This window comes from Equus caballus, chromosome 21, assembly GCF_041296265.1.
Source record: "Equus caballus isolate H_3958 breed thoroughbred chromosome 21, TB-T2T, whole genome shotgun sequence".
NCBI classification, from domain to species: Eukaryota; Metazoa; Chordata; class Mammalia; order Perissodactyla; family Equidae; genus Equus; species Equus caballus.
Window position 1 is genome coordinate 26,509,365 of NC_091704.1, and position 834,302 is coordinate 27,343,666.

General features: G+C 39.4%; 7 protein-coding genes, 4 long non-coding RNA genes, 1 other non-coding gene and 1 pseudogene across 25 annotated transcripts; 8 read left to right on the plus strand and 5 right to left on the minus strand.

Moving 5' to 3' along the window:
* Positions 1-7,429: 7,429 nt before the first annotated feature.
* Positions 7,430-192,591, minus strand: ZSWIM6 (zinc finger SWIM-type containing 6). Its single transcript, XM_023625632.2, has 14 exons — positions 191,900-192,591; positions 77,909-78,265; positions 62,959-63,107; positions 59,846-59,996; positions 32,685-32,864; positions 27,614-27,790; positions 27,193-27,339; positions 23,483-23,629; positions 21,914-22,174; positions 18,010-18,145; positions 14,938-15,095; positions 14,125-14,288; positions 11,756-11,837; positions 7,430-10,162 (listed from the first exon to the last, which is right to left on the minus strand). Exons 1-14 carry the CDS (start codon positions 192,555-192,557, stop codon positions 9,300-9,302), a joined length of 3,630 nt encoding a protein of 1,209 aa, XP_023481400.1. The 5' UTR covers positions 192,558-192,591; the 3' UTR covers positions 7,430-9,299.
* MIR8958 (microRNA mir-8958) lies at positions 23,049-23,187 on the minus strand. The gene has a single exon (NR_127961.1). It is a non-coding gene; the product is annotated as a microRNA mir-8958 (primary transcript).
* Positions 52,015-58,197, plus strand: LOC138919788 (uncharacterized). Of its 2 annotated transcripts, XR_011430348.1 has the most exons (5): positions 52,015-52,195; positions 52,889-52,970; positions 53,645-53,691; positions 55,491-55,678; positions 57,859-58,197. It is a non-coding gene; the product is annotated as an uncharacterized lncRNA (long non-coding RNA). The 2 variants fall into 2 exon arrangements; XR_011430349.1 differs by lacking the exons at positions 52,015-52,195; positions 52,889-52,970 and adding an exon at positions 53,279-53,405.
* A 19,790-nt stretch (positions 192,592-212,381) lies between the features above and the next one.
* Positions 212,382-215,968, plus strand: LOC138919789 (uncharacterized). Its single transcript, XR_011430350.1, has 2 exons — positions 212,382-212,668; positions 213,425-215,968. It is a non-coding gene; the product is annotated as an uncharacterized lncRNA (long non-coding RNA).
* Positions 215,969-249,551: 33,583 nt separating this feature from the next.
* Positions 249,552-259,315, plus strand: LOC111769630 (uncharacterized). The gene is made up of 3 exons (XR_011430351.1): positions 249,552-254,719; positions 254,959-257,448; positions 259,125-259,315. It is a non-coding gene; the product is annotated as an uncharacterized lncRNA (long non-coding RNA).
* A 48,666-nt stretch (positions 259,316-307,981) lies between these two features.
* LOC102150802 (translation initiation factor IF-2) lies at positions 307,982-338,329 on the minus strand. Its single transcript, XR_011430127.1, has 4 exons — positions 338,300-338,329; positions 338,003-338,135; positions 336,377-336,825; positions 307,982-310,462 (listed from the first exon to the last, which is right to left on the minus strand). It is a non-coding gene; the product is annotated as a translation initiation factor IF-2 (long non-coding RNA).
* SMIM15 (small integral membrane protein 15) lies at positions 336,393-340,575 on the plus strand. 2 transcript variants are annotated; one of them, XM_070246245.1, is made up of 4 exons: positions 336,393-336,586; positions 337,330-337,388; positions 337,801-337,941; positions 339,034-340,575. In XM_070246245.1, exon 4 carries the CDS (start codon positions 339,046-339,048, stop codon positions 339,268-339,270), a length of 225 nt encoding a protein of 74 aa, XP_070102346.1. In that variant the 5' UTR covers positions 336,393-336,586; positions 337,330-337,388; positions 337,801-337,941; positions 339,034-339,045; the 3' UTR covers positions 339,271-340,575. The 2 variants fall into 2 exon arrangements, with proteins under 2 accessions (XP_070102346.1, XP_014590344.2); XM_014734858.3 differs by lacking the exon at positions 337,330-337,388 and having other exon boundaries at positions 336,451-336,586.
* A 4,125-nt stretch (positions 340,576-344,700) lies between these two features.
* On the minus strand, positions 344,701-490,463 carry NDUFAF2 (NADH:ubiquinone oxidoreductase complex assembly factor 2). Of its 4 annotated transcripts, none has more exons than XM_023625640.2 (7): positions 490,218-490,428; positions 401,222-401,311; positions 388,550-388,590; positions 374,869-374,964; positions 373,796-373,917; positions 371,691-371,764; positions 344,701-345,023 (listed from the first exon to the last, which is right to left on the minus strand). In XM_023625640.2, the coding sequence occupies exons 1-6, from the start codon at positions 490,426-490,428 to the stop codon at positions 371,737-371,739; spliced, it is 588 nt and encodes a 195-aa protein (XP_023481408.2). In that variant the 3' UTR covers positions 344,701-345,023; positions 371,691-371,736. The 4 variants fall into 4 exon arrangements, with proteins under 4 accessions (XP_023481408.2, XP_023481407.2, XP_005604294.4 ...); XM_023625639.2 differs by having other exon boundaries at positions 373,786-373,917; XM_005604237.4 differs by lacking the exon at positions 374,869-374,964 and having other exon boundaries at positions 373,786-373,917.
* On the plus strand, positions 490,443-555,410 carry ERCC8 (ERCC excision repair 8, CSA ubiquitin ligase complex subunit). Of its 5 annotated transcripts, XM_070246240.1 has the most exons (13): positions 490,533-490,673; positions 499,215-499,310; positions 511,114-511,215; positions 515,520-515,643; positions 524,453-524,889; positions 525,154-525,235; positions 526,579-526,647; positions 527,808-527,874; positions 531,144-531,244; positions 532,258-532,382; positions 538,027-538,224; positions 549,470-549,550; positions 554,614-555,410. In XM_070246240.1, the coding sequence occupies exons 5-13, from the start codon at positions 524,887-524,889 to the stop codon at positions 554,680-554,682; spliced, it is 795 nt and encodes a 264-aa protein (XP_070102341.1). In that variant the 5' UTR covers positions 490,533-490,673; positions 499,215-499,310; positions 511,114-511,215; positions 515,520-515,643; positions 524,453-524,886; the 3' UTR covers positions 554,683-555,410. The 5 variants fall into 5 exon arrangements, with proteins under 5 accessions (XP_023481402.1, XP_023481404.1, XP_070102342.1 ...); XM_023625634.2 differs by lacking the exon at positions 524,453-524,889 and having other exon boundaries at positions 490,443-490,673; XM_023625636.2 differs by lacking the exons at positions 524,453-524,889; positions 538,027-538,224 and having other exon boundaries at positions 490,443-490,673.
* A 7,924-nt stretch (positions 555,411-563,334) lies between these two features.
* Positions 563,335-586,520, minus strand: LOC102150981 (collagen alpha-1(I) chain-like). The gene is made up of 5 exons (XM_070245876.1): positions 585,547-586,520; positions 576,137-576,233; positions 575,525-575,593; positions 570,213-570,403; positions 563,335-568,307 (listed from the first exon to the last, which is right to left on the minus strand). The coding sequence occupies exons 1-2, from the start codon at positions 586,518-586,520 to the stop codon at positions 576,218-576,220; spliced, it is 990 nt and encodes a 329-aa protein (XP_070101977.1). The 3' UTR covers positions 563,335-568,307; positions 570,213-570,403; positions 575,525-575,593; positions 576,137-576,217.
* LOC111769877 (U6 spliceosomal RNA) lies at positions 569,113-569,186 on the plus strand (annotated as a pseudogene).
* ELOVL7 (ELOVL fatty acid elongase 7) lies at positions 585,552-664,971 on the plus strand. Of its 5 annotated transcripts, none has more exons than XM_023625641.2 (8): positions 585,552-585,778; positions 633,215-633,312; positions 641,850-642,040; positions 645,445-645,525; positions 646,734-646,790; positions 656,010-656,115; positions 659,574-659,710; positions 662,169-664,971. In XM_023625641.2, exons 2-8 carry the CDS (start codon positions 633,249-633,251, stop codon positions 662,376-662,378), a joined length of 846 nt encoding a protein of 281 aa, XP_023481409.1. In that variant the 5' UTR covers positions 585,552-585,778; positions 633,215-633,248; the 3' UTR covers positions 662,379-664,971. The 5 variants fall into 5 exon arrangements, with proteins under 5 accessions (XP_023481409.1, XP_023481411.1, XP_070102343.1 ...); XM_070246242.1 differs by lacking the exon at positions 585,552-585,778 and adding an exon at positions 586,154-586,513; XM_070246243.1 differs by lacking the exon at positions 585,552-585,778 and adding an exon at positions 624,105-624,223.
* Positions 664,972-696,355: 31,384 nt separating this feature from the next.
* Positions 696,356-786,155, plus strand: DEPDC1B (DEP domain containing 1B). Its single transcript, XM_001492737.6, has 11 exons — positions 696,356-696,826; positions 706,097-706,362; positions 735,174-735,309; positions 740,530-740,657; positions 741,312-741,442; positions 743,300-743,347; positions 750,560-750,700; positions 771,457-771,623; positions 773,380-773,556; positions 783,446-783,631; positions 785,149-786,155. The coding sequence occupies exons 1-11, from the start codon at positions 696,779-696,781 to the stop codon at positions 785,308-785,310; spliced, it is 1,590 nt and encodes a 529-aa protein (XP_001492787.2). The 5' UTR covers positions 696,356-696,778; the 3' UTR covers positions 785,311-786,155.
* The last annotated feature ends 48,147 nt before the right edge of the window (positions 786,156-834,302 follow it).

Here is an 834,302-nt window from a genome sequence, read left to right on the forward strand (position 1 = left end):
AGTGAGGGAGGGAGGCCTCCGAGGACCTCATGGGCATTGAAAGGCCTTAGGCCATGGGTAAATTCGCCTTCCCTGTGCAGCAAAGCCCACCTCACCACAGCTTTACATGAGCTCTCAGAGATCCGGATCCTGCTCTAGGTGAAATAAGGCATTTTTACCACCTCATACAATCTCCTTATGCTTACGTGCTCCACACCATAACAAGTGCTGTTACAGCTTTAATCGGAAAAGCAAGAGGAGCCAGGCACCACTCTCCTCTGGTGATTTGTTGTTAAAAAGTTATATTCCCTCACTGACTACCAGGCAGTGAGCCTGTGTCCCCTTGGAGTTACCAGAACCAGAACCACCAACTGGTGGATAACAGAAAAGAATATTTTTAAATGTCTCCTTAATTAAAAAAAAAAAAAAAAAAAAAGCATGAGCGAGCTTGTCTGGTTTCCTCTTTACTGCACTTGAGGAGGGTCCCACGGGGACTCCTGAGTCACCATGTCAGCAAGGCAGAAAGTCATTTGCTACCTGGCGTGAGATCATGGCTGGTTGGAAATGCCTCACAAACACGGGAAGCCACTTGCTCTGCGGAGGTTCCTGCGCTCGGCGAGACCAAGTCCCACAGAGAAGCCTCGGAGGGCGCAGACGGCCTCCTCAAAGACACTGCTTTTGTAAAGCACGTGGTGGAACTTCAGGCTGTCAGACAATTGCTCAGAGAAAGAGGCACCTGCGAAGGTCATGGGGAGAGAGACGCGCACCGCTCCCTCTTCAATTTCACCTGAACCGCTGGCAGGATATTCGTGAAAACCCAGTGGGACCTGAAGGGCGAGGAGACCTTGAGTGTGAAGTCTCTGCCTCGCAGTTTAGAGAGATGTTTTTCACACATCATCATCAGTTCTGAGTCCCCCAAATCTGCTAGAGTGACAGCAATCAAAATTGATTTCAGGAATTTCATCCACAAATTAAATTTACTGGTTCCCAATATGGAAGCTCAGTGGTTTTGTCTTGCTGCCCGTGAGGGGACCGAAGGTTTTCAGGTATGACATGTAAAAGACAAAAAGCATTTGATCATCTGGCACAATTGAATGGTTTACGAGTGGACACAGGGGGCCGTTTCAGCTCTGAGGGCCAGACTCGGCAGGGTCCTCTGAAACTGCTGGGGCCACTTACTCAGTGTGCTTTTAGGAAGGTTCACGTCCTCCACTGTCTGATTTTCTCCAGGCTCATTGGGGTTTCTTAGGTGCTGTGTACACGGGCTGAGGTATTGATTGCCATAGGAAGCCATCCCTGTCTAAAATTTTGTTCCAAGAGAGCTCTTTTGCTGATTGTTTTCTGGTCTCTACTCATGGTTTTCACCTAGAGAGAGTTCACCCAGCGTCTAGCCCATAGGTCTTATCTGTGGGTGGTGGCACTCCCTGAGCATGATAACAAACACTCTCTCTCTGGGTGACACGTAGGCATCCCAAAGAGAGCAATGCTTGTGTGAAGGGCTGTTGGCTGAGAAGGCAGTGTTCTGATGGCCAGGGGGCGACCTGGCTTGGCCAGCAGCCCACCCCCAGCCTCCTCTTTCTGGTCCATCTTGTTTCCTAATCGACCTTTTATGTAGACCTGGGAATGTTGGATGTGAAGGCAAAATAAAAATGATCTTTAAAACTGAGCTTCCTTATACAGATTCCTATGTCCCCAACTAAGAGGGTCAGAATCACTGGGTCTGGGTTGGGGTCTAGGCGTGAGCGTGTCTGCAGCCACTCAGGTGGTTCTAATGTAGGTGGTCCAGGACCATGCTCTGATAATCACTGCAATACAAGCTGATTCATAGATTAAGGAGAATATAATGTATTTCGCTAACATAAAAAAAAACATTAATGGGCTCATACTTGCCTTCCACTGTCTGCTCCTAACCACTGAGAGGTGATATGCTAGCAGGATCGGGACCAGTCCACCGGACCCAGAGATGGAAAATGAGGATGTGCTCTGGACCGCCTACCTTGTTTTCAAACACACACACACACATAAAGTGACACCTACACACATAAAATTGTGTTTCCTTGGCTCAAATGAAGATAAAATTGATCATGTCACGTTGCTCTATTGAGTGAAAATTTGAAACAGTTGTTGAAGAATTCCACCCACCTTGCTTGATCCATTTTAAAACCCATTGTGGCATCTTTTCTTGAGGGTCGGAACATGTCTTACATTTCTCTGGGTCCTCTGCAGTGCTAGGAACGTGCTTGGTACACACAAGAATTAATCCCATGAGAGCAATAGAGCACAGTTGCTTATGAGTGTGGCTTGGGAGTCAGTTGCCTGGCTTTGAATCTGCCACTTTACTGGCTGGGTAGCTTTGGACAACCTTTCTGTGACTCAGTTTCTTCATCAGTAAAATAGGAAAGATAGCAATAATACATGCCTCATAGGATTGTTGCGAGTGATAAATTAGTTAATATAAAGTACATAGATCAGTGCCTGACACAGAGTAAGGGCTAAATGTGCTTGCTATCATTACTGTTATGATCGTTGTGATGGTGGTCATGACCAAAACCAGATGGTGGGACCAAAGTGTGCTCGCACTGGTCCCTAACATCCTTTCAGTAGCTGTGGATGTGCACATCGCACTATTCTGGAATGGAAGCAATGCTCAAACTGTTCTGAAGTACATTTCATCTTTTCTACATTTTGTATTACTTAAAGGAACATATTTACAAGGCAGCAGCCCATTTAGAAACCATCCACGGAGGAAAAGCAAAATTCCTTTGAACATGCACATCCTTCAAGTTAGTTTATCGGTAGAATTGAAAGGTTTTTCCTGGTTGTTACCATACACGGCGAAATAAGGCATTTTCTTTCGAAAAGCAGATTTTTTTCTTCTTCTTCATACTTCTCCCCACCTGGAGAAAGAAGACGTCTCTAGTTTGGCTTTGATGCAAAGAGAAGAGGGAAGAAGCTGTTTTTTTCCTTTCCTATTTTAGAACTCCATTCCCTGTGCAGGAGCGATTCACATCGCATCACACTGAGGCGCAAGACCTGGGCACACCAATCGCCAAAACACACTTCAAGTTTTACAGCTTATGTGGACATTTAGGAAGTAACATTTTTCACTACTGTTTCAACTTTGCTGAATAAAAAGGAAAAGAAAACAAACAAGAAAAACAAAAATAAAAGTAGGGAGGAAGAGCGACCATTATTCCCCTATCTGACTTTTAAGCAACCCAACATTCTCCAAAATGCGGTTATTATGAAATCCTTGCCAAAAAACAGCACAGGGTAGGAGAAAGCCAAAATATTCATAAGGCAGTTATATTTGTAAGGCTGTATATTTATAAGGCTGCCCGTCAGTAGGCTATTATTGGTCCTGGCATAGAAGACACCAAAAATGTCACCAGTTGAAAATAAATCTCTCTTCTCTGGAATCTCACCCCCTAATAAATAGGACCCCCTGCTTGGCCATGGCTGTGCTCCCTGACCCTCCCCCTTATGTCAGGGGCCAAGTCATGCTGGGGTCATCCTTGAGGTCTTCCAAACTGGAGCTGGAAGAAACCCCTTCCCTGGTGGAGAACTGTGAGCTGAGAGGATCAGAAGTCTGTTTCCTATCTGGAGAGACTATTTTAAAAGAATAAAGTCAATATGTAGAGAACACAGATAATGAACGCTGAGGATGGGTGTCGGAAGAAGCCACCACGCAGAGGTCAGCAACACGAAGGACGGGCAAAGGGCAATGTCACAGCAACAGTTCAGTCCGGGAAATGAACATTTTCAGGACTCTCTATTTTGGATCAAATTATCTTCATTTACTCGTTTCATGGTTATTTATAACATTTTAAAACTAAAGACTCCTGAATTGTTACGTCAAGCCCTGTTCTTTCTCCTGAACTAACTCCTCCTTGAAAGCCCCACTTGGGTTTCTCAGTGGCATCTCAAAGTTAATGTGTCCAAAACTGAATTCTTAATCTTCTCTGAAAAACTTGCTCCCTGGCATCTTCTCATTTCGGTTACTGGCAACGTCCTCCTTTAGTTACTCAAGTTAAAAAATCTGGAGCCGTTTTTGATGCTCTCTCTCTCACACGCCACATCGAATATCAGGAAACGGCTCCACCTTGTCAGATAAAGACTCTAACCACTTGTCACCATCTCCACTGACACCGCCACCCCCCAGGGCCCAAGCGCCATCGTTTCTTGCCTGGATTATTCTAATATCCCCTACATTTGTCTCCCTCCTAACCACGGCTTCTCATCTCACTTGTAAGTCAGATCATGACTCCTCTCTCTACTTTGGGTCTTTCAGAGTAAAAGTCTTTACCATGAATTATAAGCCCCTCTAGGAATAAAAATAGAAATAGAATGTGAAATAATTTTTATTCTCCCTAACTCCCCTACTCTCTAGCCATACCTCCTCCCGCTCTCTGCCCGCCTCACCGTCCCCTTACCCAGATCTGTCCTAGCCACAGCCCCGTCTGTCCCTGTGCTGATCTCAGACAAGGCAAGCACACTCCCATTGCTACCTCGGGGTCTTTGCTCTTGCTGTTCCTTCTGCCTCAAACACGCATCTGCCAGAGAGAAGCATGGCCAGCTCCCTCCCTCACTTCCTTCAGGCATCAAATCAGAGGATTCTTCCCTGACCACTCTACCTAAAACAGCACGCCTTCCCCTGCTCTTCCTGGGGACACACATCACCAGCTAATACCTTATTTGTTTATCTCTTCCTCCCACCAGAGCATGTGCTCCGTGAGAACAGGCATTTTTTTGTTCATTACTTGTCTTCCTAGTGCCTAGAACCCTGCCTATCATGGCAGGCACACAAAAGATGGTTGCTGAACGAACCACTCAGAAGCCTTCCAATATATCTCACGTTTAAATCCCTTTTACCCAAGCTAGCTTGAACTGGTCCAACACCGATGTAAAACAGTTTATTGTAAACTTCACCTCAGTCACATTTCTTTCACTAAAATGTATCAGATTAATTAATGTTTACTTTCTACATCTTCCTGTCTTCTCACGGACCACTTAGTAATTCCTGAAACAGCTGCCATTTAACAATTTTTTCAGCAATTTAGAAAAAGCTCAGCTCTCCTTTGCTACTATATTGTATTATTATAATATTGTGACTACAGTGACTTAATAACTTTTATTCAACTGACAATATTTGAAAGTCATGAAACACTCATTTCCTGAAACCACAGCTTCTATTCGCAAATGAAATCACAAATCAAGAGCAGCGAAGTGCTGAATTCTACGGTCCAGGCTACATTTAGAAGAAATTCTCTTGCCTTTGAATAATCTAAGCTTGCCACTTCTTCCATTTCTCCTGTTATTCAATTTTAACAATCTGAGGACTTTTTCTAGCACTGGCCCACTGAAAGCTAAGAAAACATGTCCATATCAACTCAGTTTATTTGTTTACGTGACCGGTTATAAACAAGGAGTTGATGTCATGGTGGTTCAAGAATGTTGGCTAACAGATGGGCACAAGGCAACTTTTTGGGGTGATGAATATGTTCATTATTTTGATTGTGGTAATGGTTTCATGGGTGTATACATAGGTCAAAACATCAAATTGGGCACTTTAAAAATATGTCATTTATTGTATGTCAATTATGGCTCAATAAAACTGTTTAAAAGAAAAAAAAGAATGTTGGCTAAAATAGGGATGGGAAGGTAACGTGGGTTCATTTGTCATCCCTGGTCTCCATCTCTACTCTAAATGGCCACAATGACTGTAAGATGTCTCTGCAAAGACGGTCCAGGAACACAGAAGGATGTTCTGTCAGGGAAGATCTCAAACTCTTGGTTCCTCCAAGTGGCCTTTCCTCTTCCTTTGCTGACCCTCCTCCTGAATCTGCCTCATTACAAAATGTCCTCGTGTTTTAATGGACCCACATGAATTTAGATTTACCCTTAAGCAGCATCAGCTTTCAAAAAACTAAGAATAAACCTCCAAAACAGAACCAATTTTCCTATCATTTTATAGTTTTGATTTTTATTTCTACTTGGCATTAATGAGATTTTAAAATGTTACCATGGACTCACTTATTTCAACTTCCACCTATTGACAACCTCTTGACATTTAGATTCTACTGTTAAGACTGGATGTCAAAGAGAAACTTTAAAAATATTTCAATGAGGGGTTGGTCCAGGGGCGTAGTGGTTGAGTTCGTGTGCTCTGCTTTGGCAGCCCCGGTTTCACAGGTTTGGATCCTGGGCGCTGACCTACACAGAACTCATCAAGCCATGCTATCTTTGGTGGCATCCCACATACAAAACAGATGAAGATCGGCACAGATGTTAGCTCAGGGGCAATCTTCCCTAAGCAAAAAGAGGAAGATTGGCAACAGATGTTAGCTCAGGGCCAGTCTTCCTCACCAAAAAAAGTAATAATAATTTCAAGGGATTAAATATTCTGAAAATTGTAGCTTAAAAAAACCTATTTGCCAATATCACTTCCAGATATATATCTACAAGAACTGCACGCAGGAAGTATCAAAGAGATACTTGCACATCCAAGTTCACAGCAGCACTATTTACAATAGCCAAGAGATAGAAGCAACCCAAATATCTGATGGATAAATAAACAAAATGTGGTATATACATACAACGGAATACCATGCAGCTTTTAAAAGGAAGGAAACCCTCTCACATGCTAGACATGGGTGAACATGGAGGACACTCTGCTAAGTGAACTAAGTTAGTCACAAAACGACAAATACTGTATAATCCCACTTACGTGAGGTCTCTAGAGTAATCAACTTCACAGAGAGAGAAAGGAGAATGGTGGTTACCAGGGTCTAGTGGAAGGGAGAAAAAGGGGAGTTGTTTAACAGGCATAGAGTTTAGTTCTGCAAGATGAGGAAGTTCTGGGGGTCTGTTTCACATCAACGCAAATATACTGAACACTGCTGAGCTGTACACTTAAAAAATGGCTACGATTGCAAATTTCATGATGTGTCTTCCTACCACACACAAAAAACCAAAGTACATTTGCATCATTTTACATACAGATCTTTGATGGAGGTGGGTTGTACGGATCCTTACAATGCATATATCGCATTTACCCCTTACAATACAATTTCTTTTTAAACCACAAACACACACAAAAACCTCTCATAAACTTAGCATTTATTAAATATATTAAGTACTGGGCATCCTAATTATAGCTTATTAATTAGGGACGAATGACCAAGTGTACAGACTGAAGAAAAACTGGCTGTTCTGTCTCATATTTTATCTTTGTGATTATCTGATTTATGCCTGTCTCCTCCACTAAGCAGAGAGTTAAGCTTCCGTGTCTGGTTTTGTTCACCATTATATCTCCAGGGCTTAGAAAACAGTACATACATATTTATCAGCTGAATTAATATAGAATTAAACACTTGGAGATGTCGTAACACCCAGGTCTATAATCACCAAATTCAAGTGTAATAAGAGATATACCATAAAGGAGGCAGAATCAACTTTCAAAAAACTAATTTTAATCAAAACAAAAATTGTTGATCATTAACAAGTTTATAAAACAGTGATTTAGTTACATAAATAAATTGATATCAGTGTATCAAATCTTAATTACTTTCAACTTCATGAGCATGTTTACATGGGTGATGAAGTACAACCTTTTTTTTTTCTTTTTACCTATTATAATAAATAAAATGGAGCGCATGAAATAGTTCTTCTAAACAAAAATACCTACAAACATACCTCTAGCATGTTCTCTAATGAAGGGAACAAGAGACACTGGACAACTTTTGCACCAAAACATAAAAATTGCTTTAAAAAGCACAAGATTACAGAACCATCAGCTAAAGTAAAGACACTATACTGTAACCAAAGTTGGTATTTAATAATATAATGAACAGTTTGGTAGTTAGATCTCCAGTTTGGTTATTTTAAAGCATTAAGACAAGGCAAGATAGAAGGCTGCTTTCGTTTTGAGTAATTCTAGAGAAAATAAAACATATTTAAAAAAAAAGAAAGAAAACTGAAAAGTAGAACAGTCATACCTACACAACTTTCTGTCCTGCACAAAGTCAAAATACCTATGCAGAATAGATCTATAATATATATAATGTTACTTGTGCACAAAGGTTAGCTTATTATTAGCTCACTGCAAAGGCGTAATGTATCATATGTCAATTGTCTTGGAAAACATTTTGCGTTTTGTGTCAAAAGGATATTTCTTTTAAGTTTCCTAGGCTAGGAGGCACGAACCCCAGTTCCGGCATACTGTATATTCTTAATGCTAAGGCTTGCTGCTCTGGCTGTGGATTTTGTTGTCCCTCTTTATTCTAGTGCCTGTTACAAGCATGTGTGGTGTAGTGGTTGTTGTCGGTGGTGGTGGTGGTGTGTCTTGTGTCTATGTGTATACATATATATATGTATACAGAAGTTGTATAAATATATATACATATAGAATTTCTCCCAATAGATCTCAGTCCAACCATGCAATCCAGAAGGTGGCTCTGCATAGACGCCCAGCATGAAGTTCACCGCCTGAGCCAACCCTGAAGCAAGGCGCACTTTTAGTCCTTCTGATAGGTTTTCTCTCAGTTTTTTTTGTTTTTGTTTAAAACCAAGCTACTGCAGCTTCAAGTATTTTGCGTTACATAGAATATTTTTTATAAATTAGTTAATGTTATATTTTCAATATTCAGACATATACTATAATATATATACAGTACAATAAATGCTCTCATTCTTTTTTTAATTTTTTTTGATAAATCCCTGAGAATGTATGTTGACAGTCGCGAAGTTTCCACATGCACAAGCATCGTGTGCCATGCTTCTGGACGAACAGCACTGCAAAGCCACGTGGGTCAGCCTTTTAACTATTAGTATTTCATTTTGTTGGTTTGTTTAAATATGCTGAAAATGTAAAGATGAGTTACAAAGGAGTAAAGCTGAATCCATTCGAGGTACTTATCACAGGATGGAGGTGTTCTGTTTGGTTTTAAAGCCATTTCGATTACTTTTTTGAGGCTGTGAACGTAGACAGAAAACAGGAGAGCTGTGTGGACTTTTGCCACTCGACAACATATACTCAGTGTAAACCAAACCTTTTTAACCTCTCTCTCATACAAAACCAAAAAAAGAATTAAAAAAATATAACAAAAGGAAAGAAAAACAAAAAGAAAGAAAAAGGGAAAAAATTAAAAACACACAAACTTTCACAACATGACAATTTAGTCAGCAAACGCAATAGAACTATACACATATAATACCGGTGTGGCTCTGTTCTTTAAGTTAAAAAGGGTACAAAGGCAGGCTCAAGTAAAAACAAACCGCCCCTCCCCGCCCACCCCCCGCCCCCACTCATCCGAGTTCCATCAACCGAACCTCTCCCGAACCAGCATCATCAGTTTCTTTTTGCCTTTGTAGATTTGTTTCAGGTTGTCAATAAACTGTGTAAACTGAATGTGTCCATCATGCGCCATTAGGAAGGTCTCTCGGGCCTTGCTGAGGAACTCGATAAACTCACTATAGTGCCGAGGACTGATGTGCGTGAGTCGTGAGTGCGTTGTGTTGATATAGGCCCCGATCGTGGCATCCAGGAGTTGCCTCAAGGGGGCTTTGTCCAGTGACATGAGCTTACCAGAGTTCCTCCTTCCGTGAAGTCCCACCATGCCAGGAGTGGTCAGGGTGCATCTGCGCAAAATGTCTGACAGTACCGTTGCACACTTGACACTCTTGACCACCAGAGGTATTATAGCTGCAAGCTCATTTTTACCAAGGGAGTGGCTGAGCGCACAGGCCCACAAAACGTCATTAATGGCAGGGTGCGTGTCCTGATTGTAGCTCAGGTTGAGATGGGTCATGGCCAGGGTGGCCAGCTTGTAGGCCCTCATGGGGTACCCACGGTGCTCCATGTACCGTGCTATCGTAAAGAGCTGGGTGTAGCTCATGCCGGTTGTAGCAGCGTCGAGAACAATTTGGTACGCCGTCTCAAAAGCTATGTGATCCTTTTCGCACAGGGTCAGCGCAGAGAGGGCACAGTTCTGAGGGTCCTTCATGGCGCACTGCAGTGCGAGTGTCCGGGCACTGCTGGCCAGCTTTTCCTGCTGGTGGCAGTCCAGGTGGAGACGGACGATGGTGCTGTTGGACATCACGGTGGTCGCAACTATACTTGTGGCCTCAGTGGGAGTAAAGAGCGTAAACCAGCTCTGCATGATGCTATCCAGGGCATAAACACCTGCAAGGAACACAGAGAAGGCCTGTTACTGACGAGGAGGCTGCCTATTTCCACTTTATAATCAATGCTTACATTGTTAACCATCACAGGACACGAGCTGGGCCAGAAAACCCTGTAAGGTAATGTGCCTGGGAGCAAGCTTTTAGAATAAGGTTATCATAGATTGTTATTCAGTGAAATGCCTGAAAGGAACATGAACTTGCTGTAATAAAGAACTAATCCTCTCGGTAGCTGGTATTTGCACTGTGCTGCTTGCCATTTCAGACAATGGCTTTTTGCTAATGAGTTCTAGTTCACTGGGGCCTCCTGTCAGTTACCAACTACAGAATTTGTGTCTGAAAAACTACAACTCTTACCAAAATAGAGAACCTTTATATGGTGTGATTGTGTGTAAGTTTAAAGTATGCACAATACAAAATGATTAAGACACACAAAGAAGCAGGAAACTGTAACCCATAATCAAGAGAAAAAAGCCAAGAGAAGCAGACCTACAGATGACTCAGATGTTAGAAACAGCTGACAGGTCTTTAACCATTTTAAGCACAGAGACCCAATATGCCTCAACTGTAGGAAAATCCTAAACGTGAGTGATGTAAAGAAAAGGTGCTAAATTGCAGAGAGAAATTAGCTGTACATGTTGGTGCAGGGGTAGAGAAGTTGAGTGGCACTTCTGGAACTGCCATTATCTCTGTATTGCTTCACTAAAACATCACTTCAATAATCTAAACCTAATTTTTAAACTGAGATCAATTTTCCTTTTTCCAAAATAACAAACCATTATTGAGTAATAAAAGAAAAAAAAAAGAATTTTACAGTGTCTACTGTGTATCTAAACACTGAGGTGACAGTGACTTCTCAGCAAGAGCTGTGTGTACTTTTCTGACGCAAACAGGAAGAGAGTTTAACCAACATCTATTTTAAACAGCCCCCATTTTGTTTGTGTTTGTTTGTTTGTGTTTGTCCTTAGTACTGACGTCCTGCTGCAGGGGGAGAAATCTGGCTGGCGGGTCTCACACACTGCAGCTCACAGGCAGCCACGGAATCCTCTTACAGCTGGCTCCACATTCTCACACATCTGAGAGCTCACCTAAACCACACCCAGTGGTCATGTCTTGGCTGGATACCACGACATTCGCCCTCAGAGGAAGAAGAAAAAACGCAGTGCAACTAGATAACTTCACATTATTTTCATTAAAATGGACTGAGCCACTAACCTACAGTCTCAAGTTAGTTTCAAAGGTGGTTTCCAATCTACCCAAGATTCACTCCGGAACCCTTTAATATAAAACTGTAAACTTGATTACCACACAAGGTTACGAAAGGCCCTGAAGAGTGACAGAACTGAAGAAAAAAATGTTTACTCTCTGACTTGCTCCATTTTAAACAAGAGGTTAGAGCCCCACAAACGTGACAGTTTGGAAGAGGACCAACGCAAGTGTGGATAACTGAAGGGTGGAGCTGGGGGTTGGGGGAAGGGGCAGGAGCCTTGGAGCAGTCAACGTAAAAGAGTAACGACGCTCTTCCATCTGGAAATGATGAGTTAAATCCAACCATGAGGCACCTGGGAAAGCTCCTCCTCCCAAGCTGACCTACCCACTTCAGTAGCACAGGTTACCAGCCACCTGACCATCTCCCGCCGTCGCCAATTTAAGGTAGACAGTGTCATTCGCATAACCTATAAAGACAGGATAACAAAACGTTTTGGAAGATTATCCTAAGTCAATGGAAAAAGAAAACAATTCATTACAAGGTATAAATTACTAGGCACACTCCCTACTACGGGGTGGAAGGAAAGCCTTCTTTAGAACAAAGCTCTGCCCATGAATTTAGAGTTGTCCATGGCTTCCCTAGCTGGCCTTGCCCCATAACCTAAGAGGCAGGAGGTCCACATTCTATTCCTAGCGGGCCAGCGGACCAGATGTGGCATCCTGGGCAAGTCACTCAATCAATCACTCTTTTCATCTGCAAAATCAGAGGCTGGACTGGAGCATTAAACACAGTCCATGCCGCCTTCTCCTCCCCAGCTTTAACATTCCCTGGTTCTAGATTTCTGAGGCTCTTCATGAATTAATTCTGACTAGGAACCCTCAATTGGCAAAGGGGTATTTTATAATAATCATTATAGTTATTCCTTCAATCTCTGATTGCTCTTTTCTGGTGATTATGAAGATAACCCCAGGTCTATGGAAAGATATCATCGTTGGCATCATTAGTGATTTGATTTTGTTTTTCACTTTCTAATAAGAGATCCTAACATAAAATTATCCATCTCGGGGCCAGCCAGGTGGTGTGGTGGTTAAGCTCTTGTTCTCCGCTTTGGCAGCCCAGGGTGTGTGGGTTCAGATCCCAGGCTCGGACCTACACACCACTCATCAAGCCACACTGTGGCGGCATCCCGCATAAAACAGAGGAAGACTGGCACAGATGTTAGTTCAGGGCCAATCTTCCTAAAGCAAAAAGAGGAAGATTGGCAACAGATGTTAGCTCAGGGCCAACCTTCCTCACACACACACAAATTATCCATCTCTTCCTGCTTGCTTTCCCTGTTCTTTAAGATTCAGAACATCCAGGGACATAACACTCCTAAAGCTTTGGAAAGGCCTTGTGGGATTCCTTTCTGGGGCCTAGAAAGAATGAGGCAGGGTATGAGCTCTCAGCAGTTTGCCATTTATCCAAAAAATCTGCCAGACTTCCAAATAACGAGAAAGCTTGTGTTAATGGTTCTTTCCTTTTTTTTTTTTTTTTTGTTTGTTTGTTTGTTTGTTTTTTTGGAGGAAGATTAGCCCTCAGCTAACTACTGCCAGTCCTCCTCTTTTTGCTGAGGAAGCCTGGCTCTGAGCTAACATCCGTGCCCATCTTCCTCTAGTTTATACGTGGGACGCCTACCACAGCATGGCTGCCAAGCAGTGCCATGTCCGCACCCGGGATCCGAACCAGCGAACCCTGGGCCGCCGAGAAGTGGAACGTGAGAACTTAACTGCTGCGCCACTGGGGCGGCCCCGTGTTAATGGTTCTTTCTGCATCATACCTTTAAGAGGCAAATGATGATAAAATATGACAAATAACAAAAATTTATTTTTAAAAAGAAACTTCTAAAATGCATTGTATAGCTTAAATGCAATCTCCTAGACCGTCTGCTTGTACAGTACTATATATGGGAAGTACATTTTCCTGTAATTCCTTTCTTTAAACTTTATTATTAATCACTGGAAGAATTCATAACTAGAAAACCAGATTAATCATCTAATCAGGGCATTGTATTCCCCATACTTTAGGTAACTGAAGGATAACAATTTCTTTCATTGCTTTTTATTAGGGGGTAAGGAACAAACGTTAACAGAGATTCCCTGAGAAGAGAAGAAATACAAACTTTTCAGTTCCTGGTTTACACAGTAATCTTTTCAGAAACTATAAGGAAGCAAACACCTATCTGCATGACTAACTCAAAATGTCCTTGGTCATGTGTCTAAGCAGGCCTGCTGGAAGCTGAAACTGGACCCTGGCCCAGTCGTTCCTCCTGTACCTCATTTTCTCAGGGTTATAAAAAGGAGCCAGAACTGCCCACCTTTATGAAAATGCAAACATCAATAAAAATGCACACTTCCTCTAAAAATTTAACCCTAACAGCTGAATCTTTATTATACATGATGGCTTTATTTAAGCCTCTTATTAGAAATAATTCTCCATGCAGTGACGTTAAGGCTGTAAATCAGAAAATTTTTTTTTTTATTGAAAGATACTAATAGGGCTTCCAAATGTAAGCCCCTGCCTCTCAGGCAGCAGTCCCGTGGAGCAGGGAATGACCACCACTCTGAGTACAGTGCTCTCCGGAAGCCTAACAGATTTGTGCACCAAAGAGTCATTTACCAGCACTAACGAACCCAAACAAAGAGAAACCTCAGTAAGATGGTGCCTGGAGGTAGCAGTCCTCCGTGCCCCAGGGAAGCCCACCAGTCACGAACCTGCAGACCCAGCTCCAGAGACACTTTCAAAAGAGTGATGTCTGGCAAACTGTCCATGAGAGTTGCTATTTTAAATGCATCTTGGGCAAGCTTGAAGATGTGGGATGAGGAGTGAATGTTTTTCTGGATGGATTCTAACACTGTTTCCAGCCTCCGAACATCGCCTGCAATGAACAAGGGAAAACCAAACCAAATCAAAGTAAAGCAAACAAACAAACAATTAATCATATAACAACATGCACATACAGATGCACATGCACACACAAAGGGAGGGAAAAAAGGAAACAAAACAAAACAATAAAGCACAAGTTAATTTACCTGAAATGTTCACAGATGGCACAGATGTTACAACTAAGTGTCCCAAGGTTACTGCAATGCCTAAGAATCTGGGCTTTAAAACAAGATACCCCGGGACACACCCTCAATGACTAAAAGCACATGTGACCCAGAAGCAACATGAGATAGTAAATAGTTCTCCTACTTCCTACTTATGTATCTTTGGTGAATATTTCAGGGAGAAAAAACACGTAACCTAGCTTTTTAATCCACTCCTGATCCTCAACTACCGTTTACATGGCACGCTAACTAAACCTGAACTCTGCTAGCAACAGGTTTAATGACGCAGTTGCTCAAAGAAAATGCCAAGTTCAAATGAATAGCACCTATTTTGTCTCATAAGTTAATATCTAAAGAAAAGGATCCTTTACAATCTAACGTTAGCATCACTATTGAGAATTTGATAGAAAATATGATCCTTAAAAAAAAAAAGGCAAACTAACAAAATAATCACAAGGCCTCAGGACAGCTCAGTACCTTTGGCAGCAGTCAGCATGGTGGATGCCAGCTCACACTGCTGGGATTCTATGTGGCTTAGAGTGAACCAACGAGGGTATCGGTTGGGAACAACTGATGCAATGTGGTGTGGGCGGGTGAGGTCTCCCGTTGGAGCAGTAGATTCCAATACTAGTAACCTGTAATGAGAAGACAAGACAGGTGGCTCCCAGTTATTACTTGTTTATCACTTTGGCCACAGGGACTGGCCGGAAGCCAGAGGAGTGGGTAGATGCGGGGAGAAGCTGCTCAGGTCCTTGATGCAGGAGGAGCTGGGACAGCTATACTCTACTGTCTGGCTGCCACAGTCACTTTGTTAATTGCTTGTTACCCAAACCTAAGAGATTTCCTTTCTTTAGTATCACTCAGAAAATTGCAATATTCAAGGAAATTAAGATGTAAAAATTAAAGGTCTGAAACACAAGTCTTGATGTTTACCTACATTAATATTTTTTAATCTTCTCACTCACTAAAAAACAAAAATCAGGAGAAACCGAGTGTCAAGGGAATATTTAAGGCTGGGATGACAACAGGCAGGTATCAGTGCATAGCTGAGACAAATAAGCTAAACTTACGAAAACAGAGAGGGGAAGTAAAAACAAAAATGACTTCCTTTCCACATATTCACACTTTCTACAGAATTAGTTCCTTATTACTTCAGGAATTTGTAGTTAGAACATGTTCTATCCATGACATAGGCGATGAGGAATGCAAATGATCCAAGTATTTGTCCCCTGACAGTCTTGCATAAATTCACTGTGTTTTCTGATTTCACTCAATCTTTGATTAAGAACATGTTGACAAATAAAGGACAATTATTGAAAATGAAATACAAGCTTAGTGATCTCTTTCAAATGCAAGTACCAAAGAGACCAGCAGAGTAGCTACAACTGTATTAATTCCTTCCCAGTCATCAAAACACTGACCTGCACACTCAGAACACCAGTGTTAGGGACTATGGAATAAGAGCTGGGGACAAAAAGGAGTTAGCAGCTCGGGCTGTGATGCTGGCCTTGGGGCCCCACCCAAGAGCAGTGACTGCTCTGGTAAGACAAATGCCTCCCCACCTTTTGCTTTTATCTAGGGACAAAGAGATGGTGGCATTAGAGGGTGACATGGTAGGAAATTAAGTAATAAGAATTTTGGTGGGGTTGCTATTTAGCTTTTTAAGACACCCAGAATGTCCCTGTATTCACGGGCAGACCTTTTCAGAGTTGCTGTAGAGGAAACTAGTCAACATTCCCGGAAAGAGGAGAAATGAGTGCTGGAGAAGTCCTTGCTCAGCTCCCGCCTGCCCCTACTTCCAGAAGGACCAAGAAGCAAATAAGCTACAAGTCTCTTTCCTTCCTGTTCCCCTGGAGGCCTTGAGATGCTGGAGGAGGTCACACTGCCTCCCTTCCATGGCAGTTCTGTGGCCGGCAGAGTAGTGGCAGGAAGAAGAAGAGTAGAGGTGGAAGACAATGTCCCTGGTGTTTGCTGGGATCCCCCTGAACAAACTGCCGGGGCAGCAACCAAGGGTGAACATCAATGAGTTTGCAAGTGTTATAAAAGCAAGCCTTTCCGCCTGGCAGACACCTTCACACAAGCCAGAATCACAGAAAAAGCTTATGCTATTTTACTCTTAAACTTAACAGTGGCCGTGGCAATAGCATCTGGTGGCATCACAACATCATCATCCTTCCCGTTACAACAGGAGCAGAATTCTAAGGATTTGAATAAGTATAGAGCTGAGCATCTGTCTTCATCTGACAACTTCCATTTCAGCTTCCAAAATTGGGAATAGGAACTCATAAACTGTGCTCTAAAATACATACCAAGTGGTATAAAGTAATTTGGTGGGGAACTTTTGTTTGTATTAGCTATTTACTTTTTGGTATTTTAAAAATAGACAAGAGAACTTACAAGGTTTCTCTGATAGGTTAATGAGATTTCTTGTTGCCAAGGAAAGTATGTCAAATTAAAGGATGTCAGCCTCAACACACACTGACACACAGGTACACACTCACACACACACGCTCTATGCATAAAAATGCGGCCTCCTGAGAGACATAAGCGACAGTCACAAAGGCAAGGATTTGTTTTTGAGTCTACTACACTGGTTGCAGACATAGACTCTGAGGAAAAGCTTCTATGGAATCAAACTATTCTCCAGCACCCCAAGCTTGCAGGTGGGGACATGGCTTGTCTTTAGGTGACTATAACAGGCTCTAATCTGTATTTTAACATAGGAGTGTTTTAATTTAGAAAAAAAGGAAAAGCTCATGTGTTAAGAAAGGTGGATATTCCTTTCAGCTTCTTAAAGTTTAATAGGCTACATATAAGATTGAAAAACATAATCTTGAATTCATCAAAAAATATTTACCTAGAACAAGTTCATGATAAAAAATAATTTGGCGAATTGACTTTAAAAAGGAAAGTGAAAACAGAAAGGTGAGTGGCAGAGAACAACGTATTCTAACGTTATTACTGAAAAGGAGGGGCTGCGGAGGGGCTGGAAGCAGTCAGAGCTGAGGTGGGCAGATCCTAGGAGACCCGTAAGCGCGATGCCTCCAACACCCGATATAGGTGCCGGCTTCTCTCTCCCTCCAGTGAGATGATGGCCTTCCTGTACTATTGATGGAACGGGGAAGGACAGCAGCTGCGAAGGGACCCCTCAATTATTACAGTCAGTCAGGTATACTTATTAATTACCACTTGTTGCAAAAATCTAATTTTTCAAAACAATTAATTATTTAGGAAGGTTCCAACTTTGCTGCCTGTGGTTAAACTTGGCCTGAAATTATTTTCTATTCCCAAATTCTAGCTTCAAAAAAAAGTAGGAAAAAGCCACCATGAGCATGAGTATGACAGCAGTAAATGATACAATTCTTCCCTTACTTTAAAACAAGCCAACAAACAAACCACAACCACAACAATCCAAGAAGCATAAAGAAATAGTCTCTTCAGCTTTTCTGCTGCCTACAAGAAACATGAATGAATGACAAGTCAGTTAACGGCCATTTTTCCCAGCAGGGAACTTGGATCACCGTGGCCCGCTGGGCTGTGGATACGTACCGCATTGCTCTCAGTGCGATTTTGTATGCCAATTCAGCATCATGAGGTAGGAGAGAGGTGAAGAGATACTTGGCAAATGTGTGCATTGGAACGCTCTCCCGATGGATTATTTCGCCTAAACCACTATACGGTCCGGCTGTGGGAAGAGAGCATACACATTTTACATTCCTAAAAAAGGAACTGAAACTTCTTGTAAAGTATATTTTAAAATTTTTATGCAAAGTTATAACATATACAAGCTAATCTAGTTAAGAATGTAATCTAAGTGACACAGTAGAAAGGAATACAATTCTTAGTCAAAAATGATTCTACAGGGTATGGTATCTAGTATCAACTTCAGTTCAGGAACAACCCCCCAACGGTACACAGCTAAAACGAGAATCACAGAAGCAAGGGCAGAGCTCTCTCACATTGTAACTGCTTCAGAGAAAGAAACCCGATGAAGCATAAAACCTCACCGAATTCAAGAAAACATCCTCTCTCAACATGTGATATGTGAGCATCCAGATTTTCAAATGCACAGATGACTCTGCAGCTTAACTGTGGAAACCGCCCCTAGACCCGATCAGTCTGAGGGGCCCAGACAAGCCAGGTTTCCAGAAAAGAGTGCCCTGCTTCAGTGGGGAGGGGTGGGGATTCTGAACCACAAATTCCAATGCAAAGACTTTAAACATTGTCGTTACTAATAAGCAGAAATGGATGATAATTCACAGAAAGGATTAATGAAAGAAAAGTTGGTTAACCATCTGATACTCACCGTAGGCAAACGAAAAAAAAATTAAAGGAAGTGAAAATCTACCACTTTTTGGGCTCCAAAAAGACCAATTTTAAAAGCAAAATTCTATTTCAGCTGTCAAAACTCATTTAAGTTATGACAGGCCTGGTGGCAGGCCTGACTTCCCCTCCTCTGTGTGCTCTCTGAATGCTGCCCTAAGAAGAGCGTACAGACTTTAAAATAAATTGTGAAAGGAAACCACAGTGGTTAGTTCAACTACTTTCCACTTAGGTACTTTGAGGTTTAGTTACTGTAAAATGTTTAATATATTAGTTTCCATGTCACCTTTAGGTAACATCTGTTTCATGATTTCTACAATTATGAACCAGGACACTATTGCTCAAAGTACCTAATACGTTTGTTTTCCACAAGAAAAATCAGCCTGGCAAAGAGTTTAGAATGCAAGAAGTACAGTTCAGAAGAAACAGTGAGAGAAGTTACTGAACTGGGCAGTGGGTAGGAACATGACACATTCTAGATCATTTTAATAGAGGTTATTTTTAAATTTTATTCTTTTATTTTTTGGTTAGTATTTTTTAATTGTTCACTTCTTAAGGACTTTGAAAATCAAATAAACAACTTATTTTTTTACCCAGGCAAACTAAAATCCATCCTAGATTTCTAATTTTACCAAATCTATTGATCTTTTTCCTGTCTTTAGACATTTAAAAACGTTTTAGTGATTGATGTCCTACAAAAGTTGATATAGCATTAGAGAGTTCCAGCTTTAGTTCAGATAATGAGGCCATATTATTTATTATTATGGACTGAGTGTTTGTATCACCACTCCAATTCTTATGTTGAAGCCCCAACTCCCAATGTGAGTGTATGTGGAGACACGGCCTTTGTGGAGGTAAGGAAGGTTAAATGAGGTCACACGGTGGGGCCCTGATCCAGTAAGATTAACGTCCTTCTATGAAAGGACATCTGAGAGCCCTGAGTGCTCACTGGCTCTTGCTGTCTCTCTCTCTGCCTCCTGAGAGTAGGGGAGAAGAGAGCCATCCACAAGCCAGGAAGAGGGCCCTCACCAGAAATCAAACTGGCCAGCACCTTGATCTTGGAGTCCCAGCCTCCAGAACTGTGAGAAGTAAGTATCTGTTGTTTGAGCTGCCCAGTCTGTGGTATTCTGTCATGGCAGCCTGAGCAGACTAAGACACTAACTCTATTTTACTTAAGAACTAATTCTAGCAAACTTGTAGGTTATCCATGTTATTCATTTCTCCTCTATTTCCTTCCAATGTTTCCCTTAAACCATCAAATTACCTTTCTCTACTATGCAGGGAAAGCCAGGATGCATAATCAACACTTTGTTACGATACCTCCCAACAAGTAAAACATTCAGTCAGGTATCACAGAATTATCTGTGGATTAGTAATCAGTGTAATCCCTGAACTCCAGGATACTGAATAATGAAAAACTGAGATTTGGTACTAGGTTGCCCAAAAGTGCTTTTCCAATCTGCCAATTGACCCAACAGCCCAATATTGTGTCCAGAAGTGATTAACATAAGGCAGCAGTGCAGGGTTACTGCTTCCTCTTTTTCAGACACAGGAATCTGCTAACCAGTTTGCCCCTCAAATTCACAGAGTGAAAATGCACGAAGAACTTAGTGCCCCAGTGCAGTCAACTGAGTCATGGGGTGCTTATCTCCTGGAGCACACCGAAACGGGTCCTGGCTCCCCTCAGACCGCTTCCTGTCCTGCATCACCCACTCACTCTCCGCGGGCCCTTGTGGGGTCGCGAAAGGAGAGGAGGCTGGGATGAGTCAGCAACGCTCCTTATCAGGCACGGTTCTCACAGAAACGTCTCATGGGGAGGAACTAACCACAGACTCAGACAAAGTTAAAAAATATTTGTGAGTAATGAACATGGAGACAGTTAAAAAAACAAATGATAAACAGAACAGGCACTATTGACTTTGAAAAGCACACACCCTCTTCCTATCCATCAGTTAAGTGAAATCACATCAGGTACTAAGAGCCAGCATAAAAGTTTGTGGCTAACAAAACTGCTTATATCAAAGAAAACAGGAATGAAAGAATCAAGATCACCTGAAATTTGCCAAGACAGGCTTCTAGCTTTAGAAGGAAAAAAAACTTCAGGAGAGTGCTTCAAAAAATTATTAGGAATTTTTACCAAAATTAAGCACGTCATTAAGAAGAACATTTTCCCTTTAAAATGCATTTCTAAAACATACAAATGTATAATATATTTGATGTAAATATGTTCCTTCAAATAGATCTTTAGCTTTGGACAAATAAGAGATTTTGAAATGCTGTCTTCTCTGCATCCTTTCCCCATCGGTAACAGTTCTGAACATAAGATGAAGATGCCACACTTTGGGAGCCTCTCAGTCACAGAGAGGCCCACAGTAATAACACGCACGTACTTGAGAGAAGCAATTTTACCCTTCAGACATCACCTACATTTGTGCAAAAGATTAGGTTACCATACCAATTACACTTACTCTTTTCAAGAAAAAAAAATTTTTTTAAATAATGCCAATTAAAATTTTTAGGTCTTTTAGCTCTTGACCTTATAAAAAGAAGAAAATTAGACTTTGCCTTAGAGATTCTATGAAACTTTTAACTGGGGGGATCTAGACCTAATGAATTCTCTGAAGTAATCAGTCAGTGCAATGGAAATTCACTCCCGCAGCCTTCAGACCATTGTTTGTGTGTGCAAAGGACATACTCAAAACCCAGATGTCACGTAACAGCCAATATTTCAGAGGAATGCCAACCAATTTCCATTTTATTATTTAATTGATTAAGCAAAGAGGGACATGGCTATCAACAATAATTCACTAAATAGTAAACTCGCAATTTATCTCAGGAACAACATAGCATGAATAAAAAGTTCTTTTCAAAGCTTGTGGCGTTAAATGTGACATTTCTAACAGGCTATCCTACATGACTACCTAAATCAAATGGTACAGATCTAAACTTTTGTACTTTTTTATTAAGTAATACTATTTTTTGGATGGTGAACACGCCTATGACACTCAATGACTATACCAATCAGGATAATTACCATATTAAATACATTCATACAGTACTCTCAACGTAAGAAAGCTTAGTGCCTAAATAAAATAGGCTAAACAAGTCGAAAACTTCTTTATCAAATTACCTTCTAATAGGAAGACTGCTTGCTTGCGAAAAATTTTCACCAGTGTGTCATCCAGTTCAATTTCCTGAAGCTTGGCAATGAGCTGCTCCTCATTCCGGCAAACCTTCTCTTGTGTGTACAGCCCATCAGGCATGACGCGCTGCTGTCCCAGCCCTATCAGGGCCACCTCCACAGCTAGCGTTAAATAGGATTCCCCTTCTTCCAAGAACTTGTGTGCAGGGAGATGCTGGTATTCCAGAGACTTGCACTGTCCCATATTCTCTATAAAATGTGACAAAAGAATTCAGAGTTCAGAAACTACTTTTGCAGGTACTCTGATAGGTACAAATATTTATTTTACCCAGTACTATTAAAGGAGTTATTGACTTAATTCCAAGAAGGCCAGAAAACATGTGTTTTAGGTTAAAGTGCATAGCTTTCCAATCTCTTTTTAAAAATGATCATGAATGGCTAAATGTGTATGTTTTAAGAAATAGAGTATTACAAATATTTTGCTCCCATTGAAAATGAATCACCAAAGAAAACCATAAATCTAAGACTGTTCTACTAAAAATACTTGAGTGAAAAAATTTAATTAAACAAGAGTAAAATTACACTGTAATAGTTACCAACTTTTTAAAGCCTGGCATTAAAAAAAAAAGTTTCCAGGGGCTGGCCCCATGGCCGAGTGGTTAAGTTCACGTGCTCCGCTGCAGGCGGCCCAGTGTTTCGTTGGTTCCAATCCTGGGGGCAGACATGGCACTGCTCATCAGACCACGCTGAGGCAGCGTCCCACATGCCACAACTAGAAGGACCCACAACGAAGAATATACAACTATGTACTGGGGGGCTTTGGGGAAAAAAATTAAAAAAATAAAATCTTAAAAAAAACAAAAGTTTCCATACTTTTATCACAATGTTAAAATTTATAATGAAAAGAGTAGCAAACACAACATACGCAACCCAATTTCAAGGTCCTTTTTGCTATCAAAGAGTCATCAGTTATCACAAGAGGAATGATTCTTTGAGCATTCTCTTCTTTCTGTTAAGGTGTCTCTATTAGAAATTTTAACAAACTTCAACCAGCAAACTCCCAAGGAAAGCAAATTCAGAGTCATCCCTTTCACCCTTCCTGATAGAGTCTGGGTTACTCATAATCCATGAAGGCAACAACCGCAGGAGAAACTGTGGAGAGGTAAGATAATTAACCCTCTGAGCTCACCCAGCCATGGAAGCAGCAAAGGGACAATCATCCTTCCTCCCTCCCACATGATGCACATCCTTATTTTATGCCTTTATGCTGGAAAATAGTCATAAATGCAGATAAATTCTTAGATGCAGAATCACTGACTAGAAGGGAATAAATATTTTTCAAGTCTTGACACAGGCTGCCAACTATCGACTCTAAGACTCTCCCTGTGTGTAGAAGCTGGTCTGAAAATGCGGGCGTGCCCACTTCCCTGCTCTCTTGCTAAGTGTAGGTACCGTTAACCATAGGGATTCATAAAACAAACTGCAAAGAAAAACAATGACTAGTACCATTCAGGGTTTAGGAAAATAAGCACATGAGACAAAAGTCAACGGTTTTACCTGTAAAATCTGAGAACCCAGGGAAGCTTTCGTCATCAATGCGGCAGGCTTCCATAAGGCTGCTGAAAAGAGTGCCCACAGGGTCCAGGGGGTGTCCAACCCAGCCCTCCAGATTCGTTATCGAGGTTATGCTTTTATGCGGGAGCTCTGTGTAAGAAAAGGGAATTGACAGATGGAGAGAAGTAGAGGCAAGAAAGGCTTTACCACTTAATAGCAGCATCCTGACTAACACTGAATTCAGTTGGAAATTTCTCTTTAATTAAAAAACAAAGGCACATATAATCCCCAACTTGTGAACTCTTTGGAGTTCTAAAGGTTCATCTATAAATCAGTATAAAAGGTACTAACTTCCCAGGACAGCTCCCAAACATCTGTTTTAATTCATGTGTCCAGGATACTGGGTTAACATCACTACTTACACTATTAAATTATGTTGTCTGAGGAAAAACGGATTCTACATTTTCACCTGAGAAGCTAGGGGTAACCCCCCTCACTTCCCAGCAGATGCCTTAGAGAGGACGTCTAACGGAATCCCCCTGGTGTTACCAGTGGATAACTCTACGACTGTGTTAAGAAGATGCTCTCAGTCAGTCTAAGTTGGAGACTAGAGGGCAGCTGTAGCCTGAGCCAGACTGGACCCCCTAGGAGTATCATTAAGTTACTCCCCTCTCACCTTATGAAAGTCCTCCTTACCATGGATCTGTAAGCCATTTAAGAGGGGACCTTTGCCACAAAGGGGAACTACAGCAGAAGGTAACATGTAATTTGGATGAAACATAGCCTTTTCATTTTCTTCACAGAACGTTAGCACTTTCAAGTTCTTAAGTTAAATTACAGAGTGCTGAGAAAAAAGCTGCAAATATTTTAAGATATATTCCATTGTAAATAATGCAATATTTGACATCTGTTTAGTAAGGTAATAAATAATAGTAGTTCCTTCATAAAGGAAAATATAATAAACTCTATATAATATAAAATACACAAGAAAAAATTTGGCTTGGAAATAGCTAAAGAGTTATTCCATGAATCCAATATTCCTTTAGAAGTCTTCCCGTTTTGGACTATCAACTATCAGTACATAAAAATAAAGCACGGCCTGGCACAATCTATTAAAATTTATACAAGTTGGGTCCTAGATTCCTTGGAAAGGTCTTTCCCTTTGGTTTCTGTCACCAGCTTTCATGTAACTGGTATGAAAAAAGAACACGAGCATTACCTTTGGGAACAACTAAATATAAATGTTTGATGGGGGAAAATAGATACATATACATATCATTTCGAAATATATATTTGGTGAAGGGAAGTGTGCTTACACAAATAAAACACTATATTGTCAAGTAATGGAAAATAAGGATAAAATTTCATGAGGTATTTCCTCTTTCTTTTTACACAAAAATTGATGAAAAAACAGAAATGGAAGAAAAATATCCAAAAAGGAGTACGCTTTTTTTCACAATCAACAAACTAAGCTAAGTGAAATAAGACAGAGAAAGACAAATACCATATGATCTCACTTACATGTGAAATCTAAAAAAGCCAACAAAACCCAAGCTCCTAGAGAGAGAACAGACTGGTGGTTGCCTGAGGCAGGGCATGGGCAAAATGGGTGAAGAGGATCAAAAGGCACAAGCTTCCTGTTATAAAACAAATAAGTCCTGGGGATGTAATGCATAGCACAGTGACTGTACTTAATAATATTGTAGAGGACATTTGAAAGTTGCTAAGAAAGGAGATCTTAAAAGCTCTCATCACAAGAAAAGAAAATGTAACTATGTGTGGTGACAGATATTAACTAGAGTTATTGTGGTGATCATCACTTTGAAATATATAAATATCAAACCATTACGTTATACACTGAAAGTAACAATGTTATATGTCACTTATATCTCAAGTTAAAAAAAAACCTGACATATCACGCCAAATAGTACTGAAAATGTACAAGATATTTCATTTACCAATCTTGGCCACATAACAACTGTTACGGCAATTTAGAATTGTAACAGCTACGAAAAACCTGTTCTTAAACACGGACAAATCAAAAAAAGTAGGGAAAGATATAGGTATTGATGTGTAATCCTAGTAATAGTTAAGAATAATCTGAAATAAAAGTAAATAATATTTAATTTTATCCTGCTTGCAGGATAAAAGAGAAATGGGTCTAAGAGTGGCCTCAAAGACAATCAAAGGAGTCTAACAACATGCCTTCTAACTTACCTACATGAACTTTTTACACTCTGCATTTCTTAGATATTGCAACATTTCTATCAAACTCATTTAAGAAAAAACACTTCTTAGTAAATTTTATGATACGATTTTTAAAAATGAGATAATCATTGTGAGCTAGCTCTCTTTTTGCAGTATAAAAAGTGCTTCACTTCTCTGTTTGCCTCAATATTTTTCAAAAGTAAATCCCTTTTGGTCATAGATCTGTATGTTTAGGGGAAGGGAGATTTCAGAAAAATTTTCCAAAGGGCCAAGTAAACATATTTTGTAAACACATCTGGTAACCAGCGATGATATGCAGAACATGAAGAAGTGGACAAAGTAATGATTATCGGGGATATTATGTTCCAATCCCAGCCGAGCTCCCCCTTTCTTTGGTTCAAATTCTACCTTTGGAATTTTCTTTCATCATATAAATGATAATGTAAGTTAACATTTATTAGACTTCCAATATAGAAGGTATTAAATGTTACAACACTCACCCCAACCTCCAGCCTATTTTAACAACTTTGGATCATTTTTAGCTGTACCCTAGATATGTGTATAATCACCAAGATTAAAAACAAAAACATAACCCAAAAAATCCACAGCAACTAAAACTATCTCTCTGAATGAGAAATAAAATTCCACAGTGAAAACAAAACAAACTTAACAAGAAGTGTATGGATTAATCAGAAAAGGCATATATATTTCTTTTTTTGATCAGGGCCTTACGCATCTAATATAACCCCTTTGCAATTACTGTTACTCAGTAATGCTTATTTAAAATCTAAAAGATTAATAAACTGAGATAAAGAGAAGTTAAATGTGTTCTGTCAGTTGACGGCTCATCAAATGTCATTTACAGAATTTGAAAAATCTAGGAGTTCTGTTCTGATCACTTTAAATAAATATCCTGTCCTGATGTACAAATCATTACAACTAGAAAGTGTTAAAGTGCTCACACACTCTGCCAGGCCCTGCTTTAAGTGCTTTACAGCAACTAACTAGTTCAATGTTCTCAACAACTCTGAGAGAGGTCCTCAACTGAGCCCCTCCACAGATGAGGAATCTCAATCATGGAGAGGGCAGGTCACTGCCCAAGGCCTCCAGCTCGGACCTACTGCTGGGAGTCAAACATAGGCAGTCTATTCCTTACTGTTAGAATTAAAATGCATTTTCACAAAATAAGATATTTGGTTAAGTTGCATTTCGATAATTCAGACATACTAAATAGTTACTCAAACAAAAAAATTCTCCCCCTTAAAAAAGTAACCTAAACTAAGGAACTTTTTTAAAAAGTCTTATTTCTTACAACATTCAACCAAGGAAAAAAAATGCCTAAAATTTCTTACAAATCAGCTATTAAATATTTCAAATGAGCGGTGAGTAAAGCCATCTCTGTCGCTCCACTGTTAAAAGCCATCTCTCTCCAAAGAGCACAAAAACCCTAGTGACGTCATCACCAAGAATCCCATTCTAACGGAAACAAACTCCTTCACATTCACCTTTTTTTTGAGTTCGGAACATTTCCAACTGTTTCTGTTGCTGCCGTCTTAATGTGTTAACAATAGCTATTGCTAGTCTCAGTGCTTCTCTGGGGTACCCATGAGAACGTAACGCGTCCACTCTTGCACAGGCTGTAGGAACATGTTCTAAAACAGAAAATTAACGGGGGAAAGTTGCCATTGTTAGATGTATCTATAAAAACAGTATTTAATAGTAAGATGTTTTCCCCCAAAATATTATTAAAAAGACCCAAGAAACCATTTCTGAACTTGGATTTGAATGAAAAACTCAGCTCCTATTGCCAAGCATTCATTCATCTCCCATTGAATACCTCAACTCTCTACCTCCCACTCCAGTAATGCTATAGAAACTAAACAAAGAAGTAAGTCATGGAAATGTCTTTCCGGTTTGGCCACTTACCATGCCAGAGGGGCCACCCGCGGGAGTCAAAGAGGGAGTTTTCAGTGTCGTCATGGTAACAGTAGTTGGTGTATAGGTCACTGCTGATAATGTGCTGCAAGTGGCTATCCTGCCAGTGGAGATCGCATGCCTCAATGGCTCGGGTGAACACTGTCCGATGTGGCCTGTTCGATGAATCTGTTTTTTCCACAATTCAGAAAGCCGTGTCAGCTATTATTCACATGTGAATAACTCAGTCATACCATTCTGTGGCCAGATGTTCATGAACACATCCACACACATTGTCCTGCACCCCCTAAGCAGAAGGATGAAGGGTGAATACTCTCATGTCCTAAGGACTAGGAGGTAAGTCAGCCCAAAGAGCCACCATTCGCTCACTTGTTTTATCAAACACAAACACTCTGCAGCCATCAAAGCTAAGGTTAAAGGCATCCTGAAAAAGAATTGTCAAGTCTAGTTTCCATGCCAAATACACTCAAAGGAGGCACTCGGCACAAAAGTCACAAGAAAACTCACTGCTCCCCACTTCTGAGGTGCCGTGGTGGGCTGCCCTGATGGGATCGACAGCTCTCACAAACACTATGCAAGAGATGCAACACCAGCCATGGAACCTTTCAGGAAGACGCAATCAGCCTTTAAAGATATGCAAGAGGGTTGTGCTTTTGGTTGTATTTTTTAACTATATTGTGCGGTTTTGCACAATTAAAACTATTATGCTTCTTGGGATATAATGATTAAATGCCACTTTATATCCCAAAGGGCATAAATGCATATATTTAACATTTCACAAAGCCACACAACATAGCTACAAAACAAACCAGCGCACTTACCTTGCCCCTACAGGCTGCCTCCTGACTCCTGGGCAGGTTCCATGACTGGTGTGATGTCCCCAGCATAGTGTATGCTGGGGCATCACAAAAGAGCAGAAGCACACACTCCGAAGAGGTTCAAGTTTCAGGACCTGACGAAGAAAAGAAATGTTTGGGGAATAAAGGATATTCTCACTCCAACGCCTGGCCTTATGCAGTTCCTCTGGATAACATGGTGCAAATTCTACCTGCACTCCCACCCTTCGGGTCCCCACTCCAGACTTACCTTCAACTGTGGCACAACCCTGAGCGAGCCTCAGCTGAAAATCAGGGTCACAAACTACTCTTACCTACGTGTACTTTAACTTAGCTCAAGTATCACCACTCACTGTTCCGACACTTAACTAAATGGGAAGGAAAACCTAGAGCTTCCTTAGTTGATAAAGTTTCATCTTCCTGTCACTGGAGCTTTGACTAAGCACAAACACAAAGGAAATCATTAAAACAAAAAAACCCTGAATGGAGAAGAAGAGCTCTGACAACTCATCCAGTCCAACTCCTCTAACTGCTGGTGGAACTGAAAATCCAGAGAAACAAAGTGACTTGCCAAGGTCACACAGCCAGGCAACAGCAGTCAGGATCAAAATACAGATAACTTCACTCCAAAGTCAGCTATTTCAGCTGTTCGAAAGGCTTTCGACAGGTCTTTCCCAGAAACAGACACTCCTTCAGCTTGGTCTCAGGTCAACTTAGATACGTGTATTTGAATGGCACACGTATCCAAATGCATGGATGACAGATCATTTGAGAGACATAAAAACTGACGCTATAGTCCTGCCCAGGTTCCTTGCTAGCAGCAGAGAGATGTACACCTAGCAAATGGGAAGAGTGAGCCCTACATTTAAGGGAATTCTGAACCTATCAGGGCTTTCTGCTGAGCAGAATACATATACCCCTACCCAACGAGAAACTGGCTCTATGACCTCTTGTAGTCAAGCGATCAAATACTCCAAACTCCAAATCTCACACAAGTATCAGTAAGTGGCTTTGTCGTTTCATTTACTTTGTTTAGCTCAAATCATAGAAACAAAATTTTTAAAACTGAAAGGAGACTTTAAAAGAGCACCTTAGTACTATGCATGTATTAAAAGAAAGAGTTAGAGCTCTACCTGTCAATGTGGCTCACCCTGGTATCAATAATAAAAGCAAGCTATAGAGTATGATTCCATGTAAAAAAGAAAAACCTTAACTTCCCCATGTTCGTATGTGCTTGTACGAACACAGAGAAAGGTGCAGGACACACATCAGGCTTTCAACAGCAGTGAGCTCTAAGAGACCAATAAAACCAATTGTAACAAAAAGACTAAACACCAATGAAATTAAGCTTTAAATGAAAATGTAAGATATAAAGGTCTATAATAAGATAAGAGACATAAGAAAAAGATTATGTACATAGACAATGACTAAAAAGATAGACAAATAAAAAACTGGTTTGATTAGGTGTCAAAATTATGATCCATTTTTATCTTAGATGTCTGTGGTTTTTGATTTTTGCAGTAAGATGGAAAAAAGAGAAACAGACTATCTTAACCAAATATTTTTAAATGATATAAAAATTTGCAAAAAATTTTTAATAAAGTATATATAATATTAATACATGCTGATTAAAGAAAATTTGGGAAATTCAGAAAAGTAAAAAGGGGGAATTATTAGTTCTTTTACCTAAAAATTTGGTCATCATTCTGGTATATTAAAAAAAAAAACTACTACTCTTTCTAAGGGTGTAGATTCTAAAGTTGTCGTTAATTGATTCTAACAAATAATCTCAGCAAAGACAGGGCCCGATTTGCCCTTCACATTCACTCCAATGTGCAAACACATGCAGTTCCGCCCATGGCCTGTACCCTGTGCACACTCCGCTCAGCGGCAGTGGCATGGCCACGGGCTCTGCTGGCTACCACAGGCTCTCCCCTAGCAAGCCTGCTCAGCAGCCCAGCAGAAGCACTGTGGGCTCAGCACCAGAGCCCCTCTGAAGACATGTCCCTTTGGACAGCTCTTCTGGAGGATGTGAGTGTTCTGCTAAAGAGCAGGAGCCCTGGTGCCTTTAGGCGTAACGACGATAAACACTGCCCTCAGAAACTAGGTCCTGACTTCACACCTCTGTGTCAAACCACAAATGAAATGAACTGTTTCATCTGGAGGCTGGATCACTTCTTAAAGGCTTTCTAAAGCCTACGGAATATTCGTGTTTAACCAAGGAGAAAGAACTAAACAGAAAGTAAAGTGTAAAATGTTAGGATAGCATTCCCAAAAAGCAGGTGGGGAGTGAAATGCAGAGAAACCTCCAAATATAACTAAGTAGAAGGAGATTAAAGATATTGCCTATGAAGATGGAGGCATACCTTTTCCCAGCAATGGAAGAGAATAAACATTGAATTGTTAAACGTGAAAATTTTGAGCTTCTGGAAAAATTACGGGGTACAAGGGGTACATTTATTTTCTTTGAAGTTATTAAATAAAACCATCAAGTGCAATAAAGATGTGACAGATTTCAAATACTGAATTCCCAAGGCAAATATCTCTAGACAAAGCAGAGCCAGACAATCATCTTTCCCAAGACCTAAAACTCCTTTTTGATTGGACAAATCCCTCTGGAGTAATACATATCATTTTATTCCTTCATAGAGACTGAAAACACTACGCAAACATGACAATCACAGACGGCACACTGTCCAGTTCTTTCTAGGAGTACCAGCTCCAAATGGAGCCAGCACGTACAGAATTAGTGTCTTGATTTTGGATCCTTCTGGAGTCACTTAACTCCCATCTTGCACCCAAATAACTTTAAAGTCTTTCAAGTCGTCTCAAAAAAAAAGAAAGAAAGAAAGGAGGCAGTAGCAGCACAAAAGTCACACAAACATAGTGACATGAATTAATGAATGAAAAAAAATTATTTATTTATTTATTTTGGTGAGGAAGATTGGCCCTGAGCTAATATCTGTTGCCAATCTTCCTCTTTTTGCTTGAGAAAGATTATCACTGAACTAACATCTGTGCCAATCTTCCTCTATTTTATGTGGGATGCCACCACAGTGTGCCTTGATGAGAGGCGCTAGGTCTGTGTCCGGAATCCAAACCTGCAAAACCTGGACAACTGAAGCAGAGCTTAACACAAACTTAACCACTACGCCATCAGGCCAGCCCCATGAAATAAATTTCTATTCGCAAGAATTAACTACGTTAAAGATTTGGTTCTGAAAGAGAGGAGAAAATTCTTCAGTAGCTTGAGGGGAAAATGAGGCCACGGAAACAAGATTTTTTTAAAGATGAGAGGGATTTGAGCTAAATGGGCAGATCCAATGAGAGAGAAGCTGAAAATAAGAGGATAGAAATGAGAGAGAGAGGTTCTTAAGAGGACATTTGGAAATGTCTGGGACCATTTCTTAGTTGTCCCAAAGGCTGGAGGGCAATAATAGCGTATAGTAGGTGGGAATAAATATGCTAGACAATCCTGCACCATGAAGAATTTTCCTGGTCCAAATCAATAGCATCCCATGCTCCTACAGCCCAGCCGTAAACTGTCTACTTGCTACATTCTACAACTAAGGATTTTCAACTGATTAAATTACAACGGTAGCCCAAATATGAACTGACAAACAGAGATAAAAACACACAGCTACTCACACCTTTCAATATTTTGTTCTACAAAGTAATATATTACCACTTCAGTCCATGATTTTTAAATTAAAAAAATACTCAAACTAAATAATTGGCCATACTAACACATACTAATACAAATAAGTATTATATCCATCTGTATTCTGAGAATATGAAAAGAAGCATACAAAGGGCTCAGGTAGAAATTAAAACACACACACACATTCACAGTCAAAACTTATTAAGTCCTGGGGCTGGCCCCGTGGCCGAGTGGTTAAGTTCGCGCGCTCCGCTGCAGGCAGCCCAGTGTTTCATTGGTTCCAATCCTGGGCGCGGACATGGCACTGCTCATCAAACCACGCTGAGGCAGCGTCCCACATGCCACAACTAGAAGGACCCACAACAAAGAACATACAACTATGTACTGGGGGGCTTTGGGGAGAAAAAGGAAAAAAATAAAATCTTTAAAAAAAAAAAAAAAACTTATTAAGTCCTGAGTTACAGTAAGTTCTTAAGTGGGTAAAATAATTTTCCTACATATATTGTAAGTTACTCTTATAAAGATACATGAGCATAAAGTGAGCAGCATGTGACTGTGGACTCACCTTGGTTGGCATTTGCACCCTGAGGCAGAGCGTTGGTTAAGTTGGGTAATTCACTGCCGTGATTTCCATCTTCCCATGGACAGACGTCAACACTGTTCCACTTTTTCAGCTGTTTTAGCCAACTGGCCTTCTGCTCCAACTTGCAGTGGGGATTTAAAACTATACACATCCACAGAGCACCTAATTTAAAGGGAGAAAAGTAAACTTATAAAAATTACTAAAATGTCCAATTCTAACAGCTAATGATAAATTTTAAACCATCTCAAAATGGACCCAAGTCTGCCATTTTTAAAACTCAATTTTCTCCTTAATCCAAGCCACAAAACTCACACAAAGTTTAATGGAGGGAGGACAACACAGCCCAAATGTGAAGCAAAGATCCAAACGCCATTACATAGAAAGACGAAAGACACTTCAAATGCTAACTGTAATCACCTTCCTACTTCTGTGACATTTTGGACAAAAAAGTCAATAAAGAATACAACCCCAAGGTCCAATTTGCCACTTTAATTTACAAACAGATTTTATACACGGATGCTGCAACAAACCATTCTAAATGGTTCTTCTGCACAAAAATTAAATGTACTTCTAAGATTACCTTTTTATAATAAAATCATAAAGGCATACAATGGACACAATTTCCTAGTCTCTTTATAAGCATTTCAAAATTTATTATGTTTATTAATTAATATGTGTAACTATAAATCAACAGATCTTATAAAAGTAAAATTCACTTCAACATACTTATATCTGCCTAAGTGATTTAACCAGGAATTAATCTTTATGTAAATAAAATCACTAAATTTACTTCTTTATGTGAATGAATCACTAAACATTAATCAAAATTTCACGTTTTTCAAAGTAAAAGCCATAATAAATTCAGAAAGCATAACTCATAATTTAAATAAAGGTACTGATAGAATTTATTATTCCTTTCTACATTCTTCATTCAAAGAGGCAGCTATTGAAGCAAATATTTCACAAGTTTTAAAAGATCAAGTTTTATTTTACCAATTTCAGAACAAGACAGATATCAGTTACTTCAAAGCTTATTCACAGCACTTTTTCTTTGAAAAGGTACGTGTTTGTCTGTGTGTATTTTAATCAGCTGTGTCAGCCAAGTGAATAATAAAGGTAGAATGATCATTGTTAATGTTTTGTTTGTCCAAAAGAGATGCTTTATATTCCTCCACATTTAAAATTAGCAAGGTTCTTGAATCTGGTATTTTAAATAACAAATAACTTTTTCCAACAGAAAATAAAGGGCCATAACCTATTTAAGCCACAAATATTCACTATTTATCTATACTTTTAAGTGCCAATTAAAAACAAAATGTGATCAGTCAATATGGTGTAAGTCCACTATAACTTCTCTCTCCCCGTGATTACAACTAAAAACTTTGGACAAAATACAAAAAACAGCAACCGGAGGACTCTGAAAAGTAAACAACAGCAAGCAGACTGGGGAAATAAAACTTGAAGAAGCAAGCCACATAGTGGTGATTTCCTGTTACTTTTTCTCCCCTCTTTTCTCTCCTGGTTTGGACATAAGATGAGTCCCGTTTGGGGAACTTTGTAGAGGGCACATAAGCAAAAACCTGACAGAAACCTCATTTAGCTGGTCAAAGAACTGGGAAAAGGGACCCTCCTCACTGCAGCTCAGGAGCTGGAGAGGGGATCCCCGGACACTGTGCACAAACAGGCACAGTCTTAGCCGCACCTCACCTGCACAAGACAGACTCCAGGCGGCACAGCCACGGCTTTGAAAACTTTACTGACATTGTCACTCAAAGGAGGTCAAACAGATCTATGGTCTGAATCTATCCTGGCTGATTACATGCTTTAAAAAAACAAAAAAATTCTCCAGAGGATTTTAATAGGACCCAGACTCTCAGAACACAGTAGTCAAAATGTCCAGGATCCAAAATTAGTTGGCTTACAATGGAACAGGAAAATGTGATCAATTGTCAAGGGAAAAAACAACCAACAGATGCCAATCAAGATGAACCAGATATTAGAATTATCAGTCAGAGAGTTTATAGCAACTGTTATAACTATGCTCCACGAGACGAAGGTAAACACTATTGAAAGAATTGAAATACAAACTAAAAAAAGAACTAAATAGAAATTTTAGAATTGCAAATAAAGTATCTGAAATTAAAAATTCACTGGATGGGATCAATATCAAAATGGATATGACAGAGGGAAAAGTCAGTGAACTTGAAGATGGAAATGACCTCATCTGAAGCACAAAGAGAATCAATCAAACAAAATGAACAGAGCCTTAAAGCCAGGTGAGAAAAATATCAAAAGGTCTAAGTGTGTGTCACTGGAGTCCCAGAAGAAGATGAGACATAAATACAGAAAAATATGCAAGAAATAATGACTAAAAACTCCAAATTTGGAGAAAGATAAGAATTTACAGATCCAAGAAGCTCAGCTAACCACAAAAAGGGTAAACTCAAAGAAAGCCATGCCATTATTCAATCACTGAAAACCAAAGATAAAAGAAAATCTTGAAAGCAGTCAGACAAAAATGAAATACCATATATAGAATGACACAAATAATTAGAGATATCTCATCAGAAATCAGAGGCCAGAAGACAGTGGAACAGTATCTTTAAAGTGTTAAAAGGAACTGAAGTTCCAACCTAGAATTCTATATCCAGCAAAAATATTGTTGAGGAATGATAGTGAAATAAAGGCATTCTCACATCAGGGAAAACTAACAGCATTTGTTGCCAAAAGACTGGCTCTAAAAGAAATGCTAAAGAAAGTTCTTCAGGCTGAAGAAAAATAATACCAGAGGGAAACCTGGAACTTTAGGAACAAAGGAAAAGCAAAAGAAATGATAAACACCTGAGTAAATATTATAGACGATTTTTGTCTTTTTAAGTTCTTTAAAATAAGTATGATTATTGAAAGCAAAAATCTGAACATTGCCTTGTAGGGTGTTAAATGTAATACACATGAAAACTACAACATAAAGGAGGGAGAGTAAAGTTACCTATATGGTTGTCAGACTCCACATTCTACTTAAAGTGGCAAAATATTACCTCAAAGTAGACTGCTTCAGGTTAGGTATGTTTATTGTAATAGTGAAACCATTAAAAAAAATACAAAGAGATACACACAAAAAGGACAATAGAGGGGCTGGCCCAGTGGCACAGCGGTTAAGTTTGCATGTTCCGCTTCTCAGAGGCCCAGGGTTTGCTGGTTCGGATGCCGGGTGTGGACATGGCACCACTTGGCAAAAGCCACGCTGTGGTAGGCATCCCACGTATAAAGCAGAAGAAGATGGGCATGGATGTTAGCTCAGGGCCAGTCTTCCTCAGCAAAAAGAGGAGGATTGGCAGTAGTTAGCTCAGGGCTAATCTTCCTCAAAAAAAAGGACAATAAATGAATTAAAATGAAATACTAAAAAAATTTAAAATGATCCAAAGAAGGAGAGGAGAAGGCAGGAGAGAGGAAATAGAGGAATAAAAACAGAGAGGATAAATAGAAAACAAATGATTAAATGGTAGACCTAAATTCAACTACATCAATAATTATATTAAAGGAAAATGGTCTAAATACAGTCATGCACTACATAACGATGTTTTGGTCAACAACAGACCACGTATATGACTGCGGTCCCAGAAGATTAGTACCATATAGCCTAGGTGTGTAGTAGGCTATACTGTCTAGGTTTGTCAAAGAGCACTCTATGATGTTTGCACAATGATGAAAACACCTAACAACGCATTTCTCAGAACGTATCCCCATTGCTAAGCGATACATGACTGTATACCGATTAAAAGAGATGGTAAAATCAGAATGAAAAACAAGACCCAACGCTATGCTGTGTACAAGAAACCCACTCTAAATATAATGACATAGAGTAAATGGAAAAAGTATACCATGCAAGCACTTTCAAAATAAAGCCAGGGTGACCAAATTAATATATCAGACAAAGTAGGTTTCAGAACAAGGAATACTACACTAGGGATAAAGTGCAACATAACATGATAAAAGGGACATCTCCCCCAAAAGATAAAACAATTCTAAATGAGTATGCCACATCTAACATTAAGACTTCCAAATATATGAAGCAAAAACCAAGAATGCTGGAAGGAGAAATAGACAAACCCACAATTACATTTGGAGACTTCAACATTCCCCTCTCAATAACTGATAGAACGAACAGATAATGAGCAAGGATGAAGAATACCTAAACAATACTGCAATCAACTTAACCTAACCCACATTTACAGAACACTCTACCTAACATTAACAGAAAAAAACAAAACTAATCTAAATCCTACTCTTTTTAACACACACAAAGAACATTCGTCAAGATAGTGCATATTCTGACCTATCTCTGACAAATTTAGAAGTGAAATCATACAAAGTATATTCTCCAATATAATAGAATTAAACTAGAAATCAATTATAGGAAGATATTTGGAAAATTCCCACATATTTGGGAATTAAACAATATACTTCTAAATAACATGAATAAAAGAGGAAGTCACATTGCAAAGAATATAAAAATACACAAAATCAGAAAATATTTTGTACTGAACAAAAATGCAAATAAAATATATCAAAATTTGTGCTCTACAGCTAAAAAGAGTTGAGACGTAAATTTATACTATTAAATGCTTATATTGGAAAAGAAGAAAAGATTCAAATCAATAATCTAAGTATTCACCTTAAGAAACTAGAAGAAGAATGAGAAATCAGAGCCAAAGGAAGCAGAAGGAAAAAAATAACAGATCACAAATCAATTAAATGGAAAACTGACAAAATTTTTTTAAAAAGTCAATGAAACCAAAGCTGGTTCTTTAAAAGATTAATAAAATCAATAAAGCTATAATCAGACTGACTGAAAAAAAGAAAAGACAAACTATCAGAATCAGGAATAAAAGAGGGCACATCATTACAGATCCTTGAGGCAGTGGAAGACTCAGAGGGAGTGAGGAGCAACTGTATGCCCATAAATTCTACAACTTAGATGAATGGACAAATTCCTTGAAAATCACAAACTAACAAAGTTCACTCAAGAAGAAATAACCTGAATAGTCGTAAATTTATTAAAGAAATTAAATCTGTAGTTAAAAATCTCTAACAAAGCAGATCCAGAATTTTCCTTGGAAAATTCTAACGAACATTTAAGAAAGAAAGAATACCAATTTTATATAATTATTTTCCAGAAAACAAAAGAGAAGGAAACAGTTTCCAACTTATTTTATGAGGTCACCATTCCCCTGATATCAAAACCATTACAAGTAAATATAATTACAGATAATATCCCTCATGAACACAGAAGTAAAACACCTCAACAAAATATTACCAAATCTAATCTAAAATATACAAAAAGGAAAATACACCACAACCAAATACAGTTTGTCCCAGGAATGCAAGGCTGGTTCAACACTAAAAATCAATCAGTGTGCTCATCATGACTGATCATCAGGGAAATGCAAATCAAAACTACACTAAGATATCACCTTACATCCGTTAGAATAGCTATAATAACCAAGACAAAAAATAACAAATGTTGGAGAGGTTATGGAAAAAAAGGAACCCTCATACACTGCTGGTGGGAATGCAAACTGGTGCAGCCATTATGGAAAACAGTATGGAGATTTCTCAAAAAAATTAAACATAGAAATACCATATGACCCAGCCATCCCACTACTGGGTATCCATCCAAAGAACGTGAAATGAGCAATTCAGAGACTTAGGCACCCCTATGTTCATTGCAGCATTATTCACAATAGCCAAGATGTGGAAGCAACCTAAGCACCCAGTGACTGGATAAAGAAGATATGGTATATGTATACAATGGAATACTACTCGGCCATAAAAAATGACAAAAATCTTCTCATTCACAACAACATGGATGGACCTTGAGGGTATTATGTTAAGCAAAATAAGCCAGACAGAGAAAGACAAACTATATATGATTGCACTCACATGTGGAAGATAAACAAACACATGGACAAAGAGGGCAGATTAACGGTTACCAGGAGGAAGGAGGGTGGGGGGTGGGCACAAAGGGTGAAGGGGTGCACCTATAAGATGACAGACAAATAATAATGTACACCTGAAATTTCACAAGGTTATAAACTATCACAACCTCAATTAAAAAAACAGCAATCAGTGTAACCCACTATATTAAGAGACTAAGAAAGAAAAACCATATGACCATCTCAACAGATGCAGAAAAAGCAACTGACAAAATTCAACATCTCTTCATAATAAAACTCTCAACAAACTAGAAACAGAAGATAACTTAACTACCTAAAAGGCATATGCAAAAAAACTCTACAGTTATCATCATAATGGCAAAAGACTGAATGCTTTCCCCTTAAGATGGAAACAAGGCAAAGACGTCTGCTCCCATCACTCCTATTCAACATCACACTGAAAGTCCTCACAAGGCCAAAGCAATAAAAGGAGGTTAATAGCATAGTTTGGAAAGGAAAAGCTAATAGACTCTACTTGTGGACAACTAACCTAAAAAAAAGCTCCTAGAACTAATAAGTTTTAGCAAGGTCAGCAAGGTCATGTGACGTAAATTCAAAGCAAAAAACCAACTGTACATCTATATGCTAAAACTGAACAATTAGAGATCAAAATTTACCAAAATACAGCACCATTTATACAGTCACGAGTCACTTAAAAACAGGGATAGATTCTGATAAGTGTGTTGTTAGGCAATTTCATTGTTGTACAAACATCATAGAGTGTACTTACGTGAACCTAGATGGTATAGCCTACTACACACCTAGATTATATGGTACTAATCTTATAGGACCACCATTCTATATAGAGTCTATTGTTGACTGAAACATCATTATATAGCACACGACTGTATTAGTACCAAAAAAACCTATGAAATAGTTGGAAATCTAACAAAATGTGCAGTCTCTATGCTAAAAAACACAACACTGAAAAAAGAAATCAAAGACAATCTTAAAAAGCAGAGAGTTACTATGTTCATAGTATGTTCACTGAGGAAACCTCAATGTTGTGAAGATGTCAATTCTCCCCAAATCGATCTATACAGTCAACACACCACCACTCAAAACCTAGCAGGTATTAGTGTATATACTGACAAGAATAGATACAGAATAGCCAAAATAATTTTAAAGATGGACAAAGTTGAAAGATTCACAGTACGTGAGTTTGAGATTTCCTATAAAGTTACAGTAATCAAGAGAGTGCACAATTGGTGAAAGACTAGCCACACAGATTAGTGGTATAGATTAGGGAGCTCAGAAACAGTTCCACACAATTATGGCCAATTCAAGGCTCAAAATCAATTCAATGGAGGAAAAACAAATCTTTTCAACAACTGGTACTGGAATAATTAGATATTTATGTGGAAAAAAAAAAAGAACTTAAATCCATACCACACACTTTATTAAAAAACGAACTTAATTAACATTAAAAATTAACTCAAAATGGATCACAGACCTAAATATAAAACCTAAAACCATCAAACTACTAGAAAAAAATCTTTATGACCTTGGGTTAGGCAAAGATAATGTTAGATACAATATCAAAAGCATGATCCACAAAAGATAAAATTGATAAAGTGGACTTCATCAAAATTAAAAACTTTCACTCTACAAAAGACACTGTTAAGAGAATGAAAAGACAAGCCACAGACTGGGAGAAAATATGTGCAAATCATACGTCTTACAAAGGCCTTGTACCCAGAATATGTAAAGCCCTCTAAAAACTCATCAAGAAAATGAATATCCCTATAAAAAATGGGCAAAAAATTTGGAACAACACTCCACCAAAGAAGATACACAGACGTCAAATTGAGGATGAAAAGACACTCAACATCATTAGTGATTAGGAAAATGCAAATTAAAACCACTCAAGATATCATTATACACCTATTATAATGGTTAAAATTAGAAAAAGAAATTTAAAACCTGACAATACCAACTGCTGGCAAGGATGTGGAGCAACTAGAATGCTCATAATTGCTGCTGGGAGTGAAAAACATACAGCCACTCTGAAAAACAGTGCAGTTTTTCATGAAGTGAAACATATATTTCCCATATGATCCAGCAGTCCCACTTCTAGGGATATGCCCAAGAGAAATGAAAACATAACAACTCGTACAAGAATGTTTACAGCAGCTTTATTCATAAATGCAAAAGACTGGAAACAACCTGAGTGTCCTTCAACTGGTGAGTGGACAAACTGGTGCATTCACACGATAGGATACTCAGCAATAAGAAACAAATCACTGACATACATGTAACATCTCAAAGGTGCGCTATGTGAAGTGAAGGAAGTCACAAGCAAAAGCGAATGTATGTATGAATACACTCACATGCACACTCTCTCTCTTTATTGTTCAATTTATATGACATTTGGAAAAGGTAAACGAAAGGGACTGAGCATGGATTTACCAATGCTAGGGGCTGGGAGTAGGAAGTGGAACTGACTACAAAGGGACAGTGTGTGGGAATTTCGGGAGCTGATGTAACCATTCCATATCTTGATCGTGGTGGTGGTTACATGACTCTACGCATTTGTCCAAACTCAAAACTGTACACTAAAAAATTTAGGTCTATGTATTTTTACAGCATTTACAGCATGTATTTTACAGTACAGTTAAGAATTTTATTGTATATAAATTACAAAGTAAATTTTTAAAACCTCCTGCTACTTGATGCATGTATCAAACAATACTGTCTATTGGTATTCCAAAGACCTTCGTGTAAGAGCTCTCTTTGCAGGATTCCTCTAAAAGCCAATGGCCGTTGCAGGAATCACTCTTACTAGTCCTATGCGTTTCCCGTGCAGAGAAGCAGGAAAATCAGCTTCAAATGAAACATGACCACACACTGTCACAAAGCAAGGGCCAAATCAAAAAGATGTTTAAAGAACCCATAAGTGACAGCCTTTCCTACTGAACCATGTTGGAAAATGAGACAACTGTACCAGGTTTTAAGTTTTGGACTGACAGACAACAGAACAACACGAAAAATGCTCATGTAAACAATTAAATGAATTGCAATAAATGCTACAGACTGGATCTGGCTTTAATATTTATAAGGCTAGACTGAACTCAAATATGTTCCCAATCATCAAATTATCTTTTTAAAAAGTAAAATTATAATTCAACAGATAATGCTTAAGAATTAAGAACCTTTTATATTTTCCTTCCAAGATGTTTTTATCTTATAATTTTACTAATCTTGAATAAATACTTTACCAGACAAAACTAAAATCAAGAAGTTTCCCTGAAAGATGTGCTGTGACTAGTAATTTCATTATCAGGTTGTTAGGGTATTAACAAGGTTCTGTGCACAAGGACAACCAAGTAAATTAATATTGACAAGTAACGTGATGTAAATGCCTTTCCAAAATGAGTGATTTACCTTCAATGTGCCCATTTTATAATTCAGAATTCTGTATTTCAGTCCATACCTGCATGAACTATAATTTATTTTTGAAAATCAGCTTGAAAGCACCACCATGCCAACTAAAAGCTAAGTTATAGCTAACTTTCAATGCAGGAATTTCATATCCTAAGATATATATGTACAGTAATGCATCGCTTAACGACAGGAATACATTCTGAAAAATGTGTCCTTAGGTGATTTTGCCGTTGTGCAAACATCATAGGGTGTACTTACACAAACCTAGATGGTGTAGCCTACTACACATCTAGGCTCTATGGCACTAATCTTCTGGGCCACAGTCATATATGCCGTCTGTCATTGACTAAAACATCCTTATGTGGCACATGACTGTATCTCCAATCCATTGTTTTCATAGTCAATCTCTTCTTTTGAAGATGTAAGCACAATACAAGGCTTTGAAAATACAATTAATAACCAAATTTATACTGAGCCCTAGTTCTTTTGAAGTAACTCAAAGATAAAATTAGGAAAATATTAACCAAGGTATACAGTGCTGAAGGACTGATTGATTTGCATATGAAGGACTTGATAATGTGATAATGAACCAATGAGTTTTACCCTCACCTGGCAAAAACTCAGTTATAAGCAGCTAACACAATTTTGACAAGAGTATATAATTCTACTTTGTAAAAAAGTTCTTGCGGGCCGGCCCAGTGATGTAGCGGTTAAGTTCTTGTGCTCCACCTCGGCAGTCCAGGGTTTCCTGGTTTGGATCCCAGGCACAGACCTACGCACCGCTTATCAAGCCATGCTGTGGCAGGTGTCCCACATATAAAACGGAGGAAGATGGGCACAGATGTTAGGTCACGGCCAATCTTCCTCAAAAAAAAAAGTTCTTATGAGGAAATAAATGGAGGAATACCAAGATAATCTTAATTAAATAATCATTAGTATCATTATAGTCACCATTGCTTGGGTGCCTACTATGTTATAGGCACTATATTCACAGCTTTATAAACATTTTCTCATTAACTCATTACAATAAGCGTCTGTGGTCAGAATTAATATTTCCACTCTAAAAATGAGAAAACTCAAACTCAGAGATTACGGTTCTTAAAAGCAAGATCCTAAATATTCTTGGAAACTTTAAACAATGATTTCTATGACTTGAGGAAAAAAGAAATCCAGAAAACTCATCTTAGATGTTCATGCTTACATTTCTCTAATTAGAGAATTTCTATTTTGCAAAATGAGAAAACTTTCTGAAAGCCAAGCCTTTATTAATATGCCTGTAACATTCTTTTACTGTTCACCTTCCAAAAGAGAGGTTCCATCCTGAAAGGAGGTTCTTAATGTTAGATTCAAGTTCAGAGCTATAAAAGATATCGTCTTTTATCTTAACAGTCACCACTACAAAAGCTGTAATTAGCCTTAATAACCAAGTTAACCAAACTGAGTAAAACATTCTCCAAATTTTATTAATTCAGAGTCCCACTTTGGGCATTTATGTCCTTCCCCTCCAACACACACCTGAAACATTTGTAGCTTTAAAAATAAAGCTCTTTGATGATTAATGCCTCACTCTGCTGTCCCCGAGAAATATTAACCCTTTTAAGGACTCAACCTAAAATAGCACAGAGAACTCAACACTTCTAGCAACTAGCAGAGGTCCTGACATCTAGAAAGGTATTGCTGGTTCTTTCACAAAGGATGCTTAATTATTTGCTATGAATTACAATGAAAACAAATTCAATACTTTCAAATTGCTTTCCTAGCTTCAATGCCTCAAAGTACACAAAAGCAATTATGGAATCAGTGGGGTGTGCATCATTTGGCTTCTGAATTACCCATGAAGCACAGCAGCTCTAGTCTAGCTTTTCTCCACTACCCAGCATGTTCTTACTTTCCTTTCCTTTCCACTACTCTACCTAATCTGCACTCACTGATTTCAGCAAAAAGATGCACAGTAACATACAAGCCAAAGGTAAACCAAAACTAGGAAGGCGACTCCACTTGGAAAAAGAAACACAAAAAGCATTCTTGGCACAAGGTAAATGATTCCAATCCATTCAGTGGTCTTAAACCTGTTCACATCCCATACTTGACCAAACAGTCAGAGAACGTGGGCAGAATCACAGTGAGGTAAAAGCACATCATCACAAAGGTCTCTCTGGTTGCTTCTCCATTCCACCAACAACAGTGCCGGTGGACAAGTACCCACAGTCCCAGCAAATGTGGGAAATGAGTACGAATGAATTCTACGTGCTCTGAGGGCCAGTCATTTCACCAAACATTTAAATGTATAAATCACCATTTTGCACCCCCTCACATACCCACTGTTTTATATTTCCAACTAGAAGAAACGTTTGATCAATAAGCTCTGATCTGGAAAGGGGAAGATAAGGATTACCAGCCAGAAGACCGTAGGCAAGCCCACTCATTCTTTCTGTGGCAGCAGTTCCCTGTTCAAACAAGAGGGGTATTAACCTACGTCACCGGGCTGTTTAGATTTAAGTAAGATAACATATGCAGAAGCATTTTGAACACTGTAGAGTTCACCCAGCTCCAAAAAGTACACTCCTGCAAACCCCTGTGCAGAAGACTTCAAGGTTGAAGCAAGTGAGACCCAACGGTTAAAGCAGGATTGGAGGGTTCAGACTGTGACTGGTTCTCTGAATGCCCTTATAAATATCTTCACATTTAATAAGACAACTAAGAAAGCATGTTAAATAACAAAATATCAGTGACACTGAACACTGAAGCTAGTAATAATGGGTGCTTGCACAATTAATTTCCATTTGCCATAGTTTCTAGCTACAAACATCTTTGGGTCTCTCCTTTTCCCTCAGTTTCAATGACAGGCTTTAAAAAGTGTTTTGTTTTCCAGCAGGCACTGTTCTCTCTAGCCTCCCAGGTCCCACTCCGGGCCCATAGAATCACTTAAAAGTCTGAGATGCTTTGGGTAATTTTATCCTTACCTACGCAAGTGGAAGAGGCATTTCTCGAACTCATCTGCAACCTTATGAGATTATATAACATTTTCTCTGTCCATGGTAACTTCATGCCAAAGGACCGACAAAGAGTGCAACCCTGAGCCTGCGCAGCCTCCCTCCCCCAACCCCTGAGCATCTCTGCCCAAACTTCTAGTCTACCACCCTCTGCCTCCCTTTGCAGTTTCAGGGCTCGGAGTTCCAGTCGTCTACAGGAACTCACAATTACAAGCTAACAGAACCCAGATTCTTACTACTGGAGATAAAAAACCCAAAAGTCAAACAAGGTGAGATGTGATAAAAGAAGAATATGAAGGTCAGGAAGAATTACTGTAAAAAAATTATTAAAAATGGAGATGGAGAATACTCTAGAATCATGTTACCTATTTCCTAATAATACAGACTCAGTTTTGACAAACATCTGACTTAGTCAAACATAAGTTAACTGAAATAACAAAACTTCATTTTTGCACATTAGTATATTCCACACCAGAGACATTTGGCATTTGGAAAATAATCATTACAAGAAGCATGAAGTATTGTCAGATTCATAACTCCTGTTCTGGTTATCTATTACTCTGTAAAAAACTACCCTAAACTATGGGCTTAAGACAACAATGTATCATAGTATCTCATGATTCTGTAGGTCAGAAATTCTCTCTCTCCTCCTAACTTTGCCCCTGCCCCAACACAGCCTCTGCACGTGGCCAGCACAGGCTTTCTCATGGCACAGCAGACTCTGGATAGCAAGACTTTTTTTTTTTTTTAAAAGATTTTATTTTTTTCCTTTTTCTCCCCAAAGCCCCCCGGTACATAGTTGTATATTCTTCGTTGTGGGTCCTTCTAGTTGTGGCATGTGGGACGCTGCCTCAGCGTGGTTTGATGAGCAGTGCCATGTCAGTGCCCAGGATTGGAACCAACGAAACACTGGGCCACCTGCAGCGGAGCGCGTGAACTTAACCACTTGGCCACGGGGCCAGCCCCTGGATAGCAAGACTTCTTACACGGAAACTTAGGGCCCCAGGACGGAACCTTCTAAGAGACAGGAAGTGGATGCTGCCGGTCACTTAAGACTTGGGCCCAGAAACGAGCCCAACATCTAATCTGCCATACTCTGTTGGTCAAACATTTATAAAAATTGCCCAGATACAAGAGGAGAGAACACATATTCCACGTCTCAATGAGAGAGTAGCAAAGAATCTGTGGCCATCTTGAATCCATCACAATTACCAGGAAAAATTATAAATCTGCTAGATGACGAAATGGAAGACTAGGGTATTTACCAGTGAGTATGAGAATCTTGTTAGTTAAAATGATCAAATCCAAATAAACTACCCAACATAACAGAAGAGCTGCAAGTCAAGCAAAAAACCAAAAAAGTGTTTATGAAAACTTTTAACAGAATAAAACGTATCCCAACACACACGGCAATATTAAGTGCTGGTTTGTGTGCTAATTTTTTATCCCTTCAATGAGAACGCTAACGATATCAGGTTACATTATGTTAGGTTTCTAATTAGCATCTACATTTAAAGTTTTAAAATGTCTGTGTTTAGGGTACACAGATCCCTGCGTCCAGTTCAGTGAACACATTTCTAAGAGTGAATGGCATCGTTACGTACCGCCCCCACCGACAATAACTGCTCTCATTCACTGAACACCTCACACTGCCCTTGTGGGAAGTATTTTACACACATCACCACATTTCACCCTCACAAAAAGACTCACTTTACAGATGAGGAAACGGGTTCAGAGCGGAAAAGTGGTGCTGCTATTAGAGATGGGAGCTGGGATTTGTTATTAGGCCCATGTTCCCCCAAAATCAGTATTCTTAAAGACTGCGGCATTTACTGTTCTGCCTTGCTATGTGGTCAGAAAACACTTCTGTAAGTTAGGATTTGTATGTGCAGCTGTGCATACATAAATTCCAAGATTAATGATTTTAGTCTTTCGACAGAATCACTGTTCCATTCCTTGTATTGTAGCAGTGTAATACAAATGGTATATTACTGTCTAAAATCATGAAGTAGCCTTAAATGTACAGCTAATAAACCCTGTACTTTATTTAACCATGCATTTCTTAGAATATGTCTCTCCTTCACTCATATGTGGAAGACGAACACACACACACACAGATAAGGAGAACAGACTGGTGGTTACCACTGAAGAAGGGAGTAGGGGGAGAGCAAAAGGGGTAAACGGGCACATGTGTACGGTGACAGACGGCAACCAGACTTTTGGTGGTGAACACAATGCAGTCTACGCAGAAGTCAAAATATAATAATGTACATCTGAAATTTATATAAACAATGTGACTTCAATAAAATAAATTTTAAAAAACTAGAACGTCTCTCACATGAATAGAAAGCATATCCAAACAAAAACCTACACGGGTCCATTTAAAAAGTGCCTAATTAAACAAAAGAAAACTGCATTTTTCAGTACTGACAGGCATAGTAGTAAGTAATTTCACTGTGGATTAAAACAGCAGATAAACAATCAAAGTTCAACTTACAATTCAAGATTGATTATTCAAGTCAGAAGAAATCTGTTTTCTCTGAAAATATGATGATGTCCTCTGAGGTCTGTCAGAGTGGAGTCGCGTCAGCATTTCCGGGATAATGCACTTGTGTGTGACTGAGTGTGCTCTTTGCCTGCTGGGTGTACTGCTGCTGGGTGGAGCATTATGATTTGTAACTGAACCAATCAGCTGGCCATTCTCTATCTATTGCTATCCACTCCCCAGCCAGTCAATAAAACTTGTTTTTAAAGTTCCTTTATTTCACGGGTTTTTGTTAATATGCAAATCAGTTCAATAATTTTCTATGAAAGACATTTTGGAATTTTTGATAAATGTTGCTCTGCTCCTTATTTTCCAGAAGGTATTATGCATACAATGCTACTGGAGAGAGCACAGGAGTAGTGGCAATGGAGAGTGGGGGGCAGAGCAGCAGGGCAACCAACCCCCCCTTCTCTACAGGTGAGCATAAGAAAAGTCAGCTATCTCCTCTATCTCCAAGGTGGAGAATGAAGACTGCTTTATGGAAAGTGTAATTTCTACTTTTTAATACCATGTTTATTCTTATGAAATAGTAGCAGGCAAAGTAAAACAATCACTTCTGGTGTTTCCTAGGGTTCCACAGTTATAAAACAATTCATAATATTTATCATATTTATTTTTGTTCTCAGAGGCTATTATAAGAGGCTAGAATTTCATGCATGATCCAATTAACTAATTACACTTATTTTAGAGGGCATGAAATGCCTAATTGCAGTCACAAATAGGAGATCACTGGCATAATTAGCTGTGCTAGCAAAACTGCAGTCACAAAATTTCTTGGGTCAGACCACACAAAAACTGTTGACGCTAATTATAGTATTGTTCTCAGTACAATTCAGTTTTAACATGTTAGTCATTCACGTCTGGAAAATAAGTTTAACTGGTAAAAACATTCTCCTTACTTTAAATTTTATATGCTAGTTTCTAAGTCACTAAAACATTTCTGGGAAAATTTTAAAATAAAATCTTAGGGACACTGTAAAGAGAGAGTTTCTGAGATTACTTAGGTCAAGCATGGCTGAACCCTCAGCAGAAGGGCATATGAAGTCGGTTATCTTTAACCAGGCTCGGAGAAAAGACTGAAGAAAAAGAACTACCTTTTTGCTGTCAAAAAAGAAAACAGACCATGGATATTCCAAAACAGTTAACTGGTATCCTGGATAACATTCCTTTCTGGCAAACCTGTGGTCCTTATCTAACACGCAGTCTTCCATCCTGTTTGGATTTGTCAGTGCTGTCAGGTCAACATGCAAGATTCATCAAAACAGCCTGACCTCATTAGGAACCTGGTTCTGTGGGAAATAACCAGAGCTAGCTCCTCCACCACTCACCACCCTTCTCCTTGTAGAGGGAGGGAGGAAAGGAAAGACAGAAAAAATCAGAAAGAAGAAGAGAAAAAGGCACAATGACAGACGCTGCCTTATTCTGAGATACAAAAAGGGCAGTCAATAGTGAAGAGAAGGAACGTGAAACACGGTAACCGGCAAGAACATTTTCCACGTGCTCTGCACTGGCTGCTTAACTAAGCTGTCCTCATAAACAGTTTCAGCATTCAGCCAACAGTCCTGACTCCAGTCTGTATAAATCTATTTCTGAAAATGCTCTTTAGGTCTTCAGGACATCTCTCTCCTACAAGAGACGCAAGGGCCCACTTTCCCCACGGAGACAAAAGACCCTTGGAATGAGAAATAAAGTGGTGTACACTACCTCAATTATCTTATTTAAGCCTCAAGGATCTTATTATGTTCATTTTACAGATAAGAAAACTGAGGTTCTAGACAAACGCTACATAGTTAGTTCATATGAGGATCGGAATCCATACTTAAAGAGTGTCTGTCTCCAAAACTCTGTTCTTTATATTCCAGTTGAAGGCTTTGAAAACTGAAACAGTCCTGGTAAGCTTATATCCTTCTGCTCCTTGGAAAAAACATGTTCGGAGAAGTGGAGTAAAGGAATTATTTTTGAGTACACATTACAAATTGATACAGGATAATGACTTACAGTATGAAATGTATTAGATCTATCTTCAAGATTTTCTTAAACATGTCCTTTATTATATGACCTCATTTTTCCATTTGGCCTAGGCTGTCCCAGGCTGCTTTTTATTTTTCACTTCTTCATTCTATTTCCTAACTAAGCTATAGGTGTCCCAAAGGCAGTGCCTATCATGGGGCACTGTAAACAGTAGGTTCTGGTTAATTTACCTGGTGTTCTGGTAAGGCACTCGACTGTCCACCAACCAAACTGCCGGGTAAGCACTTCCCTGAGCCAGTGGTACAACCACCTTCCTTTCACTTACCATGGAGAACCAATTTAGGACAAAAATACTACCAAAAAATACTCACATCTATCAATGGCTACGATTACAGAATACTGATAACCAGGTAAACACTTCAGCATTAGAGTTGTAAAAGAATCCCAAGGAAAGGGCTTGCAGTGTTCTGTCATATTGGAACTGCAATTTTATTCATAAAAATGAGTTCTCAATGCACTGACTTTCCTATGGAGTTTAGAAAGAACCTGTGATGGGTGCTGAGTTTCTTGGAGAACAGAATGTTTCATTTTGCTCTAATTCATTCTATTACTGAATTATACTTTGATGTATTGGTCTTGACAAGTGCTTCATGCTGATTGTATTGTGTATGATAGTATAATCACTCTCCATGCATTTCCCACTGGCTGGCTGATTAATGCAACAGATTACCTGCAGCACTGATGGCAAGGGGGAATCGTTGCCCTCTGTACTCTAAACTGTTTGTATCTCAGTGTGCGTGTGTGTGTTCATGCATACACAGGCACCCATGAAGATCCACCTGCACATGGGCAGAGAAGGTGGGATAAACCAGGAGAAGGGTAGGAAAAGAAGGCTGAGGACATGGTGAGGATTAATGCCTTTCAAAAAATCACTGTTTTCAGTACACCAAAAACACTCACTTCTTAAGGCTCCTAAATAGGTGTCTAGTATTACACTTCAATTACTCATTCAGTTTTTTATTCACAAATATTTACTGAGCACCAACTATATGCCAGGAACATTTTTTTCACCTTTACAGGAAAACTAAGTTAAAAAAAAAGTGTCACTTTCAGTGTTCTAATTAGTGGGCAAGAAGGGAAAAACGAGGTGAGAATATCACACGGACACTAATACAGGGATGAAAAAGGATGGCTATGTTTAGTTTAAATGCCCAATAAAGACAGCAACTGACAACATGATTATTAACTACTGTGAGTGGTTTAATGGTTTCAAAACAAACAAACAAAAATCTCTCAGATTACTTGTGCTACATAGGACCCTAATGTTTAGCAAAGAGCATCTTCTGTGTATGATCAATATCTGAGAAGAGGTTCTGGATATATTAATCTCATCTTTAAATGTGTGAGTGTGTGTGTGTGTGGATCAGACTTCTGTGCTCTCAGCAGCACTATGAAAACATTCCTCCTAACAGGATATTCTCCCAGTTCCAAGCTTCTATCTCACCCAAGTGCCCCGCTTAGGCTCCTCTCATCCAACCCCCAGCTCTGCTTATCCACAAAGGCAGACTGTGGCTTCCGACCGAAGCCATTTCAAGGCTTAAGTCTATCTGATTCCCAATTATAAATGATTCTCACTCTCTCCTCCAGACGTGCTAAAGTGAAATTTTGAAATTTACTATAATACCCCAAAATGAAAGGGGCTGGGAAGTACAACACAGGGCCAGAGGGGTCCAGCTGGTCGAAACTGAGAATCACAGAGATTTGGATCTCTACTTCAAAGGCTGCTTCTGCAAGAGAAAGCACAGAATTGGGTGAGTTAGCTACATTTTGGACAACCACTATCACTACTCATGGTTACTGGTCTCCAGATCAGAGCCTGAGAAAACAGCCCCACAAACAGTTACTAACTCACCCAGGCAATTTAATGTCAGGAGATACCCATATTTTATTGTAGTTTTCTTATTTCAATTTGGAATTTTTAAATAAAACAATGTTACGCAATTATCAGACAAACTTACAGCAGCCTCACAAAAATCCGCCTGCTGCAAATCATTTACCAGCCTGCCTTCCCCCTAAAATACGTAAGAGAAAGTTATTTATATAAGTAAAAAAGTCATTCTTTGGTACACCTCTAAGAAGAGTGGCTATTTAAAAGCCTACTGAAGACAGTAACTATCAAACATGCATTTTAATCTCAGAATCCTATGTTCTAGAGAAATCTTAATGGAAAGCCTAGTGTGGAAAGTGGTGAAAGCACCTCTGCTGGGATTGGGAAGGACCTGCCTCTTGCCATCGGCTCTCTCCTCCTCCCCTCCCACTCCGGGGCTCTGGGAGGCACGTCTGAACACCTCCTGTACAAGGGACAACCATTAATCATTCCCTTGCTTCTCCTCCCCCTCATTAACCTATCTCAGCTTAAATTAACCTTGCTGGTGCCGCACAGACACAGAACAGCCCAAGTGGCCGCGCCATCCTCCCTTGGCTTCCACTTCTTCCGTTCCAGCTCCTGGCATCCCTGATTCCTCCTGAAGCCCCTGGGAATCTCAGATGGCTTACAGTGAGGCTTCTCAGACCTCGATAATTTTCCTATGCTGCCACTTCAAGGTAAGAAATGGTGAAAGGAAATTACCCTCCACCTGTCTTTCTTCATTTTCTCTCACTCCCCCTACACTCGACCGTGATGGTACTCTAGAGACCCGCAATCTAGCAAGGAGAGTGCCCCAGCAAAACTTCCCTTTGGTGGCAGTTTCTTGAGGGCAAGTGCGATACTGACTCTTGAGAAGTGGGAAAAGTAAGGAGAGAACTTTTCGAAAATTGTTGTGAGGAAGAAAAGGACACATTATACCAATGCTCTGACATTCCCATTAGACACTAATGTGAGAAAAGTATCTACTACCAACGTGTTCCTGTTATAAACCAGAAGACAGCATAAAAGAAAATAACTGGAACCCATTCTTGGCACAAATAATGCGTCCTGCAGACTCGATCCGTAATGTAGAACACTGAACTGTACCACAATGAATCATAAGGCATCTTAACTCCTAGTCAAAGCCCCATGGTCTATATTTAGAATACAGTTTTAGAAAAATACACAAAGGGTGATCCCCAAGTGTTGTTACAAATTATCCAACTGTGCACCTAAATAACTCAGACAATGAATATCATTCAAAACTTCCAATTGGTTAGATAATAGGAGCAAATGATCTGTAAAGATCTCTTTTAATCCTGAGAATCTGCTATTTTCTATTAATATGTATTTAACAATCTTTCCCTTTATTTCCACTCTCTCCCATACAGGGCACTGAATGGGTAACTGAACCCCAGCAGCCGCAGTCAAGAGAAGGACGGTTGACAGTACTACACAGGAAGTATTTCTCAGGTTCGCTCCCTATACAGAAATAGCATTCTCTCTTTTGGTTAACTTCTGACCCAAACTAGAAATTACTCTGCCTACCTAAAGAAGCAAAGAATAAACCCCTCTTCCCATCGCCACAGCAGAGCAGGGCCCAGAGGCCTCAGACCCAAGAACACAGAGGTCTCAGTTTTAAGAGACAGAAAGCAGTAGGACCACACAACAGAAAGAAACCAGGCCCCGGGTAATGAGGACCCAGCAGCAGACAGGCATTCTGCGAACAGCACTGGAGGGAAGCACAGCCTCCTGAGCAAAACAATTGACAAAGCCTCCGCATTGAGAGGGAGCTCTGAATTATGAGGGGAAAAGCAGAGACTGAGACAGGAGCGCACAACCCCATTTTGAGCAGGACGACCCAGCCTGTGTGCGGCAGGGGTCTGAAGAGCCTACAGACCACACGAGGTAAACAAGTGTTAACACCATGTTATCATTAGGGCCTGGTATAGGCCACAACAAAGACAGTGACCTAAGGGTCTTCACCAGCTCCTCAGCAAAGGGGACTGGAAAAGGAGATCAAAATGTCACTGGATGCCCTCTGCAGTATGTACTATCTGTATCTTACGATAAGTAAAGTGTATTATATAATACAGTTCTCAACAGCATGTATTCAGCTACTCCACATTGCTGTGTTTGTTTTTCAGAGTCTGAAGTTAGAGTCCCTGTAAACACAGATGGGCAACTAGACCAGGTAAGCCCTGCCGACTGCTGCAATCAAGACTGTGGGACACGGGTGGGCAGACCAGGCCAGGCAGCTTTTACAGAGTTTATTGCCATCTAGGTGAGGTTCACTTTGCCCCTGCTCTGCTCTAAGTGCGGGGACGGACTGACAGAGAGGCGTAGTACAGTCCTTGAAAATAAGCTGAGGGTGGCATCTAGTTTGGGGGTTAAGTCTCTGAAATCACTGACACCGGGGATCAAATTCTTGCTCTGCTGCTGTGACCTCAGGCCACCTAGCCTCTGTAAGCCTCAGTTTGCTCAGCTGCAAAATTAGGGCTAATAACTGTACCTATCTCACTGGGTTAAGAATTAAATACAATAACGCATGCATTAAGTGCTGAGCAGAGTGCCTGATAAGCGTTGGCATCTGTGTTATCTTTAGTAGGGAAGAAAACAAAGCAAAAGTCTAGATCCTATGATGTCTACCTTCTCTCCCTCTCCTCCCTTTAAAGTCAAGTAACAATGAGAAGCAACAAGGTTGGATTGAAAATCTTGAAGACAACTTTTTTGATAATGAATTTGATGTCTTTATATACTTCCCCACTGAGCTCGTCCCTGTCTTTGGGCATGTTATTCCTTCTTTCTGAAGTATTCTCACTACTTCTTCCCTACAACTCACCTCCATGAATGTCTTGTAAAACCATGTTAAATTCAGTCTGCACAAATATTTGTACTAATATGTGAATAAATTACCCTATCAAAGTGGTCCTCAGTTCATTCATGCCTGTTCTAATTTCTCACGTCTGCCGATGGCTACATCTCTCTACTCCCTTTGTACCATCATCAAGAGCAAAATCAAACATTTAATACATCTATTCCTCTGGATATAGCAAGCGCTTAATACATACTGGTAGAGAAACCACACCAAGACTTCTGGAATCAAGGGTTAACAAGAAGGCACTGAAGCAGTGTAAGTGGTAAAGCTGTAGTCTCCTTGTGCCCACAGAAGACACATTAGTAGGTGATAAGCATTCTCTGATATGTAGTTCATTAGGCTTACATTCTACACTTACAGCTCCATGGAAGATTCCTGGTTCATAGTGACATCTTTTTGCTGCAAGGGGGCTCTGGGAATTGCTGTTTTCTCCACAGCAGTAGCAAAGGGGTACCTACTTATATGGCAACCCACATTGGAATGCTTTCTGGTTCTCAATGAGAAGCAGTTATTCTTTAGCCATTCACTAACCACCAACTTCAACACGTGGAAAGCTTGAGTCTAAATTTACCAAAAAATACTAAGTAAGGGGCTCAAAACAGTGGAAGGAATTACTAAGCTTATTGCTTTCTGAGATGTAAGAAGGCATTTCCCAGAAATTTCTTCACAACTACCTCCAAAGCAGAGCCTTTAGAATCTTATTTCTGGCTGTGCACAAAGGCCCTGTAAATTACCTAGAATATCATTTTGAATATGTGACTTAAGCATATATTTTCTTCCTTATTCAAGAACAATGTGGGTGGGTGCAGAAGAGGCCCACCGAGATAACTGCTTGTATTTGAGATGGTAGATGGGATAGCATTCTGGGTCCATAGAGCAGGTAATTTTTAGTATTTTGCAATAAATGTGATCCCAATGGGTGGGCTAAGTTCTCTACTGCTGAACACAGATTCATCCTGATTCCACATGCCCTGAATCTGTATATCCACTCAATCTATCTAGCATACTACCAAGGAATATTATAGCTGTTGCTTAATAACAGTTTTCAAACCAACCTTACAATGAAATTCAAACTGGAAAGAAATATCTAACTAAGGCTATTTCTGCTTACACAGAGTTAGGTACCCAGATCAGAAGCTTTGAGAAGAACTCTTGAGAGATACCATCTCGTTCCTGTGAAGTGAGCAAGCACAGCTCAGAGCAGCAAGGTTCTTGCAACAGCAGCCCATCCTCCCATCCTCCCCCTACGAAACAGGGTTTACACGCTAGGAAGCAAAATACATGACTCAGCTCAGAGAGAAAGGTAAGTGTTTAAAATCGGGGGTGGAGGGGGAACGACACATATTATGTAATGCTTGAAAATGAAAATTTAAGATTTTTTTTTCCCTGTGACAAACTGTAATTAAATCTTATTTAACTGTTTCCTCTAATGACATCCATTTTAATTAGGTTTTAATAGACTGGCAGCCACAACCTATAGTTTTATGAAGCAAAGTAAAATTACAGTCTAGGAAGACATTTAAGGAAAGAGACCCATCAACATAGATGAGAGGTGACAATATATCCCTCATCCCTAAAGACCCTCACAGTAATTAAGTGTGCTGAGCAGACAGCCATTAGGGCTAACAGTAGGTGTGCTCGCCACCAATCTGCGCTGGGTTTTTCTTTGAAATCTAAGGGTTATTTCTGTGATCTGCTTTCCAGAAAATTTGCATGTCACGGAGTAAAGAACACAATTGAAGAGGTTTGCGTTCTACAGCTCTACTGAAGGGGCAGCCTCTACCACTGCAATGGGCTTTCTGTCTTAAGATTTTAACATATACATTTTCTTATAGCAAATCATGATACAACACTCATCTTGAGGAGACTACCATATGTTTGACAAAATGAACATCACGTAGATGCAAAATTAATATCTGAAAAACTCACAAGATACAGGATAAATGTATCTGCAAAAGAGATGCACTAAACAGGATCTTAGTAACATGCATCTGTACCTACTTCATATTACATGATGAAAATCAGGGAGTAAATATCACAGAAATTATCTCAGACCAAATGAATATCACAGGCACTTAGTTTAGAAAAGAAGAACTAAGCATTATCATCTCTTTGTCAGCCAGAGGATGCAGGAAAGAAACTGGGCCTGTGGCTACCTCAAATAAGTTTGCACATATTTATTTCAAAGAGACAAAGTTAAATTAATATTTGATATTTTTAATACTAATTTTGAAACATCAACCCTTAAATTTTAATAAATCCTACATATTCAGAAAACCTTGGGGAGGGGGATATCTGATCCTACCCAAAAAATAAAATTTTGTCATCTGGCTGACAATCTGATGCCTCCAAATCCCTCTGCCAAGAAGCAGTTACTAGGCTGAGAGACGCTTACTCGTACGCTTCCATCAGATTAAGGCTTTCCTGCCAGGAATCTTTTTTTTTCCTGGTGTATTGGCCATCGCCAGAAATGGACCCATTGAATCCACCGGTGCTAAGGAGTTAAGCGACTGAGATTTAATTTAACAGTTTCAGCTTTATTAAGCTGTCACAGAGCAGCCCCACTTTGATAACAGTAGCTGCTCCAATTATGGCTTGGTTTAGGGTTGACAAGTATAATGATTCATTCGTGGCACATGAGAAGCAATAAAAGGTTGTTTTGCATTACAGCTTTAAAAATGTGGGCACTTTTTTCATTTAATTTGTCACTTAGCTTTTGCTAAGAGGACATTTAAATTGCAGTAAAAGGCAAATGGGGCTTTTAGTTTAAATGTAATCCCCATATTTAAATGATCTGTAATGGCGCAGTGTTGGAGTGGGAACACTATTGTCTCACAGTGGGTCCTGATGGTGACATGTGACATTTGTATTCAGGTCCTGTATTATCCATGTGGCTAAAGGGCTTCCAATTTCATTTCACAGCCAGAAGCCTGCAGAAAACACCAATTAACTTGCAGATCCCATTTGCCGACAAAACTCAGCCTCTTCTCAATGTCTGGCATCTGGCAGTGCTCAGCATTTAATTCCAAAGCAGAGCCTTGAAGCAATGTGAGCCCTGTGCAGGGGCACAAAGTCAAATTCCCCTATTTTATTAAGAAGCAAAATCCTTTCCTTTTGTAGTCCAGAAGCAACTTTTAGTTAATTTTTGGGTGAATGAATATTAAGATGTAATAGCTATTGTTACTTCTGCATGGGATTCTTCACAGAACTTAGACCCCATTAAATGGAAAGTGACCTCTGCTTGACATCAGAGTACATAGGAGAATTTACAGCAGTCTAGTAATAATTGGGTCGGGGAGATTTGTGGGGGGAAAAAAACAAAAAGCAGAACCATGAGACAAGAAGATGTATTATTCCTCCTGGACTGAAACCAAAGAACTTGTATAAAGCCTGGTCCATAATTAGAAAGTAGTCCATCAGAGGGTATAACTGGAATCAGCTGGTGGAAACTTCCACCTAATGAGAATTTATACTTTTTTTTAGGATGATTAGCCCTAAGCTAACTGCTGCCAACCCTCCTCTTTTTGCTGAGGAAGACTGGCCCTGAGCTAACATCATGCCCATGTTCCTGTACTTTACATGTGGGATGCCTGATACAATATGGCTTGCCAAGAGATGCCATTTCCACACCCGGAATCCGAACCAGCAAATCCCGGGCTGCCGAAGCAGAACGTGCGTACTTCACCACTGCGCCACCAGGCTGGCCCCAGAATTTATACTTTCAATTAAGGGTCGTGGTTACATAACTTCCAAAACTAACCTGGAAAAGTGAGATGTGACTAATGAATTAAATGTGAACACCGCAAATTTTGTTTGACTGTATCACTTGTACTTTTTTATGGTAACCAAAAAATTTTCTTCCTAATTAGTTATTTGTAATTCTAAGTTTCTCTAAAACACCAAAGCTCTTTAAATTTTATTTACTTAATGTTAATCCAATAATTTTTCCTTAAATGATTTCCTTCATTATGGTTTTTTCAGTGCTAGTCCTTCTTACTATCATAAACCAACTAGTCAATTTAACATTTACTGGACAGTTACAAAAGTGAGGAAGGCTTACTTGGAAAAGTAAACCACTCATTGTTCTAGAAAAATATTTGTTTAAACCATGCATTACCCTTGTGTTCTCCAACCACCGTTTCGTGCCCCCAAACATCCTTTCAATACATGGAAACTACCTACTATAGTTACAGATTGGTTTAAATTTTGATTGGGGAAAAGACCACCAACCATTATTTCAGGTGACCCAAGGAAAGTATCAAGATTAAGTTGTTACAAGATAATTAATAAAAATACCAGGGGAAAAGGTCAACAAATATTTAACAGTTAGCAAGTAGCAGACATACATGTTAAAAAAACAAACAAAACAAGAATTGCCATCCACAGCCTAGCTCCTCAACACACATCCTGTTAATGGGAAAAATGGACCTCTGATGTCCAGTTCTTTACCAACTTGCCGCATAACCTTAGGTCACATAATGTCATCTTGTGGAAGTCTCCTAACCTCCCCAGACTTCAGTTTCTTTATCTGTAAAACAGTTCATCTCAAAGGTCCCTTCCAATTATTAGGACCATGTAGTATCTCCAAGGACAACAGTTTCTCTTGGTCTAGACTTGACATGGGATCAATCAGAAGGATGTGGTCCATCATTAGCCAAGAAGAAGAGAGAAAGTGAAGGTATGAAGAATTCTACTATTCAATGTCACTGAAACTAGGATCTTCTCGTGAATACATCCAGAACATAAAATTAATACAGGCACTAACATGATATTTGTCAAAAATTCCCTTTGTCACATACAGATTTCTTAATAGAAAGACAAGATAGCAAATACACTATTCATTAATTCCCTAGCAATGAGCACTGGGTAACAAGAGTCATCCCCCAAAATTTCCCGGTGAACATGACTAGTGAATTTCTCATTTTTTAAACCACCTGCTACATTTCTATCTTTACTACCAGGGATTTGGAAGCAATAACAATTAGAGTTTGCCGTATCTTTTCCATTCTGACGATCAACTGTTCATCTAAGTTCTAAGTTTGTAACGGTCAAAAATAAAATGAACGTTCAAGCTACTTTTGATACTTTTAATGTAGGCGAAAGCAGAAAACTGTTAAATTTTAGCTTAATTGGTTACAGCATTATTCTAGAGATATGTAATCAGCTCGATCATACAAAATACCTATTTTAAAATAATATAGAGCCTTTTTTCCCCCAAAATTTAAAGCCAGATCCCTGTGCTGGCTTTCCTCAAGATCAGACAATTTCCCTCAAACCCTGCCAAGATCGTTTCGTGCAAATGCCAGCCCACGTCCTCATTCTCCCTGTTCTTCTAACTAGTATAGACTGGCACAAGTGTATATATGAGCAGCCATCTCTCCAGCAATACTTTGACGTGCTTTTTAAACATTCAATCATGGTCTTTATCCATACACAACTCAATAGCAGTCGTCAGGAAATGGATATTTACCCAGCTCATCCCAGAGCTGCCGATATTTGTCAGTCATCGCAGTGCCTTGTTGCCTCCAAAGGGACAGACGAGGGTCAGCCATGAATTGCTCTGTTATCAACGTCAACATGCGGGCCCCATTAGAGTCCCTCATCTTCAACATCTCCCGCACCTAGTGGGGAAAAACAGACCTTGAGAAAAAACGTTCAGCAACAAACAGCAATACAAGGGACAGATCACTTTTCTTTATTTGGAGGGGCAGTTAAGTCTTGTACCAGCCCTCTTAACCAAACGAAAGTTGATAAAAACTGGTCACTATGCTAAATGGCAATTTAATCAGAAAATTGATTGTTAATTTTTTTAAATTATGTTTTAGAATCCACACAAGGAAAAGAAATTTAGCTGACTTCTCAATTCTGAAAAAAATCTTTTTGCCAGCATACAGAAGAACAATACCAAAATAAACAGGACAAATCATCTGGCACCTTCCTGACTCTCCAACTGATGGACCTTACCACCAGAGTGGCAGAGCCTCAAGGAGTCTACTGAGAACTCTTTTAGAGATCTAAACTGATCTGATAACGTTGACAATAACAGAATCTGTCCTTCAGTTTTTTAAAAACAACTTTATTGAGACATAATTCACATACCATACAATTCACCAATTTAAACTATACAATTCAATGGTTTTTAGTATATTCACAGAGTTGTGCAAGTCCTTCAGTTAAAAGTAAATTAGTAATATCATAAGTTCTCTCTCACCAAAGTTTTCTTAATATAAAGAGCAGCAGCACGCTTCTATTCAGTAGGGTGGGACTGTTTTTGCCCTGGTAAGAGGAAACGGACAGGGCTGGTGTAGGTTCAAAAACTCTCTTGCACTAAATGAGCAATCCATGAAGCAGAATCATAACCACTGACCTAAGAAATTAACTCAGCCTCTCAAGCTGGAACCTCAAGCTCTGTCCATTACTCTCGCGCTACACTTCCCAAATAAAAGAAATGAAGAAAAGAAACCAAGGGTAAGTCTCTCTACAGGAAACCCTAAATGAATGCATCTATTCCAAAACTGTGTATGGCTCTGTGTTCAACAAATAAGAACCCCAGCTGAACACGGGCTCTCCCTGAAGGGAATTACTGGAGCACGGTCATACAGGAGAAAACGAGGAGGTGGGGGTGCTTTCAGTGAAGATTCTCTCCATGTGAAAGGTAAATGAAGGAGGAAATGACCAGCCCAAACCTTGAGATTAAGAGATCCTGCCTCAGGCCTGTACCCTAACAAGCAATGGAATCTCCTCACAGGTTGCAGACTTTGAGCCTTGTACAAAACTCAAAAGCACTTCTACACTAGTTGTACTTTCAGTAGGATTTATTTTAGTCATCTTAAAAAGGAGTTTATTCCCAATATGGAAGCACTAAAAAGTCATAAACAGATGAAGACTGGGAGAAAGAAAAGGAGTTGCTATTTATTGGACATTGTGCTACAAGAGTTTTACATTTATACTTACCATTGAATCTTCACAACAACCATATCAAGTAAACCAGATTATAATCCCCATCTTATGAATTATAAAATCATGCCTGAGAGAAGTGAAGCAACTTGCTCAAAGGACAAGAGGAATAGCTGGGAGCAGAACCCAGATCTGTCTTAACTCTAAAAGGTACATCATTTCCAAAATTAGATGTTGCTATTACTTCATACGGCATATACAATGTGTGTATCATGTATAGGGATAAAAATAGCAACTGCAGGCCAGCCTAACAGCTCTTTCCCATTGCTTCCATTAGGCCACAGTATACTCTTTGCTGACATTAGAATCTAGAACATACTTCCTACGTGTCTAAATATCCCAAATCTTTGAGATTACCACTATATCATGGATTTGATTTAATGTTTATTTTCCTGGCAAATTTCTATCCTATTCTCAGTTAGCAACAGCAATGAAAATAAACCCTTTATTCTTAAGCATATAAACCAGAACTATTTACCAACACTCAAGTACATGTACACCCTAATGGTAATTAATTTTCAGACTGGTTACTCTGAGGCATTACAAGAGTGTGAAGTGCCTGTGAATTGCCGAAGAGTGATTAAATCATGTGTGAAGTAGTTTTAGAGTTAAATGTATTTTATTGTAATCTAATGCTTGGAAAATTGGCAATCTATGGATGGTATATGGGATAAATCTCTATTAAGAGGGTATTTATTAATCAGAACACACTATTTTCTGGCTATAACCGGGAACAGAGTTTACTCTAATTCTTCTAGGAACAGTTGTCTGGTTCCTTAAAATGAATTTGAATAAATTACCCATAATGATGCTGTACTCCCAATGAGAAGGCATTGATTTAATATTATTAAAAAAGCATTTTATCCAGTATTTAGAATTGCGTTTATGGTACTAAAAGTTCTGTATAAAGCAAGAGACACAGCTTCTGCTCACACAGAACTTATAACAATAATTTGTTTCTAAGGCCATCAAAGTTGGTGATAAAAATGAACATTTACCAAGGCCCAACTACATGTTAGACATCATTACTATTTAACACCATGATCACAACAACTTGGGGAGATGGGCTATTGTTAGGTAACTTTATGGATGAAGAAACTGACAAATAACTGGCCAATGTTCACACACTTAACAACATTTAGAACTTAGATTAAACCCAGGTCTGTATAACTCTAAATTCTATGCTTTTGCAACCAATTTAAAGATACTGACATTATTAAACTAAACATATAAAGCACATTTTAAGGTCTGTATTCAAAGTTATGCTCTACTTTGGAAAATTAACTAGAAAAAGAAAAAACTTGAAAAGATGGCATTTTAAATAACATTAAGATATTTATTTTGTTTGCAGTATTGAAAGGTTTTTCAAAATTGTACAAATTGTCACCATTTTATTAATAGGAACTGAGAGACAAAGATGTTCCATATCTTGTCAAAGGACGTCTAAGCAAATTAATGCTTACATTACAACACAGAAGTTTCTAATTGGTTGATTAACTTAGACTCTATTCTTTAAAAAAAATTAAATTAAAAAAAGCCTTTATCCTATTGTAAACATGATCATATATAGATACTTCCTATATATGTATATATTTAGAATATTTCTTTAAAAATAAACAATCATACCTTTGCAAAGAGCAAATTAAGCTGCTTCCCTGATCCGTGGTACCCGCCCTGGGAAAGGAACAGTTTAACCTGTTCTTGAACCTGCTCTTCATCTAAGTGCCAGCAGTTTTCATCATCTATACTAGCACCTGCTGTTGGATCAGGAGCACCTAGAAATAGAAAGAAAAAATAACACATATGCTAGATAAAAAGTCTGTGCTAAAAGGGCTCTGATAATAAACCTGAAAAGTGTTAAGATTCTGTACTTTTTCCTAAACACTTTTGAATCCAATCTCAATTATATATACAAATTTATAACTGAAAATAAATACAAGAATCCTTCTTTTATTTCCAGGAATTTCCTGATTAGCGCTAAGCCAAAATGCAGATTACTTCAGAACTGAGATATTTCCATTTTTTAAGATCAGTGACTATCCCTCTGGAGATGAGTTTACAGGTTCTCTAAAGAATTTAAAAAAAAAAAAATCACAAAAATGTCTCGTAAATACGTGATGTTTATAAAGCTCTACTGTGTAGGCCATGTTAGGAAAATGCTTTTCAAAGACATTAGAAAAATATGAAACCAAATAAACTCAACAGAGTATTTCTCTCTTATTAGGTTAATATAAGAAACTTTTCACCATTACCTGCTGCTATATAAACTACATGCTGACATAAGTCTTTAGTTGCAGAAAACCAAAGATTAAAAAGGGAAATCAAGCCACATGGGAACAGGCAGTGCAGCTGTTGTACTAAACCAGGTTGTAGTATCACCTTGCCAAACTGCATAAATATTTTATTGCTGAAGTACACACAAAAGGTAACGGCTATGTAATAAGCCCTGTGTGGAGACTACCTTAGAAATTAAAAAGTTATCCAGATATTTAGGCAGGTAAAAATTGCCTCATTTTTAATTAAGAAAAGAAAACAAAATGGTATTTAAGGCCTAAGATTCATGAGTAACTCAGAAAAATTTAAATCTAAAAACCTTTCATCAATCTCCTTATCAACACTTAAAAAAAAATACATCTGTAGGTGTGGTTTTACATTACCTTTCTTATAATGATCTAACACAGACTCAATTGGCCAAGAGAATGATCAATGACATCTGCTTAGAACCAGGGTCCACTAGTCCCTAAGAGGAAGGCAGTGGGTCTGTGAACCTCCCTGAGAAGGGAAACATTCATTCATTCATCATTCAGCCAGCATATTTACTGAGTGCCTGACTCAGGGCCAGCCCCTACGCTAGACTTGGGGATGTGACAGCATACAAAATCGACAGGAATCCTGTCTTCAAAGAACCTACCATCTAGTTCAATGGCTTTCAAATTTTTTTGATCAAGACCCACAATAAGAAACACAATTTACACCACACCCAATACACCTGTGTATCTGTGTATCTGGGTGCTTATGTGATCACATCTACCTATTTAGTAATCTGAAGCAAAAGTATGATGACAAAACAGCCTTACTCTAAGTGAAGAAGTCTGATATTTTCTATTCTATTTCATTTCCTAAAAGGGGCTTATCAATTTTTTAACTGATTTCATAACCCATAATGGGCTGCAACCCACTATTTGAGAAACACTGTTTTAAGTATATAAGATAAAGATCAATCTAATAATCAAACACATAAAAATACAGCAATAAATGGTAATAACTGCTCAAAGAAGAGGACAAGGTGCCAGGAGAGACTGTATCAAAGAACTCTGACTTGGCCTTGGATTGCCAGGGTAAGCATACCTCAAGGACACGGAATTTGAGCTGAGATCTGCCTTAAGTGGATGAGAAATTAACTAAAGGCAGGAAAAGGAACGAACGCGTCTGCATGTGAGACAGAGCTTATGCAGAGGTCTCAGGCAGGAAGGAACATGGTGCATGGAGGAAATAAAAGATAGTTCCACGCCCACACAGCTCAAAAGTAGAGAATGAGAAGAGCAATACAAGACAACTCTGGAGAACAGAAGAAGCACCAAACCCTGAGAGCCCTGGCAAGTGAGGAGCTTAATTTTTTTCCCTAAGAGTAATGACTGGGAATTCATGACAAGGTTAACCAAAGTAGAAGAATGGAAAACTCTAGACAGTCAAAGATGTTTTGTCCTGAAGTGCATCCATTTCAACGTTCCTACCATGGAATACTATGCAGCCATAAAAATACATGTGGAGAGCCTCCATGTACTATAATGGAGAAGATATCCAAGATACACTGCTGACTGAAAAAAATCAAGGTGAAGAAAAGTACATATAGTGTACCACTTCTTACGTAAGTAACGAAGTTTAAAAAAGAGCTTATGTCTTAGTATTTCTTTATATATGCATACAATATCTTGGAAGGATGTTCAGAATGAGTAACCTAGTTACATAAGGGAAGGAGGCTCTTCACTGAATACCTTTTCATACTGTTACAATTTTGGAACCACATGAAAGTATTTATGTATCTAAAAAAAATCTCTAAAGTGTGGAGGATGGACTGGGAAGCAAAAATATGTAAGAGGAGAACAGTGAGGATGATTTTTGATGATGTGTACAAAGGATAATGATGGTAGTTTCAAAAACAGCCATGAGAACAGAAATGGAGAATCTGACAGTAATTTAGGAAATAAAAGCAACAGGACCTGGTAAAGAAGTGGATATGTGAGGTATGGGAGATCAAGAGGTCGAGAGAGGGGCCAGCCCCGTGGCCGAGTGGTTAAGTTCACATGCTCCGCTACAGCAGCCCAGGGTTTCTCTGTTTCAGATCCTGGGCGCGGACGTGGCACCTCTCATCAGGCGACGCTGAGGCGGCATCCCACGTACTACAACTAGAAGGACACCTCCCACCACAACAAAAATATATAACTATATACTGCGGGGATTTGGGGAGAAAAATCAGAAAGAAAAAAAAAGAAGATTGGCAACAGTTGTTAACTCAGGTGCCAATCGTTGGAAAAAAAAAAAAAAAAAGGTTGAGAGAGAGATGGGTTCCTGAAAACAACTAGATGAGATACTGGACAAATGACTGACACACAGACCATCACAGCCAGGACCAGGTTTGGGGGTGGGAGAGGCAGCTCTTAGGTCACAAGTTCAGTTTCAGATGTGGTGAATTTGAAGGACCTTTGACACAGCCAAGAAGAGGGGCGAGGGTTTCAAGTAGGGAGCTAGATAAACTATGGGAGGCACTATGGGGTAAGAAGAGCACCTAAGACAGAGCCCTAAGGAAGGCCAACATTTAAAGGCTGGAAAAGATAACGAGCAAGGATGGCAACGGGAACGAGCGGCCTGCTGGGAAGAGCTGGAGAGATTGACTCTCTTCCAGCAGTAAAGGGGAGAAAGCTGTTCCAAGCAGGGACTAGGCAACAACGTAGATGTTTAAGCTCCCTGAGAGCAAGGATTATATCTGCCCTGCTCACCACTGCTTCCTAACACCTAGCCAGTGTTTGCCACTATCAGGCAATCAAGTATTAGGAGGAAGGGGGGAAAAGAGGAAGAGAGAAAGGTATGGATACATCCTCCCCTCCCCTGAGAAAAGGGTTCCTATCAAAAAGGAACCACCGTTAAAGCATCCTCTCCTACGTTATCTCATTATCTCCCCACAATGTCCCCTGGAGGTGAGTAGACGTCATGATGCCCCTATACAGAAGGAGAAAGAGGTTCAGAGTGGTTATGACTTGTCCACAGCCGGACTGCCAAATCCAGTCTCCTGGTTCTCTCCCCTGCTGAAGAATAGATCCTAGAACTGAAGTTGCACCCTAGACGCGTTAAGGCAGGGGCTGTCAACCCTAAATCAAAGATAAATTTAAGGAAGGATACTAGGCTGTTTGCAGGCATGTCAGCACGCTTCTCTCGTATGGGAAGGTTTAAGGACACAGAATGTCGTGAAGAGTTAACTACAGGGGCTATATCTGTATTCTACAGGGATTCAGAGCCCCAAATTCAGCCAATTACCTCCATTCTAGCAAAGATACACACACAGACAGACAGACAGAGACACACACACACACAAAAGCACAAAGACAGCTATAGATTCTTTACCTAAATGCATCAGAAGAGACTTTCCAAACAACCAAACGATAGGATCTCAACATTATATTTAAGTTCTTCCCAATATCTTGCCAAAATCCTCCTGGGAAATCTGACAGGTCCCTCCTCTTTATCCTTTTCTTAAGGAAAACTCTGACAAGCTACTGATTATCCACTCCCACTGTTCCTTCTGATGAAGTGAGCTAAATAAATCTGGTTTCTATCCTCACAATAGTTCCTTCTCCCAACTTTTGTGATTTTAGTTGTTCTCTGCTGTTGGGCAGGACGTGCGTGGGCACTGACTGTCCATAGTGTGGTGGAGGCATGCTACCCTTGGCTGCTCAGGTCAGAGTCCTGTGAGACTTGGAGTTTCCATTTGCCACAGAAATATCTAAATATTTTAAGTAGATCTGAATTTGGTTTGGGAAAAATTTCAGTCTTCTCTTTGCCTTAAAGTGGCAAAGGGGTTGACATTCAGATACTCTCCCCAAACTTCAGGATACACTCAACTCTTATTTTTTCATATTAAGAGAGATAAGTGCTAGAAAGAATATTCCAGGAATCACTTCCGTTTGACTTGAATTACACAATGCATTTTTCCTTAAAATCTAATTGATTTAAAAACACTATCATACATTTTTTAAATATGATAGATTTTTAAATTTATTTAATGGATCATTTAATTTACATATGTAGAGATTTTTGTTCTTGTCCAGCTGGGGAGATATCCAATAGCAAATGTATAAATACACGTTTCTCAAATTTTTAAGAAAATCAAGTTGCACTTGTTTTTGGTTGTGTTTTTTGTTTGTTTTTGGTAAGCTAGTGTAAGAACTGATTGAGGGTATGGGGGAGGAAGGAGGCACTGTGGAGAGAATATGGCCCACAGATAAAATCTGCCTGCAAATCATGGAATAAAGACTACACGAGTTGAGAGGATGTGTGGGGTTCCTAATTCTGGATTCGAATTCGGGAGACTGAAGTTCTTGGCACAGTTTGGAAAAACCGTGTGTCCTCCAGCAAATCACTAAAGCTCCTCAGGCCTCCATTTCCTCAACCCTAAAATTCTATAACATAGGAATAAAAAGTTAGGTAACAAAAATTAGTAATTGTCTCATGTAGCTACGCAGAAAACAGCCTTACTTAGTTATAAGAATGCAAAGATAACTAGTTGATAAATAAAACATAAATTTGCTCTAAACATAACTTAATATTTGAGGAATAACACACATATATATTATACATTACAAACCAGGAAATGAAACATGTACAACAATAACAATCCCCCTAAAAGAGTAAATCCAATTATTAAACTTTAAAGCGGAAGTTCAACTATTTCAATCCTAATATGTCTTAGTTACATGTACAAAGTATTGACTAAGCCTTGTATAAAATAAAGATGTGCAAAATTTGCTTCTACTTGTTAATGGCTGCCTATAATCAAAGACAAACCCCTCAGCATTTAGCTTTGAGAAAGGTGTGCAAGGACAAACATAATTCACCTATTTATAGGTTTGCTATTAGATGTTCCCCAAGTTGGGCAGGAATCAGAATCTGTGTATGTAAATTAAATGGTCCATTAAAGTGTTTTAAAACCTATCAAATTTTTTATCCTTATTTATATTTATAATTACAAATGCTATAACTTTTACAACTGTATAATTAATCTTTGCGAGCATTTTACTACCAAAGCTTAATTCTTCAAAGTTTCAAGCCTTCAGGGAAAGTGAAATTATCTGCTGAAGAGAGTGAAAGTTTAACTGCCTCCCATTCCAGCTAGAGATGTGTGAATGCAAGTTCCCCTCCTATTTGGTTATGTAACACCACAGGAAGAGAGCAACGGGAAACTAACGGACATGAAGAACCACTGTCCATATCTCCCTTCCCATCTGCTACTTGATTTGGTTCTGATTTAATTTTGATCTATCCCAATATCAATACTCTCCCTTACCCCAGCAGTTCTCAAAATTAAGAGTATATCAAAATTTCTGAGGCACGTTGTGAAAAATAGATGCTTAGCCACCACTGCAGACCTACTGAATCAGAATCTTTGCCAGGGATAAAAATGGGGCGGGGGTGAGAGACACAATTCTATACTTGGAGATAAAGTTAAACATGGTGGCACATTCTGGATCTTCATACTGACAAGCATTCAGGGTCCTGCAGCAGCAAGCAGATGCTTCCCAGTGTACTGAAGGAAGCACATTTAAGACACACTGAATGAGCTATCTGTCTCATGTCACGGAAACAGTCGCTGTAAGCATTAGGCAACACCAAATAATTCTGCAAATTTTAAACTGAGCTATTCAGACACATTCACAACTGGCTTATGCTATGTTTGGTATGTGGAATTATCCACAGCTTTGTGTTCTAATGGGGAACTTAATGCTTTCTCTTCTCCTCTTAATGTGCTGGAAAACAAATTCAAACCAGCAAGAAGTGAAAGGCTTCTGAACTGTGACCCAACTGCTTTAGTAACACTGTTGTCAAACAATGCTTTAACCATTTATATTTATGTACTGGTGTTCTTTTTTGTTAAAATTAAATTGTCAAATTCAGTCTATGTGGGCAGAATGCAGGCAGCAGATGCCTACGTTGAAGAGGTGATTACTTCAGCTTCTTTGAGGGACCTATAGAAGAATGCCATCTCCTCCAGTTTTAGTGCCTGCTGAGAGCTAGGAAACACTGAGTCTGTGGCTTACGGGGCACTGCTACATTTGTCTTAGAAGCTGAAGGCAAAATCTGACATCAACCATTGACACCGAGAGGGAAGAGGCAAGGCGGTAAATTTTGGGGATTCAGATTCAACAAAACTCTTTCTTTAGACAGGACAAGAACTACAAGACCGCTGAAAAATAATGTGCACTGAGGGGCCAGCCCCACGGCCGAGTGGTTAAGTTCATGCACTCCGCTTTGGCAGCCCAGGGTTTTGCCAGTTTAGATCCTGGGTGCGGACATGGCACTGCTCACCAAGCCATGCTGAGGCGGCGTCCCACACAGCACAACCAGAAGGACCTACAACCAGAATATACAACTATGTACTGGGGGGATTTGGGGAGAAGAAGGAGGAAAAAAAAAGAGAGAAGATTGGCAACAGATGTTAGCTGAGGTGCCTATCTCTAAAAAATGAATAAATAAATAATGTGCATTGAATAAATATACATGAGAAAGCTGTAAGTTTTATTCTTAATAAAATTTTCATTTCAAGGTAGTGACTAATGCCTTCAGTTCAGTTTAGAATTTTGTGGTAGGTGAAACAGACAGATCCTCCATCACCTTCTCTTCTCAGTGGTCAATCCACGTAATTCTACTGCCCTGATTCAGCGTGGTGACCCTTCCAGGAGCTTTGAGAGGACAACCCATTTTCTTGATCATGGGGGCCAATGACAGAGGGAGCCCTGGCATGCAGCAGGCTCTGCTCCCTCAACAAGCCACCCTCCCTTCAGCTGGATGCCAAGGCAGTAAGAAGCACCGTCACCAGCACATACCTCAGAGAACTTGAATCGGCCCGCCAGGGTTTACGGCCCTCCACTATGATTTTCCTCTCATCTCACTTTATTACTCCTCTCTTATTATCATTTAATTTACTTCATAAGTTCAATAATATACTTATTCATGTACAGAAATAATCGCGTATTTTATACGAATAAAAAGCAATTAAGTATTTGTACATTCTCCAATGCTCATTAAAAAACGCCGAATATAAACACAGAGTGCATAACAGTAAGTCTTTTTCCATTACATCGCTAATAAATGTATTAACAACTACTTGGTACACAAATATAAATATTTAAATGCAAAGTTCTCATAAAGTCTCATTTTTACATAATCCAACTCTTCAGATTTATTAAAAGAGATCTATAATGTCGACAAGCTTCAAGAATGCTTTGCTCAAGCTATTTTAAAAGCTGTTTTTAAAAACCCGGTTCACAAATATTTTCCTCAACTATCTCCCACTGCCTGTAGAGACTCATGTCAATGGCTCCATCACAATGATGGTGGTAACAGCAACTCATATTTCCTCCTTTAACCCTCCCGACCTTATGAAATTGGCACTATTTATTGTCCACATTTTACAAAGAAGAAAACTGAGGCCTGAAGAGATTCAGTGACTTGTCCCCAGTAACAGCTGGAAAGCAATGGGACCAGTATTCTAACTGAGGCTGTCGAACCTCTAAGCTCTTAGATGCTCTGAATAGTCTTACAGTGGAAGGATGAGAAGCCCATGTGTGGGGAGATGGGAATAAGCTCATCTGGCCCACATGGAGAGACTTAGGGTCAGTTAAAGGAGAGGGCTGGCGAGGAAACTGATTGTAGCTGGCAACAATCTTTTAAAAATTAGGTGAGTTGGGGTAGTATCAGAGATAACTATAGGGAGTGAGGGAAGGCAAGATTTGGAGGTCAAAAGACAAAGGATGATGCGTACTGGACTAAAAGTAACTTGGCTGTCTCCGTGTTACCCTAGCAAATTCCTCATGGGGTAGAGATGTGATTCCCCCAAACTAAGAGACATAAGTTCCAAGATTACTTCTCTTTTGCTAAAGTGAAATGTTTCTTGATGAGAAGGAAAAAATAGTATCACCTGTACATGATAGTAATTTAAAAAAAAAAACATTTAAATCATATTACAGAAGCATCAAGTTTTAGTTAAAACTTAAAGGTGAAACTGGTAATTTTGGGAAGGAAATTTGGCAATAATTATAAAACTCAAAATGTATATACCACTTGTTCTGACATGTCTACTACTAAGAATCTACTATTCAAAAATACACGTACAAATTCATACACACACACACACACACACACAGGATGGTCACAGCAACACTGCATACAGTACGAAAAGAATGGAAACAACTTCAAAATCATTCAGTAGGTTGATGGTTAAATATATCCATACTATGGAATACTATACAACATTTAAAACAGTAATAGGCCTATTGGCACTAACATAAAAAGATACTTATGATGTATTAAGGGAAAAAAAACTGCAGAAAAATGTTTTCTAAATTGTTTTTTAAAAAATTAAAAAAGTATGCATGAAGAAAACTGTCTCAAAGCATATAAAGCACACCAGCAGCAGTGAATGCCTTGGGGGAATAAGGGAGCTGCTGGGAGTGCGGAACCAATGAGGACTTTTCTTATCTTCATAGACTTCTATATTAGAAATTTTCCAACATGAAGTCCTATTTTTTTCTAAGTTTCACAGGACTGCACTTTGGGATAAAATAGTTCAAGCAACTTTAATTCTCTCCTATAGAATATATTTGCTAATTATATTGACCATCAGGAGATCATACCTTTGTTTCACCAACTGTCAACACCAGAATGTTCTACAACAGAAAAGATATGCTTGCAATAATCAAATTATCTCCCTAAGATACTTACAAAAACCGGTTGCTAATGCAAGCCCAATTACAATGAACATGACCAGCCACAGGGAAACAAAAGGAAGAGATGGAATGGAACTACCAAAGAATGAAAAATGACAGCATTGACTCACTCTTTAACAAACTGTGAGTGCCTATCACGTCTTAAGTGTTATTCTTAGGAGGCTACAAAGACACACAGGTCATAGTCCGGTCCTGATGGAACTTACAATCAGGCAAAAATAAGCTATACAATGAACTGGGACTGCTGAGTAGGTCTGCTTGTTTGTTTGGTAATATCTGGGAGAGCCTGAATGGACTGATATATAAGGGCTGGGACACAGAGACTTTCAGAGGCTAAATTAAGCAGGACAAGCAGGAATGAACGGAATTTATGGTGTTGGTTTTATAAGAACCATGCTCAAACCAACTGACACGTCTGATGGGAGAAGGAGACACAAATGCAGACCTAGACAGAACTCCAGGAAGTACACCTTTGCAGTACGGATCCTAGGCGCCTCCTGTGCCTCTGCAGGAGTACCACCAAAGAGGCACAGGACCAGAGGTGGAAAAGATCGTAGATATCATGTGTCAGTGCTCATCTGACATGTGAATACAGTTATGCATTGCTTAACGACAGAATATGTTCTGAGCAACGTGTCATCAGACAGTTCCATCGTTGTGCGAACATCATAGGGTGTACTTACACAAACCTAGATGGTGTAGCCTACTACACACGTAGGCTACATGGTACTAATCTTATGGGACCACTGTCACATACGTGGTCCATTGTTGATCAAAATATCATTATGTGGTGCATAACTGTATATCCCTTCTACATCTGGCTGACTGAGATGGCATCTCCGGGTACACGGCAGTGAAGTGAGAGATGAGTCCAGCCTACTCCTGGGAGTGAAAGCGCCACTGAAATAACTCCCCTTTCCCTCTGTTCCAAGTCAGGACCAATGTCACAGCTTCCTCTCAGTCTGTCCCTCTTTGTTGTAGTCTTCCCAGCACAAGCTAGCACATAGGGAGCTCAGAGGAAGAGCGAGCACAAGAGAGGAAGCAGAAGAGGAAATACGTACCAGAAAGTCAGGGGAAGACAAACTGACCTCCAAATATCATCCACCCCCCAATTAGTTTCTTCTCTCTTCTTTTTAACTATGAGTACTAACGGACGCCCAACATGAGGTAAACTTGGTTACCTTTTCATTAGTATTACCATACATGTATATATTATATCATTAAAATTCTTTCAACACTGTTAGAGAAGATTATGAGCATTTTAAATATGAGGAAAAATGAATCTCATCCCAGGTCACACAGCAGAGACATACTGGACTCTAGGCCTCCAGATTTCAAGCTCAGTGTGCTGTCCCTGTGCTACAGTGTACCGATCTATAATACAGCTCCTTTAATCGGAAGCATAAAGGACCAGTGAAGGCCGAGGTAAATTAACTAAGAGATGAGTTAGCACTTAGAAATCAGTAAATTTCCAGACAAGTACTTAGCAAAGACATCAGCCTCTTTTTTCAGAATATGGAAGCTGGAAAGTTTTATTCGAATATAAAACCAAGAGCAAACAATTTTGCTTAAAAAAACGCAGAACTACAACTGGCAATCTCCTTAGAGGGCCATTAACATTAACTATCGTACAGCCACTATTCAGCATACAGTGGCTAATTTTATAATCTAATCAAAATTCTGTGGGAAATTTTAGGAAAATACGATGGAATGTAAAAAAGGCTACTGCGAAGGACTGAACTATTATGATGACTAAGTCTATATTCCAACTACCTTCACTGAATCTGTGACCTTGGCTAAGTCACTAACCCATTCTCCTCGGTTTCTTCATGTAGAAACTATTACAATTATAAACATGCAATACCTAGTTTACAAGGAAATTGTGAGGAACAATGTGACTTGAAAAAGCTTTTAATTCCTCAGGATAAAATTCTTTTAAAAATAAAATATTTCAAAATAATAAGGAAAAGCAACCAATAGAATTTTAAGAAGCATTAGGATCACTCACAAGGAAAAGGAAAAACCTATTGTTATCAACATAGTTTGTATTTACTTATAAATTATATTACGACTTTCTTATAAAAAGGATTTGGATAAGCCAAACCTCATTTTGTTTAGGATACCTACTAAGATAATCAAATCTAAATCCCATTCTAACCCTATTTATCTAGGAAAGTAAAAGTGATGCTTTTCCTTAGAGAAAAATTTCACTGTTCCCAATATTCATGTTCAAGACATTTTTCTCAAAGAAAAAATATACCCAAAAAACTACAGAACAAAGCACTGCTTTAAAAACAGATTAGGGAATGCTTTATGTACAGATGTTTGGAGGCAGGTGGGACCACGTAGTCAAATAACTGCAAAACATTTTTAATCCCACCCCCTACGCCAAGCCATCAATCTAACAGTTAAAATAAGCCCCAGGCAGCAGATTTCCCATCTCATCACTTAAGGTCAGGGCCTGCTTCCTACCTCTTTTTTTTTTTTTTTTAACCACTTGTCACAGTAGAACGGAAGGCAGGAAGGCAGCTCATGTAATTGGCCCATTTCCAGGCTGATAAGTTAAATGGAGAGAAAGCTGGCGGAATAGACTGCTCCCGCTCATGGCTCTCGTGAAGCTGCTCTCATATAAAAGCTATTTGAAAATCACATAGTCTAAAGCCAACCTGCATTCTGCCCTTGATATTTCCTTAGATATCTTTTTCTTCTAATTTTAGATACTCTGAAAGAAAGAAAACGTCACGTGAATACATTCTCACATCCAACTTTAGTTTACAGTGTTTCATTAGTCCCACTATTCGCACAGGGAGATGGATTTTAAAAGCTTTTAGATAAACTTTGGGGGCTGCTATCCTTCAAAACAAGGAAGACAAATGCAGAACAAACATCTGATTGTTGATGTGGACCTCTGGTTACGCTAAAACTCAGAGAACAAAGTGACCCTAACGGATTAAACTGAATTAAGAAAAAAGAAGGAAAAAAAGAGAATGCATAAAAGTTTGAAAAAATAGTATATCCTAGTCTTCTGCCTCCACTAAACAATTTAATAAAAAGCCACAAATAGGCTCCTGAGAAATCTCTGAGATGATCATTAGCTGCGCTGATTTTTCACAAGGCAATGAGATGGAGACAGATGGCAGAGCCTGAGCCTACTCGAAAACGTCCTTGGGTGCATGTGCCTCTGGTGGGTCCCAGATACTTCTGGGGCACAGCTGTTTACAGTCCTCTTATTTAACACTGGCAGACTCTATCAAGTAGAATGCTTTACACACCTTATGACAGCTACTGTAATAAAGTTGAGCCTGGTATGGGGAACACCAGAGAAAACATGGCTCTGTGGATTTTCCTCTGACATAAAAAGCACGTTAAAAGTATCTTACAGAACAAGGAGACTTGTGAAAGAATGTTCACAGCAGCTCTATTCAAAACAAGTGGCATGGACATCAACAGTGGAATGGACAAATACTGGTGTTCTCATACCTAGACTACTCCAGAGTTGTGCCGTCCAATATGGTCTCGACTAGCCACATGTGGCTACTGAGCACTCACCATGTGGCTATAGTGTGATTTGAGATGTGCTCTAAGTGTAAAATAGGTGCCAGATTTCAAAGACTTAATACAAGGGAAAAAAGTATAACATATCAATATTTTTGTTGAATTGATAGGTATGAATAGTGTGGTACTTATTAAGTGAACTGACATTTTGGATATATTGAGATAAATAAAACATTACTAAAACTAATTTTACTTGTCTTTGGGGGTTTTTTTTCTTTGCTTGAGGAAGATCAGCCCTGAACTAACATCTGTGCCACTCTTCCTCTACTTTGTACGTGGGTCGCCGCCACAGCATGGCTGACGAGCAGTGTAGGTCTGCACCTGGGATGCAAACCTGTAAACCCAGGCTGCCGAAGCGGAGCATGGCAAACTTAACCACTAGGCCATGGAGCTGGCTCCACTTGTTTCTTTTTAAATGACACTACTAGAATATTTTAAATTACATGTGTGGCTCACATTATATTTCTATTGCATAGTGCTACTCTAAGGCAATGAAACTGGTACATGAGACAGTATGGGTAAATCTTATAAACGTAATTTTGAGTGAAAGAAGTCAAATATATAAAGTTTAAAATCAGATAAAACTAAGCCAGCGTTTAACGATGTCAATAACAAAACACAAACCATCAAAGAAGTGATTACCATAAAAATCAGGCAGTGGTTACCATGGGGAAGAGAAAGGAGCCTGTGACTAGCAGGAGGCACATGGAACCGTCTCAAGTGCTGAGGGTGGTCTATTTCTTGGGCAGGATGTTGGTTCCCTTTGTTAACCTGCACATTCACATTCTTTTCTGCAGGTTCTCTCTCACAATTTTGAAAGTTTCTAAGAAATGATCTCAAACTGCTTTCCTTAAATGTTCGTATCTGCTATATCAATAATGACTTTGAGGAAAACCTAACAGAATAGGGCTGAGTGACTGACAGGTCCTGTATCTCAAATCAGTATAACTAAAGAAAGCAAAAAGGTCAGGTCCCTGAACTGCTTAGTCAAGACTGTTACATTCTTCAACATGCTTTTTTTTTTTTTGAGGAAGATTAGCCCTGAGCTAACATCTGCTGCCAATCCTCCTCTTTTTGCTGAGGAAGCCTGGCCCTGAGCTAACATTGTGCCCATCTTCCTCTACTTTATATGTGGGATGCCTACCACAGCATGGCGTGCCAAGCAGTGCCATGTTTGTACCTGGGATCCGAACCGGCGAACCCCAGGCCCTGGAGAAGTGGAACGTGCACACTTAACTGCTGCACCACCAGGCTGGCCCCTCAACATGTTTTTAAATATTTTAAAAATTATGTCTAACTGTTTTAAAAGTACATCAACCTATATTTAGCAATATTATTTATCTTATATTAATGTACTATATGAAATAGGTTGTGGGTGTTATTTCTGAAAAGTCGCCCATATATTCTTGTGAGTCAACATATTTGAATGCACAAAATAAAAAGTTGATAAATGTGTTTACAAATAAATGAGATAAGATCTTCAACGTATAAAAGACTTAAAAGAAACTCTTTTGGAGATTTCTTATACTCAATGACACTCATATCCTAAACTCTCTCTAAACAAGCTGTAATATTTTTCTAATAATTTATTTTCTTAATATGAGGCATCCTGTCAGAAACTTCCTGCCTTGGGAAAAAAAAATTTAAAAGAAAATGAACAAAAGTTCTGAGTATGCATTAAGTCAGTTTACTGATAACAGCTGACAAGGCTGAATTAAATGACTAAGTGTTCCATAACTACTATCTGGCATTTGATGAAATTTTACCAAATGTCAAAGTATAAGAGCCAAGCTATAACAAATGAGAGATTTTTCTGAGCATGAAAGGCTTGGTATCTAGTGGGATGCACAAATTACTTCAAAATGGATGTTTCAGGATGCAAACTAAACTTAAAAGTCTCTCTCAACTGCCTGAGAGCAATGCTGACGACCTAATTCACATTTAATTCACTTTTATGCAGCAGAATTGAATCTATAAACAAAAAAGAACCCAGAGAAGAAATCTACAGAATGAATTCTACTCACCATGAACTTGGTTGATTTCTGAATTCTGGGAAAGAATTTCATCTGCTAATTTTTGAGCAGTTGGCAAAACTTCTGTGTGGTGCACTGTGATCAAATACTGTACAAACTTTTGTAGTTGGTCTCTATTCATTTGAAAGAGAGTCTCGGAAATGGGAAGATGCAGTTTGACCTGATCTGGCTTGCGGATGCGGTATAAAGACAGTGCCACAACATGGGCACAATAAAATATGTCCTTGTTTCCACAGCTGCAGGTCACTGAGGTAATCTTGCAACGATCAAAGCTGATGGCCACGTTGCAAACAGTTTCTGGCTCCGATTGTATTGCAGGTTCTGTCACTGTGCCGCTCAAGTGGAAACCTACATGAAAGAGAGGGAGGAGAGAGTTGAGCTTCTGCATTCAGAAGCTATGAAGTATTCTCATTCTGTGAAATGTGGAATACTTGACAGCAGCAAGAAAAAGATATGACAGCTTTTACTTTCAAGTAAAAACATTCAGGCCACTCAAACCTCCCTCCCCCTCACACCTTAGAGGTACAAAATAAATGGTATTCAACAGACATGCTCAAGTATTTTACACAGCCGTATGAAAACACTTATTGCAGTATTTACCACCATCATACCTATAGGAAGTTGTCAGATCACAGCACTAATAAACCATCAATATTCTGAAACTGTGGTATACCTGACAAAAATCCCCTAGATCAGTGGTTTTCTTCTTCTTCTTTTTTAACTTTTTTAAGTAGAATAGGCCAGCTCAGCTTTCTTCTCAACAAACTCCCCCCTTCCTCCCACCTTTATTCCAGGCAGCCTCTAGCCTCCTCCAACCAACACTGCGACTCTGAGGGGAGCTCCTTTCACAAGCATTGATCAGAGAAATCTTTTTATTTAATAATCGTTTCTGTAGCATGCATAACATATGCCCCAGTGTAACAACGTCTCTGAGCAGTATCTGCTGGTAGAACGGCAAAGCCCACCAAATCTCATACACACCACAGTCAAGTAGCTCACATGGCTAGTTTCTTACCTATCATACAGAGCAAGGCTGTACAGAGGTAAGGTTTTAAACACGCTCACACACACGGGTGCACAAAATCACCAAGTGGCAAGGGGCCTTAGAGGCCTTGTAGCTTAAACCTAGAACCACACAGGGATCCTCCAAAACCTCCCTGAATAATGGCCATTTGGCTGCTACTTATAACGGTCCAGAGATGAGACACAAACCCCCACAGGCGACAATTCCTCCTTGGATAGCTCTAACTACAGTTTACAGCCAACCGAAAACTGCTTCCCACCGCCACCAGTCAGTCCTGGCCTGTTTGATCAGAGGTCAAATCCTAAACATGTGGGAAGGTTATCCTAAATATTTTTTGGCATACCCATTCAGTTCCACCTTCCCTCTCTGAAAGCCACATACAGAGACCAGAGATAAACTTTAAACCCTTTGGGAATCTCTAGGACATGGATTTACCTCAGGATTTTGAGTGTCTGACAGAAATTTGAATGCTACAAAATGAAGACTTGGGCTCTCTCTCAGCCTTCCACTATCTGTGCTACTTGAGTAAAATTCATCAAGCAGGCCACTATATCTTCGAGTCCCCCTTCATTCACAAAGAGAAGGATCTTTACCACATGGGAATTCTGGGAGGGGCTACACATGGAGCTACAGAGATGTGACATGAGAATGACAGCCAGATGATGCCTGGAGTTCACATGTGGGGCATCTGAACTCCATTTATTGTCTCCTTCAAGGGAGGAAAATCACGTCAGAGAGTTGGAAGACACACTATTCAACTTACAAGAAATCTTTCAGAGTAATATAATTTCATCTTATAATTCACATTCAGCAAGAATTTGTGGGAAGAGAAAAGTGTTGTAATAATTTTTACCAAATTAATCAATTTAAAAAGAGCATCCCCCAAAAACAAGTACTATTATTGTTTCACAGTGTGAGAATTGTAATACGATAACCCTTACATTTCTCCTACAGAGAGTACTGTTTCAGAATGCATAGTCCGGTCTCCTTTAGCTCTTTTGGTCAAGAAGTTTTTTGGAAAACCACAATTAAAGAAAATATTCATAGTAAATGTAATCATATTTAAAAAAATTGTTTATGTATTTTCCCATGAGGAAAAAGTCACATAAAAAGTAAACATCCAAAAAAATTTCAAAAATGAAGACTAATAAGGGCAGTCTTGCTTTATAATATAACCAGGATGCATTATAAACCCACAAAAATTAAAAATCTATGGGACAGGCACAGATTAAGACCAAAAAACCACAATGGATCATAAAAAAGAGTCCAGAAAGTTCTCAAATATATTCTGTACATTTAGCACAAGGGATCTTGGTTTTCCACTTGTCACATATATATGTGTACAAAGAAACCAGTTATCCCTATAGCAAAATAGTTATCACTAACTGACCATTTATAAAATCAATCTATCCCAGCTTAACACTATCACATCTCTCCTTGCCTGCCAAGTCAACGTCTTTGTCTCTCCACAAAAGGGATATCGGAGAGCTTCTCCAATCACAGGCAAAGCCAAGACAACTGAGGATCCAAAAACTAGAGGCTGCCCCATGGCCGAGTGGTGAAGTTTGCGCACTCCACTTCAGCGGCCCAGGGTTGGCCGGTTCAGATCCTGAGCGTGGACATACACACAGCTCATCTGGTCATCATGCTGCGGCAGCATCCCACATAGAAGAACGAGAATGACTTACAACTAGGATATACAACTATGTACTGGGGCTTTGGGGAGGGAAAAAAAAAAAAGAGGAAGATTGGCAACAGATGTTAGCTCAGGGTCAATCTTCCTCACCAAAAAAGCACACCTTAAAAAAACAAAAAAAGAGAGAAGGGGGGCTGGTCTGGTGGCGCAGCGGTTAAGTTTGCACATTCCACTTCGGGCCTGGGGTTCGCCAGTTTGGATCCCAGGTGCGGACATGGCACCGCTTGGTAAGCCGTGCTGTGGTAGGTGTCCCACATATAAAGTAGAGGAAGATGGGCATGGATGTTAGCACAGTGCCAGTCTTCCTCAGCAAAAAAAGAGGAGGAGTGGCAGTAGTTATTAGCTCAGGGCTAATCTTCCTCAAAAAAAAAAAGAGAGAGAGAGAGAAGGAAAGATCCAGGACTCATTGGGCTGGACCACTTATAAAAAAAGAGTTACACTAGTTAGTATTTAAGTAGTCTGTAAGGCGGTAACGTAACAGTTGCTTCAAAAGAGACTGACAACTATCAAAGAAGAAGGCCTTAGGAAAACTGCTGAAGCCCTCAAACACGTCTACAAAAATGACTTTCTTCATTCATATGAGCAGGACAAGTCAGAAGGAATTAAGTATACTGAATCCTGAGAGCACACAATTATGCTGGGGGAAAATCCACATATTATCCAACTTCATTACATTGAACATTTACTATTCTCATAAAGTTTTTTAAAAAGCTAACTATATTGTGACCTTCAAAACAAGTTAATTCAAGAGATAGGTGAGGGCACAAATAAAGTATATATGTGTCATAAAGGAACACTTCATTAATATGCTACCATCAAAGATTAAGGCATTTCATGAATGTTCATTTTCCAAGTAATTCTGGATTATCTTTCAAGCACCCAAAATCCTTTAAAAGTTCCAACCATTTTTGTTGGAAATATTTCTAAGCCATGCTAATCAGCTCACCATTTAGGGTGCTCCCAAGTGAGCGGGGCAGCCCTCCCCATAACAGAGGACTGCAGCGGCTGTATTCTTGCCGTGGGCTCTGCTCCACTATCAGCTAGCACCATTACTCCGCTCCTAGACCGCTAGCCTTTCTCATAGAAAATTCTGTGCCCTTGGGTCAGCTGCACCTCCAATCTGACTAACCTTGTGGCAGCTATTTAATACTCGGAAACCTGTTTGGTTTCTCCCCCTTACTTTTAGGTTGAGATGGTCGGTGTCACTAGAGGTGAGAGGCTTTCCTTTAAACACAGGAGAATTACACACACACATGTGAGGGACGGCTGGCATATTAATTTTTGAGTCTATGAGATGCTGAGTCAGTATGGAGGAACTCCATCAAGCCTTACTTTAGCACTGTGTAGTCATCTATTTTGGCCTCTCCAATTTGAGAAACGTTTTTTGAAACTGCACCAACTCACTCTCTGTGGGTCCTAAAACATACCAGAGCACCCAGAGGAGAAGCGGGAAGAATATTCCTCCCTCAAAAATCCCTAGACGGCTCTAAAACATCTCTCCTCCACCCTCTCCTCCCCATCCCCAGCTGGTGTTCTCTCTTAGGTACCAGATGACTTGAAACGAAATAATGTTCCTGAAATGGATTTTGCCTTTTAAAGTTCTGACAAACCCTGATGACCAGCTGCTGTTTTAGGATTGCAAATGCAAAATTTCCTTCTAGGACAGTTAGCTGTTCTATATGACAGAACTAAGGACACAAAAAGAGGTAATCCTGCACTCTGTGGTACAACATGGGTAATTAACTGTTTTATTTTCACAGAACTAAAACTGAAGAAACTACATAAACCTTTCTTATAAATGTATTTGACTTCACAAAACAATCTGTCACAGATAAATTAATCCTGGCAGAGCAAACCCCACAGGGCAGTCAGATTGTGTTACCACGTCACCAAAGAGCCCAAGAAAACGTTAGTATCACATTCTCAATCTGCAGAAACTCAAGAAAGGCCGAAACCAAGGCACAGCGCAGTGCAGGCCTTGGACACAGAGACTTGGATTCGGATCAGGTCTGTCACTTAAATGCTGTGTGCTCTGGATGTGTTATGGAGCCTCTCTGAGTCTTGCTCCATTCGTGTGTAAAATGTGGCTGGAAATACCTCCTAGGACTGTTTTGGGGATTAGAATGAAATAACATATGTAAAGCACCTGGCACATAGTAAAAGTGCTCATTAAATTTTATTTCCCTTTCCTTCCCTTCCCAGCTGGAGAAACAAGGGAGGGGGACATTCCCTCACCCACAGCACTTCCTTTTCCTATGCTACTGAGCTCCTGGGGGGAGGGGACTCACTCGGGAGGGAGCTTGGAAACTCCGCGTGGCCACTGAGAGCGTCTGAGCTGAGGAGAGCACACTAGGAGGGTCAATGCTGTTTGACGACAAAACCAAAAAACTTCAGTCACTTACGCCTCTGGCTCAACCCAGCTCTCTCCCCATTTTCCTATTAAGTTCTGCCAACACACAAACAGCGAATATAGTGAAAGCGTGTTACTTTCAAACACAGAAAAACTAGAAAATATTAGAGGAGAGATTTTTTTGAGTAACTATATATCTTTCTAAAGTTTATAATGGGGTGATTCTCAAAGTCTGGTCCAGGGACATCCACAGAGATTTCCAAAAATGTAAAACAAGGCCACCCTTGTCGCTAAAATATTTTTTGTTTTGGGAACTACAATTATTTTTTTTATAAAGGTATGTTATTTATGTTAATAAATTTATTACTGTTATTTAATAAATATATTTTAATTCTTCCTCAGCTTTCATTTCAAAAACAATAAATACGGGGGCTGGCCCCGTGGCCGAGTGGTTAAGTTCGCGCGCTCCGCTGCGGGCGGCCCAGTGTTTCGTTGGTTCCAATCCTGGGCGCGGACATGGCACTGCTCATCAGACCACGCTGAGGCAGCGTCCCACATGCCACAACTAGAAGGACCCACAACGAAGAATACACAACTATGTACTGGGAGGCTTTGGGGAGAAAAAGGAAAAAAATTAAAAATCTTTAAAAAAAAACAATAAATATGAATAGGTATAATCCTCATATACAAAAGGGCTGTGGGGTCCTCAAGAATTAAGAGAACAGAAAGATGAAGAACCACTATTATAATGTGCTGCTAAGAAATGGAAGAAATAATTCCTCTTCTCCAAATCCTCTTTGAAATGCCGTTATCTGCACTTGGATCTTACAGGAGGTCAGCAGTTCATAAGAATCAGCAGAGAAACACTGAAGGGGTGAATTTCTCACACATGAACACATATTCAAATTAATTAAGGTTTCTAGAAAGTTAATATTTAGTTCTTCACTGATATTCTAAAATAAGCTTTCCTTGAAAGCTGATTTTCCATATCTAAGGTTAGATTTTAATTGCATTTTAAAAGAGACAAGGAGACTCAGAATATCAGACTGGAAAGACAACTGTTTTAAAAAGAATTTCTAAAGGTTGGCCATTTTGTGCATATATGTGTATGTGCTCAATTAACTGAAAAATGGTTACAACTCAAAGCATTAAAAAATTTCTAAGCTAAAATAAACTGGTAGACATGAAATTAATACACACTAAAAACTACTGCTTTCAGGGCACATTCTTTTCAGAAAAATATGCACCCTGTGCATGAGACGCTCAAGTAACATATTCTTTGTTGAAAAAGAACTTAACAGAAGCACTGGTGTAGTACTCACACAAATACATCTTTCACCCTTTTCCTAAATAAAAAGAACCCCCAGGGAAATTAAAGGCAGAAACCAAGGTAATGTAATGTTATGGCTGAAAGGGCGGCAAGGGTTCTGAGAGGTTTTTTGTATTTTTTTAAAGCCGAGGCTAAAAATGCAAAAGTGTTAACATTTAACACTCTCATGACAAAGTATTCATTGCTTAACTAAACCCACTGCATTGGCTAAATCTGTAGTAACTAATACCTGATTATGTGTCCCTGGTAAAAGAGATGGGTTAATCATTGCCTCCAAAAACCTAACTTTACCTTTCCTAGCTCTGAGAACTACTGCACACCGTCCAACTCGCCATGTTGCAATCTAACAAAAAGTTTTAATTCAAATCAAGCACAATTTCCAGATCAGCAGTACAGACACACTAAGGGCCCAAGATGGAGGCAATAAACTCAACTCCAAAACCAGCTTGTCTAAAATATGATATTCCTTCTTCAACTACATAATTTTCTCAAAGGGAAATCCTAAATTAAAAGAGACTGCATCCTGTGAGCTAGCTAATTAAATCCTCCAGCCCTAATTTCTAATACTCAGTTTAAACAGCTTATAGAAAGACATTAGGAGATTTTGCCAGCAATCACTAATGAAGCAGTCTCCGTCTCTGAGAAAAATTATTTTTTAAAGGAAAAGCTTTATTTTCAAGTCCACCTTAAAAACGCCTATTTGGAATAGAATCACTCCTACACTTCATTAATATTTGAGAGAAAGACAATGGCAAATTAATGCAAAGACCAGACTGTAAACCACAGCAGACCATATAAACAACATAAAAATTTACGGAGCATGCACTGGATGGGCCCAACCAAGAGTTCCCAGCGGCATTCTGTTCAGTATCGGTGTTGATTTCTCGTTAATGTAGATTCTTACTCCATTTCATACAAGGATCCCTATGATCAGAATAACTGTGTTGTATACCCATGGCATTAGATAGTTATTTAAAAGTATTTCTGAAAAAAAAGACACCCACTAATTCAGCTACCTGCAGTGGGCACCTAGCATTTCTGGAGCATTAGTTTGAGGGGAGTCCGGGTTGCATTTTTTTACAAAATCACATCACTCCATGTCATCCCAAATTCTGAATTACAGGGTTCCCCCTACCACCACGATTACCATCAAGTAATTTTCCAGAATGTATTTCTGTACTGTAACATGTGTATCTGAGGGGAATAACTACTGCCCAGCCTCATATTCTGGGTGGGCAGCCAGAGGGGTGATAAACAAATTAGGCAGAATTTGAGTTCCTTGCACAGCTGTACAGACACAAAGTGCTTAGGAACTTAAATTATTTGCCGCATCTTTTAAATTCCACTTTTCTGATGCCAACCTTTTCGAATAAAGCGAAGCAGCTCCAGCCTTCTGCCCTTCTTAACGGCCAGACGAGCCGGGCTCCCAGGTTCTGCCTACAGAGCCCCCAGTGCTGCCCCTACAGTTCAGTGCTCCCTCCTCTTCCCCTCCCTCACTTGGCCTCTCACCTGGGTCCTCAACTTCTGAAGAGCAGATTAAGTTTATTAGAGCCCTTTGGTGCCCAAACACCAACTCTTAGCCCCTCTACACACCTTTGGCTTACCTCCCAGGGCCCAGTCTAAATGGCATAAGGGAGAGAAGATCCTTTTATACCTGTTTACTTCTTGTTGTTGCTTACAGCAAAACAGCCTTCAAAAATGCTTGTCTGCTGGGGCTGGCCCCGTGGCCGAGTGGTTAAGTTCGCGCGCTCCGCTGCAGGCGGCCCAGTGTTTCGTTGGTTCCAATCCTGGGCGCGGACATGGCACTGCTCATCAGACCACGCTGAGGCAGCGTCCCATGCCACAACTAGAAGGACCCACAACGAAGAATACACAACTATGTACCGGGGGGCTTTGGGGAGAAAAAGGAAAAAAATAAAATCTTTAAAAAAAAAAAAATGCTTGTCTGCTTTAGGAAGGAAGGTGAAGGAGAAACTCTGGAGAATAATTCTGTCTACCAAGGCCAAGAGGTAAGGAGAAAAGTGTGCTCAGACCCGGGAGGGGAGAATGCAGGCCTCAGTAGTCAAATTCCTCCACCAACACCCTGGAGCTCTGGCCCGACCCCTCAACCCTAACAGGAGCCCCACATTTTGGCTCTAAGGGATTCCTAATGCCTTACCCATGCCCAGGCTCTCACACACTCACTTCTCACAACCATCCTGCAAAGTAGGCATCATAGTCCCCTTTTTCCAGGTGAAGATGCTGAGGTTCTCAGAGAAGGAGTGATAGGACACACTCAGTATGAAGTCAGCCTTTGAAGGACTGGTAGGAACATGGGTTTTCTAAAATCCAAATGATAAACTTGTACAAATAAAATCTTTCCACATCAACGCATAAATGATTAAAAGGATGAGGCAAATTACCAGATCCAGACACTTGAGTAAACACTGCTAAGTTCCAGGACCCCTGGAGGCAGGGCACAGTCTTTTATCTCATCACAGCTCTTGGGACGGGCCAGGTCCATGTAACTATGTCAAATGAAGGAACTCATGGGGCTGTTCCAAGCAAAGCCCACCCTGCGCTGTAGAAGTCACAAACAACTAAACGCTTTGGCCCCAAGCCCAGGATACTTTAAACTTAACTAAAGACTATTTCTAAGAGTGCACTCCTCTCTTATACTGTGAGTTAAGCTGGAAGCAGAGGTCTGTGCCATCCCCATCCCAGAGGACTGTCCTGGAGGAAACAGTCAAGAAGCATTTGTTAGATTAAAGAACGCACAAACCTCTTACACTCTTGGTATGTGGACTATATAGATCGGTGCTTCTCAAGCTGGAATGTACATGAGAATCACCCGGAGGACGTACTCCTAACACAGACTGCTGGCCCCACCCCACTGTCCCAGATGCTGCTGCCGCTGCTGCTGCTGGTCGAGGGACCACTGACCTAGAGGATTAGAATGACAGTCTAAACAAGGATTTCTAGTCAAAATATATTTAAGTAAACATAGTAAACAGAACAGTAAAGAATATATAACTTGTGATATAAAGAATGTATACAATTTCTAGCGTTTATGTAACCTAAATACTCCCTATTCCAGAAAGTCAGACATGATATATTAAACTGGTCTGAGCATTGAGAAAGAAAAATAAATGAAAAAAAATTAGAATAGCAAAAACGTATAACTATCCCAATCGTTAATACTTATAGCTATATCCTCCTATTTTAAGTAAAATGTTCATTAAAAATCTAAATTAAAATACAGAAATTTAAAAAATGATTAATCAGAGAGTACTTTTACAAAGAGACTGTTTTACAATGTCCCATGGGATTCCTCATAATTGAGGGTTCTTTGTGTATTCAAAACAATCCAATTAATGAAAAAAGATACTGGCAACTATTTCAGCAACACATCTTTTGCCTGAGGCAAAGTGTACTCTGTATACGACAAGATCAGTTTTCCTTCTAACTTCAACACATCTCAGTTATAGGACCTTAGACAAGTAGCTTAGCCTCAATTTTCTCATCTATAGAAAGGGATTATTAATAATACCTATCTTGTAGGACTGCTGTAAGGATTACAACTGACAATGTATGCAAACCCCCACAAGCATTCCTTTTATGGAATGCCTGCCATCATCACTACTGTAAGAGAAATGTCACATGCTCTTGGAAGCTTGGCATTTCCAACATGTGCACTAAAACCCTAGCCCATCAGCGTGAGTGCGCACGCTGTTGGAAATGCCAAGCTCCCAAAAGCAGGCTAGCATTCCTATTACAATAATGGACAAGGGTCCATTTGTTGTTGTTGCAGTAATCCTAATATAGTCATACCTCCAAATTAATGCAACTACCAGTTTTTTTAATTTGTTGCCATTTTATGTAGTACATTCTTAAAAAGTGATTTGATTCCAAACAGAAGAGAAAAGAATGGGACTTAAAAGACTTAATTTTGTCTCAAAATAACTTCTAGCCACGGTGACGGTAATTTTTCACTCTTACCTTTGAAGATCTCTTTACTAAAGGTAAAACACATTTTTTATCCTTAATGTTTGCCTTCCATGTCAAGGTATGTAAATTATTTTTACAGCTCAAGTCTGCTGGTCACTGAGCTGGAGACTAATTGGAAGTAGGATGCAACAGTAAGGAAACTCGCAGTTCTTGTTATGGAAGAAAAAGTGACCACAACTTTTCCTTTTCAGTAATTCATGGCCCGACAGGCAGAGTGAAGGCAGAGCTCCGGCCCTCTTCGCAGAATCCCAAAGCACACTAGCCCTGCCGGGGCTGTGAGGAGCGCTACCTCCCTGTCTGTGAGACCCAGCTGAGACAATCCGCTCTGCTCAGTGGACGTCTTCAAGAACAGTGAGTGAATGTATTTATACCTTGGCTAAGTGGTTCATTTTTTCCTTAAGTACGCAGGGATAAAAAAGAAACAAAGAGACAGTTCATCTGCTCAAATGGGTATGAAACTTACTAAGACATTCCCACCACATCCTGGAGCAGTGTGATTACAGATGATTTTTTATTTTCCTTGTTTTGGTTGGTTTGGGAGAAATGTTTTTTTCTAAAATTTCTACAATGAACATAAATTACTTATAAGAAAAAAAAGTGCTTTCACTAAAATTGAAAAAGTGCTCAAAGTCTTCCTGAGCAAAGAATGTACCACATAAATGGTGTCCAGTGCATGTTCTGGGAGCCTGGTAATAACCACACACCAAGTGCAAACACTGACAGCCAGCAATGTGGCTTTGCCCTACTGATTGGCCCAGCCTACTATGGCAACAGGACACTCCCAGGCTCTCCTTAACCCATGGATGTTCAGCCGTCCTTACGGCTCAGCCGCATTCCAGAGGAGAAGATGGGTTACAGCACAAGGTAAGACAGACAGAGTGAGACTGGGCTCCTGCTTCTAATTTCAGCCATTATCTAAATGTTAGCTCCATGGGCAAGTTGCTTAATATTTTCTTGTTCTCTCTTCCTTTCTCATGTATTAAATAAGGGAAATAGACTATATTACATGATTTCTAAAAAATTATGGAGGTAGGCAGCAGTAACGGAGAGCTACCCACGACAAGATGAAAGATGGTGATTGCCACACTCACTCACACAAGATCTCTGACCTGCCGTGGCTGCTACAGAGGTGAAGCAATGGTCATCTCAAATGACTTGGAAGCTATGACTCAGGGAAGAGGAGAGAGAAAGGATAAATGCTGCTACAGCTCAGTCACATCTATGTCACAGGCACGTGGGGAAAATTTTTTAAAGATTTGAAGTTCAACATAAAAGCAAGTAAACATTTAATTTTTACCTAATTGTTAACCACCTGCCTATAACTGAGATCTTAAGGCATATCTTTTTTGTGTGTTCTATATCTAAAATATACACCTAATCTAAACAAAATCTCAGATTGAATAAATATAGATGAAGTTTATCTATGCAAACTTTGTAAAATAAAGAATAATATAGAAACAGAAAAGAAAGCCCACTGAAAATGAAATGAAACAAATGGATCACCTCATCTGCCTTCACTTATCTTCTTTCCCTTACTACCCATTAAATACTATGAACATGAGTGGCTACACCACTCAGCAACCACTTCCCTAATCCCCTAACATGGTAGTAGGCAATGTACAAGTCTCCAGGGAAGCTTCCAAGAATATTACAAGGGTTCCAGTTCTGAGAAGTCACTGGATTATAGGGCAGTTGATAGCTAAGAAGTCAGATCAGAGTTGGATTCAGAAATAATTAAGATGAGAAACAGTACAGACTCCCATTTCCCAAACTGTGTTCTATGTATGTTAACAGGTATTCATCAAAGGGGGGAGAGGTGTCTAAAGTCATATAAGTTTGGATTAAGTTACATAAAGCAGTACCCTTTTGGAGATTCAGAAAACACAGCAGAATGGTAACAGCTCTAAGAACTCATAGAATAAAGGGACTCCTGTTGAACTCAATTTGCTAGAAGTTGGAAGAAGAATGGTAGTAAAAGATCTAGAACAGCTATAGGAAATGAAAAAGCAAACAGTTCAAGATGAGTAGTAGGGCTGCTAAACAGAACTAAAGGCTCCACTGAGAGCTCAGAAATCACAGATCAGCATGAGCCAACTGACAGGCTTTTGCGACTTTTCTCCAGGAACTTAAGGCCACGTGGCCATGTGTGGCTTAAAGGCTGGGGAGCCTCATCATTAATATCCCCTTGCTACTCTTACAGAATAAGTTATTTACCGGGAAAAGAAAGCCTGTTGTTGAAAGTCAACCTTCTTATAATGCAATACAACGGAAAACACGCCAACGTTGTTATTTGCACAATTATTGTTAAAAGTTCATCTGGAGTTCCTTCAACTAGAAATACCTATTAGTATTTGATTAACCAAAATACCACAGACTCTTTACTCATAATGGTCAAGAAAAGTGTTTACAATATTGTACCCCCAAATCCTCAAAACATGAGTGGCAAAGCTCAAATATCTCTTTAAGAGAGGACCCGAGACAGTCTAACATGCAGATACTGCGTTAGAGTTTATTCCATCATACAAAGAAACAGTAACGTGGTTGTCCCTTGAAGGAAGGACTGTTAAGATCCTGGTGGTACTTAGAAGTACCTAAAACAGTGCCTGGCGTATGACACTTGCTCAAATTTGTTGAGTGAGCAAGTAAATGAAAGAATGAAAAAGTAAAATCTTTATCTAGTAGAGAGGTTAAACAAAATCTGAACACTCTACCAAAGCGCTCTAGTGTGAGAAGCTGCGAGATAACAAAGTCTGAGAACAAACGATCCATGTGCCTCACCCAGGAAGCACACACGAAGGAACAGTCAGTGAGAACTAAACTCAATGTAGCTAGGAACCCTGTTTAAGCGCGACACTTCCGAATCTCACATTAGTAACACTAATAATAAATATACTCTATTTTAAATAACAATTGGATTTTATTTATTTATTCTGAAAGCATAGTGTTTACAATGTAAATGAACAGATATATTCATCCCATTTTAGCCTAGGAGAACATTTCTGTTGAATGTGGTGATGGTAACATTATAGAAAGAATTAGAAAACACAGGTATTGGCCCAGGTTCTAACCACAGTTTTTCTTGCAATATCAAATAAGTGTTAAATAAAGCTGTTTATGAATAGTGATGATCTGATGTTACCAAACTTTAGGATTTAAAAAAAATCTTTTAAGAACTTAAAACACATGAGAACTCCTGTGCCAAATTTTTGACTACTGTTCATTTTTTTTTTTTCAAGATTGGTACCTGAGCTAACATCTGTTGCCAATCTTCTTTTTTTCTTCTTCTTCTTCTCCTCCCCAAAGCCCCCCAGTACATAGTAGTATATTCTAGTTGTGCCTGCCTCTGGTTGTGCTATGTGGGACGCCACCTCAGCATATCTTGACCAGCGGTGCCTTGTCTGCGCCCAGGATCCGAACCAGCGAAACCCTGGGCTGCTGAAGCAGAGCGTGCGAACTTAACCACTTGGTCATGGGGCTGGCCCCACTACTGTTCATTTTAAACACGAAATGTAAACCCAAATGGCTTCAAATCTGAAAGAGGGCTAACTAAGGAGCCATTATGTACATAGTCGCTTAAAGTGTGTTTCTGAATCAAAAATAACGTGTCTGAGGATTGTCGATATAACGGAATGAGAACTGACCTGGGAAGGAGACTTGAGTTTTAGGCCCAGCTCTGCTATTAGTTAGCTGTGTGACCTTGAGTCCTTGGCCTCATTTTCATGTCTGCAAAGGAGGTTAAAGGACTAGATCAGTGGTCCCTTACCTTCCCTTTTTTTTTTGGAAGGGGAGTGTCACGATCCCTTGAGAACCTGAAAAAGGGCAATAGACGCTGCCCCCAAATATGCACAAAATTATGCAGGGTACTTCAGAGTTCGGGATCTGTAATCTGTAACCCATTCATTTATTAGGTTAAGGGCATCCGTGTAGATGTCCCTACACACCCTCCAACTCTAAACTTTTTAGATTCCAAACAAATCAAAAGCAACCAAAATATATATACTCACATCCAAAATACAGGATGAAAAACTAGACTTTTGCCTCAAATAATTGTTTTCTTTGGTTTATAATGGACTTTCAAGGATTTTTTAGAACAATTTAATTATATTTAAAATGTATATTCAGTTTATTTCTAAGACGTTTAGAGGCAACTGCAATACCTATCCAAAGATCCACATGTTTGGAGGCCACCATACTTATCTAAGCTCGAGACTATATTATCCATGCTTGGGGACCTATTTAAATAGAGCCCACATAATACTGGGTGTCAAATGATGAAACAAGAATAATCCAAGAAGAGGTTTTCAATGGGAATTAAAGGGGAAAAATGATGATAAATAACTGTGCCATGTATATGATCTAATGACTGATTACTATTCTATTTCATCATAAAACTAAAATAATATACATATTAAATGCAGATAAAAACACAGAACTTCAACAACATGAGGGACCAGTCAAAATATATGTGGTCTACTTCTTTAATCAATCAGAATTGTTATGTTTATAAAAGCTACTTTAATTGCTGAAAATATAAATATATTATATATACGGTCAAGGAAAAGCCCAAGTTTAAAACAAAAAGACCTGAGAAATGAACTATGCGACTGGTTTTCAGGATCTGGAACTTTGAGGAAAAGGCAAGTGGCCATACATTAATAAATCAAGCACATTAACTTAGCAAATGTTTCATCATAGTTCAAACTAATTTCTCTGGCAGAGTACAAACCCTGCTGCTGGAAGTTGAAATGAATTTGCCTCTTCTTGCTTACTTAGAAAGCTAGTCAGAAATTGGAAAAGATTTCAGCCCCAACAGAAATTTATTTCCCTGCTTTAGAAAATGCATAAATGTTAGGATTGTAAAGGAGGGGAGAGAGAAGAGAAGCAAACACATGATAAATGACAGCTACAGCAGTATCTTTTACTGGTCTAACTGGTCCTTCTCTTTCATTTCTCTCCCTCTCCTAACATTTGTTCCTTCACATTCTTCCCACACTTTCAACCTTTGCGAAACACATTTGTACCTTGCCTCATTCCTTATCCTTCACCCCACTCTCAAAGTTACCTTTAGATACATGTGCACAACAGGAGGAAATTCATTTGAAAAGGCTAAGAGCATCTTTTCTGTGGCAGCTATATTTCCCAGCAACTCCAAACTCCACCTGGACCATTTAGAAACTAACTGGGGACCATCTGCAGTTACTCTGAGCCAAGAATAAAGCTTTTTTCTTTAGGGGCAGCTCTATAGATCTACTAGGAGCACCAGTCTAAGTTTACAAATTCTTTTTTTTAAATATCAAAATTCAGAATTTTGTTAAACAAGAAGTGAAAAATTTAGGAAGGCCACAAAATTATTAGCCTTAAAATATTTTCTAAAAAACTAAGGACTCTCACTTTACTCATTCTCTTCAATGATTAGTCCTCAAATTTTTTTCCTAAATAAATATATGAAAATTATATTTATATATTCTTTTTGAGAAGGCCTCTAATACAGTAAATCTTTCTGTGAAACTGAATTCTCATCTAACAGTCATACTGATGATATAATTTTTAAGAAAGAAAATCAGGAATGAAAGGTTGATACCTTAAGGGAAGAATAAGGTAGCATCATCAGATCAAATGAGGAGCTGATTGTCATGATCATGACCTTACTAAAGGAGTAGTACTGTAGGCTCAAAAACTTTGACTCAGTAATTCTTAAGAACGAAAGGTTCAGCCTGAAAAACTGAGGGAAGGTTTATTCCCGAAACCAGCATGTTCATTTTACCAGGTTAATGAAAATCTTTCAAAAGCATAGCAAATGCTTCCCTAACTTCCTAAACAGTATCAAAAAATCTAATTTCATACTTGCTCGATGACTCAAGGTTATCATTATGAACAACATTACTGTGCTATGTCCTCCCAATGATGCGCTCACAGCCTCATTCAGCCGGGGTTTGGCCCTTCAGCTAAAGAGCTCCGCGCTGCCCCTGGTCTCCTCTCTCCCTCCTTGCAGAAGTCAGGTGCCCCTTCTCATGCTGACATTTTGCTTAATAGTTGCATCCTCTCTCGTTCTTCTAAAATGCTGGTTTACATCTTCTAGGCGTTTGGAAACTAGATAACCACCACTGTCAGAGTTGTGTATAAACAGAGTAAATGAGGGCTGCGTCCAGCCCTGAGGTTTTCTTCTGCAAGCGAGGTGCTTAAGCTGCAGTCTGAGGATACTGGTGGATTCAGCTTGGCAGCTTTAGGGGCCCTTCTTTGGTCCTTGCTTCATTGTTCTCAATTATACAGAAAACAACAGAGAAAACGAATAAATTACTTTTTCAAGCTTTCTACCAAAAAAAGCACCATGAACTCGAAAAGGTAAATTCTAAAATTATTTCTCATTACTAGAAATAAGTGACATGCCTGATTCCTTTAATCCCTGGTGCCCATATAAAGGAGAAAGAGTTAACTTTTTACCTGTCACCATATGAATCTCACTTTTCTTTCAGACAGAAAAAAAAAGTGACTTTTAAGATAAACATATGAGTCTAACATAAGAAGTCTCTAGGGGCCGGCCCCGTGGCCCAGTGGTTGGGTTCGCATGCTCCGCTTCGGTGGCCCAGGGTTTTGCCGTTTCGAATCCTGGGTGTGGACATGGCACCACTTGTCAGGCCATGCTGAGGCAGCATCCCACATGCCACAACTGGAGGGACCCACAACTAAAAATACACAGCTATGTACCAGGGGGCTTTGGGGAGAAAAGGAAAAATAAAATCTTTAAAAAAAAAAACCATAAGAAGTCTCTAAATTTTTTTCAAGACAAACAGCTATTTAACAAAACAAGGCATGCCCAGATCTTGGTTTCTAAACACCATTCTCCAAAAAAGGGAACCAAGGCTTCTTGGAAAAATGGCTGTTTCTAGGGCTGGGACAAATAAAATACTGGTAGTGCCAGACAGGAAATGCTTTAAAAAAAAAAAATTGAGGGAACTGTCCCTTTCTGAAAGAGTCTCATTGGCCTAGCAGCAACTATTTGAACAACAAAACAAACAACACTAGTATTGGATTATAACTCAAAGAATAAAATAAATATGAGTCCATATGGATATAAATTACTGAATAAATCAACAGGGAGAAGGGGCACATCTTCCTTACAGAAGAATTCCAATTAATAAATGTAGAAGCAATGAGGGAAATAAAAATCATTCTTAGAACACCACAGTAATATTTGCTACAGGCAAGATATACTGAAAAGTGATAAAATCAGTGGGTGAAGCTTTAAAGAGAAACAGAGTATCTGCATAGCCTGGAAGCATCTCCTCTCCAGATGCATAACTATGGAGGTTTTAGCATATATCCAGGAGTCCTTTGAAACTCCTCCCTCTAGTAGGTGGAGCTTAATTCTTCTCCTTGGGTGTGGGCTGGACTTTAGTGACTCTCTTCTTGTAAAGCAAAAAAGCTTTATAGTGGAGAAATCTGTCAGATGCCACCTTAAGCAAGGGATAAAGGTTAGCCTAACCAATAAGAAGTCATGTTGATTATCGTGTACCATCCCCGAAATGATGCAATGAGAAGTGCACAACATTATTACTTCTGTGGTCTTCTTGCAAAAAATGTACAACCTCAATCTAATCATGGGATAAGCATCAGACAACTCAAATTGAGGGACATTCTAGAAATATACCTGACCCATCTAAAGTGTCAAGGTCATGAAAGACAAGGAAAGACCAATAAACTGTCACAGATGAGGGGAGACTAAGGAAACATGATGACTAAACGCAATATGACATCCTGGACTGAATCCTCAGAGAGGAAAAGGACATTAGTTGAAACACAGGGGAATCTGAATAAAGCCTATAGTTTATAGTTGTACCAATATTAACTTCTTAGTTTAGATAAAAGTACCATGGTTATGAACGATTTTAACAGTAGGGGAGGCTGGGTAAAGGACATATGGGAACTCTGTACTATCTTTGCAACTTTTCTGTAAATCTGAAATTATTTCAAAATAAAAAGTTTAAAAAAAACAAACCTGATATAGTTACTTAGATACTTACCATGGTTACTTAGACCATAGCAAAGAGGGCACAAACATCTAAGCCACAAAGATGCTTTGGGCCACTCTAAAGTAGATTTCCAATGTTTCCATTTAAAGATTAAGGGTACTTTTCATGCCAAGAGAACAGCCAGGAGGACCCTAGAGAAATACGTGCACATATGCACCAGGAGATACATGAAAAAATGTTTAAAGCAGCTTTGTAACAGACAACTGGCAACTCAAACACCCATCAGCAGCACTGAATACACTGTGACATACTCATATGGTAGAATACCATATAGCTGTGAAAATGAATGAATTACAATCACACGTAGGGTTTTTCCCTGTTTTTAAATTGAGGTATAATTGACACATAACATTATATTAGTTTCATGGGTACAAAATGATGATTTGATCTTTGTATACATTGCAAAATGGTCACCACAATAAGTCTAGTGAACATCAATACATAGTTACAAAAGATTTTTTTCTTGTGTTGAGAACTCTTAAGATTCACTCTTCTAGCAACTCTCAAATATGCAATACAGTATTATTAACCACACTCACCATGCTGTACAGCTCCATGACTCACTCATTTTATAACTGTAAGTTTGTACCTCTTGACGCGTTTCACCTATTTCACCCATTTCCCACCCCTCACCTCTGGCACCACCAATCTGTTCTATTTGTGAGCTTGATTTTTTTGTTTTTGCTTTAAATTCCATATATAACTGAGATCATATGGTATTTGTCTTTCTCTAACTTATTTCACTTAGCATAATGCTCTCAAGTTCAAACCATGTGTCACAAATGGCCAGGCTTCCTTCTTTCTTATGGCTGAATAATATCCCATTGTATAAATATACCGCATCTTCTTTATCCATTCATCCATCCCATCGATGGACATTTAGATTGTTTCTTATCTTGAGCATTGTAAATAATGCTGTAATGAACATGGGGGTGCATATATCTTTTCAAGTTAAGTTTTTTTGTTTTCTTTGGCTATATATCCAGAAGTGAAATTGCTGGGTCATAGGGTAGTTCTATTTTTAATTTTTTGAGGAACCTCCATACAGTTTTCCATAGTGGCTGCACCAATTTACAATTCCACCAACAGTGCACAGGGTTCCCTTCTCTCCGCATCTTTGCAAACATTTGTTGTTTCCTGTTTTCTTGATAACAGCCATTCTAACAGATGTGAGGTGCTATCTCACTGTGGTTTTGATTTGCATCTCCCTGATGATTAGTGATATTGATCATCTTTTCGTGTTGGTCATCTGTATGTCTTCTTTGGAAAAATGTCTATTCGGATCCTCTGCCCATTTTTAGTCAGATTGGGGTTTTTTTTGTTTTGTTTTGTTTTGTTTGCTATTGAGTTGTATAAGTTCTTTATATCTTTTGGAGATTAACCCCTTATCAGATATATGATTTGCAAATATTTTCTCTCATTCAGTAAGCTGTCTTTTCATTTTGTTGATGGTTTCCTTTGCCATGCAGAAGCTTCTTAGTTTGATGTAGTCTCACTTGTTTATTTTTTTGCCTTTGCTGTCTTTGCTTTTGGAGTCAGATCCAAAACATCATCACCAAGACTAACGTCAAGGAGGCTACGTTTGCTTCTAGGCGTTTTCATGCTTTGAGGTCTTACACTGGAGTCTTCAATTGATTTTAAGTTAATTTTTGTATATGATGTAAGACAGGGGTCGAGTTTCATTCTTTTGCAAGTGGCTGTCCAGTTTTCCCAACACCATTTATTGAAGAGACTGTCCTTTCCTCGTTGTACATTCTTGGCTCCTCTGTTGTAAATTAATTGACCATACGTGCATGGGTTTATTTCTGGGATCTCTAGTCTTTTCCATTTATCTGTGTGTCTGTTTTTATGCCAATGCCATACTGTTTTGATTACTATAGCTTTGTAATATAGTTTGAAATCAGAAAGCATGATACCTCCAGCTTTGTTCTTCTTTCACAAGATTGCTTTGGCTATTTGGGGTATTTTGTGGTTCCATATAAATATTAGAATTGTTCTATTTCTGTGAAAAATGAAATCACATCTGTTTTTATGAAAAATATAATACTTTAAAGGGGAAAAACTGAAAAAAAGCAAGTTATAGTATACAAAGGAGTAGGCAGAATGCTGAATAAAAAATGGCAAGGAAATTAATGCAAAAGCCATGGTGCTGGTAACTTGTGCAGGGAGTGCGAAGTAGGATGTGAAGGAAAGGTATGGGTACATAAAGGGCTCCAAAGCTACCAGTAATGTTACATGTTAGGGTGAAGAGTGCGCATGCCAGTGCTCCTTGTCTTGTTTCGCTTTATAACTCACACGCATATTATACATGTTTTTAATATCTGGTATATATTTATTTTTAATTATGAAAGGAATGAGGAGAAAGTTCACCTTTTAACAGATACCACATCCTGCCAACTAAACATAGTTCATTAGGTGCTTCCACTTTTTCATATCTATAAAATCCCAAACTTGGCAAGTTACATTTATCTTTTTTGACTCTAGAAAACACCCATTTCTAAAAACGATTGCAGAAAATACGTCACCCATTCAGGCCCTACAACATAAAGCAAGTTCAGTTAATGGAGTCCGATGTTACACTGGGAGATCTACCTTCTTCCATTTCAAAGGAAAGAACTTTGCCCATAACTCCATTGCCATCCTGGGATAAAGTATTGTTCCTCGACAAAAAAACAAGCTTGTGTATGCTTAGAAACATAACAAAGAGAAACCCACTTGTGCCGTCATCACACAATTCTGAATACTACTCTTGTTATCCTTATGCCCAGACCAAAGTTAACTCCGTACTCTGATCAAAATTCTTCATATTTTGAAGTATTCTATGCATCTCATTTCTCAAAAGCTACAGGTTATTCATAAAACACCCTCAAAATAAATTTAGGATTAAATATTAGGATTGTTTTTTAAAAAGATTTTCAGAATAACTGTAACATGTTAGTTATCACACTTGGGTATAAAATACAGTTTAAAAAAGTCAAGGTAAAGGTATTTGCTGTACCTTTTTAATTATCTCTATGATTGATAAATAATAAAAAGAGTACATTTGTTCTAAATATGAAACACTAAGTGGCCCTAGGCTCAATACTCACACCTAAATATAGTATTCCCAAGAGAGAGGATTGACCAAAATCCATCATTAAGACAAGACTGAGCTACAAGATATCAAAAGTATGCTTATAAAGTGCTAACTTCGGTCAGCATTAAACTTTTTTTATTTTTGAGGAAGATTAGCCCTGAGCTAACTGCTGCCAATCCTCCTCCTCTTTTTTCCTGAGGAAGACTAGCCCTGAGCGAACATCTGTGCCCATCTTCCTCTACTTTATATGCGGGACGCCTACCACAGCATGGCGTGCCAAGCGGTGCCATGTCCACACCTGAGATCCAAACCAGCGAACCCCAGGGCCGCAAAAGCAGAATATGTGCACTTAACCACTGCACCACCGGACCGGCCCCAAACTTTTTTTTTTAACGTAACAACACTAACAACTGAATACTATATCCTTACTCAGTGAGAAATACTTGATTCCACATGAAAATAATAATTTACTTAATGGTACTTTCCAGTCAAGTTCTGATTTCAAAGGAAAATAAATCCCCAAACACCCACAGGGTACAAAAGTAACCAAGGTAAAGCTTAAAAACCACGCTGCTTTTTATGGGGATGTTTATAGCATTGTGAAATTTTTAATTCAAAAAACTATAAAATTGAAAAATTAAAGTAATTGGAGAAATCAAAAGGAAATAACTTACAGAAGATTTTATTAATTCCTGTATGTCTCTTGAAATATAAGTAACAAACTTTAAATAATGTATTTAATAGGGTTATAATTTAAAGCACAATTTGGATTTTTAAAAAGTAACAAATAATCTAGTTAGTCTGCCAATCTAAATTACTCTGACATTTGCACCCTGACTTCCTGAATCCAACTAAAACATTCCTGCCATGATGCCAGCTCCCGAGTCAGGCATTCTGCAAGGACTAAGGAAGCTCAAGTTCCTCCAGCTGAACAGGAGCCAGGATGCGAACCACTGCTTCTTCTGTGCAGTTGGAAGCAGTGAACACTCAGGAGAAATCACTCCTAAATCAAAGCAGTCTCTATTGATCACAATGACAACAACCACACTAGCCAGACGGCCAGTCTTCACGAGTCAGGACATACTTTTAAGGTAACAGGAGCTTCAAACTATAGTCCCTGGAAACAGACTTCTTGGAACCACATTATCCTTAAATAAATAAACCTCAATTGAATGAAGTAAAATTACAGATAGCCCTAAGAAATACACTTGACTACTTAGGTATTCCCAAAATGACCAAGGGCAAGTGTTCCTGGGGTTCCTCCTCCCTGCCAGCATTTATTTCTCCCTGGAAGGCAGGCTTGTCCCTGCCCTGAGCTTCACCTTCATGAATCATTTGGCTTAGCTCATAGAGGAAGGGGAGTATTTGCTTTGTATACTATGTACTACTTTGGAGTCCCATAAATATTTAGTAACAACAATAATAACCAACTGATTATGCAGGTCAAGCATTCATAGTTCAGAGAAGTGTAACCATTAGAGAACCAGGAAGTGATAAAAATCTCCAACAGTGGCCTGTAACTGTCAGAGAGCTTTATTAACCCACTTCAGGGAAAACGTGTTAAGGTGGAAATTCAGTAGACTGCACGCTTTTTAGCAGCCCTTATTTGGTATATCAATTATTTATTTTTTTAATAAATCATACAATGAGAAATCATTTAAAGCCAGAGTACATGATGCATTCCATTTTGGTCCCCATCCCCTTTCCCCTTCCCAACAGAAGGCAAGGCTGATGGGTCAAAATCAAACCACGTACAGCCATCCATTTTCGCTGCCTTCAGTGACACCCATTTCATATGTGCAGCAGAGAAGAATTTGAACAAACTGCCATTCCTCCTCCCACCTTTTCCTCCTACATCAGATTGTTGGAGGGAAAAGTGAGTGGAAAAATAATCCAAGATAAGGGGCAGAAAGATAGGAGGGAGAGAAAGGAGGGGCTGAGGATGTCAGAAGACAGGAGGCTTCTGGGTTGCTACTAGGTTCAGAGTTTCTAAGAAGCAATAAGGGTGCATCAATTTGGAACACAACGTTTCTAAAAGGAAGTTGTTCTTTCATCCCATTGAAGTATTTAGCAGAATCAGTTCAACTGTTGAGCATCTCAGCCCATCTCTGTGTGCCTTTCTGGTTAAGCTGTCAGTGAGGTGACTGACTATTCATACTTCCAGTCAATGTTCCTTCTTAGTTACCGCCTGAAACACACCTGGAGACCAATCAGGGGACAGGTGTTTCACTCAGACTGCCCTCCCATCTGCTTCCCACCTGTTCCTGTCCTAAAATATCCACTCTTAGAAGCAGAGAAAGAGAATGAAAGGAAGGGAGTGGGTCCCCCACAAAGCCTTATACAGTCAAGCATCCCCGTGCATCCCAGCGATGCTGAGAACGTGACTCCTGGAACTACGACAAAATCCCAGCACAAAGGACTACTACAAATCAAACTACTAAACACCTTCTGACGCACAGACTGGCGTAATGTAACGAGAGGAGAGTTGTGAGATAGTATATATGGCCTTATTCAAATCTGAGATACTAAAAACAATCAAATACAAAAGAACTATAATTGGAAATTCAAGAAAGTAAATTTAAAAATAATTACTTAAAAAGTTGAATAATCCTAATAATGTTTTATTACACACCTTTCAGTACTATTAAACATTGAAGAAAAGTCAGTGTGTGACCTGTTTAAGCTAAACGTTGTCAAATAAATACAGTTTTCTCCTATAAAATTCAGCTTAGGTGAGCCAGAATGAGAAACCAATGTGACTGAAAACAAATAGTGGGCATATCCTACAAGTGTAAGTGCTATTAGCTAAATTACTGCTCTACTGTAGTATTATGATGAACCTAGGACTATACAAAATGCTTACCAGGAATCAACATTCTTAGATGTAAATGCCAAAAAGAAATCTTACAGGATGACCATAAGGATTCAAAGGGGGAAAGAAGATGCAAAAGTTATAAGGACTGCCAGGGTGACACTGCTATCATTTTATGAAGTTTCCCAGCATATTCCTTTTATAGGTGGCATTTCAAGTGGATGTCAAAATATCCTATATACGTCTATTACTCTCTATTCCTATTGGCACTGTGATTTTCTCAGACACGTCTAATCTCTAGTCAAGGCCAGTCTCACTCAACTTCCACTCCCATCTGTGGCCTTATCCTTTCTCTTCACTCCTAAAATATGCTTACTTTTGACTTCCACATGACAAATAAATCTTCTCACCATACCCTCATACACTTTTTGGTTCAATGTTTTTGTTTTACTGTCTCTGAGAACACCAGATCAGGGCGAGCATGTCTCTCTAAGGTTGCAAATTCCTTGAACAATTTCTTTCAGAAGGCCTGCCAACACCTCTATCATCTCTCCTCCCCCAAATCGAACATGTTTATGTTCACATACACAGTATCTCATTTACTAAAGAATCATGGATTTAGTAAAATAAACATTAAGTTCTCTAACCACTTTAATAAAGTAATACTGCCATTCAACCAACTAGCTATGGAGGAGAGAATGAAATAGTGAATGAGAAGGAAACTCCTTTAACAGGCCTATGTTCATTTGTATAGAACGCTGATACTTTCCAAAGTGATTTCTATGATGTCATTCGATCCACATATCCACATATATAAAGAAGCAAAGACACTGGCAACAATTAAGAGGCAAACACTGTTAGGAGCTTTTAAAGTTTTACAACTCAACAAAATACATCTTATTCTCCAGATAGGGAAAAGGAAACGTGGAGCGCTACGATGTTAACGCGCTAAGTGGCAGTTCATCTGACTCTACTATACCGCGTTGCCTCCAATTGAACTTAATCAGATACATTTTCTAAATCACAAGTGCAGTAAATATGAGAAGACTGATCTGTGACACACTCAAACCCTGGTCATACAGAAACCATGAACATTAACCACATGAAAAGCCCAGGCCTGGGCAGTCAGAGACCCTGCTCCTTACACATCCCCATCTCCTCATCCAGCCCCAGACGACAGATGGGCTATGTGGCCTTGGACAAGTCATTTAACCAATTAGGCCTTAGTTTCCTACATATAAAAAGTGGGAGGTAGACTAGATAATTTTTAAGGTTACGTCCACCACTATTTTATTTCTCTCTGATAGTAACATTCAACTGTATAATTTTTCTTTTTTTTTTTTTTTAACAAATGTGTGAAACATGTCGGGGGAGGGATGAAAATCACTACCCTCTGGAGCAGGAACTAAGTTTATGAAGTTTTCCTTCTACGCTCCTGAACACAGGTGATTTACATTTAAGCATTTAATAAGTATCTCTGAACAAGGAGAGGTGAAGTGACTGGAGTCCACCCACCAAGTTCTCTTTACATCTAGTAGGGGTCCAAGGTGAGTCTGCCTAATTACCAAACTCTGGCTCACAGAAAAAAGGTTATGAGAATGTGTACTTTAGAGATAAACAAAACAGGAAAGGCTAACAATTTCAAACTTGGAATCACTTCCTAAACTGCCATGAAATTTTCACTTTTACACATAATCTCATGTAGAATATCCATAATCTAGATTAACAAGATAAACCCACTAGCTCATGCAATTTCACTTGCTAAACACCTGGATGACCTATTTCAAATCCATTCATCTCCACAGGGAAAGACTTCTACTACCTAGAACCTCACTCCCCACCACACACACAAAAGCATTTGTTCTCTCTTTTGTGCACCAAAGTACTTCTGCAGATTGTCATGACAGCCCCTTATCACACAACACTATGGGGAATTGTTCATATGCCTGTCCGTCCCAATGGACTGCAAGCTGTTTTATTCATCTTTGTGTCCTCAGTACCTACCAGGACCAGGCACATCGCTGGCATGCATCAAATGTTCACTGAATTGAACTGAACAGAACAGAAAATCTCCCATTCACTCAACCAACGTAGCTTGGGGCCTGACCATCCCGAACATTCACGCGCAGACATGTTTTGTTGCACTGGATAGCGAAAGCAAACCCCAAGGACCCTGTGGATTCAGTTCTCAGAGAGACCTGCAGGGAAAGGGCATTTCAAAAAGCAGATTTTAAAAAGCCTTCATATTTCTTATGGATTTGGAGACCAAGAAAAAGTAAGGTGAATGTCCCCAGCATCTCTAAAGTAATGCTCTGCTAATTGTTCTAATATTCATGACATTCCTTCTCCATCTGGGCAGGTGACAGGGGTTGATGATGCGAAACATGCCCTACCTCCTCTTCTCTACTCCCCCACGTGAGGAGTTAGTACTTACCCCTCCACACGATGAATAGCACCTAAGAGACTGCCGTTTTTCTATTTCACACAAAATCTGAAGAGAGATCTGGGCCTCATGCCAAAGAATTGTCAATTTTTCAAACAAGATTACCCTACCAAATCAGTCATCTTTCTTCTTCCATTAGGAAAGAGATTAAAATAGAATTACACTTCAAAATCTGAGCTCAACATTTTAAAACCACTAAACTTTTTGTATCCTCAATATACTCTAGCTTTTTTCTCCCAGCTTTTCTTCATCGTATTAAAAAAAACTGTGGCATGCTTTCCAGTCTCAAACATCTTTCCCATATTTTCCCCAATTCATGAAAGACTATTCCAATTACCGGAATGAAATATTAAGTCATGATTTGACATTTCAAGCATATTCCTACAATCCAGGTTAGGTAGAAAGGGCATTTGAACTATATATTAACTACATATAACTATCCCCACCACATTCTTATGAGAAAACCAAATTCTATGAGAAAATATCTGACTTTTAAAAAACCATCAATGTCAAAAATCCTTCAGAAGTATTTTTATATTAGAACAAATCACTTAGAAATAACAGCTTGGTGGGCCGGCCCCATGGCTGAGTAATTAAGTTTATGCATTCTGCTTCGGTGGCCTGGGGTTCACCAGTTCGGGTCCTGGGCATGCACCTACACACCACTCCTGAAGCCATGCTGCGGTGGCGTCCCACATAGAGGAGCTAGAATGACCTACAACTAGGATATACAAATATGTACTGGGGCTTTGGGGAGAAAAAGAAGAAAAGAAAAAGAGGAAGATTGACCACAGACGTTAGCTCAGGGCCACTCTTCCTGAAAAAAAAAAAAAGTAAAGAAAAAGAAATAATAGTTTGTCTTTATCTAATAAAGTTGAAGCTACATAGACTCTATAACCCAACAATTCCATTACTAGGTGTATATTTACTAAAGAACTGTGTGTACATATATACCAAGATACATAATCAAGAAGACTCTAAGAGTCATTGTTAATGATACCCTAAAACTAGAAGCAAACCAGATGTCCATCGATAGCAGAATGGATAAACAAAGGATGGTAGAGATATACAACAGATTACAGCAGTGAGAATGCTATAAGCAACCACACAGACAAATCACATTAATGTTAAACAAAAGCAAGCACAAAGAATACATAAATTATAATTCCATAACTACCTGTTCAACTGTAGGCATGTTTTATGTACTGTTCAATATGTATTTCATACTTCACAATAAAAAAGCAGTCAGTTCAAAAATTCTAGTCTCCACACATAAAATCTTTATTTTCATTTCAGATACAGCATTTATACATCTGTCTTTCCACCAGACTATAAACTGCTTGAGGGTGAAGATTGATTTTATTCATTTCTGGGCTCCTGGAACATCATGGTACATGGCAGATGCTCAACAAACATTGACTGGATAGCTGGAAGAATGAATTATGGACATACGGAAATCTCAAATGGCAAAGACATCTCCATGAGGCAGAAGAATAAAAGTCACTTCCCTTTTTCTGAATACAGGCAAAGACTAGTTTTAAAAAATCAGCTCCAAATTTCAACTAAATACATCCGCCTATTTCTAATAAATGGCTCTGTTGGACACAGGATAGTTTTAGTATGTATTTTATCAAAAGTGCAAGCTATTTCTGAGCTTAGTTCAATAGCCGAATTCTGAGTTTTCCCTTTTGCAATACAGCTGCCAGACTCCTGGTTGTCTAACCGTATTAATAATTCCTTAATTTAAATACAAAAACACATGCACAACCCTCTTTATGAATTTACCCCCAAGAGTTCTAAAATGTTTCTCCATTAAAAAGCACATCTCAGCACATCCTGCTGTTCTTAGAGCTGGAATGCTTTCCTCCTCCCAATTCCCCATCAGTCTCCTATGGACCATAGGACTGAAATTAGCTATTCATTACATGTGAAGGAGCACTGGCTAGAGCGGAGCCATGCAGAGAAAGACTGCTATTTTACATGTCAATTTCAGAACCAAAGCATCTGCTACCTTACTAATATGTATATTTAATGTCTCTGCATAATGTGCAGAATTATATGCTGTTCATTGCCTGTTTGTTCTGATATTAGGTACTCTTAAGTAGCATTATTCTAAATTATTCTTTTTGAAAAACGTGGGACTTTTTATTAGCTTTCTTCCCTGGTGTTGTCTGTAACACACGGCTCAAATGAACAGCATACAGAATATTGAAGACCAAAAAATCATGACTCAGGGTAAGGTAACCAAATATGACAAGTTTGTGGCCTACAGTTACTAATAATTTACTTTGTATCCTAGGCTTCTCACTTCTGGATGTAGTTTTACATTAGGCTGCTTGGGGAGGAGGGGGGCAGGCAAAAGAGGTGTAAATTTTTAACAGCTATTGGTAAACTCAGACTATTAGAATTGTTCTTCTGGAAAATCTGTACACTTACATTAAGGCATTTTTCTAGCATGTCTCTCTCTTATCAGCAATTCATTCCATATTAAAGATACAATTTTTTCTGTAAATTGTGGTGATACATGTCACTGAGTAAGCCTCTGAACGGGGTAGGGAGCAGGGAGTAGCTTTAAACTATATAGTCCTCACGCTACAAATTATAATAGCTTTTGTTCATTAACCTTCATCCTCAGCAGGAAGCTGAGAATGTTCAATATTTAAGAACCACCCTGAATGGCAGTATTATACTAGTCAAACCTAAATGATACTAGGCATACAATACAGAACTAACGCATGTGTTAACAGAATTAAAAGTGCCACACTAGCACAATAATCTGGATTGCTTTACCACAGGCAGTACTGCTGTGATTAACGACTTGCTCAGATTAATAAATAAGGCGATTCTAGCTTTATAAATCATCCATATTTGTAAGTGAATACTCCTTCCCTTTGGTTACAGAAGGCAACTAGTGGATTTTGGTTGTGTATGTAGTTGGACACTAGATATAGGCTGACTGGTGTGATGTACATACAGTGGCCATGTGAGGTGCCCACAGTAAATGACTGGCATGGTACCATCTGGCTTTAACTAACAAGTCCAAAACATGAGGCCTAGTAATAAACTGTTACTAGTAATAAAAGATTAATCTATTTTTCTCTCAGATGCAGAAGTTTAAGATTCCAGTACCCCAAGAAAATAAATCGATGCGTGCATGTCCATCCCACCCACCCCACACTATCTTTTACAAGCTCACAAGGTGGCCGCTGAAGCAACCTTAGTGCCTCCACTTCCCTCCCTTATGTTGTAGTGACTTTTCCGCTTGATTCTAGTGGGACTTGACACCAACTAATGTAACTGGGAGTGTGTGAATCTTGAAGCAGATGCTCATACGCAACAGCCTTCACCTCCTCTCAGCTGGAGAAGGTAGGCAGGCATGATCCAAGAGTGGTTGTTGGTCATCTGGCAAAACACATATTAGATATGCACAGTAGAAGTAAGTGCAGGCTGATATAATTAAAGCCATCAAGAATATTTCAGGCTGGAAATCATTATAACCTGGAAAAACACACCAGTTACACTGTTTGTATATTGATGAACAGAACTAGTTCTATTTCTTAGGAATAAGAACCATTAAGTAAGACACCTCTACTTTCTGGCACTTTATCACAACTACTATTTTACATTTGTTATATATAGAGTATTTAACATTTATCTTCCCACTAGGAGGCATGTTTCAAAGAACTAGGGTCATCTATTTGTTCGAGCACAATGCCTAATACTTCGTAATGATGACTCAATAAATATTTGTTGTGAATGTATGGGAGCATGAATGCCAGAAATAAGCAATCTGAGATTTAGTAGGAACTATCACACAAACCCACTGAAGTAGAGAGAACCTATCATCAAACCAGAAAAGAGTCAGTAGTGCCAGGGCTTCCATGTATATGCCAGGTCACAGGCCAACTAACGCCAGCATGTGAGGCCACAGCAGCTTTATATATTTAATGAATGGTATGGCACCAACCTAGCAAAGATTTTAATAAATAAACCATAACAACAACATACGTGTAGGAGGAAAAACCAAAATTGGAGGAAATATCCTCCAACACTCTCAACTTGTAAAACAGATTAAGATTACTAATACCGTGTAGTTTAGTTAAAACAGAGGTCAGCTGATGTCCAAATTGCTACCAACAACTCATGTGGTGATAAACGAACGGTGACTAAAGTTTTTTCAATATAATAATTAATTGCTCATCTTTACATTCTGAACTACAACCTAGAAAATAATTTTTAACAGACTACATCCCATCTTTAATCAGCATTTCAAAAAACAAAAGTTCTTTGTCATCTAACACAACCACCAGAAACCAACAACCTTAGAAAATATAATAAATCAGCTTCTTATTTAATCAACAATGATTTAAAAATGTAATCCTTAACAGTTGTTTAAAATATGCATAACTAGGATTGCAATAGTTATCCTGATTTAAAGCAAAAGCACATCTGTTTATGAGTAAGTAAATATAGTCTGACAGCAATTTGGAACATCTATCAGAAGGAATCAATGCAAGTTTAATAAGCATTATTTGTATTCCACATAATACTCTAGTTGTTCTTTCTAGCCACTGCAGTAATAAAACACACTCAAACTCATTTAGTGTGTACTAAATCCAATGTACCTAGGCAAAACACTGAAAATTCCATTTGGATGGTTCCCAGCCCATATAGCCCAACTTTTTAAAGTATTACTACCATCTGGTTACTAGTCTGTGTTTACTAAAACAGTAGCTGTGCACACATTTCTGTAGCAGCTGTGGTCAAAACTTTAAATCAATCCATTTGGCTAAATAAAAACTCTTCAGGGGAAAAACAAATATAGTATTTTGAATATATACTTAAAATAAGTTCCACTACTGGTTTTAATAATATTCCCCAAGGATAAAAATAGCAAAATTTTAAGCAGTATTTGAGACATCTTAATTATTTATATTTTCAATCATTTATCAAATGACAGAAGGTCCACAGAAGTCAAATGAATTGCCCAAAGTCAAACAACTAGTTAGTGGCTGGACTCTGTCCAGAACACAGGTATCTCTCAGTTTCCAGCACAAGAGTCTTTTCACAAAATTGTTCCAACTGAACCCTGGGGTCCTAGAAATAGAAAAGTGTCAAGGAAATATACCACTTAATAAATGCAAGTTAGAATTATTTTAAGAACATGGCATTTTCATAAAACGGCTCATCATAAATTATAAAACTTGACTTGTATTTGTTTCATAACTGTGGTAAGAGCTTAAAGTATCCTGTGAAATTTACAAGAATTTTAACTTCACTGACTTCTTTTTCACAACCTCCTCCCAACCCCTCCCATAAAAACTACGTCTACAAACCAATTCTGGTCTGAGCCTGGTCAAGAGGCTATTACTTTAGATCCAAAGGTAATTTCTTCCTACACACATCTTAATTTTCCCCTTTCTACTATAACTATATGTCACATTGCATCCTTTCTTGTAAATGCAAAGTCTTTTCCTAATTAGTACTATCAAATTTCCAAATGATTCCTTTCCCCCTAAGAAACAAACCTAATCCCCAAATATAAATTAATATAGAAATTTTCTATGCCTTGCTCAGAGGGGGAATGAAAGGCAGTAAGCCAAATGCAGTCTATATAAATCTTTTGTTGTTAGAATACTAGCAATTTCTCTGGCAAAACTTAAAAAAAAATTCAGGACATAACGGGGACTATTTTAAGTCTATTTGGGTTAATGAGCCACTATCCTTGCTTTGCCAAAAATAAATTGTGTCTTTTCTTCCTTTCCATGATACCTAAGAAGAAAAAATAACAATCTACCAAAACAAAGCCTATACTCCACGCTTCTATGTGAGTATTAAACTCCCAAAGGAAATAACTAGATACTAAATTATTTGAGGGTAAGGGTACAGAAGGGGTGGTTTATATTTACAGGTGGACTGCTTTTTGTTTTGTTGGCTTCCTGATTCCTGGTCATTTATTTTAGAACATGAGAACCCAATGGAAACCCAAACTCAAAACTTTTATCTACTTTCCTACACCACATTCAAGGAAAGAAGAGTTGGTATCAGTGGACAACATCTAGAAAAAACTGGGTACAAGTTAACATCATAATTATTGAGACAAATACACAACGGGGTTTACACTTTTACATCCATCATATCATAGGTAGGTGCCTCTCAACAAACATCCTTGTACAAAGTTGTTAATGGAACAGAACAAGCAGCATTATTGCCATCTGACAGATAAAGAAACTCACAGAGGTTAGATAATGCATCAGGGCCAAAGGCTAGCAAGCCAGACTCGAAGCTGTGATGAAAACCCAAGTCCTTTGGCGCCAAGACCAGCAGTCATTCCACAACATGCCTTAGTTCATTTCACTAGTTTCAATTAATTTGCAGCAAGAATGATACAAAGCTATGTACAATGCCTCACTCTGCACACCTGTTTTTAGTCTTCCTTTCTCTCTGCCAACACTCTATGAACTCGGTGGCTCAGCTTTGCTTGAGCCCAATATCAGGCTGAGACACCAGGCGTGTACTTCCTACACACATTTGTAGATTCCACATGCTGAAGCCTAGGATTCATTTTGCACAGGTGGCCAGGATCCCATTTAACCACTTGTGTGTACACAATTCTTTCTAAATTCAAACCTAGCACCGGCCGAAGTTTAGTTTAATGTTTTGGAGGAGAGGGAAGTAAAATTGTTTTGAAATTCTCTATGAAAAACAGCCTGTTGTATTAGAACAAACAGCAGCTTGTTCCCATCATGCCTTTGTTTGACAAGTCTGGGCTGGCTAGAAAGGTCATTTATGCCTCAAAGCATCAAATTAACATTTGAAGACATGAATTTTAAAAATGGCTATTTGCTCCTGTTCTGTGAATGGCTAATGTAGTTTAGAAAATCAGAAAAAAGAAAAACCCACTACAGTCTTAACCGAGTCCCAAAAAAGACTAAAAAACAATAATAAAAACAGAAAAAGGAAACCCAAAACTTTCCTTAGGCAAACTAAGCATTGATTTTCTGTCCATGTCAACACATGCTGACTACGTCTTAATTAAGCCGCATTCTTTAACAGAAGAATTAAGAATGTAGTTCAAATGGTCAAACTTTAAAGCAATACAGGAAAAATAATCACTATTTAATTATCACAAGACGACTTTTTGGCAAAACATAAGGTCCTTCCCTCTCATCCATAACCCTTCTGCCCCAACACTGTACAGGATAAACTCCTAATTTATTTAATACTGTCTTGGTTCAAACACAACATCTTTTTCCTTAAGTTCTATATTATTTTCCCAGCACAAGTCTATGCTCCTACATGTTTGAAATATAAGCCATCATTACTAACTACAACCTTCAATATATAAATATTCATTCAAGATCAGAAAACACTTTGGTTTCGTTGGAAAGATGAAGGGCTGTGAAGTGTAAGTTTCACTGTACAGTAGCGAGCAGCCACATGGACTGTGCCTGTCACACACAAATGGGGTCTTTAACTGAGGTTTCCCTGCCATCTCAAAACATGAAATGATACAGACGTAACAAACTCAAGAAATAAAGTAACTTTTTCTCTAAATGACTGAGAATTGGTTTTATAATGGGAGCAATGGAACTACAGTAAATCATTCGGTGTTTCCTCTTCCCTCCTCACGACCAAGACTAACAGTCAAAGTGAGAGGCACAGACCACACTCAAGAAAAAGCACAAAGCCACCCAGAAAGCAAACATGTGAAGACCAGCACTGGGAGTAGATCAGAAAGAAAAGTTTTGTAAAAAGCAGAAAACCTAAAAGCTGGAGCAAGAGAGGTTACAACAATATGAAGATATCTAATGAAATATGACCATGTTTTCCATCTCTTCAAATATTTCTGGCATCCTTGTAATTTTGAAAACTAAAAGAGCCGACGAGAACCACCAAAACGGCTTTTAAAACTCAGGAAAATTACTAGAGCACTCATTTCAGTTAGGAGAATGACACCAGGCCAAGTGCTTTAGTTCACAGAAGGATTCATGCCTGTGTCTTATTCCTTTTCGCAAAAAAGACGTGACATTTTTTATTACTTGAGTCAAAACAAATGTCTTAAAAGTTTCTTGCCAAAGAATAAAAGATTTTCAGAAAGTTCCACATAAATTAGAGGTCCCTTTGCTACTGCCCCTTATCTAAGGGATTAAAGTCTCCTGTGGGCCCCCTCCACTGATACTGTTACAATCTAGCAGGCTCATACCTAACCTGTCCAGGAGCCACTGTCAAGGTATACAGGAACTGAGGAAGGTATCTTCAGTAGCTGGAACAGGAATTCTCAACAATGGCAGAGGTGGAAGGGACAATAAAAATCCCACTCTTATGAAGTGAGCCAGAAAAAAATCATTGCAAATATAAGAAGTTTGACAATTTAAGATAAGAATTTTATTCCAAATAATTGTTTGATTACAGTTAGAAACATCAGTGGAGGGGGGACCACAGGTGTGATTTTTTTGGTGTTTATATATATTCCAAACTTAAAAAAATATTGATGGTTTAGGCATTTTGCAACCACTGTAGGAAAGATTAGTTTAAGCATGAATCATCAAAAGATGCCAACCAAGTCTAGGGGAAATTTTGATGAGGAGCAGGATATTTTCATGGTCTTAAAGTGTATCCCCACAGATTGCTTATTAGTTTCAAGGGAAAAAATAGTAACTATAAAGAAACTGGAAAACACTGATGGAGTGATGATCACAATTAACACTACAATGAGGGGCAAATGGATCTAATGTACCCCCAGATATGATACCCTGAGAAGGGCACATTATCAAGCAGCATCCTGGCAGGGAATACACAACCTGAATCTAATCATGAGAAAATATCAGAAAAACCCCCAAACATGGAATGTTCATTAGAAAAAGGGGGAGACTATTCTTCAAAAATGCCAGTTGTCATAAAAGATAAAGAAAGTCTTTGGAAATATTCCAGATTAAAGGAGGCTAAAGTAAAGAGATGTGAGAACTAAATGCAATACCTGACCTAAACTGGATCCTGTTACTGAAGGAGGAAAAGATCCTAGAAAGAACATTATTGTATCAAATGATAAAACTGGAATATGTACAATAAATTAGTTAAAAGTTTTTATCAATGTTAAATTTACGGAAGATGACAGCTGTACTGTCTCTGTCGTGGTTCTGTAAGAGAATACCCCCACGGAACTCACTCTTAAATGGTTGAGAAAAAAATACTCTTTGTGTGTGTGTGTGTGTGTGTGTGTGTGTGTGTGTGTGGAGACAAAAGAGCTCAAATGATAAAGAAAATGTGCTAAAACGTCAACAATAGGGGCAAAAAGTTTACAGATATTCTTTGATTATTATTTGCACAATTTTTCTGTAAGTTTGAAATTATCATCAAATAAAAAAGGTTTAAATATAAGAAGTTACTCCAGTATTCTGCCACTTAATTTGGTAAATATAGTGTATGCATTTAAACAGTATTGTGAAAACAGGACTTCATCATAGAATCATCTCACAGCCTTAGGCCTAAAAAGACTCACTGTGTCAAAGAAGGGATACCTGTGTCAAAGGTTTTAAATGCAGCCTCCACACTTCCATAGCTGAGTATAAAAGAGTAGATCCCTTTACAGGAAGTAGAAGGAAAGAAAAGCTTTTCTGCTCACATCCCTCTACTGTTTAAAACCTCCAGTTAACTGCCCACTCTTTATTGGACAAAATGTAAAGTTCAGACTCCCTAGCTCAGCACACAAGAACTGCACAACCTAGGGAAGCTTCTCTCTTCAGATTTATCTGCTGCCTCCCCCCACCCCCCAACACCCTACATCCTCAACATTCCAGCCATACTGACTGTAAGCCCTGTGCCTTTGCACATGCTGTTCCCTCTGCCTGGGAGGTCTTTCTCTGATGCCCTTCTCTTTCTGAGCAGCCCTGTCTTGTGCTTCCTGATTAAGCTTAAACACCACTGCCTCTGTGAAGCCTTTCCTGTCTCTCAACAAAAGTTAGTCTTTCTCTTTATACTCTGCTCCCAAAGAATTCTGTCTCTATTTCTGGGATGTATGAGGATTTCTCTTTCCATGAGTTCTCCATAACTAGAACATGAGGTCTCTCAGAGCAGGGATCGTGGTCTTCCAAGCACATGCTTCACAAATGCTGACTACAGGACTAAACGAACTTCTCTAACAGGGACAGGGTCAACAGGGAACAGCAGCTAACCCCTGGAACGCTTATTGTGTATCAGATACCACCGCAGGCGCTTTGCAAATACCAACTTACTCCTCACAACAATCCTAAGACATAGGTTTTTCTCTATTTTAACCTCTCTGAAATTGGGATACACCAATGATCAATGAATCATAATTACATGGCTGGTATATCTTTCTTTCTTAGTGGTAAGGCAATGGTGCATCTTACAATCAATAGTATTAGTTTTGATAAAATACAGTGTTATTGCCAGGTAGTCCCTCATATTTACAGATGAGGAAACTGAGGCACATTAATTAATTGAGGGAAATTAACTGAGGGAATTAACTGAGGGAAATCAATTAACTTGCCGAAAAGTGGCACAGAAGAGTCAGGATTCAGTCCCCGGCAGACTGACTCCAGAATCCACACTCTTAAAGCACGTTGCTATACCATCTCCCCAACCAGAGGGATCCCATAGCATGGATGGGCCATTGGCACCAGAGCTGGGACAAATCCAAAAGTAGGGCTTGCTCTGTGAGGGTGCCAGGATCCTAGGAAATGGCCAGCATGCAGCTCAAGATTGGAGGCAGTGAACTAAAATGGACCTTTAAGTGTCTGAGGAGAAAGCCAAGAGCCTCTGTCCACATCTGCTCTCTCCGGGAGAGGCCCGGGTCTGAGTCCTGGCTCCTTCTCTATCCCCCACCCAGGAGACATTCTCCACATCTGTATTTTCTGCCTTAGGTTTGCCCTCAAGTTCCCAATAAATATAATTATAATTCTCTCAGGGCTAGCAATTACCAAAAATGACCTAATCAAGCTTTCTACCTTACATCTTAATCCTTGTAACATCATCTCTGCTAAGTAGTTATCTAGTCTCAGCTCAAACACTTAAGCATTTCCTTTTATTTTTACAAAGATGGAAAGTCTCCTTACATTAAAGTTCCTCTCCTCCTAATTTCCACCCCTAGTCCTACGTTTGCCCTCAGAATCTGCACAGCAAAGATCTTCTTCATGCCAGTCCTTATCCTTCTTCGAAAACTGTAGTCTTGAGATAGCAACTCATAGGCACCCTGCCTACTTCAAAAGCTTGCCATCGCCGGAAGTAATGGAGGCAGAAAGAGCTGGCAGTAACGAAGCATAAGCTGAGCACTAAGGAAACACAGAGAACGGGCAGCTAGTCTGTGGGGGACAGAGAGTGGGGGTGGGGAGGGAGTGAAGGTTCACACAGGGTGGCTTTTGAGGGGTAAAATGTTGTCAGCCAGTGTCAAAATTCAGTATTACACCAGGAGAAAAATTTTATAAAAACAAAAAGCTGAAATTTTAAACATATGAAATGTTTTTGGTTTCTAACATTCTTGCTTTCATTTTATGATTCTGGGCAGCAGGCTCATTGGCTCATACAATTTGTGCAATGCTGAATGCATAGATAACCACCCTACTGACAGCGGAATGCAGGGCTGGAATAAACAAAATGAAACTTACCATCTGGGTGGTGTCATCAGATTTGTAGCAATATCATTTGCTGAAGATTTTACTTGTATTCTTCACTAACAAAAGGTTTGCTCAGGTACTTCGTTTCTATTCATCGATATAGTAAGAAACTAGCATAAATGCAATCTCTGTAACTGCATCTTAATAATCAGTGACCAAGTCATTCTGGTCCAATGCACACCTCGCCTCACCCTACCCACCCCACACCCCAGCAGCCTCTGCTCCAAAGCAACTTATCTGACTCACTATACAACGTGGAGAGTGCCTAATGCCAAGCCCCAACTCTCAGTAGGACCAGAAAAAAATATTTATTTTGGTAAAAATACTAGAAGCTTCTGTATAGAGAATATTTAAAAACCTTATTATAAGTATTCCTTCCATCTGATGTTAAAATGAGTTACTTACTGGTCCGGGAGCAAGCGAAATGACTATGATATTGTTAGAACTTTTAGATATACTCTAAGAAGCTGGGGCACAAGTATCATTTTGTAGGTCTTCAACATAGTCCATAACTTATTCATATATTGTCATCAGACAATTGGCTGATCTATAAAGCACACGTTGGCTTCTTTGTATGGTCATTTTCTAGCTCTTTATAATCAGTTCCTATGATCCCTTTCAAGCAAAGCTGACAGAATTTAACGATTACTACTGCAAATCAACACTGTTGGTACATGTAGTTCCTATCTACCATAAAAATATTTGTATAGTCTTTACAGTTTACACAGTACTTTCCAATCCATTTGACACTCACAACAATCTTGTGAGATACAATCCTCGTTTTACAAGTGAAGAAACTGAAGTTCAAAGACATGAAATGATTAGTTCAAGTCCCTAGAGGTAGTAAGGAGCACGGCTGGATCTCGACCCGGATCTTCTGATTGAGATTTCCGGGATCTTTCTATTAACAAAACCATAGCTACTTCTAACCCAGCTGCACACCTAACTCTGGCCCAGATCAACCCATTATCTGTCCCATACCCTGTTCTGTAATGAACACAACCACCACTGTCCTGAGGGGCTTTCAGAGACGCTTGCATTGTGTGGACGCAGAAGGATATTCTAGACTAGCACTAATAACAGCTTTCTACAACGACGGAAATGTTCTACACCTGAGCTGGTCAATACGCTAGCCAGTAGCCACATGTGGTTACTGCGCACTTGAAATGCGTAACTGAGGAACTGACCTTCTAATGTTATTTAATTTTAATTAATTTAAATTTAAATAGCCACATTTGGCTAGTGGCTTCCTTACTGGGCAGGTTGGTTCTAGACCTTGATGACTGGAAGCAGAGCTTAATGTTGACATCTTAATATTGTAGCCTTAAGCATAAAGGAAAATCAACTAAACAGTGAGCCCAGAGCACAGCACTGGTTCATGGGAACCAAAACAGATGTGATATCATCAAAAGTAATACAACCAAAAGATAATCATAGAATAATCTTTCAATCTTTGTAAACTCTCTGGTCAGCTAAATCTCATGAGCGACTGCAGAAGTCCAGGTCTGCTGACAGTATCAACTATGAAAGGCAAGGAACTCTATTCTATAGGCCACAATGGCTTTCCTGGGAAAAAAGAGCTCATTACTCTGCATGGAAATTAACCTAACTAAATTAGAAACAGGAGCTGATGGATGTGAAAAGCAAAGTGTCTTAGTAAATCAGGCATTATTCTCTAATAACCACACTACATCCATGCACTGAAGAATGTAAAAGGGCATCTTCAAGGCCATCCCCTTGTCTCTGTCCTTAAGTATCACATCCACACCTCCATCACCATCCATACTACTTCCCTCTGAAACGTTTGTTTCTGTGGTTCCCCCGTCGTTCACCTAGCTAGGCACTAGGAAGTTTCATTTAAGTAAAAGTGATAAACTCGTTTGGCATCAAATCCTTCTTTGAGTGAAAACTGAGACTTTCAAAACCCCTAGGTAGGTTTTATGATTCCCATGAACAAAAGCAGTTGTCATTTCTTATTCTTTTAGCTTTATCCCACATTCAAAGCACCTGACTGGTGCTGATAACAGATCTGAACCGCAAGTCAAGAACCTATGGTCTTAGTTCTGGTTCTTGGACTACTAGATATTTAGCCCTCTGCAAAGCACTCAATTTCTCATTTGTAAATTGATGGGATGATCTGATCACCTCTACAGTATCTTCCAGTTCTAAATCTGTACTATTTTGTAATATCCTCAATGGTTTCCAGTCGGGTTCAAGGTCTTTCGTAGAGTCTCCTATTAAGAAAAAGCATTTATTTTGCTTATGTACAAAAACTGTGATATGTATAACCTGCTTCAAAAATTCACAGATCAATAATCCACTCATTCTCCAAAATCTTGAGTATACCAGTTCTTTAAGTATAGAAAAAGACATTTATCTCCAGTGTTTTAAAACACAAATCCTTCCTAACTGTGCAAATTAAAAAGTACCCTCTTGAGAGGTAAGGATGTCATTACTTACACTGTTAAGAACCTGGAGAACAAGGAAAAGCCCAAGCTAACATGGACCTTCTTTGGTTAGTTTTTGCTTTTCCTTTATTTGCAAACTCTACTCACACACTGCACAGTCACAGCCTCTTGGACAGCCTTCCCACTCCTGTGTTGTACAATTCTGAACCTGTGTCCTCTAACTATATCTGAAAAATATAAAAGAACAAACAGCTTTTCCACCTATGTGAATGCTTCTTTGGGAACTTGGATCTATATATACTCAAACAATCCACTTTTGAAACTGAACTTGAGTAACTGTAGTTGGCATTTAGAGAAGCAGGACCCTCTAGCAGAGACAGGCAGTGAGCTCCTTGTGAACGGAGTCTTTTTCATTTCTACAGTTGCAGTTCTGACCTAATTTCACTTAATCCACAGGCAGATGCTAACAAAGTATGCACTCTCTATTTGACTCTTTCTGTCCATCTTTCTCATTCATTCCCTTCACATCTGTTCACTTCCCTCAACTTCGGTTCTTTCATATGGGCTTTGTGTTTTTCTAGTCTTAGTAACTTATTTCTGTCAATCCACCTTTTCAATTAATTCTGGTTTGCAGTCCAACAGTGATAGCTGGCAAGGCAGCAGACTAGGGCTAGAGGGCTCCATCAGGCCAAAGGAGGTGACACAGCTAAACTTAATTACTCCCATAGGGACAGACCCACAGGGATCAGGCCCTTGATTAATCTCATTGCCATGAGGTCCTAATCACCTGACTAAAAGGCCTACCTGCTGGTCACTCATCATTTCTGAGAGAATTTAGAAACAGGATGCTATCCCACTCCCAGAAGGAAAGCAGAGGTGTATAAGCTCTGACAGGTATATAATCAGCTAGGAGGAAGATCAAAGGCAGCATGATATCAGAGGCTGTGGCTCCTGGAAATTACTGCTAGAGTATCTAAAATTCTTCTTAAAATTTTCAATAGTTTCAGAGTTTCTTGGGGGGAAAGATGAAGCTATATGAAGAGAAGTTTTACTAGAAGGGAAATCCCAAGGGTCACCAGAATTGACTCATCTTAAGAAGGCGTGCATGAGGTTATCAGCAGGTAGAGCAGCACTGTGAGAACCAAGCCCATCTGCTTCCTCTCTTCCCTCCCAGCACGTGGACTCACTGAGCGACAAAGGAATGCCTTTTGCTCTGCAAGCTCATAGAGGGCCTACTTCCACCTGCCCTTTCCGGCCCCAGTGATTCCTAGGATCTGCATACTTCTCCACCAGACCCACATGTAAGAAGGCTAGACTTAGATTAGGATCTGTGCTTTGAGTTTTACAGTAAAATCAGACTGCTAGTATTCCAAGCCCTGATAAGCTTATCTTGAATAACTTAAGCTCCCATTACCTTTCACTGGTAAATTTTTTATGAAGTCTTTTGCCCTTAAAGTTCTCAGTTATTTAAAACAAACCAAAAAAGAAAAGAAAAGAGACAAAGGTCTAAAGGCCTAACTATTCCTTCTGAGGAAGAACGCGGCATAGGCATTAACTCATCCAGCAACACATACTGAGCCATGGCTTTAGGTGACCAGTAATGCTATCTTCTGTGACCTTTGAGAGTTGTTGAGAAATAGAGCCCAGAACATTTATGTGGCCAATCCAAGTTCTCATCTCATATCCATCTCAACAGACAAACATATTCTTATATAGAAATCAGTATTTCTATCCTAAATATTCCTGTACCACACAGTGAAGTAACACTCCATTCATAACACTCAAAGTACCCCTAAATTAACTTAAGTCCATTTCACACATTTCAGCTTCTAAGCTAACAAGCAAAAGCCTATTTGAGCTCCACCACATTCACTTCTCTGTGTGCCACATTACTCCAGAAAAGCCTGCAGAAACACAGCTGGTTCTGTGCTCCCGCTGTAGAGGACAGTGACTGAGAGCACAGACTCTGCCGCCAGTCAAACCTGGGTTCGAGTCCCAACTGTGGCATTCGTTAGTTCTGTATGCCTGAGCAAGTAATAACCTCCCCACAACCCAGTTTCCTCACCTATCAAGTGAGGATTCAAACACCATTTATTTCACAGCCTTCTTGTCAGGATTAGGTTTGAATAAAATAATGCAGAGAAAGCGATTAGCATAGCGCAAGGCACAGTGTTCGGCTTTTGTTGTACTACTGTTTGGGTCACTTCTGCCTCATTACTAGAGGTCTTTGGTTCTACACTCCTATGACCCTATTTGCCATATCCCCAGCTTCAACAAAGTCTTATCTTGGACTAAACCCAGCGTTTGCAATCCAATCTAGTCTATATAATCAGGTATCTCAGCTCCTTAGAAAAAAGTGCCAAAGGAAGCACTATTTGTTCCATTCCACAGCTGCAAATTTATCAAGTGCCTCTATCATAAACATGTAACTAGTTTTAAGGAGAATCACATGAGAATGTCTGGACACATCAATACCGGAAAAACAAGTCAAAGGTAGGTCCTACTATGACTAGGTCAATGGCATCATCTATAGAAATGAAAAATAACATCATAAAACACCAACTTTCAAAGCTTCTATCCAATACAGAAATGTACCGAGGTTGGAACAATGTCCTAATTTTAACACCATTCCCAAAACACAGCTTTATACTATTTCTAATTTTCATAAACTAATCATCTGGCAAATATCTATACTCTTCACTTTCTATTTTATTATTTTATTGTATTATGTCTTTTTCTTTAAGACACCTAAAATCCCTTAGGGAAAAAGAATTCAAAGAATAAGCAAAGAAATACTTAAAAATCAATTAATCAAAAGAGGTATTGGGTGCTCACTCCTCTGAAACATACATAATCTTATTTGATATCCCTCCTAATCATATTTCATGAGCACAGCAGAGTTCTCTCACGCTGCGTTCCTCAGGTTGGGGGCTGTCTGTTGCATTTGTAACTACTACAGGATATTTCCCCTCCACAGAGGAGACGGAAGTCTCCTACTATAAAGTGGGAGTTATTAAGAACCCAAAAAGTAGGAGTTAAGATCCTATATCTTCAAATTTTTAAAAGCATAATTCTATAGACGAAAAGAAAAAAAGATTTCAGCCACTCTACCTACCTGACTTCTCTGCTGAACAGCTCAAACTTGTGTCCAAAACCAAACTCTTCATTTGTCACACTCCAAAACCCCTGCAGTAGCTGTTCAAAGCAGAAACCTGGGATCACTTCTGATTCCTTCCTCTTCTCCACCCAGCCCATCCAATCCCATCACTACACCCTGCTGGTCTGTCCACTTCCCTCCATCTCCACTGTCCCACACTAGTCCCAGCCCATACTCCTGAACCACTGCGACCACCTTCTCTACTGGACGCCTGGGTTCCACTTGTCCTCACCAACCTATTCTCCACAGAGCGGCTGGAGAGTGGCTTATCACTACACTCAGAATAAAAGCCAATTCCTTACAATGCCCTAGAAACAACTCATAGGATCTTGCCAGCCCCACCCCACTTCTCCTAACCCGTCTGGCATCTCTCTCCCTCATCTTCCTCTACTTCACTACCCACTCTGGGCTCCTTTCAGTTCCTTGTATACATCAGGTCATTCCCCCCTCAGGAACTTCCTTCACACATACTTTATATCTTTAATTTCTATTAGGCTGCAAGCTCCATAAGGCAAGAGAACTGTTTTTATTCAGCAATACGTACCCAGCACCTGACATAAAGTTTGGCACATAGTACAGGTGTTCAAAAAATATCTGAGAAAAGAATGAATGGATGGGAACAAAAAATAAATTTTAATGACAAACACCATCAACAATAAAATGGAAAGCAATTTAAGAAAGCCATACAAAAGACCAGCCTCAGTGAGAGGAAATTCACAATAAACCTTTTTAAATTTAATATTCAAGATGGACACTCCTAAGAAAACAGATTCTTTCAGCAATGTTCTTGGGAACCAAAACAGAGATTAACAGAAGAGTTTTGGAAACCGAGTACAATGTGCCTCTTTTCAGATTTTGACAATCTGTTTTCACTGTTGAACTTGCTCTTCAATCTCATCTCAATAGAAGCCAAGAAGTAGCCCATAAAAGGAATATGCAAATAGTTAAAAACACTAACCAGAACTAAGACACAAACGTGCTGCCAGCTGTTCCAAATAATACAAACAATAAATGCCTTCACATCACTAATTTCTGAAACGCAAGGAAACGGGAGGGGAGGGTTGTAAATTCAAGCCCTGAAACAGTGAAACCACAGCACTATGCCTGAGCCATCAGCCTTCACAGGATCAAACCAAGTGCTGCTTTTCGGCCCACTCCCTTCCAATTAAACAAGACGCCAGATCTAAAGCACAATAGTTGCAATTCTGACCTACCCAAGAGTTCTATCCCTGCATGAAAACAGCTCAACCTTCTCCTGTGAGATTTTTCTCTTTTAATCATGAGGTCTCAGAATAAGGGCCCCAGTCTCCACCCTCTGTGGTTTGCTGGAAACAGTAATAAAGTACCTACATGCTTTGCCCCAATTTTCAAACCATCTAATAGAAATTAAAGATTTACTAGGAATAAGCTACAAGGTATCTTTTCTTTTCTGGTGAGCTGGAATTAAATCAACTTAATGTGGTTGTATTGGTTATCTGAGGTGGTTTGGTATTGCCTGCCATGTCTTTGGTTATTTTTTTGAACTGAATATGTAATAATTATAAATGCAAGTACATCTGTAAATAGTCTCTTTTAAAACATGGGTTAACTAGACAAAAGTAATTTAAAAGGGTTCTTATTAAAGACAAGGCTGAAGCTCCCTGAAATTTATCAGTATTTGGACAGCAAAAGCATACTGTTTCAGGCAAAAGATCCGGGTTAAGGGGTTCCTTCTTCACTAACATTAAGACTGCTCTGGGCAGCAATTTTTGCCATGTTCCCATCCTTTATGACCCAAAATGTGCTTACCTTACTTGGTATCAGATAGAGCTTAAAAAGCAGTTGATTAAGTCACTTTTCCTCTACAAAGTCCAAATATAGACTCATCCAACAAGATGTGAAGATTTACTCTATATTTTGAAGGGGTTTTACCTTAGAAGAATTAATAAGTATTTTACAAAAACAAATAAGGAAGGAAACTCTAATTCTAAAGCCACACTCAAAGCCCTCACGGCTCCGCTCGCAAGCACAGGGCGGAGCGCAGTGAGGACGTCACCACAAGCGCACTGGGCCGCTTCAGACGAGCGGGAGATGGAGCACCACTGAGCATGCACATCAGGTCTTCATTCGTGTGGCCTTATTCCCGGGGAGCCCAGCCACACTGGATCATTGCTCAGAATATTTTTATGTTTGATAATAATTGCCTTTTTGCCTTGAGTCTTACCATGGGGGAACTAAGAAAAAGCATTTTCCCCTGGAAAAACCAAGACACACAGTAAGATTAAAAGTGAGTGGACAAAGTCATATAACTGGTGACCACGCAAGAATTCATAACCTCTTTCCTAGCTCAGTGTTCAACATATCACATATTCCTGTTGGATATTCCACGTGCTAAATAAAATAACCTTAATATCTGGATCCAATGTAACAGAATAGTTTATAATTCTTGATACATTTAATATTATTCTGCATGAAGCATATTATCGCCAAAGGTATCTAAGTAAAACACACAAGTCCTTAAAGTCTAGCCTGATGCTTTAAAAAGAAAATAAATCAATTATTATGATACTATTCACAAACTCAGGACAATTATAAATTCTGTGCAATTGTGAACTTAGGGCTGAGCACTTGAGCATGTGAGTAATTTAGGGTCCAGCATGTTGTCTTTTGCTGATGAAGGTCCTGATGTTTTGCTCTGTTGTTTCTTCCTGGTCAGTAGGCTGACCTCCCCTTAGCTGGGCTGCTACACATAGGGGAAATTACAGTTACTGACTTCAGAAGGTGAACGCCATCAATGCCTCAGGAAATGATCAAAATCACGCAGAAGCAGCTTGTTAACAAGGACAAATAAGCACAAGCCGTCCTTTCATGAAAGGCTAAAACGTCCTCTATCAAAAGTCATAATAACACACTTTTATAAATTTGGAGTCCCTGAAACAGTTACTCAAAGCAGTCAATTCAATTCACTACACCAGATAACTTCAGTAGCCACTTGAAATAGTATTCCTTTATTGGCCTGGTCAAGTCACAAAGTTTACCACCAAGCTAAAGGGCTCCTTCCAGATCCTCGTTTATAAACCTGTACTGCATCACCAGCCACACCTCTCATGGCCCCACATATCCCCTCCACAAAAAGCTAATAAACTTGATTCCTGACTATGACTCCCATTAACTAAGAACCAAAAGATTAACAAAACTCTTAAATATGACTCAGCAAAATGATCTAATTAACAAATAGTTGAGAAAAACATGTTTTTGAAAGTAAAATTAACCACATGAAAACAAGAGATAAGGGGGAAGATGTGGCTGTAAACATGATGTTTGTAAGACGGCCAGGAAAGAGCCCACATTTTTCTTCAAAGGCTTAAGAATCAGCAGCAATAACCCAAACCTATCATGGCCAAAGGTGTTTTTAATGGAGTTGTATTCAATTTTGGCAGTTTTCCACATAATGTTTCTTCTTTTTGATCTTTTGTTTTATAGAATTGCATTTGAGAGCTTTTACAATTTCTTTTCGGTACCAATTCTGAAATGAAACGGACTTCGGGTAAGAAAAATGAAGAATCTCATTACCCAGCAAAGTCATCTCTCTAGCCCCTCCACCGTCATAAGTCACCATAGTTTTTACTGTTTCTCTCTCCCTCTCAGAAATAAAAACAAATAAAACGGCCCATGAATTTTGACAATTTGGTATGTAAGTTATATTTAATTTTATGTTTATGCTTATGCTAACTGCTTAACCTGAAGCAATACAGAGCCCTGACTTTCGAAAACGAAAAAAAAGGTCTTTCATCCTCCTACAAGGAAAATCTACCATCAGAATTTAGTATTCGTTAAGGAACTGTAAACCCGCGCGCCGCCCGCCTCCGCTCTGTCAGTCACACACACACGTGGCCCCGCCCCCGCCCTGTCAGTCACCCGCAGGCCCCGCCCCGCTGTCAGTCCGCGGCTCTGGCCGGCGGCTGAACCGGCGGCGCTGACGTCAGCTGGCGACCGCGGCCGCATTCCTAAACAGTTCAGACAAACCCACTGGTGGGAAGCTTCGAAAGCCCTCAGCTGTAGTGCAGAAAGCAAAGGCTTGGCGAGCAGCCAGACTCCTGAGCTCAGCATTTTGTAATGCACTTCCTTTTTACTTAACAGCTTGCATAATGCTCTTAACCCTTCCTTCACCTGCACCACGCCTTTAACCCCTTCTTTTCCTGGTCGAACTTCAAAGCAAACTTCGGAACTCGGTCTCCCATAGGGTTTTAATATATTCTGCACCAAATCACAACTGACTGATTTTTAATATCGCTGAAGAGGCAATTTAATTAAATACACATGCTTCCCCTAAACAGCCCACTTTTTTTTCCCTTAAAGCAACGTTACTTTTCAAGCAAGGAAACTAAAACATTTTATTAAAACAATATATTTTAATGTTCAATTTTTTCCCTTCCTTCCTAATCTCTCTCTTAGAAGTTATTTTTTCAAGAGATAATACCTTCAAATGGTCCAAACACAGAAAGAACAAGAGAGTATTATGCAGTGACAAAAATCTCCCTCCAACCCTGTGCCCCAATCATCCGGTTCTCACTCCACAAAAACTTACGTGATTTATTTCCCTTGTATTCACCCAGAAGTAGTTTAGTTACACATAAGGAAACACAAATATATTCTATTTTCGCCCTTTTTCACACAAATGATAGACATCACACGTGCTGTTCTCTTTTGCTGCTGCTGCTTTAGAACTGCATAGAATTTCATCACGATTTATCCACTGGTCCCCTGTATATGAGCATTTAGGTAATTTTCAATCTTTTTGCTATTACAAATAATGCTGCAGTGAAAATCTTGTATAAATATATCTCTAAGATAAATTCCAAGATGGAGAATTGCTGAGTCAGAGCAAATATGCATTTGTAATTTTGAGGTGCCTACAAAACTGCCCTCCATTGAGGTTGTTCCTCTTACCCTCCCACCAGCAGTGCCTAAGGATTCTATTTCCCTCCTGCAGCTCAGACTGTCTCCTGAATTAAGAGGCTCTCCTTTATTTCATAAGGATCCCAGATACTTTGGTAGGCCATTGTTACAGGCCATTGTTACCAAGCTTCCTTATTTTTGTAAAACAGATCTGTGAAAAAAATGGTATCTCAATATAGTTTTAATTTATATTCCTTATATAAATGAAGTTGACCATCTTTTTATAAATTTAAGAGCCATATGTATTTCCCTGTGAACTGTTAAATCATCACTTTTGCTCATTTTCTATTGTATTGTTCATCATTTTCTTAGAGCTCTATATTTTTAGGAAAGTAGCCTTTTGTCTGTGATGAGAGTTTGAACGAGCTTTTTATATATTAAGGAAATTAGTCCTTTGTTGTGATAGGAGTAGCAAAAAATGTTTTCCCAGTTTGGTGATTTATTTTGGTGGTTTCTGCCATACAGAAATTTGGGGCTTTTATATAGCAATCTATTCTTTTATGGCTTCTGGTTATTCTATCAGACATAGAGTGTCATTCCTCATGCAGTTTAAAAAAGAATTAGCCTGTGGTTTCTTCTAATACTTATAAGGTTTTCAAGTTTCACATTTCAATATTTGGAGTTTTAACTTTGGTGTTTTCCTAGATGGATATCCACTAGTCCCAACATTATCTACTAAATAATCTATCTTTCCTCACTGATCTGAAATGCTACCTTTATTATATTTACTAAGTTATTTTATGTCAGTGGGGTTCATAGGATTTTTATGCTGCATTTATCATCAGTGATCACTTTAAAATCTAGCAGAAAGTAAGATATGTTTTCCATAGACAACATGATCCAGTTTCAATAAATACATTTCAGATTTGGGGAGTCTTGTTTATTTTTAAACCAAACTAAATCCTTTTCAGGAATTCTGGGATAAATTAAAGCACAGTATCACTGGGTTACATTTAAAGGCTTATACTGAAATCGTATCTAATGTCATTTCAAAGTAACTAGCCTTTTGAAAATAAATATCCATTCAGAAACATTACTCCTGACCAATTATGGCAAGTACTTTTAGTTTTCATAAAGACTTCAGATAATTAGCAGAAAGATGTAAAATGTTGAAAGCATTGTTAAAGCAACATGTTGATACCAATTGCATAAATCTTTGCCTTTTAATATCTCCTTTAAAGAAAAACGAGGGACAAATGAGGATGAAATAGTCTTTCAACTAGTTTTTGCCCTTCTTTCCCTATCTGTTAGAGATTATTACATCTGGTCTCTATGAAATTCCTAGGTTTACATTTATGTAAACCATCATACTGATAACAATTACTTATTCTATTGAGTACACAAATGATTAAGCATACAAATGGTTTCAAGTTTTAGGAGATGTTAAAAGATAGCAATATGCAACATTCATCAGTTGTTGAAGACACAGCAGAACCCACTGTTTTGAACAGGACCTCATAAAGTTTGGCAGATGGTTCCCTAAAGGGGTAGCAAGACGACAGAGACCTTCAGACATAAGGTTCAAAGTACCTGTATGTTAAGGAGGAGGGGAGGGCAGGAGGCAGGAGGCAGGCGACAGGCAGAAGGAGAGCACAGAACTGCCAGAGGAAGAAGTCCCAAACTGGGAGAGGCAGAAGATCTTAACGTAGCTCAGGCTGTCCTCTATATGGTGAGACTATCATTTACCCCACAGGAGGCCCAAGTCTCAGCCCTCTCAGTACAGGCCTGCCACAGAGCTACAGGACCACAAACAGTGTCAAGAGAAAGCCTTTAAAGGTATTTTCCTGTGTGATAGACACCTGCATATATGCAGTTTTTAAAGTTCTCAAATGTAACTCAAACAAGACTTTATCCTTCTAAGATATGGTGCTACAATTACATTTATGAAGTTACTAATTTAAACTCTGAGTCCATTTCCCTATAAAAACTATGACACAGAGAATAAAATCCCAACAGAAATTACTTTAAAGCTCCTGACACCCTTCCCCTAACCTACCCTTCTACTCTTTTCTTTCAAGGAGCCCACACTCTGGCCTGTTTCGGAGCAGGGCCTGCTGTTTCTCAAACGTGCCTGCTGACTTTGCTCACATTTTCCTATACCTGGAATATCCTCCCCAAAACAGTGAATACCAGTCTCTAAACTCACATCTTCTCCCATCTTCTGGAGGATCAAACGCCACCTTCTCTGTAATTTCTTCCCCTCCTGAGGAGTCAGCCCTCAGAAACTCCACTGGCATCTCCAATGATGATGAAGAATGTTAAAGAGAAATGTCCTCAAAGTACATGTTTAAAATTCTCATATTAATATGAATATGAAAAAAACTAAGGAAAAACTATACTCCAATAATGGAAAAAGATGGACCATTATCAAGAAAAAAAATGTAGGTCCTCTTTATTAAAAATCTACTTGGGTAGGGGCTGGCCCCGTGGCCGAGTGGTTAAGTTCGCGCGCTCCGCTGCAGGCGGCCCAGTGTTTCGTTAGTTCGAATCCTGGGCGCGGGCATGGCACTGCTCATCAGACCACGCTGAGGCAGCGTCCCACATGCCACAACTAGAAGAACCCACAACGAAGAATACACAACTATGTACTGGGGGGCTTTGGGGAGAAAAAGGAAAAAATAAAATCTTTAAAAAAAAAAATCTACTTGGGTATTGCATTTATGTAAACAAAGTATACACTTCTTTTTCTTTTCTTTCTTTTTCTTTCTTTTTTTTTTTTTGGTGTGGAAGATTGTCCCTCAGCTAACATCTGTGCCAATCTTCCTCGATTTTTCGTACTTGGGACACCGCCACAGAATGGATTAATGAGTAGTGTGTAGGCCTGTGCCCAGGATCCAAACCCACAAATCCTAGGCCACTGAAGCAGAGCATGCAAACTTAACCACTACACCACCTGGCCAGTCCCAAGAAAGTAGATATTTCTTACTAGTCTCTTCTTTTAGGGGGGCAGAGTGAGGCTGTCAGCTTACCCACTGCACCTTCAAATGCAGCTTTCCATCAACTTACAAATTAAAAGGAATATAAAAGAGGATAAAGCTTTAAAGCATACTTTAAATATGGTACTATTAAAAACCAACCCCCAGCAACAGGATGATTACAGATAAGTTCTACTGCTCTCCCATTCCTTGAAGCTCTGGCTATCATCTCATGGACCCCTAGGACCTGTGGCCCTATCTGTCATGCTGTAAGTCCCACCAGTATTGATTCATATGCCTAAGGACTCAGAACTCCTAAGGTTAGGATGAGAGGCATCCACCAGTTCTCAAATCGAATGAGGCATCAACAGCACCTGCGTAACTCAAGAAATATACAGCGTCTCAGGACTCAAGCCCCAGACTTCCTGAAGTATAACAGCAGATGACAGGGCCCAGGAATCTATTTTGTAAAACAAACTCCCCAGGTGATCATCTGATTTGCAAACAAGCAGTTTGGAAGATGAGAAGATGGGGCAGGGCCATGAAGGGTGGTGAGAATCCCTCTCCTCTCTTGGATCGACCTTCTCTCTCCCATGTCTCAACCCCAACAAAGAGGAGGCAGCTACTGCGAGAAAAGAACAGCACAGCAAGACTTACAGGAATCTAATGGCCACAGGAGCTTCCTCTCGAAAGCCCATCTGCCCTTGTCTACCTTAAGGTCTGCTACCCAACAACACATCTGAACCAGAGAAGGCAAAACAGGGATGGCAGTTCCCCTTGCCGGGTGGTAGCCATGAGCTTCAGGAGGGTGCTGGAAGCCCTTTGAGGTTTTCCATATGTCTCAATTTACGCCATTCTTTGCCTAAAGACTGGAAAGTAACTAAAATTTAGTCACAGGGAACAAGAAAAAAAATGCAATCATTTTAAGAATTCAACTGATAAATGAGAAGTGGGTAGGGGGGGTTGCTGTGGTATAAAAAATACTTTTTTAAACCTCCCAGGATGGTTATTAAAGAGACATTATGAGGTCACCTAATTCATCTCTTACCAGGCAAGACTACAGCTAATACTATCCAGGGAAATATACGGGAAAATATACTTCAGGGGCTGAATTTCCACCTAATTTAATTGCTCTCACTGTCAAAAAATATTACTTAAATACCAAGAAGTTCATAAGACTGGAAACTAAGAACTGAGCATTAAAAACTGCTTACTTTTTGGGCCAGCCCCCATGGCCTAGTAGTTAAGTTCAGCGTGCTCCGCTTCGGCAGCCTAGGTTCGATTCCCAGATGCCGACCTACACCACTCTTTTAGCAGCCAAGCTGTGCTGGCAGCCCACATACTAAAAAATAGAGGAAGACTGGCATGGATGTTAGCTCAGGGCAAATCTTCCATAGCCAAAAAAAAAAAAAAAAAAAACCTGCTTCCTTTTATGGCAAAAATCTATACTGGTCAAAAAAGTTTTCAACTCCCACACAGTGCCCAAGTATGCATTATTCTGTACAATTCCAGAATCTTGTTTGCATGTTAGTTTTCTCTTCTGACTTTATTCAAAAGGTTCTCTTTTCTTTCCCAAGTGCACTCTCTAAGTCTGGAGACAAAGTTGCTCCTTGTCCTTGGCTCCTCTGTGTGTTGAAGTACCCATGTGAGAACTAAAGGAGCTAAGGGCTCATAGTGGGCTCACTTGTTAGTCTGTCAAAGACTGAGGCTGCCAGCTGCATATGGATTAGAATGGTCCTGTTTACAATGGCTCCCTGCTCTATAGCAAGAGGAATGGGACCGACCACATGCCACATGGTTTAGAAACCCCAGGCCATGTTTTACATTTTAGTTTAATTTTTCTAAAGCTAATAACATAGCTTTCACAGCCCAAAAAGAGTTCTGAACCGTAAAAACTCTAGATTTTTGGTAACATATAAACTGTGCCCCAGTGAAAAACCAATCTTAAATTACTGCCTCAGGTGGGGGTTTTCTAATAAGTGCTGCTGATGGTTTCAAGGTAGTCTTCAAGGACCAGAAAGAGTTACCTCAAGAAAGATATCAAAGACATGTGTCCTCAATGAAGTCTGAAATCTTTGGCTTCTAAATTAGATGTGTCAATTTGGCAAGTGACATCACTTGTAAACAGCACATTATTACCAACGCAATGCACAATTGCTCCCTTGTTTTATTACAGGATCCCAGACTTAGATACGTACATTTCCCCCCTGTTCCCTAAGTGGACAACATTAGAGCAGGGATATTTGTTTGATTTATTAATTTCTACATTCCCAGGTCCCATCACATTGTTCAAATCATTATTGATGAATGAATCTTGCCCAATTAAAGTATATACAAAAATGAAGTTAATTTCTCTCATTCATTTAGATATAAGACTCAACTATATACATATTCAAGTATAAATTAGGCATTATGCCCAACAATGCAAATTCTAAATCTGCCCATGGGGACCAAAACAACAGTTATTGTGAGAATAATAACTTTGAATTTCCTGAGTTGGGGGCATTGGACACTTAACCTTTAAGGTGCAAAACTGTATGTATTTAATAAAATTGAATCCCATGAGAATTCTAATTTCCACATGCACCCCTACAGCACTGTAATCTAAAAGCCACACAGTTTCTTGTTCTCTGCAGAAACTTAATCATTAAAAACACCTTCATTTGGAGAGCTTCTGGGTATAGTATTTCCTACATTAAAAAAGAGAATCACTGGAGATTCATCTATATATTGCTCCCAGAACCAATGCTGCAAAAGTTTAACTTAAATTTACACTTCAAGTGATAAAGGCTTTATATGGATTGGGAGCCAAATCTAACTAAAGCAAAATTCCAATGATAATGAGTGATATCCTGGCAAAACTCCATTGTCATTTTAAAAGTTCTATTGTGACTAATGATTAAAATTTCAAGCATTTATAGGTGCATCTTCAAAACCACTCTCACCAGTGACTCCTCCATTCCCCTAAATGTACTTACAATTGTTATAAGTAATCTTTTCTAATCCTCACAAATAAGGTCCTGTAATTCTACAGAGTGTGGGCTTAATTACTGCTTAACACTAAACACTAAAGAGCATCTCACACACAGAAATAGCTACTAACTGCTACCACAACTTGAGATGTACATGTTCCATAAAAGATATTTTAAGTCACAAAGAGTTAGTCCTTGAATTTTGTCCCATCTTTAAAGGAATTCTGGAATGTTTTTTCCTGTCTCTCCTTTTACCCCTGGAGCTGGGGTGAGAAAAACGAGAATGGTTATCAGTATGGGTAGAGACTCAAGCACACAGATAGGGGAGTACTTGGGGGAGGGGGAGCGAGAAGAACAAAAGAAGTGGCAGCAGGGAGAGAGGGGACTGGTCTCGCCTGTTCGTAAAATGATTAGCTTAATGGGACATTTGAACAGTGATATTATTCTGGAAACATTTATGCTCAAGCTTCTCTTATAATACATCAAACTAAGAAGAGGCCACATTAAGTTGATGCCGCTAAGGAAATTCTATTACAAAGTACAAGTCATGAAATACAAAACATGCAGGGATAGCCTACCCCATACAACCATCTCCATGTCAAACTCTGACACTTCTCTTTAGACAGATGAACAGAGAAGACTTAAGTAGCATTTTTGATATACCAATATCCCATGACATACTCATACTGGTTTTACCAGCTATTTACCAGATAAATTTCCTTCATATTTTTAACCTATCTCATCATTATCTATACATTCGCTATTTTTTAAAAAGTACTTTTTCAATATACAACATTACTCAGAATATCTGGAATTAGATTTCAGTTTATTCTCCTTGTGAACTGCGTTTTAAACTTTATCTCCCCATAGATCATACTTAAACTGGCTAAAGCTACCATCTTTGGAAAAACCTTGGTGTGTCCTTGTAGTGGTACCTCTGAAAAGAGAGTGGAAACCTTCTTAACATAAGAGATTTCCTCCTTCTTTTGGTTCACCAGCCCCCCCTTGTTTAGCACTCAGTATTGGGCACTCCAGGTCAGGAAACCACGGGAAGACTGTGAATGCAAAGAAAAGAAAAGCTAAGGGCAATGTTATTGGAGATCACCAAAGCAAAACCCAGAACACAAGAACTGTGAAAAAAGCTAGCACTGGTAGTCCAAATGTATAGAAAAATAAAAACAAATACAGAATTTTGAGATAAAAGATAAGTTAATGAGAAACCTGTTTGAAGTCAAGGTTTCAAACCAAGACAAATTACATCCAACTCTGATTAAAAATATATTGTCAAAAGGGAGCCAGGAACCACCATCAGGGTTCCCCGCAAGTCAAATGTAAGGAGCAGAAAGGCTCTTGCAGTCAGAAGAGCCTCCACTTGGCTTTGCCCTGGTCACCATTTTCATCAACCACTTGGGATGGACTCAGGAGCAGGCACAGCAAGAATGAGGAGACAACAATCTGTGGGGCTCCCTTATACCCAGAAAGACAGAAGGTTCAGAAGGATTCGGCGGTCCAGAACAAGAAATAGATATAAAATAACAAAAAAAGAAAAATAAATATAAAGTACTACCCTGGAGCTAACAAGTAAGCTGCTCATCCATAACATAAGGCCTTACCTATGAGCAATTCATGTGAAAGACAACACCAAGGATAATATTTACATGCTCAACACAGCACATGGCTGTCTGTAAAGAAATCCAACAAAAACATCAACTTGTGCTATAATACTGAAATTACAGTTTTTAAACCTTCTTAGCATGTCCTGTGCTGGTTGCGTCCTATCTAAAGCACTGTATGCTTTTCCAAGGACCACATTTAAAAGGGGCGATGAGAAACAAACACTTGAGGGAAACCAGCAATGATTATGGAAGCTCTGAAGCTACATCAAAGAGGGATGGGAGACAGAGCTTTCGCAGAATAACGTAGAAAAGAATCGACATAACTCTTGTTCAATATGTGAAGATGTGCCCTGTGAAAGATGGGAAAGGCAGAATTAGGACTACATTGGAGGGCTAGGAATCCACACAACAGGACAAGCTACCTAATATTAAAGCTGCTCGAAACTGCCTTGGAAACCAAGAGTTCCTCATCTCTAAAAGGGAAGCCAGGGGCCGGCCTGGTGGCGCAGCAGTTAAGTTCGCATGTTCCACTTTGGTGGCCTGGGGTTCGCCGGTTTGGATCCCAAGTACGGACATGGCACCACTTAGCAAGCCATGCTGTGGCAGGCGTCCCACATATAAAGTGGAGGAAGATGGGCATGGATGTTAGATCAGGGCCAGTCTTCCTCAGCAAAAAGAGGAGGATTGGCAGCAGATGTTAGCTCAGGGCTAACCTTCCTCAAAAAAAAGGGAAGCCAAGCCAAGGCAGAATGAAACAGTCAAATAGAGACAGAATAACGACCTGCCGAGGATGCTCTATCCTCTTAAACAAAGTTCCCCAAAGCTACTTCCAACCCGTGACCCTGGAGATCACGTACAGCTCCTGACTCTCCAGGTGAAAAAGAAACTGAGGCCAGACCAGGGAACCGCCTTGTTCAGGTATCACAATCATAAAATAGCAAAGTCAGAACCTGAGGCCAGCCTTCCAAACTCCCAATCCACGCTCTTCATTCTGTTCCATCTTCTCACTCCAAGTATGAGGCCACTTTGACCCTCGCCCACGGAGAAGCATTCTCTTCATAAGAGTTCATTCACACTTGGGAAGTAGGGGTTGGAAGAACAAATCACCTTGTTTGGGACAAGCGATTTTGTTTTTCACTTCTTTCCGTAATCTTCAAAGGTACTCAAACAGTCCAAGAAATACCAATCTTTAATGTACACAGATACCATACATGTTTTCCCACTAACAATTCAGCTCTCAGGGCTTTACAACCAGAGGATTCAGGTCCTTCCGGCTCACAAAGAGGAATGCCTCATTGTTCAAGCCTTTCACCTAATTCAGTGAGGGTTGACAGACCCTAGAAAAGGGAAAAGAGGATCTTATTTTTTCCCCTCAGTCAAAAAGACACAGACGGAATCTCCACTGGCCAAAGACAGAGTAGTTTCAGTGTGTAAGACAAACTGGAATGCCAGTATCAGTAATTTCCTCACTCCAGTCACATATGAGGATTTAATCCACAATCAGACAAACTCAATGTTTTCAATCAAAATACATTTTCAAATAATAGACGCTGATTGTCTTTTTACAAAGCCACACAACTAGCTCTCCTTTGGCCTCCTGAACTGCCATTCAGCCATATAACCCAAGGTCACCCTTCCTTTCCTCACTAACAAGCACCCTAATAACACTAGTCTACAAATCCCATTTGCGCCCTAACTCAGAGAAAATTATCCTCAGAATTGATATCACACAATGCCTGGTTTAATCATAAAAATCACAATCTTAACAAACCTCTGCTGGAGCTGAGCAGGTGCCAGATGCTGTGCTAAGTACTTTACAGGATGTTGATAAGGTAAATATTATTATCCCCATATTATACATGGAGAAAACAAGCCTCCAAGAGATTAAGTCACTTGCCCAAGGTCAAGAGCTACTAAGGGTTACGATCAGACTTCAAACTCAGAACTCCACGTTCCCACGATCTGAACCCCAAATAATGCTGCCTGCCTACTCTGCTCAAGAGGAGCGCTGCTGGGGGCTCCAAGCATCCACTGGAACCACGGCAAGGGAGGGGGTCCCAAGTTCACGCGAGTTTCACAGGGACGGGATGGCACAAAGTACCATTCTTTGAAATACTGCTGAGATACTGTTTTGTAACCAGAGGCTTAAACGGCAGCAGGAGGGATTAAGTTTAGACATGAAAACGATCTTCCTTTGCTTTGAAGGTAACTGGAAAGACTCTAATAGTTATATTAACAACGGTTAAATTTTAATTGCTTTCTGTGTTAGGCACTGGAAGCTAACTCCTCTTTTCCCTCTCAATGTGGATTGAATGGATTTGGACCACAGACCCCATTCTCTCTACGTGGAGTTAGTGAGCTAAACAGGCAGCAAAGATTCCGTCCCCTTCAGAAGTCACCCCTCACAACAGCCTGGTTGTCACTGATGGGCTGCACGTGCCATAGTCCCTGGAGGGCCCCCGCGGCAGAGCTGAGATTCACTGCACGTGCAGACCAACAAAACAAACTGCCATTTTTCTGCTGAAATGTGGATTTAGTCACAACTGCCACCCTCAGAGCATTTCACTGATTCCCTAATGTAACACTCAAGGTGAATCCGATTAAGATCAAATTTATTACAGGTAAATCCAATGCATTTAAATTATTTTAGGTTAAGAAACTGATTTTGATTATTGCTCCACATAAACACATTTTTGTAAGATATTTTAAAATATATAGCATTACACACAATTGAGATAATGTTTTGTTTTTGGAGGGGGAAGAATACATTCTGAACTAATTTAATGATTTAATGTTTTTTAGATTAAGTCTAAATCAATGTTCAAAACTGAATAACTTACTCATTTTGTACCACAAACAAACTCAGCTAGATATTAACAATAAGGCAACAAGTCATAAGACCTGTTTTAATTCCAGGTCTCTCTTACTACTTACTACTGGGACAATCATGAGTAAGTCATCAACCTCTCTGAAAAGCAGTTCCCTAACCTGTAAACAATAATTTTTTAAATTCTGAAAGACAAACTTATGGGTATATTTTTTATTAAGATTATGATAGTTTACAACCTTGTGAAATTTCAGTTGTACATTATTGTTAGTCATGTTGTAGGTACACCCCTTCACCCTTTGTCCCCTTCCCTCAATCCCCCTTTCCCCTAGTAACCACCGATCAGTTCTCTTTGTCTATGTGTTATCTTCCACCTATGAGTGGAGTCATACAGAGTTCGTCTTTCTCTATCTGGCTTATTACACTTAACATAATACCCTCAAGGTCCATCCACGTTGTTGTCAATGGGACGGTTTTGTCCTTTTTTATGGCTGAGTAGTATTCCATTGTGTATATATACCATATCTTATTTATCCAATCATCAGTTCCTGGGCACTTACGTTGATTCCACGTCTTGGCTATTGTGAATAATGCTGCGATGAACATAGGGGTGCATGGGACTTTTGGAATTGCTGATTTCAGGTTCTTAGGATAGATACCCAGTAGTGGGATGGCTGGGTCATAAGGTATTTCTATTTTTAACTTTTTGAGAAATCTCCATACTGTTTTCCATAGTGGATGCACCAGTTTGCATTCCCACCAACAGTGTATGAGGGTTCCTTTTTCTCCACAACCTCTCCAACATTTGTCACTCTTGGTTTTGGATATTTTTGTCATTCTAACAGGTGTAAGGTGATATCTTAGTGTAGTTTTGGGTATTATATTTTTTAATTTATTTTTATTGAGATAAATTAACATAACACTATATTAGTTTCAGGTGTACAACGTAATGATTCAATATTTGTCTGTATTGCAAAATGATCGCCACACTAAGTCCAGTTAACGTCTATCACCATACATAGTTAGAAAATTTTCTTGTGATGAGACATTCAAGACCCACTCTCCTAGCTACTTTCAAATATGCAATACAGTATTATTAACTAAAGTTGCCATGCTGTACATTACATGCCCATGACTTACTCATTTTATAACTGGAAATTTGTACCTTTTGACCCCCCTTCACCCATTCCCCACCCCCAGGCAACCACCAATCTATTCTCTATATCCATGAGCTCAGTTTTCGGTTTGGGTTTGGGTTTTTTTTTTTTTTACATTCCACATATACGTGTGAGATCATACTGTATTTATCTTTTTCTATCTGACTTATTTAACTTAGCATAATGCCCTCAAGATCCATCAGCTGTAGCAAATGGCAAGATTTCACTCTTTTTTATGGCTGAATAATATTCCACTGTGTATATACTGCATTTTCTTTAGCCATTCTTCCACTGATGGATATTTAGGTTGTTTCTGTATCTTGGCTATTGTAAATAATGCTGCAATGAACATGGGGGTACATATATCTTTTTGAATTATTGTTTTATTTTTCTTTGGATAAATAGCCAGAAGTGGGATTGCTGGACCATAGGGTACTTCTATTTATAATTTTTTGAGGAAGCTCCATACTGTTTTCCATAATGGCTACACCAATTTACATTCCCACCAACAGTGCACAGGGTTCCCCTTTCTCCACATCTTTGCAAACATTTGCTATTTCTTGTCTTCTTGATAATAGCCATTCTAACAGATGTGAGGTGCTATCTCACTGTGGTTTTGATTTGCATTTCCCTGATGATTAGCGATGTTGAGCACCTTTTCATGTACCTGTTGGCCATTTGTATGCCTTCTTCGGAAAAATGTCTGTTCAGATCCTCTGCCCATTTTAATAGGATTTTTTTTTTTTGCTGAGTTGTATCTATTTATTGATAAATATATTGTTGTATAAATACATACATATATTTATATATTTTGGCGATTAACCCATTATCAGATATATGATTTGCAAATATTTTCTCCCATTCAGTAGCTTGCCTTTTCATTTTGTTGATGGTTCCTTTGCTGTGTAGAAGTATTTAGTTTGACATAGTCCCATTTGTTTATTTTTGCCTTTGCTCTCTTTGCTTTTGCAGTCAGATCCAAAAAATCATAGCCAAGACTAATGTCAAGGAGGCTATGTTTTCTTCGAGGCATTTTATGGTTTCAGGTCTTACACTGCAGTCTTCATACACAAAAATTAACTCAAAATGAACTGATGTAAGATAGCGGTCAAGTTTCATTCTTTTGCATGTAGCCATCCAGTTTTCCCAACACCATTTATTGAAGAGACTGTCCTTTCCCCATTGTACATTCGTAGCTCCTTTGTTGTAAATTAATTGAACATATGTGCATAGGTTTACTTCTGGCTCTCTATTCTGTTCCACTGATCTGTGTGTCTGTTTTTATCCCAATACCATACTATTTTGATTACTATAGCTTTGTAATAGAGTTTAAAATCAGGGAGCATGATGCCTCCAGCTTTGTTGTTCTTTCTCAAGATCGTTTTAGCTAGTCGGGGTCTTTTCTGGTTCCATACAAATTTTAGGATTGTTTGTTCTCTTCCTGTGAAAAATGCCATTGGAATTTTGATAGGGATTGCACTGAATGTGTGAATTGCTTTGGGCAGTATGAACATTTTAACAATACTAATTCTTCCAATCCATGAGCATGAATAATATCTTTGCATTTATTTGTGCATTCTTCAATTTCTTTCATTAACGTCTTAATAGTTTTCAGTGTACAGATCTTTCCCCTCCCTGGTTAAATTTGTTTCTAGATATTTTATTGTTTTTGATGCAATTGTAATTGGAAATGTTTTCTTAATTTTTCTTTCAGATAGTTCATTATTAGTGTAGAGAAATGCAACAAGTTTTTGTATATCGATTTTCTATCCTGCAATTTTACTGAATTATTATATTTATAACACTTAGAGATTATCTCCAGTTCAAAAATTTAATAAGGAATATCTGGAAGACATTAGAAGGATCACTCATTTAAACACTCCCCCCTGCAAAAACAAAAAAATCCTGTGTTTTCTGAATATTTTTATGCAACAGCAAGTAAATATTTTAACCAAAAACTTAAATTTAAAAATGTGTAATTAGTTTATTTGTGAATGTAGAGTTTTTTCCTTTTCTTTAAACTATTTAAGCCAAGGTAATGTAAGTTAAATATGCTATGCCACTAAAAAAATAAATAAAAGATCTGACACTCAACACTGCCATCTTACATTTGTACAGCATTTTGTGAGCTAAATAAAATGTTTCATTCACATATGAACAGAAACATTCAATTCTCACAATAAACCTGTAAGGTGAGGAGGGTGAAGTGTTATAAGGGTAATTTTGCAAGAGATAAGTAAGACATCTAGCGCACACTGCTCGAAGTAGTGTAGGTGCTTCTGGAAGCCTGGCCCTCTGGGTGCGCCCGCCCAAGCTCACGCGTGCCTCCAAACACCAACTGTGTCTTCTGATCGCAGTGTATTCGGCAGACTTTTAAAGAAACACCAACTTCCAGGATTTTTTTGTTTCCAAGCAACACACTGACTGAGAATGCCTTAAAGCAACACCTACTCCTCAAAAAATCATATGTAAAGGTTACTAAGATATTCAAGTTGACAGCCCACTGACCCCCACTGAGTAAAGCCATTTTCTTTACTCTATCTGCATAATTTAGAAAACAGTAAATTCTCCGAGAACACTTTTATATCTGATTACTAATATTGTCCATGGTGTATTGTGTCTTACTGAGAAAACTTTGCATAAAAGGTCAAGTGACTAAAACATCTTAATTTATAAATTAGAAATTCTAAATCTTAACCTCTCCAGATACAAAAAAAAATAGAATTTTTTCACCAAGTGTTTTTCAATGTTTGAAATCCATTGTTTTAAAGACAGGTTTTTAAAAAATCAATTAAGTATTTACTGAGTTATCACCATGTGTCTAGCCCTATGCTCGTTTAATCAATTAAACCATTGATTTTTATCTTAACTCTGACATTGCTTAACTCAGTATTCAAAGATGACACCCTGACAGATCCATATCTGTGTGCAGGTATGAATAGGGGGAAAAAAAAATCAATGCACAGCACACAGTCTTTTTTGTACAGCGCAAAGACTGCTGTTACTCTTTGCACAGCCTGCCGTCTGTCCTGTGTCGGGCTGTCAGGCAAGGCTATGCAAGAACACACCCTGTGCCACCCCATACACCTGTGTCCCTTCACCAGGTTGGACTGCCTGCACAGAAGTTTTCTCAGCACCGAGCAGCCATACCATCTGTCTGAAATGGTGTCCCCTTTATTAAAGGAGCCTTTCTGCTCACCTTCCAGGCCACGGTAGCCTTGCTGACGGGCTGAGACACTATAAATGTACTCCCTCCGGTACTAATGTTTAGCACATCCCCTAACTTATAAATGGGATTTTATCACTCCATGAAACGAGCACAATAGGCTTTCATTTTGCTCCTCATGACTGGGCACAAGGCTAATTAGAGCCTCATGACGACAAGTCTAACTCCTCAACACGGCACACAAGGTTCCACTACGGTCTGGCCTGTCTCTACTAGGTCCTCTCCTACCACCAAACTCGGCGCCAACTATGGAAGCCGTGCAGAATCTGAATCACAAAAGGGAGGTAATTGTTTCCTACCTCCACACCTCTGAAAAAGCTTTACCTGCTGCTTAGAATGTATTTCCATAACTCCTCTTCTGACCAAACACCTCTTCCTCTCCCAAGAGCATTTGCCTGGCCAACTCCTCTGATTTCTCATCGCTGGTTCCAAGCTTCCCCTTCTCTTCTGGAAGCCTTCACAGATCCCCAAGAAGAACTGGTAACCCGCCTCACACACATCAGTCAGAGGGTACTTAGTGCACTGTCAATCAAGTTACACGCCTTGAGACCATCTTACTTTCCACCCGGTGAGCTCCAAGAAGATGGGGAAGGGGTCCAATTCAGCTTGGCATTCCCAGTACTCAGCCAGTGCCATGGCAAATCAAATAGTCAAAACTGGAGGGAGAACCATTACTGCTCAGCAGCCCAGGGAACTCTTTCCATGCAGGGGCTGCCAGGGCTCAAGCAGTCAGGTCCCGCTAACTCCCTCACAAGCAGCCCTGGAGAAGACACTAAGTGGGTTGGCAGCCCAGGGAGTATGCCCAGAGACAAGGATACGCTTCCCCAAGCAAGAGCAGCACAAGTGGGCTTCCTCTCGTACCGGGCAGAGAGGAAGCGACGAGGCAGACACTCCAATGGCACTTCCACCAACCTGAAGGAAGGGAATTTCCTAATCATAAAAGCTTGCCTTTTATCTCAATGTATATAGCCTTGTCTTCTACATTAAGCAGTAAACTGCTGTTTTGTAGTAGAAATAATTCAATCCAGCAGAGCACGGACATAAAATAACAGCCTCCAAACTAAAAGAAGTCCTTACCTACCATAAATTCAACTTCAACAACTTCTGTATCCTACCCCTAGAACTGGAACACTCCACAGATTCTGACTCACGGACTGCTTGCTTTTATTTTATACATCAGATGATAAGATTGGTTATCTCATTTCCAAGCTCCCTACAGATTAAAAGCAGCATGTTTGAGAAAAGAGTTTTATAAGAAAGATGACAAAAAAGCTATAAAAAAACAGACCCAAGAACCCCAAAGTCCAGCAATCTGGACCATTTTGGCCCTAGAGATCTGAATGCTCAGTACATTCCATCTAAAAGGGCACAGTTCAGATTCTTAAAGGGGCAAATCATCACCTTTCTGGGAATGCTGACTATACACAATTATACGTTTCCTAATACACTGCCATAGCCAAAGTATAATTATATTTAAAACAAAATTATATTAGCAATTCCACGTACAGAAATTTGCCCCCAAAATATAAGTAGGCAAGATGAATGTGCCAATATGCTTAATGTAGCATTGTTCACAACAGTGAAAAACTGAAAACCAAAAACAGTTCTGAAAGCTAGGATATTTATATGCAAGGATATTTTACATACAGCTCTAATCACCCTGTCCATTTCAAATAGTTTCTTAGTCCTATCTGGAAGAAGTACTTCATCAAATTTTTAATGTTAAAATACAGTGGCATGTCAATCAATGAGGGAAATACACTCTTGAAGAAAATGTATACAAAATGGAGGTGGCCACATAGAGGCCCACTAGACAGGAAAAGAGGCCTTGGCCCAAGAAGTTTTGAAAACACTATTTTTGAGATTGCTACCCAACTGACAATGGGGATTCACAAAGATTTTATCATGTATGGGCTCTCCAAAGCAAAGGGCAAAGCAGCGGGTGGCCACAAGGAAAACATGAATTTACATTTTCACAGAGAAAACTTTGAAAAACACAAAAGATATTACTTTGTCATAAGCCCAGTTTTCATAACGGGGGGAAGAAAAAGGTATCTGAAGCTAATTGAGCTAAAAAAACAAAAATTGTGATTTGGGCATAATAGTAGTCACATTAATACTGAATTCTAATTATTTTCTTCCTTATAAAAGGCTTAAGAGGACAAAGAAATTTATGCTAATTATAGTAACCTTCTTAGTCAAAATGAATAGCCCTACAGAGAAAATGAAGAACTTTTAAAAATAAATATGGTAAAGAATTCTGAAATGTCATAGTCTCTTCAATATGCAGACTAGCTGCCCTTGAATTATTTTGGGAAGGTGAGACATACCATAGGTAGACAGGCAGACTGGCAGGCAGGCCAAAAGAGTTAAGGAAAGGAGAGAGGAAATGAAGAAGAAACGGAGCTCTGTAGCAAATAAGATGGAAGAAAGAAAGGAAAAGAATTCATTTCTGCCTCATGCTGCAGACACTCTCAGGAAATGTCATTAATGGCATGTTCTAATTACAGAAATCCCCAAACTGGCCAAAGGACTTATTTTTTGGTTTCCAGATCAAAAACTACACACACCTTCTGTATATCAAGGCTACTGCACATATGGCACATGGCTAAGAAATAATTCTCAGCCGAGCATGTGCTCATCAAGATACATCTGTGGCCTACTATAAACTCTAATAACAACACAGACAGTTGCATGGAGGACCAACACGGCCACAGAGCAGACAGACACAAAATGGATTTAAATCTGTCAAAACCGTATTCTGAGACTCTTAAACTGGATTTTTCTCGTCCACAAGATAGTTTCCAAATGCATTTGTCTTTGAATCACTGCAGACTTTTCATTTCCCTAACTTCTCCAGGAAGTTGCACATTTCTTAAGCTGTAAGAAAAGTATACTATGTCCATTTCAGTAAATATGTGTGGCAGCACAAGTCTCGGTGAGGAGGGCCTTCCTAAAGTGATAAGCCAGACTAGGCGGGAGGAGCTCTCTGGAGCAGGAGGCACAAAGAGGGTTTCAAGGGTGGGAGAACAGACCAAGGGTTCACTGACAGATACTGACTTTCATCGTTGTCTCTTCTTTCATTTCTGCTCCCCAAATGAGTTTGGGGACTAGTGTCCTAGTTTGCCAGAATGCATTTACGGATCTTTAAGTGATAAAGAATAAAGAAACACTGATCTAGAATCATTCAAAAGACAGGTTAAAGGCAGTCTTTTTGCTGGACTGCAAAATCAAATTCAGAATTTCCCAAATTCACTTGTGAAATTGTCAATTTCACAATTATTCCTACTTCTATGTAAACAGTATAGATTTCCATGTTAAGGTTTCCCAATAGCAAAATACCCAAAGTCAGAATTCTAACCCAAGAAAACTTAAAGCCTCTCAGTTACTACACAGTGAATTGGTTAAGAGCATAGATTTTCCATCTTTCAAGAGGAAAAGGAAAAGGAAAAGGAAAAGATGTTTTGGGAGGTGTTTTTGTTTTTCAAAGGGTAGCTTTGAGACAGGCCATTAATTCAAACTAATCATAAATACACGTGTAGAGTATTCAGCATGTGAAGTGCTTTTGCCTTACAGCTCTGGAGTATGGCCTGTTACAAGCACCCAATTAATTAAAAAAGCATTTTCCTACTATATAACTTTCACATTTGAATCACACAAGTGTTGTTTTACCCTTCTTCTCCATTTCCTACATTTAAAATATTCTATTATTTTTAATTATATTTAAAATAATATTTTAATAATTTTTAAATTAATTTTTAATGATTGTTATGAAATATAAAAATACTCTTCTATTTTTAATGATTAAAATAATGTAAGTTTCTCCAGCATGAGGCACGGAAAAGAACATGAAATGGACACAATCCCGGTTTTAGGCAATGTACATAAAAATGCTGTTTTAGGGGGTAGCAGATTTGCTCTCTCTTATTACTGAGATGACCCATTTGTTGATTCGGGGAACATGTAGATTTCTCCCCAAAGCAGATGGTCAATCTACTATAGAGAGTTGTTTCAAACACAAGCAACCACCAACAGAGAAGTAAATTCTCTATAATCAGAACAAGCCCCTTTGAACTCTACGTAGTGCTCATTATCGATATCATAAATAAAACAATAAAAGCAAATGTTCCCTTGAAAAGAGTCTTAGCAACTGAAGATAAAGGGATCTGCCATACTTGAGTTGGATAGAGGGCACTGGCAAGGGCAAATGAGTAAAGAGCCTTAAAGGTAAATCATAATTTTGTTGGGATACAAAAATAAAAGAAAATTAGAGCTAGTAACATTCTTTAAGAAAGTAAGATATTCAAAGGTATGAAAAACTTTTTTGAAATGCATACAAGGGATTTTAAAACAGGAAAATCTATTCACTCACAAATTGTTGGATTATTTTTCTTAAGTACACACGTTTTAGAAACTTCAGAATCACGGAATATATTCCTGATTAGCAACACTCATGTTTCCAGCTGCCTTTACATTTGTTCACTTTGTCAAGGCCCTATTTCTACACCAAAGCTCTTTGTCCTCCTCAAACGTCAGCTCAGCTCACCTTACTGGAAAGGCTCTTCTGGTTTTGTCAGCTGTGCCCATGATAAGCAGCTGGGAAGTATGGAAAAACCATTAACTATTGACTGAAAAAGAGTGTGGACATGGAGTTTCACCATTTGTTGCAGAAGAGGTTATAAAAAAATGTAAATCAAAAAAAATGAAATTAAAAAGACTATTCATTGCTCCACACCTGCTCAGAAAAAGCTTTACAATCACCAATGCATGTAAAATAACCACAGCTCAACTAAAGGAAGTATTAACCCTTGTTTAAACAGAGAAGAAAACACTGCAAAGGCAAAAGCACTCCGAAGCAGGAAGAGAGACGTCCACTGACACACAGGGGATAAACTGGAGCGCTCTCGGGTCGGTGTTGCCCTGATGGAGCACTTGAAACCAACAGCGAACTCAGGGCAGATAGACATCAATCTGGAATGTAGGCAGAAGAGCTGTTCACAACTTCAAAGCATAAAAATGTGTTCTCAATTAGTATGTAATTATAAAAGCCAAATGCCAAGTAGGCCTCAAATATTTCCCTGCCTTAGCTTGAGATTTTCCCATCTTTAGCAACGTTCAATTGCTGGGCAACAGTGCCACTGTTCCCATTATCTCTTATGCCTACCCATGCCCACCACTCCAAGTGGTGTGGCTATCAGGAGGGCACTCACCTGAGTGTGAGTGCAAACCCCCATATCTGGAGCTGGCAATAAATTATATCCAACCAGACATCAACAGTCTGGGGTATTTGCTGCTATTCAAAAGACAGAGAGCCAGGTTAGCTACTCCACAAAACCCCCGGCACGTGCTTATGATCACCATGGCTAGCAAGGTTATGCACACCCTTCTGCCTCTGGGGCATAGGGACTGAGAGCAGGCTCTCAAAAGAACCAAGATCCAGGTAGACAGTCAACGACAGGGCCAAGTAAACTGCTCTGCCTTGTTATGTGAGACAACATGTGCCATAGAGAATATGTGCATCCATCAGAAAACAATGGAGGAAAAGAGCATTAACACTGATAAAGGGCCTATATACACTGGCCTAGACACTAGACATACATCATCTCAACTAACACAACTGAGGCCCAGAGAAGTTAAATAACGGGTGCACAGATCACAAAGATAGTAAGGGCTAGAACCAGAATCCAAACTCAGGTCTAACTACAAAGCAAGTGCTCTTTCTATCAAATCATGATAGCTTTTATTATTTTTCCCATCATCATGCTTCCCTGAATAGTTAAACTTCTACTGTGGGCATTTACAAAGGTGGTTCAAAACTCAAAAGGGAACTGAGCATTTCCCTGACAACCCAGCAGTACACACTGGCTTGGGAGAACTCTTTTAAACACTAAAATCTTTCTACTTTTACCACTTTTGATGAAAATCTTTCTCAAAATACATAACTGCCTTCTTAAACAGAACATACCAAACACCACTAGCCAGTAAATGTGTTGCACCATGTTCATGGTGTTCTACCATTTGGGATAAGAGACTGCACTCATCTTAAAGATGGAGGGGCTGCACAGACCACCCAGTCAAACCCCATGACTGCAGGATCTTCCACAAAAGATCTGTCCAAGGTGTAGGGCTAAAGTGTTAAAAATATGAAAAGAAAGCTATTTACACATGGCTCAATGGAGCTAAAATTTATTTAAGCAGCTTTTAGGACACAAAGGTTCCAACATCCATCTAAACTCAAAGCCATTCCACCAACACTTGAGTTTCATCCCAGCAAACAGAAATAATGCTCACAATAGCCAAACTGGTCACCTGTCAATCTTAACATTTTCTAAATCCTGTACTCTCATCAATTCAGATCCAACTGTACAATATTAAAGCAAATGCTCATAGGTTTTGTGAGGGTGGTAGTATTCTCTTACCCTCCGTCAATCTTCTTTCTTCCATGCCCAGACTCATGGAGCTACGTACACTTTTCACTACTATACATGATCTAAAAGGTTTTCATCAGTTTGGAAGACTTCTTATCAATACGGATCAAAGATTTTGTTTTAGCAAGGAGAGAAACATTTTAACACTGTAAACCTGACCCTTACCTGACAAATTTTTTTGTGTCATTAAACTAGTAGTTTTTCCAGTATGGTGATTTCTCAAAAAATTAAAAATAGAAATACCATATGACCCAGCCATCCCACTACTGGGTATCTATCCAAAGAACCTGAAATCAGCAATTCCAAAAGTCCCATGCACCCCTATATTCATTGCAGCATTATTTACAATAGCCAAGATGTGGAAGCAACCTAACTATCCATCAACTGATGATTGGATAAAGAAGATATGGTATATATATATATATATACATATATATATATATACACACAATGGAATACTACTCAGCCATAAAAAAAGAATAAAATCGTCCCATTCACAACAACACGAATGGACCTTGAGGGAATTATGTCAAGTGAAATAAGCCAGACAGAGAAAGACAATCTCTGTACGACTCCACTCACGTGTGGAATTTAAATATGTAGACAAAGACAACAGATTAGTGGCTACCAGGGGACAGGGGGGTTGGGGGATGGGCACAAAGGGTGAAGTGGTGCACCTACAACGTGACTGATAAACAATAATGTACAACTGAAATTTCACAAGGTTATAAACTATCATAAACTCAATAAAAATTTTTTAAATAGTAGTAGTTTTTCTCAGAAATATTACTCACTTTAGTTATCACTTTTTTGTTTTTTCTAAATAAGATTATGTATCACTTAAACCAATCCCAAAAAGTATTCGCATGTATAAGAAAAAGTTCTTATACATCACTAGGTACCAGATTAAACTAAGAAATGTCAAAATAATACTGTTATGCTAGAGTCATCAAGCTTTCCAGGCCTTCATTTACTCAAAACAAGATCAAGACTTCAATTATGATTACAGCCAGCTGCTTGAGTGAAAAGCAAGCCAGCCAGCCACACAGTCCTCCACTCCCATCATCTGCCTTTCATTATTCTCCCACCTCCCTAAATTTAAGGTGCAGCTCCAAGCTGCCCAGAAGACCTTTAATCTAATGGAGAGGAGACTGCTTGTCAGCTGCCTAGTCTTTTTGCTGACTGTACAGTTGTTTCGGCACTCCCCATGAAACTTGAAAGGAAAAGACATCCTAAATAGAAACAAAATACAGGGTTGTGAAACAAACAGAAAAAACAGGATAAACTTACTTTTAAACAGTATGTAAGTTACACTTTCAAAAATATGCTCAATCAACAAGCACACTATTTCCTTGCATGTACAGACGTTTTGGACACACTATACTTACTGTACTTCTTTCAGATTAAAAACTAGATCCATTACTTTGAATTTAGAGGAACTTCACCTGGAAAGGTGTCTGGGGGTTAAAGAAAATCATACTGAGCATGTTATTTGAAAGTAAAACTAACATGCTGTTTAAAAATAAGTCTATTTTATGTTTCCTGACTTTTTGGATACTCTGGATTTCAATTCATTGCAAATTAGCTCCCTTAATTTCTCACCTACTTCCCCACCCACCTCAAACACCAAATTTCTTTCTACACAGAAGCCATCATGACTTTATTGCTTATGGTGTAGCACTGCTGGGAAACTGAAGAAACTATGAAAGAGAGAACTGTTGGCTCCATTCGAGTCCAGTTAGTTTTATCACTGACTGCTGTGTAACCATCGGTAAGTACCTAACCATAAATAAAAAGGCATCTCTGGAGATTATAAACGTTGATGCGAGTACCAAAGGCAAGGGCAGTAGGGCAGTTACACAATTACTTCGCAGAAACATCAGAGACAAGTTGAGGTGGAAAGGATTACCTCTTGCTGCTCCAAAATATAAAAGACGAGTATTCTGGCTATTTTATCACCAAATGACTGACAGCTACGTGTAGAAAGAGGGGGAATGCACTTGACAGAGCACGCAGGACCAAGTGCCACCAGCCACACTTGTCTATCAGATGAACACGAAGCTACTTAGTCTTGGTTGCATTCATCGGGAACAGACCAGCTCTTGGCCTGCATTCCAGTTCTCATTTTCCTAGCATATCTGTATCACCCCACTTTCTATCGCTCAACAAAGAACAAAAAGTTTACCAGGTGGACCTTTACTAGTATAACACAAGTTAGCTACAACCAACTTCATCTGTTCTATCAAGAAAGATATCTATATTCCACTCTTATGTGAAAGTTCCTAGTAAATTTTATGTTTGTTTTGAATGGATTGTGTTACATTTATCCGCACAGTAAACCACATGATGCAACTGTGATGGAAGGATCTATTCATTCCACACTGCAGGAATGCCTCAATTACTAAAGAGGAAAAAAAGCCCTTCTCCTGGCATTCAAAAAGTTGGCTATATGGAGTTTCAGCTGAACAACAGCAAACAATATATCACTCCAATGATCAAAGAGGTAATATACTGTATGTTAGTTTCCTACAGTCAAGAGGCCACATGTCATAGACTAGAAAAAAATAAACTACAGACAACTGCTCACCACTGAAGCATATGTGCACCTTCCTTCACACTTTAAGATGAAGCTGTGACATGCACATCACGACATTAGTTACTTTGAGCTCTCTGTCCAGAAGAGATGTACCTAACTAACTTTAAGTAAACCCAGTATCATCATACGCAAAAGAAAAATTTGGAGATGATTTTCACTTTGAAAACAATCTGCAATGGTATTCTTTAAAAACAAGTCCTAGAATGACTCATTCTACAAATATATCTATGACATACTATAAGGCACAATAACTGTTTATGAACAAATGAAGGAGTTTATGCTTGTGATAACAATTCTAAACTAGGGGTTGGTAATTGCTGACACAAAAGTGAAAGAGAGCAAAAGTCATCACTGAGTAAGACTTAATGGTCCGTGCACAGGGGTATCTCCTCCCTGGGCTCCAGTCAACCTTTCCCCATAAACAAATATTTCTTGAATACCTACTATGTGCCACACAACCCTACCTGGCTCAGCATTTCCTGCATTTTTACCTCCTGACCTGACACCCACAAAGGACTCTTGAACTATATGGAGAATGCTGACTCTGGTGCAATACTCCTAATACCCTCAGTTTTGTCAAGATTTGACATCCTACAAACTGTGAACGGATATTTACAGTACTCTAGTGTTTTCAAAAACTAGATTTAAATATGGTGAGAAAACCATTCTACAGATGCTAATTGTCAGGAACACTTTCCGGAGCTCTACTACTACAAGAGAGTAGTTAACTAATGCTGACTGTCCAAAGCCTGAGAAAACTTTAAAGCTTTACAAAATCTAGTGTGAGGATGGTGATCAACAGAACCAAACAGTTCCAAGGCTATTCAAAGTCATAAAGAACAGGCAAAGCCATTTTCTCATCTTAAATCTCAAACAAGCTTAACATTTTGTTTACTGTCCATCAGATGTAGCTTGGCATTTGCATTGCTAACAGTCCTTTTTCAAAGTGTGCTCTTTGATAGCAACAACTGGATCTCCTGCCTACCCGAGGAGTTGGACTAGCTAACAATGTCACACTGCAGAAAAGCATACTGTCACATTCAATATATCACCAGAGTAGAAATTTTTTTGAAGGGCTGTGTTTATTTTCTTGGGAAGCCTCTGTATATAGGAAGGTTCATCCTGCTTTGTTCTCGTTTTCACTTGATATTCTACAAAGGGTGGATCCAAATAGAATTTATCCCTCATGAAAGACATCCCTCACAAGGCAAAAAGCAGTGGAAATGAAAAATACCCTAAAAGAGCTGCTTTTCCAATAGACGCTAGAAAAAAAGGACTTCAGTGTTTTGTGGTATCAAATTCTTTGTCTTCACACAGTTATCAACTCAAAGCTAGTCGAAGGACCCTCTAGAAAGATGAAACTGTAAAAGGCAATGGATTACCCAACCACAAGTAAATTCCTACAACTTTAAGATGCCAGTATACTTCTCTACAGTTGTTCAGACAATAAAGATTTAAAAGAAAAGAGAAGCAATAAAACACACTTTACAAATCCAAATGATCATTCCCAGGATTGAAAAAGAATTCCCTTCCCAGGGTCTAGCCCAAGGAACTGCAGTAAGAAGTAGAAACCTTTCCAAATTAATAAACTGAAGATACAGACCTAATGTTAACTTCTGAACACTTCTTTATTTACCTTCCTAATTTTTATTTAATTTTTACTATGGCTTAAAATAGGAAAGATTTGAAAGAGTATGCTTGCCCCCAGCCTCTCTCAAGGCACCTTTAAGGTTATCATTTTCTTGTGCATCCTTCCAAAGATGTTATATGCAAATACAAGCAACATATAAATGCTTGTATATTTATTCTCTTCTTCTCAAATGGCAGCATGACACACACTATTCTACATAGGTTTTTAACAAATATCTACATCATTCCATATCAGTACAGTTTCCTCATTCCTGTTTACAACTGCATAGTAATCCATTATGCAGATGGACCATAACTTATTTAACCAGGCTTCTATAATGAACATCCAGGTTGGTCCCAGTGTTTTGCTACTATGAACAATGTTTTAATAAACTACTTCATTTCAATTTAGCCTAAGATAAATTCCCGGATGTGCACCTGTTGGGTCAAAGAGGTCTGTGCATTTATAATTGTAATGGATGCTGTCAAATTATCCTCCATAAAGACTGTCCAATTTATATTCCCACTAGCAATGAATGAGTGCCTATCCCCATACCAAAGCTAACAATATGCTAAATTTTTATTTTCTTTTTATCAATGTGATAGGTTTCTTTTTTAAATGGCATCTGGTGCAGTTTTAATTTGCATTTCTGTTATAAAGTAAGTAGCTTTAGATTTAGATTTCAAGCCATTTGTATCTCATTTCTGTGAAATCTCCATACATATCCTTTGCCCATTTTTCTACTGAACTGTGGGTCTTTTGCTTATTGATTTGTAAAAATTTTGTATACATTAAGGAAATTTGCCCATTATCTTTGATGAGCTGTAAATGTTTGTTCAACTTGTCTTTGACTTTGCTTGTGTTAGTTTTGCATATGCAGAAACTTTTTTTATAAAGTCTAGTTTATGAATCTTTTCCTTTTATTGCTTCAGAGTTCCATGTCAAAGTTAGAAAAACCTTCTCCATTCTAAATTATTAAAAACTTCTCCCCTATTTAGTTGTATTTCTTTTGTGACTTTGCTTTTTAAATTTAAAATTCAGTCCACTTAAGATTATTTTGGTGGAAGTATGAATTATAGATCCAACTTCACTTTTTTCCAAATGGCTCCCCAGTTATCCCAACACTATTTACTGAATAAACTTCATCACTGACTTGAGATGCCAATTTCATCATGCCCTGTGTGTTTTGGGGTCTCTTTCCAGTCTTCCTATTTTATTTTGTTGATCTGTAGATCTATACACATGCCTTCATCACAGTTTTAATTAACGTAGCTTAATAGTATCTTTTAATATTCTGTAGCACTGGTCCCACCTCTCATTACTTGTCTTTTTCAGGATGTTTATAAGTATTATTGTATGCACATTTCTCTATTAATTTTAGCATTAGTTTGTCAAGCCAAAAAGAGATCCCATTAGCACTTTTAGTGGGGTCACTTCTAATTTACATAAAAACTGAGGGAGTTTATTTACCTTTAAGGAACAACCCTAACAGCTGGCAGTTTTGTTCCACTCAGTACGAATTCATGACTTAGCTAGAGCACTCATTTTTCATATTAGTATGCCTCCAATCACAAGATGATGGTCTTCCTCACAGGTAATAGTGGTGTTTGACAGTAACCTTCCTCCTACAGACAAAAGGATTGTATGAAAAAAGTATGAATGCCAGAAGTACTGTTAAAATAGCATATTCACTGAGTTTATCCATAAATTAAATATAAATAAGAAATAGTTCCATGGTCACGTTTTCTTAAAACGGAAGCTAAAAACACAGAAGTGAAGAATTGAAAAAGACCTCTACAGATGATTCAGACAGGTTCTAAGCAACCTTTTCTTCTGAATATATCACTACTATCATAACGGTTTATTTTATGTACTGTTTCCTAATTTCCCATTCAAAGGACACTCCAAATTGGAAAATCATGTCCATTCTACCCCAACATTCCTATACAATTGTTACCACATGTACAGTATCTCTCATTATCATGTAGATGGAAACAAAAGTAATGATAGATGGGAGGAAAAAGTAGAGGGAAATAATATTTTACAATATTTACAATTTACAAACATTTTAACATACACTACTTCATTTGATATATATGCACAAACTGGACTGCTGACATATGAATAAAGAATACATAAAAATGAAGAATAATTTTTATAAGTAATATTTTAAAACCAAAACATTCATTTCTACCATATACTATAATTTTAATACTACAAACCTTAGATATCAAAACAGAAACATGTTCTCTCTGTTGAAGGGTGGGAGGAGCAAGATATGAGATTAAAGGTGTAGGCATGGCCAGATCATAAAGGGTCTTGTGCCCAACGGTAAGAATTTTAGACTTTAGCCTTAAAGGGATTTTAAATAGGGAAAAGAACAAGATAGTAAGTGCTTTTTAAAAATCACTTATATACAGTATGGAGGATGGGTTAGTTGTAGTGTGGCAAGGGCAGACAGAGAAAAAGTTATTGCAATGAACCAGACCAATGATGGTTGGACTTAGCAACCATCACTGCTAAGTAGCAGTAGTGATGAAGAAAAGATGCGCTAAAGAGACATTAAAGAGGTAGAAATTATAAGACACTGATGATATTCTGGCTTAAATAACTCAGGGGATGGTGGTACCATTTACAGAACTAGGAAACATATTGGGAAAAGCAGGTTTGGAAGGAAAATAGTAAGTTTGAGGCACAACTGTGACAAGCAAGTAAAAACAGCCAGTGAACACTTAGACTACAGGAGTCTGGAGCTCAGAAAAAGTAAAGGTTTGAAGCTGGTATGTGGAGTTCTGAGAGTAGGTAAGAGTAGGAAAAGGGCTCAGAAAAGTGGGCAGAAGACCCCACAAAGGAGACTGGAGTTACCAGAGAGGTAAGAGAAAAAGCCAGGGAAGCTTGGATTTATGAAAGTCAATAAAGACTGTTACAAGAAAGAGTGGTCAGCTTTGTTGAGTGTTGTTGAGCTGTCAAATAAGATGAGGAAGGAGAAGAGCCCACTGCATTTAGAAACACTGGGATCCTCAACAAGCACAGCTGCAGGGCAGGGATGGAGCAGAGGGCTGAAGAGTGAAGAGGGAAGGGAGGAAATAGAGTATAATCGCTCTTTCAAGAAATCTGGATATGAAAAAGAAGAAAAACCGGTCTGTGAGGGAAGGAATGGAGTGAGAAGGCTTGGTGTCAGAGGAGGATTTTTTTTAAGGTGGAAAAAATTTCCCCATGTTTAAATGGTAGTTATGCACAATAGTAGTATAGAAAAAGAACAATTCCTTCCTTTCAATAATGTCCCCAATTTTTTCCAGTTTTATGGAAAAATAATTGACATACATCACTGTACAGGTTTAAGGCATACGGCATGATGGTTTGATTTACATGTACTGTGAAATGATTACAATAGGTTTGGTTAACATCCATCATCTCATATAGATACAAGAAAAAAAATTTCTCCTTGTGCTCAGAACCCTTAGGATTTACTCTCTTAATAACTTTCCTACATATAATACAGTAGTATTAACCATAATCATTATGTTGTGCGTTACATTCCTACTACTTATTTATCTCCTAACTGAAAGTTTGTACCTTTTGACCTTCCTTCAATTCCCCCTCCTCCCACACTCTGCCTCTGGTAACCAAAAGTCTGATCTCTTTTTTCTGAGTCTGCTTGTTTTTCAGTTTTTTTTTTTTTCAAATTCCTCATAACAGTGAGATCACACAGTACTTGTCCTTCTCTAACTTATTTCACTTCACATAATGCCTTCAATCAAGGTCTATCCATGTTGTCACAAATGGCAGGATTTCCTCATTTTTTACGGCTGAATAATATTCCTGTGGGTGTGTATAACACAATATCTTCATCCCTTCATCCACCAATGGACACTCAGGTTGCTTCCATTATATCAGGTCTTGGCCATTATAAATAACGCTGCTATGAACATGGGGTGCAGATATCTTTTCAAGTTAGCATTTTCACTTCCCTTGGATACATTCCCAGAAGTGGAATTGCTGGATCATACAGTAGTTCTATTTTTAATCTTCTGAGGATCCTTCATACTGTTTTCCATAACATATGTACCAACTTACAATCTCACCAACAGTGCACAAGGGTTCCCTTTTCTCCACATCCAAGCCAGCATTTGTTAGCTGTCTTTTTGATGATGGCCATTCTAACAGGTATGAGGTGCTATCTCATTGTGGTATTAATTTGCATTTCCCTAATAACTACTGATGTTGAATTAATGCCCCAAAATTAATATAGGAAATAAACTGCAATGCTGCTCATTTCTGAGGATGGTCTTATGGTTGTGAGAAATCTCAGTCATCCATAAACGGAATTTGTTTGCTCCTAAAGATAATCTCTAATAAATTAAAAAAAAAAAATCTCTAAAAAAAAATCAAAAAAATATTTTATGCAAACATAAAAGTTTATAGGAGAAATAACTTTAGGATGCTCACATAATAATGGAATCGGAATTCAAAGTTCATACGCCAACCAGTTATTTGTAAATTCTGAAATAGACTTTCCCAAAACAGTCAGGTGAAGGAGAATAATCTGTGGATCTAACAGGTCAGCTTCCTCTGATTCTTCCACAGATTAAAGGTTTTACAGATGCCTTGAAATGAAAGGAAACTGATGGTTACATGATGGTTTGCTTATTTACACCCCTTGAGGCCCATACGAGGCACACCTAATGGTTCTGCCTTGAGGCAAAAGATTTAACAGATTGCCCTCCTAATTGCTCCCTGGACACTCTGAACACAAGGCCACATGATTCTGAGGTACAGATTCCTATATAAAACTCACCTTTAGGGAAAAAAAAATCAAAGATAAATATCTCACCAACTACTTCTGAACAAATAAAACTCTTTACAATATCCAAAACCTAACAAATCACCACATGAGCTAATATACCTAATAAATTCTGACCTGGTTCTCCCTAAAATAAAAGCAATTTAGGTAAAGACATTAACAAATTATTTAAACAATATCATCATGCCAATAAACTTCTGAACATTTAGCTGTACTAAAAATACAGTTTTAAAACCTCAAACATGAGAAATTTCATTCCTGAGGAGTGTCTGTTATGTCTTCACAATAAGCACAGACACTTAGAAAAGCCATCAATTTTAAAAGAGCTTAAAATATAAAATAAAACCGAGCTTGAGTAAGGAGATAAAAGGATTTTTTAAACTAGAAGAAAAATAGATCTGAATATTAAACTTCTGGAAAGGTGAGGAAAGTCCTCTAAATTTAGAAAAGAAATTACAATGAAAAAAACTTCTGAATTCCTAAAAATAAAAAAATCTTCAAAATGTTCCAAAATGGCAACTAAACTCTGGGTGAAATGACAGCACTGCCCACATCCCTCACTCCTAGGGGCCAATGCGTGGCGTGGACTGGGCCGCGTGTCTCCAGAACTCATGTTCTCCACCTTTGGGCCCCTTTAGCCGACTTTTACCAACAGGTGAAGAGGAGGATAAGAAAAAATCCAGGAAGTAGGAAATGTGATAAACATGCAAACATACAGGAAAATATTTAACTTCCTGAGTAACTCAAAATTTTCACATTAAACAACAGGTACCTTGTTTTCGGCAAACTTTTGGTAACTTGTTAAACTGGCAAAAATATAAAGCCATGGTAATATCCAGTGCTGGTAATTGGTGTGTGAAACCGGTAGGCAATTTGGCAATAAGTACAAAGAGCCATAAAAACATCCACATGCCCTTTGGCCCAGTTTCTTCTTCTAGAAGTCTACACTAAGGGGAAAAAATTAAAATACGGGCAGAGTAGGGGTGTGCTTACCGCGCATGTGCAGAGAGGCTCACTGACTCATAAAATATAGCACAGAAACGTCTACGTCCAAAATAAGAGAACAGGCATGTAAAACAGAATAAATTCACTGGTTTATTATACATGGTCATTAAAAATAATTACAAAATGTATATAACATGAAACTGTTTTTCATACAATGTCAAACCAAAAAGAGCTGGACATAAAAATGTGCAGATGGAAACCCTTTTTTAATGCATAAGAAAATACAAGAAAGGAAAAACACTAAAACTGCAACTATGGTTGGTTAACACAATGGTATAGAATGACTTTTTCCCCACTATCTTGAAAATGTTTCATTGCAACTGTTTGAAAGGGTATCATATTAAAATATTATTTGATAAGGAAAATGTATCTAGGCCTGTCTTAATAGCTCTCAAGGTGTTCCTGCACACATTATATGCCACCTCACATTCAAACCAGCCTTCTGAGTTAAGCAAGGTAGGTATTAGTACGCCATCAGAGATGATGAAACTGAGCCTCAGAAAGCTTAAGTGATTTGCCAAAGTTCACAGAGCTGTTAAATGGCAAAGCAGAAACTACACTTTGGGGTGAAGGACACTCTTACCTGCCTCTCTGGCCCATGCCAGATCTCCACCAGAGAGCCGAGTGACTTGCATCTTATACAGGCAAAGTGAGCAAAGGGAAAATATACGATGACATCCCAGACGCACGGCCTTTCCTGGTAGCCAGCCAGCAATAAGATTCGTTTCATCTACTGACACACACAACAGAAAACCCACAGTTCTTGACCCAAAAGGCAAACTGATCATTAAAAAGGTAAGCCTCCAACTGAGCCAAAGCCCAGACTTTTTTTTTAAGAATTTATTTAAAAGTTGAAGGGTGAACAGCATACAGGAAAATCACAGGCAGACCTCTCAAGGGTTTTGTTTCCCTTCTTTTCTATTGTTTACACGAAGCAAGACACCATCTCAATATCAGAAATGATGGTGCCAGTTATCCTAACATTTCAATAAATGATGACCCCTTTTAAGCATTAATACTTTTTAAATACTTCAACTGAGTAAAATGTTTCTACAACTTATTAAACATCTTCTTTACCTTCTTAAATATACAAAATTACTGGTGTGTCTACTATGAATCATGGATAATTGTATTTTATATAAAATACAGCAGCTAACATGTTTTGAGCTCTTAACCACGTGCTGTGCACTGGGCTATCACTGAATTCTCACAACCACCCCATGACACAGCTACAACTTCTATAAATGTGGAAATGGGAGCACTGAACATTAGTGAACAAATCAGAAAGTAAGAAAACCGGGATCTGAAGCTAGAAGTCTAACCACTACATCACACTGCCTTCCTGTGCTCTCTCTGCCAGTTCCCTTGTGGGGGTTGGAGATAACAGGAAGACACGGACTGCGGAATCTGACTACCTGGGTTCAAATCCTAGCTCCCGCGCTTACCGATGACTCTCAGAAAAGCTAGAGAAAATCTGTCCCTCACTTTTCTCAACTACAAAATAAATGTAAGAGTTGACATAACAGTTCTCGCATCACAGAACTATTATGAAGAGAAAATCTAACGCTTAGTAAACAGGAACTGGCCCACGCTGAGGCCTCAAAACTGTCAGCAAGCAGTAACACGGAGATCCTTCAAGGGAGAGGGAGTCGTCTGGGGCTTTGGTCCACACCAAATGGCCTCAAACTACTCTTGGTGGCTTCTTGGCTCTTTCTCTTCTTTTTCAAGGTTTTGCTTTCCCCAGTTATCACTTTCTCGGGCTGGCACTTGCGGCGGCTGATGTGCCCATATGGGGCATGCCCTTCTCCTTCCCCCGCCACTTCGCCTCTTTCAAAGACGCTGTCAACTGGAGAGCCAGACTTTCTAAAATGATTTCTAAGGAAGAATAGCCAGGTTCTGAAGGAGGATTCAGGGTCTCCCTAACTAATTAAGAGAAAAACGTGAGTGTATGGACTTGGTACCGTCCAGTTTTGGCTTTTCAGAGTTCTTTTTTTCTTATTGAGCTTCTTTGCGGGTTTTCAAGAGTGCTGAGGATACCATACGTTTAGAGCTGTAGATAAATGTGGTTGCTGGAGCACTCTAGAATGTGGCACTGCTACTACTCTGTCAACCAGATATTCAAAGACAAAGTGAGGGACAGCGGCTTCAGCCTGGTCCACCGGATTGCTCAAAAGGTCCAAAAGAGCACAAACACCCCTTTTCCTCTGGCTCACTAATTAAGGCCTAGTGGAGGTTAGAAGTAACAGCTAATGCAACATAGGGATTGGGGTTTGAGGCCCTGTATGGAAGAGGAACTAAGGTATCGCACAGACGTCCTCATTTTAGACACATTTGCCCAACTTACTGCCAAATACAGCCGTGTGACAGAACAACTGTTCTCCACACTATGCCACCCCAATGCTCTCTGCACACACTCTCATGCTCTCCAGCAAGGCAGCAAGAGAACTGACTCCAGCTTTCAGTGATGAGCCCATTAGACAAAGTTAAGCACCGAAAACCACTAAACGTTAGAAGAGAACATCATCACACTGTTTACTGTGAGACAAAGTCTTCACCGGATCAAATAAAAGCACACAAGGGATGATGAAATGGAGGGGATCATACAAAATGTATCTGAGATACCTCAAAAGGAGAAGACAAGGGCCGGCCTGGTGGCACCGCTGTTAAGTCTGCACCCCTGGGTCACCAGTTCAGGTCCCGGGCACAGACCTACACACCACTTGTCAAGCCATGCTCTAGCAGGCATCCCACATATAAAGCAGAGGAAGATGGGCACAGATGTTAGCTCAGGGCCAATCTTCCTCAGTAAAAAGAGGAGGATTGGCGGTGGATGTTAGCTCAGGGCTAATCTTTCTGGGGAAAAAAATAATAATAATAAATAAATAAAAATTAAAAAAGAGAAGACAAGTTGTCAAATCCAAAAGCAAGTTTAGAATGTTCCACTCTTACTACAGCAACTATATTAAGAGCTGCCCTATCTCTGTATCACACCACTGGTAACTAGCATTTTCAAATAATTTTCAAAATTCAACAAGTCACTGATTCCCTATCTAAGAAGCTGGTCTACGAACTATATATACAGGAACAAATTCACACTTTTAACCCCCAAGCCCCTCTTATTACCTATGTTTGAGACCATGAAATTCCACGTTGGAACTTTTAAAATAATCAAGTTCCCTGATGCAATCGATGAAATATGTTACATTCCAAAAGGCTATGAAACATACAAGCCAGGGGTGAGCAAACTGTTTCTGCAAAGGGCTTTTTCTATTTTAGGCTTTGCAGGCTGTAAGGTCTCTCTCCCAGCTACTCATCTCTGCCGCCGTACCATGAAAGCAGCCACAGACAATATGGAAACTAATGAGCATGGATTTGTTCCAATAAAATTTTACTTACGGACTCTGAAATTTGAATTTCATCTAATTTTCATGTCACAAAACATCACCATTCTTTTGATCTTTTTTCCAACTATTAAAATAACATAAAAACCATTGTTAGTTCACAGGCTATACAAAAACTGGTAGCAGGCCAGATTTGGCCAATGGACCATAATTTTCCAATCCCTGATATAGCTTACCCTAATATTCAAAAACGGAAATGCAAAAAACCTCCCTTCGCATCTGGAGGGCGTTGTGGGATAGTCCACAGGTTACACAGTGTGCTGTTGTGCTTTTGCAGTAGAAAATATGCCATACAGACTATTTAAAAATCCTGGCTTCTGAAGTTAATACCAAAATGTTAACCAAGAGAGTATGTCTTTTTAATAACTTTCAAACATATTTTAGCTTCCCTCAAGAATGACTGAAACCTCTGCAGTGTGCATATTATTAGCACAGTATTTTTAAATCCATTCTAGCGTAGCCAGGGTCCTCCTCAAGCCCCACAAGTCAACTAACCATTAAGTCACTGTGCCACATGTAAATTTCTACAGCATGATAAAAGCGATTTTCTGAAGCTTCATTAGAACAAATGTTGTGTTGGGTCTAAAGTATGATAACTCTCTGGGATCACAGAGGAGGCTCTTAACACTGGATTAGTCAACCTTCTGTGAGCTTAGCAGAAGTGTGCAAGGTAAGTACCTGTAAAATCTTATTATAGGGAGGTTCTGTTATAGATATATTTAAACCTGGTACTATACAATCTGACAATTTCCATGTGTCAGTGGATGACTGAGAGTATCCTTACCAATTCTAAATAATAAAACAATTCTTAATAACCAAAAGCTGGCTCTGATTCCATAGTGACTCTCTCGAGGATCTGACGTGCTCACTCCTACATGGGAAAGCCTTTTCAATCGGTGTTGTTGCCTGCAACGAACCTTTTCCATTTGGTCGGGCTCAGCGGACTCCAATCAACCACCTTCCCTGCGTGGAGAGCCCCCGTGGGGTGGGAAGAGGAGAGGAGGGTGCAGTAGAAATAAGAGGAAATAAGTTTCCTCATTTTAGCAACTTCGCTCAAGTAGGTGTCAGAGATCTGCTAACTGGACAGGTGGTAAAGAAAACAGCTCTTCATCTTGAACCTCAGGGGAAAAAGAGATGAACTGAAACCAGACTGACTTACTTCAGGTATTTGAAAATTAGTGATTCACTAGGAACATATATAATTTGTTTTGGGGTACCAAAATCTCAACTCAGCATTTGGAGGGAAAAAAACACATGGGCCAGACAATTTTGGGTCTGGCAGTTATGACTGGTTTCATTTCATAACTTTTTAAAATTAATAATTTCATTTATCCAGACCTTGTTCAGACAGGGAAAGGGCAAAAACGCAATTTCTTAGGACTGTCATCCAGCTAGTGGTTGGATTGTCAGTGACCTAGATAAGAGCAGGCACAGTCCAAGAAATGTCAGCTTCCCGATATAGGGAAAAGCAAGGAATCTACTCATGCCTTCTTTCATTTTATAATTATTCATTGCACTCTAAATATTTCTGGTCTCCAAATATGTGGGCAGGCTCCCCACAACCTGAAACATCTCTATAACATCTACAGCGGCTCAAGAAGTGTTTTTCAAAACAGTGGGTCGCGATTCACTAATAGGGCAGAGACCAGTGTTGTGGGTCACAGAGAACATTTTTGAATGAAATGAAACAGAATACTTTTGAAAACGTCAGCAAGGATGGCGTGTCTTATAGGTAATTACTGTCTTTGGAACATGTTTCTGTTATGTATTGTAATGCATGTGTGTACTGGGTTGTGATGTAAAGTTTCTTACTTTGGGGGGGTGCAGTCTAAAAATAGCTTAAAATACCTGCTAGACTTAAGCAGACAGAAGAGATAAGTAAGCAATCAGGACAGTAGCCAGACCTGGAAACAAAAATTGGGGAGCCATCATCACTTGGTGGCACAGAAAGCTTTGGTGTGGTTGGCATCATCTAGGAAAAGGGCATGAGGTAGTACAAAAGAGCCCAGCCTCAAACCCTGGGGACACCAACATTTAGAGGCTGGATACAGCAAGACCCACCAAAACCAAGTGAAGGTGTGGTGAGAGAGGTAGCAGGAAGACCAGAGGACCCAGGCTCCCCCGCAGGCTTCCTCTAACGCAGGGAAAGCCAGTAAAAGCTAACATTTAAAAAAGAGGCACAGCCCTTTCAATTCTCCATTTTTAAAAAATAAGGTGTGACTGAGGAAGGGTTGGAAGATATTTACGAGTAAAGAAGGTAAAATAGATGCTACACAGCCTAGAAATGGCCTTACTCTGTTGATATATACACATCTCGGAATACTCACTTGCTATTTTATGGTGGGCACTGTATACCAAGAGAGGATGTTGGTATCCAATTAAACCACCTATTTGCAGGTTTGAAGACAACACATGGGTGAATCACATGACAGTTAACCATTTTAGGGTTATCTATTGGCTTTCTAAAGATGTCAAACCACATTACAGTGAACCTTGCCCTTAAAATACATATTTCACTATCTTCTTGCAAATCTCACACTAAATTCCCTGCAAGGAAAGTAAAGACTCTTAATGATCTGGAAGCAAATGCTCTCAACAGAAAGTATAATGGAATAACAGGGTTGCCCTTTGTTTAGACTCGAGTTGTTCCAAAGCTATTATCCTGAGCCCTGTCAATAAAAGCCACAGCCTCTAATGTTCTGGGCAGCAGCCTCATTTGGAGGTAATGGGGCTCTCTTGAAACTTACATGAAGATCTATCATTGTGAACACTTTAAATGCCTTTGCTCTACTTCATAACTTCTACAAATAACATATTAGTACTGTAGGTCTTAATAAAACGGGACGTTTCCTAGAGTAGGGTGGCAACTTCCTTTTTCAATATTAGAAGCAACTACTGCTCAGGACAACCAGTATGCGCTAAAATCAGAACGATGGTACTGAAATGGTGGAATTCCAGATAACTGGGTATCAGTATCAAAAGCCAGAAATAGATCAAGGATGAGCAGAAACTGAAACAATCCATTATTTTGGCTATAAAATCAGAGGTGATCTTGAAGAGAGAGGTTCCAGAGGTAGAGGAGAAAAACTGAAGCCAGTTAAGAGATATGAGAAAAAAAAAAAACTGCAAAATCAATGGAAACAGCTGCTCATTTGAAGTGCTCAGCAATAAGGAGAAGCATTAAACAAGAAACGTATGGAGGAAAGATCAAAAGCTAAGAACACAGACTCTGAAACCGGACTACCTAAATTCACATCCCAACTCTGCCAACTTGTCGCTGTGTGACCTTAGGAGAATTAGTTACCCTCTCTGAGCCTCGGTTTCCACACCTGTAAAGTAAGAATAAAAACAGTACCCACTGTGCCAGTTATTTTTCTGTTGGTTCTGATCTCTTCTCTGTATTACAAGGGGCTGGAAGTCTATAAACTACATTTTCCAAACTCTCTTGCCAACTAGCTTTCAGGTAGGTACTGCCCATGGGAAACAATGGCAAGAGAATGCAAGGTGAGAGAAAAGAAAAACGTCTTTTTGTTTCCTGTTTCTGATGGTACCTCCAAAAGCAGCAGCAGCAGCAGACCACCACAGGCTCCAGCAACATCTGTGGTGCTTCCAAAGCAGGAGAACCAGTGAAGGTCTCCAGCAGATCTGTAAAGCATGCGGTTTACGCAGCAGCCGTCTGATATCTGAGTAACATCCCCTTCTCCTTTTTGCTCCATCAACATCACCTACACACACGCGCACACATTCTCCGTTTTGCTCAAACATCCACCCCCCCAACACACACCTTCTTCTTTTTGTTCCTGAAACCCCTCTAAAACCACTGTAACCAATTCCCTACATTTAACCCTTCTGTGCTTAAAACATCTAGCGCTTTTTATTTTCCTGACTGGGCACTAGTCAGTAACACCTACTTCTTACGGTTGCTATGAGAATAAAATGAGTTTAAAGAAGTAAAGTGCTTAAATCAGTACCTGGCCCCTGGAAGGCACTTCATAAATGTTAACAATTGTTGCTACACAAGCATCTTAAAAATCCACGTGTCTAAAATCAAGCTGCTTGTCCCCCATACAGACTCTAATTCTGAAAACGGCCCCATCACCCTTTCCTTTACCCAGCTTCCAAATTGGAGTCGCTTTCTTCACATCAATAAGCGAAATCTGTGGGTTTCCACTTCAGGGTGCCCTCCACATCTCCACATACTAAGGGCAAGCCTTTAGTATTCTTTATCTAGCCTGGATCAATGCCTTCCCGTGCCCAGGGACTGATCTGCTCGCAAGGTTCCAGTTCATTCTACGCTGCCCCAGGAGGATTTTTCTAAAAGGAGGAGGGGAGATGTCTGATCATGTCACTACCAGTGGTGCCCAAGGTCACAAGCCCATTCAACTACATAAAGGCCTCCTGAAGTCAACTCCTGCCTACTTTCTTAACAGAAGCTCCCACTTTACTGCTTTCTATTTGCATCCTCAAATCTTACACCCAACCACATCAGAAATCTTCGGCAGTCACCTAACTCTCTGCCCTTTGGCGCCTCTGTGGCTTTGCACGCGACAATCCCACTGGACAGAATGCCTTCTGTGCCCCACACCTCTACAGAGCCTTTGCTAGAGCCCTTCCACCTCAAACAGAACTAACCTCTCCTATTCTTCCCTAGCATTTCAGCAAACCAACACTATTATAATAACTTAGCACTACACGCTTGTGTTCTAAGTTCCGGATATTGAGCTCCTCAAGAGACTAGGACTCATCACCCCTTGAACGCCCTCTATACAGCACACCTTCCCAGCACGAGAGCCGGATGTTGAAAGCGATTAACACCTCAGCTTTTGGAGGTCTGATCCTTCCCTATCTTTGCGTATGTAGAAGGTATGCAGCTCTTCTACAGTTAGAAATCTCCTACCCCAGTGTACTGTACAAAATATTATCTTCTGTGTGTCATCAAGTAAAAGACATCAGAAGCACTGCTCTATAGCTTAGCACCTTGCACATAAAATAACAGCTGGGGCTTCCACCAGACCTCACGAACTAGAAGTCCTCCATTTCCAAATTTTTACTGGCAGCATTCCCTATTATAAAAACCTACAAGCAAAATGAAAACCATACCAGTTCCTCACATATCTACCTTTTTCTCAATTTTTGGAATGTGAATGTAAAAAAGTTAGTGAATGAAAGCACAGATCTTTCAAATATAAGAATATATATTCCAGACTTACTTGCATTCATAAATACTGGATTTTTACTTTGGGTCATTAAACACATAATTGTATTCTAAAACAGTCAGTCAATTGGAATTCAGAACACAGTCTCCTCAAGGGGTAAAACTGTGGTTAACTTCTTAGCTTCCATCTGTTATAAATAGTATAAAACAATACTGCTTCAAGTAACAGTAGTTAAATACTGGTGTCTGGGAAAAAACAACATTAATTTAAAGGATGAGGAAACGCATGACTTTTTTTTTTTTTTAAAGATTTTATTTTTTCCTTTTTCTCCCCAAAGCCCCCCGGTACATAGTTGTATATTCTTCGTTGTGGGTCCTTCTAGTTGTGGCATGTGGGACGCTGCCTCAGCGTGGTTTGATGAGCAGTGCCATGTCCGCGCCCAGGATTCGAACCAACGAAACACTGGGCCGCCTGCAGCGGAGGGCGCAAACCTCACAACTTGGCCACAGGGCCAGCCCCGGAAATGCATGACTTTTTGCAGAGATTCTCAGGAGATCTTTCAAGGGCTTAAACGGTTCAAGACACTATTTCTAACTTTATTTTGCAAATCTACAACTTGCATTTTCCTTGTTACAGGCCTAGCATTTTAATTACCCTTCTTCTATCAGCCACAGTTTAATCATAACTGAAAAAACTAAGGAGAAAGGGAAAAGAGAGAATATTGGAAAAGTAAGGGGGACAAAATGTAAATAGTAGAGGCAAAGAGGACATACAAAAAAGTAGAACTAAGCTTTAAGCAACAAACAAAAGGGGAAATATGAAAAAGAAAAACATCCGGGAAGTTTCAAGTAAGTGGTCAGAGAAATTAAGGAAACAGATTTCCCATATCTGCCACAAGGTGGTGCTAACAACCAAGGACAGCTTGGTAACGCCTTGACTAGGAAAGCAGGGTTAAAACAGGTCCTGGAGTAAACAGGAAATAAAAAGTCTTTCAAATACATAAGGAAATGTTTCCAAAACTCACAGATGCTGGTCCCTGAAAAGATTTCCTTGGCCAACAGTGAAAGTATAAAAAGACAGTTTAGTTTTTATAAAGCTCACGTTATTCCATGAAGAAAAATGTCCTCTATTCTGAGATTAATTTTTGGTATTAAAAATGCCTTTATGTGTGGTGATAGGTGGTGATTAGACTTTGGGTGGTGAACATGGTGTAGTCCACACAGAAATTGAAACATATAACGGTGTACACCTGAAACAAAGAGTTACAAACCAATGTTTACCTCAAAAAAAAAATAAGTAAAAAAATGCCTTAAAAATTGTTTAATTATATCAAAATATAGTTTTGTTTTAAGGTGTAAATACTCGCTGTGCCTGTCCTGGGCCTATTCATAGCACAGATCTACCCTCTAAGAGCTCTTCACCTCAGGAGCGCTGGTCACTGCAGACACCACCTCTCAGGCTCCTAGAGCGCTGGCTTTTCTCTGGGTTCAGTCTATGGGAAGCACTGGTGGAGAACCGGCAGGTGGGGGGAAGGGAGGAGCCAGAACACGTCTCTCTCTCCTCTACTTCAAGCGGTCTTCCCAGCAATGGCTGCATTTCTCCCCCGGTTCCAGCTCCTACCAGGAGATTCCAATCACCTCAGGGTAACCCTTCCACTTACTATTCTCTTCCTGCTGCTGTTAATCTCGAGGCTGCCTCACCATCCTATCACCATCCTATCTTGCTGCCTCAGCTCCTCCATCACCTGCAACCCCCTGCACTGAATCCCTATGTTAAAAACTTAGAGGGATTTCCCTTTTCCTGGGTGGACCCTAATTAGTACATTAAGCCAGTGGCTCTGCATATATCAGAATCACCTGGGGGTTTATTAAAATCCAGACTCTGGGCCCCAGGGGTTCCCAGTCAGTATATCTGGAACCCAAGAACGTGTACTTCTAAGAAATCCCAGGTGATACTGACACTACTGAACCAGGGACCACATTTTGAAAATTACTACAATAGACAAAACAAAGAACTGGCCGTGTTATGTTGGTCTGTCCCGCCTCCTTTTTTTCATTGGACAATAAAATCCAAAAACACTTTGAAACTCAAGGAAACCCCACCCTTCTGTCTTCATATGAAAAATCAAACCTTTAAGACAGTTTCCTCACATTGTTAGAGGCCCATGGGTTTCTAAGGAACAATTTTTAAAAGTAAATATAATTTCAGCTCTCACTGTATACCTTACCCAGAAACAGAATCCCAACTTTAAATATTATAACCAACCCACTGAACTTTTCTATAAAGATAAAATGGATTTAGATTCTTAGATTATTGGAAATAACTTCGCCAATGAAGTCTCAAACGTAGAGAATAATCAGTTGGCAAACGGCTCTTCCACCTTAGAAATTTTAGACTGAAAAACAGTCCTAAATAATTTGAAGGGCGACTAAAAAAAAGTGGTCTTGGAACCTAGGTTTAAGAACCAATATAGGGTGTTTAGATTTATGTCGACCAAAAGTTAAAATCGAGTATGTAACCAAATCATAACTGAACTGTGTACATAAACAAAAAGAACTTATTATGAGACCAAATGGTACAGACCAGCAAACAGAAAAATGTGGGGCCAGCCCCAGGGGCCTAGTGGTTAAATTCAGCATGCTCCACTTGGGCAGCCTGGCCCAGTTCCCAAACTCGGACCTACATCACTCATCTCAGTATCCATGCTGTGGCAGCATCTCACGTACAAAAAGAGGAAGACTGGCAACAGATGTTAGCTCGGGGCAAATCTTCCTCAGCAAGAAAAAAAAGAAGAAAGAAAAATGTAAGCCACCTATGTAATTTTAAAGTTTCTAGTAGCCACATTAAAAAAGGTAAAAAGAAACAGGTGAAATTAACTTTAATACATTTCATTTAACCCAAAATGCCCAAAAAATTATCCTTTCAACAAATTATTCATGATGTTATTTTACATTCTGTTTATTGTTCTAAATCTTCAAAATATGATGCATGTGTTACACATCCAGCATATCTCAGTTCAGGCTAGCCACATTTCAAATGCTCACTAGTCACATGCAGCTGGTGGCTACCACATCAGACAGCACAAATACAGATGGACATTTACCAGTCTCCTTACTGAACATATGGATACTTGGAATACTGGTAGTGTCCTGCCATACTGATACTTAGCATAGTGGTGGTGTCCCACTGTGCTTATGAATTATATTTTTAAGAATTTAAAGCTTTAAATGTTTGTACTGTTCTCAGACACTTAGTTACAAGAGTAAGTTAACATTTGGCTTCTACCACCTAATACTGTATGAAAAAAAAATCCTCTCAGGAGAAGCACCTTTTAAACAGGTAAGCTACTATCACTGCTATTTTGAGTCCCAAAGCCGGCAGAATCTCAACTCGTCTACCTCTAGCCCAAGGGGAGACCTAGCAGCCACCATGGGCCTCCAATGGTCCCCAGTCTAAGGAATTCTCATCTCCTGGGCTTGTGAACAGGGAGCTGAGTCATAACGACCAACCAAATCCCCAAAATGAAGGTCCTCTGACGGGGAAACTGACGTAACATGATCACTTTACACTAGTCAATAGCAGCACAGTTAACTCACCGAATGGGGCTAGTAGAATTGTGATAAAGAAAAACTATCAGTTACATTTTTAATGTGATTAAAATATTATTTTAATAGTGAAGTAAAAGTAGGAAGGACAAATCAGCTTGAGGTACTACACCTTTAATTCTTCACGAACTGTAGAATGAGACCAGACAAATAACCTGTAAAGAAAATTTAAATAGTCTAAAAGAGTTTTTATTTTCAGTAGGAAGCCAGAGTATAACATTTATCGCCTTTAATTAATACAACTGATGATCAAAATAGAGCCCAAGAATGGAGTGTATAACAAGCCACTGGGTACGGCGGCAGCAGACTATAAACCATAAACACAGTCCTTTGACAAACTCCCTAGATTGCCCTTAACATTTGAAATCCATAGTTGATACTGGTTTACTCTGCAATCCGTGATGTACGTTTAAATTCTACCCTAATAAAATGCAAGGGAGTCCCTCTATCACAAAACAACCTCTGAGCCCTCGAAAATAAGACTGTTCCTTCACTCATCAAAAAGTGAGTTTTCTCTTACACATGAAACTCTTGCCGTAAGCATAAAAGTACTTGTGTGTATGTGCAAGAGTAGTGAGATAATTACACGCCTTTGGGGCTGAAACGCATCTGATGTCACATCACACCTTAGGCATATAGTTATTTCACTTTGAACCACTCACTCCAGAGAGTAATTACTCATCCCATAACTTGGTCATGAAAAGCAGAGCTTACTCAGTACTTCAGCAATTACACAGCATAGGTGGATTTTTATATGGTACTTTTGTAAATCGGATAATCAAAATATACACCTTAATAAGTTAAAGTGCTAAAATTACGACAAGTTATATAGACTTTCTAAACTTTTAACTTGTGACAAGTCTACACAGTAGGCGGAAATTCCTGCAGACAGACCCGGCTATAGAAAAAAAGTTGAAACCACAGGCAGTTCTCTAATTCAAGAGGAGGGGTATGGTGGCAGCAAGAATGAGGCCACAAGAAGGCAAAATTTACTAATCCAGGTCTTATAAAGGACAGTGTCCTGACTTTATTCACTATCGTATATTAGCCAGTCAGGCTGCACACCCTTACACTCCCAACTGAAAAAATAAAGGGCTTGGCATCTCAGCCCAGCAGATTAAAGAGCCTCCAGAAACGCTCCTCTGATATGGTCTCATGGTTACACACAGGAGGGAGCAGGAGAAGGGGAAGACCCTGGATGTTGCCTGGAAAGACACATCTAATCTTTCTTTGCCTGTAAACAGGAATTTCCTAGAAACAAAAAGAGGGAAAGGAAATTTTAAGGCTTGCTCTAAGAGTTAGACAGGTCTTTAGGCTATAATACAGTAGTAAGAAAATGTCCACAGGACTTCAGCAGACTGCTCCATCTCTCCATCAACAAGGCGGCTAATACAACCCAGCAGCACCCAGAGCTGCCTTCCAGTAACAGCGCTGTGTGCACCTCGGCTGCCTCACACAGCTTCTCTCATACCAACCTTCTCTGTGAGGTATCTCCTACACTGCCCCCAAGTCTCCCACTAGAATCAAGGAACTAATGAAAGAGAAAACGGTAATTATTTCAAGCCACACTATTAATGTCATCAAATGCTGTGACAAACTCTATTTTAAAAACCTCAGCAAAGAAAAAAGTGATATTCAACTGCATATAGTACCAGCTCCGAGAAGCAAGAAGGTACTACTGGTCAAACATCCATCACTACCTATCAAGGAGAAAAAAATACAACATAGCACATTCCAGAAATCCTGGAATACAGTTAAAAGATCAGGGAGCTAATTTTGAAAGGTGTCACACACCACGGAGGTCTCGCTATGGTTTTCTTCGTGCACGTGCAAGAAGACAAGCTGCCCCTAGCAACACTTAGAAAAGAAGGCGGCACAGTGAAAGGATACCACTGGAGAGCTAGGAGGCATAAGTGTCCAGGTCTACACGGACTGGCTGGGTGCTCCCAGACAAGTGACTTAGCATCTCATGTCTCAGCTTCCTCAGACAGAGAATGAAGAGAAGACCTTCTTCCCAAAGTTGTTATGAGGGCTGGAGATCACGCTTGTAAAGTACAGACTGGTATTCAAAAAGTAGTAGATGTTATGAGCTACAACTATATAAAATAGTAAATAAACACAAGTTTCAAATTAGAGTTGACCTTCACCCACACCCCAAACAAACTACTGAAAAAAGTTCAAGTTTGTCCAAGATCTCTTTAATGGGATAAAAATAACTTTACATGGCAGACACATGATGGGTATTTCCTACATGCATCATTCTAGCCTGCTACTACATGAGGAATCAAAGATGAACATGACCAAAAAAAACACTGAAAAAGAAAAGCTCAAGCACAGGCACGAATGCACAGAGTAAAAGGAATAGAAAAAAAACGCAGCATGCACACCTGGCGCAGACCCGCCGCGTGGCCCGAGCGCCCCTGCACACGGGCTCCGCCCAAGGCCAGCGCCCTGCCCACTGTGACAGAGCACAGCTGCTCATCCAAGAGCAGCAGAAGAGGAGGAAAGAAGAGTACCGGCCTACACGTGTGGGCAAAAGTCTCCTGCTCTAACAACACGACCTGCCACCCTCTCAAAAGCTCTGGCTGCCTGGCTTTTCCCAGGTAATGCACAACCAACTGAACCTCAGCCCATGTCATATAAACCCACGTACCAATACAACTGACCTTGATAAAGGAGCTTCTCAAATTCTTCTGAGAAAGTCTAACAGCAGAGATGCATGACAATGTACCTTTGGGGAATCTGGCCGTGGCCAGAAGCAGCCACAAACACAAAACTGGGCTACTTTTCAACTGACACATTCTTTGTGGGAGAGGGGTTAGATGGAAGCACTGAGTAAAAGCAGTGCTTCTTCCTGGAGAGTTAGGAAAATATTTCCAAAGTAAAACACCACTTCCTTCATCCAGCTATTCAACAAACGTTTTTTCAGAGTCAGCTCTATGCAGGTTGTACTGGGAGCTGTGGCTATAAAAATATGTACACAAACATAAAGACACACACACACACACACAATCTAATTGGGAAACAATCCAAAAAATCACACAGGCACTATGATTAGGGTTACAAAGGAGAGGACTCTGCCAGGAGATTTTTCTGAGCCAAGCTGACAATTAAGGCATGAGCCAGGCAAAGAAGAGCATGCCAAGCAGAAATAACATGGGCAAAGGCAGCTGAAGGGCAAGGAGAACAATGTGCAAAAAGCAGATGAGGGTCCAGGCTGGACCAGGCTAGGCCTTGCACACCGACACGACTTCAGTCCTCTGAGCAAAGGGCAAGTACTGAAGGTTCTGCACAGGGAGAGCACAGGCAGTATCATCCTGGTGCGATACAGACGGTAAGAGCTGATCTCTGCCCGTTCAAAGTGTAAGCGCTGATTACAACACTCTTACAAATACGGGAGGTCGACTCCTACTCACACTTGTGTGTACACAAAGAGAAAGAGAGCCTGTTTTGTAAAATAAAAAGAAAACCTCTCGGTACATATGAGAAATGCAGAAGGGCCATTAACAGGTCTCTCACCGGACAGCTAGAAGAGTGTGGGGTAGGTAGTCAGGTCACAGCAGCACAGCTTTCAAGGGCAAGGACTTATGAGATCACCCAAAAACAGAACTGAAAAAAATACACGACCAAGACTTCAGTTCATAGTAAGCTCTTAAAACTTCACTTGAAACTATTTTTCTAAATACTTTCCTTGTAAATCTTTAAATAAGGAGAGAAGGGTTAATCAACTCTTTTTATTGATTCAAAGTCCCCCAAAAGAAGGGAATGTAGATCTTAGTATACAGTCACACAACTTAAGTTCAGAAATGTATTTGAAACTGAGTATTTTTTATCTTCTTCCATCCTCTGCTTGATTCAGGAAAGCCTGGAAACTAAACCCCAAGTGACTAGGTTAATCCATTAACTGTCCATTCTATTCATGAATATCCTTGACTTGATCTTAGCCATGCCCCTTTCCACTTTCAGGAGAATAACTCTAATGTTGCAAGTGAGGACGAAATTCATCAATCATTAGAATCAAAAACAAGGGATGCATTAAGGCCATGGCATACTTTGTTGAATAATACATATTCTGTTTAGTGGCACTAGATCAGGCAACAATTATAATCATAATAAAATACTAACAGAGATTAATCTGTAGATAGTGAAATCTAGTGATTTAATGGTAATGAGAGAGTAAAAGTGTTTCCCTTCTCTGATTACAAAATCAACATGACTGCACAGGATTTTTGGAAAACATAGAAAACTAGAAGAAAGTAATAAATGGAGAAATTAGTTAAAACTGGCATTCCGCAGAACAATAATCTATTTCCCTTTTGTGTAACTATTTAGAATTCAAGTACTTTCATGTATTCCCATGTGGGTCTCTTAACAGCCTCATGATAGCGGTGACAGAGGTATAATTATTCCCATTTTATAAGGCCTCAAGGAAACCGTGAGCCAGTAAGCAATCTGCCTAAGGGTACACAGGTAGTTAAGACAAGACTCAGGGAAGACGATGCTAGTCTTCTCCAAGCTCATGGCCATGTGATTAGCAAATGATACACCCACAGAAGAGGCTATCTGCAAGTACCTAAAATGAGCAGTACCTGTGAGCATCAATCTAAGGTAAGAAAATGTACAAACGGAAGTGTATCATTAATACAAACATATGCTACAACACTGTAACATCAAGTAAGGAGAGGAATTTACATATCTTTAAACTGCAAAAAAAAAAAAAAGACAAAGCACGTGGGGGAAACAGCAAACCCACAAGATTGACAATCTCTTGATTAACCGCTTCCTTTTGGTGTGAATGAGAACCCAGAGAGAAATCATCTATCTCTTATCTAAAGAGATTAGTGGAGCCCGCTGATGAAGACCAGGGATAAGCCAAAGGTCTCCTTTCAATCCAAACAACTCCTCCCTCCCTCCTTCTCTCCCTCCTTCTCTCCCTCCTTCTCTCCCTCTCTCTAGCCCCCCACCCCGACACACACACATGCAGGTACGCATGCAAACACACAGAGAGTATAATTTTAAACTGATTTATTAATTGCCCCCTTTTTTCTGAAAAAAAAGATCTATGGCTGGGGTAACCATATGTTTATCGTCTGAACTGGAACACCTATAAGAGTAAAAGAGGTGACCGTCCATCCTTATGCCAGGAAAAGAGGCCAAGACTGGGCAAACAGGAACACGTGGACACCCAAGATCTGGATAACCCATGCCCCTCAAGAGCCAAGCACTGGGGGTATACCCTACTGTTAAATTACTGTTCAAAAAGCTGCTTGATATATCCCATTCTATGCAAAATTGAGTCTTAAGCAAATTCTACCTCAAGGGAAAGTCATCAGCACTTTGCAGACCAGTTTAATAAATCATTCCTATTAAGTAGCCAGTGTCTTTTCACAAGGTGTATGACCTTATGGGATATTGTAAAGTTACATGTGCTTTGCAAGTCATCTGGGGAAAAAAAGTTTAAGAAAACTAATTAAATATATTTTTGCCAATTTCTTTAAAAAGTGAAATATCAAATAAAATCTCTTAATCACTCAAATTCGAAGTTATTTTCTTGGGTAACCCAAAAAGTACTGTTCTTCATGGGAATGCCCCAATTATTTTCTGTTTAGCAGTTGGCGTCATCTAATAAATAAAGTGCTATTAGAACAGCTTTTTGGCTGATGCTATTGATAAGTTAAAAAGCTTGAAAAAGTCCCCTCAAATAAGGAAAGGAAGAAAGAAACCTTACACAGTATCTGTAGAAAAGTATTGATGAAAATAAACCAAGTCCTAAAACCCAACCTAGCTATCTTGTGGTCATATTCCACATTCCTATTCAAAATACATCTTAAGAGACTAAATTTCTGCAACTTAGATTCAGAAAATCAAACAGAAATTAGAACTTGGAGCTAATTTTTTCAACTAAGAGAACTGCATACAGGCACCAACAAAGACTGGCATATAACCTAAGCCTATCATTCATTCAAGTGACATTTCAATGTCTACTATGTACACACTGCGCTGGCACTATTAATAGTTGGCTCTCCTGGATTTAAAATTTGCCAGTATTTTTTTTCAATCTAGCAAATTCATCTTTCACTTCAAAAAGGGGCTTTGTATTTAAATACTCTGTGATTCTCCAGGATCCACCGAAGAGTACTTAGAAAACAGGAATAAGTGTGTATTCCAGGGGTTTCATCTACCAGACAGAAGAGACAAAAAAAGATCAGTGGCACAAAACCAAGACACTGTCAGCTTCTGTGCAGAGCCCAGATCCACTAGAAAACAGAGCTGCCTCTGTGGGCAAAGGGGATATTGAAACACAGAAGACCAAGCCAGTCATTGGCCAGATCCTAAAAAAAATAAGGTGGTATGTACAGAATTAATGCAAGGAAAGGAAGTCCACCTAAGGAGGAACTCAAGGCCCAGGCTGAGTTCAAACATGTTTTGCTGTGATTACAAGGCTCCCTGCATTCCTGAGGAAACGAAAGGGCTGAGGACCACATCTCGAGGTCTTCAGATAGACTCTAGTTGCTGACTGCTCCAAACAACAATAAGCAGGTCACAGTTAGAATCATAAAACTCATGACAAATGTGAGGTTCTAGAATGAGCCACTGTGTTTGATGCTCCTGAGGGAGCCTGGACCAAGGACGCTAGGCCCAGCAGGCCACCCTGACACCTGTCTCTGGGGGCGGTGTGTTTCTTCTGATCAATCATATGGTCCTCCTGCATCCCAGCTGCCAGCAAAATTTCTCTCAAAGAAATGTTTCCATACAATTAGACAAGATGAATTCGGTCTCTCCTTACTACATCCTCTGAAGAGAATAGGCTGTTTTTCATAATCAGAAGTATTCTCAAATATATTTGTTTCTTCTAAAAGAAAAAAATAAAAAATAAATAAATAAATAAATAAATACTCTGTGATTCTCATTCCAAAACACAAGACCAGAAATATCCACTAAACACTGGGAAATTCAAAATGACCCTAACAGTGTAGGGCAGAAGATTTTTATACATTTATCTGCTAGCACTTAGAGTCTTCCGATAGCCGACTGTTGCTCCCTCTATCAAAGATGCTTAGAAATCTGCAATCCTACAAAGGATTTGATTTTCTGATTTCTCCTAAGAAAGCATCCCTCATTTCCTCCAATTTTTACTTTAAAGATGAGTTCCACAGTTCTGTTCTCAAGTTTAGAAAAGGCCACAGATCAGACAGGCCAGTGTCAGTCTCTAGAAACAACCCCTTGCAGAGTATTTCGGAAGGTCCACCTCCTTTCACTGGAAGAAAATCAAATTACCTGAATGTACCTGATTTACCATTATTATCTTTTTAAAAAACAGTATGACAATTCTAGATTTCTTAAGTAAGGCTCCTTGAAAGAGTCAAGATATAAAATTTTCTAGATTTATTAATAAGGCTTCTTGAAAGAGTCAGGTTCAAAGCTCAATTCTAAATGATTAAAAAGGCAAACCAAAAAGACCAAAAAACTAGTTGCTCCACAATTGTAAAGGATCACAGAAACAGCAACCCAAAGAGACAATTTTTAAAACTAGTCATTTAGAGATGCACTATCCAATACATCCCCAAAACCACCATAAGATAGATTGTCATTATACACTGAACTTTCACAGATTCCACCCTGAATTGTTACTATCTTTAACAGGAAAAATGAGGGGGGAAAAGCATAAGTAAAAAATAAGTTTTTATATAACAACATTAAATAAGCAGGCCAATGAAATATAAATTCTTCAAAAAGGGAGAGGAAAGTGGGGCTGGCCCCGTGGCCGAGTGGTTAAGTTCTCGCGCTCCGCTGCAGGCGGCCCAGTGTTTCGTTAGTTCAAATCCTGGGCGCGGACATGGCACTGCTCATCAGACCACGCTGAGGCAGCGTCCCACATGCCACAACTAGAAGAACCCACAACGAAGAATACACAACTATGTACCAGGGGGCTTTGGGGAGAAAAAGGAAAAACTAAAATCTTTAAAAAAAAAAAAAAAGGGGGAGAGGAAAAGAAACCCTCTATATTTGCACATGGCTACTTGAATTGTCTGGTGCTTTTCTAGTTTAACCCACCACCACTTAGCCCACCACTGCCACCATCCTTTCCAAAGACCTCAACACACACACACACACACAGTTTAAAAAATACAAACCACATGCTTATGCATCAAAAAATAAACTTCATAGAAGGGCACAAAAACTCAAAAAGCTCATGATTCATCAAAGTCAAAGGACAAGCCACGGCTAAACTATGAGCTACTAATACATACTCTGAATTTTAAATAAGCTCCTAGTCACTGGCTCTTATATCACCAATTCTTGTCTAACACATCTAAAATTATAAACTCTGAAAACAGATTATGAAAAGTAAATGAGCATGAAAAATCATGGATGGGGGCTGGCCCCGTGGCACAGTGGTTCAGTTCAGTGCACTTCACTTTGGCAGCCTGGGTTTGCAGGTTCAGATCCTGGGAGTGGACCTACACCACTCATCAGCCATGCTTTGGCAGCAACCCACGTAAAAAGTGAAGGAAGACTGGCACACATGTTAGCTCAGGGCTAATCTTCCTCAAGCAAAACAAAGAGGAGGACTGGCAATGGATGTTAGCTCAGGGCTAATCTTCCTCGGGGGGGGTAAAAATCACAGATGAAACCTAAATTACTGTTAAAGTAAGAATTTTTTTAAAAAATCTGCCCATTTTAAAATAAAAGTATTTTGCTATAAATTATTAAAATGAATAAGGAGGTTTTTTTAACCTTTTTTTTCCCCACTGCAATAGTCCCTATTGAAAGCAAAAATGCAATACTATCCAGTACTTTGGAATTTCCTGCTATTTATGAAACAGCTTAGACAAAATGCCTTTTTAATGAGTTGCTAAGAGAGATCCATGAAAACTCCAAAGAAACTGCTCTGACAAGTTCCAATAAGGAACGTTATTCAAGCACTTTGCTTACAAGGACTCTAAACAGCACCAGTCAAACTACCTTCTGGGCTTTGGTTTTAATCAAGCTTGTTAGTTAAACCGGAGCTGACATCATTTACATGACTCACCTAAATAAAATTTAAATTATTTTAAGGATCCATAAGACAGTCACCTACTTCCATCCAGTAGATTAGAATGTTCTATGCATCACATCGAATTATAAATATACACCTCATCTACAGAAACATACATACATAGATCAATGGATCTATCCCCAAGCCACTTTTGGAATACCTAACATACCTCTAACTGCAGAAAGACACCATGTAATATAATTACTACACTGTGATATAGTTCAGTGTACTTGATACTCTATCCCCAAGACATTTTAAATATATTTCCTAATGAAATATTTGTTTTCACCCTAAGTAAAGAAATAAAGTATTAGTGGATCAGCAACAGCAAGCTGCCCAACTTGATCTTATCCACAATGTAAGCATCTCATTTAAAGACGTAAAAATTCAAATAAACTAAAACATGTGCCTTTTCTAAGCTATTAGACTACCAATTCACCTTTCACTAAATCCTTAAAGCTTTCGTATTTCGTAAAAGTGAATTCATCAGAATTCACTTAGTAACTACCTTAAAGACAAAGTGAAGACAAAAAATCAATTTGATTCTATTCCTAGTTATTTTGGCCACTTATTTTGTGCTACCTTAAGAAGGGCATCAGATCAGTGCACTAACTAAATGTTATCCTGCCATTCAACAGATCTACGCACATTACACCACTACTCACTGAGTGAGCGAATACTCACCATCCCATTCCAGTCACAGTCAGTGTAGTCCATGGTGTACCAAAAACCATCCCTAACATACTCTTGACTTTCCTATGTACCCACTATGGAAAGAATACACATACTGTTCTTCTTACCCAAGTCCCTTCCAAAGATACATATTCACACTGTGACATTTTCTTTTTACTTCTTTCCAAAATTATTCAAGAACAAATACAGCATATTTTTCAGGGAGCATGACTTATAATCAAGTAAGTTCTTAAATTTCCATGTGCATCCAAAAGTTTAAAACTCAGTTTACAAACACAATCCACACAATCCTGGCTTTAGGGCACACAGAACCTAGACCGAGACACTGACAATTCAACCAAAACCTAGCTGCTCCCTGCAAGAATAAATAGTAAGCTTTTTTATTTGTTAAACATATTCCTACAGCATTATCCAAACCTAAACACACACAACTGTGTTAGCAAAGAGAACACTGACAACGGTAGAAAAAACAGCACGTGTTTTTTAAAAATGTCTGATGATACCTATAATTATATAAACCAATTCAGACTCCACAACTTCAACAGCAATGGCAATTTTAAAGATGCCCAAAGCATATTAAATAAATCAAGCAAATTTCACACCTCTTGGTGCCACCACAAAACCAAAATTATGGAGCTGGATGTAAGTCTGACCTGATAAGGCAATTCTTAAATCTTTCTCCTATCTAAAAGTTATAGTAGCCTGACTACTATCAAAAATCAATCCTTTCTAAAAAAACATGCACATCCCATTTCAAAAAAGTAGAGGTAAGGAGTATATCACTGCACAGACTACGTCTGAAAATGAGTTCAGTTTGATAACTGAAAAGTTAGGTTTTCGACATTTGCCAGCAGTCCCACAACTCGCTGGCCCTGTGCCATCGTGGCCTGGTGCCAGCCTGATGTAGGGCCAGGCTAAAAATAGCAGCCAAGCAGCAGCTGGAACACATAGGTCCTTATGACCTCAGCTTTATTTCCCTAAATGAAGGGAGGTTGGAGGGGAGGGGACAACCGCAGGGAAGGAAGGGAATGGAATACTGTCCTACTTGGTGTATTTCCTACCTCTTCCATTGCTTGCCTTTTTTCCTACCACTCCCTCCTACTCTTCACTCCTCGCACTCCATCCCTCCCCATCCACTCCCCCCACCCCCTGCCCAAGAAAGGAAGGGCAATGCCCCAAGAAAGGAAGGGCAGTGCGGGAAGGAGGGAAGGAAAGGAAGGAAGGAAGAAACTGGAGCTCTGAGGCAAGCTGGGTTCAGAGGCTCCCCCATCTCCTGCTCTCAAGTCCCGTTTGATTCCTCTAGCAGCCATTAGTCATCTCAGGCCTCAGCTTTACCACAGTCTAGAGAAAGGATAAGACAAAAATTACACAGGTGATAACTAGGGGAAGGAGGGATGGGAGAATCAGAAGATGGCATCAAGAGTGCAAAATCCTAAGTGCTAAGGAAACCTGAAGAATGCTAAGAGGGGCCGGCCCCATGGCCGAGTGGTTAAGTTTGCGAGATCCGCTTCGGTGGCCCAGGGTTTCCTGGTTCGGATCCTGGGCGCAGACATGGCACCGCTCATCAGGCCATGCTGAGGCGGCGTCCCACACAGCACAACCAGGGGGACCTACAACTAGAATATACAACCATGTACTGGGGGGCTTTGGGGAGAAGAAGAAGAAAAGAAAAAAAAAAAAGCAGCTTGGCAACAGATGTTAGCTCAGGTGCCAATCTTAAGGAAAAAAAGAGGGCCAGCCAGGTGGTGCAGGGGTTAAGTTCGCACATTCCGCTTCTCGGCGCCCGGGGTTCGCTGGTTCAGATCCCAGGTGCGGACATGGCACCGCTTGGCAAGCCATGCTGTAGTAGGCGTCCCACGTATAAAGCAGAGGAAGATGAGCACGGATGTCAGCTCAGGGCCAGTCTTCCTCAGCAAAAAGAGGAGGATTGGCAGTAGTGAGCTCAGGGCTGATCTTCCTCAAAAAGGAAAAGAATGCTAAAGAAGCAAAGTCCTAAAGAAATAGGGAAAACATACGAAAAAAAGTCCTCACTCACATACAACAATCAGATTACAAATTTCTGGTATTTAAGTTTCAGGAGCTTATTTTATGACAAATATTTATAAAAACTATAACCATCATCTTTGCAGAAATGAGTTAACCTAAAGTGGGAGCAGGAGCAAAGGTTCAGCATAACCAAACACAGCACTGCCTCCAACCTGCATGGGTCTTTACCAAGGAGGACCAAGAGCAGCACTGCCAGTGGCTCCGGGCCCTGCCCTCCATGCGGAAACTCCAAAACATCATACTGCACTTATAAAGCTGCTGGTCACTGTCGGCAAATATTTAATAGGGACAACATGGCACATACAGCATCCTAAATTATACTTATGTAATGATGTAAGAGAATTTAAATCTTGCTTCTGTGGATTCATTCCACACGCCATCTTCTTATGCATATTTTTTGTGCAATACTGTCCAACATTAGAGATCTGACAACATTAGAGATCTAACCGTGAAAAATGCTTTAAGTAAACAGACAGACTGTTAAATAAGGCAAGATCAGGCAGTGAGTCGCCTGAATTTTAAGTACATTAATTCATTAAATGAGCTTCCAATTTACCCGATCAGCTTATTCACTTAGTAAGAATTTAAATGTACTGACAGGTTCTACTGTATCCTTCCAATTAACATCCTTCCAACAAACCATCTCCTTCAAAGAATATTAAATCTTTTTACCAACAACAGGAGATAGCATAATTTTTAATCATAACATTTAAAAAGGGCCTTAAAATGAGATAAATATATAATTTCTTAAATATACTTGGAGAGGTTATCTTTACTGCATACATACCAAAATTAGATCTAACCTACAAGTTATTCTTCTTTCAAAAGTTGAAAACATCGGATGGAAGAGCCAGCCCTGATGGCCTAAGTGGTTAAAGTTCAGCACGCTCCACTTCAGCAGCCCAGCTTCGGTGTCCGGGCACAGAACCACACCACTTGTCTGTCAGTAGCCATGCTGTGGCGGCGGGTCACACAGAAGAACCAGAACTTACAACCACACACAACTACATACTGGGGATTGCGGGGGGAGGCGGGAGGGGGAAGTCTGGCAACAGATGTTAGCTTAGGGTGAACCTTCCCCTGCAAAAAGAAACAAAACAAAACAGAAACAGAAGACATTTGATTGAAGATGATCAAAATCACCCACATAACCATCCTCCAAAGCTAAAATTCATTCATAAAATGCGTTTTTAAAACGTATTTTTTCAAGTCAAATTTTAAAAATACACATTAAAAATCAGAGCTATGATCAGAATTTAAAATTCTGGCCACTGTGAAAGTCACTCTAGAAAGTAGCAATAGACTATAAACCTAAAGATGAACCTTCTAGAACAGTTAATGATGATGCATCACAGGCAGTATTACTCAGAGGGTAAGACTCCCAGCCAGAGAGGCTGTGTCTAGCTCCATCATTTACCAGCCTGTGTGACCTTGGGAGAAAGTTCCTTGCCCTCTTTTCCCATGCTCCAGTTTTCTTATCTGTAAAATGAGAATAATAAGAATACCTACCTCACAGGGCTGTTAAAAAATACGAAGTGCCTTGAACAGTATCTGGAACATGGGCAAGTGCTAAAAGCATTAACTGCTGTTATTACTATTACTATGAGTAAATGTTGTTGCGACAGTAGTAAGAGGCTCCCCGTAAATCACCTTCAGCTCAGTGAAGAAACACCCCAAACCATACAAAAGGTCTTTAAAAAGTCAGTTAGGTCACTAAAGTTCTGAGGCCACATCAATTACGTGAAAGAAGTGTATCTCGGGGTTATGTACATATTCTTTTCTGGCGATGAGGATGGGGGACAATGAAAAACGTACAAAAACAGGTCAAATACACTACTGGCTAAGTTTTCATAAATAAGCTAAATTCAGAACAGTCAAATTTCTTACTGGGTATTAACTTTTGTTGTTCTGCATAAGCACTCTAAACTTCCAGTAAATTCTTTATTACATGTGTGTAATATAATTCCCTACAGTTAGCAATCATAACTAACTTTTCCTGAACTTTAATCTCATCTTAGAACATCTGTACAATTTCCAAATGTCCACAAATGTTTTATGTATTTAGCATGCTAGAATCATTGCTCAACTGAAGCCATTAGAATCTGGCCTGAAACAAAAATGCTATCTAGAAATACTTTTATAATATTCACTAAAATGTTAGTCAACAGTCCAGTCAATTTCCATTCAAGAATATTCTTATTCTGATTTCTGATATTTTTCTGAGACTTATCAAACATTTCCAGCAAATTAAGAGGCAGCCCGAGCAGTGGAAAAACAGAGACTCAATGTTTAACTTTGCAATTTACTACGCTTCTCTGGACAAATTACTCAACATGTCTGGGCCTCAGCTGTCTCATCAGCAAAATGGGGGAAGCTGGAAATGATATGTTATCTTTTCATCCCTAAACTCTCCATAGCTCTACAAGTAGATAATAGCTATCATGCAAGAGTATGTTATAAAAACAGCTTCTCATTCGTTAGCGTTTTTTGTTTCTGTTTTTTGGTGAGGAAGACTGGCCCTCAGCTAACATCTATGCCAATCTTCCTCTATTTTGCATATGGGAAGCCACCAACAGCATATCTTGATGAGTGGTATGGAGGTCCACGCCAGGGATCTGAACCCACAAACCCCAGGCCGCCGAATTGGAGCATGTGAACTTAACCACTATGCCACCAGGCTGGCCCATGTTATCATATTTTAAGAAGAAATGGAGGGGCCGGCCCCGTGACCGAGTGGTTGGGTTTGCACACTCCGCTTTGGCGGCCCAAGGTTTCGCCGGTTCAAATCCTGGGCGAGGACATGGCACCACTCATCGGGCCATGCTGGGGTGGCGTCCCACGTGCCACAGCTGGAAGGACCCACAACTAAAAATACACAACTATGTACCGGGGGGGCTTCGGGAGAAAAAGGAAAAATAAAATCTTAAAAAAAAAAAAAGAAGAAGAAATGGAGAGGGCCAGCCCCATGGCCGAGTGGTTGGCTTCGCACACTCCACTTCGGCGCCCAGGGTTTTGCCAGTTCGGATCCTGGGCGTGGACACGGCACCACTCATCAGGCCACACTGAGGCAGCGTCCCACATAGCACAACCAGAGGCACTCACAACTAGAATATACAACTACGTACCTCTTTGGAGAGAAGAAGAAGAAGAAAAAAGAAGATTGGCAACAGATGTTAGCTCAGGTACAAATATTTTTTAAAAAAAAGAAGAAATGGAACAGAGCTTATCTGTACACAGAGGTCACTGGAATATGCTTGGGGTAATAATACTCAAATGACACCTGGGTTCACTTGTCTACTTTTGTGGCTCACTTGTGAACATAAGGTAGTTACAAATACATAAATATATGTAAATATATGTACAGATTAGCTTACACAAAACTAGTTATCTAAGAATTCCACAAATATAAAACACTTAGCATACTTCAGCAACACAGTCCACTTAGTATCAGCTGAAAGTCAATCTTTAAGTTCAAAACGAAAAGCAAATTTTACACTGCATCCTCTCCAAAGCTTGCTTTAGCTACATTTTCTAGATGAAAAAAATAAAGGAAGCATCCCAGTTTTAAAGAACTGAAAACCATGTACAAAGCATATTCTTAGCAGAACACAGGGCACTAAAAGCAAAAACTGGAAAGGTATTCAGGTTTTCTAAACAAATCTAACTAAACACACTTTACTTTTGAGACTCTGGCTAGGACTGAGAAACAAGAGGCTCTTTTCATAGGACAAGACTATGCAACATTTTTCTCCAAATTATCATTTGATACTGATTTCTCAGAAGATGGAGAGTCTTCCCATTCATTTAAAGGAGGAAATGGCTACGGTTTTCTAATTTACAGTAATCCCCAAACATTTACATATGTCAAAAATTAATAAACCAAGAAAATTAAATTAAGGTTTTTTGGTGGTGAGAAAGCACAGTTCTTGAAATTTTATCATAGTAATTTGAAAGGTAACTAAAAATGGTGTGCGGGTTCTCTGTAGTTCATTTCCATTTAAAAAGGCTGCCTATAATCTGCTTTGATTCTAAGATGTTTATACTTACCTATAATCTGCTTTCTTTTCTGGGATATTTGTCCTCTTAAATATAACAGTTGAAGGTCAATAGAAGTTCAAGTCGAATGACTGCCCCTATAAAACTTTCTAACACGACATGAGTTTGTTTTATCACATGTAAATGTAAGCGAGCTTCCAAACATAAAATATCACATTCATTTTGTATCACTTAAGAAAACTGATTTTCTAACACAAAAATATAAAGCATGTAAGTATGCGGAATTAGTACAGATCCAATTGTGTAATTTCTAAAAGGGACAACTTTCTTAAAAGAAAACATCAGCCATTCCTCCACTGCCATCCTGTTCACTGAACATAGTACTAGCTGAAATCACACATTCTTAACTAAACTCTTAATGTAAGTGTGAGCAGAAAAGATATGCTCGCCTGCATCTTTCCAGATGAAGCATTTAGAGTCAGAATTGATAGCAACTGATTACCCATTGTGAAACGAAAAGAGGCCCAGGATAAACATCTTAAAAATCAGCCAGGACACACTTAAGACAATAACGGCTTGAATTGCTCAATTAATTACAATAATTCTTCTATTAAAGGACATGTTCCACAGGCATCCTGATGTTTTCAAAAGAAAAGGCATCAAAGTCTCGCATCTGCAAAAAGGGCGAAATTCAACGCACAGTTGAAATAAAATATGAGGATGGCCTTTTCCTCTTCACGCCGAGGACGTACTCAGAATACAACTGTGTGGCAAGAAATTAAAGACTGAACCAACAGTAGAAATGTTTGTTTCACCCCAGTCTGCAATTCTACCTTCCAGTACTGTTGAAATCTTTTGGCTACAAAAAGTATTCTGTCTCCTGAACACTTCAGATTTCCTCACTGGACCAATACTAACCATCAGAGAACGAAGTAACGTAGCAAATTCCAAGCTTCCTCACCTAAAATTGAAAACTTCCCTCAGATCAATGCTGAGCACATCCGAGGTACGCAGATACTTTCAAAATTCAGTTGTAAGCAAATCAAAAATCTCAGCTCAGAAAGAACAAGAAGAATAAAAAATACATAAACTAGTTTTAAAATTTCTTCTTTTGTGTACTTTCCCTTTAATCAAAAGACAGAAAAAGTGTAGGATCTGAATCAAAATTGTTCTGTATTATTACTTTCATCTTGAAAATGCATTCAATGAAACGCACTATTATCAGTAAACAAAACACCCAATTCTGAAAGTACATTTAGAATCACATCTGTATATATACATATGTAGATAATAATCCCTGGTCTTTGAAGAAAACCAAAATATTCAAAGAAAGGCCAACAAATTAGCCTTCAACAAGTTAGTTTATTAAAACTTTTATCCATTTTAATTCTAATAACGAACCCCTTTCACTGCCTTGCCATCCCCTAAAAAAAAAAAAAAAGCAACTCCTTTTAAAACTCTCCTTCCTTCTCATGCAAAAGACAAAACCCCAGTATTTGTTTAAACATTTCTAGCTTTCAAAATGATTTAGTCACAAATAAGGAAACTGCGTGTTTCAAAACAAAAAAAAATTTCAACGTACACCAGGTCTTCAGAAAGGGGAGACACACACACACACACACAAATACATATACATAAGTTAAAATCAGAAAGATAATTTGTCTAAGATTTTTTATTACAAAAATATATGCTTCTAGTTTTAAGAAATATCCAATCATAAAATAAGCATAAAATGAAAAAGTAAAATTCCCCCTAAAACCCTGCCCATTCGAATACTTGACTGCCCTTCTCCAAAGATACCCACTATTCAATGGGTGTTTGTGTAGCCTTCTAGACATTTTTATGCATCTATATACAAGTCTCTTTTTTGTTTCAAACAGAAATTGCAGCACACTATATGAACAATTTACTTGTTTTTAAATGAAATATTCTGGTCACTTTTTCTTGTCGGTAGACATAAATCTACTTCACTTTTTTATGGTTGCATAATATTCCATCGAGTACTTCTTAACCAGTTCCCTTCTGACAGAAATTTAGGTTGATTCCTGCTTTGCAGTATTGCAAACCACAGTGCAAAGGCATCACTCACTGTAAAGAACACCTCTGGGCACTAACATCAATCTATCTACAGGATAGTGCCTGGAAATGACACAAAAAGATCGTGCCAGTAGCAAGAGAGGCAGCATCCTCTTCTCCCGCCTCCCCAACTCTGGCTACTGTCTACCCATCTTTTTAGCATTCACCAATGTGGTAGATGAAAATGGCATGTCATTTTTACTTGTGCCTCTTTATGTAAGAGTGAAGATGAGTAAGTTTATAATCATTTGCATTTCTTTGTGAAATATGTTGCCTATTTTTTTACTGGGTTATTAATCTCTTTTTTTGTTGTTCTTTTAACAATTTTCAAGAGTTCTCTGTCAGCCTCTGGTGAAACATGCTGCAAATATTTGCCCCAGTTAGCTGTTCAACTCAGTTTATAATGTTTTCAGTTCTATAGAGATCTTTAGATTTTTTTTTTTAACTTATGTCTTCTCTTTTATAATTAGAGTTACAAGTCATATTAAGGAAGCTCTTTCCTAGGCAAAATTTTGGGGAAATTTTTTTATGTGACTTCTAAATCATTACTTAAATGATAGTCAATATTATTTACATACAAATACCTTCAGCCATAGCTCCCTTCCACTATATCACTATTTAACAAAATTAAGCCAACTATGCTTTCTCTAAAACTTCCTATAATCAACTGATGGACAGTTCTGCACCAATTAATATTGCTTACAACTACTACACCAAAAATTTCATTTTTTTCCCCTTTAAATTTCTTTTTTTTTTTAAGATTGGCACCTGAGCTAACATCTGTTGCCAATCTTTTTTTCTTCTTTTCCTTCTTCTTCTCCCCAAAACTCCCCATTCATAATTGCATATTCTAGCTGTAGGTCCTTCTGGTTGTGCTATGTGGGATGGCGCCTAAGCGTGGCCTGATGAGCGGTGCTAGGTCTGTGCCCAGGATCCGAACCTGCGAAACCCTGGGCCACCAAAGCAGAGCGTGTGAACTCAACCACTCGACCACGGGGCGGCCCCAAATTTCTTCTTAAAATCTAACAGTTGAAAAATAATAACTAGCAAGTATGTTTAATTTCTGATTAGTCCCAACTGTCTACCACTCAATCCTTAACCTTCAACAGGGTAAATACAAAGTCCAACAACTCGATTTTCCCTATTGTAGCTATAATTTAGTCATCTCTACAAAAGTCAATGAATACTTCCTGTACAAACAAACTCATAATTTTGCAATACCAGAAAATTTCTTATGATGCTATCAACATAGTATTCTGTTCTTTTCCATTTCAGATCCTGAAGCAAAACAGAGTTCTACCTCAAATCACAAAATTGTAAAATAAGCCTCCTGAGCTAGTATACCAATTCGAACCACCACTTAGTGCTAAATTAGACGGTTAATCTAGCCACTCTCTCCATTCTCCATCAAGGAAAAAAAATCCTGGTCAAAAGTGTCTATCTCCCAGTGCCAGCTGCCAAGCATTTAACAACCTTCCATCTCCAAGCTGACTGGCACAACAAGTAATGCAACTTGGAAGTTAAGGAAATTGGCAGTACTCAAGAGAGGAAAAAAGAATATTTTCCACAATTTGCACAGCACTTGTTTAGCACGTACGTAAGTGTTTCCGAAGGGGTGGTCAACTCTTCAAACTATACGAGAGGCATCACACTACTTCACATCAACCACTGCCAACTCCACTCAGCGGGCTCCTTCCCCTTTGGGGATTATTCAAAAAGTTACTATTTTCTTTTACAACTCACCCAGGACTCTTCACTGATGAAAGCAGGCAAAGCCCACGCTGTGTGTCTGTCTCCTAGAGAAGATTGCATCTTTTATTTATCGCCCCTTGGCTTTATTTTCACAGTGAATTCCTGGCTTAAATGCAATCAGCCAAGAAACCCTCCCTATGTGCTCTCCTGTCATTCCTCATTGCTTACAAGCAGAGTCAAGCACAGAAGGAAAGAAAAAAATTTCAACATTGCCAGCCAAGCCATAAAAATTCACAAACTCTAGTTTGTTATACTGAGAAACCATAGATGTGCTTCAGTCCGTCTCAACCCAGCAGGAAACAAGAAAAAAAAAAGGTATAACTTTAAAGAACGTTAATGTGATTTTTTTTTAAAAAAGGACTGATGGAGAGCCTCAAAAGTGAACGCCCCTCTAGACATATGGAAAGGGTACCGAACCTAGCAAAGGCAACACTGGGGGCTGCCTTTGGAAACAAATGACCAGGCAGAAAATCACGTTTGCAGGCTGCATGAGAATTCAAATTAACCAGATAGGATTTAAACAAGTCTTAATTCTCTTTTGGGGCCCCTCTCCAGACCCCCTCCCGACTCCCAAAGAGAAGGATAAAAGGAACTGACTACAGAAAGAAAAGATTAAATTAAAAATCAGAGACAGTGATGCTTCCAAACGTCTCCCCATTCATTAGGTCCGTGTTCACCACGACAATTTGAAGTAGACAGCAACATGGGGCGGGGGGAGGATATGCAATGGGCAATCAGGAGAAAAATATGGGGAGAGGGGAGTTTCACTATAGCATTGTTCCTTTCAGTCCAGCTCAAACATCCCCGTCGCTACGCTGAAAAAGATATCTAGCCGGAAAAAAACCACTGGGGGGTGGGGGGAGGCCAGGCAAAGCTTTTAAACTCCGTATTTGAGAAAACTCTCATGGTCTGTCAGAGAAAGGAGGGCTGTGCGACTTTAAGTCACAAGTCCTTCTCTCGCCTTTGTCAAATATCTTTTACTTTACAAGCCCTGAAAAGAAATAAAGAGACTCTTTTGTTTGCTTTCCCCTTTTCGGGGGGTGACAGAAAACTGAAAGGGGCACAAATAAACCTGAAAACGAGAACAAAGTGCGGGGTCGTGCCCGGCTGCCGGCGGCCGCCCCGGAGGGACGCGGGAGCGGCCGGGAGCCCCTCCGCCCCGAGCGCCCGCGGCCGCCGGCCGGGAGCGCAGAGCCCGCAACAGCCCCCGCGCCGCGCCCTGGCACGACCACCGGCCGCCCGACGCACCAAACTCCGGCGGCGGCAGCCCCCGGGCCCGCCGCGCCCCGCAGCAAGGGGAAGCGCCCGCCGCTCCTTCCCGGGCTCGCGCCCTCTAATTCGAGGGCGTCCTCCGGGGAGCGGTCCCTCCGGAGAGGGGACCAGCCCGCACCTCCCTCCTGCGCTGCTCCGAGCCCGGGGAGGCGCGCAGGATAAAAGACACTGAATTCCCGGGGTGGCCGGCGGAGCTCGCCTGGGCCAGACCAGACGCCGCAGCGACCCCGGCGCGCCGCGGCGGAAGCCCGTCGAAGCCCGAGAGGAGCGGCCGCCGAGCGGCATCAGAATGTATTCCCCTCCCCTCAAATCGAGGGGGTGGGGGGAGGAGAAAGAAAGAAGACGAGCGACAGACAAGGGGCTAGAGGAGGAAGAGCGCAGAGCGCGGCCCGGCCGCCGGCTCGGCCCCGGCCGGCATTGTCTGTGCGCCCGCGCCCCCTCCCCCGCCCCGCACGGCCCCGCCACACACACCCTCCGCCGGAGCCGGCCGGCCGCCCGCGCCTTTGTCCACAGCCACCCCCCAAACAGGCGAACAGCCCTCCAGGACGTGCTTCCCGGGAGGAGGGCGGGGATCGCAGCGGGCCGGGGGCACCGACACCCACCCCGCCGACCCCGCGGTGGGGCGCGTCCTGCTGATTCATTTCCCACTCGCGCTGGCCCGTCCGGGGAGACAGGGAGCGGGGAGGGGCGGGGAGGAAACGGGCGCTCCGCTCGGGAGGACCGTCCGGGCCGCTGAGGGCACCGAGCCGGGGTGCGGACGCTCGCCGGGCAAAGGGGCTGCCGGCGGGAAGGGAAGAGGAGGGGGCGGCCCCCCCCCCAGGGACGGACTGACCGACGGACGGACGGACGGACAGACGACCCCACGGCTGCCCCGTGACTCACCGACTTGCAAGACGTTGTCGACGCAGCCGCTCTCCAGCAGCGCGATGCCCCGGCGGAAGGGCAGCCGTGTCTCGTCGCCGCCGTCCGCCGACCCGGCGGCCCCCACCGACGGGGCCCCGGCCCCAGCGGCGGCGGCGGCGGCGGCGGCGGCGGCGGCGGCGGCCGAGGTGGCGGCCGGCGAGGACGAGGAGCCGCCGCCGCCCGCGCCGCCCGCGCCGCCGCCCGCGCCGCCGGGGCCGCCGCTGTCGTCGCCGGGGCCGCCCGCGGCGCCGCCGCCGGTGTTGAAGGACGAATACATGCAGATCTCCCGCTCGCTGCGGGGGAAGGACCAGTAGACGATGCGGCGCTGCACCGGCTCCGGGATGCGCTCGAAGCGCTCCTCCACGCGCTGGAACGGCCACTTCTCCGCCACCTTGCGCGCCGCGATGTCCAGCAGCGACTCGGGGCTCTGGGTCTTGCCCGGCGGCAGCAGCCCCAGCGCCGCGCCGCCCCCGCACGCCGCCGCCGCCGCACCGCCCGCCCGCGGGCCCGGCCGACAGGCAGAGCTATAGCCGCCACCCGGTCCTCCACCGCCGCTGCTGCCCCCGCCGCCGCCGCCGCCGCCCGGCCGGCAGCAGAGCCGTTTCGCGGGAGGAGGCTGCTGTCCGCGCTCCGCCATGACCGCGCCGCTTCTAACCCGACAGCGGAAGTGCCGGGACCCTATAAACGGCACAAGGAAGCGCGACACGCACACGCCGCCGCGACGCCACGCTGCCATCTAGGGTCCGCCGCTCCTTCTATGGGCACAAGAGGTGGGGCCTCAGTCGTGACGTCGAGGCCGAGGCGGGGCACCGATAGGGGGACCTGGGGCCAGGGGCGGGGCCTATGCAAATCACTGGGCTGAAACATAAATAGAGCACTCGGTGGACACGGGGGTAGCGGGGGCGGCGGGGTTGGCTGCCCGATGGGTTGTGAGAATGTCAGGCTGCTGTGACGCCGGGGGCGGGGCTCAGGCGGGGTTCCCGCGGGAGGGGGCGGGCCGCTGGGCCTGGCCTAAGGTGGGTGGGTCTCTGCGCCCCCTGCCTCCTCACTTCCCCCTCCAATTCCCTGCCTCTCTTTGAAGTCCGGCAAGTGTGGACGCGCCTCGTGGGTCGCAGCGGGGAGGGCAGAGGAGCTGGGAGGTGAGCAAGGGGGAGGGGTCCGGGCTAAATGGGGGGCGGGGCCCGCGGGCCGATGCCCCACCCCCCATCAGAGTCTGCCCGCCGGGGGAAAAGCCTCTGGGCGGAGGAGGCGCTTTCAAAACAAAGAAATGCGGAGTGGAGCCCGGGGGACCGGGGTGGAGAGGAAGGCGGAGGAGGTGCGGCCGAGGCCGCCTGGCTGCCGGCTTCCCCTCCACCAGCCCGGGGGAGCTCCCCCCACCGCCAGCCGGTGCTGCGGCGCCGGGGACCACAGAGGAGGCTGCGCTCGGCGGCTGTTTTCCAGTTCACTTTTGCAGACCCGGGTGGGGAAGAAGAGCGCCAGCTCCGCTGCAGCTCACCCAGCCCGAGCCCTGCGACTCCTCCGTCCCGGCCAGCGTCCGAAAACGCGCAGAGCGCTCGGAACCTGCCCCGCAGCTGTGCTACGCGCGTCCCGAGCCGGCGCGGCAGCCCCGCCCTCGCGCCCCCGCAGCCCCGCGGGCGAGGAAGCCGGCTCGGCTGCCGGCGCGGAGCTGGGGAACTTGAACCGGCCCTGGTCGCCCCCGCGGCCGCGCCGCCGAGACCCTGCTCCAGGCCCGGGGCGCTGCCGCTCGGGGTGCTCCCGCTTGGGGCGGAGGGTACACCCGGGCAGTGGATTTAGCAAACACACCTTTGTGAGTACACACGCCGCGGGAGCGTGCGCACACACCCCACGGCGCGCTTGCTCTCTCAGCCGGCTGCAGACGGCGCGCCGGGCCGCTCGGCGGCTGCGAGCGCGCTCCGTGCGCACTTAGGTCTGCGGCCCGGCTCGGCCCCGGGCGCCGGGGAGCAGGGAGCCCGGGCACTCGGGACGCGCGCGGCGCTGTCCGCCGTCCTAGCGGCGCCCCGTCGCCCTTCCTCCTGGGGAAAGGCAGCGTCGGGGGCGGCGGGCGAGAGCGAGCGAAGAGCGCAGCTCGCTGGTGCGAGGGCGCCGGCGAAGGCGAGGAAGCAAGTCCTGGGCTGAACCGGGAACCCTGCGGACATTGTTCTTCGCACTTCACAGAGCTAGGGCAAATCTAGGTCCTAGCCACAGACTTAATTACCTCGTTAGGGACATCCTTACTCTTTGCCTCACCTTCTGTGTTTACTGTAAATCGTGTTACTGATACTGGCGCTATTGTGGAAGGTAAACCATATCTCCTTTGACACTTTCGCATCTTTTAAGGTTATTGGCTGATACCCACCTGCCCTGCGTCTTTGCCTGGATTTAAAGGGATAGAGCGCTTCCGAGTTTTAAAGAAAATCGCCCACTCAGGGCCGAGGCCCAGGAGACCTCGAGCTCCACGTCTTGGCTCTTCCCCTCCTCAGGCTTTACCAAGCCCCGGGCTGCAGGTCCCCGGGAGACGGGACGCTGGCAGACTTTCCATAGCTTCCTTAGTTGTTAGGAAAATTTTGATGACATTATGTTTTTGTATATCCGCTTTGTATTTTTCTGGGCACCTCCTCAGTGCTTAGGAAAAGGCCTGGGCAGAACACTGGAAGAATATCTTTACGGGCAAATGGCACAGGGAAGGCTCTTTCCTCTAGTTGTTCCATTTTTGGATCTCTTAAAAAATAAAAATTTTTAATTTTTTAAAAAACATAGGTGATAGAAGAAAGTCAGTCAAAAAGGAAAATATAATTTGGGCTCTATTTTAGCCTCAAATACAGTCATGATAGGACTTAGATTGTATATTATTGTGTAGATTACCAAACATTTTCATACACATATGCACACAGAATCGCTGAACTGGAAAGTTAAAGATGACAAAACTGGTGCCCCCAGACAGGGTAAGTGACTCATTCAGGGTCATATGAAATGTTAGTGGAAGAAATTAATTCATATGGAACAGGAAAATAGACAGCTTTGGAGGTGCCTAAGGTTTAGAGACCTCCATTTTGTAATGAACCAAAGAGACCAGATTTAAGACATCATCCTACATTGGAAGGATTTAGTTTAGCTTTCTAATTCAAAGACAAATTCAGAGCCACTAGCTCAGCCTGACGCAGCGTTCCCTCTCTGCAGTATCTTACACTGAGACCACTCTCTGCCTCTTGAACTGTCCTCCTCCCTCTGGTGTCCCTGACGCTCTCTTGTCCCTTCTACATTTCCAGCTCAGCAACTCCCATATAGGTTTACCAGCTGTGTTGTCTATCCCAGCCCGTCTGGCTTCTCAGTCAATTAGCCCTCCTCTGCACTCTGCAGAGCCTCCTTGCTGGCGTGTCTGCATAACCTTTCCTCCTCCACCCAGCTGCTGTGCCTCCTGCAAGACAATTCTGATGGTGTCAATCTCCTGCTCAAGTCCCTTTAAATGGCTACCTGCTGCCTACTGGAAAAAGTCCATACTCAGATATGATCTTGACCAAACCCAACTTTCCAGCCTCATCTCCCGCTAAAACTCGGCAGAACTTCCAGTTCCCCAGCAGGAATTTTTGGTTGTGTCCCAACCAGGACTTCTCCCAGTTCCGCAGGAGTCATCCCCACTTGCCCACTCCACACGTTTGCTCAAGATGTTCCTGCTGCCCGTAATGTCTCTCTTCCCTTGCTACTTGTCAAATTCCTACCCTTCTTTCAAGGACTTGCTCAAATGCCACTTCCTCTGGGAAAACCCTCCTGGGTGTGTGATCTCTCTCTCCTCAAGCCCTTCTAACACTTTGGATCTTTCTTGTGACATTCATAGCATTCTGCCTAGCATCACAGTTATGTTACACTTGCCTGAGCATTCGTCTTTTCTCTCTCCCCTGGTTAGAAATTCTCTGAGGGTTGGGATTATGCCTCAGCCGTTTCTGTAGTCCCAAGTGCCCAGCACTGGGCTGCAAGGCTTCTGCCTCCCCAGAGGTTAGCTACACCCATAAGCCGAGGGAGAAGTAAGTGACAGTATGTCATCATTGGCTGGTACTTGTGCCACCTCTCATTTTGGGGGCCTTTACAGTGTTTTTGCTGGTGTTCATGGAAATCATTGCTAAATTACTTATAATTGGCCTTTTCAAATAGGCTCCTATCCCAGGGACCCAATCAGGTCTGGAGGTCTCTGGTTATGCTCCAGTGTTTACCATTAGGCAATGGTAGGAAATCAAAGTACAGCAAGTCTACAGCTTCCCAATTGCAGTGACTCATCATATCACATCACACCACACCACCCTGGCCAGTGTGGTCAGGAGCTAGGCTCTCAGGCAGACTTCATAAACAGGACTCCCAGTAGCTCAACTGATGGCCTCAAGGAAGAAAAACACCACCTCCCCCAGCACCGTACCCAGCCCCTGGCCCGTTGCAGGGATAGCTGGATGCAGAGATAGATGCATGGATGATGGATGGCAAAGGAGTTTATTTGAAAGGAGCAGTGGAGTCCTATCCAGAGATCTGTCGTGACTCCTCTACTCACCTTCAATTTAAAAATGAGAAATTTGAATTAAATTCAATAGAGACTTATCAAGTTCCTGGAGCACTGGTTTTCAAAGGACCCTTAGAGTGCCCCAGAATATGTTGCACAGGATTTGGGAGCTGGGGACCAGAAATTGACACAGACACACTCCCTGTGTGAGTCTTCTTTACACTCAAATTTGAAAACTACCCTTTGGTGGGAAGAACATCACACAGCTCCAGCTCTTAGGAGGAGGCCTGCGGAAAGGAAAAAGGACATTGCCTCATCATTATTGCCAGTCATCTCAGTTAATTAAGAGAATAATTTGCCATTAGTAGGAAGATTCCTAGACATGAAAATTGGATTAGATCTAAGGAACTTCAAGTCATTTGAAGATGGACAAAGTTATGCCCATTTCCCTGCTCTTCCTTATACTGGGATATACTTTTTATATTATAATCAAGGATATTATAACCAAAGCTCTAGTTGTGTTCCCTGGAATATAATTAAATTGTTTAGAGAGGAAGAAAAGCCTAAAACAGCATAGTTAGCCTGTGAACCAGACATTTTATTCTCCCCTCCAGTGGAATGACAGAGAATTCTATGTCTAAAAAAGAGTGAAGATTGAGATATGAGAGATGACACTTTATCAGGGCAAAATCTCCAATAACAGGGATAAGTGCCAGAAGAATCTTCCTGGTCAATCATTTCCACCAAATAGATTCTCAGGCGAAATAAGAGGTGGGCAGGGAATGATCAACTCAGAATTGATCGATTTAAAACAAGTGCTCCATTTTTGAAGAGGGGAAAAATTTGATCCATTTCAACTTCATTAATTCCAGAGAATCAAACCACTAAAATTTTTCTATTAATATTTTTTTAGAGAGTGGGTGCAGATACAGTGCTAGGGCCTTTACAAACAGTAACTAGTGTGGTCCCCCAGGACCCCCACACAAGAAACAAATGAAGAAACTGAGGCTCAGAGAAATTGGCCAAAGGTTATTCGGCTCTAATCTGGCCGAGGAGCAATTCAAGTTCAGTCCGTCTGCTGATAAAGCCAGAACTTTTTCCATTATCCCATTTCCAAATTTGCCAGATCATAAGAGTCGCCCCCGGTACTTGTTAAAAATATCCATCTCCTTTACTTCTCCTTTGGAAGGGCCTGGGGTGTGGCTTAGAATCTGTCTTTTTAACCAATGCCCTGGATAATTGTTCAGAATAGGCAAAATTGGGAAACACCATAATTCCACACCACATTATCGCTTACTAACCCTCAGTTTCATTCCTTAAGATGTACTCTTCTAAATTTGGTATAATTATAAGAAAGTGTATTCAATCACTGATCAACCAACCAGTTTTTTCCATCCTACTTCTAAGAACGCAAAGCCTTTAAAGTTACAATCTGAAATTTTGAAAAACAAATCATTACATCTCTACATATGCCAAAAAATCAGGTTGGCAATTTGCTTACAAATAAATTTGCTTCAAATTTAGTAATTGGGACAATAATTCCTCCCTCAAGAGGTAAAAGGTGTTTGCTGTTGTTAAATATTAAATAATCTACTTGTTGATTTTTAGCAAAAATATTTTAGTGTGAAGCTAGCCTGTGTACAATTTCAGTATTGTGAAAACTGACCAGCGTATTATCATTTTGCTGTTCATTCCAATCCAAAGTGCAATGGTGAAGTTCTCATCAAAGGCAGCCATCTCAGAACCGGATGTTTAACAGGCTTCCAACCAGGCTTAGAACCCAGAGACAGCGAAAAGAAATAGAAAATGCCACAATTATAGCTTTTAGTCTTTCCCCTTTTTAATAACTGTAACTTTCTACTAAGTATTTTGTTAAGCTTGTCACAAGATAGACATAAGAATACTATTTAATTGGATAAGGTGAAAATATTTACTTCCATATTTATCTACATATGTCAACTGGAAAAAAAAACCTCCCACTTTTAAACATTGAAAAAGTAGCACTATAGAAGAATAATAATTTAGAAAATTAATTATTTCGTCAAAACTGCATGTAGAAAAACACATTTAAGACATTAAATAATAAAGTATGAAAATATTCTCTAGGGAGACAAAAGATGCTCTGACATGTATGAAGGATGTATTTGCAGAAAATAATGTCATCCCAAAAATCATTTCATAAGCGTATAGCATGAGCATTTTCCAAGGTGATCCAACAATATGTAGTTTCATTCTCATTCCCACCTGGAGGACGTATAGACGTAAAATTCAGACAACCACGTAACTTTAGGGGGCACCTTATGCCTGGATAAAGATTATTTGCATTTAAGAGACAAGCATGAAAATTAAAGTTGAAAATGTGAAAGCCAAACTTTAAAGCATATTTATTAAGGGCCTTTTATCACCTACAATATTTTTAAATATTCAAGAACTCTTTCCTTGTCAAGAATAGCATCATGACAATTCAGATGTGAAAAATGTCACTTCCAATGACTTCATTCAAACCCAGAATTAGGTAACTTGTGAAAATGAAGCAGTCTCAGCAAAAGTTGGTGTGTCAGATCTTTTTTCCACCTGAAATCTGTCTTAACTAACACCTCCAAGGAACCATAGTATAGTAAAACCAGGGTTGTGCACAACTTTTGTCTGAACCATCCTGAATAGACAATTTTCCCAAATAACTGAAGATTTACTTTTTAAGTACCAAAACCCTCTCAAAAAGCTTAACCCTGTAGGCTAGAAATCTTTCTAAAACATGACCCACTTCCTTGACTTCTTAAGCATAAGGTCTCATAAATACAACGATGCCCTCAAGATCCACTAAGGCATGCAAGATGATTTGTCCATAGTTAAAAGCCCCCGAGTGTTTTCATTTTTTTCTTTCTCCTCTTTCTTCCCTCCTTTATATTTTATTTAATTTTCAGTTTTTATGTCTTTTTTTCCCTGTTTTTTTGGTCTCCTCCTCTACAGTTGTGCTGTGCTCTATTTTACTTATTGTCATATAACCACTCTATCCCTTCTCCCTTTCTGAATTATTGCTCCCCATCTGCTGTGGCATTGGAACCCAGAAAACCCACCTGTTAGAATTACGTATAGAATAAAAATCAACTAAGTTCTCAGTGAGGACCTCCCCTCTTGTTAAAATATGCATGGTCATTGTCACATTTATTTTTGTTTCTTGCAGGCTTCCTGGACCCCAGCTAGGTCACGGATAAAGGGGAGGTTATTAGATGGTCAAACTCTGGCTTCTGAGGGGTTAATATATGATGTTAATTGAAATTCATGATGATGACTCTGAGGTACCCACTGAATCATCATACATAAAATAATATACTTGAAAATGATTTGGGTTTAAAGTATTTCATAAAATTATAATCCTTTGAAACTTGGTGGTTCACATCTGGAATTTATGGCAATATTCTGATGCATTTCAGATGAACCAGAAGCAGCCATTCCCAGATCACACGCAGGAAGGGCCCCATCATGCATTCCTATTACAGCTTGAGTTCACCCTGGAGGGAGGAGGGATAGAGACCAAAGTCCTTAATAAGCCCACTCTGCAATCCCTTGCAAGACTCCAGGCTTGGCTTTGGGAATGACCTAGCTCCTGCTCACCTCTCCAATGGGCCCCAACTTCATTCCCCTCCCTCTCTGGGATTCTGCCAACACAGGCTGCTCAGGCCTGCTTTCGGTTCCCTGAACACTTGAGGCTCAGTTCCTCTAGAGGGCCTTTGCCCAAGACTTCCCACTGCCTGGAATGCTCTCCCTCCCCCGGCTAGGCAAGCACTGCCTAGATTCCTCCCACTCAGCTTAATCCTACTTCCGTAGGACGGCCTGGCTGCTCAGACAGGTCAGCTTTGCCTGTTACACACTCCAGTAGTTACATGTACTTCTCTGAGAAGCCCTGATCAGAGTCCTAATTTTTCATTTAGTTGTGTGTAGGACAGATTACCTAGAAAATAGTAGGAGCTCAATAAATATTTGTTCACTCCACGGAAGGGAGGGAGCAAGAGCACTTCAGCCAGACTGGCCTCCTCATTGTGGTTAACATCAAAGCTTGCCAGGAGAGCAATTTCCACCAGCTTACCTTCACTTGATTGCTACCAAGGCCCATGGATCTCTCCTTTCCTTTCAAGAAAAAAATAAAATCTACCCAATGAACATTCAGCAGCATGGTGTGAAGCTGTTACTGCTACATTCTGGAAACCATTGTATTATTCCAAGCAAAGAAATAAGAAGAGAATTTTCCCAAACAAATTTCAAACTCTTTGCCACACTGTCATACATGCCGCCTGTAACATTTGTCTTTTGTTAATTTTTTTCCTGGCTTTCATCTCAAGTGTCTTTCACATTTTGGCAATTTTGAGTCTTCTAGTTACCATGGAAATAGGAAACAGTGATCTCTTAGTGATTAAGAGGGGGAAAATATCCACTCTATTGGGGTTGTAGAGTATTTCCTCAAAATAGCAGTTGTGAATTGAGAGAATGTTGATTTTGAGGCAATGCTTGTATGCCATCAGTAAATATTTATTTTTGTGCCTATAATGTGCCAGGCATCATTCTCTGCCAGGAGTGCCTCCAACCACAGGGTGCTCCATTAGAGATAAAAAGGCCTTCTCCCAGATGCTGGCTCCGGGTTTCCTGAAGTCAAGTTCGAATTGTTGAGCATGAACTATTCACTCTAAGTGAGAACCTTTACCTCCTCCCTCTAGGCACGTTCCTAACACTTCACATACTTCCTACAGCGATTCCCGATGCTGGAGACTTGGGTTACAAAGAACCATGCTAGGTACACTGTCAATTTTATTTTGTCTTTCTCTCTTTCACAGGTAGATAAAAATATCTTAACTTCTAGAGCAAGAAATAAACATTTGATGTTCCTTCTTTCTTTTTTGTTCCATAGTCTTAATAGTTGATAGTTGCCCGTATCCACAGAAAACTTGACCAGTAGTGACTGAAAGATTGGAAAAACCTGGAAAAGAAAGAAAATAGTTTACTTGCCTCCTTAAAAGGCAAATGTCCACAAGTTTACGTCCTGTCACAATGGCCTAATTCCCTTCAGACTTTGAACTTAGGGCCTATGTGCATGTACATGGCTATATAAGATTTGGTTTTTGACACATCGTATCATACACTGTACTGCGATTTTCCATATCTCGTGTCAACAGAAAGTTTCCAGTTTCCCTGAAGGACAGATATGGAAGATTCTAACACCAACTCTTGGTTTGTTTTTGCTTGGAAATTCAGCGTGCTGCCTCTCCCTCTCCATCTAAGGCATCATTCTCCTGTAGAGCGTCCATCTGGTACACCCCACTGCTGTTCCCCACCCCACCTCGACTGTTTTTTCTTGCCTATAATTCTGGCTTTAGGAATATCCAGACGAGGCTTCTACCTTAAAAGCATGATTGAGCAAGTCCAAGTGACCCCTCAATTTGCAATTCAACCATCAGAGATTTAGTTCTTTTGGACTTTCATGAGCCCACTTTGGGGAAGGGAGCTCCCTTGAAAGGCTAAAACTTGGAGTCATTATCAATTTATAATCCCAAGGGATTAAACTGACTCAGTGCCAACCCCTCCCCCACCCCTCAACCCCTGTGGAAAATTAAATTCAGGGCAGGCCCTGGAGGGTGGTGCTAACAGTGAGAGGGAGATGGGTGTGGGTGCAGGCACTGAACGAATGTCACTAATTTCAGTGTTATCTTGGGCTTCACGCTCTGCAATTCACACAACTCTCCTTGAAGTTTCCTTTTGTTTTCCACCTTGTTCCACCTTTGCTGCCCTTGCCTAGGTTTATCTGTTTGTGTGACTGTGTGTGTGCATTATGTCTATGTGTGCAAACATCTGTCTATATCCCCAGGTCTGTCTTTGTTGTGACACTGATTTGTCTAGCAGTGTAACCATAAAAAATTAATTCAGACTAGTTGTTGGATGATTTAGGTATTTTCAGCTTCATTACCAGCTAATCACCACACAATGGATTACTCAAGCAGGGTTTGAAATATGCCTTCAAGGTGGCTAGACTGACTGGAACGATCATGTAAGGGGACTTCGGGAGGGTATCTTATACACACAGCTATTATGTCTTTGTGGGAACATGCGTTTGCTTATGAATTGTCTGTGCATGTTTTTGGCAGGTCCCCTTGCTCATTCTCCACTCCCAGTCCCCACCCCCACCCCAGCCTCTGCCAAGTCTGCCTACAGATCCCTCAGTCATGAAGCCTCCCAGAGAGGTGAGAGCTCATTTAGGCCTAGCAGTGTCCCAGTGTGCCCGCAGGTGAGGTAGACAAGCCAACTGCACCCCAAGAGAGTTCAGAGCCAGGCTAGGAGGTGAAAGATGTGTGGCCGGAAGGCTTGGAAAGGTGCCACTGGGGAGAGCCAGGTATCTTGCCGCCCTCAGAAAATGCTCCTCTTGCCCTGCCCTAAGGAACAAATTAGCATCAGACACAGAAATGTGATGACCCTGGAACCAAAGTTTTTGTGAAGTCTTTCTCTAACCACCGAAAATATTCTGGTGAGTATGGAGGTTTGGTTGGTGTGGGGATTTGGTTAATGTGGGAGAGGCCCCCCCCCCGCCCCCAAGATCCCCAGCTCCAACGCTGGCTTTGACCATCAAAAGTCAGCTTAGCTGAAGTAGCGTGCTGGGCACAAGTCTCAGCATCCACAGGCAGGGTCTGTGTTTGCAGGCCTGGCACAAACCACTAACTCCTCTGGCCACACAAAGTGCTCTGTGGGCGGGACTAGCCCTGTTTGCCCTCAATAGGGACCCTTCTCATGGATGGTTGGATTTGTCAGGGGTTTTCTCATATTTGTCAATGACCATTGTCAGGTGTTGCTAGGGTTGCAGGAGAAAGGTTTCACTTGATTGGCTGAGCAGTGGTATTCTGTAACCAATCCAAATGCTGTGCCTGGGGGAGGGGGCCTTAACATGATAGAGCAATATCAAGCACAGGCAGACATATTCTGGGTGCTAATAAGGTGTCTGGAAAAATGGAATTCTAGTGTGCAGGAACCCGAAGCCCCCCACAGCTCCAGCCATGGTGTAGTTAGTGTTCAAAACGTTACAGCCTAGGTTAAAGTCATTCCCACTGATTGGAGGATATCAAGATTTCAAAACAGGGGAGTAGCGATTGTAAGGAGGAAGTAAAACTCCTTGCTCATTGTGTTTTACAGCCTTCCTTAGTAAAACTGCTGAATTGTAATTTAAAATATTCCACCCTTTCAAATAAATTAAATGCAGCCCTTAAAAACAGGAAATGAGAAAGGCGCGCATGTATTCTCAACTAAACATTCACAGACCTTGGACCACAAAGTGGAGTTGAAAATCGCACAACAGTACTATGAATTCAGTTTAGACAGATGACAACAGAGGTCACCACCCAGGGAGACATTATGCCTCTGGCAATGCACTCTTGGGCTGAAACCTGAATGCTAATTAGGAAACAAATGAAAGACAAACATCAGCTTGAAGGGGAATTTGAATCTTGCAGGATCATAGATATTCTGAGATTCAGGTAAGCCTTATGGTACTAAGGAAAGTTAGGGCGCACTTGATGGCTACAATGGCTGAACCTTCCCTTCAGAAAACAGAACTGCCAGTCAGCCAGATGTTCCTACAGAACTCTGGTAATAGATCAGAAGCAAACAGAATTATCTTACCTAAAAAATAAGTCAGCCTTCTGTACAGTATTGATTTCCCATTCAGTTATCAATATAATCGCCAAACTTTAGCATTTTTATTGTCAGTTTTTATGCAGTCAGAAGAAAAGTGTCTTTAGTCTTTTTCCTTTCCATGCCTCTCCCTTTGCTTTCAGACCTGTTCCTTAGAAAGATGGAGCTGCCACTCAAGAATACTAGTGCAAGAAAGGAAGAGAGGAAGGGAGGAAGGAAGGAAAAGGAGAGAGAGGGAAGAAGGGAGGGAGGGAAGAAGGACGGAAGAAGCAAGAGGAGGAGGAAAGAAGCTGCATCAATGCGTGTCTCCCGTGGGCGGCATCTTCTATTGCCCATTTCCCCTATCCAACTCAGATTCTTCTACTCACGAAGAACCCCGCATTCAAGCCAAGGAGCTTGAGCTTGGTTTCAGGCTGAAACGGTATTTCTGGGTTCTGCATTTTACTTTGTATACATTTTGAAATAGCTCAAAATGAGAAAAAAGAATAAAAGATTCCAAGACTGAGTTTTGGACAGTTTCACCGCCCACTTCCATTGGTATAAAGAAGATGCTCCAGCAGGAAGTGATCTTGAGGAGGGCTGGCAACACTACTGCCTTAAGAGTTGCGCTGAGAATATAGCTTCACAGCCTCCCCACCAAACTCCCCACTTAACTCTACTACACTGCAGGCCAGTGACCCACCTAGCTCAGACTTTGCCCAAGATCTTCCTGCGTCTTAATGGAGATTCTAGAATAGCAGGAATCACTATTCCAAAGGGGAAAAAACTTGGAGAGTATTTTTGGTTGCACGTGATGCTAAATGCAGACATTTGTGCTGTTGGCAACATCTTAGGAAGTTACGTTAACATCTTAACCCACTTGCATAGGCAGGCATAATTTATCATGTGGTCCTGTGACTTTAACCCCATTCATTTCTCCCTCTGATTACTTCAGTCATGTTTGTGTGTTAATTACTTAGGGCATATCATCATTTCAGAGGATCTGAAATCCTACTTGATTTTTCTAACTCGGAACCTAGCTATCTCTCATTCTGACCTTAATCTACTCTCTTCAGGAACAGATCCAGGAGGCCAGAAAAGCTTACCACCCACATCTAATCTTCATACTCAAGCAATTGGCTGAAGACTAGTGGGTTAGGAAACTCAGTGTTATCCTAGATGCTCTCCTGGCCTGGCAGGCACACCCACATAGTTATCCATGAATCGTCTCCAGGGTTAGAACTGCCCAGCGTTTTGCAAATTGGTGCTCTCTCTCCATAGTTCCTATTTCAAGATAACTTCTGATGAGAATCATATAGTCAGTAACCAAATAGGTTATAAAAACCTATTGGAGCAATGAAAAACAAAAATTTGACTGCTAATTTCAACCTACAATCAAACAGTCAAGGTCATTCATTTAAATTTCACCCCTTTCCTTTCCTGAGTCACAGTCCCTAATGGGGGGGGGGGTGGATTTTTAATGATAAAAAGTAGAAGCAAAAGGTCTAGGAAAACCCACAACTAAATAAGCAATGGAAGAACGTTAGTGATCGCTGGCGGAAGATGGAATCAGAGAGGGAGAGCCACTCACGGGACTTTGCATGAAGTCTGAAAGACCACATTCAGCCTGCACCCTCAAGAAAGCGTCTAAGAGAAAGTAGGCCAGAACAACAATGAGGTTAGGGTGAAAAGATGCAAGTGTAGTTTTCAAAATGTCATGTCCGTATTGAGTGTCCCTTTGGTCCAAACAGGAAACAAAAGGAAAAATCAAACAGTTTCACTGAAAGTTGGCAAAGAGTCTTGGGTAAAATCTTGGGAAAAGTTTCAACGTGTGACCCAAGAACAGGTTGGAAGCATCACTGCGCCCTTCAGCTGGTCTCTGTTCCTCCAAGTCCTGCTTTTCTCATTGCCAACTTTTTCCCTTTTCAATCTGCTCTTAACTTTGCCCCATGCCATCACTGACATCTGGATCTCTCTGTGCATTTCTTTCTTTTAGTTTAATTTTTAAAGCCTTTCTGGGGAAGACTTTTCATTCATTCATGCCACACATTCAACCATTTAAAATGTGATTTCTCAATGACATATGATTAATTTATAAAAAACCATTTATGATGCTCATAAGCAGAAGGGCTGACTTGATTCCATAACAAGGTCATGACCAGGTGGTATTATTGGTGGTGACTCTTACCAGCCATCCAAACAGAAGCCTTGTTCTTATACAGCAGAGTGCAGAGGGAGGGCTGGAATTTGCTTCATTCTCTGGGACGCCCTCGAGAGTGCATGTTTACAGAGCACCAGATTTTCTTCAGTTGTCCCCAGAATGCACAGAAATGAATGTATCTTTAGGCAAACACATCAATTACAATGAACCCAGGGAAGATTTGAATTTTCTTGAGCCCACAATAGATTTGGGGAACACCATTTATTTAGATCAATGTGCTTTGTTTGCATCACTGAAAGCCATAACCATAAAAGGAAAAATTGATAAATCAGATTTTGTCAAAATAAAAACTTCTCATCCAAAGAGACCATAGAGAAAATGAATAGGAAGCCATGGACTGGAAGAAAATATTTGTGAAATGTAAACTTGACAGAGGACTGATATCCAGGATGTATAAAGAGTTCCTACTCAATAATATAGATAAAAAAATTCTTTGATTGGACAGAGGATTTGAACAGACACGTCACAAAAGAAGATATATGAATGGCAAATAAGCACATGATAACGTGTTCAATGTCCATAGTCATTGAGAAAATGCAAATTAAAATCACAATGAGATATCACTATTCACTCAGCAGAATGACTTAAAATAAAAAGACTGACAACACTAAATGTCAGCAAGGATATGGAGCAACCAGAACTCCCATGCATTGTTGGTGAGAATATAAAATGGTACATCCACTTTAGGAAAAGCAGTAACAGTTTCTTTAAAAACTAAACATACATACACCTATCCTGTGATTTAGCAATTACACAACTAGGTCTTTTCCCAAAGGAAATTAAAACATATGTATATAAAAAGACTTGTATAAGAATGTTCCCAATAGCTTTATTCACAATAGCCAAAAACTGGACACAGCTAAGGTGTCCACAAACAGGAGAATGGTATAGTCATACAATGGAATATTACTCAGCAGTATGAAGGCATGAACTACTGTCACACACAATAATGCCACTGAATCGCAGAAACAGTATGCTGAGTGAAAGAAGTCTTACACAAAAGAGTTCATACTATTTGATTCCTTTTATGTGAAATTCTAGAGTAGGCAAAACTAATCTGTAGTGAAAAAAAAAAAACAGCGATTGCCTCTGGGCAGCAAGGAAGGGGTCAGGATTGACAGGAACATAGCATGAGGGAACTTTCTGGGGTGATGGTCATGTTCTGGACCTGGATAGGGGTTTGGGTGCACAGGCATACGTTTGTCAAAACTCAAAAAATGTACTCTTAAGATTTTACATTCCTTGTATGTAAATTTTACATTAAAAGAAAAAAGTAAATATTGAACTGAAGTTGTTAGGTGGAAATTGGTTGATGCCCATAATTTACTTTTAAAGGCATGAAAAAGATAAGGTGGATCGATGGAGGACAGATGTATGGCTATGGGATAAAGCAAGAAGAGTAAAACGTTAATGGTCGAATCTACAACTAGATGGTCGGTGTGTGGGTGTTCACTGTGAAATTCTTTCAACTTTGTGTTTATTTGGAAACTCTCCTAATAAAACGCCGGGGAAGAAATCAATCAAAGTGGGCCCTCTTCAGTTGTTTGTTAGATCTGAATGCTCTCTTTGAATATTCATATTAGCAGATTATAAGAAGGGAAGATGAAGGCTTGGGTTTGGAAAAATCTTATATCTGACTTCTTTCAGTTTTCAAATCTAGTCTTTCATACCTTTTGATTTTAGCGGACAAAAGAAGCCAGGAAATAGTTATTAGGAGAGGAAGGGAGGAGGAGAGACCTGTGACCCTAAAAAAAAAAACCTCAAAAAAGCTCCTACTGCAAAATACTGAATATCAAGAGGAGGCACACACTTCAGACTTGTAGAATCAAGAAATTAATGAAAACACCAAAACTGCATCCTCAGAACCACTCAGGAATGATAATTACAGACAGTATTTCTGGAGCAGACACATAACCTGATTCCCAGGACACCCCCTAAAGCACTCTAATAGTATGCTATTTGTGGAAGGTTTTTCCACCTTTAATAACAGAGAAATAATGTTAGAAGGAAAGAAATCCCTTATATAGCCACTGGGGTGTCATTATTGAGCCCCAGCTGAAGGCCCCTTTAAAAGCATCCATATGGTAAAAGAACATGTTTCCTCACGAAATCAAAACTGAGTACATCTGAGACTTCTGAACATCTTTTTTCTTGGATCTTAAAATGGATTTGTGCATATTTGTGAAAAAAAAATTTATGATGTGCTATCTTCCAAAGTGAATGGTTATTTATAATTCATGAAAGACCTGAGCACAGGAAAATTCTTCCCTTTTATTAGCCCTGTAAAGTTAGACCAGCTGATCTTTTAGTACATATTACAGACTTCAAATTCTCCGTGTGGTTGAAGTCTCTCTCCTCGAACTAAATGCACAGAGGCAGTCTACTGAAGCTGTTGTTCAAAAGCTGGTGGGGTCCAAATCTCTTTTGATTCAGAGTTAAATAAACAAAAAAAAAATCACTCTCAGAGCCAGTCTCTAAAGACACAGAAGGGAAAATCCTCGGAATGCTAAACATGCTTTTGAAATCTTGCACAGTCTTTGAAAAATACAGCGGCCTATCTTTTAAAGGGTTTTCTTTTCTGTTTCCAACATTCAACCATCGTCTTTGGACACAGTTGCCACATCATTTCCTTTCAGCCGCTGCTGGCTGCTTGTGAATCACAGCACAGGTTCATGAGCAGAAGTGACTTGGGTCGAGGAGTATGGGCACCAGGGATTTGGACCCGTTACAAGGAGCCCTGCTGCCAACGGCCCCCACCCAGCTGCACCTGCACGTCCCCCTCATGATATCACAGAAAGTTATTTCCTTAAAAGAAGCCAGCTTTCTTAGCTCACCCTGCCAAGGTCACGTCCACCTCGATCACTGGCGTGCCACGGACCCACATTAGAGAGTTCCACAGACCTTTTAGAGATCTAAGTTCACTGGGAAAATAACACATGGTTATGCTTTCTTTGAAGTTCCCTGCCCTCTAATATTCCAGACGAGCCTTTTGAGCTCTCTTATAGGGCTATGTGGACATAGAAACTCTGTCTCCTGAGTTTTAAGTACCTTGACTTAAAATGTAGATTGCTAACTGCCAAATACAAAAGGCAACTCCCTTATAGAACAGGATCCTTGGTCAGAAAGGATTGCCTCACCGTGCAGGGACAAGGGGTGAACCTTTCAAATGCTTTTTGAGCAAGTTTTTCACCATCCTGTGCTGCCTGACCCAGAAGATAAGAACGAGGAGATCTCAGCCTCTTGATGACCTGCCAGCTGCGCTGTGTAGAACCAGCAGTGGGAATGGAAAAGGCAATATTTATTCTGAGGGCCCTGACAACATCCTCGTTAAGTCATTCGTCCACTCCTAAGTGGTTTGCATTTTACAAGATCCAGAGAGAGAGAGGCCCATGAGCTGTAATCCTAAGCATTTTTTTTCCCTTTCCACCCTCCCTCTTGTTCAACATATCTAAGCACTGTTTGGAAAAAGCTAGCTAGATGACAAAACCAAATATGCAGTATGCTATCATATTAGTTTAACGCTTTCAGAATTTATTTCCCTATCGTGCAAATGAAATCTTTCAAGTCCTTCCTCTTCGTCATCCACCACCCAAAACATTACATCATTACATAACACAAATGTTAATCAATTATCTACTGTGTGTCATATCCCTCCCTCCCACCGTCTCTCCCTCCCTTCTTCCATCCACCCATCTATCCATGCTACAGATATTCCCTGACTATTTACCATGTGCAGGCCCTATGGTGGAGATACAGACATGAATCATTCATAATCCTTGCCCTTCAGGAGCTTACAGTCATACGGAAGATGCTCTTGTCTGTGTCTTCTAGGCCGTCCTTGAACACAGTTAACTCTCTGCTGTTACTTCATCAGGGCAAGAAAGCAGACCTTGCTTCACTCAGGCAGTGCCCCTAGGTTCGTGAACTTGGCCTTCCCCATTTTCTTTGCTTGCCACCCACCCCGTCCGCTGAAACCTGATACACAGTCAGTCATGAGAAAAACTAATGTTTACTGCAGTGGGAGCAAATTTCAGGACATAGCTCTGATAAGACACAGAATAGTGTCAAATACTCACTTTGCAATTTTAAAATTTAGACAGCCACTGCCAAGTACAGTGTGTTTGATTGTGTCTCCCCTTTCTAGACTACTGACCTCTCCTCCAGAACTAGGCCTTTGGGGTTACAGTTCATCTGGCTAATTCACCCTGAGCTACCCTTCAGTCCAACCGTCTTTCTAGTCTCCAGAGATGAGCAATGGAATCCTTTCTTTTGAGAGCCCTAAGTGTAGCTTCCTCAGCCAACATCCACTGAGCTGTGGCCTTTGAAATACTGTTGTGCTTTTTTGAGGGTGGGAGGGGAACTGAACTGGAGAGAACCCTGGGTGGGAAGAAGACGCCAAGAAGGCACCCAAGGCTGCCCTTTATGCTGCGTCCAGCCAAGCCTCTGACCAACACTACGGTTTGTTTATGGCATTCCATAAACAGAACAAACAAGCTCCCTTGGCCAATATTCCTTGAAGAAATTTCCATCCCCCAGGACAAGGCCCGAGCTTCCTGGTGTGCCTGCTGCAGCTCGCCACAGCTAGGTTCCAGGTATGCAAACAAGCTACACGTGGGTCAAGATGTAGCTCCTCTCGCCCCAGAGGCTGCCGGCCGGGGGCCAGAGGCAGCTGGGGCATCCACTTGTGAAAAGCAGGACTGGACTGGTAACAGTTCCTCTGGAGAGGTGAGGGAAGATAGTGCCCCCTGTTTGCCTTGGGGCCAGAAATTCCAGTTCACCGTCAGCCCAAGTTCTGGCACATGGTACAGAGGCCTGCCCTGGTCCTGGAGTTTTTACCCTTATCCTTAAAATCCCCCAACTTTCCTGGTCATAATCTCCCTCACCCCTCATTCCTTCCTGCCCTGCACCAAAGGTGAGCATTTCTGGCTGTTCTTCTGCTCTGTGTTTATGACCTTCACTTTGGGGACCACTAGCCCTGGATTTCCTCAGTTTCTTCACCCTTAGTCCCCTTAGCCCAGGAGGTTCGACAGAATATAATGCCAGCTACTTATGTAATTTGAAATTTCCTAGTAGCCACATTGTAAAAAGTTTAAAATAAACAGGTAAAATTAGTTTTTTTGCATCCAAATCATTTAAACAGCTTTATTGAGATATAATTCACATACCATACAATCACCCATTGAAAGCGTACAGTTGTGTATACTCACAGAGCTGTGCAACCAGTGCCCCAATCAATTTTAGAACCCCATAAAGAAATCCCATACCCACTAGCAGCCACTTCCCATTTCCCTCCAAAACCCCCCAGCCCTAAGCAACCACTCAGCTACCTTCTGTCTCTAGGGATTTGCCTCTTGACCATTTCCTGTAAGTGGAATCATACAATGGGTGGCCTTTTATGTCTAGCTTCTGTCACTAAGGACAATGTTTTCAAGCTTCATCCATGTTGTAGCATTCATTTTAACAATATATTTTATTTAGTCCAATCTAACCAAAATATTGTCATTTCAATATGTAGTCGATCTTGAAAATGACTACTGATGTATCTTGCGTTCTTTTTTTCAGGCTAATTCTTTGAACTTTGGCGTGTATTTTACACTTACAGCACATCTCAATCAGACCAGCCACATTGCAAGTGCTCCATAGGCACATGTGGCAGGTGGCCACCGAGGTGGACAGCACAGCCCGAACAGAGTCCTTTCTGTTACTCTTCAGAAACAATAGCTTTCTCCATTCAGGACCACACTCCTGCATGCCCTCTCCACCGCATCAGCACCTGCGCCATGGTTCACAGGTGGCCTTGGGATTGTAAGGCAAGCGCTGTGCTTCTGTTCGCTTGCAGAGAGCCCTGAACTCATGCTTCTGTCTGGGCAGCGGCCCTTGACAGCTGGGGCTCGCTCTTTCCTTCCCAGGGCGCCATGGTTGGATGCTGTATCTTGCTAAAGTCAAACTTTCTACTTCGAAAAACTTTACAAAACTTCACAAAGGCAGATTTTCTCTTACTTTTTAAAAACAGGTCTGTCATTTCTTAATTTTCTCTCTGGTACATTTTCCAGCCATTGTTTTGCTAATAATAGCTCTAAGCATGCAAATAAAGCTCAGTGGTAGTGGTAGATTTGGGAAATTGCTGCTAGCTTCCTCACAGCCTTATCCTGCTCCTGTCAGCCATTTCCCCAAGAAAATGGACGTTTCATCAGCACCAGGCTGCATCTTATTTGTGTAGCTTATCAGCTACCGCCTCCTTCCAGGCCCAGAGAGAAGACAGAAACCTACAGGCTGCCCGCAATGGCCCAGGAGGCGGGGTTTCCACCAGGAAGCAGCGCCTTTATGAATTAAGCACGTGACGCATCTCAGCGTGGCCACGTCTGTAAGGTGATATGGAAGTTGTTTCTAAATATTGGTGAGTCTTAAGATGGGCACATGGATATGTTTGTGAAATTACCATTTTGAAGGAAAAGCTTACAAAATGGGGGTTATTTAGTCCACAAAATGGAAGATGGAGGGCGAGTTTAATATGTACAAATTTAATAGAGACCTAAGAACAGCGATATCCGCATCTTTCCTGTTTCTCCTGAGAGCGGGAGGCTAGAGCCAGAGCTAAGGTGGCTGGGAGGGGATGCGGCCTTGACTTCAGGAAGAACTTCCTGTTGGTAACATCAAAGCACTGAAGAATCTCCCAGAAGGAGCTCCAGGGTTCCCGTCAACGTTCGTTCCACTAACATTTACTGAGCACCTTCTGGAGATTTCCTGGTTGTGTATGATTCTGTCCCAGAGCTAAATCGGAAAGATTTCACCCAAATGCTTTTCTGGACCCTGACGTTCCTAACTTAAAGTATTGCTGTTTATTATTTTTTCTGATTTTCATCTATTTCTCAGCCACCTATGAAGGTTCTCAGATCCCACAGTCCTGGAGCCTGCCCCCCCACCGGCCCCTAGAAAAAAAAGCTTTAAAAATTAAGAATTATTCTAAAAGTAGAAAATCTGACCCACTGCACTCGTCAAGAATTGGGCCTCTTGATCCACTAGCTCCTCATCAGGCAATGGCATTCTGAGAAAATCAGGCAGCAATGGCAGTCCGCTCAGAGGTTTGGGGACTCGCTGTGAATTTGTTGATATTATCTACCTCCTTTGACGCAACGAAACTTTCCTTCTCCAGAAAACGGCAGCGCCATTACCATTCTGGGATTCCCTGTGTTAGGCCTCACCCACCGACTGCTTGGCTGTCTATCCAGAGGAATTAAAACACCCAGCGCCCCAGGGAATGTCATAAAATTTCACCATATTCAGTGACACCCTCTTCAACGAATTGCAGAGAACCAAGTCTTGTGTGCACCTGGCTGTGAATCACCGACTGGGTGACCTCCATTTGGAAGCTGCTCTCCTGTTGGGATGAATTTATCCTTCATGAGATGGAAGTACCTCCCTTTTCCTAGGGCTGCACGCCTAATTCCACATCACTCTGACATTACTTCAGTTGTTTACACGGCAATCTTGTGTGATCCAAGCCGCTCTACTACTGCTGTCATTTTAAGACCGTTTGAAACATCTTAATAGTCCCATTTTTTTTCCTTTTCCTCTTGCCCATTTCCAAATGGAAGGAATTCTTATGAGGTAATAGGGTGGGGGGGAGACAGAGAGTTTTCTTTAGTTCCTGCTGGTTATTCTGTGTTATGCTGCAGTGGGTTATTTGCATCTGGTCTCTATTTGTTAACATCAATGGGCTATGTTTGCATAACTAGATTGAATTATAAAAGGGCTTCCACTTTGAATGGTTAACTCTCACCAAAACAAAAACAAAAACAAAAACAAAAAAAACCCAAAAAACAAGCTCTAAGCTAGAGATACCAGCTTTGGGAAACCTGTGTTGGAGAAAACAAGATTGTCTTCAAGTTCATCACACAGCCTTTCTGGTTTCAATTTCCCCTCTCCTTTTGAAATAAGATCCAGTACCCCCAGCCCTCCACCTAGAGCAAAGTAGCTGGGACTTGGCAGGAAGTGGCTTGGCAGACCACCCAAGAATTAGGGGTGTCTGACATGGAAGGGAAAAGTTAAATGAAAATCTGAAGATGATCTCAAGTAGCTGAGAATGAGTCATCGATACCCAGCCTCCCGTTTCTCTCCAGCGAAGATCCCTGTGCGGGAGCGCTTATCCAGCTAGAAAGGGCCCGGCTAAATCACTTTCCAGCTCATCCCTCGCCCTCCAGGCAGTGTACAGCCAACCCTTTCGAAAGACCTCCAATCTTTCAAGTTCTTGAGAAACGTTCCTGTTCTCCAAACTCCTCAGGCTGTCTTCTGTTAACACACCTCTCTTTTCCTTTCACTCATCCACGTTTCCTTATCACCATCTGATGTGTTTTGTCGCTTCCAATAATCTGTGAAGTTTGTGAAGCCAGACGACAGGTCCTGTTCCACCCGAGTGTGCCCTGCACCTCCATGCCAATACCTGGGACAGGGGTTACGCAGTCCACGGCACCAGGCTTTAACTACGGACTTGTCCTGTTATCACTCTGGATCGAAGTTCTCTCTTTTAGATTGCAAGATTCTCGAGGGCAGGACCTCAATTAGTGAAAAGTGCAAGTGACTTCCTGCCAGAGTTACCTCACTGATAGATGGATGAAGCAATCTCATCCGGGCTGTGATTCCAGGGCTCTTACAAACGTCCTTCCACCCTCACCTTCTGAGATTCCACCAAATGACACTTCTCACTGAAGGTTTTATCATTGTTAAAATACAAATTCCCCTGGGAGCAGTAATTTGATAAGTTATCTGTGGTTTAGACTAGATAAAGACACTGAGTCTGGGCGAAGGAGAGGAGATAGTGCTGCATGAAGGGTGGGAGGAGAAGTTGGGGTGTCAATTGGCCCCATTCACACTAAAATCTCTTCCATAATGTGGATGGTGGTGTTGAGATGAAGAATTATTCTGCTTCCAGAGGCCCAGCCCTGACTCCTTTTGTGTTGACTAGAACGTAAATAAGATGGTTGACATTTAGAGAGCACTGGCTAGGTGGCAGACAGTACTCTGAATACTTAACATATAGTAACCCATTCTACCCCACATCTCCCCGAGCTTGGCCCTATTATTATCCACTTTTACAAATAAAGAAACTGAGGCACAGAGGGTCCCATGTCACAGACAGAAAGTGGCACTGACACTTTTACATAATTGAGCTTGCCTTTTTCATCCCTTTCCCACGTTCACTCCATGATTTTCACCCTCCTCCCACCCTTGTCACAAGACTTGCCTTAGACAGTCCTAATGAATCCTAAATGTGGGAAACAGACAGACATCTAAGAAAGCAGAAAGAGTGTTGCAGGCGTGCATGAGTCCCTCTACAAAGAGGTGTTTTCAGGAAATGGCAACCGATATGTTCATGGACAACACTTAAAAAAAATGTACATTGTGATTCAATGCTTTAAAAGCACCTAGGGATTCCTCTAAATGGCAATTTGCCCATTTGGGGAGCTTTTTTTCCCTCACAGAGGTGACAACCACGACAACCTTTACATCACTTGAGGATGCTGCCTGTGTGTGTAGGTGCCGGATATAAGACGTGTATGGATTAAACGCACACGGACTCATCCAACAACTTTACCTTGAGGAAGATGAGTTGAGAAAGTTCGCCTTGTGCATTGAACTAGAAAGATAGACTCATTAATCTTTACATTGGAAAAATAAAATAAGGATTGGCTCCCTGGAATTGGAAGTGATTGCCCAATAATTAGAAGGAGGCCAAGCAAAAGAAGAAAGCAGACAAATAGCAAAATGAGAGGTGGGATGGCACCATGCTTTGTTCCCAATAGGCACTCATATTTCCAGGGTTTCATTAAATGGAAAGGTTTGGGACTAGACAATGGATTACTTTGGGGACCCCCTCACAGCACTGCTCGTGGGGCAACATGACCAGGAGGTGACCTGGAATACCCACGCCCCTCCCAACCTCAGACAAGGAACTCCAGGAACAAGCCTGCCTGAGAGGGAAGCCAGTGCTTCCTCCAGGTGCAGGAAACTGAGCGGCCCTGTCCTTAGGGGCAGAGGCCACTGTGATTTGCCTATGGGGACAGCACTGCTCCGAGGTTCTGCTGGGTCCTTCCTGGGAATGGCTCCTTCCCCACAAGCCTCAGAAATCTGTAGGAGAGGCCAAACTATGCAAACTTCCCTGTGACCCTGAGGGGTTCTTACAAGTTGTGTGACTTTGAAACTTGTTAATGATCTTCACATAGTCCATATAAAAGAAGGAACTCTTTGAAGCACACCTCTTAAACTTTCAATAATTGTCTTTTTTTTTTTTAAGATTTTGTTTTTCCTTTTTCTCCCCAAAGCCCCCCAGTACATAGTTGTATATATTTTAGTTGTGGGTCCTTCTACTTGTGGTATGTGGGATGCAGCCTCAGTGTGGCCTGATGAGCGGCGCCATGTCCACGCCCAGATTCAAACTGGTGAAACCCTGGGCCGCCGAAGCAGAGCGCAGACTTAACCACTCAGCCACAGGGCCAGCCTCATATAATTGTCTTTTGAATCTGGGAGCTTTGGGTTGATTAATTTCTATGACGAACTATGCAGAGGATTTCCTAAGTTTATTCTTTCCTTTCATTGTTATCACTGGAGGCCACAGTTTATGCTCTTGTACATATGTAGTGTATGTTCAACTTATTGAGATTTTTGGAGGCTCGTAACTACCAATAAAGCATTGATAATTACTGTACTTTCCTCTTCTACTTGTAAAAGACAAGTAGTATATTTTTTACTTTGAAAAAAATTTCCAATTTCATAATGACCTTGCCTCTCAGGTACATCCAGAGCTACAAAAAGTATCGATAGGTGCTTAGGTTGGGCATCCTCTGCTTTCTGTCATCTATGGTTAAAATTAAAGACACAGTAACTGTAAATATATCTACAGTTAACAAAAATTAGAGGGATTCTCTTGCATTCTGGAAGGAAAAGGGATTTTTTTTTTTTGAGAACAACTGAACCCACACTTAGTAAAAGTCCTTTATATAACAGGTTCAGATATCAACCGTCAATTTCTCCTTATTAAAGATGGTTGTAACCCTTAACTGACAGGGCAAGGGAAGTCTACTTGTTCACACCTAGTCCGGAGAACTTTTGAGTATCCATGAGGTCTTATTATTAGGTCTGTGATGGAATGTGAGCTTCTTTCTTCTGATCTTTAGTTACTGTGTTTAGGTACTGAGTCCTTATCAGCTTATTCCTGGGGAAGGCTCTATGTCTCTAATCCAGCCTTCGCTGAGTGATGCTGCAGCTCTTGGTATCTCTAACCTGGGGGCTTTGTTCGTGAGCATGTTCTCCTGATAAGCTTGGATCCTCTCTCAGAGCACTGTGGCAAGGGCAGGGGCATTTTAAGATTTTTTCTTTTTCCCTTTTTTCTCCCCAAAGCCCCCCGATACATAGTGGTGTATTTTTTTTTTTCAGTTGTGGGTCCTTCTAGTTGTGGCATGTGGGATGCTCCCTCAGCATGGCTTGATGAGTAGTGCCACGTCCGTGCCCAAGATCCGAACCAGGGAAACCCTGGGTCAGCGAAGCTGAGCTCGCAAACTTAACCACTTGGCCACGGGGCCAGCCCAAAGGGTAGGGGCATTTTAAAAGCCCTATCTCATGGGAACAATTTCTTCTCACTTGGAGTTCAAACATGAATGGTTCCTTCATTGGAAGGATTATGAATCAGATCATTGACTAACCTTTGTCTCTCACCCGAGGTATAGCTTTCTGAACACTTTATGTTCCATGTCACCTAGAGTAAACAAACACCCAAGGCCTTGAGGAAACTCTGACATACATCAAAGCAGTACTGAAGAGGCGAGTGGGCCAGTCAGGTCATTTGGCCCTGGCCTCCAGCTCAGGGGGACCCCAGATTGTAGCTGCTATTCTGTAGCAAATTTGCGTAGGAAAACAGAGAGAGTATCACCATCATGTGGACCCTGAATTCAAACCATCAAACTCTTGGCTCTCACGAAATCTGCAGGAGAGGGGCCAGATCCAGGAGCAAGGGACCTTAAAGTTTGTAAGCTTCTTTGTCCTTCCTGAGGCTCTTGGATAGCCCAGATACCTGTTGATGCAGTCATACTTTGCCAATTCCTACAGCTGGGACTGGATAGAATTTTGTTATATCAGCAGTTGTTAGTCAACAACCCTCTCTCTTGTAGTCGCTGAGGTGCATCAAAGGCCATGACAATATCAGGATTGACTATTAAGTGTCCCAACAGCAAAATGAGGCATCCATCACCCACATTGCTGGCCTACTGGTAAGAAACAGGGCGTATGGAGAAGTGGTGCTGGCCAGAACGAGGCGTGCAGACGAATAAGAGACAGCTGATGTCTGGCAGCGTTCTGCGTTACCTCGAGGAGCAAGCCAAGTCCTGGCTCTTGGAAGAACTGCTCTCTCCACTTGCAAGCAGAGGCAGGGCACACAGGAGGGGCCCTGGGAGGCTGGGAGTATGCTCAGGCGAACGTGAAACTCAAGCTCTGAAAGCTAAGCCCCAAATCCAAATATGCTGTTACGCAAAGTGTTCGCAGATTGGCTCACGTTTGATTATCGTATGAGGTTACTTGTTGGCATGTGCTTAGTAATTCCCTGGCATGCCTGTGGCTCGACAGTGGCATTCCTTCCTGGGTCACCACTGGACCAACAGCCTGGCTCAGGGAGCGGGGTCCAGGGCTGTCCAAGAGGGTATCGTTTCAATGAAACCTAAAGCCCACAGTCCTGATTTGCTGATGTCAGCATGCCTGCTTTTCCATCTTCAAAATGAGCCTGTAGGCATTTCCAATGAGGGTTTGACAACCTGGAGGAAGCATCTTGGGGGCTGCACATAACTATGGAAGTGAGGAATATTTGTCTATCATCAGCTGGATGAGAAAAGTTAAAATCGCTGCCAGAACTTTGGAGGCCTAAGGAGATGGCATTTCTCACGGGAGAAACATTAGGCCAATTACAATGCTCAGCATTTTCCCCACACTCTGGGTTCAGAGCTCTTTGCGATCAGTTTGTTTCTTTAGCTGAATTTCTTAAACACACACCACCCCTTGTGGAGCCCTCTGGGCCTCCACCCAAAAGCTAAACGATACAAAGAGGAGGAAGAAAAGACAGAGCGGCCAGCTCTGCCCAAAGAGAGAAAGCAAGCCAAACATTTCAGTGTTTCATTATTTTCCAAAAGCCTGTCAATACTTACAATGGGGGAAAACTAAGAATGGCCAAAATGTGCAGCAATAGAAGGTTAGCCACGTACAGCATGGAAAAACAAGAAGTCATTAATGTGGTGCTGTAGATGGTAGGTGAAACTTTAGTGACCTAGAAACATACAGATACTATATTGATAAGTGAAGCTAATTATAAGATAGCATGCACAATCTGATTGCATTTTGTAAATACATATGTATATTTCTAAGTGGTACACATATAGAAAAAGACTGAAAGGATATAAATTAAAATGTCAATTGCAGAATTTCTAAGTTGGGGTGGATTATAAGTGATTTTTCTTTTCTTTTCCCACAAATGAGCGTTTTAATTTTGTTTATATCTTTTTTATTATTATTTAAATTATCAAATAGAACACACTCACAGTATAAGGTTCAAACAATACAGAAATGTGTTAAGTCTAAAGTAAAATTTCTCTTAATCCTGCCCAAGAGGTAATCCCTGCATTTACAAATCTGTGTTTTTAAAATTATTCTAGAATGTTATGCAGTTGAATTACATATAGCTTTTTAATTTACCTTTTCTCACTTAAAGTACCTGGGACATCTCCGTGGGTATGTGTAAGTGCTTTTTTTCTCTTCTTTTCTAAGTCGATCCACTGGGCCCTGGCAGGCCAGCAGGGAACCAGAGTCACAGTCACAAGCCCACCAGAGCGAGGGTCTCCACCCTCCTGCTGCAGACAGGCAGGGGAATGAATGGGCGCCGGAGTCCCAGAATATCAGAGCTGAAAGTGATGTCTAATGGCACTTAATTTAAGCCTCCCCTTAAGTGATGAAGAGATGAGGGTCCAGAGACCAGAATCCAGGTCGTCTAACTTGTCCAGTATTGTTTGTACTATACCACACTGCTTAGTCTAAAATAGATATTAAAAAGTACTTTTCAAAGAGTTCTCATCTGCTAACCTTTTGTTTTAGCCTTAGTGTCCCTTGAGGGAACTGGGAGGTTATCTCCCCATTTTACAGATAATAATACTAGCTAACACTTGCTAGGCACTCAGGGCCAGTTTAGGCTGGGCTGTTTGCCTGCATTATCTCATACAGTGCTCACACGAACATTCTGAGGTTGGTCCTGTTGTTATGCTCATTGTACAGATAAATAAAATAAGGCTCCGATAGATTAACTTGTCAAAGGCCCCACAGCTAAGACACGATGAACCCAAGGCTTGAACCTGTGTCTAGCCAGAGTCCCTCCTTTTAAACATTACACTCTATTTCTTGCAGGCTGAGTCCATAAAGTTTCCACATAAAACAAATTTTAATTACTCTGTTGCTTTCCCCTTTGTTGTTACGCAGTCCTCCTCGAACAAAGTAACACAAGAATGGCATTAGAGAATGCAATTTCGTGTCAGGCAGGGTTCAGGGGCCCCACTCGGCGTTCAGGACAACGTGCCAAACACTGGGGCAAAAACAAAACACAACAGACACCCAGTCCAACCACAGCTATTCTCACAGCTGGCCAAGGAGCCGCCTGGCGCTGTTCCTCTCGGGATTTTGCATGTCCCACAAAGGTGGTAAACTGCTTGCTCCCCAGGTATTTTTATTTCTTATGTAATTGTGCACTCGTTTCAACTTGGCCAACACGTTAGCACTTGTAGGTAAAGCTGATCTTTTCTTCAATCAGACACACAATACACACTGAGTCATGTGTGGAAGGCCCGTACAATGTTTTTATTGTGAACGGAGCCCCGAGGGCCTCGTCTTACAGTTCTCATGTGTGTGTCACCCTCATGGAGATGTGGTGGCATGTGGCCATCTGCCCGGAGCAGCAGGAGGCCTTGGGGGTGTGGGGAGCCGTCACTTCACCCACCCCACGCTGGCCCACCCTAAGCTGGTTGTTCAGGACTTTCCTGGACGTTTGCACTGCAGCCTCCTTTATCATTTATTCACTCTCTTCTCTTTCTTCCCACTTTTAGTGCCCACCTTTCTCTGCCCCCCATGCTTCTGCTAAATCTCTCTGCCTTCACCTTTTTCTGATTTGTCTCCTCTTCTCGTGTCCTGGAAAGCTGCACTAGCTCAGAGCCTATCCCTCTCTTTTTCTTCCATATTCCCCGGAGCCTTTTCTCTGCTGTGGCACCTCCCCCGCCCGGCCCCCCCCCCCCCCCCCACCGTGTCATTTCACCTCCTTTCTCTGCTCACCAGCCTCTTTTGGTCACTCTTATATCCATTCTCCACAAAGAGACTGGAGGCGCTGGCCTGAATGTAGAGACTCCGTGAGCTGCAATGGTGCAGCGTGTGGGCTCAGGGGCCTGGCCGCTTGGGTAAACTCCACGCTGCTGTTTACTAACAAAGGAAGCTGGAGGAAGTCACCGAGCCTCTCTAAATCTCATGTTCTCTGCAAGTCAAATGGGGATAATGAAAGTCTCTGCTTCTCAGAATTGTTTTGAGCCCTCCGTTAGGCTGCGTAGCTCCAGGGTTTGGGTTCCAGGTCCATAGGCCTTACTAGAGGGGTGATCTTGGCCAAGATCCTGAGCTTCCCTCTGCCTCAGTGTCCTTGCTTATAACGCGAGAGTGATTATAATAGAACTTACCCTATTGGTGTGTTGGGAAGATTAGCCAATGAACATAAAAACACCTGAGATAGTGCCTGGCACACGGGAGGCTTCCCCTGAAGTTGTCTATCATGACATTTGTTCATGGATGTCAGATGCCTAGAATGGCTGCCTGCAATGGCTGGAGATACTCAAGAGGTGATAGTTACCCATTTGCTAGAAATCTTTGTTCCTCTTGCTCTCCACTCTTTGGCTACCTCTCTCCTGGGACGCCTGATCATGACCATTCTACCCTGAGTATGTTTCCATAAGAACTCTTCTCTGCCCTCTGCACCAAATGAAAACCAAGCCATGGAGAAGCCGGGCCTATGAACATACAGCTAAAGAACTGAACCAGGAGGGGAATAATGTGGCAGGTTTTCTATTTTAGTTCACTCTGCTTTTGTGCTGAGTTTATTGGTGAAAAAATGACGCCTTCCTCAACAGTTCTGCACGAGGACTTTTGCAAATTACATCATATTTAATTTCTCCCCTTAAATAAGAAAATGTATATAAAGAGCTTAGAGCAGGGCTTGGGCTCCATACATTGTAACTCTAGTTTGTTTTATTCTGGTAAGACTAATTTAGCCATGTTACAGAAAACTTAGAAGAGAAAGAAAAGGGGGAAAAAACCACAACTTTTCCTTATGTTCACCACCTATGGTCATTTTCTACTCTCATATTTTAATTCACTATGAGAACTCACATTTGAAAGGAATTCTACTGAGAATAATCTCAGAAAGTGAAGATTCTTTCTTATATTGGTTGGGCTCTTCAAGATGGCAAGAAAAGGGTGTGCCTGGATTCTCTTTGGTAGTAGAAGGACGCCCAGAGGATCACCTCCTCAAGTGATCTCAGTTCAGAACACTCTCAACATCCCTCGGAAGGTATTCTGGGCGTTGGTCTCCGCTGCTTTTATATTTTCCAAGCTGATAGGAGTCATCCGTCATCCACCAACTCAAGGATAGAAGATACTCCCAGATCACCCCAGAAATATTTGAGTTCCCTTATCTCAGAGGTGAGCCATGGTTGTGGGGTGTTGATAATACATATAAAAAGGCTCAGGGATCCATTTTTTGTGAAAATAACAGTCACTTTGGTTTACCTTCTGTGGGAACTCGGCTTTTCATTCAGTGGGCTCACTCTAAGTGTGGGAGACCGGGAGAACGCTCCTAACGCACGGAGCCCTTAGATTCTGGGCCTTCCCGTCCCCTCCCCAATCACACTAAAATTTCTCATTTAAAGTCGCTTAAAGCTTTTATTTCATAGGAAGAAAGAATATGAACATGACTAAGAAAAGCTTTCAATTTGGAAAAATAATTTAAACTCCTTAGGGGATAATGTCCTAAAGGTCAAGAGAACTCTACAACAGCCATAAAATTGTCAGCTTTTAATAACAAGCTACATTTTCACTGCTCTTTGTCATTTGCAAAGCATTTTTTAACAGTCATTACATATTTACTCATTTGTTTACTTATTCTTTCACAACCAGAACCACATTATGACTTTTATGGGCCCTGGGCACTTTGGCCTTCTTGGGTCCCTTCCCCCATAAAAACAGAACAAAATACATTAAAATAGTTTAATAGATTTTTGTGGCCCTTAAGATTTCATTTTTTCCTGATGTAAGGAAAAATTAAAACATTTTCTTCAATTCTAACAGTTCTTTTTCTTTCTTCTGATTTTAAGAGAAATTACACATTTTCATGGGCCCCTAGAAAGTACTGTGGACCCTGGGCACAGTGCCTACTGTGCCTACCAGATGAATTCACCCTGCTCCCCAGCCTGTGCCAGACATGGGCTGGGTAAGGTAGGGATACAAAGATGAATATACGTGGCTCCCGACCGAAAGAGCTCAACAGTTTCTGGGAAACAGATCTGCAAAGGAGTCATCAAATGCCCAGCAGTCAGGGCTGCGACTGAGGGCTGTCAGCAGGTCCAACAAGAGCAGGGAGGGGCAGCTCCTACCTCTAAGGAGAGCAGAGCATCTCCCTCCCTCTGTGCGAGGGAGCGTCGCTTGAATGACTCTTTAAGCCAGCAATTTCAGCAATTTTGTGTTTGAAGCCCAATTACAAATTTTAGAATTTCTGGCAGGCCACCTGAGGAATTGAGAAGTGAACATTGGGCCAAAGAAGCAAATTTCAGAGAATTGAAGAAACTTGCTATGAATCTCAGGATGTGGAGATACAGCACAATTTTATATTCTGTTCAATACTCCAGATTTATTTTTGCTACAACTGCAGGTATGCATCATTACCTTAAAGTCAGCGACGGTGTCAAGCTGAGCAGGTCATGGGGTGCTGGATGGAGAGCATAAGGGGTGGAAGCTCAGGGCATCTGGCCAGTCTCAAAGGAAGACCACGTGTTCAATGGGCAGTGAAGACCTCTCCCTCCTGATTATTTAAAAAACGATAGTCAGGGGGCGGGCCCTGTGGCCAAGTGGTTAAGTTCTCGCACTCTGCTTCAGCAGCTCAGGGTTCGCTGGTTCAGATCCTGGGCGCGGACATGGCACAGCTCATCAAGCTGTGCTGAGGCGGCGTCCCACACAGCATGACTAGAAGGACCCACAACTAAAAATACACAACTATGTACTGAGGGGCTTTGGGAGAAAAAGCAAAAATTTTTTAAAAATCTTAAAAAAAAATGCCATAGTCACGGCAGAAAGTAATTCTTCTCACTGCTGAAGAACGATCAAATGAATAAGGCGATGACAACATTTAGGCTCATTTATGGAAAAAAATATCGTATGTTTTAGACATTGATCAAAATTTGGTAACACAGTCAGTTGCAAGGTGTTCAGGATACACCAACTGCCTAACTACAGCAGTTGAAATCCCAGGATAATAATAGCAAACACTTAGGAGGGCCCAAAGACCATTCTGAGAGCTTTATGTTTGTTTTTAATCTTCATGACAATCCTATTATGTATTATTATTATCCCCAAGTTGAAAATAAGGAAACTGAGACCCAGAGACTTTCGATAACCTGTCTTAGTAATTTAATTGGTGGAGCTGAGATTCAGATGCAGGCGTCCTGGTCCAAGACCTGTGCTGTCAATCACTACACTTCACCATCTATGTGGACACCCTTGCACACACTCTGCTGTCTCACACCCGGCCACTGCTACCAGATCAGCCTCACACAGGAGCAGCTTGACAGCACCTTGCCACAGGCATCTTACCTGGCACAGCAGAGAGGAATGGCAGCCCACTCAGCTCCACAGGTGCAACACAGGAGGGCTTCAAGAAGTTACGACTCATGGGAAACATTAACTTTGACCCGTGGGAGAATGGGCACGAATGGCTCAATCCCAAGACAGATTTCATGCAACTTCTCAGACAAGTCCCACGGGAAGAAGCAACCCATCACTAGTAGGAGTGGCAGTGTTACCAGATAAAATACAGGATGCCCAGTTAATTTGAATTTCAGAGAAACAACAAATAATTTTGTACTATAAGCATGTCTCGAATATCGCATGGTACATACTTACAGCCAAAAATTCTTTGTCGTTTCTCTGGAATTCAAAGTTAACTGGGTGTTTTGTATTTTATATGACAACTCTAAGCAGTGGCCAACTTGAGAATGCATGCTCATTCAGACCCTGCTTCGTTCCCTGTGTGGCTTCCCCTCTCTCATCCATCTCCCTGGGATCACAGGCACAATAAAGAACTCACATATAAGCCTTTGTCTCAGCCCCACCTCTCTAGAACCCAGTCTACAACCCAACTCAGCAAGGATTTTGCCAGGCAGAAGTAGCCATAGCACTCACAGCCTCCTGTGAGACAGGCATTGTCCTCATCATCATGGCACCCAAATTACAAAGAAGGAAACCGAGGCTCGGAAAAGTCTATCCACCTGCTGGGACTGACACTCAGCTGCTCTGGCTCCACCAGTCTCTTACTAGAGAAGACCTCTCCAGCCTGTTCTTGAGAGACACTGAAGCATTATCGGAATAAGCATTAATTGGTTTAGATGATCATGGACTCATTTAATAATTACCTCCATTTGTTGAAAGAAACTCTCTGCGCCCTGTTCTCGGTGAACATATGCACTGAGAGAATCAGTCTCAAAGCAGCCATAACATCAAGATGCCCAATTTCTCCTGTTTTATGCTAGTTGGAATGATCCAAGTTAAAACACGAGGCTTTCAACCTCAGCTCTTCACGATAAAACCACTAGCACATTATTATTTCTATATATAGCTAAATATAATGTGTTCATTCTAAAATGATGACTGATTGCAAAGAGATAAATTCAGAAAGTCTTGAAATTATACTTGCCTTTGACCCATATCAGAAACTTGGTTTCCTTTTCCAGTAGCATTTCACTGTAGGTTAACCTCCTAAAAAGCTAAAAATATATACAAATTATCAGTTGGGACAATTAGAGAAAAATAGCAAAGATTAGAGAAAACCTGTGCCAAAGCACTTGTATCGGTAGGTTTACACCGGAATGAAACCTTGCAAACTTTCAAAAACAAAGCCAAACCTTGGCAGCAAATAAGCCTAAAATGAGAAAGAAGGTGTCCTATTCTACGCAAACTGTATGAAATGGAACCTCTCTTTTGTTCCTCTTTGTCTGCTAGAACCTTCACGACGAAGGAAGAAAGCTACAAGGAATGAACCCTCTTGTGGAGGCGAGAAAACCTTTCTCTGCGGTGTTGCTGGATTTGCTCCTGGAATCAGCGGCCTCTGTAGCTTTCTGCAGTGAGTGAGGATTTTTCTTACAACAGCCCAGGGAAGCAGATGGCTTGGATGGCTGGTTCTGGTTACCTATGGCTGCCTGCCCAGTCCCCTGGGCATTCCAAGGCCCCACCTTCCACCTGGCCCGTGACCTCTGACCCTGGCCCTGTGGCCAACATGGGAGTGGGGGAGGTGGAGGGGTGTAGGTATCAGGCTGCCTGGGCCAAGGCCACAAATGAAAGAGTCAGTTGTTTCCATTCCTCCTGCTCACTTGTGAGGTCCTGGGAGCTGCAGAACTGGTATTTCTCCAAATCCTGGCTGCTCGTGCGGCTGTGTAGACAAGCTGTACTTACAGTTGTACAAGTGTATGTGTGTTGCGTGGAAGGTGGCATTCTGGCTTCCAGTCCCAGCTCTGCCACCAACTCTCTCTGTGACTTCAATGAGCCCCTTTGCTTCCTTGGAGCCTCGGTTTTCCCATCTGTGAAACGGGACTGTTGGATCCCAGCAGGCGCTGGGGCAGGGTGAGGCCTCGGGTGCAGGGCAGGCCTGCTAAGTAGGCAGATCCCCGCCATCTTCTGTCATCCTCCTCACCCCACCCCCCGGAGTCAACCAAAATAGTTCTACTGTTATCTGTCCTATATTGGGTACTTTCACCTAAAATTTTCTTTGAAAGTTTCTGTTGCTCTAAAAACCAAAGGAGTGGGCTATCTCTCAGTGATCCTCCAAATTTATTATACCATGAGTCCAAACCAAAAGTTCAGACTTAGCCTCTTTAAAGGCTTGTGTGCTGCTTGGGAGGGTGAGAAAATTATGAGATATGCGAAGACATGGTTCAATTCTCTTATGCAACCCCCTCTAGGGGACATATAAAGTTCCCAGAGCCCAAGCCTGCTCCTTTGTCACACCTGATAAAGGCTCACATGTTAATTACTTAGCCACTGGTGCTCACTGGAACACAGTCATAGAATGAAACTGCTTTGAAAACATTTCCGCACGTAACGTAAGGCTCTTGCAATTCAAACGTATATTTTCTTCTTTCATATCAGGGGTTATTTTATGGACTGGCTTAGACAGCTTAGCAACAAAGGGCACTGGATTGGTGAATTATTCATGTAATCTACATTTCCTGGCTGCTGTGGATAATTGACAGGTGTCATGTCACCTTCTACAAACGTCCCACAATTTTTTGGGACTATATATCAGTGTTTGACTTCAATGTAATGCTCCCTTTCTAAGCCAGTTTCATATTTTATTTACAGCTTGGTGGCATTTTTGACTTGGCTGCCTATTTCTCTCACTTTTGATTCCAAGCCTTTTACTCCACTTAATATAACCAAGAACATTTAAATAATAAGACTGCCTCTCATTTTGCTGAAGGCAGTCACTCATTGCTGCCGTGTTTTATTCATTCAGCCATTATGTTAGTCGATTTCTTGATTTAAGAAACCTACGTTGAAATGCAGCTGTAAGGAAACCATGATATAAATCTGTTTTTATGACTTGTTTGGTTCACAGGGAAAAAAACTAAAAGCAAATCTTCCTGGGGTCTGACACAAGTTGTAAACTGTGGGGAAAGTTAGCTAGTTAAAGAATACGACTTACTTAATAGGAGTAATGGAACATTTCAGATCTCCACCAGAGTGGGAAGGTTTTTAGCATTAAGACTAAAGTCAAGATGACCTCTATGTAGACCCAATGAGAAAAATCAGGAAAGAAACTAAACCTGGAATAGATAACCCTGAAGACTAATAAGAGAACTGGTAGCCACAGATTAAACATGTTGAGCAAAATGGAACCTCTGAAATCCTCTAGACCTACCTTTGCACTTTAAGGGGAAACTGAGGCCACAGGCATGCAAGGGCTTTCCCATCATGCCAACACTAGTTAGTGGAAAATCTAAAAGCTGGGTCAGCTGACCCCTCCTCCAGCACTTTCACTGCTCTGCAACGCCACCCGTCATTCTTGTTACCTCTCCAGTCGCCGCTCACCTCCTGCTGCCAATAGTTACTTGCTGTTCCTTGAGAGGATTCACCCTTCCTCACTGTCGGTGTGTGATTTGTGTGGAATTATCTCATGCCTGCTCTAGGCGTGAGCATGATTGACTAAGTCCATCAGCGAATCCGTTTTCCCAAATGGAAGCTTCAGGAATGGCCATGTGACCTCAACCAGACTAGTGAGAGACAGTGAAGCCCAGCACTTGTGTGGGTGCTGTTGGAGGAGGTTTTCTGTCCCACTAGATTGGGTGGTGTGAGGTGTGAGGTCTGCAGTGGTTGCAGGTATTCTGCTCCTCACACGAAAGAGGCTGGAGCTCCAGGGAGAGGGTGGGAGAAAAGGCATCCTGTGATTCTCAGGGGTGAGTCCTGCAACACAAGAAAACTGAGCGGAGAGCAAACTTTGGTGAAGTGAACATACCACTTATCTTCTGCCTCAGGACACCTTTGAGCAGGGCAAGACAGATGCCAAACCAGACAGGATGCATAACAGGACTAGCTGGGCAAACAGGCAGATGGTCATCCTGCGCTATGATGGCATCATCTGAGCTGCTGGATTCAGCCTTGCCTCTGGATTAAGATGCTAAATTAGAGACCGGCCCCGTGGCCAAGTGGTTAAGTTTGCCTGCTCCGCTATAGCAGCCCAGGGTTTTGCTGGTTCGGATCCTGGGCGCAGACATGGCACGGCTCATCAGGCCACGTTGAGGCGGCATCCCACGTACCACAACTAGAAGGACACACAACTAAAATATACAACTCTATACTGGGGGGATCTGGGGAGAAAAAGCAGAAAAAAAAGAAAAGATTGGCAACAGTTGTTAGCTCAGGTGCCAGTCTTTAAAAAAAAAAAAATATGCTGAATTAAGCTGACATTCTCTTTGGCCTTTTTTCAGTCTAGGTGACAGTGAACTCACTTCATTGTTGAAGCCAATTTGAGTTAGGAGTTTTGTAACTTGCACGTAATAATTTTAACTGACACACATACTCTGCTTCCTAAATGTTACGCCTTCTGAAATCTTGTCCTATATCATATCCTAAGCTTGCAATTAAAAGTGATCATTATAGGGGTTGGCCCCATGGTTGAGTGGTTAAGTTCGCGTGCTCCGCTGCAGGCGGCCCAGTGTTTCGTTGGTTCCAATCCTGGGCGTGGACTTGGCACTGCTCATCAAGCCACGCTGAGGCAGTGTCCCACATGCCACAACTAGAAGGACCCACAACAGAGAATATACAACTATGTACCGGGGGTCTTTGGGGAGAAAAAGGAAAAAAATAAAACCTTCAAAAGAAAAAAAAAAGTGATCATTATATGCTTTAATTTTAATAAATCTTAGAACTTTATATTTAACATTTTACTTCAAATAATAAAAACTAGCACTTGTAGAACGTTTACAATTTACAGAGGACTTCCAAGTTAATTGTCTTACTTACACCTATTGGTTACCCTGTGAAATGGTGTCACCCAAGGTTTGGAGAAGGTAAAAAAATTTACCCAAATTCCCACAGCTGGCGTGGTAGATACGCAGTGGCAACTTTCTGCAGGGAACCCACACGACTGAGTTTTGTTGTTTGCCAATTTCTGTGGCATAAATATTCCAATGATGACCAATTTCAAGGCATCAATCTGACATCACTGACTGTGGCGTTGGAAAGAGATGAGCCAGCTCCAGCACCCCTCTGAATGGAATGTGGATCTAAGACTTCTGACTCCCTTTCTTAAGTTCATCCTCTTTTTCTGTTCCAGGTGTTTGGTGTGAAGCAGGCAGTTTTGAACTGTGCCCTCTTAACAACGGCAGATGTGCCCCAGGGCCAGCGATGCTACAGCCTTCAAAAGAGATTTCCCCAGAGCAGAACTGCAGTGACCAACCCAGGGCAGACCCTGTGTTTGGAGCCTGTCTCCACCGCTGCCCGCCCCCAGCAGCAGCCATCTCGGGGTCTGCAGCATTCGCTCTGCAACCACCTTGGATGTGGCCACTTCTCTGCCCCTCCCTTCGCCCACTCTGCTTCTGACCATCCTGCAGCTGATTTAGGTGACTTGTCCAGATCCTCTGCTCTGCCCCCAGGGCCACTATGTGGAATAGGGGCAGTCGTAGAGAAAAGGACTGTCTCCCTTTACCCCAGAGTGAGAAGCCAACACCTTGGTGTGTCCTCTGCCCTCAGGTTCTATGGGCTGGCTCAGTGACGGCAACTGTCTATGCTATTCTCTGGTCACTGCTGTCAGACCTAAGTCCCCACGGTGAAGGGGACATTTACAGGGCCTGCTCACATTCATGATCTCTTTTGAAGGTACTGACTGTTTTGTGTGCCAAATGCTTTGTCTCAGCAGAGAGAGCTTGGAGAAGAGTTGAGTCATGTGAAAACTGTGGTGGCAGCAACCTAATTTCCAGTCCTGGGGCTCAGGGGAAACTAGCCAGGCTTTATAGGGCTTGCCTTACAAGCTCAAACCTACTGGTTGTGAACAAATGCCACAGTAAACTTAACTGCCGAAAATCACGGAGCCATTGAATGGCACGGTAAAGGTAATTTTGCGTCTTTGACATCCACAATGTGTAAAAACTGAGAAGAAGAAGGTCTTCCAGTAACATTTCAACTCAAATATTTGCACACCACTTTTTAATTGTGCCTGCTATTGCCTCCTGTGAGCTGGGGAGGAGAGGAGTGATGACAACATGGCAGTATTGGCAATGGCTAATTTCATTATGGTCAGTGCTCCACTGTCCACTCTCAGAGGGATACTTTTCAAGCTCCTTTAGGTTTCATTTTGGAAGGGGTTTTCATACTTGTGCTTTAATATGGGCATGTCAGAGCATCTGGGCATTTCCTTAGAACAACTTAATGAAGCAAGTTTATGAAGAATGGGGAAGCTGCCCTCTCTCTCCAGGCTGCCCTCCTGCAATGGCAGTTCCTGGGGGAGTAAAGATCCTTTTCCAGAATGATTGAAAGCTGGAAGGGGGTTTGTGCCCCCTCTAGCTCTTCCTACAGAAGGGGTGACGATGCCTGTGCTTCATACTGCTTTTCCACATGCAAAGAAAATAGGGTTGAAGGGAATCAACCAAAACATATTTTTTTGTATCAGGACAAATGCACTCATGCAAGATGTGTAGAGCATAACGTCATAGTAAAGGCCATGGTCCCAGTTTCCTTTCAGATCTTGTGATTTGGTTGAGGGGCTGACCTGCTAAGCAGCAGGAAGTAATCCACTGCGGTTTATAATAAAGAGGTCAGCTGGCATGGATGGCTAAGGCTGTAAAAGTTCAGAAGAACTGGAGATCAAGGAGAACTGGAAAAGTCGGAGAAGAATTCAGAAAGGAGAGGGTACTTAAGCTGGGCCTTGAGAGCTGGACAGAAAAAGGAGGACAGTCCATGTAAGTAGAATGAGAGCATTATGGGACACACAGAGGGATAAGCATCCGGGGGTGGCTTTCTATGCATGAGTACCGTGAAGCAGCTAGGGCCCTCCCAGGGACAGTGAGTGAGATGTTTACAAACAAGATTCTCAATAGAGGACGTCTTAACAGTTCAAGAAGTTAAGAACACGCGGACCCTGCCGTGAATGATAATGCGGCAACTCCAGCTACCATCAACTGGGAGACAACCACAGTCAACATATGTCAGACTGTGACCCAGAGTTATATTTCTGGGACCATCCAGCATCCACACATTTTCAGATTGAAAAGTCCTTCTGATATTTTCAGCTGATAACCAAATTGGATTATGCACAACTGACTTGATTTGCTGTGTAGTCGATGTTGTCATTAAGATGACCCTCAAAGAAACCAGACATGGATAAATTCATGAATTATTTAAAGTTATGGACTCTATGTGGCAGATATTCTAGGCCCAAAAAGGACACCAAAGTAATGAAAATGAGGAGCATTACGTATTGCTGGGGGCTTGAACGTCTACATATTTCTAAAAGCTTGAGGTGGCTCTGATAAGTGAAGGACTATAGCTAACATGGTGACCTAAGACACCACCCACGTGGCAGAACCCCCAAGGGGATCTACATTTCCATCAAGCTAATCACCAGTCTTCCTCTGTAGGAGGGGAAACGACGAAAACTTCTGGATCTCTCTTTGGTACGGTGTGTCAGTTTGACCATGTTTAGAGTTTAGCAAGGTTTGGCTTCCTCACATATAAATACAGGCTGATTTGTCCCTCGCGTTCCCCCCAGATATGGAGGCCTCTAGTCTGGGGAACTGAGTCCTAGAGAAGGAAGCACTTCACCCAAGAATTGCATTGAGTGGAGCGAGGGGGCACATCTCGGGGAGAAGTCAAGTCAAAACGCCAGATATTCTACCCAAAGTAACTAATACAAGAGGGGAAAACCCCGGTATGAGCAAATGTCAGACAGTGAGGCCCCATGGCAGATGAGCTCTCCTGTTTGTGAGAAAATTAAGCAAGCCATCGGAGGAAATTAGGGATCTCCTTCTGTAAATATTTAGGAATTTTTAATACAATATTTATTTGGAGGCAAGTAAATGGGAATAATTAGCTATTTCTGTTTGGTTTCTGTTAAACTTCTGCTCCCAAGTATCTTTCTACAAGACGATAATTTTTTAATCTTACCAGAAGAATGGAAAAGCCTAAAGTGATCAAGTAATAACTTTATAATTGAGTGAAAACACGAAGAAAAGAAAATGCTTTGACACCTGTTGAGACTTGGCTGTAAACAACAATGGCTCCGTCAGGTTTCCTTGGAAAGCTAGGAAGTTTCCCAGGAGGATGCTGTGGACTGGAAGCAGGCGCAGAAGCCTCCAGGAAGCGCGGCAGCTCTGGGTCCAGCTGTCCTCCCAGCTCTGTCTGGTGGGCCACCCTGGCTTGGCCTCTCCTTTCTCCTGACCAGGTTCTTGGCTTCATTGCAGTTTCTACTCCCTCATAACCAGCTTGCTCATGGCATTAGGACCTCTCAGGCCCCTCTCTCTTGCCAAGACCCTTCAGCGTCAGCTCCCTGCTCCTAACTAGCACCTTCTTGCTGTACTTTACATTCTCAGGAGACCAAACCTGATTGGCCAGTTCACCTGTTGGTACCAGGAGACCTCACAGGCCATTGTCTGGCCAATGCAATGGTTGCTCTCAGGTCCAGCGTCCACCACCAGCCCAATTCCCACAGAACATGAGGGGTGGGAGGCAAAGGAGTCTAGTGAGGGCGTTCCTCACCAGGCAGGGCTGGCGCCGGGGCAGGCTCCGAGTGCTGTCTCTATGAAAGAGTCGCGACTACCAGCTCGTCTTCAGAACTAACAAACGTGCTCTTGAGCTTGAGCACATGTTTTATTATTTTATTCATTCAGCCATTCATTCATTCTGTCCTATCTCCTGCCAAAAAAGATTTGAGGTGACTTACAAATCTATATACACTATACAAGGGTCAAATAGTTGAGAAATGTAGGAATGCAAGAATAGGAAAAGCAAAAGCCGGGGGTGAAATTGTCACCACATAGGACATAACACTCAGCATTGGAAAATTGCCGAAGGTCGGCCTTGAATTTGTCTCTAAACCTGAGAACTGCCAAACTTAATAGCAAGTGGCTAGATGCAGGAGGAAAGTCCTGGCAGAAAATGTCATTTATGTTCGAAGAGGTTACTAGGCAAGCCTGTGGAAGCCTGTCCCTACAAAGGGACAAAATCTCTCCTTTGTTGGATAACATATAGGCCACCTTGACGAGGAAGGAGACTCTAGATTATGTCTCAAGGCTTCTCCTGGTTCTGATTTCATAACAACGATTGAGATTTCGTTGACCAAGTAAGAAAACAAATCGTTAAGAAGACAAGATTTTACGTAGCTAAAACCAATCTCCAACACAACTTCACGCCGTTAAAGCCTTAGCCCCCAGCCCCTCCAAAACTGGAGACATAGTTTGGAAGCTGAAAAGGTAGATTATGGATTTCTCGTTTCTTCCTTCCTTCCTTTCTTCCTTTCTTCCCTTCTTTCTTTCTTTCCTTGAGGAAGACTGGCCCTGAGCTAACATCTGTTGCCAATCTTCCTCTTTTTTGCTTAAGGACGATTGCTGCTGAGCTGACATCTATGCCAATCTTCCTCTATTTTATGTGGGATGCCACCACAGCGTGGCTTGATGAGCAGTGTGTAGGTCTACACCCAGGATCTGAACCCGCAAAGCCTGGGTCGCTGAAGCTGGGAGCTCGCAAACTTAACCACTCCTCCACCAGGCACCAGGCTGTCCCTGCTCATTTCTTTTTCAGTGTGGTTTGAAGGCAAGAAGTACATAGGAAGGCTGGCACAGGGATTTTTCCACTCTCCAGTTTTTCTGCCTGTAGCATTTCTGACATTCTCAGATCTTCTGAGGCTCTTTATTTACTATTTTTTTTATTCTTTTGATTGTAGAATAGCAAAGAGTCCTAGAAAGCTTGGTCCTGGGGCGTGTCAATGGAAGAGCTCTACCCTAGAGTACCAGGCTGCCGTGCCAGACGAGCTGCACTGTGGGAGCTCTGCAAAGCGAAACAGGATGTTCCCTCTCAGACTGGAACCAGGAATCATTGTATTTAAAAGCACAGCTGCCGTTTAATATTCTTTGAACAAGCCGCCATGTTCTTAGTGTGATATGAAGCATCTACGTGTGGTGGCATTTGAAAAGATATTCGTTTTTATAGGAACCAGTTACTGCTGATCCTTGAGTTGAGGACTGTACGGAAAAGGGTAGAGGGATTCTTGGTGTTTTAACTTTTGCTGAGAAAAATGCTGCGTGGATTGCCAAGATGGTGATCCTGAAAAACCATTTACAATATTCAATTAACAATAATTAAGGCACTCAGTGGGAAGTTCCTCGCCGACTTGCTAAATAGCGAAAATCGGTACTTGGTGTTCCCAGTGGGTAAGAGAAAAGATAATAAGTACCCCAAATGTAAAGACAATTGAAACGAAACCAATTATGATCAAATTATATTCCACAAATAGACACACACGTTGAATCAGGAATATTTAAGTTTTTGACAAAGAATATTAAGAAGAGATATAATAACATTTTAGCCATTAATTGATCATCTAATCAAGCTCAGTTCTGGGAAGGGAGCTAGTTTATAAACCTTCAGGCTTTACAGATGTTGATAAGGGACCACTGTCTATTATAACAACCTCACCTGTTTAGGAGCTAGGAAAGGCTACTTTTCTGTTAATACAGTTAATAATGAATCATAACTGATTCTATTACCAATAGTCTTAAAAAGACAGCTAATCTTTTAGTCCATTTTCACAATTACATAGTTACAAAATATTAATGCCAATTTGATTTACTACATTCAATTTTAGTAATTTTAAACTATTCTTCATCAACTAATATTCTTTTTTTCTTTTCTTTTTTTTTTTTAGTGAGGAAGATGTTGGCCCTGAGCTAACATCTGTTGCCAATCTTCTTCCTTTTTTTTTTCTCCCCAAAGCCCCAGTACATAGTTGTATATCCTAGTTGTAAATCCTTCTAGTTCTTCTATGTGGGATGGCGCCACAGCATGGCTTGATGAGCGGTGTGTGGGTCCTCACCCAGGATGCGAACCTGCGAACTCCAGGCCGCTGAAGCTGAGTGCGCAAACTTAACCACTACATCAGCAGGCTGGCCCCCCAAATAATTTTCTATGGCATTAAAACAAAAGACCTTTTTTTAATTCTTTATAGTTTTTTTCACCTACTTTCTTACTATCCTTCCCCTCCCCAACAATTCCTTTCCTTCATATATTTGAAATTTTACAGCCAACTCCAGACTTAGAATAATCCTCCAATATCCAATTATGGTGTAAGTCAAGGGTTGCCTATATATGCTTGTGATGCAGTAAATCTAGCACGGAAGACTTGCCGGATTTCATCTAATCCAACCTCCCCATTCGCAGATGAATTTGTGTGTAGCCATATTTCAAATGCACTAATATTTAAGTTTAAAAACCTAAACCGGTCTGGTCTCTGACAAAGAAAGAACAATTAGTACATTCACCATTATTCATGCAAGCATCAGTTAAAGTTTCTTTCACACCCTCTTCTTTATGTCCAGACTCTGTCAGCTCAATTAAATCTTTGCTTTTTAAAACTTTATATGTTTGAACGAAACCTTCATATTTATTATCAGAGAGCTAAGCTCAATCAGTCCTTTCATATGAAAACAACTCTGAAGAAGGTATAAATCATGGCTGTCATGCAGATGTAAACATATATGTTATATATATATAAAAATATGTGTATGTATATAATATGTTTTTCAAAAATTTGACCATACTTCTCTGTGACCAGCTTTTCCCCTTAAAATGTAGTAACTGTCTTTCTGTTCCAATTAATAGGTATCCGTCTTATCAATTTATTGGCTCCATGACAGTATGGATGTAGTTTATCTCATTTGATTAATCCTCTGTTGTTCAATATTTAGGCTCTTCCAGTTTGCTTGTGCGTACATCTTTACACACTTATCTGGTTGTTTCCTTGGGATGAATTTCTGCAGGTCATATGTTTAAACCTTTAGATATATATTGACAATTTGCCCTCCAGAAAGGTGGCCTCATTTTGCATCGCCATGGGCCGTGTATGGAAGTGTCAAATAACCCACATCTAGGACAACTCGGCTTTTTCTCATCTGATAGAGAAAAAGAGGGGTCTGGCTGCCATTTGTATTCTTTGGTTACTAGTAAGGCTGAAAATGCTTTCATATGGCAAATAGTCATTTCCTCTTTTGTGAATTCCCAGATCACGTTCTTTGCCCACTTTTATACAGTAAGGGTGTAGACTCTTCGTTTGTTACATCCACAGTCCTGCAAATGTTTTTTCCCGGTCTGGATTTGTCTTTTAAATTTTTTCACAACATTTTTCTGGCTATTTTTGCATGATTGTTTTTAAAAAATAACTATTAGAATCAGTTTTTAACACATTTCAAAAAATAAATCCATTTGGGAGACTGATAGGGATTTTGTCAATTTTTTAAAACAGTTTTTAAATGGCTCTAATTTTCAGTCTGGACTTGAACATAGAAGCTCTCTCGGAGCTTCCTTCATTCATTGAGATCCCCTCTCTGAAAAGCACTAAGTGAGCCATTGTGGGGCTGCAAGCCTGTTTACACCTGATCCCTGTCCTCGGATCTATGTGAAACAAAGAGAACAACTGCATGTAATTGAATGTGAGCGAACATAAAAGCACAGGAGAGCAGTAGCTTTGGAGTTCAGAGTTTGAAAAAAACGAGTTGTTGACTGGAACTTGTCAACAACTGGAAGATGTGTGGTTGCTGGTGAACCAGTTGGTTGGCTTCAGTGGCCTGACTAGTTTAACTTGGGGACTAGGTGAATGTGCCACCCTCAATTACATCCTATGTCTCCTTTAGGGTATATATCTCTTCTGATCCAGTAATGAACTCTTGTTAGGAGCAGAGTATGGATTTGGTCCTATTAATCCTGGCCATCAAGATATTTTCTTTACTCAAATAAAAGCAATGACCTGATCTAACATCCTTTACTAGGGAGAACGTCTGCCGACCTCTAAGATGTCCATCAAAATCGTAATTTGCCAAGGTATAAGCTGACCGCATCCTTTATAGGCATGTGGACCAGCCAGCTGGCAAGCCCCGGCCGCCACTCTCCCCAGGCCATCAGCCAACAACCCAACACGCGAGCAAGATTCATTCCCACTGCAACATTCATTTTACTTTATTTTTCGAGATGTTAGCCACATTCTGTTAATTGGGACCTTTTGCAAATTCTTTCAGACACTTTGAAGTGCCTGTTCTCCCATCAATTCCTGGTGAAAATTTATAGTCCTGTCACATGTGTCTTCAGCAAGAAATCTGTACAAAGACTGAAGTTGATTTTTTTTCCTTCGCCTAACTTACATTGAGTTATGAGATGCAGAAATGAGGCAGGCGAACTGTCAGTCATTTCTAAGGATGACAATTTTCCCTGCTTGACAATCTTAAATATAAAAGTCCAGCTATTTGATGACATGCCTGTGTACGGCCCATCCCCCAGATGCGATGATAAGTGTTGAACAGCAGGTTTAGGGCCTTGTGCTTAGGCATGATAATTTAGGGAAATAGTTAGCTCATCAGAATTGGCTGGGTGCCCCGTTTTCATATTATCCAGACAGAAGTCACTGAACCACAACTTTGCTGCTTAGAAACAGGCTGTAAAAGGGAGGGAGCGGGGGAGCATGAATAGTTAGCCAGTCACCGCATTCAATCATGAAGTGTACTTTACACTCAAGGATAAACTGATACATGTTAACTATGCCTGAAGAAGGGTCTGGAAGAGCACTCAGGAGACCTCTGGCTGAACCCTGGTCCTCCCAGCCAGGTGACTTAAGCAAGACCCAGGACTCTGAACCAGAGCTTCTTCACACGTGAAGGAGCAAGTCTGAATAGATGACTTCTAAGTTCTGCAGCTCCATGCTTTGAGGACCGGACTAAGGAGCCACATGAATCATCTCTATATTCAGGTACACCTTACTTTTAAAAAGTCATTTTTCAAAACTATAAACTTACAGCTCAGTAAGCAATCACTATCTTGCAATCTATATACATGGTTTGGCAGAAGATATACCTTCTGTCTCATCTCCGGAAGTTCCCGTGCTCAAAAGTGAATAAAGTCAAGGCACAAATACCCATGGGATAAGCTAACAGAGGCCCAGCATACTGTGGGGTTTGGCAAACCAGCTATGACCCTTTCCAGCTCCTTTGTTCTGAGACTCTGACTCCGTGATATCAGGTTGGAGACTGCAAGCTGGGTTTCACAGAGCGATTGGCATGTGATGAGAACCTTGAATAAACGGTGAGATTTCCAAAGTGAGAGACGAAATGGAGGAAATTCTAGGCAGAGAGAACAGAATAAACACAGATGCAGACACAAGAAATTTCAGACAATATTTAAAGAATTCCTGAACCCAAACACCTAGAGACAACAAATCCAATTTGTTTGCAATCTAGATTAAGGTATTAATTTGTCTCTTCCACAAATATTGACTGAACACCCACTCTGTAGGACACACTATGCTTGGTGCTATAAGACATCCAAAGATGACTCTGGAAGTTCAAAAACAGGTTTAAAGTATGCTTTTAAATAATAAAAGAAATATATGCATATTTTGCATAAAATATGGAAGACAGAAGAGGACAACGAGCTAAATTAAAAATCACCTACCTTATTGAAGTTCATAGACTTTCAAGGTAATGCCTCATCTAGCACACAGAATCACAGATATAAATTTGGATGAATACAGAAGCAATCACTGATTAGCTCAAAGCAACACTTAAATTGATCTTTTCAGTGCAAAGGCATTAGAAAAAGCAATCTAAAGAACACCTGTTTAGATGCACTAGACTCAGCAATTAGGTTCTTCAGGGAATGAAGAGTTTTTAGCCGCCTTTGCTCCAACGAGAGGTAATAGAGCTTAGCATTTTTATTACTGTAATCAAGAACATTTAAGGGGGCCAGAGGAAAGTATTCACACCCACCTCTTAATCTTGAAGAGGAGGCAAGTCCCTAAAGCCACTCACTTAATTAGCAATTAGCACGGGCTGGGGCTGGAGGAGGCGATACTCTCTGGGATCCTCTGCTTGACACTTTAAGAAATCTAGACTCTAGACTTTAGAGTAAAAAAAAAAAAAATACAAAAAAATTTGGTTTCAACCACGTCACCCAAGAAGGCCCAGGCAGTGAATCTGATTGGTGCAGAGATAGAAGAGGCAAGTTTGGTGTCTCCATGTGGCCGCTGGTCTAGAGAGGCTGGCGCTACCCCGAGGGGTCAGTTAGAAGCGACTAAAGCTGGTGCTGCACAATTCCGGGGAGCAGCCTTCAGAGATTGGGATAGGAATGTCAAGTGGGAAAGCTTGGCTTCACTGCTTGCTGCCCCCTCATCAGACGCCTTCCTAATAATAATAATAACAATAATAATAACAGCTAACATCTATTGAGTGCTTACTATGTGCCAGATGCCACGCATTTTATGTGCAAAATCCCATTGATTCCTTACAACCACTCAGTGAGCAGGGAATATTAGTATTTCCTTTTTGCAGATAGTAGAGTGATCATACAATAAATTCATTATCCCCCTGGGGCACATTGAGAGAGAAAGGAGGTGCTATTACCATCGACACTGGGACAACAGGCATAAACCAGGACTGACACAAGTGAACCTGAGCATGTGGTCACCCTGCAGATAAGGTGCAGAGTCAAGATCAAGGATACTTTGCAGTGTCAGCCTCAGAAAGTTTCCGCTGAGCAGCTTTTGTCTTTGCACCAGGCCTTCCTGAGCTTCAGCGGTTTTATCTGTAAAGTGGGAGTAAGGAAACAACTTCATACAGTAATGTAAGGATCTAATTAGGGGAAAGTCCCTAAACTATGGGTAGGAGCTCAAAAGTGCTAGTCCCTCCATCCCCCTCAGCTCCCTTCTCCAGCCTCTCTAGAACCCAGGGGTCCCTGTGGCCTCAGGCAGGCCCCTTCACTTCTCTGGCCCTCAGCTGCCTCATTCATATGAGAATGGGGTTGGATTAAGGGCAAAACATCCCTTTCAACCTTGGCATGCTTTCTTCTCTGGTTCCTGTTCATCTTTTTTTCACCCACAGGCAGCATGAGGAATTCCCCTTTCCTCTGCTTTTACTTCAGAGAAACGGCTCCTTTTGGCTTCTGCTTTCTTCATTTTCTAGCGCGTTCTCAAGGAGGTTGAAAATGGAGGGTGTGGGAAGACTTCTCTCTCCCATTCCCTTCTTTCCACTGCCTTTTGCTTGTGCTGGAGTCCTTCTGTGGATCGCTCCTCACCTTGGGGCAGAAATACCGGGGGCAAGCTGACATGCTGGGCAAGGAATCCTGTTTGGATCTGGCTCAGTGGATTTTTTCCCCTACAACTTCACGTCTATTGCCTTGTCCTTTCTTGGGACCACAAATTGTCCATACAAGGAAAAATACGCCACAAGCTGCATTCAGAGGTCATGCTATAAAGCCAATATAAGGACCATGTTTCCTAAGAATAAACACTGGAACTGAATTGGGAATTAAATGCTTAATGAATCAAAGGCAGCAGGAGGTGGGAAAGGCACACAAGGCTTGCGGTGTGAGATGCTTCCTTGCGATTTCGACAAATCCTCACAGCAATGCGGCCCCCAGCACAGGCCAAGGCTCTCCGGCATGACTTTTCCTTCCCTCCTGCCCTCCCTCCCCTTCTTATTTCAATGATATTAATTGAGCACCTATCGTGTTATATTCAGGAACTATGCTAGCCTCTGAGGGTTGGAATAAATGAAAAGTAGACATGGTCTCTGCCTCACAGGACTTCCACTGTAGCAGTGAGAGAGATGTTAATCTAAGAACCACAAGAAAACGTGTCAGATTAGGACTCCGAGGAGCGCCGTGGACAACTACATGGTGCCATAGAGGTCTGACCTAGTTAGGGAGGCCGGGCAAGGTCTCCCTGAGGAAGTGATGAGGCTCCGGCCTAGACGGGAAGGATGAGTCGGCGTTCCGGGCAGAGGAAGCAGCTTGTGAAAAGCCCTGAGGTGAGAGGCAGCTGGGCAGGTTTGAAGAACTGAAAGAAGGGCAGAGCGTCTGGAGCCCTGAGAACAAGGGGAGAGGGTGCGCGATGCGGCTGGAGACGGAGAGAGGACCCAGCCCAGCCCAGCCCTGCAGGCCTCTTTAAGCTTTCAGGCTTTTAGGAAAAGCCTCGGGGGAACTTCTGCCAGTGTTTTCAGCAGGAAGGTGAAGGATCAGAGTTTATTCAAGAATGATCCCTCCAGGAAAATGGATTCAAACGAGGCAAGAAAGGAAGCAAGGAAATAATAAGGAATCATGGCAGCTAATGTTTATGGAACGTGTTCCTGTGGCTCAAGCATTGTTCCATGAACTGTATACACATCATTTCATTTAATCCTCACACAGCCCTATGGGCAAGATGCTCTTATCTCCCTCTTTTTCAGAAGAGATTCAGACACAGAATAACTGGGCTGACAGTAGTTGGCTCAAACTGGAACGAGGCTGTGACCCATCATCCTTGGAGCCCACTGCTTAGCCACCATGGCACAGAGCCTCCTTCCTGCCGTAGGCCACGCAGGAGACCCGGTGCGGGGTCTGCACCAGGCCAGTGACCATGGACAGACCCTGGATCTACTGAGTGGTAAGAAGTGACAAGACTCAGCCCAGCGCTTGGGGTGAGGGAGAGTCCCAGGCTTCCGTGTGGGTGAGCAGGTGGGAGGGGATGCAGCTCAGGGTGCTGGCAAGCTGGGAGGGCCAGGTTTGAGCTGGAGAGCACGGTTTGGCTGTGGGTACTTCCTTCCAGCTCTGAATCTAAGGAAAAGAAAACAGTTTTGAGAAGCCAGTGAGAGCATGCATGTTCTCCTGCTTTCTTTTCCTTCTACTGAGAATTCCATGAGACCTGCTGAGAACTAGCAGCTTCAGTTCTCCTTTTAAAAAAAAAAAAGCTAGACCTATGCCATTTCTTTTCCTGCTTTATTTATTTACTCAACTTGATGTTTACCTCTTTTAGTTTCTAAAAGTTTTACTTTCACTCTGACTGCATTCCTAGAAATTCTGTCTGAAGACTGCTTTGAGTCTCATGCTCATTGATTTTACCCAACTCCCACCCCCAGAATTACTCTGACCAAACAGCCATGTTTTCTAGCTTCTAAAGACTTCATCTTCTGCCGGTAACTGACGTTCTTAATTCTGACTTTGGTCAGCCTTGAGCCTTGGAATGTGTATACCGTTTTATTTCAACAATGCACTTTAGGTACCTAAACGTTAAAATTTCTTCAGAAATACAAACTGTACTTGTCTATCGCTGCCACTAAAATACATTTTTAAATTCACAGTTACTACATTCTTGCCTCAAGATAATTTCTGGAAAAGTTGCTAAAGAACAATTTTCTCACAGATTTCTGGTTCCAACTACCGGACTACAAAGACCCATTTGGCTGAGCTGTTCTCTTACACACACGCACACACACACAGAGTTTTAAAAAGGAAGATGAAGTCATGTACTGTTGCAAAATTTCTTTGAATTCTAAAATGTATCACCAGAGGGACAGCTCTCCCAAATTAGTCAGAATTATAATTCTAACTCTGTAGGGTACCTCTAGCTAAGCTATTTCCCCCTAATGATTCCGCAAAAGCAGCAAGACTCCATTTATGCTTCTTTGTTAAAATGCATCGTGAAGTGGGGGCTGGCCGTGCATTCGGCAGTTTGCGCAGTGATTCTTTGGCACTGACTCTGTGCCAGAGACTGTGGCAGGGGCACAGCCATGTTCTAGGACGGCATAGGTTCCCTCTTAAATTTCAATCTTGTCGAGGAATCAGAACTAAAGAAGCAATTACGTTACAGGGTTTCTGAAGGAAGAGAGCCTTAAGCCGAGACCTGAAGGAAGAGGAGAAGTTATCCAGGAGAAGAGAAGAAGAAAAGAGACTTTCAGGCAGAGGGAGCGGCGATATCAAAGGCTCACGTGAGCAAGAACACAGGGCTTTAAAAAAACTACATGGAATCCAGTAAGGCTGGATCTTAGAACGTAAGGGGCTGGTTGGTGAATGAGACCAGGCTATGAAGGGTCTTGTAACCATGTTAAGAAATTTGGAATTTATCGCAAGAGTAGGGGGAAGCCATTGAAAGGATTATAGCAGGGAGTGTGGAGAACCCATTGAGGAGAAGCTGTTGCAGTGACACAGAGAAAATGATGGCCTGGACTAAGATAGCAGCTGAGGGGGCAAATTCAAAGAGTAAGTAGAAGGTTGGCTATAGGAGCGCAGGAGAGGGGGGAGGTGACAGTGCTCCCACGTCTCTGGTTTGGCCAACTAGATGGCTGACAGAGCCATCCACACAGAGAGAGAACGCTGGAGGGGAGATGGGTTTCGGCATGTTGAGTTGAGGTGCCTGTGGGACACCCAAAGTAGATGACCAGTAGAGTTAGTATTACTTAGTTAGTTAGTTGAGGGATCTGGACTAAAGATATAGACATGGTAACTGAAGCTAGCTGAAGGAGCAGGTGAGAGTGCTCAAGAACAGGTGTAGGTACCCAAGAAGAGGCATCCAGTGATTTTAGCAACATGGCAGTCACTTGTGATTTTGCAGGGGCAAGTTTGGCAGGGCAGGGGTGGGGGAGAGGGTGGGGTGTGGAGGCAGAAGCCAGGTTGCAGAGTGAGCAGGGGGAGGAGCAGGTAATAGGCAGAGTAGACAACTCTTTCAAGAAGTTTAATCTTAAAAGGAAAGGGGGAGGGGGGCTGCTGGTATTTAAATATCAATGATAAAAACCCAGGAGGGAGGGAGGGGCTGAGGGTTCAGCAGAGAGGGGCAAGGTCCCCCAGGAGGCTGGGAATGGCATTCAGGGACTGAGGGAGGAAAAGAAAGCGAAAAGGATGGGAAAGAGCGGGAAAGGGCAGGGAAGGGTATAGGCTTAGCTGCGGAGATGAGGTGAAGATGGTCCCACTGAGGTTTGTATTTCTCTGTCAGTGGGAGGCAAGATAATCCATTAAGAATGAGGGAGAAGTTTGCAGGATGGGAGGGTGGAAGAGAATGAGGTTTTCTTTTAACAAAAATTAAAACTAGTATGTTTTTTAATTTAAAAAGAAATACACGCCATGTTTTTTAAAAACCCAGAAGAGTATTCAGTGAAATGTGAGTCCGCGCTCCACCCCAGCAGCCCAGCCTCCAGCCCTTCTCTCTGGAGGCAACGACGGTGGCCTGCCTCTTGGATCTTTTTTCTGAGATATTCCATGCCCTACTCTGAACCACACTTTTTCACTTAACATTGTGTCTTGAAGATGGTTCCACATCAGCACAAATAAAGCCACCTGGTTATCAAGCACGCTTTCTTTAACTGGTTCTCATATGAACTTCTTGGCTCACGTGTGAGCGTCTCTATGTAGGAAAAATGTGCAGCCGCGGACTTGCCTTCTAAAGAGATGGTACCCATTTACACTGTGTTATCCCCCCCATCACTAACAATGTAATTATTAGTGAATATTTTTATTTTAGCCAAACTGATAGGTGAAAAACATAATCTTGTTTTATCTTGGGTCTTTTAAATTGTGAGGAAGAGAATTATTTTATATATTTAAAGCCAATTTAGTCCCTTTTCTGTGAAACTGCCTGTTTGTGTCCATGACGGTTCTTTTTATGAGTCACCCTGACTGGCCGGGGGGCCCAGATTCAACGTTATTTCTGAGTGTGTCTGTGAGGGTGTTTCCAGGTGAGATTAGCATTTGCAGCCCTGGACTCAGTAAATCTCCGTCCCTAGTGTGGGTGGGCGTCACCTAACCCATGGAGGGCCTGAATGGAACAAAGGCAGAGAAAGGAGGAATTCCACCCTTCTTCTTGCCTCGCTGCTTGACCTGAGACATCTCAGCTCATCCCCTGCTCAGGGACTGAGAAGTGCACCTTCGGCTCCCCCAGTTCGTAGGCCTTCAGATTCGGACTGCCTTACACCACCGGCATCCCTGGGTCTCCATCTCGCAGACCACATATGGTGGGACTTCTCAGTCTCCATAGTCACTCGAGCCAATTCCTCGTGATAAAGCTCTTTCTGTAGATCTCTATGTCCTATTGGTTCTGCTTCTCTGAAGAACCCTAATACATTATTGTTGTCCATTTTTCTATCGGGTTGTTGGTCCTTTTCCTACTGATGTTTTAAGAATGGAGAAGGTTCGAAGCAGGCTCCATGAAAGAAAGGAAAGGTCTGCAGAGGGCTGGGGTCAGGGCAGCCGCCAGACTCCTCCCTCCCTGCCACAGAGACTAAGTACAGAGCTCTGCAGGTGCTCCTTGAGGTGAATAGGTTTTCAGTGAATTGTGTTTGCAGCCCAGGTCTGTGATTTCTTTCTCCAAAAGGTTTGCAATTCCCTGAGGCCATTGCTGACCAACAGGCCCGCAGTCAGAGTAGGGAGGAAGGAAGGCCCCATTCTTTGAGTTCCCATTGTCGGCCTGTGAGTGGGTGGGTGGAGGAAAAGCTGCCGGAATCTCTGAGTCGGCCCTGGGGAAGGGGCTTGGGGCCTCCTTGCTGGGTCTAGGTGTTTACTCTGGCCCCAGTTTCCCATACTTGATCTGAGGATGTGGCTTTCCAGACCTGGAGTGAACCAACCTATGTCGGCTCTGCTGGACACTGTCCTTATGGAGGCAGCTCTTGCTGCTGCCTACCCCCAGCTAGTGCCTTCGCACAGACTGTCACTATGGCTGCCACCACTCTCCTGGTCCACACACAGTCCCAGACCCCCAAAGGGCAGGGGGCTCAGGAGGCTGAGGACGCAGGGTGGGGCAGGGGCTTCCTTGTCCTCAGCAGGTGATTGGCTCCCTCCTGCCCTTTTGCATTTCCCAGAGTCCCACAGATGAGGTTCGGAGCCTGGAGGGTATGAGAGGCCAAGTGGTCCCCTAAACTCCTCAATGGGAAGCCAAGAAAGTACCTTGTCCCAGGGCAGAACTTGGAGCTTCCTGCTCCCCATGAAACCTCAAAGTGGCGTGAATTGTTGTGTAAACTGTCTTATCACAGCATAGAAATCATACAGTTAAAAAGGACCTAAGTAACAAAAGGACAGAAACACATTCCAATCATTTATTCGCACATGTGATGTTCCAGGTGCTACATCGACCCTGTAAGGTAGTGACCTCTATTATCCCCACTTTACAGAAGACAAAAGTGAGGCTTAGGGCTGTTTAGTAACTTTCCCTAAATCATGGGGCAGTAAGCGGCCAGGCAGGCATTTGAACTTGGCGCTAACGCAGAAATTGGTAAACGCAGCATTATACTGTCGCTCTGGGCGCCCCCTGTTGATCCCCCATCATGTAGCTGTGGCCGGGGAGGCCCTTACTGACCAGCCAGTACTCCAGGTTTCTCCATGCTCTGCAGATCCCTCTTTTCCTAAAAAAGAGGCCTGCCTACGAGTTCTGTCCCAGGATACTCACACCCATCACAGGGTCATTAAACCGACACTTTCCCTGAGTCCAGCTGAGCTTCTTTGTTCAGTGACCAGATGGAGGACTTGTGGTGGGTGGACGAGTGCTTAAATGACTGAAATAATTATGAAAAGGGGCAGTCACATTACAACTCCTAATATTCAAATGCGTGGGTGGCCACCATTTTTCAGCTAAACTTTCATCACCGTTGCTTCTAGATTCCACTTCTTTAATTAAAAATAATTTCTTGTCTGGGGCTGGCCCCGTGGCCGAGTGGTTAAGTTCGCGCGCTCCGCTGCAGGCGGCCCAGTGTTTCGTTGGTTCCAATCTTGGGCGTGGACATGGCACTGCTCATCAAACCACGCTGAGGCAGCGTCCCACAGGCCACAACTAGAAGGACCCATAACGAAGAATATACAACTATGTACTGGGGGGCTTTGGGGAGAAAAAGGAAAAAAATAAAATCTTTAAAAAATAATAATAATAACAATAATTTCTTGTCCCCACCTCCTATCCAACCCCTTTGCTTGTACGTGGAGGTTCAAGCTTGGAATGCTGGCATCTGTGGAGCTGTGACTGAGTTAACAGGTGCTGGGGTACCAACGCAGAACTAGAATCCCAGGGGCCAGATTATTTTCTTTGCCAACCCTCTTGATGGCTGAAGGTGCTAAACATGTCACTGCGTAACAGCTGAAAAGGAAATTGAACACAAAGAAAAAATGACACACCCCTTAACTCACTATTTAAAAGGAAAACATTCAAAACACATGGACTGTGGAAGTCATTTAAAAAAAAAAACAACAAAAAAAAAACCCTTTTACTTCATCAGGGTTATTAATGAGAGGTCTCACTGAAATCTTTTTTAAAAAGTTTTAACTCCTATTGTTTAGGTCAATCCTGACCCGGAAGTACTACCTCTCTTTCTAACACAGCCCATTACCAGGGGCATTTACAGAGAGTGAGCCACATGGAAATGAGAACATGCTCCTACTCGTAGAAGTCACTGGAGTTGGTTAACTCCTCCAGAAGTTTGGCAATTTTGTAAAATTTTTCCAATATCTATTTCCCCTTTGCCTCCAGAACCGAACACTTAGAGAGTTCTTTCAAAATTCCTCAAGCTACAAGTAGTACACGGCTTCTCAAATGCTGAAAATGCCCAAATGGTGCTTTGATCTTCAGTGCTGTCTCTCCAGTGTCAGTTCCCAAGTCATTGTTGTGAAGGTCTCCGAGGTGGGGAGGAATGAAGCTTTTTTTCCACAGGCAGTGGAGGTGACCCAAATCACAATTTTTAGTTCCTAATAAAAAAAAAAAATGCAGCCAATTGAAACGGCCCAAAATAAATCATTGTTGAAACTAGCACTTTTTAGATTGGTATAGTTGGAATCTAAAAGGATTAGTACTAACTTACAAATGGTGGGTCACAGAGGAGACTAAAATAGCCAGCCTGACCTTGCAGGTTGGCACCAAGGAGCACAGCTTGGCCCCCAGGCTGGTCCATCTTTGAGCAAGACAACAGTGACTGCTCGTGTGGGCTTCCTATGTTTGAGAAAAGCACTTCTTAAAGTCCTCTACTGGTTTTGGTTTTTGTTTTTTCTCTTAAGTGGTGTAGGCATATAGGGGCAAACTAGGAAGCGGATGAGGAGAAAGGAAAATACATTTCCAAGTTAGAGAAGCTTTGGGGCATGATATCCCAATGGGTGTGAACTAAATTTCGTTGGCGGTGGGACCCACAGTCAAAGCAACTAAAGAAGCTCACTTCAAGAGGAAAATTCCAGTTTCTGGAGTGCCAGGATTAAAGAGAGCAGCGGCAACTCCCTCAGAGTTCTAAGAGCTGCTTCTTCCTTCTCTTCCTCCCCAACTTCCCACCCTTATTCTCACTGTCAGGCTGTATCATAATGTGATATCAAGAAAACCATGTCTAACACCATATGATTTCATTCATATGTGAAAGATAAACAAAGACACAGATAAGGAGAACAGATTAGTGGTTACCAGAGGGGAAGGGGGTGAGGGCAGGGTGAAAGGGGTAAAGGGGCACATATGTATGGTGATGGATAAAAATTAGACAATTGGTAGTGAACACGATGCAGTCTATTCAGAAACTGATGTATAATAATCAACACCTGAAATTTACGCAATGTTATAAGCCAATACAACCTCAATAAAATAATCTTTAAAAAAAATAGAAAGAAAAAAGAAAGGCCAGCCTGGTGGCCTAGTGGTTAAGTTCACGCGCTCTGCTTCAGCAGCCCAGACTTTGCAGGTTTTGATCCCAGGCATGGACCTACCACTGCTCGTCAAGCCATGCTGTGGTGGCATCCCACATAAAATAGAGGAAGATGGGCACAGATGTTAGCTCAGTGACAGTCTTCCTCAAGCAAAAATAGGAAGATTGGCAACAGATGTTAGCTCAGGGCCAATCTTCCTCACAAAAAAAAGAAAGAAAGAAAAAAAACCACGTCTGAAGAACATATCCTCCCCAAGAAAGGCATTACATTGTCTTACAAGCCAACAGGGTCTTTGGAGAGGCCCAGGCGTGCATCCTGGCTCTTCCACTTATAAGCTGTGGGATACAGTCGAGTTACTTAACCTCTCTGAGTTTTAAGGGCTCACCTGTGAAACAAGAACAACAGAACCCACTCTGTATATTTTTGAGAGGGACTGTGAAGAAGTACATAAATATGAGCCTTTCGAGTCAATGCCGAGATTCTCATTTTTCCCTGACCACTTTCCAGTTGGGGGACCTCATGTAGGTAACTAACTTATATGCGCCTTATATATGAGCGTTCTCATTTGTAAAGATAACAATACCCACCTCAGATGGTCAGGGATAATAACACCCACCTTGTAAGGACTTTTAGATCAAAAGGTCAAAAGCTGTAACTGGTTATATTTTGATAAATCTTCAATTATTCAAGCTAAATACATGTGCACATCTATCTGTAATTTTTGTTTTATTGACGTATAACAGATACAGTAAACTGCAGACATCATAAGTGTAAATTTAATTATATTTAACCCTGTTTTTAGATGATTTTAAAAACTAGAAGCTTTCTCTGCTGTCTGCCAATTAGAAGAAAAGAGATTAATTTATCTAATTAAAAGATAGTTTTATTTGGAGACAGAAAAAAAGAAACGCAACCTTGAATATACACAATTTTTTACCAACAAACAGGGTACAGTTCATTCACACACTTACCCACCATCTTCACTCACATTCTAGAGATTTCTTGGATTCACCGGAACGGTGGCCGTTGCTAAGCAGAAGTGACGCTTTCATAAAAGTGCCTGTGAGTTTGACCTCTGTAGCACCCCTGACATAGATTCTTAAATTTTTTTTCTTTAATTGATTACATCTTGTAGGACGTTCAACAGCTTCTCTTGAAAGAGCATGACAGACAGATGTTTTGTGTCTGAGTGCAGCATAAACATCAACATTTCCTGGCTTTGAAAATTCTTTATTCCAAAAGATTTGGCCGAATTCAGCCGTTATAAGCAAAAGACAACTCCTCTTAGCAATGTCTCTACCTAGCAGTTGATGTGTTTATTTTGACAATGATTGTGCAGCTCATTCAGATTTCCGAAACATTCAAATGTGAAAAAGCTGGTATCTTAGAATTGAGGAAACATGATTTTAATACTTTGCAACATACGTTTCACCAAAAGCAATGTAAGTTGTCTATGTGTAAAAAACCGTACAGGACACTGTGATGGCAGCTCTATTTGGCTTCACCATTGGGAGCTAAGTTGTGATAGGAGCCAGAGATTCCAAAGTGAGGAATCTTGAGTGTTTTCTCCAAGGCAAATAGCACTGCAAGACAACTTCTCTGTCATATTAACCATCATCATCACTTTGAAGTGCCTACTCTGTGCCGTGTGCTTGTCTCTCCCGGTCTTTATAAAAAGTCCCATACAATTGGTATTATTAGCCATTTTTACAGACAAAGAAACTGGGACTCGGAGGGATCACTGTGGAGGCTAACTCATCTATGTGGAAGATCCTGAATTTGAACCCAAGCCTGTCAGACTCCAACACCTGGAATCTTTCAAGTGCACACAACAGCTTTCTTCAGTTGTGCCATGTTAAGTAGACTTAGTGTACTCAGAATACCAAGAATGACTCCAAAGATCTGTTAGAGGTGGGGGTGGTGGAAAGAGAGAGAAATGTTTATATCCATATGTGTGTGTGTTTATGTATATGTGTGTGTGTCACTTACACACACACACACACACACACTAATTCATTAGGGAATTTCTTTTCACTGAAGCTGTATAAAGAAAAAACCTCACTGGTGTAAACTATTGGAAAGATGGTCAGATTGAATCAGTGAAAAGTATGAATTTTAAATTCATTTTAAATAAAAGAGATTTTCCTAGTACCTTATGGATTTCAAAATGAATTCCCACCCATCCTCTCATTTCATGCTCATAACAACCCCCTCGAACTAGGCAGAGTTGATATTATCGGCCTAAATTTACAGGTCAGAAAAAAAAAAGGCTGAAAAAGTTAAGTGCCTTGCCTGTGGTCACAGGGCTGTTTAGTGATAAACCCACATCTCCCTACTCTGCAGGGTGACCTAACAAATTCCTTCTGAATTACCAGAGCATTATTGGATAAGAATGATATGTATTCTTATATTAATTATTCATATATAAGAGATCGCCTGAAGTGCTCAAAGATGTATTTCAAACATTCCCCTTGTAATCTCATTTATATCATTCTTCTGCACCACTTAGCGAGACAGGTTTGCTAAATGAAGGAAAATTTCTGCCCAGATCCCAATCAAGTTATTATAAATTCCAGATTAATAGGGCCTAAATAAATAAGAGCTTATTAGGGGGCTAAACGCTGATAATGTTATTTGTTTCTGATATCTTTTTTCATTTGCTTCAGCTCCAATTTGAGCGTTTTATCTACTCCATTTTTTTTTCTTCTGTTTCCTCATTAGAGAAACAGAGCAAGAGAGGCATACACGGAAAACATTGCTTGCATGTGAATAAAATTAATAACCTGAAATTATAGAAGGGGGCGGAGAGGCCTCTTTTTGGTAATTTGTCATAATGTTTAGTAACAGCAATTTGCAGTAATGAAATAACCAATCTTTACTTCGGGGTATGTGTTGTGTTTATTAGTTTATGCTTTACTTACATTTTTTTATTACTCCATTTGTTAAATTATTTAAACTTACAAGGCAACCTCTAACTTAGTAGTTGTAAGGCAGCCTTCTGAAATGGGAGTCATGGAAATAATTATTTCATTTTTTATCCCTATTTTTTAAGGGACCAAGATATTTTTGTCATTTATCCTGGGATTTATAGGGTCTAAAAAGCTCAGGATCATTCACCACCAGGGGCAGGTAACCCAGATTGAACTTTAAGGACTGCAAGAAGTTATCTTTCTAAAATAAACTCTATATGGGCCAGACCCATGGCCTAGTGGTTAAGTTCGTGCACTCCGCTTCTGCAGCCTAGGGTTTCGCAGGTTCGAGTCCTGGGCACAGACCTGGCACCGCTCATCAGGCCATGCTGAGGCGGCGTCCCACATGCCACAAGTAGAAGGACCCATGACTAAAACTATGCTACTGTGTACTGGGGGACCTTCGGGAGAAAAAGGAAAGATAAAGTCTTAAAAAAAGATCTTTAAAATAAACTTTATATAAAAGTCATCTGGGTGGAAACGTGCTTTTCCTCGTGCTGGGTTTTTTCACACTTTTAAAAGAGTCCTGAGAGACTCGGATGAATGAGAGACAGGTCCATAGCATGAAAGGCCCGCTGCTCTTAGAGATATTTCTTCCATGATTAAAAAATAGTGAATTTTCGTTTGCCAGGTGCAAGGAATAAACGCTCCTGGGTTCCCTCTGTTCTGTCGTCTTCCCTCTAATCTGCAGAAACACCACAAAGGCTGTTCTGTTCCTTCCCGCCATCGCATTTCTCACTCAGACACCCTTCCTGTTTGGGATTCTATTTCTTACTTCCATTTGGTTCTTTCCTTTCCTGGACGGGCTTCTAAGTTTGTTTGTGTTCAGGTTTCCCACATTTTCCTATTTTTGAATTGTTTCTTTCTGCAGGACAATCTCCGTGTCTCACTCCTTTTTCATTTTGCTCCCTGTCTGTTCTGTACCTGGTATTATTCATCATCTTTGTTTCTATTTATTTCTCTTCTCCTAGCTCTTATTTCTTTATCTCTGGCCCCTTATTTCCTCTCCTTGATTCTCCTGTTCCCATCTCAATGCCCTTTGACCGACCAGACATCCTCTCCCTACCCACTTAGAGCAATTGAAGAAACACTCCCGACAGAATGGAATAGAAAAGACAGAACAGAAAGAGAGAATGGAAAGGTGGTGAGTGAACCTGGGAAGGGCATGTTGGGTCTTGTTCGTGACTTCCCCATCCCGTCTGTCTGTCGGACAGTCTCCGCCTGTCTGCCTGTGTCCCAGTGAGGGAACGAGGCCACACAAAGGGGAGGAAGCAGGAGGAGATAAAGGTGAGGGCTTGGGCCTGGCCAGCTGTTCTTTAAATACCACCCGTCAGCATTCCTCTCAGAAACCCTACAAAACAGGATTGTACTTAAAGCATGGAGCAGCTCCGCTCAGCTCCCCAGCAAGCTAGAGTCCACCCTCTCTGGAATCTAACACTGAAGGTAAGTGTAATCATCAGAATGTTTCTGCTTGACCCTAAATTACTTTAAAACTACCAGTGGGAGGGTGCTGATGCCAACCTCCAGAATAAACATCTTACTTCTCATGACTTGGCCATGACCCAGCCCCACCCTTAGCATTTTTGTTTTTAAAATATTTCCAGATATGTTTATAAATAAATCACGCCTTTTGGAACTGCCTTGCCGCCACTCAGTCGTACAGCGGAGGAAAAATCCGTGACAGCTAACACGGTGGAAAGTTTGCTTCTCTCTTACCCTTCAGAGAAAAAAAAAAAGCAGCATAATAAGTATTTAAAAACCAGATGAACAAGAAGCTCTCAGAAAAACAATTTTACCAGCTCAGTAGTAGTAAGACAACCAAATGTACAAACCCCGTGACCTTTCTTCCGTCCCTTCCCAACCCCGGGCGGACGCTGCTGGTTGGGACCTGAAGTACTGTGCAGGGGCCAGTGTGGGGGCAGCGGGGACCAAGGAGCCACTGTCTTCCTCACTTTGGAGCCTGCTGAGGAAGAATGATGACAGAGCTGACTCCATTTTTCCTTTTCAGGCAGGTGTCATTTTTGTTGATTTTGAAAGTGAGTCCCAGGGAAAACCCTCAGTGTTCAAATTCTTCAAAACAACAATAAACCTGCACTTTGCGCATGTTTTTTTCTTTTGACAAAAGAAGTCTCTTTTTGGGGGAGGGTGAGGTAAATAGAGGAAATTACCCTAAATTTGTAACATTGTTGACTAGGATCCTCTCTGATGTCAGCCCGTCGTCCCCTCCCATTCTGGCCCACTCTTTAGACAGAGGCAGAAGAGCTGGGTCTAAGGATCGATGAAGACACAAAGGCTCAGGATGGAGGCCTCGGTCCAACCCCGCACAGACTGCGGCTGGGTCTGAGCGGCCCCAGGCAGCCAGGAGTCCTTCCTGGTAAGGCGGCTTCAGGCCCAGGGGTCTGCCCACAGTAGGGGTACCGCCGTGTGGGGACCTCTTGGTCCAAGGCCCTCTTTTTATTAACATCCGAGGATTTTTGCTTTGATTTCCTGGCTTCAAAAAGATAACAAAAGGAGGAGCTGAGAACTGAATCCATACGATAGAATAACACACCCAGTGATAAATTATATTGTCACAAATATTCATTCAAAAATCATTCACTGGGGTTCCAATTTTAGTGCTAATTTTTCCCCTCTAAGGAAGTTTTAAAATAAAATAAAAAGAAACAAGAAGCAAAAATAAAATAAGAACAGAAAAATCCTTGGCCAGATAGGGCCCAGTTCCTGGTATTCTTGAGATTTTCAGGTTCTGTCTTGTTTGCAAAGCCTCGTGGCCCCGATTTCGGTCCATGATGGGTGTTAGAGGGGCCACTGCCTGGTCTCAGGGCTTTCATCGCCTTTGGGAGCCCTGTCGTGGTCTTTGTCTCCATTCGGTAAAAGGTTGGGCTTCAAGCAGCTGCGGGCGTAGTGTCAGCGGCTCCACAGAGCCGAGCAGTGGTCCACGTTAGGCGGCAGGCTCCCTGCCAGCCTGGCCTGGGCTCTGCACTCTGCTCTCTGCCCCGCCGCAGAGGGAGGGGTTCCTGGCTCTCTACATTCTGCAGGAAGAGAACTATCTCAAGGCTGAGTTCCTGGAAAAACCCACCACCACAATCGAAAAGCCATGAACTCCTATGACTCATTTTGTCACACAAACATCCCATTCTGGAATAGCCAGAGGTTTCGCTCTTACTCCCCTTTCTGACCATTGTCAAGGACATGTGACTTGAGTAGACGTGTTGGTTTCCTGGGCTGCCATCACAAAGCCTCACAAACTGAGTGGATGCCTACTGAATAAATGGAAACCTATTGTCTCAGTTCTCAGGGCCAGAAGTCCAAAATGAAGGTGTTGGCAGGCCGTCTCCCTGGGACGGTGCTGGGGAAGGATCTGTTCCTCGTCTCTGTCCCGCTTCCGGTAGCCTCAGGCGCTCCTTGTCTTGTAGACACCTCGCTCCAATCCACTGTCCTTTCACAGTGTTCTCCCTGTGTCTTCACATCTTCTTCCCTCTGTGTGTGTCTCCGTATTTAAATTTTCCCATTTTATAAGAACACTAGCCATGTTGGATTAGGACCCACCCAAATGGCCTCATTTTAACTTGATGAAATCTGCAAAGACCTTATTTGCAAATAAAGTCCCGTTCTAAGGTTTGGAGGTTAGGACTTCAATATATCTATTTTGGAGGACACAATTCAGCCAAAAACCATAGCCTACCTTGATGTTTAAATATTTTCTCAACTTACAACAAAGACTACTCTCTCTTGTTCTGTGGGTCGGCATGTGGAAGTTCTGTAACTAGAGCAATAACAAGATTCAAACAAATGGCAAAGCAAAGCGGCTGGATAGGTTAAACAGTGGTGGGGCTTTAGAAACTTCTGCTTGGCCACTTCCCCTTGCGCAGGCCTGCTCAACCTCCTCTTCCGGTTTCCCTGAAAGAAGTGGGAATCTGATTTGGACTTTGAGCCGAGGTTTCTCTTTTCTAAGCTCTCCTCCAGCACAGGGACTCATCTGAGCTGCCCTCCCTTTCTGTAATAGTGGCTCTCACCCGGGATAAAAACTTACCCTCACCACTGACGGAGGGGGAAGTGCTGGAAAATGTGTCAACACAGGTACTGTTGGTTGCCCAATAGCAATTCACACTCATTATTGTACAGTCATGATATAAGACTGAAAGTGACATTTAAGTGTTTTGAGATCCTAAGATGAAAAGTAATTGAAAAGAGTAGTTGTTGGGATTGGATTGTCATAGCATTTTCTTTATTCAATCAGAGCATATTTGGGTTAATGAACATCTTAGTTTCTCCTAATTTTCTGGATAATAGTCATAACAAACCCAATACAGTTCTCGTCCTCCAGGGCTTACACATTGACGCGATTAATCACCTTTCATTTCCATAGCTCTTCTCCTGCCCCAGCCAATTCTCATGTCAGCCTCCTAAGTCAGCGCAACACGTATGAAGAGCACGTGAGAAAAATGACGAGGTTCAAAGAGTGGGGGGCCCCCCAGGTGGTCTCTGGGGGCACCAGGGCCGGGGGCTCCAGCCCGTGGCTCCCCTCCCTTCAGTTGCGGCCAGCTCCTTGCACAAACTGGTGGTACACTACATGTGGATTTCATTTACGGGTTGGACTAGTTTCCAGCGTCTTGTTTGAATGTTCTGTTTCTTATTTTTATTTTCCAGTTTTTCTAGTTGGGTAAGGCTGGGTAGATCAGATGGATCAGAGGAGCTATCTCTCACCTGTCCCACTCTGACTACAAATCTTCCCTCGCAGGTAGGATTTAAAAGGGAGATGGCTGGGGGGCCGGCCCCGTGGCCGAGTGGTTAAGTTTGCGCGCTCTGCTTCAGCAGCCCAGGGTTTCACTGGTTTGGACCCCGGGCTCGGCCATGGCATTGCTCATCAGGCCATGCTGAGGCGGCGTCCCACATGGCACAACCGGAGGGACCTACGACTAAAATATACAACTATGTATTGAGGGGCTTTTGGGGAGAAGAAGAAGAGGAAGAAAAAAAAAAAGAAGATTAGGGGCCAGCCCCGTGACGCAGTGGTTAAGTGCGCACATTCCACTTCTTGGAGGCCTGGGGTTCACCAGTTAGGATCCCGGGCACAGACATGGCACCACTTGGCAAAAGCCATGCTGTGGTCGGCGTCCCACATAGAAAGTAGAGGAAGATGAGCACAGATGTTAGCTCAGGGCCAGTCTTCCTCAGCAAAAAAAAGAGGAGGATTGGCAGCAGTTAGCTCAGGGCTAATCTTCCTCAAGAAAAAAAAATTAAAAAAAAGAAGATCAGCAACAGATGTTAGCTCAGGTGCCAATCTTTAGGGAAAATAAATAAATAAAAAATAAACAAACAAAAGGCACATAGTGGAGGGTAAGCTTAGAAGAGCGAGGGGAGAGACTGTGCCAAAGCCTTGTCTTTGCAATCGAGCAGGCAGAGCGCTTCATGCAGAACGGACGGGGAGGACGGGATAGGAAAAATTTATGTTTTTCTTTCTGATAATTCACTAGCACTGTACAAAATTAAACAGTACAGAGAAAGAGAAGGTTTCTGCCATCTCAACACTTCTGTACTCTCTCTAGGGGGCAGCCACACTGATGGCAGGGCACTTCCTTCTAGGCTTTTCAAAACTATAGGTCCACATCCACATCTCTATAGAAGCAGAATCATTAACAGGGTCATAATATTCTGATTATTCTGTACCTGCTCTTTATCTTCTTATATTGCAGATATTTTCCCATGTCAAACCATGAAGATGTAACCTATTCTTTTTTTAAAAAAACACATTTCATGTTTTAAAATAAAGCAATTCTTGCACAGATTCAAACCACACAGAAAGATATAAAGTGAGAAGTGCAATTCTTCCTCCTTTGCCGCTAGTCCTTTTCCCCGAAGGTAATCACAGTCACCATGTAACAGCGTCCCCCACACCCCTCCAGAAAGTGTGATCACTAATATTTCCAGATAAGTGCAAATAGATAACTTTTACTTTGTTCTATACCTTATTTTGTTTACATAACACATCTTCAACTTTTAAAGAACCAGTATACACAGATATTTCTCATTCTTTTTAACAGATGTGTGGTAATCCATTGCATGAATATACCATTATTTAATTAATCAGTTCTCTGTTAATGGACATTTAAGCTGTTTAAAAATTCTGTACTAAACAAACAGCACTAGAATAAACATTCTTATACATACATCTCTGTACGGAAAGAACATTAATGCTCACTTTTCCACACTCTCATCAGCCCTGGTCATTAAGCCTTTATTTATTGATTTATCTTTTTCCAAAACTTCTGCTGATTTGATTAGTGACATCTTGCTTTAACTTCCATTTCTTTGATTATTAAGGAATCTAACTTATTTTATATGATTTGCTGCTCTGTATTGCCTGCTCATGACTTTTGCCTGACTGTCTACTGGAATATTCTCTTTTTCTTATAGATTTAGAAGAGGAGAATGGCGTTCTCACACAATACAGAACTCCAGTGATGGGTCTGAGAAGGTCTTAAAAAGCAATTATTCTCTACGTGGTCATTATTCTCTAACAACTCAACAGAGACCAAGCTAAAGTTTACGTCTGTTAAAACAATTTTTTTCTAATAAAGTATAAATCGTGTAAAAAAAAATACAAGAGGAAAGAACAGCTTGTTTTCCAGTCTCTTGTCATCTGAGGGGCACTTTGGGGAGACAGTGAAGATGCCAAGGAAATCATTCTTATCTGTTTAACACACACTTCTCATAAGGAACTCTTGGCTATTCTAGCTTAAGACACACACAAGTGAAAGTAACAAGACCATTCTAAGTGATGGACTGCCACTCTTTCTGACTGGTTCCCCCTCAGTCCAAATTACTGAAATTTTCTCCTAATGTCTAAAAACAAGCCCATTTACAGAGCCAGTGACATCATCACTGTCAGAACTGCATTCATTTTCACTCCCTCACACAGTTTCCTACTGGATGAGTGGCTTCCTTGTTTAAATATGGAATTCACAGATCATAAAATGGATTTCATCCAGACACAAAATATGAAGAAATGAACTCATGGGAAATGACCCTTGAAATGCACACCACCCTCCAGGCTTGAAAGGATTTTCTGTTTCATCAACTTTAGATGAGCCATAATAATAAAACATAAAATACTATGCAGAGACTAGAAAATCAACAGTCGCATACCTTGCACTTCCTCCCATCTCGCTTTCCTAGCCTGACTCATTCTCCGCATTTACAGCTAGTCCACTTGGCCTCCCCTCAGGAATCACACCCCGTGGTCGCGCTATGGGTTCCTTCTCTGTGCCTCCAGAACACTCTGCGTGCCTCTCTCTCATTCCTTACTGTACGATTTTGAAATGATATGGGATGTGTCTTCTCCCCTCTTTGATTGCTGGCTCTGCCGGCCAAGGTCCACGTGGTGTTGATCCTTGTGCGCCTGCCAGCTCTCACCGTACCTGGCACTTAGCGGGTTCTCAGTAATTACTTGTTTCGTTGTGTTATTGTTAATATTTTGAACCGTGTGAAGAATTTTTTGCTCATCTGTGGCAGACACAGCTGGTTGCCCTCCCAACAGCCATCACAGCCCCTGCCCCCTTAATCGTTGCCGGGAGAGCCCTGATTTTGTTTGAAGGTTCACTCTCCACCAAGCTATGTGCTCAGGAAATGACTCCTCTTGTTGGGCTGGGGTTGGGAGCACCCACGGTGACTGGCATTCCCATCCCCTGGCCTGTGGCCCAACCCTAGCCAATGAGGTCTGAGAGTTAAGTCAGCCGGGGAGCTTCTGGCCACACATGGAGGGCCATCGCCAACCTGCTGAAGACTGCGGGGACCTCCTCCGTGGTGTGCTCCGTGGGGGGCCGGAGCTGCGCTGCCTGCAGACTTCACTGAGAGATAGTTAACCCCTGAGTGCATCCTCACAGTACACCGCCACGCTTCATAAAAATGGGGAGAAACCAGACGGGATTTAGGAGTCCTCTATTGGGGGAAATAGAGTCAAAATGGAAAGTCAAAAGGAATCCGGTTTTACCTCATGGTAGAGAAGCCTATGGGTAAACTTGGTTGCTGTTTTCAAGTTCATGGAGGGCTTTATGGAAGGGATATCAAACAATTATTCCCCATGACTTCTGAAGACCTAACTGAAAGAGGAAATTGAATTAAAGCAGGAGAGACTGTGGCCGGATTTAAGGGAAAATTTGCCTGCAGGAATGATAAAACCCTGGCGTGGGCCACCGAGGGTGAGAATCCATCCCTTCGGAAAAAGACGAGAATGGAAACCATGGGTCTTTGAGCAATTTATTATTCACCTACTTAAGACACTGGGAATAACCAAATGACTGCTTGAAGTTTGAAATTCTATGCTAATTTAGAGAAGAGAAGCTACTCAAGTTTAAGTAGACGAGGAATCAGCCCCAGACCTCCAAAAGTATTCATTAGGTTGAGTTTGATCTGACAAAGCCGGAAATACCTGTTTCAGCCCTATCAGGCCTGACACCCAGTTGATAATTGACGTTGAACACACACTGCTTATCAGAGCTTTGGGATTAGTCACATGCCGGGAACCAGGACACTGCATGAGAAATATAGCCTCTGGGAAGGTGGCTGATTATTTCCAGAGTGTTTATTAGTAAGGCTGATCCTAATCTGAATCCACTTTTCCATGGAAGGATGTAAAAAGGAGTATTGGATTTGGTCAGATTATCTGACCAAATCTGAGTCAACATCCTAAAGTACACACGGTGTTCAAGCCACCAGGCAGCAGGGGTGGGGCGGCTCCGCTTAGGTTAGGGCCACCTGCTCCTGCGTCCGAGGCCTGGGTTCAAGGAACTACTCACACAAATGATATTGTGAGTTGACTTACTAGCTGTGAAATTACGGCATGGATCATAATTAACCTGGGACCATAGCTACCTCTCCCCTTACAACCAATTTTCTATGAAAGCTCTTATTAGCAAGACTCTCACACTAACCCCAGAAGCTAATGTAAATACAGTAAAGGCATATTAGAATCGGTTTTTGAAGGCGTGTTCTTGTTGATTTGATTCTGTGCACGTCGCCACCTCGTTTCACTGAGACGGCTGCTGGGGCATTTCTTTTCCTTCTGAACTTGGCAGGGCAAATCTTAAAATGCAGATTCTATGTCTTGAAACTCACTCTTTCACAAATCAACAAGGACTCTTTGGGTCACACCAGGCCTTCTTCTCCCGGGGCTGGTCCTGAACGAGCAGGAGCTGACACAGACACCAGCAGCCGATGCGGGTCCCCTCCCAGCCCCCCTTCTCCTCTTCCTTTGCACGGATTCTCCAATGCCTCACCTCTCTTGTCCTTTAGCCTTGTTTTTGAGAATCCTTTAATGCCTTGCCTAATTCGCTGCACCAGGGCACACACTCCCAAGCGGCCCGGGGAGCCCTGGAACAGCCTGTGGGTCTTCAGACCTTCCTGACTTCAGATGAGAGGCCCACCCACGAGCTGCGTGGAGCTGTGTGGGACGCTGCTGTCCTCTCCCTCTCACTTGGCACCTTCCCTCTGCTAGACCTTGGTGCTTGCAGTGATGGAGGCAAGCCTGTAGAGTTAGTTGGTGCCAACAAGACTGTGTCATCTGGGTCCTCATTCTTTCCTTTTATCTTGTGAGGTCAAAGTATGGAACCACCCTTAGACAGGATGCTGGCCTCTTACATCTTGACTTTGAAGTCACTCAGACCCGGGTACAAACCCTCCTCTGCCACCTAATGCCAGTGTGTCTGTGGACAAGGTATTCATCTTGAAGAGCCTCAGCTTCCTATAAAAAGAGGATAGTAATACCTACTTCCAACGTTGTAAGGATTAAGCGACAGACATTTAAAAAGCACTTATTATTCAGTGTCATAGAAGAGCAAACACCCCTTTTGATAGCAATAAGAGACTTCTAAATACCTGTGCTCAGAGTATAGCAATAGAGAGTATTTGCTGCGTGCACTCCAGTTATTTCCTTTGAAAAGAAACCCCAGGTTTGGGCCTATGACCCCAGCAAAATAGCTGCAGAGCTGAAGGACCTCATCCCAGGGGCGGGGCGGGGTGGGCGGGGACACACGGGACACACACCACTGACCGAGGAGTACTGTTTTCCTAGAGAACGGAGGCTACAGCAACATTGCCTGCAGCCCGTGCCTCGTGCCTCGCTGGGACACGGGGAAGGTTAATGAGATAACATCTAGGTGGAAAGTGCTGAGTGTGCTCAACATTACCATGTTGCAATTACCCGATCCTGGAGCAAGCTCTCCTTTGTCCAGATTATTCAAGAGCAAGCGGCTCTGGTGAGAAATTGCAGCAGGTAAGACGTAACTTAGGCAAGTCAAACACGCCCCATCCCAGGCGCGCTTTTCAGCTTCGTTGGGAGGCGCAAACAGGGCAAGGGTTTCGGCCGCTGCAGTGCTGCAGTTCAAGTGTTCAACTTTCTGGGTTTAGAATCACTTCCTGCCATGTTTCCACAGACCTACCTAGAGGCCACTGACCGCACAGTGTGGTGGATGCGCTCATCAGCCCTGTGAGCTGCGGCAAGCCACGCCCCCTCCCCGAGCCTCAGTTTCCTTGCCTGGAAAATAGATATAATAATCCCCACCTATTTCATGCCGTTCTGAGGCTACAAAGTGCTTTGAAAATTATAAAGTAATGCCTATTAATGTGAACTAATTAATGTAAAGATGCCACTTTCTATTCTCTCATTTCTTATCTGACCACAACCAAGGTTAAGAAGTGAAGGTCTCGGGGCTGCCCGTGGCTGAATGGTTAGGTTTGTGTGCTCTGCTTGGGCTGCCCGGATTTCAATGGTTCGGATCCTGGGCACGGACATGGCACTGCTCATCAGGCCATGCTGAGGCCGCGTCCCACATAGCACAACCAGAAGGACCTACAACCAGAATATACAACTATGTACTGGGGGGCTTTGGGGGAGAAGAAGAAGAAAAAGATTGGCAAGAGATGTTAGCTCAGGTGCTGATCTTTAAAAAACAAAAAAAAGTCAAGGTCTCTGACTGTACTTGCATGTTACCAACCGTCACACATCACAAAGTCCAGCTGAATTTCCACAAGGCTGAATTATGGATTAGGAGCACTGAGAAAAGATAGTACTTTTGGTTCTATTTTTAAGGACCAGCTTATCCACGGTTCAGTGCTCATACTGTGGATCCGCTAAGCCTTGCTATTATATACAAATAGTATTAGCTTTTATTTTTGTAGCACTCGGAATTTTTCAAACCACTTTCACATGTATTATCTCATGGTGCTGTTTAGGGCATCTGCCCGTAGGTCTCTGTCGCTCCCAGCTAATCTTTTGGGGTATCTGCTTTTCTGTTCCCTGTTTTCCAGCACTTCACCCCTGGAAGAGGCAGAAGCCTGGGGCTTTGAGGAGGAGCCAGGCCGTGACCCCGGGAGTCTGACTGGATCGGCCTCGGTGGCAGCAGTCACTAGGAAATGAAGACGTTTCTGAGCTGCCCAGCCTGTCTCAGGAACCGGACACAGGCAGCCCTGTTCACGGGGAGACAAGCATCCCTCCGCGACCCTTGGTCACCATGGCGGTGTCAGGAAAGGCTCCCACGTTCCCAGAGCCTGGGCTGCTGCTTCCTGACAAACCAGCCCCTCAATAATCTTATTGTATGTTTTCAAAATAATTCTCTGTAATGCCCCAAGAATGTCTGAACTTCTGTGTGAACTCGCTAGTTTGCATGTTTTTCAGCTTATTAGTGGGAACTCCGATAGACGAGGCCCATGACCTTGCCTTTCCACGGCTCTCTCGGGCGGGGTGCAGGCACAGTCGTTCCTGCTGGTGAACCCGCAGTGCCCTCTCCGCTCCTTCTGATTCTCCCTCGGACCACTCGAGCCTCTTTCTTCCCCAGCCCTCTTCAAAACCAACGCTAAGAAAGAAATAGCTTTGCTTCGATTACTGGTTACTCATTAGAGAATGTCACAAGATTCTGGTTCTGGATTTTCATGAAGGAAGATTCTAGAAAAAGACAGAGAGAGTGGAGATGGTGTTGCCTTTGAGGACCTGATTACCCTGACCCACGCCGCTGAGAAGGGAGCATTCGGCTGCTTATTTCAGGATGACTGCACATGACCCCAGTTCTAATACAGCTTGTCACTCATAAATCCCCGAGACATCACAGGCCCAGCCAGATGTGATGAGCCTGGCCTAATCCTTCTATGGAGATGCAAGGGAGAGTGGAAGTTAAGCCTTAATTAAAAACGAGATCTGATAGTGGAAAATTAAGGTTTTGAAAATGCTTTGAATGGGCCTATTTGAGAGTATATTTAAGTGTATGGCTACGTGGATTCAGGAGAGACTATCTTATTTTGCTAGATGCAGCTATTTATATAGAATCATAAGAAGATAAATACCAAATTTCGTAGCTATGGGATGAAGCACGTCTCCATACCTCCACCTAGACTGCGGCTACATGGAGCATGATATATTTTGATGCACATGTACGGCTCCTCTCTGCAGATTTGCATTTAGAGGTATCTGTCACGTATGAAATGACCGCAGAATAAGGGACCACACTGGTAAATAAAATTTAAAAGTAATTCCCAAACTTTGATCGTCATCCATTCACTTATATAGTTACTCATTTTTTTAAAGAAACCTTTACTCCTAACTAACTTTGCGTACATTTTACATATGCCATTACAATGAGAAGAGCTAGAGAGTCAATCTGGCCATCAAATGGCTAAAAATCATGGTCGAGCAGTGAGAAATTTACCTCTCAGTTTAAACACGTTGCAAGAAATGTCATTGCAAGTATATTATTAATAACCAAGTGACTATTCTGGAAAATGAGGCCTGGGAACTGAGAAAGAGACTAGCTGGAGTCATCAGGCAAAGATCAGGGCTGAGCAGAGCCTTCAAGGATGGAGAGGGAAGAATTTCAACCATGTTCCCACCTTTCCTTCCCCACAAAAGGCAGAAGGAACTGTGCTTTCTTTCATTACTCCTGACGATGCCCTAGTGGGAAGTCTAATGTGCAGTAAAACAGCCGGAAAACTGAGGTCAGAGGGAGAAATAGCAGATTCCAGGATGCACAGATTGAGTATCATCGCATCCCAAAAGTTAGAACCGACTCTAGTGTGGACAGATGAGCCGTTTAAACTATTAGCACCTGCTGCAGAGAAGGCCTTCAGTAATTATTAGTTGAATGAATGAATGACCAACAGGATCCCTAGAAGAGCTTCCCCGGTCCCAACTTTCACTCTCTCTTCCCAGGTGCCCTGGTGGCCTCCTGAAGCCAGAACGGCAGCCCTTGTCCCCAGGCTTTGTCAATGACTGGATTCTTGTTATGCGCTCCTTTCCTGCAGAAAGGGTTTATGCAGTGATTTGCAAAAAAAAAAAGAAAAGTGTAATGTTTTCACTCCTTTGCTAGTACAAGCAGTGTGAAGATGAACATCCTTGTACGTCTTATTCCTGGCCCGTGAAGGAGGCTGTTTCTATGGTGGCCACACAGATACATCCTCAGTTTTTCTAGATATTGCCAAATTGCTTTCCAAAGTGGTTGTAGCCATTTCCATCCCACTAGCAATGTATAATAAATTTATACATTTATGTTTGGTTTACATCCTTGCCAGAACTTGGTGTCATGAATTTTACCAAGATGAGAGGGGAAAGTGACATCTCATGGTTTCACTTTGCATTTCCCTGATAACTATTGAAGTCGAGTCTTTTTTCTGAAACTCCTGTTAGATATATGTCAGAGCTTATCTGTTCTCTGTCTCTTGGCTCCCTTTTCATCTCTTTGTCTTTCTGTTCTACCTTATGAATAATTTCTTCCTGTTCACCTATTTTTTCTTTTACTGTGCCTAATCTTCTGTTTAATCAATCCACCAGAGTTTTAAGTTCACTTCTAGTATTTTTTTATTTTTAGAGATTCTATTGGTTTTGCAAATTTTATTAGTGTCTTTTTCCTTATATATTTTTAATCCTTTCTATTATTACTTTTTGTCAATTAAACATACACTCATCTTATGTATGACTGATAATTGTAATATCCAATGCCATTTGGGGTCTGATTCTTCTATTTTGTTTCTTGGATAATCCCCATCGTGTCTTGATGGCTTGTGTGTTTTGCCAGTTTTGACAATCAGGCCATATTCTCTGGTGTTTATTCATGGGTATGTTTTGAGACCTGATTTGAAGATGGGTTCCTCCAGAGAATATTGTTTTTATTTCTGCCATGTGCCCAGAAGCAACTAAAACCTGAAACCATTTTAAAATAAATTGTTCAGCTTGAGGTTTTTTTGATCCTCACAGATAGCATAAATTTTGGACCACAAACCCTGTGCGGGTTTGCTTGTGGTTATAAATTTTCAGGGGAGATTTTTCCCCCTCCACCCAGCGTGATAGTCAAGATAAGCAACTTGCTTTGCTGTCTCCATCTGGGGGGTGGTTATACCTAGTTGACCTGAATGTGGAAGCTGTTGCCCACTGGGGTCCTAGCTTTCCATGAGGGTTTCCTATTAGGCTTCGCCGTGGTTGGGCCCTGGCTTGGTCCCCTGTCCGCTTTACCCCCTGCCACTGTCAAGACCTAAGGTTAAAGCCAGCAGGGTCTCCAGATGCTCCACAGAGAAGGCTAAACTCAGAGGAGCCTTCCCTTTCAGGATTCCCACTTCCACTCTATTCGCCTCGGAATATTCATTACTCTCCTACCAGCTCAGTGATGCACTTAAAGATAATTTTTAATCTTGATATTTTATGTAGTAGTTTTAGTTGTTTTCAGTGGAGGGATGTTCAGAGTATCTAATTCGCCATGCTGAAACAAACATGAGTCCTATTATATTGTTTATTGAATTTTTCTCTGTGTGTAAAGTATCATGTATTTAAAAGAATAAGAATTCTAAGAAAACCTCCTGGAAGAAAATAGACCAAAAAAAGTGTCAAGTCAGGATGGTGAGATTATTGGTAAGTATTCCCTATCCCCATTTTTCTGTACTATGCCCACACGGAAAACTAAAGTTGGTAACCAAGTGACAGTTTTTAGAATCGCATCTTAAATAATAGTAATAATTAAATAATTTAAATACTTAAGTAATTATTAAAAGAATTTAAATTAATAATTTCCATAACCTGAATTGCCAAGTAATTCTTGACTTACTTTAATCAAGTAAATTTAGAAAGCAAGTATACCCTCCCCCTGAAAAAGACCCAGGATGTGGGTAATGCTGAGCATTGCTAACTGAAGCAAAACCACTACCCAACTTTAAAATACAGAAAATGGTCTTCTCTAGAACTTGTTCTGAAAGAGTTGGATACATATTTTCCCCTTAAAAATACGAGTGTGGGCCAGCCCCGGTGGCCTAGTGCTTAAGTTTGGCAAGCTGTCCTTCGGCAGCCTGGGTTTGGTTCCCAGGCACAGACCTACACCATTCCTCTATCACATACAAAATAGAGGAAGATTGGCAACAGATGTTAGCTCAGGGTGAATCTTCCTCAGCAAAAACAAAAAACAAAAAAAACAGTAGTTGATGTTTCTAATAAAAATATCTTAGGAAAATTAAACTTTAATACTTGCTCATTAAATGATATAATTCTGTTAAATCTCTTTTTGAATCTCTTAAATATATAATGGTTTTACGGGTTTTTTTTAAGTAAATAATATAAGTTCATGACACATTGGTTATAGCATCTCAGTACCCTGAATATTTGTGGACCGGCAAACTTGATGGCACCCAAATCTATTGACACTCCCAGAGAAAACCACGCAGTGAGGAAGTGTTGTAGGTACTTGTGCAACCACTTCTTTTTTTTTTTTTTTTTTTGAGGAAGATTAGCCCTGAGCTAACATCTGCTGCCAATCCTCCTCTTTTTGCTAAGGAAGACTGGCCCTGAGCTAACATCTGTGCCCATCTTCCTCTACTTTATACATGGGACGCCTGCCACAGCATGGTGTGCCAAGCGGTGCCATGTCCACACCCGGGATCTGAACCGGCGAATCCCGGGCTGTTGAAGCGGAACATGCGCACTTAACAGCTGCGCCACAGGGCTGGCCCCTGTCCAGCCACTTCTGATCTCCTCATTACCGCACACTCACCAACAGGAGGTTATCAAACTCTCAAACTGCTGCCTACATGGTAGATGGAAATGGGTCTTACTTTACTCTTTTAGACAGCAGCACACTACATCATCGTATGAAAGTAAAATAATCTGCTTTTATTTAAACAACTTCTCTATTGATGGTGTTTAGGTTCCTTCCAATTTCTTGTTATTATAAACAGTGCAGCAATCAACTCTTTTGGTACATACATCTTTACACAATTGTTCTCTTACGTCCTTAGGATAAATTCAACATTTTGCTTCATTGCCAGACTGCCTTACTTTGAGATAGGCATAAGTTCTTACTTTAGAAAAAAAGTTCTTTTAAAAAAGCTAAATTCCGGGGCTGGCCCAGTGGCATAGTGGTTAAGTTCTTGTGCTCTGCTTCGGCCAACCAGGGTTCACAGGTTCAGATCCTGGGTGTGGACCTACACACTCTCATCAAGCCACACTGTGGCAGCATCCCACACAAAATAGAGGAATATTGACACAGATGTTAACTCAGCACCAACCTTCCTCAAGCAAAAAGAGGAAGATTGGCAACAGATGTTAGCTCAGGGTCAATTTTTCTCACACACAAAAAAAATCACACACACGAAATCTAAATTCCTAGATTAAATTTCTAAAACTAAATATATTTTCATTTACATTTTAAAAATTGACACTTTATTACTTATAAATTAAAGTCTTATTGCCTGCCATTAGCTATAGATGTATTTTGCTTCTAGAAAAAAATGTAAATACGATTGTCCAAACTTACAAAACAAATAAGTTAGGGAGTGACTATTTGCATTACAAAATAATTATTTGCTTTACAAAATGGTACCAATTTAAATCAAAAGGACCTTGAGAATGTTTGAAATACGGCCAAATTTACAAAAATTCAGGCCAGCCCTGTGGCCTAGTAGTTAAGTTCGGTGCACTCTGCTTTGGCGGCCCAGATTTGGTTCCCTGGTGTGGACCTAAACCACTCATTGGCAGCCATGTTGTGGCACCAATCCACATGCAAAATAGAGGAAGGTTGGCATAGATGTTAGCTCAGGGTAAATCTTCCTCAGCCAAAAATATATATATATATATATATACACACACACATATATATAAAAATTCAGCTTACACATAACTTTTTCAGAATATATCAAGCACGCAAAATGAGGTATCTTTATTTGAAGATAACTTTATGAATCCGAGGAGGTTGATTGAATCTGCTGCTGGTTTTTTGAGAGGCAAACTGTGTACAGTGTAAGGAATCCATGAAGGATTTATAAAACTGTAATTATGTGATATTTTTTCTCTAAAACTCTTGGAATTTTTTTTATTAAAGCCTGTGCTTCAAAAGCAGAAAGAATATCCATTTCCTCTCCTTTGCTCTTCAGACTTCCCACTGCATACCAGCCAACAGAGTGGCATATGGCACATGACACGCATAGTCAACCTCCCACCAGCATATTTGCAGAGCCAACAGTACATATTGAAGTGAACCACACCTCATGTAAAAGACTTTGACTCATCCTTCTCTCTTTGGTGTAGGAGAATGGTGGTAGAGGGGTGGAGGAGGGAGCGCTGGCCCTTGGCGAGATAGCTGAAGGGAATGGAAATGTATCATGACCGAGGGGGTGGTGGCCTTCTGATTCATTGGCTCTCATTCCCTCGCCAGACAAATGAAATGACAATGCTGTAGGCCTTAGAAAAATTGGGGTAACTCTAGGGCAGTCGGCGGACGAGCAGTATTAATGACAGCCTGCCCGGGCCTTTGAGTGGCAGATAAAACACACAGATACACTCCCTGCGTTGAACCAGCCCCAGTCCTGTCTAACAGAGTTTCCTAGTCCTGTGTCCTGATCACTCATCTTTTTTAACCTGATTCAGAAATATGCAATACACTGTTTAAAGCACTTTTGTTTTTGTAAGAAGTGTCCACCGTAGGAGCTTGTGGGGGAGTCTGGCGCTTTCCCAGCACCTCGGGAGGCCCTGCCTGCACTCTGACCATAATTAGCGTGTGGCTTCAGAATGTAGGCCTGGGAGGAAGGCAGTGGGTGGCGGCCAGGCACTCCTAGCTCTTCCCTGGTTCCCTTCCTCCCTCTCACCCCTCTCCTCCCATGAGGCGGTCCTGCTGTGGGGGGCGCTGACCAGGTGCCCACTGGTCACCCTGAACGGCCAGATGAAGCTCTGTGCCCGGGGGCTGGTTTGACGCTTCCAGAGTTTATTGTCTGAACTAGAAAAGGAGTGACCCATTTATTTTATGAGGTCAGTGAGAAATTAAAGTAATTAGTGGGAAAAGGACGAGACTGGGTGTCAGAAGGCCTGAGTCGACTTCCAGCTGGGCTACTACTTAGCCATGTGACCTTGGGCAAGAAACTGAATCTCTCCAGATCCAAGTTTTCTCAGCTGAAAAATAAAGGTTGGACTAAGGGATCTAGGGAGTCAAACGGAGCCAAGTGATTGAGTTTGTGTGTAAGCGGTGGCTGTGCGTGTGCAGCTGTGTGCGTGTGCACATGCAGAGGATGAACAGATAAACACAGGGAGAAACGGACTAAACAACCACAGTGTAAATACTCAGAAGTGAAGGCAGGCAGATGGGATGCCAAGGAGGTGTGTCAAAGAGAAAGTTCCTTTCCATTGGCACTGTATAACAAATTGCCCTAAAACTTACGGTGTAAACCGAAAACCAATTTGTTCAGAAAAATTTTTTAAAATAATTTTGTGGGTTATGAATTCAGGAAGGGCTTGGCTGCTTTGCTGTCATATGGGGTTCCTCATGAGGATGCTGTCAGATAACAGTGAGGACTGGAATCTTCTGAAGGCTCAGCTGGGCTGCAGAGCCAAGATGGCCTGGCCACGTGGCTGGCAGCGGCTGCTGGCTGTGGCTGGAAGCTCACATGGGCTGTGAGCAGAAGGCCTTTCCAGCGTGACTTTCTGGGGGTGGGCAGACCTCTTCTCTGGTGGCCGGCCTCTCCCAGAGCAAGCATCCGGAGAGAAAAAAGCGGAAGTGACACGGCCTTTTCAGATCTAGCCTGAGAAGTCACCCAGCGACAATTCTACGATATTTTATTGGTCAAAGCCATCACCTGCCTGTCCTGACCCAGAAGAGGGGATGGGGACTCCTGCTCTTGAGGGGAGGATGTTAAAGAACGTTGAGGTCAAGTTTTAAAAGTGTCACAGTCACCAGAGAAGACCACACTGATTTTTCTCAGTATCTTTGAAATAAATGTCTTGATAATCTATATGGTTTAGTCAGCTTTCTGCCATAAGAGATTTCCTGAATAATCTGGTTTGCTGAGTGGCCTCGGAAGTGAATGTATTTAAAGACTCACTGTACTTTTCAGGTAAATTATCTAACTCCAAATCTGAGAGAACCTTAACCTCCACAGCTGTTTGATGTGAATAAAGTTAGCGACATAACTTCTCAGCGCAGGGAAAGGCAAAGAGCTGTGAGAAATCAAATAACCAGACTATTATTTCCAGATTGATTTGGATCCTTCAAAAATAGGCCTCTGCTCCTGGGATCTGACAGCTCACTGTGAACATGGGACAATAACACCACACAACACACGGGAGAGAGACATCGGCGCACCAGGAGTGCCTCGGAGCGAGCCCTGACAGGGAAAACACTCCAGAATTCACCGCAGGTAAAATGGCGCGCTCCCGGGCCTGCGCTGTGCCACACTGGTGGCTGAGAGCCAGCACACCTCCTGGCCCTTCCTTGGCTCCAATTTCAATGCTGATTCCTTCCCATCTTGTGCAGCCGCCATCAGACTGACTTTAGTTCCAGGGGATTCGACAGTTTCTGCAGGTTGTTCTCACTCCCCTTCAGTGGAGCGTATCTTCAAACACCTTCCTGGATAATTACCATGGCCCAGTGATTGGCAATCACCACAGAATGATTTTAAAGACACACACACACACACACACACTTCTCCAGTGTGTCCCTTTGTTTGTTTTGTTTTGTTTCTGCATTTTCAAAGCCCAGCGGTTTGTGAGAGATAGTAGAAGGACAAAATAAGAAGACATATGGTAGTGCTTAAATTATTCCCCAAAAGGGAAAGTGTCCAATATGAAATTATTCAGTCTTTCTACTATTCTGGGGTGGGGAGGGAGGCATCTGAACCAAGAAAATCACAGTGTACCCACAATACCCAGAGGAGAGCTGAATTATATTATCAACTTCCAAATACAGTCAGCAATATTTCACCAGAAAAGCTGCTTTGCAAAAATTAAACCTCTAATGTTTACACTGGGAAATACCTCCCGTCCTTCTCCGCCACCTCCCCAAGGCCCCTGCACACATGCGTGGACACACACACACACAATTGCCTTTTCTTCCCAGCATCCTCTTTGTTTTGTTCACCCCTGTCATCCTGACATGTACACAGGTGATTCTGCAGTGAGCTGCCCAAAATGTCTCCAAAAGGAAAGATTCACAAAGCAGAATTTTGTCTCTTGTTTTTCAAAATGTTCTAAGGACACTTCGACTCCTCTGAGATAAGCCATGGAAAACGGCAGCCAGAGGAAATCAATGAGACAGTTTCTGGAGATCTTTTCTCATCCAAATAGATAAGCAGAAGAGGGAGGTGTGGGTTGGATTTCAGCTTGTTTTTACTCAGTTTATGCAACTTCAATGCATTCAATCCAGGCTTAGGCATGTTACATAATTTTATGAAAAGAGATACACTTTGAGAAATATTTTTTCATTTTAAAAATAAGTGATTCGTTCACATGGTCCAATATGAAAACAGTCTAAAAATGTATATGTTGAGAGGTCTGTCCCCATCTACCCCAGTTTTTCCCCACCTCCCACCCCTTCCCTTACAGGTAAACACATTGTTGGTTTCTTCTGCATCTTCCCAGTGTTTACACTGATACAAGCAAACGCAAACGTATCCATTTATTCCTCCCTTGCCCATTGTCTTTGAGAAGGAAAGGGCCTTGTTTGTCCTACTGCTGGGTGTACACGAGTAGAGACAGCATAAGGGGATATCAGAAATTTGTAAGAATGGGGATGCTTTTTCAGTTTTTTTTTAAAAGATTGACACCTGAGCTAACAACTTGCCAATCTTTTTTTTTTTTTTTTTTTTTTTGCTTTTTCTCTCCAAATTCCCCCAGTAGATAGTTGTGTATTTTTAGTTGTGGGTCCTTCTAGTTGTGGCATGTGGGATGCTGCCTCAACATGGCCTGATGAGCAGTGCCATGTCTGCTCCCAGGTTTCCCAACCGGCGAAACCCTGGGCCACCGAAACAGAGCATGCGAACTTAACCACTCGGCCACGGGACCGGCCCCACTTTTTCAGTTTTTCAGATTGCCAGAATCACTTTCTTTGACCTTGGTTCTCTGGTTAAATCTATTCTTTGGGCCTCTTAATTCTTTAAACTTCCAAAGTCCTTATTGTCTGCACAAGCAGAGTCTTACATAATTCATATAGCTCATCTCCTCTGCCTAACAACATGAACACACCACATCCTCAAGAAAAGAACAAAAAGTACGACAGCCAGTGCAGAGCAGGGTCTCCCTGAGAGGAGCTGCCCTCGTCCAGAGGTCTGAACACCGACATCCAGTGGGGATGCTGGCCACGGCCTGCGGGAAGAACACTGACTCTGACCCGGAAGCTCTTCCTTATCTTACACGTACCTATGCATAGAGAAACGAGAACCTTAGACACATCTTACTCTTCTGAGTCTTGGAAGTCTAAAATAGAAGAACTTTTTAGATTTTAGAACAACCTCAGAAATGTGCATGTAACCAGATAATTGATGCTGAGCACTGTGTGGGACTATGCCAGACCCCAAAAACAATTAAATAATTTTAAACTCATATTTTGGAAATGAACAGACAACAATGACAACAACCTGTCTTTCAAACAAGTTGAAACACGATCATGATGTAATTTGTTGTCATTTTTTGGTGTGTAGTATTATATTATACGCTAGATGAATGAAAGACAAACTAAATTGTGAATGACATGTAGAATAAATCATTACAAAAGTGCATATTATAACAATTGCTTTACATGGCCAACGTTTTCCTAAAGAGTTATATGATAGGTAAGTTTGTGAAAATCAAATAAAATTTGATTAAATATTTAAAGAAATCCTTAAGATGACTCATTTATTTTGACTTTTCATTTAAAATGAAATACATGAACATTTCAAGATATTTTAACAGTATGACAGTATACAATAAAACTAATCTCCCCCACCCCATCCCAGTTTGCCAGGCCTGATCCTTAGACACAACCAACAAACCACTTTCTTATGTTTCCTACAGAAATATTCTGCATATTGTAATATGTACATATCTCGATTTTTGTTTTTCCTGAGGAAGATTCACCCTGAGCTAACATCTGCTGTCAATCTTCTTCTATTTTGTATGTGAGCTGTTGCCACAGCATGGCCACTGACAGACGAGCAACGTAGGTCCACACCCAGGAACCCAACCTGGGCTGCTGAAGTAGAGTGCGCCTACTTAAACCACTAGGCCACTGGAAGTGGCCCTACATATCTCTATTTTTAAAGCACAAACAAGAGCATGTTGTAAACCTGTTCTTGATGTGGCCTTCATCTGTATCAGCATGTGTACACCTATGCTGCCAAAAATCCCATTGGAAGGCAAAACCTCAGGCTGTTCAGCCAGGTCCACACTGTGTGATGACTCATCTATGGAGTGAATGAGGATCCCTTGTAGAGTAAAATAAAATCACCTCCTAATCATCTCTTATTGTAAACATATTCGTCATACACAGAGTGGGTCCCACTCTCCCCTTCTGGTGTGTGGAAACTCATTTGTTCCCCTCTCAGCGATCACCATCCTGGGCTGCCTGATGTCCCCGGGGTCTGAAAACCATTCTTTCATACATTTTGTTTTAGTTTTTTAGTTCTTTCAGGCAGGAGGATAAATCCAATCCCTGTTACTCCATCTTGGCCAGAAGCAGAAGTGTCATATTTTAAACCCTGAAGTGTTTCCTAAACTTGGACGTACGTACACAATCATCTGAACAACTCATGAACGTAAAGATTCCCCAGGCTCCCGCCCAGAAACACCAATTCGGAGGGCTGCCTGGGGATCTGTGTCTCTAACCAGCACCTCGAGCAGTGTGGATGCAGCCTGCCATGGACCAGACTGGTTGTTTGGGAACCACTGGCTCTAAGGATGATTATATTTATTTGTCAGCCAACCTCAAGTGATACCACCATATGGATACTTTGTATTTTGGATGAATAAAATAAAAATAAATGGTGGCATCCATTTCTTGCCAGACTTTGAATTGTTGAGTTTTTGGAAACACATTGCCCCTCTGAAGAGTCTGCAGTGTCTAAGGAGGCCAGGGCTCTGTTCTAAAGGGCCAGCTCTGCTCAGCATGTGACACAGCGGACCCAGCGAGCTTGCAGGCAGGTTGGGAATCGAGTTGGAAGGGGCACATTTGCTTGTCTGCACAGAGAGGGCACACATCCCAGCAGCTTCAGCTTAGTCAAACTCATTTTGGAAAATATTTTTGGCTTGTGTGGTTTTATGCTTTTAGAGTTCCATTTTTAAGCGCTGGGCCTGTCCAAGCCCACTGCAGCTGAGCTGAAGCACCCAAGGAAGATGCTGAGTTTCACACCGGTCTCTGCTGAGTCTGTAAAAATTTCTCAGATTTGTCCAAACTGCTTTGTTGAGAAACCAAAACAAAAATCACTAATCCCAGTGGGGTTTGTAGGGTCCTGAGGTTTTACATCCAAAGCCATGGCAAAAGCAGGGGATGGTCACGTGACTTACAAGCCCAAAGGTTTCATTATGAAACCTGAAAGAAACCCACAAGCTTCAGTCTTAAAATACACTCCCAAGAGACAAGCCACCCCCCCACCGCCCCAAAAAAAGAGAGAAAGAAAATCTTCTTAGTTTTGGCCTGGAAACATAGACTAAGGAAACACGTCCAAACCAAATGTTGTCAGGACTCGCTACATTTGAAATCCAAAGCTGAATTTTATTCCGTTGGGGTGACATTGTTTATTAACACTGTCTGTGGCAATTGGATTGTCTAGAGAAGTTGAGGAGAGCTGGAAGCCCTCGCTAGTTTGCGCTATGAACAGAACTGGCCTGCAGTCCAATAAACAATGTGAGTTCAACGTCATAAATTATGAGGCTTTATTTTACCCTATCTTCCTTCCCCTAGGATATGTAGATGACAAATTATGAAATGAATTATATTTTCATTCTATTCTATTCTTTTATATAAAATTTTACTCATTAAATGTCAGATCTCTTTACAACAAGGATTCAAATTCTAGGATACACAAGAATAACCTGGAGAATTTGCTACATCTGCAAATTCTTGTTATCTATCATGACGTAAGAAACTATCCCAAAACTTAGAAACTTAAAGCAACAGTCATTTTCTTTCATTTTATGATTTTATGGGTCAGGGATTCTGGGAGGGCTCAGCTTGCGACTCTTCTGCTCCATGGGAGGGACTGGGGTCGCCAATTGGTTTTCAGCTGATAGCTGGTCTCACCTGGAGGGTCCGAGACATGTCTGGAAAATTGGAGGGGATGACCGTAAAGCTGGTTCTGCTGGGCGCCTCTCCCTCTCCATGCAGTCTTATCGTCTCTCCACGTGGTCCAGGGTTCCCAGAGACCAAGGCCAGGCCTGTAACTGGCATAGTATCACTTCATCATTCAAAGAAGCCATGGGCCAACGCCGCGAAGAGGAGAAGCAGACTCCTCCTCTTGATGGGACAAATGCCAAAGAATGTGTGGCCATCTTTCATCCACTACAACACAGAGTTCTACTCCCAGAAATTCTGATGCAGTAGGTGTGTGGTGGAGTCTAAGAACACGTATTCTAGAAAATACCCAGTGAGATTCTGGTGCAAAGGATCTTCACAGCACACTTTGAAAAACCCCACTTTTTAAGATGTGATGCAAAGTATGTTTGTTATCAATCTATCCATCACTCAATTAACAAACATTGACTAAGTGTGTGATGTGTGCCCAGAATCACATTAGGTGCTGTGGAGAGCAGAAAAGTAATGTAAAGAAAGGATCTCAGCCCTGCAGGGGCTCACACTTCACTGAAGCCAGGGTGCAGGGGAGTGGAGCCTAAAGGCTGGGATCCCCCAGAGGGAGAGGGCCAGGTGGGGGGAAGGGCAGTACAAAGTGGGCTCGCGTAGCCAAGGTGACTGAGGCAAGCACCCAGAGCTGAGCTACAGGACTCTGACCAAAATGTGTGTTGAAATGAATAGGTAGCCAGAATGAATTGTGGAGGGAAAGGGAAATGGACTCTGCAAAGTTTCCAGCTAAAAGTAGGGCTGGGGGCAGAGCAAGGGAGTAGGAGGCCTGATGGTTTGCAAGCACACTTTTCAAAGTGTGAACTTTTCTCCTAGGCTTTTGACAGGATCATTTCCCCTCATCTTTTATTCCTCTCCAATCCTGGCTTTCTTTCTGGTCCTATTTGCCTGTGTTGCTCCTATCCCGGCAGGCCATGCAGCTCAGTTCCAGGATGGGACAGCCAGTTCTTCCAGTAACAATGTGGACTTTCAGGGCAGGCTTCTGACTCACCCTGCATATGGCTTCAGCGACCAACTAGTCTCTGGCCCCATCCCCAAAGCAGGCTCTGTGCGTGTATGTGTGTGTGTATGGGGGTGACTCCTGGAGGAGACGTAAGCTTGGGAGGATCTGGGGAGCTGGGTCAAGTTGTGAAGGACGTTATTGAGAGTCTGAGCACATTGCTGAAAACAATGCCAAGAAAGATCATCTGTAATCTAGGGAGATGCATGGGATGAGAGGCAACAGTGGAATGAACTTTGTGGTCACAGACCAGAAGAACGGGGTGGGAGGGGTGCTAGAAGAGAAGGGTCCAAGAGGCCATCTGTAAACAGGAATACGTCCAGGACACCCCAGTAGGTCAAGTCTGGCTGCTCAAATATGTCTTATTGGGCTGCACAGAAGCACTCCACCCTGTGGAAAACAATCCCCTCTTGTCCAGATTGGAGGCTGCCGTCAGGGCTAAGCCTTTATGTTTTGAAGCCCAGAGTCAGGGCTGAAGCCCAGGACCAGCAGCATCCAGGGACAGCGTCAGCAACCAGGCGGGAGCCTGGGGACAAATGGAAGTTCAGAGCTAAGCCATGAGCCAGGAATCAGCCAGGTGAGAAGCCCGAGGACAGGCAGAGAGCAGGCTGGGCAAGAGCTGGGCCAGGAAGTAATCACAAATCAGCCCCAGGCTTCTGGGTCCGTCCTTGGGATAGGATGGGGAGGGAACGCCGGGCCTCTGTGCCAATTAGACAAAGGTGCCGCTCTGGGCAGATGCAGCCCCTGGCTTGGCAAGCAGTGGATGCCTCTATGAGAAGAAAGAGGCCCCTCCTCCAGGCAGACGCAGGCTACAACCCTCATCTCAGAGTGAGTGGGCAGCGTGCAGTCTGCGTTCAGCCCCCTGGCCCCTCGGCAGGGCCTCTGCGCAGAGCACAAAGTGCATAACCGCAGGAGGCGACCTTGGTGTGGAGGCAAGAACCAGGGCCAGTTTTTGTCCTGAATGCTTGAATACACTGCCCAGATCTTGGCGTTTTTGACCATAAGTCAGGAAAATCTTGGGTTTCTCTGTCCCTCCTCAGACACAAGGGTGGTAAATGAATCACCAGGGGGATATGAAACATTAATATTGGGTTAGTGGGGAAAACAAGGGGCAAGTGGGTGGGCGCAGGGGCCTGGTGCCCAAGCACGGTGGTGCTAGCCTGGCTCGTCCAGTAAGTGACTGGCTTGTGCAGGGGACGAGCTGAGAAAAGCTACTGAAAGGCACTGCTGCCAAAAATATTGTTCCAGTTGGATAGTAAGCCACGTTCCACACCCGGCAACTGGGGGACGAAAGCTTCTGCCGTGCTCCTTTTAAGATCAGGATGACACCTCCTCACTGCGGGGTTACTGCAGAAGATTTCCGGACACTTGATCAAAAAGCCACAGCGTCCTCGAAGCCTTGCTGTCCCAGGGGAGGCCGGTGCCCCTGACCAGTAAGCTTCTGTTTTGCAAGTCAAAAAGAGTCCTTCAAATGCCTCTACTTCCTAATTTGTCATCTACCCGTTTCCTCATCTGTAGATACCGGCTTTCCCAGTAAGTGCGTCAATTCTGGCCAGAGGCTCTTGACCCGATTTCTGTTTCAGTTAGGTCTGACCAGTTAGGTCTTCCTTAGGCTAATCTTTCGTTCAATATTTCTCGAATGCTTGAGATGTGCCAGACACCATGCTGGGCGAGTGCAGACATGATGACGAGTGGTCTGGCCCCTCAAGGAGTCTGCAGCTTGGTAGGAAGAGGTGTCAACCAGCACTAGCGGGCCGTGGCTGCCTGCCCAGTGCCCGTTCCCTCCTTCCTCTTCCTATCAGAATCCTAATGCTGTTCCTGAATCTTCCCTTTGCCTTTCCTACATGCTCACACACACACAGACACATACACACACAGCCTGCTTGGGGGTGGGGTCCAGGGATTGTGAACCCAGGAGCAGAATGAGTCAGAAGCCAAGATTAAGGGGAAGGGAGAGGGGCCTGTACAGAAAGTCCACGTTGTTTCTGGAAGGACTGGCTGGCCCGTCCTGGAGCCGAGCTGCATGGCCTACCAGGAAAGGATCAACACAGGCCAGTAAGATTGTTGTGGTTCATTCACTTTATTCTAAAACATTATATCGTATGAATACACTACAATTTATTTATTCATACAGTCAATCGACATGTGAGCTTTTTCTAGCCTCTTAAAATTGTGTTTCTTTGAGGGGAGTTGTTTGATTTTTGTTATCATAAACAATGTTGTTATAAACATTCTGATCCAGGCCTCCTGGTACCCATGTGAATGCTCACATTTAGAAGCTAATACAGATTGTTTTCCTGTGATGGTACCAGCGAACCTTTCCACCAGCAGCGTGTAAGGGTTGGATTTGCTCCATATCCTCACTCACATTTTGTTTTATGACACTTTTTTTTTTTTTTTTTTTTTTTTTTTTTTAGATTTTATTTTTTCCTTTTTCTCCCCAAAGCCCCCCAGTACATAGTTGTATATTCTTCGTTGTGGGTCCTTCTAGTTGCGGCATATGGGACGCTGCCTCAGCGTGGTCTGATGAGCAGTGCCATGTCCACGCCCAGGATTCGAACCAACGAAACACTGGGCCGCCTGCAGCGGAGCGCGCGAACTTAACCACTCGGCCACGGGGCCAGCCCCTATGACACTTTTTAATTAAAAAAAAAATCCAATGATTTTTAATGCAAATTTGAACTTGAAATTTTCTGATTACTAATTAGATTAAGCATATTGTCCTGAATATTGGTCATTTGTGTTTCTGCTGTGAAAGCTTGTTCAAGCCTTTTGCCCATTTTCATTTTGGGATGTCTGTATTTTTTAAATTGATTTTTAGGGATTCTTTATATATTCTGACTAATAACCATTTGTCAGTTATATTTATTTCAAATATCTTCTTCCAGTTTGTAATGCATATTTTCAGTTTCTTTATAGTGTCTCAATAAACAAATGTTCTTTATTTTTATGTAGACAGATTTATCAATATTTTCTTCATGGTTTATACTTTCTTGGTCTTTTTTATTAAAAAAAGTGATAAAGATATGATCTTCTATTTTCTGCTAAAAATGTTTACTTAAAGTTTGCCATACCAATTTAAGTGTAGTTCACCTGTATGGTATGAGACAGGGACCCAATTTCAGTTTTTTCTCGTATGGATGCCAATTGTCCCAGGACAATTTATTGAATTGTCCTTCCTTTCTCCAACAATTGTAGTGCTACCTCTGTCATATATTACGTTTCCATATGCATAAGTCTGCTTCTGGCTTTTCTATTTTGGTCTATTGCCATTTGTTTGGTCCTGAACCAATACCACCTTACCTGAATTACCATAACTTTATGAAAAAGTGTTGATACCTGGAAGGGCAAATTCCCCACTCGTCTTCAAGAGTGTTTAGCTATTCTTAGGTTGTGCTTATCAATATACATTTAGAATCGATTTGTCAAGTTCTTCGAAAAACTCTGTTGGCATTTTTATTGGAATTACACTGAATTTATAGATCAATTTGAGGAGAATTGACATCTTCATAATATTGAGTTTTCCTATCCATTAAAACAGTGTATCTCCATTTATTTGGGTCTTTTTTTTATGCTTTCATTAGCTCAAAATTCACTGCTCTGTGCCAGACACTACTCCAAGAGCAAAAATCTCCACCCTTGTGGAACATACATTCTGGTAGGGAGAAGACAACAAGCAAAAGAAATAAGTGAAATAATAAATAAGTAAAATAAACAAATAAGTAATAAGTAAGCGAAAGGTCAGAAGGAAGTGAGGAACCCAGCCACATGCTGTCCAGCGGAAGAGCATCTCAGGCAGAGGGACGGTGGGTTTAGGCAGTTTTATCTGGCCTGTTCCAAGCACGCCGAGGAGTCCAGGATGGCTGGAGTGGAGGCAACAGAGGCAGGAGTTGTAGGACACGAGGTCAGAAAGGTGACAGGGACCCATTCACGTAGGTCAGAGTGAGGCTGGGCTGATGAGCAGAGAAGGGACGTGATCTGACTGCGTGTAATAGGATGGCCCTGGCTGCTGGGTTGAGAACTAGAAGCAGGAAGGAAGGCAGCAGGGAGACCATCCATGAGGCTCCTGCAAGAATCCAGATAAGATGTGATGGTGGCACAGACCAGAGTAGTGGCAATGGGTGCTGAGAAGTGGCTAGTGGAAAGTAGCACCAAGAGGATCTGCTGATGGACCAGATGTGGGTTAGGAGAGGTTGCAAGGACCCATTAGACCGAGAGATATTCCTGAGCAACAGGAAGGATGTCGCTGCCATTTACCAAGACGGGGCAGGATGGGGGAAGAGTAGGTTGGAGGGAGAATGTCAGGAGCTCCACACTGGACATGGTAAGTCTGAGATTCCTGTCAGACAGCCCAGAGGAGGTGCTCTGCGGCCTGCTAGATGTAGAAGACGAGTTCAGGAGGGAGAGTCCGAATGAAGTCATAAATCTGGAAGTCATCTGCACCGTATCAGTCAGGCCTCCAACAGAAAATAATGACATACTCAAATTAGGAATATTTAAGGAGGGTTTATTTACAAAGGGACTATTTTTAGAGGTGGGCATGTAGGGAAGCTTAAGGAATAGCTGAGCGCCCTGAGTGTTCCAAATACCAAGAGAGCAGGAGAGGTCAGAGTTCTGGGAGCTTGGAAGCAGGGAGCTGAGTGGAGAAGGGGTCCCTGAGAGGAGTCACCTTTGGTTAAGAGTCTTTACACAGGATCTGACAGAATAAATACCCCAAAGTCACCCTTCTCCCTCCCCTTGACATCCTGCCACATCTCACTATTGGACACAACTAACCCGAAGCCGGAAGGCATAGAGGCCTGTTGATGAAGTACATAGAAGCCAAGCTCCTGAGGCAGAGACCAGGATGGAGAAAGATGGAGAAAACATCTGGATGGAAAGGAAAGACACTGCAGCAAGCAGGTAAGATGGTATTTAAAGCTATGAGATTGAATGAGACAACTAGGGAATGCTGTAGACAGAAAAGAGAAGAGGCCCAAGGACTGAGCTCTGGAACATTCTAATTCTCAGAAGCTAGACAGATTAGGAGGAATTAGCAAAGGGGACTGTGAAGGGTGCCAGAAAAGCACCTCAGGAGAGTATGGGGTCTTAGAAGTCAAGTAAAGGAGGTTCCTCAAGGGAAGAGTGTCACAGGCTGCTGCTGGTCCAGTAAGATAAGGCCTGAGAACTGCCCACTGGACATGGCAAAGCAGAGGCCACTGGTGGCTTTGACAAGAGCAATGGGAATGGCAGGGGGACCTCACTGAAGTGAGTCTAAGAGAGAATGGCAAGAGAGAAGTCAAAGAGTTCAGAACAGATAACTCTTTGAAAGAATTTTGCTATGAATTATAAAATTGTATATAAAGGGGGTTGAGGGGAATTAGTGGTTGCTGGAAGGGAAAGTGGATCAAGATAGGTTTTTAAGATAAGAGGAAATAATAGCATGTCTGTATATTAGCAGGAATGATCCAGTACAAAGGGGAAACAATGGATGATGCAGGAGAGAGGTGACTTGTTGGAGCAACGCCCTGAACAGACAAGAAAGGATGGGCCCTGGTGCATAAAGAGAGGCTTGGGTTTAATTAAAACCTTGGGCAGCTCCTCCTTAGGAAGAGGAGGGATGGTGCTGTGTGTGGGTGCAGATGCCAGGGGGGTGAGGAGGCGGTGGATGGTCCCAGAGGCCCTCTTTTGATTGCTTCGGTTTTCTCAGTGCAGTAGAAAGCAGGGTCATATCAGCTGATAGAATCTGGGGGAAGCTGGTACTTTGCAGAGAGGAAAAAATATCAAGTAGTCAACTAACTTCGTAATGATCAAATATTTTGCTTGCATACCTCCTAAAATAATTTCGAAAAATGATATCTCCTCATACATTTTAAAGTGACATCTAAAATTTCTCATCATAAATTTAAATCCTTGCAAAGGATATACATTCACTTATGTAACTAGTTGGGAAGAGGAGTTTTGTTAAAGCGAAGTTGCGGAATTTTTGAAACTTCTGTTATCAAAATCACAAAGATTATGATTGAAATTATTTTTATAAATATTTTATATTATCAAAAATTATTTTTAATGACCTATCAACTGACAACTCAATTAGTCCTTGTTCAGTTTAATTAAAAGTGAAGAACCGGAAAATAATTCAGCTGTAATGATATATATTACCCAATAACGAGTCATTCATTTTCTCAACATATATAACATTTCAAATTATTTCTTTATCTGGTTTCTTTTGCATTGGGGCCATGCACCAACATAAGATTCATAATAGATGAGGTGCATGATTAAAAAAAAGGTTTTTTTCATGAAGAAGAGAAGGGTAAATGTGAAAGGAGGCCCCTGAATCCCAGACATTCTCAGGAAAATTAATTTTGGGAAACAGCATATCTGCAAAGTGACTCCCTTGATCATGTGTCTCTTAAGATGTCTTCATGTGCCCATTTTTTAAAGTTGTGGTCAAATATACATAACATAAAATTTTATCTTTACAGGGCTGGCCCTGTGGCCTGCTGGTTGAGTTCGGTACACTCTGCTTCAGGGGCCAGGATTCATTTCCTGGACACAGACCTTACTGGTGGCTATGCTGTGGTGGCTACCCACACACAAAACAGAGGAAGACTGGCACAGATGTTAGCTCAGGGCGAATCTTCCTCAGCAAAAAAAAAAAAAAAAAAAAAAGTCATTATAACCATTTTTAAGTGTACAATCAGTGAAATTGAGCATATTTACATTGTTGTGCAACCATCTCCACTATCCATTTCCAGAACTTTTTCATTGTCCCAAACTGAAACTCTGTGCCTATCAAACAGCAACTTCCCATTCTCCCTCCCCTCAGCTCCTGGCAACCACGATTTTACTTTCTGTCTATGAATGTCACTACTCTAGGTACCTCATTTAAGTGGAATTATACAATATTTGTCCTTTTGTGACTGGCTTATTTCACTTGGCATAATGTCTTCAAGGTTCATGTATGTTGTAGAACGTGTCAGAATTTCACTCCTTTCGAAAACAAAATAACATTCCTTTGTGCATACATACCGCATTCTGTTCATCCATTCATCCGTCAATGGACGCTTAGGTTGTTTCTACTTTCTGGCAATTGTGAATAATGCTGCTCCAAACATTGGTGTACAAATAACTGTTCAGTCTCTGCTTTTACTTCTTTTGAGTTTATATCCAGGAGTGGGGTTCCTGGATTATATGGGAATTCCATGCTCATAGATCCATTTGGGGAACATTAGTCTAGAAGAAGGGGAGCAAGAACGGACCAAAGAAATTTAGCAGAATTTCAAGACAGCAGTGAGGCCCAGCTGAAATTAGCAATCCTGAATTTAAAGGGAAACCAGGCAGCACGATTTCGTTATTCTATTCCAGCCACATTCAGTTGTGCAGATGTGAGTACAGGGTAGAGGGAGCATTGGGTGTAACTGTGATGGTTTGGTTAGGCAAACCAGCATGTCAAAGCAATGAAAATGCAATGGAGTTGAGGACATGCACGTAATTCTTAGTGATTATAGCTACTGACCACAGAATTTTAACTGGGTTAGGACCTCAAACAAGTTTCACAGTGTTTTCCATACCAGCCTGGGAAGTCCTCTGTTAATTTCTAAAGACTTTATAAAGAAAATCTTTTAAAATACATTGTCCAACTGTTTGTTGTTAGGGTATACAAATAAAATTGGTTTTAATATATTGAGCATATTATCAAGCCAGCCTGAAAAAGTCTCTTATTAACCCCAATATCTTGTACATGGGTTGCTTTGGATTCTCTTGAAGGTGGCCATATTCCCCACAAACATTATCAGTCATATTTCCTGGTTTTCAATCCTTATGCTTTTCTTTCTTTTTCACGTCTTGCTGCGTTGGTTAGTAACTCCAGTATAATGTGTTGACTATAGAAGTGGTGATAGATGACTACTATTCTCTTATGACTGATTTTAAGTGGAATGCTTTTAACCTTTTATTATTATTAAAGATATTTACTCCAGGTTTTTGGTATGTACTCTTTATTAAGTAAAGGAAGTTCCTAAAAGTTGGCTAAGAGTTTTTATCATGATTAGATACTGAAGTTTTTCAAATACCTTTTCTGTATCTGCTGAGATGATTACATGGTTTTTCTCTAATAATCAGTTAATGGGTGGGTTATATTTATGTATTTTTTATATTTAATGACTCATCCAGTCCTTGGATAATGCCAACTTGGTCACAATGTAATTTTTTTATGTGACTATTGTCTTTGAATATTCACCATCTAAGGAGATAGAGTTCATTACACCCATTCTACAGACAAGAAATGGAGATTTAGAGAAATATATAATATGCATAAGGTTTATACCCAGCAAGTAGCAGAACAAGGATTCAAACTCAGGTTTGTCTGATTCTAAACTGCTGCTCTTTCCCCCAGCCATTCTCCTTGCGGGCAGCCCAGGTCTTCCTTCTATGTCTCAAATGCCCAGGCCAGTGCTATGTTCATAGTACCCCCTCAAGAATTTATTGAATGAATGTTGAAAGGATGCATCAGGACCCTATAGATTCTTTAAAGTTTCCTTAGCTGGAAAAAATAACACCTTCCCCATCAAATAGTTCATCTTACGTACTGATCCACAAAATGATGTTAAAGGAAAACAGAAGGAAAGAACTATAAAAGTGGACCCAATAGATAATCTTAGTAGTTCTTTATTATTAAAATTATTTAAATTCTTCAACACATTGGAATGGATTTTAAAAGGCCAACAGGAGACGAAATAATAAAAGCAAAAGAAAGTCTCTTAAAATGTACAGTCTCCCTTGGTCAATGATTTTACTAGTGAGTTCATAAGACCAAAGAGAATCAAAACCATCAATGCACAAGTCTTTGTTAGAGCTTCTTCATTTCTTCAGTACAGAAAAGTGGTACTCCCTGAGCAGAAATCTTACAGAGAGATTGGGACTAAGCCTCAGCAATCAGAAACAGAAAGGTATGCAAGGGCGTATCTGCTCATGATGGCCAGAGAAAAACCAGGTCACAGACAGACGCTCTGGGAGGGGAATCTCCCTCCATTCTGTGAGACCTGGGGATGGGCGTCTGGGGCCTAAACAAGAGCAGGGGGCTCTCTACATAAAACTTTTGCCAAAATAGGATGAAGGAAGGAGTCAACCATTGTAGCCAAAATAATATTTCACTGCTTGTCAAAAGACAGGCAGGAGAAACTACACTGTCACCTCTTCTGGGAAAAGCAAAAATAAAGTTGTATTTCAACCTTAATTTTCCACTCTGTAGGCAAAAATAAAAGGGAAATAACTTCTGGGCAATACTGCTCATGTTACAGAATAACGGGCCGTCTTAGGCAGCTGAGCAAGAAGCAGAGCAACCAGAGTTCCTCCCTCTAGAAAAGAATCATGCATCAAGTTTCTGTAAAGTAAGCCTTAAAAAGAGATGCTACATCAAAAAGGAGATGCAGTGAGACACACCATCAAGGGGCACCTAAGGATGCCACTCTGTCTGCACTGAAGAGACAGTGTGACACCTGGGGATAAACTGGACATGTAGCATTTGGGCGGCTGATCTGATTCACACGTGGCTCCCTCACTGCCTTTGGCCCTCTCTGCTTGAATTCATTTCACGTCAGTTTTCTTCCATCCCTTCTTCCTTCTCTCTTCCCTCCCTCCCTCTCTCCTTTTTATATTTTAGATGTTGATTCATTGAACAATCCAACAAACTTCTCTGTGAAGCTATTTACATGGTCCCAAACACTATCAGCTTTCAAGACTGGCTTCCAATTGCACAGATGTGGCCCCTCTGTGTCTCTGTGTTGGCAGAATTCTAAGATGGCTCCCAAGATTCTTGCTCCCTGTGTCCACACGCTGTGCAATCCCCTCCCCTTGAGTGTGAGAGCAACCTGTGAATATAATGGTATATCACTCCTGTGATTGTGTTGTTATATGGCAAAGGGATTTACCGATGTAATTAAGATCCCTAATTAGTTGACTTTGAGTTAATCAAAAGAGAGATTATCCTGGGTGGGCCTGACCTAATCAGAGGAGCTCTTACAAGAGATCAGAGAGATTCGAAGTGAGAGATTTCTCCTGCTGACCTTGAAGAAGCAAACAACCACATTGTGAACTGCTTGGAGAGGTCTCTACGGCAAGGACCTGATGGCGACCTCTAGGAACTGAGAGTGGTCCCTGACCAACAGCCAGCAAGAAGTTGGGGACTTCACTCCAACAACCGCACGGAACTGAATTATGCCAACAACCAGTGAGGTTGGAAGAGGAAGCTAAGCCTCAGATGGAACTGAGCCCTTGCTAACACGTTGATTTCAGCCTGACGAGACCCTGAGCAGAACACCCAGCTAACCCATACCCAGACTTCTGATCCATGGAAACTACGGGATAAAAAATATATGTTGTTTTAAGCCACTAAGTCTGTGGTAATTTTTTATACAGCGATAGGAAACTAATAAATATACCCTTGAGGCTTAAAATTTTATGACAATATGCGCAATCTGCGGTTTTGAGGTGTGGTGACGATTTATTAAGTAACATGGGAGAAGAAGCGAAGGAGCTCCTTCATGAACAGGAAAAGGTGGTTCTAGTGTTTTGAGTGAGGGCACGTGACAGTCATTCCTGCCCTTCACCCAGGGGTTCCACTCTCCCTCACTCCAGACCCGGCAGCTCCGTACTGTCTGTTCTCCCTGGTGCAGTCCTTGTTGGATGGACCACGAGCATCTCCTTGGTCAGTGCGCATCCCTTCTGGGATGGGGCACTTGACTGATGCAGGACTCGCGAGAGCACTGTTCCCTCTGCTCTAATGCACAGCAGTGCTCCTGACAGCCTGGGTCTCAGAGTGAGGTTACACTGGGCAGAGCATATCTTGCTGACCCATGATTTCCCTCGTAGAGTGAAAGATAAACCTTTGTCATTTTAAGACACTACAGCTTTACAGGTGTTTGTCACTACAGCCTAACTTAGCCATGCTGACTTAATGGGAATTACTGAACTACACAGCCAAAAGGAAGAGCCAGAGCCACAGACAGGAGAGGATAAGAAGACAGGAGGATACAGCCTCTTACATGTTTTCATATTCTAAATTATTTCCACTCCTTATTGTAAAACAGCACAAAACAAAATGCCTTGAGTAAGTGCAAGCAGGAGAGTAAAACATGAGGACGTCAACCATCCCCCATCCATGTTGAGCGGCGCGACCATCACGGGATCCACTCATGTCTGAGAAGATCGGAACCAACGGAGTGGCCGGCTCTCCACCCTCCAGGGGCCAAAGTGGGGGTGCTCTTCTTGGACAACTCTTCTTAGGACAAATGCCAGCATGGAACATAGGGGTTCCATGTTCCCCTAATTTTGAGAACCTGGAGGGCAGAGTCTTCATATCCTGCTGAGCAAGATTGTTGAAGATAATTTAGAAGGAGTGTGTCTACCCAGCAGAAACAAACAAAAGGTTTGATGAAAAAAAAGTTCTGGGGCCAGTCCGGTGGCATAGTGGATAAAGTTCAGCACACTCCCCTTCAGCAGCCTGGGTTCATGAGTTCAAAACCCCAGACGCAGACCTACACCACTCATTAAGCCGTGCTGTGGAGGCAACACACATATAAAATAGAGGAGAGATTGGCACAGATGTCAGCTCAGGGCCAATCTTCCTCAGCAAAAAAAAAGAAGAAGAAGAAGAAGAAGAAGAAGAAGAAGAAGAAGAAGAAAAGAAAGAAAAAAAGTGCTATCACAGGAGAAAAAAGAGATGAGCAGTAAAACCCTGTTTTTAAAGGGGAGGGAAACAGCATGAGGCTAATGGGAAGATGTGCGTTAAATGATCAGTTTGATCAGCGTTAAGGTCCTTTTGAAAACAGTTCAGATGGGTTCTGTGGCAAATACTAAACTTAGATCTTAAAGATAGAGGTTCTGATGAAATGTTCTTTGGGGAATTAACAGAAATTCCATTCTAACAGATTTGGATTTTGAAGATAAAAATACCACTGGCTCTGTGAATAGCGGGATACTTAAAGCAGACATGTATAAATTAAGCTAACCCTATGTATATCTTTTCAAAGCGTTATTCTGTTCAGACTACATCAATAATGTATAGCCAAGGAGATGGACTGAGGAGTGAGAGAGATCTCCCGACTCCAGCACCCAGTGACTCTTGACCAATGATTACAGAAGTGACTAGATTATACTTCTCAGAGAGTTAAATTTGATTAAAAAGATACATCACGAAGAACTAGAAGTGGACACTATTACTTGTGGAACATTTTTCAATTTGAATATATTAGCTGTGTCTACATAGTAAGAGGAAATGGAATACTGAGGCAATGATTTGGTAATTTAGGCCATAAACTTATATTTACTATGAAAACATAAAGGAATTACGAGAAAATAGGTTGTTAAATTGAATCACCTAACGTAATTTCTTCTATTCCCTCGTCCCACCTTTTTTATAGATGTGTAGTCATAGCCTTTGGGAGAGATAAGGCTGGTGTGGGTGCATGAATGTTGGACTAGACTATGTGCCAAGAGGACACATTTCTAGTGATAGTCCAAGAGCTATTCTAGGTGCAAAATACTCGCCTGCTAGTCATATGCTCTTCTCACTCCAATGCTAGGTGATATTACCAGCATATGGCTTCCATAGGCAAGCTGGTTGCTGTATTTTTCAGGTTCTATCTATATTTTTTCCCTCGACCTGTGCAGTGAGATACAGCATTCTCCAAAGGATTGTCATTCTTCTCTCACATTTGGCTCTCACAACAGAGAGAGGTAACAATTTAGGGTACATTTAAATGTAAATAAATGCATCAGATTTAACAAACAAATGCTCTTATCACCAAAGAGATAATAAAATAGGTCCCTGACGACCTTCCCCACTCCACCTGAAATTGTTAAAAGTTGGCACAAAAGAGGTAGTTTGCGCCTTTTGAAAGAATCACTTCCTTTCGAGAACCAGAATCCCGCCTGGTTTCTCAGCTTTTCTTCTAAACAGCAATGCTGACACTTTATTAGTTAATCAATAAGACATGATACAGAGTATGGTTATCATAAAATAATCATACCCTGGAGCATTCGGAGGCAGGAGCCACTTGCCTCTAATCAGATTGGGCTGAGATTACCTTTGGATAACCACACTCCCGGGAACTGTCTCATTTCTATTATGAGTACATTTTATAATAGGGAAAAATGCACATTTCTGGGGGGGGGGGGGGAGGAAATGAAGCTGGCAGCTTATACCTAGCAATCATTTCAGTGGAGCCGAGAAACATTCCTCTTTTTGAACAAAGTCAAACTATGCTTCGTCTATTCAAGCAATGTCAGAGAAAAAAGGCAGCTCACATGCCATGGGGGGATGGCAGGACAATGGAAACCGTATTTTACTTTGGCATCACAAGATTTAAATCATATACAAACATTCAGAAAGGGCATTTGAAACTTGGCATGTCTGTTTATAAATGGCACATTCGGAACCTGGTGTGGGCTTAGGTGCCTAGGTTACAGTAACAGCCGATCTCCAATGTGCAGATGGAACAAAGCCTTTCTTCCACTTCTTACAGAGAAAGATGTTCATTTCTGCTTCAATTATAACCCCAGGCTCACTGGAGATTCCGTTAAGAGCAATTTCCCTGTATTTCTCCTTATCCTGACCAGCCAAAAATTTTAATCAAATTACATATATTGGAAAGTTAAAGACAGAAAAGCCCAGTGAGCCATGAAATACACTTGACAGCCATGTGCATAGCACTCACCCTATTGGTTTAGAATGATGGAAAAATCCATTTAAAATGTTAGATGAACACACTGCGGGCTGCAGAGATGATTATAAACTCTGAGAGCTGCGGGTTTTAATCCTATTTTTCTATGCATAGTATTTATATCCAGGAATTTTTAACATGGGATAAGTGATAAAGCAAAAAGGAAAAAAAAAAAGATGGTGAAAATATTTATGCAAATTGTTCTGTAATGGAAGTAAATATTTGTAACTAATAATGAAATTGAGATACAAGAAAGTCAGACAACATTATTGCCATATTGATAGAATCAGATGATACTCTTTCTGTTAGCCATTGTTAGCTATGTAGGTCTCATAATAAAAACAAAATTATTTCCGGTTCACCTTTTGAATGAAAGAAGAGAAGGTGGGACACAATCCTAGAACACCATAAAGAGAAATGCTCTCATTATGGCTTTGTTACATTGGAATTAAATTCAGCTTTTATATGGCAACACTGTATTTGATTAATGATACTTCTTTTCAATGCTGGTTATTTCAAGAGTCTCAGAATATCTGTCATGGCTCCAAAAATTGCTTAATCCTTCCTACTGTTTCATTTCCTCAGAATTCTACTTGATTTCTGCAAAACAGCTAGGGCAGCTGGGCTCCAGGCTTGAAAGAAATGAGGCCTGGCCAAAAAGAAACCAAGCAAGGATTTTTACCCATCATTAAAAATTCAACTCACAGAACTAGATGGAAGAGTCCATTTTTAATTATTCAGAGAGCAGAAAGTCTCGCTACCTCAGATTTCCCCAACTGGGTAGATTACTCATGTTTTCTCCTGAAAGTCTCATTTTGTCTTGCCAAGAAGAACCCCAAAACAGCCTAAATGGAAACTGTGGTGGTATCTCACATATCCCGGAATGAAAGTCAATTGAGGGCCATGTAGGCAGAGCTAGATGGAAAAAGGCCTGGGAAAGCTCATTCTCTTCTACAAGCAGAGGCTCCTGGCCCAGCCTTGCCCTTGACTGATGTGGGAGCTCTCAGAGGCCTGGACTGAACACTCCTCTTCTGTTACGGTAACATCCCCGGCCCCGTTAATTCCCTACAACCTCGACTCTGACGTTACCACTCCACCACAGCAGTTTTCTCTAAGGTCACCTCTGCGTCATCAGATGAATGGCTTTAGCAACATTCTCTTTACGTGCTGTTCCTTCAACTCTGTGAATCACCTTGCTCTTGAAATTCCTTCCTGCTTTTGTGACAGTTCACTACGAGTTCCTCTCCTACATTCCGCCAACCTTTCTCTACTTGGCTAGATCTTTTTCCTTCCCTAAATAGTAGACATCTTCCAAAAACCAAGAGTGTCTTTGTCCCTTCGCTTTCCTCTCTGGGTAATAAACCCTCTCTCATAGTATCAACTGTGCCAAAACCACTTTGACTTTTCACCCATCACTAGCTTCTTGTCTCCCATTAACACTCAAAGTGGACAAGGATTGAGCTGACTTACTGTGGTCTGCAGAATTCTAAGCTGGCTCCCTGTGATTCCTGACCCCTGGTATCCATGCCTTTGTGTCATCCCCTCCCCTTCCACACAGGTAGAGCCTGTAACTTGTTTCTGGCCAACAGAAGATGGCAAAGGCGAAGAGATTGAGCAGAGGTAAAGTTTCTAGTCAGTTGACTTTGAGTTAATCAAAAGGGAAATCATCCCAGGTGGGCCTGACCTAATCAAGTGAGACCTTTAGAAGAGGGTACAGGCCTTCCCTGAAAAAGAGACTCAAAGCAAGAAAGACACTCTCCTGTTGACCTTGAAGAAGCAAGTGACCTTGTTGTGAACTGCTTAGGGAGAGGACAGCCTCTAAAAGCTGAGGGCCTCAAGTCTTATAGTCCCAAGAAGCTGAATTCTGCCAACAATCTGAATGAGCTTGGAAGGGGACCCAAGCTCCAGATGAGAACATATCCCTCGCTGACGCCTCGACTGTAGCCTGTGTGACCCTGAGCAGAGGACCCAATTAAGTGGTGCCCACTCCAGACGCACACAAATTGTGTACTGCTTTAATCCAATAGGTTGTGGTAACTTGTTTTACAGCAATAGAAAATTAATATACTCACCCTTCCAACTTCTTTGTTATTATTTTCCTTTCAAGCTCAAGGCTTTAAAGTTATCTGTATCTCTTTCCCATCGTCAAATACCAAGACTCGTCATTTATTCTCTACTAATATCTACTGAATTCAACTACATTCTTCTATTTTATTGAAATCCCTCATTTATTCAGTAAATATTTACTGGAAATTGTGTCCAGCTCTGGGTGTACAGTGATGAATGAGATAGGTATGGTTCTTGCCCTTATGCCAAGTAAAGTTTAGTGGATAAAATGAACACTGAACACGTAGTTGCAAGGGGCTTTGAGAGACTGCAGGGGACCTTAACCTAGCCTGGCTGGGCGAGGAGGCAGGGAAGGGCTTACTCCCTCCAGCCTGAATCATCGGCCCACCCTCTAGTGGGTCTCGCTGCTTCTCATTCCTCCAGGCAGTACACGCAGTTACCAGGTTCAGCTTTCTCAAAGATGCTTTAAACCTATTGGCCTCTGTTTGAGGACTTTCAATGGCTCCCTATTACCTCATAGATACAATAAGCAAAATAGTAATAAGGTTGTAGCAAATGTCAGTTGTGCCACATCTAACAAAGGCCCAGAGAAGCTGAAAGAATTGGCTGAAGCCACAGAAGTGATAGAACCAGGATTAAATTCCCTGTGAGCTAACTGTGAATTGAATTCTCTTTTTACATTATTGCTACTTTGATACTGTAAAAAAAAAAATTCTAATCATGAGTATGGAGCTTACATATGTTATAGATAAATTATGCGTAGCCCCCAGAGGAAAAGCACTCAACCCATTTTTGGCCCTTATCTCAGGAACATTTTGATTGGTCTACAGGCTTAAAGCTGATCAAAGATGGATATTTGGTTAATACAGCTGGCCTCACAAGCCTGTGACTATAAAATGAGGGTCACATCTACATTTATGTCTAGATTACAACAACTTCGAGATCCCCACTTGCCAAAGAGGAATACAGCAGCACGTTGATGCTCCTGGTGCTTCCCCCAGCTCCCTTTTATGGGCCCTGCACTCAGCATTATGGTTTGGATTTTGACAAGGCATAGCTTCTCTTTTCTCCAAAGAATTGCCCCCAGGAGCCTCTTCATTAGGAAGGCTGTTCCAACCCTCCAGGCGTGAGGCAAACTTCAGCCAATGACTGGCTGACACACAGAGTACAAAAGACCGGCCCCTTTGCCTCAAGGTGAGACCAGTCCTGAGATGCAATCCACCCTCCAGAGCTTTTGTGTGAGGTCTGATTGAAGCTAACCTCCAGCTGAGACCTCATTCTTGGGTAGCTCTCTTCCCCTGCCCTACGGGGCTTCCCTCATGCCCTTCTCCTGAGAACAGTCCTCAATCAATCACTTGACTAAGAATTCCCACCTCAGGTTCTGCTTTTAGGGAACTTAGTCTTACTCAAAGTACTTGTTTCTGTGAACCAGCAAAGGGAGCCTCATCTGTGTCTGCTAGCCAATCTGTCATGGCAGTCTCATGTGGTGTCCACCACCTTTGCCTCTCCCATGCCAACGTCCTCACCACCACCCGTGAATCTGGTTGAATGAAGCCCACTGTGGTCTCTGCTGAAGGCTGTTACTCTGAGAACAACAATGTCCATGCCAAGCTTGCCGCTTTTTGGATGTTCCTCAAACTGCCGGTCCTCAAGATGCCACAGCTGACCTGACTTCCATGCACATTGGCAGAATGACCTCCACCTCCACTTTCTGGACACTGGGACACGTAGGCCCCACAGCAGCTCTGCTAGTGCCTAAGGTTTCAGGAGGTCTGGTTTCCGGCCTTTATTTCTCTAACTGAGGGATCAAACCCACTTCTAGGGGCAGGTGGCAAAGCTGACATCATTCCTTTAAAATCTTATTGCAGCCTATGCCCCCAACCAAACACATCCCTCCTGCTTCAGCTAGAAAACAAAGCCCTGTGATGTGCATGAGTGTGTGGGGAGGGAGTGTGTCTGCATCAGCATCTTCTGGCACCCAGTTCAAAAATTCTTTTAAATTCAGTTTTTATTTTAAGCCTATATCAAGGAAACCTTCCTGAAACTATTTTGGATAGAGAACTTTCATAAAGAAGAACAGATACAACCTGTTTTAAAGAAATTCTTCTTTCATAGAAGTTACTAAAATGTGCTTAAATACCTATAGAAGAAACTTTCAAATTATAATTATTCTAGCTCTCACAAATTTTGTTTGGTTTTAAATAGGACATTCTAGAATGAAATCCAAGGTGTTTTCTATTCCTCTTTCACAGATTTAATGTTTATGATGATATTTTCTCTAATATTTTATTATAAACATTGACAAACATACAGCAAAGTTGAAAGAATTTTATAGTAAACATCTCTATAACCATCATCTAGACTCCACCATTAACATTTTTCTATGCTTGCTTTATCATATATCTATACATCTATCCATTCCTTTATCCATCCATCAATCTATGATGGCCTTTTAATTATTTTTAAGGGCATTTTATACTGATTTATAAAGAAAATACCACATATTTGGAAGTCTAAGTGAAAATAAATTCTACTGATTATTACCTCTTCAACAATAAAAAGAGTGGAAGCATAATCTGTTATGGTCTTAAGAAGATGTACTTGACAAGATGGCTTGACAAAGAAATCTTAAATTATCTTAGAAAACATTAGTCCCAGGTAAATACTGTTTTAAAGCCATGGGTAAATCAGTCATAAATTCAATTGCATGAAAAGTTGAGCAGAATACCAGGTAAAGGTTTAAGTAATAATTCTCTAAAGCCCAAGTCTGTTCAATCATCAGTGTGGGAAGCTATTTTTATTTAATCAGCAGGTAGATGTCTATTTATTAATACTTGTGTACAAAGTCAGACATGGAACTTCACCTACAATGTTAATGCACTAAATGGGATCATACATTTTAACACAATGATTTACAAAGATCTCAATCACTTTTCTAACACTTACGTTACATGATCTAATCACCCAAAAAGTGTTGTTAGGAGCAATATACTCCATTCTGTGAAGTCATTTTGATAGGGCTCCAAGAAAAGAGGTACAAAAGTTTAATTCAGCAGAAAGCAGAGATGCATTTTGTTTCACTCTTGTAAAAATAAAATTTGATCATGTTACTATACCCAAAGCAGTTTCATCATTTCAAATAGAATAACCAGACAGTTGACTTGAAGAGAGACATGGATGATTTATTTACAGCCTAAAATTACTAGTTCCTTGAGAATGCTACAGGAGGACAAAGTGGTGGTAAAAATCAGATGCCTACATAAAAACAGAGCAAATAGACAGCAAAACTCAAAATCCATGGACTACATTTACAACTAAACTTGGTGAAAAGGTGTCTCTATGAACCCCAAAATACAAGTGGGTGGGGCCAAACCACCAATAACCACAAGGCCTGTCTAGTAACAAGCATCTGTACAAGGGGAAGCACAGAGAATCTACAGGTTATCTACCAGATCTGAGAACAAGAGATCTCAAAATTGCCTACAGGAATTCAGTGAAAGCACAGCAGGCCAATCAGAAGACAGCAGCTGAAACTGGCAGGATTTTACCCATCCCACAGTGGGTGAATGCAAGGCACACAACAGCATTGGAAGAGGTTAGAGGCCATGAACTTTTGGAAACTCCAGCCAGGGCTCCCCTTCAGGCCAGGGCCCCATACTACAGCAAAATGGCTGAGAGTGGAATCAAACTTGAGAAGGATGTGGACAGTAGAGACCACGGACAGAGACGGTCCAGATAAAAGCGGGAGAGCGAAACAAAACCAGGAAATTTAAGAACACAAGCCGTCATATTTTGTTAACACTGGATGAAAACAAGAGGGAGCTCTGTGAAGTTAGAAAAGCTACACAAACCAACTTCTTACTGCGAGTTAAAGAAAACTAATCTCACATAAAAATATAAAAGTCCTGAAGTCAAATCCCATACTAAGTTATTGTTTTCAAAGACAGAATAAAGCACAGAACAACATCCCTATAGTCCAGGAGAGCATGCCAGAAGGACATGAGCAGAAAACAGATGAATCTTAACCTACTCTTTCGAAATGATCTACTACAAAGCATTAAGAAAATAAGATAAATGGGGCTGGCTCCGTGGCCAAGTGGTTAAGTTCGTGCGCTCTGCTGCAGCAGCCCAGGGTTCAGATCCTGGGCGCGGACATGGCACTGCTTGTCAGGCCACGTTGAGGCAGTGTCCCATATCCCACAACTGGAAGGACATGCAACTAGGATATACAACTGTGTACAGGGGGGGTTTGGGGAGATAAAGCAGAAAAAAAAAAAAAAAAGATTGGCAACAGTTGTTAGCCCAGGTGTCAATCCTTAAAAAAAAAGGAAGGTTGGCAACAGTTGTTAGCCCAGGTGCCAATCCTTAAAAAAGAAAGAAAGAAAATAAGATATAAAAGAATAATATAAATCAAAGTTAAAAAACCGAGGGGGCCGGCTCCATGGCCGAGTAGTTAAGTTCACATGCTCCGCTTCAGCGGCCCAGGGTCTCGCCAGTTTGGATCCTGGGCATGGACATGGCACTGCTCATCAAGCCATGCTGAGGCGGCATCCCACATGCCACAACTAGAAGGACCCACAAGTAAACATACACAACTATGTACTGGGGGGCTTTGGGGAGAAAAAGGAAAAATAAAACCTTTAAAAAAAATAATTAGAAAAACGAGGTGACAGAACTCAAGAAAGAATTAGAAATAAAAGGAAAACATTATTTTAGACTTGAAGACTAAACTACAAGGAGCATGAGAATGAATAAGAAGGAAATAAAATGCCTTAAGAGAAACACAAGTGGAAGGGGATTATTTTTTAAGTAAAAAGAAGAAAGAAAAAGTATTTGAGAAAAACTTACAAATATTGGAAACAGAGAAAGAAGATCCAATATACGGATAGTAGAAGTTCTTGAAGAAGAAAAAGCAGAACAAAACAACAGAACAAATACTAAAAACTATAACTTAAGAAAAAATTTCCTAAAATAAAGAAATATTTGAAGCTACATTTTTTTTAGGGGGACAGGGTGAGGAAAGATTGTCACTGAGCTAACATCTGTGCCAATCTTCCTCTATTTTTTAAATGTAGGATGCTGCCACAGCATGGCTTGACGACTGGTGTGTAGGTCTATGCCTGGCACCCAAACCCATAAACCCTGGGCCACCAAAGCTGAGTGCGTGAACTTAACCACTACACCACTACCACTGGGCCGGCCCCTTCAAGCCACATTTTAAACTCAATGGACTTTAAACAAAAAGAAAAAATTCTTTGATCATCTAGTCCAAAAGGAAAAGAGAATTACATGACAATCAGACATTTTGACAGCAATGCTTTGTGGCAGGAGAAAATGGAGCAACATATTTAAGACACTCAAGAAAAGAAAATATAAGCCAAAGACATACATTGAGTGAAACATATTTCAGGTACAAAGGGCACAAACCATTATCTATATGCGAGAATTCAAGGAAGGTTGTTCCTGTGGTTGCTTCTTCAAGTATCTACTACAGAATAAGCTTCAGACAAGAAAATGACTCAGGGATATCTACATAAAGACTGATGGTGAGCATTCAATATACAATTACTTGTAGCACTAAATAAAGGTTAAAAAGTATGTAATAGTTATATGCTCTGACAACAGAGATATAGTATAAGCATAAAAAATGGAGGGGGGATGTGAAAATGGGAATACTATATGCCAAAAAAGAATTTCAACTGCTTTCATTTATTGTAACTGTTGGTGGTATTATTAGTAAATTAGTATTATTGGTATTAATGTTAATAATGAGTATTACTCAGAGTATCAATTATTTAAATATTAATAAATTAATGTTAGTAATATCAGCAATTCATATTACTAGTATTGCTATTTTGAGACTGTTGTGTGTGTACTTGGGATAAAACAAATGACTTATTACGGGATATTCTAATTCTATCATCCCTTGTGTCCTTGAGAATCAAGATTATGCTGTGGGAGAAAGGAGATACAGATATAATATAGAATAAGTTGAGTAAAACCCCTATCATCATGAATTTGAATTAAACATAGCAGTCTGAACTCAAGAGATATTTTATCATTAAATGAATATATATTTTTCTAGCTCCCCTGAAAAGCCTGGAGACAACGACCAAGCCCCTAGATTCTGGTCTCAATATGTCATTCCCCACTGAAGGAAACCAGAGCTTCTTCGAAAAATGGTGATGCCAAATATGATATTGTGATTTATAATAAGAAATATATATATTTGGTCTTCATCTTTGTTTCTAGCGCAGAGCTTCCAAAACCCTTGGAACTTCCTAAGTGGCAAGACAGATAAAGGTGTCCTTTGTCATGTTAATGAGGAAACTTTTAGAACACCCCTGTGTCACCAAGGATGGGGGCTGGTTGCAAGGGAACTCTGTGATTGGAGCGTTGGAATTTTCAATCCCCCTCCTCAACCCCCAGGGGGAAGAGGGTGTTGAAGGTTGAAAGATCACTAATGGCCAATAATTTAATCAATTATGCCTACATAATGAAGCCTCCATAAAAACCCCAAAGGACAGGGTTTGGAGAGCTTCCTGGGTTGGTGAACACATGGAGATTCGGCAAGAGTGGTGCGTTCACAGAGGCCATGGAAGTTCTGCACCCTTTCTCCATATCTTGTCCAATGTAACTCTTCATCTGGCTGTTGATTCATATCCTTTAATATCTTTTGTAATAAATCGGTAATCTAGAGAGTAAACAGGTTTCCTGAGTTCTGCGAGCTGCTCTAACAAATTAAATGAACCCAAGGTGGTAGTCATGGGAACCTCTGATCTATAGCCAGTTGGTCAGAAGCACACAGGTAACAACCTAGGCTTGCGATTGGCATAAGAATGGGGGGCAGTCTTGTGGGACTGAGCCCTTAACCTGTGGGATCTGACACTATTTCTGGGTAGACAGTGTCAGAATTGAGTTGAATTGTAGGACACCCAGCTGGTGTCCAGAGACTGGCTTGTTGGTGTGGGGAACAACCACTCACTCCCACCACCCCCCGGCCCACAGACCTGCCACCAGTGAATTGGGTGATCAGAACCCTTTACCATATCTGGGGCAAGAAATGTTTAGGATGAACCTGGAACATCTTGTCATACCAGAGAGTGAGGAAGCTAACAAAGATCACTACGATCATGTCTAAAGGACTCAGGAGGCAACTGAGGCTTCTATTGCCCAAAATGGGACATTTTGAGCTTCAACAAGGATAAAGATTGCAGTGGATTTAAACTTACCAAATGTATATAAATTCATTTGCTTATAATGATATTTTTAAAAATTATCTCCTCCAGCAGATGACAGAGAACCAATTCATTATCTTGAAAACTGATAAATTAAGGAAAATCAAGTATTTACCTTGCCTTTCCTATATAAACCGTACTACTGAGTAGTTACCAAACAGTAGATGAAAAGCAGCCTCTCTTTTTAAAATCATTCCAGCTAGTAAATGAAAATGAAATGACTGAAGCAGAATATCACCAATTTGCAGCCCCATGAATTAATACATCTAGACAGTGATGACATTCAAAAGAGAGACAAGACAACCACCTGCAAACTTATTAAGGGGATCTAGCCTGAGTTTGATTAAGTGTCTGGACGCAATCTGCAGGAAATACAGAAAAAAGAGAAACATGATCAACAGTGCCATGAACAAAATCTAGACTGTTGGAAACACTACAGGCCAAAATTGCCCAGGTCCTTCAACAGATAAAATTGTGAGGAAATAAACATATCAAAAATTAGGCAAGACTAAACCGTAGAGTCTAGGGTTGTACACGTGGGTGATAACATCATAAAGAAACATAAGGAAGAGGTTACTATAAAGTCAGGAGAGTGGTTACTTTTGGAGGGAGGCATAGGGGCATGAGAGGGTTGCAGAAGCACAGGGTAGGGGTCCATTTCTTGACCTGAGTAATGATTACAAGGGTATTAACGTTAAAATAACTCCCTAAATGATGAGGTGAGATGAGACAAGCAGACAATTGGATACACAAGTGTATCTAGAGAGAGGTCAGGGATAGATTTGGGAGTCAAATAGATGCTATTTACATTTATGGTGCTGAACCACCTATGAAAGTGGTTCAATTTTTAAAAGACCAGCAGCTCCAGGACAGAGCCATGGGGAATGTCAATATGTGGATGTGAAGCAGAGAAATCAGAAAAAAAAGATGGCTAGGTACTTGATAAGTGTGGTATCAGGAAGCTTGTGACTCCTTTAAATCTTCTCAGCTCCAATGTCTACTCCAGTCATGGCTGCAATGACAAGTCCCATGAAGCCTTCTACCGCTTCAGGCAGGTGCAACCAGACAGCGCCTGCCTCAGGTAGAAACCAGGTACCTCCCCATTCCTGCCCTGGAGCTTCTCTGACCCATGGAGTGGGATGCTCAGGAACCTACTTGGCACTTCTGCATGAGCTGGGACTAGGAAGACAACACTTGGGGGGCCCTATCCTTGAGCTGTGGGAGATGAGATCTGATGGATACATGCTACCCCCCAGGCTGATGGCTCTGAGGTACATTTTATAAGGCTCTTTAGGGTCTTATAAATCAGTGTCTTCTGAAGGAACTACTGTTGTACCATTTGCCTATAGCCATGGCCAACTCCATAACACAATCTTGTGTTGGCTTTCTCTCCTCTGTGATCTCTCACTTTATCTCCATGGAATCTTTCCCCAAATAAACCATCTGTGCACAAGTCTTTGTCTCAGGCTCTGCCTTTGGGAGAGCCAGTATTTCAAGAAGGAGAGAGGACTCAGTTGTGTTGAATGCTGCCAAGAGGTTAAGAGTACACGGGATGTGGCAGACGGGATTCCTGAGGACCCTGACGAGCAGTTTCAGTGGAATGATGGGGCAGAATCTGGATCTGCAGAGGCTGGAGAGAATAGGAGATGTGGAAATGGAGACAGTGAACTGTAGATGCTCCTTGAAGGGTCCAAATCCTGTGGGCCCTTGACCTCTCAGCAGCATTCAACACAATTGACTACTCTCTCCTTTTTGAAATATATCACATTTGCCAGTGACCAGACAGAAGAGAAATGCACTAGAGTAACTAGAGTGATGTGTAGGGTCAAGGAAAGATTTTTAAAGTCAGGAGACAGTAGACCATGGGGATGATGAGAACGTCCAGCAGAGAGGGAAAGACAGAGGGGAAAAGTGAGAATGAGAAACGGTAGGATCTTGAGCCCAAGTGTCGGGGTTTGCCTTTGGCCAGAACAGGGACCCTTCATCTCTGGAAGCGGAGGGAAGGCAGAGTCCAGACAGGTGTGGAGTTTGGGTAGGTTTGACAGTTTAGATGATAGGCAAAGAATGGAATTCATGTCTGGTCGTTTCTCTTTTATCAGTAAATTGTATTGTCAGATCCAAAGCTGAAGGAGAGCAGTCGGGGGTGTAGCCAGTTTGAGAAAAGAAGAGGAGAGAAATAATTTTGAAGACTAAGAACACAAACACATTAGGCAAGTGATTGCTGAGATGTACTGAGTGTCCATTTATGTATTTCACTGGAAAGACTGCTAACTCATTTCTATCCCATTTTGGGAGCAGTTGGCTTTTTAAGGCCCAGGGTTACACCCAGGGACTGTTTATTTCTAAAACCTCATTGTTACCAACATGATAAAGTTGGAAAGAAGATTACAAGGAAGAAGAGGAAGATAGAGATCTAGCCTCTCAAATCAAAAGCAAGTGGTAGTGAAGACCAGACGAGGGGTGACTGCTCAAAGGAGCATGGTCCAAGAGGGAGCGTTTAATTCGGATCACACCATTGGCTCAGTGTTGTCAATGTCCATCAAAAAACTCCTGCTGCAAACGCACAGATGATTTTTCAGGAACAGCACACTTCAGAATATATATTTTCCTCCAAATAATACATTAAACAGAATGATACTGTAACGCTATTTTCCCCTTAGAAAAATAAAAGTTGTGTGAATTAGTTATAGATGTGGAGGTGACACTTATTAAATAACTGTAGGCTTCGCAAACCATGAGCCTAAATAGGGAAGTTAATAAGTACCACGCAAAGCAGTGACATCATTGTTTCCCTAGTTACTCAGTGTGGAGGCAGAAATGAACAAGCTGGATATAAATGCAATATCTAATAGGGTGGGAGTGTTGTAACTTTTTATGGCCATGAGATCGGTAAGCCTTCTAACTCAAAATGTAGTCACTGAAAACATGTACCCAAAAAATGTCCTGGGGCTTGTCAACTCACTGCTTATGGCATTGGCAAAATATGTTCTATATTCATTTACTTCGGTGGAAGCTAAACGTAGCTGGTTCATTGGCTATACCTAAAATCCTCAATTAGGGCTTTGTGGATATGTCAACACAAAAACATACACATATTTTGTGTTTTACACAGAGCCAGTAGATAACAAGTATCTAGTAAATATCACAAGATTTAAAAATATGTATGTGCTTATTTATATAATACACATGGTTCATTCCTTTTAGTTAAATGACACCTACTCATGTAGACTCTGAAAATCCTGTTTCTACTTTGACATGAAACTTAATTTCACTTTTCCTTTGTGCTTATTGTACTATGTAACAATCAAATAGTCCTTTTTTTTTTTTTTTTGTCTTTCTCTCTGACAATCACCTTAAACACTTTTTGGAGCAACTCTAACAAGGAAACTAGAATGATTATTCCCATTTTAGAGCTGGCAAAACTTAAGTAGAAAAGGGTTAAAGTTCCGTGCAACCTCAGCTTTTACTGTTGCTATAAATACTTTTGTTTCAGATTGGAGGTAAGATCAGAGGTCAAAGAAGATGGCTTCTGATGGGTGCCTTGTCCTCATGTCTAGGACCTGGAGAGTTGTATCTGAGTACCAGGCCTGATACAGAGTAAGTAGAAGACAAAACACACTGTCTATGGTTAGCAGACCCAGTACCAAAAATTCAGCCTAGGTAAATACTAAGCATGACCGAACAAAAGTATATCTTCCATCAGAAGTGTAAAACAGAATTTTTTGCAGTTTCACAGGAATCCTCGTTTTTCACTGTATTTAACAATGTCGCATCATTTGGACAATGATTTTTATAGTCTTCAGTTTATCAAATAACGTTTTCAATTATTTTTATGGAGCTTTCCCTTTCAATCAGAACAATATCTTAGCTGTCTTTTCAGCTCATGATCGCCAAATAGTTAAATCTCTTTTCAGAATTTTAGGGCTGTGCTTTATAGTAATCAATCTAATGAAAATCCTTGCAGATGAACAGCAAATACTTTTTAGAGCTTTTTCTTTTTTCCTTTTTTAAATTAAAAGCAGGCATAGCACGCCTTTGCCACGTGGAAAATGGCAAAGGAATTGGCTGAAAAATAATTGGTTGAAATAACAGGTCCACCGATAGGATAAGGTTTAGGCAAAATATCTTCACACACAAGTTTCCATTATTTTGCACTATGTGTGTCTTTTCTTTTTAGTTAGTTCTGATAATCCCTTTCTATTATTTTTAATTTTTACTTTTTACCAAAGTTAAAGATTTTATAAACAGTTTAAAGAGTCAAACAGCTCTAAAAACCTTGCTATAAATATCAGTTTCATCTCTCACTCCCAATCCCACCACCATACCTCCAGGCAACCATTTTGAACTCTTGCAGCAGCTTCTCCGGTTTACTTTCTTAGTTCTAAATAATATAATTATTTTGTGACTTTTCCATTTTAGGCATTATCTATTGACTTCCCAATATAGACGATGAGGATTTAGTTATCTTTTACTTCCTGCTCTTCCACACAAATACACACTTTTAATCTCCAAATTTGGCCCTATCACAATTTCAGTTAGATCACTATTCAGTACTCATACTACTTAAATCCTATCCCCATCTGTGCCACATCATATACTATGATTATATTTCCTTTCCTCCATAATATTATTCTTTTCTTATTGAACCTGAGGTACACAGATTTGGATTGTAATTTACAACATAATTCACAATTGTAACTCACAACACATACTTATCATTGGTCTGTGAGTGGCCCTTTTTTACTTAGTTGTTTAATTAGCTGTTTTTAATATCGTAATTAGATTTCTTGAACCAACACCTAAAATGAAAGCTAGAGCCTTGAAAATAACCTACATCTAACCATCTTCTCCTTACCCACAACCAATCTATCTTTGTGCCTCCCTTTACCTGAATTAACCATAGTCCTGAATCTTGTGTTTGTCATTTCGTTACTATCAGTTTTATGTAACTTTATTGCATTTATATGTATTCCCATATATAGGGATACACAGAGCTAGCAGATAAAATGTATCTTTCAAGGTATCACTTTAATGACAAACTTTGTAATTAGGACCAACCCTTTTACTAAGAACAAGTTGGAATGCCAGAGAAAATATTTTCAAAAATCTGCTTGAAATTATCAGAGAGATAACAAAACAGTAAAGAATTGTGAGATTATGATTAGGGGAAAGAAACCCAGAGAAGTGAGCAGGAATTTGAGGCTGTATTCCCCTTAGTCACCTGCTGATTTTGGAAAAGGTGACTGAATAGCTGAGCAAGGCTTCTGACTGACATATAAGGCCAACAAGACAAAACTGGAGTTTGGTGCTCACAAAGGAGGAGAATATCTTGGATACTCCCCAGCTTTTAGACAGAGATGATTAAAAGCTAAATCCTGGGAGTAGAGTGAACTGAAAATAGACTAGCCCTCACAGACATTGAAGCTGAGCTAGAATTCTCTCGGTCCAATCCAATATTGCCAAGGCCCTCAGCAGTCTTCTGGAAACAAACTGAAATCTTAGCTGGAGTAAGAAGACCTCATCTTAGACCTCAAAGTATCTGCATAAGCATTCATTTAAATGCCTGGCATTTAGTCAGAGATAACAAAGCACATGTCAACATGATAAAAAGCCAAGAGAAACAATGGACAACAGAGGCTCAAGAAAATGGAGTTATCAAACATAAGACTTGAAAATAATTATGCTTAATATGTTCAAAGAAATAAAAGACAAGATGGAGAATCCTGGTAAAGAACTGGAAGCTAAAAGAAAGAAGAGAAAAAAATTCTAAAATCTAAAAAGAATAACTTTTACTCAGACCCCCCAATGAATAGATCTAACAACAGATTAAATACAAATGAACAGATAATTAGTTAATTGGAAGACAGATCAGATAAAAACATCCTAAATGAGGCAAGGAAGAGAAAAGAATAAAAAAGAATACTTTTCTTGGTTCTTTCTTGTAGCTTTTTTTCTGTAAGAAATATATAGGACACAGAAGAGGAGAAGGAAAATTGGACAGAAGTAATATTTGAAGAGATAATGATTTATATTTTCTAAAAATGATGAAATTTGCCAAGCCACAGATTGAAGTCATATTATAAATCACAAGCAGGATAAATACATACACACATACCCCTACATACATCACAGTATAACTACTAAACACCACGGACTAAGAGAAAGAGAAAAACGACAGATTGTCTTCAAAGAAACATTCAGTCAAGCAAGAGCAATGGAAGCTGGAAGACAATGAAACGATATCTTTAAAATGCAAAAAGAAAATAAATCCCAACCTAGAATTCTATTCCCAGAAAAAGCAATGCTTAAAAAAGGAAGTAAAATAATTATGTTTCCAGTGCAAAACTGAGAGAATTAAAGGATGTTCATCAAATGGAAGGGAAATTATTTCAGGGGAAATTCAGAAATGTAGAGAGGAATGAAGAGTAAAAATCACATAAATATGTGGGTAAACTAGGTCAATACTGATTGCAGAAAACAACAGTAATAACATTTTGTGGGGATAAAAACATTGAGAGGATTAAAATATATGACAACAATGGTAAATAAGTAGGAGAGTGATAATGGGATTTAAGTGTTCTAAAGTCTTTGAATTGCCTGGGAAGAAAGAAAAGTACCAACATATTAAACTTTAAACATCAAAGATACAACATATAATCTCTAGGATAACCACAACAAGAAAAGCAAAAGAATATATGACTAATAATTGAATAGAAAGCAGGAGGATTTTTTAATTTAAATTTTATATAAAGTACATCAGGCTGTATACAATATTGAGATTTACTTTTTACTCTTATTACAAAATCACTCTGATTCATCAATACATTTATTTGTTTTGACTGTTGTAAATTACCACAGTTTATTCATCTACGCCTCCACTGATGGGCAGCTGTTGGGTTGTTTCCAGGTTTTTGCTGAACATTGCTGTAATGAATCTTCTCACACATTTCTCTTATATATATTTAAAACTTTCTCTTTCTCTCTAAAAGAGGATTGCTGGGTCATAGAATGTTTTTCTTCAACTTTGGAAGGTAATGACAAATTTTTTTTTCTTCTTTTTTTGGTGAGGAAGATTTGTCCCAAGCTAACATCTGTGCCAATCTTCCTCTATTTTGTATGTGGGATGCTGCCACAGAATGGATTGATGAGCACTGTGTAGGTCCATGCCTGGGATCCAAACCTGTGAGCCTCAGGCCACTGAAGTAGAGCTCATGGACTTAAACACTATGCCACTGGGCCGGCCCAGAACATTTTTATTTTTTAATCACACCAGCAACATGTAAAAGATTGCATGAATCTACATCTTATCCAACATTTGGTATTATCAGTTTTTTAAGTTTCCAACAATGAAATGCCATATTATCAAGGCCTTGATTTGTATTATCCTGATCACTGATAATTGAGCATCTCTTTGTATTTGTATGGCCATACGTAATTCCTCTTCTGTGAAATACTTCTTCGTATCTCCCCCCTATTTTTTATGGGAGTGTTTGTGGTCTTCTTATTGATTTTTAGAAGTTCATTTTATATTCTTGATATTATTTTTCATTTATGTGTATTGTGAATATCTCAAGATTATAATTTGTCTTTAAACTTGCTTTTGATGAGTATAAGTCCTTAATTTTTTTTTTTTTTGTCTTTGCTGAGGAAGATCTGCCCTGAGTTAATATCCACTGCCAATCTTCCTCTTTTTGTATGTGAGCTGCCACCACAGTATGGTCACTGACAAACAAGTGGTGTAGGTCCACGCCCAGGAATTGAACCCAGGCCGCTGAAGCACAGTGCATCGAACTTAACCACTGGGTCACTGGGGCTGGCCCAGCAAGTTCTTAATTTTAATAAGCCTTGCTTATTAGTTTTCTCTGAAATTAACAATGGTCTTTTTATGGATTGTCTTATCTTTTTATGGACTTATTGCTAATTTAACCCAAATCCTTCCTGAAGTGTGCATGCAAGTTTCCTCCTGAGACGTTCAAATTAGGTATTCAATCAATTTCCTCTTCCTGAAGAAATCCTTCCTGGAACCTTGTAACCTGTTCCATCCTAGACATGTTGCTTTCTAGGCACTGCTGTCACCTTGAGGTCCCCATTCAACCCATCCTGGAGACTCTCCTTGTCTCTGTTTCTTGGACCCTAGGTCTAACTCTTTCTTACTTTACTTCCTTGTTTTCTTGGAGCACATCCCCCTGTAGATTCCAGAGAAAGGGCGCAAAGGAGGTAAGTTTTTTGAGATCTTCATTCTGCCCTCACACTTTTGAGTGGGAATAGAATTGAAATTGGAAATCATTTTTCTTCAGAAGTTTGAAGACATTGTTTTATTGTCTTATAGCTTCCACTGTTATATTTTGAGGAGTTTAGTGCCATTCTGATTCTTGACTCTCGTATGAAATGCCTCTTTCCCACTGTTCTGGAGATTGTAGGACTTTCTGATTTTTCCTAGTGATTTGAAATGCCATAATGTGATATGCTGTGGGTCTACTTTAGGACATTCCGCTGGGCAAGTATGCCTCTCAGTTCTGAGAAACTTTCTTGAATTACTTTTTATAACTTCCTCCCCTCCATTTTCTCTGCTTCCAATTTCTGGAACTCCTATTATTTAGGTGTTGAATTGTCTGGCTTGGTCTTCTAATTTTCTTCTCTTTTCTCTTTTATTCTCTATATCTTCGTCTTTTTGTTTTACTTTCTGGGATATTTCCTATATTCTATCTTCTGTATTTATCTTCTACTTATATACACCCCCTTCATATCAGTTATCATAATTTTAATTTCCAAAAGCTTGCTTCTTGGTTCTCTGAATTTTTTTTTTTAACATAGTACCCTGTTCTTCTTTTATAAATCCAACAACTTCTCTTATTTTCTGAATATCTTGGTCATAGCAGAGGCTTTCCTTGTCCTGGTATTCTCTGGCTGTTTGCTCAAACCAAAAGTTGTCCGCCAGAAAGCTGATTAGAAACTCCATGTGTGTCCATGTAGCTGGTTGACTGTAGTCTTCATTGTAGGGCCATCTAGCTGGGCCAATTCCTTGGGAGACTCTCAGTGTCAAGATCTTCGTTCTATTCCTTGGGGGCTTCCTGATATCAGAATCTTAGATCTTTTCTCTCCCCCAAGAGAAGGTTTCTATTTTTCTGCCAGTTGCATGTTGGTTGACAGCCAGCAGTCTGGGAGCTGAAAAGGTCAGGGGCAGTTGCTGTGCAAAGTGGGAAAGGAATAAAAGAATAATTGCTTCATTAACACCCTGTCAGTGAAGCCTTAACCCCATCTTCACCCTCGCCTTCCAGAGATACCTGGGTCTTGGGGGATTTTGCAATGTAAATTGAGTTTCTGCTCAGCTCCCCTCACTGCCAGTTTAGGATTGCTTTCTCTAGCCTGCTAAGTCATACCTATATGCTTTCCAGCCTCCAAAAGTTTGAGGCTGTTGTCTTCTTTCCTGTTCTCCCTTTTATTTTAGGCTGTGTCTTTAACTGGCAATTCAACTTAAGCTTTTTAAAGGATTGTCAGATCAATTCAACAAACATATATTGAGCACCTATCATGTGCAAGGGTCACGGATCCATCATGACATTAATGGATCTGTGGGCTTTGGGCTCTTATTAAACGCTGAAATGAAAAGATGGATGCTTCTCAGGTCTTTACTGTTCTCCTCACAACCACTGGGCTACTTTCTCCAGCTCTGATGTCCTTTGTTTATTCCTTTATCTCTAGGGTACCATTAATCCTTTTCCTTATCTTCTATCGACTGGAAACATCTTTTCTCATCTTAAATTTCCTTTTAGATTTAAGCACATAACCTATTTCTGAGTCTGTGTCTTCTTCCCACATAAAAATGTCTCCTTTACCAAACTGGAACAAATAGAGAGGATTTTAAACTCTATCTATAAGAAAAATTACTTCCAATTTGTATTCAAGCTAAAAATGGATCATATTCTCCACTCCTAATGGGCAGTGCCGTGACGGTTCCTGGGTCACAGACCTGGCAATAGTGATTCAGAGCTACTACAATTAATCACGTTATATATTAAAATGGTTATTATTTACTACAGCCCACTACCTGCTAGGAATTTTCATACGTGTTGGGCAGTATTGCTTTCCGGAGGCACAGAGTCTGAATTCCAACTCCACCAGTTATGATGTTGGATGAATTCCTTTTTGGTGCTTCATTTCCTCGCCTGTAAAATAAGGAAGATAATGGTGCCTCCCTCAACTGACAGTTTTTTCTTCTGTAAAATGAATATGATAATAGTGTCTTCTCCAGAATACTGTTTTGAAGATTAGATAGATGACTTAACATATGTCAAGTCCTTAGCATAGCACCTACCTGGTGCATAGTGGCCATAATGTGCTATCTATTGACATCATTGCTGTATTATAATTATTTCTATCTTCATCCCACTTAACAGATTAGGAAATAGAAGTTCAAAGAAGTTCATTTAATTTGTCCATGGCAGCAGAATTAGTCAACAGCAGAGCTGGAATGCAAAGTCTGCCAATTCTGATGATATTAACACCTTTTTTAGAGTGTATATAGCATGTGACCACTTAGAACTATAGTTCTTTTAAGTCTTATTAAGTATTTATTAATCACCAATTAGGTACTAGACATCATGGAGTTTAAATGGAATAAAATGGACTCACTTGGCAGGAACAATTTTACAAATGGATAAGAAGAGAAAGTGGGGAGGTGTCCACGCAATGGGGCAGTCTGGCCCAGGGTGTCAAAGCCTGGGCGGGGAGAGGAGGGTTTCTGTGCAGCAGGATGGCCCAGCGTGAGGTAAGGTGGGCATCCCTGTGGGGTAGGGGCGAGGGCTGGGGAAGGAGGCAGCAGCTGCAGCCCTGGGCAGGGCATCAGAGTCCAAGCCCGATGAAGAGGGCATTTGTACAGGGAAGGGGCAGCACTCGCAAAGGGATATCAGTTATGACACACAGGGGAGTTAATCACCTAAGTAAACGTATTGAAGATAATGGGCGACAGACTTGTTGTCAGAGAAGGGAGTTACAAACATGGAAAAGATGAAAACTAAAATCCACTTTGTGGGGTTGGACTGGAATTGAGGGTATTGGTATGAACTGTATATCTAAACAAGAAGTAGTAGTCTATAACCTCCCCACAAAGAAAATCCCAAGCCCTGATGGCTTCACGGCACATTTTTCAAAACATTTACTGAGGAAATAATAATTCTATTCAAACTTTTCCCAAAAATAGAGAAAGAGGAAGTACTTCCCAACTCATTCAATGAGGCCAGCATTACGATGATACCAAAAATCAAAGATATTATAAGAGAAAATTACAAACCCATATCCCTCAAGAATATAGATGCAAAAATTCTAAATAAAAATTTAGCAAATCAAATCTTACAATATATTAAAAGGATTATCCATTATAAACAAGTGGGATTTATCTCAGAAATGCAGGGTTGGATTAACACTAGAAAATCGATTAATGGAAGTCATCATATTAACAAACTAAAAAAGAAAAACATATGATCATCTCAATAGATGCATAAAAGACATTTGACAAAATCCAACTGAGATTCCGCTACCACCCCGTTGAGGGAGCCTCTGTTGAGAATCACGGTTTCGGAGTAACATATAGACAACTGTCCACTCCGTTCTTGAGGACATGCAAAAGCAGGACTCCATAGCCCTTCTCGTCACGAGCTGCTAGCGTATATTCTAACTTTCAATGACCTCTCACCTAATACACTATGCTATAGTTTAACTCAGTATTTCCCAAACTCTCTTCCTTAAAACACTAGCATCCTTTGAAATATAGGGCTCTTCTTGTACCCTCGAGATGCACATAAACACATTAAAAGTTCCAACTCCAGGGAAGAAACCATATCCAAGATTTTTTTCTTTCACATGAATTTCAATCACTGCTGTCTTCTCAGGGTTAATTATTCTATACTTGCTGCTAAAAGCATTTTATTTTGGCCCACCTATCTATTCTTGCTTATACAGTGCATAAGCTTATAATAATATATAGGGCTCAGAAAATAGCATGGTTAGAACAGTCTGGAACAACTTCATGGAAGGGTAGATTTTCTTGCCTCTGGCCTGCTGCCGGGGCGGGGGGGGGGGGGGGGGGGGTCTTCCTTAACCCACTTCTACCCTGGCGCTCCTCTGCCCACATACCTTCCTATACTGCCAAATCCATGCTACCAACGGGGAAATTGGCAACTTTTCTTAACTACTTTTCTAATTCTTTGATTTTAACATCTTTTAACTTCATATAAGAATCTAAAATGTTTAACCCAGATTAATAAAAACAAAAAGTTATCAAGTAAATTTTTTTTCTTTTGAGGAAGACTAGCCCTGAGCTAACATCTGCCAATCCTCCTCTTTTTGCTGAGGAAGCCTGGCCCTGAGCTAACATCCGTGCCCATCTTCCTCTACTTTATACATGGGATGCCTACCATAGCATGACTTGCCAAGCTGTGCCATGTCCGCACCTGGGATCCGAACCTGCAAACCCTGGGGCCGCCAAAGCAGAATGTGCGCACTTAACTGCTGCACCACCGGGCAGCCCCAAGTAAATATTTTAAAATCACAAAGATATCAGTCAAAAAGACACTTTCACTTGACTTGCAGAAACACCTTAAGGGGAGCTTCCCTCCATATACCAAGAGAAAGACACATGGTAAAAATAAAATTTCCACTAGTGTTTAACTGCTATGGTCTGAATGTTTGTGTTCCCCCTGAGTTTATATTTTGAAATCCGAACTCTTAAGGTGATGGCATTGGGAGGTGAGAACTTTGGGAGGTGATTAGGTCATGAGGGTGGAGCCTCATGAATGAGATTAGTGTCCTTATAAAAGAGATCCACCTTCTCGCCATGTGAGGTTATGGCAAAAAGAAAGCTGTCTATGAACCAGGAAGCAGACCCTCACCACTGAATCTGCCATAGCCTTGGACTTCTTGGCCCCCAGAACGGTGAGAAATAACTTTCTGTTGTTTATAAGCCACCCATGTTACAATATTTTGTTATAGTAGCACAAACAGACTAAGACACTAACACAGTGTTTCTTTCTATAAGCATGAAAAACACATTAAAGGGAATTGTGTCCAGTGAGAGGTGAATCTACGAAGAAGCTGGGCATCAAGTCGTAAACCTACCATAGAAAAACAAAACACAACGCCAAACCCAGCAGAGCACTTTCCTTTTGTATATCCAGGGGATTAGTGACTTATTCTTTGTGCAAAGTACTGTACATCTTGGAAGCAAATAGTTTAAACAGGTAGTAATATATTTAAGAGTGCCTTTTGGAAGTTACAATCCCCAAGGAAGACAAACTATAAGAATCGTTTCATTGCAAAAAGAATTCAAACACATTTGTTATAGGAAAGGAGCAAAATGAATCATGGTGTGGGTACCATGCTGAATTCATAAAAAGCAGTGTTTTCTCCTGGCCTGATCCTGGATAAGTAACTTTTCAATAAAGTGCCTTTTCCTCAACACTTGAAATAGTTCTTGGATGAGTCGTAAAGTGTTCGTGTTAACTGTATTAGGCCAACGGTCATAGTGTGTAAACAGGAACAAGATTTCAGCTAACCCAGAATAGTGTGACAAATATTATTTTGATTCGTCTGCTGAAGCTGTAGAATGAAGCCCATGAAAACAAGAAGATACTGAAATTAATATACCGTGATCTGGTCTTACCTAGCACAATCAGGCCAAGCCCTAAAACACATAGGCTTTCAAGCACAGGACTATCAAAAGGGATAAACTTGCATCTTAGTGTATTATCTATTTTGCCTTCCATTTCAAAAGGCAAACAAAAGGCCAAAATTATAATTTTAAAAGACCTCAGAAATACACTAACATACTTAGGACATGTAAGAATGCAGTAAGAAAAATTATGGAGAAAACAGATAACTACATTGACCTATCCAAATGATTATTTCCTCTGTTTCAGGAAAGAAGCTTTCAAACAGAAAAGGTTTTAAGCTAAACTAATCCATTCCTGCCCCATTTTTAGGGACCTGCCACTTGGAAATTATACCCATTTTTACAAATAATTTTACTCCAAAGTCTGCTTATTGAGGGAATGCATATTTCATGGGGACTAAATATCTTTCTAGCATTGCCACGGTCTCCGTGAAGAACATAAAAGAAATTTAAGATACACTCTCTGCCCTCTAAGGTCATTTTGTCTTGTTAATTTTAGAATTCTAGAAATAATACCAGATGTAGTTTAAAAACTAAAATATTTTATTTTCTTGATGAAACAGATTTTAGACATGAATCATAAGCAAAGGTGTAACCCTCTATTTCTTATTTACCTGGATGGAAATGGCCATCTCCATATCTAGACAGCACCTACCACCTAAGAATAACCAAAAGAATGGTTGTTTTCCTTCATTAGATTACTGGCTCACTAAATTTGCATTTAGAAAAGGATAGTTTCATTGCCCACTGTCACATCATTAATACGTATTAACTAGGACTATGTCCAACAGAAATGCATGCCCATGTGCACCAAGCAGATAGCAACATCATCGGTAGTAGACGCAATGTAAACAACTCAGATGTCCAACACAGCAGAATGGAGAAATAAACTGTGGTACATTTATACAACAGAGCACTACAAAGCAATGAAAATGAGCAAACTGCAGCTACATTTAGCAACATGGATAACAAACAAAAGAAGCAAGACTAAAGAATACATCAAATATGATTCCATTTAGATAAAGTTGGTGAACAGAGCACTAAATGATATGGGTGCATCTGGTGCATATGGGTACACACTCAAGTGGTAGGACTATAAAGAAAGCAAGGAAATGATTATCTAAAACATAAGGCTGGAGTGTACTCAGGGAAGAGGGGACAGGCGTGGGAGACAGCTGTGATTGGGAAGAGATCCAAGGGGCTTCTGACATGCCAGTCAAATTCTTTTTTTTTTTTTTTTTACCACGGGTGACAGTTGCAAGCAGTGTTCACTCTTACCACCATTTGTAAACTGTACATGTCACGTCATCGCTTTTTTATAAGTACATTATATTTCACAGTAAAACACATCTAAAAATCCCATGGGTCACTATCCTAAATATTAAATATACATACACACGTGTGTACAATACACATATGAAAGAAGAGTGATTCTACATTAGACTTCTCTTGTTCCCCTATTCTTCTGCTGAGCACATATTAAGAACTCAAAAAAAAAAAAAAAACTCAAATGTACTTAAAAAATGAAAGAGATAAAGGTTTAAAAGTACACCAAAATGTACCATAGTTTGTCATGAATGTTATTTGAGAGTTTGAAAGACTTACGTGGCTTTCGGCTGATGGTAGAATTGCATGAATATATTCTTAGCCTCGTCTTTGTCTACTTATATAACTTGCTGATATAACTTTGCAGAAGCAGTCCTTAAGAAAAATGGGCACTTTCCTGTCTTTACAGCTGTGACACAGAAGTAGCTGTACTTTGATCTTACACCTAACGGCTTGCTCCTAAGTTTCCTGCTTCCACCAGTAATGCTGATTCTAATCTTAGAAAAAGTCTGCTGCTTTGAAAAAAACCAACCCTGAGCTAACCCAGCCGTGTCTGCCTATATTATGTTATCTGACTGGAGTTAAGCCTTCATCAACCTATTTTTCTCCAAGCTCCTGAAGTAGTTGGGTACTAGGTCACTGTGTTACGCTTTCACCTGCCCTGGATGAAACCTAAAACAACATCTAAATACTGGTGTTATGAAATCCTCAAAGCCTTTTTCAGTAATGATCCCAACACAAATCTTGGTAACAGACTGACAATATCAAACTCTGACATATCACTCAAGAAAGGAACTGGGTTGACCAACTGCTCACCCTTATGCTCCAGAATGGATTTCCTAAAAGGAGCACAGAAAAATCAGTACTCTGTGATCATTATTATTCTATAGCTCTTGCGTAGGTCAAAATCAATTTTACAGTTAGGAATACCTGAATCTGATCTGTGCTCTTAGAAGTTAAATTTCATTTTTCAGAATCAATACCACCAAGCAATGTTCTGGTGGAAACATTGTAGAGGGCAATACAGTTCACTCTTGATCTCCCAAGGTTTATCCACAGCATAGCTTTCTTCAAGCAAATCTTGATCTAAAGCTTGGTAAAATAGCCAACAATACTGCTCAAATCACATGTGGTCAACATCCTGTCTATTTAATCTAACACCTAGAATCAAGGCCTTAAAGGTAAAATAACTATTTGCCTTTCTTTATCCTGGCAAAGATAAAACTGAATGAAAATGTGTATCTCTTTTTAGGCTGGTGCTTTATTTCACCCTGAGTTAAGACTTCCTCTCGTTGTTTTTTAATAAGGTGACTAGGGATGAATTCTGCAAGGAGGAAAGAAAAAAGAGATATAGAACAATCTTATAACGAAGCTACATTATTCTACCTTAGTATCTACCCTATAGCTCATTACTCGGCTCAAAAATACTACGAGTTAAAGGATATTTCCCCCAATATAACTACATACTGTAAGAACATGATATAACAGAGTTATGGACCATAACTGGTAACGCTGTTCCCCAACATTGCTGTTATAAATGAGGTGACATTGAATTAGAGTTTCCCAAAAATATCACTCACATTCAAATACAAATTCTAAGGCATTTCAAAATCAGATCTCATCGTGTTGGGATTAGTTACCTTTTGGCTTAAATATACCACGGTTGCCCTCACTTCTAATGAAGTACAAAACTGGTATACTGTATATAACATTTTTTATGGAGCAGAAACAAATGCGTTCTAGGACAAACCATAAACTTCAGATATTAAGAAAGCATTTTAACAGAGGAGGGATAAAAATAATACCAACTTACAATTTGTGAGTAACTGGAATTCAAACCCAGGCTTTCTGCCTCCATGGCTGGCATGCTTGCAACACACCACAGCTGTCTGTAGTTACCTTGACAATGACTTATCCAAAATCTTCATATGAAAAACAGTGATTTTAGTAAGCAAATGAAACGTCTCAGTCTTTTGTTTTTAATAAGACAAACGTGTTCTCATTTGTTTCTACTTCCCCTCCCAAATGATTACTTACAGAATAAAATCTGAATTAAAAAAACATGCATTTTCTAAGCAAACATTTTCCCTGAAGGTCTTCCCCTGACAAACATGAGGAATTAGATCATAGCCATAGGCCTTCTTTCTCCACTCCTCAGTGGTAGTCAGTGATCAAACTGAAATAACCAAAGCAAAAACAGAACCTAGAGCCTGCACATAATAGTACAGATGATTTTAATTGAACATTAGACCAGAAATTAAGTATAAATGGTTTCTAAATCAAATATGGTTTAAAATTAATTAAACACTTATAGCAAGAAGCTTGTTAATTCATTAAAGTCAAGATTGCACTTATTCAGATAATTTCAACCGTCGAGCAGCTTCAATTGCAATTTTATGTCCTTTAATTAATCTCTTTCAAGATACATATAGCATATGTATCTATAAATACATAGGCGTATAGCAAAATAATTATTTTATAGGGTTACACTACTAGCTTTAAAATTTTATAGGCCAGCATGATGGTTATTTGTATAAATGCTAGAGTTCTGAGCTCTAATAAAGGTGTCAACCATGTAAATTTCACCACCTGTGAGTAAACAGTTGTTGTTATTCTCAAAATCAACTTTCTCTCATTTATTGGACAGCCAGTCATTGCTTAAATAATTAATGTGCTGTGTATTCACAGAAAATAAAATTTTAAATACTTATCTTTGTGTCAAACTGTGTTTCTTTAAACAAGGCAAATGGGCAACTCTCACTCAACGCATACCCCCTGAGTTAGATATTTTAAAGTCGACTAACTCAAAGAAGGAATTCTAAAACAATCACTGAAAGCATGAAAAAAATGTCACCCCTGTGGACCAGAGTTTCCTAAAACTAACTGCATAAGAAGCTCTCAGTGTCTGAAAAATGGAATAGAAAAATCTGAGACACAAAACTTTGGCTATCAGGAAAAATTACAACAAATAATAACTTTAAAAAAATTTGCAATCAACTATCTATATCTGTTGGTGGTCTCTGACTAGTTATTGTTGTCCTTCAGTGATTGCATTACCTCTCATTCAGTGGCCCTGCTTAGGCTCAAAGTTGACAAAGTTGATGGAGAAGCCGGATGGCAGAGACGCTCCCACCAAGCCAGAGTGGGTAGTCAAGGAGAAGCAGCCATAGCTGTGCTCTCTGGCAAGCAAGAAGTAACAGAGTTGTCTAGATCAGTGCTTCCCAAGTTTGTCTGCATTTTGGAATCACCTGAGGAGTCAAAACACTCCGGATGCCTGTGTCCCACCCCCGTGATTGCTGTGATTTAATTGGGCTAGGGTGTGGCTGGAAATTTGGAATTTTAAAGAGATCTCCATGTGATTCTAATATGCAGACAAATTAGGGAACAACTGGTTTATACTCTTTTATATTTTTATCTTAAAATTTTTTGACAAATTAGGTTCATGTCCATTTTATCATACTTCCTATATCAGGCTCATGCCATTTTGGGAAATCTACGCAAGAATGACTTGTTCTGGAATATTCCCACAACTGTAAATCCATGGAGGTAAACCAAAACCCAAAAGCAAAAAGTACAACATAATTGAATTATTTATCACTGTCAAAAGGAGAATAAAAGTAAGAAGAATAAAGGCATGAACAAGCCGAATTTCATAAAATGTTTCTTCATGACAAAAATTACTAGTATATGGATTCTTTTTTCAAATCCAAGCTTTAGAAACTTTATTGTTTGCCACCCTAAGAGCAGACAGAAGAATCAGAGAACACTGCCGACAATAATCTGGGTTTAGGTAATGATCTGGATTTGTATGACCTCTTCCAGCGTTCTGCTTTATCAGATGGAGCAGGGGCAGCTGCTGGAAGGAGGAATGAGGAACTGGGTCGTACGCATGAATAAACCTGTAGAGATACTAAGTTCATTAATGTTCTTGTTGGCAGGAATCAAAATGACTTGGAGGCAGCCAAGCTGAATTACAGGTTTGATTTACCTAAGAGATACATGTTACACAGACATCAGCATTTTTTCACACCAGCCTCAAGGCAGGCCTGGTGACGAGACAGTGTGCAACCCTTCCCTTCGCAGTACGATTCAGTTGTATTTCCCTGTGGCTTCTCCCCCTCCTGTGGGGGCATATGAACTATCCAGATGAAGGAAGGAATAATTTCAAAAGTTCAAAATTGTCAATTGATAGTGAATAACGGGAATACCAGATATCCTTGCTCCTTAAAAAAAAAAACGCAAAGTGGCCACAACAGGTGAGTAGATTGAAACTGGAAAGCACATATTACAGTGTCAGGGACTTACAATAAGAATGTGTAATGTTACTCTGCGCCCGGGGTTAACATGCTTTAAATAGACTGAAGTACTGAGCTGAATGTATTGCTCCTTTGAAATTAAAACAATGACCAGATCATAATGAGGACATGTAGATGTCACCATCCGAACCCTTCCCACCTCATAACACAATGTAATCTCATGTCAGTTTAAGATGCTACTAATAGTTGGGTAAACCACGGTGTCACTCACCTAAGTGGGCAGTGGGGCAAAGGCATCTAAGGAGAGCATGTGGTGTGAGTGAACTGGAGCCAGTGGACAACAATAAATAGTGAAAAACAGCTTACATAGTTCAGTTTTAAAGGTTTCTTTGGTTTAGTGAAATAGAATGCTTTCTAAAAGCCAAAATAGCTAATTCTCAAGATCTTCCTGGTTTTATTGGAAGCTGATTACAAATCACCAAAACATGTGAAGACAAAACAGAAGCTATGTTCTCGATTACTTCCAAATACACAAAATTATCCACAAAGATGTGCTTTTTTGGCAAGTGACGTGCCAACTGGTTTTCATTTCCAGCGCCAACTGCAACCAGTTGTTTCTTCCGAGGCTTTAAACTTAGGTCTGAAACTGAACAGTTGATTTCCCTCTGTCTGCTGCTGTTGCCTCCCCCATATTTGCTGCCAAAGTCGCAGTCTACCACCCACACAACCGTCAAGCCAGAGCCTGGGAGTCGTCATGGGCTCCTCCCTTTGCATTTCAGTGCCTACTTGCAAGTCCTGCCCATTACATGCCCTGAACAGGAAATCACTCCTCCCCTCTCTTCTTCATTCCTTCCACCACCACCATAGGCCATGTCCTCATCCTGACTGGTCCCTGTACTCCTAATTTTGTGGTCTGTTAAAACTCTCTCTGCCTTTCTGGAGTTTTTCCCTGACCCATGACTCGAATATGAACATCCCCTCTCCCTGCTCATACTCTAACAACTTTGTGCCCTTACTCTTATTATTTCTTTGCCTGCAATATGTTATCCCCCATGTTCTAGCTGACTAGCTTTTATATTTAGCTGAAGACTTACTTGGCCTAACATTTTCTCTGTCAAACTTTTTCTGACTTTATCAGGCTGCGTTAGGAGTTTCCTCTTCTGTGCTTATGTCACCTTGTACATAACTCTACCAGAGCATTTGTCACACTGTTGTCATTGTTGGTTTACCTGTCTGTCTTCTGTTCTGACCTATGAATGAAGGGCGAGCTCCACATCCCATTCAATGTTATATTCCTAAACCCGGTATTCAGAAGGAGCTTAATAAATAGATTTCTACTAAATCAGTGATTCTTCATCTACCCACCGGAATTACTTAGGAAACTTTTAAAAACACGGAGGCCTGCACCCCACCACAGACCAATTCAAATAGAATTTCTGAGTATGAAGCCCGGGCACCTGTATTTTAAAAAAATTTCCCAGATGATTCTAATGTTGTTAGTGGTTGAAAACCAGGGTGCTAAATCATTTATCTGGAAATGCTAGTAAAGATGTACCGAGAAAATACAGAGTTTGAGGGTCTTTTGTGATTTTTTATTTTTCAAAAGGACACTGTATTAGTTTATCCATGGTTGAGTAACAAATTACCCCCAAATTTAGTAGCTTAAAACAACCAACACTTAATATCTCACAGTTTCTCCTGGTCAGCACTTAATATCTCCGTTTCTCCTGGTCAGAAATCTGGGTACAGTGGACCTCAGGATGTCTCACAAGACTGCTTTCATGGCATTAGCCAGGGCTGCTGTCGTCTCAAGCCTCGACAGGGCAGAAGAGCTTGCAGCCAAGCCCACTTCTATGGTTATGGCAAGATCCAGCTCCTCACCGACTGTTGGCCAGAATCCCTCCTTGGTTCCCCTGCCTCTCCATCGGGCAGCTCACGCCATGGCAACTGCCTACCATTAAAGTGGGCAAGTGAGAGAGCAAGAGAGGGTGAGCAAGATAGAAGCCAGAATCTTCGTGTAACTGAATCTTGGAAGTGACATCCCATCACTTTTGCCATATTCTATTCATCGAAAGCATGTTATTAGGTCTAGGCCAAACTCAACGGGAGGGAATAATACAAGGGTATGGTTACCAGGAAATGAGCATCACTGGGAGCCATCGTAGAAGCTGCACAGACCTTTAATGACACTTGGCCTAAAAATTAACTTACCTTAAAGGAGTCCCAACCAGACTATCTTAACATTAGGAGCATGTACATCATTGGTTTCCTTATAAAACGGATCTAACCTGCTTTGGCAGAGATGAAGTAAAAGTAGAGTGACAGGTGTACTTTTTAATAATAATTTCTATTTTCTATTTCATTATCTAAGTATAGATGCATTCATTGAAGGACATGTAGACAGGATAACATCAAGGCAGGTCGGCTTGCATAGCTCCAACCTTCACATGGTCTTATGAATTAGGTCAATGAGCTTTTCAAAGATTAAAAGTGCTCTTCTTTCTTTTCCCGAACATATTCCTAGTTATATGAGTTAACAGAAAACAGGCAACTTTAAGAATTCAATATAAAATTTGTTTTTAGTGAAGGGCAAGTAACAGTAAATCTAAAGGTAAAATGCCAAGCAAAATAGGCAAGTTAATGCACTGACTTTATGCAGATGAGAGTTATCAGTTTTAAGCTTACCCCTCATTTTAGAGGAAAGAGCCAATGTATTGGACAACATTGAATGCTGACCTCAATAATGAAAATTTAAGCCTTCATCAAAGATCTTATCAATATAAAAGGATTCATTCGTCTTTGGACTACTTACCATTTAATGCTAAGATGGCAAGTTGAAATTGTTTAAAAGCATTTAACAAAATTACACAAAGTACTAAAAGACAAAAGAAACACTTACCAAGGCACAAATGACTTGTACTCTTGGACATGATGGTGATAGCACATTTACACAAAACCTTAAACTTTAAATCTATATTCCAACTATGATACGCCATCTCCCAAAAATCAATTAGTTTTTGGTGCTGAGAGAAAGAGCTAGCTTTCCAGATTAAGAGTACTGCCTTTGATAGCACTTTTTTCCCTGAATCATTTCCTAAATATTTGTTAAAAAATATTAGTAGCTCATAAAACCTGACATGATTTTCAAAAGGATATGGTCATAAAGCAAGATTTTTTTAAAGATGTAACAGAAATTGTGTTTTAAGTACTTCATGCATGGACAGAAATGACTTATGGACCATCTATTGTAGTTTGCTTTTAAGATGATTAAACAGCACTGTTGGGGGGGAATCTGCCCTTTCCTTCAGCTGAGATGGCAATTCTTAGTGACGTGATTATACTCACTAAGACCTAGAAGATAAAGCCACGATCATCTACTATCATCCAACATAAACAATTCTGTGTCAACCACTGTGAGTTACAGCACACACGAGGATTGAAACTAGTGACCTGGACTGTTGAAGCTCTATAGCCCTTTAACCATGCATCCCCTGAGCCATCCAGTTTTCATGGCCTACACACGCTTATTTGGGGCTTATGTTTGAATTTATTAACCTTCCTTAAAAGATGGCTCAGATGGCTGCCAAACTGAGAAACAGGTTGAAAACAGACAGGTTACCTAAAAATCCAGTAAGTTTTCTCTTCATAGTAGTATGAGCTAGCAATTCTAAAACCACCTTCCATGTATTCTAGCCTTGAGCAAATGAGTAAATATACTGAGGATAATGGCAGTCAGGTTTCTGTCTGTTGGCGGAGTTACAAATATGGAAAAGGGGAAGACTAGAAAGTAGTGACAGACTGGAATTGAGGGTATCAGTATAAACTTGCCATTTTTAACAGACACAGAGATAAATATAGATTTTTGTATATGTATCTGTCTGCTGAGAGGGACTACAAGCAGTGACACAGAAGTAGCAATGAACGAACCAAGCACTTGTTTCCTGAACACCATTCTCCATGAACAGAAAGCAGGGCTCCCTGAAGAAACAGCTGATTCCAGGGCTGGGGAGGGGAAAGAACAAGATGAGCCTGGAACATCTGATTGTACCAAAAAGTAAGAAAGGGCTCAGAGAATGATGAAGATGTGACACATCTCGGGCTCCTGTCATACGCAGAACCCATTGTGGAGCTCCCACTGGTCAAATATGGGACAATGAGAACATCCAAATAAATAATGACAGTAATGGATTTTAATTTGTTGACTAAGAATCCACGAGTCCATTTGCTACAAATAAATGAGTGGGGAAGAAGGAAAAACACTTCCTTTTATTAGAATGTCAACTAATAAATATAGATGGAATGATGGAGTTAGAAACTCAGTCCCTCGCTTGGATAGGGACTGTGAGGAGGGGCAGGATGAAGTGTCCCATGGTCAAGTGCTCAGTCTCCACATGGCCCAGTGACATGCCAAGAGCTGCTTCTCAATGGACAGACAATTTTCTGCTGCAGATGGCATGACTCTGCTCCAGAATCCCAGGGGGCCTGTGTTGTGATTCTCCCATTGGACTTGCAATAACTTCCACACTGCATCTTTTCCCACCACTACCACTAGGGTCTGCTGGATCATATGGTCCAAATGTCAGTCAGGGCTGCTTGCACTGAAGCCTGGAACTGTTGCAGAGCCCTTTCCTGCTCTGGGCCCCATTCAAAGCTGGCAGCCTTCTAGGTCACTTCGTATGTGAGCAACAGCATTATTCCTAGTTATAGAATGTGTTGCCTCCAAAAGAAAGAGAGGTCTACAATGTGCTCTACTTCCTTTTTTGTGATAAAGGTTTCAAAAGGCAGCAATTTGTCCTTCACTTTGGAGGGCTATCCTGGCACTCCCTTGACCACTGGACCTCTAAAAACCTTACTGAAGGGCTAGCCCAGTGGTGCAGTGGTTAAGCGCACACGTTCCCCTTTGGCGGCCTGGGGTTCACCAGTTTGGATCCCGGATGTGGACATGGCACCGCTTGGCAAGCCATGCTGTGGTAGGCATCCCACATAGAAAGCAGAGGAAGATGGGCACGGATGTTAGCTCAGGGCCAGTCTTCCTCAGCAAAAAGAGGAAGATTGGCAGCAGATGTTAGCTCAGGGCTAATCCTCCTCAAAAAAGAGTTAAAAAAAAAAAAATAAAAACCTTACTGAAGTGGCTGGTCCCTAACTCTGCATAGTATTTACCTCCCATCCTCTGGGGTGCACGTACTGTACCAAAGCCTTTAGCATATTAGCCACCTCTTGCTTGTCTGTCCAATCCACATGATGTTGTCGATAAAATGGACGAGTGTTGTGTTCTGAGGGATATTTAGGTGGCTCATATTTCTTCATGTTCTATTATGACCAAGCATGGAAGACTTAACATAGCCCTGAGACAAAACTCATTCTAAACGAATATTGCTGACTGTTCATTGTGAATGTGAACTGTTTCTGATCCTCTTTTCCAACTGGAATGGAAAAAATGCAATGCCAGATCAATGACATACCATGTGTTTGAGGCCTTATTAATCTGTTCTAGCAACGAGTCCAGCAGAGCAGCTGTGATGACGGTTCTTACTTGGTTAAGTCAGCAGTAGTTTAAAGTCATTCTCCAGGATCCATCCAGTTTCTTTAGGGGCTGGACTGGTAAACTAAAGAAACAGACTTGGCACCTGCACCCCCATATCCTTTATGCCTTAAATGGTGGCACTAATCTCCCTCATTCCCCCAGGATACAATATTGTGCCTGATTTACTATCTTGGCAGGAGTGGGAGGCAGCTTCAGAGGGTTCCATTTGGCAATCTGCACTACGATAACTCTTACTCCACAGACCCGGGACCCAACGTGGCAGTTACTCCAATCGCTGCATATATAGATTCCAGTTATGCACTTGGAGACTAGGAAATTACCACTGGGTGGCTCCATGGACCCAGTAGGCTCACTCTGAGAGTAACTTTAGCCAGAACACCTGGTCTGATAGGCTCTCATTCTAACAGGAAGGCCGTGATGGTGCTTTAGATCTCCAGATCAATATCAACTCAGATCCTGTGACCAATAGTGTCAACAATACCTGATTATTCCCCTTTTCCCAGTGTACAGTCACTCAAATAGATGCCAATAGAGCCCTTTGGGGGCAAGTGTCATGTGTTTATGTACTTGCCATAGTGTGGTAAGGGTTCTTCCTCCTAGGAACCTATCCATAGTCGGAAACCAGTTCTGAATCTGAAAATTGTCTTAGGTCTGTGAATTAAGCAAGGGATCAAGATTTTCATTGCAGTGACAGCCCTCAGCCTCCTTTTTATGGTATTCTTGCTTTTTATGGTAATAGATGTTAATCAGTACCCTGTGGACTCCCTATCTATTTTGTCCTAAGGAGACTATGCTCTATTAACTGTCTCTCTTACTGAGCAAGGGCTCACTGCCTGACACTCATAGAAGCCAATACTATGGCACCAGCTTTTGAAAAAAGAGCGAGCTTTATTGTGAAGTCAACCAGCAAGGAGACAGAAGGCAGGGCTCCAATCTCCCCAATCCAAGGTCTGGGGCAAAATTTAAGGGGTTCGGGGGAACAGGCTGGCATGCCGAAGCACTGGTAGGGCAGGTTTCCACTGGAGGGCGTTAGACTTGGCCATCCAAGGTAAGGTATGGAAAGGCAGAGTTCAGCACAGGATCTTCCTGGACAACGGACTCCTCACTTTCGAAAAGGCTCCAGCATTCAGGTTTTGCTCATCCTCCAGGTTCCGCAGGTAAGAAACATTGGTTCCCAAGTGTTATTTGAAGTTAAGATTTTCCTCCTCTGTGCATACCCAGGTTACACGATTTACAACTTTGGCTCTGTTGTACCTGCAAAACTAGATATCCTGTTATGCTCGAGGACTGGTTTGAGCTGGTCCTGCGGTTACAACTCCATAACTCTTCGTGGGTCAAGCTCCTTTGGTTGCCAGAATGACCTTGCTAGTCATTATGGTAATTGTGGCCTTCTAGCTTCTGGCAGGTAAGCAACACCACCCAGCCTCTATTATTCCCATGGATGTTAACAAGCCATCTCTGTGGCTGCTTCTCCCACCTCCACCTCTGGCCTGCAGAGAGAACTACCACCAAACTTCTCAGTTATGCTAATGCCTTTCTCATCAGTGCTTTCCTGAAGACCTTGGGTGAATGGTGTGTTCTCTGGGCCCTCTCTTGGAGCATAATGCTGATGGGTCTTCTGGCCTTATCTAATATATCCATTCCAGCTTGCCCACTTTGCTTAGCCTCTTTATTCATTCCTCTACAGTCTGCCAGTGCAACTCAGACATTTCTCACTTTACTGAGAATTGCCTATTTTTCCCCTTAGTTTCTAAGAGCCATCTATTAGCAAGTTTCCCCTTACCATTGGAGTCTATCTTCTCAGTCTTGGGCTGCTATAACAAAATACCATAGACTGAGTGACTTTAATAGCAAACACGTATTTCCCACAGTTCTGGAGGCTGGGAAGTCCAAAATCAAGGTGCTGGCAGATTTGGTGTTTGCTGAGAGTCTACTTCCTGGTTCACAGATGGTGGCCTTTTTGCTATGTCTTCACGTGGTGGAAGGGACAAGGGAGCTCTCTAGGGCCTCTTTTATAAAGCCACTTATCCCATTCATGAGGGCTCCAATCTCAGGACCTAATCGCTTCCCAAAGGCTTCACCTGCAAATACCATCACCCAGGCATTAGGTTTCAACATAGGAATTTTGGGGAGACACATTCAGTATATATCAGGATTCTTGCTGGGGTGCTAAATTCCCCACACCTGATAAAGTGCCCCCAAGTGAATGAATTCTTGTTTATCCAATGTCACATTCATGCTCCCTTGAACAAACACCTTTAGAATCCAATCCCAGGAGTCCACCCCTGGTTCCTGCCAGCATGTGCCAGTTAAACCTTGCAATTTTCTAGGGAAATAGTCTCTTTCCTTCCTTAACAGACCCAGTATGTCCTAGCTGGGTTATGATGGGATTTAACCCAGTTATTGGCTTGGTTATTGGCTAGTTATTGGCTTGGCAGCCAGGAAAGGAAGAGGGAGGGCAGTGTAGGAGAGGAGGGCTATTTTTTTGGTGGGGGGAGGGGACGGGGCGGGGGGGGGGTGGGGGGTGGGGAAGAGGCTTCTGTAGCATCTTCCAGCACAGCAAATATGCTGGTTCTCACTGGAGAAGGGCCAGAGGAAGTCGCAGGGGCACCCACCCAGATGATCCCATCCCATGTTTAAGATCCCAGGTTTCCCCACCTTCACATTAACAGACCTGCTCTGTTATTCAATACTCATTCAATGCTCAAGTGTCTTTGGAGCTCTGTGACTCCAGTAATTAGCTAGCCCTTCAGCCTGTGGTTCAACTGAGTCTGTCCTTCCACTACAGGTGATAAAGGAAGCTGCCTCAAAAGCCCTCCAGCTCTCACACTTAGCTATTAACTGTTTGTTAATAGCTCTGTTCCTCATTTCCTTCTGCAGTGCTTCAATACAACTTAGCAGTAATCAGCCAACTCAGTTGTCTTTGTAGGTATTTATTCCTCCCATATTTTTCAAATATGTGTATAATCACACCTACCACAGTTCCCCTCCACTGGGACATTGTTCCAGGTCAACTGGTGAAATCTTTAGGAATTAATCTGCAACCTTACGCCAGGGGTGATGAATGCCCCACCTACTAACCAGGGTGGCATCTTCAGGCTGAGTAAAGGATGAGCTTGTCCCAAATCCCATTTTAGAGGCCAAGATGGGATTAAATGTATAAAGTTTTTATTAGGGGGACTATCTGTGAGAGAACATGGAGAGGCAGCTGGGCAAGTCTGGGTGGACTGTCAGACCATGATGCAAGTCTAACCCCAAGTGAAAGGGAGAGGGAAAGAAGGTTGGGTAGAAGTGTCCTAAACCGCCATGTAGCCTAAGCAAGGCTTGGCAAGGTAATGGAGGAGTCCTTGAGCCCCAGCCAGCCATCAGAGGAGCCTTGTGTCTCCCCCAAACAGGCCTTCCTTAGTAACTCTGCCACGTTCAGCCACTGAGCTGCTTAAGAACTGAAGTCTTGGCACATAGTGATGAATTTCAGAGCACAGCAGAGGCCCTTGGTCAACTGAGCTCCTTGTCTTGGGGGTCTGTGAGGTACATTCTCATAGCTGCCTCATCATCCTAGCAAGAGGCAGAGCTGGGATTCAAACCAGATAGTTTGGTCTCAGAGTCTATATATCAATCACTGCACTAAGAAAGCATCTCTTAGAGCTGCAGGGGTCTGAAATAAATGGTCCTCTCTCGTGTGGAAGATTTATACAGCAGGTCGGGCCAGACTGGTAAGAATTATTAGGCTCCTCTAAGGAGTTTGTACTTCATTCTACAGACAATAAAGTGGGGAGAGGGGCACATCACAGATTAATGTATATGAATATATTCCATATGCATTGTATATACACATGAATAACTTATAGACCCATGTGTACCTTTAGTTTCCTGTGATATAAAAGGCTTTAGCAGACTTGAAAAGCTGCAACAGTGATTCCTGGACTGCGTATATGGTAAGACGGTCAAAAAGTGCTGGCAAAGCACTCATACTCTCTAGGACAGAAAAATTTGAAAAAAAAAGGACTCAGACAAATCCATATTCTATTACTTGTTATAAAATCTTACTGTGGTACAAGGCAATCAAAAATTCATTTAATTTTTACTAGTTTATTACTAGTATTGAAACCACTTACGCTGTGTGTCAAACAGGCATTTACAGGCTAAATGAAGAACTTAACCACTATAACGTAATTCCCAGGGAACCTGTGTAAACTCCCAACAATGAACTTACAAACAAATTCTATAGAAGACAACCTGTTATAAAAAGGAAGCTACAAATTTATTCATGAACTAGTCAGTGTTGCAAAAAACAGGTGTTATTAATTCTATTTTATGGACATGGAAACCCAGGCACGGAAACATTAAATGATTTCTTTGGTCCATATAACGAGATCAAATATGAACTAGAACTAGAGAGTAAACCAGATTCTTATACACCTATATGTATTAATAATACAAGTCTACAATTGCAGTATAGTCCTACAATCGAATATTAAAACCTACAGATGAAAAGAATCTCAAGAGAACGTTGGTCTCACTTTCTGTATGAAAGCAGGTATTATTATTGAGAGTGCGAAATTAGTTGATCAAGGTCAAATCTAAAAGTTAAGGAAAACTCCAAATTCAAAGCTTTTATAAAGCCATCATACGCACCACTATTATTTATTATACTTCAAGAGGACGTATGTGAATCAGAAGGGAGTTTTTGGATTTCAGACTGTTTCACTTCCTGACTTAAAGCCTAAGAACATAAACTGTGAACTCAGCAAAAGCAATTTGGGACGAGGATATGTCTCTAAGTGACGATTTAAGGAACTATATTTATAGCCTGGCACCAGGAAATTTTTGTTCACTTTTTAAACTAGATTCCAAATATACGCATTATACCCCAATGGCTATTTAAGGCCAAAACTGGCTTTCAGAAGTACACTTTAGGATGCAAATACGAACAATGATTTCCTACGTTCTCAAGTTCTGAATGATACGGTTATAATACAGAATTTTAAAATAAACATAAAGATTAAACATTGGAAGGATTTTACTAGCAAATAACTATCTGTTACATATCAAAAGTCTGTAAAGGCCTGAGTTTCAAACACTTGATCTCCAGGCAAACTATACGATGCCTTATTTCACCAAGGATTTGAGGTGACTTACTACATGCACATACACAATAATAATAGATATAGAACACCTGTCCTGGAAGAATATATTTAGAAAGAAATGCAAGTATGCAGGTCAGGAGAGATGTTAACACGGATTTCAATTTGGTTCTTGAGCTTCCTGATAGCCAAATCAAAGAGGCGCGAAATTCTTACTATCAAAAAGTGGTTTCCGAAATTTTTTTTAGAGTCACATTCCAAAATATCTTACATGGGACTTGTTATAAAGGGTATGACACAAAGGACAATGTCCCTGACAATATCATATAGCAAATGTGGTTAAAATGTGGTTAATATTGTTACTTCGGATAGCTTGCTGAGGCGAAGGTGGGAGGTATCAAATTAAAACGCTACTTAGTGCAGGTGACGCTGCCTGCAATACACACTGTTCTTGCACTGAAGGATTCTCATACATGGATTAGTTTTCCCAACTAGCAGCAATTCTTATTTAATGGCTAGGAGACCTCAGCACAGGAATAAAAGATTTGACATGGCTGACATAATTACATCATTTAGGGAGAGGCCGAATATTTGAACCTCTAGATCCAGCAGGAAAGCTTAGTGTCTCTCATCACCTTAACAGGACTGCAAACCAAGGCTTCAGAAGGATTTACCGGAAATTTTAACCCTCCAAAAGGGTGCCCTCTAACTACAAGGAGTAAGTTTGCTCCATGTGCATGTATAGTACATTCTGGAGATATAGAATTGTAAACAGTTCTCGTGTTAAAAAAGCAGAAACACACAAGTTCCAGTATGTGAAAAAAATTCTATAAACTACCCAAAGAAGTGATATGTAACTGCCTGTACTAACTGTTCTCAAACACACGGAAATGCTTCTAAAATGTATGGAAAGGCCAGGGGCAGCAAGGTATAGTCAATGAGAGAAGCAGCTGCTATCTAATCTAAGTCTCTCCCCTGCAGTCTGCAGTGGGAATCATAAAGCTGGAAAATAGCTAGAGAGGGCATCTTGTGTGGACATACACTCTCGCCCCATTTTCAAAGATCTCTATTTAGATCTCTAGTCTAGCTTGTTCTTATCTCAAATCTTAGCACCTACAGTCTAGGACTAATTCCTTTTATCTTATCACTGAAGATAATGAATCACTTCGTTCCTTACACATACATGGAAATCATTAAGCAACTACTCTTCTTTCATTAACAAGATAACCACAATTATTTTTACCTTTCCCCAAACATCTTTATTTACTAATCTTTAGACCTCTTATGGGGACATCCCTTATTACTTTGAAAACATACTACAACAGTTTGGTACTTCAGTACAAGCTTCACAAATTCCCAGGACTTAGATTACTGCATGATTCATTCAAACACTAACAGTTTTATGTGTAAGTAGCAATGATCTATCTCAGAATCAATTATTCAAAACAATATTCTAAGTACTGGAGTAACTGATCTCATACAGCTTACAATCTACAGGGAAAAACAGACAATAAGCCAGGGAACATGTAAGATGTCAGATTAAAGTGCTGTGAAAAGAAAAAGTGACGGCGTACAGAGGGCTTTTGTGAGGAGGGGGCACCTGATCTGAAACCTCTGGGAAGGCAGTAGCCCTGGAAAGATATGAGACCAATGTTACAAGCATTTTTTTGCTAAAGTAGGTTTAACTATTCTGTTATATATTTATATGCATTCCTTCTGAATTATATAACCCTTCAATTCTCCCCACCGAATAAGAACCCTTGTTCTTATTTTGAAGACTAACTCTATCTTTTAAAAGCTTTTCATTATCTCCTTAATTGGTGTATTGCATAAGTTTAAGAAGCATGCCTTCTAATTTAAACAAGTATTCCACAATAATATCAGCTAGGTAACTAGTTTAGAATGTATTCCTGCCAAATTACATTTAACAGTGGGTGAAAAGTAACAATATTTGAAAAAACATTCTTCATGTTACTGATAGGCCTGAATGAATTTTCTAGAAAATAATAATTTGGTGATGCTTTGTAGGTAAAACAGGATGAAAGCAAATTGGCAGAGTCTGACCCATTCAGAAGACGAGGCTGAAGGGAGGATGGAAGATGCAGTGAATCACTGATGGGCTGGTCTAAGCAGTGAAAGGGCCCAACACAGAAGTCAGAGGTTGACAGACAGGTCACATATGTGGGATGAGGCAGCAAATCAGCTGGCAGGGTTGGAGAAACCCTCCACATCACACCAGCTCTTTGAGACATGCTGCCACCACGTGGGCGATAGACAATTTTGAAGTATGAGAAGATTTTAGTTGTGATTATCAGTTAATTAACAATTATACAATCAAAAAACATACTTTCATCTTATGAAATCTGCATTTTTTGCCAAGTCCTTGGACATTAAAAAAGAGCATGGATTTTGGCCAGATGTGTTTAGAATTCTGCTCTACTTTTTAAGTCTTTGGTTCCTTATCTGTAAAATGGGCATAAGAATACGATCCTGTGGAGCTGTGCAGTCTCAGGATTAAGTGATAATAGATGCGAGGCATCTAGCCCAGTACCTGGTACACAGTAACTACTCAATAACTTTAAAAAACTATTCTTCAGGGGGCCGGCCCTGTGGCCGAGTGGTTAAGTTCTTGCACTCCACTTTGGCGGCCCAGGGTTTCGCCGGTTCGCCTGGGCGTGGACATGGCAGCGCTCATCAAGCCATACTGAGGCGGCATCCCACATGCCACAACTAGAAGGACCCACAACCAAAATGTACAACTATGTACTGGGGGGCTTTGGGGAGAAAAAGGAAAAATAAAGAAAGTCTTTAAAAAAAAATTATTCTTCTTCAGTATGATCTTCCAAATATCACTGAAACCTGATTATTGTTTTTTTAATCACATAAATGTGCCTATCAAGAAATGTATTTGCATTGTGTTTCAAGGGAAGGAAAAAACTCAAAATAAAACTTAGGGAAGAAATCAATTCCAACAAAATAAGTCAAATATGTGAAGTGTTAGTGCAGAGAAATAAGCACAAAATGTTGAGCAGGTAAGAAAGCTCTCAAAATCTTTAGTCAAGTCTGGATTATTATAACAGAATCTTATTCAGGTTTCACTCATTCACAACTGTAACAAGAGTCAGGATAAAACGTAACTTTGCATCAACCAAGGGAAAAAGATTTTTAAGCAAACAAATGACAACGATTAGGATTTACCTTCTTAAGAGAAAAAACTTAGAATTTTTAGGGCTCCATCGTAATAAGAGTAACTAGTGTGGATGGGGATGGTCGTTGTGATATGCTACACAGGAATTATTCTTACACAAACAAAAGCCCTCCTTAATTAACAGTGTAAGGTTTAATAATTAATTTGGTTAAAGTTACATGAATGATAAGATTTTATCTTAAAAATAAATAGGAGCAGACCTTATTTCCTTGTTATTCTAAGTGGGTGTTCTGAAAGACATTTGAGAGAATAAAAACCCAGTTAAGAATCTTTTCAAATAAAGAATAAGACCTTAAGAAAACTAGCTATGAGGTTTCCACTAAATTCCTTATTCTGCTGCTGCTTACGAAGCATAAGCCAGAAAAATGGCCAAATCCAGTCCTACTGACAGAATTTTAAAGCTGAAAGAACACCAGCGATAACCTAGTACACCTTCCACATACAGAAGAGGAAACAGGCTCAGAGTGACTTAGAGGACGCCGATCAGCAGAGAGAGCCTGTGAAGCTCAAGGCACAGCTAAGGCTCTTTACTATAGAAAGTAGTCCACAGTATCCGAACCAATCCTCACGACGCCTTTTATTAAGGCAACGCAGGCTGCGGGAAGGAGCTCAGCTGTAGCCAAGTCCCTATGCTATTGCCGGGTTTGCAGTCTGCCCTGGACCTGGAGGCCAGATCAGTAATATTAGACCGTAAGGGTACGGTCTACACTAGCGCTAAAGAGCTACAAACGCTTCCTCCTTAAGCGCCTTTTCTTCCGGCCCAAGACTCCTATGCTTTTAACAAGGGGTCCTACAGCCGAGCAAACGACGGGGCAGGCAGTAAGTGGGAAAACTGTCCGTCCACGATCAAAATGAAGCACACACACACTGACCTCTGGAGTGGATGTGGCAAAATAAATTCTGACCCCCTCCTGGAACGACTATTTGGGCAAGTTTCTAAAAAGGACATCAAGTTACCTCCAGCAGGTAGTTTTCAGTACACATAATCCAGTGCCTGAGTCTGCTTTCTCTGGCCACTACAGGTACAGGCTGGGTCCCAGCAGCACAAGCTCGGAAACCATCATCCAAGTTTTCAAACAAGAACGCGTAAGCAAACAACTGCTGCTAATACAACATACAAACATTAACATATGCCCCACGAACAGTTTTCTGGATCATCAGATTATTTGCCAAAAGCCGGCTCCGCGGTAAATAATAGTTACTGTTGTTATACCCAAACGAGTTATACATGACACAGCTTGCTCCTCAGAGAGAACATTCTACAGTCTTTCAAGAATGAAAACCTGCTTTATTTGGCACACAACAGTGAAGAGGTCTTGCAACATGTGCAGAGGTAGTCAAACAGCAGTTCAGTGCGAGCCATCACAAAATTTGGTCACCGACCAAGCCAGAGCGAATCTCCCAGCTCCTGTAGGTTAGCAGACAATATTAACTCACTTTCCGCTTGTTGACTTTTGCGTCCCTTTTATTTGTGTACTGAAAGAACAGGTACCTCTGTGGGGACTCTACGCCCAGTTTAATTATTTATTAAGTTTATTTTGGGCAGGTATCGATCACCCCTTTCTTAAGTGAGTTAGATTCTAAAATTAAAAACAAACAGAAAACAACAAAACTCCCTCTCCGGCCAGATGGATGCATTCTCCCTCAGCGGAGGCGCCACGGCCCAGCCGCCGCTCCGTTTCCTCCACGACGCTCGAACTCTGTCCCACCAGATTCCGAGAGCGGCAGGGGTGGGCTGTAACCAGAAGGCACTCGCCACAACCTTCAGGAGTCGGGGCGTGACCCTCACCTTGACTCTGGGCGGTTTGTGGGGACCAACTCCTTCCTTGCTGCCGCTCTTTGCTCTGAGTTTCCAGGGGCCCCAGACCCGCTGCGGGACCCTCCACCCCCACCCCCGGGCCTCACTCCAGCGGCGGGGGACTGTTTCCCCGCTGACCTCGGGGGCAGAGGTCGAAGGCCCGCTCCCGGACGCCGGAGGCCGGCCCCGGCGCCGCCGCCGAGCCCGCGCGGCCTCACCTGCCTCTCCCCGGAAGCCCCAGCGCGGTCCCATCCCGCCCCGCCTCCCCGCCCCACGACCTCGGAGTCGCGGTGCCGGGACCCACACGGCAATGGCGCGGCCGGAAACTGGCCCCGCGACTTCCTCGGGCCGGATCCGGGCTGCGCCGGGCCTGTGGGCGGGGCGGGGGGCTGCGGCTTCCTCCTTCCTGCTTCCGGCTCGGCGGTGAGGTAGGAGTCGGGGTCCGAGGCCAGGGTCCCGGGCGTCATGCGTGCGAGGCCGGAGGCGGCGCTGCCGCTGGTTCTGCCGCTGTCGGGCGGAGACGGCGGCGCGGGCTCCGTGAGCCGCGCCAGGCCGCGCTCGTCAGGGCTGCTGACCGGCAGCGGGGCCCCGAGGGCCGGGCGGCTGGGGGGTGGGGCAGGCGGACGGAGGCGGGAGGCCAGTGCGGAGGGCGCTGAGACGCCGCGAGCTGCAGCTCCGGGCGCGGCGCGGGTGTGGGCCGGAGATCACCCCAGTCGTCCCATTTCAGAAGGAAGAAGAGTAATATTTACCCTGAAAGTGTGGGAGCCGCGGGCGCTTGTGTCCGAAGTTGGGGCGCACGGGACGTGTGTGGCCTGTGGACAGTAACTCCTTTCTTAGTGTTAATGGCTGAAACTTTGCCATAAACCAGGTTATTCACTCCCGCTCGACTTCAAGTGCGTTCCTGATCTCTGAATCTTGCGTGAGTTAGTTCATTACTGGGCTGGAGAAGCTGAAGAAACACGGATCTCAGTGGAGCCCAGACTCGACTGTGTGCGTGGGGGCGTACGAATTCTGGGGGGCTAGGAGATTTAACAGTGTGTCAGCCACTTTAATGTATTTTCAGTTGAAAATATGAAGAAACCGTGGAAGGATATAATTAAAACCAGCGACATTAGTTTTCTTGAAGTGATGAGATCGTGGGTGATTTTTATTTTGTTTTGATTATCTCCAGATTTTTCTATAAAGAGCACGGATTGTACAATAGGGAGCAAAAAAACCCTTTAGAGTAAGGTGAGATGTTTGATTTTGTAATTATGTATCTAATTCTATAAATGAGAACATTTTTAGTATAAAAAGTTGAAGATCTGGGAATGGATATGCTGTAACATTATGAGTGAGCCGACTTGTCTTTTAATATGTCATTGAGCTTCATAAATAATTTTATTGTTGAAATAGGTAGCTTTGTGAAAAACTTGATTCTCCAGTAATTAGGATTTTCTTACAGGGCATTTGCAGTTGTAGTAATTATTTTTCTTTAAGTTAGGAAGAAAGAAAGAGATAGGAAATGTCTATAATGTGCTAGGTAATTCTACATTTTATTTATAGGTTGCATATATAGAATTGGGAAATTTTCCATTTAAAATTGTATTGTAATTATCCTGAAAGTTGCAACTTAAACTTTCTTTTATCTATTCTTTTCAAGCCACTCAACATAGAGAATTTAAATCTTCTCTCAGAATTGTATGGTAGAGCTCTAGAAGACAACCAGCCAAGGGTCATCTGAAGTTCTGATTGGCTCTCTGATAACCCAGGACAAAGTTAGAGAGAACTGCTCCAGCATAAGGTAGATGCTTTTTAAAATCCCAACTGAAATTGTAAGTGACCGTATATACACCCCTTCCTACCCGGGTATTCTAATTCTCCACTTTGAACAGGGGCTGACACAAACACGAAAGGTTGAAAAACCTCTGGGGCAAAATAGAAAATCTCATTCAAATCCGTACCATCCTCATTTGCCAGATGGCCCTCCCTTACCACCTTGAAATGGAACAAAATACATGTCACCTGTTAGGGTTAATTTTCTCATTTATTAAATTTATTAAATTATGTCCTCAGAGCTGAAATGAGGACATGAAGTAGCATGTCACATTTTGCATTTATCTCTTAGCATATGAATGCAGATATTATCATGGCTCCCTTACCTTTTCCTTTTCATTTTTGGAAACAGCCATCCATTACCTCCCTTCCTCCAAGCATTTAATATACTCTGAGGCTTGTCCTTTTCAAACACCAAATTTGACAATTCATACTTTTGTTAATTAGTACTTCATGGTATTAAGGCTGTGTCAAAAAATGATAAACAGGATTCAGCTGTCTCCTGGAATGAGTGCATAAAACTCAACATCCTTATAAAAGTCTGCTGCTAAATAAAGTGTGTCTTGAATATAGGAGGTATGTGAGAATGCACAGTCCTTATGACAGATGCCACATGGACTCTTTTAAGTGTCACTCTTCTGGTGTCCTAGTTGAATTCTTTTTCCTTAATTAGTACTTTGTGTGTGTGAGGAAGAGTGGCCCTGAGCTAACATCTGTTGCCAATCTTCCTATTTTTGCCTGAGGAAGATTTTTGCTGAGCTAGCATCTGTGCCAATCTTCCTCTGTTTTTTTGTATGTGGGACACTGCCACAGTGTGGCTTCATGAACGGTGTGTAGGTCTGCACCTGGGATCCAAACCTGCGAACCCCAGGCTGCTGAAGCAGAGTGTGCGAACTTAACCACTATACCACCAGGCTGGCCCCTAATCAGTACTTTTTAAAAACAAAAAACTAATGAGTGCTAATGGAATTCTAAGTTAATTGATTGTATGATGTAACTTTTTCAAAATTTGATTAACCACATAGTCTTTTTCTCTTGTCCCCCCACCTCTTTTCCTAAGACCACTACAAAGATGTTTGATATAAAGGCTTGGGCTGAGTATGTTGTGGAATGGGCTGCACAGGACCCATATGGCTTCCTTACAACAGTTATTTTGGCCCTTACTCCATTGTTTCTAGCAAGTGCTGTACTGTCCTGGAAATTAGCCAAGATGATTGAGGCCAGGGAAAAGGAACAAAAGAAGAAACAAAAACGTCAAGAAAATATTGCAAAAGCTAAACGACTAAAAAAGGATTGAAGGAATGAACAGCCGGCGCAAACCAGAAGAAAATCATTTGGAAAATTATGAATTTGGAAGGGCCCCACTAGGGTTTCTTCTCTGGATTTTATGACGGTATTATTTAGTAAAGGAAGTCTGAGCTTATGGAAGAATCACGTTCTGACCTCTTAATGTACTGTGTAGCAACTGTTAGGCTTTGGTGTAAAAGTCTGTGGACAGTTCTTGTAAATTGGCATTTATTATGCTACAAATTCTTTATAGGTGACCTAGTCATTTGCCATTTTGCAACTTATATACTGAAATGAAAACATCCTGTGGAGAAAAATGACTTTTCATTATGAACTCCATTCAAATATGGCTTAAAATAGGGTCCTGGTCTAGATAAAGGAAATTAAGAATGTAAAAATCAGCATTGTCCTCTCTGAGTGAAAAGTATGCTTTGGTTTAAAAGAGATACAGTAAATTAATTACATCTTTTATCATTGCTTATTTCTTGGAATAGAATCATTTCTGGCTTTCTCAAAGCAAAATAATGAGTACTTCTATTTTCTGCATTTTTCTGATGTTAGCCTTTGAGATACTGGTAATTATTGGTCATTTTGCATTTTTTAAAATCTAATTTTATAAAGAATTCTCTTATTATCTTGACTATGTAGAATACCACCTACTGGATGTAACAATTTTTGTGCTTATGGACACTGCCATTTTCTTAGATGACTCGTTGAGTAACACTATGATTTAAAGCTTGCAGTAAAAACCCCAAACCTTGTAGTACCTTGGAAGCAGTTTATTTGTACTTGTGCTAAGTGGAAATGTGAAGTAGTTAAAATGTCTTATCAGATAATTTGCTGATTATATAGATACCACTTTTGTTTTCTATTCCAGTCATTGTTTTAACTCATGGTGGTAATGTCCTATACTGTTTGATCAAACAGGTTCATGGTGAAAATTAAAATTTTGATTTCTTTTGAGGAACTTTAAGTCAGATTTCACAAGTGGTAAACAAAAGCTTAAAATTTGGAAAAATTTTGTTGGGCATACTAGTAATTGGGTGAAAAGGTAAATTATGTCAAAATGAGAATGTGTTAAAATTCAAAATAAAGAGCCAAAGGATATTTCCTTCAGTTAAGTAGTAAAACTGGAATTTTTTACTATTAAATATGGCTTTTATAAATGATTGGTCCAATCATTTTATTCATTGTATTTAATATCTTATTAACGTTTTCCTCATCTCTGATAATTTTAAATTACAAAAACTTATCCAATAGCTTTCATTGAAAAATGAAACTAGATATTGAAATAAATTTGATACTTTTTTATAAAGAAGTCCTGGGTTTTTGTTTTTTGGGGGGAGGTAATAATTCAGTAATTCATGGAAGTTAGACTTTTTAGAGGGTTAAAAATTTCATTTATAACTAAACATACTTGTAAAAGTTGAGGGCAGTGTTTCTCAAATATGAGAACCTAAGGACCCCTGAGAATGTTTATGGACTGGTTTGAACAACACTTATTACAGTAGCCCCCCACCCCCATCCGCAGTTTCAGTTACCAGTGGTCAACTGGGGTCCGAAAATAATGTTGCATCACAGTGCTTATCATTCACTTCACTTCATCTCATCACCTAGACATTGCATCACTCACAAAGAAGGGTGAGTACAGACAATAAGATATTTTGAGAGAGAGAGAGACCACATTCACTTAACTTTTATTACAGTATATTGTTATAATTGTTTATTTTATTGTTGGTAAGTTCTTACTGTGCCTAATTTATAAATTAAACTTTATCATAGGTATGTATGTATAGGAAACAACATACTATATATGGGATTTGTTACTATCCAAGGTTTCAGGCATCCACTGGGGGTCCTGGAACCTATGCCCCACAGATCAGGGAGAACGACTATACTATTATTTTAGGTTTTTAGGTCGTCAGTTCCTGCTTGGCACCAGTGTAATCAACATTACATCTCCAGGCACTGAAATAACTCATTGTTATCAGTTATTCAGGTGATGGAAGATATATTTTTTATATTATCATTGAAATTAAATCTTTAAAAAAAACCCTTGTAGACAACTATTGGCCCTCGTGGGTCTGCAGAGCCCACTTTAAGAAAAACTCGGTTAAGATATATTCAAAATGTGTTTTGAGTTTCTGCAATCAAGCTGTTTATGGAAGGAATTTATATACGTATGTCTTGCTTATGGCCACATTTTAGAGTAAAAGTACTGAAGCAAAAGATATTCAACATAATTCTCAGTTATCTACTAAGGCTGTGGTTCATTGATTCTATTGTGACAATTTAACGGTATTTAAAAGTCTATTTTTCTATAATTTCTGTTAAAGTCTTAACACATGCCAATTTTGTATTTGTTTGACATAGGCCATATTATTTCTTCAGTTTTTCCCAACATTTATGGGGCCTTTTTATACATGTGAGATCAACAAAGTTTTATCATATTTGTATCTGTATGTTTGCGTGTGTATGAGGGAGGAGGGATGTAAAATAGAGGCTATTGTGAGGTTTGGGATTCTTCAAAAAGATCAATCTTCTTTTATTGTAACATAGGACTATTGTTGAAATAATCCCATACACTATTATCCAGAATACTAATTTAAAAAATTGCCTACCTATTTATGTTGTTTTTGAAGTTCTGAGAACTAATAACAGTCAATATCCTTTTTATGGCTAGTTTTGGGGAAAAAACAAACAGGCTGCCTGTAACAAACATTTTACAAAAAAAAAAGTAAGTTTGTGTGTCAGAATTTGACCATAGTGTCCATGTGATAAAGTTCAGCATGGTATTACTGTATCATATGTGCAAGGACATTTTTTATCTCTTGAAATTACAGTAAGCAAACTGGAAATAAGCTTGGGAAGCTGTGAGCTGGAAACCCAGTGTTGAGATAAATTGTAATTGACAGCTCCTCAGCCATTCCTTCTTTGCTTACTCATGAAGTAAAGGAAAGTGGCCAAGGGCATGTTAGACTTCATCTAGTTTTAAGTTACAAGAAGTTTGGTTCCTATTTGGAAGTGATTGTTTTTATGTTCGCAATTGGTTATAAATTACTGATTTCCTTCATATCTGGAATAAAGATACAAGGACAAATTCTGTATTTCTCAAACATTCAAAGGGATTCCATGTTCAAATACCAAAAGTTTGGGAAACACACGGTAAAACTTAGGATTCATTCCTGCGTGATTTCTTGGAGTCTTAATATGACTACCATAGACTCCCCTCACCCTGTTTTTCCCTAAAGAGCACAAATGCAGTCTGAGAAAGCCTGGTCTAAATAAACTCAGGTTAAGGTTTAAATAGTATGGCTAACGAGACAGCATTAAAAGCAATGGTATTGGTTTAAGGCTGAGTAAATTAAGAAATAAATGACAGCCAGAAATCTGTTAGAAGTAGAAATGGAAAAGGATAACAGATAATGGGGAAAAAAATTATTTCCTCCATTTTTGTTGATTTTTAACTTCAAATATCCAAGGCATAGCCAATAGGTTAGACTTACATGATTAAGTTCGACAGCCAACACATTTTCTATACTTAAGCAGTTCATATAATGCAATAAGCCCATTACTGAAAAAAAATGCTATATGCATGTATAGCGAGGCATAGGAAGTCAGGATTTACCTCTGAGGAAGTACTTAAGGTACTTAAGGTATATATGACACTCTTTATTTCAAAATGAACATTTTTACTTTTGAAATTAAAAATTTGCATAGATTTGAAGTCTGTCTTGAAGAGATGAAGAAAGACATTTTCATTAAAACAACTTGTAAATGCCCCAAATATAACTATTTAAAATGTGAAATACAGTGGACAAGCTAATATTTTATTTAATGCTTTAATTCTACTTTCCATGTTGTCTGGCCTAAAAGCCAAGTATAAAAAAAATTGTTTAGAAAGGCAGTCTTAATTAGGCCAAGATTAAGGGCCAATTTTTATGTAGGACATTTAACTCTGTTCATATACCACCTAACACTCAACCAGTCACACCTAAAAAAACGTTAAAAAAACCCTAAAAAACTTGGAGAAAGGAATGTGGATGGGTTACTACAAAGTTCATTCCCACTTCTCAAAATCCCTTTGAAAGTGCATGCTCTACTAATAATGGTGGGCCAGGGTCATCATCTTACCGTACCAGAAGGTATTTTCCCACAAGGACTCTTGGCTAAGATTTTCTTTTGCTGCTTATGTAAAAGAGATATTTTTAAATGAAAACCATGAAAATTAAAATTAATGTATATTCTGTCATATGTTAAGATATTTATAAACAGACTGGCATTTGTTTACAAAAGATGTATATGGAAGATAACTAATAAGCTAATAGGAATTTGGCAGAAATATTCTAGCATGTTACAACATTTTTCCTGTAACACACGATTTAAGAACATCTTAATTTACAATCAATTATACTACAAACATTACCTCTTTTTATACTGTGTAGTGGCTAGTTCCTTTTTTGCCTGTATGGTAAATGTAATATTACTTTGTGATGATGTAAAGAGACAGAATGGCTAACCTGATATTAACGGGGCTGCTGGAATGTTAGTATTATCACCTAGGAGCTTTTTTGTCATTCAATAAGTATGTTATGGTGATTATATTTGATTACTTGTTTTAGTGTAAAGTTTTATAAAGTTGTATTTTTCTGTAGTTTATTTCTCAAGCAATTACAATTTTTACCCTCTATTAAGTAAAAATCTTAACCTCTGTGTTTTTAGGAATTCATTGTTAACATTTAACCAAGGATTTCCTTGTATTATTCAAAGCATTAAAATTTGGGTCACTTATTCAGTACATATTTATTGAGCACCTATTATAATGCCAAACACTGTGAGAACTCTATATTAGAATTAGAACTCTTTATTAGCAACAAAAACTTGGCTGTGTACTTCAGAAAATGTATGGCCCTCCCTTCAAAAATACTTTTGTATAAAATCAGTGTTTTCACATTATCTTCTACACTGTTCTTCAATATACAAGCCACTGGAATCCTCACTATCAGTGCAACTGCCTTCTGAGAACCCTCCCCCGTTTTCTCAAACTAATTTTTAATGTCATGGAACTCCAGCTATTATACCATTTCTCTGTTCACTTTCCTTTCAGACTTTGGTGATGGACTGCCGACTTCTATTGGTCCTAATTCCTGTCTTCAAACTCTAACCTCAATCCCATCATAAGCTAGCTTCTGTCCCATCTACTCATCAAGGTCTTTATGGTGTCTTTTTCATTTATCAACCAAATTTTCTTGGAGCAATGCAAGGAGGGAAAAACTAGGCAAATTCATAAACAGAATGATGACTAAATCAAGTGAAGGATTTTAAGTCTAAAAGAAGTTAGGTTTCTATAGTTCATCACCTCACATTTCTTACACATACTAAAAATGAATTCTTAAGTGCAATGGAATAGAGAACTACCGTACAGTCAGAAAATACAAAGTCACTTTTTACCTCTTTTATTCATTAAAGTAGTCACATACATATAAATGAAATGATTTTACCACACTGCATTCATTGATTGTGGCTCTTGCCATCTTGTGGCATCCAGGATCCTGGTTGAAAGGTTTTGCCAGTGCTGGTGGGAGCTGCTGAGGGTTCTTCCTTTCCAAAGTACGGAGCAGAGGCATGCCCTTTAATCTGAGTTTGCACTGGTGGAGCCAAGAGTTCCTCGTTGTTCTCTTTACTAAGGAGTTTTCCTTTTTCATAAAAATCTTTGCTTTTTATTTTTATTTCTTCTCTATATTTTTCATTCTTTAGTATTTCCTGCATGTATATAAATGGAAGAAATTATTAAATTTCTAGTTAGAAGTAAACCCAAACCATGGGTTTTATGAAAATAAAATGGCTAATAAAAAATAAAGTACATATATACATGATACTTGCTTTGCATTTAAATAATATACAGGTATGTACAGGATAAGTTTGAAAAAGCTATCTGATTATACACCAGTGTTATTTGAATTAAACAGCTCTGTCCTCATATACTGTAATACAAAGACATGAAGGACCATGAAATAGAAATATTTACTATCTAATAAGTGAAACAAACTATTTAACATGAAATATTACACAAGACCATAATAGTCACTATCAAAAATATTCTAAGCTTAACAGCTATTTTCTGCCTCAAGACTAATCACCAGTGATTGTACTTTCTACTGAAGTTGAAGTGAAGGTGAGATGGCCTCAGAAAGATGCTCCTACCAGTCTGACATTCTCTGTGAGAATTAAAACATGGATGCTAAGGCCACTTATTCTATAGTGCCAGAACCAATCCCTAACTATTTCTCTTTCTCCACTGGAGTGGTATGGCAGTGAAGAGGAGGATAGGAATGGAATCAGAGTTCAGCACGCCCTAGAGACCAGTTCCAGAGAGGCACTCTGCTATTGGAAATGCTTCCTCAGTCAGTGCAAGCACTCTGTGCAATGCAGTGCTGTCCCTCAGATTTGCTATTCTATCTGTAAGAATCTATACCCCAAATTACAAAGACTCTATTGCTATATTTCATTGAATACAAGACCATCAAATTTAAGAAGCATCGTTGTACATGTACCACTAAAAAAGGCAATTAAACTCCTTCACATATCCTGATTTCAGACATGTTAAAATTTGAAAAGATGTGCATCTTAAAAACAGATGAAATATAGTAATTACATCTTTTATCTTTATTGATTCTCTCTTCCTCTTTTCTTCAATCTTAATGATTATTTCTAAATGGGTGAAATTTTCTAATGTTCTTTTTGCTTATCTGTATTTTCTGATTTTTTTAAGAACATGTCATATATAATATGAAAAAAGTGTGAAAATTAATGTAACTGACTATCATCTGACAACACTGACAAAAACAAGTTCTCCCAAGTTCTTTTTTAATTTAAACACTTTTAAAAATGACACTTAAAGCAACATCTGGGTTTCGAAATTTTTTTTTTAAAGATTGGCACCTGAGCTAACAACTGTTGCCAATCTTCTTTTTTCTTTTTTATTCTTCTCCCCTAAGCCCCCCAGTACATAGTTGTATGTTCTAGTTGTGAGTGCCCCTGGTTGTGCTATGTGGGACGCCACCTCAGCATAGCCCAATGAGCGGTGCCATGTCTGCGCCCAGGATCCGAACCAGCGAAACCCTGGGCTGCTGAAGCAGAGCGCACGAACTTAACCAGTCTGCCACGGGGCTGGCCCCTGGGTATCTAAATTTATGATGCAACCTGTCTGTTTCTACAGTGAATTTCAAGTAATAATAGTTCTTTAAAGAGGTAAGCACTGATATTTAAAATAATGGTTTATACCTAAAGGAAAGAAAAGAGTTTTGGGGGTTATAGTGTTATAGACTTTTAGTTTTAGACACAAAGTAGGGCCCATCTAATGAAACTTCCCCCTCAAAGCAAACATGTGAGGGAAAGAATACTTATAAATATTCTTGTAATTTCCTCAACATAGACCAATTCCCCATGAGTAGTTTATGTTAATAACCACAGTAACTATGAGTCTAGGAGCAGTTGCTATGAGTGAGGGTGAGAATAGCCTGGCTTTGCCTTTCATACCCCCTGTAGAATTCTCAGGCGAGGTGACCATACATCACAAAGGAAATCCATCAATATGATCCTGGAAATAATGGAAGTAGATGAAAATCTTTTCCTTATCTCCACATTCTTCAAGACCTTCTATGAACTGCTATGTCTTCGTGGAAGCTCTTTCTCTTGAGCAGAATGAAAGGTTCAGGACTGTTGAAGCGGCACTAGGAACCCACCACACGTGACAAGAGGCTACTGAGAAGCGGGACTGCAGCTTGCTTTGTTGTGGTATAAGGAGACCAGTCGCATGGCCTGAAGCTGCCCATGCCTACTTTCTTTACTCGGCCTCTTGTGCTGCAGTTTGACAGCTCGTGCAAGCCTATGCCTTTTGCATAAATGGAGATGGAGGGCAGAGAGCTGTTCTTTCTTTTTTTCCTGCCTTCACATAATTTTTCTTTACTCACCATTATTCTGCCAAGTCAGTTTCTTTCTTATACCAGCTATTTAGGCAATGAAAAGCCAATCTAAGTAAGTTACTTATTTTAACACATGAAGATGGATTAAAGATTTCAGAGTTGAAAAACATGGAGACTATAATTTTTCCTAGAAAAGAATTTCCTTTTTGTCTTTTTTTTAAAAACTAATTGTTACCAGACTCCTGCTAACAGCTTCCAGAAAAATTAAACAGAACATAAATCACTTATGAAAGGAAATCTAGTTTTGTAAATATTTGGAATAGACAAAATGAAAGTAGTTAGGTAGAAAAAACAGGAATTTGTAGACTTAAACAGAAATTATTTCATAAGAAAGCCTGTTTTACAGTAGAAACTACCACAAAGCTAGGATTTTCCCTTAATGTCCTTGGAACAATATCACCTTAAGTCTCAATATGTTTATCAATAAAAGCAGTATGTTTGGTAGCAAGTAGGTCTTCCTTCACATAAATGTTTATAAACAAATATTTATCCTTCTACATACTGCTTTTCTCCCTGTCAAAAAATATTCTTCAACATTTAAAAGAAAGAGAGTTGTACGGTATTTTATCACTTGCATTGTTCCATGATTTACTTAATGACTACCCCTATTGTTTCCAATATTTCACTTTTTCATTTTAAAAAATAGAAGGGATGACCATCCACATAGATAGTTCTTTGAGCCAAACAGACATAGTTTCAATCCCAAATCTACCTCTTACTGGCTGTGACACCAAGAAAGTCACTTAACTTCTTTCAGTCTGTTTCTTTATCTGAAAATGGGAATAAAGTGACTGTGTACGCATGTATAATTATTTACACCTCAAATACTCATCTGTGTACTGTTCACATTGTTAGGTCTTCTGAAAGTTTCTTAATAGTGCTTAAGAACATGGACTCTGAAGCAAGACTACCTGCATACATTTGATTGCATACAAATCCCAGTTTTGCCATTTACTAGCGGAGTGACCCTGTCAATGTTGCTTAACCTCTCTGTGTCTCAGTTTCCTTATGCGTAAAATGGAGATAACAATACTGTCTTCTTCAATGGGCTGTTGTAAGGACTGAGAAAGAAGTGGCTGCTGGGCAGTGACAGTACAACAGAAAACGTACAGGTGGATTTTTAAGTAATGACTGTTTATTGCATTCCATTAAAAAATAAACATAACAAACTTATATCCATCCCTCTTTCTCTTCTCAGGGTAGGAATATAGTCTCAATATTTATACTTTTGTTTAAGTACTTAAAATTTTAACCCACTAGTTTGTGATATACATTGAATAACTATTTGTTGTGAAAATTTTGTACATAGGAGAATCCCCCATAAATTGCTACAGTCATTAAGAATAAACAGACAAAATTCATAATTTTTCAGGGATGAAAAATCTCCAATGTTTTAACGTGCTACAAGCCTCCAACAAAGGCAGCAACCATTGCTACTGGATTGAGAAGAGAGGTGTTGGAATAAGACATAATCTACTGGCTTGAGAACAAGATGGAGTAACTGGTGCCAGATTAGCCCTCCTGCCATAAACAACTAAAAAACTGGACAAAAAATTTTAACCTTTTCCGATACTAAACAATAGGCAGTGTAGTACTGTGATCCCTAGAAGAGGGGAAACAAATGAGATGAGCCCTGCATCACCTCAGTTTTTTCTGCCTAGAGGTATATTATGGGCTGCTACACAGAGTCGGGGAACCCAAGCAGAGGTTGGCAGTCTCAATGAGCTAAAGAGATAGAGATGGTTGGTTAGGGAGGCTGAGGAAGCTGGAACTTATGGAGCAGAGTATTAAAACATATAGAGAAAAATTCTAGAAATCTACATAGGGGTCCACTTGAGTGTTCAGCTGAGAAAAATTCTAGAAATCTACATAGGGGTCCACTTGAGTGTTCAGCTGAATATTAAGCTATATGTAGGTAGAGAGAGACTCTGCAGAACCAGGAAGGTCAATTTCTGGCTAAAGAATAACTACAAGCCTCCCTTGGACATACTGCAGTTCCAGACCACTGCAATAATATGAGTATTGCAGTAAAGTGAGTCACATGAATATTTTGGTTTCTCAGTACATATAAAAGTTATGTTTACACTATACTATAGTCTATTAAGTGTGCAATAGCATTATGTCTAAAAAAAAGTACATACCTTAATTAAAAAATACTTTATTGCTAAAAAATGCTAACCATAATCTGAGCTTTCAGAGAGCTGTAATTTTTTGCTGGTGCAGGGTCTCATAAAAACCACAGTATCTGTGAAGCGCAATAAAGTGAGGCGCAATAAAGTGATGTATGCCTGTAGTAGGGAGCTGTAAAGTGAACAACTGCTAGAGCTTGCATGAGACTAGGAGACATTCAAGTTCTCCTCAGCCAGAGATGCTTCACTGAATACACAGGGCATTCAGTATATAGACTTCAGAAAGATCACTCTTTAGGAGTAAGGATAAACTGGCATGAGAGTAGAGGTAACCTAGACCTGCCCTGTCAAATATGTAGCCACTAGCCACATGTTATTTAAATTAATTAAAATAAAACAAAAAATTCAGTTTGTCAGTTGCACTAGACACATTTCAAGTGTTTAGTAGCTAAATGTGACTAATGCTACCATATTGGAAAGTGCAGATATAAAACATTTCCATCATTGCAGAAACTTCTATTAGACATCACTGCTTTAGATCCACCTGAACAAAACTTAAAAATAAGCCTCCAAAAGTTCAGGCTGGTTCACATATAAATTAATGTACTCCAAAACAAAACTCAACATTTTTTCAAGGAAGACAAAACCCAGACAGTAAACAATATACTATTTCAATGTTCATCATCTAGTCAAGAAGTGAAGAAGGAAAGTGTGATACAAAACCAGTCAATAGAAATAGACCCAAACTTGATAGAAATGATGAAACTAACAGACAAGGACTTTGTCACAGCTACAATAAATATGTTCCAAGACTTAAAAGAAAAATGAACATAAAGAGAAGATAAATAGAAACTACTGAAAAGAACCATAATGGAACTTCTAGAGGTGAAAAATATAATTTACGAAATGAAAAATGTAATGGATATGCTTAACATCAGATTTGACCCTGCAGAAGAAAAAACAATGAATCTGAAAACAAGTAAATAGAAACTATCCAAACTGAAGCAAGAGAGAGAATGCTTCAAAACTGAGCCAGAGCCTCAGTGAGCTGTGGGACAACATCAAGCAATCTAATATACATGTAATTGGAGTCATAGAAAGAGAAGAGAGAGGGAGGAGAGAAAATAATGACTAAAATATTCCAAATAGATAAACATATAAATCTACATAACCAAGAAACTAAAATAAATGCAAAATCAAAGCACATCAAAGTCAAACTGCTAAAAACCAATGATAAAGAGAAAATCTTAAAATCAGCTACAGAAAAAAAGACATTTATACTAGCGACAAAGATAAGACGTACTACTGAGTTCTCATCAGAAACAATGCAAGGTATAAAACAATGGAATGACTTTAACGTACTAAAAGAGAACAAAAACTGCCAACTTAGAATCCTATATCCAGTGAAAATATCTTTCAAAAATGAAGGCATAAAAACATTTTCAGACAAACAAAGGCTGAATTTGCCACAAGCAAATTTCTACTACAAGAAACATTAAAGGAAGTACTTCAGGGTGAAGGAAAGCAAACAAGATGGAAACTTGAATCTATACAAAGGAGTGAATAGTGCCAGAAATAATCAGAATGAAGAACTTCATTGCAGGGAAAAATGCTAGATTTCTGGACTCTCTACTAGGTGCTCAACGCCCTGGAACTTTATGTCCATCCCCTCCAAGCTCCTTGAGCACATGAGAAGCAGCATTACACTGTCCCCTGAAACTACTGCTACAGATTTTGAGGCTTATCATGATTGCACCCCACCAAGAGGATTTCTCAAGCTTTGCAAAGATATCAGTTACCACTAAGTTGAGGAGAAATGCAGCCTGAAAAGCAAGCGGACTGTTCTGACCACATGCAGCCCTCAAATTAATGGCACTATCTGGGAGGCAGACGATGCCTCATTCTCTCTCTACTCCCATCCAACAAAGAGCCTCTGCTCACCAAGCCTTCCATGTCTTACACCATCGTCCTCACTTCCCTGGCCTGGGATTTGAAGCAGTATGTCAACAATGGCCCTGCTCCGTCTGAAGCTGAGCCCAGTGGAGTTGACAATCAGAAAATCATGCATACAAGGTCAACCCCATTCTGAAAAGGTCATAGCAAAGAGTTCCTTGGAGGGAAGTATTGAAGGATTTCATTCTCAACCAATCTCAGGGAAGAAGAGAAAGAAACCATACTGACAATAGAGAAAGCATGAGCTATATCAAAATATCTTATTTCAGAATTTTCCCTAAATATATTGTTTATGAATGACTACTGTTCTGTGACAATCTCTCTCATTTTAACAGGCAGCAGGGGTGTTCAGCTGGAGCAGATTAGCTTAGGCTTGAGTTGTTTACGGAACCTTGATATTGGGAAAACAAACGAAGTTGTGAAAAGTATGTACTAAATGTTTGAATTTATATATTTTTCTATGTCAAATTATAAATTACCATTGTTTGTGAAGGATTACATGAAAAGGAGATTAAAAAAAAAAAGGAAAAGCTCTGTATGCCTTTAACAAGTTCACCCTTGCTTTTGTAGCAGAGAAGTTAATGGTTATTTATTGTGTACTCTTCATTAATACAGTGAAGAGAACTCAAGCCCCCAAAAGGTTGTAGCTCAAGTCTGTTCCAATACCACTTCTTTGCTAAAAGCTCTACTTAAGAGCCCTTTAGGTATCTGTACCGTTGTTGTATTCAATGTTGTAAATTGCTGATGTGGTTAATGGCAAAAGTCTATTACAGTTTTTTTTAAAATAATAAAATACAGACAAAAACAAAGCTTGAAAATGCAGTCTACTAATATGTTGACTTATAGCTCACTCAGAGCCCTTAGGCATGATATAATCCCACTCCAACCACACAGTCTCTTATGCAAAATTCTAGTATGTAAGAATTTTCCAAGATGGTAAAGAAATCACCTCTAACATACAGTCATGTGTTCCTTAATGACGAGGATATTTGCTGAGAAATGCATTGTTAGGTGATTTAGTCATGCAAACATCTTAAGAGTGCACTGAAGGGGAACAAAATTTGCTACCCTAAAATGTGTCTCTAACATGAGGATTATTTTTAAGAAACAAAAGACTCAGAAAGTTTTTCTTGTTACTTCCCCCTTAATTGCCTAAAAGAATTAAGATTTAAAAAAACCTGTCTCAGGAAGGGAGCTATTACCTTAGCATAACATAAACTAGGTGGTAGACAGGGAGGAACCTAGAAAAGCCTGTTTGTTGGGCTCCCCTCTCGTGTTCATCTGTTTCTGTGGGCCCAAACACTTGTGTTCCAAATGTTTGCTCCTTTTCACCTACCTGTGAATTGCTTTCCATCTCTTTGAAGTCCCTGACTTTCCCCACCCCCAATATCTTCTTTCGTCTTTAGCTGAGGATTGTAATTCAAGGTGAAGGCTTCAGCCATTTTGGTGAGTTACTCAGTTTTCCTGGGTTTCTCCCATGTATATATGTTATTAAACATTTGTTTGGGGGCTGGCCCCGTGGCCGAGTGGTTAAGTGCACGCGCTCCGCTGCAGGCGGCCCAGTGTTTCATTGGTTCGAATCCTGGGCGTGGACATGGCACTGCTCATCAAACCACGTTGAGGCAGCGTCCCACATGTCACAACTAGAAGGACCCACAACGAAGAATATACAACTATGTACCGGGGAGCTTTGGGGAGAAAAAGGAAAAAATAAAATCTTTAAAAGAAAAACCCAAAAACCAAAAAACCAAAAAAAACATTTGTTTGTTTTTCTCCTGTTAATCTGTCTCATGTCGATTTACTTCTTAGACTAGCCAGAAGAACCTAAAGGAGTAGAGGAAAATTTCTTCCTCCCCTATAGCACTTACACAAACCTAGATGGTATAGCCTACTACACATTCTGGCTACATGGTACTAACCTTACAGGACCACCACCATATATGCGGTCAATAGTTGACCAAAATGTCATTTTGCAGTGTATAACTGTACAGTTAGAGCTTTGAGAGGTATTAGATAACAGAGTTGGATATTGGGATATAAAAAAGAGGTAAAATAAATGGCAGAGTAGGACTAGAGGTCTCTGTGATGATGCCTTAGGAGGAGATAAAGGAAACCGAGAAATGTAAACCTGAACCTTGGAACTGTACTCTAGTATCTGAGAAAAGGGAGAGAGCTGACCACAAGTGCTCTCTGATGAAGTTATCCTGACTGGAAGAAAGTTTAGATTACTCTATGAGTACTGGGGAAAGAGAAGGACTCAGAAATATCTGAGTGACTTGAAAAGGTTACCCAAAGACTTTTCTGTCTCAGTTATCCAAGTCATTCTGCTTCTCTGGGGACACACTCGGACCAGAGGTGTGGGAGTCAACAATTAAACGGAATTGAATATTTGGATGCAGATCTAAGCACACATAGAAAAACATTTTAGGAATATTATCTGTTATTACACACATACCTAGTGAATAAGGGAAGATAAATACAAATTATAAATTACCCATTATTACTAATTTATGTAAAATGTCAGCAGTATTTTTTTACCTAGTGTGCTTATTTGTATGTGCCATATGTGTGTATAAATAAAAATAAATAATGGTTTTATGATATAATTCAACATCTCAATCCCCTAACCCTATTTCTCTTTAGCGTCTCAGCCTAGTCTGCTGAAAATTCTTCTCTCAAGGAGTGTTTCAGTAATACTCTCTATATACATACATACGACGCTGATGGTGTGATATTCATGTTAAATAGCTGATGGTGTGATATTCATGTTAAATATAAAATTACATAATAATAGCCTTTAAAATTATTAGATAATTTTTATATAGATAGACCTGGAAATGGAATAGAGCTAATAACCAGTCCTTTATTAGGGAATTATAAAGTTTGTTTTAAAAGTGCCATGAACTAGCTAGGAAAAAAGTCAGGCAGAATACATATATATATCACAACCCATTTCTTCTTTGATGTTCTGGCTCCATGCTCCCCTGGAGTTTAGTATTTATAAATGGTCTCCATTTGGTTTCAAGTGCTTGTGAATTCCAAATATACCATATATAACTATGTTCAAACTTAAGTATAAAGCACATCCCAAGATAAAATCTAAATACAGTTTAAAGTAAATTCAACAGTGCTTCATTGTTAGAAAGTTTTCTATATTTAAGAGCAAGCAAAGACTTAGGAGTCAGTCTTATGGATAATAATAAAATTGCCCATGTCACTGGATTTTTTTAGTCTTCTGTGGGAACAAAACCATGGCCATTTCACAATGATCGTTATAGTACATATAAAAACCAAGAACCTAAATTTTTTAAAAAGTTTTAACTTAATATTATAAATTAGCAATATATTTGTGGCAAAAGCTTAATGTAAACATATCTTTAATAACTACTGGATCTAGATATATACTTTTCAAAGTGCACATAAGATGAAGATATGATGAAAGCTTTGATCTTAGATCAACTTTCTAAAATAATTAAATTACTAAATATATTCTCTTTACTCCATACATTTTTCAGCTTTTGCCAGATGTGTGCTATATATGTAATATAAATACATTTAACAGCTCCATTAATTTCTTTCCATCATTTAAACTATACATACGATCGAATAATTTTTATTTTAATGAATATTAAAAATTTTAACGTATGAGTACATTGCCTTTGAGTCAATTTAAGAAAAAAACATTTTGAATAATACAAAAAACATTTAGTAAATAGATTATAAGTGAACATTTTGCATCAAGTATGTTCCAGGTCCCCAAACCATAGACATTTGGTTAATGTAAGATGGTCTCATCCAGAAAGCAGCTTCCCAAAATATGCTGCCCCCCACCCCACAATCAACATAATTATAATGGGAATTTGGTGTGCAACTGTTTCAAAATGTTCTAAGCTGAATATTCTTTTTACAGTATTAATTTTGTAACATACCAAGAAACAATTCAGGCCTAGCAAATGTAATAGCAATGCCTAAGCTTGAAAATATTGCCAAATTGTTTAATTAAACTACATTTTCCAGTTCTACAAGTTGAACTGCCTGGATGAAATAAGTTATTAGATCACCTTTTTTCAATATATGAAAGAGAGAAGAGAAGAAAAGAGGGGAGGTGCATAGGTCACCAAAAAGTACTCTGTGTTCAGATATGAGGGAACGCCTGCTAGATTAGTAATCAGAGATGAATTTAATCTTGCCTGGATGGGAGTAGAAACCAAAAGGGTAAATAAATGACAGAGCTTGGGTTAGTAAGATAGCACTGGGTTGCTAAGAAATCTATTAGAATGAAACAACAACCAGGCAAGTTCTGCTTTAGCAGAAGCTGTTCCTGCTATGTATTCTTGCCAATCACTAGTGCCTCTGCCAAATCAATGTCACATTTAATCTATTCACATTGAAATCTATTATAAACAGACTTTGATCAATTACAATAATGAAAATGTAGACTGAGTTTTGTTGTTTTGACATGCTTCTTGAACTTTTCTCTTGCATTTTTTCAAAACATTTCTAATTACAAGAAGTTGATCTCAATGGTTCTTGTTATTTGACGGGACAATTGTAAGGTCTGTTTATATCCCTTGCTGGCTAGGAATTTCTGGCATTGAGTTTTCTCTCTTTGAACTTGAGCCAGATTAATTATTAAATCTCAAAATGTCACTAAAATGAACTAATCGCAGAGCTCAAGTCCTTAACAGTTTTGCAGGTGGTATTTCCTTTAATAAAATAAATGAACTTCCATACATATGAAAAAAGACCTTTGAGCATAAAGACACAATTATTTAACTGAAAAAGAAATTTAGCAGTTAAACATTAATAAAAAAAATTATAGTTACTTAACTTTAGTCCTATTAATTGAATTACCCTGGTGGGAGACAAAGAAAATCTTGCTCCCTTGTGTGAGAAGGGGAAAGACCACAATCCCTGGGAGAGAAGGTAGTGTCAGGTCCCCATGGCTTTCCAGGGTTGGGCTCCAAGAGTGGGAAAGAAATGGCAGAGAGACTGGGGCCCTGGAGGAAAGAGGGGGCCCCATCTGTGAATGACTGCTAGCATTTATTGAGCTGTCATGTGCCAGACACTTTAGGGAGAAAAGATTTTTCTTCTAGGTTGAGGAAGGGAAGAAGAGGAGTTGGGCAAGAAGAGGTGAGACACAGTTAGAGAAGCTGCAGCTCCAGCTTTACGGAGTCTGCCCAACGGAATAAAAAATGTAGTGGCTGCAGGTTGCCCTCCCTAGGACCTGATGCAGGGATACTGTCCCCTGATGCAAGGGACAACAGGACCTGTGGCCCTGCAAGATCATACTCATTCATTCATGCATTTTTCTTTCTTTCATTCAATAATATATACTGAGCACCTACAATTCAAGGCCCTGGGGATACAGAGAACAAAACCTGGCTCCTATACTTCTGGAGCATTCTTGGGGATAGAGAGGAGCAAGGCAAGGGAGGTGGCTTCCTGCAACACAGACTTATCTAGGAGTCAAGGTAGGGAAGAGGTGGGTAAGCACCAATGGCCAATGATGTGGCTAATGCTTACGGGTTTTCTCACTTACCCATTCACTGGTTTATTCATATATTGAGAGCCCACAATATGCCAAGGATAGAGTTAAAAACACAATTTTTACCCTGTCTTCAAGGAAGTCACAGTCTTGGGAGGAGAGACAGGTAAAAAAAATTAATTAAATTACAATGTGATAAGTTCTGTGATAATATTAAGCAAAGAATGTTAGGCGACTGCAGAAGAAAAGCTGGTGTTCCTATTATTATCTATAGGGTGGGAAGCGGGGGTTTAGAAATGACTTTCTAGAAAAGGTGATGCCTAAGTCTTAACAACAGGAATTAACCAGTGGACTGAGAAGAGAGGGGCATTCTACGAAGAGCTAAGAACACACTCACAGGTATGGAGGAATAAAGCAGCACGGCAAATTCAGGATACTTAAGCACACAGGGGTCAGAACATGCCGAATCTTATAATGCATCAGATTTATCCTGAAAGCCATGGCAAAATATTTTGACTTTGAAGCAAGAGTAGGATTTCCAGATAAAAGAGTAGAATGCTCAGTTAATTTGAATTTCAGATAAACGACAAATACTTTTTTAGTATAAGTATGTCCTAAATATTGCATGAGACACACCTGAATGTAAAAACAATGTAATTATTCATTGTTTGTTTGAAACTTAAATTTAACTAGATGCCTTGTAGTTTTATTTGCAAAATCTGACAACCATAGCAGAAGACTTACATGTTTATACAACATTAAAAAAAAAAAGACTCTGGCAACTGTAGAAATTGGATTGGAGGGAGGCAAGACTGGAATAGAGAAATCAGTTAGGATGCTACTACAGAAATGTAAGCGAGAAATCATTAGAACGTGAACCAAGACAACGGTAGTGAGATGGAGAGGAAAAGACAAATTGTAAAGATATTCAAAAGGAGAAAGGTCTTGGCCAGCAAGTATGTGAAGATAAAGGAGACCACGACAATCCCCAAGTGTCTGATGAGCAATGATGGATAATGCCATTAACCATGGTAGGAAACAGAGAAAAAGACAAGTTCTGTTTTAGACACACCAAATTGAGATGTATCTAGTAATGAACTATTAGCTCCTCCTCCTCAGCTAAACCTCAGAATACTGAAGTGCTTCAATATTATGACTCAATACTAGGCCTCTTTTTCAACATTTTCTGCCTAAGTAATCATCTCCAATCATAATGAGTTTAAATACCAGTCAGTATTTAAATAATAAAGAATCTCAAATTTATACTTTCAGCCCTGACTGCTCTCCAAGTTCCAGAATCATGTATCCAACTGTCTAATTGATGCCTCCACTTGGATCGCTAATGGACATTTAAAATTAAATATATCCAAGATCAATGAGACTCAGAGGACTAGCGCAGGGTCACACAATTAGCCTAGACTTGAAATGGAAGCTCTGCCTCCACTCTCTTCTTTCCACTGCCTTGCACAGTTCTCAGCATACTGGGCTCAGTATAGTGCTGCCTGACTACACTGTTCCCCCGGACCCCTGGCAGCTGTGCCTTGTTTCAACCGGGCCTCACCCCATTCCCTTTCTTCACATGCTAAGATACAGACAAGCTCCAAGGCAATACCCCAAGGCACGTGCATAGAGAGGGGCCATCCAGCTAACTGGCAGCCCTGAAACTTAACTACCATACTCTCACAGCAGCCTCTCTCACATATTATATGCACACCGGTGTGCAGGATCTGGGGAGGAGGAAGAGGCTACTGGGATGTCCTCACAGTGGGAAGCAGCACTTCAGCCAGTCGCAGCTAAATCAGTGTCCCTTATACAACTGTGTACATTTGCTGAAACTATTTTACCCACATGTCCTACATGCATCTAGCATTAAATCTTACCAATTCTTCCTCCAAAATGTACCTTGAATTGTGCAGTTCTCTTCATCTCCAGTGCCAACAGATTTCTTGCCTAAACTACAATTGCCTCCTACTAGGTCTCCTTGGTCCTCTATGAGCTAAGGTCCACACAGCAACCACCGACTTTTCATGCTACTTCCCACTAACAATCCTTTAAAGAGTCCTTAGAACAAAACCCAAACTTGCCTATGGCAGACAAGTCCTTCAAGAAAGGACTTGCTTCCCAGCTGCAGAGCGTGCTGAGTAGGCAGCCTCCATCGTGAGGCCATACCATGGCTTACTAACAGACGTTTGGGTTGTTTCTAGTTTTTCACTAAGTGTAGATTTTACTATTTCTATTATTTGTTTCTATTACAAGTAGCCCTGTGGATATGCCCAATTGTGTATTTTCACCCGATAATTTTAAGTGATTTTCAGAAGCTGGATTGCTAAGGCAGAGGGTAAATGCATATATATTTTGCTGTGTATAAGGGAATGGGTTTCTGACTGCTTTTTCTACCTTACTTATCCTTCCTCCCCGCCAACTCAGTGCCTAGAACAATGCCTACCACATAGCAAGTGCTCAACACATATTTGTTGAATGAATGGATTTGGCTCTATACATGCACTTTACTCACTACTGAATGAGCAGATCAACTTTGTATTTTGCAATTGTGCTTTAAATCCAAATCTAAATGTAAATAGCTAGTAATCAAGGATAAATCATATTCTATTATTCATAATACAAATTCTGATTCTAAATGATTTAAAGCCCTTCTCCTCATAATCTTGAAAAAGCCTTAATAACCTGAAAAGTAAGAAAAGATAGGTACAAATTTATTTACACTCTTGGGAGCTTATACCAGTTTTTTAAAATCAATGTGGTAAAGATGACTCAGCATGCTCCTTTGAAAATTAAGAAAAAATTATTTCTCTTTTTCTTTGTATACCTTTCATCTCTCAACCAGTAAGTATTTGACTTAAAATATATCACCACCTAAATGCAAAGTTCCGAATTTAGGAAAGTGTCAAGGTAAGAAAGTTTAATAATAAATCAATTATTTTGGACCCAAAACACTTTTTTCAGAGAAACAGTGTTATAATGATGGTTATATTCCCTGCTTAGTATACATTAAGCAATTTTTTTTTTTGGAAGATTAGCCCTGAGCTAACTGCTGCCAATCCTTCTCTTTTTGCTGAGGAAGACTGGCTCTGAGCTAACATTCGTGCCCATCTTCCTCTACTTTCTATGTGGGATGCCTACCACAGCATGGTGTGCCAAGTGGTGCCATGTCCGCACTCGGGATCCAACCTGGTGAACCCTGGGCCGCCGAGAAGCAGAATGTGTGCACTTAACTGCTGCGCCACCGGGCAGGCCCTACATTAAGCAATTTAGCCACAGTGTAGCACATTTGCAATAAAAAATACAATGTGATAGAATCACAATACATCATCCATAGCGTCTACGACTGACTGAAACTTGAAAACACGATGCTGGCACCTCAGAGTGACTGCTGGTGCTGTTTCCCAAAAGACGCAAAAGTTCTGTGAGAAGGCAGATGGGTAAGTGAGCCTCAGTTACTTCAAATGAACTCAGGACTCCACTACCCCTACTCCCAAGACAGTCCGAGCATTTCCCTTCCTATTACGGGGCTGGAGAAGGCAGGAATAAGAGGATAGGCTTGGGAAAGGATGGGGAGTGGTAGGGGGCAGAAGGCGGCCCTGTGGACAAGCAGCAGTGCAGCAGTCAGAGAAACAGTCACGACCCCACCAGCAATAACTATAACACCCATTTCAGGCAGTGTGAGTGGCAGCAAGGAGGTCAGGACTGCCTGTGGCGATTATACTGGGAGGGGTCACAATTCCCAGAAGAGCAGCAGCTGATGAAACCAAGCGAAATGACGTGTGGGAAGGAAGGATGATAAAAGAGAGGAACCACAGTAACATTTTTTCTCCTAAAAGAAAATGAAAAGGCTAGAATATTAATTAGGGTTGTACGGTGAGTTCTAAAGGTCAAGCAATCAGGTGACCAAGCAGGCATAAGCTTAAGTGGGCATCAGTGGTAGCCCAGGAATCAGGCTTCCTTTAGGTTTGGTGCCAGGAGAAAAGGAGAGGCTCAGGGATGTCCCAGCAGCAATGGAGACGGGGAGATGAAGAAATGATGTAGGGTGAATTCTCATGGGAATTGGGAGGAGGGCAGCAAAATGGTCTCTAAGAAGGAAGAACAAAAGCAAAAGGAAAACAAGGGCGGAGAAGAAACAGGGGCTTCCTAAGGCACTCACCAAGAGACCCAGGCTGGAGCCACTTTCTTGCACTTTCATTTACACACTCATTCATTATTATCGAGCATCTACTTTGAGCCAGGCACTGTTCTAGATCCTAGAGATATTACAGGGAAACAAACGCAGTTCCTGCTCTCATGAGGCTTAAATTCTAGTAGGAAGAGACAAATGATAAACCACCAGATAACACAGCTAGGGAATGTAAGTAGGATGACTGCCTGCCATTGCCATATCCTTGTCGTCTAATCAGCCTGCCCTTTTGGGTTTGCTAAGATACAGGAAACTTGAAACAGGGTTGGAGCATTTGCAAAGGAGCAAACAGAACTTTTTTAGCTCCTTTCAAATGTCCTTTTTTTCTCCCTCAAAGGGAAAATCACTTTCCTTTTTTCTTCAAAAGTAATACATCTTGAAACAAATACTGAATCTACAAAGGCAAAAATGTAAATCTCTTATAATTTCATATCCAGTTAAAAAGTCTAGAGTATATCATTATAGACCTTCCCCATAATACATATATATTTACAAGATGAATATAATCTAATTTACAAATGTATAGTCATAAGATATGTACTATGCATACTGTACCATAAATTGCTTTCACTTAATATTTTCCAGACATATTTCTGTACCAATATATCGATGCACAATATCCTTCTTAATGGCTGCATAGTAGCTACTATTACATTGTACAGAGGTAACAATTTATTCATTCAATCCCCTGTAGACGGATGTTTAGGATGCTTCACATTTTACAACAATATAAACAACATCATTGTATAAGATTTCTACACATCTGCCCATCATTTCTTAAGGTATCTTTTCAGAACTGGAATTACTACATCAAAAACTTCCCATATACTTGGAAAACTGCTCTCTAAAGAGTAGACATCAACTTATACCTGCACCTACAGTGAATGAGAATATCTGTTTCCCCACAACTTTGTCAGTAGAAAAAAAAGTCTTTATATGTCCTAAATTTTAAAACTTTTTCCTCTAGTCTTTGGTTTGTCTTTTAACTTTATCTAGAATTTTGTTTTTATAAAAAAGTAGAAATTTCTTATGCTGTCAAATTTGTCAGTCTTTTCATTATGGTATCTGCTTAGGTTTCACGTTACTCACTCTTCGTCTTGTTTCTTTTTATCCTTCAGGTCTCAGCCTAAATATCACCTCCACAGAGCAGCTTCCCTAATGTCCCATCTAAAGAAAGCTACCCCTGTTATTCTTTCTCCCTTCAGAGCTCTTTTCCCAGTCTGTGATGATACACTTTTGGTCTTCGTTGCATGTTTGTCTGTCCCACTAGAGGACAAGCTCCACGAGATCTACAGTGTTCCCCCTGTCGTCTGCATATCTTCCACCACACCTCCAACATCTAGCATAGAATACGCACTCCAAAATATCTGGTGAACAAATGTTAGTTTCTTCCTTCCTGGGGCCTATTGCTAGTTTTCCCCTCTATGACAGCAATTAATCACCTATTTAAAGGAAAGCGATATTTGTTTCAGGTATTTAGGCACAAGCTTCCAAAACAGTGATAGTCGATTCCCTGAACAGTTTCAGTTAACAAGCATACAAACTGAAGGTTAGGATAGCATGTTTTGCCACTTGCTAGATAAAAGAGTACACTTCAAAGACAACAGGGTTTGTTCCTTTCCATTCTGGCAATAAAAAGCTCTGTGATACTCAGGTTATACGGATCTTTTTTTTAGAGTAATTCTTAGAAATGTCTCTTTTCTTTTACACTAAGAAATCTTTTAACTGTAGCAGGAATTAGGAAACTTCCTATCTGGGAATTTTTCTCAAGAAGATCTGTAACATTAGGATTCGGAAGTTTAATTTACAAATTTAAGTTGAACAAAAGCCAAGTTCTATTTTCATAGTGTGGGCTAATCGTGTTTACATTCTACTATTATCATTTACTCATAAATACTTTTGCTTCTTAAATTGAGAGGCAACTGTGACGTTTTCTTAGGTGAATCCATGAATTGTATTAACCTTCACTGAATATATCATTGGACTTATTACATGCAAATATTTTTCCAATACACAAATGAATTTTGTTAACAAGTATTACTCTAGTATGATAATATCCTATAGCTTTTATAATTATTGCATTTAAATTACTATGCAATGTAGATTTCTTGGCAAAAAATATCCATCTGGTGTTGAAAATTTGGAAATCATTCAAGAGAAAATCATATTAGTGAGGTTATTTTCAACAAACACACATGAAATGAAATGTTTTTATGATAAACTGTTGTGTAACTTGGTGACCACAGATAATGCAATTAGACTAACTTTGTGAGGGAGACAATTACTGAACCCTTATGCTTATTAGTCCTCACTAAAATATACCTTTTCCCTATCTTAAGAAGAGAGGCTGTCAAAATAGATAATTATAGAAAAGCTAGAAATAGTTTGAAAGAAGACAGGACCTGTCACAAAAACTTTATTTTCCTCTTTAACATTTCACTTTATATCCATTGTGCAATTCAGAAAACATTTATCAATGCATATCAAGAACACCATGGACTAGAGATGAAAAGCAATCAATTTTTTTTTTTTTTTAAAGATTTTATTTTTTTTTCCTATTTCTCCCCAAAGCCCCCCGGTACATAGTTGTATATTCTTCGTTGTGGGTCCTTCCAGTTGTGGCATGTGGGACGCTGCCTCAGCGTGGTCTGATGAGCAGTGCCATGTCTGCGCCCAGGATTCGAACCAACGAAACACTGGGCCGCCTGCAGCGGAGCGGGCGAACTTAACCACTCGGCCACGGGGCCAGCCCCAAAAAGCAATCAATTTTTAACCCAACATTTCTCATACTTTAAGTACAAATAAAAGAAAAACACATGCTAAAAGAAATTAAATTAAGCAAATACCTAGATTTGTGGCATTTATTTATGTAAAAAGCACTTCTATACCTTCCCTCAGAAACGGATCTTTCCTTTAGGACTGGTGTATTACGGTTCTTTTAGTAAATCAAATTTCTAAGCTAATGATATGACTGGATGCACAGGACTTGGGGCACCCTCAGTGAGAATGCATCGATCTGTAATACTATATTATAACGTGTATAGGTTATTTATTATCATTGTAGCCAGGTTTTAAAGTTATCTAAGATTACCTAGGTAACCAAAAGCAGAAGAATTGGCCCATAACAAATCAAACTAGTCATTTCTAAATTTTAAATATGTCTCTCATAGTTAATATACAACTAGCAACAAACTATTTTTAAATATTTAATTGTTTTTTTATTGTTAGATTCTTTGCATTTGTTAAATTTTTTAAAAAAAATTTCATCATTGGGGCTGGCCCCGTGGCCGAGTGGTTAAGTTCGCGCACTCTGCTGCAGGCGGCCCAGTGTTTCGTTGGTTCAAATCCTGGGCGCGGACATGGCACTGCTTGTCAAACCACGCTGAGGCAGCGTCCCACATGCCACAACTAGAAGGACCCACAACGAAGAATATACAACTATGTACCGGGGGGCTCTGGGGAGAAAAAGGAAAAAAATAAAATAAAATCTTTAAAAAAAAAAAAAGTAAAAAATTTCCATTTAAAAAAAAAATTTCATCATTATCGAGGTCTTATTGATAAATAAAACTGTAGGATATTTAAAGTGTACAACATGATGATTTGATATGCATATACATTGTGAAGGGTCTCCCCCCATCAATTAATTAACACGTTCATCACCACAAATATTTAACTTTCTTTTTTTGAGAACATTTAAATTCTACTCTCTTAGCACATTTCAATCATGGAATACAGTGTTATCACTATAGTCACCAAGTTATACATTAGATCCGCAGACCCTTTTCATCTTATAACTAAGTTTGTACCCTTTTACCGGTGTCTCCCTATTTCCAACACCAGCCAGCCCCTGGCAACCACCATTCTACTCTGTTTCTATGAGTTTGAATTCTTTTTTTTTTTTTTTAAAGATTCCACATATAAGTGGTACCACACATTATTTCTCTTTCTCTGTCTGACTTCTTTTACTTAGCATACTGCCCTCCAGGTTCATCCCTGTTGTCGCAAATGGCAGGATTTCCTTCCTTTTTAAGGCTGAATAATGTTCCATCGTGTGTGTGTGTATATATCCACTCATCCAATGGTTTCATTTCCTTTGGATATATACCCAGAAGTGGGATTGCTGGGTAATAAGGAGGTTCATATCACATGGCTGCCACTCTATGTCTTATGATTGGAGAATTTAATCCATTTACATTTAAGCAATTATTGATAGTTATGGACTTACTACTGCCATTTTGTTCATTGTTTTCAGGTTGTCTTATAATTCTTTTGTTCTTCTTTTGCTCTCTTTCCTGGTGATTTGATGATTTTCTGTAGTGGTATGCTTTGATTCCTTTCTCTTTCTCTTTTGTATATCTACCATAGGTTTTTGCTTTGTGGTTACCATAAAGTATCTTATATTTGATGCTTACATATTTATAACAGTCTGTTTTAAGCTGACAAGTTAATTTCACATGCATACAAAAGCTGTACATTTTTATACATCCCCCCAACATTTTGTTTTTGATATCGCAATTTACATTTTTTACATGGTGTATCCATTAATAAATTATTGTAGTTATAGTTATTTTTAATACTTTTGTCTTTTAATCTTCACACTAGAGCTATAAGTGATTTACCCACCACTATTACAACATTAAAGTATTCTGAATTTAACTATATATTTACTTTTACCAGTGAGTTTTATACTTTATGTTTTCTTATTACTAATTAACATCCTTTCATTCCAGCTTGAAGAACTCCCTTTAATATTTCTTGTAAGGTCAGTCTAGAGGTGATGAAATTCTTCAGCTTCTGTTTGGAAAACTCTCTCTCCTTCAATTCTGAAGGAGAACTTTGCTGAGTAGAAAATTCCTGGTTGGCAGTTTTTTTTTTCTTTCAGTACTCTGAATATATCATGCCACTCCCTTCTGGCCTGCAAAGTTTCTGCTGAAAAATCTGCTCATAGTCCTATGGGGGTTCCCTTATATATAACAAGTTGCTTTTCCCTTGTTGCCTTTAAGATTCTCCCCTTGTTTTTACTTTTGACAATTTAATCATAATGTGTCTTGGTGTGGATCCCTACGGATTCCTCTTATTTGGAACTCTCTGGGCTTCCTAGATCTAGATCTGTTTCTTTCCCAAAGTTGGGGAAGTTTTCAACCATTATTTCTTTGAACAAGCCTTCTGTCCCTTTCTCTCTTCTCCTTATGGGATCCCTGTATTGCGTACAATCATCTTCTTGATGGTGTCCCATAAATCTCTCAAACTCTCTTCACTTTTTTTCATTCTTTTTTTTTTTGCTCCTCTGACTGGATGAATTCCACTGCCCTATCTTTGAGTTCACTGATCCTTTCTTCCACTTGATCTAGTTTGTTGTTGAACCCCTCTATTGAGTTTTTCAGTTCAATTACTGTACTCTTCAGCTCTATGATTTCTATTTGTTACTTTTTTATGTTGTCTATATAAACAGAAATTTTATAGTCTTTGTTGAAATTCTCATTTTGTTCATACATCGCTCTTAACCTCAGTGAGCATTTTTTTTAGGGTTGAAAGGAATTAAAGTTTATTTTTATAAAAAAGCTCCAATAGGGAATCCTTATGACTATTATTTTCAACTACCAGGTAAATCACTTATCTCCATTCATTAAGATCTGTTTCTGGTCATTTACCTTGTTCTTTTGTTTGGAACATATTCCTCTGTTTCTTCATTTACCTTGACTCTCTATGTGAGTTTCTGCCTATTAGATAAAACAGTCCTCTCCCAGTCTTGACACAGTGATCTTGTGTGGGAGATGAACCTCATTAATCAACCCAGGCTGAGCTCCTGCTTGTCTCTCAAACCTTTGTGATTGTCCAAGCCACTTTCTTTGTTCTTAGTGGCTCCCAATAGTTAAGGATGTGTCAAGATCCTTCAGGTCACAAAGGGGAGTGCTGCATTCAGCACCTAGATACAAGCCGATTGGAAGTCAGACCCTCAGGCAGTAGCTTGGAACGTTTGCAGTTAAGCCCCTTCCAGGGAGAAATTGGGAGATAGGTGATTTTGCCTGTTTCCCCTGTGCTGGGCCTGAGTATACATCCATGGGGGTGGGGGGTGCGGGAGGGTACTCCTGTGCCCATTAAGAACTTCTTTGTTTTCTACAGTCTGTGGACTCATGAATGCAAGCCCTATTGGCTATGAGAGCCAAGTGATCCAGGGACCTTTCCCTGAGGCAGCAACTGCAAGGTGGGGTGCCAGACATGTACAAGCTCCTTGCAGGGAGAAACTGGTGACGTGGAGTGGGCTAAAGGAAGAATGTAGGGAAGCGTCTGCTGGTTTCCCTGGTCTTCAGGGTAGATCCCAGCCAGGCCCTACATGTGAGCTAAATTAGAAGCCTCACCCTTAGGCAACAGCTTTCAATGTATGCAGAATGTCCCCTTTCAGAGAAGACTGAGAAACAGCTGTTTCTGCCTTCTGTCTCTGTACTGAGCCCCAGAGGCATAGCTTTGGCGAGCCCTAATGCCTGTTAACAGCTGCTTATTTATTTGCTACAGTCTTGTGGGTCTCTTGGATGCGAGCCCCATTAGCTTTTGGACCTATGTGTTTTGGGGTCCATCCCTTGGGTGGGAGTCTTAAAAGTTGGGGTGCTAAATGTGGGGTCCAAATCCTTCGCTCTTCAGGGAGAAGCTGGGAATTGATAGTTCCCTCCCCATTGTACGGCACTGTGATGGTGGTGGGGTTTATGGTGAGAGTGTGTCTCAGCCTTTCCAACCTGTTTGGATGTGGGTATTTTTTTCACTCACCCTACGTGTAGGAGTCACTCATCTATTTTCTGGACTTCTTGCAGAGACATTGGTCTGAGTGTAACTGTATATTTGGTGTGTCCATGGGAGAAGGGCTGTTCAGAAGCCTCCTACGTCACCATCTTGGCCAACCCTCTGCAACAAGCATATTTTTCATTTCGGGGGATAGGTCTAATTACTTTAATCTGAAGGTCTGGGAATCTCCAATTCTTAAAGTAAACCTTTGCTTTGTCATTATAGTTTAAAATGTAGATTTCATTCTATTTTTTTGAAAAAAAATTTTTTTTTGAGGAAGATTAGCCCTGAGCTAACATCTGCTGCCAATCCTCCTCTTTTTGCTGAGGAAGACTGGCACTGAGCTAACATCCATGCCCATCTTCCTCTACTTTACGTGTGGGATGCCTACCACAGCACGGCTTGCCAAGTGGTGCCATGTCTGCACCTGGGATCTGAACCGGCAAACCCTCGGCCGCTGAAGCAGAATGTGCACACTTAACTGCTGCGCTACCGGGCTGGCCCCATAAATGTATTTTTTAATTGAGGTATAATTGACACATAACATCATATTAGTTTCAGGTGTACAACATAACGATTTGATATTTGTATCCACTGTGAAATGATCACCACAATAAGTCTAGTTAACATCCATCACCATACATAGTTACAAAAATTTTTTTCTTGTTTTCCTTGTGATAAGGACTTTTAAGATCTACTTTCTTAGTGACTTTCAAATATACAATACAGAATTATTAACTATAGTCACCTTGCTGTACATTACATCCCCAGGACTTATTTATTTTATAGCTGGAAATTTGCACCTTTTGACCCCAGTCACCCATTTCACCCACACTTATTCTATTTTTACACTCTTGGTAGGACTATCTATTAGACAGAAAGGCACTAGTCTTTTAGTTAAATACTAAGGCAAAATTATTGTTGTCATCCTGAATTTAATGGGCTAGAAAAAATTAGTTTTTTAAAGTAAGAAATATAGGCAAATGGCATCAAATCTGAATGATTCAAAAAGATTTAGAGTTAAAAAGTGTTATTCCCCCTCTCACATGCCCAGCTATCTAGTTCTCCTAGAAGCAACCCCTGTATTCTTCTAGAGATGCTAATGGAAGCACAATTTTAAGTTTTCTTTGCCTGGATAAAAAATGATGAAGAGTAACCAGATTTTAACATGTGAGACTCTTAGATACTGAGAGATTAGTCTACTTTCTGAATACATATGTTGTATTGGTCAAATATAAGGCATAAGAAGAGACCTGACAATATTCAGTGATGAAAATGACGAAGCATCAGAAAATTTAGGAGTGGAAATGGCAACAATTATAGTTCAAAATATGTGTCAGCAAAACTCTGCCTATAACTTTCTGTACTGTGGCTAGGTATTGAAGATCTTATCTCACTTACCAAAAATGGTAGACTCAAAAATTTTAGTAGAGTATGAAAAGGAAAGTAGAAAAAAGAAATAAGAAACAAGATTAACAAAGTTTGGAGTAAAGACATCATGAGGCTAAAGCAGCACTATCCAACAGAACACTCTATGATGCAAATGTTCTAATCTGTGCTATGCAATATGGTAGCCACTAGCCATATATGGCTACTGAACATTTCAAATGTGGTAGTGCGGCTGAGGAACTAAATCTTAAATTTCATTTAATTTTAATTAACTCAAATTGTAATAGCCACATGTGGCTTCTAGCCACTGTCTTAGACTAGACAGTCTACACTAGATGGTCTAAATCAAAGATGGGGAATATTAGTAATTATTAAGAGAAATTTTAAGATGAAAGATTTTAAAGTTATAACAATAAAAATAAAATTTGAGAACCATCATGAGAGCAATATGTCCAAAATAGAAATTCTTCCACAACTTGACATTTGGATAAAAATCTTTAGAAACTGGAAACAATATCCATTCAAAAGTCTAGGTACAGAAAAATAAGTACATAAAAGGTTAAAGCAAGAAAGAGTAAAAGTTAATTTATATAAACAGTCTTGTTAGAGTGAGACAGGAAAGTGTTAATGATCTGATAAATAACACGGCAGCACTTTATAAATATTCGTTGGACTGAAATGACTTTTGTGATGGTAACAAAGAGCACTTGTTTCCCTAAGGGTACAAATAAAACAGCCTCAGTATGAGAGACTAGTATTACTTTTTTTTTTTCTTTTTGAGGAAGATTAGCTAACATCTGCTGCCAATCCTCCTCTTTTGCTGAGGAAGACTGGCCCTGAGCCAACATCTGTGCCCATCCTCCTCTACTTTATATGTGGGACGCCTACCAGAGTATGACTTGCCAAGTGGTGCCATGTCCGCACCCAGGATCCGAACCAGCGAACCCTGTGCTGCCGAAGCAGAACGTGTACACTTAACTGCTGCGCCGCTGGGCCAGCCCCTAGACTGGTATTAAATTAAGGAAGTCAAGGCACAGTCCCAATGCTCAGAGATGGGTATTATGGTGGGCTCTTCCTCTCTATGTCCTTTGGCACCACCTGTTAGATCACTTACTGGGAAGAAACCGTTAAGCTGGCATTCTTAATTTCCTTTTTAAAGTTGAATATTTTTATGATTATAGGGAAGTGTTTCCTTTATGTAGCAAATTCATAAAATACATAAAAGCATAAAGAAGAAAATAAAATCAACTGACCACCCAAATAACCATCATAATTTTGTATGTTTCCTTCCAGTCTTTTTTTCTACACACACAGACTTGACTTTAAAAAATAACAGAGTCAAGATCATATGGTATATTTTATAATTTTCTTTTCTTTTAAAATTCATTCTCATACGATGTGTTTATAAAGGCAAAGCATATGAACAGGACATTAACTTGGAAAGAGGCTAAGCCAACTAATTAATTAGATTCACATTTACACCTTCATTGCTAATTGGGATAACTTTTTGAACTAAGGTCTCCACAGGTTAATTTATTCATAGCATTTACCAGTAAAAGATAACGTACTTAAATTTTATAAGTATGTGCATATTCACAAGTCTTTTATTTCCCAATAAGAATCTGAACTTCAGCAAGTTTTTCTCATATTGATAGCTGTATTAAAGACAGAATGTTGCCTAAATTAAGAAATAATTGTCTTGGAAAATAAAGGTACAAATAAAACACCAGTTTATGTGCTAATTGTTGTTTCCTTTAAGGAAATTCCAAATTGTAAAATATGCTAATAACTAGAAGAAAACAGAATAAAAACATGATTCAAATTATAATGGCCCAGGGGGCCAGCCCCGTGGCCGATGGTTAAGTTTGAGTGCTCCGCTTTGGCGGTCCAGGGTTTTGCCAGTTCAGATCCTGGGAGCAGACATGGCACTGCCCGTGCGGACATGGCACCACTCGTCAGGCCACGCTGAGGCGGCATCCCACATGCCACAACTAGAAGGACCCACAACTATAATACACAACTATGTACTGGGAGGGCTTTGGGGAGAAGAAGGAAAAATAAAATCTTAAAAAAAAATTATAATGGCCCAAATACTAGTACCTAAAAGATTAATCATATTCTTGTGAGTAGATTTTTTTCACTGGGTTACACACATACCTTCCTGTCCAGGAATTTGAAGATCAAAATTTCTGAGCATTCAAAACTCACTGGATTTTAAAGCAAGAAATGTAATTTAAACTAATTATCAAAATATAAAAACTACCATCTGTGATGATCAGTTGTCTGTGTCAACTTGGCTAGGCCATAGTACACAGTTATTCAGTTAAACACTAACGCAGATGTTACTGTGAAAGTATTGTGTAGATGAGTCAACATCTATGATGATCGATTGACTCTATGTAAAGGAGATATCCTTCATAATTTGGGTGGACCTCAACCATTCCACTGAAAGGCCTTAAGAGCAAAACAGAGCTCCTTGAGGAGGAAATTCTCTTTCAACACCACAATATTAGCTCTTACCTGAGAATTTTCAGGATGCCAGCCTGTCATATAAATTTCTGACTTGTCAGCTCCCACGATCGTGTAGGCCAATTCTGTGAAATAAATAAATCTCTTAATTATATCTACATCTATCCTCCTTCTCTCCTACCGAACACAGAAATGCCTCATGCCTTTCTTTGAGTAATCTATATGCTCTGTAGCTCCCTACTATCATTGGTATGTCAAGTCCACTGCATTTATGCCACTCGAGTACTAAAATTTGCACATCTGACCATCTGACAAAAACCACATAGTAGTACATTTAACACAATGAGCTCAAACATCTCTCTCTCTCTATCCGGAGTGTATTTATCTCGTCAATCAATCTAGGGATTCTGTTTTTTTAAGGATTTGAGGTGGCTTACACACATATTCACAGGCATGCACACACATGGGTGTGCGCATGTAAAATCTGTTAAAAGAGTCAGACCATGAGGAAGGGAGGAAAGATATCTGATAATTATCAAGTGTTAATGTAGTTACTGTGATTTAACATTATATTTTACTCTGAACTTCCTAATAGCTAGGGCAAAAAGTAAAAACAAAATAAGTTATATAGTTCTTTTTACTTAATAAAAAGAAACATTTATTCTTTGAGATAGAAAAAAAATTTTTCTGGTAGAGTCTTCTATGAGAAATACATTTTCAAGAATGCTTAACTAAGAGATAAAGAGCAAAATAACTGATATCTTAAGTAGAAGCTTTCAAACAGATGCAGAAATGATCATCTTCTAGTCTTTTCACTTATTAATCAAAGGCCTAAAACATAAAAACTAGAACTTGATGGAGGAGCTAAATTTCTGATGATCTCTCTTGATACAAGTAGGTATACAGCATATCCCTTAGATCTGCATTGTTCAGTGGTGGCCAGTGGCCACAGGTGGCCAATGACACCTTGAAGTGTGGCTAATCTGAATTAAGATATGCTTTAAGTATAAAATAAACACTGGATTTCAAAGATTAGTATTAAAAATATAAAACATCTCATTAATAATTTTCTGTACTATTACATGTTGAAATGATAATATTTTTATATATAGAGTGTCAAATAAAATATATTATTAAAATTAATTTTACCCATTTCTTTTTATTTTTTCTAATTTGGCTCCCAGAAAATTTTAAATTGTATTGTGGTTAGGATTATATTTCTAGTAGACAGAACTGCCTTAGATAGTTCTTCCCAACTTTTTCAACAACAGGAAGCAACTGGTCATTGGAGGACTAACAGCACCAAGTTCATGGGCACATCTCTAATACAGCTCTGGCTCACCAGTTGGGAAGTTCTATCCTAGATCTTCTTTAGACATGGTTTCCCCCAGCCAAGCTTTTGAAACGATCAAGACTTTAGATAACCTAAGACATCCTTCTGCAGAGGGTCAGTGTTCCAGATGGAAAGGAGATACTTGCTTCTAATCCCGAATGGACAGTAGTAAGGAGGCCACTCTATTATCAAACTTGAAAAGTACAATCAGGATTCTTACTGGGAAAGAAAAGTCACTGGACTCCTGCATGAGTTAAGCTTCAGATATACTTGTAGGCCAAGACAGAGACCCTGAAAAATTAATCTCAGTACCTGGGCAAGTATTGAATGATAACCCAGAATTTCATTTTACTGAGACTATTTTGGTCACAAAATTTTCAAGTACATCTGATATACTCTCAGTAATATTTCTAAGGAGCATATCATTTTGTGCCAGAGGACCAATGTGCACTCAGGTTACAAAATGAGTTGGCCTGCTGAATTTAATTACTTGATGCTGAGCATTTAAATTTTGGGCTCAGTTTTGTCTGCTAAAGACAACAATTTTGGTTTTGATGAAACTTCTGTTGAACAAGTGATCCCAGGGAAGAGGAACAAGATACTGGAGAGAGTAAAACAGAGAAGGAAAGTCAAAACAAAGCTGTGATCTGCCGCTGGTCAATGCTCTGGTTACCAGGACCCAATCCCTGCTGGAACTTTCTGAGGAGTCATGTTGAATGTGTCTGAACTGCTTGAATGAGCTTGAACTGTTTGCCAAGGGACAGAAAGAGAGCATTATCCATTAGCTCCTATCCCCCATGGGTCAATGGTTACCTGGGCTAACCTTCTCAATATTTCCAGGTTGGTTCCCCACAGACAGCCCATGCCACAGCGTCCAAGCAGAAAGCTAAAGCTACTCAGTAGAGCTGTAGTGAGGCTCCACTTATGATGGTAGCTGCAGCTAGGCTGGAGAAAAAGGAAGGACAAGAGGATGTGAGGTAGAGCACAAGAGGCGTCCAATACAGGGTTCTTACATGCCTGTCCGTTTTTCCATTCGGATTGAGAATCTAAAGTCATTTCGAACTACAGAAAAAGATTATTTTTTCAAAAGTCCAAATATATTGAATTTTTCTAAATATTATGGCAGAAAAAACAGAGACAGCTCTTAGACCACATAAATGGAGAGACAAAAACTTAGTGGAAAATTTCCTAAGAATTTTTGCAAAGCAAACATTCAAAACACCACAGTATTATTATCAAATGTAGATTAATCTTTTAAAAAAGATAGTTTGGGGGTGGCCCAGTGGTGTAGCTGTTAAGTTCACGCCTTCTGCTTCAGTGGCCTGAAGTTTACTGGTTCGGATCCCAGGCACGGACCTATGCACTGCTTATTAAGCCATGCTGTGGCAGGTGTCCCGTATATGAAGTAGAGGAAGATGGGTATAGATACTAGCTCAGGCCAACCTTCCTCAGCAAAAAGAGGAGGAATGGTGGTGGACGTTAGCTCAGGGCTAATCTTTCTCAAAAAAATAAAATAAAATATAGTTTAAATGAGTGTAGAGCTTGAATTATTTCTGTACAACTTCACAACAAATTAGGATTTTTATGGAGTTTTAAATAATAACAATTAGAAATAATAAAATAGCAGCCATCACTTATTTAACGCTTACTTTGAGCTAGGCATTGGCTAAGTATTTTATATATATAACAAGGTTAAAAAACTACTCTCAACATTAATAATTTTCAACCATTTGGACTATGACTTTTAGAGAGTGTTATTAGGGCTTGCCAAAGAAACAGAACCAGTAAGATTTGTAAGATTTGTATATATGTGTGTATGTATGTAGATATACACATACGTATGTGTATGTATATATGGGGGGGATTGCTAGATTGGTTTTAAGTTAATTGGCTCACATATTGTGGAGGCTGGCAGGTCCAAATCTTCATGGTAGGCTGGCAGGCTGGAGACCCATGGAAAAGTTGATGTTGCAGCTTGAGTCCAAAAGCAGTCTGCAAGCAGAATCCCCTCTTCCTCAGAGGATGTCAGTCTTTTTTTCTTAAAGTCTTCAACTGATTGGAGGAGGCCCACCCACATTATGGAGGGTAATCTGCTTTACCCAAAGACTATGATTTAAAGGTTAATCTCATCTAAAAAAATACTTTCACAGCAAAATCTAGACTAGTGTTTGACCAAATATCTAGGTACTATGGCCTAGTCAAGTTGACACATAAAAATTAACCATCACAGTAAGAAATACATTTCCACCACAACTTGCTACATAAACATATGTGCATGTGTGTATGTGACCTAGTCAAGTTGACACATAAAAATTAACCATCACAGTAAGAAATACATTTCCACCACAACTTGCTACATAAACATATGTGCATGTGTGTATGTGAAACAAGAATTTCAGAAAACAATACTCACTCTTAGTAAGGTTTTGTATGCTGTTATTTTCTATTTCATATTTTTTTCTACTTCATTAAAAAGAAAAATTACTTATAAACCACTAAATTGATTTCACAATCCACTAAGGTAACATATAAATTGAAAAACTCTGCTATAGATGACACATCCATTTACTCATGTTTTAGAATACTAGTAAAGAAATGCATCACAGTGACACCAGAATGTGATATTTGAGAAGGAAATTAAGTATATTTGAACATATGAAACACCATGAACATATGTATATCAGAAAAAATACATAAAATCTCTAATTCTTTATTACCATAGCAACAACATACACTTAGCAAATGAGTATAGTATTTTATCACTGTCATAATAAATATTTGAGAATAAAATCTGGCATGCCTAAAGACATAATAAAATCAGAGGCAATCAACTATGGTTTGGTATCCTAGAGGGTACATCACCAACACAATCAACACAATTTTCTTGAAGACCATTATTCCCTCCATTTAAAGAAATCAAATTACATCTAAGAAAAGTGATCAACAGTAATTTATTTTTTTAAAATTCAGATTGTGAAGAAAATCATTACTTCTCCAGGATGAAAAGAAAAAGAAGAAAATCAAAAGAAAATGTTTTGGTGAGTTAACTGAGAAAAAGTGTGGAGTAAAAAAACCCCTAACATCATTTTAACTCCCCTAACCTTTTTCACTCTGGATGTGAGCCCAGTTTTAAAATCCAAATGGGATTTGTCTTCGTGACTGATGATATGACTCAGAAGGCTAACTATTCAGAACTAATTCTGTACACTTTTTAATATACACCTAGTGAATTATGATGAATCTCAGAAGAACCTGAGCACGTGTATCTAAAAATAATGAATAATAGCAATTTATATACAACTTAAAAAAAACCTTTTATAGTCTCCTTAAAAGTCAGATAAAGGTCAAGACAGCAGAAAAAACGTGCTAAGAATAAGAACATGCTTGAACTTAAAACTAAGTTTTGTACAGAAGTATATAAGAAGAATCCTTTTAGACTGAGAGAGGTGGGATGCTTGAAATTTGAGATGTTACTTTTTTTTTTTGGCTGAAGAATATTCATTCTGAGCTAACACTTGTGCCAATCTTCCTCTATGTTGCATGTGGGTCGCCGCCACAGCATGACTGACAAGTAGTCTAGGTCTGCACCTGGGATCTGAAACCATGAAGCCAGGCTGCCGAACTAGACAGGGAACCTAGCCACTAGGCCACATGGCCAGCCACAAGAGACACTTTTTAGTACGACTCACCTAAAATTAATGTTTTGAAAACCAAAAAGATTTACAGCACAAAGTAGCATAAAAATTTATTGCACAATAAATACCTACAATTTGACGGGTATAATAGCTTACTGGCTAAGAGTACAGACTGCGAGGAGCTCAAAACACTCTAATAACCACTTTGATTTCTTACCATATTTTTCTAGAGAAGCAGGACAAATTTTATATTTCTTAGTTTTTACAAAGCTAGAGGTCAATACCAAAGAAAGGACATAGAAAAGGCATCTCTAAGTGTTATGCTATTGTGTTTCAAGTGCTTGTTTTTATTCATTTATTACAATAAGTGAAGTGAAAACATCAGAATACACTATAATAAGTGTACCAAAATTACAATGATGTACCAATGTATGCATGGGTAAATTAACTTGTTCAAGTTAAGAGTTGTGCAACCAGACATAGGATTTGGGGTATTTTATTATTTCTATTAAAAAAATTATTGTTATATTAATTTTTTAATAAAACAAAGGGAAAAAATCAAGTCAAGTCACAGTATAGACCAAGCCAGAGAGCTACAAAAGTGCCTAACAATTACACTGGCAGGCATAAACTTCAGAGCTTCAGGGACTCCTGAATGGGGACAAGCCTGCTTCTTTCCCTGGTCAAAGGCAGGCACAAATGGATTAGGCATGACAGAGGTCAAATGACTAGTATCCCAACAGGGACCTTTCATTGTGAATGGTGATAAACCCATTCACCCGTATCTTTTCCTTTGGGGAGGAAGAAATACTAGTAGGTACATAAAGAATGCGACATTGATCAAGCTCAGGAAATATTCTTTCCAGTCCTGAATACCAAAGATCCCAGAATGATTCTACCACTGAAGACATAATGCTCCTGTGTAAATTTGCAATAAGATCCAATTTCTGAAGGCAATATGTGAATGTTTCTTCCCTGCAACCTTAAAGAATCAGACTAATTCAGTTCCACAGAGGAAAGAAAAAATGACACTAAAAACAGAATCTAAACATAATTTAACAGAGTTATGGTATCTAGCACAGGTTGGTATGTACTCAAGTAGTCTACAAAGAAATTATGTTAGCTATTAAACACATACCAGGTGCTTGGTAAGTAACTAAATGAATAAAAAAAACTATATAAGCACTCAGGGTTTAAAAAGAAATTCCAAAAACTAAGCCACATTGACTGTTTCTTATGCATACTGGTATGATAATTCCTTAAGTGCCTTTGGTATTTTAGAATTTCAAGTATTTCATTTTTCAGTTTATTCTCAATATCTTATTTTTCTATCAGGGACCCAACATGTTCTCTTAAAACATATGATTACAAGGGTTTTTGTATGTTTTAATAAAATATTTCATGTGTATAAATAAATATAGCTAATAATATAATACACACCTTTGTGCCTACCATCCAACTTAAGAAATAAAACACTAAAGATATGACAAAAGCCCTCTATGACACCCCCACATTCTCCTTCCCCAAAGGGAATGATTACTCTAAATTTCTTGTCTATCATTTCTTGTCTATCTAAATGTCTTGTCATTAGGAAGAGCAGTTTCATTAGAATATTGGAATTAAAACAGGTTTAAGTGTAAACAAGTTGTGGACTACGGTTGGATACCTAGAATCCCGAATAAATTAACAAAACGGAAAATGATGAAAACAGATAACTCTTGTTTATTTAATAAAATGGTCACAGAGTAAACCAACATATAAAGATAGACTTATACTCAATTTTATACATCCATAAACGACAGTAGCAGTGGTTTTCTAAATTTTTTGCAAGCTTATTTCCTAAGACTTTTGAAAACTATGTACCACTTGTACATTTAAGCTGACAAATAATGGTAAGGGATGTATTTTCCAGTTTATTGCGTATTGAATGCACGCTTTAAACATGTTTCTGTCAAAGCCTTGGAGCTGCAGTTTAGCTTATTCAATTTATGAAAAATATAACCACATAATTTAATTGGCAACGCCAGTCCTCATTGTCAAACCTAATCAGCCAAATCTGACTTACTCTCTGTCAGAAAAAGTCTGACAATTTTTAACTCAAATAAATGTGTTATCACGCATCCCTATGACAACGTTCTCACTTGTGAATCTTAATTTTAAGATGGATACATGGATACCTAGCTAGCTCGCTTGACAGAGAAACTATACGGCATGGAGCCTTGCCATGAGTTTGTCGCTTGGATGAAATAATCTGTTGCCCCCTTCAATAACTTTTATTGAAGCTTTCTCTGCTTTGCCCTCAAGGGACTCTCCCTCAGGAGAGACTGACTCTCCAACAGTCTCTTTATTTGGTGCCCTGGAGGTTTTTTAAAGCCCAAGGCAACGCACCATAGTAAGATTTAGTATGGACAAGGGATAAGCTTTTCTTTTGAAAAGTGGGAGACAGATGACTACGAAAGAAGTCAGGAAGGAGAACTGGCAGACTAGAAGGAGTTCTGAGGTAGATCATTTGTAGGAAGGACTACATATGGAAAGAGAGAATATGGAAATTAATTTCTTGAAAGCTATCCATACTTGTATGTCCCAGAAGAAGTCTTTATGTACCCAGGGGCAAAAGTATCCCAGTTTGAAAATCACTGATCAACAGCACGGGTTGGCAAACTAGGAGTCACCTGCCACCTGTTTTGTAAATAATGTTTTATTGGACACAGCCATACTCACTAGTATACATATTGTCTATAACTGCTTTCACACTACAACGGCAGGGTTAAATAGTTGCGACAGAGACTATTTGTCTCACAACGCCTAAAATATTTACTATCTGGTGCTCTGAAGAAAAACTTTGCAGGGCCAGGCCAGGTGGAGTAGTGGTTATGTTTGCACACTCTGCCTTGGCAGCCTGGGGTTTGCGGGTTTGGATCCTGGGAGTGGACTCACACACAACTCATCAGGCCATGCTGTGGTGGCATCCCACATACAAAAAATAGAGGAAGATTGGTACAGATGGTTCCTCAAGCAAAAAGAGGAAGATTGGCAACAGATGTTAGCTCAGGGCCAATCTTCCTCACCAAAAAAACAAAAACAAAAACAACTTTGCTAGCCCTCATCTATAGCATTGTATTTATTTTTAAAATTCTTTGCTTTAAATCAAAGTTATATATTCACATAGTTTGTAGAACCACATTGTTCTAAAAGGCTTATTATGAAATATATTTCCTTCTTGTCGGAAGCAACTACTTTCTATTTTTTTTTTTGAGGAAGATTAGCCCTGAGCTAACTACTCCCAGTCCTCCTCTTTTTGCTGAGGAAGCCTGGACCTGAGCTCACATTCGTGCCCATCTTCCTCTACGTTATATGTGGGATGCCTACCACAGCACGGCGTGCCAAATGATGCCATGTCCACACCCAGGATCCGAACCGGCGAACTCTGGGCTGCCAAAAGGCGGAATGTGTGAACTTAACCCTTGTGCCACAGGGCCGGCCCCTACTTTATATTTTCCTCTGGAGTTTACCGCTATAGTATAGGCCAAACCAGGGAGCCATAAAAGTGTTTGATAGCTATACAGCAGACTTTGCCCCTAACCCCTCCATTGTATCTAGATAACATTCTTATATTATTACTTCTTTATTTTTCAGTTTTAAGCACTGTATATTATCTTCTCATTTTTGAAAATGAGGATTTACCCCATCCTTCTTGTGACCGAATATTCTCAATATAGTTGTAGATCAATAGTCAATATTTATATTATTTTGAGTAAACACTATCAACAAGTGAGCCATCTAGTATACTAGGATTATTTTCCCCTCTTCCTACCCAAGTTTTATTTTTCTTGGGGAAAATAAGTGAAATTTGTTCATTTTACATGTACTTACCTATAATTCAATCTCATTTGATGTGTTCAATATGTATGTCTTCATTTAATCCCTCTTTTCTCAGAATGGTACCTCTTCTCTCAAATTTGTCTGGAAAACTGTCCTTTCTTATGAATAAACTTCCAGTTTTCAACTGAGTAGAGAAGCTGCCTGGTTTCATGCTATCACAAAGGAAAATTTAATGGCATTCTTTCCTTTTTCTCCAGGAGATTTAACATTGATACAATGCTATTATTTAATATATGGCTTATGTTCAAATTTCACCAACTATCCCAACATTGTCCTTTATAGCTAAGTTTTTCACCCAATCTAGGATCATGTGTTACATTTACTTGTCATGTTGATCAGTTTTTCTTTGTTGTTCACGACACTGACATGACTGGTCTGGTGTTTCATGAAATGTGTCCCAGTGTAGGTTTTCTCATGATTAGATTAAGGCTATTAAGAATACTACATGAATGATGTCTTACTCTCAGTGCATCATACGAGGGGGTATACATGATGTCAAGTCTGTTCTACTTGGTACAATTTCTGACAACCTGCTTAAGGTGGTATCCACCAGGTTTGTCCAGTGTAAAGGTACCTTTTTTCCCGTTGTAATTAATTACTAATCTGTAGGGAGATGCCCTGAGACTATGTAAATATCTATGTTCCCCAACAAAATTTGGCGCTTTGGTTTTAGAATCCACTAGTGATTTTTCCTGAAACAATTATTACAATGATAGTTGAAAAATGGTGATTTTCCAATTCTTATTTCTTCTACACTTACTGGTGAGCATCTAACTGCTTCTTAAACAGATTTTCAACCAGGTTATTGTTTTTAGCACCAACCTCAACTCCACTCTCAGAGTTTCCTGGCATTGTCAAGCACCAAGCATTCTGGGGTTCTGTGGTTTAAATCAGGTTGCTTCTGGGCTTTCTCCTCTGCCAGATTTAGGAGTCATTCTCAGTTTTGCTAAATCTGCTACCACTTGTTCATCTGCTTTCCAGCTTCCAAAACATTATTGCTGTTTTTGCCTCTTCAATTTTCTCTGACCTTGTAAGTTTATGCTTTTTAAAATAAATCCCTTTACTGTCACTTTCATTAGGCTTGAAAAGAGAAAGTAAACTAATGTGTTTAACTATCTTTAGTTGAAAGTCCATTATTTTCCTGCTTTCAAATTTTATATAAGTGGTATCGCATTGTATGAAATCTTCTGCAACTTGCTCTTTCTGCTCAATATCCTGTTTCTGAAATTTATCCATGTTGATACATGCAACTCTAGTTCATTCCTCTTTAATGAATGATATTATAACCCACTGTATGAACATGCTTCAATTTTCTTATCCATTTCCACTATATTCTCAAAAGGGATGTTGTGAGGTTTGGGGTGGGGGTCTATTTTTTCATACAAACATACACTCCATCTTTGTAATTTAAGTCAACGGGAAAGGAGGATTATATATGCAAAATGTCAATTTTAAGACATTAAATTCTGTAACTGATAAAATGAACCTAATAATAGCACAGAGAACTCACTCAATAAACGTCAATTACTTGGAGACAACAGTAAAATGGGCCTCAAGAATTTAGAAATAAGATTCCTCTTTGAAAGCTAAACTGCAAGATCAACACATTACAGGCCAAAGCAGGGGTGAAAAGAGTAAAACAAAAGAATCACTACAGGGCCAGCAACAATTGACTATAACATAACTATTAAAGAAATAATAGGCCAATCAGAATGAGGAAGCAAAGAAAAAAGGAGAATCACAGAGACAATTTCTGTCAATTCGTAAAAACACTGTCCATTGGAGCAAAAGCCTTAACCAGCAAGTGGCAATTTTTTCTATTCCAAATCATAAGGCTATTCGTAGGATAGAGATAGATATTGGGAATTGCGGCCAATTCTTTTTAAATATTTCCATTCCTATGAATCAGACAATCCCTATTGTGAGATGGACACAGTAGGCAATTTTAGGCCTGATGCAATAAACATTTATTTTACTTAACTCCCCTTATCCTAATGCCATACTCACCAGGTAACCTGTTTTTCCCTTGCCAATTTAATTTCTTACTGTAAATTAATATACTGGAATTCTGGCAATGATTTTAAACTCACATGTATTTTAGTTACTGTGATATCTTTTAGAGTCAAATCACCTTGGACATGGACAAACTTGAGTCTTCAGAGCCTCCATCCCAGATCTGAGAACATGGTGAAGTAAACAAGGTCCTATGAAGTGTGGTCCTACCTAGCTGCCCCAGCCTTTCTTTAGACTACAGCATCACCATCTCCAACTCCATTCTCTACTGGTTTCTACAATTTCCTCTTCCTTTTCCATGGAGTGTATGTATTAACAGTGAAGCAAGTGAGCTCTAAGTGAGTTTTCTTCTACTGTCTGTAAATCTTTTGCTGAATCATATATTTTGTCAATACTTGGCAATATATTTATTCACTTTTTCAAATAGAAAACTTTATTCTGTTTCCTACTGTTTTGTCAGTATGAAAGGAGAAGCAATATTTTAAAATATTTGCTTTCGTGGCTTCTAATGGAATGGAGTCAATAGTGGGAGAAGTCTACCTCATTAATTTTGTGAAATGTTAATTCAACTTGGACTGCTCTAATGAATAAGTGCTGAACTATCTTGGCAACCTGCAGTAAAATGTGAATTTCTATGAAAAAAGTACGGGCGATGCTCAACTTGGAAATATGTTAGTTTTACAGGGTTATTTTATAGTTGGTTGTTGGAAATTCAAACTCATGTCACAGAAACCATGTAATATACTTATGTAACACTGAGATTTTTTTTCAAGTCCGTCAATAAAAGCCTGTCTAACTAATAATGAATCAGGCTCTGTGTTAGGTGGTTATGACATACAAATGAATAAGACATAATCCCTGTGCCATATAGCTTAAAATATACTCAGAAAGATGGACAAATAAAACAAATAATTATAATACTGAACTCAAAGGGTTATACAGGTGTACAACGCAGTGTATTTACACAAGAAGTGAGTGATTAACTCTACGAATTAAGAAGTTGAGAAAAACGTTGAGGAAAGCATCAAAAGATTTTAAAGGGCCTTTCAAGTGGAATTAAGCATGAGCAGAAGTGTGCCAGCTGATGGGAGAAGGAGAACACATGAAACTTGAGAAACAGTAAGGAGTTCCTTGAAGAGTAGGGTGGGTACAACAAACATAAGTAGGAAAGCTAGAAAATTGGGGTGAGCACAAATCAGGCAGCCTTGAGTGCTACACCAAAGAATCAGACCTTCTTTGGGCCAGAGCTTCCCAAGAAGTGTGCCTGAAAATCAATTCCTTCAGGCTTGAAGGTGGCCAGGAGAGATACTGTCGGGTCTTAGGGTAGGTGTGAGTTTGATTTGGATAACAAACTGCTAGTTTTCGAATATGGTTGTATCCTTTGCACACCAACTAGCACTGTATGAAAGTTGTGGTTGCTCTAGTTATTGCTACTGTCACTCTTTTAAATGTTAGCCATTTTTGTGAGTGTGTAGTGGTATCTCATTGTGGTTTCCCTGATGACTGGTGATGGCGAGTACCTTTTCTTATGGTTAGTGGCCATAATGGTATCTTAGGAAGTGCCTGTTGAAGGTTTTTACCCAATTTTTATTAGCTTTGTGTCTTTTTAAAATCATTGAGTTGAGGTGTTCTTTATGTAGTCTGGATACAAGTCCTTTGTCAGATACATGTACTGTGATTATTTTCTCTTAGTCTGTTGCTTTCCCAGTGTTCTCTTTTGATGAACATTAGTTTTTAATTTCGATTAAGTTCAATTTATCAATGTTCCTCCTTTAGGAATAGTGCTTTCTGTCTCCTGTCTACCCCAAAGTTGTGAAGATATTCCACTATGTTTTCTTCTGGAAGCACTATAGCTTTAGCTTTTATGTTCAGTTTATTATCTATCGTGAATTAATATTTGTGTATGATGTGAGGTAGGGATGAAGGTTCATGTTTTTTCCTCATGGATCTTAAGCTATTCTAGCACTATTTGCTGAAAAGACTTTCCATTCCTAATTGTGTTCCTTTGGTGCTATAGTCAAAAACCAACTGTCTGTATAGTGTCTATTTCTGGATTTTCTATTTTTTCCATTGATTTATTTATATATCCTTATGTGAGTACCATACTGTCTTGATTACTATAGTTTTAGAATAAGTCTTAAAGCCAGGCAGTGTACGTCCTATACTTATCATCTCCTTTTTCATGACTGCTTTCAGCCATTCTAGGTCCTTTGCATTTCCATTCACATTCTAGAATCAACATGTTGATTTCTACCAAAACAAGTCTGATGGAGTTTTTTTTTTTAGCTTTTTAAGATTTTATTTTTCCTTTTCCTCCCAAAGTCCTCCGGTACATAGTTGTCTATTTTTAGTTGTGGGTCCTTCTAGTTGTGGCACGTGGGATGCTGCCTCAGCATGGCTTGACAAGCAGTGCCATGTCCGCGCCCAGGACTCGAACCAGCCAAACCCTGGGCCACCGAAGCAGAGCGCGCAAACTTAACCACTCGGCCACAGGGCTGGCCCCTGATGGAATTTTAATTGGATTTTCATTTGATTGACTCAATAGATCAGTGGTTCACAAAGTGTGGCTCTGGACCAGCACCATCAGCAACACCAGGGAACTTGTTTTAAATGCAAATAATCAGGCCTTACTGCAGACCTAGTGCATCAAAAACTCTGAGAATGGGGCACTGCAATCTGCGTTTTAACGAGCCTTCCCGGTGACTCTGATGCACGGTAAAATATAAGAATTACTGCTGTGGATCAATTTGGGAGAACTAACATCTTAGCAATTCTGAATATTCCAATCCATTAACAGACATTTCTGTTAATTTAGGTCTTCTTTAATTTCTCTCACCAACATTGTGTAATTTTAACTCTACACGTCTTATATATATTTTGATTAATTTATATCAGGTATTATATGTTTTTCTGATGCTATTGTAAATGGCATCATAATTGCTACAGGCTAACCTTTAGTCATAGTGTACAGGTCATATGGATGGAAGACTATCTGGAGGTGGGAGTTCACTTAGAGATTTAACAAAAAGTAGAGAGCTCAAATGATTGGTAGCATCTTGAAAACTAACTAGTTTTAACAGGCATGGAAGAATATGAAGTTGTGTCCAATGAATTGATAAAGGCATTAAGCGTAAGCACCTGCAAAGATCACAAAAAGAGGGACAACCAGCCATTGTGATCTTCTATAGTCTTGCCCAACATTTTCTACATTCTTGACAACAAGATCAAACATGAGTATCTAGCTTCTGGATCCAGCTGCCAATTTGGAAGAAAGACAAAGGACAAAGGAACATGCTGAAGTACATGAAGAGCCTAAGATCAGCAAAATCTAGATTATGGCAAACTCTACAGGTCAAATGGGCTGAGTTTTTCTTTTCTTTTTTTTTTTTTAAAGATTGGCACCTGAGATAACAACTGTTGCCAATCTTCTTTGTTTTTTTTTCTGCCTTTTCTCCCCAAATCCCCCCAGTACATAGTTGTATATTCTAGTTTTGGGTGGTTCTAGTTGTGGTATGTGGGGCGCTGCCTCAACGTGGCCTAATAAGAGGTGCCATGTCTGTGCCCAGAATCCCAACTAGCAAAACCCTGGGCCTCCAAAGCTGAGCAAACGAACTTAACCACTTAGCCAAAGGGCCAGCCCCAGGCTGAGTTTTTCAAGAGATAAATTTGTAAGGAAATAAAAGGGATGGAGGAGGAACATATAGATTGAAAGAGATTTAAAACAAATACGAAGTTTTTACAAATTGGTCAAGTCTAAACCATAATGTACATTTGGATGATAAATTACTTAAAAATCTAAGGGAATGATTACTGTAAAAGTCATATTCAGGGTTGCTTTTGTGGGGAGAGAGGAGGTTGTATTGGGATGAGGCACATGATTCTGGAGTAGCTGGCAAGGTTCTACTTCTTGCCCTGGGTGGAATTCACCTTATAATAACCCATTAAGCTATATATTTAATTCTTGTGGTTTCTGTATACATGTGTTACTTTACATTCAATAGGCTTTTTTTTTCACCCTTAATATGACATATCTAGAATTCGAGATTGAAGAGTTTACAAGTTTTAGGTGGTAGTGGCATTTGCTGATGATAAGAACTAAGGTGCGGTTATGGAAATGGTGGTTCACTTGAAGCAGGGACACTAGTGTGAATGAACAGCTAAGACTTGAGAAGACGTTGAAGGGAGAAGACTGTAAGTCTGGTCCTAACCTTTGCATCAGTGTGGGAGAGTAGCCTGGAGGTTGGCAAAGATAAAAGTGCCGAACAGGTAGAGAGAAATATACTTGAATTGCCAAAGGTATCACACCCCCTGGGCCCACAAAAGGGAAGAATATTTTGGAAGTGACTGTGGGAACATAGGAGCAGTTGAACCCACTTTCTTTCTGTGGGTTGTGGGAAAATGATCAAAATTCACTTCAAGGAAAGAAGAGACTCACTACCTTTCAGTTACAAGCAGATTTCAGTTGAAATCTGTGGTAGACAAAGTTCCTAGGAAAATACTAAAGGTGAAGGGTAATTAGCTAACAAAGAAACAGAAATTCCTGAAACACAATGGAAAGAATCAGGAGGGAGGGAAACGGGTGTGTGTGTGTGTGTTGGGAAGGGTACAGAAGAGCATAAAGAACGATAAGATTGATGGTACATTAGAAAAGAGGCAAGAGAGGGCTCCTTTTTAGATACTCAAGAATGTGAGCACCATGGACAGAATGACTTGTCTCAGTGTTCTGACTGAAGCTTGCTTGAAATGCTAGGATTACCTAAAATTTACAGGAGTGGTGCCGTAGGCCTGATAATTGCAGTTGCCTCCATCTAATCACTTTGCATATTAATGTTTCCACGGAAGAAGGCTTTCAAAGTTCTGGGGAGAGAAAAAACACCTTTTGCTTTGAGAATAGTAGCTCTTGCTATGGCCAAGAGAAGGGGAATCAGAAGGGCTCCTCTATCATCCATCCTATACCACATTGACTTTTTTTCCCTTTTATTCCACAGTTCACTGATATTAGAAAGAAGAGTCTGAGAAGAGTAACATAGGGCCAAGCAGGAAGCAACATACAAAGCTAGAAATGGGCTTACATATGGTCACCCAGACCCTGGCCAGACCAACATTGATGGGTCTGTATAGGAGGAATGGAGCAAGTAAAGATACATATGCCAATTTATCAGTCATCATGAGTTCTGCCCTGGAGCACCCCACCTCTCTACAAGCAGGACTGAGTGTTGGAGCCCGCATACGTTGTCATCAGGGTTTGTAGTGGTAAGGGACTAGGGGAGAGAAAAGAGGAGGGAAGTCCTAAATAGTAGAAGAAAAGGAATAGGCAGTATACAAATGAATTTAGAAACTTTCCTTTTATGAAATGCATTTATTTCTTACAAAACAATTTTAGAACACCTTATGCTTTTATTTTAAAACAAAAATTATGAAATAGCCATGTTTTTAAAACACATATATCACAGCATTGCTATGCTTTCTATTCTGCATGCCGCCAAAACTATGTTTTAAAGTTTTAAATAAAAATTCAACTAGTAATTGATGAGTGTTATGTGGCACATACTAATTGTATATTTTAAAGTTTCTTCTGATACTTGACAGAGTTAAATTTATATGAAATTATAAGATTTTAATTTTTATACAAAATTAGGGGCAAAATAAGCACAGCATGATTTGAATAGAGCCAAGAGATTCAGAGTTTCTCAAACTTTTCCACCAAAGAATCCATATCAGAACAGAGAACTCCTAGGGGCCAGGGAAACATCCTGATGCAAGCTGCTGTAAGTCTAAACTTTCTAAAAAGTGTTTTTATTTTGTTTTAAATTTTTATTATTTCATTTTACAATCTATATGAATTTTATGTTATATTCCATAATTCTGGAATTTATTTTATTATAAAAATGTTTTAAATTGTTTTCTATGGAGTAAAATTAACACTTTGGGAAGATGTATCATATTTATTCTGAGGCTTCGTGTATCCCTGGCAGTATAAACATCCACCTGAGAAACACAGCATTATAAACACATGCTATTTGAATATTTTCCTTGTGTATTCTTACCTCCATAGAAGGTGGAGTCTTTCTTGTTCTTCTAATCCAAGCTAGAAAGAAAAAATATTTAAATGTAAGTTTTCTATAATTTGCACAAACATTTTATTCATTCATGCATACAACAAATATTTATTGAGCACCTGTTATATATTGCTTTAAGCACTGGAGATATAAAGGGAACCTAACATGAATTCCCTCCTCTCCTGTAGCATATATTCTAGTGAAGGGGGCACGGAAAATAAACACACAAGTAGAATGTTAGGTGGCGGTTTGCGTCATAAAAAAAATACAACAGTGTAGGGAGGATAAAGAGGGGACAGTTTCATATCTAAAAGCATAGCTCATAATTGTCTGAATTCGATTTAGTGTATTTATGACACAGGCCAAATCACAATACAGTACACTTCAAGGCAATATCAAAATTACATTATCCTGGAAATTTGGATTAGTTATTGCTCAGTTTGTGAAGAAAGGAATGTAAAAAGTTTTCATTTACAGAGATTTCCCTTCTGATCTCCTCTAGCAAGCAGCCTATCTCCTATGGTTAGCTCCAACACTGGGATGATGAGCTGCAGAGTAGAGAGAGCCCACATTTATGTGCCTATTGGGCACTGGGCACTGTGCTAGATGCTTTCTAGCAATAGGAAGGGAGTGGGGCAGCTGCCTCTAGGGAAGTGTATCAGAATCATATGGAAGCTACATAGCATAGTGCTTGGAGAGTAGAGCCAAATTTTCTGGGTTCAAATCCCAACTTCATCACCTACTAGCTGTGTCACTTGGGGCAACTTATTTAATTTTCTAAGCGTCAGATTTCCCATCTGTAAAAGAGAAATTATAAGTGTCTACATTTTAAGGTTATCGTAAAAGTTATATGAAATAATATATATAAATTCTTAGCTCAGAGTCCAGCATCCAGTAAGCATGCAAGTCTAAGTTATTACTATTATTATTATTTAATAAACCCGTATTTTTTATAACAGACAAAACAGCAAAGATCAATAATATCTGCTTGGCCTATGAGGGCATACATAAGAGACTGAGAAAATACATTGTAGGGAATATGGTCTTTAAAAAGCAGAAACCACTGTTTATCACTTTAGTTAATTCAATTTCTTTACAAAATTGTGAGGTGTCCTTATTTTATAAAGAAATTAAATAACTTTCCCAAATTTACACGTTAAAAAGTAATGGCAGGATTTGAATCCAGATCTGACCCTGTCTCTGGCTCCAAAAACCATCCATGCTCTACTAAGCAGTCTCTCAAACTTTAGTAAGCAACAAGCAAAGAACAGTAAACTAGGAAGAAGAACATTAGAACCTTAACTACATGTCAGAAAACAAGAATTATTGACCCCATTTTACAGATTGGGAAACTAAAGTTCAGAAAGATTAACCAAGTTGCCTAAACTCATGTAATCAATTAGTGAGTAACAGACCAGGAATCAAACCCTGGTTGAACTGGCTTTAAAATCTGGGCTTTGTTGGTTCACCAGCCCACCTCCATCAGCTTGCCTTTTGTCATCTAACTAATAGTACGAGGACCTGTCCTCATGAGAAGCCCAGTACTGAATGGTTATGGAGATAAAAATAGCAACAATCAACTGTGGGCCTGGGATTAGTTATTTTTCCCTGCTCTGTTCTCTCCTGCACTTATCCCATATATGTATTTTTAATATAGTCCCAGCATTTTGCCTTTTCTATTCCTGTTTCTGAACTTACCCCTGCTATTCCTTTCTGCATTCTCTTTCTTATTAGCTTCCACTTCCACTCCACCACTATTTGATCCATTTCTAGCCACACTTTGCACAGGTTTCATATTCCTTGTTAGGCTGTAGGGTTGTCAAGGGCAGGATGCATCCATGGGAGATTTATTTTTCTACCACCTAAATGCCTTGAAAGATTAGGTACTTTATACAGCTGTTGAATGAATATTTCCACTATAAAATAATCATACTATAAAAAAATTTGTTGTAATGGGATTTTGACCTGTATTAGAAAAGCTTCACAATGCAAGATTCCTCTGTTAATCAAGGAAATAAGGGTTTACAGAATTTTTCAACTTCCTCTTTATGGTCAAAATAAAAGTTACTTATCTATATTTATGGGATTTTTTTCCTAGGAAAAAGGCTTCTTTTAAAATAATTCAATATGGGCCATATACCTCTAAAAGGTTTTAAGTAGTAAATCTTCAGTTTTAATTCAGATTAGAAAGTTAATTAAGAAAAATGAACTGCTAGGCCAGGAGTCGGCAACCTATAGCCTGAAAGCCGAATTCAGCCCATGGCTTGTTTTCACATTTTTAAATAGTTGGGGAAAAAAATCAAATGAAGAACAGTATTTCATGACACACGAAAATTATATAGAATTCAGCTTTCAGTGTCCATAAATAAGGTTTTATTGGAACACAGCCACAGTTACTCATTTACATATTATCTACGGCTGCTTTTGTGCTACAGTAGCAGAGTTGAGCAGTTGTAACAAAGACTGTATGGCCCACAGAGCCTAAAATATTTAGCACTGGCCCTTTAAAGAAAAAGTTTGCCAACCCCTGTGCCAGGGCTACCATTAAGTATAATCCTTTTAGCAATAACTACATATCTTGATTCAAAAACACCTTCATATTATCTAAATTAAAAATCATTATTAACTATTACATTTTTTACCAATGATTACATGTATTCTAGAGTCTATGAGCACATACTGTGGGCATTAGATCATGCTGAAAAAGCATAATGGCACAATGCACACTTACCATCACCATGAGAAAAACAACTTAAAACAACAATTTGTCTTATTGATGAGTCTATGAAAGAGCATTTTCAGTTCTTTTGTAAGGTTGGAAAAAGAAAAATACTTAATAGGATACAAGTAATTTTTTAAATCCCAAGGTAGATTAATAAGTTGAGGAAACTCTGATATGTGTTTTCTAAAGCTTACTGGTTTTATATAAATTTAAAATTCACTCACAGACGTAAGAATGTAATAAACTCAGATAATGTATTAAGTATCACCTAGACTATTCACTGTTATGGGACACTATTCTCTAAGGAAAAATATGAGGGCTTCCTTTAGCTTTGTTTTAAATGGCTCAAGGAGAAAGATGTTTATCTAGATAGATAAATGCAATTGCTGAAGTAAATTTGTATATTTGTAATTCTACAATAACCAGATACTTGAAATGTCTTCTGGACATGACGGTTGATGGCCATTCACTGTTATATATCCAATAAAGGTTACAGCTGGAAATTCTCAATGGGATCACTCATTTATATAATCACCCCTAGTTTCCCAATCACTACATACCACAAAGGAAATGTCCTGCCAAAGGTTGGCAAAGGTTAGGAGGAGGAAGGAATAGAAATAAGCATTAATATCAAATCATTACATTTCTTTTTTTTTAACCTCAGAACAATCTAGAACTGAACCTCTATCAATTATAAATCATATAATGATTTGGCCATTGCTAATTATATCTGTATGGTGGATTCTGTATCAGTCTTCATTATAATGTAACCATTGTTTGAATAGAATTTAGCAAGATAACTGGACAGTTTATGCCTTAGGATCCTAGCATTCTTTCATCAATGTTCATTTGCATTCTCATCTGTATGCATGAGATTTTCATTGAACTTTAATACTCTTATTGGAACATAACACACTATAATGAGTGTAAAAGTGAGCATGCAAATTAAACTCCCATTAATCACTAAAAGAGACTAAAAGAAGCAGGCAGGAAAAATACTTCATGAAGCATACACTCTTCAAATCTCCACAGGCACTGTAAGTGACTAACACGTTTTTAGAAGCATTGCCAACAGGGGTTAAGGTAAAGGAAACATTTATCACCAGATTCAGAACTAAAATTATGGAAAGGTTATCAACAATCTGCATCCAAAAGATATTATATTAAAAATATATTGTTTATTTAAGGAAAAGACACTGTAATAAAGCTTCATCTTTTAAAAAATGATCTTTGGTAATTCTGAGTGTTGACATATCATAAAGAACTATAAAAATAAGAAATCCACATTTTTTACTGTAAAAATTCTTCATATTACGAAATGAATCATTTTCTGGTTACTGATCCTTAAGTGTATCTTAAGGATATTGTTAGATTTAACTGGCACATTTAAGTTACAAATTTTGTGATGTTATTACTGTTGTTTTTTCTTCATCAGTTTTACAGAGATACAATTTACATACAGTACGGTGAAACCATTGTAAATGTACAATTCCATGAGTTCTGACAAATGTATCCAACCTTGTGACTGGCATCACGATTAGTATATAGAACATTCCCATCACCCCTAAAACTTCCCAAACACCCAACCTAACCCATCCACAGCCCCCACTGAGTAACATACTTTCTGTCACTGTAGATTAGTTTTGCCTTACCTACAATTTCATATAAATGGAATCTTACAGTAAGTACTCTTTTGCATTTAGCTTATTTTACTCAACATAATGTTCTTAAGGGTCATCCATGTTACTCTGTGTAGAGAACAGATTCTTAAGGTAGCCTCCACAACCCTGCCCCTTGGTGTTCACGTCTTTGTATGATCTCTTCCTCCTGAGTGAGGGCAATACCTGTGACTTACTTCTATCTATGAAAATATGGCAAAGGTAATGGGATGTTTGTGACTACACGATTACATAAGATGACAGCATCCATCTTGCTGGAGTCTCTCTCTCCCTTGCTGGCTGTGAGGAAAAAAGTGGCCATGTTGGGGAATCCCATGTGGCAAGACACTGCCAGCGACTTCTAGTAGCTTAGGGTGATCTCAAGCCAACATCAAACAAAATCCTGAAGCTCACAGTCCTACAACTGTAAGGAACCATATGCTGCCAACAACCACACATGTGGGAAGTGGATCCTTCCACATTCGAGCCTCCAGAGGAGAATGCAGCCCTGGCTAATACTTCAATTGCAGCCTTGTGAGACCCTAAGTAGAGAATCCAGCTGGCCTATACTCAGATTCCTGTCCAAAGAAACTGGGAGATGATACATGCGTGTTGTTTTATTTTTATTTTTTTTCTGGGGAAGATTTGCTCTGAGCTAACATTTGGTGCCAATCTTCCTCTTTTTGTATGTGAGCCGCTGCCACAGCATGGCCACTGACAACTAGTGGTGTAGGTCCACACCTGGGAACTGAACCTGGACCGCCAAAGCAGAACATGCTGAACTTAACCACTAGGCCACCAGGGCTGGCCCAAATGTATGTTGTTTTAAGCTGCTAAGTCTGTGGTAATATTGATACGGAGCAACAAAAACAAACACAATGAGCATAGAAAGCAGTTCATTCTTTTTATTGCTGTGTAGCATTCCACTATATGGAAAAATGAAAATGTGTTTAATCCACTCACTTTTTGTTAGATATTTGGGGGGTTTTCAGTTTTTGGCTGTTACGAATAAAGCTGCTATAAGAAATTTAAGTATGAGTACTGGGGTAGACTTATGTCTTCATGTCTCTGGGTAAATACCTAGCAGAATTTCCAGGTTGTAATGGTAAGAATACGTTTAAATTTAGGGCTGCCTCCGTGGCCGAGTGGTTAAGTTTGCGCGCTCCACTTCGGTGGCCCAGGGTTCGCATCCTGGGTGGAGACATGGCACCACTCATTAGGCCATGTTGAGGCGGCATCCCACATGCCACAACTAGAAGGACCCACAATTAAAATATACAACTATGTCTTGAGGGTATTTGGAGAGAAAGAAAAAAAGCAGGGAAAAAAAAATAAATAAATAAAAACCAGAAGATTGGCAACAGTTGTTAGCTCAGGTGCCAATCTTTAAAAAAAAAAAAAGAAGTTGTCTTCTATTGAAAAAAAAAAAAAAGAATATGTTTAAATTTATAAAGAACTGGTAAACTGTTTTCCAAAGTAGTCGTACCACTTTATACTCCAGCCAGAAATTTATGAAAGTTTCAGGTGCTTTACATTCTCATTAACAATTTGCAAGGCCAATCTTTTGAATTCTAACCAGTCTAGTGGTATGCAGTGGTATTTCACTGTGGTTTTAATTAGCATTCCTTGATGACTACTGATGTTACATATCTTCTTTGGTGAAGTGTCTGTTCAAATCTTTTGCCCACTTTTTAAATTCTGATATGTCCTCCTATTATTGCATTGTGAGAGGCTCTTCATATTCTCTGGATAGAAGTTCTATGTCAGTTATGTACTGCAAATTTTCTCCCCAGCTCTCTTGTCATTTGCTCAAAGCTATCTGCTAAGAATAGAATTTTAAAAATTTTGGAGAAGTCCAATTTATCATTGTTTTCTTTTATGTTTGTTGGGGTTTTTCCTGTGCCTTATCTAATTCTTTGACTATCCCATGATTGAAATATTTTGTCCAATGTTGTATTCTAAAAGTTTTAACTTTTACATTTAGATCTATGATCAATTTCCACCTAAGTGTGTAGTGATGATGTGAGGTAAAGAGCAAAGCGTTTTTTTCCATATCAATATCTAGTTATTCAACACTACCTGCTGAAAAGAATTTCCTTTTCCTATTGAAAAATCAATTGACCATATAAGTGTACGAATACCTCTGGACTCTCGGTTTGCTTCCATTAATTTTACATCTATCCTTATAGCAAGATTAAACTGTCCCAATAAATGCAGGTTTTTTTTAAGTTAATTCCTCCAATCATGTTCTTCTTTTTGAAAACTGTTTTAGGTATTCTAGGTTCTTTGCATTTTAATACAAAATTTAGAATCAGTGTATTCATTTCTAAAAAAAAAAAAAGCCTGCTTGTATTTTGATTAGAAATGTATTAGATCTACATATCAATTTGAGGTGAAATAACATCTTTTAAATATTGACTCCTCTAATCTATGATCCATATATTTCTCCAGTTACTTAGGTCTTCTTTAATTTCTCTTAGCAATGCTTTGTATTTTTCAATGTACAAGTCTTAGAGAGAGATATATCTATATATATATATTCTTTTTTTTTTTGAGGAAGATTAGCCCCAAGCTAACATCTGCCACCAATCCTTCTCTTCTTTTGCTAAGGAAGACTGGCCCTGAGCTAACATTCATGCCCATCTTCCTCTACTTTTCATATGTGGGATGCCTGTCACAGCATGGCTTGACAAGCGGTGTGTAGGTCCACACCTGGGATCCAAACCGGCAAACCCTGGGCTGCTAAAGTGGAACATGAGAACTTAACCGCTGAGCCACTGGGCCTGCCCCTTAGAGACATAATTTTATAAATTTATCTCTAAACACTTCATGTTTTTAACGGTATTTTTAATGATATAATTGAAAATGTTCATTAGTAATTAACTGGGTTAATGACAGACAGGATGGTCTAATCTATCTAGAAAGTAATTTTTACCTGACTTTACTCTAAAGTTTTATTCTTACATATTAACGAGTACATGTGATAAGTGAAGCTTAACCTTCCATTAAAAAGAAACACTGGAACAGGGCCTTTCTGTCTCTTCTTATTATATTCTACTTTGCATGCATTTTAGGGTTTTCATCAATAATGTTTTTACTGTTAACACTAAACAAGCTTAAACTTACCAAAAACAACAAAAAAGGAACAAAAATGGAAGATAAGATGTCACCTGAATTATAGAGATATACTTTTTGGGAGGCTCTATATATAAAGAACTACAGATCATGCCATGGGTTAAACTTAAAAGGTTCACTGAAACTTGATAAGACTGTTCAGTAGCTAGTACTATCCCATCTTCCACAGCTCAACCTTTATCTGAGTGTTCTATACATTTGGGAGCAAATGCTCTGATGTGCTGTTCCGTGTCTTTCTTTTAAAATGGGCTATTTTCAGCAAATCAGCAAATACCCAAAATGTCTCTTCCTTATGTACTTTCAATTTAAAATACATTCACTCAACAAATATTGATTGAACTTGCACTTATTTTAAATGTTGAGCTAGGCCCTGAGAATACAATGACGAACAAGGTAAAGACTCTACCCTAAAGAATCTTCAGGTCTAGGGAGAGGAGGTAGATAAGTAGAAAGGGAATATCCCACAGTGTGTTAAGTGTTCTGTTTGAGGGAGGTGCAAAGTGAGATGAAAAACAAAAAAAAAAGGGTGAACATCTGGGGGCGGCCCCACGGTGTAGTGGTTATGTTCTCTGAGTTCCGCTTGGGTGATCCAGGTTCGTGGGTTTGGATTCCTGGTATAAACATGCACCACTTGTCAGCCATGCTGTGGTGGCAATCTACACATAAAATAGAGGAAGACTGGCACAGTTGTTAGTTCAGAGCTAATCTGACAGCGGGGGTGGGGGTGGGCTCAGGGGAGAGACATCCTATTTAGCACTAGGGGGTGAAGGGTGGGGTCAGAAAAGACTTCCAAAGGAATCAATGTTTACGCTAAAACTTGAAGGATAAGTAGGAGTTAGCCAGGTTATTTATGAGGTAGCCAACATAATATTAAGAGTAAAGACTTTGGAGACAGACAATTTGGGTTCAAATCTTGGCTGCAGCTGCTGTTTGTACTTAGGAAGTTATTTAACCTCTTAGTGCTTCATTTGGAGAAATCAAAAGGGAATTTACACAAGTTCTCACCACCACATCCACTTATCTACCTACATCTATGTCCATACACTCTACTTTTCTGCTTTTGCTACTGATGAACTTTCCATGCTCTTGTCAAAAGTCAGCTCTTCCACAAGTGTACCAGATCATGTTCCACCTTGCCTTCTCAAGGACTTTCCCTCTCCTGCATCATTAATGCTTCCTTTTTGACTGGATCTTTCCCATCACTATTACAAAATTCAGCTACTTCTCCTGTCTTTAAAATAAAACACAACAACAAAATTCCTCTCTTGACTTCACTTTCCTCTCCAGGTACTGCCTAAATACCCTCCTTTCTTTTTTCTTTTCTTTTTTTTAAAGATTTTATTTTTTTTTCCTTTTTCTCCCCAAAGCCCCCCAGTACATAGTTGTATATTCTTCGTTGTGGGTCCTTCTAGTTGTGGCATATGGGACGCTGCCTCAGCGTGGTTTGATGAGCAGTGCCATGTCCGCACCGAGGATTCGAACCAATGAAACACTGGGCCGCCTGCAGCGGAGCGTGCGAACTTAACCACTCGGCCACGGGGCCAGCCCCTCTTTTCTTTTTTTTTGAGGAAGATTAGCCCTGCGCTAACATCTGCTACCAATCCTCCTCTTTTTGCTGAGGAAGAGTGGCCCTGAGCTAACATCCACGCCCATCTTCCTCTACTTTCTACGTGGGACACCTACCACAGCATGGCTTGGCAAGCGGTGCCACGTCTGCGCCCAGGATTCGAACAGGTGAACCCCAGGCTGCCGGCTGCCAAAGTGGGAACTGCGCACTTAATCACTGCACCACCGGGCTGGCACCCCGCCTCCTTTCTTTTACAGATAAACTCCTCATAGGCATTGTCTATACTCATTCTCTCTTGCCATTCTTTTTTCTATCAGGCTTTTGTTCCTAACACTCTACATAACTATTTCTGTCAGGATCGCTAACTTCCTGTTCTTAAAGCAAGGAGTTAATTCTCAGTCCTCATTTGACATGGTTGATCACTTTTTCTTCCTTGACATTTGGCTTCCAGTACATGACATTTTTCTTTTTCTCTCCTACTTTGCTGGCTGCTCCTTTTTTGTCTTCATTGTCTCTAAACCTTGGAGTAGCCTAGGGGTCAGTCCTAGAACTCACTTTCTATTTACACTCACTCCCCTTTGTGATCTCATCTAGTTCCCTGGCTTTAAATACCATTTATTTGCTGGTAACTCCTAAATTTTATCTCCAGCCCAAACTTTTCCACTAAATTCCTGGCTTATATACAATTTAATCTCTCTACTTGGATGTCTAATAGACATTTCAAACTTAACATTTCCAAAATTGATCTCATTTCCCCCCTAGATTTGCTCCTCCCACAGCCTTGTCCCTCTCAGTCAACAGCAACTCCATCTTTCCAGGTGAGGCCAAAAAGCTTAAAAGTCGTCACTGACCGCTCTCTCTCTCACATCCCACATTCAATCTGTCAGCAATCCTATTGACTCTACTTTTACAACAGATCCAGAATGCAAGTAGTTCTCTCCACGTCCACTGTTACTCTGGTCCAAGTCACAATTATCCCTGGCTTGAATTATTACAAGAGCCTTCTGTCTCCATGTTTTGCCTATGCCCCCCTCAGTCTCTTTGCAATGCAGCAGCCAGAGTGATCCTGTTAAATATAACTCAAGGCATATGACTACTTTTTTCAAAACGTTCCAGTGGTTTCCAATCTCACCCAGAGTAAAAGCTAGAGTCCTTACAATGCCCTACAAGGGCCTATAAGATTGGGCCCTTTCCTAACCTCATCTGTTACCTTTCCTAACCTTATCTCCTGTTACCTTCCCTCTGGCTCCATTCCAGTCACAATAGCTTCCTTGCTATTCCTTAAAGCCTGAGCATGCTGCCCCCTCAGGGCTTTTGCACTTGCTAGCCAGGAACACTCCTCTGGTAGTATCTGCATGGCCAGCTCCTTCTTCTGCTTTTATTCAAAAGTCATCTTCCAGCAAGGCCTTTTCTGAACACTATTTAAAACTGCAAAACCCTCCCCACCACTCCCTATTCCTTTTCCCTGCTTTATTTTCTGTGGCCATTAACATACCATATAGTTTAATTATCTATCTGGTTTATTGTCTTTCTCCCACCCACTCTCTCACTCCAGAACGTGAGCTCCATGAATGCAGAGGTCTTCAATAGATGCTTAATAAATAAATGAATGAAAAGGGCACAGTGTCTAATAAATACTGTGGGGGGATATGCAGCTTGTGGGTACCAGCTACTAATAAATAACAAATACAATATTCATCTGGACCTGAAAATACTTTAGATTCATTTGGTGTTGACACTATTTGCTTCAAAAGCTGTTTTCTCTTTCCTTTCCTGTACATAGTGCTTTACGTATTTATTTGTATTTTAATTTACTTTTTCATGGTATGGAGTTATTTTTTACATTTAATTGATGTGTAACACTACAAAAATAATTTTGGTTTCAGTGTTTGGTTGATACATTTGTTTTAAGGGTATGCCCCACGGGATAGTTATGCTGAATTACTAGATCAGGACGGAGCCATAAAAAGCATTAGAACTTCATTCTAATTCTCTGAAAGTCTCAAAGGCTGAAAAATGAGGCGCTACCTATTTGTTTATTTATAACTTAATTTATTTCTATAAACATTTTAATTCTATACTATTATTGGAAAAAAATGATAAAGTAGGCTCATTACAAGAAGGCACAAGCATTATTTGAGAACTTCAAATATAGCTTACAACATTGGAAAGTCTGTTAAAATAAGAAAGCTCAATTTCTCCTCCTAGAATTTGCCAGTTTATATTCTGTATTTCTTCAAAAAGTCTCTGGTATCCATCCATTTTTATGTTTTTTGCTCATAGTTCTAGTATTTTCATAGCTAATAGGAGAAATGAAAAGGACATTTCCAGGGAAATATTTACACTCACATGCTGGCATAAAGATAAGTTAAGGTATCATGCTACAGCCACCAGGAAGCAATGGGTCTACTGCTTACAGTGTGTAGCTGTATAACCCAGGCAATTTATCTAACCTTTCTAGACCCTAGATTCCCCATCTATTAAATGAGTATAATTACAGTGTCTACTTCACAGGATTGTTGTAATGATTAAATAATAGAATGATTGTAAAGCAATGGCATAATAGCAGCCATACAGGAAAACACCTGATAAGTGTTAAGTGATATATAAGATAGGCATTGGTATTTTACTTAAGGTTCTTTCAGTTGCAAATAACAAAAGCTAACTCAAGCTAGGTTTCATGTATTCAATATATATTTATTGAGCACTTACTATGCACCTTCCTATGTGCCAGGCACTAGGCTAAGAACTGGGAAGGAAAAAGGAGAACTTTATAACAAGGATATGGGGTGTCACTTAGAACTCAAAGGCAAACTTACAGTTGAACTTCATTCAGAAAGAAATGGAACTGGGAACTGGAAAGCTAGAAACCTATGAAATATTCTCTGTCTCACTATCTACTTCTCTTTATAGATTTGTTTCCATTTTCTTCTTAGTTGATGAGTTTTTTCGGCAACAAAGCTTAGATAATGGATAGCAGATAACCACCCACAAGCTACCAAGTTCATGTATTCTGAGAGACTGATGGCTACTGTTTTCTCTTTGATCTTTTGCCTTAATTCCAAAGTCCTGATAGGATCAAGTGTCCATTCTTATCTAAACAAGGGGTCAGCTAAGAAGGTCAGTGTAAGTTGAACAAACATTCCAAATAGTATCTACAGCAAGTATTACCCATAATTTATAAAAGAAGAAACTAAGACTTAGAAGTATGAGCTACTTTCCCAAGTTCATGTGGGTAGTGAGTGCCAGAAACAAGATTCAAATCATGTTTGTGCAAGTGTAGGATCAACAAACGAGAGTGAGAGCCTCCTTCAATTTTGCATCTTAGAAGCTTTGCTCACCTCACCCTAGTCCCAGTTCTGCTAATACTTAATAGTTCTTTTCACTATCCATGTGTTCCCTTACTAAAATGTGACAGCTTCACAACTTTCAAAGAAACGCAATGTTTAAAAAATTTTCACAGATTCAGTTTGTAAAGTTTTTGCAAAGAGAATAAAAATGTAATTATATATGCTCTCATTGATTTTGTAGTTAAACAATTTGCCTTCCAGAAGATACTACTAAAAGCAAAAACTTACCTTCCCATTCTGTTGGGATATCCCCTACTTCATAGTCTACTTCTCTTTTGTTTGCTGCCTCTACAATTCTTCTCTCTCTAACAGTGTGTCCTATAAGACAAAAGTGATTATTACATTTTTAATACATGATACAGTAGTTACTAGAAGTAATATTTTCTCTTTTGATATTGCACACCTCCTCATATGGTAGAAACATTAACAGGAAAAAGAAGAGACTTCATTTAGAATTAGGTATGTTAGAAAAAGCAATTTCTGAACTACTGCAAAAGTTTTACATTTCCTACCATAGTATGCAAAATTAATTTTGGTAGAGTAAATCTAGATTCTGTGTACAGAAAAAGAACAACTAATTACTCTGTAGGGCAATAATGGCTAAAAAAACATAAAAACATTTTAATAATCAACAGACTGTTCAACTCTTTCAAACTCTCTAAGTATATATATTAGAGGGGTCAATGGCTGCTGCTACTGCGACATTCATGGCCCCTACTAAGTACAAGTGTGTAATGGACCATAAGACCCTGCTGTCACCCTTTCCCCACAGTACACTGGCAAGGGAACCAAGTCATAGGTTGGATTCTGTGGCCCATCTGAGCGACTACCTGTCAAGGGAATCTAAATGAAAAGGGACAGAAACTGGCGAGTTTTGGGTATGGTGCTTCATGTGTGAGATCAACATCTGGAGCAGGATGGTAGCAATGTAGAAAACAAGAAAGCAGGGAGAGTAGTAAAGAAAAATGTGAAGAATGGTCAGAGATGGAATGAGAATGACTGCTGCTTATACTTCTCAGTAATAAAAAGTTGATTAGTGTGTTTTTTTTAAGTTCATAAAGAAGGGCTAAAGCTATTTGGTATTTTCTGCTTTTTTCAGAAAGTCTTGATCATATCCTTCAAAGCAGCTTTGTCAAAATGGTGGTTTCAAAACATGTTCCTTTGACATTGAACCTTTAGCCTAGGAAAACCAGGTAAGCTTTTCTACTTCCCCATAGTTAACGTGTGCCTGCCTACTCCAGGGAATCTTAGCTGAAACAGAGAAGACATTGGTCAGTAATGAGGGAGGGAGCATGGCTTAACAATGATCAGACCAGTAAGGGAGAGAAATCTGGGCCTCATAAAATGCTACTTTCTCTTCACACTTTTAGGCCAACCTTACACTATGCTAAACAGACTGAGTACAAAAAGGAACTGATCTTATTGCCTGAAAATCTCTTTCCTACACTACCTGAAATTCTACTAACTAAAAATTCCTTCAATTGCAGACAAGGAAATTCCTGAGAGTTACTGTGCAGTAGAAAAGAATCCACAAAAGTGTAGCCTCAGAAGAGTGAGTGGCTAGTTTTACTTCCTCTGCCTTAGTAAGCGAAAGGCTGGGGTTTCATAGACAAGCCATTAATGGTTAATAACTCTGCAGTATGAAGTCAGGGAATCTCTGCATTTCATTACGGACTCATTTAATCAGGTTGATTTAATCCTAACAGAGGTTTCCCAAGTGTTATAAGGAGGAGTTCCCTTTTGCTTATCTTATCCAATAAAGATACAGTAGGGCAAGGGATAAGTAGAATTTTTGGGTTGTAGGGCCAAGGGTCAGGGCAACAGGAGCCTATAACAATGACAGCTACATTACTCTCATGGTAGAGGCTCAATATATGTAGCTATATTTTCACTAAAATGCTATTTATATCCACATATGTAAACACATCATAATAATGAGTTACCATAAATTTAGCATGTCCTGAAGTATGTTTCTATGACAATTTTCAAAATGTTTGAAAGAGTCAAAATACCTGTGTCTTGATATAGTCCTTATCTAAACACCAACATGAGGGCCGGCCCCCTGGCTGAATGGTTAAGTTCATGCGCTCTGCTTCAAACCAGGGTTTCACTGGTTTGGATCCTGGGCGCGGACATGGCGCCGCTCATCAAGCCATGTTGAGGTGGTGTCCCACGTGCCACAACTAGAAGGACCTACAACTAGAATATACAACTATGTACTGGGGGCTTTGGGGAGAAGAAGAAGAAGGAGGAAAAATAAAAAAATAAAAATAAAAAAATACCAAGATATATGTCCTTTCAGCAATAACTAGCACTGAAAGGACAACTATCACCTAAAATACAAAATGCTAACAAATGGGCTTCTGAAAGTCTGTGTGGGTTCTACAAACTTTTAAATGTACATCAACAAAATTTAGCATATGGAGAGAGGATAGAGAGGTCTAACATTCCCAGTAGCACTACTAAATGCATATACATTACAGGTATATCTATATGTCTGTGACACAAAACTTAACTTTTTATTCCTATCCTCAGGTCTAAAAATTTCAGTTAAGATCTCCTAAAATTTTTAAAAATGAAAAGTCATACTTATTTGTGTGTATATGGAAAGACAGGAAGAGTAATTTCATGAGTTAGGAGGCATACCTCGTGTTACTGTGCTTTGTTTTATTGCATTTCACAAAAACTGCATTTTTTACAAGAACCTCCACCAGCAAAAAGATTATGGTTCGCTGAAGGCTCAGATAGTGGTTAGCATTATTCAGCAAAAGAGTATTTTTTAATTAAGGTATGTACATTGGTTTTTTTAAAGATATAATGCTATTGCACATTTAGTAGACTACAGTATGGCATAAATATAACTTCTACATGCACTGGGAAACCAAAAAATTTGTGACTCACAAATTTGCGGTGGTCTGGAACTGAACACACAATATCTCCAAGTTATGCCTTTAAGTGATTCCTTGATAATTGAAAAAAACCTTTGTTTACAAATAGATCGTACACATCTTTAGAAATATAAAATAAGGTCATTAGTTTATTGAATAAATTCTTTGCAATCAGATATGTTTCTTTTCCCCATATAGTTTTAAAACTACTCCATTCTTTGGAATAAATCCTACTTGTACAATTTTTACGAATTAGGAATAAAATTCATGCCTCCCACTGAATAAGAAATTATGCACAAACTGTACACTTACTCATACTAATATGCTTTGATACAACAGTTGTAAAGACAATCCTACTTATCATAGCAAAAAAATATTCCATCCCAGTAAACACAGCAAATTTAAGTACCTGCTCAAGTGTCAAAATTTTATGGTCTAATTTACATTTAAAAATTAACTTAATAACAAAGACATTTAATGTACGTGTAGGTTTAATACGTCCTAACATAACAATAAACAATTGAAGGTTGTGTACTCAATGAGCATTATCAAATAAAACAATGCATAGTTGTTTTACTTAATATTAAACATTAGATTTAATTAAAACACTCAAAATAAAAGTTTGAGTTCAGGTAGATTGTAATTGTCAATGGTGTATGGATTTAAAGACTGTAGAAGTAACATATTATTTCCCAAACTTATAAATTTTAAAGCTAGCTGCCATTAAGCTAATTGCCCTGGGAGGGCAGGATTTCCTATTCCTTGTTTAGAGAACTATGGAATCCATTTAGTTAAAAAAAGGAAAAAAAGACAAGATCTCCAGGTATTGGGTAGATGACAGATTTACGTAAAAGATAGATTTCACCTGTTCCACTGAGCTTCTGGGATAGAGTATGGGAATCCTGGACACAGATATGGGAAGAAGGATCTAGAGCAGAGAGTCCTAAACTTCAGTCACTCAAGTACCAGCTTTGCAATTTTTGTCAGACCTTATGGTATTATATCCTTAATATTCTTCCTTAATTTGACTTGCTTCTTTCTTCAATATTCACTTTCACCTTGCCCTAAAAAACACCCATGAGTGGCCGGCCCAGTGGCGTAGTCGTTAAGTTTGCGTGTTCTGCTTTGGTGGCCCAGGGTTCATGGGCTTGTATCCCGAGTATGGACATACACACTGCTCATTAAGCCATGCTGTGGTGGCATCCCACAAATAAAATAGAGGAAGATTGGCACAGATGTTAGCACAGGGCCAATCTTCCTCACCAAAAAACCCCCAAAACAACACCCATGAAATCACTGACTTATTATACTATTAATATTTAATAGTATTAATATACTTAATATACTATTAGTATTTTTTGTTCAAACATACATAAAATAGATATATATCTTAAAAATTTAAGAGATTGTCTTTGTACCACATGACGTCATCTTGCAGACTCTGCTTAGGAAACCACACTGGTCTTAGCAAACGGCCCAGCAACACATATGGTGATACATGGCATAGGAATAAACATAACCAGTAAGAAATTCCCATAGATGGGAAATGGCTGATGAATATCAAAGTCTTGCATGTATTGTGTTTACCCTCATTTCATAAACTCTTATGTTATGTACAACAATCTTATGTTAGGTTTGAAAGAAGAGAGCAGAGGTCCTAGAATTCCAGGGGTGACTACAAGAAAAATAAATAGCTAAAATTTATGGCAAGTTTACCATGTGCCACACATTGAAAAAAGTTGTAACTTTGTATGGGTAATTTAACTTAAATTTGACAATTCTGTGAGGTAGTATTATTCCTTCATTTTATAAATAAAGAGACAGGCCTAAGAGTACTTAAGAAATTTACTTCAGGTCACACGCTAGCCAACAGCAGTCAGGACTTGAACACAGGTCTTCTAACACAGATCCTAGACACTTACTCACTAAGCTAAGTTGCCAGACTTTAAGACATCTACAAATGTTACATCTGTAAATATACTACATTTCAGTTAGTAAAGTACAAGGGCTTAGCTAAAAGCAAAAGTAACTGCCATTTCCCAGAATATTAAAAATCAACTCCTTCTCTCCAAGAAAGAAGAAAGAAAAACCACTGCCTTTCATTAGAAAACCACTGTTTTCTCCAATGTAGAAAACATCATAAATCATTTAATATGACAATTCTAACAATCACTTAACTTTCAATAAACATTCACTGAAGAAAATCTGGAAAATACAGAAAAATAAAAGAAGAAATAAAAATCATCCATAACCTCACTACCCAGAAAATCATTATTAACACTTTATTAAATCTCCTTTCAGACTTTTATCAATAGATTATAAATGTGCAAACACTTACATATACACATATTTATAAGATTAACACATTTGACCCTTTTCCCACTACTCAGAAAATATGAAGTTTCTCATGTTGTTATTCCATAACTTAAAAAGATTAATATTCAGTTTCCAAACATGTTCTGACATTCTGAGGAAGGAAACTCTGTAAGTGGGTATAATAACATTTCTTTTGTTCAATTGTGTTTTAAATGTAAAGAGAAAAATAAAAGAGCTTGTCTTTAAAAATATGCAATAAAGCAAGTTAAGAAAATACTAAAGGAAAATTTACGCCAATTAAGTATCAGGTATGCCATGGAAAGTAAGTTTACAAATGAAGGCACAACTACAAATCAGGAGAGCAAGAGGTAAAGTGCAGCGATCCATTTCATATCCTGGGCATCAGAGGAGTTCTCTCTGCTGAGAGACAAAAATCCATCGTGGGAAAAGTCTTCCGGCCTTTCCCTCCACCCCCATCTTTGCTATTTCTGACCTAGAAGAAAGATGAAGCAATACTGGGGAGAGGAAAAATGCTTTGAGGAATTCTCTGAAGTTAATGATTACCTTCCAGAGAAAAGGGGTTCATTAAAGACACCAAGCACCACTGGTGGAAGGAGAAAGCTGAGATATTCTCTACTCTCAGATGAAGTTTCTGCAAGAGAATAATCAGAGTAAATCTTGTTGAGAGGCAAAGAACTGATTAAACACCTGGGACTTTTTGATATTTTAAGCACAATTTTCAGGATGTAGATTTTATGGTCAGTCCTGTGATATTTTCCCTAAGAATTTAAAATTCATTTACTTTTTGAATCGGCTTTATAAGCCCAAGTGTGAAAATCGCCCTCCCATTTCAGTATCTTGGCCATTCAGTTATCCCCCCGGTGGCAAACATGATGATCAATTTCTGAAGTAATCTCCTAGGGATAGGTTATAGATATACAAGCAAATCTATTTGTAGGAAAATTTTTCTTTTTAGGACACAAACAGTAGCATACCGATTGTTATGGACTAAATGTTGTGTACCTCCAACAGGCATATGTTGAAATCTTAAGCGACAGTGTGATGCTATTAGGAGGTGGGGACTTTTGGCAAGTGTTTAGGTCATAAGGGTGGAGCCCTCATGAATGAGATTAGTGCCCTTAGAAAACAGATACCAGACAGCTCTCTGCGCTCCACCATGTGGGAATACAACAAGAAGACAGCAACCTACAAGCCAGGAAGAAGGTCCTCACTAGACATCAGATCTGCTAGAACTTTGATCTTGGACTTCCCAGCCTCTGCAACTGTGAGAAATAAATGTTTGTTGTCTAAGTCACCCACGCTATAGTAATTTGTTATAGCAGCCCGAGCAGACTAAGATACCAATTGTACTGTTTTGTACTTTGTTTTTTTATGCCTTAATAACTTACCTTGGAAATTTTTACAAGAGTATAAAAAGATCTCTGTCATAATTTTCAGTAAACATGAATAGTACACAGAATGGGTATATCATAATTTTTTAAACCAGTTCTTTATCAGTAGAAGAAAGGAAATAATAAAAATCAGAGCAGAAATAAATGAAACAGAGACTAAAAAAACAATAGAAAAAAAAACCCAATGAAACTAAGAGCTGGTTATTTGAAAAGATAAACAAAATTGACAAACCTTTACCTAGACTCACCAAGAAAAAAAGAAAGAAGGCTCAAATAAATAAAATCAGAAATGAAAGAGGAGAAATTACAACAGACACTTCAGAAATACAAAAGATTATAAGAGAATACTAAGAAAAGCTATATGCCAACAAATTGGATAATGCAGAGGAAATGGATAAATTCTTAGAATCATACAACCATCCAAAAGTGAATCAATAGGAAATGGAGAATTTGAATAGACCAATTGCCAGTAAGGAGATCGAAACAGTAATCAAAAACCTCCCATAAAATAAAAGTCTAGGACCAGACAGCTTCCCTGGTGGATTCCAGCAAACTTTCAAAGAAAACAGTATCTATCCTTCTCAAACTCTTCCCAAAAACTGAAGAGGAGGGGAAGCTTCCTAACTCATTTTACAAGGCCAAGATTACCCTAATACCAAAAGACAAGTACAACACAAAAAAAGAAAATTACAGGCCAATATTACTAATGGACATCGATGCAAAAATCCTCAACAAAATATTAGCAAATCGAATACAATCCATTAAAAAGATCATACACATTCAAAGAAGATTTAATACCCATCCTTCTCAAACTATCCCAAAAAGTTGAAGAAGATGGAACACTTCCTAACACATTTTATGAGGTCAACATCACTCTGATTCCAAAGCCAAACAAGGACAACACAAAGAAGGAAAACTAGAGGCCAACATTGCAGGTGAACAAAGGTGCAAAAATCCTCAGTAAAATATTGGCAAACCAAATACAGCAATACATTAAAAGGATCAAAGACCGTGATGAAGTGAGATTTATAGCAGGGACACAGGGAAGGTTCAACATCCACAAATCAACGTGATACACCACATTAACGAAATGAGGAATAAAAACCACATGATCATCTCAATAGATGCAAAGAAAGCATTTGATAAGATACAGCATCCATTTATGATAAAAACTCTAAATAAAATGAGTACAGAAGGAAAGTACCTCAACATAATAAAGGCCATATATGACAAACCCACAGCAAATATCATTCTCAATGGAGAAAAACTGAAAGTTATCCCTCTAAGAACAGGAACCAGACAAGGATGCCCACTTTCGCCACTCCTACTTAACATAGTATGGGAAGTCCTAGCCAGAACAATCAATCAAGAGAAAGAAATAAAAGTGTTTCAAATTGGAAAGGAAGACGTGAAACTGTCAATATTTACAGATGACATCATTTTATATACAGAAAACTCTAAAGAATTCATCAAAAAAATTTTAGAAATAATAAATGAATATGGCAAAGTTGTAGGATACAAAATCAACATACAAGTGTTTCTATATACTAACAACAAAGCAGCAGAAAGAGAAAGTAAGAATATAATCCTGGGGCCGGCCCAGTGGCGTAGTGGTTAAATTCACGTACTCCGCTTCAGCGGCCTGGGGTTTGCAGGTGTGGATCCCAGGCGGGGACTTGCACACTGCTTATCCAGCCATGATGTTGCAGTGTGCCGCATACAAAAAACAGAGGAAGATGGCACAGATGTTAGCTCAGTGACAATCTTCCTCAAGCAAAAAGAGGTGGATTGGCAACAGATGTTAGCTCAGGGCCAAACTTCCTCACCCGCCTTCCCCCCAAAAGAATACAATCCCATTTACCATTGCAACAAAAAAAATTTAAAATACCTAGGAATAAATTTAACCAAAGAGGTGAAAGACCTGTACACTGAAAACTGTAAACATTGTTGCAAGAAACTGAAGACACAAAGAAATGGAAAGATATCCCACACTCTTAGATGGGAAGAACTAACACAGTTAAAATGTCCATACTTCCTAAAGCAATCTATAGAGTTGATGCACTCTCTATCAAAGTTGTAATGACATTTTTCACAGAAATAAAACAAAGAATCCTAAAATTTATATGGAACAACAAAAGACCCCAAAGAGCCAGAGGAATTTTGAGAGAAAATAACAAATGTGGAGGTATCACATTCCTTGATTTCAAAATATACCACAAAACTATAGTAATCAAAACAGCATGGTACTGGCACAAAAACAGACACACAGATCAATGGAACAGAATGGAGAGCCCAGAAATAAACCCACACCTCTATGGACAGCTAATTTTCGGCAAGGGAGCCAAGAACATACAATGGAGAAAGGAAAGTCTCTTCAACAAATGGTGATGGGAAAAGTGGACAGCCACATGCAAAAGAATGAAAGTAGACCATCACCTTACACCATACACAAAAATCAACTCAAAATGGATTAAAGACTTGAATGTAAGACCTGAAACTATAAAACTTCTAGAAGAAAACACAGGCAGTACCCTCTTCAACATTGGTCTTAGCAGTATCTTTTTGAATACTATGTCTCTCCAGGCAAGAAAAAATAAACAAATGGACTACATCAAACTAAAAAGCTTCTGCAAAGCAAAGGAAACCAATAAGATGAAAAGATAACCTAACAACTGGGAGAAGATATCTGCAAATCATATATCTGATAAGGGGTTAATATCCAAAATATATAAAGAACTTGCACATCTCAACAAGAAAAAAACTAACAACCCAGTTAAAAAACGGGCAAAAAATCTGAACAGACATTTCTCCAAAGAAGATATACATGGCCAATAGGCATGAGAAAAGATGTCCAACATCATTACTTATTAGGGAAATGCAAATCAAAACTACAATGAAATAGCACCTCACACCCAACAGAATGGCTATAATTAATAAGAAATAACAACTGTTGGAGAGGATGTGGAGACAAGGGAACTCTTATACCCTGCTGGTCAGAGTGCAAACTGGGGTAATCACTATGGAAGACAGTAGGTAGATGCCTCAAAAAATTAAGAATAGAACTACCACACAATCCAGCTATTCCACTGCTGGATATTTATCCAAAGAACACGAAAACATGAATGCATAGAGATAGATGCACTGTTATGTTCACTGTGGCATTATTCACAGCAGCCAAGACTTGGAAGCAATCTAGATGCCCATCAAGGGACAAATGAATAAAGATGGTGTGGTATATATACACAATGGAATACTATTCAGCCATAAAAAGATGAATTTTTGCCATTTTCAACAACATGGATGGACCTTGAAGGTATTATGCTAAGCAAAATAAGTCAGAGGCAAAGAGTCAAATACATATGATCTCACTCATAAATAGAAGATAACAACAACAACAAACGAACACACAGAGACAGAGAATGGATTGGTGATTACCAGAGGGGAAGGGGGGAGGAGAGAGGGTTAGAGGGGTGATTAGGCACATATGTGTGGTGATAGACGGTAATTAGTCTCTGGGTGATGAACATGATATAATCTACACAGAAATTGAAATATAATGATGTACATCTAAAATTTATATGTTATAAATCAATGTTACCTCAATTAAAAAAAGCTCTATTTCATACTGTTCACAATTTTGTTTAGAGTAATATGATCATTGTAGAAGCCAAATGATAACTTATTCAATAAAACCATCATGTATTATAAAAAAAATAAAACAATGAAGATGGTTATCTAAAAGGGGGAAGGGTAATTAGTTAATTAGGTGGAAATGATATGGAATTGAGTGGCACCTATCTGAGTATACATTTTTGAATAAGTCTGAAAGCATGTTAATGTTCTATATATTCAAAAAATAAATCAACATGGATGTGAAAGGAAAAACAGAAAACGAAAGCAAACTGAAACAAACCCAACTTTATTTCAAAGTAATATAACCACGCTGAAGGGGAAAAGAAAAGAAAGAACTACACCAGGTAACTTATGAGCACAGTATTTGACTTATATCTTCAGTCTTGGGCAGGAAGAGAACAGCCAACACATCCTGAACTGCTTGTAGTATGTTGGTTTTCCACAGTGGTGTGGGTGAGGCAATTCTAAAACTATTTTAGATGTTTTATAGGATTTACCAAACGAGTAAATGTGCTAATGTTATTGAAAGCCAGGGTTCTCATTTTGGAAGAACATACAAACATGAAATGGGAAAGGCAAAAAGAATAATGTGGGACAGATTGAAATTGGAGACATCAGTTACTCATGATAATTAAGATAAATATATATTTGTATATGTATTTATGCATTTTCATGTATACAGGTATATGTACGTATATGAACACATATACAGGGGTATATTTTCCTAGTTCTATTTGCAGAAAGAGCCTGGAAGCAAAGACCCTAAGAGCAGTAAGAACTCCAAGAGCCCAAATCCTCGTCTCTATGCCATTAAGCACCAAAGAAACCAGCATTCCTCAGAGAAATAGATGATTCCAGGAGTAGAGCAGGGTGAGTTCAAGATGAGCCTGGGGCATCTTGCTGTGCCAGAAAGTGAGAGTTCTTAAAATAGTAACAATAATAATAATAATAATAATAATAATAATAATAGGGGCCCGTCACAAGGACCTAAAACCAGCTTACAGGGGCTGACACTGGCCAAACGTGGATACTCTGAGCACCAAAATAACTAAGCAAGTACAGACCAGCAAGTGTTAAAGTGTGGTGGGGAGCTCTACGGGGTGCCTATGACCCTTGTAAGGGTTCTGTGAGGCCAAAACTATTTTGATGATAATACTAAGATGTTATTTGGCTTTTTCATTTTCATTCTTTCATGAATGTACGTGAAGTTTTCCAGAGGCTAAATGATATGTGATAAAGCAACATACTGAATGAGGAAGCAGATATGAAAAATCCAGCTGTCTTTTATTAAGCCAGACATTAGGGAGATTTGCAAAACATAAAGCAATGCTACTCTTTTCTCTAAATGTTTCTCATTGGGAAAGTACAGTTACTTCTGAGCAAGACTATATTATGTGAACATATAATAGATTTATTAGCATTACTTTTAAATAAATTAATACTTTAAAAACTGTTTTAGTTTCAATATGATAAATACTAATACATATCTCATAAGCGAAGATCTTTCAGTAATTGTGATGAGTTTTAAAGGGATCCTGAGACCAAAAAGCTTGTACTATATACACCACTGGAAAAAAATAGAAACCCATAAAGGCAAACCACTAAAAGATATAAATAGATGGACAAATAAATAAAATGGAGAGATAAAAAGGGCTCTTGCCTATCATGGAGCTGAATAGTAAATGTGGAGAAAGTGTCAGAGCTGGAATATCATTTTGGAACCATCATGATGAAGATTGGTTCTGGTAAGAATCATTAATGGAAGGGAATTTCGTCTTTTGTTTATATTTGGAAATAATTGCTCTTTCCTCTGCACACAGGGTGTTCTTACACATTTGAAACTTTGACAAGACTGACATATTAAAAGGACGGCTGGGTTAGAAATTATAAAATTTCTAACTTGGTACCTATAAATACTGCCTTCGTAGGGTCTTAGCGACCCTGTAGGTGGCTAAGACCCTTGATAGGTGCCAGTCTGAGGCAGGTGACACCAATGGTCCTGAAGAATGAGATAGCAGACTTAGGCATCTCTCCTTCCCAGGGTCACTACTCCTTCCCTAATTCATCTACACACGATTAAAGTCTTTCATCTTTAAATTCTGGAGCTTCAGAATTCACAAGATATTTATCACAATGGTGGAGGAATTTTCTTCCACAAGTACCAAATCAAAGCTGGAGGCCTATATTGGCTACGACCCACGAGCATATGTGATCCTTGATGAGGGTTTTCAACCAGGTGTCTACTTCCAGCCCAACACTTCCCACGCGTGGGGTGTCACGAGGAAGGATGAATGGAATGTGGAGGCGACTTTGGGGTGAACAGACAGGCTGGACTAAGTGAGGTGACAAATCTCTGAGACAACTATCCCCTTGTAAATAAGCAAGATTCAGGTCTTTGATGCCTGACAGAAGCCCCTGGCTTGGAGGAATGGTGGTGAAGTAGGTAGGATGGCCAAGCTAAAACCTCTTGTGTCTGACTAATATCTGGCTCTTTACCCTAGCGGCAATGATCAGTGCAACCCAGTGATAATTTGAAATCAGTTCATCTGGTGATGTATAAAAGACTGATCTTTGCAAACAAAAGAAGGCTTGGAAGTATCAATGCATAATACAGGAAAGTGAAGGCTACTGAAAGCCAAGAACCATACTACATATATTAGATTTGGGGACTTTAAACTTTGTTATTCTGAAGCATTGTAAATTTTAAAAAACATCAACTAGTACTAAAATAAGGATCCTTACACTGAAAATCATTTTCACATATGACTTAAAGCATAATTTGACTGAAGTTACTCAGATGTAGCACCTAGGTATTAAGAGCCTGCTTACGTACCAAGCAACGTTTAGGTGTCTTCCACATATTACCTATCTTTAAAACAATCTTTTACAGATTAGGAAAAAGAGGCATAGGGTGATGAGCTTATCCAAATGTATATAGCTAATTAAAGTAGTATAGCCAGCATTTGAACCTAAGTGTCTTTCTGACTCCCAATGGTATTTTCCATTTAAGATTTTAAAATTAGCACTTACAAAGTTTGCATACTGTACCATGACAGATATCCACTTAAAAACCAACATTTTATTCATAACTATAGTAAGCTATTATTTTCCCATAGTGATCAAATGAGGCTTCCTGCTTGATAAAATGTGATGATTCTATAATTTGACATATTCTACATATATTTATGTGAGCATGGAAGACTGTCTCAGCAGGTCTCAGCAGGTAATACTTTCTTAAAGCAATTAAAGAGGCCTTCCAGAGAAGCTTTCAGAATTTTTTAGACTGCCACACAGTTCAATGGATTACCTCAAATCTTATTACGGGAAACCTTACAGGTTTCCCGTAAAGAATCTCAGCTGCTTCTATCTTCGAAAATCTGAAATTATATCAAATGTTTCATTATTCTGAAATGCCCGATATATTATAGCTTAGTCTTTCAGGACCAAAAAGCTGAAAGGTTTTAAACTATACTCAGAAAGACAGCAAAAAAATTCTAAGAGACCTATTTCCTGTATTAGTGTAAACATTTTGTGGCAAGTTTATAGCACATCAATAATCTTTTGTTTAAACCTGACTTCCTTAATTTTTTAAAAGCCATAAATAAAATTTGTAAGATTTAACTTTGAAGTACATATGAAGACTATCACAATTTAAGGAAAAAACATGAACCTATTGCACATTTGTGTCTGTGCTTTCCACGTGGACAATAAACTCTTATTTACTGTTTTTTTTTAAGTTCCATAGTAACATTATATGCAAACAAAAATTTAAAGTTTTAAAAATATGTTATTCTACCAACAAATAGATATTGAATAGTCTATTGCATTAATCTAGGAAGATTTATAGCCAAAAGTTAAATAGGTTTTCTGATTGTATTCCCAAATCAAGCACATACGTCTTAGAAATGTCTAGCATTTTACTTCATTTACTTCCTTTCCATTACAGTGGAAATCAAACATTGAAAATAGTTATGTTTTAGAAATAAAGAAAAAACACTTGAATGTTCTATAAAAAATCATTTATTTTCCAAACTGCAAAAAATTTTCAATCCTCGGAAAAAGCATGGCTGTAATTACAGTTGCCTCTCCACCCCCAAAAGGAGATAACTATTAAAAAGAAAAATTCAAATGATGGACTCGTGACAATTTAGTCCATATAATAATGTGTTCACTCCAAAGAACTGAAAGAGAAGCAGCCGTTTCAGGTTTTGATTGATGTGAAGGAAATCAGTATTTGAAAGTACTTTATTCACCTAATACCTTCTACATTCTATGTAGAGCTAAATTATCTCCAATGTATAAAGTATATTTATAATTGGGAGTTTGAGCATTTAATAAAATAACATAAGAAAGCAACATTAGGTGATTATGCTATGACTACATCTGAATCATAACAGATGAGTTAAAATGTCTTAAATATGCATAAGAAGGGAAGGAAAAAAGGAGGAGACAAAAAATTTTTTCAGGCTTTAAGACACATCAGATGGAAATTACAGGTTTTAAAAAGACTTTTACAATAAGGAAATTTATGACTGATTGGAAAAAAATCTTCATTTTATAGTAACAGTCACTAACTAAAGCAAGCAAATTTCAATCTGGTACATCCTTAATATAAAAAGGAATAATATTTTCTCTTCTCAAAATTAGCACACACTCATGGTGTGCTATAAACCAGTATAATCAAGTATTCGATTTTCACTTTGAGAGTCTAACTTGAACACTTGGGGCTGTCAATAGAGAGGTAAAGAGAGACTTAAGGAGTTAATAAAAAATGGCGATAAATATTACTAGAATTTAGACAATTATAAAATTACGCCATTTGTAAAGCTTAGGCCGAGCCCAAGCTTTATTTTCAAATTTGAAATGTAGAAGATATGGCTGATTACTTGATTGATTTCTAGATCCAAATAATTTCATAGAAATCAAGTATTACTTGGCCATTTATCAAAGATCATAAAAGAGTCCAGGACTCTGCTGTTAGCTACTGTTACTAATTCAGAGAATATATGATACTTTTAAATATGAATAATTTAGTGAAAAGAGTACATTTTGTGCTGCATTAGTCTTAATTTTAAAAATATATATTTATTAATCTATGAAATTACTAATACCCTTCATTAATCTATTTAATATATTTAACCATCAGACACTACTTATCATAAATGAATATAAATCTATTTTGATATAGAAAGAGACCAAATAATCACCTAATAAAATGTGATATTCATCAGCTTCAAAGGAACTATACTAGTATTTGTGAACTAGATCCCCGAGTATAAAAATTGGGCTCAACTGGTAAGAGGTTGAGGTATTAATAATTTTCAAACTCTTTTCTTTAAAAATATCTTCAATAGAGGTTGAGTTTATGAAACTGTCCAAAGCGGAGCTTCTTTCTCTGGTTGAAGAGGAGTCCAGAGTACCATTTACCTTTTCTCTGTCTCCTCCCCACCATGGAGGCAAATTCCTCACACTTCTAAGGGCTCTAAGGAGCCCTGTGAAAAATCACTGATTCAGACCAAGTATTGCACTTTTGAGATTGCAAAATCCATCCATGAATGTACACTGGTTCCCTAAACAAAATGAAGATCTTGTGAATGGCAGAAAGATCATCATATATTTGCTTTCTTCCCTATCCTATCTACACAGTCACAACCTCCTGGGTAATCAGGTATGGCAATGTAGGACTTTTCTTGCAGTTCCACACCCCAAGGAGATATAAGGCCTACTTCAGTTGTGGATCTATGATTTCAGGCTAGAACCTGACTTAAGGCTTGCTTCCACTGTTTAGATCGGATAAATTCAGTGAGAAATCATTCTCTCACTTTGGAGCAAGACGTCCTTAGGAAAAGGAAAGAAGTCTGAATAGCAAAGAGGAAAAAACACCTCTTCAATTCATGGGCTCTCAAGGAAGCAGGCCTTCACCAGAGAGGCATTCTCAATATTTCCTTCAGTCCCTCAGACCTGGAGGCTCCTGTGAAGGGGAAGAGATTGAGGTGGTCTGAGGCCAAGCACAAGCAGTGAAGGAAAGACAGAAACGAAAATTCCAGCAAGAGCAATTTATTTATAGCATCCCATTATTTTAGTCATGAGTTTAAACTTTCTCTATGACAAAACTTTACCTTGGCTAATAACTAATATAATTGGATGACATAAATTTAACCTTCATTCTCTACCCCAGCTCACATGCTAATAAACTGACTTCGCCAAGAGGAAGGCTGTAGTAGCATGAAAGGGGAAGATTGGTCCTTGTGAAAGTTGCAATAAAGACCATTCATCCTGCTATTTTTATCTACTTACTCCTTATTTTCCATTGATGTTTGAAAAGACAAAGACTACAGTCACAAATAGTGAAGATCTGCAAAATGGTAGTACTGCTTTAAGATGGGTGTCTCCAAGAATATCATGCACATAAAAGTAGAGACTGCCTCTGCTCAAGGGTGTACTGGTAATGCATATTAGGATATTTACCTACAGAAGAATCAAATAATCGCACTTAAAAATTCTTTATTCTTAGTAATAAAAAACCTTAACACTTTTTCCTACTTCTTTATAAGCTTCCAAGGTCCAGAGATCATAGAGTTTAGTCTAATTTGGCAATATAATAACATTATGTTAATAAAGTTTATTAATCTATGTTATCTGACTCATTTAGGAGATGAGCAGAATCATATTTATGGAGCAACAATTATGTGTATGATACTTATTAGACACTTTTATTTTTATTTTCTTGTTTAATTCTCACAATAATCTTCATTTTTATAACTGAGTAAACTACAGCTCAAAGAAAATGTTATAGATGAGGAAAGGTGTGTTTTGAATTATATCTAATTTTCACACAGAAATTTAAGAAAATGTACTAGTACAGTCGCTTCCAATGCTACAAAAAACTAATGTGTCAACCTTATGCACATATAATCAGGTTCACACTGGTTCCCTTTTTTTTCTGCCTTCCTTTAACAACTCAGTTTAAAACCACTTTGTATATACTTCCTACATCCTCCCTTTGCTTTGAGCCATAGAGCAACCTAACTATTGTGTGACAATAGCACCACCTATTGGCTGGCAAACGGATTGGAATAATCCAAAATAGCATCTGCATCCTTGCCCTTCCAGAAAGACCTACACACAATTTTTGGGGGCTCTCCTTTTTTTCTGCCTTTTATTATTAAACCCACCTGAAAAAAAATTCAGCTGAGTTAAAACCACTTGAAAAAATTTTTTTCTCATATATCATATATATATCTTATATATCAATTTTTTTCTTCATCTCTCCTTTTACAAACCTTTAGTTATTATATCTCTGATTCAACTGCTAATCAATATGTGTTTTTGCTAATGTGCAGCAATGCAGATGAAATTTGATTAAAAGGTATTTGTGAATTATTCTGAAAACTGAACTACCATTTATAATACAATTTCTATGAAAAAAACATGTTGAATTTAAACAAGCTGCTTACAGGTAACTTCTGGAATTCAAGTAATTTGTAGGTTAGGTACTTCCTCTATTACTAAAACATGTAAAGCATTATGTCTTTCACTCTGGTTTCTAAGGCAAAGGAATAGAACACTGATACAAAGCAATATCGCATACATTTTCCCCCTCTTCAGAGGTGATGAACATCTGCCTTGTCCTGTGGAATGTGAATCTTGCACTACACATGGTAGAACACTCAAAAATATTTGTTGATAATAATGATGAGGTCCATTGCTATTTTGCAGTGGCTCATTAAAGTTACACCAATGACATAGGAGAGAACAGCTCTCATTATTTTGACTTTTATTTCTATGCTGAAAACTACCAGGATTATAGCTATAACTCTAACTATTTAATGAGCTCCAATCATGAACTCCTGTTTAAAGCCATGCTCTACTTGGATGTCCTTACACTTCTGTTACACAGAGTTCTGTGTCTTCCTGTAATATGTCCTTAGCATATAGTTACTGAAGTTGTCCTATCTTTATGGTAAGTCCTATAAGTTCCCACCTGTGGGAATACTGTTTTGGAGCAGGGGAAACATGTAAGACACTCCATGCCAATTGGTCAATATGAAGTCATTTTTGTTGCTGGTATCAATCAATCAAGTAGCAATGGGTTTTTGTCCTTTGGCCTTTGCCCTGTATCTCAGTTCTAGAAACTGCTCCTGAAATCCTGATTTGAGTCCAATTTCTTATGGGCAGGGAAGACGGCCACTGCCCCATATATATCATAACCATAACTGCTCTCACCTGCTTAGACAGAGTCTGCTCTCAGTGGAAAGACAGACCCTACTCCCTTACACTTATTCTATGGTCTACTGAGATCTGTGTGTGGCCTAATGCTGATGTCAACTGCTCAGGACCTTCTCCTCACTGTTAGCTATATTCCTGCCTTGGAAATCACCTGCCTAGGACTATTTTAATGGCTTCCTCACGACTTGGAAACCTATGGTGTGGCTTGTTTAATCAGTAATTATGACATCCACCTCTCCTGAGCCCCAAATGCTTTTCTTTCCAAATGTCTCAAATCTTTTGATAGTACTATTATTTCCTAATTCAAAAATTTCAGTTGTTTTTACAATATGAATATATTTAACACTACATCTTTATGGTTAAGTTGCTAAGTATTGTTTTTTAATAATTAAAAATTTTTAATTATTAAAAAATAAAAACACTTCAATTGATTTTACCACTACTCCTCTCCCCAACAATGTGAACTTCCAACAAAGAAAATAACGTTCCTCTAATTTGTTCCTTTTATTTTATATTTACGTCACCACCCTCATCCAGGCCTCTCTTGTGTCATGCCTATATTAATAGAAAAACCTAACCATATCGTATTCTGATGTCTATTCTTTATGTTCAGAAATCCTTTCTTTAGGGAACCATTCACTATTCCATTCCACATGATCCTGCTCTGCCCACTGGGTTTGGGCAGGGCTATCACTCCTGTACCTAGAGGTAGGCATGTAAACTAAGTTTGGCCATAGTATTCCCTTTAGCCACAAAACTATTTCACGGATGGGCACATGACTCCAGATGGGCCAATCAGTGTTTTCTGAGGACTTTTGCTGGAGCTTCCAGGAAAGACTTTTAACCTCTCTGGATCACGAGCTATAAAGACCATACAGACCTGGAACTGCTAGGGCCATCTATCCCACAATGTGGAGAAAACTGATCTACAAATGAAACCAATTCAGAGGAAGGTAGAGTCATGTGACAAAACATTTTCTGATGACACTGATCATCTGAATCTAGCTCAATTTCTGTTGAGCTATATTTTCTAAAATACTATATTAGTTAGGGTAGGCTAAGCTGTACTAACAAATAGATTCTAAAAATGAGGTAGCTTAAACAATAAGAAGTGTATTTCTTTCTTATGTAATAGTCCTGGGTGGATGTTCATGTAGGCCAGTTCTTTCCACATAGTCATTTAAAGATCCAGGCTGAGGGCTATCCAGCCATTTTCAACACACGACTTTCAAGGTGTCCCTGTGCACTGCCATTTCATTCAGCAAGAAAGAAGAGCAAGCACTGAGAAACACATATGGAGATTTTTATTGGCCAGGTCAGGAAGTGACTCACATCACTTCTACTTACAATGCACTAGAGAAAACTTAGTCATACAGCCACACCTAATTTTAAAGGAAGCTAGTAAATATATTCTAGCTGTGTCCAGCAAGAAGGAGAAAGTAAATTTTGGTAGAAAGCAAGTGGTCTCTACAAATATACTCCTGGATAAAGCCAAATCAACAAAGAAACTGAATATCAGACCATATCATATTGGCTCCCAGAAAAACTGTGTTTATTGAATTAAAAATCTGGTGAAATACCAGTACCCTATGTCAATGCTATTATAAGAAAAATACTCCAGATGTATCAAGTCTATCAAAAATGTTCTCAAGGATACTTAGTAATTACATTGCATAAAGTCTAGTTACAGAAATTGTGGAGAAAGTCACATCAGATATCATTACTAAGGATAAGAGAAAGATAACAAATATCATTTTTCTCTTATTAGACTAGGAAAGATTAATAACACTGACCCAGTGTTATTCAGGGTACAGGAAAATTAACAAGTTCTTGTACTGTTGGGAATGTAAATTAGCCAGTGTGAATTGTGTGACCAACTGTTTCCTTTTCTGGACTAAGTACCAAGAAGCTGAGGAGTGTGGCCACAAGTTATCCCTAGTGGGGTAATTACATGAAATTTTGTAGTTTATTAGTTGATTATCTTTTAACGAGAAACATATTTCTTTTTAGAATAAAAACAAAATGAGGCTATTTTTATTTTTGGAAAACAAAAAACTGTCATATGCCTCCAAAACAGTTGGTTAGATTATTGATCTCATAGCCATTGTGAAGCTCTGACCAGAAGGTGGTCCCTTTTTGAGTGGCTGCTACAAACCTTAGCAGGTAACCAGTTCATATCAGAGCCGCACATCTGGCGCCATGTTTCCCTCACCCTGATTTACTCTCTCCTTTCACTGCAATTTTATGCCTCTATCTTTGAGTCTTCAATCTCATGTCTCTTTTGGAAGAAGGAAGACAATGACCTTATAACACAGTTTTACTGTATCACAACTCTATCACCCTTCCTATACAGAACAAAATTGTACAATGCATATATTTTTATTAAAAAGCAAAAACCTGAGGCCAGCCCGGTGGTGTAGTGGTTAAGTTCAAACACTCTGCTTTGGGAGCATGTGGTTCACGGGTTTGGATCTCAGGTGCAGACCTACACATTGCTTATCAAGCCATGCTGTGGGGGAGTCTCCATACAAAATAGAGGAAGATGGTCACAGATGTTAGCTCAGCAACAATCCTCCTCAAGCAAAAAGAGGAAGACTGGCAACAGATGTTAGCTCAGGGCCAATCTTCCTTACCAAAAAAAAAAAAGAGCAAAAATCCAATTCTTCACCTTATTATTTACACATTAAAAATATATAAACATATATTAAATATAAAAATATATTTATAAACAATAAATATTTATTTATATAAATACATGTACACATACACACATTCTGAGTGCCTAGGTCAAACACTGTACATGCTACATATGGGAGAAAGAGAAAAAAGGCTCAAGTTGCTCATAGTCTGTTCAATGGTCTCAATATTTTTTTTCACTGTGACTCACATCAGGACAACCTAATGGCCTCACATTCCCAGAGGCATACCAAGACGTATGCTATGTATAATTATCAGCATGATGGTAACAACTTTGTCTGGCTATTACTGATCAGAGACATATTGCATAGTGGTAGTCTCAGGGGTCAGATGGTTAAGAAGACAGACTGACGACAATATACAGAGATAAGTATTAGAGAAAATGCGATATGCTGATACCAAACAGGAAAAGATAAGAGATCCAGTACTGTGGAGTAAAGACAGTGGGAACTTTCTGTAAGAGATACCTATTAAACAGGAGTTAAGCAGGCAAAGGAAGAGGAAAACAGAGTTTACAAGGATCATTCCATAAAACAGAAAATTAAAAGGACAATCGGATTTTACACAGGAAAGATGGTGAAAATATTTTTGGACACATGTATACTTAGTACCATATGTCATCTTTTCTGTATCACTGAAAAGTTAGCTAATCCATACGATAACATTTTTAGATAAATGATTCCAACTTCTTTGAAAAGCAAAATATTTCCAGCCTGACCATTTTAATGAAAATAACTTTTAAAATACTTTAGGGTATATTTTTTTCTGCCTTAGTAAATTAAATACCCTTCATGTACTCACTTTCACTTTGGACCTCACGCTAATTATAAATTAAACATAGCATACTGTAACATAAGCAGGTCTACTGAGATTGGCTTTTTGACTTTTAAGTGATCCCACCACATTACAATAACTCAGTTATTTCTTATTGCCAGTCAGTTACTGCTTCTAACTCCCGTGTATCAGCTTTTTTCTAATCTTTTATATATAGAAAATTAAGGGAAAAATTGGCACAGAAAAGATTATTACTGAGCTTGCTAAATCCCTAACCTATTTTTGCACACTACACCAAATCACTAGCTCTGGTTTGAGGACAGCTGTATTCTGTACAATGTTCAAAGTACACAAATTTTGTGATTTATTTTTTTCACACTAACTCAAAGAGATTTTGTTGAGGTTTGGTTTGGTCAATTCCCAGGCAAGTTTTCCTGACTTTTGAGCAGTCATAAGCCTTACTCAAGGACTATCATTTGGGGTATAGTGGAGTAGAAAAGGATTAATTGACACAGTATTCAAATTTAGACTTTTGCCATAATCTCTAAATGAGAGTATACATTCCAATTTTCTGTGTTAAAGTTTGATTTAAAATATACTACTACACCTCAGATGCACTGGGATAGCTACTATCAAAAAAAAAAAAAAAACCACACCACCAAAAAACAGAAAGTAAATGTTGGCAAGGATGTGGACAAATTGGAACCCTTGTGCACTGTTCATGGGAATGTAAAACGGTGCAGCTGCTATGGAAAATAGTACGCTGGTCCTCAAAAAAAATTAAATACAGAATTATCATATGATCGAGTAATTCTACTTCTAGGCATATAACCAAAAGAATTCAAAGCAGGATCTCAAAGAGACCTGTACACCCATGTTCACAGCAACACTACTCACAACAGCCAAAAGGCAGGAACAATCCAAGTGTTCACTGATAGATGAATGGATAAACAAAATGTGGTCTATAGCTACAATGGAATATTATTCAGCCTTAAAAAGGAAGGAAATTCTGACACATGCTACAACATGGAAGAAACTTGATGACATTATGCTAAGTGAAATAAGCCAGTCACAAAAAGAGAAATATTGTATGATTCCACTTACGTGAGGTACCTAGAGAAGTCAAATTCATAGAAATAGAAAATTGAATGGTGGTTGCCAGGGGCTGAAGGGAGTTGAGGGGAATGGAATGTTGTTTAATGGGTATAGAGTTTCAGTTTTCTAAGATGAAAAGTTCTGCAGATGGGCTGCACAATAACTTACATAGTGTACTTAATACTATTAAGCATATACTTAAAAAAATTAAGATGATAAATTTTATGTCATGTATCTTGCCACAATTATATATATATAATATATAATTATATATTTCCACGATTATATATATATTGACAATTCTTCAACTTCTGTTAATTAGGGAGCAGTCTCCTCAAGCGAATTGACTGGACATTTAGAAGATTCTAGGCTTATCTCAGAAAGTGAGAAGTATGTTTTTCTATATACTTCACCATATCTTGTTCTCCAAGTGAATTACAAACTCCTTATAAATAAACACAGTGTCTTCTGCTTAGTTTACATAGCCAATATTCTCTACTAGACAAAAAGAAAGCAATTCATGCTTGCTGACATGAGAATGTTTAGGTAGCAAGCTACTCTTATTTCCAAATTGCCACCATATAATTTTAAAATAACAAAATTAGAACTGAAAGGAAACTTGGAGATCCTACTAGAATAGTTGGTCATCAAGCTTTTTCTTAAAGCTCTTAAAAACCAAGGGATGGAAACATATTCCCTCATTATTCATTCAATGACATTACCCATTAGGGTGAAAAAAAGTCCTCATAAAATGCCGTGGAACTAGACAGAGATCATGATTGCACAACAGTACAAAGTATTAAACGCCACTATATTGTACATTTTTAAGAGGTTAATTTTATGCTACACAAATTTTATGTCAATTTTTTAAAAATCTTGATATAAATTTGACATTTAAAGATTCCCAAGGATAGAGGCTACAGCATGTAGAGTTGTGGTTGGTCATGGCCATGGACACTGCACTGAAACCTCATGTAAACCTGACAACATAGGAAGAAATAAAATACTTAAGCAACTAGTTCTTTAAATACAGTGCTGCAGGAAAAGTATTTATGGAAACAGGGTGACATGAGATTATGTGAGCTGATATACCTTACCGCCACCACTACCACAGGCTGAAATTATGTATCAAAGGCAATAAGCCTGTGAATTGGAGCTCCTCTCACTTGACAACCTCCTCGCTTATCAGGCCTGCAGGATCAAACATGTCAAAGAGATCATGCAATCAGATCATGAAAAGCCCAAGTATGCCAAGACAAGGAGTTTGGACATTTTCCTTGAGACAATAGGGAGTCAGCAGCAATAAAGCAGGAGAATAACAGGTTCAAAGATGTGTTTTAAAGAATCACTTGGGTGGTAACAAGGAGGATGAATTAGAAGAGACAGGATTGGAACACTAGGCTACCACAATATTCCAGAGAGAGGTTGATAAGGTAGAATGGGTTAAACTTAAGGATCAATTGGATATAGGGTTTAAGGCATGGTACTAGATGCTTTTCTTAAGTTGTCCCTTTTAATCTTCACTTTGAAGCTTAATATTATTATCCCCATTTTACAGATAAAGAAACAGAGGCTTGACCCAAGATAAACTTGGATCAAGGTCACACAATTAGTTGGTAGAGAAATTGGAAATTTTAATTCTGGTCTCTATGATTTCAAAGCCTGAGCATGTCCATTTTCTACTATTCTGGTGTCAACCAAAATAGTTAAACTGCTTTATATAAGAAAAACGAAAGGTTGGGTATACTAAATACTTCTTGTCAACAGCACAGTTAGCCTTGATGAAGGATAAAAATCCATGTCTTACTCCTTAAATAACTTTTTAGTACTTGATGAGATCTTAAATTACATGGACTAAAACCAACTTTTACCTGAAAATAATTTTAAAAATCCTTTTCTTAATAATGGAAACTTTGTATCAAGTAAGACTTGGCTTATAAAAAATTACCATGTCCCCTTGTGACCTATTTATACCATTTTTAATAAAGGGTTACATGAATATATTGACTCAAATAGTACATAATTAGAGGTTGTAATCCACAGGGATACATTTGATCTTTAAAACTGCCAAATTAAAATCCTTTCTATAAATATTATAAAGAATACAAAACTCTGATATAAATCTAAAACACTTAATTTTGTAGCTTAACATATATTGCTTTTTTAATATAAACTCCCACAGAGAGATGATAGGGACGAATAGTTTTATGTATGTATGTTGTGTCAAAAGCAATTTGAGACACAACCACAAAGCCTGAAAAAGTGGACCCAGTAGTGAATGCTCTTCTGCCACCACTCCCCTCTCAAATCAGCCACCTTAATCCACTAGGGTAAGAACTTTGGTGTTCGTACAGTCTCAAAGCGGATATTTTGCACTGCTTGACTGCTTCTAGCAGAAGGATGAGTAATGTTTAAGTCACAAAGAAGAATGAAGACTGACAGCTCTCCACTACCATGTCTTCAAAAAAAACCACAAAAGTTACAGGAAGAATTCTTATTTGGGTGTCAGTATTAAGATCGACTTTGCTGAGATTGGGAAACAAGGTGATGAGCCCAGGTATAATGGCTTAAAGAGAGGTGCCTGGAGATAGCTTTGACAACACTAACCTCTCAGTGCAATTATTAAACATTTCCATTACCCCTATCCCCAGGCAAATTCGCTTATCCAACAAGGATCTTAATTTTATAACTCTTATGCCTCATTCTTCACTTCATATAAAAACAAAAACTGTCCATGCATTTGAAATAGTTCAAGGTATCCTGATTAAAGAGCATCCATATTTTTAAACTCAATCTCCTTCTCAAAAAGTTTAATCTGAGTAAGCACTAACACCAGGATACAAAAATAATTTGACAACTGGTTTATTTGGCAAGAAATTATATGAATATTTATCTGTTTTTTCTTGATCTAAAATGGATAAACAAGTAAACATGTCTCCTCAGTGAAAGCCATTCAAACTTAATTTCAAAATTCTCCAAATTGTAAAGTACAGGAAGAAACAGTCAAGGCAATGAATTTTTAAACTTAGTTCCAGTACATATTAGAACTTAAAAAAAATATGAGACACTGGGTCTTAGTCAGAGACACACAAATTTGCCATATGAAAGAGAAATGAATTCATTCATCAATAATAAGGCAATTTTGAAGGGGAAAATATGAAAAGAAACAAGTCTATCTTTATTTCTTTCACTTTCTGTTTAATAAATTGCTTTAGAAGTAAACTTTGTTTTTTTATTCCATCTGCTATGAAATAAGGACTATAAAATCATTACAAATGGCTAGAAAGGCTTTCCTTTCACCCTAGTGACAGCATACATCTTTACATAAATGCCACTTAAGCTAACCCTAGGCATACATAGCATCACGAAAACACTCCATTTTACTCCTTTTACTTTTCCTCCCCTTAATATCTCAGTAGGAAATCCCACTGAGATGAGATATTATTCTGAGAATAGTTGGGTTGATTCTTTTTTAGGTTGTGGCCTCTGTGGAGGTTATAATCCAACCTGACAAAGATAAGATTCTCAGTATAGTTTAAACAACACGAAACATCGGTAGAAGAGAGGAAAACGGTTGTCACAAGACTGAGGTCCACAGACAGTGTGCACCTAGTGCAAACCACAAGTTGGTTCAGTTATTGCTGAGGTCAACCCTCACTTCAAACTTCAAACAGTTATGGCAGTGTCTTACTTCACAGGTCTCTACAAATAGCTAAGATTACCTTGGAATGCCTTGACACCAGCTAAGCTGAAAAACAAATGCTGAATAAATTTGGATTTCTTTTACTGCATAGGCAACGGGTTAACAGCACAGACTCAGAAGCCAAACCACTTGGCTCTGAAATTTACCAGCTTATATTCTTTAGTATTACTTAACTTCCCTGTGCCCCAGTTTCCCTAACAACAACACAGGGATAATAAGATAAAATATAATCATAGGATAAAGTTAGTTACTATATGTAAAGTACTAAGAATAGTGCCTGGTACTCAGTAAGTATTACACATATTAGCTATTTCTATTATTATATTCTTTTGGTTGATTACAGTTTAACTGAAGTCATACTCAAACCAAATAAAGAGTTCTTAATATTGAACTTGAGATAATATTCAGATATTCCATGAGGCATAAAAACAAAATTAACACAGAAGGTTGTGTTAGTGCTCTCCTAAGAGTGCTGTGAGGCTACTGGGAGTAGAAGAGCCAAGAGAAGTCAGGTTTTGACCAAAGAGTAAGATTACGTTTAAGAACTAGCAGTTCTGCTGCTGTATGGGAGAGGTAGGCAAAGAGAAGTCCTGATACTCTTCAAGTACAAATTAGCCTGGCACCTTGTAGGGCAGCCATACTTCTGCCTGGAAAGCTCTAGTGACTTCAGGATCAAGGAAGCATCTCAGAAAAGTAGGTAGAAAAGTCAAAGGGGAAAAGATTGTGGGGGCCGGGAGGAAGGAAACAAATGAAGTTTAGGGCTAAGTATCTTTGGCAGCACTATTATCTTCCCAAGCATGGGGAGTCCCTCCCTTATTCGAGGGGCAATTAAAGTGCAAAAGAGGGTAGAGAAGCCCATCATGTTGCCCATCCTCGATCCTCAAAGCCTGAGATGAGTACAGTGGTTAATTCTGCCAGGCATGCTGGAGGGATGCTCACTTCACTTTGGTGTTATAAATTGCTTAGGCACAAGGTGATCTTGAATTGTGGTAAATCCTGGTTCCTTCACAAAACACACATCCAAATTGTTAAATTTTCACTTCCCCAGACGTGCTGTCACTATCCAAGCCTCTCAGAAGAGATGTTTTGATAGAAAATATAGGTGCCAGCCCAGTGACATGGTGGTTAAGTTTGCATGCTTCACTTCAGCAGCCTGGGGTTCACAGGTTTGGGTCCCGGGTGCAGATCTATGCACTGCTCATCAAGCCATGCTATGGCAGCATCCCACACCCAAAATAGAGGAAGACGGGTACAGATGTTAGCTCAGGGAGAATCTTCCTCAGCAAAAAGAGGAACATTGGCAACAGATGTTAGCGCAGGGCCAATCTTCCTCATCAAAAAAAAAAAGAAAAGAAAGAAAGAAAAAAGAAAAGAAAATATATAGCAAAATGGATATCAGAGACTATGGTTAAATAGTAACTGTAAGAAGTCAAAATGTGCAGAGGAACCCATAAAATAGACTCTGATGCCTAGGGAAAGCAAGCCCTTATATTCTTGAGATGTCTTACTTGAAGTTTAATATTTCAGACATAACGTGACGTGAGTGGATGTAAAAATAAATAATCTTGGATGGGGAAAGGGCTTTCTATATATGACAGGAAGCCCATAAACTTTAAAGAAAAGGGTTGTATAATTTTCTTTATAAAAATAAACTCATGGGAAACAAGAAAAATACCATTAAACAAAGTGAAAAGACAAAGCAAAAAACTGGAAAAAACATGATGTTTAAGTGAATGAAAGCAAAAAGGCGAAATTTTCCTAATATACAAATAGGTTGAACAAAAAAGGAGAACAAACTAATAAAGCTATGGAAAAAGGACATCAATAGTTTTTGTACAGGAGAGAAATATATAAATACATATAAATAAGGAAATAAAGATGCACAATCTCACTAATAAATTAAACAAATACTGATTAAAAATATATTCTCATCTGTTAGACAAAAAATATAGGTAGTAGCATAAACACAGAAAAATAGGCAATAATGCCGTGGTAGAGATTCCTTTTGCTCATCCATATCAAGTGCTCCTTTCTACTTCCTTGTGCCCTTGAAGATGGGCCTCTGGCAATGGGTTGTGAGCTGAAGTAACACGTCCCACTGCTAGTCTAAAATATTTAATTGTTGGTAAAAAGAAGCTCCAGAGCTCCCTTCCCTTACCAAAGTATCTGAAGAGGCCATAGGTTCTAGATGTTGCAGCTACAACATAGTGGAATCTCTGCATCAGCCTGCTTCTCTGCATGGAACTGACAACACTCCCACCCTATCCTGGAGTAGGCAAGTGAGAAAGAAGTCTCTTGTCACATTAATCTACTAGAATTTCATGGTTGTTCTATTATCACAACACAACTACCTCCCTGACTAATATAAATATACCGCAAATTGCAAGGTGGTTATTTCAAGGGATTAAGAATTATGGTGGACTTTTGCTGTCTATGTTAAATATTTCTATATTTTTTGTATTACTTTTGTAACTAGGAAAAAAATAAAAAGGCAAAAATACAAGAATAAACTGCTGACATCCAAAGTACGGACACTGGGAACAATTCCCCCAGATTTGCACTGTTAGATTTGGAGAAATACTTCTTATTCAAGTTAATACATCTGTCTCTAAATGATTGCCTACAGGGAAGACATCCTCCTATTCATAAATGGCTTTTGGTAGGGCCATATTGTATTTATTACCAACATTCAGGCCCCAGAGATAATTATTTCCACAGAAGGCACAGAATTGGGATGTGATACACAGAATAATGTAAAAGATCAAAAAGAAAGGCCATACGTTTCACTAGACAAGAAGGTACCTTGACAAGGAAAATGAGTTCACATAAAAAAGTATAGAAATTCTTGGTAATCAAAATCACTATGTTATGAAGTGGAAAGCTCTACAATGATTCTAAGGTTATCAAAGAAAAGGCCAATCTAACATTACTTCTAGCAATTGATTTTTCTGGACACAACAATGGAAGTCAAATTAAACCTAAAGGAGTCCATGAAAATATTTCAAGGGCTGCCTTGGGAGGGACAAGGTTCTAGAGAAACCCCTTCCTTCTTCCATCAAACCCTCCAATTCAACCAAAAGAGCTCCATTTTTAGCTTTTTCCACTGGTATGCCACCTGAGATTTTATCTGAAGAAATGATCTGGAGCTAAAAGATAGAAAATCCTTCACCTAAAATTGTAGGCAGATACAGAAATAAAATATTAAACCCCATAAAAGAAGGTATCACATCAGGGTGCTTGCATTCTGAATACCAAGTAGTTAAAATCTAGGAAAGGACTCTAATCACTGCTAACCATACATCATTGCAAAAGGTCAAACAAATATATGAGCATACTATATGAGATATAATTATGTCCAAGCTCATGTTTTCAATGGAATGGCACAGCTGATGAGCGAAGCTCATCTAATCTAAGAGCCAATCCAACCTGATCTTCATAATGGGGAAATCTGTAAGTTTTACGGCTCAGTTCACCTGCACTGGGGACAGAGAGGCAGCTTTACTGGTGAAGTCAGCCAGAGTTGAACTAAAGGACAGACAAAGGGAAGACAGAGTTGGATAACTGGTCAGATTGCTGAAGGTCTTGTGTTTCACACAGAAAAGGATTTATATAGGAGGTGTATTTCATCAAGTCTCAAAATAGTAGGCAGGTCCCTTTGTGGGAAGATAGCTTCATGGAATGGATGAGAAAACCTTGTGGAATAAAACTACAAGCTTTTATGCTGCCCTGTAGGGCAGGGACCTACTTAGAACATATCCTGACCAATGGCAGAGCAGCAGGTTCAGTGGTTGACAGCTGTCTATAGTTTGACAAAGTTATTCCAAAAGCTAATAAGATTGCAAAATAGTAACCAGAGCTAGTCACATCAATCTAGAGCACTCCTTTTCATATTTGACCCTGGGTTATTACAAAGCACACTGATACAGGAGATACAACTGGAAAGCAGTAACCAGGACATGCAATTTAGAAACTATATCAGAAAAGTTAGAAGAACCACAAAGTTAATTTACTGATTGGAAGACTCTGGAGAGAGATTATTGTCACACCATGATCAAAGAAACAGTACTTGGAATCCTTTTGTAAAATGAAGAATATTTTTGTAATGTCACCACTGTGCACTTTTAAAGGCTGTCACCTCGTCCTTATACTTTTTGGTGGCCTCAGCAATGCCTAGCCTGGCAGCTTATACATAACATTTGCTCTACATACTCTTTTGATTAACTCATATCAATCCCCAAATGTAACTGTTTTTAAAGTTGGTTTCTTCTTATCGGGTTTTTCTTGAAGCAAAATTCAACAGCATACTTTTAAAAACAGAATATTCTATCTACCTACCTACCTACCTACCTATGTAATACGTTCACATGGTTCAAACATAAGGCATAAAACGGTACACAGTGAAAAAACTTCCTCCCATGCCTACATCCTATCTGCTGAGTTCCCATCCCTGCACACACACATAATTGGAAACCCTCTATTAATTTGTTTATCCTTCCAGAATTTATTTTTATGCACAAAGAAGTCAATATAAATGTATGTGTTTATATATATTTACATATACACACGTATAATTCCTTCCATTTTGTTTTTCCATAAATGGCTTAGTCTACAAATTGTTATGCGCTTTCCTTTTTACTTAGTAATATACCAGAGATATTTTTCATATTAATACATAAAGTATAGCCTCATTATTTTTTACAGCTGCATCCATTGTGTATATGTACCATAATTTATGCAACTGGTCCTCTAATAATGAGGACTTGGGTTTAAGAGAAATTTAAACAGTCATGGAGTTATCTGTTTATAAAGAACCAACAAATTTCAAACAAAAGGTAAATAATCTCCTATGGCTAAAACAGCACTCTCAAGGTTACCGGGCTCATTTAGGTATTTAGAACAACAGTTCTAAGTCCAAAAGCTCAAATATACTTCTAAAAAAGACTCCAGCATATTAGTGACAAATCTACTTGCTCATATCTGGGTTTTTAATTCGAGTTTTTTATGGATAATTGTACCATTTTACAATTTCATATTATATGTCAAGGAAATTGTCAGGCTTCAGGAGGTATACCTGGTTTGCCCATGGTTGTCACAGGGATTTTTATTTTGATTCATGGCATGTGAAAGCATCGTTGGGAAGCAGAAAGAAAATAATTACCAAGTGACTCTTAAAATCTTCTTTCCTTTAGGAAACATGGTGAACAAATGTCTGGAAAGAACGTCCTCTAATAACTAAAAACAATGATTCTTTTCTCCTTATTAGTATAAGATAATTTGAGTGTCCATGGACACGTGAAAATTTAACCACTACAAGTGATGCTTATTCACCTGGTTGGATAAACTACATTCTGCTTATAATTCATAATTCATGAGTTTAGGTAACTACAAAAGTCATAGATTTAAGTCTTTGCCAAGTTTTAAATTTAGCATTCTCTTATTCCAGTACTAGTCCATTTCCTGTAACGAGCTAAACAATATTTCTTACCTACAGCCTCTCTAAGAAGGGTGAGAATTTAATATCCAAAGACTGAGAATCTTTGTATATTAAAATTAATGAAAAAAAATTGAGACAAGTGAAAACAATCTACAACCACCTCAAATAGTTATTAGTGCTTCTATTGGCAATATTTCAATTCTTGGGTAAGAAATATTCAAAGGGACAATTTAAAATTATTTCTAATTAAACACAGATAAGAATATCAGTAAATGGAGAATATGTTGAAACTGAAACATAAGAATATTATTTAATGATCATTTTTCATATCTTAGAAAGTTAGGCTATAAGCCAATCCTTTAATGATTAAAAAACTTTACTTTTTATATATCCATTTAGATGTTATTTTAAAATATCAGTTCTTTGTAAAATACCATGTTACTTTAAATTACTTTTTTTAGTCTTTTTACTAGAAATGTTAATCTTTATAAACGATCTGTTTTCTTGATAGAATTTTGATAGTTAAGCAATCATTTATTTTCAGCTGTGCTCCATAATGTTAGAGTAAAATTGTGACAAACTGAATATTCTCTGAAGAATTCAGACTGAAAATCCTTTAGAAATTTCATTTACTTTAAAACTCACTTCAGGTTTTATCTTTCATATGAATGGGATATAAAGGTGGTAGTAATAGTTAGCATACCTTTGCTAACTACGGAAACCTAAGTCTGATAATTATCTACAACCCTTTCCACGCAGAATATTCTTATGGTTATTTATACTCTAGTCCTCCTCAAATATGTGAATTTAATAAAAACTACCATGTTTATTCATGAAGAATACATTTGGGAACCTTAAAAAATAAGTGTCCACACAGTTAAATGATGACAAATATTTGGGAGGCACTGAATTATGTGCCTACTATGGATCACAGTGACATGGTTCTGCCCCTGAGGACTCACAGTTTAGTGGATAAGACAGACATGTAAAAATAAGCAGTAAAATGTAAGTTCATGGGAGAATGTTTATGAATACTACTGACTGTCTTGGTTTCCTAGGGTTGCCATAACAAAGTACTACAGTGGCCCTCTGTATCTGGGGGTTCTGCATCGCCAGATGCGGAGGACCATCTAAGCGATTTGAGCATCCATGGATTTTGGTACTGGGCGGGAGGACAGGGGGAGGTGGAGGAGGAATGTCCTGGAACGAATACCCCACAGATACCCAGGGAAAACTATACCACAAATTGGGTAGCTTAAAACAACAGAAATTTATTCTCTCACAGTTCTTGATGCTAGAAGTCCAAAATCAAGGTGTAGGCAAGGCTATGCTCCCCCTGAAGACTCTAGGGAAGACCCCGTCCTTTGTCTCTTCTAGTGGTATTGGCATTCCTTGGCATTCCTTCGCTTGAAGTTGCATCACCCCAATCCCTGCCTCCATCTTCAAATAGCCTTCTTTCCTCTGTGTGTCTGTGTGTCCTCTCTTCTTCTTATAATAACACTAGTCATTGAATTTAGAGTCCATGCTAAGCCAGTAGGACCCCATCTTAACTAATTACATATGCAAAGACCCTATTTCCAAAACATCACATTCTGAGGCTTCAAGCAGACATGAAATTTTAGGAGACACTATTCAATCCACTACACTGACTACCTAAGATGAAAATGACAGACAAAAATACTTAGAGTGTGAAAACTTCAGGTTAATTTGTGTTTCATGGGTAAAGCCAGAGAAAGAGAGGACAACTTAGCAACTTCTTAGAAATTCTTACTGTATTCAGCCAGGGATTGTACAAATCTTCATTTCAACAATGGATCTGAGATAATTTAATAGAATATCCTCAAAGTCTGAAAGAGTGATTATGTCTTGATCTATACCAAGGGCTCTTCAAAATTTCACCCATGTGCTATTAAAAATAAAATACAGTAAACTAGGGATAACTGTTCTACTTGTTCCTGTTTACAGTAGCATATCTCATCAGAATTAAGGGCAAGGTTGGTTTTCTCTTTGATGAGACATCAATGGGATGCTGTTTGATTTTTATTAAATTTAATTACTCACACTTGCTAGGAAGAACAGAATTACAGCCATAATCATTAAAACAAAATACCAGCTAGGTATCCCACCACCTGAGGGATTCTTAAAGACAGCAGAGGTCCCCCAAATCACAGTCTGACAATTAATGATCTAAGTTAATTGGCAAAACAGAAGCAAAATATACTTTATATCTTTACCTATACTGTTTGCCAAATAGTTTTTCTACAGTAGAAAATGATAAAATTATTCACTAACGTTCAGCTTGAAATTTGGGCTTAATTACTATTTTCTAGAAGGTAGATATATTTGTTTGAGTTTTGAGATTTAAAAAAAAAGTCATAGCATTCATGGTTTCCAGTTCTTTTGAGAACTATTATCTATTTATTTTGTGTGCTTTATCAAATGTCTGATAGATCTTACACTTTCTTCAAAAATTTGATTCTTTAGAAAATGAATTCTATAATATGCTCACTACAAACATAGTCTCTTCCTATCTTTTTTTTTCAACAGTAGCTTAAATAATGCAAGTACAAATGCCACTTCTTTAAATATCTGATGGGTCCTCAGCACTCTGGCATGTGGTAGCTTTGTCCCCAAGCCTTTTTTTTTTGGCCTGTCAGCTGTGAGAAACAGTTTTCTACCAATTACTGTCACAATATGAATAAATTCAAAACTGAAAATATAAGCACTGTATATTTTCAGTAAATTTATCCCAAAACTATATTAAAATAGAGATTTAGCATGTAAACAAGGAATTTAGCAAGTAATAAGGAAAAAGCATCACATTGTACTTTGTCTTCTATAAATAAAAACACAATATAAGAAGATAAAAAAGCAGTCATGCACAGAAGAGAAATGGGCAAATGACAGAAGTGTATGAAAAGAAAAAAAAAGCTACAGCTGCAAAGAGAGCATCAATTAAGAAATATGATTCTCAAAATCAATACAAGAGTTGTTGCTGGGTTCCTCCTTTTTGAAGGATTAATTATCACTCAATAACAAATAATTTTAAAAAGATTTATATAGTATTTCTCTTTTTGTCCAACAGGAGTTTCTTTTAGTATGTGGCTCTAAACAAACACATTAGGCCAGCAGCTGGTCGCTAACATGATTTTGCTTTGAAAGGTATTAAGAACAGGCTATAAAAATTAGCATATTCTTAGGTTATTACTGTTAATAAAACCTTAAATAAACAAGGTAGGGTTAGCTCTTACTCTAAACTGGTTCTGTGCCAAAATTCTTTTCTTGGGGAGGGGATAATAAAAATTCTAGTTTACAGGTAAGACCAATAAATACACTCAAGTTTCAGTCGGCTATGTACATATAATCCCAATGGTCTGGTCCATCAACCTAGTTTGGTCAGTACACTGCTCTTCTAGTCTCTGAATCACAATCAGTTTTGACACCATGGTGATGATGTACAATTATTTCCAGGATACATTCTTTTAAACTCATTTTCAGAATAGGCATTATGTACCTTTTGTGTACTGTCACTCAATCTTCTCAAATACCTTTTTTTTCTTTTAAAGATTTTATTTTTTCCTTTTTCTCCCCAAAAGCCCCCCAGTGCATAGTTGTATATTCTTCGTTGTGGGTCCTTCTAGTTGTGGCATGTGGGACGCTGCCTCAGCGTGGTTTGATGAGCAGTGCCATGTCCGCGCCCAGGATTCGAACCAACGAAACACTGGGACGCCTGCAGCCGGAGCGCGCAAACTTAACCACTCAGCCACGGGGCCAGCCCCATCAAATGCCTTTTTTACACTTTATTTTTGATGGTCTGTGTACATTACAGATTACATTTAACAAACACAGAGAACTGGAAGATTTGGGTCTGAAAGTCGTAATTTGTGTCATTACTGATCTCTATCTCTCTTTCTCTCCCTCCCGTTGACTTTCCCTCCCCTCCCTCTTATCACCCATATTAATTCAATTACCAAGTCATGTTATCATTTCTTTCCTAATGCCCCTCACAAGAGTGCAATTTTTACAGCCCACTACCGCCCTTTTCTTCAGACTCGCACTATGTGCATGTATTACTGCAGTAGCAATAGCTTCCTAATGGTCATCTGCACTCCAATCCATCTTGGACAACACTGCCAGAATAATCTCCCTAAAACACACTTTTAATTATGTCATACCTCTTCCAGAGCTATTCAAAGGCTTCTCATTACCTATAGAAACATTTTCTAAAACATCTTTTATAGAATACAAGAGTTTCACAAGATTTTAACGTTTTAGTTTAAAAAAAAAGGAAGAGGGTGAATTCTCTTGCCAAGCGTAGCTTAACAGAAAAAGTGGTTTCTGTACAGCAAGGTTTTCAGAGCTTTTAATAGGCTAAACACATATTACATATATCCAAGAGTGGGAAAGTACACATTTCCCAAACTTATTTCATTGCATAAACCTTTTACACCTTGTAACCTCACCCAGAACACTATGACAGTTTTAAAAAGCACAAACTCCTTAGTTTGCACTTTGACTCTCTAAAGTCTGGCCTTAATCTATTTCTAAACTATAGAACTTTTTTGTAACTTTTGTATGAATTTCCACCTTTGACTAGACTCTACATTCACTGTACTCTGAGCAAGCTATGTGTACATATGACTCTGTTCTTCTTGCCTATAAAAATTCTGTCAACCCTTCATAGCCAGGTTCAAGTTTTGGTTCCTTCCCAAAGCCTCCCCTAACAATTCAAGAGTGCAATAATATATTCATCTTCTGAACTATACCACTTACACTTCATCCATTGCTCCATGAAGCACTCAATCCCTGCTTGAACACAATCTTCTAGAAACTTGCCTTTGAATTTAGTTTCTGTTTGTGGTTCTACTCCCTTAGCACAGAGCAAGGTCCTTAAAGGAAAAGGCATGCTTTTTGCACATGCCCCATAGTACGTACAGCTTTGCAATCAACAGGGCCTCAAAAACATTTGCCAAACAGATGAAAAAAATTTTAGGGTAGTATACTATTTGCCACTCCAGATCCAGTCTCCACCTTTCTGCCCTCTACTCCAGAAAGCCAACCTATATGGAGTACATCAACAGATTCCCTTGCCCTCCGGCTTCCACTGGGATTCAGATAATAGGGAATACCAATGGGAAACTAGAGAGGAGGAGAATGAAGTCAGAGAATTTATTTTGCTGGCTCACTCCCTGCAAGGTCAAATGGGCTGGCTGTTTCCATTAGGCCAAGGTCACAACTCCAGATCCCAGGAACCACTTCTTCTCCTCAGGCTTTCAGGCTTGAAAATGGTCAAGACACCCTGCCATTAGCCCTCCAGTATTGCACTTGTGGGTTCCTACACCCTGTGATTTCCCTCATAGACCCTGTCCACACCTTCACATAGTCCCTTTATTACCTAATTTGAATGTGCCATCTGTTTCTTGCCTGAATCCTAACTGATACAGATGGTAGATACAAATAGTTTGGCCATTTTAAAAAATACTTATTAGTCTCATAATACTAAGATTAGGCAATGGATTGGTTCTGAAAATCTAAAACTAAATACAAGCTATAGTCTACAATGAGTTTTGGATATGATTCACTTGAGGGAAGAAATCATGACTTATTCATCTTTGTATCCACCCTGTGTCTAGAAAAGTCTCATGCACACGGTTTGCAATAAACATTCATCTAACTGAATTTAATCATCTGTGGCAGAGATTGTTAGTACTCACCAAATATACATGAGCTCCTCTACATTTTCCAGCCTCCCCTGCAGTTAGGTGGGGGTCGGGCCCACCAGAATATACAAGAAATGTCCCAAGTATTTCTAGGTTTACTAACTACAGGTCCCATTAAATGAAAATCTAAACAATTCGATAATAAAAATTAGATCTATACCACAAAATGGGTATCATATTGAATAATATAAAATAGATTTATAAGATGAGGGAAAATATATAACAAAGCCCCTACTTGAAATGATGCCTTTAATATTTTCCATATTACCATAATAATTATCTATTGGAATAGACAGGTGACACTAAAAAATCTATATCACTGTCTTCCTATAATGTAATAATTAAGGTTCAAAAAACCCCTATATATATATATATAATCCAATTTCTTAGAAGTTATCTACGTGAAAACACAATGGTTATTTGATGGTTGCTGAGAGGTGAAGAACTTGCCACCCAAATCCCTGACTCTCACATGAGTTGAAGTGATTGATGAGTATGATGGACACTGTAAAGGGTCTATACAAAGCTAAGTTTAAAAGAGCAGCCAAAGGAAAGAACCAGAAGAGATGATGGGATGGTAGGGCAGTCAGGGAAAGATGCTAAAGAGATGGAGAAATGGTATACCTATGGCAAAGGATAATGGTAACTAAAGAAAAAATGGATGTTTGGTAGAAGTAAGTTCAGGGAAAATCTTAATGTTCTAGTTTAAAATAAAACGTTTATATTACGTAAACTGTTTGGCCTTCTGCTACAAGAGACCTCATCAGTTATCTGGAAAATTAGAAGTAATCTTCAAATATACTTGCATGTATTGAAGAAAAAAGGAAAAGAGGAAGGAAGGAAGGAAGAAGAAAACAGAAAAAAGTAACTGTTAAACTAGTTATCACATAACATCTCTTGTGAATTTAGATTTATTTGACTTTTAATAAAATAGCTTGAAAACATTTCACATTTTAAAAATGCTAAGAAAGAAAACAGCTAAGGCAAAAAACCAATTGGAAAACATAATCAAAGATTTTACACATTAAAAAATCTAAATTAAGAAGTTGGTACCTCAAAAAGAAAAGGGGTCCAAACTAAACAGTACAATTCAATAAAGCATCTAAGATTTGAGGCCTGTTGTTGACAGCAGAGCTTGGAAGAATTTATTCCAAGTCTCAGTTTCTGAATCGCATCCTGAATCTCCAACAAAGAGTAGAAGAGCAGTATATACTCTGATCACATTAAAACAGTAAGAATGAGTAAGATAGGGAATGGGAAAACAGGGAATAGGAAGGTAAAGTAGAATTGGCTATGCTGTATAATGCATCTCCAGACTTAGTTTGAAAAGCTGAAAAAGTTTCCTACTTGTCATGCCCATTCTGCCTATATTCTCAAAACTATATTTGTCAGAAGTCTCTCAGATTAACCAAAATGCTCTCCCTAACTATCTATCAAAGACAGCATGGTACATCTCCTAAGATTCCTGTATTTGCCACATTACTAAAACCAACTCCAAAGACCCTCACACTTGTCCTACAGTAAAAACTTGAAATACCATCTGGCTCTTTACACTTGGGAAGACTGAATAATCTTTGAGACCCACCATTTAAAGGCATGATCTCTGTCAACTAGGGCTTAATCATGATCACATTTTCCCTTTTCTCTAGAGCCTAGTTGCCAATGCAGACTACTCCTACAGTCACTCAAGCTCTTGCTGGGTGGCCATAGCTCCCAATTCTCATCCAGAACAAACAAAGGCAGAAACCAAAATACACTATAAACATAACCCGGAATGGGTGGCTGTGAAAAGAAGATTGGGCTAGCTGATAGCAAACGGGCATTTCAACATTAAGATTCGAAAATGAAGAGACTGGTTGAGACCAGGGATATATTTTGTTCACACTTTAAATCTGAAAATGGGAATACACTTTCATCTGGTTGTAATAAATAGGTTGGCAAATGACAGACTGCTTTTTGCCTTGCCTCACCTTTGTTTACTGGTGCACATCACACACTGGGATGAAGACACTTGCCCAGTATAGTGTCAACAATACTACTTCAAAAAATTTCAGAGAACAGCCCTAGAATATGTATGTGATTTCAAAGCCAGAAAAAAATGCATAGTAGCTGGCAACAATCTGACAAATAAGTGTGTCCTGATCATAATAATATGCAATGTAAGAAAAATGCTTGCTTAAACCCCAAAGAGAAGATAGTGTCAAAAAAAGAGTTTGTTTGATCTTTCCGGTAACAACTTTTAAATGTAGTGAACTCTTAGCTACACTGACAAAGAGGAATCAATGGCATAGATAATCCAATATGCCTGGTGATCAAAAAATCTTGTACATTTGGAGTTGTTTTTTGGAGGAAGATTAGCCTTGAGCTAACATCTGCCAATCCTCTTTTTGCTGAGGAAAATTGACCCTGAGCTAACATCCGTGCCCATATTCCTCTACATTATCTATGGGACGCCTACCACAGCATGGCTTGATAAGCAGTGCTTAGATCCGCGCCTGGGATCCAAATCGGTGAACCCTGGGCCACCAAAGTGGAGTGCGCAAACTTTAACCACTATACCACTGGGCCAGCCCCTGGTACATTTGGTTTTGAAAGCAAGTATTTACCCAGACCTACAGTATGACAGGCCTTGCGTTCCCGAAGTGCTGGAGGTCAGAGTGGGTGAAGACAAATATGTAAATATGTATTAAAGAACAACATGGTATGATTGCTAAAAAGTGGTCTGTACAGTTTTATAAGGGCACATTGTTCCATTGTTCCAAAGTGCATGCCTAGAGCATACACAAACAGTATTGGGGAGATAGATGACAGATAGGTTAAAAACAGTCAGAGGTAATACACAAAACATAATACAAAGTCACCTAGTGCTAGTAAGGCTGTGGAGAAAAGGACACTCACCTAGATTCCTGACGACAATTTGAATAGCTGAGGCCTTTTTTGGAAAGTACTCTGGTAGTATTTATTAATAAAAAAATTCACATTTCCCTTGCTACAGCAATAACATTTCTGGGAATTTATCTTACAGATGTAAAAGCATGAGTAGGAAAGGATATTTTTACAGGATATTTACTGGAGCATTTTTAGTAGTAGTAAAAAAATTACAAGCAACTCAAATGTCCATCAATGTACTAATCGAAGGTTAAATAAACTGTGGTATATTCATATTATGAAAATATATGCAGCTATTAAAAGAACTGCTTTAGTCTATATCTTCTGATCTAACTGATGGTCATGATTTACTGTTGAGTAAGAAACACAAGTGCCAGGGGAAGGTAAATATGATTCCATTTTCGTAAAAAAAAAAAACAATACTCCCTCCCAAAAAAATCTTATTTGTGTGTACTTGTATATAGATATACAAAGTGTATGAGCATTGAAGAGCTATGGGAGCTGTGGAAGCATAATTCTAGACAACTAATACTGAGTGTGACTAGAGAATGGGGATAAATAGAAAACAAACACCCACACAGCAAAATGAGGGGGGAAAATGTTCAGGCTAAGGGCTGGCCCTGTGGCCAAGTGGTTAAGTCTGCTTGCTCCGCTGCGGCAGCCCAGGGTTTCGCTGGTTAGGATCCTGGGCGTGGACATGGCACTGCTCGTCAGGCCACATTGAGGCAGTGTCCCACATGCCACAACTAGAAGGACCTGCAAGTAAGATATACAACTATGTACGGGGGGGGGGGGGGGGGGGGGGGGGGGTTGGGGAGATAAAGCACGAAAAAAAAAAAAAAGGAAGATTGGCAACAGTTGTTAGCTCAGGTGCCAATCTTTGAGGAAAAAAAAAAGGTCAGGCTACATAAAGGAAAGGGGAAATATGCAGAACTCTACAATACTGCACACTCCCTCACTTCACTCAGGTTTCTTTTCAAATGGCACGTCCTCAGAGAGATCCTTTTGGAACTTCCTATCTAAATAGTCACCACATCCCCATTCCGTCACATTCTAGCCTCTTACCTTGCTTTATAGTTTTTTATATTTCTGCACATTATAGTACATATTCATTTATTTATTGTCTCTCTCACCCACTAAAATACAGACTTCATAAAGGTGATGGGGGCTTTGTGTTGTTTACTGTTGTGTCCCCAGCATCTGAAATAGTCTCCAATACATAGATATCAGTCAACAAATATTTGTTGAATAAAGAAAGCAAGAAAGAATGAATGAATTATATCTCATGTAGAAAAACTAAAAATAAACATGGGCAGGGACAAGAATTCAAAATAGCGAATAAAGACATTGATTTGACTGGGTAATAGAATTGATAGCAACTTAAAGAAAAAGATGACTTTTAACAAGCAGTAACTAAATTAGTTACACTCATATATTTTGGAACATTAAAAACAGCAAATCCTCAAATGGGGTAGGCAAGGAGGGAAAGGAAGAAAGAAAGTGAGGAAAGTCTACATTGAATGAACAACCCAAACTGTATGCCTGAGTAGCGCTATGAAGAAAAGGCACAAATAAGAAAATAGTTTTTCCAAATATCTGTAAACTTTATATGCTAGACACAACGATACTTCTCTCATAAATCAGTTTTGCTTTGGTTTATAAGCTAATGCACAAGTAAAAATATATCTAAATGTCAGATTCTGGTACTAACATACAGAGAGTAAAACCATTGCAAGTGACGCTGAAAAAAACAAGCATTCATAGACTCCTCACAGAATAAGCACACTCACCTAACCTGAAGATGTTTATTTAACACCTAAAGCTGTTAAATTCTGAAACTCTGAAAAACACCTACATGTATATTTTAAGAACAAATGCTAGAAATACATAGTGTTTTTCTCAAATTAGAATCATTTACAATACAGATATATATTAGATGTTTTCAAACATAATTACAAAATTAATGGAATCAGTTTCTACGTTCTTATACTCAAATTATCTAGCATGTTGAAAAATAAAGACTAACAATTATACATACTTTTTCTGGGTAATATTCCCATTTTTCATATTTTGACTAATTTTAAATTAGTGCATTTAAAAAAATGCAATCTTTTCCTCAGTAAGGATATTATTTTTACACATAGTTGTACAAATACTAATTTTCAAATAAAGTCATCGGAGGGCATCCTGTTATGGTTAAAGCACACATTGTCCACAGAGACAAAGAACTCTTCAGGAACAATGAACATATTCTTGAGTCCTTTAGTTCACCTACAATCCATGAATATTTTAAAATCATGTACAATAAAAAATCTCTACAAGACATGCATTAAACAAAAGAAATAACTTTTTGTCAATTCTGCTCAAAAAAGAAAACTTCACAATGAGGATAAAATACTTTCCTTGAAAAGGCAACTTACTATCTGTGATTGTTACTTGCCTATCCATTCAAAAAAAATTTTTTTTAATTTAAAATAATGAGCTGGTATTCTTAAAAAGGCAATTGTAGGTTACTTGCAAGAACATGAAATGATTTTCCAATCCCATAAAAAACAAGTTTGTATTGTGTTTCTATAATACTCATCTTCTATCTTGAGAGGCTCTTATGAAAACAACCTACACAATAAAACCCTCTATAACTTTAAGAACTACCTTATTTTTCCTGATTAAATAGTAAAGATTGAGTTTTAGGTACATATTACATTTTCTACATATGACTAACACATATTTAGATATCAAACGTAGACATATTTAGTTAAAATCAATTAAACTGAGTAGTCCTTCCCTTCTGGCTGTCTATATTTTTCTTTAATCCTGGTCAGTGTAAACCCTTATTACCAGTAATTTGCCACTATAACACCGAGGAAAAATGCTAGCCTCACGATTTTTGTCATTTCTCCCCCCTCTTCCCCTGCAGGCTGCTACTGTTGATGGCCTTTATGGAAATATAAATTCAATCAGCAGCTGCAAATTTCATGAGACGTCCATCTTCATGCTGAATTTCTAACTGAGTGTCAAAACAATCTGTGGATTTCTCCCTGATGAAACACACATTGAATTGTAAATTTCTGCAATTTCCTCATGTTTGAATTTCAGCTGCAACAAAACAGTGCTAGCCCAGATACACTGCCGATCAGTCTGAAACAAGTAATTTTCTCTTCTTATCCCTTCATGCCATTTAAAGAGTTAAATTTTTTTTTAAAGCCACGAAACCAAATATTTCTCCTCAAATTAAACAATTAAATTTTTCATGCAATTGTAAGAAAATGAGGATATTTAATATTTTTTAAAGAGATTTTTTTCCTAAGAGACTAACTTGTTCTATAATGGTTGTCTTTATTTATTTATTTATACTGTATTTGGTGGTGAATATTGCTATGAGCTTTGATAAAATATTTTTATAGATCATGTCAAGATACTACATAAATGAAACGCAGTCACAAAACAATTATTAGTAAAGTTTAATGAGATACATTTTCATTAACTATTGCCAAGAGTAAAAATATTAAAACAAAGGATTATAACATCTAGACTAGGCATTCTTCTTAATGCATACTTATTACTGAGCTAATTTTTTTACCAAAGAATCATCTTCAGCTAAATAGCTAAACAGAATTGCCTTCAAATAAGGCACTATGATGAAGCCTATATTATTTTACAACTAAATGAGCAAAAATATTGTGTTTAAAAAAGATATCTTTTGTTTGTTTTTGCTTCTTCTTCTCCCCAAAGCCCCCCAGAACATAGTTGTATATTCTAGCTGTAGGTCCTTCTAGTTGTGCTATATGGGACACTGCCTCAGCATGGATTGATGAGCAGCGCCATGTCCACGTCCAGGATCTGAACTGGTGAAACCGTGGGCTGCCAAAGTGGAGCAGGCAAACTTAACCACTTGGCCATGGGGCCGGCACCTAAAAAAGATCTTAAGAAACTCATTGAGTCACTTGCATTCCAAGACAGCAAATCCTTGTTGTTACAAACATCTTTTCATTAATGTTACTAATAAAACAGTTCATAACCCTATCTAAAAATTCAATAAGACACTGCAGCAAGCAAACCTTATAGATGGTCTGTAAAACAAATACTGAAAGGACAATCAGTCATTCATTCAACAAACATTTATTGACCACCTCCTATGTGCCAGGTAATTTTTACCAGGCCATGGGGGTACAGAGATGTGCAGAATATAGTCCTTTACCTCTAGAAAGTAGTCTAGTTGAGAGATAAGAAAGTCATTTATTAAAACATGGTGAAATATGTAGTATAAATTAGTACATGAAGGGAGAACAAATTTAGAAAAGCACTGAGGAGAGAGACAACTATCTTATGAGCAGTTATGGAAGCTTTCAGAAAGAGTCATAGCACCCAAGACATAAGGAGAAGGAAGGCAAATTCCAGCCAGAGGGTAGAATATAATAAAAAACATGAAAGCATGAAATAGCATAATGCCTTTGGAAAATTGTTAGTAATTAAAGATAGAGAACAGGGCTGATATGTGATTTGATAGTTTAGGTAGGCTGGAACAGGGCCAGCAAGAGCTATGAATGCCATGTTAAAATATTTATTTAAACGTTTGCCATGCAGAAGGCAAGGGGGAGTCCTCTGAAGGATTTTAAGCAAGGGGTGTAACAATAATGAATGATATCTCTCAACAGGGTATAAAAGTTAAAGTATAATGATTAAGAATACAAGACTCCAGGAGACAGGCTCAGTTCAAATCCAGCTCTGCCACTTGCTAGCCAAGTGATTTTGGGGAAGTTACTTTCTCTATGTCTCAATTACCTCATCAGTAAAACAGTGATAATAATACTACACACTGCAGGATTAGTATGAGAATCAAGTGTCTTCTACATATTTGAAGCTATTATTATTATCATCATCATTTTATAATCTGGTAGGGTCTTTAGGTCTAACTCTAATATACACGAGTCCTAAAGCAAATAATCTAATTAAAATCACCTAGAACACTGTTTGGCACAAACTATATATTCAACTTATTTTCACTTAGAAAACATGAGCTGAATATTTATTATGTACAGACACATGCAAAAAAAATGTTTAAAAAAAAACCCAGTTGGGGCCAGCCGAGTGGTGCAGTGGTTAAGTTTGTGTACTCTCCTTCAGCAGCCTGGGGTTCATGGGTTTGGATCCGGGGTGCAGACCTACACACACTGCTCATCAAGCCACGCTGTGGCAGCATCCCACATACAAAAAATAGAGGAAGACTGTCACAGATGTTAGCTCAGGGACAATCTTCCTCAAGTAAAAAGAGTAAGATTGGCAACAGATGTTAGCTCAGGGCCAATCTTCTTCACCAAAAAAGAAAACAACAAAAACAAAAAACAACCCAGTGGAGGAACAGGAAAAATTAAAATAATCTCAAAATAAACTTTTAAAAATTAGAGAATCAATCAACATTCTTAAAATATAAAGACATTAAGATTCAATCAAACTTCATCAATATTAAAAAAATACAGACAATTCTTATAACATGGTAGCCCAAGCTGATGTGTAGGGGCTTCCTTCCTGCTACAAACATATAGAAATGATGGATAAAATATTTTAAAAATAAGACACTGCTAAAGTTTTTTTTAAAAAACTGAAATTCTTCAAGTTCTGAAAACAGACATCAAAGCCAGAGCCATAAGCCTGAGTGGAGACAGTGGAAATCCACAGCGTTTCAGACCTAACTCTAGGCCCTAAGGGCCAAGGGCTTGGAAGTACAGTCATGCATCACTTAACAACAGAGATTCATTCTGAGAAACGTGTCATTAGGCAATTTCGTTGTTGCGCAAACATCATAGAGGAAATCGACACAAACCTAGATGGTATAGCTCACTACACACCTAGGCTATGTGGTACCAATCTTATGGGGCCACCAAAGTATAATGTGGTCCACTGTTGACCAAACGTTGTTATGTGATGCATGACTAGTTTTAAAATCTCTTGTCCAGGAGAAAACATACCTTTAGTTGGTGAGCATCTGCATAAAACTCACAGCATGAAAGAGCTGTGTTACACATGAAAAAGTAACTAGAAAAAGTCTGCCTCATGCACTCAGAGAAGGAACAAAGAGGCCAGTCATTAGTATGAGGCCTTGAATGAGAGGGGAAAAAAATCACCAGTAAAAAAATAAAAAACTATAGAGGAGTATCACATGTATGTGAGGGTTTCAAATTTATACAATTGCATGGTGTGAACATCACAAATTAAAAAATAACATAAAATCTGGCTGGCCCTTTGAAATCTTTAAGGATCCAGAAGACGTAAATGTAAACAGCCCTGTAGGGATATTCACACATTACACTGGACTTCCATCGAAGAAATAATCCCTACTAAAGATGAACTCATAATAAAAAATTACAACTTAATTTTATAGGGGAGAGTTTTAGGTTATGCAATAAAAAGACAAATTAGGTTTCAAAAGCTACCAATAGGATAATCTGAAAATGACTAAAACAGCAAGAATGTTTAGAATGATTAGATTTAAAAAAGGAGAGAGAGAGAAGGGGGCCACAATGAAAAAATTGGTCATATGAAAAAAGAACTAAAATATTTTTAAAAGGACTAAAGATAAACTCAATAATAAATAAATAACCATTGAAGAAAAAAAGAAAAAACTCAAGGCATATGGAGAACAGAAAATAACCTATATCTGTAACAGATATTCCAGAAAGAAATGACAAAAGAAGAGAGTATTTGAAAAGATACTGAGCGATAGTTTTTCAAAATTGATGAGCCACATGAACCCCTTCCCAGGTCCAGGAAGGACAAAAATCAGAAAAAATATAAAGAAATCCATACCTAAATAAACTATAATGAAAATGCAGAACATCAAAGATTGAAGGCAGATTTCTCATAAGCAACAACAAACACTAGAAAACAACATAATAATACCTTAAAAGAGCTAAGGAAATAGACATGTTAACCAAGTATTCCATACCGAGCTAAACTATCATTCAAGTTTGAGGGCAAAATAAAGACATTTTCAGACAAACGAAAACTGAGAATTTATTTCCCATCAACTCTCAGGAAAGATCTGTTAAAGAAAGAAAATTGAACATAGAGAGGAGAGTGAAATGCATGAATAAATTACAGTGACGTGTCGCTTAACAATGGGGATACAGGGGCTGGTCCCGTGGCTGAGTGGTTAAGTTCGCACGCTCCGCTGTAGGCGGCCCAGTGTTTCATCAGTTCGAATCATGGGTGCGAACATGGCACTGTTCATCGAACCACACTGAGGCAGCGTCCCACATGCCACAACTAGAAGGACCCACAACTAAGAATATACAACTATGTACTGGGGGGCTTTGGGGAGAAAAAGGAAAAAAAAATTAAAATCTTTAAAAAAAAAACAAAACAAGGGGATATATTCTGAGAAATGCATCGTTAGGTGATTCTGTCATTGTGCAAACATCATAGAGTACATTTATACAAACCTAGACGGTGTAGCCTACTACACACCTAGGTTATACGGTACTAATCTTATGGGACCATGTCATATATGTGGTCCGTCATTGACTGAAATGTCATTATGCTGCACATGAGTGTATGTGAAAAGATATTGGTAAACACGTTGGTAAAACTAAATAAGACAGAATCTTAATAACAGTAATAGTAAAACTGAGTAATTTGGAGGGTGTGATGGTTAATTTTACACATCAACTTAGCTAGGCCATAGTGCCCAAATAGTTTGGTCAAACATTATTCTGGACGTTTCTGTGAAGGTTTTTTTTTTTTTTTTTGATGAGATTAACATTTAAATCAGTGGACTTTGAGCAAAGCAGATTACCTTCCATAACGTGGGTGAGCCTTATAGAATCAATTGAAGGCCATAATAGAATATAGACTGACATCACCCAAGCAAGAAGGAATTCTGCCAGCAGACTGCCTTTGGGCTCCAAGTGCAGCTCTTCCCTGGGTCTCTAGCCTGCTGGCCTACTCTATAGGTTTTGGATTTACTAAGCTTCCACAATTGTATGAACCAATTCCTTAAAATAAATCTCTCTCCCTTATTGGTTCTGTTTCTCTGGAGAACCCTGACTAATACAGAGAACACTTAAAAACAAAGGGAAACTAAAATGCCAAAGAATACAAGAAAGGAGCAAAAAAGGATGATATTCAAAGGTGAAATTTTAAGGTCTTTATTTTGTTTTTGAAGAAGCTCAATAGAGATATTAATTTCAGACTTTGTTAAATCAAACATGCATGTTAAACACCTAATAGTATCACTGAGGAAGAGAAACAAAATGGATAACATTTGAAACAGTAAAGGGAGAAAGGGTGGAGAGGAGGAATAATACAGAAGAGTTTATCAATCAGAAAGAGCTGGTAAAGACAGAAGAAAGTCAACGAATGGGTAAGAGAGAACATAAAGAGACAAAAAAATAAGTCCAAATACATCATTAAATAGAAAATTTATATCATTAAATAGAAAATAATAAATAATAAAAAGATTACACTCATCTATTAAAAGACTGAAAAAATCTCAGAATGTTTAATCCACTTACATGCTGTATTTGTAAGAGATTTACGTAAAACATTATAACAAAGAAAGTAAATAAAGGGATAAAGAAAAGATATACCAGACAAATATTAACCAAAATAAAGCTGGCATAGCAGTATTAATATAGACAAAAGTATTAATAGATTTTGAAGGTCCATTGCTTAATGATAAAACGGAAAATTTACGGCAATGTAAAACAATTCTGAAGCTAAACACATCTAACAACATAGCCCCAATATACATAAAGCAAAAACTGATAGAACTACAAATAGAAATGTACTAATATTCAATAAAATTGGGATATCTTAATATACCTCTCTCTTAATCTACTAAAGAAAGAGAAATCAGTAAAGATTTGGAAGATTTGGACAATATATTTAACAAGTTTGATCTTGTAAATATAATCTTGCAGAGAACTACATATCCGCAACTAGATTGTTTTCAAGCACATACGGAATCTTAATAAAAATTAACCACACACTAGGCTACAAACACAGTCTTGACAAATACTAAGAGTATACACCACATGAACATACTGTAACCATTGTGCCTGTGACAAGGAGAATAATGGTCCCCCAAAGATGTTCATGTACTAGTCTCTGGAACTTGTGTTACTGTACATGGCAAAAAGGACCTTGTAGATGTGACTAAGGGCCTTGAGATGGAAAGATTATCCTGAATTACCTGATAGACCCAACGTAATCAGAAAAGTGATAAGAGGGAGGCAGGAGGGTCAGAGTAAGAAAAGAAGATATGCTGACAGAAGCAGAGGTTTGAAGGTGGAAGCCGGAAAAAGCAAGAAAACAGATTCTCCCCTGGAGCCTCCAGAAGGCACACAGCCCTGCTGACGCCTTTATTTTAGCCCAAAGAGACTGATTTTGGACTTCTGACCTCCAGAATTACAAGAATAAATTTGAGTTGTGTTGAGCCACTAAATTTGTGGTAATTTGTTCAGCAGCAATAGGACACTAATACTATGCCATTAGGTTAGAAATGAGAAATCAGTAATAAAAGGAGCACCAAACCAAGTTTTTAAATACATTTAGGAATTAAAAAAACAAATCAAAATAATTTATGGGTCAAAAAGGAATTCATGATGGAAATTATAAGATAGTTAAAATTTTATCAGACAAGCACAGTATAACATACCAAGTATTAAGGGATGTATTCAAATTACTATTTATAGGAAAACATATAGCCCTAAAGGTTTACAACAGAAAACAAAAAGACTAAAAACCATCTCAAATTTAATTCAAGAAATTATAAAAATAATTTATACCAGGGGTGGGGGCAGGACAAATAAAGGAGAATATATGAAACAAGAGGAGAATTATTGTTTAATGAAACAGAAAATAAACAACAAGAAGAAATTACAAAATTAAAAGCTGGGTCTTTGAAAAGAATTATAGAGAATTATACACGTAGGGTAATAGAATCCCAAAATGACACAGTTAGGACAAGAAAACAAATCTTCAGATTCTTTGTGTGTACTGATACTTTATTTGGATAAAACTTAGTGATGAACTATAAAGATCTTTACATTGTATTGTTCATGGTATTCAAACAGCACCAACATAAGATATGCAATACTCTCATTAAACTCAATACATGAACAGCACAGAGTTTGCTAAAGTTCCTTCTATCTTTTTATTTTACTTGTTTCAAATAGTATTCAAAAAGGCATTGGAAATTATGTCATAGGTGATTCCTAAGCCTGGCTGATGATTGGTACTACCGTCACTTTAAGTGCAGACAATATGGTAGAAATACTACATAATGGTGGGCTACTGTGCATCTCCTCCTAACTCCATGTTCAGTGACATCATGTTAGTAGCTTGAACTTGGCCATGGTGGAGAATTTACACCACAGAAATGCTACAAATCAGGGTTTGATATATTGTTTTGTTGATTACCTACACTTAAAGTCATGAGAAAACGTTAATAACGCATATTTTGTCTACAGTCACTATATTCTGATTAACACAAAAACTGAGGAAATATTCTTCCAATATTCAGTCAATCCAGTCAACACTCATGTTGGAATTAAACTCACAGAGACAGTTATTAAACATTTATCAGCATACAATGGTTTAAATTCATCGAACTTTGTTAATTTTTATTAATAAGTTAGATAAAATAGGCATAAATAACCTAGATAACAGTAAAGTGCAGCCAATTAACTAGAAAGCAATGAATTTTGAGTACTTATCTTTGTTTTTAATATAACATTTAATTATAACTTTGTATGATTTAATTTTTAACGTCTGTGTTGAACAACCAGCACACAAAATTCCTGAAAAGTTATCAGCTCTCATGAACCCATGCAAGCTGCCTGCAGTAAACCTCTGAAAAACCTGTAAATACTATTGCTGTTTCTGAAATTTCACATAAAGTCACACATCTATTTCAGTCTAAAAAATTCTACAGCTATCTGATTTAGCAAAAGTCAATTCATAATAAGTTACCAGTATGCCCAAAGAAAATCCAAATCAATAACCTATTTTGATTATATTTTAGTTCAAAGTTTCTTTAAAGATTTTTAATTTAGATTATAAGCTTATACAGAAAGGATTCCCTTACTTAACTCTCTGGGTATGAGGTTTTTATTTTGCCCCAATAAACACTGTCAATATAACATTAATATGAATTTGTGCTATTCCAAAATAATTTTACTAGGACATAATCAATTCTTATAGAACCTACTATTTATTACAGGCTGTCTCATGCCTAATCCTACTTTATTAGAGTAGGAGTGAAAAACGGAAGGGATAAAAGTAGAGCAAAGATACAATCTGCAGCAAACACTGAGTCCCTAAACTAAAAAAGACGGATAGAGAGGAGAAAGTACATACTTTCTTTGGGATAGTCCTCACTCTTGTACCAAGAGTGGCCAGGCACTCAGGGGCTAGACATCCCAGATACACCAGAGGTGTAGTGAGAGGTATAAGCTCTCCAGGCACAAGCAACCTACCAATCCTTTTAAAAACATACAGCTAAAAGCCAATGTCACTCTTTACTTTTCCAATGTAGGATTGGCCCCTAAACTCGAACTCCCTTATTATAACCTAGACTCATAAATCAGGTCATATCTAAAACTGCAAGCTTCAGTTACTTTAGGTGACATTAAAAAACAAAGCAGCATTTGATCTGGGATCCTCCAGCTTTGGAGAAAGAACTGTCCCAGAGACTCCTACCATGATAGCAAGGGAAACCATAATAACTGCTCAAGCATTTATCTCCACCTTAAGAAATACACCACTTCAAGGGGCCGGCCTAGTGGCTGGCGTAGTAGTAAAGTTCCTACGCTCTGCTTCAGAGGCCTGGGGTTTGCAGGTTAGGATCCTGTGTGGGACCAGCGTCCCACATACGAAATAGAGGAGGATTGGCACAGATGTTAGCTCAGCAACAATATTCCTCAAGAAAAAAAAGAGGAAGATTGGCAACAGACGTTAGCTCAGGGCAAATATTTCTCACCAAAAAAAAAAGGAAAGAAATATACCACTTCAAGACAGAATCTATTAGTGTGGTAGGATACAAAATGAGTCCAAAAAGAAAAAAGCTTTAAATTCCCTCTTGGGGCTGGCCCCGTGGTCGAGCGGTTAAGTTCGAGTGGTTAAGGTTGCACGTTCTGCTTTAGCAACTCAGGGTTCGCTGGTTCGGATCCTGGGCACGGACATGGCACTGCTCATCAAGCCACACTGAGGTGGCATCCCATATAGCACAACCAGAAGGACCTACAACTAGAATATGCAACTACGTCCTGGGGGGCTTTGGGGAGAAGAAGAAGAAAAAAACTGGCAATAGATGTTAATTCAGGTGCCAATCTTTTACATAAATAAATAAATAATAAATTCCCTCCTGACAGTTAATCCATAGCTTTCCCACCACATAGTTATTTGCTACCAGCTTTCATGCTACTTGGTTACCACCTACCAGAAATGTCATTATTACAATTTCAATATGCATGCAACCACAGCAATCATCCAACAGGATTTCGTTGAAATTAGTCCTATTTCCCCTAATATATAGTTATGTAATTTCAGCCTTTTGCTTCTCCTACTTACATAGCATTTCACTCCCTACTTCTACTGCCTTTTGTCTCTTCCTACTTGTATGTAAAAAGGGATCCTTACTGAATCCCAAAGGTGAATCATTTTTACCTCTGTATGAATTATTTTAAAAAGTATACTGTTATCAATGTATTTAATTATCAAAATATAAACCATAATTATTGATGTTTAACCTCTTCTCTTCAGATTTTAAATCATCCCTTAAACAGAAGCTTAGAAATTTACAGTACTGATTGCTATTCTGACATGTAGAATTTTCTGGAAAGTACTGCAGAAAGATTTTTGAGTACTGGAGAAGGCCAAGAAATATTTAAACAATCATCTTGTTTCCATGACTCTCCTATTAAATATAGAAATACTACAAGAAATTGGGTGTTATATTTAGTAACATTGTTAAGTAATTAAAAATAGTATATGAGATAAGCATATATTGGTTTAGTCACTCAAACTTTTAAAAAATTCTATCATTAGTAACTATATACTTTCAGAGTTAATAGGAGTTCATACCTAAGCATGTCTATTTCATAACAAAGTCAGAAAATGTCCCAAAAGTCAACCTTGCTTGTGATAGTTCTTTTATTCAATTTGATAATGAACAAGAAACTTGGGGAGAAACAAAGAATGTGCATTCTTATTTAATGCCTATAGCATCAGTGTTCACTAAATATTAAACATATGCCAAAAAAGTTCTTTCTGTAGAGGTTAGAGTTTGACATTATCCTAAAAACTTATAAAACCCAAGGTCTGTTGTATGAGTAATTAACAATAGGAAGTTTATCAGCTTTGGCATTTCAAAACAGCCTCAAATAAGAAAAACAATTATGCCAAAATAAAAATTGGAAAACAGCCTACAATCCAATTCAACAATCCCCAACAGGAAATAACCTAAGGTTGGTTGTATAAAACAGTTAGAATACCTTTAAAGATGCTTTGTACATGACGTATACATAAATGATATAAATGTCACAGAAAATTCTCAGTATGTTTTCAAATTTCTAGCTTTGTTTTCTCTAAACTACTCCTTCGAATGTTGATTTTACTCTCATGAATTCCTAACTCTACAAAAGGAAGAGATAAACTTGGGAAGAATCAGGACCAAAAGATATCTTGGCTGGGCGCAGTAATGCACAGTGATAGTCCATAGAATACATGACCATACAAGCATATTCAATGTCATATGATTCACAGCAATGAATTTAAAAACTGGCTTTCTTCAGAATCTTCAAACATTCAAGCAGATGTCTAACAGAAAAGAATAACTGGTAAGAAATAAATCCATTAGCTTTAATATAATCCAAGCATAGAAGGCATGGAGCATTATAGCAATATATCCACAAATGGAACTCCTAAAATACCTTATTTTAAGAGAGTTGAAAGAAATTATCATAAAGGGAAAAATTTCTCTTTATGTATCTTTGAACAAAAGACATTAAACAAAATTAAAATCCAAAAGGAACTACTGTTCTTCCATGAATTAAGTGTTTGGAAAAAATCTAATTAAGCTTAAGGGTTTCAAATGAACAAAATTACACTAACATATTTTTATGCATCAGCTGTTTCCTGGGGGTGATTAAATATAAAAAGCTACCCTGCAAATTTCAATAATTTTCTCAACTTCTCTGTTCAAATGTTTGCAACATTAGCAACCAATTTTTATTTGTCTATGTGGCTTAATAATTCCCCAATATGAAGATGATATTTTTCTTACAAGGTAACCAAACTGTTGAAGAGGTTTCTAAGTGAAATTGGCCTGTCATGCTATTTACAGGATTGCTACTGAGAGAGTTCAGGCAAGATACAAATTTGGTTAAAGTAAATTATTGTTATAATTTTCAAAACACTTAATTGAAAATGTCAAAGTGAATAAGCGATATTATAGGTGAAATTTTTATGTAAGAAAAAAACGTGATTTAGTTTGACTATTTTTTCAATTACTATGTCCCACTTCTTTGCATGTTTTATATTACATTTTTCTGAAAGCCAAGACACTCATTCTACTTGGAAAACATTAAAAATTCTATTAAGGGGCTGGCCCCATGGCCTAGTGGTTAAGTTTGGCACACTCCACTCTGGCAGCCCAGGTTCAGTTCCTGGGTATGGACCTACACCACTCATTGGCGGCCATACAAAATAGAGGAAGACTGACACAGATGTTAGCTCAGGGTGAATCTTCTTCAGCAAACAAAACAAAACAAAACAAAATTCTATTAAATAAAAAAATCCTATTAAATAAAAAAAAGTAAATTAAAATGTAATTTAAATGATTTCTCAAAACAGAGCAAAATAGATGCAAATGTATTTTGCAATTTAGGCCTATTCAACATGCAGAAGTAACATATGTTATATATAACATATTATATTATAATAATATAATACACACTATATAATAACGTGATGTAAAATATACTATTCACATCTACATTCAATAGTAAAGTCATGATACTAAACAGAATTTTGGAAATTTTAAACAGTCTTAATTGTACACTAATAAAAAAATAGAAAGTACTTTAGACATGTAAGACATGTTGAGTTGGAGAGGTTTGTGGGATATCCAGATGGAGATACCGAGCAGACAGTTGGATACTGTGGTTTGAAGCTCAAGAGAGAGGTATGGGTGGAAGACAAGGGTTTGGAAGTCATCGTCATCTATAATAACTGATGCCATAGGAGTAGGCGACCTGAAGAAAGAATTTTGGGTGAACAGTAAGGTATAAGAACTGTCAGATAACAAGGAATAGCTTTAGAAACCTGAAAGAAAATAGTCATAATGGTAAAATGAGAACCAGGAAGAAACAGTGTGATCAAAGCTTTAAAGAAATAAATCAAGTTAGAGTGAAAAGTATCCACTGGATTTGGAAAGTAGAATACCAGTAGTGATCTTACCAAGAGCAATTTCAGTAGATTAAAGGAGCTAAAGTGAAATTATGGGAGTAGGTAAGAAAGTTGAGATCAAAGGTATGGATTCCTCATTTATTTAAAAAAAAAATACTGAGCACCTATTTAATGTGCCAGGCATTGAGCTAGGATATACTGAGATGCTAGGCACTGTGGGGATATACAGATGAGAAGACAGCCCTCATAGCATTTACAACCTGCTAGGAAAGACCAATCATGATTATATCAGAAAACAATTGTAGCTGCATGCAGTAGAAATCTTTGCTTAGTTTAAATGGAAAAGAAAATGTTAGATAGTTCACAGAATTGTTGGGAGGCTGAAGAAACAGTCTCAGAAACTATGTAATGAAGGAGGAAACCATGGAAAATGATGCCACAGAACTTAGTCCAGTGAAGACCTCACTGATGTCACCACCAAGCATTAGCTGCTACAATTGGCACCCCCCATCTCACTGACACCAAATAACGGATGGTGCCTCCAGAATGCTCTACTGCTGCCCATCCCCCAAAATCCTGTCCAACTATAACCACTGACAGGAAGAATTCACTGCTGCCTCCATTTATTTTATCACTAACTCAGCAATTCAAAAGTGGGGCAGATAATTTTGCAGTGGTTGAGTCTAGATCATCTATCTATATCCCAGCTACGAGGGAAGCTGGGCGGGCAGGGGGCAGGGGTGAGTATACAGCTCTTCTACTGTGGGAGGAGGGCTCTGCCTCCTAGTAAGGCTCATAAGGTAAAGAATTACCCAAACACAAGAGGCTCAGATGAAGAGCAGCTGTATCAGAGAGCAAAAATACATACTGAAGTAAGCAAATAACACTAGTTTAAACAAGATGGAAGCTTATTTTTCTCTCACATAAAGGAAATACGGAGGCCAAGAGTCCAGGGCTGATATGGTAGTAAAATAAAGTCATAAGGAATCCAGGCCCTTTCTATCTGGCCACTCTGTTGTCCTCAGCGTCATCTCATGACTAGCACGGCTACACAAGGGCCAGTCAGCACATTCAAATTCTAGCCAGCAGAAGGAGAAAGGGGAAGGGGCAAAGAAAAGCATGCATCTTCCCTTTAATGATACTGATAAATAAAAGAAAAGCAGTAAGATATATTGGAGTATATGAGGAAGCCGTTTGGTTTGAAACTAATTTGGCCTGACCTTGTTTTTCCAAAAGGGCCTGACGTGGCATGTTGAGCATGCATTGTACATCTGCTCTAAACATTTACAATGTCCCAAAGACAAGAATGATGCCCTTAAAATGGGGATGTATCTTCCCCCCATATCGACATTTCCTTAAGGATAAGCATCTCTTCCTGGGAACTAAGGATTAATTACCAACCTGCTGTGTTCATCTTATAACCACTTACCTGCTGTGCCAGCAAAGCAATCTCATGGCTATTGTAAAAAGGACATTCCTATCACATGCAATGTATGCTCTTTGTTCCAAGACAGTATATAACCACCCTGTATATCCCACTTCTTTGGTGCCCTTCCTTCCTTGGGGAAGGAAGGCCCCAGGCTACAGTCCTCAGACCTGGTTCATAGTAATCTCACCCTAATTGTGGTTTATAGATTGATTATGGATTATGTGCATTGACAATATTTTACAGAAGTCATACTCAACTTATATATCATTTCCCAAGACTTAATCATAAGGCCAAATCTAGCATAAAGGAAAAAAGAGAATGTAGTGATTTGCTATATGGAAATGTGCCCAACTAAAAATAAGAAACCTTATGGCTAAGAAAGAAAGGATGAATGTATAATGGGAGGTAAACAGCAGCATCAGCCACAGTAGTGTAATACTGCAATACTGTAATATTGTAATAACACTATTATTATATATATTATATATATATAATTATTACATATATATTATTATATACATTAATATATTATATATATAACATTGCAACACTGTAACAACAGTGACGAGTGCTGAGGGAAGTACAAAAAAGATACAGCATAGGATTCTAACCTGGTCTTCAAAGTAAGGAAGATGTCCTTAGGGAAGATGTATTCAAATGAAAAGTAAAGAATGAATAGTTAGCTCGATGGAAAGGTTAGAGGTAGAAAGGAGAGAAGGGAAAGGCAGTTAAAGGCAAGGGAAAGGTGTAAATGCCTGGCATGATATACAGACAAGGAACTGAAGAATCTCGAGTGGGCTGAAGGCTAGAGAGCACGGGGAAGAGTAGAGTGAGATAATGCTCATCAGGGAGGCAGGGCCCCAATCCTGTGAAATGCCTCAAGTTCAGCAGCTTGGACTTAATCATAAGGGTGCTATGAAGTCATTGACTAAAGCAAAACAGTGATATAACCAGATTTGAAACTTAAAAATATCAGTAAGACTGTAGTGTGGAGCCTGGATTACAGGAGATCAAGGTTGGAGGTAGAAAATCAAGAGGTAGTTGGAGTTCAGAAGACAAGTGACAGAGGGCTAGACTAGGGTAGAGCTAGTGAGGATAGAGAGAAGTGGAATGATTCAAGAGCAATTTAGAAAGTATAATTGACAGGCCTGGTAATTGAAGGGATGCTGGGAGTAAGGGAGAAAGGAGTCAGGTCTGACTCTCAGGTTTCTGACTTGGACATCTAGATGACAGGGTGGGCATCATTTACCAAGATAGGCACTACTGTAAGAGAAGTAAAGTTTTTTTTTAAGGGAATAATTATTTCAGTTTTAAACATGCTGAATCTGAAGTCCCATCAAATATCTGATTTGAGTGGTTCAGTAAGCTGTTGTCTCTAAGTGCCTAGAATCAGAAAATAGGAAGAACGGATGTAATTTTTAGAGCAATGAGCATTGAAGCCATGGGAGTGAATTCCATGGCTTGAAGAGGATGTACAGTAAGACTAGTAAGACTAGATAGCTGAGAATAGAGCTCAAATTAGCCCAATCATTTAAGAGATGGGATAAGAAAAACTAAGAGACATTTTATCTCACTACCCTGAGATTCTTTTTTATTGAAGTAGGGTGAGGCCTACAAATCTTGGAACTTAAAGCACCCTAACCAATTCTGATATAAAGGGTCTAGAGTTTCCTGGTAATCATTGTTGTAGATCTGTGTGTTCCAATGAAATTAATCTCTAGAGATGCTCTATGGGGGGGAAAAAGGATTCTTTGGTTAAATTAGTTTAGGGGAAGTTACATACTATATTCTGCCCACTGTACACCTACCTTCCCTCTTTTTTTTCTTTTTTTGAGGAAGATAGCCCAGAGCTAACATCTGCTGCCAATCCTCCTCTTTTTGCTGAGGAAGACCGGCCCTGAGCTAACATCCGTGTCCATCGTCCTCTACTTTATATGTGGGATGCCTACCACAGCATGGCTTGCCAAGCGGTGGCATGTCCACACCCGGGATCCAAACCAGCAAACCCCAGGCCACCGAAGCAGAACGTGCACACTTAACTGCTGCACCACTGGGCCGGCCCCACCTACCTTCCTTCTTGAAGATTCCCAGTGAACAACAGAAAATAAAAAGTTCTGCATTTTGTTACATAATCCATGTAACTCAGCTGAGCACATTGTTTCCCAAATTTATTGGCTTCAGAATATTTCTATCTTGTAACACCTAAAAATACTCCATAATCTGAAAACATTGCTAGAGACTTTTAACAAAATGTAGTGGGAATCACTATAAACCATGATGATAACAATAACAGGCATGGATTAGTAATAAAGTCACAGTAAAAGATGTACATGACACCTAGAAATGATAATGTACAAAGACATAAGGAGCAGGAGTGAAGAAGCTCCAATAGAAGACACACACAGGCAAATAAATAATAAAATTGGAAAAACCGGTGAAAGAAACAAGGAAGGCAGTTCTTTAAAACTCTTGGAAGCTACAAATGCAGCTCATCCTTCAAGGCCCTGTCCAATGCTATTTTCTCTGCAGAGTTTAACATGACCTGACTCTATGGAAGAGAGAACAGTAGAAAGAGACAAACATGAGCTTTGGAATGAGAAGGACCTCTGTTTGTATTCTGATTCTGTCACTTACTAGCTAAATCAACTAGCCATTATGTACCTCCAATGTTAGATGAATAAAAAGATGAAGGTGATGATAATAATAATACTACCATTTACTGATCACCTATTACATACCAAGTCCTTTACATACTCACTACTCACAATGCTTCAAGACAGGTGGAATCATCCTCATTTTATAGGTAATGAAACTGAGGCTCAGTGAATTTAAGCAATTTTTGTAAGATTTTCAGAGGTCATTTTGAACAAGAGGAATAAGGTATAAATGAAATATTTTGAAGCCTATAAAGTGTCATACAAATTTTAGGTATTGTTAAATAAAAACGTATATAAATACCTTTGCTACCTGTATACACGTGCTTGTTAATCTTTCTTACAAAGACTGCTCTTAGTAACATCAGTTATCAAAGTCTGAGAAATGTGAACATCAGTTCCTTAGGAACTAAGCACTGATTGATAGCTTCTTTCTACTGTGTTATTTCAGAACCAGAGATGTAGTATTATTAGTATTTTTGGAAGCTGTGATGAATCAAATACTTTGACCAAAATGATCACTGAATTTAAGTAAATAGAAGGTCATGTTTCTATTACAATATTAGCTAAGTAGAAGATAATACCCATGCTCCAGTACATTCTCTACATACATCCCCAGGAATGATCAATTATGTGTTCAATACAATTTTCTAATTAAAAGAATAAATGTACAAGTCCTACTGAAGTGAAAGACATTTTATAGCTATATAGGATTAGTATTCCAGTGTCTGGAATGAGGCTGACCTAGGGGCTGGACTGGACTATTTTCGGTTCAGTGCTATAGGCAATCCAGCTTATCTCAGAAAAGCTTTAACTTATGTATGCGTCTTTGGTCTGAAACAGCTCTTTGCATGTCTTTCTCCATGAGTGGTTGTAGTTGATCACTCAGACCCTATGTGTTCCTTCATAGGCACAATATCATTCACCTGTAAAAGTGCCAGTTACCACGCTAAGGTTGTGCGGATACAAAAATGAATAAGATATAACATCTATCTTCAAGGATCAGTTAGTCTTAGTAGGGAAGACACTATCAGCATTGAGATTACTAGCCAATGTCAATTTTATTTTGTATTCTTAGTTTTCTGGATTAAATTAAAAAGTTAAACGGTATAACTCAGTCTCTACTTCCATTTTGGACACCAAATTTTACAAAACAAACAAAACAAAAAGGCTATTTTTTAAAAAATTGAAAGACTAAAAAGCAAATCATGTCATGTCATTATATTTTAAAGAGGGAGACCTGCTTAAAATGTTTCTGTAGCTTCCAAATACATTTAGAATAAAAACCAAACGCATTACCATAATCAATGTATCCTACTTGATCTGGCCTCAGGCTACTTCTGATCTCATTTCATATTACTCTCCCCTTTGCTTCCTAGACTCCAGCTGTAAGCCTTCTTTCTGTTCTAGGAACAGAAAAGCATTCCTTCCTTAGGGCCTTTTCTAATCATTCAATAAAAAGCAAAATCCACGTCCCTGTCTCTAACTTGTTTTTCATATATCCCAGTTTATTTCTTCATAGCACTTTTTATTATCTGACAGAATATTGCTTATATATTTGTTTGTTTATTGTCTGTCTCACTCTTCTAATATTAGAATGCCATGATACCTCACATCTGTTAGAATGGCTATTATCAAAAAGACAAGAGATAACAAGGGTGGTGAGGGTACGGAGAACAGGGAACCTTTGTGCATTGCTGGTAGGAATGTAAACTGGTACAGCCACTATGAAAAACAGCATGGTGGTTCCTCAAGAAATTAAAAATAAAACTACTGTATGATCCAACAATCCCACTTCTGGGTATAAATTCAAAGGAAATGAAATCAGTATCTCAAAGAGCTATCTGTATTCCCAAATTCATCACAGCATTACTCATAATAGCCAAGATATGGAAACAACCTAAGTGTCTGTTGATGGATGAATGGATAAAGAAGATGTGGTAAACACATTCAATGGAATATTATTCAGCCATGAGAAAGAAGGAAATCTTGCCATTTGTGACAACATGGATGGACCTTAGGGCATGCTAAGTGAAATAAGTCAGACAGAGAAAGACAAATACCCTATGATCTGACTTATACGTGGAATCCAAAAAAAGCCAAACTCATAGAAATAGGGTAGAATGGTGGTTGCCAGGGAGTGGGGGATGGAGGAAATGGGGGAGATGTTGGTCAAAGGGTACAAATTTCCAGTTATAAGATGAATAAGTTCCGGGAATCTAATGTATTGCATAGTGAGTATAGTTAACAATACTGTATTATATATTTGAAAATTGCTAAGATAGTAGATCCTAAATGTTTTCACCACATAAAGAAAATACAGATAATTATATGAGGTGACGAACATGTTAACTAACTCTATTGTGGCAAGCATTTCCCAGTATAAACGTGTAACAAACCATCATGTTATACACATTAAACTTACACAATATTCTATGTCAGTTGTATCTCAATAAAGCTGGGGGGAAAATTAGAATGCCATGAGAGACTATGTACCTTTTATGTCTTGTTTACCACAGTATCCCAGGACTTAGAATAATATCTTGTACACAGTAGATGCTCAATAAATTTTTGTGAATGAATCAAAGAATCACTGAGCAGTTGAGCTAGGATTCAAATCCAGGTCTGACTGGCTGCCCATCTTCAGAGTTTGTTAACTATGTGATACAACTTGTGCGGATAGGGTTGGATCTGACTTATTTTTGTATTCTCCATATCCCCTGTACCTTGCTGTGTGTAAAATATGCTTTCAATACATACTTACTGAATAAAATAATGTTTTAGATTTCATAATATAAGTTCTTAGGTACTGGAATAACAAATAAAAACAGTATGCGAATATCTGTAGGTACAGAACCAATTCACACCATTCTTTCTTCCTGGAATACTTCCCCAGTCCTACTCCCTTCCTTTTTCCATCGAAAAAATTCTTACACTGGGGCCGGCCCCATGGCCGAGTGATTAACCTCATGCACTCCACTTTGGCGACACAGGGTTCTCGGGTTCAGATCCTGGGCGTGGACTTACACCACCACTCATCACGCCATGCTGTGGCGGCATCCCACATACAAGAGCTGGAATGTCTTACAACTAGGATATACAACTACGTACTGGGGCTTTAGGGAGGGAAAAAAAGAGGAAGATTGGCAATTATGTTAGCTCAGGCTCAATCTTCCTCAAAAAAAAAAGAAAAAGAAAAAATTCTTACGTTGCTTTCAAGAACCACAGCTTGTTTTTGTTTTTCAGTCTTCCCCAACACTGAAAAAACATAGACATACAACTTCTGAACTCTTACAGCAATTTTTTCTTACCCTAATATATGACTGACTTTTTCCCATAAAACTGTGAGCTAAGGCAGAGACATGACTCCAACTCTTTTTTTCTTTCTTTTTTTCCTTCCTTCCTTCTTTCCTTCCTTCCTTTTCTTTTCCTTCCTTTCTCTCTCTCTATTCCTCTCTCTCTCTCCCTTCCTCTCTACTTCTTCTCTCCCTTCCTTTCTTTTCTTTTTTAGTTGATGAAGGCGAAAGGTTTAAAATGCTGTCAAAACATAAATATCCATAATCCTGGGACCACAATAAATTATAACCCTTTAAATGATGTGACTATGTCTTAAATACTATCTAATTACATTTCCCAAAGATACTGTCCATAAGGGTAGACTATGACAATAAAAGCCTTCCAAATAAAGCTGAGACACCAACAACAGTTTAACAGGAGAATTTCTAGGATCATGAGATCCCAAAGACCCCAAATACTAGATTCAAATTTACTCAGCCTCCCATAAAGTATACAAAAGTATGTATTTTCAGATTATTACAGCTAAAAAAAAGAAAATCTAAGATCTGAAATCTTTTAGTTCTGATGTTGAACACTCTCAAATGTTCTTTTACTCCCTTATACAATATTCCAATGGATTTCACAATCACTGCTTCTGAAATACTCCACAAACTGAGTAGTCTATAGTTGGTTATCCATTATGTCAAAGACTCTGTACCATAGGAAAATATCAATTTAAAGTATTATTCTTTACATTGGATAATATATCATCAGAATATAGCATTCTAACTTACTCATTGATGTGATACACAGGAAATCATGTTTGCTATAGGAAGGTCATGAGACATAGGAATGTAAAAGGGATATCTGTAAGCCAAGAGCATGGGAAAAGAGAAAAAAAATAAAAACAATAAGGACACAAAAACTTAGTGAACACAGCCACATAAGATAAATAATATAGATGCAAACAGCCCAATATACATCAAAGGGGCTATGAAGGCACAAATATTTTACAGGATAGAAAAGTAAATGATGGTCATTATTATAATGTAAACCATCACATAATCTCTTCAGGAAGACAGGAAAGGGTATAGGATGTCAGAGATGTTTATTAAAAGTGAAGACATTTCAAAGAAACCCATCCATCTAGAATTAACATTTTTCTGGGGTTCAGCATAGATAAAGTTTTAGTGTAGTGCTATGTCTATTTTACATTGTCATGAAAATTAGTTATTTTAACCTGATCATGCTGCTCCAAGGATATAACCCTTAATTTGAGGGACAGGATCTTAGTTAATTCACTGCACCAAAAAATTTTACCAGGTCCATAAACAGAAAGGACTTGTTTTTAGTTAATTTAAATTGGAATATTAATAATAGAAAGAAGTCTTTCTGCTATTTCAGCAACAAAACATATTTGAGGCAATATTCTTAGTTATTTAAGTAAAGCGTTAAAAACCTTAGAGACAGTATATTCCAAAGGCCTCCTTAGCCAGTTTTCTAAAGTACAGAATGATCAATAAAAATCATCCTGTAACTGTACCTTCCAAACATCAACTGGAAAGAGTCTGCATTCAATGGAATGCCAAATAGGACTGGCAGACAACTACTCTTATAGAAAGAGAATGCTATGTTTGCATTGTTCTGTTAATAGCATGCTAACAAGTATGTTTCCTGTAGGGTCACTAATGGACAGAAAAAAAATACATAATAAAGCACTGAACAGTGGATAGCCATTCATGCTCTATTGGTCTGTAGTTACTAGAGAGACGAAAGAGTAAGTCCTATAATCTTAGGCAGCTATAAAAAAGAATACTCTCTTGTTAAAGCTCAAGAGAATCTGAAGAGGGAATAAAAGAGAAAAAAGTCAGACAGATTATGCTGTCAATTTTAGTTGTCATAATGTGCTTCAGAGATAAAACATTCCTCTGAATGGCAATTGAACAGATGGAAATTTTCATTTTTGGTTAACTGGATGGAAGAATTGGACCAGTACCTAAAATGACACTGAAATGAAGCTCAAACCCCCTCCCACAAGAAGGAAACAGATGCATCACTCCAGATACAAAATAAATTATTGAACAGTGCATATATTATATTGGCATCATTGTATCCAACTGTACATCTGCACAATGTTTTAGTCTCCTGGTGAGAGAACAGACATTTCTGAAAGGGAAAATAGGCAACTATTGAAGTGAATCAGATAAGTATACCATTTGGGTAAGAAAAGCCAAACAACACTTCACTGAATTTGAAGTTATTCATGCTGAGATGAAAAAAGAACCATAAATTATACTGATTCCAATGCCCTTGAACTTACACATCGATTTAAATGTGCTAGATTTTGAAATATAAAACCACATTTTCAACATTTTTATAATCTTAAATCAGAATGAATAAAAAAATACGACTACTTAAGACTCTAAAGGAGTTAGAGTTGAACATCCTCCTTGCATGAGATGACGGAGAAGTGATATATTAAACTAAAACTACATTTCTTATCTTAAGCTATGACTAGAGAGGGCTCACAGAATAGGTAACTAAAAGAAGACCTAGTTGATCATTTAAAGTTAATAACTGACTCTATGAGTTGTGAACAAAGGAAATGGAGTTGAGAACTCCTTTTTACTCTTTTATAACTTCCAATTCCACCTGACAGTACTCTCCTGGTTGGTTCTTTCCTACTGCTTTCCTAGCCAGCTCTTGCTCATTGCTAGAGCTGATCCATGCAGGCAGTTTACACCATCCTACACTTCACCTCAGTCTTCCTATCAATCCTTTCCATTCTTTCCCAACTCACTAAATCCTTAGTCCAGTTGCAGAGAAAATATGAAAACCCAGCTTTAGAGGATAGGTCAACAAGGAGAGATTGAGGGTTTGCTGTTTGTTTTTAAGGTCTAATCTCGGTCGGCACTAGACCAGCAACACTCTTGTGACTGTATAAGGAAGTCTGATCAGGGGATGTAGATGATGCCCGAGGATGCCAGCAGAATAAATCCTGAGGTGAGTACCTAAAAGAGAAAGAGGCAAAAGGAAAAATGTCTCTAATATAAAAAGATTTTACAGTTAAATAATAGAAAGTCTCACTTCTTTTTATTTATTGTCATTCATCACAATGTAATAAGATTTTACTAAATATCTAAAGTGATAGAATATTTTATCAGACATGACTTCCAATGAAACTATATTTAATAAAGATCCACTATCTTGAAGACCAACTGAATTATGTCTCACAAGACTATGAGAATAGCACGGGTGAGAAAAATATGTTGAGTGCAACCCTACAAAATATTAATGGACAGCAGATAGCACGTGCACAATGAATTATGAGTCCGTATTGGTGCACAGTCTTCACAACGGTATTCCCTTTAGAAATAAAGTTGCACAGGGAAGTCATTCTTTGCATTCTCCTCATCGTTTTTAAACAAAGGCAAATGTGAAACAGAGCTCATTAAAGATATAGAAAGACAAATATAACCTAAAAGTAAAAGTATAAGGATGTTGGGCCCATCTGGACTTATTAGACAGAGAAAAGCCTTGAGGGCAATAACTGGGAATGTGGGATCGGAGAAATAGTTAGAAGATAATTGGGAAAGGGGAACTTGAGTTGGCTCCCTCCCTGGGGTGCTTCTGCCAAGGAAAGAGAATAAGAATAGAACCTTCAGGAATAGTATCATGTGGTGGCTGGATGCCCAAAGAGAGTCTGTTGCTAGAAAAAGGCCATGGTATAATACAGTAATGATTCACAGAAGAATAAGAGAAAGAAGTGGACCAGAAATCATATTTTGTCCACTTGACTCATTCTGATGCTCTCTCTCTTATTTAAACATAAGCTGCTCTATGGCTTCCCGCCACTCTATTACCCACTCTGTCTATCGCTCATTGTCATTGTGTAATCATTCTTACATTAACAGGAGTGAAGATTTAACAGGTAATTAACAGGTAATCTAAAACAAAAGATTTCACACAACATTTTATGTAGTCAGGTGTTTTATTTCCAGTGGCCACTGGTCACAGGACTAAGAGAGGAGGCTGATAGACCATCAGCAAAGAGCCAAGGGAAAATTTCAAATCCACAGGGAAAGTGCGCAGGTAGGAGTCCCAGGTCTTCTTAAATGAGGGCAGAAAGAGAGCCAAAAGGACTAACCTGAAGGCAGTAGTGTGTTTTCATTTCAGGTGAAGTCCACTTCTAATTGTATTTCATTGTCATGAGAGATAGATACTTTAGATTCTTATTTTGACATCTGTATGTTTTGTTATCAAATATAATATCAATACCATTTATTGACTTTAAACCTGAAATAAGCTAATTTATGAATAAAGCATTTCTTAACATGGTGTAGTAAGTGTTGAAAGATAACCTTTGAACAAACAGTACATACAGAAACTCCGGCAAGTGTGATGGGAGGCGAGATTTACCTCTCTAAGTGTAGAGTCTCATACAGGGCAGAGAAAAGCTGAAGTGCTATCAATGAAACTATATGAGACAAATGAAAATTAAATCTACTCCTCTTTCACTGAAAAGGAGCACTACAGACTAAAGCTCTTTTAATCCCTTTGTTCATCTTTTTTGTCGGGCAGATGATTAGCACATTTTCAATGCTGACAAATTACCTAGTCTGTTAAGCACTTGATCCTTCAACACCATGAAGATTTTATTTTACTCTTTAGCATCTTTTATAACAATTTAAATTTTTTCTTCCATCATGTTGTCTTCTAACTTTTTAAAATTTTTCTCATCAAAAATCATTATGCATATTCCAGCCAAAAAAGAAAAAACTCTCTCAATCTGGAATTCTAAACATTGTTAGCTTTTCTGATTTGTAAAAGGCAAAAAACAAAAACAAATACCACACCCTACAACAAAGCAAAATAATAGAACATCTAGTTTCATAAGAACTTCTTCTAAATAGTTCTAGAATAAAGTACTCTGACTCCACAGCAAACATTTTCCAAAATATGCTGTATTTGAAGATGCTAATATTGACAGCATTACCTCTATGTACTAGTGTAACCAGTTATCTTTTTTTAAAAATCAAGGTGAAATTCACATAAGATAAAATTAACTATTTTAGGAGTCAGCCTGGTGGCGTAATGGTTAAGTTCACGTGCTCCACTTTGGTAGCCCGGGTTTGCAGGTTCAGATCCTGGGTGCAGACCTAGCACTGCTCATCAGGCCACACTGTGGCAGCATCTCAAATAAAATAGAGGAAGTTTGGCACAGATGTTACCTCAGTACAATCTTCCGCAAGCAAAAAGAGGGGGATTGGCAACAGATGTTAGCTCAGGGCCCAGTCCTCACAACGAAAAAGGTAAAACAATGTAAAATTAACTATTTTAAAGTGCACAATTCAGTGGCATTTAGTACATTCAAAATGTTGTGCAAACACCCCCTCTATCTAGCTCCAAAACATCTTCACCACCCCAAAAGAAAACCAAGTAACCACTAAGCAGTCATGTCCTGTTCTCCTCTCCCTCTAGTCCCAGCAATCTGCTTTCTGTTTCAATGGATTTACCTAATCTGGATATTTCATATAAATGGAATCATACAATATGTGACCTTTCATGTCTGGTTTCTTTTATGTAGTATAATATTAATAGGTTCACAGATTCATCTATGTTGTAGCATGTATTAGTACTTCAATTCCTTTTTATGGCTGAGTAATATTCCATCATATGTATATACCACAATTTGTTTTTCCCTTCATCTGCTGATGAACATTTAGGTTATTTTCACCTTTTGGCTACTGTGAACAGTGCTATTAACATTGAGTACCTGTATCAATTCTTTTGGATGTATACTTAGGAGTGGAATTGCTGGGTGATATGGTAATTTTATGTTTAATTTTTTGAAGAACCACAAAACTGTTTTCGAGAAGCTGCAGCATTTTACATTTCCACCAGCAAAGTATAAGGATTCCCATTTCCCCATATCTTTCCCATCACTTTTTCTTTTTCTTTTTTTTTTATTATATCCATCTTAGTGGGCATGAAGCGGTATCTCATTGTTTTGATTTGCTTTCTTTAATGACTAATGATGTTAAGCATCCATTCATGTGCTTGTTGGTCATTTGTATACCTTCTCTGGAGAAATGTCTATTCAAATCCTTTGCCCATTTTTAAATTCAGTTATTACTTTTTTGTCATTTGTTTTAGATACTTGATCATTATCAGATATATGATTTGCAAATATTTTCTCCTATCCTATAGGTTGCCTTTTCACTTTCTTGATAATGTCCTTCACTGAACAAAAGTTTTTAATTTTGATGAAGTCGAATTTATCTATTTTTTCTTTTGCTGATTGTGCTTTCGGTGTCATATCTAAGAAGCCACTGCCAAATCCAAGGTCATGAAGATTTACTCCTATGTCTTCTTCTAGGAGTTTTTTCTGTGTGTGTGTGTGAGGAAGACTAACCCTGAGATAACATCTCTTGCCAATATTCCCCTTTCTGCTTGAGGGATATTGTCCCTGAGCTAACATCTGTGCCAATCTTCCTCTATTTTATACGTGGGACGCTGCCACAGCATGGCTTGATGAGTGGTGTGAAGGTCCACGCCTGGGATCCAAACCCGTGAAACCCAGGCTACCAAAGGGAAGTGCACAAACTTAACCACTATTCCACCAGGCCAGCCCCTCTTCTAGCAGTTTTATAGTTTTAGCTCCTACATTTAGATTGTTAACCCATTTTGAATGAATGTTTGTATGTGGTGTGAGGTGAGAGTCCAACTTCCTTGTTTTGCATGTGGATATCTAATTATCCATCACTATTTGTTGAAGAGACTATTCTTTCCCCCATTGAATGGTCTTAGCATCCTTCTTGCAAATCAATTGGCCATGGATGTATGGGTTTATTTCTGAACTCTCAGTTCTATTCCATTGGTCTGTAGTTATCCATTTAAACTATATATTTCTCTAAGTGATCAAAGAGTAAGTACAAAAGAGTGTGGATAAGAAACACTACTCTAAGATATTTAGTTTTATTTCAAGTTCTAGTAGACTGGTGATATGCTTTCTCAATAGCAACCACATCTGTAACCTGAGTTATATCTTTGGCAGGGGTGATAGCCTGAGTTGGCAATGATTTTAAGCCCTCTCGTCCTGGAACTGACATGAGGAAAGACGGAAGTTCCTTAGATTCTCACAAATCAATTTCAGGCACTCTTCATCATAAACTTAGATGGCACTGAGATAGCAGCACCAACTTCTTCTTTATTTAGTCCATCATCATAGGGAATGAAAAGGGGATAAAAGAAGAAAAAGGTGACAAAAATAAGGCACAAGCTTCCACCATCAGGAGATGTATATTACTTGTTAGCAATAGCTAATAAACTTTGGCCAAGTGACCACACACCCATGGGCATCTGCAATCATTACTAGTAATCTCACAGCCACAAACACTGTAAACATTTCACTGAAAATTGTGTGAACATTTGGTGTTTGCTGCAAATGACACTCGTGTTCTCTTGATTTATTAATTCAGGAAACAGTACATGGAAATAGGCAAATGGAAGAAGTGAAGGGGTAAAATACTGTTTTATGTTACTTCCAAAGATGTTTTATTTATTTATTTATTTATTTTATTTTTTTCCTTTTTCTCCCCAAAGCCCCGTGGTACATAGTTGTATATTCTTCGTTGTGGGTCCTTCTAGTTGTGGCATGTGGGATGCTGCCTCAGCGTGGTCTGATGAGCAGTGCCATGTCCGCACCCAGGATTCGAACCAACGAAACACTGGGCCGCCTGCAGCAGAGCGCGCGAACTTAACCACTCGGCCACGGGGCCAGCCCCCCAAAGATGTTTTTTGAGGCTACTGGCAAGACTCATTTTCAAGACACTTTTGAGGAAGAAAAGTCTTAGGAATTATATTTTATCCTACATTACAAAAAGTATAGGAAATTATTTTTTTCTTTTTTTAGTTTATTTTCTCCAATCTTCTAGCAGCTGAAATATAACCTACCTCGCTCTGATCTACCACGTCCACCGTTTTCAACAATGAACACAATTAACTGATTTATTTACAACTCATAGTACAACAACATTAAACGGTAGGCAGAGGGTCATAAATTTTAAAAGTGCAGTATCATCATGGAAATATCCACCATTTTTACTTTTAAGAGGGAGGGAGACAGCCTCTTTGGTGCCAAAGATGCCATTAGAATTAGATGCTACTTGAAATTTACTCAGGAGATATCAGAAGTCCACTTCTTTCCCCTTATCAGCCAGAGAAGAACACTTAAGAGCAGGAGAAGAATTAGTCATCTGGCTGGAAGCTGTCAGCTCTTGTATTGGGTACTTTGAGAATACTACCATGCTAAAGCTCTATCCCAGAGTGTCCCAGGATCTAATAATCCCACTTCTTTATATGAAAGGATGAGTTTACAGGGAACATCTTCTAAAGGGTTGTGAAAATCTTCTACCATCTAATAAATCCTAAGGTAGGTGATGAGGGTCATGAGAGGGAAATTTGCCTTATTTCACCAACGTCTTTTAGGTGGTACATTCTTTAGCACATCTTCTCTTTCTTCTCTCCACACCTCAACAGGGAAGTACCAAGTACTCATAACACTGAGCTGAAATATAAGAGTCTAGAGTAGCCTGGGCTAGAAAGATCAAATTAAAGGGGCCGAGGAGGGGAGCGGGGTATGGATGGGGCATGGAGGGTGGAAGGGCTGCCTGCTAAACTAACCAGGCTTGCTTAATTCAGGTATCAGTCACTGGAAGCAGTGCTTCTCAAACTTTAATGTGCATAAGAATCACCTGTGGATCTTATAACAATGAAGATTCTGATTCAGTGGATCTGGGATGGGGCCTGAGAGTCTGCAAGGACTTATAGAAGATTGTATCTATCAAAGAGAAAGGTGATTTTCAGGGAGACACTACCAGGACCCTGAAGAAAGATGCAGTCTCCCTTGACCATTCTATTTCCTTTCCCAAATGTCTCCCCCATTTTACGGCTCCTCATTCCTTCTGTAACTAAAAAGTCTTCCACCTCATAGAGGTAAGCCTCACAAATAAGAGAAAAGATCTCCTCTCTTCTTAACCTTCTAAAACAACTCCCAATCTTAAATGCCCTTTAATCTAATTTGATACTGTTATCCTTAATGGTTAAAGCAATCCAGACTAAAGGGAAAATTAATGATAGCTTTACTCCTTTAAAGGGGCACTTGTATTTTAAAAGATTATCTTATCAACCTACACTAATATCTAGTGGGGAGACTGCTATGTGGAAAATATTTTTGAGATCCTCTGCTCCTTTCCCATTGTGGGTTACATGCCGTTATTTCCACTGAACTTTAATTGGTCTGCTAGAATCTATATTAAGAACATGCAGCCTCAAAGCCTCCAATTTCACTTCCTATACCATGGTAAGTAGCTTCGTACTTCATAGCATACTGAAAACACAAGTTGATGCAGTGCACTCAAACACTCAAAATTTTAAATCATACATCTCTGAATATAACAGGGCTCCTATATAGAGAAATTTCATCTTAAGAATAAATTATCTAGCTAAAAAAAATATTAACGAACTTATGAAAGTTTGGTAAGGAAGTTTACACAGTTAGGTCATGTTACGGGAAGGAAGCCAGAGAAAGGTATAACCTACTGTGTGGAATATTATTAAAAGGAGAGAAATATGAGATTTTTGCAGAAACAAAGGATAATTACAGAGATTAGGGTTGAGTCACACTATCTTTCACTTTGGAGGGACCACACAACTCAAATCTCTATAATATTTTTATGGTTTATTCATTGATAGCCAAAGCCTTTGTTAAGTCTCTGATCCAACATTAATGCCTATTCATAGGATAAAAATATGTTTTGAGAGTTGAGAGCAAATAAGATTTTATAAGTCTATTGCACATATTTATTAAACAAAAGGAATATTTTTTAAAGGTCATCCAGCTACTACAGTTCCCAAACAGCAATAATTTCTTATTGCTAAAGCAATTTACTTGGAGTTTTCACATGTCTTATTTCATAATTTTCAGAAAAGAGATATCATATAAAAATAATCCTCCAAAATGATACATAGTAGAAAGAAAAGAAAGTGATCATTAAATTTTTTCTTCCTTCAGCATCAGTTTCTTAAAGGACACAGTTAAATGTTAACTATTACAATTGCCCTTTTTAAAATTAAAGCTTTAGATCTGTTGGTTTACTTACTTGTTCATTCAAGTTGATAGCTGCCCAAAATGTTCCTGAATATGTTAGCTTTTCGACATTATAAGCAGTAGCTACAAATTTAATTATGCTGGCTCCAAAACTGACCCAGACTCATTTCTTAGATACCTCGAGTTTAAAAATTTGACTATTTTCTATTCTCCAAAAAGAAAAGATATAGGTTTGTGCCACTTATTGGCTGAGAGCCACATTAAGTACTTGGTTGCCAATAATTTAGCAGGACACTTGGCAGGTGGCCAGAGAATAAGTCTCTCTCCAAGATGTTAATACCTCATTTAGAGGCTGCTATTTCAGATATTTTCAAATTTTTGTTTTTGCACAAGCATATAATTTAAAAATATAAAGAAGGAATCCAAATATAATAAAGGTAAGAATGGAAAGGGAGATCCTGAAAAGATTTTATTTGCTAATAGGTGTAAAATGGTGGTCATTAAAGTAACTCAAAAAAAGAGAAACAAAATTTTATTAGTTGCAAATAATTGTGCTTAATTCTTTTATTTTCTAATTAAACTCTAATGCCATGTCAAAAAGTTATTAAGATTTATCTTCCAGCTTACGAATCAAAAGTAGGTTATCCAAATAGAGCTCAATCAAGTCTTTTAACTCCAATGTTAGCAGCCTTTTCATCATACCTAATTTGAACTAGACGAATGGTTATACAGCTGACTAAAATCTAACACTGGCTTTGACTCATTTTCCTTTCTTAAAGCTTAAGCAATTGTTTTCAAAGTCCAATGCTTCAGTTATTTTCCTCATTTGGGCATCCTGCCTAAATGTAAACATCTTAGTGAAGTCATACACAGTTATAGGAATACTGCACAACAGGGTCAGACAGACTTCTTTATGAGTTTCAAAAGAGACTGATTGGAAACTACACTGCAATCACCAAACCTTTGTGTTGACGAACATGTGCCACGGTTATAACACAGTATCCGGCTACTATTGTTAGTATGTGTCAATGCTTCCATTATAAAACCTTGCTGCTTTCATGGTTTTGTGAATTAGCTATAAAGCTTGATTTGGTTTTGATAAATAGAAAATTATTTTCAAAAGAAAAACATAAAAAGCTGTAAATGTAGCAGACATGGCATATATAAAGTAATAATGGAACTAAAGAAAATTCATTGGTATAAAAGAAAAGTGAAGTATTTATTCTGTGTGCATACTAATAAAAAGTAGCATACTACAAAATCACTCTAAAGATCATTTTTGTTAAACTATACTGGGAAAATATAGCCTGAGTTCTTAGGAGCTTTGGGCCAGTAACAATCTCTTTCAGACCTCAGCTGCCTCATTTATAAATGAATAAAAGCACCCATTCAAAAGGCCCTCCATTTATAATTCATATCTGGGAGGAAATAAAAGTGTCTTAAAAGTTACATACACACAGAGACTAACAAGGTCAAAATTTTAAATGATTTAATGATTTATCTTTCTTCTAATCTTTTTCTTTTTTTTGTGAGGAAGATTAGTCCTCAGCTAACATTTGTTGCCGATCTTCCTCTTTTTGCTTGAGGAAGATTGTCACTGAGCTAATATCTGTGCCAGTCTTCCCCTACTCTTTGTGGGATGCTGCCACAGAGTGGTTTAACGAGCAGCGCTAGGTCCCCGCCAGGGATCCAAACCGTGAACCCTGGGCTGCCAAAGCAGAGTATGCAAATCCAATCACTAGGCCACAGGGCTGGCCCCTATCTTTCTTCTAGCTGGTCATGTGGTTTCCGATATAATAAAATCAAAGTAAAAACATTTTAACTCTAATTTTCTATCAGAGTAACTTTTAGGGTTTAACAAAGAAAAGAAAAAAAAATCCAGGAATTACTTGCTAGAAATTTTTTTTTTAATATAAATTATGCTAGATTATTTTTAAGTTGCTCTTTGGCAAATTACAAATTCAAAGTCAATGCTCTCATGTGGAAAACTTAGAGCTCAAGCAAGTGAATCTAAGATTCAGAGCGAGAAAATTAAGAGTCATGAAGATTTGAAAAATCTAAGGTGTCTCTATTAAAAATGGATTTAGAGATGAGTGTGCTATCTTACCAGTAACCGCCTGTCTTTGGTACAGATGGCTGAGTGGTCAAAAGAAGTCTTGGAGGCAAGAGTACTTTGGAAAATACAGAAAATACATGTGAGATGAATGCCTACTAATGATGTGTTCCAAATATCATTTGTGCTGTTATTCTACAATTTGTGTCATTAATAAAATACAATTACATGAGAAACTCTGCTTAATAAAGACACATTTCCTGCACCAGAGATATGAGGTATTTTGCATGTGTTCTAGCTTTAATAAAAGTTGGTTATTTTAGAAAGCCATACTAAATGTACATAAAATTTAAATATCCCACTCCTACATTTAACACCTTCTCGATGACTCATAATTTTACTTTTGACCTTCAATGACAATATATACTAATCTCCAATATTTCAGGAAAACTATTTTCAATTTTAAAAATGATTATATTTGATTAAATTATATTGCTGTATTTATTTTATGATTTTGATCAGTAACTAAAGTACTTGAAATATTTCATTACAAACTAGATCTTAGTATCTAAAGGGAAGTAATTTGTGAAAATGATATTTCTAAAAAATAGCCTATTAATTTTAAAAACACACACACATTTAGTAAATGCCTGGCACATGGGCAATATTCAATATTTATTAAAGAGATGAATGAAAGTGGCAGAAGGTGGTCCTAGTTTTGATGCACTACCCATTTCTCCTCCTATTATACTGTCTACCTCCCTAGATAGCACATAGGCAGAGAACAATACATCTGATTCGTTAAAAAAAAAAAAAGGCATTGCTAGGAACAGTCACCAAATGTAGGTTCATTTCAAATGCAGAAAGGGAGGCTTCAGAAATAACATCTCAGAAAAAGAAAATCAAATTTTAGAGGTAAAATGACAAGGAAGTCTTTTAGTTTTAAAGTGAAACCATCTCAAGGGCTTCTATATTCTCCAAGGGACTACTTTTCTCTTGATTCTGCTGCTTAACAGAGAGAAGCACCACAAGAAAGAATATACGGTAAGCCAAGGTCTACTCCTGCGGAGTCCATTTCCTTCAATTTAACCAACACTAATGAAATATCTACTGTATGTTAGGCACTGACATAAGTGCTGAGGATAACTCCTCATTTCATTGAGAGTAAAAGCTAACGTATACTGCTATTCCCTCTGGCTGGTGCGCTCTTGCTCCAGATATCCACTTGCCTACTTTCTCACCTCCTTCAAGTCTGCTCAGAATGTCACCTTTTGAATGCAGCTACCCTAACCATTCCATTTAAAATGTCAACCCAGGGGCTGGCCCTGTGGCCGAGTGGTTAAGTTCGCGCGCTCCCCTGCAGGCGGCCCAGTGTTTCGTTGGTTCGAATCCTGGGTGCGGACATGGCATTGCTCATCAAACCACGCTGAGGCAGAGTCCCACATGCCACAACTAGAAGGACTCACAATGAAGAATATACAACTATGTACCGGGGGGCTTTGAGGAGAAAAAGGAAAAAAAAAAATAAAACCAAAAAAAAAAAAAAAAAGTCAACCCACTCCCTACCTCCAGTGCTCCTGATTCTGATTCCTTTACTCTAATTTACTTTTTCTTTTTCTCTTAGCACTTACCACACTCTAATAATTATGTAATTTACTTATTATGTATACTTTTTATCATCTGACTCCCTTAGCTACGATGTAAACTCAAAAAGGGTATGGATTTTTGAGTATTCTATTTATTGACATATCTCAAATGCGTAGAACTGCACCTGGCACACAAGAGGTATTCAATAGGTATCAGTCAAATGGATAAACGAGCTTTCCTGAACACATGCTACAATCCAGACATCGTCCGGAAGAACACATAGAGTCAGAGAAACAGCTACAAAAGCAATCACCTATAACACAATGGGGACACACAGTACAGAGTTCAACTCTTAGAGAATGGTGAATTCTAGATGAGGGTTAAAATAAGTACATTGACTATATTTTCAAAAATCTTGCCAGTGAGGGGAAGGTCAGTGGCAGAAGTATTTAAGTCCAGGATTTCCTCACTGATTGTATACTCATTAACAGAGTAACTGAAGTTTCTAGTACATGTAGGAAAGAAACAGTTTCAACACATATAAAAATACTCACAACATAAATTTATAATATTAGTCCACATTTAAATATCTACTCAATATTTGAGTCTCTACCTACTCTTCAACACAACCTCTTTATTTACAAGTCGGTTTCTTTAATTTTCCAATGTTTACAAATACAGCATTAGTTGAATACAAAGTGAAATTGCAAATCTTGCAAAAGATAATTTCATGAAGTCTGTGAAAGTGATGTAAAATCACAAGAAAACAATTAAATTCTAATTGAGGTGGCCAAGATAGACCAATAAGGATTAGAACATGAAAGGTAATTCAAAAGATAATGAATAAAATATTAATCAAATGTTAAGAAAAATCCATAAAATATTTGATTAAGCCCTCCAATTTTGCAAAAACAAGACTTTTCTTAACTCTATTGAAAGAGACCAATGTGAAATGAAGAATGTTATACTGTGCTATCATAATTTTGTCAGAAAAACTATGTTAAAAAAATCAGCATTTGATTCATTCTCGTCTATTAATTAGCTTATAGCTGAAATTACATAGTAAATTTTGCTGAAGATTTTAGGTTTCAGTTTTCAATATAAAGAGCTAATCAAACTTCTCCCTCTCTCTCATACACACACATGCCACCATTATCACCACCACCACAACAACAGCTCTTTTTCCAGAACGCTTCATTCTGAAATAGGTCACTTCAAGTGGTCTCTTTTGAGTAACTTCTGCCCTCTTTGAGGGTGAGCAGACGATTAAAAGGGAAAAATGGAAAATATGTGAAAAAGAGAGAGGATTTTCAGAGCAAAGCCCTGGACGGAAGACTGGTTCAATGTCTGTTTAATAAGAGTTATGCTTTTAATAAACAAAGCATAGGAAACAAATAGCTTTATATGCTACATTCAGTTGAGGGGGAAAAAACCTTAATTAGAATCTCTGGCAAAGGATGCAATTTGTCACCTGGACCACAAGATGGAGGCAACAGACACCTGGAAAGCAATAAAGATAAAAGGAAAGAAATAGCTTCTTCAGTATTAAAATTACAAAACTAATTTTTTAAAAAATCATATACATTCCTAAGCTATTTTGTAAAAATGGAAATTTATTCTAACAATCAAATAGTGAAGTCTGCTATATGGTTCTTAAGATAATTCTCTACCCAATCCCATTCAATTTTCAAGTCTCAAAAGGAGGCATGTCAACTCAATTTTGTAATTCTTGTTATAGTAACTAACACTTAGAAAAGTCTTCAAATAGCAGCAGAAAATTGCTGAACTGAGTATACTTTGAAAAGTGAGAGGGCCAAGTAAGAAAAGTAAGTTTCATCTGATTTACATTGATGCAGAGAACTGGGTCCCACAGAAATATAATACAAATGGAGTTCATCACTAAATGACCTTGACAAACCAACACTAGATATATTTTTTCTACATTTGTTATAATTCTTCCACAAATACAGTGAATCATGACAAGTGCTAGAGATAGTGCCTAATTCATAGTATTTAATAACACTAAAATTATCGTTATTGCTGTTATTAACATTATTATCCTTAGTGTAAAGCAATTATAAAATTCTCAAAGCAAAAGAGGACAAGTAGGGGCCGGCCCCATGGTCCAATGGTTAAAGTTCCACATGTTCTGCCTTGGCAGCTAGGGTTTGCAGGTTTGGATCCTGGGTGCGGGCCTGTTCCGTTCATCAGCCATGCTGTGGAGGCAGCCCACATACAAAAACTAGAGGAAGACTGGCACAGATGATAGCTCAGGGCTAAACTTCCTCAAGCAAAAAAAAAGGAAGATTGACAACGGATGTTAGCTCAGGGCAAATCTTCCTCATCAAAAAAAAAAGGACAAGCAACGTTTTTCTCTTACATGAAATAATATTTTCAGCCTCAATGAGAAACAGATATAACATAGCTTAGTCACTCATTCATTATTCATTTCCACTTCTGCTCAAAAGGTCCCATATTTCCCTGGCAGGGAAAGGCAGAATGCAAGATTAAGGTTTCTTAAGTTCATTTTAAAGCCAGTATAAAGGACTGACATATATGACTATGAACACATTTCATTCTCCTGATTTTCTCTTGGATGAAAGTATGACTCAGATGTGGTTCTACTGGTATGAGACAGGAATGCAATCAAGGACTACAGGGAAAATGCTGGTATTTTCCCTTCATCAAAATACAATTAAGTGTTTAAGTACAACCATGTATATACACACAAACTAAGGGAATCTAATAAGCATGTGACATAATCTCAGAGGAAAAGACAATTAAGAAACAAAATTTAAAAATAAAGATGAGAAAATTCAAAATCTAATCTTCAGATAATCCTGAGACAACCTATATAAAAAGTTTATAATTATTATTTTATATTCAACAAAGTATTTTAAAATAGGTTCAACTTTTCTAGATGTCCCTAAACAGAAGGCACGTTTTAGCTAAGGAAATATTTTAGGATATTCCACCAATCTTATGATGTCCGTGATTATGACTACATTATGTGATATCTGACAACTCAAGGCAGAACGCTTACTGTTGGGAAAACTATATGCATGATTTTTTAAATTTCTGGTCAATTCTTCAAAATTTAATTGCCATTTACATCATTCTGCATTACTGACTAGGAATAATTGATATTGTCATTTTAAAATCCTTGTTTTGAGAGTTAGCAGTTTATAAAGCAGTAGTGCAGGGTTTATTTGGAGGAAAAAAAAATCCAATTATTTTACAGAAAAGATTCCTCCCTCAAATCAGCTCACAGAAAAATAATTAACCGGCAACCTATGATTTTTTTAAACAATGATGCCACCTAGTGGAAGAATCTGAAATGTCTTCATTATTTCCCAAATATCAGCTTAAATACCACATTCAAAAGAACTATATCATGATCTTCCAATTACCTACTAAAACAAGACACACTTTACTTAATAATTCTGACCATTCGATTTATCTGATTCTTAATAACTATGTCTTAATTAAGTACTAATTCATTATAGTTTTTAGTATATTTAAATACTAAACACAAATAGGTTGAGGAGACATCATCAAAAACAATGCAGCTCAAGAGGCTGGCCCTGTGGCCGAGTGGTTAAGTTCGCGCGCTCCCCTGCAGGCGGTCCAGTGTTTCGTTAGTTCGAATCCTGGGCGCGGACATGGCACTGCTGCTCATCAGACCACGCTGGGGCAGCGTCCCACATGCCACGACTAGAAGAACCCACAACGGAGAATACACAACTATGTACCGGGGGGCTTTGGGGAGAAAAAGGAAAAAATAAAATCTTTTAAAAAAAAACAATGCAGCTCTATAATTACATGTAATAGTGAATGACAAAGGTTTCGAATTATCAGATAACGATATATTCATCCTGAAAGGAAAAAAATAAGACTGGGTATCTTAACAGAAGTTTGATGCTAGCAATAAAACTAATTTTGGAAGGTCACTAACTAAGTTAAGTCCAAACCGGAACCACACTAGAAAAGTTATGGAAAAGATATGCTTATTTCTAATGAGAGTATTTTAGTCCCTGAAGAGTAATTTGGGACACAACGTAAATAAAAGAAAAATATATCTTAATCACCTGTTTTAAGGTTTTATAAAACTATATTATTTCCTATGTTTTAAAAAAATTTTTGCTTTGGGTCCATAAATATTTCAATTCATTGAACAGTTGTTTTTTGACTACCTACTCTGTACCCCAGCACATATACATGAAGCTCATTTAAGTATTCATAAATGAAAGAATCAACTCATGTTTAAGATGAGGATAATAATCCCTAGTTATATGGTTGTTGTAAAGACATCAAATAATCAGAGTTAACACTCGATGAATGTCAGCTATCATTAATGTAAGCATTATTAAAAAGATTGGATGCTATGGTAAGTTGAGAACAAACTGGAGGAAAAAATGTGTTTCTAATTTGTGTTACAAATTAAATATGTAAACTTCAGTTTAAAATAGCCATTGATTCATGTTTACCTCATTTAGCTTCCCAAATTCTATTAAATTTATTAAAGATTATATAAGGGGAAATGTAGCTACACTGGAAAATAGATAAAGGTACCATCAAAAGGCCAGAAACTGTCACCAACAGATCTGAAATACACAAAACAGATATCTTTTGCATGAAGCAGTGCTGAATAAATATTTGTGACATGAGAAAATTAATGAATGGTACAGCATGAGATGGAAGGCAAACTCAGCAATGTTGACTGGCCTGTGAATCAGAACAGATATACAGGCCACACTGGAAAGAATCTATATGGGTTTTCCCAAAAAAAAGTCCTGAGGAAACCCCAAGCTAGAGAAGCAGGGCTGAGATTAAGGGGCAAATAAGTGGTAAGGGTCAAGTCAAAGGAATTTGGAAATGCCAACACTACTCCCACAGGGAGGCCTAGTTATCATTAATGTGAACAGGTTGTAAGATGTCACAGAAAATGTGAAAAAAACAAAAACAAACAAAAATAACCTCCCAACAATAGCATGTGCTAAGAATCCCAATGAGCTCCTTCTCTATTTCTTCCAGGTACCTGCAACTCTGACCTGATACTGACATTCTTAAGGTTCCCACTTGCAGGGGTGAGTGAAGGCATCCTGTACTGAGTACGGCCCTCCCAGAGAAATTCTACCAAAGCCCAGTGGGAAGCCACAGGCCCGTAGCGTTCACTCAGGTCTCACTTGGTACAGAGAGTGCATTTCTAGTAAAATGAAGGCTATGCTGCAAAAGACACCTAAAGAGGGTAGTCAGGAATAAGAAAACAAACAACAGAAAGCATAAAATATAAGATGACTAAAGTAAGACTAAATAAACCACTTATTACAACAAATATTAATGGATTAATGCCATTTTTTTCCTTAAAAAGTAACTTTTTTCCAACACCCACTCCCAAAAAAGCAGGGGTGTATGTGTGAGAGAGACAGAAAAAATAAAATAAAATAATCTACATGAAGAGAGAACTTATAAATTACAAGACTTAAAAAACATAGTAGCAATCATAATGCAAAGACTTTGGAACTCAATTTATACAAACTGCAAAAATAAGTAAACAAATCAATAAATAAGAATATTATAGGACAGCAGGAAATATGAAGGACAGGATATTTTATGATATTAAAGAACTGGTGATTTCTATAAGTGATGATAGTGTTATTGTTATATTTAAATATTTAAAAAGAAGAGTCTTTGTGTTAAAGAGATACACTAAAATGTTTATAGGTAAACTGACATGATGTTTGTATTTGTTTCAAAATAAGAGGAGAGAGGAGTGGGAGTATGCAGAAAACAAATTTTAGCTATGAGTTGATAACTGCTGAAAAAGAGTAATGAGTACATGGAAGCTTGTTTTATCATTCTACTTTTTATATTTGAAGTATTTCATAATTCAACAGTTAAAAATAAATAAATGGATAAATAAATAAAACAGAAGTGATTCTCAGGTTAGAACAGAAGGTAAAATCCAACTAATAATCTTTTTTAAAAAGGAAGCACATAGAAATGGTATAAAATAACCCTCAATTTTAAACAAAATTCAATTTTAGATTGACAAACTTCAATTTTTAAACTATCAACTTTAAAGTTTGGTTTATGGGCTGGCCCTGTGGCCTAGTGGTTATGTTTGGCACACTCAGCTCTGATGGCCTGGATTTGGTTCCTGGGTGCAGACCTATACCACTCGTCAATGGCCATGCTGTGGCAGTGACCCACTTACAAAATAGAGGCAGACTGGCACAGATGTTAGCTCAGGCTGAATCTTCCTCAAGCAAAAAAAAAAAAGAGGAAGATTGGTAACAGATGTTAGCTCAGGGCCAATCTTCCTCAGCAAAAAAAATCAAATAAATAAAATAAAGTTTGGTTTATACCGCTTCTGATTTGGCTTCCCAAAAGTGTTTTAGAACTCCATATTCAAAGGCCATCATTTTTCTTTAACCAAAAAGCATGAAATATAAAATTCAGGAAATGTTATCATAAATCATGTGTTTGGCACACTAACAATCCAAATATATGCAAATCTAAAGATACTCATGTAAATATACAAAGTATAGAAAATATAATTTGGCAGCAAACACTTTCATGAAAACCTTAGCACAAAATTCTCTTTGCTCACAATTTTTATAAACGTACAAATAATACTTCATTAAAAAACTGAGAACAAAATCTTTCAGAATCTAAGATTTTCTAATAAAATATTGAATAGATTTATTTCATAATTATTAAAATATGAACAGTTTGAAAACCACTGCTAGTAGCCTAGTGTAAACAATTCACTATGTAAAAAGCCCTAATGCAAGTTATACAGTTTTAAAAAATATATTCCAAAAATAAATCTACCATGTTTGATGAAAAATTACTCCTGGATTCTAAAAGAAGACATCACTGTTACTTACTGTCCACTGCTATTCCTGCATTGCCCCCAATGGATTCTGTTTTGGGAACATCAACTGAAGCTCAGTATTATGAAAAATAACACACTAGATACAAAAATAGCTACGTTCAATTAATTTTTAATGCTATTATTTTTTTGAATGCTGAAAATTAAATACTATTATCTGATTCAACTCGCTGGTGGAAAATCATGTAAGCTTTCAGGTGTGAGCTCTCCTAAAGCAGAAATATCTAGACTTCTTACAAAATTATTGATCTAAAGATTAGATTATCAACAAATGTCACTTTCAGGATGGACTCAAAGGTCATAAATGCCAACCAGGTAGTTTGGATTTATTCTCAGGTAATGAAAAGCCACTGAAATGACAGCGTTCCTAAATACCTTTCTCAGTCTCATCTGATTATTACTCTCCCTGTTTGAATCCAACTATCCCTACAGTTTTAGTGATCACCTATATTAAGGTGGCTTCCAAATCTGTATTTTAATCACTGACATTTTTGGAACTGCAGATATGAGTATACAGTTGTCCTGGTATAAGCAACAAACTCTATTTACTCTTCCACGAACCCAACCATAAAGCCTGCTTCTCTATTTGCATTAGTCACTATTAGCCTCTATTTGCATGAATCAGTACATCACAATCCACCAGCTCTCCAGAATTAAAACAATAAAATCATCTTTGGCCTCTCCTCTTTTCTTTCCCCTCCCATCAGTCTAATTCATTATCAAGCCCAAAAGTTTTGCAAAATTTAAATTTTTCTTTCTGTGCCCATCACTTGAGTCCAGTAAGATCTCTTTCTAGGACCATGGTAAACCTAGAACACTCCCACCTAACAGTATTTTAGTACCCTCCCTCTCGCCTCTAGCTCATCTTTCATGGGGCTTCCAGAGTCATTTCTCTAAAAGTTCTAATCATGTCATACCTCTTCCCTGGTGAAAAGCTTTCAATGGCTACCTACTATCTACAGAATGAAGTACAAACTTCACACCTATAGTATTCAAGGCCTTTTACAATCTGACCTTGTCTATCCCCTTACTAAAACAGCTTTCTCTTGTTCTTCTACCCTGAAGTCTACCCACATGGCACCGCCTTCTAATCTCCGTGGCATTTCCTGCCTATAGCCTTAACCAAGAATACTCTTCTACCACTCTTTCTGAAATCGTATTTATCGTTCAAGGTGCTGAGCAAACATTTCCAGCTATTTATCTCCCTAAATTCTTCCAGCTACAAGTAAACACGAGGCACTCTCTTCTTTTTCTAGCGCAGCTCTAACAGTCTGAAAGCTGTTTCTTATAAAAAGGCAAACATCTACCCCCTGATCTATGTTCTGAGTAAAAGGACTATACAGAGGAACCTAATCGTTTTCTACACAACAATCTTTCAAGTACTTGAAGCTCTTCCTAAATCTTCCCTTCACAGGTTCAATTTCCTCAAGAATCACAGGTAGTACTCAGAGATAAAGTTTCTAGAAAGTTTCCTCATGATAACTACCCCTGTGTAGACACTAGATTTTCAATCATCTCTCCTAAAGTGTGGTGTCCAGAACCAAACAATATTCTAAACCAGTGTTTTTGCAAATTACGTACTATATTCACTCCCCCTCTCAAATTTGGACATTCATAATGACTATTATCAACTTCAGTTGATAAACTTAACTGGGTTTTAACCGGGGGCAGATGTTTAATAATCATACAAAAGGAGGAGGTGAAAATAATAAAACAAGGTTCGAAGACGTTCTAGTTACAATCAAGCATATGATACAAGAATTTATCTCAAAAGGAAGAGAACTACCTTTTGAAACATGAGACAAATGGAATCAAGTGGATAAAAACTCAGATAATATAAATAAGAAGGGTGCAATACAACGGAATTTTCTAAACAAAGTTTAATTGAAGAATCTTTTACTAAATAATCTATCATAGAGCAAGCAGATTTTTAATAAAAAATGTTGATTAACACTTTGTTATTAAAAATGCCAACTACATGCTATATTCATAATCTTTTTATCCTGAAATTCCAATATGCTTTAAAGAAAGTTAAAATTTCAACAATCTAAACTTAAATTCAGCTGACTGGACAACAGTCAAGAGACTTATTTTGAATTATATAACAATATCTTTTCTCTCATTAAATAATATCCTATGTGAAAACATAGTTCTTTGATGACTGACACCACACTAATTAACTGAATTAAAAATTAATTTCCTCTGAAGAGTTCTTGGGGCTGTCCCATGGCCGAGTAGTTAAAGTTCCACGTGCTCAGCTTCCGCAGCCCAGGTTTGCAGGTTCGGATCCCGGGTATGGACCTACTCCTCTCATCAACCATGCTATGGAGGCATCCCACATACAAAACAGAGGAAGATTGGCATGGATGTTAGCTCAGGGCTAATCTTCCTCAAGCAAAAAAAAAAAGAGGAACATTGGCAACAGATGTTAGCTTAGGGTGAATCTTCCTCACCAAAAAAAAAAAAGGAGTTTTTAAATACTCTTCACTGATGGTGCTAAATGCTCAACAATTTATGCAATTCAAAGAAAACTCAAGGAGACTTCTAAAGAGTTCACCCTTCATATCAATGAAACAGGAAACTTAGATGACTTATTTTTGGAAAACTTGCTTTAAAACAAACTAAAGATATTTCCCCTTGATTTACAGTGGAAGCCTTAGGAAAGCTGTAACAGTATTTACAGAATGTACAACATCTGTGCTGCAGGCCTCAATTATTTAAAAACGGAGGCACACAGAGATATTAGCATATAATGATTCTCCTACATCATCAATAAAGGCCTGATTTTCTCACAACCGAGAGCACATGAATTCAAAATACCAAGCTGACTGCAGTATAAATTGGCATAAGCACTCTGGAAAATAATTTGGTATTATAATAAAGTTAAACATATCTTTTGACTCAAAAATTTTATTTTAGGATAGACATGATCTTGTTAATTTAAATTTTTCTTTAATGATATTGTATTTTCATTGAAATGATACAATGAAATCAATATAATTTTTTTTCCAGTGGGCAAAAGATTTGAATAGATACTTCACCAAAGATTGTGACAAATGAGCATATGAAAAGATTCTCAACATCCTCAGTCATTAGGAATATGAAAATTAAAACCACAGTAAGATACCACTATACACCTCTTAGAATAGCTAAAATAAAAACAAAAAAACTTCCAATACCAAGTGCTGGTGAGGATGCGACACTAGAACTTTCACGTATTGCTGCTAGAAATGCAAAATGGTACAGCCAATTTGGAAAACAGTTTGGCAGTTTCTTATAAAGTTATATATACATTTACCACACAACCACTTCGAGGTATTCAACCAAGAGAAATTATGTTCACACAAAATCCTGTATGGGAATGTTTATAGAGGCTTTCCTCACAATCACCAAAAACTACAAACAACCCAAATGTCCTTCAACTGGTAAATGGATATAAACAAACTGTGGTAAACTCATACAATGGAATACTACGTAGCAATGAAAAGCAACCACTACTGACACATGGATGAACCACAACTGCATCATGCTATGTGAAATAAGCTGGACCCAAAAGACTAGATCCCCTGTAATTCCACTGATATGATATTCTGGAAAAAGGCAAAACCATAGGAAACATAAAGCAGATCAGTGGTTGCCAAGGACTGGGTATGGGGTAAGGGAACGAACTACCTTCTAAGGGCTGGTAGGAGCGACTTTTTGGGGTGATGGAACTGTTCTTTACCGTGATTGTGGTGATAGGCAACTCTATGCATTTGTCAAAAAACATAAAACCGTACACCAAAAAGGGTGAATGTCACTGTATGTATATTATACTTCAATAAAAAAAATCAACCCGACGTTTTGCATATTTTTTTAATGTTACTGACAACTTATGGAAAGAAACATCTTTCCCTCTGCTTGCAATCTGTCAAGAAATACTTCACCACCATGCTAGGTTTTTTGTGGACTTTTTTTTTAAGACACATTCTTTGCCCTGATAGAGTTTAGCAGCTCATTAGGGAAGCAAGTCTAAGATATTAAAATACACTACAGAAGAAGGCTAGGCAAAACAATTTTGAGTGTAAATCACAGAATACACTTTATATGTGCTCTACGAGGAAAGAGGGAGTAATTTCCTTTGTCAAGAGTTGCAGGAAACGAATGGAACAGTTTTGGAAAGGTTTTAGCGCTTCTCAATGATAGTTATTAGTATCATCTCCAACTTTCAAGTGAGGATACTGAGACCTAAACAAATACTTTGTCCGTGACCTCTTAGCTATTAGGCGTCAGAGCTGAGATAACCTAAGCCTTTCTACTCCCGAAGCCTGAGATGTTTTGCATCCCGATGACGGAACAAGACAGAAGAGAAGACCGCTGCCACGTGGAGTGACGTCAGTGAACAGGAACGTCCCTGCGCTCCCTGACTCCGCGCGAATCCTGCACAGGACGCTACCGTTAGAGCCGTGGGTCTCACAGGGAGTGCAACCGGGGCTTGGAGGGCTAACTCGCGGGAAAGGGAACGCGGAGTCTGTGGGGATCTCTTGTCCACACTGTCCGTGCGCACGGACCTTTTCTGGCAAGCCGTGGTTGGGAGGACGGTGACGCACGGGGCCAGCGCCGGAGCCACTAAGAAAGGTCAACACCAAGAAAGAGGACAGCGGAGGCGCTCCAGACACACCTCCTCTATCACAGGGTGCCGGCCGGGTCGCAAGAGGGGCTCAGGAGGAGGAAAGGCCACTTGCCTGCCCTTCCCGAGACGATAGTAAAAGACCTCCGAGGACTTGTCCCCGTGTACGTCGCCCAACGGCAAGGGCCGACGCTGCGGGGGAAGGCGCCGGGGGCAGGCACGGTGCAGAGCCGCCCAGCGAAAGCCAGAGCGAAGGCTAACGGCAAAGGCGCAGGGGGCGGCGGGCTGAACGAACTCGGGTGGTCCCGAGGGGATGTCACAAGTGTCGCACGGGGCGTGGGTTTACGAGACGCTCTCGCTTGCCCTTCATTTACCGACTAGGCAACCGCTGCCCTCGCTCGCTCCTCACCTCTCCAGTTCTTGTACTCCGGGATACAGTAGTATTTGTTTCCGAACCGGTCTGTGCCCACTTGCTCCTTCACGTCCTTCGACAGCGCTCTACACAAGGCGCGGAACAAATCCTGAGACCAACCCATGCCGGCCGCCCAGCTCCCAGCACCCGTCACAGCGCGATCTGCGGCGACCGGAGCAGGAACGCCCCAGCCGCCGGCCCCGCCCATCGGACCGGAGGACCCACCCGCCCGCATCCTTGCGCCCGTCTAGTAACGGCGCTCACCATTGGCCGGTTCGCATCACGGCTTGACCAATGGGAGGCTCCGTTGTTACAGGCCCACCTCCGAGGCCTGTCATGGCGGCGGCCAGTTTTCCAGTCTGTGTGACAGGAAAGGATGCTAGGGTTTTTGTCGGCGCGACAAGCCGGTTTGGACGACCCTCTTCGCTTCCGGAGAGCGGAGTCCACACGGAGGTAAAGAAACCCTTACTCTTTTCTGTAACAGAGACGTAACAGTTCTGTAACAGTTGAATCTGGACCGATGGCTACGTTAGCTTTGCCTCACGCTTTCCCGCCTTATCATCATTTTCCTCCCACCACACTGGCTCTGCTCTCTCTTCTGCTCTGTGGCTTGGGAAAATGATACCTTTTATGTGCTTGTAGGCAGGTAGGTGCGCACGTGGGCTCGGGTGAGGGCGCTATAAATCTAAATGAGGATAATTCGCATTTTACCTTATTCTTTCTCCCTCATATTACGTCTCCCCGCCCTTTCGGCCCAAGGAATAACTATCCTCCAAGGATTCGTTCATTTATTCAGTCGACATATTTAGTGAGCGCCTACTGTGTGCCAAACAGTTTGTTAAAGGCTGAGCATAAGCCAGGAATTGAACAGAGTTTAGCATGACTAGAGCAGAGCTGGGGAGGAGGGAACCGTTGACAAGAGATGAAGCTAGGGAAGTAGGCAGAGACTAGGTGAGGAACAGTCTTGTGTGCTTGGTTAAGAGCTATGAAGATGAGAATAAGGTGACAACTGTTGCATTTTGTCATCTGTTTGGAGAATGAATTGAAGTTGAGAACAAGAGTGCAGTAGCTACCTGTTGCAAGGAGAGAGTTGTTGGAAGCCTGGCCCAGGCAGGTGGTATTTGGGTGGAATAGAGTGAAGATATTTGAAAAATATTTGGGAAATAGAATCAACCAGCCATGGAAATTGATTGGATATAGTGAATGATGAAAAGGGAAGAGTCAACAATGATTCCCAGCTATGAGCCCTGAAGAGCCCTGTAGAATGATGGTGACATTGCTACCCGAAGAGGGAGCAAGTTTTAGTTTAATTTTACCCACATTGATTTTTCCCCTATTGCTTTCAAGGAACCTGTGAAGATTTTCATCTGGAGAGTGGAGGACACAATCGCATATGCAATCACATGGTACATAACCACATTTTGGTCAATGATAGACCACATACACAATGGTAGTCCCATAAGATTAGTACCATATAGCCTAAGTGTGTACTAGGCTATACCGTCTAGGTTTGTGTAAGTGCTGTAGGGAAGAACGAAATTTCCCTCTACCCTTCTAGGTTCTTCTGGCTGGTCTAAGAATTAAACTGATCTGAGGCAGATTAACAGGAGAAAAACAAGCAAAACTTTAATAACGTGTATACGTGGAAGAAACCCAGGAAAACCAAGTAACTAGCCAAAGTGGCAGAAACCCTCATCTTAAATACACTCCTCAGCTAAAAGACAGATATTGTGGGTAAGGAGTGTCAAGGACTTCAAAGGGAAGAAAGATAATTCACAAGTAGGTGAAAAGGAGCTTCTTTGGAAAGCAAATGCTTGGCCACACAGAAACAGAAGAAGACATGAGGGAGCACAACAAACAGGCTTTTCTAGATTCCTCCCTGTCTACCACCTAGTTCACATTATGCTAAGTTGATAGCTCACTTCCTGAGACAGGTTTTTTAATCTGAATTCTTTTGTGCAGTTAAGGGGGAGGTAACAAGAAAAACTTTGAGTCTTTTGTTTTTTAAAAATAATCAGCCTAAAATAATCTTCATGTTGGAGACACATTTTAGGGTGGCAAATTTTGTTCTCCTTTAGTGAGCTCTATGATGTTCACACAGTGACGGAATTGCCTAACAACACATTTCTCAGAAGATATCCCCATCGTTAAGCAGGGCATACCTGTATGTATTTGATGCTCAGGAGAAATTTAGATATCATTAATGCAAGATGATATGTGAATTGAGGAGATGAGATCACCCAAGCACTATTTTTAGAGTAAGAAGAGAGAAGTTCAATGACAAAAACCTGAGAAGGATCAATACTTCAAGTTAGGCAGAAGATGGGAGTACAAATGAACTGAAAAGGAGTAACAACAGGAATTGAAAGAGAACCAGGGCAGTGAGGTGTCATGGGTGCTGAGGAAAGACAGTGTTTAAGGAGGAAGCCATTGAATGGGTCAGGTGTCGCTCCCAGCCACTCCTTTACTCTGGTTCTCCATCCCATTACTCTGCTTTATTTTCTTCATTCAGTTTATTACTACTAAAATTGTATTATATGTTTATTTTCTTACTAGTGTATTATCTTCTTAACCCCTATGAGAAAAGGGACTTGTATTCCCAGTGCCTAGAAGAGGGTTTGGCACAATTTATGTGATGTTTTTGTCTTCTAAAGTGTTGTATTATCCTTACATTTTAGTATTATGCTTTTAGAATGGGTAAATATGTTTCTAAATAGTTCACATAATTTTAACTAAACGAACATATTTTTTTTACCATGTTTTGGTTAGTTTTAAACATGATTGGGGCTGCATCTACTGCTGTCCCCCTGCCCCCAACCCCAGTTAGTGTACAGTTGATGATAATTCCTTTTCAGCTCAGTCATGCACTCTAATAAGAGCACTCAGACATAGCCAGAGGTTTTTATTCCAGTGACAGCAAGAACTCAAGCAAAATTTATGTGTATCAAAATTTGTCAGTCTGATAATATGGCTTGTTTCCACCAAGTAGTTCTGTAATTTTTCCATTATGATCAGCAACGTAAACATTGGAAGAGAGTGAACTTGCGTATTGTCTTATCTTTAATTTCAGTGAAAATAGCTGCACTTTTTTAAAAAGAAGCAACATTATTGTTTCCCCTAATATGTTCAGAAGTCTTGTCATATCAGTAATAATTTAAATCATATGCACCACTGAGAGTCTGAAAAATGGGTTTCTCAGAGTGTTTTAATTCCAAAAAGTCCTTGGTCTGAGGAAGCAACGAGGTATAGCTCTTTGTCAGAATTCCATGACATAAACCTCTTACTTCATTAGAAGAAATAAAAGTTCAAAATGGTGAAAGTTTCCTAACCAAATCGCCAGATTAATCCATCTATAAATGGATTTCATTTCCTCTGTAGACATGCTAATTCCCTGAGCATACTTAACACTTCCAGCTGAAAACCTACTCTCTGGTAATCCCATACACATCTCTCCCACCAATTGCTTTGTGTGCTTCTCAAAAGTCAGTATTTGTCCCTAACCCTGTTAATGCTAGTTTTACATATTATTCTGATTGTCATTTTAATGTGAGCTGATGAAGTATGACTACAAAAAGAGAGTTGCTGTTCTTATAAAAACTAAATGAACCACTTTTGAAATACTCAATCTAAACAAATCGCTTAAAACAAAATAAGGTATGATTGAGACAACTATAAGCAAAGATTGGGGGAAAGTCCAAAAAGAAGAAACAGTATTTTTCAACTTTGCTGGAATATTGGCATCACATAGGATATTTGGAAAAAATGTTCATGCCAAAATTCCAAACCCATAAATTCTGATTTAATTGGTCTGAGACACTGGGATTTTTTTAAGCTCCCTTGGTGATAGTAATGTGTAGCCAGGATTGAGAACCATTTCTTGAGAAAGATTCCACATTCAGTTGCTCTGCATATGTCTTAGATTCTGCATTCATTTGCTTCGCATATGTCTTAAATTTCCACCCAACTTAAATAAATGTTAATAAATAAAAAACAAATTTTTGAAAATCAGAATATGTATAATATGGGTACAGTTTGTAAAAGAAAGATGGTATGGCCCTCTGTTCACTACATTTAATTCTACTTCAAACAATTGGCAAATATTCAGGCCATCCTTGCTTTGCATAGTAGTGCACATCCATAAAACTGAGTGTGAAACCTAGGCAAAGTGATCTTAATAGTCAATGGGGAAAATTATGATTCTTCTGGGATCTTTAAGCTTTTTTGTCAAAACACTTAAAAACCATTACTGTCAGCTATAAATGTTTAGGGAAATGAAAAAATAGTAGACGCTAATATTTATTTAGTACATTGTAATGTAAACATTAGAAATGATGAGAATTCAAGTTATTTCTTTGTTAAAAAACAGGAACTTATAATACAAATTGAGGATCTTTTCTATACTTTGACTAATTATCATACTCCTTTCTAAATTTGGGTCAGATACCCAACATTTTGTCCTTTGCATTTTTAATGTCATGAAATATCTCTGAAAGTTCCTTTAATGTGAAGGTTTTTGCCAGCGTCACTTCCTCTGGGACATCTTCAACCTTTTCATCACAACCACTTTTCCTCATTTCTGCTTATAAGTTCACCTTCATGGATTTCCTCGGTCCACATATCTAGAGTTTCTCAAGTGGGAGCAGTGCCAATGTTCCCTCAGCTATTTCTTTTATAATTCGATTTATGTTCAATTTGAGTTTCACTTCCAGCATTATCACTTTGTGTTTCTTTGGTGCACTTTAATTTTGTTGGCCAATTCCCTTGTTCAATTATCCCTTTTTTAAAAATTCCTTGTGAGCTTATCTCAGAGGCGAAGAGGTAGCAAAACTATACGCTTTGCAGGCAGTGTGAGAAACAGAATAATAAATGCACAGTGACCAGTCACCTCCAGACTTTCAAAGTCATATAAATTGGTCACTAATTATGATGTGATAGTTTCAGTGATTTGTGAACTGAAAAGCTATTATTGAACTTTGTGTTTTGTTCTGTTACTCATGGTTAATAGCCATGGTAACTGAAGTTTGAACTATGTTGTCAGGGCTCTTGCATTATTTAACTAAACCATGATAACTGAAATTCATGTATATCAGACTGTGCAAAGCAAGGACTACTTGTGTATTTCACTTAAAATACTGTGTTTAAGGCAGTATTTCTTTTTAAAGATTCCCCTCATTAAGTGACATTTTTGTTTAATTAAACAATTACACAGTCCAATTTTATTAAGAGATGTTTACTATAGGGGCCAGCCCCATGGTTAAGTTTGCATGCTCCGCTTTGGCGGCCCAGGGTTTCTCCAGTTCGGATCCTGGGCGCAGACATGGCGCCGCTCGTCAGGCCATGCTGAGGCAGCATCCCACATGCCACAACTAGAAGGACCCACAACTAAAAATATACAAATATGTACCAGGGGACTTTGGGGAGAAAAAGGAAAAATAAAATCTTAAAAAAAAAAAAAAAGATCTCTACTGTAATTTGCCCCAGGTTCTTATCTATTGTTTAGGGCAAAAGCATGAACACTGAAATGCAATGGTTACAATTCTTACCCCCCAACTTTATTTATTTATTTGTTTTTAAATATTTTATTGTAGTTTTTTTTTTTTTTTGAGGAAGATTAGCCCTGAGCTAACATCTGCCGCCAGTCCTCCTCTTTTTGCTGAGGAAGACTGGCCCTGAGCTAACATCCGTGCCCATCTTCCTCTAGTTTATATGTGGGACACCTACCACAGCATGGCTTGACAAGCGGTGACTTGTCCGCACCCAGGATCTGAACCAGCAAACCCCATGGCCACCCAAGTGGAACGTGCGCACTTAACCGCTGTGCCGCTGGGCCAGCCCCACAACTTTATTAAGGTACAGTTGACATACTATAAACTCCACGTTAAATTAGAGTATACAATTTGATGAGTTTTGACACATATATACACTTTTGAAACTATCACCATAATCAAGAGAACAAACATCTGAAAGCCCCAGAATTTCATCAGGACTCTTTAATCCCTCACTCTCTTCTTTCCCTGCTTCACCCTCTTTCTGTTCCAGGAAGCCACTGATCTACTTTCAATCACTGTAAATTAGTTTGCATGTTCCAGATTTTTGTATAAATGAAATCATTTTTGGTCTGGCTTCTTACACTCAGCATAATTATTTTGAAATTTCTTCATGTTGTTACATGTATCAATTCCTTTTTACTGTTGAGGCGTATTCTATTGTGTAAATATACCACAACTTGTTTATCCATTCACTTGTTGATGGACATTTAAGTCATTTCCACGTTTTGGCTATTACATATAAAGCTGATATCAAAGATTCATGTATAAGTCCTTGTATGGACACATGCTTTTATTTCTCTTGGGTGCCTGTCTAGCAGTGGAATAACCAGATATAATATTTCACTTTTTAGGAAACTGACAGTTTTCTAAAAACTTACATTCTCACCAGCAGTGGATGAGAGTGCTGGTTGCTCCATATCTTTTCTTTCCCTTTTCCTGCTTTCTTTTGGGTTATTTGGACATTATTTAGTATTCCATTTTAATTTATCTGTTATGACTTTGACTATATCTCTATATGATTTTTTTGATGGTTGCTCTAAGTATTGTAAAATACCTACTTAACTCTTCGTTGTCTACTTAGAATCAATATTTTACTGCTTCATTTGGCTTATAGAAACTTTTATCACTTTACTTTCCACCATATATGTTGTCTTCTATGTTACATTTACGTACATTGTAAACCCTATTGGACAATGTCGTACTTTTTATTTTCAACTGTCAAACATATTTTACGGAAAAGCATAGTCTATTATATTTACCTAGATATTTATCATTTCTGTTGCTTTTCCTACATTCCTGATATCCCAAGTTTCCTTCTTAATATCATTTCCCTTCTGTCCGAAGAACTTTGTTTAGCATTTCTTTGAGAGCATATACTAAAATTCCTGGTATGTACATGCACGTACCTAGAATGTCCCAAAATTTCAGACTCCCAGAAGCAAAGCAAGTATTCATCATTGTTTGCTCCAGATAGTTTAGGCACAGTGAACCATTCTTATCCAGGAATGGCGGGAACCCTCCTGAAATCCCAGAAGCCAGGCAAGGGCCAGTATTGCAAGAAGGCCTTTCTAAGGATGGCAGTCTCAGACCTGCTATATTAACTCTTTTATGCACACCTTGCCACCTTCCATGCACACCCCACCCCCATTTCCCTATCATATTACCCTTCTCCTTTCCCTTCATCTTAACCCCTCCTAGTTCCCTACTTCAGTCCTAAAGTCTTTGAGGGGGGCAGAGGTCAGCTTCCAAAAACAGGCAGGGATTAGGTTGGCCTAGAGTGATATTTCAGAGCCTAAGGAGGTAGTCTAAGTGCAGGGACTAACAACCTCAGATGATAAGGGCCCTGGGGAGGGGGCTGGGGTGCAGAAATCAAAGCCCAAGCAGCATCCTTCTTGGGGGCGGGGGGAGGGGATGGTAGTGGTGATGGCTAGGTCCAGGGATATTGATCAAATAAATATATGAATGATAATGGGAGCCATGTTTCTCACTGTTAGGAGAAGGGAACTCAAGCAAGGGATGATTATCTTTGCACATGTTTGTATGATATTTTGCTTATTACAGGAAGCACATATTACTGTTATAATTTGAAAAATCATCAAATAAAAAAATATTTTAAGGAGAAATGGAAATTTCAATGGAAAAAAATGTGAAAAATTATTTTCTGTTGAAATATTGAAGATCAGAAATAGCAGAATAGCATAGTGGTTTAGAGAAAAAAATGTCAGAGTTCAGATACAGTTCAGCCAATTATTATATGTATGACATTTGGCAAATTACTTATGTCTTAGTTTTATAATCAGGAAAAGTGTTTAACAGTATAACCTACCACCCAGGAAATCTGCCATTTAGGATTACCACTTATTACACTTATTATTACCACTAATTACAATGTCAGCAAATAGTAGGCTCTTAATATTAGCTGTTATTGATCAAAGTCAGACAAATAGTAAGTGTTAGACTGGATATTTGAACCTAAGGCTAAACTGTCTTCCAGAAGACAGAAGGCTATGTATATCTTTGGATCAAACAATACTGCTAAAATGATTTCCAAAATGTGTATAATTATTAGTACTGCTAGTCAGTGTGTAAAAGTATCAAGTTGTACTTTTTCTAGCACTGTGTGCTATTTTTTTTAAAGAACCAGTAAGTTGATAGGCTAAGAAATTTCATGTAAGTTAGCATCATATTGATCAATAATGAGTTTAGAAATAATTCTGGTTAAATTAATGTAAACTACTTTTTAACATCCAACAGATTTAGACAAATTCTAATATTTAATAGTCACTAGGGACTTATTATATGCTAGGCATTGTAATGAGGATTTTTTTATGTATTAACTCAGTTAATCTTAATATCCTCACCAGAATAATGATGGTTTACAGTTATGAAATATCAGAAATTTCATTTGTCTTAATTTGTGAGAGTACTTGTTAATCATTTTTGTTTATAAATATTTAATTGGCTTTATTTAAATATGCCTAATTGTTGAATTGAACATACTCATTTTGTATTTCCACTTAAGGCTTAAGAAACACTCAAGGGAGTTTTTTTTAATGCTATAATTTAAGCTTCTGTCCACTAGATGTCCTCAGTTAAGTTTAAGTTATCAGAATTTAACTTTTTGTGAAAATTTATTTCAGTCTCTAAATATCTTAATAAAAACTTAATAAAATACACTCTCTAAAAGAAGTGTGAGATAATGTTTCAGGAGAAATTCTTTGCATGTAATTGTTAGTACTGTTGATACTTCAAAAATTAGTATAAGATCTTTAAAATCTATAAATACCTTTTGATGTGTGGTAGAAGGAGATTTAAGCGTTACTTGAGTTTTTGTACTATATGTAATCTTGATGAAATAAGGGCATTTTTTATGTTTAAATTACTTTTTCATTGTTTAGTTTTATATTTCTTTTAACCCACTTTTAATTTTTTTATTTTCTTAAAGGGTTTTGGCCCTGGAGTTAAACAAAGACAGAGATGTTGAAAGGATCCATGGCAGTGGAGTTAACACCCTTGACATTGAACCCGTTGAAGGGAGATAGTAAGTTTATTATACAATCTTTCTTTTTCTAAGTGAGATGCAGTAAAATCTTGCTTTCAGATTAATTATGTAAAGGTTCATAAAAATTACTAAAAATTCTAAATTTTAGCATTTTTAATCTGGCGTTAATTTCAAATAAATACAGAACATCAAACATACAAAATGTTGCCAGATAAACGTTTCCAAACTATAATATATAAATATATTCATTGTTAAATTAACAAACATTTAACTTCTTTTAGATGCAGAGGGCTTTTAAGTGCTGGGATTTGTGTCTCTCTGTTGGTGCCATTTTAAAACATAGTTGCTACTCTCCGGGATTCTGATGGGAAAACAAATATAGAAAGCATAAGTTTATTTTGGAGAATTAAGTTTGAAGCAGACCAGACTTGTATTTGAGTTCCTCCTGGCTTTGCCACTTATCAGCTGTGTGACCCTGAGCAATTTACCTAACCTTTCTAATCCCTAATTGCCTTAGCTCTACGATGGGAGCAATAATACCTACATAATAAGTTTGTTGTGAAGATTAATTGAGATCCTATGTATAACGTGATTGGCATAAGACCTGGCATATCATAAATGGTTGCCACCACTCCTGTTAATCAAAAGCATTGTCACCTATACTTTTACTCCTTTTAGTCCATTCTCCACACAACAGCTGAAGTGCTTTGAAAAATGCAAATCTGAACATGCCATCCCCACACTTAAAACTCATCTTGGTCCCACATTACCCATACAAGAAAGTTCAAAACCCTTCATGTGATCTATAATTAGAACAAGTGTAAAAGTAAAGAAAAGGTTCTTGTCGAGATGGCGCTGTGAGCAGATGTTGAACTCGCCTCCTCCCATGAACACAGCCAGGTTACAACAATTTTAGGAAGAATCACCCTGAAAACTGAAAACTGGATAAAAAGAACCCCCACAACAAGGGACAGTCCTGATGAAAGCAGAAGAGGTAGTAACTCCGGCCGGAGAGGAAAAAAGCCACCTTTGGGAGCAGCAGAGCTTCTCAGCCGGCCAGGCAGCAGCCAACCTAAGGTACGCAGCCCTCCCTGGAGGAGTGAGGTCCGGAGCAGGGGCAATACTGCTATAACCATCCTTCGGACTCAGCCCAACTGAGAGGGGGGTCTTACTGTCTGGCCTTGATGACTATTAACTACAGCGAGGACACCCCAGAAAAGCTATTGGCCGAAAGCCAAAAAGATCCAGGTCATAAAGGGCCCACGCACAAACTCACTCATTGCAGCAACCTAAAATCACCAGAGAGAAGGCTGACTGTCCTTTGGTGAAACAAGACTCACCTCTTGGGCTCTGTGGGCATCTTGGTGAGAGGAGGATCCTCTCTGGAGACTGAGACATTGGTAGGGGCCCTTGTTCTGAGCTGGTCCAGGCATGCTGATACGGACACTGGTGGGGGCCATTGAGTTGTATCCCTTGGGCTGTTAGCCCAGGGGTCTGCCACACCCATTAGAGCACAGATTTAATCCAATTCAGCCAGGGCAGGCAACCCGCCCTAGGGACTGGCCCCACCTAACAGCAAACCCTCAGGCTACTTTTCAGCCTGCATTGACTGAGTGCCTGGATCCTCTACAGGCAGGCAAAGGTGTCTGTCTCTGTGGGGCAGGGCTTGTGTGAGGACCAGGTGAACTGTGGGGGGCAGTGGGGCAGAGGTGGGAGCCTCTGCAGTGTGGCGGTGGGGTACGCTCCAGGGGGTTGAGAAGTGTGCACGGACCAGGACTATGCTGACAGTGTATGTGGTTCAAAGAGGGGTGAGGCTTATCAGCGTCAGAAGACTTGTGTTTCACAAATAGCCAAAAAAAGGATCAGCCCCACCTTCCAAAGCCTGAAACAACTGAGTGCCTCCATGCCAAGGGCTAGCCCTACTCAGCTGCACTCCTAAGAGAACTGACAACAGCGTTGTAGGCCTCAGGCCTATCACAACTGTATGCCCCTGAGCCTAGCAACCAGCTACACTGGGTACCAACCCAATTAAGAGGACAATTGCAATAAGAGTGTGCTAATAGACTTTGTAGCCAACAGTGCTGAGGCCCCTCCAAACCAGATTTACAAACAGCTGGCCAGGGAAGGAAAGATCAGACTCCCTGGGTACCTGCAGTGGGAGCCACCCTGCCACAGCAGAAGAACACAAGTAGCCCACAAAGGGGTCACTCGTGGTTTTTATGGTCTGGTGACAAGAGAAAAGCACACTGTTGGGCCTCATAAGGCATCTCATACATAAGGCCACTTCTCCAAGATCAGGAGACATAGCTCACTCACCTAGTACAAAGAAAATAGCACAGAGAAAGAGGCATAATGAGGAGGCAAAGGAATACTTTCCTAGCAAGGGAACACTACAAAACACCAGAAAAGGAACTAAGTGAAACAGAAACTAGTGACCTCCTTGACAAAGAATTCAAACAAAATATAATGAGGATGCTCACAGATATGCAGAGAAGAATGGATGAACACAGTGAGCACATCAGCAAAGAATTGGAAGATATAAAAAAGAACCAATCAGAAATGAAGAATACAATACTCGAAATGAGAAATTCACTAGAGGGACTCAGTAGCAGAGTAGAGGAAGCAGAAGAATGGATCAGCAAGCTAGATGAAAGATTAGAGGAAATCACCCAAGGAGAACAGAAAAGAGAAAAAAGAATTAGACAGAATGAGAACAGTGTAAGGGAACTCTGGGACAATATCAAGCGTGCTAGCATTCAGATTATAGAGGTCCCAGAAGGAGAAGAGAGAGACAAAGGGGCAGAAAATTTATTTGTCGAAATAATAGAGGAAAATTTTCCTCACCTGAGGAAGGAAACAGACATCCAAGTTCAGGAAGCACAGAGAGCTCCAAACAAGAGAAGCCCAAAGAGGCCCACACCAAGACATATTATAATCAAAATGTGTAAAATTAAAGACAAAGAGAGAATCCTAAAAGCAGCAAGAGAAAGGCCACAAGTGACATATAAAGAGAAGCCCCATCAGGCTGTCAGTGGACTTCTCAGTTGAGACCATACAGGCGAGAAGAGAATGGCACGATATATTTGAAGTGCTAAAAGGAAAAAGCCTACAACCAGGAATACTCTATCCATCAAGGCTGTCATTCAGAATGGAAGGAGAGATAAAGAGCTTCCCAGACAAGCAAAAATTAAAGGAGTTTATCACTAAGAAACCACTTCTACAAGAAATGCTGAAAGGACTTATTTAAGTGGGAAAGTAATGACCACAAATAGAGATAAAAGAAAAAAAATTATCAAAAAAACCCAAAACAACAAGAAAAAACAGGCAATAAAATCACTTGTAAGGTAAAAGTATAGTAAAGGCAGCAGATCAACTACCTGTGAAGGTAATATGAAGGTTAAAAGACAAATGTACTAAAATTACCTATTTCAATGATAAGAGGGTAATGGATATACACACACTAAACAAAAGACTATATATGATGTGAAAAACATATAACGTGGGAGGAGGGGAGTGAAAAAGTAGAGCTTTTAGAAAGAGGTCAATAGACTGTTATATGCATAGTATATTAAATAGGATCCTCATGGTAACCACAAACCAGAAACCTATAACAAGCAGGAAAAAAAGTAAGACAAATGAAATCAAACATATTACTAAAGATAGCCATCAAACCACAAGTGAGGAGAGCAAGAGAAAAAGAAAGGAACTGAGAAGAAGTACTAAAACACCCCAAAAAAAGAAAAAGTGACAAAATGGCAATAAATACATATTTATCAATAGCTACTTTAAATGTCAATGGACTAAATGCTCCAATCAACTGCCATAGGGTGGCCAACTGGATAAAAACACAAGATCCATGTATATGCTGCATACAAGAGGCACACTTCAGACCTACAGACACTCACAAACTGAAAGTGGAAGGATGGAAAAAGATATTCCATGCAAATGGCAAATGAAAGAAAGTGGGGGTAGCGATACTTATATCAGACAAAATAGACTTTAAATCAAAAACTGTAATAAGAGACAAAGATGGGCACTACAAAATGATAAAGGGAACAATCCAACAAGAAAATATAACACTTGTAAATATCTACGCACCCAACATAGGAACACCTAAATATATAAAGCAATTATTAACAGACATAAGAGGAGAAATAGACAGTAACACAATAATAGTAGGGGACTTTAACGCTCCACTTACACCAATGGATAGATCATCCAAACAGAAGATCAATAAAGAAACACTTGCCTTAAAGGACACATTAGACCAGATTGACTTAGTAGATATATACAGAACATTCCATCCAAAAACCATAGAATACACATTCTTTTCAAATGCCCATGGAACATTCTCCAGGATTGATCACATATTAGGCCACAAAACAAGTCTCAATAAATTTAAGAAGATTGAAATAATACCATGCATCTTTTCTGACCACAAAGGTATGAAACTGGAAATCAACTACGGAAAGAAAAGCCATAAAAATGTGGAGATTGAACAAAATGCTACTCAACAATGATGGGGTCAATGAAGAAGTCAAAGGAGAAATCAAAAAATTCCTGGAGACAAATGAAAATGAAAATACGACATGCCAAAATCTGTGGGATACAGCAAAAGTGGTTCTACGTGGGAAGTTTATAGTAATTCAGGCCTACCTCAACAAAGAAGAAAAATCCCAAATAGACGATCTAAAAGTGCACCTAAAGGTACTGGAAAAAGAACAACAAACAAAGCCCAAAATCAGCAGAAGGAAGGAAATAATAAAAATCAGAGCAGAAATAAACGAAATAGAGACTAAAAAAACAATAGAAAAAATTAATGAAACCGAGAGCTGTTTCTTCAAAAAGATAAACAAAATTGACAAACCCTTAGCTAGACTCACCAAGATAAAAAGAGAGAAGGCTCAAATAAATAAAATCAGAAATGAAAGAGGAGAGATTACAAAAGACACCTCAGAAATACAAAAGATAATAAGAGAATACTATGAAAAGCTATACGCCAACAAATTGGATAATCTAGAGGAAATGGATAAATTCTTAGAAACATACAATCTTCCAAAACTGGACCAAGAAGATGTAGAAAATTTGAATAAACCGATCACCAATAAGGAGATCGAAACAGCAATTAAAAACCTCCCAAAAAATAAAAGTCCAGGTGAATTCTACCAAACATTCAAAGAAGACCCAATACCTATCCTTCTCAAACTCTTCCAAAAAATTGAAGAGGAGGGGAGGCTTCCTAACTCCTTCTACAGAGCAAACATTATCCTGATACCAAAACCAGACAAGGACAACACAAAAAAAGAAAATTACAGGCCAATATCACTGATGAGCATCGATGCAAAAATCCTCAACAAAATACTAGCAAATCGAATACAACAATACATTAAAAAGATCATACATCATGATCAAGTGGGTTTCATTCCGGGGATGCAGGGATGGTTCAACATCCGCAAATCTATCAACGTGATACACCACATTAACAAAATGAAGAATAAAAATCACATGATCAGCTCAATAGATGCAGAGAAAGCATTTGACAAGATACAGCATCCATTTATGATAAACTCTAAATAAAATGGGTATAGAAGGAAAATACCTCAACATAATAAAGGCCATATATGACAAACCCACAGCAAATATCATTCTCAATGGAGAAAAACTGAAAGCTATCCCTCTAAGAACAGGAACCAGACAAGGATGCCCACTGTTACCACTCTTATTTAACATAGTATTGGAAGTCCTAGACAGAGCAATCAGGCAAGAAAAAGAAATAAAAGGGATCCACATTGGAAAAGAAGTGAAACTATCACTCTTTGCAGATGACATGATTTTATATCTAGAAAACCCTGAAGAGTCCACTAAAAAACTTTTAGAAATAATAAAGGAATACAGTCAAGTTGCATGATACAAAATCAATGTACAAAAATCGGTTGCGTTTCTATACACTAACAACAAAGTAGCAGAAAGAGAAATTAAGAATACAATCCCATTTACAATTGCAACAAAAAGAATAAAATACCTAGGAATATACTAAACAAAAGAGGTGAAAGACCTGTACACTGAAAACTATAAGACATTGTTGAAAGAAATCGAAGAAGACACAAAGAAATGGAAAGATATTCCATGCTCTTGGATTGGAAGAATTAACATTGTTAAAATGTCCATACTTCCTAAAACAATCTATAGATTCAACACAATCCCTATCAAAGTTCCAACAACATTTTTTACAGAACTAGAACAAAGAATCCTAAAATTTATATGGAACAACAAAAGACCCCAAATAGCCAAAGGATTCCTGAGAAAAAAGAACAAAGCTGGAGGTATCATACTCCCCGATTTCAAATTATACTACAAAGCCATAGTAACCAAAACAGCATGGTACTGGCACAAAAACAGACACACAGATCAATGGAACAAAATTGAGAGCCCAGAAGTAAACCCACAAGTTTATGGACAGCTAATATTCGACAAGGGAGCCAAAAGCATATGATGGAGAAAGGAGAGTCTCTTCAATAAATGGTGTTGGGAAAACTGGACGGCCACATGCAAAAGAATGAAAGTAGACCATTCCCTTACACCATGCACAAAAATCAACTCAAAATGGATTAAAGACTTGAATGTAAGACCCGAAACCATGAGACTTCTAGAAGAAAACATAGGCAGTACGCTCTATGACATTGGTCTGAGCAGTATATTTTCAAGTCCCATGTCTGACCGGGCAAGGGAAACAAAAGAAAAAATGAACAAATGGGACTACATCAAACTAAAAAGCTTCTGCACAGCAAAGGAAACCATCAGCAAAACGAAAAGACAACCTAACAATTGGGAGAGGATATTTGCAAACCACGTATCAGATAAGGGGTTAATATCCAAAATATACAAAGAACTCATACAGCTCAACAACAACAAAACCAACAATCCAATTAGAAAATGGGCAAAAGATCCGAACAGAGATTTCTCCAGAGAAGATATACAGATGGCCAACAGGCATATGAAAAGATGCTCAACATCATTAGCTATCAGGGAAATGCAAATCAAAACTACCATGAGGTATCACCTCACTCCGGTCAGAATGGCTATAATTAACAAGACAGGAAACAACAAATGTTGGAGAGGGTGTGGAGAGAAGGGAACCCTTGTTCACTGCTGGTGGCAGTGCAAACTGGTACAGCCACTGTGGAAAGCAGTTTGGAGTATCCTCAGAAAATTAAGGATAGATCTACCATATGATCCAGCTATTCCACTGCTGGGTATTTATCCAAAGAACTTGAAAACACAAAGGCATAAAGATCCTTGCACCCCTATGTTCATTGCAGCATTATACACAATAGCCAAGACTTGGAAGCAACCTAGGTGCCCATCAAGGGACGAATGGATAAAGAAGATGTGGTGTTTATACACGTTGGACTACTACTCAGCCATAAGAAATGATGAAATCTGGCCATTTGTGACAATGTGGATGGACCTTGAGGGTGTTATGCTGAGTGAAATAAGTCAGAGGGAGAAAGTCAAATACCATATGATCTCGCTCATAAGTAGAAGATAAAAACGACAAAAAGAAAAATCACATAGCATTGGAGATTGGACTGGTGGTTACCATTGGGGAAGGGGGGAGGGTGAAAGGGGTGACTAGGGTCACATGTGAGGGGATGCACTATAATTAGTGTTCGGGTGGTAAACATGATGTAATGTATACAGAATTTGAAATATGATGTACATCCGAAAAAAATAAAAATTAAAAAAAAAAAGGTAAAGTTTGTCATGTTATGTTTAGCATTTGCTCCAGAATTTTTATTTTATAGTGAAGTATTATTTTTTACATTAAAATAAGCCAGGATGGGTTTGATAAAATTTCATTTTTTATTTCCAGCTTCTGTCATGGTCTCACCTAGTAGTATCTGAGGAACGTGTACAGTGAACAAATTCTCACTTTAACTCATGGCTAAATCAAAAAATGACCAGCGATAATGCTCTTCTTTTTCCTGACCTTTTCCAGGGAAAACATAGCACCTCCCAGTCAAGGTCAGCTGTGGGGCATTTGCTTATAACGTACTGCAGACATGAACAGCAAGGATAGCTGATTTCTTTTGGTCTTGGGTGCTGGTATAAAAAATATTCAATACTGCTACTCCAGCCAGCCATTTGGTATAGTGACCAGTTGTTTGATCTGTGCAGTATATGAAACCAGTAGGCTACCAGTTGTCAGAGTCAGTGAGAAATGTGGGAAATTATGGATTAAATGTGAATAAAATATGTGAGAAATACAGGCTGAGTCTTTCTGCAGAGCATATCAAGAAAAGTCGAGATTCTCACTATAGTGGTTTCCCCCTTTATTGCATGGTAAAATCTACAACTATTTATTTCATTGTTTGCTAAGACTTGTATTTTGCATTAAACCCTTGTGGCAGCAAAGAGAGAAATAAAAAGCAGTATGTGTGGTTAATGGAAAGTTAAATATTGATTTTCTTTTTCTCAACAAAATCAGTGCACATGCAACTTGCTCAAAATACTTGTTAATATTTGCCAGCCACCATAAGAGCTGTAGTGATGTCACTGAAAACCAGAATGAAAACCAGAATATACAAATCTGGTAAGAAACATTTATTTCCAAAGTTAGGAGTTATTTTAAGAAGTCTACCTGAAAATAACATTTTAACAACTGCAACTACTTAAAGTACGTTTGTATTCCATTCTGTGAGGATCAAATTTTCTTTTATATCTTCTAAATTCTTCTAAGTTAATTTCATTCATCTTTAACACCATATAAAAACTTGTCCGTATAAACACATAAAGCCATATCGCTTATTATGTTCACCCTATGAGCAAAATTAATAACCTCTCTGTTAAATAAAGTCAGTGCTGTCAGATAGTTCAAATACAAAATCGGTTAATCTAATAATGGTTCAGTTTTTCACCCAATTAATAAAATCAAAGGAAAACTTTTGGAAGCCATTCTAGCACAGATGAAACATCTGACGTTATTGTAAATACCATTTAAATTCAGTTAAAAAGTTCAACTTTTGAAAATAATTGTTTTTGCATTGATAATACATGTAGTGCCATGGTAAAAAAACAATATTTCATAAAGTTCAAATATGAAGCAAAAATGTTTTTGGAATTGGTTGTGGTACATAAGTAACTCACAACTGTATCCAAACAAGCTATAACACTTTATCAATGAAAATAAAAGCTTTAGTTGTTAAAATTTACCATTATCTCTCTATATATGCAAAGTAGCTGAAGTACAAAATTTTTGTGATAAAACTAATGTTAAATATTAAAAAAAAACTTCAGCCTGGCGGTACTTGTTGTCTTTCTGTACTGTGTGTCATCGGTGGGATTTTAGAACTCTTTGAGCATAGAACTTTGAAGAACTACTTTTAAATTAACTTAATTGTTCTACAAATTGGTATTGAATTTTTTCTTAAAACAAGTGTATAGATCATTGCAACTTGGACATGCTGCTAGTTCATGAACCCTTTGTAACTGGTTCCCAACAGGATAAGGAGCTTGCACCAGAATGTAAATCTGCTATGTCACTAAGCACACAGTTTAGATGAGCTGAGATTTTTTTTTGTAGCAAGGCTTTCTCAGTGAAGAAAGAAATGTGCTCACTTTTGTCACAAGCTCCTTATCTTGCACTTTAAATAGCAAAGAAACTAAAGGTGGCAAAATAAAAAACCAATGTATAACACTTAATAACAACTATAAGTAATCAAATATCCCCACAAACCACAAAATTTGGATGAGTGGGAACAAATCTCTGATAACTACAAGATCTGTGTGGTATCAGCATCTAAATCAGGTGGGGCAATAAAAACCAATTGGGCGTCTGGTAGACCTGGTAACTCCAAAATAACCAACAGCTAGTTGAACGCTCAGCAAGCCAGTTTGACTACAGCAGCTGAAACTGGGAGAGGATGGCATACTCCACTTGTTCAACGGGTTCACAGTCAGAGCTGAAGGGGCTGGAGCAGTCTTGGCCCTATAATCTCTCCAACTAATCAGCTAAAGAGCCCCTAAAGGATAGAACCCTACACTAAGGAGAAACTCCTTAGAATAGAATCCAAATTGAGCAGTACAGGGACAATAGAAACAAAGGGAAAAGATGGCCTGGATGAAAATTGGCGAGGTGAACAGACCCAGGAAATCTCTGGACTTAAGCTGCCGTATTTTGAACATCTTATAAAAAAAAGGAAAAAGAGGAGGACATTCTAGAGATGTAAAATTTAAATATTACTCTAAACCAAGCCTCCCTTCTAAAAGTTTAAGAAAATTAATTTTACATAAAAATCAGCAAAAGAATAGAATTAAGGTCTAAGTCCATACAAAATTATAAGAACAAAAAGAATAAGTAGTGTAATGCCCCTATAGGAATGTAGTTGTGCCAGAAACATATGCCCACAAAATAGATGAGAACTCTAACCTAATATTTCAAAACTAGTTAAAAGTCATTTTAAAAGAATACAATATATGACAGAATTGCATATGTTGGAATTAGAAAAACTCAGAAAAGAGATGATTAAAGTGAAAAAATTAGAAAAACAGAAAAATGTTTCAGAAATGACAACTAAAGACTAATAAGGAACACAACCAAATAAATATGAGGTAATACCTTTGAAATAGAAGGTGGAAAGAAGGAAGATTTTAAAAATCAAAAAGAAATGGAGAAAGGAAAAGGATTCAAGAGATAGAGAGACCTGTGTAGAAGATAGGCAAAGAAGATCCAGCATACCTGTAACAGGGCTTCTCAGAGAAAAAAGTCAAAGAAAGAGAACCGAATAAATAGTAAAACTATAATCCAAGAAAACTTTTCTAGAAAAAATAAGATCTGAAACTACATATAAGGGAAAGAAAATCACCTTGTAACCAGTTTGATTTGGGGCTTTATGCCCAAAGAAATGGAAGTTTCTTATCTAAGATATTCAAGGAAGTAAAAATGTGAATCAAGGATTTTATATCCAGCCAGATTGTTTTTCAAATACAAAGGACAGGCCAATTGTCAGTAACATAAAAGAATTCAGGGAATATTGTTCTCAATAGCCCTTTCTTAGTAATCGATCAGAGAACCAGAATGAATAAAGAGACAGCAGTATGGGGGTTAATGATGAGCAATATTATTAGCAAATTGCAATGCTTTATAGATAGATAAATTCATAGATTTGTCTGTCTTCCCTACTAGATTGTAAATTCTGGGAAGGCAGGAACCATGCCTGTCTTGTCCACACTTGTGTTAGAAGAATGCCTAGTGTATTGAAGGTGCTCAAAGTTGAATGAATTGAGTAAATGTTCATAATAGAAAGAAGGAATCTAACATTTATTGATCCCCTGTTTTTTGCCAGGCAGTATAAAAGGCACTTTACATGTAACTTTTATGTTTACATCAACGATTTAGGTGAAAATGTCTCCCTTTTCACAAATGTTGAAAGCCTATACATGAAGTAGCTTGCCCAGGGTCACATAGCTAACATCAGTAATAGCTGGTCTGTCTGATTCCATTTTTGTTTAGCATAATTATGATTAGGACATTTAAAATGACTTTGTAATATTTTACTTGCTTAAGTAAGAGAGATGTTTTGCCACCTTGTTTCTATTCCTTTCTTTTTGGAATCATGAAGGTAAATTTTAAATGATCACAGATTGAGTCTTTCTATGTTCATTCTTCTACAAATATTAGATTAAAAAATTTTAGTTTATTGAAGTCTATATTAATGAAGTTTTACTCTGTATGTGTGGGCATAATACATTTGGATGTTTGTAGATGAATAATTTTCAGAAATATGTAATCAAAAATGAACTACATCAAATGATAAATTAATGTGAACTTTCTTATTATTAGTATGTTATCAGGTGGTTCAGATGGTGTGATTGTACTTTATGATCTTGAGAACTCCAGCAGACAACCTTGTTACACATGTAAAGCAGTGTGTTCCGTTGGCAGGTGTGTATTGAAAATGTAATTCATAAATTTATAAACAGTTGGGTGTTTTTTGCATCAAATACAAAGCATGAAAATAGCAGTCATGAATATCTCAAGCAAATTGTTCAAATGATCTATTTACATGGATATCCCTTGACATTTTCTTGAAAATAGTAACTGAAATTCAGGTATAGCTGTTTTGTTGGGGTTTTTTTTAGATTTTATTTTTCCTTTTTCTCCCCAAAGCCCCTCAGTACATAGTTGTGTAATTTTAGCTGTGGGGCCTTCTAGTTGTGGCATGTGGGACGCCGTCCCACCACAGCCTGACAAGCGGTGTGTCATGTCATCGCCCAGGATCCCAACCTGCGAAACCCTGGGCCGCCGAAGTGGAGCGTGCGAACTTAACCACTTGGCCACAGGACCAGCCCCTGGATATAGGTGTTTTTAACATGAGACTTCCCAAAAACAACTTTGGTATCAATTTCCAAAGGATTTTATTTAAAAACTTTTGATTATGTCCTTTTTGTTCTACACCTACATAGCATACCTCAGTAACTAATTATAGTTTTTAGGACCACTTAGTCGAAGATTCATTTATGAGTCTTTCAGCTAATTATAAACACAAATTAGATTTTTCAACTGATGTTAATAGAACAAAAAGATTAATGGCTAGAAGCAATAAATATGTTGGTAGTCCTGCACCAAACACACACACACACACTCACACTCTCACACTCACTCCTCTTACCTCTCTTACCTCTCTACCTACTCAAAACTGCCTAACTTACCTCTCTTGGTCTTGAGTTTTCCGACCCTTCTTTACTGGCTTTCTAGTTTTGTGAGGATTACTTTTAAGTCCCTAATAGAATGTTTTGTGACTTTGTTCTGATTTGCTCATAATGGTTACTTAATTCTTTCTCATCACCTATAACTCATCTGATATTGAACAGACCTTTACATTAACAGAATGGGTTTTGAGGAAATGCTTTCAAGAGGAAAAATTTCATGAACATTAATATCAATAGCCACTCTGTATTAAACCTGTTCCCAGAACACTAGAATAGGTGCATACATCCATGGAATATTTGTGAGAAGATTTCTGATTGTTTCTTGGCTCTGGTGCTTCAGTTTGGAAATACAGATTTGGGAAACTATTTCTCCGAACCTCAGATTATTTTGTCTTCGAGATAATTATACTTGCCCTGTTATTCTTGTAAGGTTTCTGTGAGACTTAAATGAAATGCTATCTTTTAAGAAGCACGTTAAAAACTGTAAAGCCACTATATAAATGGAAAGCAGTGTAGTTACAGGGACACTTGGTAGAAAACAAGATACCACCTCAAATACTCTGGAACTTGGTTTCTAAGAAGCTTATACCATTTTATACTCTCCACCCCTACCAAAAAAAACAGTATCTAAATTCTATATCTAGACAGTCATATTAATTAATTTAATTCATTTTTATTGTAGCTCATATTTTAACATTGTTTAATTTGTTATATAGCAAAATAGTATTTTCATATATACCACATGCTATATAATGTTATTCCATGAGAGAGTATGATCTGCTTTTCTGGTATGTAAAGTCAAGTAAATGCTTAGTGTGTCAGTCTTTTGCTTTACCATGACTTTCTTCTGGGATTCAAATGCTGTTGTTAAAAGCATGACTTTGAATACAAATGCGCATATAGTGAGCGTCTTTTCAAAATGAGTTCAAGTAGCATTTTTGGATCCGAAGACTTTATAATCTGACTTTAAGAAATAATTTCAGTAAAAATTATTAAGTTAATGTGGCTTAGACTGTTTCCTGATATTTATTTTTGCTTCACTTAATGTCTTTGTTCATGAGCACCAAAAAGATTCCTTTCTTGTACCAAAATTCTTATTAAATGTGAATGAGAATTCCAGATCATACATAGTAAGAGAATAATATAATATTTAGTCCTATTTTAAAATTTAAAATATAAATGAGCTTTTATTTGTGATCACTATATTAGATATTTTTTATTTAAAACTGGAAAATATCTGTATAGATCAGATTCTTAGGAGCAAATAGAAATCAATCCTGCTTAAGTAGAAATTTATTGGAAATTTAGTATCTCACATAACTGGCAGGAAGGCGGGAGATCAAAATGTAGAAAATGAGCAGAGGGCCCGCCCGGTGGCACAGCAGTTAAGTTCACACGTTCCGCTTCGGTGGGGTTCACTGGTTCAGATCCCAGGTGTGGACCTACACACCGCCTGTCAAGCCATGCTGTAGCAGGCGTCCCACATATAAAGTAGAGGAAGATGGGCACAGATGTTAGCTCAAGGCCAGTCTTCCTCAGCAAAAAGAGGAGGATTGGCAGCAGATGTCAGCTCAGGGCTAATCTTCCTCAAAAAAATAAAAATTTAAAAAATAAAAAAAAAGAAAGTGAGCAGAAAGCAAGAGAAACTAGAATAGAGAACACAGTCAAGGTCACACACACACAATTTAGTTTGGGTTCTTCTACATGTCACCAACACAGACTCTCAACTCCACAGCCATGAATAATTGCAAACTGTCCCTGGGGTTTGCATCACGAGCTGGAGTTTTGGAGCCCCTGGTGGGATTGATGAAGCCCAGGACGCTTGTCCTTGCCCTTGCTGCCAAGGGGAAGGGAAGGAGAACGTCTGGAGTTCCTTGTGTTTCCTAACAAGAAGCAGGGCCCTGCCTTTCAATGAAACAAAGGGGATTTCTCCCAAATAGGAGGAGTTTGGATGCTCGTCAGCCAAGAAAAGGGCACATGTCTATACAATGCACCCATTTGGCTTTGTAACATCCATATACACCTTTTTTCCCATACTTACTCTCACTTTTTTTGAAAAACATTCCAAAATAACATAATGCAACTATCCAGTTTACAATCAAAAATGTAACCAACCTCTTCCCCAAAGTGTGATGATCCTAAGTCTATTTAATTACCACATCTAGCTCCAGTTCAAAATAATGTGCACTAGTTATACCTGATTAGGATTATGCAACCTGTGGAGTCAGTTTCGTACTTAACCTGTATAAAATAAGAAAGAAGAAAGAGAGGAGAAGTTAATTAAAATATATAAATATATACGTGACATAGAAAGAAAGGAAATATGGGTAGACACTACAGTCCCTGTATTTTTGCAGCTGTCTCAAGCTCAGAACTGGCACTTAAGACTTTCCTGCTTCATATTCTCATTCCTTCAGGTAGTGCCACAAGTGTTCAAGGTCTTTTACTCTGTATTGTGATCCAAACATTCACCTTAAGGAATCAGAACTCACTATGATTCTGTCTGCATGGGATTGCGGTAGTCTTCTGTCAACTTTTGTTTATTTTGTTATGGAAAATTTCTAACATATACAAAAGTAGAGAGTAGTATAAGGAACTATATACCCACCACTCAGCTTCAACACCTATTAGTCATAACCAATCTTGTTTCATCTCTACCCCTACCCATGCACTCTGAGGATTATTTTGAAGCAAATCCCAAAAAATATCATTTCACTCATAATTGCTTGTTTGTATCTCTAAAGGATAAACTTTTTATAAGAGTAAACAGAGTACCATTGTCCCACATACACAGCAATTCCTGATATGAAATATCCAGTTGGTGTTCAAATTTCCCTCATTGTCTCATGACTGTTTCCTAACAGCCAGTTGGTTTGAATTAAGATTCAGTAAACTGACACACATACTGTGTTGATCACCAGTTCAGAGCATATGCTGCATCCTTCAGGATGGTACATCACTCTCACAAGGTGGTGTATTTTAGCTAATATTATTAGTGAGTCTTCAACAGATCATGCTTCTGCGGGTGATAGGTTACATAAGAGTGGTGAATCCCATGGGCATCTGCCAGTTGCATTCTTTTGTCATAGAGTAAGTTCCTTGATCAGAAGCAATCTTGTGTGGGAGATCATGGAAGAATGTGAGGCATTCAACAGTTCTCAGAATGGTAGTGCTGATAAAATGATATTTGGGAAAAGCAAATCCAAGACCAGAATAGGTATCTCTTCCAGTGAGGAAACATCACTGCTCCCTTCATGAAGAGGTCCAGTGTAGCTGGCTGATCCCCCCAGGCTATAGTAAAGAAATAAGAAGTCTCCCATTCTATGAGCCTTAGTAGGAAGCAGGCCTCCACATCACATATGGAAACCTGAAACTAGAAGTGCCTGGACATTCTGCTTCCCTGGACAGCTAGGATGCAGGCATGTGATCTAGGTTTGGCCATTCATACCATCCTATCTGAGACTGCAGCTTGTTAATATACTATCAGGTTTGAAACTCCCAAAAGTCAGTTCTTTCTAAATTTTGATTGTTTTGTAGAAATCATCCCGATGTTCACAAATATAGTGTGGAGACCGTACAGTGGTATCCTCATGACACTGGCATGTTCACATCAAGCTCATTTGATAAAACTCTGAAAGTTTGGGACACAAATACATTACAAGTAAGTACAGTAAATCCTTTACAAATTGCTCTGTAGGGTAAAGGAGAATTTAATCAGTTTAGTGTGATTGTTTGCTAAGATGTCATGTATGTTAGATGTGAAAGCACTATAGTGGTGAAGGAGAGCTAGACTGCTTGAGTTCATATCTTGGCTCTGCTGCTGACTAGTTCTGTGACATTGGGCAAGTGTGTGAACCTCTCTGTGTTTCAGTTTCCTCGTCTGTAAATAGGGGCAATGATTGTACCTTATGGAATGGCTGTAGATAGGTCAATATATGTAAAATACCTAGAACAGTGCTTAGCCTATAGCAAGTGCTCAACAAAACATTAGCTATTATTATTATCTTTATTATTTGAAAACTACTATGGTCAAGTGGTCTAAGGAAGAAAATTGGATTTATCTCCTATTGACCTAAAAACATAAAGGAAAAGAAAGTTATTAATATTATACCTTAGTAAAGGTAGACAGAAGATGCTAGTTTTTATGAGATTTGGTCAAATTTATATTTCTAGTACTTATCTTTTCCCTGAGCTCTAATCTCATGTTTCTCTACCTGTCCACAGAACCTCTCTTACCTGAATGTAGTTTCATCTCCTGAAGTATAACATGTTCCAGACCAAACATGATCACTCCTCACATCCATTTAGTCCTCAAATCTTAGCAATTCTTCCTTCAAACTCTCTCATGTTTCTCTTTTCTATTTCCCTCACCATTGCTCTGCATCTAGACTACTACTAAAACTCCTGACTGCTTTCCCCCTATTACTTTCCTTTCCATATTTTCCATGGTAAGTTCTACCCTAGAATTAATCTTACTGTAAAGCAGCTTCATCATGTCTTTACCCAAACCCACTAGTGACTCCTGTTGTCCAAATTCAGCCTGGCATTCTAAGTTCTCCATGACCTCACGCTCTGCTCTCTCAACCTTAGCTCCTACCTCTTTTCAATATAAATGATCTGCTGCCAGTACATTGATCTCCTTTTGCGTTCTGATCATGTCTTGATTGTATTGTTTTCCCTGCCTCAAGTCCCTTTCCCTGTGCAACTTTTCCCTTCTCATTCGTCTTAGAACTGAAAGTTTGTACCCTTTGACCAACATCTCCCCATTTCCCCCATCCTCCAGTCTCTGGTAATAATCACTTTATTCTTTGTTTCTAAGAGTTCAACTTTTTAGAGGAAGATGGGCACGGATGTTAGCTCAGGGCCAGGCTTCCTCAGCAAAAAGAGGAGGACTGGCAGTAGTTAGCTCAGGGCTAATCTTCCTTAAAAAAAAAAAAAAAAAGAGAGTTTGACTTTTTTAGATTTCACATGTAAGAGATATTATACAGTACTTGTCTTTCGCTTGTCTGACTTACTTCACTTAGCATAATGCCCTCAAGGTCCATCCATTGTCACAAATGACAGGATTTCCTTCTTTCTGTGGCTGAATGATATTATATATGTATACCACATCTTCTTTATCTCTTCATTCATTCATGGATATTTAGGTTGTTTACATGACTTGGCACTTGTAAACGATGGTGCAATGAACATGAGGGTGCAGATAGCTCAAGATAGTGATTTTGTTTCTTTTGGAGATATACCCGGAAGTGGGGTTCCTGTATCATATGGTAGTTCTATTTTTAATTTTTTGAAGAACCTCCATACTGTTTTCCATAGTGGCTGTACCAATTTATGTTCCCACCAAACCATGCACAAGGGTTCCCTTTTCTCCACATCCTCACCAACACTTGTTATCTCTTGTCTTTTTGATGAGACCTATTTTAACAGATGGGAGGTGATAATATCTCATTGTGCTTTTGATTTTCATTTCCTTGATGAGTAGTGGGAGTGATGTTGAGCACCTTTTCACGTACCTGTGGCCATTTGTATGTCTTCTTTGGAAAAATGGCTATTCAGTTCCTCTGCCTGTTTTTAAATTGGATTGTTTGGGTTTTTTGCTATTAAGGTGTATGTGTTTTTATCGTTTTGGATATTAACCCCTTATCACATATATGATATGCAAATATTTTCTCCCATTCTGCAGGTTGCATTTTTATTTTTTGATGGCTTCCTTTGCTCTCCAGAAGCTTTTTAGGTTGATGTAGTCCTCCTTGTTCAGTTTTGCTTTTGATGTCAAATCCAAAAAATCATCTCCAAGACCGATGTCAAGGTGCTTACCACCTATGTTTTCTTGTAGGAGTTTTATAGTTTCAGGTCTTACATTCAAGTCTTTGATCCATTTTGAGTTGATTTTTGTGTATGGTGTAAGATAGTGGTCCAGTTTCATTCCTTTGCATGTGGCTGTCCGGTTTTCCCAATACCCTTTAAAGAAGAGACTCTCCTTTCCCCACTGTATATTCTTGGCTCCTTTGTTATAAATTAATTGACCATAGATGCCTGGATTTATTTCTGGGTTCTCTATCCTGTTCCGTTGATCTGTGTGTCTGTTTTTATGCCAACTCCAGACTGTTTTGATTACTATAGCTTTGTAAATAGAGTTTGAACTAAGAAAGTGTGATACCTCCAGCTTTTTTCTTCTTTCTCAAGATTGCTTTGGCTATTTGGGGTCTTTTCTGGTTTTATACAAATTTTAGGATTTTTTTCTCTCTCTTTCTGTAAAAAATACCATTGGAATTTTGATAGAGATTTCGTTGAATCTGTAGATTGCTTTGGGTAGTATGGACATTTTTAACAATGTTAATTCATCCACTCCGTGAGCAGGGACTGTCTTTCCATTTCTTTATGTTTTCTTCAATTTCTTTTACCAATGTCTTATGGTTTTCAGTGTACAGATCTTTCACCTCCTTGGTTAAATTTATTCCTAGGTATTTTATTCTTTTTGATGCAATTTTGAATTGGATTGTTTTCTTAATTTCTGTTTCTGATAGTTTGTTATTAGTGTATATTGTATATTGGTATTGTGTCCTACAACTTTACTGAATTCATTTATTAGTTCTAACAGTTTTTTGGTGGAGTCTTTAGGGCTTTCTATATATAATATCATATCATCTGCATATAGAGGCAATTATAATTCTTCCCTTTCCAATGCCTGTGCCTTTTGTTTCTTTTTTTTGCCTCTGGCTAGGGCTTCCAGTACTTTGTTAAATAAAGTGGTGAGAATGGGCAGCTTTGTCTTATTCCTGGTCTTAAAGGAAAATCTTCAGCTTTTCATTGTTGAGTATGATGTTAGCTGTGGGGCTTATCATATGTATAAATGGCCTTTATTATGTTGAGGTAGATTCCCTCTATACCCAGTTTGTTGGAAAAAAATCACACTTTTTAATAAACGTTAATACCCATTCATGATTTTTAAAAAATTCTTAGCATATTAGGAATAGAAGGGAAATTCCTTAATTTGGTAAAGAGTTTCTGTTAAAAAAAACACACTTAAAAACAAATATATTTGGTGGTAAAATATTGAAAGCTTTCCCTTTGAGTTATCTCTATTATTCCCACTGTTCAACATTAAACTGGAAGTCCTAGCCAGTGCATAATGCAAACAAAAGAAATAAAAGGGATTCAAACTGTCATCACAGATGACATGATTGTGAACATAGAAGATCCAAAAGAATCTATAGCCAAGCTGTTAGAATTAATATAAGTAAATTTAGCAAAGTTGCTGGATACAAGGTCAGTTGTGTTTCTGAATTCCAGGCACAAAGAGTTATGGAATTTCAAAAGTAATATCGTTTGCAGTTGCATCAAAAATTATTATGTACCCAATAATAAATTGAAAAGTGTACAAGACCACTCGACACTGTACAGAAAACTATAGAATATTATTGAGAGAAATTAAGACCTAAATAAATGGTAGAATATACCATGTTCAAGAATTAGAAGGCTCAGTACTATAAAGATACCAGTTTTACCCAAAATGATCTACAGAGTCAATGCATTTCTAATCAGAATCTTTGCAGGATTCTTTTATGGAAATTGACTAGCTAATTCTAACGTGTATACGGAAACACAGACGGATACAGCACTCTTGAAGAAGAATGAAATTTGAGTACTTTATTACCTGATATCAAGACTTAAAATAAATTAATTACACTAATTAAGGCAATGTGATATTAGTACAAGTATTGAAAAAAACAGTGGAAGAAGATAGAGAATCAACACACACCCATGCATGTACAATCATTTGATTTGTGACAAACAACACGCAGTGCATTGTGGAAAGGATGGCTTTTTCCATGAATGATGTTGGATTAACTAGGTATCCATATAAAAAAAACTAATCTTGACCCTTACCTCACCTCAGACACAAAAGTCAATTTCAGGTGGATTACAGTTGTAAATGTGAAAGAAAATAATCGCAGTTATAGAAGAAAACAGGAAGATGTTTTCATGGCTCAAGATAGGTAAATACACAAAAAAATACAAACCACAAAGAGAAAGATTGATAAATTGAATTACATTAAAATTAGGAACCTCTATTCATCAAATAACACCATTAAAAGAGTGAAAAGGTAAGCCATGGAGTAGGAGGTGATGTATCTGACATATGCATATACCTGGAAAAGGATTTATATCCAGATTATATAAATAGTCAACAAAAATTTAGAAGACTGAAAGCCCCACGGAAAAATAGGCAAAACACTTGAATAGGCACTTCAAAAAAGAGGATATCCAAATAGCCAATAAATAAAAGTGTTCAGCTTTATTAATTGAGCACCTGGATATGTTAATTAAATTCACAATGAAATATTTCTCTATACCCTCCAGAATGACTAAAATTGAAGAGGCTGATGCTACCAGTAACAAGTACATATATTGCTATGAGATTACAAATTGGTACAGATATTTGGTTTCAACTGAAGCCAAATATGTCCTTACCCTGTGATCCAGCAGATGCACTTTTGAGAATATAAATGCATACATATGTGCACCAAAGGACATTTGTAAGAATGTTCATAGCAGCACTGTTAACCAAAAACTACAACCCAAATGTCCATTAACAGTCATGTGGAATTTGGCAAATTAGACATTGGAATACTATCCAGCAGTGACAAGGGAACACTTCTATATCAACAAAATGGATGAATGTTACATAATATTAGACAAAATAACCAGATAGAGAAGAATGCCTAATATATAATTCCCTTTATAAGAGCTTCAAAAATAGACAAAACTAACCTATGGTGATAGAGGTCTGTATGGTGGTTATCTTTCTTGGTGAAGGTTGAAAGGGGGTTCTAGGGGGCCTTCTGGGGTGTTTGTAATGTAATGTTTGTAATGTTCTACTTTATAATACAGGTAGTGGTTACTTTGTGAAAATTCACTTTGTGAAAATTCATTGAACTGTATACTTGTGTATGTTTTTCTGTATGTTTGTTACACTTCAGTTGAAAGTGTGGTTTAAAAATTAATAAGCCATACATTTGTATTTTCTTTCCTTAACATTGACCTCTTTTAAAACTCTAAGACATCTTGAATTAAAATTTTTTTAGAACATAAATATTTTGCTAACTCAAAACAGTATTCCATGAGTTCACAATTCTGTCTGAAATAGACAAAGAATTTTATTGATAAGAACTTAAAAAGTATTCCATAAGAAATAATTTATTGTGCATCTCCTAGGTTCACAGGAAAGTAAGAACGGGATCATATTGTCCCGCTGCCCATCCTCTACCCTCATCACTAATTTTCCTATCAATGTGCATATTATATACCTGTCATACCTTTTCTTCATCTAAGTTTTCCATAAGCATGTTTTTATAGTATATGATATGGCTTAGAGGACTGTCTTCTCTAGAGTCTTCTCTATTAAACTTTAAGGTAAAGTGCAACTTCTTTCTCATTTTGAGTTTTCTTAAAATTTTGCATAATGAAACATAATTGAGAAAATGCTGATGTCAGTATCCAGGCCATGTTCTTTAGAAATGAATAAGACTCTTGAATATATTCAACAGGTATTTATTAAATGTCTGTTACTGTTGGAACTGGCGATTCAATGGTGAGCAAAATAGACATTGCTCTTTTGCAAGGAGCCCTATGGCAAGGAGCTTCAAGTTTAGCAAGGAAAACAAATGATTAGACAAGAAATAACAGTAAATTTCTGAAAGGGACTGTAACCATGAAAGTGTACAGTAGTTTAGCAGGGGCGCCTAACCTATGGGGGAATTCAGGGAAGGCTTTCCGGAGCAGGTCCTCTTGGCTGAGATGAAGGATGTTGAGTAGAAGTTGGCCAAGTCCAGAGAAGGAGGAAGACAGTTCTAGTCAGAGGGAACAGCATTTGAAAACTCTTGGGGTACCAGTGAACATGGCATTTTAAAAACTGAAAGATGCTCGGTATGGCTAGAGTACTAAAGGACCGTGGCGAGAGATAAAGTCAGAAAGGTAAGCAGAGTCTCCATCATGAGGGGCCTTGTAAATTTTGTTAAGTAGGTTGAATTTTTTCCTAGGAGGAAAAGCTATTGAAGAGTCCAAGCAATGGCAAAAAATGAAAACATGAAATTGGCATTTTAGAGGAAAGAGTCTGGCTATGTTACACATAGGTTAGAAGGTGGCAAGAGGAAAGTCAAACAGACCAGATAGGAGATTGCAGTAATCCAGGCAAGAGTAGTGAGTGGCCTGACGACAGTAATGACAATGGGATAAACAGATATGAGAGGTTACCTATGAGAGAGAATTGACAGGAGTTGCAAGTTGATTAGCTGTCAGGAAGAGTGAAAACAAGAATGGCCATCAGGGAAATACAAATCAAAACGGCAGTGAGATACCACTTCATGCTTTAGGTATGAAGGATGGCTGTAATCATGAAGACAAACAATAACAAGTATCGAGTAGGATGTGGATAAATTGGAACCCTCATACTTTGTTGGTGGGAATGTAAAGTGGTGCAGCTGCTTTGGAAAACAGTTTCTCAAAAGGTTGAACATGGAGTTACTATATGACCCAGCAATTCCACTCCTGCATATATACCCAAAGAGAGGTGAAAACATAAGTCCACACAAAACTTGCACACAAATGTTCATAGTGGCGTTATTCATAATAGCCAAAAAGTGAATGAAATATCCATCAACAGATGAATGGATAAATGAAATGTGGTAGAACCATAAAATGGAAGATTATTCAGTAATAAAAAGAAATATATTACTGATACATGCTGCAACATGGATGAACTTTGAAAACATTATGCTAAATGAAATGAAAAAAAAGAAAAAATTTTGCTAAGTGAAAGACTACAAAAGACCACATGTTGTGTAATTCTATCTAAGTGAAATGTCAAAAATAGGCAAATCTATAGAGACAGAAGTTAGATAAGTTAGATTAGTGGCTTCCTAGGGTGGAGGGTAGGGAGAAATGGGAAGTGACTGCTAATGGGTATGGGGTTTCTTTTTGGGGTGAGGAAAATGTGCTAAAACTGATTTTGGTGATGATTGTATAACTCTGAATATACTAAAAATCATTGAAGTGCACACTTTAAATGGGTGAATTGTATGGTAAGTCACTTACAGCTCAATAAAGCAATTATTTAAAAAAAAAATCAAGAATGACTCCCAGGTTCTCTAGCCTGGACAAATTATATTGTTAATTACTAAGAAAGGGAAAGGATAAGAGGGTGTTGAGTTCAATTTTAGATTTGTTAAGTTTGAAGGATTTGCAAGAAATCCAAATAGAAATAATCCAGGAATTGAGCTGTACGTATCTGAAATTCAGGAGTGTGGTCTACACTGAAAATACAGATTTGTGAGTCACTTGAATATAGGTGGCAGTTGAAGAGAAGAGTACAAAGAACAAAACCCTGAGGAAGACCAAGATTGATAGGACAGAAAAAGGAAAATAAAGCCTACAAAAGACAACGAAGAGGAGTAGCTATAGAGAATAAGAAGAAAATCAGGAGTATGTGATATAATGGAAGCCAGTGGAAGAGATTGTTTTAAGCAAGTTGGAGGAGTCAGCTATGTTGAATGTTACTGACAGGTTAGGTAAGATAATGACTGCTTTTGGTGACAGGAAGTTATCAGTGATAGAGTGTGAATGGCAGTAGTGGAGATAAAAAGAAGATTGCAGTAAGTTGAAAAACATGGGAGATAAGAAATTAGAGACGGCCAAAATTTGGATTTAAAGAGGAAGAAAGAAGATTAATTAGGAGGAATATAGGATGAAAAGGTTTTTGTTTCTTTGTCTTGGGGAGGGGGTTGCTGTGAAGATGAAAGAGACTTGAACATTTTTTAGTGCTGATGGGAATGAGTCAGTAGGGAGGGAGAGGTTATACATGCCCTGGAGAGAGGTGTGAATGTATAGGATGAGGTTTCTCACAGTGCTGAAGAAGATCTGAACACAGCGAGAGGGATTAACTTTACGTATGAGGAAGGATCATTTTTCCACGATAACAGGAGTGAAGAAGGAAAAAGGATAAATGGAAGCAAATGTGTTTGCAGGTCTGTTGATCAGGCATTGAGAGAATTCTCATCGAATGCCTCCCATTTTCTCTTTGAATAAAAGATAAGATCGCCTGTTGTGACCGAGTGGCATTATTTGTGGAGAGTGGAGAAGGTATGAAATAGCTTCGAATACCGCAGAGAGTACTAGTGAAATTTAATAGGACTGGCAGCCAATACCGAAAGCCCAGCAGAGGTGAATGATCTTTTATAGTGATATCAATTTGCCTTATTATAAGATTTTCTTCACCTGGGTGGAGTAGCAGTCAGCTTACTGCCGCCCATAGGCCAAGCTTGGGCTCATGACGTCTTTTTGTAAATAAAGTGTTACTGGAACACAGACAGGCTCATTTGTTGTCTATGGCTGCTTTGATGCTACAGTGGCAGAAATTAGTAGTTGGTTCTCAAAGCCTAAAATATTTACAATCTGACCCTTTACAGAAAAAGTCTGCTGACTTCTGGTGTTGATCAACCTGGATATAGGTGAAGAGAAAGCAGACATTTGGGGACATCTGGGGTTGAGGTCTTGACAAAAGTGCAAGGATTAACAACAAAGGAGTTGAAGATACTGGCAGTTGAAGTATTGGACCTTGGAATCCAAACTGAAGAAGGAAAAGAAGTGAAGACTGGAGGAACTGATAGGAGTTCTGGGCTTTATTTGGATGTCTTGCAAGTAGTTGGGAAAAAAAGAGCTGAAAATGATAGAAGATTGTGGTCATATATAACTGAAATGTATGATCTCAAAGAGGGAGCAATTCTAGGTGATGAGAGTGTCCTGGGTATGGGTGCTGGGGCTGTATGGAAGCGAGAGGCAGAAGACTGGCTAGATCATCTGTGTAGATGCTGAAGTCCCCCAGAATGGAGTGGAGAGGAAGATGGTGAGCCAGGTGGTTGTCTTGTCTTAGTCTCTAGGATTTACTAGAGATTTTCTCTAGTGTTTTTCTCACAAAAGGGAGAAGAGTATTGTAAATAACATAAGATTTAAAATTATCAGGTTTTTGAGAGCATTACATTCCAGTTTAAGTCAAATAAATTGCCAGCAGTCTATTTAAAAATTGCAATGTGAAAATAAGTAAATAGAAAGTTTGTGGCTTTTGTGATTGTAATTAGAACTTACACTTTTAAAATGTCTTAATTATCAGACTGCAGACGTATTTAATTTTGAAGAAACAGTTTATAGTCATCATATGTCTCCAGTCGCCACCAAGCACTGTTTGGTAGCAGGTTTGTACATGTATTCTTTTGTTTTTTAACATATTGAAAACTTTCTCCCTTTTAATATCTAGTTAGTTTTCATATAAACAGTTTAACCGAGATGAAGATCACAATTCTTTAAAAAAAAAAAAAACACAAAAATTAAGTGTATGCTGCTATTTATATTTAATTTAACAGATATTGTGCAAGTCAGGTACTGTGCTAGTGGCCAGGATTCAAAGATGAAGAAAGCACATTGCTGTTCCCTAAAGAGTTACTTTTATTTATTTATTTATTTGGTGAGGAAGGTTCGCCCTGAACTAACATCTGTTGCCAGTCTTCCTCTTTTTTTTACCTTGAGGAAGATTGTTCCTGAGCTAACACCTCTGCCACTCATCCTCTGTTTTATATGGGATGCTGCCACAGCATGGCTTGACGAGCAGTGCTTGGTCCACACCTGGGATCTGAACCTGCAAACCCCAGGCCACCAAAATGGAGCAAGCGAACTTAACCACTATGCCATTGGGCCAGCCCCTCCCTAAAGAGTTACTTTTAAACCACCAAAGTTTCAAACCTTTTACAAAAAAAAATTTTGGCAACTTTTTCAACTGGTCATAATAAAACAAGGAAATGATTTCCTTTTCTCTACGATTGTGTGATTCAAATTAAACATCCATTTTTGTGAAAGTACCTGCAACAACAATTTTCATGTGTAAAGAAGAAAAAATGTTTTTCTGGTATAAGGGATCAGGTTGCTGTGATTCTGTTATTTCTGTGGCACTGCATGAATCTCTTCACCTCCAGATATCTGTCAACTACTCCATCTGTAAAGAAGAGTGGGGCACTAACTTGTCTTTGAAGTCCACTCAGTCTGTGTCCAGAGTTCTGTGGATATATTACTAGTGATTTGAAGTATATCATTAAGATGGAAGAACTAAGCTATTAAATAAAATGATTTGATGTGATAAAATATAGAATTTTACACACACATGTACCAATACAAATTTCCTGGTTTTGATATTGTACTGTAGTTACTTAACATATAACCATTGGGACAACCTGGGTGAAGGGTACACAGGGCCTCTCTCTCCTATCTGCATCTTCCTGTGAATCTGTAATTATTTCAAAATTAAAGGTTAAAAAATAATGGAATAATAGAGTTCTCTTAGTACTAAAGTGTAACTACAATTAAAGTAATTTTTTTAATTATAAACAATAAAAATGATTTGAAGTGTATTTTTAGCATACTTTTTTATATTTCTTCATGGATACAGTGGGAAAATGTCATGATTCATGATGATAGTTTCTTGTTTCCTTTTGATGATGATTTATAATAAAATTATCTCAAACAATTTTTGTTTTTGTTTTTACAGTTGGTACTAGAGGGCCCAAAGTACAACTTTGTGACTTAAAGTCTGGATCCTGTTCTCACATTCTACAGGGTATTTTTTTTATTTGAAACAACAACTACTTTGAGTAAACCATTCAATAAAAAGAAACATTGCTAACAATGTATTCTTTGTAAGTGACATGACCAATGTATTTTGTGCTAGTTGTTAAAAGTCAACAGGGAAATAAAGATCCTTCTGTGCATTATTCTTATAAAACTGAACTATTGAGGAGACATTTATATGAACAATGGCCATGGGAGAAGCTCAAAGGATATGGAAGCTCTAACTCCAAGCCTTGTGTTATTTCTCCATTTTAAAAAAATAAACTACTTACAAAGCTTAGATCAGTACATTTAGTTCATGAGCATTGTTTAATATTGTTCTGGCTGAGTAAACATTCTTAATATTTAGGTGCTTTTTCTCTCAGTAAAAACATTTTAGAAAAAAGATATTGAAGGTATATTGTTTGGTAAAGGTATATTATTTTTGCTACTTTTTTATCAGTATTAGATCATTAATTCTAAACAATGGAAAGATGAGATGTCATTGAGAAATATACATTTTTAATCATCTCTGAGAAACACGTAATATATCAAGAAAACTTGGTGAGATGCATAGTGTTTGTTTTACATTATCATGAGTTTCTGTTAATGTAAGCTAGGTAGATGAAAATATGATTTGAATAATTCAGTTAGGTAGAAGTGAATTAAAATGCTAAGATCACATCCTATAAGCTTATCATCTGTCCTTTATAGAAAAAAACAATTGTACAAATTCTTTTTTACAATCATGAATTAAAATATTTTTTTCTTTATAACCTTCTGAAAAGGTAGAAAACTTTTATTCTTCAGAATGTTTATCTTATATGGTTTGTTGCAGTGGCTTTTTGTCGTAGAGAGAAGTGAGCTTGAGCTATATCACTTGATGGATTGACCCACTAGGCTAACAGCTGTATTTAAAAAGAAAGACTCTCTTGCCTTGACTGTTCTTTCCAAAGCAAAACCAGGCCTTTTATAATAAAATATCATGTGTGAGAAATGCTCCATAGACTTCACATTAATATTTAAACACAGATTATTATAAATGTGAAAAAATGATCATATCAATTTATTTTTAATATTTAGTCTTCACTTTCTTCAGAGTCAGACAAAATTAATTGCACTGTATCTCGTGATTTTTCAAATATTTTGTAAGACTTTTCGTATTTGCAGGTCACAGACAAGAAATATTGGCAGTTTCCTGGTCACCACGTTATGAATATATCTTGGCAACTGCAAGGTAAAATGCAAATTATTTGATTCTGAAGTTAATAATTAATGATCAGCATTTTGAAAAGACTACATTTGTGAAAGATGCATATTTAGTTATTAATTAGGCCCTTAAAAATAAAATAGTTGTTACAGATTTTAATTCATATCACCAAAAGAAATCTTCCTTTATATCATAATCCTAATCCTGACTATCCATCTTGAAGGTGCTCACCTTAGAGAAAACAGGAGAATCTATGTAGCAATGTAAATCTAGTATGTACTACAGTAAAACAACGATGTTTTATCAATTTTTCATACAAAAGTATAGCACTCTGTTAATTTAAAAATAGTAGCATTTTTATTCCTTTTCTTTAATCCGGAATTATTTTGAATCTGATTCAACACATCTATCCATCCATTTATTGATTCGATTTACTAATGTTTAATAACTGCCTACTGTGTGCCAAGCATTGTGCCAGGGACACAGAGGTAACGAAGGCATAGTTCCTTCAAGAAGCTAACAGTCTAATGAGGGATATAGTCAGAAAAATCAGCGATTACAGGACATCCTGAAAAATGTTATAATAGATGTACATCTCTAGTAGGTATAATATGGGAAAAGAGCAAGAGCACTTAACTCTGGGGGCATCAAGGGATTTGGGGAGTTTTGTTGGCTGAAGGGAAGAGACTTGCATATTTAAATGCTGAGGAGGAAGTACCAGTAGGGAGAAATTAGTGAAGATGAGAAATGGAGGGAATAATTGGTGCATCAGGACCTTGAATAAACAGGAAATGGTAGTATCAAGGCTCCAGATAGAAGGGGGACGATTGATTTGACACGTGAAGGGCATCATGAGACTAAATGGAAGGAGGAAAAGGTAGATGTGAATACAATTAAATTTGTGGCATGTCAAGTATAACTTGATGTCATTTATTGAAAATACTGGAATGGGGATGCAATTTTTCTTTGTTTATTTAAAGATTGGCACCTGAGCTAACAACTGTTGCCAGTCTTCTTTTTTTTTTTTTCCTGCTTTTTCTCCCCAAATCCCCCCAGCACATAGTTGTATATTTTAGTTGTGGGTCCTTCTTGTCATGGCATGTGGGATGCTGCCTCAGCATGGCCTGATGAGCAGTGCCATATCCACGCCCAGGATCCCAACTGGTAAAACCTCGGGCCGACAAAGCGGAGCGCAAGAACTGAACCACTTGGCCTTGGGGCCGGCCCCAGGGGATGGAATTTTGAGGGAAGGTAGTAAAGATTTGGAGTAACAGTTTTAATGAATGGGGATGGGAGCTGATTAGAGGCACATAGGACTGCTGGTCAGTGTTGTGTGTTCAGCTGACGATGTAGACCACAGCTGTACTAAGCCACAGAAATCAAAACATTAAATGACACAGACTTAACAGTTGTCTGAAAATTGTTGAAGTCGTGGGTATAAGGTGGAAATAAAATCACAAAAAGCTTGGAGAGATCAAGAACGCAATAAGGTAGTAGTGTCAGAGTAAGAAAATTTAAAAACTGAAGGGATAAGAAGCAGTAGTCAAAGATTTTGATATAGACATTTTAGTAAAACTTTTGGTGGAAGAATTATTAAAACAAAAGCTATTCATATTGGCTTTGTAAAGATAGGTGTCTGGGCTTTTGTAAAGCTGCCATCCCTCCCTTTCTCACTGTTTAGTCCCAAAAGAAGCTTCTGTTAATTGTTTGCAGAATGTGACATTGAAATTTATGGTTTCTGAATAAAACAAGGTCTGGAATGTAGCCGGAAGAAAACTGGCTAAAGAGGTGTGAAGCTGAAGTGTTAGATGCTGGTTGTGGGTCCATGCTAGAGTGGATTTACATTGTTCATGCCTAACTTGGTTTTTCCTCAAATCAGAAGGAAGCTAAGAGGCTTTTAATTCTCAGAGTATCCCAGGAATTAGAATCAGTACCAGAATGGACCTAGTAATTAATCTTAGGAATCAGATATGTCTGAATCTAATCTGTTTCAGAAGAGACTTAAGTCCTCAGACTTATCCCTTTGCAGACGTTTTCCCCAGCTGGAAAGAAAGAAAACCAACCTGAGAATGGGAAATGCTAGCTCTTTGCTGACTATTCTGTAAGTTGGCTAGGTTTGATGGTAATCTGTGAAAAGACTCAAGGTTATAGGAAGAGATAAACCCCCTAGGTAGGTAGGTAGGTAGGTTATAGGAAGGGAGAAACTCTATAGGTAGGTAGGTTATAGGAAGAGATAAACCCTATAGGTCGGTCGGTAGGTAGGTAGGTAGGTAGATGACAAATAGGCTTATAAAATGCAAAGTAATGCTCTTTCTAATTAAAATGGGCTGGATACACCCAGTGGGCTACACTGTTGCTGGGGTCTTTGTGAGGATGTGATAGCCTCAGTTGAACTGATTTCTGTTTTCTTTAGGAATAGTTTAGAAACTGAAATTGATATATGATCATGATTTTCCTGTCTTGTTTTCACTTACTTGAAATAAAATGAAAGTGAGTATCTAATTTCTAGGAGACATTAAATTTAGTTCTCATGTATTTGGCAAAGATTGATTCGATGGGGCCGGTCCCGTGCCGAGTGGTTAAGTTCTTGCGCTCTGCTTCTTTGCAGCCCAGGGTTTCACTGGTTCGGATCCTGGGTGCGGACATGGCACTGCTCATGAGGCCATGCTGAGGCAGCATCCCACATGCCACAACTAGAAGGACCCACAACTAAAAATACACAACTATGTACCGGGGGACTTTGGGGAGAAAAAGGAAAAAAAAAAAAATCTTAAAAAAAAAAAAAGATTGATTTGAGTACAAGAAACCGAATAAAATATATTGTCCTTATTATTCACCCTGTTCTCAATTTTTGTCATATAAAAAGAAAAAAAACACCAGATTCTTGCCAACTGGATTATTAAACAAAATGAAATTAATTAACTGCTTGATTGTCTAGACAATAGTTGAATAATAAACAAGAGAAAGGATGGAGTAACAAACTTGCTAAGGAACAAGCTCCAAGCCTCTCTAATCCTTGGGGAGAAAGATGCTCATGGCATTAAAAACAACATAAAAAGCAGAATTCTGCCCTTGTAATCTAAAAAAGCTTACTTTTTTTTTTTTTTTTTGCTATTTTTTCACTTTTTTGTGCTACTATTGAATATTTGCTGAAAAGACCAAAGTGCAACTCAAATATACAAATACATTTGTGCAAATATACTAGGATCTCCGTGTGCCATACTACTGGAAAGGTGGGTGAAGAGTACAGTCATTGTTCAGCTATATATGTCAATGTAACATTTATTTCTTCTTAGTGCTGACAGTAGAGTAAAATTATGGGATGTGAGGAGAGCATCAGGATGTTTGATTACTCTTGATCAGCATAACGGGAAAAAGTCACAAGCTGTTGAATCAGGTAATGAAATATGACAATGATAGTACTTTTATATTGAAAATTTTGAATTGAAAGCAAATAAATGTATATTAAGTTGCAATTTTTATGATTAAAAAAAGCATTTGCAGTAAGTTTCTAAATTTATGTAAACTATAGGCATCTTTCTTCAAGATACAGATTAGTGTGGCATTTCACTCTGCCCCTGGATTTTCAAATGTAGAAACTTTTCTGGATTAACCTACCTCTTTTTTCCCTCCAATGACGCCAACTAATAGAAATTCAGTGCCACGTAGGAGGTTACAGTACATTAAAGGAATAGTAGCATTTTGTGGCTATTGTGACAGAATAAAACTTTCAAGTTGCGTTAAATGTGAGTCAGCTGCAATCCAGGTGACAAAAGTATTCAGTTGCATTTTTACAATAGAATTTAATTTCTGTGTAGGTTAAATTCTGATTCAGAATTAATTCTGGACTAGAAATATATTAGGATGAACTATATGAAACCTATTATTGTTTTAATCTTTTAGATTAAATTAATCTGGCTATTAAGAATTATGCTTTCTCAAACTTGTTCATTTTGAAAGTAATATAAATTTTGATTGAGACTGGAACAGTTATTCTCCCCCTGTCAAAGTGTTTTAAGCAGGAAGTACTAGTATTATTGATTTTTAATAGTCTATGGAATGCTTTTTAGATTAAAAATGGAAAGAGTATATAAGAAGTTTGAGAAGTCTTTAAAATTTTACTGTTAGGCTATGCATTTAATTGAGTTTGATAGCACAGCTTACTCTCTGAGGAAAAATTATATTTGGCAGGATTTTTTTCCTTTGGTTTTCCTTTATTTTTATGGTTCTAATTTATACAGCTTATATTCAAATAATTCAAAGACATGATTAATTTTTAATATAATCATTGTATATATTTTAGGTAATTCAGATAGTTGTCCGTTAATATGTTTAAATAACTATATCATCAAGCATTAAGTGTGTGCTGAATACAAGAAGAGATAAACTGAATTGTATTTTTCATTGCAGCAAACACCGCTCATAATGGGAAAGTTAATGGCTTATGTTTTACGAGTGATGGGCTTCACCTGCTCACTGTTGGTACGGATGATCGAATGAGGCTCTGGAATAGTTCCAATGGAGAAAACACACTAGTAAGAGATTTTAAGTACCTCCAACCTTTTGGATATAAATTAAAGAAATAGATCTGGCTGTTTATGAAGAAATACTTTGAGAAAAACACTTGATGTTCTTTCTGTAGATTTAACTCTGTTTCTTGCCTCTAAATCATGCTGTCTTTTTATAATATTTTTCCATTATGTGAACTAGTAATTCTCAACTGAGGACAACCCACCCCCCACTCCCCCACCACATTCCCTCTACTTAGTGGAGAATCACTACTCTACTGAGCCACTGTGCAAAACGACTGTGTACCATCTCTCTCAGATATATATTGGAAAAGAATAAAAGATTGAGAACAACTGATATAAATTAAAGTTATAAAGTTAAATAGTCAAATTTTATACTATATATGACTTGTAAACAAAATCCAACATGAATGTTATAGTACTAGAACATAATAGTACTTTAATACTGGAATAAATCTGTTTTAAAGGTGCTAGATTCTTGGTGGTAATTAATTTCTAGTACTTTTAAAAAATTTATGTTATGGTCCTTTCCAGGTATACCCATGGTTTAATAACTTTCAGAATAAGCAACCAAAAGTTTATAATTTGGTGATGATAATAATAACTAATATTTTTGAGAGCTTATGTGCCAGATGCTATGCTAATAAAAATTAACATTTAATATATGTGCTGGAGCATATATGGCCTTCTTTAATCATCACATCAACACTATGAAGGTAGTTACTGTTACAATACGCATTTTACACATGAGGAAAATGAGACAAAGTGGTTAGGTAACTTGCCTGAGTGTACAGAGCTAGAAAGCGACAGAGTTTGACTCTAGATTCCACTCTTACCATAATGCTGATTATACCCAGACCCCTTAAAGCATTTATTTAACACCTTAAGGTAGGTATTAATATTAATCATATTCCTTTCTTTAATCATCCTTTCTTTTTTTTTTTTTTTTAAAGATTTTATTTTTTTCCTTTTTTCTCCCCAAAGCCCCCCGGTACACAGTTGTATATTCTTTGTTGTGGGTCCTTCTAGTTGTGGCATGTGGGACTCTGCCTCAACGTGGTTTGATGAGCAGTGCCATGTCCGCGCCCAGCATTCGAACCAACGAAACACTGGGCCGCCTGCAGTGGAGTGCGAGAACTTAACCACTCGGCCACGGGGCCAGCCCCTTTAATCATCCTTTCTAGCTGATTCTCTTTTGGATACTCTAGGTATCACTTTCACTATTAAATACTAATTTTGCTATGAGGTCAAAACTGTTTATACTAGATTACTTTAGAGTTTGCTAATCCCTCATATACTTTTTGAAATGCTTCTCCATCATGTCTGAAACTAGAAACTCGGGCATTGCAAATTTTAATTTAGAATCTTCCATTCATCATATTGTACCATGTCCCTTATCAGGTCACACCTTCCTTTTCTCGTTTTATTCATTTGTTTAATAAGAATTTATTAATTTATTTGCCAGGCAGTATTATACAGCAGTAGACAAAACATAGAAAAGTCCTATCCTCATGGAGCTTACATTCTAGGGAGAGGAAGAAAGACAACCATCAATCAAGAGATGGATGGATGGATGAACAGATGGGTGGATAAAATATATGTTGGATGCAGTAAGTGCTATGAAGAAAATCAAAGCAAGGAAAGGAGCATAGAAAATACTGGGAAGTTGGAGTTGCTGTTTTACATAGGGCAGTCAGGGTAGGTCTCACTCAGAAGATGACATTGGGCCTGAAGGAAGTGAAGGAGTGAGCCATCAGATTTTTGGGAGGGAGAGCATTCCAGGCAGAGGAAGGAAGAAAGTACAAAGACCCTGAGGGAGGAGCATGCTTGGGATATCCAGGGACCCTCTAAGAGGCTCTTGTGTTGGAACAGAGTAAGCCAGAGGGAGAGTAATAGGATAAGGAACAGGTGTTGCCTTCTTAGTATTACCCTTATTAGTTTTAAAAAGATGTATAAGTACACACTTGCAGTATATGTATAATTATTTATAATCTATATATTTTAGTAAAGATTAATTTCTTTTTTTAGATAAAAATGAAATAGAAATTCTCATGTTTTTTTGGTACACCTTTTAATGGATCATCTTGCAGACTCCTTGAGGTGTGTGACCTGCACTCTGGAGACCATTGCCTTAGAGTACAGAACAAATAGCCGCAGGAAAAATTCACACAGAGGCAGCTTTTGGTACAAGATAAGAAAAGAAAGATTTCAAAGTAGCTGTTCTGGTGTTAACTGTTTTAGTTACTGGTATTATCATTCACTCAGTCATCAATGTCCAGAAACTGGGAGTCTATTCTGTATTCTTCCCTGTCCCTTATCCCTGCTATTAACTCAATTACATCCTGTTAATTCTTCCTTCTTAATTTTTTTCATATTTGTCTTCCCTTCCTGCCTCACTCTGGGCCCTCATGATCTCTCTATTTAATTTCTCTAACATCCTTCTAACTTTTTCCAAACTCATCTCCCAGTGAAAGTCTTTTAGTGTTTCCTCAATACTTGCAGGTTATTAAAACTGAATGCCCTTTCCTTTTGTGCCCAAGGCCTTCATAAGCTGTACCTTCTAACTCACCAGCTTTATGTCTTGCTCCCTTCGCATTTTTCCCTGTCCTTAGCCATACTGAACTACTTAAAGGTCTTTAAATAGACCATCCCCTCTTGCCCTTCCATTCTGCTGCATGGACTGCTGCCTTTGCTTTAGAATACCCTTCTTCTGCTTCCTATCCTAGCTCTTTTTAACTCTTCTAGTCCAGCTTAGATGCTTCCAGAGTACCCACTGCTCACTTGTATTACTGTGTACTGTGATCGTCACTTCACTTCATGGAATGAAAGAAAAATAATTTTACAACAACTTGGTACAGTGCTTTTTGATTAGCATAGTCCAGATTCAGTTTCTGTTTCTGTCACTTATTAGCCAAGAGACCTTGATCGAAATACTTAACTTTTTTAAGTGTTTTCTTTTTGTATAATAATGTTGCCTATCTCATAGTATTGTTTTGAGCATTACATGAGATAATGCTTGTAAAACATTTAGCACATCATCTGATACTTACAAGAAATGTTGACAGTCAGTAAATATTATCCATCATTATTGTTATTATGCTGATAGTTGTTTGACAGTAAAATGAGCTGCCTTGTGATGGAATCTCTGCATCACTGTAGGTATTCACTTAGTGACTAGGTGTGTATATTTCCTGGGACATTACAAAGGATTCATAAGATAGAGAATTGGATTTGCCATCATTCTATCCCAAGTCTATGAAATCTTCCTCCTCTAGCAAAATCTTTTCAAATCCTTTAAGACATTATAGCCAAAAGTAGCCTGTTCCTCTACAGTACTTTCATAATGATATATATCACACTATTTACCACACATTGCCTTTTATGGTAAGCATTTATAGTCATAAAACAGGGGCCTGAATCACCCTGCACAGTGTGTGACACATAGTAAGCACTTAGTAAATGGTAGATCCCTCCTTTCCTTAATCTGTTATTAGACCTTCATTCCATAGGCATTGAAAAGATGTTGATAGTTTTGATCCCGCAGGTGATTTGATCACAGTAGTGATTTACAAAAAGTAATAGGACAGTAAGTTGCAGGATGGCTTGAAGGGGGAATACTTAAGGACAAAGAGAAAAGTTAGTGAGCTGATTCAGTATTCATAACTCAGTCAACTTCCTAGTTCACATTTGGGAAGGAATGTGGTATAGTGAAAAGGACATAGGTCTCTGTAGCTAGGTGCTGTGATACATGTGAATAAGATCATCACAATCTAGCAGTTCATAATTTTTCCGGGAGTTACAGAGAATTTCTAGTTGAGAAGATTTGTGTTTTTCTCCATCCTCCCCAATGTCACACTCTGCAGTTTGTTTCACATGTAGGATCAAAAGATACAAATGCAGAAATGTTATACTTTTAAATATATATCTATAGGAATTAAAAATTTAGAGACTTATGCAATACCTTCATGTCCTAGGTGCTCTCATATGCATTATTTCACTTGATTTTACACAATAACTCTGGTAAATGATGTTATTTCTTTTTAACAGATCAGAATAATGAAACTCAGAGGTTAAATCGTTCCTTACTCATAAGAGGCAAGAAAAGCGGGGGTGGAGTGGGTTTCAAAAGCCCAAGTCTACTGACTATAAGTTTATTGTTTTAATATTTCAGTCTACCACCACTGCAGTGGAATAGCTGAATGCATGTGCCTAGTTCCGTCACAGTTAGCCTAAAGGGTGGGTAAGCCAAGTGTAGTATCCACAGATTATCAGCATGTATCCATTTGGGCATCAGTGTTTGTTTATACACACACACACTCACACTCTCCCACTCCCACTCAACCTTTAGAAAAAGAGAAAAAGGCAAATCACTGTCTATTTGAACTCTAGTATTAGCCATAGTGAAGGGAGATTTTGGTGACCTGCATGCTCATAATTCCCAAATGATTAGCTACTGGTTTTACACCTACCCTAAGCTGCTTATGTAAATTATCAGCAGGAAGTAAACCTGACTGTCAATTTCTGTAGCTCAAGGCTTCTCAGACTTTGATGAGCCTACAGATTACCTAGGGATCTTGTTAAAATGAAGATTCTAGTTCATTAGGATTGGGATAAGGCCTGGAATTCTGCATTTCTGACTGCTCAGGTGATGCTGATGTGGTTGGGCTTGCGCCTTGGCGTACATGTGCTGAATTTTAATTTTTGTCCCAAATACATAATTATTTATACAAAGCTGCAATTATAGTATATCCACTATTTGTGTTCTGTGCTTTTTTTATACTTAGCTTTTATCCCTATTTTCTGCATAATTTTCATAAATATGATTTTTAATTGATAGATAAACTGTAGAGTTAATATAACATTATTAGAAATTTACATCTATTCTTAATTATTTTGCCATTCTAGATAATGCTGCATTGAATTCCTCTGAGCATATAGCTTTTCACTGTTTAATTATTTCCCTAAGATAAATCCCCAGGAGTAGTTACTAGGTCAAGGAGTAAGAATACCTTTGCTGTTTAATGGGTAGAGTTTCAGTTGTGCAAGATGAAAAGAATTCTGGAGATGGATGGTGGTGATGGTTGCACAACAGTGTGAATGTACTTAATGTCACTGAACTGTACTTGAATATGGTTAAGATGATAAATTTTATGTTATGTATATTTTGCCACAATTAAAAATGTTTCAAAATAAAAAGAAAGTTATCCCTCCCCCTCCCAAAAAAAGAATATCTTTGTATTTTGTTGCATAATAAGCCACTTGGCCTTTGAGAAGGAATGAACAAATTCAGTGCCACCAACATGTTTACCTACTTGTACCAATATTGAGCATCTTATGGTTTTTTCACATTTTTGCTAAATGATCTATAATGATTCTTTAAGGCAGCCTTAATTTGCATTTTATTTCTATCAACATTGAAATGTGAACATTTGCTCTTGTAGGGTTTTTTTACTATTTGTATTTCACTCTTACGTGACATGTACATTTATGTCCTTGGCCCTTGTTTCCATTAAGACACTGATCATTTTCTTTAGATTTAATAGAGCCCTGTCTATAGTATAATATTTTAAGTAAATATTTCTTCCAGTCTTTATTGTCTTTTTAATTCAGATTTAAGCAGTGAGTAACTTTATGATTTTACATCCTACAGGTGAACTATGGAAAAGTTTGTAATGACAGTAGAAAAGGATTGAAATTCACTGTCTCCTGTGGCTGCAGTTCAGAATTTGTTTTTGTACCATATGGTAGCACCATTGCTGTTTATACAATTTACTCAGGAGAACAGATAACTATGCTTAAGGGACATTATAAAAGTGTTGACTGCTGTGTATTTCAGTCTAATTTCCAGGTAAGAAGGATACTTAAGGGAATTTAAAATGCTCAGGTAGCTAGCTTGCCAGACTAGTCATATATAAAACAGCAAATTGCAATTTCATTCTGAGGAATTATACTTTGAATCCACATTTGAGCTAGCGTTTATTTAATAGAGGATAATACTGAATAGATGTTTAGATGACATAGGATGTATGCATGAATCAATATACTACTGTGCAACTTTCCTGGGATAAATTCTTTTTTTGCATATGGGCTCCATTTATTTAGCAGTTGAAAATCTGTGGCAAATTAATTTCTTGAAAACAATATTTTGGGGAAAAAATGGAATATATGTGTCTAATCTCAAAACGTAGTTTGTGTATCTCGATTTATGTTTGTATAAGTCTGTCTAAAATTTTTTTGTTTCCTTATTTTCTTGCAATGGCTAATAAGTTTGCTTTTGAGTTGATACAACTTACATAATTTCTTAAATACCTCTGGCTTTTGTTTGTTTAACATCCTGACCTTTCTCTTTAATCTCACCAATGGAGCAGACGGTTTTTTCAGAAAGCATTTGGACAGACTACTTCATGTGCTCTTTTAAATAAGTCTCTAATATAGCAAGACTGTTGATATTTTCCCTGGTTTCTAGGTAAGGAAAATGAGGCTCATGAAAGTTAAAAACTGATAGAATGAAAATTAGGGATTATTAGAGCTAGGAGGGACTTGAACTGTCACCTGGTGAAGCTCTTACTTATTCATTCATTAATACTGATTAGTTAATTTGTCTGACACCAAGCGGTAAGATATACAGAGCTGATTTTTCAGCCAGCACACATCAGTATGGCAATATCCATTATTGAAACATTCCAATACACATCCTACCGTTGGTTACGTAATTGTTGCACCAAGCCCCCTGAGTGACCTCCAGCTTCACCTCAACCTAGCAACTAACGGGGATCTTCAGGTCCCTGCTCTTCAGGACCCTGCTCCCCACTCTACAGCGAGTATCTCTTTTTTTTTTTTTTTCTGAGTTCATAATAGTTTACATCAATGTGAGCTTTCAGTTGTACAATATTACTTGACTGTCACCACATAAGTGCTCCCCTTCACCCCCTTTGCCCACCCCCCACCCCTCTTCCTCTGGTAACCACTGAACTGTTTTCTTTGTCCATCTATTTGTTTATATGCCGCATATGAGTGAAATCGTCTGGTGTTTGTCTTTCTCAGACTGGCTTATTTCACTTAGCATAATTCCTTCCAGGTCCTTCCATGTTATTGCAAATGGGATGAATGTGTCTTTTTTTATGGCTGAGTAGTATTCCATTGTCTACATATACCACATCTTCTTTATCCAATCATCAGTTGATGGGGCACTTGGATTGTTTCCATGTCTTGGCTATTGTGAATAGTGCTGCAACAAAAATAGGAGTGCATGTGCTACCTTGGATTGTTGATTTCAGATTGTTTGGGTAGATGCCCAGTAGTGGGATAGCTGCATCATATGGTAGCTCTATTTTTAGTTTTTTGAGGAATCTCCATACTGATTTCCATAGTAGCTGCACCAGTTTGCATTCCCACCAGCAGTGTATGAGGGTTCCCTTTTCTCCACACCCTCTCCAACATTTGTTATTTTTAGTCTTAGTGATTAGAGCCATTTTAACAGACATAAGGTGGTATCTTAGTGTAGTTTTGATTTGCATTTCCCTGATGATTAGTGATGTTGAACATCTTTTCATGTGTTTATTGGCCATCTGTATAGCTTGTTTGGAAAAATGTCTTCATATCCTCTGCCCATTTTTTGATCGGATTGTTGGGTTTTTTATTGTTCAATTGTGTGAGTTCTTTATATATTATGGAGATTAACCCCTTGTCAGATAGATGATTTGCAAATATTTTCTCCCAGTTGGTGGGTGGTCTCTTTGTTTTGATTCTAGTTTCTTTTGCCTTGCAGAAGCTCTTTAGTCCAGTGAACTCTCACTTGTTTATTTTTTCTTTTCTTTCCCTTGTGAAGACATCGTATTTGAAAAGATCCTTTTTAGTTCGACGTCATAGAGTATACTGCCGATATTATCCTCCAGGAGTTGTATAATTTCAGGATGTATCTTCAAGTCTTTGATCCATTTTGAGTTGATTTTTGTGCATGGTGTAAGGGAATGGTCTACCTTCATTCTTTTGCATGTGGCTGTCCAGTTTTCCCAACACCATTTATTGAAGAGACTATCTTTTCTCCATTGTGTGTTCTTAGCTGTCTGTAGATGCGTGGCTTTATTTCTGGGCTTTCAGTTCTGTTCCATTGATCTGTGTGCCTGTTTTTGTACCAGTACCATGCCATTTTGATCACTATGGCTCTGTAGTACATTTTGAAGTCAGGGATTGTGATATCTCCAGCTTTGTTCTTTTTTCTCAGGATTGCCTTGGCAATTTGGGGTCTTTGGTTACCCCAGATGAATTTTAGGATTCTTTGCTCTATTTCCATGAAGAATGTCATTGGGATTCTGATTGGGATTGCATTGAATCTGTAGATTGCTTTGGGTAGTATGGACATTTTAACTCTGTTTATTCTTCCAGTCCATGAGCAAGGAATCTCTTTCCATCTCTTTATGTCATTATCAGTTTCTTTCAGTAATGTCTTATAGTTTTCATTGTATAAGTCCTTCACCTCCTTGGTTAAATTTATTCCTAGGTACTTTATTCTTTTAGTTGTGATTGCAAATGGAATTGTATCCTTGAGTTCCCTTTTGTAGGTTCATTATTGGAGTATAGAAAAGCAACTGATTTTTGTAAGTTGATTCTGTACCCTGCAACTTTACTGTAGTTGTTAATTATTTCTGTTAGTTTTCTGAGGGATTTTTTGGAGTTTTCTATATATAAGATCATGTCATCTGCAAACAGTGCAAGTTGCACTTGTTCACTCCCTATTTGGATTCCCTTTATTCCTTTCTCTTACCTAATTTTTCTGGCCAAAACCTCCAGTACTGTGTTGAGTAAGAGTGGTGATAGTGGGCATCCTTGTCTTCTTCCTGTTCTCAGGGGGATGGTGTTCAGGTTTTGCCCACTGAGTATAATGTTGGCTGTGGGTTTGTCATATATGTATAGCCAGTATCTCTTGATTGGTCAATGTCTTGATGTACCACTTGTAAAATATTTTTCATGTTACTTCTAGGAGAAAAGCTAAAGCACCTGAGACATGACATGACTTACCTCAAACCTACAAGTAGTTATTGACAGAGCATAATTATCCATTGGAAGAGATTCTTAGAATACTCTTTTCTTGTCTGGAGTCACTTAAAGACACAGCCAAGATTTTTTTTTCAGTTATTTTAGTGAGGTCATAATGGCTTATAACATTGTGTAATTTAAGGTGTACATTATTATTTATCACTTTCTGTATGCACTGCATCATGCTCACCAACAATAGTCTAATTTTTATCCATCACCACGTATATGTGCCCCTTTACTCCTTTTACCCACTTCCCAAACTGTTTCTGCTCTGGTAGCCACTAATCTGTTCTCTTTGTCCATGTGTTTATCTTCCACTTATGAGTGAAATTATGCAGTGTTTATCTTTGTCTGGCTTATTTCACTTAACATAACACCCTCAAAGTCCATCCATGTTGTTGAAAATGGGATGATTTTGTCTTTTTTTTTGGCTGAGTAGTATTCCATTGTATATATATAAATACCACATCTTCTTTATCCATTCTTTGATAGGCGCTCAGTTGATATGAGTTGCTTCCACATCTTGGGTATTGTGAATAATGTTCCAATGAACATAAGGGTGCATAAATCTCTTTGAATTGTTGATTTTAAGTTCTTTGCATAAATACCCAGTAGTAGGATAGCTGGATTCTGTAGTATTTCTGTTTTTAATTTTTTGAGAAATCTGCATACTGTTTTCCATAGTGGCTGCACCATTTTGCACTCCCATCAGCAGTGTATGAGGGTTCCCTTTTCTCCACATCCTCTCCAACATTTGTTATTTTTTGTCTTGGTGATTAGAGCCATTCTGATGGATGTAAGGTGATATCTCACTGTAGTTTTGGTTTGTATTTCCCTAACGATTAGTGATGTTGAACATCTTTTCATGTGCCTATTGGCTATCTGTATATCTTCTTTGGAAAAAATGTCTGTTCATATCCTTTGCCCATTTTTTGATCAGGTTGTTTGTTTTGTTGTTGAGTTGTATGAGTTCTTTATATATTTTAGAAATTAACTGTTTGTCGGATATATGATTTGCAAATGTTTTCTCCCAGATGGTGGGTTGTCTTTTCGTTTTGTTCATGATTTCCTTTGCCTTGCAGAGGCTCTTTAGTCTGATGTAGTCCCCTTTGTTTATTTTTTTCTTTTGTTTCCCATGCCTGAGTAGACATGGTATTCGAAAAGATGTTGCTAAGACCTGTGTCAAGGAGTGTATTGCCTCTGTTTTCTTCCAGGAGTTTTATGGTTTCAGGTCTTACATTCAAGTCTTTAATCCATTTTGAGTTAATTTTTGTGTATGGTCTAAGATAATGGTCTACTTTCATTCTTTTGCATTGACTATTCCCAACACTATTTATTGACTTTCCTTTCTCCATTATATGTTCTTGGCTTCTTTGTCAAAGATCAGCTGTCCATAGATGTGTGGTTTTATTTCTGGGCTTTCAATTCCGTTCTCTTGATCTGTGTGTCTGTTTTTGTGCCAGTACCATGCTGTTTTGATTGTTACAGCTTTGTAGTATATTTTGAAGTCAGAGATTGTGATGCCTCCGGCTTTGTTCTTTTTTCTCAGGATTGCTTTAGCTATTTGAGGTCTTTTGTTGTTCCATATAAATTTTAGGATTCTTTGTTCTATTTCTGTGAAGAATGTCATTTGGATTCTGATTGAGATTACACTGAATCTGTAGATTGCTTTAGGTAGTATGGATATTTTAACTGTGTTTATTCTTCCAGTCCATCTGCATGGAATATCTTTCCATCTCTTTGTCATCTTCGGTTTCTTTCAATAATGTCTTACAGTATTGAGTGTATAGTTCCTTCACCTCCTTGGTTAAATTTACTCCTAGATATTTTATTCTTTTCAATGAGACTATAAATGAGATTGTATTCTTGAGTTCTCTTTCTGCCAGTTCATTATTAGTGTATAGAAATGCAACTGATTTTTGAAAATTGATTTTGTACCCTATAATTTAGCTGTAGTTGTTGATTATTTCTAATATTTTTCTGGTGGATTCTTTAGGGTTTTCTACGTATGGGATCATGTCATCCGCAAACAGTGAGAGTTTCACTTCTTCCTTTCCATTTTGGATAACTTTTACTTCTTTTTCTTGCCCAATTATTCTGGCCAAAAGCTCCAGTACTATGTTGAATAGGAGTGCTGAGAGTGGGCACCCTTGTCTTGTTCCTGTTCTCAGAGGCATGGCTTTCAGTTTTTCCCCACTGAGTTTGATGTTGGCTGTGGGTTTGTCATGTATGGCCTTTATTATGTTGAGGTTATTTCATTGTATACCCATTTTATTGAGAGTTTTTATCATAAATGGATGTTGGATCTTCTCAAATGCTTTCTTTGCATCTGTTGAGATGATCATGTGGTTTTTATTCCTCATTTTGTTAATGTGGTATATTACATTGATTGATTTACAGATGTTGAACCATCCGTGTTCCTGTTATAAATCCCACTTGATAATGGTGTATGATCCTTTTAGTCTGTTGCTGTATTCAGTTTGCCAATATTTTGTTGAAGATTTTTGCATCTATGTTCATCAGTGATATTGGCTTGTAATTTTCCTTCTTTGTGTTGTCCTTGTGTGGTTTTAGAATCAGGCTGATGTTGGCTTCATAGAATGAATTAGGAAGTGTTCCATCTTCTTCAGTTTTTTGGACTAGTTTGAGAATGATAGATATTAAATCTTTGAATGTTTGGTAGAATTCTCCAGAGAAGCCATCTGGTCCTGGACTTCTGTTTTTTGGGAGGTTGTTGATTACTATTTAAAACTCTTTATTTCTGAGTGGCATATTCAAATTCTCTATTTCTTGTTTCATTTTTGGGAGGTTGTATGAGTCTAAGAATTTACCCGTTTCTTCCAGGTTATCCAAATTGTAGGCATATAGTTTTTCATATTATTCTCTTATAATCCTTTGTATTGCTGTGGTATCCATTGTACCCATTGTAATTTCTTCTCTTCCATTTCTAATTTTATTTATTTGAGCCTTCTCTCTTTTTTTCTTAGTGAGTCTAGCTAAGGGTTTGTCAGTTTTGTTTATCTTCTCAAAGAACCAGCTCTTTGTTTCATTGATCCTTTCTACTCTTTTGTTGGTCTCTATTTCATTTATTTCTGCTCTAATTTTCATTATTTCCTTCCTTCTGCTGACTTTGGGCTTTGTCCTTTTTCTAATTCTGTTAGGTGTAGCTTAAGATTACTTATTTGAGATTTTTCTTGCTTGTTGAGGTGCACCTGTATTGCTAAGAATTTCCCTCTTAGAATCACTTTTGCTGCCTCCCATAAGTGTTGGTTTGATGTATTTTCATTTTTGTTTATCTTCAAGTATTTTTTGATTTCTCCTTTGATTTCTTCATTGATCCAGTGGTTGTTCAGTAGCATGTTGTTTAGTCACCACATATTTGTGACCTTCCCAACTTTTTTCTTGTAGTTCATTTCTAGTTTCATGGCATTGTGGTTGGGAAAGATGCTTGATATGATTTCAATCTTCTTAAATTTATTGAGACTTGCCTTGTTTCCCAGCATGTTCTCTATCTGTTCCATGTGCACTTGAGAAGAACGTGTATTCTGTTTTTGGATTGAATGTTCTATATATCTATATCTATTAAGTTCATCCGGTCTGGTTTTTCATTTAATTCCACTATTTCCTTATCCATTGATGTAAGTGGGATGTTGTAGTCCTCTGCTATTATTGTGTTGCTGTTAATTTCTACCTTTAAGTGTGTGTAATAAATGCTTTATATACTTGAGTGGTCCTGTGTTAGATGCATATATATTCGTAAGTGTTATGTCCTCTTGGTGGAATGTCCCTTTTGTCATTATATACTGCCCCTCTTTGTCTCTCATTGCCTTTTTATCTTGAAGTCTGCTTTGTCTGGTATGGCAACACCTGCTTTGTTTTGTTTGGCATTTGCTTGGAGTATCATGTTCCATCCCTTCACTCTGAGCCTGTGTTTGTCTTTAGAGCTGAGGTGTGTTTCCTGGAGGCAGCAAATTGTTGGGTCTTATTTTTTTCATCCATTCAGACATTCTCTGTCTTTTGATTGGAGAATTCAATCCGTTTACATGTAGAGTGATTATTGATATATGAGGGCTTAATACTGCCATTTTATCTCTTGTTTTCCAGTTCTATATTTCCCTTGTTTCTCTTCCCTTGTGTTTCTGATTGCCATTTCAGTTTGGTGGTTTTCTTTGATAGTTTTTTCAGTTTTCTCTTTCTTTATGATTTGTCTCTCTTCTGATTTTTTGTTTAGTGGTTATTATGAGGTTTGTATAAAAGATCTCATAGATGAGATAGTCCATTTTCTGATGGCCTATTACTTCTTTAGCCTAAGCAGTTTCCCTCCCTTTCCTCTTCCTCTTCTAAGTTATTGGTGTCACAAGTTATTCTGTTTTGTCTTGTGAGTTTGTGATTAAAATAAAGTGTTTATAGTTATATTTGATGCTTTCCTGCCCCTTATGTTTTATGTTGTAATTAAGTGTTTGGTAATCTGTTCTGATAGCTGCAATTTTCTGATTTTGTCTATTTATCTCCTTGCTCAAGGCTTTGTAAATCTTTCCTGTTTTGTTTCAGGTATGTGGAACTTCTTGATCATTTCTTGTAGGGGAGGTCTAGTAGCGATGAAGTCCCTCAGCTTTTGTTTATCTGGGAAAGCTTTTATTTCTCCATTGTATCTGAATTATAGTTTCCTGGATAGAATATTCCTGGCTGAAAGTTTTTGTGTTTCAGTATTTTGAATATATCATTCCAGTCTCTCTTAGCCTGTACATTTTCTGCTGAGAAATCTTCTGAAAGGCTGACAGGGGTTCTTTTGTAGATTATTCTCTTCTGCCTTGCTGCCCTTAATGTTTTTTCTTTGTCATTGACTTTTGTCCCTTGCTACCCTTAATGTTTTTTATTTGTCATTGGCTTTTGCCAGTTTTACTATCATATGCCTTGGAGATAGTCTTTTTGCATTGATGTAATTAGGAGCTCTGTAGGCTTCATATACTTGTAAGTCCAGTTTCTTCCCCAAGTTTGGGAAGTTCTCAGCTGTTATTTCTTTGAACAAGCTGTCTGCTCCTTTCTCCCTCTCTTCTTCCTCTGGAATACCTATAATGCTTACATTGCATTTCCTAATTGAGTCAGAGATTTCTCCAAGACTTTCTTCATTTTTTTAAGTCTTAGTTCTCTCCCCTCCTCCACCTGAAGCATTTCTATATAATTTTTTTACCCATTTTATCTATTTAAATCTATATTTCTGTCCTCTAAATTGCTAATTATGTCCTCCAGAATGTCAGCTCTGTTTTTTAAGTTTTCTAGATTGTTTTTTAATCTCATTCATTGTGTTCTTCATCTCCAGAATTTGTTTGGTGTGGGGTTTTTTTAGAGTTTCAATCTCTTTGGTGAAGTCTTCCTTCTGCTCATTAATTTTACTCCTGAGTTCATTCAACTGTCTTTCTGAGTTTTCTTGTAACTCATTGAGTTTATGAGAAATATTTTGAATTCTCTGTCATTTAGATTGTAAATTTCTGTTACTTCAGGATTGGTTTCTGGAGACTTGTCATTTTCCTTTTGCTTTGAAGTGTTAATATAGTTCTTCATCGTTTGATGAAGTGATCCTGTCCTGGTGCACAGTGGTAGTATCAGGTCACAGATTCCACCTGCCACCTGCCACCTCTTGGGGGAGACAGGAGCTGTCTGTTCTGAAACTGCTGTATCTGCTGGAAGTTGTTCTGATAGGGCTTGTCTGCATTTGCTTGCTGGCCACAGCCATTTGGCAGGTCACACAAGCACACATAGGTGCTCTGTGGTGGAACTGCTGCCTTGGCCGGGGACTGCCCAAGCTGGTGCACTAGGCAGGAGGGGAGGGGTGCTTTCTTTCACACATGTGCACCTACTCTCTTCTCACAGGTGGTTTGCCTGGACTGCTGTGCTTGGTGAGGGTGCCCATGCAGTGGCTGAGCCATGCCACTAGGTGTAGAATCGGGGGCCGGGTTGCAACTCCAAAAGCATTCACACGCAGGCCTGTCTGCTCCCCCATGTCCTCTTAGAGCCACACACTGGCTGCTGTGTGAAGACCTGCAACCTAGATCACTGCCACTGTGGAGGGGGAGGGGAACTGCTCACCTTATTGCACTGCTTACTGGGGATCCAGTACCCCCACCTTCAGATGTATGACTGTGTGGATCTCTCAGACATCCTATTGTACTTTGTAGGGTATCCTCTGTTGGTTAATGAATGTCTGTTTCATCATAATTTAGAGGGGAGAGACTAAGGGAACAGCTCAATCCGCCACAATGCTGGCATCACTCAAGATTTTAACCCAAGTATTCTGACTACAAATTATTGCTTTCCACCAAATCAGAGCTGCCTAACAGGTGTGCTTAGAATGGATTAAAACTGTGCCAAGATGTTGATTCTCCTCAGTCCCTGGGATAGCTGGGACGAGACTGGGACAGCAAGATACCTGGGGCCCTTTGCCTCCTGATAAATATGATTTTTTATGTTCTGTGTACTCAGAAAGATTTGAATCACTGCAGTATATCAGAAAAGTTGCACCTGTCATCCTGTTCCATCTATTACAATTTCCAAAAAGGAAAATAACTATAAATCTCAAAAGAGGGTAGTACTTTTGCATCCATTTAGCAGCAGAACACTTTTCCAAATTAAATATTACATAAAACTCACTATCTGAAAATAAAATTGATATTTATAGTAATTCTATCATAAATATAAAAATCTGACAAGATACACCCAACATAAAAGTAAATAATGATAATAATGGGTTATAACTCAGGGACTAAAATAGGGATCCATGCATCCATTCTGTTATAAGTAAGTAAATTAATAAATTGAAAGTCTGATGAGGAATGGGCTATTTACATAGTCTCAAAGTACCACCCTATATATTATGTTAAGCAAAATAAGCCAGAGAGAGAAAGACAAACACCATATGATTTCACTCATATGTGTAAGATAAACTAACACACAGACAAAGAGAACAGTTTAGTGCTCACCAGAGGGGAATGGTTTTAGGGAGTGACAAAAGGGCTGAAGTGGCATATTTATACAGTGACTAACAAATAAGAATGTACAATTGAAATTTCACAATGTTATAAATTATTATGACCTCAATTAAAAATAAAAAACAGTACCACCCTACAAAGTATTAATTACAAAGGTAAAATGAGTAATTTTACCTTGAAGAAGCCTGGCAGATACCATCTTAATCAAATGATCAAAGTTAATATCCCAGTATGGGACATCACTTTCTGTGATATTCCTGGCAAAGATGCATCATGTGAATTTAGCCATGAGCAAACATAAGACAAACAAAGTTTGAGGGACATTCTACAAAATAACTAATGTGTATCTTTAAAGTTGTCAAGGTCAGGAAAGCCAAGGAGAGACTGAACTGTCCAGGTTGAAGGAAAGTAAAGAGAGACGTGACAACTAAATACAGCATGTGATTTTGAGCTGCACTCTTTTGCTAAAAGTTCAGCCATATGCAAACCAGCATATCCATAAAGACACTGCATAGGCTGCGTCAGCCCAAGCTTCCCCCTATAAAATAAACTTCTCAGCAAGCATGGCACATGTTAAAGTTCTCCTGTTGAATGACAGCCAGTTAGGCAGCTGTGAGCTAAATCAAACTTTCTGTGAACTTTTGACCTATATTAGCTAGAAACTCATATGGTTTCTTCACTGAAGTCTTTATTAAAGCTCAGTTATTGACAGAGAAGGACAAACTTTATTTCTTGCATTTTTTTTCTTCTCTATTCTGACACTTGAAATAAATGGATACTATGATTGATAAAAACCACTAAGTTGTTGAATGTTTTTGTAAAAATTTTTACGTGTTAGCAAGCTGTGACATACTCTAATACTATTTTTAAATACAAAACAAAGCTTTACTACATCTTAAACAAACAATCCAACAAAAAGTACATCAGCCCAGTCTCTTTGGAGATTAGAAATAGAATTCATCTGTTTGATCTAACTTAAGAATCAATTATTTTACAAATTGATGTAGTTCATTTCTGATTGGTCCCAGCTTTAACCTGATCCACAATCACCCCTTGCTTTCTGTGTTATAGGAACTTTATAGTGGCAGCAGAGACTGCAATATTCTTGCTTGGGTACCATCCTTATATGAAGCGGTTCCTGAGGATGATGAGGTAAATATTATTTGTACAAATTGTACAGATTTGTACAAATATGATTTCTAAATCATAAAGGAAAAAGTTTTATTTGCTTTATATGGGAGAGACATTTAAATCATTTCTTGCTATTTTTTGATTGTAAAAATAATTTGCCTGTTATAACACATTTGGAAAGTTCAGAAAAATATTAAAAGAAGATAAATTTCTAAAGTTGAATTAATCATTATTAGCATTTTGATTTACTTCATCCTTGCTTTTTTCCTGCACCTATGTTTTTTCTAAAAATAGTTAATATGACATACTAACATACATACGACATATCAACATACATACATTGGACAGCTTGGACATACAACTTGGCATCCTGCTTTTCTCACTTAGTGTTGTACAATAAGCCTTTTTCCATGTCATGAATAACTATTTGTAAATACTGTTTCTAATAAAGCATTCTGTCATGTATATACCACAATTTACTTAAATATGTACCTATTTGGAGACATTTCTTTTGATCATTATAAACAAATCAAGGTAAATATCTCTCCATAAATTGTTTATATTTTTGATTACTTCTTTGGATAGATACCTAAAAGTAGATTTATCTCTTGAGTTATCATTTATGACATTTTTAAGGCTCTTTATTCACACTGTCAAATTTTGCCAATTTACACTCCTATCAGCAGTACATTAATGCCTATCTTAGAACATAAATTGGTACAAATATTACAGTGTGACTAAGAGCCTTAAAAGTGTGGTAGGTAAACAAAGATTAATAAGACATGATCCTGGTCTTAAGTAGTAGCTTCTGTATTTTTTTACTTTTATGTTAAGCTGTGTAAAGCTGATATCTTTCCCACCAAAGGTTATTTTACTAAGCACTGTTAATCATCCCCATTTATCTAAATTACTAGGATATAAAAGGTCTAATGTCTAAACGCCGATATTTATATATATAATTTTTTGAAGTTGGAAATATAAGTAATGTAGTTAGGAACACCTTAAGTTAATCTTACCTAAGTCATACTAAAAACAAAGCATCTTAAATCGAGATGGAAGTAAGTTATTGCTAGAGTAAGTTTGAAATTCTAAAAACATTTTTCATTTATTTAGTTCATTTATGAAAACAAGACTTTGTCCAAAACCACATGGAAATGATTTTTATGGGGGTAGTTGATAGCATTTAGCAGCTATTAACAAAATATGTTTCATACCTAAATTTGCAACTGCTATGGTTTACTGCGGTGTCAAGTCTGTGAATTATTTTCTTTTGGCTCTAATCCAAATGAAAAAGAAGAAACACACAATGATAAATCTTCATACAGCTGGCCAAACACTGTATGAATACTTCCAGATTTCATCACATGTCTAATTCGGTTTATTATGGCTTTGATTAGTTTTAGTGTACAGCAACTTTAAATGATTATTCTTCTGTGGAAAGCTTAATATGGTCAAATAGTTTGGTTCAGCCATTTATTTTGCAGTATTATTTAATTACTGTGTCCTGCTGTTTGGGAATTACCGTATATATTAAATCAAAGTTATAACACTATAGGCCATGTTAGGAAGTATAACAATCATTAACCAAATGAAAACAATAAAAATAAATTAAAAGTAAATCTATGATTTATGTATGGAAAAGGATATTAGAAGAAAACTAAATTGCTTAATTTATGTAGACAGTATGTGACGCTGATGGTCTATTTATTTTCTTATTATGTAGTTATAGTACTAGTTTAACTCTTCATCTAGAAGAATTTTTGCATATGAGAAATTAAGCTAAACAAGTAGAAAATCAAATAAAGATACACAAAAAACAAGTTAACTTTATTTTGTTTTAGAACTATAAAACCTTATCCTTTAAAATATACTGTTTATATGCTTTTACTTTAAGATAGCCATCATTCTCATATTAATACAAAATGTTATGTGCTAAGATTATTTTCATAAAACCTTAGATTGAAAGATTTCTGTGAATGTAGGTAGAACATGAGTATGATCATGATGTAGATCCCAGTACAGAAAACTGTCTACACAAGACCCTACTCCTTACATGTACATTTACTGTTTAACTCATTTAAAATCTCAGCTGTCAAATAAATGACTGCTGCAGTTTCCCAGACAGGCAACATAACACAGTTCAGAACAAAACAAAACACACACGTACATACACACACACTTAGTCTTTAGTTCCAGGTTAACTAAATAATAATAATAATACTGGTAACAGGGTTTCATTAGTGATCTCAGACAAGTTTATGATATCTCCAAATATCAGAATCATCAAAGCAAATTGTTCTTAGGTTTCTTTTCAAATCTGCCCTTGAGATGAGATTTACTTCCCCGTCAACAAGGTATAATCCCTTAGGGGTATTTCTTCTGATATCCAAGATAGAGGAGGAATTTAGTGCTACCATAAGAAACTGAAGGACATTGGGTGATAGGGACAGGTTTTATGGTCTTTAAGCATAAGTCCTATTACATAATTGGCAGGCTGTTTTATTATATTCTGAGGAACCTGCCTTCCTTTTGTCCCCTCTTCCTAAAACTTGCTCATGGTCAAGGCAAGCCTGTGTAACTCCTAATCACTTTTCCCTGCCTGAGATCTATAAGGCAGCTACATTACAGTTTAAATCTGACCTCTCGTCAAGAGTCTTACTTTATTTTGACAGTCACACAATACATAAAAGTTTTATTTACCACTCTTATAGACATATAATCACTTGCTGACACAACCCTATTTTTTACCTATAGAGACTTTTCAGTTATTGCGAGTTAAGAAATTTAAAATTTATCAAGATGTGTGCATGGCAGATGTTAAGTTTGGCTTTGTTCTTCTTTCCCATTATTTGGACCTGGACTAGATCCCCTCTAAACTCATGCTTCCCTGTCTCCATAACATTCGCAACTGTCTGTCAGCAAAACAGGCAGCCTGGTGAGGTAGAGATGGCTATGTTCAAGGAGAGAAAGGATGTCCACTAGGAGGAGATGTTGTAGAGAAAACTGAAGTAACAGATAGTGGTTACACTTTATCAGTGGGTCTCAAACAGTAGTATGTGTACCGCATCCATGTACATTTTTACTGCAGCTTATAACTACGAGTATATTTTATTTGTGACTTTTCTAGCAATAAAATATACTTCTGATAATACTGTAATGCATTCATATTGTTATCCTTTACTACTATGCACAGTAAAATTTATGTGCAAATGTATTTAAATTTTCACATGATTATTTTTCTTTGCTTACCATAGCAGCAGTAAGTTACGATAAAATATCATTTTGCTTCTCTGTTGAGTCTTCAGTGAAATCAAAATATTTAATAGGTTACATATTGGGCTTCTATAGTGGAATTAGAAGGTATGACCTTTGTGTGGCTTATCCACCCAGAGACATTTTGCGTAGATATGTAAGGAGGAGTTAAAGGCTCTAAGATAGAGTAGGGAAGAGGAATCGCCACCCCCACAGACACAATACGTCTGTGAGTAAACTCTCACTAAATAACCTAACTTAGTAGCAAAATTATAAACCCCAAAAGATAGGAAATTCACTAAACATTTGGATGAAAGAATAACTAAACAGACTTCAGTATGCTACTCTTAAATCAGTGGACTGCTGTTGGAAATAAACGAATAGTTAGCTGAGGTTTGGTAACAGTTTTTATCTGGACATTTGAAGTATGATGGAATTTTGTTTGTACAACTAAGTGACAATAGCCAGCATTAGGTTTAGTAACAGTGACGGTTTTTACTATGTATAGTAGCCAGCATTAGGTTTAGTAACGGACTCTGATCCATAGCTTTAAAAGCTATAAAGGATACCTAAATTAATATATTGTTTTTCAACTATCCTGCCTGACACTTGGGGAATTTACTGGAAACACCCACTTTTTCTACTGTTACTGTTTGAATTATAAGATTCCAAGTCATAATGTTCATCAAAAAGGAAACGAACGTTTTCAGATATACAATAGGGGTTACCCTTAACATAAAATATTGCTGTATGTTGTAAAAGGCAATAAATCTAAGATAACTTAAGGGTAGGCCTGGCGCTAATACATATTGGGTTTGGGGTCTGAACAAACTTGTAGCTAACGTAAAAGCTGCAGAGTAAGAAGCAAACCTGGCTCATAATGCCCAGATACTCAAAAAAATGAGACCATCTTAAAGACCTTCAGTCATCTGCCAGAGAATAAGAAGGTAGCCGTTCAAAAACTTTCCCCAAAAAGTGAATTGATTTGAAATACCACAGATAATTAAAATTCCTCTAGTTGATGATTACCTTTACTAGGTTTAGCTCTAAAGTTGTAAGAATACTGTTTTAAATAAACACCATCCAAATGCATGTTATCTTTCCAAGAAATCTCCCAGGGAACCTATATGCTAATGGAAACCATGTTACCATTCTGACACATTTTCTATGTTCTTCTGAACTACTTTGCTAGTAGTTAAATAAATAAAAAATAAATAAATAAGTAAACCTCACTAAATAACCCACATTACTTTTTGCACTAAAAAGGTATTACTCAGTTTGATGAATACCTCATTTCCCAGATATAGATATTTGCTTATTTATAAAACCCAGGTCCATTCAAACAATAAAAAGTTGCCAACAATATTTTGGGCTGTCAGGTTAGACTATAGACCTGAGTCCAGTCTTAGCCACATGGATGTTAATGTGCCACCTTCTCCAGGTAATTCCAAAGAGTTGTCGAAATTCCTTAAGTAACAGCAGCATCATAGTGTGTGTGTGTGTGTGTGTGTGTGTGTGTGTGTTATGTGTGTATACACATATATACATATATGTATAAATATATATAAAATGTTTGTGTGTGTTTGTGAGATAACTACTTTGAAGGCCACAGATAATTTAAAGTCTGGTATGTCTATTTAAAATGAAGTTACATTATTTTATATTGTATGTTGGGTGTTTCTTACATTACTTTTGTTTCAAAATTAACAATTCTATAGTTTCTTTCAAAATAATCCAGTTGCTTTTCATCTGATATATTTCATAACTATATTGTGAGCCTAAAATTATAAAATAGAATAATTGAATCTTCCCTTTTTTCCCCTTTTTTTAAGACTACAACCAAATCACAGTTAAATCCAGCATTTGAAGATGCCTGGAGCAGCAGTGATGAAGATGGATGAATATCAATCCTTAGTACTTTTGTGTCTCTATTGATGAAGCTTTTGAAATGGGACTTTTTTTAACTCTCCAGTGACAGCTAAATTAGCCTTGAATTTGGATGATTTTTTTCCCCATGTTTTAAAGTGAGGTAGTATTTGCATGACTATATAGTTGACTTCTCTACAGTTGTCAAAACATGTCTCCTTGATCCCAGGTGCCATGGCCTGGGGCAACCCCTATTGCCACAGTATAAGGAGACAGGTCACAGCACCCCATGTGGGACCTTCAGCAGATTGTGTGAACCATAAATGCAGTCTCAGAGGACGGGCAAGTGGAGGTTTCAGCACTGACTTTCTCCTAATGGGCTGTACACGGTTCATTTTCACTCTCAAGGATGATTTTACTGAAGATGATTACATCAAAAATAGTAGTTGAAAATTTAGTATCAGAATTTTTTAGTTCTTATTCATGTATTCAATTTTTGTAATGATTTCATTTAGTTGACCATTGTCTAGATATATGTTAAATATTTTTGGACTCAAACCAAAAAGGACTCAATCCAGAAGTTTTTAACTTGAGGAAAATCCCATGTTTCCTTTATTTGAATGTGTCATATGGCAGCTTGTACTCATGCTTGAACTTCCTTTCTATGAATCTCCTTAAGAGTTAACTAAGTCCTATTTCATTCAATGAAGCAGAAAATGTCCTGGCAGGGAATCTGGCTTAAACATGAAATGTTGTCATAAAATTGTTATCTTATTGTCTAGTCTTCTTCTGTCCTAATCTACAAGTGATTATCATGAAGCTAATCTTATATTCCCTTTCTTGATTATTATCAGCAGGAGACTAGTAAGAGAAATTTCTGGAGCTTGAATACCAAGTATACAGTTGTTGAGTTTTTTAAGTGTGTAAATTTTAGGCCTCATATCAGACCTTTCAGGCCAAATGTTTTCCATTCATTTACTTTATAGTTGATTTTCTTAAGCCCTGACCATTTCCCTGTCACTTTTTTCCTCCTTGGTGAGGATGCTTATGACCTTTGAGAATGGTATTGAAATTGGAAATTGTTTTTTTAATTTTAAGAAAATATCTCCTCCAAACTGCAAATAACTATATTACTTCTTTCTAATTATATAAATACACATGCTTATAGTAAATAATTCAAGAAACATAGAAACTTATAAAAGACTATAATGGTCACCTGGAATGATACCACGCTAAGATAATCATTACTAACATTTTGGTAGCCTTTCTTCCTGCGTCTCCTTATGACACACATAATTTTGCATAATGAGATGTTCAGCATGCTGTTGTCATGTAAACTCCTCCCACATCAGCACCTCCTACCCCATCTCTTACCACCCCTGCCACAATCCAAGTTATTAACCAAGTGTGTGTTCTTGCACATTACAATCCTATATGGACCTATGTAGACATAAGTGGGGAAGTATTTTTATTTTGCAAAAATGGGATATACATGTTCTGTCTTGATTTTTTTTTTCAGTATAGCTCATAGAAACCCCTCTGTGTCATTTGGTATAAGTGAGTGTATTGATTATATTATTTTATGTATTCTTGAAACTCTGGCATTTGGGGCCTTGATCCTGGCAACACTGCCCCTCCCAGGACTAGCTCATTCCTAGAGATAACAAAGGACTCCCCTGGGAGCATGCCTTTGATATACCAACCAACCAGTCTGCAGTCCACACCCCCAACAATCTTCTTTATCAAACTCTCACACACCAAGCCAGTATTACCCCTGCCTTAAATCACCCCAGGGCCAGGTGCCAGGCAACTAAGAACCACCCTATAGCCCAGAGTCTACTGAAATTATTCATTCTATCCAATCCTACTAAGTGGACCTACCCTGCTTCACCCATTCCTTCCCACAATAACCCCAATAAAGGCTCTGGGCCATCCTCTGCCCTCTCCCTCTGCCTCCTGACCCACCCTGGTCCTTCCGCCTATGGCCCTGCATGGCATGGTGTGCTGTGCCTCCTGGTGCTAGGCATCTGTGAGCATAAACTACTTCTTTCATGACAGTCATTTCCATGTCTGTGTGTCTTCACCATACCTGATTAGAACAAATCCCAGGTAAAAATCTTAACACATTTGGCAAAGTGAGATGTGTGGTTTCACACTAGATGGAGATATGTCCTTAATCTGCTCTTGGCTTACTAACTGGATCCAGCAGTCGGTAGCCACTGCCTGAAAGGGCAGCCCTGGTTGTTGGCACACTTGCTGCTTGCTGACTGTTGTGCTGTTTTCTGTCAGGTATTGCCATGATTTCCCAACCTAAAGGGGGCACTGACCATATTTCCCCACCTTGGTAGATGCCCAGGGTCCAGGATAGAACCCCTAGGGGTATATATACATCTCAAAAAGTTCTCTCCAAAGGGGCTGCGGAGTGACTTTCCTCCTAGGGCTATGGGAGTCTAATTCACTGACCAGGCAGCACTGACAAGCAGTGGGGCCATCTGAGTCATTCAGATGAAAGTAGCTAATGTCTGGGACGTTACATGCTCCTGGAGGTACTTGTACCATCAACCACTTCGCTTTTCCCTTCTGAGCTTTTCTGAGTCAAATTCTGAACTGTTCTTCAGAGAGTAGGAGATGGCTCTGCCTGAACATGCGTGCTGAGGCCATTTGTGGGTTCTGTTTGACGGCCGCCTCAGGAGATCACAGTTCCCCACAAATGTTACTGTCCAGGTCACAACCTTCTCTGCTGTTCTGCCTGCTGCTATCTCGAGCGACTTGTTCCTCAGCCCAGTGGAGTCTAAGAGGTCCTATCCCAGGAGACCACTAGCTCAATGTTTAATGAAAAAGAGGACAGGAAGGGAGCATCTGGTTCTAGTACCCCCACAAACTGTGAAGAGATGATGCAATTAATAAAAACTGGAAAACACCTAATCCTCCATGCACACGGGCTCTCTTAAAAAAGGTGCTGCTTATCAGCAGGCAAAGGGTCTCACGCTCAAAACAACAAATGTGAAAGATAAAGCTGATGCCACCATTGCTGTCCTAGACATAGACCCTAGCCCTCTAAGGTTCATGGGGACACCCTAGAGATTGGGTGCTGCCACTCTCAGCAGAGGCAACTTGGGACCATCAGGAGCTTATCAGGTAAACATCCAAAAGAAAAAAAATAGGAAAAGTTTAGTTGCCTAGAAATACAAACCATTCGAAAAGATTTTGTTTTAAAAAGTTGGGGTGTGAGGAAAGGACAGATTATTCTGTGGACTGGGGCCTTCCCAGGGAGAGGTCGCCTGGAGGCACTTGGCCCCTTCAGCCTGCCAGCTTTTCCTCTTATCAGCCAGAAAAAGAAAGTAAAGACTGTGCCTTCAGGGGGCAAAAGCCTGAAACAGGAAGGAAATAAAGGAAAAAAGACTGCCAGGTTAGGTGGCTAAATGCCCAAGGAAAAAAACTGGAACTTGAAATCTCAGGTACTAAGCAAATGCCAGTCTAGCAAACATAATACTGATTCTAGATTACTTACTGGTTTAAAGACAAAAATAAAGCAGACCTTAGGTGTGGGGGAGAAAATAAAAGGTAATGAAATAATATATTCATATATATATATAACAGTTTTATCATTCGGTCCAATTGGAAATCCAAAATTTATATGCTAAATTAATCTACTAAAGAATTTATATGAAAAAGATGAAAAGGGCATCTTGTGGATTCCTACAGCTGTGGTCTCATCCACTGGGGCTCCCATACCCAATATCCAGTATTACCAAAGGTACTGATTCTATTCAATCAACAAACATTAAATATTTTGCTCTTGTAGATTTGGCTAATGTGTTCTGTTCAGTGCCTATTTCAACAACCTCTCAGCTGCCTTTACCTCCAAGAGGTAAAATACACCTTTTCCAGGCTACCCATCGGGTACCTGCCATCACAGTCTTTGCAGACCAGATCTCAACTACGTCCACCTTTTCTCCAGGAGCAGAGGTATGACATTACATTGATGACATTCTCCTCCAAGGAGACTCATTTGATAACACTCATTTAGGATATACAGGTCCAACATCTTTTCGAACTTGGGGGTTCTGATGGCAACATACGCTTTATTTACAAATTTTACCTTCAGATTAAAATCAACAGGCACTCCTGTTAGTGCCATCAAGGGTTCCTTCACTAAAGAGACTGGCAACCTCTTGTCTTGCCTCCTGGAGTCTCCAGATCTTGCCAATGACTTCTAATGCAAGAAACTGCCCCTCTCATGAGCTTCAGAATATACTGCATTAAAACAAACAAAAAAAAGACCCGCTGGGCTCTCCGGAAAATAGAGGCTCTTACAGACCCTAAGCCTATGACCTTCCATTCCCAGCTGCCTGTTAAGCCTCAGGTCATAGAAACAGCACACCAGAAACTTAGCATAGCTCCCCAGGCCTCCTTAAGACAGGATAGAACCAAACCTGGGCTCTCTGGCATATTCCACCTGCAGGAGGAGGTGGCTTCCCCTGTCCACAGTCCCTTGCCAGATGCCGTGATGCTGGAGAATGTCATCCCTCCCCCAAACCACTTGGCTACCTGGGAAGCCACTTGGGACTAGCTGCAGGAACAGCAATGGGAGTACCTGGACTATGCAAATCCGCTGCTAACCGTCATACGTGATGGAGCTCAGTGGAATGTTGCTGCTTTCCATCTGTTAGCCAGGACATCCCTAATAAAAGACAAGACTCAAGAAACAACACAACACTTGGCCAAACTTCAGGCAGTCATCTTAGCGCTGGCCACTCTGGCCAACAAGTAGCCCTGTCTTCACGTTTATTATAAACTGTTGGGCCATTGGCTAAAAGTTTTCCCTTTCAGAGAGAAAAAGAACTCTGGGACCCTCTTGCCTCACAGATATCCAAAATATAAATCAAAATCACACATCTCCACTTATACTAAGGCCACAGTACACAGCCTTACCAGACACTTCATATTACTTTCGGAGTTACAGACATTACTGGTAATAACCAAGACACATTTTACTTCTCAAAATACACAATGCTAGTCTCTTGGAAAAGAGATTCAATAGAACTTTCATGTTCCTAATAGGTCTCAAATAGCTGATTTAATTAAGAGACATAATGGTCTTCTCAAATGACTCCTTTTCAAATTCCGGTCAGGTAAATGGACCCCTAAATGGTCTTTCTTGCTCCAGGCCTTAGTCTCTCTTAATTCAAGTCCCCTTGGCCAATTTACACCTCACACCAACTTTAAGAACTTTCTCATCACCCTTTGTTATATTTAAAGGAGGAGGTGCATTGTCTTCATGTATATAAAGACTCATTGTAGGGGCTGGCACTGCTTGGCAAAAGCCATGCTGTGGTAGGCGCCCCACATATAAAGGAGGAAGATGGGACATGGATGTTAGCTCAGGGCCAGTCTTCCTCAGCAAAAAGAGGAGGATTGGCAGTAGTTAGTCAGAGCTAATCTTCCTCACACACACACACACACACACACAAAAAGACATTACATATGAGGCACTTTTTATAATGCCTTCCCCATCTTTATAAGTTTTTTATCATTCCCCCATCCCAGAAGGGCTGTAGGCCAGATCAAGGGCGCATACTCTCCTGGGACCCATTAACCAGATCGACCATGGACCAGACAGCTGCTCGTCTGATATGGGATCCATTTGAGCTTAAACTTCCACCAAAAAACAAAAAACGCCGTCAGATGCATTTACATATCTTTCTGTTGACTGTTGGTCTTATTACTGCTGATCTGGATGCTTTCATGAATTTACAATCTGGAGGCCCAAATCCTCTAAATAAGCTATTGTTTCAACCAAACATGGCCAATGCTGAGACCCACATCACCTCGAGTGGGTACCCTCTTGGAAAGGATACCCTAGTCCCACATCCCAGATGATACACCAATCCACGACCTCAACGTTGGAGATGACATCACCCTGGACACTAAAATCTGTGCCCCAGCAATGCCCATGGCCTCCTCTCCTAAGGCACAGATTGGACCCAAGACAGTTTTGCTTTTCTCCCTTTGATATTAGGGATCCCATTACACTTCTGAGCTTACTGTCTGCTTACTCCATGATCCTGCTGTACTCCTTGTTCTCTGTCAAAAGGCATACCCTACACTCCCTGCCTTAAGGGAATCTGATAGAGGTTACTTCTATCTGTACCATTCTAAATATTACTGGAGATTATTGCTTTCCCTGGAGTCCCCTGCCTCATATCAGTGAAATCGTTCAACCCTCTGGGGAGAGGACCCCCTACTTCCCAAGGCCTTTTCCCACTCTCACCCGGGGTCTCCTACCATGACCACTGCAACCGCTCTTTCCCCTTGGTTACACACAATACCATTAACCTTTACATTTACTTTACTAACATATCATTTCGTATCTTCCAACAAAATAACTGCTGGACTTGCCACCTTGATATATATAGAGAACATATTTTTAATACACTTTACAACTCCACAAAGATATTGTTAGAAACTCTAAGAATTTCAGTTCTGTTTTCTTCGTTAATGTCATATAAATAGAAAATCTAGTTATAGGATGGCCTACAGGGACTCCTCTACTTGTATTCCTCCTTTCTACTTTCATAGTGAAATGTTTTCTACACTGTTTAGGGCAGCTTATGCCCTACTTTTAAGTCTCCACCAGTGTCACCCCAAAGACTCCTTAAATGATGCCCAAGCATCACAGAAAATGACTACATTTTCTTATTTTTTGTATTCTTGATACTCTGGCATTTAGGGCCTTGAGCCTGGTGACACTGCCCCTCCTGGGACTAACTAATTCCCAGGAATAGCAAATGACTTCACTGGGAGTAAACTTTTGATACACAAACCAACCAGTCCACAGTGCACACCCCAACATCTCCTTTATCAAACTCTCACACACCAAGCCAATATTCTCCCTGCCCTCAATCACTCCAAGGCCAGGAATCAGATAAACAGAGACCACCCCTATAGCCCAGAGCCCACCAAAATTATTCAAACTATCCAATCCTAAATTTACTCAGTGTACCTACGCTGCCTCGGCCATTCCTTCCCATAAAAACCTCAATAAAGTCTCTGAGCCATGTTCTGCCCTCTGCCTGCCTGTCTCTTGACCCACCCTGGTCCTTCCCCCTGTGGCCCTGCATGGGACCGTGTGCCGTGCCTCCTGGTTCTAGGGATCTGTGAGTATAAACTTTATCCTTCATGACAATCATTTCCATGTCTGCATGACTTAGAACAAATCCCAGGTACAAATTTTAACACACTAAATCATTATTTCTATTAACTGCACAATACTCCATCTTGTGTATGTACCACAATTTTCTTCCAGCCAGGCCCCTGTTTAGGGCCACACGTACAGTAGTGAAGATTGTGACGTGCACTATATTTTCCTTAGGTGATCTATTTGGGTGATACACTTTAGTCATTGAATGTGATCTTTTCCTCTGGCACAGGAAATGATAATTTTGCTGAGTATAGGATTCTTGGGTTGTAGTCCTTTTCTTTCATTAGTCTGTAACTATTATTCTTCCAGCTTTCATTATTGCAGATGAGAATTCCAAAAACAGTTTTATTTGTTTTCCCTTTATAGGAAACTCATTTTTTATAGCTGGAAGCTTGTCAACTGTGAGATTTTTTTCTCTTTATCATTAGAGTTACTTAATTTTATCAAGATACCTGGTGTCTCCCTGCCCACCCCATCCCCATCCCTTCCTGGACCTCTTGTGAGCTCTTTCAATCTGAAGCCTCAAGTCTTATCTCAGCTCAGGGATATTTTCTTCTAATATTTGTTTAAAATTTGCTTCTCCTCTGTCTTTTCTTCTTCTCTGCATCACCTAGTAATTGCATGTAAAGTCTGCTTTGATCTCTCCTTCGCAGTCTTATCTTTTTCTTCCTGCTTGCCTTTTTCTTTTAATTCTAGAACAATGCTTGGCAGGTAGTAGGTGTTCAATAAATACTTGCTTTGTTGTTTCTGTTCCATACTTTGAAATTTTGCACTTGATCCGCTAAGTCACTAATTGAGGCCTGACTATGATCATCAGGAGAGACTTTTTAACTATTGTTTTATTCTCCTTCCCACCCTAAACTTTGTTTTGTTTTTAAACACTTGCAGAAATATATTGGAGAAATATAAGAGGCCTACAGAGGCTTCCACTTGAAACTTTTTAAAAACTGTTTTATTCAGTTGATATTTGTCCAGCCCTATGACAGTATATATCAATGACCTCATTACAAAGGTAATGGTCACCTGTGACTTCTCTCCAATGCCTTTACGTTTTGCAGATTTTCCTTCCACAGTGTCTTGGCTAACAGTATGCATCTTTTAGTCATGTAAGATGCTTGTATCTTGCCTTTTTCAAAGGACCCTTATGCCAGTAGTTTACCTCACCTCAAACTGACCCCAGTTTTAAGTAATGACATTCATGGTACACTCATGAAATGCCTCGTTTTAAAAAATATATAGAAACAATAAATGCACATGTTTTATTGACATATCCCTAAACCTGTGTTTAACAGCAAGCCTGAAAATAATATTATTGATAAGCTTTTGTATTTCCTACCAAGACTTTTCTTTACAATCAATTAAGGAAACACCTTAATAGAGAAAGAAGTCTTCTCTTCAAGTGAAGGATTCTTTCTGTTCAGTTTATACCAAAAAAGCCCCTTTTAAACTAAAAACCTTTAAAGAAAGCTCTGACGACAAACCCTTAAATTGTACCAATTTTATTAACAGATAAAAATAACTTCAAAATGAAGACTCTTCAGTAAGGCACACAAAGGTATGTAGAGACTACTATTGGTGAGACACCAGCAAACAAAAACTTTTAGCTCTGTTATTTAAAATCTGGATGAGACAAAAATAGAAAAAGCCTGTCTCCACAAACTAATCTCAATTATCGTTCAAAGAAATGTCACCATCTCGCAATGGAAAGAAACCCCTCAAATTAGATCTTAAACTAATGGCTGCATAGTTCTAACTCAGAAATATTTCATTACTGTTCAGTTATATACCAATACTTGATTATTTCTATAACAATGATATAACTACTGAAGATTAGAAAAGTTAAAGACATTTCTGTAAGTTATAATTTTTATAAAACAAATACATTGATAAATTTCCCTTTTTTTAACTGTTTTCTCTATATTCAGATGCTATTTACTGAGCCTGAATTTAAAAACTCTTGAGTATCATTAAAATAGCAAACTTAAAATCAGTCAAACCATATCAGAAATGAACCTGGCAAAAAACCTGGCATCCTGGGGATTTTTGCCTTTCAAAAAGTATAGCAGGGAAAGCTAATTACAGAAAGGAAAATGATCACTTTGTTTTGTGTTATGATGAAGAGTCCGCACATCTGAAAGTTAAATCTAATGCTAGCATTAAATTTAATGCTAGGATAGAGTTGGTTCTTCTGTTTTAACTCTGGGAAAATATTAAACTCAGGGGACATATCTAACAGCTCAATCACGAATATGGCTTTTCTTCTTTCCAAAGAACACGTACAGCCTGTGCTGCCTGGAATCACTGTACTAAACCTTGGCGCCTAGAATGAATTACAAGTCACTGATTGTAATGCAAGCTTGTCTATCTTACTAGCTGTGTCAGCAACATCCTCAAATACAGGAGCATAGCTCTTTCGCAGATTTCTACACACAGAGAATTAAGAGAGATCACAACACAGTCGTTTGTTTTACTATTTCTCTTGGTTTTTTCTATTTTTTAATTGTCCAATTAAAAAAAAAGCAGAAAGTGAGCTAGACGGCAGCAAAAGAACTATGCTCCTGTATTTGAGGATGTTGCTGCCTTTGTGGCAAGAGTTAGCAACAGCGCTAAATTAGGGCCTGTTAACACTTTTCTGTTCAAGCACCAGCAGAAGCAAGAGAGCTACCATTTCCCGGGTGGCTCACACTCAGCTCTCCAGCTTCTCTTCCCCCCGTACAGCGGCATCATCCGCTGTTCTGTGAATGTGTAAACATACTGTGAAAGCTGCGCTAACGTGAGGAAATAATACTCCTAATAAGACTTTGAGAATTGAACTATTAACTATTTTTATCGTACTAATTTAATGTTTTCTATATATATTATATGTGAAAAATTTTGTCAGAATTTCAGTAATTACTGTGAAAAAAAGGTATTAAAAATAACTCAGTGACAATCACTATAACATTAAAAAACAAGCGTAATGGTTTCATAAAGAAATAAATAATAAACAATAGACTGAAAATCAAAAAACCTGAGTCTTAATCTTAGTTTTACTACCAAGTAAACAAATGAATTCGAATAATATTTTTTTAATTTCTTTTTCTCATTAGCTAAAAAAAAAGGAAGGCGGTAGAAAACTGGAATATAAAATTGTTAAATTCATTCCTGCTCCAAAACCACACATTGTAATATTTAGAAAGCATTTAAAAATGGTATTCACTGTATGAAATACATAAATAAGTAGAGGTTTATATTTAAGATTAATTGAAGGCAAAGGTGGTGTCTTTATAAAAGTTTAATGAGAGCCAGCCCTGACGGCCTAAGGTTAGAGTTTGGTGTGCTCTGCTTCAGCGGTGCGGGTTCAGTTCCCAGGTGTGGAACCATACCAGTTGCCTGTCAGTAGCCATGCTGTGGCAGCAGCTCAATAGAAGAACTAGAAGAATTTACAACTATACACAACTATGTACTGGGGCTTGTGGGGGCAGAAAGGAAGAAAAAAGAAGGAAGATTGGCAACAGATGTTAGCTTAGGGCAAATCTTGCCCGCAAGAAAAAAGAAAAGTCTCATGAATTATCTTATACTGAATGAAAACTCAAATTCTAATGGAATGAACATGCTGTTTTGCCTAAAACTTTTTTTTTTTTGAGGAAGATTAGCCCTGAGCTAACTACTGCCAATCCTCCTCTTTTTGCTGAGGAAGACTGGCCCTGAGCTAACATCCATGCCCATCTTCTTCTACTAAACTAAAACTTTTAAAGTTTCCATTCAAATTATTATGGAACGGCCACTGATTAGGTGTTTGATTTATCAAGTTACTTAGTCTCCCTGAGCTAGTTTCTTCATTTGTGGAAAGGGAATAAAATACACCCTACAGAGTTGTAAGGATAAATGAAATAAAGTTCTGACATATAAGAATTGTTCCGCTAATAGAATTCTTATTACTTAAAATCTCAAGATTATTGGACTCTGAGCTCTTATCAAAATTCTCTCAAATTTCACCTCCTCAGGACATGGTCTGCTTATTTATTTTGTCCTTCTCTCTCCTCTAGAATGTACACAGTATGAGGGCAGGGATTTTGTCTATTTTGTTTACTGCTGCATCCTCAGCACCTAGAACACTGCTTGGCAAATAGAAGATGCAAAAAATATATCTCGTATGTATACTGAATTAATTAGTGAACGACATCATTACCAAGCACTTAACCGCGAAACAACAATTCTACTCACAATTTGCAAATGATAAAGTGCTTAATTGATTGTGTTATTTTGTAATTTACTATGTACAAAGTTTTAAGAGTTATTCAATATTAGTTACTAACAGGTTTGACATTAATCTCGTAGTCTTTCTTCTCACAAAATGGCGAAGGGTCCTATTCTCAGGGTTGCTATTGGCCTGTGCAGCCAACATAGATCCTCCCTGAATCTTTCAGAGGGCTGCTGCTGTACTGGGGACTTACCTTGTGAATCTCAATAGTTGAACAAAATTAGGGGAGCTTTATGAAACCTCGAGTTCAGATTTCTCTATGTGGTCTTCTCCAGCTCTAGCCCACTCCCACCTGGTAACACTATGGTTGGACTGAATTTCTCCATTGCCTTTGGTTCCAAGTTCTGAGCTTTCTTCTCTTGTGTCCCCCTACTATGGAAAAAGGACAAATATTTCTGGAAATTTTATACATTTCAGGTCATTGATTATCTTTGTACTCAGGAGGAATGCAGGAAAGGCAAGATGAGGACTCACAATCTCACATGCTCATAAAGGGCAAGAAAACATGGTAAATGAGTGAAGGGGTGGGGGTAACAAGAATCAAATATGAGAATTATCATCATATCCTTGATTGTACTTTGGTACAAGCATGTGACATAAATATACAGTATTATGGATTAAATTTTATGATGTAACATTCAAATAACAAATTAAAAATAAGTATTTTGGTTATCGTGTTTTTCTTCTATAATTCATTATTTTTTTATCTTGAACCAGAGAAATGTGACATTTTTCTTCTGCGTCATCTGGGAGCAATTTTAATTTTATTCAAATTAATAATGTAAAACTTTTTCACAGATGTGGTTTTTCCAAAACATAGATTCCTTGCTCAATTTTATTGGATATTTAAAATATCTGAGTTATTTACAGAATTCAGTTCATGGTTAGTTTTCAGAACTACACTTCAGTATGCTAACTTCCACTTTTTAGCTCTTTATTCATATTATCAATATTAGTTAAGAAAAGGAAAATTTATCCAAGTTAGTCCATTTTTATAAATTTTGAAATCAAATAACTTTTTTAGAATTCAATTCTTAGTTCCACAAGGGGTAGTCACCACTTAAATTTCTGGAAAATGATGTCTGCATATGAAAGTAGGCTAGATTTTTCCTGGTTAAGTGAGTTTCCCAAAGGCACAATTTGGTTAGAAATTAGATGAATAAAATGAATGCTTCATTTGTGTAACTGGTTGTGAACACACTTGTAGAGAAATAGGGTGTATATAAGGTCAACCAGAGATCCAATCTGACTAAATCTTCACTAATGAGTTCAGCTAACACTTTCTTTAGATAACAAAAACCAATTTCTTATAAACATCCAAAGAAAAATCTCTTTAGTCTCACACTGCCTCTATTGTGCATACAATTCATTAAGTCAAGGAAGCACTGACATGTCTTCTATTGTTCAAAGCATAGCAGTACATCCATCTCATTGCCACCTTCATGACATGTTCTCTTGCTTTCGGTGAAATGTGATTCCCACTGAATTATGAAATAAACATACGTTGTACGACTTGTGCAAATTGCCAGCATGGGTTTAAGTTTTGTAAAACAAGCCCAGTCTTAGCACTGACTTGGTGGAGCACTTCCCGCAGCCGTTGACCCACTTCACTCAACACACAAAAATAATCTCCTGATATGGCCGTCACTGGCACAACGTTCAAAAGCTATTCAAATACTTAAAACCTTCCAGGCACCACGAACGACTGTAGCTAACCAGGTGATACATATATCTTATATCTATACTCTCATAGGCTGGAGGGGAAAAACTATAAATGATTTAACATTTTCATGCAAATTTGTACTATAAGTCCCTTCACTCTAGTTTCAACATGCTAAGAAATATTTTACCTGGTTAAACTTTTATTTGCAAATGCTGTTTCTGCTGAGGATGCAATTTCTGCTGCAATCACCCTTTCTATAAACCCATCATTGGTGAAAGGTTTTCATGCCAAGAAAATTTTGTTTACTTAACACATGTTACACCTTTGTCACTGCTGTAATTCCCCTTGTGTTCAGTCCGTTAAGTTTTTTCCTTGTTTGTCATTAACATGTCTTTGCTGTTCTGGTTATACTTCTTAATGCTGTTGGTTTCATAACAGCTTCTTAAGTCACGTGTGATAGTCGTGTAGGAACAGTCTCTACTTCCACAATACGCTCTTCTCCTTCTCTTGAAACACATGGCTGCGTCAGTCTTCCATTTTCCTGTTTTTACTGGAGAGAAAAACAGTGTGATGTGATAATAAAAGGCAACTCCTAGTCCGTGTTAGAGAAACAAGGTAGTGGTGGGAATTGTGATAAACTGGAGAATACCTGCCCAATGGCAGCAGCTTTTAAGAATTAGATCAGGTTTCCCTAAAAACCCAAAATAACTTAGCTTAAATAAAATATAAATGCTTTTCTTTTGATAAAAGTCCAGAAGGCGGTCCTCAGCTGGTATGCTAGTTCCAAGAGCACTAGGAAACTAGGCACTAGCTTTATCTTACTGCTCTTGCACCCTCTGTCAGCAGCTGCCCTCTTGTGATTCAACGTGATTGCTCCAGCCATTACATGCACATTCCACCCAACAAGAAAAACAAAAAGGAAGAAGATAGCATGCTCCCTCCCTTTGAGGACCCTTCTGAGAAGTTTCACACACCACTTTCACTGACGTTCTATCGCCAGAACTCCTGGTCACACCTAACTGAAAAGGAAGCCGGGTCTTTTTTGTTTTTTTAAAGACTTTATTTTTCCTTTTTCTCCCCAAAGCCCCCCGGTACATAGTTGTATGTTTTTAGTTGTGGGTCCTTCTAGTTGTAGCATGTGGGATGCCACCTCAGCAAGGCTTGATGAGCAGTGCCATGTCCACGCCTAGGATCCGAACTGGCAAAACCCTGGGCCGCCAAAGTGGAGCACGCGAACCCAACCACTCAGCCACAGGGCCAGCACTGGAAGCTGGGTCTTTAAGTGACCATGTATTTAGCCAAAAACTGGGAGATCAATTACTGCTGACCAAAAAAAAAAGATACGGGAGAACAACTATACATACAGAGAAGATTAGCATGGCCCTTGTGCAAGGACAACACACAAATTTGTGAAGCATTCCATGTTCAAAAAGAAGAAGAAGAAGAAGAGGGAGGGGCCAGCCTGATGGCCAAGTGGTTAAATTTGCACGCTCTGTTTCAGTGGCCTGGGGTTCGCAGGTTCAGATCCTGGGCACAGACCTACACACCACTCGTCAAGCCATTCTGTGGCAGCAATCCACATTGAAGAACTAGAATGACCTATAACTAGGATATACAACTATGCACTGGGGCTTTGGAGAGGAAAAAAAAAAAAAGAAATGAAATGATTCAAGATAAACCAACAGCCCGTGTTGCTCAAGGAACTAAAACAGCTTGGCAATTAAACCAATCTAAAAAACAATTTCTAGGTATATGTCATGATTATAAAACTTTTATTAATTCAACAAGTTTTGTTTTTTTCATTAAAGATTGGTACCTGAGCTAACAACTGTTGCCAATCTTCTTTTTTTTTCTTTTTCCTTCTTTCTTCTTCTTCTCCTCAAAGCCCCCCAGTACATAGTTGTATATTCTAGTTGTGAGTGCCTCTGGTTGTGCTACATGGGACGCCGCCTCAGCATGGCCTGATGAGCGGTGCCATGTCTGGCCCAGGATCTGAACTGGCAAAACCCTGGGCCGCCGAAGCAGAACGCGAGAACTTAACCACCGGGCCAGGCCCTAATTCAACAAGTTTTATTGAGGACCTTGTAAATGCCAAGCTTTATCTCCAAATTTTTATCACAAAATATCCAGAGCCAAAGAGCTCCATTCTCAGCCCCGTTTTGTTCAGTAGCAGATCCTGAATTAGGACATTAATGGCAGTAGTGATATTTGCAGATGACACTAAGCTAGGAGGGATGACAAATATGGATGACAGACATAGGATCCAAAATTACTTCAACAGCTTGGAATGAATCATATGCCAAATTCAACCAATTCAAATTGAAAATGTCAAATCCTACATTGAGGACCTAAGGCAGACACCGTTCTTTGTCTACTCAATATCTATTCCCCCTTCCTTCTTCCCGATAAACCCACGTTCTGCTTGGGGAATCAATGTATCCAGCTAAATACTCACTTTTCCCACATCCTTTACAATTTAGAATGGCCAGGTGACACCCTTCCGGTTGAGACACAGTAGTAGAAGTCTACAAGGAGTTCTCTGGGAAGCTTTTGCATTTCTGAAGAGGCAGAGACAACTGGCATCTCCCTTTCTTTTTCTCCCTTCATCCTGCCTTCACTATCAGCTGTGATATTTGAGTTGTGGCCCTAGGGGACAATCACACAAGAAAGGCCAAGAGAATGGCAAAATAAAATGGTTTGACATTGTTAGGTCACTGAACGAACATCGCACCAGCAATTTTCATCTCTGCTCTTCTTATCGTGTGAGAAAAATAACCCCCTATCTACTTAAGCCTCTCTTTAGGCTGTCTGTTACTTGCAGCAGAATGCATTCTTGACACGAGCCTCAAACACCAATTGCAAAATGAGGTAAACTTCACAACTATGAAGCAAAATCTGGTGGCTAACTAGAAACCTAATACAACAAGCCAGTATTCTGTTAATTTACCTTAATAGACATATAATATTCACAAACAAGGGAAAATCGTTTCACCTGTAGTATTGTGGTTGGTTTCTAATTCCTTGCAATACTCACATTTCCATCATGGCAGTCACATGAAAATGAGTCACATGAAAGTCACATGAAAATGGCCAAAGGGACCAGGAATCATTTAACTCAGAGAAAAGGCGGCCTGCTATGGACATGACAACTATCTTTTAAAATCTGAAGAACAGTCCTACAGTATAAAGGTCAGATGTATCTGTGGCTCTAAAAGGCAAATCAAAAAACAAAGGGAAGCAGAGATGCTTTTGTTTAATATAGGGAAGAGTTTTAAAGCTAGCATTTTTCAAGAAGATATTTTGATCAACATTGTTAAAAAGCTGGTGTGTTTCTTTAATATTTAATATAAGTATATTTAACATAAAGCCTGTTGTACTGTTTTGTATTTATATACTCTCCTCTCTCTTTCCTCCTAACTACTCTCCTTAGAACTGTCAGCAAATCAATGAGTTACTCAAAACAAGCTTGCCTTCAAATTAACATTTTTAAGACATTTTTGCATTTTTACGATTGGGCTTAAAATTAACAGTAAATTTGCAAATTTGGAGGCTTGTTTTATTTAATACAGTGAATTGATCTTATAAATCTTGTTATTCTACTTGTAAATCTAGTAAATTTTATGTAAGCATAGCATATTCAATAAACTAAAGTTAAAAATATCAACTTCTCTTTCTTTTTTTATTGAGATATAGTTCACATACCATTAAAAAAAAATCACCCTTTTAAAGCATACAATTCAGTGTGTTTTAGTATATTTTCAAAGTTGTGCAAGCATCACCACTAATTCCAGAACATTTTCAACACCTCAAAAGGAAACCCCATGCCCCATTAGCAATCACTTCCCATATTCCCCCCAAAATTCCTAGCCCTAGGCAACCTCTATAGAGTCTGTCTCTGTAGATTTTCCTCTTCTGGACATTTCATATGAATGGATCCTACTATATGTGGTCCTTAGTGACAAGCTTCTTTTAATCAGAAAAATGTTTTCACGATGCATCCATGATGTAGCATGTATCAGTACTTCATTCCTTATTCACTGACAAATAATATTCCATTGAATGGCTATACCATATTATATCTATCAACTTATTAGTTGATGGTCATTTGGATTATTTCCATTTTTGGTTATTATGAGTAACGGTGCTATGAACATCTGTGTATACGTTTTTATGTGAATATATGTTTTCAATTCTCTTGGTTGTATATCTAGAAGTGGAACTGCTAGGTCATATGTCAACTCTGTGTTTTACTTTTTGAAGAACTACTGAACTGCTTTACAAAGTGCCTACACCACTCTACATTCCCACCAGCAATGTATGAGAGTTCTAATTTCAATTTCTCCACATTCTTGCCAATATTTGTTACTGTCTGTCTTTTTTATTACAGCCATATTAGTGTGAAGTGGTATCTCACTGTAGAACTCAGTTTCTCTTAAACCATAAGTCCTATTGACAAACATATTCAAATTCCTTTAAACTACATTGATAATTTTAATATTTGATGTTTCTAAGCACTCCAAATGCCTTATCAGACAAATGAATATGCAAAACTTCCAAAAATTTAAACTCATCAATCTAATAAATTAAACCTATAAATACAATAAAACTTAACTTCTCATTTCAAGCATTTAATACTGATTATAAACATTTAAAATGTTTATATCTTTCATTTTTAAATCACGAATCTGAATTCAATTATACAATTCAAAATGGAATCTGAATGGAATAAACCTAATCTGTCAAATTCTCTGATATGCCAGATTCCCATAAACATCACTAAGATTTTAAACCCTAAACACTCATAAGTTATCTACTGCAGTAATTATGAACTTATTCCTACATTTAAGGTGAAAGTATCAACACTATGAGTTCGATCCCCTTTAGAATCTTCTTAAATTTTAAATCTTCCTGGGGTTGAAAGGACTCTTACTCACTAGGGCAACAGTTTTACCAGCTCAAATTCATTCATTGATCCATTCATTCATAACAAGTTGAGCACCAACTATGTACCAGTGAACAAAACAAACTAAATCCTTTGCTATGCTCAAACATTTCCATTGAAATGTTTTTATTATGTTTATTATTGAAAAGTGCAAAGGAGAAAAAAAAAGAAAGGGAATGAGAAGTGGAAGGAGGAAAAAACACTAAAATTTTAGATAGGACACCAAGAAAAGCATCACTGAAGAAGATGAATTTTGAGTAATGAGCTGAAACAAGTGAGGGAGTTAGCTATGCAGACATCTGGGGAAAGAACAATGCAGACAAAGAATACCAAGTGCAAAGGCCCTGATGCAGGAGCATACATGGAATATCGAGGATCAGAAAGACAGCCCAATGGAGAAGAGGGATTAGGGAGATAATGGTTGGAAATGATGTCAGGTTAAGAAGGGCCTTGTAGGTCCCTGAAGGGGCTATGGGAACTGAAGGGGATGTGGGAAGCCACCGGAAGGTTTTAAGCAGGAGAGAGACATGATCTGACTTAGGTTTTAATAGGATCACTCTGTTGTCAATACAGGGATTGGCTGAAGAGCAGCAACAAGCAGGAGCAAAGAAACCAGTAAAGAGAATACTATAATCCAAGCAAAGGATGATAGTGGCACCTCAAGGGATGACGGGAATGGTGAGAAGTGGTTTTCGATATATTTTGAAGGTAGAGTTGGCAGAGAGGAAGAGAAGAATTGAAGATGACTCCAAGGTTTTTGGCCTGAGCAACCAAAAGACAGAGTTGCCATTACATGAGGCAGGGGCACAAGGGAAGGGGTAAATATCAGAGGCTCTATTGTGGTCATTTAAATTTGAGATACTTACTAGATGTCCAAGAGGAGAGGCCCAGCAGGCACCTAGATATAGGGTCTGGAGTTCAGGAAAAAGAAATAAGCTGGAGACACACCTTGGGAGTAATGAGTATATAGATGGCATTTAAAACTCTGAGATTAGTTCAGATCACCTGAGGAATGGGTGTAGAGAGATGAGAAAAGAACCAAGGCTGAACCCTGGGGCGCTCCAACATTCAGGGGTCGGGAGATGAGGGGCAACCTGCTGAAGACCCTCAGAAGGAACGGCCAGGAAGGTAGGAGAACAGCCAGCAAGTGTGGTACCCAGAATATCAAGTGAAGACAGCATTTCAAGAAGACAGTGATCAACTGTGTCAAATAATATTGACAGGTCAGCTAATATGAGCACTAAAAAGTGATCATTGACTCATGTTCTCAACAACTACGTCAGCTTCCAGTCCTGGAAGAAGAGTAAGTTTCTCTAGAAAATTTTTCCCTGCCAGACCCAGTTTAAATCTCTTTAGTGCTTCTTTGGCACACTATGCTTATCTATATAATAGCATTAGTCATTTACAAAAATTTATCTATTATTTATTATTTGCCAAGAACTACTCTAGGCTGGCAATTTAACAAAAAATCAAAAATCCTTCCTCATGGAACTTTCATTTTAATGAGGGTGTAGAAAGGGACAGACAATGAACAATATTAAAAAGAAAATTTGTACAGTATATTAGAAAGTACTAAGTGCTATGGAGAAAAATAATACAGGGAAGAGGGATAGGGAATGTAAGGAGTTATAGTTATAAATAGTGTGCTCAGAAAAGGCCTCTCTGAACAAAGACCGGAAGAGGAAGCCATGTGGGTATCTGGGAGGAGAACATTCTAGGCAGAGGGAACAGACACAGAAGCTCTATGGCAAGAGCATGCCCGCCATGTTCAAAAAACAGCAAGGAAATCTGTGCAGCTAGATCAGAGTAAGCAGAAGGGAGAGTGCTGGGGGACAAGGACGGAGAAGTAATGAGGGGAGGTGCAGATCGCAAACCGTCTTACAGGCCATTGCGAAGACTTCAGCTTTTTCTCTGAAACAAATGGAAAGCTTAGAGAGTTTTGAGACGAGTGACATGAGAACACTCCAGTCTGTTTTGATAGTAGACCGCAGAGCGGGGCAACGGCAGAAGCAAAGAGCTGGTTAGGGGGCTATTGCAACAACCAAGTGAGGTTAGGAAAACCTGTCCATTAAGGAAGAATGCTAAAGAAGTTGCCAGGTCTTAACCAGCAAATACCAAAGAGAGGCCAAAGGAAGGGGTAACCATTTCCTGCTTTCTGCAGGGTGAGAAATAAAATCCTTTACTGACAGTCCTATCCTGTTCTATCAGTTGCGGCAGGCTAACTGTGGTAACAGATGAACTACGAAATTTCTGAGACTTAATGCAATATGTATTTGTTTACAGCTCATAAAAAATCCCTCTCCTTCCAGTGATAATTGGAGAACTCAGGATCCCTCCATTATGTGGCTCCATCACATTCAACATAAAGATTCCTTATGCTGCAGGAGAAAGAGTAGAAAGGATCTCACTTGGTAAGTGTGAATGAGCCAGGCCTGGAAGTGCCAAGCACTTCTGCTCAAACTCCATTGGCCAGAACTCTATCACATGGCCACACCAACACTGCAAGGAAGGCTGGGAAATAAAGCCCAGCTGTGTGCCCAGGAGGAAGAGGAAGCAGACCTAGTGACTAGCTAGCTATCTTCCGCTACAACTGTGAATGGGCATGCTCTTCATTTCTACCCATGTCTGTCACCAAGACTCCTTTCTTCAGTGCGCCAAGAGCTAATTCCTTTGCAGATTTTAAATTATAAGGAGCTGGCTATTTGTGTGGCCGCCACTGTTTTCACTCACCTACCATAACTCTTTAAGCTTTCCGAACAAGTCTAATTTTTCAGCCTCGTCTAGAAGAAAGAAGCCGAAATGAACGAAGTAACAAACTGACTCACAAATTTTGCTTCAGGGGATATGCCACAACTTATACTCTGCATCCATGCGCAGAGTCAGCTCTTCAGGATCTGTGCCAAAGAAAAGAAAACATGGATAATATAAAGCAATTCACAATCTCTTTTCTTCACTTAGGAGTTCAGTCTCTAACACATATATGCCCATCTCCATTTGGTCTAATTTTCAGAGCTGGCCCCCACCATCAATTATGCCACATTATCTGTAAACATTGATTAATTGACTAGAGATTACACCCACAGGATATATTGTTTTGAAAATATACCTTAAACTGTAAAATAAAAACATTCCAGTAACAGTTTAAAATGCAGGTTTCCATCAAAGGCTACATTCTGTAGACAAGTAAAGACAATTTGATTATTTTGAGCTTCTTGTTGGTAACAAAGGTTCACACATATTGTTTATAAAACATAACCCCTGGTTCCTCTTTCTGCTTACTTGTTACAATTTTATTACGGTAGCAGTCTTCTGGAAATATGGCAAAAGCTACAAAAAATTTTAAAACAGTGTATCATACAGTATTTAAAAATCTAATGTTTTTACAAAATCTTATGTGCTACCCTATTAATAAAACTGTCCTCAGTTTCTCCTCTTACCTCAAATTGATAAACTTTTCACAAAAATTAAGTGATTATCCAATCATCCTGAATGGGTAACAAATTATATAGGTAATCTCTTCAGCAGCAGGTATGTCTGGGGGAAAAAAGATATGCAATGTTAAAAGTAAAAAAGAGAGAGAGATGAAACTTATCAAGATTCTTAGCATTGGTTATTTCATAACTATCCAAGGCAGGGCCAGACCACCATTGGAGGGGCCCAAAAGTCTGTGGGTTTTTGTTTTTATTTTGCTGAGGAAGATTAGCCCTGAGCTAACACCTGTGCCAATCTTCCTTTATTTTGTATGTGGGATGCCACTACAGCATGGCTGATGAGTGGTGTCAGTCCACGCCCAGGATCTGAACCTGGGTCAATGAAGCAGAGAGCACCGAACTTAACCACTACACCATGGGGCCAGCTCCCAAAATCTGTTTTTTTTAAACATTAATTTGATTATTAAAATTAGACTAGTGCAAATGTAACTCTTCACAAAGACAGAGCCTCTACCTGCTGAATTCTTAAGTAAACCTATGCGGTACCATGAACATCAGTTAGCCATTACATAAAACTTAGATTAACATATACTGCATATACAGTATAGGCTAACAAATTCCAAAAAAGTCATGACAGCTAAATAAAGCTTTAAAGTGTAAATATTTTTTTGTGTTTTCTTAATGGTTCGTCATATTGTTTCAATTACATCATTAACATATAGCTTTTCTTGATGATATATTTAGTCATTCAAAGAGATATAAATTATGATAGTTCTCCTATCCATTTGAAAAGCACTTAATCATGAAATGTTATATATGAGAATTTTGATTAAATATTATTTAGATTTAGCCCTCACAGGACTTTGTGATATCAAGGTAAACTGATTGAATAAAGACAATAAACTGCTGCACCTTACTTTCAGATAATATAGTTGGTACAGAAAGCAGTTTCATAACATTGGAAATCAGATTAATCAAAGTTAATGTCCTAATCACAGTAAGTGACAATCCTTCATACTTGAAAGCCATTTTTATTAACATTTTCAAATGACTGGGGTTTATAGGAATTACAATTCTGATCATTATGATAATTTAAGGGATGTTCTCATTCCACATCTTGCTTATCTCAGGGATATAAATTTTACATAAATCTTAGATATATGAACAGAAGGACACCAAAAAGAAAATGATTCATCTGAAACTCATAGTTCGCATTTTCAATGCCAAAAAGAGATGAAGCCATTAAGCTTGGTAGGGTGTAGACACAACGAGGTATAGACACAAGATGCGGTGATGGTTGGTACTCAGTCAATGTACCTATCACACTGCATTCATGTTCTTCCTCTAATGATATCAATGATATTATTTAAATGTATACACAATACATATAGAAAAACATTTTAAAGCATTTAAATAGCAAGCTCACACAAAGTACTTCCAACAACTTTTCTAAATTCCTTTTCACCATCTGCACACTTAATTAGCAGCTACTGTTTGTAGGCTACTATTCAAGGCACAAAAGATGGAAAGAGAGAGCCAATAAATTGTCTGCCCTCAGAGGTTTTTAATTTAGTTGGGGAGGCAATAACAAACATCCAAAGAGACAGCTTACAGGTAAGATGTTTCTCAAACTGCAGCTCTCTCGACAACTAGATCAGAATCATATAGAGTGTCCGTTAAAACGCAGATTCTTTGGCCCAGTATCCAGACCTACTAAATCAGCATCTCTGGTGATATGTTTCTAGGGAAATGCATTTTAGCAACATCCCAATGATTCTGACTCTCAGTAAAGCTGGAGAATCACTGGTAAAAGTGAAATCCATAACAGACTGGCACAGAGTAAGAAGTTAACAGGAAAGACTCAGGCTGCTCTCAAAGAATGAAAAATACTGAAAAGAAATAAAATTGTAATTATTCACAGGAGATATTATTGTCTCAATAGAAAATCAAAGGTATTCTACAGACAAATTACTAAAAGAAGAGTTTAGTAAAGAGGAAGGATACACAGTCATTACACAAAAATTAATAACTCTTATATTCACAATTAGAAAGTATAATTTAAAACCACAAATACCATTTATAACAGCAGAAATAATTATAAGGTTCCTAGGAATAAATCTAATAAAATATTAGATTTTTATCTATACAATACAGAGAAAAATTAAAACTTTATTAAAAGACAGAGAGGATTTACGTAACTAGAGAAATAATATCATGTTCATGGATGGGTCACCTCAATATCCTAAAGGTGGCAATTCTCTCTAAATAAATCTTTAAACTTTAGGACAATTCAAATCAAAATCCTCCCATAGCTTTTCATTGAAAAAAAAGAAAGAAAGCTGCTTTTAAAGTTTACGCAGAAGAGTAAAAGAGAAAGAAAATCCCAAGCAAGACAAATAAGCGATGGAATAGAACCGAGCTTAGACACAAAGGAATACATGTGAGATCTTAACAAACAGGGACGGATACCTCCACTCACATCACAGCAAAGGGCTAATCTCCCTCCATATACATTAAGGCCTCCTAGAAATTGATAAGGAAAAAAAAAAAGCTACAACCTAATAGAAAAGTGGAGAGTAGAAACAGTTTACAGAAACGGAAATACAAATGGTTTTTAAACCTATGAGACAGATGCTCAGTCTCACTCACGGGAAACACAAATGGGAACCACAGCAAGATTCCGTATTGCATTTATCAAACTGACAAACAGCCAAACATTTGATAACACAAAGTTGGTAAGGGTATGGGGGAGAAAAGACACTTCTAGACATTGATGGCAGGAGTGTAAATTAGTTCAAGCCGATATAAAGGGCAATTTGGCAATACCATCACAATTACCAATGTTCTTATCCTCTGAACCAGCACTTCCACTTCTAGGAGGTTACTTAGTGCGTGCACTTATTCATTGTAGCACTGCTTGTGGTTAAGAAGGTGAAAGCTAGAGCCTAACAGCCTGGCTTTAAATCCTCGCTTCACCACTTATTAGCATTGCGTCCTTGGGTAAGTTATTAAAGCCCTTCGTGCCTCCTTCCTTCATCTGTAAAATGCGGGTAATAATAGTATCTATCTCTTTGGGGTAACATGAGGATTAAATGAGTTAATCTATGTAAATAGTACTTACAACAGTACCAGCCACATACTGTGCGTGTATTGGTTATTGATATTTACATCACAGGATACAAACAATCTAAGTGTTTATCAATTTAACCAGGGAACTGGTGAAATAAGTTATGGTAGAATCACACAATATAGATGTAGGAGATGAATAAATAAGGTTTTTATGGAAGTATCTCTAGGTATACTGTTTAGTGAAAAAAATAGGTGCACAACAATGTGTATAGTATTTACTATTTTTATTTCTTAAAAAGACAGAAACAAGAAGAATATGCTCATGTTTAAAAAAATTTTTTTTAACCTCTGGAAATATATCAGGAAGGCATGATGGGAAAAGAGGTGGAGGGAGATTTTTCACTATTTGCCTTTTTGAAATGAAAGGCATGTGAATGTATTACCTGTTCCAAAATAATCATTTAAAAACAATTCCAGATGGATTAAAGATCTAAATTTAACAAGACAAACTTTTAGAAAACAAAAATGAGTATATTTAGGACATCAGAAAAAGGAAATATTTTTTATATAGGAAGCAAAAAGCACACAGCACAGGAAAAATATTGATAAACTTAACCACATTAAAAATTTTAAAACTTAAGAATAAGAAAAATCCTCACTATGGGGCTGGCCCCATGGCTGAGCAGTTAAGTTCATGCGCTCCACTTCGGTGGCCCAGGGTTTCACCAGTTCAGATCCTGGGTGTGGACATGGCACCCCTCATTAGGCCATGTTGAGGCGGCCCCATGTGCCACAACTAAAAGGACCCACAACTAAAATATACAACTATATACTGAGGGGATTTGGGGAGAAAAAACAGGGAAAAAAAAAAAAAAGATTGGCAACAGTTGTTAGCTCAGGTGCCAATCTTTAAAAAAAAAAAAAGTTTTTTAAAAAAGGAAAAATCCTCATTAAATTAAAATATAAGCTCTAGATTGAGAAAAGATATTGTAAAATACATAACTGACAAAATTAGCACAAATTGACAAGAAAAATATAAATATCTCTATGTAAAAATAAGCAAATGACATGAAAAAGCAATTCAAAGAAGACATCTCAATGGCTAAAAAAATATGAAAAGATGTTCAGTATCACTAGTAATCCTGAAAATGTATATTAAAACAACAATGAGAAACCATTTCACACCCATCACACTGGCAAAAATATAAGGTCTGAAAACACCAAATGTTGGCAAGGATTTAGGGAAATGGGAACTATTATTATACCATATGGTGGGAGTGTAGCTTGGCACCACTTAGCAAAGTCAGTCAGTCAGGTCCTCAGTTGCAAGCAATAGAAGCTAACTGACTAATTTAAACAGAAAGGTGTTTATTGAAAAAATATTGAGATTACAGACTCTCCACAAAGGCTGGATAAGAGGCTTGGAAAAGGTAGGAACAAAGGGAGGCTTTGCTGACAAATCAGAGCTAAATTTATGCCAGTGAACCAGTCTAGGGAGCCAATGGAGCCACTAGCAAACACAACTTCTTCGCTAGCTTCAACTTCAGAATCTGGGGTGGGGGCAGAGAGTGGGGTTATCTACTTAGGCCATCCTCCGTTACAACCCTGCGCTCTAGGTGCCCAAGGCGCTGGGGAAGTGAGTATCATGCATTTTCACCTTCTCCAATGGGAGGTGGAACTCTGCCTCTTGCAAAGTCTTATAATAGGAACTTCCTCAAATATAGGAAAAGGGTTCAGATACAGGGCAGCCAAAAAATAGCAAATGTCCATAGACCAGAGCAATCTATTCCATGACCAGCAATTCTAAGGATAAATCCTAGAAATTTTTCTACATGTGTACAAAAAAATATTTACTCATATATTCATTGCCACATTGTCTCCATAAGGGAAAAATTGAACTAACTCAATTTTGTTCATTAACAGGCAAATGGATAAATGGTTTAGTTATAAAATAGAATACTATATACTAATTAAATGAGTGAACAAAATCTGCATGTATCAACATGAATAAATCTCAAAGAAAAGTGTTGACTAAAAAACAAATTTATGGAAGAATACATACAATATGATACTATTTACATAAAATTTAACAATATACAAAATTACAGTATCTATTGAGATAGATATATACATAATAAAGAATAAACACATGCATGAAAATAATACACAGCTACTTCAGGATACCTTTGGGAGAAAGAAAGAGATTAGGTTAGAATAGAGATTTAACTGTAAGGTTTTATTTCTTCAAAAAAAATACATAAGCCACATTTGGAAAATTATTAACATTTGCATAGTGGACAATGTTATTGTTTCACTCAGATCCTCTTGGATCCCTTAACTGACCTCAATAAATCATTTGCACACAACTTCCTGACTCAGGTCTGCCCCTGGGGAACCTAACCTAAGACAATCTACGAACGCAAGCTCCCACCTCCTCCAGTGTGTGCCCATAGCTCCACCTTCCCTCTGTGACCTATGGGTGAATGTGCATGGTCAGATCTAAGGCCAAATGCTCTACCTGCGCACGACATCCCACTCCTCTCACATACTCAAGGATATCACAACAACAGTTGCCCTCTCTTTCCAGCATTATCAGTTTTTCCTTCTCTACCAAATTTTTCCAAAGCATACAAACACACTTTAAATGCCATCTTTCTTTAAAAAAAAAAACTCTCCGGACCCAATTCCCCTTCTTGCCATTACCTCACTTCTTTACCACAAAAATCCTTGATAGAGTTGTCTCAACCTGTTTTCTCCAATTTCTCTCTTCCCTTCTCTTGAAACTCATTCCATTCAGGTTTTCACTCCTTCCATTCCACCAAACTTGACCTTGTCATGGTGAACCAATGACTTCTGTGGGGGCCTGGAATTGGCCACCCCAAGACATGTCTCTTTGGCATGATGATTATTTGGGGCTGGTTACTTTGCAGACAGGAAAGCAACTGAAAAGTAGAATTTACTTACCCTTTGTAAGAGATATTTACATTGGAAAAGAAATCTCCATCTGTAAAGTTGTCTCGCTCTCTGTACCAGGAGGAAGAAAGGGAATGACCTTATGTCTAGAAACTCTTAATCAATGCCAAAGGCAAGGACTTAAATCTGCATTTGTTTACTGTATTTGTGTGGTAATCTCCCATGATCGACTCCCCCTACACCCCCAACATCCTCCTTTGTCATTAGCTGAAGATGATATTTAAGGTGGGGGCTTCAGCCATTTTGGCGAGTTGCTCAGCTTGCCTGAGCCTCTCCCATGTATACATGTTATAAAGCTTTGTTTAATTTTTCTCCTGCTATTCTGTCTCACATGAATTTAATTCGTTCTCCGGCCAGAAGAACCCAGAGAGAGTAGAGGAAATGTCTTCCTCCCCTACACTTCCATATTGTCAATCAACAGTCAATTTCTGGCATTTGACACAGGTGATTACTTCACCTTGAAATACTTTCTTCCCTTGCTGTAATAAAAGTCTGGATTATTGTTCAGCAAATACTTACTCTCCTCACCCTTCCACTATGGGTTGAATATGCTTCTCTACCCACCTGATGCTGGATTTGGCTATTGACACACTCTAGCCAATGGGAATATTAGCCAACCGGATGTGAGCAGAGGCCTTAAATATGCTTCAGTGATTCGAGCAGAGGCCCCAAAAGCTTGTGGGTCTGGGATTGGCTCTTGAACCTGGTTATCTACCATGAGAACACCTTCTCCAGGTGACTGCTGCCTCTTGAGTCTGGGCTCCAGAACAAATGCAGTGGAAGAGACTTAAGCTCAACCTGCAACCTAAAGCAGAGGCACTCAGCTGAACAATAATCCAACAGATCTGCAACCAACTTGCTGACTCATGGGCATGGGAACAAGAATATTGCTATGAGCTACTGAACTTTGGAGCGAATCCTTGTTGCAGTATTAGCTGACCAACACACTTGCCTTCCAGGAAACCTCACTCTCCTGACTTTACTCCAACCTCAGGACCATTCCTTCTCAGATAGTTCTGTTTACTGGTTCTTCCCCATTCCCTGACCACTTACTACTGGAGCGCCCCAGGACTCAGTACTGAAACCTCTTCTCTAGTCTCACTCTTGGTGCTCTTGGCCATTCTCAGGCCGTTAAATATCATGTGGAAGCTGACTTCTCTCAAATTTACATCGCCAGCCCAGACCTCTCTCCTCCCCTGCAGACTGGTATAACCAAGTGCCTACTTGACATTCCCATTTGGATATCTAATAGGCATCTTAAATTAACGCAGTCTCCCAAACAATTCCTGACTGCGCCCCTCCCAACTTTCTTCTCTCACGGTCTTCCTCTTCTGAGTAAACGGCAACTCCCCCATTCCCATTGATCAAGGCAAACACCCTAGAGTCATTCTCGACCTTTTTTTCTCACACAACCCACATCAGATTCTTGGGAAATCCTGCTATTACCTTCAGAACATATTTTTGAAATTTTTGACCACCTTTCACTACTACTGACCTGGTCCAAGACACTTTTCTCTCTCATCTGGATTTTCCAAGAGCCTCTGCCCCACCCCACTCCCCCCATCCCTTCCCCAACCTATCTCAAAAAAGCTGCCAGGGTATTTCTTTTGTAAATTTCAGTCAGATGATGTCACTTCTCTACTCAAAACGCTTCCCTTAACTCTTTGACTTCATTTATTATTAATGTCCCCACTCACTCCAGTTCAACCACTCTGGCCTCTTTGCTATTCTATGAAAATGAACATTGCAGGCGTACTCATGCCCCAGGGCCTTTGGGTTTGCTGTTCCCACTGACTGGAACGCTGTTAATCCAGATAGATGCAGAGGCTTGCCACCTCACCTCTTAAAATTTTGGCTCAAATGCCTCCTTCTATTGAGATCTTCCCTAACCACTTTAACATTGCAACTCCCCACCTCCAAAAGCCTTTCCCTTCTTTACTTTTCTTCATAGCATTTACACAACACAAACACTACATATTTTACAGACCATAGACGAACAGATGTTTATTCACCTATGGTCTGTTATCCCCAACTAAAATGAATATACACTCCGTGAGAACAGAGGATTTCTTTTGGAGTTTGTTTTGCTGACTGTTGAGCCTCCAGGGCCTGGAACACCAGTAGCACTCAATAACTGTTTGTTAAATGACTAAATCTATTTGACTTTCTGCATATGTGAAATTTCACAAATATATATAAATAGGTAGATAGCAGACTCAAAGGCAAATATCTTTAAGCAATGGTCTCCAATTCCCAAAGGATTCCCCAAATCTACTAAACGACCTGTTTTTATTATGAAAGCAAAGTTTATCTAAAAAGAAGGAGAAATCTCTAGTTTCCTTGACTTCCAGATTCTTTTAAATTTGAAATTTCATGCTTTTTGCTTTCCTTTCAGTGGCTACTATGTGGGCTCTCTAAGCTTTACATAAAACCTTTAAAATCTCTTGTTCAGGGTAGTAGGATTAGCCAGAGCTTCTGGCCCACTGAGCGTTCTTCTCCCTCCGCACCCTCCCCAGTCTTAAAACTCAGCACAAACCCACAGGCCACGTTCGTGGGGCGTTTGGGTCAGGACTGCAGCCCCTCAGGTTATTTTTCAGGTTCCCAGAAGACAACTCAATTCCCGTTCTGTTTTGCTCCCTGAGGAAGTAACCTCTTTGGATTCTCATTGTGCCTTCCAGCTATTGACGCCACGATTCCAAAACCCAACAGCGGTTAAGAGGATCCTAACCAGACACAAGGTCAAGTGAGTTGAAAAACAATGGAGCGCGCATACACACGCCTAACATTCCTCCTCACCCGACTGACTCCCCAGACTACAGTAGACGAGGAGAAACTAGTATGCCAGACTTCGTCCCCTGCAGCAGTTGCTGCTACTAACCAGGAAAAAAGTTAACTTAGATTTTACACAATATGCTGTTCCTTGCTCTAAAAGCCCGTCCACTTCTCAATATTTGCAGCAATTCTCCAGTTTCTTAATAAGCAGGCGATGGAGCTGACCCAAATTGGGCTTCTCGTCATGGTTGGGTCTGGCCTCCATTTTAGATGCGAATTAACCCTTCGAATAGTCTTTTCAGGAGCAGGGACTCCCTTTTGTCTCCCTCTCCGTCACAAGCCTCGTCCCCGGCCAGCTTTTTCTCATTTCACATTTTTCTACAACTCATTCCTGAGTCATGCATGATGACAGTTTTCCCCCTATTTCTGTCACTCGAGATGACCTCAGGTGATGGCACTTGCGCTCAGAATGAAAGGAGATGCGCGCACTGGCCAGCCCGACCTCCCCGAGCGGCCGGCAGTCCCCTCCCAGGCCGCGCCTGGCGCGGGGGGCGGAGGTGGGGCGCCGCTCGCCGCTCCTCCCTCCCGCCCCGCGCGGGTACCTGGCGACTGCGGGGGCGGCGGCGGGCTGGCCGGGGCGGCGCTGAGCGGCGTCACGCGGCGGGGTGGGAGAGCGGGCAGGTGACCCGGCGGCGACGGCGGCGGCCTCCCCTTGTTCGGCGCGGTCTGCGGCCCGGGCAGCAGGGGCCGCTGTGAGGAGCCGCGCGCTCGCGCCACCGCCCGCCGCCGCCCTCTGCTCCGCGCGCGGGGCGCTTCGGCTCCGCTGCCCGCGGGGTGAGTGCGGGGCTCCGGGCCGGGGGCCGCGGCCAAACTTTTCGGGGGTCGTGGAGGAGAAGAGATGAGGGGAGGGAGAGAGACCCCGAGAGCGGGGGCTCGGGGGCGGCGGGATGGAGGGACTCGGGCGCGGCGCGCGGGAAGTGGGCTCCCGTGCGGGAGCCTCGGGGAGCCCGGCCAGGCCCTCCGGGCGCTCCGGGCACGCGCTTCGGAAGTTCTCGCCCCACCGGGTGCCGCTTCGGGGGCAAAGGCCCTTCCCGCCGGAGGGCGGGGCCGCCGCGCTCACCTGCGCCCCCCGGGCAGCCCCCCGCCGCCCGCAGCATCCCAAAGGGACGCTGGTCCCCGGCCGCCCCGGGGCGCTGAGCCTCCCCGAGCGCTCCCGCGGGCTCAGGCCCTGCTGTTCCGGCGGAGGGCAAAGGTGCTCGCCGGGGGGACTGGGAGAGACAAGGACCTGCTCGACCTTGGCCGCCGAGGTCACTTCCCCAGCTCCGGGCTCTGGCCTCGCGAGCCACCCCTCAGAGTTCCCGAGCCCCTTCCTTGCAGCTTCCTTCCCCTCTGGGGCGCTCTTGTGTCCGAGAGGCCGGAAAGAACTTGGGGCGCTGCCTCCTTGCCTCCCGGAGCTGCATCCTGTCCCGGCGGCTACTGCTGGCGGCGGAGGAGAGTGATGAGTACAGAGCCGTAGAACAGGTCGTGCCAGAGATGGAAGTGCGAAAGCCTGTTGTTTTCTGTTCCAAGGTATCATTTAGTTAGGAAATAGGCCTTTCTCTCCCCTAATCGGTCAGCGCTGATTCAAACTTACCGGATGCGGGACAGAGCTCTTTGGAGCTCCCCGGGGAACTGGGACAGGAAGGATCCGGCCTCTACCCCTGTCCAGCTCCTTGTGCAGTGGGGGAAACAAGTCCCACACTGCTTGAAGAATAGTTTGGGCGAGCCAAGCCTTTTCCCTCTCGCTGAGATTTTCCCTTGGAAAGCCTTTTCCTTTAACGGTAGACTCGCAGGTTATCCTTTATTTCACTGCTCGCTGTTATTGTTTCACTGCTGTGAACGAGTCATCGATACTTTGTGGCTGCCTCCGCCTTCCTACCGCTCGCTTGCTTATTAATTCCCTTACTTTGTAGTTACTGCTCCTGCTACTGACAAGAAATTGTTCTCGCCAAGGTCACCGAGAACTAAAAAATTCTATTCCCCGCAATGGTGGAAATTTATTGAGTGCTTCTGTGTCAGGCACTGTTCTAAAAACTTGTGTTAACTCTTAATCCTCGCAACGATCATGTGAGGTAGATGATAATATTATCCTCATTTTAGTAATGAGGAAACTGAGACACAGTAACTTGCCCAAAGGCACACTCATAATCAGGAGCAGGAGGGGTTCCAACACGGGCTCTGGGTCAGCGCCGGGGCTAAGCTCTGTGCGTACTGCCTCACCTGGAGTTCTGTTCTTCCTTCTTTTCCTTGAAGTCTTGTGCTGTTTCAAGCATCATTGACCAGGCTGTCATTCCCAGGTCCCTCTTTTTCTTCTTGTCTGGCTTTGTACTGGTTTAGGTTTTTTTCTTTTTCCTCAGATTTTATAGAACTTTGTTACTCCAGCTACTTGTCCACCTCAAGATTCCGTGCTTTCCATGTATCTTACTCAGTTTAAGTGTGGCATCTGTCAGTGCACTTTGTAATGTTCCATTTGGACTTGCTTTGCTTTGCCCCAAAGCATTTCTAGGTGACATCATTTCTGTCAGTGTCCCCACCATTATCCTAGTCACCCAGGTGCAAATCTCAGTGGTCCTGTCTTGCATCTCCCCTCTGCCCATCACGAAATCTATTCAGCTTTTCCCTTGTCTCCTCCTTCTAGCCTTCATCAGTCTCACCCCCTCTCTGTCTTGTCTTCACCACTCTCGCTCTTCCCCACCCTTGAACACTCATTTATTGTTTATTATATGTCGTTTTCTCCCGTTGGCTGTGTTCTTTCATAAATGTTCGATGTCTGCAAAAAGATTGTAAACAACTTAGGACATTAAATCTTCAGGCCCTACAACTAGTAGTTGCTTGATAAGTGTTTGCAGAATATGATGCAATGTGAATTAAGGTAGCAGAGATGGGGTGAGTTTGATGATGATGGGAAACTTTTTGAAAGTTTTAAGGCAGCTTTTACAGGCTGTTAAGGAGTTTGCACTGGTAGACTTGGGAGCTGGCAGGCACTGGGGAAGAAGGGAAGAAAAGCTTTTGCTAACTCCATGGCTGTGGGTAGGAAGCCAGTTATCTGTGAGAAACATTACGTTGAGCAGTGTGGTGAGGTAGGACCACGTCCGCAGAGAACCACGAGTCCTCACCTTATCTTAGCCAGACAAGATATGAAACCACAGAAAGTTACCCCAAAAACCCCATTTTTATTGAAAAATATAACACATACATAAAAGTACATAAAACATAAATGAAGAGACTACCATCGGAGATATATTTAGCTGTGGAATGACTGTCTTATTCTGGCAGTACATATGAGAGTTGGATGAGACTGCAGACAGACCGAATAGGAATCTTTTCCCAGAAACCTCTGTATAAGCTGGTGTGGGCCTGGGCTAATCCTGAGAGGCATTGTCAAGAAGGAATTTCTTGTGCCTGGAGAGATTTGAGGTGAGGAGAAAAAAGAATGGAAAGAGGTACCCAAATGGTGAGATTAGGGAGCCAAGAAGAGGGTTCTGACCCACTGAGCATAACTCTACCACAATGAGTATTTTGCCGTTTACCTTTGTCTCTCTCCTTCTTTTCTATGCCTGTTTTCCTACATCATACTTCATATAGAATTTTGGTATTTTGTGTTTTCCATATAACAGACAATAAGCATTTTTCATCTTATATAATTTCCAGAACTGCTATTGTTTGCATTTTATTCCAGTAATTGTAATGTGATTTACTTAACTAATCCTCTCTTGTTGGTCGGGTATATTAGAAACAATTTATAAACAAGCTACGTTACAGTAACACTTAACTTCTGCACATATATCTTTTAACAAATTGGGGTTTGTTTCTTTATGATAGTGTTTGAGAAGTAGAATTACTTTGTCAACAAGTATGACCATTTTTATGGTTCTTAACACACATCGTCTGATTTCTAAAAGAAATTTTAAAAATAGAATGGATGTGTTGTGCCTACTTTTTTCTGTCTGTGAAGTAACAGCAATTCAATTCAATATGAACAGTATTATTAAACTTCTGCATGTTTGGTGCTGTGCCAGTTTCCTAGGGCTCCTGTAACAAAGGATCATAAACTGGTTGGCTAAAAACAACAGAAATTTATTGTCTCATAGTTCTGCAAGCTAGAAAGCTGAAATCAGGGTGTCCACTGTGTTGATTCCTCCTGAAGGCTTTGAAGGAGCACCTGTTCCATGCCTTTCTCCTAGTTTCTGGTGACAGTGGCAATCCTTGGCTTGTAGACGCTGTGTTGCAATATCTGACTCGGTCTTCACATAGCGCTCCCTCTGTGTCTCTGTATCTTTACATGGTAATTTTCTTATAAGGACACCAGTCATATGGAATTAAGGCCCACCCTACTCTAGTATCACCTCATCTTAACAATTACAGCTGCAAAAACCCAATTTCCAAATAACGTCACATTCTGAGGTACTGGGGCTTAAGATGTCACAAGATCTTTTTGGGGGCACACAGTTCAACCCACAACAGGGACTATGCTAGACATTGGAATGTAGGTAAAAGAAGGCCTCTGTCCTCAAATAGTTTCTAGTTGAGTTGAAGAAATAGGTCTTTTCCTGGTGTATTTCTTTATTCTCCTTTGTGTGCTACACATGCAAACATCAGTTTTAGCATGGGGAAGAATGCTATTCATGATATAAATAATTTTGGAGCTTTTGTAAATATGGTAGCATGTTAAATTGAGAGATAACCTTGAATTTCAATAATACACATCACATAGCATGGAAGGAAGCACGCTAAAAGAACACTTTTAGAGAGAAACTTATCTTAGATGTGTTTCTGTGACTCGTCCAGTTGAGACCACTCACAAGTTACGAAGAAGTTGAAAACTAATGCAAATCTGGTGCTTGATAAAATTGGTCTTCTACAACAATGGAGATTTCCAATTATTTGTAATTGATTTAGCTATATTAGGAGCACATATTATTACTTTGGCAAGTAAAATTATCTTTTTTGTTGATGATAGAAGTAGGCATGCCATCATTAGTATTTCTAAACAGACTGTTATTCAGTTGGACTAAGTTATCATATAACATATGGCATGTACATCGGTGATATTAGGGACAAACCCTCATCCTTCTGGAGAAGCAGCCAGGCAGGCCCTGAGCACCAGCAGCCCAGTTCCCTTGTCGCCTCTCATGTGAGGTAATAGAGTGAAGCCTAGCCAAATTAGGGAGTTATAGAATTTGTATATTCAGCAAAATTTTGACTATCAGCTTTGTCAGGCAAAGTGGTTGGCAGGCTGCTAAGGCCAGCCCAGGTTGTGTAAGTTGGACAGGTAAACAGGTACAGTACAATGTCGTAAACCGTAACTAACACAGACCAGGCGTTGGGAAGCCAAACAGAGGGAATTGGACAGAGTCATCCTCCTGAGCCCAAAGGAGAAAGAGTGGGAGTTAGGGCAGTGGAAAAATGGAGTGAGGGGTGGAAAACCCAGTTTTAAGTCTGCAATTAAGTTTTAAAAAGTCTTTTGTTGACAATTGCGAGGTGAAAAGCTTCAGCATTTTTAGATCAGTGATAGTTGCAATGAGGCACTGTACATGCGTTTTTCTCGTGAATCTTCTGAAGCCAGCAAGACCTGCACCATAATCCTCATAGTACGCATGAGTGCAGAAAAGTGCAGAAGGGTGTTCGGGCAAGGAAAGCAGAGGGAGCTCAGCGTGCACTGTTAGAGATGCAGCTGGAGTTAACCCCAGGTGTAAGTACAACGTCTGGGCTCTTTCCACTCTGCACATTGATCCTGTGGGTTGGTATTTTAGAGGGTATAAGAGACACTAGGGCTCTGCTATCGTAGGATAGTTTTTGAGGGCATAAGAGCAACCATAAACATAAACCTGACTTAGGCTTTTTAGGTAGTGGTAGAAGTGGGAGAGCTAGAAAAAGAGGCTTTGGCTAGCAGTCCCTCATCTAAATACATGCCCGCCTTCCTTCTTCCTTTCTGTCCCAAATTTCTGGGTTTTGTCTTAATAGCATATTTGTGATTTATTTGTTAGTTTATTATCATTAAGTGACAAAACAGGACAGAACAAAAGTAAAGGGAACTTGTATTTAAGGGCAACTCATCCTAAGTCTGTCCTGGGGCCTCTCTGCCCACTTCCCTTCTTGCCTGTCTTTTTCCTGCCTCCTCCAGGCAGACAGTGCTGTGCTGGATCCTGTGGGCCAAAAAGATTTATGTCTCAGAAGCAAAAAGACAAACTAATACTGACCTCACATTTTTATCCCTCTACTGTTTATCATTCACTTAGCTAGAAGACACATGCTCAAGCCTTCAGCCTTTTCTTTGAAATTCTAACAGCTGTGACTAACTTGAAGAAAGAAAGAAGGTAGAAATAACATTCTTGGGAAACCTGAGTCAAATTACTGATTATTCAGTAGCTTAGTGTGAGTTCCTGAACAAATGTGGAATGGAATTTTAAAAATAAAGTTGGGAGAACCACTATTCATTGTTCAAAGGGAGGAAAAAATGAGTAGTAGAGGGGCTGCCGGGTGGTGTAGTGGTTAAGTTCACGAACTCCACTGTGGCAGCCCGAGGTTCACGGGTTCGGATCCCAGGCACAGACCTATACACTGCGCATCAAGCCATGCTGTGGCAGCATCCCACATACAAAAAATAGGGAAAGATTGCCACGGATGTTAGCTCGGGGCTAATCTTCCTCAAGCAAAAAGAGGAAGATTGGCAACAGATGATAGCTCAGGTCCAGTCTTCCTCACACACACAGAAGAAAAGGGTAGTAGATAAAATATTTAACATTAAATATAGTTAATATTTTTTAAACTAAAAAGTATATATTAGGTTGAACATATGCACTTGCCATTTCTCTAAGTAGAATAGTTGGATGTTGGCAATTGCCTGTGGTTTATCCTGAGACAAATACAGTTCCCTCGACATCTAACCAGTTGACCCAATCAGCCTGTGCTCTTCATTTCCCCGTGAAGGACTGGGTGATGCCAGGCATCATGAGTACAGGCTGTTGGAGCCTGTTTCCTGCTCCAGCTGCTGTGTTGCTGGTGCCATGACAGTCTGTTGTATTTATTGCAAACCTGTTGGTGCCATTTACCCTTCTCATTGTGTTTAGATAATTTAAATGTGTGTAAATCTATGAAACATAAGTGCAAAAGGAAAGAGTGTTATTGTTCCTGTGAAAGGAATATTGAATTCTTTGGAAAGATTCCATAAGAGAGAGTGACTAAAAAAGTGGGCAGGAAAACTGTAAAAGATCACAGAGAAAATTGTAAAAACTTGAAAAATAATATCCTGAACTTGCTTTGCAAGTTCGTTTTGTTTTTGCTTTTTAGTTTTCAATCTACTTAGAAAGTTAAAACTGGAAATTGTAGAAAATAAATTCCGAGTGTGGTTGGTTTATATAAGAAAAATATTGGGGAGGAATTCTTCCTCAAGGAAAATCTTGGAACTACTTTGGAAAATTGTGGAATTAATGCACATCTATGGGTCTTAAGGTAAAGTAAATGTTTATGGTGTGTACATAATTTTTTGATTCTTTACTATAGACAATTTTTTTTATTAACTAACCAGAACCAGTCAAAATTGCTGCTGCTATGAGTCTGACTATAATAATTCATGCTGTAGCTTAGAGGGTAGTCAGAACCTTTGCCTCCGGAGTTAGTCTCTGCACCTACATTAATAAAGACAAAGTGAAACTTTGCTATTGCGAATGTAAAAAGCAGAGTACATGTGGATTTTTTTCTTTGCATGGCATGCTGTGCTAATGGTACATAATCAATTCATACTTCTTATTTTAAATTAGGCTTTCAGCAGCCATATGACATTTAAGTTTATTTTAATAATGTGAACCAATATGTAGAACTTTGAGCTGGGTCCTACCTCCCTTAAATGACTTCCATAAAAATCGAAAGCAAAAATACATAATATAGCATTAGCTAGAGTCTTAAACTTGAAAAATTTTTTCATGCTAAGTGCACAAGTTGAATTGGGCAAGGTATAACTTATTTTAGATTCAAATACTAATTATAGAAATATAGTAATTATTTTCTGAAGCATTAAAACAGGTTAATGAAAAAAGACAACTTATAAAATGAGAAAAATAAAACTACATTTTATAATAGCATTTATTGAGCACTTGTTATATGCCAGGCACTGTGCTCAATTCTACATATGCCTTATCTCACTTAATCTTCGAAAAGTCCTACGAGGAAGGTGATATTTTCTCATTTTATAGACAAGGAAATTGATGCAACAGAAGTTAACTGGCCCAAGGTCTTGTGGTTAGTAAGTGACAGCATGGGGATTCAGACCCAGTTCTGTCTGAACTCCAGTGCCCATATGCCCATGCTCTTACCACTTTATAACACTGATACCTTCATGTAAGCAGTTTATTGGAGAGACATACCTGGACAGCACCCCCAGACAGTAGAGACAGGGAAGAGAGGCAGCCAATACAGGGTGTGTTAATGAAGTTGCTCTCTATACCACTGTGGGCACTTAGGTTTCACTCCCACTGGGAGATGCCTCAGAGGTATCCCCAAGGGGTAAAGAATTGAAACCTTTGCTGGGACATGAGCATGTGTATAATTTTTTAAAGACATGTTAAAGTGTTTGGAGCTGGAAAGGACGTTGGAGATCATTTAGGCCAACCTCCTCTTTTCAGATGAGGAAGCAAAGGCCCAGCGAGGCCAAGTCATTTGGGCCAAGGCCACAAGGCTCTTTTAGCATGCTGGGACTGGAAATAAGTTCTCCTGATTAAAGTCTAAGTGCTCTTCTAACTTGTTAATTGTTTCCTCTTCATTAACCTTAACTCTGAAGATGGCTTCCCTACTGAATTTTTGAAGCTCCTAAATTGCCCCACGCCATTCTTGTCTCTAAGTAACAACATTAATTATTCCTGTGGACTTTGTAGAATATGGGGAAGGCAAAGATTATGCTTCCCTGTGTTACAGGTGGGACAACCAAAGCTCAAAGCAATATAATCCTGTACCTAGTCCTGGGGCCCACGTATTATAAAACCTAACCCTGGACCATGACTGAAAGTGCAAAAGAAGAGAAACACATTTCCTCAGCAAGGATGACTAAACCATCCAGCGCAAGCCATGCTGTCTCATCCAACAACCCCTTCCTGTCCTCGTTCTCTGCCCTCAGCGCCCCTCTTCACCTCTAGGTGACTGACTGAGTATCCCCTGGCAGCAGCATCTGTGGAGCTGGGTCGGGGTGAGGTCAGTGGAGACTGAGTGCTCACTGCTTTGCTGGGCACCCCCTCCAAACGTCTGTCAACCCCCAACCTTTGGTCTTCACCATTTCATAAGTAGACAAAGCAAGGATAAGTTGTTAGCTATCTCTTAACAAGCAAATATGGGCTGCAGCTGCTGCTGCTGTTTCTCCTCCTCGTTCTTCTTTGCCTTTATATTTCATGAAAAAACTTTACAGATCCCATCTCGGTTCTTATTGCACCCCTGTATGGTATGTGCTCTTAACTCAGTTTTACAGACAAAAATTCTGAGCCTCCAAGAAATTTTGCCATGGTCACCCAGGTGGTGAGTGGCACACCTGGGTCTAGAATATGGGTATTCTGACTATGCACCCTGACAATTACTACATGTGGCCTCAGAGTCTCTTTCTTCTTTAGAGGAAAAGCTGGAGGTGGAGGGCGAGGGCAGGTAACATGCTTATGAAATAGGAAAACTGAAAAGCTTGCATGTGATAGTGTGTAATTCCCATTCCACTTTTTTCCACAAACGATTTGAAAATGCTCACAAGAAATATGTTAAGATCCAAGCATAGAAAGGGAAAATCTAGGTAATGTAGTTGTTTTAAATGGAACACTAAATTTTAACTATTAGCTGGGAGCTCATATTGAAAGAGTAAGAGAATATTTCCACAACTCTAATGATTTGGTTTCTTAATATAAAACATCAATTTGTAAGGTAGGATTTTTTTCCCCCTAGAAATGAATTGTAAAAGGGATTTGTCAAGTAGGTTCTTATGAAAATGATCTTGGATTGCTTCGTGTGTAATACTTTTAATAACAGTTTTAAAGCTGCAAAGATATTCATTAAATTAATATTGGTTCTTGATAACTCATTTATAGTGGACATTAATGAAGGTAAACTATTTGAAAGCTTTGCCCCAAAGGCTCCAGGACTAGGCTAATAATTAAAGTCTAGGTCCTCATGATGATAGTCATTAACAACTCACATTAGGTGCAGCAGGCGTTCTTAAACCCGAGATTGGTCTGTGGATGGACTTCAGAGGGTCCATAAAGTCTCCAAAACATCAAATTTGTGTATACATGTAATCTCTGGGGAGGAAGCCCAGAGACCATAGTCTCAAAGGTTAAAAGCAAATTTATGTAGGAAAGATGTAAAACAATTTATGTAAGATGCTTAATAAAACTTACTATATACATGAAAAGGATTAGCCTTTAATGTTAATGTTAGAATTGGGCACATAAAGTTGACGTGAACCAACTATGTAGACTTTATCCATGTGATAAGGACACAATTAGTATAGATAGTTAGAAAAGAGATAACATCTCCTGCATCCGTAGTGGTTTTGATTTCTCTTGTCCTAGTTCTCTAGGAAGAAAGGTTTCTGCTTTTTAAATGTTAAATCAATATTCACTCATTTATGAAACAAACACTGGCTATTTGCTGTGTGCTAGACACTAGAGATGTGAAAATCTGGATGTCATCTCTCTTTGTTTCTTTATCTCATGCCCACATCCGAATCAGCAGCAAGCATGTCAGCTGTGTCCACAAAATGTATCCTGAATCCGTCTACTTCAGTAAGCCCCTAATCCTACTGTCTCCCTACAATCAATTCTCCACCGAGCAACCGAATTAATTTTTTAAAATGTAAGTCGGATCCTATCACTGCTCTGCTTAAAAGCCTCTGATGAGCCTCAGTTTTGCAGGAGGTAAAGCGTTCTAGAGATGGATGGTGGTGATAGTTGCACAACAATGTGAATGCACTTAATACCATTGAACAATGCACTTTAAAAGGGTTGAGATGGCAAATTTCATGTTATATGTAGTTTATCATAATTAAAAAAAAAATAAAAGTAAATAGTCATACTAAAAGAAAGAAAACAAAAGCCTCTGATGGTTTCCCATTGCACCTAGAAGAAAACCTTGGCTCTTCACCTGAGGCCTCGGGGGCCTGCACCCCCACTTCTCTGAGTCGTCCAGCGTCGCCCTCCTCCTTGTGCTCTGCTTTCTGTTCCTCTGCCATAGTAAGTTTGTTCCTGCCTCCAGGCCCTTCCCCTCCTGTCTCCTCCAGGACCACTTGCCGCTCAGATCTTAAATGTTCTAGATCTTTTCTGACTACCCTTTTACTGTTGTGGTCCTCTGCCCTTGGTGACCCTATCACATCACTCTCTCATGTTTCATTTCTTCTTAACTTTCGCCACTATTTGTCTTACTTTTGTTTGTGTTTGTGTTTTTTACTTGTGTGTCTTCCCACAAGAAAGTAAACTCCCAGAGAACAGGGATCTTGATGTAGCTCTTGTGTCAAGGAGGGTGCTTGGCACATAGTAGGTGCCCAAATATTTATGGAATGAATGAATAGAGATGTGGTCCCTTCCCACAGGGACCTTGCAGTTTCCGATACTGAGTCTCAGGAGCCCTGAGTTGTGATTGTGAGCAAGGTCTCTGAGAGTCTCTCAGCTAGGTCTCATGTGGAGAATGGGCAACTAGTTTTGTCCAAAATAAAATGATGTGGGGAGAGAGGAGGAGGAGAGAATGATGTTGGGGGCAAAAGAGTCAAAAACACATAAACTGCTTCCTCATTCAAAGATGGAGAGAAACCTTTCCTCTTTTCTATCTCCCTTCCCATCTAGAAGGAAAACAAGAGAAAACAAAAATATAGCTGCATATCAGTATCCAGGCATGAACCCTGCCCAAGCCAAGCTTAAAATGAAAATCGTGTAAGATACCGTGTATCACATTCCTGTAAACACCTGACTCTTCTGGACCATTTGCTCTGAGAGGGTCCATTATGAGCACTAAGTTGTGTTAGTCAAGAAGACTGTCTTGGCAAAATGAGACCAAAATCTTACCAATCTTCCTATCTTTCCAGAATTATCTTCCCTAGCACATATTTCCCCAATGACAATCAAAGCTCACCCTTTCCATCCTGCTGTCATACCACAGGTAGTTTTGTGGATAACTGGACTTTCATGAAAGTTCATGTTTTTCGTTTGTACTTTTCATGTAAATCTAGAAAAAGGCATAGACATTTATGATATAGACATTTTCTGTGCTTGACATGGAAAATCATACTTCCATATAATCAGAAAAATCAGTTTTTTGGACTATGAAAATAATGTATGCTGATTTTAGGAATATGGAAAACATAACAAAATAACAAAACAAAAGAAAAACTTGTAACAAAAAAGAAAGCAGACATCACCCGTAATCCCACCAACTAGAAAGTACCATCGCTAACATTTTGGTAAATTGCTTTGCAGCTTCTTGTAGGCATTTTTAGAAAGTTTTCTTAAGTTTTTCTTGGGGAAAAAAATTGGGAACTATTTAGATGAAGGACAGGGACTGTCTCCTAGTATATTTAAAAAAAAAGCTGTGTAAGCATTTTCAAAGTGGAAATTTTATTTCCTCCTTTTTAAAAAACTCATATTATGGAAATTTCCAAACATTTATAAAAGTGGAGAGAGTAAAGAACTAGATGTACACGTCACGCAGGCTCATGGTCAATCTTATTTCATCTGTAAATATTTCAGTATATCTCCAGAAGATAAGGACTTTAAAAAAATTACCACAATACCATTGTCACACCTCAAAAGTTAAAAATAATCCAGTAATGCCATCACGTATCCAATCAATAGGAAATTTAAAAAATATATCTATAAATCTGGCTATCACTAAAAGCTGTCATGTAGAGATCTTGTCTGATAAGATGATGCACAGTCCACTCAACAAATTATATAAACAGTTACAAGAAAAGGTAAAAAAACAATAGAAATTTACTTAACAGCCCTTATCTCATGTAGATAAATATTATGTTATTAAACAGTTTGGCAGTGTATTTCAATAACTGCTATTTCTTTATTCTCAGTGTTTAACTTAAAATACAGTGTCCACCTGTAGCAAGTGAATTTTTAAAACTCTCTTATCCATTTTTGGGGCTAGTACAGGGAAAAAGTGTGAACTGGGTACATAAAAGTCAGCGGTTTGAAATGTTCCCATAAGGTCCCATACTATGGTACATTTAATACATTTTCCTAACCCTATAAATACTTTACCTGAAGTGGAATAAAAATGAGACAATGTTAGGCATATGCTCTGTTAAATTAATAAAGCATAGCAAAACCATTTATTCTTAGGGTATATTTATTCTTAGGGCATATAAGAGCATAATTTTTATGCTCTTAAAGGTAAGTGATAACTTAAAAAAAAAAAAAAGCAAAATCCTGAAAGTCTCTGAATAATTTCTTCCTGTTTCAGTTGTGAGGGTGTAACAGAGAGAATTCAGGGAACAGCCAGAAAATTTACTTGGCCGAGAGACTACTTTATCAAGAATGAGTGGGAGAGGGGAGGGTAAAGGGTGAATGGGGTACAGTTAATGAGATCTATGATCATCTTAGCTCAAAACTCCATTACAAATTGTTGGAGGATTCTGAAAAGAGAAAGGCCCTGGTCAGAGGTGCTTTGAGCTGGACAATTCAGGTTGCTGGCTTGTCACACTGTCAGTGGAAAGGAAACTAGAGTGTAAAAGAGGAGAGGCTGGGGGCCGGCCGGTGGCAGAGTGGTTAAGTTCATGTGCTCCACATCAGTGGCCCGGGGTTCAAAGGTTCAGATCCTGGGCTTGGACCTATACACCGCTTATTAAACTATGCTGTGGTGGTATCCCCCATACAAAATAGAGGAAGACTGGCACAGATGTTAGCTCAGGGCCAATCTTCCTCACCAAAAAAAAAAAAAAGAGAGAGAGAGAGGCTGACCCCTTGGTCCAACACAGAACCAGGTATCTGCCTGTATGAAAGGGAAGGAAGGAAAAGGGTAGAGAAAGTAAAGTAAAAGTGCAGAAGAGGCAGGTCTAGATGAGGGAGGGATAAGAGGCTGAGTTTTGGAGCCTGGAAATAATTGGTCTTAGCGAACCTGGGTCAGGGGAATGTTTTAGATGAGATTCTGGAAATTCCATTATTTCTCCTCTTTGGTAATCACTGCTGGTTAAGTGAATGAATTACATGCTCATTTGTAGAATTTGAGAGTTTTAACCAAGGCAGCCTCTTCTGAGCAATTCCTTTATGATGGAGCATTGAGAGATTTAACAATTGTTGAAATATTTCAAAGATCAAATGGTTAAAACTCCTAATGGTAGTTAAAGCCAGAATAACTCTAATTTCTCCCTCACCTCTCCTCCCCTACCAGGGGGAAAATCCATGGAAGCTATTTAAGTATCTTGTGTAAAACTAACTAGAAAGAAAAAGTCTTTCTTTGTTTACCTAGAAAGACATTTATAAATATTCACCATGACCACTTTTATAGGACAGTCATTGTTTTCATCTTGCATTATCTGTGATTTCTGTTTGTTGATCTCTAGCTGTTGTTTGAAAGGGCCATAACTGGAGGGGCCCACACTGACATCATATTGAACTAAACTGTGTTTTTTATCCAGATAAAGAGGGAGGGGAATGTTAGTCTTTCTGAGTTGTTACTTCTGGAATCTTTCATATCAAATTATTTAACTTTAAATAACACTATTTAGCAATACTATACTTTATTATAAATGTATTTTACATACATTATGCATTAAATCAATTTGTCTACTAGCCCTGGAGTGTACCTGCACTTTCTTTGGGCAAACCTTTTCTTTGGTTTAAGTAACCAAATTATAAATTTTGTTTTCAACTGGAGATGTCTTTTGCAGACATGGAATAATGCACATCATCTGTAGTCCTAAATCTGTGTTAGTTTTCAATTTGTTAAGCAGGCCTGAGATACCTTAATCACAATCATTTTATTAGAACTGACTGAAGAAGGTGGTAGATAGCGGAACAGTCTGCTAGTCCAGAGGCCATTTGTCATGGTTTCAATACCCAAAATGCTATTGAAAATTAGTAAGAAAGCAGAGAAATCATCCCTGAGCAGAGAAAACGGTGTCCTGAAGTCCGCCGAGTAAATCTGTACTCAACCCATAGGAAGAGCCTCTGTTTTTAAATCACAGCCCATCTAGTGTTATTTTAAACATTCCACCATCATTGCTTATCTAATTTCCCATCCCATAGCAGATTGGGGACAGCAAATTAGAATAAGTGGGATCTTACAGAGATTAGAATGCTGGTAACAAACAGAGGAGTGGCCAGCAAGCTGATGGGGAGGAGACAGGAAATCTATTAAAAGCAGACACAGGTATTTGAAATGCCTGGTGATTGGAATTTTTTTAGTGTAGGGCAAAGGTGCATACCGTAGACATGGATGGACCCAGAGGCCACTTCTGTCACACTGATGCTTTTAATAACATCCCCAAATCATCCAGAGAAGTTCAGTGTATAAGATGATTAAAATCTTTCAAAAAATGTTGAAGCCCTTTTTAAAGTGATTACACCTACAGATAAGCATTTCAGTTATCTAAAATATTCACTTCTGTGGAAGGCTGCATTCCTGGATGAGGCTGAATAAATGAAGTGTATCCATAAATAGAAAGTAGGATGCGTTAATCTTACTATTGTTTACTTTTCTTATCCACATTTCTTTTTGAGGACCATTTGTTTTTCTTCCTTTTGTGGGGATTATCTATATATTTTATGGATGTGTACTATTACATACATGTATATTATAATACTACCTTATGTTTAAATTTGTAATGGGAAAGACCATTGTAATTTTTGTTCTCTCTAGGATTCATCAATCCACATGCTCTCCCCATCCTCCTCTGGGTACCATCTCCCTACCGTGATGGAGCTCCATGCCCCATAACTATTCCCAGGGAGCTTATATTCTAGAGTGTTACTGGGGAGTAGGGGGATCAGACAATAAACAAATAAATATAGAAGATTGGTGACATACATATAAATCATGATGAAGAGTGCTGTGGAGAAAAGTAAGGAATAAAGATAGGAAGTGCATGTTGGTGGGGTCGTGAAGGTGACATTGGAGCAGAGATCTGAAGGAAGTGAAGGAGTAGCCATGGCAGCTGTCTGCAAGAAGGGAATTCCAGGTTGTGGCGACAGCAGTTTCAGATGCTTTGAGGCAGGGGCGTTCTTGGAGTGTTCAAGGACGGGCGAGGAGCCCATTGTGGCTGCAGCTCAATAAGAGAAGAGGAGAGAGGGAGGAAAGGTCAGAGAGGGAGTCGGGGCCCAGATCACGGAGGACCTTGTAACCCATTGTAAGAACTGTGGCTTTTGGTGGAATGAGCTGGGAAGACATTCGTGCATTTATGGCAGAGAAATGACAGACTTGGGTCTTTTTTATTTTGTTTTGTTTTTTCTGTAATGTGAAGAAGAATACATTGAAGAGGGACAAAGGTGAAATCAGGGAGACCAGTTTAGAGGCTATTGCAATAATGCAGATAAGAGAGCACAGTGACTTGGACCACCATGGCTGGATTCTAGAATATATTTAGAAGATAGAGTTGTCAGTGTTTGCTGATGGGTTTGATGTAGGGGTGAGAGAAATGGAGGTTTTCTCCCATATTCAAAGGTACCACACGTCTGGATGGACTGGCTGGAATTTCCCTGTCTTTCCATTGCCACATCTGAATCAAACTGTTACTTGTTCACTTCCATGAGAAGATAAAACTCTCCTTTTTTGAATGTCTCCCCCCTCGGGCTTGGCTCTCTCTGCCTTTCTTAACCTTCTTTGTCTGTCATTTTCTCTTCAGTCCCTTGTGCATTGTGGACTTTGGCCCCTGACTCATCCACCATACCCACATCTGCTATCACTGTGAGACTTCAAAACTATCTCAGAAGCTGACTGACAGTAGCATGTCAGACAGAGTTCCCTGTCTGACCCAACTGTGATAACCTCTACAGCGACTTGAACTGCTTGCTTTCATAGCCAATCTCTGGGCCTTATCACCTGGAAATGTGTCAGGAAGAAATCATTAGCCGTAATATCCCATCTTCAGACCACAGCCTCTGGCTTTTTAGCCCTCTTACATTTCCCTGTCTCCACTCTCAGAGAGACCTTAGTTTTCCCTCAGTCTCTCAGCTCTCTACTTGTCTCACTTGCATATTTGTCTGGCAAAGCCCTAACTCCAAATTAACCCTACAGTCGTCCTCTGCACCTATAGCCAGGCAGCTGACAGTATTGCAGAAAGCTGGGTAAAATGATAAATTGATAATCTATGAATTCATGGTTTCCGGTCTTAGCTCAACTCTAACCTAACATTACTTTATTTATTTATTTTTCTTGAGGAAGATTAGCCCTGAGCTAACTACTGCCAATCCTCCTCTTTTTGCTGAGGAAGACTGGCCCTGAGCTAACATCCATGCCCATCTTCCTCTACTTTATACGTGGGACGCCTACCACAGCATGGCTTGACAAGCGGTGCCATGTCCGCACCCACCCCAAACCTAACATTACTTAATCCTTTCACTCAGTGCCTCTCAACCTTGGCAGCATTATAGAATCTTCTGGAAACTTAAAAAAAGTCCCAATGCCCAGGCTGTTCAGGCCAGTTAAATCTGAAATTTTTAGGTGGAACTCAAACATCGATATTTCTTAATGTTCTCCAGGTGATTCCAGTGTGCGAGCAAGATTGAGAACCACTGCTTTAAACTTGTCCTTGAAGGATTTGCATTTTCCATTCCTCTCAAAAGCTATCCTATTCTTTCACTACTCTCCAATATCCCCCTACCTAACCCTATTTTATCAAGTCTTAGCAATTGACCCCACCACCTACTTTGCTAGAAAAATGAAGCTTTTGTCAGTGAATCTCTTAATTTTTTTTTGTCCTCTGAACATTTCGTTGAGGCCTAGTTTGTGCCAGGCATTGTGCTAGGCATTGAGTATAGAGTGGGACAGGACAGATGAGCCCACGCCTTCCTGGAAGTTATGGTTTAGTAGGACGCAGGCAGATAGATTAGGCAACCACAGCATATTGTAAACGCTGTGGTGAGGCACTAGATGTTATTAGAGAACATAGGAAGGGCTCTAATCCGGACGTGGGCCCCAGGGAAAGCTTCCTTCCCCTTACTAACTCACGTGTGTCCTGCCCTCCTCTCTCTTTTCCCTTCTGGGAGGAGGACGTATCAGCCTGCTCCAGTGGAGGAAGAGTACCACTTTGCAGGTCCCTCCATCACCTCCATTTCTCCTCCAGACCCTCGTTGGTTGTTCCTCCTTGTTTCTTTCTATTCTTTCTTCCTCTCACTATAAAATACTCAAGATTTTACCAGAATGATAAAGCTTGATTTTGTACCTCTTTCCTCTTTTCTAGCCTTCACAAGCAGTCCTGTTGAGAGGGACCTGTTCAGTGTCTTCTGTTACTCACCTGTCTTTATAGCTTGTCTTCTGCTTCATCACTCTACTACTTTCCCCTCCTAAGTCACAGGGGCTTCCAGATGGACTCAAGTCAGTGGAGGCCATTCTGCTCTGTCACACTGGACCTCCCTGTGCATTTGACTGTGTTCATCACTGTCTCCTTCTTCAGAATTTCCCCTACTTTTGTTTCTGTGATTCTGCATGTACTCAGTTCTCCTCGTGTCTTTTTGACTCTTCCTTTTCCATCTTCTTTGTGAGATTTCCTCCCTCAGCTTATCCCTTAAATGTTGGTATTCTCTAAGTGTTTGTCCTTAGAGCACTATTTTTCTTATTTATCTGTTACTGTGCTTTTAATCACCATCTTGATGTGAAAGCTTCTAAAATCCTGCATCTTCAGCTTTGACCTTCCTCCCAAGTGCCTACTGAACATCTCCACCTTAATGTCCCACAGGCTTGTCACACTGAAATTTATGAGTCCCCTGCCCCTTAAACCTGTTCCTCTTTCTGTGTTCCTTATCTCATCTGGTGACTCCTGCATGCATGTCTCCTGCACATAGTCCCTGTTCCTTTATCCCGTCTAGTCAATCACCAAGCCCTTCCTGTAATGCCTCATAAATATTTATTGACTTTGTGTCTACCACCACTGCACGTCACTAAACTAGCTCTGCCCTTGTCAAGGCCGTGAAGCCTTTCTCATTGGGATCCTTGCAGTTTAATCCTGGTTGGTCTCCTGGAGCTTAGGCTCCCTCCCTCCCGTTCATCCTTTGCACAGCTAGGTCACAACGCTGGTTTAAAACCCTTCAGGGGCTCCCTCTGCCTATAGCTAAGGGTTGCAGACTCTGCACCGAAGGGGTGCCTCTGGGGTAAGCTTGGGGGGTCAAGGTTGTAGGGTTGGCAGAACTGTCCAGTTGAGTTCTTTTATGTAATTAAACTTCTGCATAATATTTCACCTTTTGAAAGCTTTCCATTGCTTGTGCAACATCTGTTCTTGCTGTTCCTCATTGTGCAACTTCCTCAGTGTATTAGCCCATCCTGTTACCCTAACGTGTTCAATTCCTACCACGCACTAAGTTGCTCAGATGTCATGTCTTTCAGTAAGTTTCTTGTCATGCACATCTTTATTATTCACTGATATTTATTGGACATCTGCATTGCCTCAGGCAGCAAACATCCCAAAAGGTAAAAGATGAGGACATTACCTGAGTGCATCAGAGCAGTGCTCCTCAGATGATCTGTGGTGTTGGATCCATTGAGGTTTTTGTTTGTTTGTTTTAGCTCTATCACGGACCAACAAGAGGTCCTAGTGCACATGACTGAAATGCAGTTTGCACCACATGTGACTCACCACACAAATTCTGCAACACCCAAACTAGTCTATACCTTGTTCAACAAGTATCACAACCTTGAATGTCACAGCAATGTCAAATTGCCATAAACAGTTCTAAATGCTTACGCTTGATTTCCAGACTGGTAATAAATCATTTGTACATTAGCCCCAGTCCACAGGCCACGTTTGAGTAGCACTGCACTAGACAGTGTGCTGTAGATGCCATGGTAGAAGAGGGGACAGCTTACATCAGGGGCTCAGAAGAGACCAGACAGTTTGCCTGGATGGTTGAGCTGTAAGGGGAGGAGAAACCCTGTTAGAGGAGGGTGAAATCTTAAAAAATGAGATCTACTTACCAGCCTAGTGAACAAGACTTTTTAGCCATGAGGAGAAATTGGAGCACAGAGAAAGAGGGAAGATGGAGCAGCCTGGGACTGCTAAAGTAAGATGATGGAAGCATAGTGAAAAAGGGCTGCCATAAGGTGAGAGATGAGGCTGGAGAGTTGGGTGGGGTTGATTTTATTCATTCAGTGAATACTTTCCAAGAGTCAACTATGTGCCAGATCCTTCCAAGGCACTGGGATTAGAAGCCAAGTATAGACAGTTTTTGCCCTAGTAGATCCTTGGAGGTTTGCTAAGGGTAGTCAAGGAGTTAGACTTTTACTGGAGGCAGTCTTCAAAGGATTTTTGAGCTGGAGCATGGCATGATCAATTTATTTCTGCTCCGTGTTTCACAAGGTGTTGGCCAGCTGGGCTCTAATATGGAGGCTCTAGAAAGAATCTGTTTCCAGCTCATTCACTTTGCTAGCAGAGTCCAGTTCCTGTGATTGCAGGACTGAGGTCCTTGTGTCCTTGCTGGCTGTCAGCTAGGGGCCACCCTTAGCTCCTAGGGAGCCTCTCTCCAGTCCTTGAATTTAGGCCCCTACAACTCAGAGCCAGCAATGGTGCTTTGAATCCTCATGCTTTGAATCTCTCTGCTTTCCTCTTCTGCCATGTCTCTTCTGTCTTCCTCTTCTTCTCCCAGCCGGAGACAGTTCCCTGCTTGTAAGGGCTCATGTGATTACATTGGGCCCAGTGGGATAATCCGGGATTATGTCCCTATTTTAAGGTCTGTAATCTTTAATTACATCTGTAGAGTCCCTTTTGCCATGTAACATAGTCACACATTCCAGGGATTAAGGGATGGACATTTCAAGAGGGGGGCGTTATTTTGCCGCCCATGATAGTAATTATCCATTAAGTCATGTAGAGGTGATTATCATTTTTCTTAAACACATATACATTCTGCTACCTTCCACTTGTACAGGGAAGCACAAGGAGTCTAAGGCTTGCCCAAAGTCAGCAGAAAATGGGAGCAGAGGTAGATGAAGCCCTCCAACTTATACTCTTTCTTCTAACCGTCAGTCAATTTTTCCATCCTATCCATTCATCCATTATCCAATGTCATTCATTAACTTTTGAGTACCTGCTTTGATTGTTGTTTTCTTTTAAAAGATTGGCCCTGAGCTAATCTTCTTCTCTCCAAAGCCCCCCAGTACATAGTTATATATTCTAGTTGTAGGTCCTTCTAGTTGTGGCTAGTGGGACGCCGCCTCAGCATGGCCTGATGAGCGGCGCCATGTCTGCACCCAGGATCCGAACCAGTGAAACCCTGGGCCACCGAAGCGGAGCGCGCGAACTTAACCACTCGGCCATGGGGCCGGCCCCTGTTGTTTTAGTTTTTAACTTTATTCAAATAAGTAACCAGCTTGACCAATTTCTTATTGATCTATCCAGAGACATTCTGTGCATATACAAGGAAACATTTGTCTTGTACCTGGCATTATTATATCTTTTAGCGATTATTTCTTAACAGCATAGGTAAAGCTACTTCATTCCTTTCTATAACTACATAGTATTTCCTGGTATGAATATACAAGTTTTTTGTCAAGTCTCACATTGGTAGACATCTGGGTAGTTTCTACTTCGTTTGCTGTGAAAAAATTGTAAAAAGTCTTATATATGCACCTTTCTCACAAATGTTAAGTATACATAAAAAACATCTGCATTGCAACAGATATTGCCAAATCACTCCCATAGAAGTTGTACAGTTCATATCCTAACCAGCAGTGTCTGAGACTGCCTGTTTCTCCACCTGTTGGCCAACACAGTATATCAGACTTTATAGTCTTTGCCAATTTGATAAATTTGGCATCTTTTTTATATATATTTTAGAGTTCTTTCTATTTCCTTTTCTATAAACTGCTCATATCTTTTATCCATTTCTCTGTTGGGTTGTTGGCTTTTTTCTTGAAATTTGTTGGCAGTCTTTACGTAAGGAAAGACTTTCCTAATTTTTAAGGAAACTAGCCCTTTGGGATATAAGATGCATATATTTTTCTTTCCATTTCATTTGTTTTTTGGCTTTGTAAACATACACTTTTGACATGCACAAACATTTAATCTTAGGTAGACATATTTAATTTATCTTTATGACTTCTCTATGTGATCGTTGGAAAGACCTTCCTTATTTCGGTATTACAAAATAATTCTCTCAGGTTTCACCAAGTATTTTTTTTAACTTTTTATTTTGAAATAATTATAGATTCACAGGAAGTCACAGTTAGTACAGAGAGATCCTGTGTACCCTTCACTTAGTTTCTCCCAACCCCCAGGTAGCTTTATAGTTTCATCTTTTACATTTAAATTTTTGATGCATCTGACATTTATTTTATATAAGATGAGATGTGGATTCTAATTTATTTTTTTCCGATTGGTTACGCATCTGTCCTAACATTATTTATTGAATAATCTATATCTTCCCCAGTAATTTAAAGCGCATATGTATCAATTGTGTGCTAAATTCCTGCATATACTGTTAGTTTTTTTACATATTTAAAGTATCACAACTTGAAGAGAAGCTGAAGTGTCAGTGTGTGTTTTTCCAAGAGCTACATGTTGAGGTGACCGGTTCAGACCTTGTTTCAAAATCCTTTGATCATGGAATTTGGCCTATTTGTCTAGAATTGACTTTGTGGTGGTGTGGATTGTGCTGAGGTACAGGTGAATAACATTCATTCCTTGGCCTCCAGGAATTCATCTTAGCTGATTGATCCCAAGCTATTAAGATAGAGCCTTTTGTACGTAGGAAATAGAGACTCAGAAAGATTAAAATTGCCCAGAGCTCAGGTCGTAGAGCAAGTTGATGGAGCGCAGCCAGGCTCTGGGTTTATGGTTGGTGTTTTCCCACGTTATATTCCACAACATGACTCCAGCTGCCCAGAATGTCTCTTCACTCCACCGACCTGAGATAAAAACTACCAGAACGCTTGGGCTACAACATAACTACACTCTTCCATCTCTGCTTTAGCAAACCTAAAGGCTTTCACCATTTTTACTTCCTGCTCTTCAATGAAAAGGCTAAGCAAAAACAGATGACTTTTCCAGATTTTTCTCACTTCACTCTGAGCAGTGCTAAAGGAAAAATAAAATACTCCTCTGCTTAGTTAGTTATCTGAATTTAGGGGGTGGATTTAGATAATTCCTAAATTCTTTCCTAGCTCTATGATTCTAGATATATGTTCTTATTCTTGCTAATATTTCCATAGTTTTATGTTCCCATATAGGAGGGAGTGAACAAAAACATTTAAAGAATGACAAGTATTTTCATGTGGGTTATTTAGAGGGAAAACATGCTAGAAATTCTTTAATCCAATTAAAAATCACATCTGTTAGGGGAAGTCTTGTAGGCTGGTTATTGCATAATATAATAGTAGTCTTGATTTCAGTTCATTACGTTAGCTGGCTAGCATATGGTTAAAAGCCGCCACTTAAAATTCTGTATATGCTTTGAGTTTAAGGTTTTCAGTTCACACACCATGTAGGATCCTCTCACAGTTTCCTGTTAGCTTCAGTGTAGTCCATGTGTAGTTTCATGGGGTAGGAATTTTAGAAGTAAAGTGGGTAAGTCTCCAGTTCCGAATTTCCCACTTACTCTTAGGAACTATCACTGTAGCAAAGGAAGGTCTTTCAGATGACTTTGCGCACTTCTCTTGGAAGCCGTATCTGTGTGCGGTCTCCGTGGACAGCTCTGAAGCTGGCCAATTTGGATGCCTAGATACAGAAGTCATTTAGTGTGTTTGGGGGGGAGAAGTGCATTCTTGGGTTCTAGTGAGTTAACGCAAGGCCAGCCACACCCAAGAAACTGGTTCATAACTAGAATCTCAAGTCATTCATTTAAAATTGGTTGTATGTGTAGACAAACCCAAGACTGAACAAATGTGCAAGTGGATAATTCTGCTCAAGAGGTTCAAGTCCAGATGAGAAGCTTATTTGGTAAAAATTAAAGCAAAAAGAGCTTGCTAATCCCATTCTCCTCTCTAGAGATGATTCTGTCTTTTAAAACCTTCATTCGTTAACACCCTTCTATGCAGTGCTGGGAAACCCTGGTGAGTACTTTACCAACTGTGTTTTTGAGACTTTGAGGGGACTCTGTGTTTCAGTGTGCATGTAGTCTTACGTCACCTTCCCTAATTTCAACAGAACTAGCACAAGCTGATAAAGCTTATTCACCATGTAAATTTTAAATTATAGCCATGCGTCGTATAACAACATTTGGGTCAATGACAGGCCACGTATACAACAGTGGTCCCATAAGATTAGTACCATAGAGCCTAGGTGTGTAGTAGGCTATACTATCTAGCTTTGTATAAGTACACTGTATAATGTTCACACAACAACAAAATCACCTAATGAGGCATTTCCCAGAATGCATCCCTATCATTAAGCAACACATGACTATATTTCTTTTTATATGAAGGTAAACCTTCAACTCTGTATTAAGCTTCAATCTGTGAAGGTGGGTGATGGACACTTCTAGATTTTGTTCCTGAATTTGGAGATTTGTCCCACTGGGCAACCTGAACTTTCTATTCCTGAGTCTACCTTTACACCTTTCTGAGACTTTTCTACATGGTGGAATAGGGAGATTAGTGATAACGTGAACCACAAGCCATGTCAAGTTTAAAAGTCGATCTGATTATTGTTAAATAACTCTATCTTTTTCACAAGCCTAGCTCCTACTTATCCTTTGGTCTGCTCAGACACGGCTTCCTCCTGGAAGACTTTCTTGAGCTCTGCCAGTGACTCTGGCTGGACTAAGTAGTATATTCTCCTCTTTGCTGTGAAAGCACCCTAGGCTTATTGCTATTGTAGAACATATACTATATATTATAACTGTTTACTTGTATATGAACTCCAAGGGGGCAAGCACTCTATCTAGACCACATTTTAAAAATAGCTTTATTGAGATATAATTCACATACCGTACAAGTCACCCAAACTGTACAATTCAGTAGGTTTTAGTATGTTCACAGAGTTGTACAGCCAGCACTGCAATCATCTTTAGAACATTTTCATCACCCCAAAAAGAAACACAGTACCCATTAGCAGTCACTCCTCACTTTCCTTCCAATTCTCCAGGCCTAGGCAGTTACCCGTCTACTGTCTGTCTCCATGGATTTGCCTATTCTGGACATGTCATATAAATGAAAGCATATAATATGTGGTCTTTTATGACTCTCCTCTTTTACTTAGCATAATGTTTTCAAGGTTCATCCGTGTTGTATCATGAATCAGTACTTCATTCCTTTTTTATTGCTCCATAATATTTCATTATATGGATATACCACATTATATTTATTGGCTCATTAGTTGTTGGACATTTGGGTTGTTTCTACTCTTTGACTATTATAAATAATGCAGCTCTGAACATTCATGTACAAGTTTTTGTGTGGGCACATGTCTTCAGGTGTCTTAGGTTTATACCCAGGAGTAGAATTCTGGGTCATGTGCTAACTCTATGTTTAATACTTTGATGAACTGCCAAACTGCTTTCCACAGTGGCTGCACCATTTTAAAATCCCAGCAGCAGTGTATGAGTGTTCCAACTCTTCCATCTTCTTGCTGACACTAGTTATTGTCTGTGTTTTTGATTATAGCCTTCCTAGTGGGTTTGAAATGGTTTTCTGGTCCACTTTTGAATCTCCATCATAGGGCCTGCTATGGTGTTAATAAATGTTGGTTGATTGGCTAAGTCCATTCACTCTCTTGCTCCTCCTACCACCGTCCACATTGGAAAGCTGTATGGTGTAATGAATGAGTTTAGATTAGAGTCCTATCGATCTTTGCTCTGCTTTAGTAGGGTTGCTGTGAGGATTACACAGAGAATGTGAATGAATCACCTAGAGCAGTACCTGGCCCAGAGCCCTTAACAAGTGGGCGCTATTGTTAATCTCTTAGGTAACATGGGGGAGCAACTGGCTCTCCTCCCTTGCCTTGGGAAATACAGGCAACAGTTGATTTCAGATGTGCCTTGTTGTGCTGCCTGTGGTATGCTGGGTCAGCTCCCTTTCTTTCTTCAGGAAAACTCCCTGCAAGTCTCCTAATGGGATCTTTGAACACCTCTTTAGTATTTGAACAATACTCCAAGACGACTACTGAGGCCCACTGAGAAAGCTGATCATCATCTCTGTTTCTGCCTCTTCCTTATGAATGTCTGCTTGAGCTTCAACTGACCCTTTTCACAGATTTGCTTGCTTCTGTTAAATCATTATTAAAATAGTATTTTTTTCAGAAGCACCAATTCTTTTTTTTTTGAGGAAGATTAGCCCTGAGCTAACATCTGCCACCAATCCTCCTCTTTTTTGCTGAGGAAGATTGGCCCTGAGCTAACATCCGTGCCCATCTTCTTCTACTTTATGTGTGGGATGCCTCCATGGCTTGACAAGCCGTGCGTAGGTCCGCACTAGGGATCTGAGCCAGGCCACCGAAGCAGAATGTGTGACCTTAACTGCTACACCACGGGGCCAGTCCCCTAGAAGCACCAGTTTTTAAAACTTTAATCCAAACAGCTTTTTAATTGCAAAAATTCCCAATCATGAGGATTCTAGGTTTGCATGAGTTGATATAGGCAATTGAGAAAAGTCTTTCCGACCTTTGTCTGAGAAGCTGCTTAGCGGAGCTTGTTGCTGCCTTGTTTTTGAGTCTCCTGGTTCAATTACAAAACAGAGGAACTGCTTCCATCTGAGGCACACAGTGGCAGGGTTGCCAAGGCAGGAAGCGTTTGTTCTTACAGATCTCATACATAGGTGGTCACAGGGCAGATGGTGGGATTTTGTTTTACTTGTTTGTGCTTTATTGTGATTTCATGATTGTTTCAGTGTTTTTACCTGAGAGCTAAGTCTCTAAGAGAAATAAATGTGACACACTTGCCTTTAGGGATCTTCGTTATTCAGCCCCAATCAACCTGTCCAGTTACAGTGCCTGCTTCTCCTCTTCACAATCCTCATGTACGACAACCAGACTACTGTTCTTCTAACAAGTGCCCTCTGAAGTTTCCCAAGTCCCCATTTCTGTTAGGAGAAAAAATGTGGGCCGGCCCCGTGGCCGAGTGGTTAAGTTCACGTGCTCCGCTTCAGCGGCCCAGGGTTTCCCCAGTTCGAATCCTGGGTGCTGACATGGCGCCACTCATCAAGCCATGCTGACGCGGCGTCCCAACATGCCACAACTAGAAGGACCCACAACTGAAAATACACAACTATGTACCGGGGGGCTTTGGGGAGAAAAAGGAACAATAAAATCTTTAAAAAAAAAATATGTGGTAGCAAAAACAGTTGATGGATGACTTTGGGGGTTGAGGGGGAAGGAAGGGGACGCGTGGGACATGGCTTATGGGAAAAAAGATTTTAACATGAAAGAGTAGTAGGGAGTGATGGGAAGTGAATTTGAATGGGGAGAGTGGAGTCAGGTAATGCAGCTGAGAACCTGGGACTTGATGTGATTTATAATAGGGAGTCATTGTAGGTTCTTAAGAAAGGGAAAAGGATGATGAGACTGTTATTTTAGGGTGATTTTTTTTCCTGGTAAAAATATTAACCCTAAGCATGAATTTATAAGAAAGGAGAGTGGAGGCGGGAGTTGTCCGGGCCCAGTTGCAGTAATACAGGTGTGAAGTGGGCTTCTGGTTGTGAGCAATGAGAATGGTGGAGAAAGCTTTCATCTAAGAAAAGTCAAAGGAATTTCTAACAACTTGCAGTTTAGAGGTGAAAGGAAAGAGTCAAAGATGATTCCGATGTTTTAAATTAGAAGGAAAGTCAAGTTATTAACATCGGTGGAGGTGTTTGATAAAGAAGCCAACTCTTGGAAGGTGGAAATTGAGCAAGATGAGTCCCTCTGGGGACAGGTCAGGTGTTCTGTGAGCATGGAATGTGCAAGTTGTAATGTTTATTGGCAGTTAGAAATAGTGACTTCCAGCCTGGGTGAAAGGTTGGGGTTTTGGAGTATAGATTTGGGAGTCATTACCATAGTATTAGGAGCAAGTGGGTAAAAAGGAAAAGAAAATGCCACAGATTGAGGAGAGAAAACCCCAGTGCAGGAGTAAGAACCAGCAGAACAAAACGGTTAAGGGCTGAATGATGGAAAGGCTTGAGGCCAGTTAGACAAGTGCTATGTTCTGAAAGCCAAGGTCAGGGCTTCGGGAAGGAAGGAGCGGTCAGCAGTGTGGGACTGCAGGGAAATCAGGGTAGATAAGAACTCAGAAAAAGCCTCTGGGTTTACCAAGAGGGAGGTCCTCAACATTTGTGTAAAGCTCCAGTGAGAGAGCACCCCTTTCACCTAATGAGATGGTTATCTGAGGACAGCCTCAAGCACCTCTTCGAGATGCTAGGGTCCAGAATCCCCACCGTGATGAACCACAGTATGTCAGATCTCGGAAACAATCCCTCTCCCTTATGTCATTATTCTTATTTTTTCAATTTAGGTTTAGCAGTTTGTCTGTTCCCAGCCTGGTGAGGGGCTTGTCACTATTGTTATTGATTTACCAACATAGGCCATGACCACTTGAACTTTTTCCTATCACAACCCTATCTGATGACAGTTAAATATATACCAAGCAAGAAATTTGGCTCTCTGTTGTCAAACTGATTGTCAAGGATCTCTTTGTTACTCTGTGCTCTTTCTTTTCCCCTCAAGATAAGTTTTTCTTTCTCATTTTTGCGTTTTTCTAGGACTTGTCTTAGATAAAGGTTGAGACTAGGCAAAAAGAGAAACCTTCTTTGTAGAGAATAGAGAAGGAAAGCTGGGGTCATGAGAAGGGTAGGAGGACAGTGGTGGCTTGGGGATGGGTTTTACAGAGTTATTGGAAAGAGGCTGCATTGATACCCTCCTTGAAACCATAGCTCAGCCTTCTAACAACTCCATGAATGATGTTTGAGGGAGAGATGTAAGATCAACACGCTTAATGTAAGCATAACTCAAGGTTGTATTCCTAAGTTTTATTTGGAGGACTCACAAACTCTACGGCTCAGATGACAGATGGAAGAAATCCAATAAATGCTGCCCCTATCTTAGGTGGGAAAAAGGTACAAGAGCAAAGATGGGGGGCCGGCCTGGTGGTGCAGCAGTTAAGTTTGCACGTTCTGCTTCTTGGTGGCCCGGGATTCGCTGGTTCAGATCCCGGGTGCGAACATGGCACCGCTTGGCACACCATGCTGTGGTAGGCATCCCACATATAAAGTAGAGGAAGATGGGCCTGGATGTTAGCTCAGGGCCAGTCTTCCTCAGTAAAAAGAGGAGGATTGGCAGTAGTTAGCAGAGCTAACCTTCCTCAAAACAAAAGGAGTAAAGGTGAAGTCTTTTTTAGTTTCAATGGTGTGATTTAGTGATAGACCTGCATTTTTTCATAATGATGGATTATCTGAGATGCTGAACTCTATCAGAAAGAAGTTCCAGATGGCGAAAAAGTAGTGCTCCTATCCTGTATTTCTAGCTTTGTGGATATCAGATACTTGGGAATTTGTTAGGTGATAAATATGTCTGGAGTAAGTTATTCTGAAAAGATGCTATATGGCCTAATTACTCTGAAGATCTTGTAATTTATTTGTGCAAAAGTTTTTTTCATATGCTTTATTTCATTTAAAAAAATTTTAGATATATGCTGAATTTATGTTTGGTCAAATGAGTACTATACCGTAAACAAAGGACAAGGAAACAGTTTTATGTGCAATTTGACTAATTATGAATTCATTGGACTTTGCAGTACTGTATCTTTCTATTTACTGTCCAAGAGGAAAGACACGTCAAATTTCTCTAGCAATACTGAATTTTGGTACCTTTTGTATTTTGTATTTTGGCAAGTAAAACAAACTCATAGTTGAAGCCCAAATGAAGACAAAGCTTGATTGGTTGAGTTATCCAGGTGCCAATTTCTCAGTTTCTGATCTTTATTCTTGGTATTTCATTATTCATTAGCCTTTTTAATAAAGTTTAGTGGGAAAGAGAAAGAGAGAGAAAACTCAAATCAATCTTGCTACTTATCAGGAAACAAGTTAATTGAATTACTTTAGAAAGACACTAAAGCCAATAAAGAGAAACACTGCAAATGCCCAGTAAGCTAAAGCTAATTTAACTGTACTAGCTTCTCTACTGTACTATGTAATACATAATATTAAACACGTATAATCTAATTTTATAGTATAATATGTGTATATGCTGTACTCTGATTTAAATGTATTATGTCTTCTTTCAAGCCATCAGGATTTGGTAAAATGGTCATAATTCAAGTAATAAGATGCAACTAATCTTATTCCTAGAATTGAAAAAAAAAGTACAACTGACCTTTAATGAAAACACATTCCTCAAGTTTTTCAAAATCAAATCCCATTAGAGAAAATCTTTTGAGAAGATCTAGTACAGCCTCTCAGTAAAAGGCAAGAGCACAAATAGAACCCAACTAAACAGCAAATGGTTGAGAAGTTGACCTTGTCATGTGAGTTATTTACAGATGAATATGCTTTATTTGCGTATGCTTCTAACTTAAATTTGAAGTTGAGAAAATTGGGCCTTCCTGCTAGCCAGTGCAGCAAAATGTGGTCATCAGCTATGATACTTTCCTTAATTGATTGATTGATTGATTAATACCATGTACATTTATTTCTTGCCTCTCCTCCCCTGGGTTAGTTCTGTATAACATAAGTTTGCATATGACACCCCTTCCATTCTAACCCACAAGAGTTTACAAGAGTTTTAGGTAATATAAGACATGTCTACAAATAAAATAAAATGCAGTAGGATGACTACCGAATATAGAGGTACAAGCAGGAGTGAGAACCAAAATAATTAGCAAGCAGTGTGGCATGGATGTCCAACCCATCAGATAGCATACCAGCCATGAAAATGTGGGCTGTCCCAGTGCACAAGAGCAGAATATCAGTACTGGTTATGTATACTGTGCCATAGGATTGCATATAACTTGTATAATTTAGTAATTGATTCAGCTGAATATTAATATATGGTAATGGCTTAATCTATCATCAGTTTTGGACAAACCAATATTTTTAACATCATGAATTCTCTATAGAATCTCTTTACACAGAAGTTTAGATAAGCAGGAGACAATAGCTATGCAATTGAAAATAGCTATGCAAATTAGAAAAACCCATATGTGTGAAAAACCTTGAATGAATTAATGAACTCACCTTCTCCCTTCCCCCTTAGCATGGGATTCTAGTGTCAGTGTCTTCACCCGTGAACAGGAAATGAAAGTGTATGTTAAGTATTAATATGTGGCAGGGAGAGGATCCCAGGAGCACCGCCCCAGGCCGGGTTGACCTGCTTCTATGGTTCTTCTACTCCAAAACATTTTTCTTCCTACTGTAAGAAACGCTGTATTTCATTTTCTTAAGTACCTAAAACTCTCACTTAAAGATTCATTTGTGTGAGTAAGCATTGTCTTAAAATAAAACTAGAAAATCATAGTGCAGTGTTTCCCTGGTGTAGCTGAAGGGCCAACCACCTGAGGTTTCTTAAATGAGCCCTTAAAATGATAAAAAGAGATTGTGAAAAACACGAAAAGGTTGGAGTCATTCCTTTTGTAAAGAACTAGTTTAGACAATCTTAACATTAGGCCATAGTAATTGGCTCATTACTATAAAATATGAAGATACTGACATCTCGCATTTCCTTCCCTCTGATTTCAGATTTTTGTCAGTTGTTATTTTAATTTGGGGAGGCAGTGTCACACAGTGGTTCATGGAGCCTGGTCTCAGTGACCCAGACCACAGGTTACCTAACCCTGTTTGTCTTAGTTTTCCTCATCGGTGAAATAAACAGAGAGTTGTTGAGGAATACAAATGAGTTAGTTGACATAAAGCATCCAATATATATGAGCGTTCTATAAACATTATTTATAATTATGTCTTTATGTTGTAGGGATTTATAATATTTACGTCCTCTTCTATAATCCTAATATTCTTTGTACATTTAAATGGATTCTGCCCGCCACCAGTCAGTCTTTTTAAAAGCGCTTTTCCATTCCTGAGTTATTTCTTTTGATTCATTTCTATGTTGGCTTGATTTTGTCATCGTGTACTTTTTTCAGGAAAGCTATGGATGCAATATCCCTGAAGTTCTTCCAGTTGTGAGAAGGTATTTCTACTGCCTTTGTACTTGAGCAGGATCTTAGTTAGGTATAATATTCCTGTGTTATGCTTTTTTTTTTCCTGAAGTGTTCTAAGTGTTAATCCGTTTGGCATTGAATGTTGCTGTAGACAAATCTGATGCAGCCTAAATTTCTTTTCTCTTGTATATGATTTTCTTTTTTGGTTTAAAAATGCTTTAAATTTTCATTCAGTAAAATTACTCTTTTTTTTTTTTTTAAAGATCAGGTCCTGAGCTAACATCTGTTACCAATCTTCTCCTTTTTCTTCTTCTTCTACCCAAAGCCCCTGTATGTAGTTGTATATTCTAGCTGTAGATCCTGCTGGCTCTGCTATGTGGGATGCTGCCTCAGCATGGCTTGATGAGTGGTGCTAGGTCTGCACCCAGGATCTAAACCAGCAAAACCCCGGGCTGCCAAAACAGAGCACACTAAGTTAACCACTCAGCCACAGGGCCGGCCCCCAAATCACTCTTTTTTACATTCAGTAAATTCACTCTTTTTGGATGATAGTTCTATGAGTTTTGAGTTATGCATTGAATTATGCAACCACCACCATACAGACATTTCCATTACCTCCAAAAATTTCTTTGTGCTAAGCTTTGTAATCAGCTCCTCCTCCAACCTCTAACTCCTGGCGAACACTTCTCTATTCTCTATCTTTATAGTTTTGCTTAATTCAGAGTGTCATAAATGGAATCAGACACATGTAGTCTTTGGAGTCTGGCTTATTTCACTTAACATAAACACATTTAGATTCACCCATGTTGTTGTGAGAATTAATAGTCCTTTTCTTTTTATTACGGAGTAGCATTTCATTGAATGGATATACCACAGTTCGTTTATCCATTTATTAGTTAAGTGTCATTTGGGTTGTTTCCAGTTTGTGGTGATTATGAAAAAAATCACTATAAACATTTATATACAGGTTTTTGTGTGAATGTAAGTATTCATTATTCTTGGGTTAATACCCAAGGAGTGAGATTGTTGGGTTATATACTAAGTGTTTGTGATTTTGATTGGGATTGTGTTGATCAATTTGAGGAGAATTGATGTCTTAACAATACCGAGTCTTCCAATCCATGAACATAGTATAACTTTCCATTTATTTAGATATTCTTTAATTTCCTTTTTCTCCATACATGCACAGATTTTTTTGTATTTTTTCAGTTCATCAGTTTAACCAGAATTTGTCTTGATATTGATGGTTATACATTAAATTTTCTCACAGTCTAGTATTCTCAGTCTATCTGTGAAGTCAGTAGGAAATTTTCTTTTATTTGAATATTACTGCTTTTTCTTCCACTGAATTCTATACTTTAGAAATACCAATTATCCTTTTATTGAATCATCTTTGCCCTCTCTAGTAGCTTTTCTCAATTGTTTTAACTTTTGTCATTTTTATTTGATTATTTCAAACTTCCTTCCATATCAACAATTCATTGTTCAGCTATGACTATTTTGTTTCTGGCTGTTTCTCATTTATTTGTTAGTGCTATAATGATACCTTGGTCCTCAGTTTGTTTCTTTGGTTCTCATTCCCCAGTTTCATTTCATTCTTTTGTTTTATCGTTTTATAAATACATGTTTTAAACTCAAAGCACTTGTGAAGAATTTCCTTTTTTTACTGTAGTTACATTTTTTTTTCCCCGTCAGTTGAGTTCTTTGTCTGCTATATAGTCTTGTTTTACTTTAAAAAAAAAAAAAATCTATTTGTGAAGTTTTCTGGTCATTTTTTCGTTTTACGAATACTTGGGCACCTCTGGTCAAGCTGTTTTCCCTGATATAATATATAATATGGGTGCCTTTTCGGCCCTTTTCCACAGTATTTTTGAGCCCAGTTTTTTTTTTTTTCACTGAGCTACAGTTTGAGGGCTGAGAATTTCAGGTTATACCCATTTTTTCTGTAGCCTGAGGACATGGAAGGTGAAGGAAAGAAGTATTCAGTCAAAGTGGGTTGTACTTGAGTTGCATGCTTGCTTTTAAAGTGTTGTTAAATATCCGTACTGAGAGTCACTCCATCTCACAGGGGAATCCCATCCTCCTGGATGTCTTTAAGGCATCTTTGTCTGTTCACCAGTTAAGTGTGGAGCCTCCGTCATCAGAGTCTGTCCTGTTATTCCATTCCCCAGCTGGAGAAGGAAAAGATTAGGATTATTAGTCTGTTTGCTTCTCTTCATATTTGGGGGTACTTGTGGGAGTTCTCAGGCTTTTTCTGTCACCAGTACAGTGAGGAAGAGGCCATATTGGGTTGGGAGCTTTGCCATGTTGTGAATGCCACTCTGCTCCAGAGCCTTTCCTGGGCCTCGACTTTGTGACATTTACAACATCTGTATGTGGCCCTTCCTTATTTGTTTGCTTCTGTGAGATTGTGAGGGCATTTCTTTGACCATTTATTTTACCTTCTCCAGTATTTGGAGGGAGATTCTACCAGGCGGCTTTCTTCTGCAGCTTTCTGACTGTTGCTTCTTTATGTTTGTCCCTGGCTTCTCTTTTTGTGTCCTAAATGTGGGTGCTCCCTGCGATACTACCCTTTGCCATGTTTCCTTCTCTATTATTTATCACAGAAATTTATTCTGCTCCCCTGTTATCACACCTCTCTTTATTTATAGCTAATGATGACCTTAATCCTGAGCTCTGATTCTGGTTGTTTCTCAAAGGTGGCTGAACATTTTCACTTGTATTAGTTTGCTAGTGTTCCTGTAACAAAGTACCACAAACTGTTTTAAACAATAAAAATGGTTTAAACAGTAGAAATATATTGTCTCACAGTTATGGAGGCTAGAAGCTCAAAATTAAGGGGTTGGCAGAGCTCTTTCCTTCTGAAGGTGTGAGAGAAGGATCTGTTCCAGGCCTTTCTCCTTGGCTTATAGATGGTCATCTTCATGTTCATGCTACATTCTTATATGCATGTCTGTCTCCAAATTCCCCATTTTCTAAGGACACCAGTCATATTGGATTAGGGCCCACCCTAATGACTTCATTTTAATTTGATTACCTCTGTATAGACCCTTACCCCAAATAATGTCATATTCTGAGGTACTGGGGGTTAGAACTTCAATATATCAATTTTAAGGGGACACAATTCAACCCATAACACTTGATTATTCACCTATGCCACAAATATTTTCTGCCACATGTCAGACAGTAGTCTAGGCACTGGGAACACAAAGATAATGAGGCTCAGTCTGTTCCCTCTTAATGAGTGGAAAGATAAGAATTGATAAACAGGCATTTGCGATACTGTGCAACAAGTACTATTATAGATGAGACAAATCATGATGAGACCACCTTAGTGGGGCACCTAATCCTGACTGATGCAATCAGGGATGACATCTCAGAAGAAGAGGTGCTTAATGCTGGATCCTTCCCAATAGGGTACAATAATTGCATAATTGGTCTCTCTGCTTCCAAACTACACCCTCAGTCACCCAGCCCTGGACTCTATCACCCAATTAATCTTTCCAAGCATCATTTTGAGTTAAGACATTCCCTGGTTGAGAAACCTGTAATGACTCCTCATTGTCAACTGAAGGAAGTCCAAAATAATTCTTAAGCCTGACTTTTGGTTCCTCCACAATCAAGTACCACCATTGGAATCTACCTTTCCTGTCTTGATTTTTTCATTGTTCCCTTCCTTCACTCTGTACATTACCAAAACAGACTAAAAAATATTCTGGAAACACACTTGGTACTTTTCTCTAATTTCTTGAAGGCAAGATTTTTGTTTTGTTTTCTACTATGTCACTGGCACTTAAAACAGTGCTTGGTGTATAACAGATACTTAAGAATATTGGTTGAATAAGAAAATGAATGAATTTTCTCTTGGAGGTCCCTCTTCTTGTGATGCATGCCTCTCCCCCCCTGCAGTGCACACATTTTTGCCTATTGAAATCTCATTCTCAAGGCCCAGCTTACATGTCCTCTACCTCCATGATGCCTTTCTTCTGGGTCACATGTGCCAGGTGTGAACCTTCACTCCTAGAGGCTGTGGTATTCTGTGTGAACTATTTGTGTGACCCCCACATTCTGCTTTGCATTTTAGATGTCTGTGTAGGTGTTTATTTTTCCTGCCAAATGAAAGTTGTTTGAATTCAGAGACCATATTTTATAAATAATATTGTATCCTGCTCAGCACTTTCTTGCACAATAACAGATGCTCAAAAAATGCTTTTTGTTTAAAGAGGAAATGTATCAGGGGAGTATTGCATTCATTTGAAAAAACATGGAGAAGACCTAAGGGATGGAGCATTATGTCTGGCCCTATCATCTTGCCTCGTTTTTCTGAGTTGACATGTTAAAGTTCATTCAGCAGATATGTAATGAGCACCTGTTCCTCTTAAGGCATTGTACTAGGACTTAGATTACAAATAGGAATTAAACTGCCCTTGAGGTACTTATCACTTCTTTTGACAGAAAAATGAGTTCCCATTGGTCCCAGTGGTCCCTTATCTGTTAGTCTGGTGGGTCATACATATATGGTGTTATATTTTCTAGAGGCATCCTCCTGTCCCCTCCTACCCAGCACTGAGTTTTACACCTGCTGGTGATTTGAGCAGGTCCTTTATTTACCCTAGGGTTCTCTGACTCTTCTCTAAGTTTGCCTGGTCTCTCCAATTCTAGAATGCTGCATTGGGACCACAGACTTGGCAAGGATACTGGTTGCTGTGCTTAGCCCGGGAGGCCCTCTGTTATCACAAGAATAATAGTAAGCACAGTAAATAGCACATATAACATTGTGCTGTAGGTTTTACATGAATTTTACTTCCTAGTGGGGGCTGTTGCTTGTATCATTGGTTTCTAGGATTCCTTCGTTTCTAACAAGTTGTCATATTAACATGTTGAGGTTGTTAAGTGAACATCTGAACTAAGGATTGTCTGCTGCTTTGCTCAAACTCATGGGTCATGATTGTGCTGCAGAGCGTGAGCCAAACAGAAATGCAATCTGAATTAGTCGGGAGGGTCATGCATATATAGTGTTATATTTTCCAGAGGTGTCTAATTTTAATAGGTCCCTCTATTAGGGGAAAGCAAAGAAGTGAAAATCAAGATGAAATAATGGAATAGTAAGGAATGGAGGGGACGGTAAAGATATTTGTTTTGAGCTCCTGCTTGACATGGAAATTACAACTCTTAAACCTGATTGAAGGACAGTCCTGAGTCTATTCATATAAAGAAGGTGTTAATATGTACTACCATGTCATTGTTATTGGGGGGTGGGAAACACTCATTTTATTTAGACATGCCAAAAACCAGTCAGAACAGCATAAGTTCATGGAAGTGGTATAACAACAATTACAAGTGTGAGTTCAATCCTATGCTGTGTTTATAGATTTATGGTATATGTGTATCATTATTGAGACTGTAGCACAAGATAATTCTAAATAGCAGATATATAAAAGTCACTAGAAAGTCTTACAGTGCTGCAAAGCATAGTTAACTTATTAGTCATGTTTTGTTTAAAGGAAAAAAAATCAAGATTAGGGGCTGGTCCGGTGGCACAGTGGTTAAGTTTGCACACTCTGCTTCAGCAGCCTGGAGTTTGCAGGTTTGGATTCCGGACATGGACCCAGCACCACTTGTCAAGCCATGCTGTGGTGGCATCCCACATAAAATAGAGGAAGATTGGCACAGGTGTTAGCTCAGTGACAATCCTCCTCAAGCAAAAAGAGGAAGATTGGCACCAGATGTTAGCTCAGGGCCAATCTTCCCCTCATACACACACACACACACACACACACACACACACAAATCAAGAGTAGTTTATCCTGAGCACATATCACCAGGATGAGCAGAGAGCATTAGATGGATGGGCTCGCTGTCAGAGCTTTAGTTCATATTTGAAATGTCACTGCAGGGTAATCTCAAGTCACAATTACAGCAGACCTTATTTCTCAAAGCTAACCCCTTCTTCCTTGTGGGCTAACCATTCTTCCCCCTTATTTCAGGCTTCTCCTTCCTCCCTGAAGCCATGTGCTTCACCATGTGGCTGTGGGCTCAGGGTAAATACAACACTGATTATCCTCCAGACACCACTGAGGTCCCAATCCTTTATCAGTGCTTGGTTTGGATATTGGCATGTGTGATTCAGTTCTGGGAAGGGGCAATTAAGGGGCTTCTGGGGAGCATCCGGAAGGATTTTGAAGCTCCTAAAAAGAGATACAAAGAAAAGACCCTTTTAAACCACTGTATGAAGGTGTATGGGAATGTGGTAATTGGGATGACTACCACTATCTTTCTCCACAAAAATGACGAAACAGAAACTAACCAACTCAGAAGAAATTTCCCTACCCTTGGACTTCTTTTTCTATGAGATAACTCATCTCCTTACTAGTTACGTCATTTTGAGTTGAATGTTCTGTTACTTGCAGACAAAAACATCTTCCCTGATACTTTAACATTCCCATTTGACAAAAAGAAAGTTAGATATGTAGTATCTTTATTTGATATTTGTCTTGATCAGTTTTGTTTGCCTAAAAGATAAAGCTTATGTTTTAATTTTCTGTAATTTACTAAGACCTAAGATGTAGCAATGATCTTCTCTTTCACGGTTGCTGGAGAACCTTACGCGTATTTCATCCTGGAAATAGGTTAGTTTCTTTATATCTTGGGTGTATGTGCTGACTCAGAGATCTGCTCCCAGACTGCACATCTCTTACAGGTCGTTTTGAATCACCAGAGAACTCTTTTCCAGTATTGTTTGCACCTTCTCCTCCTACCCTTCTTGACCCAGATCCTTGACATTTCCAGGTGACGTTCTTAACTGAATCCTTTGTCATGAATTTTGTGCGTGTTCCTTAAATTGTGGTATTGTCATGTCTGAGAATCGTTTATGCAGTTTTCAGAAGTTCCCAAACCTGGCCCATAATCAGAATCTTCCCAGACTTACTGACCGAATCCAAATCTCTCTCCAGGTGATTCTGATTATCAACCAGGTCTGGCAACCACTGATATAAGGGTTATCGAGGACAGAAAAATTGTACTGACCTGATCCCATACCTAAGATAAATGGGTTCAAACCTCGCTTGACAAGGTAAACAATGTAAGAACAAAATTTTATTTCTTTATAGCTTAATTTTTAATTTTCAATAAAGGTTTCTTTATTCTTTAGAGTGATGAGAACCTATTTCACTCAACTCTAATCTATGAGCACCCTTCTCCATCCCCCCGTCAGCAAGTTAGAAAAAGCTTATGTAACATCAAGTTAATTGAGAGGAGGAGCCCGTTAGTCCTCGACATCCTATGTCTACATTGCCATCCTGAGACATCCAGGGTCCCTTCAGGTCTCTGGCCACTTGTCCCTGCAGGTCTGTGTTGTTGCTATCTGCATGACTCCTTCATTTTCTACAGCTCTTCTGCAGTACTTCCCTGCTTGTCAAGGGTGCTCAGAAGTCTTTCTGCTGCTCTTGCACCACCTGGAACAAGAGAAACTCACCATGGCTGCCTAAGGCCCCACCAACCACCTGTTCCATCTCTACCCAGGCAACACAGCCTGACCCCTTCCGCTCTCTGTTGCCATAATCCTACCTGGCCCCTTGCCAGGGCTTATTGTCCCTTTCCCTGAGATCTGCACTGTAATTGCTTTCCCTCTGACTCTCCCCTCCCCCAAGCCTGAAGCGTGCTCTTCTGTGCTTGGGAGGCATGGAAACCTCAGAGGTTTCCTCCCAAATCTCTTGTCTATGCCCTCTTCCTTCCGAGGGGAAACTCAAGTTTTTATACATGTATATGAAACCTTAGGATGAAATGCAAGATCCTGTATGGTAGGTGTAACGAACATGTATTTTTGCTTTTGCAGTGTGTGTGCATGTGCGTGTGCATGTATTAGAATACAGACACATGTATATAGTAATTAACAAGATTGAAAATCTGTCATTGGAAATAATTTTTCACTAAGTTCATTTCATGTTCTAGATTCACATTCTTTTCATTGGAGTTTATAATAGGTGGTAAAGATAAAAAGGATTTAAACTAATATGCTGAAATGCACACATCTAAATGAGTGTTTTCTCCAAAACAGTCATCTCAGGCTCCTATACATTTATTCCACTAATATTGCCTTAGCCCTAATCATTTCTGTTTTTTTTTTCCTTTGGAACTGTCTTCATTTTACAAACCATAAGTTGGAAATGTTAGTGGTGAATTATCATGAAACCCACTTCCGCTGCCCCCATTCCCATCCCACTTATCAAGATATAGCTCGGCTTGTCTATGTACCTTCAAAACCACTCTTAACTTATGGTTAGTTATGACCTTGATCTTTAGAAACAATAGACAAAGATTTTTCTCCCTTAATGCCATTTAAATGAAATTCTGAAAAACTCTATGTTGATTTGTGAAAGAAAAACTCAAAAATTGTTTTCAACAACAGCATCATTGAATTCAATGTATAATTACAAAATGATTACTCTGAAGCAAACCACTCTTGTTTGGATGAATAAATGTTGGTAGTTTACTTTAAACCAGTGAGTTTCAACGGGGGATGAGTTTGCCCCCACCCCCACCCCGGGGAACACTTGGCAGTTTCTGGCGACCTTTTTGGTTGTCTCAGCTGGGCAGGGGGAGTTCCTGGCATCTAGTGGGCAGAGGCCAGGCTTGGTGCTGCACATCCTACGGCGCTGAAGGCAGCCCCCACAACTAAGAATTATCTGGCCCCAAATTCAGTACTGCTGAGGTTGAAAAGTCCTAGTTTAAACAAACAAATGATTACTTTGTAGTCATCCGTCACATTTTAATATGCTTAAAAGCTTCTGGTCCCCTCCCCCCAGCCTCAGTCTTACTAGATCATGCCATGGAGCCAACTCAAGCAGCCTCATCTTTCCGTCCAGCGCTCAGGCTCACAACCTCTTTGAGGCTTTGTTTCTGCCTTAAGTACAGAGGGTGGGGTGGGAGGGGGAAACCCGTTCCAGTGAGAAGAGAGGCAACAGGAGAATACACAGGAAACACACAGATTGATGTCCAGGTGGAAGTTTCCCTGGCAATCTTTGAATTCTTCCTGAGAAATTTATTTATTCGCTCCGAGTTGTTTTTCCCACCCAAGCAGGCAGGGGCAGAGACTCCATCTGAACGTTGGTTTTCCAGAGTCGTAACCCAGAGAGAGGCTGACTGTGCAGTACCTTCACCTGGGAAGTTGTTGCATCGCCTCCACCGCCCCGTTCTGCCTCACTGCTGAACTTCCCTCTAATGAGCCAAGGTTGGCTGCCTTTTCCTTTTGCTCTCCAAGCCCACCCCAGTCTCCTCCTTTGCTACACCGTCTGCATTTGAAGGCGAGTTTTCCTTATCTGTTCTCCGATGAGCAGTTATTATTTCTGTGGTTGATTTGCCCTGTCCCGCTCTCCTCCTTTTCTTTGTACAAGGGTAAAGTTTCAAACCACCACCCCAACATGAGGCCAGACGTGGTTTTCCACAGGAAGGTCAGTTGTTTTGTTCTCACCCTGTGTCCTCAGCTCCACCAAAGACCTCTATCCCTATGCTGGCGCCTTCCTGTGGCTCGTTAGAGTTTATATGTCCCTGAGCAACATCTGGGGCTACCCAGATCTGTTCTTGCAGGTTTGTCCCTGATGTCTGATTTCCAAAGCAGAGATCAGTGGGGAGCCCAGAACCTCCCAAACATCAAAAGAGAAAGGGAAATCCATATGGCCCTTTTCTTGGATCATTGACATGCCCTAGGAAAGCCATATGATGACTCTACCTCTCCTTTCTCTCAGGGAGGGTGTCCCCAACATGTTTTGCAGGGTTTGGGTAAATCTCTACATTTGGAAATGGTTAGCCATGGTTTTAGATTTAGGGATTCCTGACAGGTACTGCCTATCACAAGCAACTCTAAGGTCCCATCCCTATCTGAATGAACTCTAGCAAGAAGTTTTCCCAGATGAGTTCTGCCTTCTGATTCCTGTTGAGATAGTGTTGAGCAAATGGACAAAGTGATCAGATACCTTAAGCACATTCTCTGGGTTCTGGTGTTAGTGTCTCTGTGGCTGTGGATAGTCTCCAGGTAAGCTGCCCTTTGGGAAGGGCCTTCTCCTGTAGGCATCAAGCACACTTCTCACATTTGAACTTGACTTTTTTTTTTTTTTAAAGAAAGCACCTGAGCTAACAACTGTTGCTAATCTTCTTCATTTTTTTTTCCTTCTTCTCCCCAAAGCCCCCGCAGTACATAGTTGTATATTCCAGTTATAGGTCCTTCTGGCTCTACTATGTGTGACACCGCCTCAGCATGGCCTGATGAGCGGTGCCATGTCCATGCCGAGGATCCGAACTGGCGAAACCCCGGGCCACCAAAGCAGAGTGCACGAACTTAACCGCTTGGCCATGGGGCTGGCCTGAACTTGACGTTTTTAATGTAGGTCTACAGAAGCTGGTCTGGGCAGATTAAGTTCCTTCTTTACCAAATGCCCTGTTCACTGTGTGATACTGTCAAAAACAAGAAGCAGAATCCGTGGGTCACTTGCAGGTGCTGGGCAATGGAATACCAGCGCGAGTCCCCCATCAACAAGCTCCTGTTTACTTTAATCTTGCCACATATTTTTTGAGGCCTTTGGAGGCAAGTTGAGCTCTGACAGGGAACTTTTTCCTCTTCCCTTATAGCACCTCCCTTGTCTCTTCCACCCTTAGTGGAGGTATGGTGATTTGTTTACTGTTTTTGAGTTTTAAGTCTCTGTTTCACACATATGACAGCCCTGACTTTTCTGGCATTCCAGTCCTGAAATTTTATGCCATTCAGTATTTTAACTTGATTATTAAGGTCCCAGTTCTGTGATCAGCTAGAAGATGTCTCTAGACTTTCATCACATAGAACAAGCTTCTTCCCACTTCTATGTACCATTGTTTAGTAATCAAGAGTCCATGTTAAATCATGGTAAAGGTGGGGGAGATGCCTGGCTCTAGTCCAGGGGTAGCACTATATTTGAGGGACAACCCAGGATGCTCCAAATTCAGTTGTTAACAATTTCCTAGACCAATCCCTGCAATGTAATATTGGCATCCAATCCATCACTGTCCCAGCTTGTAAGGAAATTCTGAGTTGTTTGTGTTCAGTACCAACAAGGTAAAGGGATCAGGTTTTCTTTTCAGGCCCCATCCCCACATAATTATGCACGTTCCCTCTCTTCTGGTGGACCCACAAGTGTTAAAGACTGTTGGATAGCAGGTTATCTACAAGCAAAGGATCAGTGAGAGAGTCCACACTCCAGAAAGCTTGGGCTAATGGCTCCCTTTCCTGCTTCTCCAGTCCCCCTTCTCTTTCAATTGCTCCTCTGATTACCTTCCTCCTCTTCCTTCATCTCAGTCTTGTGTGATCTTTGGGATTAGAGAAACCAGCTCTGTTTGCTGCCTGAGAATATTTCTGGCATGCATTAGACTGTGGTTTCTTTGAGTCTTTGTGTTTTGGTGATGAGGGCTGGGGAGAGGAAAGTGGTGGAATGAGTGAAAAAAGAGGAGGTGGGAACTGCCCAGAAAACAGAGTAATACTTTGGAATGTAACCCCACCATGTGCCATATAGAATTAGACTCTTTTGCTCTGATTCTGAATAATTTAAACAGCATTATTTTGGCAGATTAATTATGAGAATAATGGCTTGACGTCTGTTATATCAGTGGTTAAGGTGAGTGGGGAAGTAGCTTTTATCAGGGTCTAAAACACTCATGCCAGAACAGATGGAAAACATCACGGGAAGAGTCATGTGTAATCTTGACATACCAGCTTGTAAAATGAAAGTAGTAGTATTTTCTCTTCGTTTGTTCCATAAGCTGCCATTCAGCTGTACTAGATAGTTTGGCAAGATGTTTTCCAATTACATTAGTACAACTTATCTCTACAGATGACAATATCTGACTTTGATTGAATGTTTATTCTTTATCAGATTCTGGGCTCTAAACTATACAAACATATATTACCTCACATGGTCCTCGAAACAACTCTGTGAGTTAGTTTATTTTTACCTTGGTAGGTTGTAGAATCGCCATTTTACAGACAGGAAGTTGAGCTTTAATTTTGCCCAGGGTCACACAGCTATTAAGTGGTGGGATTCAGACCACGGTCTTTGTGACTCCAGAGCCCCTGCTTTTACACCCACATCACACCTTCATTATGGAAATGATCCACAGGAAAACAAGAGTTCGGGCTGGCTCTGCAGGACCCTGGCATCACCACAGCCAACCTGGAGTCTGAATGCAGCTTGAGGACTCTGGATGTATCAGATCAGAGGCATGCTGAGCTGCCTCCCTGGACTTGGAGAGATCCTCTGGAGGGGATGGGCCCTTGAGGAATGAAGATAAATCCCTCTTTTGTGTGTGTGTGCATTTGTGTATGGGGTTTAAATAGGAATGTCCCAGCAAAGATGTAACTGATCCCATTTTTTTTTCCTTTAAAATATTTTAATTCTTTTTGGATAGGTAATATATTCACATGAGTCAAAAACCAAACATTATAAGGTCTTCCTTCCACCCCTTCAGCCCAGTGTGTACCCCATTCCCTTTCCCATGGATATCTTTTCAGAGTTCCTTTTATGCTGATGCTAATATAAATGAATGTAAATGTATATTCTTACTCCTTTCATTCTTTTCTATATAAAGGCAGTCATTTTAAAATTCTGTACCTTCCTGTACTTTTTTCACATAAGGATTTATCTTGGATATCTTTCCATATCAACACATGGGGAGCTTCCTTATTCTTATTTACAATGGCGTAATATTTCATGGTGTTAGATGTGTTATCATTTATTAACCACACTCCTTTTAATGGACATTTGGTTGTTTCCAGGCTTTCTTCTTACTGATTCAATGAAAACCTTGAGTATATGTCATTCTGCATATGTGCATGTATATCTACAGGATAAGTTTCTGAAAGTAGGATTGCTGGGTTAAAAAATATGCATTTACAATTTTTACTGATAATGCCTAATTGCCCTCACTAAGGGTTATACTACTTTGTACTCCCACCAGCAATATATGAGTTTCCCATAGTCCTGCCAACAGAGGTAACACATTTTGGGATTTTGTCCCATCTGACGATAAAAATGTTTGGACTTTGGCCCATCTAATGTAAAAAAATTGTATATTTCTTACTATGATTAAAGTTAAGCAACTTTTCATCCTGAAGATTCATTTGTATATCCTATTCTGTGAAACTTTCCCATTTTTTCTTGGTTTATACATCTTTTTAACAATTTCTTGGAACTCTTTATTTGTTAGAGAGAGTAGTCTATGATATGAATTGAACTTTTCTTTTCCTGTTTGTTATGTGGCTTTTTACTTTCTTCTTATGGTCAAATTTGTTAGTCTTCTCTTATGTCTTATAGATTTTAAATCAAAGTTAGAAAATCCTTTCCAACTTCAAAGTTATAAAAGTGTTCTCCCTACTGTAATCTAGTACTTTCATGATACTAGTTTTCTGATTTAAATCTTTGATCTAATTGGAGTTTATCCATGTTTGGATCCAACTTTTTTTTTGTCAGATGGCTATTCAGATGTATCCACCATTTATTGAATAACTGCTGGTAATTCAGTGCCCACTGGTTTGAGTTTCCACCTTTATCAAATACCATATATATATATATATATGATATGGTATACATATGGTATATGATGTATATATGATGATATATATATATGAGATATATATATATATATATGAGCAACGTCAGCATCGTGGCAGAGTGAGCTCTTCCCTTGGACTCTCCCCTCTAAGATACAACCAAAAGGACATTCATACACCAACAGAGGACATATACACATCACAAAAGATGTCTGGGAGACTCACACAGCCATATGCCTGAAAATGGTGGGGCTGGATCCTCTGGAGGAAGTGGAAGGTGATCCACAGGAGCTCTGTGGAGAGAGACAAGCTGCGGCAATGGGAAGCGCACAGGTGAAAAGGGTGCCCTGTCCCCACCTGGTACTCCAGCCCCAGAATTGTCCAGAGCATGGTGTGGTGAGCATAACAGTGGTGGTGGGGAAAGTATGCAGGTGAGGGAGGTGCCCTATCCCTTTCCAGCACTCCAGCCCCAGGATCATCCAGAGCACTGTGCAGAGAGCTTGGCAGTGGTGGCGGGGAAAGGGAAAGTGCACCGTCCTGCAATGGCCCAGAGCTCTGTACGGAGAGACAAGCAGGGGCTAGGGGAAGCACTGGGGAAGGAGAGTACCCCTCCCCCTGCCCAGTGCTCCAGATCTGCCATAGATCAGTTGCTCAGAGAGAAAAGCAGTCAGTGGCTGGCGCTGGGGAGCCCCTGCTCATGAGGAGCCCAGAATACACAGCCCCTGATCCCCATCGTGTGGAGGTAGATGGCAGCTGTGACCAGATAAGGGCACCATGAGGAAGCAAAAATCTACTCCATCAAGCAGTATAAGTAAGTATATTAAAGCTCTAGACCAGAAGGAAAGAGACAAGTACTCAGAAACCAACCCTGAAGGAACAGAAATCCATAACCTAGATGACAAAGAATTCAAAACAGCTATCATTAAAAAACTCAACAATTTACAAGATAACACAGACAAATTAACAAATTCAGGAGCTTGAAATCAACAATACAAAGAGACTAGGCACCCCTGTGTTCATTGCAGCATTCACGATAGCCAAGACGTGGAAGCAACCCAAGTGCCCAACGACTGATGACTGAATAAAGAAGATGTGGTATACACATACGATGGAATACTACTCAGCCATTAAAAAAGACATAATCGTCCCATTTGCGACCACATGGATGGACCATGAAGGCATCATGTTAAGTGCCATAAGCCAGACAGAGAAAGACAAGCACCATATGATTTCACTCATATGTGAAATATAAACAAACTTACAGACAAAGAGAACAATTTAGTGGTTACCAGGAGGAAGAGGCGGGGAGGGTAGGCACAAGGGGTGCAAGGGCACATTTATATGGTGTTTGACAAATATTAATGCACAACTGAAATTTCACAATTTTACAAACTATTTAGACCACAGTAAAAAAAAAATTTTTTTAAAGAAAAATATATACATATTTAAATGGTTTTATTTTAGAATGCTAGAAGAAAGTCTGAATTTTCCTGTTACTGACCTTAGGGTTTCTTTCTTATTGTGGTAAAATTTACCATTTTGACTGTTTTTAAGTGTACAGTTCAGTGGCATTAAGTACGTTTGTGTTATTGTGCAACTGTCACCACTGTCCATTCCCAGAGCTTTTTCATCATGCCACCGTATGAGTTGGGAATCAATATACTATTCATTTTATGACACACTATCCATTTGTAAGGTGTATGCTGATTTCGGAGATGTGAAAATGTAGGAAAGGGTACATCTTAGAATTTATGAAATGCAGTTCTAAATTCCCAAATGTATTTGGTGTATTTCTGGACATTCTGTTCTGTCCCCTTGGTTTGCCTCTTTCTGTGCCAGCGGCACACTGTTTTAATTATTCTAGATTTAGAATATCTTTTAAGTTATAATAGAGCTAGTTTCCCCTCACTGATCACTTTCAGAAGACTGCTTTTTGTAACTGTTCTTGTCTACCTGTTCAGAAAATCTAGGCAACTTCTCCTTGGATCTTGTACATCTTCTTTGCCTCCCTCTTTCTACCTCTGTTCCACTTAAATTGTAAAAACTTGCGTATAGAACACCTTATTATACCTGAAGATTAGCTGTAAGTCTGGATCAGAGGAGCTTCTTTGAAACTTTGTGTATGTTCTCGATGTTCTTTATCTGGGTTTTAGCATTGCTATGGGAGGTGCAGTCCATTCCTGATGTGTGTTGTTGCCATAAAAGAGATGCTCCTGTATGTTCCTGAAATCATTTACTCCTTTTGTATCTTGTACATAGAATGTCAGCCTTTAGAGTGAAGTAAGCATCGTCCTGATAATGCCAAAAAATCTTAAATGTTTGCAGCTGCATCAGGGTTTAATGTATTTCACTAATGCATTTACCCTCAATAAGTTTATTGTTTTGCCAGTTATTCCTATTAAATTTTTAGCATTTTAAATATTGTGTTGCTATAAACTTGGCTTTATTTGCATTTATAGATCATACACACATTTCTTTTTTGTTTTCCTGAAGAATCCATTTTAAGAGCCAGTAAATCCTGTGGAAAATGGCCTTCAGTGATCTTACGTCGAGGACCATGCGTCTTTATGATAATTGGATCAAACATGCTGGTAAGTAACCAAATTTCCTAATTGAGCCTCATTCTTTCTTTTTTATGTCAGATTTCCATATTTAATAGCATTTCATTGGAACGGAATGAGAGACTTTGCAGCTTAATACTTCCTCAAAGACACCCCAAATATTGATTTTTATTACTAGTTAGTGAAGAGGAAGTACAAGGGTTTCATTACAGACATGCCCAAAGACAGAGCTACACAGATGTCCAGTGCGATGTTTATAACAGTGAAAATAGCTTTAGTATCTAGTGAAGGGAATTGGTTAATAAATGATGGTGCATTCCAACTCGGGAGCCACTAAAAGTGATTTTGGAGGCACAGTGTTCCTTGGCTGTTTTCTGCCCTAATGCTCCTAAGGGAAATAACAGTTTCTGCCCACAGTGGCTGCCCCCATGGTGCTTCTTGATGGGAAGAGCTGCATCCCCCAGGGGTGCATCAGAAGGGGCAAGGAGCGTTTCCTAGGGTAACCCCTGAGTAATTCTGAAATGCCTGCCTTCTCCCCTTGCCCATTAAAAAAAAATCAATGTTTTAGAAGAACATTTAATACTGTAGCAGGAAGTTTAAAATACATAAAATGAAAGCAGGTTATAAAACACCACATGTATTTCTTCTGTGAGGGTTACCAGTTATCTCTGGGTGGTAGGATTATGGGTAATTTCTGTTTACTTATCTATGTCTGTCTAGATTTTTTAAAACCACTAAATGTATGTTGCTTTTATAACTATTACAACACTTTTAAAATATAACAAAGGTAAAAATTTTTTAAATAGGGAATCAGAGCATTTTAGAGCTGAGATGGACCTAGATATCATCAAAGCTAACACCTCATTTTAGAGCTAAAGAAAATGAGGCCCAGAGATGTGGCCTTCCCAACATCATGGTTAGTTCTTGGCAGAAAAGACTAAAACCTATGTTTTCTGATTAGTATTCTGGTATTTCACATTTGAATTATTTTATGCATATCCACCACCATCACCACTTTAGATTAGTTCTTCCTTATCAACAAGAAATGGCAGGGGGCAGGCCCCTGTGGCCGAGTGGTTAAGTTCATGCACTCTGCTTTGGCGGCCCAGGGTTTCACTGATTTGGATCTTGGGCGTGGACATGGTGCCACTCATCAGGCCATGCTGAGGCAGTGTCTCACATGTCACGGCTGGAGGGACCCACAAGTAAAAAAAAAATACACAACTATGTACCGGGGGGTTTTAGGGAGAAAAAAGGAAAAATACAATCTAAAAAAAAAAAGGAAATTGCATGTTCACCAAATTCAGGAGGAAAAAGTGCCATCTTTTAGCACCTACCACAATTGAAATTATATTCCAATTTACATTGATTTTTTGCAAAGATACACTGTTTCATGGTTGCCATCTTTCTCAGTAGACTGCTAGAGACCACTTTGATTTCACTAAAAAAAGTCCCGGCAGTTTTGCCCCTGAAGAATGCCAAGGATCTAAAAGAGATCTTGTAAATAGAGACGCTGCGCTCTGCTAGGGGAATAAGGGAGAGTGACTATTTCCATATTTTCTTCTTAGTTTTCAACTTAATGTAGTGATGCAGAGAACATATAGGTTTCTTTAGAGGTCATCCGTTTCTGAAGGTTTACCGTAGTTCTCATAAATTCAGTATTTAATTTAAATACTATACTTTTTGTTTTGTTCTAATTTTTTTTTTTTTTTTTGAGGAAGATTAGCCCTGAGCTAATATCTGCTGCCAATCCTTCTCTTTTTGCTGAGGAAAGCTGGCCCTGAGCTAACATCCGTGCCCATCTTCCTCTATGTTATATGTGGGACGCCTACCACAGCATGGCTTGCCAAGTGGTGCCATGTCTGCACTGGATCCGAACCAGCGGACCTTGGGCCGCTGAAGTGGAACATACGCACTTAACTGCTGCGCCACCAGGCTGGCCCCTGTTCTAATGGTTTTTATTTTTATTTTTTCAAATACTAATATTTTAATTGCTTTTCAAAGTAGATATGTACCTTGCTACCTGAACTCTCATGATTTGAACTCGGGAACCAACCCAAATAGAACAGATCCCTTGCTATCCAGCACGTGCTGCTCACTATCTCAAATGCAGGAACCCAAGAGATAATCAATATCCTAACTCAAGAGCCAAATAGAGTTAGATGATGATGAGTATTTACATAGTGCTGGAAGTCAAAAGTGTTTTAAAATGAACTACTTCTGAATTCCACTTCCACTTTTATTCATGAGTCAACTCTACTTTTTATGAGGAATACTTACATTGAAAAGCTGAGTAATATTAGGTCAGAAAAAGGAATGACAAAGGAGTGGAGGTGATTAGAGAGACACAAGACGAGCCCTGGAAACAGCATTGCAAACAGTGCAAGGAAGAGGCCAGGAAGAGGCAGGGAATACTACCTGTCTGAGTTTGTTAATTTGAAGTCTTGAGAGAGGAGGGTGGGTATGGGGATGTGTGACGAGAAGACCTAGATTTACGTTCTGATTCTCCTGTGGACCAGCTATGTGATCTTGAACAAGTTATTTATTGTCCGCAAGTTTCAGTTTCTTTGTTAGCAAAACAGAGATGAGAATGATACCTACCAGCTGCCAGATAATATGCGTGGAAGTGCTCTGTTATTTGGGAAGTATCCCAACACAAATGGTGGTGGTGGTGCTGGTTACAGATGATTGATAGAGCATTTTTGTCTTTAAATACTTTTAATAAAGCATATCACTTTTTAAAGAAGTTTCTTCACATATTTTTTCCTGTCAGGACCTTGAAGGGTTAAATGTTCTGTGTTGAGATTTAAGAGAACACTATCAGATGTAACAGGAGAGGGTTTTGCTTCTGCTTAGTGTGGTATTGATCTCTGAGAGCCCTTAGGAATCATTTCTGGCCGTCTTGGTCCAGTTTTACTTTGCTTACCCTGGGAAGGTCAGAGCCCATGATCAAGGGCCAAGAATTTCAAGTGTATTCTTGGCTTTGGCTCTAATCCTGAGTAGCCTTCAGGAAACTTAGTGATATTCGTTGGTTTTCTGATTGCCAGAGAAGTGGTGGTCATGCCTAGTTGTTTCATGTGGAAAATTCCACACCTAGAGAATTTAAAAATGGTTTAATTAATACTTAAGCTATAAGAGGATTTATTATGATTCTTAGATATGAAATGTCAAATTTTGAAATAATGCTATAGTAGCATTTTGGGCTATAGAGAAATGAAAACATTTTTAATGTTTAAAAAGCACCTTTCCTTGTGTTTGGATAGTAATAATAACTTTTCAGACTTAGTTGTGATCGTTTTGCAAGAAGATGGAGTCTGTAAGACTGCTGCCATTTTGAACCTTTAGTACTACACAGGGTGCTAGAGGTACACCTTGGCTTTTCCTTATATCTTCTTCATCTTATTGGTACTTGGAATTTCAGAGAGAGCTCTTTGAGCTAGTACATGCTACTTCCAAAGAGAACACTCTCTTACAAGGAGTTGATGGAAAACTCCTTAATGTTCTATATATGTGGCACTTGTGCTTCGCCTGTACTTTCTCTCTGGAACACTCTTAGAGAAGATTTATCAGGCTAATAATGTCAGAACTTTGATAATCACTGGGGTATGGACTCTCAGACACCTTTCCTTCCCATCCTCTGCTTTCATCTCGGCTCTACTCATGACACTTAAACCCAACTCTGATGACCAAAATAGAAGGTGCATCATCAGCCTTTTGTCTCTGGGGAAAACAGGGCTCACCTCACCCCTGAACCTTTTGTAGTTTGTGGAATCACAGACTGAGTCCAAATTAACTTTAAATATTGCCAAGCAGTCCCCTCTACAATCTCCCTATCAAGTTACCATCCATTCCTGAATTGTAGATTTCTCATCATGGGGACGCTGCTACCTCACATGGAAATGGGCTCTCTGTTCAGAAAGGTGTAACTGTTGCTGAGAGAAGGAAGGAAAAATGAACAGTTGTCAGAGTCATGAACATTGTGTTGAAGACTTCGAGTTTTATTTGGTCAGTAGAGATAGCTGATTTCAGCAGAGGAAGAATCTGAGCAGACCTGTACCTTTAGAAAGTGAGTTTCGCTGTTGTGTGGAAGACAGGATGTAGCAGATTGGATCAGGAGGCAGGGAAAACACATGAAAGACCACTGCAGAGCACCTGGTGAGGGATGCTGAGGCCCTGAAGGGAGGTGAAAGAAGCACACCGAACCCCTGGATCTCAGCTCTGACTGTTCATTGTGGTCAGGCAGCTTTTTTTTAAATATGTGATATCGAACCTGAAGTGAGTTTGCTCACCCGTTGCACAGCAAGCCAATCTCTGACACCAGCTGTCGTGGAAGAAAGTAGGAATTTTATTATTGCACAGCACTGAGCAAGGAGATAGGGCAGCTAACGCTGAAATCCAAATTCCCCAAAAAGCTAAAAGGAAGGGTTTTTATTTGAGGTTTTAGGTAGGGGAGGGGGAGCATATGGCCTTGCTGGTCAGAGCTTTCCCACCAGCCTGTGTTTGGCCTTGAGACCCTTGCAGAGAGGAGAGAGCCTGTGACCTTGCTGGTCAGCAGCTTTCCCACCAGCCTGTATCTCTTTGTGGGGAAGAGATAGTGAATCCAGGTGCTTGTCCTTGGTGGTGTCTGTCTCCATGGAGGATAGTGGATTCTGGAGCCGGGCAGCCAGGGAGCAAGCAGTGAATGAGTGTTTTGGTTTTAACCTCATATATGCTGGGTTTAATGTAGGGAAACTGATATCAGGGTCGGTATCATATGGATGCCTGAGACCCATACCCTGGGATTCTGATTTGGTTGGACCAAGGTCATTTTTGGCCATTTGATTTTTAAATACTCCAGAGGTGATTCTGCTGTGCTGACAGAATTGACATCTGCTGTAATAACAGCAGCAACACTTACTGAGCACTTAGGCTGTGCCAGCTGTTTACATACAAGAAGTCACCAAATTGTCTGTGAGATACATGCTGTTTTATGCCCAATTCACAGATGAGAAAACTAAGCACAGAGAAGTTAATGACCCCAGGTCACATAATGAGTCAGTAGGAGGGCCAGGATCTGAACCCAGGCCGGCTGACTCCAGAGCTTTGCTCAAATAGGATAAAAAAGCTTGGTGTTTTCTTTTATTATTTGCTTGGAAAATGATATGAAATTAAATTAACTAGCTTTTCTCAAAGGACATAATCTATAATCTTTTTTGATCTCTAGACCTTGAAAGCCTCACACAGGATTTTTTTGAAAGGTGTGTGCTTAAAATGTTAAATTACAGGAAAAAGTTATTTGTTTTAAAGTTATTTTCTTCTGCTTCCTGAGCCAGCCCAGCATGCTTTTTTTGGCTTGTGTTCTTTCTACTGCTACCAGTGGAAGAACAGAAAGGTGACATCATTTGATTTTTTCCCCCCTGCTGAGTCAATGAAACAATAAAATAAAATATATTTCTAGTTCAGGAATTCCTTTACTGACACTTAAAAAACCTCTAGTTTTCAGTCATATATGTGGTATCTGTTAATAACAGAAACATTTAAAATTGCTTATAAAGAATAAGAAAAAAAAGAAAAATCATCCATACTGTCACCATCCACAGGTGAAAGGTTAATATCCCTTCAGAAGACTTCTTTTGGTACAGATTTTAAGTCTTTATTTCATTGGAGATAAAAACTAGACATATTAATATTATTTACGATATTCGTGTATTTTCAGTTTGGATTACTCACTGATGGTAGAAATCCAGCAAAATTTGATCAGTTCTGATCCTGTCCCTTGGTCTCCAGTTGTGTGATGACTTTTATTTTCTGAGACTGGTGAGGTACAGGCCTGTGACCAGGGTTCCTCGTGGCCTTTTTAGTTGCACGTGGTACCCGGATGTCCTGGGAAACTTGCTAAAGGGGAGGAAGGGACCTGATAGAAGTAATAAAAGACTTCAGGGACATGTACTTGGATAGCTGATTTCAAAGCTTTTCCTGATCTAAAACTGTGACAATGTTAATTTAACAAATTTTTTTAATTTTGAGAACTTTGTGTTTTTATGAATGTCAGGAAGCTTTTGTGGAATTTCTGTTTTGTACATGAAGCTTTACTAAAATGGTTCCTGCTAAGAGCAGCAGTGACTTCCTTTTGTTAAATCCAGCCACACTTTTCAGTCCACGGTTTACTTTCCCTCTTGGCCACATTTGATGCTTTGACTTCTTCCAAAAATTCACTCTCCCCTGGGCTTCGGGATCGCTCTTTGGTGGGTTTCCATCTCTCTCTTCAGCAGGGCCTTCCCAGGCTTCTTTACAGGTTTCTCTCTACCACTCCTCCTTGAGTGTTGAGTCCTCAAGCTTCTGACTTCAGCACGTACTCTCCTTACTCTACCCACTTCTCCTAAATCAGTTTCTCCACTTTATTGTTCATCTTTTATGTGATGGCGAGCCAAACCTGCATCTCCTGGCTAGATGTCTCTCCTAATTTCTGGACCCATATATCCAGGTGCCTAGAGGGGGTCTCCATATGAATGATTTACAGGCACCCCAAGTGTAAGATGTTCTAAAGCATAAGTCATCTCTCCTTGACCAATCTTCTTCCTTATCCTGTATTTCTAGTCTCAGTGATGGTATAGTTACCTAAACAAAAAATCTCAGTGTTTTTCTTAACTTCCACTTGTCTCTCATTCCCCTTGTTTAACCATTTTAAAAATTTTTATTTTCTCCCTCCTTACTGTATCTCAGAATGATCTGATCCTATTTATCTTCCCCTATCACTGTCTAATTTTTGATGGTTTAGTTTATAAATGTATTTTAGCAAAGGGCTATCTCTCCCAAACTGTGTTCCACAGAGTGTTAGTTCCACAAGTTGTTCAATGCTATTTGACAAAAAAAAATCAGGGTTCCATGGCCAAATAAGTTTGAGAAATGTTGCATACACAGTTCCTATCTTGGCAATTCACAATGAACATGAAGCACTAAGAAATCCTGCCAAAAAGCAACTTGTTTGTTTAACGTAGCATTCCCAGTAGTCTCTCCCAACTTGTTGTGGAAAAACTTTAAATATCTTGCTTCCATTGCATATTTTGGGACATGCTTATGTAGGATATGAGATATGGAACACACTCATTTTTCAACCAACCAGTCAGTTTTCTGTCAACACTTGTGGAGTAGTCTCTCCCTTCCCTGCTTGTTCCTGGGGCTTCCTTTTATCGTATATTAAATTCCTAAATAGCTTGGGATTCGTTTTAGAGTTGATAGTTGGCTTATTTATTTTTCTGAGATAGGGCATCTGTCAGTTTTTTTGAGGGAGGCCCATTTGAGTGCAGAATAAATCATTTAATAGCTAAAGCCATGCCTTGGTACATCTGAGTGTCAAGAGTGAGCGCTCTAGCAATAAAATTGAAGCCAAGTGAGTCATCAGTCATGGAGTCGATTGAAGAAATTTTTGCATCAAGTATAAAATCAGACTTGAAGGGGTATTTGAAGGTTTTTTTAGTAATTAGCTACATTATTAGCAGTTTAAGTGAGCAAGGGCTGTATTCCCCCCACCCCTCTTTCCCAATCGATGAAAGTGATGGTATTTAGCAACCCAAGTTTCATCAAGACTCAATTTTGAGTCAGATGCACCTGGAAACTTGTCCATACTTATTCCCTTTTTATTGCTCTGGCTTCATGAGGCAATTTGGTAAAATTACACCTGAACTACTTAAGATTGTAAGATTAATCACATTTTATCTTGAGTTGCAATTTTTAGTTGACCTAATTCTCCTGGCCTGGAATGAGCCGTGATAGGTGAATTTCTTTTTACACGGTTGTGAGGCTAATACATTTTTTTGCTCAAAATATCAGATTGGTTAGCCCACATTTTGGACACTAGAACTCACACTTTAGATACTTAGATGATACAAAGGTCTCTTTCAATTCTATGATTGTATGATGCAGTATATTTGGAAATGTCTCAGTTTTCTTGGGGAAAGCAGAAAGTTAAGAAATAGCAAAAATAAACCTTTTTATATATAAAAGAATGTCTGGATGGAGAAACTCTAAAATGTTATTAGTGGGTATAGATGGATGGTGGAACTTTGCTTGGTGTCTTCTGTCCTCCAGATCTACTCTGCACCCTGTGCGGGGCCCTGGAGAATGACCAGTATGGACTATATCCATGGGCTTGCTCCCTTTCCCTCTGGTTTCTGGATGGGTTCAGCCAATGGAGAGCCCCAGGAGACTGGAGAGAGGAAGGAGTGTGGTGTTTGGGTATGGATTCTCCTGGCCTCTTAGTTGCAGAATTGCCTTGTGCTGGTTGAATCCCTCAACTGAAGGTCATAGCTCCTCTCCAGGAGGGCTTCTCCATGTAACCCTCTCCTGGGTTCTGAGAACCGCTACCTCCCTTTTCCCTTGGAGGTCTAGGGTAGTAACAGCCTCACTGTTTCTAGCCCCATCATTATTCCTGGTGATTTCCCTTTACCCTTCCTGAAGATAGTAGTGATCATTGCCCAAATAGTCCACTGTCAACATTAAGATCTAGGTGCTCACTTAAAGAAGTACTGGTTGCTGTCAGTTATCTCTTGGCTAAGAGGCTGGGCACTTACATCTTGTTTTTCTCTTAGATCCAAGAGTTGAAGACTGGCTCCTCATGTCCTCGCCTCTGCCACAAACCATCATCCTGGTACTCTATGTCTATTTTGTCACTTCTCTGGGACCAAAGCTCATGGAGAATCGAAAGCCCTTTGACCTCAAGAAAGTGATGATAACGTACAATTTTTTCATAGTACTCTTTTCTGTGTATCTGTGTTATGAGGCAAGTGTCTTCAGTATTCCTAATGGGAGAATTTTGCTTGGGTCTTCCTGTTTATCTGTCATGTTTCTTGTTGTGACTGTAAGGGTAACTCTTCGAGATTTAAGGAATTTTAGAAACTTGCCTCACTAGAGCAGGTATTTGCCAAAAAGTTGTTATGGGTAGATCAGATATTGAACTCCTTAGAGGCCCTCTGTATAGTCTTCCTCACAGGTAGTGAGAAAAGTTAACATTAAGCCAAGGACTTGCATGTAGCTACCTTAATAGGTGATTGAATGAATCCATAAATGTTAGTTTTGAGGAAACTCATGCTGAGAGAAATTAAGTAACTTACTAAAAGTAGCATAGTTGGTAAGTGGAGGACTGATATTTGAATCCAGGTCTGTCTGACATCAGAGCTCATCCTGACTCTGTAATGAGTTGCTATCATCACGGTCAAGACCTTTGGTTTCTGCGTGCTCTGATGAGCTAGAAGGTGAAGTTTTGGTTGGTTTAGCTGGGTTTTATGGGGACAGAGAACTTAGACTCATACAAAGCAGTAGGTGAGGGAACCTGTACCTTAAATGTCAGAAAGAGAGATGGGGATCTTCCAGGACCCAAAAGCAGACTCATGGATCCTTGTTCTCCCCCTCTGCTATTAACATGCCTCAGCCACCCTCACTTACCTGCTTTTCTGGGGTTCCTTGCTTCTTTTCCAATACTGGCTGGCTTCCTCATCTTCTGCTCCTTATTTACTTCATCTACAGCACAGCCTGCGCTTCCTCCTACCTGGGTCTTGCTAGGGCCCAGTGTGGCCCCCTGGCCTCTCTTGACACCGTAGCCTCTGCTTATGTGCCCTTCCAATCTGATTCCTGCCATGAGTCCACCTGATCCAACACCTTAAGTCTGCTCTGGCATCGTTTCTCACAGGGCTCCCTGAAGTCTGGACTTACTTTGATGCCTTATATGTCTTCTACTTTATTTCCAAAGTTAACTCACAAGCCACTTTTACTGTCCTTTCTGGAGAATGAGTAACTGAAAGGGAAGGAGTAATAGAGATGGGGAGCAGAGAAAATGCATGCTCTTAGCACGTTCCCAGACATAGGATATAGCCTACTGTAGGACAGTGTTAAGAGCAGACTTAGAAGCCAGGATACCAGGGGCTAGTTAGTCTCAGTTATGCTACTAACTAGCTGCCTGATTTTGAGCAAGTCACTTAACCTCTTTGGGCCTCCATTCTCTAAAGTCAAGATCGAACCAAATTTTCTCTCAAGTCCCTTCAGGCTCTGGTGTTCTTAGGTTCTGTGTCTGAGTCTGTCATTGATTGTGATGTCCCCAAATATATGTCTCAGGCTTGGAAAGAATCCAGTTATAACCAGTCAGTTTTAGTTCCTATTTTAGCAATTATAATATAAAAGAAGGTTTGAAAATATCTGAATTTGAAAGTTTCTATCTCCCGTTAACTGCTAATACTTGAGTTCCTTGTATGCCAGTTTTGGGGTTTATTACCTGCCAAGTATACATTATTACTCTTTCTTATTGCTAGCCTGAAATATAAACACATATGTCAAAAGCTCCACTGACTGTTGGAATGTTCTTTAGACTTCGATCAAGAAAGCATTAAGTTCCACACTTGTTTAAACAGACTTTTGCCAGCTGAGCAGCATGTCCTCTCCAGGACACGTGGTTTATTGGGTGGAGCACGATTGCATTTGGTATTCAGAGTAAACCTCTTCACCAGGGATGTCAGGGTAAACATGAACAAGGAGAAAGGGAAGTACATCAGACCAAGGGAATCCACAGTGATGGTTTGAATGTGCTAGTTCCTTGGCACCAGTCGGACACTAGAGAGACCAATGAAGACCCCACAGAAGGCCAAGTCACACAGCTTCTCCTTTTCAGTGCAGTGCTTGTTGGGGGTGGGGTGAAGTGGAAAACCAGTCATCCCAGTTTAAGAAAGTGGGCTGAGGGTATTACTTGCATCAGTCAGAAGTGAGTCTGAGCACCAGAGAATATGAGGATGCTCGCTGACAGATAAGGACTTTGTAAAACAGAATTAGCTATTTCTGGGCCATGTCGCCTTATTCCTTTGAGAAAATTTATTGACTTGTTTTTGAAAGATATTTTTCTCACCCATGAAATATATGTTATACTTTTCTGAATCTTAATTTTCATGATTTCCCAACTTACCAAGTTAATAGTGTGATTAAATTATATTACAAATCAAGGTAGGAGCTAGTATCAGAAAAGGGTGGTATGTTTCTAAACACGACAGTCTAAATATGGTTATTCTTTCTCCTTTGCTTCTTTTCTTTTCACCATTAAAATATCGTACTGATAATGCCTCATGAACTTTTGCTTTTAGAAGTTAATTTATTTTAAAGTTGTCATTTTAGCTTTAATAGTAGTTAAAAATAGAAATTGAAAATGTACTTCAATGGCAGAAAATGACAGAAGCATTATAGCGAGAAAGAAGACCTTCTCAGGAAGATGTTGGCACTTGTGAGACTGGGAAGTCAGAGAAGAGAAGAATTGATCATATTGTCAGAACTCTAAATTAAGCCAAACATTTAATATATGCTTTAATTTAAAGTTAGAGCCCTTAGTTTTTCATGTTCAGATGTTGTTTTAAAAACAGAGCTTCCCACTGTCACACTGAAAGAATGTCAATGTAATCTTTGAATCATGGCTCAGACTTATTAACAATAGGCTTTTTCTTCTCACCACTAGTCTAAGGTCACTTGGTGGGTGTGTTGGAATTAAGGCTTGCCAGATTGTACTCTTATTGTTAAGATTTTCCTTGCTTACTTGTCATGTGAATCCAAAGCAAAACTAATATCTGAGTCTTGTGTTTAGTGAATCTTGATTTTAATAGGCACAGATTACCACTTCACATTACACCCACTAGCCAAGGACAGTAAAAATCCAGTTGTTGCAGCCATCTTATGAGTACATTGAGCAATTTTGGTTTACCCATTTATTTACTGACTAATTGGGAAGATTGGAAATCACTAGAAAAGAGCGAATTTGGACCTGATTATTCTCTTTAGAGTACACCAACATGTGCACAGGCATATATAGATATACATGTATGTACATATACTGCTATATATCTACCGGTACTCGCTGTTTAAGCAAAACACTCCCAGTGTTTTATTCTCCATTATAGTAGAATAATCATCCCAAGAAATGGACATTTTAGTTCAAACACAGTTTATATAAATAGTATATGAGTTTACGATTTTGAAAACTTTTGTTGCTTTGATATCGAGCAAGCTCCTAGTTTGTAATTGTTCTAGCCTGTCTTTCCCTCTGAATGTGACCGCTGACTCAGCTGAGAATGCAATGAAGAGATGCAATCAAAACTACCTTTGTTGTAACTATTGAGCAAATGCTTCCTTCTTTAATATGCATGTGTTGTCTTGCAGTTTGTGATGTCTGGCTGGGGTACAGGTTATTCATTACGATGTGAAATTGTTGACTATTCATGGTCACCTACAGCTTTGAGGGTAAGTTTCCCTTTGGAAAAACTTGGAACTCAAAATCAAGGTTAAAACTTTTTGGACTCTATTTGTGACACTTAATGTGAACTCAGAGTGAGTAAATGACTCAGTTATCAGAAAATATGTATTGAGAGAAAAAAGCTAAAAATTACCAGAAAAAAATCAAAGAAAGTCAGGTGTGTAGTTTCGTGTGAAATGAAAATTGGTGCTTTTCTTTTTGAATTTCCTGAATTTAAAAATAAATCTATATCTGGTTTCCTCAAATAATTAAAACTAGAATTACCATATGATCCAGCAATTCCACTTCTGGGTATATCCCTAAAAGATGTGAAAGTGGGGGACTTGAAGAGATAATTGTTTACCCATATTCATAGCAGCGTTATTCACAATAGCCACAAAGTGGAGGCAACCCAAGTGTCCATTGATGGATAAATAGATAAACAAAATGTGGTATATATACATACAATGGGAAATTATCTAGACTTAACAAGGAAGTAAATTCTGACATATGCTACAGCGTGAATGAGGCTTGAAGACGTTACGATAAATCAAGTAATCCAGGCACAAAAGGGCAAACACTGCATGATTTTATCATATGAGGTACCTGGAGTAGTCAGATTTAGAAACAGAAACCAAAATGGTGGTTGCCAAGGGTTGGGGGGAGGGGAGTCGGGGTTATTTGTTTAATGGGTACAGAGTCTCAGTTTTTCAAGATTAAAAGAGTTTTATAGATGGATGGTGGTAATGGTTGCACAACAGTGTAAATGTCCTTAGTGCCACTGAACTGTATACTTAAAAATAGTTAACACGGGGGCCTGGCCCTGTGGCCTAGTGGTTAAGTTTGGCATGCTCCTTTTTGGCAGCCCAAGTTCAGTTCCCAGGCATGGACCTACACCACTCGTTGGCAGCCATGCTGACCCACATACAAAATAGAGGACAATTGGCACAGATGTTAGCTTAGGTACATCTTCCTCAAGCAAAAAAAAAAAAAAATAGAGGAAAATTGGCACAGACGTTAGCTCAGGTGAATCTTCCACAAGCAAAAAGAGATTGGCAACAGATGTTAGCTTAGGGCAAATCTTCCTCAGCAAAAAAAAAAAAGTTAATTTGGCAAATTTTATGTTATGTGTATGGTGCCAAAATTTTAAAAAATAAAATTTTCTTCCATGTAAAAAAATAAATAAATAAATTCATATGTATCTGTGTTTCTGCAGATGGCACGCACCTGCTGGCTTTATTACTTCTCCAAATTTATCGAGCTGTTAGATACTGTGAGTATGTAGTCACCACATTTGGTAAATGTTTGACGTTTCAATGAGAGCAATAAACTGCTAGAATTCTGTTGTCTAGTAACTTTGGTTATCTCTCCTCCTCAGGCAGACCTAATATTATCTTTTACTTTTTATTATCAGTAACTTTCGAGACTAGATAGAATAAGCTTATTTTTCAGTCTTTTGCAAACTCCATGAGGTTTTTCTTGTATATCTACTGCCTGATTAAGATAAACCTGTGACTGTCATATATATTACAAAACTGTACATCTTTCTGCAGATTTATGATAATTGTTTTGTGAGGCAAGTTCAGGAAGCAAAGAGCAGAGGAAAATTGACCTTTGGTTATTCATACTGTATCATCCATACTCCTTTAAGAGGATAAATGCTGAGCCAGCCCTGACGGCCTGGTGGTTAAAGTTTGGCATGCTCTGCTTCGTTGACCCAGGTTCAGTTCTTGGTTGCAAAGCCACACTGCTCATCTGTCAGTAGCCGTGCTATGGCAGCAGCTCACATAGAACTAGAAGGACTTGCAACTGGAGTATAAAACTATTTACTAGAGCTTTGGGGAGGCAAGAAAAAGAAAAAAAAGAAAAGAGAGGACAATTGGCAACAGATGTTAGCTCAGGGTAAATCTTCCCCAGCAAAAAAAAAAAGAAGATAAATACTTCAAAATTCATAAACTTATACTAGAATGTTAAATCACCCCTGGGATATCAGTAATTTGGGTAATATCAAAACTGTCTCCAGCTGCCTTTCTGAAGTCTGTCCTTACTGGCTCCTTTCCTGCAGACCAACTCTGAATTTAGGTGCCTGGGCCCTGGGAAAGCAAATGCTGCGAATTAGGGTCCATGATGAGAGGAGAAAGCCATGTGCCTTTGTTTCCAGAGTAGTTTCAGAAAGTTGGGTATTTATTGTATCTTTGTGGCATGTGGATCTTAGTTATCTGGAACCAGTCCTAGGTCTAAGACTAACAAGTGTATTCTCTGTTTAGAAAATATACCACTACATTTCTTGTAGCAAATCTCAACATGCTTCACCCTCTCAGCTGAATAATCGCATAATGTTAGAATTGGAAAGGGCTTTAGTGAGCATAGAATCCAGTGGTTCTCAAATTTAGCATGCGTTAGAATCACATAGAGGGCTTGTTAAAAACACAGATGACTTGGGCTAGCCCCAGTAGCCTGGTGGTTAAGTTTGGCATGCTCCACTTTGGCGGCCTGGGTTCAGTCCCCAGGAGTGGAACTACACCACTCATCAGTGGCCATGCTGTGGTGGTGGCTCACATACAAAAAGAGGAAGATTGGCAACAGATGTTAGCTCAGGGTAAATCTTCCTTAGCAAAAAGAGGAAGACTGGCAACAGATGTTAGCTCAGGGTGAATCTTCCTCAGCAGACAAACAAACAAACAAAACCACACATGACTTTATCTTACCCCAAGAGTTCCTGATTCAGCAGGTCTTAGGTGGAGCTGAAGAATTTGCATTCCTAGCCAGTTCTCAGGTGATATTATTACTGTTGGTCTAGAGGCCACATTTTGAGATCCCCTTTTGTGGTCAAGTGGTTCTCAACCCTCATGGTCCAGTAGACTTAATGCATTAGAAAACAAAAAACCTAGGTCCCACCCCAAGAGATTTGATGCCACATGATCTGGAGTAGAGAGCAGGCATGGCTATTTTTCAAAAGTTTCTTTCAAGTGATATCAGCATCATGGTGGAGCAAGCTCTCCCCTTAGACTCTCCCCGCTAAGATACAATGGAAAGGACATTCATATACCAACAGAGGACACTCATGCAACAAAAATGACATCTGAGAGATCCATGCAGCTATACACCTGGAGGTGAAGATGCTGGACCCCCAGAGGAAGTGGCAGGAGATAAGGGATCTTCTCTCCCTCCCCCAACAGCAGCAACCCTGGGCTCCGGACTGTGCAGCTCTGAGAGGAGAGGGAAGAGGGGCAGCTCTCCATGGGAACACCTTTGCTCTCCAACTTCCCTCACAGCCTGTGGGAAAGCCGCACACAGAGGGGACTAAGCTATTGAAGGGGTGTCTTCATTAAGCTAGCATCCCAGGAGAGCAGATAGGGCAAAATGAGAATGCCTCCAGGATCACACAGGCAAAAGAAAGTGCCCCTCCCCCTAGCTGGTGCTACAGCTCAGCCAGTCAGCCAGAGCACCCACACAGATGGAAAACCGGAGGCAATGAGCAGCAAGCCGCAGATCATGGTGGGCTAAGAATACACAGCTCTTGACCCCTACCCAGTGGCAGCAGGGGGGAGCTGTGAGCAGATACCATGACTATATGGAGGCACAAATCCATACCATCAAACAGTATGAAAAAATATACTAAATCTCCAGACCAGAAGGAAAATGACATGCAAGAAATCAATGCTGAAGGCATAGAAATTTATAAACTAAATGACACAATTCAAAATAACTATCATTAAAAAACTCAACAAGTTACCAGAAATGACAGTTCAGTGAAAGCAGGAACATCTTCACATAAGAGATTGAAACTATTGAGAAGAACCAATCAGAAATGTTGGAGATGAAAAACACAGTGCGTGAGATAAAGAAAAATCTGGACTCCCTGAATAGTAGAGCTGATATTATGGAAAACAGAATCCGCAATCTGGAAGACAGAAATATAGAAATGCTTCAGATGGAAGAGGAGAGAGAACTAAGACTAAAAGGAAATGAAGAAATTCTCTGAGAAATATCTGACTCAATTAGGAAATGCAACATAAGGATTATAGGTATTCAAGAGGGAGAAGAGGAGAATGGAGCAGAGAGCTTGTTCAAAGAAATAATAGCTGAGAACTTCCCAAACCTGGGGAAGGAGCTGGAAATATAAGTGAAAAGAGCCAATAGATCTCCTAACTACATCAATGTAAGACCTTCTCCAAGGCATATAATAGTAAAACTGGCAAAAGTCAATGACAAATAAAAAAATTAAGGTCAGCAAGGCAGAAGAAAATAACTTACAAAGGAACCCCTATCAAACTTTCAGCAGATTTCTCAGCAGAAACCTTACAGGCTAGGAGACAGTGGAATGATATATACTTTCAGCCAAGAATACTCCATCCAGCAAAAATATCCTTCAGATATAATGGAGAAATAAAAACTGTCCCAGATAAACAAAAGCTAAGGGGGTTCATCACCACAAGATCCCCTCTACAGGAAATGCTCAAGAAGGCCCTTATACCTGAAAAAAAAGTAAGGGGTTACAAAGCATTGAGCAAGGAGATAAATAGGTAGACAAAAATCAGAAAATTACAGCTCTCTATCAGAACAGGTTAGCAAACACTTAATTAAAACATTAAACATAAAGGGAAGGAAAACTCCAAAAATAAATCTAATCTCATCATTTTAACCACAAACTCACAACATAGGATGGAATAAGTTGAGACAATAATAACTTAGAAGGGGAAGTGGAAAGGGATGGAATTGGCTTAGTCTAAGGAAATAAGAGTTATCATAAAATGTAGTATCTCATCTATGAGATTTTTTATACAAACCTCATGGTAACCACTAAACAAATAATCAGAACAGAGACACAAATAACAAATAAAGAGAAAATAAGAAAACCCTCATAGAAAACTACCTAACTGAATTGGTAGTCCAGAATATATGGAACAAGAAACAAAGGAAATGCAGAAAAGCTGGAAAACGAGCAATAAAATGGCAGCATTAAGCCCTCATATATCAATAATCGCTCTAAATGTAAATGGATTGAATTCTCCAATCAAAAGACACAGAGTAGCAGGATAGATTAAAAAACAAGACAGGAAACACATCTCAGCTCCAAAGACAAACACAGGCTGGGAGTGAAAGGATGGAAGGAGATATTCCAAGCTAATGGCAAACAAAAGAAAGCAGGTGTTGCCATACTTACATCAGACAAAGCAGACTTCAAGATAAAAAAGGCATGGAGAGACAAAGAGGGGCAATATATAATGATAAAAGGGACATTCCACAAACAAGACATAACACTTACAAATATATATGCACCCAACAGAGGAGCACCAAAGTACATGAAGCAACTATTAACAAACCTAAAAGGTTTGTTATATTAACAACAACACAATAATAGTAGGGGACCTTAACAGCCCACTTACATCAATGGATAGATCATCCAGACAGAAAGTCAACAAGGAAATAGTGGACTTAAATGGAAAACTAGGCAAGATGGACTTTATAGATATATATAGAACACTCCATCCAAAAACAGCAGAATACACATCCTTCTCGAGTGCACATGGCACATCTCAAGGATAGACCATATGCTGGGAAACAAGGCAAGCCTCAATAAATTTAAGAAGATTGAAATCATATCAAGCATCTTTTCTGACCATAATGCTATGAAACTAGAAATCAACTATAAGGAAAATTCTGGGAAAGGGACAAGATGTGGAGACTAAACAACGTGCTACCAACCAACCAATGGATCATTGAAGAAATTAAAGGAGAAATCAACAAATATCTGGAGACAAATGAAAATGAAAATACATCATACCTACTCATATGGGACGCAGCAAAAGTGGCCCTAAGAGGGAAATTCATAACAATATAAGCCCACCTCAACAAACGAGAAAAATCTCCAGAACCAGAAAAAGAAGAACAAACAAAGCCCAAAGTCAGCAGAAGGAGGGAAATAATAAAAATTAGAGCAGAAATAAATGAAATTGAAACCAAAAAAAAAGGTAGAGAGGATCAATGAAACTAATAGCTGGTTCTTTAAGAAGATGAACAAAATTGATAAATCCTTATAAGACTCACTAAGAAAAAAAGAGAGAAGTCTCAAATAAATAAAATTAGAAAGGAAAGAGGGGAAATTACAATGGATACAACAGAAATACAAATGATTATAAGAGAATATTATGAAAAACTATATGCCAGGGCTGGCCCGGTGGCACAGTGGTTAAGTTCCCACGTTCTGTTTCGGCAGCCCAGGGTTTGCTGGTTTGGATCCCGGGTGCGGACATGGCACGGCTTGGCAAGCCATGCTGTGGCAGGCAGCTCACATATAAAGTAGAGGAAGATGGGCACGGGTGATAGCTCAGGGCCAGCCTCCCTCAGGAAAAAGAGGAAGATTGGCAGCGGGTGTTAGCTCAGGGCTAATCTTCCTCAAAAAAAAAAAAAAAAAGAAAAACTATATGCCAACAAATTGAACAATCTAGAAGAGATGGATAAATTCTTAGACTCATAAACATCCCAAAACTGAATCAAGAAGAAATAGAAATCTGAATAGTCCAATCACAGGTAAAGAGATTGAAACAGTAATCAACAACCTCCATAAAAATGAAAGTCCAGGAGAAGATATCTTCTCTGGAGAATTCTACGAAACATTCAAAGAAGATTTAATACCTATCCTCAAACTATTCCAAGAAATTGAGGAGGATGGAACACTTCCTAACACATTCTGTGGGCCAACATCACCCTGATCCCAAAGCCAGACAAGGACAACACAAAGAAGGAAAATTACAGGCCAACATCAATGATGAAAATAGTTGCAAAAATCCTCAACAAAATATTGGCAAACTAAACACAGCAATACATTAAAAAGATCTTACACTGTGTGATCAAGTGGGATTATACCAGGGACACACGGATGGTTCAACATCCACAAGTCAATCAATGTGATACACCATATTAACAAAATGAGGAATAAAAACCACATGATTATCTCAGTAGATGCAGAGAAAGCTTTTGACAAGATCCAAGATCCACTAACAAAAACTCTCAATAAAATGGGTATAGAAGGAAAGTACCTCAACATGGTAAAGGCCATATATGACAAACCCACAGCCAACATCATACTCAACGGGGAAAAACTGAAAGCCATCCCTCTGAGAACAGGAACAAGACAAGGGTGCCCACTCTCACCACTCTTATTCAACATAGTACTGGAGGTTTTGGCCAGAGCAATTAGGCAAGAAAAAGAAATAAAAGGAATCCAAATAGGCAATGAAGAAATGAAACTCTTGCTGTTTGCAGACAACATGATTTTATATGTAGAAAACGCTAAAGAATTCATTGGAAAACTATTAGAAATAATCAAGAACTAGAGCAAAGTTGCAGGGTACAAAATCAGCTTACAAAAGTCAGTTGCATTTCTATACTCTAATAACAAACTTACAGAAAGAGAACTCAAGAATACAATCCCATTTACAATCACAACAAAAAGAATAAAATTTAACCAAGGAGGTGAAAGACCTATACAATGAAAACTATAAGACATTACTGAAATAAATCAATGATGACATGAAGAGATGGAAAGATAGTCCATGCACAAGGATTGGAAGAATAAACATAGTTGAAATGTCCATCCTACCTAAAGCAATCTACAGATACAGTGCAATCCCAGTCAGAATCCCAATAATATTCTTCACGGAAATAGAACAAAGAATCCTAAAATTCATATGGGGCAACAAAAGACCCCAAATAGCTAAAGCAATCCTGAGAAAAAAGAACAAAGCTGGAGATATCACAATCCCCATTCAAAATATACTACAAAGCTATAGTAATCAAAAGAGCATAGTACGGGTACAAAAACAGGCACAGAGATCAGTGGAACAGAACTGAAAGCCCAGAAATAAGGACCAGCCTGGTAGTGCAGCAGTTAAGTTCGCATGTTCCGCTTCTCGGTGGCCCAGGGTTCATCGGTTCAGATCCCAGGTGTGGACATGGCACTGCTTGGCAAAAGCCATGCTGTGGTAGACGTCCCACATATAAAGTAGAGGAAGATGGGCATGGATGTTAGCTCAGGGCCAGTCTTCCTCAGCAAAAAGAGGAGGATTGGCAGTAGTTAGCTCAGGGCTAATCTTCTTCAAAAAAAAAAAAAAAAAAGAACTGAAAGCCCAGAAATAAAACCATACATCTTTGGATAGCTAATCTTCGACAAAGGAGCTAAGGGCATACAGTGGAGAAAGGAAGTGTCTTCAATAAATGGTGTTGGGAAACTAGACAGCCACCTGCAAAAGAATGAAAGACGATTATCTTTTGCATACACAAAAATTTATTCAAAATGGATCAAAGACTTGAAGGTAAGACCTCAAACCATAAAACTCCTAGAAGAAAATATAGGCAGTACACTCTTTGACATTGGCCTTAGAGGGTTCTTTTTCAATACCATGTCTACTCAGACAAGGGAAACAAAAGAAAAAATAAACAAGTTGGACTTCATCAGACTAAAGAGCTTCTGCAAGGCAAAGGAAACCAGGATCAAAGCAAAAAGACAACCCACCAATTGGGAGAAAATATTTGCAAATCATATATCCGACAAGGGGTTAATCTCCATAATATATAAAGAACTCACACAACTGAACAACAGAAAAACAAAGAACCTGGTCAGAAAATGGGCGGAGGATATGGACAGACATTGTTCCAAAAAAGATATACAAATGGCCAATAGGCACATGAAAAGATGTTCAACATCACTAATCATCAGGGAAATGCAAATCAGAACTACACTAAGCTATCACATTACACCTGTTAGAATGGCTATAATCACCAAGACTAAAAATAACAAATTTTGAAGAGGGTGTGGAATGCAAACTGTTGCAGCCTCTATGGAAAACAGTATGGAGATTTCTCAAAAAATTAAAAACAAAACTACCATATGACCCAGATCTCTCACTACTGGGTATTTACCCAAAGAACTTGAAATCAGCAAGTCAAAGAGATTTATGCAACCCTATGTTCATTGCAGCATTATTCACAATAGCCAAGACGTGGAAGCAACCTGTACCCATTGACTGATGAGTGGCTAAAGATGTGGTATATATCTACAGTGAATACTCCCCAACCATGAAACAAGACAGAATCGTCTCATTTGCAACAATGTGAATGGACCTTGAGGGTATTATGTTAAGTGAAATAAGCCAGACAGAGAAAGACAAACACCAGTATTTCATTCATTCATATGTGGAAGATAAACACACATACAAAGAGAATAGTTTTTAGTAGTCACCAGAGGGAAGGGGTTGGGGGGTGGGCACAGGGGTGAAGGGGTGGACTTATGTGGTGACTGACAAATAATAATGTACAAGTGAAATTATAAACTAATAGTTATAAATATTATGACCTACATGAAAAAAAAAAAAGCTCTTGTACATTGTAATATGCATCCAAGGCTGAGAAACATTGATCTATAACGTCCACAGCCCTCAATCTGAAAATGAATTGAAGCCAAGAAGTTAAGTGACTTACTCAGAGGAAGGCTGCTGCTCACTGGGACCAGGACCCCAGATTGCTGGTTTATGGCTTTTTCTGTTGGACCATGCTGCCTTCCTCCAAGTGCGGAAGCAAATGCATTTTGGCTTCATTGTTTCTGCTTTGCATGTTCTCGGTTCCAGCTTCCACAATTATGGAAACTGTTGCTGCCTCTGTGTCCTTCCTTAAACCACATTGCTCCAATATGGTTTTGAATACTTTCGTTTTTGCTGCTCTGTCTAGTCCCATATTTAGAAGTCTGTCTCATCACTGGTCTTCTAAATTTTAAATGTCTTTTAATACATTTAATTCTGCTTTTGAATATGTTTCCAAAAAAATTTCCCCCAAAAGCCTCTTTGTTCTACTCCTTTGTTTGTAGAGTTTCTGCAAACACTGGGTACATTCAATCTGGATGGTGTCTTGTTGCCCTTCCCATTTTTCCTAGGCAGCTTTGCTTTCTTTTCCATCCTGTTTCTCCAATTAACTCTTCAAGTTTTTACCTCTTCATCTTTCTTTAATAATAATTTGCTAACTTTTAGCTTGTTTCAAGTCCTCTTTCAGTTTGCTTAATCCCTTATCTAAATTTGTAGGATGTGTCAGAGAGCAATGTAGAATAATTTTGGTCCTAAGTATTAAGACTATCTGCTTTCTCATGTATTTCAGAATCCATGTGGGTATTTTTTTTTTTTTTACCAACAACATTTCTTTCAATAATTCTTGGTCCTATTCTTCTCTTTATACCTTTGAGTTTTTTAGTGTGAATACAATTTCTTTTCACCTTTTTATTGATTTTCCCATGACTAGCCATTGTACCTACCTTCCTTCATACTAATTAGCTTTTGAGCTGCCCCTTGGCAAATTGGCTGCTTCTATGAGTATTCTATAAGGCAACCCTTTCAAAACATATTATGATGTGACATAGTTAGCACTCTGCCAATATTTTTGTAACACTAGATAAATTAATGCATGATTTTATATGAACTTGATTTTCTTTAAACTATTTCAGATCTTTTTTGTTCTGCGTAAGAAAAATAGCCAAGTGACTTTCCTGCACGTCTTCCATCATACCATCATGCCATGGACCTGGTGGTTTGGAGTCAAATTTGCTGCAGGTAGCCGGGGGAGAGTGGGTTCCAGTGTGACAAACAATAACATTTCTGTATGCAATAAACACAAATTCGATCCTTAAAAGTGATTTAGAAGAAACTCCAAACATCAAAGAATCCCTTTGTTCAAACTTCTGACTTTTATTGTTGCTGGAAACACAAATGTAGGACTCTTATCTAGAGTCGTCCCCCGCTCTCCACTCTTTAGATGCGTGTGACTTTTGGGGACAGCCGTCTACACATATCCTTTAGTTGTTCTGTTTGGATTTTATTCTTTTCCCACATAGCTCCATTAAATGTCTTTAAATAAATAAATAATAATAAACAAACAAACAAATAATATGGTGAAAGCCTTGGTTTTGTAGCCATTCCTCGCATGTTTCCAGGAAGTTAGCATGTTTATCTCAAGTTCCATATCTCCTTCCCCTTCAAATTTCCGATGACTGATATACACCCCAGCTCCTGACAGCTCTCTAAAGATGTGTCCAATTGCAGTTGTCCCAACTTCCTTAGGCATCCTGTCATATTAAAGGACGTTTTGATATTATTTTTTAAGTCGAAAGCACAGCAATAAGAGCTGAGGTATTTCCAGAAATGTGATTTGGCATTGGCTTCCATTCCTAGAAAGAAACTGTCCGGTTTAAACTGTTCTTTCAAAAACTTGAGCACAGCTGACCTCTATCCAGTATTTAATTTTTTGTTTGTCTATTGTACAGCTCTCTGGGATAATAGCACTCCAGCTTTCCTTTTGAATAGAATGAAAATATTCCCATGGCAGGTTTTCATACTAATTACACAATCCTCCTTCCAGAGATGTGGAGAATTATGATAGTTACTCAGGTGATTCCTTTATTTTTTCCAGACCAAAGGAGTCAAATATGATGGCACTGATTGTAATTCATTCGGAGATGTTTGCTTTTCAGAACTGTTATCATAAAGAAGAAAGCAAGCTTAGAAAATGCTTTATTAGAAAAGTTTTCCAGAGAAGATATGAAAACATTACTAATTAAAACATGATTGTTCTGTGAACAAACATTAATATAACTTATCAGAAAATAACCATAATTAGAGAAAAGAAGCAAGTTAATTTTATTTGATAGCTTTTATGATCACTGACCCTTATGAAACACTAGTGCTTTGTTTAATTCCTGTCCGTAGGATCCTCGTTTTAGGACATTTAAATGGTGAAAATTTCTAAATGGAAAACAGATAGTCTTCTACCAAAAAATGGGAGAGGTGTCTTGGTGAGAAAGGCCCTGATGTAGTTTATTATCAAGGGTAAAATAGATTTCCTGTGTGCGTATCATCGTGAGACTCAAATGGACTTGAGATGTATTTGGCTTACCCTCCTGTTAAGCAGCTAGACTCCTGAACTATCAGAAATAGACAACTGTTCTATTTTTAATTTACCCCGGAAAAGGTGTTCTCACACCACTCTAGCTTATTTATTAAAGTTTCATGGGGAAAGAAGGCTAATCCAAATGTAAATAATAAAAGCTGGGAGGTTGTTAATAAGCTTCACTAACTGTTTCTTCTGACTTGAAATTTGTGGTAATTAAAGGCTTAGCTGAAATCTGATTTCCTCTGTTCAGAAAGGGAGTGTTCCTGGACACAGTCCAGTGTAAATGAGGCATTGGGAGGATATTTAAACTACTTAAAAATAGTTGGTTTAAGCAGGTTATTTTAAGGGAGTGGTTTAGTAGTGATAGTATCTAGAAGTATCTGGAATTGGTGCAATTATGAATCACTATTAAAAAGTAATTAGTTCCTATGACGCAACAATTTTTGTTTTGCTTTAAACTTTCTGTAATTCATAGTGTTTATGAATTTGGCCCTTCTTCTAACATAATTAGTCCAAATTTGTGAGTTTTTGCCTTATTTCTGGAATTAAAGAATACTGGAATAGGGACCAGCCCGGTGGTGTAGTGGTTAAGTTTGCATACTCTGCTTTGGTGTCCCGGGGTTCACCAGTTTGGATCCCCGGCACAGACCTACACATTGCTCCTCAGGCCATGCTGTGGAGGCATCCCACGTACAATTAGAGGAAGATCGGCTGAGATGTTAGCTCAGGGACAATCTTCTCAAGCAAAAAGGGGAGGATTGGTAGCAGATGTATAGCTCAGGGCCAATCTATCTCACCAAAAAAAAAAAAAAATACTGGAATAAAGAAAATAGAACATTTTGGAGAAAAATGTAAATTCGAGGTCAACATTACTAAGTGGAATCAGGCTATACTTAAAAGTGCAGATTCTTCCAGATTGAAAGAGATGCTAGGGAAGAGTTTTGTTTTTTCCCCCACCATCAACTAATCACCTCCTTACCCTTTCCACTGTATTACTGGTCCAGCTAAAGACAACTGAAATGATCATTGGTTACATTCCCCCAGGGTTCTTTGCTTCTATTCTAAATTGAACATGAATCAATAGGAGAGGTGGTGAAATTAGAAAATGAAAACCAAGATAGGAAGACACAATTGATAATAATCAAATGGAAGAGCAATCAAAGATGGTTCAACAATTAAGAAATGTTTATTTTGGAAAAACAGTAATTAATTGAAGCAAACTTAGCATAGCTTACTAGTGAAAGCTAGTGGGTTTACTGCCAAAGTTTTGTGGCACTAAAAATATTTATTGAAAATTATCAAGAGTGGAAAAAGTGAATTTGTTTCCACACAATGACATATGCAAAAATATTCTTAGTGGCTTTATTCATAATAACCAAAATTGGAAACAGTCCAAATAGCTATGAATAGGAGTATGGATAAATAAATTGTGATACATTCATATAGTGTAATACTGTGCAGCAAAAAAAAGGCAGACTACTAATACATACACCAACGTGGATGGATCTTAACAACATTGTTGACTGAAAGAAAGTCGGCACGAAAGAGTACATCTGGTATAATTCTGTTTATATCACGTTTAATGACAGCCAAAACTAATAGCTGATGATAGAAGTCAGAATAAAGTTTACGCTGGGAGGGGTATTTTCTTGGAAGGGGGACGTAGGAACCTCACGTGCTGTTGGAAATGTTCTATTTCTTGAATTTGGTGATGGTCACATGGGTGTATTCATATGTAAAAAAATCATCAAGTTGTACACTTAAGGTTAATGTGCTATGTGTACTTTATATATGTTAACCCTCACTAAAAAATGAATTTGATTACTATTATTTAGCAATATGTCGAGTTTAAAAAGATCAACTTAGTTTAAGTAAACCCAAATCATAAGACTATCTTAAGGGTAAGTTAGAATAAAGACTTGCTAATCTATTTTCTAAGATTTGTATCTTATATTTTACTAAATGATTGTATTATTCAGCTCCCTCTGCTTATCAAGATGGTATTTCATATATGTTTTTCTTCCTACTAATTAAAGTAGTTATTATAATAAAACAGTTCAGACAAAAATGTGTTTCATTTTAAGGAGCAATGCCCCCATTTTATAATAATTTTATTTTCCAGGTGGTTTGGGAACATTCCATGCCTTTCTAAATACAGCTGTACATGTAGTCATGTATTCTTACTATGGACTGTGTGCATTGGGACCAGCTTACCAGCAGTATTTGTGGTGGAAAAAATATTTGACATCATTACAGCTTGTGAGTAATTAATTTTCTTTAAAACCAGATGTGTAACTAAACTGGAGTCACTTATCTTCCCTATGAATTAGAATATCAAAGTTTACAAAACAATTAGACATAGAAAGTGTCTGGCCCCTATATGGCATCCCGTCTTTATCCTTTCCATGTTATTTAAACTTTTGTCAGGAACTTTGTTGAAAACAAAGCATATTTGGCAGCCAAGAGGCTCAGACAGTTGAACTAGCATGTGTATATTTATACTATTTTATGCATTTATATAAAATAAATATATTTATGGTCAAAATAATCTCAAAGTTACTGAACCTCAATAGGCATAATATTAAATTAGAAGTTAGAAATTCCCTGTTCTAGATCTAAATGACCTTGAGGGAATTATGAGCCTTCTTGTGTGCCTGCCTCTCTAGTCCTAATGTTTGTCAGCCTTTTTTCCCTCCAACTAGTAAAAGTACTATGAGGATTAATGGTGTAGAGTGATGGTATTATATATATAGCAACAGAATTGACAACACCCTAAATAACCAACCATAAGGAAATGGTGAAATAAATTATTTTAATTCCTACTTTGGAATATTACAAAGTCATAAAAATTATTTGCAGTTGCTTTCTAAGTATTTTTTCTGATTGTAAAGTGTATGTGCTCATTGCAGAGAAATTAGAACATCTAATTAAGTAAAGAGAAAGAAAAATAAGCATAATTCCACCACCCAGGAATAATCAGAGCTGATATTTCATTTTATTCTCATCTAGCTTTTCTCCTGTATGCATATATGTGCATACTTTTTGCATGATTTGTATTATACTGCATATACAATTTTGCATTAGGCTCTTTTTCACTTAAGATGCTCTTGACTATTGTAAAAACTTTTTAAAATTTTTAAATTTAAAAAAATTTTTTAAAGATTTTATTTTTTCCTTTTTCTCCCCAAAGCCCCCCAGTACATAGTTGTATATCTTTAGTTGAGGGTTCTTCTAGTTGTGGCATGTGGGATGCTGCCTCAGCAGGGCCTGATGAGCGGTGCCATGTCCGCGCCCAGGATCCCAACTGGTGAAACCCTGGGCCGCTGAAATGGAGCCCGTGAACTTAACCACTAGGCCTTGGGGCTGGCCCCTAAAAACTTTTTAATAGTGTGGAAAAATAACAAAAGAACAGACATTTGTTCATTATTATTATACACATTATTTTGTATTATTATATGCAAATGCACTTGTAAAGAATGTTGAGGATGTTGTTAAGGCTTTCTAAGGTTTCATTTCCTTATCTGCAAAGTGAGAGCAATAATTGTAGCTACTGCAGAAATGTCATAAAAGTTCGAGATAATGCAAGTTGATGATAATAAAAGAAACTGTGTGAAAATCTTAACTATGACTATAACTGGATGGATTGTGAGTAATTATTATTTTTTATTATTTATAGATTTTACCTTTCTAAAGTTTCCACAGAATATATGTTGTCTTTTTTTTTTTCTTTTGTTGGGGAAGATCTGCCCTGAGGTAACATCTGTTGGCAATCTTCCTCTGGTGTTTTTGGCTTGAGGTGGATGAGCCCTGAGCTAACATCTGTGCCAGTCTTCCTCCATTTTTTGTATGTGGGTTGCCGCCACAGTTTGGCTGGTAGTGGTATAGGTCCGTACCTGGTATCTGAATGTGTGCATCCAGGCCACCAAAGTGGAGCGTATGGGACTTTAACTACTCAGCCATCCGGCTGGCCCTGAATACCTGTTACCTTTTAATCAGGAGAAAAAAAGATATCCATAAAATCTGGACATTAGCCCAGAAAGTAGCCCTCTTAAGACTGTGTAGAACGTTCTGGAACACAGAGCTCCTAGGCATCACTAGGAGGGTCACCAATGCTGTCTTACTCCTTGCAGATTCTCTGCTGCTGTTGGCAGATAGGACATATTTTTATCTATGACAGTGGAGAGGACAAGTGGCAGATATGAGGACTCAGCAATGCTTTGGCTCCTACAGAATTAGCAGGGCTCTAATTAGAATGTTTTTGTTTCCCCAGAATTGAAATACCTGGCCTAACAACAGGACAGAATATTTGAAATCAAAACTGTCCTAGAAAATTGGACTATAATGTAGTGGTCCTGTTTGCATTTCATCCGTCAAGGACTCAGGTCAGAGACTTTCAGAGAAGAGCTGCTCTGATGGTTCTCTCAGTAGGGGAGGGCTGCAGCACTGTGCAGTCCAGGGACGTGTACATAGCGCCTCCTGCAGTTGTGCAGTTTGGTGGGACTGAAGAGTGGTTCCAAATTCCCATCTGGGTCTTAACACTATTCCACTCACTATCACTCCCATGGAGGCTAGATTGAAAGATAAAATTCCCTACCCAACAGTAGCCTAGCTACGATTAGAGAGCGTTTAAACGTAATCGGGCAAAGAATGCATTAAATAATTGCTCCATTGTGGCTCTTCGTTTCTGAACAATATTTTTCATTCTTTCATCTGTTAGGTCCAGTTCCTTATTGTCACCATCCACGTAAGCCAGTTCTTTTTCATGGAGGATTGCAAGTACCAGTTTCCGGTCTTTCTGTACATCATTATGAGTTATGGATGCATCTTTCTGCTGCTCTTTCTCCATTTTTGGTACCGTGCTTACACCAAAGGTCAGAGGCTGCCCAAAACTATGAAAAATGGAATCTGCAAAAACAAAGATCATTGAAATTCAAGTGCAACATGAATCTATGAACGAGACTGCTATGTTGTCTTCCTTGACAATCAAGAGATATTTCCACGTGTAGTGCATTTTGTATATTTTTCAAAACCAAGAGCTTGTATTTTTATGATAAGTTATTAAGGTTTCTGATATTTGACAGCCCAAAGCTCCCAGATAACAGTCTTCTGATAATTAGAGCCTAAAGCAGTCAGTTTTCAGCTGCTTTTAAACCTAACCTAAAGGTTTCGTTTAGTACATTTGATTACAATGAAAGAAGGATGTGAAACAGTACAATACTTTTCAAAGAAGTCCGGTATAGATGAAAAATGTCCTTAGATATTTTGAGCTTGGACAGAGATCCATGCCGTATGATAAATCCCTTCTGCCACGTCTTGGACCCTCTCATGTGGGATCTGGTTCTGTTGCTTGTTGACTATATTCAGAAGACACTATATTCACTCTCGAGTGAAGTTCCCACGGTGAAGAGCTAACACAGGTGCATGTCAAGTGAATTTTTGACAAGTTGTCATTTAAAATCACTAACAATAATTTTTAATGGATCCCTTGAATAACCACCAGTCTTGCTGGTAAGACTTCCTCATGACACTTTTGTTGTATAAACTGTTTGAAAGCAGCAGTCCTTTCAGTTAGTACATCAATGCACTTGACACTAAGGTTAAATTAATATTTTGAAAAAAGGTGGTTTGTTCTTATGGCTTAACGAACACTTTGCTGTTACTGTTTTGCAGTTAACTTCGTATATTTCTGGGATGAAGTAAATTTGTCAATGGAAAAAGTACTCTGTAGTTCAGTGGGAAAAATTTGTTGTCTGTTGTATTATAATGTCACCTTCTTATATTGTCACGGTTTAAAGGCTTAATTCTGTTAAGGATATATTGGGTGGAGGTGTAAATGTTCACATTATGAACACACTGCAGATACCCTTCAGTCGTGAATGATTTTAGACCACCCGTCATACACCGTTCCCAAAGATGGGTTCGAGTCGCTTGTGAAGCAACTGGGGAGGCAAATGGTGACACAGAGATTACCCAGGAAGATTTGGTTATATAAGGGTCTCTCTCAGTAAAGAGAGAGACAGACTGACTACATCATAGTTATTGTTATAGGTATACTGCATGAAGAAATATTTTCCAGAATTATGAATTAATTAACAGCCTGGATTTCTTTTTTTCAGTTATAAGTTATATTATAATGAAGAACTAAAATTCATTTTTCATAGATTTCATTTCTTTAAATTGCTACTTTCTAAAATTCTCTTTTTCTCACACTTTCTTGTTGGAGAACCCAAACTACTGGTCAATAGAATTTTATCCAATAAACAGCAATATTTGGACATACTGAATTTTTCCTCAGTGCTTTTTTTTCTTGTTATATTTGTTCTCGATTTTGAAGAACTGCTTATGTTTGTATGACTGTAAACCGTTAGTACTTACGGGCTCCAGTCGTTGGATAACACACAGTGATGTTATTGTACAACAAAGCCTGAGTTTTTACTCACTGTAAACTCCTGTGGTTCTGTGTCTCCCCTAATCTGTTGTCTGTACTATGGCCTTTTCTCTTCACACTTACCAGATTCATAAGGTTATTTGCCTTTAAGTGACCTTTAGTGATTTTGCTTGCTTACAATATGAGAAGATGAGAGTTGATAAACGGGGAGACTTGCATATTTTTTTAAAAATTAAGAACAGGAGAGCAGAGCTAAAAAGAAACAGCAGCTGTAATTTATGTCTCTGGGAGTCTCAGGGTGCCTTAAGTGTTGTCCTGTTTTAGCTCTTCAAATCCAACCTGTACTAAAGTGAGAAGTTGTGGTAAGTGCTGTTATACATACACGCAATTCCCAAAGACCCCAGTAGGGTAAAGACAAAAGGAAACAAAAATAAAAGAAAATAAAACAAAAGAGTTTGATTCCTTTTCTTGCATACTTTCTGGCCTGCCTTGTACAACCTCTCCCAACCTCCGTGTAGTCTTTAAAATGTTTGACTTGCCTATGAGCTAACAGCAACATGTTATATAATTCTAAATTATAGGAATGGAAGTGGAGAGCTAGAATGTTACATGAAAAGAAATCATAACTAGCAGAAGCATCCTCCATATAAACATCAGTAGATCAAAATGAGTATCACTGGGTGTAGGGTTTGAATTGGCAGTGTTTTATTAAAGGGCTCTGTGGATCACGTAGAGTGTCTGTTGGGGTTTCATCCCTCTCTTCAGGACTTCATTGCCTTTGGGTTTGCTTACCTAACAAAGAGTCCAGTTACAAAATCTGGTTTATGGCATAAAACTATGAATCCTTGAGAACCTATATCTATATTATAAATAAATACAAATACAAAAGTTTAAATATCGATGGGACGTTGCCATTTTACAGTCTTGACTGAATAGAATTCTTAACTGAGTGGACTAAATTGTTATATAAATTATAAAATTACGAAGTTACGTTTCCTCAGTTATCCTTTATTTCTGTTAAATTTTTTAAAGATTGTGGAAAACTCCATGGATATTGTCCAAGTTTGAGTTTTGTGTTTATGTGTGTGAGTGTGTGTGTGTCTATTATAATAAATTTCTGGTATTACATGTATATGTGTGTGTATCTTTTATTTTGGAATCTAACTGCATGTTTGCTGTGTGGACGGGTGGTTTTTAACCCAAATACTCATTGAACCAAAGCATTTTACACACGCATTGTGTACTTGCTATGTTCAGAGGCCTGTGTGGACATTAGAATGATACAAAGATGCCTGCAACATAGTTGGGACCTCCTGGAGCTCTCAGACTGGCAGAGGAAATTATGTTACGGGGCACAACGTGATAGGTGCCATGGGAGCAAAAACCCTGCCACTTAGCAAGCAGGGAAGTCTCTCTGAAGGAATTTACATTTGAGTTGTATGTTTAAGCCTTGCAGAATTTCAGAGTGGTGGTGGGTTAGTGTGCAAGAGTAAGTGGGTAAGTGAAAAAAAATAATAAATCAAGAGCCAAGGGAAGAAAAATATTAGGAAAGTTTAGGGAATGGCTCATAGACCAAATTAGACTGAGGCTTCCTGTAAGAGATACAGAGAGATGAGGCCAGAAAGGAACGAGGGCTCTGACCTTGGGGACAAACTGCCGCAGCATCTGAGCTTGATTCTTCAAGCAAATGGGAGCATTTAAAGGTTTTTGAGAGAAGAGAGGCATGACCAAAGTGGTACCTTGAGAACAGTCATCTGGTGGGCTGGGGTGGAGGCATGAGACACTAAAGGCAGAGATAGTTTGTTGAAGAGTGAGGTGAAGAGAGCCAGAGTGTATGCCTGGAGAGAAAGAGGCTGATGTGAGAGAGCTTATGATGGGAGAGTCGAATCCGGCAAGTGATCCACCAAGGACGGGCTGTGGTGCAGGGTTCAGAGAAACAGTGTGGTGGTGTGAAAAGTAGGCTGACTCTGAAGCTGTGAGGCATGGATGTTAGATACCAAATGACCTTGAACAAGCCAGTTATCACTTCTCAACTTCTGTTTCTTCACCTATAAAATGAGAATACTAGTACAAGTTCTCCTTGATACATTGTTGTGTGGCTTAAATGAAATAATGTGTTTAAAAGCCCCTTGTAGTAACTGGTAAAAATATGAAATATATGCACAGCGAATACAGACTCAGCAGATTTGAGTGGGTAGGAAAATAAGGTGAGTCCCTAGCCCAAGAGAGAGCAGGGGTTATCATTCTCTCCACTTCAGTGGAGCGAGGTGTGTGTTAATTGGGGAGGGGATGGGGATAAAAGATTCTCTAGATGTTTCCAGAAGATGCAACTACAATGGAACAGGCTCACAACACATTCTGTTATACCAGGCTGCCCCAGAGAGAAGACCAGAGGGCTCTTATTTTATGTACTTTTATGCTAGCCGGGTGTGGTTATTGGCTTTTATTGATAGCTGGTATCAGGTCAGGCTGTATAAGCACTTGTAACCCAACAATCCTTACAAACTACAATACTCTTAACATTTTAAGGAGCATTTACGCCTATCTTCAAACTGCAGCATTAAGAAAATATTGCTCTACCTTGTACTTATTCTAGGGCTCACAGGATTCAATCAATTTAGGGGACAATTTGGTTACTAAAGGGAGAAAGCTTGGTCCAAAGAGTGTTGGTTTAAATTGCCCAGGCTACACAAGGGGACATCCTGGGCTTAGTGCTTAGAACTTCAATAGGAATGATGTAAGCATCTGACTATCTGAACGTGAAAGCTGTGAGCTCAGAGCTGCTGTCTTCTGTCTTAAAAACTGAACGAGTCCTCGTCAGTGTATCTTCTGCCTGCCTTGTGTTATCTTGTCCATGAATCTGTTCCTTTCTTTTTTATTCTTGTGCCAAACATCCTACTTCAGGCCCAAATAGTTTTGCCTAGATTATAGAACTATCATTGGTCTCTTCATATTTTTACCCAATATAAAACTCTTTTATCCTACTATGCTGTTACAAAGGGAAGCTTGGTGTAGTGGTTGAGAGCAGACTCTGGAACTGGTCTGCCTGGTCAAATTCTGGCTCTGTCACTCACTAGCCATGTGATCTAGACAACCCCTCTGTGTCTTAGTGACCCCCTGAAATTGGGAACAAGGATACTATTTCCCTCATTAGTTTAGTGTGGGGCTGAGATGGGTTACTACAGGGAAAACTTTTAGAGCAGTGCCTTGCTTCCAGCTGTTTAGGTCAAAAACCTTGGGGTCTTCCTCTCTCCTCTTTCTCTCTCACTCAACATCAAAGGCTTGACCACTTCTGGGCCTTCCTTGTGTCTGCCTGGATTTCTGGAATAGCTTCCTATCGAACTCACTGCTTCTGCCTTCACCTCCCTACAATGCATTGTCTACATCACCAAAGTCACCACTTAACATAAATTAGATTCTGTCACTCTTTTACTCAAAACCTGCCAATGGCTTCTGATTTCACTTAGAACAAAAGCCAAAGTTTTTACAGTGGTCTACAAGGCCTTCCATGATCTGTCTCCCACCTGCCATTGCCGCTCTAGCCTCATCCCCTATGCCTCGCCACTTGGCTCCCTCTGCCCTAGCCACACTGGCCTTGTGTTCACTGGACCATACTAAGCACATTCCCATCTTAGCTTTCGCCTCTACTGGAGGGGTTCTTCCCCAAGTTGCTACTTGGCCAAAGGCTTCACTTCCCTCTAGTCTTTGCCCAAATCTCACTTTCTCAACGAGGCTGGCCTTGCCTACTCTGCCCATTACTGCAAACTGCACTTGATCTCTCTTTCCCTTGCTCGTTCTTTCTTCCATACATCACTTGTTACCTTCTGACATGATGCAATGTGTACTTACTTATTATTTATATTGTTTATTGCTGTCTGCCTCATTAGAAAGTAACCTCTTCAAGGGGAGACATTTTTGTCTGTTTTGTTGACTGCAAGTGCTTAGAACAATGGCTGGCATTTTACAGGAGTCCAATAAACATGTATTGAATGAATGAATGAATGAAGCATCAATTAAATGTTTGCTATTGTTACAGGTTCTCTTCCTCTGCTCATTCTTTTATTGGCTTATTCATTCATTCAACACAATTTATTAAACACCTACTGTATACCAGGTACTGTGTTAGACACTGAGCATAAAAACAAGTCAAATAAGAGCAATCCCTTGGGGCTGGCCCAGTGGCATAGTGGTTAAGTTCATGCACTCCACTTCAGTGGCCTGGGGTTCGCAGGTTCAGATCCCAGGCACAGACCTAGCACTGCTCATCAAGCCACGCTGTGGTGGCGTCCTAGATAAAATAGAGGAAGATTGGCAAAAGATGTTAGTTTAGGGCCAGTCTCCCTCACACACACACATACACACACACACACACACACACAAAACAGCAATCCCCACAGAGAGTTACACTCGGATGGAGGGAGACAAACATGGAACAACTCAAGTGTTCCAGCTGTTAAAATGGTGGTTTTTCATCTGTACACTGAAGGGACACAAAGGAGAAGTAGTGAGTTCTACCGGGGCTGGAGGTAGGACTTCAGAAAAGGGCTTGAAAGAAGAGGTAATATCAGCTGCCTCAGGAAAGACAAGGGGCTGTTAGACAGAAAGTGAGGAGGAGCGTATGTCCCAAAGAAAACTCCAGGCCAGAAAAGGAAGGAAAAACCTGCCGTGAGCTTGAGGGAAACATGTGAGGTGAACCCAGTGTTTCAGTTTTGAAAGTGCAGGACTAAGACGAGGATTGATCGGGACATGAGAAGGGGGAGCAGAGGGTGAGTTGTTCGGGGACATGTTGGGTTTGACGGACATCCCTCCATCAAATCTCCTCTCCTCAGGCAGGAGTGTGATGACTATTCTTTCGAAGAGCTGGGTTGAGACGAGAAGGTAAAAGGTGGTGGTAAAGAGGAACGTGGAATTGAGGAAAAAATTGTTTTAAAGTAGAGGAAGTATGAGCATGTTTATTTATTCTGAGGATGGCTTGAGGAGAAGATTGAAAAAGTTGCATAAACACAATGGGGAATGGATATGGCCAGGGACAGAGACAGATCTCAAATATATTCCAGCCTCTGGCAAGGCCCTGCTGAGGCTGGAGACCATGCATTTGTCGTGGTCCCAATTTGTATAATTGTGTTAGCCCATAATCGTGTGGGCATGGAGAAGGCTTACATTGACCAAGGTGGGGATTTGCAAGGAAGGTGCAAGAGGACAAGGAAGGGAGGATGTTGAGAATGCCAGCAACAGAGGATGAAGTGATGCATTACGGGAGCTGAGAGTAAGACTCTTGAAGGACAGTGGTGCTTGCTAAGCTCCTTATATGTCTCGTGCAGTAAAATCTTCACCATATCCCTATAAGATAGGTACAATGAGGGAGATACAGATAAGGAAATTGATGTTTATAGCATTTAAGTAAATTGCTCAAGATCAGGAAGCTACTAAGTGATAGAGCTGGGTGTCAAACCAAATCTGTTTTATTTCAAAGCTCTTACTCTACCAGGAAGGGTTGATGAGATAAGGGAGTGAACTGATTTGTAAGTTCAACTAGGAATGACAAAAACCCAACATAACAGTTACTCAAACAAGGCAAAAGTTCTTTCACATATAAGGTATGCGGTCAGAGCTGGGTTGGTTGCACTACAGTATCAGAGACCCAGGAACTTTCTATCTTGTGACTCTGCCGCACGTGGCTTACATTCCCATAGTTACCTAGTGATCCAAAATAGATGTTGGAACACCAGCCATTACATACACATTTCAGCCAGCATGAAGGAGGAAGAGGATAAGAGAAGGGCCTGATCTATCCATTTAAGGACACACAACAAAAGTGATATATCATTGGCCAGAATTTAGCCATATGGGTCACGTGTAGCAGAAGGAAATCTGGGAAGTGTAGTCTTCATCCTAGGTGATTCTGTATCAAGCTAAAATCAGGGATTCTATGACTATGGAAGAAGGAGGTGAATGGGGATAACGAGGAGTGGTAGGCTGTGGTCAGACATTCAAAGTGTGGAGGTAGCACTGTATGGCTCTGGAAGTGAGTGGCTAATGTGGAAAGTGTATGATGGTTATTGGAGTTGAACAGATTGAGGAAATGTGAGGCATGGTGTTAGATGGGTTGTCCACTTGAATGGTGAAGAGCTTCAAGGTGATAAAGAGTCTTGGAATGAAGACTAGCCAGATGACAAAGTGCTCTGAATAGGGGTATGTGTCCAAGAAGACAATAGGTAGCAATAATGAGAAAAACAAAATAACACAAGCCTCAAACCCTGGGATTGTGCATGAATGGGGTTCTTTTTTTAAAATAAACTTTATTTTAGAATAGTTTTAGATTTACAGAAAAATTATGAAGTTGGTGTAAACAATTCCCATATATACATACTCACTTTCCCCTATTACTAACATCTTACGTAAGTGTGGTACATTTGTTACAATTAATGAGCCAGTGTTGTTACATTATTATTAAAGTCCATACTTTATTCAGATTTCCTTAGTTTTTACCTAATATCCTTTTCCTGTTCCAAGATCCCCTCCAGAATACCATACTACATTTAGTTGTCGTGTCTCCTCAGGTTCTTCTTGGCTGTACAGTTTCTCAGACTTTCCTTGTTTTTGATAACCTTGAGAGTTTTGAGGGTTACAGGTCAGGAATTTTGTAGAATGCCCCTCAATGAGAATTTGCCTGGTGCTTTTCTCATGGTTAGACGGGGGTTGTTCGTTTTTAGGAGGAAGACAATAGATCATTCTTAATGCGTCACATCAAGGGTACATACTATCAATATGACTTTTTGCTGTTGATATTAACCTTGATCACTTGGTTGAGGTAGTGTTACTCTTTCTTTTTCCTCTTATACTTTGTTCTTTGGAAGGGAGAGACTATGCACAGTCACACTTAAGGATACCCCCTTGAGGGCAGTGTCTACATAAATTATTTGGAATTCTTCTGCATGCATAAATTGCCTATTCTCTCTAATTTATTTATTTTAGTATGGACTCATTAATAACTATTTTATACTTTAGGTTATAATCCAATACTACTTGATTTATTTTGTTGCTCAAATTCTTTCAGTTTTGGCCATTGGGGCCTCTTCCAGGTGGCTCCTGTGTCACTTTGACATATGCCTACTTCCTTACTTTCTGTCACTACAATATGCTCCAGGCCCATCTTGCATATTTCCTTCCCCAATGGTAGAATCAGTGAATTCTCCAACGGGCCCTGGTTACTTTGACTCGAGAATGGTATCAGAAACTAAGAGCTGCACTAGATGTGCTCATTGCTACTGGGATGTCATTGCTTCTAGGTGCTCTCAGCTGACAGAGCAAGAAAGTATATGTGTATATACTCACCAGTGTATATACACGTATTTAGAAATATTTCTGTATATAACCATCTGTATCTATATTAAGATAGCATGAGTTCATACTATAATCTCCAATTCTAATCCATTACCATATGGATCATTCTAGCCTTTGGCCCTTGTTTGTCTGTAACTCTAACAGTGAGAAACCTGGCTCCCAACGTCTGCCATCTGTTTAAAGTCCAATTCTAGGATACATGTGTAGTGGTTTTAGAATTGTTAACCCATACCCTGCTTTATCGACTAGAGTTCCTGTTGCCTTTCATTTACGGACGCCACTTATTTCCAGAATTACTTAGGTCAGCACCTAATCCTCATCCTCTTCAGTGAGATTGTCTCATATATTTGTAATATAGTAGATCTTTTGTCATTCTACATTCCATTCTGGGAGCCTCTTACCTTCAAAATGATTTTTAAAATTTTTGCGTCCTTTAAGGTTGACTCTTTGTGCTATAAAGCTCTTTGAGTTTTGACAAACGCATGGGGTCATACATCCATCATTACAGTATCATACAACACAGTTTCATTGCCCTAAAAAATCCTCTGTGCTTCACCAGTTCAACCCTTCCCAACCCTGAACCCCTGGCATCCACTGATCTTTTTACTATCTCCGTAGTTGTGCCTTTTCCAGGATGTCATATAAATGGAATCATACAGTATGTAGCCTTTCTGGTTAGATAGTTTCACTTAGAAGTATGCATCTAAGATTCCTCCATGTCTTTGTGTGGCTCGAAAGCTCATTCCTTTTTATTGCTCTGTAACGATACATTGTCTGATGTACCTCAGTTCTTCATCCTTTCACCTATTGAAGGACATCTTGGCTGCTTCTATCTTGGGAACATTACAAAGAAGCTGCTATAAACATTCTCATGCTGGTTTTTGTGTGGACATAGGTTTTCAAATTAGGTGGGTAAATACATTGGAGCACAATTGCTGGATTAGTAAGACTATGTTTAGCTTTGTAACAAAACTGCCAAAATGTCTTCCAAAGTGGCTGTACCATTTTGCATTTCCAGCAGCAGTGAATGAGAGTTCCTGTTGCTTCATAGTCTCACCAAAATTTCATATTTTCAGATTTTAGATTTGGAAGTTTGCGTTTTCTTCATGACAAATGATGTTTCATGTAACTGAGTGCTTTCTATTCCTCACATGGGGTGCATTTTACTTTCTGATCTTTGCAAATTTCCACACATTCTCCAGTCTTTGTTCAAGTGCTTTCCCCTCCATGAAATCTTTACAGATCTCAGGAGCCCTTAGCAACACTTTCCTCTTTTGAATTTCTATTGTGCTGTAATGGAGTTACATCATATCCGTATCTAACTTACTCCAATTAAACTAAAGACCCAAAACCTTTCCCAAGATTATGAAATCCAGAAGGCCCTGAACCTAAAGTTTGTCAGTTTGCAGCACACTTATTTGGTGGCCAAATCTGACTTGGGCGCTGAAAGGCTATTTATCTTTTTATTCATCCACAAAGGGTGACTATTCATATATTTCACTGCAGAAAGATGACTGCATTTGATTACGGGGTGCTGCCCAAAGCCCTGCTGTGATGTTGAAGAATATCTACTAGATGTACAACATATTCCCCTGAGAAGCATCCTAGATTGCACTTAGTAATCCTCAGGGGAGTGGAAGTATTTTAATTTTCTAGGGACAGATAGGGAATGGACCTGAAAAGGCTGAGAGATGCCTTTGGCTCCTGAGAGCAGAGGAAATCTTCACCTTCCTTCTAATACTATTTCTGGAGAGGTGGCACTACCCCCAGGAGAAAAGGCTGCATGGGGCATCTGGTCAGACAGAGCCAGGAAGAGCCTGGTAAAGATTTGTGGACCTCGAGGCTGGTCCTAATGTAGAAAGGAGCTGTTGAATCCATAGAGGGAGGGAAGGAAGTCAATGAACATCACAAGGGCCATCTCTAAGGTCAGATGACAAAGGCATGCTCCCTCCCCGCCATCCCATACCTTGAGAAAAGTGTGGAAAGAACTGAGGGTATATTTTTATCTGTTAAAATAAATAGGAGAAAAGCAATAAGAATAAAGGTGAGGGTAGAAATTTAGTCAGACTGTAAAAAATGGAAGTTCTATTTCTTGGAGTCATGAGTTTGTGGGCTAAGAATCATACCTGACTTATAGAAGTAAAATCACATCTAGTTCGCACAGAGAGATTGATCTTATTCTCTCCATTTTATTGAAGTAAGTTGCCCGGGGTCTCACATCTTGGAAGTTTCTGGATCAACATTCAAGCATAAGACTACTGATTCAGAGCTCAATGCACTTTCTTCTGGTTTCTGTTAGTTGATGGCCCTGTGGTATCACGTGGACTGATTGCTTCCATTATGGTACTTATCTGTATATTTTTGCCACCTATGTACTGTATAACCCTCCAGCTTTCTTCCTTGTACCATTTTGCAAAGTAAATCAAGATAAATGCTTTTCAATCCCCATTGTAAGAGTAATCACAGTTGCCAAGAGAGAAGCTTTAAGACTGATTTTAAGAATATGACTCAGTTTCCTACCTACAGGCAAAGTAGCGTAGCTCAGCAATTCCTCGTTTAAAACACATTCTCTTTGTCATTATTTACTTCTTTCACTTGAGAGCACTTTTGCATAAAACTGCAATATATTGTGTCCTAGTCAAATCAAAAAAAGAGCTACCTGGGGCCGGCCCCGTGGCCGAGTGGTTAAGTTCGCATGCTCCACTGCAGGCGGCCCAGTGTTTTGTCGGTTCAGATCCTGGGTGCAGACATGGCACCACTCATCCAGCCACGCTGAGGCGGCATCCCACATGCCACAACTAGAAGGACTCACAACTAAGAATATACAACTATGTACCGGGGGGCTTTGGGGAGAAAAAGAAAAAAATAAAATCTTTAAAAAAAAAAAAAGAGCTACTTTAAAGAGGTAACATCTAATGTCCTGTTCCTGGGTACAGGAGGGAAGAAAGCATCTGTTGCAGCTGGACAGTGGTTGTGGGGACGGTGATGATGATGGTTGTGATCGTGCCGGGCGGCAGCAATGGTAGTGGTAGCCCTGGGTGGTAGTGGTGGTGATGGTGATAGTGGTGTGATGTGAGGTTGTTTTTCATATCTAGTCGCCTCCTTCCCCACTTCAATAACTGTGCCAACTTCTTCTTTCTGGGCTACTACTGACTACCATGGACTCATTATGCTGATTCTTCTTGGTCTTCCCTTCTAGGCTGGAACACGTAAATCTCCAAACTGAATATAACTACTACTTTTGAATCTTTTGTTATCTATGATTCACAATCACGTTGTCATTTTTGTACTGGAATCTTTATTGTCATTTCTTAATAGGCTCGAACATTTCAAGGTCATGAGACCTGTACTGCAATTAACTTTATCTTTGCCTAATTCATTGCTGTATGCTTGCAGAATTGTTTTCTTTTCTTTTCTGCTTTATTCAAGTCTAATTGACAAATAGGAATTATATATTTAAGGTGTGCATCTTGTGTTGCATACATTGTGAAATGATCACCACAGTCAAGCTAATTAACATATCTATCACCTCACATAGTTATCATTTTCGTCCTTCCTTTTCTTTTTTTGTGGTAAGAACACTTAAGATCTTCTCACTTAGGAAATATCAAGTGTGCAATATAGTATTGTTAACTATAGTCACCATGCTGTACATTAGATCTCCAGAACTTATTCATCTTGCATAACTAAAACTTTGTACCCTTCGACTAACATTTCCCTTTTTCCCCTACCCTCAACCCCCTGGCAACCACCATTCTACTCTCTCTTTCTGTGAGTTTGACTATTTTAGATTCCACATATGAGTGAGATCATGCAGCATTTGTCTTTCTGTGTCTGGCTTGTTTCACTCAGCATAATGTTCTCCAGGTTCATTCATATTGTCACTAATGACAGAATTTCCTTCTGTTATTGAGACCGAATAATGTTCCATTGTATAAATACACACCCTATTTTCTTTTTTTTATTGAGTTAATGATAGGTTACAATCTTGTGAAATTTCAGTTGTACATTAATGTTTGTCATTCGTGTTGTAGGTGCACCACTTCACCCTTTGTGCCCACCCCCCACCCCACCTTTCCCCTGGTATCCACTAAACTGTTCTTAGTCCATAATTTTAAATTCCTCATATGAGTGGAGTCATACACAGATTATCCTTCTCTCGCTGGCTTATTTAACATAATTCTCTCAAGGTCCATCCATGTTATTGCAAATGGAATGATTTTGTTCTGTTTTGCAGCTGAGTAGTATTCCATTGTATATATGTACCACATCTTCTTTATCCATTCGTCTGTTGCTGGACACTTAGGTTGCTTCCATGTCTTGGCTATTGTAAATAATGCTGCAATGAACACTGGGGTGCACAGGACTTTTGGGATTGCTGACTTCAAGCTCTTTGGATAAATACCCAGTAGTGGGATGGCTGGATCGTATGGTAGCTCTATTTTTAATTTTTTGAGGAATCTCCATACTGTTTTCCATAGTGGCTGCACCAGTTTGCATTCCCACCAGCAGTGTATGAGGGTTCCTTTTTCTCCACAACCTCTCCAACATTTGTTACTATTAGTTTTAGATATTTTTGTCATTCTAATGGATGTAAGGTGATATCTTAGTGTAGTTTTGATTTGCATTTCCCTGATGATCAGCGATGATGAGCATCTTTTCATGTGCCTATTGGCCATCAGTATATCTTCTTTGGAGAAATGTCTGTTCATGTCTCCAGCCCATTTTTTGATTGGGTTGTTTGATGTTTTGTTGTTGAGTTGCGAGAGTTCTTTATATATTATACACCCTATTTTCTTTATCCATTCATCCATCAATGGACACTTAGATTGTTTCCATGTTGTGGCTATTGTAACAATGCTACAATGAACATGGGAGTGCAGATATCTCTTTAAGATGTTGATTTCATTTCCTTTGGATATATACCCAGAAGCGGGATTGCGAGATCACGCAGTAGTTCTATTTTGAATTTTTTAAGGAATCTCCATACTGTTTTCCATAGTGGCTGCACCAATTTACATTCCCACCAGCAGTGTAGCAGGGTTCCCTTTTCTCCACATCCTTGCCAACACTTGTTATCTTTTGTCCTTTTGATAACAGTCATTCTAACAAGTGTGAGGTGATATCTCATTGTGGTTTGGGCTTGAATAATTTTTAGTTTCTCATTTTAGAGTGAAAAAGTAAAAGGAAAGAGAGAAATTCTGTTAGTAAATATAGAATTTTCCCCTTTTAAGAATTTATACCTCAAGAAGCAAATACTGTCAAATTGCTAGAAATAATTTTTACTGTAAAAAATTTTGTTCTTTAAGCCATTAGTGTATTTACTCCAATTTATATTACCAAGTTCCAGTTTTTTAAAAACTAGTTTTTGGAAGGAAGCTGATTCCTTTTGTTTGATATCGTATAGTAATAGTCCACCTAATATGTTATTTTCCCTTTGACAGGGTGAATAAACAATAAATAACATCCATTTTTTTCCCACCCAAAAAGAGAAGGAAACTTGGATATTATGTTATCATATAAACAATATAGATACATGTAAGTACTTCTAGTTACTTTGCTCTGAAATTTAGTAAAAACTCTAACGCACAGGGATTACAAAATTGAAGAATAAAAGCTGCTAGTCTAAAACATCTCAGTAACATTAGATTACAGAATGCTCTTTGATTTGATTTAATTTTTTCAAATGTGTCCTTATAGGGGATATGTTTTTATGGCTGTATATACCCCGTTGGCAAACATATATAAGACAGTCTTTTATAATCAAAGACAATCTGGGCTAATATGAGAAAAGACATGGACTGTGTAGATAAATAACTTTTTACTCCGATTCATGAAGTGAGAAAATGGGTAGAGCATTACCAAGGCTTAGATTAGACAGATAGCGGGACTCTTCAATATTGTGAGAGCTGCATTTCAATTCTTTCCCCCTAATTAGTAGGCGATTGAATAACACATTGACCCTTCACAGTTTCTCCTTTCCTTATTTTTATAAGAAAAAAAAGGAAAAAGGTGTTAGAATAAGGCAGAAACGTGTGGTTTACGTGCTTATGTGGTTATGGACAAAAGAGGGGTCTGTGCATCTACCTAATTAGGGAGGCCTTCCAGGAAAAGGGCACCAAGACTGGCCCACAGTGATGTTGTTGTTAAGATGTCATACTTTTTTTTACAATGTTTACAGTGTGAAACTCCCAATGTTTGATTGATTGTAACCTTGCATGCGCTGCAGAAAATAAATAATTTCATTCTGTTTAAGTATAGAGTTAGGAAGAAGAAACATCATCATTTCCGTTTTTGTCTTTCTCTCCTAGTTCTTTCCCTAAATTATATCATTTTCCCACCCCAGTTTAAAGGATAACATAGGCTAAAAGCAGAAAATGTGGAAAACAAAAAGCAAAAATGGAAAAGAAACTTCTACCATATTCCCTCCATCCAAAGAGATTCACTCAACATTTTGTTGTAAGTTCCAGGTAACTATTGGTGAATAACGCTACATAACAACCACCTCAAAATCTCAGTAGTGGGCTGGCCTCGTGGCACAGCGGTTAAGTGCGCATGTTCGGCTTCAGGGGCGTGGGGTTCGCTGGTTCGGATCCCTGGTGCGGACATGGCACGGCTTGTCAAGTCACGCTGTGGTAGGCGTCCACATGTAAAATAGAGGAAGATGGGCACGGATGTTAGCTCAGGGCCAGTCTTCCTCAGTAAAAAGAGGAGGATTGGTGGCAGATGTTAGCTCAGGGCTAATCTTCCTCAAAAAAAAAAAAAAAATCTCAGTAGTTTACAGTGTTGGCAAAAATGATCCATAGCTGATCTATAAGTCACAATTAGGGTGAGTTTATTGTGAACCAGATCTGAAGACTAGCCTAGCCCAGGGCCTTCCTTCCCCAAGGAAGGAAGAGCACCAAACAACTGGGGTGTGCAGAGTAGTTATATACTGATGAGGATCAAGGCTTCCCAGGCAGAAAAGCCCAAGGCGTCATGCCCTACATATCGATCTATATCATCCTCCAGAGGCATGGGACATCCTGACCTGATCTGATCTGATTCTTATCCAAAGTTATAGGACCACCCAATAACCAGACTCCACCTGCACTGATACCATTTTAACGACTTTTTTTACATAATCTTTCCTTTCTCTTGTAAAGAAATACCTCACATACCTATGCCTTATAAATTTAGCCCTAACCCTCAACCCATCCCAGCTCTTCACTGCCATGGGTCCTGTCCCGAAGCTATTCTTGAATGAAGGAGCACTGCTACCACACCTTGGGAGTCCAAGAAATCTTTCTTTTGACTCCTCAGCTCACCGAGCCCGCAACATATACCATCTCAGAACAAAGAGCATACATAACATGTGATAGGAATGTCCCTTTTACAATAGTCATGAGATTGCCTAGCTGGCACAGCACAGCTATTCACACAGAAGGTAGTAGGTCTGCTGTCTCAATGGACAAAGCAAGGTGGGTGCAGCAATCAGTTCCTAGCCTAGGGAGAGATGCTTATCCTTAAGGAAATGCCAGTGTGAGGGAAGTTGCATTTTTATCTTAAGACCATTTGTTCTTGTCTTTGGGACACAGCAAATGCGTAAAGGAGATATACAATACATGCTCAAAGGGCCACATCAGGCTCTTTTGGAAAAACAAGGTCAGACTGAAATCGGTTTACCCCAGATGGCTTCCTCATATACTCCAATACATCCTATTGCTTGCCATTTGTTTATCAACAGCAATAAATACTCATTTTTCCACTCATGGGTCTATGGGTTTGTTGGGCTGATTTTGGCTGGGCTCAGTTGGGTTTGGTTCCAAGCAACAGGTCTGGGTCATGTCCACATCATGTGACTTATTTGGGGGCCCCCAGCTGAAGAGACAGTACTACAATTTTCCAGTGAAATGATACATTGGGGTGGGGAAGAGAGGATGGGTCTATCGATGAAACAGCATTGGCCATAAGTTGATAATTACTGAAATTGTGGGTTTGCTATACTATTGGCTCCACTGTTTTATATATTTAAAATTTTACATAATAAAGAGTTAAATTTGTATACAGAACACTGCTTTTACTATTAAAAAATTCTTTAATGCCAATCCTTTAATATCTGCATACTGTAAGGTTATTCTTATATATTTGGTAGCACGTACTGTGCATTCGGTGTCTAGCTTGTGATGCTGTAGTGGTCATGAGCTGGTCTTAAGATCCTTCCAAAGGCCCAGCAGTTTTTACTGAAGCTCCCGACTTATATTTGTTTGATTCACTGTGTTTTACAATAATAGATCCAGACAAATCTGTGTAAAATGTTTTAATAATGGATCCACCAGAATCACCACATAAGCCACTCGCCACCCCCCAGGAATAATTATGTCCAAAGCAATTCTACAGTTTGTTCATAGGCCGTCTGCTACCCTATGTATTTACTATAGAATTGCAGGGTTTGTTAGCACTATAACCAGCCATTCCGTTCTTCCGTTAAACCCCAAGAGAAATCCTCTTAGTAGGGACCAAGCAGAAGAAGGGCTCTCTCCCCCTAACCCTACCCTACTCCATCCACTACTGCATCTGAGAAGTTAAGTTCTCAGTGGGAACTAGATCACCATACTCTCTTCTAGACTGAGGTCTAGGGAGCTCACAGTTACTAAGACCAAATCTCCTTTTCCTCACATGGGGAATCCTACAGGACATCCTCTTTGTCATCAAACATTTTTGTAGGGGTCAGCCCAATGGCACAGCTGTTAAGTTCCCACATTCCACTTTGGCGGCCTGGGGTTCACCGGTCCAGATCCCAGGTGTGGACCTACCCACCGCTTGTCAGGCCATGCTGTGGCAGGTGTCCTACATAAAATAGAGGAAGATGGGCATGGATCTTAGCTCAGGGCCAGTCCTCCTCAGCAAAAAGAGGAGGATTGGCAGCAGATATTAGCTCAGGGCTAATCTTCTTCTTCAAAAAAAGAAAAAACAAACAACATTATTGTAAAACCACAGACATAGAGCACTTCCACTGATGAGAAACTCAGCTATAAGATCAAGAATGATCTATCTGGACAGCCCCATCTGGGTTTTCACCCATAAGAGTAAGTCTATCAGTGGAATGAGGACAGTATTCCTAGAAAGTTTGCTAGCTAAATATTATAAGTTCTTTGATTTTTCAGCATCTGTAACTCCACTAATTCTTCTACCAGACACTGGTGAGTCAATAGTCTTAACCAGTAGTTAAAGTTACTTTCTTAGTAGTGCTAGTAATTTAACTATTTGTTTTGGTTATCTACTATTGCACAATGAATCACCCCCAACTTAGTGGCATTGAAAGACAAACCACCACTGTGTTATGCTCTCAGGTTCTGTGGCTCAGGTATTCAGAAAGGACACAGCAAATAATGTTGCTTGTCTCTACTCCATGATGTCTGGGGCCTCAGCTGGGAAGTCTTGAATGGCGGGAATGTCTTGAAAGGCTGAGGGCTGAAATCATCTGGAGGCTTCTGCATCTGCGTGTCTGGCACCTGGGCTGAGATGACTCCAAGGCTGGGCTCAGCTGGGACTGTCCGTACTTGACCTCTCCCAAGTTTGGCTTTTCACATTATGGCGGCTGAGTTCCAAGGGAAAGTACCCAGTGAAGGAATTTACATAGAGTGAGCGGTCCAAGAAAACTGGGGGAAAGCTGCATGGCCTTTTAGGACCTAATTCCAGAAATCACATGGCACCATTTGTGCCATACTCTATTGGCTGAAAGAGCCACAAGCCCACTGGATTCACAGGAGGAGATTTTGAGCCCACCTCTTCACAGGAGGTGTTTCAAGGTGGTTGGGGACATGTTTGAAAAGCACCACAAGCTTCAGATTTCAGTGGGAGCTGCTGTGCCTTCAGAATCCCCCAGGTGAGGTGCTTTGCTATCAGCACGATAACTGACATGTGGGCAGAGTAACTTCCAGTCTGGCATTGTGGTTGGGACAGAGTGCCCTAATATTCTTGCCTCTTTCCAAAATGATCCCAGCATTCTTTCTTTGAAATAAAATGTGTAGTTTAACCATCTCATTGGTGTTTTTAGAGCTTTTTAAGGGCTCAATTCTCTTCCCCATCTTCCGTGGAGCATTCCAAATACATCATTGGTTTTGGTGTTAGAGGAGGATTCCTCTGGCTGTACAGCCTCCGTTTTCTTGTATTAAATGGGTAAACCAATTGGGATTATTGTCGTTGCAGAGCAGAAGCTTTGTTTGTTTGTTTGTTTGTTTTTTAGAAAGATTAGCTCTCAGCTAACTACTGCCAATACTCCTCTTTTTGCTGAGGAAGACTGGCCCTGAGCTAACATCCATGCCCATCTTCCTCTACTTTACACGTGGGATGCCTACCACAGCGTGGCTTTTGCCAAGCGGTGCCATGTCCGCACCCAGGATCCAAACCGGCGAACCCCGGGCCTCTGAGAAGAGAAACGTGTGCACTTAACCGCTGCGCCACTGGGCCGGCCCTAGAACAGAAGTGTTTTTAACACCTGTCCAGCTATGGCAGCCACAGAAGGCCCCTTCACCTCACGTCCTCACCAGTTGCAAATAGACAGAGAACTAGACAGGCTCCCATCCTTTCTCTCCAACACCCAATATCAACACTTTCACATAATTATTGGCTCTTCTGTTTCATCCCTGGCAACCTTCCTGTGCCTGTCCTTTGCTCATTGTTTGATTAATTAATGTCTTTGCATTTTTTTAAACAAAGGCTCTTTTTACATTTACATAGCAACCCTATGCCTTTTCATTGTAAAATGGGACATTTAAAAAGCGTTTAAAAACACTTTTTGTTTTTACTTTCTTTCTTAATCTTTTCTATATCTCTAATTCCCACAATAAACATGTACTTTTATAGTTAAAAAAATTAACACAACACCCATTAGGATGGTTACTATTTAAAAAAACACAAAATAACAAGGGTTGATAAAGATATGGAGAAGCTGGAATCCTTGTGCTGCTGCTATGGAAAAAGTATGGTCATTCCTTAAAAAATTAGAACTAGAATTACCATATGATCCAGCAATTCCACCTTCGGATGTATCTACAAAAGAATTGAAAGCAGGGGCTCCAGCAGATATCTGTACTCCCAGGTTCATAGCATTTTTCACATTAGCCAAAAGGTGGAAGCGACCCAAGTGTCCATTGACAGATGAACGGATAAACAAAATATGGTATGTACACACAATGGAATATTATTCAGCCTTAAAAACGAAGGAAATTCTGACACTTGTTACAACATGGACGAACCTTGAAGACACGACGGTAAGTAAAATAACCCAGTAACAAAAAGACAAATACTCTGTGAATCCACTTATATGAGGTACCTAGAGCAGTCAGATTCATAGAGACAGAAAGAAGGGGGCTGCCAGGGGCTGGGGGAAGGGAGGAGTGGGAGTTGTTAGTTAATGGGTCCAGAGTTCCAGTGTTGCAAGATGAAAAGAGCCCTGGAGATTGGGTGCACAACAACGTGCATGGACTTCACACTGCTGAGCTGTACACCTGAAAATGGTTAAGATGGTAACTTCGATGTTACTCTTTCCCCTTTGCATTTACTGTTTCACATTGGTGCCAGAGTTATGCTAGAGTTGCAAAAGGAGTTGGAAAGCTTTAAAGAAATCCTTTAGAACACTTTCACTAGTGAATTGTATATAGTTTTAAGGTATCCTTCAGGTTATTCTCTGGACGCCCTTTCTGCCAGCGATCACTGCTAAAATTCTCCGTCTCTCACACACTACCAGCCCCCGCCTTACGACAGACCTCAGTCCTTCCATCTCTGCATTCGCCATCACCACCACTCTCTATTTCAAACATTTCCAGGCCTGGGACAGACCAGGTTTTTAGGTGCCACATCGTATAGTGGCAAAGGGCAGATCCTGTGGAGTAAGGGAAGGGTGGAGGAAAGCCCTGGGCTCAAACACTTCCTTCCCTTAACCTCTCCCAAAAAGATCCAAACAAATTTCCAGCTCCTTCCTATCCCATCTCTTTCCCTTCCTCCAGAGACCTCCACCCCACTTTTGAAGGCTTTTGAAGCCAGTTTGTTGATTGGCTTTGTGTACCTTTGTGTTCTCAAACTACCACTATTATCAACTCCAATCTCATTTTTGTGTTTCCACTATTGGTTGTAAAAGAAAAAAGGGGGACAGAGAGAGTAGGGGCTGGGAGGGAGAGCTCAAGGAGGAGCCCATTAACTAGATTTCCTATTGTCTATAGAAGTCTCTAGAGAACCACAAAATGGGTGTATATGTGCTGCATTGACAGGAAGTGACAGTGATATTTCGCAGCCACCACCCCAGGACGGTTACTTGCCTGCTCTCTATGTGCTACTGCAAAGAGCTTTCCAGCTGGAATGCAATATGCATCTTTGTCCCAGATAATCTTTTCTGCATTAGCCGATGTTTGTTTTAAAATTATAGATCTAATCACGCCTCTCTCCTGCTTAAACCCTTTAATGGCCTCCTATTACTTGGAGGATAAAGACTAAAACCCTTAACTTGCCTCAAGGCCCTATGTCATCAGCATCTGCCCAGGCTTCCAGCCACACCGATAGATCCTTTCTCTAGTTCTTGGCTGAATAAAGACCAACGTTCTTTTCGTTTCTCAAATGTTCCAAGCTCCTCTTTACCTCTGTCTGGAAACTGCTTGACTGACTTTACCCTCTGCCACCACCACCACTGCCCCCAACAAACACACAAACCCCTACCCTTGAACTGAGTAACTCCTATCCATTTTTCCGATCTTAGATCTCAGTTTATACATTAAGGGAATACCCAGAGTATATCAGATTCCCTGTTGTATCTCTAGAACTCAGTGTGCCTGTTTTTAGAATACGTACAGTGTTTTTAGTTAAATATTTGTATGATCATCTCATTCATATCTGCTTTCTTCCCTAGACTGTAAGTTCCCTGAAGGCCACGACTGTGTTCGTCTTGCTTCAAATTATATCCCCAGTGCTTAGCATAACCCCATGCAGAGTAAGCATTCAAAAATATTTGTTGAATCAATATAGAAATGTAAAGATAAGATATAAGTCTATTCTGTATCACATTGGGTGAGGTGTTGAAGTGTAAGGGGGTTAATCCACAGCATCTTATTTTTCCCTTGCCTGAGTTTGGAACAAACTTGGAGATAGATGCAGAAGCCAGGCAGGTAAAGATAAAAATGTCACTCTTAGTACTGAAGAGAAGTGGTGTGAGAAATACCATTTACAATGAAAAGGAAGGTAGGCTCCTTGGAGAATGGTTGATTTCAGGTCTGGAGAAGGAAATATACAAGATGAGCTTGACACATCTTGGAGGAGAAGTAAAGGCACTATTTAAAGATCAATGGACATATATTGAAAGGACACAAGAGCTGGTTTCAAAAAGACAAATGACAGTAATGGATCATAATTCATTAAATAAGCCAAGAATTCATGAGTCCATAATGATACTCAAAAACCAGGAAATGGAGGAGAGGAAAGCTCTTTACAGTAGCATGCCAGTTAAAAAATGTAGAAAGGAGGCCCGCCTGCGGCCGAGTGGTTGAGTTCGCACTCTGCTTTGGTGGCCCAGGGTTCGCCAGTTTGGATCCTGGCATGGACATGGCATCGCTTATCAAGCCATGCTGAGGCTGCGTCCCACATAGCAGAGCCAGAAGGACCTACAACTAGAATGTACAACTATGTACTTGGGGGGTTTGGGGAGCAGAAGAAGAAGGAGGAGGAGGAGGAGAAAAGATTGGCAACAGATGTTAGCTCAGGTGCCAATCTTTAAAAAAAAATGTAGAAAGAAATGACAGAATTAGAAAATCACTATTTGCAACCACCATTGGAATAACTGATTATCCGTGGATGCTAAAACCATTGGGTATAAGTTTGTTGGGGAACAGGATATTCATATGGTTTCATAGTATCACCCTACAGGTTATTTATTAATCATAAAGGAAAAAGACACCTTTAAAATGAGGAGATCTGGTGAGTACCACCTTAACCAAGTAAGTAGACTGAGCATCAGAGATAGTGGGACAAACTGACACTGTTCTTCCTGATGTGAAACAATTGGAAGCACACAACGTCATCAACATAGTATTCTTGCTAAATATTGAACATGATTCTAACCATAAGGAAGTGTCATTATGGCATAATCTATGACAGATAATCTGGCCTTTTCACATTTGCCAATGTCTTGTAAAAAGGAGGAAGATTATTCTAGTTTATAGAGAGTAAAGAGACAATTAAATGCAGTGTGTGGTCCTTAGAATATGTATAAAGGAAATTTTGAGGTAAACTGGAGAAATTTAAATATGAATTGTATATTAGATAATACCAACGTATCAATGTTAAACTTCCTGAGGGTTAAAATAGTATCACGGTTAAGTAGGAAAATGCCCTTGTTCTTAGGAGATACCTATTGAACCAGAAAAAAAAAAAAAAAGAGAGATGGCACATGGTGCACAATGTTAACAAAGGACGAATGCATGTGGAAAGTACAAAGCTGTCGTTGGACTATTTGAACTTTTCTGTAGGTTTGAAATTTTTCCAAATAAAAGTTGGGGAGGTAAGTGGTTAGGAGAAGATGGCTTTAGGCCTGTTGACCAAGTGGGCTTGCCGATCCTTCCTTCTACCTAAATTAGATGGACTTACCTTGTCATAGACACTCCGGGACAGCCACAGGCTTCTTCCTGTTCCCTCTGTCCCTTGCCACAGGGCCTGTTACTATGAAATTTATGGCTCCGAAGAGCAGAAGAGAATCAGTAAACTCTGCGGGCAGGCAGATCCCACAGAAAACCCAGGAGGGCCTGAGCCGTGTTTGCCCAGTTTCACCTCCTAAACTCACTCTTCAGAGAAGTTCCAAGGCTGGAAATGTTTTCCAGGGCGGTGGTTCTCAAACTACATTGCCCATTAGAATCACTTGGGGATCCTATGCCCAGGCCATAAGCCAGAACAATTAAATCACAGTCTGTGGAGGTGGAACCCAGGCATCAGCAGCTTTTGAAGCTCCCCAAGTGGTTCCAATGGGCAGACAAGTTTGAGAACCACTGTTCTAAGGAAGTCTCCCCATGTGGAAATATGGTTTAGTGAGGAATAAGTATTCGCTCCCACCATCAGTCTGGGAAGAAAAGCAACCCACCTGGGGCTCCCAGGCTGCGATAGGATGCAGGCTCAGATGGAAAAAAGCTCCTGGAGCTTTAGAGATTAAAGATAGCAAGGCTTTGCCCCAACCACCCAGCCCCTGCCTTGCCACAGCCTCGACCCTCGGCCACAGTACTGTGACACTTTCTTATCAGTACTAGTAGCTATTTTGTAGACCTCATAGGATTTTCTATGTTGATGATAGTTGTCTGCAAATAAAGACAGTTTTACATATTCTTTCCAATCTGGATGCTTTTTATTTCTTTTTCTTGCCTCTCCACACTAGCTAGAACCTCCAGTACAATGTTGAATAGACATGGTGGGAGCAGACATCCTTGTCTTGTTGCTGATCTTAGGGAGAACATATTCGATCTTTTGCCATTAAGTATGACGGGAGCTGTAGGATTTTTGTAGATTCTTATAGTTAGGTTGAGGAAGCTCCCTTCTATTCCCTAGTTGGTTGAAAGTTGTTTCTTTTAAGAAGTCAGGAATGGATGTTGGATATTGTCAAATGCTTTTTCCTATTATTTCTTTTCCCTTATCTTAAAAAACTTTTTAAAATACAAATTTCAGACATAATAAAAGTAGAATAGTAACAACGAACCCTCATGTACCCATCATCCAACTTGTTAGAAATGGAAATTCCCAGGCCGCAATGAACCCTGCGGGGCCCAGTAATCTCTGTTTTAGCAAGTCCTCCAGCCGAGTCTGATGCATGACTAAATTCTGAAACCACTGCCTTAAAAGATTAAGGAGTCTTTGAAAAGATAACTACCATACAATTATCACACCTAAAATTTTAAACTATGTTTCTTGATGACCTTCAAGTATCTATTTAGTATTCTAACTTTCAATTGTCTCATAACTGCTTTTTAAAATTTTTAGTTTTTATTATTTTTATAGTCAGTTGGATTGTGATTCAAATAATGTCCACACACTACGATTAGTTGACTTGGCTGAAATCTCTCACAGGTTCTCCTCCATCCTGCACCCCCCCCTCTTCCTTGCAATCGCACACGCAAGGTTATTAAAGACTCTTCCCACATTCCAGACTTTGCTGGTTGCAACCCCTCATGTTCTTGTGTCCTCTGTATTTCCTGTAGATTGTTAGTTGGATCATAACAATGAGGTATGGTCAGGTTTAGGTTGAATTTTTTTTGTCAAGAATTCTTAGTAGACGGCGTTGTGATCCTTGTCCCTTTAAATCTCGTGGCCAAAACTTGGTTCTCGCTCTTTGCACTGTGGCTCTGTAGTTACTCCTGGCGCTGCCTCAAACCTCTTATCTCCTTGTACCTCCTCTGGTCCCATCTCCTTGGGTTCTGTACTTTTTGTGGCTCAGTTTGGACACCTGACTTGACTCTCTTCATGGCTTTTATCTAACATTCCTTTAGGATGCTGCTTCGAATTACTTCAGATTCAAGCACAGAAAAACAGGCACCTCTTCTGGGGTGCTGCCCAGGTCCTCAGGACCCTTCCTGGGAGGGCCTGCGGAACCCCACCTCCAGCCCTCAGCTTGCCTGTGGAAGGTGATCAAACAATAATTGCATTTCTGTGGCCACTCCTCTGTGTCCCCTCTCTCTAGAGGAGCTACTTTGAGGAGACCTGGCATCCGTGTTTTAATGAGTCTCCAGCGTTCTGGTGTGTAGATGGGCTGGGGGCCCCCGCATGGTGAACTCCGCACGGGCTCTCTCCCTCTTAATCCCTCAGTGGAGCTGGAATCAAAGCTCTGCCTTGTGGTTAATTCCAGGGGAAACCCAGTCAGACAGTCTTCAGAGAAAGCTAGATAAGAAAATGCAGTCAAACAGGTTTGAATGTCTCTTTGAAAGTCTCTTTCCAATTTTAAATGAAAAGAGAAAATCCACAAATGGTATGTCCAGTCAAGCTTGAAACCAAATGCTGTAAGTGTTTTGTTCACTAAATAAAGTCCTTTCATCCCCTCCCTGGCCACTTTTCATAGTTGGTTTTTGGGTTACAATGCAAATGGACTAAGTTCCTGGTAATTTGTGAGTTGGCGCCTGTTCCCTCTTTGGTCTGGGGTAAACTCTTGCTTCTTTCCTTGTTTTCTTACACAACAAAAGATTGGCACCAGTTATCCTTTGGGGGTGGAGACTGGACGTGGCAAAGGAGGGTCTGCTCAGGTGCTAGTTACAAGAGGTGTTCAGTTTGTGAAAATTCCCAAACCCTATACAAATAATCTGTGTGCTTTTCTCTATACATGTTATAATCCAATAAAAAGTTGAAAGAAGGAAGGAAAGAAAAAAGATTTGTGTCAGAAATAAACAAGAGAAAAATATAAAATATAAAGCAATCATCATTAGTAAGGGCAAATGCTTAAGATGATTTTGTTTTTTTACATCCAAGTCTGTTTCAGCTACTTGGCTCTGAAAGAAAATAAGAGTGGCAGTGTTGTGGGCAAACACAATAACCACTGTTGACTTTGTCAGCCCGTCAAGATAGCCCAAAGCGTACAGACACCCTGCCCCAACACCAGCTCACAGACCTTCCTTGTTCCCAACTGCTTTGTCTCAAAATCTCATTGTCATCCTGCCCTGGCTTGGTGCTGCTCACTGCTGTCCCACTTCTGGCTCTCTGGGCTCCCGTGTTTGTCCGTGGTCCTTGGACCTTGCCTCCCAAGAGCCTCTGCTGCTGCCGCCAAGAGTAGGAAATTCTGTTAAATATCTTGCCCACAGGAAGCAACCCCTGCCCTGTGCACCTTACTATGTGCAAGTGCTTGGCTGTGAGACCTGGTAGAATTGTTTTCCAAAAGTTCTGCACATTCTCTCCCTCACCCACATTTTCTGTTGTAAATTGAATTCTCTCTGGCTATATTAAGTACATTGCTATTTCAAGGACCACTTGTGATGAATCTGTTTTTTTTTCTTTTTATTAAGATTATGATAGTTTATAACCTTGTGAAATTTCAGTTGTACATTATTGTTTGTCAGTTGTGTTGTAGGTGTACCACTTCACCCTTGGTGCCCACCCCCCAGTCCCTCTTTACCCTGGTAGCCACTAATCTGTTCTCTTTGTCTACATGTTTAACTTCCACCTATGAGTGGAGTCATACAGAGATTGTCTTTCTCTATCTGGCTTATTTCACTTAACATAATACCCTCAAGGTCCATCCATGTTGTTGTGAATGGGATGGTTTTATCCTTTTCAATGGCTGAGTAGTATTCCATTGTGTGTGTGTGTGTGTGTGTGTGTGTGTGTGTGTGTGTAGATATATATACACACACCATATGTGATGAATCTTTTAAAAATGCATATACTTAAAACAAATTTTTTTACTGAGGTTGTATTGGCTTATAACTGTGTAATTTCAGGTGTATATTATTATATACCAGTTTCTGTATCAACTGCATTGTGTTCACCACCAATAGACTATTTTTTATCTGTCATCATACCTATGTGCCCCTTTATCCCTTTTTCTCTTCCCCTCCCCCCTCCCCCTCTGGTAACCACTTATCTGTTCTCCTTATCTGTGTGTTTATCTTCCACACGAGTGAAATCATAGTGTTTGTCTTTCTCCATCTGACTTATTTTGCTTAGCATAATACCCTGAAGGTCCATCCATGTTGTTGCAAATGGGACGATTTTGTCTTTTTTATGGCTGAGTAGTATTCCATTGTGTGTAGATATATATCACATCTTCTTTATCCATTCATCCATTGATGGGCACTTGCGTTTTGCTTCCACGTCTTGGCTATTGTCAATAATGCTGTGAGGAACATAGGGGTGCATAAATCTCTTTGAATTGTTGATTTCAAGTTCTTTAGATAAATACCAGTAATGGGATAGCTGGGTCATATGGTAGTTCTATTTTTAATTTTTTGAGAAATCTCCATACTGTTTTCCATAGTGGCTGCACCAGTTTGTGTTCCCACCAACAGTGTACAAGGGTTCCCTTTTCTCCACATCCTCTCCAATGCTTTTTATTTCTTATCTTGTTAATTACAGCCATTCCAACAGGTGGGAGGTGATATCTCATTGTAGTTTTGCTTTGCAAAAATGCAGATAATTTTATCTTACTTTTTAGATTTCTCTTAAAACTGAGCTTAGGTGCTATGGGTCCAACAGCTGATCTACTAATACTGGAATTTATTATTCGACTATTTGTTGGCCCCTCGAAAGTTCAATGACGTGTAATGATTTGTAATTCTACTGAGGTGAAAACTTGAATCTCATGTCTTTGACAGTGAAACAGAGGAGAAGGTCTTTGATGGATGTCCAGAGTTCAAGCCTCAAGGGAGGGGATCAAGAGAGTGGGACAAGCTCCTAATCTAGCCATCACCGGCCAAGGGCAAGCTGAGGAAGTGTAGTGGGTGATGTCCCAGGAGTGGGTGGGCAAGCCTAGACTCAGAGGTGAAGCAGAGGATTGAGGGCCAGAGAAACAGGTCACTCAGGGGAGAGAGTCCTCTGCTCATCTCTCTCTATTCTTCCTTCCTCTAAGTCCTCATTTATCTGTAGGGCTTCAGCTTCCCCAACTCTACTTGCCCTCTTGATCTAACTAATATTTCCAACCATGGGTCATCTCTATTTGCATGTCTTACTGTCAATCAAATGCTGCATGTCTGAGTCCCAACTTCTTTGGGCCTTTAGCAATTGTGAAGAACAGGTCTAATGATTTAGGTGAATTCTCAAATATGAGTATAGCATAATATTTTCCCCATAACATGCATAAACATGAAGAGTAGAGAATATCAGTCATATTGAGTGGGGATCCTAGGTGGTAGGCCAGGCTCAGTTACAAGCTGGATGACATTCTCTTGCATACCAGTCTCCAAGGTGGGAGTTTCTAGGTTTTGTTCATCAAAATTAGAAATATGTGTATGTCATGGACCTTTGCAGTTGCTGGTAAAGAGTCAAAACGATTAAGTCACCTGTGGAATCTGGGTACCTCTGGATGCCTCTGTGGGTGGAATCCACAAAATTGAATTTTAAAAAAGCCACCTTGCCTATGAATAATGAAGTCTTTTCTCTGTTCTCCTTCTTGTGTACCCAGACAACTCCTATTTCATTGTGGTTAGTGGTGCAATCTTCCTGCCAGTCTCCCAGATGACATTTGGAGCTATCTTTGGCTTTTTGGCTTTGTCTTCTCCTTCATCATCCCCTATAGCTAGCCATTCACTAAATGTCAACATCTCTTTTATTCTTTCTACTGCTATGTAGCAGCTAGAACAAACATTTATTCAGAGGTTGTATATACAAGGTTTATCAGTCTTCCATTGTTACAGAAGAAATTACTATAAATTTAGTGACTAAAAATGACGCCCATTTATTAGCTCACAGTTCAGTAGGTCAGAAGTCTGGCATGGCGTAGCCATGGTCTCTGCTTGGTGTATCAGATGTCATAAAGCTGAAATTAAGGCATAAGCCAGGCTGAGTTCCCCTGTGGAGGCTCTGGGAGAAAATCTGCTTGCAGGTTCATTCAGGGCAGAATCCAGTTCCACTCTAACTTCTGTAACCAGATGGAGAAAACTCTCTCCTCTTAAAGGACTCATGTGATTAAGTCAGGCCCACCTAGATAATCTCCCCATTCCAAGGTCAACTGATTTGGGACCTTAATTACATGTACAAAATCTCTTTACAGCAGTACCTAGCTTCATGTTCGATTGAATAAGTGAGTGAAGTGTGTGTACATCAAGGCTGGGAATCTTGGAGACCAACTTAGAATTCTGCCTACCATACAGAGGAGGCAGAATTCTAAGAAATTTGCATGTATTTCCTCAATTCAGTCTTTTAATAACCCTATGAAGAGATACCATTATTATTTCCATTTTATTGATTAGGAAACTGAGACATAAGAGAAGTTAGGGGTCTTGCCCAAGGTTACACAGCTATTTTCACAACACTCCATTGCTCTTGGAATTTCACGTCTGCATTCATTCAACTACCTTCTAAATGGCTTTCTTATCTCCAGGATCTTCCTTCTCTATTTCTTCCTGTATTCCTTGGCCAGAACAATATTATTTAAAAGAATTTTTTTTTCCCATCAGGTCACTTTCCTAGATATAGAGAATTATACTTAGCTATAGCTACAAAGAGGCGTAGCTATGACGTGGCAGAAACTGAACTTATGCCCCAATATAAGAATCCATTCCACTATATCCTTGGTAAAGGTTTTATTATGCTAACTTAGAACTGTAATGGTATGAGTACGAGGTGGCAGGAGGTACGTGTGTGTGTGTGTGTGTGTGTGAGCAATTATAACACAAGGCATGGGGTGTGGATTGTATCTTCCCCAGACTCAAAAGGGAGAAGCAAGTATGGATAATCCTTTAACAATAAGACATAGCACAGAAGTAGGTCCAGAAGCAAATTTTACAGGTGAAATTGAAAATAAAAAAGTTCGTTACTATAGAGTATATACACAGAATAAACACACTTATAGACAGAGTGAATTGAATTGTTCTTTAGGAGAGGAATAACTTTTTTTTTTTAAGAAGAACCAAGAATATATTAGAGAATTCATTCTTCAGTAATGAGCACTGTGGTAGGCAGATAGACGAATAACTTTCGAAGCTTAGTTTCACTTGCTGGTTCATTTGACAAATATTTGTTGAACGTCACTATGTGCCAAGCACTATGCCAACAAAAGTTTATTTGTTTTTTTCCTACTGGAGGATTGCAAAGCTTCCTAACTGGTTTTCCTGCTTCCACTCTTGCCTCCATTCCTACTCCCATCCCAGTCCATCATCAACACATTAACCTCATCTCCTCCACCCTTCCTTTCTCTCACTCCAGTTCAGCAAACACTGGCCTCCCTCTCACGTTCCCTGGATGTGGCAAGCATGTGTCCACCTCAGGTTTTCACATGGGCTGTTCAGTCCATCAGCTTAGAAGGTCCTCCCCCAGGCAGTTACTCCTTTATTTCACTCAGACTGTCTATTCAAATGTCATTTCATCACAGAGACCTTCCCTGGCCACCTGAGCTAACATAGCATCCGCCCCTCCACCACCCTCTCCTCTTTCTTCTTCTACTTTTCTTCCCAGCACTCAAGAACCTCCTGATATACCACATATATTTTTATGTATTATAGTTGGCTTGCTGTCCCTTCCTCTGCTAGGATGTCAGCTTCTGGAAATTTATTTTTTCTACTGCAGTATTCCAGTGACTGGAACAGTGCCTGACATACTAGGAACTCATACGTGTTGAATAAATGAATGAATAAATGGAAATCCTCTATTTTTTTTGTGTGGCATTTATTTTTTAAATGCTGAAATAAAAATATTATTCAAAGGTTTCAATGAAATGGTATGGTTTTATATTTTCTGTATTTTTTTATCCTTTCTTCTTCACTCACACCCCAAAGAACATCATGCCCCTATTAGTGAAAAGAATTAACACAAGTTCGGGGGGAACACTTCCCAAGAAAGTGGTGACAGTACAGACCAATAGCTTTGGAAATCAAGTCACGGAGTTTACAACATTTAAGAACCTCAGCAAACGGACCGTCTTGATGGCTTAAATGCCAATGAACAACTGAACATAGTTGCAGTATAATACAAAAAGCTGAAGACTAATGGAAGCAGTGAGGGACTTGGGTTTCAGCAGAGGTGTTCTTTCAAAACGACCCATCCAACCGGCTGGGAGACCTTTCAGGCAGCAGAAAAACTGAATGTGGCAATCCCCCTGGGCTGTGAAGGCAGGGCTCCCAACCACTCCCTACTCAGCGTGATTGAGAAACACAACTTCCAATCCCACAACATCCTTGATGCCTGGATTGCTCTTTGCTCCACAGCTTGGAATTTCCTGATGTCAGCGATAAATCAGGTGTTGACAGTGACACTCTCAATTCTCAATGTGCTAGTAGTCACCTTATAAAGATGTTCTGAGACTGAGTCAAAGTTTCTATAGGATCTTTTTTTTGGAGGAAGATTAGCCCTGAGCTAACCACTGCTAGTCCTCCTCTTTTTGCTGAGGAAGCCTGGCCCTGAGCTAACATCAAGTCCATCTTCCTCTACTTTATATGTGGGATGCCTACCACAGCATGGCGTGCCAAGCGGTGCCATATCCGCACCCAGGATCTGAACCGGTGAACCCCGGGCCGCCGAGAAGCAGAACGTGTGAACTTAACCGCTGCGCTACCGGGCCGGCCTCTCTACAGGATCTTGATGGCTTCACACTGAAATATGCCAGAGAAGAGTATACACAGAAATTTATTAAAATTGCTACGCTTGGAATGTGGAAATGAATTTTAATGAATTAAATGGGACATAACTGAGAGTTCAGCTTTCCTGGGGGGGTAGTATTCTGATTAAATATAAGCTTCATATGCAATCAATCCCAATTAATACAAACATAATAACAAGCCAAACCATAATCAGAGGGTTGAAAAAGAATTCAAGTGTGTGATTTTATGAAACTCACTCCTTGGAAGGGTCATTTGGATAGATTTATGAAAGGTTTCTATCTTTTTCTTTCCCCACTCCTGAAATGTGTTTGTAAAATAGATTAGGTTCTAGGCTTAGATAAGTACAAATAGGTTTTTCACTTACCTGAATGTCCAGTGGGACAGACACTAGAAAGTCATGCAGAACATGGGGCAATTGTTGGTTGTGCAGCCCGACTTATGCATCACATAATTCTCCTGGTCCCTGCCCACGAAATACCAGCAGTGGCCCTCCTATCTTTTTGAAAACCAGAAAACAATCCCACAAATGTGCAAAATGCTCCCAGAAGGTGGAATCCCTTTATTTGATAACCATTATTGTAGAAGTAGAAGATAAAAAACCATTCTACATACAGATCAGTGCTATCAAGGAAATAAAACAGTGCCAGAGTGGAGGTGGGGGGCAGGGTTTGAGACTTGTCTATACAGGCAGGTTAGGGAACACTTTTCTAGGTTGCCAGCATTTGAACTGAGACTTGAATGATGAAATGGAGACACCCTGCAAAGAGTTGGGGCAAGAATATTCCTGGCAGGAGCACAGCACAAGGGCTGCAAGGTGGGAAAAAACTTAGTATGTTGAAGGAACAGAAAGAAGACTAGCATGACTGGAGCAAGTCCAGAAAAGCAGAAAACACTGGCTTTTTAGGGCACAGAGAGGGTGAAGAATTTCTCCATTGTTTTTATGTGATGCTGAAGCACTGATAGATGACCCACAGCCCAATTTAAACTATAATCGCGAGTACTGTCTTTGTGGCCTCTGATATGCAGAGCATTTGGAGGTATGCCTTTCCAGTAAAAACAATTACCTTGTCTATGGCTCATGATGGACTCTTGGGAAAATGCTCAGGAAGCAGGGCATGACGTTTTGTATGAGATCCCAGTTCCACCACCGTCCCAGGTGGTGGCAGGTCCCAGATCCACAAGGCTCTTAAATTCCTTTTCTCCTTCAGTCTCTTGCGCCCCATTGATATCCCCTGCCAAGGATAAGCAAATCTCTTCTAAGAAGTCCGGAGGTCCCTCCACCCTCCCCCCACCCCCCCAAAAGAAGTTCTGATAAGGATTCACTCATTGGAACACTGGAAGTAAAAATGATCTTTATTGCTTTTTCTGATTACAAAGTAATACATATGTATCATCCCAGGAATTTTTTGGGCTTTCCAAACTGCAGCTAAATACATACCTAAATGAAGGAGGGGGGTTATGTGGATGGGATAAAGCGGGAGTCTGATCCTTTATTTAGCTCTATCTTATTTCGTCCTGTCCTGGGTAGTCTCCGAGGTGACCAGATTTGAACTTTGAACTCGAGTCAGAGGTACAGAGTGGTGACGTCATTTGTCTCTTTGAACAATTGCAAATCATACCTCCAATTCCCAGGGTGAAGTTTCTGAGCCCCAAAAGAACTCAGTCCTATGGCAAAGGGCTAAAATTTTCAGTCAGATACAAAACGTGGAACTGAAATTCGAGGGAAAGACTCCTCTTCCAAAAGAACAGCATAGGAAGCTGAATCCGGGCCCTTTCCCAGCTCGTCATTGTTCTTCCACGCTGCCGACCTCTGTGGCCAACGGCATTTACCTAGTTTTTAAATGTCCCTCCACTTGTAGAGGCTGTCCTCTCGCTCCCGTCACGGCCCACTTCTCACAGTCTTGGCGCACCTCCAGGTTCACGTGCAGATGGAAGGGAGAGGGATTCGTCTATCCGGTGCAGCGGATTTCGGTCTCGGAATTACACGCTTTCCTCGACCCTTTTGCAGAGAAAGCGTGCGAGCGCGGGTCGCGGGGAAGCCCGAGGGCGCACCAGCGGAGGCAGCCCGCACAGCCAGTCCCTGCTCGCCCCAGATGCTTGCGCTCTGCAGGAGAGGTGGGCGGCCCCTGCTCCCGGCGCGGCAGGAGGCAGCGCAGAAGGCGATGCAGGAGGTACGGGCCCCTCCTTCCGCCGCCCAGCCCGCGGGTGGTCCCGCGGCCCCGCCCCGCGGTTCCCGTCACGTGCCGCCGCGCCAGCCAATCAGCGCCCGCAGCGCGCTGGCTCGCGATTCAAACTGAGGCGCCGCCGGCTCGCGGGCATCGGCGCTGGGCGGCCGCGGGCGCCGCGGCGTGCGGCATGGAGCACCGCATCGTGGGGCCCGGGCCGTACCGGGCCACCAAGCTGGTGAGTGAGCGTGCGGGCGGCCCCGCCATGCCCCGGCCGGGGCGCCGACCGCATCCCGGTCCGTCGTCGCTTCTCCCGGGCAGGCCCGGCCTGGGGCTGGAGGCGGGACGTGTTTCAGCGGGGGCGGCGGTTTTCTAGAAGAAGCCCAAAGACAGGCTAACGCGGCTTGGAGCCCAGCCTGTCGGGGGTGGGCGCAGCTTCGATCCCGAGACGATGACTGGGTTCTCGGTATTCACGGCGCCTCCCGACTGGAAGCGCCCGGAAGACCAGGGTGACACCCGCCACCCCGCCCTCTTTGTCCTCGGGAGTCCAGCGCGGCGCCGGGAGGGGAAAGGCCCAGCCCGTGACCGTAGGGCCACCCGCCCCTGTGCCGCTCCCCTCACCGCAGTCCGGCAGGGCGTGTCTCCGGCCTGAGTGTCACCGTTCTTTCTAACGGTGCCCGGAGCAGAGATGGGTGGTCCTGGCCGCGTTTCCGCTCCTGGCGTTTCTGTTTGTGTCAGCACCGACCTGAGTGAGGGGTCGGCCGGCGGGCCGGGACGCGCCTTTGCAGGCCTGGCCGTCCGGATGCTGCCTTTTCTGCTGGGAGGACAGCTTTGGCGTTCTCCGTTCTGAGGCGACTTGATTTCTTTGTGACCTGGAGCAAGCTATTTTAGTGATTTCTGTTTCAAAGGATTAGCATAATGGACTAAGTGGTGACAGTTTGATAATGTCCGTGGCGTGTTTTCAGACGGCTTTCTTGCAAAGCTGAATGGTAATTTGGGAGGAAGGGACGTCTCTCCTTGGTCTGTCACCACTTCTGGTCACATCTAACTTGGGAATTAGTCTCATTGTTCTTTGCACCCGAACGGATATCCAGGAAAAGACAGAAACAGGTTGGGAGGAGTTCCTGCACTCATCTTTGCAAACAATCTACTATAGACATCCAGATGGTTCATCATTGAAAAATAAATTCAACAGATATAAATTTTGATTTTCCTTTGGGCTAGCCCCTAAAAGTATGGATGGTGGTGGCAGAGAACAAATAGGGTTTTTAAAAAAAAGTATTTTCATGTCTGCTTCTACTTCACAGTTGCCTCTACCATGTGAAACCACCCCGCGTCAAGGCTATTAGTGGGTCCGACTTGAGGGATGACATAGAGATTATACTTTATTAGGGACTTTCAAAAACTTTCCTTTACTCTGTGGAGGGGGAATCCCACCTCTCCCTCCGAGTTTATTCATAGCACTGATGCAAGGGAAACAGAAAGGCTGTGGATATTGGAGTAACTAGTTCTCATTCTTCTTGCTTTAGACTTAGAAATAAATTACATTGTAATTGGAACTGTTTTTTAATCTTATGTTCTCAGAATTGTATGAAGTACCACTTTTTTCTTTCTTTTTTTTGGTGAGGAAGATTGGCCCTGAGCTAACACCTTTTGGCAATCTTCCTCTTTTTTTTCCTCCCCAAAGCCCCAGTACATAGTTGTGTATCCTAGTTGCAGGTCATTCTAGTTCTTCTTTGTGGGATGCCGCCACAGCGTGGCCTGATGAGCAGTGTGTAAGTCTGTACCCAGGATCCAAACCCCAGAACCCTGGGCCGCTGAAGTGGAGCGTGCGAACTTAACCACTCAGCCACGGAGCTGGCCCCAGAAGTACCACTTTTCATAGATGCAGAGTGCCTCTGTATAAGACACTGCTTGATTCTGAGTCACATTAACATGTTATCAGAGGAATTTATAAAGAAAAGTGCTCTCTGTTTGCCAAAAGTCTTCAGTCCCCAAGAAGTGATATTCCAGCCAAGTTTGGCCAAGACTGATCAAGTTAAGCAGAAAATTAAATTACGTGACTAATAATGGAAACACCTCAATTTCATGAGAATTTCCTAGGTAGTCAATTCAGTTCTCACCTTTATTCTACTTGAGAAACTTGATCTTAAATTGATTTTGAGAACACAGAAAACAGTAGCTTTTGTTTTGTGAGGAAGATTGTCCCTGAGCTAACATCTGTGCAGTCTTCCTTTATTTTGTATGTGGGATGCCGCCATAGCATGGCTTGATGAGTGGTGTGTAGGTCCACGCCCAACATCTGAACCCACAAACCCTGTGGCCAGGCTGTGGAAGTGGGGCACAGGAACTTAACCACTACGGCCTTAGTATTTTTTTTTTTTTTTTTTGAGGAAGATTAGCCCTGAGCTAACATCTGCCGCCAATCCTCCTCTTTTTGCTGGGGAAGGCTGGTCCTGAGCTAACATCTGTGCCCATCTTCCTCTACTTTATATATGGGACGCCCACCACAGCATGGCTTGACAAGCAGTGCTTAGGTCCACACCCAGGATCCGAACTGGTGAACCCCAGGCAGCCAAAGCAGAATGGGTGCACTTAACCGCTGCGCCACTGCGCGGGTCCCAGTATTTTTTTTTTAAGTGAGACTTCCTAATTCATTAGTGATGTCGGTCCTCATTACAGGTGCTTTTCCTCCATTGTAAAATCTGTAAATGTTTCCCAGAGCGTAATCATTCAGTTGTGCCTTCAAGCTTTTGGCAGGTAAATCATGAGGTTTGTGACTAGTCCTCTTTGTCCTTATCTGCCCCAGCTCACCTTCCCTCCCCTCACTGCCTGATGACTATTTTCCCTTCTCCCAGCATCACTCTTGACCTAATCTTCAGGAACAGCTTGGGGGAATCTTCAGGAAAAGTTGGAGTACAAAGAGTGGGCTTTTACTTCTTCCTTTCATGCCTCACTATAATTTCTCAAACTGTGTACAGCTTCATAGTCTGAGTGCCAAAGTCTTATTTGAAAATAACGTTTTATAGGCTAGGTAAATTTTTGTGCCAAAAATCAAATGACAGACCCTATAAGTCAATTCATGATGAATACGGGAGCTGAGTAGCAATTTATTCATCTTTCCTGAAATAGCTTTCATTTTTGTAACCCATATATAGTTTCTTATTTTAAAAGAAATAACGAGGAGAAAGAAAATTGCTTTTTCTGAAAACTGCTTAAATCTATTAATTCTTTCTTTGAACTTAATTCTCAGTTATCTATATCATCTGATGCAACTGGTGAACTCTAAGAGACTTACAGCTGTCATTGAATTTGAACGCTCGAATGGACTCTAAAGATTATCTGGTCCAGTCCCCTCATTTTATTGAAGCCTAAAGGGATGAACTGACTTGATCAAGTTCACACTGCTAGTATGTGGCAAGTACAACTGGATCTAGAATTTGATTGTCTCCAAACTCCCTGGCCAGGTGCTAGATTATTATAGCACCACTATCATAGTATTTTTGGTACTAAAAAGGAAGGAAATGGAATAAATATTCTGGAGAAAAGAACAGGAAGCACATTTCAACATTCATTGTTGTATTTTGTAGTTTGGTTCATGATGGTTAAGCAAAAACGGTTGTGTTGTGTAACTAGGGGTCTGAATGAATCTGTCTTCTTCCCTTTGCTATAAAGATTATCTCTTTAAAGGTAATATGTCATGGAAAAATTTTCAAGCTCTCTCTTGTTCTTTATTGACAGAGGATTTTTTTTTTCTAAATGTGACTAAGAATGGTGAATCATTTTAAAGAAAACTGAATTCTTTTTCGGCAGAGTAACCAAATTACCATCTAATTATATTTAGAAATAAGTGGGAGCAGACACCATGGTCCTCATTTAGGTTTTGAAAATCTAAAGTGTTTCATGGACTGAGTAAATATAATTCATACTGGCAAATGCCATTAAAAAAATCAAAATAAATAAATTCAAAATTCTTTTTATAGTTTCTGTTTTTTGTTTTTGTTTTTGAGGAAGATTAGCCCTGACCTAACTGCTGCCAATCCTCCTCGAGCTAACCTCGGTGCCCATCTTCCTCCACTTTATATCTGGGACGCCTACCACAGCATGGCATGCCAAGTGGTGCCATGTCTGCACCTGGGATCCAAACCGGTGAACGTGCGAACTTAGCCACGGTGCCACCATGCAGGGCCCTATAGTTTCTGGTTTTTTTTAGATTTTTGTTATTTTTTTCCTTTTTCTCCCCAAAGCCCCCCTGGTACATAGTTGTATATTCTTCGTTGTGGGTCCTTCTAGTTGTGGCATGTGGGACGCTGCCTCAGCGTGGTTTGATGAGCAGTGCCATGTCCGCGCCCAGGATTCGAACCAACGAAACACTGGGCCGCCTGCAGCGGAGCGCGCGAACTTAACCACTCGGCCACGGGGTCAGCCCCTATAGTTTCTGTTTTTAAAGAGAGATATGAGCCTTTGATAAAGATGTCTTTTAGGATGTTTCTACTGTGAAATGAAAGCCAGCTGTCAACAGAACAGCTGAAAATCCAATCAGAATCCTAATAGACTTTCTTTTTTTCTGTGTGGGGCATGCATTGAGGTAAAAGCTCATACAGTAGAGTAAAATTGTGAGAATTCAAAAACTCTTTTAAAAAGAGGACTACAGGTGGCCTTGATCTCCCAGAGATTTAACATTAGTATTGATGACTAGTCACAGTGGTATAGTATTGACAGGAATATAGAGATAGCTCAGTGGGATAGAGAAGAGAGTTCAGAAACAGAATCCAGAAAGGTAATATGCAAGGTAACCTAATATGTCAATTCAGGGAGAAAAGGATGGCATACTTGGCTCTCCATTTGGCAGAAAATTAAGAAAATTAAGTTGGAGATCTCCTCCCTCCCACCATAAATTCTCTTAATTAAGAGAATAAACCCTGAAGCTGTAAAGAAAAAAAGATATATTTGTTTCCTTAAAACATCATCAACAATAAAACCTTCTTATATATGGCTGGAGACCACATAAACACATTCATAAGCCAGGAGAAAAAGCATTTCTAGAATATTTGGAAAAGAATTAGTCTTCCACATTTCTTCATTCAATACGTATTTATTAAACACGTGTACTGTATGTCAGACATTGTCTTTGGTTGTGAGGATACTGAACTCAGCAAAGAGACTAACTTTCCTGACTTCTGTGCACTTAGGTTTAAATTCTAGATTTAAGCAGCTCTTAAAATTGGTTAAAAAAGAAAGAGAGACAAACCAATAGAAATATGGCAAGTCTCAGACTAAGAAATGCAAATGACTAAAGATGGAGATAGGAAAATGCGAACACAACATAGAGATATCATTTCTTGTACATAGATTGGCAGAAGTGAGAAGAATAATAATAGCTGGTTATGGCTGGAGATAAGGCAGTAGGCTCATAAGTTGTTGGTGGGAGTGTGAATTGCTAAATTGATTTAAAATGTTGATACTCTTTAGAAATCTGGTCTATCAAAACTAAATAAATGGGGTTTGGCCTGGTGGCACAGCGGTTAAGTTCGCACGTTCTGCTTCTCGGTGGCCTGAGGTTCACCGGTTCAAATCCTGGGTGCGGACATGGCACCGCTTGGCATGCCATGCATTCGTAAGAATGGGCTAGATCTATGGGTATTAACACAGAAAGATATCCGTGGTATGTTAAATGTAAAAGCAAGTTGTAAATTATGTGTACAATATGATTGATCTCGTTTCTTACAGAAGGAAGCAAACAACAAAAAGAATAATAAATCACGCACATACATACAAAGGGAAAAATTCTATATCTGTGTGTATATGTTTGATAGGCATGTGGGATTGGAGAGAGGGCAGACTCCTGTGTGTACTTCTGCATGTAATTTGTTACAGTGTGTGTTATTTCTTCAGTAATTAAAATGACAAGTAGAGGATCTGCTAATCAGCCTGAGTCAATTAACAGACATATTCATTTTTATTTTGAAATATAGGGTCCCAGAGAGCCATGTCTTTGTTATATTTATGTAATTCATAAAGTACTTGCATTAAGTAAGTTTAGGTGATAATGATTGTGGTAATTCAATCAACATAAAATAAGTGAAAATCTTTATTGATCCTTCTTTCCTTTCTACCTCCCAATATACCCGATCAGGATCAAAACGAAAGCTAGGTGTCAGGGGAGAATTAAAAACAAACTATTAAAAATGCCTGGAAATTGTTTAAACCTATGTTAATGTTCATAGGTACTTGGCATAATGAAATGATCTCTTAAGGAGGAGACCGTAGAACAAGATTCCAGATCTTATTCCGAGACTAAGTACCTGAGTGACAGCTGCCAATTTACATGTCCTCCTTGGGTCTTTATTTTACCCTAGAGTTTCTTTCCAGCTCTAGAATAGATTGAACCCCACAATCTGTGTTAAGAGATTATCCTGGAAATTTTATATGTTGCCCTTATGTTTGAGGAACACTTTATCTTTTTTTTTGGTTGAGGAAGTTGGCCTTGGGCTGACATCCATTGCCAGTCTTCCTCCTTTTGCTTGAGGAAGATTGTCGCTGAGCTAACATCCATGCCAATCTTCCTCTTCTTTTGACTGTGGGACACAACCACAGCATGGCTCGAGGAACGGTGTGTTGGTCTGTGTCCCAGATCTGAACTTGTGAACCCCAGGCCACCAAAGTGAAGTGTGCGAACTTAACCACTACGGCACCAGGCTGGCCCCCTGAGGAACGCTTTATCTTTTACAAAGGGCTTAGGTAGCCATGATCTCATTTGACCTCACAATAACCTGATGAGGTAGGTGGGCAGATAGTGAAGTCAAATCACTGTTCACGAACTCTTGATGGGCTCTTTTTCTATAATTCGTTGTTTAGTTCTAGCCATTTCCTCTGGTTATGTACAGTCCCTCTTTCATCCACTCACTTCCCTCTCCTCTCTCTTCCACATTCAATTTGCCACCACAGTCAGCCAATTCGTATTTATCAACTTTCAGGTTGGTAATGTAAAATTGTGATTGCTCTTAAGGTGACTTTAATATATGGGCATGTGGTGTGTCTATATGTGTGTGTTTTGTTTTAAGCTTTTTATTAAGCATAATGTGTGCAGAAAAGTGCACAAATTATAAAAGTAAAATTCAGTGAATTTTCACAAAGTGAGCACCCCATGTAACCAATACCCGGATCAAGGAATATAACATGACCAGCACCTCAGAAGTCTCCCCCCCCCCACCCTCTACTGCCATATAAATTAACACTCTTAAGATTTCTCATACCATGGATTAATTTTGCTTGCTTTTTAACTTTATGTAAATAGAATTACATAGTATTTACTTTTCATATCTGGCTTTCTTATATCAATATTACAGTTTATCTTTGTCATTCATATATGTTATTGCATGTAGTAGTAGTTCATTCATTTTCATTGCTGTACAGCATTCCATTGCATGAACAAATCACAATTACGGTTCTTATATTGATGGACATTTGAGTTGTTTTTGCCTATTAAGAAAAATGCTACTATGACCAGTGTGTTTTGTGGTGAACATACATATGCGTTTCTGTTGGATATACACTTAGGAATCGAATTGCTGGATTATAAGGTGTGCATATATTTAGCTTTTGTAGATACTGCCAACCTGTTTTCCAAAGTGGTTATACTGATTTACATTCCTTTCATCAGTGTATGAGATTTCTAGTTGCTCCATATTCTCACCAACACTTAGTGTTGCTCACTTTTTCATTTTAGCCATTCTGTAGGTATGCGGTGGTATTGCCTTGTGGATTTCTTTTGTGTTTCACTGATAATTAATGAGGTTGAACATCCTTGTCTAGGTTATGGTAAATTTGGAGATCCTTTTATATGAAGTGCCTGTGTACGTCTTTTTCCATTTTTCTTTTGGAGTATCTGTCTTTTTTTTCCTTGATTTGAATTTTTTGTTTTGTTTTATTTTTGAAATTCTGGTTCTATGTTATCTTATTCTGTGGCTTGCCTTGTTTCTGTGTGTGTTTTTAAGAAGCTAAAAAAGCCTTTAAATTCTGGACCAACTAGAGCTGGAGCAGAGCTTATAACAGTGTCAAAAAAAGTAGAAAGGTTAATATAAATAAGGCAAAAAGATATTTGAATTTGGCCAGGAGGAAGACATGATTGAGAGTCAGAGTGGAATTAAATTGCCTGAAGTTAGAAGGTGGTTAAAAAAAAAAGTGAAAGACCAATTAAGCATTTATTATTGAATACCTACTGTGTATTTTGCACTGAACTACATGTCCAGGCTGCATGCTTGCAACACCCTACTTTGGCTCTTTAAGCACCTGGTGTTGTATACTCAGAAATTATGACTGTGGCTGAGAAAGTTAGCTCTCAAACACAGAAGAGAAACGGGACAATAGTTGCAGAGGTGGTTGGGCAGTAGGGAGTATGCAGAGAAGCCTGGAAGAAAAGGCCTGATCTGAAGGGAAAACAAGGCACCAGTGTTGGGCAAAATAAAAAGAATATGCTGAGATTAGAAGAACTATAGTTGAAAGCAGAAGATTTTCTGATTTCAATAGAAACGGAGGTGAAAAATAAAAGATTCAGGGTTTATGAAGAGATATACTTGAAGGAGAAGAGAGAATGGTTATGAGAGTAAGACTGTGAGATTTCAGGACTTTTAGGAGGGCTGGTGGGAAGCTAGGGTCCTAAAAAGATGTTGGAGTAATTTTGTAGGAAGAACACCATATGTGAACATTTCCTTTAATAATGGGATGGCTGATGAAGATGTGGATGTCTAGATTTTTTTTTTAATAGGAAAATCTGCAGAACTTTTAAAGATGCTTTGACATCAGGCACTATATCTTGTACATCTCTCTTTTCCTCTCCCCATACAATACCTTTCATGTACTAAACAGTAAATATTTGCTGAATGAGGTAAAGTCATATTAAGCAGAGCTTCAAGAAGTGAATTATGCATATTGGGTTCAGTTTTACCATTGTTTTTGATCATATGTTTCTCATTAATGTAAAAGTCCTTTAAGTTCACATAATAGGACAACTTGATGGCAATATCTTCAGTAAATATTTATTGAATGAGTAAATGCATTTTTAAAAGTTACTTTTTCTTTAGAGTGTGAAGGTTGTAAATAAAAAAATTTTAAGCCTCCTTCTGTTATTCAGGTTTTAAATGGAAAAATTGCATTTATTGTCTTAAATATCTGGGATGTAATAAACTTTAAAAAAATCCCTTGATTGGGCCCAGCTCCATGGCCGAGTGGTTAAGTTCGCATGCTCCGCTTGGGTGGCCCAGGGTTTCACCAGTTTGGATCCTGGGCGTGGACATGGCACCACTCATCAGGCCAAGCTGAGGCGGCGTCCCATATACCACAACTCGAAGGACCTACAACTAAAATATACAACTATGTACTGGGGGGATTTGGGGAGAAAAAGCAGGAAAAGAAAAAAAAGATTAGCAACAGTTGTTAGCTCAGGTGTCTATCTTTAAAAAAAAAGATCCCTTGATTACTAAATGCCTTTCTTTCTTTCTTCCCCTAGTGGAATGAAACAGTTGAGCTTTTTCGTGCTAGGATGCCATTACGGAAACATCGCTGTCGTTTCAAAAGTTATGAACATTGCTTCACGGCGGCCGAAGCTGTGGACTGGCTACATGAGCTGCTGAGGTGCAGTCAAAACTTTGGCCCTGAAGTGACTCGCAAACAAACGGTCCAGCTGCTAAAAAAATTCCTAAAGAATCATGTTATTGAAGACATCAAGGGAAAATGGGGCCAGGAAGATTTTGAAGACAACCGACACTTGTACAGGTAACGACAAGTCAACCCTGCAGGGGAGAAAGGAGGCCGGGAGGATGGTGGGTCTGGTCAGTCTGTTAAAGCTTCCTCACGTGGAAGAATTTACCTTGTCCTTTGGAGTGATGTGTTACGTGTGATTTATTGAGTGGAAAATTGAATGTCTCGTGACAGTAAGACCGATTGTAACGGTTCCTGGCTCCATAGAGCACCCCACAGCAGTCTCTTGTTGCAGTGAGTTTCAGTAAGGAAATCTTTTCATGCCTTTTGCACACCTGGGAGGAAGGCTACAATAGCTTAATACCCTTAGAGAATCTGAAAGGGTGAAACAGGAGCTCTGGGTCGATCGAGCCTTTCTGAGCAATGAGAAGGTGTGTGTTCAGGGGCATGGTGGGTCTGATCTTTTTTTTTTTTCCTTAAAGATTGGCACCTGGGCTAACAACTGTTGCCAATCTTTTTTTTTTTTCTGCTTTATTTCCCCAAACCCCTCCATACACAGTTGTATATCTTAGTTGCACGTCCTTCTAGTTGAGGGATGTGGGACGCCGCCTCAATGTGGCCTGATGACTGGTACCATGTCTGCGCCCAGGACCCGAACCCTGGGCCGCCGCAGCGGAGCGCTCAAACTTAACCACTCGGCCACGGAGCCGGCCCCTGGGTCTGATCTTTAGGCAGAGCTCAGGGCCTGTACAAAGAGTTGTACTACAATTCCCCGAGGTCTCAGATTGACCCTGGCGATGCATGTCTGCTTTCCCCAAACATTTTTATTCATGTTTCCGTCTTTTTATGACTGGACACTTACCACCGGATAATCTGAGGAAAATGGGTGTTTCTTTGCTTGCACTTCCCTTCTCACTGCACACTAGGCTTCTTTATTCCTGGAGATGGAGGGAACCTACCTAAGATGCAGGGAATGGAAGAAGACTGAAGAGGAGTGAAGACACACAGTGCAGAAAGGAGGAACTGTTGAGTTATCTACAGAGAGGCCCACCAAAGTGCTGAGAACCTGAGAGAGCTTCTAAGGAGATGGAGAACGTGGACCTGTAATATTTGTTTTTTCTTCCTCCAACAGAAAGATAAAGAATGCTCTTACAACACATTTAGTGAGGGCATTTTAGGGCCACTGGGACCCATGGCTTTGAGCAGAGAAAACCTGACCGTTTCCTACTGGAACCATTTCTTTGGTTTCTTCCTGGACTCGCTGCTGAGAGAGGCTGCAGAGCAGTGTAAGCGTGGTCACCAAGGCTGAGAACAGACATTGCTGTACGTTTAGAATCTAACTTCTTCTCAGAGTTTCATCAGCAGTCTCCAGCTTCTAGATATCAAGATTATCATCTGGGCAATTAGTTATCTCTCCAATTGACAGTTATTTCTGGTTTGCTGATCCAACATTTTTTTTTTTTTTGAGGAAGATTAGCCCTGAGCTAACATATACTGCCAATCCTCCTCTTTTTGCTGAGGAAGACTGGCCGTGAGCTAACGTCTATGCCCATCTTCCTCTACTTTGTATGTGGGATGCCTACCACAGTATGGCTTGCCAAGCAGTGTCATCTCTGCTCCTGGGATCCGAACCGGTGAACCCTGGGCCGCTGAAGTGGAACGTGTGAACGTAACCACTGCACCACTGGGCCGGCCCCTGATCCAACTTTTAATTAGGATCTTGGGTGATTTTAGCTTATTCTGAGACCATAGTGCTTGTTAGCACTCTATGGTTAGGTTGGAAACTCTAGCCCTGGTTCCACATGCCCCACTCATTGGGGATTCTTTTTTTTTTCCCTTTTTCTCCCCAAGTCCCCCCAGTACACAGTTGTATATTTTCAGTTGTGGTCCTAGTTGTGGCACGTGGGATGCTGCCTCAGCATGGCCTGATGAGTGGTGCCATGTCCGTGCCCAGGATTTGAACTGTTGATACCCTGGGTCGCCGAAGCAGAGCTCTGAACTTAACCACTCGGCCATGGGGCCGGCCCCTCATTGGGGATTCTTAAGTGATTCTTTCTCTTGGGAAACTCTAATTGCTTGTACCCCATCAAGGTTTAGCTAGAACACTTCTAAAAGATTCTCTGGATGAGTAATTTCCAATCTGTTCTATTGTGACCTTAAATTGGGTACCAACCATTGAGTTCCCATGAGGCTTTAAGAGTCCTCAGGAGAGTGAAATAGGAGCTGAGCACCCAGCACTGACTGTTAGAGCATGTTTCACTTCAATATGAAGACTAAATCATGTTTGTTGCCAGTGCCGTCAAATCACTTCTGACTCCTAGTGACCCTGTGTACAGCAGAGCCTTCCAGTGCCATATCAAACAGCACTCCACTGCTATTCATAGAGTTTTCATGGCCAATTTTTTTGGAAGTGGGAGGCCAGGTCCTTCTTTCTAGTCTGTCTAGTCTGGAAGCTCCGCTGGAACCTGTCCACTATGGGTGACTGTGCTGGTATTTGAAATACTGGTGGCATAGTTTTCAGCATCACAGCAACATGTAGCCATCACGGTATGACATCTGATAGATGGGTGGTGTGGTTCTCTGACAGGGAACTGAACTCGGAGGCAGTGGTGAGAGTTCTCAATCTTCACCACTAGACCACCAGGGCTGGCTATGTAATTGTGCAGCTCCCTTTAAAACGTAGAGTGCACAGACAGACTAAATTCATCCGTTAAATAATGATTTTTTTCCACCAGTTTCTCTTATAGAATACTTGTGAGTCATAACAAGAGCAGTATTTTCTTTCATTGTTTATCACCCGAAAACTCAGCTTTCCATTTTCCTGAGTGGAAGTTCTGTAAGTTAACCACTGATGTATGCCAACTTCTCAGATTTAATTTGGGATCGAATCTATGTAGACATGTAAATCATATGTTAAGGGGGTTGTGCCTTGAATGGAGAGTGAGCTGATGAGTGTGGATGCAGCTATTGCACGCATGCAGCTACTGGGGCTGGTGCCCAGGGTCCTCACGGCTGCAGCCCAGTGCTCTGGGGGAGAGTGGGGGCTGGCTGCTTTTCATAGCTGGATACTGCCAGATGATAAAGAAAGCAGACGAGGGAGATTCGCGGCTGGAGGCAGGTTAGATTTGAGTATAGATAAGAGTCAATAAGGTGCACAAGTTTAGGAACATGCTTTTATTTATTTTATTTATTTATTTTTCTTCTTCTCCCCAAAGCCCCCCAGTAGATAGTTGTATGTTGTAGTTGTGGTCCTTCTGGTTGTGCTATGTGGGAGGCTGCCTCAGCATGGCTTGATGAGTGGTGCTAGGTCTGTGCCCAGGATCTGAACCAGCAAAACCCCCAGCCACCGAGGCGGAGCATGCAAACTTAACCACTCAGCCACGGGTCTGGTCCCCAGAGCATGCTTTTAAATATCAAGTTTTATGGAAGAGGAACTTTTATAAGTAGTATCAAGAAGTATCAAGACCTCTTGCTGGGAAGAAAGGAACTAACATTCTAAAGCACCTGTGGTGTGCCAGATACATCACATAATCATCCTTTAACTCAACACTTGTTTATGTAGTGGTATTATCCTAATTTTAAAGGTTAGGAAATTAATAAGGCCAAAGTTACTAACTTCTCCAGAGTCACTCAGCTAGTAGTAGAGTTCAGGATTTGAATTAAGGTCTCTCTCTCTGAAGCCTGTGCTCTGTGGTACACTAGACTGCCTCCATTTCCACAGCATGAGGTTGACTTAGCCTATTAAATAAATCAATGAGTGAATGAGTAAACACACAGAATAATAAATGAGAAACATTTGGTGTAGCAACACAGAATTCCAGTAATGTATTAAGTACTATGTAATACATATTAAATGATCAGCTGTCTTCTTCAGGAAGTTCTCAAGTAGAGAAGGTAAGGTAAACATAATCAGCCTCTATACTTACATAAATATAGCAGGGGATAGGTGGTTTCCTGGGTCTGTGAGTTAGAGAAAGGCTTAGTTAGAGAAAGCTACACGAAATACAAAGGCTCTTACGGTATTTTTTAAAGACAGAAATTATCTATATCTATATCTATATATATATACACACACACACACACACACAGATACATGCACACGTTAGAGAATTTTATAACAGAAATGATGAGTTAAGCTTTTATTTTGGAATGTGTCAAGTCTTATTTCTAGTTTAAAAAAATGTATGTCATATTTGTTCTGTGACTGTGTTTACATTTGTTACCCGTGAGTTTTTTTCCTCAAGAATCAAAAAGTTAAGTATAGAAAATAGAAGAAAATAGTGAATTCTAGTGTGTAAGAAAGGAAAGCAGGATCCTAATCTCTGAATGTTCATAATTACCAGGGCGACAGTGCCGAGAATTGACAGAGCTATCTACTGAACCGCTTCTTTCCTGCTACAAATAGCGATGACTAGAAAGAGTTCTGGATTTGCTGCTACTGAAGACAATTTTAGATTTCACCAAAAGGTCCTCATAGTTGAGCCAGGTGCTGTCATGGGTGTGTGACAAAGCTTCGTGGCCCTAGACTTCTGACAAGGAGAATTGGTCACACTACCTTGTATTTTTATAAGAAATTTCAGTTTATGAAGCAGCTTCCCTTCCATGATCTCATTTGATTTTCGTGACAGCTGTGAGGTGGACAGGGTGGATATTTCGTCCTCGGGGAACCAGACGTTTTTCTCTTGGAAGCATCTAAACAAAACACCGGGCATGTTGTAGTTAAAGAAATTCATACTGATCATTGACTCTGCCCGTATTTGTATGAAAACAGTTATGTAGATTATTTAAACCTAACGTAATGGGTCATATAAAAATAGAAGCGTGTTATGATAATTGCTTGTTTGGGACTATTTAGTGAGGAAGTGTGTGGCCTGCGGTCGATCTTCAGCAGGATGAGGTACCCTGGCCTGGAGCCTGCACCTGGCTCTTGACCCGCTCCTGTTGCTGACGCTGTCTCTGGCGGGTTGCTGTACCCGTGGAGCTGTTCAGGTGCACGGAGGACTTCACTGGCTCAGGTGTCCTGGTTGCCACCCAACATGTAGGGAGCCATTTTCCTTCATTCTCCTGCCTCCCCCTGTTCCTTTTTTTCTTTCTTCTTTGTTTCTACATCTTTATGTGTGTCACTGTCATGTTCCCACTTCTTTTTCCTTTTCCTTTTCTCCTACTTCGCTTTTCATTTTCTTCCTGTTTTTTCTCTTTATATTTGCTTTTTTTCTGGCTTATTTCGAAAATACTGATTTTTATCTGAACCTAAAATTTGTTCTGTAGATATTGTCAGCTTTATTGAATAATGTTACTTTCACAGTTCTTAATTTAAAAACAGAGGACTCATGCTACCTGTTTTTCCGACTTACTCCATAAAGCCACAGTAATGAAGACCATAGTGTTGGTGCAAGGATAGACACTTACATCAGTTGAACAGAATAGAGTCCAGAAACACACACATATGGCCAGTTGATTTTTGACAAGGGCGTAAAAGCAATTTAAAGGAAAAAGATGTCTTTTTGGCAAATGGTGTTGGAGTAATTAATTGGCCATCTATGTGTCTATATGTGAAAAACTGAATCTCAGTCTAGACCTCATACTTTATGCAAAAATTAATTCAAAGTAAATCATAGGTTTAAGTGTAAAACTATAAAAAGTTTGGAAAAACAGGAGAAAATCTTTATGCTGTGGGGTTAGGCAAAGAGTTGTTAGATTTGACACCAAAAACTTGACTCAAAAAGCAAAAACTTGGTGGGGCCCGGCCTGGTGGCGTAGTGGTTAAGATTGTGTGCTCTGCTTCGGCGGCCAGGGGTTTACTGATTTGGATCCCAGGTGCAGAGATAAACACTGCCCATCAAGCTGTGCCGTGATGGCGTCCCATATATAAAATAGAGGAAGACTGGCATGGATGTTAGCTCAGGGACAGTCGTCTTCAAGCAAAAAGAGGAAGATTGGCAACAGATGTTAGCTTAGGGCCAATCTTCCTCACAAAACAAAAAAAAAAAAGAAAAGAAAAAACATGGTAACTTGAACTTTATCAAAATTACAATCTTTTACTCTGTGAAACGTTTAGTGTGAAAGACACTACTAAGAGGATGAGAAGACAAGCTACAGATGGGGAGAAAATATTTGCAAGCTGTATATATGACAGTGGACTGGTATATTTAATATTTATAATATTATATATTATATCAGATAATATATATATTAATATTTACATATTAAGAATATATAAAGAGCTCACAAAACTCAACAGCAAGAAAACAACCCAATTAAAAAATGAACAGAAAGAGCCAGCCCAGTGGTGTAGCAGTTAAGTTCACGTGCTCTGCTTTGGTGACCTGGGGTTCGCAGGTTTGGATCCTGGGCGTGGACCTATACACTGCTCCTGAATCCATCCTGTGGTGGTGTTCCACATACAAAATAGAGGAATACTGGCACAGATGTTAGCTCAGTGACAGTCTTCCTCAAGCAAAAAGAGGAAGATTGACAACGGATGTTAGCTCAGGGCCAATTTTCCTCACCACCACGACCACCGCCACCAACAAAAAGAACAGAAGGCTTGAATAGACGCTTCAGCAAAGATACACAGATAGCAAACAAGCACTTGAAAAGATGTTTAACATTATTAGCGTTAGGAAAAAGCAAATTAAAACCATGATGTGATACCACTACATATCTCTTAGAAGGGCTAAAATAAAAGTACAATATCAAGAGCTAGTGAGGATGTGGAGCGATTGGAAATCTCATCCATTGCTAGTGGGGAGCCTAGGTTGGTAGTCACTTTGGAAACAGTTTGGTAGTTTTTGGTTTTTGGGGGCTGTTGTTTTTTTTTTTTTGAGTAAGATTAGCCCTGAGCAAACTACTGCCAATCCTCTTTTTGCTGAGGAAGACTGGCCCTGAACTAACATCCATGCCCATCTTCCTCTACTTTATATGTGGGATGCCAGCCACAGCATGGCTTTTGCCAAGTGGTGCCATGTCCACACCCGGGATCCAAACCGGCAAACCCTAGGCCACTGAGAAGCGGAAAGTGCGAACTTAACTGCTGCACCACCGGGCTGGCCCCTGGGCTGTTTTTTTAAAGTTAAACATACCTACCTTATGACTCAGCATTTCTGCTCCTAAGCATTTACCATAGAGAAATGAAAACTTAGGTTTGCACAGAAACTTGCACATGAATATATATATATTTCTTTTGGTGAGATTAGTCCTGAGCTAACGTCTGTGCCAATCTTCCTCTATTTTTTGTATGTGGGACACCTCCACAGCATGGCTGATGAGTGGAGTAGGTCTGCACCCAGGATCTGAGCCTGCAAACCCAGGCTGCCGAAGCGGAGCACGCAGAACTTTAACCACTTGGCTGTGAGGCCAGCCCCTGTATGTGAATATTTATAGCAGCTCTATTAATAATTGCCAATAGTTGAGAACAACCCATATTTTCTCTGATGGGTGAATAGAGAATGTACACCAAGAAAAAAAAATCAGTTTTACTATGTGCTGATAACATTTTTTTAATGCTGGACATTTGAAAGTCTCTATTTGTACCCCTAATGGAAAAAAACCGAATTTACATTGGTTTGCAGTATATGGTTCTTTAGTCGTTTTCTGTAGTTCTGGGAAAAATTCATTACTACCATATAGATCTTTTGGAGCGAATGGTTAGGAACTTCTTTGACTTAATGGACTATTGGCTTCCTCTAGTGGACATCTTTTGTTTTTATAGTAAAGCTCCAAATCGTGAGTGATTTTGTTTTTCTTCATTTCATCAGGTCCTGGGATATTGTGCTGCACTAGTTGGATAAGTATCGTAGCCTTCCTAGGCATTGGTTTTTTCATTTATGAAGTTATAGGGATGGGCTCAATCTTTAAGGTTTTTTTAAATTCTAAACTTTTATGATTCCAAACATTGAGTACTTATCTTGTATGTTTCCCAATCCAAGGCACTGAAGGAGATACAAAAGAAATTTGTCATGATTCTGTTCCTCCCTGCTTTGCAGTCTCAATTGAGAGAGAGAGAGTCTGCATACCTGAAAAAGTAGCAGAACCCAGGCAGTATTTAATTAACCAAAATGAACCTGTAACAAATAATAAATTGGAGATACTAGACTGACAGTCCTTGGACTGACGCATCTATTTTGTTGGACTGGCATAGTGTTTTTAGTCATTAAAATTCTTTTCTATCTCATTTTTATTTTTCAATTTTGTGTATTTTGTGAAGGTAATACTTTCATGTGGTTCAAATTGCAAAGTACATGGGCCAGCCCAGTGACGTAGTGGTTAAGTTTGTACACTCCGCTTTGGCAGCCTGGGCTTCGTGGGTTTGGATCCCGGGCACGGACCTACACCCTGCTCATCAAGCCATGCTGTGGTGGCATCCTACATACAAGACAGAGTAAGATTGGTGCAGATGTTAGCTCAGGGACAATCTTCTTCAAGCAAAAAGAGGAAGATTGGCAACAGGTGTTAGCTCTGGGCCAATCTTCTTCACACACACACACACAAAATTTACAAAGTACAAAAGAGTATGTACAGTGAATATTCTCCCTGCACCTTGCTCCCCTAGGTGAAGTTCAGGCTTTGAACTCGGATCGGATCTTTCCTATTTTTATTACCTTTATTCTACAGTTATGTTGTTTCTTCATACCTTAAATGCCAGTTTGCCCTAAATAAGTTTCAGATACCCAGCAGAAGAAAGTGAGGAGCAGAGGGAGGAAAAGCAGGATAGAAAATGCTTATTCTGATTTTTCTCGTGTAAAATCTTAAGCAGAAAATAGAGAAAAATCGCAATGTTAACGGTAATTATTTCTGGATAGAGGGTTTAAAAATAGCGTAAATTATTTTCTCCTTACTTTTATACATTAAGTATGTATTGTTCTTATTTTCAGATTTTTTAATCATTCCAGTAAAAGGTGAATAGATCATATCGTTTTAAAGTTTACAATGGCAGAATGAGTTCTTTTGTCTCACCTCTATCTCTATACCACTATCCCACCTGCCTTCTGGATAGTGAAAATTCATCTAGAAGAGAGGAGGCACAAAGTAGCCCCAAAATCTTGAACAACAAGACCTTTGGCTTTGTTAGAAACTAAAATATCATAAAGCTGTAATTCGAATATTGTGAAAATAGAATTAGAGTAAATAAATATGGAACTGAGTAGAATAGTGTAGAAAAAACAAACTCTCTACCCAGTTCTCTTTCCCACAGGTGCCTAATGTTATTAGCTTCTGACACAATGTCTTAAAAAATTATGAACTGAAAGTCTTTTTCCCCCTGGTCTTATTGAGCAATAACTGACCTGTATCACTGTGTAAGGCACACAGCACCTGAGAGTCTTGAGATGGGGCAAACCCATTCCAGTTGCCACACTTCCCACCATCTCCCTACTTGATACCAGACTGTGTTTCACAATTCTGTTGTCTGCCTGTCCAGGGCAGGAATTGTGTCTGTGACCCAGTCGGTTTGGACTGGAGGGTTTTGAGACCTCATGGAGGAGGAGGTGGAGGACTTCAACCTGGGTCCTGAGGATGGGGTAGGATCAAATGATAAGAAGAGATGGGAAGTTGGAGGATATTTCAGGTGACGAGTATGACAAGACCAAGGCTCGCAGTCAGAAACGCATAAGTCAGCTCTACAGGGGGAAGAGGCAGGAGACTGACCTGGCGAGAGAAGAAGTTTCAGGTGAGGAAGTCAGAGGGATAAATTTGGTGCACTTTCTTAAATATCTGGCTGTGGAGTAGGCAGGCGGGATGCTCCCTCTTCCTGCCCTGAGCAGTTAGGGTGCAGGCGCATGTCCGACTCAGGCAGTTGGAATCTTCCTCCTCGTGACTGGGAATCTTGAGTGAGGGATGCGTAGGGGAAGGGCATGTTAAAAATTTTTTGTGATAGCAGTTGTGGCCTCCAGGAGCAAAGACAGAAGGACGTAGAGGCAGAAGCACCAGAGGCCACGATGCCAGTATGGCTTTCACACTGCTGTCACTTGTGGTTCCTGTTCTGTGTGCCGCGTGGCCTCCCTTTCCCCCTTGTTCCAGCCCTTCTCTTTTCTTCCTGATCCTGTTTCTCCAGCTCTCCTGTTGATTTCGTGATCCTCTTGGATATCTTCAAATTCCTTTCTGGTTAAATTAACCAGAATTGGTTTCTGCATCCAGGAACTCAGACTGATATAACAAGCAATGCCTGTAGAAGGAGCAAAACTGGGACAACTTTTTGGGCCTGGGAAATAGTGCCGTGATTATTACGTATCTATGGACTGCCTAAAAGCATGGCAACAGATCAGACAGGCGTGTAGCAATCAGAGATATGGGGATGGATCCGCGCCCAGGATCCTGGCAGTCCCTGATGCATAGGAGCAGAGTCTGCTAATATCCAGTAGGCTGGTTACACATGCCTCTGGGGCTGAAGTTCTTTATTGGGCTGGTAAGTCCAAGCGCTTCTAACTGAGATTACCTTATTACTGCTGTCTTTGGATGTAAAAGATGCCAGTACATGTAGCAATACATGTAGGTGTGTTACATAGAGTGTTGAAACAGGCTGCCCTGACTCACAAAAGGCGGCTCTGGGTTACTGATAAACTTCTGTTTTGTAACATCCTTTGCTGGCTTTTTAATGATTCACGTGTGAAAATTTCAAACCCAGGATTTATCCTTCTATCCTGGCCCTTTGTTTGTGGTTGTAGTTTCTGTGTTTCCTATTCTCTGTCGTGTTTGTCTCTTTGTTTTATATATTTATTTGTTTTATCCATTTGGTCTTCACTGCCTTGCTCTTGGAGTTGTTTTCTTTAATCCTTACCCAGGTTTCTTTCCTATGAATTCATGATGCCTAATTATTATCATTAATAGGGAATGGAGCTTCATTAATAGGGAATGGAGCAATGGAATCCAAAAAAATCAAGGAAGCGTGGCTCAGTGAATACTCCCATTTTAGAAAGAAGAAAAAGCTCTTTTTGATGCGGGGTCGGTGAGCCGAGGAGGCGAAAGAAAGATTTCTTGGACTCTCAAGATCTGGCAGTAGTGCTCTTTTATTTAGAGAGTAGAATAGCATGGGGACAGGACCCATGGGCAGTCAGAGTTTCTGCTGCTGCTGCTGCTGCCCCCGCTGGCATGGGGACAGGGCCCATGGGCAGGCAGAGCAGCTGCTGCTGCCCCCGCTGGCATGGGGACAGGACCCATGGGCAGGCAGAGCTGGTGCGTGGGGACAGGACCCACGGGCAGTCAGAGCTCCTGCTGCTGCCCCGAGTTGAGGGTTAGGGCTAAATTTAAGGCATAGGTATATGATTCATCTCTTTACAAGACAAAGGAAAGAACCTGGAAAAATGTTAAAATGGTATCAGTGCAGGTGGGGTCTGGTCATTGGGTGATCCCATGACTTTTAGACAAGAATCAAATCGGATTAAGTAAAGGTTAGAAAGGTTAGACGCCACCACCCTAAACCAGTTACATGAGATTGCCAGACAGCAACCAACTTAAGTTCTTGCCTTCCCCATTAAGAGTTTCTAGGGATAAGGTCATCTCTCCTCTTCTTCCTGGTACAGAGAGGGAGGCACCTTTTACTGATAGAGATTTACCTTACAAATGTAAATGTGTCCCAACAAGGGCAAGTTCCATTCCCCAGAGCCTCCTTCCCTGTCCCAGTTTATCGAAAGCAATCAGCCCAAAACAATCCTGATGACAAAGAGACATATCCTGGGGTGGCCAATTTCAGGTCCCTACAAGGTCATCCCCCCTTCCTTCACAAACGCAAATGTCTCAAAAGGGCAAGCAAAATTCCAGTCCTTGGAGCCTGCTTCTCATCTGCAGTTTTAAAAGTAACCAGCCTAAAAATCCTCATCATAAACCATTTAAAATTAAGCAGCCTAAAAATCCTCATCATTTTGACCGGAGAAGTTGGATTGAACAGGAGTAGTTCTTAAATACTGTTGACCTCAAAACAAAATAATAAAGATCATGTAGACATCAACCAGTTTCTCTCCGTTAATCCTAAACCATAATTTTTTGAGAAGAGTGGGGATTTGCCTTGAGATGCAGATTGTAAGACTAACCTGATAAAAGTTGTTGAAAGGTGGGGCATACCACTCTGAATCTGAGGAGTTGATAAGCTTGCAAGGTAGAAGTGGGAGAGGCCACACAAATGTTTTACCTGAGTATCAGAAAGCATAGTCTGTTTACGCATTTTTATGCAACTGTTGTCCAGGCAGTGGTTCCGCAGTTGCCTGGTTAATACTTAGGTTCTGGCCTCTTCTTAGCACTGTGTGGTGTGTTTTGGTGTTGGTGTTGGTTAATCCTCACGTATACTGCTTCTCTCTGTCCTCCTCTCTTCCTGCCTCCTTTTCCTTTCTTAAGCATCAAGGAGTACCTACTATCTGCCAGGCACAGCGCTAAACCCTTTGGATGCATGACCCCATCTTCAGAGAGTTACAGTTTAGTTAGGAAGACAGATAAATCAGAATTTGATATCACAAATGCCATTCTAAGGATGTGAACTTAGTGCTCAGGGGGGACCGAGGAATAGACTGCTTGAGTAAGAGAATATTTTGCTCCAGAGGTGACACTTGGATTGAGTCTTGATCCATCAATAGATGTTTGCCAGGCAAGGAAGGGCGAGGGGTCGATCAAGGTGGAGGGAATCATGTAAAAGCAGTGGTCATAAGCGAGCTTGGAGAGGTAAGAACATGTTCGGTGTCATTAGGCAGGGAGTGGTGGAAGATAAGGCTGTGAAAGAATTTGCTTTTATCTGTGTCCTCCACACCCATCACAATGCCTCATATTTGTTGAGAAAGAAGTTTAAAGGTTAGTGAGTGAGGTGTTCCCATTTGACTGGGAAAGAGTTAGACAGTAATTACGCCACCTCTATTCCTGAGTTAAAGTGGCCCCGTACTTTCCCACATCAAATTGATGAGGATTTTAGGCTGGTTAATTTTAAAACTGCAGATGAGAAGCAGGCTCTGAGGACCAGAGTTTGCTTGCCCTTTGAGAGACATTTGCATTTGTGAAGGAAATCTCCATGCCTCCCCCTCTGCACTAGGAGGAAGGGGGGATGGCCTTATCTCTGGAAACTCTTAATGGGGAAGGCAAGAACTTAAGTTGGTTACTGTCTGGCAACCTCATGTAACTGATTTAGGGTGGTGGCTTCTGGCCTTTACTTAATCCAGTTTGATTCTTATCTAAAAGTTGTGGGACCACCCAATGGCCAGACCCCACCTGCACTGATACCATTTTAACTTTTTTCCAGGTTCTTTCCTTTGTCTTGTAAAGAGATGGCTCACATACCTATGCCTTAAATTTAGCCTTACTCTCCAGCCATGTTAGCAGCAGAAGCGGCAGCAGCAGCACCTCCTCCTGCCCGTGGGCCCTGTCCCCACGCAGCAGCTCTGACTGCCCATGAGTCCTGTCCCCATGCCAGCAGCAGCAACAGCAGCTCTGACTGCCCACGGGTCCTGTCCCCATGCCAGCAGCAGCATCAGCAGCTCTGACTGCCCATGGGTCCTGTCCCAATGCCAGCAGTGGCAGCAGCAGCTCTGACTGCCCATGGGTCCTGTCCCCATGCTATTCCACACTATTCTCTAAATAAAAGAGCACTACTGCCAGATCTTGAGAGTCCAAGAAATCTTTCTTTCGACTCCTCGGCTCACCGACCCCACATCAAAATGAGCTGTGGTTACGTATAATAGGATCCCAGTAGTGGAAGGACTGTATGAGCCCATATAATGAGGCAGGCCTGAGTTTGATCCCAGCTCTCACTTACTGCTACCCATGTGATCTTAGGCAAATTGCATACGTTCTCTGAACCCCCATGTCCTCATCTACAAAGTAAGGATACTAACATTCCTGTCTTGAGGATATACTGGTCACTTAGCCTGAACTTAGGTGTTTATCAGGTCTCCTGCAACTGTTAGTTTGAAAATTGAATGTGCCAGTTGTTGGAGATACAATGGGAACAAGACAAGCCTTTTCGACAGGCAAGTAAATATTCTTATATCTCTGGTCCCGCTAGACCAGAGCTCAGACTTGTTCTGTAAAGAGCCAGACGGTGAATGTTTGTGGGTCGTACAGCCTTGGCTGCAACTGCCTGACTGCTGCTGTAGAGTGAAAGCAGCCACAGAGCTTATGATATGTAAGGGATGGATGTGGCTGTGCTCCAGTGAAACTATTTATTACAGCACATGGTGGCATTTGGCCTGCAGGCCATAGTTGCTTACTTTTGCGCTAGACTAAGCTTCTTGAGGGCAAGAACTGTCATTAATTCTTTTTTTTTTCTCGTTTTTGTATATTTTTATTTTATTTTATTTTTTTTTATTGAGTTATTGGTAGGTTACAATCTTGTGAAATTTCAATTGTACATTAATGTTTGTCAGTTATGTTGTAGGTGCACCACTTCACCCTTTGTGCCCACCCCCCCACCCCACCTCTCCCCTGGCATCCACTAAACCGTTCTTAGTCCATAATTTTAAATTCCTCATATGAGTGGAGTCATACACAGATTATTCTTCTCTCGCTGGCTTATTGCACTCAACATAATTCTCTCAAGGTCCATCCATGTTATTGCAAATGGAATGATTTTGAAGAACTGTCATTAATTCTTGTATCTCTATTACCTAGTGGTGTCTGATACGTAGCAGGCACTTAAATTGTTTGGATTGATCTGAAGTCATCACATATAGATGAATATGAATTAATAGGAGATTTTCTTAGTTCACTTCCTCTGAGCAGAAGAAGAGATGCCAAGATGGGACTAGATGTGCAAGTGATTTAATGCCAGGGTTGGGGGGAACTCCAAGGGGGAAGGGAACAGGAGTTGGGGTGAACCTTCAAACTGTGATGCAGGTCTGACCTCTGAAAGCAGAGAGGGAAAGAACAATTGGGTAGGAAGAGCCTAAGACCACAAGATGCAGTTTTGAGAACGTGTTAGCCAGCTGATGGGGAGTCCTTGGACAGAGGTTGCCTGCTAGAGGAGTCCTGTGTCTCGTGGCAGGATTGGCCTGGCTCTCATATCTCACTGTGCTCATTGATGTGCTGGAGCATCCTGGGAGAGGCATGAAAGGTACAGCAGCTAAAGGCTGGAGGCTGTCAGTCTCTTGAAGGGGGATATGGGCTGTGTGCTTCTGTGGCCGGTACAGTCCATTTCTTGTGCTGCACACATGTGTTTCTCCACACATGTTCATGGGCCTCTCTTCCTGAGGCGACATCTTCGAGCTGGAAATTATTGGGAAGAATACAACTGCTCCTGCTGCAGCTAATCTCATGTCTGCAACTGGTCTTCATCCTCTCCCTTCTCCACTCTCCATTGTAAAGTCCTTCACTCTCAGCCATCACCTTGGCAGGCCTTGGGTTGCTGACCTGGTACTGTGGCCCAGAACTTCATTCCTAAGAGTCTGGACCCTTGATAACCACACGCTTCTCAGGCTGATGTTTCTACACATGCCCATCACAGTTACAATGGGACAAGGAAGCAGCAAGAGGTGCCACAGGTATTCTTCCCTGCTCTCATGGTGTAAGAGCAGCCATCCCTCCTGCCTGCGTGATAGTGATTGCTCTTCTTGCCTGCTGCTCTCTGCCACAAGGAGTCCAAAGTGCCCTTACTGTACTTCCTGGCAAGAGGACTTCTTCTCTTGCAGATGTTGAACCATCCCTGTGTCCCTGGTATAAATCCCACTTGATCATGGTATATAATCTTTTTGATGTATTGCTGTATTCGGTTTGCCAAAATTTTGTTGAGGATTTTTGCATCTATGTTCATCAGTGATATTGGCCTGTAGTTCTCCTTCTTTGTGTTGTCCTTGTCAGGTTTGGGGATCAGAGTGATGTTGGCTTCATAGAATGTGTTAGGGAGTACTCCATCTTTCTCAATTTTCTGGAACAGTTTGAGAAGAATAGGTATTAAGTCTTCTTTGAATGTTTGGTAGAATTCTCCAGAGAAGCCGTCTGGTCCTGGACTCTTATTTTTGGGGAGGTTTTTGATTACTGTTTCTATTTCCTTGCTTGTGATTGGCCTATTCAGATTCTCCATTTCTTCCTGATTCAGTTTGGGGAGATTGTAGGAGTCTAGGAATTTGTCCATTTCTTCCAGGTTGTTCAACTTGTTGGCATATAGTTTTTCATAGTATTCTCTCTTATGATCTCTTGTATTTCATTGGTATCTGTTGTGATTTCTCCTCTCTCATTCCTAATTTTATTTATTTGCGATTTCTCTCTTCTTTTCTTGGTGAGTCTGGCTAAAGGTTTGTCAATTTTGTTAACTCTTTCGAAGAACCAACTCTTTGTTTCATTGATCCTTTCTATTGTCTTTTTTGTTTCAATATCGTTTATTTCTGCTCTTATTTTTATTATTTTCCTCCTTCTACTGACTCTGGGCTTTGTTTGTTCTTCTTTTTCTAGTTCTGTTAGGTGTCGTTTGAGGTTGCTTATGTGAGCTTTTTCTTGTTTAGTGAGGTGAGCCTGTATTGCGATGAATTTCCCTCTTAGGACTGCTTTTGCTGCATCCCAAATGATTTGGTATGTCATGTTCTCATTTTCATTTGTCTCCAGATAATATTTGATTTCTTCTTTAATTTCTTCAATGATCCATTGTTTGTTCAGAAGCGTGTTGTTTAGTCTCCACATTTTTGCACCTTTCTCTGCTTTTTTCTTGTAGTTGATTTCTAGTTTCATAGCATTATGATCAGAAAAGATGCTTGATATTATTTCAACTCTCTTGTATTTATTGATGTTTGCTTTGTTTCCCAAAATATGGTCAATCCTTGAGAATGTTCCATGTGCACTTGAGAAGAATGTGTAACCTGCTGTTTTTGGATGAAGTGTTCTATATATATCTATTAAGTCCATCTGGTCTAATTTTTCATTTAATTCTATTATTTCCTTGTTGATTTTCTGTCTGGATGTTCTGTCCATTGGTGTTAATGGTGTGTTGAGGTCCCCTACTATTATTGTATTGTTGTTGATGTCTTCTTTTAGTTCTATTAAGAGTTGCTTTACAAATTTTGGTGCTCCTGTGTTGGGTGCGTATATATTTATAAGTGTTATGTCTTCTTGGTGGAGAGTCCCTTTTATCATTATATACTGTCCCTCTTTGTCTTTTTTTATCTGTTTTGCTTTGAAATCTACCTTGTCTGATATTAGTATAGCGACACCTACTTTCTTTTGTTCATTATTAGCTTGGAGTATTGTTCTCCATCCCTTCACTCTGAGTCTGTGTTTGTCTTTGGGGCTGAGGTGTGTTTCCTGGAGGCAGCATATTGTTGGGTCTTGTTCTTTGATCCATCCTGCCACTCTGTGTCTTTTGATTGGGGAGTTCAATCCATTTACATTTAGAGTGATTATTGAGATGTGGGGGTCTACCACTACCATTTTGTGTCTTGTTTTCCGGTTTTCTTCAATTTCCTTTGTTTCTCATCCCATGGTTTAATCTGTTCTGATGAAGAGCTGCTACTCTCTGTTGTTGTCCTTCTACTTATCTCCTCTGCTCTTGGTTTTGTAGCCCCTTTCCTTTTTTGGATTTTTCAGGAATGAGGGTTTTCCTGAGGATTTCCTGAAGAGGAGGTTTTGTGGCAATGAACTCCCTTAATTTTTGTTTATCTGGGAAAGTTTTTATTTCTCCATCGTATTTGAAGGATATTTTCGCTGGGTAGAGAATTCTCGGCTGTAGATTTTTGTCCTTCAGATTTTTGAATATATCATTCCACTCTCTTCTAGCCTGTAAAGTTTCTGCTGAGAAATCTGCTGATGGCCTGATGGGGGTTCCTTTGTAGGTTAGTTTCTTTTGCCTGGCTGTCCTTAGTATTTTCTCCTTGTCGTTGACTTTTGCTAGCTTCATTACTATATGCCATGGGGTTGGTCTTCTTGCATTGATAAAGTTTGGAGATCTATTGGCTTCTGTCACCTGAAGATCCATCTCTCTCACCAGATTTGGGAAGTTCTTAGCCATTATTTCTTTGAATAGGCTTTCTGCCCCTTTCTCCTTCTCTTCTCCCTCTGGTATACCTATAATCCTTACGTTGCATGTCCTAATTGTGTCTGATAATTCTCGGAGAGTTTCTTCATTTCTTTTTAGTCTTACTTCTCTCTCCTCCTCTGCCTGCAGCATTTCTATATTGCCATCTTCCAAATTGCTAATTCTTTCCTCCATATTATCGGCCCTACTGTTCAGAGCATCTAGATTTTTCTTAATCTCCTCTATTGTGTTCTTCATTTCCAATATTTCTGTTTGGTTCTTCTTTATCGTATCAAACTCTTTTGTGACATAGCTCCTGAACTCGTTGAGTTGTCGGTCAGAATTCTCTCTTAACTCATTGAGTATTTTAATGATGGCTGTTTTGAAGTCATCATCATTTAGGTTATATATCTCATTTTCTTTGGGATTGTTTTCTGTGTATTTGTTATTTTCCTTCTGTTCTGGAGATTTAATGTATTTTTTCATATTGTTTGATGTTGTTGATTTGTGCCTCCGCATAGAGATAGAGTTTAGTTGCTCCTTTCACTTGTTTCTGCTGCTCCGGTGGGGGAGCAGCTGTTTATACTGCATCAACCAGGAACCCTATCCGCAGTTGCTAACTGGGCCTGGGCCCCTCCTCGTAGTCACAGTGGTCCTTTGGATTCCCTCCTCTGCCGTGGGGGCCGTCACAGGGGGGCTTCAGGCTGCTGGTGCCTTCTGTTGCAGCCCACCTAGACGTGCTCCCTCCTTGGGGTCTGCAACGGTGTTATGGGCTTTTCCAGCAGCCAGGGGTAGGATCACTTATATTTGTTGCTCCGTCACTGTCGGCACCCACAAAATCTCACTTGTCCACTATGGGTCTCAGGAGAGCTATTGGCATCTTCTAGTCTGTGGTTAGTTCACCTAGCTATGCTACTTTTGTCCCAGGGTCTTCCAGCCTTGTGGCTGCCGGATGGGTGCTTTCTACTAGTGCTGTGCAGAGGCTTTCCCTGAGGCTGCTGTGAGCCTGTAGGGTTTCCCCCTAGGCTACGGAGCTGAGTCGCTGGAACTCCACCCAGCCCCAGTCCTGTTCCCCAGGAACTCGGGGAGCCCTTTGCCCTGTCTTGGGGGATAGCTGGAGATCCTGATTTCAGTGGTAGCTGGTCAGCTGCTGCCCTGCCTGATATTCTCCTCTCTGGGACCCTCCCGGTGTTGTGGATGCTGGGCGTGGCCCCTCCGCTAATAGCAGACAGAGAGTTTTGTCTGCTGCCCAGGCAGAACTCTGGAGCTTCCCCTCCGGGCCACAGAGCCGGCCTCTGGAGCTTCACCCAGCCCCAGTCCTCTCCGAGATCTCCAAGATCTCCAGCAATCCCTAGCCCCACAGGGCGGGCAACGGCAGCTGGGGGTCACCTCGCCCTCTGGGATTCTCTCCAGGACTTTCCCGGAGTTGTGAATGCTGGGACTGGCCCCTCCACTAATGGCAGACAGAGAGTTTTTTCTGCTGCCCGGGTGGAACTCTGGAGCTTTCCCTCCGGGGCGCGGAGCCGGCCTCTGGAGCTTCACCCAGCTCCAGTCCGCTCCGAGATCTCCAGCAATCCCTAGCCCCACCATGCAGGCAGTGGCAGCCGGGGGACCTCCGTACCCTCAGCGATTCTCTCTGGGACCCTCCGGGTGCCGTGAACACTAGGTGGGATCTCCCCGCCAGTGGCGGGGAGAGACTCTCCCCGTGGGCTCAGGTGTGTAACTCTAGAGTTTTCCTCTGCGTTTAGGAGTAATTCCGGGGGGTTTAGGTAGGGTTCTGGTCACCTGTTTCCACCGTCGCTCCTCTGTTGTGTGCTCACTCCTGCCCTAGATGTGTGTTGATCTTCTGGGGGCGTCCGCTGGAAGAAAGCCGCTTGCGGGTACTAGGCTGTTTGGTCGGGGTCGGAGAGTTTTCACCTATTTCCACATCCTCCTGGAGGAAAGTCCGTCCGCCTTCCGATGTATAGTCGCGTGGGTCTCTCAGACGTCCTGAGATGCTGTCTGGATATCCTTTGTTAAGCGATAAGTGTCCAAATAATTGTGGACTTGAAGGGAGAGAGACAAAGAGGACTACTCACGGCGCCATCTTCAGAGGACTTCTTCTCTTTTGGGGATAGGACCTCCAACTGCAGAGCCCAGAGTTGTGGGGATGGGTCCCTGGGAGGGCTGGTAAGTAGGGCTGCTCCTGCTTCCATCCCTTGGTTTCTTCCTGGACCATGTATTCAGGTGTATATGGGACACACCACCATAAAGAGTCCCCTGACTTAATTCATATACTATTCCATTGTCCTGTACGTCCAGCTTGTCTCCAGTACAACACTGTCTCAATTGTTGTAGGTTTATAATCTTGAAATCAGGTAGTGTGAGTCCTCCAATTTTGTTCTTTTTCAAAATGGTTTTGGCTATTGTCTTTTGCCTTTCTATATAAATTTTAGAATCAACTTGTTTCTATAAACATTTCTGTTGATATTTTAATTGTGTGGAATCTATAAATCAGTTTGGGGAGATTTGACAAAGTAACAAATCCTGAACATGGTGTCTTTCTGTTTACTAGGGCCTTTAATCTCTCAGCAGTGTTTTGTAGCTTTAAGTATACAGACTCCACACAGGTTTTGTTAAATTTAGATCTAAGTTGTTCATGTGTTTTGGTGCTATTGTAAATGGTGGTAGGCTGTAAATCTTGCACATTTTTTTAAGAACTAGGTAGTGTATATACTTCTGTCACAAATGGAGTTTACTTTCTAAATAGTTATTGCTAATCTGAAGTAGGAGTATCTTTCAGATCAGATCACAACTCTCCCCTTCTTAAAAATATGCATTTCAGGGGCCGGCTCTGTGGCCTAGTGGTTAAGTTTGTGTGCTCCACTGCGGCGGCCCAGGGTTCAGATCCTGGCTGCGGACATGGCACCACTCGTCAGGGCATGTTGAGGCGGCGTCCCACATCCCACAGCTAGAAGGACCTGCAACTAAGATATAAACTATGTACTGGGGGGCTTTGGGAAATAAAGCAGGGAAAAAAAAAAAAAAGGTTGGCAACAGTTGTTAGCCCAGGTGCCAATCCTTAAAAAAAAAAAATTATGCATTTCATCCTTTACTCATAATGGAGTCCATTCATATGGAATAAGGAATGATTGTGCTTGGGGTTCAGAGGCTTGGTTTGGCAAGCAGCTATTTTTCCAGCTTCGTCTCTCATTCTCCTTCCCTCAGACACTTTATGTTCCTGATAACCTGTAAGCAGTATTGTGAAATGTAATCACTGGCAGTTTTTCAGCATTCGAGTGATACAGTACTGTATAACACTACTGGGCTCTAAAACTCTGTTGAGTGGGTACAGAGCACAATGGAGTCCTGCAGACTGCTCTGGGTTTGCCTCACCCACGGGCTCTGGGGAGCAGCGCTCTCAGGCACATCAGCTCCTACGGTAATCACCTCGGGCTGGCTGTTTTATACAAAGGCTTTAGGTTACCAGGGCAAAGAGGCAGGCTGGCAAAAGCTGTAAATACTGCAAATTTCTGCTGATGCGAAAGGAATAATTTTAGCATATATTCTGGGAGGGACTTTAAGTCATTGTTTCCTCTGTCATTTGTGAGTCAAATTTATTAAGATTTATAAACTATGTTTTCCTTGTGGTTTACATGTCCTAAAGTATTTTTATTAATTGATTAAGTAATAAATTCTAATTTGTTTCAAGTAGGTTCATTAAAGGATAGTAGTTCTGGGGTGGATTACTTTCTAATTGCTTTTTTTCCAACCAGTCTTTCTTTGGCAATTGGGGACCTGGGGGGTTTTGTTGGATGATTAGCTGTGGCCAGTTCCTTTGCTGGCCTCAGTTTCTTCAGTGTACAAATGTGGCATTTGTACTAGATCATGTCTAAGGGACTTTATAATTCTGGAATCCACGATCATAATGTTAGGGTTACATTCATAATTTTTAAAGAAAGACAAATGTAGCCCACTAGAGGGAGCTCTGCTCTTTTTTAATCTCAATTTTCTTGAAAAATATCTTTCATGTAAGAGTGTATAAACTGTATCTGAACAATTTGTATAAGAATAATAAAGTGAACACCTGTTTACCCACGATTTACATCTTCTTCTGAGAGGTCACACTATCCTGACTTCAATGTTATCATTCCCTTGCTTTTCTTTTTTGTTTTAACACTTATGCTTCTATCCTTAAACAATGTATTGGTTTGTTTCTGAAATATTTTTCTCTGTTTTGAAGTTTATATAAAAGATGTCAAAGAGTACATTTTCTTCTCTGACTTGTTCTTTTGTTTCTCATGATTTTTGAGATTTATCCATGTTGATGTGTTTAATTACCTAGTTCATGGAATTTTCTCAACCATGTTATATCCTATTATATCAATACACCATAATCTGTTTCTCTGTTCTCCTGTCAGTGGGGACTCCAGTTTTTTGCTATTATAAACAATGATGCCATGAACAATATGGCAGTGTCTCTTTTTGCACATGTGAAAGAGTCTCTTTAGAATCTCAGAATTATCTAGGAGTGGAATTAATTTAGAGGATATGTGCATGTTCAACTTTACTAGGTAATGCCAAGCTGTTTTCCATGGTGGATATGCTAATTTTTATTCCAGTAGCAGAAAATATTTGATGTTGACTGACTTAAATTTTTGCTGATCTGGTAAATGTGAAATGCTGTCTCATTGTGACATTATTTTGGATTTCCTTGATTACTGATGAGATTAAGTATCTTTTTATATGTTTATTCATCATTCCTGATTCCCTCTCTGCAAATGCCTAGTTCATGTCTTTGCCCTTTTTTTTTTTTTGTGAGGAAGATTGTCCCTGAGCTCACATCTGTTGCCAGTCTTCCTCTTTTTGCTTGAGGAAGATTGCCGCTGAGCTAACATCTGTGCCAGTCTTTCTCTATTTTGCTTGTGGGATGCTGCCACAGCATGGCTTGATAAGTGGTGTGTAGGTCTGTGCCCAGGATCCAAACCCATGAACCCCAGGCCACCGAAGCAGAGCTTGCAAACTCAACCACTATGCCGCTGGGCTGGTTTGGCCTTTTTCTATAGGGTTTTTTTTTCTTATAAATTCATAGGAGTTTAAAAATATATATATTATGGATGTTAATCATTTGTCAATTATATGGATTACAAGGATCTCCTGCCTTTTCACTTTTTTTTATGGTGTCTTGATGAACAGAAAAGTTTTAGATTTTAGTGTAAGTGAACGGTTTAATCTTTTCCTATATGCTGTGTGGTTTTTGTATCTTGTTTAAAAGAGTTCCTTCATTACCCAAGGTCAGAGAGATGTTTTCTTATATTGTGTCCTAAGTTTTATGGTTTTTCTCATGATTTTTATTCATGGTGTGATTTGGGGATTGTTCTGGTTTTCTGTTGCTGAGAGACAGTCTACCCCAAACTTTAGTGGCGTAAAGCAGCTATTTCATTTTGCTCATGGTTTTTGTGTCAGGGATTTAGAAAGAGCTTGTCTGGCAGTTTGCTCCTACCCAGAAGTTGGGCTAGGAAATTCACTTCCAAGATGGCTTCTTTATCTGCTCAGGAACGTGCTGCTTCTGTGCCTCTTGGCCCCTTTCTCTTTCTACATGCTGTCATCCTCTAGGACATCTCCACATGGATTGTGCTTCTTGTGGCATGATGGTCTTAGAGTGGTCACTATCCTTACATGGTGACTGGCTTTCAGGAGATTGTGTGCTGAGAGTGAGCATCCTAAGAGCGAGTATTTCCAATAGGCAAGAAGAGGAAACTGCCAGGCAGCTAAAACCTATACCTGGAATTGGCAAAGTGTCACTTCTGCCATATTCTATTTGTCAAAGCAATCACAGGGCCCACTCACATTCAAAAAGGTAGAGAAATAATCTCCTCCTTTTGATGGGGCGTGTCAGAGTCGCACTGTGAAGAGTATACAGAATGGGAGATATTGTTGTGACCATCTTTGGAAAATACAGTTTGGCCACAACAACATTCATTTTCATACTACATTCATCCCCTGCATCAAGACTCCCAAAATTTATCCCATTATGGCATCTCATCTAGCAATTGCTGGCCCATAGCACTTCTAAAATGTAATTGAACATATTTTGGCCATTCCTTGATTTGGTACAGTTCTGCTTCCTGGGAGTGATTCTGTGTGGTTCCTTGCTTTGCCCCTTGGACTTTTGGCTTTGCATTCTGAGTCATTCTTCCTTTTCCATAAGAAATGGTCCATGTTTGCAGTGGGATAGCTTTCTCAGATACTTCCCGCTTATAGAAGCTTGAGATTCTTGACTCTTCATTTTGAACTATTTCCTCCAAGTGGATGGTGATTCTCCTAGTACTGTTGTCTTAAAGATGCTATGACTTTTCTGTGAATCTTACTGTGGTTTACTCAATTAGACAAAAGTCACACTCACAGATCTCTTTGAGACAGGCTCTTCTCTTTGTTGGGCTGCTTATAAGTCTGCTATGGTATAACACCCTTAAGATTCTTAAGAGTGTAAACTATTAGTTCATCAAAGGTGGTCTATAAGGTACTGCCTTAAATCTTTCTGAGATTATAGTCTTATAACCATAAACTTGTGACTACTCCGAGACCATATTTTACTGGAAACCTCTTGAATTTGGTATTTGCTATATAAGGCCATTTTTACTTTGGGAACCTTTTACTGGAAATGATTGGAAATGAGAAATAGTTTTGTTTTTGAATTATCAAGTCATAGCTCCTTTATATTTTTCCTAAATTCTGCTTAAAAACTGAATAATTCCTTCTTTAGTTTATCCCTTTCTATCCATACCTTGTAATCAAGGCTAAGAAACCAGTTGGCACTTTCAACATTCATCATCCTGGAAAATTCCTTAGCCAGACCCAGCTTTTTTTTTTTTTTTTTTTTAAAGATTTTATTTTTTTCCTTTTTCTCCCCAAAGCCCCCAGGTACATAGTTGTATATTCTTTGTTGTGAGTCCTTCTAGTTGTGGTATGTGGGACGCTGCCTCAGCATGGTTTGATGAGCAGTGCCATGTCCGTGCCCAGGATCCGAACCAATGAAACACTGGGCCACCTGCAGTGGAGCGCGAGAACTTAACCACTCGGCCATGGGGCCAGCCCCCAGACCCACCTTTTGTATTTTTCATGTTACTGCAGGCGATGGTTTTAATTGAACTTTATGCCACTACGTAACATGGATCTTTTCTCTAACTTCCAGTAACAACTCACTGTTCTTCCAGCCTCCACTAACAAGTCTGCCTGAGGCCCTTTAGGCCTCCGCTCACTGCCTGGTCCTGATGCAAATGCCACAAACTTCTCTTCAGGTTATCTGTTGTTGTGTAACAAAACAATGCCCAAACTTAGTGGCTTAAAACTATCATTGGAATTTTTACCTAATTTTGTGGATCAGAAATTTGGAAGAACTTAACCGGACATCAGCTGGGGCTGCTGAGGCTGGAGGATCCACCTCCAAGATGACTTCTTCAATCACAAATCTGGAGCTTCGGTGCTCCTTGACCTCCGCTTCTTTTCCTGCAGTGTCTCATCTTCTAGGGCCTCTTCCTTTCACTTCGATGTCTCACAGCATGCTGGTCTCAGGGTAGTCTCACTTCTTACATGATGGCTGGTTTCCAAGAGGGAGCATTGCAGGAATGAGTGATACAAGAGTGAGAGTTCCAAGAGGCAGGAAGAGAGTTCTAGGCCAGTAAAGGGCTGGTGCCCTTTCTGCCATCTTCTATTTATTAAAGCAATTAGAGAGGGCTCACCCAGAACTCAAAAGAGTAGAGAAAAACACTCTCTGTCTAGACAAGATGGTGGCAAGCTCACATTGCAGAAGAGCATGTAGGTGGGAGACACTGTTTTTTAACGTCTTTGGACGTGCAGTCTGACACAGAGATGCAATTTCATTTTTCCCCAAATGGATGACCAGTTGTACCAGAACTCTTTTTTAAAGATTTTATTTTTCCTTTTTCTCCCCAAAGCGCCCTTGGTACATAGTTGTATATTTTTAGTTGTGGGTCCTTCCAGTTGTGACATGTGGGATGCTGCCTCAGCATGGCCTGATGAGTGGTGCCATGTCCACACCCAGGACCCGAACTGGTGAAACCCCGGGCCACTGAAGCGGAGCACGCAAACCCAACATGGGGCTAGCCCTGTGTACCAGAACTCTTTATTGAACAGTCCACACTTTCTTATTGATCTGTAATGTCTATTTTGTTATAAATCAGATTTCTAAATATGTGTGTGCATTTGTTTTGAATTGTCTGTCTAGGCCCATGTTTTTCAAGTGGGGACCATTTTGTAGGGGACAATGTCTGGAGACATTTTTGCATGTCAACACTTGGGAAGGGGTTCTACTAGCATCTGGTGGAAAGAGACCAGGGATGCTGCTAACTATCCTACACTGTACGGACAGCCCCCCCACAGCTGAATTATCCGGCTCAAAGGTCAATAATGCTGGGGTGGAGAAATCGTGGTCTATGCCGTCAGTAGTGCCCACCTATGCTGTCGTAATTAGCCTTGATGACTGGTAGAGGAGGTCACCTTACTTTGTTTTTCCTCTTTAGGAATGCCTTATTTTTGACCTCTTGCATTTCCATATAAATTTTAGAGTCACTTTATCATGTTTCATGAAGAACTCTTTATATTTTGAGTGGAGTTTCATTGTAACTATATATCTTTATGAGGAAAATTGACATTTTATGATATCGAATCTTCTTGTTCACCAACATAATATATTTCTCTACCAATTTAGTTCTTTAATGTCTTTCAATAAAATTTTATAGTTTTCTTATTAAAGGGCTTGCAAATCTTTTGTGCAAGATTTGCTCTGTTGGCCACTTAGTTGTTTTCCTCTAGTAAGTTGTTTTCCTCTTTTGGGCCTTGATTTCACTAATCGAAAAATGTGACGTTTGGCCTAGATCACCTCTAACAGGCTTTCAAGCTGGAGTAACATGGTTACAGTGATAGAATTAAACTGAAAACTTTCAATGCACAAAATAGAGGGAGTCCACTAGAGGGAGCTCTTCTCCATTTCATCTCAGGCCTGGTTGCCAGACTGCTGTGAAGATCCCGCAGATGTTACGGCAAAGACTGCCTCTTCTCAGGGTGGAGGAAAAAAATGACTCTCTGGTGTCTCTTCAATCACAGTTCTCCACATAAGAAATTCTACTTCGGTCTGTGGAAGATATTACTTGTTTCTGGGTGTGGGAATACAAGAAAGAAATACATTTTGAACCTAGGAGGAGATTTATAGATCATCCAATTTAATTCCTTCATCTGACCAGTGGATAAACTATGATTTAGAGACACTGTTACTTTCCAGAGGACACAGACAGTTTGTGAGAGATCCAAGGCTGGAACTTAGGTTCACACATTTTCACGCTGTAATTGAGGGAATGGGGAGGGGAGTAAGCAGTTGATATTAGCGGTGGAGTGGGGATAGGGGTTGCGTTTATTTTTTAAAGGACCGAGAGGTGAGTGGTCTGTGAATTTCCTGGAAGTATATGCAATGTTGTATGTGTATGTGAATGTGAGAGTGCATGTGTGTGTGTGTGTGTTGATACATGCTATACTTTGACTGGAAACAGGACTTTTGTTGTGATTGTTGGCTTCTAAGAAATAGGATTGGACTTCTGTAAGCCAGCCTTTACCTACAAACTAGGATAACTGTCACTTCCTTTAGAGATTCATTTAATTTATATTTTGGAATCATTTGGAAATACCTGGCTTGGTAACTTTATTACCAAAAATTTAAGCTGTCTTTCAGTTTATTTATCTTTAACTTGATTTAATGATTTCTAGACCTCATTTTTTCCTTACTGACTCAAAACTGACTTTTCAGATAAAGTGCAGTTATTGGATGTTCTTTTCAGAGATGAGACTCAACTTCTCTCGATTAGTCATCCTTTTCCAAGTCTATTGTGACTGATTTTGAAACATTTCTCCATAGTGCTCTTATTTGTGATTCTCCTGATTCATCTTGGTGCAAACTTTCCTTATACACTGTAGACATTTTAAAATTCTTTATTTCTGCATTTGCATTATGAATAAGATTTATAGTTTATTTGGATTATTTTTTCTGTGGATGTCATGGATAAGATTTTATGCCTTTATTTTGGCTTAAATAAATAAAAGGTCAAAACAAAAAGTCAACTACCTACTGACTTCTATGTCAACATTAGGAACTAGAGTTCTTGCATTGCTTTTTTAATGCAATGCGATGTATTCTTTTCTAGCAAGCTAACAGGAAAGGATCCTCTGAGAAAAATATGTAAGTAATTACCTTTCTGTTGTTCTTTACCAGGTATGGTCTATACCAGTTTAAAGAGGGTTAGCTTATATTTAGGCTTCTATGTGTTAGTCCAAGGAGCGATGCTGTTGGTACCTAGGAGGGATGGGAGCAGAGGAGGAGTGTCAAAAGGCAGACTAAGGACATTGGACAGCTTTCTACCCTCTCTAAGAAGCTTCAATTTCAATGTGAAGTGCTGGATATTCTAGGGAGGGAGAATTAATCTTTATTAGAAATAGTTATAAAAATGAGCATTAGGCCACATGATTTTTGGGTTCATATACTCTTCCTTAGCAAGTATTACTGAGGATTTATCTTTCAATAATTTCTGTTTGCATACGTACTTACCATCTGTAAATTTTGGCTGGAGTTACGAGGCAGTAATGATTTTGAGCTGGGTGAAAGAATGGCTTACCCTAGCATCCCGGTAAGAACATCTTTAATCATGCCAATCGGATGATAAGAGAGCAACTTTATTTATTTAAAAATGTGTCACGTCTGATTCTTGTTTTTCTTCATAAATGTTATTTGATGGGCATAAGGAATGAATATTTTTAAAAGATCATATATTGTTGTGTACAGTCATGTGTAATGATTTAAGTGTGAACTCATTTATTATCTGAAGTTTGGAATTATTATATCCAGTCTCAAGGGTACAGAAGTGGGGACTATTGTTAAAATATCTGTGCCTCCCACTGACTGCAGTAAGAGATTTTTCTTCTTGTTTTCTAGATTTCCTCCTTCCTCACCCCTGAAACCATATCCAAAGAAGCCCCCATACCAAAAGGATGTTATTAAATTTCCAGAATGGAATGACCCCCCAGCAGGCACTTCACAAGAGAACATCCCAGTGAGGCCAGTTGTGATGGTAAGTGCCGTTGTTGAAAGATGAGGAGCTGGCAGCAGGGAGAAAGAACAAGCAGTCTGTGAACCGCCAGGCTTAGTCTGGTTCTTTCTGTCGGTTGCTTGTGAGCAGTGGTCTGAAAGTACTTTAAAACAATATCTTACCTGTCAAGGGCTGAGAGACCAGTAACAAAGAAAGATTGACTTTTGCGTATTTTCTCTCTTGCTTCTTGGCATTTTGACTGAATATATGGTAGCTGTTTTCATGTGTTCAGACTGAGCGGGTTTCTGTTAAAACTCTGTTATAATCTCCTTTTCCTTTCTGTTCTATAATTTACTCTCTTCCCTCTTTGTCTCCTCCTCCTGTGCTTTGTTATAATTTTTACCAGTTGAGAGTGAGAAGGTTGGGCATGGAGTCTTGTGGTTTGACCCCTGACACAGTGTATGAACAAAGGGAGATTCTGATAGTCTTGGAAAACCTAGGCTCTTTGTAGAATGGACTGCCTTTTCCTGGTTATACCCTTTCCTTAAAGTATCCCCAGTTGAAGACTACCAAGATTGAGATAATGCTAACAAGCAAAATATAGAGGAAAACTTTATTATATGACAGTTTTTAAGAATTGTGCTAACACCAAAGTTTTGAGTTAATGTAGTCTTATAGGACTAGACGTGCAATTTGTACTTTTGTTTGCAAAGATATGACGTAAATATTTTCGGCAATGTAATTAAAAGAAAAAACAATTTTTTTTTCTAAAGAGGTTGTCTCATATCTCAGTTTGGAGAGAGTAGTTAAGCAACTTAAGCTTTATTATAGATAATTCAGGAAAAAGACGTGAGGACTCTGTCAGGGCTTGCAGATTTGCCAGGGACAGTGATGGATTTGGTTTTAAATATGTTTGATGATAAAGGTGGGTTGTGTGAACTGGAAATGTCTAACAGGCAGGTGGAGGTAATGGCACTGGAATTTAGAGGAAAGATCATATTTGGAAGTCACTAATTTATTCATTCAACAAAGATTTATTGAGTGTCTGCTGTGTACCATGCATTGTGCCAGGCTCTACAGATAAAGTAATGTGTGACACAGGTTTGGCTCTTAAAGGGCTCATAGTCTAGTGAAGCACACAATACAAAAATAGACTATTAGAAAACAAAGTGGAATTATTCTGAAAGAGTGAGCACAAAGGGTGTTTGAGGACTATTTAATTCATTCCAAATGAGGAGTACATAGTTAACTCTAGTTGATAGTTCTTGTCCTAGAGAAAATTAAAATATAAGTCCATGAGATCAGGTGCATTTTTTTGAACATTCATATTTAAACACCTAGTATGACTCCATCAGTAGAGTAGTTATTCAACAGGCATTTTTTACATCCAGTAAATTTTTTCATCCATTTGGTCATCTGGTGTTCTTTGTACAAAAAAAAGAGATAAAATCCCATATTAAATTAATGTGTATTTATGTCATCAATATAATAACTTCTCTTTTCTATTCTAAGTTGTAATATTCCTGCTGTCACCTCTAGGAAGACCAGCTGCTCATTAGCACACTTGAATGCACTGGTGACAATGACTTCTATCTTCTCTTTTCAGTTTCAAATTTTTCAGGAGCCCTGAAGTGGTATACCAGTGTCCCAGTTCATTAACCATTTCCCCCCAGAGCATATCATTTTCCTGTTCATCTGTATCTGTATTTCTTTTGATACCTTTTGTCTTGCCTTTTCTCATCTTTCCCCCTTAAATGAAGTGGTACAGCTTTGAGCACCTTGCTTCTTATAATTCCACTTCTTTTGAGGATTGTCTAAAGGAAGGATGGCAGAGCAGGATCTGTTTCCCCAGTGGGGCCTTGATGCAGATTTTAGAGTGATGACGTTAATAGTCAATAAAGAAACAGTTCATCTTTCTTAAAGAACTTGAGCTCATCATTCATTTCTTCTTTCTTACTTTCCCCCTTTCTGTCTCTGTCTCCACTTTGTTGGTTTTTGTTTTTGTTTTGTCCCATCTTCTCTCTTGCCTAGCAATAATATAATATAATATAGTATAATATAATATAATATAATATGAAATGATGAAATGAAGAAGTGAAATGAAATGGAATAAAAGTTTGTTGTGTTTGTTGAGGGGCACTATGATGTGGGAAGTAAGAGGGTGGGCTCTGGAGCCAGCCTGCTGGGTTTGATCTTGGCTTCTCCATTTGGTTGCTATTTGAGCTTGTTTCTCTGCTTCATTCACTGTGTTTGTGTCTCAGTTTTCCTTCCAGTGGACCTGGCATGATGATACCCCTCTGGGGTAGGGTTGTTGTGAGAATCAAGTGAGTTCATATCTATAAAGTGTTTAGAATGGTGCCTAGTGCACAGGTACTCAGTAACTGTTAGCTGCTATTGCTGTTATTAATGTATTTCATAGAATTGTTTACAAGCAGAGACAAAACAAATAAAATTACCCGTAATATCATCCAGAGAGAATTAATGTTAACATTTTTGTTACGTATCCTTTTTTCCCTGCGTGTTTTTAACACCAAAATGAGTTCATGCTAAGCTGTTTTGTAGCCTTTATTCTTTGCTTAGAACAGTGTGCTATGCCCATTTTTTCGTGTTATTAAACATTCAACATCATTTTTAATATCTTCATCATGTCTAATGCAAATTTTATTTATCCAGTCCTTTACTGTTAGATATGTTCAGTGTTTCCAGTTTTTTAGTATACGAAAAATGTAATGAGCAGTACGTATCTTTACAGATAAATAGTTGAATATACTCATGAGTATTTAAGATAACTTTTGGAAGTGGATTTGCTAGGCAAATTGAACAGCTTATATGCCGGCCTTCAAAAATGAACAACTGATTTATATATTTAAAAAAATTTACAAATCCATGTGGCCTTTGAATTTCTTTTGTAATTCAGTAGTAACGCCCCCCTGCTCATGTCCCCCACTCCTCCAGGGAAGGCTGCCTACCTTAGGATTGCTCCTGACCAGCTATGAAGCACTGTGGCTTGTGAAGGTGGCTTTTTTCTCTCCAGAAAGGAATTTCTGCTTCTTCCACCTCACTCAGGACTGTCCCTTGTTCTGGGGGTTCTTTCTATCCAATTTTCAGTTCTCTCTCAGGGGTAATTGTTCCAAGAGTGGTTGTAAATTTGTTGTGACTGTGAGAGGAGGTGAGTTCAGAGTTCGCCTATGCTGCCATCTTGATACCAACACTTAGTGTCTTGTCTTTATCATTGACTTTTGCCAGATTTACTAATATATGCCTTGGAGGTCTTTTTACATTGATGTACTTAGGAGTTCTAATAGCTTCTTTTACGTGTAGTTCCAGCTCCTTCCCCAGGTTTGGGAAGTTCTCACCTATTATTTCTTTGAACAAGCTCTCTGCTCCTTTTCCCCTCTCTTCTCCCTCTGGAATACCTATAATCCTTATGTTGCATTTCCTAATTGAGTTGGTATTTCTCAGAGAATTTCTTCTTTTTAGTTTTAGTTCTCTCTTCTCCATCTGAATCATTTCTATATTTCTGTCCTCTAAATTGCTAATTCTGTCTTCCATAATATCAGCTCTATTCAGAGACTCCAGATTTTTCTTTATCTCATGCATTGTGTTTTTCATCTCCAACATTTCTGATTGGTTTTTCTTTATAGTTTCAATCTCTTTTGTGAAGAATTCCCTCTGTTCGTTAATTTTATTCCTCATTTCATTGAACTGTCTGAATTTTCCTGTAACTCATTGAGTCTTTTTGTGATAGTTATTTTGAATTCTCTCTTATTTAGATTGTAAATTTCTGTACCTTCAGGATTGATTTCTGGGTGCTTGTCATTTTGCTTCTGATCTGGAGTATTAATATACCTGTTCATACTATTTGATGAGGTGGATTTGTGCCTTCACATGGTGGAAGTATTTGGTTGCAGATTTCACCTACTGCCACTTAATGGAGGGCATGAACTGTGTATTCTGAGCTTGCTGCCATCCCTGGCAGCTGTGCCTGACCATGGTAGCTATGCTGACAGAGGCTGTCTCCTTTTGTCCCTTCGCTGCTGCTTTACACGCTGTATGAGCCAGTGGTCTTGGGGGGTCACTTGCTCTGGCCAACCATGGAGCCAGTGTGCCAGGTGGGGGGAGGGGTGCTTTCTTTTGTGTGCAATCCTGGGGTACTCCCACTTTGCCCTCACCATCTGGCCTCCTGGGCTGTCTGGCTCTGTGAGTATGCCCCTGTGATTGCTTAGCCTCCTCAGCCTGGGGCTTTCCCGTGGGCTGTGAGGGAACTTGGAGTGTGAAGGTGTTACTGCGGACCATGGCTGAGGACTGCTCCCTTCCCCTCTCCTCTGAAGGCTGCAGTTGGGGAGGGAGAGGATATCCCCTTACCTCCTTCCATTGCCTCCTGGAGGATCCAGCACCTTCACCTTCAGACGTATGGCTGTGTGGATCTCTCAGATGTCTCTTGTGTTGTATGAATGTCCTCTGTTGGTTTATGAATGTCCTTTTTGTTGTATCTTAGGGGGTAGAGTCTAAGGGAAGAGCTCATCCCGCCATGATGCTCACATCACTCTGTAAATGATTTCTTATAGTTTTGCCTGTAAAAGTTCAAAGTTCTGCTCTGTGATTACCAAAAGGAAGTTTTAAGACTTTCATCTAGTAGCCTAAATTTGAGAAAGGAGATACTAAGAATGTTGAAGTGGTAAAGCTGTGTGACTTTGAGCAAATTATTTAACCTCCCTGAGCTTTAATTTTTCTCCTTACTCTCTCCAGTTGTCTTTGTAGAGCTCTTGTTTTCCCCGCCTTCTGCAGATGCCTAGGATTCGTGGGCTGCTACCCAACATTGTACTTATTTGATCTTTGCTTATAAAAAATAGAGAATTCTTGAAAGTAATAGACTTCAATTTCATTTTAAACAGTCACTCAATTTGGATAGTGTGTGAATTTGGATAGGTATTCCTTGACTTAATTTTGAATTAGTAGAATTTTATTTCACTGCAAGTTCACTGATTAGTTAGAACTCCCACAGGAAAAAATAGCTGCGTAATGTCATGCTTATTGCCATAGCTCTTTTGTAATTCATGAACATCTGTTTATAATATGACCTGATCTTTAAGAATCATACTTTACTTCTCTGCAGCCCATGCAAAGAAAGTTACTTTATATTTTTAGTTATCCATTTAAATCAAATTACAAATCACAAAATCAAAGGAGTTTCTCATAAAATCATACCACTGTCTATTGAAATATTTATTCTCTCTCTCTCTCTCCCCTCCACCTAATTAGAATTCTGAGATGTGGTACAAGCGTCACAGTATTGCTATTGGCGAGGTGCCGGCTTGCCGTCTTGTCTATCGCAGACAGCTGACAGAGGCCAATGTAGAAGAGATATGGAAGTCCATGACATTATCATAGTATGTGCATTTGATAAACTTTTCATTTTTTTTTCTGTTTTGCTTTTTCACTGCTCTGCATATTTAATTTTCTGAAATGACATATAAAAATCTATACTTTGCATTATTTGCAGCTACCCTGCTTAGCAAACATAATTTAGCTGAATTCTGGGAATTTTCTATTGTCATTTATATAATAGTTAAGTGTAGAAGTTTAAAAGCTCTTAAACTTTCTAGTAACACTGAAGTCTTAAGCTTAATGAAATGCATAATGGAAAATTTAGACTCCTAGATATTTGATGTACTATAGATAATTAAATTTAATGATGTTATAGCAAGTTTTGTTTTTTTTCTCATAGAGATGTACTAGTAGCAGTTTCTCATCATTGGATAAGTGAGTTTTTGTTGTAATAATATCTTTACTTGTAAAATAATTTTCTTGGCATTCAAAGTGTTATCTTATTAAATTGGTGAAGCAATATGTTAATGGCAAACGGATATTTTTAAAATTTGTTTTATCATACTTAATTTCTAGCCTTTTTGCTCCACAAAGATTGGGTGAAATGCACGAAAACAACGCATTTTACAGATCAAGTTTTTACAGTGCCGGGTTTTTGGGTAAATAATGATTTTTTAAAAATAACTAATTAATTTAGTTATTACTTATCTTTTTAGTTTACAGAAAATCCTCGGCTTAGATTCCTTAGAAGAAATTTTAGACATTAAACTTGTCAACTCCAAGTTCATCATCCATAACGTATATAGTGTGAGCAAGCAGGGTGTCGTTATCCTTGACGACAAGTCAAGTAAGTGCATTAAACCGTTTTGTCTTCCCTGCACAGGTCCATCAGCTTCTGTTTGACCATTCCCAAAATGATAAATAAATTTATGCCCTTTTACATGTAGCCTTCTGTCACTTCTAATACCTTTAAACTAATTGTTTGGATTAGGGAATGTCATAGAAAGATGAATATCCAGGAGTGAAAGCCTCAGCAGCATCCGGCCAGAGGCTCCTTCACTGAGCGTTAGGTGGTTCCATATCACCCCGAAAACCCTCAAAAGCGAGTGAGTTTAAGGCCTAACTGAGAGCTGAGTCTGTTTTCAAGTGAGTCTCAGAGTCTGCTTGATTTTAGGGTTCTCTTTGACTTTTTGTTATATCTCTGTGTCAGATTTTCTGCGATAGTCTTGGTTTATGTCATTTTTCTCTTTTTAATGAAGGTAGCTCTTTAAACGTTGATGACGCTTTAATTTTTTATACCTTATCCTCCAAGCCAGTTTACAATTCTGGAAAAAATGACAGTTAGCAGTCACTTATCCTGGTGTTTGATTTGGAAAATTAAGGTCATGGTGCCTGTAGTGGGCCAGAATCCCCAAGCTGGTTTTAAAACTTCCTTCCCCAGATCAGGGATGGGCCACAATTGGAAGGGCCCTTGGGTTGATTCTTCCTTTACTTCAGACCCTTGATCCTGGGAATTGACGAGAACTAGAATGACCTTTGGATATGGGAAGATGGCGTATACTTTAGGGTTTTTATAGATTATTATTAAATTTAGGGCTAGTGGCTCTTGGGTGGCTGACAAATCTATTCCAGAAGAAACCTGAACAGTTGCAAGAGGGGAGAGATCTCCTCAGGCCATATCTCCTGACAGGAGCAGAAGGTGTCTTTGGAACTGGAGATACACCCCCTATTCTAGCCCCTGTGTCAGGATGGAGGACGTCAGGTGGCAGAAATAAGTGGATCTGTGACTTCACGAGTTGTCAGGTTAATATCAACACATTAAAATAAGTTACACAGAATGAGGGCAGTGTTGCCTTTGAAAAACATCTAAAATCCTTCTACGTTCTCTGAATACAACGAACATTAATACTGTTAGCTACCAGTTAGATGACCAGTCATCTTTCGTTTTATTAAGTACGTTCTTCAGGAAGAAGAGAGCACTTCGTAAGACTCAGGTTCATTAGGTCTAACACAATTCAACCAGCATCTTTGCAGTTTTACGGGAAGTGGAGAAGGTGCAGTGGAAGCCTGAGTGCCGGCCTGTCTCATCAGATGTCTGTGGCGGGGCTGGGAGGGCAGAGGCTCTGCACTGAATGGCTCAGCTGGGATTTTTTGTAGCAATGTTAACGATTATTACTTTAAGGCTGTCCTAATACTAATAGCCTGTATTAATATGTCAGTGGACCTTTCTTGCCCTAAAACATTTTAAAAATTGAAACATGTAAAATGATACTTATATTGGACACTGGACATACAGAATTTGTTTTTTTTTAAGGTGTTTGATGTACTGGTTTCACAAATGCATTTGATGACTAATATTTTTGCTTTTGCTGTTTTTTCTTTTCCTTCTATAATTCTTACGATAATTGATGTGTTTGTTCCAAACTATCAAATTTCTTCTTTTCACTAAAGCTTTAAAAAGTGCGTCTTATCCTTAGAGAAATTTGCAGGCACGATTTATACAAGCACGTGTTATAACCCTGCTGCTAAGGAACAATTTCCATCTTTTAAGAGTTCTGATTTGTAAATAGGTGGTTTGTGATTAGCAGATGTTTCTTATCACTTGGACAAGTTATTTGTTCTTATGATACCAAGAATATATATAATTCCTTGATTTTTATGCTGTTGAATAAAATATCCTCTTTCTATTTTCATTTTTATACAGAAGAACTTCCTCATTGGGTACTGTCAGCTATGAAGTGTTTGGCAAATTGTAAGTACTAATTATCTGCTAGTTTTATGAAATTAACAGAAATTAGTGCCCTGAATTAGAAAATATTTTTGCTCAATGGCCTGAACATTGGTTTGACATCTGTGAGACTGGCAGTTAATTGTTTTGGGGCTACTGTGCTTTTAGTGATAAATTTGTGACTTAGTGAAAAGGCTGAGTTATAAAACATGTTTTTTTTTTTCAAGGAAGATTAGCCCTGAGCTAACATCTGCTGCCAATCCTCCTTTTTTTGCTGAGGAAGACTGGCCCTGAGCTTACATCCATGCCCATCTTCCTCTACTTTATATGTGGGCCACCTGCCATAGCAGGGCTTGCCAAGTGGTGCCATGTCCGCACCCAGGATCTGAACCGGTGAACCTCGGGCCGCCCCTTTAAAACAGTTTTAAAGGAATTTTGTGCTTCCATTTTCTAGTAGGTATAATCACAGTGCAAGTAAAGTCCACACTACTTCTTCTGAATGCTTCATCACAGGAAAGAAAAATTAGTAATATTGAACGTAATACTGTAACAGATAGCTGCCTGTTAACATTTTATAGGTTTTTATTCCTAAAACCTATATGCCTAAGTATGTTCTATATTTGCGGCGTCAGTTTGCGCAGTCGATCCTGTCTACTGTTGGCTTTTTACAGTGCAGTAGTTTAAGTGGGAGGGAAATGTTTTAGAAGACTGGTGTGCAGGATGATCTGGAAGAAGAGCCTGCATGTAAACCGGAAGGGCTGTTTCAGTACTTTGATGTGAGGGGAGGAGGCCTGGAGAGGGTGGTCCGTCTGAGGGTTTTCACAGGTGTTTGACTCCGTTCCGTAGGCACATGCTGTCCGCTTCGTTGGATATCCTTGGCACTGTGAAGGAATGAGTTATTATCGTATCTCAGTAACTCTACCATTTTTCTGCGGATCCTCAGAAGGCTTAACCCAAACAAATAATTTTAATGAGAAGAATTCTAGTTATTTTGGCTCACTGATAATGGTGATATTTGGTCTATCGGGTCTTTTGAGCCTCCCAGATCACCTCAGAGGTAGTTTCTTTCTTCCCTTTTGGGTAAAACTAGCATGTACTCAGGTAGGCGTATACATTCTTGAATTAGTGGACTCTGAATAATTTATTTAGCTGAAGTTAGTTTTGTTTGATTATAGAATGAAACTAAAATGATTTCAGCTTACTGTGAGTGACCCCAGTGGTAATATATAGAAAATGATTGTGTACTATTATTCTGAATATGAATAGTAATATTAGTTTGTGTGAAGCCCAAAGTTCTCTGTGTTTACTTATTAAAATTTTCATTGTTTTTAATTTAATATTTTGGAAACTCTGAAATATAGAGTACTGTGGTTTTAGCTTGAGGAGTGCTTTTTATTCATCTTGCTCAATCATTTGAAGTAAATTATATTTAAATTATATCTTTGGCCAGAGTTGGCAATGAAGAGATAGAAGGTATAAATGGAAAGTTAAATTACCCATTTCTGAATTCCTGGCAAACCAAGGATTTGGAAGTTGATCAGCTGAGAAGGAACAGAGGAAGCCAGTATAACAAACCTAGGCTATAATATGTTGTAAAGTGTATATTAAGGTGTGCTTATGATGTTGAATTTTCAGTGATGATCAAAATGTAGTGAAGAATGTAATTGTCTGTCAAACCAGATGTATACATAAAGCCACAAAGCTTCTGCAGAAAGGTTAGAATAACTGGAATTACTTATCACTGGAGAAGGAAAATGTGAGGAATGGCTTAGTAATGTTCTCCACGTGTGGAGGTGGTGTCCTATGAGGTGGACATTCCTGAGCATGGAGACATGTCTCACGTGTGTCAAGAGCCGTGCTTTATGGGTGGTGGGCCTAGCCACAAAGATGCTGTTTAGGTGTCAAAGAAAAACAAGTGGCCAGAGGGCAAGGTCAGCCTTTTGAATAGTTTTATAAAATCATTAATTTTTCCAAATTCTCATCCTCCCCCCCACCCCCATTTACTTTGAGTGTTGACCTGTTCCTTGTCCTTCTTGTCCTTGATGAATCTAGATTCCCTGTCATCTAATAGGGGACAGAGAGGAGAGGCTGATTATATGGTGTTTTGAAAGCCTCTGGCCTCCTTTCTGTAGGTTTACTGCCACCTCTCTCCGTGAGGCCCATCTGCATCTATTGTGGACCATGTGCACATCGGCCTGGGTGCTCTCATTGCTGGCCAGCCTCATGGTAGGCCCCAGAACGGGGGACTGATGCTAAATAAATAAAAAACCAGGTTAACTGTGTTTTTCTTCTTTGTGCATGTACATTGAAAGAATTCAATCAGAAATGGATATAAACAGTTTTTTCCCAAAAATCTGTCAGGAAAAACATTTATAAAAAGCCAGATTTAAAAAAATATTCTGAAGTTCAAGATGAGTAAGAAACAAAAGATCTTAGGAATATGGCCTGCTCTCATTGGGCTCACTATGTACTGGCATTTTTAGGAAAATCTTTTTTTGTTTTTGTGTATTTATATGAAGAATGATGAAATGTTCCCAAAAGGGTACACCTGCTTAGAATGAGCTCCATACTTACCTGGGGAGGAAGTACTTGAAGGCAATATATATTGCTTGCTCTGACATATTAAACTGATTATTTCAATTAGCTAATTTTGGGATATTTCAGAGGAGGAAGCAAGCAAAAATGGTGGCTAGGTTTGCTGCTAGGTTAACATGATACCACACATGTAGAATAATTTACACATGTGTAAAATAATTTTCATTATTTTAGTCAATCAAATTAAGTTATTTTTTATGACATATAAAGGATATTAAAAAGTAAGAGAGTTTTTTCTTCCTATTATTTTATTAAGGTCATAATGGTTTATAACATTGTGTGATTTCAGGTGTACATTATTATTTATCAGTTTCTGTATAAACTGCATTGTGCTCACCACCAGTAGTCTAATTTCCATCTGTCACCATATATGTGTGCCCCTTTACCCTTTATGCCCACCTCCCAACCCACTTCCCCTCTGGTCACCACTAATCTGTTCTCTTTGTCCATATGTTTGTTTATCTTCCACATATGAGTGAAACTGTGTGGTCTTTTTCCGTCTGGTTTATTTTGCTTGACATGATACCCTCAAGGTCCATCCATATTGTTGCAAATAGGACAATTTTCTTTTTTTATGGCTGAGTTGTATTCCGGGGTATATATATACCACATCTTCTTTATCCATTCCTCAGTTGATAGGCACTTGTGTTGCTTGTGGCTTGGCTATTGTGAATAATGCTGCAGTGAATGTCGGGGTGCTTAAGTCTCTTTGAATTGTTGATTTCAAGTACTTTGGATAAATACCCAGTAGTGGGAGAGCTGGGTCATATGGTATTTCTATTTTTAATTTTTTGAGAAATCTCCATACTGTTTTCCATAGTGGCTGTACCAGTTTGCATTCCCACCAGCAGTATATGAGGGTTCCCTTTTCTCCACATCCTCTCCAACACGTTATTTTTTGTTTCGGTGATTATAGCCATTCTAGCAGGTGTAAGGTGATATCTCATTGTAGTTTTGATTTGCATTGCCCTGATGATTAGTGATGTTGAACATCTTTTCATGTGCCTATTAGCCATCTGTATATCTGCTTTGGAAAAATGTCTGTTCATATCCTCTGCCCCTTTTTTGATCAGGATGTTTGATTTTTTGTTGTTGAGTTGTGTGAGTTCTTTATATATTTTGGAGATTAACTCCTTGTCAGATATATGATTTGCAACTATTTTCTCCCAGTTGGTGGGTTGTCTTTTCTTTTTGATCCTGGTTTCCTTTGTCTTGCAGAAGCTCTTTAGTCTGATGTGGTCCCATTTGTTTATTTTTTCTTCTGTTTCCCATGCCTGAGTAGACATGGTATTTGAAAAGATACTGCTAAGACTCATGTCTAAGGAGGGTACTGCCTATATTTTCTTTAGGAGTTTTATGGTTTCAGGTCTTCCCTTCAAGTCTTTAATCTGTTATGAGTTGATTTTTGTGTATGGTGTGAGATAATGGTCTACTCTCATTCTTTTGCATGTGTCTGTCCAGTTTTCCTGGGACCATTTATTGAAGAGATTTTCCTTTCTCCTTTGGATCCTCTTGGCTCCGTTGTCAAAGATGAACTGTCCATAGATGCATGGTCTTACTTCTGGGCTTTCAATGTAGTTCCATTGATCGAGTGTCTGTTTTTGTGCTGTACCATGTTGTTTTGATTACTATGGCTTTGTAGTATATTTTGAAGTCAGGGATTGTGGTGCCTCCAGCTTTATTCTTTTTTCTCAGTATTGCTTTAGCTATTCAGGGTCTTCTCTTGTTCCATATGAATTTTAGGATTCTTTGTTCTATTTCCATGAAGAATGTCATTGGGATTCTGATTGGGATTGCATCGAATCTGTATATTGCTTTAGGTAGTATGGGCATTTTAACTATGTTTATTCTTCCAGTCCGTGTGCTTGGAATATCTTTCCATTTCTCTGCCTTCTTCGATTTCTTTCAATAAAGTCTTATAGTTTTCATTGTATAGGTCTTTCACCTCCTTGGTTAAATTTATTCCTAGATATTTTATTCTTTTTGTTGTGATTGTAAATGGGATTGTTCTCTTTCTGTTAGTTTGTTATTAGAGTATAGAAATGCAACTGATTTTTGTAAGTTGATTTTGTACCCTGCAACTTTGCTGTAGTTGTTGATTATTTCTAATAGTTTTTGGTCAGATTCTTTAGGGTTTTCTATGTATAGGACTATGTCGTCTGCAAACAGCGAGAGTTTCCTTTCCAATTTGGATAACTTTTATTTCTCTTTCTTGCCTAGTTGCTCTGGCTGAAATCTCCAGTACTATGTTGAATAAGAGTCACGAGAGTGGGTACCCTTGTCTTGTTCCTGTTCTCTGAGGGATGACTTTCAGTTTTTCCCTGTTGAGTATGATGTTGGCTGTGGGTTTTCATGTATGACCTTTATTATGTTGAGGTACTTTCCTTCTATACCTGTTTTATTGAGAGTTTTTAACATAAATGGATATTGGATCTTGTCAGATGCTTTCTCTCCATCTATTGAGATGATCATGTGATTTTTATTCCTCATTTTGTTAATGTGGTGCATCACATTGACTGATTTGCAGATGTTGAATCATCTGGTATAAATCTCACTTTATCATGATGTATGATCCTTTTAATGTATTGCTGTATTCGGTTTGCCAATATTTTGTTGAGGATTTTTGCATCTCTGTTCATCAGCAATATTCACCTGTAATTTTCTTTCTTCGTCTTCTTTTTTTTTTTTTTTTGAGGAAGATTAGCCCTGAGCTAACTGCTGCCAATCCTCCTCTTTTTGCTGAGGAAGACTGGCCCTGAGCTAACATCTGTGCCCATCTTTCTCCACTTTATATGTGGGACGCCTACCACAGCATGGCGTGCCAAGCAGTGCCATGTCCGCACCCGGGATCCGAACCAGCGAACCCCAGGCTGCCGAAGTTGAACGTGTGCACTTAACTGCTGCACCACTGGGCCAGCCCCTGGCCTGTAATTTCTGTCTTTGTGTCCTCCTTGTCTGGTTTTGGCATCAAGGTGATGTTGGCCTTGTAGAATGTGTTAGGAAACATTCTGTCTTCTTCAACTTTGAAATAGTTTGAGAAGGATAGGTATTAAATCTTCCTTGAATGTTTGGTAGAATTCTCAAGAGAAGCCATCTGGTCCTGGACTTTTGTTTTTTGGGAGGTTTTTGATTACTGTTTCAATCACTGTACTTGTTCTTGGTCTATTCAGATTCTCTCTTTTCTCTTGGTTCATTTTAGGGAGGTTGTATGAGTCTAAGAATTTATTCATTTTTTCTAGATTGTCCAGTTTGTTGGTGTGTAGTTTTTCATAGTATTCTGTTATAATTAAAAGGTAGGAGTGTTTTTCAGGAGATCAAGAAAAAGCCGTTTTCACAGTGTCCCCAGTTGCCTTGAAATCTGAAGGCCTAGAATACTTTACTGTCCTTTTTAGTTTGATCTTTTCTCTTTAGTTACAGAGATTCTGTAGGAAGACTTTCCTTTCAGGATTTACTGGCTTCATCTTTCGTTCTCCTGAGGGTGGAGATTCTTTTGGGTTTAGTGGTTTAGTCTTGTTCTGCTAACCTGCTAAGCCTGGCTAACCTGCTCCTCATGGGACTGCTTGCCATTTCCCTCAAGGCACGGGCAGCTCCAGCTCATCTCTCCACCAGCAGTGTAAATCTGTTGACTGTGTGTGAATTGTTGAGGGTGTTTGTGCCAACTCCTGGGAAAGGTAAGTATTTCTTGTTCTTCTTTGGTCCCAGATAGAAGTAGATCTTTGTCTTGTTGCTGGCCTAGGCTTTGGCTGGGACCAGGTTTTTCCAGGCTTCTCATAGTAACTGCAACTTTGCAAGATGACTCTGCTTGATAAACTATCTTTTTTTTTTGAGCAGGAGGATTGGTGCTAAGGTAACATCTGTTGCCAGTCTTTCTCTTTTTGCTTGAGGAAGATTGTTGCTGAGCTAACATCTGTGCCAATCCTCCTGTACTTTATGTGGGATGCCACCACAGCAGTGCCAGGTCCGTGCCTGGGATCCGAACCTGCGAATCCTGGGCTGCCAAAGTGGAGTGTGCGAACTTAACCACTATGCCATGAGACCAGCCTGATATCTTTTGATGGTTGGTTGGGGTTCAAATAGACAGTTTTATAATCAGAATGAATTACAAGACATAATGTAAAATCTCCTTTTTAGAATATCTTTAAGAAAAAGAGTAAAAATTCTTATTAGTCTGGAATAGTTTAGTTAGAGGCAGAAATTGATTATATCACTCAACCCTCACTCTAGGATTTTATAATATATCAATTATGAAATAGTGAAAAGTTCTAAAAATAGCTTTACGACTTGTCTGTCATCTATGTGAGCTAATTTTAATCTTGGTCTACTATATTAAGACTAGGAAAATATTGAATATTTCAAAGAAAATTATTGTTTGCTTCTAATAAAAATGCTTTTCAGAAGGACACAAAAGAAAGAGTGGGTTTCCTTTCAATTGGAAGTAAGCCAGTGATTTTCCTCATTATTTTATAATAGATTTCAACTTAGACATAAAGCGTATTTGTGTATAATGTCAATTTTCCCCATAAGCATGTTTTTCAATTTGATTTTCTGTCCACACCATGCATGTGCACAGAGACTAACACTTAAAGGTGATTGCCCATTCATGTTTCTCTTTCTTTCTCTCTCTTTCTCTTTTTTTAACAGGGCCTAATTGTTCAGATCTGAAGCAGCCTATGTACTTAGGGTTTGAAAAAGATGTCTTTAAAACTATAGCAGATTATTATGGTCACTTGAAAGAGCCTCTGCTTACATTTCATCTTTTCGATGCCTTTGTCAGCGTATTAGGTAAGTTGGAATATAAACAGCATATATCTGCAGTAGCGATATTGACTTATTTCATTTTTCACTATCCTGAGACTTCCGTTAGTGAAACCTTCATAATGTGTTTGAAATGAACACTGATGGGTGCTTGCCTAGCTGGAGTCCATCTCTACGAAGGAGAAAGAGAAAATGGTTAAGCTCTATTATGAAACTCAAAGCAAGGACCAATAGTTTTTATTTCTTAAGAAAGAATAATATGTTGTGTTTCATTTTTGTACAAAAAAGTATAACTTTATTGGTAGAGAAAAATGTAAATTTGACATTTACTGTTCATGAGTAAATCTACTACTCTGGATATGACTTCATGAGCAGTCAAGTATGGGAGATGTGTTTTCATTTAGAAATCTAATTTCTTTTTATAGGAGGAACAGGTTTTTGTAGGACTGTTTGTTATTTGTGACACGTAATATAGTAACTTTATAATTCTCTAAAATTTGTTGCTATTCCTCATATAGATTTATACTTTAGAATGTATGCTGTCAAAGAAACATGGTAAAAAGGAAAAAAATCAACATTATTGCTATAGGTCTTTTTGATATTGTTCCTTTCTTCTTGCAAATCAGATTTTCCTGTTGCTGTTGTGATTGTTCAATAAGTAGTATTGTTTTCTTGTCAAAAGGTTTGCTTTAATGATCAAACCATTGTGCGGGTATCATACTCAGTTACGTAAATTTGCAGGAATTAGCATACTCTTGATTTTGAGCATTGTGGGGTTTAGCAGTCTTCCCCTTCCCTCCCCTCCCCTTCCCTTCCCCCTTCTTTCTATCTTATTTTCTTCTTGGAGAGCATGGATGCTGCCGTAGTATCCTGATAAAATAAAGTATCAGTAATATGTGAATAATTTACCTGCTGTCATAGCACAATACTTTAAATTTTAAGATTTTGTAGGTTTCCTGATAATAAGAAACAAAATACAACAATTTTAAATCATGTACATCAGAGTAAGTTTGTTTTCAGAGAGGCCAATACTGGAAACAGAGGAAGGGACTGGGCCTGTTACTGGGTTTAGAGACCACGGAGTCTTCCTGGTGTTCTGTTTTTAACCAAGGAGGACTGGAGGCTTACGTACTTGTGAACGTCATGCCTAATGGATGAATACTTGCTGTTGTTTAATGTGTATATGGACTTACTGAGCAGATTCTCATTATAGTCACTTGCTGCCATTATGCCACTGATAAAAGAAGAATTCTAAAGACTGGATTAAAAATTACTTCTTTGATTTTCTTTTCATTTTCTGTTTTCATAATGTTCTATGGAAATTGCCTGATTGGAAACAAAAGAACTTGGAACTTTGTGTGTGTGTGTGTGTGTGTGTGTGTGTGTTTGTGTAACATTGGCCCTGAGCTAACATCTGTTGCCAATCTTCCTTTTTTGTTGTTGTTGAGGAAGATTAACTCCGAGCTAACATCTGTGCCCATCTTCCTCTACTTTGTATGTGGGACGCCTGCCACAGCATGGCTGGATGAGCAGTGTGAAATTCCACACTCAGGATCTGAACTAGCAAACCCTGGGCCTCCGAAGTGGAGCCTGCAGACTTAACTGCTGTGCCACTGGGCCGACCCTGCCAATCTACCTCTTTTTGTTTGAGGAAGATTGTCACTGAGCTAATGTCTGTGCTGGTCTTCTTCTATTTTGTATATAGGATGCTGCCGCAGCATGGCTTGATGAGCGGTGTGCAGGTCCGTGCCCAGGATCTGAACCCACAAATTCTGGGCTACGGAAGCAGAGCATGTGAACTTAACGACTATGCTACCAGGCCAGCCCTGTAACTTTTTTTAAAAAACGAATTTCACTTTGAATCAGTTATATTTATGATGTCACTGGTCTATTCTACCACAACTGTTTACTTTGATCTCAGCTAAGAATTAAAGCTTAGTTATTCCCAAATTGATGTCAAAGTCAGCCACCCTCTAAAATATCATCTATAGAGGGTTTTGGTGGAGAAGGCTGGATCAAATGGAGAATTTATTGCATTAGATATCAGCAAGAATAGACTAATATGTGTGAATAGTCGTGATATATTAACCTTCCCTGGTCCAGTCCTTCTCTAGTGAATATAAGTGAGACACCCTGTACCGAAAGCTGTGTTTTTTAGATCCTTATGTACTGAAAGATGAAAGTCTTCTAGATTATGGAAGACCATAATTTGTTTATATGATTAACAAAGATTATCTAATAGAGCAATCCTGTTAGAATCTTAGGGAAAAGGTCTCATATCTAGGTATATACCAACTAGACACATGGGCTGAATGCCAGTAGGGTTGACTCATTCCTTAAACCTTTTGATTTACTTTCATTGGCATAGGATGCCATTTGATAAAACATTTTAACGTAGATAATCAGTCTGCTTTGTGTAGAAGCTAAAAATTCTACAGCATTTTCAATGGAAAAGATTTTCAGTTTAGTTAATGAATTTCTTTTGAGGTTTGTTCTTTTGCTTCTAGCATGAAATAATGATAGCTTGATGTCAAAACTGTCACCCTGAGAGCAGTTAGTCATTACTGATACATGAAATCTAAGAGTTATTAAGGAAAAAACAAATGAAAAAAAGACATTTGTGGAGATGTAAGATGTATTCTTTACTTACAATTGAAAAAAAGGATTTAATTTGGCTCAGCAGTCTGACCTAACAGCGTAACTGTCCAAAATGGCAATTCCTTGTGTTAAGATCAGAGTCAAGCTGACTCTCGAATGGGGTGAATGAGATATAGAGCATCCTTTACTCACACACCACGCGCACCCTAGAGTCCATTGAGCTGTGTAGCTTGCAATAATTCGGCATGTTTAGGAAAATGGGAGGCAGACAGGAAGCACAAAAAGGCGAGGGAAGAGGGTTTTGGAAAATTGGGTGACTTGTGGGTTGTATAATGTTATAATCTGAGACCCCACACTGGTGATCTGTGGGCCACATTTGGCTCATAAATGCATCTGGTTTGACCTGTGTGTTTTAAAAAGAAAATATAATTAATTGCCAAACTTTAAGAAACAGAAAATTCACATAAGAATTCGTAGTTTTGGCTTCTGTAGAGAAATTGGAAGATCTGGCAGTACTGGGCTTGAATTTTCAGGGGCGCAGACTGCTACAGCTGGGTAGTGAACGCCTCTATGGGAAAGCGAAGTGTCTCAGGGACATGACCTCCAACTTGCTGAGTCTTCAGTGCGCCCATCGCTTCTCAGACCCTGAAGCCAGGTTCCCTTGACCCAGTTGCTCATTAATTCCGTCTGTCTGCTCCTGTGTGCAGTGGAGCTTGCGACTCCTGGTTTGTTTACTAGTAGGCGGGAAGACTGAGAGTCTGAGCTCTTTGCCGTTCCCTTCTTCCTAAATGTTAAGTTTAGAAAATGCCATTGACAGTCACCACACAGGATCGTACACTGGATCATCTAACTCAATAGGTTGAGAGCTCCTGTGTTTTTTAACCTAGAAATATCCATGAGGTTAGATTTTCCATTCCCTGGTTCTTTTGTCTAGTGACTTCTAGGAGATCCTCTGGAGCTCTGCAGCATCTTTGCCTTGTTACCTCTCTGCACTTAAGTTCTTCAGGTTATCTTGGGATTCTTATCCCATGGTAATTCTGAAGGGAAAACAATCCTTTTTTTAGAGTGCCTGGTTGGCGCGCTTGCCCAGACAGAGGGCTCCGGCCTGTGTGAGTGCAGTTCTTGCTGGCGGTGCTCTCTGTTCTCGGGGCCTGGGGCTTACGGCTGGAGCTTTCGGAGATGTGGATGGGCCAAGGCAAGGATGCTGAGTCACCTCCAAATATAACGACTACTGTTATGTCAATATTGTTGGAATGAAGTGGACTCAGGTACTCCTTAAAAATGGAAATTGAGCAAAATGCCTAGGTATTTCTTGGCTATAACTAATTACAAAAGCTATTTATAAGTATACCAGTAATCACTAGGATAATTGACAAGACTTTTGACAAGCAAATTTAAGACCTTTCTCATACCATTCAGCAGGATAAATTCTAGCTGGATGAGAGAATTAAATGTAAAAAACGCAAATTTAAAATACATTTGATATTTACCCGATATTGGGGTAGGTGAAGGACTTCTAAGCATAAAAGCAAAAGAAGTCATAACAATGCTGCAGCAGTTTGGAACTCGTGGGGAAAAGCATCATCTTGTGCGTGGGTGAATCTATATCTACTTTTAAGCAATTCACAAAGGCGACTTGTTTTCTTTCCTTACAAGCCTCCAGAGAAATAGTCCCTCTTGCTGTGTCTTTCTTTAGGCAGGCAGTTCTTGCCAATTGATGTGTAGTCTGAATTCTTTTGGCTTAGCATAAACCTTCTCTTTTTTATACCTCTTCTCAGTGAAGATGAAATTGTGACTTTTTTTTTATTCCTTTGCTTGTTCGAAAACTACAGTGAACCCTTCTTGGGTCTGTTATTCCCTGGCTCAGCAGACATGGTCCCGCTGGACTTTTGGGAACTCTGGCCCCTCTCAAAAGTCTTCATATTTCTCTTTCTCTTTTGAAGCTCCCATAAGGAATAGCTTATTGTTAGCATTGCATATGTGAGTGGAATGATCAGGTCTACTTTTCAAAAATGAAAATTCGTGTTCTTAATGGTTTGCAAATAGAAATCTGATGTAACCTTCAGGGAATGGGAGGGAGGGTGATAAAGGTAGGTGTCACACAAGGTGGTGAACAATTCTGAACCTGTCACGCGGCCCTCATGGCTGAAGTGTCACCTAATCTGTAATAACATAGAGCATTATAAATTTCCATTGATTCTGATTTTATTTATACCTGTCATGAGGAACAGTGGGTTTCCTTGATTAGTATTTATTCGCTTGTCCTTCCTCAATCCAGCTAAATAACAGAATGTTTCCCTTTTGATTTCACCAATGGAAACATCGCTAAGCTCAGGTCACTTGGTTTGTTGACCTAGTTGTACCCACTTTGATGAGTCACTCTGCTGTTCTGGGCCCCAGTTTTCTCATTGGTAAATGGCAGTTATACCTGTCATACTTATAGATATGAAAACATGAAACTTAAAGCAATGGGTAACACATTTTCCTACTAGGTATCGCTTTTCTTTGGTTTTAAAAATACAAAAAATTGGAACCTGCATAAATTAAGAGGATAGTTATATGTTGCTATCTAGCCATTCTCTCAAATGATAGGAGGATTTTTTATGTAAAATTACTTGTGATGGATCTTTACAGTCTGTTAGGATGAGCAATATTATATCATTCTGAAGTGCAAGAAACAAGTTACCTCTGGGATTTCAGAAGGCCCTTGTCATTTTCTTAAGAGAAGGAAGATTCAGTATTTTTTTTTCCTAAAGATTGGCACCTGAGCTAACAACTGTTGCCAATCTTCTTCTTCGTTTTTTTTCTTCTTCTCCCCAAAGCCCCCGGTACATAGTTGTATGTTCTAGTTGTGAGTGCCTCTGGTTGTGCTACATGGGATGCCACCCCAGCATGGCCCGATGAGTGGTGCCATGTCCATGCCCAGGATCCGAACTGGTGAAACCCTGGGCCGCCGAAGTGTAGCGTGCAAACCCAACCACTCGGCTGTGGGGCGGGCTCCTCAGTATTTTTATAATGATGTTGAGATAGCAGAAATGATAAAAGATGAAAAAGTTACTCTTTTAGCTTTTGTTTAACAAAATGAAATGAATCTCAAGATTAAAATAGTTACAACATTGAATCTCTGGTTATAAAATGAGAATAGAATGCTAATGTCCTTCAGAAGTTCTTAAAATGGAACCTTTAGAAAACCCAGCAAGCTCTTTAAAATCAGTACTACTTTACGATCTTGGAGAATGTGAAAGTACTTGTTGAAGATGTCTCTTGAGATCAACTATAGACTGTCATGTGTATTTTAAAGCTAAAGGTCTCATGCAATCATTTTTTCCTGAATCCTCTGGTGTACTTTTGTCAGTGAGCGTTTATTGACGGAATGAAAAAGAGATTAGGTCAGCAGTGAGAGGGAAGTTAGGAAGCAGAAACAGAGAGCTCGGATTAAACTCTTTTCGAGACTCTAAGTGTTCCTATCTGTATTTGAACTGAGGAAAGCAAGGAGCTCTCCAACGTTTAAAGGCGGAACTAAAAGTAAGTCCTACTGTGACATTTGAACGAACTGAAAAATGACTTTCTTAGGACCGGATGCCAAGAAAGACTTCAATATTATAGATATATCAAACCTCAGCCCTTTGCCCGCACATCTTCTCTTGGATCACATCCGTTCTACTTTGTACATCACCCGTGTGCTGAGGATTTTCAACTCTCATCTTCATTCCAGATCTGTCTCCTGAACTCAAGACCAGAATGTCCGTCTGACTTCTGGCTGGGTGTTCTTGGGTGTTTGTTATGCAAGAGCCTCAGTTCAAACTCAGTGGGCCCTAAGCCATTGTTTCAGAAACTGCATGTTGGATGTGAATTCTGTGTAGTAGAACAGCATTAAAAAAAAAAGACAGAATAGTGTACAAAATATCAGAGTGCGTTGTATATAGTAAGGGTAGGTATTTTTATAAACTTTTTTGTTTTCGTTAAATACCTATTTTGTATATGCATATGTATTGCTGTGATGTTAAATATATTTCTTAATTTTAGTTGTAGTAAAAAAATTTTGGAACAAAAGCTGTTCTAAATTTCTTCTCTACCTACCTGCATAGTAAGATGATTGTAAAGATTTAAGGAATGTGAAGGCCTCCCAGAAAGCATAATATTGCTCAAATATTACTGGGTAATATTAATTGTGAAAGATGCTTATGTTACATACACATGGTTTGTCCTTTACACTTAGAGAAAAATACTTTTTACCTATGACTCATTTTATAGAGTTATATTCAGTTTTTCATTCCTACGTGTTGTGGAATTAGCATCTTAAACTGAGCTGGGAGTTTCTTTGGGGATAAACTGCATTCTGTTTGTCCTTTATGAGAAGGAAATCGGCAGTAGTCATCACCTGGCTTTCATTTTGAACTCTCAAGAACATGGTTTTGTGTGCCCTCCTTAGCATAAAAGAGCGAGTTCAGGGTTAGTTGTGTTGAGAAATTATGTTCTTTTTACCATGTTTCTAATCCTTGCCCCAAGTTGAAGAATATAGAATGGTATTTTATGTGACTATCTGCTTATTAAATGTTTGTGTCTGCTCTTTCAACCAACATTCTTACTTCTAGGAATTCATCCTTAGGAATTAATTGGTCGCATGGAAAAAGTAGGTCATGCAGCATGATATTTAGGAGTCCATACCCCGGACTGTGTGGGCTCCAATCTGCTCTACCACTAACTAGCTGTGTGATCCGGGCAAATGACCTAATCTCTTAACTTTCTTTATCTGTAAATAATAATAATAGTATCTACCTCATAGAGATTGTTGTGAAGATTAACTGAGATAATATTAAATGTTTAGCACACTGTTAGGTACATAATAAAATGCTTAAAAAGATGTTAGCTATTTTCATCATCATCATAAATTTGTTTCATCATTATAAATGTTAGCTTCTATTATGTTTTGTAAAGTTTTATTGGGTATGTATAATGATGTGATAAATGGGGGCACAGCTAAATGTCCCTGTGACCCAATCTCCCCTCTTCTCCGTAGCGTCTGTATTTCTAATACTAAGAGAATTCAAGGATTGTGACTTTTTACACTATTGCCTTTGTAAACATTCAAAAACATTAAAAAAAAATTATCAAGTATTCTCCTGCCAGTTTGCTAAATTTTCTACCAATTAATATTTTTCTGATTTCAAATTGTAGCCTTGACGTGGTTGAGAAATACTATTAGTTTAATGTCTGCTTTATACCCTAGGTTCAATCTCTTTTAAAATATAGATTTACTTAATGACTTCTAGAGCTTTAAGTTTCCTGGAGATTCTGCCAAACGATTACTTCAGATATAAGATAATGAGGATAGGTGGCTGGTAGGTAAACTTTTTAAACATAATTTAAGATTAAAATGATTTTTATCTAGGACACATATAGTAGCCAAGAAAGGCATGCCTATGAGTGTCAGTTCATATCTAGAGAATGGTGTTAAGCAGAGCGTGTACTCTGTTAAGTGATAATTAATAATTGCTGACTGTTCATCTTTAGCACCAGATAAAAACCAAGTAGAGTTTATTGAGAAGAGGTTGATAATTATTGTTTCAGAAGTCCAGGTTTTTAAGCAAAGAATGTAAATAATGCAGCTGTGTGTAAGGAGGAATGGCACATAAAATTAAATCCCAGCTGAATTTCTGGGCCCAGTCTTAACTACTTTGGGCTTTGGTTTCCTTGCCTATTTAATGGGCAGTGTTTTCTTCTTTACAGGATAGTCAAAGTGATGAAATGTGCCAGGGCCAGCCCTGCGGCCGAGTGGTTAAGTTCATGCACTCCACTTCTGTGGCCAAGGGTTCACGGTTTGGATCCTGGGCACAGACCTAGCACTGCTCATCAGGCCGTGCTGTGGCAGCATCCCACATAGAAGAACTAAAATCACTTACAAGTAGGATATTCCACCATGTACTGGGCCTTTGGGGAGGAAAAACAAAAAAAGAGGAAGATTGGCAACAGATGTTAGCTCAGGGCCAATCCTCCTCAACCAAAAAAAAAAAAAAAGAAAGAAAGATTAAGTGTGAACAGCTAAAATTGCTTAATATGTAGATAGTAACCTGGGCCTAGAAGGCATTCAGTAATGTTACTCAGTCTTCCAAGGTGGAGGAGCAGGGTTTTCAGAATCTCATTTGATTCATAAGCAAACAAAATGGTAGTATTATTGATCTCCTGAGTCTTTTCAGTCACTCAAGAGACATCAACATAGCACCTATAGTGTTATAGGCACCAGAGCAGGAAATAAAAAGGTACATGCTTGGCAGAATTAAGATTTGAAATGTGTAAAATCTTCATGTATTAATTCTGTGTTTAATTTTATTAAACATACAGATATTCTCTTCCACATTATGAATATAAAGGATATTGCTCAAAATTTTGGGCTCATTTTATCACATAAGTATTATTTTCATAATCTTCGCAATACCCCTGTGAGATTGGTACTAGTGTTATATTTCCATTTGCAGATTTGGAAAATTTCGGTAGATTTAAAAAAAGAGGTTGAGTAATTTTTCCAAAGTGATTTGGTTCCATGCTGTCTTGCCATGCTGTTAGTGTCTCCACTTTTCTGATGTTGAGTATATGATAGGACTTTTTCCTTTTTACAATTTCTCTTTGGGAACTTTGGAGAAATTTTACAAATTAGAGGTATTATAGGAAATTATTTATGTAAGAGTTTCTATTATATTTTAAATCTAATTTGTAATACAATAAGTAGAGCTGATATCACTGTGGAATGAGAATGAGGAATATTTGTTTCCTGTTGGTAACAAGATAATATGAGTGTTAAGGATGCAGACTTGTAGGCCCAGTGACATAGTACTTAAGTTCACATGCCCCGCTTCAGTGGCCCGAGGTTCGCAGGTTCAGATCCCAGGCGTGGACCTATCACCACTCATCAAGCCATGCTGTGGCAGCATCTTACATAAAGTAGAGGAAGGCTGGCACAGATGTGAGCTCAGCAACAATCTTCCTCAAGCTAAAAAGAGGAAGATTGGCAACAGGTGTTAGCTCAGGGTGACTCTTCCTCACCAAAAAAAGAAAAAGTAAAACTGGTTCAAACTCCAGCTTCTGTATTCACAAGCTGTGTGATTTGGCATTGCCATGAAGATTAAACAAACAAATATATGTACTTGTGTTAGCTGTTGATCTGCCAAGTGAAAGCTCAAGGCTGAATTTTTTTTTTTTTTTAGATTTTTTTTTTAAAAAATTTTTTTCCTTTTTCTCCCCAAAGCCCCCTGGTACATAGTTGTATGTTTTTCGTTGTGGGTCCTTCTAGTTGTGGCGTGTGGGACGCCGCCCCAGCGTGGTCTGATGAGCAGTGCCGTGTCCGCGCCCAGGACCCGAACCAACAAAACACTGGGCTGCCTGCAGCGGAGCACGCTAATTTAACCACTCGGCTACGGGGCCAGCCCCTGAATAAGTTTTTATTTTTAAAAAAGTGACTGGAGGGGGCCGGCCCAGTGGCTCAGCAGTTAAGTTTGTGCCCTCTACTTCAGCAGCCTGGGGTTTGCTGGTTTGGATCCCGGGCATGGACCTATGCACTGCTTATCAAGCCATGCTGTGGCAGGCATCCTGCATATAAAATAGAGGAGGATGGGCACAGATGTTAGCTTAGGGCCAGGCCAATCTTCCTCAGCAAAAAGAGGAGGATTGACGGCGGATGTTAACTCAGGGGTAATCTTCCACAAAAAAAAAAAAAGTAATTGGAGAACTTCTGCTTTTGACCATGATGGAGTAATTGGGACTGGGTTTACCCTTTTATCAAAGAACCAACTAGAAAACCAGACAGAATATGAGGCAATTGCTTTCAGACATTGGACCACACTGTAGGACTATTATCTGTGAGAGAAGTGAAACAAATGAGGTGAGCTCTATGATTGCCCTGGCTGTCTGTCTGGGGGAACTTTCCAGACTGTTTTGCAGGGAGGTGGAGCCGAAGCAGAGCATGTCAATCTTGCTGAGTTGAAGAGATGGAAATTGGATGAAGAGGCTGGGACTTGTGGTCCAGGGTATCAGAGAATGTTACGGGCTGAATTGTGTCCGTTCTAAAATTCATATGCTGAAGTCCTAACCCCTAGTACTTCAGAGAGAGACTGTATTCGTAGGACCATCTTTAAAGAGGTAATTAGGGTGACGTGAGATCATATGAGTAGCCCTACTCCAATATGACTGGTGTCCTTATAAGAAGGGGAGATTGGGACACAGACAGCACACAGACTGAGGGTCAGCCATGTGAGGTCAGAGCAAGAAGACAGCCATCTGCAAGCCAGGAAGAGAGGTCTCAGAAGAAACCAACCCTGCTGACACCTCGATCTCAGACTTCTAGCCTCAGAACCGTGAGAGAATAAATTTATTTTGTTTAAGCCGCCCAGTCTGTGATATTTTGTTGTCAGCTCTAGCAAACTAATACAAGGCAATTATACAGAGAGGAGCTCCAAAAATCTGCATGGGGATCCTCTTGAATTTGTTGATGATAAATACTTAACTGTACATCTCCAGGGTGATAGTCTTCAAAGCTGGGCAAATCAGAATCACAGTGATACACAACAATCCCCATTAGGATGACCATAATAAAAAAGATGGATAACAAGTGTTAGTGAGGATGTGGAGAAATTGGAACCCTCGTACATTCTTAGTGGGAATGTAAGATGGCAGAGTCATTTTGCGAAAAACAGTCTGGCAGTTCCTTAAAAAGTTAAACATGGAGTTACCATGTGATTCAGCAATTCTACTCTTAGGTCTGTATCCAAGATAATTGAAAAGATACTTCCACACAACAACGTGTACACGAATGTTCATAGTAGCATTACTCAGAACAGCCCCAAAGTGGAAACAACTGAAATGTCCATCAAATGATAAATGAAAAAAATGTAGTATATCCGTACAATGGAATATTATTCAGCCATAAAAAGGAGTGAAACCCTTTACAATGCTACAACATGGATGAATCTGGAAAACGTTCTAAGTGGAAGAAGCCAGACACAAAAATCACATCTTGCATGATTCCATTTATATGAAATGTTCAGAACAGGCGAATCTTTAGAGACAGAGATTAGTGCTTTCCAGGGGCTGGTGGGAGGAGAGAATGCGGAGTGACTGCTAATAGGAATGTGGATTTCTTTTTGAAGTGACAGAAATGTTCTGGAATTAGATAGTGGTGTGGGGCATAACTTAGTGAATATAATGAAAACCCTTGAATTGTACACTTAAAAGAAAGATAATCGCATAAAAAAAGAACAAAGAAAAAAACCAAGTTGGACTTCAAGAGTTAAAGAAAATGCAGTTTTACAAATGAAAATTTCACTGGATGGAATTAGGAGCAGATTAGACACTGCAGAAAAGGTCAACAAACTTGAATACATAGCAGTAAAAGCTAGCCTGAACAAAGCACAGAGAGAAAAAAGATTGGAGTGGGGTGGGGATCAAACTGAACTCAGTCTCAATGACATATAGGACAATATTAAGCAGTCTAATATACATGTAATTGGAATCCCTGAAAGAGGCCCCTGAAACTGGCTCATATATCCTTTTGCCACATCCCCATCATTCTTGGAGCACTTTCTTTGATTGCTGTGGAGTACTTTTTAAATTAATTCATTATTTCTTTTAAAGATTGGCACCTGAGCTAACATCTATTGCCAATCTTTTTTTTTTTTTTTCTTCTTCTTCTCCCTAAAGCTTCCCCTCCACCACCAAGTACGTAGTTGTATATTCTAGTTGCAAGTCCTTCTGGTGGTGCTATATGGGACGCCGCCTCAGCATGGCCTGATGAGCGGTGCCACGACTGCACCCAGGATCTGAACCGGTGAAACCCTGGGCTGCCAAAGCAGAGTACAAGAACTTAACCACTTGGCCATGGGGCTGGCCCCTTGGAGCACTTTCTTACTTTGTGGCACTACAGGCCATTTTGTACTTTCTTTCCCCAGCCCTGGAATCTGCCATTTCCTCAATGATTCTTGGTTCCTTTTACTAGAGAGTGATATTTAGAAGCTAAGATCTAGTGCTCTATGTGCTTACTGTTACTGGAGATGTTGCTTATAGAAAGAAAACAAGATTCTCAAATAACACTTAAAAAAGTGAATCTGCAATTTGACTTCCGAATTCCCACCAAAAGTACTGTTTGAGGGGAGGATGGTAAATTGGTGGAACAGAGAGTGATGTAACGGACATCCACGTGCCCACCACCCTAATTAATACGTACAAAGATGTGTTGCAGAGACATCCATGTGTTTCTCTATATCTAGAAGCAGAAGTGTTAGGTTTTTGGTGTGTACTAGTTCTAGAAAATTGCTTTGCAGAGTGGTTCCAGCAGTTTGCACACCCATTAGTATATTCCTGTTTCACCATTTCCTTACCAATACTTGGTTTTATCTAGTTTTTGAATTTTTCTAATCTGATGTGTGTGAAAAAGAATCTGTTGCTGTTTCTTGGTCATGAGGGTTTCTTCTTGGGTGAAGTACTTTTTCTATCCTTTACCCATTTTTTTCTTTTCTTTTTTCTTTTTTGTCATTCTAAAAATATTTTCTGAATACTAATCCTTTGTACCTTCAGCCTGGCAAATATCATTTTCTAGTCTGTGGCTCATCTTTTGCTTTTAATCATAGGCAAAGAGCTTTTATGTGTTACTTTGGTCAAATTAATTTGTGTGTCTCAAGAAATCTTTATATAGCTTTCTGTTGCAAGTGATTCTGTATTTCTAAGATTTTTAAGTTTTGCTTTTTTTCATGTTTCATGTTTAGGTCTCTAATTTCTCTTAATTCATTTATTTTTAAATTGACATTATTGAAGTATAGTTAACATAAAATTAAAATGCCTCTATTTAAGTACAGTTCAATGAGTTTTGGTCAATTTATGCTAGTGTAATTATCATTACAATTAAAATATAGACCATTTCCATTACCCATAAAGGTTCTCTTGTGCTCTCTTTTAGCCAGTCCCCAACCCGGTTGCTGGCACCAGGCAACCAGAAATAGAAACTTTCTATCCACATAGATTAGGTTTTCTTTTTTCAGGTTTCATACAAGTGGAATTATACTTTGTATCTGCCTTCTTGTACTCAATGTAATGTTTTTGAGATTTTGTTCATGTTGTTGCATGTACCAGTAGTTTGTTACATTTTGTTGCTGAGTATTCTATTGCATGGGTATATCACAATTTATTTATCCATTCACCTGTTGTGGGACATGTGAACTTGTTTCCAGTATGGGCTATTAGGAATAAAGCTGTTACGAACTAGTTAGTATGAAGGTATGTCTTTCTTCTTTTGGGTAAATAGCTAGAATTGGAATTGCTGGATGATATGGTAAATGTATGTTTACTTTTATATGAAAGTGACCATCTATTTTCCAAAATAGTTGTGTAATTTTACATTCCTGTCCGTGATACATGAGAGTTCCTGTAGCTCTGCATCTTTGTCAACATTGACATTGTCAGTCTTTTAAATTTTCTCCACTGTAGTGGGTGCATAGTGGTATCTTTTTGGTTTTAATTTGCGTTTTTCTGATGACTAGTTATGTTAGGCATCTATTCATTTGCTCAGTGGCCATTCATACATCTTCCTTTGTAAAGTGTTAAATCTGCCCATTTTTTATTGGCTTGTTTGTCCTCTTAATATTGAGCTGTGAGAGTTATTTGCATATTTTGCCTATAAGTCTTTTGTTTAGATATAAGTATTACAAATATTTTATCCCAGATTGTGGTTTTCTTTTTCATTTTCTTAATATCTTTTAAAAAGCAAAAGTTTTTAGTTTTGGTGAAATCCATTTTATTGTTCTCTTTTATGGCTTATGCTTTTTGTGTCTGAAGAAATCCTTACCTACCTTTAAATATTATACTGTTTCACATAATAATGTTACTACCTTACAACAATATTCTTTCATTTACTCCCTCCTGCCCTTTGTGATATTGTTGTCATACATTTTAGCCTTACTTATGCTTTTTTAATAACATGTATTATAAACCCTTCTATAAATTATTACCATTTCTTTAAACAGTTTTCTTTTAAAGAAATTAAGAATCAAAGAACAAGTTTTACAAATACATGGACAAAGAGAACAGATTAGTGGTTACCAGAGGGGAAGGGGGTTGGGGGTGGGCATAAAGGGTAAAGGGGCACACATATATGGTGACTGACAAATAATAATGTACACCTGAAAGTTCACAATGTTATAAACTTTTATGACCTCAATAAAATTTTTTTTAAAAAGCAAGTTTTATTTACCTGCATATTAATCTTTTTTGGTACTCTTCATTCCTTTGTGTAGATCCAGGTTTCTGTCTGGTATAATTTTTCTTCTGCTTCCAAAACGTCCTTTGTAACATTTTTTGTAGTATATGTCTCTTGGCTACAAATTCTCTCCCATTTGGCTGGGGGGGCATTGGAGGGGTGTTCCCTGAAAAGTCTTTGTTTTGACTTAATTTTGAGTAGTTTTTTCAATGGGTATAGAATTCTAAGTCGACAGTGTTTCTTCTTTCAGCACTTTAAAGATGTCAATCCCTTGTTTTCTGTCTTGAATAGCTTCTGATGAAAAGTGTGTGGTTATTCCTTATTTTTATTCCTCTGTATGTAATGTTTCTTTTTTCTCTGACTGCTTTTGAGATTTTTCTCTATCACTGATTTTTAGGAATTTAAATTATAATTTGCCTTTATGTGGTGTTCTTTGTGTTTATTGTGCTATGATTCATTGAATTTCTTTGATCTGTTGATTTATAGATTTCATCATTTGAAAACTTTTTGGTCATAATTTCTTCAAATATTTTTCTGTGCTTCCTTCCCCATTTTTGATTACACATATGTTAGGTCACTCGCTATTTTCCCACAGGTTACTGCAGCTCTGTTCCTTTCTCCCCCACTTTTTTCTCTCTTTGGTTCTATTTCGGCTAGTTTTTATTACTGTGTATTTAAGTTTCTTGATTTGTTTTTTATTTTTGCAATATTTAATCTGTTGTGGTTCTCATCTAGTGAATGTTTCATTTGAGACAGCCTTTTTCATCTCTAGAAGTTCCATTTGGTTCTTTTTTATATCTGCCATTTCTCCCGTCACTGTGATCATAATTCTTTTAAATATGTGAACGTAGTTAGAACACCTTTTGTAACATAGTTTTTTGTTAATTCCTTTATCTGTCATTTCTGAGGCTATTTCAATTGATGTTTTCTTTTAGATATTGGTCACACTTTCTGCTTCTTGGCATGTCTAGTAATTTTGATTCAACACTGAATTTTTCATTGTTGAGTTCTGGATTTTGTTGTTTTCCTTTGAACCGAATGGGCTTTGTTCTGTTAGGCTGTTAAATTTCTTGAATTTCTGCTTGAACCATTTGTGTCTTACTTTTAAAGCTGTTTTTAGGGTGAGACTAGATAAGCTTATATAGGAACCCAAGTATTTTGGGCTCCAGATAGTCCTAGCTGCTACGCCAACGAGCCCAGTAGGCCCTCTGCATATTCCAAACCAGAGCAGACGTTCCAAAGTCGAAATAGTGACTGAACTTGGCAAAATTTTAACAACAGGGGTTTCTTTATGGGAAACATGATTAAAAAAATATAAAACCACCAAAATCGACTTTCACCTAGTTTTTAAGACGGTGGCATTGAACATTATATATTAATAGGCAATTCCAACAAAGACTTATAATCTTTAGGTTAGCAGGGGGCTAGCTATCATATGGCTGCCAACTGGTGTGATAGTTCTCTTGTTGATGCTGATGAAGGCATCCGCATTCTTTCAGCTAAAAAGTCAAGAAAAGTTTAAGAGTGTTGTAGGACCTTCTAATATCAGGGAGCCAGATATATCTCTTTGCATGTAAACATAATGCAGGTGTGAAAATCTTCCAATGACCCACAGAATAATAACTGTGAGAGGCTTTCTGAATTATGCACAGTAGGATTTGACAAAACATTATATATGGATGGTATTTACAGATGTTTTTGTTTTCTTCCATAGTATGTAATGTGGTTATGCAACTGTTTAGGCAATTAGGGTTTGGGGGGGGCAGGTTCTTAAATGATTTATTTCTCAATAATGTAGCTATGTTGGGACATTGTGGAATTTCACCTGCTTTCTCATCATGGAGGCCTAGAGCCAAATTCATATCTGTTTACCAGTGCATAGTACATTCCTTAACCAGGTTTTAAAGAAAATCTAGCCGAAGTTGCTTCTGATTCACATCACATTTTCTCCCTGATATTAGTTTCAGTGCTTTAATGTAGTAGTTGTAGTAGCTGTGATCAGTGCTATTGAAACTTTAAATCACTCGGGCTCCCCTTTGTAGCCCATGGATCCCCCAATGCAGTGCATTGGCTTGTTTTTGTGACTGTTCACATTTACTGTTGAGTTAGTGGGAGGTTAAGTTGAGTTAAGTACTGTTGAGTTCGTGGAGGTTAAGTGACTTGTTCAAGGAGAAGCAATCAGTGGGAGCTAAGAACCCAGATATTCTGGCTCCACTCCCACCAAGGGATGGGTCATTCTCATCCCTTCATTCATGTATTCGTTCCTTTGTACGTTCACCAAAGAAAATATTTATTGAGCACCTATGATGTACCAGGTACTCTTCTAGCCATTGGCAGTATATCAATAAACAAGACCGACAAGAATCCTGCCCATCTGAAGTGTATGTTGCAGTGGGGCAGAGGGGAGACAACAGTAGGTAACGTAATAAATAAATTCTCTGGTATTTAGGAGGTGATGATGTATAATCGGAGAAAAATAGAGCAGGTAAGGGATATGGGAGTCCAATTTTTATAACTTTTGGGAGACAAAAACAAATTAATCTGTCAATTTTATATGAAAATTGTATCAGAATGATAGATCATATTCTAAACCTTTCAAAGTAGGGGCATGGAACTCAAAAGGTTCCGCTCCTCCTCTCCCTCCCCACTATCCCAAGGAGCAGTGCTGTGAAGGATGGCTGAATTGCAAGATCAACTTACAGAATCCTGCTCAATTCATTATGTCGCTTAGCTGTAGTTCAAATCTCGTGGTATTACAGAGCTAGCCAGGCCTTACAATGGGGTTTTTCTCCCTCTGGTAAAAGGCTCCAGCTGGGAGTGTTAGGAACCTCATCCTTTTATGCTCCTCTTTGAGCTTTGGGGATAAGCAGCTCCTCCTCCTTCCACATTCTTCAATATTTTGCAGTAAGAACTTCTTTCCATTCAAGCTGCTGATGGAGGCTCCTGTGCTGCCAGAGGCAGGGTGCTGTGGGGAGGTTAGATTGGATTTAAGGGAGGAGGGGATTGGTAGCATGGCTTCTGTCTCACAGGAGGTGGCAAGGTTGACAGTTGGAGGCAATTGCAAGGGGTCTCAGGTGGGATCAGTGGCAGAAGGGAGGAACGAGGAGTCTCATGGGGACAGTGAGTTGTTGGGATATTTGTGAGTCCCGGGTGGCCTTTCATCTCTCAGTGTGTAGGTTTGTGTAAATAAACTCCTGAGATAGATTTACCTGTGCCTTCTCACTCAAATCCTGAAATCATGGCTAACTCCAAGTTTGGCTTTTTTCATGCAAGCAACTGGAAGTTTAGAATTTAGTAATAGAATTTTTTTTTGAAAAGATTGGATGGATGTAATTTTTATGTATTAGTTTAACAGTATCTTAAGAAAGAAGTTTGAAAGTAAAAAAATTGGTGATTATTTTATAACTGTGATGTACTTTGATTCTTTATAGATTCCTTTTTAATACTTTATTTTTTTAATAAAATTTACTATTGTGATTTTTTCTTAAATATTGTACTGTAAATATTGTTGCATAACTTCAAAAATTACTGCTTTTAATAGCCATGTAATATTCTACTGATGAACAGATATTTATTCATATGCCTTATTGCTTAACGACGGGGATGCGTTCTGAGAAATGCATTGTGAGGCGATGTCGTCATTGTGCGAACATCACAGAGTGTACTTACACAAACCTAGATGGTATATCCTACTACATACCTAGGCTGTATGGTACTAATATAGGACCACCATCGTATATGCCATCCCTCATTGACCAAAACATTGTTATGTGGTGCATGGACTATACTAGGAAAAGGGCTTGCCAAAAGAAAAGCCTTATGCTTTCAATTAGCTTTCAGTCTCATTCATAAAACAATATACACATGAAACATAATAAGATAAGGTAAAATCTGACTCTCCAAAGGTGTTTATAATTTCGAAAAAGAAGGGATTTGTGGCCCAATGTGATAGAGGGCTTCATGGAAAAAGTAGAAAGCTTTGTGGAGAAATAGATCTAGAATTTAATTAATTCTTATCAGTTCCAACTGCTAAACCTCATCTGGACCATCGTCATGTCTCGCGCCTTCCTTCCTCCCCATTACCCCCTTACAATCTGTTCTCTATACGTAATTCAGATCAAATGACTTGCTGCCGGGAACCCTCCAATGGCTTCTCAAGTCACTTATAGTAAAACCAGAAGTCTTAAGGATAGTCTACAAGGTTCTGTGTCATCCGGCTTTTAGTTTTCCCTCTAACCTCATTTCTGAGTTGAAAATTCGTGACATAGTCCTCTCTCTTCACACTGGCCTCGTTGCTGTTCCTTAAACACTTCAAACGTATTCCCACATCACAGTCTTTGTAATGGCTATTTCCTCTACTTTGACAGTTTGTCTCTCCGATATTTCTCTGGCTTACTCTCATTTGCTTCAGATCTCTGCTCAAACGTCACCTCCTTAGAGAGACCTTTCCTGAAACACTAGAAGTGTTTTCCCACCATTCCCCTGCTCCTTTCCTTCTTTATTTTGATTCATAGCATTTTTCCACCTGATATCATATTTATATATCTCTTTGCTTATTATCTACTGGGAAGGGAGCTCCAGAAGATCAGACAAAGATTTTGTTTTATTCCCCACTGTATGTCTTCCCCTAAAGTAGTTCCTGGAATATAGGCAGGGCTTAATAAATGGATAAATGAAAGAATGAATTAAAATATGGTCATAAACCTTTTTTCTTTCCATGGATTTGATTATACAGAATTGAAAGCAGATCTATATAGATGATAATGATGACAATTAGCATCAATATTTCCGGTGAACATCTAGGATCAGAACTTGGTATATAAAAGCTTCCTTCTCCTGCCCCCCTTTTTCTCCCTTACACATCCATGCCTTTGAGATCAAACCCAAGCTCCTTAGTCTGGCATTCAAGGCCTTCCAAGATCTCATCTCTGCCGGTGTTTTTGGTTTCACTTCTATACCATGCCCTCGCCCTCACGGCCTATGCTGCAGTCATATTGAATGACTTAGAATTCCCCTAACATGCCCCTTGCAGAAGGGCTCTCCTTCTCGCAGTGCATACGCACTGCAAAGGAAGGGACCTGGCGTATTCTGTATTTCCAGGACCTAGCAGAGTTCCTGGCATAGCATACATCGTCAGAAAATTTTTATTGAGTGTAAAAGATAGTTTGCCTCCAAGTCAGAGACCAGTGGGAACTTGGAAAGGTTGGATATGGGTCAATAAATTGGTGAAAGCAGTTTCGTCTCTTTAGCAGACTTGGATAGGGGTGTGTCCGGGGACAAATATAGTTGAAGAGAACACAATATTAGAATACCCTAGTATTTAGCAAAATCTTACTGGGTCAGGAAGGATGGCATGTGACATGATTGAATCAGCACACCTAGTTAGAAAAAACAGCTTAAGTGGGAGGAAGGGTTATTTGACAGGTGTTATTTAGAAAGAAATGGAGCTGTTGGTGAGTGGACTGACTATAGGAGCATGAGTCCTATTATTTATTCTATAAGAGTTATGCAAGATGGTGACCCAGCTCCTCATGAGGAAATAATACAAGGGGGAGAATTCAGGGCAGTGATGGCACATTCATGTTCTTGCTCATGCTGTCCTAGGCCTATTGACAGTGTGAGTGTTAAGGGTTAGGTTGGGCTTAACCTGACTCCTCTTGTTTCAGTGGGAAAGAATGCTATGAAAATTTAGTTTTATCTGTGAAGGGTGTGGGAGGAGGAAATGACTGTATTTGTTCTATGCATTTGTTATCTCTAGTTGATGGTTTGTATTTTCTGTGCTGACTTGTGAGTGACAGTGGATCTATGATCGATTGGCCCAGTATAGTTGAATATGTGAACGTGTTTTATATAATTTTAGTGATATATATTTTGTAAATATGTGAACATAATAGAGTCAAGTAGGCTGTAGATTTTAAAAGATTAGAAACTTTTTTTTCCAAATCAGGTTTGTTACAGAAAGAGAAAATGGCCATCGAAGCATTTCAGATTTGCTGCCTTCTCCTGCCACCTGAAAATAGGAGAAAGTTACAGCTGCTGATGAGGATGATGACAAGGATCTGCTTAAATAAGGAGATGCCACCTCTGTGTGATGGCTTTGGCACCCGAACACTGGTAGGTTGATTTCTAACATCTAGCATGACTTGCGTTTTGGGGATAAAATTCACCTGAGTAAAGGGTAACCAGATGAAGGTACAAGACAGGCTTACTTAAAGAGCTGTGGCTTGGAATCCACCCAGACTGGTATTGTGCTTTTGGTTTTAGTGTCTTAAAGAACCTACTGAAAAGTAACGAGTGCATAGGGGTGCACTCTGAGTGTTGAGATCTCTGCTGCATCCTGCCCACTGTTAACACAAGGAGAAGGAAAGATGGACAGAAAGGATAAGTGGTCTTAAGAAAATGACATTCTGTCCTCCAGGACAAAAAGAGTGGCAAAGCCTTTGTTAGCAGAACCAGTAGGAGGGGTGCAGCGTATATAATGGAACAAAGAAGGAAGAAGTAAAATAGGAAATTGGACCAGACAACTTGGAAGCAGAGAGAGAACTTGTATCTCTCAGGGTATGATCTAGGGTCCACGAGTGAGGGCATTTCTTAAAATACTCTCAATTTTGCTTAAAAACATACGCTAATTTTGAATTCTACTTCATAATATCAGCATATATTTTAAAATAGGGTTTATGTTTAGAATTACTTACTAGCAAAATTTCTTAGTTTTCCTCAAAAAAAGTCTTGGAGCAAAAGTGATGCTTCATGGGGATGTACATCCTTTCTGTATCCTGGTGACCCTCTGTGTACCCCTGGGGGTCCATTGGCCCAGCTTTAGAAGTGTGGAGTAAGATCAGAGGAGTACTCACTGCCTGGTAGAGTGATTCTTGACCTTTTTTTAGGGTGGGTGGATGGGTAGGGGGGCTAATGGACCTTTTTGAAAAGCTGAAGAAAACTTTGCACTTTTTCCCCAAAAGAATGCATGTGTCAAATTTTGCATACAATTTCAAGGCATTCACTGATTCCCTGGGGTCCTTAGTCTCCAGATAAAGAATCTCTGTGTGTCTTTCTGTCCACATGGATGTGAGTGAAGGTAAATTATTGTCTGCAGTGTATGGGTAAAATGAAGTCTTATAAAATGGAATTATGTGATTTTATGCTTATAGGTTTTGAAATAAGATTGCCAGCAATAAAATTAGTAGGAAAAGCAAAAAAAAAAAAGTCCATCCAAAGGATAGTGTTGAGTGGAGTAGTTAATATGAGTTCTATGGAAGCAGCTGCTGTAAGATTCTTTGTATTTCTGCTTACCATAGAGAGAGTCTCATCACTTAATGCACTTCTTGTAGAGTCTCATGGTTTTGTTCAAAGGTGGTTATCAAATGTACATGCAAAATCCTAGAGAAAATATCAGTTAACTAGGAAAAAATATAACAGTGGAGGCACACAGAGTATGCTAGCAGATTTTTAAAAAAATCAATAATGAAATTAGATATTATTAGACTAAATGGCTATAAAGTACTTTGAACTTAAAAGTGCTACATGCTCCAAGTCATAGTGATGATAATAATTTTCAAAGTTTGTTTAAATATATATTTAAAATTGTCTGTAGAAGGGGTGCCTTTAAAAGCTGGTCAGATGAGTATCTCTGCTAAGTCTCTGTGAGATGAGATGCACATTCTCTTCATGCTGGTTGGTGAGAAGGTCAGCCCATCTGAGATGACCAGGTGTGGCCAGTGCCAGGGAGGATGTGCTCCCTGTGCTCTGGGCATTTCTTACTGACTAGTCACATTTACTTTTTGCAAATTAGATTGCACTCAGTTCCAAGTAGGGGGGACAAAAACCTCATCTGTGTTTGTTTACACCCCCCTGCTTTTTTTTTTTTTAGATGGTTCAGACATTTTCCCGCTGCATCTTGTGTTCCAAGGATGAAGTCGACTTGGATGAGTTATTAGCTGCTAGACTGGTGACATTTCTGATGGACAATTACCAAGAGATTCTGAAAGTCCCTGTGGCCTTGCAGACCTCCATAGAGGAGCGTGTGGCTCATCTGCGGAGAGTCCAGGTAAAGAAGGGAGATCATCAACCCTACAAAATTGCTGGCATGAAGTCACGTAAGCTTGCTAGGCTTCTGGGGACTTTATGTTATGAACATTAAATTAAGCATTATGTTATGAGCATTATATTAGAAGCATGACAACAGGACTTGGCACGTAGGAAGCATTACATGTGTTTGTTATTATTATTGAAAATTTATGGAGCTCCTACTTGGTTTTATGTCAATCATTACTGCATACTTTTGATTGCAAATTCCTTAAGTGAGTTTATTCAGAATCTACATATACTTCCTGATGGAAATGATTTATATGCAATACATGTCTCGATTCGTAATAGCCCTGAGACCTAGATACTATTAATATTTGTATTTTTTGGATGAGAAAGCTGAGGTACAGAGAACTTAAGTAACTTGTCCGAGGTCACAGAGCCAGGATTCAGACTGATGTAATCTGTCTTCAGAATCAGTGCTCTTAACTGCCGTGCCATCCTGCTTCTGTGAAACGTGGTGTGGTGGAAGAAGATGGCTTTGGAGCGGTGAAGACTTGGGCCAAACTCCTGGCTCCCCTCTTTCCTCTTTGTGTGGCTCTGGACAAGTCCTTTAACCTCTCTGGATTTTAGTTTCCTCAAGTGTTAAAATGGGCTATACCTGCTCAATAAAGCTGTTATGAAGAGTAGAATACTGTCCTATAAAACCCCCAGCACAAATGGCTGACATATGGCGGGTGCTCTTTGAAAGGTAGCTATTATTGTTGTTGTTGTTGTTGTTATTTCAAAACGAGGCAACAGAAATGTAGTATATTACTGTTTCACGGGCCCCAAAGAGGGGTTTGTATGTCATCCTGCAGGAGCAGGAACTTTTGGTGAAGGCAGGCAGACGGGCTGCTGGCTGCTTCTGAAGGTTGGATCTCTCTTTGCTTAAGCACTTTCTGAGGCTCCACAGTTGAGGACCAGTGAACTGCTGCCTCCCAAAGCATTCCAGCCAGTAACTGTTCAGCTGTTTCCAGTGTGCAATTTAAAAATTAGGATAAAAATTGTTTCTGTTTTTTGGTAGTTATCAACCTAATAGTTTGAAGGAATTTGGAAAATATAGACAGTACAAACCAAAAAGCATCAGAGTGACACCAAATGTTCAGTCAGTATTCCAGTCTTTCAGATGTTTTTCTGTACCTTTTCTTTCTGTCTGTCTTTCTTTCTCTCTCTCTTTTCTTTCTTTCTTTTCTGTTTTTCCCCTCCGTCTCCTCCACCTCTTTTTGTTTTTGGTGAGGAAGATTTGCCCTGAGTTAACATCCGCTGCCAATCTTCCTCTTTTCTTTTTCTGTATTTGAGCTGCCATCACAGCATGGCCGCTGACGGTTGAGTGGTGTAAGTCCACACCTGGGAACCAAACCCAGGCCGCCAAAGTGGAGCATGCTGAACTTAACCACTAGGCCACTGGGGCTGGCTCTCTCGATCTCTTTTTTAAGTTACATTCTCTTACTTAATACAAGAAAAATTTCCCACGTCATTAAATATTCTTGATCAATACTAGAGTGCCCAAGAGCATAGACTCGGGACCTAAACTGTGTTTGAATTCCTGATGTGCCCTTTGTTAGCTCTGTGACCTTGGGCACATTGTATAACTTGTCTTTGCTTCAGCATCTGCCCTGACATCTCTTTCCTGATCTGTAAAGTGGGATAATAATAGTTAATACCTACTCCTAGGGTTGTTTTGGGGATTGAATGGCTTAAGTCATGTGAAGTGCTTAGAATAATGTTTATCACATAGTAAGCCCTCAATTGGTAGCTGCTGTCATTGTTATTATCATCATTATTCTTATGTTATTCCACAATATCATAATTACTGGTAACATTCCATAATATGGGTTTACCATAGTTTATTTAAATGGTTTTCTTTGGTTCATAGTGAGATTGTTTACATTTTTTCTCTATTTTGCAAGCAATATAACAGTTAGTGTATTTTAAAAATTATTTTATTAAGGTCATAATAGTTTATAACATTGTGAAATTTCAGTTGTACTTTATTATTTGTCAGTCACCATATATACATGCCCCTTTACCTCTTATGCTCGCTCCCCAACTCCCTTCTCCTCTGGTCACCACTGAACTGTTCTCTTTGTCCACGTGTTTGTTTATTTTCCACATATAAGTGAAATCAGGTAGTGTTTGTGTTTCTCTGTCTGGCTTGTTTCACTTGACATGGTACCTTCAGGGTCCATCCATGTCGTTGCAAATGGGATGATTTTGTCTTTTTATAATGGCTGAGTAGTATGCCATTGTATATATATACCACATCTTCTTTATCCGTTCATCTGTAGAAGGGCACTTGGGTTGCTTCCACATCTTGGCTATTGTGAATAATGCTGCAGTGAACATAGGGGTGCGTAAGTCTCTTTGAGTTGTTGATTTAAAATTCTTTGGATAGATACCCAGTAGTAGGATGGCTGGGTGATATGGTATTTCTATTTTTAATTTTTTGAAAAATCTCCATACTGTTTTCCATAGTGGCTGCGCCAGTTTGCATTCCCACCAGCAGTGTATGAGGGTTCCCTTTTCTCCACGTCCTCTCTAACATTTATTATTCTTTGTCTTGGTAGTTATAGCCATTCCAACAGGTATAAGGTAATATCTCATTGTAGTTTTGATTTGCATTTCCCTAATGATTAGTGATGTTGAACATCTTTTCATGTGCCTCTTGGCCATCTGTATATCTGCTTTGGAAAAATGTCTGTTCATGTCCTCTGCCCATTTTTTGATTGAGTTGTTTGATTTTTTGTTGTTGAGTTGTATGAGTTCTTTATATATTTTGGAGATGAACCCCTTGTCAGGTAGATGATTTGCAAATATTTTCTGCCAGTTGGTGGGTTGTCTTTTCATTTTGTTTCTGGTTTCCTTTGCCTTGCAGAAGCTCTTTAGTCAGATGTGGTCTCATTTATTTTTTCTTTTGTTTCCCATGCTGAGTAGATATGGTATTCGAAAAGATGCTGCTAAGACCTATGTCAAAGAGTTTACTGCCTATATTTTCTTCTAGGAGTTTTATGGTTTCAGGTCTTACCTTGAAGTCCTTAATCCATTTTGATTCTTTTTGTATGGCAAAAGATAATGGTCTACTTTCATTCTTTTGCATGTGGCTGTCCAGTTTTCCTGGCACCGTTTATTGAAGAGACCTTCCTTTCTCCATTGTATGGTCTTGACTCCTTTGTCGAAGATTAGCTGTCCATAGACATGTCGTTTTATTTCTAGGCTTTCAATTCTGTTCCGTTGATCTGTGTGTCTCTTTTTGTACCAGTACCATGCTCTTTTGATTACTATTGCTTTGTAGTATATTTTGAAGTTAGGGATTGTGATCCAGCTTTCTTCTTTTTTCTAAGTATTGCTTTAGCTATTCAGGGTCTTTTGTTGCCCCATATGAGTTTTAGGATTTTTTGTTCTGTTTCCATGAATAATGTCATTGGGATTCTGATTGGGATTGCATTGAATCTGTATATTGCTTTGGGTAGTATGGACATAACTATGTTTATTCTTCCAATCTGTGTGCATGGAGTATCTTTCCATTTCTTTATGTCATCATCGATTTCTTTCAATAATGTCTTAGAGTTTTCCTTGTATGGGTTTTTCACTTCCTTGGTTAAATTTATTGCTAGATATTTTATTCTTTTTGTTGCGATCGTAAATGGGATTGTGTTCTTGAGTTCTCTTTCTGTTAGTTTATTATTAGAGTATAGAAATGCAACTGATTTTTGTAAGTTGATTTTGTGCCATGCAACTTTGCTGTAGTTGTTGATTATTTCTAGTAGTTTTCCGATGGATTCTTTAGGGTTTTCTACATATAGCATCATGTTGTCTGCAAACAGCAAGAGTTTTACTTCTTCCTTTCCAATTTGAATACCTTTTATTTCTTTTTCTTGCTTAATTGCTCTGGTCAAAACCTCCAGTACTATGTTGAATAAGAGTGGTGAGCATGGGCACCTTTGTGTTGTTCCTATTCTTGGAGAGATGGCTCAATTTTCCCCTGTTCAGTATGATGTTGCTGGTGGGTTTGTCATATTATGGCATTTATTATGTTGAGGTAACTTCCTTCTATACCCATTTTACTGAGAGTTTTTATCATAAATGGATATTGGCTCTTGTCAAATGCTTTCTCTGCGTCTATTGGTATGATCATGTGGCTTTTATTTCTGATTTTGTTAATGGGGTGTATTGCAGTGATTCATATGTGGATGTTGAACCATCCCTGTGTCCCTGGTATAAATCCCACTTGATCATGGTGTATGATCCTTTTAATATATTGCTGTAATTGGTTTGCCAATATTTTTTTGAAGATTTTTGCATCTATGTTCATTAGCAATATTGGCCTGTAATTTTCCTTCTTAGTGTTGTCCTTGTCTGGCTTTGGGATCATGGTGGTGTTAGCCTTGTAGAATGAATTAGGAAGTGTTCCGTCTTCTTCAGTTTTTTGGAATAGTTTGAGAAGGATAGGCATTAAGTCTTTGAATCTTTGGTAGAATTCTCCAGAGAAGCCATGTGGTTCTGGACTTTTATTCTTTGGGAGGTTTTTGATGACCGTTTCAATCTCTTTACTTGTGATTAGTCTATTCAGATTCTCTATTTCTTCTTGATTCAGTATAGAGAGGTTGTATGAGTCAAAGAATTTATCCATTTCTTCCAGATTGTCCAATTTGTTGGCATATAGTTTTTCATAGTATTCTCTTATAATTCTTTGTATTTCTGTGGTTTCTGTTGTAATTTCTCCTCTTTCATTTCTAATTTTATTTATTTGAACTTTCTCTCTTTTTTTCCTTAGTGAGTCTTATAAGGATTTGTCCATTTTGTTTATCTTCTCAAAAAACCAGCTCTTAGTTTCATTGATCCTTTCTATTGTTTTTTTGGTTTCAATTTCATTTATTTCTTCTCTAAGTTTTATTATTTCCTTCCTTCTGCTGACTTTGGTCTTTGTTTGTTCTTCTTTTTCAGTTCTGTTAGGTGTAGTTTAAGATTGCTTATTTGAGATTTTTCTTGTTTGTTAAGGTGAGTCTGTATTACTTTGAGTTTCCCTCTTAGAACTGCTTTTGCTGCATCCCATATGAGTTTCTATGGTGTGTTTTCGTTTTCATTTGTCTCCATATATTTTTTGATTTCTCCTTTAATTTCTTCAGTGATCCATTGGTTGTTCAGTAACATGTTATTTGGTCTCAACGTATTTGTTACTTTCCTAGCTTTTTGCTTGTAATTGATTTCTAGTTTCATAACATTATTGGAGGAAAAGATGCTTGATATGATTTCAATCTTCTTAAATTTATTGAGGCTTGCCTTGTTTCTAAACATATGGTCTGTCCTTGAGAATGTTCCATATGCACTTGAGAAGAATGTGTATTCTGCTGTTTTTGGATGGAGTGTTCTAAATATATCTATTAAGTCCATCTCCTCTAGTTTTTCATTTAATTCCACTGTTTCTCTGTTGACTTTCTATCTGGATGATCTGTCCATTGATGTATGTGGGGTGTTGAGGTCCCCTACTATTATTGTGTTGCTGTTAATTTCCCTTTTAGGTCTGTTAATAGTTGCTTTGTGTACCTTGGTGCTCCTCTCTTAGGTGCATATATATTTATAAGTGTTATGTCCTCTTGGTGGAGTGTCCATTTTATCATTATTTCCTGCCCCTCTTTGTCTCTCATTGCCTTTTTTATCTTGAAGTCTATTTTGTCTGATATAAATATGGCACAACCTGCTTTCTTTTGGTTCCCTTTGCCTTGGAGTATTGTCTTCCATCTCTTTATTCTGAGCCTGTGTTTACCTTTAGAGGTAAGATGTGTTTCCTGGAGGCAACATAATCCTGGGTCTTGTTTTTTAATCCTTCTCACCACTCTGTGTCTTTTGGTTGGAGAATTCAATCCATTTACATTTGGAGTGATTATTGATATATGAGGGTTTAATGCTGCCATTTTATCACTTGTTTTCCAGTTGTTCTGTGTTTCCTTTTTTTCTTGTCCTGTGTATTTCCAGCTGCCATTTCAGTTTGGTGATTCTCTATGACACTTTTCACAGTTTTCTCTTTATTTATCATTTGTGTCTGTGTTCTGATGTTTTGTTTAGTGGTTACCATGAGGTTTGTATCATCTTAGATGAGATAGTCCATTTTCTGATGGCCTCTTATTTCCTTAGTCTAAACAGGTTCCATCTGCTTCCTCTTTATTGTTGTCACAACTTATTCCATTTTATAAGTTGTGATTTAAATGAAGTGATTATACTTCTTTTTTAATGCTTTCCTTCCCTTTATCTTTAATGCTATAATTAAGTGTTTGCCAACCTGTTCTGATAGAGAGCTGTAATTTTCTGATTTTGTTTGTCTATTCGTCTCCTTGCTCAAGGTTTGTAAACCCTTTCCTTTTTTTTCGGGTATGAGGGCCTTCTTGATCATTTCTTGTGTGCAGGGGGTCTTGTGGCAATGAACTCCCTCAGCTTTTGTCTATCTGGGAACGTTTTTATTTCTCCATCATATTTGAAGGATGTTTTCACCAGATGGAATGTTCTTGGCTGAAGGTTTTTGTCTTTCAGAATTTTGAATATATGATTCCACTCTCTCCTAGCCTGTATGGTTTCTGCTGAGAAATCTGCAGAATCTCTGATAGGGGTTCCTTTGTAGGTTATTTCTTCCACATTACTGCCCTTAATATTTTTCTGTCATTGACTTTTGCTAGTTTTACTAATATATACCTTTGAGAAGGTCTTTTTACATTGATGTAATTAGGAGTTCTGTTAATTTCATTTATGTGTAATTCCAGCTCCTTCTTCAGGTTTGGGAAATTCTTACCTATTATTTCTTTGATCAACTCTCTGCTCCTTTCACCCTTTCTTCGCCCTGTGGAATGCCTATAATCCTTATGTTGCGTTTCCTAATTGAGTTGGATATTTCTCAGAGAATTTCTTCATTTCTTTTAGTCTTAGTTCTCTTTCCTCCTACATCTGAAGCATTTCTATATTCCTGTCGTCTAAAGTACTAATTCTCTCCTCCATAAATCAGCTCTGTTTTTTAAGGACTCCAGATTTTTATTTATCTCCTTCATTATGTTCTTCATCACCAAGATTTCTGATTTTGTTTTTTTAGAGTTTCTATTTCTTTTGTGAAGAATTCCCTCTGTTCATTAAATTTATTTGTGAGTTCATTGAATTGTCTTTCTGAGTTTCCTTGTAACTCACTGAGTTTCTTTATGATAACTATTTTGAATTCTCTGTCATTTACATTGTAAATTTCTGTGGCTTCAGGATGGATTTCTGGGTACTTGTCATTTTCCTTCTGGTCTGGAGTGTTAATATACCTCTTCATAGTATTTGATGTCGTGGACTGTTGCCATTGCATAGTGGTAGTATCTGGTTGCAGGTTCCACCTGCCATTACTGAGGTGGGCAGGAGCTGTTTTCTGATCCTGCTGTGACCCCTGGCACTTATTCCTTTCCTTTGGAAGCTGTGCCAAGAGGGCCCATCTGCATTTGTCCGCTGGTTGCTGCTGCCTGGTGGGTCACACACATAGGCATAGGTGCTCTGGCCATCCAGATGAGCTGCTGCACCAGGCAGGCGGGGCACTTTCTTTCATGTGCACAATCCCACATGCTCCCACTCTGCTCTCACTGTCTGCCTGCCTGGGCTGCTCGCTTTGGTGGGGCCACATCTGTAATTGGTTAGCCTCATCAGTGTGGAGCATTCCTGCGGGCTGGGAGGCAACTCTGAGAGTGAAAGCATATCCGCGGAGGGCAGCTTTTTCCCCCTTGTCCTGTCAGAGTTGTGTACTGGCTGCCGTGCAAGGTCCTGTGCCCTTTATCTCCCAGTGGGGAGAGAGAAAAGACCCACTTGCCTCCTTCCACTGCCTTCTGGGGGTGTCTAGCACCCCAACCTTCAGATGTGTGGCTGCATGGATCTCTCAGATGTCTATTGTGTTGTGTGAATGTCCTCTGCTGGTTTATGAATGTCCTTTTCATTGTGTCTTAGTGGAGAGAGACTAAGGGAACAGCTTACTCTGCCATGGTACTGACATCACTCCCTCTAACAGTAAATATTTTTATAGCTAGATTTTTTTTTTGGTTGATTGGTGATTATTTTCTTTCTTCCTTTTTCTTTCTTTTCTTTTTTTAGTGATTGTTTTCTAAGAATAAATTACGTAGGAGCAGCGTTGCATGGTTGAAGGCCATGAATGTATTTTAAGTATTATTTGCAGATTGTCAAATTTCCCGTTAGAATAATTGTTCCGATTTATGTTCCATCAGTGGTATAAGAAAGTGTTTATTTCTTTGCACTTTTGCCTACTTTGGGTATTGTCCTTAATATACATACATACCTTTGCCATTTTAATGAGTTAAAAGTGTAATCTTAACTACTATTTTAATTTAATTCCCCCCTGACATTTTTATGAGCCAAACTTAAAAAAAGTATAAAACAGAAAAGAAATACTTCACTGAATTTCTGCAAGGAAAAGCGATAGCAATAACTATGCTGCTCCATACACTTGCTAGGTTTGTGTGTTCACAGAGCACAGGCATATATTGCCGCAGCTTATAGCTGGGCCCTGTGCTGTGAGGTGGAGATCATAAGGATGTGCTATGATGATGAATTTAACTGTAGATCCACATGGTCCTGTAAGGATGCACTGTGATGACACTGAATAAAATCAGTAACTACTCAGTTGTCCAATTATGTTTCTTCTTTTACAAGGACTCAGCAGAATTGCCAAACAGTTGTTTGCTTATCCCTCAGAGCCACCCACACAGGCCACTCGGCTCCTACATCATACCACGTTTAGGTCAGTGCTTCTCTGAAAGAGAAGTGTCCCTTGGACTGTTCTGGTGAATTGTATAGGGCAGTTTCAGGGCTGACCCTGGCATGGATAAGTTGTGAGTAGGCATTATTTTGACACCAACCTTCTGTCAATCTTGTCTGTAACCCTCTTCTTCCTCTTGCGCCCTTTTATCTTAGTGTCCAGTGTTTTTCTTATGTCCTGGGCCTCTGGTTGTCACACTGTGCCTGGACCTCATCCTTTATTCCGACCCTTTCCTGCCCTTCTTGCCTCAAATGAAAAAGGAAGTGTCCTGTGTATGTCCCTTTCCCTTAAGGTTCTGGTTTCTCTCTCTTAGGTTGTCTCTAATTGACCTGGTAAACTGATGTTGAGGCATGGAGTGTACTTAATGTAATCACCCCTCTTGGCAACGTAACTATTTTTAAATGTAGCTTCTGGAAAAAAAAAACAACCAACCTTAAACCAAAGAAGTTAATGTAGTAGGAATTTTCTCTACTACAGAAGAACAGTGGGTGCTATATTTTTGAGAAGGTGAACCTCTTGGACTCTGAAACTAAATATTTTTTATGAATGCTCATTTATTCACAGGTCCTCATATCTTTTTTCTTCTTGCCTGCTCCCTTCTCCCTTTAGCCCTGTGCCGTGTCTGCATAGTTGTTTCTTGCCTTGATTCTCACTATGAATGTGTTAGGAGGTGGTTGCAGTGGTCTCGCTACATAGCAGCTGAGCTCAGTGTGCACCTCTGTCCATCTCCGAGGGAGGGAGCATTGGACTAAAATGTTCAACATTTTCACTGTTTTGAATCATTTTAGTCAACATGTTTAGTTTATATTTCAGTTTTAGATCTTACTAACAGAGGGCTCAAGATTTTTTGTTTATTAAAATGGCTTAGGTTTAAAAAGGTAAAAATCTCATATTTAAAACTGTGGCTTTAAGTGATATTTTTTTGAAGTTACGGAAACACTTTTACTTTTTAATATAGAGTTTTCCTCAATTAAATTATGGAATGGCATGGTATTCTTCATAGGAGATATGTTGTACTTGATCGTATCTAATTTTTATAATTTATTTGAAAATATACTTTTTCCTTTTACTGCTAATCCTTTTGCCTCAGATAAAATACCCTGGAGCCGATATGGATATCACCTTGTCTGCCCCATCATTTTGCCGTCAAATCAGTCCAGAGGAATTTGAATACCAAAGAGCATACGGCTCTCAGGAACCGTTGGCAGCCTTATTGGAGGACGTCATCACAGACGCCAAACTCTCCAGCAAAGAGAAGAAGAAGAAACTGAAGCAGGTAAAAAGGATACTCTGTATAAGTCATTTCCTCTCCCTACTGTTCTTATGTGGTTTTTTCTTTTTATTCTCTGTTTTAATAGGTTTCATATGAATCTCATCTTCTGAGAGAGAACAGTTTTGAAAGTGTGTTATTCAGTTCATATATTCCAGAAATCTCATTGGTTTGCACTGTTGTGGTCAGTTTCCCCATCTTTATTCTCCAGTGTAGACCTTTTCCAGTTACTGACCTCTTCATTTATGGAGCTGTTCTCTAGTATTTGTCTTTTGTTTTGATATGTGGCATGAGGTGGTTCAGTGGAGCAATTACTTCAAATTCAGAGAAGCTATCAAATGAGGACAGATTTCTTTGGTTTCTTTGAAAGGCAAAATCAGACTGAATTCACAAATATAAAATGTCTAGAATGTAAAAGCCTTTGGTTTTAGATAGGCAGTATCAAACTGGTTTCTTGCCTCAGGCATCACTGAAAGTTTTTACCTCCTGTTGGGCAACATCGCTTAGGGCTTCAGAGAACAGTTTTCAACTCAAAATAGGTCTACTTTGACCATTCTTAAAGTATTGACCCAAGATTAAGTGAATGACTTTTATTTCTAAAGACCAAATCCTGCCTAGCTTGATTCCTGATCATACCACACTTACAGGATTTTACACAGAGCACCAGGGTTCTAGACTCTCAATCATATTTTTCTCAGTAATTTTGGAGAAGAGTTCAGTGGCGAGGACCAAAGGAAGAACATATTGCTTCTCTTTTAGCTTTTCATAAAGTAATATATATTAGACTGCTTCCTCTTCCCTTTGGGCAGAAGCAGGTGGGGCTGAGTTGGAGAAACAGGGAGATGGTGAAGTGTAGTTGGGCCAGAATTTTCTTTTTTTTTCTTTTTGAGGAAGATTAGCCCTGAGCTAACTGCTGCCAATCCTCCTCTTTTTACTGAGGAAGCCTGGCCCTGAGCTAACATCTGTGCCCATCTTCCTCTACTTTCTATGTGGGACGTCTACCACAGCATGGCTTGCCAAACGGTGCCATGTCCGCCACCCGGGATGCGAACCTGCGAACCCTGGGCCACTGAGAAGCGGAATGTGCGAACTTAACTGCTACGCCACTGGCCTGCCCCCAGAATTTTCTTTAACTGTGTAGAACATAAGTTATTTTCAAGTCAGAGTTATTTGTGAGTATTTTTAAAGTGAGGAATATTTATAGTTGGCGGTGGGGGAAATTTTAAGAAATATGACTGAAATGAGAAGTTTATTTGAAGATTGGATGAACTTAAAGATGAATTAGATTTACAGAAATTGGAATCAAATGATTTAAGAAAAAGAAATGGATTTGTGTTGAAGTGAATTTGATTGTGGTCTGTTTTCTTATTCGTTCTCTTTTCCGATGGAAAGCAATAAACATTAAAACAAAACAAAAACAGGAAAGAATGGGATCAGAAACTCTTATTTTAAAATTAGATTGCCCAATTTATTGCCTCTTATCTGTTCTTTTTGACTCATCTTGGATCTGTTTTTTTTTTTAGTTTCAAAAATCCTACCCTGAAGTCTACCAAGAACGATTTCCTACACCAGAAAGTGAAGCACTTCTGTTTCCTGAAAAACCCAAACCGAAACCACAGCTGCTGCTGTGGGCACTAAAAAACCCATTCCAGCCATTTCAAAGAACTAGAAGTTTTCGGATGTGATACTTCTGTAGGCGTTGGAGATCTCTGTTGTTGTTTTGAGTAAATGGTGGTTAGAGAAGGACTATGGTGGTGGAAGAAAGAAAAGCAGAAAATACAGACTACTGAAATATAAAGATTATCTGACTTCACAAAATGTTGAGCCATTATCAGTATTTTTATAAAACTCAGTGCTGTTTTTAAAATATACAAATCAGTTAAAAATTACGAGACAAGTATATAGTGGTAATGTTAACATGTTTGTAATTGTTATAAAATTTAAGGGTGTTTTCATATTTTTATTTGTTGTTTTTCATGGTGTTTATAAAATAATTGTGTGTACATCCTAGTTACTGATGTTTTTGCTATAACTAAGTCTTAAAAATAGTGTATATACTTGAATAAGAAAGACTCTGGGTGCTGTTACTGTGATGCTATTGACTTAATGATTAAGCCAATTGTGATTTCCTCCTGTGTAAGTTCTCCTGTGTTTTCACTGTTGCACTAAGATTCTTAATGTCCTATATTATGATGGCTGTGTCTTTATTGCAGATTTGTTGGATGCTATGACAGATTTTACTAAAGCTGGTTCTTTCATAACATAAATTCACTGGTGTTTACCTATAAGTGGAGTAGATTTTCATCTGCCTGCGGTGGTGTGATTTTAGTCTTGGCTAGAGATGGAAAATTGAACTGGATAAGTTCTTTTGGTCCCTTATACTTGTGATTCTAGGTCAAATCTTTGTTGTTTCATGGAAAACACAAATGGGTTAAGTAAAATGAGACTCCTTCGTTTATATTTTCCCCGGCTTCCTCATCCTTTTGAAAGTAAACGGAATGTAAATAAATACTGTTTTTCACACTGTAAATGGTGTTTCTTTTTTGGCGTTTATTTGGGTCAGTTGGAGAGCATCGTCAGGTGCTAAACATCATTGCCTTGGCCAGTGTTCTCACATCAGTCATTTATTTCTGTGGTAAAATAAGCAAGATTTGGGCTTTTGAACTGGCCTTTAGGAGGGTGCTTTGCCCGTCTCTGTTGCTTTGCTTTGCCCTGTTGCAAGTCGTAGTACACTTAGATTTTGGAGTATCTGGAAGGGTGCTTCTGGGAGCAATTGCCTGAAAAGCTGAGAGTAACACTCACCGATCTGCATGCTCTGCCCTCTGGACTGATTTTCCCTCGCTCTTGAGATCTGTCTGCCCTGGTTCTTTTGAAGCCAAATGCCTCCTACATTGACTCAGTTTTTGCTTGCTTAAAAATGGATAAAAGTATTCCTGTTGGTTTGGGTACCACCTTACCTTCAAATGTGTGAAGTAATGGGAGATATTTCGTGTTTTAGGATTTATTCTCAGATGTTGGAATTCTCTTTAGAGCAAAGTCTGCTCTTAAGAGATGTCTACTTTCTGCAGTATTTATGCTCCTAGAGAGTTTACTTTCCAGAGTCTTCTTTCCTGTGCTTATCTTTGGAAATATATGTTACTGTTTTCTTTCTTTCTTTTTCCCTTAAGATTACTTTTTGTTTTTTAAGTATAGCATACTTATGGAGCGGTCATAAAACATAACTACCACTTAAGTGTGAAATTGCTAAGTGGCTAATACCAATTTTCACATTGGTTGTACCAGTTAACTCTCTCATCAACGGAGTGTAAGAGTTCCTTTACTTAATATCCTCACCAAAACGTGCTATCGTCAGAGTCTGAATTGTCACTGTGGTGGGTGTGTAATGATATCTCAGTATGGTTTTACTTTGTGTTACTTATACGGTTGAAAACTTTCTCCATATATTTTTTGACTTTTTCCACTTTTCGAATTTTGATATCAGCTTGTCAAGCTGCGCACGCACACACACACACACAAATTAGCACACAAACGCTGTTGAGATTTTGATTTTGATTGCATTGAATCTATAAATCAATTTGGAGAGAATTGCTATCTTTAAGGTATTAAGTCTTCTGGTTCATAAATGTAGTTTATCCTTCCGTTTATTTAGAATAAATGAGAAAAAAATTAAATTTCTCTGTAAAGGTTTGCAAATCTCTAGTTAGATTTGTTCCTAGGTATTTGGTACTTTAAAAAAATGTTAGTATCAAAATTTTCAAATGCATCTAAAAGTGGAAATATTAGTACCAATCCCTAGTTTCAACAGTTATTATTCAACTGATAAATACCTTGGTATTTGATCCTATTGTAAATGGGGTTATTTTAAAATTTAAATTTTCTGTTTGTTGCTTACATATAGTATAAAACTGATTTTTGTATGCAACAACCTTGCTAGGCTTTCATATTAATTCTAAACATCAAGTGTGATTCTTTTGGATTTCCTACATTCATCACATCATAAGCAACAATGACAGTTTTGTTTTTCATTTCTGTGGTCGACAGCATCTAAAATGTCCCCAGTGATCCCTGCCTCTTGGTGTTTATGCCTGTGGAATCTGCTCTCCTTGAGTGTGGGCTGGATCTCGTGACACACTTCTAACATAGAATATGGCAAAAGTGACGGGCTATCACTTTGGGATTGGAACACAAAAAGGTTCTGGCTTCCGTCTTGCTTGCTGTCTCTCTCAGTCTCTCCCTGGCCTGCCCTGTTGTGAGCTGCCTTGTGCAGAGGCCTGTCAGGCAGGGAACTATGTCTCTGCCCAACGGCCGGTGAGTGATCTTGGAGGCGGATTCTCCCTTAGTTGAGCCTTGAGGAGAAGGCAGCCTTAGCTGACACCTTGGCTGCAGCCTGTGAGAGACGCTGAGCCAGAGGACTCAGCTAAGCTGTGCCTGGATTCCAGACGGACAGAAACTATGTGATAATAAATAAGCCACTTAATTCTGGGGTAGTGTATTATGAAATGGAAGCTACAATATGCTTTCCAATTCTTATTTCCTCCCTCCCTTCTTCCCTCCTCCATTTTTTTATCATTATGAAGTGTCTTATCTCTAGTAATGCATGTTTGCAATCTTTCTGTATTCTTATATTTTAGTCTTGTCCCTTGTGAACAGCTTATATTTGGATTATTTATTTTTTTAAGAAGCCAACTTGACAATCTTTATTTATTTATTCTTTGGTGAGGAGGATTCGTCCTGAGCTAATATCTGTTGCCAATCCTCCTCTTTTTGCTTGAGGAAGATTGTCCCTGAGCTAACATCTGTGCCAATCTTCCTCTACCTTATGTGTGGGATGCTGCCACAGCATGGCTTGATGGATAGTGTGTGGGTCTGTGACCAGGATCTGAACCTGTGAACCCCAGGCTGCCGAAATGGAGCACACGAACCCAACCACTATGCTACTGGGCCAGCCTCAAGGTGGTTTTTATTTTTATGTATAATTGCTTTTATTTATTTATTTACTTTTTACTTTTTATTGAGATTATGATAGTTTACAACCTTGTGAAATTTCAGTTGCACATTATTATTTGTCAGTCATATTGTAGGCGCACCACTTCACCCTTTGTGCCCACCCCCAAGCCCCTCTTTCCCCTGGTAACCACTAATCTGTTCGCTTTATCCATGTGTTTAATTTCCACATATGAGTGGAGTCATACAGAGATTGTCTTTCTCTATCTGGCTTATTTCACTTAACATAATACCCTCAAGGTCCATCCATGTTGTTGTGAATGGGACAATTTTATCCTTTTTTATGGCTGAGTAGTATTCCATTGTATGTATATATATATATATATATATATATATATATCTACACACACACACCATATCTTCTTTATCCAATCATCAGTTGATGGGCACTTAAGTTACTTCTGCGTCTTGGCTATTGTGAATAATGCTGCAACGAACATACAGGTGCATGGGTCTTTTTGAATTGCTGACTTCAAGTTCTTTGCATAGATCCCCAGTAGTGGGATGGCTGGGTCATATGGTATTTCTATTTTTAACTTTTTGAGAAATCTCTATACTGTTTTTCATAGTGGCTGCACCAGTGTGCATTCCCACCAGCAGTGTATGGGGTTCCTTTTCCTCCACAACCTCTCCAACATTTGTTATTTTTTGTTTTGGTTATTTTTGCCATTCTAATGGGTATAGGGTGAAATCTTAATGTAGTTTCGATTTGCGTTTCCCTGATGATCAGTGATGATGAACATCTTTTCATCTGCCCATTGGCCATCCATATATCTTCTTTGGAGAAATGTCTCTTCATGTCTCCTGCCCATTTTTTGATCGGGTTGTTTGATTTTTTGTTGTTGAGTTGTGTGAGCTCTTTATATATTATAGAGATTAACCCTTTGTCAGATATATGATTTACAAATATTTTTTCACAATTGGTGGTTTTTTTTTTGTTTCAATCCTGTTTTCCCTTGCCTTGTAGAAGCTCTTTAGTCTGATGAAGTCACATTTATTTATTCTTTCTATTGTTTCCCTTGTCTGAGGAGACATGGTATCCAAAAAAATCCTTTTAAGGCTGATGTCAAAGAGCGTACTGCCTATATTTTCTTCTAGAAGTCTTATGGTTTCAGGTCCTACCTTTAAGTCTTTGATCCATTTTGAGTTTAGTTTTGTGAATGGTGTAAAGAATGGTTGAATTTCATTCTTTTACATGTAGCTGTCCAGTTTTCCCAACACTGTTTGTTGAAGAGACTTTCTTTTCTCCATTGTAGGCCCTCAGCCCCTTTGTCTAAGATTAGCTGTCCATAGATGTGCTGTTTTATTTCTGGGCTTTCAATTCTGTTCCATTGATCTGTGCACCTGTTTTTGTACCAGTACCATGCTGTTTTGATTACTGTAGCTTTGTAGTATGTTTTGAAGTCAGGGATTGTTATGCCTCCAGCTTTGTTCTTTTTTCTCAGGATTGCTTTAGCAATTTGGGATCTTTTGTTACCCCATATGAATTTTAGGATTCTTTGTTCTGTTTCTGTAAAGAATGTCATTGGGAATCTGATTGGGATTGTGTTGAATCTGTAGATTGCTTTAGGTAGTATGGACATTTTAACTATGTTTATTCTTCTAATCCATGTACATGGAATGTTTTTCCATCTCTTTATGGTGTCATCACTTTCTTTCAAGAAAGTCTTGTGTTTTTCATTGTATAGGTCTTTCACTTCTTTGGTTAAATTTATTCCAAGATATTTTATTCTTTTTGTTGCGATTGTGAATGAGATTGTGTTCTTGAGTTCTCTTTCTGTTAGTTCGTTATTAGAATATAGAAATGCTACTGATTTATGTAAGTTGATGTTATACCCTGCACCTTTGCTGTAGGTGTTGATTATTTCTAATAATTTTCCAATGGATTCTTTGGGGTTTTCTATATATAAGATCATGTCATTTGCAAACAGTGAGAGTTTCACTTCTTCATGGCCTATTTGGATTCCTTTTATTTCTTTTTCCCACCTAATTGCTCTGGCCAAAACCTCCAGTACTATGTTGAATAAGAGTGGTGAGAGTGGGCACTCTTGTCTTGTTCTGTTCTCAGAGGGATGGCGTTTAGGTTTTCCCTGTTGAGTATGACGTTGGCTGTGTGTTTGTCGTATATGGCCTTTATTATGTTGAGGTACTTTCCTTCTATACCCATTTTATTGAGAGTTTTTATCATAAATGGATGTTGGATCTTGTCAAATGCTTTCTCTGTGCCTATAGAGATGATCATGTGGTTTTTGTTTCTCATTTTGTTAATGTGGTGTATCACTTTGATTGATTTGCGGATGTTGAACCATCCCTGTGTTCCTGATATAAATCCAACTTGATCATGGTGTATCATCCTTTCAATGTATTGCTGTATTCAGTTTGCCAAAATTTTGTTGAGGATTTTTGCACCTATGTTCGTCAGTGATATTGGCCTGTAGTTTTCCTTCCTTGTGTTCTCCTTGTCTGGTTTTGGGATCAGGGTGATGTTGACTTCATAGAATGTGTTAGGATGTGCTCCATGTTCCTCAATTTTCTGGAATAATTTGAGAAGATTAAATCTTCTTTGAGTGTTTGGCAGAATTCTCCCGAGAAGCCGTTTGGTCCTGGACTTTTATTTTTGGGGAGGTTTTTGATTACTGTTTCAATCTCTTGTGCTTGGTCTATTCAGATTCTCTATTTCTTCCTGATTCAGTTTTGGGAGGTTGTAAGAGTCTAAGAATTTATCCATTTCTTCTAGGTTATCCATTTTGTTGGCATATAGTTTTTCATAGTATTCTCTTATAATCTTTTGTATTTCTGTGGTATCCATTGTGATTTCTCCTCTTTCATTTCTAATTTTACTTATTTGAGTCCTTTCTCTTTTTTTCTTAGTGAGCCTGGCTAAGGGTTTGTCAATTTTATTTTCTCAAAGAACCAACTTTTTGTTTCATTGATCCTTTCTACTGTCTTTTTTGTTTCAATTTCATTTATTTCTGCTCTAATGTGTATTATTTCCCTCCTTCTACTGACTTTGAGCTTTGTTTGCTCTTCTTTTTCTAATTCTGTTAGGTGTGGTTTGAGATTGCTAATCTGAGATTTTTCTTGTTTATTGAGGTGAGCCTGTATTGTGATGAATTTCCCTCTTAGGACTGCTTTTGCTTCATCCCAAATGAGTTGTTATGGCATGTTTTCATTTTCATTTGTCTCCAGATAATATTTGATTTCTCTTTTAATTTCTTCAATGATCCACTGGTTGTTCAGTAGCATGTTGTTTAATCTCCACATCTTTGCCCCAATCACAGCTTTATTGTTGTAATTGATTTCTAGTTTCATAGCATTATGGTCGGAAAAGATGCTTGATATGATTTCAATCCTCTTGAATTTGTTGAGGCTTGCTTTGTTTCCCAACATATGGTCTATGCTTGAGAATGTTCCATGTGCGCTTGAGAAGAGTGTGTAACCTGCTGTTTTTGGATGGAGTGTTCTATATATATCTATTAAGCCCATCTGGTCTAGTTTTTAATTTAATTCTACAATTTCCTTGTTGACTTTCTGTCTGGATGATCTATCCTTTGGTGTTAGTGGGGTGGTGAGGTCCCCTACTATTATTGTATTGTTGTTGATATCTCCTTTTAGTTTTGTTAATAGTTGCTTTATGTACTTTGGTGCTCCTGTGTTGGGTGCATATATATTTATAAGTGTTATGTCTTCTTCATGGAATGTCCCTTTTATCATTATAAGCTGCCCCTCTTTGTCTCTTTACCTGTTATGCCTTGAAGTCTACTTTGTCTCATATAAGTATGGCAACACCTGCTTTCTTATGTTCACTATTAGCTTGGAGTATCATCTTCCATCCCTTCACTCTGAATGAATGCCCTTAATATTCTCTTTGTCGTTGACTTTTACAAGCTTCACTACTATATGGCTTGGGACTGGTCTTTTTACATTGATAAAGTTTGGAGCTTCTGTCACATGGATTTCCAGCTCTCTCCCCAGGTTTGGGAACCATTATTTCTTTAAACAGGCTTTCTGCCCCCTTCTCCTTCTCTTCTCCCTGTGGGATACCTACAAGCCTTATGTTGCATTTCCCAATTGATTCAGATATTTCTCGGAGAGTTTCTGCATTTCTTTTTAGTCTTAGTTTCTCTCCTCCTCCATCTGAAGCATTTCTATATTCCTATCCTCCAAATTGCTAATTCTCTCTATATTATCAGCCCTACTATTCAGGAAGTCCAGATTTTTCTTAATCTCCTCCATTGTGTTTTTCATCTCCAACATTTCTGATTGGTTCTTCTGTATAGTATCAAGCTCTTTTGTGTCATAGCTCCTGAACTCGTTGAGTTGGCTATCTGTATTCTCTTTTAACTCATTCAGATTTTTAATGATAGGTATTTTGAATTCATTGTCATTTAGGTTGTAGATTTCTATGTCTTTTGGATTGTTTTCTAGATACTTGTCATATTCCCTCTGTTCTGGAGATTTAATATATTTTTTCATACTACTTGATGATGTGGATTTGTGCCTCTGCATAGAGATAGCATTTGCTTACTGCTTCCACTTGCTTCCACTGGGGGAAGGGGGCAGCAGCTGTGTAATCTGCACCAACTAGGATTCTTGTCTGCTCTTCCTGACTGAACCTGGCCTGTTCTTGGGATTGCAGTGGCCCTGTGAGATCTCCCATCATCTGTGGCAACAATCACAAGGGGGCTTTGGGTTGCTGGTGCCTGCTCTTACAGACCGCCTAGACATGCTCCCTCCTTAGAGTCTGCAGCGGTGTTATGGGTTTTTGCATCAACCAGGAGCTGATTCACCTAGACTCTCAGCTCTGCCGCCATCGGGTTCTGCAGGATCTCCCTTGTCCTCTCTGGGCCACAGCAGAACTATAGGTACCTAATGCAGCCAGCGGTTAGCTCACCCAGCCGCAGCACTTCTGCTTTTAGGTCACCCGGCTTTTGTGTTTGGTGTGCAGGGCCTCTCCACTGAGGCCAAGTAGAGGCTCTCCCTGTGGCTGGTGTGGGACCTTGGGTTTTCCCACTGGATCAAGGAACAGTCACACTGGGGCTCTGAATTGTCCCACTGGACTAAGGAGCAATCATGGGGGACTAAGGGCTGTAGTCATCTGTTTCCACAGTTGTGCCGCCAATGCACACGCCCACCCTTAGTGCTGTGGCAGTGCTATGAGTGTGTCAGCCAGGAGAGTGTCACTTGCAGGTACTAGGCTGTCTGGGGGCTGGAGAGTTTTCACCTATCTCCACCTCCTCCTCGGGTATAGTCTGCCCACCTTCTGATGTATAGCAGCATGGGTGTCTCAGGTGTCCTGAGGTGCTGTGTGGGTATCCTTTGTTGATCAATGAATGTCCAATTAGTTGTAGTTCGAAGCGGGAGAGACAAAGAAAACTGCTCACTCCGCCATGTTTCTGATGTCACCTCCAATTGCTTTTATTTTTTAGAAATGATAAGGAGAGAATGTCATCAGGATTGTCATTGCTCTGAGAGACTATGATAAGGAGTTTATCAAGGAGTGTTCTCTACAGAAAATTTGAGAGTACTAGAGCAAATTTTTAAGGTTGAATATCCCTTTTGTGAGTAGGGCTATGGAATTCAGCCATTCATCATTCTAATTCTCACACATCTTTGTATTCTGGCATCTGCCTTCAGGGAAGTCATATTTGGGGTCTAGCAAATGTAACAGACATATGGGTCATGACTTAGCTTTCGTCTTTTCCAGGAGCTTGATTCTGATTGCCACATCTAGAAGAAAGTTTCTGTATATTGTTATAGGAAATGTAACTTAAAAAGAGCTGGTATTTGTGAACTGTTTATCTACAAGAAGAAGAAACTAAATATTTCTGTTTGGAATGTCACAAAAATCTTTTATCATGATTAAAAGAGGAAGCAGTTAAAATGCTTTTTACTATGTGGATATGGCTATTTTAAATTATATGTTTACTTTTATCCTCAAGATCAAAAACCTGCAAATGTTACACACCTGGAGTAAAGTAAGAGTGTTACTACCTACTAAAATCAGTATTAAGAGACAATTCAAATGTACGTCTATCCATCATCATAGTATTTGCCTAAATTTGAAGTATTCACTTAAGAATGAGACATTGGAAATTCTAATTTTATGGCATTTGGAATCACTTTTGCATTTCCTTGCTTAAGACAACATAACCTGCAAAAAGTATAATACTTTGACATCATTGTATTTTGGGTCTTCCAGGCAAACAAATTACTGTAAAACATAAACTGTGGTTATTCGGCCTTAAAGAAATTATTTGCTCCTGGATACCCAAGTGATTTGAAAGTTGGCATCTCGTACCACATTAATAAACAGAGAATTTGCTTATTTGTATTAACCTGGGAATGTATTTATTATTTGATTTTGTAGGACAAATATACTCCATGGGATAAGTGGAGGATATATTCCCAAATTTAACAGTATAATGAGTAACTTCTGATGGATTTTTCTATGTCTTAGTGTCTACTTAACTTTACTGTTCGAACTTGCAATTTGAGGAAATAAAATGGGAAGAATAATGGGATAATAGGGTAACAGCCCAGCAAAAAATTTAAAATGTCACTTTCGGTTGTTTAGGGCATATTTGCGTTGCTATGTAAGTTTCATAATTCCCTAGTGAATCTAAGAATTAGGTAAAAAACTGTTTACAGTTTTTTCAGATTCCATCTTGGAGAATTGTTAAGTGAATTGTTTGTTTCATTTGAAGATCTAGAATAAATTATGTTTTCCGTAATAAATTATATTTTCCGTAAACCATGCCTATTTCATAACAAAAAATAAAATATGTATTTGACTAGGTCTACACACTTTCTAATACCTCTTTTGGGGCTCTTCTGTCAAAACTGAGAACACTTATAATATCTAGAGCCTTTTCTAGAGAATATAACAAAAAGTTATTCTTCCCTCTTCCAGGCCCCACAAATTTTACATATTGCAGCCAGCATCTCTCTAACAGTAATAACAAGGAGTCTTCTTGAATATTCCAGTAAAACAAATAAATCCTTATTTTAAACAAACAGAGGGCTAAAGATTACTTTATTTTTGTAAGAAATAAGTAAACTATAATTGATATTTAAAATTGAAGTACTTTCATTCTGATCAGTTGTAGACTAGTCCAACATGGGAATGAAGAGGCCTTTTGCTCAATTTCCAGTAAGAACTTGTGACCTTTTGAAGGGTCCTGGTGACAGATATTTCAGTGATAATTTACCAAGAGAGCAGAACAGTTTACTGCTAAGAATAGTATGCCAGAATGAAATGCAATCTCTGATTTTCTGAGAGCCCATGATTCCAGTTTATCTCCGTTACTCATATCTATATCTGTGTATATATATTTTAGAATCAGGTGTGTTTTAGACTCAATTATTTAAAAAAATCCAAAAACAAAGTCAAACCATAGGAAAGATATTTTGAAGATTAAAGTCATATGGCTGAAAATTACTTCATGTGAGATCTTATAACAGACCATAATATGAAGCGTTAAGGAAAATAAGTGAAATCAGCCTTCTTGTCTACTGATTCTGCATACTTTTTTATTAAACCTGGGGTTTTGTCCGTATGTAAGTTTGTCCTAAAGATTCCAATCTTTTAAAAGCTTTTTGATACTTAGAAAAAAATTTTAAGACTTTTCTAACTGGAATGTATAGGGTGGTCAAATCTGATTGGATAATACTGCTTCAGTGTTTTCACTCTTCATAATCATCTGAAGCAGTAATTAACAATCAAAACATACACTGACATCGTTTGTAAGTTTCTTAAAACTTTCTACTTATCAAAATGCCAAGGATAATTAGACATAAAAACTGCTTAAAACTGGTGAAGGTTTTGATTTCAGAAAGTTCCTCGCTCAGCTTTTCACAAAGAATTGAGTTGGATGATCTGTTGAGGCCCTGGGAGGTGTCTGGTTTAGGCTATTCAGCTTTTCACATCATGATCTGTTGACCGAGGACAGATGTTCCCAGTAGGGGTCAGTCTTGTGTTGGTAATTATAGGACCATAAAGGAAAAACTATGGATTTTATTTAAAAGTCCGGTATATTTGATGTAATTAGTAAGCCTTTAATTGTGGAAAGCAGAAACTTAAAAATCCATCATCTTTATTGTAACAAAAGTAACTGTGAGTATTATTTCGGCTCCTCTATTGCCATATTTTTCCCCAAAGCCCCAGATATACCTTGCTAAATATTCCAAAAGCAGGCTATAAATGGTAAAAATGAGCAATTATCTAAACGCAGCAGCAGATAATTTGGAATAAATGCCAGATTATTAGATTTTAAAGTGAAAAAAATTGCAAAATTCACTTTGAGAAAAACCCCCCCACAGAGGTAGGATAATTTTGAGTAAGTCAGCCCCTCACCTTAGCTGTCTTATGCAATATGAGGATATCTGTGTCTGTTGCCTTTCCTTAAAATAAATCATGTTTGACTCTCATCTCTCAGACTAAACTAACTTTTTGATCTCTAAACCAAGCCTTTTATAGTAAATGCACAAATCGAAATCTTGGATAAAACATTTGTTTACAAATAATGCCTTTTGCGTTGTAGACAACAACATGCTGTATAAGCGGTCAAACAAGCACAGGCCGTAAACACCTTAGAGGTCACTGAGATGAACAGTGCCTTTACCTGAGTCGACAGCGTGGTGGAAAGAGCATGTTGTTAGCAACAGCAGTGATGTCATGGGACGGCCTGAGGAGGCTTTCGTCTCCCACACCTCACGTCATCGTAATTAAGTAAACACTGGGTATTTGATAGGCAAATGCAACCTCACGGTAAGACCCTTAGTTCCTACTGTCCAACTAAATTATTACCCAAGGGTCCTTCCTACTAGAACTTGTAGCTCTAATATTGGGTAGAAATCAGCATGTTTGGATTTTAAGTTGTAGCACTACCAGTAAAACTTGGGCAGGTCACAACCTCTCTGGGCTTTGGTTTCCTCCTGAGTTAAATGAAGGGATTGGATTTTGGAGCTCAGAGACCCCAATGTTTTCTGGGGACGGGAAGAGATTAGAAGTTGCTGAGAGTGGAGGGACCGGTGGAGTGTGCAGGTCCAGGTTGTTGTAACAAAGTATCTGAATTAAAAAAAAAAATGTCGAATTGCCCCATGTTGGCCAAACTGATCCTATGTGTAGAGATGACAATCTTTCCGTTGGGTGATCTGTAAGGTTGCTTCCAGTTCTAGTGTTTTATGATTTCTTCTTTTAACCATTTTCCTCGCTTGGCCCCTTATTGCCTTGTGCCTGTCATCCTATCTGCATCTCTTCTTTTCTCCTTCTGAGTGGAACACTTGTATCAGCAGCTCATTTTGGTATCAAATAGAAGGAAACCAATAAGGGTAAGTTTATAGTCAATGCTAATGCACCATGAAATGTTTTTCTTCTGAAAGAAATTTTATCCTCCTCCTTAGGCTTGTCATAACGTGCCTAACTTAACTTGAACTACCGTGTGCCTCTGTTTATATTCTGTCAATTGGTTTAATCCATAATAGCTAACAAAAGTTTTCCTTTATTAGTGTCGATACTTGTGTGTTAGAAATTTGTGCCTGTCATCAAGGTTGTTGATAAAATGCTCAAGAATTTTTGCTGGTCACCGTGCCAGCCTAAATTGCTGGAGCCAGTCTTCAGTCTGCTGGCATATGATATGTCTATTTTTGCTAACAAGTGGCTTTTCACCTACATTGTCTTGTTGGTTAGACCAAAACAAATAATGTCTTTCCTTCCTAGAGCACTTTGAATAGTGAATTTACGTTTATTTTCTATTTGATCTTTCAAATCTCAGTGGGCAGACAGAAACAGAGAGCAAACTGAGGTTCAGGGAGGTACCCAGGGACAATGCAAAACTTCAACTCTGGTCTTCTCTCTGATGATCTGACACCCTTCTACGTCACCACACTAATCTTGTCACATCAGGCAAGGTAGGTGGACTTGATCCAAGCAAATCTCTGCAAGAAGGGGCTTATTTTTGGTTCCCTGTGTCCCCCATCTGTGCTCCCTCTTTCTTATCGGGGTCCTTTTCTCTTCACCCTCCACCTCCTCAGCTGTGCTCCTGTGTTTACTGAGCATCGGTTTTGTATGAGAGAACTTGTGGGAGCCTGCGAGACAGCCCAGTGCTGTGTGGCGTTGCCCTCTTGCTTCAGGGTCACCCCTACGGTGCCGACCTTGGCCCTCAGCATAAGTTTTCTAGGTTGCACTGCGTTTCTTCATGAATACTAGTTAGCTATCCAAATAGTTAGAGCTCTTTCACTCATTCATTTTTCTTTTTTTGGAGTCTTAATATGCCAGGCCCTAGGCTGGGCAATGATGGGGGAAGAAACGTGGATCTTACTCTGAAGGAGCCCCAGCCCAGTGAGGAAAACGCGCATGTTGACATGGAGCTATAGATGATGACAGCAGTGCTGCAGAGCCGTGTAGAGTGCAGGGGGCACAGAGGAGAGAAGGGCAATGTTTCCAGCATGGTTGGAGGGGTACGGAATGTGTCACTGAGGAGCTAATATTTAAGCTGAGTCCTGAAGAACATGTCCACCAGCGAGGAAGGCAGGGCAGAAGGCATTTCCTCAGTGGGACCAGCAGGAAATAAGGCTTTCGTGGCAGCTAGAAATGATTTGCCATTCCATGTTGTTCAGGTAATACTAATATTTTAATGTAGGGTCTTAAATGGCTTTATCTAAAGGGGTAAGTAATAAAGGGATTTCATGAACTGTGGCAGAGCAGGCCGGGGATTTATTTTAAGTGAGGAGTTTTATCGCCTCTCTCAAATAACATCTCCAAGGTGGCTTCCTCTTCTACTTATTCCAGCCCAGTGGATCCGGAGCTTAGTGCTCTTTAAAATTAACTTTTGGATGCTTTTTAGGTTGCTGCTGGATCTTGAGTCTTCCTAAATTTTCACAGGGCATGCCTGCCTTCGTTCGTACTGATGCATTTACAAGGTTGCAAAAAATTGTTGGTGTTGATGAACCTTCCTTGTGCTTTATTTAAAGGAGTGATCCTTTTACTTGCCTGTTTCTATTTTTGCATCAACAGCCTGAAATGCCACGCCTCTGGGTCTATACTGTTCCGTTTCATAACATTTAATAAATGTTAGAACTGGCTTTGCAAATGCATTGCCTTAATCTTGTTGCCTGCAGTGAGGTGCTTTTAATATTTTCTCCACATGTGAACTCAGTGTTTTCCTTTAGCTTTTCTTTAATTTCCATGTGGTTAATCCCCTTCTACTGCAGGGAGCCTGGATATTAATAGATTTCTCCTGTTCAGTCTATCTTTAATAATTTGTTTTTTATATCCAGTGAACACATCCATCACAATAAACGGTCCTTTCCCTGTTTGTGTTGACTTGCATTTATATAAACCAGACTCCCTCTTTTTATCATTATTAATGTTCATGGTAATTTTCAGTAGCTTGGGAGGCCGGGTGCTAGAGCTGGCTCAGAGCTTCAACTTGTCCTATTAGATCAAAGGACTCATGTCAGGACACATAGTTTCACGTTTTATCGTTAAGTCAAAACCAAGGTTACGTGTTTTTTTTCCCTAAATTGACAATATAAAATGAGACTATTAAATAAGCATCTCTAAATTAAATTATTCCTCATTTCATTAAAATGTTCTTGACTTGATAGCTCTTTTATGCACTGAAAGATGCAAAATATTCCCATTACCAATGTTGAATATTTTCATAATCAGAAGCCCAATTTTATAAACTTTTATAGCCACTAGTAGGTATAAGTAGGAAATTGAGTTATAAGAAGTTAACATTGGTCATACTTGGATGCTATGGCTTTCTGCTAGTTCAATTTATTTTGACAGCCTAGAATGGTATAGTTAAAAAATTCATGTATATTATTTTTATGCTTCATTCTTTTAATATAAGGTAATTTTTTTCTATCACTATGCATGTCTTTGGTGTGCAGATGGTAGGAAAGTATATAATTGGCAGGACTTGTATTGCTGTTCTTTAGGCAAAAACAAACCGGGTCCAGAGATCATCAGACTTTTTATAGCTTGTGCAGGCTTCTCAGAAAACATCTTTCAACATAGCTCTCTGCGCTTTGAGAACCTCCAGAACCAGTCACTCTGCTGTAAGATAGTCTCATGCTTTCCTATTACAGTGGTCCCCCCTTATCTGCGGTTTTGCTTTCCACGATTTGTCACCAGCAGTCAATCACGGTCTGAAAATATTAAATGGAAAATTCCAGAAATAACTTGTAAGTTTTAAATTATGAGCTGTTCTGGGTGGCATGATGAAATCTCATGCCATCCCATTCTGTCCTACCAGGACGTGAATCATCCCTTTGGTGGATCCCCAACCACTGATGTTGTCATGGCTCGATGATCTTCCTTCTGACACAAAGCCTAACGCTACGTCACAATGCGTACATCACTCACCTCACTTCATCTCATCACGTAGACTTTGTAGCATCTCACATCATCACAAGAAGAAGGGTGAGTAGGGTACAATAAAATACTGAGAGAGAGAGACCACATTCACATAACTTTTATTATGGTGTATTATTATAATTGTTCTATTTATTATTTATTGTTAATCTCTTACTGTGTCTAATTTATAAAGTAAACTTTATCGTAGGTTCATATGTATAGGAAAAAACATAGCATACATAGGGTTTGGTACTGTCCATGGTTTTAGGCATCCACTGGGGGTCTTGGAACATATCCTCCATGGATAAAGGGGGAAAATTGTACTAACCGTTTTGATTATTCAGCAACCTCTTCAGATACTAATGGCAATTCTGTAATTCCAGTTGTATACACTTTTTCATTTCTTAACTGTACTACTTAAATATTGTGACATTTTGGGAGCACTTAAATATTTGTTTCAAAACCCTACATCTTTGTTACATTTTCTATAGTAAATTCTATACGTTAGAAGTGCTGAAAATATTTCTTTTTAATTATTCCAGAATTTCTCATTTCAACTTTTTACTTTTGTAGCTTGTTTTTGGTATCTCCAATATAATTTTAAATAATCAGTTAATTTTTGTTTTTAGGATTCAGTCATCTCTACTACCGTATTTCATTACTTCTAAGACCTACATTTCATTTTTTTCTCCATGTTTCAGCATCTCTGAAACTAGAATGCACCTTTCAAATTGATTGTGTGTCACAGTTGTCAGCATTTAAACATTTTTTTAGTGGTACAAAAATTAGTGGTATCCTAGATTTTATAAAATGTACCATTTTCTTTTTTTTAAACCACTTTATTGAGGTATGATCGCCATACAAAAAGCTGTACATTTATAATGTATACAACTTTATGGGTTTGGAGATAAGTGTACCTCCATGAAACCAGCACCACATCTTTGCCACAAACATCCATCACCTCCAAAAGATTTCTCCTGCCCTTTGTATTTATTATTATTTTTTGTGTGTGATAAGAACACAACATAAGATCTACCCTCTTGGCAAATATTTAAGTATACAATACCATGTTGTTACTTATGGCACTGTGCTGTCTCTAGGACTTATTCCTCTCTTGCATCACTGACCTTTGTACCCTTTAACTAATAGTTCCTGTTTCCTCCTCCCGTCAGCCCCGCCCACCCCGATAACCACCGTTCTGCTCTGCATCTCTGAGTTTGGCTATTTTAGGTTTCTTTTGTTAGTGGTATCATGTAGTATTTGTCCTTCTGTGTTTGGCGTATTTCACTTAGCATCATGTCCTCCAGGTTTATTCATGTTGTCACAAATAGCAGAATTTCCTTCTTTTCTTAAGGCTAAATACTATTCCATTGTGTGTATATGCCACATTTTCTTCATCCATTCATCCATCAGTGGACGTTTAGGTTGTTTCCGTATCTTGGCTATTGTGAATATGCTGCAGTGAACATGGAGGTGAAGACATCTCTTTGAGATCGTGATTTCAATTCCTTTGGATATATTTTTATTTTCTAAGGACAGATAACGGGAGGTGGTTCATGGTCTCAGTGACTTTTTTGATGTATTGAGGAACCATTCCTGAGTGTTCTGAGTCTGCTTCTTTTCTGTCCTAATCTTTCTCATGCAAGTTTGCTTTCCAACTTGTTCATTTATCTAGTCATGCTCTTCAATTAGTGAAAGTTAAGTATATAACAGAAGGTAAAATTTTTTGAAAGATGCTATATGCTCTGCTCTCCTGAATTTCTATGTGTATGACTTTGTTCCTGGTCAGGCACAGGTATCTTTCTGTAGCAGGGGGTGGGGGAATGAGAAATTATGGGACTAGGATGGGATTAGGGCTTTTATAACAGGAATACAAAGAAAAAGTCAGTGTTCAGCTTTTAATTACCATAGGATATTTTTAATAGTGCTAGCAGCATGGGAAGCTTGATTTTCCGTGTCAAGAGACTCGTCAAGAGAAGGAAGGATTTTCTAAATTTCTTTAAGGCTCTGAAATATTAAAAGAAAAGTCTAGACGTGGAATTTCTTTCAGAGTCTAGAGGGTTTGGTTCCTCTGAGAAGAAGGATTTGGATCAGAGCAAGTGCAGGCCCTACCCTTCTGGTCCCATGGGCTAATAGTCTATTTTTTCCTTAAGGTCCTTGCTTTCGTCCTTCTTAGGGCTGGGCCTCCAATGGGGAGAGCATAGACACATCAGGAAAGGCATGGAGGAGACAGATCATTTGAGCTAGTGGTCTGCTCCTGGTGGAAGCGTGAGGGAGCCAAGGACTCTAGTTCTAGGTCAACTTAAGCCTTTAGCTCTGGACCATGACCAATGTAGTGTGAGGGCAATGACATGGGGTAACCTTGGAGAGAGCTAGAAGGGTGAGACTGACGTGTGCTCCTGGCTCCCCAAGGCGGTGCTGAGTGTGCAGGGGATTGTGTAGTTTTTCCATGCCTGGAATTTTCCACAGCCTCAGAGATGCTGGAAGGGCCAGTGGACCAGAACAGGCCTGATCAGAGTGAAGAGGGTGTAGTGTGAGGAACTTTTAAGAGCAGAGGCCGGAGTACAGTTCCTGGCATAGACACTGCCTTGACTGCAGGCTGTATTGAGTAGTTGCAACAATGACCATGTGGCCCACAGGGCCTAAAATATTTGCTATCTGGTCCTCTAGAGAAAAATTTTGCCAACTTCTGCTATAGGAAATCCTAAAATTTAAGACTATAATCATGAACATTTATGAATTGCTCTTAGACGAAAACGGTAGCATAGAATGACTTAGAGGAAAGCTTAAAATAACGGATTATTTAATTTGATGACTTATTGGAGAATAAAATGATGAATTATCTTAGTTTGGCTGTTATAACGAATGACCACAGACTGGGTGGCTTAGACCACAGACACTTAGTTTTCACGGTTCTGGAGGGTGGGAAGTCCAGGATCAGGGTGCTGGCAGATCTGGTATCTGGTGTCCTCTTCCAGCTTGGGGGACTGCCGCCTTCTCGTTGTATCCTCACCTGGCAGAAAGAACGCTAGCTAGCTCTCCGGCCTCTTCTTATAGGGGCACTAATCCTGTTCATGAGGGTGGAGCTCTCCCAAACTGATTACCTTCTCCTACAGTCACACTGGGATTAGGGCTCCAACGTATGAGTTTTGTTGGGGGGACACAAACATTCAGTCCATAACATGAATCTGAAGAAATCATATATACTCTGAATTGAACTGATTAATCTCAATTTGGAAAAGAGGAGAAGCAAAGAGATAGAATCAAATCCAGAGCTAACAGTGGCCAATAAAGCCCTAAATTTTGCCATATATTAAGTACCAGACTGAATCAAGAACTAACATATGTTGTAATGAAAAAGTGGAAGAACAATGTTGTGAAAAACCGTATATCATCTTGACAAGTTAAAAGGACTCATTTGATCAAATCTGTATACTTCTATATATGGTTTAAATGAAAATGATTGTAGCAGGTATTATATATTTTATGGCTCTTCACTTTAACTGGCTTTTAAATCAAATATGATTCTTGACTGCATCAGATAAAAAGGCATATGATGGGGCCGTGGTTAAGTGAGCACGTTCTGCTTTGGCGGCCCGGCGTTCACTGGTGCATATCCCGGGTGTGGACATGGCAACGCTTGTCAAGCCTTGCTGTGGTAGGCGTCCCACATATAAAGTAGAGAAAGATGGGCACGGATGTTAACTCAGAGCCAGTCTTCCTCGGCAAAAAGAGGAGGATTGGCAGCAGTTAGCTCAGGGCTAATCTTCCTCAAAAAACAAAACAACAACAACAACAAAAGGCATATGATATATTTAAATTTTGTTAATTGACAAATCCTGACTTATTGCCCAGTAGGGTGGAGGCTTGTTAGGAGGACTGGATTAGCTACCAGAGATAACTCGCTTTGCTTTGCCTTCCTTTCCTTCCCCTCTCCTGCCATCTCCATGTAGGGTAAAAGAATTTGCCACCTCAAACCTGTATACAATGCATCAGTTAAAATAACCACAATATGGGCTTGTATGTAACATGAGAAAGGAGTTCTCCTTCTGTCCCTTCTTCCTTTGGCTAAAGCCTCTTAAAGCAAATCACAGCTGTGATGGTTGAAAAACTCTTGAGAATATTCTAAAAACCATTGAATTGTACATTTAATTAGGGGAGTTGTATGGTATGTGAAATATACCTCAATAAAGCTGGTACAAAAAAAGTCACAAGAGAAAATAAAAACTTAGTGCCCAGTTCATGGAATAGAATTAAAAAGATAAAAATATATTCAGCACCTGCTACGTGCTAGAAATACACAAATGGATAGACGTGAGTATCCGAAGTGCCCAGCAACTTAAGATAATTCAAATGTTTGCTTTTGTTGAAGGTCATAAAAATGCTGTCAAATAGTTTTATTTCTGTGGGTGTAACTGTCAGGACGAAGCTATGTGTAGAGAATACAGTATTAGGCAGAACAGAACAGAGATGTATTTTCTAGGTTGAAAGTAATTAAATTATGGATCTGTAAGCCTAAGTTTTTCTTTTTGCACTCATTTTAACAATGTTTCCATTGTTCAAGACAATTTTGAAACCATTTTTCTTTGTCTTTTTTCAGGCAGGAAAATGTCAGGTAAGAAGGAGAAATAGTGAAATGTGCACATGTTCCTTTTTGTTGCCCTCCAATCATGAACGGAGCTCCACTCAGGACTTCAGTTTAATCTCTCGCTTGACTTGGAAAGGAGAAGGTACATTAAAAAAATGAAAACAAAACAGAACAACAACAAAACAAAGCGGGAAGGGCAAGTGTTCTGCTCTACTTTAAGAGACTGGTGTTCTAGACTCACAAGGAGCCTCCTGGCTGTCGCAAACATTGTTAGTCGAAAAAGTGTGAGCTTAAGGGAACTCAGGGGAAACGTTTTTCTTCATTTTCTTCTCAAAATAGAGGCAGGAATAAGGCAGGGGAAAATATAGACGAGTAAATATAGTCATTGTCTCCTTAGGATAATTGGTGATAAAGTGCTCGGGCGTCTTATTCTCATTCCATCAAGTCATTTTCTAAATGGCTGTCCTTGAAATACTGTTTTTTTTCTATTTGCTCGTTTACTTCTATTTTCCTGTTAACGTCCTTTTTTAGTGGTGGGGCAACTCTACCCTGCTGAATGATCAAACGTGCAGGCTAGTATATCTGGGGGTTAAAAGCTCATTCAGTTTCTTGTCATTTCTTCCAGCATGTGGGGAAGCGCTGTTGGTGGCCCATTTTTGCAACGTAGAGCCTGTCTCCTGTGAGAGACCCAGAAGCTCCTTCTTTGATAATTAGTCTCCTGCCTCGGTCAGAGCTGTTAAGAACTCTGTATGAACTGCCACCACTTGTGGGTGTGTGGAACCCCGTGAGCTTCCTATAGCTACAGCTGCAGGTGACATTTTGAGACACTTCTGCAAGGCTTTCTCAACTTACCTTAAAGCAGTGGTTCTCAGACTTCAGTGTGCATTCGAATCACCTGGAGGGCTTGTTAAACCAGCTGGCTGGGCTCCACCTGGAGAGGTTTATTCGTTAGGTCTGGGATGCATCCTAAGAATCTGCATATCTAACAAGTTCCCAGGTGATGCTGATGCTGCTTGTCCTGAAGACACACTCCAAGCTCCACTGGGGTTTTTAGCTGAAATGGGTATGTAAACACCCTAAGTAAAATGGAGAAACCAATGCAGTGAATTATTGAATAAATATTTGTCATATATCACAGAGTGCAGTGTATTATGTGAGGCGTTTGGGGACTATTTCAGCTAAATGTGTACAATTCCGGCCACCTAAGATCTTAATAGTAATTGTAAGACAGTGTTTTTGTTTACCAAGTAATTTGAATAATCTCTTAGAGCATGTTATTTAAGAAAATTCTTCTCCCTCTTGTATAAAATACTAATCTAATAGTTTCCTATTCAATATAAAAATGAAATATTTCACATAAGCAGTTATTGACTATTTTTTTCAGGTTTTTCCCCCTATAAAATAATTTTAAAATAGAAAAGATGTGGGCTTCAAAAGATCAAACTTTGCAAGTACGTGGCAATAACAAGAATGATTTCCCTGTTGAAGTCCATTTGTAAAAGCAGACTGCACGGGTCCACCTGGTGGCCCAGTGGTTAGGTTCACGTGCTCTGCTTCAGTGGCCCAGGGTTTCACGGTTCGAATCCTGGGCACGGACATGGCACCGCTCATCAAGCCATACTGAGGCAGCATCCCACATGCCACAGCTAGAGGGACCCACAACTAAAAATACACAACTAGGTACTGGGGGGCTTTGGGAGAAAAAGGAAAGATAAAATCTTTAAAAAAAAAAAAAAGCAGACTTCACTTACATTTTTGGTTCTATCTTTTATAAATGGTCAGAGTTGCTTTTATTAAGATTATGTACTTCAGTGGCCTCCAGACCAGGTTACGAGTAGCTTTTTAGACCTAAGGCCTAAGAGCTTGGCTTAGAGAGCCAAAGATCTCTCAGTTGGTATCTCAGCTCAGTCATTTAGGCAAATTATTTATCCTCTGTGAAGGACCAATCGCCGCTTGTTGACCTCCCATTGCATATTTGTTTTCTATTTCTTTACCTGTGTTCTTATCTTTATTTCCTTCGCTCTGTTTCTTTGACTTTTAATTTGCTATTTTTCTTTGAACTTTGTCACATAAATGCTTAGATCATTGATTTTCAGAATTTTGTCTTTTCTAATATACGCATATAAAGCTATAATTTTTCCTCTAAGCATAGCTTTAGTAGCCTCCAATGAGTTTTGATGTGCATTATTTCTATTATAAGTCAGTTTGAAATGTATTTTTAATTTCTATTGTGATTTCCTGGATCTATGAGTTGTATAGAAGTATATGTCTTAATTTGTAAACATATGGGGGTTATTTAATGTCTTTGAGCATAAATTTCTTTATCTTTGAAATATAATAGAGTTGTTGGGAAGACCAAAAGAGCTAATGTAATCAAAATGCTTAGCACAATATATGGCAAAATCAATTTTCCATAAATGGTAGCTATTGCTGTTTTTTTAATGCTACCGATGTCCAAAGTAAGAAAACTTAGCTTACCTTCCTATACAATAGTTTGCACTGGAAAAAGCCCTCATTTCTATCCACAACATATATAAAGTACCCATAATGTTTGTACTTTACAGATTCACCCTATGGAAATTGTTTTTCTTTTTCTTAAAGATTGGCACCTGAGCTAACATCTGTTGCTGATCTTTTTTTTTTTTTCACTTCTCCACAAAGCCCCCCCAGAAGATAGTTGTATATTCTAGCTGTAGGTCTTTCTGGTTGTGCTGTGTGGGACGCCGCCTCAGCATGGCTTGATGAGCAGTGCCATGTCCGTGCCCAGGATCTGAACCAGCAAAACCCCGGGCCACCGAAGCAGAGCACACGAACTTAATCACTTGACTATGGGGCTGGCCCTGGAAATTTTCTGACTGATGGATTTAGCTATTCTTTTTCAGGGCTAACTTTCCTGCTGATCTTATTGTATAGCAAAGACCATGTGAAAGTTTGATTTTTATCTTTATTTAAGTGCTTTTATATCCTAGAGTCTAATATATACATTTTTACTTTTTAAAATTTGACATATCTAAATTCTATGTGTATACTTAACGTAGTATTATTTTAACTCAAAAACTTTGCAAATTAATGTGTCTTAACATTTGTTGGTGTCTAGTAATTGAGGAAATATAATTGTAGTTTTTTGTTGGTTTTAAAACCACTAAATTGGTTTTATGACTCACAAATGGGTCATATTCCATAACTTGGAAAATGCTGACTTACATATATCGTAGTTAATTCCTGGGGCTGGCAGCTTGCTTTATAGGGTTCTGTGAGCCAGGAAGGAGGACAAATGGTTATTAGGCCTGTATTCAACAATATCCCGCTACGAGAGTCACAGCGTGGTAAAGTGGCTTGTCTTTGGCTTCTCTCTGCCTTCCTTTTGGTAACGTTCTCCTTTCACCTGCTTCCATCCCATTCCCCCTGCTGTTATAAAATCACCGACATGGCTGTCATTTGGTAATTATAGTTTTAATTCAAATGTTTATGGCATGCTCACATGGGCAGTTCAAATGGTTCTGAGAAGTTTTAAACACTCTCCTTCAGGATTGTCTCAGGAACAGGCTTCCCAAAGCCAGAGGGGGTATCACACACAGGATAAGGCTGGAATCTGTCCCAGAACCATTATGTACAAGGGCTTTGTCTGGTTGGTGCAATGTCACTCAGTTTGGGGGAGATGTTTGGTAGAATAACCTGTTTCCCAAGGTTTTTTTTTTTAATCAAGTTTTCCCAAAGTGTTTAATTGCCATTTGGAAAAAATTACCCAGGTGATTCTAATGTGCAGCTGGGGTTGAGAGCCACTGGGAAGTTGATCTAGGGAATTTCATTTTCCCTTCTCTGACTTTCTTGGCCAGTCTCTTCCCAAAATAGCTCTACCCTACATGACCATGTTAGGAGAAATTGGTTTTTATTCTACACTTAAAGACAAGGCTTAACTTGCAAAAACCCCTGGGAGTTCCTCAAAAAGTTAAAATTATCATATGAGCCAGCAATTCTACTTAGTTATATATTCAAAGGAATTGAAAACAGATATTCAAACAAAAACTTGTACATGAATATGATATTGTGGCTGATAATAAAAAATACAATTCGATCTTCATCCTGTTTGTGGCCCAGAGCTCCTAAAAACTGAAATTTTCTAAGTGATGAGAGGGATAAAAGTGTATTTTGCTATGTTAATGAGGTGAATTTTGGGAAGCACCTAAGGATGGAGATGAGTTGCCAAGAGAACCATGTGTTTAGAGGGTTGGAACCTTCAGTCTCAGCCCCCTGACCTCCAGGGAGGGGAGCGGGGCTGGAGGTTGGATTAATTGCTAACTGCCAGTGATCTAATCAGTCATGCCTGTGTAATGAAGCCTCCATAAACACCTGAAAGGAGAGGGTTCAGAGAGCTTCCTGGCTGGTGAACATGTGTGATCTGGGGAGAGTGGTACCCTCGGAGGGGCCATGGAAGCTCTTGGCCTTTCCCTGGTACATTGCTCTATGCATCTCTTCCATCTGGCTATTCCTGAGTCATATTCTTTTATAATAAACTGGTGATCTAGTACGTAAAATGTTTCTCTGAGTTCTGTGAGCTGGTCTAGAAAATTAATTGAACCCAAGGAGGGTGTCATTGTAATCTCCAACCTGCAGTTGGTTGGTCAGAAGCACAGGTGACAATCAGAATTTGCGATTGGCATCTGAAGTGGGAGGGGGGCAGCCTTGTAGGACTGAGCCCTTAATCTGTGGAATCTGATGCTGTCCCCAGGTAGATAGTGTCAGAATTGAGTTGAAATGTAGGACACCAGCTGGTGTTGGAGAATTGCTTGGTGGTCTGGGAGGAAAAACCCCCTACTTTGGAACTGGGTGCAGAACCCTTACAGATGTTCATAATAGCATTATTCACAATAGCTAAAAGGTGGAAACAACTCCAATGTCTGATGAATGGATAAAAAATGTAGTATATCCATATAATGGAATATTATTCAGCCATAAAAAGAAATGAAGTACTGATCCATGCTGTAACATGGATGACCCTTGGAAATATACTAAGTGAAAGAAGCCAAGCACAGAAGGTCACATATTGTATGATTCCATTTATATGAAATATCCAGAATAGGCAAATCCATAAAGACAGACAACAGATTAGTGGTTGCCAGGAGCTAGGAAAAGGGGAGAATGGGGAGAGACTGCTTAATGAGGATGGAGGTTTCTCTTGAGATGATGAAAATGTTTGGGAACTAGATAGAGGTTTGCATAACACTGAAAATGTATGAAAAGTGACTGAATTGTACTAATTTTAGGTGATGTGAGTTTTAGGTGATGTGAATTTTACCTCAATTAAAAAAATTAAATAAACCAAAATAAACAAGATGGCACTAGAAAATCTGCGTGGAGATGCCTATGACCACAAATGCAAGAAAACAAACAAAAAACCCTGGGAGACTTAAATAATGGTTTAGAGGAGGATTTATCTAAAACTACTGAAGCTTTAGTCAGAGGGTCCCTCATTTGCATGGTCCCGTTTTGAGCTCCTGTTCACGACCCTTGCAAAGTCTTTGAAACTAAAGTACTTCATCTATAAAACCTAATAGAGATGTGAGGATTAATTGGGTTGACGTAACAAAGTCCTAGATTTTGTGAATCTTACAAAAGAGATATTTTAACTTTAATTAGTTGAGACTGCTCTTTCTACTCTGACTTCTAGGTCATATTTCCCTTTGGGTTATGGTGGTAAAGTGGCCAAGCTGATGGGAGGTTGAATTGGACATACACTTAGCTTGGGCTATATGTGAGACATCTGTTTTACATATATACATATACTTAGGATAGTGTGATAGGCTGTGTAATGGCCTCCAGTTGTATCCAGGTCCTAATCCCTGGAAACTATGAATGTTACCTTATATGTCCAAGGAGACTACAGAGATGATTAAAGTAAGACTCTTGAGATGGGGAAATAATCTTGCATTATCTGCATAAATGGATAAATGCAATCATAAGTGTCCTTTTAACAAGGAGGCAGAGGGAGATTTGACACAAAAAGGAAGGAAAGTTACCACTGAAGCAAGATGCTACACTGCTAGCTTTCGAAGGTGGAGGAAAGGTCCCACGGGCCAAGGCGTGCTGGGAAATGTAAGGAAACAGATTGTTCTCTAGAGCCTCTGGAGGGGGTGTTTCCCTGTTGACACCTTGATCTTGGCCCAGTGAAATTGATTTCACATTTCTGATCTCCAGAACTGTAAGAGAATTAATGTGTCTTGTTTTAAGCCACCAAATGTGTGGTAATTTGTGACAGCAGCTATAGGAAACTAAGACAGATAGAGAGCTAAGTTATAGCTAGCTATGCTGGTGTTGGAATGGCTTCCAGGAACACCCCTGTGGCCCACTATGTCAAACCACCCAGCAGAGTGACAGGAAGGGATACAACCAGGGTTTTGTCATGATACAAACGTGTCATGTGGAGTCTGGCACCACATGTTATGTCCAGTAGCGGGGTTTGAAATGTAGGGAACCAGAAGTTAGTCTGGGAAAACTATTTCAGTTTCCAAACGTGTAAAACTGTTTTCATTGATTTCTAGTCAAAATGGAAATTCTCTTCTATCCATAATATATTTGCTAATGCCTCATATCAATTACAAATGCACCATACTTTTTTTTTTGATGAGAAATGTGCATAATAGAATTTATCAGAATTTCCATGTAAGACCCAAACCTGTTGCCATAGAACAAAGAATGTGTGTGAAGTCGCATGTTTTATGCTTCCCAATGTATTGGATCATTTTAGCATTTCAGATGCACCTTGTCCTGCTAAACTCCTGTGGTTCCAGATGAAACGGCACACCCTATGCCAGCAATGCAGTCAAACAACCAGAAGAAGGAAGCATTCAACCGACCAAATTCCTAACGTCACTAATAAGTCAATGTAGGCAGCATAAGAGTTGTTATAAGAGTAAGTGATGTGAGTAATTGTGTGGCTCAGTACAATGTGGCAGCACTTTAAAAATGCATTTGAATTACTCTTGGGTAGGGGTTGGCAAACTATGGCTTGGGGACCGAATCCAGCTTGCTGCCTTACTTGTAAATAAGCTTTACTGGAACACAGTCATGTGCTTTTATTTATGTATTGTCTAGGGCTATTTTAGTGCTATAAAAGCAGAGTTGTGTAGTTGAGACAGACTGCAAAGCCCTCAATGCCAAGTATTTACCATCTGACCCTTCACTAAAGAGTTTGCCAACTCCTGCTCTTGTGTATGTCTTGATTTCGGATGAATTATGTTGTATAAGTTATGTAAGATATATTACATATTAATTATATTATATAACTTATTAAAGAATTATTCACTATACCAAAATATAAATATGGAAGAAGTATCTATAGGGGAAGCCAAAAACAAACATTGAAAGAAAGAAGGCCGGCAGAAGCTTCAAAATATCAAAAACTCTCTATTGTCATAATATAAACTAATAGCTCTAATGTTCAACATCATGAAGATAAGGAAAAGAATCAAAATAACCAGGGATTATTGTTAATTAAAATGAAGACAGAAGACGTAAAGATGTTTATGAGAACCAGGACCTTCTCCAGCAGGAAGTGAAAAACCAGAAGGAAGATGAAAATGACAGCAAAGAAAAGCTTAATTTGTACAGCCAACAGAAGTGTGTGAATGTCAGCAATGGCTGCTCTATGACCAGGGCATTTATTTTGTGTCATCTTTTGTTATGACTTGTTATGATGAGCAATATTTCATTCAGCAGTGTATGATGACTTTTTTCAGAATAATAATCGGCTAATATTTATGGAGAACCAAACAGAACATGCAATGGACAAAAGAGATGCTTCTTAAAGTTTTGGGAAAAAAATCATTGTCATATGATAAGGCAACCAGAATATTCAGCTAAAACTATAGGAATAAAAGTATTCTAAAAACGTGTCAGGCAGCTAATTAATAAAAATATTATATATTTTTCTAGATTTTGTAACACGTAATCTTTATCGTGTTCTAAAAGTTCGTACTTTGTCGTAATTTCTTTTTTCATTTTAAATAAATATTTACTTTGTATCTGATATTCTATATTTGTATCTCACAGTATCTTCTCTTCTGTATCTCTATCAAATATTCTCTATATACTTTATATCATTTATATAAATCCATGTTTATATTATAATTTAATTCATTTTATGTTTATATTTTCTATTATGCAGATAAAGGCTGTATGTCTAATGTCCTTTTTATTTTGTGGGTAGAAGATTTTCATTCTCTGAACATTTTCCATACTAGAGTAAATGAGGTGAAATTTGAGGGAATAAAATTAAATTTTTAAAAATCTTGAGCAACATCTAGCTTACAATTCATTCAAGTAAACAGAAATTGCTTAGGCAATTTTCAAAGCCCTGATAAAATGTCATCAACATGATTTAAATGTGAGATTAGCTAATGTAAGTAGCAATTAGAATTAGATTTAGCTTGCACATTTGGAGTTATGATGGAAAGCTCTTATGGGGACTCTCTTATTGCACACAAAAAGAAATATGAGAAAGGAAAAAGGAATTGCGTTTTCTTGTATTTTTCCTGAGGTGCATTGCTTTGCAAGATCCCCATGGAGCAAAAGAATAGATGAGTAATGTGAAAGAAAATTGTGTAGGGGATTTAATTATTTCAAAATTGCCCATTTTTTTTTCCAACCAGGAAAAACTACAAAAGCCTTTATTAAAACAAAGAAAAGGAATGGCTACTTTTCCTAGGGAAATGCCAATAAGTATAGCAAATAACTGTAATAAATAATTTTGTAACCTCATTCAAAGGTCTTCATGCTGTGGAGTCAGGTTATTTTCTGATTCCCGTATAGCCTCTGATTTGCTGGTGGACTGGTTCCCTAAAGAATAGTAGCATTGGTGACCTTGGAGGGAATGCGCCCCTAGGCATATTTGACGATCATCTGGGCATCACACTTAAGCATTCATCAAAAATTTATTCCATTTGCAAAATTTGCTTAGATCTCACCCACATTTACCTTTGCCTCCTATAATCGATAAAAGAATATTGACATCTACATAACAGAATCTCAGACTCCCAGAATGTTAGAGACACAACTATGCTCAGAGACCATCTCTTTAACACCCTCATTTTTCAGAGAAGAGAGGTCCGGAAGGTGAAGCTGCCTTCTGACGCTCTAGCCTCTGTTTGTAGAGGGGGAAACAGAAGGACGGTGGTGTTTCCCATCACACTTCCTGCTTATCGCCTCTTATGAGCTGGTCTTTAACGCTGATTTAGAATCATTACACCTTAAGTCTCACAAAGCATACCCTTCAGGTGGTCTGATGGAACAGCCCAGGACAAAGCATCTGAGAAAAATCATCCACTAGCCTCTCAGATGTTTCTCAAAACAAAGTAAAAGCAAATAAGATGAAACAGAAAGAAATAGCCAGATATACTTTTTAAAATAAAGATTTTTGTGATTTATTGGGTTTAATTCTTGGTTTTATTTTAGCCTCACTTTGATGCATTTCATGAACTATGGTGGCAGAACTAAAGCCACTTTTAAAAGGGAAATTTTCAAAACAGTGTTATTAAGATATAATTCACATACATTTAAATTTACTATTTAAAGCGTACCACTCACTGTTTTTAGTATATTCACAGAGTTGTGCAACCATCACCACAATCTAATTTTACAACATTTTCAACACCCCCAAAAGAAATCCCATATCCGTTAGCAGTCACTCCCTATTCCCTTTCCTCCAGCCCTAGGTAACCACTAATGAACCTTCTGTCTGTATAGCTGTCTGTTCTAGACGTTTCTTGCAGATGGAATCATACAGTGCGTGGTCTTTTATGACTGGCTCTGGTTTCTTTCACTTCCCCTAACACTTTCAAGGTTCATCCGTGTTATAACCTATATAAATATGTCGTTCCCTTTTATGGCTAAATAATATTCCATCGTATACATATACTGCATTTTATGTATCCATTCCTCAGTTGATGAATATTTGGATGGTTTCCACTTTTTGGCAGTTATAAATAATGCTGCTATGAACAGTGGTGAAGAAGTTTTTGCGGAGCGTGTGTTTTCATTTCCCTTGGGCATATATCTAGAAGTGGAATTGCAGAACTGCATATTTAACATTTTGAGGAACTGCCAGAGTGTTTTCCAAAGTGACTGCACTATTTTACAATCTCACCAGCAGTGTATGAAGATTCCAGTTTCTCCATATCTTCTAAAAGGCAAATCTTACGGTTCTAATTGGCAAAAGTTCAATTATTTATTTAGCTTCTCCTAGGTGAAAGGTCCTGTTTGAGGTGCTGTAACTTTTAATACTATCAATTCATATGTGGAAAAATCAGAACTTTTCTAAAGGGGATTCTTTCCTGAAGGGGACTATATCAGTCAGTGTCCAGTGAGGAGACAGAAATCACACCAGTAATTTGAACAGGGGAAATTTGATATAAAGAATTATTAACTAGTAAAATGAGATTAACTATAAAAGGGGAAAATAAATGCTAAAGAACACAGGAATAGCAAATGTAGGGAGCAGCTGCTACACCTAGGACTGAGGGAGAATATGAAAGGAAGGGATAAACTTGGAAAAGGGTCATCCTCTCCACAAGGCTGAGATCCAGACTAGATCCAAGGCCCACTGGCTAGTTCAGTTCCTTGAGGTGCCAAAGGCCAGGACTGGTGAGTGGCGAGCTGTCTGTTGGGGTGCCAGTGGGCTAGGATCATGAGCAGGAAAGTACCTACTAGAGTCTGGCAGAACCTGCTGGAAGATGGGTACCACTGGGTCTCCCATATACTGCTGGCAAGCAGGCTGCCTCCTGGGGGGAGAGTGAAATTCAGTAGGAAGCCCTCACTGGAAGCTGATGAAACTCACTGGAGGGTGGGTGCCACTGGGTCTCCCACACACCACTGGTGGTATGCTATAGGAGCAAGAAGAACCAGGAAGAATGAAGAAGGAATGTTCCTTTCTCTGCCATACCTTGCAGTGTCCCTCTTGCACTCTATCCACAAAACATAACATTGCGCCAGCTGGCAAAGAAGTGTTTGGAGAAGAGTCCAGATTAGGGTAAAGAAAGGTGGATTTGGAGTTGGGAGGCAATAAATCCATAACTGGCAGCCAACTCCTTTGGCTACTTAGCTTCCACATGCATCCTTTACCCATGTTTGAACTTTTGTACAACACAAAGCCAAGTCTGTTCTTCACAGACGTGCAGAAGTTCTCGCCCCTCCCCCTAAATGAGGAGACACACAGTTTCAAGAGTCATTTATATCCTCAGCTGGCTATATTACTTGCTCTTTACATTCAGTCGCATTCCCATTGAGTATTCTCTTACCTAAAGCTAAATTGCAGAGTGTGAATTCAGCAACTTACATATAAAATAATGAAGGGATGAAGGAGAGAAAAAAAGAAAATGGTTAATATATGCAAATGCTCTCATACACATCGCATACAAAGAAAACATATGTAAAACTACTACAGTGCTCATTTCCATAATTGATCAAGAGGCCATAGTTTGTCTATGACTTCCTCCTCCTTTCTATTCCATATTCCCATTGCTGTTAGATGGTCAGTGTTCTATACCTGGTGGCGTGACCCAAACCTTCATTTCCAAGGGTCTGAGTTCTCAATAATTCTGCCTATTAGTTTTAGTTCCTATAGCTTTCCATTAACCTTTATTATTGGTGCCCCAGAGGATCCTCTGCATTCCAGGCATAGACCTCCTTGCCTCCACTGTGTAGCAGCACTCCAATTTCCCCGGGGTAATCAGAATCAATCACTCCAGCCAACAGAATTACCCTTTTTTCTTGTCTTTTGATTCAGTGGCATAAGGAGTCCAAAATGGTCTGGTGGCATTCTCATCCTACAATTCAGTGAAACCTTTTTTTTAAGATTTTATTTTTTTCCTTTTTCCTCCCCAAAGCCCCCTGGTACATAGTTGTGTATTTTTAGTTGTGGGTCCTTCTAGTTGTGGCATGCAAGACGCTGACCCAGCATGGCCGGACGAGCAGTGCCATGTCTTCCCCCGGGATTCGAACCGGCAAAACCTTGGGCCACTGAAGCAGAGCTCGTGAACCCAACTACTTGGCTACGGGGCTGGCCCCTTAGTGAAACCATTTTTATGACTCTTGGTGGACTCCTTGCTTACTTGAGAACTTAGACTTCCAAACCAGCAGTACGTAAAGTTGCTGGGAAGGGAAGCAAAAATTCTGCCAATGGATTGTTGTTTATATAGTCAGAAAACCCACCTTTATTACCATCCTTTGATTTCCAGATCCATGTATTCTGGCTATGGGGAAGGGACTGTATAAAATCTCTAATTCAAGGCATATACCTTATTCTACAAAACAGAACCTCGTCCTTTCAGAGTATTGCCTCTCAATTAGTGCTATAACTGAGTCTTTAGTAAACCATTCAGCATTTCAACCAGCCAGTTGCTTCTGGGTGATGGGATATGTGATAAAATCAGTTATTAGTTGGCACAAGCCCATTGCTGTCCTTAATTTGCTGTGAAATCAATCCCTTGATCAGAAGCAGTGCCGTGTGGAATATGATGATGGTGAATGAGACATTCTTTGAGTCCATGGTTGGATGCATTATGGGCAGTTAGACTAATCCATCTCCAGAGTATATGCCTACTACAGTGAAGAAAAATTTCCATCCCCTCCATAATGGAAGAGGTCCAATGTAATCAAACTGCTACCAGGTGGCTGGCTGGTTCCCCTGGTGAATGGTGCCATATCAGGGGCTTGGTGTTTGTCTCTGTTATTGGCTGATTAGAAAATGGGCAGTACATTTGTGACAACATGGATAAATCTTGAGGGTGTTATGTGAGTGAACTAAGTCAGAAGGAGACAGTCAAATACCTTATGATCTCACTCATAAGTAAAAGATAAAACAACAACAAAAAATCACAGAGACAGAGATTGGATTGGTGGTTACCAGAGGGGAAGGGGGGAGAGGGGAGGGTTAAAGGGGTGATTAGGCACATGTGTAAGGTAGTGGAGTGTAATTAATCTTTGGGTGGTGACCATAATGTAATCTACACAGGAATGAAATATAATGATGTACACCTGAAATTTATATAATGTTATAAACCAATGTTACCTCAATAAAAAAAATTTTAAAACCCCAGATTTAAAAAAAAGACAAAAATAACATTAAAAAACAAGAAGTAAAATCAGCAGTGGTGGTAAGGAGAAGTGTGTATTGTTGAGCCTATGCAGAACCTCTATCCCTGACACTCTGACTACTTTGTTCATGGATCCTTTGAGTAGCACTGAGATAGCTGGAAAAGACTATGACTGACATTAGAAAGCATGATTTTAAAGAGCCTCTTCTGTAGTGGATGCCCTTTGGTAAACGTTCACATGCAACACAAATATCTTCATACTGTACTCATTCTGAGAAGGCTGTCCACATACCTCTTTCCATTCTTTGTTGCAACTCTAGCAAGGTATTTGGCCACCAGACTTAGAGTGTTTTCCTATTAAATCTTGTTTGCAGATCACCATTTTGTACCTGGTGCCCTTCACGATAAATGTGTCCATCTTATCTTTGGTGGCAAATTGCTGCCTCATGGCTTCTGTTCTTCTGAAATCCCATCATTCCATTGAAATTGGTGGTCTCATTTCAATGGAAGCTTCCTTCAAGCTCATACTTGGCCTATGAAGTGAGTAACCTAGGGCTTTTCAAGGTTATAGGTGCTCCACCCAATTATGGATTTATCAATGCCTTAATGAAGGGAGTATATTCTGGGCTTTTTTGGAGAATATAATTGGGAGGTGGGTGTGCAGATCATACATAATAAATCTTCTCCAACATTCCTATCTCCCTAAGTTTTTGTATTCCTTGGCATCTCAACCTCATTAAATGTAGACCACTGTTGAGACCAAGTTTCAGTCAACCAGCTACATAAATCGTTAGAGCCACCCCATCCGCAATGGAAGAGGACCAACGTAACCAAACCAGCTCCACAAGCTAATACATTCACTCCAGAATCTCTAGTAAATATACCTGCATCAATGAATTTGGCCCAATCCAATGTTGTGTTCCATTCTCCTTGTTCTAACACCCTTAGAATCTACTTTCACACATATGCCCCAAGTTTATACCAAGATATTTAGCAAAATCTTGCAATTCCTTTGGAGAGTGAGCGACTTCCTTCTTTGTTATGGTGTGTGCCTGACTCCCTGGAGCGTGCTAAGAATTATCCCTAGTTATAGGTCGAGTGGCTGCAAGAGGTAGTTGGATTTGTGGTGGGTCTTGAGGAGAACGAGCATCCCCTTTCAAGTCATCTTCCCCAGGTGAGTTATCACAGGCTTCTCAAGCAAAGAAAGGCTAGTGTCTTCAGACAAAAGAGGGCATGCTACGTCCGCCGGGAAAGGAGACTCAGGGTGACTTGGGGTTTCAGGATTGTCAATTTCATTTCAACGTAATCAGATGTCCTCATTCCACATTTTAGGGCTCCATTCTTTCCACATCAGTGCCCTCACTTTCATATGGGAAACTTGGTGACATTGTGAATTCAACTGATGTTGAAAATTCAACAGCCCGCACTATTAAATTTTGTGTTTGATTTTTAACAATATCAGCCCTGTGGATACAATAAATAAGAGAAAGCAACTGTCTCTGGACTTTCTGATGCCGCATGGTAAAGTAATACTTATTTTGGCCACTATGATGTCTTATGTTATGGTATGGTGGTCAGAATACTTTCTGAGGACCACAGGATCCATTAAAAAATGAAACAAATCTTCATTCAGTTCTATCACTAACCTGCTCTGTTTTGTTTTTTGTCTTAGTGGTTTTTTTTTTTAAAGATTTTATTTTTTTCCTTTTTATCCCCAAAGCCCCCCAATACATAGCTGTATATTCTTCATTGTGGGTCCTTCTAGTTGTGGCATGTGGGACGCTGCCTCAGTGTGGTTTGATGAGCAGTGCCATGTCTGCACCCAGGATTTGAACCAACGAAGCACTGGGCCGCCGCAGCGGAGCGTGAGAACTTAACCACTCGGCCACGGGACCAGCCCCTGTCTTAGTGTTTTTTAACTGCAAAATAATAAGCTTTTCCTCCTGACCTCCAGGTGGGCCTTGTGATTGCGTAAACATTTGTAGATTTTAAGCTTCCTCACAATGCACTGGTTTCATAGTGCAGTAAAAATAGATAAGCGCAACGAAATAAAGACCATAAATGTCTCTCTGCTTAGTCGAAAAGCATGATATGAAGATAAACTATTTCCTTCATAGTGGGTATAATCCCAGTCCACAAGTGTTGATGTTTTCCCTATAATCCTTCCTAATTTCTATTATCAACCCCCATTCTGCTAGCTTAGTGAAAATCTCATTCATGCCTGTGTCCACCTTTTCTCTCATTTCACACTTTGCATCTGGGCCCTAGGAAATGTTGCTAATGTTGAAGATCACTCATCGGGCCCTATACAGTTGTTGGAGAGGGACTGTTTTCCCATGTGGGCCTCCTAGGTTGCTGCCAGATCATTTCTGCTGCCTGTCTGCCTGGCATGTTTACTTCTGGTTCCACTATGTTCATGCTGTATCTTGGAGACCGTGTCATGATAGTTTCCTGCTTCTCTGAAGTGCTGAAGGATCCTGCATGGATGCAGATGCAGCCACTCTCTTTCTGGAGACTTGTCACCCAGGGACCCTTTTTCAGGACACCCCTCCCCTCAGTCACTGCTCCCTTCTAGTCCAGGGAAACCTTTTTTTCTTCTGGGGTGGTGATAGAGTGAGGTGGGAAATTATTTTCCTTCTTTGTATGTCTCAGACACTTTGTAAAGAACTCAGTTCATTTTCTTAGCCTTAAGGGTTTTGTTCTTAGCCCCCTACCCCACCCCTCAGAAATTAATGCCAGGAAATATCATCATCAAAGCCTTTTCTGCTTTCTGCCTCAATTTATCCCTTCCTAAGACAGTGAGCAAAGAGCTGACTTTCTGTTTGTAAAGGGGGAGTATAGTAAAACATGAGCAAAATATAATATTCATAACTCTTTTCTCGCCTTTTAATAAATATTGATAGATCGTAAAAATAGCCGCCTATTTGAAAGTTCACCAAGTAATTAAATTCTGGCAGTTATAAATTAAGTATTTATTATATATTACATATATTATGTTACAAATGTCATTATACAGTGTCTCATAAATGTGCATTGTAACCACTTCCTTTTAAGCATTTCTCTTGAACTTTCAACATTTGAGTTGGATTCAGAATATGGAACAAGCACCTCTTGTAGAAGTGTCAGACATTCTAGATTTCTTTCTCAGCTCCCATGGATGAAGTAAACACAACATAAAATACTCATTAAATTTTAGAAGTTAAGAAAATGCTTTATGTAATTTATACTAAAAAAAAAAATCCTGAGTTATATAAACTTGTAGATTATAAATGAGTTATGGTCATTCGGAGATGCCAACAGAACACAGGCAGATCAAAGAAGTTCCACATGTGGGGCCAGCCCCGTGGCCAAGTGGTTAAGTTCGCACACTCCACTGCAGGCAGCCCAGGGTTTCGCAGGTTTGAATCCTGGGTGTGGACATGGCACTGCTCATCAGGCTATGCTGAGGTGGCGTCCCACATGCCACAACTAGAAGGACCCACAACTAAAAATATACAACTACGTTCCGGGGGGCTTTGGGGAGAAAAAGGAAAAATAAAATCTTAAAAAAAAAAGTTCCATACAAAGGTGAAAGACTTCTCGAAACAGAGTCTCCTTTCAAGTCTAACTTCCTGAGTAATTTATTGGAAAGATCTTCAAATGTCATGCAGGAAGACGTTCAGAATATGCAAAATTATTCTAATTTCCCCAATAATTCTGGTTTGATTATGTTGAATTGGAGGACAGGTCAAGAATGTAACAAATACTAAAACAGGAGGAAAGGAAGTGAGCTTACTGTGAACATGGCCTTTTCCCACTTAAAAAAGGATGATAGTTTGTTATTTTGGGAATGGTGGAGTGGGAGAAGCAGAGCAGCCTTTCATAGCTCTGAAATAGAATTTTCCCGGCCCCACATCTCCCTCATTACTTGCCCCCAAATCTTTAAAAAAAAAGAAAAAAAACCCTTCCTACCTTCTCTTCTGGAATAATTTCATAGTTGTATTTACCAGATCTTTAAGCAGGGATATGATAAGCAGGGCAAATAACTTATTCTGTCATGGTCTGAAATGATTGAGAAAATCACTGTTTTTCCTTCATTTTGTCCCCTCTGTCCTCATTTTCCATCCCTACTAGTTGAAGGTAGCTGGAGGGTTTTATGTGGGTCTTAGTTCCCTTTTCTCCAGGAGAGAGTTAAGAGGCTTTTGTTGCGTAGACATGTGCTCCTGGAGCTGTTGCATTGGACTGATGGCTGAGAGAAGACTAGAAAGTTGAAGGAGAGAGGCTGAACCACAGAGGATGTTGGAATGCTGAGACCTCTGATGGTGGTGCCTGCCAACTGAATAAGAGACAGTGTGGTTTTCAGAGGCAGGGCAAAGACTCCAAGGGTGGGGTGGATCCTGCGAATAACAGATCGCCCACTGTGGTGATAAATAAATGACAAGCAATAGGATATATTGGAGTATGCGAGGAAGCCACGTGGGTTAAAACTAGTTCAGCCTGACCTTGTTTTTCCTAAAGATCCTGATGTGGCCTGTTGAGCATGCATTGTATATCTGCTTTAAATATTGACTATGTTCCAAAGACAAGAATGATGCCCTTAAAGATAAAGATGTAAGGATTAATTGCTGACCTGCTGCTCTCACCTTGTGATGACCCACCTTGTGACCACTGACCTGCTGGGTTCACCAAATTGCTGTGCTAGCAAAGCAATCTCATGACTATTGTAAAAGGGACATTCTTGTCACATGTGATGTATGCTCTTTATTCCAGGATGGTATATAACCACTTTGTACACCCCACTTCTTTGGTGCCCTTTCTTCCTCAGGGAAGGAAAGCCCTGGGCTAGTCCTCACATCTGGCTCATAATAAACTCACCCCAATTTTGATTTATAGATTGATTATAGATTATTTGTGTTGACAATGGAATGAGCTACTTGGTTTGGAAAACACACTTCAAGAGTATGTGACCAAGATAGACAGAGGACCAGAGCAGAGGCTCTTTCCCAAATGTTCCTATGTTGGTGGGCAGGGTATACAGTGGCCTGAAATGACTGAGACTGGATTTCCTGTCAACCCTAGTGGGAGAGGGCTCATCCAGTTAGAATTAGATCTGGAAAAGTAAAGAAACATGACATTTCATGGACCTGGGGGTTGTGGGAATAATCCACAGCCATTCCATTTGTTTTGAAAGCATAAATAGTGGATGCTGCTGTCTCCCTTTCTCTACTCTACATGTATAGCCAGGGCAAGACTATTTCACGTTCCCTCTTAGGCTAGAATATTAAGTTTGGTGAATAGTTGAGAAAAGTCAACAATTTAACATAAGAAATGTTTACTACCTAACTACTCTGTTAGTCAGGCAGCCACTACCTGCCAGGTACTATGAGTATGAGGGAAAAAATGTGGTATCTGCCCTTGAGGAAGCAGGAACAATTCAAAGACCTTATCAATTAAATCTATAAAATATTAATGACATCAATAAAACATCTGTATGATGGATGTGACCAGGGCTAGGGCTAAGAGGTCCACCTCAAAAAATAGTGCAAAATAATTAGTCTTCAGTCATGTTTCATGGAGAGAAAAGGACGTGTTTAGGCCCAAGGAATTGGAAGGAAATGGACAGAGTTCTTATTTCTCTTCATCTGTAATGTCAGTTTCCCCATTGTAAAACATGTTCGTGTACAAAGCAGTTTAGTAGACAAGGAATCAGCAAGATTGTTTATTATGAAAATCTAGAGACTTTGCTATAGATGAGGTGATATTCTGAAGCTCATGGAATTTGCTAACATATTACTCAGGAAAGAAACAGAAGATGATCACTTGAAGAAAAAATATAAATTACCTTAGGAAGAAAGTGAAATCAGAAACCTCAAAGGCTCCCTTGAAGGAAATCAGATCTGTAGTTCTAATCCAGAGTCAACTGATATTGGTTGAGAGCGTTAATGTGTTCTGTGCTAGAGAAACAAATGAATGTCAACCTATCCAAGGAAGATGGTAGGAAATAATCCTCTGATTATCTTCAACTGGGAAAAATAAATTCAATAACCCACACTATTCAACAATCCACACTGCTCTTCAAGCCACAATGTGAAACCTTTTTTTCCTTCCTTTAGATTTAAATTATAAACTTCTAAAAATGTCAAAAACATTTTTCTGAAAGTTTCGTTAACGAATGGATTCCTTTTGATAGAAGTCCAGGCAGGGGCACAGATAATCACAGGTAATCACAGAGACCTAATGGACCAGATGTGAAACAGAGACTATCATGTTTAAGAATTAAAACAAGAGCCCAAGAGCAGGACAGCGTGGGGCTCTGTACAATGCATTCCCCAGCAGAAGACAGAACTCTGTGAAGCTGAGGGCAAGTAGCCTGTAGGAGAGGATGAATGCAGGAAACAGCACTGTCCCACCGGTGAAGAACCTGGTCTGGTCCTGGTGCTGCACTGGCCACTGGGAAACCTTGAGCAAATCACTTACCTTTCTGTGCTTTCAATCCCTCATCTAGAACTGAGGATTAGGCTCCTCTTTAAGTCTGAAGATTTTTAAAACTCAAGAGCAGGCACATATTAATATGGTACCAGGTAGCCTTTGTCCTACACTGAACTGTAGGTATAATATGTGCACATTTGTCTCCAGTCCAGAGGTTTGAATGTCCACTAAGGAAGAATCAGTTAAGGGCCAAGAAGGGAAATTTGAAGGATTCAAAGCTGTAGGATCTATTCTCTATTGTGTAGCCACTCTTAGCCAGCAGATGGAGAAGCTTGCCTAAAAACTCTGTCATCAAGTGTTCGCGTGGGCGTAGGGCGCTGGAGAGAGGAGGATGTCCCAGGAGTCCAGGGGAGAGGGTTGCTATGATACATGAACCAACCAGCAAGACTTAGAGTCATGAATGTGGCTTCTCCCTTCACGTGGCCATGATTTTCTCTTGTTCTTCAAAAGCCATGAATTGGCCCATATTTTTTTCTGTGAAAAAAAGAAAATTAAGTGAACATGTGATAAGATATTCTGTATGAGAATATCTTACAGCAACACACATCTCAGGACTAATTACTATTTTTGGAAAATGAAGAGAAAGAGACCTTGCCTGTATAAAGGATTGAAGATACACGTATCATCTTGGGAGAAAGAGGCTCTTATTCTGTCATATCCGTATACACAGTTTTGCTATATAGATAACTGAAAATTCAAGCCTTTCAAAAATAGAATTCATGGTCACTGGAGATGAGATCGCAAGTAAGAAAAATCTGAATTTCTGTTCCACCTAGGTTGTCCCTACTGAGATCAGAGGAGAACCAAGAGGGCATGGTGGGCTGAAGGCCAAATGAAGGAAAGGTGAAGATTTTCAAGGAGGGAGTGGTCAGCCATGTCACATGCTGCTGACATGACTGGGGATTGACCACTGGATTGAGCAACATGGGGAACATTGTGGCCTTGATACAAAATTTTCTCTGATTGGAGGGAGTTCAAAAGAGAACAGGTTCAGAAGTGGAGACACCAAGTGAAGACAGCTCTTTGAAGGTTTGTTGACCATTTGTTATTACACCAGGGGAATTGCAAAGGAGAATTTCATGACCAGGGAACGGCCTTCTTTGAGATCTGGGTATAATTGCTTTCGAGGCCACGGAGAGTCAGGGTCATTTGTGATTTAATCCTTCAGGAAGGTGGCTTCCTAGAAAGTTAACACTTTCTTCAAAGGAAGTCAGTTTTTCTCCTTCCTCACAAAATGCATTCTGGACTACAGTGCAAAGCAACCTAATGAAAATTCCTTCCCCTATGAACGTGAGGTTTGCCTGTATTGAGTAGACGTAACAAGTGCTGGCTGGCTTGAGTTGGTGCTGAGCAGGAGCCCACAAAGAGAGCAGTTCAGCCTTACAACCTCTCCTCCCTTGCCTTTCTACCTCTAGTTCCCTGAGAGTTTCATGGAGTGTCTGGCAACAGCTCTGGCTTCCCCCCTGCCATGCAGTGACCCTCATCTTGGAATAAATTGGCTCACTGGGTTGGGGGCGGTGGGCAGGAGAGATGAAATCATTAGTTTGCTTCAGTGTCTGCTTTTTCCGAGAGGACTTTCACAGCAAGGGAGTCTATATTTTTAGGATTAGCATGTTCTGTTTCAATGCTATCAACATTCTTTTTAAACCTACTATATTTAGTGAAGGTTTAATTATCCAAGTAGGGAAACTAGTTTCAAGCCGTCGCCTTTCATTCCTTGCTCATCAAAACAGCCCCCCCTGCAGCTCAGAATGGCAATTTCAGCTACACCTGGTGAGGGCAATGGACAAGAATGATCCCATTGCTGGAGTCCAGTGTGGGCACAGCAGCAGGGGAAGCCTGTCTCCGTGTCCTCCCACTACTGTTCCAGCCTGGTCTCTCTCACTGGGACCTTACGCCTGTGGGCTGGGGCTGGTGGTGTTGGGTGTCTGCTCCCGTGTATGGGAAGTATCTTCCCTTCCCACACAGAAATTGTGAACAGATTTTCCAAAATAACACTCAGGTAACAGGATCTCTTTGTACCATTTACAAGTATGTAAGATGTTGGGGAACTGTGCTCTGAATGGTGACATTTCGGGATTTTTCAGTGATTTCATTCATTCCTTCATTTCCTCACTCCCTTCTTCTGGCAGGGCCTTCTCCAAAGTCATGCCTGGGGACTTGGCTGGGCCAGTCTGAGGGCTGGGTTAGGGCACTCCAGGCTGATGCAGGCATGGCTGAATTCAATGCAGGGAGGCTGCTGGTGGGAGAATGGGGAGGTGCCAACTGGCACTAAGAATGCTCTGAGACACAAATATGATATTGTGCACATTCATTTACTCATTCAGTAAATATTTATTGATGGGTTGGGGGATAGCCATGGAGTCTGGTTTAGTGGGGAAGATACAGATGAATAGGATAAATTGTCCTAATAAATGTATAATTACAGAGTGAGAGCTCAGAAGAAAAGGAATATTTTATGAGTGTTAACAAAGGAGCCTGAAGTGATTGGGTCAGCAAAGGAAGTGATGCTTGAGCTGAGATCTACAGTGGTGATTTCTAAACATTCTGTGCATAGGAATCACCGGGGGGATCTTGTCAAAATGCAGATTCCTACTCTGGTTCTGAGATTCTGCATCTCTAACCAGCTCCCATGTGATGCTGATGCCGCTGGTCCATGGACCACATTTGGAGACCAAGGATTCTGAAGGGTAAGGATAAGGCAAAGCAGCAGGGCCCAAGGGAAATAAGTTTCACAGGGAGGGACCAGCATATACATAGTCTGCATGTTGCTCTTCCAATCCCCTATCAAGGCAGTGAGGCACTGAGGCAGTGGTAAAGTGAGTGTTCCATTCCCTGCTATGATCAGTTCTCAGGATATGTGTTCCCCTCCAGGACATTTTTCCCCTTTGTGGTTGCTTTTGTGTTTACTTTAAACTTCATGTTACCTTTTGTAAATACAAGGGCTTCTATTTAAAAGGGTAGACTAAAGATATTTCTTCTAGCCTCCTTTGAATTTGTCAGAAAGAAAAAGGAGGACAGAAATATGAATTTCACCTTTGATAAAACTCAAAGACTAACCCCCAAATGAAAATAGATGGGGAGGGCTGCCAATGCAGGGAAGATTAAATATGGGTGCAGAAAACTTCCAGAAGGGGTGTTTGTGGATATAGATCTCAGACAAAGTTGGGGGGAAACCATTTTCTTAAGTAGATGGCACTCTGAGGGGCAAAGAAGATTCCTTCTTTGGAATCTCAGGAATAGCATCTACATGTGTGTGTGTATGGGGGGCTGGAACCCTGGATCCTATTTCATCCCACAGAGAAATGGAGAAAGCAGAGCTGAATTAAAAAAAAAGTAGAAATGCCGCCTTTGGTCTGTCTCTTGGTGAGGTGTGGCAGAGGAGAGGCTGAATTGTGTCCTGCTCTCTAGCTGCCAATGTCTGTTGGCTGGAGACAGGTAAAAGCTAAAATAAGTCACATATACAGCCTTGCCATAATGAACCAGGGAGAATTCCTGCTAGCCTGGAACTGCTCATCCCCTGCCCAAAATGAGCCACCTCCAAAGACCAGGAAGATGCACTTAATTTAAAGATGAGTAATAAAAAGGCAGCCAGGATAGGCTCTATACAAAGATAGTACAAGTCAAAAGGAGGGAGCGGACAGGGATATATATGGCAGAAAGGAATTCTCACAATAATGAGTGACCATCAAGTCTTTGAAAATTATGACCAAAAAAATGGCTATGAACTAATAGAACTTAAAGAAACAATGAAGAGGCTCAAAGCAGAGCAATTGAAAGCCGAGGAAAAATAAAAGGGATGCCACAGAAGGAGATGAAACAAGAACTTTTAGAGATCAGGAAGGAAGCAGAAGAAAAAAAGCCATCATGGAAATGCAGGTGCATTGGAATAAACACAAGGGAGAATAGACGCTGCTGATATCAGTGAAGAATAGGTGGACAAGATTGAGACAAGCAAGCAAAGTAAGCTAGAAGTGAACAAAGTTAGAATGGATTCAAGAGAATATGAAAGATACGGAAGACAAAGGAAATTGTAACATGTGCAATATTTGTATCCTTTAAGAAGAAGCCTGGGGACAACATGGATGGAACTTGAGGGCATTAGGCTAAGTGAAATAAGTCAGAGAAAGACAAATACTGTACGATTTCACTCATAGGCGGAAGCGTAGAAAACAACAACAATAAACAAATCCATAGATATAGAGAACAGATTGGTGGTTACTGAAGGGGAAGGAGGGCGAAAGAGGTAAAGGGGCACATATGTGTGGTGATGGATGGAAACTAGACTTGTGATGGTGAACACAATGCAGTCTACACACAAGTGGAAACATAATGATGTATGCTTGAAATTTATACACTGTTATAAACCAATGTGACCTCAATAAAAAAATTAAATAAATAAATAAAAGAAGACTGGAGATATTATCCAGTGAAATGCTTTAAGACTTGAACCTACAGATGGAAAGGGCACACAGTAGCCCAGGAAATTCTGATACAGAGTGATCAACATTGACACATGTCCAAGGAAATTTACTGGCCCTCAAAGACAAAGAAAAATTCTATCATCTAGGCAAAAATCAAACTCTTCGAGGGAGAAAAATCAAGCTGGCATTATAGAAAATAGACTACAGAGTGAAATATCAAAAGGAAGAGAAGGGAATCGTAACAGAAAATGTGAGTACCAAATTCTGACCAAGCATAAGACCGTAACACTAAATTTAAACTGTCTAACTCACCTAACCCAACTCTTAAATTTTGTACAAAGAATGAAGTCTAATTATGTGTAATAGATGAGATGCGTCTAAAACGACAAAGCCCAGAAAGGCTGAAGGTAAAGAGTTGGGCAGAGACACTGCTATAGGCTGAACTGTGTCCCCTCAAATTCATATGTTGAAGCTCTAGCCCCTCCATGCGATTATTGGAGCCAAGGTTTTTAAGGAAGCAGTTAAGGTTAAATGAGATCATAAAGGTGGGACCCTGATCCAATAGAACTGGTGCCCTTATAAGAAAAACAAGAGATGCCAAAGCTTTCTCTCTGCCATGTGAGGACACAGGGAGGAGGCAGCAGTCTGCAAGCCAGGAAGAGAGCTCTCACCAGAACCTGACCATGTTGGACCCTGATCTTGGACTTTCCAGCCTCCAGAACTAGGGAGTGAGAAAATAAATTTCTGTTGTTTAACCCGCCCAGTCTATGGTATTTGGTTAGAGTAGCCCAAGTTGACTCACACGTCGACTACAAAGCAAATGCAAGCAAAGAGAGGGAGACAGAGAGAGAGAGCCGCGATCTTAACGATATGGTTGTATTAAGAACAAAATGCATTAAATTAGATAAAAAGGGCACTTGATAATAGTAAAGGATGTAACTCATGATGTAATTTAATGTGATAAATAAATTTTCATGAAAAACATGGGGCCAAAGTTACAAGAAACATAGAAATAGACAGAAATGCTTTAATATTAGAAAACTTTAATTCTTATCTCTTAACTACTGACATAAAAAACAGGATACAGACTATCTAAATGATATAATCAATCAGATTTACATAGTAGATGCACATTGAGCTATATACTCTGAAGACAGATTACACTTTCCTTTCATGTACAGTAGAGCAGTCACAAAAATGAACTACATACTGCAGAAAACTGCAATAAATTCCCCCAAAGGGAAATAGTGCAGACAATATTCTCTGATGACAATGCAATGAAATCAGAAATTAATAATAAGGATAGAAAAAAAAGCCACCTCACCTCTTGGAAATTAAAGAACACTTTTTCAATAATTCTTGGGTCTCAGAGAGGAAATCCTCACTGAAATTGCAGAATATTTAGAAAACAATGAAAATGAAAACGCTACATATTGGGGACTATGAGAGGTTGTTGAAGCAGCTCTTCGAGAAAAATCTCTATCATTAAATACTTACAATAAATAAGAAGTAAATTAAGTGAATTAAATATGTAAAATCAGAATCTATAAAATAAAGTAAGAGAAAAAAGCAGAGTAAAAAATTAATAAAGATAAAAGCAGAAATTAACATATTAGAAACATTTAAAAAATGGCATGAATCTATGAGTTGTACGCAAAAAAAAATTGCATAAAACTATTCACTACACTCATTTCTTTTGAAATGATCTTTTTTTTTTTTAGCTGAGGAAGATTAGCCCTGAGCTAACATCTGTTGCCAATCTTCCTGCCTTTTTGCTTGAGGAAGATTAGCCCTGAGCTAACATTTGTGCCAGTCTTCTGCCACTTTATTTATGGGTTGGTGCCACAGCGTGGTTGAAAGTGGTGTAGGTCTGTGCCTGGGATCCAAACCCAGACCTCAGAATCAGAGCACGCTGAACTTCACCACTGTGCCATAGGGCCAGCCCCGAAATGATCATTTTTTAAATTGTGGTAAAATATATGTATAACATAAATTTGCCATTTTAAGTGTACAATTCAGTGGTATTAATTATATTCACCATGTTGTACAACCATCACCACCAACCATTTCCACAACTTTTTCATCATCCTAAACAGAAACTCGGCTCATTAAGCAGTAACTCCGCATCCTCTCCTCCCTCCAGCCCCTTGTAGCCTCTAATCTACTTTTTGTCTCTATGAATTTGTCTCTTTTAGATATTTCATATAAGTGGACTCATACAATATCTGTCCTTTTGTCTCTGTCCTATTTCACTTGGCATAATGCTTTCAAGGTTCACCCGTATTGTAGCATATGTGAGAACCTCATTCGTTTTTGCGTCTGAATAAACTTCGCTGTGTGTATATACCACATTTTGTTTGGTATTTATTGATGGACACTCGGGTTGCTTCCACCTTTTGGCTATTTTGAAAAATGTTGCAACACTCATTTATTTTTGAAAGGGAGAAGGCAGAAATAGATGAAATAAGAAAACAAGGATAGAGAAATAATTACAGAGAGAAAATTAAAGGAGATTACAGGAGACTTATTTGTTCAACTATGCAAATAAATGAAAAAATGTGGCTAAAATATGTAATTTCTAGAAAAAAATAAAGTTCTAAGGAAAATCTAAAGAGATCAATTATATTAGAAAAAATAGGAAAGTTGTCAAAAGGCCACCTCTCTCCCCAACTACCAGGTTCAGATGTTCTCACAGGTGAACTCTTCATAACCTAATCAGTCATACCGTTGCTTTTTAAACTCTTCTAGAAAAAGAAGAAAGACCTCTGGTTTCTGTTTTATGAAGCGAAGATTACGTTGGTCCAAAGTCTGCCATGGAACAACAACAACGGGGAAAAGAAAGAAACCACAGAGTGGTGTCTCTTGTGACTATGAATGCAAAAGTCTTCAATAAGATATGAGCAAACAGAATCCAGGGCGACAGTGAAAGAAAGGAAAACATGGCTAGGTGAGGTTTATTTCAGGAAAGGAGGGAGACTCTAGTGTTAGGAAATCTATTAACATAACTCACCATACTAATAAATTAAAACAACAAAACTATGTGTTCACGCCTATGGTTGCTGAAAATGTTTGTTATACAAGTAAAATCCATTATTGATTCTGGAAAAACACCTGGTAAAGTGGAACTAAATTTATATTGCCTTAATATAACATATTTCTCTTACCTCAAAAGCCAGCTCCTGCTCCATGGGCAAACAACAGGAGCATTCACATTAAATCAGGACAAGGACGCCACTATCATCACAATATCGAACATGAATCTTGAGGTACCAGCCAACTTTTTAGACAAGAGAAAGAAATATGAGATGTACGAGTGGGAAAGGAGGAGGGAAAATAATCGTATTTGCAAAGAATATGACTCTGTGCCTAGAAAACAAGAAAATTAACTGAAACATCACTGCCAACAATAATAAATAATGAGAATTGAGTAGTGTGGCTGGATATAAAAATCAATAGCCTATATACATATAAACAACAACAATTGGTGCTAAGGTACAATGCAAGGAAAGACCACATGCCCAGAAAAGCTGATTCTAAAATCTATATGGAAAATCGAAGAGCAAGAATAACCAGAAAAAATCCTGAATCCGAATAGTATTGAGAAGCACAGATGCTCTGATGAACACATTTTGTAAAGAGAGCAGCCTGCTACCAGGGCACGGACAGCCACATCAATGGCACAGAAGAGAAAGTGCATTTCTTTTTTGTGGATTACAATCAAAAAAGTTTGAAAACTGCTCTTCTACTTATGTCATATATAAATTTTCCATAAAAATACATCTACATATATACTTGGAAGTATATTCAAGAAACTAACAGTTGTTGAGTGGCTGGGAGATAGAGGTGGGGAGGAGTGTTATATTTCACAGTATTTTCTTATATAACTTTTGAATTCTGTATCACTGATGGTATTATCGCTTCAAAAAAATAATTCATCTTTTTCAAACCCAACATCGGATGTGAATAAGGTAAAACGTGCTGAGGATGGCTATGGAATGGTTTGCTTGGATCACTCTGGTAGAGGCTCTGGACTCTTTAACTGCCTGTGTTGAGAAGCTTCCTGGGACCCAAAAACCTTAAGAGACACTTCAGAGATTCGTGGCAGAGTAGACACATTGACATTAGATTTCCATCATTTTCCAAGATTTTCCCCACTCTGGCCTTTCTTCTCCTCCTTCACTCTCCATTTGGAGGCCAGGGGGTAGCTTGGATGTAGGGGCTTACCCACCATCTCCATTGGCTTCACCAGCTACAGCTGATGCTGCTTTCCTGATAAAACCCAATAAACATGCAGTGTGCATAACAACAGGGTGCTTGCAAACACAGCTTTAAGCAAAGTCCCCTCGGTTCCTCTTCTTGGTGGATTCCTCCTCCAGTCCTTTCCTATGTAGAAACTCTGGAGCCGCACGTCATCCTTGCCTGTTTCCCACATTTCCAAGAGAAAAGGGCCACCCATCCTCTTTTCTTCTGAGAAAACGCTGTTTACTGGTCAGCACATAGAATGCTACCAGTGTATTTAACCGTGATTTCAGATGGCAACACAAACACGGGTGTGTTTATGTTGCCCTTTACGAGTGGCAAAGCCTTTGATAAGCAGTAAGGAAGTGGCTAAGCAGAATAAATTCCAGTCTTGAAGTTCCTTTTTGGGAAAAGGGTATGGAAGCTAGGTGTGGCGGTTGTCCTGAAAGCCAGAGTCATCAACAAACATTTGCTGGGAATCTACCAAGAACACACGTCT

Excerpts from the sequence above, each read along its gene's own strand:
- ERCC8 (XM_023625634.2), top strand. The coding sequence starts at position 490,597 with ATGCTAGGGTTTTTGTCGGCGCGACAAGCCGGTTTGGACGACCCTCTT. Across the intron at positions 499,311-511,113 it reads GAACCCGTTGAAGGGAGATA|TATGTTATCAGGTGGTTCAG; the intron begins GTAAGTTTATTA and ends TCTTATTATTAG. Across the intron at positions 526,648-527,807 it reads CTGTTCTCACATTCTACAGG|GTCACAGACAAGAAATATTG; the intron begins GTATTTTTTTTA and ends TCGTATTTGCAG.
- ZSWIM6 (XM_023625632.2), bottom strand. The coding sequence starts at position 192,557 with ATGGCGGAGCGCGGACAGCAGCCTCCTCCCGCGAAACGGCTCTGCTGC. Across the intron at positions 18,146-21,913 it reads AGCAGTCTTCCTATTAGAAG|CCGGACCGTATAGTGGTTTA; the intron begins GTAATTTGATAA and ends CTCTTCCCACAG. Across the intron at positions 14,289-14,937 it reads CATGCTGACTGCTGCCAAAG|GCGATGTTCGGAGGCTGGAA; the intron begins GTACTGAGCTGT and ends TGTTCATTGCAG.
- ELOVL7 (XM_023625641.2), top strand. The coding sequence starts at position 633,249 with ATGGCCTTCAGTGATCTTACGTCGAGGACCATGCGTCTTTATGATAAT. Across the intron at positions 642,041-645,444 it reads CTGTGTATCTGTGTTATGAG|TTTGTGATGTCTGGCTGGGG; the intron begins GCAAGTGTCTTC and ends GTTGTCTTGCAG. Across the intron at positions 645,526-646,733 it reads GGTCACCTACAGCTTTGAGG|ATGGCACGCACCTGCTGGCT; the intron begins GTAAGTTTCCCT and ends GTGTTTCTGCAG.
- LOC102150981 (XM_070245876.1), bottom strand. The coding sequence starts at position 586,520 with ATGATACCTTGGAACAGAAAACAACAGGCTTTCGCACTTCCATCTCTG.
- SMIM15 (XM_070246245.1), top strand. The coding sequence starts at position 339,046 with ATGTTTGATATAAAGGCTTGGGCTGAGTATGTTGTGGAATGGGCTGCA.
- NDUFAF2 (XM_001494417.7), bottom strand. The coding sequence starts at position 490,455 with ATGCGGGCGGGTGGGTCCTCCGGTCCGATGGGCGGGGCCGGCGGCTGG. Across the intron at positions 401,312-490,217 it reads GGAGTACAAGAACTGGAGAG|GACACACTGTTAGAGAGAGA; the intron begins GTGAGGAGCGAG and ends TTTGTCTTATAG. Across the intron at positions 388,591-401,221 it reads TATCCCAACAGAATGGGAAG|CTTGGATTAGAAGAACAAGA; the intron begins GTAAGTTTTTGC and ends TTTTCTTTCTAG.
- DEPDC1B (XM_001492737.6), top strand. The coding sequence starts at position 696,779 with ATGGAGCACCGCATCGTGGGGCCCGGGCCGTACCGGGCCACCAAGCTG. Across the intron at positions 740,658-741,311 it reads AAGTCCATGACATTATCATA|TTTACAGAAAATCCTCGGCT; the intron begins GTATGTGCATTT and ends TTATCTTTTTAG. Across the intron at positions 741,443-743,299 it reads TATCCTTGACGACAAGTCAA|AAGAACTTCCTCATTGGGTA; the intron begins GTAAGTGCATTA and ends ATTTTTATACAG.